At 42.8% G+C, this 1153433-nt stretch overlaps 3 protein-coding genes and 11 pseudogenes across 5 annotated transcripts; 1 reads left to right on the top strand and 13 right to left on the bottom strand.

Moving 5' to 3' along the window:
• Positions 1-19583: 19583 nt before the first annotated feature.
• Positions 19584-20039, bottom strand: LOC138071531 (ARL14 effector protein-like pseudogene; annotated as a pseudogene).
• A 61719-nt stretch (positions 20040-81758) lies between these two features.
• On the bottom strand, positions 81759-82256 carry LOC138071532 (ARL14 effector protein-like pseudogene; annotated as a pseudogene).
• Positions 82257-143898: 61642 nt separating this feature from the next.
• Positions 143899-144354, bottom strand: LOC138072030 (ARL14 effector protein-like pseudogene; annotated as a pseudogene).
• Positions 144355-205462: 61108 nt separating this feature from the next.
• Positions 205463-205939, bottom strand: LOC138072022 (ARL14 effector protein-like pseudogene; annotated as a pseudogene).
• A 61582-nt stretch (positions 205940-267521) lies between these two features.
• LOC138071948 (ARL14 effector protein-like pseudogene) lies at positions 267522-268019 on the bottom strand (annotated as a pseudogene).
• Positions 268020-329433: 61414 nt separating this feature from the next.
• On the bottom strand, positions 329434-329931 carry LOC138072021 (ARL14 effector protein-like pseudogene; annotated as a pseudogene).
• A 61619-nt stretch (positions 329932-391550) lies between these two features.
• Positions 391551-392027, bottom strand: LOC138072020 (ARL14 effector protein-like pseudogene; annotated as a pseudogene).
• Positions 392028-453603: 61576 nt separating this feature from the next.
• LOC138071533 (ARL14 effector protein-like pseudogene) lies at positions 453604-454101 on the bottom strand (annotated as a pseudogene).
• Positions 454102-515431: 61330 nt separating this feature from the next.
• On the bottom strand, positions 515432-515929 carry LOC138071947 (ARL14 effector protein-like pseudogene; annotated as a pseudogene).
• A 56266-nt stretch (positions 515930-572195) lies between these two features.
• Positions 572196-572651, bottom strand: LOC138072018 (ARL14 effector protein-like pseudogene; annotated as a pseudogene).
• A 27272-nt stretch (positions 572652-599923) lies between these two features.
• LOC138070967 (ADP-ribosylation factor-like protein 6-interacting protein 1 pseudogene) lies at positions 599924-601688 on the bottom strand (annotated as a pseudogene).
• Positions 601689-633804: 32116 nt separating this feature from the next.
• Positions 633805-656748, top strand: PDHA1 (pyruvate dehydrogenase E1 subunit alpha 1). Its single transcript, XM_068962888.1, has 11 exons — positions 633805-633941; positions 646344-646403; positions 646974-647147; positions 647934-648060; positions 648760-648851; positions 649698-649790; positions 650620-650775; positions 650984-651055; positions 652099-652166; positions 653319-653427; positions 653814-656748. Exons 1-11 carry the CDS (start codon positions 633885-633887, stop codon positions 653976-653978), a joined length of 1173 nt encoding a protein of 390 aa, XP_068818989.1. The 5' UTR covers positions 633805-633884; the 3' UTR covers positions 653979-656748.
• On the bottom strand, positions 655548-797987 carry MAP3K15 (mitogen-activated protein kinase kinase kinase 15). Its single transcript, XM_068962887.1, has 29 exons — positions 797621-797987; positions 766781-766920; positions 764366-764389; positions 743185-743378; positions 739067-739235; positions 736949-737055; positions 710244-710414; positions 705991-706103; positions 705368-705527; positions 700671-700821; positions 699736-699843; positions 692566-692615; positions 690395-690490; positions 684017-684104; positions 682099-682232; positions 679993-680120; positions 676405-676535; positions 676103-676208; positions 663717-663874; positions 662637-662820; positions 661906-662065; positions 661298-661472; positions 660433-660618; positions 659706-659811; positions 658637-658850; positions 657515-657627; positions 656573-656673; positions 656418-656494; positions 655548-655814 (listed from the first exon to the last, which is right to left on the bottom strand). Exons 1-29 carry the CDS (start codon positions 797985-797987, stop codon positions 655727-655729), a joined length of 3999 nt encoding a protein of 1332 aa, XP_068818988.1. The 3' UTR covers positions 655548-655726.
• A 19423-nt stretch (positions 797988-817410) lies between these two features.
• On the bottom strand, positions 817411-1149034 carry SH3KBP1 (SH3 domain containing kinase binding protein 1). 3 transcript variants are annotated; one of them, XM_068961995.1, is made up of 20 exons: positions 1149014-1149034; positions 1106930-1107087; positions 1024183-1024306; positions 985791-985894; positions 974762-974891; positions 974169-974228; positions 966848-966922; positions 963071-963276; positions 917017-917092; positions 900707-900801; positions 880883-880990; positions 870128-870179; positions 867374-867454; positions 864546-864705; positions 850355-850440; positions 830790-830899; positions 827147-827275; positions 822238-822506; positions 819364-819427; positions 817411-818360 (listed from the first exon to the last, which is right to left on the bottom strand). In XM_068961995.1, exons 1-20 carry the CDS (start codon positions 1149015-1149017, stop codon positions 818319-818321), a joined length of 2133 nt encoding a protein of 710 aa, XP_068818096.1. In that variant the 5' UTR covers positions 1149018-1149034; the 3' UTR covers positions 817411-818318. The 3 variants fall into 3 exon arrangements, with proteins under 3 accessions (XP_068818096.1, XP_068818097.1, XP_068818098.1); XM_068961996.1 differs by lacking the exons at positions 966848-966922; positions 974169-974228; XM_068961997.1 differs by lacking the exons at positions 827147-827275; positions 966848-966922; positions 974169-974228.
• Between the last annotated feature and the right edge of the window lie 4399 nt (positions 1149035-1153433).

The raw sequence follows: 1153433 nt of genomic DNA, 5'->3' as shown, positions 1-1153433 counted from the left end.
TTAACTTTATTTTAAACTTCAGTCCAGTTCAGTCACTCCGTCGTGTCCGACTCTTTGTGACCCCATGAATTGCAGCACGCCAGGCCTCCCTGTTGGAGAAGGCGATGGCACCCCACTCCAGTACGCTTGCCTGGAAAATCCCATCGATGGAGGATCCTTGTAGCCTGCAGTCCATGGGGACACGCAGAGTCAGACACGACTGAGCGACTTCCCTTTCACTTTTCATTTCATGCATTGGAGAAGGAAATGACAACCCACTCCAGTGTTCTTACCTGGAGAATCCCAGGAACGGGGGAGCCTGGTGGGCTGCCGTCTAAAGGGTCACACAGAGTCGGACACGACTGAAGTGACTTAGCAGCAGCAACAGGCCTCCCTGTCCATCACCAACTCCCGGAGTTCACTCAAACTCACGTCCATCGAGTGGGTGATGCCATCCAGCCATCTCATCCTCTGTTGTCCTGTTTTCCTCCTGCCCTCAATCCCTCCCAGCATCAGAGTCTTTTCCAGTGAGTCAACTCTTTGCATGAGGTGGCCAAAGTACTGGAGTTTCAGCTTTAGCATCATTCCTTCCAAAGAACACCCAGGACTGATCTCCTTCAGAATGGACTGGTTGGATCTCCTTGCAGTCCATGGGACTCTCAAGAGTCTTCTCCAACACCGCAGTTCAAAAGCATCAGTTCTTCGGTGCTCAGCTTTCTTCACAGTCCAACTCTCACATCCATACATGACTACTGGAAAAACCATAGCCTTGACCAGACGGACCTTTCTTAAACTTAGTCCTAGCCACACACAAAACTCTCTCCTCATGGTTCACTTTTCACAAACCTCATCACTTTCTGTACCCATTACTGTGTTCTTCCATCCTAAAAAGCCACCTAGAAGTCAGGCTTACTTCCTTTTCCCTTCACAAAATGCAATTCCATTCCTCATACCTTCTTTACTGAAAACACACTCCCTACTCCCCCTAAGCTACCAAGAACTGACTTTTATATTAGCATTTTATGGATTGGTGAGCATAAACACCAGTGATAATTTCTAAAACCTTTGTTTTCTTAGAACATTTTAGGATGGCACCAAACATCATTCATTTTTAATCCCAAATCTCTTTAGTTTCTCTGTAAGAGGAAATTAGTGTTCAGTAGTAAATGTTTCAAAGTCTTATGTTATTTGGAAAATGACTTAGCTATGTAATAGGCTTCCGACACTTAGTTTAGCACAAACAACCCTTAGAAGTTCAGGTTACCCCAATCTGGAGAGACTATTTTAGACAGACATTCCTAAAGCATCATTATTCTTAATAGAGTTTATCTAAAGGCTCATACTCATTGACGTTTGTTTAGAAGTTTCTTCACTGGAGGTAATTTCCTTGCTGACAAACTTGTAACAGATATAATATTTAACTTATATTAAAACTGAGTACAATGATCACAGAGGACGGTGACCTCAGCCATGAAATTAAAAGAGGCTTGCTACTTGGCTTCAGAAAAGCTAGGACCAGCCAAGACCACATATTAAAAAGCAGAGATATTCCTTTGCCACCAAAGATCCAGTCATTGCTATGGTTTTTCCAGTAGTCATGTACGGATTTGAGAGTTTCACTACAAAGAAAGCTGAGGGCCAAAGCATTGAAAAAATCACAATCCAAAGTCACAGGGTTTGGACTGTGGTCTTGGAGAAGACTCTCGACAGTCCCTTGGACGGCCAAGGGATCTGACCAGTGCACCCTAAAGGAAATCAGTCGTGAATATTCATTGGAAGAAGTGATGCTGACACTGACACTCCAATACTTTGGCCACCTGATGCCAAGAACTGACTACCTGGAAAAGACCCTGATGCTGACAAGGACTAAAGGTGGGAGGAGGAAGGAGACGACAGAAAATGAGACGGTTAGATAGCACCATTGATTCGAAGGGCCTGAGTATGAGTAAGCTCTGAGAATGGATGATAGACGCGGAAACCTGAAGAGCCATAGTGCACGGGTTACAGAATAGTCGGATATGGCTGAGAGTATCATCGGAGCAGACGAAAACCTAACCTCATAATTTCAAACGATAAACACACAGAAAACTGCTAAGTATGTGAAACTCAGGAATAAACCCTGCCTCCAAACTTTCAAAGTCTGTTTTTGCATACAACAATGTTGGCCTTGCTTATTTCACAAGACCTCCAAAAATTAGCGGTGTTGACTTTCTATATATCTCTGGTGCCTGTGCACATAGGGACTAGGGAATGCTCACTCCTACTTCAGTGAGGGTGAGGCACGACAAGGGAAAGTCGGGGTCGAGTATTTGCAGATCTTCTCACGAAAGTGGATGAAGGGTCATTCTTCAAAATACTACGTTTAAAAGAAATCTACACTAAATTGAAATAGTAGATGGAAATTCTATTGTGTGCAGTGTGTTCTGGTTATGCAAATGAACGCTGAGTCCCCGCCCCCAAGATTCACGCCTCTCCCCGGCCCAGCTCCCTTGAATCCAGCTTCCAGTCCCTTGTTCCCAGGCCCCTGACTCCATGTTTTCTCCTCGACACTCCGGGTCTGATTTCTTTTGAATAAGGCTTTTCTTGGTGGCTAAAGATAATGATATATGGGCGCTGCAGTTGACACAGAGAAGGTTCACTATACTGTCGAGTGAAATAGAGTCCTGAACCCACTCAGTCGTGCTCAGATTATTTGCGACCCCATGGACTGTAGCCCTCCAGGCACTTCTGTCCATGTAATTCTCCAGGCAAGAATACTGCAGTGGGTAGCCATTCCCTTCTCAGGGAGATGCTTCCCCAGGAGTGAATCTGGCTCTCCCACTTTGTAAACACACTCTTTACTGTCTAGGCCTTGAGGGGGACTCTAATCTCTGTTTAAGGAAAAAAAAAAAAACCAACGGGGATTTTCTGTATAGCTCATAAAACTCACACAGGGGCTCTATATCAACCTAGAGGGGTGGGATGGGGAGGGAGATGGGAGGGAGGTTCAAAACGGAGGGGATATATGTATACCTATGGCTGATTCCTGTTGAGGTTTGACAGAAAACAGCAAAATTCTGTAAAGCAATTATCCTTCAATAAAAAAGAAATTAATTTTTTTAAAAAGTGGGCAAAAGACTGCATGTGGACAATATTACTAAACAGAAAATTCAAGACACACTATCCAGAATGAATGTTTATTAAACATAGGGATGAGAGAAGACTTTACACGCTTAAAACAATGAAAAACTCAAAGATATTTTCATAAGGAAAATGCTTGCCGGACTTAACTGTATAAAATGTAAATGGTTGAATAGCTAAACGCATCATAATCAGCTGAAAAGGTGAACAATGAAACAGGAACATGTTTTCAGAAATGAAACAGGTTAATAGATTTAATAAAGAGTTCATATAAATCCCTGAGAAAAATATTAGTACAAATATAGATAATTCAGAAAGGAGGAAACTGACTCAATTCAAATCAAAGAAAAAAGAAATGAAATAGCTGGCTTCTGTCACATTAACCATTAAAAAATAAATCCCGTGAAGAGCACTGATGGAAATATAAATTGGTATCTTATTATCTGGACATTCTGGCACAAGCTCTCTGGAGCTTTTAAAATGTTCATTCCTTTTGAAACAATAACTGCAGTTCTGGGAATCAAGCCTGAAGACAGAATCAGAACTGCCAGGCCAAGATTTATGAAAGAAGTTGCTCTGGAAATTATTTTTTATGATAAGAGTTTTGAGAGAGAGAGAGAATGTTAAATGATGGTGGAAAAATTTTAGGAAAGTATGTTATATCCATAAGACAACATTTTGACTCATTAAAATTGTATTTGAGAAGTTGTTCTTGAGGTAAAGAAATGATGTATTTTATGTAAACTTTTAAAAAAGAAGTATGCCATATTCCATAAACTGTATACTAAATTGCATACATGGTACCATCTCAACTAAATCAATAGTATTTGCCTTTGAGCAATGGAATTATAAGGTGTTTTTTTCCCCTTCTTCAGAATACTTTAACTTTTCACATTGAACACAGGTTATCAGAAAAAAAAAATCTGAGTAGTTCTTCAATAAAAAGACTTGAAACTGTTGCAGAAACCAGTACTCGAGAAACCAAGCACCTCACTCGGAGAGTTGGAGAACTCAGGTTTGTTCTGCCTGCGGGCCCAGAGGAGTTAACACCCGAACAAAGGGATTACAGAGTTTGTATAGACAGACTATAGTGGGCAACACTAGCTGTTAACAGGCTGGTTTAAACTAAGGGGTTTTGCTCTGGGAAACAGCAGTCAAGATGGGGAGGGGGATACCTGGCCTGGACAGGCATGATTAAGCAGGTTTGCAGGGGCTGAGCAATTGCAAAGAGCAGGACAAGGGTGAGTAGGATAAACTCTAGTTCCTAGTATTTCAAGTCCCCACTTTCTGAGAATATGTGACCTACATGGTCTAGACTTTGCAAAGGGCAAGCCAAGTTGCAGAAGGAGAAGGAGGTTGTGTAAAATGTTAACTTTTCCTCTTCAAAACCATAAAACTCCTAGAAGAAAACACGGGGAAATCTCCTTGACATGCGTCTTGGTAATAACTTTTTGGATATAACACTAAAAGCATAAGCAAGAAAAGCAAAAAGAAACATCGAATAAAAAAATTAAAATACATCGAACTACAAGGCTTCTCTACAGCAGAGGAAGCAATCAACAAAAGGAAAAGGCAACCTATGGAATGGAGAGAACATTTGCAAACCGTATATCTGATAATGGGTTAATATCCGAAATATGTAAAGACCTCATACATTTCAATAGCATAAAACCAAAATAATCTAATGTAAAAATGGGCCCAGGTCCTGAATAGACTTTTTGCACAAGAGTATATACAAATGGCCTCTCAGGAACATGAAAAATATGTACTAAAACACAGAAATGCAAATCAAAACCACAATGCGGTATCATCTCACACAAGATGGTTATTATCACAAAGACATGAGAAAACAGTGTTGGAAAGGATGTAGAGAAAATGTAACCTTTGTGCACTGTTGGTACAGATATAAATTGGTTCAGTCACTATGGGCAACAATATGCAGGTTCCTCAAAATATTAAAAATAGAACTACCCTATGAAATCAAACCAGTCAATCCTAAAGGGAATCAGCCCTGAATATTCATTGCAAGGAGTGATGCTGAAGCTGAAACTCCAGTATTTTGGCCACCTGATGCGAAGAACTGACTCATTGGGAAAGACCCTGATGCTGGGAAAGATCGAAGGCAGGAGGAGAAGGGGACGACAGAGGATGAGATGGTTGGATGGCATCACCGACTCAATGGACATGAGTTTGAGCAAGCTTCAGGAATTGGTGATGGACAGGGGAGCCTGGCGTGCTGCAGTTCATGGGGTCACAACTGAGTGACTGAACTGAATGATCCAGCAATCCCACTTCTGGATTTATACATCCAAAGGAAATTAAATCACTCTCTTGAAGATATATGTTCACCCCCATGTTCACTGCAGCATTGTAATTCACAACAAACACAGATGGAAATAACCTAAATGTCCATCAACAGATAAATGGAGACAGAAGATGTGGTACACACAATGCTGCTAAATCACTTCAGTCGTGTCTGACTCTGTGCGACCCCATAGACGGCAGCCCGCCAGGCTCCCCCGTCCCTGGGATTCTCCAGGCAAGAACACTGGAGTGGGTTGCCATTTCCTTCTCCAATGCATGAAAGTGAAAAGTGAAAGTGAAGTCACTCAGTCATGTCTGACTCTTAGTGACCCCATGGACTGCACCCTACCAGGCTCCTCCAGCCATGGGGCTTTCCAGGCAAGAGTACTTGAGCGGGGTGCCATTGCCTTCTCCAGGTATACACGATACCTAGCCATAAAAGAGTATGAAATCCTGCCATTTGTGACAACCTTGACAGCACTACACTAAGTGAAATAAGTCAGATAAAGACAAATACGGTGTCATCTTGCGTGTAGAATCTAACAAAAGAGCCGACTGCAGAGAAACAGAGAGTAGAATGGTGGCTGCCAGGAGCTTTTAGGAGAGGGGTGGCAGGAGGAGAAATAGGGAGACATACAGCGTGCTGACTATCGTTAACAATGCTATATTATATACTAGAAAGTTGCTAAAAGAGTAAATCTGAAATGGTTCTCACCACAAAGAAACATAGACACACGAAAGGTAACTATGTGAGGTGATAGGTGTGTTAACTAACCTTACTGTGGTAATCATTTGACAAGATCTACATGTACAAAATCACATTGTACACCTTAAACCGGGGTCCCCAATCTCCAGGATCTAGTGCCTGAAGGTATGAGGTGGAACTGATGTAATAATAATAGAAATAAGGTGCACAATAAACGTATGTGTTTGAATCATCCTGAAACCATCCTCCCACCCCCACTCTGGTCCATGGAAAATTTGTTTTCCATGCAACCAGTCCCTGGTGCCAAAATGGTTGGGGATTGCTGCCCTAAACACATACAAGGCTACAGGCGGGGGAGAGAAAGATGCAAAAAGTGCAATCAAACAAGCTTTAGATTATTAAAGAGATTTTTAAGAAAAGCAAAAATTCTGAGTAGAAACAAATCATTCTCATTCTGTAAAATCCTTTGTTCTAGCCCTGTTTTATTAATCAGGATTCTTGGCGCAGAAACTGCCACTGGCAACCTGGAGCAAAAGTTGATTTGTTGCAAGGATTTTTGAGACAAAAATGTTTGTAAAAGTCTGTTTAGCACCAGAGTGCTGTGATAAATGACCTTTCACTAGGCTTCATATTCTTATCTCACTCAGGATTCAAACACTTGGGATAGGACTTGGCATGGTCTAGCCTAGGTCACCTGCCCGCATCAGGGTGAGGGAGCAGGCCCATTAACTTCCACCAAAGGCAATACCACATTTCTCCAAGACAGGGCATCGTGGGAGAAAGGTGAACACTCAACAGTAGTTAGGGTGCTATTAGCAAGACGGATTAAATCCTATTGACCTGAAATGTGAGGTCACCATTCTTTCTCTTCAGTTGGTAACGTTGCTTTTTTTTTTTTTTAATTTTTGGCCACACTCTGCAGTATTTAGGACCTTAGTTACCCAAACAGGAATTGAACCAAAGCTTCCCTACATTGGAAGGCAGAGTCTTAACCACTGGACCACCGGCTAAGTCCTGATAACTTTGCTTCTGAAGTATCTTCTCCATCATTCCTCTCTTATTCATTTATCTCCCTGAAATGAAGCCTCTCTCCTTCCATTCCCAACTCTCTCACTCAAGTCACCAATGGAGCTAGCTACAGAAACCCATTCTCATGGATGTTTCCCAGGCTTTCTCTTTCTAGATAATCTGAGTTCCCCTAGAAGTAGAACCTGAGGGAAGGATTCGAGTGTAAATGGTTTATTTGCAAGGAGATCCCAGGAAATACAGGTAAAGGAGTGAAGAAGTGAGAAGGCAAGGGAAGAAAGTCAACACAGAGTGTGTTATTAAACAAGTCACTGTGCTCTGCAACCAGAACTTAATCCTGTTTCACGGAACTCTGGGAAATGGTGTAGAATCTGAATCTCAGAGTTACATTGCTCAAGGGGCAAGGTAGGTGAAATAGTTGTACACCAGCTTTCGGCAACCATCAGCTGGTGGCTATTTGAGGGGAAATGGCATGCCTTAATTCCCTGGCATTTCCAGCCCTCCGTGTCGATGGACAGAGCAGGTTCTGGAAACCAGAGAAAGTCCAGAATCAAAGCGATGCAGGTTCTGGCAGTTGGAAATTTGGCTGCATACACTGATAAGTGATGAGGAAATGCAGGCTTGGCACTGACAGCATTTATTAGACATTTCTGTGTGTTGTTTCACATTGCTCATGACCCCTCTTGAAACTCCTCCTTCACTTGGATGCTGGAATACACCACCCCGCTTCTTTTCTGCCTCATCTCTTGCCACTTCCTCCCATTCTTCTTCATAGCTTACTTGGCCTTTTTTTTTTTCTCCTATGCTTTCCTTGCTGTTAACAAGCCAACTGTTGTCTTCTCATCCCACACAATTTCCTCATTGTCCTGAACATATCCTTGCCATGAAGCCCATCTATAGACTGACTGGTCTAGATGAATGTTTCTAGCCCTGCTCTCCTCTGTGGAGTCCACATCCAACAGCTTAAAAGTATCTCCACTTGGATCTCCCATGAGCACCTTAACCCCAATGTGTCCAAAACTCACCTCTCCAAATCTGATCCTCTCTCTAAATCTCTCTCCCCTGAGTGCCCTCGCTCAAAATGGCAGCACCATCTCTCCAGTTTCCCAAGCCACAGACCTGGGACTGTCTTTCCTTCGCTCTTCCCTCTCCTCACCCCTGATGCCTAATTGATCACAAAGTCTTAGCCATCCTCACTTCTAATCGTCTCTTTTTTGCGTTCTCTACCTTTAAGCACCACAGTCTAGGCATAGAAGGGACTTCTAGCTTTCTCCCCAACATTCTGTTGGTTCCATCTGGGCTCATTGCAGCCCCTGAATCTTTGTTGACGTCATTCCTGCCTCTTTGGTTTGGAAAGACCTCAGCTTCCCTGGCTCACCTCAAAGTGTGTGCTGTAGCCTTTGAGTTGAATTTATCCCCAGGATCTTCCCACCCTTGGTAGGATTCTGAATTGGTTGGGATTAAGTTTGGTTTGGGTGGACTCTGGGAATTCGTGATGGACTGGGAGACCTGGCATGCTGTGGTTCATGGGGTCACAAAGAGTCGGACACGACGGAGCGACTGAACTGAACTGAAGTTTGGTTGTGAGTTATCAAAATCCAGAATAACTGTGTCTTAAATAAGCTGGAAGTGTATTCATTTCTTCTATTAAAAAAAAAAATCTCCAAAGGAAATCAGTCCAGGGCTGGCGTGATTCCTACTCCTACTCCCCCAACAATAGTGTTTCTGCTTCTGAGGGAACCCAAATGAAAACAGAAGGATAAAAACTCACTTGGAGTATTTGATCGAGATATGCAGGTGACAATAAACTTGCAGCAGAAAGCGAAGAAGACCTAAAGAGCCTCTTGATGAAAATGAAAGAGGAGAGTGAACAAGTTGGCTTAAAACTCAACATTCTGAAAACTAAGTTGATGGCATCCAGTCCCATCACTTCATGGCAAATAGATGGGGAAACAATGGAAACAGTTGAGAGACTTTATTTGGGGGGCCTCCAAAATCACTGCAAACGGTGACTGCAGCCATGAAATTAAAAGATGCTTGCTCCTTGGAAGAAAAGCCAAGACCAACCTAGACAGCAACCTAAAGAGCAGAGACATTACTTTGCCGACAAAAGTCTGTCTAGTCAAAGCTATGGTTTTTCCAGCAGTCATGTATGGATGTGAGAGTTGGACTATAAAGAAAGCTGAGCGCCAAAGAATCAATGCTTTTCAACTGTGGTGTTGGAGAAGACTCTTAGGAGATCAAACCAGTCCATCCTAAGGAGATCAGTCCTGAAGATTCATTGGAAGGACTGATGCTGAGGCTGAAGCTCCAATACTTTGGCCACCTGATGCAAAGAACTGACTCATTGGGAAAGACCCTGATGCTGGGAAAGATTGAAGGTGGGAGGAGAAGGGGACAACAGAGGGTGAGATGGTTGGATGGCATCACCGACTCAATGGACATGAGTTCGAGTCAGCTCCAGGAGTTGGTGACGGACAGGAAAGCCTGGTGTGTTGCAGTCCATGGGGGTCGCAAAGTCGGACATGACCGAGTGACTGAACCGAACTGAAGAATTCCCCTGAGCACAGTCCTTTAATGACTTGGTAAAATTTCAGGTGTACATACATCTGTGGGGGGTAGAAGACCTGGGAAGTTTCTTGGTGAGTTACTTCTCCATGTGGAACTGTTACATGACACCACTATGAAGCAGCCTAGAAGGAGCTCTGTTCTGAGAAGAATCAGAGAATGTGACTTCTTCCTTCTGGGGTTCCCTGGGACACCCCTGCCCACAATCCTTCCCAATACCACCACCACCCAGCTCTAACATTTCAGCATCTTTCCTCCCCACTTCCCCTCAGGCCAACTTCATTCTGGAGCCCAGCTCACTGGTTTCCCCAGGGTCGTATCCCACCCAATCTTGGCCATAGTCCAAAACTCACCCATTATCCAGGGGAGGTATCACTGAGCTGTCAGGATCAGGAGAGTTGATAATAGCTTGCTGAGTCAACTCCTCCCAAGGAATATTGACTTTTAACAGGAATAGTCTTGAGTCAGTGTTTTTTCACCCCTTGGCTCAAAGACAGTGATTATCAGAACAGCAACCCAGGGTAGAAGGTTGAGGCTACATATGGTCCCCAGCTACCAGGGCAGAAACTCTGACTGCTTCAAGAGCCCCACCCTCTGCCTTAGGTCCTATGACTGCTCCAAGGACTGAGAGGGTCTCTATTTCAACTGCACCTGCAATTCACACTCGCAGACTGATAGAGAAACCACTTTACAGGATTGAGGACGGGATAATGCCAGCCTGTTGCCCAGGTGGAGGTGCCAAGGCAAGACTGAGAAACAGTGCCTAAAAATAGAAAATCATGTTTTTTTTTTCTATTTGGACTCTCTGCATGGCCTGCGGGATCTTAGTTTCTCAACGAATGATCAAACCTGAAACCTCTGCAATAGAAGCGCAAAGTCTTAACCACTGGACTGCCAGGGAAGTTCCCAAAACTGTTTTATTCCCAAAACTGTTTTGTTGTTGGGAAAATTTCCAAATTACATAAAACCAGACACTACAAGTAACCACTCCGGACTTATCCAGATCCAACAACCAATGCCTTGCCATTCTTGTTTTATCAGGTATGCTTCACACTTTTTTTGAGGGGGTTCAAGTTTTCTGTAAAGCAAATCTCAGTTATTACGTCCTTTTTACTTTTAATATGCTTCTCAAAAGGAAGGACAGAAGGAAGGAAAATATTTTCCTTATATGACCACAGTGCTATTATTACAGTTAAGAAAATAATGAACAATTCATAAATACCATCTATCACTTAGTCCATGTGTAAATTTTGAGACAATTTGGAAAACTGAGGAGTACTTTTTAAATAGTGGGACTTTTTTTTTTTTTTTACAACATCAGAGCTGACAGAGTTACAGGAATAAATTAGGGGAGCAGAGATGGTACCCTCTTAGACCCTCTCCAAATATCCAATTGATTCAAACTAAGGTGGTGGAATCTTGTTGAGCTGAAAAAGCAAAATTTCTACTCCTTCAGTCCAGTAGAAGTAAAAGTGCTCTTCCCAGTTCAGCCCTGTGCTCCTATTCATAAGATTTTGTAAGGTACTGGAAGGTTGCTTCTACCCACCTCCAAGGGCTCATATCAGTCTCCCTCTAAAACATGGTAAGAGACTCCATGTGCATTCTAAGGGGAACATTATGGTGTCCAATTGTTTCTATCAAAGGTTCCGAGAAAAAAATGGTGAGGATTTGTACATTTGTACATGAGCCATTAATTCTTCCTTAACTTTCTAAATGACCAGTCACAGTCTACTGAATTTGGAAGAACTGCCAAAGATGAAACGGCTTTTCCTGCTCAACTGGAACTAAGGGAAAGTGGTTTGGGACACAGAGTGACAAGTCGGGGAAAGATAAACATCACTGCAACTCTTACCAGCTTGCCTAGAAAAGAGCTGGGTTTAACCTTATCTAATAGAGCTTGTCCTTGCTCAAAGTGAGTGTTTTCTAGTTAAAAGTAACATTTAACAATTTTTCCTACGTTCCGGCTCTATTCTCAGGACTCACTATATGAGCTCAAGTCACCCTCACAACCCCTTTAAGTGATGTAATTCTTCTCACTTTTACTAATGAGGAAAGAAACAGAAGTGCAGGGAAGTTAAAAGGATACACTGCACAAGATTACACAGCCAGTTAGAATTGGAAGAGGTAGGGCTTGACTCCAAGGCCTCCATCTCCAGCCTGCATTCATCACCGCTCTGTGATACATACCACCTCGGGATGAAATGCTGTGTTTTTTAGTCCACATGGGCTCATCTGATATCATTCCTTCCATTGCTTAACTCTGTCCCCAAACGTCTCCCATTGTCCTACTTACTCTCTGCTCACTCTCCTGTTTTTCCTAATAAAGTTGTGAGCTCCTTGAAAGCAAGGGCTGCTATGTCCCAGCAGTGCTCAGTAAATGGCAGGCATTCATTAAATGTATGTAACAGGACCAGGACTCAATCCCAGTGCAAAATGTAAGAGGGCAATAACATGAATGATGGTTTAATGAAGTGTTTATTGAGAAATCAGGGACTCCCCTGGTGATCCAGGGGTTAGGACTCTACCCTTCCACTTCCAGGGGGCACAAGTTTGGCCCCCGGTCAGGGAACTAAGATCCCCTGAGGTGTGCACCACGGCAAAAGAAAAAAAAAAAAAAGAAGGAAAGAAAAATAAAAATCCGGATCAGATACAGTGCCATGCTAAACCACACTGGAGTCAGAGGCCAAAGGAAAAATCAGCAACAGTGATCCAATCTATAAAATGTTGATATTTTGGTCATAATACATCTTTTGTATTAGCTTTGATTTCTTTAAATACTGCATTGAAATATTACTTTTCTTGATTACTGAGGTGTTTTGGCGACCCCACCCAATCCCCCTTCAATTTTACTCCCAAGGTGAGCAGTTCACTTGCCTCATCCTAGTTTAGGTCCTGGGTATAACTGAATCAACGGTTGACTCCACACTCCAGTATCTACATTTGACAGAAGGGAAAACTGAAATCAAGGTGCAGAGAAGTAGAACACTTTATTCAAGGCCACACAACTAAGTGGTGTCAGATGTTGGAACTGCTGGTATCTCAAACTTAGTATCTTAAGGAAGAAATTTATGCTTTAGCTAAGAATGACGAATAACACAAATCATTTAAATTTACACAGGTAGGACAAAAATGTGGGCCAATGGTTTTAGAGGTTGCCCTAAACTATGCATTATCAGCTACTTACATATGATAATACTGACAAAACATGCCTCTGTTGCCATCATTTTTAAAGATTTTATAATAATTAATTCAGCAAACATTGATTCAGTACCTACCATGGAGCTTTTCCTCTGTTATTTACTTACATTTTATATTTAATTTTTTGTTGAAGTGCAGTTGATTGACAATGTTGTGCCAATCTCTGCTTTATAACAAAGTGCCTCAGTTATATTCATATAGACATTCTTTTCTATATTCTTTTCCATTATGGTTTAACACAGGGTAAATATTGAATATAGTTCCCTGTGCTATACAGTAGGATTTGTTGTTTCCTTTTTATTTAACAGAACTTGTAGTAGGCCATAAGATGACCTCAAAACATAGGTAATCAATTAATTTGTTAGATTAGCCTCTGGATAAACTAGCATTAAATGAAATGAATATGTTTTCAAGGCAGAGTCTACTGTCTGGGCCACCAGGGAAGCCCCATATATATACACATACATACATATATATACACACATATATGTGAACACATGTTCCTGAGTTTTAACCACTGGACCACCAGGGAATTCGATAGTTGCTACTTTCTTTTTTTTTAGTTCTATTTTTTTCTACTTTTTTTTTATTACACTTTATTTTGTATTGGAGGATAGCCAGTTAACAATGTTGTGATAGTTTCAGGTGGACAGGAAAGGGTCGTTGCGATTTTCAATGAGTAATGGAAAAGACAAAAACAGGAACATACGTTAAAAGAAAAAGACATTCTTTCTAGGAACTACTTTGTGTTTGCTCGAGTCATCTAAGGTTGCTTATCTCAGTCATTTCAAGCCGGCTTGTAATCAGCTATTGACCAACACTCCTAAAACGCCCATGAAAAAGCATGTCCTGCTATCAATGACTCACTCACTAAACAAACATTCACTGAGCACCTACCGTGTACCAGGTTGTGTGTTAGATGCTGGGGATACAGAGCTGTGGAGTCAAAGCCTGCTTTGAAGCATGGTGTAAGTGGGAGAAGGTCAACAGGCAAGAGTTCAAAGGTCTGTCAAGAGGATTCTTGGAAGACCTCTCAGAAGGGCCAAGAGCATGCCAGTTTGCAGCTGGGGTGTTTCAAAGTACCCAACAGATACCTCTCGCCAACCTGAAATGTGACTAACTTACAAAGACAAAACAAAGAAGTTGGCAGGTAGAGAGAAAATTGTTAACTTCACCCTTGATAGAGCTGATCCTGGCTCAGTTGGTAAAGAATCTGCCTGCAATGCTGGAGACCTGGGTCCAATCCCCGGCTTGGGAAGATCCCTGGGAGAAAGAAATGGCAACCCACTCCAATACTCGTGCCTGGAGAATTTCACGGATAGACGAGGACAGGCTGCAGTCCATTGGAACTGCAAAGAGTTGGGACAGAACTGTGAGACTTTCATTTTTTTTCACTTTCATATGCCAACAAGGGAGCTTCCCAACCAGAATTAGACTGATCCACCCACCCAGCATCCAGGGACAGAGCCTGCCCCTGGAGCACTGGAAGACAGTGGTGGCTCACTGGGGCAGCTTGTACTCAGAAAGTTAGGGTTTAGACAGTACATGCCCACATATTGTCTGTATGGTATAAAGAGTGTGGTGTAAATGTGTAAACATGTATAAATGAACTTTACTCCTTAAAGCTAATCCTTAGATTAATCCTTAGAGGTGGCTAGTTAGCATTTGAACCCACATTCCAGAGAAGTTTAAGCACTACAAATGTCATTATCTAAATCTATACCCAGAGGATGTTAATAAATGTGTTAGAGATGATTTTTCATTGTCGAACTGACTGGTATTCGATATGTATTTATATCTATGGCATGCTAGAAAGATTCTACTGGCCTAATGGTCCTCAGAAGTAAGGGAGCTCTCTTGGGTCTCTTCTATAAGAGACTCATTCATTAGGGCATTACCCTAATGACCTAATCACCTCCCAAAGGTCCCACCTCCTACTACCATCACCTTGGGAGTGAGGTTTCAATACACAAATTTGAGGGGACATAGTAGGGACAGAGGTTTGGAGTGCCATCTCTAGTTTCAACAGGTGAGCACAATTCACAGAGAAGTCTTCAACCTGTAAATATTTGTTGGGCCATTAATACAGAAATAGCAAATGTGTAGTAGTAAGTCTAGGTGGTAGATGGTATTTCCAAAGAGAACCACCACAGTTTTCCAAGGGTAAAATTTGTTTCTGTATGCTATGTATATAGAGCCCAGAAACCAGGGGCCCCTTAAGCATGTTTCTCATGTTCAGTAGATGATTAACCTCTGCATACACATTGCCTTTGAGAAGGGAATGGCAACCCACTCCAAGACTCTTGTCTGGAGAATCCCATAGACACAATGCCTGGCATGTGGTAGTTTCTCAATAAACACCTGCTGAATAAATAAAGGGATAAATCTAGAAGAAGCATGACACCCCTCTGTGTTAGCGAGCCATTGCTGCACAGCAAATCACCCCAAACGTTAGCATCTTAAAACGACGATCATTTCTTATCTCACAGTTTCTGTGAGGGAAAAGTCAGGAAGCAGCGTGGCTGGGTGGTTCTGGCTGAAGGTCTCTCACAAGGTTGACACCTCTCATCGAGGTGTCAGCTAGGACTACAGTCATTCAAAGCTTGATGAGGCAACAAGACCCCCTTCCAAAAATACTCACGAGGTTTTGGCCAGAGTTGCCAATTCTTTGTCACGTTGGCTTCCTCACGGGGCGGCTCACACAGGGCAGCCGGCCTGCTCTAGAGCAGATGACCATGAGGATGCAAAAGAAAGGCCACACTGCCCTTTATGACCAAGTCTCCAGTCACCATCACTTGGGCCTTATTCTGTTCACTAGAACCAAGTCACTAAGTTCAGCCACCACTTCAGGGAAAAGGATTACAAAATATCAGAGGACCACTGGGGACCATCTTGGAGGGCTACCTACCACACCTTGGGAATTGTTAACTGACTGTAAATAGCATCCTCCAAAAGCTCAGACAAATGTGTTCTTTGCTGTGAAAGTGGTTATAAATTGTTTATCAACCTTTCTCTAGTAGTTTTGTGAACATGGTAACACTATTACCTCTGTGCTTTTCAAATGCAAAGGGCACTGCAGCAGGTAAATGGACAGTGATAACAACTACTTTTGCACTGCAAAGATTCCGGGTAGGTTCAGACGAATTGCTTTAGCTCCCCGACCAGGGATTGAACCCATATCCCCTGAACTGGAAGCACAGAGTCTTAACCACTGGACTGCCAGGGAAGTCCCTGGGTTCCTATCTTTGAAGCACAAGACTGTTCTTTGACTAGAATGAAAGTTCAGTTTGTATTTTCAAGCCCATCTTCACCAATTCAGCAAAGCTGGATACCGGTTTGAGTATTAAAAAGAAAAACTACTGATTCTGAGAGCTCATTTTATTTAAACTCTTGGTCTAAGATGACCTGTAAAACAAGCAAAGTATTAGGTTGCTGCAAATGTAATTGAGGGTTCAGACCACGAAATTTAAATCAGTATAACTAGACTCAAACTCATCTTTGTGAATCAAAATAGGAACCATTACATTCATTCAACACATTTTCGCCAACGAGAAATAAGTTTGTTTATTCCTGTAGCATAAAAATCTGTGCTTCGCAAAAACAGAAATATAGACCAATGGAACAAGACAGGAGACAAGAATGTACAATGGGGCAAAGACAACCTCTTCAATAATCGGTGATGGGAAAAATGGACAGCTACATGTAAAAGAATGAAATTAGAACACTTCTTAACACCATACTCAAAGAGAAACTCAAAATGGATTAATGATCTAAATGTAACACCAGGAACTATAAAACTCTTAGAGGAAAACATAGGCAGAACACTCAATATCAGAAATCAAAGCAAGATCCTCTATGACCCTCTTCCTAGAGTAATGGAAATAAAAAACAAAGTAAACAAGCGGGACCTGATTAAACTAAACGCTTTTGCACAGCAAAGGAAACTATAAGAAAGGTGAAAAGACAACCCTCAGAACGGGAGGAAATAATAGCAAATCAAACAACTGACAAAGGATTAATTTCCAAAATATACAAGCAGCTCATACAACTCAATTCCAGAAAAACAACCCAATTAAAAAGTGGGGAAAAGATCTAAACAGACATTTCTCCAAGAAGACATACAGATGGCTCAGACAGACATGAAAAGATGCTCAATATTGCTCATTATTAAAGAAATGCAAATCCAAACTACAATGAAGTATCACCTCACACTGGTCAGAATGGCCCTCATCAAAAAGTCTACAAACAGGAGAGGGTGTGGATCAACACTTGCACTGTTGGTGGGAATGTAAATTGATACAGTCACTATGGAAGACGGTATGGAGATTCCTTAAAAAACTAGGAATAAAACCACCATATAACCCAGCATTCCCACTGCTAGGCATATACCCTGAGGAAACCGAAACTGAAAAAGACACATGTACCCCAATGATCACTGCAGCACTGTTTACAACAGCTAGGACATAGAAGCAACCGTGATGTCCACTGCCAGATGAATGGATAAAGAAGTCGTGGTACATATACACAATGGAATATTACTCAGCCATAAAAAGGAACACATTTGAGTCAGTTCCAATGAGGTGGATGAACCTAGAGCCTATTATACAGAGTGAAGTAAGTCAGAAAGAGAAAGAGAAATATCGTCTACTAATGCATATATACAGAATCTAGACAGATGGTACCAAAGAATTTATTTGCAGGGCAGCAATGGAGGAACAGACTCATGGACACGGGGAGAAGGCAGGAGAGGGTGAGATGTATGGCGAGAGTAACATGGAAACTTGCATTACCGTATGTAAAACAGATAGCCAAAGGGAATTTGCTCTATATCTCAGGGATCTCAAACAGGGTCTCTGTACCAACCTAGAGGGGTGGCATGGGGACGGAGATGAGGGGGAGGTTCAAGAGGGAGGGGACATATGTATACTTATGCCTGATTCATGTTGAGGTTTGACAGAAAACAAATTCTGTAAAGCAATTATCCTTCAATTAAAAAATAACATTTAAAGATAAATGAATAATTTTTTAAAAATCTGTGTACACCCGTGGTGGATTCATGTCAATGTATGTCGAAACCAATACAGTATTGTAAAGTAAAATAAAGTAAAAATAAAAATTAAAAAAAAAATCCGTGCCTCAGGATTTGATTAAATTCTTGGAAAGCATTTTCTGCCTCCTGCTGGTTGTGGAAGCCTTTCCCTCACAAAAAGTTGTCAGGATGCTTGAAGAAGTGGTGGGCAAGAGGTCAGGTGAATATGGCGGATGAGGCAAAACTTTTGCACCAACCTAATATCACTATCAGGAATTTCTGATGGAAAGTGATTGGTGTTTGCCCAAGAACAAAACATGGATTTGCCTCAGGGAAGGGGGGAAAATGTATTTTTTTCTCTCTTGGGTCTAAAACACACGCACTTTCTCACACACAAAAAAATCAAAGTAAGGAAAATTAAATGCTTTTTATTAATGAATTTGCCACACAGAGATTTTGGGTGAGTTAGTCAGAGGCAAAAGTGGTTTCAGGTGAATATTTTCTAGTGGGTAAACATACATAGCCATTTGGTGGGATAGAGATAGGAGCCTTCTGTCTATTTTTAGCCCATTATTTCTGCAGCCTCGGCCAGGGCCTGCACAGCTGTGTTCAGTGGAAAGACTGAACTCTTTGTGCCGAATCCAAAGCTTCAGAAGGAGCAATTAAATGTTCATGAGACATAAACGTGGAAAAGTGGAAAAAGCAATTTTCTCCTTACAGATAGATCATTTGAATAAAACTTGGTATCAAAGATGACTGAAGAGAAACTTTCCCGATGACGCTGTGGGTGTGAACAGTTTCATAGAGATTTTCCCTAGAAACAGATTTGCACAATAGCTGCCAAACCTGGCCCAGATGTTTCACATCAGTCTTCTGAGATGGTATCTTCACTGAGGTCAGCAGAAACTCTAGCTGAATTTCCTTAAATCCTATACCTCTAAGACCAAATGCAACTTAGGCCTTAGGAATTTTATACCACGTTGGCCAGTTCTGTGTGGCTGGTAACCTTAGCAACTAAAAAACTGCTTTTAAATCATTTCTAGGTAACAATTAGATTAAAATTTGTCTTTTGAAGTCTGCTTCCAGTTGGCATTTTGGATATCACTTAAATTGAATCTCTGATTTTGTGCTCATATGTTGGGACAGTTGGCCATGGGGCCTAGTAAATGTTTTTTTTTAAAAAAACAAATTTCATTTTAATATTGTTAAAACAGTAACACTAAAAGCATGAGACTATGAATATGCAGTGCAAGTCAATCCAAATAGAATTCTGATTTAGAATTGATAATGTGTAAGATCCTAACGGTAACTATTATAAACATATGTTCTTTGTCAAGATAAGCTCTCAGCTACAGAATTCTAAAAATCCTAAAACTCCATCTCCTAAGGTACCAGCAAAGAGGAAAGGGATTTTTAACCCGAGAGCAGAGTAGGAATTCAGTTGCTGGTTACCAGGGGAGGAATCTGAGTCATCACAGCAGGAAGGTTAGAGAAAGACAGTGCATTACACAGGGTTCTATGGCTTCAGAGAACACTAACTAGTCTAAACTATATTTGTAAAACTTTTTGTCCCCCAGTCCTAAAATTCACCCAGGAGACAGAGGCTGGTATAACTGCAAAGCAGAGAAAATGCATCAGCCTGGAGGGCTGCTCCTAGTCAGAGAGGTCGAATGGCATCTTGCTGATGACCTCCCCATTCTCATCGACTATGGTGTGGTAGACCCAGCGGCGGTTGCAGCGGCAAGTGGGCCCGCACTTGGTGGAGTTACACTTGGGGCACGGGTAGAAGCAACCCTGGCAGTCTTTATCAAGGCAGTCACACAGGTCAGCCTGATTGAAGGTGAGCCTGCCCTTTTCGTCATACTTGTTGACTTTGCGTTTTACAGGAACAGACTCATTCTTGCTTGCCATTTGCCCTTCCTTCATCAGCTGCCTTAATTTAGGGTTAAAGTTGGCTGCCTGAGGCCCGGAATTTTGAAATGACAACCGTTTTAACTGCCGCTCCACCCGTTTCATCTGCTTCAGTTCCATCTCACTTGGTTTCTCAGGAGAACTTGGACGTGCAGGTCTCTCTCGCACGGAACTGCTTTTTTCTGCTTGTTCACTCATTTCTGCTCACCTGGGGACACAAACAAAGTCAGCAACCATTTGTGGGAGCTCAGTCAACCATGAGGACGCTGGAGCTGGTAAACGTCATTTCAGAATGGGCCTATCAAGTTTTTACTTCAAACCTGGGTTAAGTGGATAGGAGCAAGTTTATCAACACCAACAAATCTTTGGACAAAAGTGCTTTTATCAGATAGTATTTCCTCCTTTATTTAACCATCTCTTTTTTCTATCAACTGTTTAAATAACCATTCATGTTGGTCTAGACTGGTACTTCTCAAACATTAATGTGCGTATGAATCAGGAAACATCTTGTTAAAAACTAGATGATGATTCAGTTAGGACTGGGGTGGGGCCAGAGAATCTACCTGTCTAATGTATGCCCGGATTATACTGATATTGCTAATGCCAAACCTACTTTGAGTCTCAAGGGCCTAGAGCTAAACCAATAGTGATCAGGGGCAACAATTGCTTCGCTTTAATAGAAACCCAGTTATTCTTCTTAGGTGAGTGGCCCGAGGATAGAAAAGCAACAGTTTTTATGTAAAGAATCTCTTTCTCTCCACAATCCCCCCCACCACCGCCCCCACACAAGGCAAACTCTTGACTTTTCCTCCAGCTAAATTGGTTTGAACAAAGAAAATACTGTTTGAACCACTTCAGATCAATAAACATATTCCTTGTTTCTAATGACTGTAGTAAGTAATGGAAATTGGATGGTCATTTTTAGCAATTGCCTTTTCTCTTTAAAACATCAGCACATTAGTTGTGGTTTATTTATTTCCTTTGAAGCGACCTCCAATTCTTCTCAAGAAACACTCTACAAGCTACTTTAAGGTAATTCATCATATTGAATTAGTGACTGGTTTCGAAAAGGCTTTCTAAGGTCAGTACACTCTCAAGGACTTTCAGTGTCATTTCACCTCTCTCCATGTCTCACTGTCTCTGTGTGTCTGTTTCTTCCCTCACCCCCCCCATCCCTCTGTTTCTCTCCTAATTGGCCCATGTCCTACAGACTCCACAAAGCTTCCCAAACTACTAAGAACTTAAAGTAGAGAGGCAGATGATGCCCGTTTCTTTCAGGATGTTCTGCCTAGCTTCAAGAAGCAAACTGGCCAAAAGGAAGAGAGACAGAGGATGGGGCATCAGCTGTGAGAGGATCAGCATACCAGAGAAAAATTCCCGTTGCTTCTCACTGGAGAGTTTCAGGCAATTCCAGAGGACTGGCCACACTCTGTTTGATACATACTACCTATTTCACACAAAAGGTTCCCTTTTAGGTCTTCCTTGGCACTTGAACGATGTAGTGTCTACAGAGAGGGAAAAGCAAATGATTCCCCTGAATCTCTCTCTTGAATTGATTTGCCAGGATCTTGTTGAGTAAATACCCAGGACAGATAATACAGTTTCATAATTTCTATCTAAGTTACTCCAATGTCTTGGCAGGTCTGGAACATTTAGTTTTTTCATTACTCTTAGTCTCTGAGTTGTAATTTCATAGTTGACTCCTTACCTTACTTTTTTGGGGGGTGGGGGGAGGGTAGCAGCTACCTTTCTGATACATTACCCTAGGCAGAGGAGCCCCAGGCCTCACACTGCCAGGGATCAAACACTAGCACTGTCTTCACCACTAACTATCCGACTTTAACTTAAGATGACTTCAGCTGCTTAACCTCAGTTTCCTCATGTGAAAATGGGGATAATAATAGAACCTTCTCTATGGGTATGCCCTAAATTAGGTGCAGTGAGAACTTCAAAGATGATATAAGACCAGGTTTCTGCCCGCAAAGGTTTGGCAATCTCCACTGGAAGATCAAGTGTCTGCAGCTCACTGCAAGGACAGAGAAAGGTGCTCCAGTTCAGATTCTGAGAACCCTATGGGGGGTGGGGGTGGGGTTCGTAATCATCAAACATCAATAGAGGCATCCCTATTTAGAACTAAGCTTTATATCTTCTTTCTGCACCCCCCACCCAGTTTCGTGAGGTGCTCAGTCACTCAGTTGTGTCCACCTCTTTGCAATCCCATGGACTATAGCCCTCCAGGCTCCTCTGTCCATTTTCCAGGCAAGACTATTGGAGTGTGTTGCCATTCCCTTCTCCAGAACTAACCTTGACATCTCAAAGAATTCCGGGTCATCCCCATAATGGTAAAAGAAGTGAGTGTGTGTGTGTTTGCGTGTGCAAATTTGCCACCATAATTCAGTCTAAAGCCACTATTTTTTTTCATTCATTCAGCAAATATTTATCAAGAGTATATCATATATGCTAGGTATTGTGCCCTATTTATTTCAGTTACAATTGCACAGACAAGTCCGGAGTCCTTCAAGCAGTGGTATGTACAAAAATGAATAAATTGGGGTAGAACTCTTCCACTCTTCAATTAAGCAAAATATCTATGTTGGCCAATTTTAAGGCACAGTATTTGTTTTAGAAACAGGCATCAAGACTCTGGTGGAGAAACTCAAAGTTTAGTTATGAATAGCTGTGAACCAACAGAGAAGGCAATGGCACCCAACTCCGGTACTCTTGCCTGGAAAATCCCATGGACGGAGGAGCCTGGCAGGCTGCAGCCCATGGGGTCGCTAAGAGTCGGACACGAATGAGCGACTTCCCTTTCACTTTTCACTTTCATGCATTGGAGAAGGAAATGGCAACCCACTCCAGTGTTCTTGCCTGGAGAATCCCAGGGACAGGGGAGCCTGGTGGGCTGCCATCTATGGGGTCACACAGAGTCGGACAGGACTGAAGTGACTTAGCAGTAGCATCAGCACCTGTGAACCAAACACAAAACTGATTCTCAATTATAGAAAATAGAATCAGGTTACAATGAGACCTTTGACTGCAGGAGCACTGTAATAGCACCATTTACTGGATACTGCAAGTAAAATCACCAGGCAGCTGAACAGATGTGACCATGTTATGTTCAGCTATAGCACACTCAAGACTTCCCTGGTGGCTCAGACGGTAAAGGGTCTGCCTACAATGCGGGAGACCCGGGTTCAGTCCCTGGGTCGGGAAGATCTCCTGGAGAAGGGAATGGCAGCCCACTCCAGTATTCGTGCCTCCCGCGCCTCCCACCCAAGAAAGGAGCTCAAAGAAATATTGGGCTTCCCTGGTGGCTCAGGAGTTAAAGCGTCTGCCTGCAATGCAGGAGACACCAGTTCGGTCCCTGGGTGGGGAAGATCTTCTGGAGAAGGGAATGGCAACCCACTCCAGTACTCTTGCCTAGAGAATCCCATGGACGGAGGAGCCTGGTGGGCTACAGTCCACGGGGTCGCAAAGAGTCGGACACGACTGAGCGACTTCACTTTCTATAGCACACTCACACTTTGACATGAGATATGTTTGTGAACCAGAATTGTGAGCTTAAACCCCAGGGCCTCTTAAACCCTTGACCTCTCTCAAAAATGTTGGGAGGATATGTTGAGGCAAACAGTTTAGGGAAATTCAAAATAGAAATAAATGCTCGGTGAATGCATTTGAACCCTTGACATTCCAATCCTGTTGGTCAGGAAACATCTTGGTATTTTCACAGGGAAATACTTTTTCTGTTGAAATCACCTTGAAGGTAACCTTATTTTCTTCTTGTCACTCAACCATTTATTTACTTGTCATAAAATAAAGTGAAAAAACTCTGAGCCCAACCACATAAAAGTCTTACATGCATGAGCTTTATCATTATCTTTCTTACCATAGTTCTCTTAGTCCTTAAATTTCATGGTGCTGAAAATATCCTTTTTGTGTTTCTTTTCTGGATTGTTCTCCCTCTGAGCAATGGTTACCAGAATCTTTTAGAATGACATGTATTTGCTAATTGGATTTAAGGCGAGATAATGGAAAACTTTGTTCCCCAACTATCTGGGTGATATTCTTAATCTGGAAAACAGATGTTTCAACATCTCTTTGCATCTCTGTGTTCATGATTACAGTAAGGTTTCAGAATACTCCAAATGATTCCAACTCACTTTCCACACAGTTGGAAGCAGGAAGCCATTAAGATGAAGCCCTTTCAACTTACATGTAATAATAGGAGGTGAAAGAAGGTAGAAAAGGGAGGGAGGAGTCCATTAGACTGGTTCTTGGTTGATGATTTTTACACTTCTCTCAGCTCTCAAAACTGTCTTTTTGTTTAATTCACTTATTGAAGCAGTTGATGCTTTTTATTATCCCACGCGCATAGATTAAAAACATTAAAATATACTTACTCAGTGGAAGATGAAAGATAATCCTTATTTAGGTGGTTACACTACTTTCACCGAAGACAGTCCTTTTACCTAAAACACCATAAAAACGCAGTTGATCATCTATTCATTAGGGGGAATATGTGTTACATGTAACACACAAATAAAATCTCCTGTCCTTCCCAATAATTGTGTCTCTTAACTTTCATCTTTCATCTAAAAATCTTTATACAACTTTTGTAGGCCATTGGTATCTGAGAAAATGGGAGGAAAATGTTTATTACTGAAATAGTCTTCATGAAAAGAGTTTCAAATGTTCAAATTATGTTAAAAAAAGAGCAAAGGGGGCAAAATAAATCTTATTCCAATAGTACCCTGGCTGAAAGTTTCAACAAATTTAGTCTTTTAAAAAAATCCTTCAGTAATAGTAATAAAGAAAGAGGTCCTTTTTGTTTAACAGTGAGAATGATTCATTTGGCATTAGAAAAACTTCACATTTTCCATAACTGATACTGGGAATCAAAGATGTATGGGAACTTTGTCTAAATTTGAGGTTATACAAAAGCCTTGATGTATACAGAAGTGGAGATTCTTGGGTCCTACACCCAGAAATTCCAACTCATTAAGTCTGGGGGGTTCCCTGTGACTCTGCCTTTTTAACAAACAGCCCTGGTGATTCTGATGTTGATGGTCCAGGGACCACACCTGGAGAAGGGTGGTTGTGTAACTCTTCTGAGATTGTAACAGAGCCCAGCTCTGCCTGCCATCCTCTGCTCGCACAGCTATTGCTAAATATCTTCAAAAACGACCTTTAGGGAGATGACTTTCATACAGTTTGAAATCTGGAGATACGTTCGGAGTGATCCTCAGTTATGACAGTTAAACACCTTTGATTAATTCACTCAACTCCTCCTGAAATTAGGGAATATATGAGGGTGTATCTGGTATGTGTCTACAACCACACTACATATTTGGCCAGAACCCTCTGGTTAAATAGAGGTGGGGCTGCCTATTCACCTAGATTTGAAATACAAATGAAATATTAGATTTCAAATGAAGGACTCTTAGCCTACCACCATTATGTCCTGGGGTCTTCCCTGGTGGCTCAGAGGTTAAAGTGTCCACCTGCAATGTGGGAGACCTGGGTTCCATCCCTGGGCTGGGAAGATCCCCCGGAGAAGGAAATGGCAACCCATTCCAGTACTCTTGCCTGGAGAATCCCATGGACACAGGAGCCTGGCAGGCTACAGTTCACGGGGTCGCAAAGAGTCAGATGCGACTGAGCCATTTCACTCTATTATATACGGGAGAAGAGATGATGTCATTTGGAGCAAATCATAAGAGACAGCGCCCATACATTAAACAGTTGTTGAAAGGGTAAAGAGAAGGCGTTGAATTTAGACAAAGATGTGGTGATTGTGACAACTGGTGTATAGTATAGTCTGTTTTGCTGAATTTCACCAGCTCTTGCTTCCGTTTATCTTCCAAATAAAATTAGATGTGTTCCAGCAAGCAGAATTTAAGAAGGCTTCTGGTGAATTCTAGACTGTCTCTGAGTAGTGTGTCCCTCATCACAAATACCTGGAGTGGGGGAGGATCCAGAAAGCTGCCACGCCCACGGAACTGCTTTTCTCTGCCTGCAAAGAGTGCTGGACCAGTTCTACAAAGGAGGCCAGACAAGCCCTTCCAAATGAGGCACAAGGTAGAGTTCCTATGGGATCCAACTATTTATTTCTTCCCTCCTTACCCACCCTTCTTTTCTCCTCTGTTGACACCCTGCAGAAGGGAAGTGTGGAAGAATGTATTATTTGTTCATAATTTTTCCTTCTGTTCTCTGTATTGTGCCATAGTTTCACTAGGTAGATTATACTTCTCCATCCCACTGACCTTGAAATTCACCATATGACTTGCTCGGGCTAAGGGAAAATGGGCACAAGTGATCATTAATGAGTTCTGCGCTGAGATATTAAAGGGCATTGCAAATTTCTGCCAAGTTCTTCTTGTATTTCTGTCATCTGCCATGAGAAGTGCATACCCCAGGAAGCTGCCAACTGCAAAATGAGACACATGTGAACAGACCTCAGTCTGATTCACAGCCTTAAGCAGAGCTGCCATAAGTGACCCACAGACACATGAGGAAGAACATCAATGGTATCTTGGTCAACCACTAAGATTTAGGGGTGGGGTGTTTGCTATGCAGCAGCATCATAGCCTTAGCAGAATAACACACCAGGGTGACTGCCATTTACTTGGGACTCACTCCTTGCCAAGCACCACTAACATAACCTCCTTTAATCTACAAAATTTCCTTCTGAGATCTGCTAATGCTTCCATCTTTCATGAAACATCTGCTCAGAGAAGGCAAGGACTCATAGCTAACAAGTGGCTGAGCCAGAAACTCAAATTCACATGTACCCACGTTCAAATATTGCATTGGCCAAGAAGTTCATTTGGGTTTCTTGTGACATGTCACGGAAACACCAGAATGAACTTTTTGGCCCACCCAATACAATGATTGTTTCATGGCTTTTTCCTATTTTTCCTGCAGTTGAAACCACAGGTGATAGCAACAACAACCGCATAAAACACAATTTCACTCTTTTATGAAGGGCACTTTCCTGGGTCTTTTTTCAATCCAATTACTAATTGGGATACTGAAGTTCTGCTTAGTTCTGCTCTAGATTGAATCCTAGCCCATGAGATTTGAAATGGTAAGTCTTCAGTTCGAAAGTATTGTGCTTTGGAGACCACAGGAAGGCTTAAAATAGATTGGAATGTTCTAAGACTATAGGTAGGAGAGAAAATGTACCAGATAAAAACCAGTTCAGCCACTGTTTTGAGCTTTTCTTGACTAAACCAGACAGACTCCCCAGAAACTACTCAGGATCCTCCTTGTTACCCCACTGCAAGAGACAACCATTCAGAGAGAACCACCAGTTTCGTTGCAGTGACACTCAGAAGGAAGTATTTCCCATCTCTGGAAGCCCATTAGAATCACTTGGAGACCTTGAGGAAAAAAAAAAAAATCTGGGCCCTGCTGACAAACAAACAGAATCAACATTTCTGGGTGAGAAGCTGAGCATTCTTCCTTTTTTAAGTGGGGGGATGTGAATTTTTTAAAGTTCCCCAGGTAATTCTATTTTCTTTGACCACACTGAGCAGTGTGTGGGATACTAGTCCCCAGATCAGGGAGCAAACCCTGGTCACTCCCCTACCCCTGTCTGCAGTGGAAGCGGAGAGTCCCAACCATTGGACCACCAGGCAGGTCTCCCCAGGTGACTCTAATAGGCAGCCAGAGTTGCAACCCACTAAGCTTCACTGGTGGCTCAGATGGTAAAGACTCTAACTTGCCTGACTTCAGGCTCTACTACAAAGCCACAGTCATCAAAACAGTATGGTACTGGCACAAAGACAGACATATAGATCAATGGAACAAAATAGAAAGCCCAGAGATAAATCCACACACATATGGACACCTTATCTTTGACAAAGGAGGCAAGAATATACAATGGAGTAAAGACAATCTCTTTACCAAGTGGTGCTGGGAAAACTGGTCAACCACTTGTCAAAGAATGAAACTAGATCACTTTCTAACACCGCACACAAAAATAAACTCAAAATGGATTAAAGAACTAAATGTAAGACCAGAAACTATAAAATTCCTAGAGGAGAACATAGGCAAAACACTCTCAGACATAAATCATAGCAGGATCCTCTATGATCCACCTCCCAGAATTCTGGAAATAAAAGCAAAAATAAACAAATGGGATCTAATTAAAATTAAAAGCTTCTGCACAACAAAGGAAACTATCAGCAAGGTGAAAAGACAGCCTTCTGAATGGGAGAAAATAATAGCAAATGAAGCCACTGACAAACAACTAATCTCAAAAATATACAAGCAACTTATGCAGCTCAATTCCAGAAAAATAAATGACCCAATCAAAAAATGGGCCAAAGAACTAAATAGACATTTCTCCAAAGAAGACATACAGATGGCTAACAAACACATGAAAAGATGCTCAACATCACTCATTATCAGAGAAATGCAAACCAAAACCACAATGAGGTACCACTTCACACCAGTCAGAATGGCTGCGATCCAAAAATCTGCAAGCAATAAATGCTGGAGAGGGTGTGGAGAAAAGGGAACCCTCCTACACTGTTGGTGGGAATGCAAACTAGTACAGCCACTATGGAGAACAGTGTGGAGATTCCTTAAAAAATTGCAAATAGAACTACCTTATGACCCAGCAATCCCACTGCTGGGCATACACACCGAGGAAACCAGACTTGAAAGAGACACATGTACCCCAATGTTCATCGCAGCACTGTTTATAATAGCCAGGACATGGAAACAACCTAGATGTCCATCAGCAGATGAATGGATAAGAAAGCTGTGGTACATATACACAATGGAGTATCACTCAGCCGATAAAAAGAATTCATTTGAATCAGTTCTGATGAGATGGATGAAACTGGAGCCGATTATACAGAGTGAAGTAAGCCAGAAAGAAAAACACCAATACAGTATACTAACACATATATATGGAATTTAGAAAGATGGCAATGACGACCCTGTATGCAAGACAGGAAAAAAGACACAGCTGTGTATAACGGACTTTTGGACTCAGAGGGAGAGGGAGAGGGTGGGATGATTTTGGAGAATGGCATTCTATCATGTATACTATCATGTAAGAATTGAATCGCCAGTCCATGTCTGACGCAGGATACAGCATGCTTGGGGTAGGTGCATGGGGATGACCCACTGAGATGTTATGGGGAGGGAGGTGGGAGGAGGGTTCATGTTTGGGAACACATGTAAGAATTAAAGATTTTAAAATTTAAAAAAAAATAAAAAATAAAGAAAGAAAGAAAGAAAGAAAGAATCTGCCTGTGATGCCAGAGACCTGGGTTCAATCCCTGGGCTGAGAAGATCCCCTGGAGGAGAGTGTGGTAACCCACTCCAGTATTCTTGCCTGGAGAATCCCATGGACAGAGGAGCCTGGTGGGCTACAGTCCATGGGGTCGCAAAGAGTTGGACACTACTGAGCGGCTAAACACAGTGCAAGCTCTAATAGAAGATGGGCTTCGCTGGTGTCTCAGTGGTAAAGAATCCACCTGCTAATGCAGAGATGTGGGTTCCATACCTAGGTGCGGAAGATCCCCTGGAGGAGGGCATGGCAACCCACTCCAGTATTCTTGCCTGGAGAATCCCATGGACAGAGGACCCTGGTGGGCTACAGTCCACCGGGTTGCAAAAAGACATGACGGAGCGACTCAACAACAAGAACAAAAGCTAGGAGATGGAGACAAAAAATGTATTTGCTGATTCGCTGATATTTAACATTAAAACCCAATTCTAGTCAATGACCATTCATGGAGACTGGAGTGTCAGCTTTGCACGTCTTTGAACTTCCTACCTACTCTCCGATCATCATTCTTTACTATTTCTCTTTCCTCCGTGGAATATTTACTGAATCTATAGTAATTTACAGAAATACACATCTATGTTCATTCCTAAAGTGGTGTTTGCCAAGTGCTAGACTGTAAAAGTTTATAGATTTTTAAAGAATCCACTAAAACTCTTATCTGCTAGCTTAAAGAGGAGAGATGTCAGTGGCTTCATTAGCCAAATAAATAAAGCCCAGACTGTCATTTATAGTGATTGTATACATGGTTCATATTCTCCCATGAATATTTTGGAGCACTGATTCTAGTTTAATTTGCACATACAAATTCCCAAGGATTAGCTGTGACTGGCATAGCCCGAGATTGAGACATGCATGCTAGCTTGCTCCTGCATACAGAGACCCCTTGTGGCACTTAGCTGACTGCCTCCCAGGTTATGTGGGAAACTTTCTATTTCTTTTACAGTAAGATACAAAAGTCTCTTACTGCACTGGTGGCAACTGATTTTTTTCAATGCATTTGAATGAAAATAATCTCTAAGATTTATGGAGTATTGTGTATGTGCCAGGCACTATCCTTAGTGTTCTACACGCATTAAGTTATTTAATCCTTAACTCTATGAGGTAGATGATCTAGTTATTGTCCTCATTTTAGAGAAGAAAAAAACTGAGGCACAGAAAAATTAAGTAAGATGTCTAAGTTCACACACCTATTAAAGGATAAAGCTGGAATTTGAACCCAGAATGTCTAGTTCCAGAATCTGGATTTTGAGCCACTAGAAATACCACATCCCTTAGTAGGTAGGGGACTGATCTGAGTACATTTTAGGAGAGGCTGTAGAGAAACCAGTGGTCTTGTCACTGCTAGTGGAAGTGCAAACTGGTACAACCACAAAGAAACGGTTTGATAACAGTTGATACCTACTAAAGCTGAACACCTGCTTACCCTATGACCCAGTAATTCCTGGGTACATATCCCAAAGCAGTGCATACTTGTGTTGAGAAAGGACATGAATTTGGGTGTTTGTAACAGCACTGAACTGGAAACTACCCAAAGGTCCATCAACAGCAAAGCGGATAAACACATTCTAGTGTATTTATACCGCTGTGCAGCAATGAGAAGAAAACATGTACCACTGCACAGAGTAATAAGGAAGGCTCTCACAAACTTAATGCTGACTGAGAGAAGTCAGGAAAAAGGGAAACAGGCTATATGTTTCTATTTATATAAAGTACAGAGGCAGGCAAAAGGAATCTCTGCTCGTAGGGGTCAGGCTATTGGTTACCTGAAGGGGGAGAAGCTGTGTCTGGAAGGAGTATTTGGGGGAGGGGGCTTCTGGGGCTGTGGGTAAAGATTTAATTACTTATTTGTGCTATGTGGCTTGTGGGATCTAGGTCGCAGATCAGGGATTGAAACCACGCCCCCTGGAGTAGAAACACGGAGTCCTAACCACTGGACTGCTAGGGAAATCCCAAGTCCTCTTTATTGATCTGGTTATTGGCCACAGCATGTTTAGAGTTCTGAAAGTTCAGTGAGCTTTACATTTAGGTTACATGCACTTTTCTGTATGTACACTGTCTATCAATAAAAAATTTGCAAGGGTACTACCCGTGATCAAATATTACCTAGAGATAGGAGATTTCATTAAATATTTTGAAATAAACAATGCATATATAAGGAAAGTAGTCATTCCAGGCAATCAAACAGTAAGTTTCTGCTATCTCTAGTTCTTCCCCCACTTTCCTGGGTTTAATCACAAATGCCAACCTGATGATTTAATAATAATAAGAGAAAATGATCAGCTGGGTCAGGTATATGGAACAGGTTCAGTGTGCTTGCCTCCAGACAGGAGTTCAAAGGCAGGGTGATTCACGAGAGTTGTATGAAGGTATGGTTGGTAGGGGGGCTTCCCTGGTGCCTCAGATGGTAAAGCATCTGCCTGCAATGAGGGAGACATGGGTTCGATTCCTGGGTTGGAAAGATCTCCTGGAGAAGGAAATGGCAATCCACTCCACCACTCTTGCCTGGAAAATCCCATGGACGGTGGAGCCTGATAGGCTACAGTCCATGGGGTCGCAAAGAGTTGGATGCGACTGAGTGACTTCAGTTGGTAAAAGTTATCAAAACAAAGAGACTTCCCAGGCTCTCTCGATTTGCATCTCCTGGAGCACTCACGAGGGTGTGGAAATAGCTTTCTTTTGTAGAAATCTTCAAGAAAATAGGAAACTGAGGTCTAGGGTAAGAAGTGACTGACTCCACATGACACTCTGCCTAAGGGCAATCCCCTCTGAGGAGAGAGTCACTGGAAGCCGGTGGACCAGCTCACAGTAGGAATTCTCACTACTCCTGCTCACCTGTGTGAGCAGCTCATCAGCCACCCCTTTATATTTGAGGGGTAGAGCCCAATCCACCATGTCCTGTTTATCCCACTTCTGCCTTGGACAGAAAGACTTCATTAACTGTCACAAAGGCAATGCTTTACCAGTGAGAGCACCAACTTCTGCTTGCCTAAAAAGTATGCCTACAAAAACCTTTCATCACTATAGATGCTGTCAGCCAACTTCTTTCTGGTAAGTTCTACAGGGAAGAACTTTTGATTCTAGATCAAAAATGATAATCAAAACAGCCACAAAAGTCACCTCTATTATCAGGCAAGACATGAACCTGGCCATCTTACCGGGCTTTCTTTTTCTTCCTCTGTGCACTGCACAGAATTATGGATAATTAAATATATCATAACTTTGGCAAATACTTTTCTTAGAATTCTGCTGATTATTCTCAGGGGAAAGTCGTATGTAAAGAAAATAGGCTGACTTAATTACTAAATTTACTCATCAATCATTTAGTGAATTTGCTCCAGGTCTTATTTCCAGCTGCATTTTAAATTTCAATCTATTTTCAGAATCAGATTTATTCCCCCCTCCCTCTCCGCATCACCTCTCCCACCACAGAAGCCATGCTGGGATTACCCTGAGCCCCACTAAGCCCTTGTGGGAAAGAAAGACTTCCAGTGAGAAGTGATGAGGGAGGGAGGGAAGGGGAGAGGTGTCGGACTCTTTGCGACCCCATGGACTGTAGCCCACCAGGCTCCTCTGCCTATGGAATTTCCCAGGCAAGAATACTGGAGTGGGTTACCATTTCCTTCTCCAGGAGATCTGTACAAGTCAAGGATTGAACCTGTGTCTCTTGCATCTCCTGCATTGGCAGGCAGATTCTTTACCACTAAGCCACAATGGAAGCCCGTCCTGGCATTGCCTGAGTTGATTTAAGGTTCCTTTCATCTGGGAGGCAAAAGAGGAAAGATCTCTGGATAGAGGGGTGACGGAAGACAAATTCTTCACCTGGTGTCTGCCCTGTGCCTGATCTGATGAGAGTTCTGGGGCCCCCTAGAGGGAGAGGTCAGTGCCTAATGGCTGAAAGTGCTCTGTTCATCAGAGGTTCTGACATGTTGGGCCCAAGAAAGGGTTATGTGATTATTGTGCAGAGGAGATAAAACATGAAAAGAAAATTACTCAAGATAAAAAAGGACGAGAAGGGTTATACTCTCCAGACCTACTCTTCCTGAGACCATCACATAGCACTAGGGCTATAGGATCTTAAAGCGAGCGCTGGAGAACGGCAAATCATAGAAGAGAAACAGAAATAGGTGCCTACCTGGCAACCACGAAGTACCAATAGGTACGTGACAACAAACACAGCTCAGAAGAACATGGGCAAGCGTTTTCCTAGCTACCTGGAAGATACTTGCCCTGTGAAGTCCCAGGGGCATCGAGGAATTTCTAGTGGCAGTTGGAAGATCAAGCCACTCAAAATGGCTGTGTTCTTGCTCTCTGTCTCTCCCCTGTCCGACTAGCGCCTACTTCACCTATACCCTACTCGCAGGACTAACGCCCCACCTCCTTGCCCCACGGCCCAGCTAACAGCAGCTTACCAAACGGCTGATGAGGAGTCTGCCCCTCAACTGGTTTCGGCGATCAGCTGTTTCTGCGCAACGGTGGAGTTGCGTGCCCACGAGTATGGGTTCTGATCTGCGCATGCGTGCGTGGTGCGTGCGCGCTTGTGTGCGTCTGTGGTGTGCGCATGCGTGCTTGTGTGGGCTTCCGCGTGCATGTGTGGGTGGCCGAGTGGGTGCATGGGGGCGTGTCTACGTATGTGCTTGCGTGCATGTGTGCGTGTGTGGGTGCATGTGTGGGTGCGTGGCTGCATGCGTGAGTGTACGGCTGCATGCTTGTCCACCTGCGTGTGTAAGCGGGTGCCTGAGTGCATGCATGCATGGGCGCCTGTGTGTGTGGGTGCCTGCACGCTTGCACGCGTGTGTGTTCAGCCATGTCTCAGTCTTTAACTGTAGCCTGCCAGGCATTCTCCAGCCGAGCATAGCCATTTCCTTCTCCATGGCATCTGCCTGGCAGGGATCACCCGAGGTCAATTCCCATACAATCGGTAATCCTGGCTTCCCCCAGCAGTGAAACCTGCCAACGTGTCCGTCCTGCCTGGTTGCTCCTGCATTGCACGCGATGGGATGTTGTTCCAGGACCTTGCTTGAGACAGGCAGGGTCCTCCATCGGGTAAACCATGATGTCTTCATCTGTGTCGCTGACTTACGGCCCTTTCTTTGGTCGTGAAACTGGGCAAGGGAGGCCTTGCTGGCCTGTGGGATGCAGCAGAATAGTGGTCTTGGGCTAGGAATCCTTAATTTGGGCATTAATGTGTGTGTGTGTGTGTGTGTGTGTGTGTGTTAAATTTTATTTAGTTTTTGGTTGTGCTGGAGTTTTGTTGCTGCTCAGGGGCTTTCTCTAGCTGGGGAGAGCTGGGGCTTCTCACTGCAGTGGCTTCTCTTGCGGAGCACTGGCTCTGGGGCACGTGGGCTGAGCAGTTGTGGTGCACCGGCTTAGTTGTTTCAGGGCATACAGACAGGGAGGGATTGAACCAGTGTACCTGCATTGGCAGATGGATTCTTTTCCACTCCGTCACCCGGGAAGTCCAGTTTGGGCATAAAAATGTGACATCATTCATACCCAAACTGCTAAGATCTGGGAAGATTTTAATTATTCCACAGTAGGGTGTGTTGCCCCATCTCCTTGGAGAAGATTATACAGACGGTGTTTTGTCAAACTACTTCCATTTAGGTGCTCTGTGGAAAGAATATTCAATAATCAAAATAGTTTGAGAATACTGGATGAAATAACATTAAAAAGATGCCTTTACTGAAAAACCCATGTCATTAATGTGCTAATGGGCAGTGAATCTTTGTGTCAATCAGGATATGCTACGTTATGCTGCAACAAAAATTGACTCTACAATTTCAGTGGTGTATATCGACAAAGGTTTAATTCACTAGTCCTGCCACACATCATCTTCTCTTTGGGACCTAGGCTGAAGCAACAGACTATTTATCATTTGTTAGTATTCAAGAGAAATTTATCTTTATTTTTAGACAGAATAAAGTCCACAGGTCTTATGATTTTCTGTGTAGAAGTGCAGGGAAGTTAATGCCCGTGGGACAAACTTTGATTATTGTAGAGACAGGAGACAGCAGAGAGTCAGCAGCTAAGTTCCCTATGCGTTCCCTCTCTGATGGGCTGTACTGGGGCACAGTTCTTTCAGCTTGGTACCTGGTGGACACACCTGAGAGAATCAGGTGTTTCTCTCATGGAGTTTGATGGAAAGTTTGTTGGGAAGCAGTGACCAGTATCACAGGACATCCTCTTATATTTGAATATTTATTCATTTATTCGGCTGCTCGGAGTCTTCGTTGTGGCACGCGGGATCTTTAGTTGTGGCGTGTGAACTCTTCTTTGCGGCATGTAGGATCTAGTTCCCAGACCAGGGACTGAACCCAGGCCCCCTGCTTTGGGAGTGTGGAGTCTTAGCCACTGGAGCACCAGGGAAGTCCCTCACCTTGTATTTGAATGTCTCTCTTTTCTCCTCACTTTAGCTGCCATGGATTATACCTCCCATGAACGCTTTAGCATTTAAACCTTTCTTCAGGCTCTGTTTTCCAGGGAACCCAGGCTAACACAGTGTGGGAAAATATCAGGGCTTTCTGGTCTCATAGACCAGTGGAATTGTGCTATGTTAGGCCTCCTTGGTATTTCTCCATCTCACAAAGTGCACACTCAGCTTGGCACATACTGTTTCTCTATATGGAACATTCTTCTTTCAGACATACGCATGGTTTATTCCCTCACCTCCTTCAGGTTGTTGCCCAAATATTGCCTACTTCCTGAGACCATCCCTGCTCTCCTATTTAAATTTGTACACATATACTACACTGTATTCCTTCACACACCCCCCCATTTACTTTATTTATTGTTATCTCCATAGTATATCTCATCATTCTTGGTAAGCCCCATGAGAGGAAAAACATTCAGTAAGTATTTGTGGGGCAGCTGGATGGATGGATGGATGATGGATGAATGGATGGATAGAGTGATGGACGAACAGATGAACAGACGGAGCAGTCGGTGATAAAGAGCTGTTCTTTTTCATGGTTCAGGATCTCTGTAAACATGGTATAAAAAAAACTGCAGATGAACTTCAGTTTCAGGATTCATGGGCAGTTCAGAAAAGAACTGTTGAATCAAACTGTGCTGAATGTTTTCTTCAGTTACTCCCATCAATGGTTGAGCTAATGAATTTTGGAAGGCATTCCAAACAGTCTCATTAGGCTGTTTGAAACTATTGATGTCAGAATATAGCACTCTTATCCCTTCCTTTTTCATCGTTAATTAATGGATTAAAAGTCTACTCTATCAGTGTTAAAATCTAGCCCAGGAAGAAGGTGGTCCTGGGCTGGCTAGCTGCATCTCATTCCATCTGATGCTGCTGCGGCCTGGCCATCAGTGTGCATTTGAGGGGGACAACAAAAACCCACTGATAAGATGGCTGGAGAGCTTGCTAAGTTTAGAGGCATCCATTAAAGGACTCTCCTTTTTAGCAAAATGGAAGTTTGTTCTTTAAAAATTTTGTTTTGAATTATTAATTTATGTAGAGATAAAAGAATGCTTGGATTTTTAAGCCAGATCAGCCTGGGTTCACAAAATCATTCTACCTATATGAAGATGAAGAAAGGCCGTCTGTCTGTGTAGAAGAGAATTGACTCGCTTTTGAGTATCTTGTAAAGTGGCAAATGATGAACCATTTTAAGTGGGTTGGTTTAGTGATGTCTACAGTTTGATTAGTATTTTAACTATTCATAAGGCACGCCGTAATGTTGGGAAATGAGTATAAACCCGAGTTTGGGTGGTATCTGGATGTTTGTAGCCCTTCTTTAGCACCTATAATTCTAACCATAAGAGCGTCTACTTAGTGCTTATGTTGATCCAGGAGTCACATTCAATGCTTCCAGTATGCTGTTTTTCCTTCACAACAGTCTTAGGAGTGAAATATTATTATCCCCATTTTAAAGCTCAGGAAACTGCCATTTAATGGGGCTAAGAACCTGCCCAGGGTCTTACAGCCATTAAGGATCACAGGCATGGCTTTAGCATGTGTGTTGTTCAGTTGCCCTGTCATATCCCACTCTTTGTGACCCCATGGACTGCAGCACGCCAGGCCTCCCTGTCCCTCACCGTCTTCCGGAGTTTGCCCAAGTTTATGTTCATTGCATCAGTGATGCCGTTCAGCCATCTCATCCTCTGACACCCTCTTTTCCTGCCCTCGATCTTTCCCAGCATCAGGGACTTTTCCAATGTGTTGTCTGTTTGCCAATACTGGAGCTTCAGCTTCAGCATCAAACCTTCCAGTGAATATTCAGGCTTAATCTCCCTTAAGATTGACTGCTTCGACCCCTCGCTGTCCAAGGGACTTTCAGGAGTCTTCTCCAGCACCAGAGTTTGAAGGCATTAATTCTTTGGCGTTCCGATCTCACAACCATACATGATGACTGGGAAGACCATGACTGCCCTACGTGACCATGACTGGGAAGCCTTGACTATATGGACCTCTGTTGGCAGAGTAATGTCTCTGCTTTTCAACGCACTGTCTAGGTTTGTCATTGCTTTCCTGCCAAGAAGCAGTTGTCTTCTGAATTCATGGCTGCAGTCACTATCTGCAGTGATTTTGGAGCCCAAGAAGAGGCAATCTGTCACTACTTCCACCTTTTCCCCCTCTGTTGGCCATGCAGTAATCGGGCTGGAAGGCATGACCTTAGTGTTTTGAATATTTAGTTTTAAGCCCACTCTTTCACTCTCCTCCCTCACCCTCATGCAGAGGCTCTTTAGTTCCTCTTTGCTTTCTGCCATTAGAGTGATAGCATCTGCATATCTGAGGCTGTTGATGTTTCTCCTGCCTATCTTGATTCAGACTTGTAACTCATCCAGCCTGGCATGTCTCATGATGTGCTCTGCATATAGGTCAGACAGAGTGACAGCAGACAGCCCTGTCACACTCCTTCCTCACTCTTAAACCAATCAGTTGTTCCATACAGGGTTTTAACTGTTGCTTCTTGACCCGCATACAGGTTTCTCAAAAGACAGGTAAGCTGGTCTGGTATTCCCATCTCTCTAAGAGCTTTCCCCAGTTTGTCATGATCTATCCAGTCAAAGGCTTTCGTGTAGTCGATGACACAGAGATAGCGGTTTTTCTGAAATTCCCTTGCATTTTCTATAGTCCAGCTGCTGCTGCTGCTGCTGCTGCTGCTAAGTCCCTTCAGTTGTATCCGACTCTGTGCGACCCCATAGACGGCAGCCCACCAGGCTCCCCTGTCCCTGGGATTCTCCAGGCAAAATACTGGAGTGGGTTCCCATTTTCTTCTCTAATGCATGAAAGTGAACAGTGAAAGTGAAGTCGCTCAGTTGTGTCCGACTCTTAGCGACCCCATGGACTATAGCCTACCAGGCTCCTCCGTCCATGGGGCTTTCCGGGCAAGAGTACTGGAGTGGGTGCCATTGCCTTCTCTGCTATACTCCAGCAAATGTTGGCAATTTGATCTCTAGTTCCTCTTCTTTTTGTAAACCCATCTTGGACATCTGGAAGTTCTTGATTCACCTAATTCTGAAGCCTAGCATGCAAGATTTTAAGCATGACCTTACTAGCGTGGGGAATGAGTGCAATTTTCTAATGGTTAGAACATTCTTCAGTACCACCTTTCTTGGGAATTGGGTTGAGGATTGACCTTTTCCAGTCCTGTGGCCACTGCTGGGTCTTCCAGATTTGTTGACATAATGAATGCAACATTTTGATGGCATCCTCCTTTAGAGATCTGAATAGTTCTGTTGGAATTCCATCGCATCCACTAGCTTTATTAGCAGCAGTGCTTCTTAAGGCCCACTTGGCTTCACACTCCAGAACGTCTGGGTTTGGGTGACTAACCACACCGTTGTAGTGATCCGGTTCATTAAGATCTTTTTTATACACTTCTTCCGTGTATTCTTTCCATCTCTTCTTGATCTCTTCAGCATCTACTAGGTCTCTACCATTTTTATCCTTTATTGTGCCCATCTTTGGGTAGACTCCATGCTTGCAGACTCCTGAATCCAAGCGCTGGGGTTTGAAGAAAAAAGGAAAAGGCTGTATAAAAAGGGTTGAGTTCTAACTCTCAAGTGATAAAATTTAGATGATTCACTACTACTGACATATTTCTAACCCTGGTAGACTCCACCTTGTTCAGGAGGGGGGACACACACATGCACACACACACACACACACACACACACACACACACACACAAACACTCACACACAGATACACTTTTATTTATACGCACATACACATTCACACACACCAGCCCTTGGCCATTCACACCAGGGCAATTAGCAGACACTCGTATTCTGGGAGCCTTCAGGCTCAGAGCCAAGTTAAAAGACAGACCAAGTGCATAACTGCTCTGAGCACCAATCTATAAAGGTAATACCATTTCTGATGGAAATCAGAAATATGGTTCCATTTAACTCAGATCTCCATGTGTGGCTCCTTCTATAACCATCAAAATGCAAATCAGTCCTGCTTTAGCGCAGTAGACAGTAGAATGACAAAAACTATCCTGGCACCAGTTCTACTTCCTCAGTAAGAAACTGTTGCATTAAGATTGCAAGGACACCATCAGAAGCACATATCTAATTCTTCTTTGCCTCAGAGGCAACCATCAGTCTGCTTTCTGTCTCTATGGATTTGCCTGTTTTGGATATTTCATATAAATGGAATCATACAATATGTGACCTTTTTGTGTTTGGCTTCTCCGTGTAATATGCTCAGGCTTCATCCACAAGGTAGTGTGTATCACTACTTTAACCACAGACACTTTTCACTCACTTAACATCCTCCTGTTCCCACTTCACCCTACAAACACACTGGATAGGAACGTGTGGTCTTGAAACTGAGCCAGACTCTGTGGGGCCTTCCTGGCAACATACCCTCCATGTCTCCTACCTCTTGTTTATAAAAAGGATTTAGCCTCTTAGACCTTCCCCACGTTCCAAAGAGTATATTTAATCAGAGAAGTGAGAAAATGCAGAAACAACAACAATAGCAGTCAAGCAAGACAAAATTACAGCAGTTTAACCATAAAATGAAGTCAAAGACCTTTAGTTCCTCCTTAAGGGTTATAGATAATATCCTGAGCCATACCTTGAATTGTTTCTGAGGATACTAAAACCATACCAAGTGTCAGAAAGTAACTGCATGCTGACCACAAGCATGTAGACCCCAGACTGGTTGGAACCAGAAGGTTGATGATGTTAACTTCCAACATACCACCCAGTTACCTCACCACAACCAATTAGAAGAATGTCCACGAGCTGATCATGCACCCTACAACCTTCAAACCTAATAATGTTGCTTTTAAAAACCCTTGCCTGAAAGCCATCAGGGGCTTCAGGTCTTTTGAGCATGAGCTACCCATTCTCCTTGCTTGGCCCTGCAATAAACACTGTCCTTTCCGTCACCCAACCCCATGTCAGTAGGTTGATTTTGCTGCAAGTCAGGCAAGCAAACCCAAGTTTGGCTCAGTAACCATCTCTTCCATCCTCTCCCACAGTTTTGTTCTTCTTTTTTTCAAATCAAGTGCCTCTTTGGGGAAAGGGTGGCTGTTGATTCAAGTATATGTGTGTCGTATCCCATAGACTTATTTAATAGTTTAAATGGACATAAGAAGAAAATACCCAAAGATAATCACACTAAATAGCTATATCACTCTGGATATGTCACTTAATCTCTCTTACACGTAGTTTCTTCCCAACGAGACTGGATCCAAGCCCTAAGAGTCATTGTGATGAAAATTGTATGATTCTTTTCCCCAGACATTCTGGCTTATTTGTTCCTTAATCTGTTATTCCAGAGAGCTACTTTTTCTCTGCGGTATATTAGAGTAAAACTGATACTGATGAACCACTGGGTGTGTGATCCTGGAGGTTATACACCATAGCTTGGATGAGTTTACAGTTCAATTGGGGCTATGAAATAGATGAGCATGTGACCACAGGGATATTTATAACCAGAGGACAAATCTTGTTAAGAGGGATTAAACATTCATTGTTGAACAACATACGTACCCTGTAGAGAACCTGGTAGAAGTGCCAACAAGAAATAGCAGTCTGCCCTCGTCTTCACGTGTCACTGCCCTCTTTGATTTGACCAGTCATCTGTGGGTTAAATGGCTACAGAATGCTTCTGGAAAGCAAGAGGTATTTTAAAATTAAAGTTTACCTAGCTGGTACACCAGACAGAACATTCTCTCTTGAATTTTAGTGCTCAATTTGTTTTTATTTGTTCTAAACTTTTATTATAAAACTTTTCAAACAGACAGCAAAATTGAAAGAATTTTACCATAAACCCCTATATACCTACCTCCTAGGATCTACTGTCAACATTTTACTGTACTTGTTTTATTATAGATTTATCCATCGTTCTATCCATTCATTGATCCATCTTTTTTTTTTTTTAAGGATTTTGAAGTAAACTACACATATCCTTATGCATGCCATTAGAATTTTAGGCTTTGTTTATCAGTTTTTCTGTTGATGTAAAATGTACATACAATGAAATATGGAAATCTTAAAGTATGCATTCATTGAGTTTTGACAGCTGCACACAACTGGTTAATCCAAACTGCTATCAAAGCAGATAATGTAGCATTTGTTTTTTAATTTAATTTTTATTATATGTTTTTCTCAAAAATGTGATAGCATGACGAGTTAAACTGAAAGGCTACAGTCACCTGCCCCTTCCTCTCAATCTCATCTGTCTGCTTCTCAAAGGCAAGTACTTTCAAATCTTTTACCTACTTCTGGGAATTCTTTCTATATCCCTGTATAGAATGTTAATACTTCTATTTCTTAAGTTTTCAATTTTAGAATTTTCTCTTGGTTAGCTATTTGGAAGAATAGGATTTAGGTACCTCAAACAATTTTTTAAACATATACTTTTTCTTCCCTCCACCCTGAATATATTTATAGCATGTCCTTGGTTAAATTAATATGCAGTGTTTATATTAGTTCAACTATGTAAATATTGCTCATAGTAGACAGTAGATATGATCACATTCTATGTCCAAACTTTGTTTTTTCCTAAGTTACTAATCACCTGCTTTTTGGTTGCTTTTAAAATGTTGTTGTTGTTGTTCAGTGACTAAGTCATGTCTGACCCTTTGTGACCCCATGGACTGCAGCACTCCAGGCTTCCCCATCCTTCATTATCTCCCAGAGTCTGTTCAATTCATTAACATTGAGTCGGTGATACCATCCAACCATCTTATCCTCTGTCGTCCCCTTCTCCTCCTTCTTTCAATCTTTCCCAGCATCAGGGTCTTTTTCAATGAGTTGGCTCTTCGCATCAAGTGGCCAAAGTATTGGAGCTTCAGCATCAGTCCTTCCAATGAATATTCAGAGTTGATTTCCTTTAGGACTGACTGGTGTGATCTTGCAGTCCAAGGGACTCTCAAGAGTCTTCTCCAGCACCACAGTTCAAAAGCATCAATTCTTCTGCGCTCAGCCCTCTTTATGGTTCAACTCCCACATCTGTACATGACTACTGGAAAAACCATAGCTTTGACTGTATGGACCTTTGTTGCCAAAGTGATGCCTTTGCTTTTTGATACTGTTTGGGTGTCTAGGTTTGTCATAGCTTTCCTTCCAAGGAGCAAGCCTCTTTTAATTTCATGGCTGCAGTCACCATCCATAGTGACATTTTGGGAGCCCCAGAAAATAAAACATCTGTCACTGTTCCACTTTTCCCCCATTTATTTGCCGTGAAGTGATGGGACCAGATGCCATGATCTTTGTTTTTTGAAGATGGAGTTTGAAGCCAACATTTTCACTCTCCTCTTTCACCGTCATCAAGAGGCTCTTCAGTTCCTCTTCACTTTCTGCCGTTGGAGCGGTATTATCTCCATATCTGAGGTTGTTGATACTTCTCCTGGCAATCTTGAATCCAGCTTGTGATTCATCTAGCCTGGCATTTCGCATGATGTATTTTGTGTAGAAGTTAAATTAGCAGGGTGACAATATACAGCCTTGTTGTACTCCTTTCCCAATTTTGAACCAGTCTGTTGTTCCATGTCCGGTTCTAACTATTGCTTCTTGGCCTGCATACAGGTTTCTCAGGAAGCAGGTGAGGTGGTCTGGTATTTCCATCTCTTTAAGAATTGTCCATAGTTTGTCGTGATCCACACAGTCAAAAGCTTTAGTGTTGTCAGTGAAGCAGAAGTAGATGTTTTTCTGCAATTCCTTTGCTTTTTCTATGATGTTGGCAATGTGATCTCTGGTTCCTCTCTGCCTTTTCTAAATCCAGCTTGCACATCTGGAATGTGTCTCTCATCAGTTCATGTCTAAGCTCTCTAAGAAAACTTTCAAAATCTTTTCAATGTGGTTTAACACATTAAATAGCGCACCAGTTCCATTTTCTCTCAGAGGCATCATTCCAATCTTTACTATTTGTTCCCTAGGCCCTGAGGGCTGCCCTCAGGACCCTTCTTCACCTCCTCTGGCCCATGTTGGATTTCTTATTTCTGGATCCTACATCTTCTTCATGGTTTCATCCCTCCTTTTGATGAAACACATCCTGCAGTAGTTTCTTGAACAGGTAAAGTCTGAAAGTCAAGTCTTTTTATACCTCCCCTATCTAAAAGTGGGTTTTTTTCTGATAGCTCAGTTGGTAACGAATCCACCTGCAATGCTGGAGACCCCGGTTTAATTCCTGGGTCAGGAAGATCCCCTGCAGATGGGAAAGGGTACCCACTCCAGTATTCTGGCCTGGAGAATTCCATGGACTGTATAGTCCATGGGGACAGTCCATGGGGTCACAAAAAGTTGGACATGACTGAGCAACTTTCGTTTTAACGGATCTAAAAGTATTTTTCTTCTAGCATCATATTCCAGTGATCATTTGTCTATCAGTTCAGTGCAGTTCAGTCGCTCAGTCGTGTCTGACTCTTTGCAACCCCATAAATTTCAGCATGCCAGGCCTCCCTGTCCATCACCAACTCCCAGAGTTCACTCAAACTCATGTCCATCGAGTCTGTGATGCCATCTAGCCATCTCATCCTCTGTCGTCCCCTTCTTCTGCCTTCAATCTTTCCCAGCATCAGGGTTTTTTCCAGTGAGTCAGCTCTTCACATCAGGTAGCCAAAGTATTGGAACTTCAGCTTCAGCGTCAGTCCTTCCAATGAATATTCAGGGTTGATTTCCTTGCAGTCCAAGGGACTCTCAAGAGTCTTCTTGAACACCACAGTTCAAAAGATTTAAAAAATATTTATTTATTTGTCTGTGCTGGGTCTTAGTTGCAGCATGTGGGATCTAGTTCCCTGACCAGGGATGGAACCGAAGCCCCCTGCATTGGGAGCACAGAGTCTTAGCTACTGGACCACCAGGGAAGTCCCAGATTTTCAGTGTTTAGAATATCTTCATTTGGCCTCCAGTCCTTTTTTTTTTTTTGTAGGCAGAGCCAGGGCAGGGTAGGGGGAGGAGTTCAGTTACTCACAATGTTAAAAGTTCACACTGAAATCAAATGAAACAAAATCAGGATAAAGTGAGGCCTTGATTAATACATCATCCAGCAACAAAGCAGCTGAAAGCAGAGTGAAGTGGAGACTTGTCAGAGTGCTCTTTTGACTCTGCCTAAGGCAGGCAGCAGGAGAGGAGACGTGACAGCACCCCTCAGATTCCTCCACGACAAGCTGGGAGCCTGGTGTAGTTGGGAACAAGACTGTACTGTGCTGAGCCAGGTGACCCAGTCATCTGGGAGTGGGAAAGAACCATATTTTGCTTCACCTGGAAAGGAAGAAATAGGAGTTTCCTGCCAAGCTCTAGTGGGGCTTCAGTATTGCATGACTTTTGTGTCTCTATCTGCTCAGGGGCCAGACTTCTAGGCACTGAGCCATGGCTGACAAGAGCTCGTGGTCAAAGTTTGAAGATTTGAGACTTCTTCTTTTTTTTTTTTTTTAAATTTCCTACATGGGCTTCTTATTTTGCCATCCAGGCTTCCCTGGTTGGAGAAGGCAATGGCAACCCACTCCAGTACTTTTGCCTGGAAAATCCCATGGACGGAGGAGCCTGGTAGGCTGCACTCCATGGGGTCGCTAGGAGTCAGACAGGACTGAGCGACTTCTCTCACTTTTTACTTTCATGCATTGGAGAAGGAAATGGCAACCCACTCCAGTGTTCTTGCCTGGAGAGTCCCAGGGACGGGGGTGCCTGGTGGGCTGCCGTCTCTGGGGCCGCACAGAGTGGGACACGACTGAAGTGACTTAGCAGCAGCAGCAGCAGCAGCAGCAGCAGCAGCAGCAGCAGCAGCAGCAGCAGCAGCAGCAGCAGCAGCAGCAGCTTCCCTGGTGGCTCAAAGGTTAAAGCATCTCAAAGGTTAAAGCGTCTGCCTGGAATGCAGAAGACCCGATCCCTGGATAGGGAAGATCCCCTGGAGAAGGAAACGGCAACCCACTCCAGTACTCTTGCCTGGAGAATCCCATGGAGGGAGGAGCCTGGTAGGTAGGCTACAGTCCATGGGGTCGCAAAGAGTCTGACAGGACTGAGCGACTTCACAAATTCACTCATTCACTCATGGTACTGCTGCCACCTAGTGTTAACCAGAAGAAAGCTTCTTACGACCGCCAGGAACAGTAAGTGAAGTGGCTCAGTCGTGTCCGACGCTTTGCGACCCCGTGGACTGTAGCCTAACAGGCTTCTCTGTCCATGGGATTCTCCAGGCAAGAATACTGGAGTGGGTTACCATTTCCTTCTCCAGGGGATCTTCCCAACCCAGGGATCGAACCCGGGTCTCCGGCACGGAGGCAGACGCTTTAACCTCTGATCCACCAGGGAAGAAAGCAAAAGCCGCCTTTTTCTAGAGAAGGCAATGGCAACCCACTCCAGTACTCTTGCCTGGAGAATCCCATAGAGGGAGGAGCTTGGTAGGTCGGCTACAGTCCATGGGGTCACAAAGAGTCGGACATGACTGAGCGACTTCACTCATTCACTCACTCACTCATGGTACTGCTGCCACCTAGTGTTAAGCAGAAGAAAGCGTCTTACGACCGCCAGGAACAGTAAGACCATAAAATAAGGCAAAAGCCACCTTTTTCTGGAGAAGCCAATGGCAACCCACTCCAGTACTCTTGCCTGGAAAATCCCATGGACAGATGAGCCTGGTGGGCTGCAGTCCATGGGGTCGCTAAGAGTCGGGCGCGACTGAGCGACTTCACTTTCACTTTTCACTTTCATGCATTGGAGAAGGAAATGGCAACCCACTCCGGTGTTCTTGCCTGGAGAATCCCAGGGACAGAGGAGCCTAGTGGGCTGCCCTATAGGGTCGCACAGACTCGGACACGACTGCAGCGACTTAGCAGCAGTAGCAGCAGTAGCAGCAGCACCTTTTTCTAACCCCTTCAGCCTGACTCTCCTCCATTCTCAGGAATATATAAATAATCATTTCTGTGCCAAATCAGGGCACTAGCAGAGTTCATAAAATCATAGGGGGAAAAGGTGAGGCTTAGCCAGATTGATCCTGTTCCAAAATAATTTCTTCAACCATCTAAGGCCTAAGAGTTCCTAATGAAAGCTGTGAGGTTTGTTTTGGTTCGCTGAGTGTTTTCCTAGTAGTGACCTGGGGCAAATTTTAAAACTAGATTATGTCAACTTGAGTATACATTCTTAATTCTTACCTCTAGGGTAGTGCTATCCAACAGAAATATTATGCAAGCCACATATATGATTTTAAATTCTCTAGTTATCACATATTAAAAAATAAATATAGACATGAAATTAATTTTAATAATACATTTGCATTATTTAAAGAACATATTTAATTTTAATGTACTTACAATAGACTCTTTTCGTTCAGTTCAGTTCAGTAACTCAGTCATGTCCGACTCTTTGTGATCCCATGGACTGCAGCACACCAGGCCTCCCTGTCCATCACCAAGTCCTAGAGCTTGCCCAAACTCATGTCCATTGAGTCGGTGATGCCATCCAACCATCTCATCCTCTGTCGTCCCCTTCTCCTCCTGCCTTCAATCTTTCCCAGCATCAGGGTCTTTTCCAGTGAGTCCGTTCTTTGCATCAGGTGGCCAAAGCACTGGAGTTTCAGCTTCAGCATCAGTCCTTCCAGTGAATATTCAGGACTGATTTCCTTTAGGAAGGACTGGTTCAATCTCCTTGCTGTCCAAGGATCTCTCCAGAGTCTTCTCCAATGCCACAGTTCAAAAGCATCGATTCTTTGATGCTCAGCTTTCTTTATAGTCCAACTCTCAATCCGTACATGATTACTGGAAATAATGGGATTAACTGGTTCTTATTTGGAAGACCTAATGGGTTCACCCCTAATGGCACTCAGCATAACATGGGGGTGCAGACCTGTGGTATGACAGCTGAGACTAAGCCAGTGAAATGTTTCTCTTAGAGCCAGGGCCCGCTCCTCCCAGGGGGGTGACTCTGGGTTTGTGACCAGCAGGGGTGGCCTGTCTGTATTGTATTTGTGGTATCTGGTGCAAGTGTCTGCTCTACAAACCTGACCCAAGCAATATCACAGAAGAGGGGCAGGCCAAGATTGTCTGGGTCCTGCGGGGTGTGTTGGAGAGGAGTGTATGGTCAGGCCCCCCAAGATGCCTGTTGTCTTGCTGTCTGTCCCTCCCCTGCCCGACCAGTGCCTGCTTCACCTGCACCCTACGCACACGACTCACCCTCCTAGTCCTTTCCCCAGACCCCAGCTGGTGATTATTCTTATCCAAAGGCTTATGAAGAGAGGGCCCCCTACTGGATTCCCTGGTAACTAATGAGCCCACCTGATGTCAAGTTTGGCTCTAACGGACACCCTCCCCCTCTCCCGAGGAGTGAAGCCTGCCACCATGCCCTGCCTCCCATCACCCCACACGGTGGGGTGTTCCCCCAGGACCTTGCTTCAGACAGGTAGGCTCCCCCATCCATTGAACCGTGATGTCTCCTTCGTGCACTCCGGGCTCTTTCTTTGGTCTTGAAGCTGGGTACGTTTAGGGATTATAGGCCTGCGGGGTGCAGCCCAACACCACCCAAAAGCCCTCCCATTCCATCCCCACCCCTAGCTTGTAGAGCATCTTTTGGTTCATACTTCCCCTCTTTGTGAAATCAGTATGTTTGGGCGCTTCCTTTTTTTCAGAAGAGCTGCAACAAGTCCCTGTGAGGGTTCAGAAGGCAGCTCCTCAGCAGCCACACCCCCTCGTACATGTACATTGTTCCATGTACAGTTCTCATGGTTGCTTCTTGACCTGGATTCTCAGGAGACAGGTAAGGTGGTCTTGGTATTCCCATGTCTTCAAGAATTTTCCAGTTTCTTGTGATCCACACAGTTAAAGGCTTTAGCATAGTCACTGAAGCAGATGTTTTTCTAGAATTCCCTTGCTTTCTCTATGATCCAACAGATGTTGGCAATTTGATCTCTGGTTCCTCTGCCTTTGATCTCTGGTTCCTCTTCCTGCAGCTTGTACATCTGGAATTCTCAGTTCAAATAGTGCTGAAGCCCAGCTTGAAGGATTTTGAGCATAACCTTACTAGCATGTGAAATAAGCACAGTTTTACAGGAGTTTGAACATTCTTTGGCATTGCCCTTCTTTGCAATTGGAATGAAAACTGACCTTTTCCAGTCCTGTGGCCACTGCTGAGCTTTCCAAATTTGCTGACATATTGAGTGCAGCACTTTAACAACATCCCCTTATAGGACTTTAACTAGCTCAGCTGGACTTCCATCACCTCCACTAGCTTTATTCATACTAATGCTTCCTAAAGCCTACGAGATTTCACACTCCAAGATATCTGGCTCTTAGGTGAATGACCACACCATTGTGGTTGTCTGGACGGTTGAGAGCCTTTTGTACAATTCTGTGTAGTCTTGCCAGCTCTTGTGTATCTCTTCTGCTTCTGTTAGTTCCTTACCGTTTTTGTCCTTTGTAGTGCCCATTCTTGCATGAAATGTTCCCTCGATATCTCCAGTTTTCTTGAAGAGATGTCTAGTCTCTCCCATTCTCTTGCTTTCCTCTACTACTTTGCACTGTTCACTGAAGAAGGCCTTCTTATCTATTCTTGCTCTTCTCTGGAACTGTATCACCATGTGATTAAATTAAGCATGGTCTTTGACCCCTACACAGGCGCAGGGCACCATGAGACCTCTAAGGAGGAGTGTCCATCTCAACCAGTAAGCATGGGCAGGGAAGGAGGAGGACTTTCTGAAAGAAGGGGCATGAGCCTCAGCTGTATCCTAAAGGGAGAGGAGGCCAAGAGGAGGAGGAATTGTATTCCAGGTCCAGGAAACAGGACGAGCAAGGCCTGAAGGCTCCTGTATGCAAGAATTTAAGAAGTGGTATATTTCAGTCAGAACATCAAGAGACATAGAGAAGGTTAGAATAAAAGTTGGAGAAGGAAATGGCAACCCACTCCAGTATTCTTGCCTAGGGAATCCCATGCACAGAGGAGCCTGGTAGGCTGCTGTGCATAGATAGGGTCGCACAGAGTTGGACATGACTGAAGCGACTTAGCATGCATGCATGCACTGGAGAAGGACATGGCAACCCATTCCCGTATTCTTGCCTGGAGAATCCCAGGGACAGAGGAGCCTGGTGGGCTGCCGTCTATTGGGTCTCACAGGGTCGGACACGACTGAAGTGACAGCAGCAGCAGCAGAGGAAAGGTTTGCGACTCGGAGTCTGTGTCACCGAGGGTGGCATATGCTCTCTTCTCAAGCTTGGGCTTTATCCTTAAGGCAACTGGAAGCCATTGAAAGACTTTCAAACAATGTGACAGGAGCAGATGTATCCCATGGACCATCAGTTAATGCAGAGGGGAGAGGTGGCTTTGCCAGTAGTCCAGGTAGAGGGGGTGGTGAGCTCCAGTAATGGGGGCCATTGGAGGACAGATAGAAATGGAGAAACGGTCACATGATAAAATCAACAGGACTCCAGGGCTAACTGGGGCAGGGTCTGGGAGATGGTGCTGTGGAGGCTGGTTCTCTAAGGGATTGTGTGCTTGGTGGCATCTCCATCTGGGACACAGGAGGATTTAAGTGGAGCCTGCCCTGAAGGGAAGAAGATGTGCTCAGGCTGAGTCTTAGTAGTGAGAGGCTGGAGATGATGTCCCCCTGGATGAAATCATTTTCCATATTCTTTTAAAGAAAGCAGCCAGTGTAGATCACACTTCAGAATCGTTTCTTTGTTTTTTAAATAAAAGGGTTAAAATGAAAGATTTGGGCACGCAAGGGATCTAGCTCCAATTTTTCAGAAATTATGGCATGTAAGTTTCCTCATTGCCTAAGAAGTCAGGTGAGGTATTGCTGTGCTGTAAATATGCCTGCACAGGGAGTGAATTACATTAGATGGGCAGCATGTCCATCGATTGTTTCTAAGACTCTTCGGTACTTTCTGAGTCTTTTATGCATCTGAATCTCTAGAAAACTGTTTTGGAGAAGCTTTGGCCTTAGCTCAGCTTTTCAACGACTTGCTCGAGGGCAGAGGTGAATGCAGTCATCTTCTTAGAACACAAGTGGATTTCCTAGAAAAAGAGCAGCAGGGAACACCATGAACAGAATTGCCTCATGCTCTTGGGACAATCTATTCACCACCCAGGTCACTTGAGAAAAGAAACCCAAATCCACATCCAGAAAGTGAAGAGAGAGGGAATGTCAGAATTCTCAGAGCCTCTTAGTGCTTTTGCTGCTTGAGTCCACTTCAATCTCCACCACGAACCACTGGGCAATGAAAATGGAGTTCACACACTTCTTATCGCAATATTATGGGATGTAGAAAGTCTAAATGAATTTGTTAGCATCCTTATCGGTGGTTTTTTACATTTGGTGACCTTCAGTGAGATGTTTGAAAAGTCTATCAACCTCTTGACTTACTACCAGCATGAACCCCCAAATCGACCCAGCAGGACGTGTTCCCCATGTGGAGCCCTGCAGACTCCCTGCTTGTGCTTTTCTTTTGTTAGGTTACCTGAAGTGGAACTAGAATTCAAAGAGTAAGTTCCCGTGTAACTGTCACTCGGGGGTACTGAGGACTTACTAAGTGCTAGTCACTATAGTAACTCCTTTGCAAACTCATTCACGCTCCCGCACAATCCCATTTCACAGATGAGAGTGTGGGGGCATACAGAGGGTCAGTGAGTTATCCAGAGCCACAGCGGAGAGGCGGAAGAACTGAGATTCAAACACAGAACTCTGGAGCCTGCATTGTTTTAAATTACTTTTTTATCTTTATTTATTTGGCTGCACCAGGACTTGTAGTGGCACTTGAAATCTTGGATCTTAGTTTCCTCAGGTGAGGTCCAGTTCCCCCACTGGGGATTGGCCCCCTGCATTGAGAGTGTGGAGTCTTAGCCCCTGGGCCACCAGGGAAGTCTGGCCCCCATTTGTTTTTGACACATGCCGTAGGCATTGGGCCGCTCACCCAGAGTGAAGTCTACATCAGGCCAAATAAAGACAGAGCCTGAGAATGGGGCTTTTAAGGGAGCTGTCAGCTCAAATAGTAACACTTGAGAATAGTTTTTACAGTTCTTTGCCTAACTCTTGTCTCGTTCTTAAACTATATGAAAATAGCAATGATAGTTATTTTAAAGCTCTATCTTATAACTTTAGCTGTAGTGACTATGATCTGTTAATTACCGTTACCATTAATATACCATTACTAGATGCAGAAGCCAAGAATTTCTTAATTTTTATTAAAATATAGTGCTGTCAAAATGTTGAGTTGCATCACTCCTAGTAATCTGAATGGTGTACTAGGAAGTTCACCTCCTCAAATATCTTTTCCTTATCTGATGGATGACAGTTTAAGGTTAAATAATCTCCAGAATGCTTACCTGATACAACGTCTTATTCTCTGCATCAGTTATGTTCAGTTGCTCAGTCATGTCTGACTCTCTGTGACCCCAGGGACTGCAGCACACTAGGCCTCCCTGTCCATCACCAACTCCCGGAGTTTACTCAAACTCATATCCATTGATCTGGTGATGCCATCCAACCATCTCATCCTCTGTTGTCCCCTTCTCCTCCTGCCTTCAGTCTTTCTCAGCATCAGGGTCTTTTCCAGTGAGTCAGTTCTTTGCATCAGGCAGCCAAAGCATTGGAGTTTCAGCTTCAGCATCAGTCCTTCCAATGAATATTCAGGACTGATTTCCTTTAGGATGGACTGGTTGGATATCCTTGTTGTCCAAGGAACATTCTAGAGTCTTCTCCAACACCACAGTTCAAAAGCATCAATTCCTTGGCACTCAGCTTTCTTTATAGTCCAACTCTCACATCCATACATGACCACTGGAAAAACCATACCTTTGACTAGATGGACACCTTTGTTGGCAAAGTAATCTCTCTGCTTTTTAATATGCTGTGTAGGTTGGTCACAGCTTTTAAGTTTAATCATGCCCCACTTGTTTACTTTCTTTTGCCCAGTTTTGATTGATGTCTTTATTAACCCTTTTCATTTGTACCGTGTGTAATTACATTTCAGGTTGTCTTTTATAAGCAGCACATAATCATATTTTGTTTCTAGCCTAGTCTGAGCAAGACTTTATTCCAGAGTGTAAAACATTTCCTATTAGCATAAGAATTGATGCATTTCCTCCTATTTCTGGAATCTTTTTCATACTCTCTTTTCGGCTCATTTGCTGTATTTTCTACATTTTCTTCTCATTTGCCATTGTTTTCTTTCTTTTTTTTGTTTTTTTGGTGATAATTTGAAAGGTGGTTCTTAATTCTAGTAGTGATTGGCTTTAAGTTCATTAGATGTAACCCTTAAACTATGCTTCTTCAGTTGTCAAAATGAGTAATTTTTTTATATCAGCCATTTAAGAATTAATAGGCTTCATTTTTGTTTGTCTTGTTTTGCTTTTACATCCACAAATTCTCATCTTTACTAATGTAATCTAGGGTCACAAAACTTCTCCATCCACGGCATTTTCCAGGCAAGAATACTGGAGTGGGTTGCCATTTCCTTCTCCAGCGAATCTTCCCAAACCAGGGATCAATCCCAGGTCTCCCGCATTGCAGGCAGACTCCTCACCCTCTGAGCCACCAGGGAAGTCAATTTATTATATAAATGTTCTTTTTTAAGATGTGGCTTTGGATTTTGCATTCAACTTTGTAATCATATTTCCAACAATTATTTTCATTAAACTGAATATTTAATTGACTTTCTACTTTGCTGCCAGCCTCTTTATGGTGTGGTACAATGTCTTCCACTATAGATTGCAGATAAGAATTACCTGGAGATTGCTTTTTAGAAATTCCCATTCCCTGATTCTACCTCCCATGTAGATATGGTAATTGTGTGCATCTAGCACAACTTTTGCTTGACCCTTCTCTGGCTTCAGCCTTATTGTACTCTGACAATTGTAGCCTGAATTGCTGCAGGGGAAGTTGTGGGAGAAAGGGTGGGGGAGGGGGGAAAGGGAGGACTTCAACAAAGGGTTTCCGAGGAGGAGGAAGAATTCCTAATTTTCCAATAAGCCCGGAAGTTGCTGAAAGCTTCTCTTTACAGTCGCCCCCACCACCCTTATCTCCAATCCCCAGTTAAGAACTGAAGATTGAGAAAAAGGTTTGAGAACTGATTTTGAAACAGGAGGTTAGAGGGCAGGGCACAACCTTTAAAAGAATGACAGAGCCCGAGGACATGAAATAAACTGATTAAAAACCAATTAGGTTCAAGATGGTGGGTAAGTTGACTTCCAGTCGACCTTGAGCCTCAGTATCAGTTCAGTTCAGTTTCAGTTCAGTCGCTCAGTCGTATCCGACTCTTTGCGACCCCATGAATCCCAGCACACCAGGCCTCCCTGTCCATCACCATCTCCCGGAGTTCACTCAGACTCACGTCCATGGAGTCCGTGATGCCATCCAGCCATCTCATCCTGGGTCGTCCCCTTTTCCTCCTGCCCCCAATCCCTCCCAGCATCAGAGCCTTTTCCAATGAGTCAACACTTCGCATGAGGTGGCCAAAGTACTGGAGCTTCAGCTTTAGCATCATTCCTTCCAAAGAAATCCCAGGGTTGATCTCCTTCAGAATGGACTGGTTGGATCTCCTTGCAGTCCAAGGGACTCTCAAGAGTCTTCTCCAGCACCACAGTTCAAAAGCATCAATTCTATTATAAACAGTGCTTCAGTGAACATTGGGGTACATGTGTCTCTTTCAATTCTGGTTTCCTCGATGTGTATGCCCAGCAGTGGGATTGCTGGGTCATAAGGCAGCTCTATTTGCAATTTTTAAAGGAATCTCCACACTGTTTTCCATAGTGGCTGTACTAGTTTGCGTTCCCACCAACAGTGTAAGAGGGTTCCCTTTTCTCCACACCCTCTCCAGCATTTATTGCTTGTAGACTTTTGGATCACAGCCATTCTGACTGGTGTGAAATGGTACCTCATTGTGGTCTTGATTTGCATTTCTCTGATAATGACTGATGTTGAGCATCTTTTCATGTGTTTGTTAGCCATCCGTATGTCTTCTTTGGAGAAATGCCTATTTAGTTCTTTGGCCCATTTTTTGATTGGGTCGTTTATGTTTCTGGAGCTGAGCTGCAGAAGTTGCTTGTATATTTTTGAGATTAGTTGTTTGTCAGTTGCTTCATTTGCTATTGTTTTCTCCCATTCAGAATGCTGTCTTTTCACCTTACTTATAGTTTCCTTTGTTGTGCAGAAGCTTTTAATTTTAATTAGATCCCATTTGTTTATTTTTGCTTTTATTTCCAGTATTCTGGGAGGTGGATCATAGAGGATCCTGCTGTGATGTATGTGCTGTTTATAATAGCCAGGACATGGAAACAACCTAGATGTCCATCAGCAGATGAATGGATAAGAAAGCTGAGGTACATATACACAATGGAGTATTACTCAGCCATTAAAAAGAATACACTTGAATCAGTTCTAATGAGATGGATGAAACTGGAGCCGATTATACAGAGTGAAGTAAGCCAGAAAGAAAACACCAATACAGTATACTGACACGTATATACGGAATTTAGAAAGATGGTAATGATGACCCTGTATGCAAGACAGCAAAAGAGACACAGATGTATAGAACGGACTTTTGGACTCTGAGGGAGAGGGAGAGGGTGGGATGATTTGGCAGAATGGCATTGAAACATGTATACTATCATGTAAGAAACAAAGTGCCAGTCTATGTTCGATACAGGATACAGGATGCTTGGGGCTGGTGCATGGGGATGATCCAGAGAGATGATATGGGGTGGGAGGTGGGAGGGGGATTCAGGATTGGGAGCTTGTATACACCCGTGGTGGATTCATGTCAATGTATGGCAAAACCAATACAGTATTGTAAAGTAAAGTAAAGTAAAAAAAAAAAAAAAGCATCAATTCTTCGGCGCTCAGCCTTCTTCACAGTCCAACTCTCACATCCATACATGACCACTGGAAAAACCATAGCCTTGACTAGACGGACCTTAGACGGCAAAGTAATGTCTCTGCTTTTGAATATACTATCTAGGTTGGTCATAACTTTTCTTCCAAGGAGTAAGCGTCTTTTAATTGCATGACTGCAGTCACCATCTGCAGTGATTTTGGAGCCCCCCAAAATAAAGTCTGACACTGTTTCCACTGTTTCCCCATCTATTTCCCATGATGTGATGGGACCAGATGCCATGATCTTCGTTTTCTGAATGTTCAGCTTTAAGCCACCTTTTTTGCTCTCCTCTTTCAGTTTCATCAAGAGGCTTTTTAGCTCCTCTTCACTTTCTGCCATAAGGGTGGTGTCATCTGCATATCTGAGGTTATTGATATTTCTCCCAGCAATCTTGATTCCAGCTTGTGTTTCTTCCAGTCCAGCATTTATCCTGATGTACTCTGCATATAAGTTAAAGAAACAGGGTGACAATATACAGCCTTGACGTACTCCTTTTCCTATTTGGAACCAGTCTGTTGTTCCATGTCCAGTTCTAACTGTTGCTTCCTGACCTGCATACAGATTTCTCAAGAGGTAGGTCAGGTGGTCTGGTATGCCCATCTCTTTCAGAATTTTCCACAGTTTCTTGTGATCCACACAGTCAAAGGCTTTGGCATAGTCAATAAAGCAGAAATAGATGCTTTTCTGGAACTCTCTTGCGTTTTCCATGATCCAGCAGATGTTGGCAATTTGATCTCTGGTTCCTCTGCCTTTTCTAAAACCAGCTTGAACATCAGGAAGTTCACGGTTCACGTATTGCTGAAGCCTGGCTTGGAGAATTTTGAGCATTACTTTACTAGCATGTGAGATGAGTGCAATTGTGCGGTAGTTTGAGCATTCTTTGGCATTGCCTTTCTTTGGAATTGGAATGAAAACTGACCTTTTCCAGTCCTGTGGCCACTGCTGAGTTTTCCAAATTTGCTGGCACATTGAGTGCAGCACTTTCATAGCATCATCTTTCAGGATTTGAAAGAGCTCAACTGGAATTCCATCACCTCCACTAGCTTTGTTCATAGTGAGCATCAGTTTAAGCTTGCTATAACACATCAGCATGGTCAATGACATACCCACAGGCACCATGAGAGTTCCAAGGCCCACCAGAAAGACAAAAAGTGAGCAGTGGCCCAATTCCTGGAAATCCCCACCCTTCCCCAAAACAGCTAGAAGACTCCTCCTACTCATTCAGGTCAGTGACTCTTTGCGACCCCATGGACTGCAGCACAACAGCCTTCCCTGTCCATCACATTAGCCTATGAAATTCAGTTCAGTTCAGTCACTCAGTCGTGTCCAACTCTCTGTGACCCCATGGACTGCAGCACGCCAGGCCTTCCTGTCCATAACCAACTCCTGAAGGTTACTCAAACTCATGTCTATCAGGTTGGTGACACCATCCAACCATCTCGTTCTCTATTGTCCCCCTCTCCTCCCACCTTCAATCTTTCCCAGCATCAGGGTCTTTTCCAATGAATCGGTTCTTTGCATCAAGTGGCCGAAGTATTGGAGCTTCAGCATCAGTCCTTCCAATGAATAGTCAGGACTGATTTGCTTTAGGATGGACTGGTTGGCTCTCCTTCCTGTCCAAGGGACTCTCACAGTCTTCTCCAACACCACAGTTCAAAGCATCAGTTCTTTGGCACTCAGCTTTCTTTATAGTCCAACTCTGACATCCATACATGACTACTAGAAAAATCATAGCTTTGAGTAGACGGACGTTTGTTGGCCAAGTAATCTCTCTGATTTGTAATATGCTATCTAGTTTGGGCATAGCTTTTCTTCCAAGGAGCAAGCAGTTTTTAATTTCATGGCTGCAGTCACCATCTGCAGTAATTTTGGAGCCCAGAAAAATAAAATCTCTCAACTTTTTCCATTGTTTCCCCATCTTTTGCCATGAAGTGATGGGACTGGATGTCATGATCTTAGTTTTCTGAATGTTGAGCTTTAAGCTAACTTTTTCACTCTCCTCTTTCACTTTCATCAAGAAGCTCTTTAGTTCTTCTTCACTTTCTGCTATCAGGGTGGTGTCATCTGCATATCTGAGGTTGTTGATATTTCTCCCGGAAATCTTGATTCCAGCTTGTACTTCATCCAGCCCAGCATTCTGCATGATGTACTCTGCATAAAAGTTGAACAAGCAGGGTGACAATATACAGCCTCGATGTAGCCCTTTCCCGATTTGAAATCAGTCTGTTTTTCCATGTCCAGTTCTAACTGTTACTTCTTGACCTACATACAGATTTCTCAGGAGGCAGGTAAGGTGATCTGGTATTCCCATTTCTTTAAGAATTTTCCACAGTTTGTTGTGATCCACACAGTCAAAAGCTTTGGTGTAGTCAATGAAGCATAAGTAGATGTTTTTCTGGAACTCTCTTACTTTTTCTCTGATCCAACTGATCTCGGCAACTGAATCTCCGGTTCCTCTGCCTTCTCTAAATCCAGCTTTAACATCTGAAAGTTGTTGTATTCTGTACATCACAAACTGCTGAAACCTGGCATGGAGGATTTTGAGCATTACTTTGCTAGTGTGTGAGATGACTGCAATTGTGCAGTACTTTGAACATTCTTTGATATTGCCTTTCCTTGGGATTGGAATGAAAACTGACCTTTTCCAGCCCTGTGGCCACTGCAGAGTTTTTCAAATTTGCTGACATATTGAGTGCAGCATTTTGACAGCATCATCTTTTAGGATTTGAAATAGCTATTGTCAATGAAAAGAAGTTGTACAACTTGAGAGTTGTGGGTTAAGTTTTATTTGGGGCAAAATGAGGACTGCAGCCCAGGAGGCAGCATCTCAGATAGCTCTCAGAGACTGCTCCAAAGCGGCAGTGGGGAAAAGTCAATATATAAGGTTTTGGTGAAGGGAGTTCAATGCCATGAATCACTCACTTTACAAAAGATTTCTGTGAGTCATGAGGATCTGACGTCACCCTGAAGGGCTTTAGTGCTTCTCTAGATATGAGCGGATGCAAGGATGGAGATCATAAAATCAGTTCCTAAAAGCATCCAACTATCTGAAGACCTGTCCCACCGGATTCCCTGGAGCACAGAGTGCCCACTCCACCCTGAACTCCCTCAGGGATTGTTGAAGGTCAACAGGTATGGCAGCATGGGGTTCAGTCTGTGTAGATGCAGATGGCAAATGCCTTTGTTGTTCAGTCATTGGCAGTGCTCTTGGTAAGTGCCAATTTGTAGTTGACCCAGCCCCCTTGTGGTCATAAATCCGACCACACTTTGGGGGGCATTTCATGACCATTTTTTCCTGCGTTGCTGGGAAGGCTCATTCCCAGTTCTCAAGAAGGATTTGGTGAAAAGACACTCAATGTGCTATTACTGGACTAGGTCTTAATAGTCAAAGATCTCTGGACACCTGTCTTCCAGTTATGGTCCAGGAAAGTATTCCCTCTCATTGCATCTTTTCATACCTAGTGTTACACTATTACAATCATCGATCATGTATTGAGCTATATGCATTTGATCAACTGCTTCAAGTCTAGTCATCATTTTCGTTGGAGGCTCAGTCGTACACTTGATAATATAAGAAATAATAATCTTGTGAAACAAGCAAACTACAAATGGTATAGTGAATAACATTAGTGGAATTAAAAGTAAATACTTCAGCCATGAGCCTCCCACACCAAACCAGTTTTTTTCTTTTTTAAAGATCATCAAGACTAGGGAATGGGTCACTTAAAGCTGAAATCTGATTTTTCATGTGGTTCATCCAACATGTTACATTAAAGTATTTCTCAAGTATGAAAATATAGCATTCACTTTGAATTATAGCACAGGTATCTTCCCGAAATGCTGTAAGGTGTCAAGGGCCTTGCAGTTGTGTAGCACTGCCTTTCTCATCATAGAGATCTCTGAATTCAATAGGCTAATAGCCCGGTTACTAGCATTTAAAGCTTATGAAAGTTGTTAAGGCTTCAATATGGTCAATTACATCCTCCAACCCCGTTGAAGGGGCACACACACAACACACAAGCTGCTAAATGGCCATGCCAGTAGAATACAGATCTTTGACCCACCAGAATCATACCAAGGGTAGATTGGTTGGGGTTACCTCTAATTTATTAACATGTATGACCTTAAATTCATGGGAATCCCAGGCTACACCTTTGTATCCATCCCTGTAGATGTCAGGCCATAAATTAGTGCCACAAATCCACTGAGTTCCATACCAATCACTCTCTCTAAGAGTAATAATAGGCATAGTTCATAAAGCACCCAGCCTTGTCTCATAATTACCAGGTTGATCATTTTGAGTATGATTTAACCATTTCCAGCATAGAGGAGCCTTTAAACTTAAATGACCATAGCCTGGTTTTACCATGTAGATCCACCCTACAATTGTGAGAGTTTTCCTTTTACTAGATGAGAGGTTAATTTTTTCTATTGAGACTTAGCTTGTCACCCTGCTGGAGTTTGAATGACCCTAAGAGAAGACTTAAATCTATGGACAGCATCAGAGCAGCTATTATTAATTGGCCATGTGAGAGGATCTCATTTAGTAATATCATGAATAGATAGAACAGGACTGAACACTCATCTAAAATAAATTTCCTAAAGGGTATCCAGTCAGAGCCCTAGGGAACAGAAATCCACCAAGGTAACCCAGAAATACTAGGCACAGGTATTTGGCCACAACCCAACAATTGGATTGAGTTTTAAACTAGCATAGAATCGTGTCCATGATAGAAAACATTTGGTTGATAGTCTTGGGTCCAAGGGATCAAGAAAACATTGTAAATGATGGTAAAAGTCAGATCAGCATCTTGGGCAGGCAGTCTACTTCTGATGTTGTCTTCTCATCCTCATGTATTATAGTTTCCTCTGTTTGAGCTTTGTTTTGAGGTGAGTTTGAGGTCAGCGGGCCCCTCTGTAGAGGAGCCCAGCTTAGGGGCCTTTGGAAGTGGGAGTTAACGCAAGAGTCGATTTCCCCTCAGTTTCACTGGGCATGAGCTAGTGAAGAGTACCTGATAGAAAGGTCCTTCCAGGTTGGAGACAGGTCCTTAAATTATGTCTTCTTCCACTCTTGATTGCAGGTCATGTGTGAGGCATCTGATCTTCATCCAAAAGACAGATAACTGAGATAAGCTTCAGAAACAACCCTAGAGTGTCCTTTAAAAATTCAACTAAATTTTACATTACTATACCCTAAGAGCAAAGAAATATACAGAAATGAGTCTTAGTAGATACAGACCTCCAATAACAAACTGAACTTTAACATTCATTGAAACATCTTTTTCTCCCTAAAATCACTGTCATTTTTACGAAATATAACCAAACTAAGACCTGTTTGTAATATAGGTCTGGTTTCCATAAACTTGGCCTGATGACTTATGTAACCATAATTGATCATAGACATTTTTTTGCTTTGCTGAGACTTTTATAGAGTCTCAGACTGAACTTTTATCTGATAAAGTTACTGGAAACTAAGAGCTCCCAATCTCTGGAGGGTTCAGATAGAGAGAAAAGAGAAATGTTTCAATTTGTTTATAAAATATAATTTTACCAAATTACGGTCATAATTAGTGTGAGAGGAAGGTTTTCTTTTTTCTTACACCTGGAGAGCACAGATTCAAATCAGTAATTTTTCAGATAGAAACCATAAAAGTTATAAGCATATTCACAAGTTCATTCAGTCTTTTGTTAACTTTGTGAAGTCATGAGGTTTTCTTTTAGAATCCTTACCCAGTTCAGAAACTGGTATTTATCCAAGTCATTTTTATAAATCTTCTTGAAGAGGCAAGACTTGGTTAGTGCTATGACAATATTTTGAGATAGTATCTAGAAGTATAACTGATAACATTTAACCCAAAGATATCACAATTTTAAGAACTCCATACAGTTTCTAGGATATCTATATTAATAACATTTACCATGACCAACCTAGACAGTATATTAAAAAGCCCAAAGTATTGATGCTTTTGAACTGTGGTGTTGGAGAAGACTCTTGAGTGTCCCTTGGACAGCCAGGAGGTCCAACGTGTCCGTCCTAAGGAAATCAGTCATGAATATTCATTGGAAGGACTGATGCTGAAGCTGAAGCTCCAATACTTTGGCTACTTGATGCAAAGAACTGACTCTTTGGAAAAGACCCTGATACTGGGAAAGACGGAAGGTGGGAGAAGGAGATGGCAGAGGATGAGATGGTTGGATGGCATCACTGACTCAATGGACGTGAGTTTGAGTAACCTCTGGGAGTCGGTGATGGACAGGGAGGCCTGGCATGCTGTAGTCCATGGGGTCACAAAGCGTTGGACAAGACTGAGCGACTGAACTGAACATTTACCATATGATGTAATCCGACACTTATTACTCACTTGACAATACTTCCCATCTCATTCTGTATACAAAATGGATCTAATTAGTGTAATATCTCTCTTTGGGATGTTTCAGGGCCCCTCTGAAGCATCCCAAAGTGAGCTAGACATCTTCTTCATTAGAATGACTTTGGAAGTTTTGTCAACAAATATCAAAAAGGTTTAGAACACTCAGTCAGATAGGCTTATAGGTCATTGTGAAACAATGGCTATTTACTTAGCCAAAATAACAAGAAAGGATTTCAGACCAGACCATTTACGAAATAGAGACTTAAATCTATTATCAAAGGCAGTTCAGTATCTGAAGAAAAGGTGTCCTCTTAACAGAGAGAAAAACTAAATTCAAATTTTTGGACCAGCTTACTTTACCTTAAAGGTAAACCCAATTAACTTTATTTTAAACTTCAGTCCAGTTCAGTCACTCCGTCGTGTCCGACTCTTTGTGACCCCATGAATTGCAGCACGCCAGGCCTCCCTGTTGGAGAAGGCGATGGCACCCCACTCCAGTACGCTTGCCTGGAAAATCCCATCGATGGAGGATCCTTGTAGCCTGCAGTCCATGGGGACACGCAGAGTCAGACACGACTGAGTGACTTCCCTTTCACTTTTCATTTCATGCATTGGAGAAGGAAATGACAACCCACTCCAGTGTTCTTACCTGGAGAATCCCAGGAACGGGGGAGCCTGGTGGGCTGCCGTCTAAAGGGTCACACAGAGTCGGACACGACTGAAGTGACTTAGCAGCAGCAACAGGCCTCCCTGTCCATCACCAACTCCCGGAGTTCACTCAAACTCACGTCCATCGAGTGGGTGATGCCATCCAGCCATCTCATCCTCTGTTGTCCTCTTTTCCTCCTGCCCCCAATCCCTCCCAGCATCAGAGTCTTTTCCAGTGAGTCAACTCTTCGCATGAGGTGGCCAAAGTACTGGAGTTTCAGCTTTAGCATCATTCCTTCCAAAGAACACCCAGGACTGATCTCCTTCAGAATGGACTGGTTGGATCTCCTTGCAGTCCATGGGACTCTCAAGAGTCTTCTCCAACACCGCAGTTCAAAAGCATCAGTTCTTCGGTGCTCAGCTTTCTTCACAGTCCAACTCTCACATCCATACATGACTACTGGAAAAACCATAGCCTTGACCAGACGGACCTTTCTTAAACTTAGTCCTAGCCATACACAAAACTCTCTCCTCATGCTTCACTTTTCACAAACCTCACCGCTTTCTGTACCCATTACTGTGTTCTTCCATCCTAAAAAGCCACCTAGAAGTCAGGCTTACTTCCTTTTCCCTTCACAAAATGCAATTCCATTCCTCATACCTTCTTTACTGAAAACACACTCCCTACTCCCCCTAAGCTACCAAGAACTGACTTTTATATTAGCATTTTATGGATTGGTGAGCATAAACACCAGTGATAATTTCTAAAACCTTTGTTTTCTTAGAACATTTTAGGATGGCACCAAACATCATTCATTTTTAATCCCAAATCTCTTTAGTTTCTCTGTAAGAGGAAATTAGTGTTCAGTAGTAAATGTTTCAAAGTCTTATGTTATTTGGAAAATGACTTAGCTATGTAATAGGCTTCCAACACTTAGTTTAGCACAAACAACCCTTAGAAGTTCAGGTTACCCCAATCAGGAGATACTATTTTAGACAGACATTCCTAAAGCATCATTATTCTTAATAGAGTTTATCTAAAGGCTCATACTCATTGACGTTTGTTTAGAAGTTTCTTCACTGGAGGTAATTTCCTTGCTGACAAACTTGTAACAGATATAATATTTAACTTATATTAAAACTGAGTACAATGATCACAGAGGACGGTGACCTCAGCCATGAAATTAAAAGAGGCTTGCTACTTGGCTTCAGAAAAGCTAGGACCAGCCAAGACCGCATATTAAAAAGCAGAGATATTCCTTTGCCACCAAAGATCCAGTCATTGCTATGGTTTTTCCAGTAGTCATGTACGGATTTGAGAGTTTCACTACAAAGAAAGCTGAGGGCCAAAGCATTGAAAAAATCACAATCCAAAGTCACAGGGTTTGGACTGTGGTCTTGGAGAAGACTCTTGACAGTCCCTTGGACGGCCAAGGGATCTGACCAGTGCACCCTAAAGGAAATCAGTCGTGAATATTCATTGGAAGAAGTGATGCTGACACTGACACTCCAATACTTCGGCCACCTGATGCCAAGAACTGACTACTTGGAAAAGACCCTGATGCTGAGAAGGACTAAAGGTGGGAGGAGGAAGGAGACGACAGAAAATGAGACGGTTAGATAGCACCATTGATTCGAAGGGCCTGAGTATGAGTAAGCTCTGAGAATGGACGATAGACGCGGAAACCTGAAGTGCCATAGTGCACGGGTTACAGAATAGTCGGATATGGCTGAGAGTATCATCGGAGCAGACAAAAACCTAACCTCATAATTTCAAATGATAAACACACAGAAAACTGCTAAGTATATGAAACTCAGGAATAAACCCTGCCTCAAAACTTTCAAAGTCTGATTTTGCGTACAACAATGTTGGCCTTGTTTATTTCACAAGACCTCCAAAAATTAGCAGTGTTGATTTCCTATATATCTGTGGTTCCTGTGCACATAGGGACTAGGGAATGCTCACTCCTACTTCAGTGAGGGTGAGGCACGACATGGGAAATTCGGGGTCGAGTACTTGCAGATCTTCTCACGAAAGTGGATGAAGGGTCATTCTTCAAAATACTACGTTTAAAAGAAATCTACACTAAATTGAAATAGTAGATGGAAATTCTATTGTGTGCAGTGTGTTCTGGTTATGCAAATGAACGCTGAGTCCCCGCCCCCAAGATTCACGCCTCTCCCCGGCCCAGCTCCCTTGAATCCAGCTTCCAGTCCCTTGTTCCCAGGCCCCTGACTCCATGTTTTCTCCTCGACACTCCGGGTCTGATTTCTTTTGAATAAGGCTTTTCTTGGTGGCTAAAGATAATGATATATGGGCGCTGCAGTTGACACAGAGAAGGTTCACTATACTGTCGAGTGAAATAGAGTCCTGAACCCACTCAGTCGTGCTCAGATTATTTGCGACCCCAAGGACTGTAGCCCTCCAGGCACTTCTGTCCATGTAATTCTCCAGGCAAGAATACTGCAGTGGGTAGCCATTCCCTTCTCAGGGAGATGCTTCCCCAGGAGTGAATCTGGCTCTCCCACTTTGTAAACACACTCTTTACTGTCTAGGCCTTGAGGGGGACTCTAATCTCTGTTTAAGGAAAAAAAAAAAACCAACGGGGATTTTCTGTATAGCTCATAAAACTCACACAGGGGCTCTATATCAACCTAGAGGGGTGGGATGGGGAGGGAGATGGGAGGGAGGTTCAAAACGGAGGGGATATATGTATACCTATGGCTGATTCCTGTTGAGGTTTGACAGAAAACAGCAAAATTCTGTAAAGCAATTATCCTTCAATAAAAAAGAAATTAATTTTTTTAAAAAGTGGGCAAAAGACTGCATGTGGACAATATTACTAAACAGAAAATTCAAGACACACTATCCAGAATGAATGTTTATTAAACATAGGGATGAGAGAAGACTTTACACGCTTAAAACAATGAAAAACTCAAAGATATTTTCATAAGGAAAATGCTTCCCGGACTTAACTGTATAAAATGTAAATGGTTGAATAGCTAAAAGCATCATAATCAGCTGAAAAGGTGAACAATGAAACAGGAACATGTTTTCAGAAATGAAACAGGTTAATAGATTTAATAAAGAGTTCATATAAATCCCTGAGAAAAATATTAGTACAAATATAGATAATTCAGAAAGGAGGAAACTGACTCAATTCAAATCAAAGAAAAAAGAAATGAAATAGCTGGCTTCTGTCACATTAAACCATTAAAAAATAAATCCCATGAAGAGCACTGATGGAAATATAAATTGGTATCTTATTATCTGGACATTCTGGCACAAGCTCTCTGGAGCTTTTAAAATGTTCATTCCTTTTGAAACAATAACTCCAGTTCTGGGAATCAAGCCTGAAGACAGAATCAGAACCGCCAGGCCAAGATTTATGAAAGAAGTTGCTCCGGAAATTATTTTTTATGATAAGAGTTTTGAGAGAGAGAGAGAATGTTAAATGATGGTGGAAAAATTTTAGAAAAGTATGTTATATCCATAAGACAACATTTTGACTCATTAAAATTGTATTTGAGAAGTTGTTCTTGAGGTAAAGAAATGATGTATTTTATGTAAACTTTTAAAAAAGAAGTATGCCATATTCCATAAACTGTATACTAAATTGCATACATGGTACCATCTCAACTAAATCAATAGTATTTGCCTTTGAGCAATGGAATTATAAGGTGTTTTTTTCCCCTTCTTCAGAATACTTTAACTTTTCACATTGAACACAGGTTATCAGAAAAAAAAAAGCTGAGTAGTTCTTCAATAAAAAGACTTGAAACTGTTGCAGAAACCAGTACTCGAGAAACCAAGCACCTCACTCGGAGAGTTGGAGAACTCAGGTTTGTTCTGCCTGCGGGCCCAGAGGAGTTAACACCCGAACAAAGGGATTACAGAGTTTGTATAGACAGACTATAGTGGGCAACACTAGCTGTTAACAGGCTGGTTTAAACTAAGGGGTTTTGCTCTGGGAAACAGCAGTCAAGATGGGGAGGGGGATACCTGGCCTGGACAGGCATGATTAAGCAGGTGTGCAGGGGCTGAGCAATTGCAAAGAGCAGGACAAGGGTGAGTAGGATAAACTCTAGTTCCTAGTATTTCAAGTCCCCACTTTCTGAGAATATGTGACCTACATGGTCTAGACTTTGCAAAGGGCAAGCCAAGTTGCAGAAGGAGAAGGAGGTTGTGTAAAATGTTAACTTTTCCTCTTCAAAACCATAAAACTAGAAGAAAACAGGGGGAAATCTCCTTGACATGCGTCTTGGTAATAACTTTTTGGATATAACACTAAAAGCATAAGCAAGAAGATCAAAAAGAAACATCGAATAAAAAAATTAAAATACATCGAACTACAAGGCTTCTCTACAGCAGAGGAAGCAATCAACAAAAGGAAAAGGCAACCTATGGAATGGAGAGAACATTTGCAAACCGTATATCTGATAATGGGTTAATATCCGAAATATGTAAAGACCTCATACATTTCAATAGCATAAAACCAAAATAATCTAATTTTAAAATGGGCCCAGGTCCTGAATAGACATTTTCCACAAGAGTATATACAAATGGCCTCTCAGGAACATGAAAAATATGTACTAAAACACAGAAATGCAAATCAAAACCACAATGCGGTATCATCTCACACAAGATGGTTATTATCACAAAGACATGAGAAAACAGTGTTGGAAAGGATGTAGAGAAAATGTAACCTTTGTGCACTGTTGGTACAGATATAAATTGGTTCAGTCACTATGGACAACAATATGCAGGTTCCTCAAAATATTAAAAATAGAACTACCCTATGAAATCAAACCAGTCAATCCTAAAGGGAATCAGCCCTGAATATTCATTGCAAGGAGTGATGCTGAAGCTGAAACTCCAGTATTTTGGCCACCTGATGCGAAGAACTGACTCATTGGGAAAGACCCTGATGCTGGGAAAGATCGAAGGCAGGAGGAGAAGGGGACGACAGAGGATGAGATGGTTGGATGGCATCACCGACTCAATGGACATGAGTTTGAGCAAGCTTCAGGAATTGGTGATGGACAGGGGAGCCTGGCGTGCTGCAGTTCATGGGGTCACAACTGAGTGACTGAACTGAATGATCCAGCAATCCCACTTCTGGATTTATACATCCAAAGGAAATTAAATCACTCTCTTGAAGATATATGTTCACCCCCATGTTCACTGCAGCATTGTAATTCACAACAAACACAGATGGAAATAACCTAAATGTCCATCAACAGATAAATGGAGACAGAAGATGTGGTACACACAATGCTGCTAAATCACTTCAGTCGTGTCTGACTCTGTGCGACCCCATAGACGGCAGCCCGCCAGGCTCCCCCGTCCCTGGGATTCTCCAGGCAAGAACACTGGAGTGGGTTGCCATTTCCTTCTCCAATGCATGAAAGTGAAAAGTGAAAGTGAAGTCACTCAGTCATGTCTGACTCTTAGTGACCCCATGGACTGCAGCCTACCAGGCTCCTCCAGCCATGGGGTTTTCCAGGCAAGAGTACTTGAGCGGGGTGCCATTGCCTTCTCCAGGTATACACGATACTTAGCCATAAAAGAGTACGAAATCCTGCCATTTGTGACAACCTTGACAGCACTACACTAAGTGAAATAAGTCAGATAAAGACAAATACGGTGTCATCTTGCGTGTAGAATCTAACAAAAAAGCCGACTGCAGAGAAACAGAGAGTAGAATGGTGGCTGCCAGGAGCTTTTAGGAGAGGGGTGGCAGGAGGAGAAATAGGGAGACATACAGCGTGCTGACTATCGTTAACAATGCTGTATTATATACTAGAAAGTTGCTAAAAGAGTAAATCTGAAATGGTTCTCACCACAAAGAAACATAGACACACGAAAGGTAACTATGTGAGGTGATAGGTGTGTTAACTAACCTTACTGTGGTAATCATTTGACAAGATCTACATGTACAAAATCACATTGTACACCTTAAACCGGGGTCCCCAATCTCCAGGATCTAATGCCTGAAGGTATGAGGTGGAACTGATGTAATAATAATAGAAATAAGGTGCACAATAAACGTATGTGTTTGAATCATCCTGAAACCATCCTCCCACCCCCACTCTGGTCCATGGAAAATTTGTTTTCCATGCAACCAGTCCCTGGTGCCAAAATGGTTGGGGATTGCTGCCCTAAACACATACAAGGCTACAGGCGGGGGAGAGAAAGATGCAAAAAGTGCAATCAAACAAGCTTTAGATTATTAAAGAGATTTTTAAGAAAAGCAAAAATTCTGAGTAGAAACAAATCATTCTCATTCTGTAAAATCCTTTGTTCTAGCCCTGTTTTATTAATCAGGATTCTTGGCGCAGAAACTGCCACTGGCAACCTGGAGCAAAAGTTCATTTGTTGCAAGGTTTTTTGAGACAAAAATGTTTGTAAAAGTCTGTTTATCACCAGAGTGCTGTGATAAATAACCTTTCACTAGGCTTCATATTCTTATCTCACTCAGGATTCAAACACTTGGGATAGGACTTGGCATGGTCTAGCCTAGGTCACCTGCCTGCATCAGGGTGAGGGAGCAGGCCCATTAACTTCCACCAAAGGCAATACCACATTTCTCCAAGACAGGGCATCGTGGGAGAAAGGTGAACACTCAACAGTAGTTAGGGTGCTATTAGCAAGACGGATTAAATCCTATTGACCTGAAATGTGAGGTCACCATACTTTCTCTTCAGTTGGTAACGTTGCTTTTTTTTTTTTTTTAAATTTTTGGCCACACTCTGCAGTATTTAGGACCTTAGTTTCCCAAACAGGAATTGAACCAAAGCTTCCCTACATTGGAAGGCAGAGTCTTAACCACTGGACCACCGGCTAAGTCCTGATAACTTTGCTTCTGAAGTATCTTCTCCATCATTCCTCTCTTATTCATTTATCTCCCTGAAATGAAGCCTCTCTCCTTCCATTCCCAACTCTCTCACTCAAGTCACCAATGGAGCTAGCTACAGAAAGCCATTCTCATGGATGTTTCCCAGGCTTTCTCTTTCTAGATAATCTGAGTTCCCCTAGAAGTAGAACCTGAGGGAAGGATTCGAGTGTAAATGGTTTATTTGCAAGGAGATCCCAGGAAATACAGGTAAAGGAGTGAAGAAGTGAGAAGGCAAGGGAAGAAAGTCAACACAGAGTGTGTTATTAAACAAGTCACTGTGCTCTGCAACCAGAACTTAATCCTGTTTCACGGAACTCTGGGAAATGGTGTAGAATCTGAATCTCAGAGTTACATTGCTCAAGGGGCAAGGTAGGTGAAATAGTTGTACACCAGCTTTCGGCAACCATCAGCTGGTGGCTATTTGAGGGGAAATGGCATGCCTTAATTCCCTGGCATTTCCAGCCCTCCGTGTCGATGGACAGAGCAGGTTCTGGAAACCAGAGAAAGTCCAGAATCAAAGCGATGCAGGTTCTGGCAGTTGGAAATTTGGCTGCATACACTGATAAGTGATGAGGAAATGCAGGCTTGGCACCGACAGCATTTACTAGACATTTCTGTGTGTTGTTTCACATTGCTCATGACGCCTCTTGAAACTCCTCCTTCAGTTGGATGCTGGAATACACCACCCCGCTTCTTTTCTGCCTCATCTCTTGCCACTTCCTCCCATTCTTCTTCATAGCTTACTTGGCCTTTTTTTTTTTTTTTCCTATGCTTTCCTTACTGTTAACAAGCCAACTGTTGTCTTCTCATCCCACACAATTTCCTCATTGTCCTGAACATATCCTTGCCATGAAGCCCATCTATAGACTGACTGGTCTAGATGAATGTTTCTAGCCCTGCTCTCCTCTGTGGAGTCCACATCCAACAGCTTAAAAGTATCTCCACTTGGATCTCCCATGAGCACCTTAACCCCAATGTGTCCAAAACTCACCTCTCCAAATCTGATCATCTCTCTTAAATCTCTCTCCCCTGAGTGCTCTCGCTCAAAATGGCAGCACCATCTCTCCAGTTTCCCAAGCCACAGACCTGGGACTGTCTTTCCTTCGCTCTTCCCTCTCCTCACCCCTGATGCCTAATTGATCACAAAGTCTTAGCCATCCTCACTTCTAATCGTCTCTTTTTTGCGTTCTCTACCTTTAAGCACCACAGTCTAGGCATAGGAGGGACTTCTAGCTTTCTCCCCAACATTCTGTTGGCTCCATCTGGGCTCATTGCAGCCCCTGAATCTTTGTTGACGTCATTCCTGCCTCTTTGGTTTGGAAAGACCTCAGCTTCCCTGGCTCACCTCAAAGTGTGTGCTGTAGCCTTTGAGTTGAATTTATCCCCAGGATCTTCCCAGCCTTGGTAGGATTCTGAATTGGTTGGGATTAAGTTTGGTTTGGGTGGACTCTGGGAATTCGTGATGGACTGGGAGACCTGGCATGCTGTGGTTCATGGGGTCACAAAGAGTCGGACACGACGGAGCGACTGAACTGAAGTTTGGTTGTGAGTTATCAAAATCCAGAATAACTGTGTCTTAAATAAGCTGGAAGTGTATTCATTTCTTATATTAAAAAAAAAAACTCCCCAAAGGAAATCAGTCCAGGGCTGGCATGATTCCTACTCCTACTCCCCCAACAATAGTGTTTCTGCTTCTGAGGGAACCCAGATGAAAACAGAGGGATAGAAACTCACTTGGAGTATTTGATTGAGATATGCAGGTGACAATAAACTTGCAGCAGAAAGCGAAGAAGACCTAAAGAGCCTCTTGATGAAAATGAAAGAGGAGAGTGAAAAAGTTGGCTTAAAACTCAACATTCTGAAAACTAAGTTGATGGCATCCAGTCCCATCACTTCATGGCAAATAGATGGGGAAACAATGGAAACAGTTGAGAGACTTTATTTGGGGGGCCTCCAAAATCACTGCAAACGGTGACTGCAGCCATGAAATTAAAAGATGCTTGCTCCTTGGAAGAAAAGCCAAGACCAACCTAGACAGCAACCTAAAGAGCAGAGACATTACTTTGCCGACAAAAGTCTGTCTAGTCAAAGCTATGGTTTTTCCAGCAGTCATGTATGGATGTGAGAGTTGGACTATAAAGAAAGCTGAGCGCCAAAGAATCAATGCTTTTGAACTGTGGTGTTGGAGAAGACTCTTAGGAGATCAAACCAGTCCATCCTAAGGAGATCAGTCCTGAAGATTCATTGGAAGGACTGATGCTGAGGCTGAAGCTCCAATACTTTGGCCACCTGATGCAAAGAACTGACTCATTGGGAAAGACCCTGATGCTGGGAAAGATTGAAGGTGGGAGGAGAAGGGGACAACAGAGGGTGAGATGGTTGGATGGCATCACCGACTCAATGGACATGAGTTCGAGTCAGCTCCAGGAGTTGGTGATGGACAGGAAAGCCTGGTGTGTTGCAGTCCATGGGGGTCACAAAGTCGGACATGACCGAGTGACTGAACCGAACTGAAGAATTCCCCTGAGCACAGTCCTTTAACGACTTGGTAAAATTTCAGGTGTACATACATCTGTGGGGGGTAGAAGACCTGGGAAGTTTCTTGGTGAGTTACTTCTCCATGTGGAACTGTTACATGACACCACTATGAAGCAGCCTAGAAGGAGCTCTGTTCTGAGAAGAATCAGAGAATGTGACTTCTTCCTTCTGGGGTTCCCTGGGACACCCCTGCCCACAATCCTTCCCAATACCACCACCACCCAGCTCTAACATTTCAGCATCTTTCCTCCCCACTTCCCCTCAGGCCAACTTCATTCTGGAGCCCAGCTCACTGGTTTCCCCAGGGTCGTATCCCACCCAATTTTGGCCATAGTCCAAAACCCACCCATTATCCAGGGGAGGTATCACTGAGCTGTCAGGATCAGGAGAGTTGATAATAGCTTGCTGAGTCAACTCCTCCCAAGGAATATTGACTTTTAACAGGAATAGTCTTGAGTCAGTGTTTTTTCACCCCTTGGCTCAAAGACAGTGATTATCAGAACAGCAACCCAGGGTAGAAGGTTGAGGCTACATATGGTCCCCAGCTACCAGGGCAGAAACTCTGACTGCTTCAAGAGCCCCACCCTCTGCCTTAGGTCCTATGACTGCTCCAAGGACTGAGAGGGTCTCTATTTCAACTGCACCTGCAATTCACACTCGCAGACTGGTAGAGAAACCACATTACAGGATTGAGGACGGGATAATGCCAGCCTGTTGCCCAGGTGGGGGTGCCAAGGCAAGACTGAGAAACAGTGCCTAAAAATAGAAAATCGTGGGTTTTTTTTTTTTCTATTTGGACTCTCTGCATGGCCTGCGGGATCTTAGTTTCTCAACGAATGATCAAACCTGAAACCTCTGCAATAGAAGAGCAAAGTCTTAACCACTGGACTGCCAGGGAAGTTCCCAAAACTGTTTTGTTCCCAAAACTGTTTTGTTGTTGGGAAAATTTCCAAATTACATAAAACCAGACACTACAAGTAACCACTCCGGACTTATCCAGATCCAACAACCAATGCCTTGCCATTCTTGTTTTATCAGGTATGCTTCACACGTTTTTTGAGGGGGTTCAAATTTTCTGTAAAGCAAATCTCAGTTATTACGTCCTTTTTACTTTTAATATGCTTCTCAAAAGGAAGGACAGAAGGAAGGAAAATATTTTCCTTATATGACCACAGTGCTATTATTACAGTTAAGAAAATAATGAACAATTCATAAATACCATCTATCACTTAGTCCATGTGTAAATTTTGAGACAATTTGGAAAACTGAGGAGTACTTTTTAAATAGTGGGACTTTTTTTTTTTTTTTACAACATCAGAGCTGACAGAGTTACAGGAATAAATTAGGGGAGCAGAGATGGTACCCTCTTAGACCCTCTCCAAATATCCAATTGATTCAAACTAAGGTGGTGGAATCTTGTTGAGCTGAAAAAGCAAAATTTCTACTCCTTCAGTCCAGTAGAAGTAAAAGTGCTCTTCCCAGTTCAGCCCTGTGCTCCTATTCATAAGATTTTGTAAGGTACTGGAAGGTTGCTTCTACCCACCTCCAAGGGCTCATATCAGTCTCCCTCTAAAACATGGTGAGTAAGAGACTCCATGTGCATTCTAAGGGGAACATTATGGTGTCCAATTGTTTCTATCAAAGGTTCCGAGAAAAAAATGGTGAGGATTTGTACATTTGTACATGAGCCATTAATTGTTCATTAACTTTCTAAATGACCAGTCACAGTCTACTGAATTTGGAAGAACTGCCAAAGATGAAACGGCTTTTCCTGCTCAACTGGAACTAAGGGAAAGTGGTTTGGGACACAGAGTGCCAAGTCGGGGAAAGATAAACATCACTGCAACTCTTACCAGCTTGCCTAGAAAAGAGCTGGGTTTAACCTTATCTAATAGAGCTTGTCCTTGCTCAAAGTGAGTGTTTTCTAGTTAAAAGTAACATTTAACAATTTTTCCTACGTTCCGGCTCTATTCTCAGGACTCACTATATGAGCTCAAGTCACCCTCACAACCCCCTTAAGTGATGTAATTCTTCTCACTTTTACTAATGAGGAAAGAAACAGAAGTGCAGGGAAGTTAAAAGGATACACTGCACAAGATTACACAGCCAGTTAGAACTGGAAGAGGTAGGGCTTGACTCCAAGGCCTCCATCTCCAGCCTGCATTCATCACCGCTCTGTGATACATACCACCTCGGGATGAAATGCTGTGTTTTTTAGTCCACATGGGCTCATCTGATATCATTCCTTCCATTGCTTAACTCTGTCCCCAAACGTCTCCCATTGTCCTACTTACTCTCTGCTCACTCTCCTGTTTTTCCTAATAAAGTTGTGAGCTCCTTGAAAGCAAGGGCTGCTATGTCCCAGCAGTGCTCAGTAAATGGCAGGCATTCATTAAATGTATGTAACAGGACCAGGACTCAATCCCAGTGCAAAATGTAAGAGGGCAATAACATGAATGATGGTTTAATGAAGTGTTTATTGAGAAATCAGGGACTCCCCTGGTGATCCAGGGGTTAGGACTCTACCCTTCCACTTCCAGGGGGCACAAGTTTGGCCCCTGGTCAGGGAACTAAGATCCCCTGAGGTGTGCACCACGGCAAAAGAAAAAAAAAAAAAAAGGAAGGAAAGAAAAATAAAAATCCGGATCAGATACAGTGCCATGCTAAACCACACTGGAGTCAGAGGCCAAAGGAAAAATCAGCAACAGTGATCCCATCTTTAAAATGTTGATATTTTGGTCATAATACATCTTTTGTATTAGCTTTGATTTCTTTAAATACTGCATTGAAATATTACTTTTCTTGATTACTGAGGTGTTTTGGCGACCCCACCCAATCCCCCTTCAATTTTACTCCCAAGGTGAGCAGTTCACTTGCCTCATCCTAGTTTAGGTCCTGGGTATAACTGAATCAACGGTTGACTCCACACTCCAGTATCTACATTTGACAGAAGGGAAAACTGAAATCAAGGTGCAGAGAAGTAGAACACTTTATTCAAGGCCACACAACTAAGTGGTGTCAGATGTTGGAACTGCTGGTATCTCAAACTTAGTATCTTAAGGAAGAAATTTATGCTTTAGCTAAGAATGACGAATAACACAAATCATTTAAATTTACACAGGTAGGACAAAAATGTGGGCCAATGGTTTTAGAGGTTGCCCTAAACTATGCATTATCAGCTACTTACATATGATAATACTGACAAAACATGCCTCTGTTGCCATCATTTTTAAAGATTTTATAATAATTAATTCAGCAAACATTTATTCAGTACCTACCATGGAGCTTTTCCTCTGTTATTTACTTACATTTTATATTTAATTTTTTGTTGAAGTGCAGTTGATTGACAATGTTGTGCCAATCTCTGCTTTATAACAAAGTGCCTCAGTTATATTCATATAGACATTCTTTTCTATGTTCTTTTCCATTATGGTTTAACACAGGGTAAATATTGAATATAGTTCCCTGTGCTATACAGTAGGATTTGTTGTTTCCTTTTTATTTAACAGAACTTGTAGTAGGCCATAAGATGACCTCAAAACATAGGTAATCAATTAATTTGTTAGATTAGCCTCTGGATAAACTAGCATTAAATGAAATGAACATGTTTTCAAGGCAGAGTCTACTGTCTGGGCCACCAGGGAAGCCCCATATATATACACATACATACATATATATACACACATATATGTGAACACATGTTCCTGAGTCTTAACCACTGGACCACCAGGGAATTCGATAGTTGCTACTTTCTTTTTTTTTAGTTCTATTTTTTTCTACTTTTTTTTTTATTACACTTTATTTTGTATTGGAGGATAGCCAGTTAACAATGTTGTGATAGTTTCAGGTGGACAGGAAAGGGTCGTTGCGATTTTCAATGAGTAATGGAAAAGACAAAAACAGGAACATACGTTAAAAGAAAAAGACATTCTTTCTAGGAACTACTTTGTGTTTGCTCGAGTCATCTAAGGTTGCTTATCTCAGTCATTTCAAGCCGGCTTGTAATGAGCTATTGACCAACACTCCTAAAACGCCCATGAAAAAGCATGTCCTGCTATCAATGACTCACTCATTAAACAAACATTCACTGAGCACCTACCGTGTACCAGGTTGTGTGTTAGATGCTGGGGATACAGAGCTGTGGAGTCAAAGCCTGCTTTGAAGCATGGTGTAAGTGGGAGAAGGTCAACAGGCAAGAGTTCAAAGGTCTGTCAAGAGGATTCTTGGAAGACCTCTCAGAAGGGCCAAGAGCATGCCAGTTTGCAGCTGGGGTGTTTCAAAGTACCCAATAGATACCTCTCGCCAACCTGAAATGTGAATAACTTACAAAGACAAAACAAAGAAGTTGGCAGGTAGAGAGAAAATTGTTAACTTCACCCTTGATAGAGCTGATCCTGGCTCAGTTGGTAAAGAATCTGCCTGCAATGCAGGAGACCTGGGTCCAATCCCCGGCTTGGGAAGATCCCTGGGAGAAAGAAATGGCAACCCACTCCAATACTCTTGCCTGGAGAACTTCATGGATAGACGAGGACAGGCTGCAGTCCATTGGAACTGCAAAGAGTTGGGACAGAACTGTGAGACTTTCATTTTTTTTCACTTTCATATGCCAACAAGGGAGCTTCCCAACCAGAATTAGACTGATCCACCCACTCAGCATCCAGGGACAGAGCCTGCCCCTGGAGCACTGGAAGACAATGGTGGCTCACTGGGGCAGCTTGTACTCAGAAAGTTAGGGTTTAGACAGTACATGCCCACATATTGTCTGTATGGTATAAAGAGTGTGGTGTAAATGTGTAAACATGTATAAATGAACTTTACTCCTTAAAGCTAATCCTTAGATTAATCCTTAGAGGTGGCTAGTTAGCATTTGAACCCACATTCCAGAGAAGTTTAAGCACTACAAATGTCATTATCTAAATCTATACCCAGAGGATGTTAATAAACGTGTCAGAGATGATTTTTCATTGTCGAACTGACTGGTATTCGATATGTATTTATATCTATGGCATGCTAGAAAGATTCTACTGGCCTAACGGTCCTCAAAAGTAAGGGAGCTCTCTTGGGTCTCTTCTATAAGAGACTCATTCATTAGGGCATTACCCTAATGACCTAATCACTTCCCAAAGGTCCCACCTCCTACTACCATCACCTTGGGAGTGAGGTTTCAATACACAAATTTGAGGGGACATAGTAGGGACAGAGGTTTGGAGTGCCATCTCTAGTTTCAACAGGTGAGCACAATTCACAGAGAAGTCTTCAACCTGTAAATATTTGTTGGGCCATTAATACAGAAATAGCAAATGTGTAGTAGTAAGTCTAGGTGGTAGATGGTACTTCCAAAGAGAACCACCACAGTTTTCCAAGGGTAAAATTTGTTTCTGTATGCTATGTATATAGAGCCCAGAAACCAGGGGCCCCTTAAGCATGTTTCTCATGTTCAGTAGATGATTAACCTCTGCATACACATTGCCTTTGAGAAGGGAATGGCAACCCACTCCAAGACTCGTGTCTGGAAAATCCCATAGACACAATGCCTGGCATGTGGTAGTTTCTCAATAAACACCTGCTGAATAAATAAAGGGATAAATCTAGAAGAAGCATGACAGCCCTCTGTGTTAGCGAGCCATTGCTGCACAGCAAATCACCCCAAACGTTAGCATCTTAAAACGACGAGCATTTCTTATCTCACAGTTTCTGTGAGGGAAAAGTCAGGAAGCAGCGTGGCTGGGTGGTTCTGGCTGAAGGTCTCTCACAAGGTTGACACCTCTCATCGAGGTGTCAGCTAGGACTACAGTCATTCAAAGCTTGATGAGGCAACAAGACCCCCTTCCAAAAATACTCACGAGGTTTTGGCCAGAGTTGCCAATTCTTTGTCACGTTGGCTTCCTCACGGGGCGGCTCACACAGGGCAGCCGGCCTGCTCTAGAGCAGATGACCATGAGGATGCAAAAGAAAGGCCACACTGCCCTTTATGACCAAGTCTCAGTCACCATCACTTGGGCCTTATTCTGTTCACTAGAACCAAGTCACTAAGTTCAGCCACCACTTCAGGGAAAAGGATTACAAAATATCAGAGGACCACTGGGGACCATCTTGGAGGGCTACCTACCACACCTTGGGAATTGTTAACTGACTGTAAATAGCATCCTCCAAAAGCTCAGACAAATGTGTTCTTTGCTGTGAAAGTGGTTATAAATTGTTTATCAACCTTTCTCTAGTAGTTTTGTGAACATGGTAACACTATTACCTCTGTGCTTTTCAAATGCAAAGGGCACTGCAGCAGGTAAATGGACAGTGATAACAACTACTTTTGCACTGCAAAGATTCCGGGTAGGTTCAGACGAATTGCTTTAGCTCCCCGACCAGGGATTGAACCCATATCCCCTGAACTGGAAGCACAGAGTCTTAACCACTGGACTGCCAGGGAAGTCCCTGGGTTCCTATCTTTGAAGCACAAGACTGTTCTTTGACTAGAATGAAAGTTCAGTTTGTATTTTCAAGCCCATCTTCACCAATTCAGCAAAGCTGGATACCGGTTTGAGTATTAAAAAGAAAAACTACTGATTCTGAGAGCTCATTTTATTTAAACTCTTGGTCTAAGATGACCTGTAAAACAAGCAAAGTATTAGGTTGCTGCAAATGTAATTGAGGGTTCAGACCACGAAATTTAAATCAATATAACTAGACTCAAACTCATCTTTGTGAATCAAAATAGGAACCGTTACATTCAACACATTTTCACCAACGAGAAATAAGTTTGTTTATTCCTGTAGCATAAAAATCTGTGCTTCGCAAAAACAGAAATATAGACCAATGGAACAAGACAGGAGACAAGAATGTACAATGGGGCAAAGACAACCTCTTCAATAATCGGTGATGGGAAAAATGGACAGCTACATGTAAAAGAACGAAATTAGAACACTTCTTAACACCATACTCAAAGAGAAACTCAAAATGGATTAATGACCTAAATGTAACACCAGGAACTATAAAACTCTTAGAGGAAAACATAGGCAGAACACTCAATATCAGAAATCAAAGCAAGATCCTCTATGACCCTCTTCCTAGAGTAATGGAAATAAAAAACAAAGTAAACAAGCGGGACCTGATTAAACTAAACGCTTTTGCACAGCAAAGGAAACTATAAGAAAGGTGAAAAGACAACCCTCAGAACGGGAGGAAATAATAGCAAATCAAACAACTGACAAAGGATTAATTTCCAAAATATACAAGCAGCTCATACAACTCAATTCCAGAAAAACAACCCAATTAAAAAGTGGGGAAAAGATCTAAACAGACATTTCTCCAAGAAGACATACAGATGGCTCAGACAGACATGAAAAGATGCTCAATATTGCTCATTATTAAAGAAATGCAAATCCAAACTACAATGAAGTATCACCTCACACTGGTCAGAATGGCCCTCATCAAAAAGTCTACAAACAGGAGAGGGTGTGGATCAACACTTGCACTGTTGGTGGGAATGTAAATTGATACAGTCACTATGGAAGACGGTATGGAGATTCCTTAAAAAACTAGGAATAAAACCACCATATAACCCAGCATTCCCACTGCTAGGCATATACCCTGAGGAAACCGAAACTGAAAAAGACACATGTGCCCCAATGATCACTGCAGCACTGTTTACAACAGCTAGGACATAGAAGCAACCGTGATGTCCACTGCCAGATGAATGGATAAAGAAGTCGTGGTACATATACACAATGGAATATTACTCAGCCATAAAAAGGAACACATTTGAGTCAGTTCCAATGAGGTGGATGAACCTAGAGCCTATTATACAGAGTGAAGTAAGTCAGAAAGAGAAAGAGAAATATCGTCTACTAATGCATATATACAGAATCTAGACAGATGGTACCAAAGAATTTATTTGCAGGGCAGCAATGGAGGAACAGACTCATGGACACGGGGAGAAGGCAGGAGAGGGTGAGATGTATGGCGAGAGTAACATGGAAACTTGCATTACCGTATGTAAAACAGATAGCCAAAGGGAATTTGCTCTATATCTCAGGGATCTCAAACAGGGTCTCTGTACCAACCTAGAGGGGTGGCATGGGGACGGAGATGAGGGGGAGGTTCAAGAGGGAGGGGACATATGTATACTTATGCCTGATTCATGTTGAGGTTTGACAGAAAACAAATTCTGTAAAGCAATTATCCTTCAATTAAAAAATAACATTTAAAGATAAATGAATAACTTTTTAAAAATCTGTGTACACCCGTGGTGGATTCATGTCAATGTATGTCGAAACCAATACAGTATTGTAAAGTAAAATAAAGTAAAAATAAAAATTAAAAAAAAAATCCGTGCTTCAGGATTTGATTAAATTCTTGGAAAGCATTTTCTGCCTCCTGCTGGTTGTGGAAGCCTTTCCCTCACAAAAAGTTGTCAGGATGCTTGAAGAAGTGGTGGGCAAGAGGTCAGGTGAATATGGCGGATGAGGCAAAACTTTTGCACCAACCTAATATCACTATCAGGAATTTCTGATGGAAAGTGATTGGTGTTTGCCCAAGAACAAAACATGGATTTGCTTCAGGGAAGGGGGGGAAATGTTTTTTTTTTTTCTCTCTTGGGTCTAAAACACACACACTTTCTCACACACAAAAAAATCAAAGTAAGGAAAATTAAATGCTTTTTATTAATTAATTTGCCACACAGAGATTTTGGGTGAGTTAGTCAGAGGCAAAAGTGGTTACAGGTGAATATTTTCTAGTGGGTAAACATACATAGCCATTTGGTGGGATAGAGATAGGAGCCTTCTGTCTATTTTTAGCCCATTATTTCTGCAGCCTCGGCCAGGGCCTGCACAACTGTGTTCAGTGGAAAGACTGAACTCTTTGTGCCGAATCCAAAGCTTCAGAAGGAGCAATTAAATGTTCATGAGACATAAACGTGGAAAAGTGGAAAAAGCAATTTTCTCCTTACAGATAGATCATTTGAATAAAACTTGGTATCAAAGATGACTGAAGAGAAACTTTCCCGATGACGCTGTGGGTGTGAACAGTTTCATAGAGATTTTCCCTAGAAACAGTTTTGCACAATAGCTGCCAAACCTGGCCCAGATGTTTCACATCAGTCTTCTGAGATGGTATCTTCACTGAGGTCAGCAGAAACTCTAGCTGAATTTCCTTAAATCCTATACCTCTAAGACCAAATGCAACTTAGGCCTTAGGAATTTTATACCACGTTGGCCAGTTCTGTGTGGCTGGTAACCTTAGCCACTAAAAAACTGCTTTTAAATCATTTCTAGGTAACAATTAGATTAAAATTTGTCCTTTGAAGTCTGCTTCCAGTTGGCATTTTGGATATCACTTAAATTGAATCTCTCATTTTGTGCTCATATGTTGGGACAGTTGGCCATGGGGCCTAGTAAATGTTTTTTTTAAAAAAACAAATTTCATTTTAATATTGTTAAAACAGTAACACTAAAAGCATGAGACTATGAATATGCAGTGCAAGTCAATCCAAATAGAATTCTGATTTAGAATTGATAATGTGTAAGATCCTAACGGTAACTATTATAAACATATGTTCTTTGTCAAGATAAGCTCTCAGCTACAGAATTCTAAAAAACCTAAAACTCCATCTCCTAAGGTACCAGCAAAGAGGAAAGGGATTTTTAACCCGAGAGCAGAGTAGGAATTCAGTTGCTGGTTACCAGGGGAGGAATCTGAGTCATCACAGCAGGAAGGTTAGAGAAAGACAGTGCATTACACAGGGTTCTATGGCTTCAGAGAACACTAACTAGTCTAAACTGTATTTGTAAAACTTTTTGTCCCCCAGTCCTAAAATTCACCCAGGAGACAGAGGCTGGTATAACTGCAAAGCAGAGAAAATGCATCAGCCTGGAGGGCTGCTCCTAGTCAGAGAGGTCGAATGGCATCTTGCTGATGACCTCCCCATTCTCATCGACTATGGTGTGGTAGACCCAGCGGCGGTTGCAGCGGCAAGTGGGCCCGCACTTGGTGGAGTTACACTTGGGGCACGGGTAGAAGCAACCCTGGCAGTCTTTATCAAGGCAGTCACACAGGTCAGCCTGATTGAAGGTGAGCCTGCCCTTTTGGTCATACTTGTTGACTTTGCGTTTTACAGGAACAGACTCATTCTTGCTTGCCATTTGCCCTTCCTTCATCAGCTGCCTTAATTTAGGGTTAAAGTTGGCTGCCTGAGGCCCGGAATTTTGAAATGACAACCATTTTAACTGCTGCTCCACCCGTTTCATCTGCTGCTCCACCCGTTTCATCTGCTGCTCCACCCGTTTCTTCTGCTTCAGTTCCATCTCACTTGGTTTCTCAGGAGAACTTGGACGTGCAGGTCTCTCTCGCACGGAACTGCTTTTTTCTGCTTGTTCACTCATTTCTGCTCACCTGGGGACACAAACAAAGTCAGCAACCATTTGTGGGAGCTCAGTCAACCATGAGGACGCTGGAGCTGGAAAACGTCATTTCAGAATGGGCCTATGAAGATTTTACTTCAAACCTGGGTTAAGTGGATAGGAGCAAGTTTATCAACACCAACAAATCTTTGGACAAAAGTGCTTTTATCAGATAGTATTTCCTCCTTTATTTAACCATCTCTTTTTTCTATCAACTGTTTAAATAACCATTCATGTTGGTCTAGACTAGTACTTCTCAAACATTAATGTGCCTATGAATCAGGAAACATCTTGTTAAAAACTAGATGATGATTCAGTTAGGACTGGGATGGGGCCAGAGAATCTACCTGTCTAATGTATGCCCGGATTATACTGATATTGCTAATGCCAAACCTACTTTGAGTCTCAAGGGCCTAGAGCTAAACCAATAGTGATCAGGGGCCACAATTCCTTTGCTTTAATAGAAACCCAGTTATTCTTCTTAGATGAGTGGCCCGAGGATAGAAAAACAACAGTTTTTATGTAAAGAATCTCTTTCTCTCCACAATCCCCCCCACCACCGCCCCCACACAAGGCAAACTCTTGACTTTTCCTCCAGCTAAATTGGTTTGAACAAAGAAAATACTGTTTGAACCACTTCAGATCAATAAACATATTCCTTGTTTCTAATGACTGTAGTAAGTAATGGAAATTGGATGGTCATTTTTAGCAATTGCCTTTTCTCTTTAAAACATCAGCACATTAGTTGTGGTTTATTTATTTCCTTTGAAGCGACCTCCAATTCTTCTCAGGAAACACTCTACTAGCTACTTTAAGGTAATTCATCATATTGAATTAGTGACTGGTTTCGAAAAGGCTTTCTAAGGTCAGTACACTCTCAAGGACTTTCAGTGTCATTTCACCTCTCTCCATGTCTCACTGTCTCTGTGTGTCTGTTTCTTCCCTCACCACCCCCCCCATCCCTCTGTTTCTCTCCTAATTGGCCCATGTCCTACAGACTCCACAAAGCTTCCCAAACTACTAAGAACTTAAAGTAGAGAGGCAGAGGATGCCCGTTTCTTTAAGGATGTTCTGCCTAGCTTCAAGAAGCAAACTGGCCAAAAGGAAGAGAGACAGAGGATGGGGCATCAGCTGTGAGAGGATCTACTAGAGAAAAATTCCCGTTGCTTCTCACTGGAGAGTTTCAGGCAATTCCAGAGGACTGGCCACACTCTGTTTGATACATACTACCTATTTCACACAAAAGGTTCCCTTTTAGGTCTTCCTTGGCATTTGAACGATGTAGTGTCTACAGAGAGGGAAAAGCAAATGATTCCCCTGAATCTCTCTCTTGAATTGGATTTATTTGCCAGGATCTTGTTGAGTAAATACCCAGGACAGATAATACAGTTTCATAATTTCTATCTAAGTTACTCCAATGTCTTGGCAGGTCTAGAACATTTAGTTTTTTCATTACTCTTATTCTCTGAGTTGTAATTTCATAGTTGACTCCTTACCTTACTTTTTTGGGGGGTGGGGGGAGGGTAGCAGCTACCTTTCTGATACATTACCCTAGGCAGAGGAGCCTCAGGCCTCACACTGCCAGGGATCAAACACTAGCACTGTCTTCACCACTAACTATCCGACTTTAACTTAAGATGACTTCAGCTGCTTAACCTCAGTTTCCTCATGTGAAAATGGGGATAATAATAGAACCTTCTCTATGGGTATGCCCTAAATTAGGTGCAGTGAGAACTTCAAAGATGATATAAGACCAGGTTTCTGCCCGCAAAGGTTTGGCAATCTCCACTGGAAGATCAAGTGTCTGCAGCTCACTGCAAGGACAGAGAAAGGTGCTCCAGTTCAGATTCTGAGAACCCTATGGGGGGTGGGGGTGGGGTTCGTAATCATCAAACATCAATAGAGGCATCCCTATTTAGAACTAAGCTTTATATCTTCTTTCTGCACCCCCCACCCAGTTTCGTGAGGTGCTCAGTCACTCAGTTGCGTCCACCTCTTTGCAATCCCATGGACTATAGCCCTCCAGGCTCCTCTGTCCATTTGCCAGGCAAGACTATTGGAATGTGTTGCCATTCCCTTCTCCAGAACTAACCTTGACATCTCAAAGAATTCCGGGTCATCCCCATAATGGTAAAAGAAGTGAGTGTGTGTGTGTTTGCGTGTGCAAATTTGCCACCATAATTCAGTCTAAAGCCACTATTTTTTTTCATTCATTCAGCAAATATTTATCAAGAGTATATCATATATGCTAGGTATTGTGCCCTATTTATTTCAGTTACAATTGCACAGACAAGTCCGGAGTCCTTCAAGCAGTGTTATGTACAAAAATGAATAAATTGGGGTAAAACTCTTCCACTCTTCAATTAAGCAAAATATCTATGTTGGCCAATTTTAAGGCACAGTATTTGTTTTAGAAACAGGCATCAAGACTCTGGTGGAGAAACTCAAAGTTTAGTTATGAATAGCTGTGAACCAACAGAGAAGGCAATGGCACCCAACTCCAGTACTCTTGCCTGGAAAATCCCATGGACGGAGGAGCCTGGCAGGCTGCAGCCCATGGGGTCGCTAAGAGTCGGACACGAATGAGCGACTTCCCTTTCACTTTTCACTTTCATGCATTGGAGAAGGAAATGGCAACCCACTCCAGTGTTCTTGCCTGGAGAATCCCAGGGACAGGGGAGCCTGGTGGGCTGCCATCTATGGGGTCACACAGAGTCGGACAGGACTGAAGTGACTTAGCAGTAGCATCAGCACCTGTGAACCAAACACAAAACTGATTCTCAATTATAGAAAATAGAATCAGGTTACAATGAGACCTTTGACTGCAGGAGCACTGTAATAGCACCATTTACTGGATACTGCAAGTAAAATCACCAGGCAGCTGAACAGATGTGACCATGTTATGTTCAGCTATAGCACACTCAAGACTTCCCTGGTGGCTCAGACGGTAAAGGGTCTGCCTACAATGCGGGAGACCCGGGTTCAATCCCTGGGTCGGGAAGATCTCCTGGAGAAGGGAATGGCAGCCCACTCCAGTATTCGTGCCTCCCGCGCCTCCCACCCAAGAAAGGAGCTCAAAGAAATATTGGGCTTCCCTGGTGGCTCAGGAGTTAAAGCGTCTGCCTGCAATGCAGGAGACACCAGTTCGGTCCCTGGGTGGGGAAGATCTTCTGGAGAAGGGAATGGCAACCCACTCCAGTACTCTTGCCTAGAGAATCCCATGGACGGAGGAGCCTGGTGGGCTACAGTCCACGGGGTCGCAAAGAGTCGGACACGACTGAGCGACTTCACTTTCTATAGCACACTCACACTTTGACATGAGATATGTTTGTGAACCAGAATTGTGAGCTTAAACCCCAGGGCCTCTTAAACCCTTGACCTCTCTCAAAAATGTTGGGAGGATATGTTGAGGCAAACAGTTTAGGGAAATTCAAAATAGAAATAAATGCTCGGTGAATGCATTTGAACCCTTGACATTCCAATCCTGTTGGTCAGGAAACATCTTGGTATTTTCACAGGGAAATACTTTTTCTGTTGAAATCACCTTGAAGGTAACCTTATTTTCTTCTTGTCACTCAACCATTTATTTACTTGTCATAAAATAAAGTGAAAAAACTCTGAGCCCAACCACATAAAAGTCTTACATGCATGAGCTTTATCATTATCTTTCTTACCATAGTTCTCTTAGTCCTTAAATTTCATGGTGCTGAAAATATCCTTTTTGTGTTTCTTTTCTGGATTGTTCTCCCTCTGAGCAATGGTTACCAGAATCTTTTAGAATGACATGTATTTGCTAATTGGATTTAAGGCGAGATAATGGAAAACTTTGTTCCCCAACTATCTGGGTGATATTCTTAATCTGGAAAACAGATGTTTCAACATCTCTTTGCATCTCTGTGTTCATGATTACAGTAAGGTTTCAGAATACTCCAAATGATTCCAACTCACTTTCCACACAGTTGGAAGCAGGAAGCCATTAAGATGAAGCCCTTTCAACTTACATGTAATAATAGGAGGTGAAAGAAGGTAGAAAAGGGAGGGAGGAGTCCATTAGACTGGTTCTTGGTTGATGATTTTTATACTTCTCTCAGCTCTCAAAACTGTCTTTTTGTTTAATTCACTTATTGAAGCAGTTGATGCTTTTTATTATCCCACGCGCATAGATTAAAAACATTAAAATATACTTACTCAGTGGAAGATGAAAGATAATCCTTATTTAGGTGGTTACACTACTTTCACCGAAGACAGTCCTTTTACCTAAAACACCATAAAAACGCAGTTGATCATCTATTCATTAGGGGGAATATGTGTTACATGTAACACACAAATAAAATCTCCTGTCCTTCCCAATAATTGTGTCTCTTAACTTTCATCTTTCATCTAAAAATCTTTATACAACTTTTGTAGGCCATTGGTATCTGAGAAAATGGGAGGAAAATGTTTATTACTGAAATAGTCTTCATGAAAAGAGTTTCAAATGTTCAAATTATGTTAAAAAAAAGAGCGAAGGGGGCAAAATAAATCTTATTCCAATAGTACCCTGGCTGAAAGTTTCAACAAATTTAGTCTTTTAAAAAATCCTTCAGTAATAGTAATAATGAAAGAGGTCCTTTTTGTTTAACAGTGAGAATGATTCATTTGGCATTAGAAAAACTTTGCATTTTCCATAACTGATACTGGGAATCAAAGATGTATGGGAACTTTGTCTAAATTTGAGGTTATACAAAAGCCTTGATGTATACAGAAGTGGAGATTCTTGGGTCCTACACCCAGAAATTCCAACTCATTAAGTCTGGGGGGTTCCCTGTGACTCTGCCTTTTTAACAAACAGCCCTGGTGATTCTGATGTTGATGGTCCAGGGACCACACCTGGAGAAGGGTGGTTGTGTAACTCTTCTGAGATTGTAACAGAGCCCAGCTCTGCCTGCCATCCTCTGCTCGCACAGCTATTGCTAAATATCTTCAAAACGACCTTTAGGGAGATGACTTTCATACAGTTTGAAATCTGGAGATACGTTCGGAGTGATCCTCAGTTATGACAGTTAAACACCTTTGATTAATTCACTCAACTCCTCCTGAAATTAGGGAATATATGAGGGTGTATCTGGTAAGTGTCTACAACCGCACTACATATTTGGCCAGAACCCTCTGGTTAAATAGAGGTGGGGCTGCCTATTCACCTAGATTTGAAATACAAATGAAATATTAGAATTCAAATGAAGGACTCTTAGCCTACCACCATTATGTCCTGGGGTCTTCCCTGGTGGCTCAGAGGTTAAAGTGTCCACCTGCAATGTGGGAGACCTGGGTTCCATCCCTGGGCTGGGAAGATCCCCTGGAGAAGGAAATGGCAACCCACTCCAGTACTCTTGCCTGGAGAATCCCATGGACGGAGGAGCCTGGCAGGCTACAGTTCACGGGGTCGCAAAGAGTCAGATGCGACTGAGCCATTTCACTCTATTATATACGGGAGAAGAGATGATGTCATTTGGAGCAAATCATAAGAGACAGCGCCCATACATTAAACAGAAGGCGTTGAATTTAGACAAAGATGTGGTGATTGTGACAACTGGTGTGTAGTATAGTCTGTTTTGCTGAATTTCACCAGCTCTTGCTTCCGTTTATCTTCCAAATAAAATTAGATGTGTTCCAGCAAGCAGAATTTAAGAAGGCTTCTGGTGAATTCTAGACTGTCTCTGAGTAGTGTGTCCCTCATCACAAATACCTGGAGTGGGGGAGGATCCAGAAAGCTGCCACGCCCACGGAACTGCTTTTCTCTGCCTGCAAAGAGTGCTGGACCAGTTCTACAAAGGAGGCCAGACAAGCCCTTCCAAATGAGGCACAAGGTAGAGTTCCTATGGGATCCAACTATTTATTTCTTCCCTCCTTACCCACGCTTCTTTTCTCCTCTGTTGACACCCTGCAGAAGGGAAGTGTGGAAGAATGTATTATTTGTTCATAATTTTTCCTTCTATTCTCTGTATTGTGCCATAGTTTCACTAGGTAGATTATACTTCTCCATCCCACTGACCTTGAAATTCACCATATGACTTGCTCGGGCTAAGGGAAAATGGGCACAAGTGATCATTAATGAGTTCTGCGCTGAGATATTAAAGGGCATTGCAAATTTCTGCCAAGTTCTTCTTGTATTTCTGTCATCTGCCATGACAAGTGCATACCCCAGGAAGCTGCTGACTGCAAAATGAGACACATGTGAACAGACCTCAGTCTGATTCACAGCCTTAAGCAGAGCTGCCATAAGTGACCCACAGACACATGAGGAAGAACATCAATGGTATCTTGGTCAACCACTAAGATTTAGGGGTGGGGTGTTTGCTATGCAGCAGCATCATAGCCTTAGCCAAATAGCACACCAGGGTGACTGCCATTTACTTGGGACTCACTCCTTGCCAAGCACCACTAACATAACCTCCTTTAATCTACAAAATTTCCTTCTGAGATCTGCTAATGCTTCCATCTTTCATGAAACATCTGCTCAGAGAAGGCAAGGACTCATAGCTAACAAGTGGCTGAGCCAGAAACTCAAATTCACATGTACCCATGTTCAAATATTGCATTGGCCAAGAAGTTCATTTGGGTTTCTTGTGACATGTCACGGAAACACCAGAATGAACTTTTTGGCCCACCCAATACAATGATTGTTTCATGGCTTTTTCCTATTTTTCCTGCAGTTGAAACCACAGGTGATAGCAACAACAACCGCATAAAACACAATTTCACTCTTTTATGAAGCGCACTTTCCTGGGTCTTTTTTCAATCCAATTACTAATTGGGATACTTAAGTTCTGCTCTAGATTGAATCCTAGCCCATGAGATTTGAAATGGTAAGTCTTCAGTTCGAAAGTATTGTGCTTTGGAAACCACAGGAAGGCTTAAAATAGATTGGAATGTTCTAAGACTATAGGTAGGAGAGAAAATGTACCAGATAAAAACCAGTTCAGCCACTGTTTTGAGCTTTTCTTGACTAAACCAGACAGACTCCCCAGAAACTACTCAGGATCCTCCTTGTTACCCCACTGCAAGAGACAACCATTCAGAGAGAACCACCAGTTTCGTTGCAGTGACACTCAGAAGGAAATATTTCCCATCTCTGGAAGCCCATTAGAATCACTTGGAGACCTTGAGGAAAAAAAAAAAAATCTGGGCCCTGCTGACAAACAAACAGAATCAACATTTCTGGGTGAGAAGCTGAGCATTCTTCCTTTTTTAAGTGGGGGGATGTGAATTTTTTAAAGTTCCCCAGGTAATTCTATTTTCTTTGACCACACTGAGCAGTGTGTGGGATACTAGTCCCCAGATCAGGGAGCAAACCCTGGTCACTCCCCTACCCCTGTCTGCAGTGGAAGCGGAGAGTCCCAACCACTGGACCCCCAGGCAGGTCTCCCCAGGTGACTCTAATAGGCAGCCAGAGTTGCAACCCACTAAGCTTCACTGGTGGCTCAGATGGTAAAGAATCTAACTTGCCTGACTTCAGGCTCTACTACAAAGCCACAGTCATCAAAACAGTATGGTACTGGCACAAAGACAGACATATAGATCAATGGAACAAAATAGAAAGCCCAGAGATAAATCCACACACATATGGACACCTTATCTTTGACAAAGGAGGCAAGAATATACAATGGAGTAAAGACAATCTCTTTAACAAGTGGTGCTGGGAAAACTGGTCAACCACTTGTCAAAGAATGAAACTAGATCACTTTCTAACACCGCACACAAAAATAAACTCAAAATGGATTAAAGATCTAAATGTAAGACCAGAAACTATAAAACTCCTAGAGGAGAACATAGGCAAAACACTCTCAGACATAAATCACAGCAGGATCCTCTATGATCCACCTCCCAGAATTCTGGAAATAAAAGCAAAAATAAACAAATGGGATCTAATTAAAATTAAAAGCTTCTGCACAACAAAGGAAACTATCAGCAAGGTGAAAAGACAGCCTTCTGAATGGGAGAAAATAATAGCAAATGAAGCAACTGACAAACAACTAATCTCAAAAATATACAAGCAACTTATGCAGCTCAATTCCAGAAAAATAAATCACCCAATCAAAAAATGGGCCAAAGAACTAAATAGACATTTCTCCAAAGAAGACATACAGATGGCTAACAAACACATGAAAAGATGCTCAACATCACTCATTATCAGAGAAATGCAAACCAAAACCACAATGAGGTACCACTTCACACCAGTCAGAATGGCTGCGATCCAAAAATCTGCAAGCTGGAGAGGGTGTGGAGAAAAGGGAACCCTCCTACACTGCTGGTGGGAATGCAAACTAGTACAGCCACTATGGAGAACAGTGTGGAGATTCCTTAAAAAATTGCAAATAGAACTACCTTATGACCCAGCAATCCCACTGCTGGGCATACACACCGAGGAAACCAGACTTGAAAGAGACACATGTACCCCAATGTTCATCGCAGCACTGTTTATAATAGCCAGGACATGGAAACCACCTAGATGTCCATCAGCAGATGAATGGATAAGAAAGCTGTGGTACATATACACAATGGAGTATCACTCAGCCATTAAAAAGAATTCATTTGAATCAGTTCTGATGAGATGGATGAAACTGGAGCCGATTATACAGAGTGAAGTAAGCCAGAAAGAAAAACACCAATACAGTATACTAACACATATATATGGAATTTAGAAAGATGGCAATGACGACCCTGTATGCAAGACAGGAAAAAAGACACAGCTGTGTATAACGGACTTTTGGACGCAGAGGGAGAGGGAGAGGGTGGGATGATTTTGGAGAATGGCATTCTATCATGTATACTATCATGTAAGAATTGAATCGCCAGTCCATGTCTGACGCAGGATACAGCATGCTTGGGGTAGGTGCATGGGGATGACCCACTGAGATGTTATGGGGAGGGAGGTGGGAGGAGGGTTCATGTTTGGGAACACATGTAAGAATTAAAGATTTTAAAATTAAAAAAAAAATAAAAAATAAAGAAAGAAAGAAAGAAAGAAAGAATCTGCCTGTGATGCCAGAGACCGGGGTTCAATCCCTGGGCTGAGAAGATCCCCTGGAGGAGAGTGTGGTAACCCACTCCAGTATTCTTGCCTGGAGAATCCCATGGACAGAGGACCCTGGTGGGCTACAGTCCATGGGGTCGCAAAGAGTTGGACACAACTGAGCGGCTAAACACAGTGCAAGCTCTAATAGAAGATGGGCTTCGCTGGTGTCTCAGTGGTAAAGAAACCACCTGCTAATGCAGAGATGTGGGTTCCATACCTACGTGCGGAAGATCCCCTGGAGGAGGGCATGGCAACCCACTCCAGTATTCTTGCCTGGAGAATCCCATGGACAGAGGACCCTGGTGGGCTACAGTCCACCGGGTTGCAAAAAGACATGACAGAGCCGACTCAACAACAAGAACAAAAGCTAGGAGATGGAGACAAAAAATGTATTTGCTGATTCGCTGATATTTAACATTAAAACCCAATTCTAGTCAATGACCATTCATGGAGACTGGAGTGTCAGCTTTGCACGTCTTTGAACTTCCTACCTACTCTCCGATCATCATTCTTTACTATTTCTCTTTCCTCCGTGGAATATTTACTGAATCTATAGTTATTTACGGAAATACACATCTATGTTAATTCCTAAAGTGGTGTTTGCCAAGTGCTAGACTGTAAAAGTTTACAGATTTTTAAAGAATCCACTAAAACTCTTATCTGCTAGCTTAAAGAGGAGAGATGTCAGTGGCTTCATTAGCCAAATAAATAAAGCCCAGACTGTCATTTATAGTGATTGTATACATGGTTCATATTCTCCCATGAATATTTTGGAGCACTGATTCTAGTTTAATTTGCACATACAAATTCCCAAGGATTAGCTGTGACTGGCATAGCCCGAGATTGAGACATGCATGCTAGCTTGCTCCTGCATACAGAGACCCCTTGTGGCACTTAGCTGACTGCCTCCCAGGTTATGTGGGAAACTTTCTATTTCTTTTACAGTAAGATACACAACTCTCTTACTGCACTGGTGGCAACTGATTTTTTTCAATGCATTTGAATGAAAATAATCTCTAAGATTTATGGAGTATTGTGTATGTGCCAGGCACTATCCTTAGTGTTCTACACGCATTAAGTTATTTAATCCTTAACTCTATGAGGTAGATGATCTAGTTATTGTCCTCATTTTACAGAAGAAAAAAACTGAGGCACAGAAAATTAAGTAAGATGTCTAAGGTCACACACCTATTAAAGGATAAAGCTGGAATTTGAACCCAGAAAGTCTAGTTCCAGAATCTGGATTTTGAGCCACTAGAAATACCACATCCCTTAGTAGGTAGGGGACTGATCTGAGTACATTTTAGGAGAGGCTGTAGAGAAACCAGTGGTCTTGTCACTGCTAGTGGAAGTGCAAACTGGTACAACCACAAAGAAACGGTTTGATAACAGTTGATACCTACTAAAGCTGAACACCTGCTTACCCTATGACCCAGTAATTCCTGGGTACATATCCCAAAGCAGTGCATACTTGTGTTGAGAAAGGACATGAATTTGGGTGTTTGTAACAGCACTGAACTGGAAACTACCCAAAGGTCCATCAACAGGAAAGCGGATAAACACATTCTAGTGTATTTATACCGCTGTGCAGCAATGAGAAGAAAACATGTACCACTGCACAGAGTAATAAGGAAGGCTCTCACAAACTTAATGCTGACTGAGAGAAGTCAGGAAAAAGGGAAACAGGCTATATGTTTCTATTTATATAAAGTACAGAGGCAGGCAAAAGGAATCTCTGCTCGTAGGGGTCAGGCTATTGGTTACCTGAAGGGGGAGAAGCTGTGTCTGGAAGGAGTATTTGGGGGAGGGGGCTTCTGGGGCTGTGGGTAAAGATTTAATTACTTATTTGTGCTATGTGGCTTGTGGGATCTAGGTCGCAGATCAGGGATTGAAACCACGCCCCCTGGAGTAGACACACGGAGTCCTAACCACTGGACTGCTAGGGAAATCCCAAGTCCTCTTTATTGATCTGGTTATTGGCCACAGCATGTTTAGAGTTCTGAAAGTTCAGTGAGCTTTACATTTAGGTTACATGCACTTTTCTGTATGTACACTGTCTATCAATAAAAAATTTGCAAGGGTACTACCCGTGATCAAATATTACCTAGAGATAGGAGATTTCATTAAATATTTTGAAATAAACAATGCATATATAAGGAAAGTAGTCATTCCAGGCAATCAAACAGTAAGTTTCTGCTATCTCTAGTTCTTCCCCCACTTTCCTGGGTTTTATCACAAATGCCAACCTGATGATTTAATAATAATAAGAGAAAATGATCAGCTGGGTCAGGTATATGGAACAGGTTCAGTGTGCTTGCCTCCAGACAGGAGTTCAAAGGCAGGGTGATTCACGAGAGTTGTAGGAAGGTATGGTTGGTAGGGGGGCTTCCCTGGTGCCTCAGATGGTAAAGCATCTGCCTGCAATGAGGGAGACATGGGTTCGATTCCTGGGTTGGAAAGATCTCCTGGAGAAGGAAATGGCAATCCAGTCCACCACTCTTGCCTGGAAAATCCCATGGACGGAGGAGCCTGATAGGCTACAGTCCATGGGGTCGCAAAGAGTTGGATGCGACTGAGTGACTTCAGTTGGTAAAAGTGATCAAAACAAAGAGACTTCCCAGGCTCTCTCCATTTGCATCGCCTGGAGCACTCACGAGGGTGTGGAAATAGCTTGCTTTTGTAGAAATCTTCAAGAAAATAGGAAACTGAGGTCTAGGGTAAGAAGTGACTGACTCCACATGACACTCTGCCTAAGGGCAATCCCCTCTGAGGAGAGAGTCACTGGAAGCGGGCGGACCAGCTCACAGTAGGAATTCTCACTACTCCTGCTCACCTGTGTGAGCAGCTCATCAGCCACCCCTTTATATTTGAGGGGTAGAGCCCAATCCACCATGTCCTGTTTATCCCACTTCTGCCTTGGACAGAAAGACTTCATTAACTGTCACAAAGGCAATGCTTTACCAGTGAGAGCACTAACTTCTGCTTGCCTAAAAAGTATGCCTACAAAAACCTTTCATCACTATAGATGCTGTCAGCCAACTTCTTTCTGGTAAGTTCTACAGGGAAGAACTTTTGATTCTAGATCAAAAATGATAATCAAAACAGCCACAAAAGTCACCTCTATTATCAGGCAAGACATGAACCTGGCCATCTTACCGGGCTTTCTTTTTCTTCCTCTGTGCACTGCACAGAATTATGGATAATTAAATATATCATAACTTTGGCAAATACTTTTCTTAGAATTCTGCTGATTATTCTCAGGGGAAAGTCGTTATGTAAAGAAAATAGGCTGACTTAATTACTAAATTTACTCATCAATCATTTAGTGAATTTGCTCCAGGTCTTATTTCCAGTTGCATTTTAAATTTCAATCTATTTTCAGAATCAGATTTATTCCCCCCTCCCTCTCCGCATCACCTCTCCCACCACAGAAGCCATGCTGGGATTACCCTGAGCCCCACTAAGCCCTTGTGGGAAAGAAAGACTTCCAGTGAGAAGTGATGAGGGAGGGAGGGAAGGGGAGAGGTGTCAGACTCTTTGCGACCCCATGGACTGTAGCCCACCAGGCTCCTCTGCCTATGGAATTTCCCAGGCAAGAATACTGGAGTGGGTTACCATTTCCTTCTCCAGGAGATCTGTACAAGTCAAGGATTGAACCTGTGTCTCTTGCATCTCCTGCATTGGCAGGCAGATTCTTTACCACTAAGCCACAATGGAAGCCCGTCCTGGCATTACCTGAGTTGATTTAAGGTTCCTTTCATCTGGGAGGCAAAAGAGGAAAGATCTCTGGATAGAGGGGTGACGGAAGACAAATTCTTCACCTGGTGTCTGCCCTGTGCCTGATCTGATGAGAGTTCTGGGGCCCCCTAGAGGGAGAGGTCAGTGCCTAATGGCTGAAAGTGCTCTGTTCATCAGAGGTTCTGACATGTTGGGCCCAAGAAAGGGTTATGTGATTATTGTGCAGAGGAGATAAAACATGAAAAGAAAATTACTCAAGATAAAAAAGGACGAGAAGGGTTATACTCTCCAGACCTACTCTTCCTGAGACCATCACATAGCACTAGGGCTATAGGATCTTAAAGCGAGCGCTGGAGAACGGCAAATCATAGAAGAGAAACAGAAATAGGTGCCTACCCGGCAACCACGAAGTACCAATAGGTACGTGACAACAAACACAGCTCAGAAGAACATGGGCAAGCGTTTTCCTAACTACCTGGAAGATACTTGCCCTGTGAAGTCCCAGGGGCATCGAGGAATTTCTAGTGGCAGTTGGAAGATCAAGCCACTCAAAATGGCTGTGTTCTTGCTCTCTGTCTCTCCCCTGTCCGACTAGCGCCTACTTCACCTATACCCTACTCGCAGGACTAACGCCCCACCTCCTTGCCCCACGGCCCAGCTAACTGCAGCTTACCAAACGGCTGATGAGGAGTCTGCCCCTCAACTGGTTTCGGCGATCAGCTGTTTCTGCGCAACGGTGGAGTTGCGTGCCCACGAGTATGGGTTCTGATCTGCGCATGCGTGCGTGGTGCGTGTGCGCTTGTGTGCGTCTGTGGTGTGCGCATGCGTGCTTGTGTGGGCTTCCGCGTGCATGTGTGGGTGGCCGAGTGGGTGCATGGGGGCGTGTCTACGTATGTGTTTGCGTGCATGTGTGCGTGTGTGGGTGCATGTGTGGGTGCGTGGCTGCATGCGTGAGTGTACGGCTGCATGCTTGTCCACCTGCGTGTGTAAGCGGGTGCCTGAGTGCATGCATGCATGGGCGCCTGTGTGTGTGGGTGCCTGCATGCTTGCACGTGTGTGTGTTCAGCCATGTCTCAGTCATTAACTGTAGCCTGCCAGGCATTCTCCAGCCGAGCATAGCCATTTCCTTCTCCATGGCATCTGCCTGGCAGGGATCACCCGAGGTCAATTCCCATACAATCGGTAATCCTGGCTTCCCCCAGCAGTGAAACCTGCCAACGTGTCCGTCCTGCCTGGTTGCTCCTGCATTGCACGCGATGGGATGTTGTTCCAGGACCTTGCTTGAGACAGGCAGGGTCCTCCATCGGGTAAACCATGATGTCTTCATCTGTGTCGCTGACTTACGGCCCTTTCTTTGGTCGTGAAACTGGGCAAGGGAGGCCTTGCTGGCCTGTGGGATGCAGCAGAATAGTGGTCTTGGGCTAGGAATCCTTAATTTGGGCATTAATGTGTGTGTGTGTGTGTGTGTGTGTGTGTGTGTGTGTGTGTGTGTTAAATTTTATTTAGTTTTTGGTTGTGCTGGAGTTTTGTTGCTGCTCGGGGGCTTTCTCTAGCTGGGGAGAGCTGGGGCTTCTCACTGCAGTGGCTTCTCTTGCGGAGCACTGGCTCTGGGGCACGTGGGCTGAGCAGTTGTGGTGCACCGGCTTAGTTGTTTCAGGGCATACAGACAGGGAGGGATTGAACCAGTGTACCTGCATTGGCAGATGGATTCTTTTCCACTCCGTCACCCGGGAAGTCCAGTTTGGGCATAAAAATGTGACATCATTCATACCCAAACTGCTAAGATCTGGGAAGATTTTAATTATTCCACAGTAGGGTGTGTTGCCCCATCTCCTTGGAGAAGATTATACAGACGGTGTTTTGTCAAACTACTTCCATTTAGGTGCTCTGTGGAAAGAATATTCAATAATCAAAATAGTTTGAGAATACTGGATGAAATAACATTAAAAAGATGCCTTTACTGAAAAACTCATGTCATTAATGTGCTAATGGGCAGTGAATCTTTGTGTCAATCAGGATATGCTACGTTATGCTGCAACAAAAATTGACTCTACAATTTCAGTGGTGTATATCGACAAAGGTTTAATTCACTAGTCCTGCCACACATCATCTTCTCTTTGGGACCTAGGCTGAAGCAACAGACTATTTATCATTTGTTAGTATTCAAGAGAAATTTATCTTTATTTTTAGACAGAATAAAGTCCACAGGTCTTATGATTTTCTGTGTAGAAGTGCAGGGAAGTTAATGCCCGTGGGGCAAACTTTGATTATTGTAGAGACAGGAGACAGCAGAGAGTCAGCAGCTAAGTTCCCTATGCGTTCCCTCTCTGATGGGCTGTACTGGGGCACAGTTCTTTCAGCTTGGTACCTGGTGGACACACCTGAGAGAATCAGGTGTTTCTCTCATGGAGTTTGATGGAAAGTTTGTTGGGAAGCTGTGACCAGTATCACAGGACATCCTCTTATATTTGAATATTTATTCATTTATTTGGCTGCTCGGAGTCTTCGTTGTGGCACGCGGGATCTTTAGTTGTGGCGTGCGAACTCTTCTTTGCGGCATGTAGGATCTAGTTCCCAGACCAGGGACTGAACCCAGGCCCCCTGCTTTGGGAGTGTGGAGTCTTAGCCACTGGAGCACCAGGGAAGTCCCTCACCTTGCATTTGAATGTCTCTCTTTTCTCCTCACTTTAGCTGCCATGGATTATACCTCCCATGAAAGCTTTAGCATTTAAACCTTTCTTCAGGCTCTGTTTTCCAGGGAACCCAGGCTAACACAGTGTGGGAAAATATCAGGGCTTTCTGGTCTCATAGACCAGTGGAATTGTGCTATGTTAGGCCTCCTTGGTATTTCTCCATCTCACAAAGTACACACTCAGCTTGGCACATACTGTTTCTCTATATGGAACATTCTTCTTTCAGACATACGCATGGTTTATTCCCTCACCTCCTTCAGGTTGTTGCCCAAATATTGCCTGCTTCCTGAGACCATCCCTGCTCTCCTATTTAAATTTGTACACATATACTGCACTGTATTCCTTCACACACCCCCATTTACTTTATTTATTGTTATCTCCATAGTATATCTCATCATTCTTGGTAAGCTCCATGAGAGGAAAAACATTCAGTAAGTATTTGTGGGGCAGCTGGATGGATGGATGGATGATGGATGAATGGATGGATAGAGTGATGGACGAACAGATGAACAGACGGAGCAGTCGGTGATAAAGAGCTGTTCTTTTTCATGGTTCAGGATCTCTGTAAACATGGTATAAAAAAAACTGCAGATGAACTTCAGTTTCAGGATTCATGGGCAGTTCAGAAAAGAACTGTTGAATCAAACTGTGCTGAATGTTTTCTTCAGTTACTCCCATCAATGGTTGAGCTAATGAATTTTGGAAGGCATTCCAAACAGTCTCATTAGGCTGTTTGAAACTATTGATGTCAGAATATAGCACTCTTATCCCTTCCTTTTTCATCGTTAATTAATGGATTAAAAGTCTACTCTATCAGTGTTAAAATCTAGCCCAGGAAGAAGGTGGTCCTGGGCTGCCTAGCTGCATCTCATTCCATCTGATGCTGCTGAGGCCTGACCATCAGTGTGCATTTGAGGGGGACAACAAAAACCCACTGATAAGATGGCTGGAGAGCTTGCTAAGTTTAGAGGCATCCATTAAAGGACTCTCCTTTTTAGCAAAATGGAAGTTTGTTCTTTAAAAATTTTGTTTTGAATTATTAATTTATGTAGAGATAAAAGAATGCTTGGATTTTTAAGCCAGATCAGCCTGGGTTCACAAAATCATTCTACCTATATGAAGATGAAGAAAGGCCGTCTGTCTGTCTAGAAGAGAATTGACTCGCTTTTGAGTATCTTGTAAAGTGGCAAATGATGAACCATTTTAAGTGGGTTGGTTTAGTGATGTCTACAGTTTGTTTAGTATTTTAACTATTCATAAGGCACGCCGTAATGTTGGGAAATGAGTATAAACCCGAGTTTGGGTGGTATCTGGATGTTTGTAGCCCTTCTTTAGCACCTATAATTCTAACCATAAGAGCGTCTACTTAGTGCTTATGTTGATCCAGGAACCACATTCAATGCTTCCAGTATGCTGTTTTTTCTTCACAATAGTCTTAGGAGTGAAATATTATTATCCCCATTTTAAAGCTCAGGAAACTGCCATTTAATGGGGCTAAGAACCTGCCCAGGGTCTTACAGCCATTAAGGATCACAGGCATGGCTTTAGCATGTGTGTTGTTCAGTTGCCCTGTCATATCCCACTCTTTGTGACCCCATGGACTGCAGCACGCCAGGCCTCCCTGTCCCTCACCATCTTCCGGAGTTTGCCCAAGTTCATGTTCATTGCATCAGTGATGCCGTTCAGCCATCTCATCCTCTGACACCCTCTTTTCCTGCCCTCGATCTTTCCCAGCATCAGGGACTTTTCCAATGTGTTGTCTGTTTGCCAATACTGGAGCTTCAGCTTCAGCATCAAACCTTCCAGTGAATATTCAGGCTTAATCTCCCTTAAGATTGACTGCTTCGACCCCTCGCTGTCCAAGGGACTTTCAGGAGTCTTCTCCAGCACCAGAGTTTGAAGGCATTAATTCTTTGGCGTTCCGATCTCACAACCATACATGATGACTGGGAAGACCATGACTGCCATACGTGACCACGACTGGGAAGCCTTGACTATATGGACCTCTGTTGGCAGAGTAATGTCTCTGCTTTTCAACGCACTGTCTAGGTTTGTCGTTGCTTTCCTGCCAAGAAGCAGTTGTCTTCTGAATTCATGGCTGCAGTCACTATCTGCAGTGATTTTGGAGCCCAAGAAGAGGCAATCTGTCACTACTTCCACCTTTTCCCCCTCTGTTGGCCATGCAGTAATCGGGCTGGAAGGCATGACCTTAGTATTTTGAATATTTAGTTTTAAGCCCACTCTTTCACTCTCCTCCCTCACCCTCATCCAGGGGCTCTTTAGTTCCTCTTTGCTTTCTGCCATTAGAGTGATAGCATCTGCATATCTGAGGCTGTTGATGTTTCTCCTGCCTATCTTGATTCAGACTTGTAACTCATCCAGCCTGGCATGTCTCATGATGTGCTCTGCGTATAGGTCAGACAGAGTGACAGCGGACAGCCCTGTCACACTCCTTCCTCAATCTTAAACCAATCAGTTGTTCCATACAGGGTTTTAACTGTTGCTTCTTGACCCGCATACAGGTTTCTCAAAAGACAGGTAAGCTGGTCTGGTATTCCCATCTCTCTAAGAGCTTTCCCCAGTTTGTCATGATCTATCCAGTCAAAGGCTTTCGTGTAGTCGATGACACAGAGATAGCTGTTTTTCTGAAATTCCCTTGCATTTTCTATAGTCCAGCTGCTGCTGCTGCTGCTGCTGCTGCTGCTAAGTCCCTTCAGTTGTATCCGACTCTGTGCGACCCCATAGACGGCAGCCCACCAGGCTCCCCTGTCCCTGGGATTCTCCAGGCAAAATACTGGAGTGGGTTGCCATTTTCTTCTCCAATGCATGAAAGTGAACAGTGAAAGTGAAGTCGCTCAGTTGTGTCCGACTCTTAGCGACCCCATGGACTATAGCCTACCAGGCTCCTCCGTCCATGGGGCTTTCCGGGCAAGAGTACTGGAGTGGGTGCCATTGCCTTCTCCGCTATACTCCAGCAAATGTTGGCAATTTGATCTCTAGTTCCTCTTCTTTTTGTAAACCCATCTTGGACATCTGGAAGTTCTTGATTCACCTAATTCTGAAGCCTAGCATGCAAGATTTTAAGCATGACCTTACTAGCGTGGGGAATGAGTGCAATTTTCTAATGGTTAGAACATTCTTCAGTACCACCTTTCTTGGGAATTGGGTTGAGGATTGACCTTTTCCAGTCCTGTGGCCACTGCTGGGTCTTCCAGATTTGTTGACATAATGAATGCAACATTTTGATGGCATCCTCCTTTAGAGATCTGAATAGTTCTGTTGGAATTCCATCGCATCCACTAGCTTTATTAGCAGCAGTGCTTCTTAAGGCCCACTTGGCTTCACACTCCAGAACGTCTGGGTTTGGGTGACTAACCACACCGTTGTAGTGATCCGGTTCATTAAGATCTTTTTTATACACTTCTTCCGTGTATTCTTTCCATCTCTTCTTGATCTCTTCAGCATCTACTAGGTCTCTACCATTTTTATCCTTTATTGTGCCCATCTTTGGGTAGACTCCATGCTTGCAGACTCCTGAATCCAAGCGCTGGGGTTTGAAGAAAAAAGGAAAAGGCTATATAAAAAGGGTTGAGTTCTAAACTCTCAAGTGATAAAATTTAGATGATTCACTACTACTGACATATTTCTAACCCTGGTAGACTCCACCTTGTTCAGGAGGAGGGACACACACATGCACACACACACACATACACACACACACACACACAGATACACTTTTATTTATATGCACATACACATTCACACACACCAGCCCTTGGCCATTCACACCAGGGCAATTAGCAGACACTCGTATTCTGGGAGCCTTCAGGCTCAGAGCCAAGTTAAAAGACAGACCAAGTGCATAACTGCTCTGAGCACCAATCTATAAAGGTAATACCATTTCTGATGGAAATCAGAAATATGGTTCCATTTAACTCAGATCTCCATGTGTGGCTCCTTCTATAACCATCAAAATGCAAATCAGTCCTGCTTTAGCGCAGTAGACAGTAGAATGACAAAAACTATCCTGGCACCAGTTCTACTTCCTCAGTAAGAAACTGTTGCATTAAGATTGCAAGGACACCATCAGAAGCACATATCTAATTCTTCTTTGCCTCAGAGGCAACCATCAGTCTGCTTTCTGTCTCTATGGATTTGCCTGTTTTGGATATTTCATATAAATGGAATCATACAATGTGTGACCTTTTTGTGTTTGGCTTCTCCGTGTAATATGCTCAGGCTTCATCCACAAGGTAGTGTGTATCACTACTTTAACCACAGACACTTTTCACTCACTTAACATCCTCCTGTTCCCACTTCACCCTACAAACACACTGGATAGGAACGTGTGGTCTTGAAACTGAGCCAGACTCTGTGGGGCCTTCCTGGCAACATACCCTCCATGTCTCCTACCTCTTGTTTATAAAAAGGATTTAGCCTCTTAGACCTTCCCCACGTTCCAAAGAGTATATTTAATCAGAGAAGTGAGAAAATGCAGAAACAACAACAATAGCAGTCAAGCAAGACAAAATTACAGCAGTTTAACCATAAAATGAAGTCAAAGACCTTTAGTTCCTCCTTAAGGGTTATAGATAATATCCTGAGCCATACCTTGAATTGTTTCTGAGGATACTAAAACCATACCAAGTGTCAGAAAGTAACTGCATGCTGACCACAAGCATGTAGACCCCAGACTGGTTGGAACCAGAAGGTTGATGATGTTAACTTCCAACATACCACCCAGTTACCTCACCACAACCAATTAGAAGAATGTCCACGAGCTGATCATGCACCCTACAACCTTCAAACCTAATAATGTTGCTTTTAAAAACCCTTGCCTGAAAGCCATCAGGGGCTTCAGGTCTTTTGAGCATGAGCTACCCATTCTCCTTGCTTGGCCCTGCAATAAACACTGTCCTTTCCGTCACCCAACCCCATGTCAGTAGGTTGATTTTGCTGCAAGTCAGGCAAGCAAACCCAAGTTTGGCTCAGTAACCATCTCTTCCGTCCTCTCCCACAGTTTTGTTCTTTTTTTCAAATCAAGTGCCTCTTTGGGGAAAGGGTGGCTGTTGATTCAAGTATATGTGTGTCGTATCCCATAGACTTATTTAATAGTTTAAATGGACATAAGAAGAAAATACCCAAAGATAATCACACTAAATAGCTATATCACTCTGGATATGTCACTTAATCTCTCTTACACTTAGTTTCTTCCCAACGAGACTGGATCCAAGCCCTAAGAGTCATTGTGATGAAAATTGTATGATTCTTTTCCCCAGACATTCTGGCTTATTTGTTCCTTAATCTGTTATTCCAGAGAGCTACTTTTTCTCTGCGGTATATTAGAGTAAAACTGATACTGATGAACCACTGGGTGTGTGATCCTGGAGGTTATACACCATAGCTTGGATGAGTTTACAGTTCAATTGGGGCTAAGAAATAGATGAGCATGTGACAACAGGGATATTTATAACCAGAGGACAAATCTTGTTAAGAGGGATTAAACATTCATTGTTGAACAACATACGTACCCTGTAGAGAACCTGGTAGAAGTGCCAACAAGAAATAGCAGTCTGCCCTCGTCTTCACGTGTCACTGCCCTCTTTGATTTGACCAGTCATCTGTGGGTTAAATGGCTACAGAATGCTTCTGGAAAGCAAGAGGCATTTTAAAATTAAAGTTTACCTAGCTGGTACACCAGACAGAACATTCTCTCTTGAATTTTAGTGCTCAATTTGTTTTTATTTGTTCTAAACTTTTATTATAAAACTTTTCAAACAGACAGCAAAATTGAAAGAATTTTACCATAAACCCCTATATACCTACCTCCTAGGATCTACTGTCAACATTTTACTGTACTTGTTTTATTATAGATTTATCCATCGTTCTATCCATTCATTGATCCATCTTTTTTTTTTTAAGGATTTTGAAGTAAACTACACATATCCTTATGCATGCCATTAGAGTTTTAGGCTTTGTTTATCAGTTTTTCTGTTGATGTAAAATGTATATACAATGAAATATGGAAATCTTAAAGTATGCATTCATTGAGTTTTGACAGCTGCACACAACTGGTTAATCCAAAATGCTATCAAAGCAGATAATGTAGCATTTGTTTTTTAATTTAATTTTTATTATATGTTTTTCTCAAAAATGTGATAGCATGACGAGTTAAACTGAAAGGCTACAGTCACCTGCCCCTTCCTCTCAATCTCATCTGTCTGCTTCTCAAAGGCAAGTACTTTCAAATCTTTTACCTACTTCTGGGAATTCTTTCTATATCCCTGTATAGAATGTTAATACTTCTATTTCTTAAGTTTTCAATTTTAGAATTTTCTCTTGGTTAGCTATTTGGAAGAATAGGATTTAGGTACCTCAAACAATTTTTTAAACATATACTTTTTCTTCCCTCCACCCTGAATATATTTATAGCATGTCCTTGGTTAAATTAATATGCAGTGTTTATATTAGTTCAACTATGTAAATATTGCTCATAGTAGACAGTAGATATGATCACATTCTATGTCCAAACTTTGTTTTTTCCTAAGTTACTAATCACCTGCTTTTTGGTTGCTTTTAAAATGTTGTTGTTGTTGTTCAGTGACTAAGTCATGTCTGACCCTTTGTGACCCCATGGACTGCAGCACTCCAGGCTTCCCCATCCTTCATTATCTCCCAGAGTCTGTTCAATTCATTAACATTGAGTCGGTGATACCATCCAACCATCTTATCCCCTGTCGTCCCCTTCTCCTCCTTCTTTCAATCTTTCCCAGCATCAGGGTCTTTTTCAATGAGTTGGCTCTTCGCATCAAGTGGCCAAAGTATTGGAGCTTCAGCATCAGTCCTTCCAATGAATATTCAGAGTTGATTTCCTTTAGGACTGACTGGTGTGATCTTGCAGTCCAAGGGACTCTCAAGAGTCTTCTCCAGCACCACAGTTCAAAAGCATCAATTCTTCTGCGCTCAGCCCTCTTTATGGTTCAACTCCCACATCTGTACATGACTACTGGAAAAACCATAGCTTTGACTCTATGGACCTTTGTTGGCAAAGTGATGCCTTTGCTTTTTGATACTGTTTGGGTGTCTAGGTTTGTCATAGCTTTCCTTCCAAGGAGCAAGCCTCTTTTAATTTCATGGCTGCAGTCACCATCCATAGTGACTTTTTGGGAGCCCCAGAAAATAAAACATCTGTCACTGTTCCACTTTTCCCCCATTTATTTGCCATCAAGTGATGGGACCAGATGCCATGATCTTTGTTTTTTGAAGATGGAGTTTGAAGCCAACATTTTCACTCTCCTCTTTCACCGTCATCAAGAGGCTCTTTAGTTCCTCTTCACTTTCTGCCGTTGGAGCGGTATTATCTCCATATCTGAGGTTGTTGATACTTCTCCTGGCAATCTTGAATCCAGCTTGTGATTCATCTAGCCTGACATTTCGCATGATGTATTTTGTGTAGAAGTTAAATTAGCAGGGTGACAATATACAGCCTTGTTGTACTCCTTTCCCAATTTTGAACCAGTCTGTTGTTCCATGTCCGGTTCTAACTATTGCTTCTTGGCCTGCATACAGGTTTCTCAGGAAGCAGGTGAGGTGGTCTGGTATTTCCATCTCTTTAAGAATTGTCCATAGTTTGTCGTGATCCACACAGTCAAAAGCTTTAGTGTTGTCAGTGAAGCAGAAGTAGATGTTTTTCTGCAATTCCTTTGCTTTTTCTGTGATGTTGGCAATGTGATCTCTGGTTCCTCTCTGCCTTTTCTAAATCCAGCTTGCACATCTGGAATGTGTCTCTCATCAGTTCATGTCTAAGCTCTCTAAGAAAACTTTCAAAATCTTTTCAATGTGGTTTAACACATTAAATAGCGCACCAGTTCCATTTTCTCTCAGAGGCATCATTCCAATCTTTACTATTTGTTCCCAAGGCCCTGAGGGCTGCCCTCAGGACCCTTCTTCACCTCCTCTGGCCCGTGTTGGATTTCTTATTTCTGGATCCTACATCTTCTTCATGGTTTCATCCCTCCTTTTGATGAAACACATCCTGCAGTAGTTTCTTGAACAGGTAAACTCTGGAAGTCAAGTCTTTTTATACCTCCCCTATCTAAAAGTGGGGTTTTTTCTGATAGCTCAGTTGGTAACGAATCCACCTGCAATGCTGGAGACCCCGGTTTAATTCCTGGGTCAGGAAGATCCCCTGCAGATGGGAAAGGGTACCCACTCCAGTATTCTGGCCTGGAGAATTCCATGGACTGTATAGTCCATGGGGACAGTCCATGGGGTCACAAAAAGTTGGACATGACTGAGCAACTTTCGTTTTAACGGATCTAAAAGTATTTTTCTTCTAGCATCATATTCCAGTGATCATTTGTCTATCAGTTCAGTTCAGTTCAGTCGCTCAGTCGTGTCTGACTCTTTGCAACCCCATAAATCGCAGCATGCCAGGCCTCCCTGTCCATCACCAACTCCCGGAGTTCACTCAAACTCATGTCCATCGAGTCTGTGATGCCATCTAGCCATCTCATCCTCTGTCGTCCCCTTCTTCTGCCTTCAATCTTTCCCAGCATCAGGGTTTTTTCCAGTGAGTCAGCTCTTCACATCAGGTAGCCAAAGTATTGGAACTTCAGCTTCAGCGTCAGTCCTTCCAATGAATATTCAGGGTTGATTTCCTTGCAGTCCAAGGGACTCTCAAGAGTCTTCTTGAACACCACAGTTCAAAAGATTTTAAAAATATTTATTTATTTGTCTGTGCTGGGTCTTAGTTGCAGCATGTGGGATCTAGTTCCCTGACCAGGGATGGAACCGAAGCCCCCTGCATTGGGAGCACAGAGTCTTAGCTACTGGACCACCAGGGAAGTCCCAGATTTTCAGAGTTTAGAAATATCTTCATTTGGCCTCCAGTCCTTTTTTTTTTTTTAGGCAGAGCCAGGGCAGGGTAGGGGGAGGAGTTCAGTTACTCACAATGTTAAAAGTTCACACTGAAATCAAATGAAACAAAATCAGGATAAAGTGAGGCCTTGATTAATACATCATCCAGCAACAAAGCAGCTGAAAGCAGAGTGAAGTGGAGACTTGTCAGAGTGCTCTTTTGACTCTGCCTAAGGCAGGCAGCAGGAGAGGAGACGTGACAGCACCCCTCAGATTCCTCCACGACAAGCTGGGAGCCTGGTGTAGTTGGGAACAAGACTACTGTGCTGAGCCAGGTGACCCAGTCATCTGGGAGTGGGAAAGATCCATATTTTGCTTCACCTGGAAAGGAAGAAATAGGAGTTTCCTGCCAAGCTCTAGTGGGGCTTCAGTATTGCATGACTTTTGTGTCTCTATCTGCTCAGGGGCCAGACTTCTAGGCACTGAGCCATGGCTGACAAGAGCTCGTGGTCAAAGTTTGAAGATTTGAGACTTCTTCTTTTTTTTTTTTTTAATTTCCTACATGGGCTTCTTATTTTGCCATCCAGGCTTCCCTGGTTGGAGAAGGCAATGGCAACCCACTCCAGTACTTTTGCCTGGAAAATCCCATGGACGGAGGAGCCTGGTAGGCTGCACTCCATGGGGTCGCTAGGAGTCAGACAGGACTGAGCGACTTCTCTCACTTTTTACTTTCATGCATTGGAGAAGGAAATGGCAACCCACTCCAGTGTTCTTGCCTGGAGAGTCCCAGGGACGGGGGTGCCTGGTGGGCTGCCGTCTCTGGGGCCGCACAGAGTGGGACACGACTGAAGTGACTTAGCAGCAGCAGCAGCAGCAGCAGCAGCAGCAGCAGCTTCCCTGGTGGCTCAAAGGTTAAAGCATCTCAAAGGTTAAAGCGTCTGCCTGGAATGCAGAAGACCCGATCCCTGGATAGGGAAGATCCCCTGGAGAAGGAAACGGCAACCCACTCCAGTACTCTTGCCTGGAGAATCCCATGGAGGGAGGAGCCTGGTAGGTAGGCTACAGTCCATGGGGTCGCAAAGAGTCTGACAGGACTGAGCGACTTCACAAATTCACTCATTCACTCATGGTACTGCTGCCACCTAGTGTTAACCAGAAGAAAACTTCTTACGACCGCCAGGAACAGTAAGTGAAGTGGCTCAGTCGTGTCCGACGCTTTGCGACCCCGTGGACTGTAGCCTAACAGGCTTCTCTGTCCATGGGATTCTCCAGGCAAGAATACTGGAGTGGGTTACCATTTCCTTCTCCAGGGGATCTTCCCAACCCAGGGATCGAACCCGGGTCTCCGGCACGGAGGCAGACGCTTTAACCTCTGATCCACCAGGGAAGAAAGCAAAAGCCGCCTTTTTCTAGAGAAGGCAATGGCAACCCACTCCAGTACTCTTGCCTGGAGAATCCCATAGAGGGAGGAGCTTGGTAGGTCGGCTACAGTCCATGGGGTCACAAAGAGTCGGACATGACTGAGCGACTTCACTCATTCACTCACTCACGCATGGTACTGCTGCCACCTAGTGTTAAGCAGAAGAAAGCGTCTTACGACCGCCAGGAACAGTAAGACCATAAAATAAGGCAAAAGCCACCTTTTTCTGGAGAAGCCAATGGCAACCCACTCCAGTACTCTTGCCTGGAAAATCCCATGGACAGATGAGCCTGGTGGGCTGCAGTCCATGGGGTCGCTAAGAGTCGGGCGCGACTGAGCGACTTCACTTTCACTTTTCACTTTGATGCATTGGAGAAGGAAATGGCAACCCACTCCAGTGTTCTTGCCTGGAGAATCCCAGGGACAGAGGAGCCTAGTGGGCTGCCCTCTAGGGTCGCACAGACTCGGACACGACTGCAGCGACTTAGCAGCCGTAGCAGCAGTAGCAGCAGCACCTTTTTCTAACCCCTTCAGCCTGACTCTCCTCCATTCTCAGGAATATATAAATAATCATTTCTGTGCCAAATCAGGGCACTAGCAGAGTTCATAAAATCATAGGGGGAAAAGGTGAGGCTTAGCCAGATTGATCCTGTTCCAAAATAATTTCTTCAACCATCTAAGGCCTAAGAGTTCCTAATGAAAGCTGTGAGGTTTGTTTTGGTTCGCTGAGTGTTTTCCTAGTAGTGACCTGGGGCAAATTTTAAAACTAGATTATGTCAACTTGAGTATACATTCTTAATTCTTACCTCTAGGGTAGTGCTATCCAACAGAAATATTATGCAAGCCACATATATGATTTTAAATTTTCTAGTTATCACATATTAAAAAATAAATATAGACATGAAATTAATTTTAATAATACATTTGCATTATTTAAAGAACATATTTAATTTTAATGTACTTAAAATAGATTCTTTTCGTTCAGTTCAGTTCAGTAACTCAGTCGTGTCCGACTCTTTGTGATCCCATGGACTGCAGCACACCAGGCCTCCCTGTCCATCACCAAGTCCTAGAGCTTGCCCAAACTCATGTCCATTGAGTCGGTGATGCCATCCAACCATCTCATCCTCTGTCGTCCCCTTCTCCTCCTGCCTTCAATCTTTCCCAGCATCAGGGTCTTTTCCAGTGAGTCCGTTCTTTGCATCAGGTGGCCAAAGCACTGGAGTTTCAGCTTTAGCATCAGTCCTTCCAGTGAATATTCAGGACTGATTTCCTTTAGGAAGGACTGGTTCAATCTCCTTGCTGTCCAAGGATCTCTCCAGAGTCTTCTCCAATGCCACAGTTCAAAAGCATCGATTCTTTGATGCTCAGCTTTCTTTATAGTCCAACTCTCAATCCGTACGTGATTACTGGAAATAATGGGATTAACTGGTTCTTATTTGGAAGACCTAATGGGTTCACCCCTAATGGCACTCAACATAACATGGGGGTGCAGACCTGTGGTATGACAGCTGAGACTAAGCCAGTGAAATGTTTCTCTTAGAGCCAGGGCCCGCTCCTCCCAGGGGGGTGACTCTGGGTTTGTGACTAGCAGGGGTGGCCTGTCTGTATTGTATTTGTGGTATCTGGCGCAAGTGTCTGCTCTACAAACCTGACCCAAGCAATATCACAGAAGAGGGGCAGGCCAAGATTGTCTGGGTCCTGCGGGGTGTGTTGGAGAGGAGTGTATGGTCAGGCCCCCCAAGATGCCTGTTGTCTTGCTGTCTGTCCCTCCCCTGCCCGACCAGTGCCTGCTTCACCTGCACCCTACGCACACGACTCACCCTCCTAGTCCTTTCCCCAGACCCCAGCTGGTGATTATTCTTATCCAAAGGCTCATGAGGAGGGGGCCCCCTCCTGGATTCCCTGGTAACTAATGAGCCCACCTGATGTCAAGTTTGGCTCTAACGGACACCCTCCCCCTCTCCCGAGGAGTGAAGCCTGCCACCATGCCCTGCCTCCCATCACCCCACACGGTGGGGTGTTCCCCCAGGACCTTGCTTCAGACAGGTAGGCTCCCCCATCCATTGAACCGTGATGTCTCCTTCGTGCACTCCGGGCTCTTTCTTTGGTCTTGAAGCTGGGTACATTTAGGGATTATAGGCCTGCGGGGTGCAGCCCAACACCACCCAAAAGCCCTCCCATTCCATCCCCACCCCTAGCTTGTAGAACATCTTTTGGTTCATACTTCCCCTCTTTGTGAAATCAGTATGTTTGGGCGCTTCCTTTTTTTCAGAAGAGCTGCAACAAGTCCCTGTGAGGGTTCAGAAGGCAGCTCCTCAGCAGCCACACCCCCTCGAACATGTACATTGTTCCATGTACAGTTCTCATGGTTGCTTCTTGACCTGGTTTCTCAGGAGACAGGTAAGGTGGTCTTGGTATTCCCATGTCTTCAAGAATTTTCCAGTTTCTTGTGATCCACACAGTTAAAGGCTTTAGCATAGTCACTGAAGCAGATGTTTTTCTAGAATTCCCTTGCATTCTCTATGATCCAACAGATGTTGGCAATTTGATCTCTGGTTCCTCTGCCTTTGATCTCTGGTTCCTCTTCCTGCAGCTTGTACATCTGGAATTCTCAGTTCAAATAGTGCTGAAGCCCAGCTTGAAGGATTTTGAGCATAACCTTACTAGCATGTGAAATAAGCACAATTATACAGGAGTTTGAACATTCTTTGGCATTGCCTTTCTTTGCAATTGGAATGAAAACTGACCTTTTCCAGTCCTGTGGCCACTGCTGAGCTTTCCAAATTTGCTGACATATTGAGTGCAGCACTTTAACAACATCCCCTTATAGGACTTTAACTAGCTCAGCTGGACTTCCATCACCTCCACTAGCTTTATTCATACTAATGCTTCCTAAAGCCTACGAGATTTCACACTCCAAGATATCTGGCTCTTAGGTGAATGACCACACCATTGTGGTTGTCTGGACGGTTGAGAGCCTTTTGTACAATTCTGTGTAGTCTTGCCAGCTCTTGTGTATCTCTTCTGCTTCTGTTAGTTCCTTACCGTTTTTGTCCTTTGTAGTGCCCATTCTTGCATGAAATGTTCCCTCGATATCTCCAGTTTTCTTGAAGAGATGTCTAGTCTCTCCCATTCTCTTGCTTTCCTCTACTACTTTGCACTGTTCACTGAAGAAGGCCTTCTTATCTATTCTTGCTCTTCTCTGGAACTGTATCACCATGTGATTAAATTAAGCATGGTCTTTGACCCCTACATAGGCGCAGGGCACCATGAGACCTCTAAGGAGGAGTGTCCATCTCAACCAGTAAGCATGGGCAGGGAAGGAGGAGGACTTTCTGAAAGAAGGGGCATGAGCCTCAGCTGTATCCTAAAGGGAGAGGAGGCCAAGAGGAGGAGGAATTGTATTCCAGGTCCAGGAAACAGGACGAGCAAGGCCTGAAGGCTCCTGTATGCAAGAATTTAAGAAGTGGTATATTTCAGTCAGAACATCAAGAGACATAGAGAAGGTTAGAATAAAAGTTGGAGAAGGAAATGGCAACCCACTCCAGTATTCTTGCCTAGGGAATCCCATGCACAGAGGAGCCTGGTAGGCTGCTGTGCATAGATAGGGTCACACAGAGTTGGACATGACTGAAGCGACTTAGCATGCATGCATGCACTGGAGAAGGACATGGCAACCCATTCCCGTATTCTTGCCTGGAGAATCCCAGGGACAGAGGAGCCTGGTGGGCTGCCGTCTATTGGGTCTCACAGGGTCGGACACGACTGAAGTGACAGCAGCAGCAGCAGAGGAAAGGTTTGCGACTCGGAGTCTGTGTCACCGAGGGTGGCATATGCTCTCTTCTCAAGCTTGGGCTTTATCCTTAAGGCAACTGGAAGCCATTGAAAGACTTTCAAACAATGTGACAGGAGCAGATGTATCCCATGGACCATCAGTTAATGCAGAGGGGAGAGGTGGCTTTGCCAGTAGTCCAGGTAGAGGGGGTGGTGAGCTCCAGTAATGGGGGCCATTGGAGGACAGATAGAAATGGAGAAACGGTCACATGATAAAATCAACAGGACTCCAGGGCTAACTGGGGCAGGGTCTGGGAGATGGTGCTGTGGAGGCTGGTTCTCTCAGGGATTGTGTGCTTGGTGGCATCTCCATCTGGGACACAGGAGGATTTAAGTGGAGCCTGCCCTGAAGGGAAGAAGATGTGCTCAGGCTGAGTCTTAGTAGTGAGAGGCTGGAGATGATGTCCCCCTGGATGAAATCATTTTCCATATTCTTTTAAAGAAAGCAGCCAGTGTAGATCACACTTCAGAATCGTTTCTTTGTTTTTTAAATAAAAGGGTTAAAATGAAAGATTTGGGCACGCAAGGGATCTAGCTCCAATTTTTCAGAAATTATGGCATGTAAGTTTCCTCATTGCCTAAGAAGTCAGGTGAGGTATTGCTGTGCTGTAAATATGCCTGCACAGGGAGTGAATTACATTAGATGGGCAGCATGTCCATCGATTGTTTCTAAGACTCTTCGGTACTTTCTGAGTCTTTTATGCATCTGAATCTCTAGAAAACTGTTTTGGAGAAGCTTTGGCCTTAGCTCAGCTTTTCAACGACTTGCTCGAGGGCAGAGGTGAATGCAGTCATCTTCTTAGAACACAAGTGGATTTCCTAGAAAAAGAGCAGCAGGGAACACCATGAACAGAATTGCCTCACGCTCTTGGGACAATCTATTCACCACCCAGGTCACTTGAGAAAAGAAACCCAAATCCACATCCAGAAAGTGAAGAGAGAGGGAATGTCAGAATTCTCAGAGCCTCTTAGTGCTTTTGCTGCTTGAGTCCACTTCAATCTTCACCACGAACCACTGGGCAATGAAAATGGAGTTCACACACTTCTTATCGCAATATTATGGGATGTAGAAAGTCTAAATGAATTTGTTAGCATCCTTATCGGTGGTTTTTTACATTTGGTGACCTTCAGTGAGATGTTTGAAAAGTCTATCAACCTCTTGACTTACTACCAGCATGAACCCCCAAATCGACCCAGCAGGACGTGTTCCCCATGTGGAGCCCTGCAGACTCCCTGCTTGTGCTTTTCTTTTGTTAGGTTACCTGAAGTGGAACTAGAATTCAAAGAGTAAGTTCCCGTGTAACTGTCACTCGGGGGTACTGAGGACTTACTAAGTGCTAGTCACTATAGTAACTCCTTTGCAAACTCATTCACGCTCCCGCACAATCCCATTTCACAGATGAGAGTGTGGGGGCATACAGAGGGTCAGCGAGTTATCCAGAGCCACAGCGGAGAGGCGGAAGAACTGAGATTCAAACACAGAACTCTGGAGCCTGCATTTTTTTTAATTCCTTTTTTATCTTTATTTATTTGGCTGCACCAGGACTTGTAGTGGCACTTGAAATCTTGGATCTTAGTTTCCTCAGGTGAGGTCCAGTTCCCCCACTGGGGATTGGCCCCCTGCATTTAGAGTGTGGAGCCTTAGCCCCTGGGCCACCAGGGAAGTCTGGCCCCCATTTGTTTTTGACACATGCCGTAGGCATTGGGCCGCTCACCCAGAGTGAAGTCTACATCAGGGCAAATAAAGACAGAGCCTGAGAATGGGGCTTTTAAGGGAGCTGTCAGCTCAAATAGTAACACTTGAGAATAGTTTTTACAGTTCTTTGCCTAACTCTTGTCTCGTTCTTAAACTATATGAAAATAGCAATGATAGTTATTTTAAAGCTCTATCTTATAACTTTAGCTGTAGTGACTATGATCTGTTAATTACTGTTACCATTAATATACCATTACTAGATGCAGAAGCCAAGAATGTCTTAATTTTTATTAAAATATAGTGCTGTCAAAATGTTGAGTTGCATCACTCCTAGTAATCTGAATGGTGTACTAGGAAGTTCACCTCCTCAAATATCTTTTCCTTATCTGATGGATGACAGTTTAAGGTTAAATAATCTCCAGAATGCTTACCTGATACAACGTCTTATTCTCTGCATCAGTTATGTTCAGTTGCTCAGTCATGTCTGACTCTCTGTGACCCCAGGGACTGCAGCACACTAGGCCTCCCTGTCCATCACCACCTCCCGGAGTTTACTCAAACTCATATCCATTGATCTGGTGATGCCATCCAACCATCTCATCCTCTGTTGTCCCCTTCTCCTCCTGCCTTCAGTCTTTCTCAGCATCAGGGTCTTTTCCAGTGAGTCAGTTCTTTGCATCAGGCAGCCAAAGCATTGGAGTTTCAGCTTCAGCATCAGTCCTTCCAATGAATATTCAGGACTGATTTCCTTTAGGATGGACTGGTTGGATATCCTTGTTGTCCAAGGAACATTCTAGAGTCTTCTCCAACACCACAGTTCAAAAGCATCAATTCCTTGGCACTCAGCTTTCTTTATAGTCCAACTCTCACGTCCATACATGACCACTGGAAAAACCATACCTTTGACTAGATGGACACCTTTGTTGGCAAAGTAATCTCTCTGCTTTTTAATATGCTGTGTAGGTTGGTCACAGCTTTTAAGTTTAATCATGCCCCACTTGTTTACTTTCTTTTGCCCAGTTTTGATTGATGTCTTTATTAACCCTTTTCATTTGTACTGTGTGTAATTACATTTCAGGTTGTCTTTTATAAGCAGCACATAATCATATTTTGTTTCTAGCCTAGTCTGAGCAAGACTTTATTCCAGAGTGTAAAACATTTCCTATTAGCATAAGAATTGATGCATTTCCTCCTATTTCTGGAATCTTTTTCATACTCTCTTTTCGGCTCATTTGCTGTATTTTCTACATTTTCTTCTCATTTGCCATTGTTTTCTTTCTTTTTTTGTTTTTTTGGTGATAATTTGAAAGGTGGTTCTTAATTCTAGTAGTGATTGGCTTTAAGTTCATTAGATGTAACCCTTAAACTATGCTTCTTCAGTTGTCAAAATGAGTAATTTTTTTATATCAGCCATTTAAGAATTAATAGGCTTCATTTTTGTTTGTCTTGTTTTGCTTTTACATCCACAAATTCTCATCTTTACTAATGTAATCTAGGGTCACAAAACTTCTCCATCCACGGCATTTTCCAGGAAAGAATACTGGAGTGGGTTGCCATTTCCTTCTCCAGCGAATCTTCCCAAACCAGGGATCAATCCCAGGTCTCCCGCATTGCAGGCAGACTCCTCACCCTCTGAGCCACCAGGGAAGTCAATTTATTATATAAATGTTCTTTTTTAAGATGTGGCTTTGGATTTTGCATTCAACTTTGTAATCATATTTTCAACAATTATTTTCATTAAACTGAATATTTAATTGACTTTCTACTTTGCTGCCAGCCTCTTTATGGTGTGGTACAATGTCTTCCACTATAGATTGCAGATAAGAATTACCTGGAGATTGCTTTTTAGAAATTCCCATTCCCTGATTCTACCTCCCATGTAGATATGGTAATTGTGTGCATCTAGCACAACTTTTGCTTGACCCTTCTCTGGCTTCAGCCTTATTGTACTCTGACAATTGTTGCCTGAATTGCTGCAGGGGAAGTTGTGGGAGAAAGGGTGGGGGAGGGGGGAAAGGGAGGACTTCAACAAAGGGTTTCCGAGGAGGAGGAAGAATTCCTAATTTTCCAATAAGCCCGGAAGATGCTGAAAGCTTCTCTTTACAGTCGCCCCCACCACCCTTATCTCCAATCCCCAGTTAAGAACTGAAGATTGAGAAAAAGGTTTGAGAACTGATTTTGAAACAGGAGGTTAGAGGGCAGGGCACAACCTTTAAAAGAATGACAGAGCCCGAGGACATGAAATAAACTGATTAAAAACCAACTAGGTTCAAGATGGTGGGTAAGTTGACTTCCAGTCGACCTTGAGCCTCAGTATCAGTTCAGTTCAGTTTCAGTTCAGTCGCTCAGTCGTATCCGACTCTTTGCGACCCCATGAATCCCAGCACACCAGGCCTCCCTGTCCATCACCATCTCCCGGAGTTCACTCAGACTCACGTCCATGGAGTCCGTGATGCCATCCAGCCATCTCATCCTGGGTCGTCCCATTTTCCTCCTGCCCCCAATCCCTCCCAGCATCAGAGCCTTTTCCAATGAGTCAACTCTTCGCATGAGGTGGCCAAAGTACTGGAGCTTCAGCTTTAGCATCATTCCTTCCAAAGAAATCCCAGGGTTGATCTCCTTCAGAATGGACTGGTTGGATCTCCTTGCAGTCCAAGGGACTCTCAAGAGTCTTCTCCAGCACCACAGTTCAAAAGCATCAATTCTATTAATAACAGTGCTTCAGTGAACATTGGGGTACATGTGTCTCTTTCAATTCTGGTTTCCTCGATGTGTATGCCCAGCAGTGGGATTGCTGGGTCATAAGGCAGCTCTATTTGCAATTTTTTAAGGAATCTCCACACTGTTTTCCATAGTGGCTGTACTAGTTTGCATTCCCACCAACAGTGTAAGAGGGTTCCCTTTTCTCCACACCCTCTCCAGCATTTATTGCTTGTAGACTTTTGGATCACAGCCATTCTGACTGGTGTGAAATGGTACCTCATTGTGGTCTTGATTTGCATTTCTCTGATAATGAGTGATGTTGAGCATCTTTTCATGTGTTTGTTAGCCATCCGTATGTCTTCTTTGGAGAAATGCCTATTTAGTTCTTTGGCCCATTTTTTGATTGGGTCGTTTATGTTTCTGGAGCTGAGCTGCAGAAGTTGCTTGTATATTTTTGACATTAATTGTTTGTCAGTTGCTTCATTTGCTATTGTTTTCTCCCATTCAGAATGCTGTCTTTTCACCTTACTTATAGTTTCCTTTATTGTGCACAAGCTTTTAATTTTAATTAGATCCCATTTGTTTATTTTTGCTTTTATTTCCAGAATTCTGGGAGGTGGATCATAGAGGATCCTGCTGTGATGTATGTGCTGTTTATAATAGCCAGGACATGGAAACAACCTAGATGTCCATCAGCAGATGAATGGATAAGAAAGCTGTGGTACATATACACAATGGAGTATTACTCAGCCATTAAAAAGAATACACTTGAATCAGTTCTAATGAGATGGATGAAACTGGAGCCGATTATACAGAGTGAAGTAAGCCAGAAAGAAAACACCAATACAGTATACTGACACGTATATACGGAATTTAGAAAGATGGTAATGATGACCCTGTATGCGAGACAGCAAAAGAGACACAGATGTATAGAACGGACTTTTGGACTCTGAGGGAGAGGGAGAGGGTGGGATGATTTGGCAGAATGGCATTGAAACATGTATACTATCATGTAAGAAACAAAGTGCCAGTCTATGTTCGATACAGGATACAGGATGCTTGGGGCTGGTGCATGGGGATGATCCAGAGAGATGATATGGGGTGGGAGGTGGGAGGGGGATTCAGGATTGGGAGCTTGTATACACCCGTGGTGGATTCATGTCAATGTATGGCAAAACCAATACAGTATTGTAAAGTAAAGTAAAGTAAAAAAAAAAAAGAAAAAAAAGCATCAATTCTTCGGCGCTCAGCCTTCTTCACAGTCCAACTCTCACATCCATACATGACCACTGGAAAAACCATAGCCTTGACTAGACGGACCTTAGTCGGCAAAGTAATGTCTCTGCTTTTGAATATACTATCTAGGTTGGTCATAACTTTTCTTCCAAGGAGTAAGCGTCTTTTAATTGCATGACTGCAGTCACCATCTGCAGTGATTTTGGAGCCCCCCAAAATAAAGTCTGACACTGTTTCCACTGTTTCCCCATCTATTTCCCATGATGTGATGGGACCAGATGCCATGATCTTCGTTTTCTGAACGTTCAGCTTTAAGCCAACTTTTTTGCTCTCCTCTTTCAGTTTCATCAAGAGGCTTTTTAGCTCCTCTTCACTTTCTGCCATAAGGGTGGTGTCATCTGCATATCTGAGGTTACTGATATTTCTCCCAGCAATCTTGATTCCAGCTTGTGTTTCTTCCAGTCCAGCATTTGTCCTGATGTACTCTGCATATAAGTTAACTAAGCAGGGTGACAATATACAGCCTTGACGTACTCCTTTTCCTATTTGGAACCAGTCTGTTGTTCCATGTCCAGTTCTAACTGTTGCTTCCTGACCTGCATACAGATTTCTCAAGAGGTAGGTCAGGTGGTCTGGTATGCCCATCTCTTTCAGAATTTTCCACAGTTTCTTGTGATCCACACAGTCAAAGGCTTTGGCATAGTCAATAAAGCAGAAAGAGATGCTTTTCTGGAACTCTCTTGCGTTTTCCATGATCCAGCAGATGTTGGCAATTTGATCTCTGGTTCCTCTGCCTTTTCTAAAACCAGCTTGAACATCAGGAAGTTCACGGTTCACGTATTGCTGAAGCCTGGCTTGGAGAATTTTGAGCATTACTTTACTAGCATGTGAGATGAGTGCAATTGTGCGGTAGTTTGAGCATTCTTTGGCATTGCCTTTCTTTGGAATTGGAATGAAAACTGACCTTTTCCAGGCCTGTGGCCACTGCTGAGTTTTCCAAATTTGCTGGCACATTGAGTGCAGCACTTTCATAGCATCATCTTTCAGGATTTGAAAGAGCTCAACTGGAATTCCATCACCTCCACTAGCTTTGTTCATAGTGAGCATCAGTTTAAGCTTGCTATAACACATCAGCATGGTCAATGACATACCCACAGGCACCATGAGAGTTCCAAGGCCCACCAGAAAGACAAAAAGTGAGCAGTGGCCCAATTCCTGGAAATCCCCACCCTTCCCCAAAACAGCTAGAAGACTCCTCCTACTCATTCAGGTCAGTGACTCTTTGCGACCCCATGGACTGCAGCACAACAGCCTTCCCTGTCCATCACATTAGCCTATGAAATTCAGTTCAGTTCAGTCACTCAGTCGTGTCCAACTCTCTGTGACCCCATGGACTGCAGCACGCCAGGCCTTCCTGTCCATAACCAACTCCTGAAGGTTACTCAAACTCATGTCTATCAGGTCGGTGACACCATCCAACCATCTCGTTCTCTATTGTCCCCCTCTCCTCCCACCTTCAATCTTTCCCAGCATCAGGGTCTTTTCCAATGAATCGGTTCTTTGCATCAAGTGGCCGAAGTATTGGAGCTTCAGCATCAGTCCTTCCAATGAATAGTCAGGACTGATTTGCTTTAGGATGGACTGGTTGGCTCTCCTTCCTGTCCAAGGGACTCTCACAGTCTTCTCCAACACCACAGTTCAAAGCATCAGTTCTTTGGCACTCAGCTTTCTTTATAGTCCAACTCTGACATCCATACATGACTACTAGAAAAATCATAGCTTTGAGTAGACGGACGTTTGTTGGCCAAGTAATCTCTCTGATTTGTAATATGCTATCTAGTTTGGTCATAGCTTTTCTTCCAAGGAGCAAGCAGTTTTTAATTTCATGGCTGCAGTCACCATCTGCAGTGATTTTGGAGCCCAGAAAAATAAAATCTCTCAACTTTTTCCATTGTTTCCCCATCTTTTGCCATGAAGTGATGGGACTGGATGTCATGATCTTAGTTTTCTGAATGTTGAGCTTTAAGCTAACTTTTTCACTCTCCTCTTTCACTTTCATCAAGAAGCTCTTTACTTCTTCTTCACTTTCTGCTATAAGGGTGGTGTCATCTGCATATCTGAGGTTGTTGATATTTCTCCCGGAAATCTTGATTCCAGCTTGTACTTCATCCAGCCCAGCATTCTGCATGATGTACTCTGCATAAAAGTTGAACAAGCAGGGTGACAATATACAGCCTCGATGTACCCCTTTCCCGATTTGAAATCAGTCTGTTTTTCCATGTCCAGTTCTAACTGTTACTTCTTGACCTACATACAGATTTCTCAGGAGGCAGGTAAGGTGATCTGGTATTCCCATTTCTTTAAGAATTTTCCACAGTTTGTTGTGATCCACACAGTCAAAAGCTTTGGTGTAGTCAATGAAGCATAAGTAGATGTTTTTCTGGAACTCTCTTACTTTTTCTCTGATCCAACTGATCTCGGCAACTTGATCTCTGGTTCCTCTGCCTTCTCTAAATCCAGCTGTAACATCTGAAAGTTGTTGTATTCTGTACATCATAAACTGCTGAAACCTGGCATGGAGGATTTTGAGCGTTACTTTGCTAGTGTGTGAGATGACTGCAGTTGTGCAGTACTTTGAACATTCTTTGATATTGCCTTTCCTTGGGATTGGAATGAAAACTGACCTTTTCCAGCCCTGTGGCCACTGCAGAGTTTTCCAAATTTGCTGACATATTGAGTGCAGCATTTTGACAGCATCATCTTTTAGGATTTGAAATAGCTATTGTCAATGAAAAGAAGTTGTACAACTTGAGAGTTGTGGGTTAAGTTTTATTTGGGGCAAAATGAGGACTGCAGCCCAGGAGGCAGCATCTCAGATAGCTCTCAGAGACTGCTCCAAAGCGGCAGTGGGGAAAAGTCAATATATAAGGTTTTGGTGAAGGGAGTTCAATGCCATGAATCACTCACTTTACACAAGATTTCTGTGAGTCATGAGGATCTGACGTCACCCTGAAGGGCTTTAGTGCTTCTCTAGATATGAGCGGATGCAAGGATGGAGATCATAAAATCAGTTCCTAAAAACATCCAACTATCTGAAGACCTGTCCCACCGGATTCCCTGGAGCACAGAGTGCCCACTCCACCCTGAACTCCCTCAGGGATTGTTGAAGGTCAACAGGTATGGCAGCATGGGGTTCAGTCTGTGTAGATGCAGATGGCAAACGCCTTTGTTGTTCAGTCATTGGCAGTGCTCTTGGTAAGTGCCAATTTGTAGTTGACCCAGCCCCCTTGTGGTCATAAATCCGACCACACTTTGGGGGGCATTTCATGACCATTTTTTCCTGCGTTGCTGGGAAGGCTCATTCCCAGTTCTGAAGAAGGATTTGCTGAAAAGACACTCAATGTGCTATTACTGGACTAGGTCTTAATAGTCAAAGATCTCTGGACACCTGTCTTCCAGTTATGGTCCAGGAAAGTATTCCCTCTCATTGCATCTTTTCATACCTAGTGTTACACTATTACAATCATCGATCACTTATTGAGCTATATGCATTTGATCAACTGCTTCAAGTCTAGTCATCATTTTCGTTGGAGGCTCAGTCGTACACTTGATAATATAAGAAATAATAATCTTGTGAAACAAGCAAACGACAAATGGTATAGTGAATAACATTAGTGGAATTAAAAGTAAATACTTTAGCCATGAGCCTCCCACACCAAACCAGTTTTTTTCTTTTTTAAAGATCATCAAGACTAGGGAATGGGTCACTTAAAGCTGAAATCTGATTTTTCATGTGGTTCATCAAACATGCTACATTAAAGTATTTCTCAAGTATGAAAATATAGCATTCACTTTGAATTATAGCACAGGTATCTTCCCGAAATGCTGTAAGGTGTCAAGGGCCTTGCAGTTGTGTAGCACTGCCTTTCTCATCATAGAGATCTCTGAATTCAATAGGCTAATAGCCCGGTTACTAGCATTTAAAGCTTATGAAAGTTGTTAAGGCTTCAATATGGTCAATTACATCCTCCAACCCCGTTGAAGGGGCACACACACAACACACAAGCTGCTAAATGGCCATGCCAGTAGAATACAGATCTTTGACCCACCGGAATCATACCAAGGGTAGATTGGTTGGGGTTACCTCTAATTTATTAACATGTATGACCTTAAATTCATGGGAATCCCAGGCTACACCTTTGTATCCATCCCTGTAGATGTCAGGCCATAAATTAGTGCCACAAATCCACTGAGTTCCATACCAATCACTCTCTCTAAGAGTAATAATAGGCATAGTTCATAAAGCACCCAGCCTTGTCTCATAATTACCAGGTTGATCATTTTGAGTATGATTTAACCATTTCCAGTATAGAGGAGCCATTAAACTTAAATGACCATAGCCTGGTTTTACCATGTAGATCCACCCTACAATTGTGAGAGTTTTCCTTTTACTAGATGAGAGGTTAATTTTTTCTATTGAGACTTAGCTTGTCACACTGCTGGAGTTTGAATGACCCTAAGAGAAGACTTAAATCTATGGACAGCATCAGAACAGGTATTATTAATTGGCCATGTGAGAGGATCTCATTTAGTAATATCATGAATAGATAGAACAGGACTGAACACTCATCTAAAATAAATTTCCTAAAGGGTATCCAGTCAGAGCCCTAGGGAACAGAAATCCACCAAGGTAACCCAGAAATACTAGGCACAGGTATTTGGCCACAACCCAACAATTGGATTGAGTTTTAAACTAGCATAGAATCGTGTCCATGATAGAAAACATTTGGTTGATAGTCTTGGGTCCAAGGGATCAAGAAAACATTGTAAATGATGGTAAAAGTCAGATCAGCATCTTGGGCAGGCAGTCTACTTCTGATGTTGTCTTCTCATCCTCATGTATTATAGTTTCCTCTGTTTGAGCTTTGTTTTGAGGTGAGTTTGAGGTCAGCGGGCCCCTCTGTAGAGGAGCCCAGCTTAGGGGCCTTTGGAAGTGGGAGTTAATGCAAGAGTCAATTTCCCCTCAGTTTCACTGGGCATGAGCTAGTGAAGAGTACCTGATAGAAAGGTCCTTCCAGGTTGGAGACAGTTCCTTAAATTATGTCTTCTTCCACTCTTGATTGCAGGTCATGTGTGAGGCATCTGATCTTCATCCAAAAGACAGATAACTGAGATAAGCTTCAGAAACAACCCTAGAGTGTCCTTTAAAAATTCAACTAAATTTTACATTACTATACCCTAAGAGCAAAGAAATATACAGAAATGAGTCTTAGTAGATACAGACCTCCAATAACAAACTGAACTTTAACATTCATTGAAACATCTTTTTCTCCCTAAAATCACTGTCATTTTTACGAAATATAACCAAACTAAGACCTGTTTGTAATATAGGTCTGGTTTCCATAAACTTGGCCTGATGACTTATGTAACCATAATTGATCATAGACATTTTTTTGCTTTGCTGAGACTTTTATAGAGTCTCAGACTGAACTTTTATCTGATAAAGTTACTGGAAACTAAGAGCTCCCAATCTCTGGAGGGTTCAGATAGAGAGAAAAGAGAAATGTTTCAATTTGTTTATAAACTATAATTTTACCAAATTACGGTCATAATTAGTGTGAGAGGAAGGTTTTTTTTTTTCTTACACCTGGAGAGCACAGATTCAAATCAGTAATTTTTCAGATAGAAACCATAAAAGTTATAAGCATATTCACAAGTTCATTCGGTCTTTTGTTAACTTTGTGAAGTCATGAGGTTTTCTTTTAGAATCCTTACCCAGTTCAGAAACTGGTATTTATCCAAGTCATTTTTATAAATCTTCTTGAAGAGGCAAGACTTGGTTAGTGCTATGACAATATTTTGAGATAGTATCTAGAAGTATAACTGATAACATTTAACCCAAAGATATCACAATTTTAAGAACTCCATACAGTTTCTAGGATATCTATATTAATAACATTTACCATGACCAACCTAGACAGTATATTAAAAAGCCCAAAGTATTGATGCTTTTGAACTGTGGTGTTGGAGAAGACTCTTGAGTGTCCCTTGGACAGCCAGGAGGTCCAACGTGTCCGTCCTAAGGAAATCAGTCATGAATATTCATTGGAAGGACTGATGCTGAAGCTGAAGCTCCAATACTTTGGCTACTTGATGCAAAGAACTGACTCTTTGGAAAAGACCCTGATACTGGGAAAGACGGAAGGTGGGAGAAGGAGATGGCAGAGGATGAGATGGTTGGATGGCATCACTGACTCAATGGACGTGAGTTTGAGTAACCTCTGGGAGTCGGTGATGGACAGGGAGGCCTGGCATGCTGTAGTCCATGGGGTCACAAAGCGTTGGACAAGACTGAGCGACTGAACTGAACATTTACCATATGATGTAACCCGACACTTATTACTCACTTGACAATACTTCCCATCTCATTCTGTATACAAAATGGATCTAATTAGTGTAATATCTCTCTTTGGGATGTTTCAGGGCCCCTCTGAAGCATCCCAAAGTGAGCTAGAAATCTTCTTCATTAGAATGATTTTGGAAGTTTTGTCAACAAATATCAAAAAGGTTTAGAACACTCAGTCAGATGGGCTTATAGGTCATTGTGAAACAATGGCTATTTACTTAGCCAAAATAACAATAAAGGATTTCAGACCAGACCATTTACGAAATAGAGACTTAAATCTATTATCAAAGGCAGTTCAGTATCTGAAGAAAAGGTGTCCTCTTAACAGAGAGAAAAACTAAATTCAAATTTTTGGACCAGCTTACTTTACCTTAAAGGTAAACCTAATTAACTTTATTTTAAACTTCAGTCCAGTTCAGTCACTCCGTCGTGTCCGACTCTTTGTGACCCCATGAATTGCAGCACGCCAGGCCTCCCTGTTGGAGAAGGCGATGGCACCCCACTCCAGTACGCTTGCCTGGAAAATCCCATCGATGGAGGATCCTTGTAGCCTGCAGTCCATGGGGACACGCAGAGTCAGACACGACTGAGCGACTTCCCTTTCACTTTTCATTTCATGCATTGGAGAAGGAAATGACAACCCACTCCAGTGTTCTTACCTGGAGAATCCCAGGAACGGGGGAGCCTGGTGGGCTGCCGTCTAAAGGGTCACACAGAGTCGGACACGACTGAAGTGACTTAGCAGCAGCAACAGGCCTCCCTGTCCATCACCAACTCCTGGAGTTCACTCAAACTCACGTCCATCGAGTGGGTGATGCCATCCAGCCATCTCATCCTCTGTTGTCCTCTTTTCCTCCTGCCCCCAATCCCTCCCAGCATCAGAGTCTTTTCCAGTGAGTCAACTCTTCGCATGAGGTGGCCAAAGTACTGGAGTTTCAGCTTTAGCATCATTCCTTCCAAAGAACACCCAGGACTGATCTCCTTCAGAATGGACTGGTTGGATCTCCTTGCAGTCCATGGGACTCTCAAGAGTCTTCTCCAACACCGCAGTTCAAAAGCATCAGTTCTTCGGTGCTCAGCCTTCTTCACAGTCCAACTCTCACATCCATACATGACTACTGGAAAAACCATAGCCTTGACCAGACGGACCTTTCTTAAACTTAGTCCTAGCCATACACAAAACTCTCTCCTCATGGTTCACTTTTCACAAACCTCATCGCTTTCTGTACCCATTACTGTGTTCTTCCATCCTAAAAAGCCACCTAGAAGTCAGGCTTACTTCCTTTTCCCTTCACAAAATGCAATTCCATTCCTCATACCTTCTTTACTGAAAACACACTCCCTACTCCCCCTAAGCTACCAAGAACTGACTTTTATATTAGCATTTTATGGATTGGTGAGCATAAACACCAGTGATAATTTCTAAAACCTTTGTTTTCTTAGAACATTTTAGGATGGCACCAAACATCATTCATTTTTAATCCCAAATCTCTTTAGTTTCTCTGTAAGAGGAAATTAGTGTTCAGTAGTAAATGTTTCAAAGTCTTATGTTATTTGGAAAATGACTTAGCTATGTAATAGGCTTCCAACACTTAGTTTAGCACAAACAACCCTTAGAAGTTCAGGTTACCCCAATCTGGAGAGACTATTTTAGACAGACATTCCTAAAGCATCATTATTCTTAATAGAGTTTATCTAAAGGCTCATACTCATTGACGTTTGTTTAGAAGTTTCTTCACTGGAGGTAATTTCCTTGCTGACAAACTTGTAACAGATATAATATTTAACTTATATTAAAACTGAGTACAATGATCACAGAGGACGGTGACCTCAGCCATGAAATTAAAAGAGGCTTGCTACTTGGCTTCAGAAAAGCTAGGACCAGCCAAGACCGCATATTAAAAAGCAGAGATATTCCTTTGCCACCAAAGATCCAGTCATTGCTATGGTTTTTCCAGTAGTCATGTACGGATTTGAGAGTTTCACTACAAAGAAAGCTGAGGGCCAAAGCATTGAAAAAATCACAATCCAAAGTCACAGGGTTTGGACTGTGGTCTTGGAGAAGACTCTTGACAGTCCCTTGGACGGCCAAGGGATCTGACCAGTGCACCCTAAAGGAAATCAGTCGTGAATATTCATTGGAAGAAGTGATGCTGACACTGACACTCCAATACGTTGGCCACCTGATGCAAAGAACTGACTACCTGGAAAAGACCCTGATGCTGAGAAGGACTAAAGGTGGGAGGAGGAAGGAGACGACAGAAAATGAGACGGTTAGATAGCACCATTGATTCGAAGGGCCTGAGTATGAGTAAGCTCTGAGAATGGACGATAGACGCGGAAACCTGAAGTGCCATAGTGCACGGGTTACAGAATAGTCGGATATGACTGAGAGTATCATCGGAGCAGACAAAAACCTAACCTCATAGTTTCAAATGATAAACACACAGAAAACTGCTAAGTATGTGAAACTCAGGAATAAACCCTGCCTCAAAACTTTCAAAGTCTGTTTTTGCGTACAACAATGTTGGCCTTGTTTATTTCACAAGACCTCCAAAAATTAGGGGTGTTGACTTCCTATATATCCATAGTGCCTGTGCACATAGGGACTAGGGAATGCTCACTCCTACTTCAGTGAGGGTGAGGCACGACAAGGGAAAGTCGGGATCGAGTATTTGCAGATCTTCTCACGAAAGTGGATGAAGGGTCATTCTTCAAAATACTACGTTTAAAAGAAATCTACACTAAATTGAAATAGTAGATGGAAATTCTATTGTGTGCAGTGTGTTCTGGTTATGCAAATGAACGCTGAGTCCCCGCCCCCAAGATTCACGCCTCTCCCCGGCCCAGCTCCCTTGAATCCAGCTTCCAGTCCCTTGTTCCCAGGCCCCTGACTCCATGTTTTCTCCTCGACACTCCGGGTCTGATTTCTTTTGAATAAGGCTTTTCTTGGTGGCTAAAGATAATGATATATGGGCGCTGCAGTTGACACAGAGAAGGTTCACTATACTGTCGAGTGAAATAGAGTCCTGAACCCACTCAGTTGTGCTCAGATTATTTGCGACCCCAAGGACTGTAGCCCTCCAGGCACTTCTGTCCATGTAATTCTCCAGGCAAGAATACTGCAGTGGGTAACCATTCCCTTCTCAGGGAGATGCTTCCCCAGGAGTGAATCTGGCTCTCCCACTTTGTAAACACACTCTTTACTGTCTAGGCCTTGAGGGGGACTCTAATCTCTGTTTAAGGAAAAAAAAAAAAACCAACGGGGATTTTCTGTATAGCTCATAAAACTCACACAGGGGCTCTATATCAACCTAGAGGGGTGGGATGGGGAGGGAGATGGGAGGGAGGTTCAAAACGGAGGGGATATATGTATACCTATGGCTGATTCCTGTTGAGGTTTGACAGAAAACAGCAAAATTCTGTAAAGCAATTATCCTTCAATAAAAAAGAAATTAATTTTTTTAAAAAGTGGGCAAAAGACTGCATGTGGACAATATTACTAAACAGAAAATTCAAGACACACTATCCAGAATGAATGTTTATTAAACATAGGGATGAGAGAAGACTTTACACGCTTAAAACAATGAAAAACTCAAAGATATTTTCATAAGGAGAATGCTTCCCGGACTTAACTGTATAAAATGTAAATGGTTGAATAGCTAAAAGCATCATAATCAGCTGAAAAGGTGAACAATGAAACAGGAACATGTTTTCAGAAATGAAACAGGTTAATAGATTTAATAAAGAGTTCATATAAATCCCTGAGAAAAATATTAGTACAAATATAGATAATTCAGAAAGGAGGAAACTGACTCAATTCAAATCAAAGAAAAAAGAAATGAAATAGCTGGCTTCTGTCACATTAACCATTAAAAAATAAATCCCATGAAGAGCACTGATGGAAATATAAATTGGTATCTTATTATCTGGACATTCTGGCACAAGCTCTCTGGAGCTTTTAAAATGTTCATTCCTTTTGAAACAATAACTGCAGTTCTGGGAATCAAGCCTGAAGACAGAATCAGAACTGCCAGGCCAAGATTTATGAAAGAAGTTGCTCTGGAAATTATTTTTTATGATAAGAGTTTTGAGAGAGAGAGAGAATGTTAAATGATGGTGGAAAAATTTTAGGAAAGTATGTTATATCCATAAGACAACATTTTGACTCATTAAAACTGTATTTAAGAAGTTGTTCTTGAGGTAAAGAAATGATGTATTTTATGTAAACTTTTAAAAAAGAAGTATGCCATATTCCATAAACTGTATACTAAATTGCATACATGGTACCATCTCAACTAAATCAATAGTATTTGCCTTTGAGCAATGGAATTATAAGGTGTTTTTTTCCCCTTCTTCAGAATACTTTAACTTTTCACATTGAACACAGGTTATCAGAAAAAAAAAATCTGAGTAGTTCTTCAATAAAAAGACTTGAAACTGTTGCAGAAACCAGTACTCGAGAAACCAAGCACCTCACTCGGAGAGTTGGAGAACTCAGGTTTGTTCTGCCTGTGGGCCCAGAGGAGTTAACACCCCGAACAAAGGGATTACAGAGTTTGTATAGACAGACTATAGTGGGCAACACTAGCTGTTAACAGGCTGGTTTAAACTAAGGGGTTTTGCTCTGGGAAACAGCAGTCAAGATGGGGAGGGGGATACCTGGCCTGGACAGGCATGATTAAGCAGGTGTGCAGGGGCTGAGCAATTGCAAAGAGCAGGACAAGGGTGAGTAGGATAAACTCTAGTTCCTAGTATTTCAAGTCCCCACTTTCTGAGAATATGTGACCTACATGGTCTAGACTTTGCAAAGGGCAAGCCAAGTTGCAGAAGGAGAAGGAGGTTATGTAAAATGTTAACTTTTCCTCTTCAAAACCATAAAACTAGAAGAAAACACGGGGAAATCTCCTTGACATGCGTCTTGGTAATAACTTTTTCGATATAACACTAAAAGCATAAGCAAGAAGAGCAAAAAGAAACATCGAATAAAAAAATTAAAATACATCGAACTACAAGGCTTCTCTACAGCAGAGGAAGCAATCAACAAAAGGAAAAGGCAACCTATGGAACGGAGAGAACATTTGCAAACCGTATATCTGATAATGAGTTAATATCCAAAATATGTAAAGACCTCATACATTTCAATAGCATAAAACCAAAATAATCTAATTTAAAAATGGGCCCAGGTCCTGAATAGACATTTTCCACAAGAGTATATACAAATGGCCTCTCAGGAACATGAAAAATATGTACTAAAACACAGAAATGCAAATCAAAACCACAATGCGGTATCATCTCACACAAGATGGTTATTATCACAAAGACATGAGAAAACAGTGTTGGAAAGGATGTAGAGAAAATGTAACCTTTGTGCACTGTTGGTACAGATATAAATTGGTTCAGTCACTATGGACAACAATATGCAGGTTCCTCAAAATATTAAAAATAGAACTACCCTATGAAATCAAACCAGTCAATCCTAAAGGGAATCAGCCCTGAATATTCATTGCAAGGAGTGATGCTGAAGCTGAAACTCCAGTATTTTGGCCACCTGATGCGAAGAACTGACTCATTGGGAAAGACCCTGATGCTGGGAAAGATCGAAGGCAGGAGGAGAAGGGGACGACAGAGGATGAGATGGTTGGATGGCATCACCGACTCAATGGACATGAGTTTGAGCAAGCTTCAGGAATTGGTGATGGACAGGGGAGCCTGGCGTGCTGCAGTTCATGGGGTCACAACTGAGTGACTGAACTGAATGATCCAGCAATCCCACTTCTGGATTTATAAATCCAAAGGAAATTAAATCACTCTCTTGAAGATATATGTTCACCCCCATGTTCACTGCAGCATTGTAATTCACAACAAACACAGATGGAAATAACCTAAATGTCCATCAACAGATAAATGGAGACAGAAGATGTGGTACACACAATGCTGCTAAATCACTTCAGTCGTGTCTGACTCTGTGCGACCCCAGAGACGGCAGCCCGCCAGGCTCCCCCGTCCCTGGGATTCTCCAGGCAAGAACACTGGAGTGGGTTGCCATTTCCTTCTCCAATGCATGAAAGTGAAAAGTGAAAGTGAAGTCACTCAGTCCTGTCTGACTCTTAGTGACCCCATGGACTGCAGCCTACCAGGCTCCTCCGTCCATGGGGTTTTCCAGGCAAGAGTACTTGAGCGGGGTGCCATTGCCTTCTCCAGGTATACACGATACTTAGCCATAAAAGAGTACGAAATCCTGCCATTTGTGACAACCTTGACAGCACTACACTAAGTGAAATAAGTCAGATAAAGACAAATACGGTGTCATCTTGCGTGTAGAATCTAACAAAAAAGCCGACTGCAGAGAAACAGAGAGTAGAATGGTGGCTGCCAGGAGCTTTTAGGAGAGGGGTGGCAGGAGGAGAAATAGGGAGACATACAGCGTGCTGACTATCGTTAACAATGCTATATTATATACTAGAAAGTTGCTAAAAGAGTAAATCTGAAATGGTTCTCACCACAAAGAAACATAGACACACGAAAGGTAACTATGTGAGGTGATAGGTGTGTTAACTAACCTTACTGTGGTAATCATTTGACAATATCTACATGTACAAAATCACATTGTACACCTTAAACCGGGGTCCCCAATCTCCAGGATCTAGTGCCTGAAGGTATGAGGTGGAACTGATGTAATAATAATAGAAATAAGGTGCACAATAAACGTATGTGTTTGAATCATCCTGAAACCATCCTCCCACCCCCACTCTGGTCCATGGAAAATTTGTTTTCCATGCAACCAGTCCCTGGTGCCAAAAAGCTTGGGGATTGCTGCCCTAAACACATACAAGGCTACAGGCGGAGGGGAGAAAGATGAAAAAGTGCAATCAAACAAGCTTTAGATTGTTAAAGAGATTTTTAAGAAAAGCAAAAATTCTGAGTAGAAACAAATCATTCTCATTCTGTAAAATCCTTTGTTCTAGCCCTGTTTTATTAATCAGGATTCTTGGCGCAGAAACTGCCACTGGCAACCTGGAGCAAAAGTTCATTTGTTGCAAGGTTTTTTGAGACAAAAATGTTTGTAAAAGTCTGTTTAGCACCAGAGTGCTGTGATAAATAACCTTTCACTAGGCTTCATATTCTTATCTCACTCAGGATTCAAACACTTGGGATAGGACTTCGCATGGTCTAGCCTAGGTCACCTGCCTGCATCAGGGTGAGGGAGCAGGCCTATTAACTTCCACCAAAGGCAATACCAATTTCTCCAAGACAGGGCATCGTGGGAGAAAGGTGAACACTCAACAAGTAGTTAGGGTGCTATTAGCAAGACGGATTAAATCCTATTGACCTGAAATGTGAGGTCACCATTCTTTCTCTTCAGTTGCTAACGTTGCCATTTTTTTTTTTTAATTTTTGGCCACACTCTGCAGTATTTAGGACCTTAGTTACCCAAACAGGAATTGAACCAAAGCTTCCCTACATTGGAAGGCAGAGTCTTAACCACTGGACCACCGGCTAAGTCCTGATAACTTTGCTTCTGAAGTATCTTCTCCATCATTCCTCTCTTATTCATTTATCTCCCTGAAATGAAGCCTCTCTCCTTCCATTCCCAACTCTCTCACTCAAGTCACCAATGGAGCTAGCTACAGAAACCCATTCTCATGGATGTTTCCCAGGCTTTCTCTTTCTAGATAATCTGAGTTCCCCTAGAAGTAGAACCTGAGGGAAGGATTCGAGTGTAAATGGTTTATTTGCAAGGAGATCCCAGGAAATACAGGTAAAGGAGTGAAGAAGTGAGAAGGCAAGGGAAGAAAGTCAACACAGAGTGTGTTATTAAACAAGTCACTGTGCTCTGCAACCAGAACTTAATCCTGTTTCATGGAACTCTGGGAAATGGTGTAGAATCTGAATCTCAGAGTTACATTGCTCAAGGGGCAAGGTAGGTGAAATAGTTGTACACCAGCTTTCGGCAACCATCAGCTGGTGGCTATTTGAGGGGAAATGGCATGCCTTAATTCCCTGGCATTTCCAGCCCTCCATGTCGATGGACAGAGCAGGTTCTGGAAACCAGAGAAAGTCCAGAATCAAAGCGATGCAGGTTCTGGCAGTTGGAAATTTGGCTGCATACACTGATAAGTGATGAGGAAATGCAGGCTTGGCACCGACAGCATTTATTAGACATTTCTGTGTGTTGTTTCACATTGCTCATGACCCCTCTTGAAACTCCTCCTTCAGTTGGATGCTGGAATACACCACCCCGCTTCTTTTCTGCCTCATCTCTTGCCACTTCCTCCCATTCTTCTTCATAGCTTACTTGGCCTTTTTTTTTTTTTTTCTCCTATGCTTTCCTTGCTGTTGACAAGCCAACTGTTGTCTTCTCATCCCACACAATTTCCTCATTGTCCTGAACATATCCTTGCCATGAAGCCCATCTATACACTGACTGGTCTAGATGAATGTTTCTAGCCCTGCTCTCCTCTGTGGAGTCCACATCCAACAGCTTAAAAGTATTTCCACTTGGATCTCCCATGAGCACCTTAACCCCAATGTGTCCAAAACTCACCTCTCCAAATCTGATCATCTCTCTAAATCTCTCTCCCCTGAGTGCTCTCGCTCAAAATGGCAGCACCATCTCTCCAGTTTCCCAAGCCACAGACCTGGGACTGTCTTTCCTTCGCTCTTCCCTCTCCTCACCCCTGATGCCTAATTGATCACAAAGTCTTAGCCATCCTCACTTCTAATCGTCTCTTTTTTGCGTTCTCTACCTTTAAGCACCACAGTCTAGGCATAGAAGGGACTTCTAGCTTTCTCCCCAACATTCTGTTGGCTCCATCTGGGCTCATTGCAGCCCCTGAATCTTTGTTGACGTCATTCCTGCCTCTTTGGTTTGGAAAGACCTCAGCTTCCCTGGCTCACCTCAAAGTGTGTGCTGTAGCCTTTGAGTTGAATTTATCCCCAGGATCTTCCCACCCTTGGTAGGATTCTGAATTGGTTGGGATTAAGTTTGGTTTGGGTGGACTCTGGGAATTCGTGATGGACTGGGAGACCTGGCATGCTGTGGTTCATGGGGTCACAAAGAGTCGGACACGACGGAGCGACTGAACTGAACTGAAGTTTGGTTGTGAGTTATCAAAATCCAGAATAACTGTGTCTTAAATAAGCTGGAAGTGTATTCATTTCTTCTATTAAAAAAAAAAATCTCCAAAGGAAATCAGTCCAGGGCTGGCGTGATTCCTACTCCTACTCCCCCAACAATAGTGTTTCTGCTTCTGAGGGAACCCAAATGAAAACAGAAGGATAAAAACTCACTTGGAGTATTTGATCGAGATATGCAGGTGACAATAAACTTGCAGCAGAAAGCGAAGAAGACCTAAAGAGCCTCTTGATGAAAATGAAAGAGGAGAGTGAACAAGTTGGCTTAAAACTCAATATTCTGAAAACTAAGTTGATGGCATCCAGTCCCATCACTTCATGGCAAATAGATGGGGAAACAATGGAAACAGTTGAGAGACTTTATTTGGGGTCCTCCAAAATCACTGCAAACGGTGACTGCAGCCATGAAATTAAAAGATGCTTGCTCCTTGGAAGAAAAGCCAAGACCAACCTAGACAGCAACCTAAAGAGCAGAGACATTACTTTGCCGACAAAAGTCTGTCTAGTCAAAGCTATGGTTTTTCCAGCAGTCATGTATGGATGTGAGAGTTGGACTATAAAGAAAGCTGAGCGCCAAAGAATCAATGCTTTTCAACTGTGGTGTTGGAGAAGACTCTTAGGAGATCAAACCAGTCCATCCTAAGGAGATCAGTCCTGAAGATTCATTGGAAGGACTGATGCTGAGGCTGAAGCTCCAATACTTTGGCCACCTGATGCAAAGAACTGACTCATTGGGAAAGACCCTGATGCTGGGAAAGATTGAAGGTGGGAAGAGAAGGGGACAACAGAGGGTGAGATGGTTGGATGGCATCACCGACTCAATGGACATGAGTTCGAGTCAGCTCCAGGAGTTGGTGATGGACAGGAAAGCCTGGTGTGTTGCAGTCCAGGGGGGTCACAAAGTCGGACATGACCGAGTGACTGAACCGAACTGAAGAATTCCCCTGAGCACAGTCCTTTAACGACTTGGTAAAATTTCAGGTGTACATACATCTGTGGGGGGTAGAAGACCTGGGAAGTTTCTTGGTGAGTTACTTCTCCATGTGGAACTGTTACATGACACCACTATGAAGCAGCCTAGAAGGAGCTCTGTTCTGAGAAGAATCAGAGAATGTGACTTCTTCCTTCTGGGGTTCCCTGGGACACCCCTGCCCACAATCCTTCCCAATACCACCACCACCCAGCTCTAACATTTCAGCATCTTTCCTCCCCACTTCCCCTCAGGCCAACTTCATTCTGGAGCCCAGCTCACTGGTTTCCCCAGGGTCGTATCCCACCCAATCTTGGCCATAGTCCAAAACTCACCCATTATCCAGGGGAGGTATCACTGAGCTGTCAGGATCAGGAGAGTTGATAATAGCTTGCTGAGTCAACTCCTCCCAAGGAATATTGACTTTTAACAGGAATAGTCTTGAGTCAGTGTTTTTTCACCCCTTGGCTCAAAGACAGTGATTATCAGAACAGCAACCCAGGGTAGAAGGTTGAGGCTACATATGGTCCCCAGCTACCAGGGCAGAAACTCTGACCGCTTCAAGAGCCCCACCCTCTGCCTTAGGTCCTATGACTGCTCCAAGGACTGAGAGGGTCTCTATTTCAACTGCACCTGCAATTCACACTCGCAGACTGGTAGAGAAACCACATTACAGGATTGAGGACGGGATAATGCCAGCCTGTTGCCCAGGTGGGGGTGCCAAGGCAAGACTGAGAAACAGTGCCTAAAAATAGAAAATCGTGGGTTTTTTTTTCTATTTGGACTCTCTGCATGGCCTGCGGGATCTTAGTTTCTCAACGAATGATCAAACCTGAAACCTCTGCAATAGAAGCGCAAAGTCTTAACCACTGGACTGCCAGGGAAGTTCCCAAAACTGTTTTGTTCCCAAAACTGTTTTGTTGTTGGGAAAATTTCCAAATTACATAAAACCAGACACTACAAGTAACCACTCTGGACTTATCCAGATCCAACAACCAATGCCTTGCCATTCTTGTTTTATCAGGTATGCTTCACACTTTTTTTGAGGGGGTTCAAGTTTTCTGTAAAGCAAATCTCAGTTATTACGTCCTTTTTACTTCTAATATGCTTCTCAAAAGGAAGGACAGAAGGAAGGAAAATATTTTCCTTATATGACCACAGTGCTATTATTACAGTTAAGAAAATAATGAACAATTCATAAATACCATCTATCACTTAGTCCATGTGTAAATTTTGAGACAATTTGGAAAACTGAGGAGTACTTTTTAAATAGTGGGACTTTTTTTTTTTTTTTTACAACATCAGAGCTGACAGAGTTACAGGAATAAATTAGGGGAGCAGAGATGGTACCCTCTTAGACCCTCTCCAAATATCCAATTGATTCAAACTAAGGTGGTGGAATCTTGTTGAGCTGAAAAAGCAAAATTTCTACTCCTTCAGTCCAGTAGAAGTAAAAGTGCTCTTCCCAGTTCAGCCCTGTGCTCCTATTCATAAGACTTTGTAAGGTACTGGAAGGTTGCTTCTACCCACCTCCGAGGGCTCATATCAGTCTCCCTCTAAAACATGGTGAGTAAGAGACTCCATGTGCATTCTAAGGGGAACATTATGGTGTCCAATTGTTTCTATCAAAGGTTCCGAGAAAAAAATGGTGAGGATTTGTACATTTGTACATGAGCCATTAATTGTTCATTAACTTTCTAAATGACCAGTCACAGTCTACTGAATTTGGAAGAACTGCCAAAGATGAAACGGCTTTTCCTGCTCAACTGGAACTAAGGGAAAGTGGTTTGGGACACAGAGTGCCAAGTCGGGGAAAGATAAACATCACTGCAACTCTTACCAGCTTGCCTAGAAAAGAGCTGGGTTTAACCTTATCTAATAGAGCTTGTCCTTGCTCAAAGTGAGTGTTTTCTAGTTAAAAGTAACATTTAACAATTTTTCCTACGTTCCGGCTCTATTCTCAGGACTCACTATATGAGCTCAAGTCACCCTCACAACCCCCTTAAGTGATGTAATTCTTCTCACTTTTACTAATGAGGAAAGAAACAGAAGTGCAGGGAAGTTAAAAGGATACACTGCACAAGATTACACAGCCAGTTAGAACTGGAAGAGGTAGGGCTTGACTCCAAGGCCTCCATCTCCAGCCTGCATTCATCACCGCTCTGTGATACATACCACCTCGGGATGAAATGCTGTGTTTTTTAGTCCACATGGGCTCATCTGATATCATTCCTTCCATTGCTTAACTCTGTCCCCAAACGTCTCCCATTGTCCTACTTACTCTCTGCTCACTCTCCTGTTTTTCCTAATAAAGTTGTGAGCTCCTTGAAAGCAAGGGCTGCTATGTCCCAGCAGTGCTCAGTAAATGGCAGGCATTCATTAAATGTATGTAACAGGACCAGGACTCAATCCCAGTGCAAAATGTAAGAGGGCAATAACATGAATGATGGTTTGATGAGGTGTTTATTGAGAAATCAGGGACTCCCCTGGTGATCCAGGGGTTAGGACTCTACCCTTCCACTTCCAGGGGGCACAAGTTTGGCCCCTGGTCAGGGAACTAAGATCCCCTGAGGTGTGCACCACGGCAAAAGAAAAAAAAAAAAAAAGAAGGAAAGAAAAATAAAAATCCGGATCAGATACAGTGCCATGCTAAACCACACTGGAGTCAGAGGCCAAAGGAGAAATCAGCAACAGTGATCCCATCTTTAAAATGTTGATATTTTGGTCATAATACATCTTTTGTATTAGCTTTGATTTCTTTAAATACTGCATTGAAATATTACTTTTCTTGATTACTGAGGTGTTTTGGCGACCCCACCCAATCCCCCTTCAATTTTACTCCCAAGGTGAGCAGTTCACTTGCCTCATCCTAGTTTAGGTCCTGGGTATAACTGAATCAACGGTTGACTCCACACTCCAGTATCTACATTTGACAGAAGGGAAAACTGAAATCAAGGTGCAGAGAAGTAGAACACTTTATTCAAGGCCACACAACTAAGTGGTGTCAGATGTTGGAACCGCTGGTATCTCAAACTTAGTATCTTAAGGAAGAAATTTATGCTTTAGCTAAGAATGACGAATAACACAAATCATTTAAATTTACACAGGTAGGACAAAAATGTGGGCCAATGGTTTTAGAGGTTGCCCTAAACTATGCATTATCAGCTACTTACATAAGATAATACTGACAAAACATGCCTCTGTTGCCATCATTTTTAAAGATTTTATAATAATTAATTCAGCAAACATTGATTCAGTACCTACCATGGAGCTTTTCCTCTGTTATTTACTTACATTTTATATTTAATTTTTTGTTGAAGTGCAGTTGATTGACAATGTTGTGCCAATCTCTGCTTTATAACAAAGTGCCTCAGTTATATTCATATAGACATTCTTTTCTATATTCTTTTCCATTATGGTTTAACACAGGGTAAATATTGAATATAGTTCCCTGTGCTCTACAGTAGGATTTGTTGTTTCCTTTTTATTTAACAGAACTTGTAGTAGGTCATAAGATGACCTCAAAACATAGGTAATCAATTAATTTGTTAGATTAGCCTCTGGATAAACTAGCATTAAATGAAATGAATATGTTTTCAAGGCAGAGTCTACTGTCTGGGCCACCAGGGAAGCCCCATATATATACACATACATACATACATATATATACACACATATATGTGAACACATGTTCCTGAGTCTTAACCACTGGACCACCAGGGAATTCGATAGTTGCTACTTTCTTTTTTTTTAGTTCTATTTTTTTCTACTTTTTTTTTTATTACACTTTATTTTGTATTGGAGGATAGCCAGTTAACAATGTTGTGAAGTTTCAGGTGGACAGGAAAGGGTCGTTGCGATTTTCAATGAGTAATGGAAAAGACAAAACCAGGAACATACGTTAAAAGAAAAAGACATTCTTTCTAGGAACTACTTTGTGTTTGCTCGAGTCATCTAAGGTTGCTTATCTCAGTCATTTCAAGCCGGTTTGTAATGAGCTATTGACCAACACTCCTAAAACGCCCATGAAAAAGCATGTCCTGCTATCAATGACTCACTCATTAAACAAACATTCACTGAGCACCTACCGTGTACCAGGTTGTGTGTTAGATGCTGGGGATACAGAGCTGTGGAGTCAAAGCCTGCTTTGAAGCATGGTGTAAGTGGGAGAAGGTCAACAGGCAAGAGTTCAAAGGTCTGTCAAGAGGATTCTTGGAAGACCTCTCAGAAGGGCCAAGAGCATGCCAGTTTGCAGCTGGGGTGTTTCAAAGTACCCAACAGATACCTCTCGCCAACCTGAAATGTGAATAACTTACAAAGACAAAACAAAGAAGTTGGCAGGTAGAGAGAAAATTGCTAACTTCACCCTTGATAGAGCTGATCCTGGCTCAGTTGGTAAAGAATCTGCCTGCAATGCAGGAGACCTGGGTCCAATCCCCGGCTTGGGAAGATCCCTGGGAGAAAGAAATGGCAACCCACTCCAATACTCTTGCCTGGAGAATTTCACGGATAGACGAGGACAGGCTGCAGTCCATTGGAACTGCAAAGAGTTGGGACAGAACTGTGAGACTTTCATTTTTTTTCACTTTCATATGCCAACAAGGGAGCTTCCCAACCAGAATTAGACTGATCCACCCACCCAGCATCCAGGGACAGAGCCTGCCCCTGGAGCACTGGAAGACAGTGGTGGCTCACTGGGGCAGCTTGTACTCAGAAAGGTAGGGTTTAGACAGTACATGCCCACATATTGTCTGTATGGTATAAAGAGTGTGGTGTAAATGTGTAAACATGTATAAATGAACTTTACTCCTTAAAGCTAATCCTTAGATTAATCCTTAGAGGTGGCTAGTTAGCATTTGAACCCACATTCCAGAGAAGTTTAAGCACTACAAATGTCATTATCTAAATCTATACCCAGAGGATGTTAATAAATGTGTTAGAGATGATTTTTCATTGTTGAACTGACTGGTATTCGATATGTATTTATATCTATGGCATGCTAGAAAGATTCTACTGGCCTAACGGTCCTCAGAAGTAAGGGAGCTCTCTTGGGTCTCTTCTATAAGAGACTCATTCATTAGGGCATTACCCTAATGACCTAATCACCTCCCAAAGGTCCCACCTCCTACTACCATCACCTTGGGAGTGAGGTTTCAATACACAAATTTGAGGGGACATTGTAGGGACAGAGGTTTGGAGTGCCATCTCTAGTTTCAACAGGTGAGCACAATTCACAGAGAAGTCTTCAACCTGTAAATATTTGTTGGGCCATTAATACATAAATAGCAAATGTGTAGTAGTAAGTCTAGGTGGTAGATGGTATTTCCAAAGAGAACCACCACAGTTTTCCAAGGGTAAAACTTGTTTCTGTATGCTATGTATATAGAGCCCAGAAACCAGGGGCCCCTTAAGCATGTTTCTAATGTTCGGTAGATGATAACCTCTGCATACACATTGCCTTTGAGAAGGGAATGGCAACCCACTCCAAGACTCGTGTCTGGAGAATCCCATAGACACAATGCCTGGCATGTGGTAGTTTCTCAATAAACACCTGCTGAATAAATAAAGGGATAAATCTAGAAGAAGCATGACAGCCCTCTGTGTTAGCGAGCCATTGCTGCACAGCAAATCACCCCAAACGTTAGCATCTTAAAACGACGATCATTTCTTATCTCACAGTTTCTGTGAGGGAAAAGTCAGGAAGCAGCGTGGCTGGGTGGTTCTGGCTCAAGGTCTCTCACAAGGTTGACACCTCTCATCGAGGTGTCAGCTAGGACTACAGTCATTCAAAGCTTGATGAGGCAACAAGACCCCCTTCCAAAAATACTCACGAGGTTTTGGCCAGAGTTGCCAATTCTTTGTCACGTTGGCTTCCTCACGGGGCGGCTCACACAGGGCAGCCGGCCTGCTCTAGAGCAGATGACCATGAGGATGCAAAAGAAAGGCCACACTGCCCTTTATGACCAAGTCTCCAGTCACCATCACTTGGGCCTTATTCTGTTCACTAGAACCAAGTCACTAAGTTCAGCCACCACTTCAGGGAAAAGGATTACAAAATATCAGAGGACCACTGGGGACCATCTTGGAGGGCTACCTACCACACCTTGGGAATTGTTAACTGACTGTAAATAGCATCCTCCAAAAGCTCAGACAAATGTGTTCTTTGCTGTGAAAGTGGTTATAAATTGTTTATCAACCTTTCTCTAGTAGTTTTGTGAACATGGTAACACTATTACCTCTGTGCTTTTCAAATGCAAAGGGCACTGCAGCAGGTAAATGGACAGTGATAACAACTACTTTTGCACTGCAAAGATTCCGGGTAGGTTCAGACGAATTGCTTTAGCTCCCCGACCAGGGATTGAACCCATATCCCCTGAACTGAAAGCACAGAGTCTTAACCACTGGACTGCCAGGGAAGTCCCTGGGTTCCTATCTTTGAAGCACAAGACTGTTCTTTGACTAGAATGAAAGTTCAGTTTGTATTTTCAAGCCCATCTTCACCAATTCAGCAAAGCTGGATACCGGTTTGAGTATTAAAAAGAAAAACTACTGATTCTGATAGCTCATTTTATTTAAACTCTTGGTCTAAGATGACCTGTAAAACAAGCAAAGTATTAGGTTGCTGCAAATGTAATTGAGGGTTCAGACCACGAAATTTAAATCAGTATAACTAGACTCAAACTCATCTTTGTGAATCAAAATAGGAACCATTACATTCATTCAACACATTTTCGCCAACGAGAAATAAGTTTGTTTATTCCTGTAGCATAAAAATCTGTGCTTCGCAAAAACAGAAATATAGACCAATGGAACAAGACAGGAGACAAGAATGTACAATGGGGCAAAGACAACCTCTTCAATAATCGGTGATGGGAAAAATGGACAGCTACATGTAAAAGAACGAAATTAGAACACTTCTTAACACCATACTCAAAGAGAAACTCAAAATGGATTAATGACCTAAATGTAACACCAGGAACTATAAAACTCTTAGAGGAAAACATAGGCAGAACACTCGATATCAGAAATCAAAGCAAGATCCTCTATGACCCTCTTCCTAGATTAATGGAAATAAAAAACAAAGTAAACAAGCGGGACCTGATTAAACTAAACGCTTTTGCACAGCAAAGGAAACTATAAGAAAGGTGAAAAGACAACCCTCAGAACGGGAGGAAATAATAGCAAATCAAACAACTGACAAAGGATTAATTTCCAAAATATACAAGCAGCTCATACAACTCAATTCCAGAAAAACAACCCAATTAAAAAGTGGGGAAAAGATCTAAACAGACATTTCTCCAAGAAGACATACAGATGGCTCAGACAGACATGAAAAGATGCTCAATATTGCTCATTATTAAAGAAATGCAAATCCAAACTACAATGAAGTATCACCTCACACTGGTCAGAATGGCCCTCATCAAAAAGTCTACAAACAGGAGAGGGTGTGGATCAACACTTGCACTGTTGGTGGGAATGTAAATTGATACAGTCACTATGGAAGACGGTATGGAGATTCCTTAAAAAACTAGGAATAAAACCACCATATAACCCAGCATTCCCACTGCTAGGCATATACCCTGAGGAAACCGAAACTGAAAAAGACACATGTACCCCAATGATCACTGCAGCACTGTTTACAACAGCTAGGACATAGAAGCAACCGTGATGTCCACTGCCAGATGAATGGATAAAGAAGTCGTGGTACATATACACAATGGAATATTACTCAGCCATAAAAAGGAACACATTTGAGTCAGTTCCAATGAGGTGGATGAACCTAGAGCCTATTATACAGAGTGAAGTAAGTCAGAAAGAGAAAGAGAAATATCGTCTACTAATGCATATATACAGAATCTAGACAGATGGTACCAAAGAATTTATTTGCAGGGCAGCAATGGAGGAACAGACTCATGGACACGGGGAGAAGGCAGGAGAGGGTGAGATGTATGGCGAGAGTAACATGGAAACTTGCATTACCGTATGTAAAACAGATAGCCAAAGGGAATTTGCTGTATGTCTCAGGGATCTCAAACAGGGTCTCTGTACCAACCTAGAGGGGTGGCATGGGGACGGAGATGAGGGGGAGGTTCAAGAGGGAGGGGACATATGTATACTTATGCCTGATTCATGTTGAGGTTTGACAGAAAACAAATTCTGTAAAGCAATTATCCTTCAATTAAAAAATAACATTTAAAGATAAATGAATAATTTTTTAAAAATCTGTGTACACCCGTGGTGGATTCATGTCAATGTATGTCGAAACCAATACAGTATTGTAAAGTAAAATAAAGTAAAAATAAAAATTAAAAAAAAAATCCGTGCCTCAGGATTTGATTAAATTCTTGGAAAGCATTTTCTGCCTCCTGCTGGTTGTGGAAGCCTTTCCCTCACGAAAAGTTGTCAGGATGCTTGAAGAAGTGGTGGGCAAGAGGTCAGGTGAATATGGCGGATGAGGCAAAACTTTTGCACCAACCTAATATCACTATCAGGAATTTCTGATGGAAAGTGATTGGTGTTTGCCCAAGAACAAAACATGGATTTGCTTCAGGGAAGGGGGGGAAATGTATTTTTTTCTCTCTTGGGTCTAAAACACACGCACTTTCTCACACACAAAAAAATCAAAGTAAGGAAAATTAAATGCTTTTTATTAATGAATTTGCCACACAGAGATTTTGGGTGAGTTAGTCAGAGGCAAAAGTGGTTTCAGGTGAATATTTTCTAGTGGGTAAACATACATAGCCATTTGGTGGGACAGAGATAGGAGCCTTCTGTCTATTTTTAGCCCATTATTTCTGCAGCCTCGGCCAGGGCCTGCACAACTGTGTTCAGTGGAAAGACTGAACTCTTTGTGCCGAATCCAAAGCTTCAGAAGGAGCAATTAAATGTTCATGAGACATAAACGTGGAAAAGTGGAAAAAGCAATTTTCTCCTTACAGATAGATCATTTGAATAAAACTTGGTATCAAAGATGACTGAAGAGAAACTTTCCCGATGACGCTGTGGGTGTGAACAGTTTCATAGAGATTTTCCCTAGAAACAGTTTTGCACAATAGCTGCCAAACCTGGCCCAGATGTTTCACATCAGTCTTCTGAGATGGTATCTTCACTGAGGTCAGCAGAAACTCTAGCTGAATTTCCTTAAATCCTATACCTCTAAGACCAAATGCAACTTAGGCCTTAGGAATTTTATACCACGTTGGCCAGTTCTGTGTGGCTGGTAACCTTAGCCACTAAAAAACTGCTTTTAAATCATTTCTAGGTAACAATTAGATTAAAATTTGTCCTTTGAAGTCTGCTTCCAGTTGGCATTTTGGATATCACTTAAATTGAATCTCTCATTTTGTGCTCATATGTTGGGACAGTTGGCCATGGGGCCTAGTAAATGTTTTTTTTTTTAAAAAACAAATTTCATTTTAATATTGTTAAAACAGTAACACTAAAAGCATGAGACTATGAATATGCAGTGCAAGTCAATCCAAATAGAATTCTGATTTAGAATTGATAATGTGTAAGATCCTAACGGTAACTATTATAAACATATGTTCTTTGTCAAGATAAGCTCTCAGCTACAGAATTCTAAAAAACCTAAAACTCCATCTCCTAAGGTACCAGCAAAGAGGAAAGGGATTTTTAACCCGAGAGCAGAGTAGGAATTCAGTTGCTGGTTACCAGGGGAGGAATCTGAGTCATCACAGCAGGAAGGTTAGAGAAAGACAGTGCATTACACAGGGTTCTATGGCTTCAGAGAACACTAAATAGTCTAAACTATATTTGTAAAACTTTTTGTCCCCCAGTCCTAAAATTCACCCAGGAGACAGAGGCTGGTATAACTGCAAAGCAGAGAAAATGCATCAGCCTGGAGGGCTGCTCCTAGTCAGAGAGGTCGAATGGCATCTTGCTGATGACCTCCCCATTCTCATCGACTATGGTGTGGTAGAACCAGCGGCGGTTGCAGCGGCAAGTGGGCCCGCACTTGGTGGAGTTACACTTGGGGCACGGGTAGAAGCAACCCTGGCAGTCTTTATCAAGGCAGTCACACAGGTCAGCCTGATTGAAGGTGAGCCTGCCCTTTTCGTCATACTTGTTGACTTTGCGTTTGACAGGAACAGACTCATTCTTGCTTGCCATTTGCCCTTCCTTCATCAGCTGCCTTAATTTAGGGTTAAAGGTGGCTGCCTGAGGCCCGGAATTTTGAAATGACAACCGTTTTAACTGCTGCTCCACCCGTTTCATCTGCTTCAGTTCCATCTCACTTGGTTTCTCAGGAGAACTTGGACGTGCAGGTCTCTCTCGCACGGAACTGCTTTTTTCTGCTTGTTCACTCATTTCTGCTCACCTGGGGACACAAACAAAGTCAGCAACCATTTGTGGGAGCTCAGTCAACCATGAGGACGCTGGAGCTGGTAAACGTCATTTCAGAATGGGCCTATGAAGATTTTACTTCAAACCTGGGTTAAGTGAATAGGAGCAAGTTTATCAACACCAACAAATCTTTGGACAAAAGTGCTTTTATCAGATAGTATTTCCTCCTTTATTTAACCATCTCTTTTTTCTATCAACTGTTTAAATAACCATTCATGTTGGTCTAGACTGGTACTTCTCAAACATTAGTGTGCCTATGAATCAGGAAACATCTTGTTAAAAACTAGATGATGATTCAGTTAGGACTGGGGTGGGGCCAGAGAATCTACCTGTCTAATGTATGCCCGGATTATACTGATATTGCTAATGCCAAACCTACTTTGAGTCTCAAGGGCCTAGAGCTAAACCAATAGTGATCAGGGGCAACAATTCCTTTGCTTTAATAGAAACCCAGTTATTCTTCTTAGGTGAGTGGCCCGAGGATAGAAAAACAACAGTTTTTATGTAGAGAATCTCTTTCTCTCCACAATCCCCCCCACCACCGCCCCCACACAAGGCAAACTCTTGACTTTTCCTCCAGCTAAATTGGTTTGAACAAAGAAAATACTGTTTGAACCACTTCAGATCAATAAACATATTCCTTGTTTCTAATTACTGTAGTAAGTAATGGAAATTGGATGGTCATTTTTAGCAATTGCCTTTTCTCTTTAAAACATCAGCACATCAGTTGTGGTTTATTTATTTCCTTTGAAGCGACCTCCAATTCTTCTCAGGAAACACTCTACAAGCTACTTTAAGGTAATTCATCATATTGAATTAGTGACTGGTTTCGAAAAGGCTTTCTAAGGTCAGTACACTCTCAAGGACTTTCAGTGTCATTTCACCTCTCTCCATGTCTCACTGTCTCTGTGTGTCTGTCTCTTCCCTCTCCACCCCCCCACCCCATCCCTCTGTTTCTCTCCTAATTGGCCCATGTCCTACAGACTCCACAAAGCTTCCCAAACTACTAATAACTTAAAGTAGAGAGCCAGAGGATGCCCGTTTCTTTAAGGATGTTCTGCCTAGCTTCAAGAAGCAAACTGGCCAAAAGGAAGAGAGACAGAGGATGGGGCATCAGCTGTGAGAGGATCAGCATACCAGAGAAAAATTCCCGTTGCTTCTCACTGGAGAGTTTCAGGCAATTCCAGAGGACTGGCCACACTCTGTTTGATACATACTACCTATTTCACACAAAAGGTTCCCTTTTAGGTCTTCCTTGGCATTTGAACGATGTAGTGTCTACAGAGAGGGAAAAGCCAATGATTCCCCTGAATCTCTCTCTTGAATTGGATTTATTTGCCAGGATCTTGTTGAGTAAATACCCAGGACAGATAATACAGTTTCATAATTTCTATCTAAGTTACTCCAATGTCTTGGCAGGTCTAGAACATTTAGTTTTTTCATTACTCTTATTCTCTGAGTTGTAATTTCATAGTTGACTCCTTACCTTACTTTTTTGGGGGGTGGGGGGAGGGTAGCAGCTACCTTTCTGATACATTACCCTAGGCAGAGGAGCCTCAGGCCTCACCCTGCCAGGGATCAAACACTAGCACTGTCTTCACCACTAACTATCCGACTTTAACTTAAGATGACTTCAGCTGCTTAACCTCAGTATCCTCATGTGAAAATGGGGATAATAATAGAACCTTCTCTATGGGTATGCCCTAAATTAGGTGCAGTGAGAACTTCAAAGATGATATAAGACCAGGTTTCTGCCCGCAAAGGTTTGGCAATCTCCACTGGAAGATCAAGTGTCTGCAGCTCACTGCAAGGACAGAGAAAGGTGCTCCAGTTCAGATTCTGAGAACCCTATGGGGGGTGGGGGTGGGGTTCGTAATCATCAAACATCAATAGAGGCATCCCTATTTAGAACTAAGCTTTATATCTTCTTTCTGCACCCCCCACCCAGTTTCGTGAGGTGCTCAGTCACTCAGTTGTGTCCACCTCTTTGCAATCCCATGGACTATAGCCCTCCAGGCTCCTCTGTCCATTTTCCAGGCAAGACTATTGGAGTGTGTTGCCATTCCCTTCTCCAGAACTAACCTTGACATCTCAAAGAATTCCGGGTCATCCCCATAATGGTAAAAGAAGTGAGTGTGTGTCTGTTTGCGTGTGCAAATTTGCCACCATAATTCAGTCTAAAGCCACTATTTTTTTTCATTCATTCAGCAAATATTTATCAAGAGTATATCATATATGCTAGGTATTGTGCCCTATTTATTTCAGTTACAATTGCACAGACAAGTCCGGAGTCCTTCAAGCAGTGGTATGTACAAAAATGAATAAATTGGGGTAAAACTCTTCCACTCTTCAATTAAGCAAAATATCTATGTTGGCCAATTTTAAGGCACAGTATTTGTTTTAGAAACAGGCATCAAGACTCTGGTGGAGAAACTCAAAGTTTAGTTATGAATAGCTGTGAACCAACAGAGAAGGCAATGGCACCCAACTCCGGTACTCTTGCCTGGAAAATCCCATGGACGGAGGAGCCTGGCAGGCTGCAGCCCATGGGGTCGCTAAGAGTCGGACACGAATGAGCGACTTCCCTTTCACTTTTCACTTTCATGCATTGGAGAAGGAAATGGCAACCCACTCCAGTGTTCTTGCCTGGAGAATCCCAGGGACAGGGGAGCCTGGTGGGCTGCCATCTATGGGGTCACACAGAGTCGGACAGGACTGAAGTGACTTAGCAGTAGCATCAGCACCTGTGAACCAAACACTAAACTGATTCTCAATTATAGAAAATAGAATCAGGTTACAATGAGACCTTTGACTGCAGGAGCACTGTAATAGCACCATTTACTGGATACTGCAAGTAAAATCACCAGGCAGCTGAACAGATGTGACCATGTTATGCTCAGCTATAGCACACTCAAGACTTCCCTGGTGGCTCAGACGGTAAAGGGTCTGCCTACAATGCGGGAGACCCGGGTTCAATCCCTGGGTCGGGAAGATCTCCTGGAGAAGGGAATGGCAGCCCACTCCAGTATTCGTGCCTCCCGCGCCTCCCACCCAAAAAAGGAGCTCAAAGAAATATTGGGCTTCCCTGGTGGCTCAGGAGTTAAAGCGTCTGCCTGCAATGCAGGAGACACCAGTTCGGTCCCTGGGGGGGGAAGATCTTCTGGAGAAGGGAATGGCAACCCACTCCAGTACTCTTGCCTAGAGAATCCCATGGACGGAGGAGCCTGGTGGGCTACAGTCCACGGGGTCGCAAAGAGTCGGACACGACTGAGCGACTTCACTTTCTATAGCACACTCACACTTTGACATGAGATATGTTTGTGAACCAGAATTGTGAGCTTAAACCCCAGGGCCTCTTAAACCCTTGACCTCTCTCAAAAATGTTGGGAGGATATGTTGAGGCAAACAGTTTAGGGAAATTCAAAATAGAAATAAATGCTCGGTGAATGCATTTGAACCCTTGACATTCCAATCCTGTTGGTCAGGAAACATCTTGGTATTTTCACAGGGAAATACTTTTTCTGTTGAAATCACCTTGAAGGTAACCTTATTTTCTTCTTGTCACTCAACCATTTATTTACTTGTCGTAAAATAAAGTGAAAAAACTCTGAGCCCAACCACATAAAAGTCTTACATGCATGAGCTTTATCATTATCTTTCTTACCATAGTTCTCTTAGTCCTTAAATTTCATGGTGCTGAAAATATCCTTTTTGTGTTTCTTTTCTGGATTGTTCTCCCTCTGAGCAATGGTTACCAGAATCTTTTAGAATGACATGTATTTGCTAATTGGATTTAAGGCGAGATAATGGAAAACTTTGTTCCCCAACTATCTGGGTGATATTCTTAATCTGGAAAACAGATGTTTCAACATCTCTTTGCATCTCTGTGTTCATGATTACAGTAAGGTTTCAGAATACTCCAAATGATTCCAACTCACTTTCCACACAGTTGGAAGCAGGAAGCCATTAAGATGAAGCCCTTTCAACTTACATGTAATAATAGGAGGTGAAAGAAGGTAGAAAAGGGAGGGAGGAGTCCATTAGACTGGTTCTTGGTTGATGATTTTTATACTTCTCTCAGCTCTCAAAACTGTCTTTTTGTTTAATTCACTTATTGAAGCAGTTGATGCTTTTTATTATCCCACGCGCACAGATTAAAAACATTAAAATATACTTACTCAGTGGAAGATGAAAGATAATCCTTATTTAGGTGGTTACACTACTTTCACCGAAGACAGTCCTTTTACCTAAAACACCATAAAAACGCAGTTGATCATCTATTCATTAGGGGGAATATGTGTTACATGTAACACACAAATAAAATCTCCTGTCCTTCCCAATAATTGTGTCTCTTAACTTTCATCTTTCATCTAAAAATCTTTATACAACTTTTGTAGGCCATTGGTATCTGAGAAAATGGGAGGAAAATGTTTATTACTGAAATAGTCTTCATGAAAAGAGTTTCAAATGTTCAAATTATGTTAAAAAAAGAGCGAAGGGGGCAAAATAAATCTTATTCCAATAGTACCCTGGCTGAAAGTTTCAACAAATTTAGTCTTTTAAAAAATCCTTCAGTAATAGTAATAATGAAAGAGGTCCTTTTTGTTTAACAGTGAGAATGATTCATTTGACATTAGAAAAACTTTGCATTTTCCATAACTGATACTGGGAATCAAAGATGTATGGGAACTTTGTCTAAATTTGAGGTTATACAAAAGCCTTGATGTATACAGAAGTGGAGATTCTTGGGTCCTACACCCAGAAATTCCAACTCATTAAGTCTGGGGGGTTCCCTGTGACTCTGCCTTTTTAACAAACAGCCCTGGTGATTCTGATGTTGATGGTCCAGGGACCACACCTGGAGAAGGGTGGTTGTGTAACTCTTCTGAGATTGTAACAGAGCCCAGCTCTGCCTGCCATCCTCTGCTCGCACAGCTATTGCTAAATATCTTCAAAACGACCTTTAGGGAGATGACTTTCATACAGTTTGAAATCTGGAGATACGTTCGGAGTGATCCTCAGTTATGACAGTTAAACACCTTGGATTAATTCACTCAACTCCTCCTGAAATTAGGGAATATATGAGGGTGTATCTGGTAAGTGTCTACAACCACACTACATATTTGGCCAGAACCCTCTGGTTAAATAGAGGTGGGGCTGCCTATTCACCTAGATTTGAAATACAAATGAAATATTAGATTTCAAATGAAGGACTCTTAGCCTACCACCATTATGTCCTGGGGTCTTCCCTGGTGGCTCAGAGGTTAAAGTGTCCACCTGCAATGTGGGAGACCTGGGTTCCATCCCTGGGCTGGGAAGATCCCCTGGAGAAGGAAATGGCAACCCATTCCAGTACTCTTGCCTGGAGAATCCCATGGACACAGGAGCCTGGCAGGCTACAGTTCACGGGGTCGCAAAGAGTCAGATGCGACTGAGCCATTTCACTCTATTATATACGGGAGAAGAGATGATGTCATTTGGAGCAAATCATAAGAGACAGCGCCCATACATTAAACAGTTGTTGAAAGGGTGAAGAGAAGGCGTTGAATTTAGACAAAGATGTGGTGATTGTGACAACTGGTGTATAGTATAGTCTGTTTTGCTGAATTTCACCAGCTCTTGCTTCCGTTTATCTTCCAAATAAAATTAGATGTGTTCCAGCAAGCAGAATTTAAGAAGGCTTCTGGTGAATTCTAGACTGTCTCTGAGTAGTGTGTCCCTCATCACAAATACCTGGAGTGGGGGAGGATCCAGAAAGCTGCCACGCCCACGGAACTGCTTTTCTCTGCCTGCAAAGAGTGCTGGACCAGTTCTACAAAGGAGGCCAGACAAGCCCTTCCAAATGAGGCACAAGGTAGAGTTCCTATGGGATCCAACTATTTATTTCTTCCCTCCTTACCCACCCTTCTTTTCTCCTCTGTTGACACCCTGCAGAAGGGAAGTGTGGAAGAATGTATTATTTGTTCATAATTTTTCCTTCTATTCTCTGTATTGTGCCATAGTTTCACTAGGTAGATTATACTTCTCCATCCCACTGACCTTGAAATTCACCATATGACTTGCTCGGGCTAAGGGAAAATGGGCACAAGTGACCATTAATGGGTTCTGCACTGAGATGTTAAAGGGCATTGCAAAATTCTGCCAAGTTCTTCTTGTATTTCTGTCATGTGCCATGAGAAGTGCATATCCCAGGAAGCTGCCAACTGGAAAATGAGACACATATGAACAGACCTCAGTCTGATTCACAGCCTTAAGCAGAGCTGCCATAAGTGACCCACAGACACATGAGGAAGAACATCAATGGTATCTTGGTCAACCACTAAGATTTAGGGGTGGGGTGTTTGCTATGCAGCAGCATCATAGCCTTAGCAGAATAACACACCAGGGTGACTGCCATTTACTTGGGACTCACTCCTTGCCAAGCACCACTAACATAACCTCCTTTAATCTACAAAATTTCCTTCTGAGATCTGCTAATGCTTCCATCTTTCATGAAACATCTGCTCAGAGAAGGCAAGGACTCATAGCTAACAAGTGGCTGAGCCAGAAACTCAAATTCACATGTACACACGTTCAAATATTGCATTGGCCAAGAAGTTCATTTGGGTTTCTTGTGACATGTCACGGAAACACCAGAATGAACTTTTTGGCCCACCCAATACAATGATTGTTTCATGGCTTTTTCCTATTTTTCCACGCACCTATGGACACCTTATCTTTGACAAAGGAGGCAAGAATATACAATGGAGTAAAGACAATCTCTTTAACAAGCGGTGCTGGGAAAACTGGTCAACCACTTGTCAAAGAATGAAACTAGATCACTTTCTAACACCGCACACAAAAATAAACTCAAAACGGATTAAAGATCTAAATGTAAGACCAGAAACTATAAAACTCCTAGAGGAGAACATAGGCAAAACACTCTCAGACATAAATCACAGCAGGATCCTCTATGATCCACCTCCCAGAATTCTGGAAATAAAAGCAAAAATAAACAAATGGGATCTAATTAAAATTAAAAGCTTCTCCACAACAAAGGAAACTATCAGCAAGGTGAAAAGACAGCCTTCTGAATGGGAGAAAATAATAGCAAATGAAGCCACTGACAAACAACTAATCTCAAAAATATACAAGCAACTTATGCAGCTCAATTCCAGAAAAATAAATGACCCAATCAAAAAATGGGCCAAAGAACTAAATAGACATTTCTCCAAAGAAGACATACAGATGGCTAACAAACACATGAAAAGATGCTCAACATCACTCATTATCAGAGAAATGCAAATCAAGACCACAATGAGGTACCACTTCACACCAGTCAGAATGGCTGCGATCCAAAAATCTGCAAGCAATAAATGCTGGAGAGGGTGTGGAGAAAAGGGAACCCTCCTACACTGCTGGTGGGAATGCAAACTAGTACAGCCACTATGGAGAACAGTGTGGAGATTCCTTAAAAAATTGCAAATAGAACTACCTTATGACCCAGCAATCCCACTGCTGGGCATACACACCGAGGAAACCAGACTTGAAAGAGACACATGTACCCCAATGTTCATCGCAGCACTGTTTATAATAGCCAGGACATGGAAACAACCTAGATGTCCATCAGCAGATGAATGGATAAGAAAGCAGTGGTACATATACACAATGGAGTATCACTCAGCCGTTAAAAAGAATTCATTTGAATCAGTTCTGATGAGATGGATGAAACTGGAGCCGATTATACAGAGTGAAGTACGCCAGAAAGAAAAACACCAATACAGTATACTAACACATATATATGGAATTTAGAAAAGATGGCAATGACGACCCTGTATGCAAGACAGGAAAAAAGACACAGCTGTGTACAACGGACTTTTGGACTCAGAGGGAGAGGGAGAGGGTGGGATGATTTTGGAGAATGGCATTCTATCATGTATACTATCATGTAAGAATTGAATCGCCAGTCCATGTCTGACGCAGGATACAGCATGCTTGGGGGTGGTGCATGGGGATGACCCACTGAGATGTTATGGGGAGGGAGGTGGGAGGGGGGGTTCATGTTTGGGAACACATGTAAGAATTAAAGATTTTAAAATTTAAAAAAAAATAAATAATAAAGAAAGAAAGAAAGAAAGAAAGAATCTGCCTGTGATGCCAGAGACCTGGGTTCAATCCCTGGGCTGAGAAGATCCCCTGGAGGAGAGTGTGGTAACCCACTCCAGTATTCTTGCCTGGAGAATTCCATGGACAGAGGAGCCTGGTGGGCTACAGTCCACCGGGTTGCAAAAAGACATGACGGAGCGACTCAACAACAAGAACAAAAGCTAGGAGATGGAGACAAAAAATGTATTTGCTGATTCGCTGATATTTAACATTAAAACCCAATTCTAGTCAATGACCATTCATGGAGACTGGAGTGTCAGCTCTGCACGTCTTTGAACTTCCTACCTACTCTCCGATCATCATTCTTTACCATTTCTCTTTCCTCCGTGGAATATTTACTGAATCTATAGTTATTTACGGAAATACACATCTATGTTCATTCCTAAAGTGGTGTTTGCCAAGTGCTAGACTGTAAAAGTTTATAGATTTTTAAAGAATCCACTAAAACTCTTATCTGCTAGCTTAAAGAGGAGAGATGTCAGTGGCTTCATTAGCCAAATAAATAAAGCCCAGACTGTCGTTTATAGTGATTGTATACATGGTTCATATTCTCCTATGAATATTTTGGAGCACTGATTCTAGTTTAATTTGCACATACAAATTCCCAAGGATTAGCTGTGACTGGCATAGCCCGAGATTGAGACATGCATGCTAGCTTGCTCCTGCATACAGAGACCCCTTGTGGCACTTAGCTGACTGCCTCCCAGGTTATGTGGGAAACTTTCTATTTCTTTTACAGTAAGATACACAACTCTCTTACTGCACTGGTGGCAACTGATTTTTTTCAATGCATTTGAATGAAAATAATCTCTAAGATTTATGGAGTATTGTGTATATGCCAGGCACTATCCTTAGTGTTCTACACGCATTAAGTTATTTAATCCTTAACTCTATGAGGTAGATGATCTAGTTATTGTCCTCATTTTACAGAAGAAAAAAACTGAGGCACAGAAAAATTAAGTAAGATGTCTAAGTTCACACACCTATTAAAGGATAAAGCTGGAATTTGAACCCAGAAAGTCTAGTTCCAGAATCTGGATTTTGAGCCACTAGAAATACCACACCCCTTAGTAGGTAGGGGACTGATCTGAGTACATTTTAGGAGAGGCTATAGAGAAACCAGTGGTCTTGTCACTGCTAGTGGAAGTGCAAACTGGTACAACCACAAAGAAACGGTTTGATAACAGTTGATACCTACTAAAGCTGAACACCTGCTTACCCTATGACCCAGTAATTCCTGGGTACATATCCCAAAGCAGTGCATACTTGTGTTGACAAAGGACATGAATTTGGGTGTTTGTAACAGCACTGAACTGGAAACTACCCAAAGGTCCATCAACAGGAAAGCGGATAAACACATTCTAGTGTATTTATACCGCTGTGCAGCAATGAGAAGAAAACATGTATTACTGCACAGAGTAATAAGGAAGGCTCTCACAAACTTAATGCTGACTGAGAGAAGTCAGGAAAAAGGGAAACAGGCTATATGTTTCTATTTATATAAAGTACAGAGGCAGGCAAAAGGAATCTCTGCTCGTAGGGGTCAGGCTATTGGTTACCTGAAGGGGGAGAAGCTGTGTCTGGAAGGAGTATTTGGGGGAGGGGGCTTCTGGGGCTGTGGGTAAAGATTTAATTACTTATTTGTGCTATGTGGCTTGTGGGATCTAGTTCGCAGATCAGGGATTGAAACCACGCCCCCTGGAGTAGACACACGGAGTCCTAACCACTGGACGGCTAGGGAAATCCCAAGTCCTCTTTATTGATCTGGTTATTGGCCACAGCATGTTTAGAGTTCTGAAAGTTCAGTGAGCTTTACATTTAGGTTACATGCACTTTTCTGTATGTACACTGTCTATCAATAAAAAATTTGTAAGGGTACTACCTGTGATCAAATATTACCTAGAGATAGGAGATTTCATTAAATATTTTGAAATAAACAATGCATATATAAGGAAAGTAGTCATTCCAGGCAATCAAACAGTAAGTTTCTGCTACCTCTAGTTCTTCCCCCACTTTCCTGGGTTTTATCACACATGCCAACCTGATGATTTAATAATAATAAGAGAAAATGATCAGCTGGGTCAGGTATATGGAACAGGTTCAGTGTGCTTGCCTCCAGACAGGAGTTCAAAGGCAGGGTGATTCACAAGAGTTGTATGAAGGTATGGTTGGTAGGGGGGCTTCCCTGGTGCCTCAGATGGTAAAGCATCTGCCTGCAATGAGGGAGACATGGGTTCGATTCCTGGGTTGGAAAGATCTCCTGGAGAAGGAAATGGCAATCCACTCCACCACTCTTGCCTGGAAAATCCCATGGACGGAGGAGCCTGATAGGCTACAGTTCATGGGGTCGCAAAGAGTTGGATGCGACTGAGTGACTTCAGTTGGTAAAAGTGATCAAAACAAAGAGACTTCCCAGGCTCTCTCCATTTGCATCGCCTGGAGCACTCAAGAGGGTGTGGAAATAGCTTGCTTTTGTAGAAATCTTTAAGAAAATAGGAAACTGAGGTCTAGGGTAAGAAGTGACTGACTCCACATGACACTCTGCCTAAGGGCAATCCCCTCTGAGGAGAGAGTCACTGGAAGCGGGTGGACCAGCTCACAGTAGGAATTCTCACTACTCCTGCTCACCTGTGTGAGCAGCTCATCAGCCACCCCTTTATATTTGAGGGGTAGAGCCCAATCCACCATGTCCTGTTTATCCCACTTCTGCCTTGGACAGAAAGACTTCATTAACTGTCACAAAGACAATGCTTTACCAGTGAGAGCACCAACTTCTGCTTGCCTAAAAAGTATGCCTACAAAAACCTTTCATCACTATAGATGCTGTCAGCCAAGTTCTTTCTGGTAAGTTCTACAGGGAAGAACTTTTGATTCTAGATCAAAAATGATAATCAAAACAGCCACAAAAGTCACCTCTATTATCAGGCAAGACATGAACCTGGCCATCTTACCGGGCTTTCTTTTTCTTCCTCTGCGCACTGCACAGAATTATGGATAATTAAATATATCATAACTTTGGCAAATACTTTTCTTAGAATTCTGCTGATTATTCTCAGGGGAAAGTCATATGTAAAGAAAATAGGCTGACTTAATTACTAAATTTACTCATCAATCATTTAGTGAATTTGCTCCAGGTCTTATTTCCAGCTGCATTTTAAATTTCAATCTATTTTCAGAATCAGATTTATTCCCCCCTCCCTCTCCGCATCACCTCTCCCACCACAGAAGCCATGCTGGGATTACCCTGAGCCCCACTAAGCCCTTGTGGGAAAGAAAGACTTCCAGTGAGAAGTGATGAGGGAGGGAGGGAAGGGGAGAGGTGTCAGACTCTTTGCGACCCCATGGACTGTAGCCCACCAGGCTCCTCTGCCTATGGAATTTCCCAGGCAAAGAATACTGGAGTGGGTTACCATTTCCTTCTCCAGGAGATCTGTACAAGTCAAGGATTGAACCTGTGTCTCTTGCATCTCCTGCATTGGCAGGCAGATTCTTTACCACTAAGCCACAATGGAAGCCCGTCCTGGCATTACCTGAGTTGATTTAAGGTTCCTTTCATCTGGGAGGCAAAAGAGGAAAGATCTCTGGATAGAGGGGTGACGGAAGACAAATTCTTCACCTGGTGTCTGCCCTGTGCCTGATCTGATGAGAGTTCTGGGGCCCCCTAGAGGGAGAGGTCAGTGCCTAATGGCTCAAAGTGCTCTGTTCATCAGAGGTTCTGACATGTTGGGCCCAAGAAAGGGTTATGTGATTATTGTGCAGAGGAGATAAAACATGAAAAGAAAATTACTCAAGATAAAAAAGGACGAGAAGGGTTATACTCTCCAGACCTACTCTTCCTGAGACCATCACATAGCACTAGGGCTATAGGATCTTAAAGCGAGCGCTGGAGAACGGCAAATCATAGAAGAGAAACAGAAATAGGTGCCTACCTGGCAACCACGAAGTACCAATAGGTACGTGACAACAAACACAGCTCAGAAGAACATGGGCAAGCGTTTTCCTAACTACCTGGAAGATACTTGCCCTGTGAAGTCCCAGGGGCATCGAGGAATTTCTAGTGGCAGTTGGAAGATCAAGCCACTCAAAATGGCTGTGTTCTTGCTCTCTGTCTCTCCCCTGTCCGACTAGCGCCTACTTCACCTACACCCTACTCGCAGGACTAACGCCCCACCTCCTTGCCCCACGGCCCAGCTAACCGCAGCTTACCAAACGGCTGATGAGGAGTCTGCCCCTCAACTGGTTTCGGCGATCAGCTGTTTCTGCGCAACGGTGGGGTTGCGTGCCCACGAGTATGGGTTCTGATCTGCGCATGCGTGCGTGGTGCGTGCGCGCTTGTGTGCGTCTGTGGTGTGCGCATGCGTGCTTGTGTGGGCTTCCGCGTGCATGTGTGGGTGGCCGAGTGGGTGCATGGGGGCGTGTCTACGTATGTGCTTGCGTGCATGTGTGCGTGTGTGGGTGCATGTGTGGGTTCATGGCTGCATGCGTGAGTGTACGGCTGCATGCTTGTCCACCTGCGTGTGTAAGCGGGTGCCTGAGTGCATGCATGCATGGGCGCCTGTGTGTGTGGGTGCCTGCACGCTTGCACGTGTGTGTGTTCAGCCATGTCTCAGTCTTTAACTGTAGCCTGCCAGGCATTCTCCAGCCGAGCATAGCCATTTCCTTCTCCATGACATCTGCCTGGCAGGGATCACCCGAGGTCAATTCCCATACAATCGGTAATCCTGGCTTCCCCCAGCAGTGAAACCTGCCAACGTGTCCGTCCTGCCTGGCTGCTCCTGCATTGCATGCGATGGGATATTGTTCCAGGACCTTGCTTGAGACAGGCAGGGTCCTCCATCGGGTAAACCATGATGTCTTCATCTGTGTCGCTGACTTACGGCCCTTTCTTTGGTCGTGAAACTGGGCAAGGGAGGCCTTGCTGGCCTGTGGGATGCAGCAGAATAGTGGTCTTGGGCTAGGAATCCTTAATTTGGGCATTAATGTGTGTGTGTGTGTGTGTGTGTGTGTGTGTATTAAATTTTATTTAGTTTTTGGTTGTGCTGGAGTTTTGTTGCTGCTCAGGGGCTTTCTCTAGCTGGGGAGAGCTGGGGCTTCTCACTGCAGTGGCTTCTCTTGCGGAGCACTGGCTCTGGGGCACGTGGGCTGAGCAGTTGTGGTGCACCGGCTTAGTTGTTTCAGGGCATACAGACAGGGAGGGATTGAACCAGTGTACCTGCATTGGCAGATGGATTCTTTTCCACTCCGTCACCCGGGAAGTCCAGTTTGGGCATAAAAATGTGACATCATTCATACCCAAACTGCTAAGATCTGGGAAGATTTTAATTATTCCACAGTAGGGTGTGTTGCCCCATCTCCTTGGAGAAGATTATACAGACGGTGTTTTGTCAAACTACTTCCATTTAGGTGCTCTGTGGAAAGAATATTCAATAATCAAAATAGTTTGAGAATACTGGATGAAATAACATTAAAAAGATGCCTTTACTGAAAAACTCATGTCATTAATGTGCTAATGGGCAGTGAATCTTTGTGTCAATCAGGATATGCTACGTTATGCTGCAACAAAAATTGACTCTACAATTTCAGTGGTGTATATCGACAAAGGTTTAATTCACTAGTCCTGCCACACATCATCTTCTCTTTGGGACCTAGGCTGAAGCAACAGACTATTTATCATTTGTTAGTATTCAAGAGAAATTTATCTTTATTTTTAGACAGAATAAAGTCCACAGGTCTTATGATTTTCTGTGTAGAAGTGCAGGGAAGTTAATGCCTGTGGGACAAACTTTGATTATTGTAGAGACAGGAGACAGCAGAGAGTCAGCAGCTAAGTTCCCTATGCGTTCCCTCTCTGATGGGCTGTACTGGGGCACAGTTCTTTCAGCTTGGTACCTGGTGGACACACCTGAGAGAATCAGGTGTTTCTCTCATGGAGTTTGATGGAAAGTTTGTTGGGAAGCAGTGACCAGTATCACAGGGCATCCTCTTATATTTGAATATTTATTCATTTATTCGGCTGCTCGGAGTCTTCGTTGTGGCACGCGGGATCTTTAGTTGTGGCGTGTGAACTCTTCTTTGCGGCATGTAGGATCTAGTTCCCAGACCAGGGACTGAACCCAGGCCCCCTGCTTTGGGAGTGTGGAGTCTTAGCCACTGGAGCACCAGGGAAGTCCCTCACCTTGTATTTGAATGTCTCTCTTTTCTCCTCACTTTAGCTGCCATGGATTATACCTCCCATGAAAGCTTTAGCATTTAAACCTTTCTTCAGGCTCTGTTTTCCAGGGAACCCAGGCTAACACAGTGTGGGAAAATATCAGGGCTTTCTGGTCTCATAGACCAGTGGAATTGTGCTATGTTAGGCCTCCTTGGTATTTCTCCATCTCACAAAGTGCACCCTCTGCTTTGCACATACTGTTTCTCTATATGGAACATTCTTCTTTCAGACATACGCATGGTTTATTCCCTCACCTCCTTCAGGTTGTTGCCCAAATATTGCCTACTTCCTGAGACCATCCCTGCTCTCCTATTTAAATTTGTACACATATACTGCACTGTATTCCTTCACACCCCCCCCCATTTACTTTATTTATTGTTATCTCCATAGTATATCTCATCATTCTTGGTAAGCTCCATGAGAGGAAAAACATTCAGTAAGTATTTGTGGGGCAGCTGGATGGATGGATGGATGATGGATGAATGGATGGATAGAGTGATGGACGAACAGATGAACAGACGGAGCAGTCGGTGATAAAGAGCTGTTCTTTTTCATGGTTCAGGATCTCTGTAAACATGGTATAAAAAAAACTGCAGATGAACTTCAGTTTCAGGATTCATGGGCAGTTCAGAAAAGAACTGTTGAATCAAACTGTGCTGAATGTTTTCTTCAGTTACTCCCATCAATGGTTGAGCTAATGAATTTTGGAAGGCATTCCAAACAGTCTCATTAGGCTGTTTGAAACTATTGATGTCAGAATATAGCACTCTTATCCCTTCCTTTTTCATCGTTAATTAATGGATTAAAAGTCTACTCTATCAGTGTTAAAATCTAGCCCAGGAAGAAGGTGGTCCTGGGCTGGCTAGCTGCATCTCATTCCATCTGATGCTGCTGAGGCCTGACCATCAGTGTGCATTTGAGGGGGACAACAAAAACCCACTGATAAGATGGCTGGAGAGCTTGCTAAGTTTAGAGGCATCCATTAAAGGACTCTCCTTCTTAGCAAAATGGAAGATTGTTCTTTAAAAATTTTGTTTTGAATTATTAATTTATGTAGAGATAAAAGAATGCTTGGATTTTTAAGCCAGATCAGCCTGGGTTCACAAAATCATTCTACCTATATGAAGATGAAGAAAGGCCGTCTGTCTGTCGAGAAGAGAATTGACTCGCTTTTGAGTATCTTGTAAAGTGGCAAATGATGAACCATTTTAAGTGGGTTGGTTTAGTGATGTCTACAGTTTGTTTAGTATTTTAACTATTCATAAGGCACGCCGTAATGTTGGGAAATGAGTATAAACCCGAGTTTGGGTGGTATCTGGATGTTTGTAGCCCTTCTTTAGCACCTATAATTCTAACCATAAGAGCGTCTACTTAGTGCTTATGTTGATCCAGGAATCACATTCAATGCTTCCAGTATGCTGTTTTTTCTTCACAACAGTCTTAGGAGTGAAATATTATTATCCCCATTTTAAAGCTCAGGAAACTGCCATTTAATGGGGCTAAGAACCTGCCCAGGGTCTTACAGCCATTAAGGATCACAGGCATGGCTTTAGCATGTGTGTTGTTCAGTTGCCCTGTCATATCCCACTCTTTGTGACCCCATGGACTGCAGCACGCCAGGCCTCCCTGTCCCTCACCATCTTCCGGAGTTTGCCCAAGTTCATGTTCATTGCATCAGTGATGCCGTTCAGCCATCTCATCCTCTGACACCCTCTTTTCCTGCCCTCGATCTTTCCCAGCATCAGGGACTTTTCCAATGTGTTGTCTGTTTGCCAATACTGGAGCTTCAGCTTCAGCATCAAACCTTCCAGTGAATCTTCAGGCTTAATCTCCCTTAAGATTGACTGCTTCGACCCCTCGCTGTCCAAGGGACTTTCAGGAGTCTTCTCCAGCACCAGAGTTTGAAGGCATTAATTCTTTGGCGTTCCGATCTCACAACCATACATGATGACTGGGAAGACCATGACTGCCATACGTGACCATGACTGGGAAGCCTTGACTATATGGACCTCTGTTGGCAGAGTAATGTCTCTGCTTTTCAACGCACTGTCTAGGTTTGTCGTTGCTTTCCTGCCAAGAAGCAGTTGTCTTCTGAATTCATGGCTGCAGTCACTATCTGCAGTGATTTTGGAGCCCAAGAAGAGGAAATCTGTCACTACTTCCACCTTTTCCCCTCTGTTGGCCATGCAGTAATCAGTCTGGAAGGCATGACCTTAGTGTTTTGAATATTTAGTTTTAAGCCCACTCTTTCATTCTCCTCCCTCACCCTCATCCAGAGGCTCTTTAGTTCCTCTTTGCTTTCTGCCATTAGAGTGATAGCATCTGCATATCTGAGGCTGTTGATGTTTCTCCTGCCTATCTTGATTCAGACTTGTAACTCATCCAGCCTGGCATGTCTCATGATGTGCTCTGCGTATAGGTCAGACAGAGTGACAGCAGACAGCCCTGTCACACTCCTTCCTCACTCTTAAACCAATCAGTTGTTCCATACAGGGTTTTAACTGTTGCTTCTTGACCCGCATACAGGTTTCTCAAAAGACAGGTAAGCTGGTCTGGTATTCCCATCTCTCTAAGAGCTTTCCCCAGTTTGTCATGATCTATCCAGTCAAAGGCTTTTGTGTAGTCGATGACACAGAGATAGCTGTTTTTCTGAGATTCCCTTGCATTTTCTATAGTCCAGCTGCTGCTGCTGCTGCTAAGTCCCTTCAGTTGTATCCGACTCTGTGCGACCCCATAGACGGCAGCCCACCAGGCTCCCCTGTCCCTGGGATTCTCCAGGCAAAATACTGGAGTGGGTTGCCATTTTCTTCTCCAATGCATGAAAGTGAACAGTGAAAGTGAAGTCGCTCAGTTGTGTCCGACTCTTAGCGACCCCATGGACTATAGCCTACCAGGCTCCTCCGTCCATGGGGCTTTCTGGGCAAGAGTACTGGAGTGGGTGCCATTGCCTTCTCCGCTATACTCCAGCAAATGTTGGCAATTTGATCTCTAGTTCCTCTTCTTTTTGTAAACCCATCTTGGACATCTGGAAGTTCTTGATTCACCTAATTCTGAAGCCTAGCATGCAAGATTTTAAGCATGACCTTACTAGCGTGGGGAATGAGTGCAATTTTCTAATGGTTAGAACATTCTTCAGTACCACCTTTCTTGGGAATTGGGTTGAGGATTGACCTTTTCCAGTCCTGTGGCCACTGCTGGGTCTTCCAGATTTGTTGACATAATGAATGCAACATTTTGATGGCATCCTCCTTTAGAGATCTGAATAGTTCTGTTGGAATTCCATCGCATCCACTAGCTTTATTAGCAGCAGTGCTTCTTAAGGCCCACTTGGCTTCACACTCCAGAACGTCTGGGTTTGGGTGACTAACCACACCGTTGTAGTGATCCGGTTCATTAAGATCTTTTTTATACACTTCTTCCGTGTATTCTTTCCATCTCTTCTTGATCTCTTCAGCATCTACTAGGTCTCTACCATTTTTATCCTTTATTGTGCCCATCTTTGGGTAGACTCCATGCTTGCAGACTCCTGAATCCAAGCGCTGGGGTTTGAAGAAAAAAGGAAAAGGCTATATAAAAAGGGTTGAGTTCTAACTCTCAAGTGATAAAATTTAGATGATTCACTACTACTGACATATTTCTAACCCTGGTAGACTCCACCTTGTTCAGGAGGAGGGACACACACATGCACACACACACACACACACACACACACACAAACACTCACACACAGATACACTTTTATTTATATGCACATACACATTCACACACACCAGCCCTTGGCCATTCACACCAGGGCAATTAGCAGACACTCGTATTCTGGGAGCCTTCAGGCTCAGAGCCAAGTTAAAAGACAGACCAAGTGCATAACTGCTCTGAGCACCAATCTATAAAGGTAATACCATTTCTGATGGAAATCAGAAATATGGTTCCATTTAACTCAGATCTCCATGTGTGGCTCCTTCTATAACCATCAAAATGCAAATCAGTCCTGCTTTAGCGCAGTAGACAGTAGAATGACAAAAACTATCCTGGCACCAGTTCTACTTCCTCAGTAAGAAACTGTTGCATTAAGATTGCAAGGACACCATCAGAAGCACATATCTAATTCTTCTTTGCCTCAGAGGCAACCATCAGTCTGCTTTCTGTCTCTATGGATTTGCCTGTTTTGGATATTTCATATAAATGGAATCATACAATATGTGACCTTTTTGTGTTTGGCTTCTCCGTGTAATATGCTCAGGCTTCATCCACAAGGTAGTGTGTATCACTACTTTAACCACAGACACTTTTCACTCACTTAACATCCTCCTGTTCCCACTTCACCCTACAAACACACTGGATAGGAACGTGTGGTCTTGAAACTGAGCCAGACTCTGTGGGGCCTTCCTGGCAACATACCCTCCATGTCTCCTACCTCTTGTTTATAAAAAGGATTTAGCCTCTTAGACCTTCCCCACGTTCCAAAGAGTATATTTAATCAGAGAAGTGAGAAAATGCAGAAACAACAACAATAGCAGTCAAGGAAGACAAAATTACAGCAGTTTAACCATAAAATGAAGTCAAAGACCTTTAGTTCCTCCTTAAGGGTTATAGATAATATCCTGAGCCATACCTTGAATTGTTTCTGAGGATACTAAAACCATACCAAGTGTCAGAAAGTAACTGCATGCTGACCACAAGCATGTAGACCCCAGACTGGTTGGAACCAGAAGGTTGATGATGTTAACTTCCAACATACCACCCAGTTACCTCAACACAACCAATTAGAAGAATGTCCACGAGCTGATCATGCACCCTACAACCTTCAAACCTAATAATGTTGCTTTTAAAAACCCTTGCCTGAAAGCCATCAGGGGCTTCAGGTCTTTTGAGCATGAGCTACCCATTCTCCTTGCTTGGCCCTGCAATAAACACTGTCCTTTCCGTCACCCAACCCCATGTCAGTAGGTTGATTTTGCTGCAAGTCAGGCAAGCAAACCCAAGTTTGGCTCAGTAACCATCTCTTCCGTCCTCTCCCACAGTTTTGTTCTTCTTTTTTTCAAATCAAGTGCCTCTTTGGGGAAAGGGTGGCTGTTGATTCAAGTATATGTGTGTCGTATCCCATAGACTTATTTAATAGTTTAAATGGACATAAGAAGAAAATACCCAAAGATAATCACACTAAATAGCTATATCACTCTGGATATGTCACTTAATCTCTCTTACACTTAGTTTCTTCCCAACGAGACTGGATCCAAGCCCTAAGAGTCATTGTGATGAAAATTGTATGATTCTTTTCCCCAGACATTCTGGCTTATTTGTTCCTTAATCTGTTATTCCAGAGAGCTACTTTTTCTCTGCGGTATATTAGAGTAAAACTGATACTGATGAACCACTGGGTGTGTGATCCTGGAGGTTATACACCATAGCTTGGATGAGTTTACAGTTCAATTGGGGCTAAGAAATAGATGAGCATGTGACCACAGGTATATTTATAACCAGAGGACAAATCTTGTTAAGAGGGATTAAACATTCATTGTTGAACAACATACGTACCCTGTAGAGAACCTGGTAGAAGTGCCAACAAGAAATAGCAGTCTGCCCTCGTCTTCACGTGTCACTGCCCTCTTTGATTTGACCAGTCATCTGTGGGTTAAATGGCTACAGAATGCTTCTGGAAAGCAAGAGGCATTTTAAAATTAAAGTTTACCTAGCTGGTACACCAGACAGAACATTCTCTCTTGAATTTTAGTGCTCAATTTGTTTTTATTTGTTCTAAACTTTTATTATAAAACTTTTCAAACAGACAGCAAAATTGAAAGAATTTTACCATAAACCCCTATATACCTACCTCCTAGGATCTACTGTCAACATTTTACTGTAGTTGTTTTATTATAGATTTAGCCATCGTTCTATCCATTCATTGATCCATCTTTTTTTTTTTTTAAGGATTTTGAAGTAAACTACACATATCCTTATGCATGCCTTTAGAATTTTAGGCTTTGTTTATCAGTTTTTCTGTTGATGCAAAATGTATATACAATGAAATATGGAAATCTTAAAGTATGCATTCATTGAGTTTTGACAGCTGCACACAACTGGTTAATCCAAAATGCTATCAAAGCAGATAATGTAGCATTTGTTTTTTAATTTAATTTTTATTATATGTTTTTCTCAAAAATGTGATAGCATGACTAGTTAAACTGAAAGGCTACAGTCACCTGCCCCTTCCTCTCAATCTCATCTGTCTGCTTCTCAAAGGCAAGTACTTTCAAATCTTTTACCTACTTCTGGGAATTCTTTCTATATCCCTGTATAGAATGTTAATACTTCTATTTCTTAAGTTTTCAATTTTAGAATTTTCTCCTGGTTAGCTATTTGGAAGAATAGGATTTAGGTACCTCAAACAATTTTTTAAACATATACTTTTTCTTCCCTCCACCCTGAATATATTTATAGCATGTCCTTGGTTAAATTAATATGCAGTGTTTATATTATTTCAACTATGTAAATATTGCTCATAGTAGACAGTAGATATGATCACATTCTATGTCCAAACTTTGTTTTTTCCTAAGTTACTAATCACCTGCTTTTTGGTTGCTTTTAAAATGTTGTTGTTGTTGTTCAGTGACTAAGTCATGTCTGACCCTTTGTGACCCCATGGACTGCAGCACTCCAGGCTTCCCCATCCTTCATTATCTCCCAGAGTCTGTTCAATTCATTAACATTGAGTCGGTGATACCATCCAACCATCTTATCCTCTGTCGTCCCCTTCTCCTCCTTCTTTCAATCTTTCCCAGCATCAGGGTCTTTTTCAATGAGTTGGCTCTTCGCATCAAGTGGCCAAAGTATTGGAGCTTCGGCATCAGTCCTTCTAATAAATATTCAGAGTTGATTTCCTTTAGGACTGACTGGTGTGATCTTGCAGTCCAAGGGACTCTCAAGAGTCTTCTCCAGCAGCACAGTTCAAAAGCATCAATTCTTCTGTGCTCAGCCCTCTTTATGGTTCAACTCCCACATCTGTACATGACTACTGGAAAAACCATAGCTTTGACTGTATGGACCTTTGTTGCCAAAGTGATGCCTTTGCTTTTTGATACTGTTTGGGTGTCTAGGTTTGTCATAGCTTTCCTTGCAAGGAGCAAGCCTCTTTTAATTTCATGGCTGCAGTCACCATCCATAGTGACTTTTTGGGAGCCCCAGAAAATGAAACATCTGTCACTGTTCCACTTTTCCCCCATTTATTTGCCGTGAAGTGATGGGACCAGATGCCATGATCTTTGTTTTTTGAAGATGGAGTTTGAAGCCAACATTTTCACTCTCCTCTTTCACCGTCATCAAGAGGCTCTTCAGTTCCTCTTCACTTTCTGCCGTTGGAGCGGTATTATCTCCATATCTGAGGTTGTTGATACTTCTCCTGGCAATCTTGAATCCAGCTTGTGATTCATCTAGCCTGGCATTTCGCATGATGTATTTTGTGTAGAAGTTAAATTAGCAGGGTGACAATATACAGCCTTGTTGTACTCCTTTCCCAATTTTGAACCAGTCTGTTGTTCCATGTCCGGTTCTAACTATTGCTTCTTGGCCTGCATACAGGTTTCTCAGGAAGCAGGTGAGGTGGTCTGGTATTTCCATCTCTTTAAGAATTGTCCATAGTTTGTCGTGATCCACACAGTCAAAAGCTTTAGTGTTGTCAGTGAAGCAGAAGTAGATGTTTTTCTGCAATTCCTTTGCTTTTTCTATGATGTTGGCAATGTGATCTCTGGTTCCTCTCTGCCTTTTCTAAATCCAGCTTGCACATCTGGAATGTGTCTCTCATCAGTTCATGTCTAAGCTCTCTAAGAAAACTTTCAAAATCTTTTCAATGTGGTTTAACACATTAAATAGCGCACCAGTTCCATTTTCTCTCAGAGGCATCATTCCAATCTTTACTATTTGTTCCCTAGGCCCTGAGGGCTGCCCTCAGGACCCTTCTTCACCTCCTCTGGCCCGTGTTGGATTTCTTATTTCTGGATCCTACATCTTCTTCATGGTTTCATCCCTCCTTTTGATGAAACACATCCTGCAGTAGTTTCTTGAACAGGTAAACTCTGGAAGTCAAGTCTTTTTATACCTCCCCTATCTAAAAGTGGGGTTTTTTCTGATAGCTCAGTTGGTAACGAATCCACCTGCAACGCTGGAGACCCCGGTTTAATTCCTGGGTCAGGAAGATCCCCTGCAGATGGGAAAGGGTACCCACTCCAGTATTCTGGCCTGGAGAATTCCATGGACTGTATAGTCCATGGGGACAGTCCATGGGGTCACAAAAAGTTGGACATGACTGAGCAACTTTCGTTTTAACGGATCTAAAAGTATTTTTCTTCTAGCATCATATTCCAGTGATCATTTGTCTATCAGTTCAGTTCAGTTCAGTCGCTCAGTCGTGTCTGACTCTTTGCAACCCCATAAATCGCAGCATGCCAGGCCTCCCTGTCCATCACCAACTCCCGGAGTTCACTCAAACTCATGTCCATCGAGTCTGTGATGCCATCTAGCCATCTCATCCTCTCTCGTCCCCTTCTTCTGCCTTCAATCTTTCCCAGCATCAGGGTTTTTTCCAGTGAGTCAGCTCTTCACATCAGGTAGCCAAAGTATTGGAACTTCAGCTTCAGCGTCAGTCCTTCCAATGAATATTCAGGGTTGATTTCCTTGCAGTCCAAGGGACTCTCAAGAGTCTTCTTGAACACCACAGTTCAAAAGATTTAAAAAATATTTATTTATTTGGCTGTGCTGGGTCTTAGTTGCAGCATGTGGGATCTAGTTCCCTGACCAGGGATGGAACCGAAGCCCCCTGCATTGGGAGCACAGAGTCTTAGCTACTGGACCACCAGGGAAGTCCCAGATTTTCAGTGTTTAGAAATATCTTCATTTGGCCTCCAGTCCTTTTTTTTTTGTAGGCAGAGCCAGGGCAGGGTAGGGGGAGGAGTTCAGTTACTCACAATGTTAAAAGTTCACACTGAAATCAAATGAAACAAAATCAGGATAAAGTGAGGCCTTGATTAATACATCATCCAGCAACAAAGCAGCTGAAAGCAGAGTGAAGTGGAGACTTGTCAGAGTGCTCTTTTGACTCTGCCTAAGGCAGGCAGCAGGAGAGGAGACGTGACAGCACCCCTCAGATTCCTCCACGACAAGCTGGGAGCCTGGTGTAGTTGGGAACAAGACTGTACTGTGCTGAGCCAGGTGACCCAGTCATCTGGGAGTGGGAAAGAACCATATTTTGCTTCACCTGGAAAGGAAGAAATAGGAGTTTCCTGCCAAGCTCTAGTGGGGCTTCAGTATTGCATGACTTTTGTGTCTCTATCTGCTCAGGGGCCAGACTTCTAGGCACTGAGCCATGGCTGACAAGAGCTCGTGGTCAAAGCTTGAAGATTTGAGACTTCTTTTTTTTTTAATTTCCTAGATGGGCTTCTTATTTGCCATCCAGGCTTCCCTGGTTGGAGAAGGCAATGGCAACCCACTCCAGTACTTTTGCCTGGAAAACCCTGTGGACGGAGGAGCCTGGTAGGCTGCACTCCATGGGGTCGCTAGGAGTCGGACAGGACTGAGCGACTTCTCTCACTTTTTACTTTCATGCATTGGAGAAGGCAATGGCAACCCACTCCAGTACTTTTGCCTGGAAAACCCTGTGGACGGAGGAGCCTGGTAGGCTGCACTCCATGGGGTCGCTAGGAGTCGGACAGGACTGAGCGACTTCTCTCACTTTTTACTTTCATGCATTGGAGAAGGAAATGGCAACCCACTCCTGTGTTCTTGCCTGGAGAGTCCCAGGGACAGGGGGTGCCTGGTGGGCTGCCGTCTTTGGGGCCGCACAGAATGGGACACGGCTGAAGTGACTTAGCAGCAGCAGCAGCAGCAGCAGCTTCCCTGGTGGCTCAAAGGTTAAAGCATCTCAAAGGTTAAAGCGTCTGCCTGGAATGCAGAAGACCCGATCCCTGGATAGGGAAGATCCCCTGGAGAAGGAAACGGCAACCCACTCCAGTACTTTTGCCTGGAGAATCCCATGGAGGGAGGAGCCTGGTAGGTAGGCTACAGTCCATGGGGTCACAAAGAGTCTGACAGGACTGAGCGACTTCACAAATTCACTCATTCACTCATGGTACTGCTGCCACCTAGTGTTAACCAGAAGAAAGCTTCTTACGACCGCCAGGAACAGTAAGTGAAGTGGCTCAGTCGTGTCCGACGCTTTGCGACCCCGTGGACTGTAGCCTAACAGGCTTCTCTGTCCATGGGATTCTCCAGGCAAGAATACTGGAGTGGGTTACCATTTCCTTCTCCAGGGGATCTTCCCAACCCAGGGATCGAACCCGGGTCTCCGGCACGGAGGCAGACGCTTTAACCTCTGATCCACCAGGGAAGAAAGCAAAAGCCGCCTTTTTCTAGAGAAGGCAATGGCAACCCACTCCAGTACTCTTGCCTGGAGAATCCCATAGAGGGAGGAGCTTGGTAGGTCGGCTACAGTCCATGGGGTCACAAAGAGTCGGACATGACTGAGCGACTTCACTCATTCACTCACTCACGCATGGTACTGCTGCCACCTAGTGTTAAGCAGAAGAAAGCGTCTTACGACCGCCAGGAACAGTAAGACCATAAAATAACGCAAAAGCCACCTTTTTCTGGAGAAGCCAATGGCAACCCACTCCAGTACTCTTGCCTGGAAAATCCCATGGACAGATGAGCCTGGTGGGCTGCAGTCCATGGGGTCGCTAAGAGTCGGGCGCGACTGAGCGACTTCACTTTCACTTTTCACTTTGATGCATTGGAGAAGGAAATGGCAACCCACTCCAGTGTTCTTGCCTGGAGAATCCCAGGGACAGAGGAGCCTAGTGGGCTGCCCTCTAGGGTCGCACAGACTCGGACACGACTGCAGCGACTTAGCAGCCGTAGCAGCAGTAGCAGCAGCACCTTTTTCTAACCCCTTCAGCCTGACTCTCCTCCATTCTCAGGAATATATAAATAATCATTTCTGTGCCAAATCAGGGCACTAGCAGAGTTCATAAAATCATAGGGGGAAAAGGTGAGGCTTAGCCAGATTGATCCTGTTCCAAAATAATTTCTTCAACCATCTAAGGCCTAAGAGTTCCTAATGAAAGCTGTGAGGTTTGTTTTGGTTCGCTGAGTGTTTTCCTAGTAGTGACCTGGGGCAAATTTTAAAACTAGATTATGTCAACTTGAGTATACATTCTTAATTCTTACCTCTAGGGTAGTGCTATCCAACAGAAATATTATGCAAGCCACATATATGATTTTAAATTTTCTAGTTATCACATATTAAAAAATAAATATAGACATGAAATTAATTTTAATAATACATTTGCATTATTTAAAGAACATATTTAATTTTAATGTACTTAAAATAGACTCTTTTCGTTCAGTTCAGTTCAGTAACTCAGTCATGTCCGACTCTTTGTGATCCCATGGACTGCAGCACACCAGGCCTCCCTGTCCATCACCAAGTCCTAGAGCTTGCCCAAACTCATGTCCATTGAGTCGGTGATGCCATCCAACCATCTCATCCTCTGTCGTCCCCTTCTCCTCCTGCCTTCAATCTTTCCCAGCATCAGGGTCTTTTCCAGTGAGTCCGTTCTTTGCATCAGGTGGCCAAAGCACTGGAGTTTCAGCTTCAGCATCAGTCCTTCCAGTGAATATTCAGGACTGATTTCCTTTAGGAAGGACTGGTTCAATCTCCTTGCTGTCCAAGGATCTCTCCAGAGTCTTCTCCAATGCCACAGTTCAAAAGCATCGATTCTTTGATGCTCAGCTTTCTTTATAGTCCAACTCTCAATCCGTACGTGATTACTGGAAATAATGGGATTAACTGGTTCTTATTTGGAAGACCTAATGGGTTCACCCCTAATGGCACTCAGCATAACATGGGGGTGCAGACCTGTGGTATGACAGCTGAGACTAAGCCAGTGAAATGTTTCTCTTAGAGCCAGGGCCCGCTCCTCCCAGGGGGGTGACTCTGGGTTTGTGACCAGCAGGGGTGGCCTGTCTGTATTGTATTTGTGGTATCTGGCGCAAGTGTCTGCTCTACAAACCTGACCCAAGCAATATCACAGAAGAGGGGCAGGCCAAGATTGTCTGGGTCCTGCGGGGTGTGTTGGAGAGGAGTGTATGGTCAGGCCCCCCAAGATGCCTGTTGTCTTGCTGTCTGTCCCTCCCCTGCCCGACCAGTGCCTGCTTCACCTGCACCCTACGCACACGACTCACCCTCCTAGTCCTTTCCCCAGACCCCAGCTGGTGATTATTCTTATCCAAAGGCTTATGAGGAGGGGGCCCCCTCCTGGATTCCCTGGTAACTAATGAGCCCACCTGATGTCAAGTTTGGCTCTAACGGACACCCTCCCCCTCTCCCGAGGAGTGAAGCCTGCCACCATGCCCTGCCTCCCATCACCCCACACGGTGGGGTGTTCCCCCAGGACCTTGCTTCAGACAGGTAGGCTCCCCCATCCATTGAACCGTGATGTCTCCTTCGTGCACTCTGGGCTCTTTCTTTGGTCTTGAAGCTGGGTACATTTAGGGATTATAGGCCTGCGGGGTGCAGCCCAACACCACCCAAAAGCCCTCCCATTCCATCCCCACCCCTAGCTTGTAGAACATCTTTTGGTTCATACTTCCCCTCTTTGTGAAATCAGTATGTTTGGGCGCTTCCTTTTTTTCAGAAGAGCTGCAACAAGTCCCTGTGAGGGTTCAGAAGGCAGCTCCTCAGCAGCCACACCCCCTCGAACATGTACATTGTTCCATGTACAGTTCTCATGGTTGCTTCTTGACCTGGATTCTCAGGAGACAGGTAAGGTGGTCTTGGTATTCCCATGTCTTCAAGAATTTTCCAGTTTCTTGTGATCCACACAGTTAAAGGCTTTAGCATAGTCACCGAAGCAGATGTTTTTCTAGAATTCCCTTGCTTTCTCTATGATCCAACAGATGTTGGCAATTTGATCTCTGGTTCCTCTGCCTTTGATCTCTGGTTCCTCTTCCTGCAGCTTGTACATCTGGAATTCTCAGTTCAAATAGTGCTGAAGCCCAGCTTGAAGGATTTTGAGCATAACCTTACTAGCATGTGAAATAAGCACAATTATACAGGAGTTTGTACATTCTTTGGCATTGCCCTTCTTTGCAATTGGAATGAAAACTGACCTTTTCCAGTCCTGTGGCCACTGCTGAGCTTTCCAAATTTGCTGACATATTGAGTGCAGCACTTTAACAACATCCCCTTATAGGCCTTTAACTAGCTCAGCTGGAATTCCATCACCTCCACTAGCTTTATTCATACTAATGCTTCCTAAACCCTACGAGATTTCACACTCCAAGATATCTGGCTCTTAGGTGAATGACCACACCATTGTGGTTGTCTGGACGGTTGAGAGCCTTTTGTACAATTCTGTGTAGTCTTACCAGCTCTTGTGAATCTCTTCTGCTTCTGTTAGTTCCTTACCGTTTTTGTCCTTTGTAGTGCCCATTCTTGCATGAAATGTTCCCTCGATATCTCCAGTTTTCTTGAAGAGATGTCTAGTCTCTCCCATTCTCTTGCTTTCCTCTACTACTTTGCATTGTTCATTGTAGAAGGCCTTCTTATGTATTCTTGCTCTTCTCTGGAACTGTATCACCATGTGATTAAATTAAGCATGGTCTTTGACCCCTACATAGGCGCAGGGCACCATGAGACCTCTAAGGAGGAGTGTCCATCTCAACCAGTAAGCATGGGCAGGGAAGGAGGAGGACTTTCTGAAAGAAGGGGCATGAGCCTCAGCTGTATCCTAAAGGGAGAGGAGGCCAAGAGGAGGAGGAATTGTATTCCAGGTCCAGGAAACAGGACGAGCAAGGCCTGAAGGCTCCTGTATGCAAGAATTTAAGAAGTGGTATATTTCAGTCAGAACATCAAGAGACATAGAGAAGGTTAGAATAAAAGTTGGAGAAGGAAATGGCAACCCACTCCAGTATTCTTGCCTAGGGAATCCCATGCACAGAGGAGCCTGGTAGGCTGCTGTGCATAGATAGGGTCGCACAGAGCTGGACATGACTGAAGCGACTTAGCATGCATGCATGCACTGGAGAAGGACATGGCAACCCATTCCCGTATTCTTGCCTGGAGAATCCCAGGGACAGAGGAGCCTGGTGGGCTGCCGTCTATGGGGTCTCACAGGGTCGGACACGACTGAAGTGACAGCAGCAGCAGCAGAGGAAAGGTTTGCGACTCGGAGTCTGTGTCACCGAGGGTGGCATATGCTCTCTTCTCAAGCTTGGGCTTTATCCTTAAGGCAACTGGAAGCCATTGAAAGACTTTCAAACAATGTGACAGGAGCAGATGTATCCCATGGACCATCAGTTAATGCAGAGGGGAGAGGTGGCTTTGCCAGTAGTCCAGGTAGAGGGGGTGGTGAGCTCCAGTAATGGGGGCCATTGGAGGACAGATAGAAATGGAGAAACAGTCACATGATAAAATCAACAGGACTCCAGGGCTAACTGGGGCAGGGTCTGGGAGATGGTGCTGTGGAGGCTGGTTCTCTAAGGGATTGTGTGCTTGGTGGCATCTCCATCTGGGACACAGGAGGATTTAAGTGGAGCCTGCCCTGAAGGGAAGAAGATGTGCTCAGGCTGAGTCTTAGTAGTGAGAGGCTGGAGATGATGTCCCCCTGGATGAAATCATTTTCCATATTCTTTTAAAGAAATCAGCCAGTGTAGATCACACTTCAGAATCGTTTCTTTGTTTTTTAAATAAAAGGGTTAAAATGAAAGATTTGGGCACGCAAGGGATCTAGCTCCAATTTTTCAGAAATTATGGCATGTAAGTTTCCTCATTGCCTAAGAAGTCAGGTGAGGTATTGCTGTGCTGTAAATATGCCTGCACAGGGAGTGAATTACATTAGATGGGCAGCATGTCCATCGATTGTTTCTAAGACTCTTCGGTACTTTCTGAGTCTTTTATGCATCTGAATCTCTAGAAAACTGTTTTGGAGAAGCTTTGGCCTTAGCTCAGCTTTTCAACGACTTGCTCGAGGGCAGAGGTGAATGCAGTCATCTTCTTAGAACACAAGTGGATTTCCTAGAAAAAGAGCAGCAGGGAACACCATGAACAGAATTGCCTCACGCTCTTGGGACAATCTATTCACCACCCAGGTCACTTGAGAAAAGAAACCCAAATCCACATCTAGAAAGTGAAGAGAGAGGGAATGTCAGAATTCTCAGAGCCTCTTAGTGCTTTTGCTGCTTGAGTCCACTTCAATCTCCACCACGAACCACTGGGCAATGAAAATGGAGTTCACACACTTCTTATCGCAATATTATGGGATGTAGAAGGTCTAAATGAATTTGTTAGCATCCTTATCGGTGGTTTTTTACATTTGGTGACCTTCAGTGAGATGTTTGAAAAGTCTATCAACCTCTTGACTTACTACCAGCATGAACCCCCAAATCGACCCAGCAGGACGTGTTCCCCATGTGGAGCCCTGCAGACTCCCTGCTTGTGCTTTTCTTTTGTTAGGTTACCTGAAGTGGAACTAGAATTCAAAGAGTAAGTTCCCGTGTAACTGTCACTCGGGGGTACTGAGGACTTACTAAGTGCTAGTCACTATAGTAACTCCTTTGCAAACTCATTCACGCTCCCGCACAATCCCATTTCACAGATGAGAGTGTGGGGGCATACAGAGGGTCAGTGAGTTATCCAGAGCCACAGCGGAGAGGCGGAAGAACTGAGATTTAAACACAGAACTCTGGAGCCTGCATTGTTTTTAATTCCTTTTTTATCTTTATTTATTTGGCTGCACCAGGACTTGTAGTGGCACTTGAAATCTTGGATCTTAGTTTCCTCAGGTGAGGTCCAGTTCCCCCAGTGGGGATTGGCCCCCTGCATTGAGAGTGTGGAGTCTTAGCCCCTGGGCCACCAGGGAAGTCTGGCCCCCATTTGTTTTTGACACATGCCGTAGGCATTGGGCCGCTCACCCAGAGTGAAGTCTACATCAGGCCAAATAAAGACAGAGCCTGAGAATGGGGCTTTTAAGGGAGCTGTCAGCTCAAATAGTAACACTTGAGAATAGTTTTTACAGTTCTTTGCCTAACTCTTGTCTCGTTCTTAAACTATATGAAAATAGCAATGATAGTTATTTTAAAGCTCTATCTTATAACTTTAGCTGTAGTGACTATGATCTGTTAATTACCATTACCATTAATATACCATTACTAGATGCAGAAGCCAAGAATTTCTTAATTTTTATTAAAATATAGTGTTGTCAAAATGTTGAGTTGCATCACTCCTAGTAATCTGAATGGTGTACTAGGAAGTTCACCTCCTCAAATATCTTTTCCTTATCTGATGGATGACAGTTTAAGGTTAAATAATCTCCAGAATGCTTACCTGATACAACGTCTTATTCTCTGCATCAGTTATGTTCAGTTGCTCAGTCATGTCTGACTCTCTGTGACCCCAGGGACTGCAGCACACTAGGCCTCCCTGTCCATCACCAACTCCTGGAGTTTACTCAAACTCATATCCATTGATCTGGTGATGCCATCCAACCATCTCATCCTCTGTTGTCCCCTTCTCCTCCTGCCTTCAGTCTTTCTCAGCATCAGGGTCTTTTCCAGTGAGTCAGTTCTTTGCATCAGGCAGCCAAAGCATTGGAGTTTCAGCTTCAGCATCAGTCCTTCCAATGAATATTCAGGACTGATTTCCTTTAGTATGGACTGGTTGGATATCCTTGTTGTCCAAGGAACATTCTAGAGTCTTCTCCAACACCACAGTTCAAAAGCATCAATTCCTTGGCACTCAGCTTTCTTTATAGTCCAACTCTCACATCCATACATGACCACTGGAAAAACCATACCTTTGACTAGATGGACACCTTTGTTGGCAAAGTAATCTCTCTGCTTTTTAATATGCTGTGTAGGTTGGTCACAGCTTTTAAGTTTAATCATGCCCCACTTGTTTACTTTCTTTTGCCCAGTTTTGATTGATGTCTTTATTAACCCTTTTCATTTGTACCGTGTGTAATTACATTTCAGGTTGTCTTTTATAAGCAGCACATAATCACATTTTGTTTCTAGCCTAGTCTGAGCAAGACTTTATTCCAGAGTGTAAAACATTTCCTATTAGCATAAGAATTGATGCATTTCCTCCTATTTCTGGAATCTTTTTCATACTCTCTTTTCGGCTCATTTGCTATATTTTCTACATTTTCTTCTCACTTGCCATTGTTTTCTTTCTTTTTTTTTTTTGGTGATAATTTGAAAGGTGGTTCTTAATTCTAGTAGTGATTGCCTTTAAGTTCATTAGATGTAACCCTTAAACTATGCTTCTTCAGTTGTCAAAATGAAGAGCAAATGAGTAATTTTTTTATATCAGCCATTTAAGAATTAATAGGCTTCATTTTTGTTTGTCTTGTTTTGCTTTTACATCCACAAATTCTCATCTTTACTAATGTAATCTAGGGTCACAAAACTTCTCCATCCACGGCATTTTCCAGGAAAGAATACTGGAGTGGGTTGCCATTTCCTTCTCCAGCGAATCTTCCCAAACCAGGGATCAATCCCAGGTCTCCCGCATTGCAGGCAGACTCCTCACCCTCTGCGCCACCAGGGAAGTCAATTTATTATATAAATGTTCTTTTTTAAGATGTGGCTTTGGATTTTGCATTCAACTTTGTAATCATATTTCCAACAATTATTTTCATTAAACTGAATATTTAATTGACTTTCTACTTTGCTGCCAACCTCTTTATGGTGTGGTACAATGTCTTCCACTATAGATTGCAGATAAGAATTACCTGGAGATTGCTTTTTAGAAATTCCCATTCCCTGATTCTACCTCCCATGTAGATATGGTAATTGTGTGCATCTAGCACAACTTTTGCTTGACCCTTCTCTGGCTTCAGCCTTATTGTACTCTGACAATTGTAGCCTGAATTGCTGCAGGGGAAGTTGTGGGAGAAAGGGTGGGGGAGGAGGGAAAGGGAGGACTTCCACAAAGGGTTTCCGAGGAGGAGGAAGAATTCCTAGTTTTCCAATAAGCCCGGAAGATGCTGAAAGCTTCTCTTTACAGTCGCCCCCACCACCCTTATCTCCAATCCCCAGTTAAGAACTGAAGATTGAGAAAAAGGTTTGAGAACTGATTTTGAAACAGGAGGTTAGAGGGCAGGGCACAACCTTTAAAAGAATGACAGAGCCCGAGGACATGAAATAAACTGATTAAAAACCAACTAGGTTCAAGATGGTGGGTAAGTTGACTTCCAGTCGACCTTGAGCCTCAGTATCAGTTCAGTTCAGTTTCAGTTCAGTCGCTCAGTCGTGTCCGACTCTTTGCGACCCCATGAATCCCAGCACACCAGGCCTCCCTGTCCATCACCATCTCCCGGAGTTCACTCAGACTCACGTCCATGGAGTCCGTGATGCCATCCAGCCATCTCATCCTGGGTCGACCCCTTTTCCTCCTGCCCCCAATCCCTCCCAGCATCAGAGCCTTTTCCAATGAGTCAACTCTTCGCATGAGGTGGCCAAAGTACTGGAGCTTCAGCTTTAGCATCATTCCTTCCAAAGAAATCCCAGGGTTGATCTCCTTCAGAATGGACTGGTTGGATCTCCTTGCAGTCCAAGGGACTCTCAAGAGTCTTCTCCAGCACCACAGTTCAAAAGCATCAATTCTATTAATAACAGTGCTTCAGTGAACATTGGGGTACATGTGTCTCTTTCAATTCTGGTTTCCTCGATGTGTATGCCCAGCAGTGGGATTGCTGGGTCATAAGGCAGCTCTATTTGCAATTTTTTAAGGAATCTCCACACTGTTTTCCATAGTGGCTGTACTAGTTTGCATTCCCACCAACAGTGTAAGAGGGTTCCCTTTTCTCCACACCCTCTCCAGCATTTATTGCTTGTAGACTTTTGGATCACAGCCATTCTGACTGGTGTGAAATGGTACCTCATTGTGGTCTTGATTTGCATTTCTCTGATAATGAGTGATGTTGAGCATCTTTTCATGTGTTGGTTAGCCATCCGTATGTCTTCTTTGGAGAAATGCCTATTTAGTTCTTTGGCCCATTTTTTGATTGGGTCGTTTATGTTTCTGGAGTTGAGCTGCAGAAGTTGCTTGTATATTTTTGAGATTAGTTGTTTGTCAGTTGCTTCATTTGCTATTGTTTTCTCCCATTCAGAATGCTGTCTTTTCACCTTACTTATAGTTTCCTTTGTTGTGCAGAAGCTTTTAATTTTAATTAGATCCCATTTGTTTATTTTTGCTTTTATTTCCAGTATTCTGGGAGGTGGATCATAGAGGATCCTGCTGTGATGTATGTGCTGTTTATAATAGCCAGGACATGGAAACAACCTAGATGTCCATCAGCAGATGAATGGATAAGAAAGCGGTGGTACATATACACAATGGAGTATTACTCAGCCATTAAAAAGAATACACTTGAATCAGTTCTAATGAGATGGATGAAACTGGAGCCGATTATACAGAGTAAAGTAAGCCAGAAAGAAAACACCAATACAGTATACTGACACGTATATATGGAATTTAGAAAGATGGCAATGATGACCCTGTATGCGAGACAGCAAAAGAGACACAGATGTATAGAACGGACTTTTGGACTCTGAGGGAGAGGGAGAGGGTAGGATGATTTGGCAGAATGGCATTGAAACATGTATACTATCATGTAAGAAACAAAGTGCCAGTCTATGTTCGATACAGGATACAGGATGCTTGGGGCTGGTGCATGGGGATGATCCAGAGAGATGATATGGGGTGGGAGGTGGGAGGGGGATTCAGGATTGGGAGCTTGTATACACCCGTGGTGGATTCATGTCAATGTATGGCAAAACCAATACAGTATTGTAAAGTAAAGTAAAGTAAAAAAAAAAAAAAGCATCAATTCTTCGGCGCTCAGCCTTCTTCACAGTCCAACTCTCACATCCATACATGACCACTGGAAAAACCATAGCCTTGACTAGACGGACCTTAGTCGGCAAAGTAATGTCTCTGCTTTTGAATATACTATCTAGGTTGGTCATAACTTTTCTTCCAAGGAGTAAGCGTCTTTTAATTGCATGACTGCAGTCACCATCTGCAGTGATTTTGGAACCCCCCAAAATAAAGTCTGACACTGTTTCCACCGTTTCCCCTCTATTTCCCATGACGTGATGGGACCAGATGCCATGATCTTCGTTTTCTGAACGTTCAGCTTTAAGCCAACTTTTTTGCTCTCCTCTTTCAGTTTCATCAAGAGGCTTTTTAGCTCCTCTTCACTTTCTGCCATAAGGGTGGTGTCATCTGCATATCTGAGGTTATTGATATTTCTCCCAGCAGTCTTGATTCCAGCTTGTGTTTCTTCCAGTCCAGCATTTGTCCTGATGTACTCTGCATATAAGTTAAATAAGCAGGGTGACAATATACAGCCTTGACGTACTCCTTTTCCTATTTGGAACCAGTCTGTTGTTCCATGTCCAGTTCTAACTGTTGCTTCCTGACCTGCATACAGATTTCTCAAGAGGTAGGTCAGGTGGTCTGGTATGCCCATCTCTTTCAGAATTTTCCACAAGTCCGTTATACACAGCTGTGTCTTTTCTCCTGTCTTGCATACAGGGTCATCATTGCCATCTTTCTAAATTCCATATATATGTGTTAGTATACTGTATTGGTGTTTTTCTTTCTGGCTTACTTCACTCTGTATAATCGGCTCCAGTTTCATCCATCTCATCAGAACTGATTCAAATGAATTCTTTTTAACGGCTGAGTAATACGGACTGTGTATAACGGACTTTTGGACTCAGAGGGAGAGGGAGAGGGTGGGATGATTTGGGAGAATGGCATTCTATCATGTATACTATCATGTAAGAATTGAATCGCCAGTCTATGTCTGACGCAGGATACAGCATGCTTGTGGCTGGTGCATGGGGATGACCCACAGAGATGTTATGGGGAGGGAGGTGGGGGGGGTCATGTTTGGGAACACATGTAAGAATTAAAGATTTTAAAATTAAAAAAAAAAAAGAATTTTCCACAGTTTATTGTGATCCACAAAGTCAAAGACTTTGGCATAGTCAATAAAGCAGAAATTCTTGTTTTTCTGGAACTCTCTTGCATTTTCCATGATCCAGCAGATGTTGGCAATTTGATCTCTGGTTCCTCTGCCTTTTCTAAAACCAGCTTGAACATCAGGAAGTTCACGGTTCACCTATTGCTGAAGCCTGGCTTGGAGAATTTTGAGCATTACTTTACTAGCATGTGAGATGAGTGCAATTGTGCAGTAGTTTGAGCATTCTTTGGCATTGCCTTTCTTTGGAATTGGAATGAAAACTGACCTTTTCCAGTCCTGTGGCCACTGCTGAGTTTTCCAAATTTGCTGGCACATTGAGTGCAGCACTTTCATAGCATCATCTTTCAGGATTTGAAAGAGCTCAACTGGAATTCCATCACCTCCACTAGCTTTGTTCATAGTGAGCATCAGTTTAAGCTTGCTATAACACATCAGCATGGTCAATGACATACGCACAGGCACCATGAGAGTTCCAAGGCCCACCAGAAAGACAAAAAGTGAGCAGTGGCCCAATTCCTGGAAATCCCCACCCTTCCCCAAAACAGCTAGAAGACTCCTCCTACTCATTCAGGTCAGTGACTCTTTGCGACCCCATGGACTGCAGCACAACAGCCTTCCCTGTCCATCACATTAGCCTATGAAATTCAGTTCAGTTCAGTCACTCAGTCGTGTCCAACTCTCTGTGACCCCATGGACTGCAGCACGCCAGGCCTTCCTGTCCATAACCAACTCCTGGAGGTAACTCAGACTCATGTCCATCAGGTTGGTGACACCATCCAACCATCTCGTTCTCTATTGTCCCCCTCTCCTCCCACCTTCAATCTTTCCCAGCATCAGGGTCTTTTCCAATGAATCGGTTCTTTGCATCAAGTGGCCGAAGTATTGGAGCTTCAGCATCAGTCCTTCCAATGAATAGTCAGGACTGCTTTGCTTTAGGATGGACTGGTTGGCTCTCCTTCCTGTCCAAGGGACTCTCACAGTCTTCTCCAACACCACAGTTCAAAGCATCAGTTCTTTGGCACTCAGCTTTCTTTATAGTCCAAATCTGACATCCATACATGACTACTAGAAAAATCATAGCTTTGAGTAGACGGACGTTTGTTGGCCAAGTAATCTCTCTGATTTGTAATATGCTATCTAGTTTGGGCATAGCTTTTCTTCCAAGGAGCAAGCAGTTTTTAATTTCATGGCTGCAGTCACCATCTGCAGTGATTTTGGAGCCCAGAAAAATAAAAATCTCAACTTTTTCCATTGTTTCCCCATCTTTTGCCATGAAGTGATGGGACTGGATGTCATGATCTTAGTTTTCTGAATGTTGAGCTTTAAGCTAACTTTTTCACTCTCCTCTTTCACTTTCATCAAGAAGCTCTTTACTTCTTCTTCACTTTCTGCCATAAGGGTGGTGTCATCTGCATATCTGAGGTTATTGATATTTCTCCCGGAAATCTTGATTCCAGCTTGTACTTCATCCAGCCCAGCATTCTGCATGATGTACTCTGCATAAAAGTTGAATAAGCAGGGTGACAATATACAGCCTCGATGTAGCCCTTTCCCGATTTGAAATCAGTCTGTTTCTCCATGTCCAGTTCTAACTGTTACTTCTTGACCTACATACAGATTTCTCAGGAGGCAGGTAAGGTGATCTGGTATTCCCATTTCTTTAAGAATTTTCCACAGTTTGTTGTGATCCACACAGTCAAAAGCTTTGGTGTAGTCAATGAAGCATAAGTAGATGTTTTTCTGGAGCTCTCTTACTTTTTCTCTGATCCAACTGATCTCGGCAACTTGATCTCTGGTTCCTCTGCCTTTTCTAAATCCAGCTTTAACATCTGAAAGTTGTTGTATTCTGTACATCATAAACTGCTGAAACCTGGCATGGAGGATTTTGAGCATTACTTTGCTAGTGTGTGAGATGACTGCAATTGTGCAGTGCTTTGAACATTCTTTGATATTGCCTTTCCTTGGGATTGGAATGAAAACTGACCTTTTCCAGCCCTGTGGCCACTGCAGAGTTTTCCAAATTTGCTGACATATTGAGTGCAGCATTTTGACAGCATCATCTTTTAGGATTTTTAATAGCTATTGTCAATGAAAAGAAGTTGTACAACTTGAGAGTTGTGGGTTAAATTTTATTTGGGGCAAAATGAGGACTGCAGCCCAGGAGGCAGCATCTCAGATAGCTCTCAGAGACTGCTCCAAAGCGGCAGTGGGGAAAAGTCAATATATAAGGTTTTGGTGAAGGGAGTTCAATGCCATGAATCACTCACTTTACACAAGATTTCTGTGAGTCATGAGGATCTGACGTCACCCTGAAGGGCTTTAGTGCTTCTCTAGATATGAGCGGATGCAAGGATGGAGATCATAAAATCAGTTCCTAAAAACATCCAACTATCTGAAGACCTGTCCCACCGGATTCCCTGGAGCACAGAGTGCCCACTCCACCCTGAACTCCCTCAGGGATTGTTGAAGGTCAACAGGTATGGCAGCATGGGGTTCAGTCTGTGTAGATGCAGATGGCAAACGCCTTTGTTGTTCAGTCATTGGCAGTGCTCTTGGTAAGTGCCAATTTGTAGTTGACCCAGCCCCCTTGTGGTCATAAATCCGACCACACTTTGGGGGGCATTTCATGACCATTTTTTCCTGCGTTGCTGGGAAGGCTCATTCCCAGTTCTCAAGAAGGATTTGGTGAAAAGACACTCAATGTGCTATTACTGGACTAGGTCTTAATAGTCAAAGATCTCTGGACACCTGTCTTCCAGTTATGGTCCAGGAAAGTATTCCCTCTCATTGCATCTTTTCATACCTAGTGTTACACTATTACAATCATCGATCATGTATTGAGCTATATGCATTTGATCAACTGCTTCAAGTCTAGTCATCATTTTCGTTGGAGGCTCAGTCGTACACTTGATAATATAAGAAATAATAATCTTGTGAAACAAGCAAACTACAAATGGTATAGTGAATAACATTAGTGGAATTAAAAGTAAATACTTTAGCCATGAGCCTCCCACACCAAACCAGTTTTTTTCTTTTTGAAAGATCATCAAGACTAGGGAATGGGTCACTTAAAGCTGAAATCTGATTTTTCATGTGGTTCATCAAACATGTTACATTAAAGTATTTCTCAAGTATGAAAATATAGCATTCACTTTGAATTATAGCACAGGTATCTTCCCGAAATGCTGTAAGGTGTCAAGGGCCTTGCAGTTGTGTAGCACTGCCTTTCTCATCATAGAGATCTCTGAATTCAATAGGCTAATAGCCCGGTTACTAGCATTTAAAGCTTATGAAAGTTGTTAAGGCTTCAATATGGTCAATTACACCCTCCAACCCCGTTGAAGGGGCACACACACAACACACAAGCTGCTAAATGGCCATGCCAGTAGAATACAGATCTTTGACCCACCAGAATCATACCAAGGGTAGATTGGTTGGGGTTACCTCTAATTTATTAACATGTATGACCTTAAATTCATGGGAATCCCAGGCTACACCTTTGTATCCATCCCTGTAGATGTCAGGCCATAAATTAGTGCCACAAATCCACTGAGTTCCATACCAATCACTCTCTCTAAGAGTAATAATAGGCATAGTTCATAAAGCACCCAGCCTTGTCTCATAATTACCAGGTTGATCATTTTGAGTATGATTTAACCATTTCCAGCATAGAGGAGCCATTAAACTTAAATGACCATAGCCTGGTTTTACCATGTAGATCCACCCTACAATTGTGAGAGTTTTCCTTTTACTAGATGAGAGGTTAATTTTTTCTATTGAGACTTAGCTTGTCACCCTGCTGGAGTTTGAATGACCCTAAGAGAAGACTTAAATCTATGGACAGCATCAGAGCAGGTATTATTAATTGGCCATGTGAGAGGATCTCATTTAGTAATATCATGAATAGATAGAACAGGACTGAACACTCATCTAAAATAAATTTCCTAAAGGGTATCCAGTCAGAGCCCTAGGGAACAGAAATCCACCAAGGTAACCCAGAAATACTAGGCACAGGTATTTGGCCACAACCCAACAATTGGATTGAGTTTTAAACTAGCATAGAATCGTGTCCATGATAGAAAACATTTGGTTGATAGTCTTGGGTCCAAGGGATCAAGAAAACATTGTAAATGATGGTAAAAGTCAGATCGACATCTTGGGCAGGCAGTCTACTTCTGATGTTGTCTTCTCATCCTCATGTATTATAGTTTCCTCTGTTTGAGCTTTGTTTTGAGGTGAGTTTGAGGTCAGCGGGCCCCTCTGTAGAGGAGCCCAGCTTAGGGGCCTTTGGAAGTGGGAGTTAACGCAAGAGTCGATTTCCCCTCAGTTTCACTGCGCATGAGCTAGTGAAGAGTACCTGATAGAAAGGTCCTTCCAGGTTGGAGACAGTTCCTTAAATTATGTCTTCTTCCACTCTTGATTGCAGGTCATGTGTGAGGCATCTGATCTTCATCCAAAAGACAGATAACTGAGATAAGCTTCAGAAACAACCCTAGAGTGTCCTTTAAAAATTCAACTAAAGTTTTACATTACTATACCCTAAGAGCAAAGAAATATACAGAAATGAGTCTTAGTAGATACAGACCTCCAATAACAAACTGACCTTTAACATTCATTGAAACATCTTTTTCTCCCTAAAATCACTGTCATTTTTACGAAATATAACCAAACTAAGACCTGTTTGTAATATAGGTCTGGTTTCCATAAACTTGGCCTGATGACTTATGTAACCATAATTGATCATAGACATTTTTTTGCTTTGCTGAGACTTTTATAGAGTCTCAGACTGAACTTTTATCTGATAAAGTTACTGGAAACTAAGAGCTCCCAATCTCTGGAGGGTTCAGATAGAGAGAAAAGAGAAATGTTTCAATTTGTTTATAAAATATAATTTTACCAAATTACGGTCATAATTAGTGTGAGAGGAAGGTTTTTTTTTTTTTTCTTACACCTGGAGAGCACAGATTCAAATCAGTAATTTTTCAGATAGAAACCATAAAAGTTATAAGCATATTCACAAGTTCATTCGGTCTTTTGTTAACTTTGTGAAGTCATGAGGTTTTCTTTTAGAATCCTTACCCAGTTCAGAAACTGGTATTTATCCAAGTCATTTTTATAAATCTTCTTGAAGAGGCAAGACTTGGTTAGTGCTATGACAATATTTTGAGATAGTATCTAGAAGTATAACTGATAACATTTAACCCAAAGATATCACAATTTTAAGAACTCCATACAGTTTCTAGGATATCTATATTAATAACATTTACCATGACCAACCTAGACAGTATATTAAAAAGCCCAAAGTATTGATGCTTTTGAACTGTGGTGTTGGAGAAGACTCTTGAGTGTCCCTTGGACAGCCAGGAGGTCCAACGTGTCCATCCTAAGGAAATCAGTCATGAATATTCATTGGAAGGACTGATGCTGAAGCTGAAGCTCCAATACTTTGGCTACTTGATGCAAAGAACTGACTCTTTGGAAAAGACCCTGATACTGGGAAAGATGGAAGGTGGGAGAAGGAGATGGCAGAGGATGAGATGGTTGGATGGCATCACTGACTCAATGGACGTGAGTTTGAGTAAACTCTGGGAGTCGGTGATGGACAGGGAGGCCTGGCATGCTGTAGTCCATGGGGTCACAAAGCGTTGGACAAGACTGAGCGACTGAACTGAACATTTACCATATGATGTAACCCGACACTTATTACTCACTTGACAATACTTCCCATCTCATTCTGTATACAAAATGGATCTAATTAGTGTAATATCTCTCTTTGGGATGTTTCAGGGCCCCTCTGAAGCATCCCAAAGTGAGCTAGAAATCTTCTTCATTAGAATGATTTTGGAAGTTTTGTCAACAAATATCAAAAAGGTTTAGAACACTCAGTCAGATAGGCTTATAGGTCATTGTGAAACAATGGCTATTTACTTAGCCAAAATAACAAGAAAGGATTTCAGACCAGACCATTTACGAAATAGAGACTTAAATCTATTATCAAAGGCAGTTCAGTATCTGAAGAAAAGGTGTCCTCTTAACAGAGAGAAAAACTAAATTCAAATTTTTGGACCAGCTTACTTTACCTTAAAGGTAAACCCAATTAACTTTATTTTAAACTTCAGTCCAGTTCAGTCACTCCGTCGTGTCCGACTCTTTGTGACCCCATGAATTGCAGCACGCCAGGCCTCCCTGTTGGAGAAGGCGATGGCACCCCACTCCAGTACGCTTGCCTGGAAAATCCCATCGATGGAGGATCCTTGTAGCCTGCAGTCCATGGGGACACGCAGAGTCAGACACGACTGAGCGACTTCCCTTTCACTTTTCATTTCATGCATTGGAGAAGGAAATGACAACCCACTCCAGTGTTCTTACCTGGAGAATCCCAGGAACGGGGGAGCCTGGTGGGCTGCCGTCTAAAGGGTCACACAGAGTCGGACACGACTGAAGTGACTTAGCAGCAGCAACAGGCCTCCCTGTCCATCACCAACTCCCGGAGTTCACTCAAACTCACGTCCATCGAGTGGGTGATGCCATCCAGCCATCTCATCCTCTGTTGTCCTCTTTTCCTCCTGCCCCCAATCCCTCCCAGCATCAGAGTCTTTTCCAGTGAGTCAACTCTTCGCATGAGGTGGCCAAAGTACTGGAGTTTCAGCTTTAGCATCATTCCTTCCAAAGAACACCCAGGACTGATCTCCTTCAGAATGGACTGGTTGGATCTCCTTGCAGTCCATGGGACTCTCAAGAGTCTTCTCCAACACCGCAGTTCAAAAGCATCAGTTCTTCGGTGCTCAGCCTTCTTCACAGTCCAACTCTCACATCCATACATGACTACTGGAAAAACCATAGCCTTGACCAGACGGACCTTTCTTAAACTTAGTCCTAGCCATACACAAAACTCTCTCCTCATGGTTCACTGTTCACAAACCTCATCGCTTTCTGTACCCATTACTGTGTTCTTCCATCCTAAAAAGCCACCTAGAAGTCAGGCTTACTTCCTTTTCCCTTCACAAAATGCAATTCCATTCCTCATACCTTCTTTACTGAAAACACACTCCCTACTCCCCCTAAGCTACCAAGAACTGACTTTTATATTAGCATTTTATGGATTGGTGAGCATAAACACCAGTGATAATTTCTAAAACCTTTGTTTTCTTAGAACATTTTAGGATGGCTCCAAACATCATTCATTTTTAATCCCAAATCTCTTTAGTTTCTCTGTAAGAGGAAATTAGTGTTCAGTAGTAAATGTTTCAAAGTCTTATGTTATTTGGAAAATGACTTAGCTATGTAATAGGCTTCCAACACTTAGTTTAGCACAAACAACCCTTAGAAGTTCAGGTTACCCCAATCTGGAGAGACTATTTTAGACAGACATTCATAAAGCATCATTATTCTTAATAGAGTTTATCTAAAGGCTCATACTCATTGACGTTTGTTTAGAAGTTTCTTTACTGGAGGTAATTTCCTTGCTGACAAACTTGTAACAGATATAATATTTAACTTATATTAAAACTGAGTACAATGATCACAGAGGACGGTGACCTCAGCCATGAAATTAAAAGAGGCTTGCTACTTGGCTTCAGAAAAGCTAGGACCAGCCAAGACCGCATATTAAAAAGCAGAGATATTCCTTTGCCACCAAAGATCCAGTCATTGCTATGGTTTTTCCAGTAGTCATGTACGGATTTGAGAGTTTCACTACAAAGAAAGCTGAGGGCCAAAGCATTGAAAAAATCACAATCCAAAGTCACAGGGTTTGGACTGTGGTCTTGGAGAAGACTCTTGACAGTCCCTTGGACGGCCAAGGGATCTGACCAGTGCACCCTAAAGGAAATCAGTCGTGAATATTCATTGGAAGAAGTGATGCTGACACTGACACTCCAATACTTCGGCCACCTGATGCCAAGAACTGACTACCTGGAAAAGACCCTGATGCTGAGAAGGACTAAAGGTGGGAGGAGGAAGGAGACGACAGAAAATGAGACGGTTAGATAGCACCATTGATTCGAAGGGCCTGAGTATGAGTAAGCTCTGAGAATGGATGACAGACGCGGAAACCTGAAGAGCCATAATGCACGGGTTACAGAATAGTCAGATATGGCTGAGAGTATCATCGGAGCAGACAAAAACCTAACCTCATAATTTCAAACGATAAACACACAGAAAACTGCTAAGTATGTGAAACTCAGGAATAAACCCTGCCTCAAAACTTTCAAAGTCTGTTTTTGCATACAACAATGTTGGCCTTGTTTATTTCACAAGACCTCCAAAAATTAGGGGTGTTGACTTCCTACGTATCTGTGGTGCCTGTGCACATAGGGACTAGGGAATGCTCACTCCTACTTCAGTGAGGGTGAGGCACGACAAGGGAAAGTCGGGGTCGAGTATTTGCAGATCTTCTCACGAAAGTGGATGAAGGGTCATTCTTCAAAATACTACGTTTAAAAGAAATCTACACTAAACTGAAATAGTAGATGGAAATTCTATTGTGTGCAGTGTGTTCTGGTTATGCAAATGAACGCTGAGTCCCCGCCCCCAAGATTCACGCCTCTCCCCGGCCCAGCTCCCTTGAATCCAGCTTCCAGTCCCTTGTTCCCAGGCCCCTGACTCCATGTTTTCTCCTCGACACTCCGGGTCTGATTTCTTTTGAATAAGGCTTTTCTTGGTGGCTAAAGATAATGATATATGGGCGCTGCAGTTGACACAGAGAAGGTTCACTATACTGTCGAGTGAAATAGAGTCCTGAACCCACTCAGTCGTGCTCAGATTATTTGCGACCCCAAGGACTGTAGCCCTCCAGGCACTTCTGTCCATGTAATTCTCCAGGCAAGAATACTGCAGTGGGTAGCCATTCCCTTCTCAGGGAGATGCTTCCCCAGGAGTGAATCTGGCTCTCCCACTTTGTAAACACACTCTTTACTGTCTAGGCCTTGAGGGGGACTATAATCTCTGTTTAAGGAAAAAAAAAAAACCAACGGGGATTTTCTGTATAGCTCATAAAACTCACACAGGGGCTCTATATCAACCTAGAGGGGTGGGATGGGGAGGGAGATGGGAGGGAGGTTCAAAACGGAGGGGATATATGTATACCTATGGCTGATTCCTGTTGAGGTTTGACAGAAAACAGCAAAATTCTGTAAAGCAATTATCCTTCAATAAAAAAGAAATTAATTTTTTTAAAAAGTGGGCAAAAGACTGCATGTGGACAATATTACTAAACAGAAAATTCAAGACACACTATCCAGAATGAATGTTTATTAAACATAGGGATGAGAGAAGACTTTACATGCTTAAAACAATGAAAAACTCAAAGATATTTTCATAAGGAAAATGCTTGCCGGACTTAACTGTATAAAATGTAAATGGTTGAATAGCTAAACGCATCATAATCAGCTGAAAAGGTGAACAATGAAACAGGAACATGTTTTCAGAAATGAAACAGGTTAATAGATTTAATAAAGAGTTCATATAAATCCCTGAGAAAAATATTAGTACAAATATAGATAATTCAGAAAGGAGGAAACTGACTCAATTCAAATCAAAGAAAAAAGAAATGAAATAGCTGGCTTCTGTCACATTAACCATTAAAAAATAAATCCCGTGAAGAGCACTGATGGAAATATAAATTGGTATCTTATTATCTGGACATTCTGGCACAAGCTCTCTGGAGCTTTTAAAATGTTCATTCCTTTTGAAACAATAACTCCAGTTCTGGGAATCAAGCCTGAAGACAGAATCAGAACCGCCAGGCCAAGATTTATGAAAGAAGTTGCTCCGGAAATTATTTTTTATGATAAGAGTTTTGAGAGAGAGAGAATGTTAAATGATGGTGGAAAAATTTTAGAAAAGTATGTTATATCCATAAGACAACATTTTTACTCATTAAAATTGTATTTGAGAAGTTGTTCTTGAGGTAAAGAAATGATGTATTTTATGTAAACTTTTAAAAAAGAAGTATGCCATATTCCATAAACTGTATACTAAATTGCATACATGGTACCATCTCAACTAAATCAATAGTATTTGCCTTTGAGCAATGGAATTAGAAGGTGTTTTTTTCCCCTTCTTCAGAATACTTTAACTTTTCACATTGAACACAGGTTATCAGAAAAAAAAAATCTGAGTAGTTCTTCAATAAAAAGACTTGAAACTGTTGCAGAAACCAGTACTCGAGAAACCAAGCACCTCACTCGGAGAGTTGGAGAACTCAGGTTGGTTCTGCCTGCGGGCCCAGAGGAGTTAACACCCGAACAAAGGGATTACAGAGTTTGTATAGACAGACTATAGTGGGCAACACTAGCTGTTAACAGGCTGGTTTAAACTAAGGGGTTTTGCTCTGGGAAACAGCAGTCAAGATGGGGAGGGGGATACCTGGCCTGGACAGGCATGATTAAGCAGGTTTGCAGGGGCTGAGCAATTGCAAAGAGCAGGACAAGGGTGAGTAGGATAAACTCTAGTTCCTAGTATTTCAAGTCCCCACTTTCTGAGAATATGTGACCTACATGGTCTAGACTTTGCAAAGGGCAAGCCAAGTTGCAGAAGGAGAAGGAGGTTGTGTAAAATGTTAACTTTTCCTCTTCAAAACCATAAAACTCCTAGAAGAAAACAGGGGGAAATCTCCTTGACATGCGTCTTGGTAATAACTTTTTGGATATAACACTAAAAGCATAAGCAAGAAGAGCAAAAAGAAACATCGAATAAAAAAATTAAAATACATCGAACTACAAGGCTTCTCTACAGCAGAGGAAGCAATCAACAAAAGGAAAAGGCAACCTATGGAATGGAGAGAACATTTGCAAACCGTATATCTGATAATGGGTTAATATCCGAAATATGTAAAGACCTCATACATTTCAATAGCATAAAACCAAAATAATCTAATTTTAAAATGGGCCCAGGTCCTGAATAGACATTTTCCACAAGAGTATATACAAATGGCCTCTCAGGAACATGAAAAATATGTACTAAAACACAGAAATGCAAATCAAAACCACAATGCGGTATCATCTCACACAAGATGGTTATTATCACAAAGACATGAGAAAACAGTGTTGGAAAGGATGTAGAGAAAATGTAACCTTTGTGCACTGTTGGTACAGATATAAATTGGTTCAGTCACTATGGACAACAATATGCAGGTTCCTCAAAATATTAAAAATAGAACTACCCTATGAAATCAAACCAGTCAATCCTAAAGGGAATCAGCCCTGAATATTCATTGCAAGGAGTGATGCTGAAGCTGAAACTCCAGTATTTTGGCCACCTGATGCGAAGAACTGACTCATTGGGAAAGACCCTGATGCTGGGAAAGATCGAAGGCAGGAGGAGAAGGGGACGACAGAGGATGAGATGGTTGGATGGCATCACCGACTCAATGGACATGAGTTTGAGCAAGCTTCAGGAATTGGTGATGGACAGGGGAGCCTGGCGTGCTGCAGTTCATGGGGTCACAACTGAGTGACTGAACTGAATGATCCAGCAATCCCACTTCTGGATTTATACATCCAAAGGAAATTAAATCACTCTCTTGAAGATATATGTTCACCCCCATGTTCACTGCAGCATTGTAATTCACAACAAACACAGATGGAAATAACCTAAATGTCCATCAACAGATAAATGGAGACAGAAGATGTGGTACACACAATGCTGCTAAATCACTTCAGTCGTGTCTGACTCTGTGCGACCCCAGAGACGGCAGCCCGCCAGGCTCCCCCGTCCCTGGGATTCTCCAGGCAAGAACACTGGAGTGGGTTGCCATTTCCTTCTCCAATGCATGAAAGTGAAAAGTGAAAGTGAAGTCACTCAGTCATGTCTGACTCTTAGTGACCCCATGGACTGCAGCCTACCAGGCTCCTCCAGCCATGGGGTTTTCCAGGCAAGAGTACTTGAGCGGGGTGCCATTGCCTTCTCCAGGTACACACGATACTTAGCCATAAAAGAGTACGAAATCCTGCCATTTGTGACAACCTTGACAGCACTACACTAAGTGAAATAAGTCAGATAAAGACAAATACGGTGTCATCTTGCATGTAGAATCTAACAAAAGAGCCGACTGCAGAGAAACAGAGAGTAGAATGGTGGCTGCCAGGAGCTTTTAGGAGAGGGGTGGCAGGAGGAGAAATAGGGAGACATACAGCGTGCTGACTATCGTTAACAATGCTATATTATATACTAGAAAGTTGCTAAAAGAGTAAATCTGAAATGGTTCTCACCACAAAGAAACATAGACACACGAAAGTTAACTATGTGAGGTGATAGGTGTGTTAACTAACCTTACTGTGGTAATCATTTGACAAGATCTACATGTACAAAATCACATTGTACACCTTAAACCGGGGTCCCCAATCTCCAGGATCTAATGCCTGAAAGTATGAGGTGGAACTGATGTAATAATAATAGAAATAAGGGGCACAATAAACGTATGTGTTTGAATCATCCTGAAACCATCCTCCCACCCCCACTCTGGTCCATGGAAAATTTGTTTTCCATGCAACCAGTCCCTGGGCCAAAAAGGTTGGGGATTGCTGCCCTAAACACATACAAGGCTACAGGCGGGGGGGAGAAAGATGCAAAAAGTGCAATCAAACAAGCTTTAGATTATTAAAGAGATTTTTAAGAAAAGCAAAAATTCTGAGTAGAAACAAATCATTCTCATTCTGTAAAATCCTTTGTTCTAGCCCTGTTTTATTAATCAGGATTCTTGGCGCAGAAACTGCCACTGGCAACCTGGAGCAAAAGTTGATTTGTTGCAAGGTTTTTTGAGACAAAAATGTTTGTAAAAGTCTGTTTAGCACCAGAGTGCTGTGATAAATGACCTTTCACTAGGCTTCATATTCTTATCTCACTCAGGATTCAAACACTTGGGATAGGACTTCGCATGGTCTAGCCTAGGTCACCTGCCCGCATCAGGGTGAGGGAGCAGGCCCATTAACTTCCACCAAAGGCAATACCACATTTCTCCAAGACAGGGCATCGTGGGAGAAAGGTGAACACTCAACAGTAGTTAGGGTGCTATTAGCAAGACGGATTAAATCCTATTGACCTGAAATGTGAGGTCACCATTCTTTCTCTTCAGTTGGTAACGTTGCCTTTTTTTTTTTTTAATTTTTGGCCACACTCTGCAGTATTTAGGACCTTAGTTACCCAAACAGGAATTGAACCAAAGCTTCCCTACATTGGAAGGCAGAGTCTTAACCACTGGACCACCGGCTAAGTCCTGATAACTTTGCTTCTGAAGTATCTTCTCCATCATTCCTCTCTTATTCATTTATCTCCCTGAAATGAAGCCTCTCTCCTTCCATTCCCAACTCTCTCACTCAAGTCACCAATGGAGCTAGCTACAGAAAGCCATTCTCATGGATGTTTCCCAGGCTTTCTCTTTCTAGATAATCTGAGTTCCCCTAGAAGTAGAACCTGAGGGAAGGATTCGAGTGTAAATGGTTTATTTGCAAGGAGATCCCAGGAAATACAGGTAAAGGAGTGAAGAAGTGAGAAGGCAAGGGAAGAAAGTCAACACAGAGTGTGTTATTAAACAAGTCACTGTGCTCTGCAACCAGAACTTAATCCTGTTTCACGGAACTCTGGGAAATGGTGTAGAATCTGAATCTCAGAGTTACATTGCTCAAGGGGCAAGGTAGGTGAAATAGTTGTACACCAGCTTTCGGCAACCATCAGCTGGTGGCTATTTGAGGGGAAATGGCATGCCTTAATTCCCTGGCATTTCCAGCCCTCCGTGTCGATGGACAGAGCAGGTTCTGGAAACCAGAGAAAGTCCAGAATCAAAGCGATGCAGGTTCTGGCAGTTGGAAATTTGGCTGCATACACTGATAAGTGATGAGGAAATGCAGGCTTGGCACCGACAGCATTTATTAGACATTTCTGTGTGTTGTTTCACATTGCTCATGACCCCTCTTGAAACTCCTCCTTCACTTGGATGCTGGAATACACCACCCCGCTTCTTTTCTGCCTCATCTCTTGCCACTTCCTCCCATTCTTCTTCATAGCTTACTTGGCCTTTTTTTTTTTTCTCCTATGCTTTCCTTGCTGTTAACAAGCCAACTGTTGTCTTCTCATCCCACACAATTTCCTCATTGTCCTGAACATATCCTTGCCATGAAGCCCATCTATAGACTGACTGGTCTAGATGAATGTTTCTAGCCCTGCTCTCCTCTGTGGAGTCCACATCCAACAGCTTAAAAGTATCTCCACTTGGATCTCCCATGAGCACCTTAACCCCAATGTGTCCAAAACTCACCTCTCCAAATCTGATCCTCTCTCTAAATCTCTCTCCCCTGAGTGCCCTCGCTCAAAATGGCAGCACCATCTCTCCAGTTTCCCAAGCCACAGACCTGGGACTGTCTTTCCTTCGCTCTTCCCTCTCCTCACCCCTGATGCCTAATTGATCACAAAGTCTTAGCCATCCTCACTTCTAATCGTCTCTTTTTTGCGTTCTCTACCTTTAAGCACCACAGTCTAGGCATAGAAGGGACTTCTAGCTTTCTCCCCAACATTCTGTTGGCTCCATCTGGGCTCATTGCAGCCCCTGAATCTTTGTTGACGTCATTCCTGCCTCTTTGGTTTGGAAAGACCTCAGCTTCCCTGGCTCACCTCAAAGTGTGTGCTGTAGCCTTTGAGTTGAATTTATCCCCAGGATCTTCCCAGCCTTGGTAGGATTCTGAATTGGTTGGGATTAAGTTTGGTTTGGGTGGACTCTGGGAATTCGTGATGGACTGGGAGACCTGGCATGCTGTGGTTCATGGGGTCACAAAGAGTCGGACACGACGGAGCGACTGAACTGAAGTTTGGTTGTGAGTTATCAAAATCCAGAATAACTGTGTCTTAAATAAGCTGGAAGTGTATTCATTTCTTATATTAAAAAAAAAAATCCCCAAAGGAAATCAGTCCAGGGCTGGCATGATTCCTACTCCTACTCCCCCAACAATAGTGTTTCTGCTTCTGAGGGAACCCAGATGAAAACAGAGGGATAAAAACTCACTTGGAGTATTTGATTGAGATATGCAGGTGACAATAAACTTGCAGCAGAAAGCGAAGAAGACCTAAAGAGCCTCTTGATGAAAATGAAATAGGAGAGTGAAAAAGTTGGCTTAAAACTCAACATTCTGAAAACTAAGTTGATGGCATCCAGTCCCATCACTTCATGGCAAATAGATGGGGAAACAATGGAAACAGTTGAGAGACTTTATTTGGGGGGCCTCCAAAATCACTGCAAACGGTGACTGCAGCCATGAAATTAAAAGATGCTTGCTCCTTGGAAGAAAAGCCAAGACCAACCTAGACAGCAACCTAAAGAGCAGAGACATTACTTTGCCGACAAAAGTCTGTCTAGTCAAAGCTATGGTTTTTCCAGCAGTCATGTATGGATGTGAGAGTTGGACTATAAAGAAAGCTGAGCGCCAAAGAATCAATGCTTTTGAACTGTGGTGTTGGAGAAGACTCTTAGGAGATCAAACCAGTCCATCCTAAGGAGATCAGTCCTGAAGATTCATTGGAAGGACTGATGCTGAGGCTGAAGCTCCAATACTTTGGCCACCTGATGCAAAGAACTGACTCATTGGGAAAGACCCTGATGCTGGGAAAGATTGAAGGTGGGAGGAGAAGGGGACAACAGAGGGTGAGATGGTTGGATGGCATCACCGACTCAATGGACATGAGTTCGAGTCAGCTCCAGGAGTTGGTGATGGACAGGAAAGCCTGGTGTGTTGCAGTCCAGGGGGGTCACAAAGTCGGACATGACCGAGTGACTGAACCGAACTGAAGAATTCCCCTGAGCACAGTCCTTTAACGACTTGGTAAAATTTCAGGTGTACATACATCTGTGGGGGGTAGAAGACCTGGGAAGTTTCTTGGTGAGTTACTTCTCCATGTGGAACTGTTACATGACACCACTATGAAGCAGCCTAGAAGGAGCTCTGTTCTGAGAAGAATCAGAGAATGTGACTTCTTCCTTCTGGGGTTCCCTGGGACACCCCTGCCCACAATCCTTCCCAATACCACCACCACCCAGCTCTAACATTTCAGCATCTTTCCTCCCCACTTCCCCTCAGGCCAACTTCATTCTGGAGCCCAGCTCACTGGTTTCCCCAGGGTCGTATCCCACCCAATCTTGGCCATAGTCCAAAACTCACCCATTATCCAGGGGAGGTATCACTGAGCTGTCAGGATCAGGAGAGTTGATAATAGCTTGCTGAGTCAACTCCTCCCAAGGAATATTGACTTTTAACAGGAATAGTCTTGAGTCAGTGTTTTTTCACCCCTTGGCTCAAAGACAGTGATTATCAGAACAGCAACCCAGGGTAGAAGGTTGAGGCTACATATGGTCCCCGGCTACCAGGGCAGAAACTCTGACCGCTTCAAGAGCCCCACCCTCTGCCTTAGGTCCTATGACTGCTCCAAGGACTGAGAGGGTCTCTATTTCAACTGCACCTGCAATTCACACTCGCAGACTGGTAGAGAAACCACATTACAGGATTGAGGACGGGATAATGCCAGCCTGTTGCCCAGGTGGGGGTGCCAAGGCAAGACTGAGAAACAGTGCCTAAAAATAGAAAATCGTGGGTTTTTTTTTTTTTTCTATTTGGACTCTCTGCATGGCCTGCGGGATCTTAGTATCTCAACGAATGATCAAACCTGAAACCTCTGCAATAGAAGAGCAAAGTCTTAACCACTGGACTGCCAGGGAAGTTCCCAAAACTGTTTTGTTCCCAAAACTGTTTTGTTGTTGGGAAAATTTCCAAATTACATAAAACCAGACACTACAAGTAACCACTCCAGACTTATCCAGATCCAACAACCAATGCCTTGCCATTCTTGTTTTATCAGGTATGCTTCACACTTTTTTTGAGGGGGTTCAAGTTTTCTGTAAAGCAAATCTCAGTTATTACGTCCTTTTTACTTTTAATATGCTTCTCAAAAGGAAGGACAGAAGGAAGGAAAATATTTTCCTTATATGACCACAGTGCTATTATTACAGTTAAGAAAATAATGAACAATTCATAAATACCATCTATCACTTAGTCCATGTGTAAATTTTGAGACAATTTGGAAAACTGAGGAGTACTTTTTAAATAGTGGGACTTTTTTTTTTTTTTACAACATCAGAGCTGACAGAGTTACAGGAATAAATTAGGGGAGCAGAGATGGTACCCTCTCAGACCCTCTCCAAATATCCAATTGATTCAAACTAAGGTGGTGGAATCTTGTTGAGCTGAAAAAGCAAAATTTCTACTCCTTCAGTCCAGTAGAAGTAAAAGTGCTCTTCCCAGTTCAGCCCTGTGCTCCTATTCATAAGATTTTGTAAGGTACTGGAAGGTTGCTTCTACCCACCTCCAAGGGCTCATATCAGTCTCCCTCTAAAACATGGTGAGTAAGAGACTCCATGTGCATTCTAAGGGGAACATTATGGTGTCCAATTGTTTCTATCAAAGATTCTGAGAAAAAAATGGTGAGGATTTGTACATTTGTACATGAGCCATTAATTGTTCATTAACTTTCTAAATGACCAGTCACAGTCTACTGAATTTGGAAGAACTGCCAAAGATGAAACGGCTTTTCCTGCTCAACTGGAACTAAGGGAAAGTGGTTTGGGACACAGAGTGCCAAGTCGGGGAAAGATAAACATCACTGCAACTCTTACCAGCTTGCCTAGAAAAGAGCTGGGTTTAACCTTATCTAATAGAGCTTGTCCTTGCTCAAAGTGAGTGTTTTCTAGTTAAAAGTAACATTTAACAATTTTTCCTACGTTCCGGCTCTATTCTCAGGACTCACTATATGAGCTCAAGTCACCCTCACAACCCCCTTAAGTGATGTAATTCTTCTCACTTTTACTAATGAGGAAAGAAACAGAAGTGCAGGGAAGTTAAAAGGATACACTGCACAAGATTACACAGCCAGTTAGAACTGGAAGAGGTAGGGCTTGACTCCAAGGCCTCCATCTCCAGCCTGCATTCATCACCGCTCTGTGATACATACCACCTCGGGATGAAATGCTGTGTTTTTTAGTCCACATGGGCTCATCTGATATCATTCCTTCCATTGCTTAACTCTGTCCCCAAACGTCTCCCATTGTCCTACTTACTCTCTGCTCACTCTCCTGTTTTTCCTAATAAAGTTGTGACCTCCTTGAAAGCAAGGGCTGCTATGTCCCAGCAGTGCTCAGTAAATGGCAGGCATTCATTAAATGTATGTAACAGGACCAGGACTCAATCCCAGTGCAAAATGTAAGAGGGCAATAACATGAATGATGGTTTAATGAAGTGTTTATTGAGAAATCAGGGACTCCCCTGGTGATCCAGGGGTTAGGACTCTACCCTTCCACTTCCAGGGGGCACAAGTTTGGCCCCTGGTCAAGGAACTAAGATCCCCTGAGGTGTGCACCACGGCAAAAGAAAAAAAAAAAAAGAAGGAAAGAAAAATAAAAATCCGGATCAGATACAGTGCCATGCTAAACCACACTGGAGTCAGAGGCCAAAGGAAAAATCAGCAACAGTGATCCCATCTTTAAAATGTTGATATTTTGGTCATAATACATCTTTTGTATTAGCTTTGATTTCTTTAAATACTGCATTGAAATATTACTTTTCTTGATTACTGAGGTGTTTTGGCGACCCCACCCAATCCCCCTTCAATTTTACTCCCAAGGTGAGCAGTTCACTTGCCTCATCCTAGTTTAGGTCCTGGGTATAACTGAATCAACGGTTGACTCCACACTCCAGTATCTACATTTGACAGAAGGGAAAACTGAAATCAAGGTGCAGAGAAGTAGAACACTTTATTCAAGGCCACACAACTAAGTGGTGTCAGATGTTGGAACTGCTGGTATCTCAAACTTAGTATCTTAAGGAAGAAATTTATGCTTTAGCTAAGAATGACGAATAACACAAATCATTTAAATTTACACAGGTAAGACAAAAATGTGGGCCAATGGTTTTAGAGGTTGCCCTGAACTATGCATTATCAGCTACTTACATATGATAATACTGACAAAACATGCCTCTGTTGCCATCATTTTTAAAGATTTTATAATAATTAATTCAGCAAACATTGATTCAGTACCTACCATGGAGCTTTTCCTCTGTTATTTACTTACATTTTATATTTAATTTTTTGTTGAAGTGCAGTTGATTGACAATGTTGTGCCAATCTCTGCTTTATAACAAAGTGCCTCAGTTATATTCATATAGACATTCTTTTCTATATTCTTTTCCATTATGGTTTAACACAGGGTAAATATTGAATATAGTTCCCTGTGCTATACAGTAGGATTTGTTGTTTCCTTTTTATTTAACAGAACTTGTAGTAGGCCATAAGATGACCTCAAAACATAGGTAATCAATTAATTTGTTAGATTAGCCTCTGGATAAACTAGCATTAAATGAAATGAATATGTTTTCAAGGCAGAGTCTACTGTCTGGGCCACCAGGGAAGCCCCATATATATACACATACATACATATATATACACACATATATGTGAACACATGTTCCTGAGTCTTAACCACTGGACCACCAGGGAATTCGATAGTTGCTACTTTCTTTTTTTTTTTAGTTCTATTTTTTTCTACTTTTTTTTTTTATTACACTTTATTTTGTATTGGAGTATAACCAGTTAACAATGTTGTGATAGTTTCAGGTGGACAGGAAAGGGTCGTTGCGATTTTCAATGAGTAATGGAAAAGACAAAAACAGGAACATACGTTAAAAGAAAAAGACATTCTTTCTAGGAACTACTTTGTGTTTGCTCGAGTCATCTAAGGTTGCTTATCTCAGTCATTTCAAGCAGGTTTGTAATGAGCTATTGACCAACACTCCTAAAACGCCCATGAAAAGGCATGTCCTGCTATCAATGACTCACTCATTAAACAAACATTCACTGAGCACCTACCGTGTACCAGGTTGTGTGTTAGATGCTGGGGATACAGAGCTGTGGAGTCAAAGCCTGCTTTGAAGCATGGTGTAAGTGGGAGAAGGTCAACAGGCAAGAGTTCAAAGGTCTGTCAAGAGGATTCTTGGAAGACCTCTCAGAAGGGCCAAGAGCATGCCAGTTTGCAGCTGGGGTGTTTCAAAGTACCCAACAGATACCTCTCGCCAACCTGAAATGTGACTAACTTACAAAGACAAAACAAAGAAGTTGGCAGGTAGAGAGAAAATTGTTAACTTCACCCTTGATAGAGCTGATCCTGGCTCAGTTGGTAAAGAATCTGCCTGCAATGCAGGAGACCTGGGTCCAATCCCCGGCTTGGGAAGATCCCTGGGAGAAAGAAATGGCAACCCACTCCAATACTCTTGCCTGGAGAATTTCACGGATAGACGAGGACAGGCTGCAGTCCATTGGAACTGCAAAGAGTTGGGACAGAACTGTGAGACTTTCATTTTTTTTCACTTTCATATGCCAACAAGGGAGCTTCCCAACCAGAATTAGACTGATCCACCCACCCAGCATCCAGGGACAGAGCCTGCCCCTGGAGCACTGGAAGACAGTGGTGGCTCACTGGGGCAGCTTGTACTCAGAAAGTTAGGGTTTAGACAGTACATGCCCACATATTGTCTGTATGGTATAAAGAGTGTGGTGTAAATGTGTAAACATGTATAAATGAACTTTACTCCCTAAAGCTAATCCTTAGATTAATCCTTAGAGGTGGCTAGTTAGCATTTGAACCCACATTCCAGAGAAGTTTAAGCACTACAAATGTCATTATCTAAATCTATACCCAGAGGATGTTAATAAATGTGTTAGAGATGATTTTTCATTGTCGAACTGACTGGTATTCGATATGTATTTATATCGACGGCATGCTAGATTCTACTGGCCTAACGGTCCTCAGAAGTAAGGGAGCTCTCTTGGGTCTCTTCTATAAGAGACTCATTCATTAGGGCATTACCCTAATGACCTAATCACCTCCCAAAGGTCCCACCTCCTACTACCATCACCTTGGGAGTGAGGTTTCAATACACAAATTTGAGGGGACATAGTAGGGACGGAGGTTTGGAGTGCCATCTCTAGTTTCAACAGGTGAGCACAATTCACAGAGAAGTCTTCAACCTGTAAATATTTGTTGGGCCATTAATACATAAATAGCAAATGTGTAGTAGTAAGTCTAGGTGGTAGATGGTATTTCCAAAGAGAACCACCACAGTTTTCCAAGGGTAAAATTTGTTTCTGTATGCTATGTATATAGAGCCCAGAAACCAGGGGCCCCTTAAGCATGTTTATGTTCGGTAGATGATAACCTCTGCATACACATTGCCTTTGAGAAGGGAATGGCAACCCACTCCAAGACTCTTGTCTGGAAAATCCCATAGACACAATGCCTGGCATGTGGTAGTTTCTCAATAAACACCTGCTGAATAAATAAAGGGATAAATCTAGAAGAAGCATGACACCCCTCTGTGTTAGCGAGCCATTGCTGCACAGCAAATCACCCCAAACGTTAGCATCTTAAAACGACGATCATTTCTTATCTCACAGTTTCTGTGAGGGAAAAGTCAGGAAGCAGCGTGGCTGGGTGGTTCTGGCTCAAGGTCTCTCACAAGGTTGACACCTCTCATCGAGGTGTCAGCTAGGACTACAGTCATTCAAAGCTTGATGAGGCAACAAGACCCCCTTCCAAAAATACTCACGAGGTTTTGGCCAGAGTTGCCAATTCTTTGTCACGTTGGCTTCCTCACGGGGCGGCTCACACAGGGCAGCCGGCCTGCTCTAGAGCAGATGACCATGAGGATGCAAAAGAAAGGCCACACTGCCCTTTATGACCAAGTCTCAGTCACCATCACTTGGGCCTTATTCTGTTCACTAGAACCAAGTCACTAAGTTCAGCCACCACTTCAGGGAAAAGGATTACAAAATATCAGAGGACCACTGGGGACCATCTTGGAGGGCTACCTACCACACCTTGGGAATTGTTAACTGACTGTAAATAGCATCCTCCAAAAGCTCAGACAAATGTGTTCTTTGCTGTGAAAGTGGTTATAAATTGTTTATCAACCTTTCTCTAGTAGTTTTGTGAACATGGTAACACTATTACCTCTGTGCTTTTCAAATGCAAAGGGCACTGCAGCAGGTAAATGGACAGTGATAACAACTACTTTTGCACTGCAAAGATTCCGGGTAGGTTCAGACGAATTGCTTTAGCTCCCCGACCAGGGATTGAACCCATATCCCCTGAACTGGAAGCACAGAGTCTTAACCACTGGACTGCCAGGGAAGTCCCTGGGTTCCTATCTTTGAAGCACAAGACTGTTCTTTGACTAGAATGAAAGTTCAGTTTGTATTTTCAAGCCCATCTTCACCAATTCAGCGAAGCTGGATACCGGTTTGAGTATTAAAAAGAAAAACTACTGATTCTGATAGCTCATTTTATTTAAACTCTTGGTCTAAGATGACCTGTAAAACAAGCAAAGTATTAGGTTGCTGCAAATGTAATTGAGGGTTCAGTCCACAAAATTTAAATCAGTATAACTAGACTCAAACTCATCTTTGTGAATCAAAATAAGAACCATTACATTCATTCAACACATTTTCGCCAATGAGAAATGTTTGTTTATTCCTGTAGCATAAAAATCTGTGCTTCGCAAAAACAGAAATATAGACCAATGGAACAAGACAGGAGACAAGAATGTACAATGGGGCAAAGACAACCTCTTCAATAATCGGTGATGGGAAAAATGGACAGCTACATGTAAAAGAACGAAATTAGAACACTTCTTAACACCATACTCAAAGAGAAACTCAAAATGGATTAATGACCTAAATGTAACACCAGGAACTATAAAACTCTTAGAGGAAAACATAGGCAGAACACTCAATATCAGAAATCAAAGCAAGATCCTCTATGACCCTCTTCCTAGAGTAATGGAAATAAAAAACAAAGTAAACAAGCGGGACCTGATTAAACTAAACGCTTTTGCACAGCAAAGGAAACTATAAGAAAGGTGAAAAGACAACCCTCAGAACGGGAGGAAATAATAGCAAATCAAACAACTGACAAAGGATTAATTTCCAAAATATACAAGCAGCTCATACAACTCAATTCCAGAAAAACAACCCAATTAAAAAGTGGGGAAAAGATCTAAACAGACATTTCTCCAAGAAGACATACAGATGGCTCAGACAGACATGAAAAGATGCTCAATATTGCTCATTACTAAAGAAATGCAAATCCAAACTACAATGAAGTATCACCTCACACTGGTCAGAATGGCCCTCATCAAAAAGTCTACCAACAGGAGAGGGTGTGGATCAACACTTGCACTGTTGGTGGGAATGTAAATTGATACAGTCACTATGGAAGACGGTATGGAGATTCCTTAAAAAACTAGGAATAAAACCACCATATAACCCAGCATTCCCACTGCTAGGCTTATACCCTGAGGAAACCGAAACTGAAAGACACATGTACCCCAATGATCACTGCAGCACTGTTTACAACAGCTAGGACATAGAAGCAACCGTGATGTCCACTGCCAGATGAATGGATAAAGAAGTCGTGGTACATATACACAATGGAATATTACTCAGCCATAAAAAGGAACACATTTGAGTCAATTCCAATGAGGTGGATGAACCTAGAGCCTATTATACAGAGTGAAGTAAGTCAGAAAGAGAAAGAGAAATATCGTCTACTAATGCATATATACAGAATCTAGACAGATGGTACCAAAGAATTTATTTGCAGGGCAGCAATGGAGGAACAGACTCATGGACACGGGGAGAAGGCAGGAGAGGGTGAGATGTATGGCGAGAGTAACATGGAAACTTGCATTACCGTATGTAAAACAGATAGCCAAAGGGAATTTGCTCTATATCTCAGGGATCTCAAACAGGGTCTCTGTACCAACCTAGAGGGGTGGCATGGGGACGGAGATGAGGGGGAGGTTCAAGAGGGAGGGGACATATGTATACTTATGCCTGATTCATGTTGAGGTTTGACAGAAAACAAATTCTGTAAAGCAATTATCCTTCAATTAAAAAATAAAATTTAAAGATAAATGAATAACTTTTTAAAAATCTGTGTACACCCGTGGTGGATTCATGTCAATGTATGTCGAAACCAATACAGTATTGTAAAGTAAAATAAAGTAAAAATAAAAATTAAAAAAAAAATCCGTGCTTCAGGATTTGATTAAATTCTTGGAAAGCATTTTCTGCCTCCTGCTGGTTGTGGAAGCCTTTCCCTCACAAAAAGTTGTCAGGATGCTTGAAGAAGTGGTGGGCAAGAGGTCAGGTGAATATGGCGGATGAGGCAAAACTTTTGCACCAACCTAATATCACTATCAGGAATTTCTGATGGAAAGTGATTGGTGTTTGCCCAAGAACAAAACATGGATTTGCTTCAGGGAAGGGGGGGAAATGTTTTTTTTTTTCTCTCTTGGGTCTAAAACACACACACTTTCTCACACACAAAAAAATCAAAGTAAGGAAAATTAAATGCTTTTTATTAATGAATTTGCCACACAGAGATTTTGGGTGAGTTAGTCAGAGGCAAAAGTGGTTACAGGTGAATATTTTCTAGTGGGTAAACATACATAGCCATTTGGTGGGATAGAGATAGGAGCCTTCTGTCTATTTTTAGCCCATTATTTCTGCAGCCTCGGCCAGGGCCTGCACAGCTGTGTTCAGTGGAAAGACTGAACTCTTTGTGCCGAATCCAAAGCTTCAGAAGGAGCAATTAAATGTTCATGAGACATAAACGTAGAAAAGTGGAAAAAGCAATTTTCTCCTTACAGATAGATCATTTGAATAAAACTTGGTATCAAAGATGACTGAAGAGAAACTTTCCCGATGACGCTGTGGGTGTGAACAGTTTCATAGAGATTTTCCCTAGAAACAGTTTTGCACAATAGTTGCCAAACCTGGCCCAGATGTTTCACATCAGTCTTCTGAGATGGTATCTTCACTGAGGTCAGCAGAAACTCTAGCTGAATTTCCTTAAATCCTATACCTCTAAGACCAAATGCAACTTAGGCCTTAGGAATTTTATACCACGTTGGCCAGTTCTGTGTGGCTGGTAACCTTAGCCACTAAAAAACTGCTTTTAAATCATTTCTAGGTAACAATTAGATTAAAATTTGTCCTTTGAAGTCTGCTTCCAGTTGGCATTTTGGATATCACTTAAATTGAATCTCTCATTTTGTGCTCATATGTTGGGACAGTTGGCCATGGGGCCTAGTAAATGTTTTTTTTAAAAAAACAAATTTCATTTTAATATTGTTAAAACAGTAACACTAAAAGCATGAGACTATGAATATGCAGTGCAAGTCAATCCAAATAGAATTCTGATTTAGAATTGATAATGTGTAAGATCCTAACGGTAACTATTATAAACATATGTTCTTTGTCAAGATAAGCTCTCAGCTACAGAATTCTAAAAAACCTAAAACTCCATCTCCTAAGGTACCAGCAAAGAGGAAAGGGATTTTTAACCCGAGAGCAGAGTAGGAATTCAGTTGCTGGTTACCAGGGGAGGAATCTGAGTCATCACAGCAGGAAGGTTAGAGAAAGACAGTGCATTACACAGGGTTCTATGGCTTCAGAGAACACTAACTAGTCTAAACTGTATTTGTAAAACTTTTTGTCCCCCAGTCCTAAAATTCACCCAGGAGACAGAGGCTGGTATAACTGCAAAGCAGAGAAAATGCATCAGCCTGGAGGGCTGCTCCTAGTCAGAGAGGTCGAATGGCATCTTGCTGATGACCTCCCCATTCTCATCGACTATGGTGTGGTAGACCCAGCGGCGGTTGCAGCGGCAAGTGGGCCCGCACTTGGTGGAGTTACACTTGGGGCACGGGTAGAAGCAACCCTGGCAGTCTTTATCAAGGCAGTCACACAGGTCAGCCTGATTGAAGGTGAGCCTGCCCTTTTGGTCATACTTGTTGACTTTGCGTTTTACAGGAACAGACTCATTCTTGCTTGCCATTTGCCCTTCCTTCATCAGCTGCCTTAATTTAGGGTTAAAGTTGGCTGCCTGAGGCCCGGAATTTTGAAATGACAACCATTTTAACTGCTGCTCCACCCGTTTCATCTGCTGCTCCACCCGTTTCATCTGCTTCAGTTCCATCTCACTTGGTTTCTCAGGAGAACTTGGACGTGCAGGTCTCTCTCGCACGGAACTGCTTTTTTCTGCTTGTTCACTCATTTCTGCTCACCTGGGGACACAAACAAAGTCAGCAACCATTTGTGGGAGCTCAGTCAACCATGAGGACGCTGGAGCTGGTAAACGTCATTTCAGAATGGGCCTATCAAGTTTTTACTTCAAACCTGGGTTAAGTGGATAGGAGCAAGTTTATCAACACCAACAAATCTTTGGACAAAAGTGCTTTTATCAGATAGTATTTCCTCCTTTATTTAACCATCTCTTTTTTCTATCAACTGTTTAAATAACCATTCATGTTGGTCTAGACTGGTACTTCTCAAACATTAATGTGCGTATGAATCAGGAAACATCTTGTTAAAAACTAGATGATGATTCAGTTAGGACTGGGGTGGGGCCAGAGAATCTACCTGTCTAATGTATGCCCAGATTATACTGATATTGCTAATGCCAAACCTACTTTGAGTCTCAAGGGCCTAGAGCTAAACCAATAGTGATCAGGGGCAAAAATTGCTTCGCTTTAATAGAAACCCAGTTATTCTTCTTAGGTGAGTGGCCCGAGGATAGAAAAACAACAGTTTTTATGTAAAGAATCTCTTTCTCTCCACAATCCCCCCCACCACCGCCTCCACACAAGGCAAACTCTTGACTTTTCCTCCAGCTAAATTGGTTTGAACAAAGAAAATACTGTTTGAACCACTTCAGATCAATAAACATATTCCTTGTTTCTAATGACTGTAGTAAGTAATGGAAATTGGATGGTCATTTTTAGCAATTGCCTCTTCTCTTTAAAACATCAGCACATCAGTTGTGGTTTATTTATTTCCTTTGAAGCGACCTCCAATTCTTCTCAGGAAACACTCTACAAGCTACTTTAAGGTAATTCATCATATTGAATTAGTGAGTGGTTTCGAAAAGGCTTTCTAAGGTCAGTACACTCTCAAGGACTTTCAGTGTCATTTCACCTCTCTCCATGTCTCACTGTCTCTGTGTGTCTGTTTCTTCCCTCACCCCCCCATCCCTCTGTTTCTCTCCTAATTGGCCCATGTCCTACAGACTCCACAAAGCTTCCCAAACTACTAATAACTTAAAGTAGAGAGGCAGAGGGTGCCCGTTTCTTTAAGGATGTTCTGCCTAGCTTCAAGAAGCAAACTGGCCAAAAGGAAGAGAGACAGAGGATGGGGCATCAGCTGTGAGAGGATCAGCATACCAGAGAAAAATTCCCGTTGCTTCTCACTGGAGAGTTTCAGGCAATTCCAGAGGACTGGCCACACTCTGTTTGATACATACTACCTATTTCACACAAAAGGTTCCCTTTTAGGTCTTCCTTGGCATTTGAACGATGTAGTGTCTACAGAGAGGGAAAAGCAAATGATTCCCCTGAATCTCTCTCTTGAATTGGATTTATTTGCCAGGATCTTGTTGAGTAAATACCCAGGACAGATAATACAGTTTCATAATTTCTATCTAAGTTACTCCAATGTCTTGGCAGGTCTAGAACATTTAGTTTTTTCATTACTCTTATTCTCTGAGTTGTAATTTCATAGTTGACTCCTTACCTTACTTTTTTGGGGGGTGGGGGGAGGGTAGCAGCTACCTTTCTGATACATTACCCTAGGCAGAGGAGCCTCAGGCCTCACCCTGCCAGGGATCAAACACTAGCACTGTCTTCACCACTAACTATCCGACTTTAACTTAAGATGACTTCAGCTGCTTAACCTCAGTTTCCTCATGTGAAAATGGGGATAATAATAGAACCTTCTCTAGGGGTATGCCCTAAATTAGGTGCAGTGAGAACTTCAAAGATGATATAAGACCAGGTTTCTGCCCGCAAAGGTTTGGCAATCTCCACTGGAAGATCAAGTGTCTGCAGCTCACTGCAAGGACAGAGAAAGGTGCTCCAGTTCAGATTCTGAGAACCCTATGGGGGGTGGGGGTGGGGTTCGTAATCATCAAACATCAATAGAGGCATCCCTATTTAGAACTAAGCTTTATATCTTCTTTCTGCACCCCCCACCCAGTTTCGTGAGGTGCTCAGTCACTCAGTTGTGTCCACCTCTTTGCAATCCCATGGACTATAGCCCTCCAGGCTCCTCTGTCCATTTTCCAGGCAAGACTATTGGAGTGTGTTGCCATTCCCTTCTCCAGAACTAACCTTTACATCTCAAAGAATTCCGGGTCATCCCCATAATGGTAAAAGAAGTGAGTGTGTGTCTGTTTGCGTGTGCAAATTTGCCACCATAATTCAGTCTAAAGCCACTATTTTTTTTCATTCATTCAGCAAATATTTATCAAGAGTATATCATATATGCTAGGTATTGTGCCCTATTTATTTCAGTTACAATTGCACAGACAAGTCTGGAGTCCTTCAAGCAGTGGTATGTACAAAAATGAATAAATTGGGGTAAAACTCTTCCACTCTTCAATTAAGCAAAATATCTATGTTGGCCAATTTTAAGGCACAGTATTTGTTTTAGAAACAGGCATCAAGACTCTGGTGGAGAAACTCAAAGTTTAGTTATGAATAGCTGTGAACCAACAGAGAAGGCAATGGCACCCAACTCCGGTACTCTTGCCTGGAAAATCCCATGGACGGAGGAGCCTGGCAGGCTGCAGCCCATGGGGTCGCTAAGAGTCGGACACGAATGAGCGACTTCCCTTTCACTTTTCACTTTCATGCATTGGAGAAGGAAATGGCAACCCACTCCAGTGTTCTTGCCTGGAGAATCCCAGGGACAGGGGAGCCTGGTGGGCTGCCATCTATGGGGTCACACAGAGTCGGACAGGACTGAAGTGACTTAGCAGTAGCATCAGCACCTGTGAACCAAACACAAAACTGATTCTCAATTATAGAAAATAGAATCAGGTTACAATGAGACCTTTGACTGCAGGAGCACTGTAATAGCACCATTTACTGGATACTGCAAGTAAAATCACCAGGCAGCTGAACAGATGTGACCATGTTATGTTCAGCTATAGCACACTCAAGACTTCCCTGGTGGCTCAGACGGTAAAGGGTCTGCCTACAATGCGGGAGACCCGGGTTCAGTCCCTGGGTCGGGAAGATCTCCTGGAGAAGGGAATGGCAGCCCACTCCAGTATTCGTGCCTCCCGCGCCTCCCACCCAAGAAAGGAGCTCAAAGAAATATTGGGCTTCCCTGGTGGCTCAGGAGTTAAAGCGTCTGCCTGCAATGCAGGAGACACCAGTTCGGTCCCTGGGTGGGGAAGATCTTCTGGAGAAGGGAATGGCAACCCACTCCAGTACTCTTGCCTAGAGAATCCCATGGACGGAGGAGCCTGGTGGGCTACAGTCCACGGGGTCGCAAAGAGTCGGACACGACTGAGCGACTTCACTTTCTATAGCACACTCACACTTTGACATGAGATATGTTTGTGAACCAGAATTGTGAGCTTAAACCCCAGGGCCTCTTAAACCCTTGACCTCTCTCAAAAATGTTGGGAGGATATGTTGAGGCAAACAGTTTAGGGAAATTCAAAATAGAAATAAATGCTCGGTGAATGCATTTGAACCCTTGACATTCCAATCCTGTTGGTCAGGAAACATCTTGGTATTTTCACTGGGAAATACTTTTTCTGTTGAAATCACCTTGAAGGTAACCTTATTTTCTTCTTGTCACTCAACCATTTATTTACTTGTCATAAAATAAAGTGAAAAAACTCTGAGCCCAACCACATAAAAGTCTTACATGCATGAGCTTTATCATTATCTTTCTTACCATAGTTCTCTTAGTCCTTAAATTTCATGGTGCTGAAAATATCCTTTTTGTGTTTCTTTTCTGGATTGTTCTCCCTCTGAGCAATGGTTACCAGAATCTTTTAGAATGACATGTATTTGCTAATTGGATTTAAGGCGAGATAATGGAAAACTTTGTTCCCCAACTATCTGGGTGATATTCTTAATCTGGAAAACAGATGTTTCAACATCTCTTTGCATCTCTGTGTTCATGATTACAGTAAGGTTTCAGAATACTCCAAATGATTCCAACTCACTTTCCACACAGTTGGAAGCAGGAAGCCATTAAGATGAAGCCCTTTCAACTTACATGTAATAATAGGAGGTGAAAGAAGGTAGAAAAGGGAGGGAGGAGTCCATTAGACTGGTTCTTGGTTGATGATTTTTATACTTCTCTCAGCTCTCAAAACTGTCTTTTTGTTTAATTCACTTATTGAAGCAGTTGATGCTTTTTATTATCCCACGCGCATAGATTAAAAACATTAAAATATACTTACTCAGTGGAAGATGAAAGATAATCCTTATTTAGGTGGTTACACTACTTTCACCGAAGACAGTCCTTTTACCTAAAACACCATAAAAACGCAGTTGATCATCTATTCATTAGGGGGAATATGTGTTACATGTAACACACAAATAAAATCTCCTGTCCTTCCCAATAATTGTGTCTCTTAACTTTCATCTTTCATCTAAAAATCTTTATACAACTTTTGTAGGCCATCGGTATCTGAGAAAATGGGAGGAAAATGTTTATTACTGAAATAGTCTTCATGAAAAGAGTTTCAAATGTTCAAATTATGTTAAAAAAAAGAGTGAAGGGGGCAAAATAAATCTTATTCCAATAGTACCCTGGCTGAAAGTTTCAACAAATTTAGTCTTTTAAAAAATCCTTCAGTAATAGTAATAATGAAAGAGGTCCTTTTTGTTTAACAGTGAGAATGATTCATTTGGCATTAGAAAAACTTCACATTTTCCATAACTGATACTGGGAATCAAAGATGTATGGGAACTTTGTCTAAATTTGAGGTTATACAAAAGCCTTGATGTATACAGAAGTGGAGATTCTTGGGTCCTACACCCAGAAATTCCAACTCATTAAGTCTGGGGGGTTCCCTGTGACTCTGCCTTTTTAACAAACAGCCCTGGTGATTCTGATGTTGATGGTCCAGGGACCACACCTGGAGAAGGGTGGTTGTGTAACTCTTCTCAGATTGTAACAGAGCCCAGCTCTGCCTGCCATCCTCTGCTCGCACAGCTATTGCTAAATATCTTCAAAACGACCTTTAGGGAGATGACTTTCATACAGTTTGAAATCTGGAGATACGTTCGGAGTGACCCTCAGTTATGACAGTTAAACACCTTTGATTAATTCACTCAACTCCTCCTGAAATTAGGGAATATATGAGGGTGTATCTGGTAAGTGTCTACAACCACACTACATATTTGGCCAGAACCCTCTGGTTAAATAGAGGTGGGGCTGCCTATTCACCTAGATTTGAAATACAAATGAAATATTAGAATTCAAATGAAGGACTCTTAGCCTACCACCATTATGTCCTGGGGTCGTCCCTGGTGGCTCAGAGGTTAAAGTGTCCACCTGCAATGTGGGAGACCTGGGTTCCATCCCTGGGCTGGGAAGATCCCCTGGAGAAGGAAATGGCAACCCACTCCAGTACTCTTGCCTGGAGAATCCCATGGACACAGGAGCCTGGTAGGCTACAGTTCACGGGGTCGCAAAGAGTCAGATGCGACTGAGCCATTTCACTCTATTATATACAGGAGAAGAGATGATGTCATTTGGAGCAAATCATAAGAGACAGCGCCCATACATTAAACAGTTGTTGAAAGGGTAAAGAGAAGGCGTTGAATTTAGACAAAGATGTGGTGATTGTGACAACTGGTGTGTAGTATAGTCTGTTTTGCTGAATTTCACCAGCTCTTGCTTCCGTTTATCTTCCAAATAAAATTAGATGTGTTCCAGCAAGCAGAATTTAAGAAGGCTTCTGGTGAATTCTAGACTGTCTCTGAGTAGTGTGTCCCTCATCACAAATACCTGGAGTGGGGGAGGATCCAGAAAGCTGCCACGCCCACGGAACTGCTTTTCTCTGCCTGCAAAGAGTGCTGGACCAGTTCTACAAAGGAGGCCAGACAAGCCCTTCCAAATGAGGCACAAGGTAGAGTTCCTATGGGATCCAACTATTTATTTCTTCCCTCCTTACCCACCCTTCTTTTCTCCTCTGTTGACACCCTGCAGAAGGGAAGTGTGGAAGAATGTATTATTTGTTCATAATTTTTCCTTCTGTTCTCTGTATTGTGCCATAGTTTCACTAGGTAGATTATACTTCTCCATCCCACTGACCTTGAAATTCACCATATGACTTGCTCGGGCTAAGGGAAAATGGGCACAAGTGATCATTAATGAGTTCTGCGCTGAGATATTAAAGGGCATTGCAAATTTCTGCCAAGTTCTTCTTGTATTTCTGTCATCTGCCATGACAAGTGCATACCCCAGGAAGCTGCCGACTGCAAAATGAGACACATGTGAACAGACCTCAGTCTGATTCACAGCCTTAAGCAGAGCTGCCATAAGTGACCCACAGACACATGAGGAAGAACATCAATGGTATCTTGGTCAACCACTAAGATTTAGGGGTGGGGTGTTTGCTATGCAGCAGCATCATAGCCTTAGCCAAATAGCACACCAGGGTGACTGCCATTTACTTGGGACTCACTCCTTGCCAAGCACCACTAACATAACCTCCTTTAATCTACAAAATTTCCTTCTGAGATCTGCTAATGCTTCCATCTTTCATGAAACATCTGCTCAGAGAAGGCAAGGACTCATAGCTAACAAGTGGCTGAGCCAGAAACTCAAATTCACATGTACCCATGTTCAAATATTGCATTGGCCAAGAAGTTCATTTGGGTTTCTTGTGACATGTCACGGAAACACCAGAATGAACTTTTTGGCCCACCCAATACAATGATTGTTTCATGGCTTTTTCCTATTTTTCCTGCAGTTGAAACCACAGGTGATAGCAACAACAACCGCATAAAACACAATTTCACTCTTTTATGAAGGGCACTTTCCTGGGTCTTTTTTCAATCCAATTACTAATTGGGATACTTAAGTTCTGCTCTAGATTGAATCCTAGCCCATGAGATTTGAAATGGTAAGTCTTCAGTTCGAAAGTATTGTGCTTTGGAAACCACAGGAAGGCTTAAAATAGATTGGAATGTTCTAAGACTATAGGTAGGAGAGAAAATGTACCAGATAAAAACCAGTTCAGCCACTGTTTTGAGCTTTTCTTGACTAAACCAGACAGACTCCCCAGAAACTACTCAGGATCCTCCTTGTTACCCCACTGCAAGAGACAACCATTCAGAGAGAACCACCAGTTTCGTTGCAGTGACACTCAGAAGGAAATATTTCCCATCTCTGGAAGCCCATTAGAATCACTTGGAGACCTTGAGGAAAAAAAAAAAAATCTGGGCCCTGCTGACAAACAAACAGAATCAACATTTCTGGGTGAGAAGCTGAGCATTCTTCCTTTTTTAAGTGGGGGGATGTGAATTTTTTAAAGTTCCCCAGGTAATTCTATTTTCTTTGACCACACTGAGCAGTGTGTGGGATACTAGTCCCCAGATCAGGGAGCAAACCCTGGTCACTCCCCTACCCCTGTCTGCAGTGGAAGCGGAGAGTCCCAACCATTGGACCCCCAGGCAGGTCTCCCCAGGTGACTCTAATAGGCAGCCAGAGTTGCAACCCACTAAGCTTCACTGGTGGCTCAGATGGTAAAGACTCTAACTTGCCTGACTTCAGGCTCTACTACAAAGCCACAGTCATCAAAACAGTATGGTACTGGCACAAAGACAGACATATAGATCAATGGAACAAAATAGAAAGCCCAGAGATAAATCCACACACATATGGACACCTTATCTTTGACAAAGGAGGCAAGAATATACAATGGAGTAAAGACAATCTCTTTAACAAGTGGTGCTGGGAAAACTGGTCAACCACTTGTCAAAGAATGAAACTAGATCACTTTCTAACACCGCACACAAAAATAAACTCAAAATGGATTAAAGATCTAAATGTAAGACCAGAAACTATAAAACTCCTAGAGGAGAACATAGGCAAAACACTCTCAGACATAAATCACAGCAGGATCCTCTATGATCCACCTCCCAGAATTCTGGAAATAAAAGCAAAAATAAACAAATGGGACCTAATTAAAATTAAAAGCTTCTGCACAACAAAGGAAACTATCAGCAAGGTGAAAAGACAGCCTTCAGAATGGGAGAAAATAATAGCAAATGAAGCCACTGACAAACAACTAATCTCAAAATTATACAAGCAACTTATGCAGCTCAATTCCAGAAAAATAAATGACCCGATCAAAAAATGGGCCAAAGAACTAAATAGACATTTCTCCAAAGAAGACATACAGATGGCTAACAAACACATGAAAAGATGCTCAACATCACTCATTATCAGAGAAATGCAAATCAAAACCACAATGAGGTACCACTTCACACCAGTCAGAATGGCTGCGATCCAAAAATCTGCAAGCAATAAATGCTGGAGAGGGTGTGGAGAAAAGGGAACCCTCCTACACTGTTGGTGGGAATGCAAACTAGTACAGCCACTATGGAGAACAGTGTGGAGATTCCTTTAAAAATTGCAAATAGAACTACCTTATGACCCAGCAATCCCACTGCTGGGCATACACACCGAGGAAACCAGACTTGAAAGAGACACATGTACCCCAATGTTCATTGCAGCACTGTTTATAATAGCCAGGACATGGAAACAACCTAGATGTCCATCAGCAGATGAATGGATAAGAAAGCAGTGGTACATATACACAATGGAGTATCACTCAGCCGTTAAAAAGAATTCATTTGAATCAGTTCTGATGAGATGGATGAAACTGGAGCCGATTATACAGAGTGAAGAAAGCCAGAAAGAAAAATACCAATACAGTATACTAACACATATATATGGAATTTAGAAAGATGGCAATGACGACCCTGTATGCAAGACAGGAAAAAAGACACAGCTGTGTATAACGGACTTTTGGACTCAGAGGGAGAGGGAGAGGGTGGGATGATTTTGGAGAATGGCATTCTATCATGTATACTATCATGTAAGAATTGAATCGCCAGTCCATGTCTGACGCAGGATACAGCATGCTTGGGGTTGGTGCATGGGGATGACCCACTGAGATGTTATGGGGAGGGAGGTGGGAGGGGGGGTTCATGTTTGGGAACACATGTAAGAATTAAAGATTTTAAAATTAAAAAAAAAATAAACAATAAAGAAAGAAAGAAAGAATCTGCCTGTGATGCCAGAGACCTGGGTTCAATCCCTGGGCTGAGAAGATCCCCTGGAGGAGAGTGTGGTAACCCACTCCAGTATTCTTGCCTGGAGAATCCCATGGACAGAGGAGCCTGGTGGGCTACAGTCCATGGGGTCGCAAAGAGTTGGACACAACTGAGCGGCTAAACACAGTGCAAGCTCTAATAGAAGATGGGCTTCCCAGGTGGCTCAGTGGTAAAGAATCCACCTGCTAATGCAGAGATGTGGGTTCCATACCTAGGTGCGGAAGATCCCCTGGAGGAGGGCATGGCAACCCACTCCAGTATTCTTGCCTGGAGAATCCCATGGACAGAGGACCCTGGTGGGCTACAGTCCACCGGGTTGCAAAAAGACATGACGGAGCGACTCAACAACAAGAACAAAAGCTAGGAGATGGAGACAAAAAATGTATTTGCTGATTCGCTGATATTTAACATTAAAACCCAATTCTAGTCAATGACCATTCATGGAGACTGGAGTGTCAGCTCTGCACGTCTTTGAACTTCCTACCTACTCTCCGATCATCATTCTTTACCATTTCTCTTTCCTCCGTGGAATATTTACTGAATCTATAGTTATTTACTGAAATACACATCTATGTTTATTCCTAAAGTGGTGTTTGCCAAGTGCTAGACTGTAAAAGTTTATAGATTTTTAAAGAATCCACTAAAACTCTTATCTGCTAGCTTAAAGAGGAGAGATGTCAGTGGCTTCATTAGCCAAATAAATAAAGCCCAGACTATCATTTATAGTGATTGTATACATGGTTCATATTCTCCTATGAATATTTTGGAGCACTGATTCTAGTTTAATTTGCACATACAAATTCCCAAGGATTAGCTGTGACTGGCATAGCCCGAGATTGAGACATGCATGCTAGCTTGCTCCTGCATACAGAGACCCCTTGTGGCACTTAGCTGACTGCCTCCCAGGTTATGTGGGAAACTTTCTATTTCTTTTACAGTAAGATACACAACTCTCTTACTGCACTGGTGGCAACTGATTTTTTTCAATGCATTTGAATGAAAATAATCTCTAAGATTTATGGAGTATTGTGTATATGCCAGGCACTATCCTTAGTGTTCTACACGCATTAAGTTATTTAATCCTTAACTCTATGAGGTAGATGATCTAGTTATTGTCCTCATTTTAGAGAAGAAAAAAACTGAGGCACAGAAAAATTACGTAAGATGTCTAAGTTCACACACCTATTAAAGGATAAAGCTGGAATTTGAACCCAGAAAGTCTAGTTCCAGAATCTGGATTTTGAGCCACTAGAAATACCACACCCCTTAGTAGGTAGGGGACTGATCTGAGTACATTTTAGGAGAGGCTATAGAGAAACCAGTGGTCTTGTCACTGCTAGTGGAAGTGCAAACTGGTACAACCACAAAGAAACGGTTTGATAACAGTTGATACCTACTAAAGCTGAACACCTGCTTACCCTATGACCCAGTAATTCCTGGGTACATATCCCAAAGCAGTGCATACTTGTGTTGACAAAGGACATGAATTTGGGTGTTTGTAACAGCACTGAACTGGAAACTACCCAAAGGTCCATCAACAGGAAAGCGGATAAACACATTCTAGTGTATTTATACCGCTGTGCAGCAATGAGAAGAAAACATGTATCACTGCACAGAGTAATAAGGAAGGCTCTCACAAACTTAATGCTGACTGAGAGAAGTCAGGAAAAAGGGAAACAGGCTATATGTTTCTATTTATATAAAGTACAGAGGCAGGCAAAAGGAATCTCTGCTCGTAGGGGTCAGGCTATTGGTTACCTGAAGGGGGAGAAGCTGTGTCTGGAAGGAGTATTTGGGGGAGGGGGCTTCTGGGGCTGTGGGTAAAGATTTAATTACTTATTTGTGCTATGTGGCTTGTGGGATCTAGTTCGCAGATCAGGGATTGAAACCACGCCCCCTGGAGTAGACACACGGAGTCCTAACCACTGGACTGCTAGGGAAATCCCAAGTCCTCTTTATTGATCTGGTTATTGGCCACAGCATGTTTAGAGTTCTGAAAGTTCAGTGAGCTTTACATTTAGGTTACATGCACTTTTCTGTATGTACACTGTCTATCAATAAAAAATTTGCAAGGGTACTACCCGTGATCAAATATTACCTAGAGATAGGAGATTTCATTAAATATTTTGAAATAAACAATGCATATATAAGGAAAGTAGTCATTTCAGGCAATCAAACAGTAAGTTTCTGCTACCTCTAGTTCTTCCCCCACTTTCCTGGGTTTTATCACACATGCCAACCTGATGATTTAATAATAATAAGAGAAAATGATCAGCTGGGTCAGGTATATGGAACAGGTTCAGTGTGCTTGCCTCCAGACAGGAGTTCAAAGGCAGGGTGATTCACGAGAGTTGTATGAAGGTATGGTTGGTAGGGGGGCTTCCCTGGTGCCTCAGATGGTAAAGCATCTGCCTGCAATGAGGGAGACATGGGTTCGATTCCTGGGTTGGAAAGATCTCCTGGAGAAGGAAATGGCAATCCACTCCACCACTCTTGCCTGGAAAATCCCATGGACGGAGGAGCCTGATAGGCTACAGTTCATGGGGTCGCAAAGAGTTGGATGCGACTGAGTGACTTCAGTTGGTAAAAGTGATCAAAACAAAGAGACTTCCCAGGCTCTCTCCATTTGCATCGCCTGGAGCACTCACGAGGGTGTGGAAATAGCTTGCTTTTGTAGAAATCTTCAAGAAAATAGGAAACTGAGGTCTAGGGTAAGAAGTGACTGACTCCACATGACACTCTGCCTAAGGGCAATCCCCTCTGAGGAGAGAGTCACTGGAAGCGGGTGGACCAGATCACAGTAGAATTCTCACTACTCCTGCTCACCTGTGTGAGCAGCTCATCAGCCACCCCTTTATATTTGAGGGGTAGAGCCCAATCCACCATGTCCTGTTTATCCCACTTCTGCCTTGGACAGAAAGACTTCATTAACTGTCACAAAGGCAATGCTTTACCAGTGAGAGCACCAACTTCTGCTTGCCTAAAAAGTATGCCTACAAAAACCTTTCATCACTATAGATGCTGTCAGCCAAGTTCTTTCTGGTAAGTTCTACAGGGAAGAACTTTTGATTCTAGATCAAAAATGATAATCAAAACAGCCACAAAAGTCACCTCTATTATCAGGCAAGACATGAACCTGGCCATCTTACCGGGCTTTCTTTTTCTTCCTCTGCGCACTGCACAGAATTATGGATAATTAAATATATCATAACTTTGGCAAATACTTTTCTTAGAATTCTGCTGATTATTCTCAGGGGAAAGTCATATGTAAAGAAAATAGGCTGACTTAATTACTAAATTTACTCATCAATCATTTAGTGAATTTGCTCCAGGTCTTAATTCCAGCTGCATTTTAAATTTCAATCTATTTTCAGAATCAGATTTATTCCCCCCTCCCTCTCCGCATCACCTCTCCCACCACAGAAGCCATGCTGGGATTACCCTGAGCCCCACTAAGCCCTTGTGGGAAAGAAAGACTTCCAGTGAGAAGTGATGAGGGAGGGAGGGAAGGGGAGAGGTGTCAGACTCTTTGCGACCCCATGGACTGTAGCCCACCAGGCTCCTCTGCCTATGGAATTTCCCAGGCAAAGAATACTGGAGTGGGTTACCATTTCCTTCTCCAGGAGATCTGTACAAGTCAAGGATTGAACCTGTGTCTCTTGCATCTCCTGCATTGGCAGGCAGATTCTTTACCACTAAGCCACAATGGAAGCCCGTCCTGGCATTACCTGAGTTGATTTAAGGTTCCTTTCATCTGGGAGGCAAAAGAGGAAAGATCTCTGGATAGAGGGGTGACGGAAGACAAATTCTTCACCTGGTGTCTGCCCTGTGCCTGATCTGATGAGAGTTCTGGGGCCCCCTAGAGGGAGAGGTCAGTGCCTAATGGCTGAAAGTGCTCTGTTCATCAGAGGTTCTGACATGTTGGGCCCAAGAAAGGGTTATGTGATTATTGTGCAGAGGAGATAAAACATGAAAAGAAAATTACTCAAGATAAAAAAGGACGAGAAGGGTTATACTCTCCAGACCTACTCTTCCTGAGACCATCACATAGCACTAGGGCTATAGGATCTTAAAGCGAGCGCTGGAGAACGGCAAATCATAGAAGAGAAACAGAAATAGGTGCCTACCTGGCAACCACGAAGTACCAATAGGTACGTGACAACAAACACAGCTCAGAAGAACATGGGCAAGCGTTTTCCTAACTACCTGGAAGATACTTGCCCTGTGAAGTCCCAGGGGCATCGAGGAATTTCTAGTGGCAGTTGGAAGATCAAGCCACTCAAAATGGCTGTGTTCTTGCTCTCTGTCTCTCCCCTGTCCGACTAGCGCCTACTTCACCTACACCCTACTCGCAGGACTAACGCCCCACCTCCTTGCCCCACGGCCCAGCTAACCGCAGCTTACCAAACGGCTGATGAGGAGTCTGCCCCTCAACTGGTTTCGGCGATCAGCTGTTTCTGCGCAACGGTGGGGTTGCGTGCCCACGAGTATGGGTTCTGATCTGCGCATGCGTGCGTGGTGCGTGCGCGCTTGTGTGCGTCTGTGGTGTGCGCATGCGTGCTTGTGTGGGCTTCCGCGTGCATGTGTGGGTGGCCGAGTGGGTGCATGGGGGCGTGTCTACGTATGTGCTTGCGTGCGTCTGTGCGTGTGTGGGTGCATGTGTGGGTGCGTGGCTGCATGCGTGAGTGTACGGCTGCATGCTTGTCCACCTGCGTGTGTAAGCGGGTGCCTGAGTGCATGCATGCATGGGCGCCTGTGTGTGTGGGTGCCTGCACGCTTGCACGCGTGTGTGTTCAGCCATGTCTCAGTCTTTAACTGTAGCCTGCCAGGCATTCTCCAGCCGAGCATAGCCATTTCCTTCTCCATGGCATCTGCCTGGCAGGGATCACCCGAGGTCAATTCCCATACAATCGGTAATCCTGGCTTCCCCCAGCAGTGAAACCTGCCAACGTGTCCGTCCTGCCTGGCTGCTCCTGCATTGCACGCGATGGGATGTTGTTCCAGGACCTTGCTTGAGACAGGCAGGGTCCTCCATCGGGTAAACCATGATGTCTTCATCTGTGTCGCTGACTTACGGCCCTTTCTTTGGTCGTGAAACTGGGCAAGGGAGGCCTTGCTGGCCTGTGGGATGCAGCAGAATAGTGGTCTTGGGCTAGGAATCCTTAATTTGGGCATTAATGTGTGTGTGTGTGTGTGTGTTAAATTTTATTTAGTTTTTGGTTGTGCTGGAGTTTTGTTGCTGCTCAGGGGCTTTCTCTAGCTGGGGAGAGCTGGGGCTTCTCACTGCAGTGGCTTCTCTTGCGGAGCACTGGCTCTGGGACACGTGGGCTGAGCAGTTGTGGTGCACCGGCTTAGTTGTTTCAGGGCATACAGACAGGGAGGGATTGAACCAGTGTACCTGCATTGGCAGATGGATTCTTTTCCACTCCGTCACCCGGGAAGTCCAGTTTGGGCATAAAAATGTGACATCATTCATACCCAAACTGCTAAGATCTGGGAAGATTTTAATTATTCCACAGTAGGGTGTGTTGCCCCATCTCCTTGGAGAAGATTATACAGACGGTGTTTTGTCAAACTACTTCCATTTAGGTGCTCTGTGGAAAGAATATTCAATAATCAAAATAGTTTGAGAATACTGGATGAAATAACATTAAAAAGATGCCTTTACTGAAAAACTCATGTCATTAATGTGCTAATGGGCAGTGAATCTTTGTGTCAATCAAGATATGCTACGTTATGCTGCAACAAAAATTGACTCTACAATTTCAGTGGTGTATATCGACAAAGGTTTAATTCACTAGTCCTGCCACACATCATCTTCTCTTTGGGACCTAGGCTGAAGCAACAGACTATTTATCATTTGTTAGTATTCAAGAGAAATTTATCTTTATTTTTAGACAGAATAAAGTCCACAGGTCTTATGATTTTCTGTGTAGAAGTGCAGGGAAGTTAATGCCCGTGGGAAAAACTGATTATTGTAGAGACAGGAGACAGCAGAGAGTCAGCAGCTAAGTTCCCTATGCGTTCCCTCTCTGATGGGCTGTACTGGGGCACAGTTCTTTCAGCTTGGTACCTGGTGGACACACCTGAGAGAATCAGGTGTTTCTCTCATGGAGTTTGATGGAAAGTTTGTTGGGAAGCAGTGACCAGTATCACAGGACATCCTCTTATATTTGAATATTTATTCATTTATTCGGCTGCTCGGAGTCTTCGTTGTGGCACGCGGGATCTTTAGTTGTGGCGTGTGAACTCTTCTTCGCGGCATGTAGGATCTAGTTCCCAGACCAGGGACTGAACCCAGGCCCCCTGCTTTGGGAGTGTGGAGTCTTAGCCACTGGAGCACCAGGGAAGTCCCTCACCTTGCATTTGAATGTCTCTCTTTTCTCCTCACTTTAGCTGCCATGGATTATACCTCCCATGAAAGCTTTAGCATTTAAACCTTTCTTCAGGCTCTGTTTTCCAGGGAACCCAGGCTAACACAGTGTGGGAAAATATCAGGGCTTTCTGGTCTCATAGACCAGTGGAATTGTGCTATGTTAGGCCTCCTTGGTATTTCTCCATCTCACAAAGTACACACTCAGCTTGGCACATACTGTTTCTCTATACGGAACATTCTTCTTTCAGACATACGCATGGTTTATTCCCTCACCTCCTTCAGGTTGTTGCCCAAATATTGCCTACTTCCTGAGACCATCCCTGCTCTCCTATTTAAATTTGTACACATATACTGCACTGTATTCCTTCACACACCCCCATTTACTTTATTTATTGTTATCTCCATAGTATATCTCATCATTCTTGGTAAGCTCCATGAGAGGAAAAACATTCAGTAAGTATTTGTGGGGCAGCTGGATGGATGGATGGATGGATGATGGATGAATGGATGGATAGAGTGATGGACGGACAGATGAACAGACGGAGCAGTCGGTGATAAAGAGCTGTTCTTTTTCATGGTTCAGGATCTCTGTAAACATGGTATAAAAAAAACTGCAGATGAACTTCAGTTTCAGGATTCATGGGCAGTTCAGAAAAGAACTGTTGAATCAAACTGTGCTGAATGTTTTCTTCAGTTACTCCCATCAATGGTTGAGCTAATGAATTTTGGAAGGCATTCCAAACAGTCTCATTAGGCTGTTTGAAACTATTGATGTCAGAATATAGCACTCTTATCCCTTCCTTTTTCATCGTTAATTAATGGATTAAAAGTCTACTCTATCAGTGTTAAAATCTAGCCCAGGAAGAAGGTGGTCCTGGGCTGGCTAGCTGCATCTCATTCCATCTGATGCTGCTGAGGCCTGACCATCAGTGTGCATTTGAGGGGGACAACAAAAACCCACTGATAAGATGGCTGGAGAGCTTGCTAAGTTTAGAGGCATCCATTAAAGGACTCTCCTTTTTAGCAAAATGGAAGTTTGTTCTTTTGAATTATTAATTTATGTAGAGATAAAAGAATGCTTGGATTTTTAAGCCAGATCAGCCTGGGTTCACAAAATCATTCTACCTATATGAAGATGAAGAAAGGCCGTCTGTCTGTCTAGAAGAGAATTGACTCGCTTTTGAGTATCTTGTAAAGTGGCAAATGATGAACCATTTTAAGTGGGTTGGTTTAGTGATGTCTACAGTTTGTTTAGTATTTTAACTATTCATAAGGCACGCCATAATGTTGGGAAATGAGTATAAACCCGAGTTTGGGTGGTATCTGGATGTTTGTAGCCCTTCTTTAGCACCTATAATTCTAACCATAAGAGCGTCTACTTAGTGCTTATGTTGATCCAGGAGTCACATTCAATGCTTCCAGTATGCTGTTTTTTCTTCACAACAGTCTTAGGAGTGAAATATTCTTATCCCCATTTTAAAGCTCAGGAAACTGCCATTTAATGGGGCTAAGAACCTGCCCAGGGTCTTACAGCCATTAAGGATCACAGGCATGGCTTTAGCATGTGTGTTGTTCAGTTGCCCTGTCATATCCCACTCTTTGTGACCCCATGGACTGCAGCACGCCAGGCCTCCCTGTCCCTCACCATCTTCCGGAGTTTGCCCAAGTTCATGTTCATTGCATCAGTGATGCCGTTCAGCCATCTCATCCTCTGACACCCTCGATCTTTCCTGCCCTCGATCTTTCCCAGCATCAGGGACTTTTCCAATGTGTTGTCTGTTTGCCAATACTGGAGCTTCAGCTTCAGCATCAAACCTTCCAGTGAATATTCAGGCTTAATCTCCCTTAAGATTGACTGCTTCGACCCCTCGCTGTCCAAGGGACTTTCAGGAGTCTTCTCCAGCACCAGAGTTTGAAGGCATTAATTCTTTGGCGTTCCAATCTCACAACCATACATGATGACTGGGAAGACCATGACTGCCATACGTGACCATGACTGGGAAGCCTTGACTATATGGACCTCTGTTGGCAGAGTAATGTCTCTGCTTTTCAACGCACTGTCTAGGTTTGTCGTTGCTTTCCTGCCAAGAAGCAGTTGTCTTCTGAATTCATGGCTGCAGTCACTATCTGCAGTGATTTTGGAGCCCAAGAAGAGGCAATCTGTCACTACTTCCACCTTTTCCCCCTCTGTTGGCCATGCAGTAATCGGGCTGGAAGGCATGACCTTAGTGTTTTGAATATTTAGTTTTAAGCCCACTCTTTCACTCTCCTCCCTCACCCTCATCCAGAGGCTCTTTAGTTCCTCTTTGCTTTCTGCCATTAGAGTGATAGCATCTGCATATCTGAGGCTGTTGATGTTTCTCCTGCCTATCTTGATTCAGACTTGTAACTCATCCAGCCTGGCATGTCTCATGATGTGCTCTGCGTATAGGTCAGACAGAGTGACAGCAGACAGCCCTGTCACACTCCTTCCTCACTCTTAAACCAATCAGTTGTTCCATACAGGGTTTTAACTGTTGCTTCTTGACCCGCATACAGGTTTCTCAAAAGACAGGTAAGCTGGTCTGGTATTCCCATCTCTCTAAGAGCTTTCCCCAGTTTGTCATGATCTATCCAGTCAAAGGCTTTCGTGTAGTCGATGACACAGAGATAGCTGTTTTTCTGAAATTCCCTTGCATTTTCTATAGTCCAGCTGCTGCTGCTGCTGCTGCTGCTGCTAAGTCCCTTCAGTTGTATCCGACTCTGTGCGACCCCATAGACGGCAGCCCACCAGGCTCCCCTGTCCCTGGGATTCTCCAGGCAAAATACTGGAGTGGGTTGCCATTTTCTTCTCCAATGCATGAAAGTGAACAGTGAAAGTGAAGTCGCTCAGTTGTGTCCGACTCTTAGCGACCCCATGGACTATAGCCTACCAGGCTCCTCCATCCATGGGGCTTTCCGGGCAAGAGTACTGGAGTGGGTGCCATTGCCTTCTCCGCTATACTCCAGCAAATGTTGGCAATTTGATCTCTAGTTCCTCTTCTTTTTGTAAACCCATCTTGGACATCTGGAAGTTCTTGATTCACCTAATTCTGAAGCCTAGCATGCAAGATTTTAAGCATGACCTTACTAGCGTGGGGAATGAGTGCAATTTTCTAATGGTTAGAACATTCTTCAGTACCACCTTTCTTGGGAATTGGGTTGAGGATTGACCTTTTCCAGTCCTGTGGCCACTGCTGGGTCTTCCAGATTTGTTGACATAATGAATGCAACATTTTGATGGCATCCTCCTTTAGAGATCTGAATAGTTCTGTTGGAATTCCATCGCATCCACTAGCTTTATTAGCAGCAGTGCTTCTTAAGGCCCACTTGGCTTCACACTCCAGAACGTCTGGGTTTGGGTGACTAACCACACCGTTGTAGTGATCCGGTTCATTAAGATCTTTTTTATATACTTCTTCCGTGTATTCTTTCCATCTCTTCTTGATCTCTTCAGCATCTACTAGGTCTCTCCCATTTTTATCCTTTATTGTGCCCATCTTTGGGTAGACTCCATGCTTGCAGACTCCTGAATCCAAGCGCTGGGGTTTGAAGAAAAAAGGAAAAGGCTATATAAAAAGGGTTGAGTTCTAAACTCTCAAGTGATAAAATTTAGATGATTCACTACTACTGACATATTTCTAACCCTGGTAGACTCCACCTTGTTCAGGAGGAGGGACACACACATGCACACACACACACACACACACACACACACAGATACACTTTTATTTATATGCACATACACATTCACACACACCAGCCCTTGGCCATTCACACCAGGGCAATTAGCAGACACTCGTATTCTGGGAGCCTTCAGGCTCAGAGCCAAGTTAAAAGACAGACCAAGTGCATAACTGCTCTGAGCACCAATCTATAAAGGTAATACCATTTCTAATGGAAATCAGGAATATGGTTCCATTTAACTCAGATCTCCATGTGTGGCTCCTTCTATAACCATCAAAATGCAAATCAGTCCTGCTTTAGCGCAGTAGACAGTAGAATGACAAAAACTATCCTGGCACCAGTTCTACTTCCTCAGTAAGAAACTGTTGCATTAAGATTGCAAGGACACCATCAGAAGCACATATCTAATTCTTCTTTGCCTCAGAGGCAACCATCAGTCTGCTTTCTGTCTCTATGGATTTGCCTGTTTTGGATATTTCATATAAATGGAATCATACAATGTGTGACCTTTTTGTGTTTGGCTTCTCCGTGTAATATGCTCAGGCTTCATCCACAAGGTAGTGTGTATCACTACTTTAACCACAGACACTTTTCACTCACTTAACATCCTCCTGTTCCCACTTCACCCTACAAACACACTGGATAGGAACGTGTGGTCTTGAAACTGAGCCAGACTCTGTGGGGCCTTCCTGGCAACATACCCTCCATGTCTCCTACCTCTTGTTTATAAAAAGGATTTAGCCTCTTAGACCTTCCCCACGTTCCAAAGAGTATATTTAATCAGAGAAGTGAGAAAATGCAGAAACAACAACAATAGCAGTCAAGCAAGACAAAATTACAGCAGTTTAACCATAAAATGAAGTCAAAGACCTTTAGTTCCTCCTTAAGGGTTATAGATAATATCCTGAGCCATACCTTGAATTGTTTCTGAGGATAGTAAAACCATACCAAGTGTCAGAAAGTAACTGCATGCTGACCACAAGCATGTAGACCCCAGACTGGTTGGAACCAGAAGGTTGATGATGTTAACTTCCAATATACCACCCAGTTACCTCACCACAACCAATTAGAAGAATGTCCACGAGCTGATCATGCACCCTACAACCTTCAAACCTAATAATGTTGCTTTTAAAAACCCTTGCCTGAAAGCCATCAGGGGCTTCAGGTCTTTTGAGCATGAGCTACCCATTCTCCTTGCTTGGCCCTGCAATAAACACTGTCCTTTCCGTCACCCAACCCCATGTCAGTAGGTTGATTTTGCTGCAAGTCAGGCAAGCAAACCCAAGTTTGGCTCAGTAACCATCTCTTCCGTCCTCTCCCACAGTTTTGTTCTTCTTTTTTTCAAATCAAGTGCCTCTTTGGGGAAAGGGTGGCTGTTGATTCAAGTATATGTGTGTCGTATCCCATAGACTTATTTAATAGTTTAAATGGACATAAGAAGAAAATACCCAAAGATAATCACACTAAATAGCTATATCACTCTGGATATGTCACTTAATCTCTCTTACACTTAGTTTCTTCCCAACGAGACTGGATCCAAGCCCTAAGAGTCATTGTGATGAAAATTGTATGATTCTTTTCCCCAGACATTCTGGCTTATTTGTTCCTTAATCTGTTATTCCAGAGAGCTACTTTTTCTCTGCGGTATATTAGAGTAAAACTGATACTGATGAACCACTGGGTGTGTGATCCTGGAGGTTATACACCATAGCTTGGATGAGTTTACAGTTCAATTGGGGCTAAGAAATAGATGAGCATGTGACAACAGGGATATTTATAACCAGAGGACAAATCTTGTTAAGAGGGATTAAACATTCATTGTTGAACAACATACGTACCCTGTAGAGAACCTGGTAGAAGTGCCAACAAGAAATAGCAGTCTGCCCTCGTCTTCACGTGTCACTGCCCTCTTTGATTTGACCAGTCATCTGTGGGTTAAATGGCTACAGAATGCTTCTGGAAAGCAAGAGGCATTTTAAAATTAAAGTTTACCTAGCTGGTACACCAGACAGAACATTCTCTCTTGAATTTTAGTGCTCAATTTGTTTTTATTTGTTCTAAACTTTTATTATAAAGCTTTTCAAACAGACAGCAAAATTGAAAGAATTTTACCATAAACCCCTATATACCTACCTCCTAGGATCTACTGTCAACATTTTACTGTACTTGTTTTATTATAGATTTATCCATCGTTCTATCCATTCATTGATCCATCTTTTTTTTTTAAGGATTTTGAAGTAAACTACACATATCCTTATGCATGCCATTAGAATTTTAGGCTTTGTTTATCAGTTTTTCTGTTGATGTAAAATGTATATACAATGAAATATGGAAATCTTAAAGTATGCATTCATTGAGTTTTGACAGCTGCACACAACTGGTTAATCCAAACTGCTATCAAAGCAGATAATGTAGCATTTGTTTTTTAATTTAATTTTTATTATATGTTTTTCTCAAAAATGTGATAGCATGACGAGTTAAACTGAAAGGCTACAGTCACCTGCCCCTTCCTCTCAATCTCATCTGTCTGCTTCTCAAAGGCAAGTACTTTCAAATCTTTTACCTACTTCTGGGAATTCTTTCTATATCCCTGTATAGAATGTTAATACTTCTATTTCTTAAGTTTTCAATTTTAGAATTTTCTCTTGGTTAGCTATTTGGAAGAATAGGATTTAGGTACCTCAAACAATTTTTTAAACATATACTTTTTCTTCCCTCCACCCTGAATATATTTATAGCATGTCCTTGGTTAAATTAATATGCAGTGTTTATATTATTTCAACTATGTAAATATTGCTCATAGTAGACAGTAGATATGATCACATTCTATGTCCAAACTTTGTTTTTTCCTAAGTTACTAATCACCTGCTTTTTGGTTGCTTTTAAAATGTTGTTGTTGTTGTTCAGTGACTAAGTCATGTCTGACCCTTTGTGACCCCATGGACTGCAGCACTCCAGGCTTCCCCATCCTTCATTATCTCCCAGAGTCTGTTCAATTCATTAACATTGAGTCGGTGATACCATCCAACCATCTTATCCTCTGTCGTCCCCTTCTCCTCCTTCTTTCAATCTTTCCCAGCATCAGGGTCTTTTTCAATGAGTTGGCTCTTCGCATCAAGTGGCCAAAGTATTGGAGCTTCAGCATCAGTCCTTCCAATGAATATTCAGAGTTGATTTCCTTTAGGACTGACTGGTGTGATCTTGCAGTCCAAGGGACTCTCAAGAGTCTTCTCCAGCACCACAGTTCAAAAGCATCAATTCTTCTGCGCTCAGCCCTCTTTATGGTTCAACTCCCACATCTGTACATGACTACTGGAAAAACCATAGCTTTGACTGTATGGACCTTTGTTGGCAAAGTGATGCCTTTGCTTTTTGATACTGTTTGGGTGTCTAGGTTTGTCATAGCTTTCCTTCCAAGGAGCAAGCCTCTTTTAATTTCATGGCTGCAGTCACCATCCATAGTGACTTTTTGGGAGCCCCAGAAAATAAAACATCTGTCACTGTTCCACTTTTCCCCCATTTATTTGCCGTGAAGTGATGGGACCAGATGCCATGATCTTTGTTTTTTGAAGATGGAGTTTGAAGCCAACATTTTCACTCTCCTCTTTCACCGTCATCAAGAGGCTCTTCAGTTCCTCTTCACTTTCTGCCGTTGGAGCGGTATTATCTCCATATCTGAGGTTGTTGATACTTCTCCTGGCAATCTTGAATCCAGCTTGTGATTCATCTAGCCTGGCATTTCGCATGATGTATTTTGTGTAGAAGTTAAATTAGCAGGGTGACAATATACAGCCTTGTTGTACTCCTTTCCCAATTTTGAACCAGTCTGTTGTTCCATGTCCGGTTCTAACTATTGCTTCTTGGCCTGCATACAGGTTTCTCAGGAAGCAGGTGAGGTGGTCTGGTATTTCCATCTCTTTAAGAATTGTCCATAGTTTGTCGTGATCCACACAGTCAAAAGCTTTAGTGTTGTCAGTGAAGCAGAAGTAGATGTTTTTCTGCAATTCCTTTGCTTTTTCTATGATGTTGGCAATGTGATCTCTGGTTCCTCTCTGCCTTTTCTAAATCCAGCTTGCACATCTGGAATGTGTCTCTCATCAGTTCATGTCTAAGCTCTCTAAGAAAACTTTCAAAATCTTTTCAATGTGGTTTAACACATTAAATAGCGCACCAGTTCCATTTTCTCTCAGAGGCATCATTCCAATCTTTACTATTTGTTCCCTAGGCCCTGAGGGCTGCCCTCAGGACCCTTCTTCACCTCCTCTGGCCCGTGTTGGACTTCTTATTTCTGGATCCTACATCTTCTTCATGGTTTCATCCCTCCTTTTGATGAAACACATCCTGCAGTAGTTTCTTGAACAGGAAAACTCTGAAAGTCAAGTCTTTTTATACCTCCCCTATCTAAAAGTGGGGTTTTTTCTGATAGCTCAGTTGGTAACGAATCCACCTGCAATGCTGGAGACCCCGGTTTAATTCCTGGGTCAGGAAGATCCCCTGCAGATGGGAAAGGGTACCCACTCCAGTATTCTGGCCTGGAGAATTCCATGGACTGTATAGTCCATGGGGTCACAAAAAGTTCGACATGACTGAGCAACTTTCGTTTTAACGGATCTAAAAGTATTTTTCTTCTAGCATCATATTCCAGTGATCATTTGTCTATCAGTTCAGTTCAGTTCAGTCGCCCAGTCGTGTCTGACTCTTTGCAACCCCATAAATCGCAGCATGCCAGGCCTCCCTGTCCATCACCAACTCCCGGAGTTCACTCAAACTCATGTCCATCGAGTCTGTGATGCCATCTAGCCATCTCATCCTCTGTCGTCCCCTTCTTCTGCCTTCAATCTTTCCCAGCATCAGGGTTTTTTCCAGTGAGTCAGCTCTTCACATCAGGTAGCCAAAGTATTGGAACTTCAGCTTCAGCGTCAGTCCTTCCAATGAATATTCAGGGTTGATTTCCTTGCAGTCCAAGGGACTCTCAAGAGTCTTCTTGAACACCACAGTTCAAAAGATTTTAAAAATATTTATTTATTTGTCTGTGCTGGGTCTTAGTTGTAGCATGTGGGATCTAGTTCCCTGACCAGGGATGGAACCGAAGCCCCCTGCATTGGGAGCACAGAGTCTTAGCTACTGGACCACCAGGGAAGTCCCAGATTTTCAGTGTTTAGAAATATCTTCATTTGGCCTCCAGTCCTTTTTTTTTTGTAGGCAGAGCCAGGGCAGGGTAGGGGGAGGAGTTCAGTTACTCACAATGTTAAAAGTTCACACTGAAATCAAATGAAACAAAATCAGGATAAAGTGAGGCCTTGATTAATACATCATCCAGCAACAAAGCAGCTGAAAGCAGAGTGAAGTGGAGACTTGTCAGAGTGCTCTTTTGACTCTGCCTAAGGCAGGCAGCAGGAGAGGAGACGTGACAGCACCCCTCAGATTCCTCCACGACAAGCTGGGAGCCTGGTGTAGTTGGGAACAAGACTGTACTGTGCTGAGCCAGGTGACCCAGTCATCTGGGAGTGGGAAAGAACCATATTTTGCTTCACCTGGAAAGGAAGAAATAGGAGTTTCCTGCCAAGCTCTAGTGGGGCTTCAGTATTGCATGACTTTTGTGTCTCTATCTGCTCAGGGGCCAGACTTCTAGGCACTGAGCCATGGCTGACAAGAGCTCGTGGTCAAAGTTTGAAGATTTGAAATTTCTTCTTTTTTTTTTAAATTTCCTAGACGGGCTTCTTATTTTGCCATCCAGGCTTCCCTGGTTGGAGAAGGCAATGGCAACCCACTCCAGTACTTTTGCCTGGAAAACCCTGTGGACGGAGGAGCCTGGTAGGCTGCACTCCATGGGGTCGCTAGGAGTCGGACAGGACTGAGCGACTTCTCTCACTTTTTACTTTCATGCATTGGAGAAGGAAATGGCAACCCACTCCAGTGTTCTTGCCTGGAGAGTCCCAGGGACGGGGGTGCCTGGTGGGCTGCCGTCTCTGGGGCCGCACAGAGTGGGACACGACTGAAGTGACTTAGCAGCAGCAGCTTCCCTGGTGGCTCAAAGGTTAAAGCATCTCAAAGGTTAAAGCGTCTGCCTGGAATGCAGAAGACCCGATCCCTGGATAGGGAAGATCCCCTGGAGAAGGAAACGGCAACCCACTCCAGTACTCTTGCCTGGAGAATCCCATGGAGGGAGGAGCCTGGTAGGTAGGCTACAGTCCATGGGGTCGCAAAGAGTCTGACAGGACTGAGCGACTTCACAAATTCACTCATTCACTCATGGTACTGCTGCCACCTAGTGTTAACCAGAAGAAAGCTTCTTACGACCGCCAGGAACAGTAAGTGAAGTGGCTCAGTCGTGTCCGACGCTTTGCGACCCCGTGGACTGTAGCCTAACAGGCTTCTCTGTCCATGGGATTCTCCAGGCAAGAATACTGGAGTGGGTTACCATTTCCTTCTCCAGGGGATCTTCCCAACCCAGGGATCGAACCCGGGTCTCCGGCACGGAGGCAGACGCTTTAACCTCTGATCCACCAGGGAAGAAAGCAAAAGCCGCCTTTTTCTAGAGAAGGCAATGGCAACCCACTCCAGTACTCTTGCCTGGAGAATCCCATAGAGGGAGGAGCTTGGTAGGTCGGCTACAGTCCATGGGGTCACAAAGAGTCGGACATGACTGAGCGACTTCACTCATTCACTCACTCACTCATGGTACTGCTGCCACCTAGTGTTAAGCAGAAGAAAGCGTCTTACGACCGCCAGGAACAGTAAGACCATAAAATAAGGCAAAAGCCACCTTTTTCTGGAGAAGCCAATGGCAACCCACTCCAGTACTCTCGCCTGGAAAATCCCATGGACAGATGAGCCTGGTGGGCTGCAGTCCATGGGGTCGCTAAGAGTCGGGCGCGACTGAGCGACTTCACTTCCACTTTTCACTTTCATGCATTGGAGAAGGAAATGGCAACCCACTCCAGTGTTCTTGCCTGGAGAATCCCAGGGACAGAGGAGCCTAGTGGGCTGCCCTCTAGGGTCGCACAGACTCGGACACGACTGCAGCGACTTAGCAGCAGTAGCAGCAGTAGCAGCAGCACCTTTTTCTAACCCCTTCAGCCTGACTCTCCTCCATTCTCAGGAATATATAAATAATCATTTCTGTGCCAAATCAGGGCACTAGCAGAGTTCATAAAATCATAGGGGGAAAAGGTGAGGCTTAGCCAGATTGATCCTGTTCCAAAATAATTTCTTCAACCATCTAAGGCCTAAGAGTTCCTAATGAAAGCTGTGAGGTTTGTTTTGGTTCGCTGAGTGTTTTCCTAGTAGTGACCTGGGGCAAATTTTAAAACTAGATTATGTCAACTTGAGTATACATTCTTAATTCTTACCTCTAGGGTAGTGCTATCCAACAGAAATATTATGCAAGCCACATATATGATTTTAAATTTTCTAGTTATCACATATTAAAAAATAAATATAGACATGAAATTAATTTTAATAATACATTTGCATTATTTAAAGAACATATTTAATTTTAATGTACTTAAAATAGACTCTTTTCGTTCAGTTCAGTTCAGTAACTCAGTCATGTCCGACTCTTTGTGATCCCATGGACTGCAGCACACCAGGCCTCCCTGTCCATCACCAAGTCCTAGAGCTTGCCCAAACTCATGTCCATTGAGTCGGTGATGCCATCCAACCATCTCATCCTCTGTCGTCCCCTTCTCCTCCTGCCTTCAATCTTTCCCAGCATCAGGGTCTTTTCCAGTGAGTCCGTTCTTTGCATCAGGTGGCCAAAGTACTGGAGTTTCAGCTTCAGCATCAGTCCTTCCAGTGAATATTCAGGACTGATTTCCTTTAGGAAGGACTGGTTCAATCTCCTTGCTGTCCAAGGATCTCTCCAGAGTCTTCTCCAATGCCACAGTTCAAAAGCATCGATTCTTTGATGCTCAGCTTTCTTTATAGTCCAACTCTCAATCCGTACGTGATTACTGGAAATAATGGGATTAACTGGTTCTTATTTGGAAGACCTAATGGGTTCACCCCTAATGGCACTCAGCATAACATGGGGGTGCAGACCTGTGGTATGACAGCTGAGACTAAGCCAGTGAAATGTTTCTCTTAGAGCCAGGGCCCGCTCCTCCCAGGGGGGTGACTCTGGGTTTGTGACCAGCAGGGGTGGCCTGTCTGTATTGTATTTGTGGTATCTGGCGCAAGTGTCTGCTCTACAAACCTGACCCAAGCAATATCACAGAAGAGGGGCAGGCCAAGATTGTCTGGGTCCTGCGGGGTGTGTTGGTCAGGCCCTCCAAGATGCCTGTTGTCTTGCTGTCTGTCCCTCCCCTGCCCGACCAGTGCCTGCTTCACCTGCACCCTACGCACACGACTCACCCTCCTAGTCCTTTCCCCAGACCCCAGCTGGTGATTATTCTTATCCAAAGGCTTATGAGGAGGGGGCCCCCTCCTGGATTCCCTGGTAACCAATGAGCCCACCTGATGTCAAGTTTGGCTCTAACGGACACCCTCCCCCTCTCCCGAGGAGTGAAGCCTGCCACCATGCCCTGCCTCCCATCACCCCACACGGTGGGGTGTTCCCCCAGGACCTTGCTTCAGACAGGTAGGCTCCCCCATCCATTGAACCGTGATGTCTCCTTCGTGCACTCCGGGCTCTTTCTTTGGTCTTGAAGCTGGGTACATTTAGGGATTATAGGCCTGCGGGGTGCAGCCCAACACCACCCAAAAGCCCTCCCATTCCATCCCCACCCCTAGCTTGTAGAACATCTTTTGGTTCATACTTCCCCTCTTTGTGAAATCAGTATGTTTGGGCGCTTCCTTTTTTTCAGAAGAGCTGCAACAAGTCCCTGTGAGGGTTCAGAAGGCAGCTCCTCAGCAGCCACACCCCCTCGAACATGTACATTGTTCCATGTACAGTTCTCATGGTTGCTTCTTGACCTGGATTCTCAGGAGACAGGTAAGGTGGTCTTGGTATTCCCATGTCTTCAAGAATTTTCCAGTTTCTTGTGATCCACACAGTTAAAGGCTTTAGCATAGTCACCGAATCAGATGTTTTTCTAGAATTCCCTTGCTTTCTCTATGATCCAACAGATGTTGGCAATTTGATCTCTGGTTCCTCTGCCTTTGATCTCTGGTTCCTCTTCCTGCAGCTTGTACATCTGGAATTCTCAGTTCAAATAGTGCTGAAGCCCAGCTTGAAGGATTTTGAGCATAACCTTACTAGCATGTGAAATAAGCACAATTATACAGGAGTTTGAACATTCTTTGGCATTGCCCTTCTTTGCAATTGGAATGAAAACTGACCTTTTCCAGTCCTGTGGCCACTGCTGAGCTTTCCAAATTTGCTGACATATTGAGTGCGGCACTTTAACAACATCCCCTTATAGGACTTTAACTAGCTCAGCTGGAATTCCATCACCTCCACTAGCTTTATTCATACTAATGCTTCCTAAAGCCTACGAGATTTCACACTCCAAGATATCTGGCTCTTAGGTGAATGACCACACCATTGTGGTTGTCTGGACGGTTGAGAGCCTTTGTACAATTCTGTGTAGTCTTGCCAGCTCTTGTGAATCTCTTCTGCTTCTGTTAGTTCCTTACCGTTTTTGTCCTTTGTAGTGCCCATTCTTGCATGAAATGTTCCCTCGATATCTCCAGTTTTCTTGAAGAGATGTCTGGTCTCTCCCATTCTCTTGCTTTCCTCTACTACTTTGCATTGTTCATTGTAGAAGGCCTTCTTATCTATTCTTGCTCTTCTCTGGAACTGTATCACCATGTGATTAAATTAAGCATGGTCTTTGACCCCTACATAGGCGCAGGGCACCATGAGACCTCTAAGGAGGAGTGTCCATCTCAACCAGTAAGCATGGGCAGCGAAGGAGGAGGACTTTCTGAAAGAAGGGGCATGAGCCTCAGCTGTATCCTAAAGGGAGAGGAGGCCAAGAGGAGGAGGAATTGTATTCCAGGTCCAGGAAACAGGACGAGCAAGGCCTGAAGGCTCCTGTATGCAAGAATTTAAGAAGTGGTATATTTCAGTCAGAACATCAAGAGACATAGAGAAGGTTAGAATAAAAGTTGGAGAAGGAAATGGCAACCCACTCCAGTATTCTTGCCTAGGGAATCCCATGCACAGAGGAGCCTGGTAGGCTGCTGTGCATAGATAGGGTTGCACAGAGTTGGACATGACTGAAGCGACTTAGCATGCAGGCATGCACTGGAGAAGGACATGGCAACCCATTCCCGTATTCTTGCCTGGAGAATCCCAGGGACAGAGGAGCCTGGTGGGCTGCCGTCTATTGGGTCTCACAGGGTCGGACACGACTGAAGTGACAGCAGCAGCAGCAGAGGAAAGGTTTGCGACTCGGAGTCTGTGTCACCGAGGGTGGCATATGCTCTCTTCTCAAGCTTGGGCTTTATCCTTAAGGCAACTGGAAGCCATTGAAAGACTTTCAAACAATGTGACAGGAGCAGATGTATCCCATGGACCATCAGTTAATGCAGAGGGGAGAGGTGGCTTTGCCAGTAGTCCAGGTAGAGGGGGTGGTGAGCTCCAGTAATGGGGGCCATTGGAGGACAGATAGAAATGGAGAAACGGTCACATGATAAAATCAACAGGACTCCAGGGCTAACTGGGGCAGGGTCTGGGAGATGGTGCTGTGGAGGCTGGCTCTCTAAGGGATTGTGTGCTTGGTGGCATCTCCATCTGGGACACAGGAGGATTTAAGTGGAGCCTGCCCTGAAGGGAAGAAGATGTGCTCAGGCTGAGTCTTAGTAGTGAGAGGCTGGAGATGATGTCCCCCTGGATGAAATCATTTTCCATATTCTTTTAAAGAAAGCAGCCAGTGTAGATCACACTTCAGAATCGTTTCTTTGTTTTTTAAATAAAAGGGTTAAAATGAAAGATTTGGGCACGCAAGGGATCTAGCTCCAATTTTTCAGAAATTATGGCATGGAAGTTTCCTCATTGCCTAAGAAGTCAGGTGAGGTATTGCTGTGCTGTAAATATGCCTGCACAGGGAGTGAATTACATTAGATGGGCAGCATGTCCATCGATTGTTTCTAAGACTCTTCGGTACTTTCTGAGTCTTTTATGCATCTGAATCTCTAGAAAACTGTTTTGGAGAAGCTTTGGCCTTAGCTCAGCTTTTCAACGACTTGCTCGAGGGCAGAGGTGAATGCAGTCATCTTCTTAGAACACAAGTGGATTTCCTAGAAAAAGAGCAGCAGGGAACACCATGAACAGAATTGCCTCATGCTCTTGGGACAATCTATTCACCACCCAGGTCACTTGAGAAAAGAAACCCAAATCCACATCCAGAAAGTGAAGAGAGAGGGAATGTCAGAATTCTCAGAGCCTCTTAGTGCTTTTGCTACTTGAGTCCACTTCAATCTCCACCACGAACCACTGGGCAATGAAAATGGAGTTCACACACTTCTTATCACAATATTATGGGATGTAGAAAGTCTAAATGAATTTGTTAGCATCCTTATCGGTGGTTTTTTACATTTGGTGACCTTCAGTGAGATGTTTGAAAAGTCTATCAACCTCTTGACTTACTACCAGCATGAACCCCCAAATCGACCCAGCAGGACGTGTTCCCCATGTGGAGCCCTGCAGACTCCCTGCTTGTGCTTTTCTTTTGTTAGTTTACCTGAAGTGGAACTAGAATTCAAAGAGTAAGTTCCCGTGTAACTGTCACTCGGGGGTACTGAGGACTTACTAAGTGCTAGTCACTATAGTAACTCCTTTGCAAACTCATTCACACTCCCGCACAATCCCATTTCACAGATGAGAGTGTGGGGGCATACAGAGGGTCAGTGAGTTATCCAGAGCCACAGCGGAGAGGCGGAAGAACTGAGATTCAAACACAGAACTCTGGAGCCTGCATTGTTTTAAATTACTTTTTTATCTTTATTTATTTGGCTGCACCAGGACTTGTAGTGGCACTTGAAATCTTGGATCTTAGTTTCCTCAGGTGAGGTCCAGTTCCCCCACTGGGGATTGGCCCCCTGCATTGAGAGTGTGGAGTCTTAGCCCCTGGGCCACCAGGGAAGTCTGGCCCCCATTTGTTTTTGACACATGCCATAGGCATTGGGCCGCTCTCCCAGAGTGAAGTCTACATCAGGCCAAATAAAGACAGAGCCTGAGAATGGGGCTTTTAAGGGAGCTGTCAGCTCAAATAGTAACACTTGAGAATAGTTTTTACAGTTCTTTGCCTAACTCTTGTCTCGTTCTTAAACTATATGAAAATAGCAATGATAGTTATTTTAAAGCTCTATCTTATAACTTTAGCTGTAGTGACTATGATCTGTTAATTACCATTACCATTAATATACCATTACTAGATGCAGAAGCCAAGAATGTCTTAATTTTTATTAAAATATAGTGTTGTCAAAATGTTGAGTTGCATCACTCCTAGTAATCTGAATGGTGTACTAGGAAGTTCACCTCCTCAAATATCTTTTCCTTATGTGATGGATGACAGTTTAAGGTTAAATAATCTCCAGAATGCTTACCTGATACAACGTCTTATTCTCTGCATCAGTTATGTTCAGTTGCTCAGTCATGTCTGACTCTCTGTGACCCCAGGGACTGCAGCACACTAGGCCTCCCTGTCCATCACCAACTCCCGGAGTTTACTCAAACTCATATCCATTGATCTGGTGATGCCATCCAACCATCTCATCCTCTGTTGTCCCCTTCTCCTCCTGCCTTCAGTCTTTCTCAGCATCAGGGTCTTTTCCAGTGAGTCAGTTCTTTGCATCAGGCAGCCAAAGCATTGGAGTTTCAGCTTCAGCATCAGTCCTTCCAATGAATATTCAGGACTGATTTCCTTTAGGATGGACTGGTTGGATATCCTTGTTGTCCAAGGAACATTCTAGAGTCTTCTCCAACACCACAGTTCAAAAGCATCAATTCCTTGGCACTCAGCTTTCTTTATAGTCCAACTCTCACATCCATACATGACCACTGGAAAAACCATACCTTTGAGTAGATGGACACCTTTGTTGGCAAAGTAATCTCTGCTTTTTAATATGCTGTGTAGGTTGGTCACAGCTTTTAAGTTTAATCATGCCCCACTTGTTTACTTTCTTTTGCCCAGTTTTGATTGATGTCTTTATTAACCCTTTTCATTTTTACCGTGTGTAATTACATTTCAGGTTGTCTTTTATAAGCAGCACATAATCATATTTTGTTTCTAGCCTAGTCTGAGCAAGACTTTATTCCAGAGTGTAAAACATTTCCTATTAGCATAAGAATTGATGCATTTCCTCCTATTTCTGGAATCTTTTTCATACTCTCTTTTCGGCTCATTTGCTATATTTTCTACATTTTCTTCTCATTTGCCATTGTTTTCTTTCTTTTTTTTGTTTTTTTGGTGATAATTTGAAAGGTGGTTCTTAATTCTAGTAGTGATTGGCTTTAAGTTCATTAGATGTAACCCTTAAACTATGCTTCTTTGGTGTCAAAATGAGTAATTTTTTTATATCAGCCATTTAAGAATTAATAGGCTTCATTTTTGTTTGTCTTGTTTTGCTTTTACATCCACAAATTCTCATCTTTACTAATGTAATCTAGGGTCACAAAACTTCTCCATCCACGGCATTTTCCAGGAAAGAATACTGGAGTGGGTTGCCATTTCCTTCTCCAGCGAATCTTCCCAAACCAGGGATCAATCCCAGGTCTCCCGCATTGCAGGCAGACTCCTCACCCTCTGAGCCACCAGGGAAGTCAATTTATTATATAAATGTTCTTTTTTAAGATGTGGCTTTGGATTTTGCATTCAACTTTGTAATCATATTTCCAACAATTATTTTCATTAAACTGAATATTTAATTGACTTTCTACTTTGCTGCCAGCCTCTTTATGGTGTGGTACAATGTCTTCCACTATAGATTGCAGATAAGAATTACCTGGAGATTGTTTTTTAGAAATTCCCATTCCCTGATTCTACCTCCCATGTAGATATGGTAATTGTGTGCATCTAGCACAACTTTTGCTTGACCCTTCTCTGGCTTCAGCCTTATTGTACTCTGACAATTGTAGCCTGAATTGCTGCAGGGGAAGTTGTGGGAGAAAGGGTGGGGGAGGAGGGAAAGGGAGGACTTCAACAAAGGGTTTCCGAGGAGGAGGAAGAATTCCTAATTTTCCAATAAGCCCGGAAGTTGCTGAAAGCTTCTCTTTACAGTCGCCCCCACCACCCTTATCTCCAATCCCCAGTTAAGAACTGAAGATTGAGAAAAAGGTTTGAGAACTGATTTTGAAACAGGAGGTTAGAGGGCAGGGCACAACCTTTAAAAGAATGACAGAGCCCGAGGACATGAAATAAACTGATTAAAAACCAACTAGGTTCAAGATGGTGGGTAAGTTGACTTCCAGTCGAACTTGAGCCTCAGTATCAGTTCAGTTCAGTTTCAGTTCAGTCGCTCAGTCGTATCCGACTCTTTGCGACCCATGAATCCCAGCACACCAGGCCTCCCTGTCCATCACCATCTCCCGGAGTTCACTCAGACTCACGTCCATGGAGTCCGTGATGCCATCCAGCCATCTCATCCTGGGTCGTCCCCTTTTCCTCCTGCCCCCAATCCCTCCCAGCATCAGAGCCTTTTCCAATGAGTCAACTCTTCGCATGAGGTGGCCAAAGTACTGGAGCTTCAGCTTTAGCATCATTCCTTCCAAAGAAATCCCAGGGTTGATCTCCTTCAGAATGGACTGGTTGGATCTCCTTGCAGTCCAAGGGACTCTCAAGAGTCTTCTCCAGCACCACAGTTCAAAAGCATCAATTCTATTATAAACAGTGCTTCAGTGAACATTGGGGTACATGTGTCTCTTTCAATTCTGGTTTCCTCGATGTGTATGCCCAGCAGTGGGATTGCTGGGTCATAAGGCAGCTCTATTTGCAATTTTTTAAGGAATCTCCACACTGTTTTCCATAGTGGCTGTACTAGTTTGCATTCCCACCAACAGTGTAAGAGGGTTCCCTTTTCTCCACACCCTCTCCAGCATTTATTGCTTGTAGACTTTTGGATCACAGCCATTCTGACTGGTGTGAAATGGTACCTCATTGTGGTCTTGATTTGCATTTCTCTGATAATGAGTGATGTTGAGCATCTTTTCATGTGTTGGTTAGCCATCCGTATGTCTTCTCTGGAGAAATCCCTATTTAGTTCTTTGGCCCATTTTTTGATTGGGTCATTTATGTTTCTGGAGTTGAGCTACAGAAGTTGCTTGTATATTTTTGAGATTAGTTGTTTGTCAGTTGCTTCATTTGCTATTGTTTTCTCCCATTCAGAATGCTGTCTTTTCACCTTACTTATAGTTTCCTTTGTTGTGCAGAAGCTTTTAATTTTAATTAGATCCCATTTGTTTATTTTTGCTTTTATTTCCAGTATTCTCGGAGGTGGATCATAGAGGATCCTGCTGTGATGTATGTGCTGTTTATAATAGCCAGGACATGGAAACAACCTAGATGTCCATCAGCAGATGAATGGATAAGAAAGCTGTGGTACATATACACAATGGAGTATTACTCAGCCATTAAAAAGAATACACTTGAATCAGTTCTAATGAGATGGATGAAACTGGAGCTGATTATAGAGTGAAGTAAGCCAGAAAGAAAACACCAATACAGTATACTGACATGTATATACGGAATTTTTTTGTGTGCGTATATACGGAATTTAGAAAGATGGTAATGATGACCCCATATGCAAGACAGCAAAAGAGACACAGATGTATAGAACGGACTTTTGGACTCTGAGGGAGAGGGAGAGGGTGGGATGATTTGGCAGAATGGCATTGAAACATGTATACTATCATGTAAGAAACAAAGTGCCAGTCTATGTTCGATACAGGATACAGGATGCTTGGGGCTGGTGCATGGGGATGATCCAGAGAGATGATATGAGGTGGGAGGTGGGAGGGGGATTCAGGATTGGGAGCTTGTATACACCCGTGGTGGATTCATGTCAATGTATGGCAAAACCAATACAGTATTGTAAAGTAAAGTAAAGTAAAAAAAAAAAAAAAGCATCAATTCTTTGGCGCTCAACCTTCTTCACAGTCCAACTCTCACATCCATACATGACCACTGGAAAAACCATAGCCTTGACTAGACGGACCTTAGTCGGCAAAGTAATGTCTCTGCTTTTGAATATACTATCTAGGTTGGTCATAACTTTTCTTCCAAGGAGTAAGCGTCTTTTAATTGCATGACTGCAGTCACCATCTGCAGTGATTTTGGAGCCCCCCAAAATAAAGTCTGACACTGTTTCCACTGTTTCCCCATCTATTTCAAATGACGTGATGGGACCAGATGCCAAGATCTTCATTTTCTGAATGTTCAGCTTTAAGCCACCTTTTTTGCTCTCCTCTTTCAGTTTCATCAAGAGGCTTTTTAGCTCCTCTTCACTTTCTGCCATAAGGGTGGTGTCATCTGCATATCTGAGGTTATTGATATTTCTCCCAGCAATCTTGATTCCAGCTTGTGTTTCTTCCAGTCCAGCATTTATCCTGATGTACTCTGCATATAAGTTAAAGAAACAGGGTGACAATATACAGCCTTGACGTACTCCTTTTCCTATTTGGAACCAGTCTGTTGTTCCATGTCCAGTTCTAACTGTTGCTTCCTGACCTGCATACAGATTTCTCAAGAGGTAGTTCAGGTGGTCTGGTATGCCCATCTCTTTCAGAATTTTCCACAGTTTATTGTGATCCACAAAGTCAAAGGCTTTGGCATAGTCAATAAAGCAGAAATAGATGCTTTTCTGGAACTCTCTTGCGTTTTCCATGATCCAGCAGATGTTGGCAATTTGATCTCTGGTTCCTCTGCCTTTTCTAAAACCAGCTTGAACATCAGGAAGTTCACAGTTCACGTATTGCTGAAGCCTGGCTTGGAGAATTTTGAGCATTACTTTACTAGCATGTGAGATGAGTGCAATTGTGCGGTAGTTTGAACATGCTTTGGCATTGCCTTTCTTTGGAATTGGAATGAAAACTGACCTTTTCCAGTCCTGTGGCCACTGCTGAGTTTTCCAAATTTGCTGGCACATTGAGTGCAGCACTTTCATAGCATCATCTTTCAGGATTTGAAAGAGCTCAACTGGAATTCCATCACCTCCACTAGCTTTGTTCATAGTGAGCATCAGTTTAAGCTTGCTATAACACATCAGCATGGTCAATGACATACCCACAGGCACCATGAGAGTTCCAAGGCCCACCAGAAAGACAAAAAGTGAGCAGTGGCCCAATTCCTGGAAATCCCCACCCTTCCCCAAAACAGCTAGAAGACTCCTCCTACTCATTCAGGTCAGTGACTCTTTGCGACCCCATGGACTGCAGCACAACAGCCTTCCCTGTCCATCACATTAGCCTATGAAATTCAGTTCAGTTCAGTCACTCAGTCGTGTCCAACTCTCTGTGACCCCATGGACTGCAGCACGCCAGGCCTTCCTGTCCATAACCAACTCCTGAAGGTTACTCAAACTCATGTCTATCAGGTTGGTGACACCATCCAACCATCTTGTTCTCTATTGTCCCCCTCTCCTCCCACCTTCAATCTTTCCCAGCATCAGGGTCTTTTCCAATGAATCGGTTCTTTGCATCAAGTGGCCGAAGTATTGGAGCTTTAGCATCAGTCCTTCCAATGAATAGTCAGGACTGATTTGCTTTAGGATGGACTGGTTGGCTCTCCTTCCTGTCCAAGGGACTCTCACAGTCTTCTCCAACACCACAGTTCAAAGCATCGGTTCTTTGGCACTCAGCTTTCTTTATAGTCCAACTCTGACATCCATACATGACTACTAGAAAAATCATAGCTTTGAGTAGACAGACGTTTGTTGGCCAAGTAATCTCTCTGATTTGTAATATGCTATCTAGTTTGGGCATAGCTTTTCTTCCAAGGAGCAAGCAGTTTTTAATTTCATGGCTGCAGTCACCATCTGCAGTGATTTTGGAGCCCAGAAAAATAAAATCTCTCAACTTTTTCCATTGTTTCCCCATCTTTTGCCATGAAGTGATGGGACTGGATGTCATGATCTTAGTTTTCTGAATGTTGAGCTTTAAGCTAACTTTTTCACTCTCCTCTTTCACTTTCATCAAGAAGCTCTTTACTTCTTCTTCACTTTCTGCCATAAGGGTGGTGTCATCTGCATATCTGAGGTTATTGATATTTCTCCCGGAAATCTTGATTCCAGCTTGTACTTCATCCAGCCCAGCATTCTGCATGATGTACTCTGCATAAAAGTTGAATAAGCAGGGTGACAATATACAGCCTCGATGTACTCCTTTCCCGATTTGAAATCAGTCTGTTTTTCCATGTCCAGTTCTAACTGTTACTTCTTGACCTACATACAGATTTCTCAGGAGGCAGGTAAGGTGATGTGGTATTCCCATTTCTTTAAGAATTTTCCACAGTTTGTTGTGATCCACACAGTCAAAAGCTTTGGTGTAGTCAATGAAGCATAAGTAGATGTTTTTCTGGAACTCTCTTACTTTTTCTCTGATCCAACTGATCTCGGCAACTTGATCTCTGGTTCCTCTGCCTTTCCTAAATCCAGCTTTAACATCTGAAAGTTGTTGTATTCTGTACATCATAAACTGCTGAAACCTGGCATGGAGGATTTTGAGCATTACTTTGCTAGTGTGTGAGATGACTGCAATTGTGCAGTACTTTGAACATTCTTTGATATTGCCTTTCCTTGGGATTGGAATGAAAACTGACCTTTTCCAGCCCTGTGGCCACTGCAGAGTTTTCCAAATTTGCTGACATATTGAGTGCAGCATTTTGACAGCATCATCTTTTAGGATTTGAAATAGCTATTGTCAATGAAAAGAAGTTGTACAACTTGAGAGTTGTGGGTTAAGTTTTATTTGGGGCAAAATGAGGACTGCAGCCCAGGAGGCAGCATCTCAGATAGCTCTCAGAGACTGCTCCAAAGCGGCAGTGGGGAAAAGTCAATATATAAGGTTTTGGTGAAGGGAGTTCAATGCCATGAATCACTCACTTTACAAAAGATTTCTGTGAGTCATGAGGATCTGACGTCACCCTGAAGGGCTTTAGTGCTTCTCTAGATATGAGCGGATGCAAGGATGGAGATCATAAAATCAGTTCCTAAAAACATCCAACTATCTGAAGACCTGTCCCACCGGATTCCCTGGAGCACAGAGTGCCCACTCCACCCTGAACTCCCTCAGGGATTGTTGAAGGTCAACAGGTATGGCAGCATGGGGTTCAGTCTGTGTAGATGCAGATGGCAAACGCCTTTGTTGTTCAGTCATTGGCAGTGCTCTTGGTAAGTGCCAATTTGTAGTTGACCCAGCCCCCTTGTGGTCATAAATCCGACCACACTTTGGGGGGCATTTCACGACCATTTTTTCCTGCGTTGCTGGGAAGGCTCATTCCCAGTTCTGAAGAAGGATTTGGTGAAAAGACACTCAATGTGCTATTACTGGACTAGGTCTTAATAGTCAAAGATCTCTGGACACCTGTCTTCCAGTTATGGTCCAGGAAAGTATTCCCTCTCATTGCATCTTTTCATACCTAGTGTTACACTATTACAATCATCGATCATTTATTGAGCTATATGCATTTGATCAACTGCTTCAAGTCTAGTCATCATTTTCGTTGGAGGCTCAGTCGTACACTTGATAATATAAGAAATAATAATCTTGTGAAACAAGCAAACTACAAATGGTATAGTGAATAACATTAGTGGAATTAAAAGTAAATACTTTAGCCATGAGCCTCCCACACCAAACCAGTTTTTTTCTTTTTGAAAGATCATCAAGACTAGGGAATGGGTCACTTCAAGCTGAAATCTGATTTTTCATGTGGTTCATCCAACATGGTACATTAAAGTATTTCTCAAGTATGAAAATATAGCATTCACTTTGAATTATAGCACAGGTATCTTCCCGAAATGCTGTAAGGTGTCAAGGGCCTTGCAGTTGTGTAGCACTGCCTTTCTCATCATAGAGATCTCTGAATTCAATAGGCTAATAGCCCGGTTACTAGCATTTAAAGCTTATGAAAGTTATTAAGGCTTCAATATGGTCAATTACATCCTCCAACCCCGTTGAAGGGGCACACACACAACACACAAGCTGCTAAATGGCCATGCCAGTAGAATACAGATCTTTGACCCACCGGAATCATACCAAGGGTAGATTGGTTGGGGTTACCTCTAATTTATTAACATGTATGACCTTAAATTCATGGGAATCCCAGGCTACACCTTTGTATCCATCCCTGTAGATGTCAGGCCATAATTTAGTGCCACAAATCCACTGAGTTCCATACCAATCACTCTCTCTAAGAGTAATAATAGGCATAGTTCATAAAGCACCCAGCCTTGTCTCATAATTACCAGGTTGATCATTTTGAGTATGATTTAACCATTTCCAGCATAGAGGAGCCTTTAAACTTAAATGACCATAGCCTGGTTTTACCATGTAGATCCACCCTACAATTGTGAGAGTTTTCCTTTTACTAGATGAGAGGTTAATTTTTTCTATTGAGACTTAGCTTGTCACCCTGCTGGAGTTTGAATGACCCTAAGAGAAGACTTAAATCTATGGACAGCATCAGAGCAGCTATTATTAATTGGCCATGTGAGAGGATCTCATTTAGTAATATCATGAATAGATAGAACAGGACTGAACACTCATCTAAAATAAATTTCCTAAAGGGTATCCAGTCAGAGCCCTAGGGAACAGAAATCCACCAAGGTAACCCAGAAATACTAGGCACAGGTATTTGGCCACAACCCAACAATTGGATTGAGTTTTAAACTAGCATAGAATCGTGTCCATGATAGAAAACATTTGGTTGAGAGTCTTGGGTCCAAGGGATCAAGAAAACATTGTAAATGATGGTAAAAGTCAGATCAGCATCTTGGGCAGGCAGTCTACTTCTGATGTTGTCTTCTCATCCTCATGTATTATAGTTTCCTCTGTTTGAGCTTTGTTTTGAGGTGAGTTTGAGGTCAGCGGGCCCCTCTGTAGAGGAGCCCAGCTTAGGGGCCTTTGGAAGTGGGAGTTAACGCAAGAGTCGATTTCCCCTCAGTTTCACTGGGCATGAGCTAGTGAAGAGTACCTGATAGAAAGGTCCTTCCAGGTTGGAGACAGTTCCTTAAATTATGTCTTCTTCCACTCTTGATTGCAGGTCATGTGTGAGGCATCTGATCTTCATCCAAAAGACAGATAACTGAGATAAGCTTCAGAAACAACCCTAGAGTGTCCTTTAAAAATTCAACTAAACTTTACATTACTATACCCTAAGAGCAAAGAAATATACAGAAATGAGTCTTAGTAGATACAGACCTCCAATAACAAACTGAACTTTAACATTCATTGAAACATCTTTTTCTCCCTAAAATCACTGTCATTTTTATGAAATATAACCAAACTAAGACCTGTTTGTAATATAGGTCTGGTTTCCATAAACTTGGCCTGATGACTTATGTAACCATAATTGATCATAAATATTTTTTTGCTTTGCTGAGACTTTTATAGAGTCTCAGACTGAACTTTTATCTGATAAAGTTACTGGAAACTAAGAGCTCCCAATCTCTGGAGGTTTCAGATAGAGAGAAAAGAGAAATGTTTCAATTTGTTTATAAAATATAATTTTACCAAATTACGGTCATAATTAGTGTGAGAGGAAGGTTTTTTTTTTTTCTTACACCTGGAGAGCACAGATTCAAATCAGTAATTTTTCAGATAGAAACCATAAAAGTTATAAGCATATTCACAAGTTCATTCAGTCTTTTGTTAACTTTGTGAAGTCATGAGGTTTTCTTTTAGAATCCTTACCCAGTTCAGAAACTGGTATTTATCCAAGTCATTTTTATAAATCTTCTTGAAGAGGCAAGACTTGGTTAGTGCTATGACAATATTTTGAGATAGTATCTAGAAGTATAACTGATAACATTTAACCCAAAGATATCACAATTTTAAGAACTCCATACAGTTTCTAGGATATCTATATTAATAACATTTACCATGACCAACCTAGACAGTATATTAAAAAGCCCAAAGTATTGATGCTTTTGAACTGTGGTGTTGGAGAAGACTCTTGAGTGTCCCTTGGACAGCCAGGAGGTCCAACGTGTCCGTCCTAAGGAAATCAGTCATGAATATTCATTGGAAGGACTGATGCTGAAGCTGAAGCTCCAATACTTTGGCTACTTGATGCAAAGAACTGACTCTTTGGAAAAGACCCTGATACTGGGAAAGATGGAAGGTGGGAGAAGGAGATGGCAGAGGATGAGATGGTTGGATGGCATCACTGACTCAATGGACGTGAGTCTGAGTAACCTCTGGGAGTCGGTGATGGACAGGGAGGCCTGGCATGCTGTAGTCCATGGGGTCACAAAGCGTTCGACAAGACTGAGCGACTGAACTGAACATTTACCATATGATGTAACCCGACACTTATTACTCACTTGACAATACTTCCCATCTCATTCTGTATACAAAATGGATCTAATTAGTGTAATATCTCTCTTTGGGATGTTTCAGGGCCCCTCTGAAGCATCCCAAAGTGAGCTAGAAATCTTCTTCATTAGAATGATTTTGGAAGTTTTGTCAACAAATATCAAAAAGGTTTAGAACACTCAGTCAGATAGGCTTATAGGTCATTGTGAAACAATGGCTATTTACTTAGCCAAAATAACAAGAAAGGATTTCAGACCAGACCATTTACGAAATAGAGACTTAAATCTATTATCAAAGGCAGTTCAGTATCTGAAGAAAAGGTGTCCTCTTAACAGAGAGAAAAACTAAATTCAAATTTTTGGACCAGCTTACTTTACCTTAAAGGTAAACCCAATTAACTTTATTTTAAACTTCAGTCCAGTTCAGTCACTCCGTCGTGTCCGACTCTTTGTGACCCCATGAATTGCAGCACGCCAGGCCTCCCTGTTGGAGAAGGCGATGGCACCCCACTCCAGTACGCTTGCCTGGAAAATCCCATCGATGGAGGATCCTTGTAGCCTGCAGTCCATGGGGACACGCAGAGTCAGACACGACTGAGCGACTTCCCTTTCACTTTTCATTTCATGCATTGGAGAAGGAAATGACAACCCACTCCAGTGTTCTTACCTGGAGAATCCCAGGAACGGGGGAGCCTGGTGGGCTGCCGTCTAAAGGGTCACACAGAGTCGGACACGACTGAAGTGACTTAGCAGCAGCAACAGGCCTCCCTGTCCATCACCAACTCCCGGAGTTCACTCAAACTCACGTCCATCGAGTGGGTGATGCCATCCAGCCATCTCATCCTCTGTTGTCCTCTTTTCCTCCTGCCCCCAATCCCTCCCAGCATCAGAGTCTTTTCCAGTGAGTCAACTCTTCGCATGAGGTGGCCAAAGTACTGGAGTTTCAGCTTTAGCATCATTCCTTCCAAAGAACACCCAGGACTGATCTCCTTCAGAATGGACTGGTTGGATCTCCTTGCAGTCCATGGGACTCTCAAGAGTCTTCTCCAACACCGCAGTTCAAAAGCATCAGTTCTTCGGTGCTCAGCTTTCTTCACAGTCCAACTCTCACATCCATACATGACTACTGGAAAAACCATAGCCTTGACCAGACGGACCTTTCTTAAACTTAGTCCTAGCCATACACAAAACTCTCTCCTCATGGTTCACTTTTCACAAACCTCACCGCTTTCTGTACCCATTACTGTGTTCTTCCATCCTAAAAAGCCACCTAGAAGTCAGGCTTACTTCCTTTTCCCTTCACAAAATGCAATTCCATTCCTCATACCTTCTTACTGAAAACACACTCCCTACTCCCCCTAAGCTACCAAGAACTGACTTTTATATTAGCATTTTATGAATTGGTGAGCATAAACACCAGTGATAATTTCTAATACCTTTGTTTTCTTAGAACATTTTAGGATGGCACCAAACATCATTCATTTTTAATCCCAAATCTCTTTAGTTTCTCTGTAAGAGGAAATTAGTGTTCAGTAGTAAATGTTTCAAAGTCTTATGTTATTTGGAAAATGACTTAGCTATGTAATAGGCTTCCAACACTTAGTTTAGCACAAACAACCCTTAGAAGTTCAGGTTACCCCAATCTGGAGAGACTATTTTAGACAGACATTCCTAAAGCATCATTATTCTTAATAGAGTTTATCTAAAGGCTCATACTCATTGACGTTTGTTTAGAAGTTTCTTCACTGGAGGTAATTTCCTTGCTGACAAACTTGTAACAGATATAATATTTAACTTATATTAAAACTGAGTACAATGATCACAGAGGACGGTGACCTCAGCCATGAAATTAAAAGAGGCTTGCTACTTGGCTTCAGAAAAGCTAGGACCAGCCAAGACCGCATATTAAAAAGCAGAGATATTCCTTTGCCACCAAAGATCCAGTCATTGCTATGGTTTTTCCAGTAGTCATGTACGGATTTGAGAGTTTCACTACAAAGAAAGCTGAGGGCCAAAGCATTGAAAAAATCACAATCCAAAGTCACAGGGTTTGGACTGTGGTCTTGGAGAAGACTCTTGACAGTCCCTTGGATGGCCAAGGGATCTGACCAGTGCACCCTAAAGGAAATCAGTCGTGAATATTCATTGGAAGAAGTGATGCTGACACTGACACTCCAATACTTCGGCCACCTGATGCCAAGAACTGACTACCTGGAAAAGACCCTGATGCTGAGAAGGACTAAAGGTGGGAGGAGGAAGGAGACGACAGAAAATGAGACGGTTAGATAGCACCATTGATTCGAAGGGCCTGAGTATGAGTAAGCTCTGAGAATGGACGATAGACGCGGAAACCTGAAGAGCCATAGTGCACGGGTTATAGAATAGTCGGATATGGCTGAGAGTATCATCGGAGCAGACAAAAACCTAACCTCATAATTTCAAACGATAAACACACAGAAAACTGCTAAGTATATGAAACTCAGGAATAAACCCTGCCTCCAAACTTTCAAAGTCTGTTTTTGCGTACAACAATGTTGGCCTTGTTTATTTCACAAGACCTCCAAAAATTAGGGGTGTTGACTTCCTATATATCTCTGGTGCCTGTGCACATAGGGACTAGGGAATGCTCACTCCTACTTCAGTGAGGGTGAGGCACGACAAGGGAAAGTCGGGGTCGAGTATTTGCAGATCTTCTCACGAAAGTGGATGAAGGGTCATTCTTCAAAATACTACGTTTAAAAGAAATCTACACTAAATTGAAATAGTAGATGGAAATTCTATTGTGTGCAGTGTGTTCTGGTTATGCAAATGAACGCTGAGTCCCCGCCCCCAAGATTCACGCCTCTCCCCGGCCCAGCTCCCTTGAATCCAGCTTCCAGTCCCTTGTTCCCAGGCCCCTGACTCCATGTTTTCTCCTCGACACTCCGGGTCTGATTTCTTTTGAATAAGGCTTTTCTTGGTGGCTAAAGATAATGATATATGGGCGCTGCAGTTGACACAGAGAAGGTTCACTATACTGTCGAGTGAAATAGAGTCCTGAACCCACTCAGTTGTGCTCAGATTATTTGCGACCCCAAGGACTGTAGCCCTCCAGGCACTTCTGTCCATGTAATTCTCCAGGCAAGAATACTGCAGTGGGTAGCCATTCCCTTCTCAGGGAGATGCTTCCCCAGGAGTGAATCTGGCTCTCCCACTTTGTAAACACACTCTTTACTGTCTAGGCCTTGAGGGGGACTCTAATCTCTGTTTAAGGAAAAAAAAAAACCAACGGGGATTTTCTGTATAGCTCATAAAACTCACACATGGGCTCTATATCAACCTAGAGGGGTGGGATGGGGAGGGAGATGGGAGGGAGGTTCAAAACGGAGGGGATATATGTATACCTATGGCTGATTCCTGTTGAGGTTTGACAGAAAACAGCAAAATTCTGTAAAGCAATTATCCTTCAATAAAAAAGAAATTAATTTTTTTAAAAAGTGGGCAAAAGACTGCATGTGGACAATATTATTAAACAGAAAATTCAAGACACACTATCCAGAATGAATGTTTATTAAACATAGGGATGAGAGAAGACTTTACACGCTTAAAACAATGAAAAACTCAAAGATATTTTCATAAGGAAAATGCTTCCCGGACTTAACTGTATAAAATGTAAATGGTTGAATAGCTAAACGCATCATAATCAGCTGAAAAGGTGAACAATGAAACAGGAACATGTTTTCAGAAATGAAACAGGTTAATAGATTTAATAAAGAGTTCATATAAATCCCTGAGAAAAATATTAGTACAAATATAGATAATTCAGAAAGGAGGAAACTGACTCAATTCAAATCAAAGAAAAAAGAAATGAAATAGCTGGCTTCTGTCACATTAACCATTAAAAAATAAATCCCATGAAGAGCACTGATGGAAATATAAATTGGTATCTTATTATCTGGACATTCTGGCACAAGCTCTCTGGAGCTTTTAAAATGTTCATTCCTTTTGAAACAATAACTCCAGTTCTGGGAATCAAGCCTGAAGACAGAATCAGAACTGCCAGGCCAAGATTTATGAAAGAAGTTGCTCTGGAAATTATTTTTTATGATAAGAGTTTTGAGAGAGAGAGAGAATGTTAAATGATGGTGGAAAAATTTTAGGAAAGTATGTTATATCCATAAGACAACATTTTGACTCATTAAAATTGTATTTGAGAAGTTCTTGAGGTAAAGAAATGATGTATTTTATGTAAACTTTTATAAAAGAAGTATGCCATATTCCATAAACTGTATACTAAATTGCATACATGGTACCATCTCAACTAAATCAATAGTATTTGCCTTTGAGCAATGGAATTATAAGGTGTTTTTTTCCCCTTCTTCAGAATACTTTAACTTTTCACATTGAACACAGGTTATCAGAAAAAAAAAAGCTGAGTAGTTCTTCAATAAAAAGACTTGAAACTGTTGCAGAAACCAGTACTCGAGAAACCAAGCACCTCACTCGGAGAGTTGGAGAACTTAGGTTTGTTCTGCCTGCGGGCCCAGAGGAGTTAACACCCGAACAAAGGGATTACAGAGTTTGTATAGACAGACTATAGTGGGCAACACTAGCTGTTAACAGGCTGGTTTAAACTAAGGGGTTTTGCTCTGGGAAACAGCAGTCAAGATGGGGAGGGGGATACCTGGCCTGGACAGGCATGATTAAGCAGGTGTGCAGAGGCTGAGCAATTGCAAAGAGCAGGACAAGGGTGAGTAGGATAAACTCTAGTTCCTAGTATTTCAAGTCCCCACTTTCTGAGAATATGTGACCTACATGGTCTAGACTTTGCAAAGGGCAAGCCAAGTTGCAGAAGGAGAAGGAGGTTATGTAAAATGTTAAGTTTTCCTCTTCAAAACCATAAAATTCCTAGAAGAAAACAGGGGGAAATCTCCTTGACATGCGTCTTGGTAATAACTTTTTGGATATAACACTAAAAGCATAAGCAAGAAGAGCAAAAAGAAACATCGAATAAAAAAATTAAAATACATCGAACTACAAGGCTTCTCTACAGCAGAGGAAGCAATCAACAAAAGGAAAAGGCAACCTATGGAACGGAGAGAACATTTGCAAACCGTATATCTGATAATGAGTTAATATCCAAAATATGTAAAGACCTCATACATTTCAATAGCATAAACCCAAAATAATCTAATTTAAAAATGGGCCCAGGTCCTGAACAGACATTTTCCACAAGAGTATATACAAATGGCCTCTCAGGAACATGAAAAATATGTACTAAAACACAGAAATGCAAATCAAAACCACAATGCGGTATCATCTCACACAAGATGGTTATTATCACAAAGACATGAGAAAACAGTGTTGGAAAGGATGTAGAGAAAATGTAACCTTTGTGCACTGTTGGTACAGATATAAATTGGTTCAGTCACTATGGACAACAATATGCAGGTTCCTCAAAATATTAAAAATAGAACTACCCTATGAAATCAAACCAGTCAATCCTAAAGGGAATCAGCCCTGAATATTCATTGCAAGGAGTGATGCTGAAGCTGAAACTCCAGTATTTTGGCCACCTGATGCGAAGAACTGACTCATTGGGAAAGACCCTGATGCTGGGAAAGATCGAAGGCAGGAGGAGAAGGGGACGACAGAGGATGAGATGGTTGGATGGCATCACCGACTCAATGGACATGAGTTTGAGCAAGCTTCAGGAATTGGTGATGGACAGGGGAGCCTGGCGTGCTGCAGTTCATGGGGTCACAACTGAGTGACTGAACTGAATGATCCAGCAATCCCACTTCTGGATTTATAAATCCAAAGGAAATTAAATCACTCTCTTGAAGATATATGTTCACCCCCATGTTCACTGCAGCATTGTAATTCACAACAAACACAGATGGAAATAACCTAAATGTCCATCAACAGATAAATGGAGACAGAAGATGTGGTACACACAATGCTGCTAAATCACTTCAGTCGTGTCTGACTCTGTGCGACCCCATAGACAGCAGCCCGCCAGGCTCCCCCGTCCCTGGGATTCTCCAGGCAAGAACACTGGAGTGGGTTGCCATTTCCTTCTCCAATGCATGAAAGTGAAAAGTGAAAGTGAAGTCACTCAGTCCTGTCTGACTCTTAGTGACCCCATGGACTGCAGCCTACCAGGCTCCTCCGTCCATGGGGTTTTCCAGGCAAGAGTACTTGAGCGGGGTGCCATTGCCTTCTCCAGGTATACACGATACTTAGCCATAAAAGAGTACGAAATCCTGCCATTTGTGACAACCTTGACAGCACTACACTAAGTGAAATAAGTCAGATAAAGACAAATACGGTGTCATCTTGCGTGTAGAATCTAACAAAAAAGCTGACTGCAGAGAAAGAGAGAGTAGAATGGTGGCTGCCAGGAGCTTTTAGGAGAGGGGTGGCAGGAGGAGAAATAGGGAGACATACAGCGTGCTGACTATCGTTAACAATGCTATATTATATACTAGAAAGTTGCTAAAAGAGTAAATCTGAAATGGTTCTCACCACAAAGAAACATAGACACACGAAAGGTAACTATGTGAGGTGATAGGTGTGTTAACTAACCTTACTGTGGTAATCATTTGACAAGATCTACATGTACAAAATCACATTGTACACCTTAAACCGGGGTCCCCAATCTCCAGGATCTAATGCCTGAAGGTATGAGGTGGAACTGATGTAATAATAATAGAAATAAGGTGCACAATAAACGTATGTGTTTGAATCATCCTGAAACCATCCTCCCACCCCCACTCTGGTCCATGGAAAATTTGTTTTCCATGCAGCCAGTCCCTGGTGCCAAAAAGGTTGGGGATTGCTGCCCTAAACACATACAAGGCTACAGGCGGAGGGGAGAAAGATGCAAAAAGTGCAAGCAAACAAGCTTTAGATTATTAAAGAGATTTTTAAGAAAAGCAAAAATTCTGAGTAGAAACAAATCATTCTCATTCTGTAAAATCCTTTGTTCTAGCCCTGTTTTATTAATCAGGATTCTTGGCGCAGAAACTGCCACTGGCAACCTGGAGCAAAAGTTCATTTGTTGCAAGGTTTTTTGAGACAAAAATGTTTGTAAAAGTCTGTTTAGCACCAGAGTGCTGTGATAAATGACCTTTCACTAGGCTTCATATTCTTATCTCACTCAGGATTCAAACACTTGGGATAGGACTTCACATGGTCTAGCCTAGGTCACCTGCCCGCATCAGGGTGAGGGAGCAGGCCCATTAACTTCCACCAAAGGCAATACCACATTTCTCCAAGACAGGGCATCGTGGGAGAAAGGTGAACACTCAACAGTAGTTAGGGTGCTATTAGCAAGACGGATTAAATCCTATTGACCTGAAATGTGAGGTCACCATTCTTTCTCTTCAGTTGGTAACGTTGCCTTTTTTTTTTTTTTTAAATTTTTGGCCACACTCTGCAGTATTTAGGACCTTAGTTACCCAAACAGGAATTGAACCAAAGCTTCCCTACATTGGAAGGCAGAGTCTTAACCACTGGACCACCGGCTAAGTCCTGATAACTTTGCTTCTGAAGTATCTTCTCCATCATTCCTCTCTTATTCATTTATCTCCCTGAAATGAAGCCTCTCTCCTTCCATTCCCAACTCTCTCACTCAAGTCACCAATGGAGCTAGCTACAGAAAGCCATTCTCATGGATGTTTCCCAGGCTTTCTCTTTCTAGATAATCTGAGTTCCCCTAGAAGTATAACCTGAGGGAAGGATTCGAGTGTAAATGGTTTATTTGCAAGGAGATCCCAGGAAATACAGGTAAAGGAGTGAAGAAGTGAGAAGGCAAGGGAAGAAAGTCAACACAGAGTGTGTTATTAAACAAGTCACTGTGCTCTGCAACCAGAACTTAATCCTGTTTCACGGAACTCTGGGAAATGGTGTAGAATCTGAATCTCAGAGTTACATTGCTCAAGGGGCAAGGTAGGTGAAATAGTTGTACACCAGCTTTCGGCAACCATCAGCTGGTGGCTATTTGAGGGGAAATGGCATGCCTTAATTCCCTGGCATTTCCAGCCCTCCGTGTCGATGGACAGAGCAGGTTCTGGAAACCAGAGAAAGTCCAGAATCAAAGCGATGCAGGTTCTGGCAGTTGGAAATTTGGCTGCATACACTGATAAGTGATGAGGAAATGCAGGCTTGGCACCGACAGCATTTATTAGACATTTCTGTGTGTTGTTTCACATTGCTCATGACCCCTCTTGAAACTCCTCCTTCACTTGGATACTGGAATACACCACCCCGCTTCTTTTCTGCCTCATCTCTTGCCACTTCCTCCCATTCTTCTTCATAGCTTACTTGGCCTTTTTTTTTTTTTTCCTATGCTTTCCTTGCTGTGGACAAGCCAACTGTTGTCTTCTCATCCCACACAATTTCCTCATTGTCCTGAACATATCCTTGCCATGAAGCCCATCTATAGACTGACTGGTCTAGATGAATGTTTCTAGCCCTGCTCTCCTCTGTGGAGTCCACATCCAACAGCTTAAAAGTATCTCCACTTGGATCTCCCATGAGCACCTTAACCCCAATGTGTCCAAAACTCACCTCTCCAAATCTGATCATCTCTCTAAATCTCTCTCCCCTGAGTGCTCTCGCTCAAAATGGCAGCACCATCTCTCCAGTTTCCCAAGCCACAGACCTGGGACTGTCTTTCCTTCGTTCTTCCCTCTCCTCACCCCTGATGCCTAATTGATCACAAAGTCTTAGCCATCCTCACTTCTAATCGTCTCTTTTTTGCGTTCTCTACCTTTAAGCACCACAGTCTAGGCATAGAAGGGACTTCTAGCTTTCTCCCCAACATTCTGTTGGCTCCATCTGGGCTCATTGCAGCCCCTGAATCTTTGTTGACTTCATTCCTGCCTCTTTGGTTTGGAAAGACCTCAGCTTCCCTGGCTCACCTCAAAGTGTGTGCTGTAGCCTTTGAGTTGAATTTATCCCCAGGATCTTCCCACCCTTGGTAGGATTCTGAATTGGTTGGGATTAAGTTTGGTTTGGGTGGACTCTGGGAATTCGTGATGGACTGGGAGACCTGGCATGCTGTGGTTCATGGGGTCACAAAGAGTCGGACACGACGGAGCGACTGAACTGAACTGAAGTTTGGTTGTGAGTTATCAAAATCCAGAATAACTGTGTCTTAAATAAGCTGGAAGTGTATTCATTTCTTCTATTAAAAAAAAAATCTCCAAAGGAAATCAGTCCAGGGCTGGCGTGATTCCTACTCCTACTCCCCCAACAATAGTGTTTCTGCTTCTGAGGGAACCCAAATGAAAACAGAAGGATAAAAACTCACTTGGAGTATTTGATTGAGATATGCAGGTGACAATAAACTTGCAGCAGAAAGCGAAGAAGACCTAAAGAGCCTCTTGATGAAAATGAAAGAGGAGAGTGAACAAGTTGGCTTAAAACTCAACATTCTGAAAACTAAGTTGATGGCATCCAGTCCCATCACTTCATGGCAAATAGATGGGGAAACAATGGAAACAGTTGAGAGACTTTATTTGGGGGGCCTCCAAAATCACTGCAAACGGTGACTGCAGCCATGAAATTAAAAGATGCTTGCTCCTTGGAAGAAAAGCCAAGACCAACCTAGACAGCAACCTAAAGAGCAGAGACATTACTTTGCCGACAAAAGTCTGTCTAGTCAAAGCTATGGTTTTTCCAGCAGTCATGTATGGATGTGAGAGTTGGACTATAAAGAAAGCTGAGCGCCAAAGAATCAATGCTTTTCAACTGTGGTGTTGGAGAAGACTCTTAGGAGATCAAACCAGTCCACCCTAAGGAGATCAGTCCTGAAGATTCATTGGAAGGACTGATGCTGAGGCTGAAGCTCCAATACTTTGGCCACCTGATGCAAAGAACTGACTCATTGGGAAAGACCCTGATGCTGGGAAAGATTGAAGGTGGGAGGAGAAGGGGACAACAGAGGGTGAGATGGTTGGATGGCATCACCGACTCAATGGACATGAGTTCGAGTCAGCTCCAGGAGTTGGTGATGGACAGGAAAGCCTGGTGTGTTGCAGTCCATGGGGGTCACAAAGTCGGACATGACCGAGTGACTGAACCGAACTGAAGAATTCCCCTGAGCACAGTCCTTTAACGACTTGGTAAAATTTCAGGTGTACATACATCTGTGGGGGGTAGAAGACCTGGGAAGTTTCTTGGTGAGTTACTTCTCCATGTGGAACTGTTACATGACACCACTATGAAGCAGCCTAGAAGGAGCTCTGTTCTGAGAAGAATCAGAGAATGTGACTTCTTCCTTCTGGGGTTCCCTGGGACACCCCTGCCCACAATCCTTCCCAATACCACCACCACCCAGCTCTAACATTTCAGCATCTTTCCTCCCCACTTCCCCTCAGGCCAACTTCATTCTGGAGCCCAGCTCACTGGTTTCCCCAGGGTCGTATCCCACCCAATCTTGGCCATAGTCCAAAACTCACCCATTATCCAGGGGAGGTATCACTGAGCTGTCAGGATCAGGAGAGTTGATAATAGCTTGCTGAGTCAACTCCTCCCAAGGAATATTGACTTTTAACAGGAATAGTCTTGAGTCAGTGTTTTTTCACCCCTTGGCTCAAAGACAGTGATTATCAGAACAGCAACCCAGGGTAGAAGGTTGAGGCTACATATGGTCCCCGGCTACCAGGGCAGAAACTCTGACTGCTTCAAGAGCCCCACCCTCTGCCTTAGGTCCTATGACTGCTCCAAGGACTGAGAGGGTCTCTATTTCAACTGCACCTGCAATTCACACTCGCAGACTGGTAGAGAAACCACTTTACAGGATTGAGGACGGGATAATGCCAGCCTGTTGCCCAGGTGGGGGTGCCAAGGCAAGACTGAGAAACAGTGCCTAAAAATAGAAAATTGTGGTTTTTTTCTCTATTTGGACTCTCTGCATGGCCTGCGGGATCTTAGTTTCTCAACGAATGATCAAACCTGAAACCTCTGCAATAGAAGCGCAAAGTCTTAACCACTGGACTGCCATGGAAGTTCCCAGAACTGTTTTGTTCCCAAAACTGTTTTGTTGTTGGGAAAATTTCCAAATTACATAAAACCAGACACTACAAGTAACCACTCCGGACTTATCCAGATCCAACAACCAATGCCTTGCCATTCTTGTTTTATCAGGTATGCTTCACACTTTTTTTGAGGGGGTTCAAGTTTTCTGTAAAGCAAATCTCAGTTATTATGTCCTTTTTACTTCTAATATGCTTCTCAAAAGGAAGGACAGAAGGAAGGAAAATATTTTCCTTATATGACCACAGTGCTATTATTACAGTTAAGAAAATAATGAACAATTCATAAATACCATCTATCACTTAGTCCATGTGTAAATTTGGAGACAATTTGGAAAACTGAGGAGTACTTTTTAAATAGTGGGACTTTTTTTTTTTTTTTTTTACAACATCAGAGCTGACAGAGTTACAGGAATAAATTAGGGGAGCAGAGATGGTACCCTCTTAGACCCTCTCCAAATATCCAATTGATTCAAACTAAGGTGGTGGAATCTTGTTGAGCTGAAAAAGCAAAATTTCTACTCCTTCAGTCCAGTAGAAGTAAAAGTGCTCTTCCCAGTTCAGCCCTGTGCTCCTATTCATAAGACTTTGTAAGGTACTGGAAGGTTGCTTCTACCCACCTCCAAGGGCTCATATCAGTCTCCCTCTAAAACATGGTGAGTAAGAGACTCCATGTGCATTCTAAGGGGAACATTATGGTGTCCAATTGTTTCTATCAAAGGTTCCGAGAAAAAAATGGTGAGGATTTGTACATTTGTACATGAGCCATTAATTGTTCATTAACTTTCTAAATGACCAGTCACAGTCTACTGAATTTGGAAGAACTGCCAAAGATGAAACGGCTTTTCCTGCTCAACTGGAACTAAGGGAAAGTGGTTTGGGACACAGAGTGACAAGTCGGGGAAAGATAAACATCACTGCAACTCTTACCAGCTTGCCTAGAAAAGAGCTGGGTTTAACCTTATCTAATAGAGCTTGTCCTTGCTCAAAGTGAGTGTTTTCTAGTTAAAAGTAACATTTAACAATTTTTCCTACGTTCCGGCTCTATTCTCAGGACTCACTATATGAGCTCAAGTCACCCTCACAACCCCCTTAAGTGATGTAATTCTTCTCACTTTTACTAATGAGGAAAGAAACAGAAGTGCAGGGAAGTTAAAAGGATACACTGCACAAGATTACACAGCCAGTTAGAACTGGAAGAGGTAGGGCTTGACTCCAAGGCCTCCATCTCCAGCCTGCATTCATCACCGCTCTGTGATACATACCACCTCGGGATGAAATGCTGTGTTTTTTAGTCCACATGGGCTCATCTGATATCATTCCTTCCATTGCTTAACTCTGTCCCCAAACGTCTCCCATTGTCCTACTTACTCTCTGCTCACTCTCCTGTTTTTCCTAATAAAGTTGTGAGCTCCTTGAAAGCAAGGGCTGCTATGTCCCAGCAGTGCTCAGTAAATGGCAGGCATTCATTAAATGTATGTAACAGGACCAGGACTCAATCCCAGTGCAAAATGTAAGAGGGCAATAACATGAATGATGGTTTAATCAGGTGTTTATTGAGAAATCAGGGACTCCCCTGGTGATCCAGGGGTTAGGACTCTACCCTTCCACTTCCAGGGGGCACAAGTTTGGCCCCTGGTCAGGGAACTAAGATCCCCTGAGGTGTGCACCACGGCAAAAGAAAAAAAAAAAAAAAGAAGGAAAGAAAAATAAAAATCCGGATCAGATACAGTGCCATGCTAAACCACACTGGAGTCAGAGGCCAAAGGAAAAATCAGCAACAGTGATCCCATCTTTAAAATGTTGATATTTTGGTCATAATACATCTTTTGTATTAGCTTTGATTTCTTTAAATACTGCATTGAAATATTACTTTTCTTGATTACTGAGGTGTTTTGGCGACCCCACCCAATCCCCCTTCAATTTTACTCCCAAGGTGAGCAGTTCACTTGCCTCATCCTAGTTTAGGTCCTGGGTATAACTGAATCAACGGTTGACTCCACACTCCAGTACCTACATTTGACAGAAGGGAAAACTGAAATCAAGGTGCAGAGAAGTAGAACACTTTATTCAAGGCCACACAACTAAGTGGTGTCAGATGTTGGAACTGCTGGTATCTCAAACTTAGTATCTTAAGGAAGAAATTTATGCTTTAGCTAAGAATGACGAATAACACAAATCATTTAAATTTACACAGGTAGGACAAAAATGTGGGCCAATGGTTTTAGAGGTTGCCCTAAACTATGCATTATCAGCTACTTACATATGATAATACTGACAAAACATGCCTCTGTTGCCATCATTTTTAAAGATTTTATAATAATTAATTCAGCAAACATTGATTCAGTACCTACCATGGAGCTTTTCCTCTGTTATTTACTTACATTTTATATTTAATTTTTTGTTGAAGTGCAGTTGATTGACAATGTTGTGCCAATCTCTGCTTTATAACAAAGTGCCTCAGTTATATTCATATAGACATTCTTTGCTATATTCTTTTCCATTATGGTTTAACACAGGGTAAATATTGAATATAGTTCCCTGTGCTATACAGTAGGACTTGTTGTTTCCTTTTTATTTAACAGAACTTGTAGTAGGCCATAAGATGACCTCAAAACATAGGTAATCAATTAATTTGTTAGATTAGCCTCTGGATAAACTAGCATTAAATGAAATGAATATGTTTTCAAGGCAGAGTCTACTGTCTGGGCCACCAGGGAAGCCCCATATATATACACATACATACATACATATATATACACACATATATGTGAACACATGTTCCTGAGTCTTAACCACTGGACCACCAGGGAATTCGATAGTTGCTACTTTCTTTTTTTTTAGTTCTATTTTTTTCTACTTTTTTTTTTATTACACTTTATTTTGTATTGGAGGATAGCCAGTTAACAATGTTGTGATAGTTTCAGGTGGACAGGAAAGGGTCGTTGCGATTTTCAATGAGTAATGGAAAAGACAAAACCAGGAACATACGTTAAAAGAAAAAGACATTCTTTCTAGGAACTACTTTGTGTGTGCTCGAGTCATCTAAGGTTGCTTATCTCAGTCATTTCAAGCCGGTTTGTAATGAGCTATTGACCAACACTCCTAAAACGCCCATGAAAAGGCATGTCCTGCTATCAATGACTCACTCATTAAACAAACATTCACTGAGCACCTACCGTGTACCAGGTTGTGTGTTAGATGCTGGGGATACAGAGCTGTGGAGTCAAAGCCTGCTTTGAAGCATGGTGTAAGTGGGAGAAGGTCAACAGGCAAGAGTTCAAAGGTCTGTCAAGAGGATTCTTGGAAGACCTCTCAGAAGGGCCAAGAGCATGCCAGTTTGCAGCTGGGGTGTTTGAAAGTACCCAACAGATACCTCTCGCCAACCTGAAATGTGAATAACTTACAAAGACAAAACAAAGAAGTTGGCAGGTAGAGAGAAAATTGCTAACTTCACCCTTGATAGAGCTGATCCTGGCTCAGTTGGTAAAGAATCTGCCTGCAATGCAGGAGACCTGGGTCCAATCCCTGGCTTGGGAAGATCCCTGGGAGAAAGAAATGGCAACCCACTCCAATACTCTTGCCTGGAGAATTTCACGGATAGATGAGGACAGGCTGCAGTCCATTGGAACTGCAAAGAGTTGGGACAGAACTGTGAGACTTTCATTTTTTTTCACTTTCATATGCCAACAAGGGAGCTTCCCAACCAGAATTAGACTGATCCACCCACCGAGCATCCAGGGACAGAGCCTGCCCCTGGAGCACTGGAAGACAGTGGTGGCTCACTGGGGCAGCTTGTACTCAGAAAGTTAGGGTTTAGACAGTACATGCCCACATATTGTCTGTATGGTATAAAGAGTGTGGTGTAAATGTGTAAACATGTATAAATGAACTTTACTCCCTAAAGCTAATCCTTAGATTAATCCTTAGAGGTGGCTAGTTAGCATGTGAACCCACATTCCAGAGAAGTTTAAGCACTACAAATGTCATTATCTAAATCTATACCCAGAGGATGTTAATAAATGTGTTAGAGATGATTTTTCATTGTCGAACTGACTGGTATTCGATATGTATTTATATCTATGGCATGCTAGAAAGATTCTACTGGCCTAACGGTCCTCAGAAGTAAGGGAGCTCTCTTGGGTCTCTTCTATAAGAGACTCATTCATTAGGGCATTACCCTAATGACCTAATCACCTCCCAAAGGTCCCACCTCCTACTACCATCACCTTGGGAGTGAGGTTTCAATACACAAATTTGAGGGGACATAGTAGGGACAGAGGTTTGGAGTGCCATCTCTAGTTTCAACAGGTGAGCACAATTCACAGAGAAGTCTTCAACCTGTAAATATTTGTTGGGCCATTAATACATAAATAGCAAATGTGTAGTAGTAAGTCTAGGTGGTAGATGGTATTTCCAAAGAGAACCACCACAGTTTTCCAAGGGTAAAACTTGTTTCTGTATGCTATGTATATAGAGCCCAGAAACCAGGGGCCCCTTAAGCATGCTTCTAATGTTCGGTAGATGATAACCTCTGCATACACATTGCCTTTGAGAAGGGAATGGCAACCCACTCCAAGACTCGTGTCTGGAGAATCCCATAGACACAATGCCTGGCATGTGGTAGTTTCTCAATAAACACCTGCTGAATAAATAAAGGGATAAATCTAGAAGAAGCATGACAGCCCTCTGTGTTAGCGAGCCATTGCTGCACAGCAAATCACCCCAAACGTTAGCATCTTAAAACGACGATCATTTCTTATCTCACAGTTTCTGTGAGGGAAAAGTCAGGAAGCAGCGTGGCTGGGTGGTTCTGGCTCAAGGTCTCTCACAAGGTTGACACCTCTCATCGAGGTGTCAGCTAGGACTACAGTCATTCAAAGCTTGATGAGGCAAGAAGACCCCCTTCCAAAAATACTCACGAGGTTTTGGCCAGAGTTGCCAATTCTTTGTCACGTTGGCTTCCTCACGGGGCGGCTCACACAGGGCAGCCGGCCTGCTCTAGAGCAGATGACCATGAGGATGCAAAAGAAAGGCCACACTGCCCTTTATGACCAAGTCTCCAGTCACCATCACTTGGGCCTTATTCTGTTCACTAGAACCAAGTCACTAAGTTCAGCCACCACTTCAGGGAAAAGGATTACAAAATATCAGAGGACCACTGGGGACCATCTTGGAGGGCTACCTACCACACCTTGGGAATTGTTAACTGACTGTAAATAGCATCCTCCAAAAGCTCAGACAAATGTGTTCTTTGCTGTGAAAGTGGTTATAAATTGTTTATCAACCTTTCTCTAGTAGTTTTGTGAACATGGTAACACTATTACCTCTGTGCTTTTCAAATGCAAAGGGCACTGCAGCAGGTAAATGGACAGTGATAACAACTACTTTTGCACTGCAAAGATTCCGGGTAGGTTCAGACGAATTGCTTTAGCTCCCCGACCAGGGATTGAACCCATATCCCCTGAACTGGAAGCACAGAGTCTTAACCACTGGACTGCCAGGGAAGTCCCTGGGTTCCTATCTTTGAAGCACAAGACTGTTCTTTGACTAGAATGAAAGTTCAGTTTGTATTTTCAAGCCCATCTTCACCAATTCAGCGAAGCTGGATACCGGTTTGAGTATTAAAAAGAAAAACTACTGATTCTGATAGCTCATTTTATTTAAACTCTTGGTCTAAGATGACCTGTAAAACAAGCAAAGTATTAGGTTGCTGCAAATGTAATTGAGGGTTCAGACCACGAAATTTAAATCAGTATAACTAGACTCAAACTCATCTTTGTGAATCAAAATAGGAACCATTACATTCAACACATTTTCGCCAACGAGAAATAAGTTTGTTTATTCCTGTAGCATAAAAATCTGTGCTTCGCAAAAACAGAAATATAGACCAATGGAACAAGACAGGAGACAAGAATGTACAATGGGGCAAAGACAACCTCTTCAATAATCGGTGATGGGAAAAATGGACAGCTACATGTAAAAGAACGAAATTAGAACACTTCTTAACACCATACTCAAAGAGAAACTCAAAATGGATTAATGACCTAAATGTAACACCAGGAACTATAAAACTCTTAGAGGAAAACATAGGCAGAACACTCAATATCAGAAATCAAAGCAAGATCCTCTATGACCCTCTTCCTAGAGTAATGGAAATAAAAAACAAAGTAAACAAGCGGGACCTGATTAAACTAAACGCTTTTGCACAGCAAAGGAAACTATAAGAAAGGTGAAAAGACAACCCTCAGAACGGGAGGAAATAATAGCAAATCAAACAACTGACAAAGGATTAATTTCCAAAATATACAAGCAGCTCATACAACTCAATTCCGGAAAAACAACCCAATTAAAAAGTGGGGAAAAGATCTAAACAGACATTTCTCCAAGAAGACATACAGATGGCTCAGACAGACATGAAAAGATGCTCAATATTGCTCATTATTAAAGAAATGCAAATCCAAACTACAATGAAGTATCACCTCACACTGGTCAGAATGGCCCTCATCAAAAAGTCTACCAACAGGAGAGGGTGTGGATCAACACTTGCACTGTTGGTGGGAATGTAAATTGATACAGTCACTATGGAAGACGGTATGGAGATTCCTTAAAAAACTAGGAATAAAACCACCATATAACCCAGCATTCCCACTGCTAGGCTTATACCCTGAGGAAACCGAAACTGAAAGACACATGTACCCCAATGATCACTGCAGCACTGTTTACAACAGCTAGGACATAGAAGCAACCGTGATGTCCACTGCCAGATGAATGGATAAAGAAGTCATGGTACATATACACAATGGAATATTACTCAGCCATAAAAAGGAACACATTTGAGTCAGTTCCAATGAGGTGGATGAACCTAGAGCCTATTATACAGAGTGAAGTAAGTCAGAAAGAGAAAGATAAATATCGTCTACTAATGCATATATACAGAATCTAGACAGATGGTACCAAAGAATTTATTTGCAGGGCAGCAATGGAGGAACAGACTCATGGACATGGGGAGAAGGCAGGAGAGGGTGAGATGTATGGCGAGAGTAACATGGAAACTTGCATTACCGTATGTAAAACAGATAGCCAAAGGGAATTTGCTGTATATCTCAGGGATCTCAAACAGGGTCCCTGTACCAACCTAGAGGGGTGGCATGGGGACGGAGATGAGGGGGAGGTTCAAGAGGGAGGGGACATATGTATACTTATGCCTGATTCATGTTGAGGTTTGACAGAAAACAAATTCTGTAAAGCAATTATCCTTCAATTAAAAAATAACATTTAAAGATAAATGAATAACTTTTTAAAAATCTGTGTACACCCGTGGTGGATTCATGTCAATGTATGTCGAAACCAATACAGTATTGTAAAGTAAAATAAAGTAAAAATAAAAATTAAAAAAAAAATCCGTGCTTCAGGATTTGATTAAATTCTTGGAAAGCATTTTCTGCCTCCTGCTGGTTGTGGAAGCCTTTCCCTCACAAAAAGTTGTCAGGATGCTTGAAGAAGTGGTGGGCAAGAGGTCAGGTGAATATGGCGGATGAGGCAAAACTTTTGCACCAACCTAATATCACTATCAGGAATTTCTGATGGAAAGTGATTGGTGTTTGCCCAAGAACAAAACATGGATTTGCTTCAGGGAAGGGGGGGAAATGTTTTTTTTTTTTTTCTCTCTTGGGTCTAAAACACACGCACTTTCTCACACACAAAAAAATCAAAGTAAGGAAAATTAAATGCTTTTTATTAATGAATTTGCCACACAGAGATTTTGGGTGAGTTAGTCAGAGGCAAAAGTGGTTACAGGTGAATATTTTCTAGTGGGTAAACATACATAGCCATTTGGTGGGATAGAGATAGGAGCCTTCTGTCTATTTTTAGCCCATTATTTCTGCAGCCTCGGCCAGGGCCTGCACAGCTGTGTTCAGTGGAAAGACTGAACTCTTTGTGCCGAATCCAAAGCTTCAGAAGGAGCAATTAAATGTTCATGAGACATAAACGTGGAAAAGTGGAAAAAGCAATTTTCTCCTTACAGATAGATCATTTGAAGAAAACTTGGTATCAAAGATGACTGAAGAGAAACTTTCCCGATGACGCTGTGGGTGTGAACAGTTTCATAGAGATTTTCCCTAGAAACAGATTTGCACAATAGCTGCCAAACCTGGCCCAGATGTTTCACATCAGTCTTCTGAGATGGTATCTTCACTGAGGTCAGCAGAAACTCTAGCTGAATTTCCTTAAATCCTATACCTCTAAGACCAAATGCAACTTAGGCCTTAGGAATTTTATACCACGTTGGCCAGTTCTGTGTGGCTGGTAACCTTAGCCACTAAAAAACTGCTTTTAAATCATTTCTAGGTAACAATTAGATTAAAATTCGTCCTTTGAAGTCTGCTTCCAGTTGGCATTTTGGATATCACTTAAATTGAATCTCTCATTTTGTGCTCATATGTTGGGACAGTTGGCCATGGGGCCTAGTAAATGTTTTTTTTTTAAAAACAAATTTCATTTTAATATTGTTAAAACAGTAACACTAAAAGCATGAGACTATGAATATGCAGTGCAAGTCAATCCAAATAGAATTCTGATTTAGAATTGATAATGTGTAAGATCCTAACGGTAACTATTATAAACATATGTTCTTTGTCAAGATAAGCTCTCAGCTACAGAATTCTAAAAAACCTAAAACTCCATCTCCTAAGGTACCAGCAAAGAGGAAAGGGATTTTTAACCCGAGAGCAGAGTAGGAATTCAGTTGCTGGTTACCAGGGGAGGAATCTGAGTCATCACAGCAGGAAGGTTAGAGAAAGACAGTGCATTACACAGGGTTCTATGGCTTCAGAGAACACTAACTAGTCTAAACTATATTTGTAAAACTTTTTTTCCCCCAGTCCTAAAATTCACCCAGGAGACAGAGGCTGGTATAACTGCAAAGCAGAGAAAATGCATCAGCCTGGAGGGCTGCTCCTAGTCAGAGAGGTCGAATGGCATCTTGCTGATGACCTCCCCATTCTCATCGACTATGGTGTGGTAGACCCAGTGGCGGTTGCAGCGGCAAGTGGGCCCGCACTTGGTGGAGTTACACTTGGGGCACGGGTAGAAGCAACCCTGGCAGTCTTTATCAAGGCAGTCACACAGGTCAGCCTGATTGAAGGTGAGCCTGCCCTTTTGGTCATACTTGTTGACTTTGCGTTTTACAGGAACAGACTCATTCTTGCTTGCCATTTGCCCTTCCTTCATCAGCTGCCTTAATTTAGGGTTAAAGTTGGCTGCCTGAGACCCGGAATTTTGAAATGACAACCGTTTTAACTGCTGCTCCACCCGTTTCATCTGCTGCTCCACCCGTTTCATCTGCTGCTCCACCCGTTTCATCTGCTTCAGTTCCATCTCATTTGGTTTCTCAGGAGAACTTGGACGTGCAGGTCTCTCTCGCACGGAACTGCTTTTTTCTGCTTGTTCACTCATTTCTGCTCACCTGGGGACACAAACAAAGGCAGCAACCATTTGTGGGAGCTCAGTCAACCATGAGGACGCTGGAGCTGGTAAACGTCATTTCAGAATGGGCCTATCAAGTTTTTACTTCAAACCTGGGTTAAGTGGATAGGAGCAAGTTTATCAACACCAACAAATCTTTGGACAAAAGTGCTTTTATCAGATAGTATTTCCTCCTTTATTTAACCATCTCTTTTTTCTATCAACTGTTTAAATAACCATTCATGTTGGTCTAGACTGGTACTTCTCAAACATTAATGTGCCTATGAATCAGGAAACATCTTGTTAAAAACTAGATGATGATTCAGTTAGGACTGGGGTGGGGCCAGAGAATCTACCTGTCTAATGTATGCCCGGATTATACTGATATTGCTAATGCCAAACCTACTTTGAGTCTCAAGGGCCTAGAGCTAAACCAATAGTGATCAGGGGCAAAAATTGCTTCGCTTTAATAGAAACCCAGTTATTCTTCTTAGGTGAGTGGCCCGAGGATAGAAAAACAACAGTTTTTATGTAGAGAATCTCTTTCTCTCCACAATCCCCCCCACCACCGCCCCCACACAAGGCAAACTCTTGGCTTTTCCTCCAGCTAAATTGGTTTGAACAAAGAAAATACTGTTTGAACCACTTCAGATCAATAAACATATTCCTTGTTTCTAATGACTGTAGTAAGTAATGGAAATTGGATGGTCATTTTTAGCAATTGCCTTTTCTCTTTAAAACATCAGCACATTAGTTGTGGTTTATTTATTTCCTTTGAAGCGACCTCCAATTCTTCTCACGAAACACTCTACAAGCTACTTTAAGGTAATTCATCATATTGAATTAGTGACTGGTTTCGAAAAGGCTTTCTAAGGTCAGTACACTCTCAAGGACTTTCAGTGTCATTTCACCTCTCCCCATGTCTCACTGTCTCTGTGTGTCTGTTTCTTCCCTCACCACTCCCCCCCCCATCCCTCTGTTTCTCTCCTAATTGGCCCATGTCCTACAGACTCCACAAAGCTTCCCAAACTACTAATAACTTAAAGTAGAGAGCCAGAGGATGCCCGTTTCTTTAAGGATGTTCTGCCTAGCTTCAAGAAGCAAACTGGCCAAAAGGAAGAGAGACAGAGGATGGGGCATCAGCTGTGAGAGGATCAGCATACTAGAGAAAAATTCCCGTTGCTTCTCACTGGAGAGTTTCAGGCAATTCCGGAGGACTGGCCACACTCTGTTTGATACATACTACCTATTTCACACAAAAGGTTCCCTTTTAGGTCTTCCTTGGCATTTGAACGATACAGAGAGGGAAAAGCCAATGATTCCCCTGAATCTCTCTCTTGAATTGGATTTATTTGCCAGGATCTTGTTGAGTAAATACCCAGGACAGATAATACAGTTTCATAATTTCTATCTAAGTTACTCCAATGTCTTGGCAGGTCTGGAACATTTAGTTTTTTCATTACTCTTATTCTCTGAGTTGTAATTTCATAGTTGACTCCTTACCTTACTTTTTTGGGGGGTGGGGGGAGGGTAGCAGCTACCTTTCTGATACATTACCCTAGGCAGAGGAGCCTCAGGCCTCACCCTGCCAGGGATCAAACACTAGCACTGTCTTCACCACTAACTATCCGACTTTAACTTAAGATGACTTCAGCTGCTTAACCTCAGTTTCCTCATGTGAAAATGGGGATAATAATAGAACCTTCTCTATGGGTATGCCCTAAATTAGGTGCAGTGAGAACTTCAAAGATGATATAAGACCAGGTTTCTGCCCGCAAAGGTTTGGCAATCTCCACTGGAAGATCAAGTGTCTGCAGCTCACTGCAAGGACAGAGAAAGGTGCTCCAGTTCAGATTCTGAGAACCCTATGGGGGGTGGGGGTGGGGTTCGTAATCATCAAACATCAATAGAGGCATCCCTATTTAGAACTAAGCTTTATATCTTCTTTCTGCACGCCCCACCCAGTTTCGTGAGGTGCTCAGTCACTCAGTTGTGTCCACCTCTTTGCAATCCCATGGACTATAGCCCTCCAGGCTCCTCTGTCCATTTTCCAGGCAAGACTATTGGAGTGTGTTGCCATTCCCTTCTCCAGAACTAACCTTGACATCTCAAAGAATTCCGGGTCATCCCCATAATGGTAAAAGAAGTGAGTGTGTGTCTGTTTGCGTGTGCAAATTTGCCACCATAATTCAGTCTAAAGCCACTATTTTTTTTCATTCATTCAGCAAATATTTATCAAGAGTATATCATATATGCTAGGTATTGTGCCCTATTTATTTCAGTTACAATTGCACAGACAAGTCCGGAGTCCTTCAAGCAGTGGTATGTACAAAAATGAATAAATTGAGGTAAAACTCTTTCACTCTTCAATTAAGCAAAATATCTATGTTGGCCAATTTTAAGGCACAGTATTTGTTTTAGAAACAGGCATCAAGACTCTGGTGGAGAAACTCAAAGTTTAGTTATGAATAGCTGTGAACCAACAGAGAAGGCAATGGCACCCAACTCCGGTACTCTTGCCTGGAAAATCCCATGGACGGAGGAGCCTGGCAGGCTGCAGCCCATGGGGTCGCTAAGAGTCGGACACGAATGAGCGACTTCCCTTTCACTTTTCACTCTCATGCATTGGAGAAGGAAATGGCAACCCACTCCAGTGTTCTTGCCTGGAGAATCCCAGGGACAGGGGAGCCTGGTGGGCTGCCATCTATGGGGTCACACAGAGTCGGACAGGACTGAAGTGACTTAGCAGTAGCATCAGCACCTGTGAACCAAACACAAAACTGATTCTCAATTATAGAAAATAGAATCAGGTTACAATGAGACCTTTGACTGCAGGAGCACTGTAATAGCACCATTTACTGGATACTGCAAGTAAAATCACCAGGCAGCTGAACAGATGTGACCATGTTATGCTCAGCTATAGCACACTCAAGACTTCCCTGGTGGCTCAGACGGTAAAGGGTCTGCCTACAATGCGGGAGACCCGGGTTCAATCCCTGGGTCGGGAAGATCTCCTGGAGAAGGGAATGGCAGCCCACTCCAGTATTCGTGCCTCCCGCGCCTCCCACCCAAAAAAGGAGCTCAAAGAAATATTGGGCTTCCCTGGTGGCTCAGGAGTTAAAGCGTCTGCCTGCAATGCAGGAGACAACAGTTCGGTCCCTGGTGGGGGAAGATCTTCTGGAGAAGGGAATGGCAACCCACTCCAGTACTCTTGCCTAGAGAATCCCATGGACGGAGGAGCCTGGTGGGCTACAGTCCACGGGGTCGCAAAGAGTCGGACACGACTGAGCGACTTCACTTTCTATAGCACACTCACACTTTGACATGAGATATGTTTGTGAACCAGAATTGTTAGCTTAAACCCCAGGGCCTCTTAAACCCTTGACCTCTCTCAAAAATGTTGGGAGGATATGTTGAGGCAAACAGTTTAGGGAAATTCAAAATAGAAATAAATGCTCGGTGAATGCATTTGAACCCTTGACATTCCAATCCTGTTGGTCAGGAAACATCTTGGTATTTTCACAGGGAAATACTTTTTCTGTTGAAATCACCTTGAAGGTAACCTTATTTTCTTCTTGTCACTCAACCATTTATTTACTTGTCATAAAATAAAGTGAAAAAACTCTGAGCCCAACCACATAAAAGTCTTACATGCATGAGCGTTATCATTATCTTTCTTACCATAGTTCTCTTTGTCCTTAAATTTCATGGTGCTGAAAATATCCTTTTTGTGTTTCTTTTCTGGATTGTTCTCCCTCTGAGCAATGGTTACCAGAATCTTTTAGAATGACATGTATTTGCTAATTGGATTTAAGGCGAGATAATGGAAAACTTTGTTCCCCAACTATCTGGGTGATATTCTTAATCTGGAAAACAGATGTTTCAACATCTCTTTGCATCTCTGTGTTCATGATTACAGTAAGGTTTCAGAATACTCCAAATGATTCCAACTCACTTTCCACACAGTTGGAAGCAGGAAGCCATTAAGATGAAGCCCTTTCAACTTACATGTAATAATAGGAGGTGAAAGAAGGTAGAAAAGGGAGGGAGGAGTCCATTAGACTGGTTCTTGGTTGATGATTTTTATACTTCTCTCAGCTCTCAAAACTGTCTTTTTGTTTAATTCACTTATTGAAGCAGTTGATGCTTTTTATTATCCCACGCGCATAGATTAAAAACATTAAAATATACTTACTCAGTGGAAGATGAAAGATAATCCTTATTTAGGTGGTTACACTACTTTCACCGAAGACAGTCCTTTTACCTAAAACACCATAAAAACGCAGTTGATCATCTATTCATTAGGGGGAATATGTGTTACATGTAACACACAAATAAAATCTCCTGTCCTTCCCAATAATTGTGTCTCTTAACTTTCATCTTTCATCTAAAAATCTTTATACAACTTTTGTAGGCCATTGGTATCTGAGAAAATGGGAGGAAAATGTTTATTACTGAAATAGTCTTCATGAAAAGAGTTTCAAATGTTCAAATTATGTTAAAAAAAGAGCGAACGGGGCAAAATAAATCTTATTCCAATAGTACCCTGGCTGAAAGTTTCAACAAATTTAGTCTTTTAAAAAATCCTTCAGTAATAGTAATAATGAAAGAGGTCCTTTTTGTTTAACAGTGAGAATGATTCATTTGGCATTAGAAAAACTTCGCATTTTCCATAACTGATACTGGGAATCAAAGATGTATGGGAACTTTGTCTAAATTTGAGGTCATACAAAAGCCTTGATGTATACAGAAGTGGAGATTCTTGGGTCCTACACCCAGAAATTCCAACTCATTAAGTCTGGGGGGTTCCCTGTGACTCTGCCTTTTTAACAAACAGCCCTGGTGATTCTGATGTTGATGGTCCAGGGACCACACCTGGAGAAGGGTGGTTGTGTAACTCTTCTGAGATTGTAACAGAGCCCAGCTCTGCCTGCCATCCTCTGCTCGCACAGCTATTGCTAAATATCTTCAAAAACGACCTTTAGGGAGATGACTTTCATACAGTTTGAAATCTGGAGATACGTTCGGAGTGACCCTCAGTTATGACAGTTAAACACCTTTGATTAATTCACTCAACTCCTCCTGAAATTAGTGAATATATGAGGGTGTATCTGGTAAGTGTCTACAACCACACTACATATTTGGCCAGAACCCTCTGGTTAAATAGAGGTGGGGCTGCCTATTCACCTAGATTTGAAATACAAATGAAATATTAGAATTCAAATGAAGGACTCTTAGCCTACCACCATTATATAGTGGGGTCTTCCCTGGTGGCTCAGAGGTTAAAGTGTCCACCTGCAATGTGGGAGACCTGGGTTCCATCCCTGGGCTGGGAAGATCCCCCGGAGACGGAAATGGCAACCCACTCCAGTACTCTTGCCTGGAGAATCCCATGGACACAGGAGCCTGGTAGGCTACAGTTCACGGGGTCGCAAAGAGTCAGATGCGACTGAGCCATTTCACTCTATTATATACGGGAGAAGAGATGATGTCATTTGGAGCAAATCATAAGAGACAGCGCCCATACATTAAACAGTTGTTGAAAGGGTGAAGAGAAGGCGTTGAATTTAGACAAAGATGTGGTGATTGTGACAACTGGTGTATAGTATAGTCTGTTTTGCTGAATTTCACCAGCTCTTGCTTCCGTTTATCTTCCAAATAAAATTAGATGTGTTCCAGCAAGCAGAATTTAAGAAGGCTTCTGGTGAATTCTAGACTGTCTCTGAGTAGTGTGTCCCTCATCACAAATACCTGGAGTGGGGGAGGATCCAGAAAGCTGCCACGCCCACGGAACTGCTTTTCTCTGCCTGCAAAGAGTGCTGGACCAGTTCTACAAAGGAGGCCAGACAAGCCCTTCCAAATGAGGCACAAGGTAGAGTTCCTATGGGATCCAGCTATTTATTTCTTCCCTCCTTACCCACGCTTCTTTTCTCCTCTGTTGACACCCTGCAGAAGGGAAGTGTGGAAGAATGTATTATTTGTTCATAATTTTTCCTTCTATTCTCTGTATTGTGCCATAGTTTCACTAGGTAGATTATACTTCTCCATCCCACTGACCTTGAAATTCACCATATGACTTGCTCGGGCTAAGGGAAAATGGGCACAAGTGATCATTAATGAGTTCTGCGCTGAGATATTAAAGGGCATTGCAAATTTCTGCCAAGTTCTTCTTGTATTTCTGTCATCTGCCATGATAAGTGCATACCCCAGGAAGCTGCCGACTGCAAAATGAGACACATGTGAACAGACCTCAGTCTGATTCACAGCCTTAAGCAGAGCTGCCATAAGTGACCCACAGACACATGAGGATGAACATCAATGGTATCTTGGTCAACCACTAAGATTTAGGGGTGGGGTGTTTGCTATGCAGCAGCATCATAGCCTTAGCCAAATAGCACAACAGGGTGACTGCCATTTACTTGGGACTCACTCCTTGCCAAGCACCACTAACATAACCTCCTTTAATCTACAAAATTTCCTTCTGAGATCTGCTAATGCTTCCATCTTTCATGAAACATCTGCTCAGAGAAGGCAAGGACTCATAGCTAACAAGTGGCTGAGCCAGAAACTCAAATTCACATGTACCCACGTTCAAATATTGCATTGGCCAAGAAGTTCATTTGGGTTTCTTGTGACATGTCACGGAAACACCAGAATGAACTTTTTGGCCCACCCAATACAATGATTGTTTCATGGCTTTTTCCTATTTTTCCTGCAGTTGAAACCACAGGTGATAGCAACAACAACCGCATAAAACACAATTTCACTCTTTTATGAAGGGCACTTTCCTGGGTCTTTTTTCAATCCAATTACTAATTGGGATACTTAAGTTCTGCTTAGTTCTGCTCTAGATTGAATCCTAGCCCATGAGATTTGAAATGGTAAGTCTTCAGTTCAAAAGTATTGTGCTTTGGAAACCACAGGAAGGCTTAAAATAGATTGGAATGTTCTAAGACTATAGGTAGGAGAGAAAATGTACCAGATAAAAACCAGTTCAGCCACTGTTTTGAGCTTTTCTTGACTAAACCAGACAGACTCCTCCAGAAACTACTCAGGATCCTCCTTGTTACCCCACTGCAAGAGACAACCATTCAGAGAGAACCACCAGTTTCGTTGCAGTGACACTCAGAAGGAAATATTTCCCATCTCTGGAAGCCCATTAGAATCACTTGGAGACCTTGAGGAAAAAAAAAAAAATCTGGGCCCTGCTGACAAACAAACAGAATCAACATTTCTGGGTGAGAAGCTGAGCATTCTTCCTTTTTTAAGTGGGGGGATGTGAATTTCTTAAAGTTCCCCAGGTAATTCTATTTTCTTTGACCACACTGAGCAGTGTGTGGGATACTAGTCCCCAGATCAGGGAGCAAACCCTGGTCACTCCCCTACCCCTGTCTGCACTGGAAGCGGAGAGTCCCAACCATTGGACCACCAGGCAGGTCTCCCCAGGTGACTCTAATAGGCAGCCAGAGTTGCAACCCACTAAGCTTCACTGGTGGCTCAGATGGTAAAGAATCTAACTTGCCTGACTTCAGGCTGTACTACAAAGCCACAGTCATCAAAACAGTATGGTACTGGCACAAAGACAGACATATAGATCAATGGAACAAAATAGAAAGCCCAGAGATAAATCCACACACATATGGACACCTTATCTTTGACAAAGGAGGCAAGAATATACAATGGAGTAAAGACAATCTCTTTAACAAGTGGTGCTGGGAAAACTGGTCAACCACTTGTCAAAGAATGAAACTAGATCACTTTCTAACACCGCACACAAAAATAAACTCAAAATGGATTAAAGATCTAAATGTAAGACCAGAAACTATAAAACTCCTAGAGGAGAACATAGGCAAAACACTCTCAGACATAAATCACAGCAGGATCCTCTATGATCCACCTCCCAGAATTCTGGAAATAAAAGCAAAAATAAACAAATGGGATCTAATTAAAATTAAAAGCTTCTGCACAACAAAGGAAACTATCAGCAAGGTGAAAAGACAGCCTTCTGAATGGGAGAAAACAATAGCAAATGAAGCAACTGACAAACAACTAATCTCAAAAATATACAAGCAACTTATGCAGCTCAATTCCAGAAAAATAAATGACCCAATCAAAAAATGGGCCAAAGAACTAAATAGACATTTCTCCAAAGAAGACATACAGATGGCTAACAAACACATGAAAAGATGCTCAACATCACTCATTATCAGAGAAATGCAAATCAAAACCACAATGAGGTACCACTTCACACCAGTCAGAATGGCTGCGATCCAAAAATCTGCAAGCTGGAGAGGGTGTGGAGAAAAGGGAACCCTCCTACACTGTTGGTGGGAATGCAAACTAGTACAGCCACTATGGAGAACAGTGTGGAGATTCCTTAAAAAATTGCAAATAGAACTACCTTATGACCCAGCAATCCCACTGCTGGGCATACACACCGAGGAAACCAGACTTGAAAGAGACACATGTACCCCAATGTTCATCGTAGCACTGTTTATAATAGCCAGGACATGGAAACAACCTAGATGTCCATCAGCAGATGAATGGATAAGAAAGCTGTGGTACATATACACAATGGAGTATCACTCAGCCGTTAAAAAGAATTCATTTGAATCAGTTCTGATGAGATGGATGAAACTGGAGCCGATTATACAGAGTGAAGTAAGCCAGAAAGAAAAACACCAATACAGTACACTAACACATATATATGGAATTTAGAAAGATGGCAATGACGACCCTGTATGCAAGACAGGAAAAAAGACACAGCTGTGTATAACGGACTTTTGGACTCAGAGGGAGAGGGAGAGGGTGGGATGATTTTGGAGAATGGCATTCTATCATGTCTACTATCATGTAAGAATTGAATCGCCAGTCCATGTCTGACGCAGGATACAGCATGCTTGGGGGTGGTGCATGGGGATGACCCACTGAGATGTTATGGGGAGGGAGGTGGGAGGGGGGTTCATGTTTGGGAACACATGTAAGAATTAAAGATTTTAAAATTTAAAAAAAAATAAAAAATAAAGAAAGAAAGAAAGAATCTGCCTGTGATGCCAGAGACCTGGGTTCAATCCCTGGGCTGAGAAGATCCCCTGGAGGAGAGTGTGGTAACCCACTCCAGTATTCTTGCCTGGAGAATCCCATGGACAGAGGAGCCTGGTGGGCTACAGTCCATGGGGTTGCAAAGAGTTGGACACAACTGAGCGGCTAAACACAGTGCAAGCTCTAATAGAAGATGGGCTTCGCTGGTGTCTCAGTGGTAAAGAAACCACCTGCTAATGCAGAGATGTGGGTTCCATACCTAGGTGCGGAAGATCCCCTGGAGGAGGGCATGGCAACCCACTCCAGTATTCTTGCCTGGAGAATCCCATGGACAGAGGAGCCTGGTGGGCTACAGTCCATGGGGTCGCAAAGAGTTGGACACAACTGAGCGGCTAAACACAGTGCAAGCTCTAATAGAAGGTGGGCTTCGCTGGTGTCTCAGTGGTAAAGAATCCACCTGCTAATGCAGAGATGTGGGTTCCATACCTAGGTGCGGAAGATCCCCTGGAGGAGGGCATGGCGACCCACTCCAGTATTCTTGCCTAGAGAATCCCAAGGACAGAGGACCCTGGTGGGCTACAGTCCACCGGGTTGCAAAAAGACATGACGGAGCGACTCAACAACAAGAATAAAAGCTAGGAGATGGAGACAAAAAATGTATTTGCTGATTCGCTGATATTTAACATTAAAACCCAATTCTAGTCAATGACCATTCATGGAGACTGGAGTGTCAGCTTTGCACGTCTTTGAACTTCCTACCTACTCTCCGATCATCATTCTTTACTATTTCTCTTTCCTCCGTGGAATATTTACTGAATCTATAGTTATTTACGGAAATACACATCTATGTTAATTCCTAAAGTGGTGTTTGCCAAGTGCTAGACTGTAAAAGTTTATAGATTTTTAAAGAATCCACTAAAACTCTTATCTGCTAGCTTAAAGAGGAGAGATGTCAGTGGCTTCATTAGCCAAATAAATAAAGCCCAGACTGTCATTTATAGTGATTGTATACATGGTTCATATTCTCCTATGAATATTTTGGAGCACTGATTCTAGTTTAATTTGCACATACAAATTCCCAAGGATTAGCTGTGACTGGCATAGCCCGAGATTGAGACATGCATGCTAGCTTGCTCCTGCATACAGAGACCCCTTGTGGCACTTAGCTGACTGCCTCCCAGGTTATGTGGGAAACTTTCTATTTCTTTTACAGTAAGATACACAACTCTCTTACTGCACTGGTGGCAACTGATTTTTTTCAATGCATTTGAATGAAAATAATCTCTAAGATTTATGGAGTATTGTGTATGTGCCAGGCACTATCCTTAGTGTTCTACACGCATTAAGTTCTTTAATCCTTAACTCTATGAGGTAGATGATCTAGTTATTGTCCTCATTTTAGAGAAGAAAAAAACTGAGGCACAGAAAAATTAAGTAAGATGTCTAAGTTCACACACCTATTAAAGGATAAAGCTGGAATTTGAACCCAGAAAGTCTAGTTCCAGAATCTGGATTTTGAGCCACTAGAAATACCACATCCCTTAGTAGGTAGGGGACTGATCTGAGTACATGTTAGGAGAGGCTGTAGAGAAACCAGTGGTCTTGTCACTGCTAGTGGAAGTGCAAACTGGTACAACCACAAAGAAACGGTTTGATAACAGTTGATACCTACTAAAGCTGAACACCTGCTTACCCTATGACCCAGTAATTCCTGGGTACATATCCCAAAGCAGTGCATACTTGTGTTGACAAAGGACATGAATTTGGGTGTTTGTAACAGCACTGAACTGGAAACTACCCAAAGGTCCATCAACAGGAAAGCGGATAAACACATTCTAGTGTATTTATACCGCTGTGCAGCAATGAGAAGAAAACATGTACCACTGCACAGAGTAATAAGGAAGGCTCTCACAAACTTAATGCTGACTGAGAGAAGTCAGGAAAAAGGGAAACAGGCTATATGTTTCTATTTATATAAAGTACAGAGGCAGGCAAAAGGAATCTCTGCTAGTAGAGGTCAGGCTATTGGTTACCTGAAGGGGGAGAAGCTGTGTCTGGAAGGAGTATTTGGGGGAGGGGGCTTCTGGGGCTGTGGGTAAAGATTTAATTACTTATTTGTGCTATGTGGCTTGTGGGATCTAGTTCGCAGATCAGGGATTGAAACCACGCCCCCTGGAGTAGACACACGGAGTCCTAACCACTGGACTGCTAGGGAAATCCCAAGTCCTCTTTATTGATCTGGTTATTGGCCACAGCATGTTTAGAGTTCTGAAAGTTCAGTGAGCTTTACATTTAGGTTACATGCACTTTTCTGTATGTACACTGTCTATCAATAAAAAATTTGCAAGGGTACTACCCGTGATCAAATATTACCTAGAGATAGGAGATTTCATTAAATATTTTGAAATAAACAATGCATATATAAGGAAAGTAGTCATTCCAGGCAATCAAACAGTAAGTTTCTGCTATCTCTAGTTCTTCCCCCACTTTCCTGGGTTTTATCACAAATGCCAACCTGATGATTTAATAATAATAAGAGAAAATGATCAGCTGGGTCAGGTATATGGAACAGGTTCAGTGTGCTTGCCTCCAGACAGGAGTTCAAAGGCAGGGTGATTAACGAGAGTTGTAGGAAGGTATGGTTGGTAGGGGGGCTTCCCTGGTGCCTCAGATGGTAAAGCATCTGCCTGCAATGAGGGAGACATGGGTTCGATTCCTGGGTTGGAAAGATCTCCTGGAGAAGGAAATGGCAATCCACTCCACCACTCTTGCCTGGAAAATCCCATGGACGGAGGAGCCTGATAGGCTACAGTCCATGGGGTCGCAAAGAGTTGGATGCGACTGAGTGACTTCAGTTGGTAAAAGTGATCAAAACAAAGAGACTTCCCAGGCTCTCTCCATTTGCATCGCCTGGAGCACTCACGAGGGTGTGGAAATAGCTTTCTTTTGTAGAAATCTTCAAGAAAATAGGAAACTGAGGTCTAGGGTAAGAAGTGACTGACTCCACATGACACTCTGCCTAAGGGCAATCCCCTCTGAGGAGAGAGTCACTGGAAGCGGGTGGACCAGCTCACAGTAGGAATTCTCACTACTCCTGCTCACCTGTGTGAGCAGCTCATCAGCCACCCCTTTATATTTGAGGGGTAGAGCCCAATCCACCATGTCCTGTTTATCCCACTTCTGCCTTGGACAGAAAGACTTCATTAACTGTCACAAAGACAATGCTTTACCAGTGAGAGCACCAACTTCTGCTTGCCTAAAAAGTATGCCTACAAAAACCTTTCATCACTATAGATGCTGTCAGCCAAGTTCTTTCTGGTAAGTTCTACAGGGAAGAACTTTTGATTCTAGATCAAAAATGATAATCAAAACAGCCACAAAAGTCACCTCTATTATCAGGCAAGACATGAACCTGGCCATCTTACCGGGCTTTCTTTTTCTTCCTCTGCGCACTGCACAGAATTATGGATAATTAAATATATCATAACTTTGGCAAATACTTTTCTTAGAATTCTGCTGATTATTCTCAGGGGAAAGTCATATGTAAAGAAAATAGGCTGACTTAATTACTAAATTTACTCATCAATCATTTAGTGAATTTGCTCCAGGTCTTATTTCCAGCTGCATTTTAAATTTCAATCTATTTTCAGAATCAGATTTATTCCCCCCTCCCTCTCCGCATCACCTCTCCCACCACAGAAGCCATGCTGGGATTACCCTGAGCCCCACTAAGCCCTTGTGGGAAAGAAAGACTTCCAGTGAGAAGTGATGAGGGAGGGAGGGAAGGGGAGAGATGTCAGACTCTTTGCGACCCCATGGACTGTAGCCCACCAGGCTCCTCTGCCTATGGAATTTCCCAGGCAAAGAATACTGGAGTGGGTTACCATTTCCTTCTCCAGGAGATCTGTACAAGTCAAGGATTGAACCTGTGTCTCTTGCATCTCCTGCATTGGCAGGCAGATTCTTTACCACTAAGCCACAATGGAAGCCCGTCCTGGCATTACCTGAGTTGATTTAAGGTTCCTTTCATCTGGGAGGCAAAAGAGGAAAGATCTCTGGATAGAGGGGTGACGGAAGACAAATTCTTCACCTGGTGTCTGCCCTGTGCCTGATCTGATGAGAGTTCTGGGGCCCCCTAGAGGGAGAGGTCAGTGCCTAATGGCTCAAAGTGCTCTGTTCATCAGAGGTTCTGACATGTTGGGCCCAAGAAAGGGTTATGTGATTATTGTGCAGAGGAGATAAAACATGAAAAGAAAATTACTCAAGATAAAAAAGGACGAGAAGGGTTATACTCTCCAGACCTACTCTTCCTGAGACCATCACATAGCACTAGGGCTATAGGATCTTAAAGCGAGCGCTGGAGAACGGCAAATCATAGAAGAGAAACAGAAATAGGTGCCTACCTGGCAACCACGAAGTACCAATAGGTACGTGACAACAAACACAGCTCAGAAGAACATGGGCAAGCGTTTTCCTAACTACCTGGAAGATACTTGCCCTGTGAAGTCCCAGGGGCATCGAGGAATTTCTAGTGGCAGTTGGAAGATCAAGCCACTCAAAATGGCTGTGTTCTTGCTCTCTGTCTCTCCCCTGTCCGACTAGCGCCTACTTCACCTACACCCTACTCGCAGGACTAACGCCCCACCTCCTTGCCCCACGGCCCAGCTAACCGCAGCTTACCAAACGGCTGATGAGGAGTCTGCCCCTCAACTGGTTTCGGCGATCAGCTGTTTCTGCGCAACGGTGGGGTTGCGTGCCCACGAGTATGGGTTCTGATCTGCGCATGCGTGCGTGGTGCGTGCGCGCTTGTGTGCGTCTGTGGTGTGCGCATGCGTGCTTGTGTGGGCTTCCGCGTGCATGTGTGGGTGGCCGAGTGGGTGCATGGGGGCGTGTCTACGTATGTGCTTGCGTGCATGTGTGCGTGTGTGGGTGCATGTGTGGGTTCATGGCTGCATGCGTGAGTGTACGGCTGCATGCTTGTCCACCTGCGTGTGTAAGCGGGTGCCTGAGTGCATGCATGCATGGGCGCCTGTGTGTGTGGGTGCCTGCACGCTTGCACGCGTGTGTGTTCAGCCATGTCTCAGTCTTTAACTGTAGCCTGCCAGGCATTCTCCAGCCGAGCATAGCCATTTCCTTCTCCATGACATCTGCCTGGCAGGGATCACCCGAGGTCAATTCCCATACAATCGGTAATCCTGGCTTCCCCCAGCAGTGAAACCTGCCAACGTGTCCGTCCTGCCTGGCTGCTCCTGCATTGCATGCGATGGGATATTGTTCCAGGACCTTGCTTGAGACAGGCAGGGTCCTCCATCGGGTAAACCATGATGTCTTCATCTGTGTCGCTGACTTACGGCCCTTTCTTTGGTCGTGAAACTGGGCAAGGGAGGCCTTGCTGGCCTGTGGGATGCAGCAGAATAGTGGTCTTGGGCTAGGAATCCTTAATTTGGGCATTAATGTGTGTGTGTGTGTGTGTGTGTGTGTGTGTGTGTGTTAAATTTTATTTAGTTTTTGGTTGTGCTGGAGTTTTGTTGCTGCTCAGGGGCTTTCTCTAGCTGGGGAGAGCTGGGGCTTCTCACTGCAGTGGCTTCTCTTGCGGAGCACTGGCTCTGGGGCACGTGGGCTGAGCAGTTGTGGTGCACTGGCTTAGTTGTTTCAGGGCATACAGACAGGGAGGGATTGAACCAGTGTACCTGCATTGGCAGATGGATTCTTTTCCACTCCGTCACCCGGGAAGTCCAGTTTGGGCATAAAAATGTGACATCATTCATACCCAAACTGCTAAGATCTGGGAAGATTTTAATTATTCCACAGTAGGGTGTGTTGCCCCATCTCCTTGGAGAAGATTATACAGACGGTGTTTTGTCAAACTACTTCCATTTAGGTGCTCTGTGGAAAGAATATTCAATAATCAAAATAGTTTGAGAATACTGGATGAAATAACATTAAAAAGATGCCTTTACTGAAAAACTCATGTCATTAATGTGCTAATGGGCAGTGAATCTTTGTGTCAATCAGGATATGCTACGTTATGCTGCAACAAAAATTGACTCTACAATTTCAGTGGTGTATATCGACAAAGGTTTAATTCACTAGTCCTGCCACACATCATCTTCTCTTTGGGACCTAGGCTGAAGCAACAGACTATTTATCATTTGTTAGTATTCAAGAGAAATTTATCTTTATTTTTAGACAGAATAAAGTCCACAGGTCTTATGATTTTCTGTGTAGAAGTGCAGGGAAGTTAATGCCTGTGGGACAAACTTTGATTATTGTAGAGACAGGAGACAGCAGAGAGTCAGCAGCTAAGTTCCCTATGCGTTCCCTCTCTGATGGGCTGTACTGGGGCACAGTTCTTTCAGCTTGGTACCTGGTGGACACACCTGAGAGAATCAGGTGTTTCTCTCATGGAGTTTGATGGAAAGTTTGTTGGGAAGCAGTGACCAGTATCACAGGGCATCCTCTTATATTTGAATATTTATTCATTTATTCGGCTGCTCGGAGTCTTCGTTGTGGCACGCGGGATCTTTAGTTGTGGCGTGTGAACTCTTCTTTGCGGCATGTAGGATCTAGTTCCCAGACCAGGGACTGAACCCAGGCCCCCTGCTTTGGGAGTGTGGAGTCTTAGCCACTGGAGCACCAGGGAAGTCCCTCACCTTGTATTTGAATGTCTCTCTTTTCTCCTCACTTTAGCTGCCATGGATTATACCTCCCATGAAAGCTTTAGCATTTAAACCTTTCTTCAGGCTCTGTTTTCCAGGGAACCCAGGCTAACACAGTGTGGGAAAATATCAGGGCTTTCTGGTCTCATAGACCAGTGGAATTGTGCTATGTTAGGCCTCCTTGGTATTTCTCCATCTCACAAAGTGCACCCTCTGCTTTGCACATACTGTTTCTCTATATGGAACATTCTTCTTTCAGACATACGCATGGTTTATTCCCTCACCTCCTTCAGGTTGTTGCCCAAATATTGCCTGCTTCCTGAGACCATCCCTGCTCTCCTATTTAAATTTGTACACATATACTGCACTGTATTCCTTCACACCCCCCCCCCATTTACTTTATTTATTGTTATCTCCATAGTATATCTCATCATTCTTGGTAAGCTCCATGAGAGGAAAAACATTCAGTAAGTATTTGTGGGGCAGCTGGATGGATGGATGGATGATGGATGAATGGATGGATAGAGTGATGGACGAACAGATGAACAGACGGAGCAGTCGGTGATAAAGAGCTGTTCTTTTTCATGGTTCAGGATCTCTGTAAACATGGTATAAAAAAAAACTGCAGATGAACTTCAGTTTCAGGATTCATGGGCAGTTCAGAAAAGAACTGTTGAATCAAACTGTGCTGAATGTTTTCTTCAGTTACTCCCATCAATGGTTGAGCTAATGAATTTTGGAAGGCATTCCAAACAGTCTCATTAGGCTGTTTGAAACTATTGATGTCAGAATATAGCACTCTTATCCCTTCCTTTTTCATCGTTAATTAATGGATTAAAAGTCTACTCTATCAGTGTTAAAATCTAGCCCAGGAAGAAGGTGGTCCTGGGCTGGCTAGCTGCATCTCATTCCATCTGATGCTGCTGAGGCCTGACCATCAGTGTGCATTTGAGGGGGACAACAAAAACCCACTGATAAGATGGCTGGAGAGCTTGCTAAGTTTAGAGGCATCCATTAAAGGACTCTCCTTCTTAGCAAAATGGAAGATTGTTCTTTAAAAATTTTGTTTTGAATTATTAATTTATGTAGAGATAAAAGAATGCTTGGATTTTTAAGCCAGATCAGCCTGGGTTCACAAAATCATTCTACCTATATGAAGATGAAGAAAGGCCGTCTGTCTGTCGAGAAGAGAATTGACTCGCTTTTGAGTATCTTGTAAAGTGGCAAATGATGAACCATTTTAAGTGGGTTGGTTTAGTGATGTCTACAGTTTGTTTAGTATTTTAACTATTCATAAGGCACGCCGTAATGTTGGGAAATGAGTATAAACCCGAGTTTGGGTGGTATCTGGATGTTTGTAGCCCTTCTTTAGCACCTATAATTCTAACCATAAGAGCGTCTACTTAGTGCTTATGTTGATCCAGGAATCACATTCAATGCTTCCAGTATGCTGTTTTTTCTTCACAACAGTCTTAGGAGTGAAATATTATTATCCCCATTTTAAAGCTCAGGAAACTGCCATTTAATGGGGCTAAGAACCTGCCCAGGGTCTTACAGCCATTAAGGATCACAGGCATGGCTTTAGCATGTGTGTTGTTCAGTTGCCCTGTCATATCCCACTCTTTGTGACCCCATGGACTGCAGCACGCCAGGCCTCCCTGTCCCTCACCATCTTCCGGAGTTTGCCCAAGTTCATGTTCATTGCATCAGTGATGCCGTTCAGCCATCTCATCCTCTGACACCCTCTTTTCCTGCCCTCGATCTTTCCCAGCATCAGGGACTTTTCCAATGTGTTGTCTGTTTGCCAATACTGGAGCTTCAGCTTCAGCATCAAACCTTCCAGTGAATCTTCAGGCTTAATCTCCCTTAAGATTGACTGCTTCGACCCCTCGCTGTCCAAGGGACTTTCAGGAGTCTTCTCCAGCACCAGAGTTTGAAGGCATTAATTCTTTGGCGTTCCGATCTCACAACCATACATGATGACTGGGAAGACCATGACTGCCATACGTGACCATGACTGGGAAGCCTTGACTATATGGACCTCTGTTGGCAGAGTAATGTCTCTGCTTTTCAACGCACTGTCTAGGTTTGTCGTTGCTTTCCTGCCAAGAAGCAGTTGTCTTCTGAATTCATGGCTGCAGTCACTATCTGCAGTGATTTTGGAGCCCAAGAAGAGGAAATCTGTCACTACTTCCACCTTTTCCCCTCTGTTGGCCATGCAGTAATCAGTCTGGAAGGCATGACCTTAGTGTTTTGAATATTTAGTTTTAAGCCCACTCTTTCATTCTCCTCCCTCACCCTCATCCAGAGGCTCTTTAGTTCCTCTTTGCTTTCTGCCATTAGAGTGATAGCATCTGCATATCTGAGGCTGTTGATGTTTCTCCTGCCTATCTTGATTCAGACTTGTAACTCATCCAGCCTGGCATGTCTCATGATGTGCTCTGCGTATAGGTCAGACAGAGTGACAGCAGACAGCCCTGTCACACTCCTTCCTCACTCTTAAACCAATCAGTTGTTCCATACAGGGTTTTAACTGTTGCTTCTTGACCCGCATACAGGTTTCTCAAAAGACAGGTAAGCTGGTCTGGTATTCCCATCTCTCTAAGAGCTTTCCCCAGTTTGTCATGATCTATCCAGTCAAAGGCTTTCGTGTAGTCGATGACACAGAGATAGCTGTTTTTCTGAGATTCCCTTGCATTTTCTATAGTCCAGCTGCTGCTGCTGCTGCTAAGTCCCTTCAGTTGTATCCGACTCTGTGCGACCCCATAGACGGCAGCCCACCAGGCTCCCCTGTCCCTGGGATTCTCCAGGCAAAATACTGGAGTGGGTTGCCATTTTCTTCTCCAATGCATGAAAGTGAACAGTGAAAGTGAAGTCGCTCAGTTGTGTCCGACTCTTAGCGACCCCATGGACTATAGCCTACCAGGCTCCTCCGTCCATGGGGCTTTCCGGGCAAGAGTACTGGAGTGGGTGCCATTGCCTTCTCCGCTATACTCCAGCAAATGTTGGCAATTTGATCTCTAGTTCCTCTTCTTTTTGTAAACCCATCTTGGACATCTGGAAGTTCTTGATTCACCTAATTCTGAAGCCTAGCATGCAAGATTTTAAGCATGACCTTACTAGCGTGGGGAATGAGTGCAATTTTCTAATGGTTAGAACATTCTTCAGTACCACCTTTCTTGGGAATTGGGTTGAGGATTGACCTTTTCCAGTCCTGTGGCCACTGCTGGGTCTTCCAGATTTGTTGACATAATGAATGCAACATTTTGATGGCATCCTCCTTTAGAGATCTGAATAGTTCTGTTGGAATTCCATCGCATCCACTAGCTTTATTAGCAGCAGTGCTTCTTAAGGCCCACTTGGCTTCACACTCCAGAACGTCTGGGTTTGGGTGACTAACCACACCGTTGTAGTGATCCGGTTCATTAAGATCTTTTTTATACACTTCTTCCGTGTATTCTTTCCATCTCTTCTTGATCTCTTCAGCATCTACTAGGTCTCTACCATTTTTATCCTTTATTGTGCCCATCTTTGGGTAGACTCCATGCTTGCAGACTCCTGAATCCAAGCGCTGGGGTTTGAAGAAAAAAGGAAAAGGCTATATAAAAAGGGTTGAGTTCTAACTCTCAAGTGATAAAATTTAGATGATTCACTACTACTGACATATTTCTAACCCTGGTAGACTCCACCTTGTTCAGGAGGAGGGACACACACATGCACACACACACACACACACACACACACACACAAACACTCACACACAGATACACTTTTATTTATATGCACATACACATTCACACACACCAGCCCTTGGCCATTCACACCAGGGCAATTAGCAGACACTCGTATTCTGGGAGCCTTCAGGCTCAGAGCCAAGTTAAAAGACAGACCAAGTGCATAACTGCTCTGAGCACCAATCTATAAAGGTAATACCATTTCTGATGGAAATCAGAAATATGGTTCCATTTAACTCAGATCTCCATGTGTGGCTCCTTCTATAACCATCAAAATGCAAATCAGTCCTGCTTTAGCGCAGTAGACAGTAGAATGACAAAAACTATCCTGGCACCAGTTCTACTTCCTCAGTAAGAAACTGTTGCATTCAGATTGCAAGGACACCATCAGAAGCACATATCTAATTCTTCTTTGCCTCAGAGGCAACCATCAGTCTGCTTTCTGTCTCTATGGATTTGCCTGTTTTGGATATTTCATATAAATGGAATCATACAATATGTGACCTTTTTGTGTTTGGCTTCTCCGTGTAATATGCTCAGGCTTCATCCACAAGGTAGTGTGTATCACTACTTTAACCACAGACACTTTTCACTCACTTAACATCCTCCTGTTCCCACTTCACCCTACAAACACACTGGATAGGAACGTGTGGTCTTGAAACTGAGCCAGACTCTGTGGGGCCTTCCTGGCAATATACCCTCCATGTCTCCTACCTCTTGTTTATAAAAAGGATTTAGCCTCTTAGACCTTCCCCACGTTCCAAAGAGTATATTTAATCAGAGAAGTGAGAAAATGCAGAAACAACAACAATAGCAGTCAAGCAAGACAAAATTACAGCAGTTTAACCATAAAATGAAGTCAAAGACCTTTAGTTCCTCCTTAAGGGTTATAGATAATATCCTGAGCCATACCTTGAATTGTTTCTGAGGATACTAAAACCATACCAAGTGTCAGAAAGTAACTGCATGCTGACCACAAGCATGTAGACCCCAGACTGGTTGGAACCAGAAGGTTGATGATGTTAACTTCCAATATACCACCCAGTTACCTCACCACAACCAATTAGAAGAATGTCCACGAGCTGATCATGCACCCTACAACCTTCAAACCTAATAATGTTGCTTTTAAAAACCCTTGCCTGAAAGCCATCAGGGGCTTCAGGTCTTTTGAGCATGAGCTACCCATTCTCCTTGCTTGGCCCTGCAATAAACACTGTCCTTCCCGTCACCCAACCCCATGTCAGTAGGTTGATTTTGCTGCAAGTCAGGCAAGCAAACCCAAGTTTGGCTCAGTAACCATCTCTTCCGTCCTCTCCCACAGTTTTGTTCTTCTTTTTTTTAAATCAAGTGCCTCTTTGGGGAAAGGGTGGCTGTTGATTCAAGTATATGTGTGTCGTATCCCATAGACTTATTTAATAGTTTAAATGGACATAAGAAGAAAATACCCAAAGATAATCACACTAAATAGCTATATCACTCTGGATATGTCACTTAATCTCTCTTACACTTAGTTTCTTCCCAACGAGACTGGATCCAAGCCCTAAGAGTCATTGTGATGAAAATTGTATGATTCTTTTCCCCAGACATTCTGGCTTATTTGTTCCTTAATCTGTTATTCCAGAGAGCTACTTTTTCTCTGCGGTATATTAGAGTAAAACTGATACTGATGAACCACTGGGTGTGTGATCCTGGAGGTTATACACCATAGCTTGGATGAGTTTACAGTTCAATTGGGGCTAAGAAATAGATGAGCATGTGACAACAGGGATATTTATAACCAGAGGACAAATCTTGTTAAGAGGGATTAAACATTCATTGTTGAACAACATACGTACCCTGTAGAGAACCTGGTAGAAGTGCCAACAAGAAATAGCAGTCTGCCCTCGTCTTCACGTGTCACTGCCCTCTTTGATTTGACCAGTCATCTGTGGGTTAAATGGCTACAGAATGCTTCTGGAAAGCAAGAGGCATTTTAAAATTAAAGTTTACCTAGCTGGTACACCAGACAGAACATTCTCTCTTGAATTTTAGTGCTCAATTTGTTTTTATTTGTTCTAAACTTTTATTATAAAGCTTTTCAAACAGACAGCAAAATTGAAAGAATTTTACCATAAACCCCTATATACCTACCTCCTAGGATCTACTGTCAACATTTTACTGTACTTGTTTTATTATAGATTTAGCCATCGTTCTATCCATTCATTGATCCATCTTTTTTTTTTTAAGGATTTTGAAGTAAACTACACATATCCTTATGCATGCCATTAGAATTTTAGGCTTTGTTTATCAGTTTTTCTGTTGATGTAAAATGTATATACAATAAAATATGGAAATCTTAAAGTATGCATTCATTGAGTTTTGACAGCTGCACACAACTGGTTAATCCAAACTGCTATCAAAGCAGATAATGTAGCATTTGTTTTTTAATTTAATTTTTATTATATGTTTTTCTCAAAAATGTGATAACATGACTAGTTAAACTGAAAGGCTACAGTCACCTGCCCCTTCCTCTCAATCTCATCTGTCTGCTTCTCAAAGGCAAGTACTTTCAAATCTTTTACCTACTTCTGGGAATTCTTTCTATATCCCTGTATAGAATGTTAATACTTCTATTTCTTAAGTTTTCAATTTTAGAATTTTCTCTTGGTTAGCTATTTGGAAGAATAGGATTTAGGTACCTCAAACAATTTTTTAAACATATACTTTTTCTTCCCTCCACCCTGAATATATTTATAGCATGTCCTTGGTTAAATTAATATGCAGTGTTTATATTATTTCAACTATGTAAATATTGCTCATAGTAGACAGTAGATATGATCACATTCTATGTCCAAACTTTGTTTTTTCCTAAGTTACTAATCACCTGCTTTTTGGTTGCTTTTAAAATGTTGTTGTTGTTGTTCAGTGACTAAGTCATGTCTGACCCTTTGTGACCCCATGGACTGCAGCACTCCAGGCTTCCCCATTCTTCATTATCTCCCAGAGTCTGTTCAATTCATTAACATTGAGTCGGTGATACCATCCAACCATCTTATCCTCTGTCGTCCCCTTCTCCTCCTTCTTTCAATCTTTCCCAGCATCAGGGTCTTTTTCAATGAGTTGGCTCTTCGCATCAAGTGGCCAAAGTATTGGAGCTTCAGCATCAGTCCTTCCAATGAATATTCAGAGTTGATTTCCTTTAGGACTGACTGGTGTGATCTTGCAGTCCAAGGGACTCTCAAGAGTCTTCTCCAGCACCACAGTTCAAAAGCATCAATTCTTCTGCGCTCAGCCCTCTTTTTGGTTCAACTCCCACATCTGTACATGACTACTGGAAAAACCATAGCTTTGACTGTATGGACCTTTGTTGGCAAAGTGATGCCTTTGCTTTTTGATACTGTTTGGGTGTCTAGGTTTGTCATAGCTTTCCTTCCAAGGAGCAAGCCTCTTTTAATTTCATGGCTACAGTCACCATCCATAGTGACTTTTTGGGAGCCCCAGAAAATAAAACATCTGTCACTGTTCCACTTTTCCCCCATTTATTTGCCATGAAGTGATGGGACCAGATGCCATGATCTTTGTTTTTTGAAGATGGAGTTTGAAGCCAACATTTTCACTCTCCTCTTTCACCGTCATCAAGAGGCTCTTTAGTTCCTCTTCACTTTCTGCCATTGGAGCGGTATTATCTCCATATCTGAGGTTGTTGATACTTCTCCTGGCAATCTTGAATCCAGCTTGTGATTCATCTAGCCTGGCATTTCACATGATGTATTTTGTGTAGAAGTTAAATCAGCAGGGTGAAAATATACAGCCTTGTTGTACTCCTTTCCCAATTTTGAACCAGTCTGTTGTTCCATGTCCGGTTCTAACTATTGCTTCTTGGCCTGCATACAGGTTTCTCAGGAAGCAGGTGAGGTGGTCTGGTATTTCCATCGCTTTAAGAATTGTCCATAGTTTGTCGTGATCCACACAGTCAAAAGCTTTAGTGTTGTCAGTGAAGCAGAAGTAGATGTTTTTCTGCAATTCCTTTGCTTTTTCTATGATGTTGGCAATGTGATCTCTGGTTCCTCTCTGCCTTTTCTAAATCCAGCTTGCACATCTGGAATGTGTCTCTCATCAGTTCATGTCTAAGCTCTCTAAGAAAACTTTCAAAATCTTTTCAATGTGGTTTAACACATTAAATAGCGCACCAGTTCCATTTTCTCTCAGAGGCATCATTCCAATCTTTACTATTTGTTCCCAAGGCCCTGAGGGCTGCCCTCAGGACCCTTCTTCACCTCCTCTGGCCCGTGTTGGATTTCTTATTTCTGGATCCTACATCTTCTTCATGGTTTCATCCTTCCTTTTGATGAAACACATCCTGCAGTAGTTTCTTGAACAGGTAAAGTCTGAAAGTCAAGTCTTTTTATACCTCCCCTATCTAAAAGTGGGGTTTTTTCTGATAGCTCAGTTGGTAACGAATCCACCTGCAATGCTGGAGACCCCGGTTTAATTCCTGGGTCAGGAAGATCCCCTGCAGATGGGAAAGGGTACCCACTCCAGTATTCTGGCCTGGAGAATTCCATGGACTGTATAGTCCATGGGGTCACAAAAAGTTGGACATGACTGAGCAACTTTCGTTTTAACGGATCTAAAAGTATTTTTCTTCTAGCATCATATTCCAGTGATCATTTGTCTATCAGTTCAGTTCAGTTCAGTCGCCCAGTCGTGTCTGACTCTTTGCAACCCCATAAATCGCAGCATGCCAGGCCTCCCTGTCCATCACCAACTCCCGGAGTTCACTCAAACTCATGTCCATCGAGTCTGTGATGCCATCTAGCCATCTCATCCTCTCTCGTCCCCTTCTTCTGCCTTCAATCTTTCCCAGCATCAGGGTTTTTTCCAGTGAGTCAGCTCTTCACATCAGGTAGCCAAAGTATTGGAACTTCAGCTTCAGCGTCAGTCCTTCCAATGAATATTCAGGGTTGATTTCCTTGCAGTCCAAGGGACTCTCAAGAGTCTTCTTGAACACCACAGTTCAAAAGATTTAAAAAATATTTATTTATTTGGCTGTGCTGGGTCTTAGTTGCAGCATGTGGGATCTAGTTCCCTGACCAGGGATGGAACCGAAGCCCCCTGCATTGGGAGCACAGAGTCTTAGCTACTGGACCACCAGGGAAGTCCCAGATTTTCAGTGTTTAGAAATATCTTCATTTGGCCTCCAGTCCTTTTTTTTTGTAGGCAGAGCCAGGGCAGGGTAGGGGGAGGAGTTCAGTTACTCACAATGTTAACAGTTCACACTGAAATCAAATGAAACAAAATCAGGATAAAGTGAGGCCTTGATTAATACATCATCCAGCAACAAAGCAGCTGAAAGCAGAGTGAAGTGGAGACTTGTCAGAGTGCTCTTTTGACTCTGCCTAAGGCAGGCAGCAGGAGAGGAGACGTGACAGCACCCCTCAGATTCCTCCACGACAAGCTGGGAGCCTGGTGTAGTTGGGAACAAGACTGTACTGTGCTGAGCCAGGTGACCCAGTCATCTGGGAGTGGGAAAGAACCATATTTTGCTTCACCTGGAAAGGAAGAAATAGGAGTTTCCTGCCAAGCTCTAGTGGGGCTTCAGTATTGCATGACTTTTGTGTCTCTATCTGCTCAGGGGCCAGACTTCTAGGCACTGAGCCATGGCTGACAAGAGCTCGTGGTCAAAGCTTGAAGATTTGAGACTTCTTTTTTTTTTTAATTTCCTAGACGGGCTTCTTATTTTGCCATCCAGGCTTCCCTGGTTGGAGAAGGCAATGGCAACCCACTCCAGTACTTTTGCCTGGAAAACCCTGTGGACGGAGGAGCCTGGTAGGCTGCACTCCATGGGGTCGCTAGGAGTCGGACCGGACTGAGTGACTTCTCTCACTTTTTACTTTCATGCATTGGAGAAGGAAATGGCAACCCACTCCAGTGTTCTTGCCTGGAGAGTCCCAGGGACGGGGGTGCCTGGTGGGCTGCCGTCTCTGGGGCCGCACAGAGTGGGACACGGCTGAAGTGACTTAGCAGCAGCAGCAGCAGCTTCCCTGGTGGCTCAAAGGTTAAAGCATCTCAAAGGTTAAAGCGTCTGCCTGGAATGCAGAAGACCCGATCCCTGGATAGGGAAGATCCCCTGGAGAAGGAAACGGCAACCCACTCCAGTACTCTTGCCTGGAGAATCCCATGGAGGGAGGAGCCTGGTAGGTAGGCTACAGTCCATGGGGTCACAAAGAGTCGGACATGACTGAGCGACTTCACTCATTCACTCACTCACGCATGGTACTGCTGCCACCTAGTGTTAAGCAGAAGAAAGCGTCTTACGACCGCCAGGAACAGTAAGACCATAAAATAAGGCAAAAGCCACCTTTTTCTGGAGAAGCCAATGGCAACCCACTCCAGTACTCTTGCCTGGAAAATCCCATGGACAGATGAGCCTGGTGGGCTGCAGTCCATGGGGTCGCTAAGAGTCGGGCGCGACTGAGCGACTTCACTTTCACTTTTCACTTTCATGCATTGGAGAAGGAAATGGCAACCCACTCCAGTGTTCTTGCCTGGAGAATCCCAGGGACAGAGGAGCCTAGTGGGCTGCCCTCTAGGGTCGCACAGACTCGGACACGACTGCAGCGACTTAGCAGCAGTAGCAGCAGTAGCAGCAGCACCTTTTTCTAACCCCTTCAGCCTGACTCTCCTCCATTCTCAGGAATATATAAATAATCATTTCTGTGCCAAATCAGGGCACTAGCAGAGTTCATAAAATCATAGGGGGAAAAGGTGAGGCTTAGCCAGATTGATCCTGTTCCAAAATAATTTCTTCAACCATCTAAGGCCTAAGAGTTCCTAATGAAAGCTGTGAGGTTTGTTTTGGTTCGCTGAGTGTTTTCCTAGTAGTGACCTGGGGCAAATTTTAAAACTAGATTATGTCAACTTGAGTATACATTCTTAATTCTTACCTCTAGGGTAGTGCTATCCAACAGAAATATTATGCAAGCCACATATATGATTTTAAATTTTCTAGTTATCACATATTAAAAAATAAATATAGACATGAAATTAATTTTAATAATACATTTGCATTATTTAAAGAACATATTTAATTTTAATGTACTTAAAATAGACTCTTTTCGTTCAGTTCAGTTCAGTAACTCAGTCATGTCCGACTCTTTGTGATCCCATGGACTGCAGCACACCAGGCCTCCCTGTCCATCACCAAGTCCTAGAGCTTGCCCAAACTCATGTCCATTGAGTCGGTGATGCCATCCAACCATCTCATCCTCTGTCGTCCCCTTCTCCTCCTGCCTTCAATCTTTCCCAGCATCAGGGTCTTTTCCAGTGAGTCCGTTCTTTGCATCAGGTGGCCAAAGCACTGGAGTTTCAGCTTCAGCATCAGTCCTTCCAGTGAATATTCAGGACTGATTTCCTTTAGGAAGGACTGGTTCAATCTCCTTGCTGTCCAAGGATCTCTCCAGAGTCTTCTCCAATGCCACAGTTCAAAAGCATCGATTCTTTGATGCTCAGCTTTCTTTATAGTCCAACTCTCAATCCGTACGTGATTACTGGAAATAATGGGATTAACTGGTTCTTATTTGGAAGACCTAATGGGTTCACCCCTAATGGCACTCAGCATAACATGGGGGTGCAGACCTGTGGTATGACAGCTGAGACTAAGCCAGTGAAATGTTTCTCTTAGAGCCAGGGCCCGCTCCTCCCAGGGGGGTGACTCTGGGTTTGTGACCAGCAGGGGTGGCCTGTCTGTATTGTATTTGTGGTATCTGGCGCAAGTGTCTGCTCTACAAACCTGACCCAAGCAATATCACAGAAGAGGGGCAGGCCAAGATTGTCTGGGTCCTGCGGGGTGTGTTGGAGAGGAGTGTATGGTCAGGCCCCCCAAGATGCCTGTTGTCTTGCTGTCTGTCCCTCCCCTGCCCGACCAGTGCCTGCTTCACCTGCACCCTACGCACACGACTCACCCTCCTAGTCCTTTCCCCAGACCCCAGCTGGTGATTATTCTTATCCAAAGGCTTATGAGGAGAGGGCCCCCTACTGGATTCCCTGGTAACTAATGAGCCCACCTGATGTCAAGTTTGGCTCTAACGGACACCCTCCCCCTCTCCCGAGGAGTGAAGCCTGCCACCATGCCCTGCCTCCCATCACCCCACACGGTGGGGTGTTCCCCCAGGACCTTGCTTCAGACAGGTAGGCTCCCCCATCCATTGAACCGTGATGTCTCCTTCGTGCACTCCGGGCTCTTTCTTTGGTCTTGAAGCTGGGTACATTTAGGGATTATAGGCCTGCGGGGTGCAGCCCAACACCACCCAAAAGCCCTCCCATTCCATCCCCACCCCTAGCTTGTAGAACATCTTTTGGTTCATACTTCCCCTCTTTGTGAAATCAGTATGTTTGGGCGCTTCCTTTTTTTCAGAAGAGCTGCAACAAGTCCCTGTGAGGGTTCAGAAGGCAGCTCCTCAGCAGCCACACCCCCTCGAACATGTACATTGTTCCATGTACAGTTCTCATGGTTGCTTCTTGACCTGGTTTCTCAGGAGACAGGTAAGGTGGTCTTGGTATTCCCATGTCTTCAAGAATTTTCCAGTTTCTTGTGATCCACACAGTTAAAGGCTTTAGCATAGTCACTGAAGCAGATGTTTTTCTAGAATTCCCTTGCTTTCTCTATGATCCAACAGATGTTGGCAATTTGATCTCTGGTTCCTCTGCCTTTGATCTCTGGTTCCTCTTCCTGCAGCTTGTACATCTGGAATTCTCAGTTCAAATAGTGCTGAAGCCCAGCTTGAAGGATTTTGAGCATAACCTTACTAGCATGTGAAATAAGCACAATTATACAGGAGTTTGAACATTCTTTGGCATTGCCCTTCTTTGCAATTGGAATGAAAACTGACCTTTTCCAGTCCTGTGGCCACTGCTGAGCTTTCCAAATTTGCTGACATATTGAGTGCGGCACTTTAACAACATCCCCTTATAGGACTTTAACTAGCTCAGCTGGAATTCCATCACCTCCACTAGCTTTATTCATACTAATGCTTCCTAAAGCCTACGAGATTTCACACTCCAAGATATCTGGCTCTTAGGTGAATGACCACACCATTGTGGTTGTCTGGACGGTTGAGAGCCTTTGGTACAGTTCTGTGTAGTCTTGCCAGCTCTTGTGAATCTCTTCTGCTTCTGTTAGTTCCTTACCGTTTTTGTCCTTTGTAGTGCCCATTCTTGCATGAAATGTTCCCTCGATATCTCCAGTTTTCTTGAAGAGATGTCTAGTCTCTCCCATTCTCTTGCTTTCCTCTACTACTTTGCACTGTTCACTGAAGAAGGCCTTCTTATCTATTCTTGCTCTTCTCTGGAACTGTATCACCATGTGATTAAATTAAGCATGGTCTTTGACCCCTACACAGGCGCAGGGCACCATGAGACCTCTAAGGAGGAGTGTCCATCTCAACCAGTAAGCATGGGCAGGGAAGGAGGAGGACTTTCTGAAAGAAGGGGCATGAGCCTCAGCTGTATCCTAAAGGGAGAGGAGGCCAAGAGGAGGAGGAATTGTATTCCAGGTCCAGGAAACAGGACGAGCAAGGCCTGAAGGCTCCTGTATGCAAGAATTTAAGAAGTGGTATATTTCAGTCAGAACATCAAGAGACATAGAGAAGGTTAGAATAAAAGTTGGAGAAGGAAATGGCAACCCACTCCAGTATTCTTGCCTAGGGAATCCCATGGACAGAGGAGCCTGGTAGGCTGCTGTGCATAGATAGGGTCGCACAGAGTTGGACATGACTGAAGCGACTTAGCATGCATGCATGCACTGGAGAAGGACATGGCAACCCATTCCCGTATTCTTGCCTGGAGAATCCCAGGGACAGAGGAGCCTGGTGGGCTGCCGTCTATTGGGTCTCACAGGGTCGGACACGACTGAAGTGACAGCAGCAGCAGCAGCAGAGGAAAGGTTTGCGACTCGGGGTCTGTGTCACCGAGGGTGGCATATGCTCTCTTCTCAAGCTTGGGCTTTATCCTTAAGGCAACTGGAAGCCATTGAAAGACTTTCAAACAATGTGACAGGAGCAGATGTATCCCATGGACCATCAGTTAATGCAGAGGGGAGAGGCGGCTTTGCCAGTAGTCCAGGTAGAGGGGGTGGTGAGCTCCAGTAATGGGGGCCATTGGAGAACAGATAGAAATGGAGAAACAGTCACATGATAAAATCAACAGGACTCCAGGGCTAACTGGGGCAGGGTCTGGGAGATGGTGCTGTGGAGGCTGGCTCTCTAAGGGATTGTGTGCTTGGTGGCATCTCCATCTGGGACACAGGAGGATTTAAGTGGAGCCTGCCCTGAAGGGAAGAAGATGTGCTCAGGCTGAGTCTTAGTAGTGAGAGGCTGGAGATGATGTCCCCCTGGATGAAATCATTTTCCATATTCTTTTAAAGAAAGCAGCCAGTGTAGATCACACTTCAGAATCGTTTCTTTGTTTTTTTAAATAAAAGGGTTAAAATGAAAGATTTGGGCACGCAAGGGATCTAGCTCCAATTTTTCAGAAATTATGGCATGGAAGTTTCCTCATTGCCTAAGAAGTCAGGTGAGGTATTGCTGTGCTGTAAATATGCCTGCACAGGGAGTGAATTACATTAGATGGGCAGCATGTCCATCGATTGTTTCTAAGACTCTTCGGTACTTTCTGAGTCTTTTATGCATCTGAATCTCTAGAAAACTGTTTTGGAGAAGCTTTGGCCTTAGCTCAGCTTTTCAACGACTTGCTCGAGGGCAGAGGTGAATGCAGTCATCTTCTTAGAACACAAGTGGATTTCCTAGAAAAAGAGCAGCAGGGAACACCATGAACAGAATTGCCTCATGCTCTTGGGACAATCTATTCACCACCCAGGTCACTTGAGAAAAGAAACCCAAATCCACATCCAGAAAGTGAAGAGAGAGGGAATGTCAGAATTCTCAGAGCCTCTTAGTGCTTTTGCTGCTTGAGTCCACTTCAATCTCCACCACGAACCACTGGGCAATGAAAATGGAGTTCACACACTTCTTATCGCAATATTATGGGATGTAGAAAGTCTAAATGAATTTGTTAGCATCCTTATCGGTGGTTTTTTACATTTGGTGACCTTCAGTGAGATGTTTGAAAAGTCTATCAACCTCTTGACTTACTACCAGCATGAACCCCAAAATCGACCCAGCAGGACATGTTCCCCATGTGGAGCCCTGCAGACTCCCTGCTTGTGCTTTTCTTTTGTTAGGTTACCTGAAGTGGAACTAGAATTCAAAGAGTAAGTTCCCGTGTAACTGTCACTCGGGGGTACTGAGGACTTACTAAGTGCTAGTCACTATAGTAACTCCTTTGCAAACTCATTCACACTCCCGCACAATCCCATTTCACAGATGAGAGTGTGGGGGCATACAGAGGGTCAGTGAGTTATCCAGAGCCACAGCGGAGAGGCGGAAGAACTGAGATTCAAACACAGAACTCTGGAGCCTGCATTTTTTTAAATTCCTTTTTTATCTTTATTTATTTGGCTGCACCAGGACTTGTAGTGGCACTTGAAATCTTGGATCTTAGTTTCCTCAGGTGAGGTCCAGTTCCCCCACTGGGGATTGGCCCCCTGCATTGAGAGTGTGGAGTCTTAGCCCCTGGGCCACCAGGGAAGTCTGGCCCCCATTTGTTTTTGACACATGCCGTAGGCATTGGGCCGCTCACCCAGAGTGAAGTCTACATCAGGCCAAATAAAGACAGAGCCTGAGAATGGGGCTTTTAAGGGAGCTGTCAGCTCAAATAGTAACACTTGAGAGTAGTTTTTACAGTTCTTAGCCTAACTCTTGTCTCGTTCTTAAACTATATGAAAATAGCAATGATAGTTATTTTAAAGCTCTATCTTATAACTTTAGCTGTAGTGACTATGATCTGTTAATTACCATTACCATTAATATACCATTACTAGATGCAGAAGCCAAGAATTTCTTAATTTTTATTAAAATATAGTGTTGTCAAAATGTTGAGTTGCATCACTCCTAGTAATCTGAATGGTGTACTAGGAAGTTCACCTCCTCAAATATCTTTTCCTTATGTAATGGATGACAGTTTAAGGTTAAATAATCTCCAGAATGTTTACCTGATACAACGTCTTATTCTCTGCATCAGTTATGTTCAGTTGCTCAGTCATGTCTGACTCTCTGTGACCCCATGGACTGCAGCACACTAGGCCTCCCTGTCCATCACCAACTCCCGGAGTTTACTCAAACTCATATCCATTGATCTGGTGATGCCATCCAACCATCTCATCCTCTGTTGTCCCCTTCTCCTCCTGCCTTCAGTCTTTCTCAGCATCAGGGTCTTCTCCAGTGAGTCAGTTCTTTGCATCAGGCAGCCAAAGCATTGGAGTTTCAGCTTCAGCATCAGTCCTTCCAATGAATATTCAGGACTGATTTCCTTTAGGATGGACTGGTTGGATATCCTTGTTGTCCAAGGAACATTCTAGAGTCTTCTCCAACACCACAGTTCAAAAGCATCAATTCCTTGGCACTCAGCTTTCTTTATAGTCCAACTCTCACGTCCATACATGACCACTGGAAAAACCATACCTTTGACTAGATGGACACCTTTGTTGGCAAAGTAATCTCTCTGCTTTTTAATATGCTGTGTAGGTTGGTCACAGCTTTTAAGTTTAATCATGCCCCACTTGTTTACTTTCTTTTGCCCAGTTTTGATTGATGTCTTTATTAACCCTTTTCATTTGTACCGTGTGTAATTACATTTCAGGTTGTCTTTTATAAGCAGCACATAATCACATTTTGTTTCTAGCCTAGTCTGAGCAAGACTTTATTCCAGAGTGTAAAACATTTCCTATTAGCATAAGAATTGATGCATTTCCTCCTATTTCTGGAATCTTTTTCATACTCTCTTTTCGGCTCATTTGCTATATTTTCTACATTTTCTTCTCACTTGCCATTGTTTTCTTTCTTTTTTTTCTTTTTTTTGGTGATAATTTGAAAGGTGGTTCTTAATTCTAGTAGTGATTGCCTTTAAGTTCATTAGATGTAACCCTTAAACTATGCTTCTTCAGTTGTCAAAATGAAGAGCAAATGAGTAATTTTTTTATATCAGCCATTTAAGAATTAATAGGCTTCATTTTTGTTTGTCTTGTTTTGCTTTTACATCCACAAATTCTCATCTTTACTAATGTAATCTAGGGTCACAAAACTTCTCCATCCACGGCATTTTCCAGGCAAGAATACTGGAGTGGGTTGCCATTTCCTTCTCCAGCGAATCTTCCCAAACCAGGGATCAATCCCAGGTCTCCCGCATTGCAGGCAGACTCCTCACCCTCTGAGCCACCAGGGAAGTCAATTTATTATATAAATGTTCTTTTTTAAGATGTGGCTTTGGATTTTGCATTCAACTTTGTAATCATATTTCCAACAATTATTTTCATTAAACTGAATATTTAATTGACTTTCTACTTTGCTGCCAGCCTCTTTATGGTGTGGTACAATGTCTTCCACTATAGATTGCAGATAAGAATTACCTGGAGATTGCTTTTTAGAAATTCCCATTCCCTGATTCTACCTCCCATGTAGATATGGTAATTGTGTGCATCTAGCACAACTTTTGCTTGACCCTTCTCTGGCTTCAGCCTTATTGTACTCTGACAATTGTAGCCTGAATTGCTGCAGAGGAAGTTGTGGGAGAAAGGGTGGGGGAGGAGGGAAAGGGAGGACTTCAACAAAGGGTTTCCGAGGAGGAGGAAGAATTCCTAATTTTCCAATAAGCCCGGAAGATGCTGAAAGCTTCTCTTTACAGTCGCCCCCACCACCCTTATCTCCAATCCCCAGTTAAGAACTGAAGATTGAGAAAAAGGTTTGAGAACTGATTTTGAAACAGGAGGTTAGAGGGCAGGGCACAACCTTTAAAAGAATGACAGAGCCCGAGGACATGAAATAAACTGATTAAAAACCAACTAGGTTCAAGATGGTGGGTAAGTTGACTTCCAGTCGACCTTGAGCCTCAGTATCAGTTCAGTTCAGTTTCAGTTCAGTCGCTCAGTCGTATCCGACTCTTTGCGACCCCATGAATCCCAGCACACCAGGCCTCCCTGTCCATCACCATCTCCCGGAGTTCACTCAGACTCACGTCCATGGAGTCCGTGATGCCATCCAGCCATCTCATCCTGGGTCGTCCCCTTTTCCTCCTGCCCCAAATCCCTCCCAGCATCAGAGCCTTTTCCAATGAGTCAACACTTCGCATGAGGTGGCCAAAGTCCTGGAGCTTCAGCTTTAGCATCATTCCTTCCAAAGAAATCCCAGGGTTGATCTCCTTCAGAATGGACTGGTTGGATCTCCTTGGAGTCCAAGGGACTCTCAAGAGTCTTCTCCAGCACCACAGTTCAAAAGCATCAATTCTATTATAAACAGTGCTTCAGTGAACATTGGGGTACATGTGTCTCTTTCAATTCTGGTTTCCTCGATGTGTATGCCCAGCAGTGGGATTGCTGGGTCATAAGGCAGCTCTATTTGCAATTTTTTAAGGAATCTCCACACTGTTTTCCATAGTGGCTGTACTAGTTTGCATTCCCCCCAACAGTGTAAGAGGGTTCCCTTTTCTCCACACCCTCTCCAGCATTTATTGCTTGTAGACTTTTGGATCACAGCCATTCTGACTGGTGTGAAATGGTACCTCATTGTGGTCTTGATTTGCATTTCTCTGATAATGAGTGATGTTGAGCATCTTTTCATGTGTTGGTTAGCCATCCGTATGTCTTCTTTGGAGAAATGCCTATTTAGTTCTTTGGCCCATTTTTTGATTGGGTCGTTTATGTTTCTGGAGTTGAGCTACAGAAGTTGCTTGTATATTTTTGAGATTAGTTGTTTGTCAGTTGCTTCATTTGCTATTGTTTTCTCTCATTCAGAATGCTGTCTTTTCACCTTACTTATAGTTTCCTTTGTTGTGCAGAAGCTTTTAATTTTAATTAGATCCCATTTGTTTATTTTTGCTTTTATTTCCAGTATTCTGGGAGGTGGATCATAGAGGATCCTGCTGTGATGTATGTGCTGTTTATAATAGCCAGGACATGGAAACAACCTAGATGTCCATCAGCAGATGAATGGATAAGAAAGCTGTGGTACATATACACAATGGAGTATTACTCAGCCATTAAAAAGAATACACTTGAATCAGTTCTAATGAGATGGATGAAACTGGAGCCGATTATACAGAGTGAAGTAAGCCAGAAAGAAAACACCAATAACAGTATACTGACACGTATATAAGGAATTTAGAAAGATGGTAATGATGACCCTGTATGCCAGACAGCAAAAGAGACACAGATGTATAGAACGGACTTTTGGACTCTGAGGTAGAGGGAGAGGGTGGGATGATTTGGCAGAATGGCATTGAAACATGTATACTATCATGTAAGAAACAAAGTGCCAGTCTATGTTCGATACAGGATACAGGATGCTTGGGGCTGGTGCATGGGGATGATCCAGAGAGATGATATGGGGTGGGAGGTGGGAGGGGGATTCAGGATTGGGAGCTTGTATACACCCGTGGTGGATTCATGTCAATGTATGGCAAAACCAATACAGTATTGTAAAGTAAAGTAAAGTAAAAAAAAAAAAAAAAAAAGCATCAATTCTTCGGCACTCAGCCTTCTTCACAGTCCAACTCTCACATCCATACATGACCACTGGAAAAACCATAGCCTTGACTAGACGGACCTTAGTCGGCAAAGTAATGTCTCTGCTTTTGAATATACTATCTAGGTTGGTCATAACTTTTCTTCCAAGGAGTAAGCGTCTTTTAATTGCATGACTGCAGTCACCATCTGCAGTGATTTTGGAGCCCCCCAAAATAAAGCCTGACACTGTTTCCACTGTTTCCCCATCTATTTCCCATGACATGATGGGACCAGATGCCATGATCTTCGTTTTCTGAACGTTCAGCTTTAAGCCAACTTTTTTGCTCTCCTCTTTCAGTTTCATCAAGAGGCTTTTTAGCTCCTCTTCACTTTCTGCCATAAGGGTGGTGTCATCTGCATATCTGAGGTTATTGATATTTCTCCCAGCAATCTTGATTCCAGCTTGTGTTTCTTCCAGTCCAGCATCTATCCTGATGTACTCTGCATATAAGTTAAATAAGCAGGGTGACAATACACAGCCTTGACGTACTCCTTTTCCTATTTGGAACCAGTCTGTTGTTCCATGTCCAGTTCTAACTGTTGCTTCCTGACCTGCATACAGATTTCTGAAGAGGTAGGTCAGGTGGTCTGGTATGCCCATCTCTTTCAGAATTTTCCACAGTTTATTGTGATCCACAAAGTCAAAGGCTTTGGCATAGTCAATAAAGCAGAAAGAGATGCTTTTCTGGAACTCTCTTGCATTTTCCATGATCCAGCAGATGTTGGCAATTTGATCTCTGGTTCCTCTGCCTTTTCTAAAACCAGCTTGAACATCAGGAAGTTCACGGTTCATGTATTGCTGAAGCCTGGCTTGGAGAATTTTGAGCATTACTTTACTAGCATGTGAGATGAGTGCAATTGTGCGGTAGTTTGAGCATTCTTTGGCATTGCCTTTCTTTGGAATTGGAATGAAAACTGACCTTTTCCAGGCCTGTGGCCACTGCTGAGTTTTCCAAATTTGCTGGCACATTGAGTGCAGCACTTTCATAGCATCATCTTTCAGGATTTGAAAGAGCTCAACTGGAATTCCATCACCTCCACTAGCTTTGTTCATAGTGAGCATCAGTTTAAGCTTGCTATAACACATCAGCATGGTCAATGACATACCCACAGGCACCATGAGAGTTCCAAGGCCCACCAGAAAGACAAAAAGTGAGCAGTGGCCCAATTCCTGGAAATCCCCACCCTTCCCCAAAACAGCTAGAAGACTCCTCCTACTCATTCAGGTCAGTGACTCTTTGCGACCCCATGGACTGCAGCACAACAGCCTTCCCTGTCCATCACATTAGCCTATGAAATTCAGTTCAGTTCAGTCACTCAGTCGTGTCCAACTCTCTGTGACCCCATGGACTGCAGCACGCCAGGCCTTCCTGTCCATAACCAACTCCTGAAGGTTACTCAAACTCATGTCTATCAGGTCGGTGACACCATCCAACCATCTCGTTCTCTATTGTCCCCCTCTCCTCCCACCTTCAATCTTTCCCAGCATCAGGGTCTTTTCCAATGAATCGGTTCTTTGCATCAAGTGGCCGAAGTATTGGAGCTTCAGCATCAGTCCTTCCAATGAATAGTCAGGACTGATTTGCTTTAGGATGGACTGGTTGGCTCTCCTTCCTGTCCAAGGGACTCTCACAGTCTTCTCCAACACCACAGTTCAAAGCATCAGTTCTTTGGCACTCAGCTTTCTTTATAGTCCAACTCTGACATCCATACATGACTACTAGAAAAATCATAGCTTTGAGTAGACGGACGTTTGTTGGCCAAGTAATCTCTCTGATTTGTAATATGCTATCTAGTTTGGTCATAGCTTTTCTTCCAAGGAGCAAGCAGTTTTTAATTTCATGGCTGCAGTCACCATCTGCAGTGATTTTGGAGCCCAGAAAAATAAAATCTCTCAACTTTTTCCATTGTTTCCCCATCTTTTGCCATGAAGTGATGGGACTGGATGTCATGATCTTAGTTTTCTGAATGTTGAGCTTTAAGCTAACTTTTTCACTCTCCTCTTTCACTTTCATCAAGAAGCTCTTTACTTCTTCTTCACTTTCTGCTATAAGGGTGGTGTCATCTGCATATCTGAGGTTGTTGATATTTCTCCCGGAAATCTTGATTCCAGCTTGTACTTCATCCAGCCCAGCATTCTGCATGATGTACTCTGCATAAAAGTTGAATAAGCAGGGTGACAATATACAGCCTCGATGTACCCCTTTCCCGATTTGAAATCAGTCTGTTTTTCCATGTCCAGTTCTAACTGTTACTTCTTGACCTACATACAGATTTCTCAGGAGGCAGGTAAGGTGATCTGGTATTCCCATTTCTTTAAGAATTTTCCACAGTTTGTTGTGATCCACACAGTCAAAAGCTTTGGTGTAGTCAATGAAGCATAAGTAGATGTTTTTCTGGAACTCTCTTACTTTTTCTCTGATCCAACTGATCTCGGCAACTTGATCTCTGGTTCCTCTGCCTTCTCTAAATCCAGCTGTAACATCTGAAAGTTGTTGTATTCTGTACATCATAAACTGCTGAAACCTGGCATGGAGGATTTTGAGCGTTACTTTGCTAGTGTGTGAGATGACTGCAATTGTGCAGTACTTTGAACATTCTTTGATATTGCCTTTCCTTGGGATTGGAATGAAAACTGACCTTTTCCAGCCCTGTGGCCACTGCAGAGTTTTCCAAATTTGCTGACATATTGAGTGCAGCATTTTGACAGCATCATCTTTTAGGATTTGAAATAGCTATTGTCAATGAGAAGAAGTTGTACAACTTGAGAGTTGTGGGTTAAGTTTTATTTGGGGCAAAATGAGGACTGCAGCCCAGGAGGCAGCATCTCAGATAGCTCTCAGAGACTGCTCCAAAGCGGCAGTGGGGAAAAGTCAATATATAAGGTTTTGGTGAAGGGAGTTCAATGCCATGAATCACTCACTTTACAAAAGATTTCTGTGAGTCATGAGGATCTGACGTCACCCTGAAGGGCTTTAGTGCTTCTCTAGATATGAGCGGATGCAAGGATGGAGATCATAAAATCAGTTCCTAAAAGCATCCAACTATCTGAAGACCTGTCCCACCGGATTCCCTGGAGCACAGAGTGCCCACTCCACCCTGAACTCCCTCAGGGATTGTTGAAGGTCAACAGGTATGGCAGCATGGGGTTCAGTCTGTGTAGATGCAGATGGCAAACGCCTTTGTTGTTCAGTCATTGGCAGTGCTCTTGGTAAGTGCCAATTTGTAGTTGACCCAGCCCCCTTGTGGTCATAAATCCGACCACACTTTGGGGGGCATTTCATGACCATTTTTTCCTGCGTTGCTGGGAAGGCTCATTCCCAGTTCTGAAGAAGGATTTGGTGAAAAGACACTCAATGTGCTCTTACTGGACTAGGTCTTAATAGTCAAAGATCTCTGGACACCTGTCTTCCAGTTATGGTCCAGGAAAGTATTCCCTCTCATTGCATCTTTTCATACCTAGTGTTACACTATTACAATCATCGATCATGTATTGAGCTATATGCATTTGATCAACTGCTTCAAGTCTAGTCATCATTTTCGTTGGAGGCTCAGTCGTACACTTGATAATATAAGAAATAATAATCTTGTGAAACAAGCAAACTACAAATGGTATAGTGAATAACATTAGTGGAATTAAAAGTAAATACTTTAGCCATGAGCCTCCCACACCAAACCAGTTTTTTTCTTTTTGAAAGATCATCAAGACTAGGGAATGGGTCACTTAAAGCTGAAATCTGATTTTTCATGTGGTTCATCCAACATGTTACATTAAAGTATTTCTCAAGTATGAAAATATAGCATTCACTTTGAATTATAGCACAGGTATCTTCCCGAAATGCTGTAAGGTGTCAAGGGCCTTGCAGTTGTGTAGCACTGCCTTTCTCATCATAGAGATCTCTGAATTCAATAGGCTAATAGCCCGGTTACTAGCATTTAAAGCTTATGAAAGTTGTTAAGGCTTCAATATGGTCAATTACATCCTCCAACCCCGTTGAAGGGGCACACACACAACACACAAGCTGCTAAATGGCCATGCCAGTAGAATACAGATCTTTGACCCACCAGAATCATACCAAGGGTAGATTGGTTGGGGTTACCTCTAATTTATTAACATGTATGACCTTAAATTCATGGGAATCCCAGGCTACACCTTTGTATCCATCCCTGTAGATGTCAGGCCATAAATTAGTGCCACAAATCCACTGAGTTCCATACCAATCACTCTCTCTAAGAGTAATAATAGGCATAGTTCATAAAGCACCCAGCCTTGTCTCATAATTACCAGGTTGATCATTTTGAGTATGATTTAACCATTTCCAGCATAGAGGAGCCTTTAAACTTAAATGACCATAGCCTGGTTTTACCATGTAGATCCACCCTACAATTGTGAGAGTTTTCCTTTTACTAGATGAGAGGTTAATTTTTTCTATTGAGACTTAGCTTGTCACCCTGCTGGAGTTTGAATGACCCTAAGAGAAGACTTAAATCTATGGACAGCATCAGAGCAGCTATTATTAATTGGCCATGTGAGAGGATCTCATTTAGTAATATCATGAATAGATAGAACAGGACTGAACACTCATCTAAAATAAATTTCCTAAAGGGTATCCAGTCAGAGCCCTAGGGAACAGAAATCCACCAAGGTAACCCAGAAATACTAGGCACAGGTATTTGGCCACAACCCAACAATTGGATTGAGTTTTAAACTAGCATAGAATCGTGTCCATGATAGAAAACATTTGGTTGAGAGTCTTGGGTCCAAGGGATCAAGAAAACATTGTAAATGATGGTAAAAGTCAGATCAGCATCTTGGGCAGGCAGTCTACTTCTGATGTTGTCTTCTCATCCTCATGTATTATAGTTTCCTCTGTTTGAGCTTTGTTTTGAGGTGAGTTTGAGGTCAGCGGGCCCCTCTGTAGAGGAGCCCAGCTTAGGGGCCTTTGGAAGTGGGAGTTAACGCAAGAGTCGATTTCCCCTCAGTTTCACTGGGCATGAGCTAGTGAAGAGTACCTGATAGAAAGGTCCTTCCAGGTTGGAGACAGTTCCTTAAATTATGTCTTCTTCCACTCTTGATTGCAGGTCATGTGTGAGGCATCTGATCTTCATCCAAAAGACAGATAACTGAGATAAGCTTCAGAAACAACCCTAGAGTGTCCTTTAAAAATTCAACTAAATTTTACATTACTATACCCTAAGAGCAAAGAAATATACAGAAATGAGTCTTAGTAGATACAGACCTCCAATAACAAACTGAACTTTAACATTCATTGAAACATCTTTTTCTCCCTAAAATCACTGTCATTTTTACGAAATATAACCAAACTAAGACCTGTTTGTAATATAGGTCTGGTTTCCATAAACTTGGCCTGATGACTTATGTAACCATAATTGATCATAGACATTTTTTTGCTTTGCTGAGACTTTTATAGAGTCTCAGACTGAACTTTTATCTGATAAAGTTACTGGAAACTAAGAGCTCCCAATCTCTGGAGGGTTCAGATAGAGAGAAAAGAGAAATGTTTCAATTTGTTTATAAAATATAATTTTACCAAATTACGGTCATAATTAGTGTGAGAGGAAGGTTTTCTTTTTTCTTACACCTGGAGAGCACAGATTCAAATCAGTAATTTTTCAGATAGAAACCATAAAAGTTATAAGCATATTCACAAGTTCATTCAGTCTTTTGTTAACTTTGTGAAGTCATGAGGTTTTCTTTTAGAATCCTTACCCAGTTCAGAAACTGGTATTTATCCAAGTCATTTTTATAAATCTTCTTGAAGAGGCAAGACTTGGTTAGTGCTATGACAATATTTTGAGATAGTATCTAGAAGTATAACTGATAACATTTAACCCAAAGATATCACAATTTTAAGAACTCCATACAGTTTCTAGGATATCTATATTAATAACATTTACCATGACCAACCTAGACAGTATATTAAAAAGCCCAAAGTATTGATGCTTTTGAACTGTGGTGTTGGAGAAGACTCTTGAGTGTCCCTTGGACAGCCAGGAGGTCCAACGTGTCCGTCCTAAGGAAATCAGTCATGAATATTCATTGGAAGGACTGATGCTGAAGCTGAAGCTCCAATACTTTGGCTACTTGATGCAAAGAACTGACTCTTTGGAAAAGACCCTGATACTGGGAAAGATGGAAGGTGGGAGAAGGAGATGGCAGAGGATGAGATGGTTGGATGGCATCACTGACTCAATGGATGTGAGTTTGAGTAACCTCTGGGAGTCGGTGATGGACAGGGAGGCCTGGCATGCTGTAGTCCATGGGGTCACAAAGCGTTCGACAAGACTGAGCGACTGAACTGAACATTTACCATATGATGTAACCCGACACTTATTACTCACTTGACAATACTTCCCATCTCATTCTGTATACAAAATGGATCTAATTAGTGTAATATCTCTCTTTGGGATGTTTCAGGGCCCCTCTGAAGCATCCCAAAGTGAGCTAGAAATCTTCTTCATTAGAATGATTTTGGAAGTTTTGTCAACAAATATCAAAAAGGTTTAGAACACTCAGTCAGATAGGCTTATAGGTCATTGTGAAACAATGGCTATTTACTTAGCCAAAATAACAAGAAAGGATTTCAGACCAGACCATTTACGAAATAGAGACTTAAATCTATTATCAAAGGCAGTTCAGTATCTGAAGAAAAGGTGTCCTCTTAACAGAGAGAAAAACTAAATTCAAATTTTTGGACCAGCTTACTTTACCTTAAAGGTAAACCCAATTAACTTTATTTTAAACTTCAGTCCAGTTCAGTCACTCCGTCGTGTCCGACTCTTTGTGACCCCATGAATTGCAGCACGCCAGGCCTCCCTGTTGGAGAAGGCGATGGCACCCCACTCCAGTACGCTTGCCTGGAAAATCCCATCGATGGAGGATCCTTGTAGCCTGCAGTCCATGGGGACACGCAGAGTCAGACACGACTGAGCGACTTCCCTTTCACTTTTCATTTCATGCATTGGAGAAGGAAATGACAACCCACTCCAGTGTTCTTACCTGGAGAATCCCAGGAACGGGGGAGCCTGGTGGGCTGCCGTCTAAAGGGTCACACAGAGTCGGACACGACTGAAGTGACTTAGCAGCAGCAACAGGCCTCCCTGTCCATCACCAACTCCCGGAGTTCACTCAAACTCACGTCCATCGAGTGGGTGATGCCATCCAGCCATCTCATCCTCTGTTGTCCTCTTTTCCTCCTGCCCCCAATCCCTCCCAGCATCAGAGTCTTTTCCAGTGAGTCAACTCTTCGCATGAGGTGGCCAAAGTACTGGAGTTTCAGCTTTAGCATCATTCCTTCCAAAGAACACCCAGGACTGATCTCCTTCAGAATGGACTGGTTGGATCTCCTTGCAGTCCATGGGACTCTCAAGAGTCTTCTCCAACACCGCAGTTCAAAAGCATCAGTTCTTCGGTGCTCAGCTTTCTTCACAGTCCAACTCTCACATCCATACATGACTACTGGAAAAACCATAGCCTTGACCAGACGGACCTTTCTTAAACTTAGTCCTAGCCATACACAAAACTCTCTCCTCATGGTTCACTTTTCACAAACCTCACCGCTTTCTGTACCCATTACTGTGTTCTTCCATCCTAAAAAGCCACCTAGAAGTCAGGCTTACTTCCTTTTCCCTTCACAAAATGCAATTCCATTCCTCATACCTTCTTTACTGAAAACACACTCCCTACTCCCCCTAAGCTACCAAGAACTGACTTTTATATTAGCATTTTATGGATTGGTGAGCATAAACACCAGTGATAATTTCTAAAACCTTTGTTTTCTTAGAACATTTTAGGATGGCACCAAACATCATTCATTTTTAATCCCAAATCTCTTTAGTTTCTCTGTAAGAGGAAATTAGTGTTCAGTAGTAAATGTTTCAAAGTCTTATGTTATTTGGAAAATGACTTAGCTATGTAATAGGCTTCCAACACTTAGTTTAGCACAAACAACCCTTAGAAGTTCAGGTTACCCCAATCTGGAGATACTATTTTAGACAGACATTCCTAAAGCATCATTATTCTTAATAGAGTTTATCTAAAGGCTCATACTCATTGACGTTTGTTTAGAAGTTTCTTCACTGGAGGTAATTTCCTTGCTGACAAACTTGTAACAGATATAATATTTAACTTATATTAAAACTGAGTACAATGATCACAGAGGACGGTGACCTCAGCCATGAAATTAAAAGAGGCTTGCTACTTGGCTTCAGAAAAGCTAGGACCAGCCAAGACCGCATATTAAAAAGCAGAGATATTCCTTTGCCACCAAAGATCCAGTCATTGCTATGGTTTTTCCAGTAGTCATGTACGGATTTGAGAGTTTCACTACAAAGAAAGCTGAGGGCCAAAGCATTGAAAAAATCACAATCCAAAGTCACAGGGTTTGGACTGTGGTCTTGGAGAAGACTCTTGACAGTCCCTTGGACGGCCAAGGGATCTGACCAGTGCACCCTAAAGGAAATCAGTCGTGAATATTCATTGGAAGAAGTGATGCTGACACTGACACTCCAATACTTCGGCCACCTGATGCCAAGAACTGACTACCTGGAAAAGACCCTGATGCTGAGAAGGACTAAAGGTGGGAGGAGGAAGGAGACGACAGAAAATGAGACGGTTAGATAGCACCATTGATTCGAAGGGCCTGAGTATGAGTAAGCTCTGAGAATGGACGATAGACGCGGAAACCTGAAGTGCCATAGTGCACGGGTTACAGAATAGTCGGATATGGCTGAGAGTATCATCGGAGCAGACAAAAACCTAACCTCATAATTTCAAACGATAAACACACAGAAAACTGCTAAGTATATGAAACTCAGGAATAAACCCTGCCTCAAAACTTTCAAAGTCTGATTTTGCGTACAACAATGTTGGCCTTGTTTATTTCACAAGACCTCCAAAAATTAGCAGTGTTGATTTCCTATATATCTGTGGTTCCTGTGCACATAGGGACTAGGGAATGCTCACTCCTACTTCAGTGAGGGTGAGGCACGACATGGGAAATTCGGGGTCGAGTATTTGCAGATCTTCTCACGAAAGTGGATGAAGGGTCATTCTTCAAAATACTACGTTTAAAAGAAATCTACACTAAATTGAAATAGTAGATGGAAATTCTATTGTGTGCAGTGTGTTCTGGTTATGCAAATGAACGCTGAGTCCCCGCCCCCAAGATTCACGCCTCTCCCCGTCCCAGCTCCCTTGAATCCAGCTTCCAGTCCCTTGTTCCCAGGCCCCTGACTCCATGTTTTCTCCTCGACACTCCGGGTCTGATTTCTTTTGAATAAGGCTTTTCTTGGTGGCTAAAGATAATGATATATGGGCGCTGCAGTTGACACAGAGAAGGTTCACTATACTGTCGAGTGAAATAGAGTCCTGAACCCACTCAGTCGTGCTCAGATTATTTGCGACCCCAAGGACTGTAGCCCTCCAGGCACTTCTGTCCATGTAATTCTCCAGGCAAGAATACTGCAGTGGGTAGCCATTCCCTTCTCAGGGAGATGCTTCCCCAGGAGTGAATCTGGCTCTCCCACTTTGTAAACACACTCTTTACTGTCTAGGCCTTGAGGGGGACTCTAATCTCTGTTTAAGGAAAAAAAAAAAACCAACGGGGATTTTCTGTATAGCTCATAAAACTCACACAGGGGCTCTATATCAACCTAGAGGGGTGGGATGGGGAGGGAGATGGGAGGGAGGTTCAAAACGGAGGGGATATATGTATACCTATGGCTGATTCCTGTTGAGGTTTGACAGAAAACAGCAAAATTCTGTAAAGCAATTATCCTTCAATAAAAAAGAAATTAATTTTTTTAAAAAGTGGGCAAAAGACTGCATGTGGACAATATTACTAAACAGAAAATTCAAGACACACTATCCAGAATGAATGTTTATTAAACATAGGGATGAGAGAAGACTTTACACGCTTAAAACAATGAAAAACTCAAAGATATTTTCATAAGGAAAATGCTTCCCGGACTTAACTGTATAAAATGTAAATGGTTGAATAGCTAAAAGCATCATAATCAGCTGAAAAGGTGAACAATGAAACAGGAACATGTTTTCAGAAATGAAACAGGTTAATAGATTTAATAAAGAGTTCATATAAATCCCTGAGAAAAATATTAGTACAAATATAGATAATTCAGAAAGGAGGAAACTGACTCAATTCAAATCAAAGAAAAAAGAAATGAAATAGCTGGCTTCTGTCACATTAAACCATTAAAAAATAAATCCCATGAAGAGCACTGATGGAAATATAAATTGGTATCTTATTATCTGGACATTCTGGCACAAGCTCTCTGGAGCTTTTAAAATGTTCATTCCTTTTGAAACAATAACTGCAGTTCTGGGAATCAAGCCTGAAGACAGAATCAGAACCGCCAGGCCAAGATTTATGAAAGAAGTTGCTCCGGAAATTATTTTTTATGATAAGAGTTTTGAGAGAGAGAGAGAATGTTAAATGATGGTGGAAAAATTTTAGAAAAGTATGTTATATCCATAAGACAACATTTTGACTCATTAAAATTGTATTTGAGAAGTTGTTCTTGAGGTAAAGAAATGATGTATTTTATGTAAACTTTTAAAAAAGAAGTATGCCATATTCCATAAACTGTATACTAAATTGCATACATGGTACCATCTCAACTAAATCAATAGTATTTGCCTTTGAGCAATGGAATTATAAGGTGTTTTTTTCCCCTTCTTCAGAATACTTTAACTTTTCACATTGAACACAGGTTATCAGAAAAAAAAAAGCTGAGTAGTTCTTCAATAAAAAGACTTGAAACTGTTGCAGAAACCAGTACTCGAGAAACCAAGCACCTCACTCGGAGAGTTGGAGAACTCAGGTTTGTTCTGCCTGCGGGCCCAGAGGAGTTAACACCCGAACAAAGGGATTACAGAGTTTGTATAGACAGACTATAGTGGGCAACACTAGCTGTTAACAGGCTGGTTTAAACTAAGGGGTTTTGCTCTGGGAAACAGCAGTCAAGATGGGGAGGGGGATACCTGGCCTGGACAGGCATGATTAAGCAGGTGTGCAGGGGCTGAGCAATTGCAAAGAGCAGGACAAGGGTGAGTAGGATAAACTCTAGTTCCTAGTATTTCAAGTCCCCACTTTCTGAGAATATGTGACCTACATGGTCTAGACTTTGCAAAGGGCAAGCCAAGTTGCAGAAGGAGAAGGAGGTTGTGTAAAATGTTAACTTTTCCTCTTCAAAACCATAAAACTAGAAGAAAACAGGGGGAAATCTCCTTGACATGCGTCTTGGTAATAACTTTTTCGATATAACACTAAAAGCATAAGCAAGAAGATCAAAAAGAAACATCGAATAAAAAAATTAAAATACATCGAACTACAAGGCTTCTCTACAGCAGAGGAAGCAATCAACAAAAGGAAAAGGCAACCTATGGAATGGAGAGAACATTTGCAAACCGTATATCTGATAATGGGTTAATATCCGAAATATGTAAAGACCTCATACATTTCAATAGCATAAAACCAAAATAATCTAATTTTAAAATGGGCCCAGGTCCTGAATAGACATTTTCCACAAGAGTATATACAAATGGCCTCTCAGGAACATGAAAAATATGTACTAAAACACAGAAATGCAAATCAAAACCACAATGCGGTATCATCTCACACAAGATGGTTATTATCACAAAGACATGAGAAAACAGTGTTGGAAAGGATGTAGAGAAAATGTAACCTTTGTGCACTGTTGGTACAGATATAAATTGGTTCAGTCACTATGGACAACAATATGCAGGTTCCTCAAAATATTAAAAATAGAACTACCCTATGAAATCAAACCAGTCAATCCTAAAGGGAATCAGCCCTGAATATTCATTGCAAGGAGTGATGCTGAAGCTGAAACTCCAGTATTTTGGCCACCTGATGCGAAGAACTGACTCATTGGGAAAGACCCTGATGCTGGGAAAGATCGAAGGCAGGAGGAGAAGGGGACGACAGAGGATGAGATGGTTGGATGGCATCACCGACTCAATGGACATGAGTTTGAGCAAGCTTCAGGAATTGGTGATGGACAGGGGAGCCTGGCGTGCTGCAGTTCATGGGGTCACAACTGAGTGACTGAACTGAATGATCCAGCAATCCCACTTCTGGATTTATACATCCAAAGGAAATTAAATCACTCTCTTGAAGATATATGTTCACCCCCATGTTCACTGCAGCATTGTAATTCACAACAAACACAGATGGAAATAACCTAAATGTCCATCAACAGATAAATGGAGACAGAAGATGTGGTACACACAATGCTGCTAAATCACTTCAGTCGTGTCTGACTCTGTGCGACCCCATAGACGGCAGCCCGCCAGGCTCCCCCGTCCCTGGGATTCTCCAGGCAAGAACACTGGAGTGGGTTGCCATTTCCTTCTCCAATGCATGAAAGTGAAAAGTGAAAGTGAAGTCACTCAGTCATGTCTGACTCTTAGTGACCCCATGGACCGCAGCCTACCAGGCTCCTCCAGCCATGGGGTTTTCCAGGCAAGAGTACTTGAGTGGGCTGCCATTGCCTTCTCCAGGTATACACGATACTTAGCCATAAAAGAGTACGAAATCCTGCCATTTGTGACAACCTTGACAGCACTACACTAAGTGAAATAAGTCAGATAAAGACAAATACGGTGTCATCTTGCGTGTAGAATCTAACAAAAAAGCCGACTGCAGAGAAACAGAGAGTAGAATGGTGGCTGCCAGGAGCTTTTAGGAGAGGGGTGGCAGGAGGAGAAATAGGGAGACATACAGCGTGCTGACTATCGTTAACAATGCTATATTATATACTAGAAAGTTGCTAAAAGAGTAAATCTGAAATGGTTCTCACCACAAAGAAACATAGACACACGAAAGGTAACTATGTGAGGTGATAGGTGTGTTAACTAACCTTACTGTGGTAATCATTTGACAATATCTACATGTACAAAATCACATTGTACACCTTAAACCGGGGTCCCCAATCTCCAGGATCTAGTGCCTGAAGGTATGAGGTGGAACTGATGTAATAATAATAGAAATAAGGTGCACAATAAACGTATGTGTTTGAATCATCCTGAAACCATCCTCCCACCCCCACTCTGGTCCATGGAAAATTTGTTTTCCATGCAACCAGTCCCTGGTGCCAAAATGGTTGGGGATTGCTGCCCTAAACACATACAAGGCTACAGGCGGGGGAGAGAAAGATGCAAAAAGTGCAATCAAACAAGCTTTAGATTATTAAAGAGATTTTTAAGAAAAGCAAAAATTCTGAGTAGAAACAAATCATTCTCATTCTGTAAAATCCTTTGCTCTAGCCCTGTCTTATTAATCAGGATTCTTGGCGCAGAAACTGCCACTGGCAACCTGGAGCAAAAGTTCATTTGTTGCAAGGTTTTTTGAGACAAAAATGTTTGTAAAAGTCTGTTTAGCACCAGAGTGCTGTGATAAATGACCTTTCACTAGGCTTCATATTCTTATCTCACTCAGGATTCAAACACTTGGGATAGGACTTGGCATGGTCTAGCCTAGGTCACCTGCCCGCATCAGGGTGAGGGAGCAGGCCCATTAACTTCCACCAAAGGCAATACCACATTTCTCCAAGACAGGGCATCGTGGGAGAAAGGTGAACACTCAACAGTAGTTAGGGTGCTATTAGCAAGACGGATTAAATCCTATTGACCTGAAATGTGAGGTCACCATTCTTTCTCTTCAGTTGGTAACGTTGCTTTTTTTTTTTTTAATTTTTGGCCACACTCTGCAGTATTTAGGACCTTAGTTACCCAAACAGGAATTGAACCAAAGCTTCCCTACATTGGAAGGCAGAGTCTTAACCACTGGACCACCGGCTAAGTCCTGATAACTTTGCTTCTGAAGTATCTTCTCCATCATTCCTCTCTTATTCATTTATCTCCCTGAAATGAAGCCTCTCTCCTTCCATTCCCAACTCTCTCACTCAAGTCACCAATGGAGCTAGCTACAGAAAGCCATTCTCATGGATGTTTCCCAGGCTTTCTCTTTCTAGATAATCTGAGTTCCCCTAGAAGTAGAACCTGAGGGAAGGATTCGAGTGTAAATGGTTTATTTGCAAGGAGATCCCAGGAAATACAGGTAAAGGAGTGAAGAAGTGAGAAGGCAAGGGAAGAAAGTCAACACAGAGTGTGTTATTAAACAAGTCACTGTGCTCTGCAACCAGAACTTAATCCTGTTTCACGGAACTCTGGGAAATGGTGTAGAATCTGAATCTCAGAGTTACATTGCTCAAGGGGCAAGGTAGGTGAAATAGTTGTACACCAGCTTTCGGCAACCATCAGCTGGTGGCTATTTGAGGGGAAATGGCATGCCTTAATTCCCTGGCATTTCCAGCCCTCCGTGTCGATGGACAGAGCAGGTTCTGGAAACCAGAGAAAGTCCAGAATCAAAGCGATGCAGGTTCTGGCAGTTGGAAATTTGGCTGCATACACTGATAAGTGATGAGGAAATGCAGGCTTGGCACCGACAGCATTTATTAGACATTTCTGTGTGTTGTTTCACATTGCTCATGACCCCTCTTGAAACTCCTCCTTCACTTGGATGCTGGAATACACCACCCCACTTCTTTTCTGCCTCATCTCTTGCCACTTCCTCCCATTCTTCTTCATAGCTTAGTTGGCCTTTTTTTTTTTTTTCCTATGCTTTCCTTGCTGTTAACAAGCCAACTGTTGTCTTCTCATCCCACACAATTTCCTCATTGTCCTGAACATATCCTTGCCATGAAGCCCATCTATAGACTGACTGGTCTAGATGAATGTTTCTAGCCCTGCTCTCCTCTGTGGAGTCCACATCCAACAGCTTAAAAGTATCTCCACTTGGATCTCCCATGAGCACCTTAACCCCAATGTGTCCAAAACTCACCTCTCCAAATCTGATCATCTCTCTAAATCTCTCTCCCCTGAGTGCCCTCGCTCAAAATGGCAGCACCATCTCTCCAGTTTCCCAAGCCACAGACCTGGGACTGTCTTTCCTTCGCTCTTCCCTCTCCTCACCCCTGATGCCTAATTGATCACAAAGTCTTAGCCATCCTCACTTCTAATCGTCTCTTTTTTGCGTTCTCTACCTTTAAGCACCACAGTCTAGGCATAGAAGGGACTTCTAGCTTTCTCCCCAACATTCTGTTGGCTCCATCTGGGCTCATTGCAGCCCCTGAATCTTTGTTGACGTCATTCCTGCCTCTTTGGTTTGGAAAGACCTCAGCTTCCCTGGCTCACCTCAAAGTGTGTGCTGTAGCCTTTGAGTTGAATTTATCCCCAGGATCTTCCCACCCTTGGCATGATTCTGAATTGGTTGGGATTAAGTTTGGTTTGGGTGGACTCTGGGAATTCGTGATGGACTGGGAGACCTGGCATGCTGTGGTTCATGGGGTCACAAAGAGTCGGACACGACGGAGCGACTGAACTGAACTGAAGTTTGGTTGTGAGTTATCAAAATCCAGAATAACTGTGTCTTAAATAAGCTGGAAGTGTATTCATTTCTTCTATTAAAAAAAAATCTCCAAAGGAAATCAGTCCAGGGCTGGCGTGATTCCTACTCCTACTCCCCCAACAATAGTGTTTCTGCTTCTGAGGGAACCCAAATGAAAACAGAAGGATAAAAACTCACTTGGAGTATTTGATTGAGATATGCAGGTGACAATAAACTTGCAGCAGAAAGCGAAGAAGACCTAAAGAGCCTCTTGATGAAAATGAAAGAGGAGAGTGAACAAGTTGGCTTAAAACTCAACATTCTGAAAACTAAGTTGATGGCATCCAGTCCCATCACTTCATGGCAAATAGATGGGGAAACAATGGAAACAGTTGAGAGACTTTATTTGGGGGGCCTCCAAAATCACTGCAAACGGTGACTGCAGCCATGAAATTAAAAGATGCTTGCTCCTTGGAAGAAAAGCCAAGACCAACCTAGACAGCAACCTAAAGAGCAGAGACATTACTTTGCCGACAAAAGTCTGTCTAGTCAAAGCTATGGTTTTTCCAGCAGTCATGTATGGATGTGAGAGTTGGACTATAAAGAAAGCTGAGCGCCAAAGAATCAATGCTTTTCAACTGTGGTGTTGGAGAAGACTCTTAGGAGATCAAACCAGTCCACCCTAAGGAGATCAGTCCTGAAGATTCATTGGAAGGACTGATGCTGAGGCTGAAGCTCCAATACTTTGGCCACCTGATGCAAAGAACTGACTCATTGGGAAAGACCCTGATGCTGGGAAAGATTGAAGGTGGGAGGAGAAGGGGACAACAGAGGGTGAGATGGTTGGATGGCATCACCGACTCAATGGACATGAGTTCGAGTCAGCTCCAGGAGTTGGTGATGGACAGGAAAGCCTGGTGTGTTGCAGTCCATGGGGGTCACAAAGTCGGACATGACCGAGTGACTGAACCGAACTGAAGAATTCCCCTGAGCACAGTCCTTTAACGACTTGGTAAAATTTCAGGTGTACATACATCTGTGGGGGGTAGAAGACCTGGGAAGTTTCTTGGTGAGTTACTTCTCCATGTGGAACTGTTACATGACACCACTATGAAGCAGCCTAGAAGGAGCTCTGTTCTGAGAAGAATCAGAGAATGTGACTTCTTCCTTCTGGGGTTCCCTGGGACACCCCTGCCCACAATCCTTCCCAATACCACCACCACCCAGCTCTAACATTTCAGCATCTTTCCTCCCCACTTCCCCTCAGGCCAACTTCATTCTGGAGCCCAGCTCACTGGTTTCCCCAGGGTCGTATCCCACCCAATCTTGGCCATAGTCCAAAACTCACCCATTATCCAGGGGAGGTATCACTGAGCTGTCAGGATCAGGAGAGTTGATAATAGCTTGCTGAGTCAACTCCTCCCAAGGAATATTGACTTTTAACAGGAATAGTCTTGAGTCAGTGTTTTTTCACCCCTTGGCTCAAAGACAGTGATTATCAGAACAGCAACCCAGGGTAGAAGGTTGAGGCTACATATGGTCCCCGGCTACCAGGGCAGAAACTCTGACCGCTTCAAGAGCCCCACCCTCTGCCTTAGGTCCTATGACTGCTCCAAGGACTGAGAGGGTCTCTATTTCAACTGCACCTGCAATTCACACTCGCAGACTGGTAGAGAAACCACATTACAGGATTGAGGACGGGATAATGCCAGCCTGTTGCCCAGGTGGGGGTGCCAAGGCAAGACTGAGAAACAGTGCCTAAAAATAGAAAATCGTGGTTTTTTTTTTTCTATTTGGACTCTCTGCATGGCCTGCGGGATCTTAGTTTCTCAACGAATGATCAAACCTGAAACCTCTGCAATAGAAGCGCAAAGTCTTAACCACTGGACTGCCAGGGAAGTTCCCCAAACGTGTTTTGTTGTTGGGAAAATTTCCAAATTACATAAAACCAGACACTACAAGTAACCACTCCGGACTTATCCAGATCCAACAACCAATGCCTTGCCATTCTTGTTTTATCAGGTATGCTTCACACTTTTTTTGAGGGGGTTCAAGTTTTCTGTAAAGCAAATCTCAGTTATTACGTCCTTTTTACTTCTAATATGCTTCTCAAAAGGAAGGACAGAAGGAAGGAAAATAATTTCCTTATATGACCACAGTGCTATTATTATTACAGTTAAGAAAATAATGAACAATTCATAAATACCATCTATCACTTAGTCCATGTGTAAATTTTGAGACAATTTGGAAAACTGAGGAGTACTTTTTAAATAGTGGGACTTTTTTTTTTTTTTTACAACATCAGAGCTGACAGAGTTACAGGAATAAATTAGGGGAGCAGAGATGGTACCCTCTTAGACCCTCTCCAAATATCCAATTGATTCAAATTAAGGTGGTGGAATCTTGTTGAGCTGAAAAAGCAAAATTTCTACTCCTTCAGTCCAGTAGAAGTAAAAGTGCTCTTCCCAGTTCAGCCCTGTGCTCCTATTCATAAGATTTTGTAAGGTACTGGAAGGTTGCTTCTACCCACCTCCAAGGGCTCATATCAGTCTCCCTCTAAAACATGGTGAGTAAGAGACTCCATGTGCATTCTAAGGGGAACATTATGGTGTCCAATTGTTTCTATCAAAGGTTCCGAGAAAAAAATGGTGAGGATTTGTACATTTGTACATGAGCCATTAATTGTTCATTAACTTTCTAAATGACCAGTCACAGTCTACTGAATTTGGAAGAACTGCCAAAGATGAAACGGCTTTTCCTGCTCAACTGGAACTAAGGGAAAGTGGTTTGGGACACAGAGTGACAAGTCGGGGAAAGATAAACATCACTGCAACTCTTACCAGCTTGCCTAGAAAAGAGCTGGGTTTAACCTTATCTAATAGAGCTTGTCCTTGCTCAAAGTGAGTGTTTTCTAGTTAAAAGTAACATTTAACAATTTTTCCTACATTCCGGCTCTATTCTCAGGACTCACTATATGAGCTCAAGTCACCCTCACAACCCCCTTAAGTGATGTAATTCTTCTCACTTTTACTAATGAGGAAAGAAACAGAAGTGCAGGGAAGTTAAAAGGATACACTGCACAAGATTACACAGCCAGTTAGAACTGGAAGAGGTAGGGCTTGACTCCAAGGCCTCCATCTCCAGCCTGCATTCATCACCGCTCTGTGATACATACCACCTCGGGATGAAATGCTGTGTTTTTTAGTCCACATGGGCTCATCTGATATCATTCCTTCCATTGCTTAGCTCTGTCCCCAAACGTCTCCCATTGTCCTACTTACTCTCTGCTCACTCTCCTGTTTTTCCTAATAAAGTTGTGAGCTCCTTGAAAGCAAGGGCTGCTATGTCCCAGCAGTGCTCAGTAAATGGCAGGCATTCATTAAATGTATGTAACAGGACCAGGACTCAATCCCAGTGCAAAATGTAAGAGGGCAATAACATGAATGATGGTTTAATGAAGTGTTTATTGAGAAATCAGGGACTCCCCTGGTGATCCAGGGGTTAGGACTCTACCCTTCCACTTCCAGGGGGCACAAGTTTGGCCCCTGGTCAGGGAACTAAGATCCCCTGAGGTGTGCACCACGGCAAAAGAAAAAAAAAAAAAAAGAAGGAAAGAAAAATAAAAATCCGGATCAGATACAGTGCCATGCTAAACCACACTGGAGTCAGAGGCCAAAGGAAAAATCAGCAACAGTGATCCCATCTTTAAAATGTTGATATTTTGGTCATAATACATCTTTTGTATTAGCTTTGATTTCTTTAAATACTGCATTGAAATATTACTTTTCTTGATTACTGAGGTGTTTTGGCGACCCCACCCAATCCCCCTTCAATTTTACTCCCAAGGTGAGCAGTTCACTTGCCTCATCCTAGTTTAGGTCCTGGGTATAACTGAATCAAAGGTTGACTCCACACTCCAGTATCTACATTTGACAGAAGGGAAAACTGAAATCAAGGTGCAGAGAAGTAGAACACTTTATTCAAGGCCACACAACTAAGTGGTGTCAGATGTTGGAACTGCTGGTATCTCAAACTTAGTATCTTAAGGAAGAAATTTATGCTTTAGCTAAGAATGACGAATAACACAAATCATTTAAATTTACACAGGTAGGACAAAAATGTGGGCCAATGGTTTTAGAGGTTGCCCTAAACTATGCATTATCAGCTACTTACATATGATAATACTGACAAAACATGCCTCTGTTGCCATCATTTTTAAAGATTTTATAATAATTAATTCAGCAAACATTGATTCAGTACCTACCATGGAGCTTTTCCTCTGTTATTTACTTACATTTTATATTTAATTTTTTGTTGAAGTGCAGTTGATTGACAATGTTGTGCCAATCTCTGCTTTATAACAAAGTGCCTCAGTTATATTCATATAGACATTCTTTTCTATATTCTTTTCCATTATGGTTTAACACAGGGTAAATATTGAATATAGTTCCCTGTGCTCTACAGTAGGATTTGTTGTTTCCTTTTTATTTAACAGAACTTGTAGTAGGCCATAAGATGACCTCAAAACATAGGTAATCAATTAATTTGTTAGATTAGCCTCTGGATAAACTAGCATTAAATGAAATGAATATGTTTTCAAGGCAGAGTCTACTGTCTGGGCCACCAGGGAAGCCCCATATATATACACATACATACATATATATACACACATATATGTGAACACATGTTCCTGAGTCTTAACCACTGGACCACCAGGGAATTCGATAGTTGCTACTTTCTTTTTTTTTAGTTCTATTTTTTTCTACTTTTTTTTTATTACACTTTATTTTGTATTGGAGGATAGCCAGTTAACAATGTTGTGATAGTTTCAGGTGGACAGGAAAGGGTCGTTGCGATTTTCAATGAGTAATGGAAAAGACAAAACCAGGAACATACGTTAAAAGAAAAAGACATTCTTTCTAGGAACTACTTTGTGTTTGCTCGAGTCATCTAAGGTTGCTTATCTCAGTCATTTCAAGCAGGTTTGTAATGAGCTATTGACCAACACTTCTAAAACGCCCATGAAAAAGCATGTCCTGCTATCAATGACTCACTCATTAAACAAACATTCACTGAGCACCTACCGTGTACCAGGTTGTGTGTTAGATGCTGGGGATACAGAGCTGTGGAGTCAAAGCCTGCTTTGAAGCATGGTGTAAGTGGGAGAAGGTCAACAGGCAAGAGTTCAAAGGTCTGTCAAGAGGATTCTTGGAAGACCTCTCAGAAGGGCCAAGAGCATGCCAGTTTGCAGCTGGGGTGTTTCAAAGTACCCAACAGATACCTCTCGCCAACCTGAAATGTGAATAACTTACAAAGACAAAACAAAGAAGTTGGCAGGTAGAGAGAAAATTGCTAACTTCACCCTTGATAGAGCTGATCCTGGCTCAGTTGGTAAAGAATCTGCCTGCAATGCAGGAGACCTGGGTCCAATCCCCGGCTTGGGAAGATCCCTGGGAGAAAGAAATGGCAACCCACTCCAATACTCTTGCCTGGAGAACTTCATGGATAGACGAGGACAGGCTGCAGTCCATTGGAACTGCAAAGAGTTGGGACAGAACTGTGAGACTTTCATTTTTTTTCACTTTCATATGCCAACAAGGGAGCTTCCCAACCAGAATTAGACTGATCCACCCACCCAGCATCCAGGGACAGAGCCTGCCCCTGGAGCACTGGAAGACAGTGGTGGCTCACTGGGGCAGCTTGTACTCAGAAAGTTAGGGTTTAGACAGTACATGCCCACATATTGTCTGTATGGTATAAAGAGTGTGGTGTAAATGTGTAAACATGTATAAATGAACTTTACTCCTTAAAGCTAATCCTTAGATTAATCCTTAGAGGTGGCTAGTTAGCATTTGAACCCACATTCCAGAGAAGTTTAAGCACTACAAATGTCATTATCTAAATCTATACCCAGAGGATGTTAATAAACGTGTCAGAGATGATTTTTCATTGTCGAACTGACTGGTATTCGATATGTATTTATATCTATGGCATGCTAGAAAGATTCTACTGGCCTAACGGTCCTCAGAAGTAAGGGAGCTCTCTTGGGTCTCTTCTATAAGAGACTCATTCATTAGGGCATTACCCTAATGACCTAATCACTTCCCAAAGGTCCCACCTCCTACTACCATCACCTTGGGAGTGAGGTTTCAATACACAAATTTGAGGGGACATAGTAGGGACAGAGGTTTCGAGTGCCATCTCTAGTTTCAACAGGTGAGCACAATTCACAGAGAAGTCTTCAACCTGTAAATATTTGTTGGGCCATTAACATACAAATAGCAAATGTGTAGTAGTAAGTCTAGGTGGTAGATGGTATTTCCAAAGAGAACCACCACAGTTTTCCAAGGGTAAAATTTGTTTCTGTATGCTATGTATATAGAGCCCAGAAACCAGGGGCCCCTTAAGCATGTTTCTCATGTTCAGTAGATGATTAACCTCTGCATACACATTGCCTTTGAGAAGGGAATGGCAACCCACTCCAAGACTCGTGTCTGGAAAATCCCATAGACACAATGCCTGGCATGTGGTAGTTTCTCAATAAACACCTGCTGAATAAATAAAGGGATAAATCTAGAAGAAGCATGACAGCCCTCTGTGTTAGCGAGCCATTGCTGCACAGCAAATCACCCCAAACGTTAGCATCTTAAAACGACGAGCATTTCTTATCTCACAGTTTCTGTGAGGGAAAAGTCAGGAAGCAGCGTGGCTGGGTGGTTCTGGCTGAAGGTCTCTCACAAGGTTGACACCTCTCATCGAGGTGTCAGCTAGGACTACAGTCATTCAAAGCTTGATGAGGCAACAAGACCCCCTTCCAAAAATACTCACGAGGTTTTGGCCAGAGTTGCCAATTCTTTGTCACGTTGGCTTCCTCACGGGGCGGCTCACACAGGGCAGCCGGCCTGCTCTAGAGCAGATGACCATGAGGATGCAAAAGAAAGGCCACACTGCCCTTTATGACCAAGTCTCAGTCACCATCACTTGGGCCTTATTCTGTTCACTAGAACCAAGTCACTAAGTTCAGCCACCACTTCAGGGAAAAGGATTACAAAATATCAGAGGACCACTGGGGACCATCTTGGAGGGCTACCTACCACACCTTGGGAATTGTTAACTGACTGTAAATAGCATCCTCCAAAAGCTCAGACAAATGTGTTCTTTGCTGTGAAAGTGGTTATAAATTGTTTATCAACCTTTCTCTAGTAGTTTTGTGAACATGGTAACACTATTACCTCTGTGCTTTTCAAATGCAAAGGGCACTGCAGCAGGTAAATGGACAGTGATAACAACTACTTTTGCACTGCAAAGATTCCGGGTAGGTTCAGACGAATTGCTTTAGCTCCCCGACCAGGGATTGAACCCATATCCCCTGAACTGGAAGCACAGAGTCTTAACCACTGGACTGCCAGGGAAGTCCCTGGGTTCCTATCTTTGAAGCACAAGACTGTTCTTTGACTAGAATGAAAGTTCAGTTTGTATTTTCAAGCCCATCTTCACCAATTCAGCAAAGCTGGATACCGGTTTGAGTATTAAAAAGAAAAACTACTGATTCTGAGAGCTCATTTTATTTAAACTCTTGGTCTAAGATGACCTGTAAAACAAGCAAAGTATTAGGTTGCTGCAAATGTAATTGAGGGTTCAGACCACGAAATTTAAATCAATATAACTAGACTCAAACTCATCTTTGTGAATCAAAATAGGAACCGTTACATTCAACACATTTTCACCAACGAGAAATAAGTTTGTTTATTCCTGTAGCATAAAAATCTGTGCTTCGCAAAAACAGAAATATAGACCAATGGAACAAGACAGGAGACAAGAATGTACAATGGGGCAAAGACAACCTCTTCAATAATCGGTGATGGGAAAAATGGACAGCTACATGTAAAAGAACGAAATTAGAACACTTCTTAACACCATACTCAAAGAGAAACTCAAAATGGATTAATGATCTAAATGTAACACCAGGAACTATAAAACTCTTAGAGGAAAACATAGGCAGAACACTCAATATCAGAAATCAAAGCAAGATCCTCTATGACCCTCTTCCTAGAGTAATGGAAATAAAAAACAAAGTAAACAAGCGGGACCTGATTAAACTAAACGCTTTTGCACAGCAAAGGAAACTATAAGAAAGGTGAAAAGACAACCCTCAGAACGGGAGGAAATAATAGCAAATCAAACAACTGACAAAGGATTAATTTCCAAAATATACAAGCAGCTCATACAACTCAATTCCAGAAAAACAACCCAATTAAAAAGTGGGGAAAAGATCTAAACAGACATTTCTCCAAGAAGACATACAGATGGCTCAGACAGACATGAAAAGATGCTCAATATTGCTCATTATTAAAGAAATGCAAATCCAAACTACAATGAAGTATCACCTCACACTGGTCAGAATGGCCCTCATCAAAAAGTCTACAAACAGGAGAGGGTGTGGATCAACACTTGCACTGTTGGTGGGAATGTAAATTGATACAGTCACTATGGAAGACGGTATGGAGATTCCTTAAAAAACTAGGAATAAAACCACCATATAACCCAGCATTCCCACTGCTAGGCATATACCCTGAGGAAACCGAAACTGAAAAAGACACATGTACCCCAATGATCACTGCAGCACTGTTTACAACAGCTAGGACATAGAAGCAACCGTGATGTCCACTGCCAGATGAATGGATAAAGAAGTCGTGGTACATATACACAATGGAATATTACTCAGCCATAAAAAGGAACACATTTGAGTCAGTTCCAATGAGGTGGATGAACCTAGAGCCTATTATACAGAGTGAAGTAAGTCAGAAAGAGAAAGAGAAATATCGTCTACTAATGCATATATACAGAATCTAGACAGATGGTACCAAAGAATTTATTTGCAGGGCAGCAATGGAGGAACAGACTCATGGACACGGGGAGAAGGCAGGAGAGGGTGAGATGTATGGCGAGAGTAACATGGAAACTTGCATTACCGTATGTAAAACAGATAGCCAAAGGGAATTTGCTCTATATCTCAGGGATCTCAAACAGGGTCTCTGTACCAACCTAGAGGGGTGGCATGGGGACGGAGATGAGGGGGAGGTTCAAGAGGGAGGGGACATATGTATACTTATGCCTGATTCATGTTGAGGTTTGACAGAAAACAAATTCTGTAAAGCAATTATCCTTCAATTAAAAAATAACATTTAAAGATAAATGAATAACTTTTTAAAAATCTGTGTACACCCGTGGTGGATTCATGTCAATGTATGTCGAAACCAATACAGTATTGTAAAGTAAAATAAAGTAAAAATAAAAATTAAAAAAAAAATCCGTGCTTCAGGATTTGATTAAATTCTTGGAAAGCATTTTCTGCCTCCTGCTGGTTGTGGAAGCCTTTCCCTCACAAAAAGTTGTCAGGATGCTTGAAGAAGTGGTGGGCAAGAGGTCAGGTGAATATGGCGGATGAGGCAAAACTTTTGCACCAACCTAATATCACTATCAGGAATTTCTGATGGAAAGTGATTGGTGTTTGCCCAAGAACAAAACATGGATTTGCTTCAGGGAAGGGGGGGAAATGTTTTTTTTTTTTCTCTCTTGGGTCTAAAACACACACACTTTCTCACACACAAAAAAATCAAAGTAAGGAAAATTAAATGCTTTTTATTAATTAATTTGCCACACAGAGATTTTGGGTGAGTTAGTCAGAGGCAAAAGTGGTTACAGGTGAATATTTTCTAGTGGGTAAACATACATAGCCATTTGGTGGGATAGAGATAGGAGCCTTCTGTCTATTTTTAGCCCATTATTTCTGCAGCCTCGGCCAGGGCCTGCACAACTGTGTTCAGTGGAAAGACTGAACTCTTTGTGCCGAATCCAAAGCTTCAGAAGGAGCAATTAAATGTTCATGAGACATAAACGTGGAAAAGTGGAAAAAGCAATTTTCTCCTTACAGATAGATCATTTGAATAAAACTTGGTATCAAAGATGACTGAAGAGAAACTTTCCCGATGACGCTGTGGGTGTGAACAGTTTCATAGAGATTTTCCCTAGAAACAGTTTTGCACAATAGCTGCCAAACCTGGCCCAGATGTTTCACATCAGTCTTCTGAGATGGTATCTTCACTGAGGTCAGCAGAAACTCTAGCTGAATTTCCTTAAATCCTATACCTCTAAGACCAAATGCAACTTAGGCCTTAGGAATTTTATACCACGTTGGCCAGTTCTGTGTGGCTGGTAACCTTAGCCACTAAAAAACTGCTTTTAAATCATTTCTAGGTAACAATTAGATTAAAATTTGTCCTTTGAAGTCTGCTTCCAGTTGGCATTTTGGATATCACTTAAATTGAATCTCTCATTTTGTGCTCATATGTTGGGACAGTTGGCCATGGGGCCTAGTAAATGTTTTTTTTAAAAAAACAAATTTCATTTTAATATTGTTAAAACAGTAACACTAAAAGCATGAGACTATGAATATGCAGTGCAAGTCAATCCAAATAGAATTCTGATTTAGAATTGATAATGTGTAAGATCCTAACGGTAACTATTATAAACATATGTTCTTTGTCAAGATAAGCTCTCAGCTACAGAATTCTAAAAAACCTAAAACTCCATCTCCTAAGGTACCAGCAAAGAGGAAAGGGATTTTTAACCCGAGAGCAGAGTAGGAATTCAGTTGCTGGTTACCAGGGGAGGAATCTGAGTCATCACAGCAGGAAGGTTAGAGAAAGACAGTGCATTACACAGGGTTCTATGGCTTCAGAGAACACTAACTAGTCTAAACTGTATTTGTAAAACTTTTTGTCCCCCAGTCCTAAAATTCACCCAGGAGACAGAGGCTGGTATAACTGCAAAGCAGAGAAAATGCATCAGCCTGGAGGGCTGCTCCTAGTCAGAGAGGTCGAATGGCATCTTGCTGATGACCTCCCCATTCTCATCGACTATGGTGTGGTAGACCCAGCGGCGGTTGCAGCGGCAAGTGGGCCCGCACTTGGTGGAGTTACACTTGGGGCACGGGTAGAAGCAACCCTGGCAGTCTTTATCAAGGCAGTCACACAGGTCAGCCTGATTGAAGGTGAGCCTGCCCTTTTGGTCATACTTGTTGACTTTGCGTTTTACAGGAACAGACTCATTCTTGCTTGCCATTTGCCCTTCCTTCATCAGCTGCCTTAATTTAGGGTTAAAGTTGGCTGCCTGAGGCCCGGAATTTTGAAATGACAACCATTTTAACTGCTGCTCCACCCGTTTCATCTGCTGCTCCACCCGTTTCATCTGCTGCTCCACCCGTTTCTTCTGCTTCAGTTCCATCTCACTTGGTTTCTCAGGAGAACATGAACGTGCAGGTCTCTCTCGCACGGAACTGCTTTTTTCTGCTTGTTCACTCATTTCTGCTCACCTGGGGACACAAACAAAGTCAGCAACCATTTGTGGGAGCTCAGTCAACCATGAGGACGCTGGAGCTGGAAAACGTCATTTCAGAATGGGCCTATGAAGATTTTACTTCAAACCTGGGTTAAGTGGATAGGAGCAAGTTTATCAACACCAACAAATCTTTGGACAAAAGTGCTTTTATCAGATAGTATTTCCTCCTTTATTTAACCATCTCTTTTTTCTATCAACTGTTTAAATAACCATTCATGTTGGTCTAGACTAGTACTTCTCAAACATTAATGTGCCTATGAATCAGGAAACATCTTGTTAAAAACTAGATGATGATTCAGTTAGGACTGGGATGGGGCCAGAGAATCTACCTGTCTAATGTATGCCCGGATTATACTGATATTGCTAATGCCAAACCTACTTTGAGTCTCAAGGGCCTAGAGCTAAACCAATAGTGATCAGGGGCCACAATTCCTTTGCTTTAATAGAAACCCAGTTATTCTTCTTAGATGAGTGGCCCGAGGATAGAAAAACAACAGTTTTTATGTAAAGAATCTCTTTCTCTCCACAATCCCCCCCACCACCGCCCCCACACAAGGCAAACTCTTGACTTTTCCTCCAGCTAAATTGGTTTGAACAAAGAAAATACTGTTTGAACCACTTCAGATCAATAAACATATTCCTTGTTTCTAATGACTGTAGTAAGTAATGGAAATTGGATGGTCATTTTTAGCAATTGCCTTTTCTCTTTAAAACATCAGCACATTAGTTGTGGTTTATTTATTTCCTTTGAAGCGACCTCCAATTCTTCTCAGGAAACACTCTACTAGCTACTTTAAGGTAATTCATCATATTGAATTAGTGACTGGTTTCGAAAAGGCTTTCTAAGGTCAGTACACTCTCAAGGACTTTCAGTGTCATTTCACCTCTCTCCATGTCTCACTGTCTCTGTGTGTCTGTTTCTTCCCTCACCACCCCCCCCATCCCTCTGTTTCTCTCCTAATTGGCCCATGTCCTACAGACTCCACAAAGCTTCCCAAACTACTAAGAACTTAAAGTAGAGAGGCAGAGGATGCTCGTTTCTTTAAGGATGTTCTGCCTAGCTTCAAGAAGCAAACTGGCCAAAAGGAAGAGAGACAGAGGATGGGGCATCAGCTGTGAGAGGATCTACTAGAGAAAAATTCCCGTTGCTTCTCACTGGAGAGTTTCAGGCAATTCCAGAGGACTGGCCACACTCTGTTTGATACATACTACCTATTTCACACAAAAGGTTCCCTTTTAGGTCTTCCTTGGCATTTGAACGATGTAGTGTCTACAGAGAGGGAAAAGCAAATGATTCCCCTGAATCTCTCTCTTGAATTGGATTTATTTGCCAGGATCTTGTTGAGTAAATACCCAGGACAGATAATACAGTTTCATAATTTCTATCTAAGTTACTCCAATGTCTTGGCAGGTCTAGAACATTTAGTTTTTTCATTACTCTTATTCTCTGAGTTGTAATTTCATAGTTGACTCCTTACCTTACTTTTTTGGGGGGTGGGGGGAGGGTAGCAGCTACCTTTCTGATACATTACCCTAGGCAGAGGAGCCTCAGGCCTCACCCTGCCAGGGATCAAACACTAGCACTGTCTTCACCACTAACTATCCGACTTTAACTTAAGATGACTTCAGCTGCTTAACCTCAGTTTCCTCATGTGAAAATGGGGATAATAATAGAACCTTCTCTATGGGTATGCCCTAAATTAGGTGCAGTGAGAACTTCAAAGATGATATAAGACCAGGTTTCTGCCCGCAAAGGTTTGGCAATCTCCACTGGAAGATCAAGTGTCTGCAGCTCACTGCAAGGACAGAGAAAGGTGCTCCAGTTCAGATTCTGAGAACCCTATGGGGGGTGGGGGTGGGGTTCGTAATCATCAAACATCAATAGAGGCATCCCTATTTAGAACTAAGCTTTATATCTTCTTTCTGCACCCCCCACCCAGTTTCGTGAGGTGCTCAGTCACTCAGTTGCGTCCACCTCTTTGCAATCCCATGGACTATAGCCCTCCAGGCTCCTCTGTCCATTTGCCAGGCAAGACTATTGGAATGTGTTGCCATTCCCTTCTCCAGAACTAACCTTGACATCTCAAAGAATTCCGGGTCATCCCCATAATGGTAAAAGAAGTGAGTGTGTGTGTGTTTGCGTGTGCAAATTTGCCACCATAATTCAGTCTAAAGCCACTATTTTTTTTCATTCATTCAGCAAATATTTATCAAGAGTATATCATATATGCTAGGTATTGTGCCCTATTTATTTCAGTTACAATTGCACAGACAAGTCCGGAGTCCTTCAAGCAGTGGTATGTACAAAAATGAATAAATTGGGGTAAAACTCTTCCACTCTTCAATTAAGCAAAATATCTATGTTGGCCAATTTTAAGGCACAGTATTTGTTTTAGAAACAGGCATCAAGACTCTGGTGGAGAAACTCAAAGTTTAGTTATGAATAGCTGTGAACCAACAGAGAAGGCAATGGCACCCAACTCCAGTACTCTTGCCTGGAAAATCCCATGGACGGAGGAGCCTGGCAGGCTGCAGCCCATGGGGTCGCTAAGAGTCGGACACGAATGAGCGACTTCCCTTTCACTTTTCACTTTCATGCATTGGAGAAGGAAATGGCAACCCACTCCAGTGTTCTTGCCTGGAGAATCCCAGGGACAGGGGAGCCTGGTGGGCTGCCATCTATGGGGTCACACAGAGTCGGACAGGACTGAAGTGACTTAGCAGTAGCATCAGCACCTGTGAACCAAACACAAAACTGATTCTCAATTATAGAAAATAGAATCAGGTTACAATGAGACCTTTGACTGCAGGAGCACTGTAATAGCACCATTTACTGGATACTGCAAGTAAAATCACCAGGCAGCTGAACAGATGTGACCATGTTATGTTCAGCTATAGCACACTCAAGACTTCCCTGGTGGCTCAGACGGTAAAGGGTCTGCCTACAATGCGGGAGACCCGGGTTCAATCCCTCGGTCGGGAAGATCTCCTGGAGAAGGGAATGGCAGCCCACTCCAGTATTCGTGCCTCCCGCGCCTCCCACCCAAGAAAGGAGCTCAAAGAAATATTGGGCTTCCCTGGTGGCTCAGGAGTTAAAGCGTCTGCCTGCAATGCAGGAGACACCAGTTCGGTCCCTGGGTGGGGAAGATCTTCTGGAGAAGGGAATGGCAACCCACTCCAGTACTCTTGCCTAGAGAATCCCATGGACGGAGGAGCCTGGTGGGCTACAGTCCACGGGGTCGCAAAGAGTCGGACACGACTGAGCGACTTCACTTTCTATAGCACACTCACACTTTGACATGAGATATGTTTGTGAACCAGAATTGTGAGCTTAAACCCCAGGGCCTCTTAAACCCTTGACCTCTCTCAAAAATGTTGGGAGGATATGTTGAGGCAAACAGTTTAGGGAAATTCAAAATAGAAATAAATGCTCGGTGAATGCATTTGAACCCTTGACATTCCAATCCTGTTGGTCAGGAAACATCTTGGTATTTTCACAGGGAAATACTTTTTCTGTTGAAATCACCTTGAAGGTAACCTTATTTTCTTCTTGTCACTCAACCATTTATTTACTTGTCATAAAATAAAGTGAAAAAACTCTGAGCCCAACCACATAAAAGTCTTACATGCATGAGCTTTATCATTATCTTTCTTACCATAGTTCTCTTAGTCCTTAAATTTCATGGTGCTGAAAATATCCTTTTTGTGTTTCTTTTCTGGATTGTTCTCCCTCTGAGCAATGGTTACCAGAATCTTTTAGAATGACATGTATTTGCTAATTGGATTTAAGGCGAGATAATGGAAAACTTTGTTCCCCAACTATCTGGGTGATATTCTTAATCTGGAAAACAGATGTTTCAACATCTCTTTGCATCTCTGTGTTCATGATTACAGTAAGGTTTCAGAATACTCCAAATGATTCCAACTCACTTTCCACACAGTTGGAAGCAGGAAGCCATTAAGATGAAGCCCTTTCAACTTACATGTAATAATAGGAGGTGAAAGAAGGTAGAAAAGGGAGGGAGGAGTCCATTAGACTGGTTCTTGGTTGATGATTTTTATACTTCTCTCAGCTCTCAAAACTGTCTTTTTGTTTAATTCACTTATTGAAGCAGTTGATGCTTTTTATTATCCCACGCGCATAGATTGAAAACATTAAAATATACTTACTCAGTGGAAGATGAAAGATAATCCTTATTTAGGTGGTTACACTACTTTCACCGAAGACAGTCCTTTTACCTAAAACACCATAAAAACGCAGTTGATCATCTATTCATTAGGGGGAATATGTGTTACATGTAACACACAAATAAAATCTCCTGTCCTTCCCAATAATTGTGTCTCTTAACTTTCATCTTTCATCTAAAAATCTTTATACAACTTTTGTAGGCCATCGGTATCTGAGAAAATGGGAGGAAAATGTTTATTACTGAAATAGTCTTCATGAAAAGAGTTTCAAATGTTCAAATTATGTTAAAAAAAAGAGCGAAGGGGGCAAAATAAATCTTATTCCAATAGTACCCTGGCTGAAAGTTTCAACAAATTTAGTCTTTTAAAAAATCCTTCAGTAATAGTAATAATGAAAGAGGTCCTTTTTGTTTAACAGTGAGAATGATTCATTTGGCATTAGAAAAACTTTGCATTTTCCATAACTGATACTGGGAATCAAAGATGTATGGGAACTTTGTCTAAATTTGAGGTTATACAAAAGCCTTGATGTATACAGAAGTGGAGATTCTTGGGTCCTACACCCAGAAATTCCAACTCATTAAGTCTGGGGGGTTCCCTGTGACTCTGCCTTTTTAACAAACAGCCCTGGTGATTCTGATGTTGATGGTCCAGGGACCACACCTGGAGAAGGGTGGTTGTGTAACTCTTCTGAGATTGTAACAGAGCCCAGCTCTGCCTGCCATCCTCTGCTCGCACAGCTATTGCTAAATATCTTCAAAACGACCTTTAGGGAGATGACTTTCATACAGTTTGAAATCTGGAGATACGTTCGGAGTGATCCTCAGTTATGACAGTTAAACACCTTTGATTAATTCACTCAACTCCTCCTGAAATTAGGGAATATATGAGGGTGTATCTGGTAAGTGTCTACAACCGCACTACATATTTGGCCAGAACCCTCTGGTTAAATAGAGGTGGGGCTGCCTATTCACCTAGATTTGAAATACAAATGAAATATTAGAATTCAAATGAAGGACTCTTAGCCTACCACCATTATGTCCTGGGGTCTTCCCTGGTGGCTCAGAGGTTAAAGTGTCCACCTGCAATGTGGGAGACCTGGGTTCCATCCCTGGGCTGGGAAGATCCCCTGGAGAAGGAAATGGCAACCCACTCCAGTACTCTTGCCTGGAGAATCCCATGGACGGAGGAGCCTGGCAGGCTACAGTTCACGGGGTCGCAAAGAGTCAGATGCGACTGAGCCATTTCACTCTATTATATACGGGAGAAGAGATGATGTCATTTGGAGCAAATCATAAGAGACAGCGCCCATACATTAAACAGAAGGCGTTGAATTTAGACAAAGATGTGGTGATTGTGACAACTGGTGTGTAGTATAGTCTGTTTTGCTGAATTTCACCAGCTCTTGCTTCCGTTTATCTTCCAAATAAAATTAGATGTGTTCCAGCAAGCAGAATTTAAGAAGGCTTCTGGTGAATTCTAGACTGTCTCTGAGTAGTGTGTCCCTCATCACAAATACCTGGAGTGGGGGAGGATCCAGAAAGCTGCCACGCCCACGGAACTGCTTTTCTCTGCCTGCAAAGAGTGCTGGACCAGTTCTACAAAGGAGGCCAGACAAGCCCTTCCAAATGAGGCACAAGGTAGAGTTCCTATGGGATCCAACTATTTATTTCTTCCCTCCTTACCCACGCTTCTTTTCTCCTCTGTTGACACCCTGCAGAAGGGAAGTGTGGAAGAATGTATTATTTGTTCATAATTTTTCCTTCTATTCTCTGTATTGTGCCATAGTTTCACTAGGTAGATTATACTTCTCCATCCCACTGACCTTGAAATTCACCATATGACTTGCTCGGGCTAAGGGAAAATGGGCACAAGTGATCATTAATGAGTTCTGCGCTGAGATATTAAAGGGCATTGCAAATTTCTGCCAAGTTCTTCTTGTATTTCTGTCATCTGCCATGACAAGTGCATACCCCAGGAAGCTGCTGACTGCAAAATGAGACACATGTGAACAGACCTCAGTCTGATTCACAGCCTTAAGCAGAGCTGCCATAAGTGACCCACAGACACATGAGGAAGAACATCAATGGTATCTTGGTCAACCACTAAGATTTAGGGGTGGGGTGTTTGCTATGCAGCAGCATCATAGCCTTAGCCAAATAGCACACCAGGGTGACTGCCATTTACTTGGGACTCACTCCTTGCCAAGCACCACTAACATAACCTCCTTTAATCTACAAAATTTCCTTCTGAGATCTGCTAATGCTTCCATCTTTCATGAAACATCTGCTCAGAGAAGGCAAGGACTCATAGCTAACAAGTGGCTGAGCCAGAAACTCAAATTCACATGTACCCATGTTCAAATATTGCATTGGCCAAGAAGTTCATTTGGGTTTCTTGTGACATGTCACGGAAACACCAGAATGAACTTTTTGGCCCACCCAATACAATGATTGTTTCATGGCTTTTTCCTATTTTTCCTGCAGTTGAAACCACAGGTGATAGCAACAACAACCGCATAAAACACAATTTCACTCTTTTATGAAGCGCACTTTCCTGGGTCTTTTTTCAATCCAATTACTAATTGGGATACTTAAGTTCTGCTCTAGATTGAATCCTAGCCCATGAGATTTGAAATGGTAAGTCTTCAGTTCGAAAGTATTGTGCTTTGGAAACCACAGGAAGGCTTAAAATAGATTGGAATGTTCTAAGACTATAGGTAGGAGAGAAAATGTACCAGATAAAAACCAGTTCAGCCACTGTTTTGAGCTTTTCTTGACTAAACCAGACAGACTCCCCAGAAACTACTCAGGATCCTCCTTGTTACCCCACTGCAAGAGACAACCATTCAGAGAGAACCACCAGTTTCGTTGCAGTGACACTCAGAAGGAAATATTTCCCATCTCTGGAAGCCCATTAGAATCACTTGGAGACCTTGAGGAAAAAAAAAAAAAATCTGGGCCCTGCTGACAAACAAACAGAATCAACATTTCTGGGTGAGAAGCTGAGCATTCTTCCTTTTTTAAGTGGGGGGATGTGAATTTTTTAAAGTTCCCCAGGTAATTCTATTTTCTTTGACCACACTGAGCAGTGTGTGGGATACTAGTCCCCAGATCAGGGAGCAAACCCTGGTCACTCCCCTACCCCTGTCTGCAGTGGAAGCGGAGAGTCCCAACCATTGGACCCCCAGGCAGGTCTCCCCAGGTGACTCTAATAGGCAGCCAGAGTTGCAACCCACTAAGCTTCACTGGTGGCTCAGATGGTAAAGAATCTAACTTGCCTGACTTCAGGCTCTACTACAAAGCCACAGTCATCAAAACAGTATGGTACTGGCACAAAGACAGACATATAGATCAATGGAACAAAATAGAAAGCCCAGAGATAAATCCACACACATATGGACACCTTATCTTTGACAAAGGAGGCAAGAATATACAATGGAGTAAAGACAATCTCTTTAACAAGTGGTGCTGGGAAAACTGGTCAACCACTTGTCAAAGAATGAAACTAGATCACTTTCTAACACCGCACACAAAAATAAACTCAAAATGGATTAAAGATCTAAATGTAAGACCAGAAACTATAAAACTCCTAGAGGAGAACATAGGCAAAACACTCTCAGACATAAATCACAGCAGGATCCTCTATGATCCACCTCCCAGAATTCTGGAAATAAAAGCAAAAATAAACAAATGGGATCTAATTAAAATTAAAAGCTTCTGCACAACAAAGGAAACTATCAGCAAGGTGAAAAGACAGCCTTCTGAATGGGAGAAAATAATAGCAAATGAAGCAACTGACAAACAACTAATCTCAAAAATATACAAGCAACTTATGCAGCTCAATTCCAGAAAAATAAATCACCCAATCAAAAAATGGGCCAAAGAACTAAATAGACATTTCTCCAAAGAAGACATACAGATGGCTAACAAACACATGAAAAGATGCTCAACATCACTCATTATCAGAGAAATGCAAACCAAAACCACAATGAGGTACCACTTCACACCAGTCAGAATGGCTGCGATCCAAAAATCTGCAAGCTGGAGAGGGTGTGGAGAAAAGGGAACCCTCCTACACTGCTGGTGGGAATGCAAACTAGTACAGCCACTATGGAGAACAGTGTGGAGATTCCTTAAAAAATTGCAAATAGAACTACCTTATGACCCAGCAATCCCACTGCTGGGCATACACACCGAGGAAACCAGACTTGAAAGAGACACATGTACCCCAATGTTCATCGCAGCACTGTTTATAATAGCCAGGACATGGAAACCACCTAGATGTCCATCAGCAGATGAATGGATAAGAAAGCTGTGGTACATATACACAATGGAGTATCACTCAGCCATTAAAAAGAATTCATTTGAATCAGTTCTGATGAGATGGATGAAACTGGAGCCGATTATACAGAGTGAAGTAAGCCAGAAAGAAAAACACCAATACAGTATACTAACACATATATATGGAATTTAGAAAGATGGCAATGACGACCCTGTATGCAAGACAGGAAAAAAGACACAGCTGTGTATAACGGACTTTTGGACGCAGAGGGAGAGGGAGAGGGTGGGATGATTTTGGAGAATGGCATTCTATCATGTATACTATCATGTAAGAATTGAATCGCCAGTCCATGTCTGACGCAGGATACAGCATGCTTGGGGTTGGTGCATGGGGATGACCCACTGAGATGTTATGGGGAGGGAGGTGGGAGGAGGGTTCATGTTTGGGAACACATGTAAGAATTAAAGATTTTAAAATTAAAAAAAAAATAAAAAATAAAGAAAGAAAGAAAGAAAGAAAGAATCTGCCTGTGATGCCAGAGACCGGGGTTCAATCCCTGGGCTGAGAAGATCCCCTGGAGGAGAGTGTGGTAACCCACTCCAGTATTCTTGCCTGGAGAATCCCATGGACAGAGGACCCTGGTGGGCTACAGTCCATGGGGTCGCAAAGAGTTGGACACAACTGAGCGGCTAAACACAGTGCAAGCTCTAATAGAAGATGGGCTTCGCTGGTGTCTCAGTGGTAAAGAAACCACCTGCTAATGCAGAGATGTGGGTTCCATACCTACGTGCGGAAGATCCCCTGGAGGAGGGCATGGCAACCCACTCCAGTATTCTTGCCTGGAGAATCCCATGGACAGAGGACCCTGGTGGGCTACAGTCCACCGGGTTGCAAAAAGACATGACAGAGCCGACTCAACAACAAGAACAAAAGCTAGGAGATGGAGACAAAAAATGTATTTGCTGATTCGCTGATATTTAACATTAAAACCCAATTCTAGTCAATGACCATTCATGGAGACTGGAGTGTCAGCTTTGCACGTCTTTGAACTTCCTACCTACTCTCCGATCATCATTCTTTACTATTTCTCTTTCCTCCGTGGAATATTTACTGAATCTATAGTTATTTACGGAAATACACATCTATGTTAATTCCTAAAGTGGTGTTTGCCAAGTGCTAGACTGTAAAAGTTTACAGATTTTTAAAGAATCCACTAAAACTCTTATCTGCTAGCTTAAAGAGGAGAGATGTCAGTGGCTTCATTAGCCAAATAAATAAAGCCCAGACTGTCATTTATAGTGATTGTATACATGGTTCATATTCTCCCATGAATATTTTGGAGCACTGATTCTAGTTTAATTTGCACATACAAATTCCCAAGGATTAGCTGTGACTGGCATAGCCCGAGATTGAGACATGCATGCTAGCTTGCTCCTGCATACAGAGACCCCTTGTGGCACTTAGCTGACTGCCTCCCAGGTTATGTGGGAAACTTTCTATTTCTTTTACAGTAAGATACACAACTCTCTTACTGCACTGGTGGCAACTGATTTTTTTCAATGCATTTGAATGAAAATAATCTCTAAGATTTATGGAGTATTGTGTATGTGCCAGGCACTATCCTTAGTGTTCTACACGCATTAAGTTCTTTAATCCTTAACTCTATGAGGTAGATGATCTAGTTATTGTCCTCATTTTAGAGAAGAAAAAAACTGAGGCACAGAAAATTAAGTAAGATGTCTAAGGTCACACACCTATTAAAGGATAAAGCTGGAATTTGAACCCAGAAAGTCTAGTTCCAGAATCTGGATTTTGAGCCACTAGAAATACCACATCCCTTAGTAGGTAGGGGACTGATCTGAGTACATTTTAGGAGAGGCTGTAGAGAAACCAGTGGTCTTGTCACTGCTAGTGGAAGTGCAAACTGGTACAACCACAAAGAAACGGTTTGATAACAGTTGATACCTACTAAAGCTGAACACCTGCTTACCCTATGACCCAGTAATTCCTGGGTACATATCCCAAAGCAGTGCATACTTGTGTTGACAAAGGACATGAATTTGGGTGTTTGTAACAGCACTGAACTGGAAACTACCCAAAGGTCCATCAACAGGAAAGCGGATAAACACATTCTAGTGTATTTATACCGCTGTGCAGCAATGAGAAGAAAACATGTACCACTGCACAGAGTAATAAGGAAGGCTCTCACAAACTTAATGCTGACTGAGAGAAGTCAGGAAAAAGGGAAACAGGCTATATGTTTCTATTTATATAAAGTACAGAGGCAGGCAAAAGGAATCTCTGCTAGTAGGGGTCAGGCTATTGGTTACCTGAAGGGGGAGAAGCTGTGTCTGGAAGGAGTATTTGGGGGAGGGGGCTTCTGGGGCTGTGGGTAAAGATTTAATTACTTATTTGTGCTATGTGGCTTGTGGGATCTAGGTCGCAGATCAGGGATTGAAACCACGCCCCCTGGAGTAGACACACGGAGTCCTAACCACTGGACTGCTAGGGAAATCCCAAGTCCTCTTTATTGATCTGGTTATTGGCCACAGCATGTTTAGAGTTCTGAAAGTTCAGTGAGCTTTACATTTAGGTTACATGCACTTTTCTGTATGTACACTGTCTATCAATAAAAAATTTGCAAGGGTACTACCCGTGATCAAATATTACCTAGAGATAGGAGATTTCATTAAATATTTTGAAATAAACAATGCATATATAAGGAAAGTAGTCATTCCAGGCAATCAAACAGTAAGTTTCTGCTATCTCTAGTTCTTCCCCCACTTTCCTGGGTTTTATCACAAATGCCAACCTGATGATTTAATAATAATAAGAGAAAATGATCAGCTGGGTCAGGTATATGGAACAGGTTCAGTGTGCTTGCCTCCAGACAGGAGTTCAAAGGCAGGGTGATTCACGAGAGTTGTAGGAAGGTATGGTTGGTAGGGGGGCTTCCCTGGTGCCTCAGATGGTAAAGCATCTGCCTGCAATGAGGGAGACATGGGTTCGATTCCTGGGTTGGAAAGATCTCCTGGAGAAGGAAATGGCAATCCAGTCCACCACTCTTGCCTGGAAAATCCCATGGACGGAGGAGCCTGATAGGCTACAGTCCATGGGGTCGCAAAGAGTTGGATGCGACTGAGTGACTTCAGTTGGTAAAAGTGATCAAAACAAAGAGACTTCCCAGGCTCTCTCCATTTGCATCGCCTGGAGCACTCACGAGGGTGTGGAAATAGCTTGCTTTTGTAGAAATCTTCAAGAAAATAGGAAACTGAGGTCTAGGGTAAGAAGTGACTGACTCCACATGACACTCTGCCTAAGGGCAATCCCCTCTGAGGAGAGAGTCACTGGAAGCGGGCGGACCAGCTCACAGTAGGAATTCTCACTACTCCTGCTCACCTGTGTGAGCAGCTCATCAGCCACCCCTTTATATTTGAGGGGTAGAGCCCAATCCACCATGTCCTGTTTATCCCACTTCTGCCTTGGACAGAAAGACTTCATTAACTGTCACAAAGGCAATGCTTTACCAGTGAGAGCACTAACTTCTGCTTGCCTAAAAAGTATGCCTACAAAAACCTTTCATCACTATAGATACTGTCAGCCAACTTCTTTCTGGTAAGTTCTACAGGGAAGAACTTTTGATTCTAGATCAAAAATGATAATCAAAACAGCCACAAAAGTCACCTCTATTATCAGGCAAGACATGAACCTGGCCATCTTACCGGGCTTTCTTTTTCTTCCTCTGTGCACTGCACAGAATTATGGATAATTAAATATATCATAACTTTGGCAAATACTTTTCTTAGAATTCTGCTGATTATTCTCAGGGGAAAGTCGTTATGTAAAGAAAATAGGCTGACTTAATTACTAAATTTACTCATCAATCATTTAGTGAATTTGCTCCAGGTCTTATTTCCAGTTGCATTTTAAATTTCAATCTATTTTCAGAATCAGATTTATTCCCCCCTCCCTCTCCGCATCACCTCTCCCACCACAGAAGCCATGCTGGGATTACCCTGAGCCCCACTAAGCCCTTGTGGGAAAGAAAGACTTCCAGTGAGAAGTGATGAGGGAGGGAGGGAAGGGGAGAGGTGTCAGACTCTTTGCGACCCCATGGACTGTAGCCCACCAGGCTCCTCTGCCTATGGAATTTCCCAGGCAAGAATACTGGAGTGGGTTACCATTTCCTTCTCCAGGAGATCTGTACAAGTCAAGGATTGAACCTGTGTCTCTTGCATCTCCTGCATTGGCAGGCAGATTCTTTACCACTAAGCCACAATGGAAGCCCGTCCTGGCATTACCTGAGTTGATTTAAGGTTCCTTTCATCTGGGAGGCAAAAGAGGAAAGATCTCTGGATAGAGGGGTGACGGAAGACAAATTCTTCACCTGGTGTCTGCCCTGTGCCTGATCTGATGAGAGTTCTGGGGCCCCCTAGAGGGAGAGGTCAGTGCCTAATGGCTGAAAGTGCTCTGTTCATCAGAGGTTCTGACATGTTGGGCCCAAGAAAGGGTTATGTGATTATTGTGCAGAGGAGATAAAACATGAAAAGAAAATTACTCAAGATAAAAAAGGACGAGAAGGGTTATACTCTCCAGACCTACTCTTCCTGAGACCATCACATAGCACTAGGGCTATAGGATCTTAAAGCGAGCGCTGGAGAACGGCAAATCATAGAAGAGAAACAGAAATAGGTGCCTACCCGGCAACCACGAAGTACCAATAGGTACGTGACAACAAACACAGCTCAGAAGAACATGGGCAAGCGTTTTCCTAACTACCTGGAAGATACTTGCCCTGTGAAGTCCCAGGGGCATCGAGGAATTTCTAGTGGCAGTTGGAAGATCAAGCCACTCAAAATGGCTGTGTTCTTGCTCTCTGTCTCTCCCCTGTCCGACTAGCGCCTACTTCACCTATACCCTACTCGCAGGACTAACGCCCCACCTCCTTGCCCCACGGCCCAGCTAACTGCAGCTTACCAAACGGCTGATGAGGAGTCTGCCCCTCAACTGGTTTCGGCGATCAGCTGTTTCTGCGCAACGGTGGAGTTGCGTGCCCACGAGTATGGGTTCTGATCTGCGCATGCGTGCGTGGTGCGTGTGCGCTTGTGTGCGTCTGTGGTGTGCGCATGCGTGCTTGTGTGGGCTTCCGCGTGCATGTGTGGGTGGCCAAGTGGGTGCATGGGGGCGTGTCTACGTATGTGCTTGCGTGCATGTGTGCGTGTGTGGGTGCATGTGTGGGTGCGTGGCTGCATGCGTGAGTGTACGGCTGCATGCTTGTCCACCTGCGTGTGTAAGCGGGTGCCTGAGTGCATGCATGCATGGGCGCCTGTGTGTGTGGGTGCCTGCATGCTTGCACGTGTGTGTGTTCAGCCATGTCTCAGTCATTAACTGTAGCCTGCCAGGCATTCTCCAGCCGAGCATAGCCATTTCCTTCTCCATGGCATCTGCCTGGCAGGGATCACCCGAGGTCAATTCCCATACAATCGGTAATCCTGGCTTCCCCCAGCAGTGAAACCTGCCAACGTGTCCGTCCTGCCTGGTTGCTCCTGCATTGCACGCGATGGGATGTTGTTCCAGGACCTTGCTTGAGACAGGCAGGGTCCTCCATCGGGTAAACCATGATGTCTTCATCTGTGTCGCTGACTTACGGCCCTTTCTTTGGTCGTGAAACTGGGCAAGGGAGGCCTTGCTGGCCTGTGGGATGCAGCAGAATAGTGGTCTTGGGCTAGGAATCCTTAATTTGGGCATTAATGTGTGTGTGTGTGTGTGTGTGTGTGTTAAATTTTATTTAGTTTTTGGTTGTGCTGGAGTTTTGTTGCTGCTCGGGGGCTTTCTCTAGCTGGGGAGAGCTGGGGCTTCTCACTGCAGTGGCTTCTCTTGCGGAGCACTGGCTCTGGGGCACGTGGGCTGAGCAGTTGTGGTGCACCGGCTTAGTTGTTTCAGGGCATACAGACAGGGAGGGATCGAACCAGTGTACCTGCATTGGCAGATGGATTCTTTTCCACTCCGTCACCCGGGAAGTCCAGTTTGGGCATAAAAATGTGACATCATTCATACCCAAACTGCTAAGATCTGGGAAGATTTTAATTATTCCACAGTAGGGTGTGTTGCCCCATCTCCTTGGAGAAGATTATACAGACGGTGTTTTGTCAAACTACTTCCATTTAGGTGCTCTGTGGAAAGAATATTCAATAATCAAAATAGTTTGAGAATACTGGATGAAATAACATTAAAAAGATGCCTTTACTGAAAAACTCATGTCATTAATGTGCTAATGGGCAGTGAATCTTTGTGTCAATCAGGATATGCTACGTTATGCTGCAACAAAAATTGACTCTACAATTTCAGTGGTGTATATCGACAAAGGTTTAATTCACTAGTCCTGCCACACATCATCTTCTCTTTGGGACCTAGGCTGAAGCAACAGACTATTTATCATTTGTTAGTATTCAAGAGAAATTTATCTTTATTTTTAGACAGAATAAAGTCCACAGGTCTTATGATTTTCTGTGTAGAAGTGCAGGGAAGTTAATGCCCGTGGGGCAAACTTTGATTATTGTAGAGACAGGAGACAGCAGAGAGTCAGCAGCTAAGTTCCCTATGCGTTCCCTCTCTGATGGGCTGTACTGGGGCACAGTTCTTTCAGCTTGGTACCTGGTGGACACACCTGAGAGAATCAGGTGTTTCTCTCATGGAGTTTGATGGAAAGTTTGTTGGGAAGCTGTGACCAGTATCACAGGACATCCTCTTATATTTGAATATTTATTCATTTATTTGGCTGCTCGGAGTCTTCGTTGTGGCACGCGGGATCTTTAGTTGTGGCGTGCGAACTCTTCTTTGCGGCATGTAGGATCTAGTTCCCAGACCAGGGACTGAACCCAGGCCCCCTGCTTTGGGAGTGTGGAGTCTTAGCCACTGGAGCACCAGGGAAGTCCCTCACCTTGCATTTGAATGTCTCTCTTTTCTCCTCACTTTAGCTGCCATGGATTATACCTCCCATGAACGCTTTAGCATTTAAACCTTTCTTCAGGCTCTGTTTTCCAGGGAACCCAGGCTAACACAGTGTGGGAAAATATCAGGGCTTTCTGGTCTCATAGACCAGTGGAATTGTGCTATGTTAGGCCTCCTTGGTATTTCTCCATCTCACAAAGTGCACACTCAGCTTGGCACATACTGTTTCTCTATACGGAACATTCTTCTTTCAGACATACGCATGGTTTATTCCCTCACCTCCTTCAGGTTGTTGCCCAAATATTGCCTACTTCCTGAGACCATCCCTGCTCTCCTATTTAAATTTGTACACATATACTGCACTGTATTCCTTCACACACCCCCATTTACTTTATTTATTGTTATCTCCATAGTATATCTCATCATTCTTGGTAAGCTCCATGAGAGGAAAAACATTCAGTAAGTATTTGTGGGGCAGCTGGATGGATGGATGGATGATGGATGAATGGATGGATAGAGTGATGGACGAACAGATGAACAGACGGAGCAGTCGGTGATAAAGAGCTGTTCTTTTTCATGGTTCAGGATCTCTGTAAACATGGTATAAAAAAAACTGCAGATGAACTTCAGTTTCAGGATTCATGGGCAGTTCAGAAAAGAACTGTTGAATCAAACTGTGCTGAATGTTTTCTTCAGTTACTCCCATCAATGGTTGAGCTAATGAATTTTGGAAGGCATTCCAAACAGTCTCATTAGGCTGTTTGAAACTATTGATGTCAGAATATAGCACTCTTATCCCTTCCTTTTTCATCGTTAATTAATGGATTAAAAGTCTACTCTATCAGTGTTAAAATCTAGCCCAGGAAGAAGGTGGTCCTGGGCTGGCTAGCTGCATCTCATTCCATCTGATGCTGCTGAGGCCTGACCATCAGTGTGCATTTGAGGGGGACAACAAAAACCCACTGATAAGATGGCTGGAGAGCTTGCTAAGTTTAGAGGCATCCATTAAAGGACTCTCCTTTTTAGCAAAATGGAAGTTTGTTCTTTAAAAATTTTGTTTTGAATTATTAATTTATGTAGAGATAAAAGAATGCTTGGATTTTTAAGCCAGATCAGCCTGGGTTCACAAAATCATTCTACCTATATGAAGATGAAGAAAGGCCGTCTGTCTGTCTAGAAGAGAATTGACTCGCTTTTGAGTATCTTGTAAAGTGGCAAATGATGAACCATTTTAAGTGGGTTGGTTTAGTGATGTCTACAGTTTGTTTAGTATTTTAACTATTCATAAGGCACGCCGTAATGTTGGGAAATGAGTATAAACCCGAGTTTGGGTGGTATCTGGATGTTTGTAGCCCTTCTTTAGCACCTATAATTCTAACCATAAGAGCGTCTACTTAGTGCTTATGTTGATCCAGGAACCACATTCAATGCTTCCAGTATGCTGTTTTTTCTTCACAATAGTCTTAGGAGTGAAATATTATTATCCCCATTTTAAAGCTCAGGAAACTGCCATTTAATGGGGCTAAGAACCTGCCCAGGGTCTTACAGCCATTAAGGATCACAGGCATGGCTTTAGCATGTGTGTTGTTCAGTTGCCCTGTCATATCCCACTCTTTGTGACCCCATGGACTGCAGCACGCCAGGCCTCCCTGTCCCTCACCATCTTCCGGAGTTTGCCCAAGTTCATGTTCATTGCGTCAGTGATGCCGTTCAGCCATCTCATCCTCTGACACCCTCTTTTCCTGCCCTCGATCTTTCCCAGCATCAGGGACTTTTCCAATGTGTTGTCTGTTTGCCAATACTGGAGCTTCAGCTTCAGCATCAAACCTTCCAGTGAATATTCAGGCTTAATCTCCCTTAAGATTGACTGCTTCGACCCCTCGCTGTCCAAGGGACTTACAGGAGTCTTCTCCAGCACCAGAGTTTGAAGGCATTAATTCTTTGGCGTTCTGATCTCACAACCATACATGATGACTGGGAAGACCATGACTGCCATACGTGACCATGACTGGGAAGCCTTGACTATATGGACCTCTGTTGGCAGAGTAATGTCTCTGCTTTTCAACGCACTGTCTAGGTTTGTCGTTGCTTTCCTGCCAAGAAGCAGTTGTCTTCTGAATTCATGGCTGCAGTCACTATCTGCAGTGATTTTGGAGCCCAAGAAGAGGCAATCTGTCACTACTTCCACCTTTTCCCCCTCTGTTGGCCATGCAGTAATCGGGCTGGAAGGCATGACCTTAGTGTTTTGAATATTTAGTTTTAAGCCCACTCTTTCACTCTCCTCCCTCACCCTCATGCAGAGGCTCTTTAGTTCCTCTTTGCTTTCTGCCATTAGAGTGATAGCATCTGCATATCTGAGGCTGTTGATGTTTCTCCTGCCTATCTTGATTCAGACTTGTAACTCATCCAGCCTGGCATGTCTCATGATGTGCTCTGCGTATAGGTCAGACAGAGTGACAGCAGACAGCCCTGTCACACTCCTTCCTCACTCTTAAACCAATCAGTTGTTCCATACAGGGTTTTAACTGTTGCTTCTTGACCCGCATACAGGTTTCTCAAAAGACAGGTAAGCTGGTCTGGTATTCCCATCTCTCTAAGAGCTTTCCCCAGTTTGTCATGATCTATCCAGTCAAAGGCTTTCGTGTAGTCGATGACACAGAGATAGCTGTTTTTCTGAGATTCCCTTGCATTTTCTATAGTCCAGCTGCTGCTGCTGCTGCTAAGTCCCTTCAGTTGTATCCGACTCTGTGCGACCCCATAGACGGCAGCCCACCAGGCTCCCCTGTCCCTGGGATTCTCCAGGCAAAATACTGGAGTGGGTTGCCATTTTCTTCTCCAATGCATGAAAGTGAACAGTGAAAGTGAAGTCGCTCAGTTGTGTCCGACTCTTAGCGACCCCATGGACTATAGCCTACCAGGCTCCTCCGTCCATGGGGCTTTCCGGGCAAGAGTACTGGAGTGGGTGCCATTGCCTTCTCCGCTATACTCCAGCAAATGTTGGCAATTTGATCTCTAGTTCCTCTTCTTTTTGTAAACCCATCTTGGACATCTGGAAGTTCTTGATTCACCTAATTCTGAAGCCTAGCATGCAAGATTTTAAGCATGACCTTACTAGCGTGGGGAATGAGTGCAATTTTCTAATGGTTAGAACATTCTTCAGTACCACCTTTCTTGGGAATTGGGTTGAGGATTGACCTTTTCCAGTCCTGTGGCCACTGCTGGGTCTTCCAGATTTGTTGACATAATGAATGCAACATTTTGATGGCATCCTCCTTTAGAGATCTGAATAGTTCTGTTGGAATTCCATCGCATCCACTAGCTTTATTAGCAGCAGTGCTTCTTAAGGCCCACTTGGCTTCACACTCCAGAACGTCTGGGTTTGGGTGACTAACCACACCGTTGTAGTGATCCGGTTCATTAAGATCTTTTTTATACACTTCTTCCGTGTATTCTTTCCATCTCTTCTTGATCTCTTCAGCATCTACTAGGTCTCTACCATTTTTATCCTTTATTGTGCCCATCTTTGGGTAGACTCCATGCTTGCAGACTCCTGAATCCAAGCGCTGGGGTTTGAAGAAAAAAGGAAAAGGCTATATAAAAAGGGTTGAGTTCTAAACTCTCAAGTGATAAAATTTAGATGATTCACTACTACTGACATATTTCTAACCCTGGTAGACTCCACCTTGTTCAGGAGGAGGGACACACACATGCACACACACACACATACACACACACACACACACAGATACACTTTTATTTATATGCACATACACATTCACACACACCAGCCCTTGGCCATTCACACCAGGGCAATTAGCAGACACTCGTATTCTGGGAGCCTTCAGGCTCAGAGCCAAGTTAAAAGACAGACCAAGTGCATAACTGCTCTGAGCACCAATCTATAAAGGTAATACCATTTCTGATGGAAATCAGAAATATGGTTCCATTTAACTCAGATCTCCATGTGTGGCTCCTTCTATAACCATCAAAATGCAAATCAGTCCTGCTTTAGCGCAGTAGACAGTAGAATGACAAAAACTATCCTGGCACCAGTTCTACTTCCTCAGTAAGAAACTGTTGCATTAAGATTGCAAGGACACCATCAGAAGCACATATCTAATTCTTCTTTGCCTCAGAGGCAACCATCAGTCTGCTTTCTGTCTCTATGGATTTGCCTGTTTTGGATATTTCATATAAATGGAATCATACAATGTGTGACCTTTTTGTGTTTGGCTTCTCCGTGTAATATGCTCAGGCTTCATCCACAAGGTAGTGTGTATCACTACTTTAACCACAGACACTTTTCACTCACTTAACATCCTCCTGTTCCCACTTCACCCTACAAACACACTGGATAGGAACGTGTGGTCTTGAAACTGAGCCAGACTCTGTGGGGCCTTCCTGGCAACATACCCTCCATGTCTCCTACCTCTTGTTTATAAAAAGGATTTAGCCTCTTAGACCTTCCCCACGTTCCAAAGAGTATATTTAATCAGAGAAGTGAGAAAATGCAGAAACAACAACAATAGCAGTCAAGCAAGACAAAATTACAGCAGTTTAACCATAAAATGAAGTCAAAGACCTTTAGTTCCTCCTTAAGGGTTATAGATAATATCCTGAGCCATACCTTGAATTGTTTCTGAGGATACTAAAACCATACCAAGTGTCAGAAAGTAACTGCATGCTGACCACAAGCATGTAGACCCCAGACTGGTTGGAACCAGAAGGTTGATGATGTTAACTTCCAACATACCACCCAGTTACCTCACCACAACCAATTAGAAGAATGTCCACGAGCTGATCATGCACCCTACAACCTTCAAACCTAATAATGTTGCTTTTAAAAACCCTTGCCTGAAAGCCATCAGGGGCTTCAGGTCTTTTGAGCATGAGCTACCCATTCTCCTTGCTTGGCCCTGCAATAAACACTGTCCTTTCCGTCACCCAACCCCATGTCAGTAGGTTGATTTTGCTGCAAGTCAGGCAAGCAAACCCAAGTTTGGCTCAGTAACCATCTCTTCCGTCCTCTCCCACAGTTTTGTTCTTTTTTTCAAATCAAGTGCCTCTTTGGGGAAAGGGTGGCTGTTGATTCAAGTATATGTGTGTCGTATCCCATAGACTTATTTAATAGTTTAAATGGACATAAGAAGAAAATACCCAAAGATAATCACACTAAATAGCTATATCACTCTGGATATGTCACTTAATCTCTCTTACACTTAGTTTCTTCCCAACGAGACTGGATCCAAGCCCTAAGAGTCATTGTGATGAAAATTGTATGATTCTTTTCCCCAGACATTCTGGCTTATTTGTTCCTTAATCTGTTATTCCAGAGAGCTACTTTTTCTCTGCGGTATATTAGAGTAAAACTGATACTGATGAACCACTGGGTGTGTGATCCTGGAGGTTATACACCATAGCTTGGATGAGTTTACAGTTCAATTGGGGCTAAGAAATAGATGAGCATGTGACAACAGGGATATTTATAACCAGAGGACAAATCTTGTTAAGAGGGATTAAACATTCATTGTTGAACAACATACGTACCCTGTAGAGAACCTGGTAGAAGTGCCAACAAGAAATAGCAGTCTGCCCTCGTCTTCACGTGTCACTGCCCTCTTTGATTTGACCAGTCATCTGTGGGTTAAATGGCTACAGAATGCTTCTGGAAAGCAAGAGGCATTTTAAAATTAAAGTTTACCTAGCTGGTACACCAGACAGAACATTCTCTCTTGAATTTTAGTGCTCAATTTGTTTTTATTTGTTCTAAACTTTTATTATAAAGCTTTTCAAACAGACAGCAAAATTGAAAGAATTTTACCATAAACCCCTATATACCTACCTCCTAGGATCTACTGTCAACATTTTACTGTACTTGTTTTATTATAGATTTATCCATCGTTCTATCCATTCATTGATCCATCTTTTTTTTTTTTTAAGGATTTTGAAGTAAACTACACATATCCTTATGCATGCCATTAGAGTTTTAGGCTTTGTTTATCAGTTTTTCTGTTGATGTAAAATGTATATACAATGAAATATGGAAATCTTAAAGTATGCATTCATTGAGTTTTGACAGCTGCACACAACTGGTTAATCCAAAATGCTATCAAAGCAGATAATGTAGCATTTGTTTTTTAATTTAATTTTTATTATATGTTTTTCTCAAAAATGTGATAGCATGACGAGTTAAACTGAAAGGCTACAGTCACCTGCCCCTTCCTCTCAATCTCATCTGTCTGCTTCTCAAAGGCAAGTACTTTCAAATCTTTTACCTACTTCTGGGAATTCTTTCTATATCCCTGTATAGAATGTTAATACTTCTATTTCTTAAGTTTTCAATTTTAGAATTTTCTCTTGGTTAGCTGTTTGGAAGAATAGGATTTAGGTACCTCAAACAATTTTTTAAACATATACTTTTTCTTCCCTCCACCCTGAATATATTTATAGCATGTCCTTGGTTAAATTAATATGCAGTGTTTATATTAGTTCAACTATGTAAATATTGCTCATAGTAGACAGTAGATATGATCACATTCTATGTCCAAACTTTGTTTTTTCCTAAGTTACTAATCACCTGCTTTTTGGTTGCTTTTAAAATGTTGTTGTTGTTGTTCAGTGACTAAGTCATGTCTGACCCTTTGTGACCCCATGGACTGCAGCACTCCAGGCTTCCCCATCCTTCATTATCTCCCAGAGTCTGTTCAATTCATTAACATTGAGTCGGTGATACCATCCAACCATCTTATCCCCTGTCGTCCCCTTCTCCTCCTTCTTTCAATCTTTCCCAGCATCAGGGTCTTTTTCAATGAGTTGGCTCTTCGCATCAAGTGGCCAAAGTATTGGAGCTTCAGCATCAGTCCTTCCAATGAATATTCAGAGTTGATTTCCTTTAGGACTGACTGGTGTGATCTTGCAGTCCAAGGGACTCTCAAGAGTCTTCTCCAGCACCACAGTTCAAAAGCATCAATTCTTCTGCGCTCAGCCCTCTTTATGGTTCAACTCCCACATCTGTACATGACTACTGGAAAAACCATAGCTTTGACTCTATGGACCTTTGTTGGCAAAGTGATGCCTTTGCTTTTTGATACTGTTTGGGTGTCTAGGTTTGTCATAGCTTTCCTTCCAAGGAGCAAGCCTCTTTTAATTTCATGGCTGCAGTCACCATCCATAGTGACTTTTTGGGAGCCCCAGAAAATAAAACATCTGTCACTGTTCCACTTTTCCCCCATTTATTTGCCATCAAGTGATGGGACCAGATGCCATGATCTTTGTTTTTTGAAGATGGAGTTTGAAGCCAACATTTTCACTCTCCTCTTTCACCGTCATCAAGAGGCTCTTTAGTTCCTCTTCACTTTCTGCCGTTGGAGCGGTATTATCTCCATATCTGAGGTTGTTGATACTTCTCCTGGCAATCTTGAATCCAGCTTGTGATTCATCTAGCCTGACATTTCGCATGATGTATTTTGTGTAGAAGTTAAATTAGCAGGGTGACAATATACAGCCTTGTTGTACTCCTTTCCCAATTTTGAACCAGTCTGTTGTTCCATGTCCGGTTCTAACTATTGCTTCTTGGCCTGCATACAGGTTTCTCAGGAAGCAGGTGAGGTGGTCTGGTATTTCCATCTCTTTAAGAATTGTCCATAGTTTGTCGTGATCCACACAGTCAAAAGCTTTAGTGTTGTCAGTGAAGCAGAAGTAGATGTTTTTCTGCAATTCCTTTGCTTTTTCTGTGATGTTGGCAATGTGATCTCTGGTTCCTCTCTGCCTTTTCTAAATCCAGCTTGCACATCTGGAATGTGTCTCTCATCAGTTCATGTCTAAGCTCTCTAAGAAAACTTTCAAAATCTTTTCAATGTGGTTTAACACATTAAATAGCGCACCAGTTCCATTTTCTCTCAGAGGCATCATTCCAATCTTTACTATTTGTTCCCAAGGCCCTGAGGGCTGCCCTCAGGACCCTTCTTCACCTCCTCTGGCCCGTGTTGGATTTCTTATTTCTGGATCCTACATCTTCTTCATGGTTTCATCCCTCCTTTTGATGAAACACATCCTGCAGTAGTTTCTTGAACAGGTAAACTCTGGAAGTCAAGTCTTTTTATACCTCCCCTATCTAAAAGTGGGGTTTTTTCTGATAGCTCAGTTGGTAACGAATCCACCTGCAATGCTGGAGACCCCGGTTTAATTCCTGGGTCAGGAAGATCCCCTGCAGATGGGAAAGGGTACCCACTCCAGTATTCTGGCCTGGAGAATTCCATGGACTGTATAGTCCATGGGGACAGTCCATGGGGTCACAAAAAGTTGGACATGACTGAGCAACTTTCGTTTTAACGGATCTAAAAGTATTTTTCTTCTAGCATCATATTCCAGTGATCATTTGTCTATCAGTTCAGTTCAGTTCAGTCGCTCAGTCGTGTCTGACTCTTTGCAACCCCATAAATCGCAGCATGCCAGGCCTCCCTGTCCATCACCAACTCCCGGAGTTCACTCAAACTCATGTCCATCGAGTCTGTGATGCCATCTAGCCATCTCATCCTCTGTCGTCCCCTTCTTCTGCCTTCAATCTTTCCCAGCATCAGGGTTTTTTCCAGTGAGTCAGCTCTTCACATCAGGTAGCCAAAGTATTGGAACTTCAGCTTCAGCGTCAGTCCTTCCAATGAATATTCAGGGTTGATTTCCTTGCAGTCCAAGGGACTCTCAAGAGTCTTCTTGAACACCACAGTTCAAAAGATTTTAAAAATATTTATTTATTTGTCTGTGCTGGGTCTTAGTTGCAGCATGTGGGATCTAGTTCCCTGACCAGGGATGGAACCGAAGCCCCCTGCATTGGGAGCACAGAGTCTTAGCTACTGGACCACCAGGGAAGTCCCAGATTTTCAGAGTTTAGAAATATCTTCATTTGGCCTCCAGTCCTTTTTTTTTTTTTAGGCAGAGCCAGGGCAGGGTAGGGGGAGGAGTTCAGTTACTCACAATGTTAAAAGTTCACACTGAAATCAAATGAAACAAAATCAGGATAAAGTGAGGCCTTGATTAATACATCATCCAGCAACAAAGCAGCTGAAAGCAGAGTGAAGTGGAGACTTGTCAGAGTGCTCTTTTGACTCTGCCTAAGGCAGGCAGCAGGAGAGGAGACGTGACAGCACCCCTCAGATTCCTCCACGACAAGCTGGGAGCCTGGTGTAGTTGGGAACAAGACTACTGTGCTGAGCCAGGTGACCCAGTCATCTGGGAGTGGGAAAGATCCATATTTTGCTTCACCTGGAAAGGAAGAAATAGGAGTTTCCTGCCAAGCTCTAGTGGGGCTTCAGTATTGCATGACTTTTGTGTCTCTATCTGCTCAGGGGCCAGACTTCTAGGCACTGAGCCATGGCTGACAAGAGCTCGTGGTCAAAGTTTGAAGATTTGAGACTTCTTCTTCTTTTTTTTTTAAATTTCCTAGACGGGCTTCTTATTTTGCCATCCAGGCTTCCCTGGTTGGAGAAGGCAATGGCAACCCACTCCAGTACTTTTGCCTGGAAAATCCCATGGACGGAGGAGCCTGGTAGGCTGCACTCCATGGGGTCGCTAGGAGTCAGACAGGACTGAGCGACTTCTCTCACTTTTTACTTTCATGCATTGGAGAAGGAAATGGCAACCCACTCCAGTGTTCTTGCCTGGAGAGTCCCAGGGACGGGGGTGCCTGGTGGGCTGCCGTCTCTGGGGCCGCACAGAGTGGGACACGACTGAAGTGACTTAGCAGCAGCAGCAGCAGCAGCAGCAGCAGCAGCAGCTTCCCTGGTGGCTCAAAGGTTAAAGCATCTCAAAGGTTAAAGCGTCTGCCTGGAATGCAGAAGACCCGATCCCTGGATAGGGAAGATCCCCTGGAGAAGGAAACGGCAACCCACTCCAGTACTCTTGCCTGGAGAATCCCATGGAGGGAGGAGCCTGGTAGGTAGGCTACAGTCCATGGGGTCGCAAAGAGTCTGACAGGACTGAGCGACTTCACAAATTCACTCATTCACTCATGGTACTGCTGCCACCTAGTGTTAACCAGAAGAAAACTTCTTACGACCGCCAGGAACAGTAAGTGAAGTGGCTCAGTCGTGTCCGACGCTTTGCGACCCCGTGGACTGTAGCCTAACAGGCTTCTCTGTCCATGGGATTCTCCAGGCAAGAATACTGGAGTGGGTTACCATTTCCTTCTCCAGGGGATCTTCCCAACCCAGGGATCGAACCCGGGTCTCCGGCACGGAGGCAGACGCTTTAACCTCTGATCCACCAGGGAAGAAAGCAAAAGCCGCCTTTTTCTAGAGAAGGCAATGGCAACCCACTCCAGTACTCTTGCCTGGAGAATCCCATAGAGGGAGGAGCTTGGTAGGTCGGCTACAGTCCATGGGGTCACAAAGAGTCGGACATGACTGAGCGACTTCACTCATTCACTCACTCACTCATGGTACTGCTGCCACCTAGTGTTAAGCAGAAGAAAGCGTCTTACGACCGCCAGGAACAGTAAGACCATAAAATAAGGCAAAAGCCACCTTTTTCTGGAGAAGCCAATGGCAACCCACTCCAGTACTCTTGCCTGGAAAATCCCATGGACAGATGAGCCTGGTGGGCTGCAGTCCATGGGGTCGCTAAGAGTCGGGCGCGACTGAGCGACTTCACTTTCACTTTTCACTTTGATGCATTGGAGAAGGAAATGGCAACCCACTCCAGTGTTCTTGCCTGGAGAATCCCAGGGACAGAGGAGCCTAGTGGGCTGCCCTCTAGGGTCGCACAGACTCGGACACGACTGCAGCGACTTAGCAGCCGTAGCAGCAGTAGCAGCAGCACCTTTTTCTAACCCCTTCAGCCTGACTCTCCTCCATTCTCAGGAATATATAAATAATCATTTCTGTGCCAAATCAGGGCACTAGCAGAGTTCATAAAATCATAGGGGGAAAAGGTGAGGCTTAGCCAGATTGATCCTGTTCCAAAATAATTTCTTCAACCATCTAAGGCCTAAGAGTTCCTAATGAAAGCTGTGAGGTTTGTTTTGGTTCGCTGAGTGTTTTCCTAGTAGTGACCTGGGGCAAATTTTAAAACTAGATTATGTCAACTTGAGTATACATTCTTAATTCTTACCTCTAGGGTAGTGCTATCCAACAGAAATATTATGCAAGACACATATATGATTTTAAATTTTCTAGTTATCACATATTAAAAAATAAATATAGACATGAAATTAATTTTAATAATACATTTGCATTATTTAAAGAACATATTTAATTTTAATGTACTTAAAATAGATTCTTTTCGTTCAGTTCAGTTCAGTAACTCAGTCGTGTCCGACTCTTTGTGATCCCATGGACTGCAGCACACCAGGCCTCCCTGTCCATCACCAAGTCCTAGAGCTTGCCCAAACTCATGTCCATTGAGTCGGTGATGCCATCCAACCATCTCATCCTCTGTCGTCCCCTTCTCCTCCTGCCTTCAATCTTTCCCAGCATCAGGGTCTTTTCCAGTGAGTCCGTTCTTTGCATCAGGTGGCCAAAGCACTGGAGTTTCAGCTTCAGCATCAGTCCTTCCAGTGAATATTCAGGACTGATTTCCTTTAGGAAGGACTGGTTCAATCTCCTTGCTGTCCAAGGATCTCTCCAGAGTCTTCTCCAATGCCACAGTTCAAAAGCATCGATTCTTTGATGCTCAGCTTTCTTTATAGTCCAACTCTCAATCCGTACGTGATTACTGGAAATAATGGGATTAACTGGTTCTTATTTGGAAGACCTAATGGGTTCACCCCTAATGGCACTCAACATAACATGGGGGTGCAGACCTGTGGTATGACAGCTGAGACTAAGCCAGTGAAATGTTTCTCTTAGAGCCAGGGCCCGCTCCTCCCAGGGGGGTGACTCTGGGTTTGTGACTAGCAGGGGTGGCCTGTCTGTATTGTATTTGTGGTATCTGGCGCAAGTGTCTGCTCTACAAACCTGACCCAAGCAATATCACAGAAGAGGGGCAGGCCAAGATTGTCTGGGTCCTGCGGGGTGTGTTGGAGAGGAGTGTATGGTCAGGCCCCCCAAGATGCCTGTTGTCTTGCTGTCTGTCCCTCCCCTGCCCGACCAGTGCCTGCTTCACCTGCACCCTACGCACACGACTCACCCTCCTAGTCCTTTCCCCAGACCCCAGCTGGTGATTATTCTTATCCAAAGGCTTATGAGGAGGGGGCCCCCTCCTGGATTCCCTGGTAACTAATGAGCCCACCTGATGTCAAGTTTGGCTCTAACGGACACCCTCCCCCTCTCCCGAGGAGTGAAGCCTGCCACCATGCCCTGCCTCCCATCACCCCACACGGTGGGGTGTTCCCCCAGGACCTTGCTTCAGACAGGTAGGCTCCCCCATCCATTGAACCGTGATGTCTCCTTCGTGCACTCCGGGCTCTTTCTTTGGTCTTGAAGCTGGGTACATTTAGGGATTATAGGCCTGCGGGGTGCAGCCCAACACCACCCAAAAGCCCTCCCATTCCATCCCCACCCCTAGCTTGTAGAACATCTTTTGGTTCATACTTCCCCTCTTTGTGAAATCAGTATGTTTGGGCGCTTCCTTTTTTTCAGAAGAGCTGCAACAAGTCCCTGTGAGGGTTCAGAAGGCAGCTCCTCAGCAGCCACACCCCCTCGAACATGTACATTGTTCCATGTACAGTTCTCATGGTTGCTTCTTGACCTGGTTTCTCAGGAGACAGGTAAGGTGGTCTTGGTATTCCCATGTCTTCAAGAATTTTCCAGTTTCTTGTGATCCACACAGTTAAAGGCTTTAGCATAGTCACTGAAGCAGATGTTTTTCTAGAATTCCCTTGCATTCTCTATGATCCAACAGATGTTGGCAATTTGATCTCTGGTTCCTCTGCCTTTGATCTCTGGTTCCTCTTCCTGCAGCTTGTACATCTGGAATTCTCAGTTCAAATAGTGCTGAAGCCCAGCTTGAAGGATTTTGAGCATAACCTTACTAGCATGTGAAATAAGCACAATTATACAGGAGTTTGAACATTCTTTGGCATTGCCTTTCTTTGCAATTGGAATGAAAACTGACCTTTTCCAGTCCTGTGGCCACTGCTGAGCTTTCCAAATTTGCTGACATATTGAGTGCAGCACTTTAACAACATCCCCTTATAGGACTTTAACTAGCTCAGCTGGACTTCCATCACCTCCACTAGCTTTATTCATACTAATGCTTCCTAAAGCCTACGAGATTTCACACTCCAAGATATCTGGCTCTTAGGTGAATGACCACACCATTGTGGTTGTCTGGACGGTTGAGAGCCTTTTGTACAATTCTGTGTAGTCTTGCCAGCTCTTGTGTATCTCTTCTGCTTCTGTTAGTTCCTTACCGTTTTTGTCCTTTGTAGTGCCCATTCTTGCATGAAATGTTCCCTCGATATCTCCAGTTTTCTTGAAGAGATGTCTAGTCTCTCCCATTCTCTTGCTTTCCTCTACTACTTTGCACTGTTCACTGAAGAAGGCCTTCTTATCTATTCTTGCTCTTCTCTGGAACTGTATCACCATGTGATTAAATTAAGCATGGTCTTTGACCCCTACATAGGCGCAGGGCACCATGAGAGCTCTAAGGAGGAGTGTCCATCTCAACCAGTAAGCATGGGCAGGGAAGGAGGAGGACTTTCTGAAAGAAGGGGCATGAGCCTCAGCTGTATCCTAAAGGGAGAGGAGGCCAAGAGGAGGAGGAATTGTATTCCAGGTCCAGGAAACAGGACGAGCAAGGCCTGAAGGCTCCTGTATGCAAGAATTTAAGAAGTGGTATATTTCAGTCAGAACATCAAGAGACATAGAGAAGGTTAGAATAAAAGTTGGAGAAGGAAATGGCAACCCACTCCAGTATTCTTGCCTAGGGAATCCCATGCACAGAGGAGCCTGGTAGGCTGCTGTGCATAGATAGGGTCACACAGAGTTGGACATGACTGAAGCGACTTAGCATGCATGCATGCACTGGAGAAGGACATGGCAACCCATTCCCGTATTCTTGCCTGGAGAATCCCAGGGACAGAGGAGCCTGGTGGGCTGCCGTCTATTGGGTCTCACAGGGTCGGACACGACTGAAGTGACAGCAGCAGCAGCAGAGGAAAGGTTTGCGACTCGGAGTCTGTGTCACCGAGGGTGGCATATGCTCTCTTCTCAAGCTTGGGCTTTATCCTTAAGGCAACTGGAAGCCATTGAAAGACTTTCAAACAATGTGACAGGAGCAGATGTATCCCATGGACCATCAGTTAATGCAGAGGGGAGAGGTGGCTTTGCCAGTAGTCCAGGTAGAGGGGGTGGTGAGCTCCAGTAATGGGGGCCATTGGAGGACAGATAGAAATGGAGAAACAGTCACATGATAAAATCAACAGGACTCCAGGGCTAACTGGGGCAGGGTCTGGGAGATGGTGCTGTGGAGGCTGGTTCTCTCAGGGATTGTGTGCTTGGTGGCATCTCCATCTGGGACACAGGAGGATTTAAGTGGAGCCTGCCCTGAAGGGAAGAAGATGTGCTCAGGCTGAGTCTTAGTAGTGAGAGGCTGGAGATGATGTCCCCCTGGATGAAATCATTTTCCATATTCTTTTAAAGAAAGCAGCCAGTGTAGATCACACTTCAGAATCGTTTCTTTGTTTTTTAAATAAAAGGGTTAAAATGAAAGATTTGGGCACGCAAGGGATCTAGCTCCAATTTTTCAGAAATTATGGCATGTAAGTTTCCTCATTGCCTAAGAAGTCAGGTGAGGTATTGCTGTGCTGTAAATATGCCTGCACAGGGAGTGAATTACATTAGATGGGCAGCATGTCCATCGATTGTTTCTAAGACTCTTCGGTACTTTCTGAGTCTTTTATGCATCTGAATCTCTAGAAAACTGTTTTGGAGAAGCTTTGGCCTTAGCTCAGCTTTTCAACGACTTGCTCGAGGGCAGAGGTGAATGCAGTCATCTTCTTAGAACACAAGTGGATTTCCTAGAAAAAGAGCAGCAGGGAACACCATGAACAGAATTGCCTCACGCTCTTGGGACAATCTATTCACCACCCAGGTCACTTGAGAAAAGAAACCCAAATCCACATCCAGAAAGTGAAGAGAGAGGGAATGTCAGAATTCTCAGAGCCTCTTAGTGCTTTTGCTGCTTGAGTCCACTTCAATCTTCACCACGAACCACTGGGCAATGAAAATGGAGTTCACACACTTCTTATCGCAATATTATGGGATGTAGAAAGTCTAAATGAATTTGTTAGCATCCTTATCGGTGGTTTTTTACATTTGGTGACCTTCAGTGAGATGTTTGAAAAGTCTATCAACCTCTTGACTTACTACCAGCATGAACCCCCAAATCGACCCAGCAGGACGTGTTCCCCATGTGGAGCCCTGCAGACTCCCTGCTTGTGCTTTTCTTTTGTTAGGTTACCTGAAGTGGAACTAGAATTCAAAGAGTAAGTTCCCGTGTAACTGTCACTCGGGGGTACTGAGGACTTACTAAGTGCTAGTCACTATAGTAACTCCTTTGCAAACTCATTCACGCTCCCGCACAATCCCATTTCACAGATGAGAGTGTGGGGGCATACAGAGGGTCAGCGAGTTATCCAGAGCCACAGCGGAGAGGCGGAAGAACTGAGATTCAAACACAGAACTCTGGAGCCTGCATTTTTTTTAATTCCTTTTTTATCTTTATTTATTTGGCTGCACCAGGACTTGTAGTGGCACTTGAAATCTTGGATCTTAGTTTCCTCAGGTGAGGTCCAGTTCCCCCACTGGGGATTGGCCCCCTGCATTTAGAGTGTGGAGCCTTAGCCCCTGGGCCACCAGGGAAGTCTGGCCCCCATTTGTTTTTGACACATGCCGTAGGCATTGGGCCGCTCACCCAGAGTGAAGTCTACATCAGGGCAAATAAAGACAGAGCCTGAGAATGGGGCTTTTAAGGGAGCTGTCAGCTCAAATAGTAACACTTGAGAATAGTTTTTACAGTTCTTTGCCTAACTCTTGTCTCGTTCTTAAACTATATGAAAATAGCAATGATAGTTATTTTAAAGCTCTATCTTATAACTTTAGCTGTAGTGACTATGATCTGTTAATTACTGTTACCATTAATATACCATTACTAGATGCAGAAGCCAAGAATGTCTTAATTTTTATTAAAATATAGTGCTGTCAAAATGTTGAGTTGCATCACTCCTAGTAATCTGAATGGTGTACTAGGAAGTTCACCTCCTCAAATATCTTTTCCTTATCTGATGGATGACAGTTTAAGGTTAAATAATCTCCAGAATGCTTACCTGATACAACGTCTTATTCTCTGCATCAGTTATGTTCAGTTGCTCAGTCATGTCTGACTCTCTGTGACCCCAGGGACTGCAGCACACTAGGCCTCCCTGTCCATCACCACCTCCCGGAGTTTACTCAAACTCATATCCATTGATCTGGTGATGCCATCCAACCATCTCATCCTCTGTTGTCCCCTTCTCCTCCTGCCTTCAGTCTTTCTCAGCATCAGGGTCTTTTCCAGTGAGTCAGTTCTTTGCATCAGGCAGCCAAAGCATTGGAGTTTCAGCTTCAGCATCAGTCCTTCCAATGAATATTCAGGACTGATTTCCTTTAGGATGGACTGGTTGGATATCCTTGTTGTCCAAGGAACATTCTAGAGTCTTCTCCAACACCACAGTTCAAAAGCATCAATTCCTTGGCACTCAGCTTTCTTTATAGTCCAACTCTCACGTCCATACATGACCACTGGAAAAACCATACCTTTGACTAGATGGACACCTTTGTTGGCAAAGTAATCTCTCTGCTTTTTAATATGCTGTGTAGGTTGGTCACAGCTTTTAAGTTTAATCATGCCCCACTTGTTTACTTTCTTTTGCCCAGTTTTGATTGATGTCTTTATTAACCCTTTTCATTTGTACTGTGTGTAATTACATTTCAGGTTGTCTTTTATAAGCAGCACATAATCATATTTTGTTTCTAGCCTAGTCTGAGCAAGACTTTATTCCAGAGTGTAAAACATTTCCTATTAGCATAAGAATTGATGCATTTCCTCCTATTTCTGGAATCTTTTTCATACTCTCTTTTCGGCTCATTTGCTGTATTTTCTACATTTTCTTCTCATTTGCCATTGTTTTCTTTCTTTTTTTGTTTTTTTGGTGATAATTTGAAAGGTGGTTCTTAATTCTAGTAGTGATTGGCTTTAAGTTCATTAGATGTAACCCTTAAACTATGCTTCTTCAGTTGTCAAAATGAGTAATTTTTTTATATCAGCCATTTAAGAATTAATAGGCTTCATTTTTGTTTGTCTTGTTTTGCTTTTACATCCACAAATTCTCATCTTTACTAATGTAATCTAGGGTCACAAAACTTCTCCATCCACGGCATTTTCCAGGAAAGAATACTGGAGTGGGTTGCCATTTCCTTCTCCAGTGAATCTTCCCAAACCAGGGATCAATCCCAGGTCTCCCGCATTGCAGGCAGACTCCTCACCCTCTGAGCCACCAGGGAAGTCAATTTATTATATAAATGTTCTTTTTTAAGATGTGGCTTTGGATTTTGCATTCAACTTTGTAATCATATTTTCAACAATTATTTTCATTAAACTGAATATTTAATTGACTTTCTACTTTGCTGCCAGCCTCTTTATGGTGTGGTACAATGTCTTCCACTATAGATTGCAGATAAGAATTACCTGGAGATTGCTTTTTAGAAATTCCCATTCCCTGATTCTACCTCCCATGTAGATATGGTAATTGTGTGCATCTAGCACAACTTTTGCTTGACCCTTCTCTGGCTTCAGCCTTATTGTACTCTGACAATTGTTGCCTGAATTGCTGCAGGGGAAGTTGTGGGAGAAAGGGTGGGGGAGGGGGGAAAGGGAGGACTTCCACAAAGGGTTTCCGAGGAGGAGGAAGAATTCCTAATTTTCCAATAAGCCCGGAAGATGCTGAAAGCTTCTCTTTACAGTCGCCCCCACCACCCTTATCTCCAATCCCCAGTTAAGAACTGAAGATTGAGAAAAAGGTTTGAGAACTGATTTTGAAACAGGAGGTTAGAGGGCAGGGCACAACCTTTAAAAGAATGACAGAGCCCGAGGACATGAAATAAACTGATTAAAAACCAACTAGGTTCAAGATGGTGGGTAAGTTGACTTCCAGTCGACCTTGAGCCTCAGTATCAGTTCAGTTCAGTTTCAGTTCAGTCGCTCAGTTGTTTCCGACTCTTTGCGACCCCATGAATCCCAGCACACCAGGCCTCCCTGTCCATCACCATCTCCCGGAGTTCACTCAGACTCACGTCCATGGAGTCCGTGATGCCATCCAGCCATCTCATCCTGGGTCGTCCCATTTTCCTCCTGCCCCCAATCCCTCCCAGCATCAGAGCCTTTTCCAATGAGTCAACTCTTCGCATGAGGTGGCCAAAGTACTGGAGCTTCAGCTTTAGCATCATTCCTTCCAAAGAAATCCCAGGGTTGATCTCCTTCAGAATGGACTGGTTGGATCTCCTTGCAGTCCAAGGGACTCTCAAGAGTCTTCTCCAGCACCACAGTTCAAAAGCATCAATTCTATTAATAACAGTGCTTCAGTGAACATTGGGGTACATGTGTCTCTTTCAATTCTGGTTTCCTCGATGTGTATGCCCAGCAGTGGGATTGCTGGGTCATAAGGCAGCTCTATTTGCAATTTTTTAAGGAATCTCCACACTGTTTTCCATAGTGGCTGTACTAGTTTGCATTCCCACCAACAGTGTAAGAGGGTTCCCTTTTCTCCACACCCTCTCCAGCATTTATTGCTTGTAGACTTTTGGATCACAGCCATTCTGACTGGTGTGAAATGGTACCTCATTGTGGTCTTGATTTGCATTTCTCTGATAATGAGTGATGTTGAGCATCTTTTCATGTGTTTGTTAGCCATCCGTATGTCTTCTTTGGAGAAATGCCTATTTAGTTCTTTGGCCCATTTTTTGATTGGGTCGTTTATGTTTCTGGAGCTGAGCTGCAGAAGTTGCTTGTATATTTTTGACATTAATTGTTTGTCAGTTGCTTCATTTGCTATTGTTTTCTCCCATTCAGAATGCTGTCTTTTCACCTTACTTATAGTTTCCTTTATTGTGCACAAGCTTTTAATTTTAATTAGATCCCATTTGTTTATTTTTGCTTTTATTTCCAGAATTCTGGGAGGTGGATCATAGAGGATCCTGCTGTGATGTATGTGCTGTTTATAATAGCCAGGACATGGAAACAACCTAGATGTCCATCAGCAGATGAATGGATAAGAAAGCTGTGGTACATATACACAATGGAGTATTACTCAGCCATTAAAAAGAATACACTTGAATCAGTTCTAATGAGATGGATGAAACTGGAGCCGATTATACAGAGTGAAGTAAGCCAGAAAGAAAACACCAATACAGTATACTGACACGTATATACGGAATTTAGAAAGATGGTAATGATGACCCTGTATGCGAGACAGCAAAAGAGACACAGATGTATAGAACGGACTTTTGGACTCTGAGGGAGAGGGAGAGGGTGGGATGATTTGGCAGAATGGCATTGAAACATGTATACTATCATGTAAGAAACAAAGTGCCAGTCTATGTTCGATACAGGATACAGGATGCTTGGGGCTGGTGCATGGGGATGATCCAGAGAGATGATATGGGGTGGGAGGTGGGAGGGGGATTCAGGATTGGGAGCTTGTATACACCCGTGGTGGATTCATGTCAATGTATGGCAAAACCAATACAGTATTGTAAAGTAAAGTAAAGTAAAAAAAAAAAAGAAAAAAAAGCATCAATTCTTCGGCGCTCAGCCTTCTTCACAGTCCAACTCTCACATCCATACATGACCACTGGAAAAACCATAGCCTTGACTAGACGGACCTTAGTCGGCAAAGTAATGTCTCTGCTTTTGAATATACTATCTAGGTTGGTCATAACTTTTCTTCCAAGGAGTAAGCGTCTTTTAATTGCATGACTGCAGTCACCATCTGCAGTGATTTTGGAGCCCCCCAAAATAAAGTCTGACACTGTTTCCACTGTTTCCCCATCTATTTCCCATGATGTGATGGGACCAGATGCCATGATCTTCGTTTTCTGAACGTTCAGCTTTAAGCCAACTTTTTTGCTCTCCTCTTTCAGTTTCATCAAGAGGCTTTTTAGCTCCTCTTCACTTTCTGCCATAAGGGTGGTGTCATCTGCATATCTGAGGTTACTGATATTTCTCCCAGCAATCTTGATTCCAGCTTGTGTTTCTTCCAGTCCAGCATTTGTCCTGATGTACTCTGCATATAAGTTAACTAAGCAGGGTGACAATATACAGCCTTGACGTACTCCTTTTCCTATTTGGAACCAGTCTGTTGTTCCATGTCCAGTTCTAACTGTTGCTTCCTGACCTGCATACAGATTTCTCAAGAGGTAGGTCAGGTGGTCTGGTATGCCCATCTCTTTCAGAATTTTCCACAGTTTCTTGTGATCCACACAGTCAAAGGCTTTGGCATAGTCAATAAAGCAGAAAGAGATGCTTTTCTGGAACTCTCTTGCGTTTTCCATGATCCAGCAGATGTTGGCAATTTGATCTCTGGTTCCTCTGCCTTTTCTAAAACCAGCTTGAACATCAGGAAGTTCACGGTTCACGTATTGCTGAAGCCTGGCTTGGAGAATTTTGAGCATTACTTTACTAGCATGTGAGATGAGTGCAATTGTGCGGTAGTTTGAGCATTCTTTGGCATTGCCTTTCTTTGGAATTGGAATGAAAACTGACCTTTTCCAGGCCTGTGGCCACTGCTGAGTTTTCCAAATTTGCTGGCACATTGAGTGCAGCACTTTCATAGCATCATCTTTCAGGATTTGAAAGAGCTCAACTGGAATTCCATCACCTCCACTAGCTTTGTTCATAGTGAGCATCAGTTTAAGCTTGCTATAACACATCAGCATGGTCAATGACATACCCACAGGCACCATGAGAGTTCCAAGGCCCACCAGAAAGACAAAAAGTGAGCAGTGGCCCAATTCCTGGAAATCCCCACCCTTCCCCAAAACAGCTAGAAGACTCCTCCTACTCATTCAGGTCAGTGACTCTTTGCGACCCCATGGACTGCAGCACAACAGCCTTCCCTGTCCATCACATTAGCCTATGAAATTCAGTTCAGTTCAGTCACTCAGTCGTGTCCAACTCTCTGTGACCCCATGGACTGCAGCACGCCAGGCCTTCCTGTCCATAACCAACTCCTGAAGGTTACTCAAACTCATGTCTATCAGGTCGGTGACACCATCCAACCATCTCGTTCTCTATTGTCCCCCTCTCCTCCCACCTTCAATCTTTCCCAGCATCAGGGTCTTTTCCAATGAATCGGTTCTTTGCATCAAGTGGCCGAAGTATTGGAGCTTCAGCATCAGTCCTTCCAATGAATAGTCAGGACTGATTTGCTTTAGGATGGACTGGTTGGCTCTCCTTCCTGTCCAAGGGACTCTCACAGTCTTCTCCAACACCACAGTTCAAAGCATCAGTTCTTTGGCACTCAGCTTTCTTTATAGTCCAACTCTGACATCCATACATGACTACTAGAAAAATCATAGCTTTGAGTAGACGGACGTTTGTTGGCCAAGTAATCTCTCTGATTTGTAATATGCTATCTAGTTTGGTCATAGCTTTTCTTCCAAGGAGCAAGCAGTTTTTAATTTCATGGCTGCAGTCACCATCTGCAGTGATTTTGGAGCCCAGAAAAATAAAATCTCTCAACTTTTTCCATTGTTTCCCCATCTTTTGCCATGAAGTGATGGGACTGGATGTCATGATCTTAGTTTTCTGAATGTTGAGCTTTAAGCTAACTTTTTCACTCTCCTCTTTCACTTTCATCAAGAAGCTCTTTACTTCTTCTTCACTTTCTGCTATAAGGGTGGTGTCATCTGCATATCTGAGGTTGTTGATATTTCTCCCGGAAATCTTGATTCCAGCTTGTACTTCATCCAGCCCAGCATTCTGCATGATGTACTCTGCATAAAAGTTGAACAAGCAGGGTGACAATATACAGCCTCGATGTACCCCTTTCCCGATTTGAAATCAGTCTGTTTTTCCATGTCCAGTTCTAACTGTTACTTCTTGACCTACATACAGATTTCTCAGGAGGCAGGTAAGGTGATCTGGTATTCCCATTTCTTTAAGAATTTTCCACAGTTTGTTGTGATCCACACAGTCAAAAGCTTTGGTGTAGTCAATGAAGCATAAGTAGATGTTTTTCTGGAACTCTCTTACTTTTTCTCTGATCCAACTGATCTCGGCAACTTGATCTCTGGTTCCTCTGCCTTCTCTAAATCTAGCTGTAACATCTGAAAGTTGTTGTATTCTGTACATCATAAACTGCTGAAACCTGGCATGGAGGATTTTGAGCATTACTTTGCTAGTGTGTGAGATGACTGCAGTTGTGCAGTACTTTGAACATTCTTTGATATTGCCTTTCCTTGGGATTGGAATGAAAACTGACCTTTTCCAGCCCTGTGGCCACTGCAGAGTTTTCCAAATTTGCTGACATATTGAGTGCAGCATTTTGACAGCATCATCTTTTAGGATTTGAAATAGCTATTGTCAATGAAAAGAAGTTGTACAACTTGAGAGTTGTGGGTTAAGTTTTATTTGGGGCAAAATGAGGACTGCAGCCCAGGAGGCAGCATCTCAGATAGCTCTCAGAGACTGCTCCAAAGCGGCAGTGGGGAAAAGTCAATATATAAGGTTTTGGTGAAGGGAGTTCAATGCCATGAATCACTCACTTTACACAAGATTTCTGTGAGTCATGAGGATCTGACGTCACCCTGAAGGGCTTTAGTGCTTCTCTAGATATGAGCGGATGCAAGGATGGAGATCATAAAATCAGTTCCTAAAAACATCCAACTATCTGAAGACCTGTCCCACCGGATTCCCTGGAGCACAGAGTGCCCACTCCACCCTGAACTCCCTCAGGGATTGTTGAAGGTCAACAGGTATGGCAGCATGGGGTTCAGTCTGTGTAGATGCAGATGGCAAACGCCTTTGTTGTTCAGTCATTGGCAGTGCTCTTGGTAAGTGCCAATTTGTAGTTGACCCAGCCCCCTTGTGGTCATAAATCCGACCACACTTTGGGGGGCATTTCATGACCATTTTTTCCTGCGTTGCTGGGAAGGCTCATTCCCAGTTCTGAAGAAGGATTTGCTGAAAAGACACTCAATGTGCTATTACTGGACTAGGTCTTAATAGTCAAAGATCTCTGGACACCTGTCTTCCAGTTATGGTCCAGGAAAGTATTCCCTCTCATTGCATCTTTTCATACCTAGTGTTACACTATTACAATCATCGATCACTTATTGAGCTATATGCATTTGATCAACTGCTTCAAGTCTAGTCATCATTTTCGTTGGAGGCTCAGTCGTACACTTGATAATATAAGAAATAATAATCTTGTGAAACAAGCAAACGACAAATGGTATAGTGAATAACATTAGTGGAATTAAAAGTAAATACTTTAGCCATGAGCCTCCCACACCAAACCAGTTTTTTTCTTTTTTAAAGATCATCAAGACTAGGGAATGGGTCACTTAAAGCTGAAATCTGATTTTTCATGTGGTTCATCAAACATGCTACATTAAAGTATTTCTCAAGTATGAAAATATAGCATTCACTTTGAATTATAGCACAGGTATCTTCCCGAAATGCTGTAAGGTGTCAAGGGCCTTGCAGTTGTGTAGCACTGCCTTTCTCATCATAGAGATCTCTGAATTCAATAGGCTAATAGCCCGGTTACTAGCATTTAAAGCTTATGAAAGTTGTTAAGGCTTCAATATGGTCAATTACATCCTCCAACCCCGTTGAAGGGGCACACACACAACACACAAGCTGCTAAATGGCCATGCCAGTAGAATACAGATCTTTGACCCACCGGAATCATACCAAGGGTAGATTGGTTGGGGTTACCTCTAATTTATTAACATGTATGACCTTAAATTCATGGGAATCCCAGGCTACACCTTTGTATCCATCCCTGTAGATGTCAGGCCATAAATTAGTGCCACAAATCCACTGAGTTCCATACCAATCACTCTCTCTAAGAGTAATAATAGGCATAGTTCATAAAGCACCCAGCCTTGTCTCATAATTACCAGGTTGATCATTTTGAGTATGATTTAACCATTTCCAGTATAGAGGAGCCATTAAACTTAAATGACCATAGCCTGGTTTTACCATGTAGATCCACCCTACAATTGTGAGAGTTTTCCTTTTACTAGATGAGAGGTTAATTTTTTCTATTGAGACTTAGCTTGTCACACTGCTGGAGTTTGAATGACCCTAAGAGAAGACTTAAATCTATGGACAGCATCAGAACAGGTATTATTAATTGGCCATGTGAGAGGATCTCATTTAGTAATATCATGAATAGATAGAACAGGACTGAACACTCATCTAAAATAAATTTCCTAAAGGGTATCCAGTCAGAGCCCTAGGGAACAGAAATCCACCAAGGTAACCCAGAAATACTAGGCACAGGTATTTGGCCACAACCCAACAATTGGATTGAGTTTTAAACTAGCATAGAATCGTGTCCATGATAGAAAACATTTGGTTGAGATTCTTGGGTCCAAGGGATCAAGAAAACATTGTAAATGATGGTAAAAGTCAGATCAGCATCTTGGGCAGGCAGTCTACTTCTGATGTTGTCTTCTCATCCTCATGTATTATAGTTTCCTCTGTTTGAGCTTTGTTTTGAGGTGAGTTTGAGGTCAGCGGGCCCCTCTGTAGAGGAGCCCAGCTTAGGGGCCTTTGGAAGTGGGAGTTAATGCAAGAGTCAATTTCCCCTCAGTTTCACTGGGCATGAGCTAGTGAAGAGTACCTGATAGAAAGGTCCTTCCAGGTTGGAGACAGTTCCTTAAATTATGTCTTCTTCCACTCTTGATTGCAGGTCATGTGTGAGGCATCTGATCTTCATCCAAAAGACAGATAACTGAGATTAGCTTCAGAAACAACCCTAGAGTGTCCTTTAAAAATTCAACTAAATTTTACATTACTATACCCTAAGAGCAAAGAAATATACAGAAATGAGTCTTAGTAGATACAGACCTCCAATAACAAACTGAACTTTAACATTCATTGAAACATCTTTTTCTCCCTAAAATCACTGTCATTTTTACGAAATATAACCAAACTAAGACCTGTTTGTAATATAGGTCTGGTTTCCATAAACTTGGCCTGATGACTTATGTAACCATAATTGATCATAGACATTTTTTTGCTTTGCTGAGACTTTTATAGAGTCTCAGACTGAACTTTTATCTGATAAAGTTACTGGAAACTAAGAGCTCCCAATCTCTGGAGGGTTCAGATAGAGAGAAAAGAGAAATGTTTCAATTTGTTTATAAACTATAATTTTACCAAATTACGGTCATAATTAGTGTGAGAGGAAGGTTTTTTTTTTTCTTACACCTGGAGAGCACAGATTCAAATCAGTAATTTTTCAGATAGAAACCATAAAAGTTATAAGCATATTCACAAGTTCATTCGGTCTTTTGTTAACTTTGTGAAGTCATGAGGTTTTCTTTTAGAATCCTTACCCAGTTCAGAAACTGGTATTTATCCAAGTCATTTTTATAAATCTTCTTGAAGAGGCAAGACTTGGTTAGTGCTATGACAATATTTTGAGATAGTATCTAGAAGTATAACTGATAACATTTAACCCAAAGATATCACAATTTTAAGAACTCCATACAGTTTCTAGGATATCTATATTAATAACATTTACCATGACCAACCTAGACAGTATATTAAAAAGCCCAAAGTATTGATGCTTTTGAACTGTGGTGTTGGAGAAGACTCTTGAGTGTCCCTTGGACAGCCAGGAGGTCCAACGTGTCCGTCCTAAGGAAATCAGTCATGAATATTCATTGGAAGGACTGATGCTGAAGCTGAAGCTCCAATACTTTGGCTACTTGATGCAAAGAACTGACTCTTTGGAAAAGACCCTGATACTGGGAAAGATGGAAGGTGGGAGAAGGAGATGGCAGAGGATGAGATGGTTGGATGGCATCACTGACTCAATGGACGTGAGTTTGAGTAACCTCTGGGAGTCGGTGATGGACAGGGAGGCCTGGCATGCTGTAGTCCATGGGGTCACAAAGCGTTGGACAAGACTGAGCGACTGAACTGAACATTTACCATATGATGTAACCCGACACTTATTACTCACTTGACAATACTTCCCATCTCATTCTGTATACAAAATGGATCTAATTAGTGTAATATCTCTCTTTGGGATGTTTCAGGGCCCCTCTGAAGCATCCCAAAGTGAGCTAGAAATCTTCTTCATTAGAATGATTTTGGAAGTTTTGTCAACAAATATCAAAAAGGTTTAGAACACTCAGTCAGATGGGCTTATAGGTCATTGTGAAACAATGGCTATTTACTTAGCCAAAATAACAATAAAGGATTTCAGACCAGACCATTTACGAAATAGAGACTTAAATCTATTATCAAAGGCAGTTCAGTATCTGAAGAAAAGGTGTCCTCTTAACAGAGAGAAAAACTAAATTCAAATTTTTGGACCAGCTTACTTTACCTTAAAGGTAAACCTAATTAACTTTATTTTAAACTTCAGTCCAGTTCAGTCACTCCGTCGTGTCCGACTCTTTGTGACCCCATGAATTGCAGCACGCCAGGCCTCCCTGTTGGAGAAGGCGATGGCACCCCACTCCAGTACGCTTGCCTGGAAAATCCCATCGATGGAGGATCCTTGTAGCCTGCAGTCCATGGGGACACGCAGAGTCAGACACGACTGAGCGACTTCCCTTTCACTTTTCATTTCATGCATTGGAGAAGGAAATGACAACCCACTCCAGTGTTCTTACCTGGAGAATCCCAGGAACGGGGGAGCCTGGTGGGCTGCCGTCTAAAGGGTCACACAGAGTCGGACACGACTGAAGTGACTTAGCGGCAGCAACAGGCCTCCCTGTCCATCACCAACTCCTGGAGTTCACTCAAACTCACGTCCATCGAGTGGGTGATGCCATCCAGCCATCTCATCCTCTGTTGTCCTCTTTTCCTCCTGCCCCCAATCCCTCCCAGCATCAGAGTCTTTTCCAGTGAGTCAACTCTTCGCATGAGGTGGCCAAAGTACTGGAGTTTCAGCTTTAGCATCATTCCTTCCAAAGAACACCCAGGACTGATCTCCTTCAGAATGGACTGGTTGGATCTCCTTGCAGTCCATGGGACTCTCAAGAGTCTTCTCCAACACCGCAGTTCAAAAGCATCAGTTCTTCGGTGCTCAGCCTTCTTCACAGTCCAACTCTCACATCCATACATGACTACTGGAAAAACCATAGCCTTGACCAGACGGACCTTTCTTAAACTTAGTCCTAGCCATACACAAAACTCTCTCCTCATGGTTCACTTTTCACAAACCTCATCGCTTTCTGTACCCATTACTGTGTTCTTCCATCCTAAAAAGCCACCTAGAAGTCAGGCTTACTTCCTTTTCCCTTCACAAAATGCAATTCCATTCCTCATACCTTCTTTACTGAAAACACACTCCCTACTCCCCCTAAGCTACCAAGAACTGACTTTTATATTAGCATTTTATGGATTGGTGAGCATAAACACCAGTGATAATTTCTAAAACCTTTGTTTTCTTAGAACATTTTAGGATGGCTCCAAACATCATTCATTTTTAATCCCAAATCTCTTTAGTTTCTCTGTAAGAGGAAATTAGTGTTCAGTAGTAAATGTTTCAAAGTCTTATGTTATTTGGAAAATGACTTAGCTATGTAATAGGCTTCCAACACTTAGTTTAGCACAAACAACCCTTAGAAGTTCAGGTTACCCCAATCTGGAGAGACTATTTTAGACAGACATTCCTAAAGCATCATTATTCTTAATAGAGTTTATCTAAAGGCTCATACTCATTGACGTTTGTTTAGAAGTTTCTTCACTGGAGGTAATTTCCTTGCTGACAAACTTGTAACAGATATAATATTTAACTTATATTAAAACTGAGTACAATGATCACAGAGGACGGTGACCTCAGCCATGAAATTAAAAGAGGCTTGCTACTTGGCTTCAGAAAAGCTAGGACCAGCCAAGACCGCATATTAAAAAGCAGAGATATTCCTTTGCCACCAAAGATCCAGTCATTGCTATGGTTTTTCCAGTAGTCATGTACGGATTTGAGAGTTTCACTACAAAGAAAGCTGAGGGCCAAAGCATTGAAAAAATCACAATCCAAAGTCACAGGGTTTGGACTGTGGTCTTGGAGAAGACTCTTGACAGTCCCTTGGACGGCCAAGGGATCTGACCAGTGCACCCTAAAGGAAATCAGTCGTGAATATTCATTGGAAGAAGTGATGCTGACACTGACACTCCAATACGTTGGCCACCTGATGCAAAGAACTGACTACCTGGAAAAGACCCTGATGCTGAGAAGGACTAAAGGTGGGAGGAGGAAGGAGACGACAGAAAATGAGACGGTTAGATAGCACCATTGATTCGAAGGGCCTGAGTATGAGTAAGCTCTGAGAATGGACGATAGACGCGGAAACCTGAAGTGCCATAGTGCACGGGTTACAGAATAGTCGGATATGACTGAGAGTATCATCGGAGCAGACAAAAACCTAACCTCATAGTTTCAAACGATAAACACACAGAAAACTGCTAAGTATGTGAAACTCAGGAATAAACCCTGCCTCAAAACTTTCAAAGTCTGTTTTTGCGTACAACAATGTTGGCCTTGTTTATTTCACAAGACCTCCAAAAATTAGGGGTGTTGACTTCCTATATATCCATAGTGCCTGTGCACATAGGGACTAGGGAATGCTCACTCCTACTTCAGTGAGGGTGAGGCACGACAAGGGAAAGTCGGGGTCGAGTATTTGCAGATCTTCTCACGAAAGTGGATGAAGGGTCATTCTTCAAAATACTACGTTTAAAAGAAATCTACACTAAATTGAAATAGTAGATGGAAATTCTATTGTGTGCAGTGTGTTCTGGTTATGCAAATGAACGCTGAGTCCCCGCCCCCAAGATTCACGCCTCTCCCCGGCCCAGCTCCCTTGAATCCAGCTTCCAGTCCCTTGTTCCCAGGCCCCTGACTCCATGTTTTCTCCTCGACACTCCGGGTCTGATTTCTTTTGAATAAGGCTTTTCTTGGTGGCTAAAGATAATGATATATGGGCGCTGCAGTTGACACAGAGAAGGTTCACTATACTGTCGAGTGAAATAGAGTCCTGAACCCACTCAGTTGTGCTCAGATTATTTGCGACCCCAAGGACTGTAGCCCTCCAGGCACTTCTGTCCATGTAATTCTCCAGGCAAGAATACTGCAGTGGGTAACCATTCCCTTCTCAGGGAGATGCTTCCCCAGGAGTGAATCTGGCTCTCCCACTTTGTAAACACACTCTTTACTGTCTAGGCCTTGAGGGGGACTCTAATCTCTGTTTAAGGAAAAAAAAAAAAACCAACGGGGATTTTCTGTATAGCTCATAAAACTCACACAGGGGCTCTATATCAACCTAGAGGGGTGGGATTGGGAGGGAGATGGGAGGGAGGTTCAAAACGGAGGGGATATATGTATACCTATGGCTGATTCCTGTTGAGGTTTGACAGAAAACAGCAAAATTCTGTAAAGCAATTATCCTTCAATAAAAAAGAAATTAATTTTTTTAAAAAGTGGGCAAAAGACTGCATGTGGACAATATTACTAAACAGAAAATTCAAGACACACTATCCAGAATGAATGTTTATTAAACATAGGGATGAGAGAAGACTTTACACGCTTAAAACAATGAAAAACTCAAAGATATTTTCATAAGGAAAATGCTTCCCGGACTTAACTGTATAAAATGTAAATGGTTGAATAGCTAAACGCATCATCATCAGCTGAAAAGGTGAACAATGAAACAGGAACATGTTTTCAGAAATGAAACAGGTTAATAGATTTAATAAAGAGTTCATATAAATCCCTGAGAAAAATATTAGTACAAATATAGATAATTCAGAAAGGAGGAAACTGACTCAATTCAAATCAAAGAAAAAAGAAATGAAATAGCTGGCTTCTGTCACATTAACCATTAAAAAATAAATCCCATGAAGAGCACTGATGGAAATATAAATTGGTATCTTATTATCTGGACATTCTGGCACAAGCTCTCTGGAGCTTTTAAAATGTTCATTCCTTTTGAAACAATAACTGCAGTTCTGGGAATCAAGCCTGAAGACAGAATCAGAACTGCCAGGCCAAGATTTATGAAAGAAGTTGCTCTGGAAATTATTTTTTATGATAAGAGTTTTGAGAGAGAGAGAGAATGTTAAATGATGGTGGAAAAATTTTAGGAAAGTATGTTATATCCATAAGACAACATTTTGACTCATTAAAACTGTATTTAAGAAGTTGTTCTTGAGGTAAAGAAATGATGTATTTTATGTAAACTTTTAAAAAAGAAGTATGCCATATTCCATAAACTGTATACTAAATTGCATACATGGTACCATCTCAACTAAATCAATAGTATTTGCCTTTGAGCAATGGAATTATAAGGTGTTTTTTTCCCCTTCTTCAGAATACTTTAACTTTTCACATTGAACACAGGTTATCAGAAAAAAAAAATCTGAGTAGTTCTTCAATAAAAAGACTTGAAACTGTTGCAGAAACCAGTACTCGAGAAACCAAGCACCTCACTCGGAGAGTTGGAGAACTCAGGTTTGTTCTGCCTGTGGGCCCAGAGGAGTTAACACCCCGAACAAAGGGATTACAGAGTTTGTATAGACAGACTATAGTGGGCAACACTAGCTGTTAACAGGCTGGTTTAAACTAAGGGGTTTTGCTCTGGGAAACAGCAGTCAAGATGGGGAGGGGGATACCTGGCCTGGACAGGCATGATTAAGCAGGTGTGCAGGGGCTGAGCAATTGCAAAGAGCAGGACAAGGGTGAGTAGGATAAACTCTAGTTCCTAGTATTTCAAGTCCCCACTTTCTGAGAATATGTGACCTACATGGTCTAGACTTTGCAAAGGGCAAGCCAAGTTGCAGAAGGAGAAGGAGGTTATGTAAAATGTTAACTTTTCCTCTTCAAAACCATAAAACTAGAAGAAAACACGGGGAAATCTCCTTGACATGCGTCTTGGTAATAACTTTTTCGATATAACACTAAAAGCATAAGCAAGAAGAGCAAAAAGAAACATCGAATAAAAAAATTAAAATACATCGAACTACAAGGCTTCTCTACAGCAGAGGAAGCAATCAACAAAAGGAAAAGGCAACCTATGGAACGGAGAGAACATTTGCAAACCGTATATCTGATAATGAGTTAATATCCAAAATATGTAAAGACCTCATACATTTCAATAGCATAAAACCAAAATAATCTAATTTAAAAATGGGCCCAGGTCCTGAATAGACATTTTCCACAAGAGTATATACAAATGGCCTCTCAGGAACATGAAAAATATGTACTAAAACACAGAAATGCAAATCAAAACCACAATGCGGTATCATCTCACACAAGATGGTTATTATCACAAAGACATGAGAAAACAGTGTTGGAAAGGATGTAGAGAAAATGTAACCTTTGTGCACTGTTGGTACAGATATAAATTGGTTCAGTCACTATGGACAACAATATGCAGGTTCCTCAAAATATTAAAAATAGAACTACCCTATGAAATCAAACCAGTCAATCCTAAAGGGAATCAGCCCTGAATATTCATTGCAAGGAGTGATGCTGAAGCTGAAACTCCAGTATTTTGGCCACCTGATGCGAAGAACTGACTCATTGGGAAAGACCCTGATGCTGGGAAAGATCGAAGGCAGGAGGAGAAGGGGACGACAGAGGATGAGATGGTTGGATGGCATCACCGACTCAATGGACATGAGTTTGAGCAAGCTTCAGGAATTGGTGATGGACAGGGGAGCCTGGCGTGCTGCAGTTCATGGGGTCACAACTGAGTGACTGAACTGAATGATCCAGCAATCCCACTTCTGGATTTATAAATCCAAAGGAAATTAAATCACTCTCTTGAAGATATATGTTCACCCCCATGTTCACTGCAGCATTGTAATTCACAACAAACACAGATGGAAATAACCTAAATGTCCATCAACAGATAAATGGAGACAGAAGATGTGGTACACACAATGCTGCTAAATCACTTCAGTCGTGTCTGACTCTGTGCGACCCCAGAGACGGCAGCCCGCCAGGCTCCCCCGTCCCTGGGATTCTCCAGGCAAGAACACTGGAGTGGGTTGCCATTTCCTTCTCCAATGCATGAAAGTGAAAAGTGAAAGTGAAGTCACTCAGTCCTGTCTGACTCTTAGTGACCCCATGGACTGCACCCTACCAGGCTCCTCCGTCCATGGGGTTTTCCAGGCAAGAGTACTTGAGCGGGGTGCCATTGCCTTCTCCAGGTATACACGATACTTAGCCATAAAAGAGTACGAAATCCTGCCATTTGTGACAACCTTGACAGCACTACACTAAGTGAAATAAGTCAGATAAAGACAAATACGGTGTCATCTTGCGTGTAGAATCTAACAAAAAAGCCGACTGCAGAGAAACAGAGAGTAGAATGGTGGCTGCCAGGAGCTTTTAGGAGAGGGGTGGCAGGAGGAGAAATAGGGAGACATACAGCGTGCTGACTATCGTTAACAATGCTATATTATATACTAGAAAGTTGCTAAAAGAGTAAATCTGAAATGGTTCTCACCACAAAGAAACATAGACACACGAAAGGTAACTATGTGAGGTGATAGGTGTGTTAACTAACCTTACTGTGGTAATCATTTGACAATATCTACATGTACAAAATCACATTGTACACCTTAAACCGGGGTCCCCAATCTCCAGGATCTAGTGCCTGAAGGTATGAGGTGGAACTGATGTAATAATAATAGAAATAAGGTGCACAATAAACGTATGTGTTTGAATCATCCTGAAACCATCCTCCCACCCCCACTCTGGTCCATGGAAAATTTGTTTTCCATGCAACCAGTCCCTGGTGCCAAAAAGCTTGGGGATTGCTGCCCTAAACACATACAAGGCTACAGGCGGAGGGGAGAAAGATGAAAAAGTGCAATCAAACAAGCTTTAGATTGTTAAAGAGATTTTTAAGAAAAGCAAAAATTCTGAGTAGAAACAAATCATTCTCATTCTGTAAAATCCTTTGTTCTAGCCCTGTTTTATTAATCAGGATTCTTGGCGCAGAAACTGCCACTGGCAACCTGGAGCAAAAGTTCATTTGTTGCAAGGTTTTTTGAGACAAAAATGTTTGTAAAAGTCTGTTTAGCACCAGAGTGCTGTGATAAATAACCTTTCACTAGGCTTCATATTCTTATCTCACTCAGGATTCAAACACTTGGGATAGGACTTCGCATGGTCTAGCCTAGGTCACCTGCCTGCATCAGGGTGAGGGAGCAGGCCCATTAACTTCCACCAAAGGCAATACCAATTTCTCCAAGACAGGGCATCGTGGGAGAAAGGTGAACACTCAACAAGTAGTTAGGGTGCTATTAGCAAGACGGATTAAATCCTATTGACCTGAAATGTGAGGTCACCATTCTTTCTCTTCAGTTGCTAACGTTGCCATTTTTTTTTTTTTAATTTTTGGCCACACTCTGCAGTATTTAGGACCTTAGTTACCCAAACAGGAATTGAACCAAAGCTTCCCTACATTGGAAGGCAGAGTCTTAACCACTGGACCACCGGCTAAGTCCTGATAACTTTGCTTCTGAAGTATCTTCTCCATCATTCCTCTCTTATTCATTTATCTCCCTGAAATGAAGCCTCTCTCCTTCCATTCCCAACTCTCTCACTCAAGTCACCAATGGAGCTAGCTACAGAAACCCATTCTCATGGATGTTTCCCAGGCTTTCTCTTTCTAGATAATCTGAGTTCCCCTAGAAGTAGAACCTGAGGGAAGGATTCGAGTGTAAATGGTTTATTTGCAAGGAGATCCCAGGAAATACAGGTAAAGGAGTGAAGAAGTGAGAAGGCAAGGGAAGAAAGTCAACACAGAGTGTGTTATTAAACAAGTCACTGTGCTCTGCAACCAGAACTTAATCCTGTTTCATGGAACTCTGGGAAATGGTGTAGAATCTGAATCTCAGAGTTACATTGCTCAAGGGGCAAGGTAGGTGAAATAGTTGTACACCAGCTTTCGGCAACCATCAGCTGGTGGCTATTTGAGGGGAAATGGCATGCCTTAATTCCCTGGCATTTCCAGCCCTCCATGTCGATGGACAGAGCAGGTTCTGGAAACCAGAGAAAGTCCAGAATCAAAGCGATGCAGGTTCTGGCAGTTGGAAATTTGGCTGCATACACTGATAAGTGATGAGGAAATGCAGGCTTGGCACCGACAGCATTTATTAGACATTTCTGTGTGTTGTTTCACATTGCTCATGACCCCTCTTGAAACTCCTCCTTCACTTGGATGCTGGAATACACCACCCCGCTTCTTTTCTGCCTCATCTCTTGCCACTTCCTCCCATTCTTCTTCATAGCTTACTTGGCCTTTTTTTTTTTTTTTCTCCTATGCTTTCCTTGCTGTTGACAAGCCAACTGTTGTCTTCTCATCCCACACAATTTCCTCATTGTCCTGCACATATCCTTGCCATGAAGCCCATCTATACACTGACTGGTCTAGATGAATGTTTCTAGCCCTGCTCTCCTCTGTGGAGTCCACATCCAACAGCTTAAAAGTATTTCCACTTGGATCTCCCATGAGCACCTTAACCCCAATGTGTCCAAAACTCACCTCTCCAAATCTGATCATCTCTCTAAATCTCTCTCCCCTGAGTGCTCTCGCTCAAAATGGCAGCACCATCTCTCCAGTTTCCCAAGCCACAGACCTGGGACTGTCTTTCCTTCGCTCTTCCCTCTCCTCACCCCTGATGCCTAATTGATCACAAAGTCTTAGCCATCCTCACTTCTAATCGTCTCTTTTTTGCGTTCTCTACCTTTAAGCACCACAGTCTAGGCATAGAAGGGACTTCTAGCTTTCTCCCCAACATTCTGTTGGCTCCATCTGGGCTCATTGCAGCCCCTGAATCTTTGTTGACGTCATTCCTGCCTCTTTGGTTTGGAAAGACCTCAGCTTCCCTGGCTCACCTCAAAGTGTGTGCTGTAGCCTTTGAGTTGAATTTATCCCCAGGATCTTCCCAGCCTTGGTAGGATTCTGAATTGGTTGGGATTAAGTTTGGTTTGGGTGGACTCTGGGAATTCGTGATGGACTGGGAGACCTGGCATGCTGTGGTTCATGGGGTCACAAAGAGTCGGACACGACGGAGCGACTGAACTGAACTGAAGTTTGGTTGTGAGTTATCAAAATCCAGAATAACTGTGTCTTAAATAAGCTGGAAGTGTATTCATTTCTTCTATTAAAAAAAAAAAAATCTCCAAAGGAAATCAGTCCAGGGCTGGTGTGATTCCTACTCCTACTCCCCCAACAATAGTGTTTCTGCTTCTGAGGGAACCCAAATGAAAACAGAAGGATAAAAACTCACTTGGAGTATTTGATCGAGATATGCAGGTGACAATAAACTTGCAGCAGAAAGCGAAGAAGACCTAAAGAGCCTCTTGATGAAAATGAAAGAGGAGAGTGAACAAGCTGGCTTAAAACTCAATATTCTGAAAACTAAGTTGATGGCATCCAGTCCCATCACTTCATGGCAAATAGATGGGGAAACAATGGAAACAGTTGAGAGACTTTATTTGGGGTCCTCCAAAATCACTGCAAACGGTGACTGCAGCCATGAAATTAAAAGATGCTTGCTCCTTGGAAGAAAAGCCAAGACCAACCTAGACAGCAACCTAAAGAGCAGAGACATTACTTTGCCGACAAAAGTCTGTCTAGTCAAAGCTATGGTTTTTCCAGCAGTCATGTATGGATGTGAGAGTTGGACTATAAAGAAAGCTGAGCGCCAAAGAATCAATGCTTTTGAACTGTGGTGTTGGAGAAGACTCTTAGGAGATCAAACCAGTCCATCCTAAGGAGATCAGTCCCGAAGATTCATTGGAAGGACTGATGCTGAGGCTGAAGCTCCAATACTTTGGCCACCTGATGCAAAGAACTGACTCATTGGGAAAGACCCTGATGCTGGGAAAGATTGAAGGTGGGAAGAGAAGGGGACAACAGAGGGTGAGATGGTTGGATGGCATCACCGACTCAATGGACATGAGTTCGAGTCAGCTCCAGGAGTTGGTGATGGACAGGAAAGCCTGGTGTGTTGCAGTCCAGGGGGGTCACAAAGTCGGACATGACCGAGTGACTGAACCGAACTGAAGAATTCCCCTGAGCACAGTCCTTTAACGACTTGGTAAAATTTCAGGTGTACATACATCTGTGGGGGGTAGAAGACCTGGGAAGTTTCTTGGTGAGTTACTTCTCCATGTGGAACTGTTACATGACACCACTATGAAGCAGCCTAGAAGGAGCTCTGTTCTGAGAAGAATCAGAGAATGTGACTTCTTCCTTCTGGGGTTCCCTGGGACACCCCTGCCCACAATCCTTCCCAATACCACCACCACCCAGCTCTAACATTTCAGCATCTTTCCTCCCCACTTCCCCTCAGGCCAACTTCATTCTGGAGCCCAGCTCACTGGTTTCCCCAGGGTCGTATCCCACCCAATCTTGGCCATAGTCCAAAACTCACCCATTATCCAGGGGAGGTATCACTGAGCTGTCAGGATCAGGAGAGTTGATAATAGCTTGCTGAGTCAACTCCTCCCAAGGAATATTGACTTTTAACAGGAATAGTCTTGAGTCAGTGTTTTTTCACCCCTTGGCTCAAAGACAGTGATTATCAGAACAGCAACCCAGGGTAGAAGGTTGAGGCTACATATGGTCCCCGGCTACCAGGGCAGAAACTCTGACCGCTTCAAGAGCCCCACCCTCTGCCTTAGGTCCTATGACTGCTCCAAGGACTGAGAGGGTCTCTATTTCAACTGCACCTGCAATTCACACTCGCAGACTGGTAGAGAAACCACATTACAGGATTGAGGACGGGATAATGCCAGCCTGTTGCCCAGGTGGGGGTGCCAAGGCAAGACTGAGAAACAGTGCCTAAAAATAGAAAATCGTGGGTTTTTTTTTTCTATTTGGACTCTCTGCATGGCCTGCGGGATCTTAGTTTCTCAACGAATGATCAAACCTGAAACCTCTGCAATAGAAGCGCAAAGTCTTAACCACTGGACTGCCAGGGAAGTTCCCAAAACTGTTTTGTTCCCAAAACTGTTTTGTTGTTGGGAAAATTTCCAAATTACATAAAACCAGACACTACAAGTAACCACTCTGGACTTATCCAGATCCAACAACCAATGCCTTGCCATTCTTGTTTTATCAGGTATGCTTCACACTTTTTTTGAGGGGGTTCAAGTTTTCTGTAAAGCAAATCTCAGTTATTACGTCCTTTTTACTTCTAATATGCTTCTCAAAAGGAAGGACAGAAGGAAGGAAAATATTTTCCTTATATGACCACAGTGCTATTATTACAGTTAAGAAAATAATGAACAATTCATAAATACCATCTATCACTTAGTCCATGTGTAAATTTTGAGACAATTTGGAAAACTGAGGAGTACTTTTTAAATAGTGGGACTTTTTTTTTTTTTTTTACAACATCAGAGCTGACAGAGTTACAGGAATAAATTAGGGGAGCAGAGATGGTACCCTCTTAGACCCTCTCCAAATATCCAATTGATTCAAACTAAGGTGGTGGAATCTTGTTGAGCTGAAAAAGCAAAATTTCTACTCCTTCAGTCCAGTAGAAGTAAAAGTGCTCTTCCCAGTTCAGCCCTGTGCTCCTATTCATAAGACTTTGTAAGGTACTGGAAGGTTGCTTCTACCCACCTCCGAGGGCTCATATCAGTCTCCCTCTAAAACATGGTGAGTAAGAGACTCCATGTGCATTCTAAGGGGAACATTATGGTGTCCAATTGTTTCTATCAAAGGTTCCGAGAAAAAAATGGTGAGGATTTGTACATTTGTACATGAGCCATTAATTGTTCATTAACTTTCTAAATGACCAGTCACAGTCTACTGAATTTGGAAGAACTGCCAAAGATGAAACGGCTTTTCCTGCTCAACTGGAACTAAGGGAAAGTGGTTTGGGACACAGAGTGACAAGTCGGGGAAAGATAAACATCACTGCAACTCTTACCAGCTTGCCTAGAAAAGAGCTGGGTTTAACCTTATCTAATAGAGCTTGTCCTTGCTCAAAGTGAGTGTTTTCTAGTTAAAAGTAACATTTAACAATTTTTCCTACGTTCCGGCTCTATTCTCAGGACTCACTATATGAGCTCAAGTCACCCTCACAACCCCCTTAAGTGATGTAATTCTTCTCACTTTTACTAATGAGGAAAGAAACAGAAGTGCAGGGAAGTTAAAAGGATACACTGCACAAGATTACACAGCCAGTTAGAACTGGAAGAGGTAGGGCTTGACTCCAAGGCCTCCATCTCCAGCCTGCATTCATCACCGCTCTGTGATACATACCACCTCGGGATGAAATGCTGTGTTTTTTAGTCCACATGGGCTCATCTGATATCATTCCTTCCATTGCTTAACTCTGTCCCAAAACGTCTCCCATTGTCCTACTTACTCTCTGCTCACTCTCCTGTTTTTCCTAATAAAGTTGTGAGCTCCTTGAAAGCAAGGGCTGCTATGTCCCAGCAGTGCTCAGTAAATGGCAGGCATTCATTAAATGTATGTAACAGGACCAGGACTCAATCCCAGTGCAAAATGTAAGAGGGCAATAACATGAATGATGGTTTGATGAGGTGTTTATTGAGAAATCAGGGACTCCCCTGGTGATCCAGGGGTTAGGACTCTACCCTTCCACTTCCAGGGGGCACAAGTTTGGCCCCCGGTCAGGGAACTAAGATCCCCTGAGGTGTGCACCACGGCGAAAGAAAAAAAAAAAAAAAGAAGGAAAGAAAAATAAAAATCCGGATCAGATACAGTGCCATGCTAAACCACACTGGAGTCAGAGGCCAAAGGAGAAATCAGCAACAGTGATCCCATCTTTAAAATGTTGATATTTTGGTCATAATACATCTTTTGTATTAGCTTTGATTTCTTTAAATACTGCACTGAAATATTACTTTTCTTGATTACTGAGGTGTTTTGGCGACCCCACCCAATCCCCCTTCAATTTTACTCCCAAGGTGAGCAGTTCACTTGCCTCATCCTAGTTTAGGTCCTGGGTATAACTGAATCAACGGTTGACTCCACACTCCAGTATCTACATTTGACAGAAGGGAAAACTGAAATCAAGGTGCAGAGAAGTAGAACACTTTATTCAAGGCCACACAACTAAGTGGTGTCAGATGTTGGAACCGCTGGTATCTCAAACTTAGTATCTTAAGGAAGAAATTTATGCTTTAGCTAAGAATGACGAATAACACAAATCATTTAAATTTACACAGGTAGGACAAAAATGTGGGCCAATGGTTTTAGAGGTTGCCCTAAACTATGCATTATCAGCTACTTACATAAGATAATACTGACAAAACATGCCTCTGTTGCCATCATTTTTAAAGATTTTATAATAATTAATTCAGCAAACATTGATTCAGTACCTACCATGGAGCTTTTCCTCTGTTATTTACTTACATTTTATATTTAATTTTTTGTTGAAGTGCAGTTGATTGACAATGTTGTGCCAATCTCTGCTTTATAACAAAGTGCCTCAGTTATATTCATATAGACATTCTTTTCTATATTCTTTTCCATTATGGTTTAACACAGGGTAAATATTGAATATAGTTCCCTGTGCTATACAGTAGGATTTGTTGTTTCCTTTTTATTTAACAGAACTTGTAGTAGGTCATAAGATGACCTCAAAACATAGGTAATCAATTAATTTGTTAGATTAGCCTCTGGATAAACTAGCATTAAATGAAATGAATATGTTTTCAAGGCAGAGTCTACTGTCTGGGCCACCAGGGAAGCCCCATATATATACACATACATACATACATATATATACACACATATATGTGAACACATGTTCCTGAGTCTTAACCACTGGACCACCAGGGAATTCGATAGTTGCTACTTTCTTTTTTTTTAGTTCTATTTTTTTCTACTTTTTTTTTTATTACACTTTATTTTGTATTGGAGGATAGCCAGTTAACAATGTTGTGAAGTTTCAGGTGGACAGGAAAGGGTCGTTGCGATTTTCAATGAGTAATGGAAAAGACAAAACCAGGAACATACGTTAAAAGAAAAAGACATTCTTTCTAGGAACTACTTTGTGTTTGCTCGAGTCATCTAAGGTTGCTTATCTCAGTCATTTCAAGCCGGTTTGTAATGAGCTATTGACCAACACTCCTAAAACGCCCATGAAAAAGCATGTCCTGCTATCAATGACTCACTCATTAAACAAACATTCACTGAGCACCTACCGTGTACCAGGTTGTGTGTTAGATGCTGGGGATACAGAGCTGTGGAGTCAAAGCCTGCTTTGAAGCATGGTGTAAGTGGGAGAAGGTCAACAGGCAAGAGTTCAAAGGTCTGTCAAGAGGATTCTTGGAAGACCTCTCAGAAGGGCCAAGAGCATGCCAGTTTGCAGCTGGGGTGTTTCAAAGTACCCAACAGATACCTCTCGCCAACCTGAAATGTGAATAACTTACAAAGACAAAACAAAGAAGTTGGCAGGTAGAGAGAAAATTGCTAACTTCACCCTTGATAGAGCTGATCCTGGCTCAGTTGGTAAAGAATCTGCCTGCAATGCAGGAGACCTGGGTCCAATCCCCGGCTTGGGAAGATCCCTGGGAGAAAGAAATGGCAACCCACTCCAATACTCTTGCCTGGAGAATTTCACGGATAGACGAGGACAGGCTGCAGTCCATTGGAACTGCAAAGAGTTGGGACAGAACTGTGAGACTTTCATTTTTTTTCACTTTCATATGCCAACAAGGGAGCTTCCCAACCAGAATTAGACTGATCCACCCACCCAGCATCCAGGGACAGAGCCTGCCCCTGGAGCACTGGAAGACAGTGGTGGCTCACTGGGGCAGCTTGTACTCAGAAAGGTAGGGTTTAGACAGTACATGCCCACATATTGTCTGTATGGTATAAAGAGTGTGGTGTAAATGTGTAAACATGTATAAATGAACTTTACTCCTTAAAGCTAATCCTTAGATTAATCCTTAGAGGTGGCTAGTTAGCATTTGAACCCACATTCCAGAGAAGTTTAAGCACTACAAATGTCATTATCTAAATCTATACCCAGAGGATGTTAATAAATGTGTTAGAGATGATTTTTCATTGTTGAACTGACTGGTATTCGATATGTATTTATATCTATGGCATGCTAGAAAGATTCTACTGGCCTAACGGTCCTCAGAAGTAAGGGAGCTCTCTTGGGTCTCTTCTATAAGAGACTCATTCATTAGGGCATTACCCTAATGACCTAATCACCTCCCAAAGGTCCCACCTCCTACTACCATCACCTTGGGAGTGAGGTTTCAATACACAAATTTGAGGGGACATTGTAGGGACAGAGGTTTGGAGTGCCATCTCTAGTTTCAACAGGTGAGCACAATTCACAGAGAAGTCTTCAACCTGTAAATATTTGTTGGGCCATTAATACATAAATAGCAAATGTGTAGTAGTAAGTCTAGGTGGTAGATGGTATTTCCAAAGAGAACCACCACAGTTTTCCAAGGGTAAAACTTGTTTCTGTATGCTATGTATATAGAGCCCAGAAACCAGGGGCCCCTTAAGCATGTTTCTAATGTTCGGTAGATGATAACCTCTGCATACACATTGCCTTTGAGAAGGGAATGGCAACCCACTCCAAGACTCGTGTCTGGAGAATCCCATAGACACAATGCCTGGCATGTGGTAGTTTCTCAATAAACACCTGCTGAATAAATAAAGGGATAAATCTAGAAGAAGCATGACAGCCCTCTGTGTTAGCGAGCCATTGCTGCACAGCAAATCACCCCAAACGTTAGCATCTTAAAACGACGATCATTTCTTATCTCACAGTTTCTGTGAGGGAAAAGTCAGGAAGCAGCGTGGCTGGGTGGTTCTGGCTCAAGGTCTCTCACAAGGTTGACACCTCTCATCGAGGTGTCAGCTAGGACTACAGTCATTCAAAGCTTGATGAGGCAACAAGACCCCCTTCCAAAAATACTCACGAGGTTTTGGCCAGAGTTGCCAATTCTTTGTCACGTTGGCTTCCTCACGGGGCGGCTCACACAGGGCAGCCGGCCTGCTCTAGAGCAGATGACCATGAGGATGCAAAAGAAAGGCCACACTGCCCTTTATGACCAAGTCTCCAGTCACCATCACTTGGGCCTTATTCTGTTCACTAGAACCAAGTCACTAAGTTCAGCCACCACTTCAGGGAAAAGGATTACAAAATATCAGAGGACCACTGGGGACCATCTTGGAGGGCTACCTACCACACCTTGGGAATTGTTAACTGACTGTAAATAGCATCCTCCAAAAGCTCAGACAAATGTGTTCTTTGCTGTGAAAGTGGTTATAAATTGTTTATCAACCTTTCTCTAGTAGTTTTGTGAACATGGTAACACTATTACCTCTGTGCTTTTCAAATGCAAAGGGCACTGCAGCAGGTAAATGGACAGTGATAACAACTACTTTTGCACTGCAAAGATTCCGGGTAGGTTCAGACGAATTGCTTTAGCTCCCCGACCAGGGATTGAACCCATATCCCCTGAACTGAAAGCACAGAGTCTTAACCACTGGACTGCCAGGGAAGTCCCTGGGTTCCTATCTTTGAAGCACAAGACTGTTCTTTGACTAGAATGAAAGTTCAGTTTGTATTTTCAAGCCCATCTTCACCAATTCAGCAAAGCTGGATACCGGTTTGAGTATTAAAAAGAAAAACTACTGATTCTGATAGCTCATTTTATTTAAACTCTTGGTCTAAGATGACCTGTAAAACAAGCAAAGTATTAGGTTGCTGCAAATGTAATTGAGGGTTCAGACCACGAAATTTAAATCAGTATAACTAGACTCAAACTCATCTTTGTGAATCAAAATAGGAACCATTACATTCATTCAACACATTTTCGCCAACGAGAAATAAGTTTGTTTATTCCTGTAGCATAAAAATCTGTGCTTCGCAAAAACAGAAATATAGACCAATGGAACAAGACAGGAGACAAGAATGTACAATGGGGCAAAGACAACCTCTTCAATAATCGGTGATGGGAAAAATGGACAGCTACATGTAAAAGAACGAAATTAGAACACTTCTTAACACCATACTCAAAGAGAAACTCAAAATGGATTAATGACCTAAATGTAACACCAGGAACTATAAAACTCTTAGAGGAAAACATAGGCAGAACACTCGATATCAGAAATCAAAGCAAGATCCTCTATGACCCTCTTCCTAGAGTAATGGAAATAAAAAACAAAGTAAACAAGCGGGACCTGATTAAACTAAACGCTTTTGCACAGCAAAGGAAACTATAAGAAAGGTGAAAAGACAACCCTCAGAACGGGAGGAAATAATAGCAAATCAAACAACTGACAAAGGATTAATTTCCAAAATATACAAGCAGCTCATACAACTCAATTCCAGAAAAACAACCCAATTAAAAAGTGGGGAAAAGATCTAAACAGACATTTCTCCAAGAAGACATACAGATGGCTCAGACAGACATGAAAAGATGCTCAATATTGCTCATTATTAAAGAAATGCAAATCCAAACTACAATGAAGTATCACCTCACACTGGTCAGAATGGCCCTCATCAAAAAGTCTACAAACAGGAGAGGGTGTGGATCAACACTTGCACTGTTGGTGGGAATGTAAATTGATACAGTCACTATGGAAGACGGTATGGAGATTCCTTAAAAAACTAGGAATAAAACCACCATATAACCCAGCATTCCCACTGCTAGGCATATACCCTGAGGAAACCGAAACTGAAAAAGACACATGTACCCCAATGATCACTGCAGCACTGTTTACAACAGCTAGGACATAGAAGCAACCGTGATGTCCACTGCCAGATGAATGGATAAAGAAGTCGTGGTACATATACACAATGGAATATTACTCAGCCATAAAAAGGAACACATTTGAGTCAGTTCCAATGAGGTGGATGAACCTAGAGCCTATTATACAGAGTGAAGTAAGTCAGAAAGAGAAAGAGAAATATCGTCTACTAATGCATATATACAGAATCTAGACAGATGGTACCAAAGAATTTATTTGCAGGGCAGCAATGGAGGAACAGACTCATGGACACGGGGAGAAGGCAGGAGAGGGTGAGATGTATGGCGAGAGTAACATGGAAACTTGCATTACCGTATGTAAAACAGATAGCCAAAGGGAATTTGCTGTATGTCTCAGGGATCTCAAACAGGGTCTCTGTACCAACCTAGAGGGGTGGCATGGGGACGGAGATGAGGGGGAGGTTCAAGAGGGAGGGGACATATGTATACTTATGCCTGATTCATGTTGAGGTTTGACAGAAAACAAATTCTGTAAAGCAATTATCCTTCAATTAAAAAATAACATTTAAAGATAAATGAATAATTTTTTAAAAATCTGTGTACACCCGTGGTGGATTCATGTCAATGTATGTCGAAACCAATACAGTATTGTAAAGTAAAATAAAGTAAAAATAAAAATTAAAAAAAAAATCCGTGCCTCAGGATTTGATTAAATTCTTGGAAAGCATTTTCTGCCTCCTGCTGGTTGTGGAAGGCTTTCCCTCACGAAAAGTTGTCAGGATGCTTGAAGAAGTGGTGGGCAAGAGGTCAGGTGAATATGGCGGATGAGGCAAAACTTTTGCACCAACCTAATATCACTATCAGGAATTTCTGATGGAAAGTGATTGGTGTTTGCCCAAGAACAAAACATGGATTTGCTTCAGGGAAGGGGGGAAAATGTATTTTTTTCTCTCTTGGGTCTAAAACACACGCACTTTCTCACACACAAAAAAATCAAAGTAAGGAAAATTAAATGCTTTTTATTAATGAATTTGCCACACAGAGATTTTGGGGGAGTTAGTCAGAGGCAAAAGTGGTTTCAGGTGAATATTTTCTAGTGGGTAAACATACATAGCCATTTGGTGGGACAGAGATAGGAGCCTTCTGTCTATTTTTAGCCCATTATTTCTGCAGCCTCGGCCAGGGCCTGCACAACTGTGTTCAGTGGAAAGACTGAACTCTTTGTGCCGAATCCAAAGCTTCAGAAGGAGCAATTAAATGTTCATGAGACATAAACGTGGAAAAGTGGAAAAAGCAATTTTCTCCTTACAGATAGATCATTTGAATAAAACTTGGTATCAAAGATGACTGAAGAGAAACTTTCCCGATGACGCTGTGGGTGTGAACAGTTTCATAGAGATTTTCCCTAGAAACAGTTTTGCACAATAGCTGCCAAACCTGGCCCAGATGTTTCACATCAGTCTTCTGAGATGGTATCTTCACTGAGGTCAGCAGAAACTCTAGCTGAATTTCCTTAAATCCTATACCTCTAAGACCAAATGCAACTTAGGCCTTAGGAATTTTATACCACGTTGGCCAGTTCTGTGTGGCTGGTAACCTTAGCCACTAAAAAACTGCTTTTAAATCATTTCTAGGTAACAATTAGATTAAAATTTGTCCTTTGAAGTCTGCTTCCAGTTGGCATTTTGGATATCACTTAAATTGAATCTCTCATTTTGTGCTCATATGTTGGGACAGTTGGCCATGGGGCCTAGTAAATGTTTTTTTTTTTAAAAAACAAATTTCATTTTAATATTGTTAAAACAGTAACACTAAAAGCATGAGACTATGAATATGCAGTGCAAGTCAATCCAAATAGAATTCTGATTTAGAATTGATAATGTGTAAGATCCTAACGGTAACTATTATAAACATATGTTCTTTGTCAAGATAAGCTCTCAGCTACAGAATTCTAAAAAACCTAAAACTCCATCTCCTAAGGTACCAGCAAAGAGGAAAGGGATTTTTAACCCGAGAGCAGAGTAGGAATTCAGTTGCTGGTTACCAGGGGAGGAATCTGAGTCATCACAGCAGGAAGGTTAGAGAAAGACAGTGCATTACACAGGGTTCTATGGCTTCAGAGAACACTAACTAGTCTAAACTGTATTTGTAAAACTTTTTGTCCCCCAGTCCTAAAATTCACCCAGGAGACAGAGGCTGGTATAACTGCAAAGCAGAGAAAATGCATCAGCCTGGAGGGCTGCTCCTAGTCAGAGAGGTCGAATGGCATCTTGCTGATGACCTCCCCATTCTCATCGACTATGGTGTGGTAGACCCAGCGGCGGTTGCAGCGGCAAGTGGGCCCGCACTTGGTGGAGTTACACTTGGGGCACGGGTAGAAGCAACCCTGGCAGTCTTTATCAAGGCAGTCACACAGGTCAGCCTGATTGAAGGTGAGCCTGCCCTTTTGGTCATACTTGTTGACTTTGCGTTTTACAGGAACAGACTCATTCTTGCTTGCCATTTGCCCTTCCTTCATCAGCTGCCTTAATTTAGGGTTAAAGTTGGCTGCCTGAGGCCCGGAATTTTGAAATGACAACCATTTTAACTGCTGCTCCACCCGTTTCATCTGCTGCTCCACCCGTTTCATCTGCTTCAGTTCCATCTCACTTGGTTTCTCAGGAGAACTTGGACGTGCAGGTCTCTCTCGCACGGAACTGCTTTTTTCTGCTTGTTCACTCATTTCTGCTCACCTGGGGACACAAACAAAGGCAGCAACCATTTGTGGGAGCTCAGTCAACCATGAGGACGCTGGAGCTGGTAAACGTCATTTCAGAATGGGCCTATCAAGTTTTTACTTCAAACCTGGGTTAAGTGGATAGGAGCAAGTTTATCAACACCAACAAATCTTTGGACAAAAGTGCTTTTATCAGATAGTATTTCCTCCTTTATTTAACCATCTCTTTTTTCTATCAACTGTTTAAATAACCATTCATGTTGGTCTAGACTGGTACTTCTCAAACATTAATGTGCGTATGAATCAGGAAACATCTTGTTAAAAACTAGATGATGATTCAGTTAGGACTGGGGTGGGGCCAGAGAATCTACCTGTCTAATGTATGCCCAGATTATACTGATATTGCTAATGCCAAACCTACTTTGAGTCTCAAGGGCCTAGAGCTAAACCAATAGTGATCAGGGGCAAAAATTGCTTCGCTTTAATAGAAACCCAGTTATTCTTCTTAGGTGAGTGGCCCGAGGATAGAAAAACAACAGTTTTTATGTAAAGAATCTCTTTCTCTCCACAATCCCCCCCACCACCGCCTCCACACAAGGCAAACTCTTGACTTTTCCTCCAGCTAAATTGGTTTGAACAAAGAAAATACTGTTTGAACCACTTCAGATCAATAAACATATTCCTTGTTTCTAATGACTGTAGTAAGTAATGGAAATTGGATGGTCATTTTTAGCAATTGCCTCTTCTCTTTAAAACATCAGCACATCAGTTGTGGTTTATTTATTTCCTTTGAAGCGACCTCCAATTCTTCTCAGGAAACACTCTACAAGCTACTTTAAGGTAATTCATCATATTGAATTAGTGAGTGGTTTCGAAAAGGCTTTCTAAGGTCAGTACACTCTCAAGGACTTTCAGTGTCATTTCACCTCTCTCCATGTCTCACTGTCTCTGTGTGTCTGTTTCTTCCCTCACCCCCCCATCCCTCTGTTTCTCTCCTAATTGGCCCATGTCCTACAGACTCCACAAAGCTTCCCAAACTACTAATAACTTAAAGTAGAGAGGCAGAGGGTGCCCGTTTCTTTAAGGATGTTCTGCCTAGCTTCAAGAAGCAAACTGGCCAAAAGGAAGAGAGACAGAGGATGGGGCATCAGCTGTGAGAGGATCAGCATACCAGAGAAAAATTCCCGTTGCTTCTCACTGGAGAGTTTCAGGCAATTCCAGAGGACTGGCCACACTCTGTTTGATACATACTACCTATTTCACACAAAAGGTTCCCTTTTAGGTCTTCCTTGGCATTTGAACGATGTAGTGTCTACAGAGAGGGAAAAGCAAATGATTCCCCTGAATCTCTCTCTTGAATTGGATTTATTTGCCAGGATCTTGTTGAGTAAATACCCAGGACAGATAATACAGTTTCATAATTTCTATCTAAGTTACTCCAATGTCTTGGCAGGTCTAGAACATTTAGTTTTTTCATTACTCTTATTCTCTGAGTTGTAATTTCATAGTTGACTCCTTAGCTTACTTTTTTGGGGGGTGGGGGGAGGGTAGCAGCTACCTTTCTGATACATTACCCTAGGCAGAGGAGCCTCAGGCCTCACCCTGCCAGGGATCAAACACTAGCACTGTCTTCACCACTAACTATCCGACTTTAACTTAAGATGACTTCAGCTGCTTAACCTCAGTTTCCTCATGTGAAAATGGGGATAATAATAGAACCTTCTCTAGGGGTATGCCCTAAATTAGGTGCAGTGAGAACTTCAAAGATGATATAAGACCAGGTTTCTGCCCGCAAAGGTTTGGCAATCTCCACTGGAAGATCAAGTGTCTGCAGCTCACTGCAAGGACAGAGAAAGGTGCTCCAGTTCAGATTCTGAGAACCCTATGGGGGGTGGGGGTGGGGTTCGTAATCATCAAACATCAATAGAGGCATCCCTATTTAGAACTAAGCTTTATATCTTCTTTCTGAACCCCCCACCCAGTTTCGTGAGGTGCTCAGTCACTCAGTTGTGTCCACCTCTTTGCAATCCCATGGACTATAGCCCTCCAGGCTCCTCTGTCCATTTTCCAGGCAAGACTATTGGAGTGTGTTGCCATTCCCTTCTCCAGAACTAACCTTTACATCTCAAAGAATTCCGGGTCATCCCCATAATGGTAAAAGAAGTGAGTGTGTGTGTGTTTGCGTGTGCAAATTTGCCACCATAATTCAGTCTAAAGCCACTATTTTTTTTCATTCATTCAGCAAATATTTATCAAGAGTATATCATATATGCTAGGTATTGTGCCCTATTTATTTCAGTTACAATTGCACAGACAAGTCCGGAGTCCTTCAAGCAGTGGTATGTACAAAAATGAATAAATTGGGGTAAAACTCTTCCACTCTTCAATTAAGCAAAATATCTATGTTGGCCAATTTTAAGGCACAGTATTTGTTTTAGAAACAGGCATCAAGACTCTGGTGGAGAAACTCAAAGTTTAGTTATGAATAGCTGTGAACCAACAGAGAAGGCAATGGCACCCAACTCCGGTACTCTTGCCTGGAAAATCCCATGGACGGAGGAGCCTGGCAGGCTGCAGCCCATGGGGTCGCTAAGAGTCGGACACGAATGAGCGACTTCCCTTTCACTTTTCACTTTCATGCATTGGAGAAGGAAATGGCAACCCACTCCAGTGTTCTTGCCTGGAGAATCCCAGGGACAGGGGAGCCTGGTGGGCTGCCATCTATGGGGTCACACAGAGTCGGACAGGACTGAAGTGACTTAGCAGTAGCATCAGCACCTGTGAACCAAACACAAAACTGATTCTCAATTATAGAAAATAGAATCAGGTTACAATGAGACCTTTGACTGCAGGAGCACTGTAATAGCACCATTTACTGGATACTGCAAGTAAAATCACCAGGCAGCTGAACAGATGTGACCATGTTATGTTCAGCTATAGCACACTCAAGACTTCCCTGGTGGCTCAGACGGTAAAGGGTCTGCCTACAATGCGGGAGACCCGGGTTCAGTCCCTGGGTCGGGAAGATCTCCTGGAGAAGGGAATGGCAGCCCACTCCAGTATTCGTGCCTCCCGCGCCTCCCACCCAAGAAAGGAGCTCAAAGAAATATTGGGCTTCCCTGGTGGCTCAGGAGTTAAAGCGTCTGCCTGCAATGCAGGAGACACCAGTTCGGTCCCTGGGGGGGGAAGATCTTCTGGAGAAGGGAATGGCAACCCACTCCAGTACTCTTGCCTAGAGAATCCCATGGACGGAGGAGCCTGGTGGGCTACAGTCCACGGGGTCGCAAAGAGTCGGACACGACTGAGCGACTTCACTTTCTATAGCACACTCACACTTTGACATGAGATATGTTTGTGAACCAGAATTGTGAGCTTAAACCCCAGGGCCTCTTAAACCCTTGACCTCTCTCAAAAATGTTGGGAGGATATGTTGAGGCAAACAGTTTAGGGAAATTCAAAATAGAAATAAATGCTCGGTGAATGCATTTGAACCCTTGACATTCCAATCCTGTTGGTCAGGAAACATCTTGGTATTTTCACAGGGAAATACTTTTTCTGTTGAAATCACCTTGAAGGTAACCTTATTTTCTTCTTGTCACTCAACCATTTATTTACTTGTCATAAAATAAAGTGAAAAAACTCTGAGCCCAACCACATAAAAGTCTTACATGCATGAGCTTTATCATTATCTTTCTTACCATAGTTCTCTTAGTCCTTAAATTTCATGGTGCTGAAAATATCCTTTTTGTGTTTCTTTTCTGGATTGTTCTCCCTCTGAGCAATGGTTACCAGAATCTTTTAGAATGACATGTATTTGCTAATTGGATTTAAGGCGAGATAATGGAAAACTTTGTTCCCCAACTATCTGGGTGATATTCTTAATCTGGAAAACAGATGTTTCAACATCTCTTTGCATCTCTGTGTTCATGATTACAGTAAGGTTTCAGAATACTCCAAATGATTCCAACTCACTTTCCACACAGTTGGAAGCAGGAAGCCATTAAGATGAAGCCCTTTCAACTTACATGTAATAATAGGAGGTGAAAGAAGGTAGAAAAGGGAGGGAGGAGTCCATTAGACTGGTTCTTGGTTGATGATTTTTATACTTCTCTCAGCTCTCAAAACTGTCTTTTTGTTTAATTCACTTATTGAAGCAGTTGATGCTTTTTATTATCCCACGCGCATAGATTAAAAACATTAAAATATACTTACTCAGTGGAAGATGAAAGATAATCCTTATTTAGGTGGTTACACTACTTTCACCGAAGACAGTCCTTTTACCTAAAACACCATAAAAACGCAGTTGATCATCTATTCATTAGGGGGAATATGTGTTACATGTAACACACAAATAAAATCTCCTGTCCTTCCCAATAATTGTGTCTCTTAACTTTCATCTTTCATCTAAAAATCTTTATACAACTTTTGTAGGCCATTGGTATCTGAGAAAATGGGAGGAAAATGTTTATTACTGAAATAGTCTTCATGAAAAGAGTTTCAAATGTTCAAATTATGTTAAAAAAAAGAGTGAAGGGGGCAAAATAAATCTTATTCCAATAGTACCCTGGCTGAAAGTTTCAACAAATTTAGTCTTTTAAAAAATCCTTCAGTAATAGTAATAATGAAAGAGGTCCTTTTTGTTTAACAGTGAGAATGATTCATTTGGCATTAGAAAAACTTCACATTTTCCATAACTGATACTGGGAATCAAAGATGTATGAGAACTTTGTCTAAATTTGAGGTTATACAAAAGCCTTGATGTATACAGAAGTGGAGATTCTTGGGTCCTACACCCAGAAATTCCAACTCATTAAGTCTGGGGGGTTCCCTGTGACTCTGCCTTTTTAACAAACAGCCCTGGTGATTCTGATGTTGATGGTCCAGGGACCACACCTGGAGAAGGGTGGTTGTGTAACTCTTCTCAGATTGTAACAGAGCCCAGCTCTGCCTGCCATCCTCTGCTCGCACAGCTATTGCTAAATATCTTCAAAACGACCTTTAGGGAGATGACTTTCATACAGTTTGAAATCTGGAGATACGTTCGGAGTGACCCTCAGTTATGACAGTTAAACACCTTTGATTAATTCACTCAACTCCTCCTGAAATTAGGGAATATATGAGGGTGTATCTGGTAAGTGTCTACAACCACACTACATATTTGGCCAGAACCCTCTGGTTAAATAGAGGTGGGGCTGCCTATTCACCTAGATTTGAAATACAAATGAAATATTAGAATTCAAATGAAGGACTCTTAGCCTACCACCATTATGTCCTGGGGTCGTCCCTGGTGGCTCAGAGGTTAAAGTGTCCACCTGCAATGTGGGAGACCTGGGTTCCATCCCTGGGCTGGGAAGATCCCCTGGAGAAGGAAATGGCAACCCACTCCAGTACTCTTGCCTGGAGAATCCCATGGACACAGGAGCCTGGTAGGCTACAGTTCACGGGGTCGCAAAGAGTCAGATGCGACTGAGCCATTTCACTCTATTATATACAGGAGAAGAGATGATGTCATTTGGAGCAAATCATAAGAGACAGCGCCCATACATTAAACAGTTGTTGAAAGGGTAAAGAGAAGGCGTTGAATTTAGACAAAGATGTGGTGATTGTGACAACTGGTGTGTAGTATAGTCTGTTTTGCTGAATTTCACCAGCTCTTGCTTCCGTTTATCTTCCAAATAAAATTAGATGTGTTCCAGCAAGCAGAATTTAAGAAGGCTTCTGGTGAATTCTAGACTGTCTCTGAGTAGTGTGTCCCTCATCACAAATACCTGGAGTGGGGGAGGATCCAGAAAGCTGCCACGCCCACGGAACTGCTTTTCTCTGCCTGCAAAGAGTGCTGGACCAGTTCTACAAAGGAGGCCAGACAAGCCCTTCCAAATGAGGCACAAGGTAGAGTTCCTATGGGATCCAACTATTTATTTCTTCCCTCCTTACCCACCCTTCTTTTCTCCTCTGTTGACACCCTGCAGAAGGGAAGTGTGGAAGAATGTATTATTTGTTCATAATTTTTCCTTCTGTTCTCTGTATTGTGCCATAGTTTCACTAGGTAGATTATACTTCTCCATCCCACTGACCTTGAAATTCACCATATGACTTGCTCGGGCTAAGGGAAAATGGGCACAAGTGATCATTAATGAGTTCTGCGCTGAGATATTAAAGGGCATTGCAAATTTCTGCCAAGTTCTTCTTGTATTTCTGTCATCTGCCATGACAAGTGCATACCCCAGGAAGCTGCCGACTGCAAAATGAGACACATATGAACAGACCTCAGTCTGATTCACAGCCTTAAGCAGAGCTGCCATAAGTGACCCACAGACACATGAGGAAGAACATCAATGGTATCTTGGTCAACCACTAAGATTTAGGGGTGGGGTGTTTGCTATGCAGCAGCATCATAGCCTTAGCCAAATAGCACACCAGGGTGACTGCCATTTACTTGGGACTCACTCCTTGCCAAGCACCACTAACATAACCTCCTTTAATCTACAAAATTTCCTTCTGAGATCTGCTAATGCTTCCATCTTTCATGAAACATCTGCTCAGAGAAGGCAAGGACTCATAGCTAACAAGTGGCTGAGCCAGAAACTCAAATTCACATGTACCCACGTTCAAATATTGCATTGGCCAAGAAGTTCATTTGGGTTTCTTGTGACATGTCACGGAAACACCAGAATGAACTTTTTGGCCCACCCAATACAATGATTGTTTCATGGCTTTTTCCTATTTTTCCTGCAGTTGAAACCACAGGTGATAGCAACAACAACCGCATAAAACACAATTTCACTCTTTTATGAAGGGCACTTTCCTGGGTCTTTTTTCAATCCAATTACTAATTGGGATACTTAAGTTCTGCTCTAGATTGAATCCTAGCCCATGAGATTTGAAATGGTAAGTCTTCAGTTCGAAAGTATTGTGCTTTGGAAACCACAGGAAGGCTTAAAATAGATTGGAATGTTCTAAGACTATAGGTAGGAGAGAAAATGTACCAGATAAAAACCAGTTCAGCCACTGTTTTGAGCTTTTCTTGACTAAACCAGACAGACTCCCCAGAAACTACTCAGGATCCTCCTTGTTACCCCACTGCAAGAGACAACCATTCAGAGAGAACCACCAGTTTCGTTGCAGTGACACTCAGAAGGAAATATTTCCCATCTCTGGAAGCCCATTAGAATCACTTGGAGACCTTGAGGAAAAAAAAAAAAATCTGGGCCCTGCTGACAAACAAACAGAATCAACATTTCTGGGTGAGAAGCTGAGCATTCTTCCTTTTTTAAGTGGGGGGATGTGAATTTCTTAAAGTTCCCCAGGTAATTCTATTTTCTTTGACCACACTGAGCAGTGTGTGGGATACTAGTCCCCAGATCAGGGAGCAAACCCTGGTCACTCCCCTACCCCTGTCTGCAGTGGAAGCGGAGAGTCCCAACCATTGGACCACCAGGCAGGTCTCCCCAGGTGACTCTAATAGGCAGCCAGAGTTGCAACCCACTAAGCTTCACTGGTGGCTCAGATGGTAAAGACTCTAACTTGCCTGACTTCAGGCTCTACTACAAAGCCACAGTCATCAAAACAGTATGGTACTGGCACAAAGACAGACATATAGATCAATGGAACAAAATAGAAAGCCCAGAGATAAATCCACACACATATGGACACCTTATCTTTGACAAAGGAGGCAAGAATATACAATGGAGTAAAGACAATCTCTTTAACAAGTGGTGCTGGGAAAACTGGTCAACCACTTGTCAAAGAATGAAACTAGATCACTTTCTAACACCGCACACAAAAATAAACTCAAAATGGATTAAAGATCTAAATGTAAGACCAGAAACTATAAAACTCCTAGAGGAGAACATAGGCAAAACACTCTCAGACATAAATCACAGCAGGATCCTCTATGATCCACCTCCCAGAATTCTGGAAATAAAAGCAAAAATAAACAAATGGGACCTAATTAAAATTAAAAGCTTCTGCACAACAAAGGAAACTATCAGCAAGGTGAAAAGACAGCCTTCAGAATGGGAGAAAATAATAGCAAATGAAGCCACTGACAAACAACTAATCTCAAAATTATACAAGCAACTTATGCAGCTCAATTCCAGAAAAATAAATGACCCAATCAAAAAATGGGCCAAAGAACTAAATAGACATTTCTCCAAAGAAGACATACAGATGGCTAACAAACACATGAAAAGATGCTCAACATCACTCATTATCAGAGAAATGCAAATCAAAACCACAATGAGGTACCACTTCACACCAGTCAGAATGGCTGCGATCCAAAAATCTGCAAGCAATAAATGCTGGAGAGGGTGTGGAGAAAAGGGAACCCTCCTACACTGTTGGTGGGAATGCAAACTAGTACAGCCACTATGGAGAACAGTGTGGAGATTCCTTTAAAAATTGCAAATAGAACTACCTTATGACCCAGCAATCCCACTGCTGGGCATACACACCGAGGAAACCAGACTTGAAAGAGACACATGTACCCCAATGTTCATTGCAGCACTGTTTATAATAGCCAGGACATGGAAACAACCTAGATGTCCATCAGCAGATGAATGGATAAGAAAGCAGTGGTACATATACACAATGGAGTATCACTCAGCCGTTAAAAAGAATTCATTTGAATCAGTTCTGATGAGATGGATGAAACTGGAGCCGATTATACAGAGTGAAGTAAGCCAGAAAGAAAAATACCAATACAGTATACTAACACATATATATGGAATTTAGAAAGATGGCAATGACGACCCTGTATGCAAGACAGGAAAAAAGACACAGCTGTGTATAACGGACTTTTGGACTCAGAGGGAGAGGGAGAGGGTGGGATGATTTTGGAGAATGGCATTCTATCATGTATACTATCATGTAAGAATTGAATCGCCAGTCCATGTCTGACGCAGGATACAGCATGCTTGGGGTTGGTGCATGGGGATGACCCACTGAGATGTTATGGGGAGGGAGGTGGGAGGGGGGGTTCATGTTTGGGAACACATGTAAGAATTAAAGATTTTAAAATTAAAAAAAAAATAAACAATAAAGAAAGAAAGAAAGAATCTGCCTGTGATGCCAGAGACCTGGGTTCAATCCCTGGGCTGAGAAGATCCCCTGGAGGAGAGTGTGGTAACCCACTCCAGTATTCTTGCCTGGAGAATCCCATGGACAGAGGAGCCTGGTGGGCTACAGTCCATGGGGTCGCAAAGAGTTGGACACAACTGAGCGGCTAAACACAGTGCAAGCTCTAATAGAAGATGGGCTTCCCAGGTGGCTCAGTGGTAAAGAATCCACCTGCTAATGCAGAGATGTGGGTTCCATACCTAGGTGCGGAAGATCCCCTGGAGGAGGGCATGGCAACCCACTCCAGTATTCTTGCCTGGAGAATCCCATGGACAGAGGACCCTGGTGGGCTACAGTCCACCGGGTTGCAAAAAGACATGACGGAGCGACTCAACAACAAGAACAAAAGCTAGGAGATGGAGACAAAAAATGTATTTGCTGATTCGCTGATATTTAACATTAAAACCCAATTCTAGTCAATGACCATTCATGGAGACTGGAGTGTCAGCTCTGCACGTCTTTGAACTTCCTACCTACTCTCCGATCATCATTCTTTACCATTTCTCTTTCCTCCGTGGAATATTTACTGAATCTATAGTTATTTACTGAAATACACATCTATGTTCATTCCTAAAGTGGTGTTTGCCAAGTGCTAGACTGTAAAAGTTTATAGATTTTTAAAGAATCCACTAAAACTCTTATCTGCTAGCTTAAAGAGGAGAGATGTCAGTGGCTTCATTAGCCAAATAAATAAAGCCCAGACTATCATTTATAGTGATTGTATACATGGTTCATATTCTCCTATGAATATTTTGGAGCACTGATTCTAGTTTAATTTGCACATACAAATTCCCAAGGATTAGCTGTGACTGGCATAGCCCGAGATTGAGACATGCATGCTAGCTTGCTCCTGCATACAGAGACCCCTTGTGGCACTTAGCTGACTGCCTCCCAGGTTATGTGGGAAACTTTCTATTTCTTTTACAGTAAGATATACAACTCTCTTACTGCACTGGTGGCAACTGATTTTTTTCAATGCATTTGAATGAAAATAATCTCTAAGATTTATGGAGTATTGTGTATATGCCAGGCACTATCCTTAGTGTTCTACACGCATTAAGTTATTTAATCCTTAACTCTATGAGGTAGATGATCTAGTTATTGTCCTCATTTTAGAGAAGAAAAAAACTGAGGCACAGAAAAATTACGTAAGATGTCTAAGTTCACACACCTATTAAAGGATAAAGCTGGAATTTGAACCCAGAAAGTCTAGTTCCAGAATCTGGATTTTGAGCCACTAGAAATACCACACCCCTTAGTAGGTAGGGGACTGATCTGAGTACATTTTAGGAGAGGCTATAGAGAAACCAGTGGTCTTGTCACTGCTAGTGGAAGTGCAAACTGGTACAACCACAAAGAAACGGTTTGATAACAGTTGATACCTACTAAAGCTGAACACCTGCTTACCCTATGACCCAGTAATTCCTGGGTACATATCCCAAAGCAGTGCATACTTGTGTTGACAAAGGACATGAATTTGGGTGTTTGTAACAGCACTGAACTGGAAACTACCCAAAGGTCCATCAACAGGAAAGCGGATAAACACATTCTAGTGTATTTATACCGCTGTGCAGCAATGAGAAGAAAACATGTATCACTGCACAGAGTAATAAGGAAGGCTCTCACAAACTTAATGCTGACTGAGAGAAGTCAGGAAAAAGGGAAACAGGCTATATGTTTCTATTTATATAAAGTACAGAGGCAGGCAAAAGGAATCTCTGCTCGTAGGGGTCAGGCTATTGGTTACCTGAAGGGGGAGAAGCTGTGTCTGGAAGGAGTATTTGGGGGAGGGGGCTTCTGGGGCTGTGGGTAAAGATTTAATTACTTACTTGTGCTATGTGGCTTGTGGGATCTAGTTCGCAGATCAGGGATTGAAACCACGCCCCCTGGAGTAGACACACGGAGTCCTAACCACTGGACTGCTAGGGAAATCCCAAGTCCTCTTTATTGATCTGGTTATTGGCCACAGCATGTTTAGAGTTCTGAAAGTTCAGTGAGCTTTACATTTAGGTTACATGCACTTTTCTGTATGTACACTGTCTATCAATAAAAAATTTGCAAGGGTACTACCCGTGATCAAATATTACCTAGAGATAGGAGATTTCATTAAATATTTTGAAATAAACAATGCATATATAAGGAAAGTAGTCATTTCAGGCAATCAAACAGTAAGTTTCTGCTACCTCTAGTTCTTCCCCCACTTTCCTGGGTTTTATCACACATGCCAACCTGATGATTTAATAATAATAAGAGAAAATGATCAGCTGGGTCAGGTATATGGAACAGGTTCAGTGTGCTTGCCTCCAGACAGGAGTTCAAAGGCAGGGTGATTCACGAGAGTTGTATGAAGGTATGGTTGGTAGGGGGGCTTCCCTGGTGCCTCAGATGGTAAAGCATCTGCCTGCAATGAGGGAGACATGGGTTCGATTCCTGGGTTGGAAAGATCTCCTGGAGAAGGAAATGGCAATCCACTCCACCACTCTTGCCTGGAAAATCCCATGGACGGAGGAGCCTGATAGGCTACAGTTCATGGGGTCGCAAAGAGTTGGATGCGACTGAGTGACTTCAGTTGGTAAAAGTGATCAAAACAAAGAGACTTCCCAGGCTCTCTCCATTTGCATCGCCTGGAGCACTCACGAGGGTGTGGAAATAGCTTGCTTTTGTAGAAATCTTCAAGAAAATAGGAAACTGAGGTCTAGGGTAAGAAGTGACTGACTCCACATGACACTCTCCCTAAGGGCAATCCCCTCTGAGGAGAGAGTCACTGGAAGCGGGTGGACCAGATCACAGTAGAATTCTCACTACTCCTGCTCACCTGTGTGAGCAGCTCATCAGCCACCCCTTTATATTTGAGGGGTAGAGCCCAATCCACCATGTCCTGTTTATCCCACTTCTGCCTTGGACAGAAAGACTTCATTAACTGTCACAAAGGCAATGCTTTACCAGTGAGAGCACCAACTTCTGCTTGCCTAAAAAGTATGCCTACAAAAACCTTTCATCACTATAGATGCTGTCAGCCAAGTTCTTTCTGGTAAGTTCTACAGGGAAGAACTTTTGATTCTAGATCAAAAATGATAATCAAAACAGCCACAAAAGTCACCTCTATTATCAGGCAAGACATGAACCTGGCCATCTTACCGGGCTTTCTTTTTCTTCCTCTGCGCACTGCACAGAATTATGGATAATTAAATATATCATAACTTTGGCAAATACTTTTCTTAGAATTCTGCTGATTATTCTCAGGGGAAAGTCATATGTAAAGAAAATAGGCTGACTTAATTACTAAATTTACTCATCAATCATTTAGTGAATTTGCTCCAGGTCTTAATTCCAGCTGCATTTTAAATTTCAATCTATTTTCAGAATCAGATTTATTCCCCCCTCCCTCTCCGCATCACCTCTCCCACCACAGAAGCCATGCTGGGATTACCCTGAGCCCCACTAAGCCCTTGTGGGAAAGAAAGACTTCCAGTGAGAAGTGATGAGGGAGGGAGGGAAGGGGAGAGGTGTCAGACTCTTTGCGACCCCATGGACTGTAGCCCACCAGGCTCCTCTGCCTATGGAATTTCCCAGGCAAAGAATACTGGAGTGGGTTACCATTTCCTTCTCCAGGAGATCTGTACAAGTCAAGGATTGAACCTGTGTCTCTTGCATCTCCTGCATTGGCAGGCAGATTCTTTACCACTAAGCCACAATGGAAGCCCGTCCTGGCATTACCTGAGTTGATTTAAGGTTCCTTTCATCTGGGAGGCAAAAGAGGAAAGATCTCTGGATAGAGGGGTGACGGAAGACAAATTCTTCACCTGGTGTCTGCCCTGTGCCTGATCTGATGAGAGTTCTGGGGCCCCCTAGAGGGAGAGGTCAGTGCCTAATGGCTGAAAGTGCTCTGTTCATCAGAGGTTCTGACATGTTGGGCCCAAGAAAGGGTTATGTGATTATTGTGCAGAGGAGATAAAACATGAAAAGAAAATTACTCAAGATAAAAAAGGACGAGAAGGGTTATACTCTCCAGACCTACTTTCCTGAGACCATCACATAGCACTAGGGCTATAGGATCTTAAAGCGAGCGCTGGAGAACGGCAAATCATAGAAGAGAAACAGAAATAGGTGCCTACCTGGCAACCACGAAGTACCAATAGGTACGTGACAACAAACACAGCTCAGAAGAACATGGGCAAGCGTTTTCCTAACTACCTGGAAGATACTTGCCCTGTGAAGTCCCAGGGGCATCGAGGAATTTCTAGTGGCAGTTGGAAGATCAAGCCACTCAAAATGGCTGTGTTCTTGCTCTCTGTCTCTCCCCTGTCCGACTAGCGCCTACTTCACCTACACCCTACTCGCAGGACTAACGCCCCACCTCCTTGCCCCACGGCCCAGCTAACCGCAGCTTACCAAACGGCTGATGAGGAGTCTGCCCCTCAACTGGTTTCGGCGATCAGCTGTTTCTGCGCAACGGTGGGGTTGCGTGCCCACGAGTATGGGTTCTGATCTGCGCATGCGTGCGTGGTGCGTGCGCGCTTGTGTGCGTCTGTGGTGTGCGCATGCGTGCTTGTGTGGGCTTCCGCGTGCATGTGTGGGTGGCCGAGTGGGTGCATGGGGGCGTGTCTACGTATGTGCTTGCGTGCGTCTGTGCGTGTGTGGGTGCATGTGTGGGTGCGTGGCTGCATGCGTGAGTGTACGGCTGCATGCTTGTCCACCTGCGTGTGTAAGCGGGTGCCTGAGTGCATGCATGCATGGGCGCCTGTGTGTGTGGGTGCCTGCACGCTTGCACGCGTGTGTGTTCAGCCATGTCTCAGTCTTTAACTGTAGCCTGCCAGGCATTCTCCAGCCGAGCATAGCCATTTCCTTCTCCATGGCATCTGCCTGGCAGGGATCACCCGAGGTCAATTCCCATACAATCGGTAATCCTGGCTTCCCCCAGCAGTGAAACCTGCCAACGTGTCCGTCCTGCCTGGCTGCTCCTGCATTGCACGCGATGGGATGTTGTTCCAGGACCTTGCTTGAGACAGGCAGGGTCCTCCATCGGGTAAACCATGATGTCTTCATCTGTGTCGCTGACTTACGGCCCTTTCTTTGGTCGTGAAACTGGGCAAGGGAGGCCTTGCTGGCCTGTGGGATGCAGCAGAATAGTGGTCTTGGGCTAGGAATCCTTAATTTGGGCATTAATGTGTGTGTGTGTGTGTGTGTTAAATTTTATTTAGTTTTTGGTTGTGCTGGAGTTTTGTTGCTGCTCAGGGGCTTTCTCTAGCTGGGGAGAGCTGGGGCTTCTCACTGCAGTGGCTTCTCTTGCGGAGCACTGGCTCTGGGACACGTGGGCTGAGCAGTTGTGGTGCACCGGCTTAGTTGTTTCAGGGCATACAGACAGGGAGGGATTGAACCAGTGTACCTGCATTGGCAGATGGATTCTTTTCCACTCCGTCACCCGGGAAGTCCAGTTTGGGCATAAAAATGTGACATCATTCATACCCAAACTGCTAAGATCTGGGAAGATTTTAATTATTCCACAGTAGGGTGTGTTGCCCCATCTCCTTGGAGAAGATTATACAGACGGTGTTTTGTCAAACTACTTCCATTTAGGTGCTCTGTGGAAAGAATATTCAATAATCAAAATAGTTTGAGAATACTGGATGAAATAACATTAAAAAGATGCCTTTACTGAAAAACTCATGTCATTAATGTGCTAATGGGCAGTGAATCTTTGTGTCAATCAAGATATGCTACGTTATGCTGCAACAAAAATTGACTCTACAATTTCAGTGGTGTATATCGACAAAGGTTTAATTCACTAGTCCTGCCACACATCATCTTCTCTTTGGGACCTAGGCTGAAGCAACAGACTATTTATCATTTGTTAGTATTCAAGAGAAATTTATCTTTATTTTTAGACAGAATAAAGTCCACAGGTCTTATGATTTTCTGTGTAGAAGTGCAGGGAAGTTAATGCCCGTGGGAAAAACTGATTATTGTAGAGACAGGAGACAGCAGAGAGTCAGCAGCTAAGTTCCCTATGCGTTCCCTCTCTGATGGGCTGTACTGGGGCACAGTTCTTTCAGCTTGGTACCTGGTGGACACACCTGAGAGAATCAGGTGTTTCTCTCATGGAGTTTGATGGAAAGTTTGTTGGGAAGCAGTGACCAGTATCACAGGACATCCTCTTATATTTGAATATTTATTCATTTATTCGGCTGCTCGGAGTCTTCGTTGTGGCACGCGGGATCTTTAGTTGTGGCGTGTGAACTCTTCTTTGCGGCATGTAGGATCTAGTTCCCAGACCAGGGACTGAACCCAGGCCCCCTGCTTTGGGAGTGTGGAGTCTTAGCCACTGGAGCACCAGGGAAGTCCCTCACCTTGTATTTGAATGTCTCTCTTTTCTCCTCACTTTAGCTGCCATGGATTATACCTCCCATGAACGCTTTAGCATTTAAACCTTTCTTCAGGCTCTGTTTTCCAGGGAACCCAGGCTAACACAGTGTGGGAAAATATCAGGGCTTTCTGGTCTCATAGACCAGTGGAATTGTGCTATGTTAGGCCTCCTTGGTATTTCTCCATCTCACAAAGTGCACACTCAGCTTGGCACATACTGTTTCTCTATATGGAACATTCTTCTTTCAGACATACGCATGGTTTATTCCCTCACCTCCTTCAGGTTGTTGCCCAAATATTGCCTACTTACTGAGACCATCCCTGCTCTCCTATTTAAATTTGTACACATATACTGCACTGTATTCCTTCATCGCCCCCCCATTTACTTTATTTATTGTTATCTCCATAGTATATCTCATCATTCTTGGTAAGCTCCATGAGAGGAAAAACATTCAGTAAGTATTTGTGGGGCAGCTGGATGGATGGATGGATGGATGATGGATGAATGGATGGATAGAGTGATGGACGGACAGATGAACAGACGGAGCAGTCGGTGATAAAGAGCTGTTCTTTTTCATGGTTCAGGATCTCTGTAAACATGGTGTAAAAAAAACTGCAGATGAACTTCAGTTTCAGGATTCATGGGCAGTTCAGAAAAGAACTGTTGAATCAAACTGTGCTGAATGTTTTCTTCAGTTACTCCCATCAATGGTTGAGCTAATGAATTTTGGAAGGCATTCCAAACAGTCTCATTAGGCTGTTTGAAACTATTGATGTCAGAATATAGCACTCTTATCCCTTCCTTTTTCATCGTTAATTAATGGATTAAAAGTCTACTCTATCAGTGTTAAAATCTAGCCCAGGAAGAAGGTGGTCCTGGGCTGGCTAGCTGCATCTCATTCCATCTGATGCTGCTGAGGCCTGGCCATCAGTGTGCATTTGAGGGGGACAACAAAAACCCACTGATAAGATGGCTGGAGAGCTTGCTAAGTTTAGAGGCATCCATTAAAGGACTCTCCTTTTTAGCAAAATGGAAGTTTGTTCTTTTGAATTATTAATTTATGTAGAGATAAAAGAATGCTTGGATTTTTAAGCCAGATCAGCCTGGGTTCACAAAATCATTCTACCTATATGAAGATGAAGAAAGGCCGTCTGTCTGTCTAGAAGAGAATTGACTCGCTTTTGAGTATCTTGTAAAGTGGCAAATGATGAACCATTTTAAGTGGGTTGGTTTAGTGATGTCTACAGTTTGTTTAGTATTTTAACTATTCATAAGGCACGCCGTAATGTTGGGAAATGAGTATAAACCCGAGTTTGGGTGGTATCTGGATGTTTGTAGCCCTTCTTTAGCACCTATAATTCTAACCATAAGAGCGTCTACTTAGTGCTTATGTTGATCCAGGAGTCACATTCAATGCTTCCAGTATGCTGTTTTTTCTTCACAACAGTCTTAGGAGTGAAATATTCTTATCCCCATTTTAAAGCTCAGGAAACTGCCATTTAATGGGGCTAAGAACCTGCCCAGGGTCTTACAGCCATTAAGGATCACAGGCATGGCTTTAGCATGTGTGTTGTTCAGTTGCCCTGTCATATCCCACTCTTTGTGACCCCATGGACTGCAGCACGCCAGGCCTCCCTGTCCCTCACCATCTTCCGGAGTTTGCCCAAGTTCATGTTCATTGCATCAGTGATGCCGTTCAGCCATCTCATCCTCTGACACCCTCGATCTTTCCTGCCCTCGATCTTTCCCAGCATCAGGGACTTTTCCAATGTGTTGTCTGTTTGCCAATACTGGAGCTTCAGCTTCAGCATCAAACCTTCCAGTGAATATTCAGGCTTAATCTCCCTTAAGATTGACTGCTTCGACCCCTCGCTGTCCAAGGGACTTTCAGGAGTCTTCTCCAGCACCAGAGTTTGAAGGCATTAATTCTTTGGCGTTCCGATCTCACAACCATACATGATGACTGGGAAGACCATGACTGCCATACGTGACCACGACTGGGAAGCCTTGACTATATGGACCTCTGTTGGCAGAGTAATGTCTCTGCTTTTCAACGCACTGTCTAGGTTTGTCGTTGCTTTCCTGCCAAGAAGCAGTTGTCTTCTGAATTCATGGCTGCAGTCACTATCTGCAGTGATTTTGGAGCCCAAGAAGAGGAAATCTGTCACTACTTCCACCTTTTCCCCCTCTGTTGGCCATGCAGTAATCGGGCTGGAAGGCATGACCTTAGTGTTTTGAATATTTAGTTTTAAGCCCACTCTTTCACTCTCCTCCCTCACCCTCATCCAGAGGCTCTTTAGTTCCTCTTTGCTTTCTGCCATTAGAGTGATAGCATCTGCATATCTGAGGCTGTTGATGTTTCTCCTGCCTATCTTGATTCAGACTTGTAACTCATCCAGCCTGGCATGTCTCATGATGTGCTCTGCGTATAGGTCAGACAGAGTGACAGCAGACAGCCCTGTCACACTCCTTCCTCACTCTTAAACCAATCAGTTGTTCCATACAGGGTTTTAACTGTTGCTTCTTGACCCGCATACAGGTTTCTCAAAAGACAGGTAAGCTGGTCTGGTATTCCCATCTCTCTAAGAGCTTTCCCCAGTTTGTCATGATCTATCCAGTCAAAGGCTTTCGTGTAGTCGATGACACAGAGATAGCTGTTTTTCTGAAATTCCCTTGCATTTTCTATAGTCCAGCTGCTGCTGCTGCTGCTGCTGCTGCTAAGTCCCTTCAGTTGTATCCGACTCTGTGCGACCCCATAGACGGCAGCCCACCAGGCTCCCCTGTCCCTGGGATTCTCCAGGCAAAATACTGGAGTGGGTTGCCATTTTCTTCTCCAATGCATGAAAGTGAACAGTGAAAGTGAAGTCGCTCAGTTGTGTCCGACTCTTAGCGACCCCATGGACTATAGCCTACCAGGCTCCTCCATCCATGGGGCTTTCCGGGCAAGAGTACTGGAGTGGGTGCCATTGCCTTCTCCGCTATACTCCAGCAAATGTTGGCAATTTGATCTCTAGTTCCTCTTCTTTTTGTAAACCCATCTTGGACATCTGGAAGTTCTTGATTCACCTAATTCTGAAGCCTAGCATGCAAGATTTTAAGCATGACCTTACTAGCGTGGGGAATGAGTGCAATTTTCTAATGGTTAGAACATTCTTCAGTACCACCTTTCTTGGGAATTGGGTTGAGGATTGACCTTTTCCAGTCCTGTGGCCACTGCTGGGTCTTCCAGATTTGTTGACATAATGAATGCAACATTTTGATGGCATCCTCCTTTAGAGATCTGAATAGTTCTGTTGGAATTCCATCGCATCCACTAGCTTTATTAGCAGCAGTGCTTCTTAAGGCCCACTTGGCTTCACACTCCAGAACGTCTGGGTTTGGGTGACTAACCACACCGTTGTAGTGATCCGGTTCATTAAGATCTTTTTTATATACTTCTTCCGTGTATTCTTTCCATCTCTTCTTGATCTCTTCAGCATCTACTAGGTCTCTCCCATTTTTATCCTTTATTGTGCCCATCTTTGGGTAGACTCCATGCTTGCAGACTCCTGAATCCAAGCGCTGGGGTTTGAAGAAAAAAGGAAAAGGCTATATAAAAAGGGTTGAGTTCTAACTCTCAAGTGATAAAATTTAGATGATTCACTACTACTGACATATTTCTAACCCTGGTAGACTCCACCTTGTTCAGGAGGAGGGACACACACATGCACACACACACACACACACACACACACACACAGATACACTTTTATTTATATGCACATACACATTCACACACACCAGCCCTTGGCCATTCACACCAGGGCAATTAGCAGACACTCGTATTCTGGGAGCCTTCAGGCTCAGAGCCAAGTTAAAAGACAGACCAAGTGCATAACTGCTCTGAGCACCAATCTATAAAGGTAATACCATTTCTAATGGAAATCAGGAATATGGTTCCATTTAACTCAGATCTCCATGTGTGGCTCCTTCTATAACCATCAAAATGCAAATCAGTCCTGCTTTAGCGCAGTAGACAGTAGAATGACAAAAACTATCCTGGCACCAGTTCTACTTCCTCAGTAAGAAACTGTTGCATTAAGATTGCAAGGACACCATCAGAAGCACATATCTAATTCTTCTTTGCCTCAGAGGCAACCATCAGTCTGCTTTCTGTCTCTATGGATTTGCCTGTTTTGGATATTTCATATAAATGGAATCATACAATGTGTGACCTTTTTGTGTTTGGCTTCTCCGTGTAATATGCTCAGGCTTCATCCACAAGGTAGTGTGTATCACTACTTTAACCACAGACACTTTTCACTCACTTAACATCCTCCTGTTCCCACTTCACCCTACAAACACACTGGATAGGAACGTGTGGTCTTGAAACTGAGCCAGACTCTGTGGGGCCTTCCTGGCAACATACCCTCCATGTCTCCTACCTCTTGTTTATAAAAAGGATTTAGCCTCTTAGACCTTCCCCACGTTCCAAAGAGTATATTTAATCAGAGAAGTGAGAAAATGCAGAAACAACAACAATAGCAGTCAAGCAAGACAAAATTACAGCAGTTTAACCATAAAATGAAGTCAAAGACCTTTAGTTCCTCCTTAAGGGTTATAGATAATATCCTGAGCCATACCTTGAATTGTTTCTGAGGATAGTAAAACCATACCAAGTGTCAGAAAGTAACTGCATGCTGACCACAAGCATGTAGACCCCAGACTGGTTGGAACCAGAAGGTTGATGATGTTAACTTCCAATATACCACCCAGTTACCTCACCACAACCAATTAGAAGAATGTCCACGAGCTGATCATGCACCCTACAACCTTCAAACCTAATAATGTTGCTTTTAAAAACCCTTGCCTGAAAGCCATCAGGGGCTTCAGGTCTTTTGAGCATGAGCTACCCATTCTCCTTGCTTGGCCCTGCAATAAACACTGTCCTTTCCGTCACCCAACCCCATGTCAGTAGGTTGATTTTGCTGCAAGTCAGGCAAGCAAACCCAAGTTTGGCTCAGTAACCATCTCTTCCGTCCTCTCCCACAGTTTTGTTCTTTTTTTCAAATCAAGTGCCTCTTTGGGGAAAGGGTGGCTGTTGATTCAAGTATATGTGTGTCGTATCCCATAGACTTATTTAATAGTTTAAATGGACATAAGAAGAAAATACCCAAAGATAATCACACTAAATAGCTATATCACTCTGGATATGTCACTTAATCTCTCTTACACTTAGTTTCTTCCCAACGAGACTGGATCCAAGCCCTAAGAGTCATTGTGATGAAAATTGTATGATTCTTTTCCCCAGACATTCTGGCTTATTTGTTCCTTAATCTGTTATTCCAGAGAGCTACTTTTTCTCTGCGGTATATTAGAGTAAAACTGATACTGATGAACCACTGGGTGTGTGATCCTGGAGGTTATACACCATAGCTTGGATGAGTTTACAGTTCAATTGGGGCTAAGAAATAGATGAGCATGTGACAACAGGGATATTTATAACCAGAGGACAAATCTTGTTAAGAAGGATTAAACATTCATTGTTGAACAACATACGTACCCTGTAGAGAACCTGGTAGAAGTGCCAACAAGAAATAGCAGTCTGCCCTCGTCTTCACGTGTCACTGCCCTCTTTGATTTGACCAGTCATCTGTGGGTTAAATGGCTACAGAATGCTTCTGGAAAGCAAGAGGCATTTTAAAATTAAAGTTTACCTAGCTGGTACACCAGACAGAACATTCTCTCTTGAATTTTAGTGCTCAATTTGTTTTTATTTGTTCTAAACTTTTATTATAAAGCTTTTCAAACAGACAGCAAAATTGAAAGAATTTTACCATAAACCCCTATATACCTACCTCCTAGGATCTACTGTCAACATTTTACTGTACTTGTTTTATTATAGATTTATCCATCGTTCTATCCATTCATTGATCCATCTTTTTTTTTTAAGGATTTTGAAGTAAACTACACATATCCTTATGCATGCCATTAGAATTTTAGGCTTTGTTTATCAGTTTTTCTGTTGATGTAAAATGTATATACAATGAAATATGGAAATCTTAAAGTATGCATTCATTGAGTTTTGACAGCTGCACACAACTGGTTAATCCAAACTGCTATCAAAGCAGATAATGTAGCATTTGTTTTTTAATTTAATTTTTATTATATGTTTTTCTCAAAAATGTGATAGCATGACGAGTTAAACTGAAAGGCTACAGTCACCTGCCCCTTCCTCTCAATCTCATCTGTCTGCTTCTCAAAGGCAAGTACTTTCAAATCTTTTACCTACTTCTGGGAATTCTTTCTATATCCCTGTATAGAATGTTAATACTTCTATTTCTTAAGTTTTCAATTTTAGAATTTTCTCTTGGTTAGCTATTTGGAAGAATAGGATTTAGGTACCTCAAACAATTTTTTAAACATATACTTTTTCTTCCCTCCACCCTGAATATATTTATAGCATGTCCTTGGTTAAATTAATATGCAGTGTTTATATTATTTCAACTATGTAAATATTGCTCATAGTAGACAGTAGATATGATCACATTCTATGTCCAAACTTTGTTTTTTCCTAAGTTACTAATCACCTGCTTTTTGGTTGCTTTTAAAATGTTGTTGTTGTTGTTCAGTGACTAAGTCATGTCTGACCCTTTGCGACCCCATGGACTGCAGCACTCCAGGCTTCCCCATCCTTCATTATCTCCCAGAGTCTGTTCAATTCATTAACATTGAGTCGGTGATACCATCCAACCATCTTATCCTCTGTCGTCCCCTTCTCCTCCTTCTTTCAATCTTTCCCAGCATCAGGGTCTTTTTCAATGAGTTGGCTCTTCGCATCAAGTGGCCAAAGTATTGGAGCTTCAGCATCAGTCCTTCCAATGAATATTCAGAGTTGATTTCCTTTAGGACTGACTGGTGTGATCTTGCAGTCCAAGGGACTCTCAAGAGTCTTCTCCAGCACCACAGTTCAAAAGCATCAATTCTTCTGCGCTCAGCCCTCTTTATGGTTCAACTCCCACATCTGTACATGACTACTGGAAAAACTATAGCTTTGACTGTATGGACCTTTGTTGGCAAAGTGATGCCTTTGCTTTTTGATACTGTTTGGGTGTCTAGGTTTGTCATAGCTTTCCTTCCAAGGAGCAAGCCTCTTTTAATTTCATGGCTGCAGTCACCATCCATAGTGACTTTTTGGGAGCCCCAGAAAATAAAACATCTGTCACTGTTCCACTTTTCCCCCATTTATTTGCCGTGAAGTGATGGGACCAGATGCCATGATCTTTGTTTTTTGAAGATGGAGTTTGAAGCCAACATTTTCACTCTCCTCTTTCACCGTCATCAAGAGGCTCTTCAGTTCCTCTTCACTTTCTGCCGTTGGAGCGGTATTATCTCCATATCTGAGGTTGTTGATACTTCTCCTGGCAATCTTGAATCCAGCTTGTGATTCATCTAGCCTGGCATTTCGCATGATGTATTTTGTGTAGAAGTTAAATTAGCAGGGTGACAATATACAGCCTTGTTGTACTCCTTTCCCAATTTTGAACCAGTCTGTTGTTCCATGTCCGGTTCTAACTATTGCTTCTTGGCCTGCATACAGGTTTCTCAGGAAGCAGGTGAGGTGGTCTGGTATTTCCATCTCTTTAAGAATTGTCCATAGTTTGTCGTGATCCACACAGTCAAAAGCTTTAGTGTTGTCAGTGAAGCAGAAGTAGATGTTTTTCTGCAATTCCTTTGCTTTTTCTATGATGTTGGCAATGTGATCTCTGGTTCCTCTCTGCCTTTTCTAAATCCAGCTTGCACATCTGGAATGTGTCTCTCATCAGTTCATGTCTAAGCTCTCTAAGAAAACTTTCAAAATCTTTTCAATGTGGTTTAACACATTAAATAGCGCACCAGTTCCATTTTCTCTCAGAGGCATCATTCCAATCTTTACTATTTGTTCCCTAGGCCCTGAGGGCTGCCCTCAGGACCCTTCTTCACCTCCTCTGGCCCGTGTTGGACTTCTTATTTCTGGATCCTACATCTTCTTCATGGTTTCATCCCTCCTTTTGATGAAACACATCCTGCAGTAGTTTCTTGAACAGGAAAACTCTGAAAGTCAAGTCTTTTTATACCTCCCCTATCTAAAAGTGGGGTTTTTTCTGATAGCTCAGTTGGTAACGAATCCACCTGCAATGCTGGAGACCCCGGTTTAATTCCTGGGTCAGGAAGATCCCCTGCAGATGGGAAAGGGTACCCACTCCAGTATTCTGGCCTGGAGAATTCCATGGACTGTATAGTCCATGGGGTCACAAAAAGTTGGACATGACTGAGCAACTTTCGTTTTAACGGATCTAAAAGTATTTTTCTTCTAGCATCATATTCCAGTGATCATTTGTCTATCAGTTCAGTTCAGTTCAGTCGCCCAGTCGTGTCTGACTCTTTGCAACCCCATAAATCGCAGCATGCCAGGCCTCCCTGTCCATCACCAACTCCCGGAGTTCACTCAAACTCATGTCCATCGAGTCTGTGATGCCATCTAGCCATCTCATCCTCTGTCGTCCCCTTCTTCTGCCTTCAATCTTTCCCAGCATCAGGGTTTTTTCCAGTGAGTCAGCTCTTCACATCAGGTAGCCAAAGTATTGGAACTTCAGCTTCAGCGTCAGTCCTTCCAATGAATATTCAGGGTTGATTTCCTTGCAGTCCAAGGGACTCTCAAGAGTCTTCTTGAACACCACAGTTCAAAAGATTTTAAAAATATTTATTTATTTGTCTGTGCTGGGTCTTAGTTGTAGCATGTGGGATCTAGTTCCCTGACCAGGGATGGAACCGAAGCCCCCTGCATTGGGAGCACAGAGTCTTAGCTACTGGACCACCAGGGAAGTCCCAGATTTTCAGTGTTTAGAAATATCTTCATTTGGCCTCCAGTCCTTTTTTTTTTGTAGGCAGAGCCAGGGCAGGGTAGGGGGAGGAGTTCAGTTACTCACAATGTTAAAAGTTCACACTGAAATCAAATGAAACAAAATCAGGATAAAGTGAGGCCTTGATTAATACATCATCCAGCAACAAAGCAGCTGAAAGCAGAGTGAAGTGGAGACTTGTCAGAGTGCTCTTTTGACTCTGCCTAAGGCAGGCAGCAGGAGAGGAGACGTGACAGCACCCCTCAGATTCCTCCACGACAAGCTGGGAGCCTGGTGTAGTTGGGAACAAGACTGTACTGTGCTGAGCCAGGTGACCCAGTCATCTGGGAGTGGGAAAGAACCATATTTTGCTTCACCTGGAAAGGAAGAAATAGGAGTTTCCTGCCAAGCTCTAGTGGGGCTTCAGTATTGCATGACTTTTGTGTCTCTATCTGCTCAGGGGCCAGACTTCTAGGCACTGAGCCATGGCTGACAAGAGCTCGTGGTCAAAGTTTGAAGATTTGAAATTTCTTCTTTTTTTTTTAAATTTCCTAGACGGGCTTCTTATTTTGCCATCCAGGCTTCCCTGGTTGGAGAAGGCAATGGCAACCCACTCCAGTACTTTTGCCTGGAAAACCCTGTGGACGGAGGAGCCTGGTAGGCTGCACTCCATGGGGTCGCTAGGAGTCGGACAGGACTGAGCGACTTCTCTCACTTTTTACTTTCATGCATTGGAGAAGGAAATGGCAACCCACTCCAGTGTTCTTGCCTGGAGAGTCCCAGGGACGGGGGTGCCTGGTGGGCTGCCGTCTCTGGGGCCGCACAGAGTGGGACACGACTGAAGTGACTTAGCAGCAGCAGCTTCCCTGGTGGCTCAAAGGTTAAAGCATCTCAAAGGTTAAAGCGTCTGCCTGGAATGCAGAAGACCCGATCCCTGGATAGGGAAGATCCCCTGGAGAAGGAAACGGCAACCCACTCCAGTACTCTTGCCTGGAGAATCCCATGGAGGGAGGAGCCTGGTAGGTAGGCTACAGTCCATGGGGTCGCAAAGAGTCTGACAGGACTGAGCGACTTCACAAATTCACTCATTCACTCATGGTACTGCTGCCACCTAGTGTTAACCAGAAGAAAGCTTCTTACGACCGCCAGGAACAGTAAGTGAAGTGGCTCAGTCGTGTCCGACGCTTTGCGACCCCGTGGACTGTAGCCTAACAGGCTTCTCTGTCCATGGGATTCTCCAGGCAAGAATACTGGAGTGGGTTACCATTTCCTTCTCCAGGGGATCTTCCCAACCCAGGGATCGAACCCGGGTCTCCGGCACGGAGGCAGACGCTTTAACCTCTGATCCACCAGGGAAGAAAGCAAAAGCCGCCTTTTTCTAGAGAAGGCAATGGCAACCCACTCCAGTACTCTTGCCTGGAGAATCCCATAGAGGGAGGAGCTTGGTAGGTCGGCTACAGTCCATGGGGTCACAAAGAGTCGGACATGACTGAGCGACTTCACTCATTCACTCACTCACTCATGGTACTGCTGCCACCTAGTGTTAAGCAGAAGAAAGCGTCTTACGACCGCCAGGAACAGTAAGACCATAAAATAAGGCAAAAGCCACCTTTTTCTGGAGAAGCCAATGGCAACCCACTCCAGTACTCTCGCCTGGAAAATCCCATGGACAGATGAGCCTGGTGGGCTGCAGTCCATGGGGTCGCTAAGAGTCGGGCGCGACTGAGCGACTTCACTTCCACTTTTCACTTTCATGCATTGGAGAAGGAAATGGCAACCCACTCCAGTGTTCTTGCCTGGAGAATCCCAGGGACAGAGGAGCCTAGTGGGCTGCCCTCTAGGGTCGCACAGACTCGGACACGACTGCAGCGACTTAGCAGCAGTAGCAGCAGTAGCAGCAGCACCTTTTTCTAACCCCTTCAGCCTGACTCTCCTCCATTCTCAGGAATATATAAATAATCATTTCTGTGCCAAATCAGGGCACTAGCAGAGTTCATAAAATCATAGGGGGAAAAGGTGAGGCTTAGCCAGATTGATCCTGTTCCAAAATAATTTCTTCAACCATCTAAGGCCTAAGAGTTCCTAATGAAAGCTGTGAGGTTTGTTTTGGTTCGCTGAGTGTTTTCCTAGTAGTGACCTGGGGCAAATTTTAAAACTAGATTATGTCAACTTGAGTATACATTCTTAATTCTTACCTCTAGGGTAGTGCTATCCAACAGAAATATTATGCAAGCCACATATATGATTTTAAATTTTCTAGTTATCACATATTAAAAAATAAATATAGACATGAAATTAATTTTAATAATACATTTGCATTATTTAAAGAACATATTTAATTTTAATGTACTTAAAATAGACTCTTTTCGTTCAGTTCAGTTCAGTAACTCAGTCATGTCCGACTCTTTGTGATCCCATGGACTGCAGCACACCAGGCCTCCCTGTCCATCACCAAGTCCTAGAGCTTGCCCAAACTCATGTCCATTGAGTCGGTGATGCCATCCAACCATCTCATCCTCTGTCGTCCCCTTCTCCTCCTGCCTTCAATCTTTCCCAGCATCAGGGTCTTTTCCAGTGAGTCCGTTCTTTGCATCAGGTGGCCAAAGTACTGGAGTTTCAGCTTCAGCATCAGTCCTTCCAGTGAATATTCAGGACTGATTTCCTTTAGGAAGGACTGGTTCAATCTCCTTGCTGTCCAAGGATCTCTCCAGAGTCTTCTCCAATGCCACAGTTCAAAAGCATCGATTCTTTGATGCTCAGCTTTCTTTATAGTCCAACTCTCAATCCGTACGTGATTACTGGAAATAATGGGATTAACTGGTTCTTATTTGGAAGACCTAATGGGTTCACCCCTAATGGCACCCAGCATAACATGGGGGTGCAGACCTGTGGTATGACAGCTGAGACTAAGCCAGTGAAATGTTTCTCTTAGAGCCAGGGCCCGCTCCTCCCAGGGGGGTGACTCTGGGTTTGTGACCAGCAGGGGTGGCCTGTCTGTATTGTATTTGTGGTATCTGGCGCAAGTGTCTGCTCTACAAACCTGACCCAAGCAATATCACAGAAGAGGGGCAGGCCAAGATTGTCTGGGTCCTGCGGGGTGTGTTGGTCAGGCCCTCCAAGATGCCTGTTGTCTTGCTGTCTGTCCCTCCCCTGCCCGACCAGTGCCTGCTTCACCTGCACCCTACGCACACGACTCACCCTCCTAGTCCTTTCCCCAGACCCCAGCTGGTGATTATTCTTATCCAAAGGCTTATGAGGAGGGGGCCCCCTCCTGGATTCCCTGGTAACCAATGAGCCCACCTGATGTCAAGTTTGGCTCTAACGGACACCCTCCCCCTCTCCCGAGTAGTGAAGCCTGCCACCATGCCCTGCCTCCCATCACCCCACACGGTGGGGTGTTCCCCCAGGACCTTGCTTCAGACAGGTAGGCTCCCCCATCCATTGAACCGTGATGTCTCCTTCGTGCACTCCGGGCTCTTTCTTTGGTCTTGAAGCTGGGTACATTTAGGGATTATAGGCCTGCGGGGTGCAGCCCAACACCACCCAAAAGCCCTCCCATTCCATCCCCACCCCTAGCTTGTAGAACATCTTTTGGTTCATACTTCCCCTCTTTGTGAAATCAGTATGTTTGGGCGCTTCCTTTTTTTCAGAAGAGCTGCAACAAGTCCCTGTGAGGGTTCAGAAGGCAGCTCCTCAGCAGCCACACCCCCTCGAACATGTACATTGTTCCATGTACAGTTCTCATGGTTGCTTCTTGACCTGGATTCTCAGGAGACAGGTAAGGTGGTCTTGGTATTCCCATGTCTTCAAGAATTTTCCAGTTTCTTGTGATCCACACAGTTAAAGGCTTTAGCATAGTCACCGAATCAGATGTTTTTCTAGAATTCCCTTGCTTTCTCTATGATCCAACAGATGTTGGCAATTTGATCTCTGGTTCCTCTGCCTTTGATCTCTGGTTCCTCTTCCTGCAGCTTGTACATCTGGAATTCTCAGTTCAAATAGTGCTGAAGCCCAGCTTGAAGGATTTTGAGCATAACCTTACTAGCATGTGAAATAAGCACAATTATACAGGAGTTTGAACATTCTTTGGCATTGCCCTTCTTTGCAATTGGAATGAAAACTGACCTTTTCCAGTCCTGTGGCCACTGCTGAGCTTTCCAAATTTGCTGACATATTGAGTGCGGCACTTTAACAACATCCCCTTATAGGATTTGAACTAGCTCAGCTGGAATTCCATCACCTCCACTAGCTTTATTCATACTAATGCTTCCTAAAGCCTACGAGATTTCACACTCCAAGATATCTGGCTCTTAGGTGAATGACCACACCATTGTGGTTGTCTGGACGGTTGAGAGCCTTTGTACAATTCTGTGTAGTCTTGCCAGCTCTTGTGAATCTCTTCTGCTTCTGTTAGTTCCTTACCGTTTTTGTCCTTTGTAGTGCCCATTCTTGCATGAAATGTTCCCTCGATATCTCCAGTTTTCTTGAAGAGATGTCTGGTCTCTCCCATTCTCTTGCTTTCCTCTACTACTTTGCATTGTTCATTGTAGAAGGCCTTCTTATCTATTCTTGCTCTTCTCTGGAACTGTATCACCATGTGATTAAATTAAGCATGGTCTTTGACCCCTACATAGGCGCAGGGCACCATGAGACCTCTAAGGAGGAGTGTCCATCTCAACCAGTAAGCATGGGCAGCGAAGGAGGAGGACTTTCTGAAAGAAGGGGCATGAGCCTCAGCTGTATCCTAAAGGGAGAGGAGGCCAAGAGGAGGAGGAATTGTATTCCAGGTCCAGGAAACAGGACGAGCAAGGCCTGAAGGCTCCTGTATGCAAGAATTTAAGAAGTGGTATATTTCAGTCAGAACATCAAGAGACATAGAGAAGGTTAGAATAAAAGTTGGAGAAGGAAATGGCAACCCACTCCAGTATTCTTGCCTAGGGAATCCCATGCACAGAGGAGCCTGGTAGGCTGCTGTGCATAGATAGGGTTGCACAGAGTTGGACATGACTGAAGCGACTTAGCATGCATGCATGCACTGGAGAAGGACATGGCAACCCATTCCCGTATTCTTGCCTGGAGAATCCCAGGGACAGAGGAGCCTGGTGGGCTGCCGTCTATTGGGTCTCACAGGGTCGGACACGACTGAAGTGACAGCAGCAGCAGCAGAGGAAAGGTTTGCGACTCGGAGTCTGTGTCACCGAGGGTGGCATATGCTCTCTTCTCAAGCTTGGGCTTTATCCTTAAGGCAACTGGAAGCCATTGAAAGACTTTCAAACAATGTGACAGGAGCAGATGTATCCCATGGACCATCAGTTAATGCAGAGGGGAGAGGTGGCTTTGCCAGTAGTCCAGGTAGAGGGGGTGGTGAGCTCCAGTAATGGGGGCCATTGGAGGACAGATAGAAATGGAGAAACGGTCACATGATAAAATCAACAGGACTCCAGGGCTAACTGGGGCAGGGTCTGGGAGATGGTGCTGTGGAGGCTGGCTCTCTAAGGGATTGTGTGCTTGGTGGCATCTCCATCTGGGACACAGGAGGATTTAAGTGGAGCCTGCCCTGAAGGGAAGAAGATGTGCTCAGGCTGAGTCTTAGTAGTGAGAGGCTGGAGATGATGTCCCCCTGGATGAAATCATTTTCCATATTCTTTTAAAGAAAGCAGCCAGTGTAGATCACACTTCAGAATCGTTTCTTTGTTTTTTAAATAAAAGGGTTAAAATGAAAGATTTGGGCACGCAAGGGATCTAGCTCCAATTTTTCAGAAATTATGGCATGTAAGTTTCCTCATTGCCTAAGAAGTCAGGTGAGGTATTGCTGTGCTGTAAATATGCCTGCACAGGGAGTGAATTACATTAGATGGGCAGCATGTCCATCGATTGTTTCTAAGACTCTTCGGTACTTTCTGAGTCTTTTATGCATCTGAATCTCTAGAAAACTGTTTTGGAGAAGCTTTGGCCTTAGCTCAGCTTTTCAACGACTTGCTCGAGGGCAGAGGTGAATGCAGTCATCTTCTTAGAACACAAGTGGATTTCCTAGAAAAAGAGCAGCAGGGAACACCATGAACAGAATTGCCTCATGCTCTTGGGACAATCTATTCACCACCCAGGTCACTTGAGAAAAGAAACCCAAATCCACATCCAGAAAGTGAAGAGAGAGGGAATGTCAGAATTCTCAGAGCCTCTTAGTGCTTTTGCTACTTGAGTCCACTTCAATCTCCACCACGAACCACTGGGCAATGAAAATGGAGTTCACACACTTCTTATCACAATATTATGGGATGTAGAAAGTCTAAATGAATTTGTTAGCATCCTTATCGGTGGTTTTTTACATTTGGTGACCTTCAGTGAGATGTTTGAAAAGTCTATCAACCTCTTGACTTACTACCAGCATGAACCCCCAAATCGACCCAGCAGGACGTGTTCCCCATGTGGAGCCCTGCAGACTCCCTGCTTGTGCTTTTCTTTTGTTAGTTTACCTGAAGTGGAACTAGAATTCAAAGAGTAAGTTCCCGTGTAACTGTCACTCGGGGGTACTGAGGACTTACTAAGTGCTAGTCACTATAGTAACTCCTTTGCAAACTCATTCACACTCCCGCACAATCCCATTTCACAGATGAGAGTGTGGGGGCATACAGAGGGTCAGTGAGTTATCCAGAGCCACAGCGGAGAGGCGGAAGAACTGAGATTCAAACACAGAACTCTGGAGCCTGCATTGTTTTAAATTACTTTTTTATCTTTATTTATTTGGCTGCACCAGGACTTGTAGTGGCACTTGAAATCTTGGATCTTAGTTTCCTCAGGTGAGGTCCAGTTCCCCCACTGGGGATTGGCCCCCTGCATTGAGAGTGTGGAGTCTTAGCCCCTGGGCCACCAGGGAAGTCTGGCCCCCATTTGTTTTTGACACATGCCATAGGCATTGGGCCGCTCTCCCAGAGTGAAGTCTACATCAGGCCAAATAAAGACAGAGCCTGAGAATGGGGCTTTTAAGGGAGCTGTCAGCTCAAATAGTAACACTTGAGAATAGTTTTTACAGTTCTTTGCCTAACTCTTGTCTCGTTCTTAAACTATATGAAAATAGCAATGATAGTTATTTTAAAGCTCTATCTTATAACTTTAGCTGTAGTGACTATGATCTGTTAATTACCATTACCATTAATATACCATTACTAGATGCAGAAGCCAAGAATGTCTTAATTTTTATTAAAATATAGTGTTGTCAAAATGTTGAGTTGCATCACTCCTAGTAATCTGAATGGTGTACTAGGAAGTTCACCTCCTCAAATATCTTTTCCTTATCTGATGGATGACAGTTTAAGGTTAAATAATCTCCAGAATGCTTACCTGATACAACGTCTTATTCTCTGCATCAGTTATGTTCAGTTGCTCAGTCATGTCTGACTCTCTGTGACCCCAGGGACTGCAGCACACTAGGCCTCCCTGTCCATCACCAACTCCCGGAGTTTACTCAAACTCATATCCATTGATCTGGTGATGCCATCCAACCATCTCATCCTCTGTTGTCCCCTTCTCCTCCTGCCTTCAGTCTTTCTCAGCATCAGGGTCTTTTCCAGTGAGTCAGTTCTTTGCATCAGGCAGCCAAAGCATTGGAGTTTCAGCTTCAGCATCAGTCCTTCCAATGAATATTCAGGACTGATTTCCTTTAGGATGGACTGGTTGGATATCCTTGTTGTCCAAGGAACATTCTAGAGTCTTCTCCAACACCACAGTTCAAAAGCATCAATTCCTTGGCACTCAGCTTTCTTTATAGTCCAACTCTCACATCCATACATGACCACTGGAAAAACCATACCTTTGAGTAGATGGACACCTTTGTTGGCAAAGTAATCTCTCTGCTTTTTAATATGCTGTGTAGGTTGGTCACAGCTTTTAAGTTTAATCATGCCCTACTTGTTTACTTTCTTTTGCCCAGTTTTGATTGATGTCTTTATTAACCCTTTTCATTTTTACCGTGTGTAATTACATTTCAGGTTGTCTTTTATAAGCAGCACATAATCATATTTTGTTTCTGGCCTAGTCTGAGCAAGACTTTATTCCAGAGTGTAAAACATTTCCTATTAGCATAAGAATTGATGCATTTCCTCCTATTTCTGGAATCTTTTTCATACTCTCTTTTCGGCTCATTTGCTATATTTTCTACATTTTCTTCTCATTTGCCATTGTTTTCTTTCTTTTTTTTGTTTTTTTGGTGATAATTTGAAAGGTGGTTCTTAATTCTAGTAGTGATTGGCTTTAAGTTCATTAGATGTAACCCTTAAACTATGCTTCTTTGGTGTCAAAATGAGTAATTTTTTTATATCAGCCATTTAAGAATTAATAGGCTTCATTTTTGTTTGTCTTGTTTTGCTTTTACATCCACAAATTCTCATCTTTACTAATGTAATCTAGGGTCACAAAACTTCTCCATCCACGGCATTTTCCAGGAAAGAATACTGGAGTGGGTTGCCATTTCCTTCTCCAGCGAATCTTCCCAAACCAGGGATCAATCCCAGGTCTCCCGCATTGCAGGCAGACTCCTCACCCTCTGAGCCACCAGGGAAGTCAATTTATTATATAAATGTTCTTTTTTAAGATGTGGCTTTGGATTTTGCATTCAACTTTGTAATCATATTTCCAACAATTATTTTCATTAAACTGAATATTTAATTGACTTTCTACTTTGCTGCCAGCCTCTTTATGGTGTGGTACAATGTCTTCCACTATAGATTGCAGATAAGAATTACCTGGAGATTGTTTTTTAGAAATTCCCATTCCCTGATTCTACCTCCCATGTAGATATGGTAATTGTGTGCATCTAGCACAACTTTTGCTTGACCCTTCTCTGGCTTCAGCCTTATTGTACTCTGACAATTGTAGCCTGAATTGCTGCAGGGGAAGTTGTGGGAGAAAGGGTGGGGGAGGAGGGAAAGGGAGGACTTCAACAAAGGGTTTCCGAGGAGGAGGAAGAATTCCTAATTTTCCAATAAGCCCGGAAGTTGCTGAAAGCTTCTCTTTACAGTCGCCCCCACCACCCTTATCTCCAATCCCCAGTTAAGAACTGAAGATTGAGAAAAAGGTTTGAGAACTGATTTTGAAACAGGAGGTTAGAGGGCAGGGCACAACCTTTAAAAGAATGACAGAGCCCGAGGACATGAAATAAACTGATTAAAAACCAACTAGGTTCAAGATGGTGGGTAAGTTGACTTCCAGTCGAACTTGAGCCTCAGTATCAGTTCAGTTCAGTTTCAGTTCAGTCGCTCAGTCGTATCCGACTCTTTGCGACCCCATGAATCCCAGCACACCAGGCCTCCCTGTCCATCACCATCTCCCGGAGTTCACTCAGACTCACGTCCATGGAGTCCGTGATGCCATCCAGCCATCTCATCCTGGGTCGTCCCCTTTTCCTCCTGCCCCCAATCCCTCCCAGCATCAGAGCCTTTTCCAATGAGTCAACTCTTCGCATGAGGTGGCCAAAGTACTGGAGCTTCAGCTTTAGCATCATTCCTTCCAAAGAAATCCCAGGGTTGATCTCCTTCAGAATGGACTGGTTGGATCTCCTTGCAGTCCAAGGGACTCTCAAGAGTCTTCTCCAGCACCACAGTTCAAAAGCATCAATTCTATTATAAACAGTGCTTCAGTGAACATTGGGGTACATGTGTCTCTTTCAATTCTGGTTTCCTCGATGTGTATGCCCAGCAGTGGGATTGCTGGGTCATAAGGCAGCTCTATTTGCAATTTTTTAAGGAATCTCCACACTGTTTTCCATAGTGGCTGTACTAGTTTGCATTCCCCCCAACAGTGTAAGAGGGTTCCCTTTTCTCCACACCCTCTCCAGCATTTATTGCTTGTAGACTTTTGGATCACAGCCATTCTGACTGGTGTGAAATGGTACCTCATTGTGGTCTTGATTTGCATTTCTCTGATAATGAGTGATGTTGAGCATCTTTTCATGTGTTGGTTAGCCATCCGTATGTCTTCTCTGGAGAAATCCCTATTTAGTTCTTTGGCCCATTTTTTGATTGGGTCGTTTATGTTTCTGGAGTTGAGCTACAGAAGTTGCTTGTATATTTTTGAGATTAGTTGTTTGTCAGTTGCTTCATTTGCTATTGTTTTCTCCCATTCAGAATGCTGTCTTTTCACCTTACTTATAGTTTCCTTTGTTGTGCAGAAGCTTTTAATTTTAATTAGATCCCATTTGTTTATTTTTGCTTTTATTTCCAGTATTCTGGGAGGTGGATCATAGAGGATCCTGCTGTGATGTATGTGCTGTTTATAATAGCCAGGACATGGAAACAACCTAGATGTCCATCAGCAGATGAATGGATAAGAAAGCTGTGGTACATATACACAATGGAGTATTACTCAGCCATTAAAAAGAATACACTTGAATCAGTTCTAATGAGATGGATGAAACTGGAGCTGATTATAGAGTGAAGTAAGCCAGAAAGAAAACACCAATACAGTATACTGACATGTATATACGGAATTTTTTTGTGTGCGTATATACGGAATTTAGAAAGATGGTAATGATGACCCCATATGCAAGACAGCAAAAGAGACACAGATGTATAGAACGGACTTTTGGACTCTGAGGGAGAGGGAGAGGGTGGGATGATTTGGCAGAATGGCATTGAAACATGTATACTATCATGTAAGAAACAAAGTGCCAGTCTATGTTCGATACAGGATACAGGATGCTTGGGGCTGGTGCATGGGGATGATCCAGAGAGATGATATGAGGTGGGAGGTGGGAGGGGGATTCAGGATTGGGAGCTTGTATACACCCGTGGTGGATTCATGTCAATGTATGGCAAAACCAATACAGTATTGTAAAGTAAAGTAAAGTAAAAAAAAAAAAAAAGCATCAATTCTTTGGCGCTCAACCTTCTTCACAGTCCAACTCTCACATCCATACATGACCACTGGAAAAACCATAGCCTTGACTAGACGGACCTTAGTCGGCAAAGTAATGTCTCTGCTTTTGAATATACTATCTAGGTTGGTCATAACTTTTCTTCCAAGGAGTAAGCGTCTTTTAATTGCATGACTGCAGTCACCATCTGCAGTGATTTTGGAGCCCCCCAAAATAAAGTCTGACACTGTTTCCACTGTTTCCCCATCTATTTCAAATGACGTGATGGGACCAGATGCCAAGATCTTCATTTTCTGAATGTTCAGCTTTAAGCCACCTTTTTTGCTCTCCTCTTTCAGTTTCATCAAGAGGCTTTTTAGCTCCTCTTCACTTTCTGCCATAAGGGTGGTGTCATCTGCATATCTGAGGTTATTGATATTTCTCCCAGCAATCTTGATTCCAGCTTGTGTTTCTTCCAGTCCAGCATTTATCCTGATGTACTCTGCATATAAGTTAAAGAAACAGGGTGACAATATACAGCCTTGACGTACTCCTTTTCCTATTTGGAACCAGTCTGTTGTTCCATGTCCAGTTCTAACTGTTGCTTCCTGACCTGCATACAGATTTCTCAAGAGGTAGGTCAGGTGGTCTGGTATGCCCATCTCTTTCAGAATTTTCCACAGTTTATTGTGATCCACAAAGTCAAAGGCTTTGGCATAGTCAATAAAGCAGAAATAGATGCTTTTCTGGAACTCTCTTGCGTTTTCCATGATCCAGCAGATGTTGGCAATTTGATCTCTGGTTCCTCTGCCTTTTCTAAAACCAGCTTGAACATCAGGAAGTTCACAGTTCACGTATTGCTGAAGCCTGGCTTGGAGAATTTTGAGCATTACTTTACTAGCATGTGAGATGAGTGCAATTGTGCGGTAGTTTGAACATGCTTTGGCATTGCCTTTCTTTGGAATTGGAATGAAAACTGACCTTTTCCAGTCCTGTGGCCACTGCTGAGTTTTCCAAATTTGCTGGCACATTGAGTGCAGCACTTTCATAGCATCATCTTTCAGGATTTGAAAGAGCTCAACTGGAATTCCATCACCTCCACTAGCTTTGTTCATAGTGAGCATCAGTTTAAGCTTGCTATAACACATCAGCATGGTCAATGACATACCCACAGGCACCATGAGAGTTCCAAGGCCCACCAGAAAGACAAAAAGTGAGCAGTGGCCCAATTCCTGGAAATCCCCACCCTTCCCCAAAACAGCTAGAAGACTCCTCCTACTCATTCAGGTCAGTGACTCTTTGCGACCCCATGGACTGCAGCACAACAGCCTTCCCTGTCCATCACATTAGCCTATGAAATTCAGTTCAGTTCAGTCACTCAGTCGTGTCCAACTCTCTGTGACCCCATGGACTGCAGCACGCCAGGCCTTCCTGTCCATAACCAACTCCTGAAGGTTACTCAAACTCATGTCTATCAGGTTGGTGACACCATCCAACCATCTTGTTCTCTATTGTCCCCCTCTCCTCCCACCTTCAATCTTTCCCAGCATCAGGGTCTTTTCCAATGAATCGGTTCTTTGCATCAAGTGGCCGAAGTATTGGAGCTTTAGCATCAGTCCTTCCAATGAATAGTCAGGACTGATTTGCTTTAGGATGGACTGGTTGGCTCTCCTTCCTGTCCAAGGGACTCTCACAGTCTTCTCCAACACCACAGTTCAAAGCATCGGTTCTTTGGCACTCAGCTTTCTTTATAGTCCAACTCTGACATCCATACATGACTACTAGAAAAATCATAGCTTTGAGTAGACAGACGTTTGTTGGCCAAGTAATCTCTCTGATTTGTAATATGCTATCTAGTTTGGGCATAGCTTTTCTTCCAAGGAGCAAGCAGTTTTTAATTTCATGGCTGCAGTCACCATCTGCAGTGATTTTGGAGCCCAGAAAAATAAAATCTCTCAACTTTTTCCATTGTTTCCCCATCTTTTGCCATGAAGTGATGGGACTGGATGTCATGATCTTAGTTTTCTGAATGTTGAGCTTTAAGCTAACTTTTTCACTCTCCTCTTTCACTTTCATCAAGAAGCTCTTTACTTCTTCTTCACTTTCTGCCATAAGGGTGGTGTCATCTGCATATCTGAGGTTATTGATATTTCTCCCGGAAATCTTGATTCCAGCTTGTACTTCATCCAGCCCAGCATTCTGCATGATGTACTCTGCATAAAAGTTGAATAAGCAGGGTGACAATATACAGCCTCGATGTACTCCTTTCCCGATTTGAAATCAGTCTGTTTTTCCATGTCCAGTTCTAACTGTTACTTCTTGACCTACATACAGATTTCTCAGGAGGCAGGTAAGGTGATGTGGTATTCCCATTTCTTTAAGAATTTTCCACAGTTTGTTGTGATCCACACAGTCAAAAGCTTTGGTGTAGTCAATGAAGCATAAGTAGATGTTTTTCTGGAACTCTCTTACTTTTTCTCTGATCCAACTGATCTCGGCAACTTGATCTCTGGTTCCTCTGCCTTTCCTAAATCCAGCTTTAACATCTGAAAGTTGTTGTATTCTGTACATCATAAACTGCTGAAACCTGGCATGGAGGATTTTGAGCATTACTTTGCTAGTGTGTGAGATGACTGCAATTGTGCAGTACTTTGAACATTCTTTGATATTGCCTTTCCTTGGGATTGGAATGAAAACTGACCTTTTCCAGCCCTGTGGCCACTGCAGAGTTTTCCAAATTTGCTGACATATTGAGTGCAGCATTTTGACAGCATCATCTTTTAGGATTTGAAATAGCTATTGTCAATGAAAAGAAGTTGTACAACTTGAGAGTTGTGGGTTAAGTTTTATTTGGGGCAAAATGAGGACTGCAGCCCAGGAGGCAGCATCTCAGATAGCTCTCAGAGACTGCTCCAAAGCGGCAGTGGGGAAAAGTCAATATATAAGGTTTTGGTGAAGGGAGTTCAATGCCATGAATCACTCACTTTACAAAAGATTTCTGTGAGTCATGAGGATCTGACGTCACCCTGAAGGGCTTTAGTGCTTCTCTAGATATGAGCGGATGCAAGGATGGAGATCATAAAATCAGTTCCTAAAAACATCCAACTATCTGAAGACCTGTCCCACCGGATTCCCTGGAGCACAGAGTGCCCACTCCACCCTGAACTCCCTCAGGGATTGTTGAAGGTCAACAGGTATGGCAGCATGGGGTTCAGTCTGTGTAGATGCAGATGGCAAACGCCTTTGTTGTTCAGTCATTGGCAGTGCTCTTGGTAAGTGCCAATTTGTAGTTGACCCAGCCCCCTTGTGGTCATAAATCCGACCACACTTTGGGGGGCATTTCACGACCATTTTTTCCTGCGTTGCTGGGAAGGCTCATTCCCAGTTCTGAAGAAGGATTTGGTGAAAAGACACTCAATGTGCTATTACTGGACTAGGTCTTAATAGTCAAAGATCTCTGGACACCTGTCTTCCAGTTATGGTCCAGGAAAGTATTCCCTCTCATTGCATCTTTTCATACCTAGTGTTACACTATTACAATCATCGATCATTTATTGAGCTATATGCATTTGATCAACTGCTTCAAGTCTAGTCATCATTTTCGTTGGAGGCTCAGTCGTACACTTGATAATATAAGAAATAATAATCTTGTGAAACAAGCAAACTACAAATGGTATAGTGAATAACATTAGTGGAATTAAAAGTAAATACTTTAGCCATGAGCCTCCCACACCAAACCAGTTTTTTTCTTTTTGAAAGATCATCAAGACTAGGGAATGGGTCACTTCAAGCTGAAATCTGATTTTTCATGTGGTTCATCCAACATGGTACATTAAAGTATTTCTCAAGTATGAAAATATAGCATTCACTTTGAATTATAGCACAGGTATCTTCCCGAAATGCTGTAAGGTGTCAAGGGCCTTGCAGTTGTGTAGCACTGCCTTTCTCATCATAGAGATCTCTGAATTCAATAGGCTAATAGCCCGGTTACTAGCATTTAAAGCTTATGAAAGTTATTAAGGCTTCAATATGGTCAATTACATCCTCCAACCCCGTTGAAGGGGCACACACACAACACACAAGCTGCTAAATGGCCATGCCAGTAGAATACAGATCTTTGACCCACCGGAATCATACCAAGGGTAGATTGGTTGGGGTTACCTCTAATTTATTAACATGTATGACCTTAAATTCATGGGAATCCCAGGCTACACCTTTGTATCCATCCCTGTAGATGTCAGGCCATAATTTAGTGCCACAAATCCACTGAGTTCCATACCAATCACTCTCTCTAAGAGTAATAATAGGCATAGTTCATAAAGCACCCAGCCTTGTCTCATAATTACCAGGTTGATCATTTTGAGTATGATTTAACCATTTCCAGCATAGAGGAGCCTTTAAACTTAAATGACCATAGCCTGGTTTTACCATGTAGATCCACCCTACAATTGTGAGAGTTTTCCTTTTACTAGATGAGAGGTTAATTTTTTCTATTGAGACTTAGCTTGTCACCCTGCTGGAGTTTGAATGACCCTAAGAGAAGACTTAAATCTATGGACAGCATCAGAGCAGCTATTATTAATTGGCCATGTGAGAGGATCTCATTTAGTAATATCATGAATAGATAGAACAGGACTGAACACTCATCTAAAATAAATTTCCTAAAGGGTATCCAGTCAGAGCCCTAGGGAACAGAAATCCACCAAGGTAACCCAGAAATACTAGGCACAGGTATTTGGCCACAACCCAACAATTGGATTGAGTTTTAAACTAGCATAGAATCGTGTCCATGATAGAAAACATTTGGTTGAGAGTCTTGGGTCCAAGGGATCAAGAAAACATTGTAAATGATGGTAAAAGTCAGATCAGCATCTTGGGCAGGCAGTCTACTTCTGATGTTGTCTTCTCATCCTCATGTATTATAGTTTCCTCTGTTTGAGCTTTGTTTTGAGGTGAGTTTGAGGTCAGCGGGCCCCTCTGTAGAGGAGCCCAGCTTAGGGGCCTTTGGAAGTGGGAGTTAACGCAAGAGTCGATTTCCCCTCAGTTTCACTGGGCATGAGCTAGTGAAGAGTACCTGATAGAAAGGTCCTTCCAGGTTGGAGACAGTTCCTTAAATTATGTCTTCTTCCACTCTTGATTGCAGGTCATGTGTGAGGCATCTGATCTTCATCCAAAAGACAGATAACTGAGATAAGCTTCAGAAACAACCCTAGAGTGTCCTTTAAAAATTCAACTAAACTTTACATTACTATACCCTAAGAGCAAAGAAATATACAGAAATGAGTCTTAGTAGATACAGACCTCCAATAACAAACTGAACTTTAACATTCATTGAAACATCTTTTTCTCCCTAAAATCACTGTCATTTTTATGAAATATAACCAAACTAAGACCTGTTTGTAATATAGGTCTGGTTTCCATAAACTTGGCCTGATGACTTATGTAACCATAATTGATCATAAATATTTTTTTGCTTTGCTGAGACTTTTATAGAGACTCAGACTGAACTTTTATCTGATAAAGTTACTGGAAACTAAGAGCTCCCAATCTCTGGAGGTTTCAGATAGAGAGAAAAGAGAAATGTTTCAATTTGTTTATAAAATATAATTTTACCAAATTACGGTCATAATTAGTGTGAGAGGAAGGTTTTTTTTTTTTCTTACACCTGGAGAGCACAGATTCAAATCAGTAATTTTTCAGATAGAAACCATAAAAGTTATAAGCATATTCACAAGTTCATTCAGTCTTTTGTTAACTTTGTGAAGTCATGAGGTTTTCTTTTAGAATCCTTACCCAGTTCAGAAACTGGTATTTATCCAAGTCATTTTTATAAATCTTCTTGAAGAGGCAAGACTTGGTTAGTGCTATGACAATATTTTGAGATAGTATCTAGAAGTATAACTGATAACATTTAACCCAAAGATATCACAATTTTAAGAACTCCATACAGTTTCTAGGATATCTATATTAATAACATTTACCATGACCAACCTAGACAGTATATTAAAAAGCCCAAAGTATTGATGCTTTTGAACTGTGGTGTTGGAGAAGACTCTTGAGTGTCCCTTGGACAGCCAGGAGGTCCAACGTGTCCGTCCTAAGGAAATCAGTCATGAATATTCATTGGAAGGACTGATGCTGAAGCTGAAGCTCCAATACTTTGGCTACTTGATGCAAAGAACTGACTCTTTGGAAAAGACCCTGATACTGGGAAAGATGGAAGGTGGGAGAAGGAGATGGCAGAGGATGAGATGGTTGGATGGCATCACTGACTCAATGGACGTGAGTCTGAGTAACCTCTGGGAGTCGGTGATGGACAGGGAGGCCTGGCATGCTGTAGTCCATGGGGTCACAAAGCGTTCGACAAGACTGAGCGACTGAACTGAACATTTACCATATGATGTAACCCGACACTTATTACTCACTTGACAATACTTCCCATCTCATTCTGTATACAAAATGGATCTAATTAGTGTAATATCTCTCTTTGGGATGTTTCAGGGCCCCTCTGAAGCATCCCAAAGTGAGCTAGAAATCTTCTTCATTAGAATGATTTTGGAAGTTTTGTCAACAAATATCAAAAAGGTTTAGAACACTCAGTCAGATAGGCTTATAGGTCATTGTGAAACAATGGCTATTTACTTAGCCAAAATAACAAGAAAGGATTTCAGACCAGACCATTTACGAAATAGAGACTTAAATCTATTATCAAAGGCAGTTCAGTATCTGAAGAAAAGGTGTCCTCTTAACAGAGAGAAAAACTAAATTCAAATTTTTGGACCAGCTTACTTTACCTTAAAGGTAAACCCAATTAACTTTATTTTAAACTTCAGTCCAGTTCAGTCACTCCGTCGTGTCCGACTCTTTGTGACCCCATGAATTGCAGCACGCCAGGCCTCCCTGTTGGAGAAGGCGATGGCACCCCACTCCAGTACGCTTGCCTGGAAAATCCCATCGATGGAGGATCCTTGTAGCCTGCAGTCCATGGGGACACGCAGAGTCAGACACGACTGAGCGACTTCCCTTTCACTTTTCATTTCATGCATTGGAGAAGGAAATGACAACCCACTCCAGTGTTCTTACCTGGAGAATCCCAGGAACGGGGGAGCCTGGTGGGCTGCCGTCTAAAGGGTCACACAGAGTCGGACACGACTGAAGTGACTTAGCAGCAGCAACAGGCCTCCCTGTCCATCACCAACTCCCGGAGTTCACTCAAACTCACGTCCATCGAGTGGGTGATGCCATCCAGCCATCTCATCCTCTGTTGTCCTCTTTTCCTCCTGCCCCCAATCCCTCCCAGCATCAGAGTCTTTTCCAGTGAGTCAACTCTTCGCATGAGGTGGCCAAAGTACTGGAGTTTCAGCTTTAGCATCATTCCTTCCAAAGAACACCCAGGACTGATCTCCTTCAGAATGGACTGGTTGGATCTCCTTGCAGTCCATGGGACTCTCAAGAGTCTTCTCCAACACCGCAGTTCAAAAGCATCAGTTCTTCGGTGCTCAGCTTTCTTCACAGTCCAACTCTCACATCCATACATGACTACTGGAAAAACCATAGCCTTGACCAGATGGACCTTTCTTAAACTTAGTCCTAGCCATACACAAAACTCTCTCCTCATGGTTCACTTTTCACAAACCTCACCGCTTTCTGTACCCATTACTGTGTTCTTCCATCCTAAAAAGCCACCTAGAAGTCAGGCTTACTTCCTTTTCCCTTCACAAAATGCAATTCCATTCCTCATACCTTCTTACTGAAAACACACTCCCTACTCCCCCTAAGCTACCAAGAACTGACTTTTATATTAGCATTTTATGAATTGGTGAGCATAAACACCAGTGATAATTTCTAATACCTTTGTTTTCTTAGAACATTTTAGGATGGCACCAAACATCATTCATTTTTAATCCCAAATCTCTTTAGTTTCTCTGTAAGAGGAAATTAGTGTTCAGTAGTAAATGTTTCAAAGTCTTATGTTATTTGGAAAATGACTTAGCTATGTAATAGGCTTCCAACACTTAGTTTAGCACAAACAACCCTTAGAAGTTCAGGTTACCCCAATCTGGAGAGACTATTTTAGACAGACATTCCTAAAGCATCATTATTCTTAATAGAGTTTATCTAAAGGCTCATACTCATTGACGTTTGTTTAGAAGTTTCTTCACTGGAGGTAATTTCCTTGCTGACAAACTTGTAACAGATATAATATTTAACTTATATTAAAACTGAGTACAATGATCACAGAGGACGGTGACCTCAGCCATGAAATTAAAAGAGGCTTGCTACTTGGCTTCAGAAAAGCTAGGACCAGCCAAGACCGCATATTAAAAAGCAGAGATATTCCTTTGCCACCAAAGATCCAGTCATTGCTATGGTTTTTCCAGTAGTCATGTACAGATTTGAGAGTTTCACTACAAAGAAAGCTGAGGGCCAAAGCATTGAAAAAATCACAATCCAAAGTCACAGGGTTTGGACTGTGGTCTTGGAGAAGACTCTTGACAGTCCCTTGGACGGCCAAGGGATCTGACCAGTGCACCCTAAAGGAAATCAGTCGTGAATATTCATTGGAAGAAGTGATGCTGACACTGACACTCCAATACTTCGGCCACCTGATGCCAAGAACTGACTACCTGGAAAAGACCCTGATGCTGAGAAGGACTAAAGGTGGGAGGAGGAAGGAGACGACAGAAAATGAGACGGTTAGATAGCACCATTGATTCGAAGGGCCTGAGTATGAGTAAGCTCTGAGAATGGACGATAGACGCGGAAACCTGAAGAGCCATAGTGCACGGGTTATAGAATAGTCGGATATGGCTGAGAGTATCATGGGAGCAGACAAAAACCTAACCTCATAATTTCAAACGATAAACACACAGAAAACTGCTAAGTATATGAAACTCAGGAATAAACCCTGCCTCCAAACTTTCAAAGTCTGTTTTTGCGTACAACAATGTTGGCCTTGTTTATTTCACAAGACCTCCAAAAATTAGCAGTGTTGACTTCCTATATATCTCTGGTGCCTGTGCACATAGGGACTAGGGAATGCTCACTCCTACTTCAGTGAGGGTGAGGCACGACAAGGGAAAGTCGGGGTCGAGTATTTGCAGATCTTCTCACGAAAGTGGATGAAGGGTCATTCTTCAAAATACTACGTTTAAAAGAAATCTACACTAAATTGAAATAGTAGATGGAAATTCTATTGTGTGCAGTGTGTTCTGGTTATGCAAATGAACGCTGAGTCCCCGCCCCCAAGATTCACGCCTCTCCCCGGCCCAGCTCCCTTGAATCCAGCTTCCAGTCCCTTGTTCCCAGGCCCCTGACTCCATGTTTTCTCCTCGACACTCCGGGTCTGATTTCTTTTGAATAAGGCTTTTCTTGGTGGCTAAAGATAATGATATATGGGCGCTGCAGTTGACACAGAGAAGGTTCACTATACTGTCGAGTGAAATAGAGTCCTGAACCCACTCAGTCGTGCTCAGATTATTTGCGACCCCAAGGACTGTAGCCCTCCAGGCACTTCTGTCCATGTAATTCTCCAGGCAAGAATACTGCAGTGGGTAGCCATTCCCTTCTCAGGGAGATGCTTCCCCAGGAGTGAATCTGGCTCTCCCACTTTGTAAACACACTCTTTACTGTCTAGGCCTTGAGGGGGACTCTAATCTCTGTTTAAGGAAAAAAAAAAACCAACGGGGATTTTCTGTATAGCTCATAAAACTCACACATGGGCTCTATATCAACCTAGAGGGGTGGGATGGGGAGGGAGATGGGAGGGAGGTTCAAAACGGAGGGGATATATGTATACCTATGGCTGATTCCTGTTGAGGTTTGACAGAAAACAGCAAAATTCTGTAAAGCAATTATCCTTCAATAAAAAAGAAATTAATTTTTTTAAAAAGTGGGCAAAAGACTGCATGTGGACAATATTATTAAACAGAAAATTCAAGACACACTATCCAGAATGAATGTTTATTAAACATAGGGATGAGAGAAGACTTTACACGCTTAAAACAATGAAAAACTCAAAGATATTTTCATAAGGAAAATGCTTCCCGGACTTAACTGTATAAAATGTAAATGGTTGAATAGCTAAACGCATCATAATCAGCTGAAAAGGTGAACAATGAAACAGGAACATGTTTTCAGAAATGAAACAGGTTAATAGATTTAATAAAGAGTTCATATAAATCCCTGAGAAAAATATTAGTACAAATATAGATAATTCAGAAAGGAGGAAACTGACTCAATTCAAATCAAAGAAAAAAGAAATGAAATAGCTGGCTTCTGTCACATTAACCATTAAAAAATAAATCCCATGAAGAGCACTGATGGAAATATAAATTGGTATCTTATTATCTGGACATTCTGGCACAAGCTCTCTGGAGCTTTTAAAATGTTCATTCCTTTTGAAACAATAACTCCAGTTCTGGGAATCAAGCCTGAAGACAGAATCAGAACTGCCAGGCCAAGATTTATGAAAGAAGTTGCTCTGGAAATTATTTTTTATGATAAGAGTTTTGAGAGAGAGAGAGAATGTTAAATGATGGTGGAAAAATTTTAGGAAAGTATGTTATATCCATAAGACAACATTTTGACTCATTAAAATTGTATTTGAGAAGTTCTTGAGGTAAAGAAATGATGTATTTTATGTAAACTTTTATAAAAGAAGTATGCCATATTCCATAAACTGTATACTAAATTGCATACATGGTACCATCTCAACTAAATCAATAGTATTTGCCTTTGAGCAATGGAATTATAAGGTGTTTTTTTCCCCTTCTTCAGAATACTTTAACTTTTCACATTGAACACAGGTTATCAGAAAAAAAAAAAATCTGAGTAGTTCTTCAATAAAAAGACTTGAAACTGTTGCAGAAACCAGTACTCGAGAAACCAAGCACCTCACTCGGAGAGTTGGAGAACTCAGGTTTGTTCTGCCTGCGGGCCCAGAGGAGTTAACACCCGAACAAAGGGATTACAGAGTTTGTATAGACAGACTATAGTGGGCAACACTAGCTGTTAACAGGCTGGTTTAAACTAAGGGGTTTTGCTCTGGGAAACAGCAGTCAAGATGGGGAGGGGGATACCTGGCCTGGACAGGCATGATTAAGCAGGTTTGCAGGGGCTGAGCAATTGCAAAGAGCAGGACAAGGGTGAGTAGGATAAACTCTAGTTCCTAGTATTTCAAGTCCCCACTTTCTGAGAATATGTGACCTACATGGTCTAGACTTTGCAAAGGGCAAGCCAAGTTACAGAAGGAGAAGGAGGTTGTGTAAAATGTTAACTTTTCCTCTTCAAAACCATAAAACTCCTAGAAGAAAACAGGGGGAAATCTCCTTGACATGCGTCTTGGTAATAACTTTTTCGATATAACACTAAAAGCATAAGCAAGAAGAGCAAAAAGAAACATCGAATAAAAAAATTAAAATACATCGAACTACAAGGCTTCTCTACAGCAGAGGAAGCAATCAACAAAAGGAAAAGGCAACCTATGGAACGGAGAGAACATTTGCAAACCGTATATCTGATAATGAGTTAATATCCAAAATATGTAAAGACCTCATACATTTCAATAGCATAAACCCAAAATAATCTAATTTAAAAATGGGCCCAGGTCCTGAACAGACATTTTCCACAAGAGTATATACAAATGGCCTCTCAGGAACATGAAAAATATGTACTAAAACACAGAAATGCAAATCAAAACCACAATGCGGTATCATCTCACACAAGATGGTTATTATCACAAAGACATGAGAAAACAGTGTTGGAAAGGATGTAGAGAAAATGTAACCTTTGTGCACTGTTGGTACAGATATAAATTGGTTCAGTCACTATGGACAACAATATGCAGGTTCCTCAAAATATTAAAAATAGAACTACCCTATGAAATCAAACCAGTCAATCCTAAAGGGAATCAGCCCTGAATATTCATTGCAAGGAGTGATGCTGAAGCTGAAACTCCAGTATTTTGGCCACCTGATGCGAAGAACTGACTCATTGGGAAAGACCCTGATGCTGGGAAAGATCGAAGGCAGGAGGAGAAGGGGACGACAGAGGATGAGATGGTTGGATGGCATCACCGACTCAATGGACATGAGTTTGAGCAAGCTTCAGGAATTGGTGATGGACAGGGGAGCCTGGCGTGCTGCAGTTCATGGGGTCACAACTGAGTGACTGAACTGAATGATCCAGCAATCCCACTTCTGGATTTATAAATCCAAAGGAAATTAAATCACTCTCTTGAAGATATATGTTCACCCCCATGTTCACTGCAGCATTGTAATTCACAACAAACACAGATGGAAATAACCTAAATGTCCATCAACAGATAAATGGAGACAGAAGATGTGGTACACACAATGCTGCTAAATCACTTCAGTCGTGTCTGACTCTGTGCGACCCCATAGACAGCAGCCCGCCAGGCTCCCCCGTCCCTGGGATTCTCCAGGCAAGAACACTGGAGTGGGTTGCCATTTCCTTCTCCAATGCATGAAAGTGAAAAGTGAAAGTGAAGTCACTCAGTCATGTCTGACTCTTAGTGACCCCATGGACTGCAGCCTACCAGGCTCCTCCGTCCATGGGGTTTTCCAGGCAAGAGTACTTGAGCGGGGTGCCATTGCCTTCTCCAGGTATACACGATACTTAGCCATAAAAGAGTACGAAATCCTGCCATTTGTGACAACCTTGACAGCACTACACTAAGTGAAATAAGTCAGATAAAGACAAATACGGTGTCATCTTGCGTGTAGAATCTAACAAAAAAGCTGACTGCAGAGAAAGAGAGAGTAGAATGGTGGCTGCCAGGAGCTTTTAGGAGAGGGGTGGCAGGAGGAGAAATAGGGAGACATACAGCGTGCTGACTATCGTTAACAATGCTATATTATATACTAGAAAGTTGCTAAAAGAGTAAATCTGAAATGGTTCTCACCACAAAGAAACATAGACACACGAAAGGTAACTATGTGAGGTGATAGGTGTGTTAACTAACCTTACTGTGGTAATCATTTGACAAGATCTACATGTACAAAATCACATTGTACACCTTAAACCGGGGTCCCCAATCTCCAGGATCTAATGCCTGAAGGTATGAGGTGGAACTGATGTAATAATAATAGAAATAAGGTGCACAATAAACGTATGTGTTTGAATCATCCTGAAACCATCCTCCCACCCCCACTCTGGTCCATGGAAAATTTGTTTTCCATGCAGCCAGTCCCTGGTGCCAAAAAGGTTGGGGATTGCTGCCCTAAACACATACAAGGTTACAGGCGGAGGGGAGAAAGATGCAAAAAGTGCAAGCAAACAAGCTTTAGATTATTAAAGAGATTTTTAAGAAAAGCAAAAATTCTGAGTAGAAACAAATCATTCTCATTCTGTAAAATCCTTTGTTCTAGCCCTGTTTTATTAATCAGGATTCTTGGCGCAGAAACTGCCACTGGCAACCTGGAGCAAAAGTTCATTTGTTGCAAGGTTTTTTGAGACAAAAATGTTTGTAAAAGTCTGTTTAGCACCAGAGTGCTGTGATAAATGACCTTTCACTAGGCTTCATATTCTTATCTCACTCAGGATTCAAACACTTGGGATAGGACTTCACATGGTCTAGCCTAGGTCACCTGCCCGCATCAGGGTGAGGGAGCAGGCCCATTAACTTCCACCAAAGGCAATACCACATTTCTCCAAGACAGGGCATCGTGGGAGAAAGGTGAACACTCAACAGTAGTTAGGGTGCTATTAGCAAGACGGATTAAATCCTATTGACCTGAAATGTGAGGTCACCATTCTTTCTCTTCAGTTGGTAACGTTGCCTTTTTTTTTTTTTTAATTTTTGGCCACACTCTGCAGTATTTAGGACCTTAGTTACCCAAACAGGAATTGAACCAAAGCTTCCCTACATTGGAAGGCAGAGTCTTAACCACTGGACCACCGGCTAAGTCCTGATAACTTTGCTTCTGAAGTATCTTCTCCATCATTCCTCTCTTATTCATTTATCTCCCTGAAATGAAGCCTCTCTCCTTCCATTCCCAACTCTCTCACTCAAGTCACCAATGGAGCTAGCTACAGAAAGCCATTCTCATGGATGTTTCCCAGGCTTTCTCTTTCTAGATAATCTGAGTTCCCCTAGAAGTAGAACCTGAGGGAAGGATTCGAGTGTAAATGGTTTATTTGCAAGGAGATCCCAGGAAATACAGGTAAAGGAGTGAAGAAGTGAGAAGGCAAGGGAAGAAAGTCAACACAGAGTGTGTTATTAAACAAGTCACTGTGCTCTGCAACCAGAACTTAATCCTGTTTCACGGAACTCTGGGAAATGGTGTAGAATCTGAATCTCAGAGTTACATTGCTCAAGGGGCAAGGTAGGTGAAATAGTTGTACACCAGCTTTCGGCAACCATCAGCTGGTGGCTATTTGAGGGGAAATGGCATGCCTTAACTCCCTGGCATTTCCAGCCCTCCGTGTCGATGGACAGAGCAGGTTCTGGAAACCAGAGAAAGTCCAGAATCAAAGCGATGCAGGTTCTGGCAGTTGGAAATTTGGCTGCATACACTGATAAGTGATGAGGAAATGCAGGCTTGGCACCGACAGCATTTATTAGACATTTCTGTGTGTTGTTTCACATTGCTCATGACCCCTCTTGAAACTCCTCCTTCACTTGGATACTGGAATACACCACCCCGCTTCTTTTCTGCCTCATCTCTTGCCACTTCCTCCCATTCTTCTTCATAGCTTACTTGGCCTTTTTTTTTTTTTTCCTATGCTTTCCTTGCTGTGGACAAGCCAACTGTTGTCTTCTCATCCCACACAATTTCCTCGTTGTCCTGAACATATCCTTGCCATGAAGCCCATCTATAGACTGACTGGTCTAGATGAATGTTTCTAGCCCTGCTCTCCTCTGTGGAGTCCACATCCAACAGCTTAAAAGTATCTCCACTTGGATCTCCCATGAGCACCTTAACCCCAATGTGTCCAAAACTCACCTCTCCAAATCTGATCATCTCTCTAAATCTCTCTCCCCTGAGTGCTCTCGCTCAAAATGGCAGCACCATCTCTCCAGTTTCCCAAGCCACAGACCTGGGACTGTCTTTCCTTCGTTCTTCCCTCTCCTCACCCCTGATGCCTAATTGATCACAAAGTCTTAGCCATCCTCACTTCTAATCGTCTCTTTTTTGCGTTCTCTACCTTTAAGCACCACAGTCTAGGCATAGAAGGGACTTCTAGCTTTCTCCCCAACATTCTGTTGGCTCCATCTGGGCTCATTGCAGCCCCTGAATCTTTGTTGACTTCATTCCTGCCTCTTTGGTTTGGAAAGACCTCAGCTTCCCTGGCTCACCTCAAAGTGTGTGCTGTAGCCTTTGAGTTGAATTTATCCCCAGGATCTTCCCACCCTTGGTAGGATTCTGAATTGGTTGGGATTAAGTTTGGTTTGGGTGGACTCTGGGAATTCGTGATGGACTGGGAGACCTGGCATGCTGTGGTTCATGGGGTCACAAAGAGTCGGACACGACGGAGCGACTGAACTGAACTGAAGTTTGGTTGTGAGTTATCAAAATCCAGAATAACTGTGTCTTAAATAAGCTGGAAGTGTATTCATTTCTTCTATTAAAAAAAAAATCTCCAAAGGAAATCAGTCCAGGGCTGGCGTGATTCCTACTCCTACTCCCCCAACAATAGTGTTTCTGCTTCTGAGGGAACCCAAATGAAAACAGAAGGATAAAAACTCACTTGGAGTATTTGATTGAGATATGCAGGTGACAATAAACTTGCAGCAGAAAGCGAAGAAGACCTAAAGAGCCTCTTGATGAAAATGAAAGAGGAGAGTGAACAAGTTGGCTTAAAACTCAACATTCTGAAAACTAAGTTGATGGCATCCAGTCCCATCACTTCATGGCAAATAGATGGGGAAACAATGGAAACAGTTGAGAGACTTTATTTGGGGGGCCTCCAAAATCACTGCAAACGGTGACTGCAGCCATGAAATTAAAAGATGCTTGCTCCTTGGAAGAAAAGCCAAGACCAACCTAGACAGCAACCTAAAGAGCAGAGACATTACTTTGCCGACAAAAGTCTGTCTAGTCAAAGCTATGGTTTTTCCAGCAGTCATGTATGGATGTGAGAGTTGGACTATAAAGAAAGCTGAGCGCCAAAGAATCAATGCTTTTCAACTGTGGTGTTGGAGAAGACTCTTAGGAGATCAAACCAGTCCACCCTAAGGAGATCAGTCCTGAAGATTCATTGGAAGGACTGATGCTGAGGCTGAAGCTCCAATACTTTGGCCACCTGATGCAAAGAACTGACTCATTGGGAAAGACCCTGATGCTGGGAAAGATTGAAGGTGGGAGGAGAAGGGGACAACAGAGGGTGAGATGGTTGGATGGCATCACCGACTCAATGGACATGAGTTCGAGTCAGCTCCAGGAGTTGGTGATGGACAGGAAAGCCTGGTGTGTTGCAGTCCATGGGGGTCACAAAGTCGGACATGACCGAGTGACTGAACCGAACTGAAGAATTCCCCTGAGCACAGTCCTTTAACGACTTGGTAAAATTTCAGGTGTACATACATCTGTGGGGGGTAGAAGACCTGGGAAGTTTCTTGGTGAGTTACTTCTCCATGTGGAACTGTTACATGACACCACTATGAAGCAGCCTAGAAGGAGCTCTGTTCTGAGAAGAATCAGAGAATGTGACTTCTTCCTTCTGGGGTTCCCTGGGACACCCCTGCCCACAATCCTTCCCAATACCACCACCACCCAGCTCTAACATTTCAGCATCTTTCCTCCCCACTTCCCCTCAGGCCAACTTCATTCTGGAGCCCAGCTCACTGGTTTCCCCAGGGTCGTATCCCACCCAATCTTGGCCATAGTCCAAAACTCACCCATTATCCAGGGGAGGTATCACTGAGCTGTCAGGATCAGGAGAGTTGATAATAGCTTGCTGAGTCAACTCCTCCCAAGGAATATTGACTTTTAACAGGAATAGTCTTGAGTCAGTGTTTTTTCACCCCTTGGCTCAAAGACAGTGATTATCAGAACAGCAACCCAGGGTAGAAGGTTGAGGCTACATATGGTCCCCGGCTACCAGGGCAGAAACTCTGACCGCTTCAAGAGCCCCACCCTCTGCCTTAGGTCCTATGACTGCTCCAAGGACTGAGAGGGTCTCTATTTCAACTGCACCTGCAATTCACACTCGCAGACTGGTAGAGAAACCACTTTACAGGATTGAGGACGGGATAATGCCAGCCTGTTGCCCAGGTGGGGGTGACAAGGCAAGACTGAGAAACAGTGCCTAAAAATAGAAAATTGTGGTTTTTTTCTCTATTTGGACTCTCTGCATGGCCTGCGGGATCTTAGTTTCTCAACGAATGATCAAACCTGAAACCTCTGCAATAGAAGCGCAAAGTCTTAACCACTGGACTGCCATGGAAGTTCCCAGAACTGTTTTGTTCCCAAAACTGTTTTGTTGTTGGGAAAATTTCCAAATTACATAAAACCAGACACTACAAGTAACCACTCTGGACTTATCCAGATCCAACAACCAATGCCTTGCCATTCTTGTTTTATCAGGTATGCTTCACACTTTTTTTGAGGGGGTTCAAGTTTTCTGTAAAGCAAATCTCAGTTATTATGTCCTTTTTACTTCTAATATGCTTCTCAAAAGGAAGGACAGAAGGAAGGAAAATATTTTCCTTATATGACCACAGTGCTATTATTACAGTTAAGAAAATAATGAACAATTCATAAATACCATCTATCACTTAGTCCATGTGTAAATTTGGAGACAATTTGGAAAACTGAGGACTACTTTTTAAATAGTGGGACTTTTTTTTTTTTTTTACAACATCAGAGCTGACAGAGTTACAGGAATAAATTAGGGGAGCAGAGATGGTACCCTCTTAGACCCTCTCCAAATATCCAATTGATTCAAACTAAGGTGGTGGAATCTTGTTGAGCTGAAAAAGCAAAATTTCTACTCCTTCAGTCCAGTAGAAGTAAAAGTGCTCTTCCCAGTTCAGCCCTGTGCTCCTATTCATAAGACTTTGTAAGGTACTGGAAGGTTGCTTCTACCCACCTCCAAGGGCTCATATCAGTCTCCCTCTAAAACATGGTGAGTAAGAGACTCCATGTGCATTCTAAGGGGAACATTATGGTGTCCAATTGTTTCTATCAAAGGTTCCGAGAAAAAAATGGTGAGGATTTGTACATTTGTACATGAGCCATTAATTGTTCATTAACTTTCTAAATGACCAGTCACAGTCTACTGAATTTGGAAGAACTGCCAAAGATGAAACGGCTTTTCCTGCTCAACTGGAACTAAGGGAAAGTGGTTTGGGACACAGAGTGCCAAGTCGGGGAAAGATAAACATCACTGCAACTCTTACCAGCTTGCCTAGAAAAGAGCTGGGTTTAACCTTATCTAATAGAGCTTGTCCTTGCTCAAAGTGAGTGTTTTCTAGTTAAAAGTAACATTTAACAATTTTTCCTACGTTCCGGCTCTATTCTCAGGACTCACTATATGAGCTCAAGTCACCCTCACAACCCCCTTAAGTGATGTAATTCTTCTCACTTTTACTAATGAGGAAAGAAACAGAAGTGCAGGGAAGTTAAAAGGATACACTGCACAAGATTACACAGCCAGTTAGAACTGGAAGAGGTAGGGCTTGACTCCAAGGCCTCCATCTCCAGCCTGCATTCATCACCGCTCTGTGATACATACCACCTCGGGATGAAATGCTGTGTTTTTTAGTCCACATGGGCTCATCTGATATCATTCCTTCCATTGCTTAACTCTGTCCCCAAACGTCTCCCATTGTCCTACTTACTCTCTGCTCACTCTCCTGTTTTTCCTAATAAAGTTGTGAGCTCCTTGAAAGCAAGGGCTGCTATGTCCCAGCAGTGCTCAGTAAATGGCAGGCATTCATTAAATGTATGTAACAGGACCAGGACTCAATCCCAGTGCAAAATGTAAGAGGGCAATAACATGAATGATGGTTTAATGAAGTGTTTATTGAGAAATCAGGGACTCCCCTGGTGATCCAGGGGTTAGGACTCTACCCTTCCACTTCCAGGGGGCACAAGTTTGGCCCCTGGTCAGGGAACTAAGATCCCCTGAGGTGTGCACCACGGCAAAAGAAAAAAAAAAAAAAGGAAGGAAAGAAAAATAAAAATCCGGATCAGATACAGTGCCATGCTAAACCACACTGGAGTCAGAGGCCAAAGGAAAAATCAGCAACAGTGATCCCATCTTTAAAATGTTGATATTTTGGTCATAATACATCTTTTGTATTAGCTTTGATTTCTTTAAATACTGCATTGAAATATTACTTTTCTTGATTACTGAGGTGTTTTGGCGACCCCACCCAATCCCCCTTCAATTTTACTCCCAAGGTGAGCAGTTCACTTGCCTCATCCTAGTTTAGGTCCTGGGTATAACTGAATCAACGGTTGACTCCACACTCCAGTATCTACATTTGACAGAAGGGAAAACTGAAATCAAGGTGCAGAGAAGTAGAACACTTTATTCAAGGCCACACAACTAAGTGGTGTCAGATGTTGGAACTGCTGGTATCTCAAACTTAGTATCTTAAGGAAGAAATTTATGCTTTAGCTAAGAATGACGAATAACACAAATCATTTAAATTTACACAGGTAGGACAAAAATGTGGGCCAATGGTTTTAGAGGTTGCCCTAAACTATGCATTATCAGCTACTTACATATGATAATACTGACAAAACATGCCTCTGTTGCCATCATTTTTAAAGATTTTATAATAATTAATTCAGCAAACATTGATTCAGTACCTACCATGGAGCTTTTCCTCTGTTATTTACTTACATTTTATATTTAATTTTTTGTTGAAGTGCAGTTGATTGACAATGTTGTGCCAATCTCTGCTTTATAACAAAGTGCCTCAGTTATATTCATATAGACATTCTTTTCTATATTCTTTTCCATTATGGTTTAACACAGGGTAAGTATTGAATATAGTTCCCTGTGCTATACAGTAGGATTTGTTGTTTCCTTTTTATTTAACAGAACTTGTAGTAGGCCATAAGATGACCTCAAAACATAGGTAATCAATTAATTTGTTAGATTAGCCTCTGGATAAACTAGCATTAAATGAAATGAACATGTTTTCAAGGCAGAGTCTACTGTCTGGGCCACCAGGGAAGCCCCATATATATACCCATACATACATATATATACACACATATATGTGAACACATGTTCCTGAGTCTTAACCACTGGACCACCAGGGAATTCGATAGTTGCTACTTTCTTTTTTTTTAGTTCTATTTTTTTCTACTTTTTTTTTTATTACACTTTATTTTGTATTGGAGGATAGCCAGTTAACAATGTTGTGATAGTTTCAGGTGGACAGGAAAGGGTCGTTGCGATTTTCAATGAGTAATGGAAAAGACAAAAACAGGAACATACGTTAAAAGAAAAAGACATTCTTTCTAGGAACTACTTTGTGTTTGCTCGAGTCATCTAAGGTTGCTTATCTCAGTCATTTCAAGCCGGCTTGTAATGAGCTATTGACCAACACTCCTAAAACGCCCATGAAAAGGCATGTCCTGCTATCAATGACTCACTCATTAAACAAACATTCACTGAGCACCTACCGTGTACCAGGTTGTGTGTTAGATGCTGGGGATACAGAGCTGTGGAGTCAAAGCCTGCTTTGAAGCATGGTGTAAGTGGGAGAAGGTCAACAGGCAAGAGTTCAAAGGTCTGTCAAGAGGATTCTTGGAAGACCTCTCAGAAGGGCCAAGAGCATGCCAGTTTGCAGCTGGGGTGTTTCAAAGTACCCAATAGATACCTCTCGCCAACCTGAAATGTGAATAACTTACAAAGACAAAACAAAGAAGTTGGCAGGTAGAGAGAAAATTGTTAACTTCACCCTTGATAGAGCTGATCCTGGCTCAGTTGGTAAAGAATCTGCCTGCAATGCTGGAGACCTGGGTCCAATCCCCGGCTTGGGAAGATCCCTGGGAGAAAGAAATGGCAACCCACTCCAATACTCTTGCCTGGAGAACTTCATGGATAGACGAGGACAGGCTGCAGTCCATTGGAACTGCAAAGAGTTGGGACAGAACTGTGAGACTTTCATTTTTTTTCACTTTCATATGCCAACAAGGGAGCTTCCCAACCAGAATTAGACTGATCCACCCACTCAGCATCCAGGGACAGAGCCTGCCCCTGGAGCACTGGAAGACAATGGTGGCTCACTGGGGCAGCTTGTACTCAGAAAGTTAGGGTTTAGACAGTACATGCCCACATATTGTCTGTATGGTATAAAGAGTGTGGTGTAAATGTGTAAACATGTATAAATGAACTTTACTCCTTAAAGCTAATCCTTAGATTAATCCTTAGAGGTGGCTAGTTAGCATTTGAACCCACATTCCAGAGAAGTTTAAGCACTACAAATGTCATTATCTAAATCTATACCCAGAGGATGTTAATAAACGTGTCAGAGATGATTTTTCATTGTCGAACTGACTGGTATTCGATATGTATTTATATCTATGGCATGCTAGAAAGATTCTACTGGCCTAACGGTCCTCAAAAGTAAGGGAGCTCTCTTGGGTCTCTTCTATAAGAGACTCATTCATTAGGGCATTACCCTAATGACCTAATCACTTCCCAAAGGTCCCACCTCCTACTACCATCACCTTGGGAGTGAGGTTTCAATACACAAATTTGAGGGGACATAGTAGGGACAGAGGTTTGGAGTGCCATCTCTAGTTTCAACAGGTGAGCACAATTCACAGAGAAGTCTTCAACCTGTAAATATTTGTTGGGCCATTAACATACAAATAGCAAATGTGTAGTAGTAAGTCTAGGTGGTAGATGGTATTTCCAAAGAGAACCACCACAGTTTTCCAAGGGTAAAATTTGTTTCTGTATGCTATGTATATAGAGCCCAGAAACCAGGGGCCCCTTAAGCATGTTTCTCATGTTCAGTAGATGATTAACCTCTGCATACACATTGCCTTTGAGAAGGGAATGGCAACCCACTCCAAGACTCGTGTCTGGAAAATCCCATAGACACAATGCCTGGCATGTGGTAGTTTCTCAATAAACACCTGCTGAATAAATAAAGGGATAAATCTAGAAGAAGCATGACAGCCCTCTGTGTTAGCGAGCCATTGCTGCACAGCAAATCACCCCAAACGTTAGCATCTTAAAACGACGAGCATTTCTTATCTCACAGTTTCTGTGAGGGAAAAGTCAGGAAGCAGCGTGGCTGGGTGGTTCTGGCTCAAGGTCTCTCACAAGGTTGACACCTCTCATCGAGGTGTCAGCTAGGACTACAGTCATTCAAAGCTTGATGAGGCAACAAGACCCCCTTCCAAAAATACTCACGAGGTTTTGGCCAGAGTTGCCAATTCTTTGTCACGTTGGCTTCCTCACGGGGCGGCTCACACAGGGCAGCCGGCCTGCTCTAGAGCAGATGACCATGAGGATGCAAAAGAAAGGCCACACTGCCCTTTATGACCAAGTCTCAGTCACCATCACTTGGGCCTTATTCTGTTCACTAGAACCAAGTCACTAAGTTCAGCCACCACTTCAGGGAAAAGGATTACAAAATATCAGAGGACCACTGGGGACCATCTTGGAGGGCTACCTACCACACCTTGGGAATTGTTAACTGACTGTAAATAGCATCCTCCAAAAGCTCAGACAAATGTGTTCTTTGCTGTGAAAGTGGTTATAAATTGTTTATCAACCTTTCTCTAGTAGTTTTGTGAACATGGTAACACTATTACCTCTGTGCTTTTCAAATGCAAAGGGCACTGCAGCAGGTAAATGGACAGTGATAACAACTACTTTTGCACTGCAAAGATTCCGGGTAGGTTCAGACGAATTGCTTTAGCTCCCCGACCAGGGATTGAACCCATATCCCCTGAACTGGAAGCACAGAGTCTTAACCACTGGACTGCCAGGGAAGTCCCTGGGTTCCTATCTTTGAAGCACAAGACTGTTCTTTGACTAGAATGAAAGTTCAGTTTGTATTTTCAAGCCCATCTTCACCAATTCAGCAAAGCTGGATACCGGTTTGAGTATTAAAAAGAAAAACTACTGATTCTGAGAGCTCATTTTATTTAAACTCTTGGTCTAAGATGACCTGTAAAACAAGCAAAGTATTAGGTTGCTGCAAATGTAATTGAGGGTTCAGACCACGAAATTTAAATCAATATAACTAGACTCAAACTCATCTTTGTGAATCAAAATAGGAACCGTTACATTCAACACATTTTCGCCAACGAGAAATAAGTTTGTTTATTCCTGTAGCATAAAAATCTGTGCTTCGCAAAAACAGAAATATAGACCAATGGAACAAGACAGGAGACAAGAATGTACAATGGGGCAAAGACAACCTCTTCAATAATCGGTGATGGGAAAAATGGACAGCTACATGTAAAAGAACGAAATTAGAACACTTCTTAACACCATACTCAAAGAGAAACTCAAAATGGATTAATGATCTAAATGTAACACCAGGAACTATAAAACTCTTAGAGGAAAACATAGGCAGAACACTCAATATCAGAAATCAAAGCAAGATCCTCTATGACCCTCTTCCTAGAGTAATGGAAATAAAAAACAAAGTAAACAAGCGGGACCTGATTAAACTAAACGCTTTTGCACAGCAAAGGAAACTATAAGAAAGGTGAAAAGACAACCCTCAGAACGGGAGGAAATAATAGCAAATCAAACAACTGACAAAGGATTAATTTCCAAAATATAGAAGCAGCTCATACAACTCAATTCCAGAAAAACAACCCAATTAAAAAGTGGGGAAAAGATCTAAACAGACATTTCTCCAAGAAGACATACAGATGGCTCAGACAGACATGAAAAGATGCTCAATATTGCTCATTATTAAAGAAATGCAAATCCAAACTACAATGAAGTATCACCTCACACTGGTCAGAATGGCCCTCATCAAAAAGTCTACAAACAGGAGAGGGTGTGGATCAACACTTGCACTGTTGGTGGGAATGTAAATTGATACAGTCACTATGGAAGACGGTATGGAGATTCCTTAAAAAACTAGGAATAAAACCACCATATAACCCAGCATTCCCACTGCTAGGCATATACCCTGAGGAAACCGAAACTGAAAAAGACACATGTACCCCAATGATCACTGCAGCACTGTTTACAACAGCTAGGACATAGAAGCAACCGTGATGTCCACTGCCAGATGAATGGATAAAGAAGTCGTGGTACATATACACAATGGAATATTACTCAGCCATAAAAAGGAACACATTTGAGTCAGTTCCAATGAGGTGGATGAACCTAGAGCCTATTATACAGAGTGAAGTAAGTCAGAAAGAGAAAGAGAAATATCGTCTACTAATGCATATATACAGAATCTAGACAGATGGTACCAAAGAATTTATTTGCAGGGCAGCAATGGAGGAACAGACTCATGGACACGGGGAGAAGGCAGGAGAGGGTGAGATGTATGGCGAGAGTAACATGGAAACTTGCATTACCGTATGTAAAACAGATAGCCAAAGGGAATTTGCTGTATATCTCAGGGATCTCAAACAGGGTCTCTGTACCAACCTAGAGGGGTGGCATGGGGACGGAGATGAGGGGGAGGTTCAAGAGGGAGGGGACATATGTATACTTATGCCTGATTCATGTTGAGGTTTGACAGAAAACAAATTCTGTAAAGCAATTATCCTTCAATTAAAAAATAACATTTAAAGATAAATGAATAACTTTTTAAAAATCTGTGTACACCCGTGGTGGATTCATGTCAATGTATGTCGAAACCAATACAGTATTGTAAAGTAAAATAAAGTAAAAATAAAAATTAAAAAAAAAATCCGTGCTTCAGGATTTGATTAAATTCTTGGAAAGCATTTTCTGCCTCCTGCTGGTTGTGGAAGCCTTTCCCTCACAAAAAGTTGTCAGGATACTTGAAGAAGTGGTGGGCAAGAGGTCAGGTGAATATGGCGGATGAGGCAAAACTTTTGCACCAACCTAATATCACTATCAGGAATTTCTGATGGAAAGTGATTGGTGTTTGCCCAAGAACAAAACATGGATTTGCTTCAGGGAAGGGGGGGAAATGTTTTTTTTTTTTCTCTCTTGGGTCTAAAACACACACACTTTCTCACACACAAAAAAATCAAAGTAAGGAAAATTAAATGCTTTTTATTAATTAATTTGCCACACAGAGATTTTGGGTGAGTTAGTCAGAGGCAAAAGTGGTTTCAGGTGAATATTTTCTAGTGGGTAAACATACATAGCCATTTGGTGGGATAGAGATAGGAGCCTTCTGTCTATTTTTAGCCCATTATTTCTGCAGCCTCGGCCAGGGCCTGCACAACTGTGTTCAGTGGAAAGACTGAACTCTTTGTGCCGAATCCAAAGCTTCAGAAGGAGCAATTAAATGTTCATGAGACATAAACGTGGAAAAGTGGAAAAAGCAATTTTCTCCTTACAGATAGATCATTTGAATAAAACTTGGTATCAAAGATGACTGAAGAGAAACTTTCCCGATGACGCTGTGGGTGTGAACAGTTTCATAGAGATTTTCCCTAGAAACAGATTTGCACAATAGCTGCCAAACCTGGCCCAGATGTTTCACATCAGTCTTCTGAGATGGTATCTTCACTGAGGTCAGCAGAAACTCTAGCTGAATTTCCTTAAATCCTATACCTCTAAGACCAAATGCAACTTAGGCCTTAGGAATTTTATACCACGTTGGCCAGTTCTGTGTGGCTGGTAACCTTAGCCACTAAAAAACTGCTTTTAAATCATTTCTAGGTAACAATTAGATTAAAATTTGTCCTTTGAAGTCTGCTTCCAGTTGGCATTTTGGATATCACTTAAATTGAATCTCTCATTTTGTGCTCATATGTTGGGACAGTTGGCCATGGGGCCTAGTAAATGTTTTTTTTAAAAAAACAAATTTCATTTTAATATTGTTAAAACAGTAACACTAAAAGCATGAGACTATGAATATGCAGTGCAAGTCAATCCAAATAGAATTCTGATTTAGAATTGATAATGTGTAAGATCCTAACGGTAACTATTATAAACATATGTTCTTTGTCAAGATAAGCTCTCAGCTACAGAATTCTAAAAAACCTAAAACTCCATCTCCTAAGGTACCAGCAAAGAGGAAAGGGATTTTTAACCCGAGAGCAGAGTAGGAATTCAGTTGCTGGTTACCAGGGGAGGAATCTGAGTCATCACAGCAGGAAGGTTAGAGAAAGACAGTGCATTACACAGGGTTCTATGGCTTCAGAGAACACTAACTAGTCTAAACTATATTTGTAAAACTTTTTTTCCCCCAGTCCTAAAATTCACCCAGGAGACAGAGGCTGGTATAACTGCAAAGCAGAGAAAATGCATCAGCCTGGAGGGCTGCTCCTAGTCAGAGAGGTCGAATGGCATCTTGCTGATGACCTCCCCATTCTCATCGACTATGGTGTGGTAGACCCAGCGGCGGTTGCAGCGGCAAGTGGGCCCGCACTTGGTGGAGTTACACTTGGGGCACGGGTAGAAGCAACCCTGGCAGTCTTTATCAAGGCAGTCACACAGGTCAGCCTGATTGAAGGTGAGCCTGCCCTTTTGGTCATACTTGTTGACTTTGCGTTTTACAGGAACAGACTCATTCTTGCTTGCCATTTGCCCTTCCTTCATCAGCTGCCTTAATTTAGGGTTAAAGTTGGCTGCCTGAGGCCCGGAATTTTGAAATGACAACCATTTTAACTGCTGCTCCACCCGTTTCATCTGCTGCTCCACCCGTTTCATCTGCTGCTCCACCCGTTTCTTCTGCTTCAGTTCCATCTCACTTGGTTTCTCAGGAGAACTTGGACGTGCAGGTCTCTCTCGCACGGAACTGCTTTTTTCTGCTTGTTCACTCATTTCTGCTCACCTGGGGACACAAACAAAGTCAGCAACCATTTGTGGGAGCTCAGTCAACCATGAGGACGCTGGAGCTGGAAAACGTCATTTCAGAATGGGCCTATGAAGATTTTACTTCAAACCTGGGTTAAGTGGATAGGAGCAAGTTTATCAACACCAACAAATCTTTGGACAAAAGTGCTTTTATCAGATAGTATTTCCTCCTTTATTTAACCATCTCTTTTTTCTATCAACTGTTTAAATAACCATTCATGTTGGTCTAGACTAGTACTTCTCAAACATTAATGTGCCTATGAATCAGGAAACATCTTGTTAAAAACTAGATGATGATTCAGTTAGGACTGGGATGGGGCCAGAGAATCTACCTGTCTAATGTATGCCCGGATTATACTGATATTGCTAATGCCAAACCTACTTTGAGTCTCAAGGGCCTAGAGCTAAACCAATAGTGATCAGGGGCCACAATTCCTTTGCTTTAATAGAAACCCAGTTATTCTTCTTAGGTGAGTGGCCCGAGGATAGAAAAACAACAGTTTTTATGTAAAGAATCTCTTTCTCTCCACAATCCCCCCCACCACCGCCCCCACACAAGGCAAACTCTTGACTTTTCCTCCAGCTAAATTGGTTTGAACAAAGAAAATACTGTTTGAACCACTTCAGATCAATAAACATATTCCTTGTTTCTAATGACTGTAGTAAGTAATGGAAATTGGATGGTCATTTTTAGCAATTGCCTTTTCTCTTTAAAACATCAGCACATTAGTTGTGGTTTATTTATTTCCTTTGAAGCGACCTCCAATTCTTCTCAGGAAACACTCTACTAGCTACTTTAAGGTAATTCATCATATTGAATTAGTGACTGGTTTCGAAAAGGCTTTCTAAGGTCAGTACACTCTCAAGGACTTTCAGTGTCATTTCACCTCTCTCCATGTCTCACTGTCTCTGTGTGTCTGTTTCTTCCCTCACCACCCCCCCCATCCCTCTGTTTCTCTCCTAATTGGCCCATGTCCTACAGACTCCACAAAGCTTCCCAAACTACTAAGAACTTAAAGTAGAGAGGCAGAGGATGCCCGTTTCTTTAAGGATGTTCTGCCTAGCTTCAAGAAGCAAACTGGCCAAAAGGAAGAGAGACAGAGGATGGGGCATCAGCTGTGAGAGGATCTACTAGAGAAAAATTCCCGTTGCTTCTCACTGGAGAGTTTCAGGCAATTCCAGAGGACTGGCCACACTCTGTTTGATACATACTACCTATTTCACACAAAAGGTTCCCTTTTAGGTCTTCCTTGGCATTTGAACGATGTAGTGTCTACAGAGAGGGAAAAGCCAATGATTCCCCTGAATCTCTCTCTTGAATTGGATTTATTTGCCAGGATCTTGTTGAGTAAATACCCAGGACAGATAATACAGTTTCATAATTTCTATCTAAGTTACTCCAATGTCTTGGCAGGTCTAGAACATTTAGTTTTTTCATTACTCTTATTCTCTGAGTTGTAATTTCATAGTTGACTCCTTAGCTTACTTTTTTGGGGGGTGGGGGGAGGGTAGCAGCTACCTTTCTGATACATTACCCTAGGCAGAGGAGCCTCAGGCCTCACCCTGCCAGGGATCAAACACTAGCACTGTCTTCACCACTAACTATCCGACTTTAACTTAAGATGACTTCAGCTGCTTAACCTCAGTTTCCTCATGTGAAAATGGGGATAATAATAGAACCTTCTCTATGGGTATGCCCTAAATTAGGTGCAGTGAGAACTTCAAAGATGATATAAGACCAGGTTTCTGCCCGCAAAGGTTTGGCAATCTCCACTGGAAGATCAAGTGTCTGCAGCTCACTGCAAGGACAGAGAAAGGTGCTCCAGTTCAGATTCTGAGAACCCTATGGGGGGTGGGGGTGGGGTTCGTAATCATCAAACATCAATAGAGGCATCCCTATTTAGAACTAAGCTTTATATCTTCTTTCTGAACCCCCCACCCAGTTTCGTGAGGTGCTCAGTCACTCAGTTGTGTCCACCTCTTTGCAATCCCATGGACTATAGCCCTCCAGGCTCCTCTGTCCATTTGCCAGGCAAGACTATTGGAATGTGTTGCCATTCCCTTCTCCAGAACTAACCTTGACATCTCAAAGAATTCCGGGTCATCCCCATAATGGTAAAAGAAGTGAGTGTGTGTGTGTTTGCGTGTGCAAATTTGCCACCATAATTCAGTCTAAAGCCACTATTTTTTTTCATTCATTCAGCAAATATTTATCAAGAGTATATCATATATGCTAGGTATTGTGCCCTATTTATTTCAGTTACAATTGCACAGACAAGTCCGGAGTCCTTCAAGCAGTGGTATGTACAAAAATGAATAAATTGGGGTAAAACTCTTCCACTCTTCAATTAAGCAAAATATCTATGTTGGCCAATTTTAAGGCACAGTATTTGTTTTAGAAACAGGCATCAAGACTCTGGTGGAGAAACTCAAAGTTTAGTTATGAATAGCTGTGAACCAACAGAGAAGGCAATGGCACCCAACTCCGGTACTCTTGCCTGGAAAATCCCATGGACGGAGGAGCCTGGCAGGCTGCAGCCCATGGGGTCGCTAAGAGTCGGACACGAATGAGCGACTTCCCTTTCACTTTTCACTTTCATGCATTGGAGAAGGAAATGGCAACCCACTCCAGTGTTCTTGCCTGGAGAATCCCAGGGACAGGGGAGCCTGGTGGGCTGCCATCTATGGGGTCACACAGAGTCGGACAGGACTGAAGTGACTTAGCAGTAGCATCAGCACCTGTGAACCAAACACTAAACTGATTCTCAATTATAGAAAATAGAATCAGGTTACAATGAGACCTTTGACTGCAGGAGCACTGTAATAGCACCATTTACTGGATACTGCAAGTAAAATCACCAGGCAGCTGAACAGATGTGACCATGTTATGTTCAGCTATAGCACACTCAAGACTTCCCTGGTGGCTCAGACGGTAAAGGGTCTGCCTACAATGCGGGAGACCCGGGTTCAATCCCTGGGTCGGGAAGATCTCCTGGAGAAGGGAATGGCAGCCCACTCCAGTATTCGTGCCTCCCGCGCCTCCCACCCAAGAAAGGAGCTCAAAGAAATATTGGGCTTCCCTGGTGGCTCAGGAGTTAAAGCGTCTGCCTGCAATGCAGGAGACACCAGTTCGGTCCCTGGGGGGGGAAGATCTTCTGGAGAAGGGAATGGCAACCCACTCCAGTACTCTTGCCTAGAGAATCCCATGGACGGAGGAGCCTGGTGGGCTACAGTCCACGGGGTCGCAAAGAGTCGGACACGACTGAGCGACTTCACTTTCTATAGCACACTCACACTTTGACATGAGATATGTTTGTGAACCAGAATTGTGAGCTTAAACCCCAGGGCCTCTTAAACCCTTGACCTCTCTCAAAAATGTTGGGAGGATATGTTGAGGCAAACAGTTTAGGGAAATTCAAAATAGAAATAAATGCTCGGTGAATGCATTTGAACCCTTGACATTCCAATCCTGTTGGTCAGGAAACATCTTGGTATTTTCACAGGGAAATACTTTTTCTGTTGAAATCACCTTGAAGGTAACCTTATTTTCTTCTTGTCACTCAACCATTTATTTACTTGTCATAAAATAAAGTGAAAAAACTCTGAGCCCAACCACATAAAAGTCTTACATGCATGAGCTTTATCATTATCTTTCTTACCATAGTTCTCTTAGTCCTTAAATTTCATGGTGCTGAAAATATCCTTTTTGTGTTTCTTTTCTGGATTGTTCTCCCTCTGAGCAATGGTTACCAGAATCTTTTAGAATGACATGTATTTGCTAATTGGATTTAAGGCGAGATAATGGAAAACTTTGTTCCCCAACTATCTGGGTGATATTCTTAATCTGGAAAACAGATGTTTCAACATCTCTTTGCATCTCTGTGTTCATGATTACAGTAAGGTTTCAGAATACTCCAAATGATTCCAACTCACTTTCCACACAGTTGGAAGCAGGAAGCCATTAAGATGAAGCCCTTTCAACTTACATGTAATAATAGGAGGTGAAAGAAGGTAGAAAAGGGAGGGAGGAGTCCATTAGACTGGTTCTTGGTTGATGATTTTTATACTTCTCTCAGCTCTCAAAACTGTCTTTTTGTTTAATTCACTTATTGAAGCAGTTGATGCTTTTTATTATCCCACGCGCATAGATTAAAAACATTAAAATATACTTACTCAGTGGAAGATGAAAGATAATCCTTATTTAGGTGGTTACACTACTTTCACCGAAGACAGTCCTTTTACCTAAAACACCATAAAAACGCAGTTGATCATCTATTCATTAGGGGGAATATGTGTTACATGTAACACACAAATAAAATCTCCTGTCCTTCCCAATAATTGTGTCTCTTAACTTTCATCTTTCATCTAAAAATCTTTATACAACTTTTGTAGGCCATTGGTATCTGAGAAAATGGGAGGAAAATGTTTATTACTGAAATAGTCTTCATGAAAAGAGTTTCAAATGTTCAAATTATGTTAAAAAAAGAGTGAAGGGGGCAAAATAAATCTTATTCCAATAGTACCCTGGCTGAAAGTTTCAACAAATTTAGTCTTTTAAAAAATCCTTCAGTAATAGTAATAATGAAAGAGGTCCTTTTTGTTTAACAGTGAGAATGATTCATTTGGCATTAGAAAAACTTTGCATTTTCCATAACTGATACTGGGAATCAAAGATGTATGGGAACTTTGTCTAAATTTGAGGTTATACAAAAGCCTTGATGTATACAGAAGTGGAGATTCTTGGGTCCTACACCCAGAAATTCCAACTCATTAAGTCTGGGGGGTTCCCTGTGACTCTGCCTTTTTAACAAACAGCCCTGGTGATTCTGATGTTGATGGTCCAGGGACCACACCTGGAGAAGGGTGGTTGTGTAACTCTTCTGAGATTGTAACAGAGCCCAGCTCTGCCTGCCATCCTCTGCTCGCACAGCTATTGCTAAATATCTTCAAAACGACCTTTAGGGAGATGACTTTCATACAGTTTGAAATCTGGAGATACGTTCGGAGTGATCCTCAGTTATGACAGTTAAACACCTTGGATTAATTCACTCAACTCCTCCTGAAATTAGGGAATATATGAGGGTGTATCTGGTAAGTGTCTACAACCGCACTACATATTTGGCCAGAACCCTCTGGTTAAATAGAGGTGGGGCTGCCTATTCACCTAGATTTGAAATACAAATGAAATATTAGATTTCAAATGAAGGACTCTTAGCCTACCACCATTATGTCCTGGGGTCTTCCCTGGTGGCTCAGAGGTTAAAGTGTCCACCTGCAATGTGGGAGACCTGGGTTCCATCCCTGGGCTGGGAAGATCCCCTGGAGAAGGAAATGGCAACCCATTCCAGTACTCTTGCCTGGAGAATCCCATGGACACAGGAGCCTGGTAGGCTACAGTTCACGGGGTCGCAAAGAGTCAGATGCGACTGAGCCATTTCACTCTATTATATACGGGAGAAGAGATGATGTCATTTGGAGCAAATCATAAGAGACAGCGCCCATACATTAAACAGTTGTTGAAAGGGTAAAGAGAAGGCGTTGAATTTAGACAAAGATGTGGTGATTGTGACAACTGGTGTATAGTATAGTCTGTTTTGCTGAATTTCACCAGCTCTTGCTTCCGTTTATCTTCCAAATAAAATTAGATGTGTTCCAGCAAGCAGAATTTAAGAAGGCTTCTGGTGAATTCTAGACTGTCTCTGAGTAGTGTGTCCCTCATCACAAATACCTGGAGTGGGGGAGGATCCAGAAAGCTGCCACGCCCACGGAACTGCTTTTCTCTGCCTGCAAAGAGTGCTGGACCAGTTCTACAAAGGAGGCCAGACAAGCCCTTCCAAATGAGGCACAAGGTAGAGTTCCTATGGGATCCAACTATTTATTTCTTCCCTCCTTACCCACCCTTCTTTTCTCCTCTGTTGACACCCTGCAGAAGGGAAGTGTGGAAGAATGTATTATTTGTTCATAATTTTTCCTTCTGTTCTCTGTATTGTGCCATAGTTTCACTAGGTAGATTATACTTCTCCATCCCACTGACCTTGAAATTCACCATATGACTTGCTCGGGCTAAGGGAAAATGGGCACAAGTGATCATTAATGAGTTCTGCGCTGAGATATTAAAGGGCATTGCAAATTTCTGCCAAGTTCTTCTTGTATTTCTGTCATCTGCCATGAGAAGTGCATACCCCAGGAAGCTGCCAACTGCAAAATGAGACACATGTGAACAGACCTCAGTCTGATTCACAGCCTTAAGCAGAGCTGCCATAAGTGACCCACAGACACATGAGGAAGAACATCAATGGTATCTTGGTCAACCACTAAGATTTAGGGGTGGGGTGTTTGCTATGCAGCAGCATCATAGCCTTAGCAGAATAACACACCAGGGTGACTGCCATTTACTTGGGACTCACTCCTTGCCAAGCACCACTAACATAACCTCCTTTAATCTACAAAATTTCCTTCTGAGATCTGCTAATGCTTCCATCTTTCATGAAACATCTGCTCAGAGAAGGCAAGGACTCATAGCTAACAAGTGGCTGAGCCAGAAACTCAAATTCACATGTACCCACGTTCAAATATTGCATTGGCCAAGAAGTTCATTTGGGTTTCTTGTGACATGTCACGGAAACACCAGAATGAACTTTTTGGCCCACCCAATACAATGATTGTTTCATGGCTTTTTCCTATTTTTCCACGCACCTATGGACACCTTATCTTTGACAAAGGAGGCAAGAATATACAATGGAGTAAAGACAATCTCTTTAACAAGTGGTGCTGGGAAAACTGGTCAACCACTTGTCAAAGAATGAAACTAGATCACTTTCTAACACCGCACACAAAAATAAACTCAAAATGGATTAAAGATCTAAATGTAAGACCAGAAACTATAAAACTCCTAGAGGAGAACATAGGCAAAACACTCTCAGACATAAATCACAGCAGGATCCTCTATGATCCACCTCCCAGAATTCTGGAAATAAAAGCAAAAATAAACAAATGGGATCTAATTAAAATTAAAAGCTTCTGCACAACAAAGGAAACTATCAGCAAGGTGAAAAGACAGCCTTCTGAATGGGAGAAAATAATAGCAAATGAAGCAACTGACAAACAACTAATCTCAAAAATATACAAGCAACTTATGCAGCTCAATTCCAGAAAAATAAATCACCCAATCAAAAAATGGGCCAAAGAACTAAATAGACATTTCTCCAAAGAAGACATACAGATGGCTAACAAACACATGAAAAGATGCTCAACATCACTCATTATCAGAGAAATGCAAACCAAAACCACAATGAGGTACCACTTCACACCAGTCAGAATGGCTGCGATCCAAAAATCTGCAAGCTGGAGAGGGTGTGGAGAAAAGGGAACCCTCCTACACTGCTGGTGGGAATGCAAACTAGTACAGCCACTATGGAGAACAGTGTGGAGATTCCTTAAAAAATTGCAAATAGAACTACCTTATGACCCAGCAATCCCACTGCTGGGCATACACACCGAGGAAACCAGACTTGAAAGAGACACATGTACCCCAATGTTCATCGCAGCACTGTTTATAATAGCCAGGACATGGAAACAACCTAGATGTCCATCAGCAGATGAATGGATAAGAAAGCTGTGGTACATATACACAATGGAGTATCACTCAGCCGTTAAAAAGAATTCATTTGAATCAGTTCTGATGAGATGGATGAAACTGGAGCCGATTATACAGAGTGAAGTACGCCAGAAAGAAAAACACCAATACAGTATACTAACACATATATATGGAATTTAGAAAAGATGGCAATGACGACCCTGTATGCAAGACAGGAAAAAAGACACAGCTGTGTACAACGGACTTTTGGACTCAGAGGGAGAGGGAGAGGGTGGGATGATTTTGGAGAATGGCATTCTATCATGTATACTATCATGTAAGAATTGAATCGCCAGTCCATGTCTGACGCAGGATACAGCATGCTTGGGGGTGGTGCATGGGGATGACCCACTGAGATGTTATGGGGAGGGAGGTGGGAGGGGGGGTTCATGTTTGGGAACACATGTAAGAATTAAAGATTTTAAAATTTAAAAAAAAATAAATAATAAAGAAAGAAAGAAAGAAAGAAAGAATCTGCCTGTGATGCCAGAGACCTGGGTTCAATCCCTGGGCTGAGAAGATACCCTGGAGGAGAGTGTGGTAACCCACTCCAGTATTCTTGCCTGGAGAATTCCATGGACAGAGGAGCCTGGTGGGCTACAGTCCATGGGGTCGCAAAGAGTTGGACACAACTGAGCGGTTAAACACAGTGCAAGCTCTAATAGAAGATGGGCTTCCCAGGTGGCTCAGTGGTAAAGAATCCACCTGCTAATGCAGAGATGTGGGTTCCATACCTAGGTGCGGAAGATCCCCTGGAGGAGGGCATGGCAACCCACTCCAGTATTCTTGCCTGGAGAATCCCATGGACAGAGGACCCTGGTGGGCTACAGTCCACCGGGTTGCAAAAAGACATGACGGAGCGACTCAACAACAAGAACAAAAGCTAGGAGATGGAGACAAAAAATGTATTTGCTGATTCGCTGATATTTAACATTAAAACCCAATTCTAGTCAATGACCATTCATGGAGACTGGAGTGTCAGCTCTGCACGTCTTTGAACTTCCTACCTACTCTCCGATCATCATTCTTTACCATTTCTCTTTCCTCCGTGGAATATTTACTGAATCTATAGTTATTTACGGAAATACACATCTATGTTCATTCCTAAAGTGGTGTTTGCCAAGTGCTAGACTGTAAAAGTTTATAGATTTTTAAAGAATCCACTAAAACTCTTATCTGCTAGCTTAAAGAGGAGAGATGTCAGTGGCTTCATTAGCCAAATAAATAAAGCCCAGACTGTCGTTTATAGTGATTGTATACATGGTTCATATTCTCCTATGAATATTTTGGAGCACTGATTCTAGTTTAATTTGCACATACAAATTCCCAAGGATTAGCTGTGACTGGCATAGCCCGAGATTGAGACATGCATGCTAGCTTGCTCCTGCATACAGAGACCCCTTGTGGCACTTAGCTGACTGCCTCCCAGGTTATGTGGGAAACTTTCTATTTCTTTTACAGTAAGATACACAACTCTCTTACTGCACTGGTGGCAACTGATTTTTTTCAATGCATTTGAATGAAAATAATCTCTAAGATTTATGGAGTATTGTGTATATGCCAGGCACTATCCTTAGTGTTCTACACGCATTAAGTTATTTAATCCTTAACTCTATGAGGTAGATGATCTAGTTATTGTCCTCATTTTACAGAAGAAAAAAACTGAGGCACAGAAAAATTAAGTAAGATGTCTAAGTTCACACACCTATTAAAGGATAAAGCTGGAATTTGAACCCAGAAAGTCTAGTTCCAGAATCTGGATTTTGAGCCACTAGAAATACCACACCCCTTAGTAGGTAGGGGACTGATCTGAGTACATTTTAGGAGAGGCTATAGAGAAACCAGTGGTCTTGTCACTGCTAGTGGAAGTGCAAACTGGTACAACCACAAAGAAACGGTTTGATAACAGTTGATACCTACTAAAGCTGAACACCTGCTTACCCTATGACCCAGTAATTCCTGGGTACATATCCCAAAGCAGTGCATACTTGTGTTGACAAAGGACATGAATTTGGGTGTTTGTAACAGCACTGAACTGGAAACTACCCAAAGGTCCATCAACAGGAAAGCGGATAAACACATTCTAGTGTATTTATACCGCTGTGCAGCAATGAGAAGAAAACATGTATTACTGCACAGAGTAATAAGGAAGGCTCTCACAAACTTAATGCTGACTGAGAGAAGTCAGGAAAAAGGGAAACAGGCTATATGTTTCTATTTATATAAAGTACAGAGGCAGGCAAAAGGAATCTCTGCTCGTAGGGGTCAGGCTATTGGTTACCTGAAGGGGGAGAAGCTGTGTCTGGAAGGAGTATTTGGGGGAGGGGGCTTCTGGGGCTGTGGGTAAAGATTTAATTACTTATTTGTGCTATGTGGCTTGTGGGATCTAGTTCGCAGATCAGGGATTGAAACCACGCCCCCTGGAGTAGACACACGGAGTCCTAACCACTGGACGGCTAGGGAAATCCCAAGTCCTCTTTATTGATCTGGTTATTGGCCACAGCATGTTTAGAGTTCTGAAAGTTCAGTGAGCTTTACATTTAGGTTACATGCACTTTTCTGTATGTACACTGTCTATCAATAAAAAATTTGTAAGGGTACTACCTGTGATCAAATATTACCTAGAGATAGGAGATTTCATTAAATATTTTGAAATAAACAATGCATATATAAGGAAAGTAGTCATTCCAGGCAATCAAACAGTAAGTTTCTGCTACCTCTAGTTCTTCCCCCACTTTCCTGGGTTTTATCACACATGCCAACCTGATGATTTAATAATAATAAGAGAAAATGATCAGCTGGGTCAGGTATATGGAACAGGTTCAGTGTGCTTGCCTCCAGACAGGAGTTCAAAGGCAGGGTGATTCACAAGAGTTGTATGAAGGTATGGTTGGTAGGGGGGCTTCCCTGGTGCCTCAGATGGTAAAGCATCTGCCTGCAATGAGGGAGACATGGGTTCGATTCCTGGGTTGGAAAGATCTCCTGGAGAAGGAAATGGCAATCCACTCCACCACTCTTGCCTGGAAAATCCCATGGACGGAGGAGCCTGATAGGGGTCGCAAAGAGTTGGATGCGACTGAGTGACTTCAGTTGGTAAAAGTGATCAAAACAAAAGTGATCAAAACAAAGAGACTTCCCAGGCTCTCTCCATTTGCATCGCCTGGAGCACTCAAGAGGGTGTGGAAATAGCTTGCTTTTGTAGAAATCTTTAAGAAAATAGGAAACTGAGGTCTAGGGTAAGAAGTGACTGACTCCACATGACACTCTGCCTAAGGGCAATCCCCTCTGAGGAGAGAGTCACTGGAAGCGGGTGGACCAGCTCACAGTAGGAATTCTCACTACTCCTGCTCACCTGTGTGAGCAGCTCATCAGCCACCCCTTTATATTTGAGGGGTAGAGCCCAATCCACCATGTCCTGTTTATCCCACTTCTGCCTTGGACAGAAAGACTTCATTAACTGTCACAAAGACAATGCTTTACCAGTGAGAGCACCAACTTCTGCTTGCCTAAAAAGTATGCCTACAAAAACCTTTCATCACTATAGATGCTGTCAGCCAAGTTCTTTCTGGTAAGTTCTACAGGGAAGAACTTTTGATTCTAGATCAAAAATGATAATCAAAACAGCCACAAAAGTCACCTCTATTATCAGGCAAGACATGAACCTGGCCATCTTACCGGGCTTTCTTTTTCTTCCTCTGCGCACTGCACAGAATTATGGATAATTAAATATATCATAACTTTGGCAAATACTTTTCTTAGAATTCTGCTGATTATTCTCAGGGGAAAGTCATATGTAAAGAAAATAGGCTGACTTAATTACTAAATTTACTCATCAATCATTTAGTGAATTTGCTCCAGGTCTTATTTCCAGCTGCATTTTAAATTTCAATCTATTTTCAGAATCAGATTTATTCCCCCCTCCCTCTCCGCATCACCTCTCCCACCACAGAAGCCATGCTGGGATTACCCTGAGCCCCACTAAGCCCTTGTGGGAAAGAAAGACTTCCAGTGAGAAGTGATGAGGGAGGGAGGGAAGGGGAGAGATGTCAGACTCTTTGCGACCCCATGGACTGTAGCCCACCAGGCTCCTCTGCCTATGGAATTTCCCAGGCAAAGAATACTGGAGTGGGTTACCATTTCCTTCTCCAGGAGATCTGTACAAGTCAAGGATTGAACCTGTGTCTCTTGCATCTCCTGCATTGGCAGGCAGATTCTTTACCACTAAGCCACAATGGAAGCCCGTCCTGGCATTACCTGAGTTGATTTAAGGTTCCTTTCATCTGGGAGGCAAAAGAGGAAAGATCTCTGGATAGAGGGGTGACGGAAGACAAATTCTTCACCTGGTGTCTGCCCTGTGCCTGATCTGATGAGAGTTCTGGGGCCCCCTAGAGGGAGAGGTCAGTGCCTAATGGCTCAAAGTGCTCTGTTCATCAGAGGTTCTGACATGTTGGGCCCAAGAAAGGGTTATGTGATTATTGTGCAGAGGAGATAAAACATGAAAAGAAAATTACTCAAGATAAAAAAGGACGAGAAGGGTTATACTCTCCAGACCTACTCTTCCTGAGACCATCACATAGCACTAGGGCTATAGGATCTTAAAGCGAGCGCTGGAGAACGGCAAATCATAGAAGAGAAACAGAAATAGGTGCCTACCTGGCAACCACGAAGTACCAATAGGTACGTGACAACAAACACAGCTCAGAAGAACATGGGCAAGCGTTTTCCTAACTACCTGGAAGATACTTGCCCTGTGAAGTCCCAGGGGCATCGAGGAATTTCTAGTGGCAGTTGGAAGATCAAGCCACTCAAAATGGCTGTGTTCTTGCTCTCTGTCTCTCCCCTGTCCGACTAGCGCCTACTTCACCTACACCCTACTCGCAGGACTAACGCCCCACCTCCTTGCCCCACGGCCCAGCTAACCGCAGCTTACCAAACGGCTGATGAGGAGTCTGCCCCTCAACTGGTTTCGGCGATCAGCTGTTTCTGCGCAACGGTGGGGTTGCGTGCCCACGAGTATGGGTTCTGATCTGCGCATGCGTGCGTGGTGCGTGCGCGCTTGTGTGCGTCTGTGGTGTGCGCATGCGTGCTTGTGTGGGCTTCCGCGTGCATGTGTGGGTGGCCGAGTGGGTGCATGGGGGCGTGTCTACGTATGTGCTTGCGTGCATGTGTGCGTGTGTGGGTGCATGTGTGGGTTCATGGCTGCATGCGTGAGTGTACGGCTGCATGCTTGTCCACCTGCGTGTGTAAGCGGGTGCCTGAGTGCATGCATGCATGGGCGCCTGTGTGTGTGGGTGCCTGCACGCTTGCACGTGTGTGTGTTCAGCCATGTCTCAGTCTTTAACTGTAGCCTGCCAGGCATTCTCCAGCCGAGCATAGCCATTTCCTTCTCCATGACATCTGCCTGGCAGGGATCACCCGAGGTCAATTCCCATACAATCGGTAATCCTGGCTTCCCCCAGCAGTGAAACCTGCCAACGTGTCCGTCCTGCCTGGCTGCTCCTGCATTGCATGCGATGGGATATTGTTCCAGGACCTTGCTTGAGACAGGCAGGGTCCTCCATCGGGTAAACCATGATGTCTTCATCTGTGTCGCTGACTTACGGCCCTTTCTTTGGTCGTGAAACTGGGCAAGGGAGGCCTTGCTGGCCTGTGGGATGCAGCAGAATAGTGGTCTTGGGCTAGGAATCCTTAATTTGGGCATTAATGTGTGTGTGTGTGTGTGTGTGTGTGTGTGTGTGTGTGTTAAATTTTATTTAGTTTTTGGTTGTGCTGGAGTTTTGTTGCTGCTCAGGGGCTTTCTCTAGCTGGGGAGAGCTGGGGCTTCTCACTGCAGTGGCTTCTCTTGCGGAGCACTGGCTCTGGGGCACGTGGGCTGAGCAGTTGTGGTGCACTGGCTTAGTTGTTTCAGGGCATACAGACAGGGAGGGATTGAACCAGTGTACCTGCATTGGCAGATGGATTCTTTTCCACTCCGTCACCCGGGAAGTCCAGTTTGGGCATAAAAATGTGACATCATTCATACCCAAACTGCTAAGATCTGGGAAGATTTTAATTATTCCACAGTAGGGTGTGTTGCCCCATCTCCTTGGAGAAGATTATACAGACGGTGTTTTGTCAAACTACTTCCATTTAGGTGCTCTGTGGAAAGAATATTCAATAATCAAAATAGTTTGAGAATACTGGATGAAATAACATTAAAAAGATGCCTTTACTGAAAAACTCATGTCATTAATGTGCTAATGGGCAGTGAATCTTTGTGTCAATCAGGATATGCTACGTTATGCTGCAACAAAAATTGACTCTACAATTTCAGTGGTGTATATCGACAAAGGTTTAATTCACTAGTCCTGCCACACATCATCTTCTCTTTGGGACCTAGGCTGAAGCAACAGACTATTTATCATTTGTTAGTATTCAAGAGAAATTTATCTTTATTTTTAGACAGAATAAAGTCCACAGGTCTTATGATTTTCTGTGTAGAAGTGCAGGGAAGTTAATGCCTGTGGGACAAACTTTGATTATTGTAGAGACAGGAGACAGCAGAGAGTCAGCAGCTAAGTTCCCTATGCGTTCCCTCTCTGATGGGCTGTACTGGGGCACAGTTCTTTCAGCTTGGTACCTGGTGGACACACCTGAGAGAATCAGGTGTTTCTCTCATGGAGTTTGATGGAAAGTTTGTTGGGAAGCAGTGACCAGTATCACAGGGCATCCTCTTATATTTGAATATTTATTCATTTATTCGGCTGCTCGGAGTCTTCGTTGTGGCACGCGGGATCTTTAGTTGTGGCGTGTGAACTCTTCTTTGCGGCATGTAGGATCTAGTTCCCAGACCAGGGACTGAACCCAGGCCCCCTGCTTTGGGAGTGTGGAGTCTTAGCCACTGGAGCACCAGGGAAGTCCCTCACCTTGTATTTGAATGTCTCTCTTTTCTCCTCACTTTAGCTGCCATGGATTATACCTCCCATGAAAGCTTTAGCATTTAAACCTTTCTTCAGGCTCTGTTTTCCAGGGAACCCAGGCTAACACAGTGTGGGAAAATATCAGGGCTTTCTGGTCTCATAGACCAGTGGAATTGTGCTATGTTAGGCCTCCTTGGTATTTCTCCATCTCACAAAGTGCACCCTCTGCTTTGCACATACTGTTTCTCTATATGGAACATTCTTCTTTCAGACATACGCATGGTTTATTCCCTCACCTCCTTCAGGTTGTTGCCCAAATATTGCCTGCTTCCTGAGACCATCCCTGCTCTCCTATTTAAATTTGTACACATATACTGCACTGTATTCCTTCACACCCCCCCCCATTTACTTTATTTATTGTTATCTCCATAGTATATCTCATCATTCTTGGTAAGCTCCATGAGAGGAAAAACATTCAGTAAGTATTTGTGGGGCAGCTGGATGGATGGATGGATGATGGATGAATGGATGGATAGAGTGATGGACGAACAGATGAACAGACGGAGCAGTCGGTGATAAAGAGCTGTTCTTTTTCATGGTTCAGGATCTCTGTAAACATGGTATAAAAAAAAACTGCAGATGAACTTCAGTTTCAGGATTCATGGGCAGTTCAGAAAAGAACTGTTGAATCAAACTGTGCTGAATGTTTTCTTCAGTTACTCCCATCAATGGTTGAGCTAATGAATTTTGGAAGGCATTCCAAACAGTCTCATTAGGCTGTTTGAAACTATTGATGTCAGAATATAGCACTCTTATCCCTTCCTTTTTCATCGTTAATTAATGGATTAAAAGTCTACTCTATCAGTGTTAAAATCTAGCCCAGGAAGAAGGTGGTCCTGGGCTGGCTAGCTGCATCTCATTCCATCTGATGCTGCTGAGGCCTGACCATCAGTGTGCATTTGAGGGGGACAACAAAAACCCACTGATAAGATGGCTGGAGAGCTTGCTAAGTTTAGAGGCATCCATTAAAGGACTCTCCTTCTTAGCAAAATGGAAGATTGTTCTTTAAAAATTTTGTTTTGAATTATTAATTTATGTAGAGATAAAAGAATGCTTGGATTTTTAAGCCAGATCAGCCTGGGTTCACAAAATCATTCTACCTATATGAAGATGAAGAAAGGCCGTCTGTCTGTCGAGAAGAGAATTGACTCGCTTTTGAGTATCTTGTAAAGTGGCAAATGATGAACCATTTTAAGTGGGTTGGTTTAGTGATGTCTACAGTTTGTTTAGTATTTTAACTATTCATAAGGCACGCCGTAATGTTGGGAAATGAGTATAAACCCGAGTTTGGGTGGTATCTGGATGTTTGTAGCCCTTCTTTAGCACCTATAATTCTAACCATAAGAGCGTCTACTTAGTGCTTATGTTGATCCAGGAATCACATTCAATGCTTCCAGTATGCTGTTTTTTCTTCACAACAGTCTTAGGAGTGAAATATTATTATCCCCATTTTAAAGCTCAGGAAACTGCCATTTAATGGGGCTAAGAACCTGCCCAGGGTCTTACAGCCATTAAGGATCACAGGCATGGCTTTAGCATGTGTGTTGTTCAGTTGCCCTGTCATATCCCACTCTTTGTGACCCCATGGACTGCAGCACGCCAGGCCTCCCTGTCCCTCACCATCTTCCGGAGTTTGCCCAAGTTCATGTTCATTGCATCAGTGATGCCGTTCAGCCATCTCATCCTCTGACACCCTCTTTTCCTGCCCTCGATCTTTCCCAGCATCAGGGACTTTTCCAATGTGTTGTCTGTTTGCCAATACTGGAGCTTCAGCTTCAGCATCAAACCTTCCAGTGAATCTTCAGGCTTAATCTCCCTTAAGATTGACTGCTTCGACCCCTCGCTGTCCAAGGGACTTTCAGGAGTCTTCTCCAGCACCAGAGTTTGAAGGCATTAATTCTTTGGCGTTCCGATCTCACAACCATACATGATGACTGGGAAGACCATGACTGCCATACGTGACCATGACTGGGAAGCCTTGACTATATGGACCTCTGTTGGCAGAGTAATGTCTCTGCTTTTCAACGCACTGTCTAGGTTTGTCGTTGCTTTCCTGCCAAGAAGCAGTTGTCTTCTGAATTCATGGCTGCAGTCACTATCTGCAGTGATTTTGGAGCCCAAGAAGAGGAAATCTGTCACTACTTCCACCTTTTCCCCTCTGTTGGCCATGCAGTAATCAGTCTGGAAGGCATGACCTTAGTGTTTTGAATATTTAGTTTTAAGCCCACTCTTTCATTCTCCTCCCTCACCCTCATCCAGAGGCTCTTTAGTTCCTCTTTGCTTTCTGCCATTAGAGTGATAGCATCTGCATATCTGAGGCTGTTGATGTTTCTCCTGCCTATCTTGATTCAGACTTGTAACTCATCCAGCCTGGCATGTCTCATGATGTGCTCTGCGTATAGGTCAGACAGAGTGACAGCAGACAGCCCTGTCACACTCCTTCCTCACTCTTAAACCAATCAGTTGTTCCATACAGGGTTTTAACTGTTGCTTCTTGACCCGCATACAGGTTTCTCAAAAGACAGGTAAGCTGGTCTGGTATTCCCATCTCTCTAAGAGCTTTCCCCAGTTTGTCATGATCTATCCAGTCAAAGGCTTTCGTGTAGTCGATGACACAGAGATAGCTGTTTTTCTGAGATTCCCTTGCATTTTCTATAGTCCAGCTGCTGCTGCTGCTGCTAAGTCCCTTCAGTTGTATCCGACTCTGTGCGACCCCATAGACGGCAGCCCACCAGGCTCCCCTGTCCCTGGGATTCTCCAGGCAAAATACTGGAGTGGGTTGCCATTTTCTTCTCCAATGCATGAAAGTGAACAGTGAAAGTGAAGTCGCTCAGTTGTGTCCGACTCTTAGCGACCCCATGGACTATAGCCTACCAGGCTCCTCCGTCCATGGGGCTTTCCGGGCAAGAGTACTGGAGTGGGTGCCATTGCCTTCTCCGCTATACTCCAGCAAATGTTGGCAATTTGATCTCTAGTTCCTCTTCTTTTTGTAAACCCATCTTGGACATCTGGAAGTTCTTGATTCACCTAATTCTGAAGCCTAGCATGCAAGATTTTAAGCATGACCTTACTAGCGTGGGGAATGAGTGCAATTTTCTAATGGTTAGAACATTCTTCAGTACCACCTTTCTTGGGAATTGGGTTGAGGATTGACCTTTTCCAGTCCTGTGGCCACTGCTGGGTCTTCCAGATTTGTTGACATAATGAATGCAACATTTTGATGGCATCCTCCTTTAGAGATCTGAATAGTTCTGTTGGAATTCCATCGCATCCACTAGCTTTATTAGCAGCAGTGCTTCTTAAGGCCCACTTGGCTTCACACTCCAGAACGTCTGGGTTTGGGTGACTAACCACACCGTTGTAGTGATCCGGTTCATTAAGATCTTTTTTATACACTTCTTCCGTGTATTCTTTCCATCTCTTCTTGATCTCTTCAGCATCTACTAGGTCTCTACCATTTTTATCCTTTATTGTGCCCATCTTTGGGTAGACTCCATGCTTGCAGACTCCTGAATCCAAGCGCTGGGGTTTGAAGAAAAAAGGAAAAGGCTATATAAAAAGGGTTGAGTTCTAACTCTCAAGTGATAAAATTTAGATGATTCACTACTACTGACATATTTCTAACCCTGGTAGACTCCACCTTGTTCAGGAGGAGGGACACACACATGCACACACACACACACACACACACACACACACACAAACACTCACACACAGATACACTTTTATTTATATGCACATACACATTCACACACACCAGCCCTTGGCCATTCACACCAGGGCAATTAGCAGACACTCGTATTCTGGGAGCCTTCAGGCTCAGAGCCAAGTTAAAAGACAGACCAAGTGCATAACTGCTCTGAGCACCAATCTATAAAGGTAATACCATTTCTGATGGAAATCAGAAATATGGTTCCATTTAACTCAGATCTCCATGTGTGGCTCCTTCTATAACCATCAAAATGCAAATCAGTCCTGCTTTAGCGCAGTAGACAGTAGAATGACAAAAACTATCCTGGCACCAGTTCTACTTCCTCAGTAAGAAACTGTTGCATTAAGATTGCAAGGACACCATCAGAAGCACATATCTAATTCTTCTTTGCCTCAGAGGCAACCATCAGTCTGCTTTCTGTCTCTATGGATTTGCCTGTTTTGGATATTTCATATAAATGGAATCATACAATATGTGACCTTTTTGTGTTTGGCTTCTCCGTGTAATATGCTCAGGCTTCATCCACAAGGTAGTGTGTATCACTACTTTAACCACAGACACTTTTCACTCACTTAACATCCTCCTGTTCCCACTTCACCCTACAAACACACTGGATAGGAACGTGTGGTCTTGAAACTGAGCCAGACTCTGTGGGGCCTTCCTGGCAACATACCCTCCATGTCTCCTACCTCTTGTTTATAAAAAGGATTTAGCCTCTTAGACCTTCCCCACGTTCCAAAGAGTATATTTAATCAGAGAAGTGAGAAAATGCAGAAACAACAACAATAGCAGTCAAGCAAGACAAAATTACAGCAGTTTAACCATAAAATGAAGTCAAAGACCTTTAGTTCCTCCTTAAGGGTTATAGATAATATCCTGAGCCATACCTTGAATTGTTTCTGAGGATACTAAAACCATACCAAGTGTCAGAAAGTAACTGCATGCTGACCACAAGCATGTAGACCCCAGACTGGTTGGAACCAGAAGGTTGATGATGTTAACTTCCAACATACCACCCAGTTACCTCAACACAACCAATTAGAAGAATGTCCACGAGCTGATCATGCACCCTACAACCTTCAAACCTAATAATGTTGCTTTTAAAAACCCTTGCCTGAAAGCCATCAGGGGCTTCAGGTCTTTTGAGCATGAGCTACCCATTCTCCTTGCTTGGCCCTGCAATAAACACTGTCCTTTCCGTCACCCAACCCCATGTCAGTAGGTTGATTTTGCTGCAAGTCAGGCAAGCAAACCCAAGTTTGGCTCAGTAACCATCTCTTCCGTCCTCTCCCACAGTTTTGTTCTTCTTTTTTTCAAATCAAGTGCCTCTTTGGGGAAAGGGTGGCTGTTGATTCAAGTATATGTGTGTCGTATCCCATAGACTTATTTAATAGTTTAAATGGACATAAGAAGAAAATACCCAAAGATAATCACACTAAATAGCTATATCACTCTGGATATGTCACTTAATCTCTCTTACACTTAGTTTCTTCCCAACGAGACTGGATCCAAGCCCTAAGAGTCATTGTGATGAAAATTGTATGATTCTTTTCCCCAGACATTCTGGCTTATTTGTTCCTTAATCTGTTATTCCAGAGAGCTACTTTTTCTCTGCGGTATATTAGAGTAAAACTGATACTGATGAACCACTGGGTGTGTGATCCTGGAGGTTATACACCATAGCTTGGATGAGTTTACAGTTCAATTGGGGCTAAGAAATAGATGAGCATGTGACCACAGGGATATTTATAACCAGAGGACAAATCTTGTTAAGAGGGATTAAACATTCATTGTTGAACAACATACGTACCCTGTAGAGAACCTGGTAGAAGTGCCAACAAGAAATAGCAGTCTGCCCTCGTCTTCACGTGTCACTGCCCTCTTTGATTTGACCAGTCATCTGTGGGTTAAATGGCTACAGAATGCTTCTGGAAAGCAAGAGGCATTTTAAAATTAAAGTTTACCTAGCTGGTACACCAGACAGAACATTCTCTCTTGAATTTTAGTGCTCAATTTGTTTTTATTTGTTCTAAACTTTTATTATAAAACTTTTCAAACAGACAGCAAAATTGAAAGAATTTTACCATAAACCCCTATATACCTACCTCCTAGGATCTACTGTCAACATTTTACTGTAGTTGTTTTATTATAGATTTAGCCATCGTTCTATCCATTCATTGATCCATCTTTTTTTTTTTTTAAGGATTTTGAAGTAAACTACACATATCCTTATGCATGCCATTAGAATTTTAGGCTTTGTTTATCAGTTTTTCTGTTGATGCAAAATGTATATACAATGAAATATGGAAATCTTAAAGTATGCATTCATTGAGTTTTGACAGCTGCACACAACTGGTTAATCCAAAATGCTATCAAAGCAGATAATGTAGCATTTGTTTTTTAATTTAATTTTTATTATATGTTTTTCTCAAAAATGTGATAGCATGACTAGTTAAACTGAAAGGCTACAGTCACCTGCCCCTTCCTCTCAATCTCATCTGTCTGCTTCTCAAAGGCAAGTACTTTCAAATCTTTTACCTACTTCTGGGAATTCTTTCTATATCCCTGTATAGAATGTTAATACTTCTATTTCTTAAGTTTTCAATTTTAGAATTTTCTCCTGGTTAGCTATTTGGAAGAATAGGATTTAGGTACCTCAAACAATTTTTTAAACATATACTTTTTCTTCCCTCCACCCTGAATATATTTATAGCATGTCCTTGGTTAAATTAATATGCAGTGTTTATATTATTTCAACTATGTAAATATTGCTCATAGTAGACAGTAGATATGATCACATTCTATGTCCAAACTTTGTTTTTTCCTAAGTTACTAATCACCTGCTTTTTGGTTGCTTTTAAAATGTTGTTGTTGTTGTTCAGTGACTAAGTCATGTCTGACCCTTTGTGACCCCATGGACTGCAGCACTCCAGGCTTCCCCATCCTTCATTATCTCCCAGAGTCTGTTCAATTCATTAACATTGAGTCGGTGATACCATCCAACCATCTTATCCTCTGTCGTCCCCTTCTCCTCCTTCTTTCAATCTTTCCCAGCATCAGGGTCTTTTTCAATGAGTTGGCTCTTCGCATCAAGTGGCCAAAGTATTGGAGCTTCAGCATCAGTCCTTCCAATGAATATTCAGAGTTGATTTCCTTTAGGACTGACTGGTGTGATCTTGCAGTCCAAGGGACTCTCAAGAGTCTTCTCCAGCACCACAGTTCAAAAGCATCAATTCTTCTGCGCTCAGCCCTCTTTATGGTTCAACTCCCACATCTGTACATGACTACTGGAAAAACCATAGCTTTGACTGTATGGACCTTTGTTGCCAAAGTGATGCCTTTGCTTTTTGATACTGTTTGGGTGTCTAGGTTTGTCATAGCTTTCCTTCCAAGGAGCAAGCCTCTTTTAATTTCATGGCTGCAGTCACCATCCATAGTGACTTTTTGGGAGCCCCAGAAAATAAAACATCTGTCACTGTTCCACTTTTCCCCCATTTATTTGCCGTGAAGTGATGGGACCAGATGCCATGATCTTTGTTTTTTGAAGATGGAGTTTGAAGCCAACATTTTCACTCTCCTCTTTCACCGTCATCAAGAGGCTCTTCAGTTCCTCTTCACTTTCTGCCGTTGGAGCGGTATTATCTCCATATCTGAGGTTGTTGATACTTCTCCTGGCAATCTTGAATCCAGCTTGTGATTCATCTAGCCTGGCATTTCGCATGATGTATTTTGTGTAGAAGTTAAATTAGCAGGGTGACAATATACAGCCTTGTTGTACTCCTTTCCCAATTTTGAACCAGTCTGTTGTTCCATGTCCGGTTCTAACTATTGCTTCTTGGCCTGCATACAGGTTTCTCAGGAAGCAGGTGAGGTGGTCTGGTATTTCCATCTCTTTAAGAATTGTCCATAGTTTGTCGTGATCCACACAGTCAAAAGCTTTAGTGTTGTCAGGGAAGCAGAAGTAGATGTTTTTCTGCAATTCCTTTGCTTTTTCTATGATGTTGGCAATGTGATCTCTGGTTCCTCTCTGCCTTTTCTAAATCCAGCTTGCACATCTGGAATGTGTCTCTCATCAGTTCATGTCTAAGCTCTCTAAGAAAACTTTCAAAATCTTTTCAATGTGGTTTAACACATTAAATAGCGCACCAGTTCCATTTTCTCTCAGAGGCATCATTCCAATCTTTACTATTTGTTCCCAAGGCCCTGAGGGCTGCCCTCAGGACCCTTCTTCACCTCCTCTGGCCCGTGTTGGATTTCTTATTTCTGGATCCTACATCTTCTTCATGGTTTCATCCCTCCTTTTGATGAAACACATCCTGCAGTAGTTTCTTGAACAGGTAAACTCTGGAAGTCAAGTCTTTTTATACCTCCCCTATCTAAAAGTGGGGTTTTTTCTGATAGCTCAGTTGGTAACGAATCCACCTGCAACGCTGGAGACCCCGGTTTAATTCCTGGGTCAGGAAGATCCCCTGCAGATGGGAAAGGGTACCCACTCCAGTATTCTGGCCTGGAGAATTCCATGGACTGTATAGTCCATGGGGACAGTCCATGGGGTCACAAAAAGTTGGACATGACTGAGCAACTTTCGTTTTAACGGATCTAAAAGTATTTTTCTTCTAGCATCATATTCCAGTGATCATTTGTCTATCAGTTCAGTTCAGTTCAGTCGCTCAGTCGTGTCTGACTCTTTGCAACCCCATAAATCGCAGCATGCCAGGCCTCCCTGTCCATCACCAACTCCCGGAGTTCACTCAAACTCATGTCCATCGAGTCTGTGATGCCATCTAGCCATCTCATCCTCTGTCGTCCCCTTCTTCTGCCTTCAATCTTTCCCAGCATCAGGGTTTTTTCCAGTGAGTCAGCTCTTCACATCAGGTAGCCAAAGTATTGGAACTTCAGCTTCAGCGTCAGTCCTTCCAATGAATATTCAGGGTTGATTTCCTTGCAGTCCAAGGGACTCTCAAGAGTCTTCTTGAACACCACAGTTCAAAAGATTTAAAAAATATTTATTTATTTGGCTGTGCTGGGTCTTAGTTGCAGCATGTGGGATCTAGTTCCCTGACCAGGGATGGAACCGAAGCCCCCTGCATTGGGAGCACAGAGTCTTAGCTACTGGACCACCAGGGAAGTCCCAGATTTTCAGTGTTTAGAAATATCTTCATTTGGCCTCCAGTCCTTTTTTTTTTGTAGGCAGAGCCAGGGCAGGGTAGGGGGAGGAGTTCAGTTACTCACAATGTTAAAAGTTCACACTGAAATCAAATGAAACAAAATCAGGATAAAGTGAGGCCTTGATTAATACATCATCCAGCAACAAAGCAGCTGAAAGCAGAGTGAAGTGGAGACTTGTCAGAGTGCTCTTTTGACTCTGCCTAAGGTAGGCAGCAGGAGAGGAGACGTGACAGCACCCCTCAGATTCCTCCACGACAAGCTGGGAGCCTGGTGTAGTTGGGAACAAGACTGTACTGTGCTGAGCCAGGTGACCCAGTCATCTGGGAGTGGGAAAGAACCATATTTTGCTTCACCTGGAAAGGAAGAAATAGGAGTTTCCTGCCAAGCTCTAGTGGGGCTTCAGTATTGCATGACTTTTGTGTCTCTATCTGCTCAGGGGCCAGACTTCTAGGCACTGAGCCATGGCTGACAAGAGCTCGTGGTCAAAGCTTGAAGATTTGAGACTTCTTTTTTTTTTTAATTTCCTAGATGGGCTTCTTATTTGCCATCCAGGCTTCCCTGGTTGGAGAAGGCAATGGCAACCCACTCCAGTACTTTTGCCTGGAAAACCCTGTGGACGGAGGAGCCTGGTAGGCTGCACTCCATGGGGTCGCTAGGAGTCGGACAGGACTGAGCGACTTCTCTCACTTTTTACTTTCATGCATTGGAGAAGGCAATGGCAACCCACTCCAGTACTTTTGCCTGGAAAACCCTGTGGACGGAGGAGCCTGGTAGGCTGCACTCCATGGGGTCGCTAGGAGTCGGACAGGACTGAGCGACTTCTCTCACTTTTTACTTTCATGCATTGGAGAAGGAAATGGCAACCCACTCCTGTGTTCTTGCCTGGAGAGTCCCAGGGACGGGGGTGCCTGGTGGGCTGCCGTCTTTGGGGCCGCACAGAGTGGGACACGGCTGAAGTGACTTAGCAGCAGCAGCAGCAGCAGCTTCCCTGGTGGCTCAAAGGTTAAAGCATCTCAAAGGTTAAAGCGTCTGCCTGGAATGCAGAAGACCCGATCCCTGGATAGGGAAGATCCCCTGGAGAAGGAAACGGCAACCCACTCCAGTACTTTTGCCTGGAGAATCCCATGGAGGGAGGAGCCTGGTAGGTAGGCTACAGTCCATGGGGTCACAAAGAGTCTGACAGGACTGAGCGACTTCACAAATTCACTCATTCACTCATGGTACTGCTGCCACCTAGTGTTAACCAGAAGAAAGCTTCTTACGACCGCCAGGAACAGTAAGTGAAGTGGCTCAGTCGTGTCCGACGCTTTGCGACCCCGTGGACTGTAGCCTAACAGGCTTCTCTGTCCATGGGATTCTCCAGGCAAGAATACTGGAGTGGGTTACCATTTCCTTCTCCAGGGGATCTTCCCAACCCAGGGATCGAACCCGGGTCTCCGGCACGGAGGCAGACGCTTTAACCTCTGATCCACCAGGGAAGAAAGCAAAAGCCGCCTTTTTCTAGAGAAGGCAATGGCAACCCACTCCAGTACTCTTGCCTGGAGAATCCCATAGAGGGAGGAGCTTGGTAGGTCGGCTACAGTCCATGGGGTCACAAAGAGTCGGACATGACTGAGCGACTTCACTCATTCACTCACTCACGCATGGTACTGCTGCCACCTAGTGTTAAGCAGAAGAAAGCGTCTTACGACCGCCAGGAACAGTAAGACCATAAAATAAGGCAAAAGCCACCTTTTTCTGGAGAAGCCAATGGCAACCCACTCCAGTACTCTTGCCTGGAAAATCCCATGGACAGATGAGCCTGGTGGGCTGCAGTCCATGGGGTCGCTAAGAGTCGGGCGCGACTGAGCGACTTCACTTTCACTTTTCACTTTCATGCATTGGAGAAGGAAATGGCAACCCACTCCAGTGTTCTTGCCTGGAGAATCCCAGGGACAGAGGAGCCTAGTGGGCTGCCCTCTAGGGTCGCACAGACTCGGACACGACTGCAGCGACTTAGCAGCAGTAGCAGCAGTAGCAGCAGCACCTTTTTCTAACCCCTTCAGCCTGACTCTCCTCCATTCTCAGGAATATATAAATAATCATTTCTGTGCCAAATCAGGGCACTAGCAGAGTTCATAAAATCATAGGGGGAAAAGGTGAGGCTTAGCCAGATTGATCCTGTTCCAAAATAATTTCTTCAACCATCTAAGGCCTAAGAGTTCCTAATGAAAGCTGTGAGGTTTGTTTTGGTTCGCTGAGTGTTTTCCTAGTAGTGACCTGGGGCAAATTTTAAAACTAGATTATGTCAACTTGAGTATACATTCTTAATTCTTACCTCTAGGGTAGTGCTATCCAACAGAAATATTATGCAAGCCACATATATGATTTTAAATTTTCTAGTTATCACATATTAAAAAATAAATATAGACATGAAATTAATTTTAATAATACATTTGCATTATTTAAAGAACATATTTAATTTTAATGTACTTAAAATAGACTCTTTTCGTTCAGTTCAGTTCAGTAACTCAGTCATGTCCGACTCTTTGTGATCCCATGGACTGCAGCACACCAGGCCTCCCTGTCCATCACCAAGTCCTAGAGCTTGCCCAAACTCATGTCCATTGAGTCGGTGATGCCATCCAACCATCTCATCCTCTGTCGTCCCCTTCTCCTCCTGCCTTCAATCTTTCCCAGCATCAGGGTCTTTTCCAGTGAGTCCGTTCTTTGCATCAGGTGGCCAAAGCACTGGAGTTTCAGCTTCAGCATCAGTCCTTCCAGTGAATATTCAGGACTGATTTCCTTTAGGAAGGACTGGTTCAATCTCCTTGCTGTCCAAGGATCTCTCCAGAGTCTTCTCCAATGCCACAGTTCAAAAGCATCGATTCTTTGATGCTCAGCTTTCTTTATAGTCCAACTCTCAATCCGTACGTGATTACTGGAAATAATGGGATTAACTGGTTCTTATTTGGAAGACCTAATGGGTTCACCCCTAATGGCACTCAGCATAACATGGGGGTGCAGACCTGTGGTATGACAGCTGAGACTAAGCCAGTGAAATGTTTCTCTTAGAGCCAGGGCCCGCTCCTCCCAGGGGGGTGACTCTGGGTTTGTGACCAGCAGGGGTGGCCTGTCTGTATTGTATTTGTGGTATCTGGCGCAAGTGTCTGCTCTACAAACCTGACCCAAGCAATATCACAGAAGAGGGGCAGGCCAAGATTGTCTGGGTCCTGCGGGGTGTGTTGGTCAGGCCCCCCAAGATGCCTGTTGTCTTGCTGTCTGTCCCTCCCCTGCCCGACCAGTGCCTGCTTCACCTGCACCCTACGCACACGACTCACCCTCCTAGTCCTTTCCCCAGACCCCAGCTGGTGATTATTCTTATCCAAAGGCTTATGAGGAGAGGGCCCCCTACTGGATTCCCTGGTAACTAATGAGCCCACCTGATGTCAAGTTTGGCTCTAACGGACACCCTCCCCCTCTCCCGAGGAGTGAAGCCTGCCACCATGCCCTGCCTCCCATCACCCCACACGGTGGGGTGTTCCCCCAGGACCTTGCTTCAGACAGGTAGGCTCCCCCATCCATTGAACCGTGATGTCTCCTTCGTGCACTCCGGGCTCTTTCTTTGGTCTTGAAGCTGGGTACATTTAGGGATTATAGGCCTGCGGGGTGCAGCCCAACACCACCCAAAAGCCCTCCCATTCCATCCCCACCCCTAGCTTGTAGAACATCTTTTGGTTCATACTTCCCCTCTTTGTGAAATCAGTATGTTTGGGCGCTTCCTTTTTTTCAGAAGAGCTGCAACAAGTCCCTGTGAGGGTTCAGAAGGCAGCTCCTCAGCAGCCACACCCCCTCGAACATGTACATTGTTCCATGTACAGTTCTCATGGTTGCTTCTTGACCTGGATTCTCAGGAGACAGGTAAGGTGGTCTTGGTATTCCCATGTCTTTAAGAATTTTCCAGTTTCTTGTGATCCACACAGTTAAAGGCTTTAGCATAGTCACTGAAGCAGATGTTTTTCTAGAATTCCCTTGCTTTCTCTATGATCCAACAGATGTTGGCAATTTGATCTCTGGTTCCTCTGCCTTTGATCTCTGGTTCCTCTTCCTGCAGCTTGTACATCTGGAATTCTCAGTTCAAATAGTGCTGAAGCCCAGCTTGAAGGATTTTGAGCATAACCTTACTAGCATGTGAAATAAGCACAATTATACAGGAGTTTGAACATTCTTTGGCATTGCCCTTCTTTGCAATTGGAATGAAAACTGACCTTTTCCAGTCCTGTGGCCACTGCTGAGCTTTCCAAATTTGCTGACATATTGAGTGCGGCACTTTAACAACATCCCCTTATAGGACTTTAACTAGCTCAGCTTGAATTCCATCACCTCCACTAGCTTTATTCATAGTAATGCTTCCTAAAGCCTACGAGATTTCACACTCCAAGATATCTGGCTCTTAGGTGAATGACCACACCATTGTGGTTGTCTGGACGGTTGAGAGCCTTTGGTACAATTCTGTGTAGTCTTGCAAGCTCTTGTGAATCTCTTCTGCTTCTGTTAGTTCCTTACCGTTTTTGTCCTTTGTAGTGCCCATTCTTGCATGAAATGTTCCCACGATATCTCCAGTTTTCTTGAAGAGATGTCTAGTCTCTCCCATTCTGTTGCTTTCCTCTACTACTTTGCATTGTTCATTGTAGAAGGCCTTCTTATCTATTCTTGCTCTTCTCTGGAACTGTATCACCATGTGATTAAATTAAGCATGGTCTTTGACCCCTACATAGGCGCAGGGCACCATGAGACCTCTAAGGAGGAGTGTCCATCTCAACCAGTAAGCATGGGCAGCGAAGGAGGAGGACTTTCTGAAAGAAGGGGCATGAGCCTCAGCTGTATCCTAAAGGGAGAGGAGGCCAAGAGGAGGAGGAATTGTATTCCAGGTCCAGGAAACAGGACGAGCAAGGCCTGAAGGCTCCTGTATGCAAGAATTTAAGAAGTGGTATATTTCAGTCAGAACATCAAGAGACATAGAGAAGGTTAGAATAAAAGTTGGAGAAGGAAATGGCAACCCACTCCAGTATTCTTGCCTAGGGAATCCCATGGACAGAGGAGCCTGGTAGGCTGCTGTGCATAGATAGGGTCGCACAGAGTTGGACATGACTGAAGCGACTTAGCATGCATGCATGCACTGGCGAAGGACATGGCAACCCATTCCCGTATTCTTGCCTGGAGAATCCCAGGGACAGAGGAGCCTGGTGGGCTGCCGTCTATTGGGTCTCACAGGGTCGGACACGACTGAAGTGACAGCAGCAGCAGCAGAGGAAAGGTTTGCGACTCGGAGTCTGTGTCACCGAGGGTGGCATATGCTCTCTTCTCAAGCTTGGGCTTTATCCTTAAGGCAACTGGAAGCCATTGAAAGACTTTCAAACAATGTGACAGGAGCAGATGTATCCCATGGACCATCAGTTAATGCAGAGGGGAGAGGTGGCTTTGCCAGTAGTCCAGGTAGAGGGGGTGGTGAGCTCCAGTAATGGGGGCCATTGGAGGACAGATAGAAATGGAGAAACGGTCACATGATAAAATCAACAGGACTCCAGGGCTAACTGGGGCAGGGTCTGGGAGATGGTGCTGTGGAGGCTGGCTCTCTAAGGGATTGTGTGCTTGGTGGCATCTCCATCTGGGACACAGGAGGATTTAAGTGGAGCCTGCCCTGAAGGGAAGAAGATGTGCTCAGGCTGAGTCTTAGTAGTGAGAGGCTGGAGATGATGTCCCCCTGGATGAAATCATTTTCCATATTCTTTTAAAGAAATCAGCCAGTGTAGATCACACTTCAGAATCGTTTCTTTGTTTTTTAAATAAAAGGGTTAAAATGAAAGATTTGGGCACGCAAGGGATCTAGCTCCAATTTTTCAGAAATTATGGCATGTAAGTTTCCTCACTGCCTAAGAAGTCAGGTGAGGTATTGCTGTGCTGTAAATATGCCTGCACAGGGAGTGAATTACATTAGATGGGCAGCATGTCCATCGATTGTTTCTAAGACTCTTCGGTACTTTCTGAGTCTTTTATGCATCTGAATCTCTAGAAAACTGTTTTGGAGAAGCTTTGGCCTTAGCTCAGCTTTTCAACGACTTGCTCGAGGGCAGAGGTGAATGCAGTCATCTTCTTAGAACACAAGTGGATTTCCTAGAAAAAGAGCAGCAGGGAACACCATGAACAGAATTGCCTCACGCTCTTGGGACAATCTATTCACCACCCAGGTCACTTGAGAAAAGAAACCCAAATCCACATCTAGAAAGTGAAGAGAGAGGGAATGTCAGAATTCTCAGAGCCTCTTAGTGCTTTTGCTGCTTGAGTCCACTTCAATCTCCACCACGAACCACTGGGCAATGAAAATGGAGTTCACACACTTCTTATCGCAATATTATGGGATGTAGAAAGTCTAAATGAATTTGTTAGCATCCTTATCGGTGGTTTTTTACATTTGGTGACCTTCAGTGAGATGTTTGAAAAGTCTATCAACCTCTTGACTTACTACCAGCATGAACCCCCAAATCGACCCAGCAGGACGTGTTCCCCATGTGGAGCCCTGCAGACTCCCTGCTTGTGCTTTTCTTTTGTTAGGTTACCTGAAGTGGAACTAGAATTCAAAGAGTAAGTTCCCGTGTAACTGTCACTCGGGGGTACTGAGGACTTACTAAGTGCTAGTCACTATAGTAACTCCTTTGCAAACTCATTCACACTCCCGCACAATCCCATTTCACAGATGAGAGTGTGGGGGCATACAGAGGGTCAGTGAGTTATCCAGAGCCACAGCGGAGAGGCGGAAGAACTGAGATTTAAACACAGAACTCTGGAGCCTGCATTGTTTTTAATTCCTTTTTTATCTTTATTTATTTGGCTGCACCAGGACTTGTAGTGGCACTTGAAATCTTGGATCTTAGTTTCCTCAGGTGAGGTCCAGTTCCCCCACTGGGGATTGGCCCCCTGCATTGAGAGTGTGGAGTCTTAGCCCCTGGGCCACCAGGGAAGTCTGGCCCCCATTTGTTTTTGACACATGCCGTAGGCATTGGGCTGCTCACCCAGAGTGAAGTCTACATCAGGCCAAATAAAGACAGAGCCTGAGAATGGGGCTTTTAAGGGAGCTGTCAGCTCAAATAGTAACACTTGAGAATAGTTTTTACAGTTCTTTGCCTAACTCTTGTCTCGTTCTTAAACTATATGAAAATAGCAATGATAGTTATTTTAAAGCTCTATCTTATAACTTTAGCTGTAGTGACTATGATCTGTTAATTACCATTACCATTAATATACCATTACTAGATGCAGAAGCCAAGAATTTCTTAATTTTTATTAAAATATAGTGTTGTCAAAATGTTGAGTTGCATCACTCCTAGTAATCTGAATGGTGTACTAGGAAGTTCACCTCCTCAGATATCTTTTCCTTATCTGATGGATGACAGTTTAAGGTTAAATAATCTCCAGAATGCTTACCTGATACAACATCTTATTCTCTGCATCAGTTATGTTCAGTTGCTCAGTCATGTCTGACTCTCTGTGACCCCAGGGACTGCAGCACACTAGGCCTCCCTGTCCATCACCAACTCCTGGAGTTTACTCAAACTCATATCCATTGATCTGGTGATGCCATCCAACCATCTCATCCTCTGTTGTCCCCTTCTCCTCCTGCCTTCAGTCTTTCTCAGCATCAGGGTCTTTTCCAGTGAGTCAGTTCTTTGCATCAGGCAGCCAAAGCATTGGAGTTTCAGCTTCAGCATCAGTCCTTCCAATGAATATTCAGGACTGATTTCCTTTAGTATGGACTGGTTGGATATCCTTGTTGTCCAAGGAACATTCTAGAGTCTTCTCCAACACCACAGTTCAAAAGCATCAATTCCTTGGCACTCAGCTTTCTTTATAGTCCAACTCTCACATCCATACATGACCACTGGAAAAACCATACCTTTGACTAGATGGACACCTTTGTTGGCAAAGTAATCTCTCTGCTTTTTAATATGCTGTGTAGGTTGGTCACAGCTTTTAAGTTTAATCATGCCCCACTTGTTTACTTTCTTTTGCCCAGTTTTGATTGATGTCTTTATTAACCCTTTTCATTTGTACCGTGTGTAATTACATTTCAGGTTGTCTTTTATAAGCAGCACATAATCACATTTTGTTTCTAGCCTAGTCTGAGCAAGACTTTATTCCAGAGTGTAAAACATTTCCTATTAGCATAAGAATTGATGCATTTCCTCCTATTTCTGGAATCTTTTTCATACTCTCTTTTCGGCTCATTTGCTATATTTTCTACATTTTCTTCTCACTTGCCATTGTTTTCTTTCTTTTTTTTTTTTTGGTGATAATTTGAAAGGTGGTTCTTAATTCTAGTAGTGATTGCCTTTAAGTTCATTAGATGTAACCCTTAAACTATGCTTCTTCAGTTGTCAAAATGAAGAGCAAATGAGTAATTTTTTTATATCAGCCATTTAAGAATTAATAGGCTTCATTTTTGTTTGTCTTGTTTTGCTTTTACATCCACAAATTCTCATCTTTACTAATGTAATCTAGGGTCACAAAACTTCTCCATCCACGGCATTTTCCAGGAAAGAATACTGGAGTGGGTTGCCATTTCCTTCTCCAGCGAATCTTCCCAAACCAGGGATCAATCACAGGTCTCCCGCATTGCAGGCAGACTCCTCACCCTCTGCGCCACCAGGGAAGTCAATTTATTATATAAATGTTCTTTTTTAAGATGTGGCTTTGGATTTTGCATTCAACTTTGTAATCATATTTCCAACAATTATTTTCATTAAACTGAATATTTAATTGACTTTCTACTTTGCTGCCAACCTCTTTATGGTGTGGTACAATGTCTTCCACTATAGATTGCAGATAAGAATTACCTGGAGATTGCTTTTTAGAAATTCCCATTCCCTGATTCTACCTCCCATGTAGATATGGTAATTGTGTGCATCTAGCACAACTTTTGCTTGACCCTTCTCTGGCTTCAGCCTTATTGTACTCTGACAATTGTAGCCTGAATTGCTGCAGGGGAAGTTGTGGGAGAAAGGGTGGGGGAGGAGGGAAAGGGAGGACTTCCACAAAGGGTTTCCGAGGAGGAGGAAGAATTCCTAATTTTCCAATAAGCCCGGAAGATGCTGAAAGCTTCTCTTTACAGTCGCCCCCACCACCCTTATCTCCAATCCCCAGTTAAGAACTGAAGATTGAGAAAAAGGTTTGAGAACTGATTTTGAAACAGGAGGTTAGAGGGCAGGGCACAACCTTTAAAAGAATGACAGAGCCCGAGGACATGAAATAAACTGATTAAAAACCAACTAGGTTCAAGATGGTGGGTAAGTTGACTTCCAGTCGACCTTGAGCCTCAGTATCAGTTCAGTTCAGTTTCAGTTCAGTCGCTCAGTCGTGTCCGACTCTTTGCGACCCCATGAATCCCAGCACACCAGGCCTCCCTGTCCATCACCATCTCCCGGAGTTCACTCAGACTCACGTCCATGGAGTCCGTGATGCCATCCAGCCATCTCATCCTGGGTCGACCCCTTTTCCTCCTGCCCCCAATCCCTCCCAGCATCAGAGCCTTTTCCAATGAGTCAACTCTTCGCATGAGGTGGCCAAAGTACTGGAGCTTCAGCTTTAGCATCATTCCTTCCAAAGAAATCCCAGGGTTGATCTCCTTCAGAATGGACTGGTTGGATCTCCTTGCAGTCCAAGGGACTCTCAAGAGTCTTCTCCAGCACCACAGTTCAAAAGCATCAATTCTATTAATAACAGTGCTTCAGTGAACATTGGGGTACATGTGTCTCTTTCAATTCTGGTTTCCTCGATGTGTATGCCCAGCAGTGGGATTGCTGGGTCATAAGGCAGCTCTATTTGCAATTTTTTAAGGAATCTCCACACTGTTTTCCATAGTGGCTGTACTAGTTTGCATTCCCACCAACAGTGTAAGAGGGTTCCCTTTTCTCCACACCCTCTCCAGCATTTATTGCTTGTAGACTTTTGGATCACAGCCATTCTGACTGGTGTGAAATGGTACCTCATTGTGGTCTTGATTTGCATTTCTCTGATAATGAGTGATGTTGAGCATCTTTTCATGTGTTGGTTAGCCATCCGTATGTCTTCTTTGGAGAAATGCCTATTTAGTTCTTTGGCCCATTTTTTGATTGGGTCGTTTATGTTTCTGGAGTTGAGCTGCAGAAGTTGCTTGTATATTTTTGAGATTAGTTGTTTGTCAGTTGCTTCATTTGCTATTGTTTTCTCCCATTCAGAATGCTGTCTTTTCACCTTACTTATAGTTTCCTTTGTTGTGCAGAAGCTTTTAATTTTAATTAGATCCCATTTGTTTATTTTTGCTTTTATTTCCAGTATTCTGGGAGGTGGATCATAGAGGATCCTGCTGTGATGTATGTGCTGTTTATAATAGCCAGGACATGGAAACAACCTAGATGTCCATCAGCAGATGAATGGATAAGAAAGCTGTGGTACATATACACAATGGAGTATTACTCAGCCATTAAAAAGAATACACTTGAATCAGTTCTAATGAGATGGATGAAACTGGAGCCGATTATACAGAGTAAAGTAAGCCAGAAAGAAAACACCAATACAGTATACTGACACGTATATACGGAATTTAGAAAGATGGCAATGATGACCCTGTATGCGAGACAGCAAAAGAGACACAGATGTATAGAACGGACTTTTGGACTCTGAGGGAGAGGGAGAGGGTGGGATGATTTGGCAGAATGGCATTGAAACATGTATACTATCATGTAAGAAACAAAGTGCCAGTCTATGTTCGATACAGGATACAGGATGCTTGGGGCTGGTGCATGGGGATGATCCAGAGAGATGATATGGGGTGGGAGGTGGGAGGGGGATTCAGGATTGGGAGCTTGTATACACCCGTGGTGGATTCATGTCAATGTATGGCAAAACCAATACAGTATTGTAAAGTAAAGTAAAGTAAAAAAAAAAAAAAAGCATCAATTCTTCGGCGCTCAGCCTTCTTCACAGTCCAACTCTCACATCCATACATGACCACTGGAAAAACCATAGCCTTGACTAGACGGACCTTAGTCGGCAAAGTAATGTCTCTGCTTTTGAATATACTATCTAGGTTGGTCATAACTTTTCTTCCAAGGAGTAAGCGTCTTTTAATTGCATGACTGCAGTCACCATCTGCAGTGATTTTGGAGCCCCCCAAAATAAAGTCTGACACTGTTTCCACTGTTTCCCGATCTATTTCCTATGACGTGATGGGACCAGATGCCATGATCTTCGTTTTCTAAATGTTCAGCTTTAAGCCAACTTTTTTGCTCTCTTTCAGTTTCATCAAGAGGCTTTTTAGCTCCTCTTCACTTTCTGCCATAAGGGTGGTGTCATCTGCATATCTGAGGTTATTGATATTTCTCCCAGCAATCTTGATTCCAGCTTGTGTTTCTTCCAGTCCAGCATTTGTCCTGATGTACTCTGCATATAAGTTAAATAAGCAGGGTGACAATATACAGCCTTGACGTACTCCTTTTCCTATTTGGAACCAGTCTGTTGTTCCATGTCCAGTTCTAACTGTTGCTTCCTGACCTGCATACAGATTTCTCAAGAGGTAGGTCAGGTGGTCTGGTATGCCCATCTCTTTCAGAATTTTCCACAAGTCCGTTATACACAGCTGTGTCTTTTCTCCTGTCTTGCATACAGGGTCATCATTGCCATCTTTCTAAATTCCATATATATGTGTTAGTATACTGTATTGGTGTTTTTCTTTCTGGCTTACTTCACTCTGTATAATCGGCTCCAGTTTCATCCATCTCATCAGAACTGATTCAAATGAATTCTTTTTAACGGCTGAGTAATACGGACTGTGTATAACGGACTTTTGGACTCAGAGGGAGAGGGAGAGGGTGGGATGATTTGGGAGAATGGCATTCTATCATGTATACTATCATGTAAGAATTGAATCGCCAGTCTATGTCTGACGCAGGATACAGCATGCTTGGGGCTGGTGCATGGGGATGACCCACAGAGATGTTATGGGGAGGGAGGTGGGGGGGGTCATGTTTGGGAACACATGTAAGAATTAAAGATTTTAAAATTTAAAAAAAAGAAAGAATTTTCCACAGTTTATTGTGATCCACAAAGTCAAAGACTTTGGCATAGTCAATAAAGCAGAAATAGATGTTTTTCTGGAACTCTCTTGCATTTTCCATGATCCAGCAGATGCTGGCAATTTGATCTCTGGTTCCTCTGCCTTTTCTAAAACCAGCTTGAACATCAGGAAGTTCACGGTTCACGTATTGCTGAAGCCTGGCTTGGAGAATTTTGAGCATTACTTTACTAGCATGTGAGATGAGTGCAATTGTGCGGTAGTTTGAGCATTCTTTGGCATTGCCTTTCTTTGGAATTGGAATGAAAACTGACCTTTTCCGGTCCTGTGGCCACTGCTGAGTTTTCCAAATTTGCTGGCACATTGAGTGCAGCACTTTCATAGCATCATCTTTCAGGATTTGAAAGAGCTCAACTGGAATTCCATCACCTCCACTAGCTTTGTTCATAGTGAGCATCAGTTTAAGCTTGCTATAACACATCAGCATGGTCAATGACATACCCACAGGCACCATGAGAGTTCCAAGGCCCACCAGAAAGACAAAAAGTGAGCAGTGGCCCAATTCCTGGAAATCCCCACCCTTCCCCAAAACAGCTAGAAGACTCCTCCTACTCATTCAGGTCAGTGACTCTTTGCGACCCCATGGACTGCAGCACAACAGCCTTCCCTGTCCATCACATTAGCCTATGAAATTCAGTTCAGTTCAGTCACTCAGTCGTGTCCAACTCTCTGTGACCCCATGGACTGCAGCACGCCAGGCCTTCCTGTCCATAACCAACTCCTGGAGGTTACTCAGACTCATGTCCATCAGGTTGGTGACACCATCCAACCATCTCGTTCTCTATTGTCCCCCCTCTCCTCCCACCTTCAATCTTTCCCAGCATCAGGGTCTTTTCCAATGAATTGGTTCTTTGCATCAAGTGGCCGAAGTATTGGAGCTTCAGCATCAGTCCTTCCAATGAATATTCAGGACTGCTTTGCTTTAGGATGGACTGTTTGGCTCTCCTTCCTGTCCAAGGGACTCTCACAGTCTTCTCCAACACCACAGTTCAAAGCATCAGTTCTTTGGCACTCAGCTTTCTTTATAGTCCAACTCTGACATCCATACATGACTACTAGAAAAATCATAGCTTTGAGTAGACGGACGTTTGTTGGCCAAGTAATCTCTCTGATTTGTAATATGCTATCTAGTTTGGGCATAGCTTTTCTTCCAAGGAGCAAGCAGTTTTTAATTTCATGGCTGCAGTCACCATCTGCAGTGATTTTGGAGCCCAGAAAAATAAAAATCTCTCAACTTTTTCCATTGTTTGCCCATCTTTTGCCATGAAGTGATGGGACTGGATGTCATGATCTTAGTTTTCTGAATGTTGAGCTTTAAGCTAACTTTTTCACTCTCCTCTTTCACTTTCATCAAGAAGCTCTTTACTTCTTCTTCACTTTCTGCCATAAGGGTGGTGTCATCTGCATATCTGAGGTTATTGATATTTCTCCCGGAAATCTTGATTCCAGCTTGTACTTCATCCAGCCCAGCATTCTGCATGATGTACTCTGCATAAAAGTTGAACAAGCAGGGTGACAATATACAGCCTCGATGTACCCCTTTCCCGATTTGAAATCAGTCTGTTTTTCCATGTCCAGTTCTAACTGTTACTTCTTGACCTACATACAGATTTCTCAGGAGGCAGGTAAGGTGATCTGGTATTCCCATTTCTTTAAGAATTTTCCACAGTTTGTTGTGATCCACACAGTCAAAAGCTTTGGTGTAGTCAATGAAGCATAAGTAGATGTTTTTCTGGAACTCTCTTACTTTTTCTCTGATCCAACTGATCTCGGCAACTTGATCTCTGGTTCCTCTGCCTTCTCTAAATCCAGCTTTAACATCTGAAAGTTGTTGTATTCTGTACATCATAAACTGCTGAAACCTGGCATGGAGGATTTTGAGCATTACTTTGCTAGTGTGTGAGATGACTGCAATTGTGCAGTACTTTGAACATTCTTTGATATTGCCTTTCCTTGGGATTGGAATGAAAACTGACCTTTTCCAGCCCTGTGGCCACTGCAGAGTTTTCCAAATTTGCTGACATATTGAGTGCAGCATTTTGACAGCATCATCTTTTAGGATTTGAAATAGCTATTGTCAATGAAAAGAAGTTGTACAACTTGAGAGTTGTGGGTTAAGTTTTATTTGGGGCAAAATGAGGACTGCAGCCCAGGAGGCAGCATCTCAGATAGCTCTCAGAGACTGCTCCAAAGCGGCAGTGGGGAAAAGTCAATATATAAGGTTTTGGTGAAGGGAGTTCAATGCCATGAATCACTCACTTTACACAAGATTTCTGTGAGTCATGAGGATCTGACGTCACCCTGAAGGGCTTTAGTGCTTCTCTAGATATGAGCGGATGCAAGGATGGAGATCATAAAATCAGTTCCTAAAAACATCCAACTATCTGAAGACCTGTCCCACCGGATTCCCTGGAGCACAGAGTGCCCACTCCACCCTGAACTCCCTCAGGGATTGTTGAAGGTCAACAGGTATGGCAGCATGGGGTTCAGTCTGTGTAGATGCAGATGGCAAACGCCTTTGTTGTTCAGTCATTGGCAGTGCTCTTGGTAAGTGCCAATTTGTAGTTGACACAGCCCCCTTGTGGTCATAAATCCGACCACACTTTGGGGGGCATTTCATGACCATTTTTTCCTGCGTTGCTGGGAAGGCTCATTCCCAGTTCTGAAGAAGGATTTGCTGAAAAGACACTCAATGTGCTATTACTGGACTAGGTCTTAATAGTCAAAGATCTCTGGACACCTGTCTTCCAGTTATGGTCCAGGAAAGTATTCCCTCTCATTGCATCTTTTCATACCTAGTGTTACACTATTACAATCATCGATCATTTATTGAGCTATATGCATTTGATCAACTGCTTCAAGTCTAGTCATCATTTTCGTTGGAGGCTCAGTCGTACACTTGATAATATAAGAAATAATAATCTTGTGAAACAAGCAAACGACAAATGGTATAGTGAATAACATTAGTGGAATTAAAAGTAAATACTTTAGCCATGAGCCTCCCACACCAAACCAGTTTTTTTCTTTTTTAAAGATCATCAAGACTAGGGAATGGGTCACTTCAAGCTGAAATCTGATTTTTCATGTGGTCATCAAACATGGTACATTAAAGTATTTCTCAAGTATGAAAATATAGCATTCACTTTGAATTATAGCACAGGTATCTTCCCGAAATGCTGTAAGGTGTCAAGGGCCTTGCAGTTGTGTAGCACTGCCTTTCTCATCATAGAGATCTCTGAATTCAATAGGCTAATAGCCCGGTTACTAGCATTTAAAGCTTATGAAAGTTGTTAAGGCTTCAATATGGTCAATTACATCCTCCAACCCCGTTGAAGGGGCACACACACAACACACAAGCTGCTAAATGGCCATGCCAGTAGAATACAGATCTTTGACCCACCGGAATCATACCAAGGGTAGATTGGTTGGGGTTCCCTCTAATTTATTAACATGTATGACCTTAAATTCATGGGAATCCCAGGCTACACCTTTGTATCCATCCCTGTAGATGTCAGGCCATAAATTAGTGCCACAAATCCACTGAGTTCCATACCAATCACTCTCTCTAAGAGTAATAATAGGCATAGTTCATAAAGCACCCAGCCTTGTCTCATAATTACCAGGTTGATCATTTTGAGTATGATTTAACCATTTCCAGCATAGAGGAGCCTTTAAACTTAAATGACCATAGCCTGGTTTTACCATGTAGATCCACCCTACAATTGTGAGAGTTTTCCTTTTACTAGATGAGAGGTTAATTTTTTCTATTGAGACTTAGCTTGTCACCCTGCTGGAGTTTGAATGACCCTAAGAGAAGACTTAAATCTATGGACAGCATCAGAGCAGCTATTATTAATTGGCCATGTGAGAGGATCTCATTTAGTAATATCATGAATAGATAGAACAGGACTGAACACTCATCTAAAATAAATTTCCTAAAGGGTATCCAGTCAGAGCCCTAGGGAACAGAAATCCACCAAGGTAACCCAGAAATACTAGGCACAGGTATTTGGCCACAACCCAACAATTGGATTGAGTTTTAAACTAGCATAGAATCGTGTCCATGATAGAAAACATTTGGTTGAGAGTCTTGGGTCCAAGGGATCAAGAAAACATTGTAAATGATGGTAAAAGTCAGATCAGCATCTTGGGCAGGCAGTCTACTTCTGATGTTGTCTTCTCATCCTCATGTATTATAGTTTCCTCTGTTTGAGCTTTGTTTTGAGGTGAGTTTGAGGTCAGCGGGCCCCTCTGTAGAGGAGCCCAGCTTAGGGGCCTTTGGAAGTGGGAGTTAACGCAAGAGTCGATTTCCCCTCAGTTTCACTGGGCATGAGCTAGTGAAGAGTACCTGATAGAAAGGTCCTTCCAGGTTGGAGACAGTTCCTTAAATTATGTCTTCTTCCACTCTTGATTGCAGGTCATGTGTGAGGCATCTGATCTTCATCCAAAAGACAGATAACTGAGATAAGCTTCAGAAACAACCCTAGAGTGTCCTTTAAAAATTCAACTAAATTTTACATTACTATACCCTAAGAGCAAAGAAATATACAGAAATGAGTCTTAGTAGATACAGACCTCCAATAACAAACTGAACTTTAACATTCATTGAAACATCTTTTTCTCCCTAAAATCACTGTCATTTTTACGAAATATAACCAAACTAAGACCTGTTTGTAATATAGGTCTGGTTTCCATAAACTTGGCCTGATGACTTATGTAACCATAATTGATCATAGACATTTTTTTGCTTTGCTGAGACTTTCATAGAGTCTCAGACTGAACTTTTATCTGATAAAGTTACTGGAAACTAAGAGCTCCCAATCTCTGGAGGGTTCAGATAGAGAGAAAAGAGAAATGTTTCAATTTGTTTATAAAATATAATTTTACCAAATTACGGTCATAATTAGTGTGAGAGGAAGGTTTTCTTTTTTCTTACACCTGGAGAGCACAGATTCAAATCAGTAATTTTTCAGATAGAAACCATAAAAGTTATAAGCATATTCACAAGTTCATTCAGTCTTTTGTTAACTTTGTGAAGTCATGAGGTTTTCTTTTAGAATCCTTACCCAGTTCAGAAACTGGTATTTATCCAAGTCATTTTTATAAATCTTCTTGAAGAGGCAAGACTTGGTTAGTGCTATGACAATATTTTGAGATAGTATCTAGAAGTATAACTGATAACATTTAACCCAAAGATATCACAATTTTAAGAACTCCATACAGTTTCTAGGATATCTATATTAATAACATTTACCATGACCAACCTAGACAGTATATTAAAAAGCCCAAAGTATTGATGCTTTTGAACTGTGGTGTTGGAGAAGACTCTTGAGTGTCCCTTGGACAGCCAGGAGGTCCAACGTGTCCGTCCTAAGGAAATCAGTCATGAATATTCATTGGAAGGACTGATGCTGAAGCTGAAGCTCCAATACTTTGGCTACTTGATGCAAAGAACTGACTCTTTGGAAAAGACCCTGATACTGGGAAAGATGGAAGGTGGGAGAAGGAGATGGCAGAGGATGAGATGGTTGGATGGCATCACTGACTCAATGGACGTGAGTCTGAGTAACCTCTGGGAGTCGGTGATGGACAGGGAGGCCTGGCATGCTGTAGTCCATGGGGTCACAAAGCGTTGGACAAGACTGAGCGACTGAACTGAACATTTACCATATGATGTAACCCGACACTTATTACTCACTTGACAATACTTCCCATCTCATTCTGTATACAAAATGGATCTAATTAGTGTAATATCTCTCTTTGGGATGTTTCAGGGCCCCTCTGAAGCATCCCAAAGTGAGCTAGAAATCTTCTTCATTAGAATGATTTTGGAAGTTTTGTCAACAAATATCAAAAAGGTTTAGAACACTCAGTCAGATAGGCTTATAGGTCATTGTGAAACAATGGCTATTTACTTAGCCAAAATAACAAGAAAGGATTTCAGACCAGACCATTTACGAAATAGAGACTTAAATCTATTATCAAAGGCAGTTCAGTATCTGAAGAAAAGGTGTCCTCTTAACAGAGAGAAAAACTAAATTCAAATTTTTGGACCAGCTTACTTTACCTTAAAGGTAAACCCAATTAACTTTATTTTAAACTTCAGTCCAGTTCAGTCACTCCGTCGTGTCCGACTCTTTGTGACCCCATGAATTGCAGCACGCCAGGCCTCCCTGTTGGAGAAGGCGATGGCACCCCACTCCAGTACGCTTGCCTGGAAAATCCCATTGATGGAGGATCCTTGTAGCCTGCAGTCCATGGGGACACGCAGAGTCAGACACGACTGAGCGACTTCCCTTTCACTTTTCATTTCATGCATTGGAGAAGGAAATGACAACCCACTCCAGTGTTCTTACCTGGAGAATCCCAGGAACGGGGGAGCCTGGTGGGCTGCCGTCTAAAGGGTCACACAGAGTCGGACACGACTGAAGTGACTTAGCAGCAGCAACAGGCCTCCCTGTCCATCACCAACTCCCGGAGTTCACTCAAACTCACGTCCATCGAGTGGGTGATGCCATCCAGCCATCTCATCCTCTGTTGTCCTCTTTTCCTCCTGCCCCCAATCCCTCCCAGCATCAGAGTCTTTTCCAGTGAGTCAACTCTTCGCATGAGGTGGCCAAAGTACTGGAGTTTCAGCTTTAGCATCATTCCTTCCAAAGAACACCCAGGACTGATCTCCTTCAGAATGGACTGGTTGGATCTCCTTGCAGTCCATGGGACTCTCAAGAGTCTTCTCCAACACCGCAGTTCAAAAGCATCAGCTCTTCGGTGCTCAGCTTTCTTCACAGTCCAACTCTCACATCCATACATGACTACTGGAAAAACCATAGCCTTGACCAGACGGACCTTTCTTAAACTTAGTCCTAGCCATACACAAAACTCTCTCCTCATGGTTCACTTTTCACAAACCTCATCGCTTTCTGTACCCATTACTGTGTTCTTCCATCCTAAAAAGCCACCTAGAAGTCAGGCTTACTTCCTTTTCCCTTCACAAAATGCAATTCCATTCCTCATACCTTCTTTACTGAAAACACACTCCCTACTCCCCCTAAGCTACCAAGAACTGACTTTTATATTAGCATTTTATGAATTGGTGAGCATAAACACCAGTGATAATTTCTAATACCTTTGTTTTCTTAGAACATTTTAGGATGGCACCAAACATCATTCATTTTTAATCCCAAATCTCTTTAGTTTCTCTGTAAGAGGAAATTAGTGTTCAGTAGTAAATGTTTCAAAGTCTTATGTTATTTGGAAAATGACTTAGCTATGTAATAGGCTTCCAACACTTAGTTTAGCACAAACAACCCTTAGAAGTTCAGGTTACCCCAATCTGGAGAGACTATTTTAGACAGACATTCCTAAAGCATCATTATTCTTAATAGAGTTTATCTAAAGGCTCATACTCATTGACGTTTGTTTAGAAGTTTCTTCACTGGAGGTAATTTCCTTGCTGACAAACTTGTAACAGATATAATATTTAACTTATATTAAAACTGAGTACAATGATCACAGAGGACGGTGACCTCAGCCATGAAATTAAAAGAGGCTTGCTACTTGGCTTCAGAAAAGCTAGGACCAGCCAAGACCGCATATTAAAAAGCAGAGATATTCCTTTGCCACCAAAGATCCAGTCATTGCTATGGTTTTTCCAGTAGTCATGTACGGATTTGAGAGTTTCACTACAAAGAAAGCTGAGGGCCAAAGCATTGAAAAAATCACAATCCAAAGTCACAGGGTTTGGACTGTGGTCTTGGAGAAGACTCTTGACAGTCCCTTGGACGGCCAAGGGATCTGACCAGTGCACCCTAAAGGAAATCAGTCGTGAATATTCATTGGAAGAAGTGATGCTGACACTGACACTCCAATACTTCAGCCACCTGATGCCAAGAACTGACTACCTGGAAAAGACCCTGATGCTGAGAAGGACTAAAGGTGGGAGGAGGAAGGAGACGACAGAAAATGAGACGGTTAGATAGCACCATTGATTCGAAGGGCCTGAGTATGAGTAAGCTCTGAGAATGGACGATAGACGCGGAAACCTGAAGAGCCATAGTGCACGGGTTATAGAATAGTCGGATATGGCTGAGAGTATCATGGGAGCAGACAAAAACCTAACCTCATAATTTCAAACGATAAACACACAGAAAACTGCTAAGTATATGAAACTCAGGAATAAACCCTGCCTCCAAAGTTTCAAACTCTGTTTTTGCGTACAACAATGTTGGCCTTGTTTATTTCACAAGACCTCCAAAAATTAGCAGTGTTGACTTCCTATATATCTCTGGTGCCTGTGCACATAGGGACTAGGGAATGCTCACTCCTACTTCAGTGAGGGTGAGGCACGACAAGGGAAAGTCGGGGTCGAGTATTTGCAGATCTTCTCACGAAAGTGGATGAAGGGTCATTCTTCAAAATACTACGTTTAAAAGAAATCTACACTAAATTGAAATAGTAGATGGAAATTCTATTGTGTGCAGTGTGTTCTGGTTATGCAAATGAACGCTGAGTCCCCGCCCCCAAGATTCACGCCTCTCCCCGGCCCAGCTCCCTTGAATCCAGCTTCCAGTCCCTTGTTCCCAGGCCCCTGACTCCATGTTTTCTCCTCGACACTCCGGGTCTGATTTCTTTTGAATAAGGCTTTTCTTGGTGGCTAAAGATAATGATATATGGGCGCTGCAGTTGACACAGAGAAGGTTCACTATACTGTCGAGTGAAATAGAGTCCTGAACCCACTCAGTTGTGCTCAGATTATTTGCGACCCCAAGGACTGTAGCCCTCCAGGCACTTCTGTCCATGTAATTCTCCAGGCAAGAATACTGCAGTGGGTAGCCATTCCCTTCTCAGGGAGATGCTTCCCCAGGAGTGAATCTGGCTCTCCCACTTTGTAAACACACTCTTTACTGTCTAGGCCTTGAGGGGGACTCTAATCTCTGTTTAAGGAAAAAAAAAAACCAACGGGGATTTTCTGTATAGCTCATAAAACTCACACAGGGGCTCTATATCAACCTAGAGGGGTGGGATGGGGAGGGAGATGGGAGGGAGGTTCAAAACGGAGGGGATATATGTATACCTATGGCTGATTCCTGTTGAGGTTTGACAGAAAACAGCAAAATTCTGTAAAGCAATTATCCTTCAATAAAAAAGAAATTAATTTTTTTAAAAAGTGGGCAAAAGACTGCATGTGGACAATATTATTAAACAGAAAATTCAAGACACACTATCCAGAATGAATGTTTATTAAACATAGGGATGAGAGAAGACTTTACACGCTTAAAACAATGAAAAACTCAAAGATATTTTCATAAGGAAAATGCTTCCCGGATTTAACTGTATAAAATGTAAATGGTTGAATAGCTAAACGCATCATAATCAGCTGAAAAGGTGAACAATGAAACAGGAACATGTTTTCAGAAATGAAACAGGTTAATAGATTTAATAAAGAGTTCATATAAATCCCTGAGAAAAATATTAGTACAAATATAGATAATTCAGAAAGGAGGAAACTGACTCAATTCAAATCAAAGAAAAAAGAGATGAAATAGCTGGCTTCTGTCACATTAACCATTAAAAAATAAATCCCATGAAGAGCACTGATGGAAATATAAATTGGTATCTTATTATCTGGACATTCTGGCACAAGCTCTCTGGAGCTTTTAAAATGTTCATTCCTTTTGAAACAATAACTCCAGTTCTGGGAATCAAGCCTGAAGACAGAATCAGAACTGCCAGGCCAAGATTTATGAAAGAAGTTGCTCTGGAAATTATTTTTTATGATAAGAGTTTTGAGAGAGAGAGAGAGAATGTTAAATGATGGTGGAAAAATTTTAGGAAAGTATGTTATATCCATAAGACAACATTTTGACTCATTAAAATTGTATTTGAGAAGTTCTTGAGGTAAAGAAATGATGTATTTTATGTAAACTTTTAAAAAAGAAGTATGCCATATTCCATAAACTGTATACTAAATTGCATACATGGTACCATCTCAACTAAATCAATAGTATTTGCCTTTGAGCAATGGAATTATAAGGTGTTTTTTTCCCCTTCTTCAGAATACCTTAACTTTTCACATTGAACACAGGTTATCAGAAAAAAAAAAGCTGAGTAGTTCTTCAATAAAAAGACTTGAAACTGTTGCAGAAACCAGTACTCGAGAAACCAAGCACCTCACTCGGAGAGTTGGAGAACTCAGGTTTGTTCTGCCTGCGGGCCCAGAGGAGTTAACACCCGAACAAAGGGATTACAGAGTTTGTATAGACAGACTATAGTGGGCAACACTAGCTGTTAACAGGCTGGTTTAAACTAAGGGGTTTTGCTCTGGGAAACAGCAGTCAAGATGGGGAGGGGGATACCTGGCCTGGACAGGCATGATTAAGCAGGTGTGCAGAGGCTGAGCAATTGCAAAGAGCAGGACAAGGGTGAGTAGGATAAACTCTAGTTCCTAGTATTTCAAGTCCCCACTTTCTGAGAATATGTGACCTACATGGTCTAGACTTTGCAAAGGGCAAGCCAAGTTGCAGAAGGAGAAGGAGGTTATGTAAAATGTTAAGTTTTCCTCTTCAAAACCATAAAACTCCTAGAAGAAAACAGGGGGAAATCTCCTTGACATGCGTCTTGGTAATAACTTTTTCGATATAACACTAAAAGCATAAGCAAGAAGAGCAAAAAGAAACATCGAATAAAAAAATTAAAATACATCGAACTACAAGGCTTCTCTACAGCAGAGGAAGCAATCAACAAAAGGAAAAGGCAACCTATGGAACGGAGAGAACATTTGCAAACCGTATATCTGATAATGAGTTAATATCCAAAATATGTAAAGACCTCATACATTTCAATAGCATAAACCCAAAATAATCTAATTTAAAAATGGGCCCAGGTCCTGAATAGACATTTTCCACAAGAGTATATACAAATGGCCTCTCAGGAACATGAAAAATATGTACTAAAACACAGAAATGCAAATCAAAACCACAATGCGGTATCATCTCACACAAGATGGTTATTATCACAAAGACATGAGAAAACAGTGTTGGAAAGGATGTAGAGAAAATGTAACCTTTGTGCACTGTTGGTACAGATATAAATTGGTTCAGTCACTATGGACAACAATATGCAGGTTCCTCAAAATATTAAAAATAGAACTACCCTATGAAATCAAACCAGTCAATCCTAAAGGGAATCAGCCCTGAATATTCATTGCAAGGAGTGATGCTGAAGCTGAAACTCCAGTATTTTGGCCACCTGATGCGAAGAACTGACTCATTGGGAAAGACCCTGATGCTGGGAAAGATCGAAGGCAGGAGGAGAAGGGGACGACAGAGGATGAGATGGTTGGATGGCATCACCGACTCAATGGACATGAGTTTGAGCAAGCTTCAGGAATTGGTGATGGACAGGGGAGCCTGGCGTGCTGCAGTTCATGGGGTCACAACTGAGTGACTGAACTGAATGATCCAGCAATCCCACTTCTGGATTTATAAATCCAAAGGAAATTAAATCACTCTCTTGAAGATATATGTTCACCCCCATGTTCACTGCAGCATTGTAATTCACAACAAACACAGATGGAAATAACCTAAATGTCCATCAACAGATAAATGGAGACAGAAGATGTGGTACACACAATGCTGCTAAATCACTTCAGTCGTGTCTGACTCTGTGCGACCCCATAGACAGCAGCCCGCCAGGCTCCCCCGTCCCTGGGATTCTCCAGGCAAGAACACTGGAGTGGGTTGCCATTTCCTTCTCCAATGCATGAAAGTGAAAAGTGAAAGTGAAGTCACTCAGTCCTGTCTGACTCTTAGTGACCCCATGGACTGCAGCCTACCAGGCTCCTCCGTCCATGGGGTTTTCCAGGCAAGAGTACTTGAGCGGGGTGCCATTGCCTTCTCCAGGTATACACGATACTTAGCCATAAAAGAGTACGAAATCCTGCCATTTGTGACAACCTTGACAGCACTACACTAAGTGAAATAAGTCAGATAAAGACAAATACGGTGTCATCTTGCGTGTAGAATCTAACAAAAAAGCCGACTGCAGAGAAAGAGAGAGTAGAATGGTGGCTGCCAGGAGCTTTTAGGAGAGGGGTGGCAGGAGGAGAAATAGGGAGACATACAGCGTGCTGACTATCGTTAACAATGCTATATTATATACTAGAAAGTTGCTAAAAGAGTAAATCTGAAATGGTTCTCACCACAAAGAAACATAGACACACGAAAGGTAACTATGTGAGGTGATAGGTGTGTTAACTAACCTTACTGTGGTAATCATTTGACAAGATCTACATGTACAAAATCACATTGTACACCTTAAACCGGGGTCCCCAATCTCCAGGATCTAATGCCTGAAGGTATGAGGTGGAACTGATGTAATAATAATAGAAATAAGGTGCACAATAAACGTATGTGTTTGAATCATCCTGAAACCATCCTCCCACCCCCACTCTGGTCCATGGAAAATTTGTTTTCCATGCAGCCAGTCCCTGGTGCCAAAAAGGTTGGGGATTGCTGCCCTAAACACATACAAGGCTACAGGCGGAGGGGAGAAAGATGCAAAAAGTGCAAGCAAACAAGCTTTAGATTGTTAAAGAGATTTTTAAGAAAAGCAAAAATTCTGAGTAGAAACAAATCATTCTCATTCTGTAAAATCCTTTGTTCTAGCCCTGTTTTATTAATCAGGATTCTTGGCGCAGAAACTGCCACTGGCAACCTGGAGCAAAAGTTCATTTGTTGCAAGGTTTTTTGAGACAAAAATGTTTGTAAAAGTCTGTTTAGCACCAGAGTGCTGTGATAAATGACCTTTCACTAGGCTTCATATTCTTATCTCACTCAGGATTCAAACACTTGGGATAGGACTTCACATGGTCTAGCCTAGGTCACCTGCCCGCATCAGGGTGAGGGAGCAGGCCCATTAACTTCCACCAAAGGCAATACCACATTTCTCCAAGACAGGGCATCGTGGGAGAAAGGTGAACACTCAACAGTAGTTAGGGTGCTATTAGCAAGACGGATTAAATCCTATTGACCTGAAATGTGAGGTCACCATTCTTTCTCTTCAGTTGGTAACGTTGCCTTTTTTTTTTTTTTAAATTTTTGGCCACACTCTGCAGTATTTAGGACCTTAGTTACCCAAACAGGAATTGAACCAAAGCTTCCCTACATTGGAAGGCAGAGTCTTAACCACTGGACCACCGGCTAAGTCCTGATAACTTTGCTTCTGAAGTATCTTCTCCATCATTCCTCTCTTATTCATTTATCTCCCTGAAATGAAGCCTCTCTCCTTCCATTCCCAACTCTCTCACTCAAGTCACCAATGGAGCTAGCTACAGAAAGCCATTCTCATGGATGTTTCCCAGGCTTTCTCTTTCTAGATAATCTGAGTTCCCCTAGAAGTAGAACCTGAGGGAAGGATTCGAGTGTAAATGGTTTATTTGCAAGGAGATCCCAGGAAATACAGGTAAAGGAGTGAAGAAGTGAGAAGGCAAGGGAAGAAAGTCAACACAGAGTGTGTTATTAAACAAGTCACTGTGCTCTGCAACCAGAACTTAATCCTGTTTCACGGAACTCTGGGAAATGGTGTAGAATCTGAATCTCAGAGTTACATTGCTCAAGGGGCAAGGTAGGTGAAATAGTTGTACACCAGCTTTCGGCAACCATCAGCTGGTGGCTATTTGAGGGGAAATGGCATGCCTTAATTCCCTGGCATTTCCAGCCCTCCGTGTCGATGGACAGAGCAGGTTCTGGAAACCAGAGAAAGTCCAGAATCAAAGCGATGCAGGTTCTGGCAGTTGGAAATTTGGCTGCATACACTGATAAGTGATGAGGAAATGCAGGCTTGGCACCGACAGCATTTATTAGACATTTCTGTGTGTTGTTTCACATTGCTCATGACCCCTCTTGAAACTCCTCCTTCACTTGGATACTGGAATACACCACCCCGCTTCTTTTCTGCCTCATCTCTTGCCACTTCCTCCCATTCTTCTTCATAGCTTACTTGGCCTTTTTTTTTTTTTTCCTATGCTTTCCTTGCTGTGGACAAGCCAACTGTTGTCTTCTCATCCCACACAATTTCCTCATTGTCCTGAACATATCCTTGCCATGAAGCCCATCTATAGACTGACTGGTCTAGATGAATGTTTCTAGCCCTGCTCTCCTCTGTGGAGTCCACATCCAACAGCTTAAAAGTATTTCCACTTGGATCTCCCATGAGCACCTTAACCCCAATGTGTCCAAAACTCACCTCTCCAAATCTGATCATCTCTCTAAATCTCTCTCCCCTGAGTGCTCTCGCTCAAAATGGCAGCACCATCTCTCCAGTTTCCCAAGCCACAGACCTGGGACTGTCTTTCCTTCGTTCTTCCCTCTCCTCACCCCTGATGCCTAATTGATCACAAAGTCTTAGCCATCCTCACTTCTAATCGTCTCTTTTTTGCGTTCTCTACCTTTAAGCACCACAGTCTAGGCATAGAAGGGACTTCTAGCTTTCTCCCCAACATTCTGTTGGCTCCATCTGGGCTCATTGCAGCCCCTGAATCTTTGTTGACTTCATTCCTGCCTCTTTGGTTTGGAAAGACCTCAGCTTCCCTGGCTCACCTCAAAGTGTGTGCTGTAGCCTTTGAGTTGAATTTATCCCCAGGATCTTCCCACCCTTGGTAGGATTCTGAATTGGTTGGGATTAAGTTTGGTTTGGGTGGACTCTGGGAATTCGTGATGGACTGGGAGACCTGGCATGCTGTGGTTCATGGGGTCACAAAGAGTCGGACACGACGGAGCGACTGAACTGAACTGAAGTTTGGTTGTGAGTTATCAAAATCCAGAATAACTGTGTCTTAAATAAGCTGGAAGTGTATTCATTTCTTCTATTAAAAAAAAAATCTCCAAAGGAAATCAGTCCAGGGCTGGCGTGATTCCTACTCCTACTCCCCCAACAATAGTGTTTCTGCTTCTGAGGGAACCCAAATGAAAACAGAAGGATAAAAACTCACTTGGAGTATTTGATTGAGATATGCAGGTGACAATAAACTTGCAGCAGAAAGCGAAGAAGACCTAAAGAGCCTCTTGATGAAAATGAAAGAGGAGAGTGAACAAGTTGGCTTAAAACTCAACATTCTGAAAACTAAGTTGATGGCATCCAGTCCCATCACTTCATGGCAAATAGATGGGGAAACAATGGAAACAGTTGAGAGACTTTATTTGGGGGGCCTCCAAAATCACTGCAAACGGTGACTGCAGCCATGAAATTAAAAGATGCTTGCTCCTTGGAAGAAAAGCCAAGACCAACCTAGACAGCAACCTAAAGAGCAGAGACATTACTTTGCCGACAAAAGTCTGTCTAGTCAAAGCTATGGTTTTTCCAGCAGTCATGTATGGATGTGAGAGTTGGACTATAAAGAAAGCTGAGCGCCAAAGAATCAATGCTTTTCAACTGTGGTGTTGGAGAAGACTCTTAGGAGATCAAACCAGTCCACCCTAAGGAGATCAGTCCTGAAGATTCATTGGAAGGACTGATGCTGAGGCTGAAGCTCCAATACTTTGGCCACCTGATGCAAAGAACTGACTCATTGGGAAAGACCCTGATGCTGGGAAAGATTGAAGGTGGGAGGAGAAGGGGACAACAGAGGGTGAGATGGTTGGATGGCATCACCGACTCAATGGACATGAGTTCGAGTCAGCTCCAGGAGTTGGTGATGGACAGGAAAGCCTGGTGTGTTGCAGTCCATGGGGGTCACAAAGTCGGACATGACCGAGTGACTGAACCGAACTGAAGAATTCCCCTGAGCACAGTCCTTTAACGACTTGGTAAAATTTCAGGTGTACATACATCTGTGGGGGGTAGAAGACCTGGGAAGTTTCTTGGTGAGTTACTTCTCCATGTGGAACTGTTACATGACACCACTATGAAGCAGCCTAGAAGGAGCTCTGTTCTGAGAAGAATCAGAGAATGTGACTTCTTCCTTCTGGGGTTCCCTGGGACACCCCTGCCCACAATCCTTCCCAATACCACCACCACCCAGCTCTAACATTTCAGCATCTTTCCTCCCCACTTCCCCTCAGGCCAACTTCATTCTGGAGCCCAGCTCACTGGTTTCCCCAGGGTCGTATCCCACCCAATCTTGGCCATAGTCCAAAACTCACCCATTATCCAGGGGAGGTATCACTGAGCTGTCAGGATCAGGAGAGTTGATAATAGCTTGCTGAGTCAACTCCTCCCAAGGAATATTGACTTTTAACAGGAATAGTCTTGAGTCAGTGTTTTTTCACCCCTTGGCTCAAAGACAGTGATTATCAGAACAGCAACCCAGGGTAGAAGGTTGAGGCTACATATGGTCCCCGGCTACCAGGGCAGAAACTCTGACTGCTTCAAGAGCCCCACCCTCTGCCTTAGGTCCTATGACTGCTCCAAGGACTGAGAGGGTCTCTATTTCAACTGCACCTGCAATTCACACTCGCAGACTGGTAGAGAAACCACTTTACAGGATTGAGGACGGGATAATGCCAGCCTGTTGCCCAGGTGGGGGTGCCAAGGCAAGACTGAGAAACAGTGCCTAAAAATAGAAAATTGTGGTTTTTTTCTCTATTTGGACTCTCTGCATGGCCTGCGGGATCTTAGTTTCTCAACGAATGATCAAACCTGAAACCTCTGCAATAGAAGCGCAAAGTCTTAACCACTGGACTGCCATGGAAGTTCCCAGAACTGTTTTGTTCCCAAAACTGTTTTGTTGTTGGGAAAATTTCCAAATTACATAAAACCAGACACTACAAGTAACCACTCCGGACTTATCCAGATCCAACAACCAATGCCTTGCCATTCTTGTTTTATCAGGTATGCTTCACACTTTTTTTGAGGGGGTTCAAGTTTTCTGTAAAGCAAATCTCAGTTATTATGTCCTTTTTACTTCTAATATGCTTCTCAAAAGGAAGGACAGAAGGAAGGAAAATATTTTCCTTATATGACCACAGTGCTATTATTACAGTTAAGAAAATAATGAACAATTCATAAATACCATCTATCACTTAGTCCATGTGTAAATTTGGAGACAATTTGGAAAACTGAGGAGTACTTTTTAAATAGTGGGACTTTTTTTTTTTTTTTTTACAACATCAGAGCTGACAGAGTTACAGGAATAAATTAGGGGAGCAGAGATGGTACCCTCTTAGACCCTCTCCAAATATCCAATTGATTCAAACTAAGGTGGTGGAATCTTGTTGAGCTGAAAAAGCAAAATTTCTACTCCTTCAGTCCAGTAGAAGTAAAAGTGCTCTTCCCAGTTCAGCCCTGTGCTCCTATTCATAAGACTTTGTAAGGTACTGGAAGGTTGCTTCTACCCACCTCCAAGGGCTCATATCAGTCTCCCTCTAAAACATGGTGAGTAAGAGACTCCATGTGCATTCTAAGGGGAACATTATGGTGTCCAATTGTTTCTATCAAAGGTTCCGAGAAAAAAATGGTGAGGATTTGTACATTTGTACATGAGCCATTAATTGTTCATTAACTTTCTAAATGACCAGTCACAGTCTACTGAATTTGGAAGAACTGCCAAAGATGAAACGGCTTTTCCTGCTCAACTGGAACTAAGGGAAAGTGGTTTGGGACACAGAGTGACAAGTCGGGGAAAGATAAACATCACTGCAACTCTTACCAGCTTGCCTAGAAAAGAGCTGGGTTTAACCTTATCTAATAGAGCTTGTCCTTGCTCAAAGTGAGTGTTTTCTAGTTAAAAGTAACATTTAACAATTTTTCCTACGTTCCGGCTCTATTCTCAGGACTCACTATATGAGCTCAAGTCACCCTCACAACCCCCTTAAGTGATGTAATTCTTCTCACTTTTACTAATGAGGAAAGAAACAGAAGTGCAGGGAAGTTAAAAGGATACACTGCACAAGATTACACAGCCAGTTAGAACTGGAAGAGGTAGGGCTTGACTCCAAGGCCTCCATCTCCAGCCTGCATTCATCACCGCTCTGTGATACATACCACCTCGGGATGAAATGCTGTGTTTTTTAGTCCACATGGGCTCATCTGATATCATTCCTTCCATTGCTTAACTCTGTCCCCAAACGTCTCCCATTGTCCTACTTACTCTCTGCTCACTCTCCTGTTTTTCCTAATAAAGTTGTGAGCTCCTTGAAAGCAAGGGCTGCTATGTCCCAGCAGTGCTCAGTAAATGGCAGGCATTCATTAAATGTATGTAACAGGACCAGGACTCAATCCCAGTGCAAAATGTAAGAGGGCAATAACATGAATGATGGTTTAATCAGGTGTTTATTGAGAAATCAGGGACTCCCCTGGTGATCCAGGGGTTAGGACTCTACCCTTCCACTTCCAGGGGGCACAAGTTTGGCCCCTGGTCAGGGAACTAAGATCCCCTGAGGTGTGCACCACGGCAAAAGAAAAAAAAAAAAAAAAGAAGGAAAGAAAAATAAAAATCCGGATCAGATACAGTGCCATGCTAAACCACACTGGAGTCAGAGGCCAAAGGAAAAATCAGCAACAGTGATCCCATCTTTAAAATGTTGATATTTTGGTCATAATACATCTTTTGTATTAGCTTTGATTTCTTTAAATACTGCATTGAAATATTACTTTTCTTGATTACTGAGGTGTTTTGGCGACCCCACCCAATCCCCCTTCAATTTTACTCCCAAGGTGAGCAGTTCACTTGCCTCATCCTAGTTTAGGTCCTGGGTATAACTGAATCAACGGTTGACTCCACACTCCAGTACCTACATTTGACAGAAGGGAAAACTGAAATCAAGGTGCAGAGAAGTAGAACACTTTATTCAAGGCCACACAACTAAGTGGTGTCAGATGTTGGAACTGCTGGTATCTCAAACTTAGTATCTTAAGGAAGAAATTTATGCTTTAGCTAAGAATGACGAATAACACAAATCATTTAAATTTACACAGGTAGGACAAAAATGTGGGCCAATGGTTTTAGAGGTTGCCCTAAACTATGCATTATCAGCTACTTACATATGATAATACTGACAAAACATGCCTCTGTTGCCATCATTTTTAAAGATTTTATAATAATTAATTCAGCAAACATTGATTCAGTACCTACCATGGAGCTTTTCCTCTGTTATTTACTTACATTTTATATTTAATTTTTTGTTGAAGTGCAGTTGATTGACAATGTTGTGCCAATCTCTGCTTTATAACAAAGTGCCTCAGTTATATTCATATAGACATTCTTTGCTATATTCTTTTCCATTATGGTTTAACACAGGGTAAATATTGAATATAGTTCCCTGTGCTATACAGTAGGACTTGTTGTTTCCTTTTTATTTAACAGAACTTGTAGTAGGCCATAAGATGACCTCAAAACATAGGTAATCAATTAATTTGTTAGATTAGCCTCTGGATAAACTAGCATTAAATGAAATGAATATGTTTTCAAGGCAGAGTCTACTGTCTGGGCCACCAGGGAAGCCCCATATATATACACATACATACATACATATATATACACACATATATGTGAACACATGTTCCTGAGTCTTAACCACTGGACCACCAGGGAATTCGATAGTTGCTACTTTCTTTTTTTTTAGTTCTATTTTTTTCTACTTTTTTTTTTATTACACTTTATTTTGTATTGGAGGATAGCCAGTTAACAATGTTGTGATAGTTTCAGGTGGACAGGAAAGGGTCGTTGCGATTTTCAATGAGTAATGGAAAAGACAAAACCAGGAACATACGTTAAAAGAAAAAGACATTCTTTCTAGGAACTACTTTGTGTGTGCTCGAGTCATCTAAGGTTGCTTATCTCAGTCATTTCAAGCCGGTTTGTAATGAGCTATTGACCAACACTCCTAAAACGCCCATGAAAAGGCATGTCCTGCTATCAATGACTCACTCATTAAACAAACATTCACTGAGCACCTACCGTGTACCAGGTTGTGTGTTAGATGCTGGGGATACAGAGCTGTGGAGTCAAAGCCTGCTTTGAAGCATGGTGTAAGTGGGAGAAGGTCAACAGGCAAGAGTTCAAAGGTCTGTCAAGAGGATTCTTGGAAGACCTCTCAGAAGGGCCAAGAGCATGCCAGTTTGCAGCTGGGGTGTTTGAAAGTACCCAACAGATACCTCTCGCCAACCTGAAATGTGAATAACTTACAAAGACAAAACAAAGAAGTTGGCAGGTAGAGAGAAAATTGCTAACTTCACCCTTGATAGAGCTGATCCTGGCTCAGTTGGTAAAGAATCTGCCTGCAATGCAGGAGACCTGGGTCCAATCCCTGGCTTGGGAAGATCCCTGGGAGAAAGAAATGGCAACCCACTCCAATACTCTTGCCTGGAGAATTTCACGGATAGATGAGGACAGGCTGCAGTCCATTGGAACTGCAAAGAGTTGGGACAGAACTGTGAGACTTTCATTTTTTTTCACTTTCATATGCCAACAAGGGAGCTTCCCAACCAGAATTAGACTGATCCACCCACCGAGCATCCAGGGACAGAGCCTGCCCCTGGAGCACTGGAAGACAGTGGTGGCTCACTGGGGCAGCTTGTACTCAGAAAGTTAGGGTTTAGACAGTACATGCCCACATATTGTCTGTATGGTATAAAGAGTGTGGTGTAAATGTGTAAACATGTATAAATGAACTTTACTCCCTAAAGCTAATCCTTAGATTAATCCTTAGAGGTGGCTAGTTAGCATGTGAACCCACATTCCAGAGAAGTTTAAGCACTACAAATGTCATTATCTAAATCTATACCCAGAGGATGTTAATAAATGTGTTAGAGATGATTTTTCATTGTCGAACTGACTGGTATTCGATATGTATTTATATCTATGGCATGCTAGAAAGATTCTACTGGCCTAACGGTCCTCAGAAGTAAGGGAGCTCTCTTGGGTCTCTTCTATAAGAGACTCATTCATTAGGGCATTACCCTAATGACCTAATCACCTCCCAAAGGTCCCACCTCCTACTACCATCACCTTGGGAGTGAGGTTTCAATACACAAATTTGAGGGGACATAGTAGGGACAGAGGTTTGGAGTGCCATCTCTAGTTTCAACAGGTGAGCACAATTCACAGAGAAGTCTTCAACCTGTAAATATTTGTTGGGCCATTAATACATAAATAGCAAATGTGTAGTAGTAAGTCTAGGTGGTAGATGGTATTTCCAAAGAGAACCACCACAGTTTTCCAAGGGTAAAACTTGTTTCTGTATGCTATGTATATAGAGCCCAGAAACCAGGGGCCCCTTAAGCATGCTTCTAATGTTCGGTAGATGATAACCTCTGCATACACATTGCCTTTGAGAAGGGAATGGCAACCCACTCCAAGACTCGTGTCTGGAGAATCCCATAGACACAATGCCTGGCATGTGGTAGTTTCTCAATAAACACCTGCTGAATAAATAAAGGGATAAATCTAGAAGAAGCATGACAGCCCTCTGTGTTAGCGAGCCATTGCTGCACAGCAAATCACCCCAAACGTTAGCATCTTAAAACGACGATCATTTCTTATCTCACAGTTTCTGTGAGGGAAAAGTCAGGAAGCAGCGTGGCTGGGTGGTTCTGGCTCAAGGTCTCTCACAAGGTTGACACCTCTCATCGAGGTGTCAGCTAGGACTACAGTCATTCAAAGCTTGATGAGGCAAGAAGACCCCCTTCCAAAAATACTCACGAGGTTTTGGCCAGAGTTGCCAATTCTTTGTCACGTTGGCTTCCTCACGGGGCGGCTCACACAGGGCAGCCGGCCTGCTCTAGAGCAGATGACCATGAGGATGCAAAAGAAAGGCCACACTGCCCTTTATGACCAAGTCTCCAGTCACCATCACTTGGGCCTTATTCTGTTCACTAGAACCAAGTCACTAAGTTCAGCCACCACTTCAGGGAAAAGGATTACAAAATATCAGAGGACCACTGGGGACCATCTTGGAGGGCTACCTACCACACCTTGGGAATTGTTAACTGACTGTAAATAGCATCCTCCAAAAGCTCAGACAAATGTGTTCTTTGCTGTCAAAGTGGTTATAAATTGTTTATCAACCTTTCTCTAGTAGTTTTGTGAACATGGTAACACTATTACCTCTGTGCTTTTCAAATGCAAAGGGCACTGCAGCAGGTAAATGGACAGTGATAACAACTACTTTTGCACTGCAAAGATTCCGGGTAGGTTCAGACGAATTGCTTTAGCTCCCCGACCAGGGATTGAACCCATATCCCCTGAACTGGAAGCACAGAGTCTTAACCACTGGACTGCCAGGGAAGTCCCTGGGTTCCTATCTTTGAAGCACAAGACTGTTCTTTGACTAGAATGAAAGTTCAGTTTGTATTTTCAAGCCCATCTTCACCAATTCAGCGAAGCTGGATACCGGTTTGAGTATTAAAAAGAAAAACTACTGATTCTGATAGCTCATTTTATTTAAACTCTTGGTCTAAGATGACCTGTAAAACAAGCAAAGTATTAGGTTGCTGCAAATGTAATTGAGGGTTCAGACCACGAAATTTAAATCAGTATAACTAGACTCAAACTCATCTTTGTGAATCAAAATAGGAACCATTACATTCAACACATTTTCGCCAACGAGAAATAAGTTTGTTTATTCCTGTAGCATAAAAATCTGTGCTTCGCAAAAACAGAAATATAGACCAATGGAACAAGACAGGAGACAAGAATGTACAATGGGGCAAAGACAACCTCTTCAATAATCGGTGATGGGAAAAATGGACAGCTACATGTAAAAGAACGAAATTAGAACACTTCTTAACACCATACTCAAAGAGAAACTCAAAATGGATTAATGACCTAAATGTAACACCAGGAACTATAAAACTCTTAGAGGAAAACATAGGCAGAACACTCAATATCAGAAATCAAAGCAAGATCCTCTATGACCCTCTTCCTAGAGTAATGGAAATAAAAAACAAAGTAAACAAGCGGGACCTGATTAAACTAAACGCTTTTGCACAGCAAAGGAAACTATAAGAAAGGTGAAAAGACAACCCTCAGAACGGGAGGAAATAATAGCAAATCAAACAACTGACAAAGGATTAATTTCCAAAATATAGAAGCAGCTCATACAACTCAATTCCGGAAAAACAACCCAATTAAAAAGTGGGGAAAAGATCTAAACAGACATTTCTCCAAGAAGACATACAGATGGCTCAGACAGACATGAAAAGATGCTCAATATTGCTCATTATTAAAGAAATGCAAATCCAAACTACAATGAAGTATCACCTCACACTGGTCAGAATGGCCCTCATCAAAAAGTCTACCAACAGGAGAGGGTGTGGATCAACACTTGCACTGTTGGTGGGAATGTAAATTGATACAGTCACTATGGAAGACGGTATGGAGATTCCTTAAAAAACTAGGAATAAAACCACCATATAACCCAGCATTCCCACTGCTAGGCTTATACCCTGAGGAAACCGAAACTGAAAGACACATGTACCCCAATGATCACTGCAGCACTGTTTACAACAGCTAGGACATAGAAGCAACCGTGATGTCCACTGCCAGATGAATGGATAAAGAAGTCATGGTACATATACACAATGGAATATTACTCAGCCATAAAAAGGAACACATTTGAGTCAGTTCCAATGAGGTGGATGAACCTAGAGCCTATTATACAGAGTGAAGTAAGTCAGAAAGAGAAAGATAAATATCGTCTACTAATGCATATATACAGAATCTAGACAGATGGTACCAAAGAATTTATTTGCAGGGCAGCAATGGAGGAACAGACTCATGGACATGGGGAGAAGGCAGGAGAGGGTGAGATGTATGGCGAGAGTAACATGGAAACTTGCATTACCGTATGTAAAACAGATAGCCAAAGGGAATTTGCTGTATATCTCAGGGATCTCAAACAGGGTCCCTGTACCAACCTAGAGGGGTGGCATGGGGACGGAGATGAGGGGGAGGTTCAAGAGGGAGGGGACATATGTATACTTATGCCTGATTCATGTTGAGGTTTGACAGAAAACAAATTCTGTAAAGCAATTATCCTTCAATTAAAAAATAACATTTAAAGATAAATGAATAACTTTTTAAAAATCTGTGTACACCCGTGGTGGATTCATGTCAATGTATGTCGAAACCAATACAGTATTGTAAAGTAAAATAAAGTAAAAATAAAAATTAAAAAAAAAATCCGTGCTTCAGGATTTGATTAAATTCTTGGAAAGCATTTTCTGCCTCCTGCTGGTTGTGGAAGCCTTTCCCTCACAAAAAGTTGTCAGGATGCTTGAAGAAGTGGTGGGCAAGAGGTCAGGTGAATATGGCGGATGAGGCAAAACTTTTGCACCAACCTAATATCACTATCAAGAATTTCTGATGGAAAGTGATTGGTGTTTGCCCAAGAACAAAACATGGATTTGCTTCAGGGAAGGGGGGGAAATGTTTTTTTTTTTTTTCTCTCTTGGGTCTAAAACACACGCACTTTCTCACACACAAAAAAATCAAAGTAAGGAAAATTAAATGCTTTTTATTAATGAATTTGCCACACAGAGATTTTGGGTGAGTTAGTCAGAGGCAAAAGTGGTTACAGGTGAATATTTTCTAGTGGGTAAACATACATAGCCATTTGGTGGGATAGAGATAGGAGCCTTCTGTCTATTTTTAGCCCATTATTTCTGCAGCCTCGGCCAGGGCCTGCACAGCTGTGTTCAGTGGAAAGACTGAACTCTTTGTGCCGAATCCAAAGCTTCAGAAGGAGCAATTAAATGTTCATGAGACATAAACGTGGAAAAGTGGAAAAAGCAATTTTCTCCTTACAGATAGATCATTTGAAGAAAACTTGGTATCAAAGATGACTGAAGAGAAACTTTCCCGATGACGCTGTGGGTGTGAACAGTTTCATAGAGATTTTCCCTAGAAACAGATTTGCACAATAGCTGCCAAACCTGGCCCAGATGTTTCACATCAGTCTTCTGAGATGGTATCTTCACTGAGGTCAGCAGAAACTCTAGCTGAATTTCCTTAAATCCTATACCTCTAAGACCAAATGCAACTTAGGCCTTAGGAATTTTATACCACGTTGGCCAGTTCTGTGTGGCTGGTAACCTTAGCCACTAAAAAACTGCTTTTAAATCATTTCTAGGTAACAATTAGATTAAAATTCGTCCTTTGAAGTCTGCTTCCAGTTGGCATTTTGGATATCACTTAAATTGAATCTCTCATTTTGTGCTCATATGTTGGGACAGTTGGCCATGGGGCCTAGTAAATGTTTTTTTTTTAAAAACAAATTTCATTTTAATATTGTTAAAACAGTAACACTAAAAGCATGAGACTATGAATATGCAGTGCAAGTCAATCCAAATAGAATTCTGATTTAGAATTGATAATGTGTAAGATCCTAACGGTAACTATTATAAACATATGTTCTTTGTCAAGATAAGCTCTCAGCTACAGAATTCTAAAAAACCTAAAACTCCATCTCCTAAGGTACCAGCAAAGAGGAAAGGGATTTTTAACCCGAGAGCAGAGTAGGAATTCAGTTGCTGGTTACCAGGGGAGGAATCTGAGTCATCACAGCAGGAAGGTTAGAGAAAGACAGTGCATTACACAGGGTTCTATGGCTTCAGAGAACACTAACTAGTCTAAACTATATTTGTAAAACTTTTTTTCCCCCAGTCCTAAAATTCACCCAGGAGACAGAGGCTGGTATAACTGCAAAGCAGAGAAAATGCATCAGCCTGGAGGGCTGCTCCTAGTCAGAGAGGTCGAATGGCATCTTGCTGATGACCTCCCCATTCTCATCGACTATGGTGTGGTAGACCCAGTGGCGGTTGCAGCGGCAAGTGGGCCCGCACTTGGTGGAGTTACACTTGGGGCACGGGTAGAAGCAACCCTGGCAGTCTTTATCAAGGCAGTCACACAGGTCAGCCTGATTGAAGGTGAGCCTGCCCTTTTGGTCATACTTGTTGACTTTGCGTTTTACAGGAACAGACTCATTCTTGCTTGCCATTTGCCCTTCCTTCATCAGCTGCCTTAATTTAGGGTTAAAGTTGGCTGCCTGAGACCCGGAATTTTGAAATGACAACCGTTTTAACTGCTGCTCCACCCGTTTCATCTGCTGCTCCACCCGTTTCATCTGCTGCTCCACCCGTTTCATCTGCTTCAGTTCCATCTCATTTGGTTTCTCAGGAGAACTTGGACGTGCAGGTCTCTCTCGCACGGAACTGCTTTTTTCTGCTTGTTCACTCATTTCTGCTCACCTGGGGACACAAACAAAGGCAGCAACCATTTGTGGGAGCTCAGTCAACCATGAGGACGCTGGAGCTGGTAAACGTCATTTCAGAATGGGCCTATCAAGTTTTTACTTCAAACCTGGGTTAAGTGGATAGGAGCAAGTTTATCAACACCAACAAATCTTTGGACAAAAGTGCTTTTATCAGATAGTATTTCCTCCTTTATTTAACCATCTCTTTTTTCTATCAACTGTTTAAATAACCATTCATGTTGGTCTAGACTGGTACTTCTCAAACATTAATGTGCGTATGAATCAGGAAACATCTTGTTAAAAACTAGATGATGATTCAGTTAGGACTGGGGTGGGGCCAGAGAATCTACCTGTCTAATGTATGCCCGGATTATACTGATATTGCTAATGCCAAACCTACTTTGAGTCTCAAGGGCCTAGAGCTAAACCAATAGTGATCAGGGGCAAAAATTGCTTCGCTTTAATAGAAACCCAGTTATTCTTCTTAGGTGAGTGGCCCGAGGATAGAAAAACAACAGTTTTTATGTAGAGAATCTCTTTCTCTCCACAATCCCCCCCACCACCGCCCCCACACAAGGCAAACTCTTGGCTTTTCCTCCAGCTAAATTGGTTTGAACAAAGAAAATACTGTTTGAACCACTTCAGATCAATAAACATATTCCTTGTTTCTAATGACTGTAGTAAGTAATGGAAATTGGATGGTCATTTTTAGCAATTGCCTTTTCTCTTTAAAACATCAGCACATTAGTTGTGGTTTATTTATTTCCTTTGAAGCGACCTCCAATTCTTCTCACGAAACACTCTACAAGCTACTTTAAGGTAATTCATCATATTGAATTAGTGACTGGTTTCGAAAAGGCTTTCTAAGGTCAGTACACTCTCAAGGACTTTCAGTGTCATTTCACCTCTCCCCATGTCTCACTGTCTCTGTGTGTCTGTTTCTTCCCTCACCACTCCCCCCCCCATCCCTCTGTTTCTCTCCTAATTGGCCCATGTCCTACAGACTCCACAAAGCTTCCCAAACTACTAATAACTTAAAGTAGAGAGCCAGAGGATGCCCGTTTCTTTAAGGATGTTCTGCCTAGCTTCAAGAAGCAAACTGGCCAAAAGGAAGAGAGACAGAGGATGGGGCATCAGCTGTGAGAGGATCAGCATACTAGAGAAAAATTCCCGTTGCTTCTCACTGGAGAGTTTCAGGCAATTCCGGAGGACTGGCCACACTCTGTTTGATACATACTACCTATTTCACACAAAAGGTTCCCTTTTAGGTCTTCCTTGGCATTTGAACGATACAGAGAGGGAAAAGCCAATGATTCCCCTGAATCTCTCTCTTGAATTGGATTTATTTGCCAGGATCTTGTTGAGTAAATACCCAGGACAGATAATACAGTTTCATAATTTCTATCTAAGTTACTCCAATGTCTTGGCAGGTCTGGAACATTTAGTTTTTTCATTACTCTTATTCTCTGAGTTGTAATTTCATAGTTGACTCCTTACCTTACTTTTTTGGGGGGTGGGGGGAGGGTAGCAGCTACCTTTCTGATACATTACCCTAGGCAGAGGAGCCTCAGGCCTCACCCTGCCAGGGATCAAACACTAGCACTGTCTTCACCACTAACTATCCGACTTTAACTTAAGATGACTTCAGCTGCTTAACCTCAGTTTCCTCATGTGAAAATGGGGATAATAATAGAACCTTCTCTATGGGTATGCCCTAAATTAGGTGCAGTGAGAACTTCAAAGATGATATAAGACCAGGTTTCTGCCCGCAAAGGTTTGGCAATCTCCACTGGAAGATCAAGTGTCTGCAGCTCACTGCAAGGACAGAGAAAGGTGCTCCAGTTCAGATTCTGAGAACCCTATGGGGGGTGGGGGTGGGGTTCGTAATCATCAAACATCAATAGAGGCATCCCTATTTAGAACTAAGCTTTATATCTTCTTTCTGCACGCCCCACCCAGTTTCGTGAGGTGCTCAGTCACTCAGTTGTGTCCACCTCTTTGCAATCCCATGGACTATAGCCCTCCAGGCTCCTCTGTCCATTTTCCAGGCAAGACTATTGGAGTGTGTTGCCATTCCCTTCTCCAGAACTAACCTTGACATCTCAAAGAATTCCGGGTCATCCCCATAATGGTAAAAGAAGTGAGTGTGTGTCTGTTTGCGTGTGCAAATTTGCCACCATAATTCAGTCTAAAGCCACTATTTTTTTTCATTCATTCAGCAAATATTTATCAAGAGTATATCATATATGCTAGGTATTGTGCCCTATTTATTTCAGTTACAATTGCACAGACAAGTCCGGAGTCCTTCAAGCAGTGGTATGTACAAAAATGAATAAATTGAGGTAAAACTCTTTCACTCTTCAATTAAGCAAAATATCTATGTTGGCCAATTTTAAGGCACAGTATTTGTTTTAGAAACAGGCATCAAGACTCTGGTGGAGAAACTCAAAGTTTAGTTATGAATAGCTGTGAACCAACAGAGAAGGCAATGGCACCCAACTCCGGTACTCTTGCCTGGAAAATCCCATGGACGGAGGAGCCTGGCAGGCTGCAGCCCATGGGGTCGCTAAGAGTCGGACACGAATGAGCGACTTCCCTTTCACTTTTCACTCTCATGCATTGGAGAAGGAAATGGCAACCCACTCCAGTGTTCTTGCCTGGAGAATCCCAGGGACAGGGGAGCCTGGTGGGCTGCCATCTATGGGGTCACACAGAGTCGGACAGGACTGAAGTGACTTAGCAGTAGCATCAGCACCTGTGAACCAAACACAAAACTGATTCTCAATTATAGAAAATAGAATCAGGTTACAATGAGACCTTTGACTGCAGGAGCACTGTAATAGCACCATTTACTGGATACTGCAAGTAAAATCACCAGGCAGCTGAACAGATGTGACCATGTTATGCTCAGCTATAGCACACTCAAGACTTCCCTGGTGGCTCAGACGGTAAAGGGTCTGCCTACAATGCGGGAGACCCGGGTTCAATCCCTGGGTCGGGAAGATCTCCTGGAGAAGGGAATGGCAGCCCACTCCAGTATTCGTGCCTCCCGCGCCTCCCACCCAAAAAAGGAGCTCAAAGAAATATTGGGCTTCCCTGGTGGCTCAGGAGTTAAAGCGTCTGCCTGCAATGCAGGAGACAACAGTTCGGTCCCTGGTGGGGGAAGATCTTCTGGAGAAGGGAATGGCAACCCACTCCAGTACTCTTGCCTAGAGAATCCCATGGACGGAGGAGCCTGGTGGGCTACAGTCCACGGGGTCGCAAAGAGTCGGACACGACTGAGCGACTTCACTTTCTATAGCACACTCACACTTTGACATGAGATATGTTTGTGAACCAGAATTGTGAGCTTAAACCCCAGGGCCTCTTAAACCCTTGACCTCTCTCAAAAATGTTGGGAGGATATGTTGAGGCAAACAGTTTAGGGAAATTCAAAATAGAAATAAATGCTCGGTGAATGCATTTGAACCCTTGACATTCCAATCCTGTTGGTCAGGAAACATCTTGGTATTTTCACAGGGAAATACTTTTTCTGTTGAAATCACCTTGAAGGTAACCTTATTTTCTTCTTGTCACTCAACCATTTATTTACTTGTCATAAAATAAAGTGAAAAAACTCTGAGCCCAACCACATAAAAGTCTTACATGCATGAGCGTTATCATTATCTTTCTTACCATAGTTCTCTTTGTCCTTAAATTTCATGGTGCTGAAAATATCCTTTTTGTGTTTCTTTTCTGGATTGTTCTCCCTCTGAGCAATGGTTACCAGAATCTTTTAGAATGACATGTATTTGCTAATTGGATTTAAGGCGAGATAATGGAAAACTTTGTTCCCCAACTATCTGGGTGATATTCTTAATCTGGAAAACAGATGTTTCAACATCTCTTTGCATCTCTGTGTTCATGATTACAGTAAGGTTTCAGAATACTCCAAATGATTCCAACTCACTTTCCACACAGTTGGAAGCAGGAAGCCATTAAGATGAAGCCCTTTCAACTTACATGTAATAATAGGAGGTGAAAGAAGGTAGAAAAGGGAGGGAGGAGTCCATTAGACTGGTTCTTGGTTGATGATTTTTATACTTCTCTCAGCTCTCAAAACTGTCTTTTTGTTTAATTCACTTATTGAAGCAGTTGATGCTTTTTATTATCCCACGCGCATAGATTAAAAACATTAAAATATACTTACTCAGTGGAAGATGAAAGATAATCCTTATTTAGGTGGTTACACTACTTTCACCGAAGACAGTCCTTTTACCTAAAACACCATAAAAACGCAGTTGATCATCTATTCATTAGGGGGAATATGTGTTACATGTAACACACAAATAAAATCTCCTGTCCTTCCCAATAATTGTGTCTCTTAACTTTCATCTTTCATCTAAAAATCTTTATACAACTTTTGTAGGCCATTGGTATCTGAGAAAATGGGAGGAAAATGTTTATTACTGAAATAGTCTTCATGAAAAGAGTTTCAAATGTTCAAATTATGTTAAAAAAAGAGCGAACGGGGCAAAATAAATCTTATTCCAATAGTACCCTGGCTGAAAGTTTCAACAAATTTAGTCTTTTAAAAAATCCTTCAGTAATAGTAATAATGAAAGAGGTCCTTTTTGTTTAACAGTGAGAATGATTCATTTGGCATTAGAAAAACTTCGCATTTTCCATAACTGATACTGGGAATCAAAGATGTATGGGAACTTTGTCTAAATTTGAGGTCATACAAAAGCCTTGATGTATACAGAAGTGGAGATTCTTGGGTCCTACACCCAGAAATTCCAACTCATTAAGTCTGGGGGGTTCCCTGTGACTCTGCCTTTTTAACAAACAGCCCTGGTGATTCTGATGTTGATGGTCCAGGGACCACACCTGGAGAAGGGTGGTTGTGTAACTCTTCTGAGATTGTAACAGAGCCCAGCTCTGCCTGCCATCCTCTGCTCGCACAGCTATTGCTAAATATCTTCAAAAACGACCTTTAGGGAGATGACTTTCATACAGTTTGAAATCTGGAGATACGTTCGGAGTGACCCTCAGTTATGACAGTTAAACACCTTTGATTAATTCACTCAACTCCTCCTGAAATTAGTGAATATATGAGGGTGTATCTGGTAAGTGTCTACAACCACACTACATATTTGGCCAGAACCCTCTGGTTAAATAGAGGTGGGGCTGCCTATTCACCTAGATTTGAAATACAAATGAAATATTAGAATTCAAATGAAGGACTCTTAGCCTACCACCATTATATAGTGGGGTCTTCCCTGGTGGCTCAGAGGTTAAAGTGTCCACCTGCAATGTGGGAGACCTGGGTTCCATCCCTGGGCTGGGAAGATCCCCCGGAGACGGAAATGGCAACCCACTCCAGTACTCTTGCCTGGAGAATCCCATGGACACAGGAGCCTGGTAGGCTACAGTTCACGGGGTCGCAAAGAGTCAGATGCGACTGAGCCATTTCACTCTATTATATACGGGAGAAGAGATGATGTCATTTGGAGCAAATCATAAGAGACAGCGCCCATACATTAAACAGTTGTTGAAAGGGTAAAGAGAAGGCGTTGAATTTAGACAAAGATGTGGTGATTGTGACAACTGGTGTATAGTATAGTCTGTTTTGCTGAATTTCACCAGCTCTTGCTTCCGTTTATCTTCCAAATAAAATTAGATGTGTTCCAGCAAGCAGAATTTAAGAAGGCTTCTGGTGAATTCTAGACTGTCTCTGAGTAGTGTGTCCCTCATCACAAATACCTGGAGTGGGGGAGGATCCAGAAAGCTGCCACGCCCACGGAACTGCTTTTCTCTGCCTGCAAAGAGTGCTGGACCAGTTCTACAAAGGAGGCCAGACAAGCCCTTCCAAATGAGGCACAAGGTAGAGTTCCTATGGGATCCAGCTATTTATTTCTTCCCTCCTTACCCACGCTTCTTTTCTCCTCTGTTGACACCCTGCAGAAGGGAAGTGTGGAAGAATGTATTATTTGTTCATAATTTTTCCTTCTATTCTCTGTATTGTGCCATAGTTTCACTAGGTAGATTATACTTCTCCATCCCACTGACCTTGAAATTCACCATATGACTTGCTCGGGCTAAGGGAAAATGGGCACAAGTGATCATTAATGAGTTCTGCGCTGAGATATTAAAGGGCATTGCAAATTTCTGCCAAGTTCTTCTTGTATTTCTGTCATCTGCCATGATAAGTGCATACCCCAGGAAGCTGCCGACTGCAAAATGAGACACATGTGAACAGACCTCAGTCTGATTCACAGCCTTAAGCAGAGCTGCCATAAGTGACCCACAGACACATGAGGATGAACATCAATGGTATCTTGGTCAACCACTAAGATTTAGGGGTGGGGTGTTTGCTATGCAGCAGCATCATAGCCTTAGCCAAATAGCACAACAGGGTGACTGCCATTTACTTGGGACTCACTCCTTGCCAAGCACCACTAACATAACCTCCTTTAATCTACAAAATTTCCTTCTGAGATCTGCTAATGCTTCCATCTTTCATGAAACATCTGCTCAGAGAAGGCAAGGACTCATAGCTAACAAGTGGCTGAGCCAGAAACTCAAATTCACATGTACCCACGTTCAAATATTGCATTGGCCAAGAAGTTCATTTGGGTTTCTTGTGACATGTCACGGAAACACCAGAATGAACTTTTTGGCCCACCCAATACAATGATTGTTTCATGGCTTTTTCCTATTTTTCCTGCAGTTGAAACCACAGGTGATAGCAACAACAACCGCATAAAACACAATTTCACTCTTTTATGAATTGCACTTTCCTGGGTCTTTTTTCAATCCAATTACTAATTGGGATACTTAAGTTCTGCTTAGTTCTGCTCTAGATTGAATCCTAGCCCATGAGATTTGAAATGGTAAGTCTTCAGTTCAAAAGTATTGTGCTTTGGAAACCACAGGAAGGCTTAAAATAGATTGGAATGTTCTAAGACTATAGGTAGGAGAGAAAATGTACCAGATAAAAACCAGTTCAGCCACTGTTTTGAGCTTTTCTTGACTAAACCAGACAGACTCCTCCAGAAACTACTCAGGATCCTCCTTGTTACCCCACTGCAAGAGACAACCATTCAGAGAGAACCACCAGTTTCGTTGCAGTGACACTCAGAAGGAAATATTTCCCATCTCTGGAAGCCCATTAGAATCACTTGGAGACCTTGAGGAAAAAAAAAAATCTGGGCCCTGCTGACAAACAAACAGAATCAACATTTCTGGGTGAGAAGCTGAGCATTCTTCCTTTTTTAAGTGGGGGGATGTGAATTTCTTAAAGTTCCCCAGGTAATTCTATTTTCTTTGACCACACTGAGCAGTGTGTGGGATACTAGTCCCCAGATCAGGGAGCAAACCCTGGTCACTCCCCTACCCCTGTCTGCACTGGAAGCGGAGAGTCCCAACCATTGGACCACCAGGCAGGTCTCCCCAGGTGACTCTAATAGGCAGCCAGAGTTGCAACCCACTAAGCTTCACTGGTGGCTCAGATGGTAAAGAATCTAACTTGCCTGACTTCAGGCTCTACTACAAAGCCACAGTCATCAAAACAGTATGGTACTGGCACAAAGACAGACATATAGATCAATGGAACAAAATAGAAAGCCCAGAGATAAATCCACACACATATGGACACCTTATCTTTGACAAAGGAGGCAAGAATATACAATGGAGTAAAGACAATCTCTTTAACAAGTGGTGCTGGGAAAACTGGTCAACCACTTGTCAAAGAATGAAACTAGATCACTTTCTAACACCGCACACAAAAATAAACTCAAAATGGATTAAAGATCTAAATGTAAGACCAGAAACTATAAAACTCCTAGAGGAGAACATAGGCAAAACACTCTCAGACATAAATCACAGCAGGATCCTCTATGATCCACCTCCCAGAATTCTGGAAATAAAAGCAAAAATAAACAAATGGGATCTAATTAAAATTAAAAGCTTCTGCACAACAAAGGAAACTATCAGCAAGGTGAAAAGACAGCCTTCTGAATGGGAGAAAACAATAGCAAATGAAGCAACTGACAAACAACTAATCTCAAAAATATACAAGCAACTTATGCAGCTCAATTCCAGAAAAATAAATGACCCAATCAAAAAATGGGCCAGAGAACTAAATAGACATTTCTCCAAAGAAGACATACAGATGGCTAACAAACACATGAAAAGATGCTCAACATCACTCATTATCAGAGAAATGCAAACCAAAACCACAATGAGGTACCACTTCACACCAGTCAGAATGGCTGCGATCCAAAAATCTGCAAGCTGGAGAGGGTGTGGAGAAAAGGGAACCCTCCTACACTGTTGGTGGGAATGCAAACTAGTACAGCCACTATGGAGAACAGTGTGGAGATTCCTTAAAAAATTGCAAATAGAACTACCTTATGACCCAGCAATCCCACTGCTGGGCATACACACCGAGGAAACCAGACTTGAAAGAGACACATGTACCCCAATGTTCATCGTAGCACTGTTTATAATAGCCAGGACATGGAAACAACCTAGATGTCCATCAGCAGATGAATGGATAAGAAAGCTGTGGTACATATACACAATGGAGTATCACTCAGCCGTTAAAAAGAATTCATTTGAATCAGTTCTGATGAAATGGATGAAACTGGAGCCGATTATACAGAGTGAAGTAAGCCAGAAAGAAAAACACCAATACAGTATACTAACACATATATATGGAATTTAGAAAGATGGCAATGACGACCCTGTATGCAAGACAGGAAAAAAGACACAGCTGTGTATAACAGACTTTTGGACTCAGAGGGAGAGGGAGAGGGTGGGATGATTTTGGAGAATGGCATTCTATCATGTCTACTATCATGTAAGAATTGAATCGCCAGTCCATGTCTGACGCAGGATACAGCATGCTTGGGGTTGGTGCATGGGGATGACCCACTGAGATGTTATGGGGAGGGAGGTGGGAGGGGGGTTCATGTTTGGGAACACATGTAAGAATTAAAGATTTTAAAATTTAAAAAAAAATAAAAAATAAAGAAAGAAAGAAAGAATCTGCCTGTGATGCCAGAGACCTGGGTTCAATCCCTGGGCTGAGAAGATCCCCTGGAGGAGAGTGTGGTAACCCACTCCAGTATTCTTGCCTGGAGAATCCCATGGACAGAGGAGCCTGGTGGGCTACAGTCCATGGGGTCGCAAAGAGTTGGACACAACTGAGCGGCTAAACACAGTGCAAGCTCTAATAGAAGATGGGCTTCGCTGGTGTCTCAGTGGTAAAGAAACCACCTGCTAATGCAGAGATGTGGGTTCCATACCTAGGTGCGGAAGATCCCCTGGAGGAGGGCATGGCAACCCACTCCAGTATTCTTGCCTGGAGAATCCCATGGACAGAGGAGCCTGGTGGGCTACAGTCCATGGGGTCGCAAAGAGTTGGACACAACTGAGCGGCTAAACACAGTGCAAGCTCTAACAGAAGGTGGGCTTCGCTGGTGTCTCAGTGGTAAAGAATCCACCTGCTAATGCAGAGATGTGGGTTCCATACCTAGGTGCGGAAGATCCCCTGGAGGAGGGCATGGCGACCCACTCCAGTATTCTTGCCTAGAGAATCCCAAGGACAGAGGACCCTGGTGGGCTACAGTCCACCGGGTTGCAAAAAGACATGACGGAGCGACTCAACAACAAGAACAAAAGCTAGGAGATGGAGACAAAAAATGTATTTGCTGATTCGCTGATATTTAACATTAAAACCCAATTCTAGTCAATGACCATTCATGGAGACTGGAGTGTCAGCTTTGCACGTCTTTGAACTTCCTACCTACTCTCCGATCATCATTCTTTACTATTTCTCTTTCCTCCGTGGAATATTTACTGAATCTATAGTTATTTACGGAAATACACATCTATGTTAATTCCTAAAGTGGTGTTTGCCAAGTGCTAGACTGTAAAAGTTTATAGATTTTTAAAGAATCCACTAAAACTCTTATCTGCTAGCTTAAAGAGGAGAGATGTCAGTGGCTTCATTAGCCAAATAAATAAAGCCCAGACTGTCATTTATAGTGATTGTATACATGGTTCATATTCTCCTATGAATATTTTGGAGCACTGATTCTAGTTTAATTTGCACATACAAATTCCCAAGGATTAGCTGTGACTGGCATAGCCCGAGATTGAGACATGCATGCTAGCTTGCTCCTGCATACAAAGACCCCTTGTGGCACTTAGCTGACTGCCTCCCAGGTTATGTGGGAAACTTTCTATTTCTTTTACAGTAAGATACACAACTCTCTTACTGCACTGGTGGCAACTGATTTTTTTCAATGCATTTGAATGAAAATAATCTCTAAGATTTATGGAGTATTGTGTATGTGCCAGGCACTATCCTTAGTGTTCTACACGCATTAAGTTCTTTAATCCTTAACTCTATGAGGTAGATGATCTAGTTATTGTCCTCATTTTAGAGAAGAAAAAAACTGAGGCACAGAAAAATTAAGTAAGATGTCTAAGTTCACACACCTATTAAAGGATAAAGCTGGAATTTGAACCCAGAAAGTCTAGTTCCAGAATCTGGATTTTGAGCCACTAGAAATACCACATCCCTTAGTAGGTAGGGGACTGATCTGAGTACATGTTAGGAGAGGCTGTAGAGAAACCAGTGGTCTTGTCACTGCTAGTGGAAGTGCAAACTGGTACAACCACAAAGAAACGGTTTGATAACAGTTGATACCTACTAAAGCTGAACACCTGCTTACCCTATGACCCAGTAATTCCTGGGTACATATCCCAAAGCAGTGCATACTTGTGTTGACAAAGGACATGAATTTGGGTGTTTGTAACAGCACTGAACTGGAAACTACCCAAAGGTCCATCAACAGGAAAGCGGATAAACACATTCTAGTGTATTTATACCGCTGTGCAGCAATGAGAAGAAAACATGTATCACTGCACAGAGTAATAAGGAAGGCTCTCACAAACTTAATGCTGACTGAGAGAAGTCAGGAAAAAGGGAAACAGGCTATATGTTTCTATTTATATAAAGTACAGAGGCAGGCAAAAGGAATCTCTGCTAGTAGAGGTCAGGCTATTGGTTACCTGAAGGGGGAGAAGCTGTGTCTGGAAGGAGTATTTGGGGGAGGGGGCTTCTGGGGCTGTGGGTAAAGATTTAATTACTTATTTGTGCTATGTGGCTTGTGGGATCTAGGTCGCAGATCAGGGATTGAAACCACGCCCCCTGGAGTAGACACACGGAGTCCTAACCACTGGACTGCTAGGGAAATCCCAAGTCCTCTTTCTTGATCTGGTTATTGGCCACAGCATGTTTAGAGTTCTGAAAGTTCAGTGAGCTTTACATTTAGGTTACATGCACTTTTCTGTATGTACACTGTCTATCAATAAAAAATTTGCAAGGGTACTACCCGTGATCAAATATTACCTAGAGATAGATTTCATTAAATATTTTGAAATAAACAATGCATATATAAGGAAAGTAGTCATTCCAGGCAATCAAACAGTAAGTTTCTGCTATCTCTAGTTCTTCCCCCACTTTCCTGGGTTTTATCACAAATGCCAACCTGATGATTTAATAATAATAAGAGAAAATGATCAGCTGGGTCAGGTATATGGAACAGGTTCAGTGTGCTTGCCTCCAGACAGGAGTTCAAAGGCAGGGTGATTCACGAGAGTTGTATGAAGGTATGGTTGGTAGGGGGGCTTCCCTGGTGCCTCAGATGGTAAAGCATCTGCCTGCAATGAGGGAGACATGGGTTCGATTCCTGGGTTGGAAAGATCTCCTGGAGAAGGAAATGGCAATCCACTCCACCACTCTTGCCTGGAAAATCCCATGGACGGAGGAGCCTGATAGGCTACAGTCCATGGGGTCGCAAAGAGTTGGATGCGACTGAGTGACTTCAGTTGGTAAAAGTGATCAAAACAAAGAGACTTCCCAGGCTCTCTCCATTTGCATCGCCTGGAGCACTCACGAGGGTGTGGAAATAGCTTGCTTTTGTAGAAATCTTCAAGAAAATAGGAAACTGAGGTCTAGGGTAAGAAGTGACTGACTCCACATGACACTCTGCCTAAGGGCAATCCCCTCTGAGGAGAGAGTCACTGGAAGCGGGTGGACCAGCTCACAGTAGGAATTCTCACTACTCCTGCTCACCTGTGTGAGCAGCTCATCAGCCACCCCTTTATATTTGAGGGGTAGAGCCCAATCCACCATGTCCTGTTTATCCCACTTCTGCCTTGGACAGAAAGACTTCATTAACTGTCACAAAGGCAATGCTTTACCAGTGAGAGCACCAACTTCTGCTTGCCTAAAAAGTATGCCTACAAAAACCTTTCATCACTATAGATGCTGTCAACCAACTTCTTTCTGGTAAGTTCTACAGGGAAGAACTTTTGATTCTAGATCAAAAATGATAATCAAAACAGCCACAAAAGTCACCTCTATTATCAGGCAAGACATGAACCTGGCCATCTTACCAGGCTTTCTTTTTCTTCCTCTGTGCACTGCACAGAATTATGGATAATTAAATATATCATAACTTTGGCAAATACTTTTCTTAGAATTCTGCTGATTATTCTCAGGGGAAAGTCGTATGTAAAGAAAATAGGTTGACTTAATTACTAAATTTACTCATCAATCATTTAGTGAATTTGCTCCAGGTCTTATTTCCAGTTGCATTTTAAATTTCAATCTATTTTCAGAATCAGATTTATTCCCCCCTCCCTCTCCGCATCACCTCTCCCACCACAGAAGCCATGCTGGGATTACCCTGAGCCCCACTAAGCCCTTGTGGGAAAGAAAGACTTCCAGTGAGAAGTGATGAGGGAGGGAGGGAAGGGGAGAGGTGTCAGACTCTTTGCGACCCCATGGACTGTAGCCCACCAGGCTCCTCTGCCTATGGAATTTCCCAGGCAAGAATACTGGAGTGGGTTACCATTTCCTTCTCCAGGAGATCTGTACAAGTCAAGGATTGAACCTGTGTCTCTTGCATCTCCTGCATTGGCAGGCAGATTCTTTACCACTAAGCCACAATGGAAGCCCGTCCTGGCATTGCCTGAGTTGATTTAAGGTTCCTTTCATCTGGGAGGCAAAAGAGGAAAGATCTCTGGATAGAGGGGTGACGGAAGACAAATTCTTCACCTGGTGTCTGCCCTGTGCCTGATCTGATGAGAGTTCTGGGGCCCCCTAGAGGGAGAGGTCAGTGCCTAATGGCTGAAAGTGCTCTGTTCATCAGAGGTTCTGACATGTTGGGCCCAAGAAAGGGTTATGTGATTATTGTGCAGAGGAGATAAAACATGAAAAGAAAATTACTCAAGATAAAAAAGGACGAGAAGGGTTATACTCTCCAGACCTACTCTTCCTGAGACCATCACATAGCACTAGGGCTATAGGATCTTAAAGCGAGCGCTGGAGAACGGCAAATCATAGAAGAGAAACAGAAATAGGTGCCTACCTGGCAACCACGAAGTACCAATAGGTACGTGACAACAAACACAGCTCAGAAGAACATGGGCAAGCGTTTTCCTAACTACCTGGAAGATACTTGCCCTGTGAAGTCCCAGGGGCATCGAGGAATTTCTAGTGGCAGTTGGAAGATCAAGCCACTCAAAATGGCTGTGTTCTTGCTCTCTGTCTCTCCCCTGTCCGACTAGCGCCTACTTCACCTATACCCTACTCGCAGGACTAACGCCCCACCTCCTTGCCCCACGGCCCAGCTAACCGCAGCTTACCAAACGGCTGATGAGGAGTCTGCCCCTCAACTGGTTTCGGCGATCAGCTGTTTCTGCGCAACGGTGGAGTTGCGTGCCCACGAGTATGGGTTCTGATCTGCGCATGCGTGCGTGGTGCGTGCGCGCTTGTGTGCGTCTGTGGTGTGCGCATGCGTGCTTGTGTGGGCTTCCGCGTGCATGTGTGGGTGGCCGAGTGGGTGCATGGGGGCGTGTCTACGTATGTACTTGCGTGCATGTGTGCGTGTGTGGGTGCATGTGTGGGTGCGTGGCTGCATGCGTGAGTGTACGGCTGCATGCTTGTCCACCTGCGTGTGTAAGCGGGTGCCTGAGTGCATGCATGCATGGGCGCCTGTGTGTGTGGGTGCCTGCATGCTTGCACGCGTGTGTGTTCAGCCATGTCTCAGTCATTAACTGTAGCCTGCCAGGCATTCTCCAGCCGAGCATAGCCATTTCCTTCTCCATGGCATCTGCCTGGCAGGGATCACCCGAGGTCAATTCCCATACAATCGGTAATCCTGGCTTCCCCCAGCAGTGAAACCTGCCAACGTGTCCGTCCTGCCTGGTTGCTCCTGCATTGCACGCGATGGGATGTTGTTCCAGGACCTTGCTTGAGACAGGCAGGGTCCTCCATCGGGTAAACCATGATGTCTTCATCTGTGTCGCTGACTTACGGCCCTTTCTTTGGTCGTGAAACTGGGCAAGGGAGGCCTTGCTGGCCTGTGGGATGCAGCAGAATAGTGGTCTTGGGCTAGGAATCCTTAATTTGGGCATTAATGTGTGTGTGTGTGTGTGTGTGTTAAATTTTATTTAGTTTTTGGTTGTGCTGGAGTTTTGTTGCTGCTCGGGGGCTTTCTCTAGCTGGGGAGAGCTGGGGCTTCTCACTGCAGTGGCTTCTCTTGCGGAGCACTGGCTCTGGGGCACGTGGGCTGAGCAGTTGTGGTGCACCGGCTTAGTTGTTTCAGGGCATACAGACAGGGAGGGATTGAACCAGTGTACCTGCATTGGCAGATGGATTCTTTTCCACTCCGTCACCCGGGAAGTCCAGTTTGGGCATAAAAATGTGACATCATTCATACCCAAACTGCTAAGATCTGGGAAGATTTTAATTATTCCACAGTAGGGTGTGTTGCCCCATCTCCTTGGAGAAGATTATACGGACGGTGTTTTGTCAAACTACTTCCATTTAGGTGCTCTGTGGAAAGAATATTCAATAATCAAAATAGTTTGAGAATACTGGATGAAATAACATTAAAAAGATGCCTTTACTGAAAAACTCATGTCATTAATGTGCTAATGGGCAGTGAATCTTTGTGTCAATCAGGATATGCTACGTTATGCTGCAACAAAAATTGACTCTACAATTTCAGTGGTGTATATCGACAAAGGTTTAATTCACTAGTCCTGCCACACATCATCTTCTCTTTGGGACCTAGGCTGAAGCAACAGACTATTTATCATTTGTTAGTATTCAAGAGAAATTTATCTTTATTTTTAGACAGAATAAAGTCCACAGGTCTTATGATTTTCTGTGTAGAAGTGCAGGGAAGTTAATGCCCGTGGGACAAACTTTGATTATTGTAGAGACAGGAGACAGCAGAGAGTCAGCAGCTAAGTTCCCTATGCGTTCCCTGTCTGATGGGCTGTACTGGGGCACAGTTCTTTCAGCTTGGTACCTGGTGGACACACCTGAGAGAATCAGGTGTTTCTCTCATGGAGTTTGATGGAAAGTTTGTTGGGAAGCTGTGACCAGTATCACAGGACATCCTCTTATATTTGAATATTTATTCATTTATTCGGCTGCTCGGAGTCTTCGTTGTGGCACGCGGGATCTTTAGTTGTGGCGTGCGAACTCTTCTTTGCGGCATGTAGGATCTAGTTCCCAGACCAGGGACTGAACCCAGGCCCCCTGCTTTGGGAGTGTGGAGTCTTAGCCACTGGAGCACCAGGGAAGTCCCTCACCTTGCATTTGAATGTCTCTCTTTTCTCCTCACTTTAGCTGCCATGGATTATACCTCCCATGAACGCTTTAGCATTTAAACCTTTCTTCAGGCTCTGTTTTCCAGGGAACCCAGGCTAACACAGTGTGGGAAAATATCAGGGCTTTCTGGTCTCATAGACCAGTGGAATTGTGCTATGTTAGGCCTCCTTGGTATTTCTCCATCTCACAAAGTACACACTCAGCTTGGCACATACTGTTTCTCTATATGGAACATTCTTCTTTCAGACATACGCATGGTTTATTCCCTCACCTCCTTCAGGTTGTTGCCCAAATATTGCCTGCTTCCTGAGACCATCCCTGCTCTCCTATTTAAATTTGTACACATATACTACACTGTATTCCTTCACACCCCCCCATTTACTTTATTTATTGTTATCTCCATAGTATATCTCATCATTCTTGGTAAGCTCCATGAGAGGAAAAACATTCAGTAAGTATTTGTGGGGCAGCTGGATGGATGGATGGATGGATGATGGATGAATGGATGGATAGAGTGATGGACGAACAGATGAACAGACGGAGCAGTCGGTGATAAAGAGCTGTTCTTTTTCATGGTTCAGGATCTCTGTAAACATGGTATAAAAAAAACTGCAAATGAACTTCAGTTTCAGGATTCATGGGCAGTTCAGAAAAGAACTGTTGAATCAAACTGTGCTGAATGTTTTCCTCAGTTACTCCCATCAATGGTTGAGCTAATGAATTTTGGAAGGCATTCCAAACAGTCTCATTAGGCTGTCTGAAACTATTGATGTCAGAATATAGCACTCTTATCCCTTCCTTTTTCATCGTTAATTAATGGATTAAAAGTCTACTCTATCAGTGTTAAAATCTAGCCCAGGAAGAAGGTGGTCCTGGGCTGGCTAGCTGCATCTCATTCCATCTGATGCTGCTGAGGCCTGGCCATCAGTGTGCATTTGAGGGGGACAACAAAAACCCACTGATAAGATGGCTGGAGAGCTTGCTAAGTTTAGAGGCATCCATTAAAGGACTCTCCTTTTTAGCAAAATGGAAGTTTGTTCTTTAAAAATTTTGTTTTGAATTATTAATTTATGTAGAGATAAAAGAATGCTTGGATTTTTAAGCCAGATCAGCCTGGGTTCACAAAATCATTCTACCTATATGAAGATGAAGAAAGGCCGTCTGTCTGTCTAGAAGAGAATTGACTCGCTTTTGAGTATCTTGTAAAGTGGCAAATGATGAACCATTTTAAGTGGGTTGGTTTAGTGATGTCTACAGTTTGTTTAGTATTTTAACTATTCATAAGGCACGCCGTAATGTTGGGAAATGAGTATAAACCCGAGTTTGGGTGGTATCTGGATGTTTGTAGCCCTTCTTTAGCACCTATAATTCTAACCATAAGAGCGTCTACTTAGTGCTTATGTTGATCCAGGAGTCACATTCAATGCTTCCAGTATGCTGTTTTTTCTTCACAACAGTCTTAGGAGTGAAATATTCTTATCCCCATTTTAAAGCTCAGGAAACTGCCATTTAATGGGGCTAAGAACCTGCCCAGGGTCTTACAGCCATTAAGGATCACAGGCATGGCTTTAGCATGTGTGTTGTTCAGTTGCCCTGTCATATCCCACTCTTTGTGACCCCATGGACTGCAGCACGCCAGGCCTCCCTGTCCCTCACCATCTTCCGGAGTTTGCCCAAGTTCATGTTCATTGCATCAGTGATGCCGTTCAGCCATCTCATCCTCTGACACCCTCTTTTCCTGCCCTCGATCTTTCCCAGCATCAGGGACTTTTCCAATGTGTTGTCTGTTTGCCAATACTGGAGCTTCAGCTTCAGCATCAAACCTTCCAGTGAATATTCAGGCTTAATCTCCCTTAAGATTGACTGCTTCGACCCCTCACTGTCCAAGGGACTTTCAGGAGTCTTCTCCAGCACCAGAGTTTGAAGGCATTAATTCTTTGGCGTTCCGATCTCACAACCATACATGATGACTGGGAAGACCATGACTGCCATACATGACCATGACTGGGAAGCCTTGACTATATGGACCTCTGTTGGCAGAGTAATGTCTCTGCTTTTCAACGCACTGTCTAGGTTTGTCATTGCTTTCCTGCCAAGAAGCAGTTGTCTTCTGAATTCATGGCTGCAGTCACTATCTGCAGTGATTTTGGAGCCCAAGAAGAGGCAATCTGTCACTACTTCCACCTTTTCCCCCTCTGTTGGCCATGCAGTAATCGGGCTGGAAGGCATGACCTTAGTGTTTTGAATATTTAGTTTTAAGCCCACTCTTTCACTCTCCTCCCTCACCTCATGCAGAGGCTCTTTAGTTCCTCTTTGCTTTCTGCCATTAGAGTGATAGCATCTGCATATCTGAGGCTGTTGATGTTTCTCCTGCCTATCTTGATTCAGACTTGTAACTCATCCAGCCTGGCATGTCTCATGATGTGCTCTGCGTATAGGTCAGACAGAGTGACAGCAGACAGCCCGGTCACACTCCTTCCTCACTCTTAAACCAATCAGTTGTTCCATACAGGGTTTTAACTATTGCTTCTTGACCCGCATACAGGTTTCTCAAAAGACAGGTAAGCTGGTCTGGTATTCCCATCTCTCTAAGAGCTTTCCCCAGTTTGTCATGATCTATCCAGTCAAAGGCTTTCGTGTAGTTGATGACACAGAGATAGCTGTTTTTCTGAAATTCCCTTGCATTTTCTATAGTCCAGCTGCTGCTGCTGCTGCTGCTGCTGCTGCTAAGTCCCTTCAGTTGTATCCGACTCTGTGCGACCCCATAGACGGCAGCCCACCAGGCTCCCCTGTCCCTGGGATTCTCCAGGCAAAATACTGGAGTGGGTTGCCATTTTCTTCTCCAATGCATGAAAGTGAACAGTGAAAGTGAAGTCGCTCAGTTGTGTCCGACTCTTAGCGACCCCATGGACTATAGCCTACCAGGCTCCTCCGTCCGTGGGGCTTTCCGGGCAAGAGTACTGGAGTGGGTGCCATTGCCTTCTCCGCTATACTCCAGCAAATGTTGGCAATTTGATCTCTAGTTCCTCTTCTTTTTGTAAACCCATCTTGGACATCTGGAAGTTCTTGATTCACCTAATTCTGAAGCCTAGCATGCAAGATTTTAAGCATGACCTTACTAGCGTGGGGAATGAGTGCAATTTTCTAATGGTTAGAACATTCTTCAGTACCACCTTTCTTGGGAATTGGGTTGAGGATTGACCTTTTCCAGTCCTGTGGCCACTGCTGGGTCTTCCAGATTTGTTGACATAATGAATGCAACATTTTGATGGCATCCTCCTTTAGAGATCTGAATAGTTCTGTTGGAATTCCATCGCATCCACTAGCTTTATTAGCAGCAGTGCTTCTTAAGGCCCACTTGGCTTCACACTCCAGAATGTCTGGGTTTGGGTGACTAACCACACCGTTGTAGTGATCCGGTTCATTAAGATCTTTTTATACACTTCTTCCGTGTATTCTTTCCATCTCTTCTTCATCTCTTCAGCATCTACTAGGTCTCTCCCATTTTTATCCTTTATTGTGCCCATCTTTGGGTAGACTCCATGCTTGCAGACTCCTGAATCCAAGCGCTGGGGTTTGAAGAAAAAAGGAAAAGGCTATATAAAAAGGGTTGAGTTCTAAACTCTCAAGTGATAAAATTTAGATGATTCACTACTACTGACATATTTCTAACCCTGGTAGACTCCACCTTGTTCAGGAGGAGGGACACACACATGCACACACACACACACACACACACACACACAGATACACTTTTATTTATATGCACATACACATTCACACACACCAGCCCTTGGCCATTCACACCAGGGCAATTAGCAGACACTCGTATTCTGGGAGCCTTCAGGCTCAGAGCCAAGTTAAAAGACAGACCAAGTGCATAACTGCTCTGAGCACCAATCTATAAAGGTAATACCATTTCTAATGGAAATCAGAAATATGGTTCCATTTAACTCAGATCTCCATGTGTGGCTCCTTCTATAACCATCAAAATGCAAATCAGTCCTGCTTTAGCGCAGTAGACAGTAGAATGACAAAAACTATCCTGGCACCAGTTCTACTTCCTCAGTAAGAAACTGTTGCATTAAGATTGCAAGGACACCATCAGAAGCACATATCTAATTCTTCTTTGCCTCAGAGGCAACCATCAGTCTGCTTTCTGTCTCTATGGATTTGCCTGTTTTGGATATTTCATATAAATGGAATCATACAATGTGTGACCTTTTTGTGTTTGGCTTCTCCGTGTAATATGCTCAGGCTTCATCCACAAGGTAGTGTGTATCACTACTTTAACCACAGACACTTTTCACTCACTTAACATCCTCCTGTTCCCACTTCACCCTACAAACACACTGGATAGGAACGTGTGGTCTTGAAACTGAGCCAGACTCTGTGGGGCCTTCCTGGCAACATACCCTCCATGTCTCCTACCTCTTGTTTATAAAAAGGATTTAGCCTCTTAGACCTTCCCCACGTTCCAAAGAGTATATTTAATCAGAGAAGTGAGAAAATGCAGAAACAACAACAATAGCAGTCAAGCAAGACAAAATTACAGCAGTTTAACCATAAAATGAAGTCAAAGACCTTTAGTTCCTCCTTAAGGGTTATAGATAATATCCTGAGCCATACCTTGAATTGTTTCTGAGGATACTAAAACCATACCAAGTGTCAGAAAGTAACTGCATGCTGACCACAAGCATGTAGACCCCAGACTGGTTGGAACCAGAAGGTTGATGATGTTAACTTCCAATATACCACCCAGTTACCTCACCACAACCAATTAGAAGAATGTCCACGAGCTGATCATGCACCCTACAACCTTCAAACCTAATAATGTTGCTTTTAAAAACCCTTGCCTGAAAGCCATCAGGGGCTTCAGGTCTTTTGAGCATGCGCTACCCATTCTCCTTGCTTGGCCCTGCAATAAACACTGTCCTTTCCGTCACCCAACCCCATGTCAGTAGGTTGATTTTGCTGCAAGTCAGGCAAGCAAACCCAAGTTTGGCTCAGTAACCATCTCTTCCGTCCTCTCCCACAGTTTTGTTCTTTTTTTTAAATCAAGTGCCTCTTTGGGGAAAGGGTGGCTGTTGATTCAAGTATATGTGTGTCGTATCCCATAGACTTATTTAATAGTTTAAATGGACATAAGAAGAAAATACCCAAAGATAATCACACTAAATAGCTATATCACTCTGGATATGTCACTTAATCTCTCTTACACTTAGTTTCTTCCCAACGAGACTGGATCCAAGCCCTAAGAGTCATTGTGATGAAAATTGTATGATTCTTTTCCCCAGACATTCTGGCTTATTTGTTCCTTAATCTGTTATTCCAGAGAGCTACTTTTTCTCTGCGGTATATTAGAGTAAAACTGATACTGATGAACCACTGGGTGTGTGATCCTGGAGGTTATACACCATAGCTTGGATGAGTTTACAGTTCATTTGGGGCTATGAAATAGATGAGCATGTGACAACAGGGATATTTATAACCAGAGGACAAATCTTGTTAAGAGGGATTAAACATTCATTGTTGAACAACATACGTACCCTGTAGAGAACCTGGTAGAAGTGCCAACAAGAAATAGCAGTCTGCCCTCGTCTTCACGTGTCACTGCCCTCTTTGATTTGACCAGTCATCTGTGGGTTAAATGGCTACAGAATGCTTCTGGAAAGCAAGAGGCATTTTAAAATTAAAGTTTACCTAGCTGGTACACCAGACAGAACATTCTCTCTTGAATTTTAGTGCTCAATTTGTTTTTATTTGTTCTAAACTTTTATTATAAAACTTTTCAAACAGACAGCAAAATTGAAAGAATTTTACCATAAACCCCTATATACCTACCTCCTAGGATCTACTGTCAACATTTTACTGTACTTGTTTTATTATAGATTTATCCATCGTTCTATCCATTCATTGATCCATCTTTTTTTTTTTAAGGATTTTGAAGTAAACTACACATATCCTTATGCATGCCATTAGAGTTTTAGGCTTTGTTTATCAGTTTTTCTGTTGATGTAAAATGTATATACAATGAAATATGGAAATCTTAAAGTATGCATTCATTGAGTTTTGACAGCTGCACACAACTGGTTAATCCAAAATGCTATCAAAGCAGATAATGTAGCATTTGTTTTTTAATTAAATTTTTATTATGTTTTTCTCAAAAATGTGATAGCATGACGAGTTAAACTGAAAGGCTACAGTCACCTGCCCCTTCCTCTCAATCTCATCTGTCTGCTTCTCAAAGGCAAGTACTTTCAAATCTTTTACCTACTTCTGGGAATTCTTTCTATATCCCTGTATAGAATGTTAATACTTCTATTTCTTAAGTTTTCAATTTTAGAATTTTCTCTTGGTTAGCTATTTGGAAGAATAGGATTTAGGTACCTCAAACAATTTTTTAAACATATACTTTTTCTTCCCTCCACCCTGAATATATTTATAGCATGTCCTTGGTTAAATTAATATGCAGTGTTTATATTATTTCAACTATGTAGATATTGCTCATAGTAGACAGTAGATATGATCACATTCTATGTCCAAACTTTGTTTTTTCCTAAATTACTAATCACCTGTTTTTTGGTTGCTTTTAAAATGTTGTTGTTGTTGTTCAGTGACTAAGTCATGTCTGACCCTTTGTGACCCCATGGACTGCAGCACTCCAGGCTTCCCCATCCTTCATTATCTCCCAGAGTCTGTTCAATTCATTAACATTGAGTCGGTGATACCATCCAACCATCTTATCCTCTGTCGTCCCCTTCTCCTCCTTCTTTCAATCTTTCCCAGCATCAGGGTCTTTTTCAATGAGTTGGCTCTTCGCATCAAGTGGCCAAAGTATTGGAGCTTCAGCATCAGTCCTTCCAATGAATATTCAGAGTTGATTTCCTTTAGGACTGACTGGTGTGATCTTGCAGTCCAAGGGACTCTCAAGAGTCTTCTCCAGCACCACAGTTCAAAAGCATCAATTCTTCTGCGCTCAGCCCTCTTTATGGTTCAACTCCCACATCTGTACATGACTACTGGAAAAACCATAGCTTTGACTGTATGGACCTTTGTTGGCAAAGTGATGCCTTTGCTTTTTGATACTGTTTGGGTGTCTAGGTTTGTCATAGCTTTCCTTGCAAGGAGCAAGCCTCTTTTAATTTCATGGCTGCAGTCACCATCCATAGTGACTTTTCGGGAGCCCCAGAAAATAAAACATCTGTCACTGTTCCACTTTTCCCCCATTTATTTGCCATGAAGTGATGGGACCAGATGCCATGATCTTTGTTTTTTGAAGATGGAGTTTGAAGCCAACGTTTTCACTCTCCTCTTTCACCGTCATCAAGAGGCTCTTTAGTTCCTCTTCACTTTCTGCCGTTGGAGCGGTATTATCTCCATATCTGAGGTTGTTGATACTTCTCCTGGCAATCTTGAATCCAGCTTGTGATTCATCTAGCCTGGCATTTCGCATGATGTATTTTGTGTAGAAGTTAAATCAGCAGGGTGACAATATACAGCCTTGTTGTACTCCTTTCCCAATTTTGAACCAGTCTGTTGTTCCATGTCCGGTTCTAACTATTGCTTCTTGGCCTGCATACAGGTTTCTCAGGAAGCAGGTGAGGTGGTCTGGTATTTCCATCTCTTTAAGAATTGTCCATAGTTTGTCGCGATCCACACAGTCAAAAGCTTTAGTGTTGTCAGTGAAGCAGAAGTAGATGTTTTTCTGCAATTCCTTTGCTTTTTCTATGATGTTGGCAATGTGATCTCTGGTTCCTCTCTGCCTTTTCTAAATCCAGCTTGCACATCTGGAATGTGTCTCTCATCAGTTCATGTCTAAGCTCTCTAAGAAAACTTTCAAAATCTTTTCAATGTGGTTTAACACATTAAATAGCGCACCAGTTCCATTTTCTCTCAGAGGCATCATTCCAATCTTTACTATTTGTTCCCTAGGCCCTGAGGGCTGCCCTCAGGACCCTTCTTCACCTCCTCTGGCCCGTGTTGGACTTCTTATTTCTGGATCCTACATCTTCTTCATGGTTTCATCCCTCCTTTTGATGAAACACATCCTGCAGTAGTTTCTTGAACAGGTAAACTCTGGAAGTCAAGTCTTTTTATACCTCCCCTATCTAAAAGTGGGTTTTTTTCTGATAGCTCAGTTGGTAACGAATCCACCTGCAATGCTGGAGACCCCGGTTTAATTCCTGGGTCAGGAAGATCCCCTGCAGATGGGAAAGGGTACCCACTCCAGTATTCTGGCCTGGAGAATTCCATGGACTGTATAGTCCATGGGGACAGTCCATGGGGTCACAAAAAGTTGGACATGACTGAGCAACTTTCGTTTTAACGGATCTAAAAGTATTTTTCTTCTAGCATCATATTCCAGTGATCATTTGTCTATCAGTTCAGTTCAGTTCAGTCGCTCAGTCGTGTCTGACTCTTTGCAACCCCATAAATCGCAGCATGCCAGGCCTCCCTGTCCATCACCAACTCCCGGAGTTCACTCAAACTCATGTCCATCGAGTCTGTGATGCCATCTAGCCATCTCATCCTCTGTCGTCCCCTTCTTCTGCCTTCAATCTTTCCCAGCATCAGGGTTTTTTCCAGTGAGTCAGCTCTTCACATCAGGTAGCCAAAGTATTGGAACTTCAGCTTCAGCGTCAGTCCTTCCAATGAATATTCAGGGTTGATTTCCTTGCAGTCCAAGGGACTCTCAAGAGTCTTCTTGAACACCACAGTTCAAAAGATTTAAAAAATATTTATTTATTTGGCTGTGCTGGGTCTTAGTTGCAGCATGTGGGATCTAGTTCCCTGACCAGGGATGGAACCGAAGCCCCCTGCATTGGGAGCACAGAGTCTTAGCTACTGGACCACCAGGGAAGTCCCAGATTTTCAGTGTTTAGAAATATCTTCATTTGGCCTCCAGTCCTTTTTTTTTTTTTTTTTTTAGGCAGAGCCAGGGCAGGGTAGGGGGAGGAGTTCAGTTACTCACAATGTTAACAGTTCACACTGAAATCAAATGAAACAAAATCAGGATAAAGTGAGGCCTTGATTAATACATCATCCAGCAACAAAGCAGCTGAAAGCAGAGTGAAGTGGAGACTTGTCAGAGTGCTCTTTTGACTCTGCCTAAGGCAGGCAGCAGGAGAGGAGACGTGACAGCACCCCTCAGATTCCTCCACGACAAGCTGGGAGCCTGGTGTAGTTGGGAACAAGACTGTACTGTGCTGAGCCAGGTGACCCAGTCATCTGGGAGTGGGAAAGAACCATATTTTGCTTCACCTGGAAAGGAAGAAATAGGAGTTTCCTGCCAAGCTCTAGTGGGGCTTCAGTATTGCATGACTTTTGTGTCTCTATCTGCTCAGGGGCCAGACTTCTAGGCACTGAGCCATGGCTGACAAGAGCTCGTGGTCAAAGCTTGAAGATTTGAGACTTCTTTTTTTTTTAAATTTCCTAGACGGGCTTCTTATTTTGCCATCCAGGCTTCCCTGGTTGGAGAAGGCAATGGCAACCCACTCCAGTACTTTTGCCTGGAAAACCCTGTGGACGGAGGAGCCTGGTAGGCTGCACTCCATGGGGTCGCTAGGAGTCGGACAGGACTGAGCGACTTCTCTCACTTTTTACTTTCATGCATTGGAGAAGGAAATGGCAACCCACTCCAGTGTTCTTGCCTGGAGAGTCCCAGGGACGGGGGTGCCTGGTGGGCTGCCGTCTCTGGGGCCGCACAGAGTGGGACACGGCTGAAGTGACTTAGCAGCAGCAGCAGCAGCTTCCCTGGTGGCTCAAAGGTTAAAGCATCTCAAAGGTTAAAGCGTCTGCCTGGAATGCAGAAGACCCGATCCCTGGATAGGGAAGATCCCCTGGAGAAGGAAACGGCAACCCACTCCAGTACTCTTGCCTGGAGAATCCCATGGAGGGAGGAGCCTGGTAGGTAGGCTACAGTCCATGGGGTCGCAAAGAGTCTGACAGGACTGAGCGACTTCACAAATTCACTCATTCACTCATGGTACTGCTGCCACCTAGTGTTAACCAGAAGAAAGCTTCTTACGACCGCCAGGAACAGTAAGTGAAGTGGCTCAGTCGTGTCCGACGCTTTGCGACCCCGTGGACTGTAGCCTAACAGGCTTCTCTGTCCATGGGATTCTCCAGGCAAGAATACTGGAGTGGGTTACCATTTCCTTCTCCAGGGGATCTTCCCAACCCAGGGATCGAACCCGGGTCTCCGGCACGGAGGCAGACGCTTTAACCTCTGATCCACCAGGGAAGAAAGCAAAAGCCGCCTTTTTCTAGAGAAGGCAATGGCAACCCACTCCAGTACTCTTGCCTGGAGAATCCCATAGAGGGAGGAGCTTGGTAGGTCGGCTACAGTCCATGGGGTCACAAAGAGTCGGACATGACTGAGCGACTTCACTCATTCACTCACTCACTCATGGTACTGCTGCCACCTAGTGTTAAGCAGAAGAAAGCGTCTTACGACCGCCAGGAACAGTAAGACCATAAAATAAGGCAAAAGCCACCTTTTTCTGGAGAAGCCAATGGCAACCCACTCCAGTACTCTTGCCTGGAAAATCCCATGGACAGATGAGCCTGGTGGGCTGCAGTCCATGGGGTCGCTAAGAGTCGGGCGCGACTGAGCGACTTCACTTTCACTTTTCACTTTCATGCATTGGAGAAGGAAATGGCAACCCACTCCAGTGTTCTTGCCTGGAGAATCCCAGGGACAGAGGAGCCTAGTGGGCTGCCCTCTAGGGTCGCACAGACTCGGACACGACTGCAGCGACTTAGCAGCAGTAGCAGCAGTAGCAGCAGCACCTTTTTCTAACCCCTTCAGCCTGACTCTCCTCCATTCTCAGGAATATATAAATAATCATTTCTGTGCCAAATCAGGGCACTAGCAGAGTTCATAGAATCATAGGGGGAAAAGGTGAGGCTTAGCCAGATTGATCCTGTTCCAAAATAATTTCTTCAACCATCTAAGGCCTAAGAGTTCCTAATGAAAGCTGTGAGGTTTGTTTTGGTTCGCTGAGTGTTTTCCTAGTAGTGACCTGGGGCAAATTTTAAAACTAGATTATGTCAACTTGAGTATACATTCTTAATTCTTACCTCTAGGGTAGTGCTATCCAACAGAAATATTATGCAAGCCACATATATGATTTTAAATTTTCTAGTTATCACATATTAAAAAATAAATATAGACATGAAATTAATTTTAATAATACATTTGCATTATTTAAAGAACATATTTAATTTTAATGTACTTAAAATAGACTCTTTTCGTTCAGTTCAGTTCAGTAACTCAGTCATGTCCGACTCTTTGTGATCCCATGGACTGCAGCACACCAGGCCTCCCTGTCCATCACCAAGTCCTAGAGCTTGCCCAAACTCATGTCCATTGAGTCGGTGATGCCATCCAACCATCTCATCCTCTGTCGTCCCCTTCTCCTCCTGCCTTCAATCTTTCCCAGCATCAGGGTCTTTTCCAGTGAGTCCGTTCTTTGCATCAGGTGGCCAAAGTACTGGAGTTTCAGCTTCAGCATCAGTCCTTCCAGTGAATATTCAGGACTGATTTCCTTTAGGAAGGACTGGTTCAATCTCCTTGCTGTCCAAGGATCTCTCCAGAGTCTTCTCCAATGCCACAGTTCAAAAGCATCGATTCTTTGATGCTCAGCTTTCTTTATAGTCCAACTCTCAATCCGTACGTGATTACTGGAAATAATGGGATTAACTGGTTCTTATTTGGAAGACCTAATGGGTTCACCCCTAATGGCACTCAGCATAACATGGGGGTGCAGACCTGTGGTATGACAGCTGAGACTAAGCCAGTGAAATGTTTCTCTTAGAGCCAGGGCCCGCTCCTCCCAGGGGGGTGACTCTGGGTTTGTGACCAGCAGGGGTGGCCTGTCTGTATTGTATTTGTGGTATCTGGCGCAAGTGTCTGCTCTACAAACCTGACCCAAGCAATATCACAGAAGAGGGGCAGGCCAAGATTGTCTGGGTCCTGCGGGGTGTGTTGGTCAGGCCCTCCAAGATGCCTGTTGTCTTGCTGTCTGTCCCTCCCCTGCCCGACCAGTGCCTGCTTCACCTGCACCCTACGCACACGACTCACCCTCCTAGTCCTTTCCCCAGACCCCAGCTGGTGATTATTCTTATCCAAAGGCTTATGAGGAGGGGGCCCCCTCCTGGATTCCCTGGTAACCAATGAGCCCACCTGATGTCAAGTTTGGCTCTAACGGACACCCTCCCCCTCTCCCGAGGAGTGAAGCCTGCCACCATGCCCTGCCTCCCATCACCCCACACGGTGGGGTGTTCCCCCAGGACCTTGCTTCAGACAGGTAGGCTCCCCCATCCATTGAACCGTGATGTCTCCTTCGTGCACTCCGGGCTCTTTCTTTGGTCTTGAAGCTGGGTACATTTAGGGATTATAGGCCTGCGGGGTGCAGCCCAACACCACCCAAAAGCCCTCCCATTCCATCCCCACCCCTAGCTTGTAGAACATCTTTTGGTTCATACTTCCCCTCTTTGTGAAATCAGTATGTTTGGGCGCTTCCTTTTTTTCAGAAGAGCTGCAACAAGTCCCTGTGAGGGTTCAGAAGGCAGCTCCTCAGCAGCCACACCCCCTCGAACATGTACATTGTTCCATGTACAGTTCTCATGGTTGCTTCTTGACCTGGATTCTCAGGAGACAGGTAAGGTGGTCTTGGTATTCCCATGTCTTCAAGAATTTTCCAGTTTCTTGTGATCCACACAGTTAAAGGCTTTAGCATAGTCACCGAAGCAGATGTTTTTCTAGAATTCCCTTGCTTTCTCTATGATCCAACAGATGTTGGCAATTTGATCTCTGGTTCCTCTGCCTTTGATCTCTGGTTCCTCTTCCTGCAGCTTGTACATCTGGAATTCTCAGTTCAAATAGTGCTGAAGCCCAGCTTGAAGGATTTTGAGCATAACCTTACTAGCATGTGAAATAAGCACAATTATACAGGAGTTTGAACATTCTTTGGCATTGCCCTTCTTTGCAATTGGAATGAAAACTGACCTTTTCCAGTCCTGTGGCCACTGCTGAGCTTTCCAAGTTTGCTGACATATTGAGTGCAGCACTTTAACAACATCCCCTTATAGGCCTTTAACTAGCTCAGCTGGAATTCCATCACCTCCACTAGCTTTATTCATAGTAATGCTTCCTAAAGCCTACGAGATTTCACACTCCAAGATATCTGGCTCTTAGGTGAATGACCACACCATTGTGGTTGTCTGGACGGTTGAGAGCCTTTTGTACAATTCGGTGTAGTCTTGCCAGCTCTTGTGAATCTCTTCTGCTTCTGTTAGTTCCTTACCGTTTTTGTCCTTTGTAGTGCCCATTCTTGCATGAAATGTTCCCTCGATATCTCCAGTTTTCTTGAAGAGATGTCTAGTCTCTCCCATTCTCTTGCTTTCCTCTACTACTTTGCATTGTTCATTGTAGAAGGCCTTCTTATCTATTCTTGCTCTTCTCTGGAACTGTATCACCATGTGATTAAATTAAGCATGGTCTTTGACCCCTACACAGGCACAGGGCACCATGAGACCTCTAAGGAGGAGTGTCCATCTCAACCAGTAAGCATGGGCAGGGAAGGAGGAGGACTTTCTGAAAGAAGGGGCATGAGCCTCAGCTGTATCCTAAAGGGAGAGGAGGCCAAGAGGAGGAGGAATTGTATTCCAGGTCCAGGAAACAGGACGAGCAAGGCCTGAAGGCTCCTGTATGCAAGAATTTAAGAAGTGGTATATTTCAGTCAGAACATCAAGAGACATAGAGAAGGTTAGAATAAAAGTTGGAAAAGGAAATGGCAACCCACTCCAGTATTCTTGCCTAGGGAATCCCATGCACAGAGGAGCCTGGTAGGCTGCTGTGCATAGATAGGGTCGCACAGAGTTGGACATGACTGAAGCGACTTAGCATGCATGCATGCACTGGAGAAGGACATGGCAACCCATTCCCGTATTCTTGCCTGGAGAATCCCAGGGACAGAGGAGCCTGGTGGGCTGCCGTCTATTGGGTCTCACAGGGTCGGACACGACTGAAGTGACAGCAGCAGCAGCAGAGGAAAGGTTTGCGACTCGGAGTCTGTGTCACCGAGGGTGGCATATGCTCTCTTCTCAAGCTTGGGCTTTATCCTTAAGGCAACTGGAAGCCATTGAAAGACTTTCAAACAATGTGACAGGAGCAGATGTATCCCATGGACCATCAGTTAATGCAGAGGGGAGAGGTGGCTTTGCCAGTAGTCCAGGTAGAGGGGGTGGTGAGCTCCAGTAATGGGGGCCATTGGAGGACAGATAGAAATGGAGAAACAGTCACATGATAAAATCAACAGGACTCCAGGGCTAACTGGGGCAGGGTCTGGGAGATGGTGCTGTGGAGGCTGGTTCTCTAAGGGATTGTGTGCTTGGTGGCATCTCCATCTGGGACACAGGAGGATTTAAGTGGAGCCTGCCCTGAAGGGAAGAAGATGTGCTCAGGCTGAGTCTTAGTAGTGAGAGGCTGGAGATGATGTCCCCCTGGATGAAATCATTTTCCATATTCTTTTAAAGAAAGCAGCCAGTGTAGATCACACTTCAGAATCGTTTCTTTGTTTTTTAAATAAAAGGGTTAAAATGAAAGATTTGGGCACGCAAGGGATCTAGCTCCAATTTTTCAGAAATTATGGCATGTAAGTTTCCTCATTGCCTAAGAAGTCAGGTGAGGTATTGCTGTGCTGTAAATATGCCTGCACAGGGAGTGAATTACATTAGATGGGCAGCATGTCCATCGATTGTTTCTAAGACTCTTCGGTACTTTCTGAGTCTTTTATGCATCTGAATCTCTAGAAAACTGTTTTGGAGAAGCTTTGGCCTTAGCTCAGCTTTTCAACGACTTGCTCGAGGGCAGAGGTGAATGCAGTCATCTTCTTAGAACACAAGTGGATTTCCTAGAAAAAGAGCAGCAGGGAACACCATGAACAGAATTGCCTCATGCTCTTGGGACAATCTATTCACCACCCAGGTCACTTGAGAAAAGAAACCCAAATCCACATCCAGAAAGTGAAGAGAGAGGGAATGTCAGAATTCTCAGAGCCTCTTAGTGCTTTTGCTGCTTGAGTCCACTTCAATCTTCACCACGAACCACTGGGCAATGAAAATGGAGTTCACACACTTCTTATCGCAATATTATGGGATGTAGAAAGTCTAAATGAATTTGTTAGCATCCTTATCGGTGGTTTTTTACATTTGGTGACCTTCAGTGAGATGTTTGAAAAGTCTATCAACCTCTTGACTTACTACCAGCATGAACCCCCAAATCGACCCAGCAGGACGTGTTCCCCATGTGGAGCCCTGCAGACTCGCTGCTTGTGCTTTTCTTTTGTTAGGTTACCTGAAGTGGAACTAGAATTCAAAGAGTAAGTTCCCGTGTAACTGTCACTCGGGGGTACTGAGGACTTACTAAGTGCTAGTCACTATAGTAACTCCTTTGCAAACTCATTCACGCTCCTGCACAATCCCATTTCACAGATGAGAGTGTGGGGGCACACAGAGGGTCAGTGAGTTATCCAGAGCCACAGCGGAGAGGCGGAAGAACTGAGATTCAAACACAGAACTCTGGAGCCTGCATTGTTTTAAATTACTTTTTTATCTTTATTTATTTGGCTGCACCAGGACTTGTAGTGGCACTTGAAATCTTGGATCTTAGTTTCCTCAGGTGAGGTCCAGTTCCCCCACTGGGGATTGGCCCCCTGCATTGAGAGTGTGGAGTCTTAGCCCCTGGGCCACCAGGGAAGTCTGGCCCCCATTTGTTTTTGACACATGCCATAGGCATTGGGCCGCTCACCCAGAGTGAAGTCTACATCAGGCCAAATAAAGACAGAGCCTGAGAATGGGGCTTTTAAGGGAGCTGTCAGCTCAAATAGTAACACTTGAGAATAGTTTTTACAGTTCTTTGCCTAACTCTTGTCTCGTTCTTAAACTATATGAAAATAGCAATGATAGTTATTTTAAAGCTCTATCTTATAACTTTAGCTGTAGTGACTATGATCTGTTAATTACCGTTACCATTAATATACCATTACTAGATGCAGAAGCCAAGAATTTCTTAATTTTTATTAAAATATAGTGCTGTCAAAATGTTGAGTTGCATCACTCCTAGTAATCTGAATGGTGTACTAGGAAGTTCACCTCCTCAAATATCTTTTCCTTATGTGATGGATGACAGTTTAAGGTTAAATAATCTCCAGAATGCTTACCTGATACAACGTCTTATTCTCTGCATCAGTTATGTTCAGTTGCTCAGTCATGTCTGACTCTCTGTGACCCCAGGGACTGCAGCACACTAGGCCTCCCTGTCCATCACCAACTCCCGGAGTTTACTCAAACTCATATCCATTGATCTGGTGATGCCATCCAACCATCTCATCCTCTGTTGTCCCCTTCTCCTCCTGCCTTCAGTCTTTCTCAGCATCAGGGTCTTTTCCAGTGAGTCAGTTCTTTGCATCAGGCAGCCAAAGCATTGGAGTTTCAGCTTCAGCATCAGTCCTTCCAATGAATATTCAGGACTGATTTCCTTTAGGATGGACTGGTTGGATATCCTTGTTGTCCAAGGAACATTCTAGAGTCTTCTCCAACACCACAGTTCAAAAGCATCAATTCCTTGGCACTCAGCTTTCTTTATAGTCCAACTCTCACGTCCATACATGACCACTGGAAAAACCATACCTTTGACTAGATGGACACCTTTGTTGGCAAAGTAATCTCTCTGTTTTTTAATATGCTGTGTAGGTTGGTCACAGCTTTTAAGTTTAATCATGCCCCACTTGTTTACTTTCTTTTGCCCAGTTTTGATTGATGTCTTTATTAACCCTTTTCATTTGTACCGTGTGTAATTACATTTCAGGTTGTCTTTTATAAGCAGCACATAATCATATTTTGTTTCTAGCCTAGTCTGAGCAAGACTTTATTCCAGAGTGTAAAACATTTCCTATTAGCATAAGAATTGATGCATTTCCTCCTATTTCTGGAATCTTTTTCATACTCTCTTTTCGGCTCATTTGCTGTATTTTCTACATTTTCTTCTCATTTGCCATTGTTTTCTTTCTTTTTTTTGTTTTCTTGGTGATAATTTGAAAGGTGGTTCTTAATTCTAGTAGTGATTGGCTTTAAGTTCATTAGATGTAACCCTTAAACTATGCTTCTTTGGTGTCAAAATGAGTAATTTTTTTATATCAGCCATTTAAGAATTAATAGGCTTCATTTTTGTTTGTCTTGTTTTGCTTTTACATCCACAAATTCTCATCTTTACTAATGTAATCTAGGGTCACAAAACTTCTCCATCCACGGCATTTTCCAGGAAAGAATACTGGAGTGGGTTGCCATTTCCTTCTCCAGCGAATCTTCCCAAACCAGGGATCAATCCCAGGTCTCCCGCATTGCAGGCAGACTCCTCACCCTCTGCGCCACCAGGGAAGTCAATTTATTATATAAATGTTCTTTTTTAACATGTGGCTTTGGATTTTGCATTCAACTTTGTAATCATATTTCCAACAATTATTTTCATTAAACTGAATATTTAACTGACTTTCTACTTTGCTGCCAGCCTCTTTATGGTGTGGTACACTGTCTTCCACTATAGATTGCAGATAAGAATTACCTGGAGATTGCTTTTTAGAAATTCCCATTCCCTGATTCTACCTCCCATGTAGATATGGTAATTGTGTGCATCTAGCACAACATTTGCTTGACCCTTCTCTGGCTTCAGCCTTATTGTACTCTGACAATTGTAGCCTCAATTGCTGCAGGGGAAGTTGTGGGAGAAAGGGTGGGGGAGGGGGGAAAGGGAGGACTTCAACAAAGGGTTTCCGAGGAGGAGGAAGAATTCCTAATTTTCCAATAAGCCCGGAAGATGCTGAAAGCTTCTCTTTACAGTCGCCCCCACCACCCTTATCTCCAATCCCCAGTTAAGAACTGAAGATTGAGAAAAAGGTTTGAGAACTGATTTTGAAACAGGAGGTTAGAGGGCAGGGCACAACCTTTAAAAGAATGACAGAGCCCGAGGACATGAAATAAACTGATTAAAAACCAACTAGGTTCAAGATGGTGGGTAAGTTGACTTCCAGTCGACCTTGAGCCTCAGTATCAGTTCAGTTCAGTTTCAGTTCAGTCGCTCAGTCGTATCCGACTCTTTGCGACCCCATGAATCCCAGCACACCAGGCCTCCCTGTCCATCACCATCTCCCGGAGTTCACTCAGACTCACGTCCATGGAGTCCGTGATGCCATCCAGCCATCTCATCCTGGGTCGTCCCCTTTTCCTCCTGCCCCCAATCCCTCCCAGCATCAGAGCCTTTTCCAATGAGTCAACTCTTCGCATGAGGTGGCCAAAGTACTGGAGCTTCAGCTTTAGCATCATTCCTTCCAAAGAAATCCCAGGGTTGATCTCCTTCAGAATGGACTGGTTGGATCTCCTTGCAGTCCAAGGGACTCTCAAGAGTCTTCTCCAGCACCACAGTTCAAAAGCATCAATTCTATTATAAACAGTGCTTCAGTGAACATTGGGGTACATGTGTCTCTTTCAATTCTGGTTTCCTCGATGTGTATGCCCAGCAGTGGGATTGCTGGGTCATAAGGCAGCTCTATTTGCAATTTTTTAAGGAATCTCCACACTGTTTTCCATAGTGGCTGTACTAGTTTGCATTCCCACCAACAGTGTAAGAGGGTTCCCTTTTCTCCACACCCTCTCCAGCATTTATTGCTTGTAGACTTTTGGATCACAGCCATTCTGACTGGTGTGAAATGGTACCTCATTGTGGTCTTGATTTGCATTTCTCTGATAATGAGTGATGTTGAGCATCTTTTCATGTGTTTGTTAGCCATCCGTATGTCTTCTTTGGAGAAATGCCTGTTTAGTTCTTTGGCCCATTTTTTGATTGGGTCGTTTATGTTTCTGGAGTTGAGCTGCAGAAGTTGCTTGTATATTTTTGACTTTAGTTGTTTGTCAGTTGCTTCATTTGCTATTGTTTTCTCCCATTCAGAATGCTGTCTTTTCACCTTACTTATAGTTTCCTTTGTTGTGCAGAAGCTTTTAATTTTAATTAGATCCCATTTGTTTATTTTTGCTTTTATTTCCAGTATTCTGGGAGGTGGATCATAGAGGATCCTGCTGTGATGTATGTGCTGTTTATAATAGCCAGGACATGGAAACAACCTAGATGTCCATCAGCAGATGAATGGATAAGAAAGCTGAGGTACATATACACAATGGAGTATTACTCAGCCATTAAAAAGAATACACTTGAATCAGTTCTAATGAGATGGATGAAACTGGAGCCGATTATACAGAGTGAAGTAAGCCAGAAAGAAAACACCAATACAGTATACTGACACGTATATACGGAATTTTTTTGTGTGCGTATATACGGAATTTAGAAAGATGGTAATGATGACCCTGTATGCGAGACAGCAAAAGAGACACAGATGTATAGAACGGACTTTTGGACTCTGAGGGAGAGGGAGAGGGTGGGATGATTTGGCAGAATGGCATTGAAACATGTATACTATCATGTAAGAAACAAAGTGCCAGTCTATGTTCGATACAGGATACAGGATGCTTGGGGCTGGTGCATGGGGATGATCCAGAGAGATGATATGGGGTGGGAGGTGGGAGGGGGATTCAGGATTGGGAGCTTGTATACACCCGTGGTGGATTCATGTCAATGTATGGCAAAACCAATACAGTATTGTAAAGTAAAGTAAAGTTAAAAAAAAAAAAAAACATCAATTCTTCGGCGCTCAGCCTTCTTCACAGTCCAACTCTCACATCCATACATGACCACTGGAAAAACCATAGCCTTGACTAGACGGACCTTAGTCGGCAAAGTAATGTCTCTGCTTTTGAATATACTATCTAGGTTGGTCATAACTTTTCTTCCAAGGAGTAAGCGTCTTTTAATTGCATGACTGCAGTCACCATCTGCAGTGATTTTGGAGCCCCCCAAAATAAAGTCTGACACTGTTTCCACTGTTTCCCCATCTATTTCCCATGACGTGATGGGACCAGATGCCATGATCTTCGTTTTCTAAATGTTCAGCTTTAAGCCAACTTTTTTGCTCTCTTTCAGTTTCATCAAGAGGCTTTTTAGCTCCTCTTCACTTTCTGCCATAAGGGTGGTGTCATCTGCATATCTGAGGTTATTGATATTTCTCCCAGCAATCTTGATTCCAGCTTGTGTTTCTTCCAGTCCAGCATTTGTCCTGATGTACTCTGCATATAAGTTAAATAAGCAGGGTGACAATATACAGCCTTGACGTACTCCTTTTCCTATTTGGAACCAGTCTGTTGTTCCATGTCCAGTTCTAACTGTTGCTTCCTGACCTGCATACAGATTTCTCAAGAGGTAGGTCAGGTGGTCTGGTATGCCCATCTCTTTCAGAATTTTCCACAAGTCCGTTATACACAGCTGTGTCTTTTCTCCTGTCTTGCATACAGGGTCATCATTGCCATCTTTCTAAATTCCATATATATGTGTTAGTATACTGTATTGGTGTTTTTCTTTCTGGCTTACTTCACTCTGTATAATCGGCTCCAGTTTCATCCATCTCATCAGAACTGATTCAAATGAATTCTTTTTAACGGCTGAGTAATACGGACTGTGTATAACGGACTTTTGGACTCAGAGGGAGAGGGAGAGGGTGGGATGATTTGGGAGAATGGCATTCTATCATGTATACTATCATGTAAGAATTGAATCGCCAGTCTATGTCTGACGCAGGATACAGCATGCTTGGGGCTGGTGCATGGGGATGACCCACAGAGATGTTATGGGGAGGGAGGTGGGAGGGGGGGGTCATGTTTGGGAACACATGTAAGAATTAAAGATTTTAAAATTTCAAAAAAAAAAAAGAATTTTCCACAGTTTATTGTGATCCACAAAGTCAAAGACTTTGGCATAGTCAATAAAGCAGAAATAGATGTTTTTCTGGAACTCTCTTGCATTTTCCATGATCCAGCAGATGTTGGCAATTTGATCTCTGGTTCCTCTGCCTTTTCTAAAACCAGCTTGAACATCAGGAAGTTCACGGTTCACGTATTGCTGAAGCCTGGCTTGGAGAATTTTGAGCATTACTTTACTAGCATGTGAGATGAGTGCAATTGTGCGGTAGTTTGAGCATTCTTTGGCATTGCCTTTCTTTGGAATTGGAATGAAAACTGACCTTTTCCAGTCCTGTGGCCACTGCTGAGTTTTCCAAATTTGCTGGCACATTGAGTGCAGCACTTTCATAGCATCATCTTTCAGGATTTGAAAGAGCTCAACTGGAATTCCATCACCTCCACTAGCTTTGTTCATAGTGAGCATCAGTTTAAGCTTGCTATAACACATCAGCATGGTCAATGACATACCCACAGGCACCATGAGAGTTCCAAGGCCCACCAGAAAGACAAAAAGTGAGCAGTGGCCCAATTCCTGGAAATCCCCACCCTTCCCCAAAACAGCTAGAAGACTCCTCCTACTCATTCAGGTCAGTGACTCTTTGCGACCCCATGGACTGCAGCACAACAGCCTTCCCTGTCCATCACATTAGCCTATGAAATTCAGTTCAGTTCAGTCATTCAGTCGTGTCCAACTCTCTGTGACCCCATGGACTGCAGCACGCCAGGCCTTCCTGTCCATAACCAACTCCTGGAGGTTACTCAGACTCATGTCCATCAGGTTGGTGACACCATCCAACCATCTCGTTCTCTATTGTCCCCCCTCTCCTCCCACCTTCAATCTTTCCCAGCATCAGGGTCTTTTCCAATGAATTGGTTCTTTGCATCAAGTGGCCGAAGTATTGGAGCTTCAGCATCAGTCCTTCCAATGAATATTCAGGACTGCTTTGCTTTAGGATGGACTGTTTGGCTCTCCTTCCTGTCCAAGGGACTCTCACAGTCTTCTCCAACACCACAGTTCAAAGCATCAGTTCTTTGGCACTCAGCTTTCTTTATAGTCCATCTCTGACATCCATACATGACTACTAGAAAAATCATAGCTTTGAGTAGACGGACGTTTGTTGGCCAAGTAATCTCTCTGATTTGTAATATGCTATCTAGTTTGGGCATAGCTTTTCTTCCAAGGAGCAAGCAGTTTTTAATTTCATGGCTGCAGTCACCATCTGCAGTGATTTTGGAGCCCAGAAAAATAAAAATCTCTCAACTTTTTCCATTGTTTCCCCATCTTTTGCCATGAAGTGATGGGACTGGATGTCATGATCTTAGTTTTCTGAATGTTGAGCTTTAAGCTAACTTTTTCACTCTCCTCTTTCACTTTCATCAAGAAGCTCTTTACTTCTTCTTCACTTTCTGCCATAAGGGTGGTGTCATCTGCATATCTGAGGTTATTGATATTTCTCCCGGAAATCTTGATTCCAGCTTGTACTTCATCCAGCCCAGCATTCTGCATGATGTACTCTGCATAAAAGTTGAATAAGCAGGGTGACAATATACAGCCTCGATGTACCCCTTTCCCGATTTGAAATCAGTCTGTTTTTCCATGTCCAGTTCTAACTGTTACTTCTTGACCTACATACAGATTTCTCAGGAGGCAGGTAAGGTGATCTGGTATTCCCATTTCTTTAAGAATTTTCCACAGTTTGTTGTGATCCACACAGTCAAAAGCTTTAGTGTAGTCAATGAAGCATAAGTAGATGTTTTTCTGGAACTCTCTTACTTTTTCTCTGATCCAACTGATCTCGGCAACTTGATCTCTGGTTCCTCTGCCTTTTCTAAATCCAGCTTTAACATCTGAAAGTTGTTGTATTCTGTACATCATAAACTGCTGAAACCTGGCATGGAGGATTTTGAGCATTACTTTGCTAGTGTGTGAGATGACTGCAATTGTGCAGTACTTTGAACATTCTTTGATATTGCCTTTCCTTGGGATTGGAATGAAAACTGACCTTTTCCAGCCCTGTGGCCACTGCAGAGTTTTCCAAATTTGCTGACATATTGAGTGCAGCATTTTGACAGCATCATCTTTTAGGATTTGAAATAGCTATTGTCAATGAAAAGAAGTTGTACAACTTGAGAGTTGTGGGTTAAGTTTTATTTGGGGCAAAATGAGGACTGCAGCCCAGGAGGCAGCATCTCAGATAGCTCTCAGAGACTGCTCCAAAGCGGCAGTGGGGAAAAGTCAATATATAAGGTTTTGGTGAAGGGAGTTCAATGCCATGAATCACTCACTTTACACAAGATTTCTGTGAGTCATGAGGATCTGACGTCACCCTGAAGGGCTTTAGTGCTTCTCTAGATATGAGCGGATGCAAGGATGGAGATCATAAAATCAGTTCCTAAAAACATCCAACTATCTGAAGACCTGTCCCACCGGATTCCCTGGAGCACAGAGTGCCCACTCCACCCTGAACTCCCTCAGGGATTGTTGAAGGTCAACAGGTATGGCAGCATGGGGTTCAGTCTGTGTAGATGCAGATGGCAAACGCCTTTGTTGTTCAGTCATTGGCAGTGCTCTTGGTAAGTGCCAATTTGTAGTTGACCCAGCCCCCTTGTGGTCATAAATCCGACCACACTTTGGGGGGCATTTCATGACCATTTTTTCCTGCGTTGCTGGGAAGGCTCATTCCCAGTTCTGAAGAAGGATTTGCTGAAAAGACACTCAATGTGCTATTACTGGACTAGGTCTTAATAGTCAAAGATCTCTGGACACCTGTCTTCCAGTTATGGTCCAGGAAAGTATTCCCTCTCATTGCATCTTTTCATACCTAGTGTTACACTATTACAATCATCGATCATTTATTGAGCTATATGCATTTGATCAACTGCTTCAAGTCTAGTCATCATTTTCGTTGGAGGCTCAGTCGTACACTTGATAATATAAGAAATAATAATCTTGTGAAACAAGCAAACTACAAATGGTATAGTGAATAACATTAGTGGAATTAAAAGTAAATACTTTAGCCATGAGCCTCCCACACCAAACCAGTTTTTTTCTTTTTTAAAGATCATCAAGACTAGGGAATGGGTCACTTCAAGCTGAAATCTGATTTTTCATGTGGTTCATCCAACATGTTACATTAAAGTATTTCTCAAGTATGAAAATATAGCATTCACTTTGAATTATAGCACAGGTATCTTCCCGAAATGCTGTAAGGTGTCAAGGGCCTTGCAGTTGTGTAGCACTGCCTTTCTCATCATAGAGATCTCTGAATTCAATAGGCTAATAGCCCGGTTACTAGCATTTAAAGCTTATGAAAGTTGTTAAGGCTTCAATATGGTCAATTACATCCTCCAACCCCGTTGAAGGGGCACACACACAACACACAAGCTGCTAAATGGCCATGCCAGTAGAATACAGATCTTTGACCCACCGGAATCATACCAAGGGTAGATTGGTTGGGGTTACCTCTAATTTATTAACATGTATGACCTTAAATTCATGGGAATCCCAGGCTACACCTTTGTATCCATCCCTGTAGATGTCAGGCCATAAATTAGTGCCACAAATCCACTGAGTTCCATACCAATCACTCTCTCTAAGAGTAATAATAGGCATAGTTCATAAAGCACCCAGCCTTGTCTCATAATTACCAGGTTGATCATTTTGAGTATGATTTAACCATTTCCAGCATAGAGGAGCCTTTAAACTTAAATGACCATAGCCTGGTTTTACCATGTAGATCCACCCTACAATTGTGAGAGTTTTCCTTTTACTAGATGAGAGGTTAATTTTTTCTATTGAGACTTAGCTTGTCACCCTGCTGGAGTTTGAATGACCCTAAGAGAAGACTTAAATCTATGGACAGCATCAGAGCAGCTATTATTAATTGGCCATGTGAGAGGATCTCATTTAGTAATATCATGAATAGATAGAACAGGACTGAACACTCATCTAAAATAAATTTCCTAAAGGGTATCCAGTCAGAGCCCTAGGGAACAGAAATCCACCAAGGTAACCCAGAAATACTAGGCACAGGTATTTGGCCACAACCCAACAATTGGATTGAGTTTTAAACTAGCATAGAATCGTGTCCATGATAGAAAACATTTGGTTGATAGTCTTGGGTCCAAGGGATCAAGAAAACATTGTAAATGATGGTAAAAGTCAGATCAGCATCTTGGGCAGGCAGTCTACTTCTGATGTTGTCTTCTCATCCTCATGTATTATAGTTTCCTCTGTTTGAGCTTTGTTTTGAGGTGAGTTTGAGGTCAGCGGGCCCCTCTGTAGAGGAGCCCACCTTAGGGGCCTTTGGAAGTGGGAGTTAACGCAAGAGTCGATTTCCCCTCAGTTTCACTGGGCATGAGCTAGTGAAGAGTACCTGATAGAAAGGTCCTTCCAGGTTGGAGACAGTTCCTTAAATTATGTCTTCTTCCACTCTTGATTGCAGGTCATGTGTGAGGCATCTGATCTTCATCCAAAAGACAGATAACTGAGATAAGCTTCAGAAACAACCCTAGAGTGTCCTTTAAAAATTCAACTAAATTTTACATTACTATACCCTAAGAGCAAAGAAATATACAGAAATGAGTCTTAGTAGATACAGACCTCCAATAACAAACTGAACTTTAACATTCATTGAAACATCTTTTTCTCCCTAAAATCACTGTCATTTTTACGAAATATAACCAAACTAAGACCTGTTTGTAATATAGGTCTGGTTTCCATAAACTTGGCCTGATGACTTATGTAACCATAATTGATCATAGACATTTTTTCGCTTTGCTGAGACTTTTATAGAGTCTCAGACTGAACTTTTATCTGATAAAGTTACTGGAAACTAAGAGCTCCCAATCTCTGGAGGGTTCAGATAGAGAGAAAAGAGAAATGTTTCAATTTGTTTATAAAATATAATTTTACCAAATTACGGTCATAATTAGTGTGAGAGGAAGGTTTTCTTTTTTCTTACACCTGGAGAGCACAAATTCAAATCAGTAATTTTTCAGATAGAAACCATAAAAGTTATAAGCATATTCACAAGTTCATTCAGTCTTTTGTTAACTTTGTGAAGTCATGAGGTTTTCTTTTAGAATCCTTACCCAGTTCAGAAACTGGTATTTATCCAAGTCATTTTTATAAATCTTCTTGAAGAGGCAAGACTTGGTTAGTGCTATGACAATATTTTGAGATAGTATCTAGAAGTATAACTGATAACATTTAACCCAAAGATATCACAATTTTAAGAACTCCATACAGTTTCTAGGATATCTATATTAATAACATTTACCATGACCAACCTAGACAGTATATTAAAAAGCCCAAAGTATTGATGCTTTTGAACTGTGGTGTTGGAGAAGACTCTTGAGTGTCCCTTGGACAGCCAGGAGGTCCAACGTGTCCGTCCTAAGGAAATCAGTCATGAATATTCATTGGAAGGACTGATGCTGAAGCTGAAGCTCCAATACTTTGGCTACTTGATGCAAAGAACTGACTCTTTGGAAAAGACCCTGATACTGGGAAAGATGGAAGGTGGGAGAAGGAGATGGCAGAGGATGAGATGGTTGGATGGCATCACTGACTCAATGGACGTGAGTTTGAGTAACCTCTGGGAGTCGGTGATGGACAGGGAGGCCTGGCATGCTGTAGTCCATGGGGTCACAAAGCGTTGGACAAGACTGAGCGACTGAACTGAACATTTACCATATGATGTAACCCGACACTTATTACTCACTTGACAATACTTCCCATCTCATTCTGTATACAAAATGGATCTAATTAGTGTAATATCTCTCTTTGGGATGTTTCAGGGCCCCTCTGAAGCATCCCAAAGTGAGCTAGAAATCTTCTTCATTAGAATGATTTTGGAAGTTTTGTCAACAAATATCAAAAAGGTTTAGAACACTCAGTCAGATGGGCTTATAGGTCATTGTGAAACAATGGCTATTTACTTAGCCAAAATAACAAGAAAGGATTTCAGACCAGACCATTTACGAAATAGAGACTTAAATCTATTATCAAAGGCAGTTCAGTATCTGAAGAAAAGGTGTCCTCTTAACAGAGAGAAAAACTAAATTCAAATTTTTGGACCAGCTTACTTTACCTTAAAGGTAAACCCAATTAACTTTATTTTAAACTTCAGTCCAGTTCAGTCACTCCGTCGTGTCCGACTCTTTGTGACCCCATGAATTGCAGCACGCCAGGCCTCCCTGTTGGAGAAGGCGATGGCACCCCACTCCAGTACGCTTGCCTGGAAAATCCCATCGATGGAGGATCCTTGTAGCCTGCAGTCCATGGGGACACGCAGAGTCAGACACGACTGAGCGACTTCCCTTTCACTTTTCATTTCATGCATTGGAGAAGGAAATGACAACCCACTCCAGTGTTCTTACCTGGAGAATCCCAGGAACGGGGGAGCCTGGTGGGCTGCCGTCTAAAGGGTCACACAGAGTCGGACACGACTGAAGTGACTTAGCAGCAGCAACAGGCCTCCCTGTCCATCACCAACTCCCGGAGTTCACTCAAACTCACGTCCATCGAGTGGGTGATGCCATCCAGCCATCTCATCCTCTGTTGTCCTCTTTTCCTCCTGCCCCCAATCCCTCCCAGCATCAGAGTCTTTTCCAGTGAGTCAACTCTTCGCATGAGGTGGCCAAAGTACTGGAGTTTCAGCTTTAGCATCATTCCTTCCAAAGAACACCCAGGACTGATCTCCTTCAGAATGGACTGGTTGGATCTCCTTGCAGTCCAAGGGACTCTCAAGAGTCTTCTCCAACACCGCAGTTCAAAAGCATCAGCTCTTCGGTGCTCAGCTTTCTTCACAGTCCAACTCTCACATCCATACATGACTACTGGAAAAACCATAGCCTTGACCAGACGGACCTTTCTTAAACTTAGTCCTAGCCATACACAAAACTCTCTCCTCATGGTTCACTTTTCACAAACCTCATCGCTTTCTGTACCCATTACTGTGTTCTTCCATCCTAAAAAGCCACCTAGAAGTCAGGCTTACTTCCTTTTCCCTTCACAAAATGCAATTCCATTCCTCATACCTTCTTTACTGAAAACACACTCCCTACTCCCCCTAAGCTACCAAGAACTGACTTTTATATTAGCATTTTATGAATTGGTGAGCATAAACACCAGTGATAATTTCTAATACCTTTGTTTTCTTAGAACATTTTAGGATGGCACCAAACATCATTCATTTTTAATCCCAAATCTCTTTAGTTTCTCTGTAAGAGGAAATTAGTGTTCAGTAGTAAATGTTTCAAAGTCTTATGTTATTTGGAAAATGACTTAGCTATGTAATAGGCTTCCAACACTTAGTTTAGCACAAACAACCCTTAGAAGTTCAGGTTACCCCAATCTGGAGAGACTATTTTAGACAGACATTCCTAAAGCATCATTATTAATAGAGTTTATCTAAAGGCTCATACTCATTGACGTTTGTTTAGAAGTTTCTTCACTGGAGGTAATTTCCTTGCTGACAAACTTGTAACAGATATAATATTTAACTTATATTAAAACTGAGTACAATGATCACAGAGGACGGTGACCTCAGCCATGAAATTAAAAGAGGCTTGCTACTTGGCTTCAGAAAAGCTAGGACCAGCCAAGACCGCATATTAAAAAGCAGAGATATTCCTTTGCCACCAAAGATCCAGTCATTGCTATGGTTTTTCCAGTAGTCATGTACGGATTTGAGAGTTTCACTACAAAGAAAGCTGAGGGCCAAAGCATTGAAAAAATCACAATCCAAAGTCACAGGGTTTGGACTGTGGTCTTGGAGAAGACTCTTGACAGTCCCTTGGACGGCCAAGGGATCTGACCAGTGCACCCTGAAGGAAATCAGTCGTGAATATTCATTGGAAGAAGCGATGCTGACACTGACACTCCAATACTTCGGCCACCTGATGCCAAGAACTGACTATCTGGAAAAGACCCTGATGCTGAGAAGGACTAAAGGTGGGAGGAGGAAGGAGACGACAGAAAATGAGACGGTTAGATAGCACCATTGATTCGAAGGGCCTGAGTATGAGTAAGCTCTGAGAATGGATGATAGACGCGGAAACCTGAAGTGCCATAGTGCACGGGTTACAGAATAGTCGGATATGGCTGAGAGTATCATGGGAGCAGACAAAAACCTAACCTCATAATTTCAAACGATAAACACACAGAAAACTGCTAAATATATGAAACTCAGCAATAAACCCTGCCTCAAAACTTTCAAAGTCTGTTTTTGCGTACAACAATGTTGGCCTTGTTTATTTCACAAGACCTCCAAAAATTAGGGGTGTTGACTTCCTATATATCTGTGGTGCCTGTGCACATAGGGACTAGGGAATGCTCACTCCTACTTCAGTGAGGGTGAGGCACGACAAGGGAAAGTCGGGGTCGAGTATTTGCAGATCTTCTCACGAAAGTGGATGAAGGGTCATTCTTCAAAATACTACGTTTAAAAGAAATCTACACTAAATTGAAATAGTAGATGGAAATTCTATTGTGTGCAGTGTGTTCTGGTTATGCAAATGAACGCTGAGTCCCCGCCCCCAAGATTCACGCCTCTCCCCGGCCCAGCTCCCTTGAATCCAGCTTCCAGTCCCTTGTTCCCAGGCCCCTGACTCCATGTTTTCTCCTCGACACTCCGGGTCTGATTTCTTTTGAATAAGGCTTTTCTTGGTGGCTAAAGATAATGATATATGGGCGCTGCAGTTGACACAGAGAAGGTTCACTATACTGTCGAGTGAAATAGAGTCCTGAACCCACTCAGTCGTGCTCAGATTATTTGCGACCCCAAGGACTGTAGCCCTCCAGGCACTTCTGTCCATGTAATTCTCCAGGCAAGAATACTGCAGTGGGTAGCCATTCCCTTCTCAGGGAGATGCTTCCCCAGGAGTGAATCTGGCTCTCCCACTTTGTAAACACACTCTTTACTGTCTAGGCTTTGAGGGGGACTCTAATCCCTGTTTAAGGAAAAAAAAAAAAAACCAACGGGGATTTTCTGTATAGCTCATAAAACTCACACAGGGGCTCTATATCAACCTAGAGGGGTGGGATGGGGAGGGAGATGGGAGGGAGGTTCAAAACGGAGGGGATATATGTATACCTATGGCTGATTCCTGTTGAGGTTTGACAGAAAACAGCAAAATTCTGTAAAGCAATTATCCTTCAATAAAAAAGAAATTAATTTTTTTTTAAAGTGGGCAAAAGACTGCATGTGGACAATATTACTAAACAGAAAATTCAAGACACACTATCCAGAATGAATGTTTATTAAACATAGGGATGAGAGAAGACTTTACACGCTTAAAACAATGAAAAACTCAAAGATATTTTCATAAGGAGAATGCTTGCCGGACTTAACTGTATAAAATGTAAATGGTTAAATAGCTAAAAGCATCATAATCAGCTGAAAAGGTGAACAATGAAACAGGAACATGTTTTCAGAAATGAAACAGGTTAATAGATTTAATAAAGAGTTCATATAAATCCCTGAGAAAAATATTAGTACAAATATAGATAATTCAGAAAGGAGGAAACTGACTCAATTCAAATCAAAGAAAAAAGAGATGAAATAGCTGGCTTCTGTCACATTAACCATTAAAAAATAAATCCCATGAAGAGCACTGATGGAAATATAAATTGGTATCTTATTATCTGGACATTCTGGCACAAGCTCTCTGGAGCTTTTAAAATGTTCATTCCTTTTGAAACAATAACTCCAGTTCTGGGAATCAAGCCTGAAGACAGAATCAGAACTGCCAGGCCAAGATTTATGAAAGAAGTTGCTCTGGAAATTATTTTTTATGATAAGAGTTTTGAGAGAGAGAGAGAATGTTAAATGATGGTGGAAAAATTTTAGGAAAGTATGTTATATCCATAAGACAACATTTTGACTCATTAAAATTGTATTTGAGAAGTTGTTCTTGAGGTAAAGAAATGATGTATTTTATGTAAACTTTTAAAAAAGAAGTATGCCATATTCCATAAACTGTATACTAAATTGCATACATGGTACCATCTCAACTAAATCAATAGTATTTGCCTTTGAGCAATGGAATTAGAAGGTGTTTTTTTCCCCTTCTTCAGAATACTTTAACTTTTCACATTGAACACAGGTTATCAGAAAAAAAAAGCTGAGTAGTTCTTCAATAAAAAGACTTGAAACTGTTGCAGAAACCAGTACTCGAGAAACCAAGCACCTCACTCGGAGAGTTGGAGAACTCAGGTTTGTTCTGCCTGCGGGCCCAGAGGAGTTAACACCCGAACAAAGGGATTACAGAGTTTGTATAGACAGACTATAGTGGGCAACACTAGCTGTTAACAGGCTGGTTTAAACTAAGGGGTTTTGCTCTGGGAAACAGCAGTCAAGATGGGGAGGGGGATACCTGGCCTGGACAGGCATGATTAAGCAGGTTTGCAGGGGCTGAGCAATTGCAAAGAGCAGGACAAGGGTGAGTAGGATAAACTCTAGTTCCTAGTATTTCAAGTCCCCACTTTCTGAGAATATGTGACCTACATGGTCTAGACTTTGCAAAGGGCAAGCCAAGTTGCAGAAGGAGAAGGAGGTTATGTAAAATGTTAAGTTTTCCTCTTCAAAACCATAAAACTCCTAGAAGAAAACAGGGGGAAATCTCCTTGACATGCGTCTTGGTAATAAGTTTTTGGATATAACACTAAAAGCATAAGCAAGAAGATCAAAAAGAAACATCGAATAAAAAAAATTAAAATACATCGAACTACAAGGCTTCTCTACAGCAGAGGAAGCAATCAACAAAAGGAAAAGGCAACCTATGGAATGGAGAGAACATTTGCAAACCGTATATCTGATAATGGGTTAATATCCGAAATATGTACAGACCTCATACATTTCAATAGCATAAAACCAAAATAATCTAATTTAAAAATGGGCCCAGGTCCTGAATAGACATTTTCCACAAGAGTATATACAAATGGCCTCTCAGGAACATGAAAAATATGTACTAAAACACAGAAATGCAAATCAAAACCACAATGCGGTATCATCTCACACAAGATGGTTATTATCACAAAGACATGAGAAAACAGTGTTGGAAAGGATGTAGAGAAAATGTAACCTTTGTGCACTGTTGGTACAGATATAAATTGGTTCAGTCACTATGGACAACAATATGCAGGTTCCTCAAAATATTAAAAATAGAACTACCCTATGAAATCAAACCAGTCAATCCTAAAGGGAATCAGCCCTGAATATTCATTGCAAGGAGTGATGCTGAAGCTGAAACTCCAGTATTTTGGCCACCTGATGCGAAGAACTGACTCATTGGGAAAGACCCTGATGCTGGGAAAGATCGAAGGCAGGAGGAGAAGGGGACGACAGAGGATGAGATGGTTGGATGGCATCACCGACTCAATGGACATGAGTTTGAGCAAGCTTCAGGAATTGGTGATGGACAGGGGAGCCTGGCGTGCTGCAGTTCATGGGGTCACAACTGAGTGACTGAACTGAATGATCCAGCAATCCCACTTCTGGATTTATAAATCCAAAGGAAATTAAATCACTCTCTTGAAGATATATGTTCACCCCCATGTTCACTGCAGCATTGTAATTCACAACAAACACAGATGGAAATAACCTAAATGTCCATCAACAGATAAATGGAGACAGAAGATGTGGTACACACAATGCTGCTAAATCACTTCAGTCGTGTCTGACTCTGTGCGACCCCAGAGACGGCAGCCCGCCAGGCTCCCCCGTCCCTGGGATTCTCCAGGCAAGAACACTGGAGTGGGTTGCCATTTCCTTCTCCAATGCATGAAAGTGAAAAGTGAAAGTGAAGTCACTCAGTCATGTCTGACTCTTAGTGACCCCATGGACTGCAGCCTACCAGGCTCCTCCAGCCATGGGGTTTTCCAGGCAAGAGTACTTGAGCGGGGTGCCATTGCCTTCTCCAGGTATACACGATACTTAGCCATAAAAGAGTACGAAATCCTGCCATTTGTGACAACCTTGACAGCACTACACTAAGTGAAATAAGTCAGATAAACACAAATACGGTGTCATCTTGCATGTAGAATCTAACAAAAAAGCTGACTGCAGAGAAACAGAGAGTAGAATGGTGGCTGCCAGGAGCTTTTAGGAGAGGGGTGGCAGGAGGAGAAATAGGGAGACATACAGCATGCTGACTATCGTTAACAATGCTATATTATATACTAGAAAGTTGCTAAAAGAGTAAATCTGAAATGGTTCTCACCACAAAGAAACATAGACACACGAAAGTTAACTATGTGAGGTGATAGGTGTGTTAACTAACCTTACTGTGGTAATCATTTGACAATATCTACATGTACAAAATCACATTGTACACCTTAAACCGGGGTCCCCAATCTCCAGGATCTAGTGCCTGAAGGTATGAGGTGGAACTGATGTAATAATAATAGAAATAAGGTGCACAATAAACGTATGTGTTTGAATCATCCTGAAACCATCCTCCCACCCCCACTCTGGTCCATGGAAAATTTGTTTTCCATGCAACCAGTCCCTGGTGCCAAAAAGGTTGGGGATTGCTGCCCTAAACACATACAAGGCTACAGGCGGGGGGGAGAAAGATGCAAAAAGTGCAATCAAACAAGCTTTAGATTATTAAAGAGATTTTTAAGAAAAGCAAAAATTCTGAGTAGAAACAAATCATTCTCATTCTGTAAAATCCTTTGTTCTAGCCCTGTTTTATTAATCAGGATTCTTGGCGCAGAAACTGCCACTGGCAACCTGGAGCAAAAGTTCATTTCTAGCAAGGTTTTTTGAGACAAAAATGTTTGTAAAAGTCTGTTTAGCACCAGAGTGCTGTGATAAATGACCTTTCACTAGGCTTCATATTCTTATCTCACTCAGGATTCAAACACTTGGGATAGGACTTGGCATGGTCTAGCCTAGGTCACCTGCCCGCATCAGGGTGAGGGAGCAGGCCCATTAACTTCCACCAAAGGCAATACCACATTTCTCCAAGACAGGGCATCGTGGGAGAAAGGTGAACACTCAACAGTAGTTAGGGTGCTATTAGCAAGACGGATTAAATCCTATTGACCTGAAATGTGAGGTCACCATTCTTTCTCTTCAGTTGGTAACGTTGCTTTTTTTTTTTTTTTTTTAATTTTTGGCCACACTCTGCAGTATTTAGGACCTTAGTTACCCAAACAGGAATTGAACCAAAGCTTCCCTACATTGGAAGGCAGAGTCTTAACCACTGGACCACCGGCTAAGTCCTGATAACTTTGCTTCTGAAGTATCTTCTCCATCATTCCTCTCTTATTCATTTATCTCCCTGAAATGAAGCCTCTCTCCTTCCATTCCCAACTCTCTCACTCAAGTCACCAATGGAGCTAGCTACAGAAAGCCATTCTCATGGATGTTTCCCAGGCTTTCTCTTTCTAGATAATCTGAGTTCCCCTAGAAGTAGAACCTGAGGGAAGGATTCGAGTGTAAATGGTTTATTTGCAAGGAGATCCCAGGAAATACAGGTAAAGGAGTGAAGAAGTGAGAAGGCAAGGGAAGAAAGTCAACACAGAGTGTGTTATTAAACAAGTCACTGTGCTCTGCAACCAGAACTTAATCCTGTTTCACGGAACTCTGGGAAATGGTGTAGAATCTGAATCTCAGAGTTACATTGCTCAAGGGGCAAGGTAGGTGAAATAGTTGTACACCAGCTTTCGGCAACCATCAGCTGGTGGCTATTTGAGGGGAAATGGCATGCCTTAATTCCCTGGCATTTCCAGCCCTCCGTGTCGATGGACAGAGCAGGTTCTGGAAACCAGAGAAAGTCCAGAATCAAAGCGATGCAGGTTCTGGCAGTTGGAAATTTGGCTGCATACACTGATAAGTGATGAGGAAATGCAGGCTTGGCACCGACAGCATTTATTAGACATTTCTGTGTGTTGTTTCACATTGCTCATGACGCCTCTTGAAACTCCTCCTTCCCTTGGATGCTGGAATACACCACCCCGCTTCTTTTCTGCCTCATCTCTTGCCACTTCCTCCCATTCTTCTTCATAGCTTACTTGGCTTTTTTTTTTTTTCCTATGCTTTCCTTGCTGTTAACAAGCCAACTGTTGTCTTCTCATCCTACACAATTTCCTCATTGTCCTGAACATATCCTTGCCATGAAGCCCATCTATAGACTGACTGGTCTAGATGAATGTTTCTAGCCCTGCTCTCCTCTGTGGAGTCCACATCCAACAGCTTAAAAATATCCCCACTTGGATCTCCCATGAGCACCTTAACCCCAATGTGTCCAAAACTCACCTCTCCAAATCTGATCATCTCTCTAAATCTCTCTCCCCTGAGTGCCCTCGCTCAAAATGGCAGCACCATCTCTCCAGTTTCCCAAGCCACAGACCTGGGACTGTCTTTCCTTCACTCTTCCCTCTCCTCACCCCTGATGCCTAATTGATCACAAAGTCTTAGCCATCCTCACTTCTAATCGTCTCTTTTTTGTGTTCTCTACCTTTAAGCACCACAGTCTAGGCATAGAAGGGACTTCTAGCTTTCTCCCCAACATTCTGTTGGCTCCATCTGGGCTCATTGCAGCCCCTGAATCTTTATTGACGTCATTGCTGCCTCTTTGGTTTGGAAAGACCTCAGCTTCCCTGGCTCACCTCAAAGTGTGTGCTGTAGCCTTTGAGTTGAATTTATCCCCAGGATCTTCCCACCCTTGGTAGGATTCTGAATTGGTTGGGATTAAGTTTGGTTTGGTTGGACTCTGGGAATTCGTGATGGACAGGGAGGCCTGGCGTGCTGTGGTTCATGGGGCCGCAAAGAGTCGGACACGACGGAGCGACTGAACTAAACTGAACTGAACTGAACTGAACTGAACTGAATGGTCCTCGCAGAAGTAAGGGAGCTCTCTTGGGTCTCTTCTATAAGAGACTCATTCATTAGGGCTTTAGTCTAATAACCAAATCACCTCCCAAAGGTCCCACCTCCTACTACCATCACCTTGGGAGTGAGGTTTCAATACACAAATTTGAGGGGACATAGTAGGGACAGAGGTTTGGAGTGCCATCTCTAGTTTCAACAGGTGAGCACAATTCACAGAGAAGTCTTCAACCTGTAAATATTTGTTGGGCCATTAATACATAAATAGCAAATGTGTAGTAGTAAGTCTAGGTGGTAGATGGTATTTCCAAAGAGAACCACCACAGTTTTCCAAGGGTAAAATTTGTTTCTGTATGCTATGTATATAGAGCCCAGAAACCAGGGGCCCCTTAAGCATGTTTCTCATGTTCAGTAGATGATTAACCTCTGCATACACATTGCCTTTGAGAAGGGAATGGCAACCCACTCCAAGACTCTTGTCTGGAAAATCCCATAAACACAATGCCTGGCATGTGGTAGTTTCTCAATAAACACCTGCTGAATAAATAAAGGGATAAATCTAGAAGAAGCATGACAGCCCTCTGTGTTAGCGAGCCATTGCTGCACAGCAAATCACCCCAAACGTTAGCATCTTAAAACGACGATCATTTCTTATCTCACAGTTTCTGTGAGGGAAAAGTCAGGAAGCAGCGTGGCTGGGTGGTTCTGGCTCAAGGTCTCTCACAAGGTTGACACCTCTCATCGAGGTGTCAGCTAGGACTACAGTCATTCAAAGCTTGATGAGGCAAGAAGACCCTCTTCCAAAAATGCTCACGAGGTTTTAGCCAGAGTTGCCAATTCTTTGTCACGTTGGCTTCCTCACAGGGCGGCTCACACAGGGCAGCCGGCCTGCTCTAGAGCAGATGACCATGAGGATGCAAAAGAAAGGCCACACTGCCCTTTATGATCAAGTCTCCAGTCACCATCACTTGGGCCTTATTCTCTTCATTAGAACCAAGTCACTAAGTTCAGCCACCACTTCAGGGAAAAGGATTACAAAATATCAGAGGATCACTGGGGACAATCCTGGAGGGCTACCTACCACACCTTGGGAATTGTTAACTGACTGTAAATAGCATCCTCCAAATGCTCAGACAAATGTGTTCTTTCCTGTGAAAGTTGTTATAAATTCTTTATCAACCTTTCTCTAATAGTTTTGCGAACATTGTAACCTCTTCGCTTTTCAAATGCAAAGGGCACTTCAGCAGGTAAATGGACAGTGATAGCAACTACTTTTGCAATGCAAAGATTCAAGGTAGGTTCAGACGAATTGCTTTGAGCAAGTTTTGGTTCCCATCTTTTCTTTAATTTAAAAAGAAATTTTTTTTTGGCTGCACAGCATGTGGAATCTTAGTTCCCCAACCAGGGAAAGAACCCACATCCCCTGTGCTGGAAGCACAGAGTCTTAACCACTGGACTGCTAGGGAAGTCCCTGGGTTCCTATTTTGAAGCACAAGATTGTTCTTTGACTAAAATGAAAGTTCACTTTGTAGTTCTTAAGCCCATCTTCACCAATTCAGTGAAGCCAGATACCACTTTGAGCATTAAAAATAAAAACTACTAATTCTGATAGCCAATTGTATTTAAACTCTTGGTCTAAGATGACCTGTAAAAGCAAGCAAAGTATTAGGTTGCTGCAAATGTAATTGCGGGTTCAGACCACGAATTTTAAATCATTATAACTAGACTCAAACACATCTTTATGAATCAAAATAGGAACCATTACAATCAACACATTTTTGCCAACGAGAGATAAGTTTGTTTATTCCTGTAGCATAAAAATCTGTGTTTCGCAAAAACAGAAATATAGACCAATGGAATAAGACAGGAGGCAAGAATCTACAATGGGGCAAAGACAACCTCTTCAATAAGCAGTGCTGGGAAAACTGGACAGCTACATGTAAAAGGATGAAATTAGAACACTTCGTAACACCATACTCAAAGAGAAACTCAAAATGGATTAATGATCTAAATGTAACACCAGGAACTATAAAACTCTTAGAGGAAAACATAGGCAGAACACTCAATATCATAAACCAAAGCAAGATCCTCTATGACCCACCTCCTAGAGTAATGGAAATAAAAAACAAAGTAAACAAGTGGGACCTGATTAAACTAAACGCTTTTGCACAGCAAAGGAAACTATAAGAAAGGTGAAAAGACAACCCTCAGAATGGGAGGAAATAATAGCAAATCAAACAACTGACAAAGGATTAATTTCCAAAATATAGAAGCAGCTCATACAACTCAATTCCGGAAAAACAACCCAATTAAAAAGTGGGGAAAAGATCTAAACAGACATTTCTCCAAGAAGACATACAGATGGCTCAGACAGACATGAAAAGATGCTCAATATTGCTCATTATTAAAGAAATGCAAATCCAAACTACAATGAAGTATCACCTCACACTGGTCAGAATGGCCCTCATCAAAAAGTCTACAAACAGGAGGGTGTGGATAAACATTTGCACTGTTGGTGGGAATGTAAATTGATACAGTCACTATGGAAGACAGTATGGAGATTCCTTAAAAAACTAGGAATAAAACCACCATATAACCCAGCAATCCCATTGCTAGGCATATACCCTGAGGAAACCAAAACTGAAAAAGACACATGTACCCCAATGCTCACTGCAGCACTGTTTACAATAGCTAGGACATGGAAGCAACCGAGATGTCCATCGACAGATGAATGGATAAAGAAGTTGTGGTACATATACACAATGTAATATCACCTAGCCATAGAAAGGAACACATCTGAGTCAGTTCCAATGAGGTGGATGAACCTAGAGCCTATTATACGGAGTGAAGTATGTCAGAAAGAGAAAGCTAAATATATACTAACGCATATATACAGAACCTAGAAAGATGGTACCAAAGAATTTATTTGCAGGGCAGCAATGGAGGAACAGGCATAGAGAACAGACTCATGGACACAGGGAGAAGGCGGGAGAGGGTGAGAAGTATGGCAAGAGTAACGTGGAAACTTACATTAACATATGTAAAATAGATAGCCAAAGGGAATTTGCTGTATATCTCAGGGATCTCAAACAGGGTCTCTGTACCAACCCAGAGGGTTGGGATGGGGAGGGAGATGAGAGGGAGGTTCAAGAGGGAGGGGACATATGTATACTTATGCCTGATTCATGTTGAGGTTTGACAGAAAACAACAAATTCTGTAAAGCAATTATCGTTCAATTAAAAAATAAATTTTAAAAATAAATGAATAATTTAAAAAAATCTGTGCTTCAGGATTTGATTAAATTCTTGGAAAGCATTTTCTGCCTCCTGCTGGTTGTGGAAGACTTTCCCTCACAAAAAGTTGTCAGGATGCTTGAAGAAGTGGTGGGCAAGAGGTCAGGTGAATATGGCGGATGAGGCAAAACTTTTGCACCAACCTAATATCACTATCAGGAATTTCTGATGGAAAGTGATTGGTGTTTGCCCAAGAACAAAACACGGATTTGCTTCAGGGAAGGGGGAAAAAAGTTTTTCTTTCTCTCTTGGGTCTAAAACACACACACATTCTCACACACAAAAAAATCAAAGTGAGGAAAATTAAATGCTTTTTATTAATGAATTTGCCACACAGAGATTTTGAGTGAGTTAGTCAGAGGCAAAAGTGGTCTCAGGTAAATATTTTCTAGTGGGTAAACATACATAGCCATTTGGTGGGATAGAGAAAGGGGCCTTCTGTCTATTTTTAGCCCATTATTTCTGCAGCCTCAGCCAGTGCCTACACAACTGTGTTCAGTGGAAAGTCTCTTTGTGCCGAATCCAAAGCTTCAGAAGAAGCAATTAAATGTTCATGAGACATAAACATGGAAAAGTGGAAAAAGCAATTTTCTCCTTACAGATAGATCATTTGAATAAAACTTGGTATCAAAGATGACTGAAGAGAAACTTTCCCGATGACGCTGTGGGTGTGAACAGTTTCATAGAGATTTTCCCTAGAAACAGTTTTGCACAATAGCTGCCAAACCTGGCCCAGATGTTTCACATCAGTCTTCTGAGATGGTATCTTCACTGAGGTCAGCAGAAACTCTAGCTGAATTTCCTTAAATCCTATACCTCTAAGACCAAATGCAACTTAGGCTTAGGAATTTTGTACAACTTTGGCCAGTTCTGTGTGGCTGGTAACCTTAGCCACTAAAAAACTGCTTTTAAATCATTTCTAGGTAACAATTAGATTAAAATTTGTCCTTTGAAGTCTGCTTCCAGTTGGCATTTTGGATATCACTTAAATTGAATCTCTGCTTTTGTGCTCATATGTTGGGCCACGTGGCCATGGGCCCTATTAAAGGTTTTTTTTTTTTAAATTTCATTGTTAAAACAGTAACACTAAAACCATGAGACTATGAGTATGCAGTGCAAGTCAATCCAAATAGCAATTCTGATTTAGACTTGATGATGTGTAAGATCCTAACAGTTACTAGCTATTATAAACATATGTTCTATGTCAAGACAAGCTCTCATCTACAGAATTCTAGAACTCCATCTCCTAAGGTACCAGCAAAGAGGAAAGGGATTTTTAACCCGAGAGCAGAGTAGGAATTCAGTTGCTGGTTACCAGGGGAGGAATCTGAGTCATCACAGCAGGAAGGTTAGAGAAAGACAGTGCATTACACAGGGTTCTATGGCTTCAGAGAACACTAACTAGTCTAAACTATATTTGTAAAACTTTTTTTCCCCCAGTCCTAAAATTCACCCAGGAGACAGAGGCTGGTATAACTGCAAAGCAGAGAAAATGGATCAGCCTGGAGGGCTGCTCCTAGTCAGAGAGGTCGAATGGCATCTTGCTGATGACCTCCCCATTCTCATCGACTATGGTGTGGTAGACCCAGCGGCGGTTGCAGCGGCAAGTGGGCCCGCACTTGGTGGAGTTACACTTGGGGCACGGGTAGAAGCAACCCTGGCAGTCTTCATCAAGGCAGTCACACAGGTCAGCCTGATTGAAGGTGAGCCTGCCCTTTTGGTCATACTTGTTGACTTTGCGTTTTACAGGAACAAACTCATTCTTGCTTGCCATTTGCCCTTCCTTCATCAGCTGCCTTAATTTAGGGTTAAAGTTGGCTGCCTGAGGCCCGGAATTTTGAAATGACAACCGTTTTAACTGCTGCTCCACCCGTTTCATCTGCTTCAGTTCCATCTCACTTGGTTTCTCAGGAGAACTTGGACGTGCAGGTCTCTCTCGCACGGAACTGCTTTTTTCTGCTTGTTCACACATTTCTGCTCACCTGGGGACACAAACAAAGGCAGCAACCATTTGTGGGAGCTCAGTCAACCATGAGGACGCTGGAGCTGGTAAACGTCATTTCAGAATGGGCCTATCAAGTTTTTACTTCAAACCTGGGTTAAGTGGATAGGAGCAAGTTTATCAACACCAACAAATCTTTGGACAAAAGTGCTTTTATCAGATAGTATTTCCTCCTTTATTTAACCATCTCTTTTTTCTATCAACTGTTTAAATAACCATTCATGTTGGTCTAGACTAGCACTTCTCAAACATTAATGTGCATATGAATCAGGAAACATCTTGTTAAAAACTAGATGATGATTCAGTTAGGACTGGGGTGGGGCCAGAGAATCTACCTGTCTAATGTATGCCCGGATTATACTGATATTGCTAATTCCAAACCTACTTTGAGTCTCAAGGGCCTAGAGCTAAACCAGTAGTGATCAGGGGCCACAATTGCTTGATCAGGGGCAAAAATTGCTTCGCTTTAATAGAAACCCAATTATTCTTCTTAGGTGAGTGGCCCGAGGATAGAAAAACAACAGTTTTTATGTAAAGAATCTCTTTCTCTCCACAATCCCCCCCACCACCGCCCCCACACTAGACAAACTCTTGACTTTTCCTCCAGCTAAATTGGTTTGAACAAAGAAAATACTGTTTGAACCACTTCAGATCAATAAACATATTCCTTGTTTCTAATGACTGTAATAAGTAATGGAAATTGGATGGTCATTTTTAGCAATTGCCTTTTCTCTTTAAAACATCAGCTCATTAGCTGTCGTTTATTTATTTCGTTTGAAGTGACCTCCAATTCTTCTCAGGAAACACTCTACAAGCTACTTTAAGGTAATTCATCATATTGAATTACTGACTGGTTTCGAAAAGGCTTTCTAAGGTCAGTACACTCTCAAGGACTTTCAGTGTCATTTCACCTCTCTCCATGTCTCACTGTCTCTGTGTGTCTGTCTCTTCCCTCACCACCCCCCCACCCCATCCCTCTGTTTCTCTCCTAATTGGCCCATGTCCTACAGACTCCACAAAGCTTCCCAAACTACTAATAACTTAAAGTAGAGAGGCAGAGGATGCCCGTTTCTTTAAGGATGTTCTGCCTAGCTTCAAGAAGCAAACTGGCCAAAAGGAAGAGAGACAGAGGATGGGGCATCAGCTGTGAGAGGATCAGCATACCAGAGAAAAATTCCCGTTGCTCTCACTGGAGAGTTTCAGGCAATTCCAGAGGACTGGCCACACTCTGTTTGATACATACTACCTATTTCACACAAAAGGTTCCCTTTTAGGTCTTCCTTGGCATTTGAACGATGTAGTGTCTACAGAGAGGGAAAAGCCAATGATTCCCCTGAATCTCTCTCTTGAATTGGATTTATTTGCCAGGATCTTGTTGAGTAAATACCCAGGACAGATAATACAGTTTCATAATTTCTATCTAAGTTACTCCAATGTCTTGGCAGGTCTAGAACATTTAGTTTTTTTCATTACTCTTATTCTCTGAGTTGTAATTTCATAGTTGACTCCTTACCTTACTTTTTTTAGGGGGAAAAGGGTAGCAGCTACCTTTCTGATACATTACCCTAGGCAGAGGAGCCTCAGGCCTCACACTGCCAGGGATCAAACACTAGCACTGTCTTCACCACTAACTATCCGACTTTAACTTAAGATGACTTCAGCTGCTTAACCTCAGTTTCCTCATGTGAAAATGGGGATAATAATAGAACCTTCTCTATGGGTATGCCCTAAATTAGGTGCAGTGAGAACTTCAAAGATGATATAAGACCAGGTTTCTGCCCGCAAAGGTTTGGCAATCTCCACTGGAAGATCAAGTGTCTGCAGCTCACTGCAAGGACAGAGAAAGGTGCTCCAGTTCAGATTCTGAGAACCCTATGGGGGGTGGGGGTGGAGTTCGTAATCATCAAACATCAATAGAGGCATCCCTATTTAGAACTAAGCTTTATATCTTCTTTCTGCACCCCCCCCCCCAGTTTCGTGAGGTGCTCAGTCACTCAGTTGTGTCCAACTCTTTGCAACCCCATGGACTATAGCCCTCCAGGCTCCTCTGTCCATTTTCCAGGCAAGAATATTGGAGTGTGTTGCCATTCCCTTCTCCAGAACTAACCTTTACATCTTAAAGAATTCTGGTTCATCCCCATAATGGTAAAAAAAAAAAAAAGTGAGTGTGTATGTGTTTCTGTGTGCATGTGCAAATTTGCCACCATAATTCAGTCTAAAGCCACTGTTTTTTTCATTCATTCAGCAAATATTTATCAAGAGTGTACCATATATGCTAGGAATTGTGCCCTATTTATTGCAGTCACAACTGCACACAGAAGTCCAGCATCCTTCAAGCAGTAGTCCTTACAGAAATGAATAAATTGGGGTAAAATTCTTTCACTCTTCAATTAAGCAAAATATCTGTGTAGGCCAATTTTAAGGCACAGTATCTGTTTTAGAAACAGGCATCAAAACTCTGGTGGAGAAACTCAAAGTTTAGTCATGAATAGCTGTGAACCAATGGATAAGGCGATGGCACCCAACTCCAGTACTCTTGCCTAGCAAATCCCATGGACGGAGGAGCCTGGTAGGCTGTAGTCCATGAGGTCTCTAAGAGTTGGACACGACTGCGTGACTTCCCTTTCAATTTTCACTTTCATGCATTGGAGAAGGAAATGGCAACCCACTCCAGTGTTCTTGCCTGAAGAATCCCAGGGACGGGGGAGTCTGGTGGGCTGCCATCTATGGGGTCACACATAGTTGGATATGACTGAAGTGATTTAGCAGCAGTAGCATCAGCAGCTTTGAACCAAACACAAAACTGATTCTCAATTATAGAAAATAGAATCAGGTTACAATGAGACCATTTACTGCAGGAGCACTGTAATAGTGCAATTTGCTGGATACTGTATGTAAAATCACCAGGCAGCTGAACAGATGTGACCATGTTATGCTCAGCTATAGCACACTCAAGACTTCCCTGGTGGCTCAGACGGTAAAGGGTCCACCTACAATGCAGGAGACCCGGGTTCAATCCCTGGGTCGGGAAGATCTCCTGGAGAAGGGAATGGCAGCCCACTCCAGTATTTGTGCCTCCCGCGCCTCCCACCCAAAAAAGGAGCTCAAAGAAATATTGGGCTTCCCTGGTGGCTCAGAGGTTAAAGTGTCTGCCTGCGATGCAGGAGACACCAGTTCGGTCCCTGGGTCGGGAAGATCCCCTAGAGAAGGAAATGGCAACCCACTCCAGTACTCTTGCCTGGAGAATTCCATGGACAGAGGAGCCTGTGGGCTACAGTCCACGGGGTCGCAAAGAGTCAGACACGACTGAGCGATATCACTTTCTATAGCACACTCACACTTTGACATGAGATATGTTTGTGAACCAGAATTGTTAGCTTAAACCCCAGGGCCTCTTAAACCCTTGACCTCTCTCAAAAATGTTGGGAGGATATGTTGAGGCAAACAGTTTAGGGAAATTCAAAATAGAAATAAATGCTCGGTGAATGCATTTGAACCCTTGACATTCCAATCCTGTTGGTCAGGAAACATCTTGGTATTTTCACAGGGAAATACTTTTTCTGTTGAAATCACCTTGAAGGTAACCTTATTTTCTTCTTGTCACTCAACCATTTATTTACTTGTCATAAAATAAAGTGAAAAAACTCTGAGCCCAACCACATAAAAGTCTTACATGCATGAGCTTTATCATTATCTTTCTTACCATAGTTCTCTTAGTCCTTAAATTTCATGGTGCTGAAAATATCCTTTTTGTGTTTCTTTTCTGGATTGTTCTCCCTCTGAGCAATGGTTACCAGAATCTTTTAGAATGACATGTATTTGCTAATTGGATTTAAGGCGAGATAATGGAAAACTTTTTTCCCCAACTATCTGGGTGATATTCTTAATCTGGAAAACAGATGTTTCAACATCTCTTTGCATCTTTGTGTTCATGATTACAGTAAGGTTTCAGAATACTCCAAATGATTCCAATTCACTTTCCACACAGTTGGAAGCAGGAAGCCATTAAGATGAAGCCCTTTCAACTTACATGTAATAATAGGAGGTGAAAGAAGGTAGAAAAGGGAGGGAGGAGTCCATAAGACTGGTTCTTGGTTGATGATTTTTATACTTCTCTCAGCTCTCAAAACTGTCTTTTTGTTTAATTCACTTATCGAAGCAGTTGATGCTTTTTATTATCCCACGCGCATAGATTAAAAACATTAAAATATACTTACTCAGTGGAAGATGAAAGATAATCCTTATTTAGGTGGTTACACTACTTTCACCGAAGACAGTCCTTTTACCTAAAACACCATAAAAACGTAGTTTATCATCTATTCATTAGGGGGAAAATGTGTTACATGTAACACACAAATAAAATCTCCTGTCCTTCCCAATAATTGTGTCTCTTAACTTTCATTTTTCATCTAAAAATGTTTATACAAGTTTTGCAGGCCATTGGTATTTGAGAAAATGAGAGGAAAATGGTTATTACTGAAATAGTCTTCATGAAAAGAGTTTCAAATGTTCAAATTATCTTAAAAAAAAGAAGCAAAGTGGGCAAAATAAATCTTATTCCAATAGTACCCTGGCTGAAAGTTTCAACAAATTTAGTCTTTTAAAAAATCCTTCAGTAATAGTAATAACGAAAGAGATCCTTTTTGTTCAAAGGTTGAGAATGATTAATTTGGCATTAGAAAAACTTCACATTTTCCATAACTGATACTGGGAATCAAAGATGTACGGGAACTTTGTCTATACTTGAGGTTATACAAAAGCCTTGATGTATACAGAAGTGGAGATTTTTGGGTCCTGCACCCAGAAATTCCAGCTCATTAAGTCTGGGAGGATCCCTGTGACTCTGCATTTTTAGCAAACAGCCCTGGTGATTCTGATGTTGATGGTCCAGGGACCACACCTGGAGAAGGGTGGTTGTGTAACACTTCTGAGATTGTAACAGAGCCCAGCTCTGCCTGTCATCCTCTGCTCGCACAGCTGTTGCTAAATATCCTCAAAAACAATCTTTAGGGAGATGACTTTCATACAGTTTGAAATCTGGAGATACATTCGGAGTGATCCTCAGTTATGACAGTTAAACACCTTTGATTAATTCATTCAACTCCTCCTGAAATTAGTGAATATATGAGGGTGTATCTAGTAACTGTCTAAACCACACTACATATTTGGCCAGAACCGTCTGGTTAAATAGAGGTGGGGCTGCCTATTCACCTAGATTTGAAATACAAATGAAATATTAGAATTCAAATGAAGGACTCTTAGCCTACCACCATTATATAGTGGGGTCTTCCCTGGTGGCTCAGAGGTTAAAGCGTCTGCCTGCAATGCGGGAGGCCCGGGTTCGATCCCTGGGCCGGGAAGATCCCCTGGAGAAGGAAATGGCAACCCACTCCAGTACTCTTGCCTGGAGAATCCCATGGACGGAGGAGCCTGGTAGGCTACAGTTCACGGGGTCGCAAAGAGTTGGACGCGACTGAGCCATTTCACTCTATTATATACAGGAGAAGAGATGATGTCATTCGGAGTAAATCATAAGAGACAGCGCCCATACATTAAACAGCTGTTGAAAGGGTAAAGAGAAGGGTTTGAATTTAGACAAAGATCTGGATATTGTGACAACTGTTAAATAGTATAGTCTGTTTTGCTGAATTTCACCAGCTCTTGCTTCTGTTTATCTTTCTAAATAAAATTAGCTGTGTTCCAGCAAGCAGAATTTAAGAAGGCTTCTGGTGAATTCTAGACTGTCTCTGAGTAGTGTGTCCCTCATCACAAATACCTGGAGTGGGGGAGGATCCAGAAAGCTGCCACGCCCATGGAACTGCTTTTCTCTGCCTGCAAAGAGTGCTGGACCAGTTCTACAAAGGAGGCCAGACAAGCCCTTCCAAATGAGGCACAAGGTAGAGTTCCTATGGGATCCAACTATTTATTTCTTCCCTTCTTACCCACCCTTCTTTTCCCCTCTGTTGACACCCTGCAGAAGGGAAGTGTGGAAGAATGTATTATTTGTTCATAATTTTTCCTTCTATTCTCTGTATTGTGCCATAGTTTCACTAGGTAGATTATACTTCTCCATCCCACTGACCTTGAAATTCACCATATGACTTGCTCGGGCTAAGGGAAAATGGGCACAAGTGACCATTAATGGGTTCTGCACTGAGATGTTAAAGGGCATTGCAAAATTCTGCCAAGTTCTTCTTGTATTTCTGTCATGTGCCATGAGAAGTGCATATCCCAGGAAGCTGCCAACTGGAAAATGAGACACATATGAACAGACCTCAGTCTGATTCACAGCCTTAAGCAGAGCTGCCATAAGTGACCCACAGACACATGAGGAAGAACATCAATGGTATCTTGGTCAACCACTAAGATTTAGGGGTGGGGTGTTTGCTATGCAGCAGCATCATAGCCTTAGCCAAATAGCACACCAGGGTGACTGCCATTTACTTGGGACTCACTCCTTGCCAAGCACCACTAACAGAAGCTCCCTTAATCTACAAAATTTCCTTCTGTGATTTGCTAATGCTTCCATCTTTCATGAAACATCTGCTCAGAGAAGGCAAGGACTCTTAGCTAACAAATGGCTGAGCCAGAAACTCAAATTCACATGTACCCATGTTCAAATATTGCATTGGCCAAAAAGTTCATTTGGGTTTCTTGTGACATGTCATGGAAACACCAGAATGAACTTTTTGGCCAACCCAATACAATGATTGTTCCATGGCTTTTTCCTATTTTTCCTGCAGTTGAAACCACAGGTGATAGCAACAACAACCACATAAAACACAATTTCACTCTTTTATGAAGGGCACTTTCCTGGGTCTCTGTTCAATCCAATTACTAATTGGGATACTTAAGTTCTGTTTAGTTCTGCTCTAGATTGAATCCTAGCCCATGAGATTTGAAATGGTTCAGTTCGAAAGTATTGTGCTTTGGAAACCACAGGAAGGCTTAAAATAGATTGGAGTGTTCTAAGGCTATAGGTAGGAGAGAAAATGTACCAGATAAAAACCAGTTCAGCCACTGTTTTGAGCTTTTCTTGACTAAACCAGACAGACTCCCCAGAAACTACTCAGGATCCTGCTTGTTATCCCACTGCAAGAGACAACCATTCAGAAAGGACCACCAGTTTCGTTGCAGTGACACTCAGAAGGAAATATTTCCCATCTCTGGCAGCCCGTTAGAATCACTTGTAGACCTAAAAAAAAAAAAAAAATCCGGGCCCTGCTGACAGACAAACTCAATCAACATTTCTGGGTGAGAAGCTGAACATTCTTTCTTTTTTAAGTTGGGGGGGATGTGAATTTTTTAATTTCCCCAGGTAATTCTTGTTTCTTTGACCACACTGAGCAGTATGTGGGATACTAGTCCCCAGATCAGGGAGCAAACCCTGGTCACTCCCCTACCCCTGTCTGCAGTGGAAGCATAGAGTCCCAACCATTGGACCACCAGGCAAGTCCCCCCCGGTGACTCTAATAGGCAGCCAGAGTTGTGACCCACTAAGCTTCACTGGTGGCTCAGATGGTAAAGAATCTGCCTGTGATGCCAGAGACCTGGGTTCAACCCCTGGGCTGAGAAGATCCCCTGGAGGAGAGTGTGGTAACCCAGTCCAGTATTCTTGCCTGGAGAATTCCATGGACAGAGGAGCCTATTGGGCTACAGTCCATGGGGTCGCAAAGAGTTGGACACAACTGAGCAGCTAAACACAGTGCAAGCTCTAATAGAAGATGGGCTTCCCAGGTGGCTCAGTGGTAAAATATCCACCTGCTAATTCAAGAGATGTGGGTTCCATACCTAGGTGCGGAAGATCCCCTGGAGGAGGGCATGGCAACCCACTCCAGTATTCTTGCCTGGAGAATCTCATGGACAGAGGACCCTGGTGGGCTACAGTCCACCGGGTTGCAAAAAGACACTACAGAGCGACTCAACAACAACAACAACAACAAAAGCTAGAAGATGGAGACAAAAAATGTATTTGCCGATTTGCTGATATTTAACATTAAAAGCCAATTCTAATCAATGACTCACTCATGGAGACTGGAGTGTCAGCTTTGCACATCTTTGAACTTCCTACCTACTCTCCAATCATCATTCTTTACCATTTCTCTTTCCTCCGTGGAATATTTACTGAATCTATAGTTATTTACTGAAATCCACATCTATGTTAATTCCTAAAGTGGTGTTTGCCAAGTGCTAGACTGTAAAAGTTTATAGATTTTTAAAGAATCCACTAAAACTCTTATCTGCTAGCTTAAAGAGGAGAAAAGTCAGTGGCTTCATTAGCCAAATAAATAAAGCCCAGACTGTCATTTATACTGATTGTATACATGGTTCATATTCTCCTATGAATATTTTGGAGCACCGATTCTAGTTTAATTTGCACATACAAGTTCCCAAGGATTAGCTGTGACTGGCATAGCCCGAGATTGAGACATGTATGCTATCTTGCTCCTGCATACAGAGACCCCTTGTGGCACTTAGCTGACTGCCTCCCAGGATATGTGGGAAACTTTCTATTTCATTTACAGTAAGATACACAAGTCTCTTACTGCACTGGTGGCAACTGATTTTTTTCGATGCATTTGAATGAAAATAATCTCTAAGATTTATGGAGTATTGTGTATGTGCCAGGCACTATCCTTAGTGTTCTACACGCATTAAGTTATTTAATCCTTAACTCTATGAGGTAGATGATCTAGTTATTGTCCTCATTTTAGAGAAGAAAAAAACTGAGGCACAGAAAAATTAAGTAAGCTGTCTAAGGTCACACACCTATTAAAGGATAAAGCTGGAATTTGAACCCAGAAAGTCTAGTTCCAGAATCTGGATTTTGAGCCACTAGAAATACCACATCCCTTAGTAGGTAGGGGACTGATCTGAGTACATTTTAGGAGAGGCTGTAGAGAAACCAGTGGTCTTGTCACTGCTAGTGGAAGTGCAAACTGGTACAACCACAAAGAAACTGATAACAGTTGATACCTACTAAAGCTGAACACCTGCTTACCCTATGACCCAGTAATTCCTGGGTACATATCCCAAAGCAGTGCATACTTGTGTTGACAAAGGACATGAATTCGGGTGTTCGTAACAGCACTGAACTGGAAACTACCCAAAGGTCCATCAACAGGAAAGCGGATAAACACATTCTAGTGTATTTATACCGCTGTGCAGCAATGAGGAGAAAATTGTACCACTACACAGAGTAATAAGGAAGGCTCTCACAAACTTAATGCTGACTGAGAGAAGTCAGGAAAAAGGGAAACAGGCTATATGTTTCTATTTATATAAAGTACAGAGGCAGGCAAAAGGAATCTCTGCTCGTAGGGGTCAGGCTATTGGTTACCTAAAGGGGGAGAAGCTGTGTCTGGAAGGAGTATTTGGGGGAGGGGGCTTCTGGGGCTGTGGGTAAAGATTTAATTACTTATTTGTGCTATGTGGCTTGTGGGATCTAGTTCGCAGATCAGGGATTGAAACCACGCCCCCTGGAGTAGACACACGGAGTCCTAACCACTGGACTGCTAGGGAAATCCCAAGTCCTCTTTATTGATCTGGTTATTGGCCACAGCATGTTTAGAGTTCTGAAAGTTCAGTGAGCTTTACATTTAGGTTACATGCACTTTTCTGTATGTACACTGTCTATCAATAAAAAATTTGCAAGGGTACTACCCATGATCAAATATTACCTAGAGATAGGAGATTTCATTAAATATTTTGAAATAAACAATGCATATGTAAGGAAAGTAGTCATTCCAGGCAATCAAACAGTAAGTTTCTGCTACCTCTAGTTCTTCCCCCACTTTCCTGGGTTTTATCACAAATGCCAACCTGATGATTTAATATGAGAAAATGATCAATTGGGTCAGGTATATGGAACGGGTTCAGTGTGCTTGCCTCCAGACAGGAGTTCAAAGGCATGGCAATTAACGAGAGTTGTATGAAGGTATGGTTGGTAGGGGGGCTTCCCTGGTGCCTCAGATGGTAAAGCATCTGCCTGCAATGAGAGAGACGCGGGTTCGATTTCTGGGTTGGAAAGACCCCCTGGAGAAGGAAATGGCAATCCACTCCAGCACTCCTGCCTGGAAAATCCCATGGACGGAGGAGCCTGATAGGCTACAGTCCATGGGGTCGCAAAGAGTTGGACACGACTGAGTGACTTCAGTTGGTAAGAGGTATCAAAACAAAGAGACTTCCCAGGCTCTCTCCATTTGCATCTCCTGGAGCACTCACGAGGGTGTGGAAATAGCTTTCTTTTGTAGAAATCTTCAAGAATGTGGAAACTGAGGTCTCCGGTAAGAAGTGACTGACTCCACATGACACTCTGCCTAAGGGCAATCCCCTCTGAGGAAAGAGTCACTGGAAGCCGGTGGACCAGCTCACAGTAGGAATTCTCGCTACTCCTGCTCACCTGTGTGAGCAACTCATCAGCCACCCCTTTATATTTGAGGGGTAGAGCCCAATCCACCATGTCCTGTTTATCCCACTTCTGCCTTGGACAGAAAGACTTCATTAACTGTCACAAAGGCAATGCTTTACCAGTGAGAGCACCAACTTCTGCTTGCCTAAAAAGTATGCCTACAAAAACCTTTCATCACTATAGATGCTGTCAGCCAACTTCTTTCTGGTAAGTTCTACAGGGAAGAACTTTTGATTCTAGATCAAAAATGATAATCAAAACAGCCACAAGAGTCACCTCTATTATCAGGCAAGACATGAACCTGGCCATCTTACCGGGCTTTCTTTTTCTTCCTCTGTGCACTGCACAGAATTATGGATAATTAAATATATCATAACTTTGGCAAATACTTTTCTTAGAATTCTGCTGATTATTCTCAGGGGAAAGTCGTTATGTAAAGAAAATAGGCTGACTTAATTACTAAATTTACTCATCAATCATTTAGTGAATTTGCTCCAGGTCTTATTTCCAGTTGCATTTTAAATTTCAATCTATTTTCAGAATCAGATTTATTCCCCCCTCCCTCTCCGCATCACCTCTCCCACCACAGAAGCCATGCTGGGATTACCCTGAGCCCCACTAAGCCCTTGTGGGAAAGAAAGACTTCCAGTGAGAAGTGATGAGGGAGGGAGGGAAGGGGAGAGGTGTCAGACTCTTTGCGACCCCATGGACTGTAGCCCACCAGGCTCCTCTGCCTATGGAATTTCCCAGGCAAGAATACTGGAGTGGGTTACCATTTCCTTCTCCAGGAGATCTGTACAAGTCAAGGACTGAACCTGTGTCTCTTGCATCTCCTGCATTGGCAGGCAGATTCTTTACCACTAAGCCACAATGGAAGCCCGTCCTGGCATTACCTGAGTTGATTTAAGGTTCCTTTCATCTGGGAGGCAAAAGAGGAAAGATCTCTGGATAGAGGGGTGACGGAAGACAAATTCTTAACCTGGTGTCTGCCCTGTGCCTGATCTGATGAGAGTTCTGGGGCCCCCTAGAGGGAGAGGTCAGTGCCTAATGGCTGAAAGTGCTCTGTTCATCAGAGGTTCTGACATGTTGGGCCCAAGAAAGGGTTATGTGATTATTGTGCAGAGGAGATAAAACATGAAAAGAAAATTACTCAAGATAAAAAAGGACGAGAAGGGTTATACTCTCCAGACCTACTCTTCCTGAGACCATCACATAGCACTAGGGCTATAGGATCTTAAAGCGAGCGCTGGAGAACGGCAAATCATAGAAGAGAAACAGAAATAGGTGCCTACCTGGCAACCACGAAGTACCAATAGGTACGTGACAACAAACACAGCTCAGAAGAACATGGGCAAGCGTTTTCCTAACTACCTGGAAGATACTTGCCCTGTGAAGTCCCAGGGGCATCGAGGAATTTCTAGTGGCAGTTGGAAGATCAAGCCACTCAAAATGGCTGTGTTCTTGCTCTCTGTCTCTCCCCTGTCCGACTAGCGCCTACTTCACCTACAGCCTACTCGCAGAACTAACCTCCCCACCTCCTTGCCCCATGGCCCCGCTAACTATAGCTACCAAACGGCTGACGAGGAGTCTGCCCCTCAAGTGGTTTCCGCAATCAGCCATTTCTGTGCAATGGTAGACTTGGGTGCCCACGAGTATGGGTTCATATGTGTGCATGCGTGTGTGGTGAGTGCGCGCTTGTGTGAGTGTGTGGTGTGCGCATGCGTGCTTGCGTGGGCATCCTCATGCACTTAATTAAGATAATTAAGATTTTAATTATTCAACAGTAGGGTGTGTTGCCCAATTTCCTTGGAGAAGATTATACAGATGGTGTTTTGTCAAACTACTTCCATGCGTGGGCGTCCTCAAGTGCGTGCATGGGTGCGTGTCTGCAGATGTGCTTGCGGGCGTGTGTGCACGGGTAAGAATGTGCCAATGTGCATGGCTGCATGCTTGGGCCTCTGCATGCGTGAGCGGGTGCCTGAGTGTGTGCGTACATGGGCGCTTGTGTGTGTGGCTGCCTGCCTGCCTGCACATGTGCATGTTCAGCCATGTCTCAGTCTTTAACTGTAGCCTGCCAGGCATTCTCCAGCCGAGCATAGCCATTTCCTTCTCCAGGGCATCTGTCTGGCAGGGATCACCTGAGGTCAATTCCCATATATTGGTAATCCTGGCTTTCCCCAGCCCCAGCAGTGAAACCTGCCAACATGTCCGTCCTGCCTGGTTGCTCCTGCATTGCACACGATGGGATGTTGTTCCAGGACCTTGCTTGAGACAGACAGGGTCCTCCATCGCATAAACCATGATGTCTTCATTTGTGTCGCTGGCTTAGGGCCCTTTCTTTGGTCGTGAAACTGGGCAAGTGAGGCCTTGCTGGCCTATGGGATGCAACAGAATAGTGGTCTTGGGCTAGGAATCCTTAATTTGGGCATTAATGTGTGTGTGTTTTAAGTTTTATTTAGTTTTTGGTTGTGCTGGATTTTTGTTGCTGTTCAGGGGCTTTCTCTAGTTGGGGAGAGCTGGGGCTTATCACTGCAGTGGCTTCTCTTGCGGAGCAAGAGTAGTTGTGGTGCACCGGCTTAGTTGTTTCAGGGCATACAGACAGGGAGGGATCGACCCAGTGTACCTGCATTGGCAGATGGATTCTTTTCCACTACGTCACCTGGGAAGTGCAGTTTAGGCATAAAAATGTGGCATCATTCATACCCAAACTGCTAAGATCTGGGAAGATTTTAATTATTCCACAGTAGGGTGTGTTGGCTAATCTCTTTGGAGAAGATTATACAGATGGTGTTTTGTCAAACTACTTCCATTAATATTAAGGTGCTCTGTGGAAAGAATATTCAATAATCAAAATAGTTTGAGAATACTGGATGAAATAACATTAAGTAGATGCCTTTACTGAAAAACTCATGTTATTAATGTGCTAATGGGGCAGTGAATCCTTGTGTCAATCAGGATATGCTAGGTTATGCTGCAACAAAAATTGATTCTACAATTTCAGTGGCGTATATCAACAAAGGTTTAATTCACTAGTCCTGCCACACATCATCTTCTCTTTGGGACCTAGGCTGAAGCAACAGACTATTTTTCGTTTGTTAGTATTCAAGAGAAATTTATCTTTATTTTTAGACAGAATAAAGTCCACAGGTCTTATGATTTTCTGTGTAGAAGTGCAGGGAAGTTAATGCCCGTGGGACAAACTTTGATTATTGTAGAGACAGGAGACAGCAGAGAGTCAGCAGCTAATTTCCCTATGCGTTCCCTGTCTGATGGGCTGTACTGGGGCACAGTTCTTTCAGCTTGGTACCTGGTGGACACACCTGAGAGAATCAGGTGTTTCTCTCATGGAGTTTGATGGAAAGTTTGTTGGGAAGCAGTGACCAGTATCACAGGACATCCTCTTATATTTGAATATTTATTCATTTATTCGGCTGCTCGGAGTCTTCGTTGTGGCACGCGGGATCTTTAGTTGTGGCGTGTGAACTCTTCTTTGCGGCATGTAGGATCTAGTTCCCAGACCAGGGACTGAACCCAGGCCCCCTGCTTTGGGAGTGTGGAGTCTTAGCCACTGGAGCACCAGGGAAGTCCCTCACCTTGCATTTGAATGTCTCTCTTTTCTCCTCACTTTAGCTGCCATGGATTATACCTCCCATGAAAGCTTTAGCATTTAAACCTTTCTTCAGGCTCTGTTTTCCAGGGAACCCAGGCTAACACAGTGTGGGAAAATATCAGGGCTTTCTGGTCTCATAGACCAGTGGAATTGTGCTATGTTAGGCCTCCTTGGTATTTCTCCATCTCACAAAGTACACACTCAGCTTGGCACATACTGTTTCTCTATATGGAACATTCTTCTTTCAGACATACGCATGGTTTATTCCCTCACCTCCTTCAGGTTGTTGCCCAAATATTGCCTACTTCCTGAGACCATCCCTGCTCTCCTATTTAAATTTGTACACATATACTACACTGTATTCCTTCACACCCCCCCCCATTTACTTTATTTATTGTTATCTCCATAGTATATCTCATCATTCTTGGTAAGCTCCATGAGAGGAAAAACATTCAGTAAGTATTTGTGGGGCAGCTGGATGGATGGATGGATGATGGATGAATGGATGGATAGAGTGATGATGAATAGATGAACAGACGGAGCAGTCGGTGATAAGGAGGTGTTCTTTTTCATGGTTCAGGATCTCTGTAAACATGGTATAAAAAAAACTGCAAATGAACTTCAGTTTTAGGATTCATGGGCAGTTCAGATAAAAACTGTTGAATCAAACTGTACTGAATGTTTTCTTCAGTTACTCCCATCAATGGTTCAGCTAATGAATTTTGGAAGGCGTCCTAGTATGCCTCCCAAACAGTCTCATTAGGCTGTTTGAAACTATTGATGTCAGAATATAGCACTCTTATCCCTTCCTTTTTCATCATTAATTACTGGATTAAAAGTCCACTATAGCAGTGTTAAAATCTAGCCCAGGAAGAAGGTGGTCCTGGACTGCTGGCTAGCTGCATCTCATTCCATCTAATGCTGCTGAGGCCTGGCCATCAGTGTGCATTTGAGGGAGACAACAAAAACCCACCGATAAGATGGCTGGAGAGCTTGCTAAGTTTAGAGGCATCCATTAAAGGACTCTCCTTTTTAGCAAAATGGAAGTTTGTTCTTTAAAATTTTGTTTTGAATTGTTAATTTATGCAGAGATAAAAGAATGCTTGGATTTTTAAGCCAGATCAGCTTGAGTTCACAAAATCATTCTACCTATATTAAGATGAGGAAAGGCCATCTGTTTGTCTGGAAGAGAATTGACTCGCTTTTGAGTACCTTGTAAAGTGGCAAATGATGAACCATTTTAAGTGGGTTGCTTTACTTATGTCTACAGTTTGTTTAGTATTTTAACTATTTCTAAGGCACACCGTACTGTTGAGAAATGAGTATAAACCCGAGTTTGGGTGGTACTGGATGGTTGTAGGCTTTGTTTAGTACGTATAATTCTACCTATAAGAGCTTCTTCTTAGTGCTTATGATTATCCAAGAATCTCATTCAATGCTTTCAGTATGCTGTTTTTTCTTCACAACAATATTAGGAGTGAAATATTATTATCCCCATTTTAAAACTCAGGAAACTACCACTTAATGGGTTTAAGATCCTGCCCAGGGTCTTACAGCCATTAAGGTCACAAGCATGGCTTTACCACGTTTGTTGTTCAGTTGCCCAGTCATATCCCACTCTGTGACCCCATGGACTGCAGCATGCCAGTCTTTCCTGTCCATCCCAAACTCCTGGAGTTTACTCAACCTCATATCCATTGAGTTGGTGATGCCATCCAACCATCTCATAGTCTGTTGGCCCCGTCTCCCGCCTTTAATCATTCCAAGCATCAGGGTCTTTTCCATGAGTCAGTTCTTTGCATCAGGTGGCCAAAGTATTGGAGTTTCAGCTTCAGTATCAGTCTTCCAATGAATATTCAGGACTGATCTCCTTTAGGATGAACTGGTTGGATATCCTTGGTGTCCAAGGGACTCTCCAGTGTCTTCTCCAACACTACAGTTCAAAAGCATCAATTCTTCGGCAATCAGCTTTCCTTATCATCCAACTCTCACATCCATACATGACTACTGAGTAGATAGCTTTGACTAGATGGAACTTTGTTGGTGAAGTAATGTCTCTGCTTTTTAATACACTGTCTTGGTTGGTCATAACTTTTTTTCCAAGGAGCAAGTCTCTTTTAATTTCATGGCTGAGGTCACTATCTGCAATGATTTTGGAGCCCACAGAAATAAAGTCTGTCACTGTTTCTGCTGTTTCCACATCTATTGGCCATGAAGCGATGGGACCTGATGCCATGATCTTCGTTTTCTGAATTTTGAGTTTTAAGCCACCTTTCTCACTCTTGTCTTTGACATTCATCAAGAGGCTCCTGAGTTCTTTTTCCCTTTCTGCCATAAGGGTGGTGTCATCTGCATTTCGGGGGTTATTGACGTTTCTCTCGGCAGTGTTGCTTCCAGCTTGTGCTTCATCCAGCATGGCATTTCGCATGATATACTCTGCATGTAAGTTAAATAAGCAGGGTTAAGGTTCTCCTTTCCCACGTTGGAATCAGTCTGTTGTTCCGTGTCCGGTTCTAACCATTGCTTCTTGACCTACATACGGATTTCTCTGGGGGCACGTCAGGTTGATTGGTCAGTAAGATTGATTGATCTTTGGTCAGTAAGGATCTCATAATCGTGAATGGGTTTTCAGGAGATGTTTCTGGTGCTGGGAAAGATGGAAGACAGGAGGAGAAAGGGACGACTTTCGGTAAAATGATTAGATAGAGTCACCGACTTGGTGAACCTGAGTTTGATCATGCCCCAGGAGTTAGTGACGGATAGGAAAGCCAGTCGGACAGAACTGCGCAAATGAACTGGACAGTTTTCACGACCCAACAACGGATCCAGGCCCTCCTTTATGGCAGTCACCTTTTCTTTTTTTTTTTTTTAATATGGTGATTCGAGTCACCCTGATGGCCTAGACAGTAAAGCGTCCGTTAACAAAGCAGGAGACCCAGATTCACTCCTGGGGAGGCATCCCCTGGAGAAGGGAATGGCTACCCACTGCAGTATTCTTGCCTGGAGAAATCCATGGATAGAGGAGCCTGGAGGGCTACAGTCCATGGGGTCGCAAATAGTCTGAGCATGACTGAGTGGGTTCGGCACTCTATTTCATTCGACATTATAGTGAAACTTCTCTGTGTCAAATGCAGTGCCCCTATATCATTATCTTAAGCCATCAAGAAAAGCTTTATTCAAACGAAATCAGACCCAGAGTGTACAGGAGAAAACATGGAGTCAGGGGCCTGGGAACAAGGGACTGGAAGGGGGCTTCATGGGAACTGGGGCGGGGAGAGACGTGAATCTCGGGGGCGGAGACTCAGCGTTCATTTGCATAACCAGCATGCACTTCGCGCAATGTAGTTTCTATTTATTTCAATTTATCATAGTTTTATTTAAAACGTAGTGGTTGGAAGAATGAGCCTTCATCCACTTCCGTGAAAAGATCTGCTGCAAACTCGTGAGGCAGACTTACCCTTGACGTTCCTCACCCTCACTGTGTTAGGAGTGACCGTTATATAATTAATATGGGCAAACGCTCTCTATTATACTTAGTCTTACCCTTGTTTCTACCTGGCGTGAGTTCTTGGTACATTACTAAGGACTCCGTCGGGTAGATCAAAGTAAGGGTAACACGAGCACTGCTTATTTTTGGAGGCCTTGTGGTATTAAACAAGGCTAATATAGTTGTGTTGAAAAATAGAATTTAAAATGTGAAGGGCTTTGTGCTGTTTTTCTACACCTGCAGCAGTTAAGAGTTTTACGTCTTTTTACTTAGAAAAACCGTATTCTTAATTTTTAGTTAGTAATATTTCCATAATGCTGAAAGGGGTTTACTTGACATACTTTTTTTTTTTTTTTAATTCCGGGAAAGACTTGAAGACAGGAGTAGAAAAGGGACAACAATGATTCATTATAGAACACTCATTTTTTTGGTGGACATGCATTTCCCTGGTGGCTTAGAGGTTAAAGCATCTGCCTCCAAGGTGGGAGACCCAGGTACGATCCCTGGGTCGGGAAGATCCCCTGGAGAAGGAAATGGTAACCCACTCCAATATTCTTGCCTGGAGAATCCCACGGATGGAGAAGCCTGGTAGGTTACAGTCCACGGGGTCTCAAAGAGTCGGACATGACTGAGTGACTTCACTTACGTACTTACTTATAGAAGAGCTGTTTGGAGATGTCGGAGGGAAGGAACTGGACAATTTTTACAACCCAGGGATGGAACCAGCTCCTCCTATATTGGTAGCAGCTTTTTTCTTCCCTTAAATTAGTGATTAGAGTCACCCTGGTGGCTCTGCTTACAATGTGGGAGACGGAGGCTTGCTCCTGGAGAAGGGAATGGCTACCCACTGCAGTATTCTTTTCTGGAGAATTCCATGCACAGAGGAGCCTGGAGGGCTACAGTCCATGGGGTGGCAAATAGTTTGGCACAACTGTGCACTCAAGGCACTCTGTTTCATTTGACATTATAGTGAACCTTCTCTGTGTCAAATGCAGCACTCCCATATCATTTTCTCAAGCCGTCAAGAAAATCCTTCATTCGAAAGTAATAAGACGCAGAGCATTGAGAAGACATGGAGTCAGGGGCTTGGAAGCAGGCTTCGCGAGATCTGGGGTGGGAAAGTGGCGAATCTCGGGGGTGGAGACTCAGCGTTCATTTGTATAACCAGAAGGCACTGCACGCAATATATTAAATTTATTATTTGAATTTACTGTAGAGTTCCTTTAAACATAATATTTTGGAAAATGAGCCTTCGTCCACTAATGTGAAGAGATCTGCTACAGCCTCTTCACCGGGACTTACCCTTTTTTTGCTTCTCATCCTCAGTGTATTAGGTGTGAGCTTCTGCTCATCAATACGTGCCCATGCACAGTATGGTATCTGTCCTCCATTTCTTGTTTCTGCTTGAGCTTAAACGCTAGTATTGCCCTGCAGACTAAGTCAAGTAGGACCAAGCAAGAAAGAAATTTTACATTAGCCAACGTTTTTTGAAGGTCTTATGAGGTTAAACGAGACCGATATTCTTGTGTAGAAAAGTACAACTTGGAAAATAAGTGATTTCAGGTGATTTTTTAGATTCTTGAAGCTTTCTGTGTTTACCATTTCAGATTGCGGGCTTGGTCTTTGGTGAGTTGAAAGTGAAAGTTGCTTAGTCGTGTCCGACTTTTTGTGACCCCATGTACTATGCAGTCCATGAAATTTTCCAGGCCAGACTACTGGAGTGCTAGCCTTCCCCTTTTGCTGGGATTTTCCCAACCCAGGGATGGAGCCCAGGTCTCCCACATTGTAGGCAAATTCTTTCCCAGCTGAGACACAAGGGAAGCCCAATATCCATAAAACCACAATGGGTTTTTTCAAGCGAAGACAGGATGGCCGATTGAACATGGCTAAGCAAATAAACCAGCCAGATTTTTCGCTCCCCATGGATGGAACCCGGGACTTGGATATTGGCAGACAGGTTTTTGTGTTTTTTTTTCTTTGGCTGATTAGAGTTTCCTTGATGACTTAGCCTGCTTTCAATGTGGTAGACCCAGGCTCAGTTCCTGGGGAAGGTTCTCCTGGAGAAGGGAATGGTTACCCACTGCAGCATTCTTGCCTGGGGAATCCCATGGACAGAGGAGCCAGACAGGCTCTGGTCAGACACAGCTGAGCAGCTTTCAGAGAGAGAGCCAGCTGGGAAAAGGAGAACTCTTTTTAGGTGATCCCACGTTTCTGTCGCAGGTGTAATCGTCTTTTGGGCTGTGCTTTGTTTTCTGTAGTATCAGTCACTCAGTCCTGTGGGACTGTTAGCCACCCTATGGACTATAACCTGCCAGGCTCCTCTGTGCGTGGAATTCTCCAGGCCAGAATACTGCAGTGAGTTTCCATTCCTTTCTCCTGGGACTCATCTGGACCCGATCAAACCCGAGTCTCCTGCATTGCAGATGAATTGTTTACCATGTGAGCCACCATTTTTTTTTTCTAATCCAGTTATTACTACTGGATTTAGTGGTAGTCAACTTTCATATTTGCATTATTCATATAGGCTCATTTTCTTGGTTCATAAACTTATGGAGGTAGGTAGTAAACCTATGTAGGTAGATGTGTTCGTTCTGTTCTCACCCTTCCCACCCCAGAATGTAATATTTGTAAAAATCCATAGAAGGTCTCAGGCTTCACTGGTAGCTCAGCTGGTAAAGAATCCACCTTCCATGCAGGAGACCTGGGTTCGATTTCTGGGTCGGGAAGATCCCATGGAGAAGAGAACAGCTACCCATTCTAGTATTCTGGCCTGGACAATTCCGTGCAGTGTATAGTCAGTTTAGACTCCCTATGAGAATTGCTGATCAATGTGTACATTTAACTTTTCATTTACGTAATGCCAATTTTTGCTTTTTTTCCAAAGACTGTACCGATGCACACTCAACGGGACTGTACCAACATTTCACTGTTTCACATGCCCAGCACTCTTGTTGTCTTCAGGCTTTTAGAATTTTTGAGCATCTGGGACGTGTGCAATCCATCATTTAAAGTATTTGCATATAATGCCACTGTTTGGAGGAGCCATCACTTGTTCAAATCAAAATTCTGGTGTAGGGCGTATAGATAGTTTCCAATTTTTCTATTTTATAATCAAAGCAGTGGTTGTCCAATTACTTCCTCAAGACAAATTCCAAGAGGAAAAATGCTGGACGAAATGTTCCACACATTGAAATTTTTGATCCATATGACCCACCTGTCACCCACCTGGAAAGATTTTTCGATTTTACATTCTTATCTGCAGTATTTGCATATCTTTACTCCCAAATGTGTTTCAAAAGCAACTTAAAATATATATATATATATATGTTTTGTATATACTTAATATTTTCATTTGTTTTAAACAAATAAATATATTTATTTGTAAATTTTATTTTTTAATTGAAGGATAATTGCTTACAGAATTTAATTTTAACGGCCAAGTGACACAAGGTTCTCAGACGAGCAAAACCCAGGATTTCTTTTTCCCATCCCAGTTCCCAGTTCCCAGAAACAGCCATTTTAAATCATTAGCAGTTTCATCTGTTTGCTTCTATAATATGCTTACATGGCTCTTTCTTTGTTTTATTCTAAACTGTAGCAGAGAGGCTAGATGCCCACTCTGATATCAATTTTTCCTCAACCTTCAAAGATAGCTTAGAATTCCTGAGCCTTTCCAGGGTTCTGAAGCATTAAAGTGTCCTTGTCCCTACTTGGCTGCTGTTACCTGCTCTCCTGTTTTGTCAATAAGAACATATCTTTTCTTTTGATTCCTTTACTGTCATTTAGGAGGGGTGAAATTTTATTTCAAATCAAATCCCATACCCACCAGTGATGCTTTGAGGGCTCAAAAAAAGCCTTGTGCATACCAGGGCTGGGAGGCTCCACAGAGACTGAGATAGAACTGTGTTTGAGTGTCTCCTGTGGAGGGACTGGGGGTCAGCAGTGGCCCGCCTCAGGGGCAGGGACTCTGGGTGCAGGAGTCCCAGTCACACAGCCTGTGGCATAAGCCCTCTTGGAGGAGGTCGCCATTAAACCCAACCATAGAGCCCCCAAGCCGACGAACCACAAAGTGCAGAACAATCATACCAAAATAATTCTCACACTGTTAAGAAAGTTCTAGGACCCACAAGAGATTTACCAACCTGGGGATCTGGCAAGGGAACTGAGATCCCCCAAGGAATTTGACTGTAGAGGCCAGTGGGATTTGATTACAGAACTTACACAGGACTGGGGAAACAGACTCTTGGAGGGCACAAACAAAACCTTGTGTGCACCAGGACCTGGGAAAAAGGAGCAAGGAGCCCACAAGGGACTGACCCAGGCTTGCCCGTGGGTGTCCAGGAGTCCCTGGCAGAGGCATGGGTCCACAGTCCACTGCTGCACGGTCGGGGGCACTGAGTGCAGCGGTGCCTGCCTGGGACCTTTGGAAGCAGGTGGCCATTATCTTCATTACCTCCACCTTAGTTTGGTGTCAGGTCAAACAACAGGGAGGGAAACAGCCCTGCCCATCAACAGAAAATTGGATTAAACATTTACTGAGCATAGTCCCGCCCATCAGAACAAGACCCAGTTCCCCCACAGTCAGTCTCTCCCAACAGGAAGCTTCCATAAGCTTCTTATCCTCATCTGTCAGAGGGCAGGCATAATGAAAACCAGTGTCACAGAAAACTTGTCAAACTGATCACATGGGCCACAGCCTTGTCTAACTCAATGAAATGATGAGCCAAGCCGTGTTCAGTTCAGTTCAGTCACTGAGTTGTGTCCGACTTTTTGCGACTCCATGGACTGCAGCACACCAGGGTCCCTGTTTGTCACCAACTCCTGGAACTTGCTCAAAGTCATGTACATCAAGGCGGTGGTGCCATCCAACCATCTCATTCTCTGTTGTCCCTCAAGCCTTCAATGTTTCCCAGCATCAGGGTCTTTTCCAATGAGTCAGTTCTTTGCATCAGGTGGCCAAAGTATTGGAGTTTCAGCTTCAGCATAAGTCCTTCCAATGAATATTCAGGATTGATTTCCTTTAGGATTGACTGGTTGGATTTCCTTGCTATCCAAGGGACTCTCAAGAGTATTCTCCAACACCACAGTTCAAAAGCATCAATTCTTTGGTGCTCAGCTTTCTTTATGGTCCAACTCTCACATCCACACATGACTACTGGAAAAACCATAGCTTTGACTAAATGGACCTTGGTCGGCAAAGTAGTATCTCGCTTTTTAATTGTAAATAATGCTGCTATGAACATATGAGTGCATATATCTTTTTGAATTATAGTTCTGTCTAGATATATGCCCAGGAGTGGGATTGCTGAATCATATGGCAACTCTAGTTGTTCATCAGTGATATTGGCCTGTAATTTTCTTTTTGTGTGATGTCTTTGTCTGGTTTTGGTATCAGAGTGATTGTGGCCTCGTAGAATGAGTTTGGTTCCTCTGCAATTTTTTGGAAGAGTTTCCGAAGGGGAACTATCAATGATTATTATAGAAAGTTACATTTGTTAGAATATTTGTTGACTTAAAGCCATAGCCGCTGATTGATGTGAATGGTTGATTTTACTCAACCTCCCTTAACTACCTAGATGGCCATGTTGTTCAGTTGCTCAGTCATGTCTGACTCTTTGCGATCCCATGGACTACAGCATGTCAGGCTTCCCTGCCTTTCACCATCTTCTGGAGTTTGCTCAAACTCATATCCATTGAGTCAGTGATGCCATCCAACGATCTCATCCTCTGTTGTCCCCTTCTCCTGCCTTCAGTCTTTCCCAGCATGAGGGTCTTTTGCAATGAGTCGGCTCTTCCCATCAAGTGGCTGAAATATTGGAGCTTCAGCTTCCACATCAGTTCTTCCAATGAATATTCGGGACTGATTTCCTTTAGGATTGACTGGTTTGATCTTCCTGCAGTCCAAGGGACTCTCAAGCGTCTTTTCCAACACCATGGTTCAAAAGCATCAATTTTTTGGCACTCAGCCTTTTTTATGGTCCAACTGTCACATCCATACATGAGTGCTGGCAAAACCATGGTTTTGACTATATGGACCTTTGTCAGCAAAGTAATAACTCTGCTTTTTAATACCCCATCTAGATGGCCATGGCTGTGATCTAATTTTAAGTGATCTAATCACTCCAGAAAAGACTGTGTATTACATGAAAATAACATAGTTAAAGGCATTTCTCCTTAAAGGGACATTTAGAGAGCAAATATCATGACCAAACATATTCTCTTAAAACACAAAAAGGAATCTTGAAACTGAGGAATGACATAAGTCATCCTGGGCAGTGTGGCTACCAAACATGAGAAACGGGCTAGAGCTCAGGCCTTCTCAGTCCTGATCTTACCATCTTTCCACTGTCTCATGACTCCTCTGACTTTAAAAAAAATTTTATTGAAATGTAGTTAACTTACACTGTGTTTCTTTCAAATGGATGTACAGCACAATGATTATGATATAAAGGTATCGATATAGATTCTTTTTTATTTATATTCTCTCCCATTATAAGTTATTGCAAGATAGTTTAGTTCCCTGTGCTATACAGTAGGTCCTTGTTGGCTATCTGTTTTATATATTGTCGTGTGTATATTTTCATCCCAAACCCTAATTTATCCCTCCCTACCTTTTTCCTCTTATGAGAACCATAAGTTTGTTTCCTAAGCCTATGAGACTATTTCTGTTTTGTAAATAAGTTCATTTGTATCATTATTTTAGATTCGACATATAAGTGATATCATATGATATTTGTCTTTGGCTTACTTCACTTTGTATGATAATCTCTAGGTCCATCCGTGTTGCTGCAAATGGCATTATGCCATTCTTTTTAATGGCTGAGTAATATTCCATTATATATACACACACACCATATTTTCTTTACCTGGTCATCTGTTGATGGACATTGAGGTTGTTTGCATGTCTTGGTGATTGTAAACAGTTCTGCAGTGAACATCGGGGTGCATGTATCTGTTTGAATTATGGTTTTCTCTGGATATATGCCCAGGAATGGAGTTGTGGATCATATGGTAACTCTATTTTTAGTTTTTTAAGGAACCTCCAAACTCTTCTCCATAGTATCTGTATCAATTTCCATTCTTAACAACAGTATAGGAGGGTTCCTTTTGCCACACCCTCTGCAGCATTTATACATAGATTTTTTGTTGATGCCATTCTGACTAGTGTGAGGTGATACCTCTTTATAATTTCAGTTTGCATTTCTCTAATTAATTAGTGAAGCTGAGCATCTTTTCATATGCCTGTATGTCTTCTTTGGAGAAATGTCTATTTAGATCTTCTGTCCATTTTTTTTTAAAAGAAATAATTTTATTTATTGATTTTTTTGGCTGTGCTGGCTCTTCGTTGCCATGTGGGCTTTCTCTAGTTGCAGCGAGTGGGGGCTACTCTCTAGTTGCAGTGCACAGATTTCTTATTGTGGTGTCTTCTCTTGTTGCAGAACATGGGCTCTAGGGCATTTGGGCCTCAGCAGTGTTGGTTCCTGGGCTCTAGGGCACAGAATAAATAGTTGCAGCCCATGGGCTTAGTTGCTCCTCGGCACATAGAACCTTCCCAGATCAGGGATCAAGCCCGCGTCTCCTACATTGGCAGGCAGGTTCTTTACCACTGACCCACTAGGGAAGCCCTGTCCATTTTTCAGTTAGTGCCAGGAGCCAGCACGGGCGATCCCACCCATGACAAAGGTCATGAGGAAGAGCCCTGACAGGCAAAGGTGGGATCAGGACTCAAAGGGATCCCCTAGATCTGCTCAAGCATCTACCCCGAAACCAAAATCTGTCTGTTTATTGTTTGCTATACCATACTCCTCTGACATTAACAGGGGGCTATCCCCAACCACCTTTCTCTAAAGAAAATTAACTTAGAGCTCTAGTTAATAAGTCTGGGCGTAATTGGAGTGTTTCAATTCAAACCACTCTGATAGCTTTCTAATGTGCCTGACAGGTTTATCTGGACTTTTTACAACTACACATATGATTGTTTACAGCCTCCCAACCACGAGAGGCACAGGAAGCTTAAAAAATTCTAGGAATGTAGAGCCTTTTGAGGAGTTAAAAATCATTAGACTAGAACTGGTTAAGGGTTTCATTGTTGAGCCAATACTTGCTGCCAAGTTTTCATATCCTTTATTTGTTGTGTACCCAGGAGGGCATTCATTAATATAGTTGGTATATGGAAAAAACAAGTAGCAACATTAGATCTTTGAGTTAAGTACTTTCTTTGTTGTAACCCACTGCACCTTTGTTCTCTAAGGGTGTAACTTTATTTAGTACTTTGAGGGTGATGCAGATTAAAGAAAAACACTTCAAGGGAAAATGAGTTTTTTGGTTGATTAACATTCATCAAGGAAAAGAACCATAAAATGTTAACAGGCCTCTTGGCCAGAAGATAATGTAAATCACCTGAGACCTTTTGTATACGGAAAGATATGCAAAAAGAAACCCTGGTATCGATAAGGGTCAGGACTGCCCCTGCATGACTCTGCATCTTCCATTATGTAAAACTTAGGGTATATGAGCACCTTTTGAAAATAAAGTTATGGGGTTTTTGCACAAGCTTGGCCTCCCTCATGTCAATTCTTTCTCTCTCTCTTTCTCCCTCACCCTCCCTCTCTTTTTCAGGCTGATCCCTTGGAACACAGAGACTCTCTGCGTTCACTTTTCTTCCCGGGCCTCTAAGATCCACATGAGAGGGAGCCCAAGGCAGGGCACCCTCTGCTATTCAAGTGGGTGCCTGTGGCCTATGTGAACAGAGCAAGTCTCTTGTCTTGAGGCTTTATTGGCTTTTTGTGTAAACCAAGGAATATCAGCCTCTTTCTCTCCTCTATTTTCTTAACTGTTTTCTTATCTCTCTATATATCTCTAAGTCTATACATCTATATCTATATACCTCTCTTGCCTCGCTGTCCATGCTTCGGATACCCTGGATCCAACCAGGGCTGGACCCCAGTAAGTTAGGTTGCTTGTTTGTTCGATATTGAGCTGTTTTTATATTATGGAGATTAATCCCTTGTCAGTGATATCATTTGCAAATCTTTCCTCCAGTTATATAGCTTCTCTTTTTGTTTTAGTTATGGCTTTCTTTGCTGTGCAAAAGTTTTCAAGTTTAATTGGGTCCCATTTGGGATTTTTTTTTACTTCTTTATTTATTCGACTGCATGGGGCCTTAGTTGTGGCACACAGGATCTTTGTTGCAGCATGCAGGACATGTAGTTGTGAGATGTGAGATCTTTAGGTGTGGCATGCAACTCTTAGCTCTGGCATGTTGGATCTAGTTCCCCTACCAGGGATCAAATCCAGCCCCGTGCATTGGGAGCACAGTCTTAGCCAATGGATGACCAGGGAAGTCCCCTATATGTTTATTTTTTGTTTTTATTTCCATTACTCTAGAAGATGGATCAAAGAAACATTGCTGCCATTTATGTCAAAGTGCGTCCTGCTTGTGTTTTCCTCTAGGACTTTTATAGTATTTGGTCTTACATCTAGGTCTTTAATCCATTTTTTTTTTTGGGATTCCAGCTTTTTTATTTATTCCCCTTTTAACAAAGTAGAAGAAACAATACAGGATTAAAACTGCTAAAGTAGTTAATTGGTAGAACACACATACACACAAAAAATTTGGACAGGAAGACAAGCTTATATACAATGAGCAAACACACGTAAATTATGGTAGTTTGTAGGTTGTATACAAAACATTTTTTAAAAAAGTCAAACATGCTACATGGTGCCATTGTTTACAGCAATATTGAAGGGGAGAAAAAAACACTAATTTAGGGACTGATATACCACAAGGTCCAGGTTTCACAGCATCAGTGCAATAAATTCACAAAACTATATTACAGCTAGTTAATCAGTTTAAGAATTGTTCCCAAATATGTCACATTTCCAGCCCTCAGAGGTCCATTCCTACAGATTTCAACTACTCCATCTATTGGGACCAAAAGCAGCCAGTGTTACCATAAAAGGAGACTCTTGAGACTTATCTGTAAAGGCTTATTCTGGTCTTGAAAAATTAGTAGGATAAGGCTATTTTCTACTGAAATGAATCTTGACTCAACACAGGAAGACTTCTGTCCTTTACTGGCTGGTCTTAGAGTGAAGATCATAGACATGACTCTTAACCTATTATGGACTTTAGTTCCAATTAACTGAAAATCTGAAATTTAAAGGTCCTAAATACCAACTTGTGTAAGCCTGCTACTAAAAAGCCTTTAAGGATGTACCAACTTCAAGTTTAAGTGCAAGGGAACAAGAGTTCTAAAAGTTCCTGTCAGATTCCCCATTTGGGAAGAAGGATCAATGTTTCCTAAAAACTGCTAAATTCTGCACAAGGGAGAAAACACATGCTAAGGCATGGGATTAGTTTCATCTTATTCCATGAGGCTGCTTCTCCCACACTATTAAAACAGAATGAGGAATGAATCTTAATTGGTCTCTTCATCAGAAGTGGTAAACTTCTGAAGCCAGTTTTTTTAGCAGACCATGGAAGCAGACGAGAGAATAAGCTTCCTGAAGCCACAGACCACTATCCTGTATCCAGCTAAAATAAAGATCAACTTGAACAGTTATCCCAAGTCACTGTTAACTGTACTAAAGGGTGAAGTTCACCACTATGTTATTTTAAAAGTAAGAGTTCAGTTAACCCTGGGTGACAAAAAAACAAGATGAGGAACTGAAGAAAGAGTTGTCCATATAAGGGCAGCTGCTAAAAACACACCCATGAAGACACTGGGCATAAAGCCTTGCTTAGCAAGTCAGAATTTGTACTAAGGGCAGAGTGAGGGACAGCAGAGAGCTACTTCTGTAACATTTTAGTATCCAAACAGCATAACAGACACTGTTCCCAAGGACAATGTATACTCCATTAATCACACTGAATAAAGCGAATGCTTTATTCATTTTTCTTTTCTTTTTGTTTGAGAAGCTTGTTTATCTCTCTTTTGGCCATTCCAATGTATTTCGAAATGATCCCATGTTGGTTCAGTCCAGGAAGCAAAAGTAAGAAAGTCACTATCAGGTAGGTGAGAAGGAGGTTGTGGACTTGCTGTCCCACCCAAGCAACCGCAGCAAGAGAAATGATCATGGTCATGAAGTACATTTTAGGCTTTTCTTCCTTTAGCGTAAAGAGGCGTTTCCACCAGCCCACAGCTCTGCGTCGAGTTTTCACTAGATTGCTGCAGATTTCATGGAATCTTTGCTGTTGCTCGGTGGTCCATTTATTGGAGCCAAAAATTCTAGGTGCTAGAATGGGAACAAGGTAGTCAGCCAAGCACAAAAACATAACAAAACAGGAAACACCAGATAGAACAGATGGATCTAGATAGTAGATAGTCAGAAACACCAAAGAAACCACACCATGATGGCAGGTGGAAACCAGGCTCTTTCCCATCGGAGGATTTTATCTGCCATCAGCATCACTTCTCCCCATCCTTGCAGCTGCTCTTCCAGACTTGCAGTCTCTGCAGCCAGCAGATTGGTGCTGCGATTATCTCCTTCCACCATAGTTCTCGAGGTGTGCCGTCTCAGCGAGCACAGGACGAAACCAAAACAAATCCTCCACAGACTCCCTCGCCGCACCTCTAGCGCCTAATCCATTTTTATTTCATATTTGTGTGTGGTGTTAGAGAATGTTCTAACTCCATTCTTTTACATGTATCTGTCCAGTTTTCCCAGCACCCGTTGGTGATGAGACTGTCTTTACTCCATCGTACATTTTTGCCTCCTTTGTCATAGATTAATTGACCATAGGTGCATGGGTTTATCTCTTTGCTTTCTATCCTGTTCCATTGATCTGTATTTCTGTTTTTGTGCCAGTACCATACTATTTTGATGACTGTAGCTAAATTCTACTTTTTATTTAAAATGCAAATACCCATGGAAAAAAGATCTACTTCAGTGTAATAAAATTTGATATTAAAAGAAATATCTGTCCCTTGCCAAAAAGGTTTCTCATGTGGATGTTTAAAAAGACATTTTTCATAATTTCTTGGGTTATCCTACTCTACCCGTGCTCCTACCTAAGGCCCCTCTCTGTAGCTACTGAGGGCTCATCTTTGAACACTCCGGGCTTTGGGAGTCATCAGTGTGCCTTTGCAAATGCTGGTCCCTCTTCCTGCAACTGTCTTTTCTCTGCTCTCTACCTGAATCTCTCTATCCCTGGTACAATTATCACTTCCTCAGCAAGCCTTCCGCCAAGGGCCTCAGGCAGAATTCCCTGCCTCAGCTGGGTTCCTTGTGCCTCTGGGTAGTTATTACTTAAGCTTGTCTCCCCACTAAACTGTGAGCAGCTTGTCAAAGGCAGGGCATGTGCCGTGTTACTCTTCTGTCTCCAGCGTCTCACTGTCTCCAGTGATCAATAATGTTTGTTGTATTAATAAAACAATTTCCTGAGCTTCAGTGTAGAGACAATAATGTTTGTTATGAATAAAATAATTTCCTGAGCTACAATGTTAAATTAAGAGCACATAATCCTGGAGGGCCAGTTATGAACTCTACACCTCTGGGGGTGCCAGAGCCATCTGGAGAAAGTCCAGAAACTCTGTCCCAGAGGCCAAATCATTCTTTGACTTTTCTAATATTGACCATCTCCAGAAGCCTGCTGTGTATGAATTGAAATATCATGTTCTATCAAAAACTACTCTTCTTCGGCATGGATGATAGGACTAAGGGAGAAGGGATAGAAGGAGAAAATGTCTACCTTCCGTACAGAACCCTTTCCCTATCCCTACCATCCTTGGAGAGTTACATGCTTCCATGCATGCTAAGTCGCTTCATGACCTTCAAGAAAAGAAAAAAAGAACCAGATGGGAGTCTTTGCATAGCATCATTTCAGATGACTATGGAAAAGACTCAGAAATAAACAGGTGTTCAGTTAAATGTCTGAGTCGTTTTTTAAAAAAAATATTTTCACTGGAAGCTAATTACTGCACAATACTGTGGTGGCTTCCGCCATACATTGACATGGATCAGCCATGGATGTATGTGTGTCCCACCATCCCAAACTCCCCCTCCCACCTCCATCCCCACCCCATCCCTCTGGGTTGGCCCAGAAGACCAGCTTTGAGTGTCCTACTTCATACATCAAACTTGCACTGGTCGTCTGTTTTACATATGGTAATATACACGTTTCAGTGCTCTTCTCTCATATCGTCCCACCTTCACCTTCTCCCACATAGTCCAAAAGTCTGTTCTTTACATCTGTGTCTCTTTTGCTGTCTTTGTTACTGTCTTTCTAAATTCCATATATATGCATTGATTAACTGTATTGGTGTTTCTCTTTCTGGCTTACTTCACACTGTATAAAAGGCTCCAGTTTCATCCACCTCATTAGAACTGACTCAAATGTGTTCTTTTTATAGCTGAGTAATATTCCACTGTGTATATGTACCACAACTTCCTGATCCGTTCGTCTGCCGATGGACATCTAGATTGCTTCCATGTCCTGGCTATTGTAAATAGTGCTGCAATGAACACTGGGGCACATGTGTCTCTTTCAATTCTGGTTTCCTTGGTGTGTATGCCCAGCAGTTCCATTTGCAGTTTTTTAAGGAATCTCCACACTGTCCTCCATAGTGGCTGTATTAGTTTGCATTCCCACCAATAGTGTAAGAGGGTTCCCTTTTCTCCACACCCTCTCCAGCATTTATTGTTTGTAGACTTTTGGATAGCAGCCATTCTGACTGGCGTGAGATGGTACCTCACTGTGGTTTTGATTTGCATTTCTCTGATAATGAGTGATGTTGAGCATCTTTTCATGTGTTTGTTAGCCATCGGTATGTCTTCTTTGGAGAAATGTCTGTTTAGTTCTTTGGCCCATTTTTTGGTTGGGTTAAATGTCTGAGTCTTAAATATATTAAATTATTGTATCAGTCAGGATCGTGGTAGAAAACTTGCAAATGGATAAGTTGAGACATGTTTAATAAAGGGTTTAGTCATAAAGGATTGGGGACTTCCCTGGCCGTCCAGTGTTTAAGAGTCTATGCCTCCACTGCAAGGACACAGGTCCAATCCCTGGTCAGGGAACTAAAATCCTGCTTGCCGCATGGTGTGGCCCAAAAAAGAGAAGAGATTGGGAAAGCACTACAGAATTCCACAGGGAGTACTTACACTGACCCACTCAGCTCCCATCCCTGACTGGTATTGCCCATTGATTGGACCCAACAGGAAGCCAGAGAGCAAGGGGGTCTATGGATGTAACTCATGCAGATCAACCTCTTGGGCCACAGGATGGGGAAGCATGGAGAAAGCAGAGAGCGGTAACAAGATGCTCAGCACTGCAACAAACCCAAACAAACCGGGTGGTTCCCTGCCCTACTTTTGAAGAAACTCTCTTCTTCATTTCCTTCTGCCTGAACAACCTGCTGATGTCCTATACATTTTACAGCCATTGATTTGTGTTAGCTGTCCAGTCTCTGTGTCTTGGGCCTTTCATGTGCTTTAACCATTTGATAACCATAGGCCAGCGTGGCTTGGATGAGGAAGTGCCATTGGAATCAAGAGAGAAGAAGGTATCTATGTAAATATCTAGGGTAAACCATTCTATGCCAAAGGAAACAGCAAGTTTCTAGTTCAAGTTCTGTGCCTCTGGGACAGAAAGGAGTTTGGAATGCTTGAGGGACAGAAAATGCATCCCAGCATCCAGAGCTGAATGCCTAGTTACTTGTCAATGATTGGAATGATCAGACCCATCAGCCCACACACAGGCACCTGGAGTCTGTGACTGGATGAGAAACGGAAGCTTTGACAAGCCATTTCAGTTCTCAGGACCTCTTTCATCTGTGAACTACAAAGCTTGACTGGGGTCTTTCTGGAGCTCACCTCCTATTCTAAAATGGTGTGACTCTTCCCTGCTCAGGCTAAAATCATAACTGTCACAAACTCCTTGGGGAATTTTCTTGTGTTGTTGCATCTATGTGCATCCATGGAATCACAGTTAAATCACTAATTAGTGACGTTATCTGAAAAATACTGTGTGGGCATCGACTGTGTTTTCTCCTATGGGGCCAGTGTGACTGACACCATCACTTCATTAACAGTAATACCTTTTGCACTCACCGTCCCGTTGTTCCCCTTGCCCACTCCTGCCATGGAAGTACATCCAACCTGTGTGCAAGGAAGGCCAGAGTGGCACAGAGTTGCCCCGGAGCAGCCCTGGGCCATGATGAATGGAGTAGGAGGGTCAGTACCCCAGCTTCCTCTCCCTCAGATGGGACAACTCTGAGGTGTACCTCATACATTCTCCTAGAGATTCTCGGGGTATGAAACCCCAGTTGCCCACAGAGGGAGCCTGTTCTTGCACTGGCTTCTCTGTTTCTCTTCCTCTGTCTCACTTCCTCACTTCCTGACTGCTGCTCCTTCCAAATAAATGACTTGCACTTGAATTTTATTCTCAGATCAACTTCTGAGGGAGCCCTGTCTAAGACAGCCAGGTGTATTGGGCAATACGAAGGAGCAAAAAATATTTCTCCAAACACAAAGAGCTCACCATCTAGTTACCAGTTTTTAAAGTAGACAGTAAAGCGTTGAAATACAAGTTTTGATGTCACTGTCCAAGTTCCAAGAATACATTTTATGAAAATTATTGTAGTTGTACACAAACTTAGACACCAAAATGTTCATCTCTTGTTAAAGCATTGAAAGTAATAGATAACATTAGGAGATGTAAGTGACCTATCATAGGGAAGTGAATAAATAATGGTATATCCACAAAACAAAATATTTTGTGGGGACTGTCCTGGGCACTGTAGGATATTTCACAGCATCTGTGGATGCCAGCAATACCCCACCTCCAGTTGTGGCAAACAAAAGCATCTCTAGACATTGCCAAGTGTCTCCTGGGAGCAAAATCATTCCTGGTTCAGAACCACTGGCCTAAGAGAATTTCATATTGTAAAAGAGTTTAATGACCACAAAGTCAAATAAGATGATTCAGAAGTTGTTTCGGATTTGCATGAGATTTTTTTTTCATTTTGTAGTAAACAGTGTCATATCAACATTTAACTTAAAGTCGAGCTATTTGAAATCCTAAAAGATGATGCTGTGAAAGTGCTGCTCTCAATATGCCAGCCAATTTGGAAAACTCAGCAGTGGCCACAGGTCTGGAAAAGGTCAGTTTTCATTCCAATCCCAAAGAAAGGCAATGCCAAAGAATGCTCAAACTACTGCACAATTGCACTCATCTCACACACTAGCGGAGTAATGCTCACAATTCTCCAATCCAGGCTTCAACATTATGTGAATCGAGAACTTCCAGATGTTCAAGCTGGTTTTAGAAAAGGCAGAGGAACCAGAGATCAAACTGCCAACATCCGTTGGATCATCAAAAAAGCAAGAGTTCGAGAAAAATATCTACTTCTGCTTTATTGACCATGTGAAGGCTTTTGACTGTGTGGATCACAATAAACTATGGAAAATTCTTAAAGAGATGGAAATACCAGACCACCTGACCTGCCTCTTGAGAAATCTGTATGCAGGTCAGAATGCAATAGTTAGAACCGGACATGAAAATACAGACTGGTTCCAAATAGGGAAAGGAGTACGTCAAGGCTGTATATTGTCACCTCGCTTATTTAACTTATATGCAGAGTACATCATGAGAAATGCTGGGCTGGAAGAAGCACAAGCTGGAATCAAGATTGCCAGGAGAAATATCAATAACTTCAGATATGCAGATGACACCACCCTTATGGCAGAAAGTGAAGAGGAACTAAAAAGCCTCTTGATGAAAGTGAAAGAGGAGAGTGAAAAAGTTGGCATATAGTTCAACATTCAGAAAACGAAGATCACGGCATCTGGTCTCATCACTTTATGGGAAATAAATGGGGAAATAGTGGAAACAGTGTCAGACTTTATTTTGGGGGGCTCCAAAATGAACTGCAGATGGTGACTGCAGCCATGAAATTAAAAGATGCTTGCTCCTTGGAGGAAAGTTATGACCAACCTAGACAGTATATTAAAAAGCAGAGACATTACTTTCCCAGCAAAGTTCCATCTAGTCAAAGCTATGTATGGATGTATGGATGTGAGAGTTGGACTATAAAGAAAGCTGAGCACTGAAGAGTTGATGCTTTTGAACTGTGGTGTTGTAGATGACTCTTGAGAGTCTCTTGGACTCCAAGGAGATCCAACCAGTCCATTCTAAAGGAAATCAGTCCTGAATATTCATTGGAAGGACTGATGCTGAAGCTGAAACTCCAGTACTTTGGCCACCTGATGCAAAGAACTGACTCATTTGAAAAGACGCTGATGCTGGGAAAGATTGAAGTCAGGAGCAGAAGGGGATGACAGAGGATGCAATGGTTGGATGGCATCACCGACTCAATGGATATGAGTTTGAGTAAACTCTGGGAGTTGGTGATGGACAGGGAGGCCTGGCGTGCTGCAGTCCATGGGGTCGCAATGAGTCAGACACGACTGAGCCACTGAACTGAACATTTCTTCTAGGAGAAGTGCCACTTCCTCAGACCTCTAAAACAACAGCAAATAAGAGGTTTGAAGGCATCATCTGTTCAGTTTCTAAGTTTAGGCTTTCAAAAGTTGAAGTCTTGCCAGCCTCATGGGACGTTTGTTACCCATCTGTCCTGACACCACACGAAGAACGTGAGATAAACAGAACACTCCCCTGAAATATTCTATATTAGAGCCTTCCTAAGCATGATAATGTTCAGTGATTAACTGTGATTCCATGTATGAACACAGATGGAACAATGCAAGAAAATTCCCCTAGGAGTTTGTGATAGTTACGAGTTAGCCTGAGTGGTGAAGATTCCATCAAGACACGATTATCCAGCACCCACTCTGTGCCAAGCAGTGTTCCAAGGCTGTGAGGATACAGAGGGGAGCCCCTTATGCTGACCCTAGATGGGTTCTCCATTCTAATGAGGGGTGGCAGTGATAAACACGGGCACATCTAGGCCAACAAGCTAAATCTGGGACAAGAACTAGATCCTGTGGAGGAGAGTGGCTGGATGGTGCCGAAGGGAGGGATGCCTTTAGCTGGGGCATCTGTGCAGAGAGCTGGGCCTAGACTGGTGAAAGCACACCTGCAATGCCCTGAGCTGGGAATGAGTCGGAGTATTTGAGGAACAGAAAGAGAAGCAGCTGGACCAGAGCAAATAGAAGGTGAGGGGAGAGGGGCTAGGGCAGGTGGCTCCTTTGAAGACCTTCACAGGAAGTTTGGGTTGTACTTCATGACAGAAGGTGCAGGAGGAGAAGGGGAGGGACGAGATCTGGTTTCTGCTTTGGAAAGATCCTCTTGAGCACGTGCCAGAGTGACCTAGAGCAGGACGAGAGAAGCACCTGCTGTTTGGTCTCCTCAGGAGTCCGAGTGAGGCCCACTGGGTTGGAGGGCTGGAGGTGAAGTGCTTGCATTTGGAAGGAGATTCGGGAGAAGAGTTGGTGGCCTACGTGGGGCTGGCAGCCCCGGGGTACTGAGCCAGCTGTGGACAAACAGAGGCCGGAGTGAGGCGCTGGGGGCTTGGCAACACGCTCAGGCTGCTTGAAGCTGAAGCTTCAGGGAATGAAGCAGTGACTAATGACAGAAAGCGTGAATGCCAGGGCCTTGTAAACCCATTTTTAGTTTTAAATAGGCTAACAGCCAGGGAGTAGGGCATTTTGGAACTTCCTTGGGAGTCAGAGCCAAGTGGCCCCAGGAGCTGCTGGCTGTGTGAGCAGCACAGAGCAGAGGCCAAAGTACGGCCGGCTTGGGGGAGATCCTCATTCCTTCCTGAAAAATCCCTGTCCGGTGACTGATGCCTGAAACTCCACTGTTTGAGAAATGTCTTTCAGGGTTGGGATCATAGTTTAGGACAAAATGCAAATTCCTTCCAGAAGGCAGAGCAGAGGCCAGCCGGGAGGAACATGACTTTGAGGACTGTCAGAGTCAGAGGGGACAGAAGATCCTTTCTGGGTTGGAAACGGCTTTAAGGCTGTGGCACTGGAAGTCCTGAGCTGTCCAGTGGGTGACCGCTGTGTGAGCAGGTTTGGGTGGCGTGAGGGGAGCTCAGACAGAAGGAAGCTGTCCATCAGGGCCTGAAAATGGGCAGGGGGCCAAATAGAGCCACACTCCCTGAGGCCACCCTGGCCTCCTGTGTCTGATCTGCAAATCGGGAGGCCCTAACCTCCTCCTCCCACGGCTGCTGGAACCTAACAGCTTTCCCAGGCTCCTCTGGGTGAATAACACCAACATTTAACTCAAAAACCAACATCCAGAGCATTTAAGTGACTGAAACAGTTTGGATGGCCATTGAAAACACACATCAAAATCATTTTAATAGGCTCTAAGCCTATTTAAAACTACTTTTCTCACTGCATTTTATCCTTTAACGGGATCTTTGCTGAATTTTCTTATCCTTCAATTCACTACAACGTCTCACCTTTGGAAGACATTAAAATGAACAGCATTGTTATTTCTGTCTCAATCACGTTTTCTCCTACTTTTCGCCTTTCCTGTCTAACTGCAGGATACAGAAGCCTTTTGTTCTTCCCTCCTTGTTCACTGGCCTCTCACAGCTTTATTCATTCTTTTCACTATTTAATAAACATTTACTGAATTCCCATTATGCATCAGCTACTGTAGGAGAGTCTGGAGTGGTAGAAAAGTTAGTTGTCCTCTGCCCTTGAGGACCTGCTAATGGTGGGAAGAAGATACAAACAGTAATTAAAATGCAAAAGTTAAGCACTGTAATTAAGATCTGCCAAAACCACTTGAAAAAATATGTACGAAAGTTTAATTTACACTGTAATTTACTAAGTAAATAAATCCTGTACGTTGATGATCACAATATTTCCTTTTAGTCTATTTTTTCCCCCAATTCCTTGTGTTGGAATATTTCAGTAGATGGAACTACAACTGCAAGGTCTTCTGTTTCTTATATGAGTGCTGGCGCTTGGCCGGGCGCGGCCGCCTGGCTCGGTCTTCCGGACGCAGGCGCGCCAGCAGCTCCGGGCGCCGCGAGACTGCGAGGCACCGCCTCCTGCGAGGCACCGCCTCCTGCGAGGCACCGCCTCCTGCGAGGCACCGCCTCCTGCGAGGCACCGCCTCCTGCGAGGCACCGCCTCCTGCGAGGCACCGCCTCCTGCGAGGCACCGCCTCCTGCGCGCGCGCGTGAGCGCATCCGCTCCGATCTTCCAGGCGCTCCCAGCTCAGCTTCCGGCAGCCCGGACTTCGGCCAGCGCTTCGCTAGCCTCGGCCGTGAACCTTCCGTGGGGCGGCTCCGTCCAACGACTCCCGCGCTGTGGCTGCAGGACAGCGGGCAGGGCCACAGGGTCAGCTGCGCCTGGAGGAGGCAGAGCTCCTGGCCAGTGCCCTGCCAGTCTTCAGGGCCCGCGTTCGACCTCGCGGCGAGTGCGCGCCCAGCGCTGATCCTCCGCGTCCTGAGGCGGCTCGCGGGAGGTCGTGTGTCCTCCTCCAGTGACTGACGAGAAAAGAGCCAGGGGGCGGGGAGCCAGGAGTTAGGCCTGAGGGCCCTAGGGAGAGTTAGGCCTGAGGGCCCTAGGGAGAGTTAGGCCTGAGGGCCCTAGGGAGAGTTAGGCCTGAGGGCCCTAGGGAGAGTTAGGCCTGAGGGCCCTAGGGAGAGTTAGGCCTGAGGGCCCTAGGGAGAGTTAGGCCTGAGGGCCCTAGGGAGAGTTAGGCCTGAGGGCCCTAGGGAGAGTTAGGCCTGAGGGCCCTAGGGAGGGTCCATCCCTTAGACCGGAAAGGAATTTTGTTTACATTCCCTACCTTTGTGGTGGTTTATTTTTTACTAAAACATACTTACAGGAAGTTCCACATAACGTAAGTGTATGAAAAAGCTGACAAACTGAACATGTCAGTGTATCCAAGTCAGGTGGAGGAAATCAAACAAAAAATCCAGAAGATTTCCAGCCCTTCAGAAGCCCTTTCTCTTTTCTAGTGGTTACAAGTTCTTTCTGTTAACTCTTTTCCATATTTTGGGGGTCGAGGGTTGCCGTGAATTCTAGGAGGTTCACTGGGGCCCATACATTAAGATGGAAAAGTGGAGACTGCATTTAAAATATTCAACATCAGGGAAAATGTCTGAGAGCATAAGGTCAGCTCTAGTACAAATAAATGGAGAAGGCAATGGCACCCCACTCCAGTACTCTTGCCTGGAAAATCCTATGGACGGAGGAGCCAGTAGGCTGCAGTCCATGGGGTCGCCAAGAGTCAGACAGGACTGAGCGACTTCACTTTCACTTTCATATTAGAGTGCCATCATGTGGAATTTTTATGTAATTGCAGGTCGTCTTTTTTTTCTATTTCTTATGTTAGAGTGCCATCTACTGGAACTTTCCTGTAATTGCAGAATGGATTATCTAGTTTTTGTTTCTTTGTTACAATGCCACCAAGTTTTTATTACATAATTGCAGAGTTGAACATGACTTACTGACTAAGCAACAAATATTTTTCTTACTCATCAGGTAAGGGTGTCACCAGGAAGAGTTTTCATGTAATCATACACAGATATGTTTTCTTGTTGTTCTGGTTAGAATGTCACTCGATTTTTCCTGCAATTGCAGATTAGATTGTTCATGTCTCTCAGGTTAGTGTGCCCCCAGTGGAATTACTGTGTAACCGCAGAACTTGTTTTTCTTATTACAGCTATCGCCTGCTTTCTGAAAATTATGATTGTGTTTTATGAAAGACCTAATTAGTAGGTCTTTCATAAAAGATGCTAATGAAAATAATACCTAATTTTCAGTAATCAAAAGAAATCTGAAGAGGATTTTTGCTTTCACAAAAGAAAAAAAAAGAGCCATTACTGACTGTATTGATGTTGGTCTTTTGTTACAGTTAAGTGGCATAATTGAAACTTCTAGAAATCTGGGATTCTCTTTACCCCATTTCTGTTTACAAAATGTTTTACAGGAACTTTGCTTTCAGGTAGTGGGGAAAGCTGTAATAGGAAAGAAAAATGTGTTCTGCACTTACATGATAATTCCACCAGGTGGCACCCCAGATCACCATGGGGTGGAAATACCATATAATTGCAAAACAAGTTTCTTCTTATTCAGGTGAGGATGCCACCCAGTATAATTTTCCTGCAATTGTATAACAGATGTGCTTTCAGTTTCTTATGTTAAAGTGGCACCTTGCAGGATTACCCAGCAGTTGCAGAAAAAAGCTTTTATATTCTTGTAAAAGAGTTCCACCTAGTGGAATTGATCTTTGTTATAAAGTACACTGAGACATCTGAATCACCTGGAGAATTTCTTAAAACAAAAATTTCATGTTTTTGTTCCAGAATTTCTTATTCAGGAGGTTTGAGATGGGGTGTGGGGATTTGCATTTCCAACAAGCTTTCCAGTTTATTGGTTCAGTTGAGTTCAGTCGCTCAGTCATGTCCGACTCTGTGCGACCTGATGAATCGCAGCACGCCAGGCCTCCCTGTCCATCACCAACTCCCGGAGTTCACTCAGACTCACGTCCATCGAGTGGGTGATGCCATCCAGCCATCTCATCCTCTGTTGTCCGCTTCTCCTCCTGCCCCCCATCCCTCCCAGCATCAGAGTCTTTTCCAGTGAGTCAACTCTTCGCATGAGGTGGCCAAAGTACTGGAGTTTCAGCTTTAGCATCACTCCTTCCAAAGAACACCCAGGACTGATCTCCTTTAGAATGGACTGGTTGGATCTCCTTGCAGTCCAAGGGCCTCTCAAGAGTCTTCTCCAACACCACAGTTCAAAAGCATCAATTCTTCGGCGCTCAGCCTTCTTCACAGTCCAACTTCACATCCATACATGACTACTGGAAAAACCGGTTTATGCTGATGCTAATTATCTGAGACTGCCCTTTGAGAACCACTGAAATACCTACTCCTTAAATCTTCGTTTCACACATAACTGAGAATTTTTTCCTGTATAATTTCTAGAATTGTTTCAGTTCCAAAGAGCTGTAAGGATCGGAAACCTTTGCTCTCCTGAATCCTTCCAAAGAACTTAGGATACCTGTTGATTAGATCTACCAGTTGCTTTTGATATCAGTTTTTGCAAACTTACCTAAGCCACATCACAATGGGCAATGGATTCTGTTTGTTTTCTGTACCACAGTACCACAGCACCACAGGCGCTCCCTACATATCTGTTGGATGAACGAACATGGGCCTTCAGCATTGCCAGGTTCTTAGGATAAACATGGCAGCTTTCCACAATTGAAATAGGACACTTAGTGTCCTTGTCTGCAGCTTCACTATCATGTGACAGTGAAAGAAGCTGCAGACAGAAACCGGTCAAAATCATTTATTCCCGGGCAAGCCCCAACCCTGCCCTGCAGCCTGTGCCTAGAAGCAGCCAAGGGCCTGCTCTGTCTCTTCAGGCACCATGACAAGCTTCTTCCTGAAGTGTTAAATCAAGGCAGAGACAACAGAGACTCTGTAAGAGCTGAACATGGGCCACTATTTCAGAGCTGTTATCCCTCTGACTTGTCAGAGGCTTATCCTTTGTTCATGCAAGAGTGGGTCCCTCATTATCTTTGTAGCCAGTCACATGTTTTGAACACCACTCATTTCACCACTGAAAAAGTTTTCCTTAGATTTGTTAGGTGAATTAATATGCTCTGGTGCAGATGGAGATGGGATATTTGCAGGTCCTCTACAATATGGAATCCCTATCAGAGTTCTTCCGATGTTAATGAGCTAACGTGCAGCATGGCTCCCTGATTAGGGTGCATCACAGGTTAACTGACTGCCACTCTGTGCCAGGAGCCAGCACAGGAGATCCCACCCATGACAAGGTCATGCGGAGAGACCTGATGGGCAAGGCGAGTCAGGTCTCATGGGGTCCTCTGTCTGAGCATCTACTCCGAAACCAAAATCTGTCTGTTTACTGTCTGCTATACTATAATCTTCTGGCATTACCACCTTTCTCTGGAAAGAGTTAACTCAGAGCTCCAGTTAACAGTCTCCTGCATATAAAAAGAATGTCTCGGTTTAAACCCCTTTGATGGCTTTCTAACTTACCTGACCGGTCTGCCTGGACTTTTACAACTTGTGGATTGTTTACAGCCCCCAATCGCGAGAGGCACGAAGCTTAAAACATCTTAAAGATATAGAGCCTTTTGGAGCTACGAATTAGTTTGGTGAAGGGTTCCATTGTTGAGTTAATGTTTGCCGCCAGGCCTCCATATCCTTTATCTTGTAGGCACCTGGGAGGATATTAATCAATGTAAACGGGGTGCAGAAATAGGAATATAGTAGTTTTGATGTTAGCAATACTAGACTTTTGAGTTAATGAACTTTCTCTTTGTTATAAATCACTTTACTCCTTTTCCTTGTTATAAATTGTTGTGTCCTTGCTATGTACGAATGTAACTTTATTTAGTGCTTTCTGAGAGTGGCACCAGACTTTGGGAAGAACAACACTATTACCCTTATCAGAAAAGGGCGGTAAAATGTTAATTGGCCTTCTGGCCAGAAGATGATGTAAATCACCTAAAGACTTATGTATACAACTAGGTATGCAGAGAGAAAGCCTGGTCTCGATAAGAGTCAGGGCTGTTGACACTGCATAATTTTGTATGATCCATTGATCTCTATGTAAAATCAAAAGTATATAAGGCCTTTCCGGACAATAGAGGATGGGCCAGTCACTGAAAAGACTGGTTTCCCCCGTGTCTTCTTTTCTTACTCTATTTTCAGGCTGAATTCCCATCTGGGGCGTGGAGGCTCGCCATGTCTACTTACTTGCCCTGGCTTCTAAGACCCATGAGAGAGGGAGCCCAAGGCGGGGCACCCTCCGCTATTCAGACAGGTGCCGGTGGCCTAACGTAGATGGTGCAAACCTCTTGTCCTGAGGTTTTATTAGTTCTCCACGTAAACCAAGTTATTCAGCCTCTTTTCTCCACTGAATTTTCCTACTATACTATTCTTTCCTAATCTCTCTTTTATATTTCTAAATAAATAAGTTTTTCCTCGCCTACTCCATCTCCCCTTTGAATTACCCTGGATCCACTGGGGCAGGACCCCAGCACCTCTGGTAGAAAAGGCTAATGTGAATTTATAGACATCTCTATAGGCTTCCTTGGAGAAGGAAATGGCAACCCACTCCAGGATTCTTGCCTGGAAAATCCCATGGACAGTGGAGCCTGATGGGCTGCCATCTATGGGGCTGCACAGAGTCGGACACGACTGAAGTGACTTAGCAGCAGCAGCAGCAGCAGCAGCATATAGGCTTCCCTGGTGGCTCAGACAGTAAACCATCTGCCTGCAGTGCGGGAGACCTGGGTTTGATCCCTGGGTTGGGAAGATCCCCTGCAGAAGGAAATGGCAAGCCACTCCAGTACTCTTGCCTGGAAAATTCCATGGACTGAGGAGCCTAGTAGGCTACAGTCCATGGGGTCACAAAGAGTCTGACACGACTGAGCGACTTCACTGCTATATGGATGTGAGAGTTGGACTGTGAAGAAAGCTGAGCACCTAAGAATTGATGCCTTTGAACTATGGTGTTGGAGAAGACTCTTGAGAGTCCCTTGGACTGCAAGGAGACCCAACCAGTCCATCCTAAAGGAGATCAGTCCTGGGTGTTCATTGGAAGGACTGATGCTGAAGCTGAAACTGTAATACTTTGGCCACCTGATGCAAAGAATTGACTCATTGGAAAGACCCTGATGCTGGGAGGGATTGGGGGCAGGAAGAGAAGGGGACGATAGAGGATGAGATGCCTGGATGGCATCACTGACTCAAAGGGCATGAGTTTGAGTGAACTCCGGGAGTTGGTGATGGACAGGGAGGCCTGGCGTGCTGCGATCCATCGGCTTGCAAAGAGTTGGACATGACTGAGCGATGGAACTGACCTGATACCACTTCATTTACGTTGGATTCTGTGAAAGTAAATTGCAGACAGTATAAATCCTGGAAACCAGAAAGGTTTTTTCATGTATTTATTTATCTACTCTTTATTAAAAGTCTTAACACACGGGAATGTAGGCTAAAAGTTGGGAATTCTGAGTTCTGGTCTCAGCTAGGCCACCAGGTAGCTGTGTGATCTCAGACAAATTCCTTAACCTTGCTCAGCCTTTTTTCATTTGTGAAGAAGAGGCCTGAACTAGCCATTACTAAAGCTACCTCTACTGTGGTGTTGGAGAAGACTCTTGAGAGTCCCTCGGACTGAAAGGAGATCCAGCCAGTCCATTCTGAAGGAGATCAGCCCTGGGATTTCTTTGGAAGGAATGATGCTAAAGCTGAAACTCCAGTACTTTGGCCACCTCATGCGAAGAGTTGACTCATTGGAAAAGACCCTGATGCTGAGAGGGATTGGGGGCAGGAGAAGGGGAAGACAGAGGATGAGATGGCTGGATGGAATCACTGACTCGATGGATGTGAGTCTGAGTGAACTCTGGGAGTGGGTGATGGACAGGGAGGCCTGGCGTGCTGCGATTCACGGGGTCACATAGAATCAGACACGACTGAGCGACTGAACTGAACTGAACTGAACTCAAAATGTCAAGATACCATTCTTTTGGAAAATGTCAGGACTGATTTGCAATTCCAGTTATCCTCCAGCCTTTGTCAGCTCCAGTGAGGATTAAACCCTGATAGCCCCAAGCATCCACTGCATGTAGTGAAATAAATTCTCTCTTGTAGGCCTAATATAGGAGTTCTGTACTCTCTCTGGAAGAAGGGAAAAGATAGTTACTCCCACCATCTGTATTCTGTGGCCCAGATGAGGAACCTGGCGTGAGAGAGCCTTGCAAAGCCCTCTGAAGATCATGCAGCACAGAACACCCAATGAGGTGCCACAGATGAGCTACGAGGATGCCAAGGTAGACTGATCCGCTTGCCTTCGCTGGAGGCTGGAACTCCTGTGCAGGCCCAGGTTGGTGTGACAGCTGCCTGGCCATTGATTCCAATGAGGTGCGTAAGGAGCACTCTTTTCTTCCTGAGCTGCAACATGAACAGTGTGATAAGCACTTCTCTACCATAGAACAAACTTAAAAATGTGCAACTTAGGCCACGGGAATCATGGTCCTTACCCTAAAAGATGCCCTGTGGAGATGTGAGTCAGAGCTTGCCAAGCAGCTGAAGGGGAGGGTGGCCACACATCAGTGGGAACTCTCCTCACTCAGTAGGGTGCCCAGTTCCCAAACTCTTGTCACTGTCGAAGACAAGTGTCTGTTTCAGTGCAAAACTTGGTGGTGCAACACAACACGCCTTTAGTATCTCCTGTGGCTCAGGAATCCAGAAGCAGCTGAGCTGGGGGATTGGGGCTCAGGGTCTCTGGAGAGATTGTGGGCCAGGCTGCAGTCATTTGGGCCATGAGGAGCCATCCCCAGGTCCCTGGCTGGGCTGTGGGTACCCCGTGGGCCTCCCTGCAAGGCTGCTAGGGGGGCAGCTGGCTGCTCCCAGAGCCAGTGTGACCCAGCAGATGGAAAAAAGCCTAGTGCTTTTATGACCCTGTCTTAGCAGTGACAGATCACTGCTTCTGCCAGGGTGCGGGAGGAGGACCCGAGGGTGTGAGTGCCAGGGGGTGGCGCCATTGGGCCAGCCTGGGGGCCACTGCACCTGCCTCTGCAGATTCCATGCTGTGGGGCAGCTGCCTAGGGAGCCATGCATCCCGGGTGACACCGTCCTCTGGTGGGCAGGGAAGTCTGGTTGCCCTGTGCTCTCTCCAAGTCCTCTAACTTGCCCCTCCTTCAGTATTCTCTCCAGAAAAATTCACCGTTTTCTCCCCGTCAGCCAGACCTCCCAATCTAGACCGACCCCTGCCTTCTCGCTCCCTTTTTTCTTTGCCTTTCTTTCTTCCCTTCACTTTCTTTTTCTTCCTCATTCTCTCTTATGTATTCATTTTCCAGAAACCACAGGAGGATTTAATTTTCAAAATGATTACAAGGAACAAGTCCAAGAAGAATGATGAAAACCAAAGTACTCTGGCCCTTTGAGACTCGAGTTTTTCTCTCTGAAAGGACACCTACTTCAGCTGCCAAAAGACACTATTCTTTCGGAGCAGAGGCCTCAATGTTGCCTAAAGGAGCAAATAGCTTTTCCCAGTGAAATCTTCTAATTAAGGCGCAGAGGCTCATTTGGCGGAAATGCTGAGCTTTGGGAAACCTTGCCTTCCCATGGGGAGTGAGCCACCTCCAGGGAAGGATTCACGGGGACCCTTCTGTGAGGTGGTCCTGCACTGTGCCCTGTTGCCTTTAGAAAAGTGCCAAAGTGCTTGAAATCCAGGCCCTTTGGAAACTTCTCAGAGCGTCGTGGTCTCATAACGTGAGACTGGTGAACACAGCTCACACAGACAAGGATTTAAAGTCGAGTTTGAACTTCTCCCCCATCAAGCCACGTCAGCATCAACTGGGAGACGCCGTCAGCCCCGCGCAGAAGTCCCGGATGTGAAACCCTCGGGGCAGGACCACCAAGTCCAAGGAGGGATGCTGGGGCATTGAATGAAAGGACCACTGGTTTGAGAAAAGCAAGAGTCGAAAGTACACATTGCGACTCTGCCATGAATGGAGTAAAAGACCTGGGAGACACCAGCAGGTAAGACAGAAAAAATGAGGGGATGTGACATGCTGAAATTTTCTAGGTACGAACAAATACCTAGAAAATTTGGGGTTTGCCATTCTTTCCCTTGCCTCTGACTGCCCCCCCCCCGGCCTCCCCACTTTCCGCTCTATCCCGCCTGCTCAGGCACCAGCTCACTAACAGGAAGCATCCCTGTTTGAGTCTGGGCGGGTCGGGGGTCGGGGTGAGAAAGGGATCATTTCCTTGACCACATTTTGGAGCCAAAAGCTTTTAAAAGAGCCGCTGGCTATGAAGCATTTCCTCGATTTTGCCACTAGGGGTCGCCAGCAAGTTGATCTCAAGCCTATCACAACCCATTAGCAGCTTTTAAAAACAACTGCTTTTTAAGCATCCTCTTTGGAATCCTTAAGTGTAATTCACAGGTAATAATACCTAACTTCACACATTTTTAGATTTTTTAAAGACTATAATACAACCAAGAAATCAAAACAGTGTGTTATAAAGTAATATGTATGCTTGAACGACTACATTAGAGTCACGAGGAAGTGGTTGGATGTTTGCTCCTGATCACTGTGACTGTGGCACCTGCGGGTACAGACCAAAGTAGGGTGTTAAATCAGTGGCTTGAATACCACTAGTAGCATTGCCGCTGGTGATAGGACTTTTCTGCAGTGGTAAACAACTCATGAAAAACCTGGAAAAAAGCAAGCTATCAACACAGCCCTCAATTTACTTACTAGATACTTTTGTATTCCTGGAAAGTTCATTCAAAAGCTATTGTCTGTCTTTCTGTAGAATGGTGATAGGATCTAAGTCCAGATATTGCATGCAGGTTTCAGATGCAGGATTCCACCTACATCAATGTCCAGAGGAACATTTGCAAGTCATGTGAGAAGTAGACAACGTTGCCATTGCACAGGATGTCAGCAGTCTAAGTTCAAGGGTTCCCCCAGATCATTGTCACAGCAAACCCTCACCCACAGAGATGCCCTCTGTGAGCCATAGAGGACAGCGCAGCTCCCACTGAGAATCACTGGAAAGAGAGGAGCAAAGGCAAGAGAGGAGAGGCTAAGGAATGCACTTGTAGGCTCAAGATGGGCCAAGGAGCATAGTCTTCTGGCAGATGCGGCAACGTGGGGCCCACGTGGGCGAGGGTGCACATGCGCGCCGTGTTGCCTGTTTGGGTGGCAGGGAAGCAGCATTCACTTGTGTCTTCCTCCCACTTTTTAGCCCCTCTACCACCACCCTTGGAGTCAAAGAAATATTTAAATATCTAGAAATCCTTTTTTAAAAGTTCTACCTGTTTATTGCTACCAACCCATCTCCCTCCACCCCGGTCACACGTGCGTGCTCTGTCGTGTGACCTCATGGTTTGTAACCCGCCAGGCTCCTATGTCCATGGAGTTTTCCAGGCAAGAATACTAGAGTGGGTTGCCATTTCCTTCTCCTAAAACTCTTTTTAAAAAATAGATGTAATGTTCTTTTTTGGCCCCAAGTGGATTTCTGAGAATGAATCTAATGCTTCTTAAGGGGCAAAGTAGGATTACAAATCAGATCCCTGAAATGTTTGCATATTGTTGGACCCAGCAACTTCACCTCGAGAAATTTGGTCCTTAAAAATAATAATAATAATTTGGATGAGGTGATGGTTACAAATATACTCAAGAATTGTTTATAATTGTAAAACAGAAAAGCATCTAATTGGGCAACAATGAGGGATCAGTGGAATAAGTTACAGCTACAGTGGAATATTAGGAGTTAAAAACCAGGTTGTTAAAAACCGTTACTTACCCATGAGAGCGGGTTACAAACTAACAGGTACCTTCTGACTTCATTCATATAAATTTTTTAAATGTGTATTTTTTAATCTGTATTTATTTTAATTGGAGGTTAATTACTTTACAATATTGTATTGGTTTTGCCATACATCAACATGTATCCGCCACAGGTATACGCGTGTAATGTGTGACAAAAGTATGTAGCTGGCAGATCATACACTGACATTAACAGCACTTTTTGTGGCCCTGTAAGGTTGGAGAATACTTCTATCTTTTAAATTGTGATTTATCTTTAGTTTCTAGAATTTCCATACAGAACATGTTTTCTTTTGTAATAAGAAAAGTGTGAGCTGTAAAATGATGCAAAACAGCTTTATGAAAGAATTCCATGATAGCTATTTGGTAAAGTCCCTAACTGCCTCCCCTTGTGTCTGATAAATTCCAATTTTGGTTTCTTAAAGGCTGGCAAGTTGCTTAAGATTGGCAAGGTTTATTGATGGTTAAGCCAGTTGTGCAGACAGTTGGTGAAGCCTGGTGCTTTTTCTCAATTAATTTTTTATTGGATCATAGTTGGTTTACAATGTTTCTAGTTTCTGCTGTACAGCCAGAGACTCAGTTAAACACATACATAGGTACACTGTTTTTCAGATTATTTTCCCACGGAGGTCATTACAGCATATTGAACATCCAGTTCCCTGTCCTATAAAGCATGTCCTTGTTTGTCATCTATTTGGTACATATTAGTGTATATGTCAATCCCAGGCTCCCATTTTATCTTCCCCCTCCTCCTCCCCGCCGCTTTCCCTTTCAGTAACCATAAGTTTCTTTCTATAGCTGTGACTCTATTTCTGTTTTGTTGCAGGTCCATTTGTACTATATTTTGATTCCATGTATAAGCAAAACAACATATTTGTCTTTCTCTGACTTCACTCAGTATGACAATCTCTAGGTCCATCCACGCTGATGCAAACGGCACTATTTCGTTCTGTTTTTATGGCTAGGTAATATTCCATTGTATATGTATATACCACATCTTCTTTATCCATGCCTGTATTGATGGACATTGAGGTTGCGTCCACGTGTTGGCTGTTGTAAATAGTGCTGCAGTGAACATTGCAGTCAATGCGTCTTTTCAAATTATGATTTTCTCCAGATTCGTGCCCAGGAGTGGGGTTGCTGGACGTATGATCACTCCATTTCTAGCTTTTGAAGGAACTCGGTGTGTGTGTGCACCAGGTCGCTTCCGTCTGTGTCAGACTCTTTGCAACCCCATGGACTGTAGCCTGCCAGGCTCCTCTGTCCATGGGATTCTCCAGGCAAGAATACTGGAGTGGGTTGCCATGCCCTTCTCCAGGGGATCTTCCTGACCCAGGGATTGAATCCATGTCTCTTATGTCTCCTGCATTGGCAGGCAGGTTCTTTACCACTAGAGCTACCTGGGAAGCCCGTATAAGGACCCTTCATACTGTTTTCCATAGTGGCTGTACAGATTTACATTCCCACCAATAGTGTAATTTATTGTTTGTAGGTTTTGATGATGCCCATTCTGCCCAGTGTGAGGTACTACCTCATTGTAGCTTTTGGTTTGCATTTCTCTTGTTATTAGTGATGTCAAGCGTCTTTTCATGTACCCCTTAGCCATCTCTATGTCTCCTTTGGAGAAATGTCTATGTAGATCTTGCACCCATTATCTGATTGGGTTGTTTGTTTTTTTAAAATTTTTTTTAAATTTTTATTTTTACTTTATTTTACTTTACAATACTGTATTGGTTTTGCCATACAATGACATGAATCCACCACGGGTGTTCATGAGTTCCCAAACATGAACCCCCCTCCCACCTCCCACCCCATATCATCTCTCTGGATCTTCCCCATGCACCAGCCCCAAGCATCCTGTATCCTACATCAAACAGACTGGCGATTCGTTTCTTACATGATAGTATACATGTTTCAATGCCATTCTCCCAATTTTGAACTGTATGAGCTGTTCGTATATTTTGGAGATTAACCCATTGTCAGTTACTTCATTTGTAAATATTTTCTCCCATTCTGTATGTCATCTTTTCATTTTGTTTATGATTTCCTTTGCTGTGCAACAGCTTTTAAGTTTAATTAGGTCCCATGTGAGGCCTGGTGGATTTTTGTGAGTGGAGAACCTTAACCAGAAGGAAGCTGAGCTGCAGGATGAGGTCAAAGGCCACTGAGCAGCTCGATTCCACCTGTCATTGGACATCTGTCGTTGTTTGGCCGGGTTGTCTAATGATCTTTGTCTAAGCACTACACTGACACAGGTTCTCTCTGTTTATGTAGCAGCTCTTGTTGCTAGCCCCCAAACAATAGTTAACTATTGACTGTGAAGATAGCAGTCACCTCTAAAACCTGCCGAGTACCCAACTGATTCATTGTCAAAGTGTACCTAGCAGAGACGTTTCTAGAAGTTGCTCAACTAATGAGGACAAGGAGGTGCCAAGAGGTTCAAAGATACTGGTATGCTGCTTGTAATGGATCATGCACTCTTCTAAGTGCTTGACAAATGTGAATCTATATAAGTTTCATATGGGCCCCAAGAGATGAATGCTTTCTTCCCATTGCTTTTAATGATGAGAAAGCCCAGGCACTCCGAGGTTAGGCAACCTCTCCAGATCACAGGATTTGAGATCAGACAGATTCACTGAGAGACCAGATGTTATGCTATCTCTCCACAAGCCTACTCTTAGGTTTCCAAAGGCTGCTTCTATTTGGAAATCAGCCACACAAAATGACTGGCAGTAATTTAAAGCTATGGCGAACTGTGTTGTTGTTGTTCAGTGGTTAAGTTGTGTCGAGCTCTTTGTGACCCCATGGACTGCAGCACACCAGGCTTCCCTGTCCTTCACTCTCTCCTAAAGTTGCCTCAGATGCATGTCCATTGAGTTGGTGATGCTAACTAACCATCTCATCCTCTGCAACCCCCCTCTCTTGCCTTCAGTCTTTCCTGGTATCAAGGTATTTTCCAACGAGTCAGTTCTTCACATCAGGTGTCCAAAGTATTGGAGCTTCAGCTTCAGCATCAGTCCTTCCAATGAATATTCAGGGTTTCCTTTAGGATTGACTGGTTTGATCTCTTTGCTGTCCAAGGTACTCTCAAGTCTTCTTCAGCACAATTTGAAAGCATTGATTATTTGGCTCTCAGCCTTCTTTTAGGGCTTCCCTGGTGGCTCAGATGGTAAAAGCGTCTGCCTGCAATGCTGGAGACCCAGGTTCAATCCCTGGGTTTGGAAGATCCCCTGGAGAAGGAAATGGCAACCCACTCCAGTACTCTTGCCTGGAAAATTCCATACACAGAGGAGCCTGGTGGGCTACAGTCCATGGGGCTGCAGAGTCGGACACGACCGAGAGACTTCACTTTCATTTTCAGCCTTCTTTATGGTCCAACTCACATACCCATACATGACTACTACTGGAAAAACCATAGCTTTGACCATATAGACCTTTGTCAGTAAAGTGATGTATTTGCTTTTTAATACACTGTCTATGTTTCTCATACCTTTTCTCGAAAGGAACAAGTGTCTTTTAATTTCATGGCTGCAGTCACCATCTGCAGTGATTTTGGAGCCCAAGAAAATAAAGTCTGTCATAGCTTCCAATTTTTCGCCATCTATTTGCCATGAAGTGATAAGATTGGATGCCATTATCTTTGTTTATTGAATATTGAGTTTTAAGCCAACTTTTCACTCTCTTCTTTGACCCTCATCAAGAGGCTCTTTAGTTCCTCTTTGCTTTCTGCTATTAGAGTGGTATCATCTACATATCTGAGATTGTTGATATTTCTCCCCCCAGTCTTGATTCCAGCTTGTGATTCATGCAGTCTGGCATTTCACATGATGTATTCTGCATAGAAGTTAAATAAGCAGGGTGACAGTATACAGCCTTGTTGTATTCCTTTCCCAATTTGGAACCAGTCCATTGTTCCATGTAAGATTCTAACCATTGCTTCTTGACCTGCATCCAGGTTTCTCAGGAGACAGGTAAGGTGGTCTGGTATTCCCATCTCTTTAAGAAATTTCCATAGTTTATTGTGATCCACACAGTGAAAGGTGTTAGCATAGTCAATGAAGCAGAAGTAGATTTTTTTTCCTGGAATTTCCTTGCTTTCTCTATGATCCAACAAATGTTGGCAATTTGATCTCTGGTTCTTCTGCCTTTTCTAAACCCAACGTTGGACATCTGAAAGTTCTAGGTTCACATACTGTTGAATCCTAGCTTGAAGGATCTTGAGCATAACCTTACTACCATGTGAAATGAGCACTACTGTATGGTAGTTTGAGCATTCTTTGGCATTGCTCTTCTTTGGGATTAGAATGAAAACTGACCTTTTCCAGTCCTGTGGCCACTGCTGCATTTTCCACATTTGCTGACATGTTGAGTGCAGCGATTTCACAGCATCAACTTTTAGGATTCTAGCTCAACTGGAATTCCATCACCTCCACCAGCTTTGTGTGTAGTAATGCTTCCTAAGGCCCACTTGACTTCACACTGCAGGACGTCTGGCTGTAGGTGAGTGCCCACACGCATCATGGTTATCCAGCTCATTAAGACCTTTTTTGTTTAGTTCTCCCCTGTTCTGGCCACCTCTTCTTAGTCTCTTCTGCTGCTCTTAGGTCCTTACCATTTCTGTGCTTCATTGTGCCCATCTTTGCATGAAATGTTCCCTTGATAGCTCCAATTTTCTTGAAGAGATCTCTAGTCTTTCCCATTCTCTTGTTTTCCTCTATTTCTTTGCACTGTTCACTGAAGAAAGTATTCTTATCTCTCCTTGCTGTTCTCTGGAAATCTGCATTCAGTTGAGTATAGCTTTCTCTTTCTCCCTTGCTTTTTGCTTCTCTTTTTTCCTCAGCTATGTGTAAGGCCTCCTCAGATAACCCCTTTGCCTTCTTGCACTTCTTTTTCTTTGAGATGGTTTTGGTCACTGATTCCTGAACAGTGATACGAACCTCTGTCCATCATTCTTCAGGCAGTCTGTCTAGCAGATCTAATCTCTTGAATGTCTTTGTCGCCTCCACTGTGTAACCATAAGGGATTAGATTTAGTTTGTACCTGAATGGCCTAGTGCTTTTCCCTACTTTCTTCAGTTTAAGGCTGAATGTTGCAATAAGGAGCTGTTGATCTGAGCCACAGTCAGCTCCACGTCTTGTGTTCACTGACCGTATAGAGCGTCTCCATGTTTGGCTGCAAAGAATATAACCAACCTGGTTTCAATATTGACCACCTGGTGATGTTCATGTGTAGAGTCATCTCTTATGTTGTTGGAAGAGGGTGTTTGCTATGACAAGTGTGTTCTCTTGGCAAAACTCCGTTAGCCTTTGCCCTGCTTCATTTTGTACTTCAAGGCCAAACTTGCCTGTTACTCCAGGTATCGTTTGACTTCCTACTTTTGCATTCCAGTCCCCTATGATGAAAAGGACATTTTTTTGATGTCAACTATAGAATGTCTCGTAGGTCTTCATAGAACGGATCGACTTCAGGTTCTTTGGGATCTGTAGTTGAGGCATTGCCTTGGATTCCTGTGATGTTGAATGGTTTGCCTTGGAAACGAACCTAGATCCCTCTGTTGTTTTTGAGATTGCACCCAAGTACTGCATTTTAGACTCTCCTGTTGACTAGGAGGGCTACTCCATTTCTTCTAAAGGATCCTTGACTATAGTGTGTATAATAGTCATCTGAATTAAATTTTCCCATTCCTGTGCGTTTTAGTTCACTGATTCCTAAGATGTGGATGTGCACCCTTGCCATTTCTTGCTTGACCACGTCCAGTTTACCTTGATTCATGGACCTAACGCTCCAGGTTCCTATGTGATATTGTTCCTTACAGCACTGGATTTTACCTTCACCACCAAACACACCCACAACTAGTGTCATTTCTGCTTTGGCCCAGCTGCTTCATCCTTCCTGGAGCTGTTAGTAATTTCCCTCCACTCTTCCTCAGTAACATATTGGACACCTTCCGACCTGGGCTGCTCGTCTTCCAGGGTCCTATCTTCTATCATCCTGTCATGGTGTTCTCACAGCAAGAATACTGGAGAGGTTTTCCATCCCCTCCTCCAGTGGACCATGTTTGGTCAGAACTCTGCACAGCATGGCTCATAGCGCCATTGAGTTCTGCAAGCCCCTTTGCCATGACGATGCTGTGGCCAACCTAGGCAGGAAGGGGATGACAAACCTAGACACCATACTAAAGACCAGAGACCTTACTTTGCCAACACAGGTCCATCTAGTCAAAACTGTGGTTTTCCCAGTAGTCATGTATGGATGTGAGAGCTGGAGCACCAAAGAATTCATGCTTTTGAATTGTGGTGCTGCTGAAGACTCTTTAGAGTCCCTTGGACAGCAAGAGCAAGCCAGTCAATCCTAAAGGACATCAATTCTGAATATTCATTGGAAGGACTGATGCTGAAGCCAAAGCTCCAAAACTTTTGCCACATGATGCAAAGCACTGAGTCATTGGAAAAGACCCTAATGCTGGGAAGGATTGAGGGCAGGAGGAGAAGGGGGCAACAGAGGATGAGATGGTTGGATGGCTTCACCGACTCAATGGACATGAATCTGAGCAAACTCCAGGAGTTTCTGATGGACAGGGAAACCTGGCATGCCACAGTCCATGGGGCTGCAAAGAGTTAGACATGACTTGGCGACTGAACAACAACAAAATTAAGGCCACACTAATCAGCCATGGTCTGCATGATGGGAAAACACAGCCAGACTTAAAGAACGTGCCATGTGATGCAATACATGTTTTAGTGAAAACCAACCCATACAACCTCAGATGGAAGAAAAGGCTTGCCCTACTCTTGTCAGGCCACACAGAATAAGTCAAAGGCGTCGCCATGGTTGAACTACAGATCTGGTGGTCCCAGCATCTCATGCTAAAATTCTCTTCAACTAGAGCACACACACATTTCAATAGGGAAGCGTTTATAATTCTTTTTTTTTTTTTTAACGTTTCTACATTGGCTATAAGAAAGAGATGATCATCAGTTCAGTCACTCAGTCATGTCTGACTCTTTGTGGCTGCAGCACACCAGGCTTCCCAGTCTATCACCAACACCTGGAGCTTGCTCAAACTCATGTCCATTGAGTCAGTGATGCTATCCAACCATCTCATCCTCTGTCGTCCCCTTTTCCTCCTGCCCTCAATCTTCCTCAGCATCAGGGGCTTTTCCAATGAGTCAGTTCTTCCCATCAGGTAACCAAAATATTGGAGTTTCAGCTTCAGTGTCAGTCCTTCCAGCCCTCCATTATTCACACATTTTACCATGTTTCAGGAAACCCACACTTCCAAGAAAACACTATGGGTCTTGTTTCACTGACTTTCCCTTGGAGTCGTGCCATGAGTACATACATTCTCTCTTCCATATATACAAAATGCAAAGCTGAAGGTAAAATCCTTCTTTGGCTTCTCACTGTTCTTAAGACAAATGTCTAAATCTTCAGTGAATTTAAAAGGGCCAGGACGATCTACTGCCAATCTCATTTCCATTTCTCAAAAGCATCTGTGATGTGACCCAGGACTGCGTTGGGCATGGCCTCTAATTGCCTCAGCTCAGCTGGTTACCCAGTGCAGCTCAGCTAGCAGCTCGCGTCTGAAAGGCTTTTCCTCAGCCTTTCCTAACCACTTCAGACCCTCAGCCCTACATACCACCCTTTATAATAGAAATGCATTGTTGTTGTTGTTGTTGTTGTTTTTCAGTCACTCAGTCTGTCTGACTCCTTGTGACCCCATGTACTGCAGCACGCCAGGCTTCCCTGTCCATCACCAACTCCTGGAGCTTACTCAAACTCATGTCCATTGAGATGGTGATGCCATCCAACCATCTCATACTGTGTCATCCCCTTCTTCTCCTGCCTTCAGTCTTTCCCAGCATCAGGGTCTTTTCTAACGAGTCAGCTCTTTGCATCAGGTTCATCTTCAGTGTCTATCCTTCCAATGAATATTCAGGGTGGATTTCCTTTAGGACTGACTGGTTTGATCTCCTTGCAGTCCAAGGGACTCTCAAGAGTCTTCTCCAACACCATAGTTCAAAAGCATCAGTTCTTTGGCACTCAGCCTTCTTTATGGCCCAGCTCTCACATCCATCCATGACTACAGGAAAAACCATAGCTTTGACTATATGGACCTTTGTCGGCAAAGTAATGTTTCTGCTTTTTAATATGTTGTCTAGGTTTGTCATAGCTTTTCTTCCAAGGAGCAAGCATCTTTTAATCTCATGGCTGCAGTAACCATCTGTAGTCATTTTGGAACCCAAGAAAATAAAGTCTGTCACTGCTTCCATTGTTTCCCCATCTATATGCCATGAAGTGATGGGACTGGATGCCATGATCTTAGTTTTCTGAATGTTGAGCTTTAAGCCAATTTTTTCGCTCTTCTCTTTCACTTTCATCAAGAGGCTGTTTAGTTCCTCTTCACTTTCTGCCATAAGGGTGGTGTCTGTAGCAAAGAGCAAAAGATGAAACATGGATTTCCTTAAAACAACTGCAGATAATTGCTTAACATGTAATCCCTAATGTCTGGCATCTACACTACTCTTTCTGTAATGAGGAATTTCCAAACATCCACAAGAATACAGAGAAGAGTACAAGGAACACCTATTCAGACATCACCAGCTTAAACAATTATCAGCTCAGGTGCCATCTTGTTTCCTTTGTACGCATCCCCCAGCACAGCCACCACTGGCACTGCGTTATTTTAAAGCTGCTTCCAGGCATCATAGCATCTCAGCTATAAAAACTTCAGTGTATCTGTAAAAAAGAGAAGGACTTTTTATAAAATTGTTTTAATAATATTTGCATACCTAAACAAATTAATATCATTAAATATCCAATCAGTGTAGAAATTGTCCAAGTATCTGATCATTTTTTTTCCAGTTGGCTTTATATGAAATGCAGCCAGCATCCACAGGTTGCATTTATGTGACAATTCCTGTATCTTCTTTTTTTCTTTTTCATTTATCTTGCCATTTGCTTATTAAAGACACTAGGCCATCTCTTCTGTAATACTTACTGCATTTTTTTATTTTTGCAGATTCCATCCTGTAAGCTGGTAGGCAGTCTGAAAGCTTGATGGGATTCCAGTGTGATATGGAAGAAAGAACATTCTGCAGGTGAGGAGGCATCTGAGCTTCTCCTGGGGCAGGAGTGTGGGCTGCTGGTTGACTAGATGTTATCAGTTGGATGCTACTTTATAAAGTTCTCCAGTGGCTAGATCCATCATCTCATTGAAGGTTGCAAGATGGAGATATTAAAACTCTAGGATTCCTTCTTTATTTGTTAGTGAAAACTTTTCTATAAAGAACTTTCCCCCAACAGTTACTGGTTTACTTGTAATTCAGTCTTTGTAGGAAAGGGAGGATAAATTGTCATTTTTTTTTCCCCATTACCTGTTTTCAGAGTAATTACTATTGGGTGTCTCTTTGCTTCTACATCTTTCCACTAGAGAGTTAGGATGTATATTTTTTAAGGGGAAAATAGCCATGAGTTTATACTGTTCTTTCCAATTCAAAATCAGTACCACCAGGCTTCTTTTCCTTTCATTTCATGCTTGTGTATCTTTTGTTTCGTGTTTAAAATCTCGGTTCCTAATGACATCCACATAATTGCATATTCAGTTTTTCAGGCTCTGAGTGTGTATAGTCCCCATTAACGATGGCACTGATAACTGAAAACAACTGAAGCTTGTTTTTTTGGCAGTTCTTTTTTTCTGGCTATATTACTGTGTTGTTCAAGTCATGCCCTGTGAAGTTAGGTCAACAACTTGGTATATGGTTAAATTCATTTGTTTCATTTTGTCTCCATTTGTATTCCATTTGGTGTCCTGCTGATGGAAAACACTTATGTTGCTCCAGAATAAAAGTATCCCCGAGTGATAATCTTTCCAACAGGGACTTCCCTGGTGGTCCAGTGGGTAGGACTCAGTGCTTTCACAGCTGAGGGCCTGGGTTCGATCCTCAGTTCGGAAACCAAGATCCCACAAGCAATTTGATGTGGCCAAAAATAGTCACTAAAAATAATCCTTCCAGCAGCATGGGGTCTAGCACACCAAAAACACTCAAATATTCATTGACTTTTATGATCTGTGTATATGGTTTTTCTAAATCATCCACTGGGGGAATGGTTCTCACAAAGAAAGCCAAATGTATGGAAAGGACAATGGAGTGCCTTAAAGTTAGCTTGATTGAGAGTTTTTAGGATGCTTTGTAAAGGAAAGGTCAGAAGGCATATTTCAATATCCCTAATCTAAATCCTCCAACTTCACCCAGAGAAGCTGGTCCACAATTGGCCAGAATGCTAGAGAAACAAGAGTGCCTTATCTCCAATTGTACCCCGGCTCTGAAATCTTCCCCTTGTCTTTTTTTACATTATTGTAGAGACTGTCAAAGTTCATTTTTCTTTAAGAAATGAAACAGATCTTTTTCTATTGAGGTATAATTGACATACTATGTTTCAGATACACAACATAATGATTCAATATTTGTAGCTATTGTGAAATGATCACAATAGGTCTAGAAAACATCCACCACTACACATAATTATGAGTTTTTCCTTGTGATGACAACCTTTAAGTTGTACTCTTAGCATCTTTCAAATATGCTGTGTATGACATCCCCATGACTTACTTAGGAGCTTCCCAGGTGGCACTAGTGGTAAAGAACCCACCTGCCAATGCAGGAGACATAAGAGACCTGGGTTCAATCCCTGGGTTGGGAGGATGTCCTGGAGGAGGACACAGCAACCCACTCCAGTATTCTTGCCTGGAGAAGCCCATGGACAGGGGAGCCTGCTGGGCTACAGTCCATAGGGGTGCAAATAGTCAGACATGACCGAAGCGACTTAGCACAGCACACACATGACTGACTTCTTTTATAAAGATGGAAAAATTAATATCTTCACAAATAAATGGAAAGTTTCATTTGAACCAATTCGAGGATGCTAACCAGGGAAACAGTCTTTCAGAGAGCTCTGAGGACAGTTCTGAAGAGGTGAGGGGAGGGGAGGCCAGTATGTCTGTGACTTTAGAATTCAGGGGGTACAGTCAAGCACACATCTTGCTGGAAGGTTACTGCTCTTCATTCAGGAACAGACTTCTGAGTTAATGGTTTTAGTGCTTTTCCAAGTATGGGAAGATGCAGGAAACTGGGTTCATAAAATTTTCACCCGAAAATGCCTAATGGTACCTGGCATCAGTTCAGTTCAGTTCAGTCACTCAGTCATGTCCGACTCTTTGCGACCCCATGAATTGCAGCACGCCAGTTTTGTCAATTTTCCGAGTACAAAATTCCTCACTCTGGTCTTCACCCTGAATTCCTTTTAGGGTATAATTTAGGTCAGTGACTGCAATAGCTCACAACTAGATTCCTGTAGGACTGGATGGTGGGCAACAATCTTTGTTTCACAGACTCCTCCATTTACGTCTTAACTTCAACCAAGGTTTGAGAGGCATTTTGTGACTAATTTGACCCACAACACTAGGAATGCTCATTCCCAGGTCAGGCCAGGATTTCTTTGATAGGACCCTGCATGTGCTATTAGTGGACTAGGCCCTTCTGACAGTAGTCCACAGCGTCTGGATGGCTTGTCTTGCTGGTCTGTTACAGTCAGCAAATGAGTCCCTCTTCTTCCCATAGCTGCTGCTGCTGCTGCTAAGTCACTTCAGTCATGTCTGACTCTGTGCAACCCGATAGATGGCAGCCCACCAGGCTTCCCCCTCCCTGGGATTCTCCATGCAAGACACTGGAGTGGGTTGCCATTTCCTTCTCCAATGCATGAAAGTAAAAAGTGAAAGTGAAGTCGCTCAGTCATGTCTGACTCTTAGCGACCCCATGGACTGCAGCCTACCAGGCTCCTCTGTCCATGGGATTTTCCAGGCAAGAGTACTGGAGTGGGGTGTTTTCCCATTGCTAGAGTTCTCCTATTACCATCATTGATCTTAGAGAGCTATCTATTGGGTGAATGGTTTCAAGTCACTTAGTTATTGCTGTTTTTATCAGAGGCTCAGCCACACATCTGGTAATGCAAGAAACTATCATGTTGTCAAACAGGCAGGATATGAACAGTATAGCTAGTGAGATCAGTACAGTCTTAAGCAAGTATTTAAAGTGAGAATTTCTGGTAGGTGTGGCTCCATGTCTCCTCAGGTCCTGTGACTTCGTCTGTTCTGTACCAGTCCCTATCTTTAAAGGAAATGATCTATTGGCATTGTATGTGAATTTCACCAAAGATGTATGTACATCCTAGGGTGTGTGGTGGGTCATGGTGATCCCTTGCAGGATTGAGAGATTCATGTTATCTTTTAAGGAGTTTCCATGGCTGGCACTAGAAGAATTGATCTTTCTAGTTGAGCAGGTGTGCCATTGGGTCAGATCAGTGCATAGTGCAGATTCACAGTGCACACACGAGAGAAAAATTGTTGAAAGTTTTCTTGTCTTGCTTTAAAATATGAATTTATCAGACCCTAGCTCAGACAGACCCGGAAGCCTTTTACAACTATTATACGATTTCTTAAAGACAATTTTGCAGCAGAACCATCTATAGAAACCAGATGTTTTGTCTTTTGGCCCCTGTGTGTTAGTCACTCAGTCGAGTCCGACTCTTTGCAACCCCACAGACTAGCCCTCCAGGCTTCTCTGTCCATGGAGTTCTCCAGGCAAGAATACTGGAGTGGATTGCCATCCCCTTCTTCAGAGGAGCTTCCCAACCCAGGGATTGAACCCTGGTCTCCTGCCTCACAGGCAGATTCTCTACCATTTGAGCTACAGGGAAGGAAGGTAGGTGTTTTGTCTTTTGGCCCTTACCAAGCTATTAATCTTGGAAAGTATGGTTAGATAGCATCATCAATTCAGTAGACATGAATCTGAGCTAACTAGGAGAGATACTGAAAGACACGGAAGCCTGGCTTGCTGCAGTCCTGAGTTAGCAAAGAGTAGGAGGGAACTTAGAGACTGATCAACAAGGCTATTAATCTTCATCATTCCGTGTGTTGAGCGAAGGCTGTTAAGTTGCAGCACGGGCAGGGATGGATACCCAGTAAGATTAGCTTTGCACGGTATCCATTGTGCATGGCTTAAGCTGGGTAGGAAAACTAGTTCCAACCCCCGCCCCTCGTCTGCCTCAAAGCGTGGCCCCACTTTCCCACGCAGGCGCCCTGGGGTCTACGGCGCCTCACCCGTCGGCGGCGTGGTGACGCGAGTATTGCTCAGCTGTGGCCTCTGGCTCCGACACCCAATGGCCGGCCGTCGTTCCCTCGGGTGGGCGGGGCACACCCTGGGAACCATCCTGGTTGGCTTGCGGCCGGGCGCGGCGCATGACGTGTTTCCGTCGCGTCGCGCACCCATTAAGTGGAAACGTCAGCTCAGGGCACCTGAAGGAGACTTGGTCGCACCTGGGCCGCACTCCTCGGCTCATTGAAGGTTCGCAGCTGCAGCCACTGCCTGCGCTCCATGAGGAAGATGCTCGCCGCCGTCTCTCGCGTGTTGTCGGGCGTCGCCCAGAAGCCGGTGAGGCGGAGTGAACGACCCGGGGTGGGCGCGAGACTGGAGGACGGCAGAGGGCAGGGCGCGTGGGCTCAGTGGGCCGGGCGGGCCGGGTCTCGTGCAGCCGCGGGCCTTTGTTCAGTTTCTACGTCTTGCGCTGTACTTCTGGTCGCGAGAGTAGCTATGGTTCGGCCTCTGGCGCTGACCAGGGGGAGGGGGCGGTTTACAATGTCCGCGTGGCGGCCAGCCGCGGCTGCCGATGTCTGAGTAAGCGAATCGCTCCGGAAGGGAGCGTTCATTTACTACAGTCAGAAAAGGAGGCACTTGGGCTTCCTTGAGTGTACAGTTGACTGCCTCTTACCGGCCCACTCCTTTTAAATGTTCGTAACTTTGCTTGACTGGGAATCCGGAGACTGAGCGGCCCCGCTCAGTCAGAAGTTTCACCATTTGCTTATCCTGTGACCTTGAGCGAGAGTTTTGTCCTTCCTGAAACATGTCGGTGGCTCAGTTTCCTTATCTCTGAAACGGAGTTGACAGTACTTACCCCTTGGGGTGGCTGTGAGGCTTAAACGAGTGACAAGTATGCGGATCTTTCCCTATAGCGCTTGTTTCATAGTAGTTGCTGTCTGTTACATATTGTTACTGAGTGCCCAGTTTGGTATACATTTGTTGATCACCAGTGCTGGTCTCTGGAGGATTCACGCAGGGTTAGTGTCCCCAGAAACACGCCTCCTACCGTTTCGTCTTCCTCAACCTGAGCTTTTCTTGGCAGTCAGTTCAGGAGCCCTCAAGCCGAACCTAGAGGGAGACGCTCTGTCCCTTGCACACCTGCTCTTAGGGTAAAAGTAGCTGAAGGAAACAGCCGTGGTGCTTGGGAGGGTGGGGTTAGAGGTTATTTGTGGCTCCAGGGTTTAGATATGCCTAGACTAAGCTTGGAGCATTTTGACCTCTAGGCACTGGGGGTAGTGTTACTTGGTATAACTTCAGACAAGACTTGGAATTCTGGCTCTAGTAACTCGTGCAAGACTTTGTGGCAACTCTGTTTGGTAGGGGCAGGGAGTTTGAAAAGGTAGAAAGTGTACCCCTCTAGGAATGCTATTGACTGGCAAATACAAAGCTTGTAATGGATTAATCCTTATTAGCATGTAAGGTGAAGGACAGCCACGTTCCACTGTTGTTTCTTTCTCCCTGTACACTTGACATACCCAACATTTATTGAGCTCTTCATGTGTGCTGGGCCCTTGGCTAGTTAATGTCAATAGCACCAATTTTTAGTTGAATGTAGGTAACAGAAACATGTTTTCAACATGATAGAGGTATGTAATGTAATACATGTATATTTGTATATAACATAATGCAGACCTAGTCCTGTATTACATTAAATTTAAAGGATTACATTTAAAAAAGTAAAACTTTGATTGAATTGGTGATGTTCTACAGGAAAAGAAAATTCCTGAGTTTTCAAATTATTGTCACCTCTGTGTCCCTAAGAGCAGAGAGAAGTCATGGTTGAAAATCAGCCGCATTTCCTCAACTGTCCAAAGTACTCCTGATTGTGTTTTTGTTTTCCAGCAATATGTTGGCACGAAAGGCAAATGGTGCTTCATCTCCACCTCAATAAAACTTTGGCCTTTTCAAAAATCATATAATACAGCTCAAATCAAACAAATCAGATTTGGCTTACAATGATCTGCTAATTGGATAAAACAAAAATGGAGTATACCTTTATTTAGTCAGAAATTCTAGTTGAGAGAAAAGGTTATTATGGCAGAAATTGATTACTGTGCAGAGCATTTCTCTTTTATTTAAGTAAGTAAAAATAATTTTTTAATTTTTTTGTTGAGGATGAGAGATAGTGAAGGAGTTATGCTTTTTTGAGCTGCCCTTCTTTTTTGGCTATTTTGCATGTGTTTTTTTTTTTTTTTTTTGCTGCCTGCCCTTGTGCCCTTAAGTACACTAAGGCCTAGACACAAATATTTTAAGAATTCTAATTAACCCTGGATTGTGGGTGAGCTGAAATTTTGTTTAGTAGCTCCCACTCCCTGCAACAAAGCAAGTCAGCTAACCAGCATTTCTATAAACAGTAGTAATCATGAAAGGTTACCAGAGTGCTCAGTGCATTTTGGGCTCTTGGGTCCAGTGTGCTCATTCATCTATCAGGTTTCAGATGTGTTAGCACAGGCTACTTAGAGAGTTCAGAGTGTTTGGTTTAAAATCATCACAGACATTGTTTTTAACCTATTCATTTTAATGCTACAAAGATCATTGTTAGGTGAAGAAAAAAACACTTAAAACTCTTAGGTCATGGACTAGACAAGTTTCTTGTTCCATGAACCAATGTGGCAGATTCCCAGTATTCTGGATTTAACACTTAAGTCAGCACATCGGACGTGAGTCCTTTCAAGACAGACGACAGCCAGCTTGTTACTCAAGCATAAGTGACTCAAATACATTTAAGGAACTTATTTTTTTAAAAAATCATTGTATGAAGTAGTAGTAATTTAATAAACAAAGTGGTAATTTAATTCATTGCCTCCTTTCAGCCAATCCACCAGAACTTTCAGAAACTGAATGCTTGCACCTGCTACAGAAAGTTGAATCTTTAAAATGAAAGCAGAGAGTCCACTGTAACTGAAGTTACTTAAGGTACTTAAGTACCTGTGATTTCATCTTTGAATGAGGTTGTTTTCAGAGTGCTTATTTCAGTGTTGTGCTAATTTTTGCTGTACAGCAAATTGACTAAGTTATACACATATATACATACTTTAGAAATATTCTTTTCTAGTATGGTTTATCCCAGGAGATTGAGTATTGTTCCCTGTGCTATAGAGTAGGACCTTGTTGTTTATCCAGTCTAAATGTCTTAGTTTGCATTTACTAATCTCAGACTTCCCAGTCCATCTCTCTCCCTCCCCTCAGCAATCACAAGTTTGTTCTCTGTATCTGTGAGTTTATTTCTGTTTTGTAGATAGGTTCATTTGTGCCATATTTTAGATTGCACATATAAATGAAATCATATGGTGTTTGTCTTTTTTTTCTGACTTCACTTACTTTGATAATCTCTCGTTGCATCCATGTTGCTGCAAATGACATTATTTTGTTCTTTTTTAAGGCTGAGTAGTATTCCACTCTATGTATGTACCACATCTGTATCCATTCATCTGTTGATGAACTTTTAAATTGATTCCATGGCTTGGCTCTTGCTATGAATATAGGGGTGCATGTATCTTTTTGAATTATAATTTTTTCCAGGTATATGCCCAGGAGTAGGATTGCTAGATCATATGAAAGTGAAAGTTGCTCAATTGTGTCTGACTCTTTGCAACCGCATGGACTGTGCAGTCCATGGAATTCTCCAGGCCAGAATACTGGAGTGGGTTAGCTGTTCCCTTCTCCAGGAGATCTTCCCAACCCAGGGATCGAACCCAGGTCTCACGCATTGCAGGTGAATTCTTTACTGCTGAGCCACCAGGAGGCTAGATCATATAGTTCTATTTTTACTTTTCGGAGGAACCTCCATGTTTTCCACAGTGGCTACATCAGCTCACATTCCCATCAACAGTGTAGAGGAGTTCTCTTGTCTCTACACCCTCGCCAGCATTTGTAGATTTTTTAGTGATGGCTCTTCTGACCCGTGTGAGGTGGTACTTCATTATACCTTGTTGTTTTGATTTGCATGTCTAATAATGAGTGATTTTGAGCATCCTTTCATGTGCCTACTGGCTATCTGTATGTCTTCCTTGGAGAAATGTCTGTTAAGGTCTTTTGCCTGCTTTTCGATTGGGTTGTTTTTTTGTTGTTGTATGAGCTGCTTGTATCTGTTGGAAATGAAGCCCTTGTTGGTCACATCATTTGCAAATACTTTCTCCCATCCCTTAGGTCTTTTTTATGGTCTCCTTTGCTGTGTAAAAGCTTGTTAAGTTTAAATAGGTCCCATTTGTTTGTTTTTGTTTTTGTTTCTATTGCATTGGGAGAGAGACCTAAGAAAACATTGGTATGAATTATGTTAGAATGTTTTACAATTTATGTCAGAATGTTTGGCTTATGCTCTCTTTCCAGAGTTTTATGTTGTCATGTCTTATGTTTAAGTCTCTCTCTCTTTTTTAATTTATTTATTTAGTTTTGGCTGCGCTGAGTCTTCATTGCTATGCCTGGGCTTTCTCTAATTGCTGTGAGTGGGGGCTAGTCTGGTTGCACTTCACATGCTTCTCATCACGGTGGCTTCTCTTGTTGTGGAACACAGGCTGCAAGATGTGTGGGCTTCAGTGCTTGCTCTTCCAGCCTCTAGAGCACAGGCTTGGTAGTTGCGGTGTACGGCCTTAGTTGCCCCACAGCATGAGGAATCTTCCCGGACCTGGGTTGAATCTGTATCCCCTGCCATGGCAGGTGGATTCTTAACCACTGGACCACCAAGGAAGCCCATGTTTAAGTCCATTAAGACATTTTGACTTTATTTTTATGCATGATGTGAGGGTGTGTTCTAATTTCATTGATTTGCATGCAGCTGTCCAGCTTTTCCAGCACCACTTGCTGAAGAGACTGTTTTGGTCCCGTTTTATAATCTTGCCTCCTTTGTCAAAGATGAATCAACCATGGGTGTGTTGGTCTATTTCTGGGTTCTCAGTTCTCTTCCATTGATCGGTATGTCTGTTTTTGTGCCAATACTACACTGTTTTGATTACTATAGCTGGGAGAGTTAAATGTCCTGCTTTGGTTCCCCCCTGCCTGCTCAGGATTGCTTTGGTAATACTGGGTCTTTAATGGTTCCATATAAATTTTTGGATTCATTCTAGTTCTGTGAAAAATGTCATAGGTAATTTGATAGACATCACATTACAGTAGATTACTTTTTGTCGTATGGCCAGTTCAGTAATAGTAATTTCTCCATTTCAGGGGCATGGGATACTCTTTCATTTCTTTGAATTATCTTTGGTTCCCTTTATTAGTGTTTTATAGTGATCAGTGTATCTTTCACCTCCTTGGTCAGGTTTGGTGTTCAGTTGTTCAGTTGTGTCTGACTCTTTGAGACCCCATGGGCTGCAGCACGCCAGGCTTCCCTGTCCTTCACTACCTCCTACAGTTTGCTCAGACTCATGTTCATTGACTCAATGATGCCATCCAACCATCTCATCCTCTCTCATGCCTTTCTCCTCATGCCCTTGATCTTTCCCAGCATCAGGGTCTTTTCCAGTGAGTCGGCTCTTAGCATCAGGAAGCCAAAGTATTGGAGTTCAGCTGGACGCTTCGGTACTTCCAGTGAATATTCAGAGTTGATTTCCTTTAGGATTGACTGGTTTGATCTCCTTGCTGTCCAAGGGACTCTCAAGAGTCTTCTCCAGCACCACAGTTTGAAAGCATCAGTTCTTCAGCACTCAGCCTTCTTTATCGTCCAACTCTCACTTCATACATGACTACTGGGAAAACCATAGCTTTGACTAGATGGACCTTTGTTGGCAGAGTAACGTCTCTACTTTTTAATATGCCATCTAGGTTTGTCATTGCTTTTCTTCCAAGGAGCAGCGTCTTTTAATCTCGTGACTGCAGTTACCGTCCACAGTGATTTTGGAGCCCGAGAATATAAAGTCTGTCACCATTTGCCTTGTTTCCCTATTTGCCACGAGGTGATGGGACCAGATGCCATAATCTTAAGTTTTTTGAATCTTGAGTTTTAAGCCAACTTTTTCACTCTCCTCTTTCACCTTCATCAAGAGGCTTAAAGTTCCTTTTCCCTTTCTGCCATTAAGGTGGTGTCATGTGCATATCCGAGGCTGTTGATATGTCTCCCTTGTGATTCATCCAGCTGGGCATTTTGCATGATGTACTTTGCATCTAAGTTAAATAAGTAGGGTAACAATAAACAGTCTTGACTCCCAGTTTTGAACCAGTTCGTTGTTCCATGTCCAGTTCTAACTGTTGCTTCTTGACCTCTTGACATACAGAGTTCTCAGGAGGCAGGTAAGGTGGTCTGGTATTCCTATCTCTGTTAAGAATTTTCCACAGTTTGTTTTGATCCACACAGTCAAAGGCTTTAGCGTAGTCGATGAAGCAGAAGTTGTTTTTCTGAAATTTCCTTGCTTTCTCTATGTTCGAACAAATGTTGGCAATTTGATCTCTGGTTCCTCTGCCTTTTTTGAATCCAGCTTGTACATCTGGAAGTTCTTGGTTAACTTACTATTGAAGCCTAACCTGAAGGATTTTGAGAATTACTTTGCTAGCATGTGAAATGAGTGCTATCGCAAGGTAGTTTGAAGCTTCTTTGGCATTGCCCCTCTTTGGGATTGGAATGAAATCTGACCTTTTCCAGACATGTGGCCACTGCTGACTTTTCCAAATTTCCTGGCATGTTGAGTGCAGCATTTTCACAGCATTATATTTGAGGATTTGAATTAGCTCAACAGGAATTCTATCATCTTCACTAGTTTATCATCTTCACTAGTTTCGTTCATAGTGATGCTTCCTAAGGCCCACTTGACTTTGCATTCCAGGATGTCTGGCGTTAGGTTAGTGATCATACCATTGTGGTTATCTGGGTCAGGAAGATCTTTTTTGTACAGTTCTTCTGGGTATTCTTGCCACCTCTTCTTAATATCTTCTGCTTCTGTTAGGTTTATTCCATTTCTGTCCTTTATTGTGCCCCTCTTTGCATGAAATGTTCCCTTGGTATCTCTGATGTTCTTGAAGAGATCTCTAATCTTTCCCATCTGTTTTCCTCTATATGCATTGTTCACTTAAGAAGGCTTTCTTATCTCTCCTTGCTGTTCTTTGGAACTCTGCATTTAGATGGGTATAACTTTCCTTTTCTCTTTTGCCTTTCGCTTCTGTCCTTTTCTCAGCTATTTGTAAGCCCTCCTCAGACAACTGTTTTGGCTTTTTGCATTTCTTTTTCTTGAGTATGGTTTTGATCACTGCCAATGTTACGAATCTCCATCCATAGTTCTTCAGGCACACGGTCTATCAAATCTAATCCCTTGAATCTTTTTGTCACTTCCATTGTATAATTATAAGGGATTTGATTTAGGTCATACCTGAATGGCCTAGTCGTTTTCCCTACTTTCTTCAATCTAAGTCAGAATTTTGCAATAAGGAGTTCATGATCTGAGCCACAGTCAGCTCCTGGTCTTGTTTTTGCTGCCTGTATAGAGTGTCTCCATTTTCGGCTGCAAAGAATATAATCAATCTGATTTTTGTATTGACCATCTGGTGATGTCCATGGGTAGAGTCATCTTGTGTTGCTGGAAGAGGGTGTTTGCTATGACCAGTGCATTCTCTTGGCAAAACTCTGTTAGCCTTTGCCCTGCTTCATTTTGTGCTCCAAAGCCAAACTTGTGCCCCAAAGCCAAACTCCAGGTATCTCTTGACTTCCTACTTTTGCATTCCAGTCTCCTATGATAAAAAGGACATCTTTTTTGGGGGGTGTTAGTTCTAGAAAGTCTTGTAGGTCTTCATAGGTTTATTCCTTGGAATTTTAGTTTTTAAGAGATACTGTTATTATTAATTTTTACATTCTCTTTCTGATATTTCACTTTTACTGTAAAGAAATGGAACAGATTTCTGCATGTTAGTCTTGTATCTGCCTACCTTGCTGAATTTATCATTTATTAGTTTTTGTGTGGAGTCTTTGGGGTTTTCTATATATAGTAGCATGTTATTTGCATATAATGACCGTTTTATCTCTTCCCTTTCAATTTGGATACCTTTATTTCTTGCTCTTGTTTGACTGCTGTGCCTAGAACTTCCAATACTACACTGAAGAGAAGTGGTGAGAGTGACCATCCTTGTCTCGTTCCAGATTTTAGCAGGAAGGCTTTCAACTTTTCACCATTCAGTATTAATATTGGCTATTAATAAATAGCTTTTACTATTTTGAAATATGTTCCCTGTATACCCACTTTAATAAGAGTTTTTATCCTGAATGGATGTTGAATTTTTAAAAAATTGTTTAATTGGTGGAAAATTGCTTTATAGTATGTTGGTTTCTGCTGTACAACAGCGTGAATCAGTCATATATATCTCCCTTCCCTCCCTCCCCTCCTTTTATCCCACCCCTTCAGGTCATCATAGAGTGCCAGGCTGGGCTCCCCATGTTACTTACAATTTCCCTCTATTTTACAGATGATTGTGTATATACTTCAGTGCTCCTTTCTTAAATTTGTCCCACCTTCACCTTCCCCTGCTGTGCCCACGAGTCCATTCCCTACAGGCTTCGTCAGTACCATTTTTCTAGATTTCATGTATATGGAGTAATATACGATACTTGTTTTTGCTTTCTGACTTATTACTTCACTCTGTATAAGAGGCTCTGGGGGGGTGTTGAATTTTGTTGGGTGCTTTTTCTGCATCTATTGAGATGATCATGTGGTGTCTGACTTTTGTTAATGTGGTGTATTACGTTGATTGCATATGTTGAACCATCCTTGCATATGTTGAACCTGGAGTTCACCACTTGGTGGTGGTGTATGCTTTTTTTATGTGTTGTTGGATTTGGTTTGCTAATAAGTTGAGAATTTTTGTGTCTATATTCATCAGTGATACTGGCCTGTAATTTTCTTTTTTGATGATATCTTTGTATGGTTTTGGTATTAGGGTGATGGTGGCTTCCTAGAATGTGCTTGGAGGTGTTCCCTCCTCTTCAGTCTTTTGGAAGAGTTTGAGAAAATTCCCAAGTTTCTCAATTTGTGTGTGTGGGGGGGGGGCAGAAGTTTTATTACACTGAAAAAGGACAGAGAAAGTTTCTGACAGAGACACATAGACATCAGAAGGGGGGACAGAGAGTGCCCCTTCTTGATAGTCTTTGCATGGCCTTAGATACTTTCACCAGACCCACTCCCACATAAGACTGATAGAAAGTTCCTATTACAAGGAGAAATATGTTCTTGAGCAAGATACATTGTTGTTATATAATCATTAGTACAATGATTAATTTTTATTGTTTTAACTTGGTTTAATGACTATTTTGCCTTACATCTGTAACTGTATAACGGGGTTTATTTCTAGCTGTCTGAAAGCTTTTAGGTTACAAATGATTGTTCATGCCCCTTAGTGTCCCTTGAGCAAGATGTGTTGTTTTGTTGTGTAATTATTAGCTCTGGGCTGAAAGAAAGTTAGTCTTCAAGATTGTTGTCATAACAACTCAGAGTTTAAGAAAAAATGTCTTATGTGACTAAGTAAGTGAAGTGTCTCAGTCATGTCTGATTCTGCGACCCCATGGACTGTAGCCTACCAGGCTCCTCCGTCCATGGGATTTTCCAGGCAAGACAGTACTGGAGTGGGTTGCCATTTCCTTCTCCAGAAGATCTTCCCCACCCAGGGATTGAACCTGGGTCTCCCACGTTGTAGGCAGACACTTTACCGTCAGAGCCACCAGGTAAGTCTCTTATGTGACTAAGACAAAGCAATGTAGAAAAAAATGGTTTGTTCTTTTCTCCTCCTTGAAAGCCCTGGATCCCTTCCTCCTTGTGGGCCCCAGACTCCTTATCAACCTACCTAAGAATTAGCTCTCATTCCCCCCCTTTTTCTTTTAGGAGAATTATGTTGCCAAGGGAAAGGGGTGGCATTCTCATTTCATAACTTCTTTTTCGAGGTGGTAAGGGAGGCAGACAGACCCCTAAATTGTTGAGGCAACATACTCTCCTAATGCTCATATTGAGGGTTTCTGATCTAGGGGCCCCAAGTAATAGTTGGAGGAGGCTGTAGAAATTGTAGGGGCATGAACAATCATTTGTAACCTAAAAGCTTTCAGACAGCTAGAAGTAAACCCCATTATACAGTTACAGATGTAAGGCAAAATAGTCATTAAACCAAGTTAAAACATAATAAAAATTAAGAGTCACATTATGTCCGTAGTTAAGGTATAATGTGTTATACCCGTCCATCTTAGGATTGTTAGATGTCATCTGATCAAGAAGAGACATCACATATGATTGTTGTTGGTGAAGGTATTCGCAGAGTTGAACAAAGTCCTTTCCTTGAAGCAGAGGAATCCACCATATGAAGCCTTTCACTGATGAGGAGGTTGAAAAGCTGAAAGTTTGTCTTGAAGATCCCAGACAGGCCCCCAAGTTGATAGCTTGTGGTGAACAGTGTGTCAGATTAGTGATCTCCAAAGAAGATTTAGCTTTGGGATTAGGGAGCAGGCTTCATTATTCAGAGCTTTTGTGTGGCAGAAATTTGTAAGTGAAAAAGGAGAGAAAGCTTCTGACATAGACATCAGAAGGGGACAGAGAGTGCCCCCTCAAGTTTCTCAATTTTTTTTCACTTATTCTCAGGTATTTTAATTAACTGTCTTTACCCCTGACTTGTCTGAAGCATTTATTTCTAGCATTTTCACTTCTTCTAGCAATATCATTGTCTTTGTTGACTTTATTGGATTGTGGTATACTGATGGGTGTAGAGATAAGTAGGTAATAATTTCTGCTTTCTGGCTTGTACACTTAGCAGATCAACTTTATCCTTTTTCACCAAGATCAAGTCCAGTGTGTGAACATATCAAAAGTGCTTTTGTGGGATCTGAAGGATGTGCTTCAATTCTGCATGAGAAGTGTTTGTTTACATATATGTGATGTGGCAGAATGTGGCTAAAACAGTACTAACTGATTAAATGTTTGTGATCTAACCTGGACTGTAGCCATCACATAGAGTACTTTTGCTGTGAGCAGAGCGAAAGAATGAAAAGGAAACATTTCTCCCAGCTTGCCCCTGCCCTCAAGCATTGACAGCCCCTTGAACATCAAGAAGGGACCACTAGGACTTCTCTTGTGGTGGTGTGGGTTTGAGGAGGCAGCTCACGGGGGTGAGGTAACAGACCCTTGAGCCAGATTTGCTAGGTTTGTACCCCAGCCCCAAAATTTAGGTGCTCTGTGGCTTTGGGCAACTCAGTTCAGTTCAGTCGCTCAGTCGTGTCTGACTCTTTGCGACCCCATGAACTGCAGCACGCCAGGCTTCCCTGTCCATCACCAATTCCTGGAGTTTACTCAAATTCATGTCCATTGAGTTGGTGATGCCATCCAACCATCTCATCCCCTTCTCCCGCCTTCACTCTTTCCCACCATCAGGGTCTTTTCCAGTGAGTCAGTTCTTCGCATCAGGTGGCCAAAGGATTGGAATTTCAGCTTCAGCATCAGTCCTTCCAATGAATATTCAGGACTGGTTTCCATTAGGATGGACTGGTTGGATCTCCTTGCAGTCCAAGGGACTCAGGTAGCATGGGATTCATCAGTACAGAGAGAAAGCTTCAGTGAAAACTCATTGCAGGTCCCACCCCTCAACTCAGATGCCCTTGTAAACCTCAGACCCATGTAGCAATGGGAATTGAGGTTAAAACACAGATGTCACTAATGTGCATCCCAAATGACATGAGTCAATGACAGCAGCTCCGAGACCTGTTTTGAGCCCAAGCAGTGGTCCAAGTTGTACATAGGTCACATTGCTTGATCTAACAAGAGATCAACCTCAGAACAAGGCATTTTTGACAGAATTTCACTCACTGAAAAAACAGGTGGCTAAGCTGGTTTTTCCCCAGTAATAAACAAGGATTATTTATTATTTAAAAGGGGGGTGAGGTTACTGTTTAGAGAACATCTTCTTTCTGGTGCTTCAGGAGGAGCCTCTGTCTGTTCAAATCATAAAATATCCCTCAGATCTTTTGTTTACTTAAGTCAAAAAATGCTGAGTATCTTTACTTTGCTCTTGTACCTTTCTTGCTAAAAGGGCTTCCATGGTCACTCAGTCAGTAAAGAATCTGCCTGGGTTTGATCCCTGGGTTGGGTAGATCCCCTGGAGAAGGGAACAGCTACCCACTCCAGTATTCTGGCCTGGAGAATTCCATGGACAGAGGACCCTGGCAGGCTACAGTCCATGGGGTTGCAAAGAGTCCGATACGACTGAGCAATTTTCACTTTTCTCACTAAGGTCTTTATCTAATGTTTTGAGTAGATTAAAATATTTTTCTTATAGTACTCTTTTACAGAAGTGATTTTCCTGAGATAGGAATTGAAACATAGGTTTATCTGAAGAAAAATTCTGAAAGTAAAGCTTTAGCTTGCCCAGTATATCTAGTTATGACTAAGAATAGCATAAATAAACACACCCCACAGATCATCTAGTCTCTTCAAGTTCACCATTAGCCTCATTATATTCTCACTAATTTCTTTGAAAACAAAGTGGCAAACTAGGTGGGCTTGGGTTTGCTCCCTTTCTCTTTCTGCTGTTTGCCTTCAGATGTGGGCACAAGCGTGTTTCATTGGCCAAAGCAGTTTGGAAGAAAGGATCCCAACACAGTGACCAGAATGGAAGAGAAAGCCCATGAATGTGTAGGGCTCTTGAGTTCTAGGACTCCATCCTGATAACCGGTTAGTAAGAATAATAACTCAAAAAAAAAAACAACCCAGTAACAAGTACTGATATACTTGTGTATTTTGATCTTTCAAGGCAAGCAGAGTGCTGGTGGCATCCCGTCATTTTGCAAATGATGCTACTTTTGAAATTAAGGTAAGAGGTGTTTTGCTTTCTGTTGAAATTTTTTCCACAGGTAGATGTTGATGTGTAGTTTCACCTTTGTCATAGGGCATTTTGATAATCATGCTTTTTCACCATCTTATTCCAAGTGTTCTAGAAACAAAGATGCAGAGGAGTTCAGCAAAAATTAGAATTTACTCCTTTTATGTAGCAGCTTATTGGTAGTTTGGAGCAGGAGCGCAAGCTAAAAAAAAATTAAAGACCTACTCTAAGATTTAAAATGTAATTTGGTAAAAAGTTTGAATAAGATTCTTAGAGTGATTCTTTGAAAGTTTGTCTTTGGACCTATAGCTCAGTTGACCTAGAGGTTTTCAATGAAAGTCATCTTAGAAAGATTTCCTTCTTCCCAAACTCCATTTCATTGCACAGTGAGTTTTAAGAAGGAATCAGAAGCAATGTACAGCATTTCTGATATGCTTGTCTGCTGGTGTTGGTTAAACAGTAAAGATTGTAAATATTTAACTAGTTTGAGTTACATCTTAGAATGGGTTAGCAGTGTTCACACTGTAGTGACTGAGGGATAATTGTCTGATTTCATTTCAGAAATGTGATCTTCACCGGCTGGAAGAGGGCCCTCCTGTCACTACAGTGCTTACCAGGGAGGATGGGCTCAAATACTACAGGATGATGCAGACCGTTCGCCGAATGGAGTTAAAAGCAGATCAGCTGTATAAACAGAAAATTATTCGTGGTTTCTGTCACTTGTGTGATGGTCAGGTGAGTGGTAGTTTTGTAAGAAAGCTATGCTACTTTGGAATTTAAGTATAGTGTGTGTTTTTTTGGCTGTTACCCTGCCTTATTTGTCTGAAGGATTTGAGGCTGGTATTTTAGAATAAAAATGAAATTGCAGAGACCTGCTAGGATGCATATGCTAAAGAACTGAGTCATGTATCACACTGCTGATTTCCTATTCCACTATGGCATTACGATCACCTGCACTGGATATACTTTTGGAGAAAAGGGTGTTTTTGTTTTGTTTTGTTTTGTGGGTTTAGGACAAGGTTTACAAAACCAAATTCCTACCAGGGACCAATTAGGTAGAATAAATGAGTGAAGGCTGCCAGTTATATGAAGAATTGAGAATGGTGACAGGAATTGGTGGTGAACTGGAACAGATAGGTCCCACCTGCAGGATAAGTCATAACAATACCAGCCAGTTGGTGCCATGTGGAAATACGGGACTAATGCTTCCTGTTGTTTGTCTTTGAAAGATGACAGAAGTCTCCATTTTCAAGTGAAATTCCCCCAATATTTTGATGTAGACATCTGATGCAGGATTTTCTCAAGTCGCCATACAGGCTTAAAAGAAACAGCATATCTGTGGATTGCCACAGTTTATGGCTGTGGCTTGGTCTTTACCCTTAGCTCTTTTCTGATGTAAAAGGAGCTACTTGTCGTGGTTATGAATGCATTCGAGGCCAAATGTTTCCTAATAGTCAAGGAAGCCTGTGAACTAGAAATGTGTACTGTGTTGCCTCACTGGCGCTTCTTCCTTGAATGCAGGAGGCTTGTTGTGTAGGCCTGGAGGCCGGCATCAACCCCACAGACCATCTGATCACAGCGTACCGGGCTCATGGCTTTACCTTTACTCGTGGACTCTCTGTCCGGGAGATTCTCGCAGAGCTTACAGGTTTGCTCTTAATTTACAAAAAACAGGGAATTGAGTGGATTAAGTTTTCAAATCTCCAATAAAGATGCTGTTTATAAGTTAACATTAAAACTTTTAAAAATTAAAACCTTTTTGATGTTTTTTTTTTTTTAAAGCTGAGAAACCAGGAAAAAAAAAAAAAACAACCTCTCCCTTTGGGTGCTCTGGTACCTCCATCGTGCTTTTGAGTAAACTGACCATTTTTGAGGTTATCTGACCTCTTGGGTAAAAAGGTCAGCTCCATAAAATCAGAGTAGTGTTCATCACTCAGGCATGCCAACAGAAATCTAGCAGCTAGAGAAAGTAAATTGAATATAAGTATTTCATTGTGTAGAAATGAAATTGTATGCAGCTTCTTAATAGTCCCTTTGTGCCCCTTGACTTGTACACCAGTGTAGGAGAAATTGGAAGATGGGCCAAAAAAAGTCTAGAGTACCACGCTAACATCTAAAGAAAACTTGGTGATTTGAGAGCTGGAAAGGTTTATGGTACTGGTCTAACCTTTATTATAAAAGGGCCAGGAGACCAGGAGGACTATGTATGTACTTTGAGGGACATGTGGTTATATAGTTGAGTTGGTCTCTTGAGATCTAATGGTCGAGCCAGCACAAATACCCGCAGTGTGGTTTTGTTTATATGTTTGGTGTTTGATATGTCACATTTGTGTGCTGCCATGTATAGGACGAAGAGGTGGTTGTGCTAAAGGAAAAGGAGGATCGATGCATATGTATGCCAAGAATTTCTACGGAGGCAATGGCATCGTGGGAGCTCAGGTAGCTGAGGACTGGGATTGCATCATTTCCTGGGTTGGGCCCTGGCCCACATCTTTGCAGTATTTTGTTCCTTGGAGGATATCTCTCTGAAGTACTTGGGGGGCATGATGTGTTTTAAATGACCTGTTGCTTTCATACTGTATTATTTGACCATTTAATAGAGTTGGACAATGATTTAAAGATTTTCCTTTTTAGGTATTTGCTATGTTTTACAAGTAAGCAAGAGCCTCTAGCAATAGAGCTATACCTTTGTCTTTTAATTGATATTTAAGTACCGTAATTGCTTGGTCACATCCTCTTCGCCACAGCCCTCTCCCTGCTGTAGATAGTGCTGGCGCTGGTACCAGACCAGGAGAGGCAAGAGGTGAGGATCTTAAGGGCCTAGTTTGAATCTAAAGCCAGCTTCTGTGGTTGTGCCATCCTCCTCATTCTCATCAGTTAGTAAATAATGAACAAGTAGAGGTATAAAATCGTATCTAGATTTGTTAAGTTTACTTTCTAATATATTAAGGTTTTAGCATCTGGGGTTTTGTTGTTTGAGGTATTTTTTTTTAACCCTTGGTTTGCTGGGGGATGCTTTTAGGATTGATAGTTGAAACTTGGATGCAGAAATGTTATTGCTTAAGGGTTGAAATAGAATACAATAATACAATAGCAGTTACTTGTGTTACTTTGCCAGTTTACAATTTTAGGGGTGGGGTAAGCAGAGATAGGGGTGGGTAGGGAAGAGTTTGTAGGGACTGTGTCATTTCTATCCCGTTTTCTGGTCAGGAGCTAATGCTCGTAGAATTAATTTCTTCCCTCATGGATTTCTGTGGTTCCTTTCTTGCTTGTCCTCAATATTAGGTGCCTCTGGGAGCTGGGATTGCTCTGGCCTGTAAGTATAATGGAAAAGACGAGGTCTGTTTGACTTTGTATGGCGATGGCGCTGCTAATCAGGTGAGTAAGTGCCTCTTAACTTTGCAGTAGTGTTCAAAGTGTTGAATATTCATAGTTCAGTTTGTGGCGAAGCATTGTATCGATTACTAGTTGAAATGGCCATTTATATGGCAGGCTAAAATTTGGTTTTGTGGCCACATTAGAGATTTACATCTTGGCATTGTGTCACAAGTGATTTGTATGAGTGTACACAGAAGAGGATGCTCACCTTTGTTCTATGTCAGTGCTCCACAGCCTCTGTGGTGAAGGACCGGTTTACATTGTAACCCTTTGCAAACCAACTCCTAAACCAGTACTGAGATGTGCAGACTCACTCTCTTGAATGCCAAGGCATTGTCAGACTCCTCTCATAGTTTTTGAGCCCTGACTCTTCCTACTCTTCTGTCGTGGTCTGAGTAATCACCAGTCTGTGGCCGACACTCTGTGAGGCCTTGCTGTGGATGCTGATTCTCAGACACTGGTTATCCAGGGGGTCTCATAGGATTTATAATCGGGCATTAAAAACACCCCCAAAACTAGGTAGCTGCAGTACATTTCTACATGTTGGTCTTTTCCCAGTGTACTCTATACTACTGTCTCAGCCCCAGAAGCAAGTAGAAGTACTTGGTTTGTCACTTCCTTAGGTGCAAAAAAGGATGAGTTTGCTGCACCACCCCCCTCACACACACACTTCTTTGCCTCAGAATCTGGGTTGTAGGTGAGGCATTTCATCTTTATGAGAGCTTTCTCTTGCTGGGTAGAGCAGTGGCTTTTGGGGATGATGAAGTTGAGAAAAAAAAAAAAAAACCAGCACAATGAAACTACTTGAACTTTTTATTTGTATTTCCAGGGTCAGATATTCGAAGCTTACAATATGGCAGCTTTGTGGAAATTGCCTTGCATTTTCATCTGTGAGAATAACCGCTATGGGATGGGAACATCTGTGGAAAGAGCAGCAGCCAGCACTGATTACTACAAGAGAGGCGACTTTATTCCTGGGCTGAGGGTAAGGATGCCTGTGGTAGACCTGGGGCATAGGCCCGAAGTCTCACATCAAAAGAAGGGTTCTGTTTTCTTAGTGGATGAACAGGTCATAGGAAAAGAAAACTATTTTAGTCAGTTGGAGTTAAGCTCTGCCCTTATTTATCTTTGAACTTTTATGAAGTATAGTTGATTTACAATGTTGTGTTTAAATCTTTCCTACTTATTGACAGGTAGATGGAATGGATATCCTGTGTGTCCGGGAGGCCACAAAATTTGCAGCTGCCTATTGTAGATCTGGAAAGGTAAGATTTTTTTGGCCTCTAAGCTGCTGCTACTGCTGTTACTTCAGTCGTGTCCGACCCCATAGACGGCAGCCCTCCAGGCTCCCCTGTCCCTGGGATTCTCCAGGCAAGAACACTGGAGTGGGTTGCCATTTCCTTCTCCAATGCGTGAAAGTGAAGTTGCTCAGTAGTGTCCGACTCTTCGCGACCCCATGGACTGCAGCCCACCAGGCTCCTCCATCCATGGGATTTTCCAGGCAAGAGTACTGGAGTGGGGTGCCATTGGCCTCTAAGCTAGAGATTTCTAACGGCATTTATCAAGAAGCGTCCATTGTGGCACTTTAGAGGTGGCTGCTGATTGAGGTGTATAAGAAGAGAGAAGCAGGATCCACTTGAGTCAGTCGGGTCCCTTTATAAATAACATGGTCTTGGTAGGTCACATCCTAGGAAACATTCCATGTTTCCCCCATTTGGGGTAAATCCTTTCTTCCAGTGTTCCCTCAGCATTCTGCCTCTGTCTTTGTTGTGACAATCTATTTTGCCTTTTGGTTCATTATGTGCCTCCACATCCACCCACCTCACCTTAATGATAAGCCCCTTGAGTGAAGAGATTAGGGACTCCCCACAGTGCCCAGCACAGAACTGTGCTTATGTAATAGGCATTCAGTATAAGTTTGTTTTCTATAAATTAATGTTTAAATTATGTAGTCTTATTGTTTTAGTCCTAAGGATCTTGACCTTTCCAGTTACAGTGGTGGAAGGAGAAGGGAACAGTGAGATTGGCCTAAAAAGAGGCTTACCTGCTATTTGAATTGGTGGAAGGATATTCTCCCTAAATCACTGTTCCACAACCCAGAAAGCAGACCCCTAAGATAATAAGTCCCTCTTAAAAATAGGGAGGATGAAAGATGCTGTAAATAGGCATTAGAAATGAGAAGAGATAACTGAATCAGTCAACCAAGAAGAAATTCTTGACAACTCAGATCTGATCAGAGTAGTTGATGGGGTGTATATTTGAGGCTATGCCCATCATCTCACCTAACCTCCACTGGGTTCTGTTTTAGGGGCCTATACTGATGGAGCTGCAGACTTACCGTTACCATGGACACAGCATGAGTGATCCTGGAGTGAGGTAGGGTAAAGGAAAAACTGAGTGTGGTGTCCAAAGTAGATGGGCTTAGAGTGGTACTACTTACATGAAAAAGCAAAAGCATTTCAAAATTTACTTTTGAATCCAGACACCAGTTGGCTTCATGCTTTGATTTAGTAGTTTAGTCTGAGCCTGAAAACAGTGCTTTATAATAAGTTGGTTCCAATCTAGAAAGCATTCTGGAAACTTCTACACTATGTATTGTGTACATGTTAACATGAGTACCAATAAAAAAAAACAATATAGGAAGGAATTTTGAGGAATTATTACCTAAAGCAGGTCTGATGGTAACAGTAGTATACTTGGGAGCATATACCTTTTGTAGGCATTACCTTAGATGCTCCCAGGGCAATATTCCTCCATTTGAAAATGTTCTTCTGGCTGGTATGGTGCAAGACCAAGTAGCAGAAGGGATATTCCATGTGTTGAAATAGATGAGTCAAAAAAAAAAAAGTGACAAGTCCTAACTCCAGCATGAAATGCTGCAATCCTGGAATGTGGCATAATTAAAGAGTAGATTTAGTTAAAGTAACCCATAAGAAGTCTTTAAGAGTGTAGGCTAAAGGTCTAAGGGAAAATGTTATAAAGAACTACTTTGAGGGGAAAAAGCACTTTGTATAATTCTGCTGTTAAAAAAAAATGATAGAGCCTTTGCTTTTAGTATTATTTCAGATAATGTAGGACAAGGATCAACTATACATTCAAGAATTGGAAAACCTCCTCTCCAGGTTTTTGCCAGCCATGCTGCTCTGGGGTCTTAAAGGAGAAAGGAAGGGCACAATTTTTTAATGGTTACCATTCTCCTGCCTCCAAGGTTACAGCTATCACCCCAGAAATCCATCTCCCCTGTCTTCACCCACTTAAAGAGCCCCCATCACTACCTTCATGCCCTACATCTAGATTAAAGAAGCAGATAGCAACTGGGCTCCTGTTGTCAGAATGCCAGAGAAGCCCAGCAAATTGCCACTATAGAGTTTAGACAGAGCAGCTCTTATAGAATGTTAGGATGCGTTGTTGTATTTTGAAGTATAATTCTGCCCTTCCTACGGAGATTGTATTGATATGCTGCTGTGTTTCACAGACTGTCTGCTCTACTGGAACTGTTCTTACTTGTCACTCTGGTTCCCTCCCCAGTTACCGTACCCGAGAAGAGATTCAGGAAGTTAGAAGTAAGAGTGACCCTATCATGCTCCTCAAGGACAGGATGGTAAACAGCAATCTCGCCAGTGTTGAAGAACTAAAGGTACACTTACTCTGGGTTTTCACAGTTGCCTTTCTCAAATTTTGAGCAGTTTTTCTCTACACAAAAATGCTGCCACTCTTAGGTGAACTAGGTAAGGAAAGTACACACTGTATTCTCATAGGGCATTCATCGGTCATATTGATGAAGCTTTTAAACTCCAATAGCACAGTTCTTCTTTCCTGTAAATACACTTAAGGTTTTTAAATGTTCCCTCACCAGGGTGTATGTTTCTGTCTCTACTTAAGAATCTTTCTTTCTAGGTCGTTGTTACTTTTACCATAATAGCACCTTAAGTATACTTCTAGTACTAGTAGAAGAGTTGAACTACTTGGTACCTAAGAGGTGTATCTTCTAAAAAATCTCTTGAACTGTAATCTGATTTTTAGGAAATTGATGTGGAAGTGAGAAAAGAAATTGAGGATGCTGCTCAGTTTGCTACTGCTGATCCTGAACCACCTTTGGAAGAACTCGGCTATCACATTTACTGCAACGATCCACCTTTTGAAGTCCGGGGTGCAAACCAGTGGATCAAGTTTAAGTCCATCAGTTAAGGCGAGATACACACCTTCAGTGGGTTATTTGGCAGCAACTGTAAGGAATGCTTTGTATTCTCAACTTTGTCAAGGAGGAAAGCCCATAGAGAGAAAGCGTGTAGATTGAGAGAGTGTTTGCATGTGGTTTGTACAGTGTTTTGCATTAAAAGAGGTGATTGCACACATAAGGTTATTTTAGTTATATAGGTCTAAAATAGGTAATAGTTTGCTTAACCCTCCAAATTATTTCTTTAAAATAGTTCTATCTGATTTAGTTGTATACTAGTTTTAACATATACTTTAGTTACTAAGGGCTTCCCTTACGGCTCAGCTGGTAAAGAATCTGCCTGCAATGCAGGAGACCTGGGTTCAATCCCTGGGTTGGGAAGATCTCCTGGAGAATTCCATGGACTGTATAGTCCATGGGGTCACAAAGAGTTGGACACGAGTGAGCAACTTTCATTTTAAAAGGAAAAACAATTCTTTGTATGCCTGTCCAACTCTGCTGCCACCTTGTGGGGGGAATCAGTGTCCTGTCCCTCGCAGTGCCCAACACCTTACCTCAGTTCAGTTCAGTTGCTCAGTCGTGTCTGACTCTTTGCAACCCCATGAATTGCAGCACGCCAGGCCTCCCTGTCCATCACCAACTCCTGGAGTTCACCCAAACCCACGTCCATCGAGTCGGTGATGCCATCTCATCCTCTGTTGTCCGCTTCTCCTCCTGCCCCCCATCCCTCCCAGCATCAGAGTCTTTTCCAGTGAGTCAACTCTTCGCATGAGGTGGCCAAAGTACTGGAATTTCAGCTTTAGCATCATTTCTTCCAAAGAACATCCAGGACTGATCTCCTTTAGAATGGACTGGTTGGATCTCCTTGCAGTCCAAGGGACTCTCAAGAGTCTTCTCCAACACCACAGTTCAAAAGCATCAATTCTTCGGCGCTCAGCTTTCTTCACAGTCCAACTCTCACATCCATACATGACTACTGGAAAAACCACAGCCTTGACTAGATGGACCTTTGTTGGCAAAGTAATGTCTCTGTTTTTTAATATGCTGTCTAGGTTGTCATAACTTTCCTTCCAAGGAGTAAGCGTCTTTTAATTAACAGCTTACCTAGTGTACCCTAATGTGCACACACCCCTGTTAGTGTGCACATTGGTGCTGAAGCCTGTTCACACTGAACCATCATGTCTCATTAATAAAACACATTTATTATAACTTGGCAGGGCTGGAAGGACAATTCCATGTTTAAATATAACTACTTCGTTTCAAAGGCCAAATAAGTTAGTTTTCTCCATTTATACATTCAATATAAATATGAAGCTATTTTCTTAAGTTTTCTATTTACATTCATATCAAACATTATTAACTACAAGGCATAGTCTTATTGATTTTTTCTAATTTTAAGTGCAATTCCCATTCATGTATGGAATGTATAATTGAAACAGTGATTCCCAGCCTTTTTGTTAAACACCTGTTGTTCCACCTTTCCAGCAAATGTTTGAAGGTAAAGAATCCCATAATACTTTGGGATGTCAAGACAAATTTTACAATCACAGTTCTCAAAATACAGTTCCACTCACCTTTAAAACATGTTGAGAAATATTAACATTTTTTCCATAATTCTTTAGAACTTCAAGTTCTTAAATTTGTTCAATGAACAGTGGTGTTTTCCTTGTGGAACTGCAGCAGGATTGGTGTGTATGTAACAGAAGCTTTAACAAAGATGTCAGCTCTGGGCTCCCACTATCCCCCGCGTGGCTGATGATTAAGCCTCATCTTGGGTTGCTGGGGCCCCCTGAGCCTGTCTTCTGTACTGGGAGACTGCAGTCCAGAGCCTGCAGAGAAGACCACCGCTACAAAACAAACAGAAGTCTTCTTTAGAGTGAGTCGTAAGGAAAGAGGACTTCAAAGCAGTACCACTCAATACTTCTTTAGGAGCCCTTATGGCAAAAGCTATAGTATGTACTTCTAGACTTGTTTTGCTGGCTAGTCTTAAAAATGCAGTCCCTAACTTAAAACTAAAATAGGAATGTGTTCCCTTCACATATGGAGGTGAAATTGCTACCCCAGCACAAGTGGGATGTGGCCTTAGAGGTCTGTACAGGAGTGCCAGGGCATCTGCGCAAAGTAGGCTGTTAAAGATGACCAGTGGAGGAGAGCGAAAGGGTTTGAGTGTGGCCTGCTGTCAACTCCTGTCTTTCCTCATTCCACTCCCAGCCTGGCAGTCTGCTGACTATGCCTCCTGGGCCTTTAGCTTCTGCTCCCTCTCAGCTTTTCCCCAGCTTCACCCTTGGAAACTCCAGAGTTTGGAGTGCGGTTGGGTAGTTTTTGTTTCCTGACTAAAGGAAAGGGGGAAAGCTACCAGCACTTTCTTTTCTACTGCTTTTATGTAAAAAGCCTAACCACACCAAAAAAGCCATTTTCTGTTATACAAAATGTTTTGAGGCTATTCTTACCGTAGTCTAAGGTACCTTAGGTCTTCCTTAGTGATGTCATTAAGAATATCAGACAGTGTGTAACCCTCTTCAAGAATCTGAAACAAAGATCACATACATCAAGAGCTAAGCAGCTTTGTAATAACAGCCTAGGAATGGTTTGGTTCTCAGCTTACCTTTTCAATTGTTCTCGTATCTGCTCCTTGCAGTTGCAACCACTCGACAAGCTCTTTATCTGTTCGCTGCTCATGAGACCCAGGAGGGGACACTGAGTTCTCTGTAATGATTAGAAATGTGTTATGTTGTATACTGATGTGTAACAGTCAAAGTCTTTGAGTAGAAAGTTGGATGAAATAAACTATTCCAGAATGTAATTGTGCTGTGAAAAGGAAATGGTTTAAGCTTGGCTCAGCTACACACTGCATAAGAGTCCACAGTCCTTGGCATCACTTTATAGAGATTAAAGGTATCATACATGAATATTTTAGTTAGTTTGGAGTTTGATACATTCTCTACCACTTTAAATGTGTTTTCCCATCTTTAAAATGCTTTTCTAAGGAATCATATCCCTGAAGTACACTGGAATTCAAATGAGGAGATAGGTTTCAATACTGACTTTCGCTTCACAGCTTATCCCCCCCACATTCCAAGAGGCAGCTGGAGCCCTTGTGTAGGTGGCACCAGTTGCTTAAGGCTGGCTGACTGAGGTACACCTTAGTCAGCAAACCACCCTTTTTAGGTGTGCAATGCTGAGAACGACTAAGCACAGGTAAGGAACCACCACTACAATCAAGAGAAATTTCTCTATCAGCCCCAAAGTTCTTGGGGCCTTCTATTATTCTCCTCCCCCACCCATTCTGATTTCTGTCCCTATAGTTTTGCTTTAACAGAGTATCGTATAAATGTTCAACATTGAAATATGTTGGCTTCTTTGCAATTCATCTGCTTTTGAATGTAGTGGTAGTTCCTTTTTATTGTTGATGAGTATTCTGGAATCTACTGGAGTACTTACTGGTTTGAGCTGAGAATAACCTCAGCTGTGTCAAGGCTGACTAGTAGTCTAGCCAGATTTTAACGGTCTCACACACACAAGTCCCAGCAAGTGGAAAATCACTCACCACTGGAGGTGAATTGTAACCGAAGGTGGTACAATTCTTGAGTTTTCTGTTCTAGGATGTGCCGTAGAAGATTCTGGTACTCTATCTCTTTTTGAACCAGGTGTTCCAAAAGTCTGGTTAGAACGAAACAAAACATGCAGAGAGCCTAACACCATTCAGCTCAACTCAAACATTTGTTAAACAGAAGTTTAAAAAAATGGCACAGTCCCAGGTCAGTCTAGGATCAGATTTCAGCCTGCACATGGGCACCTTCCTTGTGTTTCCTCCCCTTGTAAACAAAGACCAGCCCTGCTCAGTGTGTGGGTATCTTCTATATCAAAATGTATCATAAACCAAAAGATAACCTGATGGTGATCAGGAGAACTCAGCCTGCTTGTCTTCCTAAGTCAGGTCAAGTTGTGAAACGTGGTGAAGCTATTCCCTCCTCACTGGAGAGTACCTCAAGATAGAAGCCTTGCTGCTGTTGACAGCTGGGGGTGGTGCAGGAAAGATGCCGCTTGGAAGGTAGGAGGGACGCTACGGCCAATACTTACCCAGGAGGGCACCAAAATGCCTTGTGCTCTTGGTCTCACCAGCACTCGGGACAGAGCTGCTTCCCTCAGTCAGGGCGGCAGGTGCCTCCCTGCTGAGCCTAACAGCAGCTGAGGCATCTCTGTGCCACAGGGTGGGCATGAAGCAGCCATGTGCTTGTGAGCTGTGCCGTCAGGCTGGCTGCTGTCGCATTACTAATTATCTTGAGGGAGGAAGATACAGTGCCCATGGACCCTGGAAATCAATCACCTTTGAATCCATGTATAACATTTGATGAATCAGGTGATTATTAACCTTACTGGAAAACCATTTTAAAAGAAGTGCTACATACACTGTCAACTTTCACATTTTTCAAAACAAAAAATCTGTACAGTTAAACTTCAGAGATCCCTATACAGGGGTGTATACAACTTTTCTTCTGAAATAGGGACACCCCATTGTAGCCAGGAACACTCTGCCTTTAAAGAAAGGCATCCTTCCAGGTCCCCAGTTGAAGCTGAGAATATTCCCTTGCCCAGTTCCTTGGGGGACGAAGATGACTTTCTGAGACCTGGGTGAAGCACTGAACAACTCTGTCCCATCCCCACCTACCTGCTGGTCTCCTGCCTCAGTTTGCTCAGCTGAAAGCTCAGGTGCTGCTGGGGTGGGGCCTCCTGAGCAACTGCTGAAGCTGGCTCGCTCCATCCACGTGCCACCTGTGCCTCGCTTGCAGGCGGGTCTGCGGGGGAATAGTCCTCTTCCATCTCATCGGTGTCCTTTTCCATGCCTTCAGTCTCTGAGCCAGGCTCAAAGTGGGCTTGGAGCTCTGAAATCATGGAAGAGAAGGAGCACGGTTCAACAAGGTCATATGCTTGGTGTAGCTTATGTCCCAGGCCAGCAAACCAGGCAGGGAGGCCAGCCCGGCCAATGCGATGCTCCACCAGGAGACTGCTGACCTTAATAAAGGGAGAGGAGACTATTACCTCTACCTGAAAAGATGATCCAAGTTAGTTAGGCAAGGGCAGTTGTAAAAAGGGACAAGCAGCCTTCCACCCAGGCCTGTGTATTTTCTGCAGTTCCCTGCTTGGAGAGGGGAGTAATGAAGTCCTGGGGTTTAACAAGCCACTCCCACAAGTGGAGCCTGGGCTGAGTGCAGGTAGAGGATGACAGGGAGGGAGCAGAGTAAAGAGAGGAAGCGGCAGTGTCAACAGAAGTGCCTCCGAGCCCCCCTTCCTAGGAGGCGTCACAGAAGGAAGATCAACTTGGGTACTAAGCTGCTCTAACATTTGAAAATTAGAGCCTATGAAAGCCAGAGATTTGTGTAGCTACCACGTGATGAGAGAGAAGATAGCCATTTAAATCATCAGCCAACTAGGAGGTGGTCCTGAGCACACAAGGGTCCAGGCCCTGAGGCTCAGTGCACTGGGTGTATCGTTAGCCTGCGGCGTGCTCCTTAGTTATGCTGGGGTGGGGGACATGTAAATAGCACCAGAAGGTGTGCTTGGAATCACAAAATACTGACACCAAAGGGGTCTGTGACATCATTTTCCTTAATTCCAAGGACGTATACAGCCCCCGATGGGAAAGGAAGAGTAACAACTGGTGAGCACAGAGGACCTGGCTGACCTTTTCCATACCCACCATAGCCTAATTTACCATGACCAAAAAGAGGGGCCCTTACCTGGGATGAGGATGGTGACCGCAGTCTGCACTGCTCGTCGGATGATGTTGTCCATTGCAAACATCCAGTGGGGCCTAATTAAGTGGTTCCTCAAGATTTTATTTACCTGTAATCACAAAAATCCAGATTTCTGGTCCACTGTATTTTTTCAGAAATAGGAGTTCTTACCAATTCAAATTTGCTTCTACTCTGAGGTAAAAGTGTTAACCATGCTGCCCTGGGTTTACGTTTCTTCTGACTGAGTCCTCCTCTAAGCTGACCTCAAGTCACACTGGGGTCGAGAGGGCAGGTACAGCGATTGGAGCTACTGCACAGGCCTCTTTGTTTATTCAGCAAATGTTTGTGGAGCACCCGTGAAACCTCAGGCTCTGTGGCGGGGTCTTGAGACACAAAGCTAAGCCAGACATGGTCTTGGGCCTGGAGCAGCTCACACCTGTGTGTGCAGACACATAAGCTTAAACCACACACCTACTCAGCTGGCAGATACTGCTCATCCCCAAATCCTACACTCTGCTCTTTGTGGCCAAATGTAATCATCTCAGTCTCATGTACACACACATTCAGTGTTTAGAGAACTGCTGGCACTCGGGATTCAGGTGTAATCAGGTGAGAAGAGATGGATACTATGGGAGAAGATGGTAATCGAACTCCACGGTCTCAGCCGTGAGCCACTTTGGGGGGCGTCCTACCTTCTGTCATGTTTTTTAGGGCCAAATGGGACACTTACAGCATCCTGAAATCCAAACAGTACCAGGTGAATCTGATTGATGGATGAGCTGTCAAAGTCCAGGTCCACCTTGAGCTTTGATATTGTGGATGCCATCACCCTGTGCTCCGGGCAGCGGATGAAGTCTCTCAGGATCGCAATGATTTGCTTGATGTGGCCGACTGAGAGATGCAACTCTTCTGAACTCTGATCACCAAGCCCCCAACCAAAAAAATCAAGTCACTGAGTAAATTGGGGGCGGGGGGCATTCAAGAAGTACTGTGGGCACCTAGATGAACCACACTGTCCACTAGCTTATGGAAGTGGGGAACCCCCAGCTGAGATAGCGTCTCTGGTCCTGGAACTGCCTCCATATGCTTCCTGTTAGAGGTTTACGAGGCTCCCTCCCCTCCCTGGAGGCATGGGCTGCCGTCCTGTTTGACCCCTTGTCAACCACCCTCCACCACCAATGGGCCTTGTCAGAAGGCACAGTTCATAGAGAGCAGTGGCCTCTTACTAAAAGGACCTCATCCCATCCAAAATGAGTTAAAAGTCACATTTCCATCCACAGCCTTTCTTCCTCAGAGGCAGCAGAGGCTAACTGCAGCTGGGGGTTAACTGGGCTTTGTGCTGCCATGTGGCCTGTTTTCCACCAGGGGGCAGCACGGCCCCATCAGGGCCTGGTTTCACCGCAGTATTTGGCAAATTCAGGTTTCAGTGGAGTCTTTTTCGTATTCTCTTTTGTTGGAAAAGAGGACGTTGGGAAATACTTATGGTGATTATTGTAACTGCAAATGTTCGGGGGTGGCAGGCCCATTTGGACCTCTCCCGGGACCCTGCCTCAGGCGGAGGGGGTGGGATTGCAGCCCCCACGCCCAGCCTGTACCTGGGCCACGCACTCCTGCAGGTTGGAAGCCACCTGATTCTGCTCCTCCCAGAGGATTTTGTAGAGGATGGCACGGCGCTCACTGTCCTTTCGCAGCAGGAAAAGGCCCGGGTCCCTGTCTTCTGGGGACGAGGCTGCGCTCCGGTCCTCCAAGGCCGAACTCTCATCGGGAACACTGCGGACAAACGCACGTGACAGTCCTCCGCTTCCCAGGGGCGGGGTCTCTGTGCGGGGGGGGGGGGGGGGGGACACCGTGGGGGAGGGGCTGGGAGATGATCTTTCACGTCCCCAGCCTCGGGAAGATGAAACTGCAGGAGGCGAGACTATCGTTTTTCCTAATCCCCAGACCACCAGGGTTTTGGGGGAGAGGGGGATAGAAGAGGAAGAAGGAAGGGGGAAGGAGGGGTAACAGGGTGAGGATAAGGAGGGATGGGGAGGAGGAGGAAATGGGGGGAGAGGAGGAGGAGGGGAAGGGACAGTAAGCGACCACATCGCCCGCTCGCTCGCAATGTCAGTGGCTGCCCAGCCACCCTTCTGATCATGCAGACAGGAAGACTCCGGTTTACGCAGGACGCACTCTGTGCCCAAGGGCTGCGGAGCGGCTGTACCTGAGCAGGTGGCTGAGCCGCTGCGCGGGCAGGCGGGACTTCTCGAAGAACGTGTCAGGCTGGGCGTCGGAGTCCGGGGAGACGGAGCCATGCTCGCTGCTGCTGCTGCCCGGCAGCTCTCCGGATGGGGGCAGGGTCAGCACGGCGCCCCGGGGACCCTCTGTCGGGGGCAGCCGGGAGGGCAGAGTGAGCACGAGCAGCTCCTCGGGCCAGGCGACCCACCGGGAGGCCTAAGCCTGTGCTGCTCTAACTGGGGGCGCCAGTGATCACCCAGGGGTCCTGGGAAGACGGAGGCTCTGCTTCCGTGGAGCTGGGATGGGCCTAAGACTCTGCATTTCTAACAGCCAATGGCTCTCCAGGTGCAAGAGGCTGAGCTGGCCTCTGACCCCATCCACAGCAAGGCTGCTCTTCTGTCAGTGCCCAGCAGGACTTACTGGCCCAGAACAACAGACACCCTTTAATCAAAGTCGGGAGAAGCACAGGGTGAGAGGCCAGGCTCCAAACATGAAGCCCTGGTCCTTGCACTTGGGGAAGACAGAACCCCAGCTGGGGCGCCTCTCTCCTTCCTCCCAAGCAGAGCCCTGAAAGCCAGGCAGAATGGAGGAGACGCTACCTCAGTGTCACCTACGGGGCTCCCTGTGACACTAGCAGGACACAGGGACAGTCATTCCCTGGGCTTGGACAACCCCACCCCTACTGTGCCCCCACTACTCTGTCCAGGGAGACCTCACCTGCCGGCTTAAAAGCAATCCGGTTCTTCTTGCCCTTGTGCACCTGCCTGAAGAAGCCCTCTTGGAGCAGGCCTGCGGCGGTGACACGTTTGTGGGGGTCAGGCTCAAAACAGGATAAAAGGCAGGCTCTGGCTTCAGCTGAGAGGGTTTCCGGAATCTCTGGGTGGATCTTAAACATCCCCACCTGCATTGAAGGCACAGTGAGGCACACGCAGATGCACACAAGAGCCACACAACCCCAGTGTCTGCCATCCCAGAGGGCTGATGCCGGATTCCAGCAACGGCTGTGCCAACTGGCCTCTGGAATACCACTGAGTATGATGTTTGTTGTAAGTCTGTTGTATATGACCCTTATCAATATGCTGAGGTAGAAATGCAATCATCTTATATGATACATAGAAAACAGTAGTTCAGCAGGCAAAATGATGAACTTTTCAATAAATGTGCTCTCCGTATGGAAACAGATACATTTAGATGAGTACCTCACACCTTTCACAGACATTTAATAATTTAATTTCTGATGAGTTAAACCCTAAGAAAACCCTAAGTAAGGGCATATATAAAGGTCAATCCTCATCCCAAGAAAGGCAGTACCAAAGAATGTTCTAAGCATTGGGCAACTGCACTCGTCTCCCATGCTAGTAAGGTCATGCTTAAAATCTTGCATGCTAGGCTTCGGCATTATGCGAACCAAGAACTTCCGGATGTCCAAGCTGGGTTAAGAAAAGGCAGATAAACCAGAAATCCAGTTACCAACATTCACTGGTAGGTTGTATATTATACGTCTGTAAACTGATAGTAATTTCTCACAGTAAGGAGGGAAGAGAAGCTAAGGGTTTGGGAGTTGCTAGGTGGTGTAGTGGTTTGGACTTTGGTTCCCAATGCAGGGGTCACAGGTTTGATTCCTAGTTGAGATAGTAAGATACTGGCAGAGGCAGAGAGAGAAGGGAGAGAGAAAAGAAAAAAACCTATTTTCTTTCTTGTCCACCTTTGTGGAGAGGTTTCTGCATTGGGAGGAGGTTTTTGATTTGAATTCTCTCTCTCCAACACCAGCAACCTAAGTCACCCAACATGTCTTACCTTGAACATCACTGCCTGTGGCTCACCGAGCTCATGGAACGGAGGCTTGCTGGTGGCCATCTCAATGATGGTGCAGCCCAGGGACCAGATGTCAGCTGGGGCGCCATACCCACGAGGGCCTTGGTCGATGATCTCAGGTGCCATGTACTGCAGCGTGCCTATTGGGAAAAAATACAACAAAGATGGTGGGCACCGTGTTGTTCAAAAACAAAATGTACCATTAGTAAACAAGTGTGTGAGCTTCATTCTCCTGTTAATGACAGATGGGGTCTGATCTCACGTGTAACTGTTGCTGCATCTTTTCTTGGACTAGAGACATGCAGGGTGCCTTTAACACTAGTCACATTGAGAGAGGATTGCTCAAGCCCTTTGAGGGATAAATGAGCCTGATCCAATTCAGTCAACACATCTGAGAAGGCCACAAAGACAGAGGGATCGGAATGTGAGACCCACGGGGCCAGACCTGTCTGGAGGAGGAGACAGGCATGATGATGGTGTGCTGAGCAGGGCGGCAGTGTGATGGAGGATATAGTCAGTGCTTCCCAGGTGGCGCAGTGGTAAAGAATCTGCCTGCAATGCAGGAGACACGGTTCGACCTCTGGGTCAGGAAAATCCCCTGGAGGAGGAAATGGCAACCCACTCCAGTATTCTTGCCTGGAAAATTCCATGCACAGAGGAGCCTGATGGGCTACAGACCATGGGGTTGCAAAGAGTCGGACATGACTGAGCACACACAGAGATTAACAAGTATACACAGAAGGCACTGAGAACACAGGGAGAAGTGCCTGATTCTGCCTGGTTTGAGTCAAGGGAAGCTCTAGCTGTGTCAGTTTGGGTGTCTGAGAATAAATACCAAGTCAGAATTAGACATACAAGTGACTTCCTGGGAGAAGGTGAGTGAAGGATAAAAGGTGGGGGGCGCAGTCTCTGATGGCAGAAGAGCTCTGAGACAGCTTAGCCAGGCTGTCCAGGAGGCCCTGACCCAAAGGTGCCCACTGGAAGAGCGCCACATTGGTTCTAGTACCTCCACTGTGCTTGGTCACTGGCTGGCAGTAGGTGGGGAAAGTATGACCTGGCCAGAACACAGTGGCCGAGCCAAACAGGTGCTGGCTGCGGCTGCCAGTGAAGTAGATTCCTGCCATGAGGCTTGGCCAAGTGGCCAAAGCAGGAGGACTTTCAGGCATGGGGAAGGGCTCGAGCCAAAGCCCATGCATGGGTGGAAAGCACACAGTGAACCCAGGAGCTCTGTCTGACACAGGCCAGGGGGAGGGAGTAGGAAGCATGAAGGTGGCAGCTGCCTGGGTGCAGCCCGCATGGTGCGCTGTGTGTGCTCTGAAACCGCTGGCTTTGGACTTTCTCCTGTGGATCACGAGCCACCAGAGGCTACCACAGGGAAAGCGGTGATCAGGGAGGAGGAGGGCTTGTCGGAGAGATGGGGCAGCGAGGTCAATCAAGGGCTCTAAGAGTAAAATCTTTGCTTTTCCTTGAAACTAATCCTGAGGAGAGGAGAGGGGAATGTGGGAGCAGCAGCAGATGCTGTGTGCTGGCAAAGACATTTATAATAAACAGCCAACTTGGAGGTGATATTGGCCAAAGGGTGAATCGAGAACATCAACGTACCAAGAAATTCCAGCGCCTGCCTCAGGATCACAACCATATGACCCAGCAATCCCACTCCTGGCATATACCCTGAGAAAACCATAATGCAAAACGATGCATGTACACCCCAATGCTCACTACACCATTATTTACAGTAGCCAGGACATGGAAGCAACCCAGATGCCCATCAACAGAGGAATGGATAAGAAGATGTGCTACATCTCTACAGTGGAATATTACTCAGCCAATAAAAAGAATGAAATAATATAATTTGCGGCAACATGGATGCACCTACAGATGACCATACTAAGTAGAGTAAGCCAGACAGAGAACAACAAATATCATATATTAACACATGTATGTGGCTTCCCTAGTGGCTCACATGGTAAAGAATCTGCTTGCAACACAGGAGACCTGGGTTCGATTCCTGGATTGGGAAGATCCCCTGGAGAAAGGAATGGCAGGCCACTCCAGTATTCTTGCCTGGAGAATTCCATGGAGCGAGGAGCCTGGTGGGCTACAGTTCATGGGGTCACAGAGTCGAACATGATTAAGTGATTAACACTAACTATGGTGGAATCTAGAAAAAAATGGTACGGATGAACCTATTTGCAGGGCAGGAATGGAGATGCAGATGCAGAGGAAGCACATATGGACACAGGGTGGGAAAGGGAGGGTGGGATGAGTTACGAGATTAGAACTGCCATATATAAACTACCATGTGTAAAACAGACAGCTAGTGGGAAGCTGGTATACAGGGGGTTCAGCCTGGTGCTCTGTGATGACCTAGAGGGGAGGGATGGAGGTGGGAGGGAGGTCCGAGAGGGAGGGGATATATGTATACAGAGCTGATTCACGTTGCACAGCAGAAACTAAGACAACATTGTAAAACAATTATCCTCCAATTAAAAAATAGTCACACAACCAAAATAGGTTTCCTGAGTCTTGATCAATGAAATCAAAGGGCTCATTGGTTAAAGTAAGTTTGGAGATGCCACCTACTACATCTTCCTCTTGAACATCCAACGTCTTATCAGCATTTTTCTTTCCTGTAAGCATTTTAAAGGCTCTAGGACAGCTCTGACCAATAGCATGTTCTTCAATAATGGAAATGGTCTATTCTGTGCAGTTCAAGATGGTCACCACTAGCCACATATGACTGTTGAGCTCTTGAAATGTGGCTGCTGAGACTGAAGAAATAAATGTTAATTAAAAGAATTTTTTTTAGATTGTATTTGATTCTTCCTAATTTGAAGTTAAACATAAATTGGGCTGTATCAGTGAGTGCAAGAGATTAGCAGGGCAAAAATGATGGCTTTGGTCTCCTGAGCTGAAAGTCTGGTAGGGAAGTGTTCAGTTGGCAGCAGGGTTGGGCAAGATGGAGGCTTGTAGCAGTGGCTGCAGTGTTAGGAAACCTCAGAGCCCCAGGAAGGGAGCCTCCAGTGACACAACATCCCCTACAAGCTCCTACTACAGTGAACAACACAGAGCGAGGCCTCCACAGGCGATGTGCCTTCTAACTGACCAGTAATTCATTAACTTAGGAGAACCATGCCGCTGTGCTGTTTATCAAGCTGTTATCTCTCAGCTCTGCTACACTGGGTCTGGGACTGTGCAAACCACATTTCTGCTCCGCCTGCTGCTCCCTGGCCACTTGGGCGCCTGTGCACAAGTGACAGGAAGGAGAGGTTAGCAAGTTTCCCTCTGGACCCTCAGCTGGTTGCAGTAGCAGTGGTTGGCTCATTACCAGCTTTTTTTTTTGTCCCTCCATACTTTCAGAACCAGCCTCATCTCGTCCCTTCAGAATTATGTGCTATAGCCCAGTTAGCACCCCCGATGGAAAGCTTTGAATTCTCCTCTCCTCTCTGTTCCCTCAAGCCCCAGGGATGGAGGCTGCTTTCTGATTATCAGTAAACAGTTCTTTCAACTAAATTCTCTCTGTAAACTTCATGTGCACATCTGTGCTGTCGTGTCCAACTCTTTGTGACCCCATGGACTGTATCCTGCCAGGCTCCTCTGTCCATGGGATTCTCCAGGCAAGAATACTGGAGTCGGTTGGCATTTCCTACTCCAGGGGATCTTCCCAACACAAGGATCAAACTTGCATCTCTTGCATGGGCAGGCACATTCTTTACCATCAGCACCACTTGGAAAGCCCCAAAATAACTGTGGTGATTTCAGTTTTCCTGCCTGGGTCCTGACTAACACAATCGCTAAAAGTTAATTCTTAAAAGAGCAAGAGAATAAACTTAGCAACTTATGAAGCAGTAGAAAATAGTAATAAACCAAATTGCAATGGCTTATTAACCTCAACTAAACAACTGTCCTTAGTATAATGGCTTCACAATTGGAGGATTAGTCTGCTTCATGCTAAATTTGGAGATTTTCATTATATGGAACCATAGTGAACATCACTGTTTCTAAAGGCAGGGACTTCACAATGACATCCATATCAGTTATTTATTGCTATATACTAAACTACCCCAAAGAAAAACAGAGCTGGAGAAATCAGACTCCCTGCCTTCAAGTATAGTACAAAGCTACAGCAATAGAGACAGTATGGTACTGGCACAAAAACAGAAATATAGACCAATGGAACAAGATAGAAAGCCCAGAGATAAACCCATGAACCTATGGTCACCTTATCTTTGACAAAGAAGGCAAGAATATACAATGGAGAAAAGACAGCCTCTTCAATAAGTGGTGCTGGGAAAACTAGACAGCTATGTGTAAAAGAATGAAATTAGAATACTCCCTAAGACCATGTACACACAAAAAAAAACCTCAAAATGGATTACAGACATAAATGTAAGGCTGGACACTATAAAACTCTTAGAGGAAAATAGCCAGAAGACTCTTTAACATAAATTGTAGCAAAATCATTCTTGATTCACCTCCTAGAGTTCTGAAAATAAAAACAAATTGCACTCAAAAACTTTTGCACAGCAAAGGATACCATAAACAAAAAGACAACCCTCAGAATGGGAGAAAATATTTGCAAACAAAGCAACTGGCAAAGGATTAATCTCCAAAATATGCAAACAGCTCATACAGCTCAATTTAAAAAAATCCTATAAAAAATGGACAGAAGATTCAAACAGACATTTCACCGAAGAAGTCATGTGGATGGTCAAAAGGCACATGAAAAGGCTCAACTTCACTAACTATCAGAGAAATGCAAATCAAAACTACAGTGAGGTATCACCTCATGCCAGGCAGAATGACCATAATCAAAAAAATCTACAAACAATAAATGCTGGAGAAGATGTGGAGAAAAGGGAACCCTCCCACACTTTTTTGGGAATGTAAATTGGTGCAGTCACTATGGAGAACAGTATGGAGGTTCCTTAAAAACTAAACAGAACTACCATATGATCCAGCAATCCCACTCCAGGGCATACACCCAAAGACAACCATAATTCAGAAAGATATATGCACCCCAATGTTCATCGCAGAGCTATTTACAATAGCCAGGACATGGAAGCAACCTAAATGTCCATCAACAGAGAAATGGATAAAGCAGATGTGTTACATACACACAGTAGAATATTACTCAGCCATATAAAGAATGAAATAATGCCATCTGCAGCAACATGGATGGACCCAGAGATTGTCATACTGAGTGAAGTGAAGTAAGTCAGAGAAAGACAAGTATCATGATATCACTTACATGTGGAATTAAAAAAAGAGGTGCAAATGAACCTATTTACAAAACAGAAGTAGAAAACAAACTTATGATTACCAGGGGGAAGGCGGGGAGGGATAAATTTGGAGATTGGGATTGACATATATACATTACTATATACAAAATCAGGGGCTTTTCCAATGAGTCAACTCTTTGCATGAGGTGGCCAAAGTATTGGAGTTTTAGCTTCCAAAGAACACCCAGAGTCCAAGGGACTCTCAAGAGTCTTCTCCAACACCACAGTTCAAAAGCATCAATTCTTCGGTGCTCAGCCTTCTTCACAGTCCAACTCTCACATCCATACATGACCACTGGAAAAACCATAGCCTTGACTAGACGGACCTTTGCTGGCAAAGTAATGTCTCTGCTTTTGAATATGGTATCTAGGTTGATCATAACTTTCCTTCCAAGGAGTAAGCGTCTTTTAATTTTATGGCTGCAATCACCATCTGCAGTGATTTTGGAGCCCAAGAAAATAAAGTCAGCCACTGTTTCCACTGTTTCCCCATCTATTTGCCATGAAGTGATGGGACCAGATGCCATGATCTTTGTTTTCTGAATGTTGAGCTTTAAGCCAACTTTTCACTCTCCTCTTTCACTTTCATCAAGAGGCTTTTTAGTTCCTCTTCACTTTCTGCCATAAGGATGGTGTCATCTGCATATCTGAGGTTATTGATATTTCTCCCAGCAATCTTGATTCCAGCTTGTGCTTATTCCAGCCCGGCAGACCCTGATGATGGGAGGGATTGGGAGCAGGAGGAAAAGGGGACGACAGAGGATGAGATGGCTGGATGGCATCACTGACTCGATGGACATGAGTTTGAGTGAACTCCGGGAGTTGGTGATGGACAGGGAGGCCTGGGGTGCTGCCATTCACGGGGTTGCAAAGAGTCGGACACGACTGAGCGACTGAACTGAACTGATACACAAAATAAATAACTAATAAGGACCTTCTGTACAGCACAGGGAACTCTACTCATTAGTCTTTAATAGTCTATATGGGGAAAGAATCTAAAGAAAAGTGGATATATGTATACGCGAAACTGATTAACTTTGCTGTATACTTGAAACTAACACAATATTGTAAATCAATTATACTCCAAAAAAACACATATCGCATGCTAGAAAAAAAATAATAAACTACCCCAAAGGTTAGCAGTTTAAAACAACAGTTATGATCTCACACAGTTTCTAAGGATTTGAATCTATGAACAACTGGGCTGGGTAGATCTGGCCCAGGGTCCTTCATTAGGCTGCAGCCAAAGTTTTGGCTGGAGCTGCAGTCATTTGAAGGCTGACTGGAGCTCGAGGATCTACTTCCAAGCTCAAGTGACGGTTGGGAAGAGGCTTTGGTTTCTCACCACCTGGGATCCTTCATAGGGTGGCTTAAAATATGGCTTCCCCCAGAGTGTATAATCCAACAGAAAGCAAGAGAAATGCCACACTGCCTTTTCTGACCTAGCATCCAGATCACACACCACCACCCTATTCTAATCTATTCATTCGAAGCAAGTCACTAAGTCCAGGCAGTGATCAAGGGGAGGGGAATAATAGGCTGTGAATGCCAGGAGGTAAGGATGACTAGAGGCCATCTTGGAGGCTCTGGCCACAACATCTGACTTCCAGTTAGCATTCAACAGCATGCTACAAAGCATCTCTGCATAGCACTGGCCATCTGACTCTCACAACTCCATGAAGGACGCTCAGAAGAGGTATGATGTACTGTCATTCTCATTTTATATATGAGGAAACTGAGGCTCAGAGAAGCTAGGGAAATTATTCAAGCTAGAGCCCAGGTCTTTGGTCTTCAAATGTAGAGCTACACACCATGACACTGCTGATCAAAGTAATGGATCCAGAAGCACAACTGAAGAGAAAGCTGCCTGATTCAGAGCAGCTGATGCAAGAATTTTCAAAGCCATAATGTGACTTCTCATATAACTGGAAGGCCTAGGGCAGTAATAGAAACCTGGGTGCCCTGTTTTACTTATTACTGTGTTCATAGGGAACCACCGAGTCACGCCAGCAGTGACACAGAGATGGATCCACATAACTGTTTCTAAGAGTCAAGGGACCATCTTCAGACAGCATGCATGTTGTGGGCATACATGAGCTGTACTACAGGCTGGCTTTTGTGGAGAAAACCAAGTGAAGATGCCATGGTGGGGCAAATGAATGGAGCAATCCTGGAAATTTTGCTCACCTTACATCTGGCTCTCTTAGGGAGTTTCCTGTGATCCTTCAGGTACCTACATGGGTGCAAAAGATGGTGACCAGGGGACCCACAGAAACCTTCTTCTGGGGGTGGGGATGGTAGGGTGAAAGTGACTTTTTTGGAGACAGTGGTGCTGGGAAGTCTATGCTGTCCCATTACATGAGTGGGGAAGGGCTGTCTCCAGAAGGGTGTGGGGCATGGCGACTCAAGCAACTCAACATCCACTCAAGACAAGTGCACCTGAAAGGAGGCCACATGTGTCAGCATCTTCTAGAGGCCCCTGGACAGTGTTAGAGCCCAAAGTTTCAAAACTTAATGAAGTAGCGAAAAGAGAAGTAAGGTGCAGCTTTCCAGTTTCCAGTACAACCCTTTCCAGGGTTACCCAGTTGTCCTGCCCCAGGGATGGGCCTGGAGGGAGGGGCTGCCACATCCTCCACACCCAGATCCTGTGAGGGCTCCTCATGGGGCCCGCTCAGAGTCCCGTATGTACGTGTCTCCAGCAAAGACACCGCACAGAGGACTAGTTTCCATGGGAGCAAAAGCAGCTGACAGCAGCAGAGAGGGGACCATATGGTTGGGGGAGATCACCACACCCTCTTAACAGCAGGTAAAAGGCACATAAATCCTGGACACCAGATGTAGAACTCATTGTAGACATATAGCTGGAGGGTCTTTTTAAAGGGAATCCTGCTCAAAGACAGCCTTTCCAGGGCCTGCTTCCCTCAGTAGAAAAAGACAGAGAGGTAGTTATATGGTGCAGGGTATCAGATCAGGGTGAGGGGACAGGGGGCAGTCAGCTGAAGGACAGGTCCCTGCTGAGGACTCTGGAGTTACATTTAGAGGGAGCCGGCAGCAAAGAGTTAGCAACGACCATCAGCCAGGCCCAGAGCACAGGAGGCCACTTAGAATAGTGTCCATCAAGTGAAAACGTTCCCTGTCCCTTTCTCCTGCTCACAGCCACTAAGGACAGGAGGTGAGGGACGGAGTCAAGGCCAACACCCCGACCCCTGCGGCCCTGCCACGGACCAGCAGGGACAGGGGCGAGGAGTCCGCCCTTTGCATGGGGACCAGTGTGTGGATGAGCACAGGCAGACTCTGAGATCCTGCAGGTTCGAATCCAGACTACCACAATCAAGTGAGTATCTCAATACAGTGAGTCACAGGAGCTTTTTGCCTTCTGAGCACATGGAAAAGTTATGCTCACATATACTACAGTCGATTAAATGTGCAGTTGCATTATATCAGGGGCTTCCCTGATGGCTCAGTGATAGATAAACCCGCCTGCAGTTTATCTCCTGCAGTCTCAATGCAGGAGACACAGGCTTGATCCATAGGTCGGGAAGATCCCCTGGAGAAGGAAATGACAACCCACTGCAGTATTCTTGCCTGGAGAATCCCATGTACAGAGAAGCCTGGCGGGCTATGATCCATGAGGTCTCAAAGAGTCAGACGTGACTGAGCAACTAAACAGCAACAACAAAGCATCATATCTAACCAAACAATGTACAGACTTAATTAAATAATCCTCTATCACTAAAAGATGCTCACCGTCATCTAACGATGCAAAGTTGCCACAAACCTTCAATTTGTTAAAAACAAACAAACAAACGCAGTATCTGTGAAGTGCAGCCAAGCAAAGCACAATTAAACAAGACATGCCTGGGTATCAGCCAGAACCCTTCCAGTGAATGGATTCGGACTGCGTTTGCTTCTCCAAGTGTCATTAGGCCTTTCTTTCTGTTAGCTAAGGGTGGCTGGAAAAGTCACGGGAAAGGCCCGGGATATAAGGGACCATGGGAGACAAAAATTAAAATTAACCTCTTTTGAGTCCAACAGGTTCAACACGTTAGTTATGCGCATAAACCTGATTCTCTCAAAGGCTCCTGCCAGCTCTAAGTGTAAATTAGCATTTATTTCATTAATGCAGACTTCAGCCTCACTCGCTATGAGCCAGGCAGTGGTTAAAGTGCTTCATTCCAGTATCAATAAATTTAATCCACAGAAAAACCCTCCGAGGTAAGTATTATGAGCATCTCTGTTCTACTTATGAAGAAACTTGAGATGCAGAGAGGTTAAGTAACATGTCCAAGCTCACAGAGCTAGCAAGTGGTTGAGCCAGACTTTGAACCAAGGCTGTTCACAGCCAGAGATCAGGAGAGACTTCCTGTCCTAAGTTCCACTCCTGGGTATCCAGCAGAGAGGAATGAAACCGCATCTCCACACAGAGGTTTCTATCTGAATGTTCACAGCGGTATTGTTCACAACAGCCAGAAAGGGGAAACAATCTAATGGCCATTAACTGGTAGATGGATAAACAAAAGGTGGTCTAGGGACTTCCTGGGTGGTCCCAGTGGTTAAGAATCCATCTTCCAATGCAGGGAATGTAGGTTTGATCCCTGATCAGGGAACTAAGATCCCACATGCTGCAACTACTGAGCCCACATACTTTATAGCCCGAGTGCTGCCGCAAGAGAAGCCTGCAAGCCAAAACTAAAGAAAGCCTGCTGCAAGGAAGATCCAATGCAGCCACAAATCAAACCAAACCAAACCAAAATGCAGTCTTATCCATATGATGGAATACTATTCAGCCAGAAAAGGAATGAAATACCGATACAGCTACAGCACAGGTGAACATCAGAAAGATTCTGTGAAGCATAAGAAGCTGGGCACAAGGGACCGCATAGGGTATCTTTCTGTTTATAAGAAATCTCTAGAGTGGGAACATCTACATAAACAAAGACAGAATAGATCAGTGGTGGGCTGGGGTTGACTGTAAGGTGGCACCGTTTTGGGGGAGATGGCAATGCTCAAAAATTGCTTTGCAGCAATGGCTGTACAACTTGGAAAATTTACCAGAAACCATCGAAATGTGCACTTTTAATGGGTACATTTATGATATGTGAGTTAAACCTCGATAAAACTGTTGCAAAACCAAAAGTGAAGGGGGCTGACCCTGGTCATAAAGGCCCTTCCTCCTGTTATAGCTGGTTTATAGCTACGGCAAAAAGCCTTCAGAGGAACACCGGAGGGGAGAACTTCAGGCCATAAGGTCGTGTGAAACCTCTGTCCCTCCTTCCAGGCTCTGAAAACTTCTGGGCATTTGCACAGAAATGCCTCACCACGTCCCTCTGCACCCAACTGGACTGTGGCACCAGGCCGTTGAGATTCCTTTACAGAACCGCTCTGTTTTGCAAAGAGCAATTATATGCAGGGGAATTTCCTACCCCAAATGAGACCCCTTCTTTATTATCCCCCAAACACCCCTGCATTATTTTGCAATGCAAAATTCCTGCCTCAAGCCAATTACTTGGGAAAATGTGATATGCTATAATGAATTATACATGTGTTTTCTTTATGAATTTTTTTCCTCCTTGGGGATGGTAATTATGAGATAAATTGTTGGGGGTTTCAAGTCTTTGAATAACTTCTGGCCCTATCAGAGCCCTCTTGCTATATATTACCAAGCTAACTGGTGGCTTCCAAAGAAAAGGGAAAAAAAAAGTCATTAGACTAGTAAAAAAAAATATGCCAGTCATACATGCATACATACATACTCAGTGATATATACATGTCAATATACATATATATACACATACATATACATATGTAAGTATAATTATCAGAAAAAATGAATGAAAATTCAATACACTTCTTGGGAGATTCTGGTGGGGTCTTCAAAAGTTCCCCATTTTGAGGTGCATGTACCTCCCCTGGTGTTACAACTGAGAAGTCACTTCTGATGCATAAAAGTTCTCTTCAGATAGAGAATGAGTCTCCACTGTGGGCGTCCAGTGGCTGACACACAACAACTCTCTTGTTAAAGAAAAGTCTGTCGAAGCTAGACATTATTCACCCAAACTAAGGCAAAGTCTGTCTACTCTACAGTTTGGTGTTATAGGGATAGAACACAGTCATCTGCCGTTCATAGCTTATACTGGAGCTTTAATATTGTATAATATTGACAGAGGATGACACAGTTGGATGGCATCACCAACTCGATGGACATGAGTTTGAGCAAGCTCCGGGAGTTGGTGATGAACAGGGAAGCCTGGTGTGCTGCAGTCCATAGGGTCGCAAAGAGTCAGATATGACTGAGCGACTGAACTGAACTAATAATATTGTAAGTGCTCTTTCATAATTCCATCAAACAGAGCTTTGTGATCCTTTCATTACACCTTTGGGGACCATAAACCTTTACTTATTCAAAATCTGTACTTCTTTCCAAGGATCAAAGTTTCTGTTTTGCTTTTAAGTGGGAATAACAAAAAGCCATAGGCAGCTTTCGAGCATCATTCTACTTACTGGTTGAGTAAATGGAAAGCTAGCTCACAGGTTTATACCGCTCTTTGAATCCAGTTCCTCGCAACACATAACTGATTCTATCACTGACACACAGCAAAGAAAACGTAAGTGTTCAAATCTGCTAAGAATACCATATTCCCCATAAGAATCAATTGCCCTTGGAAAAATCATCATATCAATGCACGAGGTGCCAGAATTCCCTAAACTAACAGGCCAGTTTTATGAAGGACCAATAAGATGTCCTGGTAAGTTGTCTGAAGGGTACTGTTACTCAGAATCACTCACGATTCTGAATAATGTGCTATTAACTTAAAAGAGATGCCGCCATTTTGTTGGAAAACCTCAAGCAGAGTGCTACACCTATTCAACCTTGGAAGACAAAGAGGAAAGTAAGGCAACCTGGTTGATGCAACTGGCTGAGCTTGTTATCCTGACAGAACTCAAACGCTCTGAAGTTGGGGACAATACACAGTCCACCTCAATTAGCAGTTGCACTCAGGTGTTCGGTGATAACTCCCAAAGGACTGCGGCTCCAGCAGCCTGACTCCAGGATGGCCACCCCCTAACAAGCTTTGTTCTGCTTACCAGCAAAAGTCTCCGTACACGGATTCACTCCTGCAAGACGTTTTGAGGTGCCGAAATCGGAGATCTTCACCACTCCACTATAGGTGTTCACCAGAACGTTATCACCCTTCGGAAAAGGAAGAACATCAAATGCTTAAAGACAGAGTTCAACAAACTCATGTAAAACTGACTTGGGTCTTAACCAAGGGCCATGCATCTCTAGGAAGACTAGATTCTGCTCAATCCACTCCCTCTGACAGTGCCCGCAGCTCCCGTGATTTGAGACGCAAAGCGACACCCCGGAGGCTCAGACAAGCAAGTACCTTGATGTCTCTGTGCACAATCTGGTTTTCATGCAGGTATCTGAGGCCTTCCAGGATCTGCCTGGTGTAGAATTTGATGGTGGGCTCCTTCATCGGCCCCCACTTTGATCGCAGAAGAGCTGAAAGGCTTCCTGGCAGACACAGCAGAAAGCTCCTTAAGGTGATGAAGATTCAAGTATACAGGTTCAGGGAAATAAAATGTGCCGTTTCTAAAATGATGGAAGCACTTGTGCCCACATCACTGTATCTGGCCTAAATGCACAGTCTTTCTTCCGTCTTTATGGCCTGTTTCCCAGATGTGCAAGCAGAGAAGGGACTGGATGAGACTTGGCCCATGAGGCTGACCAGAGGTGGAGGGTGGGAAGGAACTCCTGGTGACCCCTGAAACTCAGCCAGGCCACCTTGGAGCTTAGCTCTGTTCAGCTGCAGGGAGTCTGGAAGAGAGCGTGGCAGTGCTCTCTGAACTTGGAGGGCTGGCCTAACACTGTAGGTCCTGCACCAGCATCTCACCCTGAAATCAGAGGTGGACAGGAGCAGAGTGAAGGGCCCCTGAGGGAGACTGGGACTGGGATCACAGGAGGCTGGGGTTCTTGGTGCTCAATGTGAGAAGCTCCCAAGGCCAGGTCCCAGGGGCAGGACTGTCTTAATGTTACACCCCTATTACACTATGAAACACTGAACCTTGAGGCCAGAAGAAAACCTCCCTTCACCGCCTGCTGACCCTGTGTTTCTGAGCTCACTGCCCAGGCCCTTGGCATCAGCTAGTCTCCCTTACACAGTGTGGTGCTATGCCTCAGTTTCTCCATCTGCAGAAGGGGGGTACACATCTATCTCCAACTCTGTGGTCATCCTCAGATCTTATACCTGGAATACCAATTCAGATTCTCTGCTTAGGCTATGAGCAGCTTGAGGGAAGACGAGACTGCACTTCATCTTAAATATAACCCTCAAAATCTAGCCTTTTCATACTGTTCATGGGGTTCTCAAGACAAGAATACTGAGGTGGTTTGCCATTCCCTTCTCCAGTGGACCACGTTTTGTCAGAACTCTCCACCATGACCCGTCCATCCTGGGTGGCCCTAAATGGTATGGCTCATAGTTTCATTGAGACAGACAAGGCTGTGGCCCATGTGATCAGACTGGTTATTTTCCTGTGATTGTGGTTTTCAGTCTGTCTGCCCTCTGATGGAAAAGGGTATGAGGCTTATGGAAGCTTCCTGATGGGAGAGACTGACTGAGGGGAAAATCGGGTCTTGTTCTGATGTTCAAGCTGGATTTAGAAAAGGCAGAGGAACCAGAGATCAAATTGCCAACATCCATTGGATCATCAAAAAAGCAAGAGAGTTTCAGAAAAACATTTACTTCTGCTTTACTGATTATGCCAAAGCCTTCGACTGTGTGGATCACAATAAACTGTGGAAAATTCTGAAAGAGATGGGAATACCAGACCACCTGACCTGCCTCCTGAGAAATCTGTATGCAGGTCAAGAAGCAACAGTTATAACTGGACATGGAACAACAGACTGGCTCCAAATTGGGAAAGGAGTATGTCAAGGCTATATATTGTCACCCTGCTTGTTTAACTTATATGCAGAGTACATCATGAGAAACACTGGGCTGGAAGAAGCACAAGCTGGAATCAAGATTGCTGGGAGAAATGTCAATAACCTCAGATATGCAGATGACACCACCCTTATGGCAGAAAGTGAAGAGGAACTAAAGAGCCTCTTGATGACAGTGAAAGAGGAGAGTGAAAAAGTTGGCTTAAAGCTCAACATTCAGAAAACTAAGATCATAGCATTCGGTCCCATCACTTCATGGCAAATAGATGGGGAAACAATGGAAACAGTGTCAGACTTTATTTTTGGGGCTCCAAAATCACTGCAGATGGTGACTGAAGCCATGAAATTAAAAGACGCTTAAAAAAAATAAAAAATAATAAAAATAAAAATAAAAGACGCTTGCTACGTGGAAAAAAAGTTATGACCAACCTAGACAGCATGTTCAAAAGCAGAGACATTACTTTGCCAACAAAGGTTCATCTAGTCAAAGCTATGGTTTTTCCAGTGGTCATGTATGGATGTGAGAGTTGGACTATAAAAAAAGCTGAGCACCGAAGAACTGATGCTTTTGAACTATAGTGTCAGAGAAGACTCTTGAGAGTCCCTTGGACTGCAAGGAGATCCAACCAGTCCATCCTAAAGGAAATCAGTCCAGAATATTCACTGGAAAGACTGATGCTGAAGCTGAAATTCCAATACTTTGGTCACCTGATGTGAAGAACTGATTCATTTGAAAAGACCCTGATGCTGGGAAAGATTGAAGGCAGGAGGAGAAGCGGATGACAGAGGATGAGATGGCTGGATGGCATCACCGACTCAGTGGACATGAGTTTGAGTAAACTCCGGGAATTGGTGATAGACAGGGAGGCCTGGCGTGCTGCAGTCTATGGGGTCGCAAAGAGTCAGACATGACTGTGTGACTGAACTGAACTGCCTGGCTCTTAAGATAATTAGGCTTTTAATGTAATGGCAGGCTCTTAATAACTATGGGTTGAATGAACAATGGAATACAGATTTCAAGGTTTTTAGATTATTATTAATTTTATCATTATTTTCTTAAAATGAGCACTTACTGAGTCCTTGTTCTCTGCCTGGTACCATTTTGAGAGCCTTATATCCATTACCTCATTTACCCAATCCAACACTGAGATAGTGTCATGACCCCCGTAATTTTTACTACTCCAATTATTATAGTACTTATTGAAGGCAATGGCAGCCCACTCCAGTACTCTTGCCTGGAAAACCCCATGGGCAGAGGAGCCTGGTAGGCTGCAGTCCATGGGGTCATGAAGAGTTGGACATGACTGAGCGACTTCACTTTCACTTTTCACTTTCATGCATTGGAGAAGGAAATGGCAACCCACTCCAGTGTTCTTGCCTGGAGAATCCCAGGTATAGGGGAGCCTGGTGGGCTGCCATCTATGGGGTCGCACAGAGTTGGACACGACTGAAGCAACTTAGCAGCAGCAGCAGTAGCAGCATTAACACTCTAATTTTAAAATTTATTCACAGAAAATTGAGGTCACACAGCTTGCAGATGGAAGGACCAACTGAAACTAGACAGTGGGCTCCAGATGGGTGGGACTCCTACCCCCACATACTACTGCCAGTTTTCAGGGACTTTGTGGATCAAGCACTGTTGTTCACTTTTACAGTCAACATGTTATTTTGCAATGTCATTAAAAACACCTCTGTTCCCTCTCCTCCAAAGCATATTTCAACTCCTAGACTGTGAAGGCCTCAAGGCCAGAGACTATGCTTTATTCATTTCTATGTCTCTAGTGCTTGGCCCAGCGGCTGGCATGCAGCAGATCCTCAATGAATATTTGATGACTGAACTACCAGATCAGGGCTGGACTGTTTATGTGACATTGCAAAATCTGCATCTGACTCCTCTGGGAAACAAAAGCCCTCCCACACCTAACACATCTGTCATTTTTTAATGGCAGGATGGATAACGGTGCTCGTGTTGTATTTTTGTCAGTGATTTTCACGGTGTGAGACCAGAAGACCAGCAAGCACTCACCCCCAGGCACCTGCTCCATAAATATCTTGATGTAGCCATCCTCGGACACGGAGCCTAGGTACTGAACAATGTTGCGGTGCTTGAGGTACTTGTGCAGGGCGATCTCCTCGTGCAGAGGCTGGGAGTACCTGGGAGCAAAAACAAAGCCAGTGTCACCTGCCAGCTTCCTGGGGCTTGGGGTCTACATCGTGTCCTGCCGGTACCTGCTCTGCTGCCAGCCATCTCTTCTTTCCGGGAATGTTCTCTCCCCAGGCTCCCAGGAGACTACTTGGCTTCCCATCTGTTCTAGTCTTACTCTGCAAACTCACTCCAGCAATAGTCACCTAATGGCCCTCCCAGCCTCAGCCTCTGGCCTCTTTGGTCTGTTCTCCTCCAGCTGCCACAATCCTCCTTCCTAAAACACACACCTCATCTTATTACTTCCCTTCACAAAGTCCACATAAAGACTTCAGTGCTGGGGACTTCCCTCATGGTCTAGTGGTTGAGAATCTGCCTTCCCATGCAGGGGATGTGGGTTTGATCCCCGGTCAGGAAACTAGGATCCCGCATGCTGCGGGGCAACTGGGCCCACAGGCTGCAACTGTTGAACCTGTGCTCTCTGGAGCCCACATGCTACATCCAAAGCCACAGCGCACAGGACCCCACAGGCCCCAACGAAGATCCAATGCAGCCAGATACATAAATAAATATTCAAAGAAACCACACTGCTTAACATGGTACACAAGGACCTTCAAACCCATGGCAGACGACATCTTTAAAACTGTCTGCCTCGTCCCAAGAGCCCCCCAGTGCCCTACATCTTACAGTCAAGTCACAGCAGACAATTTGTTCATGCCAGCAGCTTCTCCCAACAAACAACTGCAACACCCCATCCATCATGAAAATAAGAGACAGAATACTGGACAAGGAATTCAAGACACTGGATCCTAGTCTTGTTTCTTCATGTCCTTGGAGAAGTCATTTAACCTTCTTAGCCTTAGAAGGTGGACAAGTTCATTTCAGATCCTGGCTTATAATTCAAATATCATAATGCTCAATCCCATTAAAAAGGAATGGATGAACACGTGAATAAATAAAAGAATAAATGATGAAGGGCCTTGTTGTCATTTAGTTGCTCAGTCATGTCCAACTTTTTATGACCCCATGGACTGTAGCCTGCCAGGCTCCTCTGTTCATGGATTCTCCAAGCAAGACTACTGGAGTGGGTTGCCATTTCCTCCTCCAGGGGATCTTCCTGACCCAGGGATCAAACCCGAGTTTCCTGCATTGCAGGTGGATTCTTTACCATCGAGCCACCAGGGAAGCCCAATGAAGGGTTCTACAGCAGCTAGAAATCACTTCTCTATCCCGAATAATTTACTGAGCCCCTGGATGTAGGGATGTTTGCACATATCCATCAGCGTTCATCACTGAAGGCAACATTGCGGACATGGTCAGAGCGTGTCTGCGGAGCAGGGAGCTGCCGTTTCTCATACCATGGTCATTACTGTGTATGTTGCTTCTCTACAAAAACATTTGACAGTCAACACGTTCTTGTTTAGAATTAGGAGGCGTATGAATTTTAAATGGAATAAACATTTAGTTAACACTAAAAAATGTATGAGAAACAAATTGCTAGTACTGGTGGTTAAAAAAAATACTCTAAAATCTATGGGTGAGGTTGAAAGGCAGGGTACTGTAAAAAAAAGTCTGTATTGCAAAAAACCAAATTTCTTTTTACCACATTTTCTGCAATGATACACCTGAATACATCATAGCCATTTAAAATTGTTACAATGGGAACTAAGGCACTGAGTCACATTTAAAAATATTGGCAAACAAATATCAATGTAAAAATGTTCATTTCTACCTGATGGGTGGGAAAAAAACTACAGTCCTCTTTTAAAATGTGACTCTGCAATCCACATGCCTGTAAGTGAAGTTGTTCCATTTTCTTGATCCATTTACAACATGCAGAGAATAAAAGCAGATCACCCTTATGAGAAAAAAACTTATAACTTCTTGATGACAGAAAGCTTTCACCCTTACTCCCTCCTCTGCACCATCAGTGGGGCACATGGGACCTGGGGTATGGGGGTGGCAGCTGCGAAGGCCCGCCTGACTTGCCTGCTGTCTCTCTCTGGAATTTCTTTGATGGCTATTCGCACTTGATTGCTCAGATCTCTGCCAGCGTACACGACTCCATACGTGCCCTTCCCCAGCACCACTCTCTCACCTTTCTCATCATGGTCGTACTCATACTATAGAAAAAAAGTAATGAGATAAAAAAGCCCACACACTGTCCTGCAATTCAAAAAAAATTACAAATAACATTATTTGAGTACCAGGCAGGTTACATTTCTTAAGTATTTTTAATTAATTAATTACTTTGAAGGAGTAGAGTTCTGAGTTACTCATATATTCATAATACGGTTTAATGAAATGAATATAAGAAATTTAAAACTATAGCTCATTTGTAACTTGGTGGGCTGACCTGTTGGAGATCTCTCTCCACTTTAATGCTGCAATTTTAAAAATACTTCTAAGCAACTATACCCCAAGAAAAAATTATTTAAAATTTTTTAAAAAGACAAAATAAACATGCGCCTAATCATGTTGAGTACCACAGACAGGTGCCTTCCTGCATGATGTCTATCAACTTGTCAGGAAAGCAACCACTTACTATATAGCCCAGAAGAGAACTGAAGGCAAATAAAACTGATTTCATACAAAGTACACATGCTGCCCCACCCCTACTTTTAGAGGTACAGATCTAGCACTAAACACATACTGCAAAATTCCACCTGTCATTAGTATTGCTCTTTTATTCCCCCAATCTTATCATCAAAAACCTGTGGGACTTCCCTGGTGGTCCAGTGGTTAGGGCTCCGTGCTTCCACTGCCGGGGGCATGGATTCAATCCCTGGTTGGGGAACCAAGATCCCACATGCCATGTGGTGCGGCCAAAAAAATAAAGTAACAAAAAATTGTACAGCTTCATTCCAGTTCGTTCTTCTCAGTGATAAAAACAAATGGAACTCCAGGCTGAGCAATATTTATTTAAAGCAGAAGTAGTCAGGCATTCTTTCTGTTATTTTCTATGTCCCACCATGCCTCCTTACAGAAGTGCACGGGACATGCATATGCGTCCCTTCCCACCCACATCTAGGGATGCGCACAACAATTACAATTACTAGTGGGTCCCATCACTGTCTGATTTAACCAGACATCAGCCAGACAACCAGACATTCATAACAGGCTTTTATCTCCCACCTTCCTCTGCCCCCACATTTGTTACCTTCAAAGGGCATCACTCAGTTCATTTTTACAACTAACTTTGATTCTAAGCTAAGAATTCGAGTACCTGACTCAATTATGAAAATGAATCCCTTTGATATTTTCTGAAAGAAACCTCAAAGAACTAATTTCAGCTCACTTGAAAGTATAATTAAAACTCACTGAATTACATGGATCTGAATTAGTGGTAAGTCTGACAAATTATGCAAGATTTAAACACATGTGTAGTGGTGTTGTATCTGTGAACCATCACTATACTGTCCAAAAAAAGCTTACGATGATCCTTTCTGAATATTATTTTCTTAATATTAAGAAATTAACATTAATTTCTGAACATCAATATCATTATATTTAATATATGCAGTAGAAATAACTAAAGTCAGTTCAGACATAAATGAAAAAGTCTGCTTCTAGTTGTCTAACTATTGCTCTTGTGGTTTTACAAATATTAATTAGCATAGAAAAAGCTTTTCTGTCAGTTGTACACCGAAGGGAATTTTAGTCTAGTCCATGTCAGATTTTTCTTACACATTCTGGTTGATGGGGGTCCCAAATTAATGAGGTTTTTCTATAGAGATGCATTAAATTTAATCTCTGACAGTCATGAATAGTGGTTGCTAGCTTATTCATAAATGATTACTTAAAAATACACACAAAGAACTTTCACACAAAAAAATGGGACATTTTCTTTAAGTATCAAAAGCACAATAAATAACTTTTTCCATGTTCCAGGTCTTCTGCGACTCACCTCTAAGGTATCCCCATCAGTCTCTCCCTCCAGCTCCACTGTGCTGCCCACTCCATTGGCTATCATCTCTTTGACCAAAGAGCAAAACCTAGAACACCAATCACAAAGATGCTGTTAACTATGATTATTCCTATTCCTTACCTCAAACTTATCCTTAGTACATTAAACTGTGATTAAATATAAACTACAAGTTACAGAGCAATCACTCCACCCCTTGAACTGACATGGTACTTTTCTGACATGGCTATCTAATCTAGTTTAAATACCCATATGATATGCATCCCCACCAACTGGGTGGCTCATTGATACTTGAATACCCCCAGTGTCAGAGAACTCATTACCTCACAAGGCAACGCATCCTTCACTGAACTCGATGAGAAATGCCTCACTTATATTGAACTAAGACTTCTTTTTTATGGGGGTCCCATTAACAGACTGCTTAGAATTAGTCTCTTTTGTGCATAACTGCCGATTAAATAGGTATTGGGTTGGCCAAACAATTTGTTCAGGCTTTTCCGTAGCATCTTATGGGGAAAAAAAAAAAAAAAAAAAAAAACCTGGAAGAAACTTTTTGGCCAACCCAACACATAATTCTATCTTCTCCCTGTAAGTCTTTCCTTCTTGTGCCCTCAATGTTTCCCCTAGTACTTGTTAATAAATCATTTCATTAACTGGTAATTCCTCAAAGGTATCCCTGTGCTATATTATTCTTCAAGTCTGGCCCTGAGACCAGTGTTTCACGGGTAATTTAATCAGTGCTGAGGATATTGCCGGTGGGGGGTGGGGGCAGCAGGCTTGCCAGGTGGCTCAGTAATAAAGAATCTGTCTGCTAAACAGGAGGCAGGGGTTTGATCCTTGGGTCAGGGAAGTCCCCTGGAGAAGGAAATGGCAACCCACTCTAGTATTCTTGCCTAGGAAATCCATGGACAGAGGAACCTGGTAGGCTTTAGTCCGTGGGGTCACAAAAGAATTATGACACAACTGAGTGACTCAGAATGAGTACGAAGGATAGTGGGATCATCACCTCCCAAGTTGCCAATACTCTAGCTCTTAGTGACAAATAAGGTCCTGCATAAGGGGAGGGTGAGAAGGAAACGCATAAGACAACCTCATCGTTCTCTTCATGTAGACTAAGCTTAGTATCAACTCTAATCCATAGATCTTCCTCACAAATGCTGGCTGAGCCACATCAGCCACTCCCTAAACTTGTGCAGTTGTTTCTTCGCATACAAATGACTTGCCTCAGAAGGTCTGTATTCAGTATTCTCTCTTAGGGTAGCAGGGAAGAATATTGCAGACTTTAAGGGAATTTCTACAAAACATTAAAATGTTCTTCTCTAACACATCCCATCTCCATTTCTTCTAAACTTTGAAAGCTGGGAAACGTGATAAGTCAGGCTTCTTAGGAAACATATGGTATGCACTCAACACAATAACATTGAAAAAACAGGGTCAAATGTTGAGAACATGGAACAACTGGAACCCTCATACATAACTGGTGGCAGTATAAATTGATATGACCACTTTGGAAAAGTACTGTCAGTATCTACCAAAGCTGAATATAAACCTCCCCTATAATCTAATAACTCCATTCCTAAGTACATACTGTACAGAAATCAACGAATATGTTCACTGAAAGGCACGCACAACGGTGTTCACAGCAGTTTTGATGATAATGGCTCCAAACTGGAAATAATTCAAATGTTTGCTAGAACAGATAAACTGTCACATATATCCACAGTGGAATACTACAAAGTGAAAAAAAAGATGAACTAATACTTACAATATGGCTGAAATCATAGAGAGAGAAGTGAGAAATAAGAGTACCCACTTTATGATTCTATTTATTCGAAGTTTAAGAACAGGCAAAACTAACTATTGATGATAGAAATCAAAATAATTACCACTGGGAATGGGTTTAATGACTAGGAAGGGGCATGGAGCACCTGCTGGGGTGCTGATACATTTACCACACTGTATGCACTTCACTTGTATGTATGCGACATCTCAATTAAAAAATAATTTAAACACATGGCAAGAAAAGGCACTGAGGACAGAATGAGTGTCAGAAAGCTAAACTCTGTAGTAAAAGGATATTCTACATGACATTTGACAGCATTTTCCAAGTCTAAGTTGAAAATTGTGACCCAAGCGTTCTCTGGGTTGATATTTTGTCTGATTTCTAAATATGTTGTGATAATGACTCTCTGAGACACACTGAATTAAAACGTTCTCAAATTACATGATGCAAGCTCTCAGAGACAAACTATGAATAAAGGAATCTTCCTCAACCTGATAAAGGTTACCTATGGAAAACGTACCAGTAATATCATGCTTAATGGTGAAAGACTAGATGCTTTCCTCCTAAGTTCAGGAACAAGTCAAGGATGTCTTCTCTCACCACTTCTACTCAACATTATACCAGAGAGTCTAGTCGGGACAATTTGGCAAGAAAAAGAAAGAAAGGCATCCAGGTTGGAAAGGAAGAACTCCTAACTATCGCTCTCTGCAGATGACATGATCGTGTACACAGGAAACCCTAAGGAATTCAAGACAAACTATTAGAACTAATTAGTGAGTGCCAATTTGCAGGACACTAAATCAATATAAAAAAATCAAGTGTATTTCTATACACCAGCAATGAACACTCTGAAAATAAAATTTGAAAAACTCCACTTACAATAGTATCAAAAACAAGAAGATACATATATATATATATATATATATATATATAACAAAAAAGTATAAGACTTATACATTGAAACAACAAAAATTGTTGAAAGAAAGACAACCTAAACAAATAGAAAGAAATGCTATGGATGGAAGACTTAATATGGTTAGGGTGGCAAAGCCTCTCAAATTGATCTACATATCCAGGGTAATACCTGCCAAAACCCCAGTGACCTTTCCTGAAGAAATCAACAAGCTGATTCTAAGATTCAGACATGGAAGTACTGGCAATAGTTAATATGACTATGAGAAACAGAACCAAATTGGAGGACTCACATTTTCTGATTTTACAACTTATTACAATACTATAATAATCAAGAAAATGTGGGAGCATCATAAGGATAGACATACAGATCAATGGAACAGAAGTGAAAGTCCAGAAATAAATGTTTACATTTATGGTCAACTAATTTTTTTTTAAGTGCCAATACCATTCAATGGAAGAAAACACAGTCTTTTCAACAAAGAGTATTGAGATAACCACATATTCACGTATAGAAGATTGAAGTTGGACCCCCTACCTCATACCATATAAAAAGAAACCTCAAAATGGATCAGAGACCTAAATAATTAGAGCTAAAATTATAAAACCCTTCGAAGAAAACAAACACCAGAGAAAATCTTGGGTTAGGCAAAGCCCTCTTAGATATGACATCAAAAGCACAAATGACAGAAGAAAAAATAGATTGGACTGCCACAAAACTTAAAACTTTCATGCTGCAAATGACACCATCAGCAGAGTAAAAAGACAACCCACAGAATGGGAGGAAACACTGACAATTCATACAGCTGATAAGGGCCTTGTATCCAGAATGTAAAAGGAACTCTTAAAACTCATTAACAAAAATATCAACCACCCAATTAAAAATGGGCAAAGTTCAGAGAAACTTGTCAAATTTTCGCTAGGTGAGCCAACTTAATGTCACCAGTAATGAGACAAAGATATTGGATGTCTCCCAGTGTGATATAGTGAGTAGGATATGGCATCACATCCATGGTATTCCCACCCCAAATGCAAAACATTAACGTATTCATGGGGGAACAGCAAACTAACCCTAACTGAAGGATTGTATACAATAAACTGTATTCTTTGAAGAGGACTATGCAGACATGACAGCTAAATGTTACCATATGATCCTGCATCAGATCATGAGCCAGAGAAAAAATATTTTTTTGTTTCACTATAAAGGACATCAGTGGAACAATATATAAAATTTGGATAAGGTTTGTAAATGACAGTGCCACATCAATCTCTCTTTCCTGTTCTGATAACTGCACTGTGATTACATAAGCGAATGTTCTTGTGTTTAGGGAAATATGCAGTCAAGTACTGAGAGGTGATGGATCATCATGTCTACAACTTACTCTTCAACAGTTCAGAAAAAGATAGTCATCTGTTTACAGAGAGAACGTAAAACAAACATGGTCACAAATGGTTAACACTGGGACGTTCTTAGTGAAACATGGAAATTCTTTGTACTATTTTTTGAACCATTCTCATAGGTCTGAATATGTTCCAAAATAAAAAGTTAAAAAATTGTTTTAATTCGGCAAAGAATTTGAGTAGGTAGTTCTCCAAAGGAGATACATAAATGGCTAATAAGACCCTGAAAAGATGCTCAGTATTATTAGTTGTTCAATTCAGTTGCTCAGTTGTGTCCGACTCTTTGCGACCCTATGGACTGCAGCACACCAGGCCTCCCTGTCCATCACCAACTCCTGGAGTTTACTGAAACTCATGTCCATTGAGTCGGTGATGCCATCCAACCATCTCATCCTCTGTCGTCCCCGTCTCTTCCAGCCTTCAATCTTTCCCAGCATCAGGGTTTTTTCAAATGAGTCAGCTCTTTGCATCAGGTGGCCAAAGTATTGGAGCTTCAGCTTCAACATCAGTCCTTCCAATGAACACCCAGGACTGATCTCCTTTAGGATGGACTGGTTGGATATCCTTGCAGTTCAAGGGACTCTCAAGAGTCTTCTCCAACACCACAGTTCAAAAGCATCAATTCTTTGCTGCTCAGTTTTTTTTATAGTCCAACTCTCACATCCATAAATGACCACAGGAAAAACCATAGCCTTGACTAGATGGACCTTTGTTGGAAAAGTAATGTCTCTGCTTTTTAATATGTGGAAACAGTGACAGACTTAATTTGGGGGGGCTCCAAAATCACTGCAGATGGTGCTATAGCCATGAAATTAAAAGATGCTTCCTCCTTGGAAGAAAAGTTATTAGTCGTTAGGGAAATGCAAAACAAAACCACAATGGGATTCTACCTAACACTCAGTATGATGGCTACAATAAAAAGGACAGACAATAACAAGTATTGGGAGGATGTGGTGAAATTGGAACCCCTATATGTTGCTGATGGGAATGTCAATTGGGAAAACAGTCTGGCTGTTCCTCAAAGTTAAATACAGAATTACTTGTAAGACCCAGTAATTTGACTCCAAGAGACATTAAAACATTAAGTTCACATGAAAACCTGCATGTGAATGTTCATGGCAGCATTATTCGCAATAGCCAAAATGTGAAAATAACCCAAACGCCTTTCAAGTAATGAACAGACAAATCAAATATATCCAGACAATGGAATATTATTTAGCCAAAAAAAGGAATGAAGTTCTGAATCATGTTACAACATGGATGATACTTGAAAATTTAATGACACAAGGAGGATGCTAGTCACAAGAGCTCATGTATTATATGATTTTATATATATATATATATATATATATATATATATATATATATGAAACATCAAGAATAGGTAAATTCATAAAGACACAAAGTAGATTCAGTGTCTGTACAGGACTGAGATTGGAGGATTAAGTTGAGAGAAAATGGGCAGAGACTGTTAATGGATACTAGGTTTCTTCTAGGGGTGATTAAAATATTCTAAAATTAGACTATGGTGATGGCTGAAAAACTGTGAACATACTAAAAAAAAAAAGATGAAACTGTACAATTTAAAATGAGAAAATTGCATGCTAGGTGAATTACATCTCAACAAAGCTGTAAAAATTGTTTCCCATAAGGTAAAACTTTATTCAAAAGCAGAGATATTACTTTGCCGACTAAGGTCCGTCTAGTCAAGGCTATGGTTTTTCCAGTGGTCATGTATGGATGTGAGAGTTGGACTGTGAAGAAAGCTGAGCGCCGAAGAATTGATGCTTTTGAACTGTGGTGTTGGAGAAGACTCTTGAGAGTCCCTTGGACTGCAAGGAGATCCAACCAGCCCATTCTGAAGGAGATCAGCCCTGGGATTTCTTTGGGAGGAATGATGCTAAAGCTGAAACTCCAGTACTTTGGCCACCTCATGTGAAGAGTTGACTCATTGGAAAAGACTGATGCTGGGAGGGATTGGGGGCAGAAGGAGAAGGGGACGACAGAGGATGAGATGGCTGGATGGCATCACGGACTCGATGGACGTGAGTCTGAGTGAACTCCGGGAGTTGGTGATGGACAGGAAGGCCTGGCGTGCTGCGATTCATGGGGTCACAAAGAGTTGGACACAACTGAGCGACTGAACTGAACTGAAGGTAAAACTTCAGGGAAGGCAGTATAGCAAATACTTTTCACAACAGAGACCCTTTAAAAGTGACCCACCGTTATCAGACTGAAAATATCTGAATCAGATTATAACTCACCTACTGCACTGGTTTTCAGTGGAAAAGTAGATTTGAAAGTCATCAGAATTATCATGGACGTAAAGAAAACAACACCGTTCGTCGAACTTGGATATGCTATAAAGTTTCAAAACACAAGAATGCTTATTTATATAGTTTGATACCAATTTAAATTGTTGGAGAAAAATCTAGTAACAGCTTTTCTTCCAGTTTACAAATCTGAAAGTTTCATTACAGTTTTAACAAATCTCCCCCACACCAAAATGACTCCAATTTCTCCATGAAATTTAAATCAGAGGGGCATTTAATCTTGCTTATATTTGAGTCTGTATTCATTGACAGACTTTACTATGCTTTAAGAACTTACTATATATTCAGTGCTAAGCAAAGCATATGGGAAGCAAGAAGGGGAATAAAATACGGTCTCTATCTTCAAGAGTTTATAAGGTCATAAAAAAGGTAACTGTGAAATAATTTATTATGGTATCAAAGAAATTTCTGGACTTGAAAAATGACACAGCATCTGTGGTCACATAAAGCAAATGGAAATAAACATGGCCACTTAGCTCAAGAAAGGCCTTTAAATGATATCTGGTCCATCCACACCAAAGGCCTGGATCTGACTCTACAGCTTCTCAAACAGGCAAAGTTCACCGTGCCTGGAATCCCCAGTGACAGAAAATTATTATAGTCCATCTCCTGATGGGTTTCATAGCTAGAAAGTTCTCTACCTGCACTGTGCCAAAGATTGTGCAAAAGGCTAAATTCCCTTCTATGGTTAGCCCTTTGAATAAATGAGGCCACTTTATCTTGCTCTTTCTAAGTCATCTCTTCCTAAAGTCATAGCATCTTTGACCATCCGTTACATGTTATGGATTACATGACAAGAAGTAGACACAATTAATAGTACAGGGTGATTCAAAGTGAATTAGAACTAGGTTACACACAAGTAACTTTTGAAAACCAATTTTTAAAGGACTACCACAGTTGTTTGGATAGCACTGGGAATGCTCAACACATGCTCTTCATGTCACATTGGTTCCAGGGTTTGGTTCACCCCAGGCCCTTTGCACATCCCTGTTGATGGCTGAAATGGCAGCAAGAGGTATCTCTATGAGATGGTACAAACAGAAGGTTCTTGACTGTATGTTAACATACAACTTAGTTCCTGAGTAGTACATTTTTGAGAATGTTCAACACATTTTGAATTATCTTAAATTTTCTGAGCAGTGTCATTCAAAGACATGACTGTTCTTAAATGATTTCCCTCCCTTTAAAAGTGAGATAAATACTACTCCAAAGAACCTGCCTGCCAATGAAGGAGATGCAGGTTTGACCCCTGGGTCAGGAAGATCCCCTGGAAAAAAAAAGGCAACTCACTCCAGTATTCTTGCCTGGGAAACCCCAAGAACAGAGGAGCCTGGTGGGCTACAGTCCATGGGGTCACAAAAGAGTGGGACACAACTTGGAGACTAAACAAAAACAATGTCTAGGAAAGGATCATGCTACATCTAGAGGTAACAGGCATTCATTCAGTGGCCTGTGGTCTCAGAATCAGAGAAACTATGAAGGTACTGAAACCCAGAGAGGCTGAGTGATTTTCTCAAGGTCAAACAGCAAAAGAGGGATTAGAACTCACATCTGCTCCAGAGTTGCTCCCACCCTTGGGGGTGTTGGCAGGCTCAGACTCAGAGTGTAGCCACACAGTTCAGACCCAAATGGTTACCACTCCTGAACCAAATAGCAAGTGGCAGACCTCTCCTGGGAATACACCGCCCTACCCACCTGCTAATCACAATGCCCTTGGCTCCATTACTCTGCCCAGGAGAGCCAAGTTACCATGTAACTCCCAGCTGCAGTTCTGGGGGGTCTCTGAGCACTTGAACATCATTGGTTTAAAGAAGAAACACTTTCTCTCTCTACACACATAACTTCATTTTTAAAATAAGTTTGAGACACGAGAGTTTTGTGTATTGGATACAAAAGCAGCTGCTCTGCTATAAACAAGCCAAGAAGCCATTACTAGCAGCACATTATAAACAAGTTTGGGCAGGGCGACACATGAGAAAAGTCCGTTTTGGATTCTGTTGAAAATGAGAACATCACATATTATAACTAAATAGAAACGTTAAGGTGATTAAAACATCATTATTTGTATTAAAACAATAATTACATTTCTTTTATGCTCTTACCTTATTCCTCTAATGGAAGAAGCTGTAAAATTCCATTCATGAATTTGTTTCTGCAAGATTCAAGGACAAAAGTCAGTATTTTGATCTTTTCCATGTAAAAAATCATTTTTGGTCTCACTGTATGGTGAATCACTTCTGCTATTTTTCACTTTCAGTAGAATTTAGCACTTAAAGCAAAGTCGTTTGCATACCTTGGAACACCAGAAACATTTTCTATATTGTAAAAATTTCATTTGTATCTCTAATCCAGTTCAGAACTAACAAACTAAATTTGAAACAGAAACAACAGGCACACTGTACGTACACAGTGAGTGGCCTTTCATTTTCTGTCACCATACCAGGAAAACTCTAAGAGAAGTTTGGGAACAGCCCACCCAAGTTGAATGACTGACAAAGATGTCTGGAGAGGCAAGAATGTGGCAGACACCAGACAGTATTCATCAATCTCTCCCCACCCCCTGTACCTGGCTAGACTACATTTCCCAGCTTCCTATGTGGCTAGGTGTGGTCATATCGATGGAGCTCTGACCAATGGGATGTGAACAAGAGTGTGCCACCTGTGGGCCTGGCCCATAAAACCTCCACAGTAATCCTCTCCTCTCCATTCTCTTTCCCCATCCACTACCAGATGCAATGGGAGCCCTGCCAACCCAGACATGACACGAGGCATAGATAAACTTTTATCATCATAGATAAACTGCTATTTGGGGGGCTAGTTCCCATTTGGGGGATATTTGGTAGTATCTAACCTGCCGTGATTAATACAAAGACTAACTGGGATTTCAATCTGTACAAGAAGCACTTAAGAAATACATAGACAACTCTGTCCTCTTCCTCCACCAACGTCCCTTGCCCTTAAACTTTAAACAAAGTTGAGCCTCAGAAAGAATGTCTGAATTCTCAGATATAGAAGAGTCACAGGTTACCACAGCAATATAACAGAGAGCCATTTTAACTAAGAAAATATATGTGGCTAGCCTGAGGAATGCCATACAGCAGTGGTCCCCAACCTTTTTGGCACCAGGCACCCATTTCATGGAAGACATTTTTTTTCCCCCACGATTGGGGTGGGAGGGATGGTTTGGGATGATTCAAGCTCATTACATTGATTGTGCACTTTATTTCTATTATTATTACATCAGCTCCACCTCAGATCATCAGGCATTAGATCCCAGAGGTTGGGGACCTCTGGCTTAAATGACCAGCAAAGCCTCACAGAGAAGTGAGAGGCAAGTGAATGAGCATATGGTCCAGGAGAGCCAGCCACAAGCGGTCAGGAGACAAGTTTCCTGTTGTCCTAGAGCAACAGCAACAGGCACAGCTGGGAGGACAGTTCCCAATGGGAGGAGCACAGTTTAGACACGTTGATGAAGCACCTACTATGCTCCATGCAACGTACCAGCCCTGAAGACATGACAGGCAATGACAAAACCCCTGTCTTCATGGGGCTTACATTCGAGTGAGGGGAGATAGGTAGGCAATAAATCAAACTGTAAGTGAAGAACTTGGTGGAGAGTGAAAAGTGCTATGAAGACAAATAACACAGCAAAGGCCAGTAAGGTGGGGCAAGAAATCATGATTTTTCAAGCAGAAAGCCAAAGGGGGTGAGAGAATGAACCATTCAGATAAGTGGGGGGCCAGTTCCAGGCAGAGAAAACAGTAAGTGCAAAGGCCCTGAGACAGCAGTGAGCTTGGCATGTTTGGGGACCAGCACAGAGGGGAGTGAGACTGGAGGGGAGTGAGAGAGGAAGCTGGGGAGATCATGCGGGCCTTTGGAGGTCATCATTAGGACTTGAGCTGCCACTCTGTGTGAGAATCACTGAGAGATGTGAACATGGATGAAACATGAAAGCCAATCACAGAGCTATCTGTATAGAAAGCCTGCATGTTATTTCAAAGGAGAGGTGTGTTCTGAGTCACTGAAAGAGAGTAGTGGTGGAGAATAGGCCTCTGCTCTGGATTTAGGTACAGAAATAGGAACCCTGGCAGATTCGGGAGAACCTTGTCTGACCCACATACACCGGCAAGAGACTGCATGTATATAGAAAGCTCAGCCACGCAAGTTTTCAAAGTACTCGCAGATGGGAGGTTTACTCTGAGTAGCTTTAGGGAACTTCTCAATATGGGAGGAAGATTTACTGGTTAAGAAGTAAAACACACAGACCTCCCATCTTTCCCTTTATATCATTATCAACAGGCATTAGAGGGGGTTCCTGTTTTGTAGGTCTATGGATATAAAAATATAGAAGTCAAGCACAGGCTTGCCAGCAGTTGGGTAGACACTTTGGGAAGTGAATAAATGAGACAGGATGTACTTGGTACATGATACAGACATTTGGGTAGCCAATGGACATTCAGTGCAAGAAGGGAAAGGGTGCTTATAGACACCTTTGCAGAAGTTAGAACTTGGGTAATTGGAAGAATGAACTCCAGGAAGGGGTAAAGATAACAGAAGAGCACATGTGAACCCCTACAGGGCCAGCTTTGGCCCGTGCAATGATGGATGACGGTCTGGCTGGGCTGAGGGTCGGGGAGGGGAAGGAGGAGCAAGGCAGGGCAGGGTTATATAGGCGCTTGACACTTGGGAAAAGAGTTAGAATTTGGGGACTTCCATACCGGTCCAGCAGTTAAGACTTCACCTTCCAATGCAAGAGAGTGTGGGTTTGATTCCTGGTCAGGGAGTTAAGAGCCCACAGGCCTCAGGGCCAAAAAAACAAAACATAAAACAGAAGTGATATTGTAACAAACTCAATAAAGACTTTAAAAATAGTCCACCTTAAAAAAAAGTTTGAGCTTTATCTGGAAAGTCACAGGATCCAGTAATGATCTGGGAGTATCAACAAGGTCACTACGAGGGTTTTTTAAATTATGACTAAACTCTTAAGCTGAAATACAACATACATTCAGAAAAGGGTACAGTGATCAGCTCAACAAATTTCTGCAAAATGAATACCCACTGTAACCAGCATCTACACCAAGAGACAACCTCAGCAGCAGCCCAGAAGCCCCCCTCACACCCCTGTACCCAGTCACTCCTGTTGACCCAAAAGCAACAGCTACTCTGTGTACGTGGCTCCTGACCTGGGGTCCTGGCAGGTCAGTCAGGACAGCTGAGACTGTCCTCCTGCCCTGAGCCTCCTGCTCGGCAGCATCTTAGTCCTTCCTGAGAGGGGATATTTCACCAAACCATGATGAAGAAGTAGACTCACAATTTTAGCTTTTCACGGCATCTGAAGCCCCCAGTAAGCACGCACTGGAGGCAGAGCCAGGGTTGGCTCTGGAGAAACAGGCTGGGAAGTCAGAGAGGGGGTGCCTTCAGGATCCCCTAGGAGCTGACTCAGCCTCTGCCTTCCTACCCTCAGAGGGGAGGGGAGCTTTTTGTGTTAAAAGCATAGGCTTTGTTGCTGTTCTTAAAAGCATTGACTTTTTGTGTAAGATGTTCCAGTCACTAATATAAGTATAAACAGCACCCCCCAAAGAGCTTTCCAAAACCAGCAGCCCTACCCACATGGACAGTGATGGGGCCACGATGCATTTGTCAGGGCCCAAGAGGAGTCGAAGGAGAAACACTGCATTCGTTCTTGCTCTGTGCAGCCCCCCTGCATTGCTGTGCTAGGCACAGCTCACACCAGCTTGGGAGGCCAATCCTGCACATCTCCTAACCCTGTGTGTGGTGACTCGACCATGGTTGCTGGAAACTGGCCAGGATGGGAGTATTTGCACCACAGAGCTCAGTAAACATGACAAATCGCCCTCTGCTCCTACATCCCCTGGAGAGCTGGTGGTTAAACATTCACCAGCCTAAGTTTCTGAATCCTTGGCCGATGAACCAGAGCTTCATCTCATGGTACAGTGGTGCTGTCTGCAGGTGAACGTGTGCCTCTGTGCGATTGCTTCCCACCACCCACAGCCCACCGGGAAAAACTGCAAATCCATGTAGAGAAGTTTCATTTCACTCTGGGCTAATCTGCTTGCTTTTACAATCTGCAGAATTTCAAAAATGTAAATGAAAGCAAAAGCAAAGCCTTCCTCTCAAAGAAAAAAGGCAATTTATATTTCTCTCAGACATTTGCTCTGACAACTACCAAGCGCTGTGCAAAACATTTCATCAGTCAAGGAAAACTAGCATTTGCTGCTTATATAGTTCTTTCCATTTCTTATTACAGACTATGTACAAACAAAGCAAAACATTTACAGCTAGTGAGATGTTATACGTACCGATGGAAAGTTCCATTAAAGACCTGCAACCATTTAGAATTCCACGAGAACAAAACCTTTTTGCTCTAAAAGTATGAAGACTTGCTTTAATAGGATCAGCTTTTTTCGTAACTATTAATACTTGTCAAGATAATGAGGTGTCCACACCCTGCTGGAATGGCCATCATCAAAAAGTTTACAAACAACAAATGCTGGAGAGGGTGTGGAGAAAAGGGAACCTTGCCCTTGCTACAGTGTTGGTGGGAATGTAACTTGGTACAGCCGCTACAGAGAACAGTATGGAGGTTCCTTAAAAAACTAAAACTAAAGCTACCATATGATCCAGCAGTCCCACTACTGGGCATATATCTGGAGAACACAATTTAAAAAGATACATGCAGACTTCCCAGGTGGTCCAGTGGTTGAGAATCTGCCTGCCAATGTAGGGGACATGGACTCGATCCATGAAACAGGAGGATTCTGCATGCCCTGGGGTAACTGGGCCACACCACAACTACTGAGCCCGTGCTCCGGAGCCTGCAGGCCACCACTGCTGAAGCCCACAGGCCCTAGAGCCCATGTCCCACAAGAGAAGCCACTGCAATGAGAAGCCCGCAGACCACAACTACAGAGGAGCCCCTGCTTGCTGCAACTAGAGAAAGCCCATGTGCAGCAAGGAAGACCCAGTACAGTCAAAACAAATAAATATTGTTTTAATTTAAAAAAAAAAGACACATGCACCTCAATGTTCACTGCAGCACTGTTTATCATATCTAGGACATGGAAGACACCTAAATGTTCATCAACAGAGGAATGGATAAAGAAGATGCGGTACACATATACAATGGAATATGACTCAGCCATTAAAAAGAATGCAATAATGCCATTTGCAGCAATATGGACCTAGAGAGTGTAATACTGAGTGAAGCAAGTCAGACAGAGAAAGACAAATATATATCACTCATATGTGGACTATAAAAACAGGCTATAAATGAACTTATCTACCAAACAGAAATAGAGTTACATATGTAGAAAATAAATTTATGGTTATTGAGGGATAAGGAGGGGAGGAGAGATAAATTGGAAGACTGGATTGACACATATACACTACTATATATAAAACAGATAACTAATAAGGCCCTACTGAACAGCATGTGGAACTCTACTCAATATTCTGTAACAGCCTATACAGGAAAAGAATCTTAAAAAGCATGGACATATCTATATGTACAACAGATTCACTGTGCTGTATACCTGCAACTAACACGACATTGTGAATCAACTATATTCCAATAAAATATTAATTTAAAAATACGAGGTGTTTTGCTACCTCTATCAATGGAATAGTGAGATTACAGATCAGAATTTTAAAAATTCTCCTGTATCACAGTGGCACCAATGACACAAAGAATATAAGCAAGGTTGGTATCTAGTACAAGAATCCCAACAGCAGGGAGAGGGGGCTTCCTGGCAGTGGAACCTGGAGGAGGGAACATGAGTAGGGCTTTGGGGTGTTTTTATTTGTGTGTGTGTGTGTGTGGTAAGACCACACAACATGGTATTTACAAATTTGGAAGTGTACAACCCCATACTGTTAATTATAGCCACTGTGCTGTATGGCAGCTCTCTGTGACTTATTTATCTAGCATAACTAAAACTTTATACCCACTGAACAATGGAAAGTTGTTGTATCATGACTATTTCTGATAAAGAGTTTCTAGTATGATTTTGAAACTCTTCGTATTCTCTGATGTTCTATTTTATTTTTAAAGATACAGATTTTTTTTAAACTATTAAGACATAATTGCTCACACTCTTATCTCTGGGGCGGGAGGGAATCTTTCTTTGCCAAGCTGAAGGCAGAACTCTCCCCCTACTCTATGGAAACAAAGACAGAAAACAGACCTATCTAATGAGCTTATCAACAGTGCTACTTATTATTACAAAATATTTTATTAAAGTAAAACTGTGATGAAGTACTTTAGACACATAGAGATGAAAATATACATCATGAAAGAAAACATGAGGCCTGGCCCAGCATTTGTGTAATTTCTTTAAGGGGCAATGTAAATGTTTTCTCTCCTGCATTGCTGGTGCTGAGTATGAACTAGAATGGTACAAGCTGGACAGTAGCTATTGAATTTTAAACACATGTACTCTTGAATCCAGCAGGTCCAATTCTGGGACTCTTTGCTCCTGAAAAATCTACATGTGCATGGTAGGATGTAACCACCAAGATGTACATCAGCGTATTTACAATAGGCTAGAATGCAAAATTGAAACCTAAGTGCGCATTAGCAGCAAAGTGGTAAAATAAACTATGGCTCATGAATACTCAGAAATGCACCACTGTGACATGGGAATATAGGGGATTTTACATTAAAAAAAATCAGGTGGATCACTGTGTGCCGAATGAAAACTTTCCATGGTGTACGCATCACTTAAAAAGGGTAAGCTGCAAAGTAACAAATCTCACCATATGATCTCATTTTAATGAAAATGCTTCGCACGCTGTCTATATGTGTATTATGTATGTAACGGATATATGTACACACACAGTATACATATATAACTGAGCTGAGAGAAAAGTATACATGGACATCCATCAAATCCTCACTGGTGGGAATACAGAACAGGTTTGGGGGATCTGAAGGGATTTTTACTTTATTCCTTATCCATGTTTTAACTTCTTTATCAACAAGCTTGCATTCATTCATATATATACACACATATACACATATAGGTACCATATAATACAAATAATTACACACACACACACACCTATATATACATACCTTGCTTCCTTTTTCCAACTGTGATTACACTCTCTCATATACTTCTGTTACTCAGAAGTTAAGCACAGGTGCCTGTTCTTTCAAGTACTACAATATAGTTAACTCTCCTACATGAAAACTGAATTTTTAACTAAATGATACAGAATAAACAGAGAGCTGTTCATGATTGTTCTCTTACCATTTCTGTGGGTGAGACATGCCACAGAGAAACGGTCCTCTCCTCAGCTTCACTGTTTATGGAGACATAAGAAGGCTGGTAGACTTTGGTTGGTTCTATCACCAGAACCTAAAAGAACAGAACAGATTCTTGTGATGCACGGGAACATGTCACAGAGCTCACCCTGCCCAGTGAGCAAGTGGGGAGCTCTGGACTCCACAGACCCTCTCTGAGCACCTACTGGTGGATATGCAATAAGGGAACATATAGAAAATAAGGACGAATAATGGTGGCATGGGGGACACACTTGTTTATTAGATAGAGTGGCCAAGAACAGCTTGCCTGAGGAGGTCACAGAGAAGAACAAGGAAGGCTACAGTTTTTGAGAGAAATGAGGAAGTAAACTGGAGGATCCGCAGGTAGGTACCCAAGTCTGCAAAAAATGCAAGAGGATCCAGGATGAAGTGACAGTTCATGAGTTACATTTTATTGTGCTGAGGGAGAGGAGGAGAGGAGCAGTAAAACTTCAAAATTTTACTATTAGTGCTGCATTGTTGCAGGATCGTTTCTCCCCCACAACACTATGGACATTTGCGGCTGGGTAACTGTGTGTTGGGGGCAGGAAGCTGTCTCGTCTTAGTGGGAGGTTTAGTGGCATCCGTGGCCTCCACCCCACTAGCTGCCAGTAGCAAAACCTTTGCCACAGCCATGACAACCAAACTGTCTCTAGACATTGCCAAATGCCCTCAACTCCTAGGTGAGAACCACTATTTTAAAGGATATAGCCAATCTTTTCTAGTGAGTTGATCTCTCACTGGCTGACTTTGCATAAGATTGATGAATCTCTTAACATTTTCAATTATTCCAAAGCTTTCTTCCTTTCAGAGTATTCAATAATTTGACAGCACCAATCCCACTTTCTTTTTATTTTATCTTCAAGATTTAGCGTTTCTTACTGGAAATCTGAGTCCATTAGTAACTTCATTTGTTGCCTCAAAAATTATATCTAGCCAGAAGTTCAGCCGTTCTTGCCTCGGTGAATGTTCAATAATGGGTTTCTTGAAACGCTGAATTAACAACAAGTTCTGAACTAGTGACCGCAGGTACCTGGAAAGACCACAAGTACCAATAAATTAGATTTCCAAGGAAACAGTATTCAATCCTCCTCCCTTTAAAAGAAGTTTCACCAAAGCTTTATTTCTTAAATTCATATTGCGTAGCAAGTACTTCTTAATCATTTGGCAGCCACATACTTAATTATAAGAAACCCAAATGGAGCAAAATAAGCTTGTCCAACAAAATCATAGAACATGCCTTTTTACTAACATTGGGCTAGACCTCAATTTTGGTACATCTTGTTCAAAGCACAAAGACTGGCAAACATTTGCTATCTTAATTAACAAGAGCAAGTGGTTTGAATTTCAAAGGAACTGCAAAATGACAAAATTTCAAACTCAGTGTCTTTTTTTCTAACAAGACAATTATAGATTTATATATAGTTGTAAGAAACAATACAGAGAGATCCCATGTATCCTTGGCCTGGTTTATACCAATCGTAACATCATGCAAAATTCTAGAACAGTATCACAATCAGGATATTGACATCGACACAGTCAAGATAAAAAAGATTTCCATCTGAAAGGATCCCTCATGTTTCTCTTCTATAGCCAGCCCAGTTTCCTTCCTACCCTATTTCCTCTTTGACCTCTGGCCATCACTAATATTAAACTCAAGGTCTCTTTAAAAAGAAAAATCAAATCTGACCTGGTGGATCTTTAATTTATGAGGTGTTCAGTCTCACCACATCTTTACTATCTTTAGGCAAATTGAACTTTTTAAACATAGCTGCCAGGCAGTGGTGGTCTCCTCTCTAGTAGGGAATGGGGTTGAGGCGAGGTGGTTACACTGATAGTATCAGAGCATTATTTTGCCCTTTGAGGATAAAGTCTGGAGCTATCCTGGGAAGGTACGGTGTTGTAAAGGATTAACTTGGCAGGCCTGGGTTTCCAAACTACATATTCCAGAGAAAGGTCTGGCCTTTGACTGGCTTCTGAAGCATCAGTTCTAAGCCCTTGGGATATCCTGCCTGGTAAGAGTCTTTGTCCACCTTAGGCCTTGTGCCAGGCCAGCTAGTCTACACTAACATTATGATTCACGGTGGAGGTCTTGGGCGATGTTGTATCAGTGTGATCTCTGGAGAGGCTGGGGACTCAGGTCAGCTACCTGCATGCTTCATGCCTACATAACTGATCCTCAATAAAAACCCTGGGACTTCCCTGGTGGCTCAGTGGTAAAAAATTTGCATGCTTGCCAATGCAGATTCTTTACACAGGATCAAAACTGAGACACAGGTTTGATTCCTGGTGTGGGAAGATCCCACATGCTGAGGAGCAACTAAGCCCATGCTTCACAACTACTGAGCCTGTGTGCTAGAGCCCAGGAACCACAACTACTGAAGTCCGTGAGCCTAGAGCCTGAGCTCCACAACAGGAGAACCTGGTGCACTGCAACTAGAGAGTAGCCCTCACTCACAACTAGGGAAGAATCCGCACAGCAGTGAAGATCCAGCACAATCAAAAATAAATGTACACCCGTGGTGGATTCATGTCAATGTATGGCAAAGCCAATACAACATTGCCGGGAGCCAGCACGGGAGATCCAACCCATGACAAGGTCATGTGGAGAGACCTGACGAGCAAGGCGGATCAGGACTCGAGGGACCCCCTGGACCTGCTCGAGCAGCTACCCCAAAACCAGAATCTGTCTGTCTTACTATTTTATGTCTTTCACCAACTCTTCTGACATTCACAGGGGGCTCTCCCCGACCACCTTTCTCTGGAAAAAATCAACTTAGGGCTCTAGTTGATAAATCTCCTGGGCATGAAAGGAGTGTTTCAAACCCCCTGTTAGCATTCTAGCTTACTTGGCAGGTTTATCCAGACTCTTGCAACATTGTTGAGCCAATGCTTGCTGCCAAGTTCACATCCCTTATCCATTGTGTTCCTGGAAGTGCATATAGTCAGGATGTAGAAAAAACAAGCAGCAGCTTTAGCATTAGCAACATTAGACCTTGAGTTAATAAGTTCTTTCTTTGCTGTAACCAGCTGAATCTTTGCTCCATAAAAATGTAACTCTGTACTTTAAGGGCGATGCAGGCTAAGGAATTTAAGAAAAAACATTTCAAGGGAAAGTAAGTGTTCTAGCTGACCAAGCTTTATCAAAAAGGAGTCATAAAATGTTAACAGGCCTCCGGGCCAGAAGATAATGTACAAAAAATAAGACTCTTGCAGGAAAGAACCTGATATTGATAAAAGTTAATATTGATGGAATGTTGAGTTGACTCTGCATTTTTTTACCTTGCTGTATGTACAACTCAGGGTATAAAAGCCCTCTCTGAAAATAAAGTAATGGGCTTTGCTCACTGAAGCTTGGTCACCCCATGTCATTCTTCATTTGCCAATGTCATCCACCCTGAGGATATCCCTGGACTCTGCTGAGGCTGGACCCGGGCACAATATTGTAAAGTAATTAGCCTCCAATTAAAATAAATAAATTCATATTAAAAAAAATTTTTAATAGCATGTAATAAACAGTGACTGGAAAATGGAATAGCATCCAATACATTAAAAAAATAAAGTGTATATTCAAATGAAGTTAATTTCAAATAATTAATATTCAAAATAAAGTAATATTAAAATAAATAAATAATTTTAAAAAACAATTAATAAAAACCCTGGACAACAGGGCTCAGTGAGCTTCCCTGGTCGACAGTAATTTGTACATGTTGTCATACATCACTGCTGGGAGAATTAAGCACTGTCCACTGGGCTTTCCTGGTGGCTCAGCAGTGAAGAATCTACCTGCCAATGTAGGAGATGTGGGTACAACTCCTGGGTCAGGAAGATCCCCTGGAGAAGGAAATGACAACCCACTCCAGTATTCTTGCCTGGGAAATCCCATGGACAGAGGAGCTTGGGGGGCTACAGTCCCTGGGGTAGCAAAGAGTCAGAGGCATCTTAGCAACTAAGTAACAACAACTACATACAACTCCACTGGAAGAGGACAACTGGAAGCCTGTTCCTGGTCTCCCCTGAGCTCTGCCTTAAGTGCCTCTTGTCTTTGCTGATTCTAATCCGTATACCTGCAATAAACCACTGCCACAGTATAACAGCTTTTCTGAATTCTATAAATTCTTTGAGCAAATCACAAACCTCAGGGTGGTCTTGAACACACAATAGGTATGAACACTGTAAGTCAGTCCAGGTTCTGATGTAATGGGAACGTATTCAAGCCTCAGAGCTCATCTCCAGAGAGTCAGCTCTGTCTGCCTCAGATGCAGCAATACACCATAACATTAGAGTACTTCAAGTAGCGGCCACTGCAGGAGAGCTGCAAGCTCAGCCTACCTCTGTGTTCTCTCAGCCTCAGAAAACTTTCAAGAAGTTCATAGGGTTTCAGGATCAAATTTAAGCCCTCTAGATGAGGAGGAAACACAGTCAACCCTAGGTATGGCCACTGAAATTCCTATCCCCTAGAGTCCAGATTGGTTCACTGAGAGGAGACACAGCAGGGGACAGACAAACCTGGATCATTAGAAGCAAAAATGTTTTAATTATGTAAGTGATCCAAATGCATTTTAGACAAATCAGAGAATAGATTTAAAAAGCAGATTAAAAACTTCTTCATTGGCTACCTCTGAGACAACCACTATCAATATTTTTGGGAAAATTCATGACTCATCATTTATTCATTATACAAATATTTGCTGAGCATCTGTTGATTTTATGAGACTATAGCAATCAATGGCAGAACCATGTTTCTAGCGGAGCTCAGTGTCTATTGGGAAATCAGCTATTGCCCAACTCTCCCAGACCCTCCTCCAAGTCACATATAAAACAGAGGTTTTTAATGAAAATGAGTCCATATACAACAGTAGTTCTCAAAGTGTGGCCCCCAGGCCAGCAGCGTCAGCTTGTAATTTCTAAATGCAAATTCTCAGGTCCTACCCTATACCCTCTGAACCAGAAATCCTAAGGGTTAGGCCTGGCAATCTGTTTTAATCAACACAGGTGATTCTGATAATGTCACTGATAGAAAAAAATACATGCTGCATCTGGCTTTTCTTATTCAGTGATAAACCATGAACACATTTCCATGTCTCCAAGTATTCTTTCTTGCACATTTTAATGGCTGCATAATGAGCTAACTAGAGGCACTCCTGGGCCTCCATTTTCCTGACCATATCTATGATGGGTGTTTTAGTTTGCTTCCATTTGTGATGGAAATCACTTACTTGGTGTACTTTGAGCTTTACTATCTGCTTTCTCACAAATGCACAATATGGACTGGTACCCAAGAATGGTCTGCTCTTGAGAACCTACATGATCTGAAAAAACTAACGGGACTGAGAGTTTTGTCTTGGAGACATAGCATGTAAGGATATATTCTATGTTGGGGGGTCTGTCTTTTTCCCTTCCTTCACATAAAACCAAGTGAGCCTTTCTGCCTTAACTTTGCTTTAATGAAGAAGTCAAAAGGAAAAACACAGCAGTTGTTATTGTTTTTTGTATTCACACCTTTTCCTCCTGGGTTAACTTTTCAGAACAAGACTGGATATTGACATGGGTGATAAAAATGCATAGGCATGACTCACCAGATGGGAGGTTTCAGTCTGAACAACTTCTCTGCTGCCTGGACAGCCTTCCCCACATCACTGGCCAACATGCTGACACTGAAGAACTGACCTACATCCCAGTAGCTGTTCATTTTCTCCAAGCTCCCTTTTCTTCCCAACAAACTGTTCAGCCGGACACCTGAATAATTTGAATTTTAGATAAAGTTAAGACAAATCTTCCTAGTTTCTATCATATCATATAAGCCTTTAGATAGAGCAGAAATTGGGCATTGTATTTGGGCTGCAGCCTCATGTGTGCTATCAGAGAGTAACTGTTCCTTTTGTGATATAATGCTGGTTGTTTTTGTTGTTGTTTAGTTGCTAAGTTCTGTTTGACTCTTGTGACTCCATGGACTGTAGCCCGCCAGGCTCCTCTGTCCATGGAATTTCCCAGGCAAGAATACTTGAGTGAGTTGTCATTTCCTTCTCTAGGGGATCTTCCCAACCCAGAGATCAAACTCATGCCTCCTCCATTGGCAGGCAGATTCTTTACCACTGAGCCACCAGGGAAGTCCCCTAATGCTGGTTATTTGAGCATAATTTTGAATGCTGGACTTGTGTTGTCAAAGCATATCCACATGTGCGGTCATGAACAGTTTTACCTATTTTCCTCAGTTCCATGGAAGTTTCAAATTGTTGTCCAGAGACTATCAGCAATACCGCAAGGTTGATTCCTGAATAAAGAGATGGCTGGAGCGCAAACCCTTTGTGATACCTGTAATTATAGAAGCACCAAAACTCCCTTTATATCAGATTATAATGGAAGAAAAAAAGTGTAAATAATAGCACGTATCAATCTTCTCATGAGAATTTTTACTGTTCTAATTTGTTTTCCAACTCTTTGCCCCTCCCTGCCCATCTTTACAGATAGCTACATGCACCAATCAGATAGGTTCTTAAAAATGTCATAATAGCAACACAATAGCACTAGGGAGTTTTAAAATCTTTCTTCATCAGATAGCTTTTGGAGAAAAGCTGTGGTCATTGTATAAAATAAGGAAAGTATATTAAAGTGTACAAAAGAAATGTAAAACTTATTATAATTCTACCTCCGAAAGTGAGCCACAATGTCAACTTATCATTTTTAAAGTTATACTCCATTTGCACACTGAGCATTTTTTATTTCATGGAAATCTCAACAGGTATAGGCCCTTTCTCTGTAGGCCGTCTGTTTGTTTGTATCACAAAATGGAATTATTTCTTCATGTAAGAAGCAGTTCTGCCAAAATGATGCATCCCAAAGAACAGTGGCATAAAGTGAGAAAAGGGGCAGTGATGGTTTACATTAGGATAAAGAACAAGACCCTAAACTGTGAGTGCCATTTTTACACTGAAAGGTTCACCATGCCATTTAAAATTTTCTTATTTATCATTTGTCTACACTTAAAAAATGTATTTCTCTTCCATGATCAAGTATGACTATCAAGATCAGGGAAAAAAGAATCTGATCAATGAAGTAATGACACAAAAATGTTTTTTTGTAAACCAGCAGTGACTTTATCACTCATGTGACAACAGGAGGATTAAGCACCAACAAAACATTCATTGTGAAAGGGAGAACTTATCAGTTAAATCTGATCATATCATGATATCAGTTAAAATCTGATTCTGTGAACTTTGTGGCATGATACAAGTACCCTCAAGTGGAGCCAAGGACATCAAGAAAGTTCTTCCAACCTCAGTCAACAAAATTCCAATAAAATTGAACGCTCTCTCCCTCCCACTCCTGCTATGTTTTGGGGATTTTAAATTCCATATCCTACTGTATGTGACTTTTTTTTCCATTTTCTTTTATTATGGAAAGCTACCTGGGAAGAGGGCAGAGAAGGTGATTTCCCTATGTTTCTTACCCATAAATCAAATAGGCCCAGCTTGGGGACAGACAAGTCTCTAATTCGGAGTCAGGACTGCAGTCCCAGGTTTGTGTCTATCCAGTCCCATGACCTTGGACTGGCTCCCTGCCTCCCTGAGCCTCACGTTCCACATCTCTGAGAGTGAGACGATCCCCATGGCCTCACCAGAGCCAGCATGCCTTGACCAGAAGATCAAGCTTCATGTGCTCCTGTACCCACAGCACTACCTTTCGAACTGCACGGAGAGGGCTCTGATGACTTCCTTGAGGGAGCCACAGGCAGTCATTTCCTGACCTGGGGGTTGAATTTCTGGCCACGGTGGTGGGAACACAGCTTTCTATTTTGCCCCTGCCGATTATTTTCCTCTGTTCCCCTTCCGTTCAACACCCCGAGCGATTCTTCTTTACCATGCAGTGCACTGGGTACTACTGGGGATTAACTAAGACTAAAAGAAGGTCCCTGCCCTCTAAGAACCTATACCGTGAAAGAGGTAAGATCTACACACAACTAGTGAAAATACTGATTTTCATGGGTGGCAAATAACCTAAAACCACACAAATCCATCTAGAGGGACTCATAGCAGACAGAGAGGCTTGAGATGCAGCATGAAGATGAACAGAATTGTAACAGCAGCGATTTAGAAATGGAATCCCCAGCACAGAAAATGGCAAGAGCAGAGATGGGAGTTTGGGGAGCTCCTAAGGAACTCCAGTTTATGTGGACATATATCAAGTAGTGAGAAACAGGACTAGGGGCAGGTTGGAGAAAGTCTGCAGAGCACCCAGAACAGTGATCTATGAGTTTGAAGTTGTATTTAGTAGGGAGTGGAGAGGTATTTTGGGTCTTTGAGCTTCAGGAAAAGTAAGCTATTAATCTATGAAGGATACACTTTACAGACACCAAGCAGAGAACCTACCTGGGATACTGTTAGAACATTCCTGGAAAGAAAGTAAAAAAAAAAAAAAAAAGGCACTGACTGAGGGTGGTGTTGATGGGAAAGGATGGTTAGGGAGGAAGGGAAGGCTCACAGAAGGGATGGAATTGGGAAATGACTGTATGGGGAGATAAGTAAGTGAAAGTCACCAAACATTAAGCAAAAGTACAAGCGGAGAAGGCTAAAGAATGGTGGTAAGAGAGCGAGACAATGGAAGCCATCCCTTATGGAGAGGAGGGAATAGCTTCAGTCTTAGACATGTTGAGTCTTAAACACCAGCACCAGCTTGAAAGAATAGGTAATCAAAGAGTGCAACGTGGGGCCAAAGCTTAGGATAGGGGCTGGGCTGGAGACTGATTACAGTCCAAGGTGTGGGAGTGACTGGGATTACCAGGGAACAGCGTAGATGAAGAGAAGAGGGGAGAGGACAGAGTCCAACCTGTATAGAAGGAAAGCAAAGAAGAGGGGGAAAGGGAGCAGTCAGAATGAAATGAGACCAAACAGCGGTACCAAGAGCTCTTGCGATGGAAATGGATGATGCAGTCTGTACGCTCTATCTTCCAATACACCCAGGTTCTGACATCTCATTGTTTTCATCATTACTACCCTGGTTCAAGCAACCATCAGCTCTTCTCTGAGGTTCTAACTGTTCTCTTTGTCATCCCTCATCCACGTGGTAGTTTACTTAATAACCACAACCCCTGCCAAACCACTAAGCACATGCCTTTGTCATGTTTCCCTCTCACAGGTGGAATCTGTGTCTCTATTCCTTTGAATTTGGGCTGACCATGTGGTTGGCTTTGATCAAGAACATGTGGCAGAACTGACCTTGTGAGAGTTCCTGAGCCTTGAGAAGCTTTCTGGTTTCCACATTCACTCTGTTAGAATGCTGTCCACCACATAAGGGAGCTGGTCTGGCAGGACTAAAACCACTGCTAGAGAATGGAGGCTCCCACCAACAGCCGGCACCAGCTGTCACATGTGACTGAGGCCATCCTGGACCTTTCAGCCCTGCTGACTCTCCAGATGACTACAACCTTAGGGATGAGTTCAGCACTTCAGGACTAGAATCAGCAGAGGAACTGCCTGGGCAATCCACAGAATCATGAGAAATCATAAACCCTTGTGTTAAGCCACTAGGTCTTGGAGAGGCTTGTAAATGATAGCTGACACACCCCTAACATGTATTCTTTGCATAGCCGTGAGAGTCCTCTGGTTAAAATGCAGCTCGGATCTTGTCACTCCTCTGCTCAGAACACCCAGCACTGTATCGTCTCACTCTGAGTAAAACAGTCTTCTTCTTTTGCATTTCCTGCCACTCTCCCCTTTGCTCCTGCCTCATCATCCTTGCACGTACTCGACATACTTCCTCTCAGGGTCTTTGCTGAGGAGATCCCCCTCAGCTCTTGTTCTTGCTGTCCCCCACCCCACTTTTGGAACACATTTGCAAGGCTCATTCCCTCACCACCTATACCTTATTCACCTTCACTGAGCATCCTATATAAAACTGCTGACAACTCCCAACCCTCCCTTCCCTTGTCCCTGATTAACTTTTCCCCAAAGCCCTCACCATCAGCTGATATTCTATTTTACTGTATTTGTTTGTCTGACTTTCCTTACCAGCAATGCAAGGTCCATGAGGGTGTGGCTTCAGATCTGCTGTTTATCCCCATCATCTAGAAGAGTTCCTGGCATGCAGTAAACCCTCAGAAAACATTTGTTGAATGATTAAATGAATAAGAAATGAACAGCTCACTGAGAGGAGGATGCCATGATGGTGGTGGAACAAGGTTCTGGAAGGAGGAGCTGGGAAGGAGGGTGCTGAGCTTCCTTGCCCCTATAAATGCATGAACTTGTGAGAAGAGTGTCACCAGCAGAAAATGCTGTTTCTAATGGTTTCCTTTTGGAAAAAAGAATCTGGAAATTCCCAGACCACGTGTATGGCATCTTTCTTACTGCCAGCAAACAGGCAGCTACACATATGTAGGGAAAAGACCTGGACCCTGAGCTTGTGCAATTCTATTCTTTGCAAAGATGCATGTGTTACTGACAAAGGCGGCCAGTTTACCATTCGATGGCGCTGTCTCTGCTGGCATCATCTTTGCAGTCCGAATCTAAGAAGATGTCCTTGTAGATCCTCCCACAGAGGCAGAACATGTCGGGGGCCGGGTGGTCACAGCTCTGCAGAACCTGGAGCATGACCTGCAGGGCCTTCTCACGATCACCTGAGCTGTTTCTCCTGAAAGATTCGGTCATAAGATGACAAACGTCTGACTCAAGACACAGAGTGTATATATCTATGTCTATATCTATATATGCATTCATTCTGTGAAAGGCTGGTGCAAGGATGCTGTACTTTAACAGGAAAAAATTTAAGTTATCTTTCATTTTTCATATTCAAATGAAACAAGTGCTTAAGATCCACACCAGTAAGTCTCATTAAATCATACGCAGTCCTTACCTGATCTTTTTCTAAGTTAGACCTAGACTGTGGATGAAAGTGTATGCAGATCAATGCTGGAAAGACAGAAAAAAAAATATGGCATCTTCCTGTTGCTGGATGGAGAGTAAAGATTTCAGAAGCTAAGCCTGAATCATGAGGATGAGATAGTCTGACACAAGGTTCCTTTGGAAAAGCTGCAGGGTCCCCAAATCCAGAAAGCCAAGATGAATTTAGAAATATATCTTGGCATTCCTTGACCTGAAATGTCTTGCCATCCTCAAACAGGGAATGACCCCACCAGTAATTCCTGTTATACTCATCAGAATCAGAAATTATTTATATATTCACAGATCACAGTCTTCTTTATTAGTACATTATATGGTAAAATTTTCATTTTATACACAAGAAATGGATTCCTTAGACAGCTGTTAAATTTTTTTGCCACAAAATATCTTGAGTTTGTGGCTGTGAAATATTAAAAGTGTTCCTGTGAAGGTTTGAAAGCACATGTCCATCAGTAATGAGGACTGATTAAGTCAATGATGGTTAATGCTATTCATATTATAGTACAAAATATTAAACATTTCTAAAAAGAAATGAAGCAACTTCTATGTAATACTGCTATGGAGAAGTCTCCAGAACATCCTGTTAAGACAAGAGAGCAAGGTGTTGAATACTGTGCACAGAATATACCTTTTTATTTAAAAAGGGGGGGATGTGAATAATAAATGTATCTCCTTTCATTTCTTCAAAATAGAAAATAAAAAGGTAAGAAAAATGGCTACTGATAGGTTGAGGGAAAAAAAACATGATGAAGAGGGCAGAGACAGATAGAAAGTTCCATTAATACATCTTGGAATTTGGCTTTGAAACTACATAAGATTTTTACATGATTCTTTTTAAAAATGAGACAATTCTTAAAATTTTACCTAAAAAGAGAGTTTGCTAATGAACATACTATCTGAATTTGTGGCTGGGGCAAAACAAATGAACCTATGCATCTGGTTGACAGCTTACCCACAAAAGAGAAACTAATTTATCACATGATTTACAAACACAACAATCCAACTGTATTTTCCCAAGAGGATATAACCTAAGGAAAAAATATAAATGCGAAGAAATCTTATATAGTTTCCAGTAAGCATACTATATAAGTGATAATAGTGTATGTGTGTGCTCAGTCATGTCTGACTCTTTGCCAGGCTCTTCTGCCTACGGAATTTCCCAGGCAAGAATACTGGAGTGGGTTGCCATTTCCTCCTCTAGGGGATCATCCCAACCCAGGGGTCAAACCTGTGTCTCCTGCATCGGCAGGCAGATTCTTTACCACTGAGCCACCTGGGAAGTCCAAGTGATGAGACAGTACTGGTGTTTTGAAAAAGAATACAAAAATATTAATTTAGTATCATTAAGAACCAGAATTTTCAGCATAGAAGAAATAAATACAAAATCAAAGAAGCAAAAATCCTATAGTCCTAAATTTGAATTGGAATATCAGTAGGAATTCATGAGGTGGTCTCCCCAGCTCTATCTACCAAAAAGGTCCAAAGCAATGACCAGCTCAGTAGCAATAAGAACCTTCAAGCCCTGACTGGGGTCTGTAAACTTCATCTCTCACTAAAGAAACCAAGACTCCGTGACAGAATCACTGATTCAACATATGTCTAAGATGATCCTGGAACATCTTAACCCACAAAGAAACAAAGAAGCTACTAAACTCTTATCAAAGACTCAGGAGCCAACTTGAAAGTTTTTGGCTAAAGAGGGGACAATTTGAGCATTAAGAAGAAAAATAACTATAAAGCATTGAAATACATTAATTATCACTAAAACTGTGAGTTCATAAAGATCTTATAAAACCTCACTGGTCACTCTTAGAGGATTCTAATAAACCAAGTCACTGTTTTTGAAAAATGATCAAGACAAAATTAAGCATACAGCTTCCTTTTCCCATACAAACTGTAACCAAGTCACTGATGAGGGAAAATTTCTCTTTATAAAGTTTTTGTGCTACTAACTCAGGAATTAATTATAAAATTCAAATATTACTATTTTACAACTTCTAACAAAGTAATGGATCTAGGAAATGATCATCAAGGGCCACTAGCATCACAAAAAGAAAAAACAGATGAAGTACACAATCAACTATTAAGTAGTCTTTAAAAAAACCAAACCAACCTAAATAGACATTTCTCCAAAGAACAGATAGATGGTGAAAAAAGCACATGAAAAGATGCTCAAAATCGTTCATTATCAGAAAAATACAAATCAAAACTACAATGAGGTATCACCTCACAGCAGATAGAATGGATATAATCAAAAAAAGCTACAAGCAATATATGTTGGAGAGGGTGTAAAGAAAAAGGAACCCTCCTACCCTGTTGGTGGGAATGTAAATTGGTACAGCCCCCATGGAGAACAGTATGGAGGTTCCTTAAAAAACTACAAGTAGAACTACCACATGACCCAGCAATCCCACTTCTGGAGAGATATCCGGAGAAAAACATAATTTGAAAAGATACATGCATCCCAATATTCACTGCAGCACTATTTACAATAGCTGAGACATGGAAGCAACCTAAATGTCTATCAACAGAGGAATGAATACAAAAGATGTGCTATATATGTACTATGTAATATTCAGCTCAGTTCAGTCGCTCAGTCGTGTCCGACTCTTTGCAACCCCATGAATCGCAGCACGCCAGGCCTCCCTGTCCATCACCATCTCCCGGAGTTCACTCAGACTCACATCCATCGAGTCAGTGATGCCATCCAGCCATCTCATCCTCTGTCGTCCCCTTCTCCTCCTGCCCCCAATCCCTCCCAGCATCAGAGTCTTTTCCAATGAGTCAACTCTTTGCATGAGGTGGCCAAAGTACTGGAGTTTCAGCTTTAGCATCATTCCTTCCAAAGAAACCCCAGGAGTGATCTCCTTCAGAATGGGCTGGTTGGATCTCCTTGCAGTCCAAGGGACTCTCAAGAGTCTTCTCCAACACCACAGTTCAAAAGCATCAATTCTTCGGCGCTCAGCCTTCTTCACAGTCCAACTCTCACATCCATACATGACCAGAGGAAAAACCATAGCCTTGACTAGATGGACCTTAGTTGGCAAATCATAAACAAGAAAGAAATAATGCCATCTGCAGCAACATGGATGAACCTGGAGATTATCATACTAAGTGAAGTAAGCCAGCAAGAGATAGGTATCATATGATATTACTCATATGTGGAATTCAATTTTAAAAAATGATTCAAATGAACGTATTTACAAAATAGAAACAGACTTACGGATGTCGAAAACAAATTTATGGTTACCAAAGGGGAAACATGGTGGGAGGAGGGATAAATAAGAGCTTTGGATTAATATGCACACACTATTATATATGAGATAGATAACCAACAAGGACCTACTGTATAGCACAGGGAACTCTAGTCAACATTCTATAATAACATATACAGGAAAAGAATCTGAAAAAGAATGGCTATATGCATATGTATACTGATTCACTTTGCTGTAAACCTGAAACTAACATGATATTATAAATCAAGTATACTCCAATATAAAATAAAAATTAAAAATTCAAACCAGAATCTGAAATAAGCCTCCAGATTTAACTACCAACTTACAGGAATTGTGGGGTTGGGGGGCATGCAGCAGAGGGACTTACGAAATTATACCACAGGGATATGATCAGCAAAACCCAGAAATTTTCTAACTTTATATGACAAATGCTTCTTTGACAAGAAGAAAAAGAAAAAATAAGAGCAGAAAAGTTGATAAGAATTAAGAGTCTTATCAACAAAATGCAATGTGTAGACTTTGTCTGGATCATGTCAAACAAACTCACTATTAAAAAGAAAAAAGACACACAATTTGGAAAATCTGAACACTGATATTAAGGAATTATGGCTAATTTTTAGGCATGATAACTGTGATGGTATTTTACAAAAATTTCTTAATCTTTAGGACAATATCTTATAGATGAAATATTTATCATTGAAATGTCATGTCTTTGCTTCATAATTAACCCAGTGTTGGGGTAGGGGGAGTCAGTGGGAGTGGGAAACAAAACTAGCTCGTGATGGTAATTATTGAGGTTGATAAGGAATAAACGGGGGTTCATTATGTTACCTTCTACTTTTGAATATATTTGAAATTTATATAATAAAAAAAGGGACGGTAATAATCCTGACTTAACAATTCTACTTCTGGAATCTATACTATAGAAATAGAAACATATATACATATATATTTTTAAGAATTTTTGAACAAATGTTTATTATGGCATTGTTCACAATAGTGAAAAACTGGAGATGATCCAAATATCCATTAACAGAAGAGTGGTAAAATATATTTTGTAACAACCAAACTACAGAATATCATAAAACCCTTGGAGAGAAGCAAATCCATATGTAATTATATAGAAGAACATCCATAATAGCTCAAGGGGAAAAAAATTGCTGAACTAAATGAATAGCACAATCACACTCTGTAGTAAACACTATTTACACATAAGTTTATGTGCAGAGACAAAAGTCTGGAAAGATACACATTAAATTGTCCAAAAAAATCACTGCTGAGATTTGTTCAAGGTGTTCCTGTGCTTATGTTACTAAGAACTATTCTAATAAAGAGATTATTCTTTTTAATTTCTGGGCAATTTTACAACAGGCTCTTTTTTATGCTTTCTTTCCTGAGGACCCGTACCTCAAAAGACTACTTATGCCATCCAAAAAGACAGATTAGTACCTAAAACAGCCTTTCTCAACTGGGGTTCTGCTAGAGAAACCCTAGAGAAAATTATTTGATTATCTGAGTGACTATTTTCTCCATTCTCCCAAGGATGATACATAGCACCATTAAAGAAGTATGAGTTTATTCAGTTAATACAATGAATGCCTTAGGTCTTAATTCTCTTGGAACCCAACCTGGGCTAAGAAGGGCTAATCTAGACACTTGACACCCTTCTGGAAGCCTGCAATAATTAGGCTTCTATTTCAACTCAGACTTTCTCTATTTTCTATCTTGGTCTTGTCCTAATACATTGAATCCTTCCTCTCTTTGGCCATAGAATCCAACTTTACCAGCCTACGAACTAGATCACTTGATGAACAGCCTACCCATGATATGCTTTAATTTTTAAGAGCCAACAGCTACCAACTCAACTCAAATTTACTAAAGCATTTAAATAATTTCTAGAGTCTGTTGTGAGAAAATGAAAACAATTAAAGCTTTAATGTAGCACAAAATTTCTATAACTGTTATGAGCCAACTTTTGAGGTGTTCAGATTCTGAAAAGAATGTACTTAACTCTTTTAAATACTTAATTATTGATTTCAGTCCAAGTTTGTTTGGTTGGTTTTCTTTAGATCAATTACATCAAGATTTCCCTCGAACTTTTTCATTAACTTGAAACTTACCCCTGTTACTCACAACAAAAGGTCTTTTGAGGATAAACAAAACAAAGAATCAAACATTTGCAAAAAGTAAAAAGCAAAGGGATTTTCAGCTTAAAAGCCACTTTCAGATAGGTGCTAAATAGCTAATCCCTTTGGTGGTTAATAATCAGTTTTCAGATCTGCTTATTATTTTCACATCCCAAAGTATCCAAGAATAAGCCTACAGATAAATACTTCTGTGTATAATCAGTCCAGCCACATCTGTTTCTGATAACAAGACCATTTCACAATTTAAGAGTGGATGTTAATGAAGACAGTAGGGTCTCAACTTTGGGTGCATACTAGAATGAACTGGGGAGCTTTAAAAACCTTGCTGTCCAGGCTGTACCTCATACCAAGTAAATCAATCTGTGGAGATGGGATTCAGGCATCAGTATCTAATACTGGACAGTCTGATTCAGTATGTCTTCTTCATTGCTAAATCCACTGATTAATTCTCAGCCCTTGTCTTTGACCTTCCAGCAGCATTAGACCATTGAGTACTCCCTGCTCCTTGGACCACCTTCTTCCTTGGCTTGCAGAATACCACACTTCCTAAATTTTCCTTCTACTTCAATCTAATTCTCTAGTTCCCATTCATTGCTCTGATCTTTTAACACTGGAGTGTCCCTAGGCACAATGCTTGGACTTTTCATCAGTAACTGCACCAGATCCCTTGGTGATATTATCCAGCATCAGGATTTTTCAAGCCATCTATATATATTCTGACGATGCCCCCATTTCTATCTGCAGCCCAGAGCACTTCCCTAAACTCCAGACTTCTATATCCACTGCTTTCTAGGCATCTCACTTGCATGTCTAATACCTCAAACTTAGTGTGTTCAAAACAAAACTCTCAATTGTCCCATCAAATCTGTTCTCACAGTCATTTTCATCTTAATGATGGCTGATCCATTCTTCCTGTTACTCAAGCCAAAAACTTTGGAGTTAAGTTTCATTACTCTAACACCTTTTGTTCACTCAACAAAATCTGTTGGTTTTTATTTTAAACCATATCAAAAAATGGCCTACTCCTCATGAATTCTACAATGACCACCCTGGTCCAAGTCACCATCATTTTCTGCTTCCACCCTTGCCCCTCTACAGTCTATTTTCAACACAGCAGTCCAAGTGATCCTGCTAAACTCTAAGTCTGAACATGTCTCTCAAAACTTTCCATACAAATCATATATCTGATAAGAAGTTAACATTCAAAATATATAAAGAACAACAACAAAAACAAAAAACCACCAAAAATCTGATTTAAAAATGGGCAGAGGATCTCATAAACATTTTTCCAAAGAAGGCATACAGATAAGCTAACAGGTCCATGAAAAGATGCTCAACATCATTAGTCACTGGGGAAATGCAAAAACAATGAGATATTACCTCACACTTGTTACAATGGCTATCATCAAAAAGACAAGAGATACAAATGTTAGTGAGGATGTGGAGAAAAGGGAACTCTTGTGCCCTGTTGGTGGGAATATAAATTGGTGCAGCCACTATGGAAAACAGTGTGGAGATCCTCAAAAGATTAAAAACAGAACTACTCTATGACCCAACAACTCCACTTCTGGGCATTTATCTAAAGGAAACAAAAGTACTAAGTCAAAAAGATACCCACACTCCTGTGTTCACTGCAGCATACTTTACAATAGCAAAGACATGGAAAAACCTAAGTGTCCACAGACAGATGAATGAATAAAGAAAATGTGATGTGTGTGTGTATACACACATATACATACACACAAACACATACATACACATGTTCACAATGAACTAGTATTCAGCTATAAAAAAGTAAGGAATGGATAGACCTTGAGAGCCTTATGCTAAGTGAAGTACATCAAAGAGAGAAAGAAAAATACTGTATAATCTCACTTATATGTGGAATCTAAAAATGAAAAACTGAATTCACAGGTATAAAGAACAGATTGGTGTGCCAGAGGGAGGGGGTGAGAGGTGGGCAAAACAGTAAACTGGGTCAAGACCACAAACTCCCAAGTATAAAATAAGTAAGTTTGGGGGATATAATGTACAGCATGATGACTATAATTACTACTACTATATTGCATATTTGCAAATTGCTAAGAGATATCTTAAAAGTTCTCATAACAAGAAAAAGATTGTTTATGTAAGGTGATGGATGTTAACTAGACTTACTGTGGTGATAATTTCACAATATATAGTGATAGTGAAGGCGCTCAGTCGTGTCTGATTCTTTGCGATCCCATGGACAGTAGCCAACCAGGCTCCTCCATCCATGGGATTTTCCAGGCAAGAGTACTGGAGTGGGTTGCCATTTCCTTCTCCAGGGGATCTTCCCGACCCAGGGATTGAACCCAGGTCTCCCACATTGTAGGCAGACGCTTTACCGTCTGAGCCACCAGGGAAGCCACTCACAATATACATATATTGAATCATTATGTTGTACACTTGAAACTCATATATATATGTCAATTACATCTTTTTTAAAAAAAATCCCCCCAGTGGTTCCCATCTCAGAGCAATTGTCAATTCTCTTATGAGGCCTGACAAGGTTCTGTAAGATCCGGTCCCCACTGTTTCTCCAACCTCACCTCTTACTACCCTCTCCCCTGACCATCACTTGCTCTGCTCTAGCTGCTCTGATGTTCTACATGCTGATCCCTCAACTTGGAGGGCTCTTCCCCCACAGTTTACATAATATGTTCCCTCATCTCTTCTTGATCTTTTCTCCAAGTTGCTCTCTAATAAGTGAGGTCTTCTCTGAGCACTCAACTTATTGCCATCTCCCGGACTCACTGCCCCTCCTTATCATCCTAACCTGTTTTCATAATTTTACTTATTTTTAAATTATCTCCCCCTACTTGAGAATATAAGCTCCAAGATGGAAGGATTTTGTTATTTTGTCTATTTTCTGCTGTGCCCCAGGGCTTAGAACTGGATCTGCTAAAAAGAAAAAGTGTCTATTAAAGATATGATAAACTGAGCAGGACTAAATGTACTGACATGGAAAGATCTCCAAGCACTGACTGCTAAGTGAACAAAGAAAATAACAGAACATCTCCTGCATGGTCTTGTATTTTAAAAACCCTGTGGTATGACAGTTTAGTAGCATGTAAAAGCTGACAAAATTATCTGAAAGGACATATACCAAACTGACAAGAGAGGTTATTTCTGGAATACAAGTGGGATCACAGATTAGAATTACAAGGGACAACTGCTTTAAATGTATTTTTTCAATTTTTCATAAGGATACATAAACATATTCACGTATTACTGATGCAACAAAATGCATGGAGAAAAAACAGAATACTGCACTAGAAATATATAAAGCTAGATTCCAGTTATTTTCATACCATGCACTATCCATCTGAATTTGAAACAAGGTACTTGCCCTTTCTGTACCTCAGTTCTTCACTTGAACAGTATGTTTGGCTTTGCTTGCCTCACAAGGTTACTGTGAGCCAGAGGTCTGCAGGAGCACTGGTTTGTCACGAATCGTCCTCTCTGCCTCTCTGTGTTCTATACTGTGTATCTGTGAGAGAAATTTTATAGAGTGGGAGACAGAGTTCCAAAATAACTTTCTTCTAAGCCAGCTCTAAGAATTAAAAGCAAAAGGTCTCATTAGAGCAGTATGCTTTTCAGAACAAACTTTTCCTTAGGTTGCCCATGAAAAACCTTTTTCAGAGACTTCTGCTTCTTATCAGGATGTAGGAGAATGTGACAGGCCTTCAACTCCTGGGGTAACAATAAAAATACAGACGATATAAAAACTATACTGAATGAAAGGAAGAACTACCTTAATTAAATAAATTCCAGAGAAAAACGGACCTTTCAGAGTGAGCAGAGAGCTGAGATAGCTTCCATAGCGGGAGCCTGCTCCAAGTACCGATGAATGGAAGAAAGAGGCCTTCATAGAGAAACTTCACAAAGACGAGGAGACCATCAGCCAAGCTTTGAACAAGATGATGGGTGATGGGACAAAATGGGATCTGGAAGGGTCCCCAAGCAAACACAGATCACTTAGTGTGATAATGCTCTGGCCTCACACCCACCCCTGGAATTCTGCCAAGAAAGCCACAGTGAATGAAAGGCCCAAAAGTAGAAGGACACCACAGAAATTCTCACAGCACTGATTCTGGGGCTCCGCCAACACTGAATCCAAAGATACCAGAAAGCAGCCCCACACCTTCTCTGCTCAAATACTGAGAAAATCAAAAAGGCAGCAGAGGGGCAAGAGGTTTGGGTTGGGCTAACCACAAGTAAACTGAGTCTAGCTAAAAGGAGGGTCCATCATCAGATAAATGGATAAAGAAACTGTGGTACATACATTCAGTGGAATATTACTCAGCCATGAAAAGGAACACATGCGAGCCAGTTCTAATGAGGCAGATGAAGTCAGTCAGAAAAACAAATAATGTATATTAATGCATATATATGGAATCTAGAAAGATGGTACTGGTAAACCTATTTACAGGACAACAGTGGAGACACAGACATAGACAACAGACTTATGGACATGGGCGTGGGGAGGAAGGAGACAGTGGGATGAATGGAGAGAGCAACATGGAAGCATATACACTACAATGTGTAAAACAGATAACCAATGGGAATTTGCTGTATGACTCAAGGAACTCAAACCAGGGCTCTGTAACAACCTAGAGGGGTGGGAAGGGAGGGGAGGTGGCAAGGAGGTAAAAGAGGGAGGGGACACATGTATACCCATGGCTGACTCATGTTGATGTATGGTAGAGGCCAACACAACATTGTGAAGCAATTTTCCTTCAATTAAAAATAAATAAGTTAGGGAAAACAAAAAGGAAGGTCCATTCCCAACCCAGCTACCCTTCAGGAGAAATATGAAAAACATCAGTCATATATGTTCATTGCCACCCCTAAGAGAGGGCTCAGACATTCAGGCTAATACAACAAACTGAAATTATATGTCAGTCTCTGCTGTTCTTGTAGATAAAATGTCCAGAATATAGTAAAATTATGAAATAAGCATAGGAGCAAGAAAATGTGGCCCATAACTGACATGAAATAGTTAGCAGAACCAGATCCAGGATTGACTATGACTGAATTTAACAGATAAGAACTTTAAAGCAACTGCTGTAAATATACTGTTTATATAAATATAATGCATGTGTACATGTGAAATGAGAAGGTATTTTGTAAGAGAAATGGAAATTCTCAAAAACCAAATGAATATAAGTCCTAGAACTGAAAAATTCAGAAAAATTTAAAAATAACCATTGAATGGGCATAACATCAGATTTGGACACTACAAAAGAAAGGATGAGTGAACTAAAACACAAGTCAATTGAAATTATCCAAATGGGGCTGGATGGTGAGGGGAAGTGACTATGAAAGGGCAACTCCCCCCACCAAAAAAAAAGCTGGATGGGTAAAACATTCTATATCTTGATTGTGGCAGTAGTTACATGGGTGTATTTATTTGGCCAAAGTCATAACATTGCACCCTTCAAATGGGTGCAACTTATTATATGTAAATTATTCCTTAAGTACCTTAATAAAGTTGACTTAAAACTACACAGAAACGGAGTTGTGTTTCTGATAGTTCTGTCCTGCAGGCCACTCACTGGCCTGTTTGCCCTCATATACTCTTCTGTTTTCCTCTGCTGTGCTCTGCATCACAGGGGGCTGACTCCTCTAGGCCCTTCCCAGGCCCGCAAGTTGGCTGATTACCAGCAATGAATGAATAGCCAATGGGAGGAACTGGTGGATGAGCAGCCAGAGGAGGTGAAGAAGCCAGAGCCCTTTTTCCTTCTTTCTGTGTTGTGTGTGGTGGTTTTAGCAACCAGCTGCATCTCTTCTTTACACCAACTCCCAACATGCTGGCTCACAACAGTTCCAGGTGATCCTGGCTCCTGGGTTCTAGTAACATCACCTCTTCCCTGTGTCCCTCTGGCCAAGGGAGAGATGGGACCTGCTTCCTGCTGATGCTAATTTCTGAGCTGCCTCAGTTCCCTGTTTGCCTTCACAGCTCTTCCGTCACCTGTATAACCAGTTTCCTGTATTATGTTTCCTATATTCTAAATAGTTAGAGTGGTTTCTGTTTCCTGGTTGGATACTGACAGATGCACAACTGCCACAAGAAAGCAAGTGCCCTCTTCCAGCCAGATGCCTCGTATTTACATACAGAGAAGGATCGGTTGAGGCAACCTGTGTTTTAGTGTGAGCAATGCCTAGAGCCAGGGAAAGATACGAACCAGAATGGTTGTGTTTCTCCTCTACAAATGGGACCTAGTTATGTAGCAGGGCAGAACCACTATTCAGTCATCTCACCTGTGCTCCCATCATCCCACTTTTCTCTGTTTCTGGAACCACAGGACAGTATCTGTGAAGACTGGTCTCTAGGTGGGCTGGCAGGCCCTGATGAGGAGCTGGGCGTTCTCAGGCTGGCTTTCCCATTCTCACAGAGGCCATAGAGGCTGAAGTGTGTTCCTGCCTGAACTTGTGGTTTTCTCTCTGATACACTCCCAGTGATCTCCACACAGATGGATCCAGTTCAACTTTATTCCTTATTTACAAGTTGTAGCAGAGACTAGGATGTGCTCACTAAACCCCATCTATTTCTTTTCCCCTGGACACTCGGCCATACCACATTTCCCAACTTCCCTTGAAGTGAGGTTGGGCTATGAGACTGGATTTTGGTCAATGAAATATGCTAACACAACTAATGATCATCACTTCCTGACTAGACTCATACAGATTTTCCTGGTACAGTCAAAAAGCAGAAATGTAAATGTCCATCAACTGATGAATGAATAAATAAAATGTTGTCTATCAGAACAATGGAATATTAGTCAGCCATAAAAAGGGAAGAAGTATTGACATATGTTCCTAGAGAAGGAAATGGCTACCTACTCCAGTATTCTTGTCTAGAGAATTCCATGGACTGTATAATCCACGAGGTCACAAAGAGTCGGACATGGCTGAGCGACTTTCACACATACACACACGCTGACATATGCTACAATATGGATGAACCTTGGAAACATTTTACTAAGTGAAAGAAGCCAGTCACAAAAGATCACATATTATATGGCTCCATTTATATGAATTATCCAGAATAAGCAAATTTAGAAGCAGAAAGTAGCTGAGCAGTCTCTGACGGCTAGGGAGTGAGGTGGGGGAATAGGAATCAACTGCTAATGGATGGCCAAAATATATTAGTGGTTGTTTAGGGCAGGGAGGGAGGCTAGCGGAAAATGGGGGGGTGACTGGTAATAGATTCAGGGTTTGGGGTGCAATACCCAGATACTCATATAGATATCGTCCAACTATATACCACAGTAGTGATCATTTAGTCATATATTCGTTCAGCCACTCAATGGATGGAAATGTGCTAAAACTTGTTAGTATAATGGTTATACAACTCTGAGAATATATTAAAAAACCACTGACTTGTATACTTTAAATGGGTGAATTGTACGGTATCTGAATTGTGTCTCAGTAAAGCGGTTACAAAACCCACAAAACATCCCTGGCAATTCACCATGGTTGCTCTTGTCATTTGTCTGAAAGGAGATCTGAGGAACTAAGGAGAGCAGAGCCTGAAGACGGAAAGAGATTGGGTTATCAAGCAATCACCAAAAGAAGAGACTGCCGAAAGAGGATGCACTCACCTTGGAACGCTGTGTAAATGAAAACATAGTTTCATTGTGTTAAGTCAATGAAGCTGTGATTCCATTTGTTCTAGCAGTTACCCTACCCTGACTTGATACACCAACTGACAAGTCACCAACACTAAGAAGACATGGGTTTCCTTGATGAGAAAGAGCAACTCCCCTCTGAATCTGCATCAGATCTCACTTCCTCACTGCTGACCCTGACCTAGCCTATGCAGCCCCAGAATTTCCTCAGTCCGCTGTGTTGGACCCTTCCTTACTTCAACTAGTGTATCTTTGAATGGTGGTATTACCAGTAACTGTGTTTTTATATACCTCTATACACTGAAGATGTATTACTTACTTGTCTTCGTTTTTATGCAAAAGAAAAATAAAATCAATCTGCTTTCTATCACCAAATCCTTAACTGTAGCACCCAAATACTCACATGGATCTCTTCCAACTTATATACCACAGTTGTGATCATTTAGTCATATCTTCATTCATCCACCCAATAAATACTTACTCAGCACCTACTCTGTGGTACGGGGTAGACAATGACCTAGTATACCATGGCCCCTATTCCCCTCAGGCTTACAATCGGGGAAGGGATGATAAATATTAAACAAGTAAACACAGAAATGTGAGTGCTATGAAGGAAAAGAGCAAGTGCTATGAGAATGAATAGCAGCATCGTTTTTAGGTTTGGTATTCTTTCAGAAAGAGACATTTAAACTAGACCTTGAAGTGCCATTTGTGACAACATGGATGGACCTAGAGGGTATTATGATAAGTAAAATAAGTCAGAGAAAGACAAATACTGTATGATTTCACTTACAGGTGGAATCTAAGAAGACAAATCAATGTAACAAAATAGATATAAACTCACAGATATAGAGAACAAACAGGTGGTTGCCAGAGGAAAGGGGTGAGGGAATGGGTGAAATAGATGAGGGAGATTAAGACGTACAAACTAAATTCCAGGTGCAAAATAAATGAGTCATGGGGATGAAATGTACTACATTGGGAATATAGTTAATAATTATGTAATATCTTTGTATGGTGACAGATGGTAACGAGATTTATCATGCTTATCATCTTGTAACATACAGAAATATTGAATCACTATGTTGTACACACGGAAATAACAGTGTTCTAGGTCAATTATACTTCAGTTTAAAAAATGACACTGGGTGGAAACGCATCAAAATGCTAATGGAGGTTATATCTGGGGGGTGGGGATTATGAATGATTCCTATTCTTTATGCTTTTAGTTGCCTGCAATGAACACATATTGACTGTAAAATTAGAAAGAAGACAATAAATGCAAAAAAAAATAAAGAAAAGATCAAATGTCAATAAACAAACAAACAAGACCCTGAAGGATAGACAGACTCAGGTAACAATGAGCATTCCAGACCAAAGAAACAGCTTTAACAAACACCCACAGGGGATAACAGGCTGCTGCTCTTAACAGCTGAAGGCAGGTGACAATGGCTAGAGGGCTGTGAACTAGGGGAAGCAGGATGGGAGGAAAGGCAGGGCCAGGCTTCTTAATCAAGGGACTTCTACTGAGAAGTCACTAAGTTTCACATTTTACTCTGAATGGCTCTCCCAGATTCTAGTTCTTCCCAAGAAGCCTTCCCCAAATACATCGTTTAAGATGACATAACAATGGTGGTTGGATTCTCTGCTGGGAAGTAGGACAATTAACATTTATGCAGCATCTCCTGTGTCCTAGGAACTATGCTTTTTTCCTTATGATATTCTTTTTTAATTTTTAAGACCATCTCATTAATTCCCATCAACCTCATTTCTTCCACAGTGGTTCAATCCATGGTTTTGTGGGCTATAAACAGCAGAGTCATTTTAAAATATTTCTCAAACCATTCCAAATTTAAATGCTTTGGACAAAGTTAAATGCTTTAGACAACCAACTGCCAGTCATTTAAGAGCTATGGGCAGCATAAGTACAATAGAATATTACTCAGCCATAAAAGGAATGAAAACAGGAACAGACTCACAGACTTTGAAAACAAACTTATGGTTACCAAAAGGGAAGCATAGGGGAGGGGCAGGGATAAATTAGGAGCCTGGGATTAACACACACTACTATATATAAAACAGATAACCAACGAAGACCTACTGTATAGCACAGGGAATGCTACTCAATATTCTGTGATAACCTATATGAAAAAAGAATGACTATATGTATAACTGAATCACTTTGAAGTACACCTGAAACTAATTGTTTTTTCTTTTTTGTCACTCAGTAGTGTCTGTCTCTCTGTCGAACTCCATGTCCTGTAGCCTACCAGGCTCCTCTGTCCATGGGATTCCCCAGGTAAGAATACTGGAGTGGGTTGCCAGTTCCTTCTCCAGGGGATCTTCCTGACCCAGGGATCAAACCTGGGTTCCCTGCATTGGCAGGCAGATTCTTTACCACTGAGCCACCTGGGAAGCCCCGCACCTGAAACTAATACAACACTGTAAACCAACTGTATTCCAAATTTTTTTTTTTAAGAGCTATGGGCTGGGAAAGACTGAAGGCAAAAGGAGACAGGGCAGCAGAGGATGAGATGGTTAGATAGCATCACTGACTCAATGGACATGAATCTGAGCAAACTCTGAGAGAGAGTGAAGGACAGGGAAGCCTGGCGTGCTGCAGTCCATGAAGTCACAAAGAGTCGGACATGACTTAGCGACTGAACAACAACAAATTGGCAACTTTGGGGCTAAATTATGAGTAGTTTTTCTTATTAGTCATAATTTCTACAGACTATGCCAGTAAGTCACTTTGTCACTTGCTATACTGTCTCCTGCAATCTGTTTCCCCAGGAGGTACAGCATGATGATTTATATACATATACACTGTGAAACGATTACCACAATTAAGTTACTTAACACATCCACCATCTCACATACTTTTTTGTGTGTGCTGAGAATACATTCCCACCAACAGTGTTCCCCTTTCTCCACACTTTCACCAACACTTAGGAGGTATCATGGTTTTGATTTGTATTTCCCTGATGATCAGTTACGGTGAGCATTTTTTCATGTATCTCTTGGCCATTTGGATGTCTACTTAGAAAAAAATGTCTATTCAGGTCCTCTGCCGATTTCTTAATCAGATTGTCTTTTCTATTGAGTTGCATGAGTTCTTTATATGTTTTAGATACTAATCTCTTATCAGATAGATGGTTTGCAAGTAATTTTTTTCCCACTCTGTAGACTGCCTTTTCATTTTGTTGATTAGTTCTTCTGCTGTACAGAAGCATTTTAGTTTGATATAGCCTCAGTTGTTTATTTTATTGTTAATGTTGCTTTTTTGTCTGTGCTTCTAATGTCATAGCTAAAAAAATCAGTGTCAAGACCAATGTCAAGGAGTTTTTCCCTATGTTTTTCTTCTAGGCATTTCACGGTTTCAGACCTTAGATATAAGACCTAGATTCATTTCAAGTTAATTGTTGCTTATGATGTAAGGTGAGGGTCCAATTTTATTCTTTTGAATGTAAAGATCCACTTTTGCGGGCTTCTCTTGTGGCTCAGCTGGTAAAGAACCTGCCTGCAATTCAGGAGACCTGGGTTTTATCCCTGGGTTGGGAAGATCCTCTGGAGAAGGCAAAGGCTATCCACTCCAGTATTCTGGCCTGGAGAATTCCACAGACTGTGTAACTCATGGGGTCACAAAGAGTCAGACACGACTGAGTCACTTTCACTTGCAATATTGTACCTAAAGGGCTTCCCTCATAGCTCAGTTGGTAAAGAATCCACCTGCAATGCAGGAGACCCCGGTTCAATTCCTGGGTTGGGAAGACCCCCTGAAGAAGGGATAGGTTACCCTCTCCAGTATTCTTGGGCTTCCCTTGTGACTCAGCTGGTAAAGAATCTGCCTGCAATGTGGGAGACCTGGGTTTGATCCCTGGGTTGGGAAGATCCCCTGGAGAAGGGAAAGGCTACCCACTCCAGTATTCTGGCCTGGAGAATTCCATGGAGTGTACAGTCCATGGGGTCGCAATGAGTTGGACACGACTGAGCCACTTTCACCCACTTTTGCCAACACCATTTATTGAAAAGACTATCTTTTCTCCATTATGTAATCCTGATGCTCTGTCAGAGATTAGTTGGCTGTGTATGCATGGACTTATCTCCTGGGCTCTATTCTGTTCTACTGGTCTGTGTGTCTGTATCATTTTGCTAGTATCATATCATTTTGATTACTATACCTTTGTAATACATATAGTTTCAAATCAGGAAGTATGATACAGCTTTGTCCTTCTTTCTCAAGATTGCTTAGGCTATTTGGGGGTCTTGTGTGATAAAATTCTATATGAATTTTAGTTTTTTTTTTCCTACTTCTGTGGAAAACGCAGTTGGGATTTTGACAGAGATTCTATAATATTTTTATATCATACTAGGTAACCTCCCCATTTGAATTAAGAAGTGAAAGGAGAAGATAAATGAAGAAGGAACTGAACCTTTATTAACAGCCATCTAGCTGCTGGGAGCTATGCAGGCCACTTGCATATGGTTTATCTATTTTAATCCACACCATAGGATTGTTATCCTGGTACCTTGTCAACATCATATTGCTGGTAAGTGATTCAAATATCAAAGCAAATGCTCTTCTCACAACCTAGAATGACTCCCTATAAAGCAGTGGTCTCCCATCAAGCTGGTTTTGTCCCTAGGGGACACCTAGCAATGTCTGGAGGCACTTTTGATTGTCACAACTTTGGTTGAGGGGGGTGGCTACTGGCATCTAGTGTAGAAGGACTGGGAAGTTGCTAAACTTCCTACAATACATAAGACGGCCTCCCAAACAGAATTATGCAGCCTCAGATGTCAGTAATGCAAAGCTGAGAAACTTGCTGTACATTAATCAACTCTGAATTGACTAAACACATTATTCTTTCCCCTACAAATCTCTACATTCAAACAAAGTTTGTCTCATTCAAAATCATCACCTCAGAGGACCATGTACTTACCCCAGCAATGTTTTCATGCTAACAACACTTTTATCGGTACTGCTTTATGAAATTTCTTCCTTTAAACTATCTTCTTTGGTGGCACAATCTCTGCATTTTCTAAGTAGTTTTGATATTTAGAAATGGTCAAACATTTTCTCTTAAACTTAGTAAAAATACAGATGAATAAACTACACAGTAAGAGTCAGTCACCGCCAAGCACTAGCTTCATGCCAGGATTACTCTCTGGAATGCTTCCTACATGGTAAATGTTAGTACCCATTTTACATATGAGGAAGGTAAGGTTTCAGGAGATTCAGTGGCTTGATCATGGCCAGGAGACTTAAGTATAGGAGTTGGAATTCAAATCCAAATCTGTTTTCCTTCAAAGCCCAAAGTAATGATACTAATTTCCTATAGGCCACGTTAGCTGACAAAACAATGCTGAAGGAGAAAAATCTCCCCCCACCCAATGATACAATGGTATTCTGAATAATGGCAGCGTTGTCAAAGGCAGAGTACTGCAGCATGATTAATTTGAAGAGAACAAGTTCACTTGTCTATGTAAGTTCAAGTGTGTAATATGTACACATGTGATCACATTTTTAAATCACTCATTAACTTAAGTCACTGGTAATGAGCTCTCTCCTTCTTTAGCACAAAGCCCTTCCACTGACATACAAATAAGTCGGTAAATGAAGGAAGGACAAAAGAAAGGGAATTACAGCAGGAATTTGACAGAAAAGGAAGATAACATACGCTCAAGGATACCAGCAGGGAGGAAGGAGGACAGATAGAAGAGATAACTTCTCTGGATAAAAATTTTTCAAAAGGAAAATATGTATTATCAGCCAGGCCACTGCTCAGAAAATATAAGATCATCTATTTCTCAGAAAAAAATGCAATTGGTCTTTTGGTATAAAAAGTGTTTACTATGAAAGTGGCTTTAATATTCAGCTACTGTCTAATGCCCTCATCATACATGAAAAAATGAGACATAAAAGTATGGCCCAACAGATGCTGAGTAAATTAGGTTGAATTCCATCTACAGGTTTTATAGAGCAAATATATCCTTCCCAAAGGATCAAGGAGTGCCTGGTACCCTTGCCAGCTAGACCTCTAGAACGTTCCAAAGCATCTTAAACACCTAAGATGATATCACCATCCTTAGCATCTTAAATACTTAAGATCATATCTTATCTTTGCTTTTTCTATATAGTTAAAGGTTTCTATATCTGTAAAGCAAATAGTTTAGCTTTGCATGTTTTTTTTTTGTATTTTATAGAATTTAAGATGTCATTATTTGATGGCTCAATAAGAAAGAAAAAAAATCTATTAACTAAATCATGACCAAGTATTATGAGGTCACCAATTTTAAGATAACAAATTTCAGCATTACTTTAAAAATATAAAAAATTCTGCATCTTAGAAAGGAAGAAATAAGATACATGGAATTATCTTATATGCTATTTTTATGTCTTGCTTCTTTGGCCTACCATTATATGGGGCTTCCAGGTAGCGCAGTGGTGGAGAGTTCGCCTGTCAATGCAGGAGATGTGGGTTTGATCCCTGGGTTGGGAAGATATCCTGGAGGCGGCGGCGGCGGCAACCTGCCCCAGTGCTCTTGCCTGGAGGATCCCACGACACAGGCACTTGGCAGGTTGCAGTCCATGGGGTTGCAAAGAGTTGCACACAAATGAGCATACACGGACACACACACAAAGTATGGCCCTACAATTCCAAGAGGCCTGTGGCTTATTTTAGTTGCCAAAGAAAATAGAAGCTCAAGCTTTCTGGGCAGAGTTCCCTTGATTATGCCATGATATGAAACCAGTGTATGTAGAAAACTGGGTTGAAACTGGGGAGTTCTGGTTCCCAAGCTCTTATTGACCAGCTGCTTTATTCTGGGCCCTTGCCTTTCTTTCTCCTCTCTAAAATAAAGGATTGAGACTATATGATTCCTTATAAATGCATAGCTTCTGTGGTTCTCTTCCTTGCCAGGAAAACAATCACCACAAATACGTATCCTTCTTTTTGCAACATGGTTTTAGGTCCCTGGAGGCAAATGGGCTAGGAAAGTAGTGCTAGTAAGTCAGACACAGAAAGACAACTATCGCATGACATCACTAATATGCGGAGTCTAAAAAAATGATACAAATGAATTTACTTACAAAACACGAATAGTCCCACAGAGATAGAAAACAAATTTATGGTTACCAAAGAGAAAGGGGGGGAGAGGGATAAATTAGGAGATTGGGATTAACATATAGATACTACTATATATAAAATAGATACAAGGACTTACTTAATAGAACAGGGAACTATACATATTATAATAACTTATAATGGAAAAGAATCTGAAAAAGAATATATATGTAATATGTAATCACTTTGCTGTATACCTGAAACTGACATAACATTGCAAACCAACCATGTTGTTTAGTCGCTAAACTGGGTCCGACTCTTTGCGACTCCATGGACTATAACCCGCCAGGTTCCTCTGTCCATGGGATTCCCCAGGCAAGAATACTGGAGTGGGTTGCCATTTCCTTCTCCAGGGGATCTTCCCGACCCAGGGATCAAACCCACATCTCCTGCATTGGCAGGCAGGTTCTTTACTACTGAGACATCTGGGAAGTCCCTGTAAACCAATTATACTTCAATTAAAAAAGACAAAAAAAAGTAGGGTGATGTCATCATTTTCCTACCCTTTACAAACATGTAACAAAAATGGTTCTTTATCTAAACACATGAATTAATATGGTGAGATCACACAGTGAACATAAACAAAAGAAAGAAAAGGAGGCTGGCGGTTACTGCAGAGACACAAGTTCTCTCCATCCCTCCACCTGAGCAGAGGCCTGGCTGGGTAGCCCAGAGGTTAAGGATGAGCTGACTGCTGTAGGTTCTGGAACAAGCCTGAAGTCCCTTTGGTGTGTGCTGGATTCAGTATCATTCATCTTATATTCCCCCACACATGTTTCTAGGGCCCACAGAGTTTCTTCCTCTCTCCATCCTTAACTTGTTCACAGAGCGATACATCAGCTATTCCAATACACGTATCACACATTCAGTCTCCCCTTCCACTTTGCTGAATAGTTCAATGTTGCCAGGATTGGCAGTCTGGACCCAAAGATGCAGGGAGTAGAATAAGAGTATACTCCCGCTCTTTGACAGGCCAATTTTGTTGTTTTCAAACCCTGGACTTTGATTCTGTTGTTGTTCTTCCAGACCATGCATCTGCCTGGTGCCTTGATCCCTAGTTGGATCTTCTAGCTGCCTTAGCATATCTAATGAAGTCCCGTCTGTAAAAGTAACAGCCAGTAAAAACTGTTCATAAAGGTTCTGTGCCACTGGGAGGCAAGCAACTTAAGTGCTCAGTGGAAATGGGAAGTACCTTTGACTGGGCTTCTGAATGCAGTGAAGGGGAAGCTGTCAGGAAAAGATGCCAGTTCAAGGCAGCATAATACAGGAGCCCTTGGCATCTGACAGTGCAATCATTCATCACTGTCAACCTTTAGTAACGCTAATGGCCATGATTTGTTCCACTTCCTAAGAGTTAAAGGTCAACTGTAATGCAGGAAAATTCATTATTTGTTCAACACTGATATTCCCCTTTATAAACACACAGTACCTCCATACACTTTCTCAAAACAGTACATGATGCCAAGTCCTACTGTGACTCTGCTGATAGGTGGCCAAGTTATAGCTAAAGCAAAGATTCAGGACCAGACTGCATGGATACATGAGGCAAATATTGCAGTCCCACAGAAAATCCCTCTTTGGTTGGAGAAAATGAAATTCTTGGCAATGAGGGGCCTGACCGGCCTCAATACATATTTGTGGTGATTTTTTTCCTGACAGTGAAGAGAACCACTGTCTAACAGGACAGAGGTCCCCAGCGCCCAGGATCTAATGCCGGATGATCTGAGGTGGAGCTGATGTAATAATCATAGAAATAAGGTACACAATAAATGTAATATATTTGAATCATCCTCAAATCATCACCCCCAACCCTGCTCCATGGAAAAGTTGTCTTCCATGAAATGGGTCCTAGGTACCAAAAAGGTTGGGGACCGCTGTATAGGGGACAATCAGACTAGAAGGAGAAGACCGATCATCAGAAAGGTGGTTGTCCAGAGAATAATCCCAGCCATTCCGCCTCCAAATGGGAAATGTGTATCATCTTGGAATCACTTTATCTTGCCATGCCGGGTTCTCCTAGATACTGATTTTCCATTTCAGAACACGTTTTATTCTTTTATTACTTTGAGTGGATGGTAATCAGACTATTTCATTCTGTTTGACAACTGGTACCTCTACTTGGTCCAGGAAAAGACTTGGTGGTGAGTGATTTAAAAAGCCCTCTTAGTTTCAATTTAACGAGCCATTTTAAAAAATAGCACTTATGGTATGCCAGGCATTCTTCCAGAAACTTCACCAGGGATAACTGATTAATTCTTTTAAGTCAAGGATCGACCAAGTATAATTTAAGAATAAATTATATTTAAGATAAATTATACTTAAATATAAATTATATATTATCTTAAATATAATTTATTCTTAAATTATACTTAAATTTATATACTAAGAATAAATTATAATAATAAATTATATATAGTTAATATATAATTGAGTATAAATTATATCTATCTCCCCACTACTCTGGGGAGACAGAGTTACAGAACTTCCTTTTCAGGCTTAAGGAAGATGCCCATCCCCATGTTCCCCACCTTGGGATGCTGAGTTTAAAGACTGCTGGGGAGAGAGAAGGCATATTTTCATAGAGACCATGGAGCTCCTCCACCAAAACGAGTAAAAATCCTGACTACCACTGCTTACTGGCTGCCTGGTGGCTCAGAATCTGATAAAGAATTTGCCTGCAATGTGGGAGGCCTGGGTTCAGTCCCTGGGTTGGGAAGATGCCCTGGAGAAGGGAATGGTTACTCACTGCAGTATTCTTGCCTGGAGAATCCTATTAACAGAGGAGCCTGGTGGGCTACAGTCCACGGGGTCGCAAAGAGCTGGACACGACTGAGCGACTTCTCTTAACCACTGCTTGCAGGTGTCTAGTACAGTAGGACACAAGCATGTGCCATGTGCCCAACAGAAATGTGCCCAGAGGTGTGCAAAGGCCACATATAAATGCTAATAGCAGCACTGCTCTCAGTACCCCCAAACTGGAAACAACCTCGTCTGCCAGCTGTGGAATGCATAAATCACTTGCGGCACATCCACACAGCAAAATACTCCACAGCAAGGAGAAGGAATGAACCACTGACACCGTAAACAGCATGGGCGAATCTCAGAAACACGACACCGAGTGTAGGAAGCCAGGCACAAGAGTACATACTATGTGACTGCTGTTTAATTGCTCAGCCGTGTCTCACTCTTTGTGATCCCATGGACTGTAGCCCGTCAGGCTCCTCTACCCATGGAATTCTCCAATGAGAATACTGGAGTGGGTTGCCATTTCCTTCTCCAGGGGATCCTCCTGACCTGTGTCTCCTGCATTGGCAGGCAGATTCTTTACCACTGAGCCACCTGGGAAGCCCATACTGTGTGATTCCATTTATACAAAGTTCAAGGACAGAAAAAACTCATCTCTGGAGACAGAGGTTGCAATATATGAAGAGTGGGGGCCTGTAGAGGGGTGGGGACTACCTGCAAAGGGGAACAAGGGAACTTCCAGGGTGGGAGTGGAACTACTTCATATTTTGATAGGCGTGTTGTTTACATGTGTATATCTATTTATTAAAACTCATGTTGTATGAAGATCTACACACTGCACTGCCTGTGTGCTTTATATACTTCAACACAAAAAAGAGATGTTCCCTCATATGCGTTACAAGAATCCTGAAGCCACAGATTGTGTGGCTGCTGCCATGCAGATGCTGCCAGTGGCAAGTCCACCATCTACAGCTTAATCCAGCTGCTGCAGCAAAGCCAAGCCTCTGAGAAATCAGATGCAAGTGTCCTCTAACTCGGTCCCCATCAACCCTCACTGTACTCATTCCCTAAGGAAGATGTTTGCCACGGAGGGTTGATAAGAAGGTGCCAGAACTCTGATTCTCAAGCCACATTTGAATATCCTCAAGTTTTGGCGGTGTGATTCAAACATGAGCGATTCCTAGCCCCAGCAGCAAGTGGATTTGCATGTAGCTCTCACTATGTTCACCCAATGCCACCCCACTTCCTGTATCTTATCAGGGAGGAAGAGTAACTGTAGGACTAAGATGTTTAGGCAGCTTGGATTTTGTGAGATTAGATGCATCAAACTCCTAGTTCTTCTCCACATGGCCACTCAGTGAGAGACTCTATTTCCCAGCTTCCCTTATAGTTAGACAGGGGTCATGACTGTGCTCTCACCAACAGAATGTCAGTGGAAGTGGCCCATGCAAATTCTACTTGCTTTAAAGGAAATGGCTTAACTGGGCTTCCACACTACTTCTTTCATCAGGTTGGAACAAAGAGTAAAGCAGTGACCGAGTTTCAACTAGAAGACAACAACACTCTTGGGAATGAACGAGCTACAAAAGGGGCAGAAGTTAGGTCCCTGAACAACTCTTATGCCACTAGCCTGGTCCACTCACCTCTAGACTGCTATGTGAAGGAGAAATTTCAATCACTGCATTTGGGGTCTCTATACTACAGCATCTTAGCTGACACCCCTAGCAATAAGCTTTTGAGGCTCAGGGTCTCCAGAGAGGAATTTTCAAGTCTCACATACTCTACCTAGCCCAGGAAATCAGATTACACCAGTACAGGAAGACAGCAGCCCTGTTCCCCGTCATTCAGTGTTGATCCTGTTGTTAAACTAGCCCCCTACCTGCACAGTCCATGAGACATTTTCAGCTCCTCGTTGGTACATACCAGTCCTGTCACAACACAGTCCCACCCTCCACACTCTGCCTCACTGCACACATTTGCTGCACCTATAGCTCGTATTCTGGAGGTCCCCTGAAAGCATATGCACGTGAAGAACTCTCTGCTCACACTTCTGGCCACGTGGAGTGGCCTCTTCCTCACCCCCATCCCGCGGTCTCTCCCGCCCATGAGGCAACTCTTACTAAATCTTCAAACCCCAGCCCGAAAGACTCCCGAGAAGCCTCTTGAAAACCCCAAAGCAGAATGACTTCCTCCCTCTACTGCGCTGCGGTATTCATGAAGACATTTATCACTCTGAGCTGTCGGGGTTTAGGTACACGTCTGACCTCACAGCTAGAATATATGCTCCGAAGACAAAGTCCCTAAAGGTTAAGATCATGTCATGTCTTTTTTTTTTAACTTTGGCATTCAGTCATGATCTGGCTCATACTCAACAAGGGTTGAATGAAAGAAGGAAAGAGAATTTAAGATGCTCAACATCACTCACTATTATAGAAATGCAAATAAAACTACAATGAGGTATCACCTCACACTGATCAGAATGGCCATCATCAAAAAGTCTACAAACAATAAATGCTGGAGAGGGTATGGAGAACAGGAGACCCTCCTACACTGTTGTTGAGAATGTAAGCTGGTACAGCCACAATGGAGAACAGTATGGAGGTTCCTTAAAAAGCTCAAAGTAAAGGTATGATATGACCCAGCAATCCCACTACTGGTCATATACCTTTAGAAAACCATAATTCAAAAAGTCAGATGTACCCCAATGTTCAATGCAGCACTATTTATAATAGCCAGAATATGGAAGCAACCTAGATGTGCATCAACAGAGGAACAGATGAAGAAGATGTGAGACATATATATATGATGAAATACTACTTGGCCCTAAAAAGGAATGAAATTGGGTCATTTGCAGTGATGTCGATGGACCTAGAATCTGTCATACAGAGTAAAGTAAGTCAGAAAGAGAAAAACAAGTATCATATATTAATATATATTTGTGGAATCTAGAAAAATGGTACAGATGAATCTATCTGAAGGGCAGAAACAGAGATACAGATGTAGAGAAGGGACATGTGAATACAGTGGGGGAAGGGGAGGGCAGGACAAATTGAAGAGAATGACAATGACATATATACACTACCACGTGTAAAATAGCTAATGGGAAGCTGCTGTGCAACACAGGGAGCTCAGCCCGGTGCTCTGTGATGACCCAGAGGGGTAGGCTAGGGGGTGCGAGGGAGCCTCAAGAGGGAGGGGATATACGCATAGATATAGCTGACACACTTAGTTGTACAGTGGAAACTAGCAACATTGTAAAGCAATTATACTACAATTTCAAAAAAGAAGAAAAAGAAGCAAAATTTAACAGCTGGCCTGCTTCAAAACTCTATCCATATATTATCACTCTTACCTATTCAGTGCAAATGCATAGTGGAATTTAATGTTATGCTGGTCAGCCAAATCACATGTAGGCAGCATCTCCAGTGTTTCTACCAGCTTCACCATTGCATCATAGTCCTGTTGGCAAGAGGTCCCAAGGTGAAAGAGGAAACACAGCTCTTTGCAGGGTTTCTTAAACAGTTATAAACATGATACCACCTCAGCATTTAAATATAGGCCCTTCCCTACAGGCAGCATTTAGTGAAGTTAAAGTCCTTCAAAGAAGAGCAATGAGATTAAAAACAACAACAAGATGGATGAGAGAAGACAGAGGAAGAATCCCTGCTCTCGGAGGTCACGAAAGGACCAAGGAAAGGAAGTTAGATTCAGAGACGATAAACTAATGAGCCAAGCAGCTAGGAAAAGCTACCACGTTTTTAGTGTAGGAGAGTTATCACCACTGGCAGGGTTGTGGGTTAAAATGAACTGGATGTAAATATATTAGAAATCTTACAGTCATTTGCCACGTAAAGGGAGGAAATATCCCAAGGCTTCCTATTTTGTCAGAAACATTCCAATTCATTTAAATCAGTTTTTTTTCAATCTTGGCACTTATTGACATTTGGGGGCTGGATCATTCTTTATGGTGGGGGCTGCCCTGTGTATCGTAGGATATTAAGCAGCACCTGTGATCTTGACCCACTAGGTGTCAGTAGCACTCCAGCCCCCCACCCCAAGTTGTGACAACCGCAAATATCTCCAGACACTGCCACATGTCCCTCGCTCGAAAACCACGGTTCTAAACTGCATAATTACCCAGGGAAAAACTGCTACCGTGTTCGTCTCAGCTGTATCCCCTGTGAGCAGTGCCATCTGTTACCCTTTCAGCCGACTCAGAATCACTGTTACTGGCCAACTTGTTGACAGCTGGCCACAGTTAGCAGACGAGGACTTCCCACCGAAATCTCACGCCTGTTTTGTGGCATTGCACTTTGATGCTGCTGCCCAAGGAAAGGGAAAGCAGAGTACTGCAAGAAGCTTCTGACTCGTCTTTGAGCCTGAGAGCCCCACCAAGGGAAGGTTATAAAGAGGAGAGATGCGTGAAAGCACAGGCAGAAGGAAGCCAGCCACTCAACAGAAGAAAGACCTCAAACAAGGTCCTTCCCATTCTCTTGTTCCATGGGGCATCACTCAGTCACCATAATTTCTAATAGCATCTGCTATTAAAATCAATTAGATGCATCTGTTTGTCACCAGGGGCATGAGTTCCTTAAGTGGTTGACTCTTGTTCTTGGCTCAGGTCATAAATGGCAGCCTCTCTCGTCTAAAGACCTGTGGCCAACAACCTCCAACATGGCTTTGTACTGACAGAATTCTACAGGTTATGTACACTGCTCTGTTCCTCCAAAGGGAAGGAAGACAAGACGTCTTGGAAATGGCTCCACAGCATTAAACTTGGAGGGGGGAAATGATTGTTTTCCTCCATGGTACCATATTCTACAAACCCTGTCTTCAGGACTTTCCAGAAGTCTCTGTCCCTTGTCTTAGAATAAAGCCCTGCAGCCGCTGATTCCTGGAGATGCGTGTTACTCCTGCTCTCCCTCTTACTAACAGGTAGTGCTAAACAAAGAAGGAAGTGACAAAGGCCTAAAGGAAGCAGAAGAGGAGAGGCATTAAGAGCAAGGACAACAGAGCTGGTTGCCTCAGTTTGAATCTTGACTTTTGCCAACTACTGTGTGACCTTAGGCAAGTTATTTAGCTTCTCTGTACCTCATGTTCCTCGTTTTTAAAATGGGAATAATCAGACTGTGCGCCCCATAGGCTTCTGAAGAGGATTAAGTGAATTAGGACTTACAAAGGGCTTGGAACAGTGCCTAGCACAAACTGCATATAAACTGTTAAATTCTGAACTCCTTTTACTAAGCAGTACCATATCTAAGAATTTGCTGGAGCACCCTTCTGACATGACGAAACCTTCTGCAACATTTCTACCACAAAAGATATGCGAGGTGACCTATGACCCAGCCACATTCCTATTTTGGCTATAAAACAGCTACCTAACCATACATCTAGTGTATGAGTACTTCATACGAGGAATTCTCCATGTCAGGGAAGAACTGTGTTAGCTTCAGATAAGCATATGGCATACCTGGATATCGCGATAGGACAGCAGTAAATTAATGACGATGTCTGAGGTCAGAACCTCAGTGTTATCCATGCGGAGTTTGATCCGAGCCAGCTCCTTGGCCAGTTCATCACCCTGGTATTTCTCTCTGGCTCTCCGGATGTCATTTAACAAGGTTTCTTTGTAATAAGCACTGGAGAGGGAAACAAGAAAAGCTCCAGTCACGCCTACAAGCATCCAGGACTGTGCTGCAGCCCAAACAAACCTAGCTCTCATGGATATGACTTAGGCTAACACATGGGAGCCTCGCCCACACCTGAGCCTCCCAGGATCAGCCAACGGGGAGCACATCGTACTTGTGAGTGTCACTTTGCAAAAACCTAACCACTCAACAGTTACAAAGAAAATCAGTTCATTATGACCTTGAAAATATTTTCAAACTTGACCCCTGATGTATTTGGATAACACACAGGACTCACTAGCTACCCCACCCCATCCCCTCTCCTCCAGTATTCTCAAACACAGAGAGGACAAGAAAGCACTTGACTTGAATAGTAATTCCCCCACTGTTAAGAGATTTTTCACAAAGCCGAACAAAACTCCAAAGCCATGAAACACAGTAAGATGAGTGTCTTTAAGATGTATCTTTCAGGTATCCCGAGCTACTAATCACAAAGCTTTTTACACTTGGTCGAGAAACAAAATCTGGATGTGTCCATGAGCAATACAAGAAGCCATGCCTGGACGCCTGCAGACCACCTCTGCCTCTCACCCCCTATTCTCTGCGTCATTTTTGACAGCCAGAATGCTTTCCTAATGGAAGACACAGAACTTCCTTTATGTGGGCATCCAGATAATAACAGGGATGTATTACAACATTTAAAGCAGTTTAAAATCACACTGGAATGTCTCACCATAGCCCCTCTAAGAACCAATGCTAGTATTCAGTACTTGGTTTAAAATAGATGGATTTAAATATGTTGTCTACTTTCCAAGCAATTTTTTTTCCTATGGAGACTGAGCATGACCAAGTTATAATACTGTCAACCCATTACACAGCTGAAACAATTTAACCGTATACAGTAACATTAGGTTGTTTATTAAAAAGAGCAAGTTTAACAAGTAATAGTCTTCAGAGAATGAGAAACAATACCAAAGAATAACCAATGTTGATTTTAATTGTTACAAAACTCTGTCCAAAAAAGTGTTTACAGTACACTGCCTGGTCCAATGCTTATAATAAATCTCAACATTTCAGTAATTAAGTGAAATTAATTTACTTTCACTTAAGTAAAGTGAAAGTGCTCTGATATAACCACTTCACACCAGTCAGAATGGCTGTGATCCAAAAATCTGCAAGCAATAAATGCTGGAGAGGGTGTGGAGAAAAGGGAACCCTCTTACACTGTTGGTGGGAATGCAAACTAGTACAGCCACTATTGAGAACAGTATGGAGATTCCTTAAAAAATTGCAAATAGAACTGCCTTATGACCCAGCAATCCCACTGCTGGGCATACACACCGAGGAAACCAGAATTGAAAGAGACACGTGTACCCCAGTGTTCATCGCAGCACTGTTTATAATAGCCAGGACATGGAAACAACCTAGATGTCCATCAGCAGATGAATGGATAAGAAAGCTGTGGTGCATATACACAATGGAATACTACTCAGCCGTTAAAAAGAATACATTTGAATCAGTTCTGATGAGATGGATGAAACTGGAGCCGATTATACAGAGTGAAGTAAGCCAGAAAGAAAAACACCAATACAGTATACTAACACATATATATGGAATTTAGAAAGATGGCAATGATGACCCTGTATGCGAGACAGCAAAAAAGACACAGATGTGCATAGCAGACTTTTGGACTCAGAGGGAGAGGGAGAGAGTGGGATGATTTGGGAGAATGGCATTGAAACATGTATACTATCATGTAAGAAACGAATCGCCAGTCTATGTCCGATGCAGGATACAGCATGCTTGGGGCTGGTGCACGGGGATGACCCAGAGGGATGTTATGGGGAGGGAGGTGGGAGGGAGGTTCATGTTTGGGAACGCATGTACACCCGTGGTGGATTCATGTCAATATATGGCAAAACCAATACAGTATTGTAAAGTAAAATAAAGTAAAAATAAAAATTAAAAAAAAGAATAAAAAAAATAAATAAAAATAAAAGTATCAGTGTATTGCTTTAATTTTTATTTCCTTGTCTCTTGCTTATTACCTCAATGATGAGCAAATTAGTAGATTCTACTAATGTTTAAAATTCTATGATTAATCAAATGAATAATTAAGTTGGGTGATAGCCACTGTCCATTTGCTGGACTATAAAGGTATCAAAAGCTATTAAAGTGTTATTAGTTTCACCTGTCAAGTAAAAATGTACACACTTTAGTCTTGTTTTCAAGGGAACTCTGAAAAATAGTTTCAATAAACTAAGAAACCTAATAAGCACAGCAACCTGTAAGTAAATAAACAAAACACTGAATTAAACACTGAATTAAGTATGGCTTGGAGACAACATGTATGTAATAAACATGCAGCCATTTCTGCCTCTGGTAACCAGAAAAGATACTGCTAATCAGTGTGAACTTGGAAATGGCTTCAAATCCCTTTTCTGCACAGGGCTCCGGGTAGCCTTCATCAATCTATGCAAGTTGGCACTTGAGCTGAAAATCTGTCTGCCATCCCTGTTACAGATGTTTTCAACCATTAGCATCATTTACCCTCTCACTAACCCTTGCCAGGTATCTGGGAGTTCAAGGGGTGGAATCAACCAACAGGTATTTCAAGTTCTTTGAAATTAAACCGAATTGAAAGACTTGTCTTCCTACTGAAACATACATGAAGTGAATGAGAAACAAACCTGAGGCCACTTCTTGCAGATACCTTGTTCATCTGGCAGACTCAAGCTAGCCTACTTCCTCGTCAGACCTGAAAAAATGACCCTGGGAGACTTTTCTCCCTGAACCTCGCTAGAATATTCACTGTGCAGTAAGACAATAGCTAGCAAGCTGGGTCCGAATGAGGTTTTTGAGGGATGTGCTGCAAAAGGTGCCCCGTTTACTTTCTAGATTGGCATGTGGTCACATATGCCTGAGTTGCCAGTCTTCTTTTCCCATTACAACCTGTAGCAGAAACTGTGTGTCCAGAGAAGAGGTGACAGGATAGAAAAGGAGAACAGACTATGAACAAGCATGCACCTCCCACCAGCCCCATAGTAGTAATGCTCCACAGTTTGGGGGACCACAGCGCAAGCCAGAGGGACATGTGGCCCTTATACTTCAAGTTAGTTCTGCCAGTGCTTTGGATTTTCATTTGTTTTGGAAAGACAAATCCTTCTCCTTGTGACTTAACTTTCAGGAGTAAATCCTTTAAACTGGCTACAGGCAAAGAAAATCTGAATTCTTTCTTTAAGTGGAATAATTTTTCTGCCTTCAAGTTTCAAAACAGGGATATTTCCAGGACTGGTTTCTTGAGCACTGAGGCTCCAAGAGGTTAGCTGACTGTTCCAAGGCTACACAGGGAAGGACCGCCTGAGCCAGGATTCAAACCCAAACCTGTCAGCTCTTGAATTACTGCTCCACACCTTCTCCAACATAAATCTACCAAGAACATGTCCCAGGGCACACTGTGGTCAGGATGGCTTCAGCTTGACTCAATATACCCCGACTTGCACAGCATAGGGGCTAATGTTTGCAATAACCTTGCTGACACATTTTAACAACTTCAACAGCTGATTGGCGGTGGGCAGGAACTCACCTTCAGAAATGATCTTAGAACACAGAATGTCAGAGTTGAAAGTGCATTAAAGAAAATCAATGATTTAAGTTCCTTATTTTCTAAATGAGAAAACAGCTACAGAAAAGCTATTTGTCAAGGTTGCGTAAGGAGCTGGAACCAAACACAAACTGAACCCTGACCTCAACTCCAGTTTCATTCTCTTTCAGCTACACCTCAACAGCCCAATGCAGTGAGCCAGTGTGAAACCCTGGATTCCAGGACGACTTTAAAGTGACTGGTTGGACTTCCCCACTCTCTGGGCACTATGGTCTCTTGAAGGTACATCACCTCCATGGACACGAAGGGAAAATTTTGCTCAAGCTCCCCAGGTTGAGGACAGTTGATGGGAATTACCATGAGGTCACATGGATGTCCTTGAGGAGGCTAGTAAACCTGTCCACCAGAGGTACACACAGTGGACCTAGGAGGGTGTCCCAGTTGGGCTGCATGTACTCTGAGGCACGCCGCTGGGCATCACTCTCACAGCAAAAATAATCAGCGCATGGTGTCACGATGTATGGGATGAAATAATAATTTCCACTGGATGCCTGGAAAAAAGAAACAAAAATGTTTCACAAAATAAGCAATGCAGAAGCACAGCTGTGGATTTGGGCAGGTGGAACCTTGGTGGGACAGGAAAGGAGAAAATGCCTGACGATGAACAACTACTTGCAGAATATGACTATGAATCTATCAGATGCAAACAGGAAACCACTCCATTTCACAAGCTCTAACACATGGACATACAACAAAAATTTGGTTTTCAATGCTGAACTGAGCAGTATACATCTCTGAATTTCACTGGCAGATTTTAGGTTTTTAATTCTCAGAAATTACCAACACAATATTGTAAAGTAATTAGCCTCCAATTAAAATAAATAAATTTGTATTTTTAAAAATAAAAAAATTAAAAAAAAGAAATTATATTTCATTACATATCCTCCAAATCAGAGGGAACTTCAGCCCAATGATAACCAAGAAGTAAAATACAAAGGTTTAATTTCTTTCTTTTGGCATGGCTGGAAAAGCCTTATTATTTGATAATTTAACCACAGGTGAATTATTTATAAACTTTGTTGAGTAGAAACTGTTTTGCAGGAAGCAGATATTAACAGATATGATTAGTCCCAGAGATGTTTTGGGAAAAAATTTTGTTTAAAAATTTTTACATTGTCAAATAATACTCAAGTAAAACTATGCTTTTTCTATGGAATAATCATGATTCATAGTCAAATTGCAACCATTTATTAAAGCATAAATGCTACCTTTAGTTTTTTTACTCTTTCAGTTTTTAAATTATGAAGTTATGATAACATATTTACAGGAGGACTTGGAAAATATACAACAAAGTTACATATAGTTCTACTACATATTACAATTATTTTAAATAGATAAATTTTTAGTTGGAGTTTCTTTATCAAACTCTCAAGTATTAACAGAATGAATATACAGAAAAGTAGAAGGAAAGTACCATGAACCAATTCAAAATAATACAATTTTCACACAACAGTAGGATACAAATTCTATTCAAGTTCCCATAGACTATATATAAACTAGGAGACACTGGAACATATCCAGGGACATAAAACAGGTGCAAAAAATTCATGGTCTAAAGGTACTGAAATCATACAGAGTTGGTTCTCTTATCACTGTGGAATTATGTTAGAAATCAGTATCAAAAGATATTTGAAAATAACCCACATATTTTCAAGTGCAATGTGACATTTACCAAGAGAGATCTCTGACTTAGCCATTGAAAGCCTCAGTAGACTTAGAAGACTGAAAAAACACAGAGGGTGATTACAGAGAAGGAAGCATTAAAATGAGAAATATTAAAATGAAAAATTAATATCAAAGATATTTAAAAACCCTATGTATTTGGAAATTAAATGTCCACTTTTAAATGATGGGTGTATCTAAAAAGCCCTAACAAGGAAAACTAGAAAATATTTGTAACAGAATAAAAATGAAAAGAGAATTTACCAGAATTTGTTGCATGCAGCTGAAACTGCTCAATGTAACTAAATACAAAGCAGAATCTTGAATAAGGTATGAAAATAAATAATGGACACTAGCATAAAATCTTGTGAAATGTGTACAAAATTGTATTTTAGTTAATAATACTGTTATCACGTTTTCTCTTTTTTTTTTTTTTTGTACAACATAGTATTTCTTGATATTCTCAGAACTGGATTAGAAGTTTTGAGCTTCAAATTTTAGTAAAAAAGATCACTAAGATAATGAACTTTCTAGTCTTTTAGCAGTAATATCAGATGCCAAAATATATGGAACTATATCAAAGTTTTGAGTGAATATTAATTAGAAACCTAGCATTCTATTTATACTAAGTCCAACAAGTGGAATTAAAATGTCATAAATTTTTTAGCTAGGCAAAAATTTATAACATTTCTAAAATATATATAGATCATATATATATACACACACACATATATGTATACATATACAAAAGTTTTTCTACTATGCTTGATAAAGGCTTGAGAAAGAAAAACAGAAAAGAGACACAGAAATTGGAAAACATAAACTAAATGAAATGGGAGCACTGAACATGAAATAGAAAAAGAAACACTACCTTTAAATAGCATTCAGCCCATGCTTGGGCTCCCTGAGAGCTCAGTTTGTAAAGAGTCTGCCTGCAATGCAGGAGACCCCAGTTCCATTCCTGGGTCAGGAAGATCCCCTGGAGAAGGGATAGGCTACCCACTCCAGTATTCTTGGGCTTCCCTTGTGGCTTAGCTGGTAAAGAATCCACCTGCAGTGTGGGAGATCTAGGTTTGATCCCTGGGCTGGGTAGATCCCCTGGAGAAGGGAAAGGCTACCCACTCCAGTATTCTTGGGCTTCCCTTGTGGCTCAGCTGGTACAGAATCCACCTGCAATGCAGGAGACCTGGGTTCGATCCCTGGGTTGGGAGGGTCTCCTTCAGGAGGGAAAGGCCACCTACTCCAGTATTCTGGCCTGGAGAATTCCAAGGACTATACAGTCCATGGGGTTGCAAAGAGTCGGATATGACTGAGAGACTTTCACTTTTCACTTTTTCAATTCCATCCTCAGTTTTTAGCATATTTGGAGGACTACAATGCGCTCTTAAATGAAATTCTACTATCACAGTCTATCTTTTGTCTGTACTGTTACAAAAAGCTACTATGTTGAAATTTCTGACTTGTTAATTCCTATATCTTCACTATGTTTTAAAGAATTTGATGCCAGCAATAATACATCTGACTTTTCCCCCTAACTTGTTAAACTAAAGGAGTTATCTAGGAAATTTGTCATCAGTTCAGTTGCTCAGTCATGTTTGACTCTTTGTGACCCCATGAACCGCAGCATGCCAGGCCTCCCTGTCCATCACCAACTCCCAGAGCTTGCTCAAACTCATGTCCATGGAGTTGGTGATGCCATCCAACCATCTCATCCTCTGTCGTCCCCTTCTCCTCCTGCCCCCAATCCCTCCCAGCATCAAGGTCTTTTCCAATGAGTCAGTTCTTTGCATTAGGTGGCCAAAGCATTGGAGTTTCAGCTTCAACATCAGTCCTTCCAATGAATATTCAGGACTGATTTCCTTTATGATGGACTGGTTGGATCTCCTTGCTGTCCAAGAGACTCTCAAGAGTCTTCTCCAACACCACAGTTCAAAAGCATCAATTCTTTGGAACTCAGCTTTCTTTATAGTCCAACTCTCACATCCATACATGACTACTGGAAAAACCATAGCCTTGACTAGATGGAGTTTTGTTGGCAAAGTAATGTCTCTGCTTTTTAATATGCTGTCTAGGTTGCTTATAACTTTTCTTACAAGTGTGTTAATTTCATGGTTGCAGTCACCATCTGCAGTGATTTTGGAGCCCCCAAAAATAAAGTCTGTCACTATTTCCCCATCTATTTGCCATGAAGTGATGGTATAATTTGGCATGACACATAACCTTGGGAAGCACACTTTCACCAAGAATGAGAAGTCAAATGAGCAATACAGCTTCTTCTAAATTAAAAAGAAATTCATTCACCCCAGAGACAACTGTCAGAATGCTACAATTTCAGATCAAACAGAAGTCTTGGGAAAACTCCACACTGGGGAACTAGTTTCAAACATATAGGTGACAGACATTTTAGTTTTCCTTTTGAATAAGATTTGCTTACATAAGGACAGGTGGTATTCTTCTTTCTATCTAAATTCAAAATACAAATAATTGTCTTGAAATTGTCTCCCTCTTTTGTACCTCCTAGGGCATCTATATCCCTGCTGAGATGTCTGTAGGCCCTAAAATACTTTGTTAAGGAAAAATGACTAGTGCTGCTCCACTCAATCATACTTGAGACTGCATCAGCACACTTTTTCTGTAAAAGGCCAGATGGTAAATATTTTTGGTCTTGTGGGCCATATAATCTCTACTCTCCAAGTACTCAACTCTGCTGTTAAATCACGAAAGCAGCCACAGACAAGACATAGACACATGAGCATGGCTGTGCCCAGTGAAACTATTTATGGGGAAAAATCTGAATTTCATATTTTCACATGTCCTAGAAAATTCTTTGGGCTTTCCCAGTGGCTCAGTGGTAAAGAATCTGCCTGCCGATGCAGGAGACACTGGTTCAATCCCTGGGTTGGGAGGACTACCTGGAGAAGGAAAAGGCAACGCACTCCAGTATTATTGCATGGGAAATCCCATGGACGGAGCAGCCTGGCAGGCTACAGTCCACAGGGTTGCAAACAGTTGGACACGACTTAGTGACTAAACAACAACAACAACAAAATATTCTTCATCTTCTGATTTTTTCTCAATCGTTAAAAAGTGTAAAAGCCATTGTGAGCTCACAGGCCATACTAAAACAAATGGTGGGCCAACATTTGTCTAACACTAACCTTCCTGATGTTTCATGATTCCTGATAACAGATTTTATGAAAGTACTTAGCCTGCTACAAAATAGCAGCTGGAGACTGTCCCTGTGGACTCTAGATACTGGAGTTTAACACCTCTCACTGCAAATGCTGATGTGTTATAAAGAGAGGCGGCAACATTTTGGGCATGTTGGTGATAAATGGGGAACAGGAGGAAGACTCATGGTTACTTCCTAGCAATCACTGAACAAGGCCTGTACCAGAGGAACAAAGACCCTTCCCCCTCTGGTAATATCTGCAAATTCTCAAAGATCGATTCAAAGTGCCCAACAAAGTAAGCTTTTGATAGATTAGAGACACATATCTCCATCATCTATATCAAGAAAGTCATGGTGCCAAAGTTAATTAAATTAAACGCCATTATACATTCATTTGTATATTAATCTGCTTGTTCTTTTACCTAAAGTTGGTTGAGTTTATGGTAAAAGATTTCCTAGTTTAGACTAAGAAGGATAAAAGAGCTGTGTGAATCAGTGAAGTCTAGAAGGTAAAAAATAAAAATCCTTGAAGAAATGGAGTTTGTTATTTTCAGAAAGTTAGGGCTAGACTGGAGGTATGTGGAGCTCCTCAGATTCCCTTCCCAGAAAATCAACCATAACTGGTAACAAACATTTTTCTAAAAAAACCATTTTAAGTCTGTATAAAATATCTTAAGAGCAAATAGCAAATGGACAAGAGATCTTTATTCAAAAAAACAATTAAATCTTGATAAGGACAGTGAGGCTCTAGCATGTGAGCTATAAGCTGCTCTTCCCCTACCCTCCAGCCCAGAGTGACAGTTCTACTCTGGATGGGTACAGCCAAGAAGATGCGTTCCCCTGCCACCCCCAATCTCAAGTCGAGGATGACAGTTTCTCCCTAGGAAGGCTAGGCCACCAGCATCCTTATTCACCATGGTCTTGTGTTGTAAAGCCCTATTCCAGGTAAGCATGGTTAAGAGAACCAGGGCTCCATCCCCTCACCCACTTTCCACTTGTATGGCATCTTAGGTGAATCAGGCCAAGAATACTGGGCCCTGATCATCTATGTCCCAGCTCACATTGGATGGAGGTCCCATGTTAGGAGAGGCAAGCTGAGAAGATCAGGGGCTGCCAGCTCTGGCCAGCAGCCCACTCATAGCAGGGTATCATTCTGAAAGAGGCAGGCTGCTATCCCCTTGTCCTGCTCTGGAGCAGTGGTCTAGAGCTCTGCCTAGGGTCAAGGCATGAGGTAAGAACACAGAGCTCTGCAGCTCTCCCACTGGTTTTATGTGGAATATAGCATGGGGACGTTCAAACCTATGGAAGCTGTTAAAGACTATGAAGACTTTTGTAGCAAGAAATTAAGAGGAGGCTGGTAGCTCCATGAGAGCAATAGGTGAAAGGTAGACCAGCTAGAAGTTTAACAAAAAGGAACAGGGGAAGAGAAAGTTATGGAAGCCTTCCTGTGGTCAGAGTAGACCTTAAAGAACAGCCTTAAAAAACCACATCTGCAAAGAAGTCCAATGTTAATAATATTAGTCTGTGGAACATTTATGTCTCAGGTTATTGGCGGAAGCAATAAAGCGATTAGCTACCAACTTGGGGACGCTAACAATTGGATGTGGTATCAATAAAGGAAGATCAATCAGGAACTTAAATCCCACCAGGGAACTCTCCTGGTGGCCCAGTGTTTAAGAATCTGCCCGCCAACGCAGGGGACATGGGTTCAACCCCTGATCCAGCAAGACTCCACATATTGTGGAGCAACTAAGCCCATGCGCCACAACTTCTGAGCCCAAGTGTCGCAACTACTGAAGTCAGTATGCCTTCAGCCTGTGCTTTGCAACACAAGAAGCTACTGCAATGAGAAGCCCGTGCACAGCAACAAAGACCCAGTGCAACCAAAAAAAGAAAAAAACCAAGAAGACAAACTTAATAGTGAAATTAGGGAAAGATATAGTCCAAGAGAGCCCAGCTATATAATCACTGTCATCCCCAGGTGGGGATGAAGAGTTAGGGTAGCTGTGTGCATGCCCAAGGCTGCACCTTCTGAGGAGTGACATCAGAGGCTGCACACTGTGGAGGAAACAGACCTCAGTGAACTAGTCCAGCGAAGTCACTCAACAAATAAACCAATAAACAGGAAGAAACTGCAGAGGCAGGAGGGAGAGAAATCAGTATCCAGAGTTACTACATTACCTAACGTGTCCAGTTTTCAACCACAAAAAATACAAAAAATGCAAAGAAACAGGGCAGTGTGGTCCATATATATGAAAAACAGCAGGCAATGAGTAACTGCCTTTGAAAGGACCCAGGTATTGGACTCAGGAGACAGAGACTTGAAAACTGCTACTATAAATATGCTAAAAAAAAAAAAAACCCTAAAGGAAACCATACTTAACAAACAATGCATCATCAAATACAGAATATAAATGAAGAGTTAGGAATTACAAAAAAAAAAAAGTAAAGGAGAATTCTGGTGCTGCTTAGTTGCTCAGTCATGTCCAACTCTTTGCACCTCTGTCCATGAGGATTTTGCAGGCAAGAATACTGGAGTGGGCTGCCATGCCCTCCTCCAGGGGATCTTCCCAACCCAGGGATTGAACCCAGGTCTCTCACATTGTAGGTGGATTCTTTACTGTCTGAGCCACCAGGGAAGCCCCTGGAGCTAAAAAGTATAATAAAAAAAATAGTGTTAGTCTTTCAGTTGTGTCTGACTCTTGGCATGGAATTCTACAGGCAAGAATACTGGAGTGAGTAGTCATTCCCTTCTCCAGGGGATCTTCAGAACCCAGGGATCGAACCTGGGTCTTCTGCATTGTAGGCAGATTCTTAACTGTCTGAGCCACCAAGGAAGTCCCAAAAGGATAATAACCAAAATTAAAAATTCACTGAAGGGCCTCAACAGGAAATTACAGTGGAAGAAAGAATCAGCAAATTTGTAGACAGATCAACAGAGATTATGCAAACTGAAGAAGAGAGAGGAAAAAGAATGAAGAAAAATGAATAGAACCTCAAGGAAATGTGGGACACCATCAAGTATACCAAAAACAGATCATAATGGGAGTCCTGGAAGGAGAGGAAAGGAGCAGGACTACACTGAAAGAAATAATTGCTGAAAAATTCAACATTTGATTACGCTAAGCTAAATTCCAAGTAGGATAAACTCAAAGAGAGCCACATCCAGATACACTGTAGTCAAAACTGTGAAAGACAAAGTCTTGAAAGCAGCAAGAGAAAAAAGTGCCTTACTGTGTACAAGGGTAACTCAATAAAATAAACATCTGACTTTTCATCAGAAGCAATGAAAGTTAGAAGGCAGTATAAAAACATATTCAAAGAGATGAGGAAAAGAAAGTCAACCAAAATCTTGTATCTAGCAAAACTATCTTTTATAAATGAAGGAGGATCTAACTTTACCTAAAGTATACAAGATCTTTAGAGAAAATTTCAACACCCTAATAAAGGATCTGAAAGAAAATGTGAGGAGAAAAGGAGAAAATAAAGACATTTTTAAGTAAACACAAACTGGGATAGTTTGTTCCTAGAAGACATGTTTCATAAAAAAAAAATACTAAAGGAAGTTCTTCAGGCTGAAAGCAAGTGATACTAGACAGTAATTTTAATTCACACAATAAAAACAAAATATGGGGACTGCCCTGGTGGTCCAGTGGCTAAGACTCCGCACCCCCAATGCAGAAGACCAGGGTTCCTGGTCAGAGAACTAGATCCCCCATGCAGCAACTAAGAGTTCACATGTCGCAACTAAAGATCCCACATACTACCACAATGAAAATTGAAGATCCTGCTTACTGTGACTAAGACCTGGCACAGCCAAATAAATCTTCTTTAAAAATACACAATAAAGTTAGTTATATAGGTAACTGTAGGAAACAATATAATTGCTAATTTCTTTTCTTTTCTTAACTGGTTTAAAAGAAAATAGCACAAAATGACGTATATAATCACATGTTGGGGCCTATAACATGTATTAATAGATATGTAACATATTTGACACTAACAGTACAAAAGATGTAGGTAGAAATAAGGCTGTACTTGAATAAGGAAATAGCACTATTTGGTAACCTGAATCCACAGAAACAAATGAAAAGAATTAGGAAGGTAAACAAACAGGTTAATGTAACTCTATAAATACTTATTTTCCTTTCTTCTCTCAGCTTTGTTAAAAGATGATATTATACAGAGTAAGAATTCTAACAAAAATACAAACATTACAACTAAATAATCCCAAGTCTCCATAAGAGGTAGGTAAACTGAAGGTGCAAGAGTCCAACCTATTTGGACGGAATTGTTAGAAGTTTTAAAAATATTTCCAAAACAAATATTTGTGCTGAAATCTTGTTGACAGTCTTCCTTAAGCAAATCTATTCTTCCCAGAGAGCACAGGAGTTAACTTTGCCCCAGTTCTGCTCAAATCCTCAATAATGAAGTGAGAAAAAATAAGACATTGATAAATACATGCTCTGTGCTGTCAAAGGTTATGGCTCAAGTGAGCAGAACAGTAGCAAGAGAGGCTGGTGAAGGCTTGCCCACAGCTGGAACAGATCCTGATCCTCTGAGCAAACATTTAGCCTTAGTTTGAGAAAATAAGGAGAAAGAAGGGGAATGCATGAATTCTGAAAACAGCTGGGTGAGTTTAATGAACAGGACAGAGGAGACAGCAGGAATCTGGAATCTTGGGAAAGTAAAACTACTGATTTTGAGAAAATCTTTCATAAAAGTATATAAAACTTAAAGAAATTCTACAGAAAGAAATTGGGACAAATGACCACATTTTAAAAAGCAATTCATGAACTTCCAAATGAAAGCACAGGCTCTTGAGTACAGTACTTTTGTTCTTACAAAGAATAGGCCCAAACATCTTCAAGTGATGACTTGAAGACTTTTGTTGGTGGGGAGACCCAAAATTAAAAAGAAAAACATTGATTAGCATAACACACGTTCAATAGCAAACCAGGCTGGGATATTTATAATTGTTACATTTATAAACAGAAACATCTCAAGAATCCAACTCATTAAAACAAATTCAACAAAGACAGCTTAGTTTCCTACATAAAGGGGCATTAGAACCAGTATGCTAGGCACATTAACATGTAAACCCTTATTCCAAACACTCTTCAAGCATTTCCAAAAGGATGATTCTGATATAGTAAGTGAGGTCAGAGAGCACAGTAAAAGCCTCTGGTCTCTAACACTATGAGGGCAGGTGAGGAATCAGTGAAACTACGACCATCTATGAACATCACCACAATGAACAGTTCATCCCATAGCATCACTAGGTTAAATAAGAGGTTGTTTAAAAAAAAAAAAAAACTCTCATTACAGGGACTTTCTGGTGGCCCAGTGGCTAAGACTCCAAGCTCCCAATGCAGGGGGCCTGGGTTTTATCCCTGGTCAAGGAACTAGATCCTACATGCTACAACTAAGACCCAGCATGGCCAAATAAATAAATATTTTAATAAAAGCTCTCATTACAAATGTATGGATATATAGTCTCAAATGCTATAATTTTTAATGCCTATCTAATACACCACCTGGTGAATATATATATAGTGTATACTTCATATTTCATCATTCTCATTTATTATATAACTTTGTTTGGAATTTTTTCTTACTATACACTAAGATGAACATCCCTGCATATGGCATCTTTCCACTCTGGTCTTTTCCTGAGAATAGCTTCCCAGGAGTGAGATTATTAGAGCGAGTTTAAGGTTCTCCATATGTGTAGCCAAATTGCTGTCAAAAAGGATGGAGCAATTTATACTCCCACCAGTAGTACATACAAAGACATTTCAATTTCATCATTGTCTCAGAAGAGCTGGGTAGTGGGGTTTTTCCCCGCACATTTGCTAAGTTAGGTAACAAAGAAATAACACAATTATTGAAATGGAAAGTCAGTATCATCCCAGTTCAAGCACAGCAAGATGGTGGAGAATCTGGATGGCCAAAGATGGTATCTCAGCTCCACCCCATTCCAGATAGATGACCTTGGAAAATGTTATTTGTCCATCTAAACCTCAGTTTTCTCATGTTTGAAATGAGGACAATAATACTGTCAACTTCATCAAGTGACAGAGGCTTAAAGATGGTCATGGCACATAGTGGACATCCAATAAAGATTAGCTATGTTTGACAGTTCTAGACTAGACCAGACTGGGAATTCTGAACCTGGAGCCCATTAATTCTTGGGGGTCTGTGAAAGTGAATGAGAAAAAAAAAGTTCACCTTTTTCATCATTCGCCTTTCATTGAAATATAACAGTGCCTTTGATCAGGAATGTAGGCAATACATTTTGTTTTCAGCAGGGCATGGGACTTTGTCTCTAATACAAATCACAGAATTTTTTATGTGACATTACAGTTCCTGAAGAGATCTCAAAATAACTTTTATACTTATCACTACACCAGAATTATGGCAGTTTTTAGACTTGCTGTTTGATCTTATTATTTGAGACATTAGTAAAGGAGGGCACAGACTACAATATATCACTTTAAAATATTTTTGATAACTACATGCATGCATGCTAAATTGCTCCAGTTGTGTCTATTTGCGACCCCATGAACTGGAGCTCACCTGGCTCCTCTGTCTATGGGATTCTCCAGGCAAGGATTCTGGAGTGGGTTGCCACTTCCTCCTCCAGGGGATCGTCCCATCCCAGGGATCAAACTCGCATCTCTTATGTCTCCTGCTCTGGCAGGCAGGTTCTTTACCACCAACTCCACTTATATAGCTCAGTATAATTGGTCTCTTTTGTAGTAGTTTGTATTTATTTAGACATTTTAAGATTTATTCTGAGAAGGGGTCCACAGGCTCTTCCAGACTGACAAAAGAGTCCCAGGACCCCAAAATCTAAGAGCCCCTGCTCTGGACTTAAGGCAGAAATTGCACATAGAACAAACTACCTGCAGCCCTAAAACATCAGAGTTTCTTCAGTGGGCTTCATGTATGAACAGTTACATGATAATAGGCGAGTCCCAGCCATAAACAGCTGCCAGGAGAGCAGAGCATGTTGTAGTCTCAGCCTTACTGCCCATCAGGTTCAGTCATGGCCACTACCCAAGGACACCTAGGACAAGTTCCCCAGCAGGCTCCTCTGTGCCCTGTGCAAGGCGCCCTATGCAAGAAGGCCAGCACAATAACACAAGTAAAGGGGCCTCACTACACTAACATTTATTTTTTATTTATGGCAAGCAGCCTGGAGAATTTCATGGACAGAGGAGCCTGGCAGGCTACAGTCCATGGTGTTGCACAGAGTCAAACACAACTGACAGACTAACTTTCACTTTTCAGCAGCAGCTCTTTCTAATTGTGTTGCTGGAGAAGGCTCTTGAGAGTCCCATGGCCAGCAAGGAGATCAAACAAGTCAATCCTAAAGGAAATCAACCCTGAATATTTATTGGAAGGATTGATGCTAAAACTCAATACTACTTTGGCCATCCAATGAGAAGAGCCAACTCATTGGAAAAGACCCCAATGCTGGGAAAGATTTAAGGCAAAAGGAGAAGGGGGCGGCAGAGGATGACATGGTTAGATAGCATCAACGACTCTGAGTTTGTGCAAACTTCAGGAGATAGTGGAGGACAGAGAAGCCTGGCAGGCTGCAGTCCATGGGGTTGCAAAGAGTTGGACACAACTTAGCAACTGAACAACAATACCAATACCAACCAACAACAATACTGAACAAAGTTGTTCAGTAATAGCACAAGCTTATTATTATTATTATTTTTTATAAACTAATTCTTTGGAGCAAAAAAAAATGTGTAAGAATTTATCCCAACCAACTTCAACATGAGACTTTAAGCTTGACCTTCCAGGGAACATTTCTAAAATAACGATTAAATACATGTTTAGTCAAAAGAGGAGGGGAAAATCTAAGGCAAATGGAAGGAGGTTTAATACTACCCATGATAAGCTGATTTCCAAGCACTTACAGGAGAATGCATATCTTGATTGCTAGGAAAACGTGCCACTCTGGAGTTTAACTCTTGTAATAGAAAAGGGCTGCAAACCCTTGGTGAAAACTGGAATTGTTCCCAAGAAAATTTAGGGAGAAATTGAGCAAACTTACGACAATTAAAAATTATTTAACATAACCATATGTGTGACAAAGTCAACTTATTAAGGAAGAAAACCTAAATCAAGCACTACTCTAAAAAATGATAATAGGTATAATTCTTTGTCTAGTCAGTTAAAGGAGGATTTTTAAAATCAGCACACATGCACATCAGGAAAATGCAGGGTTTTTTTTTAAGATCAATGCAAATAGCATTCAATGTACACTGCTAGCTTTCTATATTTATCTGGTCATAAGAGGAAAATACAGAAGCTGAGTAACAATTTCAATTGGATAATCAGACTACTATGCCACTGAAAGGTGAATGAAGACATCCCTGCTGGAAACATGCCATGTAGCACCAACTGAGCTATTCCAACAGTCCATCTGCTTTGTTCAAATAACAGAATGGCTATCATAAAATCAGAGAATTATTTCAGAGCTGGCACAAATGGCAGTGAGCACTTTATTAATAATCATCTCATTTTATACGGGAGGAAACTGATTCCCACCAAGGTTAACCAACTGGCCCACAGATGACCACAGAGCCAGGCAAATCTCACGTCCTCCCTCTCCCTTCCTGTAGGCTTGCTGCCACTAACTGCCAATCCTGCTTAATCCTGAAACACTCTTATATCAAGATAGACATGATATACAAAACCAACTGCCCAACACTAACAGATGGGTGAATGGTGTAGTTTATGGTATGTGAATTACATCTTAAAGAAAATAAATGGGTGTCATGGGACACTGGCATGCTGCAGTCCAACTAGCAAAGAGTCGGACACAACTGAATGACTCAACAACAACAAATGGCACACTAAAGACTCATTCAGTTGGTAGGCAGAATTAAATATTTATATTTTGGTTCTGACATTGGCCCTGAGACATGTGACACTACTCCTGTCATATTCAAGAGATACAGAGAAAAGTTTTTTTGGTTCACACCTCCAGAGTTCTGCAATTTATTTTATTTTTTTTCCAGAGTACTTCAATTTAAAAGAGAACACAATCACAGGCATGAAGGGGAAAAAAAGACAAAAAGACTTGAAGGGAGAACTTAAGATGAGATAGAAATACAAAATAGCTACACAAATGAAATAAATATTCAAATGGAAGGGATTTTTTTTACATAAATCACATTCAATGAATAAAATCCACCCTCTCCATCTACTATGACAATTAGCCTTCTTATTTGAAATAGAGTCTTCACTAACAAAAATGGTAGAAATTCTGACTCTGAACCCAGGAAACCCAAAGGATGCAGAAAGGAGAAAAGAAATTTAATTGCCTTTTGTCTCTAAGCAATCTACATCATCCTTGATAATCTTGGATCCCAAGCCAAAGCAAACTGAAGGAATGAGGAGGGCAAGAAAGACCAGGAGAAATTCTGTTACTCGAAACTTGAGGCCTCAGTGAGCTTGCAAGCCAGGTACAAGACTTGCAGTACCACAGACAATACCCCCAATAGTGCCAATGTCTGTTTCTCAAAGAATTTCCAATTTATTGCCATCATAGAGATAACTATTTTGATGGGAACAATGAATGTCTTTTAAATCTCACTGAATTTCCAGAAAAGAAAATAATCACCTAGTCCAGAGGTCAAGAACCAGATTACTTTTTTAATAACATGATCCTAGCTCGGAAATTTAACTCTGCTTTTAAAGGACCAGCTCTCAACTCTGGCTTTAGGACACGACAAATGAAAGTAAGGTCCGGTTTACTTTGAACTATCTTTTCTCCACGTACTGGGTGGAACACCTCATCTTCTCCTGGTCATTTTCCTGAGGGTCAAGGAAGGTTTATGTCCCCATGTTTCCTCTCTGCTGAGGCTACATACAGCTTCTGAATAATCACCCACCAATTCAAAAGAAAACATCATTTCTGTGCATCTCTGCCTTTGAGGTACATGCCTTAGTCTTAGGGTACATATGATTCATATATTTCTCAAATGAAATGATTACAATGCAGCGGACACTCAGGTGCACACCCAGACTCCCCTTTTCAAGGAAAGATGTATTGTCCTAGCAACTGAGAACACTGCAGCTCTCAGCCCTGCTGCCAGTCCCTTCTGGAACTGCCTCAGGTGCGAAGAGCACCTCACACCCAGTATCATTCTCCTTCCAGTGAGGGATGGGTGTAGGAGTATAAAGGCCTGACCACATCATCACAACTCAGAACTACTTGGAAACTCCAGCTCCCCGTGGAGGTCAGGCAAGGCTTCCACCGGGCCTGCATCCCAGTGGGATTTCTCTTTCTGCCCAATCCTGCTTCCTGCCCTCCTCTCCCTCACAGGTGATCCCAAGGGCACTCCTCAATAAATTCCCTGTTCACTGAACTCAGTCTCAGTTTACTTCCTGGGGAGAATCAACCCACAAAATATAACGTATCTTTGAAGGTATAGTTATTTTTACAAAGGAAAATTAAAACAAAGAATACCTGTGGACTATGTACAACAATAACAGACTACCAGGAAGTTCCAAGGTTTAATAGATAAAGGAGTCTTGGGGTTGGCTATACTTTCACTCTTGTTTTTGATCTCTCATCATATCAACAAGTCTTCTGAAGTGATAAAATGCTGAAAGGGGCTATCTTTGTTATCACTAAGTACCAAAAAATAGCCTCTAAGAATGAAAATGGATCAAAATAATATATGAAGTCACTTTTATGGAATTCTGATCAAAAACTGAATTACATTTTAACTCAAATATTGAATTATGAAGCAAAATATGATGTGTTAAAGATTTCTATGGAAAATATCTTTAAAAATAAATCTTGCAAAGGAAATTAAGAAAATTTCCTTTACAAGAATATCCAGAAGAAGAAAATATCAAGGAATAAATTTAACTGAGAAGGTAAAAGACTTGTACACAGAAAGGTATAAAACACTGCTGAAAGAAATTAAAGGGGCCCTCAATAAACAGAAAGACATTCTGTGTTTTTGGATTGGAAAACAATATTATTAAGATATCAATACCATCTAAGCGATAAACAGATACAATGCAACCCCTTTCAAAATTTCAATGGTCTTTTTTGTAGAAATGAAAAAGTTGATTCTTAAATTTACATGGAATTGCAAGTGACCTCAAATGGCCAAAAGAGTGTTGAAAAGAAGAACAAAGACAGATTTCCTGATTTTAAAAAGTACTATAATGTTACAGTAGTCAAAACAGCATGGAACTGACATAAGGGTAAACATACAGGTCAATGGAACAGAATTTCAAGTCTGGAAACGAACTCTTAAATTTATGGTCAGTTGATTCTGACAAAGGTGCCAAGAAAATTTAATGGGGAAGGAATCATCTTTTTAAGAAATGGTACCAGGACAACTGGATCAGTTCAAGTTCAGTTCAGTCGCTCAGTCGTGTCCGACTCTTTGTGACCCCATGAATCGTAGCACGCCAGGCCTCCCTGTCTATCACCATCTCCCGGAGTTCACCCAAACTCATGTCCATCGAGTTGGTGATGCCATCCAGCCATCTCATCCTCTGTCATCCCCTTCTCCTCCTGCCCTCAATCCCTCCCAGCATCAGAGACTTTTCCAATGAGTCAACTCTTCACATGAGATGGTCAAAGTATTGGAGTTTCAGCTTCAGCATCAGTCCTTCCAAACAACACCCAGGACTGATCTCCTTTAGAATGAACTGGTTGGATCTCCTTGCAGTCCAAGGGACTCTCAAGAGTCTTCTCCAACACCACAGTTCAAAAGTATCACTTCTGAGGCGCTCAGCTTTCTTCACAGTCCAACTCTCGCATCCATACATGACCACTGGAAAAACCATAGCCTTGACTAGATGGACCTTCGTTGGCAAAGTAATGTCTCTGCTTTTGAATATGCTATCTAGGTTGATCATAACTTTCCTTCCAAGGAGTGAGCGTCTTTTAATTTCATGGCTGCAGTCACCATCTGCAGTGATTTTGGAGCCCCCAAAAAAGTGTCTGACACTGTTTCCCCATCTATTTGCCATGAAGTAATGGGACCAGATGCCATGATCTTCATTTTCTGAATGTTGAGCTTTAAGCCAACTTTGTCACTCTCCACTTTCACTTTCATCAAGAGGCTTTTTAGCTCCTCTTCACTTTCTGCCATAAGGGTGGTGTCATCTGCATATCTGAGGTTATTGATATTTCTCCTGGCAATCTTGATTCCAGCTTGTGTTTCTTCCAGTCCAGCGTTTCTCATGATGTACTTTGCATAGAAGTTAAATAAGCAGGGGGACAATATACAGCCTTGACGTACTCCTTTTCCTATTTGGAACCAGTCTGTTGTTCCATGTCCAGTTCTAACTGTTGCATCCTGACCTGCATATAGGTTTCTCAAGATGCAGGTCAGGTGGTCTGGTATTCCCATCTCTTTCAGAATCTTCCACAGTTTATTGTGATCCACAAAGTCAAAGGCTTTGGCATAGTCAATAAAGCAGAAATAGATGCTTTTCTGGAACTCTCTTGCTTTTTCCATGATCCAGCAAATGTGGCAATTTGATCTCTGGTTCCTCTGCCTTTTCTAAAACCAGCTTGAACATCAGGGAGTTCACGGTTCATGTATTGCTGAAGCCTGGCTTGGAGAATTTTGAGCATTACTTTACTAGCGTGTGAGATGAGTGCAATTGTGCGGTAGTTTGAGCATTCTTTGGCATTGCCTTTCTTTGGGATTGGAATGAAAACTGACCTTTTCCAGTCCTGTGGCCACAGCTGAGTTTTCCAAATTTGCTGGCATATTGAGTGCAGCACTTTCACTGTATCATCTTCCAGAATTTGAAATAGCTCAACTGGAATTCCATCACCTCCTCTAGCTTTGACTGGATAGCCACATGTAAAAGAAAGAAGTTGGATCCCAACCTCACACCAGACAGAAAAATTAAGTCAAAATGGGTCAGAGGAATAAATTTAAGAGCCAGAACTATAAAACTTTAAAAGGAAACATAGAAGTAATTCTTTGTGACCTTGGGTTAGGCTAAGCATTCTCAGATACAACAGCAAAAGCATGAGGCATAAAATAAGTGATGAGGTCTCTGAAAAGGGCCTTGCATCCAGAATCACAAAGAACTCTAACAGCTCCATAATAAGACAAAAAATTCAACTAAAAATAAGCAAAAGATTTGAATAGACGTTTCACCAAAAAAGACTATGAATGGCTAATAAGCTCATGAGAAGATGCTCAACATCATGACTCACTAGGGGAATACAAAACCACAATGAGATACCACTTCATACTAAAATGGATATAATAAAAACTAAAATGGATATAATAAAAAGACAGATCATACCAAGTATTGATGAAGATGTGAAGAAGCTAGATCTCTCATTGGTGAAGGAAATGTAAAATGGTACACCCACCCTGGACATTATTTTGATAGTTTCTTACAAACTTGAACATATATTTACTATATGATCCAGCAATTCCATTCCCAGGTATCTACACAAGAGGCATGAAGACATATTTCCAACACAAACACCAGAACGTTTATAGCAACACTATGAAAAATAACTAAAAAGTGGAGACAATCCAAAAGTCCATCAATTGAAGAATATAATTGCTATAAATACATGGAATATCCATACAATAAATACTTTTCAGCAATAAAAAGGAACCACTGATACATGCTACATCATGGATGAACCTCACAAATATCATGCCAAACGAGAGAAACTAGATGCAAAAGACCACATTATTGTATCCTTCCATTTCTATGAAAAGTCCTGAAAAGATAAATCTGTAACACATAAAGCAAATTATTGGCTTGGGGCTGGGATAGGAATAAGGGTTGTCTGAAAACAAGTATATTGCAGGGTGATGGAAATGCTCTAAAACTGGATTGTGGTGATGGCTCCACAACTCTTAAAAGCCATTGGATGTTGTGCACACAGGTAAATTTATAGTATGTTAATTATACCTAAATAAAGAGTTAGAAAACAAACCTGGAAGACAAGACTATGAGCATCATCTGAAAAAGAGGTGAGCACGAAAGGTGATACTATGTTTCCAAAGACCAGAAGAGCCCAGAAGGGCTGCAGGTCTGGTCCAGGCTGAAGACTACAGATTGGCTTCCCATCCTTTGCATTCCTGCAAAGCAACTGCTCCCAGAAACAGGAGCAAATGTAAGCTGTCTGTGATGGCCAATTTTATGTGTCAACTGGACCAGCCACATGGTGCTCAGATTAAACATTATTTTTGCACGTGTCTGGGAGGGTGTCTCTGAATGTGATTAGCATTTGGGTCAGTGGACTCAGTCAAGTAGACTGCCCTCCCTGCTGTGGGTGGGCATCCTCCAATTCGCTGAGGCCTAACCAGGACAAAAGGCAGAGGCAGGCGGAATTCGGCCTCTTTTGCCTGCCAAACTGCTTGGTCTGGGACACTCATATCATCTTCTCTGATCTACCCTCATTGGCTTCCCAGGCCTTTGGACTTAAACTGAATTACATGACTGGCTTTCCCAGGCACCCTCATAATAAATGCCTCTATCTCCTATTAGTTCTGTTTCTCTAGAGAACCCTTACTAAATACACTATCCCTCTATCATGTGAAGCCAAGTCCCATACATCATCAGGCACAATTCTAAACACATGAAATACTCCCTGAAGACAGACATCTCAAAGCATCTTGGTTTTCATACATTCATAAATCACTTCAAGCACCCAGCTCCATGTTCACTGTGGGGCACTTAATCTGTACCTGACTCATAGGACTTTATAACTCACCAACCACGACTATGTTGTATCTCTCTCTGTTAAAGCTGTCCAGTTATCACAGTCCCACAGCGTCATCAGATTCTCTCTCCAAACCTCTGGTGTCATACAAACCATACCTCTGCTTTCAGGCAGCATTACCCTCATCCATATGGAGGGGACCAGTGAACAAACTCTTCATAAAAGTCAGCTGATTTACTTTGACATTCTATTTCAGTGTTTAATCACCATTACTGTGAGATGTCCATTCTGCTGATCCCAACCTTTTTTCCATTTGCCCTAGTTCCATGCCATCTGGAGTAGAAATAACTGCCTCCCAGCTTCATGAAAAGGGGTAACCTTTGAAAAAGACCATGAACCATTCCTCTTGAGATTTGTCTCCCTTAAACTTTTCCTTTTAGGTGCTATTTTCAACCCTTCCAGTCACCTCGGGTCCTTTATTTTGTTCTCCTGAATGCTCTAAAATTTCACACCCCATCAAGCATGACAACCAGGACTGGGCACCAAATTCTAAAGTAATGTCAAACATAGCAGAGACAGTTGTTGCCAAATCCTTTAGAATCAGTTTGTTCCTAAAACAAAATAGCAAAACAAACAAAAACCTAGGGAGAATGATGCTACGGTCTAATTAGAATTACCAAGAATGTAAGGAATTCCTAGGTGTTTATAGACAAGGGAGAATGTACCAAAAGGGAGACTATATAGGGGAATGGTAACAGAATGTTGCTAAGTCTCCTGAAGAACAAAAAGGTTTCTAGGCTCTGACACAACCAACGGTCAAGATGCGAAAGAGTTGTGTTCCTTGTACCTGGCCTTAATGCAATTCTTGGTTTAAGAAATAACTGTTTCCTAGATGTTCCGTGAATTAAATCCAAGTCCTGTCTTTTCACTTGTACAACAAATATGGGATGCAGACAATGAGTGCTGGAAGTTATCTATGAATGAAATGACTGAGTTCAACCTTTTCATTTTACCCATGAGGGCACTGAGGACTGGGTTCCGGGATGGAGTGACTGACCAAAGTTATTCAGAGACAGAGCTGGGAGGCTGAGTGGGGATGAACCAGTTGGCAGCTTGAGGAGGAGGGGGTTCCAGCTGTCCCCCTGAGAAATACAACCAATAGATACAATCCTAGCCACAGCAATCCACAAAGAAAGAGAAATAAAAGGAATTCAATTGGAAAAGTAGTAAAACTGTTACTGTTTGCAGATGACATAATACTACATATAGAAAACCCTAAAGATGCTACCAGAAAACTACTAGAGCTCATCAATGAATCTGGTATTGTTACAGAATACAAAATTAACATACAGAAATCTCTTGCATTCCTATACACTAACAACAAAAAATCAGAAAGACAGATTAAGGAAACTATCCCACTTAGTATCACAATAAAAAGAAGAAAATACCAAGAAAAAAATCTACCTAAGAAGGGAAAAGATCTCTACTCTGTGAACTATAAGACACTGATGAAAAAAATCAAAGATAACACAAACAGATGGAGAGAGACACCACGTTCTTGAATTGGAAGAACCAATATTGTGAAAATGACCATACTATCCAAAGCAATCTATAGATTCAATGCAATCCCTGTTAAACTACAAATGGTATTTTTTCACAGAACTAGAACAATAAATTTTACAATCTGTATGGAAGCAAAAAAGATCCCAAGTAGCCAAAACAATCTTGAGAAAGAAAAATCTAGCTGAAGGAATCAGGCTCCCTGACTTCAGATTATATAATACAAAGCTACAGACGTCAAGACAGTATGATACAGGCACACACCCAAAAAGAAATGTAGATCAATGAAACAGGGTAGAAAGCCCAGAGATAAACCCAGGCAAGCATTTTACATGTTCACATTCACAAAGTTAAAAATCTGAAAATACAATACTTACTGTGTTTTTCTGAGTTACCATATCCTGTAAAGAAAAGATAGGATCAATGTAGCTTTTTTCCAGAACAGTTAATTTCCCAAAGCACTTTGTCCCCATGCCATCATTTGAAACCCACTTTAGAGCAAGAGTTATTCATTTCAGACCTCCCCCCGCCCCCCATAAAAAGCTTCAAATAGAATGGAGCTCCAAGATGTGTAAAATTCACATTCTAAGGAAAATTTACCATGATTTGTTAGCTTTGGAACTCCTGGGAACATATATGGTTATAAGGATTTTCCTGTAGCAGTGGCCATACTTCTGTCCAGCTCTTTTGAGATTTAAGTTCAGGGCTCTGAATTCCCTGCACCTTGCCTCCTCGGGGACAGCAACAAAGTGCATGGGTGGCCCACTGTGTCCTCGGGTCTGGAACCATTCGTGTCATCAATGTGAAGGCTGCAGGTCACCCTCCCACCCCCAGCCAGCCTTCCGACAGAAGAGGTGTTGCTGAAAGAACTCCTGACACCGCACTGTAGGCATTTTATTTACATATTTTCCCTATAGGAATTTTCACACTCAAATTCAATGACAATCGTTTCAGTTAACTTAGCATCACCGTTATGCAGACCTCAGCTGTGCTTCATTTATATGCTGCAAGCCATTTGCTGACAAAAGAAAACAGAATTAAATAGCTGTCCTGTAAAATGTGTTTTGTGTGTTCTGAGATTTCTATTTTCTGACAAGTGCAGATCACTTTGAGTACTCATTTCCATTTTAGGAAGTATTTTTCTGTATCATTAAAAATTAAAACTTATCTAGGTCATGGGACTTTCCAGAGGAGTTCACTAAGGCACAAAAGAGGAAAAAAAGGATTGAATTGGGGAAAATATGATACACTCAGATTTCATGTCATGTTTTTCATCAAAATACAGCTTAATATTAGCCACCCTTTCACATTTTCTAATTCTAAATATTGCTAAGCGTAACTACTTTAGTTAAAATCAGTAAAGAAAAGAAATCTAAATACCGAAAGTAATTTAGATTGGTTTATAGCCTTTTGGGAAACTATTTTACAATGTAAAGTGTAACAACAAAACAGTTTCCTCTTCCACTGTCACACGAATGACTCTTAAAATACAGTACTGTGCTAGGATGCCAGAGGACATCCTGTGTCAGGCATATGTGATATATAACACATACAGGTCACACATCTGAGACAGGTAATATTTCTACTAGGAATAATTCCAAATTATTACAAAACCCACACATATCTGGTTAATATTTAACCTTAAGAAACACAAACAAAAATGTCCAATTTGCCATCACAAAACTGTGTCATTTATATACTAGTGATTTTTAATGCTAAGGGAGCTGGACATTTAGAAATGATGTCTGTGAAGGTTAAGGCTGAACCACTGGTTCTCACTCCTGGATGCACATTTTGGGGGTTAAAAAAAATCCCCTAGAGACTGTGACATAATTGGTCTTGGTGTGGCCTTGGTACTGGGACATTTACTCCCCAAATGATTCTGAAGTGCAGTCAAGGTTGAGTAACACTGCTGTAAACAAACTAATCTTTTATTCCTGAAATGACTTAACATAGACCAGGATTTCCTGACTGATGTTAAGATGTTAAACAATATTATCGTTCAGTTGCTAAGTTGTGTCCGACTTTTCGTGATCCCATGGACTGTTGCCCGCCAGGCTCCTTCGTCCTCCACTATCTCCTGAAGTTTGCTCAAATTCATGCCCATTGAGTTGGTAATGCTATTTAACCATCTAAACATATTAGTATTAGCTAAATTTTATAATAACTCACATTCAACCTTCAGATTTTACAAACAGGAACTTTTTTTTTTTAAGAAAAAAAGTACCGCTATTCTAAAAAGTTTGTATCAAATTTTCAAAAATACATTAAAAAACTTCTCAATAATTACTGAGTTACCCATGAACACACAAGTTTTCAGTTTTGCTTGGATTTAAACTGGGGAGAAAATAACAGATTAAACATTGATTACATCTGCGATCCTAAAAGTTCCTACCCATTTTGGTAAATGTTAAACATTTTCCTATTGCCGTCCAAGTTGAAATTTTTTAGAATGTATACGTTTGGATCAAATTGCCCAATATAGGATTCCAAAGGCTGTGTTTGCTTCAGTGGAAACCATCAGGAGTTTTTGCCTTCACTTTCCTAATGAGCTCAGACACACTCAAATTGCCTGCAAACACACATCAATAGCACATATGCTCACACAGTAGCCAGGAAGTTATCTGCATGAGCTAGAATTTGGGGTGGGGAGGAAGGAACTGCACAAGGAAATCGTTATTGTGTTTCTCCAACCTCATCTGCTACATGTTCATTTCAACTGAGCACACAGTATTCACAGTACTGCTTTCCCAAAATGAAGTATTTAGGAGAAGGTGAACAATACTCTTTACCTTCAAAGAAAGAGCCGTGTCAGCATCGGTGTCGTGATACAGGATCACGTTATTGGCCATATCAAAGCTCTCACGGACTCCAAGATGGTAGAAGAGTGAAGGCTGTCTGGAGACATCGCTCATGTCCACCACAGCAACATCTACAATGAACAAGGAGACAAGGTCAGCAGAGAGAGAGGTGATCTACTTTCTATTTCCTGATGATCACCAATGGTGAGCTGCTGCAATCTGTATTCTACCATTAGTCCAAAATAAGGAATGATTTGATTAAAATTACCACCATGAACTGTGGAGGAAAAGCAACAGGAATAAACACCCAAAACTGAAACTCTCTTCCTTATTCAAAGTGCTGAAAATATAGTATCACTTAAAAACTGCTTGTGAATTTATTTTAAATGTTATTTCTACTAAGAAATTTATCATATTCAAAGAATATATTTAGCTTATATACAAAGTATTAAGTGTAATGAAATGAAAAACCATGCAACCGGCATGCAGCCCAAGACACAAAGCGTTATCTGTACTGTCAGAGCTCCATGTGCCTCCCCTAATCACATCTCTCCCTCCTGCCTGGAGAGTGTCTCTATCCTGACTGCTGCACTTTTCAGTTCTCTGCATATACATATGCATAGATTATTATAGTTATGAATTCCTAAACAGGATATTGTTTAATTTTTGCATGTTTTTGAACTTTATATAAGTAGTATTACACCATATATATTCTTTGACTTGCTGGATTTTGGTGTAAAACAACCAAGCTATATGTCTAGCTTTAAGTTTACACATTTTCACTTTAGCATCTATGATAACTAGATGGCAATCTCACTAGCCACCCTGTCTACAGAGATTTTATTCAGTGTTTCTTTTCCTATTCCCAACTGTTGTAATGACCATTCCTGCACCATGCTTCCAGTTCCCATGTTACCATCAACTAGACAATAGACAACACAGATCACAGGCCCCTCGAGTTGTGAACTAGAGAGACTTCAATCAAAACAGAGCAGCAACATGGCACATCAGTACACTATTTGGCAGAAATCAACACAATTTTGTAAAGCAATTATCCTTTAATTAAAAAATAAATTTAAAAATTTTTTAAAGAGTAAAATTTGCCTAGCAACATTGGTCACCATTTCAAACCTAGTCATTTTCCAGACAGTATCAAGAGCTCCAAGTTCGACTGGACTTCCCCACTTTGTGCAGCAGAAACTTGGGGAAATAATGTCCAAACTTAGGCTTGTGCTGCTGTGACTCACAGGAAGTCACTGCAAATCCCAATGAAACAGAACAGAGGTGAGGTGAGCAGGGGCATGAAGAAACAAAAAGGCAGCGAGAAGCCGCCTCAGTGCCAGGTACCCCTGGCTCTGGAAGATCTGAGATCGAGCATCGGTAAGCCTTGGGTGGGCCTTTTATTCTCTAAATTATGGGTTGCCTGCTATATAAATGCCAGGCATTGTGTTTGGTGCCAGGGACAGAAGTGTGAGCAAGGCATAATCCCTCTCCTCAAAACCATGTTTAATACAACAGGGGTGATGGGAAGGAAGCAGTGATTTGAATCAGGGTAAGGAAGGCTAAAGTGAGGGGAACAGCGACACCCCTGGGGGACTGAACCCACACTCAGGTGGAGGGTGATCAGGGAAGGCTGAAAGGATGTGTGCTGTCTGGGACCTGAAGGTGCAGAAGGGGCAGGCAAGTTGGGATGAGGATGTGGGGATGGAAAGGGAAGGAAAAAGTGTCATAGGAAGAGAGGTTAGCAAGTGCAAAGGTCAGAGGTCAGGTGGGATATAGATGATGGGGCCACTACAAATCATTTCATGGGCCCAGAACACCTTGAGAAGAGGAACTTGGAAAGGTTAGTAGGTGTCAAGCAGGGTCTGAAGGGCATGTTAAAGAGGGCTGGACACTAGCTTGAGACAATGGGAAACCTACAGTAGGGTGTTTTTGTTTGTTTTATTATGGAAAATTTAAAATATATGTGTGTCTGTATGTAAAAGTTCAGAATAACATAATGAAACCCCTGTATCCCTCACCACCCTTAACAATTATCAATACAACCACCTTTATTTCATCTCAACTGCCATCCACACCACCCCTTTCATATTATTTTGAAGCAAATCCCTCAGAGCATATAATTTCATCCCCAAACACTTTAAAGTCTCTTTATTTTTTTCAAATATCACGAAGGGCTTAAACAGGGGACTATCGTATCTAAATTAACCCTTTAGAGGTTCCTGCTCAAGAAAGGACAAATGCATATGCCAAGGAAACACTTTTACAACCCAACCTGGTTAATTTATCTCAAATGGATGTTTGCCCTCCACACACATCTGCTCAAAAACCACACTGCAGTGGAATTAACTAGACATTTTGCCTATATGATTTTCCCCTGGACTCTATTACCTATTCAAATGATAAAGAATGTGTTTCCCAGTGGTGTTATTAAGAAGTGGCAACACAGATGCTAATTCTAGGACCATGGGAAGTTCTGCAATTAAAGGAAAGGAAGCAAACGAGAGTGGAAAGGGGCAGAGCAGAGGTGAATGAAGGACATCAGCTCCAAATCATGCAGGCCATTTTCATAGGAAAGCTGCAACTTGGTAGAGCAGCTTGTTGCTAAGCAGATTAAACCTGAATCTTGATTAAACTTAAACTTGAGAGGAACATGCCCTGTCAATGTTCTGTGCTAAGACCTGCACACTGGCCTCACCATCTCCACTAAGGAGCTTGTCTGGGGCTCCACCAAGGGTTGAAATGGAGACTTTTCTCAGTGCCTCCTTAAAACAGGGCAGAATGAAGCGCAATGGCTACTGCGTGACTCAGGAGGGGAACACAGGACACGGGACACATTCCAGGACAGCAGGACAGCATGAGACTTTGTCATGCTACTGCAGAAAGGAAATCCTTTTCAAGAGGCATGGCTCAGCAAAGCTTTTACATAGTGAACTACTAAGGGAAAAAGGGTAGAAACAAAGACATGCTTGATGGAAAATGAACAAGACAGTTTTGTGTCATCCTTTGCAACAACACTCTAAGCATTTCCTGATCCCAGAAGTAAGCAAGGGCTGCCGTACCTGTGCACCCTGTATAAAGGGGATTATGACCAGAAAACACTGGGGTGAGAGGCAGCAAGCACCCAAACCAAAGGCAGCCCCTTGACTCCAGAAAAGAAGGCGGAGTAGCAGCAGTTGAACTCACCTCCTCTCGTGAAAATACCAAAATCACTAATTGCTGAACAAGCAGCAACAAAAAAGACTGGAGCCTACCAAAAAACATTTTTTTTTTTTTACATTCAAAGACAAAGAAGCAGCTACAATGAGATGGTAGGAAGGCCACTTTCACTACAATCAAATCCCATTCCCACCAGATGAGCGACCCACAAACTTGAAAGAAATCATATTGCAGAATTTCTCCTGTTCGTTTGAGAGTCCCAAGTCCCACATCAGCTCCCCAACCTGGGGTTCTGGCACTGGAAGGAGGAACCTCCATAGCACATGACTCTGAAGGCCAGCAGGGCTTGAGTGCAGGCACTCCACAGGACGGGGGAAACAGACTCCACTTTTGGAGGGCACACACAAGGTTTCCTACATATTGGGACCCAGGGAAAAGCAGTAACTGCATAGGACCGACCTGCAAGTCTTAGAGGGTCTTCTGAGGAGACTGGGGGTGGTGAGGGCAGGGGCAAGGACACTGATGGCAGAGGCCCCAGAGAACACTGACCAGTGTGAGCTCTCCTGGAGGTCCGCATTTTGGCAACAAGATGGGGCCTACCCAATAGCCTACAAGTTCCGGTGCTGGAATGCCTCAGGGCAAACAACCAGCAGGATAGAACACAGCCCTCCTAACTCTCCGGCCCCTACAGCAGACAGGGAGCCTAAAGCCATACTGAGCTCAGTTCTGTTCAGTTCAGTGAAGTCGCTCAGTCGTGTCCGACTCTTTGCGACCCCATGAATCGCAGCACGCCAGGCCTCCCTGTCCATCACCAACTCCCGGAGTTCACTCAGACTCACATCCATCGAGTCCGTGATGCCATGCAGCCATCTCATCCTCTGTCATCCCCTTCTCCTCCTGCCTCCAATCCCTCCCAGCATCAGAGTCTTTTCCAATGAGTCAACTCTTCTCATGAGGTGGCCAAAGTACTAGAGTTTCAGCTTTAGCATCATTCCTTCCAAAGAAATCCCAGGGCTGATCTCCTTCAGAATGGACTGGTTGGATCTCCTTGCAGTCCAAGGTACTCTCAAGAGTCTTCTCCAACACTGCAGTTCAAAAGCATCAATTCTTCGGCACTCAGCTTTCTTCACCATCCAACTCTCACATCCATACATGACCACTGGAAAAACCATAGCCTTGACTAGATGAAGTTGGCAAAACAGTCGGCAAAATAATGTCTCTGTCATAACTTTTCTTCCAAGGAGTAAGCGTCTTTTAATTTCATGGCTGCAATCACCATCTACAGTGATTTTGGAGCCCCCCAAAATAAAGTCTGACACTGTTTCCACTGTTTCCCCATCTATTTCCCATGAAGTGATGGGACTGGATGCCATGATCTTCATTTTCTGAATGTTGATGCCATGATCTTCATTTTCTGAATGTTGAGCTTTAAGCCAACTTTTTCACTCTCCACTTTCACTTTCATCAAGAGGCTTTCTAGTTCTCTTCACTTTCTACCATAAGGGTGGTGTCATCTGCATACCTGAGGTTATTGATATTTCTCCTGGCAATCTTGATTCCAGCTTGTGTTTCTTCCAGTCCAGCATTTCTCATGATGTACTCTGCATAGAAGTTAAATAAGCAGGGGGACAATATACAGCCTTGACGTACTCCTTTTCCTATTTGGAACCAGTCTGTTGTTCCATGTCCAGTTCTAACTGTTGCTTCCTGACCTGCACACAGATTTCTCAAGAGGCCAGTCAGGTGGTCTGGTATTCCCATCTCTTTCAGAATTTTCCACAGTTTATTGTGATCCACAAAGTCAAAGGCTTTGGCATAGTCAATAAAGCAGAAATGGATGTTTTTCTGGAACTCTCTTGCTTTTTCGATGATCCAGCGGATGTTGGCAATTTGATCTCTGGTTCCTCTGCCTTTTCTAAAACCAGCTTGAACATCTGGAAGTTCACAGTTCACATATTGCTGAAGCCTGGCTTGGAGAATTTTGAGCATTACTTTACTAGCGTGTGAGATGAGTGCAATTGTGAGCCACCTCTAAACACACAACTTGACATGGCCCTGCCCACCAGAGGAACAAGACCCAGCTCCGCCCACCAGTGGGAAGGCACCAGGCCCTCCTATCAGGAAGAATGCACAAGTCTCAGGATTGACCTCACCCACCAGAGGGCAGACACCAGAAGCAAGAGAGCTACAATCCTCCAGCCTGCAGAAAGGAGACCACAAACACAGAAAGTCAGACAAAACGTGGTGGCAGAGAAATGTGCTCCAGGCGAAGGAACAAGATAAAAACCCACAAGAACAACTAAATGAAGTGGAGATAGGCAACCTATCTGAAAAAGAATTTAGATTAATGATACTAAAGATGACCCAAGATCTCAGAAAAGAATGGAGGTACAGACTGAGAAGTTAACAAGAGATGTTTAATAAAGAGCTAGAAGATTTCAAGAACAGAGATGAACAACACAATAACTGGAATGAAAAACACACTAGAAGGGATCAACAGCAAAATAACTGAGGCAGAAGAACAAATAAGTGAGCTAAAAGACAGAATGGTGGAAATCACTGCCACAGAACAGAACAAAGAAAAAATAATGGAAAAAAATGAGGACAGTCTCAGAGAGCTTTGGGACAATATTAACTGCACTAACATTACATCATAGGAATCCCAGAAAGAGAAAACATAGAGAAAGGGCCTGAGAAAATATTTAAGGAGATTATAGCCAAAAATGAAAAGGAACATGAAAAAGGAAACACTCAAGTCCAACAAGTGTTGAGAGTCCCATACAAGATAAACCCAAGGAGGAACACAGCAAGACACATATTAATCGAACTGACAAAAATTAAAGACAAAGAAAAAATATTAAAAGCAACAAATAACATGCAAGGGAATTCCCAAGAGGTTATCAGCTGATTTTTCAGCAGAAAATCTGTAGGCCAGAAGAGAGCAACATGATCTATTTAAAGTAATGAAAGAGGAAAATCTATAACCAAGAATACCCAGCAAGGCTCTCATTCAGATTCAATGGAAATATCAAAAATTTTACAGACAAGCAAAAGCTAAGAGAATTCAGCACCACCAAACTAGCTTTACAATAAAACCTAAAAGAGCTTCTCTAGGTGGAAAGGAAAAGGCCACAGTGAGAATCAAGAAAATTACAAGGGAAATCTCACCAGTAAATGCAAAGATAAAGTAAAGGTAGAAAATCATTCACACACTAATATGACATCAAAACCAGCAATCATGAGAAGAGAGAGTACAAATGCAGGATCTCGGAATGCACTGGAAATTAAAAGACCAGCAACTTAAAACAATCTTGTATATATATAGACTGTCTATCAAAACCTCATGGGAAGCACAAACCAAAAATCTACAATAGATACACACAGAAGGAAAAGCAACCCAAACAACATTCAAGACAGACATCACATCACAAGAGAACAGAAGAGGGAAGGAAGAAAAAAGACCTTCAAAAATAAATCCAAAACAATTAACAAAACGGCAATAAGAACATTCATAGTGATAATTACCTTAAATGTAAATGGACTAAATGCTCCAACCAAAAGTCAAAGACTGGCTAAATGGATAAAAAGAAAAAAAAACAAACAAGACCTGTATATATGCTGTCTATAAGAGATCCACTTCAGATCTAGGGATATATACAGACTGAAAATGAGGCGATCAAAAAAGGTATTCCATGCAAATCGAAATCAAAAGAAAGCTCAAGTAGCAATACTCATATCAGACAAAACAGACTTTAAAATAAGGAATGCTGGACTTGCCTGGTGGTCCAGTGGCTAAGCATCCTGCTGCCAACGCAGGGGACTTGGGTTTGATTCCTGGTCTAGGAACTAAGATTCCACATGTCATGGGGCAACTGAGGCCATGTGCCACAACTGAGAGTAGCTGCCACTCGCTGCAACTGGAGAAAGCCCATGCACAGCAACAAAGAGCCACGTGCACTGCAATGAGGACCCAGTACCACCAAAAATAAAATAAATAAAAAATCTTTAAAAGAGGCAATAAGCCTTTAGAATGGCTCAAGTTAAAAATTAAAAAAAAATAAAGAATGTTATAAGAGACAAAAACACTGCATAATGATCAAGGGATCAATCAAAAAAGAAGATATAACAATTGTAAATATATACGAAGAAGGCAATGGCACCCCACTCCAGTACTCTTGCCTGGAAAATCCCATGGATGGAGGAGCCTGGTAGGCTACAGTCCATGGGGTCGCTAAGAGTCAGACACGACTGAGCGACTTCACTTCATGCACCCAATATATGAACACTTCAATATATAAAATCAACAGTAACAAAATAACAGTGGTGGACTTTAACACCCCACTTTCATCAATAGAGAGATCATCCAGACAGAATATCAATAAGGAAACACGGCCCTTAGGTAACACATTAGGCTAGATGGACTTGATATTTGCAGAACATTTCATCTGAAAGCAACAGAATACACTCTCTTCTCAAGTGCACATAGAACATTTTGCAGGATAGATCACATATTGGGCCACAAATCAAGCTCCCATAAATTTAAGAAAACTGAAATCATATCAAGCATCTTTTCTGACCACAATGCCACGAAATTAGAAATTAATTACAGGAAAAAAACTGTAAAAAAAAATAATTAAATAAACCACAATACATGGAGGCAAAACAATATGCTACTAAACAACCAATGGATCACTGAAGAAATCAAAGAGGAATTCAAAAAGTAGAGACAAATGACGACAAAAACACGACGGTCCAAAACCTTTGGGATGCAACAAAAGGAGTTCTAAGAGGGAAGTTTTTTTTTTTTTTTTAATTTATTTTAATTGGAGGGTAATTACTTTACACATTGTGGTGGGTTTTGCCATACATCAACATGAATCAGCCATGGGTGCACATGTGTCCCCCCATCCTGAACCTCCCTCCCACCTCCCTCCCCACCCCATCCCTCTGGGTTCAGGGCAGCAGCTTTGAGTGCCCTGCTTCATGCATCAAACTCGCACTGGTCACCTCCTTTACATACGGTAATATACATGTTTCAAAGCTATTCTCTCAAATCATCCCAGCCTGGCCTTCTCCCACAGAGTCAAAAAGTCTGTTCTTCACATCTGTGTCTCTCTTATAGCAATATAATCTTATATTAGGAAACCAGAAAATCTCAAATAAACAACCTAACCTTATACCTAAAGCAACACCTAAAGCACCTAAAGAACAAACAAACCCCAAATAAAGTAGAAGGACAGAAATAATAAAGATCAGAACAGAGATAAATGAAAAACAGATACAGAAAACAACAGAAAAGATGAATGACATTAAGAGCCGGCTCTTTAAGAAGATGAAATTGATAAAACTTTAGCCAGATTGATCAAGAAAAAAAGAGGGAGGGCTCAAATCAATAAAGTTAGAAATGAAGGGACTTCCTTGGTGTTCCAGTGATTAGGAATCCACCTTGCACTGCAGGGGACACAGGGTCAATCCTTGGTCAGGGAACTAAGATCTTACAGGCTGCAGAGTGACTAAGCCCACACACCAGAATGACTGAGCCCACATGCTCTGGAGCCTGTATACCACAACTAGAGAGCCCATGCACTGCAACTAAGACTTGATGCAGCCAAATAGAGAAATATTAAGAATAAAATAATTAAAAAAGAAATGAAAAAGGAGAAGTTACAACTGACACCACAGAAATGCAAAGGATCATAAGAGACTACTACAAACAACTACATGTCAACAAAATGACAAATCTAGAAGAAATGCACAGATTCTTATACAATATTCTAAGACTGAACAAGAAAGAAATGGAAAATATTAACAGACCAATCACAAGCACTGAAATTGAAATAGTGATTAAAAAACTTGCCAACAAACAAAAGTCCAGGATCACATGGCTTCACATGCAAATTCCATCAAACATTTAGAGAAAAGTTAACACTATCCTTCTCAAACTCATCCAAAAAATTGCAGATGGGAAAACTCCCAAACTCATTCTATGAGGTCACCATCACCCTGATACCAAAATCCAGACAAAGATAATACAAAAAAAGAAAATTACAGGCCTATATCACTGACGAACACAGACACAAAAATCCTCAACAAAATACTAGCAAATCAAATCCAACAATATGCTAAAAGGATCAACATGACCAAGGGAGCTTTATCTCAGGGAATTATCTGAGATAAAGGATTTATCTGCAAGGATTCTTCAATATGCACAAATCAATCAGTGTGATACACCACATATTAACAAACTGAAGAATAAAAACCATATGATCACCTCTTTAGATACATAAAAAGATTTTGACAAAATTTAATACCCATTTATGACAAAAACTCTCCAGAAAGTGGGTATAGAGGGAACTTACCTCAACATAATAAAGGTCACATATGACAAACCCACTGCTAACATCATTCTCAATGGCGAAAAACTGAAAACATTCCCTCTAAGATCAGGAACAAGACAAAGATGTTCATTGTTGCCACTTTTCTTTAACACAGTTTTGGAAGTCCTAGTCATGGCAATCAGAGAAGAAATAAATGGAATCCAAATCGGTGGGGGGAAGCAAAACTGTCACTGTTTGCAGATGCCACAATACTACACATAGAAAATCCTCAAGATGGTACCAGAAAACAACTAGAGCTCATCAATGAATTCAGTAAGTTTGCACAATACAAAATCAATACACAGAAATCTCTTGTATTTCCAGACACCAACCACAAAAGATCAGAAAGAGAAATTAAGACAACAATCCCACTTACCATCACATCAAAAAGAATAAAATATCTAGGAATAAACCTACCAAAGGTGACAAAAGACCTGTACTCTAAAAACTCTAAAGATGCTGATGAAAGAAACCAAAGATGACACAAACAGATGTAAAGATATACTGTGTTCTCTGATTGGAAGAATCAATATTGTCAAAATGACTATACTGTCTGAGGCAATGTACAGATTCAGTGCAATCCCTTTCAAATTACCAATGGCATTTTCCACAAAGCTAGAACAAAAAAGTTTTCTAATTTGTATGGAAATACAAAAGACCCCAAATAGCGAAAGTAATCCTCAGAAACAAAAACAGAGTGGAGATGACTCCCTGAATTCAGACTATACTACAAAGCTACAATCATCAAAACAGTATGGTATTGGCACAAAAACACAAATATAGATCAACAGAATGGGATAGAAAACCCAGAAATAAACCCAAGCACCTATGGTCAATTAACCTATGACAAAAGAGGCAAGAAATACAATGCAGAAAAGACAGTCTCTTCAATGAATGGTGCTGGGGAAATTGGACAGCTACATGTGAAAGAATGAAATTAGAATATTCTCTAACATCATACACAAAAATAAACTAAAAACGGATCAAAGACCTAAATGTAAGGCCAGACACTGTAAAACTCTTAGAGGAAAATAGGCAGAACACACTTTGACATAAATTGCAGCAATTTTTTTGATCCACCTCCCAGAGTAATGAAAATAAAAACAAAAATAAACAAATGAGGCTTAATTAAACTTAAAAGCTCCTGCACAGCAAAGGAAATAATAAACACAACAAAAAGACAATCACAGAATGAGAGAAAATATTTGCAAACAAAGTGACCAACAAGTGATTAATCTCCAAAATACACAAATAGCTCATGTAGTTCTATGTCAAAAACATAAACCCAACCAAAAAAAATGGACAGAAGATCTAGACATTTCTCCAAAGAAGACATACAGATGGCCAAAAAGCACATGAAAAGATGCTCAACATCACTAATCAGAGAAATGCAAATTGAAACTACAATGAGCTATCATTTCTCACTGGTCAGAAAGGCCATCATCGAAAAAAATCTACAAACACTAAATGCTGGAGAGGATGTGGAGAAAACGGAACTCTCTTACACCCCCACTGTTGGTGGGGATGTAAACTGGTACAGCTACTATGGAGAACAGTATGGAAGTTTCTTAAAATACTAAAAATAGAACTACCATATATGACCCAACAATCCCACTCCTGGGCATATATCCAGAGAAAACCATAATTCGAAAAGATACATGTACACTAATGTTTACTGCAGCATTATTTACAATAGTCAAGCCATGGAAGCAATCTAAATGTCCATTGACAGACTAATGGATAAAGACGATGTGGTACATATTATAACAGAATATTACCTGACCATAAAAAAGAACAAAGTAATGTCATTTGCAGCAACACGGATGGATCTAGAGATGATCATACTAAGTGAAGTAAGTCAGACAAAGACAAATATCATATGTTATTACTCATTTGTGGGATCTAATTTTTTAAAAATGATACAAGTGAATTTATTTACAAAACAGAGAGAGACTTACAGATATTGAAAATAATCATAGTTACCAAAGGGGAAACTTCAGTGACAGAGATAAATCAGAAGCTTGCAATTAACATACACACACCACTATATATAACAGATATCCAACAAAGACTACTGTATAGCACAGGGAACTCTACTCAATATTCTCTGATGACATATGAGAAAGAAATCAGAAAAAGAATGGATAATTGAATCACTTTGCTGTACAACTGAACCTAACACAACATTGTAAATCAACTATACTTGAATAAAATTTTTTTTTAAAAAGGACAGATTGATACTGCCACTGACAAAAAAAATTCCAAGTAACTCATGTTCAATTGGAAAAACACCTGAAACCCAAAGGTGACATTTGCCTGACATTTTTCAGTTGGCCCAATTGAGTTAGTTTACTTAGAAAAGTTCTACCACAATATTTAACCAGTTTATTTTTAGAACTTTTAAGACACTAAGTTAGCAGATTTATAAATGACAAATAGGATAAAACATCAAATTGGAATTCTTTATTATATATGCAGAATTGAGGCTTTTCCCCTAAAGTACGTTAGTTGCTCAGTCATGTCCAACTCTTTGCGATCCCATGGGCTGTAGCCTGCTAGGCTCCTCCATCCATGGGATTTTTCCAGGCAAGAATACTAGAGTGGGTTGCCATTTCCAAGAGACTATAAATTACCTAAAATCTTTAATCATCACAATGGTCACTTGATTTGCTATTTACAAAACACTGTCATAGACATCTGTGTTGAATTTCAGAACTAGCCCATGAGGCAGGCTTGGTAACTGACTCTACTTTGTAGGTGGGAAAATGAGGCAGAGAGAGTAACAGAATCACCCAAGGTCACACAGCAAGGGCACAGCACTCAGGGCTCGAAACAAGCCAAATCTTATGCTCCCCAGGGCCCAGATGAGGCTTACAACTTCCTAGACTCACTTTCTGAAACTGAGTCACTGGGAAGAAGGGGCAAAACAGCTTATCAATCTTAGGCAAACAGTTTAGATAGCATCACCAACTCAATGGACATGAATCTGAGTAAATTCCAGGAGATAGTGAAGGACAGGGAAGCATAATGTACTGTAGTCCATGGGGTTGCAAAGCGTCAGACATGACTTAGCGACTGAATAACAACAAAAAGCAAACAGATCACAGAAAAAAAGAGGTCAAATTCACATTTTCAATCTCAGAGGAAAAGCCTATACAGAATAAATCTTCCTCTTTGATCATGGCACACACACACACACTCTCTCTCTCTCTCTCTCTCTCTCTCTCTCTCTCTCTCTCTCTCTCTCTCTCTCCGCCCCCCCACCCCGCCCCCCGCCCCATCTTGGCTTAATAAACTTTAAGAAGTGATACCCCATCAGGGATTTCAAACAGCCAAGGATCCCATTAAAATCTACTCTTAGCAGGAAAGTATCTGAATTTAAAAGCAAAGTGCCCTTGCAACAATTTAAGAATCCATTTTAATGATCTCATTACATGTTTACATGAAATAAGAAAATGAATGATGTAGAGGATTTTAGTTAACTAAAAACTTTTGAATATTATTTCAGTGAAATGCCTTAAAAGGAATAAGTAAAACTATAAATTTTCTACGGTGGTTTAAAAGTATCTGATTTTCAAAGCAAAGTATTAGTCAGTACAACAATAAGATGGCAAATGATTTACCATATAGTAAGATTGTACTGGCTCATGCCAGGCTTTAAATACATTCTAGGTAATCTATAAGCTTATCTCCCAGCAGAAAATAGGATATGATGAATATTCAAGTTAAGGTTGGCTGTGCCAAAATGAAAACGAGATTTCAGAATTAATATTTCTGCCAAAGACATTAAAAAAAATCTGATCGGATTTATGGCAACACTGGTCATCTAAAAACTACCTAAAAAACAACAGAGCCCATATTCACTGGACAGGAGGCACCTTCACTAATCCCAACCGGAATTTAGACCTAATTTTATCCACTGCTGCTCAATACCAACATATCTGAGGGCAGATCAATGGAAAGAATGTTGCAAAGTGTCATTTAAATCCAATTTTCCCATCTCCTAAGGAGGAGACAGCCTACAGGGTCAGGAAGTCAACAAATCCTAACCAAGTGCCACGTGGGATGGGTACTAGTTGCTTGGAGTATCAAGTTTCAACTGGGATTGTGGGGTGGGAAAGAGGGGGGATGTCCATAACCTATATCTGGTCCCCTGTATTTTGCCTTCTAGTATCTTTTTTGGTAAGAATGACCAAAAAATAAGTCATTTTTATATTTTATAGGTATGATTGAGATATGTCCATTTACCAGTTTTTTATATTTTATAGGTATGATTGAGATATGTCCATTTACCAGTTTTTTTCAAAGAAAGATGCCACATATAAGCAAACTATGCTTACTCACAGAGGTGAATGGAGTCATTGGGCTGAAGTTCAGACCACTTGCAGTGAAATATTTATAACATCAAGTGTAGCATGAATTACGGAGAAGGCAATGGCAACCCACTCAAGTACTCTTGCCCAGAAAATCCCATGGACGGAGGAGCCTGGAAGGCTGCAGTCCATGGGGTCGTGAAAAGTTGGACACAGCTGAGCAACTTCACTTTCACTTTTCACTTTCATGCATTGGAGAAGGAAATGGCAACCCACTCCAGTGTTCTTGCCTGGAGAATCCCAGGGACGGGGGAGCCTGATGGGCTGCCGTCTATGGGGTCGCACAGAGTTGGACACAACTGAAGCAACTTAGCAGCAGCAGCAGCATGAATTAAGCCACACATATGTTGTTCTTCCAACTAACAAGGCAAAAAAAATGTGCAGCTTTATACTGCAAGCTAGGGTGCATTCATCACTTCAGATGGTAACAATATCCTGTGATCTCACATTTCACAGTTTTGACTTTGGGTTCCCTTTGAAAACACTACCTCATACTGTCATTTTTAGCAGCTTCCTTCAACTCTTTTATAAAGGAATCTGCTTTGACATGACTTTCTTTGGCAGATTTTTTGGCAACCTATTTCTTAAAACCTTTTCTGACCAGCAGCTAGTGACCTCATCGTCTAAAAGGTCTGTGTCACACATTACCTTCAAGATGTGGGCAGTTTTAGAGATGAGCTATCACACCCTGCAAACTGCCAAGAGGGTACTGCTGAGCTTTTCTGTTAGCGTGGCAAAATTGCAGAAATTTCCTTAATTTGTTCTCTAATCATCTCCTTAAAATGACCACCAGTCAACACAAGAGGACCCTTGACTTCTACATCAACTTCGACCATAATACCCTCTTTGTTTTTAACAAAATCAACTGCTCCTTCAAGGTCATCACTAGGTGCCAGGACTTTTACTGATTTGTTCCCCCATTCTGTGTTCTAAGCTTCCCAAGTGGTGTCCACCACCACATTCTGTGGAGGGCAACTGAGTTCATTTCATGGTGGTGATGGTGACTCACTGCTAGATATGGGGCCATTTTCTTTTTTTTAATCCCTTCTAATTTCCTTTTTTCCATGGACCAATTTCCTTTTTCTTAGGTGGTTCTCTGAAAAGAAATACGCAGAGCTTATGATTCTCATCAAGCATGCCTTACTAGCCAGAAGCTTTACAAAAATTACTTAGCAAGGACAAGTATTTTGGATGCGAGATTTTTATTCTCAGGACAGAGAACACATTTTTTTTTAAATGAACCCATCCAATAAGTCTTGAAACTTTGGCCTTGTGAGATCCAACTGACAATCCAACAGTCATTCTAAACATCCAGATGGACTTTGCTTCCAGCTCACAACTAATGTATTTGGAGGGATACATTGAAGGCCAATCAAGCACCTTTATCATGTAAACCATTTCGTTTCATTTATTCTACTTCTTTTGCACCCCCCTACTGCAACCTTTAGTCACACAGAGTATCAGGTATGGACAGAACTGGTCTGATAAAATGCAGCTGGCACTGAGGCTATTTTTACTTATTGGACGCAGACATATTTTATCATATTCTGGTTACAACTGCTGCATGAAAAAAATCATCTCAAAATTTAATGGTACAAGTCTGAGTTCTGGCTCCAAGTAAGATGGAATAAATACATTCCACTCTGTCTCTCCACGAATGCAGCTACAAAAACTAGACACAGTGGATGGAATAGCTATTTCAGGAGTGTGACGAGTAAGTGGAAGCAAGCAGACTGCAGATGACGACCAGGTTTCTGAGTGCCACCAAGTCAACAGCAAGTTCCCCTGGTTTTCCCCAGCCTGGCCTAAAGGCAGCATGAATTCAGAACTGGGTGCTAAATGCAGACACAAATAGCACCAGGAGACACCATCTTTAAAAAAAAAAAAAAGGCAGGAAAGGAGGCTCCTAATGCTCAGAGAGTGAGGGAAATTCTCTACTGTTTCCTTTGTCCCCCTGTAGCCCCAGGCCCCCTGCAATCCTGCAGCTGTGATAGTAGGTCAGTGGCAAAAGGGGCCTTCTGATGTCGGGAACTGAGAGAGGGCAGTCTTGTGCTCTAATTGAAGGAGTTGTGCTCCCATGGGAGGTGCTGGTTGTGACTCTTCATTGGTTTTTTCTCCTTCTGAAATCCTGGCCCCAGACATGGGCCCAGCTGTAGGAAGTGTGAGGCTGAGTGGAGTAACCGGCCACAGGACTGAAAAGGGGAGCCTCAGTAAACCAGAGAGTGCAATGCTGAACAGGACTAACAAGGCCTGGAAACCCTATCTGACACCACAACTGAAATGGAACTTGGCAGCTTAAACCAGCTAGGCCAACTGTCTGCTAAAGCAAAAATATCAACAGACTCCATAGGATATAAAGAAGGGCCAGAATCTCCTAACATAATATTCAAAATGCTCCAGAGAGAAACCTGTTGCTTGGCATTCAAAGATGCAGGAAAGTTTCGACTCACACGGGAAAAGACCATCAACAGACTCCAGTGACAAGATGGTATCACCAGACATCAGAATGATTTCACAATGACTTTAAGAAGTTATTATAGAAATTCTCCAAGAAGTGAGGGCAAACACTCCAGAAAAGAATGGGAAAAAAGTCTCAACAACTAAAGAACTGAATGGAAATTTTAGGAATGAAAATTTTAATAAACAAAAGAAAAAACTCACTTCATTGGCTCACAAGAAGAATGGAGGTGACAGAGGGTCAGTGAACTTAAGAGATGGATCAATAGAAATGATACAATCTAAACAAGAGACAAAAGACAAAGGGTTGAGGCCCGAATAAAGATCTCCTAGGAATTAAGACCCTCTCCCAAAGGCCCATAAACCAATAAGAAAAAGTGGGGAGAGTTAGGAAGAGGCAGCTCTCAGAAAAAGAGGAAATATGCTCAACTTCACTCAGGATAAGAGAAATACAGACTAAAACTAATTGACCCAAGGAAGCGAAAGTAGCAGCTTATTTCCTCTTCACTTGTTTGGTCTTGCTGCATGTTTCTCTGTCTTTTCATTTTGTTTAATTTACTGTCTTTGGGGTCTCCTTTCTGCAGGCCTGCAGGTCATAATTCCTCTTAATTGTGGAGGCTGCCCCCCATGGTTGGGAATTTGCTGTGTAACACGGGGAGCTCAAACCCAGTGCTCTGTGACTACCTAGAGGGGTGGGAAGTGGGAGGGAGGTCCAAGAGGGAGGGGACATATGTACACCTATGGCTAATTCATGTTGATGTACAGCAGAGACCAACACAATACTGTAGCAATTGTCCTCCAACTAAAAATAAATCAAAAAACAAAAAACTAATTGATTTATCTCTTAACCATCAGGCTAACAGGAGTCTAAAACACTGGCAACCTGTTTTGTTAGTGAGGCTATAAAGATAGACAATGGCAGAACTCACAGATGGGAATCTGACACTATTTACCAAAATTATAGGTGCATTTATTTTTTAATTCACAAATACCTTTTAGCTACCCAATCACAAATATGCCCATACATGTATTAAATGGCCCACGTGGAAGTTATTCATTGCAGCTTCAGTTCAGTTGCTCAGTCGTGTCTGACTCTTTGTGACCCCATGAATCGCAGCACACCAGGCCTCCCTGTCCATCACCAACTCCCGGAGTTCACTCAAACTCACGTCCATCGAGTTGGTGATGCCATCCAGCCATCTCATCCTCGGTCGTCCCCTTCTCCTCCTGTCCCCAATCCCTCCCAGCATCAGAGTCTTTTCCAATGAGTCAACTCTTTGCATGAGGTGGCAAAAGTCCTGGAGTTTCAGCTTTAGCATCATTCCTTTCAAAGAACACCCAGGACTGATCTCCTTCAGAATGGACTGGTTGGATCTCCTTGCAGTCCAAGGGACTCTCAAGAGTCTTCTCCAACACCACAGTTCAAACCCATCAATTCTTCAGCACTCAGCTTTCTTCACCATCCAACTCTCACATCCATACATGACCACTGGAAAAACCACAGCCTTGCCTAGACGGACCTTTGCTGGCAAAGTAATGTCTCTGCTTTTGAATATGCTATCTAGGTTGATCATAACTTTCCTTCCAAGAAATAAGTGTCTTTTAATTTCATGGCTGCAATCACCATCTGCAGTGATTTTGGAGCCCCCCAAAAATAAAGTCTGACACTGTTTCCACTGTCTCCCCATCTATTTGCCATGAAGTGATGGGACGGGATGCCATGATCTTCATTTTCTGAATGTTGAGCTTTAAGCCAATTTTGTCACTCTCCTCTTTCACTTTCATCAAGAGGCTTTTTAGTTCCTCTTCACTTTCTGCCATAAGGGTGGTGTCTTCTGCATATCTGAGGTTATTGATATTTCTCCCGGCAATCTTGATTCCAGCTTGTGCTTCTTCCAGCCCAGCGTTTCTCATGATGTACTCTGAACATAAGTTAAATAAGCAGGGTGACAATATACAGCCTTGATGTACTCCTTTTCCTATTTGGAACCAGGCTGTTGTTCTATGTCCGGTTCTAACTGTTGCTTCCTGACCTGCATATAGGTTTCTCAAGAGGCCAGTCAGGTGGTCTGGTATTCCCATCTCATTCAGAATTTTCCACAGTTTATTGCAGCTTAGTAGCAAAAAACTCTACATTCAAGTGTCCCTTTAAAAAGGTACTGATAAATAATACATCCACCCAATGAAGCACTATTCAGCTATAAAAAATAATAAGGAAGATTCCCACATTCTGATTTGGAAAGGTATCCAGGCTAAGTTGTTAATTTAAAAAAGCAAGGTGTAGACCAGTGTGTTTGGTCCAGTACCTTTTGAGTAAGAAAGGGAGAATAAGAATGCATAGTCATATGTGCTTATGTTGACACAGCAGAAGTACTCAAACTTCTGTAATGGGTCAGATAATAAATATTTTTGACTTTGTGGACCACACAGTCTCCACCACTGCAGCCCCAAAGTGGCCACAGATGGATGGATGTGTTCCTAAAACTGTACTTACAAAATAAAGGCAGCTTGCTTGCAGGTTGCAATTTGCTGACAGCTAACATAAAGAAACTCCAAGGATAAATAAGACACTAAAAAAACTTAGAGGAAACAGCATAGATGGGATAATAGATGGGATACATAAGTTGGTCTCTGAAATTAAGAACTCATGGTGTTAAAGAAGAGCTTCAAGAAAGTTCAAAGATAAACCACAGAATGGGAGAAAATATTTGCAAATCATATATCTGACAAGGGATTTGTCTCCAGATTAAATAAAGGATTTTTACAGCTCAATAGCAAGATGACAGATAACTCAAGTGAAGAAAAGGACAAAGGACCTGAACAGACATTTCCACAAAGATACTGTTGTTGAGTCGCCAGGTCGTGGTGAACTCTTTGCAACCCCACTCCAGTATTCTTGCCTGGAGAATTCCATGGACAGAAAAGTGGTGGGCTACAGTCCATGTGATTGTATACAGTTGGACACGACTGACTGACTAACACTTTCAGGCAAGGAAACTGGAGTGTGCTGCCATTTCTTTCTCCAGGGAATCTTCCTGACCCAGGAATCAAACCCATGTCTCCTGCATTGGCAGGCCGGTCCTTTACCACTGAGCCACCAGGGAAGCCCAAAGAAGCTACACAAATGGCCAATAAACACATGAAAAGACATCTGACATCCTTAGTCATCAGAGAAATGGAGAGCGAAATCAAAATGATGTAACACTTCAAGCTACTAGGATGGCTGTCATTTTAAGAAGACAGACAAAGTAACAAGTAAGGATGTAGTGAAATTGGAATGCTTGTACGTCTCTGATGGGACTGTAAAATGGTGTAACTGCTTTGGAAAAGATTTTTGGAAAGGTGTTCCTCAAAAGGTTAACTGATGCAATCCAAGTACCCATCAATGGATGGATAGATAAACAAAATGTGGTTTTTCCATACAGCAGAATATTACTAAGCCTTAAAAATGAAGGAAATTCTGATACATGCTATAACATGGGTGAACCTTGAGGACACTATGTTAAATGAAAAAAGCCAGCTCCCACACACAAAACCCTGTACAATTCCACTCATGTAAGGCATTGAGAGTATCAAATTCAGAGACAGAAAGTAGAATGGTGGTTACTGGGGAATGGGTGGATTGGGGAATCATGGTTTATTAAATCATGGTTATTAAACATGGACCCATTAGGGTCCAGTGTTTCAGTTTTGTAAGGTGAAAAAGTGCTGGAGATTGGTTACACAACAATATGAATGTACTTAATGCTATTAAATGGTACACTGAGAAATGATTAAGATGGTCAACTTTATGATGTGTTTATTTATCACAATAAAAAACTTTTTAAAAGAATATCAGAGTTAACCATATGACCGAGAAATCCCATTGCTAGATATAAACCCAAGAGAAATTCAAAGGTACGTCCACACAATAACTTGCAGCATTATTCACAATAGCCCAAACTGGAAACAGCCCCAACATCCATTAACTGAAAAATGGGAAAACGCAGTGTGGTATATCCACAGTACAGTAATAAAAAGACGATGAAGGGCTGACATGCCATAACATGGATGAATCTGGAAAAGGCAGTAAGTGAAAGAAGACAGTCACCAAAAACCTAGTATTATATAATTTCATTTATATGAATAAACAAACCTATAGAGACAGTTATTATTCCTGGCCAGGCAGGAAAACAGAAGTGGTCATACCCTGAGCTGCTGTTGGCATTCACTTTTTTGATCCAGGTACTGGGTTACCCCAGTTACCATACAGTTAGTGAAAACTCATAGAACAGTACACAGGATTGTGCCCTTTTCTGTATAGATGCTATACCTCAACTGAAAGAAACAATCAAGAGCTCTTCACTAAGCAGGGCTTTGTGCCTTCTCCTCACCTCCATTCTGGAGCACAGGACAAGGAACAGAGTTACAGTGGAATTTCCAACCTCAAAACTTAGGGGAAAAAATTTATTTTTTACCAACTGCAGGAGTGTAACATGACCCTACAATGTGATTACTGTCCAAAGGATTTGAGTCTCCAGTCTTCATTATTCCAATATACACATTTCCTTCCATACTGAGGTTCTGATGTGTTTATCGCTGGGAGCAAGAAGGCAAAGACATGCGGGACTGACATTCATTGAACACTTACTAAGTTCAGGGCACTCTGCTTGAATCTCTACATACAATTTTTTTTTTTTAAACGGGGCTCAGAGGCGTTAAGTAAATTATCCAAGATCACACAGTCTATAAATGACAAGACAGAAATGAAAACTTGATCCGTAAAGCCAATGTTCTTTGCCCTCTGCCACTCACATTGCCGGGCCCAATGGAACACGATGATGGAACATATGTTGGCAAAGTTTCATCATGGATCTGTTTTGTCAGTTTTTACTCCAGAAGTCAGAAAGGCAAGTTGCCTATAGGACAACTTGCCTTTCATATATGTTGCTGGATGGTGAGATGAAAGGGAGGCAGCCATGGTCCTGCCAACTAGACTCAAAGTGCCTGGAGTACTCCTCCTGGGCAAGGCCCATCTCCCAGATGTTTGAATCAAGGTATCAGGATGGGTCTATCCAAAGTCACCTGTGTCAAACTTCATTTGAGATGAATGACAGCCCCCGAAGTAAAAGCTCAAAATATAAAGCTTTTAAAAGAACATGAAGAAGAGTAGCTCCAAGACCACAACCTGGAAATAGGCAAAGATTTCTTAGAGGGGACACAGAAGACAACCTTAACAGGCAAAGATCCTTAATTACATTTAACCCAAACTAAAATTTTCTGCTCATCCAATATCACAAGTAGATGAAAAAGCAAGTCACAGTATGAGACCAAATGTTCAGAAAATAAACTGACAAAACACTTGAATTTGGAACACATAAAGAACTCTTCTAATCCAATAATAAGATGACAATGCAATTAAATCAGTAAATGGGGACTTCCCTGCTGGTTGAGTGGTTAAGATGGCAGGCTCCCAGTGTGCGGGTGGAGTGGGGAATGGGATGGTGGTGAATGGCTTCAATAGACACCTCACAAAGCAAGGTATCTGCATGGCCAAACAGCACATGAAAAGGTGTTCAACATCACTGATCGTCAAGGAAAGGTGACTTAAAACCACAATGAGAAACCACCACATTTCCCAACTAGCAGGGCCAAAATAGAAAAGCTCACTAGCACAAAGTGTTGTGAGCCGCCAGAACTCTGGTGGCTTTTGGTGCAAGGGATATAAAATGGTACCCCTTTGAAAAAAAATGTTTGGAAGTTTCTTACACCTACCCTTTGATCTGGAATCTGGGGCTTCCCTGGTGACTCAGATGGTAAAGCATCTGCCTGCAATGCAAGAGACTTGGGTTTGATCCCTGGGTTGGGAAGATCCCCTGGAGGAGGAAATGGCAACCCACTCCAGGATTCTTGCCTGGACAATCCCATGGACAGAGGAGCCTGGTGGGCTACGGTCCATAGTGTCACAAAGAGTTGGACAAGATTTAGCAACTAAACAACAACAACAACCCTTTGATCCAGCCATTCCACTCCTAGGTATCTACCCCAAAGTAGTGACAACATTTGCCATCAAGAAGACCTATATACAAATGTCCACAGCAGCTCTATTCCAGAAACCGGGAGCAACCCAAATGCCCTTCAACAGGAGAATGGCTAAACCAATATTCATGCAGTGGAATAGCACTTGGCATTCTAAAGGAACAAACTACTGATAACATGCAACAATACAGATGGACAGATTGCAAAAATGTCATGCTGAATAAAGGAAGTCCAATACTGAAGAGTACCCACCGTCTTGGTCCATTTAACAAAACTCTAGAAAAGGCAGTTTAATTGCCAAGTCATGTCCGACTCTTGTCACCCCATGGACTGTAGTCTGCCAGGCTTCTCTGTCCATAGAATTCTCCAGGCAAGAATACTGGAGTGGGTTGCCATTTCCTTCTCGACTAGAAAAGGCAAATCTAATCTAAAGTGACAGCATAACAGTCATTACCTGGGGCCATGAACGGGAGTGAAAAGGGGAATGAATGGGAGGGGATATGAGGGAACTCTCTGGGCAAATGGAAACTATATTGTGAGTGGCTTTGGTTACCTGGGTTTAGTCATTTCTCAAAGTTGTACAACTAAGATTTGCACATTACAATGTATATACATTCTGTAGTAAAAATGGTTAAAGGTGCAATCAAGTAAGGGGTGAGGGGTGGGTCAAGATCAAGAAGAAAAGATGGCAGAATGTTAATAATTGTTGAAGTTGGGTAATGTACATGCTTGAAATTTACCATAATTAAAAACACTGAAGAGCAGAAAAAAAAATCTATGTTGAATGCTCCTGCTTACTCCTCCACCACTGTGTCCAGCTCTGCCTCCCCCTTGGGCTGCCCTGTCACAGACCCCAACTCCTGAGTGAACTCTGCTTCTTGCCAAGGGCCACAGCTCAACTCCTGTCTGCTCTACAACTCTCCACCACCAGCCAAGCCCCAGTAACCACCAGGCATTTCTGCCAAGCCCTGTCACACCCAAGAGCTCAAAACCTGTTGAAGGGACTGGGAAACAAGAAGTTTTCCAGCTTGCTTTGCAGAAGTCCAGTCATCTCCCACCTGTACTATCTGCCTAAGATTGACATGGCACCTCTCTTAAAGCCTGATACTTAGGAGGCTTTAAAAGATAGTTTATGGTTTGTATTCCAAAAACATGTAAATTGACTACTGGGAATTGAAAATGTGTTTTCCCTTGTAACAAATAATATACAGCCAGTAACACAGCAGGCCAGCCCACAAATATCCATCTATCCACTGCACGTACTCCAGGCTTCCACAGCAATGCCTCAGTTCAGTGCTACAGGTGTGATGCTTTTCATCAGCCAGTTCACATGACTAAGAGTTGGGGAAAGTTCCAGGTTCAAAGCTGAGTCAGTAGCAGTAAAAGTGGTTCAAAAGGAAGGAGGGTCAGCAAAGGGCCCCCATGGGCAAGCCAGCAGCCAAATCCAGCTGAGGCCCAGCCAGGGGTTCGTGTGTTCTGGTCCCTGGACATACAATCATTGCTGCCTGAGCCAGTCAGGAGGAAGGGAGAGTGGAAAAAGGCTTCTGACTTACAACCGCATCTTTAATCTCCTATTGCACTTTCTTAAAATAAAATCACATTCATGTCACAGAAAATAAACATTATAGAAAATGTAGACAAACAACAAGAATTAGTATTCACAGCACACAGTCCAAACCACTGTTTCCAGTCCAGTGTGTCCAGAGCCCTTCCAGTCTCTTCTGTTTCATAGGAGAAAGAGTCAGACCCAGAAATGGGTCATCAGGATATCTCTTATTTTTTAACAAAATCACAACTGCACTGTATCCAGTCCTGGCCACCATTTTCAACATAGTTTCTACAAGGAGTTACATTGATTCCTTTTGGGAGTCCTTGACAGATCTGCTTTATCTCAACAGGAGAAACCAAGTGTTGTCTGTGTCCACTGAGACTTAGTCTAAAAAGGAACTGGATGGATAATCCTAGGAAAGAGTCACAAAGAAAACTGCATCTGGTTCCCTGTCACTGAAGAGTTCACGGTCAGACAGAACATCTAACATTGAGTCAGTAATTATGTAACCACAATTGTGTTACTTGCTAAGAAACAAAACCACAGTGTGCACACAATGAACAGACAGGGATAGAAGTCCATGAAGGATTCTCTGAAGACCTGAGATGTGAAGGCTGAATGAGTTTGGGACAGCGGAGGATGCCAGGATACACTGGCTTCTAAGCAGATGACATGGACTGTAATCCACCAAGATTGGCCCAAGCTTGAAAGATCAGTTACAGAGCTGTTGGCAGTAACTTGAATTAGAGAAGCCAATGCTTGGACTACGATGGTGGCAGGGGGCAGGCAGAGAGAAGTAAAGTGGGTTTGAGAACCATTTGGAAGCAATAGGTTGGATTTGGCAATGAGGGACAGGGTGGAGTCGAGACTGACTCCTAGATTTCTGACTTGAACTGCTAAACTAATGATTTCATGCCCTTACATTCTGCTGGAAATAGATGTGGCCAGTCTCCTGGGCAGGTATAGATAACACACATTCTAGAAAAAACACTGCCACGTGTCCCAGAGGACTGTCTTCCTTTGAAATTTATGCATTTTCCAGAACAGTGAGGAAAGTGAAAGTGAACGTGAAGTTGCTCAGTCGTGTCTGACTCTTTTTGACCCTGTGGACCGTAGCCCACCAGGCTCCTCCATCCATAGGATTCTCCAGGCAAGAATACTGGAGTGGGTTGCCATTTCCTTCTCCAGGGGATCTTCCCTACCCAGGGATCAAACCCAGGTCTCCTGCATTGCAGGCAGAGGCTTTAACCTCTGAGCCACCAGGGAAGCCCAGTGAGGAAAGAGTGTGTACCAAATTCTTAGAAGTATTAAGACATCTTTAAGTCTCTTTCGCAAGCAGGAGCCAATGCACCTGTGGATTAAAGTTAGCTGAGAAACATGCAAGCATTTCTAGCAGAATACACAGCAAGCTATCTGAGTCAGGAGGGGCTAGGTGATGCTGCTATCTCAGACAAATCCCTCACATTTCAGGGGCTTAACTACCATCCTGAACACACAGCCTTCAAGTCTGTCCTGATAGAGGCAAAGAGAAATGGTGGTGGTGTATCATCTGACTCGGCTGCTTTCCAAGTGACACTTGTTGATGCTGCTCACATTCCATTGGGCAGCACTCATCATAAGAAGCCCAGCTAACTGCAGGGGAGACCAGGCAATGTGGAAACATCTATGGAAGCCTGGTGGGCACTCTCCATGCTACATAACGCATAAAGCTAATAAATTTATGAGTAACATCATGGAAGGTGAAGCAAGACACAACCCACATAAAGGGGAGTGAAAGAAACTAGAGCTGGCCTTATTTTAAACCATTTTATGTTCTTTTTTGTTGCAAAAATTTCAATGTTACTGTTAGATACAAACTAACAGAAGCACTGCTGCTGCTGCTAAGTTGCTTCAGTCATGTCTGACCCCGTGCAACCCCAGAGATGGCAGCCCACCAGGCTCCGCCATCCCTGGGATTCTCCAGGCAAGAACACTGGAGTGGGTTGCCATTTCCTTCTCCAGTGCAGTATCATTTAATCAGAAGGAAAAAATAACCTAGTCTCCAATACCAGGGAAACCAGGAGAGAACCTAGAATGTCTCCTCCCATTGCTGGCATGAACCTGATGGTCCAAGCATTTACATTCTATTTTCAAGGTCCACAGCAGCACAGTTAGGGGCCCCATGACTGGCATATATTATTACCAGTGACAATCCATTACATGAGATGATACATGGCTTGGCTTTCTCTTGGAAAGCCATGCCCTAGGAGACAACTTTCTAGCTGTTGGGCTATATTTTCATAACCCAAGTAGTACTCTCTTATCACTGTCAAAAAACCACCCCAAGTCTTAGGAACCTGACTAAATAAAAGCTTCTCTCTTGCTTATTGAAAATCCAAAAGTGGATGATCCTGGTCCAACAACTGTCCTCAAAAGAGTGGTTCAGGGATCCAGGTACCTTCCATCTCGTGCCACTGTCATCTTCTACAGTCAACCTCCAAGGTCCCCATGGAGACCACAGAAAGGGATAAGAAAGTATGTGAAGATCTACATACAAGCCATGCCTTGACTGAAAGTGACAGACATCACTAATACATCTCATTGGCCAAAGCTAGTTTCATACATCCCACAATAGACTCAATGGGTGCTGGAAAACATAGTCCCCACTTCCCAGCAACAATGAGCAAAATCAATCTCCTCACCCCCCGCCTAGCTCTGCCACACTTCATATCCTCCAAATGACTCTTGCCAGAACAAGGGAATCATCAAAGTCAAATAACTAACTGGGATACTGATGTCGTAGTCTTTGAATCAATGTCCAGGAAATGCAAGGATTTCCTGTCACAGGTGGCAAAACTGCTTCACGTTTAAAATCACTGTGAACATTGCTGAACAAAAAATCAAAAGCAGGGCCCCGAGTCAGGAAAGTAGCTCGCAAGTGAGGTTCAGAGTGGACAGAGGGTAGGCAGAGCCAGACACACCAGGAATGGGAAGCTCACCCAGTCCCTGGGCCTGAGTAAACGGGCTGTTCTGTCATCTGAGCAGTTAATAGCTAACTCAAGACAGCTCCATTTCAGCATCTAGGTGTAGGTCCTTAGACTGGTCATGAATGAAACTAACTGGAGAGGACACCTACATCAATAATAAGGTGCATTCCCAGGAGATACAGGCATTGTGCTCTGCTGGGCCAGAGCTCAGTCTAAGAGTTCACACTATAAGTGCATCCAATGACAGCACTGTGGGAGAACAGTTTCCCTGGTTGAAACATTTAGAAACCCTGAGACAGTTACCCAGGTTTCCTTCCTGCAGGATGTCTGAGTTTTTGGTATGTTCACAAGCACTGAGGACCCCCAGGAGGGAGGCTGCTCGGTACCCAACACACACAGTATGCCAGGCAAAGTCATGATCACGAATTCTGTTAAAGTACAGAAATGGGCACCTCAACAAAAGGCATCAAGGTATATCCAGAAGAAGGGGTTTCTCCTATGAAACAAAAAACCAGGTATGCTTTGCTCTCCAAATCCTAGAAGTAATCGAGTGATGGATCCACACTTGCTGAATTTGATAGTTTTACTGCACTTGAGACTCTCATCTTTGAGGATGGATGTTAAAAAACAAAACAAGAAAGGGTCCTTCTGTGGGTCAAAGGCACACAGAGATGACCACCACTTCTGTTAATGTAAAAAGAACGTCCCTCAAAAAGTTAAACACAGAATTACCATATTGTACCTAGCAATTTCATGTACAGGTATATACCCAAAAATGTGAAAGCAGAGACTTGGATAGAAATTTATCCACCTATGACAGCATCATTCACAAAACCCTAAGACATCATGCTAACTGAAATAAGCCAGACACAGAAAAACAAATACTGTACGAGTCCATTCATACAAGGCATCCGGAGCAGCCAAATTCATAGAGACAGACAGAAGGACAGGGGTTACCAGGGCCTGGGGGAGCGAGGAGTTGTGAGTTATTAAGGGGTACAGAGATTCTGTTCAGGATGATGAAGAAGTTCTGGAGATGGATAGTGGTGATAGCTGCACAGCAGGGCAACTGCGTTTAATGCTACTGAAATGCACACTGAAAAATGGTTAAAATGGCAAATTTTATGTTACATACACTTTGCCATAATTAAAAAAACAAAAGGCGATGAGGGCTTCCCTGGTGGCTCAGTGGTAAAGAATCTGCCTGCCAATGCAGGAGACGCGGGTTTGATCCCTGGTGCAGGAGGAGCCTACATTCCGTGGAGCAACTAAGACGCTGAGCCACACTATTGAGCCTGTGCTCTCGAGTCCAGGAGCTGCAACAACTGAAGCTCCAGACCCGTACTCTCCACAACAAGAGAAGCCACCACAATGAGAAGTCCATGCACTGCAACTAGAGAGTAGCTCCTACTTGCCACGACGAGAAAAGCACACAGCAACAAAGACCCAGCACAGCCAAAAATAAACAAATAATCTTTTTAAAAAAAGCCGATGAGATGCTCCTCAGCCCTCGTGGCCTGCAGGGGCTGTCTCTCGAAGCAGTGCCCACATGCGCCCTTGCAGGTTGATGGCTCTCCTGCAGCCCATCAAATCACCTAGGCACTGGTGACATATAACCTGTTTTTGACCCACAAAGGATTACAGAAAACTGCACAAGGAGACGGGAAAACATGATCCAAGCCAGCCTTGACTTGCTCTGACTCAGGGGACAGGAAGTGCTTCAATTTCACATCTATGATCCCCCCAAACACACTTAGGACAGTTCGGTAGTTCCCCTCTCCTACAAGCATTTTTCTGGAACGGCACCATCTGATGGGACCTTCCTCGATGAGGAAAACACTCTCCTCAGTGTGTGTGTGGAGTACTCAAAATGCGGCAAATGCAAATGAGGAACTTTTATTTTATTGCATTTAAACTAACTTAAATGTAAAAAGCCACCTGTGGCTAGGGGCTAACATATCAGACAGCAAGGTTTTAGAAATTTTACAAAGAAGCCAGTGACAGATTTGTATCTTTTTGGTGGAGACACCAAAATGTTGTGTGAATGGCAGAGATTAGGAAGCCAGTGGAAGGTGGTGGTGTTAGTGGTGGTGGGGCATCTGTTTAAATCCATGAACCCATTTACTCAAGTTTTATGTACTGTTCATCAAACCTATGAGAAGAAATTATTAGTTATGATGATGTATTGAAAAATAATTTATTCAAGACCAGGCCCAGGTCAATGAAAGGGGGTACATAATGAAGCTGAAAATTCTAGGCAATCAGGACCCAGAACAAGAAAAGACCATGTGCTCTTTGTGTGGCTCTGGAATTGAAAGCCCAAGATCTCTGCCTGAATGAACCATCACACCCAACCTGACAGAAGCAGTTCTGGTAGTAGATGAGGCTTGTTTTTTACACACACACCCCACACCCACACCCACACACACACCACAGAGAAGCAAAGCCACTGCACGCCAATTTTCAGAGCACCAGCAGGCAGGAGGCTACAGTTGTGCCTAATGGTCAAAGCAACATTTAACCATTCAGAGAAGAGTCTGTTCAACTTCATTTTCAGAAGAGAATGAACAGAAGTTGAGAAAACCGAGTGGTTCCCAGTGAAGTGGCTCCTGAACAACTTTTCTAAAAAAGATGCTGTGCTGAAGTCAACTCCGAGTGGTCAGAAAAGTCAAGGGAGCATTTTCAAAGGGCCCAGCTGCCACTTGTTTGAACAAGCCTGCTACCCCGCCCCCCTTCCAGCTGGGGAGCATTTGCTCTGCAGAAAACAGATCCCAGCAAGGAATGGACGGTAATAAAGCTAGCTCACCATCTCATCAGCACAGTGTGGCCGGCACCTTAAAGAGATTCTTCATCTCCCTTCTCAGGTGCTTTTGGGGTTAGGGCAGGCATGGTGCTCCTGTCTGACCCGTGGAGAAACCAAGGCACAGGCTCCCAGGTAAACTACTGTCTCACATGCAGTGTTTGTGAATGTCACCCAAGTGCCAGAGGCTTGTCACATAGCTTCTAAAGGTTACATAAGGCAAACAGCCAAGCAACAACCCGTTCTATACCTGGAGTAACTCGTGCCAACCACAAGTACAGATTTAAGGCTGAGTGAGCTGAGGGTCCCATTCCAGCAATGGAGGAGATCCTAAAGCCAGGAACACTTCAGAAAGAACAAAATACATCTGCCACACTGGTGGTACAGCACAGCTGTGATAAGTGTGCAAAAGAACACGGGGAGGGGGTGGGGGGGTACTTCCCTGGCTGTCCAGTCTCGAAGACTTCTCCTTCCAATGCAGGAGGTGCAGTGTTCAATCCCTAGTGGGGGAACTAAGACCCCCCACATGCCTTGTGGCCAAAAAATCAAAACATAAAACAGAAACCATATTGTAATAAATTCAATAAAGACTTTACAAATGGTCCACACCAAAAAAACTTAAAAAAAAAAAAAGAACACAGGGATATTTCCAAGAGATGCACCCCCACCCCCACTGTAACATCGATTTCCATTCTTGGCTGCAAAATGGAATCACCTGGGAAGCATTCAACAATCCTGAGGCCTCAGGTTCTGCTGTCATTGGTCTGGGCAACAGAAGTTTTTAAAGCTCCCCCAGGGGATTCTAATGTGGAGCCAGGGTTGGGACCCATAGAAGGGAGAAAGTAAGAGTAGAATACCTAGAGGGGAGGGGGACTCGGCCTCGTCTGGGTCATAGGCTATTTCTTGCATCAACTGATGTTTAAGAAAACTGAAGAATAAAGAAATATAAATGCTAGGGGTCTCTGTTTTCTTATGTGTAAAAGGGTACAATGCCCCCTACTCTCCCCTCCCCAGAAGGTAGGGCGGTCCTGGCAGGGGGTGCTAGGATAGGGAGGAGCTGGTGCTCTGGCGGCGCGAGTGCTAAGGAAAGTTGGGAGGAGTGGGGTGGGAGAGAGAGGGGAACCCGCCTCACCTGCGTCGTAGAAGGCGTCGAGCACGGCCGTCTCCCCGAAGTCGAGCTCCCCGAAGGGTACGGAGATGAGGTGGGCGCCCTCCGCCTCGCAGGCCCGCAGCAGGCACTGGCGCGCCCCCGCCTCGGGGCCGCCGGCCGCGCCGCCCCGGGGGCTCTCGCTGCGCACGTATACTGCCCGCAGCGCCCGCCGCGGCCCGCCCCCGCCCGCGCCCTCGCCTCCGACCCCCGCGCCCTCGGCCGCCCCCTCGGGCTCCGGCGGGCCCGGCGGCCCCACCACGCCCTCGCCCACCGGCGGCAGCGGGCCCTGTGGGGGCTCGGCGGCCGCCCCGACCGCCCCCGCCGGGGGCGTCCCGCCGCCGCTCTCCATGTGGCCGCCGGCGCGCCCTTCCTGGTCCCACCTCGGCGCGAGTGGCCGGCGGCGGCACCTGCTCCCGGGACGCGGGAAGGGAGTTAGAGGGACCCAGCGCCCGCCGGTGGCCCCGCGACGGACAGGTGATGGCGGGGCCCCTGGGCCGCACAGGGAAGCTCCTGCCCCGCAGCCCCCGAGCGCCCTTTGAAGGCTCGGTCGGGAGGCGGGAGGCGGGGGCGGGGACGTCAGGGCCAGCGGAGGGCGGGGGGAGGTCTGGGAAGGGCGGCGGGGCAGGAGCCCGCCGGGCGCCCCCTGCCGCCTCCCCCGGGCAGCGCTCTGAGAAGGGCGGATTCACGAACTGCGGGATTTTGTTGTTTATTGCCATCGCTCCAGCCTTCGGGGTCCCGATTTTTTCCCTCGAAACAATTTGAGGCTTTTCAAACAGCCTAAAAAAAGCTCTTTCAAAGCGCCGGTTGGATGTCAATATTCAACTCCAAACTAAATACAGATGTAGTTTCAACTCAGAATCGAGATGTGAAGATGCTTATTTAAAACACTACTGATTTTGTACTGCGTGTCCCCAGTTGTGGAGAGCAGGGCCCTTCTGAGCCCATGCCCTGGAGGCTGCTCGTCCTGACTCTCACTGTGACCTTGACAGAAGCACCATGATGCACCAGCATCAAATTCTGTTGGTCTGTAGACCATTTCTTTTTTTTTTTTCTTTATTTTACTTTACAATACTGTATTGGTTTTGCCATATATCAGCATGAATCAGCCATGTCACAATTTGTATGGAAATACAAAAAATCTCGAATAGACCATTTCTAGTTACAGTATTGCTTCCATTCTACGCTTTGGCTGTGAGGCATGTGGGATCTTAGCTCGCCAACCAGGGACTGAACCTTGCACCTCCTGCACTGGAAGTTGAAGTCTTAACCACTGAACCACCAGGGAAATCCCTTAATAACAACTTTATTGAAATATAATTCACAAACCTTCCAATTAACCCATTTAAATGGGTTTTAGTTTATTCTCAGAGTTGAGCAGCCATCACCATACTCAGTTTTAGAACATTTTCATCACACCCCCCAAAACCCAAGTACCCATTACCAGTCTCTCTCCACCTTCCCCAACACCCTTCAGCCCCAGGCAGCCACTAATCCACTTTCTGTCTCTGTAGATTTGGCTATTCTGGACATTTCACATAAATAGAATCATACACTGTGTGGATAAAGCTTTTCATTTGCTTTGGGTATATACCTAGGAATGGGATTTCTGGATCACATGGCAACTCCATGTTTAAGCTTTGGAGAAACTACCACTGCTTTTCAGCATGGCTCCATGGTTTTATATTTCCATCAGCAGTAGACAAGAGTGCCAACTTCTCCACACTCTCACCAACACTTGTTATTGTCTTTTTGATTACTGGGAATGAAGTGATAGCCCACTGTGGTTTGGATTTGCATTTCTCTTAAAGACTAATGATGTTGAGCATTTTGTCATGTGCTTATCTTCTATTTGCATAATTTCTTTGACAAAAAGTCCATTTGGACCTTTTGCCCTTTTAAAAATAGGGTAATCATCTGTTTACTATTGAGTTGCAAAAGCTCTTTATATATTATGGATATAAGTCCCTTATCAGATATGTGATTTGCAAATATTTTTTCCTCTTCTATGGCTATGTTTTTACGTTCTTGACAGTGTCCTTTGCAGCATATCACAAGCCATTTTGACACAAGGAGAATAGGACTTATAAAGTAACACTTTGCCTTTTCTTCATGTTTCAGTAATAATATAGTCCATTCCTCCACTTCACCCCCAACAGGAAGCAGAAACTGCCAGCATAAATCTTTGGAGAAATCCTCATTCCTGGCCTGATACAAACTAGCAATATCACAAGTGACGTCAGTGTGCACCTTCTTTTGTGGCCAATGAATGGAAAATGGGCTCCAAGGAAAACTATAAAAACAGCAAAACCAGAATTAGGAAGAGGAAAGCTAGAGAAAACTTTCAACATTTCTGTTCTAAGACTTTTTAAAAATACTATGCTATAAAAGGACACATTTTCTTTGCAACCTTGTAATGCATCATAATAGTAATTTTCCTAATGTGCCTGTTCATCTGAGATTATTTCAATGACTAGCACAGCCTTCAGAAGGGCAGAGATGCCCATTTCACAATTGCTTGCCAGTATCCTGCTGTTGCCACACTTCAATCTTCCCATGTTTCTTCCAGCTCTCACTGGGCCCTGATGACTAAGCGAGCCCCATAAGAGTTGTGAATTCTGGCTTGAATAATATCTTTCCTTAAATGCAACCCCTGTGGAATAAAGGACCTGGCTAACAGGCACCTTCCTCACAGGTGGAACACACAGCCCACCTTCTCATTGTCTCCAGTAATTTGAATGCTTGAAACATACCCAAGTCCCTTCTCCTGATGTCCTTCCTACCTCCCCTGCTCCCGCCCCACTGATGAGAAAACTGAAAAGTTCTGGATTAGTCTTTTCCATTTAGTTGAACAATTGTTCTGTTCTTACTTCTGCCTTGCCCCTTACTAAGCACATACCCTGGAAAATACTTTGCCTCAGTGGAGAGACGTCATTTGGACTGGAATGGGGAGTTGAAGAATAGAGTGGAGACACTGTAGCTAAAGGTTAAATCTAGGTGTTTTTCTCATTTCCTCTATTTTATTTTAGACTGGTTATTCATACCAATTAGGAGCTGACAGTGGCTCAGATCATGAACTCCTTATTACCAAATTCAGACTCAAATTGAAGAAAGTAGGGAAAACCGCTAGACTATTCAGGTATGACCTAAATGAAATCCCTTATGATTATACAGTGGAAGTGAGAAATAGATTTAAGGGCCTAGATCTGATAGATAGAGTGCCTGATGAACTATGGAATGAGGTTTGTGACATAGTACAGGAGACAGGGATCAAGACCATCCCCATGGAAAAGAAATGCAAAAGAGCAAAATGGCTGTCTGGGGAGGCCTTACAAATAGCTGTGAAAAGAAGAGAGGCAAAAAGCAAAGGAGAAAAGGAAAGATATAAGCATCTGAATGCAGAGTTCCAGAGAATAGCAAGAAGAGATAAGAAAGCCTTCTACAGTGATCAATGCAAAGAAATAGAGGAAAACAACAGAATGGGAAAGACTAGAGATTTCTTCAAGAAAATTAGAGATACCAAGGGAACATTTCATGCAAAGATGGGCTCGATAAAGGACAGAAATGGTATGGACCTTACAGAAGCAGAAGATATTAAGAAGAGGTGGCAAGAATACACAGAAGAACTGTACCAAAAAGATCTTCACGACCCAGATAATCATGATGATGTGATCATTAATCTAGAGCCAGACATCTTGGAATGTGAAGTCAAGTGGGCCTTAGAAAGCATCACTACAAACAAAGCTAGTGGAGGTGATGGCATTCCAGTTGAGCTGTTTCAAATCCTGAAAGATGATGCTGTGAATGTGCTGCACTCAATATGCCAGCAAATTTGGAAAACTCAGCAGTGGCCACAGGACTGGAAAAGGTCAGTTTTCATTCCAATCCCAAAGAAGGGCAATGCCAAAGAATGCTCAAACTACCACACAATTGCACTCATCTCACATGCTAGTAAAGTAATGCTCAAAATTCTCCAAGCCAGGCTTCAGCAATACGTGAACTGTGAACTCCCTGATGTTCAAGCTGGTTTTAGAAAAGGCAGAGGAACCAGAAATCAAATTGCTAACATCCGCTGGATCATGGAAAAAGCAAGAGAGTTCCAGAAATACATCTATTTCTGCTTTATTGACTATGCCAAAGCCTTTGACTTTGTGGATCACAATAAACTGTGGAAAATTCAAAAGAGATGGGAATACCAGACCACCTAACCTGCCTCTTGAGAAACCTATATGCAGGTCAGGAAGCAACAGTTAGAACTGGACATGGAACAACAGACTGGTTCCAAATAGGGAAAGGAGTACGTCAAGGCTGTATATTGTCCCCCTGCTTATTTAACTTCTATGCAGAGTACATCATGAGAAACGCTGGACTGGAAGAAACATAAGCTGGAATCAAGATTGCCGGGAGAAATATCAATAACCTCAGATATGCAGATGACACCACCCTTATGGCAGAAAGTGAAGAGGAGCTAAAAAGCCTCTTGATGAAAGTAAAAGAGGAGAGCGAAAAAGTTGGCTTAAAGCTCAACATTCAGAAAACAAAGATCATGGCATCCAGTCCCATCACTTCATGCGAAATAGATGGGGAAACAGTAGAAACAGTGTCAGACTTTATTTTGGGGGGCTCCAAAATCACTGCAGATGGTGACTGCAGCCATGAAATTAAAAGACGCTTACTCCTTGGAAGAAAAGTTATGACCAACCTAGATAGCATATTGAAAAGCAGAGACATTACTTTGCTGACTAAGGTCCATCTAGTCAAGGCTATGGTTTTTCCTGTGGTCATGTATGGATGTAAGAGTTGGACTGTGAAGAAGGCTGAGCGCTGAAGAATTGATGCTTTTGAACTGTGGTGTTGGAGAAGACTCTTGAGAGTCCCTTGGACTGCAGGGAGATACAACCAGTCCATTCTGAAGGAGATCAGCCCTGGGATTTCTTTGGAGGGAATGATGCTAAAGCTGAAGCTCCAGTACTTTGGCCACCTCATGCGAAGAGTTGACTCACTGGAAAAGACTCTGATGTTGGCAGGGATTGGGGGCAGGAGGAAAAGGGGACGACCGAGGATGAGATGGCTGGATGGCATCACGGACTCGATGGACGTGAGTCTGAGTGAACTCTGGGAGATGGTGATGGACAGGGAGGCCTGGCATGCTGCGATTCATGGGGTCGCAATGAGTCGGACATGACTGAGCCACTGAACTGAACTGAAGAAAGCTGAGCACTGAAGAATAGATGCTTTTGAACTGTGGTGTTGGAGAAGACTCTTGAGAGTCCCTTGGACTGCAAGGAGATACAACCAGTCCATTCTGAAGGAGATCAACCCTGGGATTTCTTTGGAAGGAATGATGCTAAAGCTGAAGCTCCAGTACTTTGGCCACCTGATCCGAAGAGCATCAGGGTCATTTGAAAAGACCCTGATGCTCGGAATGATGGAAGGCGGGAGAAGGGGACGACAGAGGATGAGATGGTTGGATGGCATCACCGACTCAATGGAAATGAGTTTGGGTGGACTCCGGGAGTTGGTGTTGGACAGAGAAGCCTGCTGTACTGCAGTCCATGGGGTCGCAAAGAGTCGGACACAACTGAGCGACTGAACTGAACTGATTCATACCAACTATAGTTCTACTAGTTAGTTCCTTGACTCTAGGAAGAAAACATTTTTAGTTACCATTTGAGTGGTAATCTTAATACTTTTCTCCTAAGAAAATACGTTGTACCTGAGGGCCAAGTAAATAGTGACAAAAGGGAAACAACCAGCTTGCACTATATTAAATGTGTTTGGAAAAATTCTAACATGCAGTAATTCAACAAGAATTTATTGAGCATCTATTATGTGTCAGGCATTTTCCTTGGTGCAGAGGTTATCAGAATGAACAAGACAGCCAAAGTCCTGCCATTATGTTATAAATAGATAAAGAGATATGGCTATAGACAGATATACCTGTGTATAGATGCTATAAATATTGTATGGACATAAATGATTGTAATCTGCCATAAAGTACAAAAAACCAAACAGAATGGATGAAGCATTAAGCATAGATTGTGTGTAAGATATTAGTTTATGAAATATAGGTGAAACTCACAGCTTGTTTTAATTATACACCATGAGTGAACAAGTAGATTATGAGAAAAATGTGGACTTCATAAGATTTATTAAGAATAATAAGTTATATCCTTTTAAAACATGCTGCAGATGGAACATATGATGGAACAAGAGTAGCGCTTACAGATAGATAAGGATGGAAAGTCATTTGGTATGAACATGCAATCTCTGAACTGACAGTCACCCCCTAAATTGATCACCCATTGGTGACACCAGGCACAGTCCCATTCTAGTCCTACATGTGCCCTCCACCTTCTTGAACTGACAGAATATATTTATAATCACTGTTTTACTATACTTGTTTATGAATACTATCATGTTTTATTACTGGATCTTTTCCTATTGGTTGATTTTTCTCTTCATTCTGGGTCATGTTTTCCCACTTCCTCATATGCCTGGTGATTTCTTATTCGATGCTACACACTGTGAATTTTACTTTAATGAATACTGTGTATTTTTATATTGTTATAAATATTCTATTATTATGTTCCTATATAGGAATATATAGACATTTTTATATTCCTATATATATTCTTTTATATTTTCTGGGTTGGGAAGATCCCCTGAAGAAGGGAAAGGTTACCCACTCCAGTATTCTGGCCTAGAGAATTCCATGGACTGTATAGTCCATGGGGTCACAAACAACTGGACACGACTGAGTGACTTTCACTTTACTTTTACTTTCATAAATACTCTTGAGCTTTACCCTGGGACACAGTTACTTGGGAAAACAGTTTGATCCTTTTGAGGCTTGTTTTTAAGCTTTAAGAGGGATCAGAGCAGCCTTTGGGGCTTCCCTGGTGCCTCACAGGGTAAAGAATCCACCTGTAGTGCAGGAGACCTTGGTTCCATCCCTGGATCGGGAAGATCCCCTGGAGAAGGGAGTGGCTACCCACTCCAGTATTCTTGCCTGGAGAATCCCATGGACAGAGGAGCCTGGTGGGCTACAGGACATGGGGTTGCACAGAGTTGGACACAAATGAGTGGCTAACACACACACACACAGCAGACTTTAGACTAAGGTTAATTAATCCCTACTACTGAGGCAATGTTATTCCTAATTCTACATGATATCCTATGATTTATGAATTGTTCCATTCTGGCCAGTGGAAACAGAAACTATTTGGGTCCTGTGGGACCTCCAAGGATTGTTCCTTCTCATCCATTCAGGTAATTCTTGCCCCAGCCCTGAATGTTTTCTTTACCCCCAAGCGCTGGTCAGTACTCTACTGAAGATTCCAGATCTACACACCTCTAGAACTTGGTGCAGCTCTCTCCTCTCCAAAACGCAAACTGGAGCCTCCGTGGCCTCCCTGGCATTCCAGCTCCATCAACTCAGGATGATCCTGAGGCTCCCTAGACTGCCCTTTCTCTCTTCTATGGCCTAGAAACTCTCTCAGGCCACTAAGCTGGGAAATTATAGGGTTCTATTGTTCCCCCTTTCTCCAGGATCTCTGTTCTGCGTTGTGCTATGTGATTTTTTGCAACCTTTTTTCTGGAAAAGTCCAAAATTCTTTTAAAGCCGAGACTGAGAAAGTTCTAACATTAGACTTCCCTGGTGGTCCAGTGGTTAAGAATCTGCCTGCCAATGCAGGGGACACGGGTTCTCCACACCTACTGAAGCCCGCATGCCCCAGAGCCCATGCTCCGCGACAAGAGAAGCCACCGCAATGCGAAGCCTGTGCGCTGCAATGAAGAGTAGCTCCCACTCGCTGCAACTAGAGAGAAGCCTTCTGGCAGTAATGAGACCCAGTGCAACCAAAAGTTAAATAATAAATTTTTTATAAGTTTTAAACATTAAAAAGAAAAGCATTTCCTCCCTTCTCTACTTTAGGCCTGCTGCAGACTGCCCCCTTGCGGCAGGAAAAGAAGGAGCAGTGTTGGCTTCTCCACCTTCTACCCTACCAGCCACCTCTCCAAGATGGAGGTGTAGGGAGAGGGGCTGAGACAACCCCACTCATGGGTTTCTCATCCTGGGAAAATGCATACTGTTCACTCCACACTTGTCTGCTATGTCCTGAAAACTTCTTGGGCCATATGTCACAAGCCATCTTTTGAGTCCTTTTCCTAGGCTCCTAGTGAATAGTAGGCAACCCTCCAACATGGCCAATGGCAGGGAAGAACTCACCAGCACACTGATCTCTCTCCAAAATACTCTTCTAATTTCCAATTCTCTTTTCTGGGACTGCTCAGCCCCACTTTGAAAATGAGCATCTTGCTTCTGGTACCAGACCTTCCAGAACTCTCTCCTCTCTGCCATCAACCTTCTGCTACCAGAAATGTTCCAGATGATATCTGCTTCATCAGCCTAGGGCCTGGAGTGAGGAGGATGATATAACTAACCAAAGCCCTCATTTAACTTAAAATGGACATTGAAGAAGAACTTGAAAGAGATGAAGCTGTTAGCCATGCAGATATGTACAGGAAGAGCACTGCAGACAGAGGCAAGGGCCAGTGCAAAGGCCCTAAGGCATCCTGGCATGCTCAAGCAACAGCAAGGCCAGAATCTCTAGGTATTTAGAATTCCGTCATTTCATTTTTTAAACAGATCTAGTTTCTAGAAAGTTCTTCCATATATTTAAATAAAATCTTTTCTTATAACTTCCACCCATTTATTCTAATTTAATTCTTCTTCCACATGGCAGCTAAATACTGCTCTTGGGTCTTCTCCCCCCTCCGACACCTTTCAGTCATTTCTCCATGATATAATTTCCAGGCTACTCACCACCTTGATGATTTTGTTATCATATTCAAGAAATCCTTCAGAGATTGAGTGTAGCTTTTAACCAGTTTGCCCCAATGGTATCATCTTGACAAACTATAGTATGCTCTCAAAACCAGGATACTGGCATCAAGACAGTCAAGATACAGAACAGTTTCATCGCTGCAAGGATCCCTCTTGTTGCCCTTTGACTGCCACAACCATCTCCCTCTCACCTCCCATCCCTAACTGCTGGCAGCCATTAATCTGATCTCCACTTCTATAATTCTGTCATTTCAAGAATGTTCTATAAGTGGAACTATACAGTATATAACCTTGGGATTCATCCAAGTTGTTGCATCAGTATTCCTTTCTGTTTATTGCTGAGCATGATTCCATGGTAGAGATGCACCATGGTTTCTTTAATCATGTGCCTTTTGAAGGACACCTGGCTTGTTCCCAGTCTTGGGCCATTACAAATAAAGCTATGATGAACATTCATGTATAGGTTTTTTGTGTGAACATAAGTTTTCATTTCTCTGGGATAAATGCCTAGGAGTGCAAATTCTGGGTCGTATGGTAGTTGCCTGTTTAACGTTTTAAGAAACGGATAAGTTGTCTTCCAGAGTGACTACACCATTTTACATTCCCAGCAGCAAAGTATAAATAATTCAGTTTCTCCATATCCTTACAAGTATTTGGTGTTGTCACTTTAAAAAATTGTAGCCATTTTGATAGGTGTGTAGTAAAATCTCATTGTGGTTTTAATATGCATTTTTCCAAAGGGTAATGATGTTTAACACTTTTTCATGTGCTTTTCTGCCATTTATCTTTCTTGGTAAATGTTTATTCATATCTTGTGCCAATTTTCTAATTGGAATGTTTGTTTTTTTTATGGTTGAGTTTTGAATGTTCTCTATATATTTTAGATAGGAGTTGTTTTTCAGATATGTAGGTTGCAAATATTTCTCTACCAGTCTGTAGCTTGTTTTTTTTTCATTCTCACAGGGTCTTTCACAAACACAGCAAAAGTTTTTAATATTTTTAAAAAATTCTTTTTCATATTCTTTTCAATTATGGTTTATTACAGGATATTTAATATAAGACCCTGTGCTATAGGCTTTTCAGTGGTGCTAGTGGTAAAGAACCTGCCTGCCAATGCAGGAGACGTAAGAGACACGGGTTTGATCCCTGAGTTGGGAAGATCCCCTGGAGGAGGGCATGGCAATCCACTCCAGTATTCTTGCCTGTGAAATCCCGTGGACAAAGGAGCCTGGTGGGCTATGGTCCATAGCATCGCACAGAGTTGGGCACGACCGAAGTGACTTAGCACATGTGCACGTGCTATACAATAGGATCTTGTTTATCCATTTTATATATAATAGTTTGTATCTGCTAGTCCCACGCTCCCAATCCAACACTCTCCCTCCTCACCTCCTCCTTGGCAAGTCTGTTCTGTATGTCTGTGAGTCTGTTTCTGCTTTGTAGATAAAAACTTTTAATCTTGATGAGGCCTACTTTATCAGTTTTTTCATTTATGGATGGTGCTTTTGATTCCAAGTTAAAGAATTATTTCCCTAGACTTAGGGCTCAAAGATTTTCTCCCTTTTTTCTCCTAAAAGTTTCATAGCTTTACATTTTACATTTAAAATCTATTTTTGAGTTAATTTTGATATAAGGTGTGAGGCTTAGATAAAGGTTCATTTTTTGCCTTTGGATGTTCAATTGATCCAGCACCATTTGACGAAGAGGCTCTTTTCTTCACTGGATTGGTTTTACACTTCTGTGAAAAAACAACTGGGCATATTTGTGTGCATCTAGTTCTGGGTTCAATATTCTGTTCCACTGACCTATGTATCTATCCCTCCACCAATACCACATTGCCTTGACTACTCAGCAGGCTATATAGCAGCCCTTACTGTGAAGTGGAGTGACTATAACATATATATACACATATATATATACTGTATTGGAGAAGGCAATGGCAACCCACTCCAGTACTCTTGCCTGGAGAGTCCCATGGATGGAGGAGCCTGGTGGGCTGCAGTCCATGGGGTCGCGAAGAGTCGGACATGACTGAGCGACTTCACTTTCACTTTTCACTTTCATGCATTGGAGAAGGCAATGGCAACCCAATCCAGTACTCTTGCTTGGAGAATCCAGGGACGGGAGCTTGGTGGGCTGCCGTCTTTGGGGTCGCACAGAGTCGGACACGACTAAAGTGACTTAGCAGTAGCATATACTGTATATACTACTGTATATAGTGACTATTGTATAGTTCTTTATTTCTCTTTTCCAGGATTGTTTTAGCTAAATTAGAGCCTTTTTCTATATAAATTCCAGAATAAGCTTGTCTCTGTCTATAAAAACCTTATTAGGCTTTTGATATGAACTACATAAACCTATGGATCTATTTGAAAATATATTATGTTGAATCTTCCAATCTATGAACACAGTATTCCTCTCCATTTATTTCAATCTTCTTTGATGTCTTTCATTAGAATTTTCTAATTTTCAGCATCCAGATCTTGTACATATTTATTAAGTTTATATAAAGTATTTAATTTTTAAAAAGCAAGCATAGTCATTTGTTAGCATGGAGAAATGCAAGTGCTTTTGTGCATTGCATTTGTATTATTACATGGCTTTGCTGAACCCACATATTAGTTCAGGAGTTTCTTCTTTTGCCCCCTTTGGGATTTTCTATGTCGACAATCACGTAATTCACAAAAAGGGTTAGTTTTATTTCTTCTTTCCAATATTTATGCCTTTTATTTCTTTTTCTCCCCTTATTGCTATGGCTAGAACTTGCAGTTTTATATTGAATAAGAACAGTGAGAGTGGATGTCCTTGCCTTGTTCCAGTCTTAAAAGGAAAACATTTGGACTTTGACCCCAAGTAAGATATTAGCAGTAAGTTTTTTGTAGGTGCTATTTATCCAGTTAAAGAAGCTTCCTTTGATTTTAGGTTCACTGAGAATTTTTTTTTTTATTGTGCATGGGTATTGGATTTTTTTGAAACACTTTTTCTGTATCAATTGATATGATTATATGATTTATTCATCTTTAGCCAACTGATATGGTAGATTACATGAACTGATTTTTGAATGTTGAACTTGCATGGTTGGAATAAATCCCACTTGGTGTGGTGTGTAATTCTCTTTATATATTGCTGGATTTTGTCTGCTAACATTTTATTAAGGGTTTTTGCATCTAGGTTCATGAGATACACTGACCTGCAGTTTTCAATTTTTTGATACTATATTTGCCTTGATTTGGCATCAGAGTAATACCAGACTCAAAAATGATTTGGAAAGTGTTCTGTTCTTCTTGATTTCCTAGAAGAGACTATGTAAAGTTGGTATTACTTCTTTAAATATTTGATAGAATTCTCCAGTGAAACCATTTTGATCTGGGGGTTTCTTTTTCAGAGCTTTTATAAGTTCTTTTCCCCAGTGGTTATAGGATTGTTAGGATTGTCTATTTTGTTTTGGTTGAATTTTGATATTTTGTGGTTTTTCAGAAATTGATCCATTTTTTAATATGTTGTATTTATGATCATAAACTTGCTCATGGTATTCCCTTATTATTCTTTTAATGGCTACAGGATCCGTAATGATGTTCCCTGTTTTATTTTTGATTTGGTGATTTGTGCCTTCTCTGCTTATCTTTGTCAGTCCTGGTATTTATTCAAGTAAATATAAATATTTATGTGCTGATGAACCATCATTCTTCATTTCTGTTACTGTTTTTGACTTCTAGCCATTTGAATCTTTCTTACAGTTTCCATCTCTGCTGAAATTACCTATCTGACCTTGCATTTTATCTACTTTTTTTCATTAGAGCCTTTAACATATTAATAGTAACCATAATCATTCTAAATTCATTCTCTGATACTTCCAACAGCCATGTCATGTCTAAGTCTGATTCTGATAATTGCTTTGTCTCTTCAGGCTGTTTCCTTGCCTTTTGGCATGCTTTGCGATTTTTGGTTGAAAGCCACACATTTTGTATAAGGCAGTAGATATTGTGGTCATGCTCAAGTTTGTTGTCTCTATGGACATCAGAGGTATTAAATTCCTCTAGTGATCTTTTTTGGTCCCTCGTCTTGGTTTGGGGGCTTCCTTTTGTGCTGTTCCCTAGTCTATCTCTTACAGCTCTCCCTTCTGTAATCCACTGTTGTTATTCCCGGAGACTTGTTAGTGTGCTCGTGGGGCATGGTGGAGTGTCTCTAATAATTTAAGCCTCAGTTTCATCACACTTGCTTCTGCCCCTCCTCCATCTCTTTCCCCAGATACAGTGGGTATCCAACAGCATTCTCAATCAACAGCCTTGAGGCCCTTCTCCCTGAAGATTAAATTTTTGTTTTTTTAGGTGAGATGAGAATCGAGGCTGAGTGGAATTGACTCCTCCAGCTGTGGTGGTATATCACCGGTGCGCTTTGACATGTCCTCTCTGCTGCAGAATAAGCCTTTTGCTCCTTAAGGGAGAAGGGTCTGACTGGAATTCTCAGTGATTCCTAAGCCAGTACTTTCAACCCCGCACCATACATTTTCTCTGGATTTTCTGTGATCCTCTCTGTAAGAGCCAAGAGGGGTTCTTGGAGGAAATGTCTGCAAAAAGTTTTAACCCCTCTCCCCAGGAGCATCGTGCTCTCAAGCTAGACCACACTAAGCCTCAAGAAATTTGCTCTATTTTCTACTTTGATATTCTTTTCCATTTCCATAGTATCTGGTGGGTTCTGTCCCTGGTAAGTAAATGTTCAGGTCCCATGTCTCAAAAAAAAAGTGCTTATGTCTCTCCAGATTTTAAGTGGCTGTTCTTAAAACTCAGTTAGTTCTTACTTTCCAGTCTCTCTAGCTTTCTTCTTATTGGAAGCACGGGAAGGATATCCTGCGGCTCTCTACATCTCCGAACTGAAACTGGAAGTCTTATTCAACCATATTTGACCTACAGATGTCAATTCCTTATGGTTTAACCTAACAGACCATGGCATAGTTTCTGGAGAGTGCACCCTGTTCTGCTGCAGCCAAAGTCTAACTAGAGATTTCTGAAAAAGATTGCTAAGGTTTATTCTACACACAATTCATTGAGAGTGAGATCATTAAAACACAGATTGCTGGGTCCTTCTCCAGAGTTTCTGAGTCAGAAGGCTGAGGGCAGGGCCCGCGAATTTTCATTTCTACCAGTTACCTGGTTGGTGATGCTACTGCTTTTTTTGGGATCACACCCCAAGAACCCTATGGCATATCTCAGAGGCTCAGGGCACATCTACATGTCCTTCTTATCCATTACTTTGACAGCAAATGGTCAGTCCTGGGGGGCAGTGATTAGGTTCTCAGCTGACTTCAGAGAACTGTCAACAGTTAAGGATCAGGAATATGCTCACTCTTGAATCCATTCTGCACAGTGAATCTAAGTAAAAAATAATACTTTAAGTCTTTAAACAAAGGTAGCCACAGCTTTATAATAGCCAATGAAAGTCTTAGAGATGACGGTGTACAGACCCTGTGAACTTGTTCTAGATCCATGGTGATGTTAGCACACTCCTTTGGGTCCAGGTGTTGGGTGAGACTCAAGTATAAGGACCTCTGAAGGCTTTCTTTATTAACTGTTTTCTTATGTCATGAATCCTCCGAAGTGTTATAGTTTTACACTTAAAGAGTTTTAGTAAAGGTAAAACTGGCTGCTCAAATGTATAGAATAAATCCCAATTGGCCTCAGTCACAATGACCAATTCATCTATTCAATCAATAAACATGTATCAAGTGCTTACTATGCACTTGGCAATGTTTCAGGTGGTAGGGACATAGCAGTGAAGAAAATAAAGTCACTATCTCATGGTGGCTTCATTCTAGGGAGAGTAGACAGAAAACAAGTAACTGTGTTTGTGTGTGTGTGATTAAAACAGAATGAAACACACGCTCCTATGGGAGAATCTGAGGGAGAACTAAGGCTATTGTTGCTCTTTTATTTAGCAGGTTAGGGATGGCCTCAGGTTAGAGATGACGTTTGAGAAGTCACTAGCCAGAAGGAAGAGATCCAGACTTGACACCAAGGGAGGTTTAGGCGACTACAACTCTAGGGGTAGATGGGTGGCTAGTCACTTTTGTATACTAATGTTAATTTGACTATGTTTGTACTCAGTCGCTTGGTCATGTCTGACTCTCTGAAACCCATAGACTGTGGCCCGCCAGGCTCCTCTGTCCATAGAATTTTCCAGGCAAGAATACTGAAGGAGGTTGCTACTTCCTACTCCAGGGGAATCTTCCTGATCCAGGGATCGAACCCACTTCTCTTGCATCTCCTGCATTGGCAGGCAGGTTCTTTACCAGTGAGCCACTGGGGAAGTCCCTTAACTATGTTTATCTTCAGGCAAAAACTATCCTTGCTAAATAATCTCAGGTAACTCACACTCCACTTCTAGGAATTGCCTTAATGGTAAACTGGAAATGCGGACATAGATTTATGCCATAAAGTGTTCATCATAACTTTATAACACAAAAAACTAGAATTAACCAAAAAATGTCTTTTCCCTGATCTCTCCACCCTCGAGGCTCCATTGGGCACCTCTGCTCTGCAGTTCCAAAGCCCCTGGACTTCTCTCTGTGGTCACGCTCTCTCACTGCGGAACACTTGCCTGCTTACCTGAGATTATCTGAGCTCCCTGAAGAGAGGCTCTACATTGCATTCAGCACCTATCATGGTGTCCGGCACATCATAAGCACTCAACACATGTTCCAGAAAAGATGGCTTTAATGCTCTCTGGCATATCTAGAGACAGAATATTATGCAGCTACTATAAATCATGCTTTTGAAAAAAAAGTTAACGGCAAAGAAATGATAAACTAAGTATAAACTATAAAACTACAGACACAGAATGACCTCCATTAGGAGACACCAAAATTATTAAAGGCTGTATCTGAATAAAATTAGGACAATTTCACCTGTTTTTTAAAATTCAAAGCCTCTCACATCTCTTTTTTTATGTTCTGATAATCTTAATGCCCAGACCATGCAGCCATATTGGCCAGGAACTGCCCCTACCCAACCCCAAGAAAGCAAGAAGGCACAATCCTACCAATGTCCCTGTGGTGGAGATGTGGAAATACTTTCTGCCTTTCTCTTTACAGTTTTTATTTTCTACTCTGGGTATAATATTAGCTTCACAATCGGAGAAAAAGTAAGTTAGCTAGAAATACTCAAGGTAACAGAGTGAGTTCCACATTTGAAGCTACAGTCACTACTCTGGTCTTCTAAACCTTAGAAGATTCATTAGTAGGCATGACATGGGACACCTTAGCACGTGGTGGCCCCTATTATCTCAAAGCGTCTCACTCTCTCCTCTGCCTCCTTTTGTCTTTCTCATCACTCTCTGCCACATTCTCAGCACTAGACACACCCTTTTAAAAGCAGGTCATTTATCCTTCCAGGCCCGAAGTTCCCTTTGAGACTTCTTTTCTCTCTTCATTCCAGATTCACTTCCTCCATGGAGACTGCCTTGATTGAGAACAAACAATAACTTTTTTTTTTTTGAGAGCCTCTTTGGGCCAAGGCAGGGGGGGATCGGTGGGTGTTTCATAGAAGGGTCCCTGTTCACCTACAGCTCCAGCCCCAGTCAAGTTCCTTGTTCTCTCAGATTAGGCCCCACACTAAGAAATACTCATGAAGTTTCAAGAGAACCCACTCCATTTCCCTGAAGACATTTCTGTTTTTCTCTTAGGGAATAATCTTGGAAATGCTATTGACTTCTTTGTGGTTCTTCTGTACCTTTGAATCACTTTATTAGCTTGGTTAGTTTAACAATTGGCTTGTAAACCCTTCATGTTGATGTACGGCAAAACCAATACAATATTGTAAAGTAATTAACCTCCAATTAAAATAAATAAATTTATATTAAAAAATAATAAAAATAAATAAATAATTTAAACCTTAAAAAAACTTAACACAAATTATAATGAAGTTTTGCATTTCCAGGGTACTTTCCCAGCAAAGTGCTCAAAGTTTGCTGACACATCTTAGTTTCTTGGAGAACTAGTCATTCTATAGGGGTGAGAAGGAACGGAAGCATTCATGATTTAAATGGCCCTGTTTGTATAATTTAATTAAATCTGTTGCCATTGAAATAAGACTGTCCCATGAACCTGGTTCTCCAGGAACTCTTCTTTTTTAGTCAGTTTTTTCCCTCTGTTTTTTCCTTAGAAAATTCTAGTTACAACCTACTAGGTTACCTTGTTCTATTGTTTTGTTGAAGATATTTATCACCTATTACTCCAACAAGAAAAAAAGCAATAATAGCCCATTTTACTGGGGCTTCTGAATTCACAGATACGGTTTGCACTCACTTTTTCATTGATGTGGAGAGGCTGCTCCATGGCCACTCCAGTTCGGGGTCACTTAAAAAGGCATGAAGGTAAACCACCCCAGGAATCGGCAGCTGCTCCATGGATTCTCCCTGGCTTCAGACGCTGCCTTCTGCTCCACGTGTTGGGAAAGCCTAGCGACAGAACTAAGAATGACAGCCAAGGCTCAACACCTTAAGAGACAGGAGTCCTCTCTGTTCATACCACACTGACAACCGTTTACTTCCGGCCAGGAAAGAGTTTTTCTGCCCTGATCATTGTGTTTCCTCATTAGAGCCAGTCTGGGGAATGGCATCTTATTCTTCTGGCTTGGGTCGAAAGAGCAAGCCTTCGCTCTGTTGGAAACTGCAATTAGCCACACTGGACACCTATCGCCCACACAAGCATGGCTTTGTTAGACTTTTCATTGGTACAAAACCAAAGAGAAAAGCTTTTATTCTTTTTTTTAACCAAATCCCTTTGGTGCTAAAACATCTTGACATTAATTTGTGGTAAAATAACTAATTTGTGATAAAATAACTAGAGGACTAAAACCTAATATTACACACAAAAAAGGAGACCATGATGACCTCAGGTTACAATATAAAGGCCTTTGTAGGACCTGGGGCTTATTTTAATACAGATCATGGCAACTGTAAGCAATAAATTATATACCCTGTGGTTTTCCCATCCAGGAGATGGTTATGCAAGGAAATAAAAAGCCTGTGATTAGTAAGCAAAGACACACACGTGATCACAGGTACAGGCTGTCTTTATGGGAGAAACAAGTGTGCTTGAGTATGCTGTCTAGAGGGCTGTGCATGAATAAAAATGGCTTTACACAATTATTTGAATAATAATTTAATGATTTTTACACTAAAAAGAATTTAGACCTAACTTGAATCTTCCGCTTAAATATGAAAGTAAAAGCAAACAACTTGGAAATGGAATTCACAGCCACAGATTTTAATGGGTTATTTCTCTTCACTAGGGAAAGATGAGGGAGGAGCATGATATTCCATGTCTTCTGAAGACATTTATCTGAGAGTAATCAAATTGTGGAAAATGGAGAAAAATGACTTGAATTCCAAGATATCATTCCTCTTGGACCATGACAACTTTGAACAAAAATATTTTCACAAAACTTCATTTTAATCATCTTCTTTACAAAGCACAATACTTAAGACTTTTCTAAATACAACTTTAGAAAATGAAGCAAAAAAATAATCTCCATAGATGCTGGTCAAGTCCATGCTGAATGCAAAATAATTTTTTCAGAAGTGGTACTTCCAAGCTTTTCAATATTCTTAATGGGTCCATTTTGTAAAGATGGCGGCTGTTTAGGCAGTGGCTCATCCAGTTCCATGACTGTAGAATCCTCTTGCTGGCTAGCCCATAGGGCAGGAAGGAAGCTGCATATGCCAACTTCTCTTTTTAGAATTGCTTGTCCTTCTCCTGAAAGCCAATGACTCTATGAGAAGGTAACATCCCTCTTGTATTCCAGGTCACCAATGCCCCACAAGGGTGCTCCGACCTCTCAATTTAACTATTCACAATCGTCTGTATACACATTATATAAAACTATATCATTAGGGATTTTCATAATGAGTGAGATATCCAAACGTAAAAGAATCCTATCCTCATTCTTATATTAGGTGGCAGGAATCTCTGAAGGCTTCAAATTTAACATAGAAACTCTTAGAAGCACAGGAACGTTTTATGTCACTCTCAGAAACATGGTGCTCCTGGCCCCCAGCATACTGAGGGCAAGGTAGCTGGAAAGGCAGTATGTTCAGATGTGAGAGTGAAGGGTGTGAAGCTTCTTTCCTTACACACCCCATCCCTTAACTACACCCTCACCCCGGAACCCCACCTGGAAGACCAGGGTGTCCAGGGATCTGTGAATACTCTAGAGAAAGTAGCTGCCTCTAGCAACAAGGCTGAGTACGTAGGTGAGAGGGAGGAGGAAGGAAGGGAGAGAGGAAGAGACGTTTATTTGTAATACTTTTGATGATCAACATGTGGTTGGGTTGGGTTTTTTTTTTTTTTTTTTGCATCACTCCTTCATTTTAATCAATTCTCAGTCTTTGTCGTCGTGCGAATCTACTGATGTTTAGTAGCTTCACTTTAAGACTCAGGAAATGGACAAAGTAGCTTTTTAGAAACACATAAAACATCTTCAGGGGCCATGAAGGGACCACCCCCAACACCCCAATCCCTAAACAGTCTTGAAATACTGTATGCTTCCCTTATTTTCAGCTAAGGATGAGAAAACAGTTACAGAGTCTAGGGCTGAACTCTTCATTGGCTACAGAGATAAAGCAGACAAGCAAACACCAGTTTCCTTGGGTCGGAAAAAGCAATTCCAGGAATGCAAGAGCGAGCCAACGGCTACACTTCAACAAGCGCCTCCCCCCTTTCTCTTGGACCTGAGGAAAGGGTTACAAGAAAGCAAGGCAAATGACATCATGTGAGTACAGTTTCCACAACAGCACACACGAGGACCCAGTGCAGGAAAGAATACAACATTCCCCCCCTTGGTTTTCATTTTTACTTTTATTTATTTTTGCTTTAATAATGCATATTCTGTTCACTCAAAAGGTGCAAAGGACAGGAAGCAGGGGTTTAACTTGGCTGATGAAAAATCAAGCAGGGGTGACATTTCTAGTTCATGAACAACCTAAAACTAGAACTTAAAAGTCACAGCTGGTACCAAAGAGCGCGCCCAACTTCACAGCTGTCTCCTCTTAGGACCTTTGGTTAGGCGAGGGAAGCTTTGAAGACAGTGGCCTCTAGTGGACTTTGATAAGTGGCTAGAAAAAAAAAATGTGTGTATGTCTTTTAAATCATGGTAGCTGCATCACAAAAGCTCCAATCAAGAGGGTGGTAAAAAGAAGGCACAGATCATTGCAAATACCAGATTTTCTCTTTCTCTTTTTGTAAATATACCATCATATATAAGCTAAAATTTATCTTAGGGTGGTGGGGTTTGCTGGCAGGAGAAGGGACAGGTTGGACCTAAAATTGCATATGTAATAGAATCCTTGAGGGGGACACAGAGCGAGGCAGCTTTCCACGTAAGTGAAAAGAATGGGACGCTCACTCCGGACTGTGTGTAGTACAAACACTGGGGAAATCTGTGGCAAAACACGATTTAAAAAAAATCATAAAATTATAAAGCTTGTAAACGAAGAATCTAAAATTACATTTTATTAATGGAAAATATCATCAAAATAGTACCACTATGGACTAAACTGCCTGAGTTTTCGTTTCGCGTGAGATCTCATAGTAAAAAAGCCTTTAGCACAATTTGCTCTGTTTAAGTCACAACCAGTGCCAGACCCAGGACTATACCATGGGGAAGAATCTCCTCTTGGATGGAATTTGTGTTGTGCTATCAAGACTTTTGTGCTAATCTTTCAAACAGGGATGTGTTGAGGCAAACCTTTAATCTTTTGGCACAAGGTTATTTTGGCTGGGGCAGAAAATTTGAGTCTTGGACTCGGGATGAATAATGCAACATTTCATTTATCAAGTATTCATTTTGATTGAAGAGCTTTCTTTATGTCATTAACTTCCATCTACAAAGGAAAAACAAGAGCCAAACAAATCACAATCAATTGGCTGGCTAGATAAAAGCTGGAAAGATAAGCAGCCTGGTTGATTAAAAGAAAATAATCAACTTGACAGTTTGAAAGGTGAAATGAGTGAAATGGTATCTGAATGAAGAGTTGATCACGATGCCAGAAATGACATAAGCCAAAAGAATAGGCACATCGACGCAAAGCTCGAGGAGAGGGTAGATGTTTGAATTCTCCAGCTACAAGTGTCCAAAATTTGTCAAAAGCAAAAATACAACAATAATTCCATTTTCTTGGTCAGAGGGTAGAGAAGGTTGTCCTGACACACTGGACCACTTGGCAGGGCTGGAAGGCCACTGTGCTTGGGCCCAAGGGGGTGTCTATGAGCACTCCCAAAGTGATGGCATGCAGTCACTGATCCTTTAAACACTATGGATCCCAGTCACCACCAAAGGAATTGACTGCGTGAGAGCGGAAAGCCCACCATTTCCAACTCCTACATGCTCTGCCCTTTGGTCATGGCTGAGTTAGGTCAGAGAGAGGCCAGAGGGGGACAGAGCTCTGATGCCCTGCAGGACAGACACAGCTGTCAGGGAGAAGTAGAGAAATAAAGAGCAGGCACGAAGTGTGAACAGCTGAGGTCCTTTGAACTTCAATGGCTGCATGACAGAAACACCAATGGGGTCTCCCTAGCCCCACACTCTCTGGTAGTTATGACAATGAGGCCTCCGGAAACAGCAGGGTGGGGGGTAGTTTTCACAGAGATGGATTCCAAATAAGAAACCCAACTGGGGGCACAATTGCTAATGCCTCCCTTCTCCAAGACTTCCTGGGTCCCAGGAGGGGATGTGAGTAAGGCTGTGTCATTCTAAGATAATTGTCACAGGAAGCCCATCTAAATCGGTAGAAAAATAACTCTCATCTATTTTCAAAATAAAGCCCGGACTTTGCTCCCACCCTCAACTGAGCCTCTCATGGGGCAACAGGACCCCAAGGGACCCACCTGCAACCGAAGCCGGATTTTCTTCTCTTCATCCAACTCTGACAGTAACTGCTTAATCTCTCGTCTGGAAAGCAAATGGCAGTAACATTAAACAAAGCCCAAATTTCTATAACAGGAGATAAGAAATCTCTTATTACTACAAAATCCATCTGTTCCTTTTACAAAGAAGATGTGGACAGAACATTACACTATTTTCTCTGTATGGCTAAGGCTTAGAGCCTGGTGTAGACAGAAAGGCCATTACTTTTGGGTTCCCCAAATATGCAGCCATTAAATAATAGGTCTGACGTGACCTTGGAAATCCCTTAATGTAAGCTTCTTCTAGAAGAAGAAAGGGAAACTGAGACTCAGGGGGGTGGCCTGATTTGCCCAGGGTCTAGTCTCTAGGTATCCAGGCTTGTATTTGGTTGTCTTCCCTCTCATTAGTTCTTTCTTCTAGAATTGCTAGTCTTTACATGTACTTACATTAACAATATTCATTGCAGAAATTTAACTGCTCCCCATACATATATATATATATATATATACACACACACATCTATATGTATATATATTTCCTTTATTTTCACAGAATTTTAAATTACTAAAAGGTTATCATTATGTTTTCAGATATTTTCACAGAATCCTACAAATAGGAACACCTGAAAACTTGCAGGTCAAAGAACTGAACTAAGGATATAGTAATTATGTCACAGATGAGGTAGACACAAGTTAGAACACAAAGCCCGGTGCCCTTTCTAACGTTAAATAATGAAGTAGAACAAAACGAATCATCTCACAAACTCAGGCTCTAGACTGAGGTCACTACAACCATGCTAACTCTGGTCAGAGAGCTGTGCTCCATTTTAGGGTACTAGACACTCCAGTTTACATGTGCATGTGTGCAAACTAGACTGGGAAATTAAAAAGCAAAGGCCGCAGACGCCTTGTGCAGCATCTGCTCGCTGCAGATGCGCGCCATGTGGTCCTTGTAGCTGGACCAGTGTTCTAGCACTGTGGTTGACACACTAGGTTCTCTGACATGCACTGGTCACGCTTTGTCCATGTATTTATTCACGCACACGCTGTGTACCATGATCTCAGTGGGCCCTACTTAGGATTTAGGAGAGAAGTATAAGATGGGGCCTGAAACACATGGCACGACTCCAGGAGGGAGTCGAGTCCAGGTAGGGGAGTTCATTGGAGAAGGAGGTGTGAAGGAAGTTGCTACGTCTTGAACCAGTGAAAAAAGGTACGTGTCTATGAGGAGGGGAGATGATGGAGAAGAGCCAGGACAGAACAGGGAGGCGAGAACTTCAGGTTTGGGAATGAGGAGAGTCAGCACAGACTTGAGCTGAACGCTGCACGGAAAGTGACACAGAGAGATAAGCTGGGAGACTGGTGGGGACCCAGCACCCCAGGGCGGGGAGGCCAGGCCCTGGAGAGGAGCCACTGTGATGTCTGATTTGAGAAGAAGTTGGCTGGGGAAGCACAATTCCAGCCGACCACGCCCAGGCTTCACAGTGGAGAGAGCAACATGGGGTGGAGCAGCCCCCAGGCACTGGTGACTCTGCACTCAGGACTCAGGCACAGGGCATTTCAGACATGCAGGAAAGTTCTAGGCACTTCCCAAAAGGAGGGCCCCAAGGCAGGAAGCCCTGGATCCAGGAGTGGCTGATTCATCTTGGTCAGAAGGCTGAGAACCAGTGCTCTGGGACAAACTGGGGTTGTGGGGTCACTGTCTAGGCAGGGGACGCCTGTTGCCTGGACATGGATGGGGCCTGTGGGTACCCATAGCTCTCCTGTGCAAGGACAGCTAGGAGCTGGGGACTTGGAGGAGTCAGGGGCAGCCTGGCTGGCCCTTCAAGACCCGTTCTAGTCCCATCCTGCAGTTCTGCATATTTGTCTGATGAGCCCTTGCCAGGCAGGGGATGGGTTCCTACGACACCTCCAGCCTGAGCGGAACAGAAGCAGGATATAGCCACAGGGCTCAAAGTGTGTTCCACAGGAGCCTTATCTTAGAATGCTCTGGGGAAAAGACGATGATGTACTTTTGGGAAACACCACAGACACTAGCCTCCGTCTTCCCAGGCACAGTGAAGGCTCTGAGCAGAGCTCTAAAGAAACTAACTTGGTTTAACCCAATTATTCCCCGAAGAACATGAACACTCAGTGGCAGGCAGGTGCTCACCCTCAGGTGTCCTCCCCAGGGCGTGGCTGCAGGTGCCTGTGAAGCCGCCGTGCTGCTCCCCAGCTGGGCTGCTAGGTCGCTTTTGGAGACCCTTTCAGGAAACACCTCCTTGAGGTGCCTCACCTGTTCCCTCCAGAAAGAGCTAATGGGCCCCTAAACGCGCTGCACCTCAGTTTATTTGGGTAAGTGCCTCCCGACTCCCAGCCCTTTTACCATTTTTGTCGCTGCACGCAGTGTCCTGGGTGGGGTGTGTGTGCCGAGTGTCAAGCCTCAGGTTCAAAGAGCCCCTGCATCTTTTTCCTACTCTGTGTCCCTAAATGCAAGCCAGCTCCTACACAAGGCAGCTAACTGAAGAAATGGCAATTTTGCTGATGCCAGAAGCCCGCTGGGCTGATTAAGCAGTGGTGCGTGCGCATACTATGTGTTCTGGGGATGTGAAGATCTTTTTCATAGCCTGCTCAGCACACTGGTCCTCGTGGCTGACTCCTCCTCGTCCACCCTGCGGCCAGCCTGGGCCCTTCCCAGGTGTGGCTGAGCTACCTGAAGCCTCTGGGCTTCACCCGCCCATTCCCGCCCCTGCTGCCATCATCCTGGGGGAGGCTGGCCTATCCCCAGGGAGGCTGGGACCCAGGCTGGCAGAACTCATCGTTGACTTGCGGAAAGCACCCCAGGAGGTGGTTTGAGAAGGGACTGCAGACACTCACTTCTGCTGGTCCTTCATGGTCTCAATGATGCTTCTCAGCTCCCGGACCTGCGTCCTCAGCTCCTCCATGGCTGCCTGGCTGCTGGCCACAGGCTCCATCTTTGGTTTGCCTTCCGTGCCGAACAGAGATGGGGAGTTGGCTCTGTGTCCAACTGTTCCCAAGGAGGATGACAGAGGGGAGGATGCTGCCGAGGACAGAGGAGCCGGCCCGCCGCCGCCCGCAGCCATGGTCCCCGGCTTCGGTGGCAGGGACGCTTTGTTGTCGGACACCTGCAATGAGGCAGGACAGACAGGGTTCAGGGCAGGGAGGCATGTGGGGCACCGCCCTGCCCTGTTTACTACGACACTGTCTACATCACCTGCCCCAAAGTCCTCCACATGTTCCACCCATTCATTCCTTCCTCCATGTGCCCTCAAGGGCCTTCTTGCTGCAAGCAACCCCTTGTTGTTGTTCAGTTGCTCTGACTCTTTGCGACTCCATGGACTGCAGCATGCCAGGCCCCTCTGTCTTCCACGGCCGCCTAGAGTTTGCTCAGATTCATGTTCACTGAGTCAGTGATACCATCCAACCATCTCAACCTCTGCTGCCCCCTTCTCCTTTTAAGGCCTTCGTCCCTTTATGTATTTTAAATTTGACCACCTTTCTGAACAGGTAGTTCCTAATTGATTTAATGTACTTGTCCAGAGGCCCATGGACCTGCTAGGCTCTTCAGACTCTGAAGTGAGTAAAACATTTTCCTGACCTTCAAGGGGCTGAGAACCCAGTGAGATGCAGACAGACAGACCAACCAACACACTGCAAATGACAGGGGAGTGCACAGGCAGGAAGGGAAACACCCAGGAGAGACCCAGTGTCCTGGAGGGAGGGTACCAGGATGAGGAGGAGGACCAGGAGGTGGTCAGAAGGGGGCAGTTCAGTTCAGTTGAGTCGCTCAGTCGTGTCCGAATCTTTGCGACCCCATGGACTGCAGCACGCCAGGCCTCCCTGTCCATCACCAAATCCCAGAGCCTACTCAAACTCCTGTCCATCGCGTCAGTGATGCCATCCAACCATCCCATCCTCTGTCATCCCCTTCTCCTCCCACCCTTCAATCTTTCCCATCATCAGGGTCTTTTCCAACGAGTCAGTTCTTTGCATCAGGTGGTCAAAGTATTGGAGTTTCAGCATCAGTCCTTCCAATGAATAGTCAGGACTGATCTCCTTTAGGATGGACTGGTTGGATCTCCTTGCAGTCCAAGGGACTCTCAAGAGTCTTCTCCAACAACACAGTTCAAAAGCATCAATTCTTCGGTGCTCAGCTTTCTTTATAGTCCAACTCTCACATCCATACATGACTACATACATAACCACACACATCATGTATGGGTGTGAGAGGGGGCAGTGTGAGACAAAGGCCTAGAGACCAAAGAGTGAACCGCAGTCAGGGGAAGCTAGAATGTCAGGGGGCAAGAGAGGTGGGGTGTGCCCTCAGGGACAGTTAAGGCTAGGGAGGCACAGGGGGCTTGTGGAAAGGGATAAGATCGGCTGCCAAGCAAAGGTCACCGTGGCTGCAGAAAGGCCGAAGGGCTGGCGGGTCTGGAGATCTAGACACTTTCTGGGAACTCTCATATAGTGAAAGCTGGACACAGTGAGGGTTTGCCTCAGGCAGTGGCCAGGAGTCTAGAGAGAAGACAATTTAGAGAGATGTGGCAATGGCAGGTTCATTCAAACAAGAGATGCAGCCCTGCCCTCCCGGAGCAGACACCCCACAGTCACAAGGATGTGGTCCTAGACAGGCCACAGGAGGTGAGATGAAGTACAGACCAAGGGCCGCGGGTGGGGATGCGGAAGGAGGCACTAAGGCTGACCCTTTCATGGGAGGAAGAACAGACTGAAAGCCCAAACAACAATCTCAGTTTCAGATACACTGAATTTTAGGAGCCTGATGGACAGCCGAAGGGGAAGTCCAATGGGCAGAGTCAGTGACTGAAAAAGTGAATTGGGCCAGAGAAATCACCAGATGAAGTGCAAGCCATGGGGGTGGACGACACAGAACGGCAAGAGAAGAAGCCCACTGATGGAGCCTACAGGTGCCCAGGATTGAAGAGGTGGAGAGAGAGGGGAGGACTCTTGGGGGCTGAGATGGAGAGGTGAGAGAGGGGATGGAGCCAGACCAGAAGAGGGCCCCCTGGAGGAGCTTCCAGAGGTGCTGAGAGCAAAACTGAGGGGAGCTGATTGCTGGAGCCAAGGAAGAGTGAATTCTGGTCAAGGCAGGTTGGCAGCTGAAGGGGCGGTGAGGGGCATGGCCTGCAGATTTAGAACTCCTTTTGCAAATACTCGGCTGAGAAAGGAAGAAGAAGCCTCAGGAGGAGATAGGATCAAGAAAGGGTTGGATATGCTTTCAAAGACAGGGGAGACCTGAGCTGGAAGATTTCTTGAGGGTAAGAGCCCAGCATGAAGATGGAAGAGACAGATAGGCAGGTCTGATTGGACAGGTGTCCTGAGGGGGCCAGGAGGGCACAGGGAGCATGAGAGACATGGGTGGGAGGGAAGAGGGGCAGGCCGCAGGCCTATGGAGGTGAGATCATAGGGGGGGTTGGGGGAGGGAGTAGACAGGATGGTGGGAGGTGAGGGAGTCGAGGCTGGCTGCTGCTGATGCTGGGCAACACAGCCGGGACTCCCTCCAGCAGCCGGCGCCCAGGGCTGGAGCCAAGATGGGGCTGGGCTGGCATGGTGAGGAGGCTGAGCCTGGACTCAGGCTGTGCTGTAGGGAGAAACTGGGCAGAGTCAGCCAGAAGCAGATGGGCCATCATTCCCAGCCTTTCTGCTCGCCTTTTCTCTGCCAAGTTATCATTGAGAAAATCGCTTTCTGCTGCCAGAGAGAATGTGCCACCATCCTGTGCTGATTGTTAGTAGGAGTCAGAGTAAGAGGGGCGAGGGGCTGACATTTACAGAGCACTAATTATATGCCAGACATTGGCTGGACAACTGAAACGAGGCTCAGCTGGCACACAGGCTTTATGGAGCAGGAAACTGAGGCTTAGGGATGTGGTTGAGAAATCCCCCACGTTTCAGAGCTCATGAGTGGCAGAACTGAGCTTCACTACCCTCCCTTGATATCAGCTGGACCCTCAGGCTTGGTAATGTGACCAGGGCTGCCTGTGCCCGAGTCTCAGGGTCCTCTCTCCTGGCCCGATTTTCTTTGCTTCTTTTCTACTCCCAAGTTCATACCTTTCCTCATTTCCCACCCTGCACTCTCACATATGTCCCTCAACCAACCCATGTCCTCACAGTGACTTCCAGACATTTCTCGGATCGATGCTTCTCTTTGCATTTCCTATGTGACTCACCCTCCAAAATCACTTCAGCTAACACGTGTTTGTTATAAGCCCTCACAGAGTATAGGCCACCAAATATCCTGATCAGTTAGTTCAAGAGGAATTTCTAGAAGCAATAAATAAGACATGACAACTCCAGGAAAGAAAAATGGAACAGAACAGTGAAAACTCAGAAATGTGAAGAGCCAATGCCCACCAGTAGATGTCGCTACAGAGATGTGGGACAGAGGGCAACTCAAGGCATTCCTGGTCACCAGAAAAAATGGATCTAAATCCAATTTCTACAAATGGAATCCTTTTATAAAGGCAGACTGCTTCAGTTTTGTGAATATTACAATTGATCTGCTTTATAGGATCATATTTTTGCTGACTATATCAACTTTTTAAGAAAATCTATACATGTAAATCCGTAAATCTATGAGAAGGAAAATTTCACACCACCTTTGATTTCTTTGTGTTAATTCCTGCTGTGAGTGCCTTAAAAATGACTTCTGCTTTCTGTTTTTAGACAGAAAGTAGTTGCTAATGTTTACCGAAAATAACTTCAATTGACCAGCTTCTCACAGCATGAGAACATGACATTTTAAAATCATACCTCACAATCACAGGATGAACGGAACTTGTTTAGGATAACCTTTAGAAGCCACACACAGTTGCTAAACAATGCGTTCTTTGTTTCTCATAAGCCAATAATAAAAGAGCTATACCATCCCTGGGCATGCAGTGAAATTAAAATGTTTTTAGACTATAAATTTATCCTAATAAATGAATCCAGATAAGCTTTTATGTAAGAAATCCCATTAGTTATTCAAATTCATGAACTGCCAATTGTAATTTGTGACACCACCAGTTTTGAACATAAAAGTCACAATCTGTAGGCAGAGGGCACAGTATTTAATGTATTTCATGTAATCTTTGTAAAACTGTTTTGGTTGTTGTGATGGTGATGGTGTGTGAGGAAATATGTGTTTGTGCACGTGTGTGTGGTTGCTGGTATGAAAAGGGGATCAAGCCATAAGAGAAAACATGGGATTATGCTCAGTTTTGGAGACCGTAACATTCCTTAGGGATTTTGATGACCAAAGTCATCACTGTCACCAAAGAATGACAAAAAATTTGTGCTGTGTGTTGTAATGGACTGAATGTGTCTTCCCAAAGTTCCTATGTGAAAACCCCAACTCCCCTTGGGATGGTATTGGGACAGGGGATATCTGGAAGGCGATTAGGACATGAAGGTGGAGCTCTCATGAATGGGTTGTTGCCCTTCTAAAAGGGACCCCAAAGAGCTCTCTCACCCTCTTTCTTCCATATGAAGATACAAAGCGTACTCATCAGTCTGCACTCCTGAAGAGATCTCTCAGCAGAACCTAACCACGCCAGCATCCTGATCTCGGGCAGCCAGCCTCCAGAAATGGGAGAGACCGATTTCTGTTGTTTCTATGTCACCCAATCTGTGGCATTTTGTTTCAGCAGCTCCACATGACTAAGGCATCTGTTTCTCTTTGTTTGGTTTATAATGCATCATCAGAGCAGACACGAAAAGGCAGGGGTCCCGTGCTGTCAGGATACCCTCGCCACAGCTGGCCACTCACTTGGGATATGGTAACAGTCTTTGACGTTTTCTTGGATGCGTCCACTCCTCTGTGTGCAAGCGAAACGTGTTCTTCTTTGTCTTCTTCAGGACTTGGGGAGTCAAAGATGTCAGGGCTTGAAAGGGAAGACTGGATAAAGCCAAAAGAAAATGCTTTTGTCAGAGTTACACCTTAGCTGACATAGCTTTTGTTAACATAATGCAGTACGCTTTTCAAAGCACTCGACACTTATATTTTGTTTGTCTCTTTATTATAATGCCAGGCAGAAAGTGTGCTATTATCTGTGTGCTAGAGAGAGGGGCAGAACTGGGACTAAGACGATTTCCTTGACCAGAGATCTTTCTTTCTATGGGATCTTTCCACTGATGGCTGTTGGTCATTTCATCTGTGCAAGCATCCACCTATCCATCTATCTTTTCCAGCTCCCTCCATCCCTAAGAGACCCTCTCTTTTTTGTAAACATTTGCTACCATGTGCCAAGCACTCAGCTTGGTACTGAACTTGACAGGGACATGCCAGACACGGTCCCTGCTCTCACAGGGTGGACAGTCCAGTGGGGAAGGACATTCAGGTTGAGAGGAAGCTGCCTCTAACCCGCCTCTCCTCCCTTCCCTCCTGATCCTTTCTCAGAACCACTGAATCTGCTGCATAGTGAAGTGCCTAAAAGGACTTGTCTGAGAGGAAACCATCTCTGGGAGTAAGGGATCAGCAGCCCTGCAGTCCAGTGAGCAGTGTTATCTGCGGCCCCAGAGAACCGCCCTGCCTGCCAGCACACCACGCTCATGTCTAACCTGCTACCTGCTGCTAAAACGCTGCCCTCAGGGCCATGGACGATCATTATCCATTCTGGATTCCATCTTTGCTAAGGTGTATTTACAGAATGGCAGCATCTCTTGGTGAAATATGAGGAAACACTCCTACCCTTTCTGCCTTGCTGTGAAGATTGAAAAAGCTGGATGAATAAAAACCAATTCACTGGAATCACCTCGTCAAAGAAGATGACTATGTTAGAATTTCCTTATTTTAGGACAAAGCAAAGAAAAAGAGTTCCTGTGGCAAGGAGGAATCTTCCAGAGATGTTGCTGGCTGAGCTCCTATTCAGCCTTGCCTCTGCGCCTTCCACCTCTGCAGCGGGAAGAATAGCCATGTCCAGGGTCACCGTGTGGCTCCATTATAGAAAAATCAGACCTATAAATACTATTCAGTTTCTTCTGTTTACTCTACTTACTACGCATTACATTGAGGGAATGTTTAAGCAATGTTTTAAAATGAAAAGGTCTTGTTTGTTAATCTTCAGTTAATCTGAGAATCCAATTACCTACATCCCCCCCAACCAAGCTTTCTTTTACTATAAGCTTAACTACCTTATAATGCCTCTTATTTTCAGATTTTATTCAAAAAGCCAGTTTCCTCCTATATAACCTATGATTCATGAGCTGTCAATCAATGTTGGCTCTTTGAATTCAATAAAAAACTCACACTAGGTTGAGAGGCCCCAGGCTACAGAGACATGACTAATGTATTTCCTCCATCATTCCCTCCAATAGCCTTTTAGGAATATGTTCATACCCAGTAGTCCCATTTTGCTATGAAAAAACTAATGGGAAGGTGCTAATGGAAAGAAGGGTAAACAGGAATGGACAGGAATGAAGGGAAAGACCACAGCAATTGTACTTCTTTAAAGCACAAATGTATCCTGCTGCTTTAAGTCCACAAATAAAATTGTTTCATATAATATGTCAAAGTTCGAGCCACTATTTCATAAGCTTTCTGCAGACAGGGACCATATTTATCTCATTCCCAGTCACAGCCTTGGTACCTGGAGCAGAGCTGAGCCCACAGCAGATAACCATCAATATTTGTGGAATGAGTGAATGAACAAACATGTTATCTAAAGGCGGGGTGAAGATGACATGCCTTTACTCAGTCTCCCCCAAATGTATCCGAACCCCCAGACACAGGCTGTAGGGACCAAGAGTGTGGTGCGGGGAGGAGGGTGGGTGGAAACTCAAACTTCTCTGTATTTAATTCTGTTCTGATACCTCAGGGTCCTCTAGATCTTGAAAAGTTGAGAAGAATTTGGACAGAAAACAAAAATGATGAAGGATGCATAGAGAATATATCAGAGGTAGCCTGGAGAATCCCAGGGACGGGGGAGCCTGGTGGGCTGCCGTCTATGGGGTCGCACGGAGTTGGACACGACTGAAGTGACTTAGCAGCAGCAGCAGCAGAATAAAATATTTAAATACGGAGATACTAAGAAGCAATTAAATAGTCTGTGTGTTGATGAAATGTTTGAGGAGGGTGTGGAAAGCTGAGAGGGAAGGAAGGTGGTGCTGACACAGTGCTCTCTGTAATAGTGAAAAAGTAAGCCACATTTTCAAGCCTTTCTTCCCCAAAGATGGCACTACACAGTTAGATATGCTTCCTACAATGAGGAAAAACAGGACCACTCAATCCACACTTCCAGACTCAGTGGATATGAGAGATGAGGTCCAAAGGAAGTGGCATTCTTTTTCTTCTAAATGACCACTCCTTAGGTGGGATCATTAGAAAGCATCCTGAGAAACCTGAGAAAGGTTAATTCTTTGGTATCTGAGTGAAGGCTTTAGTTCCACAGTCCCAGCAAGGACAAGGCAACTCAATATATAGAGACAGACAGACTCACACACATAAAGACATACATATGCTGCTTGCAGAAGCATCACGATTTTTCTACAGTGACCTTCCCTTCAGTGTTTAGGATGAATGGAAACATACATGTCCAGTGATACTGCACTGGCTAGATAAACGCCCACGTATTCCCAGGCTAGAGCACGGGGGGCAGCCACATTCACTGTGGCGTGATGGAAGGGCATGCAATGATGGGGAGAAGGTGCACAGCGGAAGGGGAAAGCAACTTCCAAAGCCATCTATTTTGTGTGGGCCTATTTTGAAGAAGTGCAAGATACACAGCAGGAGGTGAACAGGTCTTAGCTCTCGGGAGCAAGACTACAGGGAACTTACTTTTTTCTTCACCCTTTTTGTGCTTCAAATGTGGTACAATAAATGCATTACAGGTTTTGAATAAGAAACAAAGTTATTCAAAGTGACCCAAACAAAAACTTCTTTGGGTTATCTGGAGTGTTCTGACTGTTCTCTCCTGCATGGTCAGGTGCCTGGTACGTTTGAAACCCATCTCCTAAAGGTCTATGTGGGGTTCCGTGCAGGGGTGCTGAGGACAGGGCTTTGAGAGAAAAATGCTGGGCCACTGCCAAGGGCTGGAGAGCTGCTTACCCTTTCTTCCCCCAAAAGTTCTCTTTTGTGCATAGACCAAACCAGCCTTACTCTCCTTTCCCATCAGAAAACATGACATTTTTTTCCTCTTACGGATTTCACTTCAGGTTCAAACAAAAATCCGTGGATGGACAGAGGAGGAGAGTGGCACGAGGGAGTCCCCACCTCACTGGCAGATGCTCAAAGAACTAAAAGAAGGAAGCACTGCCTGACTCCAGAAGACTCTCCAATTGCTTCCAGCCAGCAGTGTAGCTCATAGACCTCCCTCTCCCAGAGGGTCCTCCAGTCAGCCACTCGCAGCACAGCCCTTGGCCAGAGGCCCCAATCTCTCCTGCTTTCCAGCCTCGGGAAGCGAGGAGACACTTACAGATGTCAGAGACTGGGATGGAGGTCGCCTCCCCGTGGCTTTTGGTCTGCTTGTGGTTGGGTGACTGAGTTTCTCAGTAGATGATACCACGGAGTCAAAACCTTCTAGGTCTAAAACAAAAGGACAACAGATTTTTTAAAGTGCATCAGTAGGAGTAAGGGAAGGTTCTTATGCTGCAAGCACGTCTTTTCCTTAATAATCATCCTTTATGTCTGGTTTATACTTCATCATTTATGAAGGTTGTTTTACATCCTTTGGTCACCTCATCAGTGTGATTCAAATTGAATGAAAGAATCATTTCCGCCTCAGTTTAACAAGCTAACATGGAGGAAAGAGCGTCATGATTTTTCTCCCCCTCTTCAATAGCCATATTCATAAATCTTCAAAAGCTACAGAAAGAGAAATAAAGGAGGACTCCTCTTTCTTCCGCAAAGCCAAGTCCATTTTGATAGATACAACATTCATGTAGTAGTAATACACTAAGAACTTATCACAAGGTACCACATCCCTGGGCAAGTGAACGCTGGTTGTTGATTCCAGAAGACAAGCAATGGCAACCTTGTCCTCTGGCTGGACCATCACCCTACTGTTAGACTCTTAACTGCCTGGAAACAGACAGCAAGTTTCTGTTCCCTCAGATGACTCACAGAGCCCCATACCAGTCTGTTCCCAGAAGCATCGCTCAGCGGAGACAATATCATCTTCAGTCACCAGTCTGCTCACTCGATCTCTCCATGATGACTGAGCAACGACTCTGTGCCCCACACAGAGCTGGACACCAAGGCAAACCCAGTGAGCCTGGTAGAAATGAGCCTGTCCTCGGGGCACCCCCATCTCGAGGACTGATGTCTCAGATGAACGGCACATCATTCAGTCAGATCATCACTGCCTTTACTTTGCCACTTCCTTCAACCAGATCAGGCAAAAGGGGTGGCCTGGTTCTACAGAGTTCTGGGGATTTATAAACCAAGTGTAGATCTGTGTATGATGGACAAAGGGATGGCTGGCAGAAAGGGACCAACCTTGAGACTCATTGCTGCTGGTGAGTGGGACCACGCCCCCTCTTCCTGACCAGGAGACCATGCTTCATCGGCCGTGCCTGACACTGCCTTCCCAAACCATCCCTGTTCTCCCAACAGAGCCCCAGTTTTGTTTTACGACAATGTGCCCAGCGGAAGCCTGTTTGGACTAATCTGGTGATGGCGATCCTGCTCCTCATGGCCTGCGATTGGTTTAGAGGTGGCCGTGGAGCCCAATTTGGGTCACTGAGAAAGGAAAGGAAGTCCACGAACAGCCTCTGGGGGAGATTTCCTCTCTGCCTCTAAACTTTCTCTTCTTTCCTGCTTGGGGAGCTATTGTGCAAGAATAGGATACCTGGAGTTGTGGATAGGCTTAATGTCCTTCTAAGAAGAGAAAGACACCAGGACCCACTTATCCCTCTGCCATTTGAAGACACAGTGAGAAGACAGAGTCCGTGAACCGGGAGGAGGGGACTCAACAGACACAGCATCTGCTAGTGCTATCATCTTGGCCTTCACCGCCTCCAGAACTGTGAGAAATAGATGTCTGCTGCTTAAGTTCTGTCATGGCAGGTCTGGTGGACTAAGACAGGCATGGATTTTGAGCTAAGCTGTTTGGGCTCAAATCCTGGCTCCACCACCAGCCACCAGTGTACGTGGCATGTTTCTAGTCTCTTCCCATCACTTCTTTTTTTCTTTTGCCCATACCCCACAACATTTGGGACCTCAGTCCCTGACCAAGGGTTGAACCCATGCCCCCTGCACTGGAAGCATAGAGTCTTAACCACTGGGTCGCCAGGGAAGTCCCTTCCTGTGCTTTTCCTGCCATTGCACAAATGACTAGTACACTCTTTTTATGAACCATGAGGGAGATGCTCTTGGAGATCTTCAGGACAGCAGAGCAGAAAAACAGAAAGAGCTTGGGTGACTGATCACCTCAAGGAGCCACTCGACAACCCTGAAATGACAGTGTCCTGACTTCTCACCATGTGAAATAAACTCCCCCTCCCCTTACGTCAGCTAATTTTAGTCAGATATTCTTTCTTTGCAACTGAAAGCATCTTAAACTGCCACAACTGCAAATATGCTGGCTCGGGACAGAAAAGATAAAAACGATGTGTGTTTTTTTCCCCTCCTTATTTTGGGGAGTGCTCCTTTGTTGAGGGGTACCATAAGCAGTCTGGCCGTGTGACAGCTTTATTCTATTAATGAACAGGCAGGTGCTGTCTGCAAACTACTTCCTTGAGTGGAATATGCAAAATCAAGCACAACTCACTGGTCAGGACAAACCATTACATTACCCCTGGGATTAGATGACATGACTTTATTCCAGCACCTGGTGAATGAATAATTACTCTACATGAACTCATCTTATCAGGGCAAAGCAACTGTAACCAAAGGCTAACTCTGCAGAGACAGCACCAGAAAAGCATCAGCGGTGCTCTGAGGCCAATGAGGAGCTGATCAGCACCCAGGGCCACAGAGAGGCTTCTGAAAAGGGCCCCCACTCACCAGCCAGCTCTGTGGAGATTGGGGTGGGTCCCTCTAGAGCCTATTCACTGGCCTGACCCTCTCAGGGGCCTTACCTTTAAGAGAATCTTACTTTCCTAAAAGATTCCCCTTCAGTCCCCACCCCAGGACTCACTTCTACCTGCTCCATGTTGTCTGAAATTGAAATTCCCAATTACACACTTGGATTGGTGCCAAAAGCCATCATTTGACACTAATATCTGAATTAATTTTTTTAATTGTTGTTTTCTCCAATTATAAATGGAATATGTGCACAGTGTATAATTTTTCAAAGCCATAAAATGATAACAACAAAACAAAGTCAACTATAACCTTACCGTGCTGAGACAACACTATTAGTATTTTGGTAGCTTTCCCTTCAGGCTTTTTTCTATAAATAGACTGCCTAGTTCACATTACATGTAGTAATGCATTCTGCTTATTTCACTAAACATTATATTCCATGTGTCTGTTTTGATTGTTGTAGAATCTTCCATTGCACTGCAGTTCATGATTTACTGAATCAATTTCTTACCAATGGGTAATTAGTTTTCAAATCATTTCCTCTCTCTCTGTTGTTGTTTTATTAAGGAGGAGTGCTACACAAACATCTTTGCATACACCCTACATCCAGTGAATTTAGCAGGTTCTCTGGGCAGCTCCTCAGCTGGGCCCTAGAGGAAGGGATTAAGGCCCAGGGCAGGGAGGTCTGCTGGCAGAAGGGTGGAGGTGGGGTGTGGAGGGCACAAGGCACTTGCAGGGCACAGAAAGCCTGTTGGGGGGGGGGGTGGCGGAGCAAATGCTGAGCAGAGCCAGGAGGGAAGGAGGCGAAGGAGAGGGTCGCAAAGGTTGCAGTAAACAAGCCAGCACTGAGGGCCTTGGCCGGGCACTGCCAGGACCTGAGAGCTACCACCTAGACATCTCCTAGACAGGCTCCATCCTGGACACTGAAGCCAGCTCAGGAGGCAACACTGGAGTAGGCTGAAGCCGTGAAAGAACAATCAAAGGGCTGCTGACTCTGGTTCTCCACCTTGACTGCGGAGAAGAGCCACCTGGACAATTAAAAATAAAAAGGCTCCTGCCTGGCTCCCGCCGTGGGACTGACTGGGTTAGTCTGGGGTTTCAGTCTAGGCCAGGCGGGCTCCCCGTCTCCCCAGGTTTATTAGGATGTTAGTAGCAGAGGCGGGGGTCAGGGTAGGGGGTGAGTCAGGACTTGAGCAAGCGGAGGAGAGCAGAGGGCACTGGGCCAAGGGCCACCAGGGGGGTGGCAGAGGTTCCAGGGTCCAGTGGGGCATCGGAAGTCAGGCTCCTCACAGAGTGGGCCTCCTGCTGACCTGGTGGGTGGGCAACAGAGGTGATCAGGTGGTAACCAAAGTGGTCACAGAGGTGACAAGTCAGAAATGTGGCAGCTGGGATGAGAGAGGCACTCGAGGAGCCCAGCATGCAGAGTAGGGCAGGAGAGGGGACAAGAGGAGTTGGTGGGGTGGCCTCGGGCCCCCCCTTACAACGGACCCAGAACATCCCCTGGTGTGCAGGCCAGGCAGCACCCAGGAATTTTCTGTTGGACTCCATCTGTGCTTCCAACCCACCCTTCCGAGCCCACTGAAAGAATGAAGGCCCCGGAGGAGTTGAGAGTTTGACACCGTGTGAGACAGTGGTCTGTCCTAAATCACACTTTCCAAATGACTCAGAGGGCTGGTCTGTGTGCAGCACATGACGGTGAGCCCCGGGAGGGCAGGGACCCATCTTCATGCTCTCACACTCAGCGCCTTCCTGGGGCAGACACGTTGGCCGTCTGGTGAATGAAGGAACACACAAGCAAGCCCATGGATGAACTGACTCTCAAGAAAGAACTCTGATTACAGGCATGCAGCTTATAGAGTGGGGGCTGCTGGTGGGCTGCGAGAAGCAGCTTGGTCAGGGAGGCTGTGGTGGGCAGCCTTTGGTGCCAGGGCTGCAGAGACAGCCCAGCCGGCCCATCCATGCTGTTTCACTGGCTGAGGTCTGCACTAAAAAAGTCCCGCACAAGCTGAAGCCTGGCCACTCAGTGAGCAGGCTCAGTCAGCATCCCCACGACAGATGGCCCAGAGGAGCACCTCGTCTCTGTCACTCCACAATACAAACAGGGCCGAGGCCTGCAGGGGAGCCGCACTCTTAACCTTCTCACACAGACTCAGTTATGTGGAACTTTCTACAGTTGGAGCTCGTAAAAAGCATTCTGGGGAAATAACAAACAAAACCAAAGTGCCAGAAAGAAGAAGATGCACCAAAGATGAGGTCACTTGTTGAAAAGGGAACCTCAGACCTTGAACTTCAACTCACTTCTGCTTTCGGACAGCGGAGGGGGCAGCTCTTCAGCAGTGTAACATAAATTTTCAGTGGCACAGAGCGTGCTCTCATGACTGTGGCCGGGGCAGCTGAGATTAAGGCAGAATTTCCATGACTAACCCATTGTGGTGTGAAGAAAATGTCCCAATTTTCATGGTGGTTTTGAAATGAATCAGGCTGAAACCTGATATGAGCTTTCTCAGCCTGGCTAGGAATTTTTCCTCTTAATAAAAATTGGTTTTAATGCCCATAAGCCAATCCAAAACTCTGGAACTGGCAAATGTGGGGTATTTTTTTTTAAGTTAGTTTCATAAGGATGAGAGGCCCTGAGCTTTTCTGATACTTGGAAGACGAACCCTCTGCAGACATACGGGGATAATTCATGCTGGACATGAAGTTGGCTTGGAAATAAATGCCTTTGGACTCTTCATGGCACAAGGAGTTGCCCATTTTCCATAAGTTTCAGTCACACCTATTTAGTTCAATTAGAAAATGTGGGCTCATTTTCCATTGATGGGAGGGATGGTACCAGTGACCACAGGCGACCTGAAACACACCCACTGAAAACATGGAGGAGAGTCAACAGCCTGAGGCGGGCCAGTGGCACCAAAGGAAATGTTTGTGAGCTCCTACGTGGCTCTGTTTATTTACTGTAGTTCACTGCTCTGGACTCGAGAATGAGTCCTGGAGTAGAAGTTTCCTACATCTGAAGCTTGGCAGCATTGCTCTCTCCCAATATCTCTGGAAACCACACCATCCCTGCATGTCCTGTCAAGGACCATTAAAGCTGCAGGAACTTCTTGCATGGAACCATGGAAATGAATTTCTCACTCCAAGTTCTGTACCATCCCACAAGCTGCTGCCAGAGGGAGATGTGTAAAGTAAAGATCTGAGTATGCCCCTTTGCTGCTTCAAGTCCTTCCTGAGTGCCAACGAAATCCTGGTGCCTTCATGTGGCTGATGCACCTCTGTCCCTCAGGTGACTTTCTCTTCTCTCCTCCCCTCTCCTCTCCTCCCTTCCCCTGGGGCCATCAAGGCTTGGCTTGGCAACTAAGATCTCTTCCAAGAATCCAGACTGCACTCTAAACTGACCTGAGTTCTCCCTAGAGACTCATCACTCCAATGTCAATGTTCAGCACCCTGAACTAACAGTCTCTGTTGGCCTATCTCCCTCCCTTACCAGCCAAGGAAGAAGCCATGGCTTCTACCTGTTTTTCCCAGGCCTAGCACCATACCTGGCTTGCAGTGAGTGTTCAATAAATGATTATTGAATAAATGAACAAACAACCTTTCTGGGCTTTGGTTTTCCCACCAGGAAAAAAAAAGGAGACAGTTATCTGAGCTATCAGCTCTGCACAGTTATTCTTTAATAAATGAGAGATTATGTGAAAACCCTTTCAGATCACGCAGGTAGAATTTTGTTTTCAGACGCCAATGATGGAGCTGTGGGATCTGGGAGCAGAGATTTAAGAGCAAGGCTAAATCTTTTAAAAAAAGAAAACCAAGCCACAACCAAGATTTTTCTTTTTTTAAAATTTAAGATGAGAAAACTCTAAACCCACAGGGCTGCAGGTATATTCTCTACAAGGAAGAAGCATCTCAAGGTAGTCTGGTCAGGAGGAAATCTCACCCTGCATGGAAATCCTTTGACACATGTGAAAAATCTGTGCCGACTGCAAAGATAGGCCTGTGATGAGGGGTCAGTGAACTCCCGCATCAGCTGAGTCACCAACTGAAAAATTCTCATTTAAGCAATGATTAGATTCTGTGGGAAAATAAGCCCTCCAAAATGTGTATGGATATAGCAGATTCACTGTTTTGTTTTCATTTATTAACCAGGGTGAAGTTTTCAAGATACAGGCGGCTAGGAGTAAACAAACGTGAGCTACCGGTCAGCCACCCTACTACTCCACCCTTCATGAGAGTGTGCTCATCCAGCCCTCCCAAAAACCCATGCCAAGCAGGCTACTCTATTCCATAAACGAGACAGGGAGGTCACAGGTGAGACAACATTATCAAGGTCACAGTCAGAAAGTGGCAGGGTGCACTCTTAGATTCACGCTGGTGACATTCTTTCCATTACAGAGCACTGGACAGACAGCAGTGTTCCTATCGGACCTTCCTTCTCATTCAACTGATAGTGAATTCTGAGAATTGTTCCTCCATCAAGAGCAAGATGCCAGGACATGTAATTTGTGTGTGTGCTCTGAAAAGAAGCTGCCTTTGTTCTATTTTATTTAAATGTGCTCTTAAAAGGACTGAAAAGGGGGCTGGCTTCTTTAAAGAAATCTCTGGCAAGAAATATAAGGTGTGAGGCAAGTTAAGGGAGAATGTTGGTCTATTCAGTGTGGAGTAACTTTTATATGGAAATTTGTAGCTCAAGAATAAAAGAGGGAGATAAAGTTTGTTTACTCATTCACTTAAACATTTGTTAAGTAACTACTGTGTGCCAGACACAGGGAAAGTTTTGAGAATAAAAGGACAATCACTTTATATCAGTACTATCCATTAAAGCTTGCTGGGATGATGGAAACTGGCTATGTATCTGCACTATCCAATATGGTACCACTAGCCCCTTGCGGCTGACTGAGCACACAGAACACGGCTAAGTGCAATGATTTAAATTAAATTTAAATAGTCACATGGGGCTAGCAACAATGAAGACCTCTAGCATGCCCTTACATCATGCTATTTCTTCTCATATGTGCTCAGTCCCTAAGTGAAACTTGTGAGCCAGGCTCTGGGCTAGGCATAGGGGTGGGGTGGGGGGCGGCATGCAGCGATGAACGAAACAGCCATGCACCCCACCCCATGGAGCTCAGAGCCTCTGGAGAGAGACAGGATTGTACAGACATAATTACAAATTCTGCTAGCTAATATGAGAGACAGGTAGAAGATGAAATTAGCAGTGACAGTCTGGTGACCTAATTGAGATCAGCAGAAGGATCTGGAAAGGGGGTAGGGTACATCTTCCTGAAGTCTAGCACAGAGAAGTAAAGAGCTTCACGTGCATCCACAGCCAGCAACGTGGGGGGAGGGGGGATGTAACACTTCACTTTTGCATTCTGTTAAAAATTGCTCACTACAGGCCCAAATTTGTTATTGAAAATGATTTAGTAAATAATGTATCTATTAGAAATTGTAGTTATGTTAGTATTTGCCAGAATGTAAACTGGCGCAACCTTTCTGTAATGCTGTTTGGCAGTATCTGTCACAAAAATGTGTACCCCCTCAGATATTCTGCTTCTAGAAATTAACCCATGGCAATGTTTCTGTACATGTAGAATGACATATTCCTGAGGCCAGGAGCATTCAGACTGTTTACCAGTGTACCTCCTAAAATAATTTTAAAAAATCTATGTACTCCCTCACACAGGTTAAGTTGACATCTAAATTTTCCACAAATTTTAGTCATATAATTTCTATTATAATATAGAAATTATAATACAATTTATTATATATATTATATATTATAATTTCTATATTATAAACATTGATATCTTAAAATATAACTATTGCTCTCTTGAATATATTCAATGTAAATCTGATACCATACCAATTTAACAACCACCATCATCCATTTAAAAAATCATGAATAAATTTTTCTTTAATGGTTGGAAATTCTGCATCACTCCTTTCCCTTTTTGAATTCATATATCCATCATACTTCCACTGCTGAATTTTATCCTAATGTAGTATGTTTTATGCTTTTGTTAATTTTATCCATTGTTAATTTTTCATCTCTTCCTTCCATATGAACATGTATATAAACTGAAAATAACTTTTTCATTTCCTGAAATCATAAGGCTCTAGGTATAAAAATGACGTTTTTCTGGATTGACCTATCATTATTACTATGAAAATGATCAAAACATATGTATACACATTTTGATAAGGAATTTAATAGCATAACAAGTAGAATTTTATTTGGCATCTCCCTCAATCAGTTCATGTGTATTTACATTCAGCTTGATATTGATTCTATTCCTATTTTCCACTTTATAGATATAAGTGCCAAGAAACTCTGTTAACACAAAAATAAGTAGACAGGAACGGAAAGAATTTTGTTATCACAATGTCACTTAATTCTTTGAAGTACTTCCAAGTTACATACCAAAAATCAGACAGTGGGCTAACATCAAGACCTATTTTTAACTATCTATCAATGAACAACTCAGTGGGTACCTCCTTCAATTTGGATGGAAGCAAAAGGATTAGAAACCAACTGGCTTGTAAATGGATTTTTTTTTTGGTCCAGGCAATAGAGTCTTTTAATTTCTCAAGTATAACACCAATCTCAGAATTATCTCTGAGTTTCCACCAGAGATTTTTGTACCCCTGGAGTGGGCAAGAGATTGGCTATGCCACATGAGGTGAGAGAGGGCAAATGAGAAAGGCGAGTGAGAAAGGAAAATCAGCGTGACATCAGGACTCTCAGGAGATGAGTCTGAAGAAAAGAGTACATAAGAAGACAAGGTGCTATCTGTGGCCTGGGAGATCTCTATGGTCCCCCAAGGTTCATGTCATCCTATTTGCAGATCATTGTCCTAAGGTGCTCTTGCCTGGAAAATCCCATGGACGGAGGAGCCTGGTGGGCTATACAGTCCATGGGGTCGCTTAGAGTCGGACACGACTGAGTGACTTCACTTTCACTTTTCACTTTTATGCACTGGAGAAGGAAATGGCAACCCACTCCAGTGTTCTTGCCTGGAGAATCCCAGGGACGGGGGAGCCTGGTGGGCTGCCGTCTATGGGGTCACACAGAGTCGGACACGACTGAAGTGACTTAGCAGCAGCAGCAGCAGCAGCAGCAGTCCTAAGGTGATCTTTGCAACATTGCCCCTAATGAACAGGTTACAGTAGAATCACACATGGAACATCATGTAGCCTTTAAAAATATAAGGTTGATCTATGTGACTTATGTGGAAAGATGTCAAACACACATTATTTAGTAAGAACAAGTAAGGACTAGAACTGTATTGCAACATGATAACATTTTAAAAACTTCCATCCAATCACAGAAAGACTTCTAAAAGTATGTACAACAAGTTAACAGTGATTATCTCAGGAAGAGGCTGAGATTCTAGGGGAATTTCCCTAACTTCCTGTATTCTTTCATTTTTTTAAGTGAGCACCTTTTCCCCTTTGTAATTGTGGGGTGGGAAGAAGCTGTTTAATATAAAAAGACAACTGAGCAAATCACATATGAAAAGATCTCTGATACAGTTATCAAAATTTCAGCTGATTTATGTGTTCAAGAACTTTCCTAATTTCTGATAACAGGAGTCATGGTAAGAATGAAGGGTGCTATCTGGTTCTCTCTTACTGAACCACAGCTATATCAACTACCATTCTGAAAGAACCTGTTTTGTTTCAGCCACGTCACATCATTAGCTCTAAATTCTACAACAACCCTCTGAGGCAGGTGGGCATTAGGAACTAACCCTGTCATATAGAAGAGGAAAAAGGAGCTCAGAGTCTCTTAACCCAGACTGCAGAGCTAGGAATTCAAATCCAAGTGCACTTATCTGAAAACCCACGGTCTATGTAACACACCACCACTTTCCTCAGTGGTTCTGTGGGATTATCTTGCCTCCATATAAGGGTTTGCTCTGGCTACTCAAACTTATTTTGGATGACAAACATCCCACCTTTTACATTTTTCTGTAAGAATTTGGGTGAAAAAAATCATAATGAGTATTTTAAAGGTGAATGAATTTTTAAACTTCATAAAAAGTTCTGCCTAAACTATTATGCCCTTAATTCTTAATGATTTAAATTTCCAGATGGCCAGCAAATCTCTTATAAGCAAAAATCTTTAGGCCAAAGAAAACCCTGGATGAGAACTCAGAAAGGAGCAAATTATCAATTCTGGGTTAAAGGAACTAACAGAACTAGAAGAAGTGAGGCAAAGAGACAAATGGAAGAACAAGCTATTTAATTTTATAGAGGATTCAGCGGTTACCAGCAGAGTAGTTTTCTCAACGTCCAGAAAACTCAGCTAAAATAAACAGATCGAGTCAGAAAAATAAGACTACAGGGCTGAACTGGGCCCTTGGATCACTTCTTCTAAGCCCCTGGTTTAAGGATTAAAAAAAAAAAAAAAAAAGCTCCTAAGAGGCTGACACCCTGCTGATGGCTCACTTCAGTGGGATGAGCCTCAGGCAGGCAGAGGGTGCATATTCTTTGAACAGGGCATTTCTTCTTCAACAGTGGTTAGAGAAAGAGGAGTGGAGGGCAGTCAAAATAGCAAATTCTAATGCACATGTGAAAGAGTATCTCAATGTCCAGAATATGTATTCCAAAGCACATCAAGTGCCAAAATGATGCTGAGAGCAAAACTCGAGGAGGAAGTTCCTCCTGGCCGAAGCACTTGTTCTACTGTGCTGGGCAGAGCTGCTAGAAGGATTGGCAGGCCCCTACACTCCAGTCGTGGGCAAAGGCAGAGGAAAGAGATACTAAGTATTTTAAATGCCCTTACAATTCTGACATTCCACGAGTGATTTTTTTTTAAACAACAGGCAATTATATCTCTCTAAAAAATTAAGCTAATTGTTCATTTCTGGGTGCTGAGTTTTTATCCCAGCTTCAATACCTGCCTCTGTCTGGGGCCTTTCATTTGCCCCTACCTGTTCCCTCCTCTACAGACCTGTGCTAGACCAGTAGTTTTCCAAGGTCACTCCCAAGAACTGGTATGCATTCATAACAACAAAGTTATCTCCAAAGCACACGTCAAGTGCCAAGAAAAAGAAGGTCAACGTGGTGAGTCTCCCAGTAAGCCAAGTATGTTCAATTTTTAAATTGGAGATTATCTCCTACCAGATGATGGCATTTGCTTTTTAAAATGTGCTTCATTAGACAAATAAAAATTAGCAGTCCTTCAAATTAAAAGGGTTTAGAGGGGGGAACTGAGGTAAATGAGTCTGTTAAATTCCAAAGATTATAAACCACCTCGAGAGAAAGGACTCAGACCTGGAGAGGTGGAGGGTGCCACGATAGGTCATTGGGAAGCTAAATAAAGATCTTCTGACTTGAAACTAGGGCTCGCTGTTCACTGACACCTCACCCTTAGCTTGTCACCACCAGATCCAATTCCCTTCGAATGGCCCCCCCAAGCTTACTCCACAAGAGCGCATCACTTTTGTCACTGAATGAACCAAAGGCAGTGGGCGGCAGAGTGGGCTGAGGTTCCCAGCCCACGCCTTCCCAAGAGTCCATGACTAAAAGGAGTTTGATAACTCAGCTTTCCTCCTTCATAAAGGGTGGTTTGTCCAGAATGCTTTTAGTATGACAAAGGGGTACTTGAGCATGGTTTTCTGGCAAGTTGTGTCTCCTTCTGGATATTTACAAGTCAAACGGAAGCCAGACAGGGCTCTGCCAATCCATGAATCCACAGCCAGTGGGTGGAAGGGCCATCACAGGCCAAGTAAATGCCATGTGCAATCTGAGCGCTGACTGTCACTTGCTCCCTTCTTACCTGCACATTCAGTCGCAGCTCAGAGGCCTCAGTGGGCACACTGTGTATGTAACAAAGGTTACTATATATGTCTCTTTGCTGTGATATAGACTACTTTGAACCTACTGGGTATCCCTTTGCATTTATATTCTTAAAGCTGAAAATGGTCCCTGCATGTAGTGAAAGCAGAGGTGGTGAAGCAGCTGGGCTGAACGAAGAATGCCAGGGCCCTGTCCAGAGAGGGAGGGGAGGGCATAACGCCCCGGCACACAGGTGGACTTCTGGGGCTGGCTACCAGTCCACACAGCCAGTGGACTTTGTGACCCGCTTCCAGCCAAGACCCATCCGAAGGATGCTTGCTGAATGCCCAAATGTTTTCCCCTCTCATCTCCCCAGTCACTCACTCTTCCTTGGGGCAGGCTGATGGCTGTGGGGGGGCTCGGGCAGGAGGGTACTGTTTGCTCTCTGTTTTAGAATAATTCACAGTCCCAAATACCTTGCTCCTGGGAGGTTATGCACTGTTTATCATCGTCACCCCCACTTGGCTTTGTTTAACCTCCACCTGTGTCTCTAGAGCATTCATGAAGCTTTTCCTACTAGCACTGTGAATGTTTACTGCTTTCAGGCTTACTGGATGTCACGAGGTCAAAGTAGTCTGTGGCACCCATCAAAGCGTAAACCTAACAATGCGACAGACTGCCAAAGGCCAGGGCTGCCCTGTGAGGGGGCCAACTGGCGGAGGTGAGCACCTCAGTTTTGGTCTGGACTGATGTTTCTAATGGTGAAGATCTGGCAGTGGAACATCTGGGATCAGAGTCATAGAAGTGCCAAGAAGGACAAGGCCTGCCATCAGCCTTTCTTCTCTAAGATTGACTGTGAGTCCTAAGAATCTTAGATGAGAGGTCGGGAACCAGGGGAAGAGGTAATGCAGGGGGGTACCCAGACAGAGAGCCTTTCATGAGCCAAGGCTAAGTCCAGAAGCATGGGGTGGAAACCAAAACTGGTCAGAGGGACTGACTAGGTTCAAGACCCACCAATTAGAAGTTCAATCTATTTCCCTTCCTTGGTGTAAAGTGTTCGATCCTAAGTACAATCTCTTTTGCTTTTGTTATCACACTTGCTTCTCAAATTATCCTGATACGACTTGAAGTTTAATCCTCACTGGTGTCCCTGGATAGGAGCAGAGCTCCGCAGGTGCAGACCCCACAGTCTCATGTGCAGAGCTGACAGTGACAGAGCAGGAATCACATCTTCCTTTTCTTTGTACGGGTCATGCTGGCCACTGTCCTGATCCCAAAGGTCACGTCTGAAGGTCACTGGTAAAGGGACACTGCCTGTCAGAGTGAGCTGGGGCTCTCGAATAAGCTTAGAGATGTGGCTTGCTCACACACAAGTTCAGCCAGGAGACCTTCTGGAACACTCCAAATGTCACTTACGGGGTTCTCTAAGGCAGGTAGGATACAGTATATGTTGTCCTATTAAACCCGAGAAATTGCTCAATGACCTGAAATGCTGCAAGACCCAGTAACTGGACTGGTAGCTCCAAAAGGGGAAATTAAAAATATGAAGGGGGTGGGGAAGAACAGAAAAATCAACAGCCCAAAGCTTGGGGACCTAACTCTTCCCCTAAGATCTGTCCAAGAAACCCAAAGAAATGGTTTCTTATGGTAAAAGGCAGAAATTTCAAGTAAGTTAAAATTTTCATCACTTGTTTACAGAGACTTGGGGTCACATTGACAAAAACTTTGTGTTACTGGTCACTATTAAACCGCTTTAAACTATATATAGTCTTCAGCTTTATCACACAAATTTCTAACTTAGCATTGATTAAATTTCATGTTTGTTGTCCTTTTATTTAATGTCCATTTAAACACTGGGTATTAAGTCTTTGGAGAGTAACTAGTCTCAAATATAACACTGTTTGTGTATGAAAATTAAATGTAAATTATATTATTTTTTATAGGGCAAGGAGAAAGAGGATGAGTGTCTTCTCAAAGGTCATGGCAACTTCCTTGGTCCATGTTTAGGTGAATAAGTTAAATATATTTAATTTTTGGTATCTAAACACACCAGCTGCCAAAAGCTCTGAAACCATTTTCACACACGTTTTATAAAGAATCCCAGGAAGCAAGATGAGCCATTCCAGGACCATAAGGCTGCACTCAACTGAGGGGACACTGTCCTTGGCCCAGCTGTTCCCAACTCACCACCTGGCTTTCTCAACTGTGGCGCTACTGACACTGGCACCAGATTGGTCTTTGCTGTGGGGGTTGCCCTGTGCATTGTGGAACGTTTAACAGCATCCCTGGTCTCCACCCACTAGATGCCAGTAGCATCCCCGCTCCCACCATGTTGTAACAAGCAAAAATGTCTCCAGACATTGCCAAATGTCCCCTGGGGAGAATGGCTGAGAACTGCTGATACAGACCAACTTCGTACACAGGAAAATCTGGGCTCTATGGGTCAGGGGGAACTAGGTTCAAATCCAAATCTGCTATTTACCAGCCAGTTAACCTTTCCCAGGTCACTTGACTTTCTTTAGTCCCTGTCCCTTCCTTGTAAAACAAGACATTACACCTCCCTCACAGGGTTGATGATGATGAAAACTATATAAAACATACCACGTGTCTAGTAGGTACCCAGTGACTATTAATTCCTTTTCTCCTCTCCTTTGCTCACTCCCATTGCTATGAGTTCACCACTATAACCTCAGGATGACAGCAGAGGGGGATGAAGAGAGCGAGCATACGCTCTTCATTGCCCTGGAGGAATGATTCTAATACTAGGATGTTATACACACAGCTATTTTACTTGGAAGAAACTATCACAAATTGTACCTCAAAGAAGAATCGAAGAGATTATAAAGGCATGTTCTACTATAAAAGATTCTGAGAAAGCACTCCTAGGCTTTCCAAACACTTTGTGATGATTCTATCACATACCTGTATTTGTGCCAATGCCCGAGTAGGCCCCAATTTAACAAAAATATGGGTCCGCTGGAAAAATACAGGGGAAATCAGCTTCCTCAAGGGAACAGGGGATGGCGTCCATATAAAGAGACCAAAGTGGGAAAAGTATGATGAGATTTGAACAGAATGGAAAACGAGTCAAAACAAAGAAGTCAAGCAACTGAAGAAGAATGAGAAAGGCTTTTTTTGAAGTCAATTAATTGCAACTAGATGGCTTAGTTCCCAGGCTGCTTCACACCTGGAGGCCCGTTGCTATGTGCTTTAGTGGGAAAGGAACAGAAAATCTCCATAGCATTGAAGTATAACAAGAAATCCCACCATGCCACGGGAACTATAATATACTGCATAATAAAAGTAAATGTTATGGCACTTGACTTCACGGCCTATAATCTCCCATTCAATCAGAACAGAGATTCTTCCATCAGCAAGAGAAAACTGGGCAATTTAATTTTCCTTTCTATTCATGTGCAGGCCTGTTTGGAGCTCATCCATGTATTCCTATTATGTTACTTGAAATATGGCCACATAGTTTGATACAAACAATATCTCAAACTGACATCAACAAGTCAGCTTTGGACCAACTGATTTCATTCCCAATTATCTTGGGCAGACAGATGCTGGTAGCTGCCCACACGAGATCTGAAAAAGCCACCTTCTCTAATTTAATAATAATTTTAAATTATAGCTTTATTAAGAGGAAACACAGATTTATTTATAGCTACCAATGATGATTTCTAATGGGTTTTAAGGCTGTATTCTGTGATTTCACTGTGGCCCACATTTGGACAGCTTCAATTCTCTGAATCACTAACAAAACATTCTGGTACAGATAATTTCCTTCTTGATTCAAAGCAATGAACAGATGCTACAAAAGCAGATATACAAAAGCAGCCCAGAAGAGAGCCAGCCCCTTGGCAATGTCCTAATCTTGACAGACCCACCTGCAAAGAACGTTTCTGGATTTGGACCTAAGACACTGCTTAAAATCCTCTCCTCCATTGGCCCTGGTGATGCTGTAAGAGCCCACTTTTCCCTTAGGTGTGGGCTTTGCACCAGGTTTAGTCCTCATTTCTAGGTCCTTCTTTGTCTTTTCTCATGGCAAGGATTTTACTTATTTTCCTGACTATCACTTTTAAGCAAACAACATGAACAATTAGCATCTCTGCCTTTCAGCAGCTCATCAAGTGATTTTACATAATTCTGGAAGACAAGGTGAAGAAGCTGAGAGAGACAGTAGTAGTCTTTACAGAGAAAGCAAGTTGAAGCTCAGAGAGTTGGTGTAAATTATAGAAGGTCACCGAGCCAGGAAGCAGCACAATCAACAACACGCAAACCCAGGTCCACAGGTGCCAAGCCCTGCCTTTTCATCTCCTGGAAGGTTCTAATCTCCACTGTAATCCATGCCCACCTCTCTGGCCTCAGCCTCCACCTTCAATCCACATGGAGCACTGATGCGGGATGTCTGGCCACATCTCAGTGTCAACATGCTTAAATTCATCATGTTTATCCCAAACCAGTTTCTCCTCTGGATATGTTTATTTCAATCCAAGTCACTCCCCTGCCTCAGTCAGTCCCCCAACCCTAAAAAACCTCAGAACTAACAAATCAGTCTCTCCTCCTCCCTACTCCCAAATCTGATCTGCTCACGAGGACCAATGATCATTCTCTCTCATTGCTGCTCCACAACTATCCCCCTTCTTTCCCACCCTCCTGTGAGCCTCTGGCTCTCTCTCACTACCTCTCAGGTGAACTATCAACAAACCTGACTCCCTGACACCCATCTACCCTTCATCTGATGGGTTCCACAGAGCTCCACCAGTTATTATCTCAATTTTTAGACTTGATCATGTCACAACCATCCATGGCTCTCACTGCCTATAGAAAAAATGACAAATCCATCCCTCCCAAATTCAGAGTCGCCCTGACTTCCATTTCTGGGTTAGCACCTTGCTCTGCTCCAGGCTGACTGATGCCCGGGATCAGCACTCCCCATGTGACTTTCCTGCCTGCCTCTGCCTTGACTGAAGCGAATTTAACTTCCAGATCCAGGTCAGTCTGTCCCACTTTGCAGAGCCTGCCTTGACATCCTGGACACCACGGAACAGCCCCAACTCTGGTCAGTATTACTTTCTACCACTCAGTTAGCATAGTCAGTGTGACACTTCCCATTTGCTGTCTTGAGGGCCACAACAGACCCAAAGCCCCTGGAAAGTAGGGCCTGTGTACAAGGGCCCTGGCATCTATTGAAACCTTGCACTTGAACAGTAGGTACTCAAGTATTTAGTGGTTGTCAACAAGGCTGCCAATCATTATTTCTGGCAATGCAAATAATACATACATTAAATTATTAGCTTGAGGAATTAGTCTTCTGGGATTAATGTCTTCTTGCAAAAATGAGAGTGAACCAAACATCAGCATCTCTTTCTGGGCTCCCTGATCCATACACAGTATGAAAAGCTTGCATAGGCCAAGCCCCCTCCATCAACGCCCCAGTATTTCCGAACTAGATCATCAGACTGAAAATCCTAGGATTCTTATTTTTGCGACAGCCACCTTAGCCATCTCCAGACCCAAAGGAAACAAGGCTTAAGGGCCAATGCCCTTCACAGCAGGGCACAGCCCTGTGCATCCTGGACGTAGGTAACACCTCCTTTCCTGGGGGCGCCCCATGGGACCCTCACTGTCACTTTGCCAATGGGCCAGCCGGCCTTAGCATGGGGCCCAAAGACTGAACCATAGCAGTGAAACCAGGACTTAAGCACGCTCATTCTGATGATTCCTTCTCATTCACAGCCAATGCCTGCTCTGCTCTTTTCTGCCGTTTAACCAGATCCAAAGCTGCAGCAGGCCAGTGTTGCTATTATTGTTGCATCAGCCCAAGCTGTCATAAGCTCCTGGTCGCACTTCCTGACCGGGCTTCTCAAAGGCTATGAGAGGATGTAAAAGAGTTTCTGAAACCAGGGCAAGTACTTGTGGTGTTTATGGTCACAACAACGTATCATACTCCTAGGCTGTCGTAAGACCGGACCAGACTGCAGGTCAGCAATTGCAAAGATGCAACTCGATTAGCAGGTTCGGAATAAAACAGCACCCCAGAAAGTAACCCCAGGTGATGAGACTGCTCATGATAGGCGCCCCAGTACCTCTTACAAGGCCTGCTGTCAGCCGCTTGTTTCTAAATTGAGCAGCCGATGCAAATCATGCTAGAACCTTCCACTTCAAATCAACCCCTGATAGTGGTTGCCAGAGCTTAGGGAAGGGAAACGGGGTGGGAGGTGTGCTTAGTATTAATAGTTATAAAAAGGCCACACGAGGGATCCTAGCGGTGATAGAAATGTTCTGCATCTTGACTCTGGTGGTGGATATACAAACCTACACATGTGACCTAAGTGCAGAGAACTAAACACACATGAGCACTGCTACAACTGGAGAGCCCAGTGGGCTGTATCGATGTCAATATCCTGCTGTGACTGTGCACTCTAGTTTCATAAGATGTTACCACTGGAAGACACTGGGCAAAGGGTATGTGGATCTCTCTTCATTGTTTCTTCCAATTGTGTGTGAACCTCTATTTCAAAATAAAAATTTAACTATAAGGCTAATTCCAAAATGTATACTTCTGGCCATGATAGATACAAATACAGATGTAAAGATGAAAGAAATGTAGTCCCTGAACCCAGACTTCTTCAAAGGGCTATCACCCAAACAGCATGCACTTGACCGCACTCCACCCACGCATACCACCCCCCGCAAAGCCCTTGGACTTGTTTACCCACAGGCTCCAGGTACCTTCCCATTTGCCACATGCTGGGATCTTGACCTTGGGAAAACTCATGTTCCGAACTAAGTGGCAATTACTCTACCAAAGCTCATTTTTAACTCAAAGTCAAAACACTTAGTGCTGTGTCTATAGTGAATTCTGCCACATGGCATGTCCACCCATTCACCTTTTTCCACTAAATACATAAATCTCTGGAAAATATGAATATAAATGCTACTGTCCACTTCTCCAAAAGGTTTATCCATCATTTCTTTTCATTAGACTTCACAAGGAATTTCTCCTAAGGCTGGGGAGAGTAAAAATCCCAGGCATTCTGCTTTAATGTGGAAACCATCCTCACGTCCTTTCCTTAGAAAACTGCAACATCAAAACTGACTGAGGGCTGTTAGCTTCGCATTTAAATGGTTGTGTTAGTTGACATCAGGCCACTGGAAGGGGCAAACCGCACTCTGCAGTTCCTTTCAAGTTTTGCAAAGAGAACGAACAATGCTCTCGTTACTCACCAATGTCATTGCTGCGGTCTGAGAGGTCCTTGTCCAGCATGCCAGGTATTGAGCTGCCCACCAAGTCGATCTTGGCACCGTCACCCCTACATTAAAGACACAAGTCTTTTAATAATCATTTTGTCAGCTTTCTTGCACACAATTTAAGGGGTATGCTGCGCCTGGGGTGGGTTGCACTGTTTCCTGTGAGGGGGCCAATGGGAGCCGACAAGCTGTCCAACCACGTGGGCCTTGGTGCAAACCAGCCGATACACTGAAAGCCCTCCTCTCCTGCACACATTTTCAAAGATGGCTATTTTAATAACGAGCGTTCAGCAAGGCACCTTCAGCCACAAATCCTCCTGCTGGCCCACAGGGTGCGACGCAGGGCCTGCTCCCGCCCTATGGCCAAATAAGCACCAGCGAACGAGAACCGGGAGCTTCCCTTTTAAGGAGACAGGAATTTAGCCAGTGCCGCTTGTCAAAGGTCGGCTACTTTTAACCTTGAGAAAAAGAGTTTCTGGCCTGGAGCTGAGGCATCAGCCAGGCTGTTGACAGGCACAAGGTGTCAAGTTGAGATCTGGCAGCCTGACAGCTGGCGCTGGGGTGGGGGCCCGTAAAATGAGACAGCTGTTGGGTGGGTGCCCCCAGGCCCATTGGGACACGAGAGACTTCCCTCTGTGTGTGGGCTAGGAGCAGCCCGTTGGGAGGATGGGGACAGGCCTCCAAGATGATGAGAGAAACAGGCCACTCATGCATGGCAGAAGATTCCTCCAAGTCCCCCCAAAATGGGCAGTTCTGGGGACGCTTTCAGGGAGATGAGCCACAAACTAGATTATCCAAGGTCTGTGATGGCAAGTGAAACAGGCAGATCTTTGCTCTTAAAGCAAGAGACTTGTCACAGCCCCTGTGGTCACCATGTAGCCAAACTACACAAGTAACAGATTCACTCCAGGAGCATTTGTCAAATACCCACCACACTGATGGCTACTGAGTAATGAGCGACACTTGGTAATGAGAGGGCCAAGCCAGGTGGCACCCACTCTGGGGGGGTATTTCATGGTCTAAATGGGGGAAAGAGACAGAGAGCCCCAAGCACACATGGCATAGGCTGAGTAAGATACAAGGGCATCTCAGTCTTTGGGGAATCAAGAACTGGGTCAGGACAGATACCTGCGGGCAGGCCATAGGCACACAGAGAAGGTGGCCTTACAGTTGGGCCTTGGAGGAAAAGGGAGAAAGGACATGACAGAGCAAGGGCCCAAGGCATCTGGGAGGGAGGCATCTGGCCAGGGAGTCTCAGGGCTGAAGTCTAAGGTCCCCAGATTGAGAGCAGTGAAAGGACAAAGGTTGGCAAAGGTCAGCTGGCAAAGGTCAATGGTGCTGGGCTGAGTTCCATGGGGTTCAGTGTGTCCCGGAGGCAATGGGGACAGAATAAAGCTGAAGCTGGAGACCCATGAACCTGGAGGTAAGAGGCAGACTTCTGGGTTCCTCACTCAAGAAGAGGTGATGGGGGTGGCATTCAGCGAGACACGCATATCCTTGTAATAGCGGAGAAGGCCCAGGAGAAAGAGGTCAGCTTCCCTCCGCTTCCAGATGAACAAGGCTGACTCTCAACCTCAAGCACCCTTGGCAGAAGATGAGCAGACGTGAGAACTCCACAGGACCAGGGCTAGGCTAGATGGCTTGGTCCCCACCAAGAGGAAAGACAACTTGAGGACTGTGTGAGAGCAGCAGGAGACTGCCTCGCCTCAACCCTCAAGGTTGTGGGACCCCTGGAGCGAGTTTCCATAGTTAACCCCCCCTCCCATTCCCTGGCTACAAAGCCCAGGTCTCACAGGCACACTCGCCTGGACAGACGCTGAGCCAACTGGAGTGGCGGGATTGAGGACTTTTATTTCAAAACACTTTACTGGCAGGGCTCCTGTATCTGCTAATTTGAATGTGACCTTCTGAATGAAATGCTTTAGAAATGCATTTCTTACTCTTAGTTAGAAAGCACTTTCATTTTAAAAAATTCTTGAGGGTTCTTAATCTTGTTACTTGCTAGCTGTGGCGTTGGAATGATTTGGGGCTGTCATCTTCCCGATTCCCGGACTACACTCAAGTCGTGCTCACAGCCAGGCAACTCTGTCCTTTGGGAACACACCAAGGACTAAAACTTACGAGAACACATGTTCTGTCTGGGGAGAGATGTCACTCAGGCAAGGAAGGTCCAGTTAATTCCACTAGCCTTTTTTTCTTTTGGCCAAAGGGGAAGATGATTGGAGGTGACACTGCAGAGACCATCAGGGCAGAGGTGGGGGTGTTGGAGGTGCAGGTGGGGGGAGGAACTTTGCACATCAGTGAAGCACGTGTATCTCAGAACAGCTCAGCTGTTTCTGAACACGTGGCTTATTCATGCATTTTGGGAACTGTGAATCTTGTAGCTACCATTCCCCTCTTTGGTTTGACACATGGAAGCTTCCGGTCCAACATGAGCCTCTCTCGAGGGGCCATAGAGCACTCTATGTGCATTGCTGTGCTCATCTGATCTTGGGCTGTATTACTTATCTGCCCTTATTTCCACTTTGTTGTCACCCTTTTAAATATTTTATTCTTTTATATGCATTTTCAAAAGTTACCTCCAAGCCTTTTGGGACCACAGCAGGGTAAAAAGTAGTAATTTTTCAGAATGGGGTATATATTCATAGCATTTGAAACATTCCTCTGGGGGTCTACACTAAAGAGATAGTCTGAAAAACCCAAATGGGTTCTGTGGATCAAGATGTTTCTTACAGCATTATCTGTAATATAGAAAAACTGAAAAGAACTAGAATTTTTTATAAATAGGGGAACAGTTGAAAAACTATGATATTTGATGGACTTTGATATAACCATTAAAATGATATGTATAAGTAGTTCATGACAACAGGGACAAATGCTTATGTTACAATGTCAACTAAAAAACACAAGTTAAAATTGACATACACCTTACTTCACAGGCACCCACATGCCCTTCTGATATATTAGGAAGAGGGATTTTTTTTTTTTAAGGCTAGAAGAACATGTATTTACAATGGCTATTCCTGGGGAGTCTGATGGGTGATTTCTAGCACCAGCCCAGCACCTGGTATATGGCAGGAACTCAAAAATACTTGTGGAATGAATGAACATTTGCCTTTTTTTCCTGAAATGGGAATGCATTATGTATTTATAAGAATTGCACTTTTTCCCAAAAGACATAAAGTTGTACGACATTCGGTATGATCACACCTATGTAAAAGCGATGGAAAACAAACTGAGTCATACATAGGAAAAAGATGGGCAAGAAACAGTTTGAAATGTTAATAGCAGTTGTCTCTAGGATAAGCCTATAGGTGAATTTTTCCTTCCTTTGAAAGTTCACTCTTTTTTTTTTTAAGTTCACTTTCAATAAAAGATGCGTACAATTCAGGCAGCTTCTGTTCGCTCCCATTTCTCCCTAATAGTATCATCCAAGTAAAAGACAAGACTGCCTGGCCCCTACCTACAAACTCTCCTTTAAGGATCTCCCTGATCCAGGGGCCTCTGTGATCCCCTGTGACCACACCTGGAACTCACCTGGGAACCAGTTGTGGCGGGGGTGGGTGTGGTAGTAGAGTTACAAAGCCTACACTGACAGGGCCAGGTTATGAGAAGCGTCCATCCAAAGAAATAGGAAACAGCGCCCGTGAGTGACCCCTCCCCAGATTCTAAAGTGCCTGCCATATTCTGACAGGAAGACTGGGACACCCCATCTCTAAATGAGCTGTGATCCCTCATGCCAAGAGCAGATACAGGCTTTCAGCTGAAATTATCTTCTACACAGGGCCAGAAGCAAGCCTATTTTGAAAACACAGTAGGTGCAGTTTAAAAAAGGTTCTGATCCTTCCAAGTAGGGAAGCTGCAGCTGGTGTTTTGACAGTGTTCAGACTGTGGGTGTGGAAGCGTTTTACAATGTCTATTTGTAAATGCCTTTCACTGTATTTATAGATGCTTACAACAAAGCTAATGAATTTCAGTTCTGAAAAATAGCAGAATTTCTGAAATTCTCCAAAGCACATGTTTGGAGCGGCTGACACCCAATGAGGCTGCAGCCCTCCGTGGTCCCCATTCTCCTCCAGTCTGCCCAACACATGGGTACCATTTTGGCAAAAAGGATGTTACTAAATTCAACAAAAGAGGAAAGAGCTCATCCTTTTGTAGTTTACTAACTCCCATGAGGATTTTTTTTTTAATGGTGAGTTTCTGTGCCCATGGCTGTTAAATAAAAGGAGAAAATAGAAGAAAGCAGGCATATCCCCACATAGCCAACAATGTTAGAATGTGACCCTCACTCAACTCTGAGTTTTAAACCAAAATAATGTTATTTTTCTTGTATTTCTTCAGCGGATTTGATTATGGATACTTAAAACATGTGACTTGGGTAGGCAACTAGCAACCAAGAGTCTCCATGCTTTGCTGGCCAGGGACCTGAAATCGCAGGGGATGGGCTGACCAGCCCAAGGACATCTGGCAGGAGTAAGTGGAACCCACAATCCGAGAGAACTAACAGTAGTACCACACTTGACTGGCTGCCTACCATGAACTAGGCATGAAGATGAGATCCTTCCATGTAAGATTCAACCACCCCAACTGTCCCTTGAAGAATCTCCTCTGTGTGGCAGACAGAGAGCTGCACCACCCAGAGCCCCATTCTGTGAAGTGGGTCCCCCCGCCCCGCCACTGCTAGGAGAGGTGCCGGCCCCTCCAGGGACCACCTCAGCTTCAGGGAGCCTCCTTTGGCCTTTCCAGGGTGGCCCACGGTTCATGGTATAAAAGCGTCAGCCATTTCAGAGGGGGTTTTGGGGGAGAATGGATACATGTATACGTATGGCTAAGTCCCTTTGCTTTTCACCCGAAACCCACAAGACTGTTAGTCAGCTAGACCCTAATACAAAATGCTTCTGGTGTTAAAAAATTAATTAAAAAAAAAAAAGTCTCAGTCATTTCAGCTGAACATCGGACAAGTCGGAGGGGTCATTTTAGTCCCAAAGCTCCATGGACTTGGCCGAAGCTTTGGTAAGGCAGCATCACAATTTTTCTCCCTCTGCCCAACATGGCTTCCTTTTCTCTCCCCACAGGCACTGACCCCTACACGTATCTTGCATTCTAAACACTGCCACAGAGGCTGCTTTCCGGAGAAGCCCACCTGGGTGGCCCTTCTTTTCATTATATAGAGCAGGAAACTCAGGCTCAGGGAGAAGAAGTCACTTGCTGACAAAAGGTTATAAAACTCGTCGAGTGGTGGCATCTGGATTTGAACCTACTAACTTTGACCCTGGAGCCCACGCTCTTGACCACTTCTCAGAACTGCTTCACTGAGCCTGCTGGTCATGGAGGCCATGCAGCAGGGTAGAGGCCTGGCCACCTGTGTCACTGCAGCTCACTGGCAGCTGGGGACATCACCTTTGCTCCCCGAGTTAAAAAGTGCTGATAATACACAGAAATCACATGCCCGAACCCAGAGGGGCCTGCTCTTCCCCCTCAGATCTGAGACGTGAGACGGGGCACATGAACAGTTGGAAATGTGGAAGACGCGCCATGCGCATCCCCTGAGAACATGAGCTCAGCCAGTGGCCTGGCCCAATTTAGCCCAAGTTGGGACAGTTAAGCCAAGACATGTGGCCTGGAAAAGATGCTGAAGTGCACAGGAGGCCGAGGAAAGCAAACAAGTACGATAAATAAATGAATGGACAGCAGCACTAACAGCAGCAGCTAAACTCCACCCGAAAGACCCCCCAACCCTTCTAGAGGGGAGTGGGGATGAAGGGAAACAGTGAGTCTACTTATTCCTACCAAGCGAAAGACTCTAAGTCCAGACGATGAATCTTTTTGTCAGTCTCCCCTCTGGACCCTCAGCAGGATCTATTACTATCATGTAAATGCTTGGGTTTTAACTGTCTAAAAATTGTTACAGGGGTTAAAAAAAAAAAAGCTGGGGAAGAAAGGAAAGGAAAAAGAAGCAGAAAATCCTCATCTCCTGTTCTCAGAAAATCATTGAGGGGCACCCCTTCAATCTTTGATTCCCCCCCCAGCTTTCATCCTGCCTTGGCTTGTTGTTCAGTTGCTAAATCATGTTCGACTCTTTGCAACCCCACGGACTGCAGCATGCTAGGCTTCCCTGTCCTTCACTGTCTCTCGAAGTTTGCTCACTCATGTCCACTGAGTCAGTGATGGATCCTGCCTGGGAGTCTAGCCACTTACAGGGATGATGACAGATGGCAGATGGGAAGTTGCTAGAGAAACAACTGCAGATTCTCTCTCTTCTCTCTTGCTCCAACCCTGCAACCTTGTTTTATCAGCCCCTTCTGATGCAAAATCACCCTATCTTACTGCTCACCTCCTTCGTCTTGGTCCAACTACGTACTGAGGATGCGAGGTCAGAGGAAGTGAATGCTCTTCCCCGCTTTCTAGGCTGCCTTATTATAACATCTCAGACTTAAGCTCTGATTATGAAAACTGAGTAGAGATTACCCAGCTCAAGCCCTCACTTCCTTACAGACAAGGGAGCTGTGCTCCAAGGCCGGGAGCTATGAGCCTGAAATCACACAGTTAATTGGTGCCCACACTGAAACTAGATAGAAGCTTCTTGACACCCAGCCCTATCTTTGCCCATCACCCTTGAGGCAGTGATAATCAAAATGTACATGTTTGATGCTTCTAGAGCTATTTCTCTCACAAAAAAAGCAGTGATAATGGCCCTTCCTGCCTGGGGAGGTTGACTCTTTCCTTCAGAAAAGGACAAAATGGTGGCAGCAGCAAGGCCAGGGGTGCAGGAAGCAGGGACCAGAGTGGTTTTCCTGGCAGCTCTCCCCTCGCACCGTGTCCGTCTGGATGAGCACAGGGAGGCTCAGCTATTTATAGTTGGTGAAGATACTTTGGAAGATGATGGGACACTGCCCGCTCAATTCTCCCCCACGTTTCTGTTCTCTGTGCAGACTCAGCAAGTGTGTGTGGAAACAGGCCTCCATCCAGAGCCCATCCAGGGCATAACGAGCCCCACAGCCCCTGAGTCCAAAGAACGATGACCCCCACAGCTCTCATCTGCAGACCCACAGCCGGGTATCTCAGAGGGGCAAGGGGCTTTTCAGATGCCTGGAGGAGGGGGTTCTCATCACCAAGCAACTCTGAGAAGAGTCTGGGGGTGGGTGTCACTTGGAGGAAGAGTATTCAAAGAAACAGTCCATTGGAAAAGCATCACATGAACCACGTAGTACTGTGCCCATGCGGGGTGCCACTATCTGCTGCTGACTCCTTGCCTGCCTCTGGCCATAACTAGCAGGAAAATCAATGTGGCTCAGTCTGGACTAAAGCTAAACCATCACTACTGCTGGATCTTGCTGCAGGGAATAAAATTCATTCTTTGTGAGGGTAGAAACATGTATGGAGAGAGTTATACATACAAATGAAATGAGGCCAGCAAATGCTGCACAGACATTTCTACACGATGACCAGGTGTTTCTCTAGTGTCCTGTAGGATTATTGTGCTCCATACATCACCCGCCCTGCCTCAGGCCCCAGCCTTCCCTCTGCTTCCACTCCCTGGAGACCCCTTGTTGTGCAGTCTTGAGGGTGTCCCTATTTCCTCATTCCCTCAGGGCTACCAAGCCTGATCTGCTTATCACCATATGGCAACCCCTCTCCCAATAAGGTTACCCACTGAGCTCTCTCAGCGAGGAAAAAAGATGACTGAGGGCCTCACAAGTACCAGCTGAGGAGCTAGGTGCCTTGGGGGTGGTGGTGGAAATGGAGACTCAGGAGGTGGCCACCGTGCCCAAAGCCACAGGGTAAAGAAGCAGAGGAGTGGGCTTCTGACCCTGGTGGGCCTGGCTCCAAAGCCCAGTAAGCAATGGGTGAGCAGGAAGAAGGTCTGGCCTGGTTACCAGAGTTAACTACCACCCAGAAGAAGGCCTGGTCAAGGGGAGGCACTTGATACATTTCTGAAATGAATGAATGACACACACACACACACACACACTCCTCTCTTATCACTGAGTTCATATCTAGCACCCATTTTTCATCTTTTCCCCATAGCTGAGTTTCTCACAAGACAAGTCTACATGTGCTCAGCTGCCCATCTGTTATTTCTTCAACTCAACCCAAGTTTGTCTCTCAGCCCTAACTATTGTACGGAATCAGCTTGACTGGGATCACGAAGGGCCAACTAGTGCCCAAAGACCGCAAGTGCCTTTCAGTCTCCCTGGCTCTCACTTTGGTGGCAATTTTCATAGTGGGCGTGGCAAACCAGTGGCAGCAGCAGCCCCAGGAGCTTGCTAGAAATACAAATTCTCAGGCCTGAACCCAGATCTCCTAAATTAGAAGCTTGGGGAGCAGCGACCTGCGTTTTAACAAGCCTGCAGGTGATGGAGACGCACATTCAAGTGTGAGACCCACTGGCCAGTAGCCAGTCCGCCCTCCCTTCTCCTAGCTTCCATGGCCACCCTGCCCACCCACCCTTTCCCACGGCTCCTCATCCTTCCTCCACCCTGTAAGTAACAATTTTCCCCACTGCTGTCTGTACCCACTCCTCCTCTTCTCTGTAATCTCCTGGAGTGATTATAGCCATTTCATGCCTGTAACTACCATCTACGAGCCAGTGACACCTACCTCTGTAATTTCTAGCCCAGATCTCTCCTGAATTCTCCAAAGACATATCTTGGTCCTGACTTGTAGAGAAGAAGGGAAACACTCAAGCATCACATGCCATATCCTTGGAATCTCTGAAAAGATGTTTAGAATACTCAAGCAATCCAAACTCAAAATGGTGGCCTGGCCACCTGGGTGCACATTCTACATGCCTGCTTAGGGAATGTTTGGGTACACTCTGGCTAGCTTCTTTCCCTCTTTTTTAAAAATATTAAATGATTGATTAGCTTAGAGCTAATAAGAGCAAAGGTCTTTTTTTTTTTTAATGCTTTCTTTTGGTGGGTACGGGGACCACACAAGTCATAAAATCACTAGACCAGCTTACTTTGGGCTAATTTGTATCCCGAGGGGCTTGAAGCAGCCTGGATGCCTGCATAAATCTAAAGAAAAATTAATTTCTGTGCAGGCAAGTTGGTCTCCAGAGAGACATCTGCCCTTCCCTAAGCACTTAGTTGATATTTGGCATATAAATGCTTACTTAATCTTTGCCTCAAGCTAAAATGTCTCAGGACTCAACAGTCACTAATCTCCCAGGGTTTCTCTGATATTCAGAGATCCCTCTTCATTACGAAGAAAAAATGTACAACTCCACGGTCCCTCATACCTGATCCCTGTTCCAGGAGACTCCACATAGCCTTCAGCATTCCATGCGAAAGGCACCTGGTGTGTTTAAGACTAAAAGGAACAGACCATTTCCAAGAAGCACAGGTCTGGGAAACCACTAGGCCTCATGCCCACAGCCTGGTGTCCAAGACCCGACTGCCAGTCTTCTCACTGAGATTCCTCCTCTGACACATCTGAAGCCAGGGGACAGTGCCTTCTGTGGTGCTTGAGCCATAGTAACCAACTCCAGCCACCTAAAACCTCTTGACTTAATGGCCTGCTACCACTCTGACTACTGAAACTTTCTCATGACTGACTGTCATCAACTCGCAGAATGCACTGACATCCACCTGGGAGGATACTGGCTTTGAGAACACCAGCCTCATCTCACTTCAGCTCTTGCCATCTTCCTGAGCCTGTGACAGCCATGTGGGTGACCCATTCTCCCCCTCCTTCCCCTGGTCCCTTCAGCACTTACAACCTTCATTCACCCTCAGCCACCCACATTCAGGGCTCTTCCCTCTGTGGATATGTCCATCTTCAGACCCTCTCCGCCTCTGAAGTTGTGAACATCAATCTCCTCTTTCTGGCCAGCATCTCTAGTACCTCTGATCATCACCTTTCCACACTTTCAGCTCCCACTCCATCCCTGTTCATCTCACCGACTCTTACTTCTTTTGGCTTTACTTCTTTTCCCTCCATCCCAGAGCCCCTATCACTCAAGTTCCGCCCCCTCAGCCCCCCATTCCCTGTGCTGCCCCAGACAACCAGCACAGCTCCCAGGCAACGCAGACTAAAGGTCTTCTTCCCTGTTATTCCCCTTATTCCCAGGAAAGTCTGGTGGTTTCCCTTATTTGCCTGTTCTTTGGGAAGAAAAATGAAGGGTTATTACAACTTGGGGTGTCCGTGTTTGGGAAGATTAACAAAGCTGTTCTGGTCTATCCAGCCTGCGTCTACCTCTTTCCCTCTGGGGTTTATTTTCCTTTGAAGGCACACACCTGCTCTGCTGCTCAGGTTCTGGCTCACTGCCTCCCACTGCAACAGACTGCTAGAGCTCAGGACAGCCTGCTTCTTTCCAGCTTTTCCTTTTTTTTTTTTTTTCTTTTGGTCCCTTCTCTCAAGTTCAAGACCTCTTCTCATGGGGGTTTCTGACCCTATCTTTATTAAATCGACACCACACATTATGAGATGTATAACATTACATGTTCATTTGTGTGTATACAACACATATACAAAAAGGTTTAGGTATACTCTGTCATTTGAAATACCTTGATGATCAAATATCAAAAAAGTAAGTAGGCTCTTTTCAGGTGTGAAGATAGATGTAGGCAGAAGGCTCTTTGGATGACTGCCTTAGTTATATGGTGGGCTGGATGAGACTAGCAGACACTGTTTTCACGCTGTGAGATAATAACTGACACATCCCCAAAGCACAGACTTTCAAACAAACAGGCACTTAGGACCCAGGGGGATCTCCTATCATCATTCAATTTGTAAATTAACTCTGTTATTGACTTTTTTTTGAAACAGTCTCTTTTTTTCTGTTACATTTCTACCTACATTTACTGTTTAGAAGTAAGTATGTTAATGGCATACTGCTACTTGCTCAGATGGACTCCAAATCACGCTGGTGTCCTAGTTCCCTTAGAGAAGATTCCTGAAGCCCGTGATCTGGTACACAGACGTCCCTCAATCCACTTCTGTTAAGTGAATGCATCTAAAAACGACTCCTTTCTTACCAAACTTATGTATTCCTTTTTCTAAAAGGTGCTAGTTCCTATTTAAATAGAAGGAAATTGATCTCTTCTGGAAGCCACAGTTGGCGGCGAGCTTTCTGGCAGGTGAGAAGAAGCTAAGCCCAGACACTGCAGCTGGAGTGGCAGGCAACGCCTCCTGTCTCGTTTCCAGTAAGAACAGCAAATGGTGATTGCGCACCCATGTGTTCACCCGTCCGTCCAACCATCCGCCTGTCCCATCCCCTCAGGTAAATCCCAGCAAGGATTTGGGTTCACACAGCAGACAATACCCCTTCTCTGGAGGACCACCAACATAAAACTACTTGATGTGAACATCCCTGAGTCAACTCATTTGGCAGAGCAAAACAAGTTCACAAACCAGTATGGGTTGGTTGTCTAACATAACTGCTTAGCAAAAAATATGAAGCATGTGAGATACTGAGAAACAGTAAGCCTTTCTTCAATCTTCTTAAATTTTGTTATGTTGAAATCCATGGCACGCAAGGTGACCTGGAACATCAGACATGAGTACTACGGAGCTTGTACAGGAGAGCCAAAGTGAACAAGATGAAAGCACTGGCACCTCCCCCCCACCCCTTTTCAGAACCAGGGCATTCAACAAGTGTATTAAATGAGCCACTGCCATATGCTCAGCCCTGTAAAGCATGTGGAGATGACAAAACACACTCTTGATCCGCTTCAAATCTGGGGAAGGAGTCCGGGGGTGTGAATATCCCAAGTGGCAGAGCAGGGGGCCCTGCACCAGGCTCCACATGGGGTGCCAGGCGTTTCAAGGAGAGCAACTGTGAGGGACGAGGGAAGGCTTCCAGAAGAGGGGCATGCTAACTGGACAGCTGAGGAGCACTGACGGGTGCAGGAGAGGCAGACAGGGAAGGGAGGAGGCGCCACCAAAAACCCAGGGGAATGCAGACCAGAGGTTCTCACAGCATGGATGTGGGCTGGCAGCGTCAGCATCACCAGGGAGCTTGTTAGAGATGTCAATTCCCAGACCTCCCCTAGACCAACCGCATCTGTGGGGTGGCGCCCAGCACTGTGTGCAAATGAGTTCTCCAGGCGACCCTGATGCACACTCAAGCTTGAGAACCACCGAGTGGGAGTGGGCACTGTTCTCCCTCTACCTGGCTGACAAGGGGCCAGAGCAGGTACCAGATTCTCCTTGTCGGGCTCTGTCACTTCCTGGGGCTGGCAGGAAGGAAGCCTGGGGCTTGCCTCCTACTCCCTCCTTTCTGCAAACCAGCGCCCTGGGGGTTTGGGAGGTCAGGGGGCTGCCCACCCACCCTCTCCCAGGCTGCTCAGACCTCACACACAAGGTCAACAACAGCTAGGCTTCCCACTGGCCTCTGTCTAAACCCCTCTCATGCATCTTCCTCAGTGGCTTGTCCTTCTGACCCACAACTGGATGCTGCAAGAGCTGGGGGTGGAGGGGAAGAGCTAAGCAGAGGCGGCAGGGAAGTGGGGCCTCTGTGAGCCCAGAGGACTGGTAGTTATCATTCAGGCCCACTTTCCCTGCAGGTCTAATCGATGGCTCACAAGGCCCACACCTATCTCCTAACAAGACAGTTGAGAGCAACCTTCGAAGGTGCAGAAGCTACTGGAATTGCACTTCTCTTCAGATTAGATCATTAGAGAGATCAACAGGAATATTCTGGAAATCGTTACTGACTTCACTGAAACGCCTGTGGTCCCTGGAAGGCTATAAGAATTTGGCAGAGCGTGGCTTCTGTTCTCCTTTCACCACCACAAAGTGATGTTCGACCTCTGCTGGTCCACCCTCCCTGGGTGTGGAGCGCATATTCTCTGCAGAAGCACTTAACGTTCACATACCCTTTTCCTTCTGAAGTGCAAGCCCTGGGTCAACCATGCTACTGAAGCGGCTCTTGCTCAGGTCACTGTGGCTGTCAAGTGGCCTCATGGTGCACATGTCAGTCGGCAGAAGAGGACACAGCACGTAGGAGCCTGACCAACTCAACAGTGGCCCTGGTCCCATTAGTTTCCCCCCAGGCCATCATAGGGGGCAGCTGTTTCACTGCACCTCGGGGGACACCTGCCAAATGTCATGGGTGAGCCAGCCGCTCCTCCAATGGGCTCACACACCTGAGATAATCATGTGTTACGTGTATTTTACCAGGATTGAACCTTTTTTCTAAAATGTAAAAGTGAGCTATTTTTCTTCCAGTTTGATACACAATCATAAATATGACAATGGAAGTGAAACTGATTTACAGCCCTAGGGCTACATACTTGCTAATTATATCCCTCTATCCTTTCAGATGCTTTCCATGATCCCTGCAATCTACAGACAGGGAGAGTGAGGGGTGAGGGGCAGTGACCTGCCAAGGCTGCCCGGAAGCCTGCCTGACCTCAGCACAAGGGCACCGAAGCCCCGTGAGATTCTCCACGTGCAAACTTGGCTCACAAGAACAAAAATTCGGTGAGTGACCATGTGTTGACAGGTCCACATAAAGAACTCTAAGCCACCGACTTGCTCCGGTATATCACATCAACACGTAGAATGTGGAAGCAACAGTAGAAAGTTCCAGCAATGAACTTGTGGAGAGAATGCCACACTCCCTTGTTCCTTGTGGTAGGCATCTTGGGTCTGGAAGGCACACTGTCCAACTCTAATCCTATCATATCACTAACAGTCAGCAGCAGAACGCATTTGAGTTTTGCCGGGCCCGTCTCAGAACTCATACCTGAATGAAGCATGCCCCTTGCCTTTGAGGGTCTCACAGTCCACGGACATGGACACTAAGACAATCTTTGCTAGACTACGTCCTGGGGCCCACAATATGGCTGTGCAGGCAAGGGCAGAGGGAGCCCGGGATTGCGGAGGGAGGTGCCACAGAGCAGGGAGAGGCTCAGAGATGGAGCGGCCAGTGAGAGGACCTCCAGGGGTGAAGGCAGGCAGGCCATCCCTAGCACTTCTGGTCTGAAGGGCAGCTGGCCTTGCTCTAAGGGTGCATAGGGAATTCCCACACGTGAGCAGGGCGAAGATGCCAGGACCTGGATTCTCATCTGTAATCCTGAAAACCAGGCTGCACCTCCCAGCCTCGCTCTCACTTCTGCCCGAGCACAGGAGCAAGGACCCAAGTGGCCTGCGTCCAGTGTCCTTTGGTTGCCCCACCCCACTCCCACCCTCGGCATCAAGAGCAGCACAGTACCTGGTGTGGGTCAGGGGACCCACGGGCCTCTCTGGCCTCCTCGGGGGTAGCGCGCCTGGTCTGCTGAGAGAATTGGTCTTGGGTGGCCGTGGCTTTTTGGGTGGTATGGCAGGAACAGAAGGCTTCGGTAAATCCAGTTTTGGCTCTCTCTCTGGTCTTTCTTTAAGGAAGCATAAGGAAGACAGAGAGAACTTATGTAAGGGACAGTACCGAAGACTGTGTACTTCTTGCTTAAAAAAACAAACAAACAAACAAACACACTGATGCTGTTTGCCAAGGTGAGGATGGAAGCAAAGAGCATCACCTGTTCTTGGTCAAGTTAGAAAAAGTCCCAGAGAATCACAGGCCACTGCTCGCCTTTACTCATGCTGGTCCCTCTGCCCGAGGGTCCTTCCAGTCCCTGCCCAGCCTTGGAAAACTCCCACTCACACTTCATTGGGCCTACTCACATTTCCCCAGGCTGCAATGTCACACCATCATGTTCCCTTCTCAACAGCTGGACCCACCCTCAGAGGCACACTTTCCTACTACTCCCTTTCCTGAGCCATGAAGGACAGCCCCTTATAAACAAGCTCCACTTAAAATACTTTCTGGGCGTCTGTATGCTTGGCCCAGCCGGCAGGCTGTCAGCCCCCAAGGGCAGGGCCCACATCTGGTCATCTGTCTAGGACCTGCATGGGGCCTGGCACTGAACATGCGCCTGGTAAATGGCTGATGGGTTTGGTCAATGACCAGCGGGCCCTGTTGGGTGTGGGGAAGAAAAAGGCCTGTCTCCTCCCAGGTGTAGAGTGCCAGGAGCCACTAACAGGGGAGCATTTCAGAAAACAACAACTGAGTCTGGATTCTCTCTGTGCACAGTTTCACCTTGGAAGGTAAACTGGGACTTCACAGGTAATTGGTTTCTGAGGGTTTGGGGCTTCGTAGCTATTAGAATGAAGTTACAGCCAGATCTAGTGGCCAAACTGGGCAGGGTTTGGTGGCAGCTTCCTGTACTCTGTCCCAGATTCACCTTGCCCTGTGTGTGCTCTGAAGAGCCTGCACCCACGTGCTTCTCTGTAAAGACAGGGCTTCAGAGAGCTGCCCGTTGGGGGACTGGCAGCATTGCTGTGTTCACTCGGAAGCTGGAACCCTGAACACATGTTACTTGCAGACACAAACTCATGTCGTTTGGGTGACCTGGACAACTGGCAAAGCTTTAAAAAGCCCATCAGGTATCATACAGACATCAGTGTGCTCAGCCCCACAAGAGTTCAGTAAGGGAGTGTGCTCCATCCTGGATTGCTAGGAACTCTTTTCCTGGTCCGCAGGGACCAGAGGAAGAAGGGCTTTGCTAAAATACAAAGGAGCGGAGATTCCTCCTGCTGGGAGGGACAGGCCCTCGGCAGCCTACAGAACAGCAGCCTACAGAACGAATGGGAGAGAGGCTTTGTGCCCACCTACTAGGGAGGTTGAGTCTCAAGGCAGGGCTGGTTCACCAGCTTCCCTGTTGCTTTTGACCAGAGCGTCTGCACCCTGACTCACTGCGGCCTAGAGCAAGGCATCATGAGAGGGGAAGGGAGCAGAAGTGTATGGCCATTTGGCCAGCCAACTAGGGTGGCTGTTCACACGTAAGCCAAGGCCATATGCTAGTCAGCATGGAACAGAGGAGACAGTGTCCTCAACACAGAGCCTGGCGAGAAGCCCAAAAGCAGCCACATGTCCTCTATGAGGACAGAGGCAGTGTTTAGCTATGTCACAACATGCACACTTCTATCAAAGAACTATTCAGATGGTGCGTATTTTTATTGATCTGTGATGCAGACCTGGCCTTCACAGTGAGCTTCTACAACTCAAGTTTTAACTCTTCACTCTGAAAGAAAGATGTATGACTTCTTAAGAACTTGCAGTGTTGGTAAAACTTGTGGCACACTGATATAAAATATTACATTTCACAATAAAGCTTCATGAGGCCACCCAGGAGCACCTACAAATAATTGTGTGCATTAATTCAGCATTTCTCTTGTGACTTACAAATAACTGCTTTTTAAAATGGAATTTGCTCTGCCTCCTGTTAATAATAATAACCTAACACTTTTCCCATAAAATGTGTGATCAATCAAATTTGAGACACCTAATAAAATCAGTCCTTCCACAGCATACAGATTTCTTTGGGAGGGACACTCAGGCTGTAGAAGTCAAACCCAGCCATAAAACTGACTGTGTGATACAGGTTAGGGTACTTCCCTGAAAATGATAATTTTTGACCCCCTTAAGGGGACTGTGGGCACTGGGCTGCTTTTCCCAGTTTGGTCATGACAGCCCCATCCTCAACATTCCTGACCAGGGACGCGTGTCCATAATACAGTAGCCAGAGTCAAAAGCCCAGCAATGACTGACAGCTTTTGTTTGTCTGGATGGGAATCTCTCTAAGCCATACTCACTCATCAGCAGGTAATGAGCGCCTGGGGCACTAGGCTAGCCAGAATACGTGGTAGGTACATCCAGGCCCTCGGGAGACTTACACTCGGCATCCTGACTTCGGGTTGCTGCTGGTGTGGGGAAGGTGGTAATTGCAAGAAGATTGGGATGAAAGAGCTCCAGTGTGTTAAATGACTAGGCTGGGTATTTTTCATTTGATGAGAAATGCTGGCCCAAAGAAGCACCACAATCACCTTCTCTCCTATTTCCTTAGACACAGGAAATTTAAAAGCGATCAAAACAAAACCATAATCACCATATTGCATATTGCAAAGAAAAAGAAAATTCTGTGGGTAATCTGGAGTAGCCCTGTGACAGACAGCTCTGTCCCCTGCTGTTCTAGAAGTGCCAACGAAGACGTGATTTCATACCTTTCTCTTCTGTTCTGTTTGGAAGCGTTTCCGGTCTTTCAGGAGGTATCTTTTTAATTTCATGTTTTCTTTCAGTGGTACCTGGGCAGGGGGAGGATAACAATTATTAGCAAATGTTTTCCTATCCACTTATTAGACACACTAGCATTTAAAATATTTATCAGGTACAGCAAAGTCAACAGATTTTTTTTTCCCCCTAAGCTGAGGGCTGGTGTTATCTGGCAAACACAAGCTGCTTAGAAACAGAGCAGAAGCCACTTTTGGCATATGCCATTAACTCTGCCTACCTATACATTCTTAATTTACAAGAACACCACTACTATTTATTGATGTTTAAATCTGACTTCCTTCAGCATCAAAGCAGACACAGGAGACCATGTGGCATGGGTAGGGAATATGTATAAATCAATAAACAAATCCACGGGATAAGACGATCATTGTTTTATGCCACCAAATTTGGAGTGGTTTGTTATGCAGCAATGGTAACTAGAATATGCATTCTTTTTTTAAATTGAAGGTTAGTTAACTTACAATATTATATTACTGGGTTGGACAAAAAGTTCATTTGGGTATTCCTGTACATCTTATGGAAAAACTTGAATGAATCTTTTGGCCAATCCAATAGTTTCAGGTGTACAACACAGTGATTTAATATTTTTGTACACTATACCCCATATAATGTTATTAAAATATTGACTATATTCCTTGTACTGTATATTACATCCCTCTGACTTATTTTATAACTGTTGTCTGGGCCTCTTGAACATCCCTTTAAGTGGTGGGATATAATGAAAAACTAGATGGCTTTCCCTAGGTCCTTTGCCATCTGAATTCCTCAAGTACCACATTTTTCCAAACATGACAGTTTACACTTCCTCTTCACGCACATGGACTGTAGCTGCTCCCTCGCCTGGGGCCTTCATCATCGTCAGTGCCCTCAGGTTCATAAGAACACTTGGAAAATAGCTGAAGCATGAAACCCATCACAAGTACTCCTCTGATTTATGGACTTGGTTGAGTGATTGACAAATCCCTTATATGACCAACCCTATAGAGGGGTGCTTGGTACTAAAATCTCTATCACACGGCATAAGAGGCCAAAAGAACGTAATGAGCCGCCTGAACACACACTTTACCTAATCTCTTTAATGACTCACTACAAATTAAACACTGGATCTGATTTCTATCAGTTCTGTACCTGATTTTTTTTAATAGTCAAATAACCAAACACAAGGAAATATGATAAGAAAGAAAAGAGGAATATCTACGTCCCTGTCACAAAACAGCATCCAAGATCATGCAGGAGGATAAAAGAACAGTAGTAGTCATCTAGGAAGATTAAATGCCAATCATGCTTTACCCCTAGAGATCCAGTACAATCTTTGGTAGAACTGTTTTAAAAGGATAAGGATTTGCCTACCATGCTACAATCTGGTCTCCTAAGGCTAATGAAGAAGTTCAGTACCATTTTGAGAGACACAGGAGGGATGGACAGTCCTATTGCCATGAAGAATCCAACCCTAATGACATTCCAGGCCACCTGAGCCCAGGACCACTCAACTCACCTCCTTGGTCTCCATAACCTGTCATTCAGGCGTCTAGGGAAAAGGGTCTTCAGAAAAAAGCCAATCAAGAGCCTGCTTTCATCTCAGCAAAATAAAATATTTATCCAGCCAGAACCACTAGGTGGCAAAATTAAACTGCTCAACACAAACAAGGATGGGGCTGAGCAGGAGATGTAATTAACGTCTCATTTTGGGGCTTAATCTCTGTAATTCTCAACTATGCCAAAGGGAATGGGAAAGGAATGCGAGGTCAAGCTGATTTTTACCCCCAACAGGATGGGCCAGAAGAAACAAATCACTCCTAACAAATGGGTTGAATAAACCAATCGGGAAATGTATTCATACTTTAAATGCTATATTAGAATATCGTAAGTGCAGAATTAAAAACACCCCTTCTTTTCTTCAGTTTGAGTTAATTTTTTAAATGCCACTTAAGTAGCTATTCATGGAGGAATTTCTCCCTAAACTGTGTTTCTAACAATGTTAAAGAGCAGTTCTTCTGGGAACTAGGAATGCTCATCTTTATGTATGAGACATCAGTATACAATGAGTTACCAAGTGTTGAACAACATCAAGTCTTCCTATATTATTCAACCTTAATATCTGAACCCCGCAGAAACAGCGAATTAACTGAACTCTTTTCCAGATGAGAAAAGAGTCATGAGGGAAAGTATTGCTAGAAAAAAACACTTTTTTGTTGTTGGGGGCAAGTGAAGTAAGCACAAATTTTGGTTAACCGCACAGGACAGAAACTGAAAATTCAGCACTGCCATCCATGCACAGAGACGCCATGACCCACGGGAAGCAGTTCTTCCCAGGCTGACCCTCAACGGGCAGACATGGGCAAAGCACACAACTAGTTCTTCTGGCCACAAAAGTGGTTTATTTTTATTTTTTTAAAAAAGCAAACAAAGCTGGCTGATTCCAAAACAAAGTCTCTCCAGTCATTCTCTTTGAAAGCTAGATTCTGTTGCTGTTGTTGCTGTATTAGGGATACATTTTAACAACACATTTGCTTGTTTAGGAAAAACAGGAGTGTATTTAAAACCTGCCTGTTGAGACCAAATCGTTACTTCCCAATTTGGTCATCTGTGGCCTTTGAATCTAAAACTCTTGAGCTCTACCCAGGATGCTGTAAACATACACAAACAGAAAGATAGTGTGTTGACAGAAGTGAGAGGTACATTACCTGCCCCTTGCTTGATCACGGGAGCCGAGGGAGGAGGTGGCTTCTTGGGTCTCTGAAAAATTAATGAAAATGATACCACGTGAGATTGTTGGCAAGCCCGGCCTCTCACATAAGGACCACAGACAGTGTTTTCTAGATGTAGCTTGGACAGTCCAGAGAAGCTCTCCAAAAAATTGAGCAATTCTCTCTCCAGGGATGTCAGGTTTTGGCACCTTTAAACAAACACTAAAATAAATCCAGTCTGCAAAACAAAGCTCTGATGGACAAATGAAATACCATTTCCCCCTTTCTAAATTTGTAACAGCCTTCTGGAAAAGCACGGCTCAGCAAAAATGGCCTGAAACCAGCAAGCACAATGGTACTCCTACGCTGAAACCGCATTTGCAATTAAGATTTAATCTGCTGAATAACCAAGCGATTCAGAAAGAGTCACTGGGAATGGCTCTAAATTAGATGGGCTCTGGCTGTGGGACCTGCAACAAAATGCAGGCTGAGGGCCCCCTGTGGCTAGGCAGGGTTCTAAGCCTTTTGCCCCTTTTCACCTCAAGGCTGCGAGGGTTCCCCACAGACCATACATACCCTGGACACTGGAACGGAGTTTCTTTGCCTATCAGCTGCTATTTATTTTTCTCTCACACCCTATCATTCTAGAGGGGGATGAGCAGCAATGCAATCAATGGCATCTCCTCGCTCACCCAGGACTGGCTATAGGAGGGAGGCAGTCGGGCTGGACTTGGCAAATGTCCTGGGGCTGAGAGTCCAGCCAGGGCAGAATTCTTGGACACCATTCTTGGACAGGGGAGAAGGGAGCCGAAGGCAAGGAGAGAACCATCTCATTATCAACATCATTAAGGGAGACTTCCTTGGTGGTCCAGTGGCTAAGACTCCATGCTCCCAACGCAGGGGGCCTGGGTTTGCTCTCTGGTCAGGGAACTAGATCCCACATGTGACAACTAAAATGATTCTGCATGCCACAACCAAAACCCAGACCAGCCAAATAAAGAAGTAAACGAACAGTTTTTGAAAAAACATCATTAAGGAAAGATGGACTTGGGGAAGGTTTGAGCATATGATCCGTGTTGCTGCTGATACTTCTCCTGACCCTCTCTGGCTATCATATACTTGTGATTTTAAAAAAGCTCCACAGACTCTTCTGCATGCCGAAAAAGCACTGCTGTGACCAGCCAAAGCGCCCAACCCACCTGTGCCTCCTGGTTCCTGATGCAGTACCAAGGCACAGGAAGAGAAGGCTTTCAGTAAAACCTACAGAATACGAGACCCACAAAGAACTATCTCAGGGAGCATCACAGCATGCAGGCTCTGGATATGAAATTTCAGCTCTGCTCTGAGTGGGGTGACTTGGCCAAGTGACCCTGAGTAAGAATATAACATGGTGGGCAAGAGGCAGGGCTTCAGAATGTGGCCGTCATTACACAGCTTGGCTCTTTCCATTTTTACCCATGGACCCTGGGCAAGTGACCTCACCTAGACGAAAGTTCTCATCTGTAAAATGGAGATAATATTATTACTTCCCTCTTAGGAAGAGGTGGTTTCACAAATGGAGAGAATCAGTAAGCACCATCTCATCCAAGCCTCATGACAACTCTGTAAGGAGTGATATTATTATGCCCATTTTTCAGATGATATAATTGAGGCTGCAAGAGATAAAGTCATTTCCCAAAGTCACCAGGCTAGTAAACGGGACAGGGGGCCAAGACTCTAGGCCAGGGCTATCTGCCCTGTAGGCATGCTCTTAACCCCTGTGCAGTGGCCATGCTGCCAGAGGGCATCCACAGACAAACCATCTCACGGCCATAAACCACACAGAGTTTACAAAAGCACAAGGAACTGTGGTATGTTAACATTAAGGAGGGAAAAAGGGGTATCGAATTGCAGCTAGAGTATGAGCTCAACTATGTTACAATGCATTCAGAATGTGAAAAAGACTGGAAAGACAGAAATCTATAATGCTGATCTCTTGTAGGATTATGAGTGCATATGTGTGCTTCCTTAGCATTTTTCTGTACTGTCTACATGCGTCCAAACTTCATTATAAAAATAAAGAAAGAAGGATGCTGCAAGGTCTCCTCTGCATGGGGGCAGGCCTTCCACCAGTCCAATGTGTTCCATTCCCAGGGCTTACTGCTCTCTCCCCTGTTGCCAGCCCCCTCCAGTTCTCTACCCTGGCTCCTTTCCCTTCCCCTTCTCTCTCTGTCTTTGCAGAAATGAGACTGGGGACAGATATGTGTTTACTGAATGAATTTATCGTTGAAACCCTGTCAATTAACCTTCCTTTACCTCGAGATCAGAGTCATTTCTTATGCACGAAACTGCCAACACCCTCTGGCCCAATTCTTCCCAGCCCAGCCCCAACCATGCCCACCCCCTGAACGGCTTCCTCACTCTCAGTTGTTGGAACATTTTTCTAACCAATTTCGCATGAGCCTCCTCTTGCTGAGGCCGTTCCCCCAGCGACCTGGCCTCAAACCACAGGGCCTCAGATAAAAAAAGACAATTACAAGTCATCATATTTTCCAAGATTACTGTGCAAACGAAAAAGAAACCCTTAGTGTTGTGTCAGATTTGGCATGGAACAGACACATGAAATGTGACAGGGCAGGGCAGAGGAACACCAAGAGAGGGGACAGGAAGGACTGTGCTCCCTGACAGTGTGTGGAGAGCAGTCATGCCAAGTGCCTGCTCAGAGGGCAGAGGAAGGAGACAGGGGTATAAGGTGGTATCAGGAACCCTGGCAGCTGCGGAGGCAGGTGGGGCAGTTTGGAAAGGAAGGAGCAGTTGGCGAGCTGTCTGTCTTGTATCCACCAAGCCTGATTGACGCTGGCCAGGTGCCTGCTTTGCTTAGGAGCAGAGGAGGTTTACAAGTTGTCCTGTTTTTTTCTCCTTTGATTGACTTCACTCCCCGATTCCATCAAACTTAGCCTTCCTGCCTTCTTCCATGAGAAATGATGCCACATTTTTTCAAAAGAGATGTCTCTGAAGCTAATTCTAAACAAAACCAGGGTTCCCTGTAGCTCTAGACTACCCCCCCAAATGATGACTAAAGTATTCATATGAGCTGACAATGATGTTTTCTTTGAATGCCACAGGAAGACAGGGCAGTGAGAACTGAGAAGGCAGAGTGGGTACATTGGTGGTAGTAGAAAATTCATCACAAGAGTTCATGATTCTCAAATAAAAAGACATAATTGATTTTCCAGGATAAGCAGTAGGTCAACGCTTTATTGTGTTTACCAGCATTAACTAGCTCCTGTAGGTGCACAGACAGAAACAGCCTTTCAACTCAGTCAAGTATTTTAAGTCATGAGTTTTTTAGAGGCACTTGTTCTATTTATTCTCTTCCCTCCATAGTGAAAATAAAACACTCCAGCTCCAAGCTCAGGTGGTGTCATCCTGCTCAACTGGCGGGCTGGTGCTAAGAACAGAGGATGTCAGAGCTCTGAGTGATCTGAAGGTCTCCTTTAAGCTGAGGAAACTCAGGCCCAGAGGGGCCAGGTTAACAGCCATGTTAACAGGAGCTAAAATACATCTCTCGTTGTCCAGACTGTGGCAACTCATTAAAAAAAGAACCAGCATGAAAATATTCCTCAGAAAGTCAATGAGCCAACATCTTTTAATTTCCAGGAGAGAAGAATGCCTTTCCTGGTCTTCATATGTGCAGGGCATACAGGCCCATGTGTGCGTGTGCCTGTGTGGAGATCTGTGGCTTGGACACAGAAGCAAACACCATCCTTCAAAGGATATATGAACCAGATTTCATTTCTTCCTATTATGACCAGGAAGGAAACAGATTTGGGTGTTCTGGAGTGAAGACAGCAGGAAGCCAAGTTTTGCTTCCTGCTGAAGGATTTCATCATTGATTCTGCCTTTGGGTGGCAAGTCTGGCCAGTCCCAACCATCCTCCTGGGCAAGAACTGTGATTTGTCACTATGCTTCACAAGCCAGTTTGTCTTCAGAGTTCTGGCCCCACACACATAACTTGCTGAAAGTAACCAGAGGAGTGGACTCCTGATGGCTGGGTGCCCTTCAGGGCCCTTTGTCAGTGGGAGATGGTAAGGTTGTGGAAGCCAATTTCAGCCTGACTTTGAGAATGAAGGAAGCCCTCCTCCAGGCCCCTGGCTAAGTTTTCTGGAGGTGTCTGCATGTAAGGCTGGACAGGGGACACAAATACACAGCTCCTGATCAGTGTACCCCTCATGGCTCTAGAAACACATAGAAGCCTTCACTCTGCCCTTTCTTCTCCTGTCCCTGGTGGATTGACAACACTTTTGAAGAGTGCATCTGGGGCTCTGCCCCTCTGTACCCTACAGAGTTCCCCCCACAGGAGATCCCCGAGAGCTACCACAAAACCCGCTCTCTGGAGGGTCTCTCTCGAGTTTCCTCTTCTTGGCCTCTGGGCCGGTGGCCTATATCCACAGTCTGCCTCTTGGCTGGGCTCATCCAGATTGTCAGCCTGCTGGGTGCTCTCAATTCAACCCCTTGGCTTGCCTCCTCACTCTATCTATCCCACCTGGAAAGTGATGCTTTGATTCCATGGCCACACCTCACTACTGCATGGTGGATCTGGACCCCGCTTTGAATGGAAAAGAGAAATCTGACAAAGGACCTGGCTTTCCCTGCCCCTCCCTCTACTCTTCCTCCTCTCTCATACTATCATGGAGAGCAGCTAGGAGGAGGATGGGGCAGAAGAAAGGGAAGGTACAACTTGTCACCAAGTGACCAAAAGACAAGGCATTCCTTAGTGCCAAATGTATATTAACCATGCTCCTAAGGACTGAATATTTGCCCATTGAATGAACGCAAAATTCTTCTGCTGAAACCTACCCCCCAGTGTGGTGGTATTTGGAGATGTGGCCTTTGGGAAGAGATTAGTCATGAGGGTGGAGCTCTCATGAATGAGATTAGTGCCCTTAAAAAGCAGACCCCAGAAAGCTCCCTCACCCCTTTCACCACACGAGGACACAGCAAGAAGACAGTTATCGATGAACCAGGAAGGGAGCCCTCAACAGATGCCAAATCTTGGACTTCCTAGCCTCCAGAACTGTGAGAAAGGAATTTCTGTTGTTTATAAACCACCTAGTCTATGGTATCTGTTATAGCAGCCTGACCTGACTAAGACACATACTGTTAGACCCTATGAAGGTGAAGCTTGGGACATGGGGTCTGCCTTCAAAGAGATTATAGTCCAGATGGCATGATGAGAATCACTTCAGGCAAGAGTATACTGAATGAGCTGCTCAGCTGGGAGAACAAAAGCTGTAAGCACCAACAGAGAAGGAAGAAGGGTGCCACCCAGGCCATGTCAGAGAAACTCAGCTGGGGTTTTGTCATTAGGCCATCATTATCACTGGGGCAACATCAACACCTCAATGATCCCCTTCTCTGCAGGTAAAATTACCCAGAAAATCAAATGTACAGACAAATAATGTCAAAGGCAAGTTTTATTCATCATGCTGCTTATTAATAAGCACATATTTCTTTTTGGAAGACTAAAAAGAAAGAAAGGATTCATTAGGCAACTTCAGAAATTAGAAAGGATAGTGGTTCTCAAAAGGATGAAGCTCATGACTAGGAATAAAGGAAATTCTGGCCGAGGATAGTGTTGTAAACTAGATTATCAGATGACGGGGGCTAAGGTAAGGGGCCTCCTGAGAACTTGGTAAAGAGAATGTGGTCCAAGTTAAACCACCAAAGTCACCTAGAGAGATGATCCATCATGGGAATCAAGCAAGAGAGATCCTTTCCTATAAAACTTTGAAACCTACAAAACTCCCACCAAACCATCCTAAGGTTGGCACTCAATTGTAATGGAGAAGGTGGGAAACCCACTTGATTGTACCACTCTGTGTCCAAAGATGGATGATGGATGGGAAGTATCCGATCAGCCATGAAAACAGAGAAAAATGGAGAGCTGTGGGGGCCACAGGTGTGGGACTCTCGCCAGCATTATCTAGGCTTTGCTGAATTGAACTTAACACCCAGTTCCCTTGGCTCACCCTGCCCCTTGGTGCCTGAGGGACCTCAAGCTACAACTCTAAGACCCTTTGTGAAAGTAACTAGCTCCTTTTCTTTTCATTCTGTGCTCTCCTGGAAAGTACCAAACAAATGTGGTTTCCTATAGAATCTGGATTTTAAGGAATCAGGCCCACAGGGAGCAAATGCCCAGGGCAGGCAGGCCCACATGCTCCAGATGGGCTGATATTTCAGTTCTCGTCATGATTAGTAAGCTGCCAGTCTGCTCCCTGTGAGTCTGCCAATGTGAGTTTGCATCACAGTCACAGGTACCCTTCAAACTCTTTAAGGGTAGGGTTCTGTGTCCCTGAGGCCGAGAGGCAGACCCTCCACTAGGGCAATGCCTCTGGGCTTCTCAGCAACATCCTAATTCTCAACATGGCACAAGCTCATGAGCCCCCAAATCCATGCAGACAAGTACAGTACCATTGTCTGGTGATCAGAACATTTTCTCTTAGAAGAACTGGATCCCGAGACTTTCTTAAAACACTATCTTTCAGAAACATTACCTTTCAGGATACCTGTTCTATCTTTATTATTGTTGTTGTTGTTATTTTTAATGATGAAGATGTTTCTGCAGTTCAGGGAGTCTAAGTTCCCTGCTTTCCCTCAGTCCTGACAACAGAGCATGCACGACCCTTCATCAGAGCTCTCAGAACATTTAATCTTTCCATTCTGATATTCAATTTTCCTGTTGAGGCTCAAAATTAACAGGCAGCCACTGAATCTAGGTTCTCTTATAAACGGCTTATATAATTGCTCCAAAATATGCACCCGGAGATTGACCGGTGCTCTCAGAAATGTCTTAGGGAAAAGCCCCAGAGTCTTTGCAAACCCAGTGCGAGAGAACCCTCTGAAAGAAAGACTTCCAGGAGTTCCAAAAGGCCCAGGAGTAACCACCTGAATCCACACCCCAGAAGAAAATACGCCAGCCTTGTCAGAAGGCGTTGCTGATGCCTACTGATTCAAGAGGTCTGCAGTTGAATAAATGCTGTGTGCGGCTGTCTACCCTAATCATCGCACATCGTCCTCTTTTCTGGGTGAGTGACTGCAACCCCAGCCACTGGCAAGACAAGATGACATCTGCTGAATCCGATGGCAGAATCATGTTGCAGGCTCTGTCATTCACATCGTGCATTTGTGTTAATGATTCTAATCATCTTTACACAGTCAACTCCGCACACGACAGCCCTGTCTCCAGTCACGCTGTCACCAACTCACCAACACTCTGGGTGCAGTAATAAAGGCTGGTGTAACAATCAGTGCAAAGCTGGTTGGTAGGTTTTATAGGTCAGAGGGGATGAAAAGGATGTAATACTTTGAATCTTCTAAAAGTTAAATGTCACATTATGCAATCACTTCTCAGCTGTGGCTATTACTTTGTCTGACAGGTATAACTATTGTTTTCCTAAAATTGAGTTTTCTGCTTCTTAGGAACAAAGGTAAAAGACCTATCAGAGAGATGGTGGCTGCCTGTCTGGGGTGGGAAAGATGCCCATGGGCCCCCAAGAGCATGCATGCTTCAGTGAGCAAGCCGAGTCCACTCATCACTGACAGCTTCACTCTCTCAGCAGGAGTCCTCCTGCAATACTTTATGTAACAGAGCAGCGCTTCTAGAAAAGTATGCCATGGACTCTCACTTGAGCGAATTTATTGCCCCATAAAATATGACTGGGGACTAGAAGGCAGGGTGCCACAAGGTAGGCAACCACAGGCTTTGTCCATTTGTTAAACTATTTATCCAGATTTTACCTCAGCATTCAAAACCATACTACCTCAGTCAGAATCAAGAATGTGTCAAAAGTCTGGTAGGATGGCGAGCTTGCTAAGATCCTTTAGCCAGAGAGAGAGGTGTCAATATGGAGGCCTTGGCATCCAAGTGCTTTGGATGTGAACACCCTTTATCAGGCTCAAACAGGTAGTCTCGGTGGTCCCCTGCTACCCAACTCTAAGGTCACAAGGACAGCGGCCATGTGAGTCTTCTTCACTTCCATCAACCAGTATGGCAGCCTGTCCAAGGAAGGAACCCAACAGATACAGAGAAGATGAATGAATAAACATAAAACATCACTGCCAGGCAGCAGATGCCCACCAAATATGCAAAAAGACATGAAGATTATGCCATCCTGTACTCGCTTGTCTCTACACATACATAAAGCACTAGACTTCTTTTTAAAGGCTATTCATCAAAGTTCTTAGATGCATTGGGATCCCCAGGGAAGCTCACCAAGACACCAAGCTAACTCTGTGCTAATGTGATGAACTGGGGTCAGATTTCTACCACTGTTGCACAGTTTTAGCTGGAGTCTTCTCACACTTGTGCTAATAGTAATTACACAGACTGGAATAGTTAATATGTATGGGGCATTCGCAAAGGACCAGGTGCTGTGCTAAGGAATTCATATGTGTCATTTTGGTTAATCTTCTCAACAATTTAACAAGGTCGGTATGATTATTCCTGCAATTTAATAGATGAGAACACAGTTGTCACTCAGTATTCATGGGAGATTGGTTCCAGGAACCCTGAAGAGAGCAAAAATCCACAGATGTCCAAGTCCCTCATATAAAATGGGAAAGTATTTGTATATAACCTATGCACATCCTCCCCTATACTTTATCTCTAGATTACTTATAATATCTAATACAAAGTCAATGCTATATAAATGGTTGTAAATGCTATGTGTATAATTGTCACTACACAGCAAATTCAAGACATCTAAGCTTTACCTTTAGGAACTTCCTGAAATTTATTGTTTAGTATTTTCAACCCAAGGTTGATTGAATCCATAGATGCAGAATCCAGAGAAACTGAGGAAACAGTCAATGAGTTGATCTTGAACAGAACAATTAAGTGACAGGGCCAGGGTTCAAGTTCCAGCCTATTCAATGCTGCAGGCTAGAGTCACAACCACATTCTACAAATGTCTGCCAAACCTCCTTCCTGTGTCTTACAGTTTTAAACATTTACTATACAGATACTGCCAAGGGCTAGTGTCTTTTTCTTCCTCAGGGATGAATTCTGTTAGCCGATAACCCACCACAACCATTATCAATAAAAATGGCTCAAATAATTTTGCTTGGTGGAAGACGTCTACTGAATGGTGAGCCCTTCTCTGTTCTATGAATTTATTCTCCTCCTAAAATACGGTTCGAAACTAGAAGGTGGGTTGTCATCACTTAGACAGACACCCGCATCTACACCAAAGCTTCCCAAATCGTAATGTGGAAACAGACCACCTGAGGATCTTAATAAAACATGGGTTCTGATGCACAGGTCTAGGGTGAGGTTCAAGCATTTTTAACAAGCTCCAGGTAAGGCTGACAAAGTGTGGTCCCCAGACCAGCAGTGTCTCAAGGATCTAGAAAACACTGGGAAGCAGAATTCTCTGAACCTCAAACTTAATTCCCAGAGAGAATACAGATGTGGAACCAAGCATCCTTCAGCTAAACAAGAAAGACAGCCATGAAAAAGCCTAAAAGGTGTAGCCGTTTGTTCAAACCAATCTACAGGCCATAATCTTGGTGGGTACAAACACCATCTGGCTCCTTGAACAATCATATCCATGCATCTAAGCAGTGTATACACCACCAATGCTGTTTAGTATCCTTGGTAATCAACCCACTAGTATTGTAGCTACCTTCCCCGAACCTCAATTCCATGGGAATGTGATGGGTCAAAGTTTATGGTCCAGTAATAGAGCCCCCATGGGCATGAAGAGAACACAGGCCAGAAAAGTGGGCAGAAGGCGGAGAGAGCCTGAGCCAAGAGCTCTGAGCTGAAGAACAGCTTGGAAAAGGCCGAATAGACCAAATCACTGTGGAATTCCTCTTTACATTCCTCTTAGAATGTAAAGTGCTTCTAACTTTTCAACATTTCCTGTTACAGTGTCATTAGAGAAACAACATGCTTGCCACGAGGCAAACAAAGATGGACTGGCTCATTTAAACTACAGCATTGTAAAAATGGGTTCTCACAAAGAAAGAGAAAGTACATATCAGAGGGATACACACACACACACACACACAAACAATGGGCATGCGTGTGTATTTGTTGTTGTTTAGTTGCTAAGTTATGTCCGACTCTTTGCGACCCCATGAACTGTAGCCCACCAGGCTCTTCTGTCCATGGAATTTCCCAGGCAAGAATACTGGAGCTGATTGCCATTTCCTACTCCAAGGCATCTTCCCAACCCAGGGATCGAACCCATGCCCCCAGCATTGGCAGGTGGGTTCTTTACTACTGAGCCACTAAGGAGCCCACACATGTGTACACCTGGCCAAATATGTGTACACAGATACAGAGTTGGGAAGATCAGTAAGCCTCATCCTGCATCCTCGGCTTCAGCCACTTCCACATTAGTCATGCCACCACCCAAGGACACACTATGCAGGATACAGGCCATCCACTTACCAATGGAGCCCCCAAGGGTTTCTGTCATTTATTTGGTTGCTGAAACGCTCCAAGTACCAAACCAAGTGCTTTGCACACATCATCTTGTCTAGTCACACAACGACCCTAGAAGAAGGCTCTCTGATGAGGAAACTGGGGTCTGTGGAAGGTAACAGACCTGTTCACACACACTAGGTATGGGGCAGCCGGTCCATCAGACTAAAATGCCGGGGCTCTTCAACAACAGATGTCCTCACCCCGTGCCCCCAGCCCGTCACGGAGGCCGCAACTCTGACAGCAGGCGGTGTGCTGAGAGCCGAGCCGCAGAGACTTACGTTTCCCTCCTTCTCAAAGTCAGGTGGCAGCAACTTGACGAAGTTGTCAGGAAACACTCCTCGTCTGCCGTTCAGTTCTCCTTCCCACCAGCCCACGTCGATGCAGTCCTAGGAAACAGGAGAGCAGAGTGAGAAAGGGGGCAAGCACCTCACGGAGAGCTCTGACACCCCTTTTAGAGAGATGGAAGTGCTTTCCTTGAGGCAGCCATCAATGGTTCCTAAGACTCAATAGCACAAACACCAAAGTTGGATGGGAGGACAAAAGCTCCAGTGTCCTAGAGCTGCCAGCTGGGACTCGAAACCCAGTGCGGCTTTTAGAGGCCCTGCAGATGGTGACTGCAGCCATGAAATTAAAAGATGCTTGCTCCTCGGAAGAAAAGTTATGACCAACCTAGATAGCATATTAAAAAGCAGAGACATTGCTTTACCAACAAAGGTCCATCTAGTCAAAGCTATGGCTTTTCCAGTGGTCATGTATGAGTGTGAGAGTTGGACCATAAAGAAAGCCGAGAACCAAGGAACTGATGCTTTTGAACTGTGGTGTTGGAGAAGACTCTTGAGAGTCCCTTGGACTGCAAGGAGATCCAACCAGTCCATCCTAAAGGAGATCAGTCCTGAATATTCATTGGAAGGACTGATGCTGAAGCTGAAACTGCAATACTTTGGCTACCTGATGTGAAGAGCTGACTCAGTGGAAAAGACCCTGATGCTGGGAAAGACTGAAGGTGGGAGGAGAAAGGGATGACAGAGGATAAGATGGTTGGATGGCATCACCGACTCAATAGACATGGGTTTGAGTAAATTCTGGGAGTTGGCGATGGACAGGAGGCTTGATGAGCTGCAGTCCATAGGGTTGTAGAGAGTTGGGCATGACTGAGTGAGTGAACTGACTGAGAGCAATAAGATCTTTTTCCCCCTCTTAAAGATAGGAGAAAATATATTTTCTTCATTTTAACATAATGAAATTATTTCATTAACTGCAAATGTGGGTTAGAAAACATCACACACACAAATGTTCTCTTTGATTAGCCTGTCACAAAGCTTGTTGAAATTAAGAAGGGCTGGGTGACAGTCAGCCAAGTGGGAGAAAAATCCCACTCTGTGCAAGCTCATTAATGCACCTTTTCCTCCCCGTGTTGAGGGGGCACAGTCGTCATCATGAAAAGCCCTTCTCCCCACCCTCCAGAGCTTAGTGTTTGCTCACTAAATGAAAGAAGAAATCTATTCATTCTCCCAGATCAAACCTGCTTCCCTTGGAATAAATCCTATTATGTTCATACACTTGTCGAACGTTTGAGTGCCTACTCTGTGCCAAGTCTTGGGGACAGAGCTCAGCGTAGCCTTCACAAGCTCCCATCCCGAGCCTAATGGCCCCATGGCGCTTCCAGGCACTCAGCCTCATGCCAGAGAACCACCTGCAGGTTTCCCCATCCTCAGTGGGGGGGATGGGGTGGGGAGTTTGATCTTCTCTAGTTCGATAATAAATCTCATATTTGTTCTCTGGGTCCAATTCCACCTCTCCCACCCCAATACAAGACCTACCGGCCTGTTGTCAACCTCCTCACTTGGGCATTTAATCCTTCCCTGTGTATGTACAACATATGCACCACTGTCAGCACATGTCATTGACAATTCTCAGACTGTGATTGACAGCTTCCAGCTAAAAACCCAAATGGGCAAAGGCTTTCCCCCAGAAAAATGCTTTTAAAATAAATGCTTGAGAAAGGAATTCCTGCTCAGGGCTCACAGAGACACACTCGTGGTCCTTCACGATACTGGTGGGGCTGGAGGAGGGCTCAGGCGGGCTCAAGCAGCAGATGTGCAGCTGGCCTCAGGCCTGGCACTGAGCCCTGGGAGGTCCTGGCTTATGTGACTCCTGTGTGCCTTGCTAGAGCATCCACTCCAGCAAAGAGAGAAACACAGCTGAATTTTTCACCATCATACCCCCAGACCAATGCCACATATAATAAGGATTTCTGGAATCAATGAAGGCTCTTTCTAATCCCGAGTTCTGTGATCTCCCTCAGTCCAAGACTAGGATTATTGCAGGACAAGACAGTCTCTATCTGCCCCAAGCTGTGAGGATTCTATGTAAGTTACGGCAGAGTCCACCTCAGGTGAGAAGTAAATGCTCACCATTGTCTCTTCCCACAGGGGTAACTGTTACAGGGCTAGACCGACTCTTTAGAAGAGAACATAGGTTTGGGAAGTGGGTCCTACATCACCCCATAAATTCTAGTCCCAAGCAACATCCTTAGACAAAGACTCTTGAAGCATCAAGTGCAGATTTACTCAGAATAAAACAAGGTTCAAAAAACTTAAATCTGAAAGAATGCTTATCTTTCGTGGAAAATGACAATGTGAAGCTGAGCTAAGTGTTTTGGTCCTGCCCGTGTCACATCACTCCCTGAGCAATCTAGCATCAGTCCGAAATAATGGATTCATGAACAGGGGTTGTGGAAGCAGAATTTGATGGGTTGTGAGTTTCTTCCATCTCTGAGAAACCATTATGTCCTCAACAGTATCAGGAAAACTCATGAAGGAGTAGGGGTGGAAATTCTTTACTCCTAATCCTTAAAAATTAAGTCTTTAAATCCAGAGCCTCTGTTTCTGAGGAAATGCTTGGCATATATATTTTTTTCTCTTGTTTTTTCTGGACAAGTTCTTGTCATCTTCAAAACCCAACTTGAAACTCACCTGTAGGAAAGTGACTATAATGAAAGCTTTTGTCTTTTCTCTAACACTCAGAACTGTGTTAATTTGCATTTCATGATATTCCATTTAACAAACAACTATTACATATAAAATATATGTCAGTTCATTCTGTAGGCACCAAACATTAAACATGCAAAAGAACATGATCCCTAACTCCCGGGAGCTTAGAGATGTGTGTGAAACACACACATGCACACTAGCACTCACATAACATACAAGGTCCTTTTTTTGATAACTGTATCAACCACGAGCTCTGGTACCAAAGAGAAAAGAATCATTAACAGCTTTTCCAATAATCTTAGATCTTTTCATGTGTGAAGGGTTTGCTTATATGAGGGCTGAATTTTTCTCCACGTTCATTTCAGATCATCTGATACAGACTTAGGTCTGTAAAAGGCACTCAAATATTGTTTAGTGCTGTCTTTCTTTTGAAGGCTTTTTAAAACTTTCTAAATGGTGCAAATCCAAGCTTCCCATTAGTCTTATGCAATCAGTAACCGAAGAACCACTGTAATGAAGCTTTCGGTTTTGCATGCCAGAAAAACAATAAAGAACATTTTAATAAGCAAAAGCATATTCAGAATAACTTCAGAACTTATGTACGCCTACAGGGAAAAACAGTGCATATGACAGTATATTTATGATACCTCCCATCAGTGATGAATAGCTCGGATGGCTCATCTGGATTCTGCTTTTTAAGGAAACCATGAATAGTGCTAATCGCTGTGCAATTCAAGGCATGAGAGGGGAAGCATGAAGGTGGAACACAGTGTGTCTAATCATTCTGACCGGTGTAAGAACAAAAACACAAGGTTCACGGATAAGTACACTGAAAAAAGAAAACTGACATCATGACTTAGAATACTGAGAAAAATGAAAAGGGCATCTGCAGCAGGACAGAAAATAGCCACAGGGTCAAGATGCCTGCAGTGGGAGCGAGATTTAGAGAACTGAGACTTTTTTCCCCCTAGCAATAGAAGCTAATTTAAGGGAAACAGGAAAAATTCTGACAGCAAACTGAGAAGTGAAAATAAGTCCTCTTCAACAAACCAGACAGAAGAATGAGGCTTTTGGTGGCAGAGATGAAGAGAGAATTATTTGTCTGAGGGCTCTATTTCCAGAAGTGTGAAACAGCAGCGAATTCAATTTATTTAATTAGGACCTAAAACATGCAGGACAGGAGAGGAATTCAGGGGGGAAAGAACGTCATCGTGACCTTATGGGGCTCCCAAGCTCAGAGCCAAGTGAAAGAGGTGGGCACGGCGAATCACGATTGCACTGAGAGACAGGCAGCAGTGCTAGGCTGGATTAGCGACGACAAGGGGGACCGGGAGAGGCCTCATCCTCGTCTCGAAGGAGAGGAAAAGGGCAAGAATCAAGGTCATGAGAAAGGCCAAGGGCGGGATCACCAAGGGTGAAAGAAGGGGAAAGGGAAAGCAGGAAGCTGGGGTCATGGAAGAGAACATTCGAGAATTGGCCCTTAGAATGAAGGCAATGCTTGCCTCCCAGGAAGCGCCAACCAGCCTCTACTGAAGAGTGATGTGAGGGGTGAGGCAAGACGGCACTCATGAGTGATGGGGGCACAATGGACAATCAATGACTTATGAGGCCAGAACGTCACCAGGGTGGAGTTTTAAATGTCCCTCAGGAGGATGACAGGAGGTGGATGAAGGCAGAATGATGAGGCAGTAGCTGACCACTAAGGAGAGAGGCAGTGCTGTTAAAATACTGGAAGCTTTTACAGTGACCATATAATTTATTTCCAAACCTAGGACACTATTAATAATTATACCACAGGTATAACCCAAGACGATGTCTACCCTAGTGAATTTTGAGATTTCAATAAGGATGAAGAAAGGGCAGTATATGCAGGTAAAGGGACGGTCTTTAAATGAGGTGGAAAAAAAATAAATAAATGAGGTGGAAGTTTGCAGTGGGAAAGAGTAAAAGATCTGCATGTATTATAGATGAAAGTTTCCAGAACAATGACTAGAAATAAGATCTATTCACATGGAAGCAGAGGAAAGTAGACCTTGACCCTTATCATGAATCAAAGAACATGGACAGAATTATATTTCTGACATAGGATGTTCATTCTTTTATGATTTAAGTCCTCAAGACGGTTTCTGTATGCCTCATCCCCAGGCAGATATTAGAGTAAAATATATTTTTCCTTGTAAAATACAAATGACATGTTTCCTTTTAAGGAATGAACAGAGCCTTAGGTGTGCTGTTCTCCAACCTACGTTCCTCACTGTATCTATCTCATGAACCAAGGCATCTCAGAGAGAGGAGGAAGACAGTGAATTGGGGCCATCAGATACTTCAGTGGCCCTCCAGTGATAAAGACTCTGGGTCTCAGTTCTTTGATACACAGGAGAAGATGTCTGAAGTGTAAAGAGCAACGCAACTGCTGAACTGCTGCTGGTGGGTGTCGTCATTATTGTGATTCCATGGGGGTGGTCCCAGAGACCTCAAGGGATCGTGAGCCCAGGAAAGCATCTTGATTAAGTATACAATATATCTGTCACGTGACTCAGCATTATCTTCCGGTGAAACTCCCTGGCAGCGGCTCACACGCCTGGAGGGAGGCTAAGGCCCCAGAGTGTGTCTGAGGAGGGAGACTGGCCTGGCCCCCCATGTCAGGCTTTAGTCCGCTCCACCATGCCAGAGGGGCCCTGGGGAACATGGAGGCACCACCATTGCGCACAGCTCTCCTGCTAGGGACCAGCTTAGAGGTGCCCTCTGACATCCAAGCTGGCGGCAGGAGTCACCAGTGAGTCCCGCTCTATCTGCCTCCTGTGTAACAACTTCAAATGTTTAAAGAAGACCAACTTGCCACCTGGCTTATAAACTGTAAAACCTGGCTGCAACCTCATGTGGGGCTCCATTTGGTCCAGAGTGCAAAGCAAACTCTTAGAGCTGTGTTTCTTTAAGCTGGCTGCACATTTAGAATCACTTGGGGCTAATACCCCACACCAATTAAACTATAAATCCTGGGGATGGGGGTTGAAACTGAGAAATCAGTGCCTTTTAAAGGTCCCTGCGTCCTTCCAATGTGCAGTCTGAGAATCAATTATTTAGACTAAGGCTGCTCAAATGTGTACACTGTCCTTGTGTGGATTGTGTGAAGATGACAATTTGGATTCAATAAGTCTGGGGCTGGTCAGAGATTCAGCATTTTAACAGGTTCCCAAGTGATGTCAATGCTACTGGTTGAAAACTTTGAGTAACAAAGTTCTCAAAAATGGAAAGCTCCATAGAAACAAGGAATCTTATTTTTATACTTTGTATCCACCAAACACCTAGCACGGTGCCTGGCAAATACTGATGATGAGACATGTCAGCTGAATGGATGAACTGATGGATGGCCCAATCTCCTCTCAAGACTACTATTCCACTTCTCACAATTTTCAAACATCCAAAGTGAAGTCAAGTTGAACAAGGAAGAGGAAGGAGTAGATTAGCTACACAAGAAAGCTTCATTTATATAATCAGGCTTACCTGGTGGTCTGTACTGAATTATTTGTTCATAATTGTAACAATTTTAAAAGTACCTTTCAAAGAGAGGTCACGTTTTCTAAGACATTGTACATGGCCTATGTGAGTTTGGACAGGAATGTATAGTTCAGACATAGTTTGCTCTTATGTCACCCCAGCAAACTTCAAAATGATGGCTTCACCAGCTGGTCCTCTTGAAAAAGAAAAGTGCTCCCCTCGTGGTCAGCTGTCCCTACACTCCCTAGTACTGATTTTCCAGAAATTACCCAGCATGGCTGTTTTTCATGACCTTCTCTATGACTGAAATATCATTAGAGAAAGTGAGTGCTATGTGATTTCAGTGTGGCTGTCAAGTGAGCCTCTGAGTGCCTCGAGGGGGTCTGACACTCTCAGCACCCTACCAGCAGTATGAAAAGTGCTGTTTAATATTTACTAATGAACGCCTTCTACATGGAGCTTCAGGGGGGCTGTTGAAAGGACACTCCATGGAAGCCGAAGCCCAGGAGCACTTCGTTCTGCCTCAGCTTCTTAACACCTTCTCAAGAGATGCAATTATTCTGCATGGCTGGGATTTCTGCTCAGTATTTCCAACATCCCCTAAGTCAGTTACTCCAGCAGACTCATCAACATCACAGTCAATGAGGTAACAGGAAAAAAGATAACCATGCCTATCTCAGTGTCAGAAGAAATGCCCAGCAGAGCATAGTTAATGAGGGAAGTCAAGGAGACCATTCCAGGGACAAGCCCACTAAAGAAGATGTCACATTTCGAGTGTTCACATCCTAGGATGGGTGAGGCTTAGGCAGTCATTCACTGTTTTACGATACTGGGAAGTAGTAACCTCAAAGAGATTGTCTACTTCCAAACGGAAAAATCCTGACTTCTTATTGGGCAACAACTTACAGGCTTTGCTATACTTATAACCTTTTCGTTTTACATATTGTATGACTGGTAACAAAAACTTGGGTGAATAACACAAAAACAGCATTAATCAAGCTTCCTTTTAGTCATGTCAATATTAATTAAAGCAAGTCCTGATGCCTGAAAATTGTATTCAGAAATAACTGCATGCCCTTTATAAGCTATCCATACCATACCTCACATTTTTGAGCTGCTTCTTACATCTGGTCATTTGTGACTGTATAATCTCAACAACCATGCACTGCACACTACATTATCAAAGGACTGGATTTTGCTGTCTTCCCTGCAAGAGTGTGGAGTTTCATTATGGTGGGCATGTTATTTGCAAATCAGCTTGACCTGTCAAGGCTTAGTTTTAGCCTCCATTCAGGGTGGGTCTAGTGTAGCACTGGGCTTCCCAGGTGACTCAGAGGTAAAGAATCCACCTGCCACGCAGAAGACACAGGTTTGATCCCTAGGTGGGGAAGATTCTCTGGAGAAGGAAAAGGAAACCCACTCTGATATTCTTTTTTTTTTTTTTAATGTCTTAGTTTATTAAAATAAATGTTGTACATTTTTGGCATGACCAAAAATAAATGATAGTTCCTATTGTGCATAGGTTCTTGGTCATGAAAACTCCAGTATTCTTGCCTGCAGAACTCCATGGACAGAGGAGCCTGGTGGGCTACAGTCCATAGGGTTGCAAAAAAGTCAGACAAGCAACTAAACAACAACAAGGGTAGTGCTATTCCTATGACTGACTTTTTGAGTTGTCAACTGGATGCCAAGTGTGATCAATGAAGTTTTCCTAGTCTGCTTGGCCAGAACTCCCACATCTCCAATTACTGATCATCTCTAGGATATCCACTCATCTCACAGCCCACCCACACCTCCCCTCCCATACTTATTTTCTGCTGGGCCTGGTGGACTCTTGCCCTACTGATGCACGCTTAGGATATGGCCAAAGATTCAAGGGACTCCTATGTATAAACCTCCAGAGCTCGCTCTTTGCACAGCTCGATCTTCTGCAATTCCCTGCCCTGAAAATTTCATCCACCTCAGCAGTTGTGAGTTACAAACAGTTACAATCTCTGTTTCCTCTATCCGATGAGTCTTCTGCTCTCTGTTTGTACTCCAGTGCCCTGTGCTGCAACTTAGAAAGTTTTTGTTCTTGTTGAGTTGCTAAGTTGTGTATGAATTTTTTGTGACCCCATGGACTGTAGCCCTCCAGGCTCCCCTGTCCATGGGATTTCCCAGGCAAGAATACTGGAGTGGGTTGCCATTTCATCTTCCAGGGGATCTTCCTGACCCAGGGATCCAACCTGTGTCTCTTATGTCTCCTGCATTGGCAGGTGGATTCTTTATGCTAAGCCACCAGAGAAGCCCCAATTTAGACTTAGCACTATCTTTCTTTCTTTTCCCAGGCAAAAAGCCAGGGGTTACATGGAACTCTATGCTTCATTTCTCTGAAAGATCACATCCTTGTGCTGTGCACTGCTCAATGCCTCAAAACAGCTGATTCATGTATTTTGTCCAAGTTTAAAGTTGTCTATGGGGGGCAGGCATGCATGCTAAGGCACTTCAGCCATGTCTGACTCTTTGCGACCCTGTGGACTGTAGCCTGCCAGGCTCCTCTGTCCATAGGATCCTCCAGGCAAGAATACTGGAGTGAATTGCCATGCCCTCCTCCAGGGGATCTTCCTGACCCAGGGATCCAACCCACATCTCTTATGTCTCCTGCATTGGTGGGCGGGTTCCTTACCACTAGCTCCACCTGGGAAGCCCAAAGTGGTGGAAGGGTAAATCTAATATACCCTTTACTCCATCATGGCTGCAACCAGAAGTTATATTCTCACTTGAAAATGTTGTTTCTTTAATCAGAGTGAATTTATTTTATTCTAGATAGAACTTTAAACTCTATCTTTAAAAGTCTGAGCTATTTCAAGGTCTAATTCCCAAAAGAAGTCTAGGGAAAGAATTTCTGAAATGAAGATACATATAAGGGTTTTTAATTATCCCGGAGTTTCCTTTGCTCGTCATATATACCCTTCTCTAACAAGGAAGGTAGACTATTCCCTAAGGGAAAGTCGAGTCACTGTCAACCATTTTTATATGGAAAAGTTAAATATATACAGTAAGTTAGTGACACCCAATCTTTTCTAGGTAATAGCACATCTATAAAATGTTAATATTTTGATGACATGCTGCTGGAGGCCTGACACTGTTAGAAGCCATCAACCCTGGACAGGGTGGAGTTCCACCCCCTAAGGCCCTTTGCATCCACACAGGAGAACTGAGAGGATGTACGACAGAAGTAACATTTGAGTCCTGATTTCACTAAGAAATAAGAGAAAAGTTGAAACCAAATCTCAGTCCCCAGAAAGAAAAGAGAGTTTTCACAGGCATTATGAGAGGCAGGCAGACAGGAAGTAGGGGAGACTTTTACAGGAGACAGCCCAGAGCAGAAGCCTCAAACACCTCTGGGCTCATAGATGGTTTGCCTCTTATAAAAAGATGCTTCTATATGGAGCCCTTCAGAGAACAGCACCCAACAGATGCTACCATACTGGCCCAACTCCAGGGTCATCACTCACAATGGGCATCTCCTGGAACTGTGGGACGTGGCTATATAGTTAATCACAATAAATATATACGAATTGCCAACTGATTTCATTTGCAGCCTATACAATCCTAAGTCTTAGGAAATGTTTATATTTTTGTCCTTTTTTTTTTCCTAGCAGAATGAAAGACTTTGTACCCTCTTAATTCTGCTTCAAACATCACTAATCATGTGAAAAGCGGATGTTTGCAGAGAGGGCCTTTCTTGGCTACTCGTACTCTGGCTTTCAGAATGATCAGAGACATAACATATAAAGGCATGTGAACTAGCATTACATCAAGTGCAGATCATCAAGGTGGCACTTTTTCATTTTTTTGTCCATTTAAATATAATTAAGCATGTGAAATTATATAACAATATGTTTTCATAGAAACTTCTCATTTTCTACTTGTTAGGTCATTTACACTGAGAGGACCACTCAATGCTAAATTTTAGAAGCTGTTTCTAATGGCACCTTCAGCTCATCCAAATGGCTAATGGCATAATTTACCTCTCAAGGCTGTGCATACTACAGCAGAGATTTCACTTTCACTTATGTTTAGAGAACTATATTGATTCTGCACACAAATACATGCTTTTCTTCCATTAAAAGGACAGTAGGTATAATAAAAAATCATTTTGCTTCATTACAAAGACACTGGCATTTATAAAACATATTTAATTATGTTTTAAGAGATGTTCTTAGCTCCTGCATCACCTCTAAGAGACACAAAGAAGGCTGTTAGGGTGAGGGGGGAGGAATCTTCATTTTCCAAATAAGCACCAGGAAGTAATAAGAAGTGAAGGGTATAGTCATGATCATTATGAAGGTCAAGAACACCCAAGCCAGCTGCAGCAGCTAATGGTAAATTCTTACCTCCATCTCCCTTTTTTTTTTTAATAAGACAAATGTACATTTCTTTTCTTTCTTTTAGAAAAGCTTATTCCTTGGCATAAAAATTTGTTTGGAGTCTCTTCTCTATACACAGAAAATTTAGCTTCTAGGCCTGTGCAGTGAGTGTAAAATATAATTCCCAGGTCCAATCTCAGTCCTCAGGCAACTCAGCCGAGTTCAGACCTGAGCAGTGGACTACAGCTACACTTGTCTACCACCTGGAGGAAAAGGGGGCACAGGAGCGTAGAGGTGGGGTACATGAAACAGCTCTGCTATGGGAGCTTCATGGTCTCTTGTCTTACAAAGAATATTCCCAGGAAGACTCAGAACAAAACCAAGCTCTTTGAAATTCAGGCAATTTATGTATCAAGCAATTATTTACTAAACATTGAGGCTCAGATGATCTTGGAGGAAAAACAGATTAACCAATCACATTCTCTCAACAGCACCTTTGCAGACCAAAAGTCTGTAATTTTGCCAAACTCCAATGCATCAGTTTTTTTCTTTCATGAATTTTGCTTTCTGTGTCCTAACAAGTCTCTTATGTTTTCATAAATAACTTTTTTATGTCTTATGTTTTCTATGCAGATCTGTGCTTCATTTTGAGTTAATTTTTGCATAATGTGTTAGATTAGGTTAGGGCTCTTTTTTTTTTTTTGCCTGTTGATGGTCTATTGTACTAACACCGTTTCTTGAAAAGATTATCCTTTCTTTCTTAAATTTTCTTTGTACCTTTGTTAAAAAATTAATTGACTATATTTTTATGGATCTGTTTCTAGACATTCTATTTCAAGGGCTAGCAAACTACCTCCCATAGATCAAATGTGGTCTGCTACCTATTTTTGTGCACCTCTGAAACTAAGAATAGTTTTTACATTTTCAAATGGTTTTTAAAAATCGAAAGAATAGTATTTCAAAGTATATGAGAATTACAGGAAAGTAAAATTTACATGTCCATAAATAAAGTTTTATTGGCACTCATCCATGCCCATTCAACACCTATGACTGCCTTTGTATAGTTGACACAGATATTGTATAGCCCATAAAATCTAAAATATTTTCTCTCTGGCCCTTTACAGAAAAAGTTTGCCAAGACTTGGTCTAGGATATGAGAATCCTTATCCATGCATAATCTCAGGGGTTCTCTGAATGATATTATAAAAAGATACTGTAAGGACAGAAGCTTTAAATAGCACCTCTGAAAGCCCCGAGGAGGGCAGAGAAGGAAAACACTTAATAGCCAGCTACCCATTCCAACTAGGACTAAAATATAAAAGCTTTAAGTAAAACTATTCTTAAAAGGATGAATTTTACTGCAACATGTAGTTAACTACAAAATGGGGAAATTTTAAGTTTAAAAGGTATTTATTTTTAATGACATTTTCTTAAATATCTCTATGAGTCACAAACTAAGAAAAAACATTTGCAATGTGAAAGATGACATGATAATGCCATGAATAATATGGTGTTTTTATAAAAATCAACTGGAAAATTACAAAATTTTCTACTTGAGTAAGCATTTTTAAAAATGCAAACACTTATCAGATTAGCAGAGATGACAAAGAATGACAATACCAGGGGATGATAAGGACAGGGAAACATTCTCATTGGCTCCTGAGGGGAGACTAATTGGGAGATGATCTTTCAGAACATCACTTAAATGCCTTTAAAAGGCACTGAGATGGGACTTTCCTGGTGGTCCAGTGGTTAAGAATCTGCCTTCCAATGCAGGAGATGCGGGTTCCATCCCTGGTCAGGGAACAAAGGTCCCACAAGCTGGGGGGCAATTATGCCTGGGCACCAAAACTTGAGAGCCTGAGCGCCACAACTGGAGACTCTGTGGCCCACAACTACTGAGCCTGAGCACTCTAGAGCCCATGCTCCACAACAAGAGAAGCCTGCACGCTGTGACTAGAGACAAACCATGGCAGCAGTGAAGAGCCAGAGCAGCCAAAAGAAAAGGCACTGAGGCAGCAATACAGCAATTCATCAGCATGAAAGAATAAGTGCTAACATTTATCCAGAACTTACTATGAGCCAGAGATTTCAAGTGCTTTGCCTCCTTTCACTCGTTTCATCTTTACAACACCAAGAGGTAGCTATTGTTATCATCTCCATTTCACAGATGTGAAAACCAAGGCACAGAGAGACTGAGTAGCCCGCCCAAGGTTACACAAGTAGTAGAAAGTGGTAGGAATGCTTACACACATGAGGATCTACAAATAAGGTGATGACTACCGGCAACATGGTGCAGAATAGGGAAAACTCAGAGACAAGCAAATGTAAAAGAGGACTGTGGTCCGCCATACATTGGGATGTTAAGGAACCATTTAACCTTGCTGCCAAAGATAGGCATGATATACTGGGGACAAATGAGGCTACACAAGAGTGTATATGATATGACCTTATTTTTATTTTGAACTATAATTGTGTGTGTGTGTGTCAAGTCTGGAAGAACATGGCTCAAATATTAAGAGAGATATCTGAAGGTGATGTGGTCACAGGTGATTTTGACTTGCCTTCCTATTGATCTGTCTTGTTCTCATTTATTCTCTGAGAGTAAGTATTACTTATTTAATTTTTAAGTAGAAGAGGGCATCAGAAAATGAGATGGCTAGTGGCATCACCAATGCAATGGACATGAACCTGGGCAAACTTTGGGAGATGGTGAGGGACAGGGAGGCCTGGAGTGCTGCAGTCCATGGGGTCGCAAAGAGTTGGACATGACTGGGTGACTGAAAACCAACAACTTAACAGTGCATCCCACGCTACTTTCCATCTCAGAAAAGTATATTTTAATAAAATGCAAATGTGAATGTAAAGAGCTTTGAGATACTTTAAGAAGACAGAGGCTATAAAACTAATAAATCAGTTTCATCCTAAGAAAAGTTAAATAATAGAGAGGCATTTCAGGGAAAGTACAGCCCTTAATTGCAGGGGAGTTCAATATACCAAGAAAGAACTCCCAGTCCATGGGCATTTGTCTTTTCTTCTTCCTATCATAACTTATCACAGCAATAACTATAATTTAACTTTTTATTTCTAAAGCACTTTCAGTCACAACATTTCACTTAATCCTACAACAATAATACAAACAGAAAGGGTGGAAACAGAAAACAGAAAAAAGAGTTTCTCTAATTCCTTAAGACACCTGCAGATTTTTATGTGTGTGTTGGAGGAAAAATGTATTCCAAGATGCTGGGGAAAGGGTGATTGATGTCCTGTCACTTAAGCACAGCACTTGGGAGAGAGATGATAATTAAATTGAACAAACACAGGGTCCGTTCAGTTTTATATAATTTGAGGTAGCATGCAAAGCTGAGAGTCGGCATCAACTGCCAATTCATATGTCGATGAGAAATCTGCAATTATCGAAATTTCCAGGTGGCATTGTTTTGACTGTCTACTGGCAAGCGCAAGTCCTACTTTCACCATCTTCATCTAATTTAAAACTGTGTCTCTGTGATGGTACACAAGCTCAGGAAGCAGAGTTTTGATTAAATGTGTTTCTGGTGCCAGGAATCTTCCCAACGGTCTCAGAGTCCAGGTTACTTTTATTAGCAAGACAAAACAACAGCAAACTGTATTCCTGGAGCTTTCTAGTGGTCTGAGGAAAAGATATACTGTGACTGCTGTACCCAGTCAGAACATATGCAGTCTAACAAGACAGGCTATACCGTGAGAAATACATCCGAGGACATAAATGACTCATTTGTTGAACACTGACATTTTTCAAATGTGTGTAAACCCAGATGATCCCAGACCTATGCTTAACTTCTTCATTCACTCATAAAACACGTCCTTCTAATGGGTCTGTCAGAGCGTGTCATCATTTTCAGGGTGACACCTGCTAATTTACTCCTCACCCCTGAAACCACATTTAATCCTACACTTTAGCTCTGCTAAAAGCTTCAGCAGTTGAGAGAGAAAGGGTCAAGGCCAGCAATCTATATAGCTGATCAGCTTTCTTCTTCCAAGCTGAGAACCTTTCCTGAGATTTCCAAAGTCACTTTCTCATGGGGAGAGGAGCAAGGGAGTCTGGACACATTTTTCTCATGAATAAATGTTACAACTAATGAATTAATGGAAGGGAGGCAGGAAGAGAAAATAAACATTAAAATAAACAAAGGACAGATCATAACAGAAAGATTTAGGAAGGAGCTCAGGGTGACTTTCTTTTCTTTCTCTTTTCCCCTTGTCCTCTCTGCTCTCTTCCTCTTTCTCTTTTTTTCATGGTGACAGCAAGGAGAAAACTAACCAGAATCGAGAAGAAAAGAAGCGACATGGGCTGGGCATGGGAAGAAGTGGAAGAAAGAAGTAGGAGAAGAGAGCTTCAGGCACAAAATGAAGCAACATGAGCCCTGTGCTGACCTCAATGTGGTCTCTGCACTATGATTCCATTTCTGTAGATGTGACAATGGAATCAGCAAGTCCTGAATGATTCTGACCCTAAGAGGTCACAGCCATGGATACCAAAATGTCAGAAACGGATGGGGGAATGGTGTCATAATATTGTTTTCCTGATAAAATAATGATGATGTCATGAATTTAGAAAGAAAATCCCACAGGCACTTGCCCTAGATATACCCAGCAACAACATGTGACTCAATCAGTAGACAAGAGTCACCTCAGGGAGTGACCGAGCCCCACCTACTGCAAGAACCCACAGCCCCACAGGAAACAGCAGTCCCGTCCCGCCAGCCCCCACAGTCAAGGTCAGAAGACGCCTCTGCCCTGGCATGGCTGCTGGTGACTAGGAGTCTCTTGGGAAAGTCGCTTCCGGGCTCTGGGCCTCTCTCTGTTCCTCCTTTGTCATCAGGACAGAACACCCAGGGTGCCATCTAACTCCCAGGACTGCTGTGACCTCAGGCATTTGGGGTTCCTGGTTTGCAACATCCCCAAGAACAGGTGAAATCCCTAAAAACAGGCAAAACCCCTAGGAGCAGGCAACATCCCTAGCTGGGATTTTTTTCACAGTGGTGACCTTAAACCGCTCCTACCTGCAGCTACTCTTCTGGCTTCCTTCTTTCTTGAGAGGCACACGTATCAGTTTTCTCCCCCGAACATCAATGCTGTCTGCTTCTCCTTCCCTCCAACTACACTACACCGGGACTTTAGTCAATAATGGTACCTCTCTTCATATTTACCTTGATATTGTCAAATAGGCTGTATAACCATGAAGAAATGGGAGTGTCGGTTTGCCTTTAATGGGTCAAAGACACAGCCACTCAGGGGAGCTTTTTGATAAGATATACCTGAGTTCTAAAGGAGTCACGTGGGAAGCCCTTCCTCCCTGGTGAGTGGGGACCACTATTGTGGGGCCAGGAGGCTGTTGCCCAAGGGCAGGGACATCGGCCCTCTCCACAGCTGGGCTTGTTCTGCCCCAGGCAGCAGCGGCCAGGGCGCACACATCCTTCACAGCTGAGCCCCACCTGAGCCCCCCAGCTGCTCTCAGACCTTCTCCAGGGAGCTTCTCGGGTTGGAAACCAGACGCAGAGGCTTCTGAACCCTTTCAATCATGCTCTGAGCACAAGCCAGGAAGGCAGGGATGGGGGCGGCAGGAATGCAGACAAAGGAGCTATTTTTGAGTGACTGGAAATAAAAGCTAAACACAGGTGTGTTCTGCACCCATGGAAATTTTCCCAAATCCACAAGAATTCTTTATAAATAAACTAAAAAAAACACACCACTGGAGTTGCCACATTTCATCCTGGTTTCCAGGGGCACACACAAATAGTTCAGGCCGGTGCACATTATTTCCAGAACTGAGGAGCGCTTACAGGCACCCACTAAAGGTGTCTGACTCATTTTCTAGCAAGCTCTATGAACTGACAACCTAGGACTGAAAATGAGGGTGATGTTTGCCCTGTGACTCCTGCCATGGCTCAGAAAAGCAGGGCAAAGAGAAATCAATTTAACTGACTATAAAATGAGACCACGGCTGGCTTTTAGGGTAAATTGAGAAACTCTACAGCAAAAGCCATCAACACTTAGAGAACAGCAATTCCGAACTTTCAACTCAACTCATAATAAAGAACCATATCAAAATGTAGATTAAACAAATCATGGTGAAACTATTCACTCTGCAATCTGAAAAGCAAACAGTCATCTAAATGAACTTGTGGGTGATCCCTCAACTTGGAGCAAGAGGAAGATTTTTTTTATAAAGCAGGCTTGACAGACTCAGATTCCATCCTTTCCATCTTCAGCAGGCAAAGTATTTTTGGCAGATTTTCTTTCCGATTCTTGCTGAAATCTCACCCATTGCAAAATTCTTTTTTTTAATATAATTTTATTTATTTATTTTTGGCTGTGCTGGGTCTTTGTTGCTGCTCAGGCTTTCTCTAGTTGCAGCGAGCATGCTCAGTCGCTTCAGTCATGTCTGACTCTTTGCAACCACAAGAACTATAGCCCACCAGCTCCTCTGTCCATGGGATTTCCCAGGCAAGAATACTAGAGTGGGTTACCATTCCCTTCTCCAGAGGATCTTCCTGACCCAGGGAAGAACCTATGTCCCCTGCATTGCAGGCAGATTTTTTTTTTTTTTTTAGGTAAGAAGTGGATTTATTTAGAAAGAAACACACTCCATAGACAGGGTGTGGGCCATCTCAAAGGGCAAGTGTGGCCTTGGGAGAAACACACTACAGAGTGTGGGCTGTTGCAACAAGTAAGCCCGGCAACATGACTACTGAGCCTGTGCTCTGGAGCCTGGGGAGCAGAAACTACTGAGCCCACGATTCACAGCTACTGAAGCCCACATGCCCCAGAGCTGAGCTCCACAAGAGAAGCCACCACTATGAGAAACCTGCGCACCGCAACTAGAGAGTAGTGCCACCCCTCCATGTGGAAGCCAGGTCCAGGGATCAAGTGGACAGGGAGGATGCCAAGTGCTCATTTTGCAAGTGTAGTTGTAATTATCTGTAAGCTGCTTCACAGGTCCAAACTGCTTCTTAACATTCAGCTAGGGAACTGGGGAAAGCAGTCGCAACCCTCAGGACACTGTTAAGAGCAGCCTTCCACCTCCACCTGGTTCCCTGCTTCCTACTGGGTGGATGGGACCAGGAGAGAGTCCCACTCTAACTAAAGAAGCTCTTTAGAAAACTCCACTTTCTTTTATCCAGCAGGATTTCAGGCTGGGAGGAAGGAGTGAAATCACCAGGATGAATGAGTTCTCATTGTATAGAATCAAATGACAAGGATGGAATATAAGATGATGTTGAGGTAGAAATAGATGAGTTCAGACAAGAGACCATCTGCGGCAGTGTTTTCTTTTCCTCAAACCTTAGTAAACGTTATTGTACATCTGGTTTTCAACTGAAAAGAGGGTGTCCCCCTCCAAACAAAAACAGGAAAGTGACCCCCCCCACCTCCACATTGCAAAGAATGGCAGTTGTTTAAAACTCTGGTCGCTTTATTGTCTGGGGGTGGGCGGGGGGGGTGAGGAACAGCTCCATCCCTTCCCCTGTGGAAATAAAACCTAATCTCTGTGCCAGTTATCAGAGTATCTATCTCCTGCTTCACAGCCGCTTCATGTCTTTGGTTCAGGGTCTGGTTTAAAATAGGCAATGCCCTGTGCCCAGGAATGCAGCCTGGAGGAGGCCCACAGGATAAGGGCAAGGCTGGTAAAGAACCTCTCTGCCTCCTCGGCTGAAAGGAACAAGAAGGGCACTGTTTCCCCTCCTCTGGGTTCCTCTGGCCACAGTCAGCACCTACAGAGGTGAACCAAATTAAGTTCAGGAGAAAATTTTAGAGGTGAGAAGATGGATGTTCTGGGGCCCTCAGCAAGCAGGGAACACTCTGCTGGTCCAGAAAGGTGCTTGAGCGTTGCCCAGCATGCCACTTTCCATGTAGAAGGTGAGAGTGCCAAGCTGTCTCCCTAAATAATCTGACATTGGGCAAACTACTTAAACTCTGGGGTCCTGCATTCCTTGGCATCTGGGGCTTGGGCTCTTCAAACACACAGCCTCCACAGCCATTCCGTAAAGGTCACTGTCCTTGATTAGAAGGTTATAATGGTAAATCCTACCAATCACCTATAGACACATTTGGGAGTGGGAGATGGGGGGCAGGTAACACCACATCCCTCCCCTCTCAGTGATGGCCAGAGGCAGCAGGACCCAGGGCCTGCTTCCCACCTGAACCCCCTGCCCTCTCTCCCCTTTCTCTGCCCTCTCCACCCTGTCCATGCTTTCTCAGTTCAGTTCAGTCGCTCAGTCGTGTCCGACTCTTTGTGATCCCATGAACTGCAGCATGCCAGGCCTCCCTGTCCATCACCAAAACTGCTGGAGTCTACCCAAATCCATGTCTATTGAGTCGATGATGCCATCCAACCATCTCATCCTCTGTTGTCCCCTTCTCCTCCTGCCTTCAATCTTTCCCAGCATCAGGGTCTTTTCAAATGAGTCAGCTCTTCACAGCAGGTGGCCAAAATATTAGCGTTTCAGCTTTCTAGCCCTGCATAAATGTAAGCAGTAGTGATGATTCCCCAGTCACGCCCTTAAGCATCCTAAAGACAGCTCAGGTTTTCCTCATGGTCAACCATGGTAAGAACCCTATATTTCAGGGAAAAGGCCACATATTCTGGGAATTACTTAAATAATAGATCTTTCAACCCCCTTCTTGATGAGTACCACTGCATGAAAGCATAAAGTCCATGGTGCAGGCCCTGTTAAGCTGTGTCACTTCACACAGATGCAGTGATCATAAAATCATCCCATCTTCTCAGCCTGAGCAAGATGGGCAAGATTCTCTCAGGCATGCTACCTGTCTTTGATCTGAACAGTAAACATTCTTTAAGCCTTATCTGAAAAAAAAAAAAAAAAAAAGCCTTATCTGCCTGTGAGGCCCAACTTTGCCTTTCTGGAACCCCTCCTTGGGTCCCTCATGACACAGAGCTTTGCAGCCAGGGCTGCTGTGGAGGGTGGACTTGCCAGTCAAGCAGGCCGCTCTCCGTCCCCCAGGTTAGCCTTTCTGGAATGGGGCCACGCAAATCTGCAGCTGGCTCCAAGGCAAATGGAATCTAGCTGTGCTTCAAGTTCATTCATTCACTTGGATACATTTGGCCTAGCCTGACTGAGAGGAAAGACGCAAGATTCTTCCTTGGGAATTCAGGATTATGAAAATCATTTCAAAGGTTAAAACAAAAGCTCATATTATCCGCTCAACACCTCAAAGTAGTTCAGAGTTTAGAAGATAGGAGGGAACCTTTGTTTACCTTATTGATGAGAGTGACTATATCTCCTTCTTTGATTGTCAATTCATCGTCGTTCTGTGCCTCATATGGAAATATAACTTTGCAGTAATCCTTGGCTGTAAGGAGAAAAGAAAACACAACCTTTAAAATGCTGTATCTAATGAGCTGTCCCAGGAGGAGATGCTCTCTATCACATCAACTGCAGAGAAAGGCACACTTAACCGACAGGACATAACTGCTGCATAAAGAAACAAGGTTCACCCTCAGAAAACCACCCAAGATGGCTCATTTTTGGTTCATGCATTTTTTTATTCTCACTCTTTTTCCTCACAAATTAGGTGATGTCATGAAAGCCACTGACTGCTTTGCTTTTCTCAGACAGAAAAGCAAAATGGTTTCCTTGGTCTCAGAAAACAGGGGTGTCCTTTTATAGACTCTTTATTTTACACACCATTTTATATCTTCTTCAGGTGGATGCATATGTAGATACAATCTACAAAGAGCTTAAAAGCTTAAATTTTGCCCTCTCTTCTGCACATCACTAAATCAGAAATCAAGCATATGCATACATTATAAAATGGTACTCAAAACAATGGAAAAGACTCCAGTATGGTCTGTTAAGAGACAGAGGTTGATGTAGCTGTATGTGATCACGTGTCAGTCACAAATGGCCAACAAATACTGACCAAATGTTCTTTACACACACGTGGGATGGGGGCGAACTTTTCAAATATGTTTCAAGGTCCCTCTATGGGAACCTGCCTACTCAGAAAGGGGGTTGACAGTAAGGAAACAGCTTTCACCCCAGAGAGAAAACACTAAGGCCAGTCAAAATCCATTCAAATATGCTCTGAATTATACGCTTTGGAAAGTCTGCTGCTGCTGCTGCTGCTAAGTCGCTTCAGTCATGTCCGACTCTGTGCGACCTCATAGACGGCAGCCCACCAGGCTCCCCCGTCCCTGGGATTCTCCAGGCAAGAACACTGGAGTGGGTTGCCATCTACCTGATACTAAAACTACAGAAGCACCTGTTTAGAAGACAGTGAAAATATTTGTAAGGTACTGGGACAATTAAGACTTTGAAAAGAGGTTTAAAGACTCAGGACAGAAGGTAGAAAGAAAAATTCGAAAGAATTAGCACCTACTAATATATCTACCTAAAGAAACTAAAGACCCATATATAGAAAACTATAAAACACTGATGAAAGAAATCAAAGAGGACACTAATAGATGGAGAAATATACCATGTTCATGGATCAGAAGAATCAATATAGTGAAAATGAGTATACTACCCCAAAGCAATCTACAGATTCAATGTAATCCCTATCAAGCTACCAGTGGTATTTTTCACAGAACTAGAACAAATAATTTCAAGATTTGTATGGAAATACAAAAAACCTCGAATAGCCAAAGCAATCTTGAGAAAGAAGAATGGAACTGGAGGAATCAACTTGCCTGACTTCAGGCTCTACTACAAAGCCACAGTCATCAAGACAGTATGGTACTGGCACAAAGACAGAAATATAGATCAATGGAACAAAATAGAAAGCCCAGAGATAAACCCACACACATATGGACACCTTATCTTTGACAAAGGAGGCAAGAATATTCAATGGAGTAAAGACAATCTCTTTAACAAGTGGTGCTGGGAAAACTGGTCAATCACTTGTAAAAGAATGAAACTAGATCACTTTCTAACACCGCACACAAAAATAAACTCAAAATGGATTAAAGATCTAAATGTAAGACCAGAAACTATAAAACTCCTAGAGGAGAACATAGGCAAAACACTCTCCGACATAAATCACAGCAGGATCCTCTATGACCCACCCCCCAGAATTCTGGAAATAAAAGCAAAAATAAACAAGTGAGATCTAATTAAAATTAAAAGCTTCTACACAACAAAGGAAACTATCAGCAAGGTGAAAAGACAGCCTTCTGAATGGGAGAAAATAATAGCAAATGAAGCAACTGACAAACAACTAATCTCAAAAATATACAAGCAACTCATGCAGCTCAATTCCAGAAAAATAAATGACTCAATCAAAAAATGGGCCAAAAAACTAAATAGACATTTCTCCAAAGAAGACATACAGATGGCTAACAAACACAGGAAAAGATGCTCAACATCACTCATTATCAGAGAAATGCAAATCAAAACCACAATGAGGTACCACTTCACACCAGTCAGAATGGCTGCGATCCAAAAGTCTGCAAGCAATAAATGCTGGAGAGGGTGTGGAGAAAAGGGAACCCTCTTACACTGTTGGTGGGAATGCAAACTAGTACAGCCACTATGGAGAACAGTGTGGAGATTCCTTAAAAAATTGCAAATAGAACTACCTTATGACCCAGCAATCCCACTGCTGGGCATACACACCGAGGAAACCAGAATTGAAAGAGACACATGTACCCCAATGTTCATCGCAGCACTGTTTATAATAGCCAGGACATGGAAACAACCTAGATGTCCATCAGCAGATGAATGGATAAGAAAGCTGTGGTACATATACACAATGGAGTATTACTCGGCCATTAAAAAGAATACATTTGAATCAGTTCTAATGAGATGGATGAAACTGGAGCCGATTATACAGAGTGAAGTAAGCCAGAAAGAAAAACACCAATACAGTATACTAACACATACATATGGAATTTAGAAAGATGGTAATGATGACCCTGTATGCGAGATAGCAAAGAGACACAGATGTGTACAGCAGACTTTTGAACTCTGTGGGAGAGGGAGAGGATGGGATGATTTGGGAGAAGGGCATTGAAACATGTATACTATCATGTAAGAAATGAATCGCCAGTCTATGTCCGATGCAGGATACAGGATGCTTGGGGCTGGTGCATGGGGATGACCCAGAGAGCTGTCATGGGGAGGGAGGTGGGAGGGGGGTTTATGTTTGAGAACACAAGTACACCCATGGTGGATTCATGTCAATGTATGGCAAAACCAATACAGTATTGTAAAGTAAAATAAAGTAAAAATTAAAAAAAAAAAGAATTAGCACCTACTGGGTATTTGTTATTCTGCACCAAAGTCAACAACCCCAATGACTCTGAATGGCTTTAGATATTTCCCAAGGATTAGGCCAGTTCCTACAGATTACAACCTAGAGGTATATAAGTAAGTATCAATTATATTATCCCTGGTACAATTTACATCACTAAATTGTGGGGATATTTTTTATTATGGTTAATATATCAATCAAAGAGAGTGATATATAAAATTAAGGCAATAAAACATCTATAATACAGACACACTGGTCTAGGGTTGGGATATGACAGAGAATAGGGAGGGGACAAGGGAGGAAGGGAGAGAGGGAAAGAGAGGGACTAACTTTGTTGACAGATGTTTTTGCTTCCCATTCAATGACTTGAAGATATCATTTATATCCCCTAGCCTAGTGCAGGAACCCTTCTGTCTTAGGAAGTTGATGGCTTTTGCTCCTTAACTCATCCTAAGAGGCACTAGTTCTAAATCCCATCACTATCAATCCACCCAAATATTCCTAAGCCCACATGGTTCCAGCTCTCTTTAATTAGCTATAGCAAACCTCCAAAATTCTGAATGGACCCAAATGTTCTAAAGGGAGGGGGGAAAGTTAAGCATCTTTAAACTGAATAATGACAGCTCCTTACCAATTTTCCTATTGACTGTATTAGTGAAATATGACTACCCCACCTCAAAACTTGCAACAACACTGAAATAAATGCAGTATTATTGGAGAACTGCCCTGCAGAGTCTTTGCTTTAAGAATAATTTGTTGGATCAAAATCATGGAAACGTTTTACACAGAAGATAAGACATCTGTGGCCAACAAAGAAAAGGAAAAAGTCATGTTTCTATTCCTTTCTACCCATCAAAAAACAGTCAATTAAGTGTGATAGACATTGTTGGTTAACTTCCTGGTCACTATTCCCTATCCCCGTCCCAGTTCATAGAAACCTAATTTGCTCAGGCATTATTTTCAGCAATAGGGAACCCTCCCACAGCCCTGGGGATGAGTAAAGTATGTCTAGGCAAATAATAGTTTTATAACCATTTTTACATTGAAATATAGTTAATTTATAATGCTGTGGTTGTTTCAGGTGGACAACAAAGTGATTCAGTTATGCACACACACATATAGTATTCTTTTTCAGATTCTTTTTCCACACAATTTATCACAAGACATTGAACATGTTTCCTGTGCTATAACAGTAGGTCTTTGTTGTTTATTTTATATATAGTAGTGTGTATGTTAACACCAAACTCCTAACTTATCTTCCTCCACTTTCCACTATCTCATTTGGTATTTGTATGTTTATTTTCTCTGTCTGTGAGTCCACTTCTGTTTGGTCAATAAGTTCATTTGTATCAATTTTTTAGATTCCAAATATAAGTGATATCATATGATATTTGTTTTTGTCTCATTTACTTAATATAATAATCTCTAGGTCCACCCATGTTGCTGCAAATGGCATTATTTCATTCGTTCTACGGCTGAGTAATATTCCATTGTGCATATGTACCACATCTTCTTTATCCATTCCTCTGTTGATGGACATGTAGGTTGCTTCCATGCCCTGGCTACTGTAAATAGTGCTGCAATGTAGCTTCCTGAATTATGATTTTCTCTGGATATATGCCCAAGAATGACATTACTGGATCATATGGTAGCTCTACTGCTAGTTTTTTAAGGAACTTCCATAGTGTTTTCCATAGTGGCTGTACCAATTTGCATTCCCACCAACAGTGTAGAAGGGTCCCTTTTTCTCCACATCCTCTCCAGCACTGTTTGTAGACTTTTTAATGATGGCCATTCTGACTGGTGTGAGGTGATGCCATATTATAGTTTTGATTTGCATTTCTCTAATAATCAGCCACATTGAGCATATTTTCATATGTCTGTTGGCCATCTGTGTATCTTCTTTGGGAAAATGTCAATTTAGGTCTCTTTAGGCTAATAATATTTATTTCACTCCCCTTTGTGAGTGATTGGTTGAGAAATGTGCATGTGATCCACTTCTAGCCAATGAGATGTGAGAAGAAATGTTCTGGGGTGGGGAGAGGCTATTAGATTTTGTTCCCAGATTAAAAAAAAAAAGATACATGAGAAAAATAGTTACCCCGGCCTTTTTGCATTTAACACTGTTTCACCCTTGTTGGAAGACAGTACACTGTTTTGTCCTGCCACAGTCACATTTCAGCCATGAAAGGAAAGCCAAGAAAATCAAACAGGAAGTGACCTTGAGCCCTGACACTGTTGAGATGTCTGTCAAATTATTCAACTTCAGGGGACCTGTCCTTGGATTTCTTGTTATTTGACTTAATAAAATTTCACTGCTTATCATCACTTTGTGGTGAGGTAGGTATTTATCACTCAAAGCAGAAGGTTCCCTGACATGAAGGAACTCAGAAGAAAGAGGACACTTTCAGTAACCTCTTCTGAAACACTTCACTATAATCTGCCTCCCCCACCCAAACCTTCTTCCTATGTATCTTTCTCATCCCTTCTCCCACCCTCCCCCACCAACTCTTCCCTAGTTACCTTAAGACCTGGCCTCATAACAGGTCAGTAAATGACTATGAAATTGATTTATAACCAACAAAAGTGAGAAAACATTTTTATAAGAAAGTACTAATATGCTTTTTTTAATATATATATATATATATTTTTATTAAATTTTAAAATCTTTAATTCTTACATGTGTTCCCAAACATGAAACCCCCTCCCACCTCCCTCCCCATAACATCTCTGTGGGTCATCCCCATGCACCAGCCCCAAGCATGCTGTATCCTGCGTCAGACATAGACTGGCGATTCAATTCTTACATGATAGTATACATGATAGAATGCCATTCTCCCAAATCATCCCGCCCTCTCCCTCTCTCTCTGAGTCCAAAAGTCCGTTATACACAGCTGTGTCTTTTTTCCTGTCTTGCATACAGGGTTGTCATTGCCATCTTTCTAAATTCCATATATATGTGTTAGTATACTGTATTGGTGTTTTTCTTTCTGGCTTACTTCACTCTGTATAATCGGCTCCAGTTTCATCCATCTCATCAGAACTGATTCAAATGAATTCTTTTTAACGGCTGAGTAATACTCCATTGTTTAAAATGTTTCATGAGGCCATTTCGTATTATGGTCAGTTTCCTTATGAGCTAAAGGAGGGTAGGTGTTCCTCTGTCATTTTTTTAAAAACAGCTTTAATGATGTATGATTTATATACCATAAAATTCACACATGTAAGTTGTACAGTTTGAAGAGTTTTAATAAATTTATAGAGTTGGGTGGCCATCACTTCAATGCAGTTTCAGAACACTTTCAACATGTAACTATGCTGTTTTATATGTAAAGCCTTAGGCGCAAAATGATCTGCTGCTGCTACTGCTGCTAAGTCGCTTCAGTTGTGTCCAACTCTGTGCGACCCCATAGACGGCAGCCCACCAGGCTCTCCCGTCCCTGGGATTCTCTAGGCAAGAATACTGGAGTGGGTTGCCAAAAGATCTAGAAAGCACCAATTTTAGATAAAAGAAGGAGGTGATAGTGCCAGTGGCTACCGTTAACTACCTCTCTCGGTAAAGCTGGTTCCCACACGATACCTTACCAATCTTTGTATCTCCAGAACCTGACATATCTCCCATTCAGTGTTTCTATAAAGTAGAGGACTATGGGATAGCAAAGCAGGAAGAGAGGATTCTGGGCTAGAAGTCAGGATGGTCAAGACTGGGTTTGGCCCCAACCAGTCCTTCCCAAGCACACAACTTGAGGCAATCATGCTGTTGCTCTGGACCTCACATCCTTAGGTGTGAAAGAGAGGCTGGCTCAGGAGTACCAAGAGGAGGGTTTGGCTAACTTTAGCAGGACTCTTAGAGCCAATTTAAGCTTATTCTAGAACTCTAATATAAACCAAATAAAAACAGAACTATCTGGTTAAATTAGAGAGTGAGGCTCATCCATCTTCTCCCCAAATCCTCAGAAATATCTCAGTGAAATAATGGAGGCATCAAGGAACACACTGGGCTACACATAAGTCCCAGCTGCCTCTGACCGTTCAGGGCTCCGGTCATGAGCCCCGTAACTCACAACACTCCTGACCAAATATGACAACTACTTACCCCACATTTTAAGTTATTATGATATATTTGAAAATAAGAATTTTTTTTTTTTACTTCTGAGGCATTTGGGCCCTAACTCAGCAGTATTGGGAAATAAGAACATTAGGCTGGTTTGGCTATATCAATGGTTTTAAGATATTCAAAAGTAAATTCAAATACAAAATAATATATTAACTGAGACTATGATTTTAATTTTCTAGTCTGTGGAATAAAAATGTTTCCTACTTTAATTCAAATATTTACTGAGTCACCACCATGTAAAAGATGGGCTTCCCTGGTGGCTAAGTGGTAAAGAATCTGCCTGACAATGCAGGAGACACAAGAGATGCAGGTTTGATCTGATCCCGGGGTTGGGAAGATCTCCTGGAAAAGAAAATGGCAATCCACTCCAATATTCTTGCCTGGAGAATCCCATGAACAGAGGAGCCTGGCAGGCTACACACCATGGGGCAACAAAAGAACTTGACACCACTTAGCGACTAAACAACAACATGAAAAAGTTACTGTCAGTTCTTGGGCTTGTGATATACAGGTCAGTCCAACCACCCTCACACAGAAGTCCAACCTAATACACAAATAAGCATCAACTCACTATGACAGAATATTGTCACGGTGTTTCAGAGAAAGGCAAGATCATATTCAGGAGAGAGTTCACAAAAGAGCAGGCATTTGATAGGTCTTGAAAGAAGGATATAATTCCAAATCCCTTTTGAACGTGGGAAGATTATAAATTTTAAATGAGTAGCAAACAGAGATGGAGAGTAAAGGACTGAAATTAATTTTTGGAGGCAGGGATTTTCCATCTATTCATCAATTAGATGGATTTAATTAGTCGAAGATCAAATAGGAATGAATACACACATGCACATCAAGAAATAAAGACATGATTTATCCAGTGATTAAGATGATTGTGTCTCTATTTTTTCTTTAGAAAGATTTAAAAATATTAATAAACTAGCATAAGACTGAAACCTTAAGTCAGTTTTTAAGCCTTTTTTGTCTCAGAGTCCTTCAAGAATCTGATAAAAAGCAATGACTCTTTCCAGAAAAGAAAAAAAAAAACACACAGATACATTCAAAGGTGCAGAGAAAATGTGTTATACAATATCTGCTATACAGTATCAGAAGGGTCAAGGACCCTGAAACAAAAATTGCCCAATTCCCAATCAAGAGCCCCTTGTAAGTGATGATTGGCACTGCAATTTCAAGAAATACCAAGTCCAGTCATAATTCACATCCCTTTCAAAAAAAGCCCCCCCAAATTTCTAGAAATTTACATGAGATTAAAAACAGATTGTTCAAGGAATTTAATTCACATGACCACACCCAATGACACCCTTCAGCTGCCTTTATAGTCTATTTGTACAAAAAGCAAACAAACTTAAGAAAATACTCTCACCTTAAAAAAAAAAGCAGAGAAACAGAATAAACATATCAACAAAGAAAACTTATACACACACCAAGAAAGTAACATTAAATTTAGGACAATTCTTTGAGCTCAACTTAGGACATGAAGATCAAAACTCCATGTGTCACAAAGTCTGGTTGGAAGCCTTCCAGAACTTTCAGCAGAGATGGCAAGTATCAGGTCATGCCTAGAACTGGAGGTTTTCTTTTCTTCTGAGGACACCAGAACAAAAATATCAAGCTCAGTGGTGTCTACTTTTGCCAACATCAAAATCTGAAAATTCTTTCATTAAACTGACAAATATTATCTGAGACACTACTGGTTCATAATCCCTTATTCAGAAGGCCTGGGGACAGAATTTTTCAGATTTTAGAAAGGAAATACATTGCACATACCATATAATATGTAACATCCCCAGCTGGGATCTGGGGCTATACTCAAGCATCATATACATTAAAAATTTTCAGCAAATGGATGCTTCGTCACCCCAAATGGGATGAATGAGCTAGTGGTAAATAACTGGCCTGCCAGTGCAGAAGACTTAGGAGACAGGGGTTTGATCCCTGGGTTGGGAAGATCCCCTGGAGGAGGGCATGGCAACCCACTCCGGTATTCTTGCCTGGAGAATCCCATGGACAGAGGAGCCTGGCAGGCTATAGAATCCAGGGGGTCACAGAGCTGGACACTATTGAAGTGACTTAGCACATACCCACATTCACATTAGCCCAGAACAAGTTTTATCACCCAAGGAGTGATAAAGCCTTCTAGTTTTCAGGAGTGTTTTGTACTTTGGAATTGCAATAAGGGTTTGACTTCTTTCATGTTCTGGGGAAAACTGAAATAAGACTAGTTATTTGATTCTCAAGGAGTTTATCATTAAGGAGAGGAAATAAAGCACGTATATGCAGAGCTCTGGACAAGGCAACAGGGAGGAGAGTCAGAGTGATGTGTTTGGATTAAAGCCTTAGAAACTTGGAAATGGGGAAATCACTTCCTAAAGCAGAAACCTGGGGTCCCTTCCAAGCAGAGGAAAATAGCACTGGCCCTGCCTGGACAATGTTCCAGGCCTTTGACTAGAGTGGGGTGGGGTGTTTACCAACCATTCTTGATGACAAGAAGCAGATAACTAGTCTTATTTCACTTATTCTCTTTAACCCTCATGGGAGGGGGTGGGATGAATACATTTATTCAAAAAATACTGAGTGTCCAGCATGTGCCCGGCGGCAGAAGATACAGTGGTGCCCTCCTGGGGCATAAGATAGTCCACACCAGCGGTTCACAACTGGGTTGACTTGGCTTCCCATGAGACACCAATAAAGCCCCTAGATGTTTATGGCTGTCACAGTGTGGGGGGAGGTGGTAACTGACATCTGGGAAGCTGCTAAATACCGTACAATGGACACAGGACAGCCCCCAGCAAAGTCTGATGTGGTCTAAATGTTCACAGGGCCCAAGTGGAGAAAACCGGATCTATATCTAAACTCGGGGAAATGAAACACAACGTCTTTGCCACTACATTGTCAACTCTGGCCCAATGCTTTCTGTCACGAAAAAGTTGACCCCTCTGGTATTGCATGTTGATGGTAATATGACTTTCAAATTATTTCATATATATGAACTATGCCACTTTTTACTCTCTTACTTTGAAAACAAAAAACCAAAAAACAAAAATCAAAATGTGACAGGCAAAGGAAGCCTTTCTGTTCTCTAATATGGAGCAGACAGTGGCTCCTCTCAATGACACCTTCTCCTGCTCAGGTGAGGAGAAACTCTGAGTCTTTGGGAGGAAGGAAATCCACTAGGACAGCAGAGCGAGAGTTCATTTTGTCTTCTAAGAGGACTGCATTTGAAATCCAGGTCATCTGCAGCATGGGTAGGCTGGGCACCCTTGCAGAAAGACCCCCCACTCTGAATCTGTGTTGGGAGCATTTGATGAAAGGTGCTTTCCTAGGGTGAACAATGACCCTTGAGACACTGAGCCTGAGGGCTTTAGGACACATCAGGTGTGGGAGAAGCTAAAGGGCTGGGTAGGACACACATTCCAGTGTTCTTGCCTGGAGAATCCCAGGGATGGGGGAGCCTGGTGGGCTGCCGTCTATGGGGTCGGACACGACTGAAGTGACTTAGCAGCAGCAGCAGCAGGACACCCATTTCATATCAAATGTGCCCAAATTTCCAGGCCCAAGAGTAAGCGAGCTTTGGAGAAGATGAATGAGCAAAAACACCTATCCTGGCAAAAGAGATGAAAAGAGTTCACAGGTAAGGCTGGGCGAAGGCAAAAGGAGAAGAGGGTGGCAGAGGGTGAGAAGGTTAGATAGCATCACTGACTCAATGGACGTGAATCTGAGCAAACTCCAGGAGCTAGTGAAGGACAGGGGAGCCTGGCGTGCTGCAGTCCATGGGATCACAAAGAGCTAGAAACAGTTTAGTGAATCAACAACAACAACAAGGCTGGGAAAAATCCCAACATAAGGGGAGGTGACCCTTTTTTCTCCTAATCAAACATGTAGCGAGAAAGTGAAAATTAGCTCAGACTGAGAAAGTAAAAATCTGCAAATGCGGATACAAATGCAGATACAGCCAGCTGCAACATGAACTGGAAATAGTATTCCTTCCAAGCACACACGCTACAGCTGCAAAGGGTCCAAGAAGCCCCTTCTCTGAGAGAGTGACTACTGCTTTCTTACTCCCTGAGAAAGTCTGTCCTCTAAGACCACAGGTGACCAGAAACTTTGCTTTTATGTATCGTATTAGTAATAATGACGTGTTCCACCCTCTGTTGAAGGAAACAAGTCATCGTGACACAGAAAAGAAGCCTGGAATCCCCACACCAGCACAGGGCCTCCTGTAAGGGATACTGGACACAGCCCTGCTCTTGGATCAGTGGTTCCCAAAGACACAAGACCTGGGTTCAGCTCACAGACCAGCTGTGATGTGGCCCCACTTACACAGCCCTGTTTTGCTTGGAACGTATCAAAACCCTGCTGCTTCATCTAAATTTTGCTCACTTCCGCCTCTCCTCCAAATCTGTAACTGCTCGTTTTTGTTTGGTGCAATGCTCCACAGGGTTCCTGGGCAGTCCCTGTGTTGCAATGAGCCCAGAAACGTGACCTTGTCAAACTAGCGTAAACCAGGAGCTCTTGGGTTGGCTGGGTGTTGGCAGAGGCTAGAAAGAACAAGGATCTGTCAAGTCCCACAGAGCAACCACTGCTGACCCCCTAGGAATCTGAAATAAGCTCGAGGGTCAACAAATATGTTCTTTCCCTCCCGGTGACTGTGAACTTGGGGAAGGAGACTTGTGGCTACTACACTGCTTTGACAAGACTCTGTTAGGTACAGAGCCTGGTAAATTGAAATCATTTCTAATTCTCCATCTGCTCCACCACCATTGTTGCCAGTGTCCACTAAGTCCACGGCACTTTCCTGGCTGGATGGTGGGGGTGGTGGGCAGAAGACACCGCCCCCACCATGAGGGATCAATGATAGCCACAAGGTACTACATGTCACCGTCACAGGGGACAATGCCTAAGAAGCAAGTCAAGGGACAAAGTGATCAGAAAGATGGTGCAAGTGTCCAGTGATAATGTGAGGGGAGGATAAGCAAACAAAGTTTAGCCTTTGATCCCCAGGCATCGTTTATTCAGAAGCCTGACCTGCCTTTGTACACATTCTGTCAAGGACTATTTTTTCTCTAAACTACCTGTTCAACTGGTCCTCTGAATCTCTAAGACTGAACTGTTTGTTCAGGAAGATGCTAAAGAACTCTTTCTTCAGGCTATTTTTCTATCCCACAGAGGCCACAAATCTGCATCAATTGTAGTCAGAAAGAGGGGAGCTCCAGATGTGGTGAGCTGGAGGCACCTCAGGGCACTACATTTATGAATATTTAGACAGCTTTTCTCTTGTTACAAAAATTATGGCAATCTGTTCCACAGCATGCATTTCTGATGAATTTCAATATCATAAAAGCTTTATTGGGGGTGGGGAGATGATGTTAGTTGTTTAAATAAATCCTGATCAGCTGAGTTTCACTTCTCTCAGAAGATACCAATCTACACTGAATATTTTTTGAATCATCGTAATGCTTACTCGTGACGTGAGCTTGTATCTGGTTGGCAAAAAAGACCACTTGGGTTCTTCAGTAAGATGTTACCAAAAAACCCAAAGAAACCTTTTCAAAAATAGTTATCTATTTATTTGGCTGCACCCAGTCTTAGGTTGTGGCATATGAACTCTCTGTTGTGGCACGTGGGATCTAGTTCCCTAACCAGAGACTGAACCCCGGCCCCCTGCACTGGGAGCTCAGAGTCTTTGCCACTGGACCACTGGGGAAGTCCCCTGAACAAACTTTTTGGCCAATCCAGTATCTGAACGCGCTAAGGAGACAGCTATGTGGGAAGGCACATCTCTTCTCTGTACTGCTGGGCAAGTTGTTATGGGTGTGACTTCCAACCGGAAGGAAGGAGGCTGTGTTCTTCCCCAAGTTCAGGGTCATTTCGAAAAGTGGGTCAGCCCTCTGTGTCCTTCCACCTGAACTTGGGTACTACATCAAAATCCAGAAGCAGCAAAATGTTCCAAATGGAGGGGGCTACCTGGTGGACTAGGAGCCCTCATGGAAATCATGGGAGAACCATTACCCCAGAATTTGCTCTTTACAGTGGAAGCCAGAAAGTGTGTGAGGGGTGAGATTAAACTGCAGCAATCTTGCTCTGGCTCCATGAAAACATGGCTGTCAATAAAAACCTCTCCAGGCTTCACTGAGAGTGATCACTCTTCCCAACCACTTACACACAGACTTATCTCTGGCATCTGTGCCAAATGACATCCTCTCATATTCCGACTCAATTGTTCACATCTTTCTTTTACCTCTCCCAAGGGCTGTTCAATTATTGGAATGCAGAAAGTTTTCACTCTGAATTATAAAGCTTTTGGAACTGAATCAGATAGTGAAGATGCTGGGAGAGACCCAAAGGCTTCTCTTGAGCACAACCCTCTGACTTCAGAGACAATGCAGACAATGAAGAGCAAGGCCAGAGAAACAAAATTATTTGCCCAAGGTCACACAGCTAGCTAAGAAGAGAGCTAGTCCTGGAACCTGTGCTTCCTGACTCTCAGCAGAACACCCCTGCTACCGTGTAAAACCACTCGTTATTAACAACTCAGGCCCACTCTGGGATGCATCTAGCGATAGATGTCGTTAATAGACACTTGTAGGACTGAAAGAGGCGTGGGCTAGAGTCAGGATTCTCCCAAGTGCTCAAGGGACCTGAGCATTCTGAACTGTGTTAAAATCCAGGCCCACGAAGCCCATCTTAGATCCCAGAATGACTTTCAAACTACACTGTCTGATACGGTGGCCCCTGGGCATGTGTGGCTTCTGATAATCAACACGTGGCTAAGCCAAGATGAGATGTGGTATACATGGAAAATACACGCTGGATTCTGAAGATTCAGATGAAAAGAGAATTAAAATACCTCATTTAATAATTGTTTATGGGTTACACATGTTGAAAGGATAAAACTTGGGATATATTGAGCTAAATAAAATATATTTAAATTGAGTTCACTTAATTCTTTTTTTAACCTGTTTCTTTTCTTGTTTTTTTTTTTCTTTTTTTATTTTTTAATGTGGCTACCAGAAAATGTAAACTCTTGTATGTGGCTCACATAGTATTCCTATTGGTCAGTACTTCTCTAAAACTCCTTCCACACCTACCACCTAACCCTGCCAAAAAAGATCTGAGTCTCCTGCCTGCAGACATTACCGAGGACAAAAAGATCAATCAAGGATATGCTCTTATTCTAGTGTGAGTTCTTGAGGCCTGAGGATGAGTCACTTAAGCATGTCCTGCAGACTGTCCTATTTTGTGTCACAATCTTATAAGTGACACTCAGATTCCCCCAGCGCTGCCTCCCCCAAACCAACTCACAAGTCACCCTAGCTTCTATTTACTCTGCAGAGACAGGAACAATCTATAAGGCATTTTTCTTTCACTTCTATTGAAACGCTTTTCCATTAAAAAAATTCTCTGTTTCTCAGATTCTTATTTCTGCAAACATGACTGAGATTGGTGAAGGCCACTGGTTGTCACCTGTCACAAGGACAGCCTGTCCCAGGGACCCCATTCCAATTACCTTTGAGGCTTGATGTGTCTTCCCCTCTTCCTGCCCATCCTCCACTCCAGCCATTCCAGCAAACTTGCCTAATAACCTGGATCACTGATAAACTTGTCAATTGCCAGAACTACAGAATGAGCAGTTGAATGGAAGGAAGGATGGGCTACTGTCCAACAGCAGAAAACATTATAGAAATAGTTTAACCTTGAATTCATGTAAAGAAAAAGTTTCAGGATGCTCTTCAAGAATCTTGAAGGTTTTAGTGTTTAAATGGAGATTTAGCATTAGCATTCTAGCACCCGGGAATTTGTTGGAAAAGCACAATTTCAGTCCTCACCCCAGACCTGCTGCTTCAGAAATTCTGGAGGTGTGGCCCAGCTCTCTGGGGCACAATCAACTTGGGGAGCTGCTGGATTAGAGCGTTAGTCTAGTGAGCTTCCTGCCTCTTAAACAGAGTCTGATTGTATCATTAACACCTTGAAGGCATGTCGACCTCATCTGAACCTGAACCATTAAGACAGCTGCACCTATAACACCCATGAATGTATTTATCTAAAACACCATTTGGGGCTTGGCAGTCCCATAAATTCATTTTTTATGTCTAAGGCAGTAACATTTACTTGCTGTCAAAACTACCTGTTTTGCACTGAAAAAGGAGTTCCTGGTATATTTTCCGCAACTTAAAGAATATATTTGTGCTTGCTCTTATATTAATCATAATCACATATGTATGATAGAGCCTCTCTCAACCTTTGGATTTCCAAACTAGATTAGTAGTCTGTCTACATAATCCTCATAAGGAAATCTGAAGCTGGAAAAAAAAAATAAGTGAAATCCCTAGAAGGAACTGCAGTATTTATTTCTGACTAGAGCATGTTCAGAACATTCCAGTTATTAGAAGAATGACTAAAGGAATTGGAGGGCTGCCAGACTCAGCAAATACAAACACAGGATGCCCAGTTACATTTGAATTTCGTATAAATAACCAATACTGCATGGGACATACTAAAGACAAAAAATTTTTCATTGTTTATCTGAAATTCAAATATAACTGGGCGTTCCTGTATTTTCTCTGACAACTCTAGGATGGAGAGCACTGACCACTGGGAAGGTTGGGGTGGGGCAATTATCCTCAAATACTTAAAAGACTGTCAGGAGAAAAATGGGCTAAAATCAATATAGACCCAGACACTAGAACCGATGGGTAAAAATGACAGGAAGAGCATATCTGGCTCGACAGAAGACAGACACTTGTAACTACAGGAATACAAGCAGAGCTGTGCTGAAGGAGTCAAGATTTGGGAGTGTCTGTTGAGTGGTCAGGCTAAAACATAAAGCCTCTCTGACTTGAAGGCCTATGAATCTCGACACTGCTTGAATTGCCATTTTCTAAAACCTTCCTGACTCCTCAACTATGCAGATGGATCCAAGTATACATGGATAAGCCCTTGGCTTTTCATGCAGGTGAGAAACAAATGGCAGGAAAGTATCTTCTTCCATTGAGGAGTTCTGAATTGAACTTGTGCCCACCCTGCTGGTAGAACACAATGAAACCTATCTGGGTGCATTTGTTTTCCTAATGTGCTATTAAAAAAGCTATTAAGATTATATAAGAATTTTTCAAAAGTGGCTCAATGATCATAAAACCATTCACTGCTTTCAAACATAAAACAGATAAACAAAGAAAACTCACCCTTTGTCCGGCTGTCCATTTCTGGTTTTGACGAGTCTGGAGTTGCTGCAGTTGGAGGTAACTTCTTGCCAATAGTCTGAGGGGGGGAAAAATGATTTTTACTTATCAAGATGATTCTCTGCATTAAACAAAGGAATAAAAACATCAAGATCATGATGACGAAAATCTCACAACTCATCCCCCAAACCACACACTTACGTTTTGGTACTGTTCTAGGTAATGGCTGCCCGTCTTCAATTAGGTCTGAACCACAGGGACGAGTAAGTGGGAAAACCAGCTCAAAAGGGTTTATCCTTGTAGGCAAGCCATATCTCTTATTGCCATTCTTCCTTGGCTCTTATTAAAAGGTTGATTACTTTCAGCAGAGAAAACAGGTACATTTTCCCTCATTTTATGAGAAGTTGGCTCAATCTATGGCCCAGAGCAGGTGCTTAAAAGTGTCTGCAGCGTGGAAGAAAAGCAGGAAGAGGGAGAGCACAAAAGGACAGAAAAAAGGGAGGAATGGAGGGATAGAGGGACAGAAGAACAGACTGATGATGGACAGGTGGAAGGACAGGCAGAAGCCACAGTCCACAACAAACGTGCCTTGTTGCGTCTCCTTCTAGTCATCTACAAGCCAACCTGTGGTGAGAGGAAGTATGCTTGTGTCCTCCAAGGTAGGTCTGTCTGCCCTGAAGGTGGAACAAGCAGGGCCAACAGCTCCCTTCCTCCTCACCAGCTTTTAAACCCTCCAGGGTTTGGGGTAAGGCCAATGCTGCAGACCCAAGACACCTGCTTAGAAATTTTTAAAAAAATACATGAGTTTGAGTTCGTTTCATCTCTTCATTCATAGCTAATTCTATTGTCATTCATTATTTCTGGACCCTCCACAGGGAAGAATGGATATTGTCTCTGACTAAAGATAGTCCCCCAAACACAGGCAACTCAGTGACTCAAAGCCACAAAGAAGAAAAACAAGAGTCCCAAAGGTGAGGTCTGGCCCCTCTCTGCTCCTCCGCTGTCATATATGTGTGCTGGGGATTAACGCCCAAGGAAAATGGCCCCTGACGCAGGGAAACAGCTGTCAGAGCCAAGTAGCCACATGCGGCAACCTCTCCAGCAATGAGGGCTTTTCCCAGGGAGAAGTCCAGCCACTGGGAAAACCAAGCGTATCTGCCCCTTGAACACATGAAGGGGAGTAAACTGCACGATTCAAACACCGCCCTGTGGCCTGCTTCTTCAGATACAACTGGTTCACCACAGTTTTTCATTCGAAAAAGCTCCTCATGCTTCAAATGCTGAAACTAACATTAAATATGAATATATCACAGAAAGAGGGTAAGATAAATCTAATCCTCAGCCCTTCATGAATTTTTAAAAACATTTGTGACAGAAAGCCTTTAAATTTTACACGGTGACATTTTTATTTAGTGCCACAGGGCTTTCTATATCGGATAAAAAATGAAACCCCAAATATTATGCCGCTCCTCAACCACCGCTAAGTACTCAAACTAATAACATGGTGTGATTCTGACAAAACGTCAAGGAGGAAAAAAGCTGGTTGTTATTTGGCCATAAGGTCACATTTGATGAAAAACTGTCCTTAGAATTATCTTGAAAAGTCAGGAAGTGACAATAAAAATAGAGGCTCTCAGAGTGTTAGCCACATTCCTGCTCACACTTCCAACAGAATCTCTCTCCCTTTCTCTGGTTTTCCCTTTTGGGGACCAGAATAAATCAACACTATTGTCAACAAATTAGGAAGAAGAAAACAAAAACAATGAATCCTTGAGTTACTGCTGACAGTAGAGAGAGAAAATTAGGAAAACAGAGCAGTAAACACAATGTCCAATCCTGACTTGGCTTCCACTCCTGAAAAAATCAGATATCCAATGGTTTGGGCCTTAAGCCAGGTGCCTTCCTTTAGAGAAGCCTTCACAGGTTGTGTATTTTTATGACTCCCCCTTATTTGGTAATGAAAAGAATTGTCGCCCTCCAGCTCTAATGTCTTGGTTTACCAGTGATATCCCAGTTTACCAAGTTAAGAGACATCAAGAAAGGCCACCAGTTAAATACACCTACTTCTGAACAGAAAGACATAAGAAAGCAAAGATTACTCTATTTTTTTCTTTGTATTTCAGAAAATACAGCACACTGGCCTCTGCATGGATCCCAGAATTGGGGTGGTGGTGAAGCCGATGTGGCTGTCATCTTCTGGGGGGTGCTACATCTTAAGTTCTTTCTTCTTCCTCATATGGGCCCTGACTAAAGGTCGAGAGGAATGCCAGCTCCTCCCCAATCAGCCTGGTCTTCCAGGAACCTCTCTTTTCTCTAGGACCCAGACCTAGAGAAGTTTGCCTCCCAGACCCGTGGCACCAGCCTCATCTGCGAACTGTGTCAGGAAGGCCAATTCCCAGGCCCCGCCCAGCCTTTCTCAATCATAAAGCTGGGGGATGGTGCCCGGAAGTCTCTGTCTGAACACACCCTCCAGGGCATCATGATGTACATTCAAGTGTGACAACCACCAACCTCGATGTAAAAGGATTCTATTAGCACTAACCAATTACCTGTTCCTGGGATTAACAGCTTGGGTGTTTAGTCTCAAACCTAGACAAATTATAAGACATCTTTCTTGCTCTTCTTCTCTACCTCCTTCCACCAAATGCCTTCCTCTTCTCCAGTCTTACTGGCATAAGAACTTGTCATTGCTACTAAATGAGTCACTTCAGAGAAGACATGAAGTTTAACAGAGCAGACAAGGTGACAATATCACTGAGGGTGGGGGCCAGGGGAGCATAGGTGGCCACGAGACCCTTCACCAAAGGAGGACTGAAAGGTTGAATGAACGGATAGCAGATGAATGAACGGATAGTAAGATGGCTTTGAACCAAAAACGGAAGACTGTATCTAGCCTCCCTGGGCTTAGACTACCTTGAAGGCCAGGTGTGTAGATCCCCATGACTGCACCAACCTTCAGAGAAGGCCAAGCCCTGCTGCTCTTCGGTGGCATTTGGGGTGGGAGATTTCTTCACTGGACAAGGCTCTCACAAGACTCTCAAGAGGAGTTAGCAACCCTCGCTCCTGCCCAGTAATAGCCTAGAGTGCTCCTTCATCACTGTGTCCACCCCAAACACCCTACACCTTTTCCAAATACCCCATCTGAGAACCTCTGTCCCTTACCCTTCTTCTAAATACAAGAAGAAAGACAAAAGGTAGTGAAATACTTCTTTCTCACCAGACTTCTAGCTTCCCCTACCTCTGAAAACATCTGGACTAAACATGAATGGAAACCCTAGATTTTAAAGGGCACACATTATGAGAGTAATGCCCAGCTCCAGTGCACACAAGGGTCCTATATAACTGAAGGTCAGCCATCATGTGGGCTTATGTGGATGGAAAAACTGGGGAATCATATCCATACATCTCTCATCCACTTGGCAGGCGGTAGAGGATGTGGAAGAGCATCTGGGATCTCTTGTTTTGGCCTCCTCAGCTGAGTTCAGAGTTCCTGCCCTCCTGGGTATCACAAAGAAGACGGTTTATCCTGGGCAAGTACGGGCCCGACACTTCGGGGCTGTGCTGATGCTGCTCAGGACGCAGCTCTTCCATCTTCTAAGAGATCTGAAAATGGGCCCACTTTATCAAGTGCTTTCCAAAGGAGGGGGGCTTCCCTTGTGGTTCAGCTGGTAAAGAATCCGCCTGCAATGCAGGAGACCTGGGTTCGATCCCTGGGTTGGGAAGATGCCCTGGAGAAGGGAAAGGCTACCCACTCCAGTATTCTGGCCTAGAGAATTCCATGGACTGTACAGTCCATGGGGTTGCAAAGAGTCGGACACGATTGAGCGACTTTCACTTTCCAAAGAAGGAACTTCCATGCTCTGCTCCATAGCTCAGCCCACGTGCCCTCCTCTATAGCTCAGTCCACGTGCCCTCCTCTATTCTGTGCTGTGGCTAAAGACTTCCCAGGATCCACATCCACATGACTCTGGTCTGACTGCCCCCAACCCAGAGGCCACTGCTGGTCTGGGAGTGGATGTATGTCTGGAGCTGACGTGTATGGAGGGGGAAGCCCTACAGATGGTGACTATCTTCAACACACAGTCATCACCAAGTTGGTGTCAACTTCTGTCACTCCTGTCATGCCCTAAACTCCAATTAAAGCCTGATTTTTAAAAATAAGTAATTCAAAAAAATTCTGTCCTTTGAATAGTTAGTATCAGAAGTCCCTCACCTGTAAGCTCTCTTAACAAAAGTTTTAACCACAGTTTTGGGGGAGTTTTGTGAACAGTAGGAGCATCATATACACTTCCAGCTCAGTAAGATTTTGGTAACAGAGCATCAGGACAGATAACTCACATATGATTTCAGTTAGTGAAGTTCTTTTCTCCTCTTTTCTGTGCCAAAATGAAGAAACTAATGCTTGTAGGAAACTCAATCACTGGATTGGACTCAAGTAGAATCCGGTTCCCTAATGACTAATAATATCTGTTTCTCTTTGCAACTGCTGGAGCCTGAGACCAGGATCCCACTCAAACCAAGCACAAAAATCACTCCTCTGACTTTATTCTAATTCAGATGCAAGCTCCTTTGAGTGCAAAAAAGTTTCCAGTTATAGGACAATGCTAAGGAGAAGAAAGTTTCAGTTTCACCTCTGGAAGTCTCTTTTCCAGCACGATTACAGAAAACTGAAATCACAAAGGCAACCAGGTTGGCGGGGCAAGGGGAGGAGGGAGAGAGCTCTGCATGTCCTAGCAGTTGGTGAAGCCCCACTGTGGGGAGGCTAGGCTTTCTGGCGGCTATTCTAGGAAAGGGTGATCTTTTGAGGAGCTAAATGGAGACATCATTCAAGTGTTTACACGAAGCCAAACATAGAGATGACGTTTCAAAAAGCTGGTGAGATACAAGATCAAGGATGGCTCTTTGAAGGCATAAATTTTACTACACTAGTATCTGACAGCACTTTCCCTTTATGTTCAGTACAGATTTATTAAACATCCAAAACACATGAAGCCGTGAAGCAGACGAAAAGGCAAGAGGATGCTGAACATCCCTGCAAGCACTGAGTCAGCACTTCCCTGGGTTCTCCAGAGTGGTGTGTTGAGGGGTGCCCACCCATTCAGCATGGTCATCCCAAGTCCTGGTCAAGATACAGGTCATGGGAGATCACAATGAGAAGAGAGACAAAACAGTGTCTGTATATGACCATATCCACAACCTTTCAGCTTTCCTTTCCCACCATAACTCAGAGAGATATACAAACTGCTATTTAAACTCACTGTTACCTTTTTTATTTATTCTTACAGGCTCCTTTCATGAACATCTACAACTGATGATACTATGAAGTCTTCTCAGTGCTCAGCAAGGAGAGGCAGGAGCAGGGCAGAAGCTACTGTCTGAGCCAGAAGAGAACTAGTACAAGAGTGTCGACACAATGGAGCATCTGTGCACTTTTAATAGAAGATTTTTTTTTTTTAACTCGCTGGGAAATTTACATTAACAGTTGTCAATTCACCCACCTTTGACTGGCTCAGCTTAAATGACTTGATCTCAACAGAGGATATGCCAGAATAAAATACAACTCAAAATTCTAAAAATCAAATGCAGAGTGCAGTAGTAAAAAATATATTTGGACCTCCATCCTGGGGACAGAGGTTACTTTCGAAATACCTCACATACCACTGTGTTAATTCTAACATCTCCAAAGGGACATGCTTCATGTGAATCTCTTTCAAACTTGGCTATAAGAGAAGATAAAATGTAAAAAGTAATCTTCTGATTATAATGTTGAGCTTAAGACTTACAATTATTCACATAATGTGTATTTCCCTGGCTGTCTTGAAAAGTTAGTGATAAGTCAAGTTAGATGAAACCTCCCAGCCCAACCAGAGCTAAAGACCTTGTCAGATTCACAGCTGCTTTAGAAGTATTTGAAGTTTAACTGCTTTTCTCCTTCTTTCTTTTCAGAAACAGTGCCCTCCTTGAGAGCAAAACCTAGATGTTAATTATTCTCTTATCTTCACAAAGTTAAGAACCAGGAAGTGTTCACTGAATGGAGCCAGAAATTTGGGGATGACATCTCCTCCCCCTTTGCCCTACCATTAGCATCCTACCACATCACAAGAGCCACATGAAAGGAGCTGTCCTCCTTGACAATCCAGACCCCTCTTGGAGTCCTGGTGTTTGTCACTGTCACATATCAGCTCTTCTAGCCTGGTTTCTGATAACAGCAGATTGTATTCTTGGCCCTCTATGGCTCCTGTCTCACTCCCTTGTTCTCATGCACATGACTCTAATCTCCTATTAATTATTGGTTGCCATAAAGAAGAATCCAATGTCAGCCAGGTTTCTGGTGGACCTCTCTCCGCCTGTGACTTCCAAATACTCTTCCTAGCTTGCTCCCTCACATTGTCTCAAGTTCCTATTTATTATGATCAAAGGACTCTCACTTGGAGGGGTCACTATCACTCATGTATGTGTACACACACACACCCCATTCTCTTGTTCTGAAATAATTTTCCAAAACGTGTTGCCAAGATGTTCCACCATCACACCAACTAACCACCTCAACACCTAATGTCACAATCTGGTAAATGTGGGAAACACAGAATACTTGGGCTAGAAGAAGTCCTGTAGTTACAGTTTACTTTTATCCTTACCATTATTTCGGAGTTTTCTAAACTTATCTGAACACACCCCACTTCTCTGATACCTGTCAACACATCGCAAGAATGAGCAAGCTATGGAAGAGCTGGGTGAGAGCATTATCACCTCTGCTTCCCAAAGTCTCTTGCCTCATCCTCTCTGTCTAGACTCACAACCTGGAACCCACTCTTGACTCTCTTACTGTACCTTTCTATATCAAACCCACCACCCAGTTCCTGCTTTCAGATTCATCCCTCCCTCTCTGAGCCCAGCCTATGGACTTAGCTTCTGTCACAGGGACTATTTTGAAAGTTTTCTAGACAACGGTCCTATTCCCCAATTCAAGTCGCTTCTTTGGATCTCCTGTAGACTCATATTTTAATCACTCTTCACCATCACCCCTTACTATATCTACTTAAAAACACTCAGAATATATACTGTTTCTCAATGGTTATTCATGTAATTTCCCGAAGTCCTGAAGAAATTTGAAGGTTTACTTCTAATCACTGCAATGTGCTAGATATCTCCATGGCTGGCATCTTTCTCTTGTGCTCTTAGACAAAGAGCAAACTTTCTCTGACTGTAAGACACCGAATCCCATCTTAGATGCTTCCATTAGATCTTCCAGGGTTTACTCTGTCAACCTGTCCAATAGAAACATTAGTATCTATCCTTTTACTGAATGTGCTTATATGAAGTCTGTTTTATATTTGTATGTTAAACACACATTCTCTCTCTCTCTCTGAGACACATGTGTGCATCAGCAGGAAAAATGTACCTGAGAATATGAGCCAAATTCTAGAATTTATCATGCACTTTAACTTCTGCCAGGATCTGATCATTTGGTTCACTTGTTTGCTTTTTGAATACCTCAGGAGACCATGCCCTAAAAAAACTGGAAAGAACCATCATTGGATGGTTCTTTTATTAAATTGCATTAATGGGATGGGTTGGATTTTCTCTTTGTCAAAGCAAAATAACTTTCTGCAGGTGTAGTAGAGGCTTCCACTCGTGCTGGAGAAATGCAGTGCTAATGAATGAATCAAAACCTACTTAAGTACTCAATAAGGTGGGGGATGTACATTCAGACAACATTAAAAGCATAGAAGGCAGCTCTCCAAACGTCTGACAGTATATGAAAATGCTGTTTCTATTTTACCCCCACTTTTCCCGAGAGAGGAGCCTGCATGCTATTTTGTTGTAGGACATCTTATTCAAAGAGGATAAATAAGCCAAAGCAAATTTCCATTTCACATACTACTTTGGCAAAACAGTTTGCCATTATGCTTTCAAAAGACTCTTTTCTGCTGTTAGGACACATAAAAGGGAATCTCATGCCTTTCTTCTACCAGAGGATTTGTTTTATCTTTTGATTAATACTACCTTCCTTTTAGATGCATTTAGAGAATTTAAGATGAATGTAGAAAGATGGTAGGGCAGCAGGGAATATCACAGGGCCAGTTTCAGTTATGTGTATCCAGGGCTTTAATAAGAAACTGCCTACACATATATGGAGCAAGTCCTAATTTTCTAATAAAGCAGCTGTATGAATTCAATGAGCATACAAGATCCTTCCCAGCTCTACAGTATTTTGACTTATTGGGTCCCAACATAGTCTAGGCGATTCCCCTTACCTGGGATAGCATCTTTTCCTCTAGTATATCTGAATTCCATCTCACCTCTAATGTGCAACTAAAGTCCAGCTAGCTAAATGTATTCTACTGACATGCAGCTGACATGTGATCATGACATTTTTATGTGTATGAGATACTTGAGGGCAAAGTATTATTCAGTATTCCTTTCTACCTTTAAAGTGTTTCATCACTCTTCCTTCATTCACCCCTCCCTTCCATTCTTTCACTCACTCACGTGTTCATTTACTCAGCATTCTTTTCTAGAAATACCATCATGAGTGAACATTTGACTTTGACCACTATTACAGGGACATTAGGGGCTTACCAGGTAGTGAAGTGGTAAAGAACCCATTTGCCAATGCTGGAGACACAAGAGACGTGGGTTTGATCTCTGGGTTGGGAAGATCCCATGGAGGAGGAAATGGCAACCCACTCCAGTATTCTCATCTGGAGAATTCCATGGACAATGGAGCCTGGTGGATTACTGCCCATGGGGCTGCAAATAGTTGGACAGGACTGGGCAACAGAGCACAACAACACACGATCCATGCTGGAACCTGGGTATACAAAAATCAGATGGGCCAAGTCCTGGATCTTTAATGAGTTCAAAGCTTAGCAGTGGAGACATACTAATTAACCAAGAACCACAGTGCAAAGGGATAAACTGACAATAAAAGTATATATAAAAGAGAAAAAAAGAGCCATTAACAATTCTACATGGGTAAACAAGTCTCAGAGCAGTGATGCTGGAGTTAAATTCTGAAAGATGAGTAGGAATTTGCACAGTAGAAAATGGTAGGAAAAGCATTAGGGCTAAAGAAGAGAAGGAGCAAAGGCAAGAAAGTAAGCAAGGAATGGGGGCTTCACAGCACAGAATGGGGCTGACAAAGGGGGGATCCTGCAGGTAGGGTGAAGGGAGGGGGAGATGCCTGGACCAGGAGGTCAGCAAGATAAATGGGGCCAATGTTACAGTCTGTGCTTTATCTTAAAGGCAACTGGGAGTAAGCAGACGTATGGTCTGATCACATTTGTGACTTTAAGACCAGTGATCTGGTGGCACTGGGAGGAATGAAGAAGAAAGAGCATACGAAAGTCAAGGAGATCTTTAGGAGGTTGACACAATGATCCAACTGAGGCAGTGAAACTAAGGATGCAGAAGAGAGGTTGGAGAAACACACAGACTGACAACACGTTCATACTCCACAGTTATGATGGGGATAAATCAGCGGCTGAATTGGTGTGTATACAGATGGGAAAACACCCAAACTCTGTTATGTTCTTAAGTCAACATATGTATTTAACAGAGGTGTTGAGTACCAATGGTGTACGAAGAATGTTAAATTCAGACCCTCACTGGAGAGGCAAAAAAGCTGGAAGCAGAGGCTCAGAGGAGCATGGTGGAAAATCTATCCCAATGAGAAGAACCACAGTGGATGTGTTTCTCAAGTCTCTGATGCTGGTGTGGTGACATCAGTAAAAAAAATAGTAGGCCTGTGATAGTTTTGAACAGTTAGCTTACTGTTAAAACATCAATCCATTTACCATTTGAAAATATTTTAAAAAATTAAAAATACATTAAGCTCTTGACACATATGAAAAAGCATCTTTCTAATCTAACAAATTTCAAGTAAACAGTTTAGTCAAGTATGTCTCCAAAAATGCCTTCAGATAGAGACAAAAATGGGAAATTTCTTTCCCCCAAAAGAAATTTCCAGACAAGCTTTTCTGTCCTTCAGAGGAAGGAAAGGAAATGAAACAGTTTCAGTCAGAATAAGTTAATAAGCTACGCTAAGCTTGTTAATAAGCTATGAAGTCCATAATAAATGACAAAGCAGGCTGAGCTGGTTTAGAAAGCTGACCTATATTTTGGGGCATCATCATGAAAACTGTGACTGACTGATACCTGATTTTCAGTGTCACCAATAAGGTCTCACTATGTACTTCGGGACATGCTTTTAATTTCTCAGACAGTTCCTTAACAACATTTGGAAGCTTCTGCAATGTATTTAGATTGCTGGCATAAAGATCTAATAACCAATCAGTATGAGCATTGCTGGTTTCCTTATAACTCTGACATGCTAGAAGCAGCTTGCTTTTGTTCTAAAAGTGATATCAGTCATATTTTGTACATGTAAAAATTTTTAATTGTGTATTTTTCAAATCAAAATGTAATGTCCTCTATTCTAGGTATTCTGGGTCTTAGAATCATGGCCAAGAATATTCACACAAATGTGAATCTATAAACATGTAGCTTCTTGTTTCTTCTCTGTAAGCTGTTGGAGTACTCATTTTAGTTTTTTATATTTCTAAAATAAACATTTCAAAATCCCCACCCCCACCCCGTCAAAGAAAAGAAAGAAAAGAGGTAATACTTGGAGCAATGTTTTGTTGCTTGGTTTTCAAGTAAAACTGCTACTTACAAGGCTAGGGCATACAATGAAAGATTATCCAGCCTTAAAAAAAATAAAAAAAAAAGGAAATTCTGACATATGGTACAGCATGGATGAACTTTGAAGACATTACATTAAGTGAAAGAAGCCAATCACAAAAGGATACATACTAGACGATTCCTCTCATATAAGACACCTAAAATAGTAGAAATCACAGAGACACAAAAGTAGCATGGTGTCCACCAGGGGCTGGGGCAGGAAGAATGGAGACTTGTTGGGTACAGAGTTTTGGTTTCGCAAGGTGAAAGGCGGTCTGGAGACAGACAGATGATGGTGATAGTTGTGTAAAAATGTGAATGTACTTAATGTCACTGAACTATACGCTTAACAATGGTTAAAATGGTAAGTTTTATGTTATGTATATTTTATCACAATTTTTAAAAAGGCTTAGGGTATACTGCTCTTTCCCTACCAGCCTCTCTCTATGTAGGAATACTGACTAGAATGGCAAAAAAAAAAAAAAAAAAATTGCTCATGAGGCTCTGATATCCTGCTATTTAATATTCAATCACAAAATCATTAGGGGTGCAGACAGCATGTAGTGAGGTAAGTTACAGAACAAACCCATCTTTATCCAGAAACTCACCTCAGTCTTCCAGTAAAGACTCTTTCCACTTCTCTGAAAGATAACCGACTGTCTCCATAAAGACAATCTCTAAATCTGGCTAATGTAAATATTACTAGCTCTGGCTTAAATCCTGTAGGACTCATTCTTTATGTTCATCAGCTGCTCCACAGATTCCCAGAGAATAACACTTACTCCTTTTTGGAATCAACTAGGCTCCCCGATTTTACAGAAGAACAGAAGAGAAAACTGCATCAAAGCTTAAAGACTCAATGACACTACCTTTATATTCTATTAGAAAGAACGAATTCACAGCACATACTTATGCAAAACAGGGACTTTTAAGCACATCCAGAGGCCAGGTCCACATTGCTTACTGAATTCTTAGGAAGGTGATCCCAAGGTTCTCCAAGAATGGAGGGCCTCAAAGAGAGATCCAATTAAACTGAGAGCAGTTTAATGACTAGTTATTAAGACATTTAACAATGAGGGGTGAACCCAAATTCTGTGCCTTCCATAAAAATATCCTAGATGCCAACTGTTGGAATTCTCTCTCACTTCTTCCTGTTCCTACTGAACTTGCTTTGAATCTCTAGAACAGCATTCACTACCCTCTGCCTTGTAATTATGGCCACTGATGTATGTATCTGTTTAACAGACTGAGACTATAAGCAAGACAGGAAGGCAAGGGCTGTATTGTGGTAATCTTTGTATTCTGTGATGTGTCTTGCACACTGAAGGTACGAAATATTCATGATTTACTTCAGTCAACAATAAATTCAACATCCATCCAAAACATTTAGATTTTGGGGCTTCTCTGGCAATCCAGTGGTTAAGACTCCATGCTTCCAATTCAGGGAGTGTACATTCAATCCATGGTCAGGGAACTAAGATTCCACATGCTGGGCAGCATGGCCAAAAATTTTTTTAAAATATTAACAATAAAAAAATTTAGATTTATGGGGAAGTCCTGTGTAAGATGCACTTTCTAGGTGCAAGGATGTAAGAATGGAACAAATCAACCTGTTTTCCCTTTCATGACAGCATCTGGTGGTTAAGAGTGAATCAGTATTAATAGGAATCCCCTCTAAGATCAGACTTACCAACTATGTGATCCTGGGCAACTTACTTAACCTCAGTTGCTTTGTCTGAAATGGAGATAATAGGTATCTCATAGATTTTCTAGGAAGAGTAAATGGAAAAATGTATGTAAAGTATATAACCATTATTACTGTTATTGAATTTTACTAAATAAAAAAATCAATCATCATAATGCCTCTTCATGAATCTAGTTACAAAGGAAGACTGTTTCAATTACAACAGCTTTGAAAAACAGCAGGTTAACTGTCCCACTCCTCTGCTTGGGGACTGGAGAGCATGAACAGCTTATAGAAGATAGTCACACAGCAGAGACAGGTTCAGAGGAAAGCGATCATTCTGAAAACAGATCAAGGAAGAAAGGCAACAGCCATCAGCATATAGTCACCGCCTATAAGGAAAGGCAGACAGAACAAACAGGAGAAGCCACAAGGACCAGAGCCGACAAACCACAGAGCATTCAGGTCAGTAAGGCTTCGGTAAGGTGGTGCCCAACAGTGAGTGGCCAGAAGCCCCTCAAGTTCGAGCCCATGCCAACTGCTTCTGGCTGCTCCCAACTGTTATCTACTGTTAACGATGGAAAAACAACAAGGCATGTGTCTGGGGAAAACGGCCTGTTGTCAGAGAACAGAAAGCCTTTTATTGAGCATTTTGATACTCAGGAGTAAACACACCACCACTGAAAATCACCCCAAGCCATCTTTCACAAAGCTTGGCAACCATTCAATAATGGATGAAGAAATCTGAAATTGCCAGGCCAAACTGATACTCCTCCCAAGGCAGTGAAGAAACAGTGGCTGAATGAGACCATAAACTCATGTGGTAGAGATTTCCAAATATGCTAGTGGATATTGCTGACAGATACTTCGACCTGAAAAGATGGATTCACAGGCCTCTTCCTGGAAGGGGCCAGGCTTTACTGCCAAATGCTGCTCTTAAACGCTTCTTTCAATACCAGGAAGGAAGGGACAAATGGTATTCAGTTTGGATCCTATAGGTAGTACATTAAATTCAGCAAACCTCTGTGGAATGCCTACTGCTACACAGCCCATCCCACAAGGCAAAACGGCTTTCCTGTTATTTTTATCTCTGTTTTCAAGACAGTGTTGTGTTTTTAGCTATAATATGGGAGATTTAAACACAATATTGACAGGGATCAATGCAACCATCCAATTCCAGAGCTCCCAGATCTTCTAGTAACTAGAGCCTCAAAGCTGAACATTCCACGGCCTTCCAGAGAGATGACTACTGAAAGTTTGCAATGACATGGGAAATCATATATAATACTGAGTGGAAAAGATACATAATTATGTGTGTGAAAAAAAATTATGCATGTGGTATGATCTCAACCAGTCAAAAATGCATGGCAAAAGGAGTGAAAGCAAATACAAAATAATGTCAACAGTGTGGACCCCAGGGTGATTAAATTATAATGCTTTTTACTTTTATATTTTTAAAATTATTTTTTCAATTGAAGGATAATTGCTTTATAGAATTGTGTTGGTTTCTGACACAAATCAACATGAACCAGTATACATGTCTCCTCTCCCTCTAGAACCTCCCTCCCACCTTCCTCCTCATCCCACTCCTCTAGGTTGTTACAGAGCCCTGGTTTGAGATCCCTGAGTCATACGGGAAATTCCCATTGGCTATATATTTTTCTACTATCCAGTGTTTCTACAAACCAGTGATTACTTTTAGAGTAAAAGTTTTCAGAAAATAGCACACACTAACATAGGTAGAAAGAATGACCTACCGTTCACATTATTGATGCCTTTCTTAAGGTCTGACTTGATTTGCAAACACATCCTAACTAGAAATCACATGCAGCTTCCATTAGTGTGTCATTATGTTTCCTTTTCCAAGTCATTAGTAAGGATGCTAAGAACAGATGTAAAATGAGTCATGATGGTAACTCACAAGATACCACGCATACAGAGCATCCCCGGCCATTTATCATCACACTTCACTTATAGTTATCCATCAGTTCACATCCTCAGTGACTAAGTGGATGATATAAAGTCATTTTCAATTAATGTTGTTTCACAAAAAGCATCAAGTCATTTTATCAAATGTTTTCAAAGTAAAAAATATATTTCTTGCTCCTCTAATTAAACCTATGAATTCCTATTTATACATGGGAAAGGGACTGAAAAGAGTTGAATTAACTGTGTAACTGTTTTTAATGTATGATTCCTTATCAAGTTCTCACTTCCCAGCATTTGAAGAAGCACTGGCTTAAGGGGTGTGACCTATTTGCACAGGGTCCACAGCTTAATTGTTCTCAGTTTTCTATCAGTTCTTCATAAGCAAAAACTCATTTTAAACACAAACCAAAGTAATTATTAAAAACAGTTTCTCAAATGGTAGAAAAACAAAATGTGACAGAACTCTGGTTCCCCAGATTTTGAGGTTTGGTTGTTTTCCCCCTGATCTTAGAACTACAGACTTAAATATATCAAACCCTTAAAATCACAGATTTCACAGCTGTCTTCTTTTCTCAACTATTTGCCAACTGTCTCCACTAAATGTGAACATACTTTGATTTTGCTACCTTTCAAAAACCAAGCCTGACTTTTTAAAAAATGAGATTCATGTTTGGGGTGTGGACAGATGGAATAAATATAGTTTTAAGAGAAACCTTTTTGTAGAAAAATTTATGGTCTGTTAGAGCAAAAGTTCAATTCACTCTACGCTTGGCTGCCATTTTTATTCATTCATTCATTCAAACTGTAGTGTCACAGCACATGTAAGGAGGAAAAACAGTTCTCTGAAGTCTACGAACAAAGCTAGTCGAGATGACGGAATTCCAGTTGAGCTATTTCAAATCCTAAAAGATGATGCTGCGAAAGTGCTGCACTCAATACACCAGCAAGTTTGGAAAACTCAGCAGTGGCCACAGGACTGGAAGAGGTCAGTTTTCATTCCAATCCCAAAGAAAGGTAATGCCAAAGGATGTTTGAACTATTGCACATTTGCACTCATCTCACACACTAGTAAAGTAATGCTCAAAATCCTCCAAGCCAGGCTTCAACAGTACATGAACAGTGAACTTCCAGATGTTCAAGCTGGATTTAGAAAAGGCAGAGGAACCAGAGATCAAATTGTCAACATTCGTTGGATCATCAAAAAAGCAAGAGTTCCAGAAAAACATCTATTTCTGCTTTACTGACTACGTCAAAGCCTTTGACTGTGTGGATCACAGCAAACTGCAGGAAATTCTTCAAGAGATGGGAATACCAGTCCACCTGACCTGCCTCCTGAGAAATCTGTATGCAGGTCAAGAAGCAACAGTTAGAACTGGACACGGAAAAAGACACTGGTTCCAAATTTGGAAAGGAGTACGTCAAGGTTTTATATTGTCACCCTGCTTATTTAACTTATATGCAGAGTACATGATGTGACATGCTGGGTGAATGAAGCACAGCTGGAATCAAGACTGCTGGTAGAAATATCAATAACTTCAGATATGCAAATGACACCACCCTTATGGCAGAAAGCAAACTAAAGAGCCTCTTGAAAGTGAAAGATGAGAGTGAAAAAGTTGCCTTAAAGCTCAACATTCAGAAAACGAAGATCATGGCATCTGGTCCCATCACTTCATGGCAAAGAGATGGGGAAACAGTGGAAACAGTGTCAGACTTTATTTTTCTGGGCTCCAAAATCACTGCAGATGGTGACTGCAGCCATGAAATTAAAAGACGCTTACTCCTTGGAAGGAAAGTTATGACCAACCTAGATAGCATATTCAAAAGCAGAGACATTACTTTGCCAACAAAGGTCCATCTAGTCAAAGCTGTGGTTTTTCCTGTAGTCATGTATGGATGTGAGAGTTGGACTATAAAGAAAGCTGAGCACCGAAGAATTGATGCTTTTGAACTGTGGTGTTGGAGAAGACTCTTGAGAGTCCCTTGGACTGCAAGGAGATCCAATCAGTCCATCCTTAAAGGAGATCAGTCCTGGGTATTCATTGGAAGGACTGATGCTGAAGCTGAAATTCCTGTACTTTGGCCACCTGATGCGAAGAACTGACTCCTTAGAAAAGACCCTGAGGCTGGGAAAGAGTGAAGGCGGGAGGAGAAGGGATGACAGAGGATGAGGTGGTTGGATGGCATCACCGACTCAATGGACATGAGTTTGAGCAAGCTCCAAGAGCTGGTGATGAACACGGAAGCCTGGTGTGCTGCGGTTCATGGGATCAGAGTCAGACACGACTGAGTCACTGAACTGACTGACTGCTGCAAGCAACAGAGAATAAACAGCCAGGCAGGGAGGCCTTTGGAAGGCCAGCTGCCAGCAGCTAGATAACGACTCTAATAGTGCCAGAACTCCTGTACCTGAAGCCACTGGCATCCCTGCACACTTGGCGCTGCCAGGGTCCCTGCCATCCAAGCAGCCAATGCTACCTCCATGCTTGATCCTCACTAGGACAGAGCTGCCAGAGGGTAGAAAAAACTTTAACAGTGCCATATCTCCTATGCCCATGGTCACCAGCTCCACTGAGTACCTGGTGCTGCCAGGGCCCCTGTGATCTAAGCAGCTGCAATACTTCCACACCTGGTCCTCACTAGGGCAGACCCAAGTCCTCAAGGGCAGCCTCAGGAGCAAACTCCTGTGGATGACCCACATGCAGAAGTGGAGATAAAAACACAATTGAACTCCAGGGGCAGTGTGGCAAAGGAAGACGATCAAAACCTTTTCCACCAGCTGGACAAGATGCAGATTAAATCCACATGATCAACTAGGCAGACTCTGTGTCCATGGAATATACAAAAGGACAATGAAAGTTTCCACAAAAGAAAACGCCTTCTCGCTCTGGCAGCTGGGGACACTGGAGGCAAGAACATGCAGCGCATAGGGCCAGATTAGAGTCTAGTTGTCCTGACAGCAGGTCCAGAGACCAGCCTTCTAGGGAGGCAGAGGCGGACTATGACTCACAGAGAGGGAAAGGAGGCTGGCAGCTGAGATCCAAGAAACACATTTATTATTCTTCTGATATTTTGACTTGTTCTGTTTGTCTTCTTTTTTCTCTGTCACTGTTGATTTTATTACTATTATTATTAACTCTATCTAACCTTTTGAGAACTTTTTAAAAACTCATACTTTTTATTTCCTTTATATACCTCTCTTATCTACTTCTACATTAGCTTTCTGTAGTTCTATGGGGTTTTTTCTTTTTAAAATTATTTTCCTTACTGTCCTTTCCCTGCTGTAGTTATTCTTTAATATATACAAACCTTTTTAATATACTCCTACTTAACTTTGTTTTTCTATTTTTTCCTTTTCTTTATTTAACCATGTTTGTTACTTTGTTTTGTTTTGTTTCCTTTATTCCCCAGTTGGCACTCTGCTTTGGTATTGTACCCCAGTTTGAGTTTTAGTTAGTTTTGTTTATAATTGGTCAACATCATTTTTGGTTTCCTTCACTCACCATGTCACTCTTGTACTCTCTTTTTTCTTTGTACTGTTTTGGTTTTTCTTGTGTGTGTGTATATGTTCCTTTGATTTTGGTATTACTCGTCTGATTTTGTATTTACCATTTGTCTGGAGTTTGTTTTTTGATTATAGTTTCTTTTTTTATTTTTGTGTGTTTGCTTTAATCCCTTTAATGCCATAACAAACAGGTTGTGGAATCTCGGTTCCCTGGTCAGAGATCAGGCCTGAGCCACTGGAATGGGAGCAGTGAGTCCAGGACACTAGACTTTCAGAGAACTTCTGATCCTCAGTCAGCTCAGTTCAGTTCAGTCGCTCAGTCGTGTCCAACTCTTTGCGACCCCATGAACTGCAGCATGCCAGGCCTCCCTGTCAATCACCAACTCCTGGAGTTCACCCAAACTCCTGTCCATCAAGTCGGTGGTGCCATCCAGCCATTTCATCCTCTGTCGTCCCCTTCTCCTCCTGCCCTCAATCCCTCCCAGCATCAGAGTCTTTTCCAATGAGTCAACTCTTCGCATGAGGTGGCCAAAGTATTGGAGCTTCAGCTTTAGCATCAGTCCTTCCAAACAACACCCAGGACTGATCTCCTTTAGAATGAACTGGTTGGATCTCCTTGAAGTCCAAGGGACTCTCAAGGGTCTTCTCCAACACCACAGTTCAAAAGCATCAATTCTTCGGTGCTCAGCTTTCTTCACAGTCCGCCTCTCACATCCATACATGACCACAGGAAAAACCACAGCCTTGACTAGATGGACCTTTGTTGACAAAGTAATGTCTCTGCTTTTGAATATGCTATCTAGGTTGGTCATAACTTTCCTTCCAAGGAGTAAGCGTCCTTTAATTTCATGGCTGCAATCACCACCTGCAGTGATTTTGGAGCCCCAAAAAATAAAGTCTGACACTGTTTCCACTGTTTCCCCATCTCTTTGCCATGCAGTGATGGGACCAGATGCCATGATCTTCATTTTCTGAATGTTGAGCTTTAAGCCAACTTTGTCACTCTCCTCTTTCACTTTCATCAAGAGGCTTTTTAGCTCCTCTTCACTTTCTGCCATAAGGGTGGTGTCATCTGCATATCTGAGGTTATTGATATTTCTCCTGGCAATCTTGATTCCAGCTTGTGCTTCTTCCAGCCCAGCGTTTCTCATGATGCACTCTGCATATAAGTTAAGCAAGCAGGGGGACAATATACAGCCTTGACGTACTCCTTTTCCTATTTGGAACCAGTCTGTTGTTCCATGTCCAGTTCTAACTGTTGCTTCCTGACCTGCATATAGGTTTCTCAAGAGGCAGGTCAGGTGGTCTGGTATTCCCATCTCTTTCAGAATTTTCCACAGTTTATTGTGATCCACACAGTCAAAGGCTCTGGCATAGTCAATAAAGCAGAAATAGATCTTTTTCTAGGTTGTATTAATTAGTGAGAACTCCCATTAAGGCCTCCACCTGTATCCAAGACCAGGCATCACCCAACTGCTGGCAGCACCCAGTGCAGGATGCCTCAACCAAACAACAAGCAAGATAAAAACACAAACCCAATCATCAGCAGATAGGCTTCCCACAGACACCTCAAAACACAGTGCCTCATACAGTACTGCCCACCAGAGAGGGGAAAAAAACTTGCCTCCTCCTATGAGAATGCAGGCACAAGTCCCTCCCAACATGAAACCGACACAAATCATTGGATCAACCTCACCCACCAAGGGCAAAAATCAAAACGAAGACGTAATATGACCCTAAAGCCTGGGAAAAGGAGACCTCAAACACAGTAAGTTAGAAAAAAATGAAAAGACATAGAAATTTTGTGCAAATGAAGGAACAAGATAAAAACTCACAAAACCCAATAAATGAAGAGAAAACAGGCAAATTACCTGAAAAACAATTCAGAGTAATGATAGTAAAGATGATTCAAAACCTCAAAAATATAATGGAGAAAATGCAAGAATCAATTAACACCTTTAACAAGACCTAGAAGAAATAAAGAATAAACAAACAGAGACAAACAACACGATTACTGATACTAAAAACACTCAGGAAGGAATCAATAGCAAAGTAACTGAGACAGAAGAATGGATACATGATCTGGAAAATAAGATTGGTGAAAATAACTGCTGAAGAGAAGAATAAAGGAAAAAGAATGAAAAGAAATCAGGATAGTCTCAGAGAACTCTTGGAAATTAAACACACCAACATTCAAATTATACGGGTCCCAGAAGAAGAACAGAAAAAGCAAGCGTATAAGAACATTTTTGAAGAGATCATAGTTTAAAACTTCCCTAACCTGGGAAAAGAAATAGTCAATCAAGTCCAAGAAGCACACAGAGTCCAATACAGGATAAAGCCAAAGAAAAACATGCCAAGACACATACTAATCAAATGAACAAAGATTAAACACAAAGAAAGAATATTAAAAGCAGCAAGGGAAAAGCAACAAGTAACACAGAGGAGAAACCCCATATGATTAACAGTTGATCTTTCAGCAGAAACCCTGCAGGCCAGAAGGGAATGGCAGGACATATTTAAAGTCCTGAAAGGGAAAAATCTACAACCAAGATTACTCTGCCCAGAAAGAATCTCATTCAGAACTGACAGAGGAATCAAAAGCTTTACAGACAAGCAAAAGTTAAGAGAATTTAGCACCAGCAAACCAGCTATACAACAAGTGTTGAAGGGATTTCTATAGGCAGGAAACACAAGAAAAGGAAAAGACCTACAAAAACAAACCCAAAACGATTAAGAAAATGCCAATAGGAACACATATATCAATAATTACTTTAAATGTAAATTGATTAAATGGTCCAACCAAAAGACACAGACTGGCTGAATGGATACAAAAACAAGACCCATATATAGGCTGTCTATAAGAGAACTCACTTCAGACCCAGAGACACATATGGAATGAAGGTGAGAGGATTGAAAAAGATATTCCATGCGAATGGAAATCAAAAGTAAGCCAAAGCAGCAATTCTTATATCAGACAAAATAGACCTTAAGATAAAGAATATTACATAAGGAAGGACACTACATAATATTCAAGGGATCAATCCAAGAAGAAAATATAACAATCTTAAATATCTATGCATCCAACATAAGAGCACCTCAATACATCAGGCCAACACTAACAGACATAAAAGGGGGAATTGACAGTAACACAATAATAGTAGGGGATGTAAACATCCCACTAACACCAATGGACAGATCATCAAAAAACAAAATTAATAAGGAAACAGAAGCCTTAAATGACACATTAGACCAGATGAACCTAATCGACACCTTCAGGACTTTCCATCGAAATGCAGAAAAATACACTTTCTTCTCTAGTGTACCTGGAACATTCTCCAAGATAGACCACACCTGCCATTGTGTCACAAATCAAGCCTCAGTAAATATAAGAAAATTGAAATCATATCAAGCATCTTTTCTGACCACAATGCCATGAGACTAGATATCAACTACAAGAAAAAAACTGTAAAAAAAAAAAAAAAAAAAAAACTACAAACATATAGAGATTAAACAATACATTTCTAAATAACCAACAGGTTACTGAAGAAATAAAAAGGGAAATCAAAAAATTCCTAGAAACAAATGACAATGAAAACACAGTGACTCAAAGCTTATGGGATATAGCAAAAGCAGTTTTAGGAGGGAAGTTTATAGCAATACAATCTTACCTCAAGAAACAAGAAAAACACTGAATAGACAATCTAACTTTACACCTAAAACAAATGGAAAAAGAACAAAACCCCCCAAAGTTAGTAGAAGGAAAGAAATTGTAAAGATCAGAGCAGAAATAAATGAAAAAGAAATGCAGGAAACAATAATAAAGATTAATAAAACTAAAAGTTGGTTCTTTGAGAAGATAAAATTGACAAACTGTTAGCCAGATTCATCAAGAAAAAAAAGGAGAGGAATCAAATCAACAAAATTATAAATGAAAAAGGAGAGGTTACAACAAACAACATAGAAATATAAAGGATCATATGAGATTATTACGAGCAGCTGCATATGTCAACAAAATGGACAACCTGGAAGAAACGGAGATTCTTAGAAAAGTTCAACCTTCTAAGACTGAACCAGGAGGAAGCAGAAAATATGAACAAGCCAATGAGAAGCACTGAAACTGATCAAAAATCTCCCAAAACACAAACACCCAGGACCAGATGGCTTCACAGGTGAAATCTATCAAATGTTTAGAGACGAGCTAATGCCTATCCTTCTCAAACTCTTCCAAAACACTGCAGAGGAAGGAACATTTTTAAACTCAATTCTACAAGGCCACCATTACCCTGATACCAAAATCAGATAAGGACATCACACAAAAAGAAAACTACAGGCTGATATCACTGATGAACATAGATGCAAAAATACTCAACAAAATTCTAGTAACAGAATCCAAAAACACATTAAAAATATCATACACAGTGATCAAATTGGGTTTATCCTGGAGATGCAGGATTCCTCTCTATATGCAAATCAATCAATGTGATACACCATATTAACAAATTGAAAGATAAAAACCATACAATAATCTCAGATGCAGAAAAAGCTTTGACAAAATTCAGCACCCCATTTATGATTAAAAAACTTTTTAAAATGGACATAGAAGGAACCTACTTCAACCTAATAAATGCCATATATGATAAACCCACAGCAAACACTATTCTCAGTGGTGAAAAACTAAAAGCATTTCCTCTAAGATCAGGAATAAGACAAAGGTACCCACTCTTGCCACTATTCTTCGACATAGTTTTGGAAGTCCTAGCCATGGCAATTGGAAAAGAAAAAGAAATAAAATGAATTCAGATTTGAAAACAAGAAGTAAAACCCTCACTCTTTGTAGATAACATGATACTATACATAGAAAACTCTAAAGATATTATCAGAAAATTACTAGAGCTGATCAGTGAATTTAGTGAAGTCGCAGGATACAAAATTAACATACAGAAATCACTTGCGTTCCTATACACTAGGAATATATAGGAATGTATAGCCATGAAAAATAAGAAAGAGAAATTAAGGAATTAATCCCATTTGTTACTGCAACATAAAGAATAAAATACCTAGGAATAAATCTACCTAAGCCACCCTGGTGGCTCAGATGGTAAGGAAACGACCTAAAATACAACAGTCCCAGGTTCAATCCCTGGGTCAGGAAGATCCCCCACAGAAGGGAATGGTTGCCCACTCCAGTATTCTTGCCTGGAGAATCCCATGAACAGAGGAGCCTGGCAGGCCACAGTCCATGGAGTCACAAAGAGTCAGACAGGACTGAGCAACTAACACTCACGAGGAGACAAAAGAGCTGTATACCGAAATCTATAAGACACTGATAAAAAAAAAATCAAACATAAACAGATGGAGAGATATTCCATGTTCCTGGGTTGGAAGAGCCAATATAGTATGCTGCTGCTGCTGCTAAGTCACTTCAGTTGTGTCCAACTCTGTGCAACCCCACAGACGGCAGCCCACCAGGCTCCGCCGTCCCTGGGATTCTCCAGGCAAGAACACTGGAGTCGGTTGCCATTTCCTTCTCCAATCAATATAGTATAGTCACTGTGAAGATAACTATACTACCAAAAGCAATCTACAGGTTCAATGCAATCCCTATCAAATTATCAATGGAATTTTTCATAGAACTAGAACAAAAAATTTCACAATTTGTATGGGAACACAAAAGACCCTGAATAGCCAAAGCAATAATGAGCAAGAAGAATGGAGCTGGAGGAATCAACCGTCCTGACTTCAGACTACACTACAAAGCTACAGTCATCAAGACGGTATGGAACTGGCACAAAAACAGAAATACAGACCAATGGAACAAGACAGACAGTCAAGAGATAAACCCATACACCTATGGGCACCTTATCTTTGACAAAGGAGGCAAGAATATACAATGGAGAAAAGATGGTCTCTTCAATAAGCGGTGCTGGGAAAACAGGACAGTTACATGTAAAAGAATGAAATCAGAACACTTCCTAAATCATACACAGAGATAAACTTGAAATGGATTAAAGACGTAAATGTAAGACCAGAAGCTATAAAATTCTTAGAGAAAAACACAGGCAGAACACCATATGACATAAATCACAGCAAGGTCCTCTATGACTCACCTCCCAGAGTAATGGAAATAAAGCCAAAAATCAACAAATGAAACCTAATTAAACTTTAAAGCTTTTGCACAGGAAATGAATCTATAAACAATGTGATAAGACAACTCTCAGAATGGGAGAAAATAATAATAAATGAAACCACTGACAAATGATTAATCTCCAGTATTGGAGTTTCAGCTTCACCACAGCAGCTCATGCAACTCAATATCAGGAAAAACAAATAACCCATCAAAAAGTGAGCAGAAGACCTAAACAGACACTTCTCCAAAGACATACAAATGGCTAATAAACACATGAAAAGATGCACTCAACACTGCTCATTATTAGAGAAATGCAAATCAAAACTACAATGAGATATCACCTCACACTGGTCAGAATGACCATCATCAAAAAATCTACAAACAATACATGCTGGAGAAGGTGTGGAGAAAAGGGAACCCTCTCATACTGTTTGTGGGAATGTAAATTGACACAGCCACTAAGGAGGACAGTATGGAGATTCCTTAAAAAAAAACAACTAAGAATAAAACTAACATATGACCCAACAATCCTAGTACTGGGCATATACCCTGAGAAAACCACAGTTGAAAAAGACACATGTACCCCAATGTTCATTGCAGCACAATTTACAATAGCTAGGATATGGAAGCAACTTAGATGTACATCAACCAGATGAATGGATAAAGAAGCTGTGGTATACAACAGAATATTCAGTTCAGTCCAGTTCAGTTGCTCAGTTGTGTCCGACTCTTTGTGACCCCATGAACTGCAGAGCTCCAGGCCTCCCTGTCCATCACCAACTCCCAGAGTCCACCCAAATCCATGTCCATTGAGTCAGTGATGCCATCCAACCATCTCATCCTCTGTCGTCCCCTTCTCCTCTCGCCCTCAATCTTTCCCAGCATCAAGGTCTTTTCAAATGAGTCAGTTCTTCGCATCAGGTGACCAAAGTATTGGAGTTTCAGCTTCAACATCAGTCCTTCCAATGAACACCTAGGACTGATCTGATCTCCTTTAGGATGGACTGGTTGGATCTCCTTGCAGTCCAAGGGACTCTCAAGAGTCTTCTCCAACACCACAGTTCAAAAGCATCAATTCTTCTGCGCTCAGCTTTCTTTATAGTCCAACTCTCACATCCATATATGACCACTGGAAAAACCATAGCCTTGACTAGACGGACCTTTGTTGACAAAGTACTCAGCCATAAAAAGGAATGGATTTGAGTCAGTTCTAAGGAGGTGGATGAACCTAGAGTCTATTATACGATGAAATAAGTTGGAAAGAGAAAAACAAAATCACATATTAACACATATATATGGAATCCAGAAAGATGGTACTGATGAATCTGTTTGCAGGGCAGCAATGGAGACGCAGACAAAGAGAACAGACTTATGGACACAGAGAGGGAAGGAGAGGGTGAGACAAATGCAGAGAGTAGCATGGAAACACATACACCACCATATGTGAAATAAATAGCCAGTGGGAATTTGCTCTGTGACTCAGGGAGCTTAAACAAGTGCTCTGTGACAACCTAGAGGGGTGGGATGGGGTAGGAGGGAGGTTCAAGAGGGAGGGGACATATGTATACTTATGGCTGATTCATGTTGATGTATGGTAGAAACCAACACAATATTTAAAGCAATTATCCTTCAATTAAAAATGAATAGATTTTTTAAAAAGAAGGAAAAAAAACATGAAATCACCTACTTTAATCATGTGCTTTCTTAACGGCACTTTTTGCGGTTATATGTTATTTTCTAAAGGCATATTTTGTTTTCTTATGAGGGTGTGGGGAAGATAATGTGCACAGCAAAATACCCAACGGATGCATTTTCTGGTCTTTAGAAATCCCTTGTCCTTTTCTGTTACAATGGAGAACGTTCATTTCAGTGCTCTCCACGTTTGAGTTCCCGAGAGCAGCAATTCCTCTTTGTGCCTTCACGAAGACTCGCTATAGGCTTGGCATGGAAAAAACAACACAGATTCACGGAGGATGTTGACAACGGTGGACAGAGGCCAGTGATGGCACTTCTGGAGTTTATAACCTATTCCCTACTCCCAAGTTATTATACTTAATCTCTTTCAGACAGGTGGTCTTCAGATGAGCATCTATCCAATTCTACAGGGACTTTCAGGGGACGATTTCCACACCGTTCCCATCATAGGACAAGGAAGAATGATCAGTGCTCACTGTTGGCTGTGCATGCATGCGAAGCTGTTTTAGTCACGTCTGACTGTTGCGACCCTACGGACTGCAGTCTTTCAGGCTCCTCTGTCCACGGGATTCTCCAGGCAAGAATACTGGAGTGGGTTGCCATGACCTTCTCCAGGGGATCTTCCCCACCCAGGGATCAATCCCACATCTCTTACATCTCCTGCATTGGCAGGCGGGTTCTTTACCACTAGCACTACCTGGGAAGCTACTTCTCTTATTTCCAAGCTGGCCACCATGTCTCAAATTAAAGGGGACTCCCTTTTTTTTATCTATCAATGGGACCAGAGAATGGTCAGCCATTAACCCCAACATAATTCTTCAACTCTGTTTATCCTTCTCTCTTTGCCACAAGGACCAACACTACTCCACACTCCCAAATCATCCCCTGAGTTCCAGTTTCCTGACTATCTTCATTCGCTGCTTTCTGTCATCGCCTCTTAGAGTACCCCTTCCTTTCTAGTCATTCAGTTTCATGACAAGATCATCAACCCATGTTAGATCTTCATTTCACACAGGATTTTTAGACTAATGTCAGGGTTGGGCTTCACACAAACATACTGCTCTGTGGCCCTATTAAACCACTTTAGTACTGTGATGTCTCCCTGACCCAGCTGTATGTCATTTGGTTTCTCATGAATTTTCTCAAGACCCCTTTTCCTCTCTTACCTGGACCACTTTTCTCCTCTCCTGCCTAATGACCTAAGACTGAAGGCTCTAGTCAGAAAAACCTGGAATTGTTTGAGCTCTTGGGCAATGAATACAAAAATTACACCAACACTTTACTGTAAGCACCGTAAGAATTAATTATGCTCTGCTCACCTCTATGCTGCAAATCGACAACATGACATGCATTGCTTAGGCAGATTACATCCATGCATGGGCAGAGTTACCATCTTTGTAACATTTTGGCTTCTTCTGAATCAAAAATAGCAGTATCTGTATTCACATCACTTGAAAAAATAGAATTCTAAATTCTGAGCAAGTCTACTTTCTCTGCTACTAACAACACCTGAATGCAGAGAGAATACTGGGGTTTGAAGCAAAAGAAACTAAATCTAAAATTGAGACATATAAGACATAAACTGTATCCAGCTCTTCCAATGCAGTAAATAGACAGTGCTAGGCACTGTCCCAAGAGGACATATTTGAACAATTCTAGGATCTAAAGTCTTGACATTTTATAGCTTATCAATTTTTCTTAACAGTCTAGAAAAGGTACCCAAGAAGTTTCAGAAAAGCTGCCTCTGGTGAAGAGAAAAAAATGAGAAATCCAACAAAGAAATCAAAATAAAAAGAACAGACTGAGCAGATGCTACCAAAACAAATGGAGCAAAAGATATTAAAATCACTGGCGGGTGAAAATGCTTAGTAAGTGAAAGAAGAAAAAGAAAATGAGGCAGTAAATCCATCTTTATCACTTCTAACATCCTCAGCTTAAATGAGCAAAACAGAAATATAGCCTCTAAATGATAGAGACCCCCAAATATCTGTCTTCAATTTTTCCAAATAATGTTTATTTTCTTCCTAAAAATTCAAGGATGAGTTTAATTGAGGTGACACTCCTGAGTCACAGGCCATTTGTGAGATGACTTAACCATGGTCCTTTGATGAAGAACTGGCTTTTAAGTCAATACTGGAAAACTTTTAATTTGTAAATTGTTCATTTTGTTGCCCAAGTTTAGAGAAAGAGACATTGCTATTAGAGGTGCAAATAGGGGTTATTATAATTATGCTTCCATGTGTTTCTAGAGCATTTATGGTTATTTATTTATTCAGGATCTGGCCTTTGCCATGAAGAGCCTGAGTTGAGAATAAGGCTGTCATCTCACACTTTTTTTTTCCCCTTCATCTCACACCTTTTAAATGGCCTTGAATGCCACAGAAAACTACAAAACGGGTTGCTGACTAACTGAACGATCTCTGTGATCTAAATTCTTTATATGTAAGCAAAGACAGACTACCATGCAAAGTAAGCTGAATGGGTTGTTTTAAAGTTGCAAGAATACTCGAGTGGTTAGGCATTCCCTTTTCCGGAGGATCTTCCCCACCCAGGGATTGAACCTGAGTCTTCTCCATTGCAGGCAGATTCTTTACCGTCTGAGCCACCAGAGAAGCCTCCAGAGTGAAAGTGTTAGTTGCTCAGTCGTGTCTGACTCTTTGTGGCCCCATGGACGGTAGCCCGCCAGGCTTCTCTATCCATGGGATTTCCCAGACAAGAATACTGGAGTGGGTAGCCATTTCCTTCTTCAGGGGATTTTCCCAACCCGGGGATCAAACCCAGGTCTCCTACATTGCAGGAGGATTCTTTACAGTCTGAGCCACCAGGGAAGCCCTTTCATGGAGCATTACACTTAATCCATCCCACTGAAATCTAGTTGCTTAGAACATCATTTAACAACTAGTGAGAATCTCTGAGAGAAAAAGACAAGCTAGGTACTGAAGCATGATCATTTTAATGGCCACACATAAAATTTTAAAACCTTGAACTTCAGGAACCAAAAGTATCTGAAAACTCTCGGACTATAAATATTATGAAATAATTGTTAATACATGAACACAACAGGGCATGATGAAATACTTACAGATACCTCAGCCCACCCCACTGAAGAATGTCCACTGAAGCAAATGAACATGTTGGCAAATGATGTGCGAAAGGAAGGACTTTCATCTCTTGTCCCCAAGGAATTTCAGAGCAGAACGTGAAGAGAGAAAAATCAATCATAAAACTGCTTTCCCCACAATGTAAGATGAAACAAGTACTATCGTTTAGAATTAAAATAGTATGGGGTTGGGGGAGGAGGAGTGGGATGAATTGGGATTGACATATATATACTACTATGCATAAAACAGACAACTAGTGAGAACCTACTGTATAGCACAGGGAACTCGACTTAATGCTCTATGGTGACATAAATGGTAAGGAAATCCAAAAAAAGAGAGGAGATATATATATATGTGTATATATGTATATGTATATACACACATACGGCTGATTCACTTTGCTTTACAGCAGAAACTAACACAACATTGTAAAGAAACTATACTCCAATAAAAATTTTTAGATAGAATGAAACTAGCACAAAAGAGAAATTCATCTTTTCTCAAAAGAATGGCTTTGAATCTACTCTTCATAAACCTGTCACCCTTAAACCTCTGAAGCTCAGCAACCACCAAAACTCTCTGCTCATCTGTTCTGCAGGAGTCACAGGAACAGGGGGAACTAATTCTTCCTTGAAGCAATTTTACAGTCTCTTGGGATCATGTACCTGATCTGCTAGTTCATAAGGATTCTCAGAAGACTTTTTTCTCAACTCATCATTCTAAGATGAGAAGAATAATATCCTTTCCTTTTAGTGATAGGCAACACGAACACACGTTAAACACCAATCTCAACCACAATGAGACACTACTTCATACCCAATAGGATGGCTATTATTAAAAAAGAAAAACAAATAGAAAATCACAAGTGTTGGCAAGCAAATGGAGAGACTGAAACTCTTGTGCATTGCTGGTGGGAATGTAAAATGCTGCAGTCACTGTGGAAAATGGTATGGAGGTTCCCTCTAATGTTAAAAAGAGAATTACTAGATGATTCAGTGATTCTACTCCTGGGGATATATCCCCAAAACACTGACAGTAGGGATCAGTATGGCAGTGTTCACTGTAGCATTATTCACAGTAGTAAAAAGAGGGAAACAACCTGTTTATCAGTGGAAGGGTGTGTGTATGTGTGTGTGTGTGCACGCGTGCTAAGTCCCTTCAGTCATGTCCGACTCTGTGTGACCCTATGGACTGTAGCCTGCCAGGCTCCTCTGTCCATGGGATTCTCCAGGCGAGAACACTGGAGTGGCTTGCCATTTCCTTCTGCAGGGGATCTTCCCGACCCAGGGATCGAACCCAGGTCTCCTGCATTGCAGGCAGGTTCTTTACCCTCTGAGCCACTAGGGAAGCAATGAAGGGATAGTTAAACCAACTGTGATTTACCGATACAATGGAGTATTATTCGGCCTTAAAGAGGAAGGAAATTCAGGCACATGGATGAACCTTGAAGACATTATGCTAAATGAAACAAACCACAAATGGACAAATATTGTATAACTCCACTCACATGAGTAGTCAAAGAAAAAGAAAGAAAGTAGAAAGGTAACTGCTAAGTGGAGGGGGAACTGGGAGTTAGTTTTCAGTTTGGGAAGACGTAAAAGTTTTGGAGATAGATGGTGATGATGGTTGTATAGCAATGTGAATGTATTTAACACTACTGAATTGTACATTCAAAAAGGAATAAAGTGGTGTCATGTTATATATATTTTACCACAATGAAAAGATTTTATACTTTTAGAAGGGTACACAGAAAGCTCTTATGGGGGATTTCCACTGGGAAGTAAAGTTAAGTGTGGGATTGAGACAGTCTTGGTTTTGTTCTGTTGGAATTTTTTTTTAATCATATACTTACTTGGGTTATTTTCATTTAAAACAAAAACAACCAGAATTAAGTCACACTATAATCTGGAAGTTCCTCTTTTAAAAATTCAGTCAAAGAAAATAATCAGAGAAGGTACAATGATGCATATACAAAATGTTATTTTTAATAGCAAAAATCTGGAAGCAACCTAAATGGCTATCACACAGGGAATGGTTTAATAGATGGTGGTGCATCTTGACAATGAATGATCACACAGCTCTCTGACAGAAAAGGAGAACTCATACTAAGTTTTAAAAACTGGTAACATTTAATATGATCTAATTATTGTATGAAGAGTGACGTGTGCTACATGCACATTCCGGATCAGATAACAGATGCATATAAAATGTTGACTATAGTTATTCCTGGATCATAGAATTAAGGACAATTTCTATTTGTTTCAACTTTGAGTTGTTTTTATTATAATAATTATTGCAAAGAGCTTCTATAAGCAGAGGAATAACAGAGCTATTTCCATTCTGAGAAACAAGTAAGCAAAGGATTTGGGGGGCACTCAGCAGTGCAAAGAGTAGTTTACAGGTCACTAACCTTTAAGGGGCCCATCTCCAGGCCCTCATCTGATGGAGCCAGAGAGGCCATCATCAAGACTTTTCCAACTTTCGCTTCATCAAGTGTTTACTCATTTCCCAAATGAAGAGTCACCATCTGAATTTTGCGTATAAATACCTAATTCTCATTTTTACTTTTCACAGCTCAGATCAGTGACATCCAGTGATAAGAATAATCAGCAAATGCAAGATATCTTTCAATAGGAAAATTCTTTCAAGCCATTGCAGATGAATATATTTTTTACTTTAGCCAACTGCTGCCTGCACTCATGTCGTTCTAGGCAAGCAACAGACCATTCAAAAAACTTTTCAAGAAGTCCTCCTACTCTTAAAATAGTGTGTTAAAACAGTGTGTTTCCTTTTTTTCTTGCTATTTTCCTTTTTATGTTATTGTGAAAATATTATGTTAGAGCTGACAGAAAAAGACATAGAGGAATATATTTTATAGATATCATCAACTTGTCCCTTAAAAATTTTTTTTGCAACAAAAAACAGGAATATGCAAGACATATGACACATTGGAAGCCTTACTTGTCCTGTGGCTTATTTAGGGAATTTTATTTTGTGTTTGGAAAATGACAGACTTCTGCTTTTAGGTAGACAAATATGAACAACTCACAGAGAGAAACCAGACTACCTATTACTAGCAAACTCTTAGAAAATCAAATAATTTAGTGTCTCTATTTTACCCTATATATGAGCAAACAAACAGAAATGTCCAGTACTACAAAATCAGCCAAAGATCTTTACCTCAATAAAAAGCAATTCAACAGCACCCAGAAGTCACTACTCACAGCTTCTTCATTCACCAGGAAAACGCCAATGTCCATGCCCCCCACCCCAGAGTGAAACACCCCATAGCTGGCTCACTCTGTGTGGACGTGGTCTTCTCTCCTAAGCTAACCTGAAGAGCAAGCTGCATTTGTTTACCACACAAACATCTGTAATTGCTAAACATCTCGGTAACATGGTGTAACAGTTACTGCTTGTGCAGGCTGCCCATCCAAATTACCCTCTGCAGTATGAGCACAGGAAAACCCCAGACAGAGAAATTAGAAACATCTGTAAAAATTAATGGCCAATTGACCAAAGTGGTGGGGGGGTGGTTAAAACAGCTAAATAGTTCCAGTGTCACATCTGATTGTAGAAAATAATCCTCCACATTATAGGTTGTTCCTTAACCCATTCACAGCAACTCCCCTCCCATCTCCACAGGGGATCCTAGCTAGCAAACACTTCATTTTAACCTACTAATGCAAACTCATCACAAAGCTTGTTAGAGAATAGTATAGGTAAGATACAAGTTAAGGGAACTTATTCCATCTCTAAAAGAAAATAGAAAAAAAGAAAAAAAAAAAAAGAAATACCTCTTCTCCCATCATGTAGGCAGCCTCCTCTTTTCAGTTTGAAAAGGTCCCAGAACTTCCCTGCAGCCCTCCCACTTCCTTCCAACAGCCAAAGGCACGGAGCCTGAAGGACCCAGCCTAACCCTGAGTCATACTTGGGACCAAATGAGCAACGGGGAGAACAAAGCTCCCATTTGTTTGTGGTTCAGGAAGCCAGGGCCGATTCATGGCTTGGGTGGCTTCACGAAAAGTCCTCCTCCCTCGCCTACGTTGCCGCAGGAATCTAGGCTGCCTCCTCAGACCCACAGGTGTGACCACTGGGACAAGCAACACACTCAAGGAGCGTTTATTTGGCAAGACTCGGCAACCACTTCTGGTTAAAAACGTCAGAGAGAAAATAAAAAACCCACTATCTTTCAATAGATGACATGATTTGGGAGTGAGAGATGTCTAAGATATGGTTTGTATATGAAATGCCCATCATGAGTGTATTTTAAAGAAATAAAATAGTTGTAAAACACAAAAATTACTCATTTAAAAAAGACAAAATCTGAAGAGGGAGCAGCAGCCATCCACTTCCCTTAGGAAAAATACAGCAAGACTGCTGCCAGCCATGCCAGCGGGAGTATCCTAACAGATAGCAATAAAGTGCTTAAATAGAAATCTTGTTTTTCGCCTAAATGAGATACCATTTTAATTGTCACTATGATGAATTCAGAGCCCAGTGTTTAAGAGTTCACAACTCTATAGCCAGAGCGTCTAAGATCAAATATCCAGCTGAACCACTTCCTAATTGTGTGATCTTGAGCAACTTATTTAGACTGTGTTCACTTCAGTTTCCTTATCTATAAAATGGGTATAATAGCACAATGATACAGGGCTATCCAGCAGATTAAATAGGCAATATATGTAAACTGCTTAGAAAAGTCCCTGGCACACAGGAAGTACCCTATGAGTGACTATTACAAATTCAAGCTCTCTTCAATAGCATCCTCATCTTACTACAGTTTTCATTTATGGAGATTCTGATAACTGGTTTCAGTTATTAACTATGGTTAATTTTTAAATTAAGCTCATTCAAAAACCATTTATTCAGTATTTATTAACTACCTACAGTAGTAAAGGGCTTTGAATAAGATGCTGTCCCAGTCCTCAAGAAACTTGCAATCTGCTTGAGTAAATAAGGCATAGATCTACTTATGTATCAGGCAAGAAAACACATGTGGGAAATGTCACTTGCCTGAAAATGGCAAGTATGATGCATATGCCACAGAATTAGCATTTTGAATTTAGAGGACAGATAAGAAATCCCCTTATCAAAACCTAATTAGGATGGGAGGGACAAGACAAATCATCTCTGCAGAAGAACTCCAAATAATTAATGTAGATATTCCACCCTGAAGCAGATGAGCTCAACTTCCCACTCCTGAAGAGCGATGCATGTACAGTGACTTCTTCCCAAAGAGTTGATGGGGAAAAGGAGAAAAAACAGACCAGCTTTACAGTGGAGAGAACTGCTGAACACTCCCTCAGCTGGGAGACCAAGGTCAACATCACCCGTGAAAAGTCATGTTCAGACCATGGACCCTTTCTCTGATGGCATAAGAACAGCACTCCACCTATGTGGATCTCCCCCCAAATCCATCATTTCAGTCAAATCACGAGAAAAACATCAGACAAATGCCAACTTGCGTTCAACCTACAAAATTTTGCAAAACTACCAAGGTTACCCAAAACAAGGAAAGTCTGAGAAACTGTCACAGCCAAGGGGAGCCTAGGGAGACCAGGGCAAGCAAATGTAATGTGGTCTCCTGGATAAGATCCAGGACAAGAAAAAGGACTTTAGGTAAGAACTCAGGAAATCTGAAAAGAGGATGGACTTTAATTAATGGCAACATTAGTTCACTAATTATGATAAACTTACTATATTCATGTAAGATGCTAGTAACAGAGGAAACTGGCAGTGAGATATGTGGAAACTCTGTATTATCTTCATTATTTTTCTATAAATCTAAAACTATTCTAAAATTAAAATTTTCTTAATTAATTAGGAAGATAAGCCTGCTGAATGTACATGTATATATAAATAAATGTATATACGTGATTTATAGACACACATGATGATGTTCTGACTATATAAATCTGCATATATATATATATATATATAAATGTATTTAACACATATATAAATGGATTTAATGCCTTCTCGGCTTAGCTTTCTTATCTCTTCATCCTAAGCCTAGCTATTGATATAGACAGTCGAATGCTGACTCCTGGCATTTTGCTTTCCATAACACACAAAAGAGTTTTCTTTGAAAGGAAACTTGGCTCTTCTGTCAGTTCTGCTGCCAACCCAGTCTACAGCGGCCCAACTCAAAGAGTGTGCATGAGGTGGGCCCATCTGCCCCTTTCCAAGAGCTACTAGAAGTTCCTGGTGCCTGGCCAATTAGTCATCAACCACGGAGCCCTGAGACTGGCAACTCTCCCAGCTACTTCCTCTCCCATCTCCAGTCCACACTGCCCGGCACCTCCCCAGTTTTCTCTCTAAAGTGCCAATGTGACCAACACACTGCCTGTCAGAACCCCTCCAACAGTGTGCCAGCCCACCCAGAGATGTAGCCTGTGAGTAGGCTGGCAGACCTGAGGAAATAGGGTCAGGCTTTCCTGCAACTCGGGCTTCCCTTGTGGCTCAGCTGGTAAAGAATCTGCCTGCAATGTGGGAGACCTGGGTTCGATCCCTGGGTTGGGAAGATCCCCTGGAGGATGGAACGGCTACCCACTCCAGTATTCTGGTCTGGAGAATTTCATTGGCTGTATAGTCCGTGGGGTCACAAACAGTTGGACACAACTGAGCGGCTTTTACTTTCACTGTAACTCCCCGCCCCCAAGACCCCTGCAGTGCAGCCAGACCCAGCCCTTGGCCATCACCAAGCTCTCCCCTGGTCCCTGTACACACTGCTGGGACCATGAATCTCCAGGTATCTTTTAACACTTGGCTCAAATGTCACTTTCCTTGAAAAATCTCCCCTACACACTATTCCCTCCTCGCAGACTCCAGGCAAGTTAGCAGCTCCTTCCTCTCTAATGTCTTTAATGCTTTGGACATAGCTCTGCCAGTCCTTTTCCCGTGCATCAGAATGACTTTAAATATGTACTCACTTCTCTCTCATGTAGGGACAATCCAAAGTGCTAAATGAGAGGCCTGTATGTGACAGCTGATCTAAGGCGTGATGTGGCGGAGGAAGTGTGAACCCCCTTCCAGTTAAATACACCAGAGCCGCCCACCCCCTCCCCCTCGCCCCTGCAACAAACAACCTGCCAGGTGAAAAGTCTGCACACATTATGCTAACACAGCATCCAGACATGCTACCTAGCCAATCCCTTTCCAAATGGATTGCCATTCCTTAGCTCATTTATCCAGAAATCTCAGAGCTGCCACTGCTGATCCATAAAATACATTCAATAAAGCTTCAGTGAATGAAGGAATGAGCCAATTAATGAGCAAATGGAAGAGTAAATCTACAACCAGGCTACAAGCAGACCCCAAAGAGAATGAGTCTTCCTTTAGTCTCATGCTTGGATTAGGACAAAACATATTCATGTATCCAGTCACAAATATTTATTGAAGGCCACCTATAGTTTACCAATGATTTTCAAGGAACTGTAGATACAATGGTGACTAACAAAGACAGGGTCCAAAATAATGGACTTGCTTTCTTTTATTTCTTAGACTTATTTTTAGAGCACTTTGAGGTTTACAGAACGGTGAAAGGAAGGTGTAGAGATTTCCAGATACCCTGTACCTCCTCACATGCTCAGCCTCCCCTGCTATCAACATTTCACAGAAGAGTGACATATTTGTTACAACCAATGAACCTCCTTATCACCCAGGGTCTCTAGTTTATCTTAGGGTTCACTCTTAACTTTTCAATTCTATGAGTTTGGACAAATGTTTTGTATTGGCCAAAAAGTTTGTTCTGTAAGATGTTTTGGAAAAACCTGAATGAACTTTCTGGCCAACCCAATATAATGACATGTGTCTATCATTATGGAATCGTACAGAATTGTTGTTTAGTCACTAAGTCATGTCAGACTCTTTTGCAACCCTATGTACTATAGCCCACCAGGCTCCTCTGTCCATGGGATTTCCCAGGCAAGAATACTAGAGTGGGTTGTCACTTCCTTCTTCAGGGATCTTCCCAGATCAGGGATCGAACCTGTGTCTTCTGCGTTGGCAGGTGGATTCTCTACCACTGAGCAACCTGGGAAGATGCGCCATACAGAGTATTTTCAGTGCCCTACACGTCTTCTGCACAGCACTTACTTTCCAATGGCCAACACTGAAGACTTGGTGATGTCAAACAGCTACCACAGATGTAGCAAAATTTATTTCTACTTCTCCAAGCGTTAAAATTTCCATAATGAATAAAGTTAAAGACATGATCCTGGAGACTGCACTGCTATTTATAGGCAGTCGTATTCTAACAACCAGAAGGGTAGCAATAACTACTAACGTTAATTCAGTGATTATTCTATGCCAGGCACTTGGACCCATTTTTGTGTGTGTTACTTAATCTTCCTAACAACCACATGAACCAGGTTTTCTTGTCATTCTATTCTACAGATGAGGAATCTAAATTTGTAGATATAATAATAAGAATAATTTGTCCCAGGAAGAGGTAGAATTAGGATATGAACATTGGGAATTCTGACCTTCATGCTTAATAACCACTACATTCCTAAAACACAATTTTAAGGCCTCCTGGGAATGTGATTCTTGGTGACCATATGGCTGCTATTAAACATTTCATGGAAAATAACACTATCTGAATGTTTTAGAAAGTATACATGAAACACACATAAAATACTAAATAGCACCTACTATGTCCAAGAGTAACCCTGTATACTGCTTCTGGTTCCCTTTTCCTACCAGCGATCTTCTTACCTTTCCTAGATTAAGAAAGATAACACATAAAGCAAAGTCTGAAAATCCCAGACACTTCATTCAGCTTAGGCAACCAGTGGGCATCTCAATTCCATCTGCTCTTTAAAAATCACAGGTCTTTCATCTGCTTAAGAGATGTCACAAAATCTTATCTTTTAGCCATTGTGCAAGACATTCAACACTACAGGTCTCATATAATCGTGACAAGGTTTGACCCAGTTGTGTTTCATTAATCAAAGTTTGTATCATTAGCTCCTGGGATACCCCACAGCTACAGTCTTCAAAGGATTAGAGACATAACTCTCTCACTTTTAAGGAACTAAGATAATCACTTTAGATGTTTATATGTTTTAATCTTACATCAGTATACAGCTTGATGAATTTTTACTAGTAGGGATAAAAAGACTACCCGAGATATATATGACGATATTAAAATTTCTCTTCCTGCAATTTGGCTGATTAAAAAATTGATTACTAGCTCATTTATATGTGACTTTAATTCTAATTTTCTGTTGCAAGTAAAAGCTACAATGTTGATATTATCAAGGCATTAATTTGGATGCCTGTGATTCTATAAATGAGATTCAAGATGATGAGAGTTAAAAAAGAGACTGATGCAAACACAATATCTAGTTGTGGAACAGAGAAGAAAAAAAAGAAAACAATCATTTTGAGAGAGAGAGAGAGAGAGAGAGAGAGAGAGAGATCATAATGGAAATCAACTAAGACGGGAAGACCATGGAGCTTCTTATAGGGAATCCAATAGGGTAAACAACCAACCTAGAAAAATATTTTTTCCAATCTGGCCATTTGAAGATCCCAGACCAAAAAGACTACTTTTCTCATTAATTAAGGGGGGCCAATACTAGCTGTACCTAGGGCACTTAAGCATGGAATAAGCTGGTACCAAAAAGCCAGGATTATTCTATATAAAAATATACCAGGGACTTCCCTGGCAGTCCAGTGGTTAAGACTTTGCCTTCCAATGCAGGGGGTGCAGGTTTGATTCCTGGATGGGGAGCTAAGATCTCATATGCCTGCCTTGGCCAGAAAACAAAAACATAAAACAGAAGCAATACTGTAACAAATTCAATAAAGACTTTGAAAAGACACATGTACCCCAATGTTCATCGCAGCACTGTTTATAATAGCCAGGACATGGAAACAACCTAGATGTCCATCAGCAGATGAATGGATAAGAAAGCTGTGGTACATATACACAATGGAGTATTACTCAGCCGTTAAAAAGAATTCATTTGAATCAGTTCTGATGAGATGGATGAAACTGGAGCCGATTATACAGAGTGAAGTAAGCCAGAAAGAAAAACACCAATACAGTATACTGACACATGTATACGGAATTTAGAAAGATGGTAACGATGACCCTGTATGCGAGATAGCAAAAGAGACACAGATGTATAGAACGGACTTTTGGACTCTGAGGGAGAGGGAGAGGGTGGGATGATTTGGGAGAATGGCATTGAAACATGTATACTATCATGTAAGAAACAAAGTGCCAGTCTATGTTCGATACAGGATACAGGATGCTTGGGGCTGGTGCATGGGGATGATCCAGAGAGATGATATGGGGTGGGAGGTGGGAGGGGGATTCAGGATTGGGAGCTTGTATACACCCGTGGTGGATTCATGTCAATGTATGGCAAAACCAATACAGTATTGTAAAGTAAAATAAAGTAAAAGAAAAAAAAAACCCACACATCAGGTTAGGTAGGTCTTGGGACTCACCTGTGCATCTGGAATTGACCTACCCAGGTGTAATACCTGACACATCTTTCTGAGCTTATTTGGCCAGGAGTGATCACCTGAGTGACTCGTGAAAAGGAAAAGCATTCAGAAAAAGAGTGAGACGAGAGCAGGGTCACAGGGAAGCAGCCTGATGAGGAAGTTCTCTCTCTGGTCCACAGGTGGGAGATAAGGTATAAGCCATGTTCATGAGAATAAGGTCCTGTCTGGGTTGCCTTCTTACAGTCTCTCAACCCCATCTCTAGGTGGATGACTCTAAAACCCAAACCCACAGTTCACTCCCCATTACTTATTTACCCAACTGCTTGATGGATGCCTCCCTTGATGGTCCCACAAGGACCTCAAAATGCAGCTAGTCTAAGACTGACCCCATAACCTTCCTTCTCCAATATCTTTCTCCTCCTGTGTTCTCTAATCAGGGAATGATACTGCCATCCATCCAGCTGCTGAAGTCAGTTGCCCGAGGCATTCTCTTCAAGTCTTCCCTCTCCTTTATCCCCCACATACTATCAAACTTCTTGATTCTATCTCCAAAATATTTCCCCACAATACTTATAACAATAGTTCAAAGCTGTTAGAAAATTTGTTTGTCTTATCTTGATATTTCTTTCCATGTAAAGGGGAGACGAAACGGACACTCTCTCTGGACGCTCTTGGCCTCTGGGCAGAATTGAACACTCTTGGAACTCTCTGTCTCCCTATTCACTTATCCTGAGAGAGTGAAATGACTTCTCTGATATGTGAATTTAGGAAAAATAAACTGGGCATGCTTAGCTCAGCTCTTCTTTCTCCTCCTCTTGGAAACTGACTGTCTCTGCTGTTCCCCAAGGAGCAGGCTCTTCTACATTACACGGGTCTGCCCGAGCACAGCATAACTGAGACTGGGTGAGTGAGTCTGTCTAATTCTGAAGATCAATAGCTAGGCCCATTTGATTTTCCTAATCTATATCCTCTGGCTTCCCTGGTGGCTCAGAGGATAAAGCATCTGCCTGCAATGCAGGAGACCCGGGTTCGATTCCTGGGTTGGGAAGATCCCCTGGAGAAGGAAATGGCAACCCACTCCAGTATTCTTGCCTGGAGAATCCCATGGACAGAGGAGCCTGGAGGGCTACAGTCCATGGGGTTTCAAAGAGTTGGACATGACTGAGCGACTTCACACACACACAATCTATATCCTCCAAATTTGCCTTCATCAATAACAACATTGTAATATAACACAAGTAGAGAAACAGACACAGATCATAAATATATAACTTGAGAAATTTTTACAAAGTAAAGTAAGACCTATGTAAATAAATATACCATGTTCATAGATTGGAAAGGTGTCAATTCTCTCCCCACCACCAAAGTATCTATAGAGTTCAAGTAATGCCATTCAAAATCCAGAAGGTTTTTTTGGGGAGTAGGGATTAATAAGCTGATGCTAAAATTTATATGAAATGGAACAGCCCAGGAAATCTTAAAGAAGAGAAATAGAGTTTGTGTAGTTACAATACCAGAAATCAAGACTGACTACAAAGCTACAGTAATTAGAGTAGTACAGAATGACCATAAGGACAAACAGACCAACAGAACAGACAGTATGGAAGTGAACCCACACGTACACAGGCACTTAAATTATGACAAAGGTGACCTTTTTGATAAACAGGTGATCTTCAGAAAGGATGATCTTTCTGATAAACAGTGCTGAGTCAACTGGACATCCATACTGAAAAAATAAGCAAAAATAATATTCTGATTTTCCATCCACTGACTCACTTTATTCATTAACTGGTTTAGAACCTACGAGGAGGGAGATTTACTGGTAGAGTCAATATAAAGTTTCTGTTACCCTCTCTCCTGAATTCTAGTTACCTGGCGTCTGTAATCCACTCCTCCCACTGCAACTTGGTATACTTTCCCTAAACCGCATATCTGATCACATCCTTCTCTGCTGAGAATTGCTCCCCACTGCCCTCAAATTCAAGTCTAAACTCCTTAACAAGTCTCACCAGGCCCTTGCTAATCTGGGCCTGGCTTTCTTCTTCATTCTCATCTTTCCCCACTTCCTGCTGGAAGCTGGACACACATTCTGTGCTGTTTTCTTTTCCCTTCAGGCACGTATACATGCTGCTCTTTCCACTTTGACAACTCTATTCTCCTCTGCCTGATGAATGTGTACTGGACCCACGGTTCTCAGCCTAAACATCACTTCCTCTAGGAAGTAGGTACACACAGACACACAGGAATACACACTCTCCAGCCTCCCTAACCACTCACCACTTCCTGCCACGCCCAAGGCTTTTTGCAGCGCAGCACATGTTCTCAGCCTGGTCATGGCATTCCCCACGCTGCGTTATTCTTCTTGTTTACTTTTCTGCAGCTCCCTGATGGGCAGTGACCTGTTCTTATTTACCACTGTATCCCCAGTGCTGAGCGTATAGTGAATACCCAATAAATACTACCTGAAATGAGTTACATTTACATTTCCCAAGTATTTTCAGCTATATAGCATTTTTTAAAAGTCCTATGATTCCCTGGTGGTGCAATGGAAAAGAATTCACCTGCCAATGCAGGAGATGTGGGTTCCATCCCTGATCCAGGGAGATCCCCTGGAGTAAGATATGGCAAGCCATTCCAGTTTTCCTGCTTGGAAAATCCCATGGACAGAGGAGCTAGTGAGCTACAGTCCATGGGGGTCACAGACAGTTGGACAGCATGTAGCAACTGAACACACACACACACGCACACATGAAGTAGGATAGGTATAAAGAGTATTCCCATTTTACAGATGGTCCAACTGAGGCGAAGTCAGTTTGTAAAGGTCAATCAGCTAGGACAATGGTACCACACCTTTCTAATCTTATGATATTTAACTTAGTTCACCTTTAGCCACACCATATTTTCCACTGTTTTTGATATAACACATATTTAGCTCTGGGCTGAGTTTAAATGGTACACTTTCCCCCAAGTTTTTTTTTAACCTTTATCAGAGGAAATTTCCAACATGTACCAAAACAGAGCACGGCATACTGCGGCCCCATGTATGCACCACCTAGTCTCAACAATTATCAATTCATAACCAATCTGGTTTCCTCTGTGCCACAGCCACTCTTCCATCTTCCAACTTACCGGAAGTCAAATCCCAGACATTAAATCTTTTCATCTATACATATTTTGGTTAAGTGGTGCATTAAACACATCATTCACAGGCATATTCACAACTGATAGTGTTAAAAAGGTTCATAACTGGGGTCCTTCCTTATCGTTCAATAAGAGAAGCAAGAATACTGATTATTTCCTTGTTGTTATGGGTGGGTGTTAAAGCTACACCAGTATCTCTCTCCTGGTGTTTAATCATCAGCATTCAACCACTCCGGGTAGGGTGATACAGATTCAAGCCCAGGTAAAATAAACACATAATTTTCAACTCACTCAGAAAAGTAGATCTTAGAACTTCTCACACTTGAACAGAAAGCACACTAGAATGCTCGCAGCTGTTAACAATCATCATAGTCCTTTTTTTCCCCTCATGTAAGTTATCAAACCAGTCATGTCTGAAGGTCAACTGCCCCAGCCTAAGTGGAAGACCCGCTTGTGCTTCACTGAACACAGATGCTGTCACATGAGATCCAGTCTGTGCTTCTGCAAAACTGAAACAGTGAGCTCAACTCTCAAAGGAAACTTTCTTCCTTAAACATAAATCTTTGATGCAGAACTATCTCAAAAGCGATGAGAACCAGGTTGTACACTAGTAAAACATCATCACACTCGTGAGCTCCCACGCCAGGTTGTGCAATAACATAATGGAACCATAAATCTATGGAACTATCCATGGCACCAACAACAGGGGGTGGAGAGAGTTTTAAATCCTCTTAGATGCTGTAAAAATTGTCCGCTGCCAGTAAAACAGGCTGGGAAGCTTACGTTTCCCCCAGAGACTTCACAATGAGAAGCAGGCTAAGGGAGCTGCCAGCACATGGTTTCATTCCGCAAACAAACCACGAATCAAGATGCACACACACGCTGTGTGTGTGTGTGTGTGTGTGTGTGTGTGTGTATTACTCTGATGAAGTTAACATTTCATGTCTGTAAGACCAATGCAGTAAATCTTGCTTCACAAAGATGCAGCGAACCATACAACTACTATATTTCTGACTATATAACTGTTATCTTATCACACTCAGTCCCCTCATTTCATAGATGTCTGTAATCTCTAAAGTGCTAGTTTTAATATTATTCCTGTAACTAATACTGAGCATCTACCATGTGCCACACACTGTTCTAAGCACATTACATACATCAGTGAACAAAGAATACACATAACACAAGATAAACATTATGTCAGAAGGGTGCGCGTGCTAGGGAAAACAGAAAGTGCAGTGCAGGAGGGGCCAAGGGGGCAGGTTCCTGAATGGTGGGGCATCGGGGAGGAGGGGCAGGCAGCTGGGGGCGCAGATGGCAACAGTGTCCAGCCAGAGGCCCGCCAAGCGGGAGCACACATGGCATGCGTGAGCAGGAACCAGAGGGCTGGAAGTGAGCAAGCGGGGAAAGAGCAGTGAGCAGAGAAGTCCGAGTGGCCATGGGCTTCAGGTCACCCTAGCTCCTGGGCTGTGGGGAAGATTCCCACTTTGGTCCATAGGGGAGCCTCTACAGGTGTTTGAAAAGAGTGGCATGACCCTGGGTTCGACACTGACACTAGGCTGTAGGGGAGGGAGACCAATTAGAGGCCACCACAGTGATGGTGAGACCAGAGCTGATGAAGGCGCCAGACACGCTTAGGAGGCAACACTGGTGGGGCTGCTGATGGATCAGCCATGGGATGTGAGGGAGCAAGGGGAGGGAGAGACCACCCCAGTGCTTTTCTCTCAAGTGATGGGAGGGGAGCGGCACTGCCCTCAACTGAGATGGGAAGGCTGTGGGCAGAGTGATTTGAGAGGGAAGAGGATGAGTTCCGACCTGGACAAGGTGATAAGAATTTCAGAACTGCAAGTGACTTTTTCCCAATCTGCCTTCAGTTGTTCTTGTTAATTTGCCACAAACTTGGCCATAAATAAAAAACAATATGATTAAATTTTTTTCCAGCATTTCAGGAGTTCAGTAGCTAGTGAGATTCTCTGTACAGAAATGGTGTGTTACACTGCTATACTTAAAATGGATAATGAACAAGTACCTACCGTACAGCACAGAGAACTCTCCTCAATGTTATGTGGCAGCCTGGATGGGAGGGGAGTTTGGGGAAGAATGGATACATGTATATGTATGGCTGAGATAGATGAGAATTTATCTTATATAAAATTGTCTTATATAAGAATTTATCTTATATAAAAATAAGAATTTAAGAACTTCAAGTGGAGATATTCAAGTTGGCAGCTGGACTTGTGGCTGGCTGTGGGGCTCAGAGGACATGTGCTGAGATACAAACCTGAGAATATTATATTTGTCACTGATTACACACACACAATGTGCTTTTACACAGAGAAGAATAAGACCAAGAATCATGAAACAAACAAGGAATTAACTGTTCACTGACAGAGTCAATGATCATGCTCATTTCGACCACTTGAATAAAATGAAGAAAAACCTGTATTCATTGTTCCTTCCCAAGATGGGAACTTGCTTTTTTGTAAGTGTCTCCTGGAATCTGAAAGTGACTGTGTTGAACAGAAATGAGCTCACAAGCTGGGATACTAAATAGTTTTCAGATCTTGAGAAACACCAAATTGATTACTGAAGGAAACAATAGTGTATAAGAGAAGTTTCCACGAAAGAATTTAAATGAAACAGTCTTCATTTTTAAGTGTCTGTCCTTTCTGTCTTACTCATTTCTCAGGATGTTTAAGTGTCCAAAAAGTTTCCTTTCCAGATTTTGTTTCTAATGCATGATGACACCAGGCTAGGTTGCTGGTGGATGGAGGGAGGGAGGTGGGTGGAAGTTCTACAGCTGCAGAAGATGATGCAACTTTCAAAAATTCATCTCACTGAAAAATGGAAAACCCTTAAAAGCTGCGGGTAAACCTGCAGTAGCGATGTTGCCAATACCCCATCCCCCAAGCCTGCTGGCACAAACGTCAAAGAAACAATTTCAGCACTAAATCAAATTAACAAACATCCCTTAAGCACAGCACGAGTGTAGCTTATTACAATCTGGAAAATTCCACAGTATTTATCAAATCCTAAGCAAGGCTATGATGCTTAGAAGTGTACCACAGTAGACGTCACTGACAGCCACAAGCATGACGGCTCGGGGTGTGTTGCTGTGGCAACCGAATAGTCAGCAGCAGCACGCTGTCTGCCTTTTACCAACCCAGAACCAGGGGCAGGACAAAACAGCCAGCTCCCTGACGAGAAAGACCCAGGCACTCGCAGAGAGGGCCATCTCCGCCATTCATGCAACCAAGAGACTTCCTGGTGGCAGTCTGAAATCATTTGCACCAAAGACCTTGAGAAAAAAATGCACAACCCCTTTCTCTAGTGCAGAAGCAGTCAACATGCCCCAGCACAAAGCACCAGAGAAACATTCCAGGAGAGGAGAGAGACTGGTGGCTGCCTGAAAAGTATCAAGGTCATGTGTTTAGCTGAGACCAGGCGTGAGTGGCTTTTCTCCAGAGAAAACCAAGAAGGGCTGGTCTATGGGAAAAGTCACCCTGAGAAACATTCCACAGACAGGAGATCAGTAAGAAAAGCAACAGTAAACTAGAGCATGAGCCTTTTTAAAAGCTGTCCTCATACAGAAGGTGAGCTGCACACAAGGACAATGAGAGCCCAAGAGAGGCACAGGACATCTTAGATGCCAAGCCCTACGAGGTAACTTTTGGATACAGGACGTTATGTGGAAATAAAACAGAAACTGTCGAACATACCTTTTCCACCGGCAGAAAGTCATTTTCTACTTCAATCGACCTTGGTCTTAGCTTTATTGGCTTGTCTTTGAAAATATCTCCAAAGCCCACTCCCTTGACTTTCTTCGGCTGGATGGCAGCTGTTGCGACTGTGCCGTTGGCACCCTCAGATTTGGTACTGCTTGAGTCACCCCCGTCACTCTCGGAGCCTGTGGTTTCCCTTAAACCTGTCAAGAGCGGGGATGGGGAAAGAAAGAGCTCAGAAATCAGCCACAGCCATGAAGCACCTCATAGCCAGCCAGGAACCACTGCTCCAAGTATCACAGGGTACAGGATAACTCGCATTGCCATTGTTCATTTAGTGTGTAAGGATGTTGCAGGGAGGTGGCTCTGAGTTTTGTTCCACCTCCCCAGCCTTGAATTTTAAGAAGCAAATCAACACTTTTCAGAACATCCAATTTCAAAGCAGATGCCTCGGTCAATGTGACATGTCACCTCTTTTCAGCCAGAGCCTGGTTCTTAGCCAAATTTGTTTTTTGTGCAGTCTATGCAGTAACAACCTTTCCTGCCCCCTCCTTGCCTCCCCACCCAGTCAATACCACATACTGTACCTCCTATCTTTATGACATGTCAATTAGCAATTAGCAACGAAAGTAACATTTCCTAAAGGGAAACTGTAAAGCTAAAAGCCATTTAAACAAATTAGCAATTAAAGAAACCACACAAAATTATGACTGCCAAAGAATTAAATCTCTGGATGGCTTTACAAGGAATAAATGCACACAGACATGCTTCTCTAGGAAAGCACTAAACCAAACTTGACATTGAAACGCTTTCACTGGCAAGATGATTGTATTTGTTAAATAAGGAAAGGAAGCTGCCTTGTAGGAGGCCAGAATGCCCCAAGCCTCCAGCTCTTCTTCACTCCCCTAACACCAACGCTTCCCTGAAGCTGAACTCCTTTCCAAAGAACGCTGGGGACATGACACCTTTCCTTGGACTTCCTGCAGTCAAACTGTTATCAGTATGACAGCGTGGACACTTACCTCCCCAGATTCCTCTTTCCCCAGGCTCTGCCCACAATCATGTTCCTAAAAGGAAGAACCTATTTGTTTCTAGTTAATTTCTGAGTGTACATTCTTACTTTGATGGCCAGTACATTAGTCAAGGCATCAAAGGACAAGAACCAAAGGAAATTTTATGAAAAGTCTACCATTAAGCCTGTCTCTCAAAGACTCGAGATGTACAGAATAGCTCCTGAACATTGACTATGTATCTGCTGATGACAATGATGCTCTAGTTCTCTATTAGCCACACTGTGCATTATCTTCCTACAGGTAAGGTGGCCTCCTAGTACCTAAGAAAGATACACCAAATCACTGCTTGCATAAACTGTCATAAAATGTCGAAGTCATTCATACAGACAAGTCTCAGTGCAGGAAGAAACTGTTAAATGAAAACAGAAAAATACAGAAAGGTCATTAAAAATCGCTAACATGTTTCAAAATCAAATCTTTTAAACAATGGCTGTGTTTGTTGTTGCTGCTGTTTTCAATAAAACAGTAATTATAAGCCAAGAAGGGGGGGCGGGAATGAGGAAGATCCCAGGTGTACATTTTAATTAACTAAAGAACAGCACTTATGAGCAAGAACAGAGGGCATAAGAATAAGGAACAGCCCACAACAAGGGGGTCAGCTGCAATTTACAGGACTGGATGCAAGTGTGCAAACATGGAGAACCTCCCTGGATTAGCTATCCATTCATGTGTTTATCTGTTCATTGTTTTGGGAAATATCCCTGCTGGAGATATAATTTCGGAGTCTAAATATTATGTCATTTCCCCTTTAACATGTTCTCATTTTGCCGTATGGATTCTTTCTGTGTGATAAATGGCTTGTATATCCTTTTCTGATTTGGAAAGAAGCATTTGAGAGTGGAATAAAGAAACGGTTAGTGAATAGAAACCATCATCGTGCCTCCACCCCGCCCCTCAACCACCACCAGCAGAAGGCAGCAGGGCAAAGGGAACAGGGCAAGGCTGTTACCGTTTTTCAAAGAAAAGAATTTGAAGGATTCTTTTTCTCATTCCTCATTACCTAGAAACATAATATTTTCAACCACTGGCATCCTGATTTCACTGAGCTTCTGGTTTGAGGGATTTGCCACCTTCTGGGCTCACCTTAATAACTGTGCATTAGTTACTCTGAGAAATACTCTTCATGTTACACAGCGAGAGGTTGCAGGGTCATTCAACCACACAAGCATGGGCTGGGAAGGAAACACACGGCAGATCTGTCTTCCAGAAATTCTGGCAGCCTGCTTCTATCACTTTCCAGTATGATACAAGTTAAATAGCTGAATATTTAGATTGATGAAAAACCCCAAAATCTAGTCCTTCCCTTTGGTGGGAAAGAAAGGTGGCTTTTCATGTTCACGTCTGTTTGGTGCTGTATCTTTTGGTCACTGGTGCTCATAACACACACAACTGTGTAAAATATCCTTGTGTCATGCTTGGCATGCCACATGACACCCAAGGGCAAGGGAACCCAAAGTGTGGTCTGTGGACTGGGGCCAGGTCATGAAGGGTTCGTTACTGAAACACTGGGTACCAAGCACAGAAAGTGTCTGTGCACAGAAACACTTATAGCAGTGTGTGCTGGTGTGACTTCCAGACGTGTGGCCCACAGACTTGTCTATGTGAATGGAGCACAGACCAGCCTTGGTCCATCTGCTCCCACAGGGAGGCGCAAGAGGTGCAGCACATGCGCAGTGAAGGCACGTCCAGCAGGACCAGGTTATCTGTCCGCAGGGGGATGGAAATCAAAGAACACTTTGCTGCAGACAGTTTGAGAAGCCTGGCTCTGGAGTTCATGGCAGAACCTTCTCTTTCATAGTCATGTATACATCTCTATGCACACATATGTGTATACGTCTTTTTGTACACATATGTATATATGCACACTAAGGCAGATGATTTTCCTTTGCCGTGAGAAATGAACAAAGCTTCCTCAGGTTTGCTATGGCCACTCATATAATTGGCTGAATTACAGAAAAGTCATTGTCAATAATTTCCTTAATATTCTAGCACTAATCAATTCAAATCCGTGAGCCATTTCTATTTATTTTCAGTTTTACACTCACATGTCTAGTGCTTACTGTGTGGTAGGCCCATTCTAAGAACTTCATGAGATTCATTCATCAATCTCATTTATCTCCATCCCCTCAACTTTTGGCAGCTTTCTTTCCACTGCACCAAAGGCTACACCCTGGTCCTGACAAAAAGAAGTCTGCCGTGTGGTGATTGGCTGAATGAGCAAAGCAAAATATCATTTCTGGCATGGACTGTTCATGCCCACTTCTTACTTCTTTGAACCGCGCAATGAGGCAATACCTTACTGATTGACCCACTCAGTAAAAGCAATAACCACAAAGGGTTGACATCTCCATGAGAAGCCATCTTACACCATTCCAGAGGTGCAGATACTGGGACAAATACATATGCCATGACCAGTGTTACGGATCCCTTCTCTGCACGCATGGTTCATGCACGCATGTCACATACATGACAGAGGCACAAAGCAAACAAGGCAGCGCTGGGGGCTGGTGATGGGAATGCTCCTGCAGCACACACCAAGGAGACGGCACTTATCTCAGGCAAATAAGCCCATGTCCTTGGCTGAGAAATTCACAGACACTTGGCAGAAGCATGAGCAGCTCAGGGGAGTGCAGCTGCATCAAAAAACACAAGTACCCAGATCTTATCTTTACAAATGCCTCCTGCTGTTAAGGTCACTCACTGTAATAGCGTCTGTGGCCCTCCGTCTTTCCCGGTGCAGCTCGGTACAGAATTGTCCCTTCAAAGGTAGTCTTTCCTGACAGTGAATGAGAAAAGAGAAGGGGAGAGAAAAACAAGAGGGGGGAGGGGGAGCAAGTGATGGCAAAAGAAGGAAGAAGGAGAGTCTTTAACTGAACTTGTCTTCAATGAATCCACTTTAAGCTTCATCCACAAAATTAATTAGAAATCATAAAGGCAGAGTTTAAGAATGTTACAGAATGAGCCCAAAGTCCCCATGCAACCATGATGGCAATGAGCCCCAGAACTGGGGCTCACCTCTCTGAATGCCTGGCATGTGGATTATGCCCAATTTAAACCTGGAAGCCACTTCCACATTACACCTCAAGGACAGGAAAATCTCAATTAACCAGAGGAAATCTAACCAATCAGATTCCTTAGGTAACTCAACCTTCTCGTTGCAGAGTGCGACTCAAACAGAATATAGATTTTGGTCCATTATCTTTTATCTTCTACCCCTAGAGCCCAGGATGATACAAACTGATACTCATGACCCCAAGAATCTAAACAAGGCACAGAATCCTTTTTAAAAGATTTTTCATTCTTAGTACCTTTAAGCAAGAAAATGTACTAGAATTCTAGAAACGGGTTTTTATCAATGAGGTTGGAAACCAATAGTGACTTCCATGTTGATGTAAGGGGTTTTCTGCTTAGCATCAAAGATACCAGAAAACCCTATTTCTTTAAACCACCTTAACTGAGGTTTGCCATATCAGTCATGAGACTGCACTTAAGCATGAGGACATAGGACTCACCCAGTGTCAAATTATCTCCTTTTTTGTTGTTACAAGTAGAAGTTAACAAATAGCATAAGACTGGGCACATGGCTAAAGCCCAAATCTCTCTGGAATCACGAGTAAGTACATAGACTACACATACTCTGCCCCAGTCTGAGCGGACGAACACACACACACACACACCCTACATTAGGAGGTAAACTGGTTTAATAAAGACAAACAATATATACATTACTCTAAGTCATCCAAGAAACAGGTCCTATTATGGTTGTGAGCTAAATATCGAACTGGAGGCCACATAGCTCCCTCATAAGAAGATATTGTTATAGCTCCCTCATAATAAGTTCGAAGGATGAAAAGGTAGGCTACATTTACAGAGAGGCAGAGAGGAAAACTGAGTGACAGAAAGCAACTTGTCTCACTTTTTAGAAACACTCTAGGAAAATGGGAAACCCCATTAGGGACCATCATGTCAACTTCTGGGCCATGTCACTCCTAACACATGAAAGGAACTGTAACTGATCAGATCAACAAATTAAATGGAATCAGGTATTGCCAATTTCTGTGTCCTACAGACATGGTGGTACACCACTGCTTTAAAATCTTCCCTTTTTGACAGATCTGCTCCAACTAACTAAAGCGAAAACTTAGACATTCAAATCACTGGCTACATAGGGTAATCAAAGAAACAAGTGTTTTAGATGTTCTCATTAGACTTGTAGCTCTTGAGGACTTGATGACAAAGTGGAGCAATTAACAGTGGCTGGTTTTTATTTGGGTGAATTTTTATCCTGCTTAACTTCAATCTTTAAGGTAACATTACTCCACTCCTAAGGAATACAGCTGTCTTCTGAGCCAGACTCCTCCCATCCAAGAACTGAATGGCAGCAGTCCTCTTGGTGTCACACACACAAAAAAGAAATCAGTATTTCAATGAAGTGCTTCAATTTTTTCAATTATTTTCAAAAAAGTACTTCAGTATTTCAATTTCCTCCAAGTACAAGAGAACCTCCCTTTGTTCTTCCCCAGGACCAAGTCTGAGAATCAATGAGGCAGACATGGCACTTCTGTCTCTGAATGGCCAAGCATTTCTGTAAAGGTCCCCCCATCCACTGGCAGCAAGAAGTGGAGCCTGGGCTGGGGGTGAGTGAGGACACACACATTCCATCTAAAGAACAAGAGAGATGGGCCACGGAAAGGCCATGAATGTGAGTGCTATTTATTTTATGAGGTGGGGGGATACTCTACTATTAAATATTAGTATTCAAAGGCAGAAAACTCTGTAAAGGGGAACCATTTTTCAATTTCAACACAAAATCATATGCTTACACTAGCATCTAATTTTGCCTGAAACTCTATTTCATCAATTTGCTAATTGTTCCTTCCTGCCACCAGAACATCATATACAAAACAAATATCATTTAATATTAAAAAGAAAAAAGTATACAAATACCAAAGCATGGTGGATACCAGCCTGGCTTTAGTTTTTATAGGCATGGGGCACTAAGTAATCCATTCTCACAGCTAATGAAGTAAAATATTTCTATATCATGGGAGTGGTTTGGCCTAAGTTTTAAAAGGCCGCCGTCTTTGTCTTCACTTGACAAGTCACTAAAGTATCTGAACTTATAATTTAAAAATAAGGAACTAGGAAAATAAGAAAGCCAAGTAAAACTCAAATATCATGGTTATTAAGGGTTATAGAAAGAAAATGCAAACTTTCTCCCTCTAAAAACTATGGGAAAAAGCTGAAAACATTTCTGTAGCTAAACAATGTTTTCTTTAAAAAGAAAAATGGGAATGCTTTTTAGTTTTACAATTATTTCATACTCTAAGAAATTAAATAATATCAAAAAGATGTTAGAAATAGGAAAGTCACATATCTTAAATGTGAAGCAAACAAAGTATGCATGAAATTGAAATTGGACAATAGTCATATCTGGATTTGTTTGCCTCTACATCCAAATAAATCTTATAAATCAAGATTTTTTTGATTATAATTTAATACCATAATATAATATCAATATAATTCATAATCAGTTCTATTCCACATCATTTAGTCAATACTTACATATGCAAAATTGTCACTGAAAAGATAATTAATTCATCATAATCTGTGATAATTAGATGAAATAAGTTAAACTACTCAGATTTGAAATTTGTTACATGCTCTGTTAAAAGGTAAACTATAGGCCATAAGAGAAGCAAAACTAAAGTTTGTGCAAAGTACAGGCAGGGAGGCTCACCTATATGGTGGCCTCAGAAGCCAGGACACACCCAAGACTCCATCTCACTGGGCTTTAGTGTTCATACTGACATCAGGTTAGATCTCTCAATTCCGTTCCATCCCTGACATAAGACCTTCCCACACAAGTATTGCAAACTCTTGGATGTTTTCTTTTTTAAAAATCTAATTTAAATTTAATTTAAAAATCAATTTTTTTCACTGTTAATCTCTTACATGGGAGCCTATTTCATTCTTCAAAAAAAAAAAAAAAAACAAAAACAAAACACCTCCCTGTTTGGTACCATTTTGCAAGCCCTAATGAGAGAAGAGATCTGGGTGATAATCATCAGTGGCTAATATTCAAAAAGAAAAAGAACCAGACATTATGAGCTTCCAAATACACTGTCCACCACCTACGAAGCAGCTTTTTACCCCTACCCACCCCCCCACCAAATCTCTCAAATCTGAATCTAATCAAGGCCCTAGATCTAATTACCAGTTTATAGGACAACAAAGTAAAGGACGCAGCAGAGATGAAATCAGCAAAAGGCAAGCTGTGGGGAAATACTGGACGAAGGACCCCACTTTCTTCAACAAAAAGGTGACATGGAGGAAGAACCTAGAGATTCAGAGACTTGAGACATACCAACCAATCACATTGCATGTACTTTCTTTGGGTGCAGATTCAAACAAACAGATTGTGTTAAATAATAGAAGAGTATTAGGAAAAAGTGAATAGCGACCATATAGGTAATTATTTTGAGGAATTACAACTATTATTGTTACTATTAGGAGTGATAACAGTATTTAAGATATCCTTTTATTGACATATTGAAATTTTTATGGATGAAATTATATATCTGGGGTTTGCTTCAAAATAATATGAGGGAAGATTGTACAGTGGTATAATTGCAATAAGCTGGCCACAGCCTGCTAACTGCTGGAGCTGGGTGACGGATATGCAAGGGTTCATCATATTGTTCTCTTAATTTGTGTATGTTAGAAGATTTCTCTAATAAAGAGTTGATAAAAATCTTTTTGAAATGGCACCTTTGAGGTTTCATGAATTCTATGAAAGGTAAAGGTGCCTTGAAATTAAATACACAGCAGAAAGTTTCTGCTACTACCTGACAATTAATTTTCTTATTCAAGATAAAATGTTTAAATCAACATCTCAACCAATACAATTGCTGCAACTCTTTCCTTGATAAATCAGATTACCCTGAATAAAGATCTAAAGTTTACAGATTTTCAAAACCAACCACCATATACAAAAATACATCGGGGCTGGACTTCTCCAGTGGTCCAGCGGTTAAGACTCCTTGCTTTCACTGCAAGGGGCACAGGTTTGATCTCTGGTCAGGGAAGTTCTGTGTGCCACGTGGAGTGGCCAAAAAAAAAAAAATCAGGGTTAAAGAAAAGCAAGTTCAAGCAATTTGCATCTGTCATTCAAAGCTAAAAATGCCTCCTCAGAGTCAGAAAGGATTCAGCAAGCATTTACTGAATACCATGTGTCAAGCTGTCTTGGCACACTTCCTTATAAATATAATGCAATGTTTCTTCAACTGCACTCATTCACTGGTTGACAAAACTCAACTGAGTAACTATCCCCCAAAACATTCTAGAAGTAGAAATGTGAAGAGTACAAATATCAAATGAGTTTCTGCACATGCAGGTGTGTGTATGTGCATAACAAAGAGATGTATAAGGATACATGAACACAAAGTTTTCTTCATATATACCAGGATACAGGTTTTACCTGTACTTTAAAAAAAACCTCTCTTAATGTCTACTAGCATTTTAATTGAGAAGATTTTTATATGATGTCACTAGGGTCCCTAAAAATTACCAAAATGGTATAAAACATTTTGAGTTTGACTTTCCCCAGAACCATGTATTAATTATGCAATCTCAGTGAAAACTAACTGGTCTAACAAAGACCTTTATTAACTACAGCTCAGCTCATACCAGAGTAAAAAGCTAGATATCTTTTGTGCATTAACTCCATTTGTCTTTCTCAGTTCTATGATAAAAGTAAATATGCATGTATCACAGCTATACAAGATATTGTCCCTGGGGGAAACTGCACAAAGGGTTCATGGGACCTCCCTGTACAGTGGGGTTTTTTTTGGCAACTTTCTATGACCCTACAATTATTTCAAAACAAAACGGTGTTTCTTTTGTGAAGTAAAGTACCCTGAAACTAACTCCATTCCCTGGAGATAGACAATAAGCAGATTCACTCTAAAACCAAAGTTTCCCAGGTAAACAAATCCTACCAATATACATAATCTCTGCATGTGATTTGATCTAATTATATGTATTTTACCATCTCAGTGTAAAGAGCTACTGAACAGCCTGTCAGAACACTGAGAGATGGTATTTCTCTCTTTCAGGGGATGATCTCAATTTAGCAAGCCCTAGGGACATGATAATCGCATCTGCTTTCCTCGGAAGCCCTTCACGACCACCATCGTCCCTACATCCCTCTGGGACTGGGCTCTCTCTGCCTGTGAACCTCACTGCTCTTCACACACCTGGCTGGCTGAGCACCTGCGGGCCTTTCCTCAGCTGCCGCTGGTCTGTGCACCCTCTTTCCTCAGTGTGAGCTGACTGAAGACAGGGACCCTAACTGATTTGTCTCTGTATGTCTTCAGTGCCTTGTACAGCATCTTAGTAACAACAGGGGCTGAACAAAAGTTGAACGAAGAATAGAAGACAAGAAGGAAGGAGGGATGGATGGATACGGACAGTCAGAGACATGGAGAGAAAGGCCCTCTTCTCCTTAACCACACATACAGGAAGATTACCAAAGCCGAGCATTTCTTTCACAAGCATCCATCCTTGTTAGGAAACCAGGCCTCTCTGGAGGCCTCAAACCCCCTCACCAGGGACAGATCCTGTGAAAACTAAACATGGCTGCTGGAATTATCAGGCTGTCCCAGGCCTGAAACGGCAGACTTCTAACTGATTGAGAGTGCTGGGGACAGCAGTCTCTCTGAGAGAAACAGCCCTTCTGAGAGTGTGATGAAAGGCTGGGGGAAACCATTCCACTCCGTCTCCTAACCTCCTGCCTCAGAAATTCCAGCACCATGTGCTTTGAACTGAGGAGTGAAGCAGAGTCAAATATTCACATTACTGACTTGGAGGAAGAGGAGATGGTTTATTGCAACAGTTACAAGAACACAGGAGGCATTACTTCTCTGAGCTCCAGCTCTGGAAGCACACTTAACATGGCAGGACACCAAGAGGTCAAGGTTCTCCCAAAGATGTGGTCCAATACCGCTCCAGATTGCCTTTTCTGCATCAGTAGAGGAATCTCAAAGTAATTTCCAAATGTAGAGAGAATGCTTCAGTGAGCACAGTACCAACTGCTGTGTAAATAGCCTCAACATACTAACAGGGATGTCCCAAGGGTTAATCATGATTAACAATGAAGGTGACCATTTATAGATGGTCTTCTATAGGTGAGGTGCTTTGTATACATTCTTGCCATGGGAACTCATAACACACTTACCCATAGGAATAATGCTATGATGACCCGATTTGGTCCTCCTTCCAAGAGCCCATCTAATGCACAATAGCCCTGAGATATAGCATTGTTATTACAGGACCCAATCACAACACTATTCCAGTGTCTGAAAGAAGAAGCACAGCACTGAGAATGCTTGTGTCCAATCTGGAAGCCAGAGCAAATGCCACTCTCATGGGGTCAAGGACACTTCCTGCTGTCCTGCCCATACTCATCAGCTGGCCTATGTTAGCAGAGAATTGCCTTATCCCAAACCAGAGAACGTAGGAGTCTCAAGATGCTTCCTTTGCCCCCAAATCAGCTCCTCTCTTTCCTATCATAGATCTCAGGATGGAATGAGGTTCAGGGGTAGGGGCCCCAGACTTTGGACGCCACTGAGCCGATCAGTCAATGCCACTGAAACACCAAGTGAAGGAGGTGGCCCTAGCACGACTCCAGAAATGGCTTACCTCCACACTGGGGATGTGCCCAGTCATGCCACTGGTTGAATAAAAAGAGACACAACTAAGTGGGAAATACCACTCAAGTCAGACTTTTCCAAATGGAAAAGAAAGCAATTTAAACAATTATTTTGACAGGACTGAGCTGTCCTCTTCTTGTTAGGAAGGAACGTCTGCAGCCCCTGCCAGTGCCAAAGCGCAGTGACACAGTCACGCCTCTACGACATTCACACACACGACTGCGGCTCAAGACGGCACAAGAGGGACACAGATGCTCACATAAGGAAGTTGGGTTAGCGACTGGGAGAACAAAGCTTCCCGGGCCTGACCTTTGGCTCCGTGAGCTGGAAAGGGCAGCAGAGAAGCTGGAGGGAGGAGAGCTTCAGGCCCTGGAGAGAAAAAGACCTAGAGTTCGTTCTCACCATCACAGTAGGACACGCATGCTCACCTGATGTGGGGCTGGACCCTCAGCTCGCTTGGCCCACGTGTGTCCTGAACATCATCCTTCTCCCCACCAATGATGTTGTGTGTGTGTGTGTGTGTGTGTGTCATTTTCTCTAAGTTCCTCAAGAGATGCTGTGAAATATCAATAATCTCATTTGATTCATCTTAAAAATAATTATCAACTTGCAGGGAGTGACACTTGAGAAGTATACAGAGGTACGGCAACCTGGGCCATCCATGGGGGAGTGGGAAGGTCGACAGTCACCTATCCAAAGATATTAACAGTGTGCGTCTGTGCATGTCACACACTTACAGTGATACACCTACTAAACCATGGTGGGTTAAGGCAGCAGAGCCAGGAAAATACTCATGAGCTTCTGTCACAGTCACTTAGCACAGGCCATGGAACAGAGGGGAGGCTACAGAGGCACCCGTGGGTGCCCCAACCCCTTCCTGTGCGGTGGGAGGACTTCCTTACTTGACTTGGAGAGCTGGTCATCCTGGGAAATGCCGAGGTCATCCGACTCCCCTGACAGCTCCTTGATGAAGTTGGAAGGAAACATTCCAGTCTTTCCATTGAGAACACCTTCCCACCATCCTTCTTCTACCTGCACACATGTGAACAGAACAGAGGCAGGACTCAGGTTAGACGTGGTGTTTCCCAGTTTTCTGTCCCATCTGTATAGGGCCAAGTGCAAAGTCCACCCAGGGAGAGCTGCGGGACCCAAAGCTTCCAAGGGAACAGGGAACGAGACGGCAGACCTCACAGACCCTTGAGATTCAGGCACAGGAACGGAGTTTAACTTAGGAACCATAAACGCAAGTGGAAAAGAATTAACACTTCATTTTCACTAACCTCCAACTGAAATTTGCCATCTCCTTTGATTGGGAATATAGGTAACATACCAGACTAAGAGAAGAACCTGTGATTTGATACCAACCAAATAATATTTTCATATTGCATCATAGATACTGTGGGTATTTCAAGATATCGTTTGCACTCATCACTACTTTGAAGTGGTGGTAGTTATCACAGCTGCTGGGAGACCTTGTTATTTAATGTATTAATAAGAAATTATAACAAGCAAGTACACATAGATTAATATACCAAAATGGCTCCCTTGGTAATCTTATGTGTTTTATGTGTGTGCATGCTCAGTCATATCTAACTCTTTGTGACCCCATGGACTGTAGCCCATCAGGCTCCTCTGTCCATGGGATTCCCCAGGCAAGAATACTGGAGTAGGTTGTCATTTCCTCCTCCAGGGGATCTTCCTGACTCAGGGATCAAAATCGTATCTCTTGTATCTCCTGCACTGGCAGGCGGATTCTTTACGACTGAGCCATATGTGTTTTATATTATGCATATATTGCTAGTATTTAAAAACGGAGAATGGCTTTCCCAGATTACCAAACCTAACCAGACAGCCTAACAAAAACTGCTTAAGAATCTATGGAATAAGAACTTGATCAGAAGGTAGAAGGACCCTCTGTACGTTTCTGGAAGGTTTCAGATTACCCTGAGATGAACTGATATGGGATGAAGGGAGGTAGGGAGGGCAGTCAGACTGCAGTGACCTGGGTGGGAGAATGAAGCCTGGATCTGGGGAGGGGCGATAATGAACAAGGCATGGACAGGATCTGAGGATCTATGAGGGATCTTTTGGTCTGCAGAAACCAACTAGTTGAGCTGAGTGAGAGAAGGGTTAGAAAAAATCATCCTAAGTTTCTGTGATGAAGCCACTAACAGAAGAGCAGAAGTGAGAATTGTGAACTGGCTTCTTGGAAGAAAATAACAGAGCATTTTGAGAACTATGAAGTATTCAGTTACCAGTAATGGTGTGGTATACTAGAAAGAGACCTAGAAACTTTGAAAAAAAATTTAACCATGTACACGTATTACCTACTCAAATCAACAAATATAATTTAAAAGCTTAAATAATTAAAACAGAAAAGAAAATTAAGAGTCAAAAGCCCAGTTCAAATCATATTCTGAAACTTAGCAGTTGTGTGACCGTTCAGATTTCCTACTGACTGAACCCTGACTTTCCTATCTGTACAATGGCATGATGGGTATGCTTGATGTGTTAGAAATAGATGTATTATGATTCTACACTATGGGCTAGGGACACAGGACTGTACAGGACATGTTCTTTTTTTTCCCCTCAAGAAGGTGACAATCAATCAAGGTAGAAAGGGCATGTGGTTTAAAGACGGCAGAGGGTGGGAGCGACCAAAACCTAGCAAATGCAAGGTAAAGAGATAAGAAAACACCATGACCTAGCACAAACCAAATGTGTTACACAAAGTTGAGCTCATCGAGATCTGGGATGCTAAAGGAAGACTTGGAGAAAAAAGGGAAGTGCGAGATATTCAGGGGGCCGCTGACAGAGCCTCAGAATAGAGACAACCAGAATGGTATTTAGAGCACATGTTAGGGAACTCCTGGGATATCTAGACTCACAGAGTGGACATTACATCTGCGTGATCACAGAATCTTCAGGAAAGAATCCAGACAACAGCACTTATGCATGACTGTCCCTATTCAATACCAAATCACAGCATTTGAAGCATTTCCGCTGAACTCATTCCATGTTTCTATGTCAACTCTACTGATACGTATTATTCTTTCAAGGAGCTTTTTATAGGATTAGAATGGTTAGGAAGCTTTGCCATAACCCTGAATATAAACAGTTGCACAATTTGTAGCATGGGGTCCTTTGTGTTTGTCCTGAATAAGGAACCATAAAATGACCTTCTTTCTCCCAGAAATCTCAGGGCAGGAGGGAGAGACCAAGGGCATGGACCGCAAATGAGCAGCTCCTGTCGCCATCCCCAACAGCGCAGGGCAGCTGGGCCAATTCTGTTTGATTCACTTTGACAATATCTAAAATGCCCCCGTTCCAGTAATAAGCGGCTCCAGCTCGAGATCCCTGAAGGAAGTGCTCCTGATGTGTGGGCTCGGCAGGCTGCCTGCTGGGAAAACAGGGGTGTCTTCACCTCACCACACCCCCATATGCCCGCAGCCCTGTCACAGCACAGTCTGAAAGGAGTGGCCAAAAGGGAACTGGCAGACGCCTATCATTAGCCTTGCAGCGCACAGAGGAGCAGACAATCAAACCACTGCTCATCGCCCGGGGGGGTACACTTCCCATTACAGGCGCCATGGAGGGCGAGTCTGTACCCAGCAGCAGAGAGAGCTGCGCAGTGCTATTTCCTCCTACAGACTACTGCTCTGGTTGCAAGATTCAGGACAGAGATAGGAGACAAATGATCCCCACCCTCACAGGATCCCTCTTCAGCAATATTCGATCCTACAGCAAGATGAGGACACTGAAGCCCATGAGGATTACAGTCATTCATGAATGGTTGGATGGATAAATGAATGGATGGCAGGGAAATCAACCAGGAGAAATCCTCCATGGGGGGCTATGAAGCCCTGATTCCTCCACAAAAGGAATTTTCCCTTCTGTGGGGAGCAAAATGGACCAGGAGCCCCTGACTATATTGCCCGCTGTTCTCAATCAGGTAACACCACTCTCAGGTCTGTGTGTCCCTCCCAATTTCACAAATATTTAATGAGCACCTATTTTGCATTGCCCTAGGACCTCAGGACAGATTCATCAGTGAACAAAACAAAGATTCCATCCTTGAGAATCTTCTACAAGAGTAGAACATGCAGAGTCTGCACATCACCTGCTTAGAAATCAGGTTGCTTATGCTTATGTTTCTATATTTAAAGAGAGAAAGGAATGCATCCATTTTTAATAAAGGGAGGATTATGAATGTTACCCAAGGGCTTATGATTTCTTTCCCAAAGAAAGTATTCAAGTGGAACAGACACCAACCTTCTCTGCATTAACACACACGTATCAGCAGGCTTCTGCAGGCCTGAGCTTCTAGGCTGAGAACAAACCCCTTGTACCTCCAAGACCAACCCTGCCAGCTCTGGAGCCCATGGCTGTGTCCCAGAGCTGGGAGCAGGGCAGCTTTACATGGCAGTGTTTGAGAAAGAAAGATGCTGTAAAACCACTTAGACCATTGTGTCTGTGGGCCCTGCAGTTCGTAAGTCTTCATAGTCACCAGCCTCTAAGTAGGTTCAAGGCCCATGGAAGTAGTTTTCAGCTCTTAGCCCTGTTCCGAGTTGTAGAAGAGGCTGGGAGAATTATACCTCCATCTCTAGCTCCCCAACTCGTACAAACATTAGCAACATTTTCAAGGCACTGAAGGGGATGCCTGGGAATACAGAGGTGACCCCAGTTACTCAGAATACAGGTGCATCGATTTTACCGCATGTTGCTTCACTGTGCCTCACAGATACAGCATATTTTTCAAACTGAAGGTGTGTGGCAATCCTGCCTCAAGCAAGTCTATCGACACCATTTTCCCAATGGTATTTGCTCACTTTATGTCTCTGTGTGACATTTTGGTAATTTTTGAATATTTCAAACTTTTTCAGTAGTATCATATTTGTTATACCGATCTCTGGTGATCTTTGATGTTACTACTATGACCCAAAAGCTCACATGATGGTGAGCATTTTTTTTTAGCAATTTAAGACATCATACTATTGCATACTTAATAGACTACAGGATAGTATAAACATAACTTTCATATGTACTGCAAATTGAAAAATCACTGTAACTCACTTTATTGCAATATTTGCTTTAGTGCAGTGGTCTAGAACCCAACCTGCAATGTCTCTGAGACATGCCTGTAGTTCCTACATCACTGTTGAAGTTTTCCCTCTCAACTGTACCCAGGAGGGGAACAACAGATTCACCAAGTCTAAAATCTACTTCAGGGTATAAGCAGCAAGACAGGAAAGGTTCATTTAAGGGTTGCTACAGTTTTTCACATCCAATTGCCCTTTGTTACCCAAACCTCAGTCAGACGTACACCGGAGGGGACTTTCCCAGTGGTCTAGTGGCTAAGACTCTGTGCTTCCAATGTATGAGGCCCGGGCCAGGGAACTAGATTCCACATGCCACAGCTAAGAGTTCGCATGCTGCCACTAAGATCCTGCATGCCACAACGAAGACTGAAGATCCCAGTGCCACAACTAGGACATGGTACAGCCAAATAAATAAATTTTTTAAAAAGCCCGCTGGAGAGGCAAGTGTGAAGGAAAAGGGAAGCATGGGGGAGGGCGAGGCTCACAGGCAAACGGGTACTTGTGTTTGGGTACTTCATTGTTTCAAGAGCTGTTTTGCCATTCTTTCCAGAAAGAAACATGGTTACAAGTTGAGCTCTAAGGAAAGGCCCACATCTCAAGATCACTCAAATTTTTGTCAAAACTTCATACTTGGTAGTTTCTATGTTTCTGGGAATGTATCCATTTCCTCTAGTTTGGCCAATGTGTTGGCATATAATTGCTCATAATAGTCTCTCCAGTTCAGCTCAGTTCAGTTCAGTTGCTCAGTCCTGTCAGACTCTTTGCAACCCCATGAATCGCAGCACGCCAGGCCTCCCTGTCCATCACCAACTCCCGGAGTTCACTCAGACTCATGTGCATCTTATGATCATCTATATTTCTGTTGTATCAGTTGTAACTTCTCTTTCACTTCTGATTTATTTATTGGAGTTCTTTTTGCTGGGTGAGTCTAGCTAAAGAGCTGTGTTTTATCTTTCCAAAAACCAGGTCTGAGCTCCTTTGATCTTCTCTATTGTCTTTTTAGACTCTACTTCATTTATTGCTGGTGATCTTTGTTATTTCTTTTCTTCTACTAACTCTGGAAATAGCTTATGCTTTTTCTTGTTCCTTGAAGGCCTTATGCTAAGTGAAATAAGAGAAACAATGCACAGCACAGTGAATATAATTAATAACACTGTGTTTTCAAAAATTGCTAGGAGAGTAGATCTTAAATGTTTTCATCACAAGAAAAATACTGTAATTATGTATAGTAATGGATGTTAAATAAACTCACTGGAGAGATCTTTTTGCAACATATATATATATATATTATATACACACACACATATCTCTCAAATCATTTTGCTGTACACCTAACATAGTACAGTTATATGTCAATCATGTCTCAATTTAAAAAATTTATTCAGAAATAATTAAATGAGAATTTCAATAACAGTCATTTCTCCTACCTATGAGAGATAGGGGGAAATATTTTAGAAATTTTTTTAAGCTAGAAAACCATCAAGATACTTTTAAAAAAGTTTTTACATTTAGATATAATTCATTTAAATGTACAGGTCTTAATGGTACAAGTCAAACAGTTGTGATAAATGCATGCACACACCCATGTAATCCATACTTCTATTACCATACAGAGCATTTCTATTGCTCCAAAAAATTTGTGTTCCTTCCTAGTCAATCTGCCTCCAAGCAAACACTAATCTGACTTCTATCACCTATGATTGGTTTTGCCTTTTCTAAGAACTTTATGTAAATGTGCTAAGACATGGTTTTACCTTTTGAATACTGCTGAAAAAATACAGATTGTTTCTAGAAAACATTTTTTCTATTTGTGGAATTGGTGGGGAAAAATATTTTTGAGGGAACCACTTTCTGAAGCCATAAATACCTGCATTATTTTCTATTTTCATTGCTTTAAATAACCATACTTATTGATCTGGGAACATGGAAAGCTGGTTGTGCCAACTATAAACAAGTGTTATCTAGGTTCTAAATGCCCAAGTCAACATTTTCCCCAAATTGCTACGTCTCTTTGTCTGATTAGCTCTCTGGGCAGGACCATACCGAGAGGAAGTTGATTTTTATCCCCTCCCCTTATTCTTCTGAGAACAAGCCTATTCCACATGAGAGGGGTCCCTCAAAAGAAAAACCTATAGGGTAATGACTTAAGAAAATACATATGATACATATTCAAGACTTAAGCAAATGCTATCCAATGAGAGAGAGAGCAATATATACACAGTTTTCCTGACAGTGGCAAGGGTTTCTGGTACAGCTCTTACAGACACCCTTCAGCAATGCTTGAAAGTCCTATCCTTTCAACCTACATATCAGATCCTGTTAACAGCAACTTCAGTCAAGTTACTTAACCTCTCTGAGCCTCAGTTTCCTCAGCTACAAAATACAAATACTGATCACACCTTCCAGACACTGATTTCTGTGATGACCAAATGAAATATCATGTATCACAGTGCCCTGGCATGTGGTAAACACCCTATAAACATCAGCTTCCCCATCCCATCCTACTGCCCTTCTCTGAAAGTGAAGAATGAAGGGTGGGGAACCTCTTGCCAGGGGAGCAGGGGCAAGTCTGGCTCTTACATTTGTAAATAAAGCTTTATTGGAACACACACACACAGACTGGCTACAGGCTAGTCTAGACTGCACTGACCAGTCCACTCCACTCCAGACAGAAATGTCACAACTGTGTACTTAAAAATGCCTACCAGGGATTTAGCCTGCTAGCTTTCCTTCTGGAAAGTGAAGTCCCATTAACTTCACAAGAACTTTTGTCCTCCCTGCAGACCACTGACTGCTCTCCAGCCAGGAGGCAGAAGCACTTTCCTGAGTGACCTTCACTTTGCCAGCCCCACTCATCCCTGGACCGCCCCACACTCTGCATTTCTCCTCTGGCCACACTGCAGAGACCCATCCGGGCTGAGCCGGTAACTTTGGACAGAAGTGCTGTTCCCCTCACCAAGGATCAGGGCCATGTCCACCCAGACCTGCTTCAGTTCACTGCTCTTCCTGCCAGCACACAATATGGTTAAAGAGTACAAAGTACGTAGGTTTGAAGACAAAAGGCTAGTGGTGAGAAGAAATATGATCGTAATTTGAAGGTTTAAAAACATGGTGCCAAATTAGGTATAGAAAAGACAACTAAAAGTTTGGGAGGTGAGGGAGTGTAGAATTTTAGAAGAATTATTAACCCTCATTGCTTCCCTTAAGTTGTCCTCAATCCACTTCAAGGAAACCAGTGGTGGGACTTCCCTGGTGGTCCAATATTTAAGACTCTGTGCTTCCAATGCAAGGGGCCCAGGTTCGATCCTTGGTTGGGGAACTAGGATCCTATATGCCACGTAGTGTAGCACTCTTACTTCCAAAAAGTTTAAAGAAACCAGTGGGAATAGTAGAGGATGCATCATGGATGCAGAGAAGGCGGAGCTCAAACCAACAAACACATAGTTTAGGAAAACGCCCTGGCCCTAAGAGGCAGATGAATATACATTTTTAAGCTAAGATTACACGTTGAGATATAAGTATATCATTTTTTAGGATTCTCTACCTGCTTCAACTGTTCTCAAGAACTGGTCCATATATTCAAAATCCTAGGAATTGTCTCTTGGGGACAGGTGGGGAGCTGTTTGTATAGCTTTGTAACACTGCAGAATTAATCTATGAATCAATTTATCAATAAAAATATAATCTATATGCACATACACAATACGTTATCTTTCTCTTGACAAACAGATTGATACTATAGTATTGCAAAGCTGTAACTATGGTCTTATCATAACCTGCTCCTGTGATTTAAGGGATTTTGTTTATTTGGGATTTTTATTTTGTTTTTAGTCTTCAGTGGCATTAGACAGTAGCAATCTACTGGCATTTATATAACATCTGTTATCAGAGAAAAGGACAGACTATACGATACAGGGATAATGGCCCAGAATCTGCAATATTAGAATAAACTTCAAAAGTAGGGAAATTAACTTTTGGTGATATAATTTTAAAATATGGATTAAAAGGTAAACGTTTATGCTTTGTTTTACAGAAATAGCAGAGGCTACCCAGTTAGTTTTCCTTTTTCCTACTTGAGGCAAGCCCAGGATGAAGCCTAGCACTGAACAAGCATGGATGGTAAAGAGGCTGGGCCCAGAGGGTGGTGAAGCTCTTCTTCCAGGAAAGGAGAACACCAGCCCTGTAATGATTCCTCTCCCTTAGCGATCCTCACTTGGTTCCCCTGGAGTCAACAGACAGATGAGACTCAGCAATAATTCCAGAAATTTATTAAGAACTTTTATCTTGATTTGTATTTCTTACAGTATTATTACAACATTAAAGGGAAAACCATCTTCTATGGCAGAACCACTTTCAATCCTGGGGCCCTTTCTGTCTTTGATCACATGCATTGAGATAGACTTCAGACAATTATATTTAACTGTTCCTAGTGAATGTTATTTAACTGTTCCTAGTGAATGTAATTTTGTGACTGATCTGTTCATTTTGAAAAAAAACTTTTCATACTTCCATGTATTAGCAAGCATTTATTAAAGTATGTGTTAGGTTTCAGGCACTATTCCACGTACTATGAATATAAAGATAGATAAAAACCAGATCCCAGCTGCTGAAAAGCTCTCAGGTTAGTGGAATATAACAGATAATTACAATGCACAGTATTGTAATAAATATAAAGGCTTCTGTATTTACCATCTTAAAGGCTTCACAATCTTCTAGCTGGATAATATACTTTAATTCACACAACTATTCCCTTTCTTGATGATTTTTTTCATTATCACAAGCATTGCTGCAATTAACATGTTTAACATATTTTTTTTTCTGTAACCATTTTCCATGAATAAATTTCTAGGAGTAAAATTACTGAGTCAAAGGGTATTAATTCAGATTTTTATAGCTCTTGAAGCACCTTGCTAAACAGCATCAAACAAGGATCATAAAGATATACAAATTCACCAGTTCTTCTAATCACTGCCAAGTCTCACCACTAAATATTTTTTTAGGATTTTCGAAAGGAGGTACCCAATCAAATTGTCTTAATTTGATTAATTAGTAACAGGTTAAAACACTTTCTCATGGTTCAGATTTTTATTTCCACTTGTGGGATATGTGTTTATAGCATTTCTATCCTTTATCATTCTTATAATAGCTTCCTAATATATTTTCATATGTTACATATATAAAATTTTTTCAAATTTTTTCCTGCTTGTTGTCCTCTTTGTTTAGCTAAACTCACTTCAAATCATACCAAAATTTTAACTCTTGTTTTTTTTATTATTAGTCACAGTCGTTTATTTTTTCCCTGGAATTTCTTCCCTGGTTTCAGTCTTAAGAACTGTGTCCTTCTACCACTGGCACAAATGTTCTACTCCGCTGTCCATTCATTTTGCACTCATTCAGCTTTCAGTAAATATCTCCTATGTGTTGTGCTTGGCACCAGGAATAAACCATGATGAACGACATACTAATTCAAATGATCCAAAACTGGGAAACTGGCAAAAAGCGAGTTACTGCATGTCCTTCAACACTGGGAACCACACTGATTGATTCTCTAGGGACAAGTATCTTTGCTTGACACACTGTTTACTTTTTATGAGGAGAGTTTACAACTGTGTTAGTGCAGATGCTAACTGCTAGAAGACCAAGAACAAAGTGAATGAGTCTTGTCAGATAACCATGAAAATAACCTTTGACCAGCAGGGAAAAAGAGATTCATCCCCTAGAAAAGATGACCTCAGAGGTTTGTCTCACTGCCCTGTAGGACACGACATAGTTTCGCATCTACCTTAGCAATCTTACTCAAGCTTTTTTCTCTTTCAATCATTTATAAACACTTTGCTCTTTCACCATTCTCTCTGAGTCAGCCTTACCATCTTGCAGATGCCCTCATTAATGAGTTAAATAAAGCTTTGATGCGCGCTCCCTTTATGTTTATATGAGAGTCCAGAAATCTGTCTGCTGGCATCAGCCCTGCCACTCCCACCCACGTCATACTTCACTTAACCTCCTCCTTGACTTCTGGCTTCCTAGTTTTTTTTTTTTTTAATAAATCATGGGTTTCTGTAACATTGAATGGTATGCAGGAAATGAAAGCAATTGGAAAACTATCACTATACACAGATACCTATGTTGAATCAGGATGAATGATCAGATTCTAAGTGTGAAGCCCAGGATGTTCCCGGCCTGAGGGAGTGGAGCCCCCAAATCCCGTGCCAGGGTCTGGTGCCCACCTCACCAGCAGGCCTGGCTGCAAGCATCTGGGACCACTCAGGGACAAGGTAACGTAGGGCAGTGAGGAACAAAGGTCTCCAGCCAGGTGGACCTAGCTTCAACCCTCAGCCCCTGCCTCTTCTGGGGTCTCTCACGCCTCTTTCTTTATCTACAAAACTAAAGTGGTTATGAATAGTCAATGGACCAATGTGTAAAGAACCTTGTCATGCCCATTACATACTAGGTCTTCTATCAATGTCACCTCTTTCCTTCCCTCTGAATCCACAGTGCTCCCCATGACCAATACCGAATCCATCCTTTAAGGTGGACACGGTCACTCTGGATACCAAGCGTCTATGAGCACTTGAAGCAGAGGAGGAAAGCTATGCTACTGGGTTGGCGTTAGCTCGCGCACAGTGAAGAAGATCACAGTTTTAAATGGTCCACATCTGCCCTCAGCGGGCTGGGAGACACACCTCTCTAGAGGCGTCTCTTCTGGAAGACTCAACCGGATGATTTCCCCGGCCTCTTGAGTCCTAACACCCCCCACAGCAAGGCCAACTAGCCACAGGTGGGTTCTGACAGCCCGTGAGAGGCCCTGCACCCGCCCGCCTGGCACACGTACCTCTCCAACCACCTCTATGATGTCGCCGACTTTCAGCTCGAGCTCATCATCGTTCTGCGGCAGGTAGCTGAATGCTACCTGGCACCGACGCCTCCGTCGCTCGCCTGCATGGGAAAAGGAAAACATTCAGATCCAGCTCTGGTCTCAAAAATCGATTTTAAAGAGAGGCATCCTAGGCATGCAGGCAAATTAAGCTGACTTGTCTCAAATATGCTCTCTGGGACATGGCTAGAGGCATGGCAGCTCTGGTCTCTGGGAGAGAGGCAGGAGAAAGCAGAGCAATGCTGCTTGGTCTTTGAAAAGCTGCTGGGTCAGAAAGGCATGGATATGAGAAACCGATCTGGTGGTGCAGAAGGCAAAAGCCCACCCCGAAGCGCTGGAGCACAGTGTTGCCTTAAACGGTTTTCCATGGACAGGGCTTTGTATTTGCTGCTGGTGACTTTTAATGAAAGCTGATGTGATACAGTGGAGGGAAAAGAATGGTCTGCTTCTAATGCTAGCGAGGCAGAGGAAATTCTTCCCAAATGTGCAAAGGAAAAGATAAAGTATTCTGGCCTTTCTCTCACTAATCATCACCCTTTTAACATGCTGGAACTCAGGCTGATAAGCAAAGGCTGATTAGATTTCAGCCTACTCTTGGTACCATTCCAAATGCCCCACAGGGGATCAGCAAATCCACTTCGGTCCTCTTCTCTCTGTCCCAGGGGAGCCATTAGCAGGATCCCTGGCTGCTTACACAGAACCAATCCAGGAACATCAAGAGAAAAGCCAGGGCCACACTTTGCTTGACTGAAGGACACTCAAAGTCACAGCATCTCACTCCCCCAGTGTGGCCCCACTGGGAGGTCCTGGTTCAAAGCTGTTCAAATCCGGATGCAACTATCCACGCCATAGACATGCACTGTGGGGAGACAGAACATGCATATGGTGTGTGTGATGGGGCTTAAGGGGCAGAGACAGACAGCAGAGGAGGCCCAAGCTGCAAAGACGTGGACCGGAGAGGGGGACTGAGACCAGCATTGCTCAGAAGCTTATCGCTCAAGGCTGACCACCTCACCTCATTCCTTCCTGCTGCCACATGGCCTTGAACACCACAGGGATCAACGACTTCAAGGCCACACATTTAGAAGTGCTTACATTATTTTTGGGTACTGTTTACAGGGACTCCTTTCCTTTTCTAATCTTCCCTGAAACAGCCAGTTCCCACAGGAGTGACCACTGGCCGCACTGAGACCCCCATGCAGTGTGATGTCATACAGAGGGGAGGCCTTGGCTACATCTGATGTGCTGATTGATATTTATCCCAAGCCAGTGGCCTAGTTTTCTCTGTTCCATTTTTTTTCTGCCCGAACCTCACGAGGGAAGAACAGAACTGAACAAAGGGAAGAGGGCAGAAGTTGAGCACCAGCATGTCACCTAACCACGACTTTGGTGGTGACACGAAAATACTTCACCCCCTTGTGAGAAACCACAAGCTGCCTGGTCTCCGTAAGAACCAATACGTGGCTCTCAAGCTGGTTCCCACACTGTCTGTGGACAGAGGAGGGCAGCCCCAGCTCTCCTAGGAACAGAGGGCTCACCCAAATGGCTCTTCCCAGGCGGGAAGTCCACAAGAGTCATCTTGAGGACAAAGAACTCCACTGCTGTGACTCCCTTGATGGAGCAGTGGTTAGGAATCTATCTGCTTGCCAATGCAGGGGACACAGGTTCGATCCCTGGTCTGGGAAGATCTCACATGCTTCAGAGCAACTAAGCTCATACACCACAACTACTGAGCCTGTGCTCTAGAGCCCATGCGCCACAACAGGAGAACCCACCACAATGAGAAGCCTGCGCATCGCAACTAGACAGTAGCTCCTGCTCGCCGCAACTAGCAAAAAGCCCATGCGGCAACGAAAAGCCAGCACAGCCAGAAATAAATCGAATTAAACAGTTTAAAAAAGAACTCCACTGCTTCCCCTGGCTTCCAACACAAAGGAAGGAGATCAAGCCCTCCAGAATAAAGGATACAGATTTTCATTCGAGCCACGAGTCCAGATGACCAAGCGATCATGGCATTACCTCCTCCTCCCTGCGCCTCCGCTGCCCCATCTACACCTCGTAAGGCGAGCTTCTATAATCTTTAAGAGCTATACTTGTTCATGTTATGTTCAAAACAAACTCTGCAGACAGAAAATTGAGCATGAAACAAGTAAATATGACAAATGTCTGACACCTCACACTCATAACCACAGAGGTCACCTAAGTTCTGACCAAAATGACTTTAAAATAACATCTGAATACCTATTGCTAGCTGAAGTCATAAAACTCAGTTATATGTAAATTAGTACCTTCACAGAATCCTTTGTAAAAAGTAGCATCTAACCCAGTGCTACATAAAGGGCAAAGGAGAGACAAGACTAACCCAGCAATCAGGACCTAGAACAGAACAGTATTTCTCTAGAAGCAAATGTTTCCATCGGACGTCTGTAGAGCCCTGCCTGGAATCAGAAAGAAAAGCACACGAACTAATCTCTCTCTGCCAGGCTACTCAATATTTCTTAAAAGCTTCTAAGGTTATTCAACTGGTGGCACAAAGATCTATAAAGCACACTGCCAACATACAAGACCAAGAAAAGTGAGCCTGAAACAACGACCCCCTCAGACACTGGGATTGTTTCTGATCTTTTCTAAAGCGCCTCTGCCGCCCATCACCCTAACTCACCCTACCAATCACAGCAGTGAAAAAGAAAAGAGCCAGAATGAGCAACCATCTTGGAAATGAAGCAGCTGGGGCTCAGTGACTTACCCAAGGTCACCAAGCTAGCAAGTGGCAGTGTCTCCCTGCCCTGAGTTCAGAGTTCTCGCTCTAATGCTGGATGAACCAATTCAGGTCACATCTCGGCTCAAGTTCCCTGCAATCTGTACTTAACTGCTTCCCACAACATTGCATAACACAGCCTGAGGGCTTCTCCACAGCTTTCTCATTACAGATAACTCCTCATTCCTCAACCTCTGCAAATTACTGTTTCAATCTTGTTCGCCAGATCCACCCAACCTAAAACTCAGCTCGGGGGGAACATCTGACATTCGGAGGCACTTTATCTCAGTGGCTTCTGCCCATATCAAATTAAAGGAAATTTAAGAATGTCATTTGCCATGTTTTCCTTTCCCTGGCATTTCACTGATGTTCACTAGTTGGTCTTGACCTTCCTCGAAGAGGTATGCAGACAACAATGTCATCTCCTTTTAATAGCTAGTAGAAACTGGAGGGGAAATAATGTATGACTTGCCCAAGGCTGTCGTTTGGAATCCTTTCATTCAAGTTACCACCTCCACACTCACAGCCTGGTCCACAGGCAAGTTTTAATACACTTCTACTGCATGTGTGTTTTTTAACTCTTTATACATAACTGAAAGTAATGAACACAAGTTTTATGAACATATAAGCAAAGGTACGGGGGCACACAGCTTACTAAAAAATTATGACTAAGGCAGACTTCACAAGGCATACTTGACATGTCTCTACTTTACTGCCATATCATATGATGGCCACAAAATCCAAATGCATGAACAGGCACTCTTTTAGAGGAACACAGGCAAACACAGGTAGCAAGGCAGGTACCCTCAACTCCCTCACTAGATCTCATAACCACCTTCCATTCATGACCAGCTTTGCTTAATAAAATAGTAAAAGCTAACATTTATTGAGTACTTACTGTGTGCCAGAGACTACTAAGCAATTCATACGCACTAGCCCATTTAATCCTCTCACTGAACCTTGAGGGTACATCCTGAACCTTCCCTTTTACAGACAAGGAGACCAAGGAGGCACACAGAGACTATTTTACCAGAGGTCTCACAGCTAGAAAGTGCTAGAAGGGCCTGGGATTTTGAATCAGGATATGCAACTCCAGAGACTGCCTCCCCTGTCTGACTGTTCTTAAGAAGAATTCCCGTCCATGAGTCTCGAGATTGCAGAAAGGACTCACTGGACTAACATGGTACATGCTTAAGATGTGAAACCAGGAAGTGACAAACCATGAATCAGGAGCATTTCCTTACAGCTGCTGAGAACTGGGGCCCATATTTTAATGAAATAAAACTGGTTGGATGGGGAGGAAATGTCATATATTCACACTCTCTAAAAAGGAAATAGAAACTACAAAAGGTGCCAAGACCAAGTGTCAGAAACAGCACACACATCTATATTTTAGGGCTTTCCAGGGTCTTATGACATGAGAAAACTTTACTAGGTCAGTTCATTCAATGACCACAAAAATATAACAACAAACAGTGCAGTGGTTGAAAAAAGCCTTTGGGTCAACTGAAAACTTTCAATACTCATACAGCCTGTTTTTTTTTTTTTTTTTAATATGCCACATCCTCCTTGACAGAACAAGAGTAAAACTACCAGGGTTTAAATCACTTGATATTTTCAAGAAATTCACTAACTTAATCAAGGGAATCCTCACCACATGCCTAGAGAATGCAGCAGTATCCTGACACTGTTTTACAAAAGAGACAACATTTATAAAATCAAAGAGAAACATCATAAGAAGCCTCTAATTCTTAGGGTCACTTCTGGCATTTTCTCCAGATAAGGCCTGGGGTCCACCTGTATCAAAACTTTGGCATGCAGGGCAGACCAACAGAACTGTACTCTCTGAGGCTGAGTCCAAGGGCTTGCATTTAAACCTGACTCTGCAAGTGACACTGCCCACAAAAATGTAAACTTCAACAACGCATCAGAGCCACCAATTATAGGTGACCAAAGGAAAATATCTTGTGGGACCAAACACTCTCCCTGTGGAGGATGCTAATCAGTAGTCCCAATCTTGGCCATCCCCTGAAATCACCTGTTTCATAGTTTCAAGTTTTATGAAATTTCCCATAACTTCCTAAACAACAGCCCCTAAGGAACTAGGTCTCCAGAGAAAAATGACTTCTTCCAGGGCTGGAGCAAAGAAAATACAAAGTAAGACTGGAATATGTGGTTATGACAAAATGAATGAAGCACTCGAAGCCTTGACGGGTAATTTCAAAAGGACACAAGGATGAGCTTCATAGGGCTTCTACTGGCCAAATATGGGACAATGACACCATTTACTGAAGAATTCATTCATTTCAAAAAAGCTCATGAGCCCATCATGATACATTCACTAGGTAGCTAGGTTCATAGCTAGACAGATGGGTAAGATTAGACAGGTAAGGATGGGCCATGAGGGCAAAGCTCTCCTTTACAAAAGAATGTCAACAAATACATGTAGAAATGACAGGAACTGACAATCACTATCTTATAACCATCATGGCAACAAGTGATTCTGACAATAATCAATGGTCTCTACAACCATGGGGTGAAATCTTGTTGGGGATTAGGAGGATATCCTTGTAGCTCAGATGGTAAAGAATCTGCCTGCAATGCAGGAGACATGGGTTTGATCCCTGGGTCAGGAAGATCCTCTGGAGAAGGGACTGGCAATCCACTCCAGTATTCTTGCCTGGAGAATCCCACGGATAGAGGAACCTGACGGGCTACAGTTCGTGGGGTCGCAAAGAGTTGGACACGACTAGGTGACTAACCCACTAGAGAGTCTCAAGGTATCTCCCCCAAGATTCATTGATTATGAAAAGAAATAGTCACCACAGTATGGAGGAACCTGGAAGACAAGGTCTCAAAGTCCCTGTCATCAGCGATGGGACTAATTGACACCAGGTGCTGCCTCCTTATGTGATATGCTAAGAAGGGCTTAAGACTGCTTATAGAATGCTCCCGCTCAAAATGTTTAAATGAAATCTGACAGTGAAGAAACATGCAAATTCAAATCCTGTAAATCCAAAATGAGGGACAGTTGACAAAAGTGACCTAGTTTTATTTTTTTTTAATCTTTTCAAATTCAATATCACATAAAACTTTTTAAAGGGTTAGAGGACTGTTCTAGACTTTGAAACAGTAAAGAGATTAACAACTAAATATAATGCAATTCTTAACTGGATTCAGGGTTTCTTTTAAAGGTTATGAAGGACATTATTGGAAGAAATGGGGAAGTTTGGAAATGGACTAATAGTAGATAATAGCATTACATTAATGCTACATTCCCTGAGTGTTAATTCTACTGCAATTACATAGGAGGAAGTCCTTGTTCTGAAGTATTTAGAGATGAAGTGTCTTGATATTTGTAATGTACTTTCAAATTGTTTAAGGAAAAAATGAAGGATGTGCACATGTATGTATATATATTTACATATAGACAAATATGAATGCACACAGACATATAGTGAGAGAAAGAGAGAAAGCCAATGTGGCAATGTTAACAAAAGGTGAATCTAAATGGATGTTCACTGTACTATTGTTACAACTTTCCTGTACATTTGAAATTTTTCTAAATAAAATATTTAGGCGGAAAAGAAAAAAAAAAAAAAAAGGATGCCTGGGCCCCAACCCTAGATTCTCTGAAGTCACTGGTCTGGGGTGCAGCCTGGGCATGTGAATTTCAGGAACTCCCCAGGTGATTCTAACATACAGCCAGGATCTAGAGACATCTAGACAGGTCAATTGTCAAAAAATAAATGGGGGATTCCCTGGTGGTCCAGTGGATAAGAATCCACCTGCCAATGCAGGGGACACAGGTTCAATCTCTGGTCTGGGAAGACCCCACATGCACAGAGCAACTATGTCTACGCCCCACAACTACTGGCCCTATGTTCTAGAGCTGGAAGCCACAACAAGAGAATGCACAACAATGAGAAGCCCACGCAATGAAGAATAGCCCGTGCTCGGCACAACTAGAGAAAAGCCCATGCAAAGCGATGAAGACCCTGGGCAACCGAAGAGAAACTATTTTAAAAAATCAGTGGGACTCTTCCAGACCATGCTCTTTAGGTCCTATATTCAGTTTCTCCCAAAAGGACAAAAAAAATTGTACTTATTTGGCAATGTCATCTAACACATAACCCAGGTGAACGCTGCTGTGCTGGGTTTCTATTTCACAGGCCTTTGGGACCGTTGTACTAAGCAGTTCCTAGCTCTGGAAATGTGCTCCTGGGGGCCGAGGGATGGAAAAGAAGGTAGTCTCTCCTATAATTAATTAGTGAACACTGCCAGGGTTGCAGCAATTCCCTAAGTTACTGAGCAGAATTCTGGATTCTTGAAGAAGCTGGTTTTTTATTCAGAAACATCAATTTATGCAAGGGGTCAGGTTTACTATTTTAGGACAGAAAAACAATACAAAGTGAAATAAATGAAAGTGGAGAATCACCCATTTTACTCAGGACACCCAGTGGATTCTGGATGCAAGGGAAGAGAAAACTGAATGACTGACTTTGTGGACCCAGCATCAAACCCTGTCCTGGAAAAATTCCCATGCATGCCCCTGTTTCCAGTGGAATGTAACTCAGAGGAAGAGAAGGCTACTTCAGAGGCTGATGGCATGCCAGCAGAAAAGGAACTCATAGGTCTTTCTTTACAAATGACTCTTGGCTGTGGCTGGACTGTCGCAGCGGAAATGTACAATATTTAATCAGCCAGCCCTGTTTGGTCCCTGGAGATGAGCCTGCTTGATCCTCAAAGGGATATGTATAATCAACATCTTTGCATGGCAGAAAACAGAAAATCCAATTGCCTACTCCTTCAAAGGCAAGGTTCATCCGAAAAGAGGTTAGAGCTAAGCCAGTGCTCATTTGCTCCCAAATCTCACCAGAATGCAGGAGGGAAGTGCAGAACCAAGAGGGAACCAGTGAGTAGGGCCTCTGGGCCACAGAGACAGGGTTGGGAGGTGAAGTCAAAAGCCACATAAGGAAAATCAACTGCATCTTAGCAGAGATGAAGGAAATAAACACTGACTAGGTATCTGCTATGTGCCAAGAACTCTGCTAGGTACGTCATATGTATCCCCTCAAGTCCTCGCACCAACACTATGAGGATCAGGGTGTTGGCCCCATCTTGATGGATGGGCACAGAATGCCTGGATGACTGTACGAGGCCCATGAGTAAAATAAGCTGTGGTCTGCAGGCCTCTTCTTCCACCGACCCCAGATAATACCAGGAAGGCAGATCAGGAGTGTATTTCTGGGGGGCTTTGTACATCAAGCAAAGGATGAGAAGTTTTATTTTGTGAGATCCTGCCCAGAGAAGTGACCAGAATGTGTGAGAAGGACAGTGATCTGGGAAGAAGTGCCTGGTACCAGGGGTATGCAGGACAGCTTGGGGGAAGGAGCCTAGAAGCAAACAGAGAGCCCAACAGAACACAAAGAGAGAAAGTCTGAAAAACACGCAGAATCAGATATGCAGGGAAGGAAAGGAAGGATGATACCACCGTATCATCATCAGGTGATATGTGTGTCTCTGTTGACCCCTCTGGAGGCCAATGACCCTTTCTTGTTCGTCTTTGATCTCCAGTACCTAGCTCAGTGTCTATTCAAGCAGACACACAATTCATTCTTAATGAATGAATGAACTAATGAACTAGTCCACATTCTGTCTTTGAGTCGTCAGTTTTGTGAACACAAATTCCCAGTCAGAGGAGCACTGAAGCAGAATCAGAAAGGTAGAGGGAAAGAGTTAAAGACTCAACCTGATGTTAAGCAAGGCACCCACCAATGTGTGTTTAAAAGCCAATTCCAAAATGGTTAAGTTGGTATATTTTATGTTATGTACATTTTACCAATTTTAAAAAAAGCCAGTGGCATGGATGAGAAGATTCTGGTGACCCGTGTAGTCTTGCCACTGTGCTGAAGGTGTCTCACTCTCCACCAGTGTTGTAGTCTGAAGCATCTGTGATGTTAAACAGTGTCTGTGATAATCTGAACTGCTCTCTTCTTCCAAGTTTATGGTCAACTGTCAATTATACCTAATGGGAGAACAGGACTAGATCTGAACAAGAAATGATGTATATTTGATTTTAAATGTAGTCCTCTTTAAGATAGGAAATACTTGTTTTCAGTAGGCAGAGATATATGTGTAAGCACGTCCAGGGCAGCATTGCTTCTAACATGTACAGAGACCCACACAGGAAACATCCTGAATGTCTTCTGTGAAGGAATAGCTCCATTAATCATGGTTTATCAAGGCCTTGGGAAATGCAGCAGCCAATTAAACCAGACAAGCAGCTCTACGTGTACTGATGTGCAGTAGGTGCCCATTGTATATTAAAAGACCAAATTACATAATACCTGTACGATCCCAACACTGCAAACACACACACACACAGACCACCACCTCCCTCCCTCCTTAACCCCCATCGTGGACTCCTTTATTTACTGCTATTACCCAGAACCTATCAAGAGTATGGACTCAACAAATGCTTATTAATCAATAAATGGATTCATTCACTCAACTGATATGTGAGAGCCTAATATAATTAAATGAGTGAGAGAAGGACAGTGTGTGTGCATGAATACCCTTGTGTAGAAGATGGCATGGAAGGGGACACACACACTCTCTGCCATGAGGGTTCCTTCTCTATGTTCCCCTAAAACTATTGCTTCTCTCTAACACTGCCTGCATCCCACTGTATTTGCAATATCTTTGAGCATCAGTGTGTATGTTTTTCTCCATGCCTTCAGCTCTGACACCTCTCAGCTCTTTCATGCACACCTTTTTCAACAAATGCAACTCCTTTACCAACATCCATATGTGCCTCATGACGGTTCTGTGGATGCCATCTCATCATGAATGCCCACTCACCATCAATGTGTGAGTCCAGGTAGCAGGTATCTTGAAACAGGGGGAGGGACACAAATCCCTGATCTAGACCTTCCCTCAGGACTAAAATTTCAGAGTCTAATGCCCTGTTTAAAGAAGCCACTGAAAGCAGCCTTAAAGTTAGCCAATTAACGTATCATAAAACACACACACACACACACAATCTGAGATTCTACTGCCAGCATAATACAGAAAAGGGCCATCCATTTCACAAGCTGAGCTTCTGCAAATAGAAGCTACACATGGGTATTTTCAATGTTAACATTGTCACCTGATATTTCCATAGAATTCATAAAATACATTAATAATACAGGTGCGCAGGGCATGAAGAACTCCTCCAACCACAGTGGCCTCCACCTCAAACTGACTCATAAAAATAGTGTGAATTAGCTGTCCGAACCTAGACAGCATATTGAAAAGCAGAGACGTTACTCTGCCAACAAAGGTCCATCTAGTCAAGGCTATGGTTTTTCCAGTAGTCATGTATGGATGTGAGAGTTGGACTGTGAAGAAAGCTGAGTGCCGAAGAATTGATGCTTTTGAACTGTGGTGTTGGAGAAGACTCTTGAGAGTCCCTTGGACTGCAAGGAGATCCAACCAGTCCATTCTGAAGGAGATCAGCCCTGGGATTTCTTTGGAAGGAATGATGCTAAAGCTGAAACTCCAGTACTTTGGCCACCTCATGCGAAGAGTTGACTCATTGGAAAAGACTCTGATGCTGGGAGGGATTGGGGGCAGGAGGAAAAGGGGACGACAGAGGATGAGATGGCTGGATGGCATCACCGACTCGATGGACGTGAGTTTGAGTGAACTCTGGGAGATGGTGATGGACAGGGAGGCCTGGCGTGCTGCGATTCATGGGGTCTCAGAGTCGGACACGACTGAGCAACTGAACTGAACTGAAGGACACATGCAGCTCATGGACACATGGTTATCAACATAGCATTAAGGCACATTAGGAGAATCCTGGGCCTCATAATAGTGAAAAGACAGATAACCCAGTGGCCCCAGCATTGCGACCACATCGTGCAGCCCACTTGAGCTCCCAGCCTCAGTTTCCTTATGTGTCACAATTGGAATGATGAGGTCAGACTTGCTTTACAGCAGGGCTTGCTGCCACCTGACTCCTGCCCTTTTTTCCCACTTCTTTTTACATTTAAGATTATGCTACAGGACACCTTTGTTCATTATTTATACCAGTTCAACCAATTTTTTTTTTTTTTTGCCAACCTTTGCTTCCCATTAAAGTGAGATAAAGGAAACACAATGGCCAACAAACTCAGTGACATCTCTCAACATCCTTCTGGTTTTCCCCTTTCCTTAGGCTGGTACCAGGGCTTGATTTGGCTTTTCTGCATAGCCCCTTAATCCACGTGACCAGAACCACAGCAGACTGCACTGGGGGACATGGCTCCAAAGCACAGCTGGGGGAGGGAGCCTGGATGTTCAGAGGAGAAAATCTGCTACATAAAGCACACTGCTTTTCTCTGCTTTAGCAAAGCTGATTTGGGCAAAATGCCCAAAAGAACTCAACATATTTATAGAGTTTTGTTTGATCTACTTTTAAATGCTCCATGCAGAGTCATTCAAGTGAAATGAGAATACAGAATTTCAAAGGAAAAACTGAAGGGAAATTCTAAATATAAGTTATTTGTTGAGCATAAACAAGATTTCTCCTATCGAACACCCCCCCCCAACAACATCTCTATTTTTAAAGGCCTTCTCAAACTTTGCTGCTGACAAATGGATCCATCCAACCCCTAACTTTTACGGTGAAGCGGGGAGGCAGAGAGGGAACAAGAAGAGGAGAGAGGGAGCGATGGGGAATATGAACTGCAACAAAGGTCTAGCAAACCCCAGAAACCTTCAACTGGGGTCCATCTCTCATGACTAGAGAATTTGCAGGGGAAAATACCCACCATGAACAAATCTAGAGTTTCTCAGTTCTCAAGATCAGTACCAAAAAAAAACAGCCCTGGGAGATTTAGATAATGACAGAAAATTCCATGTAACTTTCTCTTTAGGAAGAAGGGAAAAGATCTTCATTGCATGTAATCAAAATGTTTGTTAAATTCTGATTCATTTTTAATATAGTTTCTTTTCTCATCTCTATCAGAATAAATAGGGGGAAGTGTAATTTTTTATAAATTTTCTTGATACAAATGGGGGTTTTCATTCTAATTCCTTCTTTTGTATCTAAAAGCAGAGATTCTTTTGTGTGTGTGTGTAATAAAGTTTTATTAAAGTATAAAAGAGATAGAGAAAGCTTCTGACATAGGCATCAGAAGGGGGCAGAAAGAGTACCCCCTTGCTAGTGTTAGCAATGGAGTTATATACTCTCCATGAGATTCTTTTTTTTTGATCGGAGTATAACTGCTTTACAATATTGTGTTGGTTTCTGTTGTACAACAACGTGAATCAGCTATAAGTCTGCATACGTCCCCTCCCTCCTGAGCCTCCCTCCCACCCCTCGTGGTCGTCGCCGCTCCCTGTGCTCTACAGCAGCTTCCCACTAGCTGTAGTTTCCACATGGTCGTGCACATATGTTAACCCCACTCTCCCAATTCATCTCCCCCTCCCGCACCCCACTCCCCACTGTGTCCACAGGTCCGTTCCCTGCGTCTTAAAAGCAGAGATTCTTAACTGGCTTTGTGGACAGATTTCTGGGCATCTCAACATGGACCAGAAGAAACTTACATCTTTATTTTCACTACTCTCTATCTGAAACCTGGTCTTTCTTTCCACTCTGCATACAGACAACAAGTTCACAGAGTAGCAGCATCTGTGGATTTTACTGACTCACTATTACGTGGGATAGGTATTTTCAGTTCACATCATGGTCATTGCAGTGATCTTGAAATATTATTGATAGTCATTCCTACTTCAAAATTATGAGCACCTCTAGGCCCACTGCTGGATCTTGCTGCTTAATACATCAATAAAGGAATATGTATTACTTAAGTTTTTGCAATATTTTGATACCTGTATATGAGTATGACTGGCTTCTTTTCTAATCCTATGGATTTTATTCATTTACAGACATTATTCTGAGAAGTGGTCCATTGGCTTCACCAGATTGGCAGAAACACTCCACAGCATTAAGAACCACTATTGCTGATTTCAAGTTTATGGTTTGCAAGGAAATTTCAAAGTGTGAGGGAGAATTATATATATAAAATAAATCAGTAAACATAGCATTTGGACTCTGCTTGTTGTAATGCTTCACACTGGGCAACTTGACAGGTCCTGACCCACGAGCGGCTGTATGGCACAGTGTGCAGGTGGCTGCTGGCCAAGTGCCCTCTTATTACCCGGGTCAGTGGCTGGCAAGAGCCCTGGTCTGTCATCTGGCACCTTGGCTCAGCTGAGCTCAATGCCCATTGCTCCCTTCCACAAAGGCCAACACAACTAATTCCCAGGCTGACACCTGCCACCGCCTCAATGTCCCCCTCCAATTGGGCCCTGTGTTCCTCTCCCTCTGCAAACTAGTGAGGTTGTGGAAAGCATCACAAGGTCCCCCTGCCACCCCAGGATGAAGAGGTCACCTGGGTTTCTGTGCACCCACAGAGCTCCAGGTACACCTCTTCCTCCCACCCCTCATCAGCTGCGCTGTCTTCTTTGAGTCTGTGTTTCCAGTGCCCCCTGGGCAGTCAGTGCACCAATATTTCATGAAGGGAGGGAAGTTTGTGCCAATGTCTACAAATGCACAGAATTTGCCTGGAGGGTCTGCCAGGCTTCCACCAAGGTCCCGTCTTTCTGGTATCACTGGAGGATGAAGGACTCTAAGGTCAGCAAGTCCAACAGACCAGAGGCATCTGACAAATTCTTAAAAACAAAATATTTAAAAATCAAGAAAACAGCGCTTCCACTTTTTAGGAAGTTATACTCCAGATAACTTACATGAAATGTACAAAGATACATGCATAATATTCAGTGCTCCATTATTCAGAAGAGTGAAAAACCAGAATCATACTAAACTTCCTTAATTCAGGGGACTGGAGGAACTTTCCTGGTGGTCCAGTAGTTAAGAATCCACCATGGGATGCAGTTGATGTGGGTTAGATCCCTGGTCAGGGAACTAAAATTCCCTATGCTACTAAGCCTGTGTGCTGCAACAAAAGACCCCATGTGCTGCTACTAAGATCCAACACAGCCAACAATAAATAGCTAATAAATGAGAGGATGAGTTGGTCAAATTGAGGTTTACCTACAGGCAGACTACTCAACAGGAAGGGAAGTGAAGTGGCTCAGTCATGTCCGACTCTTTGCAACCCCATGGACTGTAGCCTACCGGGCTCCTCCATCCATGGGATTTTCCAGGCAAGAGTACTGGAGTGGGGTGCCATTTCCTAAACAGGGCACTGCCTTAAATGAACTGCTATGGCATGAGTTCCAAGATTCTCTTCAATCTAACATCATGAATCACAATACACTATAAACAACATGATGCCATCTGTATTTCTCAAAAATACCAGTACGTCTGTATCACTGTGTGCTAAGATTAAGTCATATCCTTCGAAATTGACACTTCTGTGGTCGAATCTCTGCAATTTCTTATGATTCATCCCAATAGATACGAGTGGAGATCTTCTGAGGAGATAACCACAAGCCAGGCCTCCTCTGGGGAAAATGAAGGAAGGAAGGGATTTTAAGCTACTTTTTGACTTTCATTACCATGATGTTCCCTTATTAATTTTTCACACAAAGTATGTATGATTTGTATAATAAGTCTAACAAAGAAGACTTGGGGTGAATCTAAAAGAAAAGGTACAACCTAAATTTTAATAAAAGAGTAGAGAGGTCTAGACACCATAGCACAAAAGCTGCCTTAGAGAGCAGGTGATTTTGTGGTGATGAAAGAACAAAGCCCATGACTGGCTTCCTCTGAGGGCTACAAAGGGCTTTGTTGCCAAGGCCCCTCTGGAGGAGTGTCATTCAGAAAAGGATGGGTTTTTAGGCAAATGAGCAGTGCAGATAAAGGGACTGGGCTACATGTATGGAAAGGTTTTTAAGCAGAATTTTCCCCCTAAACAGTTTACTGATATACATAGTTATCTCTTTGTTTAAGGCAAATAAAAACTGTTCTCCCTTACTGAAGCAAGTCATACTTTCCTTGGAAATGTGGGAGAGTAGCAAAGGTGCATTAAAAAGATGGAATCTCACACTCTGATTTTTCATTTTCCACATTAATCTGCACCCTTATTCCTCCCTCTGAGGGAGGGAGCAGAATGTTGTGAAAAGTGTAAATTTAGAAACTGTAAGTATAGAAAGGGTCCACCTAGAAATTTGGAGGCAAGAAAATCAATGTAGATTCTTTTGTGGAACAGAGAAAAGAAGACCAAGAGGTAGAGAAACAGAGAGAAATAAATGCACATGAATTCCTCCAACGACACTGATTTTTGTCCCCAGCACTTGCCTCAACACTTTAGTATCGTTCCCTTAATAGGCTTCATGATAAAGTTTTCCACATCATATACCAAAGGCAGTCTCTCTTGCAAGCTGAAACTTCCTAGAGGGAGCACGCATGCGTGCACGCGCGCACGCGCACACAAACACACACACGATATGTAAATGAAGGGGCATGGCCATGTGCCAATAAAACATTATTTCCCAAACTAGGCAGCCCCAGATATGACCCATGGGTTGGGGTTTACCAACCTCTGGTCTACATAAAGGGGAGTTAAGTGTCCAAATCAGAGACCAGGTATGATTTTTCTTTTAAGGATGAGCAGGAAACACTGCTAAAGTGGAATCTTCACCTTAGAAGCAACCCCCTTCTCAGACGCCTTCCCTGACAACTTCTGAGACAAGATTAGGTGTCCCCCTGGGCACTGCCATGGGACGGCACAGCACCCAAAGCAGGATACTCTCTTCATTCTGATCCCACTGACCATCTGCCCAGGACTCTTCAATTCTCAAATCCTAAACTCCTGTGAGCAGTTGCTGAGCTGGTCTCCTTGTGGATTATGACAGGCTAGCCCAGAGCCCAGCTCTCAACAAACCTTTAGTAATAATTTCAAAAGCACAGGAAAGAGCAACAAATGAAGATGAGGATGAGGGAAAAAAGGAATTACAATATGTGTCTTTCTCTTTCTGACTTACTTCACTCTAGGTTCATCCATCTCATTAAGACTGACTCAAAAGTCCGTTATACACAGCTGTGTCTTTTTTCCTGTCTTGCATACAGGGTCGTCATTGCCATCTTTCTAAATTCCATATATATGTGTTAGTATACTGTATTGGTGTTTTTCTTTCTGGCTTACTTCACTCTGTATAATCGGCTCCAGTTTCATCCATCTCATCAGAACTGATTCAAATGAATTCTTTTTAACGGTTGAGTAATACTCCATTGTGTATATGTACCACAGCTTTCTTATCCATTCCTCTGCTGATGGACATCTAGGCTGTTTCCATGTCCTGGCTATTATAAACAGTGCTGCGATGAACATTGGGGTACATGTGTCTCTTTCAATTCTGGTTTCCTCGGTGTGTATGCCCAGCAGTGGGATTGCTGGGTCATAAGGTAGTTCTATCTGCAATTTTTTAAGGAATCTCCACACTGTTCTCCATAGTGGCTGTACTAGTTTGCATTCCCACCAACAGTGTAGGAGGGTTCCCTTTTCTCCACACCCTCTCCAGCATTTATTGCTTGCAGATTTTTGGATCACAGCCATTCTGACTGGTGTGAAGTGGTACCTCATTGTGGTTTTGATTTGCATTTGGAGAGGGAGAGGGTAGGATTATTTGGGAGAATGGCATTCTATCATGTATACTATCATGTAAGAATTGAATCGCCAGTCTATGTCTGACGCAGGATACAGCATGCTTGGGGCTGGTGCATGGGGATGACCCACAGAGATGTTATGGGGAGGGAGGTGAGAGGGGGGTTCATGTTTGGGAACACATGTAAGAATTAAAGATTTTAAAATTAAAAAAAAAATCTCAGCACTCAAAAAACTAAAAAAATAAAATAAAATAAAACTCCAAAAAAAAAAAAAGATGGAATCAAGTGCATTCTTTTTTATAGCTGAGTAATATTCCAGATCCAACCAGTCCATCCTAAAGGAGATCAGTCCTGGGTGTTCATTGGAAGAACTGATGCTAAAGCTAAAACTCCAATACTTTGGGCACCTCATGTGAAGAGTTGACTCGTTGGAAAAGACCCTGATGCTGGGAGGGATTGGGGGCAGGAGGAGAAGGGGACGACAGAGGATGAGATGGCTGGATGGCATCATCAACTCGATGGGCATGAGTTTGAGTGAACTCCACGAGTTAGTGATGGACAGGGAGGCCTGGCGTGCTGCGATTCATGGGGTTGCAAAGAGTTGGACACGACTGAGCGACTGAAGTGAACTGGACTGAACTGAATATTCCAGAGCTCTGTGACAGCCTAGAGGGGTGGGATGGGGTGGGAGGTGGAAGGGAGGTTCAAGAGGGAGGGGACACATGTACACTCATGGGTGACTCATGTTGATATATGGCAGAAACCAACACAATACTGTAAAGCAATTATCCTCCAATAAAATTTTTTTTAAAAAGGAGTTGCAATGATCATGAAGTGCTGATGGGAAGAACTGAAGGCTGGGATGACACTGCCAATGAAAATGCAGAAGGAAGCAGGAGTGGGAGTGTGACAGGAGAATCTCTGGCTCAGCCACGTGGGCACAGCTGGGGACTCCACTGCAGACAACTGAACCTGGGCACAGGGCTGGCTGGGCAGCCCTAAGCCAGGGTGGCACAGAGAGACACAGAGACAGGCCTGCTCTGGCAATCCCAAGGAAGAGAAGCCACTGTCCTGCCCCCATGGGGTATAAGCAGGGCCGCCTACTGCCCTATCTGCTGGCCATAGCACAAAGCCAACTCACTGAGAGGCAGGGCAGGAGGAGAAGTAACCCGCAGCCCAAGGAGGCTGCCCTGCCTCTGGACTTCCTGTTGTACAAGAGAGACAATTCCTTACAGCCTAACCCAGGTGAAACCAGGGTGTCTGTGACTGGCAGCCGAGAGACCAGCAACCAGCCGGGGTGGCCAAGTTGAGGTGAGGGTGAGGGGAGAAGGAGGGAGGTCTGGCCCAGAGGTGAGGTCTGAGGGTTCGTGTGTCTTGTGGCAGTGGCTGAGCCTGGCAATGAGTAGCCAAAATCGAAGATACCTAAGACAGAACCATAAAAACTGGTCACAATGAAGAAGTTGGAGAAGATGCATTAGCAAAATATAACAGAAAGAGGCAGAGCAGAGGTGAGAGGGATAAAAACACAGAGGGCAAAATAGATGTTTTCAGAGAGGCAGTAATGCCAAGTGCTGTGGAGTTGGGCAGGGCAGCACGGAGGAGGCGGTTTCACAGACGAGTCCCAGCCCAGCCTACATCGCTCACTAGAAGTATAACCTTCCGTAGGTCGCAGAAAGTCTCTGAGCCTCAAGTCTTCCAACAGTCACACAAAAACGATGCTGCCTTCTTCAGGGTTGTGGAGAGGACTGCCAGGTGTTTCTACTACGCCATCACACAGAGCTGGGGGTACTGACCACGTTTAGGCCCTACTCTTTCACGCCTCACATGACTGTCACATGGCTTTGGAAGGCCCCCCTTAAAGACAGAGTAGATCTCCCCACATGCTGTGACCTCTTTTAGGAAACAAAGTGACGTGTAGGTAGCAGCATGCCAATCTGCAGCCCAGGCCTCCAGAGAACTCCGATGTTTCTACTCGCTCTGTTGCCCTCTACACTGCCATGTGAATATGCTCCCACGAGCTGCTGGAGCATGCGAGACACAGCACAGGACAGCTAGAGCCAAAGCAGACGCTAGCAGGCCTCCAGACACATGAGGCGAAGGAAAGTGTCAGTCACTCAGTCCTGTCCAACGCTTTGCAACCCCATGGGCTATAACCCACCAGGCTCCTGTGTCCATGGGATTCTCCAGGCAAGAATACTGGAGTGGGCAGCCATTTTCTTCTCTAGGGGATCTTCCCAATCCAGGGGTTGAACCTGGGTCTCTTGTATTGCCAGGCGGGTTTTTTACTGTCTGAGTAACCAGACACATGAGGAAGCCTGGTCAAAACCAGAAAAGCTATCTCGCTAGCTCCCAGTTAACCCCAGATTCAGAAGCAATAAACGCTTACTGTTGTTTGTCACTGAGGTTTTGTGGTTGTTCATTATGAAGCATGACTGCGGCCACTGGTAGGTGATACAATGCCTGGCACGGGGTAGGTCCTCAGAAATGGTTTAGAGCACACACTCAGAAGCCCTCCTGCAAGGCCATGAAGATGAGGCATCTCCCTCTCTGCAGCCCATCTTGTCCTCCTGGGCACCCTGGTAGCGGGCACCCTGGTGGCTGGCACCCAGGGGGATGAAACCAGAGCCCCTGCCAGAGCCCGGCTCACTGCCTTCTGCCTGGAGCCTCCCTACCCGGGTCCCTGCAGGGATCTGCTCATTGGGTCTGTCTGCAATACCAGCTCCAGGCTCTGTAAGACCTGCACTTATGGCACGCGCAGAACAAGTTCCTGGATGAGGAGGACCACCTGAGTACCCGTGGTGGCCACCACAGGCCCCAGGAGAGCAACCGTGCTCCCCGGAGAGGCTGAAGTCCTGGGAGGCCCCACATAGGGCTGGGCTGTGTGCTTCTGAAAGACGTGAGTCTCTGCCTCTGCTCCCTTCTCAAAGCCACCCTCCTCGGCAGAAGCCTGCCTCTCTCATGGCATCCTCACCCTCATGGCCCATGCCACCATCACTGCACTACTTGGAAGGGGCAGTAATGGAATTTCTGATAGCCAGTTCTCAACAACAGTGGTGGCAAAGGTCTTTTCCCTAAAGAAGCCCCTTTCTCCACAGTGATGTTGTCTATTTATCTCTTTGTGCCTTCAACCTCAGGCCTTACATTTAATAAATTCATTTTCTAATCAAACACACACACATACACACTCAGGAAAGATAAAGGCTGCAACTACACTGTATCATTCTATCCTGGTAAGTTAAGTGTTATTTCCCTTGACTGTTTGGCTGTATTCATCCAGCCACAAAGGGTAAAAGAAGTTTCTAGAAAGATTTCTTTTTAGAGGTTTTTCAGTTCAGTTCAGTTCAGTCGCTCAGTCGTGTCCAACTCTTTGCAACCCCATGGACTGCAGCACGCCAGGCCTCCCTGTCCATCACCAACTCCTGGAGTTTACCCAAATTCATGTCCATGAAATCGGTGATGCCATCCAGCCATCTCATCCTCTGTCGTCCCCTTCTCCTCCTCCCCCCAATCCCTCCCAGCATCAGGGTCTTTTCCAATGAGTCAATTCTTCGCATGAGGTGCCCAAAGTATTGGAGTTTCAGCTTTAGCATCAGTCCTTCCAATGAACATCCAGGACTGATCTCCTTTAGAATGGACTGGTTGGATCTCCTTGAAACACTCATTTCAAGGGCCAGGAAAAAGGTACTAATTTCCTACTTGTTTAGTATGTTTGTTTCCAGCTAACAAATGCAAGTGGGAAATAAAGCAGAAGGAACTTTCTCCTGTCCCAGAATTCTATCACCCAAGTCATTCTCCACTCCTCAGAAAACATACAATTCAATTTAGGTAGTGTAAAAGATAGGACGTGTCAATGGTAATTATTAATTTTTAAAACTTCTTAGCTGTTGGTGGGTAGAAGGGTGTTGAGTATTTTCCATTCATGATCCTTTCTTAAATTGCGGTAATAGATACATAACATAGGGTACAGTTCACTGGCATTAAGCACATCCACATTACTGTCCAACCATCACCACTAGTCATCTCTAGAGCTTCTTTCATCTTCCCAAACTAAAATTCCATATCAATTAAACAAAAGTTCCCATATCTCCTCTCCCTCCAGCCCCTGGTAACTACCACTCTACTTTCTATCTCTATAAATTTGATTACTCTAGGGACCTCATTCAAGTGGGATCATATACTATTTGTCGTTTTTATGACTGGCTTATTTCACTTAGCACAAGGTTCTCAAGATTTATCCACGTTGTAGCATATATCAAAATTTCTTCCTTGCTGCTATCAACATGGGTGTACAAATACCTGTTCCAAGTCCCTTCTTGATCTGATTTTATGTCTCTTTATTAAAACCTTATTTTGAAATTATTAAACATGGTAATGAAGAGCCTAAGCTACTCTATCTTGTAAAAGAACTCCATTCTGCAAAGGTACCAGGCAAACAGACTTAGACTTTGGATATTGCCTAAACTTGCCCCACTGTACATGAGCCAATCAGCCCTTAGGTTAAACCTCCTGACTTTAAGTTCAAGAATTTGTGATTTACCTTGGAAATAATGATTTACCTTTGTGATCTACCTTGGAAGTAATGAGTTACATTTGTGATTTACCTTGGAAGTAATGATTTACCATGGAAGTAAAAAAAAAAAAATCAGAAATCCACACACCACCCTATAGAAGAGGGTAACCAATCAGCAGTCCTTCAGCCTGAACACCCCCTTTGTTACCCTTTCACCTGAATATTCCCTACATAAGCAGTGTAACCCAAAACTCGGGGCTCCTCTCCTTAGCCCCTGCGTCGGTAACGGTGGGAGCCCCAGCTCAAGCTTGGTAATAAAAACTCTCTTGCTTTTGCATCGGATACTGGCTCCCTGGTGGTCACTGGGAGCTTTTGTGACTTGGGCATAACAGTCAAGGATCTACATCACTTAGCTAGCAGTCTCCAGGCATCATCTAACAAAGATGTGGGGACGGGATTGGTACCTACAGTTTGCAAATCAAGCCAATTTGCTATGAGAGATTTTTATTCCACACCCACTGCAATAAATACGGAGATGCTACAAAAAAAGTCTTTGGGGGAGTAGGATTGTGAAACATGCTAATCTGAACACAAAATGAACACACGTCCTACCACCCATTCAACCCTGTACAATCAAGCTGAGTAAGAAACCTGCACTATCGTGCAGTGGGCAACAGTGGTTTACCAAAGGCAGAAACACTGTTTTAAATTCACTGCTCAATAAACCACCACGGAGCTTTCTCAGCAAAGAACCAAAATCCTCTAAAGTTCTCCAGAATTTTCCAATAGATCATGTTGGAACCTGATTCATCCAACAAACATTTGTTGGCCATAGAAGCTTGAATGGGCTGCTGAGAATATGCAAAATGGATTCCAATATTCCTTCCTGGAGACGCAGGTTTCATTCCTGGGTTGGGAAGATCCCCTGGAGGAAGGCATGGCAACCTACTTCAGGATCCCGTGGACAGAGGAGCCTGGAGGGCTACAGTCCATAGGGTCACAAAAGAGTCAGACATGACTGAAGCAACTAAGCGTGCACACACACACACATTCCTTCCTGGAGACTCTGGAAAGCATTTGCAAAGAGAAGAGTGTGACCTTTCACCTTTTTAACATTCCAAAAGGCTTAATGACCAAAATGAGGGTACACAGGTTAAAATGCTTCACAGACTATATATAAACAGTACCATGACCCTAATCTGAAGAACTAGTTATATGCTAATGAAGATATGGAAATTTGGCAACTAAAGAGTCAAAAACTCAGAAAGGGTTCTCAGATTTAAAGAATAATGGAAAGTTCTCAATCAACCTTCCAATTTGCAGATGAAGAAACTGATGTTTCAAAGGTGAAATGACCTTCCTAAGATGGGTAATGGCTATGAGTACTGTGAACTATATGAATGTCTCATGAGTGCTCATATAAAGGTCTCTGACTCATCCTGGGCAGAAGTATAAGGGAAAAAAAGGAACACAAATGGTTTTCTAGCTTCAATGTACTCACAGTCAAGTTCTAAGCCACTGAAAATGGATAGGATATTTGGCAACTGTTACCAAGTCTTCCTGGTTACCCAAGCCTCTTCTGCCTCTGGCACCATGTAATCTAAAGACTGAAAGGGAGGCCACTGGAGTCTGTCTGGTGTGGTTTGGTTTGGTTTCAATACAAAGCTGACACTCCTCAGCTCTAACAAATGATCACTTTCCGTTTTCCACTTCAACTTGGGCTTTTTACAGAATGAGTTCACACATCAATATGAACAGATCGATACAGTCCATAATTTATGAATATATGGATGGAGGGAGAAATTGATCCTGTGGAACCACCCAACTGAGGCTTGCATCTCTTCTTTTAATCCTTCTTGCTACTTAGGTTGGTCATTTTTTAATTTAACATCTCCACCCGAGCAGATCAATGAGAAGTGAGAAAAGTGAAATAGTACCCTACATAAAGCTTTCTAATAAACTGAAAAAGGTTGTCTGCAGGTCAAACCTGGATTTGCACAATCCATGTCATTCCAGTCAAGCTCGCACAAATGTAAATAAAAGCTGGTGGAGAGGGAGGTGGGAAGGCGGTTCAGGACAGGAGGACACATGAAATCCACGGCTGATTCATGTCAATGTGTGGCAAAAACCACCACAATATTGTAAAGTAATTAGCCTCCAATTAAAATAAATAAATTTTTTTTAAAAAAAGCTGGTGACACATATGCAACATATGCCGACATATGCACAGCCTGGGCCTAGATCCAGAATGGGATGCAGCTTAAAGAGTAATACATCACAGAGGAAAGAGGGAAGGAAGAAAGGAAAAGAGAGAAGGCGAGAAGGAGGCTCTTAAAGACAACTATGAATTATACACTAATTCTGTGCAAGAAGGTCAGGGCTATACAGCCCAAGCTCAGGAGGCAAAGATGAAGCATATTGTGAGGTGTACATATATGTACAAAACGGAATCAGAATTTCCATTCCTGGCTCATCTGGGTTTGCTAGTCCCTATCTACACAGTGTCAGACACGTTGGCGTCTTAGTTACTTTTTCTCTTTCTATATAACTTCAAGCACCTTACTTTTTATCTTAAAGATTTAGATAAAAGAAAGCTAATTTCTTCAAAAGAAACATACTGTTTCCAATGGCATTATCAAAGAGTTGCTTTCAAGCTTTTTAAAAGTCAAACTTGAAGCAACGGGTATCTTTTTTTTTTCTAAACATTTTTTTTAAGATAACTTTTACAATATGGTTGGTATTTTTGTTTTGCTTTTTTTAGCTTTACTCTGTCAAATACCAGGGCCTAGAAAAAAGGATTAAAAGAAATAAGGGGAAAACTCAATAACAAAACCTTGGAAAATCTGATTTTTCTTTGCAAGCAATGACAATACTGAAGAACCCATCCAAGGGGGGTGGGGAAGACAGCTCCCTGATCCAAAGCTGCAGCATCTTCAACAAGCCAACAGGAGGTGGTTACACAGACAGATTTTACTTAAACTGAAATCTGAAAACACGATACTAATCACCAGTAATGCATAATAAATGTGGGGTTCCAGACAAACAAAATTAACAGATAATCACATAATCCAGCCATCTCTTTTAATGAGTATCTTCACTTTCCCTCCTCGGTTCTGTTGATAGTCACACTGAGCACTCAAATATCAGAGAGGAAGGAGCCCAGAAAGGAGGGAAGACGGGTACACTGTTGGATGGAGATAAACTGAAGCCTATCCACTTGCATTTAGAAGACCTTGGGGAAGGGTGTAAAATCAGACACAGATTAAAATGATGACATAAAATCTAAACCTTCTCATGCCCCGGATATACTCCACCTAGGAAATCTGAAACATTTAGGAGCCTTTCCTCAAACACACTTACCCTTATGACTTAATTCTACTTTCAATCTTTACTCAAGAGCTGGTTCAAATTGCCTCCTCTGGAAACGCACTTCACTTTCTCACTCTCTACTAGTGGCACATTATCAGGTCTAGAGCTACATGCAGTCCTTTTTCTCATAAGCCACTTTCCGAAACAGACACTGAATGAGTCTCCTCTCTCCTCGGTGCTCAGTAACAGACAATTTCTCTGAATCACAGAATTTCAACACCTTCTCCCTAATACACAACTTAATGCGCTTGTTCTCTGGTAGTTTCCTTTTGGTATCTCATTTTGCAAAAAGGTTAGGATGTTTGAGAACAACTACATATAGCTGACCCTTGAACAACATGGGGGTTAATCTGGGTATAGTTTATAGTCAGCCCTCTATCCACGGTTCCTCCACATCCACAGATTCAACCAACCATGGACCATGCGGTACTGTAGTTTTTACTATTGAAAGATATCTGTGTATTAAATGGACCCAGGCAGTTCAAATCTACATTATTCAAGGGTCAAGTGTATTTCCATCCAATATTTAAAGTTGATTCCAACATGAATACAATATGGTTTCTTCCTTCAAGGAGTTTACACTCTAATAAAGAAAACCAAAACCGAAATACACACACAGACAAAGAAGAATATAAGTGTACTGACAGCATGAAATGCAGTTCAGTTCAGTTGCTCAGTCGTGTCCGACTCTTTGCGACCCCATGAATCGCAGCACGCCAGGCCTCCCCGTCCATCAACAACTCCCGGAGTTCACTCAGACTCACGTCCATCGAGTCAGTGATGCCATCCAGCCATCTCATCCTCTGTCGTCCCCTTCTCCTCCTGCCCCTAGTCCCTCCCAGCATCAGAGTCTTTTCCAATGAGTCAACTTTTTGCATGAGGTGGCCAAAGTACTGGAGTTTCAGCTTTAGCATCATTCCTTCCAAAGAAATCCCAGGGCTGATCTCCTTTAGAATGGACTGGTTGGATCTCCTTGCAGTCCAAGGGACTCTCAAGAGTCTTCTCCAACACCACAGTTCAAAAGCATCAATTCTTCAGCGCTCAGCTTTCTTCACAGTCCAACTCTCACATCCATACATGACCACAGGAAAAACCATAGCCTTGACTAGATGGACCTTAGTCGGCAAAGTAATGTCTCTGCTTTTGAATATGCTATCTAAGTGTCCAAAAGTAACCATTAAAGATCAGCCATCCACTAAAGCTTTTCTGACACTATTATTCGTATTACTGCATATATTTTTTTGTGCGATGAAGGCAGCAAGAGACCTTCTGTATCTACCTTTATCGGTGTGTTGGGCAAGTCATTTCTCACCTCTCCCCACCTCAGTTTCTTTATATTTAAAATAGACGGAAAATGATCTTTCTCTCACCACCCTTCACGGTATTATTCTAAGAAGTGAATGAGTCTTTTAGTCTATCTCTATGTAAACTGTAAAGCTCTATCAAAGTCAAGGGATTTTTAAATCAACTATGTTTCCATAAAATTTTTAAAAATAAAACTAAAGCTAATGAGAGGAAATAATCTTACTGAAAAAAGTTAACGAGTTTTTGTTTAAAAAATGTCATTTGTTCAAATATAAAACTGTGTAATTTCTACCCACCCACCTTCTAATAAGTACTAGCATTTCTCCTATACCAAAGAGGAACATTTTCATCAATAATTAGCAAGAGTATTCCACAAATGGCTATTACGACAGAAACATTCAAAAGTTAAATTCTTCTGCGGACTGGCAATAAGAAAAAAAATATGAAGGGGAAGTGATCCTATTTACAAAAGCCAACAATAACCAAAATCTACGTAGGAAAAAGGGGTAAGCAAGACAGCACAGATAAAAACATAAATGAACAGAGTAATATCCTATGTTAGTGGATCACTACAATTTAGAATTCAGAAGGGGATATATGTTTTAATGTGGTGATATATTTGCCACAGCTGGACCCCTGTGATGTTTGGGGCAAAGAGGTGAGGGGGAGAAAACAGTTTCACTTATGTGTATAAGAATATATATAAGCACCTGTAGATAAAGGCAGCTTATATAATACAATACAAAGTTTTTAAACAAAGTTGAGCAAATGTCAATTCTTTCTAAATTGACATATAATTTAATATAATTCAAATCCAAATACCAATGGAATTTAAGTGAGAGTGGCTAAAATGTATTTGAAAATGAAGAGTGATAGCAGGAAGGACGAAAGCCAAATCCTATATTCAAATGTATTCTAAAGCCCCAACAGTTAACGATATTGATACAAGAATGGTTAGACAAATTAATGGTAGAGAACTGAAAGTCAAAAAAAATTTAAATGATAAATGAGGTATCACAAATGAATGGGGGGCTAGATTATTCAATAAGTGGTCCTGGCAAAGTGGCTACTGCAAAATAAAAATCAATTTGCACACCAACCTCATACTCTACATTAAAATTCCTTATCAATTAAAAATTGGAAGTTAAAAACCGAAGCTTGTATAAAGAAGAAAAATTAGGTGAGAATTTATTCAGAAAAATCTCCAAAGAAAACATCAATATGCAAATCCACATATAAATGTACTATTTTTGTACATCAAAATCAGCAATTGCAAACAAAATGAAAAGCCAACAAACCAGGAAGCATAGTCCACTGTGAATGACAAAGTAATAATATACTAATCAGTAAGAAAAATTGTATACAGATCTCAATATAAGAGCCAAGATCACAACAAACAGGAGAGGGGGAAAAAAGGTTGAAGTACTCTATTAATCAAAGAAATTCCAATTAAAAACACTAATAAGCACTCTCCCCACTTCTGGTGGTGGTGGAAGTTGGCTGTAAGCCTTCCAGAAATCGATTCAATAACAATTTAAAATCCCCCCAAATATATACATGCTTTTGTCTGGGATGACACATCTAAGAATCTTTCCTAAAGAAATCATCAGCACTGCAGATGAAGATTTAGGAGCTAAAATAGCCAACGGAGAGTTACTGACAACGGCAAGAAAAGCTGGAACCATAAACGGATTCTTTCCTTTCCAGCAAACGCTCTGTCTATGAAGCACAGAATTTAGAAAATAAGAGGTCTGGCTTTTGATTTACAGGGAAACTCATTTTTTACCCCCTCAAGAAATGAACAATAGAATGCCACAGTCAGTTCTCTACCCTTCTCAAATCGATTATCTAATATTTAGGTCATCTCTAGCAAAACAGTGTCTTTTTGATCCCTCAGACTCACTATCTCCTAGGCAACTGATTGAATGAGGAAAAAATAAAGCTTCACTGAGAAATATATAATTTGTAAAGATGGGAATAAATGCAGTGACACATCTTGCCCCTCAGCTGGGCCGGGGTAGTGGCTGAGGACAGAAAAGAGAAGGAGAAGGACAGACAGACAGACACACTCAGATGACACATTGTAACACGAATTTATGGGGCAATTGTTTTAAACAGTTTTACTGAGATCTAATTTGCATACCATAAAATTCACTCATTTTAAGTGCTCAGTGTGATGGGTTTTATGTATTTACAGAATTGTGCAACCACCACAGTCTAATTTTAGCACATTTCTGTCACCCCAAAAAGAAACCTCATGCCCATTAGCAGTCACTTTCCGTTCCCATACCCAGCTCTGGGCAAATACTAACCTACCTTCTGTCTATAGGGATGTGCCTATTCTGGACATACATATAAATGGAATCATACAATATGTGATCTTTCATATCTGGCTTCCTTCATTTAGCAGTGCTTTCAAGGCTCATTCATGTTGCAGTATGTATCAGTACTTCATGCTTTTTATTGTCAAATAATATTTCATTGTAGAGATTAAACCACATTTTGTTCATCCATTTATCAGTTGATGGGCATCCGGGTTGTTTCCAATTTTTAGCTATTAGGAACAATGTTACTATGAACATTTGTGTACATGTTTGTGTGTGGTTTTCCTTGGGTGTGATATACTGGGTCATATGGTAACTATACTTAAAATTTTCTGGAAATGCTACACTGTTTTCCAAAGCAGGGGTACCATTTTATAGTCCAACCAGCAGTGTGTAAGTTATTCATAGTATGCCCTTATAATTATTTTAATTTGTCTAAGATGAAGAGTGATGTCCCTTTTTTAGTTCTTCATATTAGTAGTTTAAGTCTTCTTTCTTTTTTCTTGATCACTGTAGCTAAACTTTATCAATTTTGTTGACCATTTCAAAGAACCAACTTCTGGTTTCAATTATTTTCTGTATTGTTTTTCTAGTCTCATTCATTTATTTCCACTCTGAGCTTCATTGTTTCCTTTTTTCCACTTGCTTTGAGTTTAGTTTACCCTTCTTTTTCTAATTTCTTGGGGTAAAAAGTTAGGTTATTGACAATCCCACTTCTAGCTTCTATTTCAAAGGAAAATTAAATCACTGCCTCTAAGAGATATCTGCACCCTGATGTCCACTGCAGCATTATTCACAATAGCCAAGACATGGAAATGACCTATGTGTACATTGATGGAACAATGGATTTTTAAAAGTGATACAAACACAGGTGTGGGTGTGCAAAGACACAGGAATATTATACAGCCATAAAAATAAGGACAATGTGAATGAACCTTGAGGGCATTGTGCTAAGTGAAGTAAGCCACAGAAAGACAAATCTTAATGTTCTTACCACTACACACACAAAAAAGGCAATTAAGAGGTGAGGGATGTATTAAATAACCTTATTGAGACAAGCATTTCACAATATGCATGTATATCAAATCATTATGTTGCACACCTTAAACTTACACAATGTTATATATAGCTCAAAAAAGCTCGAAAAACAAGGTATTGATTTGCAATGTTTTCTTTGTGAATATAGCCATTTGCAGTTATAAATTTCACTCTAAGCACTGCTTTAGCTGCCTGCAATAATAAATTTTTGAATGCTGTGTTTTCATTTTTACTCATTTTGAAGTATCTTAAAATTCCCTTGTGGATTCTTCTTTGATCCACTGGTTATTTAGGAGTATGTTGTTTAATTTCCATACATTTGTGAATTTCCCACATGTCTGTTGTTGAATTCTAATTTCATTCCCCTGTGGTTGGAGAATATACTTTGCATGATTTTAATCCTTTTAAAATTATTAAGAGTTATTTTATGGCCTACCATATAGTCTAAACTAGAGAGTGCTCTGTGTGCATCTGATCACTGGCCCTTTCATGGACACTTTATTAATATTTCTCAGACATCAATAATTTCTTCCCAACACTCTGGGGCCCTACTAGCAGTTTATCACTTTTAATAGCAGCTACTACTATATTCAGTGAGTGATGCCCCATATTACTATTACCACCCTCTGCCCCCAAACTTCTCTTTCCTAATTTTTATCCTTATAATTTCCCTAAGGGAGTTAACAAGAATAGCCTCTCCTTATTTTACAGAAGAGAAAACAAGAGTATGAGACTTGCCCAAAGTCCCACAGAAACTTTGGGGTGTAGCAGAAGGGGTTCTGGACTCTGCCCCCAGCCATTCTTCCTGCAACAAGGCCCTGCTGTCACTGAGCTTATTGAGGTCTTCAGAGAAACATAAATGGAACAATAAGTTCAGTCCCACTGGAATGCACTTCCCCTACAACCTGCACACATACACACACCCAGGGGAACCTTCAAGCTGTCCTTTCCTTCCCTTTCTAGTTGCAGACAAAAGGGTGGCCCACCCAGCATTGCAGCTGGGCCTGCTGTCAGTCTGACCATGGCTTAGGAAGATAGAGGCCATGAAACGTCCTCATTGTTCAGGGCCTAGCAGTCCCAGAGCCTCACAAGCACAAAAAACCACAAGTCCAAAGACTGAACTGTGGCTGCAGATGGCATGGGGTGACCAGGCTGTGATGACAGACCAATACGACCAATCTGTGTAATTAAAAGAGAATGAGGAAGCTTCTGAAGAAAAGGTCTCCTTTCCAGGGCTTTCTCTAAGTGAGGACAGCTGCTGTCCCAACACAAGACCTCCAACGAACTACTTTCAGTTAACCTATCAGTTCTCTTTTGAGAATAAGCTCCCTTTGGAAAGGAGGAGCCCATGTGGGCCTCAGCAAAGCACAACCCCCCAGATCAGAGGGATGTCCTTTCAGGTCTGCTGAGCAGAGACTCCATGTCCTCATGCCTGGCACGCTGACAAATGGGTCCCTGAACCAGGCCAAATCCTGGGCCACTAACAGGGACCTCAGCCACCTCAGGAAATCTATGATTCTACAACTCTGAAATTGCAGGCTACATGGTTTATTCTCATGGCCCTATAGGTAGGTTCATTATCTGAACTCAAAATGCCCACGTCTTTCACAAGGAGTGGGAAAGAATGAACAAAGCTCTTCTTCATGTCCAATCAGGTTTTAATAGAGTCAAGAAAGGCTAAGATTCCCTATAGTTCTACTAAAGTGGATTAAAAAGACAGTGGAAATGTTTTGACTATGAGTGACCACCATTCCGTCACCATTATAAAATTCACCACTCGATGCGCAAGTTCCATCCTGACTCAAGTCCCAGGTAGACCTGGCCTCTTAGTTCACTGGCTCTGCCCTCTTTTCCTGCTAAAACCCAGCCCAGGGAGACGCTCTTAGATACGAGGACGCAAAAAATGATCAAGAGAAAAAATTTTCAGCTTGTCACTTGAAAAACAACCAAAAAGAATAGCTTTCAAATTTTAGATTTCGGGAATGTTCTCGCAGCATCATCTAACTTGTTTACTCACAGCCATGGGTTTGAGAAGTAACATCAGTCATTACTTTCAGTGCCAGCATCACCATCTGCACTCACTCATTCTAACATAATCTGTCCAAGGTAGAATCTGAAGATGATCTGAGACATGCTTAGATAGTCCTTGCTTTGCATTTTAAAGCCCAGCACACCTCAAAGTGGAATCCTAACTAGTCTCCAGTAAAATGTGGTTCAGTGGTCAAAGAGAAGCAGGACATCTGAGAGCCTGTAAAATTATAATATGTTTATCAGTCTCTAAGAGGGTCTTAGCACATGCATAGCTGAGGCTGAAAGTTACTTGTCCTGACAGCCAACTTTCTCTCTTTATCTCTTTATCTCTCTCTTCATTCCCCATTTGAGAATAGTTTACAGGGCTACAATTCTGCATAACACGTGCTGGGAAATGCTGGTCTGCTTTCTATTCGAGCTTATTTGCATGGGCTCTTCTCTAGTACATGGAAACATACAACACCAACCTCTTTTACAACATGCCTTATAAATATAAACTTGAGTACACCAAGGTTCAACTCAGGACTTGGGAAAATAAGCACTGCATAAAATAAGCACTGCATACAATGGTGCAATGTGGCTGAGCCCAACACTGTCCTTGGGCCCTGGTATGCTGCATACAGCTTATACAATTTCAGCATTCTGCACCATGTGAATCATAAACTCCTCTACAAAATGAGACAACTTCAGTCATTCCCACTTATATAGACTCTCTGACTTTTAAAAGGTACCTAAGGCTTTATGCCAGCAATATAAAATACAAAATAAAAAAAAATCAAGTGAGATTTACAAGTGGTTATGTACTATGCACAGTGTTTAGAACTCCAAATGCTTTTTCCCATAGAAACAAAGTCGTAAGTGGTGATTAAGTTCCCAGACTAACCCACAATGTAGCTAAAACAAGGCACGTCTGCAATGTCAGCAAGTAAAAAAATTAAAACAATAAAATTAAAGAAGAAACAGATTTATTTATCAAGAACACTATGCTCAGTGGTATATCCAGAGGAGCGTAGAGGGGCAGCCCCTTCCCAAACAGGAAGGGACTTCCTGTAGAGAACTGACAAATGATAATGAAGCCAGCAAACTCAGTTGGCTTTTTATTCCACTACCTGCTGACAATTGAAGAAAACATCAGTAATAAAATAGTACTCCTCTGAGTAAAACTGGGTTCAACAAGAAGTAAAGCAGCAGTTAGGAGTTCTTAGAGCTATGAAGGTGGAGACCATGGCTTACCCACATGGATTTTAGTGTAATTCTCTATTGTGTCCAAATTAGTTTCTATATTTAGAGTCTTGCCTCCAGGAGTCCTTTTTTTAAAAAATGCTTATCAGCAATTATCCTGACCAGTAGGAGTATAAGAGATGGAACAAGGACAGAGAAACAGATTCTATGAGTTCAATGAGTAAATATTAGAAGAGAAAGGAAAGGAGCCAAAGAGAACACGTGTATAACGTGAGAAGCCATGGGTCTGAGATGAAATTGCACAGACTGAGAACACTAAATCAGAGGAACCAAAGTCATCCTGCACAAGACTCTTCCTGGGAGAAAGAAAAGGCGGGGTGGAGGAGGCGTTTCCTAGGAGAGCCACCAGGTGGAGCCACCACCACAAAACCACTTCAGGGAGGGTCCTCTGGAAGGACTTGGGTTGAAGTCTCCAACCATTGATTGTTCCATGGGACACTCATGACTCCACTGTTAATGCTTTATTCCCCAGGCACAGAGATAAAAAGGAGACAAATACAATAGAAGAAAAACTCTAAAAATAATTTTGTCAATGACTCACACATTAAAAATTATAGAAAAAATGTGATAGCAACATCCTTCTAGAATGACTTCTTCCCACTCTTTTCATCACTAACCCTAGGCCCAGTAGGCAGTACTACTCAGATGAGAAAATGGACAAGAGCACCATACTCTAACACCAATTGCTGATCCTAACATGGGCTCCTAATAAACATGTCAGAAATGCAGCCAGGGACCAGTCACTGCATTAGACCTCTCCACGGCCCCTTTACTCTCAAACTTTCAAGAATGAAGGTCCACCGGGGCAAAAGAAAAGACCATAAGTGCACATACAGACACATTCAGATAGACATATATCTTACTGCATGACTATATATGATATTCATCTACATTCATTGCCAGGTGGCCAGCTTTATTTTTATCTTCCCATGGGTGAAGTGACAGCCAAGAGCTTCCACACAATAGTAATGCCTTCTCTTAACCCTCACTAAAAGCCAGCAATTTAGGTAAAACAGACAGATGATTTGGAAACTTAAAGAAAAATCTGACTCAATGCCCCCCATTTTCTGATTCCTAGTTAACTGGAGGTAACTCATATTCGTTTCTCCAAAAAGAAATTTGAAGGGAAAAAAGTCTTGCTTCTAGAAACAAATCCCCAGATCTCACACCTACCTCAAACAACAAGGCACTAGAAAACCAAAGTAGCTGACATTTTCTTTATTAAGGACACACTTGTTCCATCCTTTGTTTACAGTTTCATTTCAAACAAAGAATCGATCCATGCCACTGCCTCTGAGCCAACACAAGAGTTCCACACCAGAATGTGCACATTTACATACAGACGCACACACTCACGTTCTTTTTTTTTTTTCCACACTCACGTTCTGATGGACAAGCCAATGGATACCTCAAGGATATTATTCAAAGTTGCTAAGTAAATGCTCAAGAAGTGAAAGCTTGAACAAACATTCCCCTTTCGTACAGTCATGGGAAGGAGGTCACCATGGCCAAATGTGTTTAGGGATTAGAGTGACTAGTGCTGAAACTGAGAAGATGAAACCTAAACGGAAGGTGAAACTCTTCTGACAGCTGCAGGCAGCAGACCAAAATGGAGAGACCCTCTGTGAGGCAAACACTGGGTCCATGTTACACTGAGGGGCGTGTATATAGCCCCAATCCACACAGAAAATGAATTCTGGAGAATTTATGCACTAACTTTTAAAGCAACAGTGTGTCACCAGAGGCAGAGCAGCTGCTGGTCCCTCTGGCAAAGGACACTTTTGAATTAAACCTGTCTGAAGGACTACATATACAAGAAGCGAGCTTCAAACAGTCGTGTGCTTCAAAGTCATAGCCACATTACCAACTTGGATAGCAACCCTCCCCCATCTCCTCTTGAAGCTTATCTCATAGCATCAGCACTATACCTGTTACATAACATCCTTTAAACCTTCAGATCTTTCCGTATTAATCTCTGGAAGGGGCAGTAAAATGCAAATGCATAACAAACCTTAAATAAAGATGGTAAAAGCAGTTTATCTTTCGGAAGGCAGATGCCAAAGTAGCAGAGCGACTTAAAAAGATGATTATAGAATACATTGTATATCAGGAGAGCATAACAATAATAATAATAGCAAGGAATAATAAATGTGCAAAATACAATAGAGACTTACCAAACACTGAATTCATGATAAACTGGAAATAGAAACAAGGACACATAAAGCCAACCAGAAACATGTGGAGTGGCTTCACATTCAGAATGACAGAAGTAAATAAGAGATATATCCCCACTGTGCCAGAAAAAAAGATATAAGAAATGTGCAGCACTTTCTTAACATTTCTCAAGTGACACAACAGACTGGAACTGCTTATTGGCAGGACCTGCTGGTATTTTTCTAGTCTTTCTCTCTGTCCCAGCACAAAGCACGGGGCCAGGACCATAGCAGGCACACAGGAAACATGTGTTAGGGAATGTCTGTTAGTATCCATTCCAAAGTGAGTAAAGAACAATATCCAAAATTACAGGCAGCAGGAGGGGTTCAGAGAGAGGCAGCCTCCCCATGAGGCTGCTAACGGTACAAAAACTGGGAAATAAGAGCCCTGAAACAGAAGCTGATCCTCACAGAGGCCAGCAGGGTACTGATTCCAGGCTTGACATTTAACCTATCACATGGATAAACCTCGATGAGAAACACTTATTAAGGGTGAAACCAAAAGATTTTTAATTATATTCTACTCCAAGTGGAAAAGAGTCCATATTCAAATGAACAAAACCCTTCTTGCTCATTTTCAAGGATATATTTATTGTATTTGCTGTTAACTGTTAAAGCATCCATTCTGTTCAGTTATGGTTTTAAACTCAAGGGGTGAGTGTCTTTAAAAAATAAACTTCCATGTAGTAATGTTAAAATTTAGGAGGGCCCACTACTTTCCTATATGAGTTCTATGATGGAAGAAGCAAAAGAATAAATCATTCTCAGAAGGAAACAATCTTTTTATTTCTGGTTCATGGGAATGACGTTTTGCTCCAAGAAAAGTTTTTACATTTTCTGACTGTAATTTTAATATTCTGGGGTCTGGGATAACTTTAAGATATATACCATCCATGCTTCAGGTTTACATAAAAAATGACCTCTCAGGCCTTGGGGAAGGTTTATTTTATCCAGGAAGCTCCCTCACTGTGACTCAGGTAAAGCCCAGAGAAGTGGCCAAGGGTGAGAGCAGATACAACTGTCCGTAATAGTGCGAATGCCTGGAATATACAGCTAATGGTTGCAGGACAATGGGATGATCTGTTTGCTCACTTGCTTGCTCTCTCTCTCTCAATTTCAGTCACATCTTTTGCTTAAATAAAAAGCCCGGGGAGTCATTCCAGTACCTCCCTAAATCAACTCTGTAGAGCTTTGCAAAGGTTAAAGCTGAAAACTGAAACTAATCAGTCCCCAAACTCATGTTTCCATGGTCCTGGCCTTTTCTCAAGGCTATGAATAGCTCCCATCAAATGTAGTATCTTTTGACCTTCTGTAGGTGCCTTGGTGGGGGGGTAGTGAGCTCATCCCACACTGTGAGCTACTACAACCCATTTGCCCCTGCTGCAAAATGAGGCACGTCCCCAATGCAAAAACTTCCGGACACAATATTTCTTCAGCTCAGTCTGTCTCAAGTTCGGGACTCAATAAAATGGTTCAGTTTCAGACTTTCCATAGAAATAGACTTCAGTCTTTATTAAACCATTGCTAAGCCTGTATCAAATGATATAGCCCATATAAAGTAAACAATCATCTCACATTTGATAAAGATGAAGAAAAAGAATCTGTGTTAATTCTGTCAAATTCACACAGGGTCCAAGGCTGAACCACAAGGTGGACTCATATACTATAAGAAAAACTCCAAGTTAGTGAATCCAAGTAGCCTATTACTACACTCTGAAGGCAACTTCCTTCCATAACAACAGCAAAGGACAAAAACATCCAAGAGATTTCTAGGGACAAAGCTTGATGGAGACAAAGGGAAGGAGGAGACTGGTCATTTACAATAACTCATAAAACCTGAAAAAATTAGTCGGACGGAAGTGTTTACAAGTAACTAGAATCATCCCACAGATTTAGCCTCTGATCCTTGTTTTAAGGGGAAAAAAGTGGTTTTTCATTAATTTGGGGTGGGAAAAAATGTAGCTTTTGAGCTCAGCACAATGAACTATTTATCTGGCCTGACAAGGCCAATCAATCCAGCTCCCTGTTTATTATAAGGAGTAGTAGGATACTGTTAGCTTTGATGAGTGGGGGCAGGGCCAAAGACAGCCCTGATCCTGGTACACAATTCTTCCCTTCAACTGGAAATTTATGTTTGGCCCAGGTGACCTGGGGGTCAGGATGAAGCCTGGGATAGAATGAAGATGGTTTTTTATGTGTTTCATATTTACAGGACACCCTCACGTGCTAAGGTCTCAGAGTCAATGACAGATTCATTATATAGAATACCTAGGAGTAATAAAAAGTTGGTCAAAATCAGGTGGAGGCTTAAAAAGGGAATATTAAAGTCAGTAAGCCAGTTCTTTAAATGCCCTTTTCTGGTTAATGAAAAATTCTGTAGGGTACTTCAAAGGTCATATTTTTGTTGTAAAGAGACAATTACCTGAAAAGTTTGATTCTTTCATTGCTTTAAAAGTTCTCAGGTAATTTTATCAAATTCATCTGGATAATTACCTTAGTTCCTTAATTAATTCCTTATCTTGCTAAATTAATGAATTACCTGAATGATCTTATTTTACTTTACAAAAACAGAGCTGGCTAGAAAGGCCTTGCCATTGATCTCTGTATATGTAATTCCTCAGCCCACCGACCCAAGCAGTATCAGGAGAAGTGGGAGGGGCTCAGGTGAGCAAGGGAGGTTTGGGGGTGCAGACCCACGCACCGAACTCTAGCTGTCCAAGTCCAGTGAGCACAGGCCTCAGGAGTTCTGGAACCTACTTGCAAGAACGCAGGATGGGCTCTGGGCTACGGCTACAGTTTTAGAGCTAGACAGCCCAAATTCTTACAACGGGAAATCTCCATTGGCAGGATGGGTTTTTTAAAAAAAGGGAAAGAAAAAAAATCCTATAGCTGCTAACCAGCGTGGGCCGCCAGCCAATATTTCATCTGAATAATTCAAAAAAGGAAATGTAACCCAGGGCAGCTGGAGAGGGTAGAGGAAGAAGCAGGAAGGAAGAGAGACACAAAGCTGAGGTCTCAAGCACTATGATCAATGGACAGTTTATTGGACAAAGTCTTACAATGTCTAAATTTGATGAAAGATTAGCTGTTCTTGCCCATGGTTATGCAAACTTGACTTCTTTTTTCTTTTTAATGGAACTCTTTGGTAATACATTTCTGGGTCCTGCTTTTTGACCGGTTCTATGTTTCTCTTTAAGGAAGTAATAAGCCCCTGAAAAGGCTGCCTCTGAAAGTTAAGCTACCTCGGGTGTGATTAGTGTGTGCCTGGGGTGGTCCAATGGGGAGGGTAAGCATGGGAAAAACTAAGGCAAATCAGTTTCCATTTTAGTATGAAACTGAGTCAGGTCATCTGTGCTATCTCATAGAATCTCTCCTACCATTTTAAACAACAAGGTCACAAAGGGTGGACAGGGGAGAAAACAAAACTCCAACCAGCTGATAACTGGAAAATCCACCAAGGTGGAGACAAGATGGTGAAAGGTTTTCTGGTTACACAGAAGGCTGAAGGAGCTGCGTCTCTGTAAGTCCTGCCTCCTAAACTGAGAGACAAGGCCTGTGTTTGGGAGCCCAGCAGTTAGAGAGAGAAAGAGTCTGCTGAAGTCTGCCCTTAAATTAAGAAGAGAGCATGGCCAGACCTGCTTGGCTTAGCCAGCACCATAGCATTCTCTGAAGTCACCTGTCATCCATAAAAACAGACACAAAAGAGAAAGCTAAAGTCCTAGAAAAACTATCATTTGGAAATTTAGTCTACCACTGTAAAAGAAATTTTCATTAGTTTCCTTTAGTACGGTTATTGTATCGTTACTTGCCATGTATGAGTGTGTATGCACCCAAAATGTATACAAAAATCAATGCCATTCAATTTTCCAGAAATTCAAACTTTGATCCAGTTCACCCAGCAGTTATCAGTTTGGGTTTCTGTGTGGGGAGAGAGCTCTCTCTCCTTTGCCATACCTCTCTTGTTGGTTCTTAGAATTGTTTCAGAAGACAGCAAAGCATTTCCACTGGACACTTCATGCATGGGCTTTTCTGGAGCTTTGCTGGAGAGAGGCTCTTTCTTCATTTCCTTCTTTATTTCCTGTGAGGATAAAGAAAAGGAAAACAAGATTGTAGTTTAACATTTCCAAATGTCTCTATTTTAAGCTTCAGCTTTCTGGAATGCACTACAGTGACCTCAACTCAGCGCAACATTTTAGAAACACCATTTCCTATGTGTCTGTTGTTTGTTTTCCTTACATTTAGTAGAGGAGCACCTGGTCCTATAAAACAGAATAATGTCCAATACAGTGATGCAACCTTCTGTGACTACGGTCAAGCGATCATAAAGGCCACCATACAGCTCTAAGGGACAGCCTGTTCTACTTTCTGAACAATGACAAGCTTTGGCCAAGCACAGTCACCCCTCAAAAACTTTCTGGTTTCTATTCTTCCAACAGGGGTTTAAAGAAGTATATTCCCACATCACCATTGCGCTGACAGTAATGCTAAACCCAAAAGAAGACTTAAGTTCATCTGGCTTTTAAATCCTTAACCGAGAAAAGTACAGAGATAACAAACTAAAGACTATCGTTCTAAGCCAGAGGTTGGCAAACTAAGCCCACCATGTGTTTTTGTAAATAAAGTTTCATTATAATACAAGGCCATTCATTTCATTTAGGTATTTTCTATGGCTATTCTGATGCCACAACAGCAGAGTTGAGGAGCTGGAACAGAAATTCAAGCCCAAAATACCTGACGCTTTACACACAAAGTTTACATGAGGTAGTCTCTTATCAAAGCTCCATTAAGATCTGGATTTTTAAAACCTGATGCCTGATACAATCATTTCAAATTACTTAATAATTTACATAATTATGTTCAAAAGCATTAAGAGTCAGAAATGATAGTAATTCACAAGCTGCAGATCTGGGCTGGGATTCTGGGCTGGGGTTCTGGGCTTGTCTGGACCCAGGATCACATTGACTTGGGAAGAAGGGAAAGCGAAGCGCCTGGAGTCAAAGCATACCTGGGTGTCAGGAAGGGCTCAAAGAGGAAAGATATGTTCTTTAGAAAGAGGCTGGGGCAAGAATTGGGCATGGGTCCTTCAATGAACGAACAGGAAGATGGAAAACTTGGTGGGAGGCCACACTTTGGCCTGGGCAGAGGTGGAAAGAACAGAACAAAAGCTTGTCAAAACATAGCCACTGCCTAGCAGCTTCCTACACACCCAAGTGTTAGTTACCGTATCCAATTCCCCGATTGCTGGCCCTGTTCACAACAGCCTCGCCCTCTTCTCCCTCACCAGGGCCCCACCGGAAACCAGCAACTGTGGCTGGTGTGTGCATGCGCGTGTATGTATACGCACTCCCACCTCAGCAGCCCGGCGCCTGCTAGAACAGCAGTTGCTGGGGGTTTGTGCAGCTTCACAGGCAGATGGCATCAGGGGACAATCTGCAAACACTGCCAGCCTGAGTTGCATGAAAGGATGCTTTCTTAGTGATGGCTGCCAGCCTGCTATGGCTCTAGAAATACAGAAAAGCAGCCACCGTGGGGTCTTCTTCCCCAATGGCTGCTTCTTTGGGGGTAGAAGAGTTGCTTAAACATCACTCTCCACTGTAGGGTGGGTATGACCATGCAAACACCAATTTCCCAACTGGACACAATATAATGCAGTGATGCAACATCCAGTTTTGCCAAGGAGTGATTCAGAGAAATTCAGTGGGCTGTGGGTGACATGCTGAGTACTTGCTTAGCACTAACCACTAATGGCATGCAGCTGGGGAAGGATGAAGGGGTTGCAAACATTTGAAAAATTGGGGTGGTCACAGGGAAAAGCCTCAGAAGCCATGGTTGTCAAGAATGTTCACACCCAAGGCTTCAGAGCAGCACCTCACGAGTTTTGAAGGACTGATCTGATGAAGCAGGTGCTTAACGGCTGAGAAATCAGCAACAGGAGAGGATCTGGTTCATAAGTTTCAGATTCTGTGCCCCACACCAATGGTTGTTCACATTTGCCAGATACATAAGCCTAATGATGACACAATTCCATAAGTTGCTTCTTAGATGGAAGCAAGGAGACAAACCCAAAAATATGCCTTGCCCTTTTCCAAAGAAACCAACCAGACACGCAACCACGGCAGTGCATCCTACAGCCTCTCCATTGGCCCAACAACCAGGTTCATCTAGGCTCAGTGTAACCTCACCAAAAGCAAACATCTTCCCTCCAATCTGCCCCTTCTCTGGAAGCGACGGGAGCTATCCTGCTTGATAGCTCATCATCTGCACACTTACCCTGGCTGGAAGACTCAGTGTTAATCCTCGTTATCTAACCAGCCACCCAGTTGGGCTCTATCTACTTCCTTAATCTATTTCTCTCCTTCCTCCCATACTGCCTCAAAAATATGAGTATCAGGCAAAGAACCTGAACAGACATTTCTCCAAAGAAAATATACAAATGGCCGATAAGAACACGACAAGATGCTCCACATCATTATTCACTAGGAAAACTTAAATCAACACCAAAATGATATACCCTTTCACTCCCACCAAGATGGCTAGATTTTTTTTTTTTTTTTGTAAAGGAATACGAGTGCTGACGTGGAAAAACTGGAATCCTTGTACACTGCTGGTGAGAATGCAAAATGGAGCAGTCACTGTGGAAAACAGCATGGTGGTTTCTCAAAAAGTTAAACACAGAATTACCATATGATCCAACAATTCCACTTTCAGGTAATATACCCCAAAGGGTTGAAAGCAGGGACCTAAATAGATACTTGTATGCCAACGTTTGCTGCAGCATTATTCACAAAAGCCGAAAAGCAGAAACAACACGTGAGTCCATCAGCAGGCAAACGGATAAACAAGATGTGGCATGCACATACGATAGAATATTGCTCAGCCTTAAAAAGGAATACAATTTTGATACATGCTACAACATGAACGAACCTAGAAAACATCATGCTAAGTGAAATAAGCCAGACACAAAAGGACGAACATGATCTGATTCCATGTATATGGGACATCCAGAACAGGCAAACTCAGAGACAGAAACTGACTGGAGGTTACCAGGGAGCAATGGGACGGGAGGATGAGAGTTAATGTTTCACGGTTCTGGAGTTTCTGTTTGGGGTGATGAAAGTTTGGAAACAGACAGTGGTGATGGTTGCATAAAATTGTGAATGCAATGAATGCCACTGAATGTACTTTTAAATGGCTAAAATGGCAACTTTTGTGTTACATTTTTTTTTACCCACAATAAAAAATACACATGAATACCATCTTACATTTGAGAGTTTACCTTGTACCAAAGCTTCCTCTCAGAGCTGCACCTGGATTGCAACTTTGAATACGCAGAACAGCCCTATTCACTGATGTGCATGCCAAGTCACAAAGAGCTGAGGAAGCCCGTCGGAGGTCAAAGAAGGAGACGCCAGAACTGGAACTCAATGGTCTAGCTTCAGAGCTCGCCTCTTAGCTACTCTCCCCCAAATGCCGCCTGTCTCCAGTCCTGCCCTCCCTGCTCCACCTCCACACTGCCCCAAGGGATGCTCTCCTAAAACTACTGTCCACTCTTGCCACTCTCCTCCTCAAAGCCTCCAAATTACTCCCAAAAGACCACAGGGAAAGCTTGTGCCTTCAAAAATGTTTCAAATTGCACAGCAAGCCACACGTCCCTGTGTGCTCACTTCTGGCTCAACCTATCTGACGTATGTGCTGACCCCAGGCACCAACTACTGTGCACAAGCAAGGGAGGGTGCACCTTTTGAACACCCTGACATTCACAGATGTCTAATGTCTTGGACCCCTATCGGGGGGGGGGGGGGCTCCAAAAATAGGTGACGATGCTGGCAATGACACAGCCTTACACTGGCAAGGGTTTATATAAATTAAAGTGCTGTCACTTTTTTTTTCACTAGCTCCTCACAATAACACTGTCATTTTGTTACTGAAAAAAAAATCCTGATTTTTCTAGGCTGATATATTTTTGCACACAAGAATCATGAGACCCAGTCAGGGAGGATGCAAGACCATCAAAAGGCTATGAGGCTAGTATGGGGAGGGCCGTGGAACCCAGCTCCAGGCCTTCCAGGCAGACCTCTCCTGCTACACCTCACTTCCCTCAAAGAACCAGTGTCCTGGCTACAGTGCTAAGTTGTGTCAGTTGTGTCTGACTCTGTGAGATCCTATAGACTGTGGTCAGCCAGGCTCCTCTGTCCATGGGATTTCCCCAGCAAGAATACTGGAGTGGATTGCCGTGCACTCCTCCAGGGGATCTTTCTGACTCAGGGATCGAACCGGTGTCTCTTATGTCTCCTGCACTGGCAGGTGGATTCTTTACCATGAGTGCCACCTGGGAAGCTCCCTGACTATACTGGGGAGGCTCAAATCACCCCAGCCATGGCTCCAGTGGGAAACTTCACTTTCCTCCACACCTAAAGAATCTAATACTGCTTTATCCCTAAGCCCACAAATACTAGGGCTAGAATCCTTGAAAATTCTTTATCATCCACATAAAATGGCTCTTTGCTGCAGAAGAGGGTGGACTCGACAGTGGAATAACCCTTGCTTATCTACAGCTGCCAGGATCCCTGAACCTGGAGCTCTCCGAGGTTCTGATCCAAGTCGGAGGATGCCAGATTTCCTGGGTATGAGCATTCCGAGCCCCCAACCCTCAGTCTCAGCTTTCTAATGACGAGGTCTAAGTTATTAATCCATTTATTAAGAACCTGTATCCTACTCTCTCAGTGGTAGAGAACACACCCTGGGTCAAAACTGTGGGTCACGGGGGCTTATAGAAATTCATACATGCCCACAAATATAAATCAGCAATGATTCTGCTTGCTTTAAAACACAACAGAATAGTCACGCTATCCACTATCCTAAACCTTTTTAGGAGGTAAAGGAAACCCAGTTTTTCTCTTCTCAAATCTGAAGCCTTAACAACAGAAACTCTGCTTGGACAGCAAAATTGAGGCCATCAATAAACTATCGATGTTCCCATGACACTCAAACTGTGTTGCAAGGACCTCCTGAGTGAACGGAGAGGGGAATTCACACCATTCCTGCTTCCCAAAGCAGTATGCTCATCAGAGTCTGAGATGGTTTATCCACAACTGGAGGCCAAGAAGCCCTGATAATGCCACTCTAGCAAAAATTCTGTGACACATTTAGAAGCCTGCAAACAGCAGCCTCACTGGGCAAAGACATAATTCATACACCACTAGGAGTTAAACTAGCAGAGTCTGCTTTCTGATAAGCAGGATTGCCTGGATGTAGCTAGTGGCAGAGTCAAGTCAGTGCCCTCTTTTCACCTCTCCCTCCCCATTCATTACATACTAGGCAGGCACTGGGGGGTCTGCTCGGTTGAACCTCAACTTCTTTCAATTAACCAAAACACTACATAGCAAACTATCAATGAAGGTCCAGGTGGGGGGCCCCTCCCTGACTTCACCCTTTCTGTCTTCTACCAACCTCTGACATGAGTTAAGATAGAGACATCACACTGGATGGAGAGAATGCTGTCAACAAACCAAAACTAGTCCTGGCATCATCATTTAGCAGGTGGGTGACCTTGGGGTCAGTAGTGAAAGCCTCTAAGTGGCTCTTTCATCATCCCCAAAAGTAGTTTAACGTTAGATGCTTTGGCACCATTAGAGAGATGTCTTCAGGATCAAACAGTGAATTGAAGAGTAGTATACAAAGTGATTACTTATTGTCGTAATTCATCCCATCATTAAATAGCAAGTGCTATTTAAAAAAAGAACTACACCTAAGAACATGGATGACTTTTTACAGTCAGAATGTTGAGTGAAAGAAGCCAGAGCCAACAGATCACATACTGTATGATTCCATTTATGTGAAGTTTGACAACAGGCAGAACTAATCAATGGTGAGAGATCTCAGAATAGACGTTACCCTTGGGAAGGTACCAAATGGGAGGGGTACAAGATAGCCTGCTGGGAGGATGAAAATGTTCAACAATTTGATGTGGGTGACGGGTTGCACATGTAAAAATTCATTAGGCTGTATTTCTAAGATCTCTGCACTTCACTGTATGCTATTTCAATGTAAAAGAAAAACATAAACACATAAGCCAGAAGAAGACAGATTCTCTTCAATCAAAATGCGCTAATATTTCATTCCAGGAAGTCAAAAACCAGAAAAGCTAGTGCTTTGGTGTTTTAATATTCATCTCAGGGAGTGGAAAGCCTTCTGGGATCAACATTAAGACAATAAATGGTCAGAATACGCCAGATGCACCCTACCAAGTAGGTGAGCCAAGGGGCGTCTCATCTAATCGACATAATCAGCTGAGTGGCTCAGCTCCCTCCAAGGGGCACTTCCTCTCCCCATTAGCGGATTTCCTCAGATCTCCTGCCGCCAAGAATACAGGCACACGGGGCAGGCTGGTGACGCCGACACCAGGGGAGCTCAGTGCTGTCCTGACCAGCCAGAAATGCTGGTGCCAGGCTTCTCGCAGCATTAGAGCAAGGCTGCGCAGGGTCCCCTAAAGCTCAGGGCTGAAGCAGAACAGGGAAATGAGGCATCGTTTGTCAGCCTGCCTTCAAACTTGGTTGGTTTCTTTCTGAAGAGTAAGGTTTCCTTTAAAGCTAGATGGGACTGTGGGTTCACAGCTCATACTAGTTCGTGGAAAATCTTTTTGCAAAATTACCACTGGCAGAAATTAATAGGCAGTCACTAAAAATTACCCCAAATCTACTGATCAAGAGAGTTTTGAATAGATACAGAATCCTGGAATAGCACATTGCTGTGCCCCCCACTCACACACAGATGCATGATATCTTCCGCCCTCCTCACACACAAAAAGGCAAGTTTACGAAGAAGCTGCTCCATGAACATTCCCTGCTTACAGAGGTTCTGCTCTCCTACCATTTGGCTCCCTTTACAATATCAGTCTTAAAACACCCAGGAAGATACTGCAAGTAACCTGAAAGTAATAGTAGACACCAAGAGAGCTTCAGCTCTATCTGTAAGACTGTTTCTTTAAAACAATACATCTCATTATTATAATATTTTTTGAAGTACTCATGCTGCTGAACCACAAAATGCACCAAGTTCATTAGGGAGAATTGTAAAGAAAATGTATATAAAATATCTGAAGTAAACAACGCAAAATATGAGGATTTGATAAAGCAGACTGGTGAGTACACTGGTACTCATTATTCAGTTTCTCTCTTTTTCCAATGCTTGAAATATTTCATAATTTCCCTTAAAAATTACATAGTGAAACCACGTTGATATCTCATACCACAATGACCTCCTTATATTTATAAAATACACTGCCACTTTAAAAAGTGCTCTGACATACTATCATAAATATACCTAAGATATTTTCAGCTCAAAAGCTAAGAAGGAAAGTTTTTTAAGTAGCAGGAAACCTACTGTCATGTCTCTATGTAAATCTTCAAATGACATCTATCATATATTTGTATTATTACCTCCCAAGAATCACCCATTACACAAGCCTAGGCAAGAGGCTCTTGACCTGCAGGATGGGAATGAATGCTGTGAAGAGTTCAGCCAGTGCTAGATTCCAGGCAAAGATGAAACTGACTAATTTCATGTTCCGAAGAGATGACACAGCTTTCTGATGCATGACACAATTACCTGCATGACACTCAATGCCTTTATATACGCCCATGCCCTGCTAAACAGCTAGATTATTTATTACCATTGGATCAAAGGGTGTCAATACCAACTGTTTGGACATGATTTAGTGAGCACATAATAAATACTTGTCAAATGAATGGCCAATCTAGCAGGGTGTAATAAGCAGGATGGCTATCTACAGATAAGAGGGAGTATTTTCAATTCAGCTCAAAGCTATGACAACATTGAGACCTGTATGATCCTTACAATGACACAACTGGTGTTCACTGGGTCACAAGTAACTCCTCACCTAAGAGAATGCAGGTCTGGCATGAGAGTGGTAGGAAGAAGATACAGTAAGAAAATTCACACGGTGCCTCATTTTTTAAAAATAAGCAATGCCATTTCTTTCTAGACTGTGAATATTCAAAATAAATGTACATATATAAAATGAAACCTTAAAAACACTAGAAGAAAACATGAGAGAAAGATTTTAAATCTCATAGTGGGAAAGACTCTTTGAAAGTCCGACACAGAATCCAGAAGACAAAAGAAAGAGTTGATAAATTACAGAAAACCATAAATATGGCATAGAAAAAAAAAGAAAATTTATCAAGAAAGACAGAAGTCAAAGTGGGAGAATATTGCCTGTGATATAGAAAGACCTCTTTCCACAGAATATCAGCAAAGAGTTCAATAACCCAACTTAAAATAGGAAAGCACAATTCATAGGAAGAAATGACAAACACATGAAAAGATGTTTAATCACACTCATAAGAGAAATACAAATTACAGTGAGATTCATTTGACAATACCTGTACAGTACTCACCACCAGAAGGACCCTGAAACCTTTTGGCGATTTTCTTTTATGAAAACTGTAAAATTTACACCTTCTGTAGTAGAATATTTATACAAGTATTCTCAATAGAGTGTGGACTCTCTCAGAATATTGTCTTGGCTTTCATAGCACGCAGCACAGTGCCTGGCATACAGCTGCTACTCATGCAAAGAATAAGTATGAGAGATACAGAAATGGCAAGCATAAAACTCCCCCAAAGGTGACAGTCTAGATAGAGAGGGATATAAATAACTTTTTACTTACAATGAGATATCTTTTCCCCTTGATATTAAATACCATAAAGTTTCTCAATGGCTCTCTCTTATACCCAGTGGATTTCTTAGTCTTACTGACGTAAGATAGTTTTTATTTGTCAAAAACAATCAAAAAATGGTAATATAATATTGACAATGATATAGAGAAAGACATCCTCTCATACTTTCCACTGAGAGTATAAACTGACGAATAAATTGGTACAACCTCTGTGGGAAGCAATGTGGCAATTATCTATCAAAAATGTAAATGCCTATGTCTTTTGACTCAGTATTTCCACTTCTAGGAATTTAAACTGCAAATATACTTGCACATGTTCGAAGTGGCATATGTACAAGATTAACCATTATGGCATTGCTTAAATTAGTAAAAGACTCAAAGAATATAACATGTTTCAGTAGTGAACTGGTTCCATGAATCCACACCATGCAACCCTCTAAAAAATGAGGCTGGTCCAGAAGTGTCATTAAGGATATACACCAAGACATGTTACTAGGCAAAAAAGCCTAATAATGCATGCAAACATTCGTGTGAATTTGTGTGCGTGCCTCATCGTGCACACAAATGGATACAAAACAACAAATGGATAACTGAGACGACCTTCAGAAGGGGAAATGGTGGTTAAGAGACGGAAAACTTATTTTGTCCCTTTTAATTGGTATCATGCACCTGTCTTGCCTGTACAAAATTTAAATTGACTTCAAAATTAATAAGTAAAATGTGTTTAGTATTTTCCAATCATTAGACTATTGACTGCTACTTTTTCTGCAAACAAGAATTAAGTTGGGATTATATCATTTCCATTGCTAATTTGAAAGATCCCAATATAACCAGTCAAAGTGAGAACAGTACATATAAACAAATACAAAACTTAAAAAGAAAGCTCTTTGGCGCATATAGTTCATCAAGAAGGGGACACGGGAAAGTTAAAATGTGGGGAAAATCACGACAGAACCAATAATCAATTATTTCTTCAATTATTTCATACAAAACTCAATATTATGGAACTATAATTAATGACATGATAACAACTGATAAAGACAAATAAAATGCATATAAAGAGGCAATATTAAATCTTATGCGTACTTTTATCATGGGGAGAATACATTTTGCTTTGGTGCCCAGAGTGCAAGCTATAGGGGTTTAACAGTTTGGGATTAGTTAACTACACTTGAAAAGGTTAATTAAACAATCTCAAATTGTTTAATTTGAGCCCAATAAGGAATGGGCACTTTCTCTATCAATTGCTTCCTCAAAAAAGTTTAAATGTTACTGATAGTATCGTATCTACTTCATGAAGCTATACTATCTGAAACACATAAATTATTGGGCCTTTTGCTAGGTAAACAGATTGCTCTTAGAGGAAAAAAAGAAGGGACATCCATGGTCAAATATCCATTTCTTCTTTTTTTTTTTCCTGTCATCTTTTAAATAGCTTTGATGATTATTACAATCCTGTGCCTCTCTGACCCTTTGCTGGGTTCCCAGTCACAGCACTGACCACTGTACTCTTGAGTTAAGAAGTCTCTCTCTCAGTTACTCGGTAAGCACTTCAGGGGTAAGAAATAGGTCTCACTCATCTTTCATCCCCAGACACTCAATAAGTGTTGGCCAGCAGCTACACAATAAATATTAGCCATTACCATCACCTCTATCATTCTTTTAACCATTATCTGAGTACCTACTTTGTGTCAGATAGAAATGAAAACAGTACATGTATCTGGCTGACTGTCAATTTTTACAGTCACAACTGCTTCTAAGACTAATAATCTAATGGAAAAATGTAAACACAAGGTAATCTACTTGAGAAAGTTTAAAGTAATGATCATAAAGGTGATCAAAGAACTAAAGAGAATGGATATACAGAGCAAGAAATTAGAAGGGTTTTTTTTAATTTTATTATTTTTTTATTTACTTTACAATACTGTATCGGTTTTGTCATATGAATTAAAAAATATAAATATAAAGAACAACCAAGCAGAATTAAATAATATAATAACTGAAATGAAAAATGCACTAGAAGAAATCAACAGTAGATTAAATAAGGCATAAGAACAGATCAGTGAGCTCATAGAAAGAGCAGTGGAAATCACTACTGGCAAACAAAAAAGAAAAAAGAATGAAAAGAAATGAGGACAATTTAAGAGACCTCTGGGACAACATGAAGCACACCAATATTCACATTATAGGGGTCCCAGAAGGATAAGAAAGAGAGAAAGGGCCTGAGAAAATATTTGAAAAGATAATAGCTGAAAACTTCCATAACCTAGGGAAGGAAACAGTTACCCAAGGCCAGGAAGCACAGAATTCCATACAGGATTAACCCACCAAGGAATATACCACATCGCATTGTAATCAAAATGACAAAAATTGAAGATAAAGAGAGAATATTGAAAGCAAAAAGGGAATAGCAACAAATAACACATAAGGGAACTCTCACAAGGCTATCAGATGATTTTTCAGCAGAAATTCTGCAGACCAGAAGGAAGTGGCACAATATATTTAAAGTGATGAAAAAGAAAAACCTACAACCAAAAATATCCTACCCAGAAAGGCTCTTGTTCAGATTTGATAGACAAGTCAAAAGCATTATAGACAAGCAAAAACTAAAAGAATTCAACACCATCAAACCAGTTTTACAACAAATGCTAAAAGAATTTCTCTAGGCAGAAAAGATGACAACTAGAAACAACAAAGTAACAAAATGGAAAAGTTTACTGATAAAGGTGAATATACAGTAAAGGTAGGAAATTATCCACACACACAGATAGTCAGGTTAAAAGACAAAAGTAGTAAAAGTATGTGTATCCACAATAAGCAGTTAAGGGATATACAAAACAATTAGATGTAAAATATAAAATAAAAACCAGTAATTGTGAGGGGAGGAGAGTAAAAATGCAGGGTTTCTAAAAGGTCTCTGAAATTAAGAGATCAGCAACTTAAAACCAGTACATGTAAATACAGACTCCTATACAAAAACCTCATGGTAACCACAGAATAAAATCCATAACAGATATGCACACAAAACAGAAAAAGGAATCTAAACATAACAGTAAAAATAGTCATCAAATCACAAGAGAAGAGAACAAAACAAAAAAAGGGGCAGTAAGACCTACAAAATCAAATTCAAAACAATTAACAAAGTAGCAACAGGAATATACAGATAAATAATTACCTTAAATGTAAACTGCCTAATTGCTTGAACTGAAAGACACAGACTGGCTGAATGGATACAAAAACAAGACCCACATATCTGCTGCCTACATGAGACTCACTTCAGATCTAGAGGCACATACAGACTGAAAGTGAGGGGATGGAAAAAGGTATCATATGTAAAAAGAAGTCAAAAGAAAGAGCAGCAATACTTATACCAGACAAAACAGACTTTAAAAACTGTTACAGGAGACAAAGAAGGATGGAAGATAATAAGCCAGACAGAAAATCAGTAAGAAACATGGGCCTTAAATGGTACATTAGACCAGACGGACTTAATTAATAGAGCATTCCATCCAAAAGCAGCAGAATACACAGTATTTTCAAATGCACACAGAACGTTCTCCAGGATAGATCACATGCTAGGCTATAAAACAAGCCTTGGTAAATTTAAGAAAACTGAAATCATATCAGCAAAAAAGCATGCTTCTATCAGCATAAAAGCATCTTTTCAGACCACAACACTAGAAATCAACTACAAGAAAAAAAACTGCAAAATACATGAACACGTAGAAACTAAACAATATGCCACTTAACAACCAATGGATCATTGAAGAAATCAAACAGAACTCAGAAAACACCTAAAGACAAATGAAAATGTACACACAATGATCCAAACTCAATGGGATGCAGCAAAAGTAATTTTAAGAGGGAAGTCTATAATGATACAAGCTTACCTCAGGAAACAAGAAATATCTCAAATAAACAACCTAAACTTACACCTAAAACAACTAGAGAAAGAACAACAACAAAAACTAAAGTTAATAGAAGGAAAGAAATCATAACAATCAGAGCAGAAATAAATGAAATAGAGACTTAAAAAACAATAGAAAAGATCAATGAAAGTAAAAGTTGGTTCTTTGAAAAGACAAAGTTGGTATACCTTTAGCTAGACTCATCAAGAAAAAAAAGGAAAAGGGCTCAAATCAATAAAGTCAGAAGATGATAAATGCAGAAGAACCAACACCACAGAAACTCAAAGGATCATAAGAGACTACTTACTATAAGCTATTATATGCAAATACAATGGACAACTTAGAAGAAATGGACAAATTCTTAGAAAGGTACAATCTCCCAATACTGAACCAGGAAGAAACCGGAAATATGAGCAGACCAATTATCAGTACTGAATTGAATTAGTAATTTTAAAACTCTCAACAAGCAAAAGTTCAGGACCAGATGGCTTCACAGGTAAATTCTACCAATATTTAGAGAAGAGTTAAAACCTATCCTTCCTAAACTATTCCTAAAAATTGCAGAGGAAGGCACACTTATGAATTCATTCTATAAGGCCTCCATAACCCTAATATCAAAACCAGACAAAAATATCACATACACACACACAAAGAAAATTACAGGCCAATGTCACGGATGAACATAGATGCAAAAATTCTCAACAAGGTAGTAGCAAACCAACTTCAGCAATACACCAAAAGGATCATACATTATGATCAAGTGGGATTTATCCCAAGGATGCAAAAATTCCTCAGTATCCACAAATCAATCAATGTGATACATCACATTAAGAAACTGAAAAACAAAAACCATACGATCATCTCAAAACATGCAGAAAAAGCTCTTGATAAAATTCATCATCTGTTTATGACTAAAAACTCTTTAGAAACTGGGCATAGAGGGAACATACCTAAACATAATAAAGGCCATATATGACAAACTCACAGCTAACATCATACTCAATGGGGAAAAGCTGAAAGCATTTCCTCTAAGATCAGGAAAAGGCCAAGGATGACCAAGCTCACCACTTTTATTCAACATAGTTTTGGAAGTCCTAGTCACAGCAGAGAAGAAAAAAAATAAATGGAATCCAAACTGGAAAAGAAGTAAAACTATCACTGTTTGCAGATAGCATGATGTTATACACAGAAAATTCTAAAGATGTTATCAGAAAACTACTAGGGATCACCAATGAACTCAGGAAAGTCACCTAGAGTAATAGAAATAAAAACAAAAATAAATATGACTTTCCTGGTGATCTAGTTTAACCACTAGACTCTGAGCTTCCATTGCAGGGAATGCCAATTCAAGTCCTGGTCAGGGAAGTTCCACATATCAGATGATGCAGCCAAAACAAACAAACAAAAATAAACAGACAAATGGACCCTAATTAAATTTAAATGCTTTTGCACAGCAAAGGAAACCATAAACAAAATGAAAAGAGAACCTATGGACTGGGAAAAAAGATTTGAAAACAATGCTACCAACAAGGGTTTAATTTCCAACATATGCAAACAGCTCATATAGCTTAACATCAAAAATAACAAACAATTTAAAAATGGGCAGAAGACTTAAACAGACATTTCTCCATAGAAGACATACACATGACCAACAGGCACATGAAAAGATGCTTGATATCATTAATTATTAGAGAAATGCAAATATATGTGTGTGTGTGTGTATATATGTGTGTATGTGTGTGCATATATATATATATATATATATATATATATAAAACTGAACTACTTGCTACACACTTGAAACTAACACAACACTGTAAATTAACTATACTTCAATTCAAAAATGTAAATACACTAGGATCTTTTAAATATAAAAGGAAACCAAATACATTCTTCATTTTCCTAAATCTTCTAAAAAATATAGAATTAGCTTGCAATTATGAAGAGTGTATTAGGAGCAAAGTACTGGTCTAAGGGTTTACATGGAATATAACTCATTTGGTGTTCACAGCCACAGTAAGAAGTAGGGAGCATTATCACCTCTCTTTAACAGGTTGGGGGAAGTGAGTCCCAAGAAGAGATGGGCACAAAGGCAAAAAAAGGGCTGAGAGAGAATCCTGAGAAAAAAGAGCAAAGCCAGAGGTATCATACTTCCTTATTGTACAGGATACTACAAAGTCATAGTAATAAAAACAGCATGGTATGGGCACAAAAATAAACACACTGACCAATGGAACAAAGTAGAGAGCCTGGAATTAAATCCTGCTTACAGAGCCAACTAATATTCAACAAGGGAGTCAATAATACCCATGGGGAAAGTATAGTTTCTTCAATAAATGATTCCCAGAAAACTGGAGGACTGCATGCTGCTGCTGCTAAGTCACTTCAGTCATGTCCAACTCTGTGCGACCCCATAGACAGCAGCCCACCAGGCTCCCCGGACACCCATCTCATACCACTCACAAGAGTTAACTCAAAATGGATCAAACACTTAAACATAAGACCTGATACCATAAAACTCCTAGAAGAAAACGGAGGGAAAAAAAAATCACTGATGCTGCTCTTGGCAGTAATTTGGGTATAAATAACAAAAGAAAAAAGAAAACAACAACAAATGGGACTATTACTCAAAAGCTTCTGCAAAGCAAAAGGAACAATTAACAAAATCAAAAGACAACATACTGAATGGAGAAAAATTCTGCAAATCATATATCAGATAAGGGGTTAATCTCCAAAATACATTAAAAAACTCAGTCAACTAAAAAAAATCTGATTTTAAAATGGGCAAAAGAATTAAATAAACAATTCTCCAAAGAGGACATCAAAATGGCCAACAGACAACATGAAAAAAAATGCCAAACATCTGGGAAACATATACCAAAACCATAATGAAATATCATTTCACACCTGTCAAAATGGCTATTATCAAGAAGATAAGAGACAACAGGTACTGGTGAGGATGTAGTAAAAAGGGGACTTGCGTACACTGCTGGTGAGAATCTGAAGTTGGTTCAACTACTATGGAAAACAATATACAGGTTCCACAAAAGATTAAAGACAGATCTACCATATGATCCAGCAATTCTACTTCTGGGTATATACCCAAAGGAAATGAAAACAGGATTTCAAGGAGATATATTCACTCCCATGTGTATCACAGCATTATTCACAATAGCAAAGATTACGAAAACAATCCAAAAGTCCATTAGTAGATAAATGGATTTTTTAAAATGTGGTACAGACACACACACAGACACACACAGACACACACAGACACAGACACACACAGACACAGACACACACACACACACACACACACCGGAATATTATTCAGCCATGAAAAGGGAAGCAACCTTGCCATTTACAACAACATGGATAGACCTTGATCACATGATGGTAAGTGAGACAAGTCCGAAAAAAACCAAGTACTGTATGATATCACTTATATGTGAAACCTAAAAAAATGAAACTCAACAAGGTCCTACTGTAAAGCACAGAAACTATATTCAATATCATGGGATAAACCATAATGGAAAAGAATATAGTACAGAGAACTCTTCTCAATATTCTATAATAATCTATATGGTAAAACAATCTAAAAAGAGTGGATATATGCATATGTATAACTGATTCACTTTGCTGTAGAGCAGAAACTAACACATTTTAAATCAACTATTCCCTAATAAAAATTTTAAAGTTAAAATTAAAACTAAATAAGAATTTCAAAAATGGAAAAAAAGAATGTATATATGTGTATAACTGAGTCACTCTGCTATACAGTAGAAATTAACACAACACTATAAATTGACTATACTTTAATAAAAACTAAATTTAAAAATAATAAGTTAAACCTGTAATAAAAAGAGTAAAATGGTGGTTGCCAGGGTATAAGGGATGGTGATGAGAATGACAGTGTTGAAGGGCACAAATTTGTAATGAGGAGTAAATAAGACATAGAGATCTAATTCACAGTATAACGAATACATATAATACTGTATTATAATGATGTAATATGATAAATATCACTATACTGGTGACCATATTACAACAGATAAATGTTGTCAAAGTAACACATTATACACCTTAAACTTACACAATGTCACACATCAAATTTATTCAATTTTTAAAAGTCAGAGGGGGTTGCTGAGTGAGGGCTGATGGCTGGGTAGCTCTGTAGGCAAGCCTGACAGTTACACCATGCTACACCCACAAACAATGTACATTCCTAATGTTCCCCCTTCTCTAACTCTGAAAGGCTAACTTTCATAAACTGCTATTTAAAAAAGGAGAGACAAGGAAAATGATCATAGAATAAACTTCCAGAAGTGACTAGTGTGAGAGCCAACAATTTGAAAGCCACTCCCAAGTAAAGAAATCCTTGAATTTTCACCAACAAAAAAGCACCTGTTTACTGGTTGTTGAAAGATTGTTTATACACATGTCCATCCAGGATCACTTGATTGTCAAGAATAAATTATTCCAAGCCTGTGACAAAACAATGCCATTTCATGCTCATTTCCTGATTAAAGCTTTTAGACAGCTGGGCATTCTCATTTCTCAGAGCTGTAGGGAGCTATGCAAATTTCCATGCAGCAACTCCAAGATCATTAATCTAAGGAAAGCATGTGCCAACAGAATACCAGATTTTATACTGTTTCAGTAAAGAGGAGGGGCACCTTAATCTAATTACTCTGTGTGTGGTCACCTGACTGTGGTTAACACAAAGATCAAATGCTAAACTGTACAATCAGCAGAAAACTGTTAAGTAATGAGGCATTTCATATTACAAAAGGAGTGGGAAGAGGCGGGTGAAATTCTTACATTGCTTGGAAACAGATACTGTAGCAATAAAAATAATCATACCAAACCTATAGGGATGATAGGCGGAGCATTTTAATTCACAGGGAGCTAGAAGCATAACTATAAAACAATTTCTCTCACACACATGTGCATGCATCAATAACACTGGAAGATAATTCTAGCAAAGGATGGCTAAGTAGAGATGAAGTCATCAACAACCAGACCCAGGCAGGCACTCACAGTTAGACTCAGCCTACAGCCATGACCATGCATTTGGCACTCAGGCCCCACGACTGATATTTCTCTTTCCAGTAAGAAGCAGCTGGGCTTGGAAAGGCAGTGCCACTGGTTCCAGCAGCTGACACTTCAGGTCAACTTCTGGCTCTGACACTGCTGAGGGGGCAACCTTTGCTGTCTCACTTTTGTTAGTTGTCAAACAAAAGATTAAAATATTTTGAAGATGAAGTGAGATCTTATGGATGAAGGCATCACCTCTGGGTCCCAACATTGTCAGGTTCTGATTATCACCAGGAGCAGGAACCTCACCCACCAACACAGGACCAGGCATGGAGGGGTGAGGAGTATGAAAAGGGAACAATTTCCAAGGGCAACAACTCTAAAGCGTGGCAGATCTGGCAGAAGTGTCAAACATGTACTTCCATGCACTCACTCAGAAAGCTACTAGACAGTGCGCTCTACGAAATTAAACAACTAAATGCAGGAGAGAAGAATCCAGGACCCAGGGCAGGCAGAAATGAGGGAGAGGTAATGGGACTTCCTGGCTGACTGTGGGGCAGCAGCCTCCAGAGACCAGTTCAGCTGGAAGCTGCTGGTACTATTCCAGGTGGGAGAGGGGAGCAGGGGGATAGAGAGATGGAGTGAGATGGAGGAAGAGAGACTGAGAGGCGTCTCACAGCACTGCTTCCTTAAAGGTCTGAGAAGATTTGAATGTCCTAGGACAACTCGACAGACAAAAAAGAAAATTATTATCCCTAGGGAAAATGAAAAGTTATATAAGGATTTGAATGTCCCAGGACAACTCGACAGACAAAAAAGAAAATTATTATCTCTAGGGAAAATGAAAAGTTATATAAGGAAATTAATTACAGTATACTCTTGCTGTAATAAATGTCAACATTTCTATAGTAATAAAAAAACATTACATAGAGATTAAACCAAAACCTAAGATATGACCACATATAGGGAGGATGGCAGATGGGGGGTGGTAAATGAGCTAAATTCCACAATTATCATCATAGGTGACAGATAATGTCCTAGAAGTCACAAAGGAGACAGAAGCACATGCCTGTTATTTAGAAGTAGAGCAGCAAATACTAGAAACAACAGCTTGAACTGAAAAGTGATTGTATCCTAAAAGTAAAGCAAGAACATGAGAAGAGACTCGGAGCTGCTGTTTACTCAAATGGGAGTTTTAAAGCATACACACACACACACATATTATTCATATACATTACATATACCATGTAACTTTGATTAAAAATGTAACAATTTTAGAGGCACACATGCTTGTCCACCCAAAATAAACCAAATAGTAAAAGAGGTTATAAAGCAAAAAGTAAAAGTTATATCCATTTCCCCCCTGCCAAAATCTCATTCGTCCTCCCTAGGAATCGTTAATGTGAAGTTGTGCATGTGTGTGTATGTCTGAGGGTGTGGTGCATCCCTATTTGTTTTTAACACAAACAGACTCATACAATATGTGGTGTTTGTGTGTGTGTGTGTGTGTGTGTGTGTGTGTGTGTGTGAAAGCAGCACAGAATCCACCTCTGGAGTATACTAGCATCAGAGCAGATGATCTGGCTGTGAGGGACAGGAGATTTCAGATGGTGGAAATCTGACCAAGCAGAAATACCCAGATTAAAGGATGCTGAATCAGAGCTGGGAGTGTGGAGATCCTGGGGAAATGGGAGGGTGGAAATCAGAGTGCAGACACCACCTTGGGAACTTGTGGACACTGCCTCGACCTTCCACTCCTTGGAAGGATGCACGGGGAGCCACATGTTTGTCACCATAGCATAAACAGAAGTACACCCACTGTCACCACTGGCTCTCTGGCACACGGATGGAGAAAAAGACTTGTGACAAGCAAATTTCAGCCGTTTCTGAGGCCTGACAGAAACTCCACTGCCACATACAACACTGGGGCTAGAGCATAAAATACAATGTCAATATACACCTCATCTGCTCCTGCCCTGAGGACACCCGCCCCCCCCCCCACCTTCTGCTAAGTTTCTGTATTCTTGGCTGGTTAAATGGATAACTTATTTGAACCTGGTGGGTGAAGACAGTCCTTTTCCCTCCTGGATATAACCCACATAAAACCATGCAGTTGTCTCAAGTCTTCAGCAATGACAAACAACACTACGCTGAGCATCATTGTACCTAAAACTTTGAACACATGCACAAGTGTAATTGGGGACAAATTCCTGAAAGAGAAATCTCTGGGTCAAACACTTGGTGCATCCTTACTTTTAACAGATAATGCAAAATTGGCCTCCAAACAGTCTGTCTCAATTACACACCCACCAATAGCATGAATCTGCCTGCAATGCAGAAGACCCCGGTTCGATTCCTGGGTCAGGAAGATCCACTGCAGAAGGGATAGGCTACCCACTCCAGTATTCTTGGGCTTCTCTTGTGGCTCAGCTGCTGGGTTAGGTAGATCCCCTGGAGAAGGGAAAGGCTGCCCACTCCAGTATTCTGGCCTGGAGAATTCCACGGACTGTATAGCCCATGGGGTCGCAAAGACTCGGACACAACTGAGCAACTTTCACTTAATCTCATGAAAGAGTGCTGGTTAAACTTGGTAATTTCTGCCCATCTATTTAGAGAAAATTATATTTAATCTACATTTCTTTAATTAGCAAAGGAGATGAGAAGGAAGGGAATGCAACACCACTGTCAATCCTTTTGCAAAGGTTATTAAGTTCCAGCTATGTGCTAGGCACTTCATCATGCAGTGGGGTTCAAGATGGTGCCTGATCTCCAAGGCCTCAGCATCTAGCAAGGCTAGAACCCCAAGCGGCATGGGCATGCACACCAGCTCTTAGTCATCAGGGGACCTCAAACACGGTACTAACCTCCCTGAACCAAACAGTCCTCATACTAGTTTCTTACCAACAATTTGGATTTATTCTCTTCAAGTTCTGGAGGTCAAAAGTCTAGGAACTGTTCCACTGGGCTAAAATCAAAGTGCTGGCAGGAGTTCCTTCTGCAAGTTCTAGAGAGAAGATTTCTGTGTTTTTTTCAGCTTCTAGGGTTGCCTGCATTCCTTGGCTTATAGCCCCTTCCTCTGTCTTCAGGGCCAACAGGGTAGCATCATCAAAGCTCTCTTTCTGATCTCTGTTTCCATCATCACTGACCCCGATCCTCCTACCTCCCTCCCTTTTATAAATTTTAGTTGTGGTCAATTACACATAATAAAATTACCACCTTAACCATTTCTAAGTGTTTAGTTCAGTAGTGTTAAGTACATTCAGATGGTGTGCAACCAGTCTCCAGAACTTTTCATCTTGCAAAACTGAAACTCTATACCCATTAAATAACAACTCCCCACTCTTCTCTCCCCCTAGTCTCTGGTAATCACCATTCTATTTTCTGTTTTTAGGAGTCTGACTACCTTAGACATCTCATACAAATGAAATCATACAATATTTGTCTTTTTGTGACTGGTTTACTTCATTAAGCATAATGTCCTCAGGGTTCCTCCATGCTGTAGCGTGTGTCTCCTTCTGAATAGTGTTCTATCACATTTTGGTTATTCATTTATCCATTAATGGACATTTGAGTAGCTTTCACCTTTCAGCTATTGTGAATAATGTTACTATGAACATGGATAAACAGTATGTCTTTGAGACATGGCTTTTGATAATTTTGGACAAACACCCAGAAGTAGAACTGCTGGCTCATAAGGTAATTCTATTTTTAATTTTTTGAGGAACTGCTATACTGTTTTCTGTAATGACTGCACCATTTTACATTCCCACCAACAGATCACAAGGGTTCCAATTTTTCCACATTGTCACTGGTTCTTGTTACTTTTTGTATAGCAGTCATTCTAATGGGTGTGAGGTGACCTCACTGTGGGTTTGATATGCCTCTCCCTAATGATTAGTGACATCAAACATCTTTTCATATGCTTACTGACCAACTGTAAATCTTTGGAAAATGTCCATTCAGTTCCTTTGGCCATTTTTAATCAGGTTACTGGGGAGGGGTGCTGTCGAGTTATAATAGTTCTTTATTATTCTGGATATTAATCCCTTACCAGATTTGCAATATTTTCTCCCATTCCATTTTATCTTCACTCTGTTGATTGTATCCTTTGATACACAGATGTTTTTAATTTTTATGTAACCCAACATATTTTTTGTTGCCTTTATGCTTCCCTCTATAAGAACCATGGTGATTATAATCTCCCTATCTTAACAGCCTTAATTTAATCATAGCTGCAAAGTTCCTTTTGCCACATAATGTAACATATTCACAGGTTCTGAGGATAGAATGTAAAGGTCTTTGGGGAACCATTATTCAGCCTACCTCATCATTTAAATGAGAATATCGGCAGTTTCTAACTCAAGAGTTGTTATGACAACTAAAAAAACTAAACTGAACTTAGAACAGTCCTGGTAAATGTTAGAGATTATTACAAAACCATACGAAGTGTTACAGTAGAGTCACGGGTACTGGTAAGCAAAGAAGTTGGAGCCATTTATTCTGTGTGGGGAGAATGAAATGCCTTCTCAAAAGAGATAACGTACCAATTTGGTGATAAGAAATGAGAAGGATTTGGAGGGTCTGAAAAGGAATGCCAGGAGAAAAAATTCTGAACTTTCTTCTACATTTTTACATTGGCATTAATAATGCAGAAATCTCATTACTTTCCCAAGAAGCCACATCTGCTTTCAGACAGTAGCTACACAGTGTTACATATATTTATGTATGCATATATATTTATAAATATATATGTGTGTGTATATATGTATAGGTTTCCCTGGTGGCTCAGTGGTAAAAAAAATCTGCCAGCCAAAGCAGAAGATGCAGGTTCGATCCCTGGGTTGAGAAGATGCCCTGGAAAAGGAAATGGCAACCCACTCCAGTATTCTTGCCTGGGAAATCCCATGGACGGAGGAGCCTGGTGGGCTACAGTACATGGGATAGCAAAAGAGTCAGACATGACTTAGCAACTAAACAACAACGTCTGTGTGTATACTTTCCAATTTATTTATTAGAAAACACACTCAGATGAGTTTCTGAATCTTTCTTCAATAAACAATTCACAAACTTTTTCCCAACAAACTATTTTTAGAGTAGAAAGGGTTGTGTTTTTTTTTTTAAGGATAAGAAGAAGCTCATATTTATAAAATTTGTCCTTTAAGCTTAAAAATAGATCTAAAACTTTGGTGACAGCCCTGCCCCACCCTCATCCCTCAATGCCAGAAAAACAGGCACAGCATGCCTGAGACTCTGGGTTTTTAAAGCCAGCCTCTGCCTAGCAGCTCTGCTCCCTGGAATGTTCACAGTAAATAGCAGGCAGACACAGTAATGAAGGAAAATCACTATTGCAGTTATTCTCATTTCTCCTTTCATATGTGCTGGGGAGCTACAATAACTAACTGGCTGAGATGTCGAACAATTTCTCAACTGCCCTTGTCCTCTCGGGATGAACCTTCTCCCTGCCCCCACCACTGACAGGAGCTCAGCTTCAGCACTTCTTACACGGAGGCTAATTTGCTCTGAACCCAGGGCACACTGGGGAGTCTGACAAACGAGTGGTGTGGTTTTAGGTCACACGTAGGAGACATGTTGATAACAATGCATCGCAGTGGTATCAATTTTCCAAATCGACTGCAATCCAACATGAAACACATGGACACACAAAACACACATGCCAGTTGCAATTTGAGATTTGTACACAGCCACAAACACAGATGCATAGAACTGCAGGATTTATTATCCTCCTGAGCCATCTTGTTGCTCTCTGATCATTTGGGGCAATCAGCTATAATCATCCCAGCTCAACAATAAAAGGCACCTCTAAAAGGTTAAATGCAGAAAGAGCATGCTGGTGACTTTGTTTTAAGGCTTTACGATATGTTGGAGGGGGGTGGGGAAAGTGCACAGTAATATAGGGTTCAACCAAAATTAACATCATTTTATAACTTATATTCCACCTTATAAATGAGAGATTTAAATACATGTTGTCCACAACCCCAATAATCACTCAGAGTGAGGCTAAAATCCACCCAATGTAACTGACTCAGCCCCACAACCAAATAGCATGTATCATGGGCATTCCATCCTGGACACATGGAATAATTTTGACTGGCATTTGTCTTAGAGCTTAGGTAATATGGGCAAAGAACTCTTTTCCTTGAAGGAAAGAAACAGATACAAAATACTTACTTGTGGTGTCTATGTTTGGAAGAAATAGAATACGCTAAATTTTCAAAATGAAAAGATCTCCACAATAGGGAGATTAAAATGAAGCTGACATGTTCCAAGACTGATACCCAATTCTGCATTTTTTGATGAGTAATCCCATGGTCTGATTTATGAGTCAAACATGAGTACAACATTAATTTTTTCAGACATTTCTGACACCCACAAAAGCCTAGATGTGACTGTTGAAGGCATTTGGGTTGAAATGATGGAGAGAACTCAGCATTTTACATCTTGTTTTCCTGTCGGCCCAGGTTCAAAACATAGTTTTTTACTTAGTAACATCCATGTAAAGTTTCCTATCTTCAAAGTAGATAAACCTCTTGTTAAATAGAAAGACGTTATAAGACTCCACTGCTTATAAGACTGTATTGAACATAATTTTAAAGCTGCATTATAATTTATTTTCATTACAAATAGCCACTGCATGCTTTTGCTCCTTTTCTAATCAATATTATTATTGATTTAGCATCACTGGGCAAACAAACAGAAGGAAACAAAAGTCTTAACTACTTTCTAAACACAAATCCCCAAAGCTACAATGCTATTTGTAAGGCTGACGTTACTTATGACATAAATGTCAAAACGAACAAGGGACACTTCATGTCTTTCTCAAGTAGAAGATGTTCAATACAGTGTGTGCTTGTAATAAATCAAAAGATTGAACTCTCACGTTACAATTTGAGAATAGAGTAATAAAGATAAGCAAAACCCCTAGGAAACTCCCCAAACAAGGCAGTTATTGGCTTTAATCTTCTCTCTAATCAATATGATAGAGCATTTCTAAATGGCAGATAAGACACATAATATCATAAAATCCAAGATTGAAAACCAGAATGTTATCCTTTCCAAACTGTTATGTTGAAATCTGACTGAGAATTTCAAACCACAATCCTCCTCACCCACTTAACCTTGGGATTCATGGACAAACATCTAAATGTTAAAATAGGTGAAATTTATGAATAATACTACACATAGTCAACAGACATATAAAAATATAAACGTAGTAGTAACCAGAGATGCAAATAGCAAACAATGAGATACACTGCAGGAAACACTGAATTTGTAAGGGAGATAGTAACCAGAGAATGGGGAATGGAGCCTTCTCCAATGCTGCTGGTGGCAGTCCAAGTTGGCACACTTCAGGGAAGATCAGTTGGCAACAAGGATCATATGTCTTTCAAAAAAAAAATCGCATAAACTCTAAACCTAGTAACTTGACTTATAGGCACTTATCCAAGACAAGTAATCATAGATGTACTCAAAGGTGTATATAAAGGAGCACAATTTGCTCTTTATGAGAAAATTAGAGGAATCTAAGATACTAACAATGGTTTCACAGGTGGCTCAGTAGTAAAGAATCGGCCTACCAATGCAGGAGATGCAGGGGATGAGGGTTCAATCCCTGGGTTGGGAGAATCCCCAGGAGTAAGAAATGGCAACCCATTCTAGTATTCTTGCCTGGGAAATCCTATGGACAAAGGAGCCTGGTGGGCTACAGTCCATGGGGCTGCAAAGAGTGAGACACAATTGAGCATGCATGCATGCAAGCTATTAACAATTGGGACACAGTGAGGTAGGGCTTTGTGTTTTCAAAGTCAATGATTGAGATTAGCCAGGATGCCTAGAAGCCCCCAAAGCTACAGGAAAGGTAACTGTGGACCTGGGCCTTGAGAAGATCGGCCTCGGCTCCCCACATCTGTCTCGACGGTATCGCTCTGCTTCTGTCTGTCTTGCTTTTGAGGAGAGGGTTCTGCAACTTCAAAAAGCTTGCAAAACATTACTGATGTTGTAGAAAACTAAGTGATACTATGTTAAACTTAAAAATTGGTTAGAGTGAAGACTTGGTACCCAGGTGAATTGAGGTTGTTTCTTTTAAGAATGTATTTTTTTTAGTGCACTATTTTTAATTTTTCTCCTCTGCTAAGCATTGGTTTTGTCTTAGCTGTTTTATTCTAAAAATAAAAACATTAATAGTTTTGAATATTTTTAAAATTGGTTACACTTTCACTGAATATATTTTACCATAATTAAAACTTTTTTTAAAATTGGCTGCAAAACACCACCTACACTATGATCCCATTTTTGTAGAAAAATTACACTTATCCATGTTTAAGACAAATGACTGGAAAGTCAGAATGTGAACTCTCAACCATGGTTATCTCTAGAAGGTGGGATGAAAGTTATTTTCACCTTATGTCCTTTTCTTCATTTTATAAATTTTAAATATGTACATTAAGAAAGAAAATACCTGTGCTGGTGGTAAGAAAATTAAAGAGACTCAAAACATTGATTAAACTGGAAGAGAAAAAGAGGGAAAAGAGCTCAGGAGATTTATTCAAATAATTGTTAATGACAGTGGCCTTTTTTAAACTCAAAGTTATTATCGGCAGTAAGAGAGCTCCTTCTGCCTCTAGAAGTGGTGTTAGGAGAAATCCATTGATAGAGGTGAATTCAAATAGCTGAAGAGCATCTTTCAATAATGGGGGTTCCCAGTAACCTATAACAGCTTTGGGAAGCTTTGAGACCATCAAGGCAGAAGTAAGAGGGAAAAAATTGAAGGAGAGAGGTCAATGGAAAGATAGCAATCAGAAAATTCAGGCCAGAACAGCTTGGGGCCAGTTTTTAAATATTCAAGGGGAAAATTCTAGACATAATAAGGGATATTTCCCCAGCTTCCTGAGTCACCACCCACCCTCTCTCATTTCCTCTCCTTTGCAATACTGAACACTGAACATGAAAATTAACGGGAGCTATAATAATGACTCCCAGGAGGAAAGGTTTCTGCACAACAGAAAGTCAAAGAAAGCACTATGAATTCTGGGAATATCCCATAGAGTCGGGCGAGGATGAAAGTAATGCAAAAAGAGAAGTGAGGGGGTAGTCTGTCAGGGAAAGGGTGGGGCGGGGGATATGAGCCCCAAGTTACACACAATTCCAAAACTTGCAGCTCTCTCCTCCTCCTCACCTTCCCCCACCCTGATGACAGATATCATATGACCATGAGGAAACCTGGTCACTGTGTGGCGCTTTGAAGCACACCTATTTTTGTCACCTATTTTTGTCTGCTTGTCGCATTTTTGCACTGATCAGAAACCAGATGTGGCTGACCCTGCCTGACAAGACTTCCTGGAGCAGCCTATTTATTTCAGGAGAGAGAGAGAGATCACACATAGACAGACAGACACAGACACATAGAGGCATAGATGTACAGACAGACGCAGACCTACAGACACACACACAGACAGATACACACACAGAGATGGACACAGACATGTACTGATGGACACACACAGAAACAAACAGGTACAGACATACAGACACATACAGAGAGAAATACAGACACACACACAGAGAAAGCAGAGACACCCAGAAAGAGAGATCATTCAGGCCCCAGAGGTGAAGCATCATGAAGGTAACCTTAATACTGAGCTGTTTCCTTCCGCTCTCCGCCTCTAGCTCACCAAGTGGTCACTCATTCCAGGGGCTCCTTTGTCCTAGACCACAGCTTGCTCCTTGGAATTCTACCTCATTTCCAATTATTCAAATTGAGCAGAAAATGTGTGTTTCTTTTCTCTATCTGTAAGGCCACAGGTTCATGTGCATATCTGAGTCACCCACATTCACTGCTGCTGTCACAGACGTCAGCTTCTCTCTGAACTCAAAAGCAAATTTCACCAAGCAAATTGCTGTCTTGCGAGCGTGGACACCTCTATGCGAACCATCATTTTCAGAACTAAATGAACAGCCAGGGAGGGTCTGGCTCTGTGTTTCCTCCCTAGGTCTCAGCTAATGGCACTGCTCTGAGAAAGGCATGTGGTTTTGGGGAATGGCTCACCTCCTGAGAACACCCTGTCACCCAGTGCTACCCTTCTGTAGGAAAGAGTTAGCAGCTATTCAGCAGCATTCACAAAGGATACATAACCTGAAGGAGCAGAATCCTCCGAAATCAGTCACTGTCCTGATTTCCAAATGGTCCTCACAGCTCAAAAAAAAAAAAAAAAAAAATCTCTCCATAGTCCTAACCGTAGGGTCTTTTTTTATTGTCTTTTAAAAGGGTTTGACCCTAAGGGTATCTTTTCCCTATTTTCTACTATAAATAAAAGTACTTGATTTCCTACCCCATAGTGTGTGCTTTGGTCTTACATCTTAACTTTTGTCAGCAATCATTTGAGCCAAGTGAAAAGAAATTTCAGTGCATATCCTTTTGGTAATCTTCAGTTAACTTTTAAACCTGCGGAAGTTCTAGTTCACACTGTTTTCCCCAATAAACTGAGAGCATGTGTTAAAACCCAATAGAATGCATTTTCACCTTTACATTTTAGAAACTGTATTCTCAATTCTAGAGAAATCCAGAAAAGTCCTGACTAGAGAAAAGTAATAATTGCAGGGGCCATCCTACTTTGCAAAGCTAGACCTCAAAACACACCAGACTTGCCAAGAGGCTGCCTGAGTGTTGCTCCATCCGGGCTTCTGAGGGTGGGGGTGGTGAGTAAAGCCAGCAGCTGAACAGCACTCCCCCCACTCCCCTCCCCGAAAGCCTTTCAGGGTCACACAGAATTCTCACAAAGAATCTGTCACCGTTCCCCAGAGCGCAGTCTGTGGAAATTCCATCTGAGGCCTGCCATCAGGGGATTTTATCAGGGCAAAAGTGGTCCACCCTGAATGGAAGCAAATCTCTTCACAGATCTTCACAACTAACCCCCCAAACAAGCTGAAGTCTGTGCCCAGCCAGGCTCCCTCCATTCCCGTCAGCCTGGTTGAGGTAAAGCACCACACCACTGGCAAAAGCTCCACCATATGTCAGGAAAGGGACAATGTCATGGAACCAGAGGAGGGTTTCTTTTCTTTCATATTCACTTGGCTTCTAAACAATTAAAATACTGGGTGGGCTTGATTTCCTTCCAATTAACTGCTCTTATTCAGCTTATAAGCCTTTTGGGGAAAGTTTTACCTCGCATTTTCAACTACTGATTTAAACATCATGCCTCATTCCATGTTTTTAATGAAATATTCACACTATATCTTAAACTGACATGCCTGCTTACTCAAAATCATTCATTACTGGGGAAAATTCAGTGTAATTAACTCCAAAAGGAAGAATTAGCTATATTAGTCAAGTGTTAATTCTAGTCCATTAAGAAACCACACAGCAAACCAGTCCTCGGTCTGTAAGGAAAACCTAGGCCTCGGTGGCGCCATTGAGCCACCCTTTTCAGAGACCCACTCACCCCTATCTGTGCTTCTTCATGGTCCAAAGGCACTGGAGACCTGGCTTAAATGGCCTTAGAGAAAATTACCTTCTCAATCATATCTAGAAAAGTATTTTAGCAGTTGTGTTTTCACTGAAATAGCTATAATATCAAAAGATTTGCAAGCTACTTCACATTTATTATCCCCCATTGATATTTAATAATTTTACTCTCAAGCCCTGCAGCCTAATTTACCCCTTGCACACTGGCAACAATAAGATGGTTTCCCTCTCCTACAGGGAGCTCAGTTGATATTTAGTAAGAACATGATTAGCCCAAAGGATGACAGAACGGGCCAAGAATTCATCTCCCCAAGAAGAACTGATTTAGCTGCTTCCATCAGTGTAGAGAATATAAAGATCTCAGAAGATATCCTCTTCAAAATGATCTAAAGTCATGGGACTTCCCGGGAAGTCCAGTGGTTAAGACTTTGCCTTTCAACGCAGGGCATACAGGTTCGATCCCTGGTCCAGATGCCTCGGGGCCAGAAAAAAAAAAAAACATAAATGATAATGTAACAAATTCAATAAAGACTTTAAAAATGGTCCACATCAAATCTTTTTTTTTTAAAAAAAGAAATGATCTAAAGTCAGAATTCGCAAAATGCCACACACTTATAAATGGCCACTCTTCCACAGGGGAGCTGGAATCACCTGTACTGTTGGAGGGAGTCTGATATGGAAATGTTTTCTGATCTGGGCGTGTAGAGGCCTGCTCAGGTGGTCTAGTAAGAAGACGCTGGGGGAGGAGGGAAAGCACTGCCTCACAGATGCAACTCTATAGAGCACACACTCCCAGGAAGAAGGGTAGGTGACGAGCTGAGGTGGCCACTAGGTAGTGAGGGGCCCTGGGCTGACAGACAATAGAATTAAGTGTAAATCTAGCTTGCCAGTGGGCCCTTTGAGTCAATGCCTCTGTTAGTTTTCATAGGAGCCACTGCCATCCTGACTATTTGAACATATCCCGGGTTTATACCAACCTGCCATCTGGATCTGCACTGTAACAGCACACGGCCACCACCAAGACCACAAAGGCCCATTGAGACAACTGATGAAGTCCAGATAAAGGTGACTAAAGGTGCCCTCCATCTCCCCTAACCCATTCACTGTCCTCAAGCCTTTCAGGGCAAATGGAAACGCTAACCCCTCAAGGTCTTCAGCGGACAATGCAACTCAAGGCTCCACGGCCCACTCCCCATTTGGCTAAGGACCACGGCTGCCACCACCAGCGGGCTGGGGTTGGGTGGGGAAAGAGCCTGCTGTCACTTGGGCCCTGCCAGGAGAAGCTGCCCTGCCCCACTGAGGGGAAAATCCTATGGGGAGGAGAGGAAGTCAAGAGAAAGAAAGAGCTGGGGCTGAAAGGTTGTCATGTTCAGCTCAGCCCTGCGCTAAGGGAAATACTAGGGCCCGCACCTCCTGGCTTGCAGATCGAATTCCCATGAGGCCCTAAAGACCTGGGGCTCCTGTTCATATCCCCTCAGTCCCTTATTTCCCTAAACGACTCAGTAATCCCGGTCTAGCTATGTGAAGTAACCTGAATGAGCTGCTGTTCCCTGTACTCAGAAGGGCCTATGTAAAGCCTCACTCATTTGTCAAATTTCACCAACTGAGCAAGCAAGCACCCCCACAGCAAGGCACTGCATCTGCATGCCTGGACACGATCCCCAGTGACAGGAGCCTTAAACACACAGGTCCTCCAGTGCCCTGCTTCATCTACTTGGAAGTGATTGCAGGGGAAGAGAGGAGGCCTCGAGCAGTGGATCCCCCAGGAACCGGTCAGAAATGCAGATTCTCCAGCATCGCCCCAGACCTTCTGAATCAGAAACCATGGAGATGGAGCCCAAGAGCCTATGTGCCACCAAGCCCTCCCAGAGGGCTTGGACATGCCAGGACACACACTCTGGCATGAGAACCTCTGTCCAGAGGAACAAAAATGGTTGCCCCACTGCAAGGTTCCAGGAGGCCCAAGACCCTCCGAAGTGGCGAGATGGCTCTGCACTTTCAGGAATGAGCACTTCCATGATGTGCTCTACCCCCTAGCCACCTCCCATCTAGGAGGAGGAGTGAGTTATAGACTATTTAGGCAGCAGGGGCTTCCAGGAGACACATGTTGGACTGCTTGCAAGGGAATAACTGATCAAGGGAGGCTGGAGGGTAATGGAGTATAGGATTCTAACAGATGAGAAAGTACACACAGGTTCATGTTTTTGTCACTTTCTATTTTACCACTGCTTGGTAATAATCTGTACTTCACCTTTTGGTGCTGTTTTTGTTGATTCATTTTATTCAACAGTGAAACTGAAGTTCAAGAAGATGGAGGTGAGAGTTAGCAAAATGTTCTACATCGGACACTGGGGTCCTGATTTCCCATTATCTGCTTGGCTTGAGGTCCCGTTTCCAGGAAAATGGTGTGCTAAATGACCAACAACACTGATCACCATTTATACACACTTCCTAAATTTTATCAGTATACTTGGACAGCAGGGAGATCAAACCAGTCAATCCTAAGGGAAATCAACGCTGAACACTCATTGGAAGAACTGATGCTGAAACTGAAGTTCCAATACTCTGGCTACCTGATGTGAACAGCTGACTCACTGGAAAAGGCCCTAATGCTGGGAAAGATTGAAGGCAGGAGGAGAAGGGGACAAAAGAGGATGAGATGGTTGGATGGCATCACCGACTCAATGGACATGAACTTGGGCAAACTCTGGGAGACAGTGAGGAACAAGGAGGCCTGGCATGATGCAATCCATGGGGTCACAAAGAGTCGGACACAACTTAGTGACTGAACAACAACATCTATTAATTATTGACTTAGGATAATTCCAAGAAATGGAATTATTGGCATAGTGGATACGAAACTAGGCACAAAGATTTACATACATAGATGGCCACCATAATTTTATTTTCGGTGGCAAAAAAGATGGGAAACCTGAGGTCTGCCCTAAAGTGGCTGGTGAAAAAGACTGCAGTATATTCTTACAATGAGACTTTACTATTCTCAGAAGACATGTAATAATTTTTGCGAAATTCAAAGGATCACTATAGTAAATACAATGTTTCAGTGCTTCCATAAATCTACTATGCTTAAGAATTTCCTGGAAGTCTTCTTACAATACAGATTCTGATTGAGTAAGTTTAGGGTGGAAACTGAGATTCTGCATTGCTAATGAGTTCCCAGGTGATGGGATTCTATTTCTCCACATTATACAAGCAGAAAAAAAATTGTTTTTAAGTTTTAACTAAAACTCTATATGAAACATCCAGAAAAGGCTGACCTATAGAGACAGACAGTAGGACCAGGGGAAGGAAAGAAAACTATAAAAGGGCATGAAGGGTCTTGTAGGGGTGGTGAAAATATTCTAAAGCATTTTATGGTAATGGTTGCACAACCATATACATTTATTTAAAAATCACTGAAATATTTACTTGAATGAATTATATGATATGTAAAATATACCTCCATTAAATTACTTTAACTGTTTTTTTAAATGACAGGCAGATTTTTTAAAATGATCACACAGCACTTTTTCAAAACAGTGAAAGAATTAAAAAAAAAATACTAAGTTGAGGGAAGGGTAAGTGGGGTGTTCATGTTTCATAGGTACAAAATTTCAGTTTGGGGAAGATGAAAAAGATCTGGAGATCGATCATGATAATGGCTTCATGACAACGTTAACATACTTAATGTCGCAGAACTGTACACTTAAAATGATTAAAATGGCAAATTTTGTGTTACATATAATTTATCACAATAAAAGTAATAATGATAATTAAATAACAAAATACAAATAGGAGCTGCTTTTAACTATTTCCAAAGAAGGGTTTCTTTCCCTCTGCTTCCTCCTTGAGGCCCACAGTATGATTCCTACAAGGGCCCCATCCTGGCTTGGTGCTCCCACTATGGTGGGTTGAATGGTGACCCCCCTCAAAAAAGGATATGTCTACATCCTCATTCCCAGAACATGAAGATGTAATTAAGTTAAGCATCTTGACTCATGACCCCTTTTCTCATTGCAAACCCCACTATTTTTTAAAAAGTTTCTCTCTTTGAAAAGCAGTCATTAGGATGGTAAGTAGTAGACCCAAGCACTTTGACCAACTCTGAATACAGGGAATAAAATCATATGAGTGTATTTTAAATGCCTATTCTTATTTATTAACTCAAGTTTCAGAAAACAAATGGGAAAAAACTGTAAACACTTAAAAAAATTCTCAACCAATTTTACAAATTTTACCACTTCTAAAGGTGGACATTTATAACAGAAATAACTGTATCCATATCCTTAACTTTATCCTAAGTACATCATGCAATCAATTCATTGCTTCCAATTTTCCAGGGGTTACTTCCAAGACGTTACTGAACTCAACTTCCAAAAAACCCTGCTGGCATTTAAAGACCAACAGAATTACTAAATCTTTCTACTGGAAAATCCAGGCCACCGTTCCCCAAATTGGCTTAAAATGAACATACATCAATTATCTGACAACCATCTGGTTGCCAGCAAGAGTCTTTTGGAAACCAGGCTTAAAACAAAAATGCAGAAACCAGCACATAGTTCAGAAAATCAACAAGATTCAATACTCAAATCGTATCTCCTGCCACTGCTCCTTACCAGATTTTGATCTCTAATTCTGGAAGCTTTCTTTTACTTAGTTGCTATTGCCTTGATTTGTGCTCATGGTAAAATTATTCTTTGTAAAGATGATGATGTGAAGAGTAGGTTTCATTTCTATTCTTGTATATCTACAAAACGTGGTACACAATTAAGCTAAACTTAAAATAACTGTTTAGCTGCTGGCTTTTTGTTATTCAAAGAATGTTACCACCACACAAAGAGGAAATCTCAAATCCAAAATGTTATTTTAAGAAATACTATATCCTGGGGTGGTTCTATTTGTAGGCAACTGTCTCTGGGGTATAATTCAAGGGGTACTGAAAAAAGATCTTCCCAAAAATCTCTCTCCCCCGATCCCTGACTCTCCAGTCTTTCAGAGTTTGAACTTTTCATCATAAGATTTAATGGACCCAAACAGTGCTAGAACCAAAAGGACCTTTAGAATTCATTGGGTTCAACTCCCTAATCACAGAGATATGGTTATGTGACTTGTCCAGGGTAGGGTTCACCCTGTAACAAACATTTCATGAGCACCCAACCAGTACCAAGTACAGTGCCAGGTAGAGGGCAAAAGAAGACACCTCCCCACCTCTGCCCTGTTCTCCCTAAATTCATAATCGATTCTAATAAGAGACAAGATTCAATATCAGAGCTTTAAGAAAAAAAGGTGTCCTCAGTCACAAGAGTAGAAAGGAAGGTTTGCTGGTCTTTGCAGGTCAAGTTTTTGTCATAAAAATTCTCAAACTGCTTCACTTTCACTTTTCACTTTCATGTACTGGAGAAGGAAATGGCAACTCACTCCAGTGTTCTTGCCTGGAGAATCCCAGGAACGGGGGAGCCTGGTGGGCTGCTATCTATGGGGTCGCACAGAGTTGGACACGACTGAAGTGACTTAGCAACTCAGCAGCTCAGGATTATTCTCTTAACTGGAGGATCATAGTGCTGTCGCATGAAACTGTTATGAGATGCAAAACACTATATTCTAGAAGGGGGCAAAAAGTCAAGTCCACCCCAGAGTCAGCTGACAGATGAATGAACAAACAAAAATATGGTCTATCCCTACAATGAAATATTCTTTGCCCTGAAAAAGGAAGGAAATTCTGACACATTCTCCAGCACAGATCAACTCTGAGGACGTTCTGCTAAGTGAAATAAGCCAGTTACAATAGTACAAGTACTGTCTGATTCTACTTGTATGAGGTACCTAGTGTAGTCAGATTCAGAGACACAGAAGGTAGAATGGTGGGAGGGGAGTGGGGAATTGTTCTAACATCACCAGATGAGAGAGTTCTGGAGATCAACTGCACAGCAATGTGAACACACGGAACACTACTGAACTGTGCCTTTACAAACTATTACGATGGTAACTTTTACGTTACGCGTATTTTACCATAATTTTTTAAAATTACACCAAGGGAGACGAGTCAAATTCAGTTCAAGAAAGTTTTTTCCACCTCAAGCATGGCCATGTGGGTTCCAGGAGGTCCGAGTCATAATTCTAAATAAAACAATTGGAAAAGCACTGCCTTCAAAAGATTCAAGGTTGGGGTGGAGAGGGAGAGTAAGGAGGAAGAGGGAGAAGCTATGAAATGAGTCTGGCCAGCAGCTGGTGACTGCTGAAACTGGATGATGGGCATAAAGGGGGGTCCTTATACTATTCCCTCAACTTAGCGCGTACTTGAAACATTTCTAGTGATAACCCATAAACATGAAAACCTGGTTAAGAGAATTTCCTTCTCTGGAAAAATGCAAAGGCTTATCCCTTAGATGTCTAGTATGGCTGGTAATCCTCATTCATTCTGTCCCAGGAATGCGAAGCCCCCAGACACTGCAATCAATGTCAGAGCGACAGTGTGAGCTAACACTAACGTCAGCACCCCTAGATTTCTTTTTATCTTTCTGAATAGGATACGCTTGTATCATTCAAATCTTTGAAATAAAGCACAGAGACGCATGCAATCCAGCTTCCACTCCTCTAGTTTACCACTATCACTCCTAACTGTAATTAGTTTCTTGGCTATCTTCCAGTGTCTTTAAGCAAATATCATACATTAGTATATGATTCATGCTCTCCAAAGCTTTGCTTTTCTGACTCAATAATCTATTGGTGGGGGGAGGGGGGTCTTTCCATATCAGTAAAAAGTATTCCCATTCTTTTTTTCTGGCTGTACAGTGTCCCATATAATACGGAGATTACTCTAGTTTATTCTTCCCAAGTTAATGGGAAGTTTAGCTGTTCCCCAAATTTTCCTATTCTAAACCAGATCGTATCTATGCTGTGAAAAAAAATCAATTTTATTAAAACAAGGTTGCTTAATACACATAGTGGGACTATTACATACATTCCCAGTGTGTTACTATTATCCTGGACAAGTATTTTCCCTCCTCTTCTTGGATCTTTCCCCATTTCAGTATAGCCCAAGCTTAAGTTCAGTTCCTCCACAAAGCCTGTCCTGACTCTCTGGCCCACAGTGAGCAGCCTTTTCTTCTTAATTTCTATACTAAACATTCTCATGCAACTTTGTGTGGATTGGTGTTTATTTTTCAAATATCTGATGTGAACTGTGTGGTGCTGGAGGCCATAACTTTTATCTCCGCTACCTATGGTCTGCACAGCACTGAACAAGGTTTTAACAAATAAAGCATACTCAATCAACAATAACCAATTTACTGGAATCAGGAAATGTCTCCCTTACTCATAACTTGCAGGTTTTCTAGATCCAAGACATCCTTCAGAGAAGGGTTCTAGCCAGTTTTGCTGTGTGAGTTACTGTACAATCATAATCAAGCTGTGATTCACTGCAAAAAAAAAAAATTAAAATCCAACAGATTGAGTCCTCTTGGCATGCTCTGCACACAGAACAGGAAACATCATGACATTCGGGAGGTGCCCGACATCTCAATTCACAGGCACAAAATGATACTTAAATAGCATCTGTGGTGGTGACACAGCCAAGATCTACAAGAAAGCTACAAGTAACATCTATGGTGGGGAGAGAGAAGCTCCCTCATGCTCTTAGGGCAAAATAGCAGCATCATTCACAGGCACAGTTCAATTTTACTCCACATCTATTTCATTCATTCCATCAGTCTATGCTGAGAGTAGCTACAGAAGGCTTCTTTGAGGAGGTGACTTCTGAGCTGAAATCTGCATGACGGATGGGAGCTGTAGGCCAAGCGAGGACACTCCTCTTGGGAAGCTGCCAGCTGCAGGCAGAGGGACACAGATGGCAAATCGAGTTCCAGTATCATTGCTGTTACGACTTGAATTGTATCCACCAAAAGATGTTATATTCTTACTTTCCAATACCTGTGAATGTGACTGCATTTGGAAATAGGGTCTTTGCAGACAATCAATAAGATGAGGTGATTTGACTGGGCCTTGATCCAATATGACTGACGTCTTTACAAAAAGGAGAAATTTGGAAGTGGCAGTGTGCACACAGAGAGAACGTCATGCAGAGATGAAGGCAAAGATCAAGGTGATATATCTACAGTCAAGGCCAGCAAAGCCCCAGAAGCTGTGAGAGAGGGCCTGGAATGGGTTCACCTTCAGAACCTCAGAAGGAATCAACCCTGCTCACATCATCATCTTGGATTTCCAGGCTCCAGAACTGTGAGGCAATAAATGTTTGTTGTGTAAGTACCTCTAGTTGGTGGTACTTGGTGATGGTAGCCCTAGCAAACTAGATATTAGGTCCAGGAAATACACATACCACACCAAAAGTCACTTTCAATCAACTTTAACAGCAAAATCCTTGTCCTAAATAAAATTATACCTGGAACCCCAGTATGTTAGAAGATTAAAAGGACGAAAAGGATTACTCAGAAGAAAATATTTCATTGCTTGTTAAATACATGAAGTATCCACCTCCTCTGATCCCAGGAGTTCTTTGCAACCCTGTTTGAAAAGGACTTAAAAGTAAAGAATGAAAAATAAAGGAAGGAAGGGAAAAAACCCTGATAGCAGGATGAGGCCAGAAAACCTGGGCGGGAGATAGGGCGGTAGTGTCTACCATTATATTATTAAACCACCAGCACCAGTTGTGAGGATCTGCTCTAAGCCAGGATTATGTCTGTCCCTCGTATAGAGTCTGAAAGCCAGGTGTTCGGGCCCTCTCTTTAGTGATGGGGGATGCGAAACTGGAGAAACTGACTTGATAAAAGCTCCTGTTTTCATGTGCCAGGGCTGTTGTAACAAACAGCACAGACTGAGACGCTTAAATAACAGAAATTCATTCCCCACAGTTCACTTCTGGAGACTAGAAGCCAAAGTCAAGGTCTCTGCAGGTCTGCTTTCCTCTGAGGCCTCTCTCCTCAGCTTCCAGACAGCCACCTTCTTGCTGCGCCTCACATGGTCTTTGCTTGGTGTGTGCGTCCCTGGTGTCTGTGTCCCAGGCCCCTCCTCTTACAAGGACAGCAATCAGTTTGGCCTCATTTCTACTCAATTACCCCTTTAAAAGGCCCTGTCTTCAAACATCATCACATTCTGAGGAACCGGAAGTTAGGGCTTCAGCATTAAAATTTGGGGGTGGTGGCACACAATTCAGCTCATAACAGCCCCTTAAGGAGAAAGCTGCAGAGCTCACAGTCCACCCCAGAACCATTTGGTGCCAAAGGCCATTTTCCTTGGATCACACTGCCTGCCCCTAAAAGTCTTCTTTATCAGCTCTAAAAGAAAATATATTACTTGAACAATAAGAAAAATAAAGTTCTTTTCTAAGGCTTCCTGCTGAGGTCGAAGTCAGCCATGCCTCTGGAAGCTCCCGTGAGAGCCGTGTCAGCAGGCTGGGTGTGAGCCCTGGAGGGCAGAAGAGAAGGCAGGGGAGAGCCCCTTCGCCCCCTAAGGAGCCCTGCTGGAGGCCAAACCCAAACAGACGCCAGCTTCCACCATCAGGGCAGGGGCCCCAAGTACCTAGGCAATCTCCTAACATTAGCTGGAGTGCTGGACAAGGGGGTTCCAACCAAGAGTTGCCCCAATTTCAGGCTCACTGACAGGAGAAGTTGGTTCCCTCAGCCCTGCTTTCCTCTCTGTATCTCAGCCTCAGGGTGGCTCACCCAGGCCGACTCAAAAACTTCTGGTCAAGACTGCAGTGAGTGAACATTTGAAGCGCCCATCAGAAACCCCCCAGACTTCTCAGAAAACACAGGCCCCTCACGTTGTTACCCAGAGCCATGGTAGCTGCTGCGCCCACCAGGGTTCACGGAACCATCTTCAAATGTCAGCCGGCCTCCACGGCTTTAAACACGACATCAATAAAATGATGGCACCTTGCTGTGCCTTCCCCCGGGCAGGAAAGCAAGGCCCTGAAGAGTGAGGCGACAGAGACCTTACTGAGCACTGTTCTGGGGGCCAAAAAAACGGAGACTTCCAGGGATGGTTCTCCTTCACCAAGCCCAGAGGCCCCATAAAATAAGGGAAGTTCTGAAGTGAGCAGCCAACCCAAACACATATGTCCCAAAGACCGTGCTAGGATTCTGAGGACTAGAAAGCAAGGGATGGTGAACATTTGATTAGGGAGGCAAAGCTGGTCACAGATAATAAAATGACAAAAGACCCCAAATGTACTTATCATGATTATCAGTTTTTTAAAAGGAGAGTACAAAAAATTATCCCCAACGAGTGGACAAAAACAGAAGGAAAAAACATCAGAAAAGACTTCACATAAAATGTAAGGGGAGTGAAAATGATTATAAAATGATTGTATCATATTACATTTACATTTATTATATTGACATGTTACATTTGGTACACTGTACCAAATGCTAAATGGTAGGCCCTTCTATTTCAGAGACCCAATGAGAAGTAAATGTTGTCACCTCTTTATTAACAAATGTCCATTTCTAACCACCTCAATTCTAATTGAGACATGTCATCAAACATCACCAGAAAATTGTCTACCTGGGTATCGTCACCCAACTTTACACTTCTTATTCCATACTTGACAGGAGAAAAAGCCAGTTCCAGGCCAATCCCAGAAGAAAACCAGTAAATACATATCCCCCCAGGTGTCCCCAGGCCTCCTCAGTGGCTCAGTGGGTAAAGAATTCACCTGCAATGCAGGAGACATGGATCCCTGGGTCAGGAAGATCCTCTGAAGGAGGGCGTGGCAACCCACTCTAGCATTCTTGCCTGGAGAATCCCACGGACAGAGGAGACTGGCAGACTACAGTCCACGGGGTCACAAAGAGTCAGGCATGACTGAGTACAGCACAACAAGTGCTTCCAAGGCCGAAAACCAATCCCAAGGGAGACTGAGGTCTCCTCCTGATCTAGATTATGGCCCTTCCCATAGATGAAGTTCAACTATTGTGTCCCTAGTTTATTAATCCATGGTTTATGCCAGGCAGAAAAAATACATGATGGAAGCAAGTCAGGAGATACACATACACCCACACACACAAAAGTGAAAGTGTCAGTCACTCAGTCGTGTCCAACTCTTTGCGATCCCATGAATTGTAGTCCGACAAGCTCCTCTGTCCATGGAATTCTCCAGGCAAGAATGCTGGAGTAGGTAGCCATTTCCTCCACCAGGGGCTCTTCCCAACCTTTACCATCTGAGCCACCAGGAAAGCCCCCCTATATATATAGGTGGAAGGGCAATACAATTGGTGGAAGGGAAATTTAGCAGTATCTACAGTATCTATGAAAATCCTAAGGAGAGACTGTTAACCCAACAACTCCACTCTAAGGCATTTATCCTATGGGTGGACTCACGTAGGGTGCTTTGTTGCAGGAAAAAACAGAAAGACCAGAAACAATCCCAAATAGGGCACCAATTATACAGAATAAGGAGCAGATATAGCAAGAATCATTAATTGAAAAAAAGCCAATTGGATCAGACCTTGCATACTGTCTAGTTTGTGGGGTTTTTTAAAAATTGTGTTTTTATTGTTTGTAGTTGCAATAAAATTCTAGAGAATTAAAAAAAAAACAAGAGGGAAGTAAAGTAGGGAAATCTACTTAAGCTCTTCTGTTGTGCTTCAACCATGAGGTGGGGTGTTTTTTTCCCCATTTTAAACACATATAAGAAAAATATATGAGCAGTGAGAATTCATGAGAACTTAGCCCTAAATTGCTCTCAGCAGTGAACAGAGTCTTAAAGAAGACTTACCGATTGCCAGTGGGCTGTAATTCCTACTCAGGAAGTACCCTGATACAGTTAAGCATGGTTTTCATGAAGAAGGCATGAAATCTAAATGGTGTCTTATTAGTCATCATTTAATCAGAAAACCAAAGAACTTTCCACATTGCATTCTGCAAGTTGAGTGCATAATTAAAATTTTATCAGTGCACTTTTCATAATTTTAAGGGGCAAAAGTATGTAATATAATCAAAATACAATTCAGCACATTATGAATTGGGTATCTTGTTCATTCAGGTTAAAATTTCTTTATTTCTACAAGGAAAAAGAGCTGCACAGGGCTTAGATGCACACACATGAATCCTCATCAGAGCTTTGCATGTAATAGCAAAAGCAAAATTGGAAATGAAACAAATGTATACAACAGGAAGCTGAGTGAATAAATTAAACCATAGCCACACAATGAAATGCTCTGCAGTTCAACAGCATAGATACAGAAAGATGTTGGTGGCACATTTAAGATTTTTTTAAAAAGCTGATTTTAACAGCATTTATGGCACAGCCCTATTTGGAAAATGGTGCACATAATTATACTTATGTTAGAAAAAGTTAGGAGCAAGAACATACTATAAATTATTGTTATCTCTGGGCAGTTGGATTACAGGAGATTTTAATGTACATATTTCAATTCATCTCTATTCTAGCTTTTTTATTTAAAAAAACTTTTGTGTGATTTCGAAAATGCTGGCTATCTTTTCCTTCCTTGGGATAAGAACCCAGTGTTCTTCTGTGGAAGAAAATTCCCACATGAAATGTGTCGCTTGTCCTCTTCTTCTGTCCCTTTGTGGGGCTTTCAGTAGTTTTTCTGATGCTTCAGAAACTAGAGGGAGAGGGAGAGACAGGTCTAACCAGGGGCAACTGTGTCCCAGGGTATATGTTGACAGTGCCTGAAGACAGTTTTCATCGCCACAACTAGGTGAGGAAAGGAGCTGTGTGCTATTGGCATCTAGTGGAGAGGTCAGAGATCCTGCTAAACATACCACAGTGCACGGGGCAGCCTCACAATAGCCTTGAAATAGCCCAAAATGTCAACAGTGTCAAAGTTGAGAAGTCCTGTGTGTTGGGGTTAATGAATCCTCAGGTGACATGCTTATGCTCCAAAACAGCACCCTTGAAATGTAAACTATTATTTACAGGATGGATAAACAAGGGCCTACTGTACAGCCCATGGAGCTATATTCAATATCCTGTGATAAAACATAATGGAAAAAATATTTTTAAAAAGAATGTTTATATGTGTATAATTGAGTCACTGTGCTGTACAGCAGAGACTAGCACAACACTGTAAATCAACTGTACTTCAATTTAAAAAGATTTTTAAAGGCAGCACCATCAAATAGCTGCATAAGGCATGGCTTGGCATATGGAAAATGCACTGCTGATGGAGGCAGAATATCTGAGTTGAATCCTGGATCAGCTCCTTTTCTGGCTATAAAACCTCAGGCAGGTGACCACAGCAGCCTGCTGATCTTTCATCCTTCTTCCTAAAATGGAAATACCACCACCCACGCCCCAGAGCGTACAAGAAGTTTCAACACAATACTGGAGGAGAAAGGGTTCTGTAAATGACGAAGCACCACACACACAGGAACAGTATGATCACCCTGAGCTACTCATTGTCTACATTTATCGGTGAATGCACACAGAGGATTGTAATGGGTCTTCGCCCAGCACACTCTTCCCTGCCCTGAGTCACATGTCACAGTGGTGATCTGAACCATCAAGAACGTTGTTTTTATACTACATGTTCCTTGGCCTAAGGTGTGAAGCAGCAGAACTTGATGGTCAAGCAACAAGATCTGGAGTCAGACTTCTAGGAAGAAACCTAGCACTACTGCCAACTGCCTGGTGACCGTGGAAAGTGATGCGGTTTCTCTGTGCCTCAGTTTCCTCCTCTGTCTATCCAAACCAGAAAATTTTAGAGTGAAAGAATTTATCATCTGAACCAAGACATTTTGGAGTGAAAAGGATGCTACTGATGTCAATGCCAGGACAACAGGCAGATACCAGGACAGTCCTCCTGCAAACAGGGACATGAAGTCACTCTAAAGATAAGGATATTCACAGTGCCCACCCCCAAAGGCTGGTTCTGATGATTAGATCAGCTAAAAGAGGCAAAGCACACAGTATACACTAGTAAATGCTACCTATGATTTTTTTTTCCTTTCTCCCTTTCATTCATCTAGCAAGTACTTAGTGCCCTGGCTTGACACTCCGCTCCAAGCAAAGAATAAGTCAGACACAGCCACTCCCTGTCCCCAACGGGGCGCCTCCTCTGTGCCACAGTGTGTGTGTGTGTGTGTTACAGCCCCAGGACTTTTTTTGCACAAACACAGTCACAACACTTGCAGAATTAAGCACAAACCCATGGTGAGCACCACAGGTCAAGAATGCCAGGAAACACATACCAAATGTATAAAAGTTCCAAGTCTCTTTCACAAGCATGAACAATGAGTAAGAGCTTATCTAATCCACAAAGCTAAAGGACTTTATTATTATTCCAAAAACCCTGATTCAAGGAAACAGTTGCACAGTTTGACAAAATTTGCTATCACTGCATTTCACCAAGGGTGTTGATTAATACAATTTTGTAAGAGCATGTAATGTTTAAAAGCTCAGTAAAGCATTTGCTCTCTTTCATTTCTACGAACATCCCATTACAAAGAGCTGTGTACAATTTGTCCACCTAGACAGCTTGCAGAACACATTTATTACGAAAGCTGAAAAGCTGTGTTAACTCTAGCTTGCTTTTGCACTGAGATGCATTTATGTCTTTCACTAAGAAATAAGCAGTTTGCTTCAGTGTGCTGAAACAATTTTCTCTAAAAGTCAACACTCACCATGAGAGGTAGACAGACGTTCCTTATTTCACACAGAAGTTCACTGGCTTCTAGGGGCCTGGGACTCTAATCACAAGTTCCCTTCCTTCCTTCCTTCACGCCCTCCTTCCCATCGCCAATTTCAGTAAAATTGGTCTAAATTATAATCACCATAAATCCTCACACTTGAATGTTTCCATATCCCACTGTGAGGTCCTGCCCTTCCCTCCTCTTCCTCATTCATATTTTGCCAGGCCCATGTTCAGCCAGCCTCCTTTTCTGCCCATTTCTGACGATCCCTACAGAAACCTTGTTCCATTTCTTGGGTGGCTGTTAGATCTAAAATACCAGTCTGGTTCCGTCACTAGAAACACAAAATATGGATCCAAAAAGAGAAATTCCATCAAGTAAGCTGGATGTGCATAATTCAGAACAAATTGTGGGCCTATCTGTTTCTTGTTGTACTCCACGTCTGCCTGTCTTGAATCAAAGAAGCTTAAATCAGCGGTGTGTGTTTTGATCTGATGGTTACACAGATATGTTCAGTTTCCAAAACTTCAAACAGCTTACTCTTATGTGCATTTTATATGTGTTCTTATGCTATACTTCACAGTCATTTTAGAAAGTAGCTTACATCGTGTAAACCTCTATGTAAAGTAAGCATATATTACACATGACCTACACTAGTGTTCGCCAGTTTCCACACTTCAGACTGCTGTCAATTAGTGGGCCATGCAATCAGTTTAGAAGGTCCTCACCAATATTGTGTGTGTGGGCGTGGGGTGGTAAGAGCACTTGAACTAACTTCTTAAAAATTAAGTGCACAACACAGTATTGCTGTACAGCGGAACTTTACAATACATACATCTTGCATAACTGGAACTTCATACCCACTGAACAGCAGCTCCCCACAGCCGTCTCCCACCAGCCCATGGCAACAAAGACATCGCGACAACTTCACTGTCCAGTTATGGATGAATGGATACAGACACCACGGCATATAAAAACAATGAAAAATTATTCAGTTTGAAAAAAAGAATGGAATCCTGCTATACCCTGACCAGCATTCTTTAAAAAGAATAGAGAATAAAAGAGCACATCATACACAATGAAGGCAACTATTGCTTCAGGAGATGTTTTGCAACTATACGTATGTGTCTGTATATGCACATGTGTACTATATGTGCACATGTATACTAGGTTGTCAGACTTTTTTAAAAACTGCAGGACACAGTAGAAAAAAAGCCTAAGAAACACTGAGTACACTGACAATAGAATTTGGAAGCCAGGAGGCCTGGGTTCTGATCCCGGCTGGTTACAATCTATATAACCTCTGTGAGCCTCTATCTCACCATTTTTAAAAATGGAGGGTAATATTATTTACCTCCTGGCTGACAGTCCACCACAGGGAACTTAAGACACTGTCTCCAATCCTGCCACCATTTGCTTGGTGCCCTGGGCTAGGTTCCTTATCTGTAGGAAGGACGCTTGAAGGAAATATACAAAGACGGGTAGTATCCAGGCTGAGCCCCCATCATGGGACCCCCTTCAGGCCTCTGATGTCTGAGAGTGGCAGAGCAGGGAAGCTACTGCCCAGCACACTGGGTGATAAATCATCCAGCTGTGGATTCTGAGCAGAGGAAAAAACCACTTTCCAAGATAAGAGGGTTTTCCCATTATTCTTGGCAGGAGGTGATGAAAGGCAGAAGGGGAGGAAGGCCTTGGTAAAGAAATAAGCATTTGTTTTAAGCAAATCACTTTGGAGACAGGTGGTTTTCATTTTGAGAACAAAAGTGATGCTTACAACAGTTAGGGGGCAACTCCAGATAGCAGCCATGGGCTTGCCAGGAGAGGGAAACAGGGTCCTAGGGTCTGGAGTGCTCCCAAAGTACCAGAGCAATGGCGGAGGCACACGGGAGGGTCCAGCACAGAAAAGCGGGAACTAACTTTATCAGGTTGTAGAAACACACTGCTTAAAAGGCATCCACTGTAGCCCTCATCCAAAGCCTCTATCTATTTAACAAATATTTGTTGAGCATCTGCTAAGTGTCCAGAATGGAGTTAGGGCTTGGGGATACAGCGGAATAAGACAGACAAGACCTCTGCCTGCACCAGGGCTGAAATTCCAATGGAGGAGGTAGCAAGTGCCAAGAAAATCAATGAGGCAACAAGAGATTTACAGGCTGTGATGTAAGCACTCTGCAAGAAATAGATATGGCGATGTGACAGGAAAGGAGAAAGGAAACCTAAGATGGAGGAAGTCCCATTAGATAAGATGGCCCAGGAGGGCTTCTCTGAGTTAACACCTGAAAGTGGAGCAAGAGGCAGCCAAGCAACAACCAGAGAAGGGTGCTCCCCAGCGACGGCACCCCAAGCGCCTGAGACCAGCAGCAGGAAAAGCGCTCAGGAAGAGCGGGGGTGGCCAGGGCCCAGGGGAGAAGGAAGTGGCCAAGTGGGAGGGTGACTGTGATGAGACTGGAGAGGCAGGCACATGCCAGACCACACAAGGCACAGCCAGCCATGGGCAAGATGACAGAGTCCAGTGAAGAGCAAGAGAGAGCTACTGAAAGTTGGTACACTGTGACACATGATTTTGATGATGGTTAAGGGGAAAGGCGCACTCTTAAATCACTGCACACAAAACAAAGTGTGCAGATTATGATATGATGTCTCCAAAATCAATAACAAAATTACCACTGTCTCAGAGCTCACAGATACAGTTATTGAGGAGTCTTGCCAGCTAGAGACAAAGAATTTTAGTCTACATGTGAGATAAAATACATGGAATTCAATGGAGAGAAAGGGGTGGGAGAACTTGTAACTGAGAAGGGAACACTATTACTAGCAGTTAGCTCACAGTCAGCAAATATAAAGTGTAGAGTAAAACTAATTAACAAGACAGGCTCTAGAAAGTCCCATCAACAAGCTAACACACACGATGGTGCAAAGGTAACTGAGCATTGATCCATGCACATGGAGGTTGCCTAAATCCATAAACAGGTTGACTGAAACAACTGGTGGCAAGTCAACACGACGGTGCTCTACACCTACTTCTGAATCCAAAATTAGATGAATTGCTGAGCAGTGTTCTTCGAGCTCTATCTTTTCTCTATCTTCTCCCTTGTTCCAGCTGAATACAGGTATTCATAACTCAGAAACTCAAAACTGAACAAGAAATGACTCTTCTGAGTGGTCACTTTTTCTCTAGGACTCATGACACTTGGGTCCCCAGGCTCCTTGGTCTGTAACACAAACAGATCTGTGGCACATGGGCATGGCCCACTCACAACTTCTCCCCAAGACCTCTTTTTTCTGGGGAGTCATGTGCCCATGAATAAAAGGGTAACCAGGCCAAATGGCCGAGTAAGACAAGCCTATGACACCAACCATGAGAACTCAACGGCCACCATGACTGCCCCCAAACAAGCTGGGGACAGCAACACAGGCGGCATTTCATAGCCCAGCACACTCCTTGGGTCAGTGGTCTAATACCCCATTAAGGAAGGAGATGGGGTTAGGAGGGCAAAACACATGGTTAGGGAAGGCCTACCAAGTGCCAAGCGCTTTCACGATCATCACTCCAAATACCCCAGCATTTCCATGAAGTGCAACGATCACAACTTTCAAATGAGAAAAGTACAACTTCAAAGAGGTTTCTGTGAGTGGCCCCAGGCTACAGTTAGCTGAGTGAGGACTTGAGCCTCGTGTGCCACCTGAGTTGGCACTGAGGAACAAGTCGGCGGTCTGAAAAGACCCTGCTCTTTCTTTCCTATTTCCCCCATTTTATTCCCCCCTCTCCTGTCCCATCGTTTCTTCCCACTATAGGAAAGCTGGACTCCACAGCTGCCTTCATCCCAGCCTCCCAACTCTGCCAGCTACCTTAGAAATGTTACCTGCTCCCAACCCTTTCCAGGGACACTTCACCCGTGAAAGGGCCACCTGCAGGCGTGGGGGGTCGCGAGTGGGCTTGGCTGGCTGGGGTTGTCTTGTATGCCGTGTTCCCTGGAAAAAACTCATTGATAGTGGTCAGGAGAAGGAAAGAGCCACCCCACCAGATGACAGGGCTGTTCAAAATCTTTATGGATGCCGCCATCAGCCGAGAGTCACTTCTGTCACAGAGGAGGGCTTGGGGAAGAAATTCCCTTCCTCCACAAACAAGAAAACTCAAACACCTGGGTCCAAATGAAAAGCGGTGTTGCTCACCATCGTGGAAGGACTGAGCCAGGACCGAATTCCCCATCATGCCTCCCTCCCAGTCTACAGAGTAGTCGGGCAACAGGCTACAAAAGATGCAGACGGAATAACAACTGAAACAGATGTATGGCCTACTTACAATCTCAGACGCATCGGCAGCAGCGCTCGGGGCTTTGGCTGCGGAAAGCTCCATACTGTGGGGTATGAAATGGTGAGTGTGGGCTGACTGTGTCTGAACTCTGGGCAGGAGTGTGTGCTGTGCTCGGCGAGAACTACGAGTCTCTCTGATTCACTTGGCAGCAGAATTATTCTAAGCATCCTGTCCCGTACCCAGCCCGCCCGCCCGCCTGCCCCTCCCACTACACATTCACACTGGCTGGTTTTTTTTTTCCTCTCTCTCTGAGCTTATTTCTGTCACAAATCGAGTGAAATACACTTTTTCCAAATTAATCCAGTCTCTGGCACTTGAGAGTGTGGAACCTTTATGACCCCGGGGGTGAAAGAGGAAGAAGAGCCACCTAATTAGGAAGAAGTTGTAACTAACATAGGAGAGGAGAGCTGGAGAACCACAAAGTCTGCAGTCACAGCAAAATGGAGATTATTCAAGACAGCTGAAACACTCCACCCAGCCTCCAGGAGGGGACATGCATGGGGAACAAAGGGCATATGGTGTTTGCTTTCTTCAACATCCGTTCTCACCATTAAGAGCTGCACCAGCAAACACTCAGTACTTACATGGGGACAAACCTCACTTCACAATAGACTTGAAAATGTAGCTCATAATCAAATAAATGACTGTGCAAAGCACAGGCCTACCCTGATTTTTTACTACATATAAAGCAAATTTAATAAAGTCCAAATAACTGGCAGAATGTCTATTTGGCTTAGTGAAGCATGGATTATACTTGAAAGAAAGTCAATTTTTGTTAATTCCAAGTTCATATGGTAACTTGAACACTGACATATTCAGGACAGGATTTTATTTTATTTTTTCCTCCAGGAGAGATTCCAAGGGGCTAACTTAATAACTAGATAAGAATGATTTTCTATTATTAATTACTAGTGACATAGTTAAACAATTCTATCCTAAAGCAAACAGGTTTTTTAAAGAGACTTAAATCATTAATATCCCACATAAGTTAATGTTACCACCATCCCCCTTACTGCCCACACTATGACATCATCCAAAGGTAAACTTCAGAGCACTCCCTGATCAGACTATGATGAACTCCTGAATTAGTGAGAGCTGAACTGATGACACTTTTCACAGAGACGGAAAGCTAGGGTCAGCTTCAAAAATGCTCGGGTACCACTCTTAGTCACAGGTGTCCACCTATTTCCCGCCCCCCCCCCCCCCCGAGCCCATTCCCAGCTTCAGAGAGGCAGCCTTATTAATTGCAAGCCAATCACTGGTTCAGGGTGAGCAACAGGAAGTAAGCTCACCCAGTCAGGCTGCAGGAAAGGACTCCTCCTACATAACCAGCTATGAACAAGGAAGCAGAGGGCCCCATAGCCAAAGCCTGTCATCCTACAATGGCCTGATGACCACAGAGAAACCAGTCCTTGGGTGAAGCTACTGCCAGACGCATACAGTGGAAGAGAGACAGTAAGAACATAGGTCTCTGATGTCACTTTTAGCAGCTGATCATACTGCCTTGGGTGATGAGCTAAAGCACTGCTGACAAGAACAGTCAGGGGAGCCAAGAGCAACAGTTTGTAAGTTGGCAAAAGAGACTCCTTTAAAGTTAATAAAACACTCACAGAAAACATCCCCCTTAATGTTCAAGAAAAGGGAGAAGTTACAAAGATGAGTGGTTGCCTAGGGCTGGGCATGGAAATGGAAGTGACTACAAAAGGGCACAAGGTTTCTTTGGTGGGGGGTGATAGACAAGTTCAAAAATTAGACTATGGTGATGGTTAAACAATTCTGTAAATATACTAAAAACCACTGAATAGAACACTTCTAATGGGTGAATTTTACAGTATGTAAATTAGATCTCAATAGAGCTGTTAAAAAAAAAAGCTACATGGGAACAGATGCTCATTCAGAAGTCCCAGGATGAAGGGCCTTTAGCCTTTACCTTCATCCACAGCTGACGGAAGCATGTCCCTGCTTAAAATCCTTCCTTCAGTGCATCCCAATTCGTTGCAGAATCCAAGTGCCTTACAAAGGGATGCGACGTCCCCGTCACCTGCCAGCCTCACTTTCCCCACTTCCCACTTCACTTGCTGGCAAGGCTCACTTTCAGAAACTCATCCAACTGTCTCCCCACAGCCTCTGAGCACACTACACCCACTTTCTTGCTCACTCTAGCTCCAGCTATCCTCTTCACTAATCTCATCCTGCTTATCCTACACTGGCTCTCAGGTCCCATCCCTTTGGGCTCCCTGAGCATACTATGTGCTTGCCATGGTGGGTTGAAAAAGTATGTTTTGGGGTCTGTCTCTTCAGGCTAGACTCTAGGACCGAAAAGAGCACTCCAGACATAACAGACACTCAGCAGACACCCACTGAACTGGTCTGCTCTTTCTCTTTGGGGAAGGACACCAGCTTCTCCTATAGGTCACTTGTGTCATTGACATTGCGGGTGGGCAAGCCAGTGAGGTCCCGAGTGTCCTGGCTCTCATCCACACCCACTTGCCTAGAGTGACCTCAGGTCCAGCAAGAGACACAGACATCTCCAACACGCACACGCCATGTGAGAAACCCCTCATCTGCAACCACACTGAGCACGTCGGCTTCTCGGCTCAAACGCTCCCTGATGCAGAAGGTAATGGTGACAATCCACGTCGTGTCTCTCACCATGTCTAAGCTTTCAGAAAAGGAAGAGTGGGAATCCATTTTTTCCCTGATTACGGAGTTGTCCTTGTTTTCTTTAATCCTTACACAAGGTAAGGAGCTAGGGTACCAAAAGTCACAAATGCAACTAGAATGGGAAACACTTGATTTTAAAGCAAGACTGCACATTTTTAAAGGGACCCAATAAATGGAGGAATGCTGGCAAGATCATTTCCACCAAATGTCTTATCTGCCGGCAGGATCTCAGGGGAAAAGATTAATAGCAAAACTTAAGAACGTTAAAAAGCCAGTTCCTGGAGAGTCTCAATGATCAAAACAAAACAAAGTCACTCTGTGAAAGGAACGACCCACAGAAACCCACCATGGAGTGGATGCTTCATCACAAGAAAGACATGGCCCAGCCCTCCTGCTTGTCCCAGCTCTCCAAACGTCCCAGAAATGCAACTCCAACCCAGGAGTAGAGGAAAGAGCTGAAACAACACTTCAAATATTCGCGATGGTAACTGTAAGTCCTACCTCATAATCATGACTCCTCTTTTCCATATTTGGGCCCCAGCTTCCCTGGATGCACTCCACAAGCCCTCACAGACATTATCTAATGCTAAGCAGATCAGCAAACTAACTATTAAGTACTCTGCTTTTTTCTCTATGCGCCCTGATTTAAAGCAGTCTGCGCACAATCTTAAAGAAGTGGTCGATTCCCTTGTGTGTTGGGGGGAATGCTAAGACTTCTTACACAGTTTAGATCAAACAGGAAGCTCTTAGGAGGTCAGGAAGTTTGTCTTTAAACATCTCAATTTGATTCCAACAGTGAAGTTTTCAAAGCTGTCACTATCCCCCTTCTTCCCCTCACAATAAAACCAAAGGTGGCAGATTTATCATGAAATCACTTCAGTAGCTTTTTTTCTCCCTAAATACCTGGCTGGCCTCAGCCCCAGTGTCTCTAATCCAATTAGTTGTTGTGGGGTCTGGAAATCCATAGTATTCAAACTTCTCCAAGTGACTCAGGGAGCCAAGACAGCCCCCAAATAGAGGGCTGGGTGAAAAGGGCCAGTTACACTCTGGCTACTAAAAGAAGCATCAACCTCAGCCTTTCCCCACCCACCCAGCCAAGACTCCCTGAGCCCGAACTTGCACTTTCACAAGATGGGAAAGGACAGATCACGAAGGCTGGGAGGCATGACAGAGTGTGAGAAACTAGGGCTACACCATCTCCTAGGTCATGTTTTGTTTTCCCTTTGCAAGTGGAAGAAGCAGTAGCAGGAGGTCACCATCAGACCTCAGAATCCATATCCCACAGTTTGTCAGGATCTTACTGATGAACAAGAGGGCCAAATCCTCCTCCCTCCCTCCCTCCCTCCCAGAAACTATGAGCAGTCAGATTAAATGTAAAGGGAGTCAAAAGACTAAACACCACCTGTTTGTTCAATTAAAGCAATACATTTTTCCACTCGTGCTGGCAACATCAACACTCGCGGTACTGCGCATGTTTAAAAGCTACCAGCCACATTCAATTCCTACCCCAGCACACCAGCAGGACCGGCAAAGTTTCTGAGTGTTAAAGAGCTCTACATGGACCCAATGCATGCCAAGATAAATCATTCTTAGGATTCATGAGAACTACTAATTGCATCCATTTTTTAAAATCAATATACTTCAAGAAACTTTTTAAAAATTCATATGGTTATTTCTCTGTTCAAACAACTTCATAAGGCATTCACAGGAAGTCGTGGTTCCAAGCAAATGTGGCTATGTATTAAAACACACACACACACACACAAAATCTCTCAGTAGCCCAACACCCAGCTCAGCAAAGATTCCTAGCAGGTTTTTAGAACCCAGCAAATTAGGGTATCCCTCATGCTACTTAAGATCTGTGTTGTTGTTGTTTTAATGTAGGCAAAGCCACACTGACAATCCTGTACCCCTGTATCATAGTACAATTAGGAGTGAGACAGCACGGATTCAAGTGAAACCACCCACAGGTTCAAATTCAGCTCTGACTGACTATCTGCTCTCCCCTGGGCAAATTATTTAACCTCTCTGGTCCATGGAAAATGTTGTATAAGAATTCACCGTTTTTCCTACCCAGAATGTAATACCATGGGGCTTTTCTCATGGCTCAGTGGTAAAGAATCCACCTGCCAGTGTAGGAGACATGGGTTCAATCACTGGATCAGGAAGATCTCCTAGAGAAGGAAATGGCAACCCACTCCAGTATTCTTGCCTGGGAAATTTCATGGACAGAGGAGCCTGTGGGTTACAGTCCATGGGGTCAAGAGTCAGACATGACTTAGTGACTGGACAACAACAATATAGTACCATGAATGGTGTAGATAAGAGAGCTATGTACACAAGAAGCACTCAATTATTACACCCAGAGTACATTTCCTTCAATGAATATTTCATTCCTTAACATGAGCAAACTTTTGCTTCTGTCAAGAAAGGTGCCTGTGGAAAAGGTTTTTTGTTTCTTTTCTCTAATGGCAATGGCAAAAATAAATAAATAAACCAGAAACCAATGAATATATAAAGTTCTCCTTCTCAAATCGTGTACTTGATATGGTTTATTTATATTATGACATTTATTCTTAACAAAGAAGCATTATTATAGAAAAAATTATGAAAAGTATTTAACACTTTTTTCCACTCATGCTGGCAGCATCAACACTCATGGTACTGTGCATGCTTAAAAGCTACCAGCCACATTCAACTTCTACCCCAGCACACCAGCAGGACCAGCCAAGTTTCTGAGTATTAAAGAGCTCTACATGGACCCAATGCATGCCAGGTGAAAAATGCACTCTATAAAACAGTAGACTGGTACCAGTGACATACAGTTATTGTGATCACAAATGCTGATTTCCAGAATGCCGAGGGTAGGCAACTACCAGGCAATATTGTCTTCACAGTATCAATGTTACATTGCAATACATGCAGTAATAAGACAGCAGAGGGAATTGGGATGTTGAAACTATTTAAACTACCAATCTTCATCTGATTTAAGCACTCATGACAAATGAGCAAATGATAGATTATTCAGTGTATTTATTAAATCCATTTCCCTGGGCAATTTCACTAGCCAACACTCTACCATAAACTGAGTTACCATAAGAAATTAAACGATTTTTTTTTCACCAGAGGCTCATTTTAAGAATACCCATCCTTCCAGTTAGTTCTTACAAGGCAATCATTCGAAGAAGGGCTACTGGTGTTCAGACACCAAGGCTGACCTTTAAAAGAGCTACAGTCTTCACCAAGTCAGATAACCTCTCTGGTTTCAATTTTCCTGTTTGTAATATGAGGAATAATCACTATTTCAGATGGGGGTCTGGGGGTGAGGATTAGCTGAATTTATGCATATTCTCTACAATTATGAAGAGTAGTAACACTCCCAAGAATAAGACTTCTACTCATAACAGCAAATTCACGATACTTTTCCCTCTATGTCAGGTCCTGAAGTGGCTATTAAAAATGTTTATTATTTATCAAATAATAAACTCTCACTGTCCCTCAAAATGCAGGGAGAGAGGAGTAATTCCTGCCTGTGTTTAAAAAACAGAAGAATGAGAGCATGAAGAAACCCACACACTACTTCCTCTCTGGGTTAGCCTTGACAGCGACAGCTGCAAGGGTCACTCTCATCAGCAACATCCCCATAGTGCTATGACCTTCTGAAGCTGAGGGGATCCAAGGTTGTTCATGGCTCAGGGCCTTCGCACTTGCTATTCTCTATTCAGATGGCCCTTAGTCACAGAGGAGCCTCCTCACCACTCAGGTGTGAGCTACGATGTCACCTTGCCCCTGAGGCCTTCTCTGATGACTCTGGATGAAACAGCTCACACACTCCACCAGTCACTCGATCCTTTCCCCCTCCTGTATTTCTCTGCTGCATGTTTCACGATCTGTGATTTTTTTGCTTCTCTGTTCTCATGCTCTCTTTCCTCTGTTAGGATATATATTAAGGCAGAGACCTTGTGAAGTGCATTCCCAAACTGGCACCTGGCACATGAAGGGCACTCAGTGGACAGACCTAGGTAACCTATGTGTTTGACAGTTTCAACACTCTGTCATATCTGCATCTGGTTCTGATGATGGCTTTGCCTCTTCAGACTGCATTTTGTGGCCTTCTGGCATGCCTTGTATTTTTTGGATTGAAAGCCAGACATTTTGTATAGGGTAGTAGCTACTGCAGAGAAGGCAATGGCAACCCACTCCAGCACTCTTGCCTGGAAAATCCCATGGGAGGAGCCTGGTAGGCTGCAGTCCATGGGGTCGTGAAGAGTCGGACATGACTGAGCGACTTCCCTTTCACTTTTCACTTTCATGCATTGGAGAAGGAAATGGCAACCCACTCCACTGCTCTTGCCTGGAGAATCCCAGGGACAGGGGAGCCTGGTGAGCTGCCTTCTATGGAGTTGCACAGAGTCGGACACGACTGAAGTGACTTAGCAGCAGCAGCAGTAGCTACTGAGATAAATGAGCCCTTACTGAGGGATTTATGCTAATTTAGTCAATAGTTGGGCTATGTTGCTGTGTATTGGTCCCAAGGACATTAGAAACTTAGAAATTCCTCTGGTGATCATTTTTGCCCCCTCACACCCTCGACTTTTGGGGCTCCCTTTCTACTGTTCCCCAGAGAGAACCTGTCTCATAGCTCTTCCTGTTGAAATCCACTGCTGGGAGGCTTCTTAGCATGCTGGGGGAGAATGGGTTCTCGAATATTCTGGTCCTCAGTCTTTGGAATGCACAGGGGGCCTGTGTCTGAGGGTTGGGGGTTCGCCTTCAAAGTGCTTCTGCCCCTCGCTCACCCGTTTCCTCAGCTGCAGGGGGTGTCTCCAGTATCTTCAGTCCACAGCCTTGAGGCCCTTTTCCGCGCAGAGAAAGACTTTGCTTTAGGCGAGGTAGGGGCTGGGGCTGAGTGGAATTCCTGCCTCCAGCTGCAATGGTATTTCACTGGTGCCCTCAGACCACGTCCTTCCCCCCACAGAAGAAACCTTTTGTTCCTTAAGGGACAAGGATCTAAGCAGATTTCTCAGTGGTTCCTGACACAGTACCCCGAGACCACACGGTGAGTTTTCTCTGGATTTCCCCCAGGCTTTGCTGTGAGAGCCAGGGGGGGTTCCTGGCAGTGAAAGCCTAGGAAAGGGTAAGACTCCCTTCTACCCACCACTGCCCCTAGGAGCTTCCCACTGGTGTTAGCCTACACTCAGCCTCCAGCAAGCTGTCAAAACTTGAGCTTCATCTTTCTACCTGCTTCTGTGGCGCCTGGTGGCTTCTGTCTCGAGTAAGCAAAAGTCTTGTGTCTCAGAAAGTGCCCTCCTCTCTCTCCAGATTCTGAAATGACTGTTTGCTCTGCAAACTTGTTCTCTGTTCATTTCTAGTCTGTCCAGATTTTTTCTTGTAAGTGTAGGAGGGACATTTTTGCAACTCTCTCTGTCTCTGAGCTGAAATCAGAAGTCTCTTTACTGATTTTTAAAGAATCAAAAGTAGGTATGACAAAATGGCAACATTTGATAAAACTAGGTGGTGGGTAGGTAGATGTTGTTTATATTCTCATGCCCTTCTATATTTTAATAGATCCGTAACATTTCAAGTTTAAGGTGTGGGTGGCCACAGTGGGAAACGGTACTATAATATAAATAGACTGAGATATGTATACATTTGGTTCTTGTTCAACAATACACAGAAGTCTCCTGAATTTTAAAAAATAACCATCATTTTTGGCAACACCTCAGAAACTGTTATGAAAAAATTTAAATCACCCCAATACCATTCAATTTTAGTGTCAAAGTAAAAGAGGAAACTAAAATAGAAAAATTAATGTCTTAAAAGAGAACAATTTATTTGTACATGGTTATAAATCAATGTACATGACAATATTACATGTTAATTGATTCACTGTCCTTTAAACTGATAGCCAACCATTACTATTCATATTCCTGGGAATTTGAAGTTACTAATGCATGTGCCTGTGGACCACAGGTCATTCAGCAAGTGCTGCGTCCCAGGCTGCAATATATCAGGCAACACATGGGAACCTAATAACACACACTGCAAACCTCGGCCCGCCACATCTCCCCTTACCTGCGTTACTAAATTAATATAACCTTTAATCGCATACAAATGAAAGCAGCAAAGGCTCGGTAAGATCCATCTCATGGAAAGAACTTTCTTTTTACTTAAATAATTCACTACCTTAGATAATAGCAAGTAAATTATATGCTATGAAAAAAATGAACCATTAAAGACTTCAAAACTTCCAATTAATCTTAAGGATTGTATATTCTATTCAATTCAATTAGATGAATATTTAACACACTTCTTCTCTGTACTTACAACCATTCTAGTCACTCTGGGGAAAGAAATGGGCAGACATGAATAACCTACCAATCTCTGCCATCATGACAGACCCTGAGATGGGTTGCAGGGCTGAGAGGAGCCTGCATGACCACACAGTCTGAGGATGGCAAATGCCTGGCACAGACCAAGAAGGGCCCTCCGTTAAGTTTCATCAGCAAAGAAGGTGACTTTTAATTATTTTTATGCTTTAGTATTCACTTGTATATGCCAATTAAAAGGAAATCTTTTTCAGTAGAATGCATCTTCATTCGGCTTTTTTTGTAATGAATGAAGACAGGCCTAAGCTTGGCTGTAATGAGCCTTAAATGGGATGGCTCCACCAGTGATGAATCTGCAGCTTTAATTATCACACGTGGTTCTGTTAGATGCACTCCAGGTAGAACTGCAATCAGGGTGACCAGTCAGACAGCGAAATAACACACTTTCCCCTGCCTGAGAACCATCACTCGTCGGCTGTGCTGTGTCGTTACCACAGCTGTTTACCTTCCTGCACTGCAACAGGCTCGAAATTAGACTGCACCTCCAGCTCAAGGGCTGGGGACGATGTTTAGCTGAAAGCTGGCAGCATCCTAGTCTTAACGGTCACCTTAAAATACCTGTTAATGGAATCCATTCAAATTCAAGTTTTAAAATAAAAGGGTGAGTTAAATTGAATAAAAAAAAATCACAGGCTATAAGAGAATAAAGGCATATAGATTTTTAACCACCACTGACAGGAGAAGCTCACGTTATAATTGCATGGATTATATGTACCAAAGAGAGCATCTGTCATGTGACATTTTGAACCAAATAACACAGCACTCTCTGGAAAAAAAAAAAATCAATAAGCACAAAGAAGCGATTTCTCAACAGTTGAAAGAAACCACACAAACCTGACATGCTCCATATTCAAATACTTTTCAAAGTTCATATTATGTGTCATCAGAGTCTAATGTCATAATTACTCATTTGACACAGAATAGCTGAAGCTACTTTCATATGGCAGATGTACTTTTTTTGTAGTCAGGTTGACAATTATTCCAGTTTCAAGGTTTGGGGAGAGAAAAGTTGTGCACACACTCATGATTTTGCTGCCAAGAGGAACAGTTAAAGACTGAACACAAGGCAAGCTGTGAGCAGATACAGCATGACCAGCAATAAACCTGATTCCTTTTCTATTTGTGCCCATGAAGGCTTCAGTATTACAGTGTGACTACAGGTCTAGCGGTTATAACTTGATAATAATTACCATGTTAAACAGTCATAATGTATCTTCTACCTACAACCTGCCAACCTATTGATTTGGATACCATTTCTTTACTATGAACCTATGTGGTCAGAAAATGAATCCCAAGTGACCAAACCCTTCAGTAGCTGGCATCACACTGCAGACAATGAGGTGTTGTCCAAACACACATGGCTTTGCTAAGACCACATTCATGTTTTATCATCAATGCCAATTATAGTTTATTACAGTCATGACTAAGATGCACATCTATAGTAAGTCTTTTAAAGATAATTTGAGTTTTTTTTCTTCCACAATATGCAAAAACCAGTCCTTTTTCATTGTAACCTGGCCTCCCACTGTACTGATACTAGTTATCTCAGATCTTGACCATGGCCTTGTTTTACAGCCAGGAAAATTACAGCCCTGAGAGCTTCAGGGCCGCCACCAAGGAGCTGTCCTGCCTCATTCAAAGAAAGACTGGGTGTAAGAGGAGGCGGTACCAGAGTGTCCCCACGCCGCCTGGGAATGCAGTGGCGCCACAGGCTCCTCACTCTGGGCTTCGATCTGGGACCACCTGCCTCAAGAAAGCCAGGGCAGGGCGTGTTTTGGCTCATACAAGCTCGTGGCTCCCAACGCAGGCCAGCCTGCTTTGTTTTCCACCCGGACACCCAGACACAGGATATCATCTCTGTGTCACTTTTCTTGAGAAAAACCTGGTGGTCCCAGAGGAAGGATGACAACAAATGAAACTCTCCTTCCTCCGTGACGAGCAAAACAGGCAGCCAAGGGCTAACCGGGCCCAACGCCACGTACTTCATTCCCCAAATAGCTGAATACATCCGTGTGTGGCTTTCGCGTTACTGTGTGCAGTGAACACACATTAAAGACACATTCACTTTTCCACCTTTCCTCTCCCTGAACCTCCCTCAAGAACTTCTTGTCTCATCTTCCACAGGGGCAGAAAGATGAGGAAGTTTACCCCTGAGCCTGGGAGTCAGGGGGTGGGGGATACATTATTTCAAATCCCCTTGGGAGTTAAGAAACCAAAGTGAAACCAAATGTCTCCTGGGCAGCCCATGAGGTGTCCTGTCCACACAGAGCTTCAGGACAGACCTTGTGTCTCCAGCCTCCTTCCCAGATCCTAGGTGGCTTCAAGCTGAGGTCACACTGCCCACCCTCACCCACTGCTAGCTCCTGCTAATCACTGCCCCAGGGCAGGGGCAGTGCCAACACCTGGCCATTGCTGCCTGTTTCTGCTCTTCTCTCGGGCAGTCTGGGCTCAGAAGCTCCCTGCCAGGCTGACTGGGATGAAGGGCGTCACAGCCTGTGGCGCTCCCTGCACCCCTTCCCCACCCTTCCAAATTCCAGGGCTGTTACTTTCGCCCCCACCAAGAAAACCTGAAGCCCTACCTCCATCTCAGCACCAACTGGAAAACTCTCATCTCTGTATCTTCCCAATCTCTCAGCATGGCTAAATACTTGTATTAATAGCTAACATTTGCTGACTGATGAATAAGTATCAAACACTTCTCAGTTGCCCTACATGTGTACTCTCGTGCATTCTTCCAAGGACACCAACTAAAAGATATACCGTTGTCATCCTTCCCATTTTTCATAAGAAGAAAGAAATGGACACCTGGGCAGAAGGATCAAATGGCCTTCCCAAGGTCTCAGGGCTAATAAATACAGATTCCAGCTTCTAGACCACCAGGCATGACTGCTCCAGGTCAAAGTGCACTGAGTCCCAGGCACAGACCTCAGTAAGGATGTGCTGAACGTGGCTGACTTGACCAGGCTCACAGGTCACAGCAGAAAAGGCTGAAATGACCAAGTAAAAAGACAAGGTCATGGCAAACTCTCTTCCCACACACAGTGTGTGTACTATGGGGAAGGGGAAGATGGCTTCTCAATATGACCCACACTATAGACACTTTTATGCAGATTTGTCTACCTGCACCATGAAAAAGAAATCTTAGATGAAAATTTGATTTTTAAAAGGTCATCATCAAGTAAAAGTTGAATGGATCAGTTGAAAATCAAAAAAGGAGAAGTTTAGTTACCACACAACTTGTTCACATATGAAAACTTTTATTCTAAAAATTACCATTTTTATTTTAAACGACTACCATTTCATGTCCTTCAATAAACTTTGGAAGATGGCATTCATTCCGTAAGGCCTTCTTGAATAAAGATTTTATGCAACGCATCAAATTTACTTTGTGCTATAAACTTGGAATGTTCTGCTTCCTGGTTTTGGAGACACCAACTTTTTTTTTTTCACATCAAAATTTATCAGCCTGAAGAATTTGTACATCTGGCGGGCGTGTAAAACTAATTTTTTAAAAAAAATTCTAACTCTTACAATGTGATTTAAGAGCTCCAATACTACTGATTAGATTTTTTAAAAATACTAGAGATATTCTGTATGTAAATGCATGAACATTAGAGAATAGTGTTATATTGGGCGGTTAAGAAAAGTAGCAGTTTTTCTTTATATGCCCAAACTTGGACTCATTCCGGAGAGGGGTAGAAAAGCCCCTGCTAAAAATTCCCCTTATATCCAGTGCTCATCATTATTAATAACAATAGTAACAATGTGCAGTTCACACCCCATGCTGGGAGCCACCTGGGGAGAGAGTCTGGGCCCAAGTGACCTCTCTCTCTCCTGGCCTGAAGCACCTTCTCCTGCCTTTCAGAACATTCACTTTCCTGAATCTTCTCCTCCCCTTCTGACCACTACCTGTCAGTCTCAATACTGGTTTTACTTTCAATACTATAGTTGGGGGAAGGCCCAAAACTCCTTTCTTCTTGGACCCCACTCTCTGCCCTGATGATCTCTGCCAGTCTGGGCTTTGAAAGACCCCTAAATTCCTGTCTCTAGCCTTGAAATCCAGACCCACATCTTCAATCTGCTTCCCAGGACTCAGTACCAAAACCTTGCCATCCCCCCTCCCTCCTCTGTCTTTCTCACCACACACAACCAGCCTTATGCGCAAATCCTGATGGCTCTACCTCCAGAAGCATCCAGAATCTGACCACTTCTTCTCTGGTCTCTCCAGGACTCCTGCATGGGCCTCCAAACTGCCCTGCTTCCACCTTTTGTCCCCTGCAGTTTGTCCCGAACACTGCAGCCGGGAGGAACCAGTTAGAGCACCCTCGGTCACACCACTTCACTGCTTGCATGATTACTTCCCATCTCACTCAGCGTCCCCAGGCTTAGAGCAGCCCGACCAGATCTGCAGCCGCGTGACCTCTAAGCCCATTCCTTGCTGCTCCCCTCTGGCTCTCTCCCCTCAAGCATACTGGTCTCTGTTGCTCTTCCAACACACCACAGACTTTCCTTCCTCAGGGCCTTTGCACGTGCTATTTATTGCCTCTGACCGAAAGGTTCTCTCCACAGATCCCCACAGGGCTCCCCCCTCCTCACTTCTTGAAGTCTTGACTGAAAGGTTACCTTTTCAGTGAGGCTTGTGCTGGTCTCCTTATCACAAACTACAATCCCATGCTCAACATCCCATACCCCCCCCTCTGCTTTTCTTCCCTCCAACATATTATGTAACTTGTTCATTATGTTCATAGCTTATTGTCCATCTATCCCACTAGGATGTAAGTTCCACAAGAGCAAGGATTTTTGTCTGATTTGTTCAGTGTCTTTGCTAGTAACTATAACACAGCAAGCACGCAATAAACATTTGATGAATGAATGAAACTCAGACAGCTTAAATAACTTGCCCAAGGTGGGAAAGCTCAGCTCTCACTCCAAAACTAGTGCTGAGTCACAATTTGTGATGAAATAAAGATGCTTTATCACTACACACTCAGATAACTACAGACCTGATAAAAATTTGAACCAAGTTACATAGCAAGAGTTACATACCATTAACCCAGCTCATTTGTTACTTTCATTATTTGCTGCTTCCTGATATTCTTTCGGAAGACAAGAGGGATGTAAAAACAATTCGGAAAAAGTAACATACATCTGGGAGCTACTCCCATCACAAGAAGTCGAAGGATTGAATGCACCTCAATCTCTGAGGTAAAGTAAACAAATCAGATGAAAATACATAATTTTCCATTTTAAATCAACTTTCAAAAATCTTAGAAATAAAGAAGCCAAAACCTCCACTAGTAACATTTAGCATTTTCCCCCTACACACACGATTTGGTGTTTGTGTAACATGCTGCATATACAATTATGTAGCCTGCTTTTTTTTCTCTCATAGCATATACGTAGTTTCTATATTACTGCATAGATCCTTGTGTGTGCATGCTCACTCAGTCATGTCCAACCTCTTTTGTGATTCCATGGACTGTAGCCTGCCAGGCTCCTCTGTTCATAGGATTTTCCAGGCAAGAATACAAGAGTGGGTTGCCATTCCCTTCTCTGGGGGCTCTTCCTAACCCAGGGATCGAACCCACATCTCATGTGTCAACTGCACTGGCAGAATTCTTTACCACTGAGCTACCTGAGAAGCCATAGATCCTTACAGCCCCCAAATTTAAGGCTATGTGGTATCCTGTCAGCAGGCAATGCAATTCTAAGCTAGTATGGACAGAGGAGCCTGGTAGGCTACAGTCCATGGGGTTGCAAAGAGTTGGACACAACTGAGCGACTTCACTTTCACTTTCAAAAAGAAAAGCAAAGAACATAAACATCAATTAGAATTAGAAGCCCAAGACCGCTGTTCAGCAGGCCATCTTCAAATTGACTGCTAGCTCCACCACTGGATTTGACACAGGTATGTCTCCCAGAGCCAGGAGCGTCAGTTCCTTTGGAAATCCTTGGGCCACATCACTTCCCGTAAGACCAGGAGCTTAGGACCGCCACCATCCAAAGAGTAAGAACTAAGTTCCCAGCGGTGCCAATAACCACAAACATCGGGCAACAAGCAACAAAGACAGTCACTCATTCAACAAATATGGAAAAGCACCACTGTGTACCAGGCACGGAGACACAATGCTACACAGAGGCCACAGACCCTCAGTCCATCAGGGATGATGGACATTCGTCAAAGAACCACAAGAACAGATTTCAAATCTTAAGAGTGACAAGTGTTAGGAGAGAAAAATCGCACCACAAAGACTCACAGGAAATGGAGAGACAAAGCTGGAAAGAAAGATGGGAGCTGCAGCCCATGGGTGGACCACGTTCAAGAGCTTAATCTCTAGCCTAAAACCAAGGAAAAGCCAAGGAAGGATATTTCTAGTATGTGCAGTATCTGGGGAAGAGGGTGTGATCAGATTTGTCTTTCAAGACCGTCAGTAGAACCTCAAGGTGAGGCAAAAGAAGGACAGCCGTCCAAGCAGCCTTGGGAGGCGTCTGCTCCAGCAGACGTGGCCCAGGCAGCGAACAAGACCCAGGCCCTTTCGTCAGCACTGTCTCTGAGGCCCCGACCCCCTCTGGTCCACCTCACTGTTGTCTTCCTCCACTCTTCTTTCTTTCTGGTCTGCTTCTCTCATCGGTCTCCAGACAACCACAGAGACATCAAACAGTGATGCCTCCCGGTGTCTGCACAGTGGGCAGGGCTCCACTACATTCCAGCCATGACCTTAACAACACAGCACAGATAAGAGAATCTGACCTTGGGAGAGAGAACTGCCATGCCCAGGACAGGCTAGAGAACTAAGCATGAGGGAAGTGGGGGGAAGGGGTTGGTTTGTTTTTGTATTTTTCTAATTCAGTGGAAAACAAGGACAAGAGTTAAGAATCCTAATATATACCAATGCTGGCATTCACAAGCAGAGATGCAGATGGCTCTGGGGTACAGTCTCAATATGGGGTTTTTATAAAGCTCCCCAGCTGATACCCATGTACAACCAAAGGGGAAACCCACTGGCATTATTATTTTTTAACTTTTTATTTTGAAATAATTATGTACGCCAAGGCAAATTAGAATGAAGCAGGGCAAAGGCTAATAGACTTTTGCCAAGAGAACGCACTGGTCATAGCAAACACCCTCTTCCAGCAACACAAGAGAAGTCAATACACATGGACATCACCAGATGGTCAACACCAAAATCAGATTGATTATATTCTTTGCAGCCAAAGATGGAGAAGCTCTATACAGTCAGCAAAAACAAGACCAGGAGCTGACTGTGGCTCAGATCATGAACTCCTTATAGCCAAATTCAGGCTTAAACTGAAGAATGTAGGGAAAACCACTAGACCATTCAGGTATGACCTAAATCAAATCCCTTACGATTATACAGTGGAAGTGAAAAATAGATTCAAAGGATTAGATCTGATAGACAGAGTGCCTGATGAACTGTAGACAGATGTTCATGACATTGTACAGGAGACAGGGATCAAGACCATCTCCAAGAAAAAGAAATGAAAAAAAGCAAAATGGCTGTCTGAGGAGGCCTTACAAATAGCTGTGAATAGAAGAGAAGTGAAAAGCAAAGGAGAAAAGGAAAGATGTACCCATTTGAATGTGGAGTTCCAAAGAATAGCAAGGAGAGATAAGAAAGTCTTCCTCAGTGATCCGTGCAAAGAAATAGAGGAAAACAACAGAATGGGAAAGACTAGAGATCTCTTCAAGAAAATCAGATACCAAGGGAACATTTCATGCAATGATGGGCACAATAAAGGACAGAAATGGTATGGACCTAACAGAAGCAGAAGATATTAAGAAAAGGTGGCAAGAATACACAGAAGAATTGTACAAAAAAGATCATCATAACCCAGATAAACACGATGGTGTGATCACTCACCTAGAGCCAGACATCCTGGAATGTGAAGTCAAGTGGGCCTTAGGAAGCATCACTACGAACAAAGCTAGTGGAGGTGATGGAATTCCAGTTGAGCTGTTTCAAATCCTAAAACATGATGCTGTGAAAGTGCTGCACTCAACATGCCAGCAAGTTTGGAAAACTCAGCAGTGGCCACAGGACTGGAAAAGGTCAGTTTTCATTCTAATCCCAAAGACAGGCAATGCCAGAAAATGCTCAAACTACTGCACAATTGCACTCATCTCACATACTAGTAAAGTAATGCTCAAAACTCTCCAAGCCAGTCTTCAACAGCACGTGAACCGTGAACTTCCAGATGTTCAAGCTGGTTTCAGAAAAGGCAGAGGAACCAGAGATCAAATTGCCAACATCCGTTGGATTATCAAAAAGCAAGAGAGTTCCAGAAAAACATTTATTTCTACTTTATTGACTATGCCAAAGCCTTTGACCGTGTGGATCACAATAAACTGTGGAAAATTCCTAAAGAGATGGGAATACCAGACCACATGACTTGCCTCTTGAAAAATCTGTATGCAGGTCAGGAAGCAACAGTTAGAACTGGACATGGAACAACAGACTGGTTCCAAAGAGAAAGAACTACATCAAGGCTGTATATTGTCACCCTGCTCATTTAACTTATATGCAGAGTACATCATGAGAAATGCTGGGCTGGATGAAACACAAGCTGGAATCAAGATTGCCAGGAGAAATATCAAAAACCTCAGATATGCAGATGACACCACCCTTTTGTCAGAAAGCAAACTAAAGAGCCTCTTGATGAAAGTGAAAGAGGAGAACGAAAAAGTTGGGTTAAAGCTCAATATTCAGAAAACGAAGATCATGGCATCTGGTCCCATCACTTCATCACAAATAGATGGGGAAACAATGGAAACAGTGACAGACTTTATTTTGGGGGGCTCCAAAAATCACTGCAGATGGTGACTGAAGCAATGAAATTAAAAGACGCTTACTTCTTGGAAGAAAAGTTATGACCAACCTAGATAGCATATTAAAAAGCAGAGACATTACTTTGCCAACAAAGGGTCCGTCTAGTCAAGGCTATGGTTTTTCCAGTAGTCATGTATGGATGTTGAGAGTTGGACTATAAAGAAAGCTGAGTGCTGAAGAATTGATTCTTTTGACTGTGGTGTTGGAGAAGACTCTTGAGAGTCCCTTGGACTGCAAGGAGATCCAACCAGTCCATCCTAAAGGAAATCAGTCCTGAATATTCATTGGAAGGACTGATGCTGAAGCTGAAACTCCAACACCTTGGCCACCTGATGCAAAGAACTGACTCATCTGAAAAGACCCTGATGCTGGGAAAGATTGAAGGCTGGAGGAGAAGGGGATGGCAGAGGATGAGATGGTTGGATGGCATCACCGACTCCACGGACATGAGTTTGAGTAAACTCCGGGAGTTGGTGATGGAGGCCTGGTGTGCTGCATTCCATGGGGTCACAAAGAGTCAGACACGACTGAGCGACAGAACTGAAACGAACTGAATTATGTACTCACAGAAACTTACAAAATGGTGCAGAGTGCCATGAACCCTCCACCTAGCTTCCTCCAGTGATGGCATCTCACATGACTACAGTACAATATCAAAACAAAGAAATTGATGTGTGTACAATACTGATAACTACACTACAGATCTCATTCACATCTCATAGTTTTTGCATGCACTGATTTGTGTGTGTGTGTATATAACTCTGTGCAGTTTGCCCCATCATACACATTTGAGTAATCACCATCACAGTCAAGATACAGAACTGTTCCATCTCCACGAAGTAACTCCCTTGTGCTATCATTTCATAGTTCTACCAGTCCTCTCCCCACCCTGTCACTGTCCCTTAGCAGTTAATCATCTGTTCTGCAACTCTATAATTTTGTCTTTTTGAAATGTAATATAAATTAATCATACAGTATATAACATTTGAGACTGGCTTTATTCCCAAAGCACAATGCTCTTGTGACCCATCCAAGTTGTTGGCTGTATTCATTTCTTTTTACTGCTGAGTACTATTCCATCATATGAATGGACTAGACTGTGTTTAATCATCCACCCACTGAAGGACATTCAAGTTATTTATAATTCAGAACTATTATGAATAAAGCTCTGCTGCCATGAACATTCTTGTACAGGTTTTTGTGTGGACAAAAATTTTTATTTCTCTGAGATGAATGTCCAAGAGTACAATCACTGGGTCATGTGGCAAGTGCAAAGTTAGTTTTATAAGAAACTGCCAAACTGTTTTCCAGATGGCTGAAACCTTTTACAGTCCCAGCAGCAGTATATGAGAGAACACTTTCTGTACACCCTCGCCAGCATTTGGCATTACTACCGTTTTTTGTTGCAGCCCTTCTAATGCTTATTCTAATAGATAAATAGTACTAGTATCATTGATACATAGATCAATAGATACAGTGTCATTGTCCTTTTAATTTTCTTTCTCTAATGGCTAATGATGCTGAACACCTTTCATGTGCTTACTTTCCATCTGTGTATCGTCTTCAGTGAAATGTATGTTCACATCTCTTACCCATTTTTAATTGGACTTTTTGACTTGGTATTGCATTTTGAGAGTTATAAGTCCTCTGTCAGACATATGGTTAGCAAATATTTTCACTCAGTCGGTAACCTGTCTTTTCATCCTCTTCACAGAGTTTTTCACAAAAGTTTTTAACTCTGAAGAAATCTAATTGATTGATTTTTTATCTTTAATGTTCTGTTGGTGTGATGTCTAAGAACTCTTCACCAAGGCCTAGATCCTGAAGATTTTCTCTTGTGTTTAATTCTATAACTTTTACAGTTTTATGTTTTACATTTAAATCTATGATCCATTTTGAGATAATTGTTACAAGGTGTAAGGTTTAGGAAGAGGTTTATTTTTTTGCCTCTGGCTGTGCAACTGATCCAGCACCATGAGATGAAAAGGCTCTTTCCTTTGTTGAATTGCTTCTGTACCTTTGTCAAAATCAGTTGGGCATATTTGTGTGGGTCTATTTCTGGGTTCTTTATTCTGTTCAATTGACCTATGTATCTATCTCTCCACCAATTCCACACAGTCTTAATTATTTTAGCTATTAAAGTAAGTCATAAAATAGAATAGATGCCTTCTACTTTGTTCTTCTTTCTCAAAATTATTTTACCTATTCTAATTCCTTTGATTTTCCAACACACACATCCTGTCCATGTTTTCTTAGATTTATACCTAAGTATTTTAATTTTTTAGGGTAGATTATAAATGGTATTGTGCTCTTAATTTGGGTTTCCATATGTTCATTTCTAGGACACAGAAATAATTTTTGTGCGTTGATCTTGTATCCTGTGATCTTGCTGAATTTATTTATTAATTCCAGGAGTTATTTTTTGCTTTTGGGGATTTCCTACATAGAGAATCATGTCATCCACAAATAGGGACAGTTTTTATTCTTCCTTTCCTATTTGTACATCTTGTATTTCTTTTCTCAGAATGGCACTGACTAGGATATCCAGTACTGTGCTGAATAAGACTAGTGACAGCAGAGATCTTGGCCTTGTTCCTATTCTCAGGGGGGAAAGCATTCACTCTTTCACCATTCAGTATGATGTTAACTGTAGATGCTCCTTATCAAGCTGGGGAAATTCCCCTATATTCCTACTCTACTTAGAGTTTTCATCATGAATCTTTGTTGAATTTTGTCAAGTGATTTTCCTACACCAACTGATATGATTATCTGATTTTTTCCTCCTGTCATCTGTTGATATGGCAGATTACATTAAGTGATTTTTAAACAATGAAGCAGACTTCCATATCTAGAATAAACCCCACTTGGTCACAGTACATAATTCTTTTATATTCTGCTGGGTTTGTTTTGTTAGTTCTTTGTTGAAGATTTTTGTGTCTATGCTCTTGAGGGATACTGGTCTGTAAATTTCTGGTACTGTCTGTCTAGTTTTGGTAATCAAGTTGCAATGACCTCATGAAATGAATAAGAAGGCATTCTCTCCTCCTCTATTTTCTGGAAGAGATTACGTAGAATTGGTGCCTATTCTTCAATTGTTTAGTGGAAATCTCCAGTGAAACCTAGCCCTGAAGATTTCTTTCGTAGAAGCTTTTAAATTATCAATTAATTTCTTCAACAGTTATAGGACTGTCAAGATTATCTATGTCATCTTGGGTCCGTTTTGGTAGTTTGTGATATTCAAGGCAACGGTCCATTTCATCTAAATTGTCAAAATGTATGTGTATAGAACTGTTTGTCATATTCTCTTACTATTTTTAAAATAGCTGCAGGATCTGTAGGGATAGCCCCTGTTTGATTCCTAATATTGCAATTTGTGTCTTCTTTTTTTTTAAATAATTTTCAGTCATCTTAAAGATTTATCCATTTTGCTGATCTTTTTAAAGAATTGGTTTTTCATGGATTTTCTCTGTTGTTTTCTGGGTTCAGTGATTCCTGCTCTTCATTACTTTCTTTATTCTGCTTGTTTGGGTGGGGGAAGGGTCTTTTCCTTTTCTAGTTTCTTGAGGTGGGAGCTTAGATTATTGATTTCAGATCTTTCCTCCATTTTGAATTAAGAATTTAGTGCTATAAACTTCCCTCTCAGCACTACTTTAGCTATGTCCCATAAACTTTTTAACATATACTGTTTTCATTTTCATTCAGCTTGATGTATTTTTAAAATTTCCTCTGAGACTTCCTCTTTGGCTCATGAATTATTCAGAAGTGTGTTATATGATTTCCAAGGGTTTGGAGATCTTCCTGTTATCTGTTACTGATTTCTAGTTTGATTGTATTATGGTCAGAGAACATACACATATTATTTCCACTCCTTTAAATAAACTGAGATTAGTTTTATGACCCAGGGTATGGTCTAACTTGGTGAATGTTTCATGAGTACTTGAAAAAGGTATGTTTTAAGCTGTTTTTGAGTAGAGTGTTCTATAAATATTAATTAGAACTGCTTGGCTGATAATGCTGTTCAATTCTTCTATATCCTTCCTGATATCTAGTTTAGTAGTTCTTTGAAATTCTGAAAGAGATGCTGTAGCTCCCAAATATTATTATTATGGATGTGTTTACCTTTAAGTTCTATCAGTTTTTGCTTCATGTACTTTGTAGCTCTGTTATTTGGTTCACTAATATTTGAGATTGTTATGTTTTCTTGGTATAATGACATTTTTGTCATTGTGTAATGTCTCTATCTCAGGTAATTTTCTTCACTCTCTCATCTACTTTATCTGGTATTATATATAGCTGTTCCTGCTTTTTCAAAGTTAATGTCTGCATGGTTCATCTTTTTCTACCCTTTTAATGCATCTATATCAATACATTTGAAGTGAGTTTCCTGTAGATGATAGCACACAGTTGAGTCACATTTTTTATACACTCTGCTATCTCTATCTATTGGTATATTTAGACCATTTTCAATTAAATAATTATTGATATTAGGTCTGTCATTGAATTCCTCTTTATTTCCTGTTTATCATTCTTCTTTTTCCTTTTTCCTACCTTCCCGTGAGTTACTTGTACATTTATTTATAGACTTTTTGAGTATATCTCGTATATTTTTTTTAATTACTTTTTAGTTTTTTAGTGGTTTGGGTTTGTTTTTTTTAGCTATTACAATATACATATGGAACTTATCAATGAGTACTGGTATCAATGTTTTCCCATTTCAAGTGAAGTGTTCTTTTGCTTGCAAAAGCTTTTAAATTTAATTAGATTCCATTTGTTTATTTTATTTTTATCCCTTTTAGGAGGTGGATCAAAAAAGACCTTGCTGTGATTTATGTCAAAAAGTGTTCTATGTTTTCCTCTAAGAGTTTTATAGTGTCTGGCCTTACATTTAGGTCTTTGATCCGTTTTGAATTTATTTTTGTGTATAGTCTTAGGGAGTGTTCTAATTTCATTCTTTTGCATGCAGCTGTCCAGTTTTTCCAGCACCACTTATTGAAGAGGCTGTCTTTTCTCCAATGTATATTCTTGCCTCCTTTGTCAAAGATTAGGTGGCCACATGTGTGTGGATTTATCTCTAGGCTTTCTATCCTATTCCATGTATCTACATTTCTGTTTGGGGGCCAGTACCTTTGGTAGCTTTGTAGTGAAGTCTGAAGTCAAGAAGCCTAATTCTTCTACATCTGGAGAAAACCATACTTGGAAAAGATATATGCATACAGCATTCATTGTAGCACTATTTACAATAGCCAGAACATGTGAGCAATCTAAATGCTCACTGACAGAGGAATGGATACAGAAGATGTGGGACATATATACAATGAAATAATACTCAGCCATAAAAAGGAATGAAATAATGGCATTTGCAGCAACATGGACAGACCTAGTGATTGTCACACTGAGTGAGGTCAGACACCGAAAGATAAATATCATATATCACTTATACGTGGAAAAATAAAAGGCTACAAATGAAGTTACCTACAAAACAGAAATAGAGCTACAGATGTAAAAACAAAAACTTATGGTTACCAGGAGGTAGGTAATATGGGGAGCAGAGGGTAAATTGGGAGATTGCAATTGACATATACACAATACTTTCTAGATAATAAGGACCTACTCTAAAGCACAGGGAACTCTACTCAATACTCTGTAATGGCCTACATGGTGAAAGAATCTAAAAAAGAGTGGATACACACACACACACACACACACATATATATATGTATGTATTAATAAGACACATTTCTGTACACCTGAAACTAATACCTAATACAACACTGGAAATCAACTATACTCTAATAAATCTTTAAAAAGTTAATTAAGGATAAAGACAGTCTATTAAACATACTCCTGTTTTTACCCATCCACTTTTATGTTTTTTTCCCTCTTTCTATAGTTCCAGGCCTCCTCCCTGTTATCATTTCCTTTTCTGTTGAGAGAATTTTCTTTAGCCATAACTTATTTAAGGATCTGCTGTTGACAAATTTTCTTTCTTTTCCTTCATCTGAGAATGTTTTTATTTTCTTTTTATTCCTGAAGGATATTTTCACTAGATGTAGAACTCAGAGTGAAAAGTCCTTTTTGTTCAGCACTTGAAAATGCTGTGCACTTCCTTCTTGTCTCTATGATTTCATATTAGAAATCCACTGTCTTCCAAATCATTCTTCTGCTATGGGTAATATGTTGCTTCTCACTCACTGCTTTTTGTCTAAAGACAAAAAGTTTTTAGAAGTTTGGTTATGATGTGTCTTGGGATAGATTTCTTTGAGTTTATCCTGTTTGAGTATTGCTCAGCTTCTTGATTCTAATGGCTTATCCCTTTGCCCAATTTGGGAAAGTTTTCAACCATTACTTCTTCAAATATTTTTTATTTCTATAGTTTTCTCTTCTCCTTCTGTTACCCCAATGATACAAATGTTAGACCTAATGTTATTGTACCAAAGGTCTCTGAGGCTCTGTTCATTTTTTTTTTCAAGACTAGCTTCCATCTGTTGGCTGGACAACAGACAGATAGGGTACCTAAGTTTTATTGATCTCTCAACTTCATTGATTCTTCCTTCTGTCATTTCCATTATTAAGCTCATCCAGTGTACTTAATATGGTGATTTATTTTTCAGTTCTTTAATTTTCATTTTTTAATATCTCTATTTTTTTGCTGAGATGTTCTAATTTTTTGTTTGTTTCAGGAGTGTTTGCAAGCATGTTTCTGATGGCTGCTTCAAAATGTTTGGCAAGTAATTTCAACATCTTAGTCTTCCTGGTGTCAGTGTCTGTTGATTTTTTCATTGAAGTTCTAATTTTCCTGGTTCTTGGCATGACAAGTCACTTTTTATTGTATCTCAGGCATTTGAGCTATTATAAGACTGCATCCTATTTACATTTAGCAGGCACTAACCCTATTTAGATTAAGCATGCATATCCGGGGCTAATTTGTGGGCTATATGATACTAGTGACAGTTAAGTTTCCAGAGCCCATGCAATGCTAGTCTGGTCTTCTTCATTTGTGTTATCTAGAGGTCACTCTGAATACCTAGGTGGCATTTCCTACTGTGGTTTTTTTCAAACTTTGTGGAACGTGAATTCTAGTCAGATTCATTTATGTATTGGTCAGGATTTTGCCCAGGATCTCCTATATGAATCCCTTTCTCTAGCTCTCTCTTCTTCAAGATTCTCCCCACTATCTAGTGGAGAGGGTGAGGAGTGTCCCGTACCACTGCTGAGCCCAGGGCAGGGGTAAGAGTCCAGACTTCCCATCTGGTATCCACTGACAACATGCCACTAGGGAAGGAGCCAAACGCCCCAGAAACAATTAGCTATCTGTATTTTAAGCCACACACTTAATGGCTCAACCTCCATTTATTACGTCTCACTTCTCTAAGTCAGAAGTCCAGGTCAGCTCAATTAGATTCTCTGCTCAGGGCCTCACAAGGCTAATATCAAGAATCCAACCAGGCTGGACTCTAATCTAGAGACTTGGGAGGACAATCCACTTCCAAGCTCATTCAGGTTGTTGGCAGAATCCCTTTTTTGCAGCAGTGGGTCTGAGGTCTCCATTTCCTTGCCGGCTGCCAGCCAAGGTTTGCTCTCTGCTCCAATAAAGTGGCCTGTATTCCTTTTCACATGGCCACTCCACCTTCAAAGTCACAACTCCTCCTCAAGTTTTCCAACTTTCTGATTCCTCTTCTTTCACTTGACAGAGAAATCTCTCTGCTTCTAATGGCTCAAGTGCTACAGTTACGCCCACTTGGATCCCTTTCTTTTGGAAAGTCAATGGCACCATGTAACATAACACAACTACTAGAGTGATTGTTGTTGTTCAGTCGCTAAGTCGTGCCCGACTCTTTGTGACCCCATGAACTGCAGCACACCAGGCTTCCCTGTCTTTCAGTACTGGGATGACAGCTCATCACATTCATGGGTTCTGGAGATTCAGGAGTGGAATCTTGGGGATCATTCCTAGAAATTCTGCCCACCTTACTACCACTGGGTAGAAGACAGTATTTACTTCAGGGTTTAGTAGTCCAGAGTTGTTGCAATTAGGATGTATTAATTCTAATGGGCTCACATAGAGCATTGTTTGCATATTTCTATGTTGTTTTTGTATTTGTAGTATACTTTTTAAAAAAACAATTTCCAGCATGATTATGTTTCTTTATGTATTCATAAAGGTACTTTAGAAATAATAGTATTTTCAAATGTAGAACTTCAGCTCACAGGCTACCAAGCCATGGGCTTGAGAAAAGAGACTAAAGAGAACGATACAACCAGTTCCATTGTACAAAAGGAGTGCCCAAGCTTTTTCAGGCAGCAAATCACCTGAACTTTAAAAAATATTCCAAGGCTCCTATACCAACTGCTGCCCACTCCAAACTTCTGACAATACAGTGTGCCTGGAGCAGTGCCAGACTGGAGACTGACTGGTTTACAGTCCTGTATGGGACCCCCACAGTTCCCAAGTTTAAGTGTCTGGTAATGATCACAGAAATCTTACATGGTTTAGGTTCTGATCGGTTAGAAAGCTAGGGGTTGAACCACATGATTTCAAAGTCCCTTTCCAACCTCAAATTCGATAATCCTGTCATTAAGAAAATAAGACTCCATTATGCATAATCACCAAGATCAACTGGGTCAGGGGACTGCTCTCCCTGAGTCACAAGACACCCCTTCACACACACATACACACACACACACTTCCTGTGCTGCAACAGTGAGAAAGGCTGAGGAATATGCCAACTGGTGTGGCTTTTACTGGTAACACATTTGTCTTCAATTACTCCAGACCCTTCCTGGAGTACCATTTCTCGTAACAGCATCTAACAGGCTCCAGTTGTCAGTTTTAAGATTGTGTTCTCTAAAAGAAAACTACATGTTGAAAGTTTCAACAAAAATTTGAGTTGGAACTGGTTGTGTGCAAGGCCTCCATGGATGGGGAACAACTAGATAGTCACACATCTGGGTTATTTACCATTCTTAGGAAAGACAACAAAGTTCCTCCTGAAAAGCATATCCTGAACACTGCAAAATAACAAGCTTCTTCACAAATGAGTAAAATGAAATATTTTCCTGAATTGCCTTACTTTCAGAATTCATAGGAAAAGAGAGTACCAACCCATAAATCCAGGCAAAGGTTGTTCTTTTGAGCTGAAATAGCTGATTTCTTAAGAGAATTACTTAAAATGCAGAAAGCAAGTTCACAGCCACAATTCTGAATATAGAATAGCAACCTGGAAATCTCTACTTGATGTCCCTTGCAAAGTAACTTTGTAATTTTTTTAACTCAAGAATGGCAGAGTAACTGAGAGGTTTCTCTCAGAGTGGCACAAATGTGCACTTCCCTGGACACCTGGGGAAGGCAGGATGCAGTGGGTAATAACGGTGAGGGGTTTAAGCCCACCAGGATAACTCGGACACCCAGACAAGGCTGCCTGCTTGAGTTCAGGTTCCAAAGCTCTCTACTCCTCACTAGCTTGGAACTCGTTTAACCTTAAGATGCCTCAGTTATCTCTTCTAAAAAATGGGCATGATTAAAAAAAAAAACTGGTACCTATGTCATAGGGTGGTGTTAAGAATTTAATGATATATAAAGCATGTAAAGGGCTGGGATTTTGTTTAAAGTATCTTTAATATTAATTTCTCGCTTTGATACTAATTTCTCATTTAAATGTTTTCTTCTCTGCAATCACCCTCTTTGTTTTTTCAGTCTTTTAATTTTACTGAGGCTTTCAATGGCTAAGTCAACGATCTCTCTTGGTAAATGTCAGTATGATTTCAATACCTTTAGACCATTACATTTTTTCACCTTGTTCTATGTCCTTGGATATGTTCCAATATCTCCTAGTTTACAGTCTATGGGAACTTGAATAGAATTTGTATCCTATTATTGTGTGAAAATTGTATAAATCTTAATTATGTTGAATTGGTTCAGATTGCTTTTCAGGTCTACTATATCCTACTTCTCTGTATATTCATTCTATTAATTTTTAAGAGTTTGATATTGAAACTCCAACTGAAAATCTTCATTTACCTACCTAAAAAAATAATTGCAATATGTACCAGAATTATATGTAACCTTGTTCTATATTTTCCAAATCTCCTGTAAATGTTTCATCATATTTTCATAATTTAAAAAAATTAAAATAAAAAAAATGTAAAGGGCTTAGCCTCCTTCCTGCTTGGTGTAAGTGTTCAACAAATTTTAGTCCCTGTATGCAGATAGACATGGGCAAGATTATATACACAGAGCTAGGCAGCCAGCGAGCCTGAAAGAGAAGACAGTCATTATTATTCCATAAAGTAACCCAGCAATCAGGGCCAAAAGATAACTGTAGGTTCATTTAGCGTGTTGCAACAGAGCCACCTGATGAATCTAGTCAAAACCTTCTCAAGTGGCATTTTAATCAGGCCCATCTTTTCAGAACAATGTCTAACATATGCTCTCCGGAGTACAGAATGACCAAAGGCCAGGTAACAGGAGCTAACATTGTTCTCCTGAGGAATAATCTTCCTAGTAATACATGTTTTCATTTCACGCGTCTCCTTTGCGCTGTCTCTGGTCCCGGCCCATTGCAGATGGCCAGTAAAGGGTCCTTGAGGAGTATGGCAGATTCCCCACACCCGAGGACATCACCACGATGCACTGTGAGCAGGAGGAGGCTGTGCATGCTAGGAAACACAGCTGGAAAATTCCTGCCACCTTTCTAAGAGAGGTGAGTACCTTGAAGACAATATTCTAGAGACCTCACAAAAATCAATGGCCCTTGGGGTAAAAAAGAAAAATGTGTTCAAAGAGGTCTACTTCAGGGTTTCTGATATAGAATAGCAACTTGGGAATCTCTCCTTTCTGCCACTTGTTGAAGTGAATGTGTGTGTTTTCTGAAATCAAGACAAGCAGAGTAAATATGAGCTTTGCCTCAGACTGGTGCAAACATGCAAAAGCCTCACCTTCCACCTCATCGATGAAAAAAAATAATAATAACCATGTTCACCAACCACTTCACCCAAGAAGTACAAAAAAGACTCTGGATACGCCAGAGAGAGATCTGAAACACCTAGCAGATGAAAGCTGGGGCAACGGGAAACCGAGCTGAAAACTGTAACACTCAGCATAAGACTTACAGCTACAAGTAAACACACCTCAGCCTTCGACAGAGGGGCCTGCGGCTGCGGCCGCGTGTGCTTCTAGCTCACATCCACCGACAGGCAGGGAGAGTGCACACTTCCTCACACACACAGCGACTTAAAGATCAACAGCACGTTCTTTTAACCCATGCTGCAGCTTCCTGCTTTCCACTTGAGAGCCTGGGTCCCACTGCCCTTCACCTCAGGTCACCCCCTAAAGCAAGCCAACCCTGCTTGGCGACCCAAGCCATGGGTTCAAGGCCTCTGCCTTTTGAGAGTCCTTTGGCCAATTGTGAAAAAATGTCTGTCTGTGGATACATGTCAGGTGAATTCAGGAAAAGGCTGATAAGAAGATCTTTGCTGGACTCAAATCCACTGTTGTCTGGCTCTGAGGTAAGGTTCCAACAAGGGGGACACTGGCCAGTAAATCCAACATGGGGGAAATGAACCCCTATGAAAGAGCCCACATCTGCCTCTCACGGGTGGCTATCTTTCTCCTCCATTTCAGGTCTCAGGAGGGCAGCCATATTTTTAAAAAATAAATAATTATGAGGATTTCATCCGTGTCTCCTACTATTATATCTCATATTACAGTCTATTGTGGTCTGTGCAGACAAAATATCCAAAACTTGGAAATGAAACCAAAAATGATCATTGTGTGAACTTTTAACGTCATGCTGATGTGTTTTCTAATAAGCGTGACCCTGCCGAAGGGGTTATCTTATTCTCTCTGAAAATATATCGTAACTTAACTCACACTTTATTAGGGTATTTTACAATTCTATAAAATTCCTGGGATAACGTAGAAAAACAGTAAGATACGCCATTTTCTTTTTTTCTTTTCTGATAGAGATGATAACCCCAGAGGTTAAGATTTTATTGTTCTCTTCAGGTATATACTGCTCTATTTAACATGAATAACCAGCAAGGACCTACTGTACAGCACAGGGAACTCTGCTCAATGTTATGTGGCAACCTGGATGGGAGGGGAGTTTGGAAGAATGGATACATGTATATGTATGCCTGAGTCCCTTCACTGTTCACCTGAAACCGTCACAACATTGTTAATCAGCTATACCCCAATACAAAATAAAAACGTTTAAACAAACAAACAGAAAAAGCTTTTACTGTCCTCTAAGACATGGGCTTCCCTGGTGGCTCAGCAATAAAGAAGCCTGCCAATGCAGAAGTTGTGGATTCGATCCTTGGGTCGGGAAGATCCCCTGGCAGAGGACATGGCAACCTACTCCAGTATTCTTGCCTGGGAAATGCCATGGGCAGAGGAGCTTGACAGGCTACAGTCCATAGGGTCGCAGGAGTCGGACACAACTGTGCGACTAAACAACAAAAAACGCATGAACCCATTTTGATCTTCTTTTTTTAATTTTATTGAAGTATAGTTGATTTATAATGTTGTTTTTGCTTTGCTTTTCTTTGAATATTCCTTTTCTCATGGACTTTTTAATCAGTTCCCCACATCCTCACAGAGTCAGTTTTGTTATTCTGCTAGTTCTTTCGTTAAATGAGTTCAATAAAACTTTGACACATGCTCTCTACTGGCATGTTTTTGACAATCTAAGGAGTCTTTAATAGTTCATGGACCCAACAATCAAATCGTCCTTGGGAGACTGAGTTCTGTGCTTAAGGACACTTCAGCAGTCAAACTCAAAGGTCAACTATGTGAAGACCACCAGACTCAGGCACAAAGGAGGCCCCAGATCCCCCCTCATAGAGGCCACAGATTTAAACAGAAAAACAAATATGTTGAAAGTGAGGGAGGGCAGCAATTCCACTCCTACTTGTATATACATAAGAGAAATGAGTGCCTGTCTCCACAAAACACTCAAACTGGAAACAACCCAATGTGCATGTATAAGAGAAAGGATAAACAAATTACAGCATACTCATAAAATGGGATACCATACAGCAAGAACAGATGATATACACCACATTTTGTTGTGTGAAAGTAGCCATATATACAGGAGTACATACTGCATGACTCCATTTACATGAAATTCAAGTATAGGCAAAACTAATCTATGATGACAGATTACTTATGAGAAGGGGAATGACTGGGAAATGGCATGATGGAACTTTCTAGAGAGATAGAAATAAAATTCATCTGGCTGATGGTTACAGAGGCATGCGCTTATATAAAAAATATCAAACTGTACAATTATGACAGCATTTTAGTCTATGTAAACTGCACCTTGAAAAATGAATAAAATTTTTTAAAAGAGAAGGGATCAAGAAAAATGTACTCTAAAAGAAGTGGGTGAGGAGAGAGGTGGGGAGAAGAAAGGGAAGAGGGATTCTAAAAGATTCTTCTTCCACATGTACAGTAAATCAACTAAATTAGAACTAAATAAAAGAAAAAGAGGAACAAACCCAAAAGGCCATGGGGCCTGGATGGGTACATTGATGGGCACCAAGAAATAGCCCAAGAGTTGGGGAAGCCCAGACAACTTTGTGTTTTGTTTTGTTTTTAATTTTATCATTGCAAACCAGGCATCATCTTAATGCTGGAGTGGTCAGACTGCAGGGTATTTTTCCTTGAAGAAATTGAGACAATACAGAGTTGAGGGTGGATACTGAATCCCCACACTTTACGGGAGCAGATTCAACTGGGACACTGATTAACAATCTGACAAATGAATCAAGAAAACGCTTAAGATAAGCTCTCCAACGATGGTCACATTGGCACAAGGCACACAACTAAACAACGGGATACCACAAGATTACGCAATTCTCTCTGGGGAAAAATGATTCTTAAGCTAAATAAGGCATGTGTAAACCTACTTTCAAAACTGTGAACTTATGCCAATATGATTATTACTACCTAAAGATGTATTTTCAGCTTCCAGAACTCTCTATGGCAGCGTTCTTTATTGTTCAGCTCTGCTGCATCCACCCACTGGATTTTCAATAATAGGCCTAAAACATTCCCAGTGGGTGAAGACTTGAAAATAGAATCAGCCATCTGAAAGAAGCAAAGTTTCTTTTTCTGCCAAATGTAACAGCCACAAGTGGTGCGGCCCCAGCCACTCCTGCCACATCCTCTGGCACAGGTAGACCAAGCGCCTCCCAAGCATGCGGCTTCCCCTCCCTGGAGGTGCTCGAGCCAAGGTGAGACAAGTGTCAGGCAAAGAAGACAGTCCCTTCCTCCACCAGCAGCAGGGACAGCAGTAGGTGTTGGTAGGTGGCCGGCCACACGCTAAGTGACTTTGGCGCATGGTCTCCGTGAATCCTCAGAGGGCCCTGACGAGGTCGCCGGGCTTGGGAGGGACGGAAAAACAGATGGCACACTCAGATTAGGTAATCTGCGATGGGAGGCATAAAGAGACTTTTACAAAGTAAGTGAAGGAGAGAGACACTCCAAGGCAGGAGCTGATGGCTAGAAACAAAGGAGCCCCAGGTCTGCTGAGATGATGCAGGGAAAGGAATGTAGAAAAACGATTTGGTGGGAGCAGCCACCATCTTGCAGAGGGACACGGCTGAACACGGGCCAGCCTGGGGTGGGGAGCCAGCGGGACAAGCCCTAATGTCGCTGGCCTCCCCTCTGCCTCAGACATCTCCCACCAGCCTCCCCTTGAGACAGAGCCCGTGGGCCATGCTGGCCTGGCCCAAGGCCCAGCAGGTGCAGAGGGGCAGACAGAGGCCCTGGCAGGGGGGCAGGATCTCAGTGACGAGCTCCTGCTCCCCAGCACCCCTGGGGCTCTTCTCGAGTATGCCCTCCCTGCCCTGGGGCCCACTAGCTTCCACAAACACTTATGATGCCCCACTATCCCTGAGTAAATGCTAAGTTCAAAGTTTCTCAGTCTGTAGATTAGTGGTTTGGAATAAGCCAAGGACATAGTAAGGGGCTTCTCTGGTAGCTCAGATGGTAAAGAATTGGCCTACAATGACCCAGAAGACCCAGGTTCCATCCCTGGGTTGGGAAGATCCCCTGGAAAAGGGAATGGCTACCCACTCCAGTATTTTTGTCTGGAGAATCCCATGGACAGACAAGCCTGGCGGGCTACAGTTCATAGGGTCACAAAGAGTCGGACATGATTGAGCAACTGAAAGAAAGCAAGAACACAGTAAAGGCTCTCAAAACAGGGCCCACCTTCTAAACTAGACCTGAAGTCCCTTCTTCCCATGGTCCTCCCCTCCTTCCCCTGGTCCTCCCCTCCTTCCCCTGATCCTCCCCTCCTTCCTATGGTTCTCCTCTGTAACTCCTTCCTCCTCCATCTTCATGCAAGCTTTGTCTCTTTTATCCAGAAAAGTTCCCCTTTCAACTCAGAATTTGGCTCAATGCCAAGGATGGTCCTTGGCCCAAAATTGGGGTTTAGCTGGGAAGGGCAAAAGAATTTACCCTCGTTCACTCATCAATAGCCTCAACCCCTGGGCCCAGATGTGAAGCTGTTCTTCTCTTAAAATGGGAGAGACAGGGCTGCCAGGTCCAACCATAGTCCAAGAAAAAAAGTCTATCCTCCCACCACTGTTTAGAGTAAGCAAGGCTTATCAGCCAGGAACCCACCAAGCTCTCCCCAGCTTTCTGCACACTAAGGAGAAAGAGCACGAGAGAGGTTAGTAGGATCCTCTGAGGCAAGATCTTGAAGAAAGATGAAACTGGGTTTCCATTTGTTCTACACTGGGTTGTGGGGGTGAGGGTTACCGTTAGAGGGCCCAGGGGGTGAAGCCTGGAGCATCTCACTGTGCTTCCTCAACAACTCCGCCCATGTCGCTCACGTGGCTCTTTGATGGGGGCACCTGCTTCTCTGGGCTCAGCATCCCCCACACCACCTGCCTCCCGATGGCCCCAGGTCTCAGGCATGGTCTGGTGCCACCGGAACTACAGCAGGGGCCCTGGGGACTCCTGCACGCCCCCCCTCCCTACCAAGAACAGGCCTGTCTAGCCCGGCACTGGGTGGGAAGGTTACGGTCCAAGGACTTTTTAGACCTACATGGTATTTCCCACTGGGATCAGCCCGCAGGTGATCTGTTTTTAAAGCTAATTCCAACTATTATTTACAACTGCATGGTATGAACTTTCTCAACATGACTGAGTTATTCAATACATTTTTTTGTGATTAACCCTTTGGCAAAGGCCATCATTTTCAAAACATTACTAGAAGAAAAAAAAAAAAAGATTTTACTCAGTGCTTCATGACCACAAAGGAGGAAAGGAAAATAACATTGTTCCTATCAAAACAGCAATATGATGTAAAGACGGAAACATGGCACAACTGGAATTCTGTGTTTAGTTTGCTGCTTGATTTAAGTGGTCAAAACTGAGTTTCATCTCGGATGGGATAGAAAAAGGCGAGAGTCTTTGAAACTATCAAAGCATACACACAATTAAAAGTAAAACAAGTAAAGCAAGTGGATAAACTTTACATTTTTCTAGCGTTGTCTAAGTGATACACAGTTTGGAAAGTGAACATCCTGGGCCTTAAAGGAAGTGAATTCAAAACAAGGATCCCCCATATCAAGGGCCAAGCTCTATGTGCTCTTCTCGACAGCACATGAGATGTCAAACTGTCAACTCCCCCTCGGGAGGGTCCCTGGAAATTCCTCCTCAAGTGCCCCCACACCTTTGGCCAGTAGAACCCACACAGGAGACAGGAAAAGGGGTTTTCGCTTTGTACTCACTCTTACAAAGTTGTCAGGGAACAAACCTCTCCTGCCATTGATCTGTCCCTCCCACCAGCCTCCATCCTCCTTCCTGATGTTGGTGATGATCTCACCCACGGTGATCGTCAGCTCATCGTCGTGCTGGGCCTGGTAGTCAAACTCCACTATGGCCTCCACTGGAAGGAACAGGGACCAAAAAAGAAGAAGAGCACTTTAGATCGGATGTTGGAGAAATCCGAACCCAGCAGCACTGGACAGTCAGGGAAGTCCTATTAAAGGGGCTTCCCCTCTACCGAAACTTAAAAATAACAGGGCCACCCACAGCAGCCTGACTTTGGTTAACCTGAGGCCTGTAGCACAGAAGCCACAAAGTGCTGGTCCGTGGTCAGGCACCAGCAGAGTGACCTACAGGTCTCAGGACCAGCGGGGACTTCAGAGGGGAAACACACAATGACAGAAGGAAGACAACCCTGGCCCACCACCCTGCCCCCAGACGCAGCCCAGCACCATTTCCCCAGGCGCAGAGACTGCGGGCCACGGCAGCTGCAAGTCTGGCTCTCGGGTGCCCCCTCTCTCGTCAAGACCAGGTGAGGATAACCTCCCAGCCTGAGCTGTGCAAAATGTGGGTGATGATCATTCCCATGCTACAGAAATAATGCCTGCCTCTCACCAACAAGAAGATGGCTGCTTAGGCAGCAATACCATTTGCAACTGTTCTCCCAGCTCACGGTGATTTTGTACACACAGTAATAAGTGGAGGCAAAAAATGAGGCAGAGAGGTCTTCTGGCACCCATGCAAATTAACAGAGCCAATCAACCCAGAGGTTGACTAATTTATCCACACACAGATTAAACAGTTCATCTGCTCTTCAGGGTTCACCTCATGCCCACCTCAATCTCCTGCCCTTTGCCTTTTTTACTTGCAGCTTAATCTGAAAGCATGAATAAATGGATGGATAGACAGATGAACAAAGGGTGAATGAATAAATACAAGGGTAGTAAAAATTAGGTGAAATCACAAGTGGTGAATTAGCAACTTAGAAATTGTAGTAAAAGAATAGAAGAGGGACTTGTCTGGTGGCTCACTGGCTGATACTCTACACTCCCAATGCAGGGGGCTAGGCTCTAGCCCTAGTCAGGGAACTAGAGCCCACATGCTGCAACTAAGACTCAGCATAGCCAAATAAATAAATTAAAATAAATATATTTTTAAAAAAAGAGTGGAACATATGTACACCTATGGCTGATTCATGTTGATGTTTGACAGAAAACAACAAAATTCTATAAAGCAATTACCCTTCAATTAAAAAATAAATAAATTTTTTAAAAAAGAAAAAAAAATGGAAAGTTAAATGACCTCTGTAAGGAACCCATATATAAAAATGAACTCAAAATGGATCATTGGTCTAAATGTAAGAACTAAAACCATAACATTTTTATAAGAAAGCACAGGAGAAAATCTTAGTGATCTTGGGTTTGGCAAAGATTTCTTCAATAGAATACCAAAAAAAGCGCAAATGACTTCTACAAGTTTAATACACAGGGGTAGGTTTTTCAGGAAAAAGGCTGGTAGGTGAATGGGCTCCTTGTCAAATACATTTTGCATATATATCCATTGGGGATAAATTCCTAAAGTGTTTCCAGATGAAACAAGCCCATCCACCCAGACTGGTGTGCTCATCTCATCCACTTGTAATGTCAGCTAACCCAGACAGTTCATAAGCAACTCAGAGCAGAATTTTCTTTCCTAGATTATCTTTTCATTCCAAAATTAGCTGGCTGACTGTGCTGTCATAAATCTGCCCAGGTTGAAGTTGACTTGTGAACCATTTTCATCACTTATCAACAGAAAGGAAAAGTGTAAGAGCATAAACAAGGCAACCTTTTCAGATTTCTCCTGGTTTCTGACAAATACAAAGGCAGAAACACTTCAGTTTTCTTATATCATATCCTCACACCAGCAGTTAAAGTGAGCCATCATAACAATCAGAACCAGGTCGATCAAAAAGCAGCTTTCTTCAAATTACCTAGACAAGAATCTATTGAAGCTGTGCTATCAGAACTGAGATTACAGTAATCACCGTTTATGTCCCAGACACTTTCTCTGCATTATCTCACTTAATCCTCTGATGCCCATCTTCCCAATTAAAGAACCTGAAGCAAAGTAGTTAAGCTTATTTTCTGAGCCAGTGCTCTCCAAACCAAGATGAACTCACTACTTGAGGAATTAGTTGACAAGATGGAAAAAAAAATGAGTTCATTCATTTTTTAATTTTAAAAAGAGAAAAATTCAACATCTCTAACATTCCATTTGCAGAATGACACTGGCTCCTTCATCCAGCCTCTAGGTCAGGCAGCCAGGGATGCTCCAAGGGCACAGAGCAGCCTGCAGGACAGCTGTCTCCCTTGACAAGAGCGGCTGCCAGAGTCAGCACCAGCTTTCAGCTTCACGGGCACCCCACAGTTCTGAGAGGCTTCTTGGTAGAGCCTCTGTATGACTATTACCCCTTTTAACTAAAATCACCCTCACTAAATGGATGAGAGGCTTGAGAAGAGTTTGTAAAGAAAATAGGGGTTGGAGATAATATTCAACACACGACCATGTCAACAAACAAACATGGAGGTGTTGACACTTCAGTCCCTAGGTGGGAGCTCTTTGTCAGCCATGTTAGGAGGCAAAGACAAGGACCAGCCAATCACCACAACACACTCTGAGTTATCATGACAATTTGTAATTCGGGTTTTCTCCTACTCTTGATATAGGTTTGCTGCTGCTGCTGCTAAGTCGCTTCAGTCGTGTCCGACTCTGTGCGACCCCATAGACGGCAGCCCACCAGGCTCCCCTGTCCCTGGGATTCTCTAGGCAAGAACACTGGAGCGGGTTGCCATTTCCTTCTCCAATGCAGGAAAGTGAAAAGTGAAGTTGCCTAATTATAATATGGAACTATTGGGATGAGCAAGTTATTTAAAATGATGCACCTGAGCCATGAAGACAAATGTCTTCACTTTTTACCAAAGTCTAAAATCATACAATAGTCAGTCTTATGTTTTCCAAAAGTTCATTAAACCTAATAATAAATGTTTAGAAGCTTCTTTGGGGTTGTCTTAATCAACACGTACAGCAATACATTTATACATAATCTATAAATAAATACATATATAGAGATAGTAATTTTTTAATTAACAGGTATTATTCTTTTTCACAAGAACAGGATTGGAACACTGACCTAGGCTCCACAAGGCTGATCCTATTGCAGTACTTAGAGATGCAAACTCATAGTTTTTTTTTCTTTAATTTTTTGATGCAGATCATTTTTAAAGTCTTTATTGAATTTATTACAATATTGCTTCCGTGTTATGTTTTGGGGTTTTTGGCCATGAGGCATGTGAGTTCTTAGCTCCTCGACCAGGGATCAAACCCTCACCCTCTGCAGTGGAAAGCAGAGTCTTAACCACTGGACCACCAGGGAAGTTCCCACTCATAGCTTTTCTGATGGGGACAGAGTCGCCCAAAGCAGAGTTGGGGGGAAGCAACCCATGGGACCTGCCTGACGGAGAGGGGGAAGGAAGCTGCTCAAGGGTCCATCTTGATGCTAAATTGAAACGGTGTGTACTTTGGGAACTCAGAACCCCATCAACTTCAAGAACACAACTGTGCTTCTTCTTTCCTAAACAGCAAGTCTCATTTTCTGCCTTCTCCACACTGGCTTTATCAAGGTAAAGCTGGAAGAGGACAAAGGAATATGCTTCAAGAAGATGAATCCAAAGAAATAAACAGCTGCTGCCTGCTGTTGAAAACTGGAGAGAAGCATAGCCTGGTTTTCCTTTCGTCTCCTTCTTATGAGGAGTCCAAGAAGAACACAGCTTTACCAATGGCTGCTAGGAATAAGGCTGAGAATGAGGGACTGGGGGCTCAGGGATCTATAAAGCATAACAGTAATTTTTAAGTCTTCCAACATCCTATTGAGCTGGTCTTTCCTGAGTTACCCTTCCTTTAAAGTCCCAGACACTTAATCTCATGCACTCTGCCCTCCTTCGGGGCCCAACCAGACTCTGGCTGGCCCTTTTCTGGTTCATGTGGCCCCCGAGCCTCCCTGGGCTCTGGCACTGAGGCAATTCCATGCTATGGTGGCTGCACGTGTGTCTTATCCTCCCAGTAAGCCTCTAAATACCTTCTGGGTACAGACGTCCCTTAGTTCTGTCGTGGTCCCTATGAGCACCCATGACGTACAGTAGGTACTCAACCAAGCTGTGGGAAACCAACGGCTCAGCTTGCATTTGCATTTTATAATGGCAGATAGTTCTCTGCCCAACAAAGATGCTACTAAAATGCCAAGTGTCAATCACATTTTTGCAAATTGAGTCAGATCTTCGGTGCAAGAAGGGAGCTTGCTATTTAAAGGATCCTGTGGTTAATTCTTTTGTAACATGAATAATCACTTCCTGCTTTACCTTTCCTGTCAAGAAGAATTTTTACATATCAAGTTTCTCTAAGAGGAGGAAACCTATGTATGGCTTTGTTAAGAGCTCACAAAACATGTGGTTATGTCTCTCCTACCCCTTTTAAAGGCTCTTTCAGTGTCCCTTGTAAAGCCTTTGAAAGGTTTAGAACTTTTGCTGTCCACTGAAGTGTCACTTGCCACGTGTAGCTATTGAATACTTGAAATGTGGTTCGTCCAAATTGAGATGTGCCATAAAATACACGGCAAGTGGCAAAAACTTATTAGAAAAAAAAAGAATGCAAAATATCTCACTAATTTTTATATTGATTGTATGTTGAAATGATACCATTTTAGATGTGATAGGTGAAATTATTCAAGTATTAGTCAAATAAAATTCACTTGTTTCTTTTCCTTTTCTGAATGTGGCCACTAGAATATTTAAAATCACATACGCAGCCAGTATTATATTTCTATTTTAGAGAGACAGTCTAGGATAATACTCAGCAGACAGGATCTCTAGATCCTCACAGAGCACAAACACAGTCAAAATATGCACAGGAGCCCATGAGAAAGTCTGTGGCCCTAAAACCCATTTCCTTGTCTTCAGGAAGCTGCCACTAGGAGAAAACCTGACCTAAGTTTCTTTCTTTTTTTTTTTTTAACAGTACCCTTTGGGAAACTACCTCTGGGCATGAGCACAAAATTAAAACATTAAGCTAAATAAAATATATCAGAGGTATAATTAGGTCAACAGTAAACAAAATCCCGTATTTAAAGACACCACAAATTATAAAACTTAAGGACGTCTCCCTGTCAGAAAATACCACTCTCCAGCTGCCTGCGGTGCCAAAAGCCAGCCTCCACAAGTCTGCTAAAGCTACCATCGCTGCAAAAGCCAAATCTACAGTTAACCTGAGTGCACAGAAAGACAGAAGCAGAGCCAGAGGAGATAAGAGATCTGCTTCGAAAGGCAAAACCTCCCCATCTCCGCCTTCAAACCTGCTGGGATGTCTCCTCCCCCCAGAGATGAAATGGGTGTTTTTAACTGTCGGTTGGCTAAACCAGCTGCCAAGCAGCTTCTCACAGAGACCAGCTTCTCACGGTGGCGGTGGGGTTTCGGAGGCCCCGCTCCGTGGCCGGCCCCTCCCTACCTCTGCGCTGAACTCGATCTGGGTGCTAACCACGCCCTGCCAGCATTCGAGGGCGGCTGGCTCCAATCAGACAGCGAGCTCCCGCTGGGAAAAGCCCTGCTCCTTTTCAGGACTCCACCTCCCTCGCCCAGCATCAACTTGTGTTCCAGCTCTCTGACTGAAGAGAACAGATAAAAATCAAGAAGTACTTTTTCACCAAGAAAGTTTTCACCAAAAAAAGATCACAACTGCCAGTCATTAGAGATAGAAAGAACACGAGTTATCATCTTGTCACATCCTTTTCTTAACTTTACAGATGAGGAGGAACTGAGGCCTGGAATGTTCCATGACCAAGGCTTACAGAGCTAAATAATGGCAGCATCATCAAGACTAGGATTAAGCTCTCCTGCCTTACTCTCCAGGTGAGAGAAGGGAAAACAGAAAGTAAAAAATGGGAGGGGAAAACTGAGACCAGTAATGTACACACTTCCACAGCACTGGCCTTTTCTCTTTCTTTCTTTCACCTAAAGCATAGTTAACAGGATACCCAGAAAAAATTTCACCAGCCAGGAACATATGAGAACCTATGTTCAAATCTACAGATACAGAAAACAGATGAGTGGTTGCCTAGGGCTGGAGTGGGAACCGGGCCTGACTGCAAATGGCTAGGAGACATCTTTAGTTGGGGACAGATATGTCCTAAAATTAAATTCTGGTGACAGCTTCACAATGCTATAAATGTATTAAAATCATTGAATTGTGTACTTTAAAAGGGTAGAATTTAATACCTCTACATAGTTTTTAAGAAGACAGTCTGTGTATGTGAGTTTTGGAATTTATGATGGCAGAGATTTGCTCATCAAGGTGGTTGCCTGTGTGTGTCCCAAGGAGAAACCACTGCCCACCCAGGAAGGAGAAGCCATTTGGGGAACTTTCCCCTCCCCCAGGAGATACCATCAGATGGAACCGTCCACCCACAGGCCGGCCCTGCTCACTGAGCACAGGACTCAACTACCTCGCACAGCAGCTGTGACAAAGGCTGGAACAGGCTGCAGCAGATCCCCCAGCAGGGCCCCTAGATGAGGCGGGGACTCCGGGGCTGACTGGTTGCCATCTTTCCCAGACTTGAGCCTCCAGTTTTTTCTTCCACCCTATAAACCAGCCCATGGCCTTTCAGTAAATCCTGTTCCCTATTTTAGTGAAAGGAGAATTGGTTTCTGTTGCTTTCAGCCAGAGAACCCTAATGGGTACATTCAAGCATCAGCTTTTTAAAAAACGCTTTTGCTGCCCCAAGCAGCATGTGGGATTGTCCCTGAGCTGAGATCAAACTTGTGCCCCCTGCAGTGGAGGCATGCAATCTTAACCACTGGAACACCAGGGAAGTCCAAGCATCAAGTTTTTAATAAACAGACTCTTCCCAACACAAGTGTGCATGAGGCCCGGTTCTCATTAGCTCATGCTTTCTCAGCAGCATCTGGGCTGAGGGTCTGGGGACCCGCACTTCCTGGGTGAGGACCTCAGGCACCACAGGGACTTTCAAGTCCAACAAAGCTGACCTTGACACCAGCCACCTTTTCCTTCAGTGTCTTTACAAACACACCACTAAGGGGCACCAGGCCAACAAGGGGGTCATGCCTAAGGCTTGAAACTTACAAATTGCACACTAGCGCCCCCAAGGAAGAGATGCTCAGAACACAGACCTCAGTGAACCAAGAGCCACCGGGCTTGAACTCTCTCCCTGGGTAGCAGCCAGTAGCAACTCCCAGAACCCAGCATCAGCAGGGAAGTGGTAAAGAGATGAGATGAATGGTAAAGTCAAGATGAGAAAGAAGAAACCCAGGTGGGAGAGATAAACGAAGGCACAGCCTTGAGAACACCTGTCACACAGCTTTCTAAGATGGCCCGAGGAACCCCAGCTTCCCAGCCCATCTCCCTGCTCTTGTCACCTCTGCCTAAACGTCTTTACAGAGGATGTGAGGAAGAGGAGAAAAAGCACAGGATTTGGAGCCTGGGATGCCCAGGGGTGAATTCCAGCTTGGACATTCAGTAGCTGTGTGACTTGAGGCCAAATACCTTGCTTGAGTTTATTTCCTTTGTGCTTAAAATTGGGAGATGATCTCCCCACCAGATCATTGTGAGGCAGAGGGATGATGCCTGTGAACTCCTGTACACAGAAGCTGCTCCATGAATGACAGCCACTAGTCCTATGGGCCCTGATGCTGTGAGGGTTTCCTGGTCCCAAAGGACAGATCTGACCATTCCCTCCCCTCATCTGCTTCTCTGGCACTCGTTATGTGCTCAACAAATGGTGATGATTGAGTACGTCTGGAGGAAGTGTCACCCCTAAACCAGAGCTTATCACTCAGCACAATGAAACGCAGTTGCCACTGGGAACCTAGTTGTTAGGCCAGAAGGCTGAAAAAAGTCAAAGATCAGGATGACTGGACAGTCACAGAACAGGAACGGTGCACTGGGCCGAGCCTCTCGAGTGCACTGGGATCAATCTCGACTCTATGCTCTCCCCTGCCATGACAGGACCGCTGCTCCTGCCAGTAGAGGGGTGCTGAATTCAAGCTGAGAATTGGGTACAGGGCTGTTCCCTCAATGGGGAAGTGCTTCACAAAGCCTTGCGGCCTGCACTAGGAAGCCTTCACCTCACCAGGGCCTCAACCAAGAAGCTGAGAACAATGAGTTATTAAACACTTCCCGACTAAAATTAACCCTTGCAAACTTCATGCACAGCTCTCTTAAGAACATGCATTTGACAGACGGGATAAGAATACCTTAGACAGAAAAAGCCTCTTTAAAGGAAAAAGGAAACAGAGAGAAAGTATGCAGATGGTTTGGCAGGTTAAAAAAAAAAAGGAGACTAAATACAATTGATTAGAGTTAGATAAGCCTGTACAAAGAAGGATTCTGTGTAACAATTATGGAGGGGAAAATAAACTGCATCTTAGAGCACCAATTTAGTAAAAAGTCAGCTAAGTCAAAATGACTTAGTCACCTAAAACAGAACCTTTTTTAAGTAAAAGAGAGAAAGCACAGGAATATTGCTCTACATAAATATTTATAAAGTTTTAAGTAATAAAATGGCTTGAGGATAAGTAGAGATGGTATTTTCCCCTGGACTTTATAATGACAGCCTGGTTCTCGGACTCAAAGGAGACTCGAAGCTAGGTGCTTCTCAGTGAAAAAAATCCAAAATGTTTGAGGCCAACCAAAATGTAAAAGAGAACAAACGGTCAGATGTCTGCTTCTACTACGTATTAATTAGAGATTCTGTAAAATAAAATAATTAGAAAATATTTCTTTTCCCCCAACACCCAGTCATTTCAGGAACCAATTTTACTCAACAGATACTACATAGATGGTTGAAACACCATTATGGATAAGGTATCTAAAAGGTTTGCTTAAAACTTCTTTATTAAAAATAAATTCATAGAACCCTGTTGTAAAAGATTCTCTGTGAGGACTGTAAAAGAATACACGACGGGGCAGATGGGAAACTGGCTTTAAAGTTGGACACGTGTGAAAGAAAAAAGGCAGAAGCCTTTCCGCTGATGTCAGTGTAGCTAAGCTGAATCAGCTTTAAGAGGCAAGAATGTTTAGAAGAGTGGAGAACAAGGTCAAAAGGAGGGAAGTGAAGAAGATTCCAGAGAAAAACATGGTCAGTGTGGTCGGGGGGTGGGGGTGGGGAGAGTGGGCACAAGGACTGAGTCACTGCCTGGCCCTCTACTAACAAGAAATACCCTGTCTGGGAAGGGAGAAAGCAGAGAGGGAAACCACAGTCTTTCTGCTTCCCTTCCCAGCAGATTTAGTGCCCCTTTTCAGGCTTTTATACCCCAGGTATCATAATCCTGCTAAGAGCCCCTAAAAGGCAGAAGAGAAGTGTAAAGCTGAAGCTGTGGGTCTTCTAAAAGAAAAGTCACACTGCCCAATGCATCTTCCTGCCTCAAGCGCTGAGCTGACTGCTTGGCCCTGCCAGGCACTCAAGAAATGCTTGTTGTTGAAGGGAGAAATTTACCAGGATGATTTTGTCAAGAAGCTGAGAATCCAAGAACATGGGATCTGAGACAAACGCACAGGGCTGAGAGCAGAAAATAACAGCACAACAGCAGCTCTTCAAAGCAATCGAGAGTTTCAAACTGTCAGAAGCATAACTACTTTGAACTCCGCAACAGCCAAACGGGATATAAAACCTAGAGCGTTTATAACACCATAACATGTAGGTTACTTGGGCTGTTGCATCTCATGGTTTCATACATGATGTTATACAGTAATTCTGAGTCTATCAACAGTAACTACCAACAGTTTTCAAATCTATTTGATTGGCATGTTTAATAGCAGGGCAACAATTTGAACTTAAAGTTGCTAGTCAAGTATCCACTTTGCGAATATTCTTAATCAACTAAAGTATACTTTGTCACAGTATCAGAAAACCACTTGGTAAGTATGCATCTAGAGAGATTAACAAAAAATGGAAGTAGAGCTAAAACCCAACATTTCTTTCTTTAGAAGGTTATAAATTAAAGCTGGACAAACAAAATAATACCTAAATAAACTGGACTGAGGTTTAAAACTATGGAAACCTTTTCCAAAACTGAAACATGAGGTTCATAAAAATTAAAAAACTAAAAGGATCAACAGCCCCATATCAACAGACTTCTAGGATGACTTGAGTAGACCAATGTGTAATTTTTTTTTTCAGAAATAATTACATTTAGTCATTAGACGTCATTAAAAAAAAAAAAAGCCAGGTAACCTTGGAGAAATGGCTGATTTCAGGTCCGGGGCAGGAAAGATGACAAGCCTGAAACATCTTATCAGACAAACATCTTGTCAAACCAAGGAAGCCATGAGAGATTAATAAAGTCGTGTCTAAAGGATTCAGAACTGAATGAGAAAAGGACACAAATGAGACAATATGACTATCAGTAAGAAGAACTGCAGTGGACTGAAACACATCAAACAGGTTTGATGCCTCAAATTGATATATGTTATGTGAATCTATGTTTCATAGTGATTTTTTAAAAATCAAAGCTAGGGAATCAATTCCTATTCTGAAAAGTGGTAAATTCAGGGAAAGAACCAAACATATATCCTGCTTTGCCCATATGAATTCAGGATAACTAAATTGTTGATGAGGAGAAACTTCTCTTTACAGGCATATTCTAACTAATAAATGAAGAACGAATGAGAGAATTAGACAATCGACATTTTGCAACATGTAGTGTAATCAGGGACAAGGGCAATGCTCACTAACGGCTGCTAATGTTACAAAAAGGGAGACAACCAGGCTTTGAGAGCCTCATGATGGAAGTACACATAGTCCCGTGAAGCACGCTGGCCAATGAGGGGAATGAACCTAAGTCAAATCAACATCTGGATTTACTGACAGTTGATAGGGAGGACAGGAAGATGGTCGATGGCTCCCGAAAGTACAGTCAACAAAACCCAGACTGTAGGAAACTCCACAAGCAAACTCTTCAACAACAACAACAAAATTGTAAAGGAAAAAAGAAAAGATATGGGAGAGCCTAGATTAAAAGAGCCTGGAGAAGAAAATGGCAACCCAGTCCAGTATTCTTGTCTGGAGAATCTCATGGACAAAGGAGCCTGGCAGGCTACACTCCATGAGGTCGCAACAGTTGGACACGACTTAGCGACTAAACAGACAGAGAGAGATTAAAAGAGACTCGGGGACAAACAACCAATTAGAAAGTTCAGACCTTTCAAATTCAAACAAATGCCTTTTGAAATATTTTAACTATGTGTAATAACTGGCCATTTGGACTGGATGCCCGATGATAAGAAAACACTGTTAGTTATTATAGGTGTAAAAATGATATTATGATTATGGTTTTGAAAAGAATCATTATCTTTATGAAATACATGCTGAAACACTTCCAGATTGTTAAAGTGCTCTAAATATGCAAGGAGAAGAACAGTATTCTACACTGAACCTAAGAGAAAAACCTAAGATAAAAATCTTAATGATGGTGTAATCTACACTGGTGTAATCAGTTGTTTCACAAGCAAGGCACCTGAAAAGGGAGATGGCCGTTATAAAGGCAACAAGTCACTAAAAGTGCATGTGTGTGTACCTAAGGTTGTTATCAATGGCACTGTGTGTGCGTGTGCTGTGCTCAGTCGTGTCTGACTCTTTGCGACCCCATGGACTGTAGCCCGCCAGGCTCCTCCATCCGTGGGATTCTCCAGGCAAGACTACTGGAGTGGGTTGCCATTTCCTCCTCCAGGAGATCTTCCCAACCCAGGGATCAAACCTGAGTCTCCTGCATTGGTAGCCGGGTTATTTACCACTGAGCCATCTGGGAAGCCCATTAAGGGCACTGCTGCTGCTGCTGCTGCTGCTAAGTCACTTCAGTCGTGTCCGACTCTGTGCGACCCCACAGATGGCAGCCCACCAGGCACCCCCATCCCTGGGATTCTCCAGGCAAGAATACTGGAGTGGGTTGCCATTTCCTTCTCCGATGCACGAAAGTGAAAAGTGAAAGTGAAGTCGCTCAGTCATGTCCGACCCTCAGTGACCCCATGGACTGCAGCCTACCAGGCTCCTCCGTCCATGGGATTTTCCAGGCAAGAGTACTGATTAAGGGCACTAACTATCTACAAACATTTTTAAATAAACAATTAAATCAAAAGTATTTTCTCTTTTTAGTGCTATACTTTATTCTCTGTGAATAATTTATAACCAAACTGGTGATTATCTCTCTTTAAGACATGCTTTATAAGAGAAATCTCAAGGCAGCTTGGATGTAAACTGTTTACCTTGGAGGGTGTACATACAATGTTTAATCCTAATTGCTTTGTTAAGGTACACTTTCAGCTACTTAAAAACTACAATAAGCAACAAGCACAATCAAATGTATGCTTGTTCTATACCACACGTCTACAAGCATGGACCTCCGGAAAAAGCTTCACGGTAACCTCTAGGAACGTTTTCTTAATTTGAACCTTTTTTTTTTTTTTTTGGTTGCTTTGTATGTGGATGCATATGAAGAGTAAGGATATAAGTATTTTTATCTGTCATGTGTCATGTCTTTTTTTAGCTTCAGTGAAACATAACTGACATACAACACTGTATAAGTTTAAGGTAATGATTTGATATACTTGTATATTATGAGTCCCACAGTAAGGTTAGTCAACATATTTGTCTCCTCACATAATTACCGTTTTGTGGTGGTAAGGTAGTGGGGAAAGATTTAACACCTACTCTCTTAGCAATTTTCAAGTACATAATTCAGTATTCATAACTACAGTCATCCAGATATTCCAGAACTTATTTATCTTATTATAGGGAATTTGTCCTCTTTGACCAATGTCTCATTTCCTCCACCCCATTCCCAGCCCCTGATGACCACCATTCTATTCTCTTTTCCTGACTAAAGCTTTTCAGATTCCACAGTGTGATATCATACAGTATTTATCTTTCTCTGTTTGAGCGCCAAAGAATTGATGCTTTTGAACTGTGGTGTTGGAGAAGACTCTTGAGAGTCCCCTGGACGGCAAGGAGATCCAACCAGTCCATCCTAAAGGAGATCAGTCCTGGGTGTTCATTGGAAGGACTGATGTTGAAGCTGAAACGCCAATACTTTGGCCACCTGACCACCTGATGTGAAGAACTGACTCATTTCAAAAGACCCTGACACTGGGAAAGATTGAGGGCAGGAGGAGAAGCGGATGACAGAGGATGAGATGGTTGGATGGCATCACCAACTCAATGGACATGAGTTTGGGTAAACTCTGGGAGTTGGTGATGGACAGGGAGGCCTGGCGTGCTGCGGTTCATGGGATCGCAAAGAGTTGGACACAACTGAGTGAATGAACTGAACTGTCTAACTTATTTCATTTAGCACATGCCCTAGAGGTTTACGTATGATGTAGCAAATGACAGGATTTCCCTTTCATGGCTGAATCATATTCCACTGTATACATCTATTACATTTTCTTTATTCATTCACCTGATGACAGACACCTAAGCTATTTCCTTGGCTACTGTGAATAATGCTGCAGTGAATACTGGGGTACAAATATCTCTATGAGATAATGATTTCATTTCCTTCTGATACATATCCAGGGGTGGAACTGCTGGATTACATGATAATTCTATTTTTAATCTTTTGAGGACCCCTCCCCAGTGTTTCCAATAGTGGTTATACCAATTTACATTCTGAGTTTGGGATTCTTGAGATGAGTTTTGTATAAAGAAGGCTGTGGTTTTGGTTGTTTAGGTGTAAAACTGATAACATGATTATGGTTTTTGAAAAAGTCCTCATCTTTAAGAAATGTGTGCTGAAACATGGCAGAACGTGGCAGGTCACCTGCCTAGCCCTTGAGGCTTCACTCTCTCTGTGAGCTGGCCCTCACCTGGTATGGAAAAGCCTAGATAGGCATCTCTGTCTGTCCCTTGCTGGTACTGCCCACAGCCTTGGCAGGCCTGGCTTTGTCCAGCCCTACTGAATCAGAAGCTTCAGTGTAATGAGAGTCCCAAGGGTATTGACACACACAGTGTCATTTGAGAAGTGCTGGTTTCAAACCACACAGAATCCTCACCTGGGGGTCAGAATCACCTGTGCAGCCTCCCCCGCCTCTCCTCCCAGCCTGGCCACATAATTGGGGGTGGGGGGGCACGTCTAGTTTGAAGAGGGTCCCCCAGCTGACTCCACACCACCACTCTCTTCAACACCCCTTTTAGGAAGGAGGAACATAAGTCTACATTGAACAGTGGGGTTGGGGGTGCTGGCAGACCCTAGGCCTGATGATTTCTGAGGTACCTTTGAAGGCTACGAGCCTACAGGTCCACAGAAGTGCCACTAGCAAGATAGGAGTGAGCAGGATCATTAATGCCAGACAGATTGCCCTTCCTCAGCATTCATGGGGGGAAATTCACTTCATTCTCATGTCAAATGAAACAAACCCAAATGCTCAACCAGTCCCTCTCCCTGAAAGGAGCTGGAATTCCGAGGCCCTATCACAGATCTAATCACACTGGATGTCAGCCTGTGTCCCCTACTGCAGTGCGAGCCACAGGAGGGCAGAGGGCACGTTGGCTGTGTCTGCCCCTGGAGATCCAGTGCTGGCCTAAGCCCTGGCATACAGTAGGAACAGAATAAACAATTGCTGGATGAAAACATACTCAATCTCTTGGTGCCAGTTGCCTTTGTCCTTATCACATCATTTAACTATAACAACCACTCTGTGGCAGATTATACTTTCCAAGACGGCTACAGCAAACTTTCCCATCCCTCATGCTCTTCCAGAATGTGACCCCAGGCAACAACAAGGGAAATCTAAGCTCAGTTGCTGGGGCTCTGAATTTGGGCAGGCTTGTGAACACTTTGACCAGGTAAGTGCAGGAAAATGATGCTGTGTGACTTCTGAGGCTGAGTGACAAAAGGCTAATATGCAATTTCCAAGCCACTTGCTGGCTTAGAAAGAAATGGTCAGGTTATAAGGAAGCCTAGGCATACGTGTTACATGTAGGCCTTCACCACAGAATTGCTGAGTCAGCCGAGCCCAGGCCAGCATGGACCTGTCAGAGGCTTCAGATGATTCCAGCTTTTCCACTGTCGTCATCCCGTGTTCCAGTCTTTCCAGCTGAGGCCCCAGACTCTGTGGAGCTGAGAAAAGCCATCCCTACCATGCCTTGTCCCAATTCTTGACCCACAAAAATCCAGGAGCATAATAAAGTGGCTGTCGGAGGTGCCAGGTTTGGAATAGTTTGTCACACAGCAGTAGTAACTGACGCACACTCTAGGAAGTGTCTACTGTGGAACCAAATTTATGAAAAATCTGGTTCGCAGAAAGGTCAGATACCCTGTTCAAAGGTGGGAAACACAGGAATTAAGGTCATCTGTTGGTGATGGTCAGGTGAGCAGGGAATCTGAGGAGCCTGAGAAAACAATCGAGGATGAGTTCAGTGCAAAATGCACGTGGGACTTTCCTTTGCACTGTGTGTGTATGTTAATTTACAGAGGAAAACAAAGGAGCGGGAGAGGCCAGTGGAAGCACTGGCTGGGTGGCTGTGAGACCCAGCGGAATAGGAAAAAACCACTCACCCCACCCCCACCACCGCTCCAGAGCCAATGGCAGGGCCAGAGGCAAGCATGGCATGGGCATCCCAGGGCTCGCCCCGGGAGGAGAAAAAGGATCAGAGGCGAGCTGAGCAGCCTCCGGGAACTGATCGAGGCAACGTGTGTGTGAGGGAAGTGGGGAGGGTGTTCAATGTGTACCCGGAGCCAAGACGGCAGGATCCAGGCTGGAATAGGGGACATGGCAGCGGGTGGAAAGATGATGATGGCTGACCAGCTACACAAGGCTGGGGAGCCAGAAGCTGAGAGTCCACAGCCTGTGAGGACACATGCAGGGAGCGCTGCAGAGCCAGACAAAATGGCAGACAAGTGCGGAAGCGCGAAGGGAAAGAGACAAGGAAGCAACCCAGGATGGGGGCTCCTCCTCCTTACTTCCCTCCCCACATCTCTCGTCTACACAACATTTCTTTCCAGAATTACCTTCTCAAAAGACTCTCCAGAACACTGTCACCATGGAACGCGAGACTGTCTATCCATACAAGTCTCCTAGTATTAGTGGCCTTCAGAGAATCCCAAGGTTAAAGCTCTCTTGGAAATGACAGCTATTTCTCCAAACACACCTAGAACTAGCACTACACGAAACAAATAAGCTGAATTTACCATTCCATGAGGGGACTGTTCCTCCATGAATGTTAACACACCCTTGGAGTCAACCACGTCATAGGTCTGAAATCAGTATCAATCGTGTAAGTGAATGTTGCCTTTGAAAGAAAGCAGATGTCTGGGACGGCTCCCATCCTTGATTCTAGAACTCAAAGGCCACCATGATGTAGCACAGGTTTGACATTAACAAGCTCAAATGCATTTATACCCAACCCCTAGCCCCAAGCGCAAGTGGACAGTCCTGGTTGCCATCACTCACACACTCTTCCCCAGAGGGCATGATCTATATTCTCACCCATGAACCCTGTTTCTTATTCTCCACAACACAAAACATCCTCCATCTTCATGGCTTGAGGTCAACTTCAAGCCCCATCTTGAGATACCCACCAGTATATTCTCACTAATTGCAACATTAACTACCTAAATCACGTCTATGAGACACTGCCTTTAACATCTTCTGAAATATTGTCTTCAACTGGGGGTTGGTAAGCTTTTCTTAAAGAGTGAGATAGTAAATATTTCAGGCTGTGTGGGCCATATATGCTGTTCCAACTACTAAACTGTGAAATACAGCAAGAAAGCAGTCTTGAACAACACAGAAATGAATGGGCATGGCTATGTTCCAATAAAACTCTACTTACAAAAAGAATCAGCAGGCCAGATTTGGCCTGTAGGTCAGTTTGCCATCCCCTGTCTTGGATTGTTATTTTAATTCAGCTCTTAAATTGTATGTCCTGCCACCTCAAAACAAATTTAAGTTCCTGTAAGGAAGGGACCCAGCATAAATATTTTCATTTACTCTTAGTCCCTATCTGGCACAGTGCTACACATGGATGGAACAGACACATTTTCTAAAAAAGCCTCTGAGTATATGTTGAACGATGGACTACACATCACACCTGGACTCTGTCTGGCATTTAAGCATGTACACTGATGGTCCAAACATAAACTTCTAAGGAGTAACTTAACTGAATTATCTGCCAGAAAGTATTTTTTCTAATTTTCCCAATCTGCTCTTTTGCCAGATTTTTTTTTTCTTCTAGTCGTTTCTACAGATGACTTAATACCCTCATTCTACCAGTGACTTAATCAGACTGGCACATTGCATGAGCTATTTGACATCAGTAGCAGGATTTAGCAGAGAAGGTGATGGCACCGCACTCCAATACTCTTGCCTGGAAAATCCCATGGACAGAGGAGCCTGGTAGGCTGCAGTCCATGGGGTCTCGAAGAGTCGGACACAACTGAGCGACGTCACTTTCACTTTTCACTTTCATGCATTGGAGAAGGAAATGGCAACCCACTCCAGTGTTCTTGCCTGGAGAATCCCAGGGACGGGGGAACCTGATGGGCTGCCATCTATGGGGTCGCACAGAGTCGGACACGACTGAAGCGACTTAGCAGCAGCAGCAGCAGGATTTAGGCAGGTTTTCTGTAGATGCCCACTTAAGCATTCAGAGTTTCCCTCATCATATCACAGGAACAGAGAGACAGAAAGATTTGCACAGCTAAAAGGAAAGCTTTCGGGGGCGGGAGGAGCGGGGGGAAGGAGATGAAATCTATTGCCGCTGCTCTGCACAGAAGCAAACATGAAATAATTACATGTAACCAAAATAAAATTAACTTCACTGTGGGTTAGTGACAGTTCCTGTCAGATGCTTCTAGCTCACTTCTAAATCGATAACTGCCAAGAGAAAGAAAAGAAAGGAGACATCTTCTGAGGAATTTCGAATATTCAATCAACTACATCACCCCCCACCTCAAAAAAATCCCTGCTTTTGATTATGTTAAGATAGATCCCAGATATAGAGCAAAAAAGTAATGATGGTCTTTCAGAATGAAATGATAAACAAGTTTCAGAAAGCCTGAGACCTCTCTTCTTGGCAGTAGTGACCTTCCATGCCAAGACAGTCCTCACTTCCTTTCACCACTTCAAACAAAGGCAAGAGCAGCTCAGCACAGGCAACCCTCATCTGCTTAGTGAAAAGTTCATCCAGCAACCAACTCTTCGCCAAACTCGTCCTCCCCTGCTTTCACGGCTTCTTGAGAGGTCCAGGTGCATCAGATGGGCTGCTTGCTTCATCCTCCTTCAAAGCCTTCTGACCTGGGGGTGTGGAGGGGAACGCAGTGAAAGTGACGCTGCTACTCATGGGGTAAGGTGGGTTCCGGCCTTTGATACAAGCTCAATAGACTGTGGAATTCGCAAGCCCAGGGAGGGACCAGAGATGTGGGAGCAGAGGGGAGATACAATCACACCCAAAGGTTTTTGGAAGACACCTGTGGCAGGAGCGGGATCCATGGACAGAGTTTGTAGGTGGCAGACAAACCAGTTAGATGGCCAAGCAAGAAGAGGGGTAAGGAGCAGAGAGGAGGCAGGGGAATCTCTACAGGAATAGGGTGCTTGATTAAGAGACATTTCTGGGATTAAAAAAAAGTCTACAAACAAGGACCTCAATATTTTATAATAACCTATAAGGGAAAATAACCTGAAAAAGAAAAAGAAAATATATATATATACACAAACACACATATATGGGCTTCCCAGGTGGCACAGTGGTAAAGAATCCAGCTGCCATTCAGGAGATGCAGGTTCAATCTCTGGGTCAGGAAAATCCCCTGGAAAAGGAAATGGCAACCCATCCCAGCATTCTGCCCTGGAAAATTCCATGGACAGAGGAGCCTGGCAGGCTGCAATCCATAGGGTCATTAGAGTTGGACATGACTAAGCACACACACACACACACACGCATATATGTAACACATAGCTGAATCAGTGCACTGTACACCTGAAACTAACACAACATTCAAAATCAATTATGCTTCAATTTATTTTAAAGAATGGAAACAAAATGTTCATAATACTTTACTGATTTAAAGAGGAAGCTAAAATCTATAATAAAAACATCTACATAAACACACACCATTCAAAGAAATGTGAGTGTAAGTAAAAATATTCCTATTTTAAAGAAAAAATGGCACCTTTTCTCCACATCAATACTAAACTTCCTGAATTCTACTTTTGTAACTGTAGTAAATTTCTTTAAAGAAAAAAAAGAGAGGGGTGGAAATGCTTTCTAGATAATCTGAAACAAAGAATCAAAGGCCTGAAAAACAAATCAGATAGTCATAGAGCTAAAGGAAAATAAGTTCAGACCTTGCTTTAAAAAAAGTCTCTAAAGAGGAAGACGCCTCCAAAGCTTTTCTCAGTCAAAATCCAAAGTTCTCAATGATTTCCTAGGTATTCCATCATCATATCCTAATGCATTCCACATAGGTTGGAGCAGCTCTCAAGAATTCATGTAGTAAAATAACAATATATTGAATAATTAGGATCAGAAAAAAATACAGTTAAAAGGTAAAGAGCCTGGAAAAGTTAAGGTATCAGTAGGTATGGTATATGATTATCATATAGAGACCAACCACTTGGTCAAGCCGATTGGCTTTTAGTTTTCTAAGAGCCAAATCAAAAAGGGAAACACGATCAAACTATATAGTTTACAGTGTTCACAGAAGCGGTGGCAGAGTTAGGGGCACCCAAAGAAAAACTAACTGGCACAAAGAACTTTGCGTGTGGGGCTTCATATAGCACTGTGTTTAGAAGCCAAGGGCAAACCAGGTCATAATAAGCCTTTTTTTTTTTAATGCAACAGTGTTGAAAAAAAAATCAGAAAACATTTCATGTAGTAAATGTTTTCAGTGAAATGAGTATTTCAGTTGTACTAAGGATGGGTGTGTGCACCAGGTTGCTATGTAAAACATATTCCTTACTGGGAGATAAGGTCACAAAAATCCGAAAAAGAGGAACTTCCCTGGTGGTCCAGTGGCTAAAACTCCAAGCTCCCAATGCAGGGGGCCTGGGTTTGAGTCCTGGTCAGGGAACTAGATCCCACATGCCACAACTAAGAGTTCACATGCCGGTACTAAAGATCCTGCCTGCTGCAATGAAAATCGGAGATCCTACATGCTGCAACTAAGACCCAGGACAGTCAAATAAATAAATATTTTTTTAAATCTGAAAAAGAACAAAAGAAATACTAAGTGGACTAAATTTCCAGCCTGGCCTGTGCCTGTTCCCTCCTGCCTGGCTCCAGGTGGTAAGGAATGAACTACCCCCACTTCCCCTTGGCCTTTGACTGTCCACTGCTCCTGCTTGGAACCTTCTAGGCCATCCCTCAGTGGTGGCACCTCTGGCCAAGTATGACAGCTTGGCTTCCTCTCTCTTGCTGGCCCCTCAACCTTCTAGCACCTGCCTCTGAGTCCCCTGCCCTTTCACTGCCCAGCCCCATCCCAATCTCTCTCCTATGGAAGCCTTCATCCCACAGGGCACAGGAGAAGTAGAAGAGTACCTTCTCCTGCCAGCCCCAGCTGTATCTTTCCCAGTTTCGCCATATTCCTTTTGAAAATGTGAACCAATGACTTAAATACCCATGTTTCTAGCACCACTATTCACAACACCCAAAGGTGGAAGCAAGTGTCGGTCAGCTGGTGAATGGATGAGCAAAATGCAGTCTCTCTATACAGAGGAATGAAGTTTTGGCACGTGCTAAACATGGATGCCCCTTGCGGGCATTAGGCGAATGAAAGAAGCCAATCACAAAAGGACAAATATGGTATGATTCCACTGAGACGAGGGACCTAGAACAGGCAAACTCATAGAGACAGAAAGTAGAATAGACATTATCAGGGGTTGGGGGGGATAGGTGCTGGAGAATAACGGAAAGAATGGGGATGGCGGCAAAACACTGCGGGTGTGCTTGATGCCACTGATTTCTACATTTAAAATGGTTAAAATGGCCATCATTATGTTATCGATATTTTGCCACCATAAAAAGGAATGACCTCAGTCCAATCACGAGAAAATTTACTGTGAGGGACATTCAACAAAATACTGATCAATACTCTTCAAAACTGTCAAGGTCATGAGAGATGAGGGAAGACCAAGGAATTGCCAACAGATTGCAGGAGACAAAGGAGAAATAACAACTCAGGGCAAGGTAAGACCCTGAATGGGATCCTAGAACCCAAAGAAAAGGACATCACTGGAAACTGGTGAAATTAAATAAAACTCTTAGTAAATATTAATAGTATTACACCAATGTTGATTTCCTGGTTCTGATAACAAAACTGCATCATGCAAGGTGTTAACATTAGGGGAAGCAGAGTGGGGGAGATATGGAAACCATATTATTTTTGTATCCTTTCTTTAAGTCTAAAAGGAAATTGGAAGTTAAAAAAAATCTGTTTAATCAATACCTCATTAAAAAAAAATAGTGTAACATACAGACGTGTGGACACAAATCCTTACCCTAAAGGTGGTCAGTTCCTATGTACCCAAATCAGAAAAGAATACTTCAGGACTTACCTGGTGGTACAGTGGATTAAAGTCCGCCCGCCAATGGAGGGGGCATGGGTTCAATCCCTGGTCCAGGAAGATTCCACACAGCACAGTGCAACTAAGCCTGAGCACCACAACTACTGAACCTGTGCTCTAGAGCCCAGGAGCCGCCACTACCGAAGCGTGCATGCCCACGCCCGTGCTCCGCGACAAGAGAAGCCACCACAACGGGGAGGCCACACACTGCAACTGGAAAGCAGGCCTCACCCGCTAGAGGAAAGCCCGCATGGCAGCAAAGGCCCAGCACAGCCAAAAAGACAGTTATGTAAAAAAATAAGCCAGAGCTGCAAATCAGCAATAAATCTGACCAAAAAGAAAAAGAGAAAAGAACACTCCAGGGATGGTGGTGGGGCTGGGGACGGGTGGGTAGCACTTGACAAACTAAGTGGAGTCCATCTACCTGCTGCTGCTGCGGCTAAGTCACTTCAGTCGTGTCCGACTCTGTGCGACCCCATAGACGGCAGCCCGCCAGGCTCCCCCGTCCCTGGATTCTCCAGGCAAGAACACTGGAGTGGGTTGCCATTTCCTTCTCCAATGCATGAAAGTGAAAAGTGAAAGGGAAGTCGCTCAGTTGTGTCCGACTCTTAGCGACCCCATGGACTGCAGCCTACCAGGCTCCTCTGTCCATGGGATTTTCCAGACAACAGTACTGGAGTGGGGTGCCATTTCCTTCTCCAATGCATGAAAGTGAAAAGGGAAAGTGAAGTCACTCAGTTGTGTCCGATCCTCAGTGACCCCATGGACTGCAGCCCACCAGGCTCCTCCGTTCATGGGATTTTCCAGGCAGGAGTACTGGAGTGAGGTGCCATTGCCTTCTCAACCATCTACCTGGGAGTTAGCCAATTAACATAAGTGAACTGGACACTACTGGCTCCCTGTTCTCTGGATGGAGCGAAAATGTGCTGGCATGTGAACCTTAGCAAGAACCACACATAAAATTGAGGAAGACCAGCAGTCCACCCCCTGCGGGAAGGGAGGCCAGGACTCCATTAGGGTTCATGCTGCCCATGAAAGAAGGGCCTGTGCGCTCCCAGTGCGCTGGGGGGATCCTCCCAGTGGAGACCATGACATCTGCCTTGACTGTCTCTCGCCTGACCAGCGAGCTCGAGCCTAAGGGACAGGCGGGCTTTCTGGGAGCCTGCCTGCTGACACGTGGCCATGTGAGTGGCCCCAATCGGTCCGAGACTTGCTCTCCCTGTAACATACCTCCCAATCATGTGACTGTGGGAAAGAACACACAAGGTTCCCATAAACTGTTTCCCAAAATAATCTGACAAGCCTTCAAACGCCAAACCAGTCGAGGTCAGTTTACAACTAAGATCATTTCTTAGGATTGCTGAGAACACATCTGCGGTTCCGTGCACATGCGCCGGGTCATCTACACTCCCCAGTGCGGAGCACCACTCGGATGGGGTCTCGAGCTGGGCCACTCTGCTCTCCAGAGAGAGTCCTCTGGGCAGTGACAACCCTCCCCTGGGCCACCAAGTGTCCACAGTGAACCCTTAAGGGGTTTCAGGGCTGGAGTTTACTGGATGCCCAAAACGTGACCCAGGTCTCCAAGCTGACTCAACAGTGAAATCAACACAAAACACATGACAAAAAAGCCCAAGCTTTTATTTTCTTTCGGGCCAGATGTAATCAACCCCATCTTCTATTTTCTTCCTCCCAAGGGGCAAACTCGTCTGTCATTTCCTGTCCTCGTCCCCCTGCTTCCTCATTACTCTCTTCTTGCTCAGCCCAGCTGTTCCCAGCCATCCAGACTCCCTGCTCGCCTTCAAGGCCACCCTTGACCCCCGCACCCTTGGGAGGGTAGCCCTAGGTGACAGTCCTAGCTGGATCATCAAGACTCCAGGGTAGGCCTATAAAGAAACAAGGTATCTGAGAAACTTCACCGCCTGCCAGGCTAAGAGAAATCTCCTTCTCAACTTCCTCAAACTCTGCAAAGATGGAAGCCATCTCCCACACAGGATGCCACCAAAATGACTGCCCTTTGGCCTGACCGGACAATGCACCCAGTGTGGTCAGCAGAGCAGTACCCACCCTCCCCCTGGGATGCTCACACTGTTATCCCCGGAACCTGAGAACACATGGCAGAGGGACCTTCAAGTTACAGATGGAATTAAGGTTCCTAATCAGCTAACCTTAAAATACAGAGAATAGCCCAGATTAACCAGTGGACCGAATATAATCCTGAGGCTCCTTAGAAGTCTAAACTGGGGGCAAAGAGAAGGTGACAGTGATGCAACATGAGGAGAATAGGACCCACTGTTGCAGGCTTTAAAGATGGAGAAAGGGGGCCATGAGCCAAGGAAGATGAGTGGTCTCTAGATCCTGGAAAAGGCAAGGGAAGGGTATTTTCCCTAAAGTTCCCAGAAAGGAACTGGGAACACACTGATTTTAGTCCAGTGAGAGCCACATCAGACTTTTGACCTACAGAAAATAAGACGATAAATTTGGGTTGCTTTAAGCCACTAATTTTGTGGAAATTTATTATGGCAGCGATAGGAAATAAATACAACTGGCTATCAAACTTAAGTAAACTGTCCATGCAAAGTCCACAGCACTTTCCAGTTGCCTCTCTGGCAGGCCTGGCTCCATGCCCTGGCTGCCATTGGCCTCCATTCTCTTAGACCTTTCCTCCAAAGAAACCAGTGCCCAGGGATGGCAAACACACATGGTTTTGTGTCACAGGGCCATTCTAAATGGAACAGTTTGCCTGTGCCATTTTTATGAGGTATCTGCTTGACACAGATCTTTAAAAAGAAAACCCACTCAGAGTTATTTTTGTAACTGAAGGTGGGCAAGAATGGGGATAGTAAAATGAGATTATTACTTAAGAAATGAGCAATGGAAGTTAAACCTATTCTTACCTTTCACTGAATTCATCAATTCACAACTAAGTATGGTGATGACAATTTCCATTTGAGACCACCCCAGTGCCACAGTGCGAGGGCGGGAGTCTCAGTGTGGCTTTCCAATGGCTTCAAAACTGGTGCATTCCCATCTGTGTCAGTGTTTGGTTTAACCAGTGCTATAAACTTACCAAGTGCCAGAATTCACTCTTTTCAACCTATTTTTCTTGCAACAAATACCCTAAACGCAAGCAGAATTCTCCCAAATAGAGGGTGGGGTAAGGAAGGGAAGCCACATGGCAGTCAGTCTCTATCTTTCCATAGATTTGGATCCTTCTTCCAACTGGATGGAAGTGAGGGCTCAAACTCTAACAGCATCCAACTGGCAATAGTCTTGCTCAGTGATTCCTCTTCCCCAGGCTTGACAATAGTTAGGACTGACAAGAGCTGGCCTAAAAATAAAAAGCCATGATTTCCAATGCCAGAAAAGTGAGGCCATTTAAGCTCTATTTTTAGCAAGTCTTGGTTACCTGGGAAGCTGCATATGGCCCCTATAATTCTCCAAAGCATGAATGCATTAAAAGATTAAAGTGCCTGCGGAAAGTGGGTTGGGCCCCCAATGAGTGTTCTCACGCTTGACCCCATCGGCTTCCACAGGGACTGGAAATCATGCTGCCATCTCTTCTCCATTAGCCATGGTGAAACTATCAAGTCAAATGAGAGGGGAGTTTTCACCACCAATTTATGATATTGGAGATATTATGTTTTTGACAAGAGGGCATTTTCTAAGCAATTACTCCCTAGGGAGGAAGAAAAGCATCCAGAAGCAAAAAGTCAGAGACTGGGGGTCAGGCTAACAATAAAGTCCAGCAAGAGGAAAAGAGAAGAAAAACACCGTGTGGCTCAGGGCATACAGGGGACCAGTGACACTTCCCTAAAATGCAGGATGAGAGCCCTGCAGAAATGAGCCTGCAGGCTCCCTTATCGCAGCTTGACTCTGCACAGCCCAGGGCACCTGCACGCACTTCATTATGTCCCCGGACGGAAGTGTGGCAAGCCTGAATGCAGACCACAACTGAGAAAGATCAAGGAGAAAATTGCTGGGGCGGACCCAGGGCAAGGAACCTTGGAGGAGCAGTAGAGCAAGGCAGCCTGCTAGCTGCCCCAAGGACAGAGCACGCCCCACACCAGGAGCCACCACTGGTCTTCTCTTGACGTTCATTGTGACACAAGTGTCTACTAATGACTGATCTAGAACCCCAGGAAGATGCGCGCTGTGTGTGCAGTTGAAGGGGTCTGGGCCCAAGGGCAGTCATGCTGGCTAGATTCTACGGAGACCACATCACAGATCATCGTTATCCATTTTTTGAGGTCTTTCAAAAGAGAAATGCTTTCAAAGACACAAATGCACCTTACAAAATGATAGGCCAATGGCAGAGAAGACTCTTAAGCGGCACTGTCTCTCTCCCTGGCACTTGATCACATGCAATATGCGGACGAGACAGGAATAAGCGATGCCGTTAAAGATCAATTTCCGGCCCAGTTTGGGGAAACGAGACTCTGGCTTGAGAGTCATACATCATCCCTTGTTTATAGTCATTTGACAGATATTTTCCTTTTACTGCTCATTCTGGCTGAGACAACAGCCAGGTGCAGGGATACCCGCATGGAGGAGACAGCCACGGTCTTCAACTTGGTGCTAAAGGAATGACAGTCCACAGAGTAAGATTTATGGGGTCCCTGTGGTCCCTGGTGGGGCCTCCTGAGCCAGCACATGCCCAGTGCCCTCTCCTCAAGTGGTGACCCTTCTCCTACGCATCCAGAAGCATTCATATTTGAGTCAGGGGTGGGGAGGAGGGAGGAAGGGGAAGGAGGGTGATGTCTAGCTACAACAAATCGGATGTCCTTGTGTTTTCCAGCAGATCAAGTAAAGCAAAGATAAATAAGATGTCTCATGATCTCTCCTCAAAAATAAATTACTCATGCCCAACTGGCAGCTTCTTCCCGTTCATAACTATAAACCCGGGGAAGTGATCTCCTGAGTGGCACATGCGTGGATTAATCCAGCCCAGCATGCTCTTTCCTTTCACCTCCTAAGCAAGAACTCACCAGCTCCAGGCTGAGAGCCAAGATTCCCAGGACCACACCTGGGATAATACGGACAGAAGAGACCAGACAAAGACCTGGCAGAGACCAAGGAGGGCAAGGCAGTGATAGGAAGGTGCCCACGATGGTGCTGTGGGAGCCAGCAGATTGAGTCTCCTGGGGCCATGAGACTGGCAGCCTCCTCAGTCAGCACCACACACAGTCTTCCCTACCTCACATAGCAAAATTGGTGCACAGAAATTTGACATATTATCGACTTAGCAACTCCCCTTCCATTATCAGAAGGAAGCATTTGATGGCAGGAGAGAAAACAAAGAAGATTCCTAAAACTTTTAGACAGGGACCTGAGCTAACACAGAAATCAGACGAGGCCCTGCCCCTTCCCCTTGCCCCTCCCGCTGCACCCCAATCCCCACCTTCATAAGGAGCGAGGAAATTCACTTTTCCACAGCACTCGCCAAACTGGCCCTGGTTTTACTTCTCTGTATCCCACCTCTAAAAGGATTGACTCAGAACTCTCCAGTCATGCTGCACCTTTAAATATCTTTTCCTGCTACAGAAGTTCCACCACCTGGTGGACCACTGATTTTAAAACAGTGACTCCCACGGTACATCCAGTCAAGAGCCAACACACACGTGTCAGCAGCCAAGGTCAACAATGGTCTAAAGAAAGTGCAGCAGACACTGATAGTGTTCAGTGCTCAAATTAAATCTCAGATGAGTAGGGAGAGCCTGGGATATTGGAACTATTGGGATTTCTCACTCGAGGGCCAAGCAAACACATGATGGGCCCAAGGTTATCAGATGAAAACCAACATATCAGTCCTGTGGAGTGTAACTGGGACATCCAAAGGAGAGTGACCTGGAGTCCATCATTAAAGAGCAGTTCCATCTAGAGGCTCAAAGTCCTGGTGACCTGCAAAGTTTTAGCAACTTTGCCTGTAAAGAGTACTTCTGCCCCATCAAGCAGAGACAATCTGGTTGTAATTTCAGGAAAGAATTCAAACTCTTGAGGTTGGGGGTGTTTGACGGCCCACTCAGTGGTCTCCTGGGGTGGAGACAGGCTACCCAAGAGCATGAGAACAGAGACACAAGCCTGATTATCTCTAGCAATGGACTGTTAGTCCCGCTTGTGTCTGGGAGCCAACAGGGCATGGTAGGGAACACGACAAACTGAACCCCCATGCTGGCCCATCTGAACAGACGCACCACGACTGCAGCAGAACAAGAGCAGTGGCCCAACGTTTCTCCAAGACCCGGCATTTCAGAGCAGCTGGGGATCTAAAACGTCATGAGAAAACTCAATCTGAGTCTCAAACATGACATGAGCGGTTCCAGATTTGTAAAACACCCCAGGGCACTTTGAGCTGGTACGACTCTCACAGCTCCAAAGATCCTGAGATTATTTTCTGCACTGAATTTCCAGGACACCCCCCACAGCAAGGATCCTTCCCACAACCTTCTTACTCACTACCCCAGTGTTCTCAGCCCCTGCTTTCGCTCCACATGACTGAGTCCAGCGCTCCATTTGAAAATGGTCTGAATTCACTGGAGAGATAAGTATTGATTTATATTATTTCCACATTCTGACAGAAGAAAAATTTTATCATTTCAGATGATTCAACCTGGGTTATTTTCCAAAATGTCTGTGTATCTCTTAACACTGATATAAATATTTGCAGTTTTCCAGCACAGAGACAAACTCAAGGACTAGTAAATAGATCCCACCATAGTTCTCATGGTCCCTGCTCCTCTCCACGCTGTCTTGGTTTGGGGTGCTAGAAGAATACCATAGACTAGGTTACTTAAACAAGCATGTGTTCCTGATGGTTCTGGAGGGCTACAGTTCAAGATCACGGTGCCAGCATGTCAGATTCTGGTGAGAAGCCACTTCCTGGTTTCCTCATATGGCGGAGTGGGGTGGGGGACAGAGAGAGGAAGCAAGCGCTCTCTCTCTTCTTATAAGGGCACAATCCCATCATGAAGGTTCCACTCCCATGATCTAATAACCTTCCAAAAGTCCCGCCTCCAAATACCATCACATTTGGAATTAAGGATTTCAACATATGAATTTTGTAGTAACAAAACCATTCAACATTCAGTTGATAGCACATGTCCAAAAAATCTGTGAGGGGCAAAAGATACCAGGAAGGTATTTGATCAGTGCACCTACTGTGGACACAAAATATATGATGAGAGGGTCTTCACACACAAGCGGGCTGTGGCAGTGTGCCAGTGTGGCCTTTCATTGTTGTATACTTATAACTCATCTGAGCCTCTACTCTGTGACAATAAAAACATTCATCACGTATTTAATCCTAGTGATGCTAGTGGCGCTGTTAGCTTTTCTGAGGAAACTACAAGCATAACGACAGGGAAGTGGCCTTCGGGAAAGGAATGCGGCCAACAGAAGATGGACAAACGATGCTCACTCATGAGAGAAGACGTAGACCTCAAAAAGTTTTCTTTTGTGATTATTTAGATATGCAAACCCCAAGAACCACAAAGTACAAGAAAACAAAGTCCCATCTTCAGCAAGTTCACCAGCTCTGACAATTTAATACTTTAAAAATCTATCCATGGGCACAAAATGGGAAAAAATGCAGTCATGTGGTGCAGTAGAGACTCTCATCTCCAAGCATCCCCTTCCTCCTTTAGAAATGGATCCCTTCCCTCCGTCCATGGTAGACATCATAATGCCCTCCCCAATTCCCAGAACCTGTGAGTATGTGACCTAACCTGGCAAAAGGGACTGTGCAGATGTGATTAAGCTTGAGATGAGGGGATTATCCTGGATGATCTAGAGGAGACCAGCATCATCACAAGGGTCTTTAAAGGATGGAAGAGGGAGGCTCAAGAGAGAGAAGGAGATGTGATGACAGACACAGAGGTGGCCAAATGTTGAGCAGCATGGGAGCCACAGAAATGTTTATCCTCTGGGAACACACATTGTGAAAACCAATTAGGCATTCTCTTCTAAAGCTCACATCCTCTCTTCAATGAATACGGTGTTCTCTCCTTCATTATTAGTTTGTTTGTTCAGTCCTTTGTTGGGAACATGCTGGTACAACCACTTTGGAAATCCACCAACTTGCAACCCAGCAAAATCACTCCTTGTCATACACCTTTCAAGGACGTATTTCACATGGGCACCTGGAGACAATGATCAGCATGGTGACAGGACACCCATTCACAGTAGCAAAAACTGGAAGCAACGCAAAAGTCCATCACCAAGTGAAACGAAAAAGCCACAATGGCACATTCAAACAATGGAAGATCAGACAGGGAAAAGAAGTGAAGTACAAAATGAGAAACAGCCAGTCACCAGTCTCTGTGTGGTTTGCATGCTGGTTACATAAAATTAAAACCAAGCAAAACCAGACAAAATGTTTTTAGGAGTTACATATGGAAATCATCAAACTAGTTCTTAAAAAGAAGGGAAATATAATTTTTTAAAAGGCTCCTGATGTTCATCTCCTCTCAAGAAGGCAGGGGGACAGGGCGGAGCCACAGTGCACATTGAGGGGTGGGCTTATGAGGACTTATTTTGTACCAATGCTTGACACTGTCCACACTCACACGTGGTCTATGTGGATCAAATATCCTCTCAACTTTCAGAATCGGTCCTCATGCACAGCACGCCGTGAAAAGGCCTCAGAGAACACTGTGTGAAGGAAGGATTCTCACATTGGTTTGAAGAGGGAAGAGATGAGATGACCAAGCAAAGTCAAAAGATCGCACCCCACATCAAGTGTGTATGCCCAGCCGCCTTGCCAGCAACAATGGCAGCTCTGAAACACATCGTTGTGTCTCCTGTTAGTGTTGATTGAGCTTTATTGGGTTAATTCATCCTTCATTTGTGAATCAGTTTATACTTCCAAATGAGCTTCAGGTTGATACTGCAGGTTTATATTTCCAAATGAGCTAAAAGCAAAAGGAGCATATATCTAGTCAAGTGCCTATTTTTTAAGCCACATCATTATTACAAAGTTCTAGGCAATTAAAAAAGAAAGAAATTCTGACACATGCTACAATATGAGTGAACCCTGAAGACACCACGCTAGCTGAAATCAGCCAGATACAAAAGCACAAACGTACAATTCCACTTAAATGAGGTCCCTGGAGGAGTCAAGCAAACAGAGTCAGAAAGGAGAACACTGGTTGCCAGGGGCTGGGGGGAGCAGGAAATGGGGGTGGCTGTTGAAGGGGTGTGGAGTCTCTGTTTTACAAGATAGAAAGAGTTCTGTGATGGCTGGTGGTGACACTTAAACAACAAGGTAAATGTACTTTATGCCACTGAACTGTCCACTTAGAAATAGTTAAGATGGTACATTTCACATTCCATGTATGTCACCACAATAAAAAGAAAATTGATGGTAAATTTTCTGTCACGTATATTTCACTCCAAATAAATAAATAAACGCTAATAAACATTTTTTAAAGTTCAAGGCAAAGAGGGGGTCTTGGTAAATACTTCCCTGAAAGGAACTTCAGCCTCACTCATCTGAGAAACCCTGTTCTATTTGGTCTCTCTAAGCCTCCAGCAAGGAGGGAGTTTCAGAGACCAACTAACAACTGTTATCTCAGAGAGTTGTCTTCTAACTTGATGTGTGTTCCTCATATGGACACCTTTCCTTCTTTGGGGAAACAAAACTTGTTCAAACTAACACTGTCCAGTTTAACTGCTTATTTCATTGTGTGGTTCATGAAATGATCACATCACAATCTCCCACGTAATTAGGGAAATGAGAATTAACCAAAATGTGTCATTGAGGGAAACTTTAGATATCTGTGTCCCTCTGGTTATATCAGCTCTCACACCTAACAGGCACTAAATAAAGACTTGTAGAACCTAATCAAATTCCAATATAAATGGCAGTAATGAATCAACTATCTTGTCTGTCCTGCAGTGCAGTCTGGTTATGTTCATAACTTAAAAGTGAAACAAAGGGAAAAAGGATTTGGTACCCATTAGTGATCAAGGCTTCCTAATATGTTATCATGAAGTTTAGAACTTTCACAGACATTGGACACTTGGCCTTGAAAGGGTATCATAAATGTTCAGCTTCTTGGCCAGGTCCATGAGCTAGCATCTGACATGCACTTGGGTGGCTGGGGAGCAAATGCTTTACACAGTGCTGTCCATTAACTCATACTGATGCATCAAGAAGGCAGGCTTCAAGATGCTTCATCCAGCCTGGATCCTGGGGTTCTAGCCACCCTTATCTGATGTCCTTTGAAGCTAAAAGTCCAATTTTTTCAAGTGGGCATATGACAATGACATAAAGCTAAGCTAGGAAGTCACAGCAGGTTACAGTCACAACCTTTCCCTTGTCAGCATGAGACCTGGACCCACAGCCCAGCCAAAAGAGAAGGCCCATTGATGACCCAGCGCCTTCAGGTCAGTTTCCCCTGCAGTTCTGGGACACTAAAACCCTTTATAAGTCAGTCAGGGAGTGAAGTGGAAGGAGGGCAAGAGGGAAGATGGAAAGAAAGAGAAGAGTAGAGAAGGAAGCAAGTCTCCGAGGGTTTCACCTTTCGCTGTGTATATCCCGTTCTCTCATGCCTGAGCACTGAACCAGGATTCATCGTCTCCAAATGGCACAGTGCAACAGGTACACGCTATGGGATAGGAAAGCCCCAACGGCAGTCTCCTTCAGAGACGTCTCCCTCTCTCCCCGTCCCTGTGTCGCTTACAGACACACACACCACATATAGCACAGAAGGGATGATAAGCCATAGGAGCAGTTTCTTGACCTAAAACTGAGAGCAAACACAGGGATGCCACGCACCTTGCCAGTGCACAGTAATTGACCCTCATGGACGTATCATCATTATCATCAGCATGGGCCATTCCAGTCACGTGGAGGCTATGGAAACAAAGAACGGATGTGGAATGTCACCCTGCCTGCAATCTGGTTTCCTTAAATGATAAAAAGGAAAACAGCGTCCATCCCATCCTTATTTATAATATCAATATTATGGAAGCAACCTAATGCTCAAATGGTAGGGAAATGGTTCCATAAGCTAGGATTCCGGAACTCACATATTCAGCTACTACAAACACCAGCTTTGGAGATGATTATGACGTAAAAAAAAAATCAGGATGTACAATTATATATACTACATATATTAATATTATCTACAAGTATATAGTAAAAAGTCTAAAGAGATATGTATGTTGGTGTTGTTTAGTAGCTAAGTCATGTCTGACTCTTTGCAACTTCATGGACTGTAGCCCACCAGGCTCCTCTGTTGACAGGATTTCTCAAGCAAGAATACTGGAGTGGGTTGCCATTTCCCTCTCCAGGGCATCTTCTGGACCTAGAGATCGAACTCACATCTCCTGCATTGGCAGATGGATGCTTTACCACTGAGCCACCAGGGAAGCCCCTAAAAAGACACACAAAGATAAAGTGAAAGTGGTTGTACTGGGGTACTGTATGAGTACTCAATTTAAATTGTCCTGCTTCCTATTTTCTGAACTCTATTATAGAGTTACTATTTATAACAAAAAAACTTTTCAGGGTTACAGAATCCTGGAACCAGAAGAAGACATATCCATCCTAGAATCTGCCTCTCCCCTCGTTCATGGATGGAGCCCCCTGCACCACTGTTGGAGAAGAGGTTATCCTTTAAGACGACTGTCCTCACTGGCAGGGAACCGGCTGCCCAGTGTCTGCACTGGAGCAGGAGCCATTTCTATACATCCTCATGTGGCCATCTTGACCTTAGATGACACTGAATACACACAATGGCTTCATCCACGAAGGAGGTATTGCTCTCAGCTGAAGATGCTGAGGCAGGGGCGGTACCCTATGGGGAAGGTTTATGGGAAGAACCGGGGAGGGCGTGAGACATGGGGGATTTCAGGAGAGAAAGGGGCTTGAGGGAGAGAATGTGGGCCGAGGAGGGAGGAGACCACAGAGTGGCGGGAGGGAAGAGAAGAGAGGGCTTGAGGGGGAGAAAGTTGGGGGAGAGTCAGGGGACAGGCAGTGGGAAGAAAGGGAACAGGAGGAGGAAGGAAGCAGGGTTAGTAAGAAGGGGAAGCGCAAACAGGGGGTGAGGGGAGGTCCCCTTAGGAGGAGAGAAGGTGTGGACAGAGGGGCCTGGAGGAGAATGGGACAGACCCAGGGATGGGAGAGACGAGGTGGGGGGACAGACTGGGGAGGCTGTGCGGAAGAGAGAAGGAAAGAGGTGGAGAGGGCAACGAAAGAGGCCTGGAGGGAAACGGGGAATGAGCAGGAGGCGGGTCTGGAATGGGTGGGTGGGCAATGAGGGGAGAGAGAGGCTGGGGAGAGATGAGAGTGGGGTACAGAGAAGATGTGGGGAGGGCTGGGGGAGAGAAGGGAAGGGGACCCAGTGAGGGGGAGAGCAAGAGAGGAGAGGAAGGGAAGAGAAAGGGTGGGAGGGTGGAGAGAGGGAGCCCAAGCACACAGCAGCCACAGTCCCCTACCCCTTCCCCGACATCACTTGGTTAACTCGCCCGGCCAGGCGGTGGCTGCTTTTCACAACGTCTTCATCTCTTCCTCCATTTAAAAACCCACAGGTTCCCTAAAAGAGCCAGACAATGTCACAACTGCACCCTGCCCCCACGGCGCGCTATCATCAACCCCTCCAAGTGTCCCCAGTCACATCCACGCTTTTTAAGTGCTGCCAACTCAAAAGGAGAAACCGAGTTCAGTTAGACAACTCTGGGTCTCAAAAGGTAAAAATAGCCATGACTCACTCAGAAACATAAGGGTGCCCAGCAAAGCCAGGAGCCGTCCCTCGGGGGGTGAGGGCCGGGCGCATCTCTGACGGCTCTAGCACCACACCTCACACCCATCGCCCCTGGTCAAGACAGCCAGGAAGAGCAGGCAATGGGGCACCTTCGCGCATCCGCATTTATACTACCTGCCCCAAGAGCGGCCCCCAGGCACCCCATCCCAGGGGCAGGGCTACACCCCCATCAGGACTGTCCCAGCACCCAGCATTCACCTGGCACCAAGGAGGCCCTCCTTAAGAACTCACACGGGACTGGACCAGGCACTTCCTCCCCTCACAGATGTGGGCACACAGCACCCATTTGTGTGTCTCCAGGGTGACACCAACTCCAGGGGACTCGGAGTCACCCTGTGGGAACCCGGAATTGGGATTTAACCAGGCGAGCACGCAAACTACTCAAGCAGAAGCAGGCAGCATCCAGAAGGGCCTGCCAAAGAAGATGCAGATCCAGAGAGAAGCTGGCTGCAGGGTGGGGAAAGCAAAGCCAGAGCAGACCTTCCCAGCGCTCATCCAAAACAAGGTTCAAGCACCTCCTTCTAGCCCTGGGCACAAAAAGGAGAACTAGCTGGAATAATTAGAGAGGACACTAAGCTAATTAAAGACTTTTCACCCGGGGAGTGGGTGTGCGATGGATAAAACTGGTGCAGCCCCAGTGGACCAGACCTAGAACTGGGCCCCAAGTTTTCTAAGTCTAGAAGAGTCCAGAAAAATCCAGCAAAAACACCAGGGCTAATGTTTGAGCACTGACTGTTAAGAAGTGGAAGTTTAAAGACCCAGTGTTTTCAACTGTCTCTATATGCTACACTTGGGTGCTTAAGGGCTTAGATTTGTTATGCAAAATGAGTAATTAATCAGCACTGAAATATTTATAGTCTTTCATCCAAGACACTGGGAAGAAACAGTATGAACTGAATAGCACTCATCTTGCTCTCTATCCCCTGCATCTAGGCACAGACCAGCCTCCTGCAGTGGCCCCGCCACTTCCCTGGCCCCTGTAAGGAAATAAGTGAAGGCCTTTACAGAGCTTTTCTTGCCAAGTGAATACTGCTCAGGGAGGACAAATATCCCAGGATTTTTTTGTTATCAGTGTTTTTTCCTCCTGAGCCTAACTATAAGCATAGTTTACCAGTGAGGTAAGGCCCATGAGCTCCATTTTGCTTTGCTTAAGTGCCCCCTAATGTGAAATACAGGACTGCCTGTAAGGTATTTATCCATAAAATAATGATCGAGTTGAAAAACAAGCGCTCATCACCAACAAGTTGCCAGTGTAGGGACATAAGCAAAGAAACATGGCATTCCATCAAACCCCCACATGTGGATTCCAGAGACCAGTCCGGCACCACAGCGTATTCTCCCATGACTGAAATACTCTTAATGGACCCCAGTAATTGCAAAGGAAGTTGCCCAAGCCACTGACTCACAAGTGCTTCAGGATACAGAAGGAAAGTCACAATTCTCCCACAGGATGAAAGAGATGGATCCAAGGGAGCTGCCTGGAGGGACAAAGCAAAACTGAAGTACCCCACCCCTCAAAGAAAATATCAGCAAAAACCATCATAAAAAACAACAAAACCATACTTTCTCTTTTCCTGTATTTCTTTGGAATCTCAGCTGGGATCCTTGGGCTTCTACCAAGTGTTCCACCAAAATGGCTGAGTGGTCCAGGAACACCCCTCCAGGGGATGGGGCATGGACTCTAACCTTCCAGTTACAAACTTACAGGGAGGAGTGATGAAAAGTTTTCGAAATAGACAGCAGCACTAGTTGCACAACACTGTGAATGCACTTCATGCCACTAAGCTGTGCACTTACCAATGGTTAAAATGGCAAATTCTGTTATATATGTTATACCATAATTTCACAAATAACATGATATACAGACACTGAATTGCATGCGTTAGATGGGTGACCTATATGATATGTGAATAATATCTCAATAAAGCTGTTTTAAAAAAACTTCTCAAGGAAACAGGCTGTAGAAAGCGCCTCACAGTGCTGGGGGTCGGGCAGCAGGGCTGGCGGGAGGGGAGATCAGTAGCCTGATTTTTACTGAGCACCGATACAGGTGGCTGGTTCTCTCTCAGTGAAAGAAAGCTGGGTTCTGCACCTGGGGGCCCAGGTCACATTGCCTCTTGGAGTCTCAGTTCCATCATCTGATGGTGTGGTCAATGGCTGCCAAGGGCCCTACCAGCACTCCAGAACCAGGAACCAATAGCTGGGCAGCAGCAGGACCATTATGTGTCACCTGGCATCTAAGAACATCCCACCAGGAAGGCAAAACATCAGGGGAGCCACACATGCGAGAGGGAAGTTCAACAACTTCACAACCCAGGTAAGGACAGAAGTGGGGTAAGCTGTGTGAAGACACTGTCCACTCAAAGGACAAAACAGTGATGAAGTGCCAAAGAGTCCTGCTGTCCATTGACTTCTTGGTCCATTCATAAAGCAAAGGCTGTGGCCAGAGAGGAAAGTCTTAGGTTCCAGAACGGCTAGGATGAAGGAAGGGAACAGTGCTCGACCATCTGTGTAACACCCAGAGCCGGCTTCCCCAGCGCTCAGGGCCGGATAGGTGTGGTGGAGACTGGCACGCTGCAGGAGGCAACGCAGCATCTCTGGCCTCTGTCCACCAGATGCCTGCAGGCTGGCTTCCCCCAGCAGCTGCCACCCCCAGACACTGCCAAATGTCCCCCCAGGGGTTGGGGGCAGAATTGCCCCTGGTTGAGAACCACTGCCAGAGAGAACTTGCTATCTTAAACTTGTAGCTCTTTGTTGAAGCCATGTGACACATGCGGCATTACCGTTCTTCACCCGCTGCTGTGCAGGCCGCTGGGAACTGTTAGCAAATAGACCTTGTCAGCACCCTGTGCCTGCAGGAGTTTATAGAACTGCACACATACTCCTGGCAGCCAATAGCCTCAAAGAATTTCAAGTAGTAGCTGCACTTGGGTGAGAGGGTTATTCATTTATTCATTCGTTCACTAACATATGGCACTTACCCTCTGCCAGGCAATGAGCCAGGGCGATGCAGTTGGGGACACCCAGCTAGAGATGAACAGACTTAACACAAGATGAAGTGTTGTAAAACAACCTTTGGAGCAGGCCTCAAAAGAGGAATAAGGGAGCGGTAGGCTGAATAATACTCCACCAAAGAGGTCCAGATCCTAATCCCCAGAACCCATGAGTATGCTACCTTCCATGGCAAAGGGGCTTGGCAGATGTGATTAAGTTAAGGATCTTGAGATGGGGAGTGAAGTGAGTGAAGTTGCTCAGTCGTGTCTGACTCTTTGCAACCCCGTGGACTGTGGCCCGTGGCTCCTCCATCCTTGGGATTCTCCAGGCAAGAATACTGGAGTGGGTTGCCATTTCCTTCTCCAGAGGATCTTCCCGAACCAGGGATCGAACCCAGCTCTCCCGCATCGCAGGCAGATGCTTTAACCTCTGAGCCACCAGGGAAGCCCCTGAGATGGGGAGGGTATCCTCAATTATCTGGGTGGGCACAGTATAATACAACAGTACTTATAAAATGAAGGCAGGAGGGTCAGAGAAAGAGAGGAGGAGACATGAGGACAGAAGCAGAGGTGAGAGGGATGCGGCCACAAGCCAAGGAATGCAGGCTGTCTTTAGAAGCTGGAAAAAGCAAGGGAATGATTTCATTTCTCAATACTGAGTCATAACTCCAGGAGAGGCTTGTTCCAGACTAGGAGCATGTTCTCCTCCTTCTCTGAGGTCCTATATCACTTATAATGGCATATTATTTTATGAGCAGAGTGCCCACAAACTCATGTACTCTGGACCTCAGCCTTCTCATCTGCAAGGCAATGAGGTTCTATACTTGATCTTGACCATGCAGCAAAACCCCTGGAGGGCTCATTAATGCTCTCACCTTCCTGCCTCAGTGGATAGAATTAGGGCCAGAGAACTGGTATTTCAGACAGGATTCCAGGAGGCTGAAGCTGCTGATTGGGGGACCACACTCTGAGTACCACTGTATTAGAGATCCTCCTTCTCTCACATTGAAAGGATCCCAGTACTTTCCTGCATTCCATCTCTCCCATTAACAGCTGTGCTGCTTCTCGGTTTTCAGCAGCTTGCTCTATCCCTCCGGAATGATTCCAGGTGGAGCGTGCAAGTTGTCCATTCTGTAAAGGCTAAACAACAGCCCCCAGATGGGCTGATATTAAGGAAGTCACCCCTAAATATACCTAGATAGCTCTTATCTCCCCACCACCAAGTCCTACTCCCCACCCCCACTCATCACGTAGTTGACAAGACCACTCAGTAATCAAGTGAGAACACAGATGAAGCAGGAACTTGTCCAAACCACCAAAGTCAGCCAATGTCCCTGGGTCCTGGCTTCTAGGAGCAACTCTGGCTTCTTCACCAATCCCAGCCTTACTCTGGTTTTCCCTGCTTCTAAGTAAGGTTACTAAGGCACCCGATCAGGACTCACTCCTACTTCCTAACACCACCTAATCCAGAGGAAACCTCTCTCACTGTGGTACCCCTGGCATGCCCACAGCGCAGGGCTGTTCCACTGCAGGTGGTCCTGGGGGGTGAGGGAGAGGAGGGCAGTGATGATTCCTATCCAATTTTCAGATTTCAACTCAATCTCCTCAAAGATGCTGTCCTTAACCCTCCGCAACCTAAGTCAGATCCCACCTCTCTAATCTCCTTTCACAAGACCTATCATGGCTTATAATTACATACTGTTGTAAGTATTGGACTCCAGCCTACCCCTCCCACTAGAATGAGAAACCCAAGCTGGCAGGTCTGTGTGCTGTGTGTCTGTTCCTAGCACAATGCTGGGCACAAAGCAGGAGGTCAATAAATATCAGAGGGATAGATGGATAAACAGACAACTGGTTTTAAAACAATTACAAATACAAATGGTGACCAGAGAATATCAATAACACAGTAAGAATTAGAGCTGTCAGAGAAGAAACAAACAAGATCTGTGCAGCCAGGAGGTAGTTGTGATGGCTAGAAGAGGATAAAGTAAAGGTCATTATAGATAAGAGGTGGAGCCTTCCATCTCTAACTTGAGTCTATTTATTGAACATATTATATTCATTTCAGCTTTAGTTGATTTAGCATAAAGCAGTCTACCAACACTAACACAATGCACTGCTAACGACAGTCCACACTTTGTTGTTACTCTGGGATTCTTTAAACAGAAATCCTTCACTGGGCTTGCAGATCCTCCACGGCTCACAGATTTGGGTTGTAATAATATTTGTGCAGTTGTAATTACAAGAGCCTTTCTCTGCATTTACTGAAGGCATCTTCCTGCAAACTCAGATGGCACATTCTGAGTGCACTTTTTAAGAGGCCATTTCACAACTAACTGGCTTCATTTCAGGGTTTGGGATTTGATGCTTTGCAGTTGTTTTTCAGATCAAAGACTATGTAATACAGCTTTATTGTGTTATCCATCATGTGAAAAATCATTATCAGACTCGATAAGAATGGAAGTGTATCAAATTAATAAACTGGACAAATCTTCTGAAAACCAAAGTGATACAGGGGACTGGAAAGGGGGGTGTGCCTGTGTGTACACACACCTGCTTCAGAAATAACATTGTTAGGTGGCTCTGTCAGAAGACATACAGCATCAATTGTTAAATAACTCTGCTTCATCACAAATACACTGCTGAAAAAGCTTTAGAAAACAGCATGTGATCTTTACCCCCAAAGTACTTTCAGCATCTCAAGTCTCACTCTAAACATTTTAATGAATTAAATGACAGCGTCCATTTTACTCTTAGCACTGCTAAGTATTAACACCTGAAATAATGAAAATCACTTTCAGCACCCCCTCTCCCTTTTGTAATGATTACAGTAAAAAAGATTAAGCCTTAAAGGGCTATAAACTGCAGAAGCACTTTCTATTTTCTTAGGAGGTTCTGGATAATGAAAATAGTTCAGACTTGAAAGATAAATTACAGGTCTGTTTCTTAAAAAGAACTCAGTCCTCTTTCCACTGAGATACAGAAAACACAGTCCAGCCATGAAAGAAGACGCTTGGATCAAACATCTTTTGTGTGTGTGTGTGCGATCCTTTAGGTGACCCACCCAAAAGGACAGATGATCAAAATAGCATTTGGGGTTACCTCAGGAGAAACCAATCTGTTGTGAAAGTAATGGGTGATGTTTCAAGTATATACTTTGTTGATGAACTAAATTATCTTATTAGGTGCCAAAGCAAAACAAGAGTGCCAAGCTAAGTGTTTTGCTTTCCACTATCCCCTCATTCATTCATTCATTCAGTAAATATTTATTTAGAGACTACCCTGTGCCAGGCACCAAAGAAAACACTGCTGAACAAAACAGCACAACACAGCAACGTCCCCACGTTCATGGAGCTACAGTAGGGGACAGAATGTTAAACTCAAATAAATACGGAATAGTTCTATTTTTAAAAAGTGCTATAGGAGAAAGGGTAACAGAAAGGAACTAAATTAAACTAGGAGTGGTGCAGGGATCAGAGAAGGGCACTGAGAAAAAAGTGACATTGAAGTTGAGAAGCCATCAGATCGTCATCACTTTGGAAAAGGAAAACCATTTCTGGAAAATGACCACAAATGGGATTTGAACTCTGTCAGCAGCTGCTGGGGTTAAACCTCTCCCTTTCCAGTGCATCTGTCTTCACCACTAACTACTGGCCATTCACTGTCTGACTCACCTACCTAAATACTATGACCTGAACCCAGAAAGGTCTCACTTCATTATGATTTATTAAAATCTACAGTCTTCCTATACTTGGCCTAGAAACACCTCAAAGTAACCTGCCAGAGGCATGAAAAACAGACTGCCTGCCACCAAGAATATTACCTGGGTGGGCCAAACGTTTAATAGCCCCGGCAATCTCAAGTCCATTGCCCAATAAAGTGCCAGTTCGTCTGGGCAACGTGGCTCCAATACTCTGGGGTCTATACCAGATGGGACCCAGGGGACCTAATAGTTTGTTGGCTACTTAGAACTGATCTTTGACCAGTAAATCAAGGACTATATCACCCTTTCCAGTTCCCCAACCCTGCAGACTTAGAGGGTGTGGGAAGTGGCCTTTGAGCATCACCGAGCAGAGAGCTTGCCAGACTGAAGAGAGGCAGGCTGGCAGAGAGGGGTTCAGGGCTGGGAGGAAGAGGGACGTCAAGGGAGGCGGGTCAAGGCGCTTCAGACCCTAGGACTGCACGCCAGCCCGGGTAATGGGGCGTTTCCCGCCACCCCCCACCACCACGTCAGCCCCCGGCAAAGGCACCCGGGCCCCCGCCGCCTCTGCAGCGGGGCCAGGCGGGAACGGCAAGCGGCGCGCAGGGCCGGAGCCCACCAGCTCCCGGTACCCCCCGCCCTCAGCGCAAGGAAGGCGCGCTGGGGGCGAGAAAATGGCCAAGACAAAACTCTCCCCGCCCACCCGAAAAGCCAACCACACCCCCTGCATCCCTCCGCGCCAGCCGCCCCGGGCCGGCCCCCGCGCTCTTCCACCCAGGCCCCCGCGGGGTTCCAGTGGGCGCCGGGCGGGCTCGGCAGGGACGCGGGCGCGAGTGGGAGTGAACAGGGGCGCGCGAGGCAGGCAGGGTGCCCACCCCGGTGTCACCCGCCGGGGCCCTGCCCCTAGGGCGCCCTCCTCAGCTCCGCGGTCCCGGGACAGGCGCGCCGCCCCAGGCTGCGGGGAGCACCCGTTCGCCCCCCACTCACCCATTGGCGTCGAGCCGGGCCGGGCCGCCGAGGCAGCGTGAAAGTTAGCGGAGGCGGACGCGGGGGTCAAGGCGCCGGGACCTGGGCGCGGGATTCGGGGCGCTGGTATGTGGGCGCGGGGGTCGGATGGCTGGGTCGGCTTTTTCCTCTGTAGCGGCGGCCGCGGCGGCTCAAAGCCGCCCGCTGCTGCCTCTGCTGCTGCTGCTGCTGCCCCGGGGCGACTCCTGCTGCGGCTGCATCGCGACCCGCTGCGCCCGGCTGCGCCGGGTTTCCTGCTCCCCGCTAGTGGAAATTGCGAAAAAAAAAAAAAAGCGCCACCCAGCCCAGCGCCCAGCAGCCGCGGCCGCGCAGCCCGCTCTCCCCTCCTCCTCACCGCCGCCGCCGCCGCCGCTCCTGCGGCTCCGCCTGCCGGGGACGCGCGGCCGCCAGGGCGGGGGCGGGGCTGGAGGGGCGGGGCCAGTGGGCGGAGCCTTCGAGGGACCGGACTGGCGCCCGGGGCGTCTCTGTGACTGCTGCGCTCCGGCGCCCCCCTCACCGCCTGCTGGGGAGGGACCCAGCTCTGCGAGGCTGCCCCCCACCTTTGGCGGCTCCGCTAACGCCCCGGGAAATGCCGCGAGACTCCTCGAGACCAGAGGAGGGGAGGAAGGGTCTGAGGGGAGGGGGCGTCCAGGTGGAGGGGCACGTGGAAAGGAGATGGAAAAAGCTGATCCCAAAGGTGCGACGTGAGGTGGAGGCCAGGTTGGGGGAGGGGAGACCGTGGGCAGGTGAAGGGCTGAACACCTGCTGAGGGTGATGACAGGTAATCCCGGGGCGTCTCGGCAACCCAGAAGGCTTCCCAGAGGGGGCTGTTGGGAAGGAGAAGGGGTTTATCCTACGGAGGGAGAGGAACGCTGTTTCCCTTCAGTGCAGCGTGGGAACGGCAGACCAGGCGCGAGTTCGGCTTGTAGGAGGTGGTGGGTTGGAGATGCAGAAAGTGAAGCCAGTGGGCTGCATCACCACACACCGACCCTCATACGGACTCCTAACCCAGCACCCCCCTGCCTGAGTCAGGTGGGATTCACTGCTCAGCAATGTTCCAGGCTCTCATGTTCCCAGGAATCCACTGAGCCAATTCCCCACCAACAGGCAACATTGTGCCATACTGAGCTGATCCCCAGATCAGGGCAGCCTACCCTTGAGTGGGCACTAAAATGAAAACAGCGAATTTATGTTAGTTCACAGGTAACGCACAAGCTCCTTTTGGAGTCCTTTCACTACCACACCTTTCACCATACTCTGACATCGACTACATTCATGTACCGACTCGTTATTTCCTTTTCCCTTTCCACCATCTGGTGGTAGGAAGAGATAGTGAAATAGATGGGAGACATTCAGGAAGAGAGAAAATAAAGACAATAAAGAAATTACATTCAAAGAAACTAAATAATTGACCACTGAAAAATGGAGGAGACCGAGGGTTAGTGAATCCACAAGTGACAAAAACAGACCCCTTACCAAATACAGGTTGTCTTCCTGCCTCAACAATAATGTTGGGGCAACTCTTGTAAATTGGTTACATCCTGGGATTTCTACAGAAAGATGTACTTATAACTGTTTCATTAGCTTAAAACAAACCAAAAAACCCTTCAAAGTCAGGGTCTTACCAACAAGAAATCAGTAGCTTCATCCTTCTAATACTTTCTGTGTGTATCAGAGAAATCTAGACAAGAGACTAATCAAGGAGAAGACCCAGCCAACACAGCTGCTGAGAGGTGGTAGTGACATCAGTGACACACTCCTGTGGAAGGGATTAAAGAACATGGCAATTAAGAATCTGAAGTGTTGAAGGCACACATGAATATTCAATTAGACCTGCTCCAGGCACCATGGCATCTCACTCATTGCATGCCTTGGCATATCAGGACGATGAGACCTTTTGATATGATCTTAGAGTTGACAAAACACTGAAACTCATAAAGCCTGGCTAAAACTCAGTTACTGGGAATTTTCTTGAACCCTGCCCTGCCTAGATCTGATAGATAGAGTGCCTGATGAACTACGGAATGAGGTTCGTGACATTGTACAGGAGACAGGGATCAAGATCATCCCCATGGAAAAAAAATGCAAAAAAGCAAAATGGCTGCCTGGGGAGGCCTTACAAATAGCTGTGAAAAGAAGAGAGGCAAAAAGCAAAGGAGAAAAGGAAAGATATAAGCATCTGAATGCAGAGTTCCAAAGAATAGCAAGAAGAGATAAGAAAGCCTTCTTCAGTGATCAATGAAAAGAAACAGAGGAAAAGAACAGAATGGGAAAGACTAGAGATCTCTTCAAGAAAATTAGAGATACCAAGGGAACATTTCATGCAAAGATGGGCTCGATAAAGGACCGAAATGGTCTGGGCCTAACAGAAGCAGAAGATATTAAGAAGAAGTGGCAAGAATACACAGAAGAACTGTACAAAAAAGATCTTCACAACCCAGATAATCATGATGATGTGATCACTAATCTAGAGCCAGACATCTTGCAATATGAAGCCAAGTGGGCCTTAGAAAGCATCACTACGAACAAAGCTAGTAGAGGTGATGGAATTCCAGTTGAGCTGTTTCAAATCCTGAAAGATGATGCTGTGAAAGTGCTGCACTCAATATGCCAGCAAGTTTGGAAAACTCAGCTGTGGCCACAGGACTGGAAAAGGTCAGTTTTCATTCCAATCCCAAAGAAAGGCAATGCCAAAGAATGCTCAAACTACCGCACAATTGCACTCATTTCACATGCTAGTAAAGTAATGCTCAAAATTCTCCAAGCCAGGCTTCAGCAATACGTGAACTGTGAACTCCCTGATGTTCAAGCTGGTTTTAGAAAAGGCAGAGGAACCAGAGATCAAATTGCCAACATCCGCTGGATCATGGATAAAGCAATAGAGTTCCAGAAAAGCATCTATTTCTGCTTTATTGACTATGCCAAAGCCTTTGACTGTGTGGATCACAATCAACTGTGGAAAATTCTGAAAGAGATGGGAATACCAGACCACCTGACCTGCCTCTTGAGAAACCTATATGCAGGTCAGGAAGCAACAGTTAGAACTGGACATGGAACAACAGACTGGTTCCAAATAGGAAAAGGAGTACGTCAAGGCTGTATATTGTCCCCCTGCTTATTTAACTTATATGCAGAGTACATCATGAGAAATGCTGGGCTGGAAGAAGCAAAAGCTGGAATCAAGATTGCCAGGAGAAATATCAATAACCTCAGATATGCAGATGACACCACCCTTATGGCAGAAAGTGAAGAGGAGCTAAAAAGCCTCTTGATGAAAGTGAAAGGGGAGAGTGAAAAAGTTGGCTTAAAGCTCAACATTCAGAAAACGAAGATCATGGCATCCGGTCCCATCACTTCATGGGAAATAGATGGGAAAACAGTGGAAACAGTGTCAGACTTTATTTTGGGGGGCTCCAAAATCATTGCGGATGGTGACTGCAGCCATGAAATTAAAAGATGCTTACTCCTTGGAAGAAAAGTTATGACCAACCTATATAGTATATTCAAAAGCAGAGACATTACTTTGCTGACTAAGGTCCGTCTAGTCAAGGCTATGGTTTTTCCTGTGGTCATGTATGGATGTGAGAGTTGGACTGTGAAGAAGGCTGAGCGCCAAAGAATTGATGCTTTTGAACTGTGGTGTTGGAGAAGACTTTTGAGAGTCCCTTGGACTGCAAGGAGATCCAACCAGTCCGTTCTGAAGATCAACCCTGGGATTTCTTTGGAAGGAATGATGCTAAAGCTGAAACTCCAGTACTTTGGCCACCTCATGAGAAGAGCTGACTCATTGGAAAAGACTCTGATGCTGGGAGGGATTGGGGGCAGGAGAAGGGGACGACCGAGGATGAGATGGCTGGATGGCATCAGTGAGTCAATGGACGTGAGTCTGAGTGAACTCCAGGAGTTGGTGATGGACAGGGAGGCCTGGTGTGCTGGGATTCATGGGGTTGCAAAGAGTCGGACACGACTGGGCGACTGAACTGAACCCTTAAACAGCAAACTGGTGGCTGAACTCTGCAGGGCTGAGAAAAAAAACAGCAGTGTGTCTTATGTCCTGCTTAATTTTATTCACTTCTGTCCTACTTAGAGAAGACAGTCTTTACTTCTTCCAGGTTCACACAGGCAAAGACAGATGACCTGAACTTTTGTGGCTTGTTTTGGTTCTGGTCTATTTCAAGACATGTTTGCCTTCTTGAACCAGAGTCCTGTGTTCTAGGTATGTCAAGACAGACTCCTTGATCTAGGTATATTTCCTGCATGAACAAATTTGTCATTTTTTCACAGAAAAAAAACTGATAGCAAGACGTTTTTGAAAACTCCTGAGCTGTGCTCTAATTTTAATGCCTTAAGTAAACTAAGTTGTATCAGTTCTATCCATAACACTATAGACTTTTTCCATTTT

The sequence above is a fragment of the Capricornis sumatraensis genome, chromosome X (genome assembly GCF_032405125.1).
Source record: "Capricornis sumatraensis isolate serow.1 chromosome X, serow.2, whole genome shotgun sequence".
Classification (NCBI taxonomy): Eukaryota; Metazoa; Chordata; class Mammalia; order Artiodactyla; family Bovidae; genus Capricornis; species Capricornis sumatraensis.
Note: the sequence above shows the minus strand (reverse complement) of the source record. Positions and strands in the feature narration are given on the sequence as shown.

Excerpts from the sequence above, each read along its gene's own strand:
- PDHA1 (XM_068962888.1), top strand. The coding sequence starts at position 633,885 with ATGAGGAAGATGCTCGCCGCCGTCTCTCGCGTGTTGTCGGGCGTCGCC. Across the intron at positions 646,404-646,973 it reads ATGCTACTTTTGAAATTAAG|AAATGTGATCTTCACCGGCT; the intron begins GTAAGAGGTGTT and ends ATTTCATTTCAG. Across the intron at positions 650,776-650,983 it reads ACTTTATTCCTGGGCTGAGG|GTAGATGGAATGGATATCCT; the intron begins GTAAGGATGCCT and ends ACTTATTGACAG.
- SH3KBP1 (XM_068961995.1), bottom strand. Across the intron at positions 819,428-822,237 it reads ACCATGAAGGACCAGCAGAA|ACGAGAGATTAAGCAGTTAC; the intron begins GTGAGTGTCTGC and ends TTTGCTTTCCAG. Across the intron at positions 818,361-819,363 it reads AAATCCGGCTTCGGTTGCAG|ATGGAAGTTAATGACATAAA; the intron begins GTGGGTCCCTTG and ends TTTCCTTTGTAG.
- MAP3K15 (XM_068962887.1), bottom strand. The coding sequence starts at position 797,987 with ATGGAGAGCGGCGGCGGGACGCCCCCGGCGGGGGCGGTCGGGGCGGCC. Across the intron at positions 743,379-764,365 it reads TGGTAACTCAGAAAAACACA|GCATCCAGTGGAAATTATTA; the intron begins GTAAGTATTGTA and ends TCTTTTTTCCAG. Across the intron at positions 680,121-682,098 it reads ATTCCAGAGAGAGACAGCAG|GTACTCCCAGCCTCTGCACG; the intron begins GCAAGTCAGGCG and ends TTTTGCTCCCAG.